Source organism: Megascapheus bottae, chromosome 17, assembly GCF_031878675.1.
Source record: "Megascapheus bottae isolate mThoBot1 chromosome 17, mThoBot2.hap1, whole genome shotgun sequence".
Lineage (NCBI taxonomy): Eukaryota > Metazoa > Chordata > Mammalia > Rodentia > Geomyidae > Megascapheus > Megascapheus bottae.
This window is the reverse complement of record NC_143525.1, coordinates 43,743,482-44,896,914: the sequence shown is the minus strand read 5'-3', so window position 1 is coordinate 44,896,914 and position 1,153,433 is coordinate 43,743,482. Positions and strand designations below refer to the sequence as shown.

At 43.1% G+C, this 1,153,433-nt stretch overlaps 14 protein-coding genes, 6 long non-coding RNA genes, 2 other non-coding genes and 3 pseudogenes across 62 annotated transcripts; 12 read left to right on the top strand and 13 right to left on the bottom strand.

Moving 5' to 3' along the window:
- Positions 1-60,834: 60,834 nt before the first annotated feature.
- On the bottom strand, positions 60,835-89,495 carry LOC150051987 (uncharacterized). The gene is made up of 3 exons (XR_016538467.1): positions 89,401-89,495; positions 65,969-66,109; positions 60,835-61,273 (listed from the first exon to the last, which is right to left on the bottom strand). It is a non-coding gene; the product is annotated as an uncharacterized LOC150051987 (long non-coding RNA).
- A 62,644-nt stretch (positions 89,496-152,139) lies between these two features.
- Mrm1 (mitochondrial rRNA methyltransferase 1) lies at positions 152,140-155,932 on the bottom strand. Its single transcript, XM_090351759.1, has 5 exons — positions 155,245-155,932; positions 154,968-155,061; positions 152,884-153,016; positions 152,677-152,796; positions 152,140-152,582 (listed from the first exon to the last, which is right to left on the bottom strand). Exons 1-5 carry the CDS (start codon positions 155,802-155,804, stop codon positions 152,410-152,412), a joined length of 1,080 nt encoding a protein of 359 aa, XP_090207885.1. The 5' UTR covers positions 155,805-155,932; the 3' UTR covers positions 152,140-152,409.
- A 1,085-nt stretch (positions 155,933-157,017) lies between these two features.
- Positions 157,018-165,046, bottom strand: Dhrs11 (dehydrogenase/reductase 11). Its single transcript, XM_090351200.1, has 7 exons — positions 164,650-165,046; positions 162,064-162,273; positions 159,842-159,936; positions 158,687-158,816; positions 157,972-158,064; positions 157,744-157,809; positions 157,018-157,625 (listed from the first exon to the last, which is right to left on the bottom strand). The coding sequence occupies exons 1-7, from the start codon at positions 165,004-165,006 to the stop codon at positions 157,584-157,586; spliced, it is 993 nt and encodes a 330-aa protein (XP_090207326.1). The 5' UTR covers positions 165,007-165,046; the 3' UTR covers positions 157,018-157,583.
- A 2,177-nt stretch (positions 165,047-167,223) lies between these two features.
- Positions 167,224-201,976, bottom strand: Ggnbp2 (gametogenetin binding protein 2). 5 transcript variants are annotated; one of them, XM_090351195.1, is made up of 15 exons: positions 201,809-201,976; positions 200,979-201,234; positions 192,401-192,481; positions 191,692-191,945; positions 189,214-189,312; positions 183,800-183,925; positions 183,595-183,708; positions 179,105-179,314; positions 177,615-177,789; positions 176,056-176,250; positions 172,970-173,117; positions 171,703-171,828; positions 171,477-171,625; positions 170,323-170,544; positions 167,224-167,856 (listed from the first exon to the last, which is right to left on the bottom strand). In XM_090351195.1, exons 2-15 carry the CDS (start codon positions 201,069-201,071, stop codon positions 167,653-167,655), a joined length of 2,196 nt encoding a protein of 731 aa, XP_090207321.1. In that variant the 5' UTR covers positions 201,072-201,234; positions 201,809-201,976; the 3' UTR covers positions 167,224-167,652. The 5 variants fall into 5 exon arrangements, with proteins under 5 accessions (XP_090207321.1, XP_090207323.1, XP_090207322.1 ...); XM_090351197.1 differs by having other exon boundaries at positions 176,071-176,250; XM_090351196.1 differs by having other exon boundaries at positions 179,111-179,314.
- Positions 201,977-202,027: 51 nt separating this feature from the next.
- LOC150051983 (uncharacterized) lies at positions 202,028-204,270 on the top strand. The gene is made up of 3 exons (XR_016538370.1): positions 202,028-202,289; positions 202,382-203,303; positions 203,644-204,270. It is a non-coding gene; the product is annotated as an uncharacterized LOC150051983 (long non-coding RNA).
- Positions 204,271-204,426: 156 nt separating this feature from the next.
- On the bottom strand, positions 204,427-208,209 carry Pigw (phosphatidylinositol glycan anchor biosynthesis class W). Of its 2 annotated transcripts, none has more exons than XM_090351192.1 (2): positions 208,124-208,209; positions 204,427-206,400 (listed from the first exon to the last, which is right to left on the bottom strand). In XM_090351192.1, exon 2 carries the CDS (start codon positions 206,387-206,389, stop codon positions 204,881-204,883), a length of 1,509 nt encoding a protein of 502 aa, XP_090207318.1. In that variant the 5' UTR covers positions 206,390-206,400; positions 208,124-208,209; the 3' UTR covers positions 204,427-204,880. The 2 variants fall into 2 exon arrangements, with proteins under 2 accessions (XP_090207318.1, XP_090207317.1); XM_090351191.1 differs by lacking the exon at positions 208,124-208,209 and adding an exon at positions 207,714-208,117.
- Myo19 (myosin XIX) lies at positions 208,154-238,893 on the top strand. Of its 4 annotated transcripts, XM_090351188.1 has the most exons (27): positions 208,154-208,226; positions 208,590-208,747; positions 209,343-209,464; positions 211,240-211,363; positions 212,492-212,630; positions 212,963-213,111; positions 216,253-216,366; positions 218,881-219,013; positions 220,121-220,190; positions 220,649-220,751; positions 221,634-221,730; positions 222,353-222,429; positions 223,883-223,973; positions 224,655-224,826; positions 225,529-225,602; positions 226,805-226,926; positions 227,184-227,297; positions 227,461-227,637; positions 227,970-228,122; positions 229,039-229,146; positions 230,320-230,390; positions 232,818-232,921; positions 234,515-234,672; positions 234,770-234,899; positions 235,014-235,099; positions 236,061-236,357; positions 238,161-238,893. In XM_090351188.1, exons 4-27 carry the CDS (start codon positions 211,352-211,354, stop codon positions 238,287-238,289), a joined length of 2,880 nt encoding a protein of 959 aa, XP_090207314.1. In that variant the 5' UTR covers positions 208,154-208,226; positions 208,590-208,747; positions 209,343-209,464; positions 211,240-211,351; the 3' UTR covers positions 238,290-238,893. The 4 variants fall into 4 exon arrangements, with proteins under 4 accessions (XP_090207314.1, XP_090207316.1, XP_090207313.1 ...); XM_090351187.1 differs by lacking the exon at positions 208,154-208,226 and having other exon boundaries at positions 208,301-208,747; XM_090351190.1 differs by lacking the exons at positions 208,590-208,747; positions 209,343-209,464 and having other exon boundaries at positions 208,170-208,226.
- Positions 238,749-249,124, bottom strand: Znhit3 (zinc finger HIT-type containing 3). 2 transcript variants are annotated; one of them, XM_090351194.1, is made up of 6 exons: positions 249,077-249,124; positions 245,055-245,089; positions 244,949-244,980; positions 242,518-242,598; positions 240,858-240,935; positions 238,751-239,258 (listed from the first exon to the last, which is right to left on the bottom strand). In XM_090351194.1, the coding sequence occupies exons 1-6, from the start codon at positions 249,119-249,121 to the stop codon at positions 239,077-239,079; spliced, it is 453 nt and encodes a 150-aa protein (XP_090207320.1). In that variant the 5' UTR covers positions 249,122-249,124; the 3' UTR covers positions 238,751-239,076. The 2 variants fall into 2 exon arrangements, with proteins under 2 accessions (XP_090207319.1, XP_090207320.1); XM_090351193.1 differs by lacking the exon at positions 249,077-249,124 and having other exon boundaries at positions 238,749-239,258; positions 245,055-245,140.
- A 4,107-nt stretch (positions 249,125-253,231) lies between these two features.
- LOC150051979 (uncharacterized) lies at positions 253,232-269,100 on the bottom strand. Of its 2 annotated transcripts, XR_016538369.1 has the most exons (7): positions 269,033-269,100; positions 267,386-267,524; positions 266,349-266,433; positions 265,066-265,176; positions 264,373-264,432; positions 258,497-259,266; positions 253,232-253,527 (listed from the first exon to the last, which is right to left on the bottom strand). It is a non-coding gene; the product is annotated as an uncharacterized LOC150051979 (long non-coding RNA). The 2 variants fall into 2 exon arrangements; XR_016538368.1 differs by lacking the exons at positions 265,066-265,176; positions 266,349-266,433.
- Ca4 (carbonic anhydrase 4) lies at positions 267,982-276,178 on the top strand. The gene is made up of 8 exons (XM_090351186.1): positions 267,982-268,140; positions 272,968-273,030; positions 273,942-274,097; positions 274,530-274,675; positions 274,756-274,845; positions 275,036-275,102; positions 275,176-275,339; positions 275,871-276,178. The coding sequence occupies exons 1-8, from the start codon at positions 268,083-268,085 to the stop codon at positions 276,051-276,053; spliced, it is 927 nt and encodes a 308-aa protein (XP_090207312.1). The 5' UTR covers positions 267,982-268,082; the 3' UTR covers positions 276,054-276,178.
- Positions 276,179-292,681: 16,503 nt separating this feature from the next.
- Usp32 (ubiquitin specific peptidase 32) lies at positions 292,682-425,672 on the bottom strand. Of its 10 annotated transcripts, XM_090351179.1 has the most exons (38): positions 425,183-425,263; positions 424,653-424,792; positions 405,830-405,938; positions 386,397-386,437; positions 385,216-385,348; positions 384,161-384,288; positions 377,510-377,615; positions 370,703-370,821; positions 367,977-368,136; positions 359,784-359,915; positions 355,519-355,626; positions 351,305-351,420; positions 350,231-350,293; positions 347,588-347,671; positions 345,523-345,584; positions 340,115-340,217; positions 338,202-338,394; positions 334,225-334,400; positions 330,908-331,048; positions 329,350-329,509; positions 323,702-323,856; positions 321,399-321,480; positions 319,213-319,287; positions 317,370-317,508; positions 317,008-317,113; positions 315,399-315,572; positions 313,947-314,121; positions 313,398-313,549; positions 310,502-310,613; positions 309,740-309,951; positions 308,993-309,177; positions 307,341-307,427; positions 305,610-305,730; positions 298,780-298,971; positions 296,734-297,019; positions 295,486-295,910; positions 293,933-294,025; positions 292,682-293,217 (listed from the first exon to the last, which is right to left on the bottom strand). In XM_090351179.1, exons 5-38 carry the CDS (start codon positions 385,337-385,339, stop codon positions 293,044-293,046), a joined length of 4,920 nt encoding a protein of 1,639 aa, XP_090207305.1. In that variant the 5' UTR covers positions 385,340-385,348; positions 386,397-386,437; positions 405,830-405,938; positions 424,653-424,792; positions 425,183-425,263; the 3' UTR covers positions 292,682-293,043. The 10 variants fall into 10 exon arrangements, with proteins under 10 accessions (XP_090207305.1, XP_090207304.1, XP_090207303.1 ...); XM_090351178.1 differs by lacking the exons at positions 405,830-405,938; positions 425,183-425,263 and adding an exon at positions 425,591-425,628; XM_090351177.1 differs by lacking the exon at positions 405,830-405,938.
- A 13,008-nt stretch (positions 425,673-438,680) lies between these two features.
- LOC150051976 (uncharacterized) lies at positions 438,681-442,091 on the bottom strand. Its single transcript, XR_016538466.1, has 3 exons — positions 441,917-442,091; positions 439,611-439,820; positions 438,681-438,806 (listed from the first exon to the last, which is right to left on the bottom strand). It is a non-coding gene; the product is annotated as an uncharacterized LOC150051976 (long non-coding RNA).
- Positions 442,092-442,211: 120 nt separating this feature from the next.
- On the top strand, positions 442,212-450,465 carry Chct1 (CHD1 helical C-terminal domain containing 1). Of its 2 annotated transcripts, XM_090351758.1 has the most exons (6): positions 442,212-442,369; positions 444,543-444,644; positions 444,838-445,013; positions 445,376-445,475; positions 446,051-446,246; positions 450,224-450,465. In XM_090351758.1, exons 1-6 carry the CDS (start codon positions 442,322-442,324, stop codon positions 450,307-450,309), a joined length of 708 nt encoding a protein of 235 aa, XP_090207884.1. In that variant the 5' UTR covers positions 442,212-442,321; the 3' UTR covers positions 450,310-450,465. The 2 variants fall into 2 exon arrangements, with proteins under 2 accessions (XP_090207884.1, XP_090207883.1); XM_090351757.1 differs by lacking the exon at positions 444,543-444,644 and having other exon boundaries at positions 442,231-442,369.
- An 11,513-nt stretch (positions 450,466-461,978) lies between these two features.
- On the bottom strand, positions 461,979-501,968 carry Appbp2 (amyloid beta precursor protein binding protein 2). The gene is made up of 13 exons (XM_090351175.1): positions 501,476-501,968; positions 492,048-492,136; positions 488,239-488,390; positions 483,105-483,228; positions 478,885-479,053; positions 476,867-476,956; positions 474,916-474,983; positions 474,725-474,830; positions 473,179-473,303; positions 469,302-469,387; positions 466,761-466,951; positions 464,814-464,979; positions 461,979-462,530 (listed from the first exon to the last, which is right to left on the bottom strand). Exons 1-13 carry the CDS (start codon positions 501,611-501,613, stop codon positions 462,277-462,279), a joined length of 1,758 nt encoding a protein of 585 aa, XP_090207301.1. The 5' UTR covers positions 501,614-501,968; the 3' UTR covers positions 461,979-462,276.
- A 16,195-nt stretch (positions 501,969-518,163) lies between these two features.
- Positions 518,164-541,683, bottom strand: LOC150051972 (uncharacterized). The gene is made up of 3 exons (XR_016538367.1): positions 541,425-541,683; positions 538,709-538,867; positions 518,164-518,479 (listed from the first exon to the last, which is right to left on the bottom strand). It is a non-coding gene; the product is annotated as an uncharacterized LOC150051972 (long non-coding RNA).
- LOC150051973 (small nucleolar RNA SNORA70) lies at positions 525,661-525,787 on the top strand (annotated as a pseudogene).
- A 7-nt stretch (positions 541,684-541,690) lies between the features above and the next one.
- On the top strand, positions 541,691-577,068 carry Ppm1d (protein phosphatase, Mg2+/Mn2+ dependent 1D). 2 transcript variants are annotated; one of them, XM_090351174.1, is made up of 6 exons: positions 541,691-542,430; positions 551,634-551,859; positions 560,387-560,511; positions 565,255-565,445; positions 568,102-568,344; positions 574,811-577,068. In XM_090351174.1, exons 1-6 carry the CDS (start codon positions 541,956-541,958, stop codon positions 575,363-575,365), a joined length of 1,815 nt encoding a protein of 604 aa, XP_090207300.1. In that variant the 5' UTR covers positions 541,691-541,955; the 3' UTR covers positions 575,366-577,068. The 2 variants fall into 2 exon arrangements, with proteins under 2 accessions (XP_090207300.1, XP_090207299.1); XM_090351173.1 differs by having other exon boundaries at positions 541,692-542,430; positions 551,631-551,859.
- On the bottom strand, positions 559,067-559,420 carry LOC150051971 (protein LLP homolog pseudogene; annotated as a pseudogene).
- A 4,715-nt stretch (positions 577,069-581,783) lies between the features above and the next one.
- Bcas3 (BCAS3 microtubule associated cell migration factor) lies at positions 581,784-1,063,013 on the top strand. 17 transcript variants are annotated; one of them, XM_090351157.1, is made up of 27 exons: positions 581,785-582,030; positions 584,079-584,166; positions 588,648-588,702; positions 595,231-595,306; positions 596,600-596,706; positions 619,625-619,706; positions 633,867-633,939; positions 662,288-662,395; positions 665,945-666,021; positions 672,653-672,729; positions 677,841-677,924; positions 686,806-686,976; positions 694,009-694,102; positions 713,102-713,235; positions 724,903-725,167; positions 745,884-746,037; positions 746,630-746,737; positions 766,753-766,877; positions 769,255-769,420; positions 771,134-771,234; positions 791,294-791,394; positions 799,711-799,907; positions 803,340-803,437; positions 1,037,449-1,037,616; positions 1,050,573-1,050,638; positions 1,062,212-1,062,360; positions 1,062,480-1,063,013. In XM_090351157.1, the coding sequence occupies exons 2-26, from the start codon at positions 584,084-584,086 to the stop codon at positions 1,062,358-1,062,360; spliced, it is 2,919 nt and encodes a 972-aa protein (XP_090207283.1). In that variant the 5' UTR covers positions 581,785-582,030; positions 584,079-584,083; the 3' UTR covers positions 1,062,480-1,063,013. The 17 variants fall into 17 exon arrangements, with proteins under 17 accessions (XP_090207295.1, XP_090207297.1, XP_090207296.1 ...); XM_090351158.1 differs by lacking the exon at positions 1,062,480-1,063,013 and adding an exon at positions 1,058,569-1,058,659 and having other exon boundaries at positions 1,062,212-1,062,345; XM_090351159.1 differs by lacking the exon at positions 746,630-746,737 and adding an exon at positions 757,286-757,330 and having other exon boundaries at positions 1,062,212-1,063,013.
- LOC150051969 (small nucleolar RNA SNORA40) lies at positions 696,312-696,438 on the bottom strand. The gene has a single exon (XR_016538501.1). It is a non-coding gene; the product is annotated as a small nucleolar RNA SNORA40 (small nucleolar RNA).
- LOC150051968 (uncharacterized) lies at positions 733,076-739,070 on the top strand. Its single transcript, XR_016538366.1, has 3 exons — positions 733,076-733,693; positions 733,812-733,881; positions 738,956-739,070. It is a non-coding gene; the product is annotated as an uncharacterized LOC150051968 (long non-coding RNA).
- On the top strand, positions 839,622-839,724 carry LOC150051967 (U6 spliceosomal RNA). Its single transcript, XR_016538516.1, has one exon. It is a non-coding gene; the product is annotated as a U6 spliceosomal RNA (small nuclear RNA).
- A 5,791-nt stretch (positions 1,063,014-1,068,804) lies between the features above and the next one.
- Positions 1,068,805-1,069,421, top strand: LOC150051965 (uncharacterized; annotated as a pseudogene).
- Positions 1,069,422-1,069,529: 108 nt separating this feature from the next.
- On the top strand, positions 1,069,530-1,077,898 carry Tbx2 (T-box transcription factor 2). 2 transcript variants are annotated; one of them, XM_090351154.1, is made up of 7 exons: positions 1,069,530-1,070,306; positions 1,071,379-1,071,646; positions 1,072,573-1,072,719; positions 1,073,875-1,073,951; positions 1,074,049-1,074,224; positions 1,074,577-1,075,193; positions 1,077,345-1,077,898. In XM_090351154.1, exons 1-7 carry the CDS (start codon positions 1,069,912-1,069,914, stop codon positions 1,077,798-1,077,800), a joined length of 2,136 nt encoding a protein of 711 aa, XP_090207280.1. In that variant the 5' UTR covers positions 1,069,530-1,069,911; the 3' UTR covers positions 1,077,801-1,077,898. The 2 variants fall into 2 exon arrangements, with proteins under 2 accessions (XP_090207280.1, XP_090207281.1); XM_090351155.1 differs by having other exon boundaries at positions 1,069,531-1,070,306; positions 1,074,049-1,074,212.
- A 25,823-nt stretch (positions 1,077,899-1,103,721) lies between these two features.
- Positions 1,103,722-1,130,184, top strand: Tbx4 (T-box transcription factor 4). Of its 3 annotated transcripts, none has more exons than XM_090351756.1 (9): positions 1,103,722-1,103,774; positions 1,107,056-1,107,265; positions 1,107,817-1,107,911; positions 1,114,870-1,114,989; positions 1,116,420-1,116,567; positions 1,125,847-1,125,999; positions 1,126,640-1,126,728; positions 1,126,890-1,127,128; positions 1,128,955-1,130,184. In XM_090351756.1, the coding sequence occupies exons 2-9, from the start codon at positions 1,107,059-1,107,061 to the stop codon at positions 1,129,572-1,129,574; spliced, it is 1,671 nt and encodes a 556-aa protein (XP_090207882.1). In that variant the 5' UTR covers positions 1,103,722-1,103,774; positions 1,107,056-1,107,058; the 3' UTR covers positions 1,129,575-1,130,184. The 3 variants fall into 3 exon arrangements, with proteins under 3 accessions (XP_090207882.1, XP_090207881.1, XP_090207880.1); XM_090351755.1 differs by lacking the exon at positions 1,103,722-1,103,774 and adding an exon at positions 1,106,314-1,106,376 and having other exon boundaries at positions 1,128,958-1,130,184; XM_090351754.1 differs by lacking the exon at positions 1,103,722-1,103,774 and adding an exon at positions 1,106,314-1,106,376.
- Positions 1,130,185-1,153,433: the final 23,249 nt, after the last annotated feature.

The window sequence follows — 1,153,433 nt, the reverse complement described above, 5'->3', positions numbered from 1 at the left end:
TAGCCTTGAGAAAGTCCAAGGACAGTGCTCAGGCCCTGAGCTCAAGCCCAGGACTGGCACACAAAAAAAGTCTGGTTTATAGATGGCTGAAATCTCTCTTAAGAACAAACAAGAAGCCTATATACTATCGGTTGCTTTTAGGGAATAAAACTGCCAGTGGGAAAGAATGAGCTTTAGATTTCTTTTCCATTGAATAGCTTCTTTGGAGATGCCCTCAACTCTTCATCCTGTTTTCCCCCAATGGGAATGTCTTGGACGACCATGGTTCACCCTTACTACCAGAAGTTGGCCTCACTCAGGTTTCAGCAGTTTAGCATGCACGTGTCTGTGCAGGTGTGTGTGCAGAGCTGTTAAAACCCTCACTGTTGCCCTTTCATAGCCATTGGCTTTAATCTCAGAAGAACGTGAGTCCTATGTAGATCTATGTAGATCATCGGAGTTTCTTTCAAAGATTCCAATCGATTCCTACAGGGCTGGAATAGAAATAGATGCGTGAGATAATTTCCTAATCACCTTCCTCCATTAAAGCATGAACTACACTCCCTGCTTAGTGGAGGGGGAAGAGAGATGGAGAGCGGGGCGGGGAGGGGGGGGATTCCTGGGCTGGAGAAGGGGCTTGTTCAGCAGAGGCCTGAGAACAGTCCTGTCCTCACACATGTACCAACCTGCCTGCTTCTACCACACAAGACCCATGGCACCAAAGAGAAATTTGCATGCATGTCCACACACACGTGTGTGTGTGTGTGTGTGTGTGTGTGTGTGTAGCTTTAATTCAGGTCTGGGTAACTGTCTCTAAGCCTTTTTGTTCAAGGCTAGCACTCTGCCATTTGAGCTACAGCTCCACTTCTGGGTTTTGGTAATTGGAAATAAGAATCTCACAGACTTTCCTGCCTGGCTGGCTTTGAACCTTGATCTTTAGATCTCAGCCTCCTGAGTAGCTAGGATGATAGCTCTTAAAATGTTGGCTCCTGAGAGCTGGACTTGGTATAGGATTAATGGTATGTATCTGTGTTGCCCTCCAAGGACTCAAAATGTTCCCTCCTTGGTGTGCTCCATGTTTCCTGCTCTGTCTTCCCCCTTCCTGCCAGGGTTTCCTCCTCAGAGCCACAGCATCTAGTCTGAGTCCTTCCATTCTCATGAGACAGTACAGATCTTGGGTGTTTGGGGCAAGATCAGAACCCTCACTCACCCCATCCCATCCCACCCCACCCCACCCCTGTCCCTCGGGAGGATGCACATTCTCTGAGCAGTGGAGGGGTCCGCTGCACTCACAGAACCCCCCATGAGTGTGTACATGATCATACCTGGGCACCAGGCCAGGCCTTGGCGGTGAGTACTCACTGAGGGGTTGCCAGATGGCATCCGATTTCACACGTCTTTCTAGTAAGCCCAAGACGCTTACTTCACATGGTACTGCACTGGGACTGAGTCCACCACTCCGGTTCTTCCAGTGCGTTCTCTAGATTCATTGATCCTTAGATTTGGGTCTTCCTTCTGGAGGTAGGAAGAGAAATCAAAACAGGTGGCATGTAATTGGGGACTTAATCCAATTGTGCCCTGTTTCCCAGGCCATCTCAGCCACTCTCAATTTTTAGAGCTGTTTGAATTCCCAGAGAAAGTCAAGGATTCCCTTTCTTTCTCTCTGTCCAGGACAGAAGAATTGAGTTTCCCTTGAGAGACTGAGGACAGATCTACCCAGCACCCCAGCCCACTGCATTTCTTCTTTAGCTTCTCCCCTACCCCCACCTTGCTGCCATCCCATGAAATCTAGCACCCCAGAGTGTCCCTGGAGGGGTAGCAAACCATCTCTCTTTACAAAGAGGCAGGATTGGGCTAATAAGAACCAGCTGTGTTGTTGGTGGTTTTTTTTTCTCTCTGCCCCTCCCCTGCCCTTGCTCTGATAGCTGTGAGAAACTGATGACAACCTGTTTGACCTCTGACCTTCGAACTTGACCCTCTGCTAATACCTCCAGCTGCTGATTGCGGCTCCAGCCCTTTGTCTCGGGCTGTTTGGGAGCCAGGACAGACAAATGATTTCTATTTGTCCTCCGGTGCCTCGGATGGAGCTGATCGATAGGAACCGCGAATGATGTCAAGGATTTGTCACCATGGCTTATGAATGACAAAAATGCTTCTCGAACCTCCCCCTTCCACTCTACCTTTACCCCTCCCCAAAGAAACACCTTTTGGGGGAAAAAGACTGAAAGCCAGAGAAGGCATATTGATTTTTTTTTTTTTGCTTTCTTAAATAGCAGCTCGAGCCACAAAAGAGAGAAAGACAACACTTTTCTCTGCTAACATACAGCAAAAAGCCTCTCAGAGAACGAGAGGTGATTAGATCAGCTATTGCATTTAAGTGCCACCACCCGCAACACACCACAGCCACGGTTTTGTTGGTTGAAGACTCGACCAATTTCTCTCCCAATTCCAAGCAGTTTTAGATGTGGGGGAGGCTTGAAGGAGGCAGCGTGCTTCCTCTGCTTCTTCACTTGCCTTCAGCCCAGGGACTTCAGCTGCCTTCAGCCCAAAACTTGTCCCTGTCTCTCTCTGGGCCTCCTTTCTCCTGGCTGGGTGTGGACTGGCACCCCGGTATATGGACCTGGGACAGTTACCAGTCTCTCCTGAACTGGAGATTACACACACCCTTTTGTCTTTAGATTCTCAAGCCCCCAGTCCTGGGGCTTGAACTCAGGGGCCCACCTCCCCTGGAGAGTGAGATCTACCTTACCTCTGGGAAGCTCATCCTCTAGCATCCAAGCAGGACAAACTGAGGTCACAGAGCAGAGAAAACCACCCAGAGCCAGCTCAGAGATAGTCTGCTATCCTGATATGGACAGACAGGCAACCATAGAAAGCAGACCACTGCATTCCAGGCTCTAAGACCAAGGGCCTCAGCCTATGGGAGTGAAACCTTCAAGTAATGCCTTACTGGAGGCCATATATGCATTACAAGCTCTGGGAAGACGAAGGGAGATGAAGGATGACACAGGGTGATGCAGAGTGATGATAAAGGGTGGTGGAGAGTGATGAATGTAGGGGGAGTGAGAGCCTGAAGCCCCGAGTTCAAGCCCCAGTACCAGCACTCCCCAAAAATCTAATTACGACATGTTTCTGTTTCAGCCTCTCTTGGGAATCATTGTTATCTTCCCGATAAGGTCCTAATTCCTCATCCTGGCATTCAAGGCCCTACCCATCTCACATGCCAGCCTATCAGCTTAGTCCTCCCCTCCACATCAGGCGGTGCTCTTTTCCTTGCAGCCCCCTGGTTTCCCATCATTCTGTCCATACCTCCATTGACCCCACTACCAGTTCTTGGTGCAGACCACTGACTCTGCCTGGAATACCCCTGGCTCTACCCTCCTATGGTAGCCCTGAGCACTTGATCAGAATGGTTCTGCTGTGTCTGTCTCCCACCTGGGCTGACAGCTTCTGGTAGCAGAAACTGAGCTGTGCCAGGATCATCACACCATACCACTGGGCATTGGGTAGAAAGTTTGCAAAGTGCTGGAGGTTTAGAAGAAAGACTTCTGAAGTACTGGGGAGTTCTCGGGAGTCGAGGCACTGCACTCGGGTTGACAAAAGATAGCAGTAAGCAAAGGCCTGAACTGGCAAAAACGTGAGGTGATAAAAGGTGTCCTGGGCCCCTGGTGGCTGCCAAGTTCTACACGTCTAGAACACTGACCACATAACATCCTCATTAGAGAAAAGTCAGCCCAGATGAGAAATAAAAAGGAGCAAAATTCCTGTAAAACTCCCTTGTGTTGATTAGGACTATTTCTTCCACAAGGGATTAAAAAAATTCAACAGCTCACATTGGCTTAAATATAAGGGGATTATTGGCCCAAGGGACAGAGGAATTGCAGGGGAGTGCTATAAGGGAAGCCCTCATCAGACTGATGCGCGCTCAATCTCTCTGTCTCTGTCTCTGTCTCTGTCTCTGTCTCTCTCTCTCTCCCTCCCCACCCCATTCTTCCCCCAGCTCTCTGACTTCATGGGCTCTTTGAAATCTCCTATCTCTCAATTTTGAGTTCAATGAGGGAGAAAGACTGCCCAGGTAGATTGTCTTTTCCATACATGGCCATAACAACATCCCCAACTCCATCTCCCAGCCTCTTCTTCAATGTCACCTCACTTTGTCAAGAGGTGGAGTCTTGTTCCCTCTGCTCAGATCTGAGTGGCACTATTAACCAAAACAGCGCCATGGTTTCTGAGGCTGAGGCCTAAGAAGCTTGGCGTTTTTTCACCTTGGCCTCCCTCCCTCTCTCTCTCTCTCTCTCTCTCTCTCTCTCTCTCTCTCTCTCTCTCTCTCTCTCTCTCTTTCCTCTGGATGACACTGTTACTTGGAACCTAACTCCCCACGTGATCAAAAGCTCTAATCACAAGTGGCCCCATGTAAGTGGCCTGTTCAGCAGTTCTAGCCTCCGGCCTCCCTGTGACTCCCAGTTTCCAGTGTATCTGAGTTCTTCACTCCCAGCTGATTCCAGCTCTTGCCGAGGCCCTGGCATAGTGAAGCCATTCTAACTGCCTCTCCCATTCCTGACAATGTAATGTGTTATAAAATAGCTGTTGCGTTAGCAAGGTAAGGTTTGGAGAGGGATGTCAAGACATGGCCTTCTTTTTCTTTTTTGTCAGTTGTGGGGCTTGAACTCTGGACCTGGGCACTGTCCCTGAGCTCTTCAGCTCAAAGCTACTGTCCTACCCCTTGAGCCACAGGACTACATCTGATTTTCCAGTGGTTAACTGGAGATAAGAGTCTCACAGTCTTTAGTGCCTGGGCTGGCTTTGAACTGCGATCCTCAGATCTCAGCCTCCTGAGTAATTAGGGTTACAGGCGTGAGCCACTGTGCCTGGCAAGACACAGCCTTTCTTAAGAGCTCCAGCACCATCCACATGTGTCAGTCCTTGTGGTCACTTCTCTACAGACTATTCCAGGGGCATGGCCAGGGATCAAGTGACAAGCCCAGAGGATCACTGGGCGCAACCTAAGATCCCCTGTTTCTGCTACCCACAGATTTTGGTTCCCACCTTTCCAGATTCCTTCTTGGGCCTAGGGATGCAGGTCTGGAAAAGCTCCATATAAGTCAAGTGTATCCTACATGATGTTTGCCACCTTTTATTTAATGGAGCATGTTGAATCATTGCTATTGGTGAATTATTAAGACATTTCCAGTTTCAATATGATAAACCATACTGAGAGGAAACATCCCTGCATCCTTTTTCCTTAGGATACATTTTTAAGAGGTTCAATTGTAGATTGAGAGGCTTGCAAAAGAGTTCTAAACTGCCTTCTAGAAACTTACCTCTTAACAGTCCTGATGCCCCATTGGCCGGACACAACAGGGGGCCCTTTCTCCACACCCTCATTACCACGGAAGAGATGTGAAGCAAATGGCTTCTCATTGCTGCTTTAATTGACTTTCTTTGATGGCTAGTGAGGTCAGGGACTCTCTCATATCCATATTGGTTATTGCTATTTTCTTCTTTTGCAATATTACCTGTTCATGTCCTTTGACCAATTTTTATATTGCAGTGTTCATATATTTTATTATTGATTTACAAAACCTTTTTTTTGTGATACCAGGGTTTGAATCAGGGTTTCATGTTTGCTGGGCAGGCATTCTACCACCTGAATTGCATTCCCAGCCCTACAAAAACCTTCGAGCTATCAAAGTGATAATCTTTTATTGGCCATATGTCTTTTAAAATTTTTTTTGCCAGTCTTGGACCTTGAACTCAGGCCCTGGGCACTGTCATTGGGCTTTCTCAAGGCTAGAGCTCTACCACTTGTGCCACAGCACCATTTTTCTGGCTTTTCTCTATGTATGTGGTACCAAGGAATCGAACCTGGGTCTTCGTGCATGCTAGGCAAGCACTCAACACTAGGACAAACTCCCGGCCCCCATATGTCCTTTTTTTTTTTTTTTTTTTGCCAGTCCTGGGCTTGAGCTCAGGGCCTGAACACTGTCCTTGGACTCTCTCAAGGCTAGAGCTCTACCACTTGAGCCTCAGCACCACTTCCAGCTTTTTTCTATGTATGTGGTACCGAGGAATTGAACCCGGGTCCTCATGCATGCTAGGCAAGCACCTTAACCACTAGGCCAAACTCCCGGCCCGTGGCCCCCATATGTCTTATGAACAGTTCTTAAGCTTGTACAAGGGGCAACTCACACCAGATAGGCAAAGCCCCCCAAAAGCAACTAGCTGCTGGGCCCTGGTGGCTAATGTCTGTGATCCTAGCTACTCAGGAGGCTGAGATCTGAGGATCATAGTTCAAAGCCAGCCTAGCAGGAAAGTTCATGAGACCCTTAACTCTAATTAAATACCCCCAAAAGCCAGAAGTTGAGCCAAGGCTTGAGTGGTAGAGCACCAATCTAGAGCAAAGAAGTAAAAGCAAGAGCATGAGTCCCTGAACCAATCTCCTCAGATCTCAGCCTCCTGAGTAACTAGTATTACAATAGCTAGGATTATGGAGGTGAGCCACTGGCACCCCGCTAAACATTAACTTTCTGTTTGTTTTTAACTGTATTTTTTTTGCCTTTTCTTTTCCTTTTTTTTTTTTTTTTGTACTGGGGATCAAAACCAGAACATTGTAGCATAGTAGCAAGTGCTTTGCTACTAAGCTACATTCCCAGATCTGTGGGATTCTTATCTCTAATTAACCACCAGAAAACCGGAAATAGTGCGATGGCTCAATGTGGTAGAGCACTAGCTTTGAGCCAAAGAGATCAGGAACAGTGCCTTCCCAGAGTTCAAGCCCCATGACTGACCAAACAAACAAAAGCACTCATAAGAGAGTTAGCTAGAACTACTTTGGTCAGAGATTAGCTGCTTAGAGAGAAGGATTCAGAGTTTAGCTCCTGTGAGGAGTTCTGTGGTCAGCATTGGAAAGGTAAATAATGAGGGGCCTGCAAGGGAGTTTAGGTGCAAAGGAGGGAATGGAAAGATTCTCTGGAGAGAAGTGACAGGAACAGGTTTGCACTGCATACATCCAGCTCTGCCAGCACTGAGCGGGCTAGGGTCAGGCGATCATGAGAGTCCAGGTGAATGTTGCTGATGATCTGAACCAAGGTGGGGGTGGGGGATGACGTACCCCATAGCTGTCTCCCTCAGGGATAGAGCGATCACATAAAGTTCTAATCAGCTGGATGAAGTGATGAACAGCTCAGTGCTTGGTAGACTGAGGCAGAGGGATCCAAAATTTAGGACTAACCTGGACTACTTAGTGAGATTCTGTCTCAAACAAAAACAAGACACCAGTTGTCTTCATGGAATCCGTAGCTGGTGCCTCCCACAGCATCCAGCCCCATTCTTCAGATGGTCAGCTTGATCTCTGCCACCTGTTCCCATCACCCAGGGACGTGGGCATCCAGGATCATTAACCCAAGCCATTCACTCCCTCCCTCCCTGCGCATCTGGTGGGATGGAAGCCCTACCCCTGCCCCAGCTCAGCTGAGCATTTCCTCCCTGTAGGAAGGCCAGAGCAAGCACATACCACTGCCCATGAGCACCAAGTACCAGCCCTGGAATCATGCACAGAAGGGAGCCCTAAGCTGGGCATCAGGTGGCCTGGGTGTGAGTCCTGTCTCTGTTGCTCATGCATTGTTTGTGTTTTCTGAGCTTCACTTGCCTCCTCTGTGAAGAGAGACAAGTTTTTCCCTGATGGATTGCTTTCTAGACTGAAAGGGGGGAGGGGTGCTTCTGCAAGCCTTTGAAATACTGCTTAAACTTGGTGCACATTTTCATTTATCTGCCAGCCTCTACTATACTCAGCCTCTCCATACACTATCAGAGCCTGAACACACTTTTTCAATTCCACTCTTGCAAACCTATGCCAGGCTTCACACATCCTGCAACGGTGAAGAGTTTTGCTCACACAAGCTACATTCACATCCTATGTGCAACAAATGTGAAAATGGCTCCGATTAATGGAGGAAAGATTTTATCAAGACTAACTTCTCAGTGAAGGAGGCTAGTTAGTTCCTGGAGATCTTCCCAGAAGAGAGAATCAATTAAGCACTTTGCCCAGAGTAGACACCAAATAAATTGTTGAGGGGAATTGACTCTGTCGTATCATTTGCCAGGAGACAGGGGATTGCAGAGTGAGTTCTTAGGTCCTCTCCTCCATTTGACTTTCTACATACTATGTACATGAGTTTTCCTGCGCAGCGAAGGGGACGCTAGACCTGGTACTTAATGGACCTGCAACAGGCTCTCTGTGTGACCTTGGAACAATCTCATGCCCTCTCTTGAGCCTTTTTCATCTCTTAAGCACCAACCTGAATGTGAAATACAGTGCACTTCCCAGGATAATGCACTTAGCATTCCATGAGTATTCATTGGGTAAATGAGTGGATGGAATGAGTGAATGAATCAAGGAATGGATTATAGATACATCATGATTCCTGTTAGCTCCTCTTTCCTCTTTGGGCACAGTGAGGCTCCCCTGACAAATGTATGCACTGGGCTGACTGTCACCTGGTACCAAGTCCCTTTGGGCTTTTATGACCTATCTCTGTGCCCAAGGCCTAGGACTGGAGGAGGCCAGCTGGGGGACCTGGGGTCTGCATCTTCATGCCCAGTGGCTTGGGCTGCCCTCCGTTGCAGAACCTGGGCAGCTGGTATGCACTTCTGTTCCCACGGGGCTGCCTGGCTTAGCCCGAGGCTTCCTTTGCTGGGAGAGTGGCCTGAGCTGCAGCCCTGAGCTGACCTGCTCTTAACCCCCAGCAAAGTTACACAAACTCCTCCACGCTCTGCTGACAGCCGGGTGGCCCCAGGTGGGGGAAAGAACAATGCTTCCCCTTGTGCCCTCAGCCTCTCCCACATCAGCACACAGGAGAGCCAGAGAGACCCGGGATGGGAGGGATGCCCGGCTCATATTTCAACCCTGCCTGGAAATTGGATCTTCTTCCCACCAGAACTCTCAGGGCCTGAGAGAGCTGGAGCTTGAGTCTCAGGAGGAGCTTGGTTCCCCTCCGAGACCAGCATGGGCTTCCCTCAGCACGGTTCTAGCACTCTTCTGCTATGCGCTGGTCTTCCACCACCCCAACCAGAAGGAGAGAGGCTACCCTGTGAAGCAGAAGCCTGCATCTCATCTTATTGTGGCCAGGGAAGCCACCGAGGGATTGACTGTTGGCTCAGATTCCAGCCTCTGTCCAGACCCCCCCCTCCCCAATGCTCCATTTCCTTATGGATACTCACCTACCTCCATCACTTGGGGACAAATGTGTCCTCTGGTTTTTGTTGTTGTTGTTTGGTTTTGGTTTGGTTGGTTGTGGGGCTTGAACTCTGGGCCAGTCACTGTCCCTGAGTTCTCTGGCCCAAGGCTAGTGCTTTACCACTTTGAGTTATGGTGTTACTTCCGGTTTTCTGATGGTTTGTTGAAGATAAGAATCTCACAAACTTTCCTCCCTGGGCTGGTTTTTGAATCCCGATTGTCAGATTTCAGCCTACTGACTAGCTAGGATTACAGGTGTGAGCCACCAGCACCTAGCTAACAGATGAGATCTTATTCCAAAATACACAGCAGTTCAACACAGGACAGCCGAATAGTTGCTCCCCACCCTAGTTTAGTGGGATGGGAAGGCATCGAAAGTCCTTCCTCAACTTCCTTGGGAAAAAACTGTTCAAACTGTCTAAAATGAACAGAACTACTTTAAGTACATGAGATGAGCTGTCGAAATGGTGAAATAATCACGGAGTGCTTGGGGACAGTGTAAACTGTGCACATTTTTCATTAGGAAGAGAAAGGAATAAGAACAGTCATCACGCCCCCCCACACCCCATGGTGTTTGCCATGCCTTTCTGAATTAGGTTTACTCATGTTGACACATGTACAACTTGGCATCACTTGAGACACACATGATTTTTTCCAGTCATAAAAGTGGTATGGTGATTGGTTTCTTTTCAGGTAACAGCCGTTGTTTGAAAACAAAGTGAAAAATTAAAGTCTCTCCTCTTCTCTCTGTCTGCCACAGCCAGGCATCTCTCCCTGGGCTTTTCTCTCCCACTTACCTCTCTTCTGGCTTGGGGCAGGCTTCAGGCTTCAGAATGTCTGGATGGGGACATACAGGAATCGTGAAGGTGGGGAAAATGTCCGTAACTTGGTGGATACGGAGTTTCAGGACTATGGACAGCGGCATGCCCAGCCCAGCTCGTTTCCCCAACTCTCAAATATTTCAATCAGGCTAGCAACCCATCTTTGTTGACTCCATTTCCTTTTCTGTAAGAGTAGAGGTGGGAAAGGAGGGCCGGAAGTGAACAAGACCATTTCTAAGACCACCTCTAGTTCTGTAACCTAGGATTGTTTTTTTCTTTCCTTTTTTGTTGGTGGGGGGGTGGGAGAGAGTCAGTTCTGGGGTTTGAACTCATAGCCTGGGCACGGTCTTGAGCTTTTTTGCTTGAGCCACCGCTCCAGTTCCTGTTTGGGGGTAATTAACTGGAGATAGTCTCATGGCCTTTCCTACTAGGGCTGGCTTTGAACCATGATCCTCAGATATCAGCCTTCTGAATAGCTAGGATTATAGATGTGAGACCTCAGCACCCAGCCTAGATTATTTCTTTTCTTTTCTTTTTTTTTTGCCAGTCCTGGGCTTGAGCTCAGGGCCTGAGCACTGTCCTTGGACTTTCTCAAGGCTAGAGCTCTACCACTTGAGCCTCAGCACCACTTCTGGCTTTTTTCTATGTATGTGGTACCGAGGAATCGAACCCGGGTCTTCATGCATGCTAGGCAAGCACTTTAACCACTAGGCCAAACTCCCGGCCCCAGCCTAGATTATTTCTTTGTCTTCTTTCCATTCCTCCTTCCCTCATCTCCCTCTCTCCCCCCTGTTTCCTTTCTGTGAGCTTGAGGTATGAACCCATGGCCTTGAACTTTCTAGGCAGGTGCTCTCACCACTGGAACTACACCTACAACCCTCTTTTTTTTTCATTTTTTTTTGCTAGGGAACTCCTATTTCTTTGAGTAGGCTGATCACCCAGGGAGAGAGGTCAAAGCAATGTTCCTCATAAGAACAGCAAACCAGCCCTTAGAAAAACTCAGAATGCAGCACTAGTCACTTTGTTTTTCCCTCTGTCCCTAGTCACCTATCGATGTTTTATTAAGATATAGCAAAAGGCTGCAGTGCTGTCACTAGAGTCCATTGACAGAAGGAACCACAGGCTTGCCTTTCTCCAATGACAGAGTCCTGGAAGGCTGCCCTGCTCCACACATCCATAGACAAACCTCCTCCCATGAGATTTGCTCTCCCACCCCTCAGGGAAGCCATTTTCTTCCAGGATTTGGAGCCACACATGGACCCTTACGGGTCCTTAGGAAGGATAGAAACTAGGAGAAACACATAAGGAATATTTTAGGACCAATCCTGAAAACAGGACCACATCACTCTTGCTCATTTTCCCTTTGTGATGATTTTTGTCCCTGAGTCATACTAAGCCCACAAAGAGGCTGGAAAATATAGTCTGTAGCTGAGCAGCCATGTACCAAGCTATGGTGTGACTGAGCTTTTTCTGGAAAGTTTTTTGTTGTTTGGTTTGTTGGCTTCCATGTGGTTATTTTGTTTTGCAATATTAAGTTTTGAACTCAAGGCCTCTGGCTTGGTAGGTAAGTGTTGTATTGTTTGAGCTACATCTCTTACTGTTTTTGCTCAGAGTAGGTAAGTGTTGTATTGTTTGAGCTACATCTCTTACTGTTTTTGCTCAGATTATTTTTCAGATAGGGTCTCATGACTTTGCCTGGGGATGCTGTCAGACCACAATCCTCTTAGCTTTGCCTTTGGAAGGGCTGGGATTACAGACTTGAACCACCAAGCCCTGCTTGTTCTTGGAGAAAGCATATTGCTACATAGCCTAGGCTGGCTTCAAACTCTGGATCTCCCTGTCACAGCTTCGAAGATACAAGGATTATATGTATGAATCACTACACCTGGCCAGGCCTTAATGTTTTGTTTTGTTTTTGTTTTTTTTTAAAAAAAGAAGAAAAAAGCCTTTGGTTCAACAGATTCACTTAATGCGTGAGGCAGAGATGTGGACATGGGAAATGGTACTCAGGGAAAGAGGAAGAAATCTATTGAGTTGAACACGATGCTAAGCACTTTCCTATACATTTAAAATAACCTGATATCCAGTCTAATATGATTCCTCCAGCAACTTTTGCTTGTGATAGTTTCCCTGCCTGGAATTCCCTTGTCTCTGGGATGAATTGGCCCCGTATTTCTTCCAGCTCAAGAAACCACCTTCTGGATTGCAGAGTTTTAGAACCAGAGAGCTGTAAAAGAAAACATTTAGATCAATAACGTTCTTTGTGTGTGTGGCAGTACTGTGGTGTGAACTTAGGGCCTTTGACTGGCCAGGTGGATGCTTTACTGCTGAGCCAGGCCCCCAGCCCAATTATTCTTTTGCCTGGACCCAAATCTGGACTGTGATCTGCCTGTTTTAGGCTGGGATCACACACACACACACACACACACACACACACACACACACACACACACACACACACTATGCCCAGCATCTTTCCATTAAGATGGATTCTCAGACCTTTCTGTCCAGGGTAGCCCAGTACCTCTACCTCCTCAGTGTCATCCTCCTACATAGCTTAACATGACAGCACACTGCTGGGCCAAGCTGTCACTTGTGAAGGGGCCTTGTGACTTTTCTTCCTGGTCTGGCCTTGAACAACAGTTCTCCCAATCCTAGCCTCCCAAGTCGCTAGAATTACAAGTATAAACTAGTAGCACCTGGCTTTCCAATAACCTATTTTTAAATGAGGAAAGTGAGGTTTAGTGAGAAAAAGGCACTTGTTCATGGACACAGAGTAGCCAGATAGTCCGTTGCTAGGATTCAGGACTGCAAGGCCAATGCTCCTAGCACCTGCTCTCTTTTTGTCATGGGACTGTGGACAAACTCCCTGGCCTATCTAACCTCCAGGTTCTTAAACTCTGAAATGAAGAGTTTAGGTCAAATGATCCAGCCCTGCACAATCGTGCTGAGTCGCTAGGATTACAGGCACAAGGCACCATTGCCCAGCTGTATCTTCCTTTGTTAGATGAAGAAATTGAGGCTCTGAAAGGTTAGAGGCTTTTCAGGCAAACAGATTCACTTTGATTCAAAAGAGGAAAGATCAGCAGAGGACATTACTGGTAGAGAGGCTAGATGTATCAAGAGTTTCCACTGGGGTTGCCTCTAAGAGTCTGGCTGTCTTGGAAAGAGGTGATTTCTTGGTCACTGTTGGTATGTGCTTGCACACACACACACACACACACACACACACACACACACACACACACACACGGTGAAGGATCAAAGGCTCTTAGTACTGAAGAGGGCACGACAGGGGTCAGTGATTCCTAAAGATTCTTCTAGGAGATCTACTGACCTAAGTTAATTCCTAAACTTACAGTTTCCTTGCTTTTCTCTGAACTTGCTGATTTTGACCTGGAGAAGGTCTTGGTTTGATGCAGTCCCCCTCAGTCCTTAATAAATTAAATTCCCTTTCTAATAGGAGTAATTAAGCCTCAGGACCCAGCAAGGATGGGTTAACCTAAAGTCCCCCCCCCCGTTTTTTTTTTTGTTTTTGTTTTTCTACTTTTGTATGTGGGGGAAGAAGATTCATGGAGCTTGAACTTAGGGCCTGGGCTCTGACCCTGAGCTATTTTGCTCAAGGCTAGTGCTCTATCACTTGAGCCACAGCTCATATCTGGCTTTTTTTTTTGGTGGTTAATTGGAGATAAATATCTCATGGACTTTCTTGTCCAGGCTCATTATGAACCATGATCCTCAGATCTCAGCCTCTTGAGTAGCTAAGAATTATAGGCATGGGTCAGACTCTCAGCTTACATTACTTCATTTCATGGTCACTTCCTTTCAGGGCAAATTATTCCAGTTTCTCTATTACTGTGTGATGTGATGTCTCATTTTAACACAAGCATATTTTAAGAGAATAGAATGGCAAGACACTAGCTGGAAGAAAATATTTGCGAACTACATGTCTGTTGAAGGACTTGCATCTGAAATTACAACGAACACTTAAAACTCAAAAATTAAACACACACACACACACACACACACACACACACTACGAAACAATTCAACTACAAAGTGTATACTTCGTATTGTCCTTTCAGTTATGATGTGAGCAGCTACCTCATCAAAAGACACATAGCAAATAAACAGACAAAGAGGTCCAATGCCATACATCACCGAAACAAGCCTTGAGCCTGTACACACACACTGCAGAATGACCCAAATCCCAAATACTAATGCGGCTAACTGCTACAAGGATAAAGACCAGCAGCAGCTCTCAAATACAGTTTGAATACAGTTTGGCGGTTTCTTGCAAAGGTAAACAGACTCTCACCGCTCACAACCTGGTATTTGCACTCCTCGGGTGTTTACCCATCAGAGCTGAAAGCTTAAGTCCACACAAAGCCGCATGTGAATGTTTATAGCAGCTTTATTTACAATTGCCCAAACTCAGAGGCAACCAAGATGTCCTTCAGTAGATGACTGGATAAAACAAACTAATGTAAATCCACACAGTGTAACTTTAGTCAATGCGAAGAAGAAGAGAAGGAGGAGGAGGAAGAGGAGAAAAAGAAGAAGAAATGAGGGATCAAACTATGAACAGACAGAGCAACCTTAAATGCTTACAGCTAAGTGAAAGAGACCGGTCTGAGACCATATTGGTATGGTTTTAATGAGATAGGCAAGAGTACGGTAAAAACTACAGAAAGCTACCATGAAAACCAGTGACTGGCAGGTGTTCAGTGGCCAGGGGGGCAGGGGCGGGAGTGAGTAAGTGTGTCACAGGGCCTTTTTAGGGCAATGAAACTATTTAGTATGATGCCATAATGGAGACTCATGAAATTATGCCTTCATCATGAAACTGCAACATGGTGAGGCCTAAATTGACCTAGAAACCACTGGTTCATTGATGGTGGCAGATTATCACACCAATATCATCTGTGAACAGAGTTCCAGAGAATAGTGCAAAATATGCACTTTTTTCCCCTCAATTGTTCTCTAGAAATAAGATATATTAATGAAAATTTAGTTATAGTTATTCAAATTAAAGAAATGTATTCACTAGCAATTTCACATTCTTTTTTGGGGGGTGGGGGTGGGGGAGGAGAGTAGTTCCTAGAGCTTGAACTCAGAACCTGGGCACTATCCCTGAGTTCCATTTTGTTCAGGGCAGCACTCTATCACTTAAGCCACAGTGCCACTTGTGGCTTTTTCTGAGTAGTTCATTGAATATAAAAGTCTCATGGTCTTTCCTGCCTGGGCTGGCTTTGAACTGCAATCCTCAGACTCAGCCTCCTGAGTAGCTAGAATTACAGATATGAGCCAGTAACACCCAGCCATGCAATTCCACTTTTTTTTTAAAGTACAAACCTGTGCCAGGCCCCAGTGGCATAAGATAATGTGTGCATGTGTATGAGCTGTCTTCTCCCCTGAGCGGGGGAGCCTCTCGCTACAGAAGTACCACCCCTTCCCTACCAACGGCCCAAGGGCCTAAGGTCGGTGAGTGACCTGCTCTTTATCTGTGTTGGTGATGTGGGAGACAGCAGGCTTGGAGGGTCAGACACCAGTTGCCCCTCCCCATCTCCAGAGCAGCTCTGAGGCAACTGGAGGCGTTGGGATCAGGAGGGCAGATTCTTTCCTGAGCCTTTACAAACAAACATAGGGCCGAAGTCTGCGGGGTGAATACACTGCTGCCCCAACTCTGGTGCTTTCCCCGCCCCCTCAGGCTGTCCCTGGCTTCCCTGGCCTGCCCCGAGTGTGGACACTCAGCCATCAACCCAAGGGGCCTGAGCCAGGCCACTTCTTCACTAGCCCGTCTCCAGAATCACCATGGGGCAGACTGAGCTCCTTCATGTCTCCATGCCTCCATACTACTCTGCCAACGAGCAGATGAGAAGATGGGGAATCCTTAGACTCCAAAGCACAGCCCTGCTGTGTGCTTGTGCTATAATAGTAGCTAGGGCTACTCAGAGGGCTGAGAGCTGAGGATCCTGGTTCAGAGCCAGCCTGGGCAACCAGAGTCCATGAGTCTCTCATCACCAATTAACCACCAAAAGGCTGAAAGTGGAGCTGTGGCTCAAGTAGTATCATGCTAAGGGGTAGTATTCTCCCCCCTGCCACGTGCACACACGCGCGTGTGCGTACACACACACACACACGCACACACAAAGGACAGTCCAGCTCTGCCTCGGTTGTGCATTTTTATGTAGCTCCGTGCAGGGACTCAGCTTCTGTCTGAACATTTCCTGTAACCGTGGGCAGGCATTGACTGTTAGCGCTGCCAGAGGCTAGGATGTGCTCAGAGCACAGAAACAAGCATGTGAGAGGTCTTCGATTTATTCTCTATGACCAAAAAAGAAAAACAAAGCAACAAACAAAACAAACCCCCCCCCCAAACACCCTAAACAATGCTGATTAGAAATAAGATGCATCTAGTAATTGCTCTTTATTATCTTTTGCAAAAAAACTACAATGATTTATCATCTATCATTCCACCTAAATGTATACAAATTTGTAGAAATATATAAATATGTATATGCCTAACATGTAGGCTCTGTCTGGAAGGCTCTATATTAAAACAAGCTGTAATTCTGGACCCCAGAAAGGTAGCCAGGTACAGGGGCAGGGGCAAGTAAAAATGCCTGTTGTCTCTTTTGAATATGTGTGCCTAGCTAGTTAAAGCAGGCAGAGGACTTCTGAAAAAAAAATTCTAGTTCACACACTTCTGGACTGGCAGGACTTGGGAAGGTCCAGGCCAGGCCCCACCCCATCTACTGCTTCTCGTCTTTGGAGATTTAAGGCTTTGAAGACTCATATCAGAGCCTCTATTCCCTCTCTGCCAGTAACATTTGTGAAAGGCAATTGCTTACCTTCTCTGAACCAAGGTTTCCTTGTCTATAAAATGTGAGACTAATAACCCAGCAATTGCTGCTTGGGTTGCTGTGAGCACTGAGTAAGACAATGTCAGGCTTTAAGGAGGTACTTGGTAATTATTATTTCATCTTGTCACTTCAGCTAGTATGCATTTGTATACCTTTCCAGTTATAAAGCATTTTTCTATTCAATACTCACAGGGCTACTATATGGGGGAGGGGCTAAAGTCCATTTTATTGATGAGAATCTGAGGTTCAGTGACCCACCCAAGATTCCACAGCAGACAGGTTACCATGCTCCGAATCAGAGCCCAAAATGCTCTTTCTTCCTCTCCAGCTGCTCCTTGATTAAGCATCTTAAATTCAGCTCTGTGGGCCACAGAAATGAGTCAGCATCTCCTTTCCTGTTTCCTCTCCATTGCTTCTGGATAATTCTCACGCTGGAAGCCTAGCAGGATTTTCCCCATAGTCAGACACCTGAGCCAGGCCTCACGCATAGAAAGCTAGGGTGTCTGAGCTCAACTAGAAGAAGAAACCAGGGCCATATGAAGATGTCAGGGAGGCCAGCACGAGGCAGGCAGCTGCAATGAAGATGTTGATTGAAGGTGATCACGGGCTGGGCAGGCAGCTCAGGACTGACAGACCTGGCCCAGAGGCTGGGACTGTGCCCTCCGATTCCCTCCAGCCCTAAGAGAATCAATTGGGAGGCTCTCCTATCTGCAGGGAGAATGTGACTGTGGGGTGTTCCCCGGGGCACTGGGGTAGGTTCTGCCAACATCTGTCCTGCTCAGAATTACCTGACACAGGTGGAATCTGGCATGTTTGAGCATCCATTGAGTAGCTGTCCAGGTGAGGCTACCTCAGTGGTGACGCCATTCACTCCCACATTCTGCACACTAGTGCCGCCATCGGCTACCCTCTTTCTGTGTATTTGGACCATTTCAGGGTCAGGGAAGCCCTGACAAGAGTCTAGCCTGCCCCTTGCCTGCCCCTGCTTCTATATAGTCAACGCGTTGGGGACGTGGGCAATGTTTATAGAGAACCACAGCAGAGTCCCGGCGGTTCCCTCAGGCTGCCAGCGTGGAGGAGAAAATCACTGCTGTAAATTTTCCACCGCAGCACCCTGCCAACTCCTCCTCCCAGCTTCCTGCCCCTTAGCTGGTGATTTACAGGAAGGAAGGAGCCAGCACCTCGGAGTGGACCCTGCCACTGGGCAAGGACAGCTGCACCCATAGTTCCACACGAGAGATAGCCCCAGCCCAGGCCAGCACAGAAACCCATCAACAGCTCCATCTCCACTCCCCTCTTTGAGTTTCCTGTTAATATATTTCACTGTGGTCCTGTCACCCTGCCCTCCTCACTCCAGGGTTCCCTGGATCTCAAGATTCCCAGGAGAAAAAGCTAAGGAGCCTCCAATCCCAGGGCCACTCACCTGGAGTTCAATTTTCCACTATGGAGGAATTATCCTGAGATGAGGAGGGTGCCAGTTAGGCGCTAAGGAGAGCAATCCAGCATGCATTCTTTCTCATTCATTCATTCATTCATTCATCCACTCACTCACTTGCAGCCAAAAGAACCAGGCTGCACAGAAAGGGAGCTATAGAGGGTCTAAAATTCCCAATCTCAATTTCTGACCTGGGCCTGGTGTTTCTCCTCTAAGCAGTAGGAACGAGAGCTGGGCTCAGAGTCTAAAGTTCTGGGTTCTGGGCCATACTCTGCCTGTAGCTCCCAATGTTGTGTTCTTGGTAAGCATGTGGGCCTGACAGTGTCTTCATCTGTAAAATAGAGGTTGGGGGAACTGAGTTGGGGCACTTTTCTACCCCTCTTCACCCTGAGAGAAACCAGGCCTCTCAGCCATAGCAGCTGCTCTGAGGCTATTGGGCAGTGACCTGTGAGCTTTTCCTGTAACACAAAACCCAGGGTTCAGAGTGTCAAAAAACCATGGGTAATTTGCTTTTGTTGTTGTTGTTATTGTTGTCTTTGCTTTTTTCATTTTACTATCAACTCATGATCTTAGACATCACTTTTTCCCTCCTGGAACTCAGCTGTTGGTGAACCCCTCGGCCTACCCTGAAAACTCACAGGGGAGGCAGGAGTCTGGGTCCCTCAGAGCCATTTGTCTCCCATTTCAGGAAATAGATTCCAAACCCAGTTAAGTCAAGCTGTGAGTGGCATCTCGCCTGCAGATATTTTGTCTTGTGGAAGTCTATCCTTCCCTGGGATCAAGGACTGGTTTTGTGCCATCAGATGGCAGGGGGGTGGGGGGGTACACAGGTTGAGCTCTGTCTCTTCTACTACCTGACTTGACTGTAAGTTTCCCCATCTGATTGGAGGCTCTCCCAGTCTGTGACTCCCTCGTGAGGCTAGTTATTCCCCAGAGACAAAACTGGCTTCTTACTGTGGGAGGATCACAGTTTCCTTTCCAGCCAGCCCTCATCCTGGGCACAGCCGAATCAATACCATTTGCCACAGGGAGCTTTAAATGACGGAAAAACTCCTTCTAGCCTTCCTACGCCATCCTTGGACAGCCAAACCAAAGAAGATGTTCTGAGGGGCCCTGATCTCAGACCAGCAAGATTTTGCCAAGCCCTCAGCCTGCTCTCCCCACCCACCACCCCCACTGGGTCGCCCAGCGCCCCTTGACCCATGGCCTTCCATCATGGGAGATCTATAACATTTACAATCCCAAAACAAAAGACCCCGAGAGCCCAGGACAGAATTCATCTCCCCAGCTGACAAGCCCCGTTAATTAACGACTTGGAAATCGATGACGAGAAGGGACAGGCGGCAAATGACACCTCATCGTGGGCCAGGAGGAGGGAGGGAATGTCTGGGGACTGGTGGACACGCACCGTGGGGCTGGCCTGGTGCCTGGGAGAGGCACCACCCCCATCTGTCACTGTCACTTCAAACACCATCCTCTACCTCCCAACCCAGAAATTCTCATTTCCCACCAGGTCAGACCCTCAAGCAAAGGGGGTCTGTGCCCAAAGAGGACGTACAAGGCATTGCACAAGACGCCTTTCTTTCATTATGACCTCTCACAGCTGCAGTGGAAGCTAGGTTTCTTAGTCCCATTTTATGGATGAGCAAATTAAGATCAGCAGAAAAGACAACCTAAGGTTGCCTGAATTGGGGGTTGTGATTTTATTTCATAGGGATGCTAATAGGCAATTTGGTTTAAAAGCAAGGCGCTCTGGACTTTTTCCCTCCACACAGTAATTGAGTTTATTGTAGGGAAAGGTAACGGAAAGTGGGTTTGGAAAAGGAAAAGAAGTATAGGCACAACTTGGGCTCTCTGGCACGTTTCATCGTTTTCCCGATAAGCTTCTCGATGAACTTATCATCCACTGTGAGGATTCTGTTTAGGGTCACAGGTACGCTTTCCATGCTCCCTTCCTCCACCATAAAAGGCCTCGCCAGAAACATCAATGTCTTATGGGGACCTTTGACTTCTGGCATCCTCAGGATTCAGACCTTTCTTTTCTTCTTTTTGTTTCTAGACTCCCCTTCCTTCCCTTGTCTCCTGTCGTTCTTCCCTCCCTTCCTTTCTTCTTTCCCTCTTTCCCTCCCTCCTTCCTCCCTTCCCTTCTTCCTCCCTTCCTTTCTCTCTTTCTTTCATCTTTCTTCCTTTCTTCTTGCAGTACAGGGCTTTGAACTCAAGGCATCATACTTCCTAGCAAGCATTCTACTACTTGAAGAGCTCTGAATTTGAAAGGAAAAGATCTGAGATTGATATTAGGCTCCATTTCCATTATCTGGTTTATCAGACAAGTGAGCTGAATTTTCAGAACCTCGGTTTTCTCATCTGTGGCATGGAGGAATAACCATCCCCTCTCAGCTTGCTTTAGAGAGGGCTCACAATCCCTGGGGGTCATATATGTAAAGGGCTGGATCTTGGTGGTGACCACCGAAGGTTCAAGGGCCAAGCTGAGTCCTGGAGCCATTTGTGAGGAGTTTCATCTATCTTCTTAAAAAAAAAAAAAAAGAAAAGTGGGCTTGGTATAGAGTTCAGGGGTAGAGTACCTGATCAGCATGCTTGAAGCCCCGGGTTTCAACCCCAGAACTGCAAATGAGGAGAGGAGGGAGATAATAAAAGTTCTCCTTCGTGGGGTTGTGATGTTGAGACAACTAATACAAAGACTCAGTACGGCCTGATACAGCAGAGGCTCAAAAAGTGTTGTGATCCCCTCTTCTCTCTCCCTCTTCTAAACAATAGATATGGACATTATTGAAACACAATGGCCCTTGCCAGGTCCAGGTCACCACCACGGTGGGCAAAGGAGGGAGAATGAGCTCCTGCTATTGAGAAGACTCTGGAAACTTAAACCAGTGCTTCCCATCCATGGTGCAATACAGACAGAGCTCTCTGGGAGCTCATAGAAGGCGTGTTGAGCTCTGTCTAGCTTGGAAACACGAGCAGGAAATTGTCCTGTAGTGGCATGGGGCAAGGAAGCTCAGCAGGGGAAGGAGTCCAAAGACCTGCAGTCAATGGATGTCACCAGCCTTGCACCCCCCTTTTTCTATCTGGCCAGAGCCCAGTAGTTTGAAGGGTGTGTGAGGAACTTGGGGGTGACTTACACCTGCTGGGGCAGATGGAGGGAGAGGAAAGATGAGAGCCTACGTGGGCTGGACCAGCTGGAGAAAGGTTAGCGTGCCATACCATGCTAGGAAGCTTACAGCCAAGGCTTTCTTCTCTATGAAGTGAGGCGAGATTCCAAAGATATACAAGTGGGGAATGAGCACAGGCCCAGACGCTCCACACAAATCTTTAGAGAGCCATAAATCGAGAATACAGGAAATGTCACTTCTTTCTACTGAGATGGCTATAAAATCACACAACCCAAAACTAACAAAAAAGGAAGTATTGATGGGACTTGGATAAACTAGAGCCCTTGTGTGCTGATGGAAGGATGCAACATGCTACCATTATTGGGGAAAACCAGTGAAGATTCTTCAGAATTAAAGTCTAGACCTACAGCATGAGGAGCAATTTCATAGGTAGGTGCCCAGAAGAACTGAAAACCCATGCCAGTGTGCCCACATTTGGTGTGTCATTACTCACAATAACTGTAACGTAAGAACAGCCAAGTGGCCGCCAGCAAAGGAATGAATCAACACAGCCTGGCATGCACACATGACGAAAGGATATTGAAAAAGGAGTGAAGTCACCGTACGTGCTACGACATGGGTGAATCTTGAAAACATTACAGTCAGTAAAATAAGCCAGATCTCAAAGGACTAATATTGTATAATTCCACTTACAATAGGCAGACTCAGAGACAGGAAGGAGATTAGAACTTGCTAAGGGGTGTGAAAAGAGGAGAACAGGAAGTTATTGCTTAATCACAACAGTTTCTATGTGCGTGACAAGTAAGTTCTAGAGATAGAGAATTGTCCAGGCTGTACAAAAGATGTAGTCAAGGCTACACTTTTTTCTTTTCCCCCTCCCCCTCCTCCTCCTCCTCCTCCTCCTCCTCTTCCTCCTCCTCCTCCTCCTCCTCTTCCTCCTCCTCCTCCTCCACCATGGAGGGGATGTGGTACACACTCTGAGGCACTCTGTCACCTTGACAGAAAGGACAGGGAGACACATTTTAGAAGAGCTAAAGGGCTGGGCACATGTGGCTCACACCTGTAATTCTAGCTACTTTGGGGGGGAGATCTGAGGATCAAGGACAGGAAAAATCCATGAGACTCTTATCTCCAGTCAAACACCAGAAAATTGGAAGTGGCACTGTGGCTCAAGTGGTAGAGTGGTAGCCTTGAGCTGAAGAGCTCAAGGACAGTGCCCAGGCCCAGAGTTCAAACCCCATGATGGACCAAAAAACAAACAAACAACCAAACAAAACTTACAATTTAAAATGTGAGGAAATGAGGGGCCAAGACTCTGGAGGAGTCTGCCCTGGCTGTCTTCTTAGGGTCCATTTCCTGGGGGTGGGGCTCCTACTCTGGGGAGACACTGAATTGTGGATGGAACAGCCGTCATGCCACCCTGCTCCTTCTGTCCAGCACCCCCAAACTTCCACCCGCCCCTCCCCATCCCATGTCAGAAAGTGGGCCAGGACTGGACCAGCCTGAGCCTTCCTCCAGCAGCAGATGGCTACACATTCCTCCCCTCCCTCCACCCTCTCCTCCTACCCCTTAAAGAAGGAGAGACCTTTCCAGAATACGTCATCTCACCGGAGTTGTAAATGTCAAATTTAAATTCATACTTTGTACCACCTTTGATTTCAAAGCGGATTACACCTCAGTGGAGAAAGGCAACCGAAGCCCTGGGCCTGAGCAGGCCTCCCGGGCCTCCGCTGGGCCCTGAAGCATTGTTAACTCCTTCCAATTCATTACGTCTAATCCTGGTGGCGCTGAGTAAGGGGCCCTGGGCCGCACCGGGTGCCTGGGACCATATGTGTCCATTGTGTCACTTGCTGGCTAATCCAGCACCCGTCGCTGACCCACTGGAAAGGCGCTATGGCCACTCGCTCCAGCTAGGAGGAGTGAGGCGGTTCAGGACATCTACTTTGCACCCCCACAGATCCTTTGAGGATCAAGGATCCAGAGACAGGAGGTGGGGGCAGGAGGGGAGAAAGGGCAATCTGCCTTGTTACATTGCCTCTCCCAGCGCAGACTCACGCTGCAACCCACCTGTGTACTCACCACACTCACTACCTCCAGATGCACTTCCACACATCCATAGCCCCCGTCCTCAGACATAGCCACCCGGGTACACACGCACACCCATGGAGGCAGCATTTCTTGTGCACTCACATCCACACATGTGTCCTCGGTCCATCTCACTCTCACAACACCACACATTGTATGTACACCATCCACATCCACACACACACAGCCATCACACATCCCCATGCACACAGTCAGCTCCACAGAAATGTCCAAGTTTGTTAAAAAAAATAAAGGGTAAGGGTTGGGAAGGTGGCTTCGTGATAGAGTGCTTGCCTAGCATGCATGAAGCTCTGGGTTCGATTCCTTAGTACCACATACACAGAAAAAGTTGGAAGTGGTGCTGTGGGCTCAAGTGCGAGAGTGCTAGCCTTGAGCAAAAGAAACTCAGAGACAGTGCCCAGGCCCTGAGTTCAAGCCCAAGGTCTGACAAAAAAATTAAAAAGTAAGGAAAAAGTAAAAGACAAGCAGAGTGGAGTTCCACACAGCTGCAATCCTAGCGCTCGGGAGGCAGAGGCAGGAGGGTGACAAGTTCCAGGCTAGTGTGGACAACTAGTGAGAGCCCACGTTCAAAATAGAGCAAAAAAATAAAATAGAAGGGCTCCTGCCATTCCATACCCTCCCCAAACTTTTCCAGGGCCCGGTGTCAGAGCTGAATCAGTCATCTCACTTCCCACGGGTAGACTGAGGCACAGTGTGGGAAGGGGCCAGATGGGCAGTGTGGAAACGAGAAGGAACAGAGCTGAGGCCTCATGGGGAGCACCACCTGTGCTCAGGCCCAGAGTTCAAGCACCCAGAACTGGCAAAAAAAAAAAAAAGTGGAGGGGAGGGAGAGCATAACGAAGTCTCTAGGAGATAGGTGTGTATGTATATCGCTGGAGGACCCTGGAGCACAGACAGTCTGGGATGGGCCTGAAATTTTCCACTTTAGAACAGGGACTTAATACTAGGTACAGACATTGAGACTGCCTGCACTCTTTAGCCTCCAGCGTGTCCCCTCTGTACCTGTAGGCCCACTCCTAATTACTTGTCATTGTTTTTTTTTTCTATAACCAATACGGTTGTAGATAATAGCTTGCAGGACTGCTGTGTTGGCATCTGTTTGGCCGTACCATCATCAAATAAGTAGAAATGATATAATTCCTACTTGTCATTGTTTTAAATGCTCCTCTGGTTTAAATGCCCAGTGGCTATAAAATAAAGTTTAGTTCCTTCTTTCTTTTCTTTCTTTCTTTCTTTCTTTCTTTCTTTCTTTCTTTCTTTCTTTCCTTCCTTCCTTCCTTCCTTCCTTCCTTCCTTCCTTCCTTCCTTCCTTCCTTCCTCTCTCTCTCTCTCTCTCTCTCTCTCTCTCTCTCTCTCTCTCTCTCTCTCTCTCTCTCTCTCTTTTTCTTTCTTTCTTTCTCTTGTCAGTTATGGGGCTTGAACTTGGAGCCAGAGTGCCATCCCTGTCTCTTTTGCTAAAGGCTAGCCCTCTACCTCTTTAAGCCATAGCTCCACTTCCAGTTTTCTGGTGGGGAACTGGAGACAAGAATCTCATGGACTTTCCTGCCCTGCTTGACTGCTTTGAACCAGGATCCTCAGATCTCAGTCTCCTGAGTAGTTAGGATTACGGGCGTGAGCCACCAGCACTTGGCAAAACAATGTTGTTGTTGATTAAAAGACAAAACTGAAAAGATTTATCACATCACCCCAAATACCTCCCCCTGGCCTGCCATTCTCTCCGTGGCCATCTTTCTCATGCTCAGGACTGATTGGTTTCAAAGACTTTCACCAGGAACATTCCCCCAAGATGGTGGGAGGATCCACTCCCTTCTCTGATTCAACCACCTGTCCAGCCCCCAGCCCTGAAGGCTGTGCTGCCCACGTTCACCCCTCAAACTTGAATGGATGCCCCATTCCCAACAAAGTTCCAAGCCTTGTCCTCTTCCTCACAATCCTCTGCTATAGGCCAGGCTGAGAATCTGTCCTCTACCTCCTCCTGAGCAGTAGGGAGGCTTTTTCTCAAGACTGAGGGCCTATGTGTCTTCTGTCTCAATGCCCCAGTAGGAAAGGGAATTCCACCAGTGGTGGCTACGCTTGTGTCAGTCTGCTTTCCATTCAACTTGTGAAGAGAAAAGGTTTGCTTTGGCTCACACTTTTAGACATTTCAGCCCATGATTGATTGCCTCTATTGCTTTGTGTCTCTGATGGGGGGGAGGAGGGGTGAGTATGGGGAGAGACTGAGGTTCCTTTTGAGGGCATTTCCCCCAATGACCTAAAGACCTCCTACTAGACTCCCCACATCTTAAAATAGTTCCTAATAACACCAAGCTGTGGACAAACATTCAACACATGAACCGCTGAGGGAACATTCTGAATCCATACTCTAGCGATCTGACCATTAGATTGGGGAAATTTTCTAGCTCAGAACAGAGAGACTTCCTGCCCAGGGAATCTTGGCAAAGCTCAGGTCTCCGCCATCAACCTGGGCTAGATAATGCCATGTTTCCTAACCCTTCTGATGTTTTGTCCATGGAGTGTGGACCTCTACTGGGTGCTTGGTTGAGCTGTTTCCTTCATCCCAACCTTTCTGATGCTATAGCTCTCCTGGGTCCTGGTAGATGAGAAGAGAGAGAGAGAGAGAGAAAAGGGAACTATAGTTTGGGGATCTTTCCAGAGCCTGTCTCCTTTAGTAACCCTACTTAGGCCCCCCAACACCTGTTCACAGAACTGCTCTTCTATGCCAACATAGTTCAGTATTCCTCTCAGAGCTGCGAAGCCACTTGTTAATTAATTGCACTAATTAGCAGGGACAAAGCCAGACATCTGGAGCCTCTCACTGTGTGTCCAGACCCTCAATACTCTCAGGTTGAGGACAGTTGCCTAGCAGGGTCATCGTCTCTCATCATCTCTCACCTGTCAGCTCCAGGGTCCCCTTTTCAGGTACAGAGAACCACACACACACACACACACACACACACACACACACACTGAGCACCCGTAGGTGATGGGAGTCCAGGTCAAGACAGAGTCCTGCACTTTAAGCTGCATTACTACAAGAGACTCTCCATCCAGTCTCCTCTATTTGAATGACTGCTCCTCTGGAATCTCAGTGCTTCTAGCAAACTTGTAGATGTTACCATTGATTCATTCATTCATTCAGCAAACACCCATAGAGCTCGGAGTAGGGGTCGGGAACTATGCTAGACACTGAGTATGCAGCTGTCACCCAAATGCTTTACTACAGACAATGAACTATGGGGTCAGATACAGGAAGGAATGAAATTTTGATAGGATCTGCAGATGTAGAATTTGAGAACTATGTAAATTAAGTCAGGGAGGGAAGGACAAACATTGTGCAATTGCACTTGCATAAAGCATCTAGAGCAGGCAAATTCAGAGACAGAAGAATGGAGGACACCAGGAGCGGGGGGAAGGAGGGACTGGGGAGTTAGTACTCCACCGGTGAGGAAGTGATTTGGGGACAATGACGAAACATAGAGTGGTGACGATTTCACATGATTGGGAATGTAGTTAATGCCATTGAATTGTACTCTTATGGAAATAATAAGTATGAATAGTTTTCCGTGGTTAAAACAGAAACACAAACAGAAAGCCCTACTCCCTTGGGTTCTAACTGAAGAGAAAGACAATAAGCAGAATAAATGAAATACGAGTGCCGCTGAGAGCAAGCTGAGAGACAGGAGGGTGTGTGTGTGTGTGCGTGTGTGTGTGTGTGTTGGGGAGAAGGGGTAAACTAGAGAGTAAACTAGAAAGTAAAAAAAAAAAGAAAGAGAAAAAGAAAAAAAGCCTGGGGGTGACCTTGAGCTGAAACACAAAAGTGGGGAACATAAGGGTATCTCAGGAGGAACAGTGCAAAAGCCCTGAGGTGGCACCGAGGTTCAGCCAAGGAGTGGTATGGAGTGAAGAGGGGAGGTGAAAGGGGGAGGGCTCACCGGAGAAGGCTCTGAGCATTTCAAATATCCATCACACGGTGTATACCCATTAGGCCAGCCAGGCCTAGCAGCCACCTCTCTCATCCCTCCCGCTTCCCACAACCATCCTTCCATCTCAGATATCCCAGGCCCGCACTTGCAGACCTGCAGCATCTGCGCTCCCCTCCCACTCTCCTATCTCCAGACCTAGGGATCCTTTGTGAGCTCTGACACCTCTCCTGCTCTTAGGGCCACAGCCACACATTCTACCACTTACCCCCACGCTCCCTGAAGAGACTCCCCTCGAGAGCCTATACCTGTGCACATCTGAGGCCCTGAGAGCCAGGCTGAGCTTGCTGAACTCTGCTCTACAATACAGAATACAAGGTCAAAGAAACTTTGTGGAGTAAGTGAATAAATGGAGTCAGCCTGAACAACTGAGGCTTTGCTGGGGTCTTACCAGGAGCCTGGGGTCAGTCATTGGCTTCTTTTGATTGGATGCTCTTCTTTGTCACACCTAGTTTTCCCATTTTCAGTTTCCACAGCCCCAGGCTTAGTCCCCTCAGTCTGTCTCCTTCTGGTTCTGGCTCAGCCTTCTCAACTTGGGTCAAATGGCCCTGTTGTGAGGATTCAATCCGGTTATTCGCATAAAGCTCTTGTCAGTGCCTGGCAGCAGTCACCACTCAACCAATGTTAGCTAATCTTAGTGTTCAGAGAGGATAATAAGGCAGCAGGAGTAGGAGGGGGATCCCCTTTGTCCAGGCTTTGCAGAAGGGACAGAAGTTGAGGTTCTGGGGTGGAGAGTAGAGTCTTTAAAAGTTAGGCTATTTGGGGAAAGGGAATGAAGAGAAGGGAATGAATGCTTATTTAGTACCTGTTGAAGTTCTAAGAGTCGTTTCCTTTTGCCCTTGTTGAATTGTGGATCCATGTCATTTCTGCCTCCTGCCAAACACTTCTTTTTTCTTTTTTAATTGTCGAGATAATATATAGAGGGGTTACAGTTACATTCGTCAGGTAATAAGCTGCCAAATACTCTATGTACCTCCATCATAGCTCATACCATATTTGCAAGTATTTATTCCTCCATCTGTTTTCTCTTGGAACTCCTTGGAAGAGGCAGGACATTATCTCTATTTGAACCCTGGAAAAATGAAAGAGATCAGGGAACCTGATCTCTTTTCCATGTCAGGAAGGGAAGACATTAAAGCAAGTACTTGCCCAAGGCCATGCCACAGCGGAGAATCACCACCGGGCTAAGAGATTCAAAGCTAGCAGAGGTGGAGGGGGTTTGTTGGAAATATGGTTTAGTGGTAGAGTACTTGCCTAGCATGCATGAAGCGCTGGGCTTGAGTCGTCAGTACCACACAAACAGAAAAAGTCAGGAGGGCCTTGTGGCACAAGTGGTAGAACACCAGCCTAGAGTAAAAGAAGCTTAGGAACAGTGCTCAGGCCCTAAGTTTAAGCCCCACGACTGGCAAAAAAAAAAAAAAAGCTAGCCTGGGAAAGCCCAGGAGACTCTGATCTCTAATTAATCAGCAAAAAACCAGAAGTGAAACTGTGGCTGAATTGGCAGAGCACAAGCCTTTAGTGAAAAAGCTGAGGTACAGCATCCAGGCTGAGTATCAGTAGATATAAACCCACAAAAAAGTCCTTCCTGACTCAAAAGCCCCCGTCCTTACCTCTACCCTATTTCACAAATTTTAAGAGAGGGGCCAATCACCCCTCTCTTCCTGAATGCCCCAGTTCTCACAGTCTGTTATTTGAGACTCATCGATTGATTATCGATGGATTCATCTGTGGACTGGCTTTGGGGCTGCTCAGCCAGGCCCCGGGCAAGGGCAACGGTGGGGTGAGGTGGGGAGGGGGTGTCTTCCAACCCTAGGAAAAGGCCTCAGGCTGCTCCTGTCCCCAGATCTGCTTCTGGTATCCACCACTGCCAACCTCCCTCCGCCCCTGGATTTAAAGTCATAGTGACGATTAATCACCCAGTGACATAGAGGGCAGACTGCAGAGGAGTTAATTAATTAGGGAAATTTCTCCCAGCCTTTTGAAGGTGAAATGTGTGGGGAGGGGACAGGACCAGGGACAGTTATTATTCAAGCTGAGCAAGCCAACTCAAGAGAAATGATTTCAAGAAGAACTCCAGGGGAGTTTTTAGAAGGATCGAGGCCTACCCAGGGAAGCTTGGAGCATGCCCAGATCTACCCTCCTCAGCACAGCTCCAAGTGCCACCCAGAGGGCAAGGTCCTCTTCCCATGACATAGCCAAAGCATCCCTGAGACAAAGCACCACTAAGAGCCAAGGCCAACAAGAAGGGCAAAGCTGGCACTGTAAGGCCCACGTCAAACACAAGGGGCCAATGTTCATGGGTATACCAAAGCGTGGTAGTGATTTGGGGGTCCACTGCCATCCCCGAGGGGTGCCAGAAATGCAGAGAAACAGGGGATGCACTCTACCAGGCCAGTGCAGTGGACTCGGGGAGGTAAATCTGGTCTCTTCTACTCTTATTCCTCCTCTGTCGCTGTGCCTTGTGGGGTTGATCCTCTTGAACTGGCTGTCTCTCCATGCTGTCTGGATAGCCCTCCACAGAGCCTGCCAGGGTGGCCCATTCTCATCCACAGGTAGAAGAGACAGACACCTTGATTATAACATTGGGGACAGTAGGAAGTCCTTCCTGTCACTACCACATGCCAAGACTTGGGAGCTGGAGAGACACTGATGTGACAAAGATGCAGAATTTTGAAGACATTCATCCCACAGACCCCCCTACAGCTAAAGCTAGAGCATCTGAGCTCAAACTCAGGGTAGGTGCAAAGCCTCATGGGAGCACAAAAGGAAGGCAAGATGTACAATGTCTGGAATATCCAGACGTTCTAGGAGGCCGTACCATGGGGAATGAGCGGCTGAGAACAAAGCTGGTATTTCAGCAGACATTTTAGGCATAGGGATGGCCTGAGAAAGGGAACAGAGGTGGCAGCTTGCACAGCTCTTCTGGGGAAGACAAGATGGACAAGCAGGTGGACAGAGGGCATAAGAGGGGATAATCCAGGTGCTATGGCTCATGCCCGTAATCCTAGTTACTCAGGATGCTAAAAGTGAAGGATTGTGGTTCAAAGCCAGTGGAGGCAGACAAATCCATGAGACTCTATCTTTAATTAACTGGAACTTGCAGATGGCTGGTGGCTCATGCTTGTAATCCTAGTGGCTCAGGAAGCTGAGATCCAAAGACAAAGGTTCAAAGCTCATCCATGCACAAAAGTCCACAAGACTCTTATCCCCCACTTAACCAGCAAAAAGCTGGAAGTGGAGTTGTGGCTCAAGTGGTAGAGCACCAGCCTTGAGTAGAAAAGCCAAGCAAGAGTGCAAGCCCCAAGATTGGTATAGAAAAGAGGGGCCAGATGAATGAGAATGGGGGCGGGCCTGGTGGGGCAGAGGACACTGGAGGCTGAGACTGGACCCTGATCTCACAGCGGGATGTCTTGGGGGACAGGAGTTGGAGTTGTGGAGGGGCTGCCATGGCTGAAAATCTCTGGACTCTAGAAAGAACTCTGCAGAGTCTCAGGAGCAAGGGGTTCACTGGGGAACAGGGAGGTGAGAAGGGAAACCGTGGGGAGGCAAGTCTCACAGCCCTTGAGACAGAGCATCTGAAAGGGGCTCGCTGTGGGCCTCTCCGGATCATTATTTAATCTCCAGGATCACTGAGTGCAGATAACGCCGGGCTGAGCAGGTTTTGCACATTTGAGCAGGTGTCTTGTCTCCCCCATACCCTTCAAATCTTCTCCCCACCCCTGAAGGAGGGCCACGCGGCCTGGGAACACTGCTGTGCTCCGCTCAGAGACCCCCATGGAGAAAATGTGAAAAGCAATGCCACACAGCCCACCGCTGTGAGCCCACCTCCTCCCCATGCCCGCCCCTTCCAATCATTTGTCCGACAGGAAGAGAACCTAATCCCAAATCTGAAAAACTATGTGATGGAGGATTTACAGTATTAGAAGGCAAACAGTGGCAGGTGTAATTAGGAGAAAAATTTGTCATGCTCTCGACTTGGGGAAGAGAAGGGAAGGTCTGGCATGGCAATCTCCCCGGTGTTTACGCAGCGTGTGCACGCACGCGGGGGAGCGGGCACTGGCCACAGGCAGATTAATATTTGATGCAAGGGAGAGAAACGCATGCTGTTCATGTTTATTTAGGATATTGTGAAATACAGTGAAATTTGCAATTTTATTGGATTTGGAGGGGGGAGGACGGTGTTTTGGAGAAGTCTTAAGCTGCATGGTAGGACGCACGCATCTCTCTGGAGCATAGAGGCATCAGCTTTGGTGGCCTCACCGTCCCCTCCCAAATCCAAACTTCAAGTTCTATTCCCCTCCAGAAATGAGAGAGAAATGCCCCCAGGGATATGGATGGAATAAGACAGAAATCTCAGCTGGGTCTCTTAATTTGGAGTTTAGTGGCATGTGGCTAGCACAGAGAGGAGCCATGTCTATGGGCTCTTGTCAATTACACAGGGCTGGAAGCCAATGTTGGGCAGCTCTAGGCACTGGTGAGCCTGGCCGGGCTTATTGGAGAAGCTGGGAGGAATGGGGAGAGATGGGAAGGCAGTGGAATGAAGAATGTCTCGCTTTGTATGAAGAAGGCAGTGGGAAGAATTTCCTCCCCACCAACGGCATGGGTTTTCCATTTCTTTTTCTCCAAAAGGCCAACTCACCTGCACTTCCACAGCTCCAGTGTTGGGGGCATCACGGGCCTATTCCACTGTTTGATTCTGCTCCACGGGCAACTTTTTCTTACAGTTTTCAGGCTACATAATCAGGTCAGTGGGTGAGACGGCCTAGGACCTCACCAAACAGTAAACTCATGTGAGTATCCTGTGTTCAGAGAAAGGATCCAGACAGGTGAAAAGATGAAAAGATGACAGACAGAAAGATGATGATAGAATAGATAGAAAGATAGATACAGAGATCCCGAGACAGATAAATAGTAATGATGGATAGATAGATGATGGATAGATAAACTAGTAGATAAATAGATACTGAAATGCACAGTATGTTTCTGAGTGAACACAGAAAAACTGAGAGCAGTCAGGGCTAGAGGCGTGGCTCACACAGTACAGCACCTGGCTAGCAAGTGACAGCCCCTGAGTTCAAATCCCAGTTCAAATACCATCAAAAAATGGCAAAAGTGGTATTTCTAGATATGGAAACTGGGTGAATATGAATCTGGGGAGTCCAGGCAGGAAAAGAAACTTAGAGTTTCACTGGTTATTACTTTTGACCAATTTCAATCTTTCACCAAGTGTATTTATGATTTTTTTCTCAACAAACATTTTATATGTGTATGTACAATAGATAAAGGTCTCTCTATGTAACCCAGACTGGTCTTGAAATCCTGTCTCCATCTTCTGAGTTCTGGGACTCTAGATATGTGCTACCAGGTCTGGTCTGTTTCCTGGTATGAGAACAATAGGATGAGATCCAGGGGAGCAAGTGAGACAAGACCCTGCAAGGAAATAATATATGTGATAGCAGAATTCATATTCCTGTATGCACATCCAAATGCTTGAGTGCAACAATCACACTGATTGTCACACTGATCCAAAGGCTGTCGCCTCCTCAGAACTTCCGTCCTCAGCTCACTGTCCTAGTTCTACCAAGTGGGCCACACAGAGAAGATCCTCTCCCTGTGCCTCATGGCAGGTTTGTGATTCTAAAATAAAACTTCCCTGGAAATGTGACTGGCTTATAAGGATCTCAGTTGGGTCAGATTGGATCCTGACCCCCTTTCTACCTGAACACCTCCCTCTACCACATCTAGTCATTTCTGATTTCCGGGACCAGATAAACTTTCTCCTGCTCTCTTGGCCAACCTCCCCACCCCCCGCACCCCAGAGCCGATATTCCACTCAAGCTGAGAGGCACAGGGCTGACTAGATCCTCCTCTAGTGTGGGGCTGGCTCTGCAACTGTCTCCACCCAACCTAGACAGAGGTTCAGCCTTGTTCAACACAACTGTGGACCCCTGAGAGACTGTCCTGTCCTCACATTTGCAAACTCAGGCCCCAAGACAGATGGAGCCTGGATTGAGGTCGTGGAGGATCTTCCTGGAGTCTCCTTGTCCTCTTCCTATAGGCCTCGAAGGGGCTCACAGCAGCTTGGGACACTGGAGGGACCCACCAACCACTGGCATGAGAAGCAGCTCTACGTACAGAATGGGTGGACAGCAAGAAAGCTCAGGAGCTTGGCAAGGTAACAGGCTTGCGGGAAAGACATCGTGTGACATGCTGGGTGCATGTGCGTGTATGTGTGTGTGGCACACACACACACCCCCACACACGCCTGTGGCTGTGTGAATAACCACACAGCTGTGCATCTGTACGTGTGTAAAGAGTCTGTGCGATGTCTGTGGGGCTGGAGCCACGCAGGTGAACCGCCCCCAGTGGAAGGGCCATCCAGGAGAGCACAGGGGCCCTCTGCCTGTGTTCCAGCCCTCCACCCAGCCACCTGTCTGCCTTTGTTCACACGCAATCTCCTAAATGATGAGCTCAAATTGTATCTTTAAAAGTTTTCAATCAATGAAAAAAGTTTTCAGTGTTCTCAAGCGCTCAGTCAAAGTCCATTGGCCTCAACGGAATTCAATTTTCCCTCTGTTTCTGTGCGTGCAAATCTACCCCAGGGAGGAGGATGGGTCTTCATCATGCTCTCCAGTGGCCAGAGTGTACGTGTGCGTGCTGTGGATGAGCCCTGGGTGTGGAGTGGCTCCTAAGTGCAGGGAGGGAACACGCACAAAGCATGTGTGCGCATGTGCATGGGCAGGTCCCAGCCCCAGCCACACACACACACACACACACACACACACACACACACACACACACACACACAAGAGCCTAGCGACTCCACGGCTTCAGCTGGGCCAGGTTTCTTCCCTGGAAACCTGGAGCTGCTAAAATTAGTATGAAAATGGTAGTGTTCGGTTAAAAGGAAGGGGGGGAGGGTGGGAAGAGATGAGGGCGCCCATGAGTGCTATTTTATTTCTCAGTGAGAGGATAAAGTGATTTTTCCTACATAATTTTTGATGTAGAGGCTAAATTAGGCCGGAGAAGAGGGACAAAGCAACTTTCGTTCTCATTAGTATTCTAGCCGCGTGGGCCTAGCCACGGCAGTTATGTATTTTTGCAAGTATGCATATAATTTATTGTGGAGAACACAATTTACATGGTAGTCGATGCCTGTTTTATAGCCTCACAAATAGATGTATGAACTCAAGCATATAATGGCCCAACCAGCAGGCGCAAATACGTTCTAAATCTTCTAAATGTGCTTCACAAAAATGTAACTGAGGAATATAAAACAGATCAATTCTTGCATGTTATATATTGGTTTTTGATTTACAAATCTAATCTGGGACATTTCTTCAGAAATGAGGGGATTTCCCCCCCCCACCACCTTCCCCTCCTCTTCCACCGACTTGGTGCCTAGACCTTGCCAGCCGGTCAGGTGCCCATAGGTAATGCCAACGCTGGGTCATGCCTGAGTGCCTATGTGGGAAGCTGCAGACCGTGGAAGGGAGGGAAAGAGGGAAGAAGGGAAAAAAGAGGAGAGAGAGAGAGAGAGAGAGAGAGAGAGAGAGAGAGAGAGAGAGAGAGAGTCATGTAACCTCTCCCATCTGAGGCTGAACCCTGGAGAAGGAGGACTGGTGAGAGGGCCCTGTGACTCTGCCCACCCTCCCCTCCTCCTCCCTTCTCCTCCCTTATTAAATGGCTGATTTTCCCCTATGGTTCCAACTGACTTCCTGTCTGACTGGAGCAGTGAAAGAAAGTAAGAGGGGAACATTTGTTGAGTTTTATTTTTATTCACTTTATATCTGTGAAGTTGATACTTCATATTCTGTTGTTTAGGTTTTAAAAAACAAAAACAAAATCATTCTGCTAGGTGCTGGTGGCTCATTCCTATAATCTTAGCTACTCAGGAAGCTGAGTGCTGAGGATCTTGGTTTAGAGACAGCCTGATCCATGAGACTCTTATCTCCAATTAACCACCAGAAAACCTGAAGTGGTGCTGTGGCTTAAAGTAGTAGAGCTCTAGCCTTGAGCTGAAGATCTTGGGACAGCTACCAAGCCCTGAGTTCAAGCCACTTGACCTACCAAAAAAAAAAAATCCATCCATAATTAAATGACTTGACTCACATGATTGTAACCTCTCTGAACATCACCTTTATAAAAAATTTTAAAATTAAATGGTCACATAAATTGTGTGGTGCAAAGTGGAATATAATACAGCAATACAGCAAATGAAAAGACTCGGGTTTTGTTGCATGAAACAACATGGTAAAATCTTGCACACACAAAATGAAAGGCAGGGGCTAGAGCTAAAAGAGGACCTGTTGGTTTACAGAAAGTTCAAAGCCCAGATGGAACTAAACTATCAACTAGAGAGGGCTACATTATTAAGGAAAACAAGAGTTTACGTCGTAATCATCAGAGGTGGCCATCTTTGGATGAGATTTCTTAGTGAATCTAAACATTTCTCAATTCTGTTGAGCTTTTAAAGGAACCAGCTTTTAGTTTTGCTGATTTAATTTATTGCTTTTCTTTTCTCTTTCTGTCCTAGTAGGGATCAGGGCCTGGCATAGGCCAGGCAGGTGTTCTACCCTTGAGCTGTGTCCTCAGCCCTGCTCTGTTGTTTTCCTATTCTGTTTCATCTATCTCCAGTCTTATCTCCCCTTCCCATCTGTTTTGGGTTTAGTTTGCTCTCCATTTCCTTGTAACTCGAAGATTATGTTATTGATTTGGGATCTAGTTTAATATAAGTTCTTAAAGCTATACATTTCCCTCTGAATGATGCTTTGGCTGTGCTTAAGGTTTATTTTTGTTTTTGCTTGTACCTGGTATTGAACCCAGAGCCTTGAGCTTGCTTGACTATCATTCTACCACTTGAGCGATGTCTTCAGCCTAACTTTATGCTTGTAAATTAGAGGCCAAGCCTACAGAACTTTTCTGAGTTGGCTTCCTCCAGATTTCAGCTCGCATGTAGTTAGGATTACAGGTGTGAGCCATTCATGCTCAACTCCCATAAGCCTTGACCTGCTATGCTACTAATTTTATTCATCTCAAAGTATTTTCTCATTTCTTTTGAGATTTAGGTTTTTGACCTATTGGTTTCATGTTGTTTAATTAGTAAACTTCCTCAATTTCCTTTTGCTCTTGGGTTCCAATTTCACTCTACACTGTCATCAGACAGCCAACTTCATATGATTTCAAGTTCTTTCAGTTTACTGAGGCCTGGTTGGCAGCCTAACATATAATCTATGCTGGAGAACGTTCCATGCATACATGTATTCTGCTGATGTGAGGTGGAAGCCATTCGATCACAGTTAGAAGCCAGTGTCTATTAGGTCGAGTTGCTCAATTCTTCCATTTCCCTGATCTACTACGGAGTTATGTTGATATGTACAAGTCACGACCCCACAATTTCAGGACCTATAAGCAAGGACATGAGTGAGTAAGGAGCTGGATCGCCCTTCCCTGTTCTCCAATACAGGATAGCCACCATCAACCCCACACGCCTTTGAGCCTGCGGTCCTGGGCTGTGTCACACCCCATCAGCCTAAGTACTCCCCCACCTAGTCTCAACCCCAGGGCAAGCAAAGCAGAGCTAGATTCCCAGTGACCAGGGGAATCAATGCCTCGTGGCCCCAATTTGGGAATCTGAGGCCAGAGAAGGAAGGACCTTGGTCTATGTCTCTTGGAGCCAGGTCCACTGGTGTGGCCTCACCAGTGTAGCCCACAGCACCCTAGTTAATGAGCACACTAGTTAATGAGAAAAAGAGGACCTCTGCTGTCTGTGTCTTTTCCCTCTGTAGTGTGCTGGGCAGGGAAAGGGAAAGAGGACACGGGAGAAACTGGCTGACTGAACGTGCAGGACATGTTCACCCCAGTGTCTCTGCTGTGAGCTATGTGACCTTGGGCCAGTCCTTCTCCCTTTCTGAGCCACAGCCTTCTCATAAACAAGGCAACAAACCTCCTGATCACTGTCACTGTTCACCGATTTATTACCACGTACCTGGGACCAGACTTACAGAATTCCAGTCAGGAGAGAGAGAAAAACCACACGCTGGAAAGAGGTGACAATGATCAAGACGCATTGTCCTTGTAAACGGATGTTTCATTGAAGCCCTTTTTACAACTAATTAAAGATAGCCATAATTTAAAAAGAAAACACAGAATCTCCTCCAGGTGCCAGGAGCTCACATCCTAGCTACTCTGGAAGCTGTGACCTGAGGATCACCGTTTGAAGTTGGCCCACGAATGAAAGTCAGACACTTTTATCTCCAATTAACCAGCAAAAAGCCACAAGTAAAACTGCAGCTCACGTGGTAGAGCCAAGTGTCCTGGCTCTGAGTTTAAGCCCCAAGACAATCCTCCCTCTCTCTCTCTCTCTCTCTCTCTCTCTCTCTCTCTCTCTCTCTCTCTCTCTCTCTCTCTCTCTCTCTCTCTCTCTCTCTCGCTCGGCAGGAACTCTACCACTAGACGCATGCCTCCCTGCCCTTTTTTGGCTAGGGTCTTGCATTTCTGCCCAGGGCTCATCTTGGGTTCCATCCTCCTATGCCTCCCTCACAAATGTGTTCCACCATCTCCAGTTGAGTTGTTCAGAGAGAGCCTCACAAACCTTTTAAATGGTTTCAAATTTGCAATCCTTCCATCTCTGCCGATGAGTGGCTGGGATTATAGGTGTGTGTTTATAGCTGGAATACCCCATTATCCCATCACTGTGTTCTTAGATGTGATTTGGGCTATGGACCTTACCAGTGAGAGGAACATGCTAAAGTCTTTCTACATGGAATGAGTCACAGCGGGGGGATCCCTTCCATCCGCTCGTGGATAAAATGGAACAAAATTTAAATAATAATAATAACAATAACTAAACAGTAACTAAAATAAAAGAACGAGAAGAGGGGGATGGAAGATAGTCAAAGCAGATGTTGATTACAATTGGGCCATAGGTACTTGGGACTCATTAAATTCTCTCTTCAGCTTTTAATGTTTGCAGTTTTTCATAGCAAAACATGAACACAGACCTGCAGGAAGTCCTGACTTCAGACAGACCCCTACCGCTGCCGGCAAGCTGGTTGTTCCCACACAAACCTGCCACTCCTCAGGGACAAGTCCCACAACTCTCAGCATCCCCAGTGCCAGCAGGAGGCTGGTCCCCTGGTGAGGGTGGGTGGCCTGCTGTGTGGCACCAAGTGAGGCTGTGTTGACTCCGGTGCTTCCCTCTTACCCTGGGCACCTGCAGGCAGGGAGATCTACTGCTCCCCCAGGGTTGGGAAGATGGAGACACCATTTTCTCCCTCGACCCTGGAGAGCCCTCCTAAAGGGGTGTGGAAGGAATGGAGGCCTCTGTTTTAAATAATGGACAGGCGGGAGTGGGGGGGAGGCTTTAGTTCCCTTCCCAGACAAATGTGCCCCAGCTGGGGGTCTCCACCTGCCAGGAAGGGCAGGCTCAAGCTGGACTTCCAGACCTATATTCATCCCCAGCATCCCCATGGCAACAAGCTAGTTAGAGGGTCCTCAGCACAGCCCCCTGGGGCCACTTATCCACACCCCCCAGGAGGGCGGCATTAATAGGCCGCTCCCTGCTCCCAGCTCTCAGGCTGTCCAGGGTGATTCCTGGCCCATCTCTCCCCCCACCCCCTCCCCCATAGTCCGTGTTGTATGGATCCCAGGAGACAAAGGCCCATCACTGGCCAAGCACGCAAGCACCACTCCTTTCTTGCCCTGTCTGTCTCTGTCTCTGTCTCTGTCTCTGTCTCTGTCTCTGTCTCTGTCTCTGTCTCTGTCTCTCTCTCTCTCTCTCTCTCTCTCTCTCTCTCACACACACACACACACACACACACACACACACACACACACACACTTCTCATATACAGCCCTCTCAACATGAGGGAAGTGGTAAAACATGCAGACATTTACAGCCCAGTCCAAACACACAGTTGCAGACAGATACATTGTACACCCATCACACCACACCCCCCCAAAGACTACCACACCCTGCAAACACATCACACATCACACATGCACCGTGTCCAGATACTGTACATCCGACACACACACATACACACACACACACACACACACCATGCCTGTGTGCCACAGAGACACCATGCACACACATCACACTTTCCCACAGCGTGTGCGCACACACACACAGCTTCAATCTGAAGAAGAAGTTTGGGCTCTGCTGCCAGATTTGGACACAGTGTGGGGAACCCTGCTCTACCTCATGCAATAGATGAGTAACTTAGCCTCTCTCCACCTCAGCTTTTCTATCTCCACATTGAGAATAATTAGAGCAGCCATGTGTGTGGCTTTCAAGATCAAATGTAATCATGAGAACATCATGATCAGATGTTCAGTAAATGCCTCTACCTTTCTCCCACTGACCTGCGGCACACTCTGCCTTTGGAATCCCTGCTGGGCTCTGGTTAAGTTGGTTTGAGAGTAGAATAGCGTGGACTCTGGGCTCTGCCACGGACCATCTGCTGGCTCTGAGCGGTTGCGCTCTCTCTCTCTCTCTCTCTCTCTCTCTCTCTCTCTCTCTCTCTGTCTCTCTCTGTCTCTCTCTGTCTCTCTCTCTCTCTCTCTCTCTCTCTCTCTCTCTCTCTCTCTCTCTCTCTCTCTCTCTCTCTCTCTCTCTCTCTCTGTGACTCTGGATGGCTATGGGGGTTCAATGAGTTAACAGCATTTAGTACCATGCTTGATACATCATCAATGTTGCTATTGCACTAATCAGAATAATAATGACATTACCATACAGTTGCTGGTGACAGATGCCCCATTTAGAGTATTTCCCATGTGCCCAGCTCTTCTGACTCACAGTCTAAGACAGAGACAGAGCCTCCTGCTTTCACAGGTGAGAAACCCACCCCGGCCACAGAGACAGACAGAAGCGATGTGACAAGTTCAAGCTGACTCTGGATCTCCAGTCATTCTGCAGTGCCCAGGCAGTGGTGCGACCATCCCCATTGAAGAGGAGACAGGGCCCCACCCCTCACTTGGTGGGAGAGAGGGGTGAGGTCCTGAAAAGAACAGCCAATAGCAGACTCTGGGCACTGCCCCCTCACATCCCCTCCAGTACCCCTTTCCCATGTGGAGGCACTAGAGGAAAAGGAGCATCTGCAGCCTGTGGAGACATGGGTCAGTCACTTACTGGAAGAGATTCCTGAATTCTGTCATAAATGTCCCCACGCCCTTTCTGTGATTCTTTCCTCTTCTCTCCCCACTCTCTCTCCTGCCACCTTCCTTTCTCCTTAAACAAGTTTGACCAAGTCCCAGTTCCTCAGCTCACAGACACCGGACCCCCAGCCCTGCCCTACTCTTGCATCCTCTTCATTTCCCTGTAATGAGGGAAATCTGATGTAAGAAGTCACAGAGAAAACTTGGGAAACCCACAGCACAGCGCATGCCTAGATGCCCCAAGTAAAGAGAAATGCACTGATTTTGAGGCTCACCATCACCAGCCCCTCCCCAGTTTCTCAGGCTCCCTGGCAGATGCTGTCTGGGAATCTCAGGCTCAGGCATTCCTTCCCTCCTCCCAAGATGGAGCCTGTAGGGATTAGGAATTGTGTCAAATGCTGTTCCAGGCCCTGCAAGAGGTGAATACCAAGTATGTGCTATAGAAGGCATGCACACAAACAGCTGGGTGACCCTCATTGTAAGATGGAGAGGGGGGTCCTACATGGGCCCAGTGGACACCACACTCATTGCATCAGGAACACAGTCCAGAGCTCTGGCAATGTTTGAAACCCATTGATTCTAGACTACATCTTGCTGTTCAAGCATGAGCAGAGAGGTCTTGGGCTCCCAGAGAAGACCATGGCAGGCCAGGCACTGGCTGGCTCCACAGCCTGAGCAGAGGGGAATGCATGGAATGAAAAGGGCCTGAGGGGAGGGGAGAGCTCTGCAGAATGAAAGTCCTCAGCAGAGCCTCTCTACCCAGCAGCCCCACCAACTGCAATCCTCCGGTGTCTCCTTCCACTGGGGACTAGAAGAAGCTGGGGAGATGACATCACGAGGGGGCTACATGTTTCACAGGGTCCCTGCTCATGATACAAGTCTGAGAGAGAAGGCTGAGCTTAGCACCACCATTAGGAAGGGTCTCGTGCTACCCTAGAACCAGCCTGTGGATGCCAGGCAGTGTGGAAGAGACAGATGGACTCTTGGACACATGGATTCCCAAAGCTGGAAACAATCTTAGAAACCACCTCACACAATTCCTCGCCATCCAGATGAAAACCCTGTGCTAGGAGTCACCGGCGTACAGGTGGCAGCATTGCCAATGAGATGTCCCTGCCCGTTTCCTGGGCAGCCAGAGGCCCAGGAATGTCATTCTAAGAGGACGATACAAAACTTACCCTGCACGGAAGTATGCCAAGATCTCAGGAAAGGGGACTTGTGTGGTAGTGGTATGCTTTGGACAGGAACTATCACCACAAAGGCTTATGTGTCTTTTTTTTTTTTCTGCTTACTCTCTCTCAGCCTTCTGTCTACCATGAAGTCATCCACTTGGCTCCCCGACACACTCCCAGTCACCAGACGCTGTCTCACTACCCCGCACAAGCCCAGAAGCAATGGCACCTGCTCACCGTGGACTGAAACCTCTGACACCCAATTAAATCCTTCTTCCCTTTAGTTGTTTCCTCAAGTATTTTTTGTCACAGCAACAACAACAACAACAACAACAACAACAACAACAAAAAAGTGGCTGACGTAAGTGTCCTAGGTCTGCTGCAACAAATCACTACAGGCTTGGTGGCTTTAAACAACAGAAATATAGTCTCGAGCTCTCGGAGTCCAGAATTCTGAAGTTAAGGTGGTGTCATCTGCAGGACTGGTTTCTTTGGGGGGATCTGAAGAATTGATTCCAGGGCTTCCTCTTGGCTTCCGATGACTACTGATATTGCCCATATTGCCCTTGGCTTGCGGCTATGCCCCTCCAATCCCTCTCCATCTTCACTGTATTTCCCTGTGTCTCCATTCTCTCTCTCTGTCTCTTCAGAAGGAACCTGCCACTGCATTCAGTGACCATCTAGAACATTCACAGACAGGTTCCAAGAGTTCAATTTCAGATTCTATCTCCTCCTTCTCCTTCTTTTCTTCTTCTCCTCCTCCTCCTCCTCCTCTTCCTTCCTTTCCTCTTCCTCCTCCTCTTCCTCCTCCTCCTCCTCCTCCTCCTCCTCCTCCTCCTCCTCCTCTTCTTCTTCTTCTTCTTCTTCTTCTTCTTCTTCTTCTTCTTCTTCTTCTTCTTCTTCTTCTTCTTCTCTTCTCCTTCTTCCTTATCTCCATCCTGCAACCCAGTAACCTGTAGATATATTCAGCAGAGTCCAAACTCCATGTAGAAGTCAAATGGAAGTCCACAGCCATACCAATCCCCTCCACTGACCTACCTCATCTGCTGGCACCTGTTCATCAATGCACCTCTTTAGGTGATGGGGCCCAGAGTGCGCACAGGGCTGTGTTAAAGCACCTTAGAGCCAAGCCACTGGCTTTAGCCAAAAGCTGTGCCCCTGTGGCTCTGTTCATGCAAACTGGGAGCAAAGCAGCCTTTGAGTACCCTTATTTTACTACCTTAAAGGGGGCGGGGAGATGAGATTCGGGCCACTGGAAAATGCAATCAGAAGAGATAGCACTACGTCCTTATGTCTGGAAAGCAGTGTAGTCGTATGCAGGGTTGTCATGGGCAGTGTTTACCCTTCTCATGCTTCAGTTTCCTCACTGTGACAGGGAGACTAGTAATGATATTCATCTCTACCAGTCCCTCAAGCTGGTCTCAAGTGAGATTGGCGCTCCAATTTCTGACCCTGTCCCACCCCTCCCATCTCCCCTATGAGACAGCACATCTTACATGGAATCATAACACCAGATTTCTTTGATCTCGTTTCTCTCCCCAAGTGTGGGATTTCTTTCGGGCAGCAACTATGTTTTATTTACCTTCAGACTCTATATTAACAGTAGAAAAGACTTAGAAAGCACTTCTGGGCCAGAATTGACCCTGCCAGACATAAGCTACAAACTGTTATCCTTATAGACAAGAAAGATGCAGCACAGAGACATGCCCAGCCCTCTCCTGGCACATTAAAAAAAAGGGTCCCAATGTAGCTGGGACTGGTACCTGTAATCCTACTCAGTCTCAACTGAGGACTGTGGTTCAAAGCCAACTCTAGCAAGAAAGTCCATGAGACTCATAGCTTCCATTAGCTACCCAAAAGCCAGAAGTGAAAAGTGGAGGTGTGGCTCAAATGGTAGAGCTCTAGCTCTACTACTCAGGCCTAAGATCAAGCTCCAGCAAAATGTACTCATGCACGCAGGACAGACACACACACACACACACACACACCACACACACACACACACACACCCCACGAGTGTTCCCATGTGTTTCATTAAGTAGACATATGAGTAGAGTGGTGGGATTGGTGGATGGATGGGTGGATGGGCACAGGTGGGCAGAGGAACTGACAAGTAAACAGATGAGTGTATGGGTTGAGAAGTGGGGTGGGTGGGCAGGTGAGGAAAATAAATGGCATGAGAAGACCAGTGGATGGATGAATGGATGAGTGGGATGGATTGATGGGTTGATGTTCGACTGGCAGGTAGGTGGTAGATATGTGGATGAGTGAGTGGATATGAGGACAGGTTTGTGAACAGTGCTTCTGAAACTTTGCATCGTCAAGTTCTAAGACTGGGGAAACAACCTATTTAGAAATAGCAAAGGAAACTTCCTCACCCAACAGGAAGAACATAGTGGAAGCAGATGGTGCCGCAGCCAGCCCAGATCTCCAGCAGGCCACCATTAGCCAGGCCTGGAATTTCCCCTCAGTGCCCCAACGCCGCCCCCAAGCAGTCCCCCATGCCAGCGGATGCAAGGTTGGCAGAGGCAGCAGGTGGGCGGCAGCTTGTTCCCTCTTTGTTGGCGGTAACCTTCCTCTCTGGCTGCTTGTTACACTTGTCTTCCCGCAACACTTGGATACCCGAGCCAATTTTGTCATGCAAATGAACTCAGCCATTGTAAATCCCGGAGAAGGCCTGGCGGGCGTCGCTGAGGCAGAGGAGGCGGGGCTGGGCTCAGAACAGCTTCACTGCTGCCCCCTTCGCTAGCACTGAAGAAGGAATTACAGACCTTCCCTTTGGACGCCCAGTTCTTTCTCCCCAGAATTCACTACATTAGCTGATGCTGGAATGGGCTCTCTCCCTTGTCTGATTGATTATCTGAGACCCTGGATGGGGCAGAGCCAATGAACTGGGCTTCAGCCATGCCTCTCTCCACTGGGATGAGCTGCACCTGCCATCAAGGTCTGAGGAGTTGGGATCCCCCCCCCACCTCCATTAGCTAGTTCTGTCAGGGATTGGGGTAGCAGTACTGACATATGGACAGGGACAAGATGAGCCTGGAAAGCCAAGATTCAGGGAAAAGACACTCAGAAGCTTAGCTAGAGATAGGTTTATATATTCATCAACTGGCCAAGACTGGACTAACCATTACTGACTGGTCAGGGACAGGGAGGGATGCCAGAACCAGTGTCACCAGCAGCAGAGCAGGGAGAGGCAAGAATGCTGGGACACAAGGCAGACCATGACTGTCCCTTCCCCTCCCTCCCCCACCCCCATGAGTTCTACCTGGGGGGGAGGGGCAGAGAGGGGAAGGGCAGAGGTACCAGCCAGCTGACAGCAGAGCGTCACTATGAGAGGAAGGGAAGGCTAGCATTTGGTGCAAGGCTGTCACAGGCCAGATTCTCTGTCCCAGCTGCAGCCAATTCTCATAGGAGTTCTGCAACTCAAGGAGCTGTCCCCCATTTAAAAGATTAGACAATTGAGTCCAAGGAGATCCCACACCTAGTCACCAAAGCCATACAGCTAGAGGGAGAAACGTTGGTGGGGGCAGTGATATATTGATTATACCTGTCTCAACCTGTCCCAAACTTATACAAACAATCATCTTGTTCCCTGCTCTTCCTTGCCTCCTCTTAAAACCTCCTTCCCTGTCTTGTCCACTTTCTGAGTGCCAAAGCTGGGCTCTGCTGTCCCTATGAGCCTTTCCCTACCCCGGCCAGCGCTGGCTCTCCCTCCTCTGCCCCACTCTGCTTCTCTCATTCATAGCCACCAGCTTGGTTGTTTGCCAAAATGTATACAGTGTCGATTTTCCTCACTAATCCTAAAGGGCCAGAGTGGGTCCCCAACCATCCACACCACAGACTCTGTGACCAGTGACCCTCAGACTGACCCTCTGGACTCCCTAGTGTCATGTGGGCCTCTCTGCCAACCTGATTTCATCCTCCATCCCTAAATCCCTGTACTGATGATGTGATCCACCCCTTCTCAGACCAGATGCAAAAGATCAATCACCGGCTGCTGTGACTATTCACAATTCTCAGGCTGATCCAGGCTGTTCTTCGGGAGCTGCTGACTGGAATGGCCCCACAGATGGGCTCAGGGCCCCTGAAGTCAGTGGCAAGGCCTTGCATTCCCCCCACCCCTCCCCTTCTGTTCCCCGTGGCTTTATGCTTCAGTGCTCTCTCCTGCCTAGCCAGCCTCCCGGGCAGAAGCAGCCCAGGATGCAGGATGCTACAAAGGAAAGCAACTCCTTGCAAGCTGGGAATCCAGTTTTGTCTGGGCACTGCAGTAGGCCTGGGTCCAGTCCCTTTCTTTTCTGAACCCTGGTATCTCATAGAGCAAGAGAGAGCTAAGACTTTGACAAGACCAAGCTGGCCTTTGTGAGATCCGGGTCAGAGCTAAAGCACTCACTTAAGCTGAGATGCCTCTCCGTGGAGTGTCAGGCCTACGCCAGACAACGGCAGCACTCAGAAGCGTACTAGGGCTCCCCAAGCAACAGCTACCGCAAAGGGAACAAGCAGGTTTACTGAGCACTTAGTATGTGGAGGCCTTGTGCTAATAAACCTCCTCACATGTGTGATTTCATCAGGCTTATGGCCTCTCTATGACATGACTATGTTATTATCCCCATTTCACAGCTGGGCAAAGGGCCAGATTTAAAAGGCCCTTGTTCCAAGCTGCCCCCAATCTGTCCTGCTGACTGAGTCCTGCTAAGGTCATGCTAAGGCTCAGTCTGGGTCTGGCTGGAGGACACTGAATATCTCTGTGTAGATGTGTCCACCCCTTTCTGAAGGGGGGGCGGCGGGGAGAAGGGGTTGAATCCTGACTAATCCACAGTGCACACCTGTCTGGAGAGAAAGGACACAAGTCACAGGTGTGAGACTAGAATCTCCTTCCCAACACCACAGGAAAAGTGGACTGCGGGTACTCACCACTCTTGGCGACTCAGGTAAACACCACAGGATCCCAGGATCCTACGCTGCCCTCCCTCACCGGACACACACACAGTCCCTTCTCAAGACCTCTATTTCCCCATCTGCGCCAGGTCAGCATGCAACCAAAGTGCTACCCCACCCCCGCCTTGCTCTGCCACAACCCCTTGGAGCTCAGCAAATCCCTGGGCACCGCTTTCTCATATCCCTGTATTGAACATGCTGTGGGCATCCTCTAAGTGCCCAGGCCAGAGAGCCCTGACGACACCAGCCATTCATCAAGGGCCACCCGTGCGGGGGTAATTCTGCTGGCATAATGTATGCCCTGCGCTGCGGCCCCAGTCACTCAATCCCGGCCGGTCTGCGGAGGCTGAGATAGTCCTTAATGAGAAGAGCCCGGCTTTATCTGCTTTCTACTTCAGCCATTATCTCTCCCAGTCTATAGACACGCAGTTACCTCTGACAATAACGCTCAGAGGCAACAAATGCTGATGAGTTTTCTATGCAGTCCGCACAATAAGTCTATCAAAACAACCCCGGAAAATTATGAACCCTGGTGACAGACAAATACAACCAGCTTCGGTGTGAATTTAGAGCCCCCAATGCTACGTTTCTTTTAATTCTTCAGGCTTCCCTTATCTCTGCTGTTCCTCTTCTGGTGAGGAGATAACAGTAATTCTTCTCTGTGCTGGGCTTTTTTTTTTTTTTTTCCTTTCCCTCCCCCCCCTTTGGCTTTTTTTTTTCTTCCACCCACTGAGTGAGATGTTTTCCATGTCTTTCTGCTTACTAAAGATAAAGGGTTAAAGACCAACTTATGTTGGGTGCTGGGGAAAGGGGGAGGGGGCAGGGAAGGGGGGGAAGTAATCAGCATTCAAGAGATTGCTATCGGAGAAACAGCGCAGAGAACAGTAATTTTGCTGGCTTCGGCGAGGGCTCTCTCCATCGCCCCCCCCCCCTTTTTTATGAATGCACATAATGCCTGGAGTGTTGGGGGCAGATAAAAGAATTAGCAGCAGCCAGGGGGACGGAGGCCTAGAGAACAGGGGAGAATTAGAATGTCTATCTTTGTCTCTTCCGGCTCATCCAGCCAGCCGAGGCTCCCAGCTCGTAAACAATTTAATCTTTTTGCTACAGTTAAAATACAAAGACAGCAAGCCTCCTTCTTCCAAATGGAAAAGGGAGGAGGAGCAAGACCTGAGGAAGAGGAGGAGGAGGAGGAGGAGGAGGAGGAGGAGGAGGAGGAGGAGGAGGAGGAGGGGAGGGGCTGGGCGCTTGGGGTGGGATATGCTAGAGGGAAAAGGGCTGACACCACCAACTTTTCTGCTGCAGGCTTAGTCTTGAGACCTAAAAGTATGCTGTACCTCTTGTACCCTGTACCCCCACAGGGGACACCTTGGTCCAGCCCACTGAGATCGGGAGGCACAGTGGTAAGGGTCTTGCCGCTGCCAAGGGTCCCTGGTTCCTGTCTGCCTTGGCGGTGGTAGCTATTGGCACTCATCCCAGACTTCTTTCCTTTGCCATCTACTGTCAAGGCATCCTTATTCTGCCCCTTCCCGGAGCACTGGGCTCTGGGGACACTGAAGTCACGCAGATGAGACACCTCTTCTCCACGGGGCTGCACCATCTCATGGCATGGACTCTCATGCTCCCTCCAAGATAAGGCTGGGCTCTCTGGGTAGAGTGGGGGCTCCGGCTCTCCAGTTCCTGCCTAAGACTGAGAAAGCTATCTTAGAAGCTGAAGATGGAGAAAGACTGAGAAGGCTGTTCCATCCCCAGTTCTCTTGTTCTGTCACGCTCACACGCACGCGCACACAGTGGAGGGACTGGACTCTAGGGAAGAACATGGCATAGGAGGAGGGGCCCTTCTGGGGAAAAAAAAAATCAGATTACTTTTTTTTTTTAGGAAACTGAAAATGAACAAGAATAAAGAAGATTTCTGAGAGGCCCCAGGGATAAAGGATTAGAGGAGGCAAGACCCTCCAAGCCTGGGGAAGCCAGCGACCCATGCAATCGATCCACTGGGTGTACTCAGAGCAGCCACTGCCCCCGCCCCCACCAAGTGCTCATCACATCCCGCACTATGGGCACATTCAGCTACTTCATCTGGATCTTTTGTGTGCAATATGAAAAGCCCTAGTGTTCATAGGACTGAGTTGGGAGCTGGCTCCTCCCTCTCCATCCTCACACTGCCTATAGAGGGCTGGTCCTTGTGATTGCATTGAAGTGACTGTTCTCATTTGTTTGGGGGTCCCCAAAGTCTTCCCCATCTCTGAACAGCTGAGCAAGCCTGCTGACTGCTTGCTAAAGTGAGTAGACCAGCGAATGAATGAAGTCAAATCAGATAGGCAGGGAAAGAGGGTAGGTGAGAGAATCTCTTTTGGGTACCTGATGTACCCTGGAGGAGGGGGTCCCTAAGGGAAAACAGCAGGAAGGCAGGATGAAGGAGCGGAAGGATGGAGCACATACAGGGATAAGGTCCCTTTTCCCAGGCTCCATCCATTAGAGTCATTCACCTTAATTGAGGGAACCAAAGCAAGGTCCTGGATCCAGCCAGCCGCATCTACGGCTGATTCCTAACTCCATTCTGAGTGGGAATGGCTGGGAGTGTGTCTGGGCAGGGTGGGGGGAAACCTGTGGGGTGGGGGAATGTCTTGCCCCTGCCATGGGTCCCTGGCTTCTTTCTTCCTGAGAGGTGACAGCTGTTGGCATTTGCCACATACTTCGTTCCCTGGCCATGCAGTCATTCAGTCACCCATTCATAACTCTGATAGATCACCTACTCTATGGAAGACACTTAACCATGGGGATAAATTGGACACCCTAACCCCTCGGGGACCTTCCTCAGGAGGCCCAGGGAGAATCATGAGTTGGCTTATCTGCTGGTTAGCTATTAAACTTGAGTAGGTCAACCTCTCTGAGCCTCAGGTCCCCATCTGTGAAATTGAAACCATAACGACATCTGCCCTACAGGGCTTTGTGAGCACATAGTAGGGACTTCATTTTGATCACACGAAAATGAAGTCACCCCTAGCAGTGACAGGCGTGGAGGGCATAATAAACCAAGAGCACTGGAAAACAGTTGTTCTTCCTGCTGCTTCCTTTAACTTCATGGGAAAGGGAGGCTGAGAAGGGGAGTTCAGGAGAAGCTCTTTAGAGACGCGATAGGGGTAAAGTTTGGGCCAAGGTAAAGGGACTGTGGAGCAGCTGGGTTCTTCCTACAGGCTCTACAGATCACCCCCACATTGTAGTGACTTCACACCAGAGGTCCAGCAGGGAGTTTCCTCCACTCTCAATTCCAAGTCACACTTAAATAACCCTCTTCTCTCATCCCTGACTCCAGCGCCATCCAGAAAACGATCCCATGTGTCTGAGAGATACAGAAGTAGATCGTAGCTATAAACCTGAGCTCTTAGACACAATCCTGAAAATAAAAGTTTTTTAATCCTACCACCAGATACCAAGTATTTTTCAAACATACATTAAATATAGATCATCTTAGTTATGCCTTAAGCCAGGGCATTCCAAATTGACCACATATCTAGTGTTACTTGGGTAGCTATATAACTTCATTCTAAGTGTAGTGCCTTGGAACTATACTTAGGTTATCAATCACATTTAAGCATTCAATCATCAATTTGTAAAACTGATAAATCACCTTCTGTATGCATGCAAGGCCCATAACTGTGAGGAACATACGAGCCCGACCTTAAGTAGAGCACAAGAGGGCAATTCAGGCAATTGCACAAATAACTCAGAGGCAAGATAGGAGTGAGTGTGCCCAGAAGAAAGCAAGTTACCAGAGTTCAGTAAAGGTTCCAATTCCAGAAATCTGGGAGTCCATGACACAAACACTGAGGTCTTATTTCATCAGAGAGGTGAAGCACTTCACCCAAGGTCACACAGCTGGGTGTGCCATAAATACATGATGAATCTAATGAGATTATTCACCAACACCAATTATATCTTAACCACTAATAACTTGGCTCTGGCTCCCCTAATGGGATTTCCTCCTTGGACATCAGCCTTCCCTTCCCCCTTGCACTGACATCGACCAATTAGACAAGGGCAGGTGCTGTGATTGGGGTCACAGTGAGAGAAAGAGATGAAGAGGACTACAGCTCGCCCTTATCCTCAGCTGAGCAAGAAGTGATCAGGCACTCATAGCTTTTTTGTGATGAAGTCTTGTACAAGCTTGTCCATGGAGAGAGAAGGGCAGGTACAGAGGGCAGCTCCTGCTACATAAATGCCTGAGGGACACTCATTTTGGACACCGTACCCCTTCCATTTCATGTCTGAGACATCAGGCCTGGGGTGGGGCCAGGCGGCACAGAGAGATAGTCACTAAGATCAGAAGATCTGAAGGTAAGACCTAGAAAAGAGATTTTTGTTTGTTTTTTCCATTACTGGAGCTTGAACTCTGTGCCTCAGCTTTTTTTTCCTCAAGGCTGATGCTATGAGCTACATATCTACTTGTTCTGCGTGTGTGCGCGTTTAATTGAAGAGTCTCTCTTGAAAATGTAATGCTTAGTGAAATACATCAGTCACAAAAAGGCAAATGGTGTGTGTGTGTGTGTGTGTGTGTGATTTTAGTTATATGAGGTACCTACAGTAGTCAAATTCACAGAAAAATAAATTAATTGAAGTTAAAAAAAATAAACAGGAAAGTTTGTGAGGCTTTTTTTTATTGTGATCCTCAAATCTCAGCCTTCTGAGTAGCTAGGATTACAAGCATAAGCCACCAGTGCCCAGCTGACAAGGAGATTTTTTTTAAGAGAGTACTGTTCAGTGGTTGGCCACTTGTCTCTCATCCAAGAAGCCCAGAGTTCCATGCATAGCACTAACGAGTGGGTGGAGGGACAGGAAAGACACATATGCCTGAGAATAAATCAGATCTGACTTTACACAGTCACAAAACTGAGAGCTGCAGAAAGGAAGACAGCTAGAGAGACAGACATTTTCACAGAAATATGTTAGGTACCTACTATGCACAGGCATGGGGTAATAAAGGTTTCTGCCCTCACAGAACTCATAGACTGGTGGGAGAAGACAAGCATAAAGACAGCAGTTACAATACACTTAGCAAAACATGGATAAAGAGAAGATGCCAAGGTGAACGCTGATGGCTCGTGCCCATAATCCTAGAGGAGTCTGGGATCTGAGGAACTAGATTCAAAACCAGCTCAGGCAGGAAAGTCCATGAGATCTCCAGTTAACCACCAAAGAAATAGGAAGTGGCTCTGTGACTCAAAGTGATAGAGATCTAGCCTTGAGTGAAAAAGCTCAGTGACAATGCCCAGGCCCAGAGTTCAAACCCCATGACCAAAAAAATAAATTCTGTATCTCAGAGATGCTCAGAGAGGAATACTGGAGACTCAGAAGTGCTCAGAGTAAAAGAATGTATGCTCTGTGTGTGTGTGTGTGTGTGTGTGTGTGTGTTCCCAACACCTGCTCTGGAGAGGCCCCAAGCTTTCCCTATGGGGATTCAGGAAAGGGGCTTAGAGTCAATTCCCACCCCCCACACACACCTTGTGAGAAACAGCTGGTAGAGAAAAGCCAGGCACCGCTGGAGGTAAGCAGGTGTTCAGGTATGTGAGCAGGTGACAGGGAGGTGAGCAACTCTACTCCTTAACCATCCTCAGAGCCAAGGCCAAAGGCTCAGGTCCTGAGCATGGTGGGGCAGAAATGTGGCTGTGCTATGTTCTGATTAGCAGTCCCTGTTGCAAACCAAGAGTCTTTCGATTGACACAGAGCACAATAAGATTCCTCTGTCACCTAATCTGGGGCCCTGCAGTTCTCAGAACTCAACTCTTCAGGTCTGACTTGAATCTCATCCAGTTCTGATGATAAAATGGGAGAGCACAGGGCCACAGGACACACATTTCCCCTGTGCTGCTGACCTTCTGATGGGGCTCAGCAGTCTGGCCAGTTGGCCTAGAGGAGATCAGTCTACCCCAGAGAGTCTCTGGGCCCAGTTCCATCACACAGGGGAGAAGAGTCGAGAACCTACCCTGGCTGCTCTCCACAACTGGTCCCTACACTCACCCACCCAATAGTATAGACTCAGACACCCAAGCAATCCCACCCCATGCTCTTGAGCCCTGGCAGGGGCTTCATGCATCCTCCTTCCTTGCAGCCAAATGGGGGGATGGCCAAGGACACAGACAAAATCTTGAGGAACTAGCCACCTTCAGGAAGGAGACTGACCCAGGGCAAACCACCCCCACCAAAGGCCCCATGCTGCCTACGATCTGTCCTAGGATCTGCGGCCATCAGCTGGCCAGCTGTGTTCCCCTGGCCTAGCCTGGCTTCCCTGGGGTTGGTTGGCCACACCGCACAGCTGCATGGCCTGTGCATGGGTGAGGGCGGGAGCACGTGAAGTGGAGACGCGCTTGGCCTTCCCAGGCTGGACCATGTGTTCCAGGCCTGAGCCCCCCCCCCCCCCACCATGTTAAGTGCAGGGCCCAAGCTTAAGTAGCAATTAAGGCTGCCAAAGAAGAAAGAGAAGGCCAAACAGCTTGTTTATTTCCCTCCCCTGAACTCCCCCCATCGCACACACCTTCTAGTTGGAAGAAAAGAGGAAAAGAAAGTGAAAGAAAGGAGGGGGGAAAAATCCACTAAACCAAACCTCACTGCAATTAGGAGAACCGGCTGGGGGAAAAAAAGGAGATGCATTAAATGGATGTTTGTGCACACACACACACACACACAAAACCCTAGGCTTGACAACATCTCTGGCCTTGTGAGGGGGAAATGACTGTGCCTGGGTGTTTACATAGCCGAAATCAGGGGGAATTATGCTGTCATACTGACAACTGTAGGAGGACAATTTTAAAATTACACCGTTCAACACCTTTAATGATTTGTAACAGAAGAGGTGTGGCTACTCCTATTAAATGTGTTGCCAAATCAATAAAAGGGATAATTGGAGTTGTTAGAGCAAATTATAGCAGCGTCTCTTCTGTTGCTGTACAATGTTCCCTTGTAAACTGCTATTACAGGCGGCGCCGTATTTCTCTCTTATTTGGCCGCTTTGTAATGAGTTGGCATTTTGTAGGATAATAGTTCCACTTTCTTTTATGGAGCTCTCACTCTAACTTTTTCCTCCTTTGTGCAGCCTATAATTTCCTTGCCCTCCCCTGCCTCCCCGCCTGTTTTCAGAGGTGGCCGCGCTGCCTGTCAGTAGCCTCTGGGTGATAAACTATATTATTTCGCATTATTTTCAGGCCTTTTCAATTGGCAGGCGGCTGGGGTTGAGGGGTAGATGGGTCTGAAGGGATGGGGATGTGGACACTGGGGAAGAGAGGAGTCAGGGCTAGGAGGAGAGCAAAAAAAAAACAAACACAAAAACAAAAAATCACAGAATCAAAACAAGGAAAGGGAAGGAGGGTGCCGAAGGCTGGACTTGTTCCCAGAGGTGGAGGGCTGGTCCTTTAAATACAGGGCTTTGGAGACAACTCTGAGCTGAGCAGACGGTAGATGAACTGGTGGTTTAGCTATTGAAGAGAAGAGGCAAATATTGCCTCGCCACACCCCAACCTCATCTTCAGCACCATCCAGTGCCTTCTGATGCCTCTGCCCATCAGAGTAGAGCCAATAAAGCGCTCAGGATGACAGATCTTCCCTTTCCACTCTGGCCTCAAAAAGATGGGGGCTGTACCCCTAGAAGCACCTGGGAAGCCCCCTAGATAGATGGCTTTAAGAGGACAGACAAGCCATGCCTGCTGCAGACAAGGCCTGAAGCCGCAGGGAGAGAGAAACTGTCCCTGGCAGATTTCTGGAAAGGGTGCTTGAACCAGGGGGCCAGAAGTTTGCCCTCAGACAGGAAGGGGTTCTTCTCCTTACTCCTGTTCAGGCCTTGGGCCCAGGATGAGAAGGACAGAGTCCTTGGGCAGCTAAGGAGCCATTCTGCTGCGGCCATCACTCAGTTCCTCTGACAGCAATAAAAGTCCTAGCCCAGACCAACCTCACTTCGTCAGTCCCTGCGCTGGGCTCCAGGACAATCAATCTGAATTACCAAGAGGTCTCAATGAGGAGACAATTGGAAAAGAAATACCACTTTATTACTTCCACAGAGCTGCCATCCCTGGAACCCATCTGCTGCCAGGCAGTGTGGCGGCGGGAGCCGCCTCGGCGCGCAGATAGGACTTGATGGTGGACAAATAAGATTCATTTACAATGAGCAGCATCAATTTGCTTGCCAGCAATGAGCCAGGTTCTAATCCTCTCTGGTAGGTGCCTGGTGGCCTTTTGAACACTTCCTTGTTTCTAGCCTTTGTGATTTATTCAACCTAACTTTTTTTTTTATCCCCAGGAGGGCAACCAAAAGAAGCGTGGATGACAGAGCAGCTGAGGGTGCCACTGATTTAGCCTGTGACTTGTTTCCAGAGACCAGATACCCACCCGCCTTATCTGAACGATCGGCAGTTTCCTGAAGCCCTGGCAGAATGAAAACAGGAAGAGCATCTCATGGCACGAGCTATGAGAGTGTGTGGTCAGTTCAACCGAGGTGAATGGTCTCCTATCCTCCAAGCACAGTGCTGAGTGCTGGGACTCCAGGGTGAGTGATACAGACCCTACTACTGCCCATCTAGAGCTGATGCTCCAGTAACAACAACAACAAGCAAGCTACAAATATGGTGGCCCTTCTACTAGAGCTGGGCCCAGTGATAGCCAGGTACTTTTCTTTATCATTAGCAAGAATAGTCAGGAAACAGGGTCCCGCACTCCAAATCCACTCTTGATGGCACTTTTCCCCTCAGAGCCTCAGTTTCTTCAGTTGTAAATGGGCAGGTGTGTTTGGTCACTCCACAAATATGTACGGAATTCCTAGGTTGGCCACTACAGGAGGCCCTTGGAGACCCAGTCAAGAGTTGGTGTAGGGCTAGCTGCAGAGATATCTACGGGATAGTCATATCTGTTCACCATCGCAGAGAAGGATAGGAGGTGAGCTTCTTTGTACTAACCACCTGGAAACGATGCGAATGCCCAAAGGAGGCAGAATGCTGTGGAGGGGGAATGGTGCAGGAACCCGGGTAAGGGGACCTGTCCAGCAAGATTTGCCCCTTGATCCAAGGAGAAGTCCACAAAGGAGGCCAGGCACTGTTTCACATGTGCAATCCCAGCTACTCAAGAAGCAGAGGTCAGAGGAACAGTCTCAGGGAAGCCTGGGCAAAAAAAAAAAAAAAAAAAAAAGAATGACATCTCACCTAAACTAGTAAAAGTCTGGGTGTAATGGACCGCAGTTCTTATTCCCTGATACATAGAAGTGCAAATAGCAGGACTGGGCAGCCGGGGCGTAAATGTAAGGCCCTACTCAAAAAAATAATGAACCCCTCTCCTTCACCAAAACCAACCAAACTAACAAACAAGTCAGAGTGTGGCTCAAATGTAGAGTTCCTGCCTGGTAAGCTCAAGGACTTGAGTTCAAACCCCAGTACTGTCAAAACAAAGAAAGAAAAAAAAGAAAGGGAAGAGAAGGGAGGGGAGAAGAGGAGAGGAGAGTTGGAGAAGGGAGAGGAGATAAGGGGAGAGCAAGGGAGGGGACAAAGGAGGGCAGAAGAGAGAAGGAAGGAAGGAAGGAAGGAAGGAAGGAAGGAAGGAAGGAGAGAAGGAAGGAGGGAGGGAGGGAGAGAGGGAGGGAAGGGAAAGCAAGGGAAGGGAGGGAGGGAGGGAGGGAGAGAAGGGAAGGGAAGGGAGGGGGAAGAGAGGGAGGCAGACAGGTAGTCAGGCACAGAGGAAAGTAATAAAAGCAATTTCTACATTAGGAATCCCACTTGGTACAGTTGCACTGGACGGAAGGGATCAGAGAGGCTGAAAGCAGAGGCAGAGAGGCTAGTTGGGAATCCTTCACTATGAGAATATTAGCAGTGGCTTGCAATAAACAAATTAAAGGACCCTCAATATTATCAGAGAAGCACACAGTTTAGCCTCCAGGAGAATCTACTTATCACATACCTCTCGGAATAGCTAAAATGGAAGATACTAACACTACTTCAGGCTGGTTTGGGTACTAAGCTGTGAGAACTTATTATAATCACCTTGGAAGAAAAGAAATGGTAGTATCTTTTGGTAAAGGGTGCTAAGGACCAAATCCAGAGCCTGGCATATGCTAAGCAAGTGCTCTGCCACTAAGCTATTACCCATCCCCCAAGCCTTTGGCATTCTCTAAAGTGAGTAAAAAGATCCAGCAACAAAGCTAAAACTAGGGAAGTCCTATGACCTGGCATAGGGTCATCGATAGACATGGTCTTTGTTTGTAGTAGCCAAAGGCTGGAAATAACCCAGATATTCAGCAGTCACAAAATGGACTCATAAATTATCCACAGCACAGAACATCATATAGCAATTCAAAATAACAATCTATGGGCTGGAAGTTTGACCTAGTGGTAGAGTGCTTGCTTGCCTAGCATGCACAAAAAACAGGGTTCAATTCCTCAGAACCACATGCACAAAAAAATCCAGAAGTGGTGCTATGGCTCAAGTGGTAGAACTCTAGCCTTGAGAAAGTGCAAGGACAGTGCTCAAGCTCTGGGACTGGCAAAAACAAAACAAAAACAAAGCAATAAAAAAAAAACAATCTACAAGCCCAAGACTCTGAGTTTTAAATTCTAGTACTGATAAAAATAAGGTACTGATGTATATTGTGGGATGAATCTCATGACACAGAAAGGACACACTTGGTAACACTTGACACATGAAACCGCAGAACAGACAAGAGCCACAGGAATAGTAACTGGGACACTCTCCTGAGTCACAGTAATGATGGAGGAGGAGGGCAGGAAGGCTAGGAAGGTTCTATATCTTGATCACACTGTGGTGGTGAGAATCTAACAACGCATCCAGGCAGTGTCTTGAGGACTGAATGAGATGACATATAGGACATGTGCCCTCCCCGCCCCCGTGGCTTTTCTGCTTTGTAAATTCCAATTAAAATAATTTTCTGGGTGCCAGTGATGCCCACCAATAATCCTAGCTTACTCAGGAGCTGAGGCTGAGATCTGAAGATCAAGACTCAGAACCAGTCCTGGCAACAAAATCCATGCGACTGTGATCTCCAATTAACCAGCAAAAAGCCAGAAATGCAACTGTGGCTCAAATGGTAGAGGGCCAGCCAGCCTTGAGCTAAAAAGCTAGGGGCAGCTCCTAGGTCCTTAAGTTCCAGCCCCAGTGGCAGCACAATTAATGAATAAATGAATTCTGAGTTCAGAATCAGAGTTTGGCCTAATGGTAGAGTGCTTGCCTAGCATGCATGAAGACCCGGGTTCCATTCCTCGGTACCACATACATAGAAAAAAGCCGGAAGTGGTGCTGAGGCTCAAGTGGTAGAGCTCTAGCCTTGAGAAATCCCAAGGACAGTGCTCAGGCCCTGAGCTCAAGCCCAGGACTCTCTCTGTCTCTCTCTCTGTCTCTGTCTCTGTCTCTGTCTCTGTCTCTGTCTCTCTCTCTCTCTCTCTCTCTCTCTCACACACACACACACACACACACACACACACACACACACACACACACAAAATAAAACAATGGGCCTCCTCATACCCCCAAGGGAAGAGCGTAAGTATTTGCTTGAAATGCCTGGTCTATGGCTTTATAGAAGTTACTGGGGGGGGGGGGGCAATGAGGCCCTGAGTGAGCTTTAGGTCCCATGAGGCTAGGGGATACCCAGGGCTTCAGCAGAGAAAAGGCTACTTACTCCCCAGCTGCCATATCACGAGTGGCTGTCCCTGAGTCCCTCCTTATGCTAATTGCATTGACTCACGCCATTTTCACGGGATAACGGGATTTCCATGGGTGACATGAGGTTGCAACTAAGACTGGGTGCAGCTGCTGCAGTGAAATAGGATGAGGACTCCTCAGGGACGACACAGACTGTTTCCTAGGCACCCTTTCCCCACACTCAGGTGAGGTAGGCACTGCCAAAAATTAGATACCAGAGCTCAGAAGGGAAATGCCGGCTGTCCAGTCAAATCTGAGAATGTCAGAGTTGTAACTTCAGCCAGACTTGGCATGTCAGAGCCCTATGAGGTGTCCACCGTGGGCCCTGCTGGCCTGCTGATGTTGCCCAGCTGGCAAAGCAGCCAGGCATGACACATCTGCAATCCCAGCTACTTGGGGTGCAGAGGTAGGAGGATCTAGGATATATGGCCAGTCCAAGCAAGGGCAGTAAGACTCCATCTCAAAAACAGAAGACAAATCAAAGGGCTGGGGGCCTGGCTTAAGATGTAGAGGACCTGATGAATGTAACTGCAACCCCTCTGTATATCACCCCAACAATAAATTAAAAAAAAAAAAGATGCAGAGGGCTCAAGCCCTGGGTTTAATCTCCAGTGCCACCGAAACAAAGAAGAAAAAGCATGGCAAAGCCAAATCCAACGACCTTGGAAGACACAGACTCAGACTGAGGCCGCTGGGACGCAGCTGCACTAAGTAGACTCTCTCTCCCTCATCCCCTGGGAGTGATTTCATGGCTCACTCCTCTCAATGGTCCTTCAGGGAGCACTACTGCTTAGGAGCTTGGCCACTGGGCCTCCGATGATGCCAGCTGAGCAGCCAGTCATGTCTGCTCCGAAAGTTTTTCAGGCCAAGATGATTCCTGTCATGGTCAATGGTTCTAAACCATGTTTCTCTCTGAAAGCATGTTTCCAAAAAGACCATGCGAGCAGCAGGGACCAGAGTTTGCCTGCCAGGGGGCAGGTCTACCTACACACTCCATGGAGAGACCATTTGTCAAGTTCCTTAACTCTTGTCTTAGGATGTTTGTCAGTTCTTTTGGATTTTCAATCTGAAGCCCATTTCCCCCAGGGGAAAGTGGCAAGGGGGTTGGGGGGGGGGGACTTGAACTCCAGGCTTCCTCTTATTTGCTCAGAGCACCATGTAGCTTTGAGGTGCATTTCTCTAGCCCAGGGAAAATGTGCAGCTAGGAACAATGCATTAAAGACTTGAAGCTGGGGTGGGAACTGGTGGCCTGGGTCTGTACTCCTAGTTACTTGGGAGGCTGAGATCTGAGGATTGCTATTTGAAGCCAGCCCAGCTGAGAATGTCTGGGAGACTCGTATCTCCAATTAACCACTCCAAAACTAGAAGTGGAGCTGTGGCTCAACATGGTAGAGCCCTACCCTTGAACACAAAAGCTCAGGGACAGTACTCAAGCATTGAGTTTAAGATCTATGACAAACAAACAAACAAACAAACAAACAACAACAACAAAAAAAAACTTGATGCTGGGTTCAGATGGCTCACACTTCCTGTAATTCTTGGTACTCAGGAGGCTGAGATCTGAGAATCATGATTCAAACCCAGCCCAGGTAGGAAGTCTGTAAGACCCTTAACTCTAATTAACTACGAAAAGAAAGAAGAAAGAAAGGAAGGGAGGAAGGAAGGAAGGAAGGAAGGAAGGAAGGAAGGAAGGAAGAAAGAAAGAAAGAAAGAAAGAAAGAAAGAAAGAAAGAAGACAAGGCATAAAACAAAAGTTTTCAATTTCCATTTCCAATTTTACATCTTCATTCCTCTGGCAAGGAAAAATACATTCTGTTTTAGTCATTGCTCAATTGCTGCCAAGTTCTTGTCATGTCCCTAGACTTACTTAACTCAGCAGCTTATACACAGTGGGGGTCAGGAGGAGAGACCGTCCTTGTTCTCTTGGCACCCAGGCTCCTGCTTTCCCAGTGGCCCTGCAGCTCTATGGACAACACCTTTCAGACATACACACCCTCCTGGCTCTCTGGGGTCTTTCTGGACTCTGGCTGTGTCCTCTGAGGTCCAGCCATGCCTGAACTCCCAACTTAGAAGTACCATCTTTTTTTTTCCCCCTGAGGGCCCAAGCTTCTGAGCTCCAAAATCCCAAAGCCTCATGGGTCCCACTTTGTGTCCTCCCTCACCCCTCATCAGGGTAGTGGAAGAATGGGGAAGGAAAAGGGATTTAGGAAGGGAGAAATAAATCAACACACATTTCCAAACTCACCCACCACAGAAGTGATATGTAGGAAGCGCTTCGATTCATTAATAAAGTTATTATTGAATATGCCAAATGTTAATCCCACTGCTGATGGATTTTAGGCCTGTGAGTCTAGAAAACTCATTGGTTTTCTAATATACAACATGATAGCAAGTTGAGGTTGGGGAAGACACCAGAGGAGACAGGAAAGACAGGAACCACTGAGGGTGGTGAGGGTAAAGGCAGAAGGGGAGAAGAAGGTGGCAGGATTTGAAAGCCACCAGGGCATATTCTAAACCCATTCCTTGCTTCACGTTAAAATCCCTAGAAAGCCCGCTAGCCGACTACATAGATTAAGAAGCTGCAGGATCACCTTCGTTGAGTCTTGAGGGCAAACACAAGAAGCGGCCAGGGGAGATCATGGCCACGCTTGCTGTACACCTTCAGTTGGAGTCTTTGTCCCTTTTCTGCTGTTCCTGAGCACCGCCTTGTACAATGACTGCTTGTGTGGACCAACCGCTGCAGACTGCACAACTGTCCAGTCTCCTGCAGAAAAAAAAAAAGGCATGCTTTTATTCTCCCGGATCATGGGATATTATGCAATCAATGCATTTTCCCTTTTCACTCTGCTTACCAAGAAATTCAGTTCCTGACTTCATACCATGTCAGCTCTGGGCCTGAACACCCTTCCTCCTCCTTACTCTCCCATCTGAATCTCAATAACTTGGCTGCAAGTATATCTTTTTGAGAAAATCCTTTGTGAAAAGAGTTCCTATCTCCAATAAGTAGTTGATGAATGAAATAGCAAATTAAAAATACAGATTTTAATTCTGCTTAGCATCCAGGCAGGGCAATTCAGAGCCAGGCATCTCTAGCTCCCGAGACACATCTCCCAGGAACTGACCTGGGACATTTGAAGAATTAACAGAACAGAATTAACAGAATTAACAGGTACATCAGCCATGTGCTGCTATCATGAAATGCCTGAGATCATTCGCTTACGAAGAGAAAGGGCTTATTTTGACTTACAGGTATGGAGGTTTCAATCCATGAGCAGTTGTCCCTGTGGCGAAGAAAGCAAAGAAAGGAAGAAGGAAGGACCAGAAGTCCCACAATCCCCTTTGGTGGCATACCCCAGTGATATAGGGACCTCCCCTTTGGCCTCACATCTTAAAAGGTTCCACTATCTCCCAGTAGCACCACCCAGGAGATCAGTCCTTTAATACATGGTCCTTGGTTAAGATGCAGGCTCCTGAATTTAGACCACGATTCTCCCTACTCCCACTTCTGATGACATGTTGAGATGGGATTGGCCTCAAAGCCCAATCCTCCCGATCTCTACTTGCCAAGTAACTAAAATCATAGGTGTAATGCACAGACCATTCCGTGTGTGTGTGTGTGTGTGTGTGTGTGTGTGTGTGTGTGTGTGTGTGTGTATTGGTACCATGGCTTGAACTCAGGGCTTTGCACTCTGACTTGGGTTTTTTACTCACAGATGATACCACCATTTGAACCACACCTCCAGTCCAACATTTTGCTGGTTCATTGGTGATAAAGTCTCCAGGATTTGTCTGGTTGGGGTGACTTCAAATGATGAGCTACAGAGCTCGGTTTCTTGAGTAGTTAGGATGGGAGACATGAGCCATCAGCTACACACACTTTTCTTTTCTTTTCTCCTCTGCCCTTGGTTTTCTTTTCTTTCTTCTTTTTCTCTTTTGTTTGGAGACATTGTCTCAGTATCTAGCCCAGATTAATATCAAATTCACAGTCCTCTTGTTTCAGCCTCTCAGGTGTTGGGACTACAAGTGTTTTCTGGAAAACACTTGTATAAAATCAGATTGTAAATATTTTAGGCCTTATGAGCTGTGTGGTCTCCATTGCACCTGCTCAACTCTGCCACTGTCGCAGCTAAGGCAGCCACAGATTGCAATAAACAAATGGGTTGGGGTCGTTTACCGACTCTTGCTATAAAGGAATACAGAAGTATGTGAGCATAGTGGCTCAAGCCTATAATTCTACCTACTTGGGAGACAAAGATGGAGGATCACAGGTTAAGGCTATGGCCCAGCAAGAATTCACCAGACTCCTTCTCGATGGCTGGGCTGCATGATGCTGTCTGATAGCCCAGCTACAGGGAAGCACAATGTCTGGGCTCTATAGTGTGCGCCTATCATCTTCAGCAATACAGGGAAGCTCATGTATGATACTTATAGCCCAGGCTGGCCTGGACATAAAGCAAGACCCTCCCTTGAAAATAACCAAAGGAAAGAGTAGCAGGAAACACAGACCAAGTGGTAGAGTCCCTGCCAGCCAGCAAAAGGCCCTGAGTTCAACCCTCAGTACTACCAGGAAAAAGAACTAGAGAAGCATAGTGCAAGACCTCAAGATCTGGAGTAAGAAAAATCTGGATTCTGACTCTAGCTATTGCCAACTATGGAACTATGGGTAGACTACTTCACGACTCCGTGCTTCCATTTCTTCATCTACAACACAGAGATAGTAAGTCCAATAGAGTCTGGTGCTGTGTCTCAAGCTTGTCATCCCAGCTACTTAGAAAGTGGAGGTTGAGGGATTCGCAGTTCTAGGAGAGCCCCGGCATAAAAGTTGGTGAGACTCTGTCTGAGCCAATGGCTGGCACTGTAGTGCATGCCTGTTATCCCAGCTATAGGAGAAGCACTATGGCTGGGTATAGTTGGATCTGCCTGCCATCCCCAACAAGATGATAAAGCATACATAGGATGGTAGCCCAGGTATGCCCAGACATAAAGTGAGCCCCTACCTCAAAAGTAGCCAATACAGAAAGGAGCTGGAGGCATGTCTCAAGTGATAGAGCACCTGCCTAGAAAGCTTATCTCTGTTACTGCCAAATCATCATCTTCATCATCATCATCTCATCATTATCATCCTCATGCAAAAGAAAGTGAGTGAAAAAATATGAGGGGACAAGAGAGATGCAAAAAATATATTCACAAGCCAGACACTGGTGACTTATACCTATAATCCTCACTACACAGGAGGCTGAGATCGGAAGGTCATGGTTCAAAGCCAGCCTGGGCTGGAAACTCTGTGAGATTCTTATCTCCAATCAATCATCCAAAGGCCAGAAGTGGAGCTGTGGCTCAAGTGGTAGAACAGTAGCCTTGAACACAAAAGCTCAAATACAGTATCTAGGCCCTACGTTCAAGACCCAGTAGCAGCACACACACACATAACAACATTCACAATTACACACACACATACACACAAAATATGTTCACATTCATTAAACAAGACAATTAAAACATGAATGGTAGTACAGGCCTATAATCCCTACACATGGGAGGTAGATGCTAAGGACGGAGAGTTCAAAGCCAGTCCGGGTCACTTAATAGGACTTGTCTCAAAAGAAAAAAATCTGAAAAAGTAAAGAAATGAAATTATGTTGTTTTCAGGTAAATGAATAGAACTGGAGATCATTTTGTTGAGTGAAGTAAGTCAGACCAAGAATGACAAATAATATATGCTGAATCTAGACCAGACCTTAAAAAGTGATGCGAATCTAGGAAGTGTGAGGCGTACCAGCCAGAGGGGGGAGGGGAAAAGAGAAGGCAGTGGGGGACTGGCTGTGATTGAACTACTTTATATGCATCTATGAAAATAAAACCATGAAACTCATTACAAGTATCTTTTAAAGGAGAAGGAATGAGAAAGAACAACAGAGTAAGTGACTCTGATCCAAGGACATTACATGCATATATGGAAATATCACAATGAAATATCTTTGTACAATTAACTTTTTTAAAGTTAAAAAAAAACAGAATGGGATACCTCCCAGTTAATAGCGTTATTTATTTGTTGTTTGTTCATTTGTTGACATCAGTCCCAGCCTCCTACATGTAATTCGGCATTCTGCCACTCAGCCACAGCCTCAGCTCCTTGCTCACTTTTCTAATTAGAAAGTACTTACGTGGATCGCTCACATATCCCGCATGGTGAGTGGAGATGTAAATGTGTATGTCCTAAAATGTAGCTTGTAATACAGATGAAAAAGAAATCTTTAAAAATGTATACCCTCTGCCTAGTAATCCCCCTGGCAGAAATCTCTGTGATGGAAATAATCAAGAGATGTGAATGGACATTTAGGTACAAAGATGTTTGCTGCAGCGTTGTTTTAATTGTGAGAAAGGGGACCAAATCATTCATCCATTAGAATGGTTAAAGCTGGGCACTGTAATCCTGCTACTCAGGTTGAGATCCAGAGCCAGCCAGGGCAGACAAAGCTATAAGACTCTGATCTCCAATTAACCAGCAAAAGTGATGAGGTGCAGATGTGGCTGAAGTGGTAGAACACCAGCTACAAGTGAGAAAGCCAGGCAGGAGTGTGAGGCCTTGAGTTCAAGCCTCAGTACAAGCTACAAAAATGCAAACAAGTTTGACATACCCATTTGATCAATACAAAGCACATAAAAAATTACATTCACAGGCCAGGAGTGTGGCCTAGTGATAGAGTGCTTGCCTAGGATGCACGAAACCCTGGGTTCAATTCCTTGGTAGTGTATACATAGAAAAAGCCAGAAGTAGAGCTGTGTGTGGCTAGCTAGCCTTGAGCAAAAGAAGCTCGGGGACAGTGCTAAGGCCCCGAGTTCAAAGCCCCAGGACTGGTAAAAAAAAAAAAGTGACATTTGCAGTATTTCATAATAAAGGAAAATGTGGCCTTTATAATTGTGTACTACATTATTGCTAAGAATGGGGATCAGAAGCACATACTGCTGCATATGAAGATGTGAATCATATGTGAATGGTGATATCATATATATATACACACACATACACTAAATAGTGAGATATATATAATATAAAATAGTATATGATAGATGATATATGACACATACCATCCATCATATGTATACATGCACAAACACCCATGTGCACACACACACATATCTATATAAAGGTTTTGGAAAAATCCTATCTCATAGCTTTCTGGAATGGAATGACTAATATACTCACACATATAAGCATGCACACCTAATACCCACATATACCCATGTATACACATACATATGGGCACACAAAAGAGACATATACATATATACATACACTCATCCACATATACATATTGTATGCTTAGCTGTACACATGCACATATACACACATGCAGATGCATCCATGTGCACGTATGCATACGTACACATGCACACACAGGCCTCGTTGTTGCCTGTGGACACAAATAGGCCTACAGCTCCCAGAAATATTCCCCACCTTATTCATCTCCTTGCTTAAGGAAAAAGGGCATCATTCCAAGCAGAGCTGAATCTTAATGTGTGGGCTTCTGGTGCAGCATGAGTCACCTTTGCCCTGCTCCACACACAAAAGTATCCACATCACTCCCTATTACAGCACCTGCAAAGCATGGAAGAGATGCTGAATTTTATCTAGGAAGAAAAGCAGAAAGAAGAGAGGGAGGTTGGGAGGAGGGGAGGAGTGTGTCTCACCAATCATAAAGCAATAAGAATGTCTCTACTTTTCTGAATGATGAATCATTTTTGTAGCAAATACAAACACACAGGTACACAACACAAAAACAAAAACTCCAAGGAGTTTAGGGACCCAGTCCTCAGGTGTTGGGGATCCCAGGCCAATCAAAGCCAAGAAGATCCACCTGTGATGCACTGCAGGGCGCCAGCAAGGGGGGGGGGGCTGGGGCAAGAGGCCGGGGCCAGTGATTTCAGTTGGACCCAAGCACAGATTTCAATTCCCTCAGAAGACAGGAAGCCCGCACACGCCCAGCAGTCACCCTGCCCCTCCCCCGCTCTTTCCGGGGGGGAGGGCTGTCTGACAGATTTTCTTTCCTGCAGGACAGGGTCTCAGCTCTAATAAGCAAGGGGCTGCTAATGTTACTGACAGAGAACAGGAATCAGAGCCGACGGAACCCACTCACCACCCCTTATTTATAGCCAGAAGCTGTGCTTTGCAAATAGGTGAGGAGGCTACAGGAGAACAGGATGTGTGAAAACAAGAGGGACAAAGCCAGCCCATGTGTGCACACGTGCACACGGCTGTGTGCAGGCATCTGTCTGGGAATGCACAAAAGGAAGTCACTCTAAGCCTCTCCTTAGATAATAGTGTGGGCTTTCCCCCCAGGCCTGAAAGCCTGGGTTTCCTTTTCCAATGGTGAGAGTGTCAGAGAGTGATGATGCAGTCACCGAGAGCCTCACGCCCAGGAGTGCCACCAGTGGCATATGGCATTGGGCACTGGAGCCAGAGAGAAAGGCCACCATTTCCTTTCTTACCTAATCAAACCTGCTGGCATTGACGGAGGTGAACTGGGGGTGGAGAGCTCTGCCTCGCCATTATCTCTGCTCTGTGGCACCTTCTCCTCCCCCTCCTCCCCCCCTCCCTCCCTCCCTCCCTCCCTCTATCCCAGCTTTGCTCCCGCCTATGAAAAATCAGCAAATAAAAAGTTACATTAACCCCACCCTGACCTCGCCGACATAATACACTGCTGGCTGATGCGCTGCCTTTGAGGCTGGCTGAGAACCTGTCACTCTCCAATGTCCCGAGCACAGCCTGGGGAGCGTTTACCGGATAATTAATATATTAAATGCATGAAAAATAGTTACACAGACTTCCCTCTCCCCACCCAGGGAGGGGGGTGGGTGGGTGGGATGCAAAAAAAAAAAAAGACAGATTCAGGCTGTACACCATCAATATAAAAGCATCCCCCGAATAGCCGTCATAAAAACTGTTCATAATTTTATAGCTTCATTCCTGTTGGAGCACCATAAAGGCAAGTCATATTTTTTACACTCAGGATGCCCCATAAAAAAAAAGCAGAAGGATCGAGCAAGAAAAGGAGAACTTGGCAGGAGGTGCCTTTGCTCCCACCTGAGGGTGAGAGACACGAGGTGGCCACGTTTGTCCTGTCTGACCCCTGCTTCCACCCTTTCCCTGGCCCAGCTGTGAATTCTGATGAGTCCGTCAAAATAATTATTAATTGGATGACTTTACTACTTTTTATTTGGCCTTTCTTTTTTTTTTTCTTTTTGCTGATTCCATCTTTGCCTTTTATGAGGCTGGAGGTGGGGTGGATATGGATATGGCTCTGTGCTCAGGCCCCTCCATCATTTCCCCCTTTGGTGGCGAGGAGGGATCTGGGGTGTGACGAGGTGTGATTGGATGCTGGGGGTCTGATTGGATCACCTGAATCTGTTAGGGTTCCAGTGCAAAAATGAGCATCCGATCAGGTAATGGAGAGAGGAAAGGATGGGAGGGCTTGGGGCAGAGATTTCAGGTCTCCTGGTCTCCTGACCTTATTAGCATAAGGTAGTTCCTGAGGGGTCGCTGTAGAAGCGGGGTGCTCAAAGACAGCTCAGGGTTGGGCAGTTCAGATCAGACACAGAGATCTGACCAGCCCAGAAAATGAGCAGGGTAGCCAGAGCTCAGAAGGACATCTATTTCCTGAGCAGCTGAGTGCCCCGAGGAGATACGAATAGTAAAATGGCTCCCTTCTCTGCAGAATGTACACATATGCTAACCTCATCCCAAGAGGAAGTTGTGACCCCCTTCCTGACTCTAGAATGGTCAGGAGGAGAGAGGAGGGTATCCAGACTGAGGGGTCTGCAGCCGCTAAATGTGAAGGAGGCGCTGCCAGCCAGCCGACAACGCCTCTGTGAGTTGCTGTGGACGCATGGGGGAGACAGACACTCGCAGAGAGCCGGGGAGCCGGGCACAGCACTGCCTGTCACAAACCCTGGCTGCCTGCCCTGCAAGTCAGGATCCCTATAGATTGAGGAGTGTCAAAAGCAGTATGTGGGGGAAGCACTAGCCCAACCCAGGGGTGTATGGAGGGGTGCACGCTTTTTGGCCACAGTGCTGAAAGAAGCCAGCCCACCTAGCTTCCAGGCAGCTCTGACCTACCCTGCCTGCAATCCAGCCTCTGCCATGTAGATTGGCTTGGGTTATTTTCTAACCAGCTGAGCTGAATGGATTATGCCTCCCGTTATTTGGACTTCTTCCTCTTCCTCCTCCTCCTCCTCCTCCTCCTCCTCTTTTATCTGTCAGACATGGGGCTTGAACTCAGGACCTGAGCTCATCTCTGAGCTCTTTCACTCAAGGCTAGCACTCTACCACTTTCAGCCACAGCTCCACTCCTAGTTTTCTGGTGTTTAATTGGAGATAAGAGTCTCATGGACTTTTTCTGTCCTTGATCCTCAGATCTCACCCTCCTAAGTAGCTAGGTTTACAGGCATGAGCCACCAGTGCCCAGCCCTTTGGCCCTTCTGAAATATGTCTATCTTTATTCTCCCTGTCCTTTCTGTCAAGGTGACAGTGCCTCAGAGTGGGGCACGACATTCCCTCCATGATAAGACCAGGGAATGTTCTGCAGAAAGCGCTCTCTCTCTCTCTCTCTCTCTCTCTCTCTCTCTCTCTCTCTCTCTCTCTCTCTCTCTCTCTCTCTCTCTCTCTCTCTCTCTCTCTCATCATTCTGAATCTTCCTGATACAAGCAGTCCCTCTCTCCCAGTGGACTAGAGATGCCCTCTCCCACCAGAAGAGACTTCTTTAGCCCACCCCACTCCTCTCATCGCACTGAAATCTCTCCCACAGACACTGTCTCACCATTAACTGGGATTTTTTATCCTTCACTAGTTTTAGAGTTCTCTAAGACAAGAATTTGTCAATACCATCAAACTAGGGGGCCCTTGTGACACTGCCCCCCGCCACATGAACAAAACCTGTCTTATCTATTGAACAGAGATTTCTTACAGAACAGGGTCTCCATTTTCCCAGCCACAACAGAAGTTTCTCTGTGTTATTAGATTTCTCCTATCACTCTACAACGTTTTCAGGCCAAGGTTAGAACTCTTCAAAAAAAAGACTCTAGGTGCTAGGATTGTGCCTGTAATCCCAACTTCTCAGGGGGCTAAGATCTGAGGGTTGTGGTTCTAAGTCTGCCCAGGCAGAAAAGTCCAGGAGACTTATCTCTAATTAATCACCCCAAAGTCAGAAGTCGAGCTATGGCTCAACTGGTAGAGTGCTAACTTTGAGCAAAAAAAGAAAAAAAGGAAAGAAAAAAGCTCAGGGACAGCACCCAAGCCTTGAGTTCAAGCCCCAGGACAGGCACCAAAAGAAAAAGAAAAAGAACAAAAAAAGAAGAACATAAGGCCTCCTATAGAAGGCACCAGGCCCTGCTCCTGGTTCCTCTGTGATACTGCAGGCCCTCCAGGGAGGAGCAGGCCTCCTCTGTGGGAAGGAACATGATTGCCCCACAGAAGACTACTTGAGACTGGATGCTCCCACACATCTCACTCCCCCAAGGCAAAAGGTGTGCACTCTTTGTTCAACCCTGCAACAGGAAGAGGAACTTGGTTCCCTCTGGTTGGGCTCAACACCGTCAACAGAAGGAACCAGCATTGTCATCCCCCTCTGAGTGTCAGCCATAGCCCCAGGCCTTTCACACCCATTATCTCTCACCCTCACCCGCCAACAAGGCAGAAATCCTTCTCCTTCTCTGCACTGGATGGATGGACCTGCGGCACCCAATTCCCACTGCAACTCCCTCAGTCCCAGTCCTGGGTTCTTGGGCCACCCCTCTCCTACACAACCCTGCCGATCCATTCCTATAAAAGCAGCCACGCGGGCCCACCTAGGGTTATAATCTCAGGACCTGAAAAGAAATCAAGCTTAAAGCAGAGGAGAAGCTGAGCAAACACTAAGGAAGGGTTTCCCCTCTCTTTGGGTATTCTACACCATGGTCGAGGGACAGAGGGCTTGGCCTGCAGGCCACCAAGGCAGTGCCCTGTCAACTAGAAGCTCTGGGTACCTGGGAAAGGAGGTGAGCAGAGAAAAGGAGTCACTGTGAAAGTCTGGATTGTTTATAACAATCTTCTTTTATTTCTGTTGAGTGAAAACCCCAGCCCTCCTTCTTCCCCTTCTCATTTCCAAAACAGTATCTCAACATGATAGGGTGAGAGTGGCTATTAATAGCTCTGTATTATACATTGTTTCCTCTGTGTGTACACAGAGAAAGAGAGAGAGACAGAGAGAGAGACAGAGAGAGAGAGAGAGAGAGAGAGAGAGAGAGAGAGAGAGAGGAGAGAGAGAGAGACAGAGAGAGAGACAAACCTACCACCTATTCCATACTAGAACTGAAAATGGGGGGGTAAACATCCTCCTCCCCCAAAAGGAAAAGCATCAACTAATTTGAAAAATATTTAAGAAACTCTGGGTCGTCATCCACTCGCCTCTCCCTGCTCCATAATTACACTGCAGTGCCTGATATTTTCATGGGACATTAAACCAGGCATCAGGTGATGGGTTCCTTCCGTCTACGCCTATCCGTTAGCCGCCAGGCCCCCGCGGACCTTGACATTATTAATAGTCCTATTCATTAAGTATTACTCTTGTAGAATGAGTAGCATAATATTGGCCTGGAGATAGGAACAGGCAGAAGGAATAAGTCAAATTAATTTTCCGGAGCAAACGCCCCGGTTCTGTAAATGACATTCTGTACTGTTAGCATTTTAAATGTGGCACAAATGGCAGGAGACACAATTTGAAAGCAAAATACTAGAAGACATGGCTCAGGGTGGAACGTGGCAGCAGGAAAATCTAAGAGCGTCAGGGACCTGGGGGTGGGAGAGCCTGGCTCGTGTAGTGACAGGGAAAGGAAAAGGATTTTTTTTTTTATAATGGGCATTTATTTTAAATGTGGTTGAGAGAGGAGGAAGGTAGGAGAGTGGGCAGAATGTGTGATCCGGAGAATGTGGAGGAGTGTGTGGTGGAACAGAAAGGAGGAATCAATCACAGCTCTGCCCCCACATCCTCCCCCAGGGGGGCAGAACCCAGAGGCTGGAGCTCAGGGATTTCTGCAGTGGACTGTCCTTTGAAGTCTCTCTGGCCAGGTCTAGGAAAGGAGAACTCTTCTTACTTCATGTGAGTTTTGCTCTTCAAGACAAGTGGGGGCACTCAGTCATGTCTTCCATCTGTTAAATACCATGTGCCAGTTCCAGGACAGGGGCGGTGTTTGATTTTAGAGCAAGGGACACACAGACGGGTGAGGTGAGGCCCCCATACCCTGCACAAGCTTAGTGTTCGGTGGTGGAACCATGAGAGGCCTGGGTAGCTCAAGGCAGTTTAAGGTTAGGACAGTGAGGTTAAGGTGAGTCCCACGACACCAGATGGAGATGATGGAATTCTGCTTGGACTTTGAAGGTTGGGCAGAATTTGGATGTGGAGAAGAGCAATTTGAATGAAAGGAGCAAGATAAACCAGAAGTAGAGGGCCTAGGAGGTAACATCTGTGAGAGCCAGGAAGGCCACCGTCCGGGACAGAAGGCTTGGGACAGGATGCCCACATTGGGAAGACTTCTCAGCCAGTTCTGGTGTGTCAGGATCTGAAGGTTCAGAAACTAGTCTTAGAAGATGGTGCCTTTTCCTCGAGTGCATGTTCTACCTTGTTCTCCTCAGGCCACACAGTCAGGTGTCTGGCAGCAGAATGGGAAAGCTGTGTGGACTGCAGGTAGCCCATGCTTTTGAGAGTTTCTGGACCTAAACCATTCTATTTCCACCAGGATCCCATCCCAGAAATTCAAAGCCTCATTGGAAATGACATAGTATCTCAAGAAAGTTAGGTTGTAAGTGTGTGAAAAAGTGAGTGTCCATTTATGAGCTCCCAACTCTTCCCAGGAAGCAAGACTCCTTTGCATTGATAAGCACTCGCCAGTGGGCTTTGGGGACTTAGCACTCTGCACTACTAAGTTAGGTACTCTCAAGTGTTATAAGGAACAAAGTCAGGCTCTCCATCTTGGCCTACTGCCTGGAGCTGAGTTTCTACACAGCTGTCCAGTCCTCCTTAGCCCGGCTCAGCTACACGAAGGTTTTCTTCTAACTTATCAGCTCCTGTCTAACCGGATCCTATCTAGGATCCGAAGCCATTCAGGAGTCCAGACAACCAAATCTCAAATAGACTCTACAGTCCAAACTTCTGGTGTTGATTAACAGATGTAAATATATATTTAATGCATTGCAGTCTATGAGAAGCAAGAACATTAAAAAAGTGTTAAATCAACAGCAGCTATCACTTATATAGCAATTACTGTCAGACACTGTTTTAAGTACTCTTACATGTATTAACTCATCAAACCCTGGTATCCACCCTTCCACATGTAAGTACAGTTATTACTGTATGAGAAAACTGAAACACACATGGTTAATTAACTGGCCCCAAGTTAGACTGGTAATAACAGCAGGTCCAGGATTTAAAACCAGACAGCTATGTTCCACAGTCCATCTTTAAAGCGTTCCTACGGGAGGCCATAGGTCATCCGAGGCCCAAGGGACTAAGGGCCAGAGAAATGGTCTGGAAATTTCTTGGGACTAGAAAACCACAGGTATTGACATCTCAGACAGAGCTGAGTGATAAAACAATCTTTTTTAACCCAATGTGGTAGTATATGCCTGTAACTCAATACTTGGGAGGATGAGGCAGGAGGAGCAAAAGTGTGAGGCCAGCCAGGGCTGCACAGCAAGAACTTGCCTCAAAACAAAACAAATACATGGTCCATGTTTGGCCTCCACTTAGCTGGGCAAAAAAGTAGCAGAGCCAGAATGGTGTGACTGGGAAAGGAAAGGGTATGCTGGGAGGGGGGAGCACTGAGCAGGAAGTCGGGAACCTTGGATCATATCTGTGGACCTGTGAACCCCAACTCCTCACTTATGAAATAGAGAAGGCAGCAGCCATGCTGGCTGACTCTGCTGAACTGACTTTCAACTTGGGATGCACAAGAAGACTTTTAAAAAATATATCAACTCTTGGACCAATCCCCATGATGCCTGAATCAGAATCTCTTGATATAAACCAGATACCAGCCTTGCAAATCTCCCCAGGTGATTCTACCATGCATTGTCAGGTCTACAGAACTAAAGCTATATTCTCATGGCAGCAACCCTGGTACCCAAGGTCAGCATCAAGCTGGTGAGGTTTATAGGTAAAGAAACTGTTCCAGTGCCCTGGAATCACAGGAAAGCTCCGGGATTGGCAAAAAAAAAAATATTCTCTCAAAAGTATCTGCTTAGGAGATCATTACAAGTAAAGATACTTGCACGTCCATGTTCATTGCTGCATATTCAAAATATCCAAGTTATGGAAACTCCCCAGATGCCCTACAACAGATGAATGGATACATAAAACATGGTAAATACGTGTGTAGAAATCCTACTTACAATCTCTATCTATATCTTAAGTCTACACTCTGGGAATCCCCTGGGCCTCATGGGACCAAGCATAAACCTGGCTCTTCACACCCCTCCTCCGCTCTTCATTGGTGGAGAGGGGGAATTTTTTTACTTACTGGCCTGAGACGGTGATTGTCCTGTGTAGCTTGGGTGATAGGCACACAGCACTTAGCCAAATGACCACTTGTGAGATGGGAGTTTCAAAAAACTCTTTTTCCTGTACTGGCCTAGAACCATGATCCGTTGGATTTCCAACTCTCCAGGTGTGAGCTGCCAGCACCATGCCTGGCGCTCACTCCAGATTCTCCATGCTGGGCATCCTCCCCTCAGTTTTGGAGGTATCTTCCCCACAATTCCCTCTAGAAGATCTGCTGTTCATAACTCCCCTATATCTCACTGGAGAGCATGCTCAGAAAGGGATTTCTTCCATCCAACCACGTCAGAGGAGACATATCTCCTCCTCACCACCCCCCACAACTGAATAAATACATTTAGCACCACCTCTGCCTTTTTTTTCTTTTACCAATTTAGTATTGTTTAATATGCATTTAATCAGGCCATTCAGTATTACAGCAGCTATGTAGCGTGACTCCCCCCCCAACAAGGGCCCAGGGGGGAAGGCGTTATAGGCCATTAGGCTAAAGTAATATGTATGAGGAGTCACTTTTCCCCAGGGCGCAGTAACTATTTTTGCTCCCCAGTCGTCCCCATTAAATCATTAAACCTCATGACTATACTTTCTGAACTCTACCATGATCTTTAAAAAGCCAAGCATTAAAGGGCAGCCGTCACCCTCCACCGCCCAGGCCTCCAACACTTTATGTATTCACAGCATTAAGTCCTTTGTCAGTCTATACATCATAGGGTGGGGGGGGTGGAGTCAGGACACACAAGGAACCACCATTCTCCTTGAGGAGGGTTCCAGGAGAAGAGTAATGTGGGCAACTCCTGGTCCCACCACCACCACCACCACCACCACGGAAGGTGGTAATGAGAAACTAGACTCGGGAGCTGTCCGAGGTACTGAAGAGCTGTCTCAGCTGGACATGGTGCTCTTTCCCTCTCTACCCAATTCAGGTTGACTTTCTCCACACACATTTCATAAGCAAATATTCCCTGCAAGTCTTTATGTTTTTAATCCTAATGTGTGTATCATCCTTCCCAAAGAAAGTTGTGTGATAGGGGCTGGGAGTTTGGCCTGGTGGTAGAGTGCTTGCCTAGCATGCACAAAGACCCGGTTTCGATTCCTCAGTACCACATACATAGAAAAAGCCAGAAGTGGTGCTGTGGCTCAAGTGGTAGAGCTCTAGCCTTGAGAAAGCCCAAGGACAGTGTTCAGGTCCTGAGTTCAAACCCCAGGACTGGGAAAAAAATAAAAAGAAAGTTGTGGGTGGGAGGGAAATGGGGACCATGTCATGAGAAAGGGTATCAATGTTTGTGAAGTTATGCACCTTCTATCTGGTGAATGTAATGTAACCCTTCTATTAATCACAATAAAAAATTATTTTTAAAAAAAGTTGTGTGATAGCCAAAAGATGTGTGGATCAAGATTCTGAAAGCTATTAATGGAGACAATCTAAAACAAGTCTAAGCATTAATTTCTTCATTAATGAAACCAGTATTTGATCATACCATTCACACTACATTGTTGTGTTCAGTGCTATGTTTATTTTTAAACCATACCACACACACACACTGCACATTTAGTTATACGTATTGATAATATGGATTGTGCCATTATTTAGTAAATATTTCCTTTACATTGTTATCTGTAACAGCATTTATTCATTACTGTTGCTGGCAGGTGCTATTCAAGAGCCATGTCCCAGAAGCCTCCTCCTTCCTTAGATTTCCTCCAAATAAGGATGCAAAAGAGGTGTTCCAGACAGACAAGAGGGGTGACAGGTTTGAATCTCCTGTGCATTTGAGTGAAGAGGACTCTGGAATCCCTTCTGCAAAGATCCGCAATCCAACCTTGTGGGTCCACTCTCTGGCCCTCACTCCAGTCCTAAATGCTCCCCTACCACACACACACACACACACACACACACACACACACACACACACACACATGCTCAGGTGTTTTCCTCACTCCTAGTCCCTCTACCTGCCATACCATCAAAAGGCTGGGCAGGGAAGGGTTAAGCATCTTAGCCACCCCCCCCCCCAACAGCGTCCTCCTCACTGGCTGGGAAACAATGGAGCCATCAGTCTATATTTGACCTTTGCCCCCACAGCGTTTATGACTTATTCCTCTCCTCTACTGCCTGCTGCGATTCAGCCTTCAATCTCCCACCCCTTGCCAGAGCCAGGCTGGCCCTCCCCCAACGCCCTCCCCAGCCTCCTTGGTCTCCCTCCTTCCCCTTTCTCTCCCTCCCTTCTCAACCTCTCCTGGATTCCTTCCTGTCTTATTCCCATACTAGTTTTATTTTCCTTTCCCGTCCCCTGCCCCACCTCTGCTTTTCATGCTTTCCACCCCAACTCCCATTTCTTCCTCTTTTCTTTCCATTTCCTGTCTTCCTCCCCTCCTCTTCCCCTGGTCAGTTTTCTTCTGGTCTCCATACCATACTAATTTAGCCACTGGCTTATCAGAGTTAGACAAGAACTCTTGGGAAATCTTGGCTTGCCCTCCTCTCTCCTCTTACCACTCTCAAACTTACAGCCCTTTTCTCTCTGCTTACCACCCTCCCCCCACCATACCTTGAAACCTCTGTGCCCAGAAGCAGCAAAAAGCATGGAAACACGAGGAAGGTCTTTCCTCCATTCATTGAATGGGAGCCCCAGATGTTCATGATAATGTCACTCTGACCCAGAGATAATGGAGCTCATGAAGGAGAAGGAATTTGGGGCAGCATGTTGGCATATTCTTGTTCCTTGGGAGGCAGAGAGGATTACAGTTTGAGGCCAGTATGGAAAAAAGTTAGCAAGACCTTATCTTAAAAACAAGCCCTTTAGGGCTGGGAGTGTGGCCTAGTGGTAGAGTGCTAGCCTTGAGGATGCTCACGGACAGTGCCCAGGTCCTGAATTCATGCCCTGTGAACGGCAAACAACAACAAGCCCATGACTCATGTCTGTAATCCTAGGAGGCTCAGGAGGCTGAGATGTGAGGATCACAGTTAGAAGCCAGCCTGAGCAGAAAAGTCCTCTTCAGGTGCTTATCTTCTACTAACTACTAGAAAACTGGAAGCGGAGCTGTGGCCCAAAGTGGTGGAGTGCTAGCCTTAAGCAATGGAATGAATGAACAACAAAAATTACAACTGAAATTAGAATTAAATAAGATAAACAAGCCCTTTGTGGTTGTGTACACCTGCAGTCCAGCTACTTAGGATGCAGAAGCAGAAGAATCATGGTCTAAGATTACCCAAGTTGCAAGTGCAAGAGTCTATCTGAAAAGCAAATTAAAATCCAAAGGATCTGGGTCACAGCTTAAGCAGCAGAGAACTTGCTTAGCCAACCTGAGGTCCTGAATTAATCCCTAGTCCTGCCTAGCTGAATAAATGAACAAATAAACAAATAAAGGAGGAATAACTCCAGTGTGTGGAAATAGGAAAACACAGCTCGAGGATGAGAAAATGGATTCTAGTCCTGCTCACTCACCTACTAAATCACCGTGGGCAAGTCACTTACCTTCCTATCCTGTAACACAGGATGAACAGTGCCTACCTTGACCTGGCTTGGAAAGTTGTTGAAAGGACCAAAAAAATGCAAAGTGGAAGTGTACTCATTGCAAACTGCAGAGCAAGCTGGGTGTGGTGGCTCACGCCTCTAATCCTAGCTACTCAGGAGGCTGAGATCTGAGGATCAAGGTTTGAAGCCAGCCCAGGCACAAAAGGACCTGAGACTCTGATCTCCAATTAACCTCTAGAAAATGGGAAGTGGGGCTTGGCTAGAGGTAGGGTAGGAGACTTGAGCTGAAGAGCTCAGGGACAACACTCAGGCTGAGTTCAAACACCATTACCCAAAAATCAAAAAAACAACAAAACAACAAAAAAGAAAACTGCCGAGCACTTGCTCCACAGGAGTGGAGGAAGATGTACTCTTTTCTCCAGTGTCTGCCCGAACTACCTTAATCCCATCCTTGATCCACTTCATCTTCATAGCAAATGAAGAAGACCCATGCACTCACAGAGCATCTTCCAGGGTACAGAGCATAGCAGTAGCCCCAAGATGTGGTTACAAAGTCTAGTATTCAAGGCTCAAACTTGAGCCTCCCAGTGCAATGCTCTTTGCAACATCTGTGACTTCCTACTTGTCCCTTGGGGTCCTAGGAAATTGGTCTCCATGTCTCACAGCTCCTGTTCCCTCTTTGCCTGCTCCATCCACACATCCATTTTCCTCTAGCTCCCTAGAAGAAGAGTCTGGGTCTAGCATATATTCAGTGAAGCCACAAAACGATTTGTTTGCCAAATGAATGAATGAATGAGTGAATGCTCCTCCCCAGTTTATGGCACAGCGTTGCCCTGGTGACAGGGATATGTTGAAGAAGTGAGCAACAACGTATTCCCCTTCTCTCACAATGCCAGAGTGCTGCTGCAGGGCTCCAAAAGGGGCTGTGGTCTCTGGCATGAGGGGGTCTGCCTGCCACCCCACCAAGCACACTGCTTCGCCCCTGCCCCCAGCCCATGACAGCAGCCTGTATAATGAATGACTCTTCAGTAGGGCCCAGCAAAAGGACAGGAGGGCATGAGACAAATCATAGCTGCCAGGCGCTAATCTTCCCCTGGGAAAGTCACCTCCACCCCCCTCATCCATCACTGGGCACTAGACTGCCACCGTACCACCCCCTCCAACACACTCAAGACAACCACCGGGCTCCGTGAATGCATGGGAGATGTACAGGAGGAGGTGTGGGCACGCACTCCAGAGCTTCTGCACACGAGCCGAGCAGTCAAGTCACAAAAGGACCCTAATGCTCCACACAAGACCCTGCCCCACACACCCCAACCAGGGAAAGTCAAAGCAAGCCATTCAAAAGAAATCCTCTGAGCCACACAGTTGTTGAACCATTTGCGAGAACCTATTTCAAGTACAATGCCACACAGAGAGCTCTGGGAAGAACAGAACGGGGAAAAGCAGTCATGAAAGACTCTATGGCTCAGCAGGGGGACAAAACAGGTCAAGACACAGTCAGAAAAGGCACAGAGCTTGGACAGAGGGAGAAGAAGGAGTCAAGGAAAGATTTCTCTCCCAGCTAAGAGGTTCAGAAAAAGCTTTATGAGAAGGCCCTTGAAGAATATGGAGAGTCTGCAGAGGCAGAAATAAAGCAGGCCACAAGTGGGGACTAGAGTTAACAAAAGCCAAGTATAGAAAGCAAAGCCTACAGGCAAGACAGTGCAGACAGCTGTGCAAGGAAATGATGTAGAGACCTATCCATTGCATACCAGGTCTAAAAATTCCAGACCTGCTGGATACTGGTGGCTCACATCTGTACTCCTAGCTACTCAGGAGGCTGAGATCTGAGGATCACAGTTCAAAGTCAGGAAAGTCTGTGAGACTCTTATCTCCAATTCACCACTAGAAAACCAGATGCAGAACTGTGGCTCAAAGTAGTAAAGCGCTAGCCTTGAGCAAAAAGAGCTCAGGGACAGTGCCCAGGCCCAGAGTTCAAGCTCCATGAATGAAAACACAAGCCAGACCTCCACTCATTCCCAAAACACACACACACACACACACACACACACACACACACACACACACACACACACACACACGAGGAACTCATGGAAAGAGGAGCTGATTACACTCCAGCTGCACCTCCCACTGTAATGGCTACAGAGACAAAGACCTGAGTCCATACTCCATGTCACCATGAGGCCACTCTGGTCGTCACCTTCTGGCTAGACTTCCTGACTTGAGAAGTCTTCAGGCATTATGTCCCAGCAAAACTTAACTTCATTTACTTTAGAGAAAAAACTTTTGTGCTTTTTTTTAAAAGAAGAAGGAGGAGGAGGAGGAGGAGGAGGAGGAAGAGGAGGAAGAACTTTCATTCAGAGCTATTAAAAGTAGCAGAGCTCTGGCCATTTCCTGCTTCACTTAGGCAAGTGGAAGGGGTGGAGTGAGACACCAACTTTTGCGGATCACCAGCTGTATAGCAGCCACCTTGCTGCTGTGTGTGTGTGTGTGTGCATGGAGGAGGCTTTCTGTCTGCTTTATGGATGAGGAAACTAAAGATTAGGTCCAACATATTATCTTATTTGGCTTTCAGCAAATAGCTCTGTACTGGGAACCAGTGAAGGCCCCAGAGAAAGGAATGCATACCAAGTCTTTATCCCGCTGGTGCTTGCATTTGAACTAGGAGGGAGAGGTCAAAATCAAGTGGATGAGAATGGTAAGTGCTATGAAGGTAACAAGGGAAGATTCGAGAGCACCCAGTGTCCATACAGGTGCATCAGGGACTTCTCAGTTCATTTGTAAATGAACTGCTTCCCAGCCCAGAACATGCAAGAAAAGAAAGGAAGAAAGCATTTCTGCACTGGCAGAAATCCAGATGGGAAAAGTCACTTAGAGAAGCAAAATGAATGTGAAGCCATTGTTCATAGTGACCCATCCAAGTTAGCTCTGAATCGCTGGCACCAGTGCTCTGAACCAGCAGGAATCGGATGAGTGAAACTTCAGCCTTCTTGCTGGGAGTATTGGAGTAGGGAGGGCTGGGCTGGGCAGAAATGTAGAATAGGCAAAACAAGGTGGGTGTCAGAGCCAGATGGTGGAGACTCAAGGTCTGGCTCAGGCACATAGTTTCCAATGGGTTAGTAGATCTCTGTGTAGGCCTGGTTTTCTCTGTAACATGGGTACTTTGAGGGCACCTCCCTCCCAGGGCTGAGTGAGGATGAAAAGAAGTTATTCTGAGGAACAATAAATATGGGTCGGTATCAGTACCAAACCCTGAAGCAGAGGGAGACATACTGAGGATGAAGACAGGGAGGGGTGCTTGACTGGCAGAACGAGGCAGCAGAGGGAAAAAGAAAGAGGAAGCTAGTGTGAGAGTTATAAGGTTTATGTCCAACTTCCCCCCAAAGCTTAATAGATTTCTAAATGGGCTTATTATCACCACCTATGAATTCTTTTAAAGGATCTAATTATAAAACACCAAACCAGCTAATTAGGTTTCCTGAGTTCGCCTTGACACAGGTGCAAACAGGTTCTCTGGATGGTGGCTCTGGCAAAGCCAGCAGAGCCCACAGAGCCAGCTTCTAATCAATGAAGAAAGAGGCCTGACTGGAGCCCCACAATTAGGGCTGTAATTGTAGTCTTCCTCCTGCCACTGCAGACGCCTCACAGGGCTCATTGAAGCTTCTCTCTCACAGGTAGGGTGGAAGCAGAGAGCCTGCAGAATAATGGCTTCCCGACGGTGAGGGCTGCAGGAAGCAGGTGCCCGTAGAATCCAGCTCAGGAAGGACCGCAGAGAATGCACATGTGTGTTCTGCCCGCCACATACATAGGGGCTGTGAAGTGTCAGAGATGGCCATGCCTCTCTCCCCAATAGCATAGGGGACCCCTGTAAGAGGAGGGGCGGTGCTATGAGGAGGGGCTACATGAAACCCTGCTCTGATGACTCTCCCAAAGCGATAGCATTCATATCAGCTGGGAACTTGTTTGAAATGCAAATTATGAGACCCACCCAGAGGTGGGGCCTGGCAAACCATGCTGAAAGGAGCTCTCCAAACAGTCAGAGACAGTTCCTGAGCCAGGGACTGGCCATTCATCAACAAGGCTGTTGGTGGTGGGGGGCTAGCTAAGGCGGGACTGTGAGAGGGCCTGTTTCTTACACTAAATGATGGCAATTAAGGGGCATCCCCTACACATAATTAATTCTCCTTTTGCTAAATGGCAAAAGTGGGCAAAAATTAGACAAAAAGTAGCCACATACCTCACCTTCATTCCTCTACCTTGTTGTCTCCAGGGTACAGGAACCTTCTTTCCTATAGCAGTCCCACCAGAGGCTGAGGTTTCTGAGCTACAGAGCACTCGTTTCCCCAAGTTTAACCCCATAAATCTCTTCTCCAAATCACTCACCCCTCTGTGGGCTCTGTCCCCATCCCCTTTGCTCTCAGCAGCCACCTTAGGCCTGGTGAGTAAGTGACCTCAACCCAGGCCTAACAATGCATTGCAACACTGAGGCCTGGAGGAGTGTGAACACAATTCCTTGGTGGAATTTTCTCCTGGATGTTCAAGTAAGATCAGAATGCAGATCCAATCCATCTCCCAGCTTCCCTCCCACTGCCCAGCCTACCCTCTTCACTGTAGCTCCCAAGGCAGGGGCTGGAATACACGAGGTCAATGACTATGCCTCCTACCGTCTCCCTCTCCTGGGCAGATCTTATGGAATTTTCTGAATGTATTTGTATAATAACTGCCACTGCCTTCAGAACTAAGCAACCAGAGGGCTGGGAGCGTAGCCTAGTGGTAGAGTGCTCACCTAGCATGCGTAAAGCCCTGGGTTCGATTCCTCAGTACCACATACTCAGAAAAGGCTGGGAGTGATGCTGTGGCTCAAGTAACAGAGCGTTAGCCTTGGGCAAAAGGTGTGCAAGGACAATGCCAAGGCCCTGAGTTCGAGCCCCAGGATTAGCAAAAAAAAGAACTAAGAACTAAGCAACCAGAGAGCAAAGGCCCCACTGCCCAAGTCCCAGTTATCTTCTATGTTTGACAGTAGGGCAGACCTCTTCTCTTAGCAACTTCCAAAAACCTGACATGATTACACAGACACTTCTGTGTGGGCTACCCCAGTGAAAACAAAGCCCCATCCATGAACTCACTCATAGGTCTCCTGCTTAAAGAGTCACCAAAAATGTTCAAAGACTGATCTTACAACAACAACAACAACAACATATATATATATATATGTATATACATCCTATTGTTCACCAAGATAAATTATGAAACCATAATGTTTTCTTTTTTCTTTAAATATCAGTCCTGGGGCTTAGACTCAGAGCCTGGGCTCTGGTCCTGAGATTCTTTTTCCTCAAGGCAAGTACTCTACCACTATAAGCCACCATACCATGTAGTCGTGTATTAAAATAGAGATAAGCATCTCACAGAATTTCCTGCCTGAGCTGGATTTGATCCATGATTCTCAGATCTCAGCCTCCTGAATAGCTCGGGTTACAGGTGTGAGCCACCAGGACTTAATAATTTCCTTTTTTACTTAGGCTGCTAAGAAGTTCAGTTCTCCATTTTGTATCTAACTACAGAGGCCTTCATCAGTCTGAATTTTTTGTGGGGGAAATAAATGGGTATCTGGGGTTTTCAATCTTTAAAAAAAAATCCTTCTTCTGATTATAGACAAGAGATAAAGATCCAGGAAAGCTATGGATCACCTTGGTCTCTACAGACATTAGGGTCAAGGAAAGGCATGTGAAGAAATCTTCCCCTCAAGAGGGAGGGAGAATTAGGAGGGACAGAGACAGTGGGAGAAAAGAAATTACACTGAAGTGAAGCTACTGTCCCCAGCTGACCACCCTACCCACCCTTCATATCCAACCCACAATCCTCAGGGCCTCTTCCCTAAAGAATCTCCAGACCCTTACTGCAGATTGAAGTCTCAGTGAACAGAAAATGAAATAATCTAAGCTTCCTCAGAAGGAATGTACATTAGGCCATAGCCCAGGGGTAAGACCTCACCACACACTCCTCACATAAAAGACCCCTGAGGCTGTGTGACTGCCCTTCTCTAGGCCTTGGTTTCCTTCTGGGTTAAACTGGAATGGTAGGCTGCATCCATGGCTTTCAGATCCTGCTCCACAGGGCCTAGGGGAGAGACCCAAAGAGGATTTAGACTGGAAACAAGAGATATAGTTCCACTGTTACTTTTCACCAAAACATCCCCCACTTTTTTGCCAGCTGGACATATTAACTTGGTAAGAAGCTAATTTAATATTAAACCATAGCTTTTAAAGGATCTAGAAACCCACACCTCAGGAAGTACATGCCCAGGTGGCCTGTTCCTATATCCCAAGCTTTCCTAACTCCCTGAACAAGACAAGCCGAAGTCCTCAGACAGACCAGACTGTATGTGTGACCCCACATAAATCCATTCATCTCTCTGATCCTTATTCCTATGTCTCTCAGTTAGGGGAGGGGGTGATGCCTACTCCATGGAATCATAGTAAGGGTTAACAGAAATAATGCATACTACTGTTTACAGTAGGGCTGGGGTACAATAGGGCAGATGATCCACAAATGTCTGGTTGAAACAGCCCAGGCCCTGATTCCATGAGTCAAGTGTTAGGCTAGCCCAGCTCAACAAAGCTCTCATGGCAGTATGCCAGGCATCCTGACAATAACTGAACATGCAGAGACAGGATGAGAAAGGATCTGGCACTCTAGAAGCTCAAGTGTGAGAAGGAAACACATTTATGACCGGCCTTAAGAAGAAAGAATTGGGGCTGGAGGCATGGCTTAAATGGTAGAGTCCCTGACTAGCATGTACAAGCCCTTAGTTCACATCCCAGTATATCAAAACCAAGAAGGGACTGGGGCCGGGGCTGTCACTCCGTGGTTAAAGGGCATGTTTGACATGCACAAAGACCTGAATTTGATCCCCCGCGCCAATGGATAAGGAAAGGAAAGGACAGAAGTGTGGGAGTCCAAGTGGCTACAGACTTTAGGGGGTCAAGTCTTGGCTTTGCCACTAGGTAGCCATATTACTTGGTGTAAATTACTGAACCTCCTGGAACTCCCTTCTTCCCTTTCTAAGATGGCCCCAGGTGGTGACAGAAAAGACTTCAGACATTGCAGATAAACACTTGGCCCATTGAGGAGGCTTGGAAGATGGTTTATCCAACTGGTGGGCTTCCTGGTCCTTCAGGAACTGACCCTGCCTCTGAGGGTCAGGGTCAGAACCATTCTGGAGGCTTCGGGGGTTAACCAGATGATCCTTTAATACACAAAGAAACCCCAAACAGCTTAACCTCAGCTGAGGCATGGAGGGCTCAGCAGCCTGGAGAACGCTGGCCCCAGATCCAGTGCTCCATTATTGCGTCTGCAAATCTGTTAAAATTTCACACAATTTCCTGCACAGCAGTGGGCTTCGTAATGCTGGAAGCCAAGCCAGCCCAGTAATTGGGACTGGAGTGGGGCAGAGTCCAAAGCAATTAATCCAGCCTTCTTCCTTGTTTGCGCCAGGATAAGCCTGATGGGGTGGAGAGTAATTGGAAAGGAGCGGCCTCCATCCCCAACTCCAAATTAATATTTTCCTGCCCTGATTTAATTCCACCCAGGAACAGTGACACAGAGACACTCCGTGTCAAACGCTAAGTAATCCGCCACAAGCCACCTGAAGAGGAAGAAAGGACTCTTTTCCTTTTCTTTTTCCTCCTTTGTGGTTGGTCAGGGAGGGCAGGAAGGAGGTGGCAGTTAACAAGAAAGCATCTCAGAAGCAAGAGGTCCTTCCAACCTTCCAAGGACATCCAAGATCCAGTCTCTCTCTCTCTCTCTCTCCCTCTCTCTCTCTCTCTCTCTCTCTCTCTCTCTCTCTCTCTCTATTCAGGGACATGCCACTGAGGAGGGAGCATCAGGAACTTAAGAAGGCAACCAACCTGCCGATGCACTGATCTCCTGTCCAGCCTCTGACTGCCTCCTGGAAACCCCAACAAGTAACCCCAGTTTAGCCACAGGGCTAGCTGGAGGATGGACTTGGGAAACTGTTAGGTTTCTGTTCATGCCCTTCTTCAGTTAGCTTGGCAGCCTTTTAGTGGAGAAGAAGGCTTCCAACTTGTCCCTCACTTAAACTGTGACACCTGGTATCCCAAAGCTGCCCAATAAAATCAGCACCATGGACAGAAACAGGGCCCTTCACCCATCACTGCGCATGCGCACACACCACCACCACCACCACCACCACCACCGCCGCCGCCACCACACCTCTGGCACTTTAAGGATTCTGAGGCTCTGGTAGAATTGCCTGCGGGAGCACAGAGGTTTCCCAGGCGCGCAGAGGTTTCCCAGGGGCACAGAGGTTTCCCAGGAGCGCAGAGGTCTCCCAGGGGCACAGAGGTTTCCCAGGAGTGCAGACTCATGCCTGAGCACACTGGAATCCCCACCAAACTTGAAGCACAGGTAGTAGGCATCTCACAGGCTCACAGAGGCCAAGAGCTGAGTCATGGGGTCCTTTAAGTGCCTCTTCCCCTGGGGAAAGAGCACATAAGCTGGGGCCAGGAGGAAGAAGGTGACTTGTTAGGTTCTCAACTCCCCTGAAGAAAACTATTCAAGCCAAACACAGGGAGTTACCAGAAAAAACTGTGTGTTCGACAAAACTGCAGGGAAATGCTATGCAAATGTCAGCCTGATGAGGAGAGGAGGGGGAGGAACAGGAATAAACCAAACATTAAATCAAATCAGTGGGAGAATAATAGCTAAACTCCTTCTTACTTGTAGCACTCAATTCTGCAGTCGATACGGTCAGGAATGAATGAACGGCCTGCTTAGAGCCACATCTACATTCAATATGTGTCGCACCCCCAAACTCCAGGAGAACAGCCAACCAGACGTGAGCGTGTTCCATCCCTGTATCTCTGAGCCACAGGGGAAAATAAAGCATGTGGTGGGGCAGAGGGGGAGCGGGACTTAGGAGGAAAACCACCTAGGGGCTGGGTGGCTTGAGGCATGCCACATTCCCTCTCTGGCTTCAGGGTGTTCACACAGAATGCAGTTGTGGGCACACAAGGGCTTGGGGGCTAGTATAGGGATTAAATGGGCCCCATGATACAAAGGTGGGGTGAAGTAGGGTCTTGTAGCCTCTGTTACCAAGCTTGGGGGTTGTAAGATGAGGACCAAGTTTGATTTGGGGTGTTCTAAGAACCTGGGGTTGGAGACAAATGCTGGCAGGAAGAGCTAGCAAAGGAAAGAGGAGCCAAAGTGTGGCGTGATTGGTTTGGGGTATGGCATGTGATGTCATCTGTTCCATCTTCCCATGAAGATTTCAATGGAGTTATTCGTCTGCACTCTGAGAACTAGGAGACATTCTACAGGCTACCAGCATGGGAATATGTGCTAGATGAGGCCACCGTTCCACCGCAATCAGGGCCCGTGTGTGCAGCTGCAACTGTGTACAGGACCCTGTGCAGTCACCCCTGGCACTCCATTCCCTCCGTGATTCATGTGCCCACACAACAGGCACAGGGATGGAGTTTGAAGGACCAACCTGACATGGCCCTGTCCTCAGTCCCAGACCAGCAGGGAATACACACCAGTCCTACCAGTTCAGAAGAGAGGATAAATTCCATCCACCATGGCAAGTTCTAGACAAAGAGGGCACAGGAGTCAAACTCCACTCCAAGAAAACAGGACATCCACTCAGGGTCCATCTGGAAAGGGTACAGCTGGCTTCAAACCCACATCTGTAGCCCTAGGGAGAAGCATAGCTCTCCATTCCCCTGTGACATTCATCAGCCATACTCTTGTAGAAATAGGGTGAACTTGCCCTAGAATTTGGGCAAGACCCTCAACACTTAGACTTGGGCTTTGGCCTGTTTCCAAATTTCCAGACATAACTTAGAAGAGCCCCACCTACTCTGCCTTTACCCCACCTGCTGCTCTTGCCTCCAGCCTTAGATCTCATTGGACACTTCTGGCTTTTATCTGCCCCAAATTTCTCTCTATTAAAACATCATAGTTTCTGTAGGAGCCGGCCTTCCTCTCCCACAATCATCCACATGAATGAAGTCTGCAGCACTAAAGCTCACTCCCTGACTTAAAATTCTTCCTCTGCCTCTCCCCACTGTAGTAATTGGTTGAAGGATGGATAGGTGACCTAAGCTGGACAAAGGAAATCTGCTCTTGGGAAATTTACCATTGCTAAGGAAAAGAGATATTCCCTTAAGGACATGGCCTAGTGCTACTGGCAGCCATATTTCCACTGTAAGGGGCTATCTACCAACCACAAGAACAATTGAGAGATGAAGACAGATCTCTGATAAGATTATCTAAACTTCCAAATCACACTGAAGGGGAAAGACTCATTTGGTTACTTCAACAGTCAATAACTTCTTTTTGCATTAGCTAGTTGAAGTCTGGTTTCTGCTTTCTTCTCTACAGTAGAGAGGAGGGGGGAAGGAGTGGGAGGAGGGAAGGGAAAGGAAAGGAGAAAAAGGAATGTGGTCAAAATTTACTTGTAACAAAAGACACCAAGAAAAAAAAGCTACCAAAGCAAGTGTCGCTTTTTAAGAAAATCCAACACACGCCCTCTAAACCTTCCCTCTTCATTTAGAGCATAATGGGCACTGTCATGGAAGAATTCTGATTGTCATACAGGTCCATGGAAAAGCCAGGACTGACATTTTACTTTCTTCCAGAAATGAAAGAATCCAAGACCAAAAACACCAAAGGGATGCCTGCTAAAGACCAGGAAGACCGGGATCTCCAAGAGTTAGAGGAAGATGTCTGTGGAGGGGACCACTGCTTGGGAAACACATGGCTGTAGAAAGTAGGCACATGTGTGTCCTAATTGAGCTGGGACTAACACACCCTGGGACCTTGAGTCCTGGAGTAGCTGGAACCCAAGCCCAGGAGGGAGTGGGGCAGTGCACAATATCCTTGGCTTCTCTCCCAACCCATCCTCGCAGGGCATCTCCCAGGAGCCCTGCCCTTTGGGACACAGGTTCTGTCCACCTCATTAACACTGGACCTGAGCCTGTGACACCTTTCAGTGAACAGAAGGAGAGGAGGGACACATGCCATGTCTAAGCAAAAACTTTAGGAGTGTCACATGTCTCCATATCATTCTTGCTTTCTCCTCTGCCTCAGATTGGAGGGAGTTTCTTCAGCTTGAACCCCAGAATGGAGAGCTGTGGGGCAGACCACAGCAATACGCACCATGAGCAAAATCATTTGCCTCTGAGGCTGCAAAACACTGAGATTTGGGAATTTGTTGTTACTGCACTTAGAAGCCTGCAAAAGCTGACTGATACAGAGTGCAATATATGTGGGTTTAAGGCCACTTCTGAGAAGCCAGTGGGTAAACCATTTCCCATTTCTGGGGGGCTGGCGTCCCCCGGAGTACTTATCAACATACAGGTCCCCATACATGTCTCCCGAGGTGGGGCCGGTTCATCTCTGGAAAGGGTTTTGGTGCTGCTGGGTTTTGTTGTAGCTGTTGTTGTTTCTCAATGCTGGGGATGGGACCTGGGGCCTCATACATGCTGGGCAAGTGTTCTACCGCTGAGCTAAACGCCAGCCCCGGATGAGTGTTTTTGACACTCTGTATGGATAAGTAGACGTACCACCTTTGGAGAAGCATGATGGAATCCAATCCTTTTGTTACCCAGAACCATATCCAGGGAGGGAAAACACGTGCCAAAGGTCACACCGCCAGATACAGAGTAAGAAGCCAATCATCACACACACACACACACACACACACACACACACACACACACACACACACACACCACCCTGGAAGCACACTAGCTTTTCCATGAGAAACAGGAAAGGAGGCAGGAGGGAAAAGGGAAACTCACTGGTTAGGAATCAGCTCCAGAGGAAGCCAAGAATTCCAGATGAGCAGGATCCAGTAGCAAGCTGAGCACTGCCCCGTGGGTAGACAAAGGGTGACTCCCTGGGGCCAGCTGTGGAATAGATGGGGTGGAGAGAAGGGAGTCAGATTACCAAACAAGAAAGATAAAAATACAAGGTAGTGGGGGGGGGAAACAACAGCCCCCCAGCTCTAGAAAGCCCAAACACCCCCAGCGTGGCTGCAGGAGCTGCCCCAGCCCTCTTCGATTTTGATGTACAGTTTGAAACAAATCAATAGCGGTATAATAATACTCAGCACGCTGTGTAATTTTTATATCATTAGTTTTCATTTTCCGCTCCCCATGCATCAAAAAACTTACAACGGGCTCGTAAAGTTTATTTAGTATTCCATGAATTCCTAATCAGTTTCATTTCATAATGATTCAGGAGCCGCCCGCTGCCTAGGCCCCGTGTCAAAAAATCGATAAAACCAACACAGTTTTCCTGATGGTGGCTGCAAAAGGATCTATTGTAGGGGAATTATGATTTATGCCCTGGCCTGAACCGTGGGCAGCAGCCTCTACCCGCGGCTCAGGGCTGAGGTCTTCGCCAATAATGATTTATGCACCTTCTGAGGGTCCCACCCCAGCTCCCTTCCTGCCCCAGCTGGCCCTGGACACCGAGAGGCGGGGGGAAGGAGCTGGGCCCAGAGAAGAGGGAGAGAGGACAGAGAAGGCTCTGGGGGAGGCCCACTGGTAGACTGTGTACCCCTGCTCAGCCCATGTCCACCTATCTTCCAGGGGGCCATGATAGGGAAAAGGGAGGTGTCTGGGGAGCTTCATCTGGCCCCAGAGAGCTGCAGAGGCACAGCTGTGTGGGGTAGAGCTCTGCCTGTGACTAGAGATCTGCCCTCTCCCCAGCCTGTCCCAGAGGTTCTAGGGAGGCTGGATGAGAGAGGCCTCTAAGGGGTCAAGGTAGTCAAAAGGCCTCAGGTGGACCCCAAAGGGCTTTAGACACAGCAGGCTTCCAGACTCTGGAGAAGGACCTAGAATGGCCTACAGTGTCTCAGCCCCTTGGCTCTAAAAGCAGCTCGCTTTGGTTCTGAGGATCTGCTACCTCCACCCAAAGCTCCCCTACCCCCTTCCTCCAAGGGTGTGATTAATAGGTCTAGAAGACATGTTAATGGGATGGGTATTAAGTCTAACAATTGCTTTAATTAACAGCGACTAACCTAGCTGGAATAAAGAGATCTCAGGGCAACTTCTAGGGAGGGGGAAATGTCCTGGTGTAACACAATCAGACCTCAGTATGGTTACCCCTGCCTCTCCCTTTCAGTGGGTTTCTTAGTCTCCATGTGTTATCTTGGGAAGGTGTGGGGCTTCATTCAAGGGGACTGAGAGGGATGTGAGAATTTGGTTAGGACCCAGCAGAGACTGTGTCCTGAACAGAGGCAGCATTCCAGATGGAGCTCCAGAGAGGCTTCAGTGGATGAAACACCTTCATCTGTTTCTAACACACACACACACACACACACACACACACACACACACACACACACACACACACTTGCACATGGCTCAGAAAGAAGAGACTTGTCCTTGGTGAAAAATGATAAAGTCAAAAATCCCACCTAGTTTCTCTTCCAGAAACAGGGTGCCCCAGCTGTCCCCCCACCTCCTGGCTTGTAGTGTCCCCTCCAGGTGTAGTCTGAGGGGCAGGGAACAAGTTTGGCAGCTGTTCTTCTCCACCCACCTTCACTCATCCTGTAGGCATAACAGCATGCAGAAGACCCAGGCTTCAGGGCCAGATCTGGATTCAGGTCCTGGCTTGTTCCTCGCCAGAGAAGTAACCTTAGGCAATCCAATTAACCTGACTTTCTTCCTATGTAAAATTGGCACAGTCATTTCTGCTCCAGAGATGGTGATGCGTCAAAAGAACAGCATGCATCAAATACCCACCCCAGGAGGCCATAACAGATGCTTTCTGCCTTCTTGCTCTTCCGACACTGGCCTCAGTAGGCTGAGGCTAAGCTACCAGTCATTGTACTGTGGCTGAAGGAGATAAAACTTCTGCAGTGCCTCAGTTTCCCCATCTGCAAAACAGAGGGTTGATTACCCCTGAGGCTGAAGCTTGGAAAACCCAAGCCCTGAAAATAATGTTCCAGGAACCAGCTGCAACCACCACCTCGCTGCCCCCAGACCATCAGGCAGAAGCGAAAGGGGCTAGAGTAAGAGTGGCTTGGTAAAATCTCACTTACTCCCCCAAAAGGTAGGCCTTCTCCCCACAGAGGAGTCCAAATTGTTCCTCCATGGAAACCAAGATGAAAGCTTTGACCTTCCCCACCTGGACTACATCTTCAGCTTCTGGATCTCCTGGTCTCTTTCCTACTCCTGCTAACTTCCTGTCTGTCTTGTCCAGTGACTTTCCTATCCTTCTGCCTCTTCCCTCCTCCTTCCCCCATTAAGAACAGTAAACATTTCATGCTGTTAGACACTGGGACGGGAGCTCCTGACACTCATCCACTGCCTGGCAAAGCTAAAAGGAACCACGGCGCTGTCCTGCTCTCCTTTCTGCTGCCAGGTCCCCTTTGTCCCTTCAGCATTCCATCACCCACAGGCCTAGTGACAGACATACTGGGAAGGTAGGAAAGTGGCAGGAGTTGATCAGCAGCCAACCCCAGGTGATCACCTTCCTGTGTAACCCTCAGCCAGTTGCCCAACCACTCAGACCTGTTTCATCATTGTCTGTGATAGTTGTGCAGGTCATAGATGGCCACGTGTCCTTCAGAACACAGAGCTGGCACTCATCAAATGCTGCTGTTTGCAATGACTGCAACTCTGGCATAGTGCCTGGTACAAGAGAGGGATTCAGAGCTGGGTGCTGGAGATTCATGCCACCAGTATTATCCTAGCTACTCGAAAGATGCCTTATCATCAATTAACTACCAAAAAGCAAAAGTGGAGCTGAGGCTCAGTCTACACATGCACGCACACACACACACACACACACACAGGATCCACTTTATTAGGAGAATGGGAACAAGAATTATTATGGGAACCCATAAGGAAACATTGAATAAGGAGAGGAATTGGCTGTGTTCATACTCAGAATGTCTACAACACATTTCTAGTCCAAAGAAGGGCAAGGACTTAGGTTCCCATCTGGCAGCTAAAGAAATCAAAGGGTACAATGGTTCAATGGATTTTGTTTCTACATCTCTTAGAAAGAAGAGGCAAGAGCTGGACACCAGTGGCTCACACCTGTAACCCTAGCAACTCAGGAGGCTGAGATCTGAGGATCAAGGTTCAAAGCCAGTGCAGGCACAAAAGAGACTCTTATCTCCAATTAATCTCTAGAAAATGGGAAGTGGGGCTTGGCTCAAGGGTGGGGTGGTAGCCTTGAGCTGAAGAGCTCAGGGACAGTGTCCAGACCCAGTTCAAAGCCCATAACCCACACAAAAAAATAAATAAATAAAAATCTGAAAGTGGTACTGTGGCTCAAACTGTAGAGCGCTAACCTTGAGTACAAAGAGGCTCAGAGACAGTGCCCAGGCCCTGAGTTCAAACCCCAGGACTAGCAAAAGCAGGGGTGGGAGGGGAAGCACAGTAAGACCAAAGCACCTGGCATTTCCCTGTAGACTTCTCAGACGTGGACAATTCCAATAGTAACCATAGCTTCCTTTTGAGTGCCTGTGCCAAGAACTTGGCTAAATGTTACAGTGTATCTTCGTGTTGGGACCACAGGCTCTTTCTCCTCATCCCTCTTTATACAGATTAAAAAAAACCCTGAGGTGCTGAGAGGTCAGTGACTTGGCCAAAAAGCCACTCTGCTCGTGCATGCGGGAAGCTGGAATGTGAATTCTGCAATGTGAAGCTTGAGAATTCAAGCAGTAGCTGCACCATCATCTATCCAAATACAGGCTGGCGGGTCCACACTCCCTACCCTCACCTCTTCCCATATTTAGGGGACTGTGTATGTTGAGGGGTGCTCGGGCCTCACTGGAACTCCTGACCAGCCTTGAGAGTCCTAGGTTCCCTATACCCTGGGATTTCAAAAGACCAACCTAATTCTTTTGGCCTCTGTAGCAATCTAGGCAACTCTCACCTCCACCATTACATCCACCCAGTCACCCTTCTACCTAATCACAGCCTCGGAAAGGGCCAGAGTAAGGTCAGTGGCCCCATTAGAAGCAGGTGGAGCCACAGCCTGAAGCCCCCCCAAAAAAGTCACAGGGCTACCAATATATTACCAAAATCAGCCTAGGGGTAAACAGCCAGCTTATTGGTCATGTGAATGTTCTCACTTCACAAGCAGGGAAGGGGTAGAGATTGAGGCCCAGAGAGGAAGTGGCCAGCAGCGCATGAAGGTTATATATATACATCTATCTAGGATGGGATATGTTTAAACTGACTAAAAATCCTCCAAGACTCTTTTTTTTTTTTTTGTCTGTTGTGGGGCTTGAACTCAAGACCTGGGTTCTGTCCTTGAGCCTTTCACTCAAGGCTAGCACTCAATCACTTTAAGCCATAGTGTGCCACTTCCAGTTTTCTGGTGGATAAGAGTCTCACAGACTGCCCAGTCTGGCTTAGAACCACAATCTCAGCCTCCCGAGTTGCTAGGATGATGGACATGAGCCACTGGTACCCGACATCCAAGGCTCTTTCTATGCCCAGAACTTCTTGAGCCAGACTGAACCTGACACTTATACACGATACCTCCGCACTGCGATTCTGAGGCTATGGATACACACATGTCTTGAAAAATGTGTGTGATACAATGCCTCCCTCTCCCAATATACATACACACGTCATGTGCACGCACCCAGGTAATACACGGTCATGTACTGTCTTCTTGCGGCGGTTCTCAACCCTGGTGTACACCGGCCATGTCACCTGGAGAGTTTTAAACGTGGTTGGAATAAATGTGCAGTAATAATCAATGGTGGTGTAATCCATTGAACACTTCCCAAAACTTAGCTCCTGAAAGCAGCAAGCATTCCTTATCTCACATGGTTTCTGGGGGTCAGCAATCCAGGAGCAACTTGGGGGGATGGCAGTTGTGACTCGGTCTGTCCTTTGGAAGGTGGTAGGCAGGGGTCAGCCAGGTTGCATGGCTCCAGATGGCCTAACCAAGGACAGGAGGACCTGCGGTGGAGATGACCCCCCTTCCAGCACTGCTTCAGTTCTTTCCCCCCTCGCCTCTGCAGAGGACTGCTTGAACATCTTCATGCCAGGGCAGCTGGCACCTCTCTTGGCATAGGGCCCAAAATACCACAAAGGGGAAGTCCCAGTGCCTTGTACGACCTGTCCTGCTAATCACACACTGCCGCTTCTGCCTCGGTGTTTGCCAGAAGGAGCCTAAGTCATCGTCAGAATGTGAATCGGGCTCTATCTACAGAGGAAGGAACGTGGATATATTTAAAGCCACTGCGGAATGTGAATTGGGTCTGGACTTTAAGATTCCTGCAATTCCCACCCCCTGGTGACTTCTCTGTTCATCCAGGGCTGTGACCCACTGAGTCAAAAGTCTACTGTTAGGATGGGTGAGAGACTCGGTATGCTAGGTCCTCCTTCTTCAGGGAAGTTCATCAAGACGGCTTCAATCCAGCCTGCCTGGGTAACTGCTTCCTTCCTTGGCCATTCCGGTAGCATTTTACTCACTTCCTTTAGTGGCCTCTTCAGCCACCTCTACCCAGTGTTCCAGGTCTAGCCAAACCCAGTGTCACCCTACACTAACTCCTTCTGGGGTCCAGCCTGAAGTCCCGCAGATTTCTGTAAGTTCCTGTGTGCGTGCATCTATTCATAGGCCAGGGTCCCCAACAGTCTGAATCACCTCATATCACCTCTCCTGTCTTTCTCCTCTTTCCTCTTCCTTGCCCGTCTCTCTCTATCTGTTGTCTGTCTCTACTAGAGTTTGAACTCAGGGTCCAGGCACTATTTACAAACATTTTGCTCAAGGCTCACCCCTTTACCATTTAAGCCACAGCTCCATTTCCAGCTTTTTGGTGGTTAATTGAAGGTAAAAGTCTCAGAGTCTTTTTCTGCTGGGGCTAGCTTGGAACCTCAGTCCTCAGATCTCAGCATCCTTAGTAGCTAGGATTATAGGCGTGAGCCACTGGGGCCAGCACTTCCTTCTTTCCTTGCTCTTGACTCCCCTGCTCTGTCTCTCCAGGTCCTCTCTTCTCCTTCAGATCCCACAAACTTCTGGCTTTTACCTCCTTGGCCATTTATCAAGCCTGGTGGCTCACCTGTGACTATCTGGGTGGAGTGGCACATCCAGAAGCAGTCCTGAATGTGGGCTAAGCATCCCCCGTTTCTTGACTTCCAAGAATGCCCTTAGCCTCACAATTTTCCTTCCTTCCCTCATCACCAGCCTTGGCCTCAGGTCATTTCTAAACTCTGAACCTCCTGCCCACTGTGCCTCTGACCTGTCCACCTCTGAGCCTTCCTTCCTCTTCATATTGTCTGTCTGGAACTCTGTCTTCTGTCTCCATCTGTACCTTTTTCTTTCTCAAGCCTTCATCTTGTAGAGAAACAGACCATGGCCCAACTCAGAAAGCTAGGGAAATGAGAAACTCACACCTGGCCGAGGAGAGTGAGTGGTTCTGCCCTGATAATGAGGAGGAAGGAGAACTCTTCTCAGGAATTAATGAGACCACCAAGAACAAAAGAGAGAGCAGAAGAGGCCAGAGAGGCGGGGCCTCGCTAAGCCATCCCCACAGAACCACACAGCCGGCAATAATAGAGTAAGGAAAAATGGAGTCAAGATCCCTGTGGTAAAAACTATTAGAGGAGGCGAATTATAAAACTATTAACCAGAATGTAACTCCCAATTAAAAGATGATTTAACACTGGAACCTGATGGATGAATTTTGATTAAATGGAGAACTATTAGGAGCCCAGGGATAGGGCTGCTCCTGCCAGTTCTAAAAGTTAAAAGGCAGTTTGATATAAAAATTTATAAATTAAGGTTAATTACTTTAAATAACATGGCTAGAAGCAATGAGAGGAAATTTGTCACAATCTCCAGAGTTTGGGAAAAGACAGATACAAAAGTCTTGTTTGCCCCCAGGGGATCTGGAGGTCATGGCCAGGCCTGGCCAGGCCAGTGAGAGGACAAGGGGTGTCCAGGTCCTTGCCCAAAGCCACCTAGAAGTGAGGGGCTGGCAAAGCAGGGTTGAGATGCCCCTGGCTCCCTCACTAACTCCACCAGCAAGAATTCTCAGTCCACTGTCCCAAGTCCACTTGGGCCAATCGTTTTTCACATCGATCTTACCTCACCCTGCTCACAGCTCTAGCAGACCTAGGAGGCCCCAGAGAAATGAATAGAAGGCACCTGATGGCTGGGAGAATGGGCAGATCCTCAGGTCCAACTTTTATTCTCTCACCAATCTCATCTTCAGAATCCAATAATCACCCCTCCTCCAGGGCTGCCTTTCAGCCCAGAAACTAAGCCCTCCTCAAAGCCACTGCCCAGTAAATGACAGTGATTCTCATCTCATGTCCACAGCTCATCTGAGGAGGCAGTGCAAGTCTGGTGCATTGTCACTGAGGGCAAAACCATGGGAAATGTTATAGGCAAAGAGCTAAAGAGCCTATTTAATCTTTCCAGCACCCTTTCATATCTGCCATGCTATTATTTGTGGTTCACAGATGAGGAAACTGAGGTACAGAGATGTTCAGTCACAAGCCTCACAATGGGTAGTGGGCAGATGGGATAACCCTATCTGCTGCCCCTTCCCAGAGCACTATGCCTCTTATATAAACCTCAAGTGTTTAGAATTAAAACCTGCTGGTAGGAAGAAGGGAAGGAGAGAAGGAGGGAAGGAAGGAGGGAGAAAAGGAGGGAAGGAAGGCTACCACTCTACCCCTTCAGCCACAGCACGGCTTCCGGTTTTCTAGTGGTTAATTGGAGATAAGACTTTAGTTCCCAGGCTGGCTTTGAACCGTGATCCACAAATCTCAGCCTCCTGTGTAGCTAGGATTACAGGCATGAGCCACTGCACCTGGCTTTATTTACATTATTTATATACAGAATAAGTTATAATAACTTTAAATGACTAAGATAATAGCAACTTTATAGTGTCTAAATTATAACTCAATAAGGCTGATTTTGCTGGGCACTGGTGGCTCACACCTGTAATCATAACTACATAAGAAATGGAGATCTGGAAGACCAGAGTTTGAAACCAGCTGGGGCTGAATTCACAAGACTTCATCTCCAACATAACCAACAAAAAGTAAGATTGGAAGCATGGCTCGAGCAATGGAGCACCAGCTGAGCGAGAGCATAGGGCTCTGAGTAGCAGCAAACTCCAGGACCAGCAAAAGAAGGACAGGGAAGAAACATGACCAGCCCATAACAAGCCAGTGAGCCAAAACAAATGCAAAGAGGGAGCTGGGGCCCCACAATGCCCTTCAAGGGCCCTCTACCCAATGACCTAAAGATCTCCCACTAGGCTCCACCTCTGAGAGATTTGTTTTGAAGGCATTGACACTCAGCCTCCAGGAGGACCAAGCCTTTAACACATTGGCTTTACGGTCACATCACAAACTACAGCAGTTCCAAAAAGCACAGGCAGGAAAATAATGTGGCAATTAAGACAGCATCTCGTGATAGTGGTGTTCCCATTCTTGATGGTTCTCTTACTGTAAATACTGGCCTCATCACTGCTATCAAGAAAGTGCAGGATGCAGTTCGCCACTTCCCAAAACGAGTCTTATGGGACATTTTTCCTTAGGAATATCCTTAACAAACTTGTTCACGAAAGATTCCTTTTTAGAACTACCTACCAACTACTACCAATAAAGGCTCTGGAAAGACCTGCAGTAAGCAATTGGTTTCACCTTTTCGAAAATAGCTTTTCCTGAATAAGCAGGTTAAAAAGCTTCCTTTTTCCAGATGACATTTCTTCACACGCCAGGAACTGAGGCTCTGTGTACCACATGTTGAGAAATGAAGAGAAGTAGAGATAACACAAACCCCGGAATCAGACAAGTTGGGATCAATTGAAGCCTTATTTCAGTGTGGCTTCAGTGATTTGCCTCACAGCTTACCCCGCTATAAAATGCAGGAACTAATGCCCACTTAAGACTCAATATGGCAAAGTAAGGTATTCAACAAGTGTTTGGCCAGACGTGATGACACACGCTTGTAACCACAAGGGATACCCAGGAAGTAGAGATGAGAGGTCACGATTTGAGAGCGGCCCAGGACAAAGTCAGCGAAACCTTATCTCAAAAATAAACTGGGAGCCGAGTGCCAGGGGCTCATACCTGTAATCCTAGCTACTCAAGAGGCCGAGTTCTGAGAGTTTGAAGCCAGCCTGAGCAGATGAATCTAGAAGGAAAGTGGGGCTCAACCATGAGCTAGGACCTGAGTTGAAGCTCCAGGACTGGCACAAAATAGATAGGTAGGTAGGTAGGTAGGTACGTAGATAGATACATAGATAGATAGACAGACAGACAGATAACTTAAAGAAAACCACGGGTACTTCCTTGAAGGAATAAAGTCTGGCTATTCTGGCTGGCCATTGTTGGTGGTGGCACTATAAGAGGAAGTCGATAATACCAGGTTCAGCAACACAGTTAGTTCCTCCAGAAGCCTGCATAGAGTTGAGGAAATAACAAAAAAAAAAAAAACAAGCCTTTCAGGCTAACTACATGTTTAGGTTATAGGTGTACCTGCTGGAAAGAGTGGTCAGGGAAGCTGAGAGCGAATCCTCTGATTTCATATCTATAAACTGGGGCGAGAGGGGTTCTCAACTCACAGAACTGCTGTAAGAACTGAAGGAGGTAATAGCATGTAAAAGTTGTACAGTGTTGACAGATATGCAGCAGATACTCAATAAGCATTGTTTTTTGTCTTGTTTTATTTTATTGGATATTATCGGTCACAGGGCTTGAACTCACGGCCTAGGCCGTGCCCCTGATCTCTTTTGCTCAAAGCTAGAGCTCTACCCCTTTGAGCCACAGCACCACTTCCAGTCTTCTGGTGGTTAATTGGAGATTGGAGTCTCAAGAGACTTTTCTGCCCAAACTGGCTTTGAATCATGATCCTCAGATCTCAGCCTCCTGAGTAGTGAGGATTAGAGGCATTAGCCACCAACATCCAGGTACTTTCTATTTTATTTCATACCAGGAATTGGATCTAGGGCCTCATGAAAGCTAGGCTATCACTGAGCTCTGTCTCCAGCCCGATGCCAGCTTATTTTTAGGTATAAGCAGAGCCCCTGCCTTACACCTCTGTACCAGACTCCAAGAAGGCACAGATGGTGTGAGGCAGAAATAAATAAACGTCTTTCCAACTGTAGCAAAGCACAAAAGAGACAGGAGCTACCAATCTACTTTCAGCAGGGAGGAGGCAGCACACACAGGCTCTGTCACTGCTTTTTCAAAAGCTTAGTCAAGGACTGATGGGGACAGCTCAGTAACACAGCACACAATAGCACACTCGAGGCCCCGGGTTCCATCCCCAGCACCAAAACAACAAAGCAAAAGCAAAAGCCTTAGAATTACCTATATTCATGCAGCAGCCTGTTAACTATGGTCTTGCCTCCCACCCTGCCTATCTAGAGAATTCCTACCCTTTATTCAAGCATCACCTCCTCCAAGAAGTCTTCGATCTTTTCCAAAAGCAGGAACTCCTCTATCCTTGATACTCTAGAGCATTTCATGCTCTGCCCTGAAGGAGATCATGCTTCCTGTGTACCTGTCTGTCTGTCTGTCTGTCTATATAAGTCTGTCTGTCTGTCTCTGAGCTACACCTACCCCTTACAAATCCTGCATCAGAAGGCAGAGACCAGACCTAACTTCACTGAGTCCCTGCACAGCACAGCAAGTGCTGGCCAACCATGGTGTGGAGTTTTAGGCCGATTTGTTTTAAGTTCTAGAGACCCTGGCTGTTAATAAAGACAGACACTGGGTCAAGCTATGTCTCTCCGGCACAGAGTAAGTTGGTGGCCACCTCTCCAGGTCCTCAGAGAGGAGCAGGGTGACGAAAGCCATGGAGATTGCAAGGAGTTCTCTGCTCACCCTGCATTCCCTGTGTCAGCAATGTCTTGTTTCCCATCTGGGAAACATGCCCTGGAAATCACCACAAAAATAACACCAAAAATGTGGCATATAGAGCCAGGACACTGCAAATTCTGCCTAAAGCCCTCTAGAAGCAGGCCAGGGCTTCTAGCCAACCGTTCCTTTAAATGGTTCGTTAACCGCCAAGGAAGGGATTAAAATGGTAGAGTGCTAGCATTGAGCAAAAGAACTCAGGGAAAGCTCCCGGACCCTGAGTTCAAGCTCACTGACTAAAAATTAAATTAAAATTAAAATTTAAAAATTTAAAAATACATTTTGTGTTGAGCACCAGTGGCTGACTCCTGTCTGCTTGGTACTCAGGAGGCTGAGATCTGAAGATCGCAGTTTGAAGCCGGCCCAGGCAGGAAAGTCTATGAGACCCTTATCTCCAATTAACCACCAGAATACTAGAAGTGGCACTGTGGCTCAAAGTGGTCGAGCTAGCCTTGAGCAAGAGAACTCAGGAGCAGAAACTAAGCCCTGAATTCAAGTCTCATGACTGACCAAAAATTTAAAAATGGAGGGGGATGAATAGAGACAGAGCAGGGCTTGATTCTCCCAGGAGCCCAGAGGGCGGCCCTGGAAGTGCTGGCACCTGCTCTAACATTAGACAAGTCATTTAGCCTCCTGTGGCCTTAGCTTCCTTATGTACAAAATAGGCATGCTTATGACGAGGCAAGGGTTACAGTGAGGAGACAACAAGAGCTTGCATTTGAAACACTTGAGGAGGATAAAGAAAAGAACTGTGCACGAGACCAGATATCAGTGCGTCTTCCCTGTAATCCTAGTTACACGGGAGGCTGAGATCTGAGGATCATGGTTCAAAGTCAGCCTGGGCAGAAAAGTCTGTGAGACTCTTATCTCCAAATAAGCACTAAAAAAAAAAAAGCCAGAAGTGGAAGACATACACACACACACACACACACACACACACACACACACACACACACACACAGCCATACAAGGAGCATAAGCCCTCTGAGTTATTGTAAATTTTTTGTGTGTTTGTCAGTTGTGGGGCTTGAACTTTGGGCCTAGGCGCTGTCTCTGAGCACTTCAGCTCAAGGCCTCTTAAGCCACAGCACCACTCCCTGTTTTCTGGTGGTTAATTTGAGATAAGAGTCTCACAGACTTCAGTGCCTGGGCTGGCTTTGAACCTCGATCCTCAGATCTCAGCCTCCTGAGTTGCTAGGATTACAGGCATGACCCGTTGGAACTGGCTATTGTAATATTTTTGTCATTAGAGCAGAGAAGCTGAGACCCAAGCCCCTGACCCCTGGCTGTGACCCCCTAAAAAGTCCCCTGCACCTGCTCTGAGATGAATACTCTGACTGAAGACCCAATAAATGCATACAGCAACTGGGAATAAGAGAAAGGCAGTTGTGTGCAAGTATGTGTTGCATATGTGTATGTGTGCACATGTGTAGGTGCATGTATCTGTGTCTACACATGTCCATGGGTTCATGGGCTTACAGCATGAGCTGTATGCATGAGCATATATTTGCATGCTTGTACTTGTGAGTATGTGGGTGTCGGGGTGTCTATCTGTATCTTCCTGGGGTGGAGGAGGGGATGGCAAGAAGAAAAGGAGACTCAAGAAGAAAAGCAGAAAAGCACAGGGAAGAGGAGGACTGAGGTATTCGGTTACATGATCTAAATTCTAATCAAACATCATTTAAAGCGTGTTTTATTTCAGTCTCGGGAGAGCCAGTCCCTCCTGGCTGCTCACCATGGCAACGGGCCGCTCATTTCAGAAGTGTCATGCCACATTATCGTCCTGCCGCCTCACACGCTCTCGCCGCCTGACAACTTCGCTCTGCCCCTTGCGACAACCATCCCCGCTCCACCGGTTTATTTTTGGTGTCAGGCAGCCCCCGCTTCCCTGCCCCCCTCCCCAACATCAGTGGATTGAAAGACAAGCTCGGCCCTCCAGCCGCTGAGCATCGCAGCCTGTTTGGTGATAAGAGATAATTCGACAAGATATTTGCTTACATGTGTATGAACAATTTGCTGCATTAAGACAATTCCCCCCACCCCCGTGTGTGAGGATGGGGAGGGGGCAGCTGACAACACCCCAGGAAAGATGAGGGGGCCACCCCTCACTTCTCAGAGCCTCTGCAATCTCTTGGGGGCCTTATGGGATGATCAGGTACCTTTCCCGGCAGCATCAAGCCACAGCTAGCCTGTCACTATTCCTTGTGTGACCTTGTACAAGTCACACCCCTTTCATAGGCTTCCTAAAAGATGGGGTTGGAGTAGGAGGCATTGGGGACCCCTCCAGATGTGACACAGAATGAATCCAGGATTCCGTGATGGGAAGGAGGCAGCAAAGGGCTGAGAATTGTCCCCTTGGTCTTGCAAAGGGGCAGAGGTTGGCCTGAGCAGCCCACCTCTATCCATATGGCTGATACAGTGGGGCTGTGGCGGCCAGGGGCTCAACCTCTCCACTCGGAAGCTGGGAAAAATCCCAGACCTAGGATCCGTTCTGTCCTAGAGGAGGCTGGCAGAAGAATCTTCCTCTGCCTGGCCCTGTTTCACAGGAGGTGAGGTATTTCTGAAGCCACCCTCTCAGTCACATTCTTGTCTTCCAGATCAGAGCCCAGTATGTAGACCCAAGGGCAGATTCCCAAGATGCCAGCAGAAACATGTGCCCTGAGAACTCAGGAACGAGGCAGCCCAGACTCCTGGAGCCTAGCACAGAGACAATGGATTGGTTGGAAGGTCAGGTGACCCCAGCCTGCAACCTGTCCCACCTGAAAGCCAAGAACCGTGAGCTCCTGCTGCTCAACTGAGGCTTCTACATGGAGGCCTGTAGATGCCGCACCTTCAGGCCCCTGTGCCTCTGTTTCCCCATCTGTCAATCCAGGTGAACAATAACATCAGACGGTGACTGTCAGAATTGAAACATGGCACAATTTGGGACACAGAGGAGGCATTCAATAAATACCAACTATTAAGAGAGATGTAGAAATAGGGCTGTCTCCCACCCCTACCCCAGGTCTCCATTGGATTGTGGGGGGCTTCTTCTCTGGAAGGGCTTGGGGATATAAGGGGTGATCTTTCTGTCTCCCACTCCCTACTATCTGCCCAGGGTGAGACACCATCTCTAGCCAGGTGGCCACAGAGTCCCGGAAACCATATGGCCAGTGGAGAACTTAGGCTCCATTCATCCATCCAAACTCTATAGGGGAAACTGCAGTAGGGAGGGAAAGGCCAGTGAGCTCTCGTGGGTTCAGCACACACTCATGGCCCCAGTACACACTCAGTGGAATAAAAAGGCGAAGTTACATCAGAGAGGAGATTCTCTTTAGAGTCAATGAAACCTGGATCCAATCTCAGCTCCCCCACCTCTCAGCCAAGAGCCTAAGGCCAACCAGTGTCTAGCCTCAATGTTCCTAACTGCAAAATGGGACTAAATGCCTACTTTATAGCTCTCTGGCGTGAAGGCATCCTAGCAAGTACTAGATGTTCAGTTAAAAGCAACTATTATGACTTCTAATGACCAATGGCGATATTACAATAATGAATAATAAAAACAATAGCACTGATCAAAGATACCCCAGGGTGGAGCCAGGATGTTACTTTCACTTGCTGAAGGCCTCCTTGTGGCTGGTAGGAGCTGGTGGTTTCCCCAGCCAGAATCCTGGACCTTGGGTCCCCCTCTCTTGTTCTACAGCCCTGAGGTAACTGGAAGGTTTGGCACACGGGCTACTCTCCCAGAACAATACATCCTACCCCAGCATGGCTGCCTCTGCCTGCTTCTCAGTCAATAGTCCCCACTCCCCTGGGGTCTGGGGATGCATGTGGACTCCCTGCTTGATGAGTAGGCCAGTGGGTCTTTGGGAAGGTGGCTTTGACCCCCAGGTGGAAGAGTTACCTGTGACATCCAGAGTCCTATATTTTGAAACCTCAAGAGCAGACATGGGGCTCTCACCAGGACATTGCCCGCAACAGCGTTCTCTACCCCATCACCCCTACCAGATTCAAGACCAAAACTGGAGCTCCCAGGCCCTGTGTTCAGTCTCCACCACTCCCTAGCCTCCAGCCTCCAGCTTCCATGCAGCAGGGCCCTGGAACCCTGGAGCCTCAGGAGACCCCAGGACTGCCCGCTGCTCCCCGTCTCTTCACAGAAGGGGCACAGCCCAAAGTGGCCCCTGGCTCTTGAATTTGCAGTTCTGGCCTGTCTCTCCTAAGGCTGCTTTTAGAAGTGAGGGACCGGGCCCTACCCCATCAGATGGGAGAGCCCTAGCCCCGCCTGCTGCCCCGGGCCTTGGGGGAAGGGCTGGCCGGGCTCCGCTCACCTCCCCTCGGTGAAATGTGGCCATTTACCTTCACGCTCCAGTGCTGGCACCTAAATCACTGTCTGCGTGCCCGTGCTCAAGGTTGCTTCCCTGCCGGCCGCTGCCAACAAAGCGGCCTCCACCATCGCCACCACACAGCCACCATCACAGCCAGACTCACCAAGAGCCGGCGTTCAGGTGCCAGAGCAGGAGCAGGCGGCCCAGGGAAGAAGGCGCCCGGTCCACCACAATAAAGTGGAGTCCCTCTGCCCAGCTGTGTGCCTGCAGCACATGTGGCATTCCTACGCCAGTAAAGCTCCCGGGACCAACCGTCCCCATACACCGTGTGTGTGTGTGTGTGTGTGTGTGTGTGTGTGTGTGTGTGTGTGTGTGTGTGTGTGTGTGTGTGTGTGTGTGTGTGTGTGTGGTGTGTAGAAAGTGCTAATTTTCAGGAGATAAACACATGAAACCACCCCTGCTACCTTGCTGCCTTAGTGTTTCTTGTTTATTTGCCTGCTCCCCTTTTTCTCTCTCTGACCTTCCTCTGTCTCTCTCTCTGTGTGTCTCTGTCTCTCTGTCTCTCTCTCTGTCTCTGTCTCTCTCTGTCTCTGTCTCTCTCTGTCTCTGTCTCTGTCTCTCTCTCTCTCTCTCTCTCTCTCTCTCTCTCTCTCTGTGAGAGAGAGAATGGGGGGGGTACCAGACCTGGGGGTTGAACTCAGAGCCTGGGTGCTGTTTCTGAGCCTTTGTCTCAAGGCCCTCTACCACTTGAACTGCAGATCCCTTTCTGGCGTTTTTGGTGGTTAATTGAAACTTTTCTGCCCTAGCTGGCTTCAAACCACAATCCTCAGATCTCAGCCTCCTGAGTAGCTATGATTACAGGTATAAGCCACCAGTACCCAGATTCTCTCTCTAGAGATAGATGGATAGATAGAGATAGATGATAGAAAGACAGACAGGCAGACAGATCTCTTTCTCTGGAGCATCCACTCATCATTTTCCATGAGGAGAGAGAAAGGGGGGTGGGGGTTGGCACTTTAGGAGAGGCCCTGGGCTCTGGGCCCATAGGCTACTAGAGTATCTGGAAATGGGGGAGCACATAGGGGGGCCAATGCCATACAAGAAGCGCAACTATGGCAAAGAGAGGTTCAGCCCTACCAGTGTGGGGTACGATTCCATGCCCTGGCTGGGGGGAGAGAGGGGAGAGTCAGTTCCCAGGCAGGTGGGGCGGGAGCTCTACTCTCAACCTCCTAGCACACAGTCTGCAGGTCCTCTGCTCTGCCTCCCCTCGTTTATCTGCCACTTATTTCTGAGTGTGCTGTGTGGATCAGTGTCTCCCCCATCTGACTGAGGAGAGAAGCTGTGCCTTTTTGATTTCATCAGGCAGGAGACATTCCCCCCACCCCCTTCCACCTTGCTGCAGTTTGCAGCCCATCCATCAGATCAAATCCCAGAAGAAGGGCTGGGACTCCCTCTTCAGACCGGGACCCTTTAGATTCAGGGCTGTATCTCTCCTTTCCAGACCAGGAGCTCCCCAGGGATTCTGCCCACCTCCCACCTGACCTAGTGCCACACCATTCCCAACCCTTGTGGCTCTAGGAGGCCCTCAGATCTGCTTTAGTCACAGATCCTCAGGTCATATGAAGTCATTCAAACTTGAACAACTCACTTGACCTCTAAGGAGACTATTTAGAATCCCCCGAGGCCCACTGAGATGGCAAGGTATGTCGTAAGAGCCATGTGTATAGTAGGTGTTCAATAAATGTGGATCTCATTTCCTTCCCCTCATAAGACTGAGGAATTATTTTTCTGAACTTGCTCTTCTAGTCTGGTCCAAGGAGACAGAGGGGAGACAGAGTTGGCAAGGAGGGGCCCACAAAATACGCCTCCCCGCCATTCTCATCACATAACTGGGTAGTGGCCTCCTTCGTTAGGGAATGGGGCAGTGGCAAGGAGTTAAATGTATTAAGCAATTTACAATTAATATAGAAGTCATTCCAGAGATAGCTACTAGAAAGAGTACAACAGGGCAATTAACCCACTAATACACTAGGCTATTACATCGCTATGTCTCTTATTTTAGCCCGAGGTGATTTGAAACGCATTGGATTAGAGGATATTACAGGAGATAGCATGAAAAATAGCTTAATGTAATGAGCCATCCCGTGATGTCTGCTATTAAAGATGATTTGCAGTTGAAAACTACAACATACAGTAGTTCAGCTATTTGAGGACCAAGAGGGTGGGGGCTGGGGTGGTCATGTTAACCCTTCCCTCCCTCCAGCTAACTGCCCCACCCCCACTGGGCCCTCCACCCACTTCATACCAACATTATCCAGTGCATCTTATTAGACGACAATGGCTTCATTGGGAGAGTGGAGATTGGGGCCTGAGGTTGATAAAAAACCAATAATCTGCTAATAACCTTTAAAAAATAGATTCCCCCAGGGAGCTGTACTAATGGGCTGAGGCTGGAGAAGGAGCTTGATTGGCAAGTAGGCAGCTTGATGGGGAAGAAGGTGCAGAATTAAGGTAAGAGGAGAAGGGGAGACCAATGTGCCTTTTCCCTCAGCTCCCCTGAGTAAGAAGGTGAGACGGTTTGTGGGTTGTAGACGTTTAGAAGTGTGCCAAGGCGTGGGTGAGAATTACAATATATAGAGGCCATATTGGATTTTTTCCCCCTATCTCGCCAGCCTTTGTGTGGCTTGTAACCACTTACAGGGTATTTTCTTTATGGTCTTCTCTTTCTTTTGTTTTGTCAGTTGTGGGCCTTGAACTCAGGGCCTGTGCATTGTCCCTGAGCTCTTTTGCTCAAGACTAGCACTCTACCACTTTGGGCCACAATCACACTTCCAGTTTTTTGGTAGTTAATTGGAGATAGGAGTCTCACTGATTTTCCTGCCCAGCATGGCTTTGAACCATGATCCTCAGATCTCATCCTCCTGAGAAGCTAGGATTATAAGGCATGAGCCACCAGCACCCTGCCGAAAGGATATTTCACACACAGCAGTCCCCTGGACTTTTCCAACATCTGGGGACGTAGTGTTATTTGTGCCAGAGCTTTTGGTTCAGATGCCTCAAATAGCATTACCCAAGGTTAAGACAGCCAGTTGGGTTCTCAAATGGGAATCAAAAGGTTTTATTGACTTCAAAGCTTGGGCCCAATGCTGTCTGATTCTAGCTGTGACTATGTCCTAACTATGACATCTTTGCCTACCCTAAGTCCCAGAAGTCTTTTTTTCTTCAGAACTTCAACTATTTCATGTTTCACAGTCTAGAAACCATTTTGCACTCATTTCTGTGTATGGTGTGAGAGAATGCTCATTTGTTGAGCTGGTCTGTGGATTTTCACCCTGTGTTCAGATCCATGTTGCGGAGTAGAGGGCACGCCTGTGCCACACAGAGTGGCCTCAGCTCTGCCTACACAGAGGCTGTAGAAGGCAGGTATGCAAAGAGTGGCCCTGGGGGTGTGGCACAAGTTGGCACAGTGGGCATTACGAGTGGTCCTGTACTGGCAGGAGGCAGTCCTGGGGCTGGCCATGTGAGCAGGTGTTTGCCTTGGCCAGCGCACATGTGTATGCCACACATATACGCACTATATATGGATGTTGGCATATGTGTCTGAGTGTGGGCGTGCCCCTGGCATGTGCCAGTGCCAGCTGTGTGTGTACTCATATAGGTGTCACAGAGCATAGATGTTTGTGGACAGCATTCGGATGTGTCATTGGCTGCTAAGGCTGTGTATGAACCTGTCACTCTGTGTGTGTAGTGTGGGGGGGGCAGTGCTGGGCGGCTGGCATGGATGTCTTTGTGTGCAGGTCACTGTGCCTTGTGCCATGTGTTGCTGTGTCTGTCCTGTCTCTGGTGCGGCCCGCACCGCCAGCTGCAGGGCCAGCCGGGAGAATCCCCCCTCCCAGCCCACCCCTCTCCATTGCTGTCTTTTATCATCATTTGCTGAGAAAGGGAGCCCAGGAGGACGGTGATAAATAAGGGCCACTTAAAATACAAGACGACCACTCTGACTTTGGGGAATATTTCTTCTGTGGAGCAGCTGGTGCCGCCTCTGTCCTTGTGGAAAGGGGTCCCAGGGGCCGCCTGCCCCCTGCCCAGCTCCCTCTCAGCTGCCCCTCCCCTGACTGCCTGCCAGATCTGGTCTTGAATCCTTAGGTCTGCCAAGGAAACAGAGGAGGACCCACAGCCAGCAGGCCAGCACAAGGGCAACCCTAAATTTAGCTCTTCCCGGAGCTCATTGGAAGACTGGTACCCAGAGGGGACTGGAAGGTCCAGGGCAATAGCCTTGTGGACTTTCCTTCTCATTTCCTCTCCTTTCCCTGCCCAGGTGAGACACAGAAAAGATATGTCACACCGTTTTAAGGCCCTGCTTATTTTGTGTCAAGCCCTAAGAGAACAAGAAAAACACACATCCCCTGCAGAGATAATCGTACACCCACATACATGAACACACACAACAGTTACTATGCAAACACATACACAGGCATGCAGAGGCTTGTGACAGTGAGAACTAGAAAAAGGAGGAGGAGAAAGAAGAGGAAGGGACGGGAGAGGGAGCTGAGAAAAGAGGGGAGATAGGAAAACATGGATATGAAGGACAGAGAAGATTTTAAGTGGGAGATAGAGGAAGGGATGGTGCAGGGTAACGCTCGGTGGTTGTGCTGCTTGTTCACTGGACAATGGGGTAAGATAAGGCTAAGGTTCAGCCTTTTTTCTACTGGACAAGCTCTGTCCTGGTATGAGCTGTGCCCACCAGGAGCAAAGACACACCTTTTTCTACTCACCTAAAGCATCGCCAACTAGACACAATCAGTCCTACAAGGCTGGCTTCTTTTTCCTGGTTGTCAGAAGGGCTAGCCAGGCACTAGGGGGAGGGGCTCGTCAATTGCATCTTTAAGACTATATTTCCTTATACTTTAAAAAAAGAAAAGGATGACAAAAGAAAAAAGAAAAGAAGTAGAAGCTGAGATGGAGAAGAGGAATAGAAAGAGGAAGGAAGGAAATGGAAAAGAAAAGGGAAAGCAGGGCCGGGAGTTTGGCCTAGTGGTTAAAGTGCTTGCCTAGCATGCATGAAGACCCGGGTTCGATTCCTCGGTACCACATACATAGAAAAAAGCCGGATGTGGTGCTGAGGCTCAAGTGGTAGAGCTCTAGCCTTGAGAAAAGTCCAAGGACAGTGCTCAGGCCCTGAGCTCAAGCCCAGGACTGGCAAAAAAAAAAAGATAAAGGGAAAGCAGAGAGAGAAGGAGGGTCCAAGGAAGAGGGGAGGAAAATCAAGCCAGAGACTTTCATTTATGTATTTATTTTTCCAGTTCTGAGGCTTAAACTCAGGGCCTATGTGCTGTCTCTGAGCTCCTTTTGCTCAGTGCTAGCACTCTACCACTTGAGCTATAGCACCACTACTGGCTTTTTCTGTGATTAATTGGAGATACGAGTTTCACTGACTTTCTTGCCTGGGATGGCTTTGAACCATCATCCTCAGATCTTAGCTGCCTGAGTAGCTAGGATTACAGCCATGAGCCACCAGCACCAACTCAGATAATTTTTAAAATCAAAGATCTTGTCAAGCTAGGAGCATGGCCTAGTGTGGTAGAGTGCCTGCCTAGCATACAAGATGCCCTGAAATGGTTCTGTGGCTCAAGTGGTAGAGCTCTAGCCTCAAGAAAGCCCAAAGACAGTGCTTAGGCCCTGAGTTCAAGCCCCAGGACTTGGATAAATAAATAAATAAATGATCTTGTCATTGTCACTTTTCTAACTAAGGGAACAGGATTGATCTTGGTTAACAGTATGGGGGTGGAGGCAGGATCAATATTAGCAGTTGTGTATATGTGTCTTTTATATACACACACACACATACATGCACACACATGCACACACACACACCTACATGCACACATGTGCACACGCGCACGCACACACACACACACACACACACACACACACACTCCACTTCCCTCCTGTCTCCCTTTCCAGCCCATTACAGGTGGATAGACACCTGTCATGTCTCATTTCCTCTGACCAGCATCAGTGATGGGAGCTGCGAGGGGCAAGCTGAGGGGACCCCCTGAGCTGCCCTTTTCTCCTTCAATGTCCCAGCCAGACTCCTCATCAGCCGTGGTATTCTGACACCCACATTGCACATGACTTCCACAAACAGGATACAACGCCATGTCACCTGGCAAGATGGGATACAGGACACAGGCATCTCTCCCTCCCACACACTGTCCCTCTGATGGAGCTTAAGAACCCACTCATGTCCCTCTGAAGGTGGACTTTACTCAACATCTAGCCTCCAAGCTAGGTTGTGTGTGTGTGTGTGTGTGTGTGTGTGTGTGTGTGTGTATTTATTGGCTTATTTAGTCTCACTGATTTCGACTTCAGTTTTTGAGACAATCTCAGTATGTAGTCCAGGCTGGTCATGAACTGATATCCCTCCTGTCTCAGCCACACATGCTGCGATTACAGAAATCTGCCACCACACTCTGCTAAGGTGAGTTTTAATCCTGAATCTCCAACTGACAGATGGGAAAACCTCCAGCTACAAAGGGGAGGGGTTCCACTTCTCACAAGAACTGCAAACAAAGCCATCTTGGCTATCAAGCACTGGGCAATCTCATAACGAGCTCCATTATCTCCTTCAAATTCACATAATCATGAAGGGGGTTTGATTTCCATTCCCATTCCACAGAGGACAAAGTCAAGACTCAGAGAGGTTGAACGACTTGCCCAGGATTACAAAGCCTGGGAATGGCAGAACCCGGGCTCAAACCATATCTCTTATCTCCTACTTAACACCTTTTGCCCAATAGAATGGTGACATGGATTCTACACTGTGCCCTGCAGCCCTGAGCCAGCAATAGGACTAGCAATCCAGGCCCAAGTGGAGAGACTGAAGGAAAAGGTTCAAGCAGACCGGTCCGAATAGCTAAGCATTGGTGGCTTATGCCTGTAATCCCAACCTCTCGGGAAGCTAAGATCTAAGGCTAGCTGCTCAGAACCAGTCTGGGAAGGAAAGTCCATGAGAATTTTATCTCCAATTAAAAACCCAGAAATGGAACTATTGCTCAAATGGTAGAACACCAGCCTTGAGTGAAAAGGCTAAAAGGCAGCATTTAGGCCCTGAGTTCAAGTCCCAGTACTGGCACCGAGAGAGAGAAAGGGGGGGGGGTTATTGGGGTCGAGGACTTCACTGTCTCTGTCCTCCCAGGAGCATTAGCCCAATTGTCCCCACAAGTGCCCTCAGATTGTCAGAGCCAGGGCCTCATCTGGCCCTCAGAATATATGGCCACAGAATAATATGACAGTTGGGGGAGGAGGGTGGGAGCTGGGGCGGAGGGGTAAGTGAAGAAGGCTGTGCACAGCCCCCAGAAGAAAACTTAATAGTCTGGGGGCTCCCTTGGGTCTTTCTCATTAAAAAAAAAATTCTCTATTTAAATGCAAATTTGAGCTGGAGCTGTGATGGGTTGGCGGGAGACAGAGGAGCATCCAGTCACTGAGGAGACAGACCTAGACATGGGGCTCTGCTCCCCCAATCTTGCCTTGTGATCTGGGGGGGCAATGCCTAGAAATTAGCATTATCGTCAGAGATCACCCCCAGTCCTAAGAAAGCCCTATCCAGTCATTGTACTGTGCTCTTTGCCAATCTACAGCCTCTCTCTCCCTCTCCCCCCCACATTCCATACTCTCTCTCTCTCTCTCTCTCTCTCTCTCTCTCTCTCTCTCTCTCTCTCTCTCTCTCTCTCACACACACACACACACACACACACACACACACACACACACTTACACTCCAACCTCTCTATAGAAACATGTTGGGGACATGACTTGGCAAGCTGTAAGCGTAGATAAGGATTCTGCCTGTGTCTGGGACCCTCTCCTCCTCCTCCTCCTCCCCCTTCTTCCAAGCAAAGAATGCAAGCTTGGATGGAACAGCTCCTACAAAGTGTGCTTCCAGTTTGGGCTTTCCTGACTCCCCCCTCAAAAACCACACACACACACACACACACACACACACACACACACACACACACACACACACACACACACACACACACGCAGCTTCCAACAAGACAAGAGACAAATCCAGCCCTGGAATCCAATTCAGCAAACAAGTCTAATAGACTTAGTGCAGGGACAGCCTGCCACAGCAGTGTCGCTTTCTTCCCCCCCACCACCATTAGTGTCAACTCTAGGGAGGAAAAAGACATGGAGTCTGGGTTTCAGCGGAGACTCACACCTGCCCTGCGCCCACATCCTGAACTCCCTCTCCTCCCCCAGCCCCAACGAACCCAGGCTCAGCCCAGAGCTCAGCTCTCCAAGCCCATTACCTCCAGGGATAATTGTGTGGGTGATGCACTGGTCCTGGAGAGCTCTTGAGCCGCATTAACTCAGGATGCTGCAAGGAGGGGGAGGTTGCCCTTGGTAACCACCCCCTCCCATGGAGGATGGTTAATTTGGGGAAAGTGAAAAAAATATATATAAGATGCTTTGGAAATCCATCTTGAACGCCAATACAAACACCTGTCTCAAACTTAATTTTAGACTTCTGTTCTTGCCTTTGTTAGGGAAACTGAGTCAAGAGCCTCCTCCTAGGGTAGGTTCAGATAATCTTAAGACTGAGAATTTCTGACTTCCCTGTAGGATGTGCTTTCCTTGTGTCACCACCACCCCTCACCTCTCCCTTCCTGCTTCTGTCCTTCCATTGGTCTCCGCTGACCACATAGCAGACTGTTCCTGCTGGCTCAGCTGAGCATGTCTGCTCTTACATAAGAAGCAAAGGCCTCTGGGATGGAGAATGATCAGAGGAAGCAGGGATGACTCAAGTGCTAGGAGACAAAATAAGAAGTCACCAATCAGAAAAGGAAAGAACAGGACCCCCCCACACACACACACATACACACACCTTTGTCTCCACTCTCAGAGGGAAATGGACAGAGGGAGGGACTCACAGCACTGGGCTGGAAGACCCTCCAGGGAGCTGGAGCCTGGGAAGTTACAGGGTGCCCGTGAGGAGAGGACTGCAGCCTGGGGACTTTGGCTTAAAGCCACAGACTAACTTCAATGACATAGCCATATGCAAAATCAGCTGGTGACCCCCAGAGGTGCATGGGAGGCAGGAGACAGCTGCCTGCATTTGTGAGGCACTGCACCCACATGTTTGTGATGCATGTGTGAGCATATGTGCACATGGCTGGGTCCTATGTGTAGGCAGGAGAGTGCAGAAGGGCCTGGCATGTGACAATCTTGGCAGGTTGAGGGGCAGAGGCCTTGCTAATCATGTCTGCCCCAGTCCCTGTATCCAGCTTATATCCAAGGGCTGTCCCCAGCAGACAGCTGAGCCATCCACTCTCAAACACACCCACCCTCAGGCAGGGCCTGTGTGCTTCCAGCAGCCCCTCCTAGAGACCCCCACACACACTTCTGCCAACTCCTGATACAAGATGGGAACAATTAACGGGAAGAGATGGTTAATTCCCAAAGGCAAGCATTTCTAGATATGATTTTAGAAGCTTGCCTCAAAAATGGAGCTTTACTATGAGAAAATACAGTTTGTTATAAGACACATTTTTCTCTTAATGTAATTATATAAACTTCGGGGTTTTTTAGTGTAAAGATAAAAATGAAAGCAGGGTCGCGAGGGAGAGTGTGAGCTGCTCCCCTCTGTTGGCTCATCCCCTGAGGCAGTGACTTTGGAAGTGCCGGGAGCAGGTCCAAGTGGAGTCTACCTGAAAATCTCTTCCTCCCCAAAACACGGGGGCTCAGGAACCCTCAGGAAGAAAACTGGAGTGGAACACCACAAACCAAGTCCACCACCATCTTGAGAGGAAGCAGGGGTCCCAGGCACCCCTCAGGTACCCCGTCTTACCCTCTGAACAGGACCATGATTCATCCCTACGCTGCCCTGCTCGACAGGTCCACAGATTCACACCCAACACACACACACACACACACACACACACACACACACACACACACACACTGCGAGTTGGATGGTCAGACAGACAACCAAGGCCAAGGATCCATCCCCATAAATAGTCTTAGGAAAAGAAGAAAACAGGCTCCTCTGTTTACTCACCAAGAATCTGCCAACCCCACCCAATCGGTTTCCTCATCTTTCTTGGCAGTGCTCCAGATATCTAAGATGCTTTCCAGCTTCTAGTTCTTCCCTGTTCAAACCCCAGCCCCAGCATGTCTCCTTTCTCCTGCCTTATCTAATGGACAAGAAGCAGCCTCTGCAGGCAGGAGCAGGCTTCACTCCCCATCCACCACTTATTCTGGATAAGTGACCACATTTCTCCATGCCACCATTTCCCCATCCATAAAATGGGAGCAAACAACCTGGCCCTCAAGTACCAGCTAAATCTCTGCCACGGCAAGTATGGAACCCTTTGTCTCCATCGCGGTCTTCAGTCCTCAGGAGAGATCTTTGGCTCATGAGGAGTCCTCAGAGTTAGGGCCACCCTGAGGGTACCAGCCTTGCCACAGATGTTGACAGGAAGCAGACAAATCTCAGGGCCTCTTTCTGAAGGGGCTCCAAATTCTCCTCAGCCACCTGCTCATCTGCTCAGCTGCTCTTCTTCCTGTAACCTCAGCCTAAGCCCTGTCATGTTCCCCATGGCCAGACCCATCAGGTCTTCGAGTTAGGCTGGCCAGACCGTATGGGCCATGCCGATGACAACAAGAACCCAGGTACTGTGTCTACAGCTCACCCATGGTGCCTAGGGCTGATCAGATGGAGGGATCCCGGATTGTGGTCCTGTCCAATAGCCCTAGTGACAGCCCCAGAGCATCTCAGCACTTAGCTACTAATGTCGGGAGTCCTATCAAGATACAGTGAAACCGGGTGTAATTTTTGCAGAAAACAACGTGGGTGATGTATGCCCGTGACTGGCACACAATAAAACTGTAGTAGAACGCCGAAAGAAAAAAAATGCACCCAGTCAATACAATAAAATTCAGCACAAATACACTCGTGTACAGCAAATAAATCTCCCAATCCAAATAGTTTACAGCACACACACAAGGGGGTAGGAACATGTCTGCACCATTCAAGTTCGCCCCTGAAATCTCAAGGGGAAAAAGGCAAAATGACCAGGGAGCCTGCCTGCCCACTCCCCCAGGTAAACAAACAAACAAACAAACAAATAATTAAATAAATAAATAAATTGGAAGACTTGGGGGCTTGTTTGCATTTCTGGCCTCAGATTTCTAGAGCTGACTGGGGGCTGGAGGCTCTCAAATTACCATTCATCTGGCCTTGTTGTGGAAATTTTCAAGGGATTTGTAGTAATTATATGACAAAATGCTTGCAAATCTCACTCATTGCAGAACAGAAACAGGCGGGTCAGGGATTGAACACTTTCAGCTGGGTAATTTGTAAATGTCAATCAGGCAATGGGAGAGAGAGGGAGGGAGAGAGGGAGGGAGGGAGGGAGAGGGAGAGGGAGAGAGAGAGGAGAGAGAGAGAGAGAGAGAGAGAGAGAGAGAGAGAGAGAGAGAGAGAGAGAGAGAGAGAGAGAGAGAGAAGCAAGAAAAATACTGTCATAACCTAAGTACAAAAAGAAGCCCCTTCATTCCCCCAGAATCCAAGAATGAGAAGGGCTAGGCAGGAAGAAGGAGAGAAGAAAGAGAGGAGAGAAAAGAAGGAAAAGAGAGCGAGGCGGAAACAAGGAAGGGAGGGGAGTGAAGGGGTGAGCAGATGGGGGGGTGCAGGAAGCCTCTTGAGGAGAGGGAGGAGGAGAACAGGGACAAAGAAGGGAGAGAGCAGAGTGGGAAGACATGGAGGAGGGAGAGTTGTGCATGGAGAAGTGAAGGGTGAATCAGGAAAAACAGTTTAAATAAAAGCAGGGGAGATTAAATTAACTGATACATACATTCCAAGAGGTAGGTCGCAGGAGCAACCATAAATACCAGCTCCCTATCTCCCCTGTTCAAGACAGCGGGGAGAGCAAAATAAAATTAAAAGATATAACAATAAAAATTACAAATGCATCTGGAGGTTCTGTACTCCAGGGCTATAATGAAGGTTCGGGGCAGAGAGAGCCTGGAGGGCAGCCCTCACTCGAGCAGGGAAACGGAGCAAGCTAGAGAGACCAGAGAATTGGTTGATTAGCTGTGCCTCGTGGTTCACCCAATAGACTGGTTGGTAGAATGCCCCCAAGGGGCAGTGGTTTCCGCCAACGCTATCAGCTTGGCACTTTTTAACTTACAAGGTTCTCCCAGGTCTTTGTTGTCTATGACAAGGCTGCTTTTATTTCAACCATTTTAGGGGTGAGGACACTCAGGTGAAAAGACCTGGCTCAGGGTTATAATCTAGCTAACAAGCAGAGCAAGGATTTGAACCCAAGACCCTATTCTACTCAATCCTGCCAATCATCTGAGAAACTGAGAATACCTCTTGAACAAATAAACACCACACCACTGCCACACCTCAAGATGTAGCTGCACAGCTTTAATCCAATCTGCACAACATTCTCTGAGCAGAAGCATCCAAGCTCCACACTCCGTGTGTGTGTGTGTGTGTGTGTGTGTGTGTGTGTGTGTGTGTGTGTGTGTGTGTGTACCCCATACGGGGGCACAAGCCCAGGGTTTTAAGTTCTCACTTGGCTTTTGCATGCAAGGTTGGTGCTCTACCACTTGAGCCGTGTCTTCACATCTGGCTTCTTACTGGTTAACTGAAGCTAAGTATCACATGGATTTGCTAATGCCTTCTGGCTACAAACATCAATTCTCAGATCTCAGCCTCCCAAGTAGCTAGGATTGCAGGTGTGAGCCACCAGTCCTAGCCTTTCAAAAACTTTTTTTGTTTTTTGTTTTGTTTTGCACCCTGAAAGTCATTTGACACTGCCAGTTATATGAACTCCCTTGGCTGAGCTTGTAATATTTACACTGAGAAGACGCCTAGCGACCTACATCGGTAAGGCCAGAAAAACCTTTATAAAAAGAATTTTAATTTGACTTATCACAGTCGTCTTGGGTAAAAATACATTCAAGGATTTAGACATCGCTGTGCGGTGGTGGCTCACACTTGTAAATCCTAGCAACTCAGGAGGCTAAGATCTGAGGTTTCAGGTTCGAAGCCAGCTCAGACAGAAAAAAATCCTTATGAGAGTCTTATCTCCAATTAACTGCTCAAAACTGGAAGTGGAACTGTAGCTCAAAGTGATAGAGCACTAGCCTAGAGCAAAAGAGCTCAGGGACAGTGCCCAGGCCCAAGCACAGGAAAACCCCTTGCAAGAACCCTAGACCCTTCCTCCCCTGACAAGGTCATGGCCGGAGGATCCTGGAATAGCTAATTGACATGGAGCCTGGGAGCTACAGGAAGGTCCCAGGAAGAGGCGGAACCCATCTGGGAAGGAAGCCAGTGGGCAGCAACAGAGCCATGGGAGACGAAGAATGGGAAGGAAGGGAGCAAGCTGGCCACAAATAGCCACCCAAATCTCCAAGTTCTACTTTGTCATGATCTCCAGATGGAGTTTGTGGACAGCTCCGGGGACTAAACAAAGGCGTTGAAAGGCGTTCCCTTTAAAGGTTTAAGCTGAACTCTCAGGGATTCCGATGCCTGAAGTGCCCATTCACCTTTCGGGGAGCAGAAAAGCCCAGAGTCCTTCCTGCACCCCTACTGCTCACCAAGTGCAGCTGTGGGTGACATAGGAAGCCAGCCCTGCTCTACCTAGACTTGTCATGCGCTTGTCATTCTTTTTCTAAGACAGGAAGTAATGTTACGAGCACACAATTACTGGCATTGTCTTTTGTAAGTTAGAAAACTGTTCGTTTGCTGGAGATGTGCTACAGCTCTCTGGAGCTCTCAAAAGCAAAAGAACAGAGGCAATCTTTACATGTGGAATGCAAATTAGATGGCCTGTTTTTCATTTTTCTTCCATTTTCCTCCTCCCCTTCTTTTTTCTTCTTTCGTTTTGGTTGTAGTTTAGTTTTGGTTTGGGGTTTTTGGGTTTTTTAGATGGGATCGTTCTATGTAATCCATGTGATGGACTCCAACTCTTACATCTACAAACGATCTTACAGATGTGCTTCAGTCTCCCATTATAGGAACTTGCCAGTGCTTCAGGCCATTTCTTTAACTAATAATAAAAACAATAATAATATCCTGGCAAGTGGCTCGTGCTTACAATCCTAGCTACTTGCATTTCAACGTCAATATTGGACAACATATTAACAAAACACACACAAACACAGCAGTTCAATGAAAAAAAAGCTGAATTGGGTGCCAATGACTCATACCTGTAATCCTAACTACCCAAGAAGTTAAGATCTGACAATGTCAGTCCAAAACCAGTCTGAGCAGGAAAGTATGTGAGACTCTTATCTCCAATTAACCAACAAAAAGCCAGAAAGACTCAGTTGGTAGCACACTAGCCTTGAGCAAAAATAGCTCAGGGACAGGGCCCAGGCCCTGAATTCAAGCCCCAGAACTAGCACCAAAACAAACACACAAACAAAAAAATCTGGGTGTTGTGAACCTATTATCCCTTCAAAGGAAGCAAACATGTAAGAGAATCACAGACCAAAAACATCTGGGCAAGAAGATAACTAAAGCAAAAGGCATGGGTGGCTTTAGTTGTAGATGACCTGCCTAGTTAGCAGAGCCCAGAGTTCAGACAGGGGCGGGAAAACAAGGGATGCCTCTAAGGATTGATGTGGGGAAGAACAAGCAAGTGCTGGATTTCTTTCTGGTGGGGGTGGGGGGTGGGGAGCGGAACTCATACTGAGTCCCTGCTCAACTCAGTGACTCAAGCCCCTCCTCCAGCTGGAGTGCAGGCAGGACTCTCTGAAGCAGGAGACCCCTGGAAACCCCAAAGCCCACATGAGAAAATGAAGCCAAGATCACCCTGAGAAAGACTCCAGACTGGAGGAGACTCAGCGCCACCATCACCACTACATGTCAATAAGACTTGTGTGGACAGAGTTGAGGAGAGTGCCACCACACACACACACACACACACACACGTGCACGCGCGCACGCACTTGCCCACCTCACCATCCTGAAAAATCTGGTATCTGCTCCTGTCATTAGCTCCACCCCTCAGCTGAATTTAATGAATCTGAGGAAAATTATGAAGTCCCATAAAGCCACAAGTATCATAAAAAGTATAATAAAATTGAGAAAAGCTATTAAGTTATAAATACAACCAATGCATGCAACATCACTCAGTCGGGAAGGAAGTCGCTATAAAATAAAGTCATTCCACAAGTGACTAAATCTCTTTAATCCACAAGGCACCCGCTCCCCCTCTACGGGCCACAGACCCAATCTCGGTAGTTGTCCCCGCCAGGAATTTGTGTAAAAAGAAACTTTCTGCAGCAGACAGTGATGGGTAGGAAGACAAAGACAGAAAGACAGACACACAGACACACAGACACACAGACAGAGACAGACAGACACACAGACAGAGACAGAGGTGGAGTGAGGGAGAGAGAGAAAGAGAGGGGGCAGGGAGAGGAGAAACAAAGATCCTCGGAGACACCAGACAGACCTGAGAGTGGGGGCCCCACCCCCCCCTCCCTGCACCCTGAACCCAAATCACACCCTAGATGCTTTGCAGAGGTACAAGGGAGAAAGGAAAAGGAAAAGAAAGCCAGAGCTGGCTGGAGAGGGGAGTGCAGGCTAGGCAAAGGCTTGCTAGTGTGAATCCTGGCCACCCTCTTCCGCTAGGGTCCCCGCTGAGAGGCCCCAGGCACCCCCACTGAGTGTGTCCCCTCCCACTGAACACCTGCTCTATGAATATTCATAGCCCTAATTAGTGCCCAATGCATCCAATAAAAACAAACATGCTAATGAGGAGTTTCACACACACACACACACACACACACACACACACACACACACACATTCACACCAGCAGAGGTGAGGGCAATGGGGAGGCTGAGAGGCTGGAGGGAGGGTGCCTAGGTAGTCCTAACTGAATCCCCCTCCATCCCGCACCTGGAGCCAGCTGAGACTGCTCCCAAGCCTGCAGAACTGGACGCTTTCCAGAAGGAGATGTAGGCTCCCAGCAGAAACCCCAAAACACCCAGGAGGACTTTCACAGTCCAAACCCCACCCCTAGGCCGCAACGCAACCTAGACCTGCACCCATCACGCTGCATGCTCGGTCATGTCATTTAGGACACATGTGTCATGGATGTCAGTAATGTCATTTCTGATATGGGTATCATTCCTGACATGACATGTATGCCAATTCTGACACATGTGCCACTTCTGACTTGTGTATCATTCCTGACATGTATGTAAGCTCTGATACATGTGTCATTGCTACATGTGTGTCATTTCCAAAGTGTATGTCATTTCTAAGATGTATATCAATTTTGACACTCACTTTCTGACATGATTTCTGTCATGTATGTCACTTCTGGCACATGTGCTGCTTCTGACATGTTTGTCATTTCTGACATGTGTGCCATCCTCAACATGGGTGTAATTTCTGGCATGCATGTAGTTGTGCCTACATGTTCCTTGTGGCATGCATGCTATTTCTGGCACGTGTGTCATGTCTGACATTTGCTCATTGTTGCCATGTGTGTAATTTCTGACATGTCATTTTGACATGTGTGCCCTTTCTGACATTCATGCCGTTATGGCATGTATGTAATTTCTGACATACATGTCATTTTGCCATGTGCAATTTCTGTCATGTGTCTTCTATCACCTTTGACCATGTGTCTTCTCTGGCATGTGTCATTTTGACATATGAAATTTCTGGCTTGCATGTAATTTCTGATGTGTGTAATCTCTGCAGCATGTGTCACTTCTGATGTGCATTATTTCAAGCATGGATATAATATCTGACATGTATGTCATTTCTGGCACAGGTGTCATTTCTGGCATCTCTGTCCCTTCCAGCATGTGTGTAAGTTATAGCATGCATGTCAGTTCTGACATGTATGTTGATTCTGGTGCATGTGGTGTTTCGGTTGTGCATGTCATTTCTGATGTGTATGACATTTCTGGCATGCATGTCCATTCTGATACATGTGTCGTTTCGGTCTGGCTCCACTCCTGTAAGGCAGAGCCCTGGGATGCTGACTATCGTGTGGAGGGGAGGGAAATTTGGCCTGACAGGCAAAGTGATCTGGTGATAGGCTGGCGTGTTGAGTTGCCAAGGGAGAGGGGTCTTAAAAGTTGACAGTGGGGCCGGGAGCATGACCTAGTGGTAGAGTGCTTGCCTAGCATGCATGAAGACCAGGATTCAATTTATCGATACCACATACATAGAAAAACCAGAAGTGGTGCTGTGGCTCAAGTGGCCGAGTGATAGCCTTGAGCAAAAGGTGTCCAAGGACAGTGCCCAGGCCCTGAGTTTAAGCTCCAGGACCAGCAAAAAAGAAAAAGAAAGGAAAAGGAAGGAAGGAAGGAAGGAAGGAAGGAAGGAAGGAAGGAAGGAAGGAAGGAAGGAAGGAAGGAAGGTGGTTGACAGTGACCTTCAGAGAGAGAGAGGGAGAGAGATTGAGAAAGCTGTCAGGAGGTGAAATCCTGCTGCAAGCACTGTGGTTTGCACTGCCTGCAGAGAAAGCAGACACCCAAGGATTAAGGAGGGCCTGTAGCAAGTGGCTTGGAACCAGGCATGTGTCTCTCTGTCTCTGTCTCTGTCTGTCTGTCTTTCTGTCTTTCTCTCTGTGTACCTCACACGCTATAAAAAAAAAACACACATATATTTTGCATGACAGGTTTTGAAGTTGTTTGGTTGTTTTTTCAGTACTGGAGTTTGAACTCAAGGCTGAGGCTTGCTAGGCATTCTGCAGCTTGAGCTACACTCCCAGCTAAAGATGATTAAAATTTATCTATATCTATCTATCTATCTACATAGATATATATAGAGAGAGAGACAGACAGACAGACAGACAGACAGACAGAGACAGAGAGAGAGAGAGATTGACAGATCCAATCCCAGAGTTTCTTATCCAGTATGTCTGGATGTCTAGAGAATTTGAATTTCTTTTTCTTTTCTTTTTTTAAAATACTTTTATAGTTATTATTAAGATATTGTACAAAGGGGTTACCGTTTCATAAATCAAGTAATCAGTTCATTTCTTTTTTTCTTTCAATTGTATTTTATTGTCCAGGTGATCTGTAGAGGGGTTACAGTTACATTCGTCTTGAACATTGATACCCCTTCCTATGGTTTTCCCCCAGTATCCCTCTTCCACCTCTACGAGTACATTTCTTGTATTGGGCAATGTCACCCTTCCTTTACATTCCCCCAGTTTCTTGAATTTCTTTTTCTTTTTTAACCACTGGGCTTTGAGCTCTTTCTGCATATCACTCAGCCACTTGAGTCATCCCTCCACTTGTAACTTTTTGCTGGTTATTTGGAAATAGGAGTTTTGCTTTTTCTCATTTGTCTTCCTGGACTGGCTTTGAATATGGACTTTCAGATCTCAGCCTCCTGACGAGCTAGGAGTGCAGACGTGAAGCTGCAGCAACTGACAGATTTGGATTTCTAACAAGTTCCCTGGTGATACTGAGGCCACTACTGGCCCTGGACAATACATGAAAAACCACTGGCTAGTAGAGATCCAAGGCCAAAGCCAAAAATAGCAAAAAGAAACCACTTTGGGCACCAATTCTCCAGGCTTTCCCCACCCCCTCCCCCACCACGATAGCCCAGCACTGCTCAGAGCTGGAGCTGCCTGCCTGGATACCACTAACATACCTCTACTTCACACAGCAGCAGAGTTCATCGAAAGGAAGCCTCTCCACCATCAATCGAAATTGGCAGTGTAAGTAGGAACTGTGGTTTATTTGCCACTTACCTCTGTCTAGTTCTGCTTAAATACTGAGGGGAAGCCAAAGCCATTAGGGACGGAAGAAAATTACAAATACACAGAATCTCAGTGGGTGGGTGAAAATGATATTAGAGATGGGGGGAGCAGCAAACAAGTAAATAGAGGAAGAAAGAAAGGGAGGGAAAACGGGGAAAATGCCTTGCACCAACAGAGCATGAAATAAAATAAAATTAAATAAAGATCTGTTTGGTGGGTGGGGCCTCACAGTGTGGGGGAAATAAGGGTGAGATGGAGGAAAGGACTTGTGGAATTGTATCAAAAGCTAGATTAAGGAGAAGACAAATTCTGCTTTTTATTTTGTTTTGTTTTCTGGCTCGATGAATAGTTAGGGTCCCTTCTCTTTTCTCTCCAGCACAAGGATACTGGTCCAGGAAGGGGCAATAGGCAAAAGCCACCCCCATCCCCACCTTGAAAGTATCTTTTCCACCTTGTGGGTCTTGGGGTGTCCCTCCTGCAGGGGCTCCATACTCTGGGAAGCTCCCTCTTCTCTCCCTGCCCTACCCCAGCAGAATTAATTGGAGACAAGAAGAACACATTTACTGCCTCCCCTCCTGCTCCACACTAAATCTTGTGGCAATGCTTCTAAAAGTCAATAAAACGAGAAGGAAGATGCGATAAAATTAAGGTGGAAAGTGTGATGGGGAGAGGAAATGGGAATCTTCTTTTTAATTTAGCTTTAATTTTAATTTTTTGTCACCTCTCCAAGCAGCTTGTGTGCGTGCTGCAGCAGTAGAGAGAGCCGAGGGGGAGGGCATTGCCCGGCTTTGGAATGCCTGCACACAGGGCCACTGCAGGCTGCAGTGGAGGAGGAGCCTGTCTTGAGGGAGCCAGTGTAGAGAGCTAATACAGGGTGGAGGGAGGGCTGACAAAATGCCACCCACCCACAGCAGGGCATTCCCTTCTTTATGCTCCAGCCCCACTGCCCAGTCTTACAGGTAGATGGCAGCTGATTTTGCACTGAGACCAGGAGCTGTGTCTTTGACATCTCTTTATCTGCTGTGCCTAGCCCATGACCTCAGACCCAGTAATAATGAAGCTCACAATAATGAAATCTAATGATTATTGAGCACCTACTATGTTGAAGGAATTGTCTGAAACATCCGTCATTTCCTCTATCACTTTATTCCCCATGTCAACCCTAGGGAATGGACACCCAGTTCTGTAATAACCCCAACTTACAGATTCGGACCTTGAGGACAGAAAGGTGGAGCACTTCCCTGTGGTCATAGAGCTAGAAGAAGCTGGGCCTACTTGTCAGGGAATAGATGATGGATAATTCTTTTTTTTTTTTTTTTTTTTTTTGCCAGCCCTGGGCTTGAGCTCAGGGCCTGAGTCCTGTCCTTGGATTTTCTTAAGGCTAGAACTCTACCACTTGAGCCTCAGCACCACTTTGGGCTTTTTTTCTATGTATGTGGTACCGAGGAATCAAACCCAGGTCTTTGTGCATGCTAGGCAAGCACTCTACCACTAGGCCAAACTCTCAGCCCAATGATGGATAATTCTTATTTAATGAGTAGATGAATAAATGAATGACTAAGCCTTGCATAAGAATGCCAATAAAGGGGCCAGGAGTATGGCCTAGGGTAGAGTGATTGCCTAGCATGCACAAAGACCAGGGTTCGATTCCTCAGTACCACATACGTAGAAAAAGCCGGAAGTGGTGCTGTGGCTCAAGTGGTAGAGCTCTAGCCCAAGGACAGTGCTCAAGCCCTGAGTTCAATCCCCAGGACTGGCACCCAAAGAATCAAAATACCAATAAAAGTTGGGTGCTGGTGGTTCATGCCTGTAATCCTAGCTACACAGGAGATCTTAGGATCATGGTTTAAAACAGCCCATGAAGGGAAGTATGTGAGACTCTTAACTCCAATTAAACACCAATAAAAACAAAAGTAGAGGTGTGGCTCAAGTGGTACTGTGCCAGCCTTGAGCATAGAAGCCAAGTGAGAGCAAGAGGTCCTGAGTTCAAGCCTTAGTACCAGCACACATGTGCATGTGTGCATAGCACACGTGGGCACACACATGCACACACACACACACACACACACACACACACACACACACACACACAAAGTAAGCTGGAGACATGGCTAAATAATAGTGTTCTGTCTAACAATCAAGAAGCCCTAAGTTCAAATCCCAGTATTACTAGGGGTGGGGGATATATATATATAATGCATATATATACACATATGTATGTACATATTTCAATAAAGTAAACCAGACATGATAGCATCGGCCAGTAGTCCCCTCAGTCAGGAGTCTGAGGCAGGAAAATTATAAACTCCACACCTGTAATCTCAACTACTCAGGAGGCTGAAATCTAAAGACCGTGGTTCGAAGCCAGGCTGGATAGAAAAGCCTCCAATTAACCACCAGAAAACCAGAAGTGATACTGTGGTTCAAAGTACTAGAGCACTAGCTATGCACAGAAAAAAATCTCAGAGATAGAGACCCACAGTTCAAGCCCCGTGATCTAAGAAAAAAAAGAAAGAAAGAAGGAAGGAAAGAAGGAAGGAAGGAAGGAAGGAAGGAAGGAAGGAAGGAAGGAAGGAAGGAAGGAAAGAAAGAAAGAAAGAAAGAAAGAAAGAGCAGATTACAAGCTCCAGGCCAGCCTGTGATAGGTAGTAAGACATTTAAGACATGCCCTCCAGCCCCCAGAAAGAATGCTAATACACTGAAATTGCTGGTGTGTGCAAGTGTCCTGGGTCCTAGGTGTCCCAGACCCCACCCAGACGTTGATTGGTATGCAATGCAGGGGAGAGGTAAAGTAGGCAGGCCTGATCCAAAGCCCTCTGAGGCTGCTGGGTAATGGTGAAAAAGCTGTTGGGGGGGGGAGGCCCTTATTCCCCACTGTGTGATCCCCCACCTTCCACCCTTAGGAAGAATGGAGTCCTCACAAGTTGGTTCTCTCTAGGGTGACTCCACCATAGGACAGAGACTCATGAGACTCCAATTATGACCTCCTCCCAGAATGCATATGGTTGCTTTGCTTCATCCTATATAGTTCTTTATTCTCTGATTGTGCTTAACACGTGCCCTTTCATAAGTAAAGGGCACTCATAAGAGAAAAGGGAAAGAAGGGATGTGCCTTAGGTTTGATTCTTTAAAATTCTGACCCTCCTCCAGTCTGCCAGCTTTACAGACTCACAGGAGCCAAGAACAATCCATCTGAGGGGATGTGTGAGTGTGTGTGTGCGAGTGTGTGCGCTGGGGCTCCCGAGCCCTCCCCCCCACCGGCCTCTCCCAGGGAATACTGTTCATCATAACCAGGACAATTAACCACCCCCTTATTATTCACACGTCATGATTACTAATCACCCTTATTAATATCCAGGCTTTGCAAAATCAGGAGGCAGCTTGGCTCAGATGTCTACAACTCCACAGAAATGCAATCGTGACCCCCACGATTTCCCAGTCTGTGCCTTTACCTCCCCTTAGGACAGAAGAAATCTGCCCCATCCCCCATCTTCTACAGAGAACCAGGCCCAATGCTGTTTCTCTCCTTTACCAACTGGTCAGAGCCTCTGGGCTGGAGGTGAGAGATCACCTAAATTCCCAACTTGAGCCACCACCTGAACTACTAGCCTCCCTTTACATGAGCCTGGAACAAAGGCCTCTTCCCACGATCGATTCCTGTTCTCTCATTACCTGCTTTGCTCATGGGGCATAAGCTTTACACTAGACAAATAGCAGAAGACTGAACTTCAAGGTTATACATATCTGACCAGGTTTTGTCTCTAAATATGTTACTACTGGGGAAAATGCATTAGCCATTCTGTGTTAAGCCAACTATGATAATGGACTAATGGTTAATATAGACTTATACATGGGTGATTTCACTCCCCAGTTTTTTGGGGATGGCTCTGAGAAAGGTGAACATGAGTCATATTGTGTGTTCGGGCAGTGAATTTTGCCACATGTATACACAGAGTTTATAGTAGATCAATGTATCCAGCCCCAAATGGGTTATGGATACCTCCTCTGACTGAAGGCATCCTTTGGGCCAATGTGACAGGTATGAGCCAGCTGGGTGCCAGTGGCTCACACCTCAAATCCTAGCTGCTCACGAGTCTAAGATCCGAGGACTGTGGTTCAAAGTCAGCCCAGGCAGAAAAGTTCATAAGATTCTATCCCCAATTAATCACCAAAAGCCTAAAGTGGAGCTATAGCTCCAAGGGTAGAACACAGGCCTTGAGCAGGAAGGGTTAGGGGAAGGGGACAAGAAAAAAAAAGTTAAAAGAGGGCATCAGGTCTCTAAGTTCAGTCCCATTACTGGTACACAAAATAATAACAGATACAAATCCCTATCAGGTGCAGCTGAGACACAAAGCCACCATCCGAGTCCTGAACCTGCTTGAGGAACAGACTGGAGAAGATGATGGAAGTAATTTGAACCAAATATTCAGGGTAGTTGCGTTTATTATCGCAAGCCATTAGAGACCTTTCGTGCCCAACCAGGAGGTAGTGACCACATCAAACATGACCAATGGTGTGCTGGAATGCCACATGGCCATTAAAATGACAACACAGTGGGCTCTGCCACCCTGGAAGTGTCTGTGTGAGTCCACATCGGCCCAAAGCAGGAAAGCCAAAGGAAGACATATCTGAGGCATACAGCCCCCGAGAAGGACTGAGCTCAAATCTGTGTTGAGTTCAATGAGTCTTGCTTGCCTTGTTATAAAAGAAACATGTTTCCCAATGGTGTGGCGCTAACCCAGGTGACAAAGGTAAAAGCCCTTTCAGGTGCTTGGTGACAAAAATGTCCCTGAAGGCAGTGATAATCCAGAATGAACTGTTGATGATGTGGGTGGTTAGAAAGCAAAGTTCATATAAAAATTTAAACAAATAAGATGCCATTCTATGCATTTCTGTTAGAGAAAGGAGGGAGAGAGGTAGGAAGGAGGGGTGTGGCAAAATGTCTACAATGTTTTCACATACCATTCCCCCCCTCCATGTGAGTGTGTGAAGGGAAGGACATGTGACAGAAGAATAATATTCTCCCATATATGTCCGTGTCCCAGTCCACAGATTAACCTGTAACTATGTTGTGTCACATGATAAAGGGAAATGAGGTTTGCAAATGGAATTAAGGCTGCTAAGCAGCTGACTGTGGAATCAGAGCACATGCTGGCCTTTAAGAGTTGAAGAAGAGCCAGATGCAGTGTGAGCAGGGCTCTTGTTGGCTCTTATTGTGCTGGTGGTAGTAGTTTTGATGAGGGTACTGAGGCTTAAACTCAGGTCTTCAGTTCTCACTTTTTGGTTCGTGGCTGGTACACTCCACCACTTGAGCCACATCTTTAGTCCAGCAGCTTGTTGGTTAATTGGAGATGAGTGTTACCAACTTTCCTGCCCAGAATGTCTTTTCATCTCAATCCTCAGATTTTAGCTTCCTGTGTAGTTTACAGGCATGAGCTACCGGGCCTGGCTTGTTGGCTTTAAAGATAAAGGAAGAGCAAACACCAGGACTTAGGAGAGCCTCTGAAGGCTGGCAAAGTCAAGAAACGGATGGTTCCCTCAGGAAATTTCAGAAGTCACTCAGCTCACCCACACTCAGCGAGAAGCACTCAAAACTCCTGGCCTCCAGAACGGTCAGACAATAATCCTGTGTCGCTTTCGCCACCAAATTGGGAATAACACCCTGCAGCATCAATGCAGAGTAACCCAGATCTGCAAGAACTAGTTGGCAGTGGTGAGGCCCAGGAAGTGGGCCCAGGAGGACCGGATGCAGGGGGCCAGAGCAGAAGCAGAACTCATTGGTTCCTATCTCTCCTTTGGCATTGATTGGGTTATTTAGTATTTAAATGTGATGTTTCCATATTAGAGAATTCTCTTCAAAACTAAAACAAGACAAGAAATGGTTGGGGAGGAGGGACTCTGGAGCTCTGAGCTGTCCACAGAGGATGAATTGAAGGATGAAACGGTGGCCCTTTGAGGGCTCTGGAAGACGACAGGTGAGAAACATGGCTCCCCACTCCACCCAGTCCCCCAAAGATGACCGAAGCCATTTCTCAGTAAACCGGCAAACATCCTTCTTCCTTTAGCCCCCAGGAAGCACAGTGGAGTCCAGGAATACATCAGGATGTGTTTTTATCCAGGCATAGATGACAGAGATGGGTGAGAAAAGAAAGATACAGGATGGAGGGACAGACGGAGGCTCCTCTTTTGGCCCTTGCTCTCACCTCCATGAAAAAGAAAAAGAAAATAAGAGGACCCACAGCTAGCTCTCTGCACTGCCTCTCCCTCCTCCATTGCCTCCTTCTCTCCTACTTTTTTTTTTGTATGTGTATGTAAGTCCTGGGGCTTGAACTCAAAAGTTAGGCCCTGTCCCTGAGCTTTTTTTCTCTCTCAAGGCTAGTGGCTTTACCACTTGAGCCACACTGCCACTTCTGGCTCTTTGGGGAGTTTATTGGAGATAAGAGTCTCAAGGACTTTCCTGCCCAGGCTAGCTTCAAACCAAGATTCTCAGATCTCAGCCTCCTGAGTAGCTAGGATTAATAGGTGTGAGCTGCCAGCACCCAGCTTTTCCTGCCTGTGTTTGCTCTTCCAGACCCAAGGATAAAACATGGTCCCAGACACCTGGCATAGTCTGACCCTCATTATCTGAGGACCGTTTGGGGACAATCCACTCACTCCAGAATGGAATGGGGTTAAAGAAGCTACAGAAAGCCAGGTACTGGTGGCTCATACCTGTAATCTTAGCTTCTTAGGAGGTTGCAATCTGAGGATCATGGTTTGAAGCCAGCTTGGGCAGAAAAGTCCACAAGGCTCTTATCTCCAATTAACCATCTAAAAACTGGAAGTGGAGCTGTGGTTCAAAATGGTAGAGCACTAGCCTTGAGCAAAAAAAAAAGTGAGGGGGGAGAGGGAGAGGGATTGGGAGAGGGAGAGGGATTGGGAGAGGGAGAGGGAGACAGAGACAGAGACAGAGAAAGAGACGGGGGGGAAGTCATTTTAGGATGGGAAATAACTGTCTCTCTCTGTCTCTCTCTATATCTCTCTGTGTCTCTCTCTCTCTGTCTCTGTCTGTCTGTCTGTCATCTGTCTGTCTGCCTCTCTCTCTCTCTCTCTCTCTCTCTCTCTCTCTCTCTCTCTCTCTCTCTCTCTCTCTCTCTCTCTCTCTCTCACCTATCAATTCAGGGAAGGAAAAAGGAGACAGGCCACATTGAGGGAGCAAAGCACATCCAGGGATTTAAAAGAACATAGAGTAATTATCCACATAATTTTGCCTCCTGCTCTCTTCTGAGCACATTCCACTTTAGCTGTAATGAGCCAGGAATTTGGGACAGCGTCCTTTCCGTTAACCTCACTTACCCTCTGCTCTAGGAAAGCAGCTTCTGTGCAGCTTCAGGGGTGGTGCGGGGGGGGGGGTCCCTGTATATTCCCACTTCCATGCCTTTGCCCAAACCTTGTCCCTTCCACCAGACTCTCCTGTTCCTTCTCCTCCTGAGTTCAAGCCACCTGGGAGCCTGTTCAATACCATTCCCTTTTTCCCTTAGCCTTCTCCAACTCACATGGCCTGTAAAAAGCTTTATTTCTCTCTCTCTCTTTTCCCCTGGACAGGAAATGCACTGTGGAAGCTTCTGTTCCAGCCTGATCCCCAAAGGGGGGACAGCTCCTACTCACCGCCCCCACCCAGGCCGCTGCCCTGACCCATCAATGGATTTGCTGAGAAAGCAGTTGAGGTTGGAAAACAGGAGTCCACACGGCTGCCAGATCCCACTGAACACACCCTAAGGATGGTAGCTTGAAGTTGCAGGTTCGGGGACCTGACACCATGGCTCCAAATAATAGATCCAGTCACGATCCCATCTTGCCCCACCCCAGCCAGTCCCAGTCAGGAAAGGATCTGAATGCCCTCTGTCCCCTCGGTCACTTCCCCTTCCTACCCTCCCCCCTTTATTGGCAGTACTGGGGTTTGAACTCAGGGCTTTGCCCTCCTTCAGCTTGACTGGCACTCTACCACTAAGCCACATCTCCAGCACTGCTTTCTGCTGGTTATTTTGGAGATGGATTGGCATGGATTATTCTACCCAGGCTGGCCTCGAACCCTGATCCTCTGAATCTCAACTCTCCTGCATAGCCATCAGAGTCCAGCTTTTCTCACTCTTTTCCTGAGACAGAGTTAGAGATATGGCTGGTCCTGCCAGACCTGAGATTTTTCTCCTACTCTTTGTTCTCCATCCCTGAGTCCAAACAGGACTCACTTTGCTGAAAGGCTGGGTAGAGAAGTGGGTGGGGCTGTGTCCCATGTTCCAAAGTGCAGCAGTAAAGTGAGCAGGCACCCTCTCTTCAGCACTGCAGCTGGGAGGTGTCACAAATACATCCATTAGCCATCCCTCTCCTGCCCATGACCTTGCTACCACATAGCCAGATATACTCGCATGAGAATCGCAGTTCAAAGCCAGACAGGGCAGGAAAGTCTGTGAGATTCTTATCTCCAATTAACCACCAGAAAACCAAAAGTGGTACTGTGGCTCAAAAAAGCAGAGTGCTAGCCTTGAGTAAAAGAACTCAGGGATAGCCCCCAAGTCCTGAGATCAAGCCCCGTGATCAACAGAAGAAATGTACTCTTTATCTGATTGATGTAACTGTACCCCTCTGTAGATCACCTTTATAATACCAATTTAATGTTTTCAAGATTTCTAGTTGTTCTTCCTCAAAAAGGGAGACGGAGGTAAACTACAAATGGCCTACATTTATATGAGATATGTTCGTTTGCTTTCCTATAGTAACCTATTACCTGCACATATATCCAACATCAAGTGTGTGCCTTGACTAGCCACGGTTCCTTTGTTCCTCAGCCTTCTCTGATAAAGCTCAGATACCTTATTATTGTTCCCTGAATTGTTCGCAGCTTGGCAGCAAGAAGTAGGACCGGCTGTGGAGGGGTTGTCTGTCTTTGGGGAAGAGTGTATCCAAAAGGGAAGCGAGATTCCCTCACCTCTGCAGCTAGCCCTGCCCAGCAGGGATGTAGGGAAGACAGATTCTATCTTAGCCTGTAAGAAAGATTTCTTTTCTGAAATAAGGTCTTGCTTGCTATCTCACACTATGCCTCAGACTTGAGATTTCTACCTGCTTCTACCTCCTGAGTGCCGGGATTACAGGCATGTACCACACACCTGTGTGAAAACGATTTAAGTTCTGACTTCCGCAAGGCCTTTTGGAGAGCGTCCCTCATTCCCAGCTCAGCAGAGCCCTCATCTCTATACGTCTACTAAGGAGCGCCCAGTTCCAGCCCTTGGGCCCCAGGAACAGACTCTTGATGTGACCTTCCAGGAAGCTGCAAGTCTACCTGACAGCTCACTGGAGCCCAGAAGCCTGTGGGAAAGATGGAACACACGCATGTGCTCCCCAAATAAAAGATTCCTTGCTTTCTGTGGATAGAGTTTACCATGCCTTTCCCTTTGCATTTATTTCAGTTAGTGTGAACCCTACACTAGGATCTAGTGGAGGGGGTCAGGGCAGATGTTCTGAATTCATTCGTCAGAAGAGGAGCCCCAAGTTCTCAGAAGGTGGGGAATCTCCTCAAGATCACACCATCCAGACATAGTGATCATGATGCTGACGAAATCCACATTGATTAAATGCTGATCCCAGAGCAAAGTGCCTTTTGTATGCATCTTCTATTCACAATAGTTCCGCCAGGAGGCGCTGTTCCCTGTTTTAAAGATGGTGAAACAAGGACTTGCAGACCAAATTCCCCAAGCAGCCTGAGTCCATGGATCCTTCTGCAGGGGAAGAAATGCCTGTATCTATCCGGCAGCAATCTGTTTGTTCCCCAAATCACCTGCCCCTACTGCCCGTGCCCTTCACTACTCCCCTCAGACCTAACTCCTCACTTCTTCAACCACCACCAATTAAGGCCACTGAGAGTTCAGGAGAGCTCAGCCCCTGAGGCTCTCCAATGGGTCTGGAAAGCCCACCTCTGACCGCACTCTTCATCGTTACCAGCATCTAGGCATTTGTGGTTTGTGCCTATGTGAACCAAGTTTTCCATCACTAGAACAAACACCTGAGAAAAATCAATTTAGAACGAGAAAAGGCTGCCAGGCACAGTACTCACACCTGCAATCCTAGCTATGCAAGAGTTTGAGATCTGAGGGTCACAGTTCAAAGCCAGCCTGGGCACAAAATAAAGACCGTGAGACTCTTATCTCCGATTAACCACTAGAAAACTGGAAATTGTGCTGTGTCTCAAGGGGTGTAGGGCAGAAACCTTGAGCTGAAGAGCTCAGGGACAGTGCCCAGGCCCAGAATTCAACCAGAGTTGGGCAACCAACAACAGAGAGAGAGAGAGAGAGAGAGAGAGAGAGAGAGAGAGAGAGAGAGAGAGAGAGAGAGAGAGAGAGAGAGAGAGAGAGAGAGAGAGAGAGAGAGAGAAAGGCTTATTGTGAATCATGGATTTAGCCATCCCAGCCCCAGATCAGGTAAACTCACTGCTTTTAGGCTTCTGGTGGAGAGTGCAGCAGATCAGAAATGCTCACCTCTTGGCCAGGAAGTAATGACCTAAAGACCTCCCACTAGGCTCTGCCCTGCAAAGGTTTCACTTCAATTTTTTTTTTTTTTTTTTTTTTTTTGCCAGTCCTGGGCTTGAGCTCAGGGCCTGAGTTCTGACCTTGGACTTTCCTCAAGGCTAGAGCTCTACCACTTGAGCCTCAGCACCACTTCTGGCTTTTTTTTTCAATGTATGTGGTACTAAGGAATAGAACCCAGGTCTTTGTGCATGCTAGGCAAACACTCAACCATTAGGCCAAATTCCTGGCCCTAGGTTTCACTTCATTTAAGGAAAGGATTTTTTTTTGCCAGTCCTGGGGCTTGAGCTCAGAGCCTGAGCACTGTCCTTGGACTTTCTCAAGGCTAGTCCTCTATCACTAGAGCCACAGCACCACTTCCAGCTTTTTTTCTATGTATGTGATACTGAGGAATCGAACCCAGGTCTTCATGCATGCTAGGCAAACACTCTACCACTAGGCCAAACAAGGACAAGGATTTTTAAACACATAAGGGGAGGACATTTAAGATCCCAACTATAGCAATCTTTGTGGCTTCCCCTTGCCTCAGTTTCCCCACTTGTACCAATTGCAAGGGAAGTAGATAAGCAGACTGTTATAGAGGTGGCCCTGGCTGTGAATCTGCCCTCTACTTCCTTCTCCCCCCTCCCAGGGGATGCTAGAGTTTCCTTTCTCTCGAGATCTCTGGGAGTTCCAGGCACACGGAGTAGAGCCTCCAGAGGATGAGAAACAGGGCAGGCATATAGAGGGGCCAGGCCCAGTTTCAAGAGGTGCAGTTCTAAATGGAAAATGCTGAAATCTAAGCCAGAGCTCTTTCCAGGACGGGCCTCCACGGGATGATATTTAGAGGTCCTTCTCAGAGGCCCTTTCGGAATGCTGCCAGGCCCCCTCTGCCTTCACCCGCAGGCATTAATCAGCCAACAGCAGCGAGTATTTTCTGGCCTGCAGACAGGAAGAGATTCAAGTCGCCGCTTCTGCAAAGGGCCAGAACCAGAACAAAGTCGCCTTATGTGACACTCCTGAGTGCCTTGGAGTACACCATCTTAGTCAAGCTTCCCATTGACTACAAAACCAGATACCATTTTTCTCTAGTTCACACACACACACACACACACACACACACACACACACACACACACACACACACAGCAGAGGGTCACGGAGTTTGCCCAAGAGCATTGTGGCTAGCAGCTGGCTGCATAGTATAAAAGCCCCAGGTCTTTGAGTGTTGGCATGAGTCTTACCCTTGGAGCAAAAATGATCCTTGCTAAGATCTCCACAGGCTTCCTTAATGACAGCTGGAAATATTACATTTATTTTCCTGGCCCTGGCCAAAGCCACTTACCTGCCCCCAAGATCCAAGGATAGAGATTTGTCCCTCCATATATGGTCCAGACCTGGGTTGTGACAATGAGAGGGCAGTCTTCCCCATGTCCCCACCCCACCCTGGGCCATCACCTCCACTTCCCCAATGACTTATCTGTCCTTCCTATGGCTATTGGCTCAGCTCCAGCCACGGGGGGAATCCCACAAATGACCAGGAGTATGGATAGAAGGTACACATCCCCAGATATCAGCCCCAAACCTGACATTCCAGTGTCCTTTACAGCTAGCTCTGGGTGTCGAGTCCAGTGAAAGCTGTCTCCCTTCAAAGCTGTGCCCACTCTGCCCTCTGGTCACTGTATAGCCCAGGAATCTGAGGATTGACTAATATCAGAGTGCCACCTAGTGTGCATAGAGGGTACTGCCTGGCCCTGCCTAATCCAGTTTTGTCCAGCGTGTAAGGACCATTGCTAATTGAAAGAGGTAGAGTCTCTAGTCCGAGATTTATCTTTACATAAGGCCTCAGACCTAGACTTCTGGCATAATATCCAGATGGCATGATTTTGTTTCGATGTCAAGAAACCCTGGACAGTCCCTTTATTGTCTGAAAGCTCTATTCCATCACACACACCAAAAAACCAAGGCTTCTCAGTAATTGCTTATTTTATAATTACTTTTAAGGTTTAAGATGACCTTTAAGATACCTGACCACATAGCATTATTTTGTGTTTGTGGGGGCAGAGTAAGCTTTCCTAACTAACCCCTTTCGGTAAGTCTTTATCTTAACAAAAGCATCAGATAACAAATAAGGCTCCAGAAGCTTCAGGCAGGCCCTAGTTCTGTATGTGAAACCTGCTCTTCCTACTCCTTGTCTCACCATCGCCCCCTGCTTTCCATCCTTAATGATTCTATGAAGGCAAATCAAGGCTGGAACCCTCAGCTCCACACCAGCTGAAGGACTTGGTGAAATTCATTTACTTTCCTCATCTGTAAAATGGGGCTGTGACAGGCATAGTAAGAGATAACTGAAAAGTGTCAGCCATAATTTCCATCTTATCCTTCTCAACCCCTGGGGGCCTCTGCCCACCGTTCAACTTCCATTTCATCCTGGTAGCTGTCATTTTCTTGTTCTCAAAGCATTGGTCACACTACATCTTGCGTGTGGCCATGTCCCTCTACTTTGCCCCTGACTTAGATCCTCCCCGAGATCCTGTTCCCTTCTTCTTTCTCTCTGGACGCCTGTATGGAACCTGTGGCAGGGCTGTGTCTTCTAGGACAGTCCAGCCTGCAATCCAGAGATTGGACACCCAGGTTTCTACCTCTGTCAAAACAGACTTTTCACCAGGCATGGTGGCAATCTCAGAACTCAGGATGTTGAGAGTAAGGGGATCAGAGAGAGAGACCATTGTCACAAAACAAGACAAAACAGAAGCTATGTACATTTTCTCTCTTGGATTCTCAGCATTTTCATCTATAAAATAGTAAAGCTAGCCAGGCGTGGTGGCTTACATCTATAATCCTAGCTACTCAGAAGGCTGAGATCTGAGGATCTCAGTTCAAAGCCAGCCCTGTACTAAAAAGACTAAAAAGTCTGTGAGCCTCTTATCTATAATTACCCACCAGAAAACTGGAAGTGGCACTGTGGATCAAGGGGTAGGGCAGTGGCCTTGAGCTAAAGAGCTCAGAGACAACACCCAGGCCAAGTTCAAGTCCCATGACTGACCAAAAAAAAAAAATAGTAAAGCTCCTGAGTTTCCCTGTTAGCATAGGGATTAGAAAAAGGCCATTTTAATGGATGTAGCACACAGTAGGCCCTCAGTGAGATGGATTATGATGATAGTGTGTAATGCCTGGCTCATGTTCAACAACAAGGCCAAGGGAAACAAGATGAGTAGTTGTGTCTTCACTGAGAAACTTCTACAAAGACATTGGAGCCAGGAGGCAAAAGCAAACCGGGTGATGGTTAAAATCCACAAATATTAAAAACAGATAGGACTGCAACCCAAAAGTCACAGAAGAATCCAGCCTTCCCTGAGCCAAGAGTGTGGAGGAAGCTGCCCAGGTGGGGGTGGGGGGCAGGCCAAGCTGGATGGGGGATGTGGGGCAAGCAGCCTCTTTATTAACACAATTATTTTATTTGCCAAAAGATAATCATCCTAAGTGAGGTCACCGAGGCTGGTATAGGACTGGCTCTGCAGGCGGCAGGTCCCCGTTGCCATGGTGACAGAGCCCGATCACTTCTCGCAGCTGAGAGGACTGGAGACTCCTGGGGAAGGAGACCCCAGACCTCCCCTCCAACACACCTGGGAAAGGAAACGAGGGTATTTGCACCCCTGCCCCAGCCCCCAGGACACAGGCCCAAGGGTCTGCGGAATGTTCTAACCCAGGGTTGCTGGGAGCTCACCCTTTCCAAGGGAGAGGGCTCGCTGCTGCCATTTTCTCCCTGTAGCCTACACTACTAGCCCTGTGAAGAATGGACAAAGCAATGCCTGTTTTACAGGAAACGGCGGCTCAGAGGCGGCTTGGGACCTGCCCACAGATGCACAGCACGTCAAGATTTGGGAGTTGGAGTAATGGCCCTGAGACACCATTTGTGGTTGCCTTACTGCCAGGGGTTCTAACAATGATGGGGAGGGATTATGACAAGATCTGAATAATCATAAAAGCTGGTACAGAGGAAAAGACACTTACCTAGAAGTCACAGAGACCTGGGTTCGAGTCCAGATCTCCCCACCTGGTCATCCTCAGCTATCTGCCCTAGGGCTCACAACACCCAGTGCATGCTATACCTGTGCTCTACCAATTGCTACCAAAGATCTCTAGCCAAGTCAACCCTGCCCTGGGTACCGGGGGCTCAGTACCTGAACTCACCATACGGTATCAGCATCAGAGGCTCCCTGTCATTTTCCTTTCTTCTTTCTTCATCTTTTTTTTTCTTTTCTTTTTGGTTATGGAACTTGAACTCAAGACCTGGGTGCTGTTCCTTAGCTCTTTCACTCAAGGCTTACACTCTACCACTTGAGGCCAACACTCTACCATTTCCAGCTTTCTGGTGGTTAGTTGAAGATAAGAGTCTTGTAGAGTTTTCTGTTAAGGCTGGTTTCAAAGCACTATCCTCAGACCTCAGCCTCCTGAGTAGCTAGGACGACAGGCCACTGATGCCTGGCTACTTGCTGTCATTTTGGGCCAATTCTCAGAACATGTCTGCTCTACCAAGAGCTCTACTAAGCAGAGAAAGCATCCTCCAAGCATCAAGTCTAGCAGTGATGACCCCACACTGGACGGTCAATGGACAGCTCAGCAAAGGTAAGCCATGGACAAGCACGGCCCATCTAGGTCCATCTTGCTTGTGCCTGCGGTATCTATTGCCCTCTGGTGGAAGAGTCTGACACATGGCTAACTATGTAACCAGAAAGAGGTCCCATGGAGTTGGGGGCCAGGTAGAAGCAATTGAGGAAAATCACGGAAACTTTGGAAGGTGCTAGAACTCCAGAGAGATGGTCGTGGAGATGGGAGTGAGGGGCAAGGCATCTCCGGTGGTGGAATTGATAAAAGCCTACAGACTTGGATATGAAGGGAGCAAAGGAGCCTCGAGAGATCCACAAGGAAGCAGATTAGGGAGCATCATAGGCAGTTCTGACCATACGGCTAAGGAGTCTACACTTGATCCCAGAGGCAATGGGGATCCACTGAGGATTTCTGAGCAGAGGCAGCACATAAGCTGATTTGCATTTGAGCATATTGTCTGGGAAGATAGTAGAGGTGAAAGGGCAGCCATCTTCCTCTGGCATGTTGTTATCTAAGCACCAAAACACTTGGACTTGAAGAAGACTTGGCCAAGACACTGGGCCTCAAGCCGGTGGGTTTCCTGCCCGAGTGTGGGAAGAAGACAGGCTCTGGACTCTGCTTCCCTCCTCGGCTTCTTTCCTGCTAGTGCCTAGCAGTGATTTCAGTGTGCACGGCTGCCTAAAAGATGCAGAGTTGATAAGGTGGAGATCAGGAGGATCAAAGTTCAAGGCCAACCCAGGGCAAAAAGTTGGTAAGACCCAATCTCAACCAATAAAGTTGGATGTGGTAGTGTGAACCTGTCTTCCATGTTATTTAGGAAGCATAATTAGGAAGATCAAAGGCCAGGCCAGTTATTAAATCAATAACTAAAGTATAGGAGTCATGGCTCACATGGTAAATCACCTACCTACAAGTGTGAAGTCCTGAGTTCAAATCCCAGTATCACTAAAAAATAAAATAAAATAAAAATAGAATAGTCAAAGACCCTGTACTTTTTCATACCCCAAAAAGGATGAGAAATCAAGATCCCAAAGTCATTCTGGCTCAGGCACCAGGGGCATTCTGCAGGCCTCTTGTCCTTGACTTTTCTTCTTTCTGCATTAGAAACAGGTGGCCTCCTCCCTCTCTCTCTCTCTCTCTCTCTCTCTCTCTCTCTCTCTCTCTCTCTCTCTCTCTCTCTCTCTCTCTCTCTCACACACACACACACACACACACACACACACACACCCAGAGGCTCACTCAGTTCTCACCTGGTTGTACAGAAGACATCCACAGAGAAGTGGATGTCATTTCACATTCACCAGCCTCTTCTACGGCTGCCAGCTGTGGCAATAGCTGTTGAGCAGTCAGGACAAGGCAAGGGGGTTTCACACAATGAGGCTCTTTCATGTACAGAGCTGGAAGATCTGGGGACTCAGGGGAGTGGAGGTGAAAGAGAAGCCTTGGGACTCCTACCTCCCTGACTCACAGAGATCCTTCCAGGGTAGACTCAAGAGCAGCAGGTCTGAAGAAAGCTTCAGGACAAGCAGGAGGCACAATGGGAGGCAGGGCAGGTTCTAGACTCACAGCAGTGCCCAGAGAGGGTGCTAGCCACCGTCCAGCCAGGCAGTAAGCTCAGCTCCTACTAACACATCAGCATGATGATGATCAGCAAGAACCTAGGAGGGGACAGGATGGGAGGTGCCGGCCAAGGAGGGTGTGTGTGAGATCTATGGCAGGCATGGTGGAGTTTTAGCACCCCCCCCCACTGGGAGAGGAGGTGGGAGGCAGAGCCCCCCGCCAATACAAATCACAAATCAGGCTCATTGAGGCTCAGTGAGACCCAAACAAAACAAAAAGCCCTCACCCCCAGCTCCTCTTCTCCAACACCAACATGCCCCAAGCAAGACACCATGAACTTACTAGTCAATGAGAATCGGAACCCAGGATACCCCAGTAATGACAGCTCAAGATGTCTAAATCATCCTTGGCTAGGGAGCGGGGGCAAGGTCTCAGCATCAGAACAGTAGCACCCCCATTCTCCCCTTTAGGCCAGGCTGTCCCCGAGGGATGCACTGAATGGTTCACATTCTCACCCAAGTGCACTGGGTGAGAAAGAGGGTAGAAGGAAGGAAGACTGAAAACTGGTCTCCCTCACATAACTTATTAGCACCCAGGCGAGATTAATCAAGCCCAGAAACCTCGAGCAGACCCCTAATTAGTTGCTGCTGATAACTATATTTGTCATGCTCTCCAATTATTCCACTGTAAATTTCAGAGTTTAATTGCACCTTGTTCTTCATTGAAGTGTCACTGTTTGCACACGCTCTCCTAATTCTTTAGCAAATTTGACAAAATTCAGCATTAAATATAGATTATCTTTAGATTTCCATAATTAACACAACCAAACTGTCTGAGGCCTAAATATTTCTCCCAGCACCATAAATCTGGCCTGTCCCCAGAACCAGGAGAGGAGCTGGCTGAGGCCTCAGGGAGAATGCGCATGTGCACTGGGGAGCTCCAGGGACTTAGATAGGAGGGCTGGGGCAGAAGTTGAGGAAACATCTGTCCCACCAAGCTGCCTGCTCAGGGCTTAGAAGGTCAATCCAGTCCAACCCCCATAGCTGACCTATCCATGACAGGGGTGTTAGAAATAAGCTGTTCTACCTACAGACAGGCCACAAAGCCTCCCATCCCAGAAATGCCACAAATGGTCCCCATTGGTGACTTTTTTTTTGGTCCATCATTGGGCTTGAACTCATGGCCTGGGCACTGTCCCTGAGAAATTTTGCTGAAGACTGGTGCTCTACCACTCTGAGCCCCAGCTTCACTTCTGGTTTTCTGGTGGTTTAATTGGAGTCTCACAGACATCCCTGCTCAGCCTGGCTTCTAACTATGATCCTCAGATCTCAGCATCCAGAGTAGCTAAAATTCGTAGCTAAGATGCCGTCAGCACCTGGTATGACTTTTTCCTCTATAAATACTGACCCTAAGGACATGACCCTGGCAGCCACCAACACCCCACCCCACCCCTCACCTCACCCCCTCCCCAGCCAATGCCCAGCCTCTCTAAGCCCATGCTACAGGCTTGCCAGGCCAGTGTGCATCCATCCAGTGGCAAGCACTCTCGACTGGAGGTTGTTTTGTTCGGGGTGGTGGTAGGGAAGGATTTCATGCCCCCTTCCCCATCAGTCTGGAATCTTTCCCACTAGTCTCTAAAACTCCCAATGTAATACCTTGAAAGAGTCTACAGCATACTAAAGATGGGGTGGAGTGGAGAGGAACCGACATGGGCTCCCTTCAGAAGGGCCCCTTGGGCAGAATCATGTGTTAGATCCATCCTCAGACAAGCTGCTTCCCTAGGCTGCTCCGAGTCTAAGACCATCAGATACAGATGTGCATAAACACACACACACACTGACACACAGGTAGACAGATCCCTACAGAAGAACATACCTCTGTGCCCAAGCCCTATGGCAGAAAGGGAACAGCCATGGTCTGGCTGTATGGCAGGGTCAAAGTAGTCTGAGCCTGCTACCCTTCATGCCACCTATCAGAAGCTTGTTTGGCAGTTGAGGGGCTGATGATGGGGCGGGCAGTAAAGCAAGCAACCTCGAAGAATATTCGTGGCAAATTGGGAAGGAAATCAATGGCCTTTAATGAGATTTGATTTTTTTTCCTCCAGCGTGGCCTGAGCCGGTGGATTTGTGGGAGATCTCTGAGTTCAATGTGCAGAGCTGGTTGGGTGGGTGGGGGGTACTAGGGAGCAAGGATATTCCAGGGTCAGCAGCTGTAAAAGACAGAGAGAAGGCAGGCAGGCAGGTAGACAGACAGGCAGACAGACAGACAGAGAGTCAGGATGCCCAGCTCTCCTCACTTAGGCCGAGAGAGGGACCCCAAGCTAGTATGTAGACAGTGTAGGAGACTTTTACCTCCAACTGAACAGCAAAAAGTCAGAAATGGAGCTATGGCTCAAGTGGTAGAGTGACCACCTTGAGTGAGAACACTAAGGGCTAACAACCAGACCTTGAGATCAAGCCCCAGGACTGAGCGTGCATACCCCCCCCACAGACACAGACACAGACACACACACACACACACCTGCAGAACTGTTGTATGACAATGTGACTACGTGACTACATAACACCCTTGAAGCAGACATATCAAATGGTCCAAATATTTCTGGCAGCAACAAAGAACACGGGTATGGATGTGCCCTGCGGCCGCTTGGTTTTCTGGGCACGATGCCCCATGTCTTAGAGCCTCAGCCTTCCCATGCCTATGAGGTTGGTGACATCACCTCACTCAGCTGGCTCTTGTGAGCACTGTCTCTGCTAAGAAGGCAGGTGATGTGCCTGGGACACAGTCAGCCTTGTGGCATGGCTAGAGCAGCACAGTGGAACATTCTAGAATCAGGAGATTCTGGTGGGTGGATGCTGCCACGTTTGAGTCTGGCAGTTGTTGGCACTGGGCTTGACTGCCCAGCCTCATCCTTGCCAGCCTGTGATGCCTCCTTCCTGTTCCACTTCCTGCCCTCTCCTTCTTTCCTCCAGACACACCCGCCTTGGCCCCTTGGCTCAGCCTGGAGGACGCCCACCAAGTCCCAGCAGAGGCCCTGGCATTTGGCGTTCTCACTGCCTCAGAGGCCTCAGATGGCCCACGCTCTTGTCCCTCAGCTCCACACTCTTCAACATCTTTAGAGCTGTACACCCCACCACAGGGCTCCAGCACTCCCTTTCCCTGTTCAACTCTTCTATATATAATGCGTATATGATTTTACTTTTTGGTTTACTTTCTTTTTCCTTTTTTTTTTTGGTTTGGAAATACAAGGGTTTATGGTTGCTAGGCAGGTGCTCTACCATTTGATTCATTCCTCTCACACTTTTTGTTTCTATTTTTATTATTTATTATTATTTATTTATTTATTGCCAGTCCTGGGGCTTGAGCTCAGGGCCTGCGTGCTGTCCTTGGACTTTCTCAAGGCTAGAGCTCTACCACTTGAGCCTCAGCACCACTTCCGGCCTTTTTTTTCTATGCATGTGGTAACAAGGAATCAAACCCTGGTCTTCATGCATGCTAGGCTAGCACTCTACTACTAGGCCAAACTCCCAATCCTTGTTTCTATTATTTTTTAAATAGAGTCTCACCATTTTCTTTTTTTTGCCAACACTTGCCTCAGATTGTGCTCCTCCTATCTATGCCTCCTTTGTAGCTGGAGTTTCAGACATGTACGTTTTGTTTTTTGCCATAGGGGTTTCACTAACATCTTTGCTTGAGCTGACCTGGAACCTCAATCCTTCTCATCTCTGCCTCTCAAGTAGCTGAGATTATAAGCATGAGCCACCACACCCAACCCATTATTATTATTGTTGTTATTTTTATTTACTCATTGCTGTAGCCCTAGCTATCACATAGTACAAATTCAATAAATATTTTTAACATGAGCTAAGCCTTGGCCTTCCATTTGCAAAACCTTTTCCCCCCACTCCCCATGCCCATCCTGGAGTCTATAGCTTTAAGGACTCCCTAGTCCCAGATCTGGCAGTGGGGAGAAGAAAAGCTACTACCTCTGCTGCCCCAGGCTCTCCAGCTTCACTCCACCTCAGCCTCAGCACCGATTCTGTCCATCAATACCAGCCTGGGGGAGCCACACTTGGATGCCCACTCAGATCAATAACCAGCGGCTGCCATCGATCAGCCCCCAGGGTAACAGAGCCAGGGGAAAGGCAAGGCCAGGACTGGCCAAGAGGGCGGACGCAGGCCAGAGAGGGAGCATCTACAGAGCCCCAGTGACAGGCTTGGGCCAGAAAGACAGGACAGAGATAATTAGAAGCCAGAGGGAGGAGCAAGGAGAGCCAGCCAAGAGGCAGTGGCAAAGGAAGGCCCCATCCCAAGAAAGAGGAAGAAGAGGCACAAGGTGGAAGATGTTGAAGGCTTCTTAGGGCCCAGGTGTCTTCTCTGAGTCATGGAACAAAGCAGTTATTGGCTTACAGGAGGAAAACTGGGCTCAGAGGCTAAGAAATTTCCACAAAATCTGGGGGAATCTCCCCCTTCAGATTTGGGAGCAAAGCCAGGATTTGAACCCAGTTCCACATCTCTGAGAGTCTGGCTCCTTGCAAGGTCTCCCAGCAGCCCCGAACAGTCACTGCAAGTCTCAAACCACCCACCCTCAGCCAGTGGGAAGCTGAGTGGGTGCCTCGCCCCTGCACTAGAACTCTCACACTTAGTGCTCATCAATTCCTCATCTGTAAACCAAAGGTTCTAAGAGTGTCTATGGCAATGTATCTTAAGATTAAATGAGACAGACTGAGTAGAGGAGTGCATGCTCCTAATTCTAGCTGTTTGGGAGACAGAGATAGGAGGATCAGAGCTCAAATCTGATCCTTTTAACAAAGTTAGTAAGAAGCTATCTGAGAAACAAACTAAAAGCAAAAGGACTAGGAGTGTGACTCAGGTGCAGAGCTCTTACCAAGCAGGTTCAAGACTCTGACTCAACCCACCCCACCACCAGAGCCTCAAAAACAGAAAAGAGAAAAAAAAACTTCAAGTGAAGCAGGTGCCAGTGGCTGACATCTATAATCCTAGCTACTCAGAGACTGAAATCTGAGGCTTGCAGTTTGAAGCCAGCCCAGGCAGAAAAGTCCGCAAGTCTCCATGAGACTCATCTCCAATAAACTACTCAGAAAAAGCTGGAAGTGGTACTGTGGCTCAAGTGGTCGAGTGCTAGTCTTGGGCACAAAGACACTCAAGGGCAGTGCCTAGGCCCTGAGTTCAGGCACTAGGATGGATCAAAAAAAAGAGAGAGAGAGATGAAGCAAGCGACGCTGTAGGCCAACTGATGTGTGACTGTATACTCCATCACCGCTATCATCACCATCACCATCACCACACTCTTCCTCCAATCACACAGCTGCACGTTGCATCTCCAGCAGGTGAGGTGGTTTAAGTACAGGCTCAGATTTGGGTAAGATCCAACCCCTAGCACCCCTCCCATCCCCCTCCCCCCTCCCTTGTTGCTATCCCACCATGGGAGGAGCCATCTGTGCCAGGCCTGGGTGCAGATGGTCTCAGCAAAGCCCAGAGGTGGGGGGGGAGGGGAGGAAGGTTGCTACAGAGAACTCCCGCCCTCCAGCCCTCAATTAGCTCCCTTGTTCCAGAGAACAGAGAGCAGCTGCGGCCGGGGATAATTTGTGATGCAGTCTAAAAGGGGACAGTCAAGGCTGATTGGCCGTGTGCCCAGGGATTGGCCCTCTAGTCCACTACAGAGAGGAAAGGGGTAATCAGCCTCCAACCTCAGGACTCCTTCACTTGTCCAGTCCTCATTCTGAAACACCGGGGTACTAGGACCTGGGCTACTGGGGTAATATAGCCATATAGGGCCAGAGGCTTCTATATGGCTACCTGGAAGAAGAGACAGAGCCCAGTCTTTCTAAGGAGTATGTTTCAGCCCAACGAAATTTCTCAGAGGTTGCAAGTCAAACACACACACACACACACGCACACGCACACATACACACACAAAAAAGATACTGGGCTGGGAGCTTGGTCTAGTGGTAGAGTGCTTGTTTAGCATGCGTGAAGCCCTGGGTTCGATTGCTTTGTACCACATACAAGAAAAATCTGGAAGTAGTGCTGTGACTCAAGTGGTAGATCACTAGCCTTGAGAAAGCCCAAGGACACTGCCCAGACCCTGAGCTCAAGTCTCAGGACTGGTAAGCTCCCAGGGTTCTTGAGGGACAGCGAGCATGCTAGTGGGCTGAGCAAGAGAGGCCAGATCCTAGCCCCAAGTCCATGCTGTTGGTGAAGCGTATCCTCCAAAATGCAATCTTGTGGCCAGGTGCGATGGCTCACGCCTGTAATCCTAGCTACTCGGGAGGCTGAGATCTGAGGGTCAAGGTTCAAAGCCAGCGCAGGCACAAAAGGACCTGAGATTCTATCTCCAATTAACCTCTAGAAAACGGGAATTGGGGCTTGGCTCAAGAGTAGGGTGGTAGCCTTGAGCTGAAGAGCTCAGGGACAGCGCCCAGGTAAGAGCTCAAGCCCTATGACCCACAGAAAAAGAAAAGAAAAATGCAATCTTGTGGCAGAGATGGCATGGTAGGGGCAGGACCAAATGTCCATGGAGTCTTCCCTCTTCCCACCTTGTCTAGAAGCAGCTCTTCAGGGACAACCTGAGCTCCAAAGTTCCTGGTCCCAAGTCAGCAAAGGGTTCCTGTCTTCCCAGGCCGATGAGGAACTGGACAATTAGGAAAAGCATGGAGCTCAGATCTTTCTCTGCTTGGGACCTGTTGGTGGCTCTAGAGCTCCCCTGCATCCACCCTGGAACAAGGTTCAATATTTCGAAGGATAACTGAGAGCAGTTTTTCCCCTAGTCAAGGAACAACCATTGTTACCTATTCAATTTCTGGGCTGTGCAGCGTGCTGTTGGCTCACACCTGTGATCCTAGCTGCTCAGGGGCTGAGATCTGAAGATTGTGATTCAAAACCAGTCCCGACTGGAGGTCCATGAGACTCTTACCTTGACTTGACCAGCAAATTGCTGAAAGCGGAGATGTGGCTCAAGTTATAGAGTGCCAGCTTGAGGGGAAAAGCTAAGCACGAGAACAAGCCCATTATGGGCATACATGCAAATGCATCTCTCACACACACACAAAGCAAATGACAAGCAGCTTTCCAGTGACCATCCAGCTAGGAAGGGGAAGGGAGGATTGGAGCCCCAAGACTTAGGGTGCAGCAGGGGGGACTTGAACCTAAGGATTGGAGGTAGGTGGAAGAGAGCAAAAGACAGAGCACCCGAGGAAGTTTCTTGGTCACTCAGGAGAGGGAGATAGCTTGTGGGTTGTAAATCCCACCCTGTGTGGACATGCGGGACACAGGCCTAGAAAATGATGGGTGGTGGGCTGGAGGCTGGGTAGGAGGCATTTAGAAGTTTCTGGAGCGCCTCCCCTAGTGAGATGGGGCCAGGACCACCAGGAAGGTGTTAATGAAACAGGGAAGCTGCAAACAGGCCCAGGAGTGATTCCAATCTGACACCTCCAGCCCAGCCCCCGCCAGTAATGAGCTGGGACCTGCCCTTCTCCCCAGAGATTGGGGGGGGAGTGTCTTTACATGCATACCCCTGGCTTCAGAAGCCTCCTTTCAACAGCTTAATTAATTAGTATTTTCACTGAAGCAACACACACACACACACACACACACAGTTCACATTTTTTGAGGACTTCAGTGTCCGCTGTCTTTTCCATATACCCTATTACAATCTTCACACAGAAGCCTTAAACCCGATGGTAAGTATGATCTCTCTTTTACAGAAGAAATTGAGGCTCATACAGTTCAAACAATTCAGCTAAAGTCAGTCAACACTGGGACTCAGGACTCCTCGCTCACAAGTCTGTTCTCTGGCTTGGCATAATGCTGTCACCTGTAATCCCAGCACTCTGCAGGCCCAGGCAGAAGAATGTCAAGCTTAAGGCTAGTGTGGGATACACAGAGAGGCCTTTTCCTCCCCCCAGAAGTGTTCTAGTGCTTTTGGAGAGATGGCCCTGACATGGGCTCACCAGGACCCCACCCCTGAAGACAGGCATGACCCTGGATGGGTGCTGAGATGGGGAATAAAGGCTGCATGTCCATTATGTCTGCTCATTCAAGTTGCAGAATTGGACAGGAGGAAGGCTGAGCAAGATCCCAACTGCCCGCGACGTGGGGCTCCTTTCTTCTTCCACATTTGCAGTGAGAATGGGGCTAGCTGACCTCCAGCTGTGCACAGCACCAGGAGTGTTGGCCATAGGCCTGAAGTGGAAGGGGTTTCTTGAAAGACTCCTACCTCCCAACAGTGAGTGGCAAGGAGAGGTAGTAGCTCGGGAGTGGAGTGCCTTGTTTGTAAACATCATTAATCAGGGATTAGCAGATGGTCATGCTAATTGCACCTGTGGACATGAACGACCTCAAGGTTGATTACATTTACAAACTGTGGGGATCCCTGGTGCCTGCCCTGCAGGAGCAAGTATGTGTGTGGTGGGGGGGAGGACCTTTTTTCTTTTTTTTTACTAGTTCTGGGGCTTGAACTCAGGGCCTCGGCACTGTCCTTGGACACTTTTGCTCAAGGTTAGTGCTGTACTACAGTGCCACTTCTGGCTTTTTTTCTGAGTATATGGTACCTTGGGAATCGAACCCAGAGTTTTGTGCATGCTAGGTGAACACTCTACCACTAGGCCATGCTCCTGGCCCGTAGGGAAAAGGTCTGACAATTTAGCCTCTTGTCACAAGTAAGTCCAGCCTGGGCAGGGGACCAGGGTGTGGCGCCCATTCAGCTGAGGGGAGGTGGGGGTGGGGAGGAGGTAATGCTAGTCACTCCCCCCAATCTTCTCTTCCAGAGGGAAGAGGGAAGGAAAAAAAGGAGAGTGCCCAAACATCCCTCGCCTGGTCCCTCCCTGATTCCTGTCAACAGCAGCAGGGCAAATCAGGATGTGTTGTAGCTGAAAGGGACCCTAGAGCCTATGGGGAAACTGAGGCCAAGCTGGAAGTGGAGCACAGCCCAGTGCCAAAGACAACCACCATCCTCCCCCAGGCCTGGGGCTGACAGCTTCCACCAGAACAACAGTCTTTCAGAGTGGAAACTACTGTCACCCCACCTTGAGGATGACAAGCTTGGGATTTAAGGGGTGTGCCCACATTCACACCATTAACAAGCCAACAGGATCTAACAGCCAGGGTGTTGCTCCTAAACACTGCTCTCCCGTCCGACTTCACCCCACTGTCTTGCAGGTTCCAGATGGAGACCTAGTCCTAGAGAACAGAGTGCAGCTCTGTACACCAACATGCAGGAGCACGGAGACGCCTGCTTCTGTGATCACCAGGGCTGGGGGGGGGTGTGCGCATGTATCACATACTGTAGAGGTAGGCCTCAGGAGAGCCCAACCTCCTGGCCCAAGGTCAGCAGGATGAAGAATAGGAAAAGTGGATGTTTCAGTTGAGTCCAAAATCAGAAAAAAAAAAAAAAAAATTCTTACCTGGAGGCCAGTCGGTGTTTTGTTTCATTCAGGCCATCAGCTGACTAGCTGTGCTGTACCTACATTAGGGAGCGCAATCTGCCTTCAGCCTGATTTAATCTCAATGTCTAATCAAATAGCTGGGTGCCCCATGACCTGGTGAAGGTGACACATGCAATTATGTCACACAAGGTTTGTATTATGGGCTACTCCTAGGGTGCAGAGCTACAGAATTTCCCAACAGGAAATTCTTTACTAATATTCTCTCATTTTCATAGTTTTCCTGCTGGGAGATGAGGAGACCATGAAGCTATCTAGGATGCTAAGGAGACAGGATTGGGGCCTGCATCTTCCAAAGACCCTAAGAGGAAAGCTCAAATATCCTCCTGGCCCAGGCTTTCCTGTAAGTGCTCAGAGCACAGGTGTGAAGATGCTTCTACGTGCTGATCCACGTGAAGTTATTTCCCATATGTGCAGGTGGCTCCAAGACCAGCAATTCTGCATTTGTTTTTTGGTGGTGGTTGTTGTTGTGTCTGGTATCAGCTCACTATTTAGCATAGGCTGGCCTCAATGTCAAGACCTTCCGGCCTCAGCCTCCAGAGTGCTGGCATCTCAGGCATGGCCACTACATCCATTTAGGCCAGTGATTCTTGAACCTAGCAGCACAATGATCAACTAGGAGATTTTGGTTTGTTTTCCAGTCATGGGGCTTGAATTCAGGGCTTGGGTGCTGTCCTTGAACTTTTCTGCTCAAGGCTAGTGCTCTACCATGAGAGCAATAGTGACACTTGCAGCTTTTTCCTGACTAGTTTTTTGGATATGGGAATCTCATGGATTTTCCTGCCCAGGCTTTGAACCATGACCCACAGATTTCGGCCTCCTCAGTGGTGAGGATTACAGGCGTGAGGCATCGGCACTTGGCTGCGACTAGGACCTGGCTCCTTCCTTGAGATTACTCATTGGTCTGCTCAGTCTTTTGGCCCCATGGCTCAAGATTCAGCAAAATCAATGCTCTGCACTCTTGATCAAAGGCTCAACAGAACCTGTGGCAGTCAGCGGCAGAGCTCAAGAGGGACATATGTGAGGACAGAACTATGGAATGTGGGAAGTGGCTTGGTCCTCTTTCTTGAGAGGAAAAACTAAAGTGATCTGGGATCCTTTGTAAACAAATTCAAATAGCCATGGGCCTGGCTATTACAACACCAAGATAATCCCATTCCAGGTTAGATTCCAGAGAAAATGGAAGGGTTATATATTGAACACCTATTGCATAGGAGGCACCCAGGTCCTGCTGCTTTCTATATCCTCCAAGGGATCCAGGAAGGTAGAATTATATCCCATTTAATGAAAGGAGGCACTGAGACTCAAGTGTGTCAGCAACTTAACCAAAGTCACACAGCCATCCGAACTCCACAGTTCTCAATCAGAAATGACGTGGCTATGTCTGGAGACAGTTTTGGTCTCAGAGGATGTAGGCAGTACCAGCAGGTAGAAGCCAGATGCTACTAAGCACTGTGGACAGATCTCATATCAAAGATTGAACTTGCCCCCCAAAGCAGGGTATCACTGGCTCATGCCTGTAAAACTAGCTGTTCAAGAGGCTATGAAGATCATGGTTTGAAACCAGCCTAGACAAGAAAGTCTTGTGAGCCTCTTATATCCAATTAACCACCAAAACACCGAAAGTGGAGCTATGGCTCAAGTGGTAGAGCATTAGCCTTGAGTGACAAAAGCTAAGGAACAGCATCCAGGTTCCAAGTTCAATCCCTCACAGTAGTAAATGGGGGAAATAAAAGAAAAGAGCCTGACCTCAAACTCTGGAAGGATGAGGGTAAAACTCTGATCTAGTGCTTTTCAGTCTTGGAAGTTTAAAAATGTTAATGCCTGGGGCATGATGTAATTATATACCTGTATGTATTACGTACCTGTAATCCCAGTGCTTGGAAGGCAAAGGCAGAAGGATCTTGAGTTTGATACTAGCCTAGACTAAGTTCCAGACTAGCCTGAACTATACAATGAAAATGACTTAGAAGAAAAAGAATAATAATTAAAATTCTACTGGCTGTGTTGTACTCAGTCGGGTGGCACTGTTGGACTCTTCTATTCATGCCCAGCCAAGATGGAACTGCCCCTTTTTGCAGAACGCCACTTATAGCTTCTGCTCTACTTGTAAGCTGACAGAGGCTGAACCTGCTTGGGTTGCACAACAAACATCAATGCCCTCCTTACCACTCAGTCCTGAAAGGTGAGGGCTTTGGGTCAGGAATCCCTTCCACTGAGCAGGACTGACAGGTCACCAGATAACACGGTGGAGTGGTGAGGTACGGTACTTGTGTGTGTGTTGGGGGTAGGGGTGCTTATTTTGCCTATCTTCAGGGAAGGCTGCAGCCAGGGGTCTTCCCCTAGGTGTCTGCAAAAGCTTCCAGAAGAAAACTATGAATCAAAGAGCAAGGCTGCCACCTAATGGAAGAACCAGAGACAATATGCATTTGTTGAGTACCCTCTGTACACCAGCTGGTTTTATTTGATCCTCACAAGCCTGGGGGCGGAGGGAGTGCACAATAAAGCCTTTACCTCTTTCATATCCACAAAGCCCTCATCTGCCCTGTTATGTTCTGATGCTTAGACTTCCCACTAGGGTCTGGGAAACAGAAACCCTCCATCCCATCCCAGCACACACTCAGGCAGAATCTACACTTGAGGCCTGTGGGGATATATGCAACCCATCCCAGCTCCAGCCCATGACCGCTCTGGACAGGCCACCTCAGCCTCCACATGGCCTCCGTCTTCCTGACTCTGAAGACAATGCTGAGTGCTGAGCCACTGTGACTCCTTCAGACATGGCTGAGGGTTCTGGAGGGTCCTGGAGAAGCTGCTCTCTCTCTTTCTCTACAGAGAGACCTTTCCTCTGGCTGCAGATGGAGTGAAGAAGAATTCCTGCACAGGCAGAGGGAAGAGAGGCAGGCCCTGTATGTAGATGAAGTCCTCTGACACATAAGTTAACATTAGCAAGAAGCGTATACCAACTCACCTGCAGCCACAGACACGTTCAAGGACTCAAGTCCAAGAGGCAGTGGGCGCCCGGGCAGGATGGTGAGCAAAAGCTGGCAGGAGGCCAGCACCTCCTGGGACAGACCAGAGCCTTCATTCCCTGCAGGCCAGGAGGGTTACAGAACCTCAGTTGGATTTGCTCGGGAAATGAAGTTCTGAGCACAGAAAAGCAGGAGCATGCACCTACCCAGTACCAGGAGAGTAGGCTGGTCCCAGACAAATTCCAAGCAATTCATGATAGGGATCTGGGAAGAGTGGAGAATCTCAGGCCCCAGGCAGCCTGCTGTGCCAGCCACAAGCCAGCCCTGCTGGGCTTTGGCCTGGAAGAAGGAAGACATCCTGTTCTAGGTCATCGAAATCTTGCCCACGTGTACATTCACACACATCACATCAAGAACCATTCCATTTAAAGCAATGGTTACTAAGTATCTCAACTAGAACGGATTCTAGTCTAGGACATGGGCATAGAGACAAAACAAAACTCAGAATAAAATCCCAACCTTGTGGAAGGATGGTTGAAATTATTTAAGCCAGTACTAGGACTTGAACTCAGGACCTGAGCATTATCCTTCTCAGGCTGGTTTTGAACCTCAATCTGCTGATCTCCTGCTCCTGAACAACTAGGATTATAGGTATGGGACACCACCCTTGAAGGCCTCCTTGAAGGCATTTCAGTGGAAGGCTTCCAAGATGATGAGAGGGCAGCTTATAGGAATTAGGGGGTGGGAGCAGGAGGTGGGAGGAGGGTTTCCAGGCAAGGAGGTCTACATATGCAGAGTCCCAAAGACCTTGCCTGCCTGGCATGTCTGAGAACCAGTATGGTCGCCAGCAGGCAAGTTATCCAAACAGCAACGGACACCTAAGTTAGGACCTCAAAGGCCACTGGAAGGATTCTGCCTTTTACTAAGACGTGCAAAAGTTTCAAAAACACCTCCCTCCCCTTTTTTTTCTGGCAGTACTGGAGAATGAATTCAAGGCCTCTAGCTTGCTAGGCAGCGGCTCTACCACTTGAGCCACACCTCTAAGCTTTTTGCTTTGTTTGACAGTCAGCTTCAGACCATAAACTTCCTCCAACACCTCTCAAATAGCCCCTTGTTTTTGTTTTTGACAGGCTTTGAATTAATTCATGACCTTCCTGGTTCAGACTCCCAAGTACCTGGGAGAGTACAAGTGAGTACTTCACCCTGCTCAGGAGGTGCTTGTTCAAGGGCATAGCCACTATTTGCCACTATTTGCTCCCCATGAGAAGGTACCGCCAGAAAACGCTTCTAGATGTATGCTGTTCAATACAATAGCCACTAGCTGCTAGTGATTACCAAATAACTGATACATGACTAGTACAAATTGACACGTGCTGCACGGGAAATTTTGTAACTGACCTGTAAAACATTAATATTTTAAATGCCCATATGTTGGAATCATACATTTGGATATATCAAGTAAAATACCAAGACTAATTTCACTTGTTTATTGTTTAGATTTTCAATATGGCTACTGGAAAACCCAAGATTAGGCTAATATTAGGCAAGCACACATGCTTGCCTAACATGCATGAAGCCCTAGGTTCGATTCCTCAGTATCACACAAACAGAAAAAGCTGGAAATGGCGCTGTGGCTCAAGTGCTAGAGTGCTAGCCTTGAGCAGAAGAAACTCCAGGACAGTGCCCAAGCCCTGAGTTCAAGCCCCAGGACTAGCACAAAAAAAAAAAAAAAAGAAAAGAAAAGAAAAGAAAAAAGAAAAACTAAGACTATCTATGGCTTGCATTATATTGTCACTGGACAGCATGGTCCCAGACCAAACACAGAAGAGACTTGTCAACACTCGGTGAAGAATGGTCAAGGGGGCCGCCAAATGTGAGGCAATCCTGCCCCCTTGTGCTCCAGTAAGAGAAGCACGGGACCCCACGAAAATCTTCCTGAAGTTGGCCCCTTCCTAGTCTCGCAACTAGGAACACAAATCTCTTGTTCCAAATTCCTCTCAAGCTGTCCCCTACCCGGGGAATCCAGGTCTCCTGCCCACCAGCTCCCTAGAGCAGCACACGCATAACCGAAGAGTTCATTAGCAGGAAAGCCACCCGGAGCCCTAACTCCTGGAAGGCAGGGCGCGTGTCAGGTATTCAGAAACTGGGACTTCTCCTTTCCAATGGGCTCAGAAGCCTGTCGGAGTTAATGTCAAGGTAACCCTTCCCTTTCCCTCCCGGCCGCTTACGGGGTGACCTCGAAGAGTCTAAGCTAGGCTGGTTTCCGCTCCTTCTCCTCTCTCTCCATTACCTGCAAAACGCCGGGCAGGTCATCAGTGGAGAACACGTCCATCACCTCCACAGCCCCCGCGCTGGCCTTGCTGACCACCGGAGTGAGCGGGCAGCTGCAAAAGTTCCCCATTCCCCACTTTCAATGGCGCCATCCAAGCCCGGTGCCCTGCCCACCCCCGGCCTCCCGGGGGTTCCGGGGGAGCGTTCCGGCGCTGGGGACGCGGGGCGGAGGGCCCAGGTGCTTCGGAAAGGCTGCACCTCCGAGTTGGACACGTGGGAACAAGGGACCTTCGTGCCTGTTTCTCCGACTGGTGATGACTCTGTCCACTCCGAGGAAGTGAGCGGAACGCAGCACGGCCCCAAGATTCCGGGGGTCCTGGATCCGCTCCAGGACGAGCCACAGTTGCTGGAGGCGCTGGTCGGGGGCGGCCTCCCGGGCTTCCGCGTAAGGCCGGGGCCGCAGGGGGCTCACCTCCATGCAGACGCCCTGGTGCACCTGGTAGCGGCACAGGGCGTCCAACCTGTGCCGTGGGGTCCGCAGGACCGGGATGTCCCGCGCCTCGGCCAGGCGGAGCAGCTCGGCTCGCTCTCCCCGCAGCCCGGCCTTGCCGGCCTGGAGCAGGAGCCGGGCCACGCGGCGGCGCGCGGCCCGCAGGGCCAGCAGACACGGGGACACACCACACAGGAGCTCCGGGCGCGGGCCGGGCGCCGCGTCCTCCAGCGCCAGGCGGCGGCCCAGCTCCTCCCCGCCAGGCCGCGGCCCGCGCCGCTGCTCGCGCCGCGCCGCGCGGGAGAAGGCGCGCCCCGCCCCGCCGCCCGCCAAGGCCACGCCCCGGACTGAAGACAGCAGTCCCATAGCCCCAGCTGTACTGGAGACTCGGGGGCCTCCGCGCGGTCCCCGCCGCCAGCGACGAGCAGACCCGAGGACCCGCTGGGGACTGTCCGGGACCCTCACGGTCCCGCTGGTGGCGGCAACCCGGCTTCCTGGTTCTGGCGGCCCCGCCCCCTACCGAAAACGTACTGCGCATGCTCTAGTTTCCCCACAGCGCCCCCTGCAGGGACGGCCGAGCTTCGGCCTCCGACGCCGAGGACAGGTGGAGGGCGCTGGAGCTGAGCTTGACAGCTGGGCTGGCCGCACCCTGCCCCAGAGGTCCCCCCAGAGGTCCCGGGAGCGCCGTCGACCACCCGCCGGCAAAGGAAGATGTTAGCTTTCCTAGTCTACCAAGTCAATCTTGGTGCCTTGCTCCCCGCACTCAGGCACATGTTCTCATCCTGAGATTGTGTCTGACCTCGTCCGCCGCAATCCTTCCAGGCAAGAACCCAAAGATAACTTCCCATCCCTTGGTCGATGACCATTTTCTGAAGCAGCAGCTCTGAGCCTGTCATTACTGGTTGATAAGCCAACTGATGTCATTCATTGACTCACAGGTATTGACCAAACTTTTCTCAGTACTCACAGAGCCAATGATCCGGGAATGCGCCTATCAATTTATTACTTAGGACTGCACTGTAGTCCTCATGCTTGAAAGACAGATGCTCTATCCCTTGAACCATACCTCCAGGCCTATTTTTTTGGTGGCTGTACTGGAGCTTGAACTCAGGGCCTGGGCATTGTCCCTTAGCTTTTTCACTCATGACTGCACTCTGCCTTTTCTGCCCCAACTGGCTTCCAACCATGATCTTCAGGCCTCAGTCTCCTGAGTAGCTAGGATTACAGGTGTGAGCCACTGGTGCATGGCCCCATTTTTCTTCTGACAGTCTTGCTGAGTTGCTCAATGCGGCCTCAAACTCATGATCCTCCTGCTTTTGCTTCCTGAAAATTCTGCGAGCTTGCTCCTGCCCTGACTTGAACTGCTCATAGGCTTGTAGATTCTCCAACTTTGAAAATCCTGTTTACAAAGATTCATTTTCAAGGCCCAACTCAACCCTTTCCTGCTCCCAAAGGTAGTCCTCACTCCAAGAGGGCGGCTCCAAAGCCACCCTCTTCCCACTCACCTGGAAAGAATTGAGACACAAGCACTCCAATCACAGGAAAGAATGGAAAGACACACTCTTGAAGCCAAGGTATATTGATTGTGACTTTTCTTTTTTAATTATCACAGTAAAAACTGCGGGGAGCAAGACCCTGGTATTCTGTAGCCATAGCCAAAGTGGAGTGATGACCCTGGACAGCAAGAAGCCAAGACTGGGCTGGAGAGTTGGGAGAAGGAAAGAGGAAGGTCTGTGGGTCAGGGAGAGAAGGAAGCCTGGAGCCCTGGATAATCATACAGATAGAAAGCCATAGGGGAGGTGGCTGGTTTCTGCCACCCCATTCCCGAGGAACAGAGTTGGGGTGCTAGATGAGGAAGCCCCTCTTTTGGCTACATCCTCCTAGGTCAAAGGAAAGAGAGTGAGAAGAGCAGACAAAGGCAAAAGAGTCCTAGGGGGACCTAGAACAACAGGTAACTTGTTAACCATCAGGGACTGCCTCCTCTCCTCAGCCTGTGTCTTCATATCTGCAATTGACGTAATTGGACAAAACAAATTTTCTAGCCCTTGGTGGGGGTAGTAAAAGAAAGTAGGATCCAGGGTCCAGAAATCAACACCTACAATCCAGAGGCAGGAGGGATGGGAAGCAGGAGCACCCCACAGGACACTAGGTCACCTGCTCCGTGGGCCTCATCTGGATGTCTCCAATCTGTGGAAGGCACAAGGCTTGAGGCAGCCAGGACATTTCCCACCCCCTTGAAGGCATTCCTGCTCCCCTTTTTGGGGGATGGTTGGATTCCTCCAATGGGTAAGACAGCCAGACTCACCTGGACATGTGGGGGGCTGCTGAGGACATAGATGACAGCGTCAGCCACATCCTCAGGTTTGAGACACTGGGAGCGGCAGAGGAAAGCGTTGAGACAAGGATAGAATGGAGCCTTCCCACCACTGGGATCCTCTCCAGAACCCACATTCCCATTCCAGCCCTCCGGAGAGTTAGGCCTGAAAGTTAGGGTTCCCTCTGCCTCCATTTATGAGCCCGGGGGAGGTCCCACCTTTATGCACTCATAGGTGGCAGCTGCTTTCTCAGGGTCCTTGTCGTGGAGTTTGAAGGCGAACTGTGTTTCCACCAAGCCTGGAGAAATGCACTGGGCCAACAGAGAGGGCCTACTCAGGGACTGAGTTTTGCCAGGCCTTGGGGAGGTGCGAGGGGAAGGATGGAGACCACAGGGCTCCAGCCCACCAGTGATGGCTGTTTAACATCAAGCAACTGCCTCCTCCAGTCACAGCTGCCACTGGCAATGCTCACAGTGTCCCAGGCTCTTGACAGAGACCTTCTTATATGATAAATGCTTGACCAAATGGTGTTCTTTCAAGCCTCCTAACAAAGTAGTATTCAATTCCCTTCTCCATGTGAGCCTTGGGAAAGCTCACTGCTTTGCCCAAGGGCAGCTCAGAATGTGTACATTGTATACCCACAATCCCTTGCTTTCCCTTAGTTTCACTCTATGCTCAAGTCAACTCCCTCCTACCTCAAAGTCTAAGTCTAGTCATTGACTCCTGGATGAATGAAATATGGAACCTGAAAGACTGAACAGGACCTAAATATAAGGAGCAACAGAGCCCAGAAATTCTGTACCCAGGCCACTCTCGTTTGGGGAGAGATGGAGGCTCTAGGTGGCCTTCCCTGGTCCTGGGTCTCCTGGACAGCAGGTATGGGTGGGAGGGCATGTGTGTTCCATCCCTACCAGGGGTAGGCCACTATCTCACCGTGGCCCGGATGTGGCTTTGGGCCTCCAGAAGCTCTTGCCTCAGTCCCTCAGTCAGCGCAGTGACAGCATACTTGGTCGCACAATAGAAATGGATCACGGACTGGAATGGGACTCGGTGACCACACATGCTGAGTGGAAGAAGGGAAGGAGGAAATATGAGGCGTGAAGCTGCAAAGCTGGGGGCAGTGCCCTCTGCCATTCAGCCAGCCTCACCACCCATAAACTGACAGGGAACCTCTGTCAAGAAGAACCCAGCTTCTGCTCTCCACACAGCTCCTAAAAACTTTCTTTTCTTCTTTTCTTGTGTGTGTGTGTGTGTGTATGTTTGTTTGCCAGTCCTGGGGCTTGAACTCAGGGCCTGGGCACTGTCTTTGAACACATTTTGCTCAAGACTAGTGCTCAACCACTTGAGCCACAGCACCACTTCTGGCTTTTTCTATGTATGTGGTACTAAGGAATCAAACCTGGGTCTTCATGCATGCTAGGCAAGCACTCTACCATTAGGCCAAACTCCTGGCCCCTTTTTTGTCTTCTTTGTAAGTGCTAGTACTGTGCTTGAACTCATGACCTGGACACTGTCCCTTAGCTTTTGCATTCATAGCAGAGAGCAGACACTCTACTACTTGAGCTACAACTCCACTTCTGGCTTTTTTGCACTAAGATTCTCAGCTCTAAGTCTCCTGAGTAGCTAGGTGGCATAAGCCACCGGTATCTGGCGTAAAACTTCCTTTGCCTTGAAGCTTCCCCTTTGCTTGACCACAGAACGCTCTCCTCAGGTCAAGCAAGATGTCAAAGCCTTGTCATTTTATCTGTGTGCTCACTGATAGGTGTTGAGTGGGAGATCTCTGAGGACAGGCAAAGGCCATGTCCTCTCTCAGAGATGGAGTTTGTTTTGTGGCCCAGTTTGTGCAGTCCTCTTGTGCCAAGAGGGGGTTCATCCTAGGGTTTAAGGAATGGATGCACTCCTGGTAGGCAGCAGAGGACAGGGGCTGGCACTTGACAACCGTGTGTTTTCCTCTCATCAGCCACTTGGGTGTTAAATTGCTATTTTTACCACCATGGAAAATGCAGGCTAGACAGACACGTGAGCTGCAGATCACACAGCCTAGAGTAGGGGTGACCTGAGCTGTACCCTCCAGCCACTGGGCCTCACCTGTTGATGTTAATAATGTGCCCGTCGTCCACGTTCCGCTCCTTCATGGACTGATAGGATTCCCGTGTGCAGATGCTGAGGGCTAGCACGTTTACCTGCAGGCCAGGGAGGGCAATGGGGTGTCTCCAGCTTGGGCCCAGCTGAGCAGACGGTGGAGCTACAGAGCAGCAGGGGAGGGGCATTCTCTACAGCTGCCCCTTTCTTCAAAGCTACCCACCCTCAGTTGACAGCAGAGACAGCTTTTTTTACATGGCTGTCTCTCTGATAAAAGTAGTCTTGTTCCCCTAAACCCATCTCTGCAAACAGCAGGACTCATTTCTCAGGAAATCATTTCCTTTTCTTCCCCAGTTAGCCTACCTTTCTCGGGGACAGTATTCCAGAATCTGTTCCCTACTAAACAGACTTAAAACTTTGCAAACACGGCCTCTCTCCTCACTCACAGACCTCGCCTCTCCCCACTTTCCTTAGCTACCCTACTCTGTTGCATTCTCATTCCTCAGATACAGAGTTACTAGAGCTCCTCCCATCTAACCTGTGTCCCACCAGTAAGTACAAGCAGAAGGACTTCTCAAAGGGTGAGTTAACTTGCCACTCCCACCCCCTCCAGCAAAGATGACCCCAAGTCTCCACCCTTCGCTGTACTTTCTAAGTAGTGCCTGCCAGGCCCTACCCTTTGCCCACCAGGACAGTAGAGATAAAGCTTTTATCAGGTCCTCTTAAAGCTCCTCAGGAGAGGGAGCTGACAGATTAACCAAATCTCTTTATCAGGTGTCAGCCAGGACACTCAGCAGTCTGAAGCTGCCCTGGTGCTCATGGTGAAAGCAACAGGAAATGGGTACTGGGACATGGGAAGATCTTACTCTGTTGCTTGCAGTGTGAGTTTGTGGAACAGATGGCCAATAACAAGTGGATGCTACCCCCAGGGATCATGTAAGACAGTCACCCAGGGCTTGGACAGGAGAGAAGATGCCTCCTAGGACAAGCACAATTGAGCTTAAGATTCAACCTGAAAGGGGCCTCAGGGACACAGTAGTGCCTCATTTTACAGACGGTCAAGTTGAGGTCCTGTTGTAGACAGTTACTTTGCTGCTAGTTGTGAGGGGTACCTCTGTGATCTCCCAGAAGGCTCTCTGAGGACGGGGTTTCATGTTTATTGTTCATAGCTTTCATTCCAGGCCCCAGCACCTACTAGACACTGAGTCCATGGACACCAATGTCGCGGGGATTGTGGGGAAAAGGAGCACTGCTTTCAACTTCTCTAAATACTTTTATACCCCAATTTTGCCTGGAATGCAGTCTAAGTGTCTTAATCCCATATCCTGAAGCCTGTTTGCCTTAAGACATGTGTTCAAAATGTGCCTTTAAAACATTTCAAACACCTTTCCAACATGTTTTCTTTCATTTAATAAATATCTGTTGAGGTTAGCCATGTACCAACCAGATATCAGGACATCATAACAACCAGTGTGAACAGAGAAGAGTAAAAGATACAGAGCTGGCATTCCAGTGAATGGGAGAGATGGGCTACCACACAAAAATATAGACTCTACATTTCTCCCAAAGAAATGGTAGGATCTGGTCATACTGCCCTAGAGCAAAGTATGCTGGATCTCAGTGATCACCCCTCAAAACGTAGCTTCCAACTCCCAACATGCCATAGATAAACCTGGGCTACCTCAGTCCTATAAGCATTACCTGGCTGTGGGGGACACTGGAGTTTTGTAGCTGCAGATGTTATGCTGTAGGTATGTTCATTTCAATTAACTATGACAAGGCTGATGCTCAGAGACAGTAAGTTGCCTGCCTGCGTTCATACAGCTACTGGTGGGCTGGCTTCAAAATAGAACCTTTTGTCTCTTTGTTCCTTTGCTTCTCCTAAGACCATATTCCCAAGCATTCAGCCCAGTGCTGACACATGGAGGGTGGGGGGTGGAGAGGTTATTAATTAATAAATTAATAGAAGTTCTCTGCCCTGTGAGGGAATCCATCTAGACCAGGTACTACACCCAGTATCTCAGTGAATAGGACAGCCGTAGAGACATAGCCATCTATTCCTTCGTGGTGCCTTTTGGTAAAGAAGGGAAAAGTCAAGATGGCTCAGTGGGAAGCTAAAGCTCCCTCTCCCTGGGTGTCCTGTGTCAGCAGCCCTCTGCCTCACAGATCCCTGGCTCCCATCTCCTCCACTCACCCCCCTCCCATCCCCCCAGGCCTGGAGCCCTTACGTTGAACATGTCCTTCCATCCGCTGGTGCTGCCTGAGAGCAGGGTGTCAGGCCGGGCCAGGCCGGCATTGTTGATGCAGATGTCCACGCCACCATGCTGGGAGCGGACAGCTGAGAACATGGAGAGGATGTCCTCCTCATTGGACAGGTCACATCTGTAGGGGATCAAAGTCCCGGGGTAGCCTGCACTCTTACATTCAGCAGCCAGCTCCTATGAAACCCAACAGGGGTCTAACTGGGGTGAGCTGCTCACTCCCGAATCCCCACACCCAGAACCACACCTCCTTCCCCAGTCACCACTCAGAATTGCCTCCTCGGACTTTGGGCCTCACAGATGTTAGGACTGCCCATCCCCAAGCAATGCTTGTCCTATCTGGTCAGAGTCCAGGGGTTAAGGACACTCTCTGAGGGAGGGAGGGAGGGAGGGGGAAAATGGAGTTCAATGGAGGAAGACCCTTGATAAACTTAATAAGTCTTTCAGTTCTCAGGAGGGAGAAAGGAGCAGGGGTCCCCAACAAGGGTACTTATTTCCTCTCATCCCACCTTGTACTTCTTTCCACCAGTGCCAAGAATCCTTGAGTTGTTGTTACTCTAGGTCTTCAGTTCTCCCCTCACCCTCCAGTGTCAGCCAGTAAGTACCTCCTAAACTCTGAACCATCACCCCCCTCTTGCAAATACTTTGTGGGAAATCAAAAGTGAGTTTTCACACCTTCCAGTGAAGTCCAAGAACCAATCTCCCATCTCCCTCATTCTAGGAGTGGGCAGGACACAGGAAGAGATTTTTGTTTCTTTAACATTTGGTGCACCACCCTCCCATCCAAGGTGTCCTTGGAGATTGAGGCAAGGCAAATGGCACTGAACACCCCCTTCTGGCATCTTCACCGCCCTTGACACTTTGCAGAGCCCTGCTAGAAAGACCCGAGAAAGCAAAGCCTCAGGGAGATGGCTGTGAGGGGAGCTGACACGGAGAAGCAGGGAGAAAATAGCCTGCATGGCATTGGAGGCCAGCAGCTGGGCACTGGAGCCTTGTGAAGGTGACTGTATGCCTCTGAGTGGGGGGGAGGGGGGGCGCAGGGTGCCCTAGAGGAAGGCCAGTTTGGCCAACTGCCCTGGCCTGGAGCCCCTTCCTTCTCCCAAACCAAGCTAAGAATAAAAGGCTGGGTCAGATGACCAAGGAAGTTCTTTTCTGCTTCAACTTTCTATGAGTTCAAAAAGTGTATTTCTCTGGGATTCAGAAGCAACCCCACCCACCCACCCATATTAATATTCGTGACCACCTCAAAGAACCCTTTTTTTTCTTTCTTTCTCTTTCTTTCTTTCTTTCTTTCTTTCTTTCGAAAGCTCCGCCTAAACTATGCAGTATCAGTGAATGAATCAATAAAAACAGATGATGGGCAAAGAAGCCTGTAATTTTCCCTTCACCTTCCAGGCTCAGTCCCCACTGGAATGTTGGGGGGAGGGGGCTGGGAATATATTTCTTCCTTAGTCTGCCTTCTCACTGCCCCAGCAATCCTCAAAAGTGACATGTGGCAGTCCTCTTAGAGGAGTAGAAAAGAAGGCCTGAGTGACTTCAGAACTAGGGAGACCAACGGACCAATCCTTGGCCCAATCCTCTAGGCTCTAAGGCTGGGGCTGGCTCCAAACCTCTCAGAAGAGGGAGGGGCAGAGTGGAGCAATGCTGGAGTTCGCTGACCTTGGGATTATCTAGGAGGTTATAAAGTATACCTTTGGTCAACAGTTAGGGAAGGGATAGTCCTTCTTCCTGTACACTTCTCTACCTCCACCCAGCACTCCTCTTTTCTCCCGGAGGACTTTGAACCACAATGGAGATCGAACCCTGAAGCTAAAGATTAGTCCACGCTGGAGAGTGATCTTGCCAGGACAAATCTAAAGACAACCTATAATTGGTCATTTCTCTTGTCCTCTCCCTACCTGTTAACAAATGGTCAACTTTATTTCATTCTTCCGGGGGTTTAAGCCCATGTTCCGACAATTTTCTTTGTCCCCTCAGACAAAAATGTAAATCTTCAATGTCCTATTTCCCCTACTCACCCCACCTAGCCGACAGGAATGAAGGCACCAGGAATGAAGTCCACCAGGAGATACCCCATTCATGGGCACCGAGTGGGTTAAACCTCGGATATGGATTGGACAGGGAGCTCTTTGGGAGGAGATCCTACTCTAACCCCACGGTCAGTCCTGGCTCGCGCGCGCACGCACACACACACACACGCGCGCACACGCACACACACACACACGCACACACAATCACCTCTAGCACCTGCTCATTTAGTTGGCCACTACTTTGCCTGGTGTGATGGCTGAAGTCTTTGGGGCAAAAGGAATCCAACTTCGCCACTAAGGACACAAAGCTTTCTATGATGAAGGCAGGAGCCTGCCCGAAGAGCTCCAAGCTGCTTCCCCCACAGGGGACCCATGAACCCTGCCCCTAGGCCCTTTGCAAATGGGCCTGGGGTGACAGGCGAGTGAGGAGCGGGCCACGGCCTGGCCCTGGGGACCCTTCCCAGGCTCTGCTTGGCCGAGACGGCGTTCCCCACAGAGCCCCCGCTCCCTGGTGGGGCCTTACCTCGATGTTGCCCACGGTGCGAGCACAACCCACCACCTTCAGTCCCTGCTGTACCAAGGCCCGGGCCACCGCCGCGCCGATGCCCCCCGAGGCTCCTGTCACCAATGCTAGCCGGTCGCGCCACCTCTCCATGCCGGCCTTGGTTGTGGTTCGGAGCCGGCCGATCACTTCGCTGGGCGACCCGGGCGCTAGGACCACCAAGGCTCGTCCGGAATCGTCGAGGTTCGGCCGCACCCTGGTCGCGACTCCCGCAGCCGACGTCAACTTGCCGGCGTCCAAGCCGCGCCGCGACCCGCCCCCGCGTTGGCTGACCTCGGGCCCAGGCTCCACCCTCCGGTCCTCGGAGGAGGACCACATCCCGAGGACGGCGGCCGCGGCCTGGCCGCCCCGCCCCTGAGCCGCCGAGGCCCCGCCCTTCCGGCCCCGCCCCCGCGCGCGGAGCCCACCCGGGCCCACGCGGCCCCGCCCCGTCCCGAGCGCGCACGCGCGGAGCCCGCCCGCCCCCGGCGTCGGGAAACCGTAGAGCCCGCCGTGCAGGTGCGGGTGCCGGCGGGCGCTCCTGTGCAGCTGGTCGTCTCGCTTCCGGGGTGGGCTCTTCCCTGTGGGGCTGGGAAGCTGGGGGCTTCCTCCAGCCCCGACCTCAGTGTCCTTCTCCAGGCCTCCTGCCTAGCCTCTGGCCCCTTGTTCTTGGTCCCTAAAGCCAGAAGAGGAAATAAGAGAATTTTAAGGCGACAGCTACCCGTGGCAGATGGGAAGAATCCGGCCTAGAAAGGCTTGATTCCGCCGTAACGCCGCGTAGCCTGGAGAAAGACTCTCCCCTACCCGATCTCTTCTAAAAGGGAACGCTTAGGACTTGGGGATGTGGCTCGGGTGGCGGCCTAGCAAGAGGAGGTGGACCTATTCCGGATTACTGTGTGACATGCCTGCTTAAGCATTTCCAAAATATGCACACCCACCCTGAGCTCTCGCTCCAGCCCAATATCCTCACATTAAAGATAAGTCTGTAATCCTAGCAGCTCAGGAGGCTGAGATCTGAGGATCGTGGCTCAAAGCCAGCCCGGGCACAAGTCTGTGAGACTTTTGTGTGTGTGTGCCAGTCCTGGGCTTGAGCTCAGGCCTGAGCGCTGTCCTTGGACTTTCTCAAGGCTAGAACTCGATCTACCACTTGAGCCTCAGCACCACTTCCAGCTTTTTTATTTTTCTATGCATGTGGTACCCAGGAATTGAACCCGGGTCTCCGTGCATGCTAGGCAAGCACTCTACCACTAGGCCCAACTCCCGGCCCATCTGCGAGACTTTTATCTTCACTAGAAAACCAGAAGTGGCGCTGTGGCTCCAGGGATAGAGTGCTAGCCTTGAGCTGAAGAGCTCAAGGACAAGCTCCCCGTCTGATAAAAAGGGAGGGGCACGCCAAAAACTTCATTTCCTCCTTGTTAGTCCTGCTATCCTTCCAAAGAAAAAAGGTTTTGAGCACATAACTTACTGCTAGAGTACTTGCCAATAGTTCACGAGGCTTAGAGCCCTAGCACACAAAAATAAACCCAGAACTGGGAATGGGGGTGTACTTCCTGTACTCTCCACATTCAGAAATAAGTTCTAATCCAATTCTTCATATAGCCCCAGGGCAAAGACTAAAACAAAACCGGCCATAGCTTTTAGGGGTATTTTGGTCATTTTACTTTATAGCTTCCATGATGAAAGCAAACGAGAAAAATCATTCATTTTACCTCTGTCCCAATTCTATATAACATTTAGGATTAAAAGTTATCCCCTGGTTGGCTGTCCACCAAGTACTATCCACATGTACACATAAGGCTCCAAATATATGTTTACTGTGTTGCCTTCTAAGTGGCAGCAAAATTGTGCTACTCTTAGGGAAACACCTTCAGTATTCAGATAGCTCATGACAGCAGTGACTGCTGGAAAACAGGTAAGGATGTATATATGCATTTACACATAACGATGCACTTCAGCTCTCAGTGCAACCTTCTGATTCCCATCATAGGTGAATAATTATCAGAAAATTCTGGCTGAAGTTCTGCTAATTTTGTTTTCATTTTTCTAAGTTCATATGAACCTCTGAAGGTTATCTCTTAAGAACTTTCATAATGCAACAGCAAAAATATATTTACAAGACAATTTGTTGGAAATGAACTTTACAACTTGGGGGGAGGGAAAGTGGAAGAAAATCAAGGGAAGGGGTAACAATGTTTGACAAGAATGTACTCATAACCTTATGTATGTAGCTGTAATCCCTCTGTACATCACCTTGACAATAAAATTAAATTAAAAAAAACTTTTATAGAGCAACTGAAGTCCATGAGAAAGTAAAATGCTAACCAGTATTTAAAGTATTGCATCAAATTTATTCTTTCAGAACAAGATTAAAAACTGCTTTTTTTCAGTTGTTAACTCTCTGATCAAAAGAACTTTTAGTCTTCAACAATCTGTATCTGTATCTCTACTCTCATTTTCTTTGCATCCTCTGTCCATCAACAAGTACCAAGTTCACAAGTGGCAAATACTAAAATACTGCCATACATTAAGTAGAAACATGTACACCAAATTCTACTATGCGTATTAATAAATATTCTTTATTTTAAATTTTGCACATTGCGCTTTAACATTACATCCAAACATTTTGCAAGTGGATGTCTACTTTGTAAAACCATATATTCAGCTCATTGTCATTTCTGTACAGAAGTATAAGTACAACATTACTTTGCCACTAAGTTGCTTTAGTAAGTCTCACAGGAAGAGAAACATTTAATGAAGAGAGATGGCTTAAATCATATGGCAGGCCTGCATAGCCACGCAACTAAAGACACAAGCCTGAAGAAAGAACAAACTAATGAGGTTACCTCCACCGTCTCCCCAAACAAGAAAGAATCACATTGATTTTAAGATAAAATTTTGCCATAAGTCACTAAATTAAGTTTTTGAAAGAGAAGGCGCAGTAGTCATCTTGAGTGTTTCATTGAAAGACAGAGCTATTTTATTTATTTAATTTGCTCCAGCCGTTGTCAACAAGCCACTACAAATGGGCCTCTTGTGGTCATTTAAGCGGCAATATTTATTAAATTTCTCCTTCAGATGCTGTCGGTATTGTTCTCTATTGCTGTAGAAAGATTGGTTATTAGCCATAAATGACTGTATTTCATCTTGTGAGATAAAGATTTCCTCATCTGAAGTACATTCAGATTCATCCTGCAAATTAAAGAAGCAGTTAAAAGCATAAAAGAATGCAAAATGCTAAACCCATACACCAAAAATTAAAGTGGCCTAGCTTTGTAGGTTCAACTGTCATATAAAGCCTTTCACTCTGCTGAATCATAGAATCATGTCATCTTGTCTTAGAAAGTAACATATGAGAATAAAATTAAACTCACCTTTGTTTAAAACACTGAATTTGGGCCAGGCTCGTGGCCTACTGCTACTGGTAGAGTACTTGCCAGGCATGCACAAAGCCCTGGGTTTGATTTCTCAGTACCACATACACAGAAAAAGCCCAAGTGGTGTTGTGGCTCAAGTGATAGAATGCTAGCCTTAAGAAAGCCCAAGGATAGTGCCCAGGCCCTGAGTTCAAGCCCCAAGGATAGGGAAAAAAAACAAAAACAAAAACAAACCCCAACTCTTTACCTGACTTATGAAACTGTAACCACCTCTCTCTGTACATCACCTTTATAATAACAATTTAAAAAAAATTACAAGCCAAGGGCCGGGAGTTTGGCCTAGTGGTTAAAGTGCTTGCCTAGCATGCAAGAAGACCCAGGTTCGATTCCTCGGTACCACATACATAGAAAAAAGCCGGAAGTGGTGCTGAGGCTCAAGTGGTAGAGCTCTAGCCTTGAGAAAGTCCAAGGACAGTGCTCAGGCCTTGAGCTCAAGCCCAGGACTGGCAAAAAAAAAAAAAAAAATTACAAGCCAAGTACTAGTGGCTTACACCTGTAATCCTAGTTATTTAGGAGGCTGCAATCTGAGAATCTCGGTTCGAAGCCAGCCCAGGCATAAAAGTCCCCATGAGACACTTATCTCCAATAAGCTATACTCAAAAGAGCCGGAAGTAGCTCTGTGGATCAAGTGATGAGAGTTCTAACCTTGAGCAGAGACTCAGGAACAGTACCCAGACCCCGAGTTTAAGCCCTACGATCAGCCAGAAAAAAAAAAAAAGGTACAGGGGCCAGGAGTTGGGCCTAGTGGTAGAGTGCTTGCCTAGCATGCAAGAAGACCCAGGTTCAATTCCTTGGTACCACATACATAAAAAAGACTGGAAGTGGTGCTGTAGCTCAAGTGGTAGAGCTCTAGCCTTGAGAAAACCCAAGTACCATGCTCAGGCCCTGAGTTCAAACCCCACGCCTGGCGCACACACACACACAAAAAGGTACAGCGCATTGCCACTCAACTCTACCATATATATGCACAAAACAGTAGTCCAAAGGTTACTGACAATAGAATCCTCTAACTATTAAAAAAGACATCAGGCCAGGCGTCAGTAGCTCACCGCTGTAATCCTAGCTACTCAGGAGGCTGAGATCTGAGGATCGAGATTCAAAGCCAACCCTGGCACGAAAGTCTATGAGACTCTATCTCCAATTAACCACCAGAAAATCAGTGGCATTGTGGCTCAAAGTGGTAGAGTACTAGCCTTGAGCTGAAGAGCTCAGGGACCACCCCCAGGCACAGAGTTCAAGCCCCATGACACCCCCTCCCAAAAAAAAAGACATCAATCTTCTCTCATCTTCCATCACAAACACACATATTATGTGCCGGGTAGTCAAATAGATCCAATAAAATTCATCTAAAGTCTCAGGACCTGTGTCAAAGTATTTTCTAAGCTTGCTTATGCTTTTATCCTACATAATATCTAATGGAAGTAACCTAGTTTGCGAGCTTTAGTTGAGTTTCTATGGCCTTTCCTGGTCCGGAATAGAGGCTATCAAAATTTGGTTACAAGAGCATCCTTTAAAGAAGTAAACTGATAGATGTGATCTACTCCTCTCTAGCCTGTTTACCCAACCAGTGTCTGTTGGCACTGAGATAAAGGAGAACAAAAAAATGTGCTCCAGAGAAGCTGCATTAAGATGAAGAACAGAAATTCAAGCACCAGAACATAATGGAAAACTATCTTCATTTCTTTTTTTTTTTTGCCAGTCCTGGGCTTGAGCTCAGGGCTTGAGCACTGTCCTTGGACTTTCTCAAGGCTAGAGCTCTACCACTTGAGCCTCAGCACCATGTCTGGCTTTTTTTCTATGTATGTGGTACCGAGGAAATGAACCCGGGTCTTCGTGCATGCTAGGCAAGCACTCTACCACTAGGCCAATTCTCGGCCCATCTTCTTCATTTCTTGCTTTTTTTTTTTTTTTTTCCTTTTGTCAGTTGTGGGACCTCAACTGGGGCCTAGGCATTGTCCCTGAGCTCTTTAGCTCAAAGAATGCCCTACTCCTTGAGCCACTGCGTCATTTTGTTTTCTGGTGGTTAATTGGAGATAAGAGTCTCACAGTCTTTAGTGCATGGGTTGGCTTTGGACCGCAATCCTGAGATCTCAGCCTCATGAGTAGCAAGGACTACAAGTGTGAGCCATGGTGCTGGCTCTTCATTTCTTAAAAGTCCCTCACCATACCACATCTGAAAACCTACCCCCACATCTACAGTAACACATCATAGACTACTTACGAGGAGTTCAACTAAGCTCTTGGCACCTTTTCCAGAATCAGGACCAAACGATGCTTCTGTGGGTTCTGCGAACCAAGGTAGTGGCTGCCCGCCCTTTTCAGTGCTACAACAGCTTTCAGGATGTGCATCTTTGGTCTTGTCCCGGTGAAACACTGTGTGCACGGTATTTCCTGAGGCCTCTCGATTACCTGGATCTGTAATACAGCCTCCAAGCTTTTGGATCTAAAACCACAGAGAAAGATTGCCCAGGTAATAAGGAAGCAAATAATAGTAATTATTAGGCAAAGGAAAATAAGTATACACAAATGTCTTAGAAGACAACCAAGTTCCAGGCTAGCCCTGGGCTCCAATGCAAGACAACAATAACAACAAAAACAAAATGCCCTACTACTTTAAATCTTAGAAGGACAATGAGTATAGCAGTCACTGGCACCTACTACCTTCCATATGCAGTGCTAGCTAACTTGCCATCCTCTCACTTGGCCTTCATAAGGCTTTATATATTAAGTACTATCGTTCCCATTTTGCACACAGGGAAACTAAATTGCTCAACATTACAGAGCTAAGTCAAATTTAAACTACTGCTGGGCATAGTGGCTCACGCCTGTAATCCTATACACTCAGGAGGCTGAGATCTGAGGATCGCTGTTCAAAGCCAGCCTGGGCACTAAAGTCCATGAGATTCATCTCTAATTAACCACTAGAAAACCGGAAGTGGCGCTGTGGCTCCAGGGTTAGGGTGGTAGCCTAGAGCTGAAGAGCTCAGGGACGGCGCCCAGGCCTAGAGTTTAAGCCCCCTGACCAACAAAAAGAAAAAAATATTTTAAGTATTATGAAAATATGATTTATGATTCACATCAACATGGAGTTTTAGACAAACAACTCATCTCTCTACTTCAACCAACACACACACATACACAGTGAAGAGCCAAGGGCACTACATAACATGCTCATTTAAAAAATGTAAATTCTGGAAGTGGAGCTGTGGCTCCAGGGGTAGGGCAGTAGCCTTGAGCTAAAGAGCTCAAGGACAGCGCCCAGGCCCAGAGTTCAAGCCCCACAACCAACCAAAAAATAAAAGTAAGCTCTAGCAGCTAAACACACATGCCAAGTCTAAGAATATATGGTCTAAAATGACAAGTTACAGCACTTACATGCTCATCACATTTCAGAATCTTGCTTTTCTTTTTCTTCTTTTTATTTTTGCCTTTTGTGTTATTCTCTTCGGAATTTGCCCAACATTCAACACAACTATCACCATCATCTTCTTTGTCTTCGCAGTGATGAACACAGGAATCGTCACCTGCAAAAATCAATAATCCTCATTTATGCTCTTAAGTCAGGCAAGCAGCAGAACTGGGAAATGTGATCCGAACCTACCATGTTCATCATGATTACAAATGCCTTCGGTGCAGGCAACATCCGAGCCTTCTCGAGAGCCTGTTTCACTCCCTTCCATGCTAGATGAATATCCACAATCACTACCATTACAGTGCGGAGATGTGCCTGAGGAAAATTATCATTAATGTAGGACAACCGAAGGGACCAGAGAAAAATTTCAAAACTGATCGCTTAATGATGGTAGAGATATACATTAGTGAAAATAGGATTAAACTTTTTGTTTCTCAACAATGTATCAAAGAACCCAGAGAAAAGAGATACTATTTTGACTAAAATTCCTAATTATTTGGGGGCTAAAACTGGAGATAAGAGTCTTGCATTCTTTAGTGCCGGCTGGCTTTGAACCATGATCCTCTCAGATCTCAGCCTCCTGAATAGCTAGAAATACAGGCATGAGCCATCGTGCACAGCTTGGCACTTCCAGTTTTCTGGTGGTTAATTGGGATAAGTGTCTGTTGGACTTTTGAGCCTAGGCTGGCACAAAACCTCGATCCTCAGATCTTCAGCCTCCTAAGTAGCCAGGATTACAGGCGAGAGCCACGAGCTCCTGGCTCTAAAGTGGAATTTTTAGGGCCGGGAGTTTGGCCTAGTGGTTAAAGTGCTTGCCTAGCATGCATGAAGACCCGGGTTCGATTCCTTGGTACCACATACATAGAAAAAAGCTGGAAGTGGTGCTGAGGATCAAGTGGTAGAGCTCTAGCCTTGATAAAGTCCAAGGACATTCATTGCTCAGGCCCTGAGCTCAAGCCCAGAACTGGCAAAAAAAATAAATAAAATAAAATAAAGTGGAATTTTTAAATTGGGGATTACAAAATCCCTAAAGGTTCTTAAATTAAAAAAAGAAGCAAGTTTGCCAGACAAGGTAGCTCATACCTGTAATCCTAGCTACTCAGGAGGCTGAGATCTGAGGATGTGGTTCAAAGCCAGCCCCACCCATCACTAAAGAACATGAGACTCTCATCTCCAATTAATCACTAGAAAACAGGAAATGGGGCTGTGGCTCAAGGAGTAGGGTGGTACCCTTGAGCTGAAAAGCTCAGGGTCAGTGCCCAGGCCCAGAGTTTAAGCCCCATCTCTCTCTCTCTTTCTCTCTCTCTCTCTCTCTCTCTCTCTCTCTCTCTCTCTCTCTCTCTCTCTCTCTCTCTCTCTCTCTCACACACACACACACACACACACACACACCACACACCACACCACACAAAGAAGAATCAAGTTTAAGAGTTAATTTTAAAATGAAGGTACTTACCTTTCTTTATTTTAGGGGACCCCAAAAGACTGCCACTGCTGGGACAGGTACATGATGTATTTTCACTGGTCACAATTACTTCTACACAACTATTACCATCTGCAGTGCTGCCGCAGGCTTTGCAGCTATTTTCTATAAAGTCTGCTTCCTTCAAGGATCAACATTAAGAGATATTTAAATATTAGGTAAAATAATATCTCCATAATGGCTAACTTTAATTTATAGCATAACTAGATAGAAGTTACAATACTGTCAGGAAAAATCACTAAGCCACTTCAAGTCTGTGAACCAATCAATGGAAAGTAGTTAAGAGTTATGGTACTGCCTGTAGCTGGGATACCTCATACCTATAATCATAGCTACTCAGGAGGCTGAGATCGAAAGAATAAGGTTCAAAGCCAGCTCAGGCAGGAGATTCTTCAATTAACCACATTAAAAAACAAAAAAAAGAAGAAGAAAGAAAAAATCCAGAAGTAGAGATGTTGCTTAACTAGTAGAGAGTATCAGCCAAAAAAAAAAAAAAAAACCACTGAGGGTCAGCACCCAAGTCTATCCAAGCTCCAGAACCAGCACCCTTCCCCTGCCCCATCCCCCCAAAAAGGTAATGGCTCAATGGTACCACAGCTCCGGCAGAAGGATATTACACACACACACACACACACACACACACACACACAGAGTTAATGGTACCAAGCCAATTTAGGGAAGGAGCTATCTCCAGATGTGATCTAGTTCATAACTACCAATCCTAACACTTAATGCATAGAGGTTATGGTCCCCTTTCATTGTATTTGTACACTTCAGCAATGGCACCTTAGTACAAATCAAGGCGGCAGCAACCAGAGTGTACTAAAAGTTACAGTATTACTCTCTTGTCAAACACTTCAGCAAACATAAATAACAGAGTAGGCCGGGATTTTGGCCTAGTGGTTAAAGTGCTTGCCTAGCATGCATGAAGACCCGGGTTCGATTCCTCGGTACCACATACATAGAAAAAAGCTGGAAGTGGTGCTGAGGCTCAAGTGGTAGAGCTCTAGCCTTGAGAAAGTCCAAGGACAGTGCTCAGGCCCTGAGCTCAAGCCCAGGACTGGCAAAAATAAATAAATAAATAAATAAATAAATAACAGTATTTCAGTAGGATTCTGAAGAAGCAGTAAAATCATTAATTTCATTAAATACCTATTGTCAGTAAGTAGTCTGTGGCAGGTGGGAATTATGCTAAAAGCACAAAGTAAAATAGTTCTCTTAAGGAAAAAAGTGTCAAGCTAAACTGATTATTATTCTAAGTTTCAAACTATCTATTATTATTATACATTACTTGTGCCAAGGCTGTTTCATTGTGGTATTTCTGTACATGTAAGCAATGTATCTGGATGAAGCCCCTTTGATGAGCCATTACTCTGACTCTTAAAACAACAAATTTCATTGCTAAATCTTTATATATGCAAATAAACCATGCTAACCATTTATCTCATTCACCCTTTTTATTAATTCTGCCCTCTCTCCTCCCACTGGTGCCCACTTCTCCATCCCAGGCTCCTTTATTATTATTATTATTTTTCTTTGCCAGCCCTGGGGCTTAAACTCAGGACCTGAGCACTGTCCTTAGGCTTTCTCAAGGCTAGTGCTCTTCCACTTGAGCCACAGTACCACTTCCAACTTTTGCTGTATATGTGGTACCGAGGAATCGAGCCCGGGTCTTTGTGCATGCTAGGCAAGCACTTAGCACTAAGCAAAACTCCCAGTCTTACTTTTTATTTAGTGTGTGTATTAACTGTACGTTCACTATGTTTTTCTTTTCTTTTCCTGTTTGTTCTGGTCCCGAGGCTTGAACTCAGGGCCTAGGCACTGTCCCTGAGCTTCTTTTGCTCTTTAGCACTCTACCACTTGAGCCACAGTAACATTTCTGGCTTTTTCTCTGTCTTAAAGTGATAGTGTGATATACTTGGGCAAAAGAGTTCAGGGACAGCAACCAGGCCCTGAGTTCAGCCCCATGACTGACAAAAAAAAACCTTCAGATAATAGCACCCCGGCTCAGAGTCCAAGTCCCAGGACCACCACACACATGGATGATGCTGGCATGCACACACTCACACAACTCAGGGCTGGGAATGTGGCTTAGTAGTAAAGTGCTTGCCCAGCATGTATGAAGCCCTGGGTTTGATTCCGCAGTATCACATAAACAGTAAAAGCTAGAAGTGGCACTGTAGTTCAAGTGATAGAGTGCTAACCTTGAGTAAAAGAAGCTCAAGGTCAGTGCTCAGGCACTGAGTTCAAAGCCCCACGAGTGGCAAAGAAAACTAAAAACCAAAACATATTGAGAACTATGCCAGAAACCAGGAGCTCGCAACTATAATCTCAGCTACTCAGAAGGCTAAAATATGAAGATTAAGGTTCAAAGTCGGCCTGGGCAGAAAAACCTGTGATGCTTATCTCCAAATAACCAGCAAAAAGCCCAAAGTAGAAGAGGTGCTTAAGTGGTAGAACACCAGCTATGAGTCAAAATATCAAACAGGAGGGAAGACCCTGGGTTTAAGCTTCAGAACAAGCGCACACACAAAAATTGAGAACTACTTTTAATCACAAAGAGAAAGAACATTCTGCATAGTGTGCTCTAACAGCATAGGTAAAGTCAGGTAATGAGATAACCAACACTGTCTTCATAGAACAAATGCGTGATGCTGAATATCCTGGGTTATACAGACTGAGGAAAAAAGACAGTACACCAACTATAGGAACTCATATATAAAAAGGCACAGTAAGGGCTGAGAAGTAAGTAGTTCAATGGCAAAGCACTTGGCTAGCAAGTGCAATGTCCTAGGTTTGATCCCCAGTACCAAAAAAGAATATATATATATATATATAGTTAAAAAAGAAAAAGACAAATATAGTTATATATAGTTATTTGTCTTTTTCTTTTTTAACTATATAGTTAACTGTATATATTTATAGTTATAACTATATATGTATATATAGTTTGTATATATAGTTAAAAAAAACCTAAAACACAAAAGGCACAGTATAAATGCCCAAATCAATCAAAAACAGTATCTATATACTTATGAGTTGATACTAAGGAATACTACCTTCTCTTGGCTTACTTCTTTTTCATCTGCTGCTTGTAAGGAAGTAGGAATATCACACACACACTTGTTTTTTCGTCTATTTTTCCGCTTTTGACGTTTCTTTTCTTGCTTGAGTTCTCTTACTCGTTCCTCTTCTGAAAATTCCTCACAAAGTTGTTCCAAGCGACTAATACCCTGTACTTTTTCAACAGTCATCTATTATAAAAACAAATTTGGAAGTAAATATTACTTACAATATTCTTCATTGTCCCATGGGAACTGTCATTTGTTCATTTTGGTGGTGGTACTGAGGTCTGAACACAGGACCCAGCACTCACGAGGCGGGTGCTTGCCCACTGAGTCACATTTCCAGCCACATTTGTTAAACTTAAATTATACCAAACACATCCAAGTAAGATTTCATGCTAAAATCAGAGCGTCTACACAAGGACTCTCTTTGTTGTTCTTCTGCCAGTCTTGGGGGCTTGAACTCAAGGCCTAGACACTGTCCCTGAGCCTCTCTTTGCTCAAGGCTAATGCTCTATTACCTGAGCCATGGCACTTTTCTGAGTATGTGGTATCAAGGAATCAAACCCAGGGCTTCGTGCATGCTAGGCAAGCACTCTATCACTAGGACACACTCCCAACACCCCTAAACTCCTTTTTGCTCAAGGCTAGTGCTCTACACTTAAGCCACTTTCAGCTTTTTTTATATAGTTTACTGAAGATGAGTCTCTGTCTGGGCTGGCTTCCAACCACATTCTCAGATCTCAACCTCCAGAATAGCTAAGATTACAGGTATGAACCACCAGGCCTCGTTCATGAAGAATCTTATATTTTAGGTGGGCAGGTGTGGTGGCTCATGCCTGTAAATCCTAGCTCCTCCGGGGCTGAGATTTGAGGATCAAGGCTCAAAGCCAGCCCATGCACAAAAGGACCTGAGACTCTTATCTCCAATTAACTCCTAGAAAACAGGGAAGTGGGGCTTGGCTCAAGGGTAAGGTGGTAGCCTTGAGTTAAAAGAGTTCAGGGACAGTGCCCAGGCTGAGCTCAAGTCCCATGACCCACAAAAAAAAAAAAAAAAAAAAAAATTTTAAAGAATCTTAAATTTTCACTATTTTTTTCTTTTGCAGTGCTGGTGATCAAAACCAGGAACTTCCACTTGTTTTGTTATCTTGAATAGTGACAGACTCTTTAGGCAAACATTCTACCACTGAGCTATTATCTCAAACCCTAAAAACAGCTGGGAGATGGTGGCTCACGCCTATAATCTTCGCAATTCAGGAGGCTGAGATCTGAGGATGGAGGTTCAAAAGCCAGCCCAGGCATGGAAGTCCATGAGACTATTATTTCCAATTAACCACCAGAAAACTGGAAATGGCGCTGTGGCAAGTGGTAGAGCGCTAGCCTTGAGCTGAAGAGCTCAGATTTTGTAACAATGACATGCATGCTGTAATTTCTTTATGCCCCTCTCCACCCAAAGCAATGTGTCTGAGTGAAGCACAGCTCTCTGTGGACTCGTGTCTTACATTAAGATACAGTGAAGTAACTTAACTATATTCTTAACTATACAATCTTACCTCAAAGCTCTTTCGTAAAGCATCAACACCAAGATAGAAAAGCATCTGCCATGTTTGTTCTTCTGCCCGTAGTTTTTGCCAGATTCGATGTAGTCTTTCATAAAGATGAATTCCCAAGCAGGTCAGAACTTCTTCTTGAGCTATATCTATTGTCTTAGCATGCCTTTCTCTTCGCCTATTCAGATTAATAAATTGTGTCTTAATTCCTGAACTATTTCCAAGTTCAGGATTTAAATATAATTAGCCCAATCACAAGACAGCTATACGTTTACGATTTATATACACATGTGTGTATATAAATTTATAAAAACACAAGCATGCATGTATACTATTGCTAAAATAAGGTAATTCAGGAACTGGCTCTAAAGAGAAGGCTTTCAGGCCTAGAGAAGCCCTATCAGGGTCCTTCTCTCACAATAGACATGACAATGCCTTTCATCTTTCAATTATAGCAAAATTACTACTTTTCATTTGTTTGGTTCTCCTAAGGGAGAATAGAGAAAGGCAAGCTGTCTAGCACAGTCTTAAGTAGAAGTGCTCATAGCTCTACAGTGACTTGGTATTGTTTTTGAATTCTAAAATACCTCAAGTAGATACTCCATGGGCAGTTGTTATATAAACATGTAACACGTAAATGGAAATGGGTTTGACTCATTCTATTAACTTTTTATTAACTTTTTAATTTTTTTGACAGTCCTGGGGCTTGAATTCAGGGCCTAAGCACTGTCCCTGAGCTTATTTTGCTCAAGGCTAGTGCTCTGCAACTTGAGCCACAGTGCCACTTCCAGTTTTTTCTGTTTATGTGGTGCTGAGGAAAATATATCCCCGCCAATCCTGGGGCTTGAATTCTTCACTTTTTGCTCAAGGCTCTGCCACCTGAGCCATAGCACCACTACCAGCCTTTTCTGTGTATGTGGTACCAAGGAATCAAACCCTGGGCTTTGTGCATGCTAGGCAAGCATTCTACCACTAGGCCAAACTCCCAGCCTGAACAATATTTTTTAGACTTTGTTTTCTTAACAAAGCCAGAGATGAATTTATGGTTATTATAGTAATTATAACAATATACACAGTTCATGAATTACAAAATAAAGCATTTTTACAAAGCCATCATCATGAACAAAATCTAAACATAATAGTGCATGAAGAAAAATGTCTTCTAATCATTTTCAAGTGAAAATGATAATACATAATAATGAAAGCCAAAAAAGCCTATCTCCCTTCAAGCAAGAAGGAGCAACGGACAAAACCAAACACCAGAGAACAATCTTCCCATATTTTCTCTTATTCTAGTTAGAAAATATGATCTTTATAAGCACAATTTATACTTACATCATATATATATGTGTGTATATATAAATATATACATGCACACATATACACGCATATATAGATGTACACACACATATAGATGCAAAGGTGATGAAAATAAACTTTCAGTAATAAAATGAAGCAAAGCGCTAGATAGCCCATTCTAGCAAACTACATACTCATACCCTCCTGCGAACTCTGGCTCAGCACGGCCCAAAAGATGTGCAATGAAGTCTGTTTCACAGCAAACATGTATGTGTCGCTCATGTGGACAGCACCGCAACCCTTCATAAAGGGCAGCACAGTAACCCTTTTCTTTGCTGCAATCCAGTTCACCAATAAGGATATTGTACGCTCGGAGGACTTTATTTTTGCAATCAGTGCAAAACCTGTTGAAAAGAAAAAGCTCAAAATTAAGCAGTGGGTCTGTGATCATTTCATGCAGTATATAACAGTAAACCAGACTGGCACCAACTCCTAAGATATGTTCAAAAAAAAAAAAAAGAAAGAAAGAAAGCAAGCAGCCAGGCACCATTGGCTCGCTCCTGTAATTGTAGCTACTCAGGAGGGTGAGAGTTGAGGACTACAGTTCAAAACCAGCCTGGGCAGGAAAGTCCACAAGACTCACCTCCAATTAACCACCAGAAAACCAGAAGTGGCACTATGGCTCAAGTGGTAGGGTGCTAGTCTTAAGCTAAAGAATTTGGGTCCACACCCAGACCCAGAGTTCAAGCCCCATGATGGACCCCTCCCCGCCCCCCAAAAAAGGCTCCCAGGCTGGAAGCATAGCCTACTGGTAGAGTGCATACCTCCCATGCACAAAGCCCTGGGTTCGATTCCTTGGTACCACACACACAGAAAAAGCTGGACGTGGTACTATGTCTCAAGTGGCACAGCAACAGCCTTGAGCAAAAAGTGTCCAAGGACAGTGAACAGGCCTTGAGTTCAAGCTCAACTGGTTAAAAAAAAAAAGCTCCATATGCATATAAACCAGACACATAATAGTCCAGTTCAAACATAGTCTCAAGTACTCAGGAGGCTTAGGCACAAAATTACTTTAGGAATTCAAGTCTGCCTGAGTAGCACAGTAATATCCTACTCATTCAAAAAAAAAAAAAAAAAAAGGAAAAAAGAAAGAAAACACATACATGTAAATAAACACATGAATGTAGCTAGCTTGAAACTATAGAAGTACACACCCTTAAAGAATAAGGCAAAGCCAGGCGTGGTGGCTCACACCTATAATCCTACTCAGGAGGCTGAGATCTGAGGATCATGGTTCAAAGGGTTCAAAGGGTTCAAAGCCAACCTGAGGAGGAAATCCATGATATTCTTATCTCCAATTAAGGACCAAAAAAGTCAAAAATAGAGCTGTGGCTCAAGTGGTAGAGTACAAGCCTTGAGCACAAAAGCTCAAAGAGAGCACTCCAATGCCCTGAGTTCAAGTTCCAGGACTGGCAAAAAATGAGGCAGGTACATACTTGGTATTCATAAAATATGTACAGAAAACATGCACAGAAAATATTGCTAAGGAGTAGGTATTTCTATAGCCCAGTACAGGGGGCTCATGCATAATCCTACCTACTCAGGAGACTGAAATCCTGCCAGCTTAGGTAGGAAAGTCCATGAGACGTTTATTTCTAATTAACCACAAAAAAGCCATAGCTCTACTTCTAGCCTTGAGGGGGAGGAAAAAAAACAGTCAGGAATAGTACTCAGGTCCTGAGTTCATGCTCCAGGATTGGCACACACACAAAGAGACAATGATTCCTGGCTAAGTTCCTGCTCCTTCCCTCTCCTTCTTATCCCTGAAAATAGTTAATATAACCAGTCAGTAAATTTTGATTCAAATTTTTACAACTACATTTTAACACATTATTAAACATTTGAAAGTAGGGGGCAAGGATGAGTATATGTGTTTTTTAATCTGATAATTTCCAAAAGACAAATTCAATCCCTAAAATATGTGTTGAGATTACTAATACAAATCATATACACAAATATATTTAATACAAGTATAGAAAACATGTACATTCAGAGAAGGTTGAATCTTTCATTTAAGAATCAGAAAGAGGGCTGGGGGTTGGGCCTAGTGGTAGAGTGCTTGCCTAGCATGCACAAAGACCCGGGTTCGATTCCTTGGTACCACATACATAGGAAAAAGCCAGAAGTGGTACTGAGGCTCAAGTGGTAGAGCTCTAGCCTTGAGAAAGTCCAAGGACAGTGCTCAGGCCCTGAGCCAAAGCCCAGGACTGGCAAAAAAAAAAAAAAAAAAAAAAAAAAGAATCAGAAAGAAAAAAAGAATCAGAAAGAAAAGAACAAACTAGCTACTCAGGAGTCTGAGATCTGAAGATCATGGTTTGAAGCCAACCCAGGCAGGAAAGTCCATGAGACTTTTATCTCCAATTAACCAAGAAAAAAACTAAATGGCACTGTGAATCAAAATGATAGAGCACTAGAGCTCTAGCTTTGATAGCAGAGAAGCTTAGGGACTACACCCAGACCCTGAGTTTAAGCCCCAAGACCAACAATAACAAGAAAGAAAAGAAAAGAAAAGAAAAGAAAAGAAAAGAAAAGAAAGAAAGAAAGAAAGAAAGAAAGAAAGAAAGAAAGAAAGAAAGAAAGAGAAAGAAAGAAAGGGGAGGGAGAGAGGGAGGGAGGGAGGGAGGGAGGGAGGGAGGGAGGGAGGGAGGGAGGGAGGGAGGGAGAGTCTGTTTCTGTGGTTTTTCATGTATTTGTTTTTCTTTTATGTATGCCAGTACTAGGGCCTGAACTCAGGGCCTGGGCACTGTCCCTAAAGCCTTTTTGCTCAAGACTAATTCTCTACCACTTGAGCCACAACTCCACTTCTGGCTTTCTAGTGGTTAACTGGACATAGGAATCTTATGATTTTTCTTGACCAGATGGCTTCCAATGGTAATCCTCAGATCTCTCAGTCTTCTGAGTAGCTAAGATTAGAGGCATGACCCACCAAGTACTGGACATTTGTTTTTGAGACAGAGTCTCATACTATGTTATAGAACAACCAATTTCAACCTCATAACCCTTATGCCTTGGCCTCTGGAATGCTAGGATTATAGGGGTATACCATCATACCTAGCAAGCCTAGGTTTGTCTTTGAATTCTTGAAACAGTTAAGAGCTTGTTTGGGTGTGTGTGGTTTTTTTTAAGTCATACTTACAATATTTCTAACTGGTTAGCATCAAAGATCAGTTGTGTAGAACAAGAAAAATTCAACTCTTTGAAGGATTAAAATTTATTCACCTACTGAATTCAATGGTTTATAGCTCATGTATCTATGTAACGATGACTCATAAAGAGACATGATGGTGCAGATCTGTAATCCCAGCTACTCAGGAGGCAGAGATCAGAAGGATCAGAATTTGATGTCATTCTAGGCGAAAAGTTATTGAAACTCCACCTCAATTAACAAGTCAGAACAGGAGCACACGTCTGTCATTCTAGCTACAGGGAAGTACAGGTAGAAAAATCACAATTCAAGGCTGGCTCCAGGTAAACCAAAATCTTGTTTAAAAAATAATTATGGCTATTGGACCAATTATATGCAATTTCCTTTCAATACAAATGTCCTTGTGATTTAATAAATCTAGCCACAGTTACAGTGGCGAAGTAAAAAAAAAAAATTATGGCAAAAAGGGGCTGGTGCCTAGCTCAAATGATAAGAGTACGTGCCTAGCAAGTACAAAGCCCTGAATTCAATTATACTACCACTTCTCTACACAAAACAACAAACAACGAAGATAACAAATCATAAAGATGACTCATGACACTAACTATTCAACATCTTGCTCTCACATGAGTCAAACTTACACTGAAAACCAAAGAGACATCAGGAATATCCAATATGCAACACATTAAACTCAATGTCCTGGGGCAGTTTTTGTTCCCTCCTAATCCCTTTTAAGTATATCATAAGTCTCCCTAGATCCTACTATTTAAGGTTGGAGCCAATTGTTATAATTGTCTTTCTTCTGTCTTGGTTGAAAGGCTTGAACTATGGGCCTGGGTGTTGTCCCTGAGCTCTTCCACTCTACTACATGAACCACAGCGCCACTTCCAGTTTTCTTATGGTTAACTGAAAATAAGAGTCTCACGAACTTTCCTACCCGAGTTGGCTTAAACCTGCCATCCTCAGATCTCAGCCTTCCTAAGTAGTTAGGATTACAGGTATGAGCCACTGGGGCCCAGCTGGTTTACTTTTTTCCTAAAGCTCAATAGAGAAAAGAGAAGAAACAAAATAATAAACAAATTGCAAAAAAATAAATAAATAAAAAGCTTAACTGGTTCACCCTAACTCATTTTCCTAAAAGAAAAGGGAAAACAAAACTAATCTATTTCTCACAGCATGCAGGAAGCCCTAGGTACAATTCCTCGGTACCACATACATAGCAAAAAGCCAGAAGTGGTGTTGTGGCTCAAGTAGTAGAGCCCTAGCCTTGAGAAAATCCAGGGACAGTGCTCAGGCTTTGAGCCCAAGCCCAGGACTGGCAAAAAAAAAAAAAAAAAAAAAAAAAAGACTACAATTTCCAAAGTGATCGATCGAGTCAGTCAATCTGTGTTTCTGGAGTACTATTACAAAGTGGTCAGCAATAGGCTACACTGGATGAGTAAGAGCAAAAGCACTTTCAACACTGTATTTGAGACTTACCTGTGTTTTCGAAGATATGTTTCTAGTGTTTCTAAAAGACAACTAGAGTCAATTAAAACTACTTCATCCCTGCATTCCTGGGACATTAGTTCCCATACATCCATCCAACAACCTCTGTAAAAAGAACAAATATTAGTGAAAAAGAAGAATATTTAAGGGTGAAAGATTTATTTAAAAGGCAGAATAAAGGATTGCTTGATTTTACCTGGCTGTTCCCTGGAAAGGTCCATAATGGAAAATGATCCTACACTTGCTGTCCTTCCTGTGGTCTTCACTACTTCTCTTATCTGTACTTAACTTCTCTGAACTGACACTGCTACTGCTCCCTTCACTGCAGTACAGTACAGTACAAAGCTTAGTGACACTGACATCATCTGAAGAAATCATTTCTACACTCTACATAAAGTCAAATGATCAACTCTTAGCATATTAGGATATTAGTATAAAACTGTAAATCTGTATAATGATTACATATTTAACCATATTAAAATGTTACTGTAATGTGTTCACATTTTTATATAAGTTTCTGCTTAACTATCAAGTTCATTTAATTCAGTTTAACAGTATTTACAGTTATCAAAATAATAAGTTTATGTACTAAGCATTTTACAAGCAAATATACTTAGAATATTCTAAAGCCAGAAGGGCTTAAAAAGTTTTAAAGTATTTTTACTTATAAACAAGAATCAATCTTCCACAAATTGAACAATCTTAGAATTTTTTTTTTTTTTTTTTGGCAGTTTGGGGCTTGAATTCAGGGCCTGGGCACTGTCCTTGGACACTTTTTGCTCAAGACTAGTGCTCTGCCACTTGAGCCACAGCACTACTTCTGGCTTTTTCTGTGTATGTGTTACCATGGAATCAAACTCAGGGTTTTATGTAGGCTAAGTGAGCACTCTACCACTAGGCCACGCTCCTGGCCCAAATTTTAAAAATTTTGATCTACTTAAATGTAATCAATAAGTGATTTCTTAAAAATCACTCCTTTTTATAGCTGTTTCTTTGGCAACAAAAATCTTATCTATCTTCATAAGTAGCTGAAAAAGTCACAGATTAGTCATAGTAAGTTGTACATTTACTAAAATATAGTACACTAAAATTAACACTTCACATAGCCTAATCAAGAGTACAATATAAATAATTTTTTAAAACTTACTAAAAACTTCCCAGACTCCCCCGACCCCCCAGTCTCAATGTGGTACTGGTCATGCGTTTTGCTTTGTTGCAGATGTGGATTCCAAGAGAAATGTGTTTATATTCCATTCAAGGATAGTCTTCTTGATTTTTCATGATTCTGAAAAATTGGCTCCTGCCTGTTCTTCTGCAGGTCTCACTACAGTCCTAGAAATTCATTGCCCTGGATGCTTGGGATGGAAAAAAAATCTCTGAATCTTTAACCTGCTCTACATAGCTAACAAGTATTTCTCAAACCCTAGCCCAACCTAAGGTCATACATTCAATTCAGCTTCCTAATCCCTCTCACAAGTGCTCAAGCCAAGGTTCAGCTCTCCTTATTTGTTACAACAAAAACCTTAACTCCTGCTCTTTCTTTCATGTTAAATTCTGGTCTCAATTTTTATAGTTCCTTTTACACTTATGATTGAGTGCCCCACAACTCAGGATTCTATCCATAATCTATCTATCCTTTATATGGTCATAAAGATTTATTCAAAATCAAGCTTTCTAAAACTCTACTTATTTTACTCTCCTCCTGTATCTTCTATTCATAACTTAATCCATTACAACTTAACATGTATTCACCTTTGTACCCACTCATCTGAGTCTGCTTCTCCACAACCACTGGCTCTGCTTGTCATGATTACCAATTATCTCAGTGGAGCTAAATTCAATGTCCGCTATGAGGCCCTCAATGTCTCAGGAACATTCACCACCACTGACCAGGCTTTCTTGAAACACTCTTTTACTTTGCTGCTTCTTACCTAGATCAGGACACACTTTCTCAATTTTCTTTACTAGCTGCTTTTTAAAATGTATATATAATTAGAGTAAATTTCTCACCATTCTTTTCTCTTCTACTTTCTCCCTCTAGGTCATATCATTCATCTCTCTCTAAGATAATCTTCAGCTACAAGAGACCCCAAACTAGACTTTTTCTTACAGATCTCAAACTTAGGTACCACACAGACAATAACCTAGATTTACTTGTGTATGTACGAACACTCTCAGAAATGATGATCTGAATTGTTTCTAGCAGGAATCTAATAGATTACACTTTCTATGAAGTTTAAATAAAAGGTGGGGGAAGGGTATAACAGTGGAAATATCAAATGTCACTCAGTTGTACAGCATTTACCTAGTATGTGTGATGCCCTTGGACGGATCTCTTCTAGCATCTTGGAGGAAAGAAGGGAGGCAGGGAAAAAGGAAGGAAGAAAGGGAGAGAAGAAACCCATAAAAAGGAGGGAGAGAGAAAAGACAGGAAAAGGGGAAGACAAGAAGAGAGGGAGCCAGAAAGGCAGGTTTTTTGCTATACTATACTAGTCTTTGTCTTCAGTAAAGTCATTCTCTACCAAGAAAACTAGAATGAATTCTGCATTCAATATGAGAAAAATATCTAAAGATACTGATAAAGTATGTAAGATAACAATTATCATTATGTACTACTTTAGGCTGCCTAGAGAGCTATGCTGGGTTCAGAGTGTTCTCTATTTAGATAGCATGTAATACGTGGTTCTTGTTTGGACCCCCATTCAAACAATGTAAAAAGATACTTCAAACAGTAATAAAAGCAGCTGAGCATCAACTGAGTATTAGAGTAACACAGTTGGAAACTGCATAACTATGTCACAAATTTGCAATTAGTGACATAGTTAACAAGATGCCTTCTAAGATGCCTTAGAAAATCTGTTAGTTCACTATTCAATCTGTGCAAAAGTACATGGGATGGGAAAACATTCTTGTATAATTTCTAATTGTACTAAAAGCTGAGGTAAGAGGATTGCTTCAATGCATGGATTAGAAATCAGCCTAGGCAACACAGTGAGACTTCTGAAAAACAAAATAAAACAAACAAAACGGGCTGAGGAGGCCGGTGCAGTAGCTCACACCTGTCATCCTAGCTACTCAGGAGACTGAGATTTGAGGACCAAGGTTCAAAGCCAGCCTGGGCACTAAAGAATGTGAGACCCTTACCTCCAATTAACCACTAGAAAATGCAAAATGGGGCTGTGGTGCCAGGGGTAGGGCAGTATCCTTGAGCTGAAGAGCTCAGAGACAGCGCCAAGGCCCAAAGTTCAGGACCCATGAGCCACAAAAAAAAAACCCAAACAAACAAAAAAAAGGGCTGAGAATATGGCATAGTGGTAGAGTGTTTATCTAGCATGTATGAGGCTCTGGGTTCACCTACTTAATACCACATAAAACAAAAGCATAGTAATAGCCAGGCACCAGTGTAGCTGCTCAAGAGGCTGAGATCTGAGGATCGTGGTTCAAAGCCAGCCCTGAGACTCTAATCTCGCATTAACTACCCAAAAACTAGAAGTGGCACTGAGGCTCAGTGGTGGAACACTAGCTTTGCGCTTAAGAGCTCAGGGACAGTGCCCAGGCCCAGAGTTCAAGCCCCACAGGCAAACAAAAAACAAAATTATTCCTAGGCATAGAAATAAAACCACTCTGAGCCAGGTGCAGTGGCTCACGCCTAAAATCCTAGCTACTCAGGAGGCCAGATCTGAGGATCAAGGTTGAAAGCCAACCCCAGCACAATAGAACCTGAGAATTCTTTATCTCCAAAACGGGTAGTAGGGCTTGGCTCAAGGGTAGAGTGATAACCAAGAGCTGAAGAGCTCAGAGACAGCACCCAGGATGAGGTCAAGCCCCATGACCCACCAAAAAAAAAAAAAAAAAAAAAAAAACCCTCACAAGTACAGTTGGGTTTTTTGGGTTTTTGGTTTTTTGCCAGTTCTGGGGTTTGAACTCAGGGCCTGAGCACTGTCTTTGGGTTTTCTCAAGGCTAGAACTCTACCACTTGGGCCACAGTACCACTTCTGGCTTTTTCTACATATATGGTATCATGTAATCAAATCCAGATCTTTGTGCATGCTAGGCAAGCACTCTTTACCACTAGGGAAAACTCCTGGCCCCAGAAGTACAGTTTTATATTCATCTTATTCTCTCCAAAATAAAAGTTACTTCTTAGAAACTTCCTTCAAATTATAAGACTTTTCATCATACTGCTATCCACACACCCAGCAATTTTATTTTTTTTAAACAGTCCTGGGCTTGAGCTCAGGGCCTGAGGACTGTCCTTGGATTTTTCTCAAGGCTAGAACTCTACCACTTGAGCCTCAGCACCACTTCTGGCTTTTTCTAAGTACATGGTACCAAGGAATCGAACCTGGGTCTTCGTGCATGCTAGGCAAGCACTGTACCACTAGGCCAAACTCCTGGCACATCACCCAGCAATTTTGTAAGGGACAAAGGTGACACCATGCCAGGAGATGAGGCAAAAGTAGAGTCGGATTTTGGAGCATCTATCCAAGAGAGTTGCAAATTAGTTCCATCAACACACATTGCCAGCCAGGCACCAGTGGCTCAAGCTTATAATCCTAGCTACTCAGGAGGCTGAGATCTTAAAGGATCACGTTTGAAATCAGCCCAGGTAGAAAAGTCCCCATGAGTCTTTTTTTTTTTTTTTTTTTTGCCAGTCCTGGGCTTGAGCTCAGGGCCTGAGCACTGTCCTTGGACTTTCTCAAGGCTAGAGCTCTACCACTTGAGCCTCAGCACCACTTCCGGCTTTTTTTTTTTTTTTGCCCATGTATGTGGCACCAAGGAATCGAACCTGGGTCTTCGTGCATGCTAGGCAAGCACTTTAACCACTAGGCCAAAATCCCGGCCCCCATGAGTCTCTTATCACCAATAAACTAATCAAAATCAGAAATGGCACTGTGGCTCCAGTGGCAGAGCGCTAGACTTGAACACAGGAGGCTGAGTTCAAGCCCCCAGAACAAGCGGAAAAAAAAAAAAAAAAAAACATTGCCAAAACTAACTCATGGCTTTTTTGCTTTTGTTGAATACTTTCATTATTTTTAAGTAGTTATGCAAGAGCTGCCATCTAATAAAGCAGTTTATGAATACAGTGTCTGAATCAATGTCACTCTTTGTATCATTCTTATCCACTCCTCCCAGCCCATCCCTTCCCTCACTTCTTTTATTTTTTTTTTAGGATACGTATTGAATTTTTTGTCATTCAACAAAGCAGTTTATATATATACAATGCATCTTAATCTGTGTCACTCCTTCAATATTTTCACCCCCCCATCACTTTCATTTTTAATCACTAATAAATTATAAGGACACTAGATATAAGGCAGGAAAAATAATTTATACATTTTGAGTATAGATCAAGGAACTGTCACTTTGAAAACTGATATTAGTTACATAAATTTTAAGAAAAAATATTTGAAACTCAAATCTATATAGACTTTCCATAGTCAAATGGAAAAGTCCTATAGAACGAAGGAACAAATTTATTCTGACTTATGCCAGAGTATAACCAACTAATAAACTGAAACTGGCAAAGTTTTTATTCTTTTCACTAAATATGAACAATATTTAACATCTTAACAGTGATGAAGGATTGTGTCACTCAATTCTACTTACCCCAAAGGTTTCGGCTTGTGTGTATCTAAGGAGTGCAATTGACATCTCTTGTTCTTCTTACTTTTTGGAATAGCATCTATCATGTCATTTAGTTTGGACCTAATAAAAAATAAACTATTAAAAGCTGATCAACTTTTTTCTTCCAAATTAGAAAAAAAAAACCTCAAAAACTACTGCCTTTTGGAAAGAAGTATAAAATTTTAAAGATGTGGGGCTGGGAGTATGGCCTAGTGGTAGAGTGCTTGCCTAGCATGCAGGAGGCTCTAGGTTCAGTTCCTGGGTACCACACACAAAGAAAAAGCTGGAAGTGGTACTGTGGCTCAAGTGGAAGTGCACTAGCCTTGAGAAAGCCCAACTACAGTACCCAGGCCCTGAGTTCAAGAGGCAGCACTGGCAAAAAATACATACATATATACATACACATACACATATGTATGTATATATGTATGTATGTATACACACACACACGTATACCACTCTACCACTTGAGCCACAGCATCACTTCCAGCTTTTTCTATGTATGTGGTACCGGGGAATTGAACTGGGGTCATCGTGCATGCTAGGCAAGCAATCTATCACTAGGCCAAACTTCCAGCCCCTCTTCTCTACCTTCTCCCAGATAACTACATGGTTCCCTTACTCACTTCATTAAGCTCATAAATACTCAGTGTCACTCCATGACCTTTGTTTACCTTTCATATTAGTTCTATCCATTCATTCTCTATCACTTTTAAAAGCTGTTTTTGTAACCTATAACAAATTATATATTTGCTTAACATATCCCTTTTTCTACTTTAGAGTAGAATCTAGAAGCTATCCAAAAAACAGGTGCCAATGTCTCACACTTACAATTCTACCTACTTACAAGGCTGAGAACACATAAGGATTGAGGTTTGAGGTCATCCCAGACAGAAATATCTATGAGAACCCTTCTTCACCCATAGTTGGGTACAACAGTGACTACCTGTCATACCAGCTACAAAGGAGGACTGGAAGAAGTGTGGTGCCAGGTAAGCCTGAGTAAGAATCTATCTCCACTGAAAGGGAAGCAAAATACTGTGGCACATGCCTATAAACCCAACTACTAAAAGCCTAAAGCAGGTGGATCATGGTATAAATGTGTGCCCAGGTAGGAATGGAAATGCTATCCTAAAAATAACCAGTGAGGGCCAGGAGCATGGCCTAGTGATAGAGTGTTTGCCTACCATGCATAAAGACCCAGGTTCGATTCCTTGGTACCACATACAGAGAAAAAGCCAGAAGTGGTGATGTGGCTCAAGTGATAAGAGCTCTAGCCTTGAGGAAAGCCCAAAGACAGTGCTCAGGCCCTGAGTTCAAGCACCAGGATTGCCAAAAAAAAAAACAAAAAAACAAAACAGTGAGGAATGGCTCAGAGGTACTGCACCATGTTTGTAAATGTAAGAACCTGAGTTCAAACCCTAGTTTTTTTTGTTTTGTTTTGCCAGTCCTGGGCTTGAGCTCAGGGCCTTAGCACTGTCCTTGGACTTTCTCAAGGCCAGAGCTCTACCACTTGAGCCTTAGCACCAATTCCAGCTTTTTCTTATGTATGTGGTACCAAAGAATTGAACCTGGGTCTTCGTGAATGATAGGCAAGCCCTCTACCACTAGGCCAAACTCCTGGCCCCAAACCCGTTTGTTTTTTTTCCTTAAAAATATGCATATTTTATTAAGTATTTTAGCATTTTAAGCAGATTGATATACAAATTAAGTTTCCAGGGTTCAGAAATGGTAAAACCATTAAAGTATAAAATAAAATGTAAGTTGTCTTCTCTTAACAAAGTTGAGCATAAAACATATGCATTGGGACTATGTTTTAGCTGATATAAAGATGGCTAATAATTCACAAGTTTTCAAGTAGGCTCACCAATTTATCTGCAGTCCTCATATACCCACTTACCACTGAAAAGGGAAATCCACTACCTCCCAGAACTCTGAGCTGGCTGAAGCAGACCAAATAGCCACACTGGTTTTACACAGCTCCTAGGTTTTTTTGTTTTTAAAAAGGCTGGGAGTTTGGCCTAGTGGTAGAGTGCTTACCTACTTACCTAGCATGCATGACCTGGGTTCAAGTCCTCGGTACCACATATATAGAAAAAAGCTGGAAATGATGCTGGGGCTCAAGTGGTAGAGCTCTGACCTTGAGAAAGCCCAAGACAAGTGCTCAGGCCTTGAGTTCAAGCCCCCAGAACTGGCCAAAAAAAAGCTGGAGGCTCACACCTTTAATTCTAGCTACTCAGAAGGCCAGGAGGCTGAGAGCTAAGGATCATGGATCAAAGCCAGCCTAGGCAAGAAATGTTCTCTTATCTCCAATTAACCACCAGAAAACCAGAAGTAGCTCAAAGTAAGAGAGAGGATTAGCCTTGAGTGAAAGAGCTTAGGGACAGTGTCCAGAAAAACTGTCCCATGGTCACCAAGCTGCTTAAAATTAACAAAAACATCTTTCCTGATCACACTTACCCATGTACATAAAATAATGTATAAAGCTTCTTTGCATCGGTCATACAGCCTCGAGTTACAGATAAGACTCCCTTGGGCCCTACTGTCAGGGGTTCAAGGGCAGGATTTCCAGACTCTACAAGCTGAGAAAAGAGGCGTTCCACACTACGACGACAACCAACACATGGGACAAGCTGAGAAAGTGCACTCAAGACTTCACGGGATGTAACCACCATGGCAATACTTAGATCTTGTTGCTTAAGCATACTATGTCGCTAAAAGAAAGAAAAAAAATACAATTAATATCAGTGCAGTCTCAATATTTAGGGAATCCGAAGTAAAAAAATTAAAACATACCTACATTTTAAAACACATTTGCAAGCGTGTGTGCATGCACACACCACTGAAAACAACTTTCAAAAACTACCTGAGCCAGGTAAGGTGGCTCACGTCTGTAATACTAGCTACTCAGGAGGCTGAGATCTGAGGCTTAAGGTTCAAAGCCAGTCTGGGCACAAAAGGACCTGAGGCACATCTCCAATTAACCTCTAGAAAATGGAAAGTGGGGCTTGGCTCAAGGGCAGGGCGGCAGCCTTGAGCTGAAGAACTCAGGATTACTGCCCAGGCCCAGGGGTAAGGAGTAGCCTTAAGATGGACAGCAAGCAACCAGGTAGAGTTCAAGCCCCATGATCCACAAAACAAACATACAACAAAAAAAACCCAACTTTACCTGAATGAACTGCTTTAGTTGTGCACCATTATTCTGATGCCCATCAAGATTCAACACATTGTCAGGAAATTCCATCACCATCTTTAAAATACAAACAGAACATAAATAATACATTTTATCCGCTTTAAACATGTTACTCTATTTTGTAAGCTCTAAACTCTAAAGCCAGATTTGTTCACACACAAAACTAAAACAAGACAAGGTAGGGCTGTAGGGCTGGGAATGTGGCTTAGTGATAGAGTGCTTGCCTAGCAAGCATGAAAGCTCTAGGGTTCGATTCCTTTGTACCACATAAACAGACAGGCTGGAAGTGGCACTGTGGCTCAAGTTGTAGAGGGCTAGCCTTGAGCAACAGACCTAGGGACAGTGGTCAGGCCCTAAGTCCAAGCCCCAGGACCAGCAATAATAAATAACATAAAGGCCTCATTAATGGCAAAGGAAAATGTAAACAATAGATAAAAGGACATTTTCTCAATTTAATAAGAATACTTGTTTGCCCAGCACAGATAGCTCACACCTGTAAATCCCAACTACTCTGGAGGCTGAGATCTGAAGATCCAAGTTCAAACAAAGCCAACCTGGACACAAAAGTCTGTAAGACTCTTATCTCCAATTAACCACGAGAAAACCAAAAGTGGTGCTGTGGCTCAAGTGGTAGCCTTGAGCTGGAGAGCCTGAGTTCAAGCCCTATGATGGCAGGCTGGCTGGCAGGCAGGCAGGCAGGCAGGCAGGCAGGCAGGCAGGCAGGAAGGAAGGAGAAAGGGAGGGAGGGAGGAAGGGAATTGAAAAGAATCCTGAATTGTGAAGCAGATTCTAAGATGACAATGATGCAAACACAAATTTAACAATCCAGAGCTGTTCTACTGTGTTTCATGATTCAAAAATTTATGTTTAGTTATCTAAATTCTTTTATATGCATGCAAATTTTATCTTACACAAATAAGAAAATACATATGCAACTATCTGTAAATGGAACAACAAATTATTTTTTTTTGGGGGGGTGGGTCATGGGGCTTGAACTCCACCTGGACACTATCTCTGAGCTCTTCAGCTCAAAGGCCAAGCCCTCTTCCCATTTTCTAGAGGTTAGTTGGAGATAAAGAGTCTCAGGTCCTTTTGTGCCCAGGCTGGCTTTGAACCTTGATCTTCAGATCTTAGCCTCCTGAGTAGCTAGATTTCAGGCGTAAGCCACCCCACTGGCTTGACTTTCTTTTTTAGAGGTCCTGGGGCTTGAACTCTGGGCCGGGGTGCTGTCCCTGAGCTGTATTTGCTAAAGGTGAGGGCTCTACCACTTGAGCCACAGTACCACTTCTAGCTTTTTCTGTGTATGTGGCACTGAGGAATCCAATCTGGGGTTTTGTGCATGCTAGGCAAGCACTCTACCACTAGGCCATGTACCTGGCCCCCAAGTCCAGCATTTTTTTTCTTTTTTGAGGAGTTTCCTCCCTGGCTGGCTTTGAACCGTGATTCTCCGATTTCAGCCTCCTGAGTAGTTAGGGGTGAGCCACCACTGCCTAACAGATGACTTTTTATGTATTATCACATATCTTGTATGTGTTACTACATTAAATGTACATTTACTATGTCTAAGCTGAAGGAACTCACCAGTCAATGTTCTCTACTTCTAATTCTACAATTACTATGCCATGTTCAAAGACATGCTTCCATTGCAACAGCTTTTCCTATTCTGGAAGTCTATTCTATATACAGACAAGTCTCAGTTTCAGTGATGCTCTAATTTTCAGGTTTACCAACCTCCAACATTTTGTTTCTACTTTTTCATCTCAGTCTTCCAATAAGACCCAAAGAGTTTGAGCAGTAACAATGACATTTAATGTGGCTTCATACATACTACATATTATTCTAAGCACTTTCATTTGTGACCTTTACCCATGTACTAAGTCTGATACTGTAGCTACAAGTAATCCAATGAAGATTACTAAAACAACAGACAAAACATACAACGTTCCACATTATTCAAGCTCAAATGGTAGAGCTCTAGCCTTGAGGAAGCCCAAGGACAGTGCTCAGGCCCTGAGTTCAAGGCTCAGGACCGGCAAAAAAAAAAAAAAAAAAAAAAAAAGGCTGGGTTCTGGGCTCCAGTGGTTCAAGCCTATTATCCTAGCTCCTCAGGAGGCCGAGATCTGAGGATTGTAGCTCAAAGCCAGCCTGAGAAGGAACATATATTAATCACCAAAAGCCCAGAAGTTAAGTTGTGGTGAGTAGTAGAGTGCTAGCCTTGAGCAAAAAAAGCTCAGGGACAGTGCCTAGATCCTGAGTTCAAACCCCAGAACTACACCAAAAATAGAAAGAAAGAAAAAGTTATTAGGCATGCTTTATAAGTACATTTCTGTTGTAACATTTAGTATGGGCCAGGAGCGTCACTTAGTGGTAGACTGTTTGTTGACCTAGCACGCACGAAGCCCTGGTTCCATTTCTCCATACCACATACACAAAAAGAAACCAGAAGTGGTGCTATAGCTCAAGTGGTAGAGCACTAGACTTGAGAAAAAAAAAAAGCCCAAGGACAATGGACAGGCCGAGTTCAAGCCCCAGGACCAGCAAAAATAAACAACATTTAGTTGGCTGAGGCAGGAAGATTCTGAGTTCAAGACTAGTCAAGGATACTTAAAAAACAAAACAAAAGACTCAATAAATGACAAAACAAAAGCCAAGCATGGTGGCTCATGCCACCTTCAGGGTATAACCGCAAGACTCTATTTGAAAAATAATTAAAGCAAAGAGGACTAAGGACATGGCTCAAGAAGTAGAGCCCCTACCTAATAAAACTCTGACAGTTCAAACCCAGTATCACCAAAAAATTTAGAATTTATTTGCACCAAATAATGTAAAGGTCAAAATTAACTCATTCTATGTCTTCTCTGGACTATACAGTGCTAAATTTTCTCTTTAATTTACATTCCATATTATCTGGCTTAGATATTACTCTAAATAAATCACTTTGCCCTTGTCTTTCAAACAGTGAGGACAATAGCTTTTTTACCTCACTGTTTTCTATCCAATAATAATATGTTGTTTAGTATCTTAAAAGACATGACAAATAAAAAAGTGGGAAGGCAGAGGCAAAGCGGTGGCTCCAAGTGGCAGAGCACTAGCCTTATGCACAAAAGGTCAGCAACAATGCTCAGTCCCTGAGTTCAAGCCCCATGATAGACCAAAACAAAAGCAGGATGGAGTGGGAGGGGAAGGCACATTTCCTCCATTCTTTAACAGCACTTCCTAGACTTAATCTGAGATTCTAGATTACCTAAGGGAAGATAGTCCTGCTAGACACTTCAGGTGTGATTTCACAGAGGAACATTAGTATTCATTTTCATGATGATATTGCCTACGCATACTAGGCAAAAAGTGAACCAGTCACTGTACAACAATTCTGCTTTACAGTTTATTGAATCTATTACCCACTTTCACTCTAAGTATCTAGTCCTGATGATCCCCTGCCACACACGCGCGCACACACACACACACACACACACACACACACACACGCACACAAATCTGTTTATAATCCAGTCTCACAAACTCTACTCAACTCTGGTTTACATTTATCAAAATTATTGGCACTTTGGCTTTACTCTTTTACTTCCTCATCCACTGTTATTTTTGTATTCTATCACCATGCTAAAAGCAGATGTTAAATCAAGAGTTGAAAGAAAACTATTAAAAGCCAAGCTTTTAGCAAATACTAACCACCTAATCCCCAAGTAGATATGCTACCATTCATTGCAAAAGTTTCAGACAGTTAAAAATTCCTATCAGAGAGGCCTGGAATTTAGCCTAGTGATAGAGTGCTTGCCTAGCATGCACGAACACCCGGGTTCAATTCCTCAGTACCAAATATATAGAACAAAGCCAGAAATGGTGCTGAAGCTCAAGTGGTAGAGCTCTAGCCTTGAGAAAGCCCAAGGACAGTGCTCAGGCCCTGAGCTCAAGCCCAGGACTGGCCAAAAAAAAAAAAAAAAACCACACACACAAAAAGAAAAATTAGTGATCACTTTGGTCATACAACATTTAGCAAATAAAAGCAGGTTATAAAATTATAGAAGACAATCTTTATTTTATTATCTCTATGAACTAGAATAAACTAATCTAAGAAGAAGAGAATTATGGGTAATTTGTTTTTTGTGGTTACTTTTCAACATTCTATAAGTGTATATTTTTATTCTATTTTTTCCTTTTCTCTGCCAGTCCTGGGGCTTAAACTCAGGGCTTGGGCACTGTCTATCACTAAGCTTCTATTGCTGAAGGCCAACACTCTACTACTTAAACCAAAGAGCCACTTTTGGCTTTTTCCTGTTTCTGTGGTACTGAGAAATTGAACCCAGGGCATCATGCATGTAGGTAAGCACTCTATGACTAAGCCACATTCCCTGTCCCTCCTGTTAAAAAAAAAAAAAAAGTCCGTTGTGGCCCTCTCTGTTCTTGAGCTTTCACTCAAGAAGAGCACTGTACCACTTTGAGCCTCAGCTCCTCTTCCAGTTTTCTGTTGGTTAATTGGAGGCTAAGTGTCTTACAGACTTTCCTGCCCAGGCTAATTTTCAACCATGATCCTCAGCTCTCAGCCTCTTGAGAAGCTAGGATTAGAGGCACGGGGGGAGGGGTACTGGCTCACCCCTGTAACTGGAAGATCACCACTCAAAGCCAGCTTGGGCACGAAAAGTCCGTGAAACTCTTCTCTCCAATAACCACCAGAAAACTGAAGTGGCATTGTGGCTCAAAGTGGTAGAGCTTTGGGCTGGAGAACTCAAGGACAGCACCAAAGCCCAGAGTTCAAGCCCCACAACTGACCAAAAACAAAAACAAAAACCTACTTGCTTAAAATTATTAATCTCCAAGCTGGGCAATGTGGCTCACGCATGTAATCCTAGCTACTCAGGAGCCTGAGGTCTAAGGATCAAGGTTCAAAGCAACCCTAGGCACTAAAGACCTTGAGACTCTTATCTCCAACTAATCACTAGGAAACACAAGTGGGGTTGTTGCTCCAGGGCAGTAGCCTTGAGCTGAAGAGCTCCGGGACAGCGCCACTGAGGCTCAAAGAATTCAAGCCCCATGACCCACTAAAAAATAAGTATTTCTAAAACTCCTATAATAGTGGCCAGGAGTTTGGTCTGGTGGTAAAGTGCATGCAGGAAAACCCAGGTTTGATTCCTCAGTACTACATACATAGAAAAGCCAGAAGTGGAGGTTGGGAGTTTGGCCTAGTACTAGCGTGCTTGCCTAGCATGCACGAAGACCCAAGGTTTGATTTCTCAGTACCACATACATAGGAAAAAAAAAGCTGGAAGTGGTTCTGTGACTCAAGTGATAGAGCTCTAGCCTTAGAAAGCCCAAGGACAGTGCTCAGGCCCTGAGTTCAAGCCATCACTGGCTTAAAAAAAAAAAAGAAAGAAAAGCCAGAAGTGGGGTTGTGCTCAAGTGTAGACACTAGCCTTGAGGAAAGCCCAAGGACAATGTTCGAGCCCTGAATTCAGTGCCCAGGCCTGACACACACCAAAAAAAAAGAAAACAAAACAAAAAGAATATCTCTACATTTTCATTCCTCTATTACCTATTTTATAATTTAAATACAACAAACAGCATTTGGCCATATATAACTTAACATTTCCTAAGTATCTACCAATTTACTTATTTTGGAATTTTCTTTCAAATATACCTGGATCAAGCTCTCAGAAGGACTAAACAACCACAGGAACTTCTTTTTGGTTTTGGTTCTGTTTTTTTTTTAGTACTATTGGGACTCAAGAGTTTGTTAGTCAAGGTACTCTAGGCACCAGATTTACACAGCCAGCCCCACATAAAGCTTAATTTCATTTTATAAATCCAAAAGTTTAAACAGAGGCAGAAGATTTCAGCACTCAAATGATAAAATTTGTAACTATAAACACTGTAACTAGACTAACAGCTAGCTGCTAACAAAAATCTAAAACCATGCACTTGAAATAAAGATCATACAGTGTTTCCTCAATGAATCATATCTACATTCTAGAAACAAAGAAGGAACCAAATGTTAACTTCAGGCACATACTGACATCAAACAGTATCAGCACACCAGAGTAGAGCATAAACTTTGTTTCTTCTTGCCCCTTTTCCCAACAGGTGTTTTGCTTTGCATTTTTCCTTTAAATGGTATTTAGTAAATGGTCCCATAAGAAACATTCTTCCTGAATATGATGCATGCTAAAAATGTTCACTGACAGTCAATAACTACCAGCATTCAATGACTATGCAGAAGTTTACAACACAAAGTAACAAAAGGTCTTACTCATTCCCAAATGATAAAACCTATTAGTGGGCCGGGAGTTTGGCCTAGTGGTTAAAGTGCTTGCCTAGCATGCATGAAGACCCGGGTTCAATTCCTCGGTACCACATACATAGAAAAAAGCCGGAAGTGGTGCTGAGGCTCAAGTGGTAGAGCTCTAGCCTTGAGAAAGTCCAAGGACAGTGCTCAGGCCCTGAGCTCAAGCCCAGGACTGGCAAAAAAAAAAAAAAAAAAAAAACCTATTAGTAACAAACAAAAAAATTGTACCTTTTCTTAAATAAAATGTTATCTTGAAATAAGTAAGCTTAAATTTTATTTGCCTTGGTCACAAGTCCACAAAACAACAAAAGCAATGTCAACCACCTACTACAGTACAAAGTAAGTGCCATACTAAACCATGGTGCTAAGTGACATCTTTTTCTATTAAAAATAAAAAAAAGGAAATTTATACTGTGAAGAACATATATACATTGGTTATTTTAAAGTGTTTTATGACAAATGTGTTGCATTCACATTAAAGGTGGTTATATGGGCATATGGAAAGACTAAGCCTTGAATTCTTTAAAGACTTTCAAATTCATGTTAGTTTTCCTATTATATACTTAAGTTATCTTATATACAAATTTACAGGACCGAACAAAGAATTCAAAGTCATTCTAAAACAAACAAAAAAAATCTAAAGAAAAAAATCTAAGATTGCTACTAAATGATGTGTTTAGAAGTGTATGAAAATACCAACAAAAGTCAATCCCATCAAAAATTTTCACAATGAGAAAGGAATCATTTAAATGTGTTCAGAGTGCTAGGGTTTGTCTGGTTTTTTAACTGTTTTAAATACATACCCACTATACTGCTAATGCAAAAAAAAAAAAAAGCATAGAAATCATAACCAGGACTTGTAAGTAATTTCTAAAGCATCAGGGAAAGTCATACTTTAAAAATCAAGCCAAATGGGGACCAAGACATGAGAAAGGGTATCAATGTTTGTGTAGTAACGCACCTTTTATCTGGTGAATATAATGTAACCCTTCTATTAATTACAATAAAAATATATGAAAAAAAGTCAAACCAAATCATTCTACCTTTCCTATTAAAAAATATTTTCACTTGGAAAGTTCTAACCAATTAAATCATAAATTCAATAGCTCTTTTAATCCTTTAAAAGTAATGCAGCTCAATCAAGTCTTAACTGAGACAGGCAAAAAGGAAGGCAAAGACTGGCATCTCTACAATGACTTGCATTTTATATAAAATGTGAAAATCTCCAACAGATACTTGAAAAAAATGACTAATAGTAAGGAAGAAAATAAACCACTCTTGAACTGGGGTGGTGGGGGGAGCCAAAGGTGCGGGGACTTATGTACACCTTATCATAAAAGGCAAATGTACACTCCAAAGCTTCAACACCAAAGTGCAGACTTCAAAAGATGTTCAGAAATGGTTCATTTCTTAAGAAATAGTGACAAGCAACTGTACCCATTTCCTGTTGAGATTCAATTCAAATTTCTGCCATTTCCTTTTAAAGGAAGCAGTACAACACTAGGTAGAGGGTCAGCAAATCTAACACACCTCCCAGCCACCCAGGATTGGGTCTTTACATTCACAATGAGTGATCAGCTTTCTATGTGCAATAATCTGGTTTCAAAAACTACACTTTCTGTAAACTAAAGACCCATTAATGCCAAGACAGATCATTTTGAAGAGTCATAGCCTAGCATTACATTAATTTCAAGTGTCTCAATGTACCTGGCGATATGAGAACTACCTACAACGAAATCGAAATCATTTCAGTGGAATCTTTCCTGTGCAGGCACATGTCACTCTGTCCTCAGTAATTACCGTGATGTAGTACTGTATTAAAACAGAAAATACACAGGCAGCAATGCAGCTACGACGTTTTCAGACAATTAAATCTCCCGGAGGGTAGGTGGCTTTAGTAAGGCACAGGCCCTCAACGCCAGAGATCCCTCAACCCTTTACCCTGGCGCGTGCTTTGGCTAAACAGCATCTCCCAAAGGGAACGGGGGAGGGGGCGGTAAAACCGGGGGGACCCAAAAGGGGAGGGGGGAAGCAGAGAGGTGCTCCAAGTATGTTCGGTGGCCTAGACTTGGAGCTCCCAGAAGAGACAGAGGGACCCACTGCAGAGGCGAGTCTGTAGGGCCTGCTGGAGAGAAGAAGGCCTCGCCTAGGAGTTGCAACACACTCTCTCTCCAGTGCGCAGCGCTCAGCCTGCGGGAGGGGGAGGAGGGGGAACAGCTGCCGGGGGAGCAGCGGGCCCAGCCCGGCCGGCCCGCTCACCGTGAGGGTGTCGTCTATGTAGAGGGGAATCTGCCTCCTCTCGAAGAGGAACTCCTCCTCCCCGTCCCTGCACACTGCCACCAGTCGCGCCATCGTCCCCGACGCTGTCGTTGCCACCGTCACCACCTCCTCCCAGCCGCTGCTGCTGCTGCTGCCGCCGCCGCCGCTGTTGCCGCTGCCGCTGCCGCTGCTGCTGTCGCTGCCGCCGCCACCGCCGCCGCCGCTCCTGCCGCTGCCGCCTCCTCCCAGCTACTGCCTGCAACAGCCAACCCCGCGAGCGTAAGCACCCGCCGCCGCCGCCGCCGCCGCGCCGCACATTCGCCACGGGGGAGGGGAGAGAGGGCGGACGAGCCGGGGAGACTGGAGAGCCGCGCGGCGTTTCCCATCACCCGATTCCACACGGGCCCAGCCAATCAGCGCCGAGCACGGCCGGGACCCGCCCCCTCGCGCCGCTCCCCCCCACATCCTCCCGTCCCCCCTCCTCCCGCCCCCCCTCCCCGCCCGCCCGCCGGCCTCCAGTCAGGGTCCAAAGGAGAGGCGGAAAGGACCCGCCGACCCCGGGGTTTCCTCGCCGTCACGCGAGCCCCAGCTCCGGAGCCCCACCCACGGCCTGGGCCCACCGCCCCGCCACTCCCCGCTCCGTGCCGCCGCCGCCGCCGCCGCCGGGATGACCCCAGCCCCAGCTGACCCCGGCCCCTGCCCCGGCGCGCCCCGCCCAGTTGGTCCCCTAGACTGCAGTTGCCCAGCGCGACCCCGCCCCTGGGAGGGGTCGACCCCGCCTCGGCGCTGCGGAGTCCCGGGGTGGGGGCGAGCGCGGCCCCGGTCCTCACCCTTGTTGGCGGAGGGCTCTCGGTTCTGACCTTCGCCGTGTTCACGGTCGCTTCCCTGACCCCCACCTCTGCTCCCCGTTACCGGCTGACGAGGCCCGCGTCGGGGCCAGCCTGGGCGGGAGCGCGGCTCCGAATGCCGTTTCCTCTCCCGGATCTGCCAGCCGCTCGCGCCACAGGGAGTGGGGGAGGGAGGGCGGGGGACATGGGGAGGGCGGGGCAGGGAGGGGCCTATGGCTCCGGGCGGGGCCCCGCCTCTTCTCGCGAGACTGCGGCTCTCCCTTGCCTGGGTCCAGGCTTGCGAAATGCGAGTGGGGTCCGTGGGGTGTTCTAGGCCTCTCCCGCCTGGCCCGCGCCCTCCCCGCAGTCTGGTCGAGGCCGATCGGCACACAGGGAGGCTGCAGGAGGACTCGGCAGACTTCACCTCAGTCCCCCGTCCACGCACCCAGCCGAGCCGACCCAGGCCGACCCAGGGAAAACTTGGGTAAGTGGGGTGGAGTGAACCAAGTCAGGGGGAGCGGCAAAGTGGTGACAGTGGGTGGGGGTGGGGGGAGGCACACTGGCCTTGGCTTCCAGGGGCTCGACACCACCTAGTCCGCCTTGTACATCTGGAAGATTGGAGGAGGAAGGGGCCCCGCCACCTTGATTCGCCGCCTGGCTGCCGCATCACTGCTTCCCAATCTGAGACTGCGTGGAGATCTCGCTGCGGGAAAAGAAAACGCTTGTGTACTGACGGTTTTTCCTGGTTACAACTGAGGCAAAAGGAAAACAGGGCTGTGACTTACCTACATATTCTTGCCAAAGGAACTTAGTGGGCTGAGTTAATATTAACCTAGAGACTGCCTTGGGCAAAGTACTAGTAGTGGCCAAAGGCCCTTTTCCCCCTGACCCTCTCCCGAGTGGCAGATCATCCGTAAAGCAAATTTCCTCTACACTGCCTGCTGCCACATCCTCCTGTCTGACCCTGAGGGGTTTAGAGGCCTGCTGGAAAGTCAGATTCTTATTGGAAAGTATTTTGCCTCTGAACGACTTCATAATCTTAATGGTGCATTCACTGCTTTATCAACTGATTAATCTTAAGGACAGTTCTATACTTGGATCTATACTAGATTCTACCACATTCTGCCCTGGGAGAATAGACTAGAGCTGTTACTGACCTTTAAAACATACTTGATCATCACATGAAGTCTCACAAATTCACAACAACAAAAAAGAACACAGTGTAGTCTTAGCCTTGTTGGCTTATGACATTGTGTGGTCACTGTTAGGGTAAGTGACGTAATAAACTAGAAGAACCATTGTTCAGTCCCAAAGGTGTGATTTATCAGTTAAGTATTTATGTATTTTGGCCATGTTGAACAGAACAATGTGATCATTAGCTTCAATATCTAGAATGTGCATGCAGCTTTTGGAAGGTTGGAGTACATAATAAAAGTGACATTTAAAAAGTTTTCTATTTTATGTAAAGACACTGAAAAAAAATACAGAGGCTTCTAAGGTTGTCGGGAGCAAGAGTGGAATCAAACTGTACTTTGATTTGCATCAGATAATTGCTTGATTGTCTTATTGCTTTTTGGCCTTCTCCTGTTCAATTGATCTGAGATTTACCATATGAATGTAACCCCCAACAGTTCCCTGATTAACCATCTGGATGTAACACCTGGCAGTGCCCTGGTCTCAAGAAGGGATATAAACTTTGAGTTAAGAATAAACGCGCGCAGTTTTTGCTTGGGCTGCAGACCTCCTGGACCCGATGTGTTTGTCTCTCTTCTAATTTTTCCAGTCCCTGCCCCTTATTTCAGGAATCCCAATTTGCTGCCGGGAGGCCCCGGCATAAGGTCAAGTTTTTGGTTTGGGATTTTAGGGACTTTTTTTTTAATTTGGCCTATACTGCATCTTGAGCTCAGGGCCTTGGCATTGTCCTTGAGCTTCTATTACTCGAGGCTAGCACTCTACCACTTAGAGACACAGCTCCATTTCCAGCTTTTTTGGTAATCAGAGATAAAGAGTCTCAGACTTTCCTGTCCTAGCTGGCTACCCAGGGCAGGAGAAAATCAGATCTCAGCCTTCTGAGTAGCTGGGATTACAGGTATCTCAGGTCCTTTGGTGCCTGGGCTGGCTTTGAACTTTGAACCTTGATCCTCAGATCTCAGCTTCTTAAGTAGCTAGGATTACAGGTGTGAGCCACTGTGCCTGGCTCGTAAATATGTTTTTAAACATTCACCTCTTATTCCAGTGCTCCTTATTCCTTATCAAAAGACTTAAGTTAAACAACAGAGACGTACAGAAAAACCACAATTCATACTGAAATGTCTTCATGTAAACGTGATTCAGTGTAAACACTATAAATACAACAAAAAAAAGCAGAAATACTCCTCCATAACCTATAATTTTGCAGTGTTAAAAACTGTAAACAAGGGGCAGAAAGTTTGGCTTAATGGTAGAGTGTTTGCATAGCATGCACAGAAGACCTGGGTTCAATTCCTCCGTACCATATACACAGAAAAAGCCAGAAATGATGCTGTAGCTCAAGTGGTAGAGCTCTAGCTTTGAGAAAGCCTAAAGACAGTGCTCAGGCCCTGAGTTCAAGCCCCAGCACAGGCAAATAGAAAACAAAACAAAACACTGTGAACAGTCTTTAAAATACTGGCATTTAATAAGTTACAACAAGTCACAAATTCCTTACTCTCTATTGGTTTTTGTTATACGATGTTGAGACACAGTAAGAAATATCATTGCTGTCATAGAGGACTGATACTTTTATAATAAAATATGATTAGAACTGGGTTGCTAAAAACATTTCTTTCATATTTATCTATTCTTTCCCATTAAAATAATATTTCAGGGGCTGGGAACATGGCCTAGTGGTAGAGTGCTTGCCTGGCATGCACAAAGCCCTGGGTTCAATTCCTTGGTACCGCACACACAGAAAAAGCCAGAAGTGGTGCTGTGTCTTAGTGGTGGAGTGTTAGCCTCAAGCATAGAGGCTCAGGGACGGTCCCAAGACCTGGAGTTCAAGCCCCAGGACTGGCAAAAAAAAAAAAAGTTCCAATGCATACACCTTATTCCTATTAATCACCAAAATTTTATAGTTTTACCTTTCAAGTTGAGTATATATATAACTAAACAGTTGGCAAACATATAGAAACTGAGCACAAATAAAGCCCACAGGGTACTACTGTGTAATGTATGCACCATCAGGTTGATGAGGCCAGTTGTCACATTTGACAGCAAGAAAAAAAATAGCTGGTTTCTGTTCACAGCTGTGATTAAACAAAGACTGGCTTCCTTTTTCTCAGCTTCTGAAACTGGATGTATGGATTGCTTTATCTTTGTAGGTGATTCAATAAGTTTCCAAGAACATGATACTAGAGCCCCTTTAATTAGAAATTTGGCAAAACTCAAAATGATATCACTCAATGCTAAACAACCTAGAAGGACAAAGCTAGAAGCAAGTATCCATATAAAAAAGGCTAAATTGGCCATTCTTCGAGATACCGCTTCAACATTTACTTGAACTATATAAAGAGATATGAAGAGGCTGATTCCTGACAATAGAAGACAACATGTTACTTTTATCCAGTCTTTGATACATGTTCTCTTCTTAAGCACATATAACCCTGTTTGCACACCAGCCATATGTATTGCTAGATATCCCAGAGTAGACATTATACCTTCTCTGTTGGCATTGAACCAACCAACCCTTGTGCCTCTGCCATCAGTGCCATACAAAATTAATCTCTTCAGTGGAGTAAACTCAAGGAAAACCTGATAAAACACAATAACACTAACAGCCACAATCCAGGATGTATTTGGCGGGAAAATAATGAGAAGCAGTGATGTTACCAATTTGACAACTATTAGGGTAAAGAAAAAGTTCCAGTGAACGCCATACTCAGTTAAATGTTCCTGATAGCCTATGGATTTGATAACAACTAATCGTCCTATCCCCAGGAAGACTAATGGCCAGACAGAACACAATGATTTTCTAAGATAATTAAGTCTGGACCCCTGGACATATAGTCTCCTAACCTCTGGACAAATCATTGCAGACCCAAACACAAAGCCACCTACTCCAAAATCCATTCCTCCTGTCCCATAGAGCTCAGTCTTGGCAAATCTTCTGGGGAAAATTGGGAAGTCCACAGCCAAAATAGCAATAGCCGTAAATACACTGATAATCACACGGTAGCAGGAGACAGCTGGATTATATTCTGCTTCAAGGCTAATTTTCAAGAACTTTGCAAGGATTTTATGGAAAGGGATTCTGGTATAGCATGTCCTCCTCTGGTATATTTGACACAACAGCACTGCTCCACAGGTAATCACGATGAGATAACTAAAGCTAACAAATGAAGCCAAAATTGTAAGAAGGAACATCATGGGAAATATAAAAACAGCCAAGTCAATGAAGAATCGACTTCTCCAGGTATTCGAGAAAGAACACAGGTGATGTAAGAAAAGAATCAGGAGACCTCTGCACAGGATACAGAATGCAGGAAAGCTCAAACCGGAGGTAAATTCCAGTACACTAGTACCATTGAGATTACTGACAAAATCTTCCTTCATCTGTTTTTGAGACATTTTTTTTCTTCCTGTGAAAACAAGAGCAGAGAAATGGATTTGTGGAATTGGCCTATGTATGCAGCTGGCTTGACTTCACTCTTATTCTTTTCCTTTTTTTTTTTGGTTCGGTTATGGGGCTTGAACTCTGGCCTTGAGCTCTCAAGGCTAGCACTCTACCACTTAAGCCACAGCACCACTTCCCAGTTTTCTGGTGGTTAATTGGAGTCTCATAGACTTTTGTGCCTGGGTTGGCTTTGAACCATGATCCTCAGGTCTCAGCCTCTTGAGTAGCTAGAATTATAGCCAGGAACCACCGGGGCCCAGTAGTCTATGTGACTTTTATCTCCAATTAAATCACACACACAAATTGAAACTGGTGCTGTGGCTCAAGTAGTAGGGTGCTACCTTTGAGCAAAAGGAGCTCAGGGGGCAGGGCCTAGGCCCTGAATTCAAGCCTCGGGACAGACAAAATGCCTCGCAGTTTCCTTTCCAGATGGCCTCAAACTTCAATCCTCAGATCTCAGCCTCTGGCAGGAAGCTTTTTGCCTGTTTTCAGTAAAAGACAATCTTATGAAGGTGAATTTGGGATTTAGACCTTAAGAATGATACTGCAGTGAGACAGGAATTTATATTAGAGCACAGTATTGTGTATGTCATACATCATGAAAAACTTTTAAGTGCTGGTACTGGGGCTTTAACTCAGGAACTGAACACTGCCCTTAAGAAAAGGTTAGTGCAGGCTGGGAGTGTGGCCTAGTGGTAGCTTGCTTGACTAGCATGCACAAAGACCTGGGTTTGATTCCTCGGTACCACATACATAGAAAAAAAGCCAGAAGTGGTGCTCAGGCTCCAGTGGTAGAGCTCTAGCCTTGAGAAAGTCCAAGGACAGCGCTCAGGCCCTGAGCTCAAGCCCAGGACTGGCCCAAAAGAAAAAAAAAAGAAAGGTTTTTGCATAAGACTAACCGCTCTACCACTTGAACCACAGCTTCCCACTTTTTAGTAGTTAACTGGAGGTAAAACTATCACAGAGTTTTCTGCCCAGGATGGCTTTGAGCCTGGGTCCTCAAATCTCTCCCTACTGAGTACAGAGGATTTATAGGCATGAGACATTGGCACACTCAGGTACATAAACACTTTGGAAGGGGAATCGGATACATGATTCGAAGGACTAAATCAAACCCCAAGGAGGGAGAGAGGGAAGCTTTCAGCACACTTTGAAGCTTGGGTCCTTGGTATCTGTTCAGAGGTTTAAAAGCTCCCGCCTCGGATACAAGTGGCCCACACCTCTACTTCATTGTCAGGTCAACAGAATGAATGGATGCATAGCGTAAAGGGCACGTACCCGCGCTTGTAGCATTGGAAAAAAAGAAAAAAGGTGTAAATGAGCCTCTGCCACGAGTCACGGCCTGAAAAGCGGCGGCACGCTGCCAGGACACATCCGTGGGTCAGCCGAGAAGGCCGCTGGGGCCCAGCCTCTCCCGCACACGGCCGGGGACGGCTGACCTTTAAACGTCCTTTTCCTGACTCGCAGCGCCTCCGCCACAGCGGTCTGCACAGGACGGTCCGGGGGCCCCCGGCGGAGGGACATCCGCGTGGAGCCACAGACTGGGTCCCACGGCCCCGGTCCCACGGCCCCCGCGGGGCCCGGCGCTTCCGCCTCTCCGCAGGCGCTTCCGGCCGGCCGCGGCGCGGCAAGCTCTTCCGGGTCAGCCGTTCCCGCGCGACCCCGCCCGCGATGGCGCCTCTCCCTACCTCTCTGCCTCAGGCTCCCGGGGCCTTTCTTTCGCTGGGTCGGCTAGCTCGGCCCAGAGCCTCTGAGGTAGCACTGTTGAGCCCACCTGTGGAAGAGGGACAGGTGCGTGACGCGCCGACGGCCCCACGGGGAGGCCCCCTCCGAGGAGGCCGCGGCCACCCGCCCGCGAGCCCTGGGCGCCTCGGGGGCCCTGGGAACCCGCTCCCCGCGCCATTCCCCCGGGAACACCGGAGGCCGTCACACTGCCACTCACCCAGACTCCAGTTCTCAAACCCCATCCCCCGCGGAGGCCCAGCGTCCGGCGGCCACGTGCGCCCCGCGCCGGCGGAGCGCGCCCCGCCCCCGGGGAGGAGCCGCCGGGCGCCCGGCCACTTAACTCAAACCTCGGCCGGCCGGGGGCGATCCGGCGGCCCAGCGGCTCTCCTCCCGGGTGGCTCCCGCCCCGTCTCTTCCCTTCGCGCTCAGGCTCTTCCCGCCGCCTCCGTCGGCCCACCCATCCTTCCGTCTTCCCCGGCCGGGACTGCACACTCGGCCGCTCTTGCCGTGGGACCCGTGAGTGACGCCCCCAGCACTGAACCGAAGCCCCGCACGGCCCCGAAGGGACAGAGGCCAGTAGCGTTAAGGTAGAAGGAGATATCTTTCTCCTCGAAGTCGGCCTTTCCCCCTTTCCCTTTTTCCCTTTTCCTTTGGACCCGTACATTCTCAGGAGGTCGCCCAGTTCACAGACCTCGCCCTGGACAAGGACCTTTTACGGTCACCCTTCACTTTGTGGTCAGGGGACCCGGGTTAGGAGATTTCGGCTGTCAGACTGGGTCGGTCGATCGTTCCTCTCAGTCCAACCCTGGGACCAAGGAGGGGGCGGCTGGCCCCGAAAGGCACCAAGCAACCGCGCCCTTGTCTGGGGTCATGTCCACCTTCCCGGGAAGGGCATACGCTGCCTGTGCCAGGTGCTTCCGGAGTGGCATCCCAGCTCTGGCACGCCACTCAAAACAAGAGCTCCAGTTCCCGCCCGCCAGGAGCCCGTTGTGGAGTCAGCGGGCTTTGGGGACCCTTACCCAGCCCTTCCACCAGTCTAACCGCCCACAGTGCTCCCAGCCAAGAAAGTGAGAAGCTTAGAGGGAGGAGGGAGGAGCTAGTGATCAGGTTGCCACTTGCCTTGACTGGATGTTCCACCTATTCATTACTCCCTTCTTCCCACTATCGTCACACCCTTTCCAGAAATTCTTAGTGGTAATCTCGAAAAGAGAGCAGGAGCTGGTGAAAACCACCTAACAGACTTGACTTCAGCTGGGAGCTGACGCTGCGTGGTATAATAACCAACATTTGCTAAGCGCTCTCAGGTACTAGCCCATTTAAGCCTTAATTTAGCACTGTGAGGTCTGATCATTGTTACTCCATTTCGCAAATGCGTAAAAAGTGTAAGACACCAGTGGCTCACTCCTGCAAGCCTAACTACTTAAGAGGCTGAGATCTGAGGAAGTAAGTATATACAGAAAGGTACACAAGACTCCTAGCTCCATTTAACCACCAAAAAGCCAGACATGGAGGTGTGGCTCAAGTGTGTCAGCCTTCAGCTAAGGCAGTGTCCAGGCCCTGAGTTCAAGCCCCAGTACACACACACATGCACATACACAAAGCCTAAGGCTTAAAGCTCTTGTGAACTGTGTATAGGGAGGTGAACTTAGAATCTAACCTCACATTCTATTAATGGCCCCCAATAGACTCCCTCCAGTTGAGAAAGCTCTATTCTCCTTAAATCTCCAGAGATCTGTGCATGGTTGTTCCTTGGATAAGAGAGTGTCCATGCCCGGAGCCAGTGGCTCACAACTTTATTCCTAGCTACTCAGGAGGCTGAGATCTGAGGATTACAGCCCAAAGCCAGCCTGGGCACAAAAGTCTGGGAGAGACTCATATCCAATTAAGCACCAGAAAACTGAAAGTGACACTGTGGCTCAAGTTACAAAGTGCTAGCCTTGAGCTGAAGAGCTCAGGGAAGGTTGCCCAGGTGCAGAGCTAAGCCTCATTACTGACCCCCCCCCCCAAAAAAAAGATAAGTGTCCAGGTAACTGTCGTAACACTATCTTCTGTCATTCTGTCAGAATTTCCCACTCTCCATGCAAGTCCCTATCCCTAAGTTTCTTGAAGACTAGAAGTATCCTGAGCCTCAAGAAGTAACTCATTGTGCTTGCCCAGCATGCACAAAGGCCCCAAGTCCAATTCCTCGGTACCACATACATAGAAAAAAGGTGCTGTGGCTCAAGTGGTAGAGCTCTAGCCTTGAGATAGTCCAAGGACAGTGCTCAGGCCCTGAGTTCAAGCCCCACAACTGGCCAAAAAAAAAGTAACTCATCTAAGTTAATCTATTACAGGTACCCCTTGTGCCTTGTCCTCATCTCTTCTTGCTAGGGGATGTGTTTAGGATAATTTAACATTTTTCAGATTTAGTCGTGCCTCATAGCATCCCCTCTTTGGAGGGATTCCCTGCTCTTGAATCTCAGCTTCCTGGAGTTGATCCTGGACTGTTGTAGTGCTAACGATACTCACCCTCAGTGAATATTTAGATTTATACTTGCATAATGCTTTCAAACCATAACCCTGTTGACCTTTACAGGTACTTTGTGAGGTATATTTAAGTATCCTAGCTTTCAAGGTGAGGACTGAAGTGAAAAAGCTTTCCCAAGGTTACAAAGCCAAGAAATGGCCTACACCATGATTTCCATCCCACACAAAAACTTCCCTTGGAGCATCGAGTTGACCCAGGCCCCCTCCACAAACTACCAACTACACTGAAAGAGAATATTTCCATCATTTGGAGAGGATGAGACAGTTCTCTGCTCAGTTTCTTCATTCTCCATGAAGATTTATAGCCAGAAGATTTATAGCCCTGCCCCACCCCTAATATTAAAACTGTAATAAAACTGGCTCTGGTGTTTTACTGGAAGCTCTTCATATAAATTTCTCCTGTTCTCTAATTGGCAAGGGAAATGACAGACTCATACTGTACCTAGAACTGTTCATTTCCATCCCTCCTGCTTAACAGAAGAAGTAATAGGAGTGAATTACCTGGAGAAGCTGCCAGCTGTGTGTAGCCCTTGTCTTCTCTGTCATTCTGCAGGCTCTAGGATGACTGATTTGAGATTCTTCCAGACCTGATCCATGGCTCTGACCATGTAGATAGCATTCTTATACCACTGATCCAGAACCCTGACTGACCACACTGAAGCAGGATGCTCCAGCAGGTAAAACCTCAACTTACATAACCCAAACCTTAAGCACCTGAAGCATTTTACTATCATTTGCTTTCCTAAATGAAGATTCCAGTGTTTTAAACTAGAAAGACAAGAAAGACCACTCAAAGGTCGTTCTTCTCTTCAGATAGCCACTCTAATGGTCTTCTTGTAGCTAATTGAACAACTCCTATTGTAATTTTAAGTCCTTTTCCTTGACTAGGTAAGGTGGAATAAGTGACAGATTCCTTCGGGCATTTCGGTGATCTTATAGAGAGGAAAGCCTGAGAAATGTCCCTGCCAGTTATATAGTGGAAGCCTGGGGTATCCTAAAGGAGTAGTTTTTGAAAATGAGTCTTAAAAGATTAGAAGAAATTGGACAAGTGGAAAAGAAAAATAAGCAGTTGAGGCAAAGAGATCAGCCTGTGCAAAAATGCAGGAAACTATCCATATGGGAATACAAGGGATTATGATGGATTGATTGTGGAAAGGATGAGAAAGCTGTCTTATTCCAGGCTCTGTCTGAAAGGAAACTGTCACTCCTGATATGTAGGAATCCAAATCATTTTCACTCCAGAGTTCTACCTCCGACCTATATAATCTATCATATATAGATTCTGCTCTAGAAGAAATACTGGGATGCATTACTGAAATTTACAAAGTGTTGCTCCATATTGAGGAGCCTTCAAGCTGGGTGCTGATGGCTCAAGCCTATAATCCTAGCTATGCAGGAGGCTGACATCTGAGGATCACAGGATCACAGTTCGTAGCCAGCCTGGGCACCCACTTCTACCAGGTCCACTAAGTCTGGTAACTTGGAAGTTGACTGGTCTGTATGTAAGTAACTGTTGGCAGAGGAGATATGAGAGCACTTATTGAATATATACTGTATGCAATGGCCTGACTAACTGCTTTTTACATCTTCCCATTAGGCCAGTTTCTTTTCCTTTATTTACAAATATGTAAGTTGTGGTTCAGAGTTCAGTCAGTTACCCAGGTTCATAGAGTAGTACAGATCAGTGCTGACTATCTGGATCTCTTACAGCCATTCTTTCTACTCTGCAGGACCTGCCTCTAATTACCTGCTAACCAATCTGAATCCCAGCTCTCATATCCATGTTGTTCTCTTCTATCCTCCAGGTAAATGGCCACAGTTCAGGCTCTGATGCCCCAAACCTGTCGTTCCTCAGAGAAGGCTTGCAGGAGTTCTTGGGCAGTGATGCCCCATTGCACCAGCTGGATGACCTCACTAAGGTGAATCCTGTGACACTGGAAACAGGTATGAGCTTCCCTCTTTTCTGTGCCATCTCCCAAAAGGTGTGTGAACAGAGTATACCAGACAGCTCCCAGCGTTCAGACCAAGCTGGCAAGACTCCTAACTTGCCTCTGCCCCAGAGAGTCTGACAACTGTACCTGGGATCCCCAGGGTAGGCTTTACTCCAGATTTGGGTCTCATCTTAATTAGATCTTGTATCCATTCATCCGGGAGCTACTGAGATTTAATGGTACTTGCTAATTACGGGGGGAGAGGTGTTCACCAGGTGTGTGTCTGTGTGTGTGGTTGTGTCTACATTTTGAGCAGACTTTGTTAAAGGCACTTTTGCACCTCAGTCCTGAGGTGCCTGCAGGCCCGGTACATGGCAGACAAGTTCTACACCAATGCTGGCTGCACCTTGGTCGCTCTGAACCCCTTCAAGCCTGTCCCTCCACTCTATGCACCAGAGCTAATGATAGAGTATCATACTGCGCCACAGCCTCAGGTAAGACCTAGCTGTTTCCTGTGTCCTCCCTATAGGTTAACCATCCTTCTACCTACTCATCAGCCATAATCATTCAAAGATTGGTTGAGTCCATGGCCCTTCCCCAAAGCTCTCAGAAATTTGAACACATACAGAACAGAAAGCACAAAGAGGAACTTAGTAAACATTTATTTGAGATTGGAATCTAAAATAGGGACATAGAAAACAAAGGACTTTACAGACACCAGTGGCTCATGCCTGTATAAGATCTGAGGATTACAGTTCAAAGCATGGAAGTCTATGAGACTCTTATCTCCAATTAACTACCAGAAAATCAGAAGTGGTACTGTGGCTCAAAGTGGTAGAGGGCTAGCCTTGAGTTGAAGAGCTCAGAGACAGTGCCCAGGCCTAGAGTTCAAGACCCAAGACAGAACAAAAAAAAAAAAGGACTGTTTCCCCCCATAATTGTAGTTTTATTAATAGGAAAGAATTTGTAAAGGTTTATTTTTACATCCCTGCCTTAACTACTTTTTTTTTTTTTTTTTTTTTTTTTTTGCCAGTCCTGGAGCTTGAACTCAGGTCTGGGCACTGTCCCTGAGCTGCTTTTGCTCAAGGCTAGCACTCTAACTTGAGCCACAGCACCACTTCCGTGTTTTTCTGTTTATGTGGTACTAAGGAACCAAGCCCAGGGCTTCATGCATGCTATCAAGCATTCTATCACTAAGCCACATTCCTAGCTCCCAATATCTTGCACATAATTTTCTCCATGTGTTCATTTCTACTGAGAAGAGAATACATTATTTTATGAATTAGGATGGTGCCACAAGCAGAAACAGGATTGGTTGTAGTTAAAGAACTTAAAGAACATAGCTGTGGGAGAGAGGGGCAGTGGGTAAGGGCAGGAAGAGAAGTCTGGGGCTGTTTGTATAGGCCTGAAGTACCATAGTAGTGAGATAGAATACTCTCCTGCTTCATCTGTGTGGGAGTGGAACTGTGAGAAGATCCCACTGGGAATGTAATTACTCTGGGAGTGGGTTCAGAGAAAATAGAGGCTTTGTTACAGCCCTGAGACAAGGAGAGCTGGCAGGGATAAGAGTAAGTACAGAGTAACAGCTCTTACACTCAAAAAGATTTCTGTCCCTCACAAGATTTCAGAGGCTGGTGAGGCCTCATGCAAATTGCATTCCCCTCTAGAAATTCATGCATGGAAAGTGTCCAAGTAGAATCAAAAGAAGCGTGTACTGCCCGGCGCTGTGGCTTACACCTGTAATCCTACCTACTCAGGAGGCTAAGATCTGAGGATTGAGGTTCACAGCCAGTCCAGGGAACTAAAGACAGAGAGAGGCTTGTATCTCCAATTAACTACTAGAAAAAGGAAGTGGTGTGTGGCCCAAGGGGTAGGGCAGTAGCCTTGAGCTGAGGAGCTCAGGGACAGCACCCAGGCCCAGAGTTCAAGCCCCATGACCAACCAAATGAAAAAAAAAAAAAAAGGGCCAGGAGTTTGGCCTAGTGCTTAAAGTGCTTGCCTAGCATGCATGAAGACCCGGGTTCAATTCCTCGGTACCACATACATAGAAAAAAAAACTGGAAGTGGTGCTGAGGTTCAAGTGGTAGAGCTCTAGCCTTGAGAAAGTCCAAGGACAGTGCTCAGGCCCTGAGCTCAAGCCCAGGACTGGCAAAAAAAAAAAAAAAAAAAGCCTATACTGAAAACTCCTATATGACCAATCATCTACTATCTCAAAGGCCCCTTCTGTTTCTCTAGTGCCCAGCTTGATACCTGGCACAATGAAGAAAATATTCGTTAAAATAAAGGAGAGGGGCCGGGAGTTTGGCCTAGTGGTAGAGTGCTTGCCTAGCATGCACGAAGACCAGGGTTCAATTCCTTGTTACCACATACATAGAAGAAAAGCCTGAAGTGGTGCTGAGGCTCAAGTGGTAGAGCTCTAGCCTTGAGAAAGTCCAAGGACAGTGCTCAGGCCCTGAGTTCATAGATATCCTTGGAAGGTTATTTAATTCTTGGATCTCTCAGGTAGCTCCATTTTTCTTTGTAGTACAGGGATTTGAACTCAGGGCTTCACACTTACTAGACAAGTGCTCCATCAGTAGAGCTATGCTCCTAGTCTTAGATAACTGAGTTTCTTTGCTCTTTCTTTCTTTCTCTCTTTCTTTCTTTCTCTCTTTCTTTCTTTCTTTCTTTCTTTCTTTCTTTCTTTCTTTCTTTCTTTCTTTCTTTCTTCCAAGAATTCCTGGGGGTTGAACTAAGAGCCTGCAGGCTGTCCCCGAGCCTCTTTGTGTTCAAGGCTAGCAGTTTCACTTGAGCCACAGTACCACCTCTGGCTTTTTCTGAGTGAAAAGAGACTTGCAGACTTTCTTGCCCAAGCTAGCGTAGAACTACGATCTTCAGAGCTGAGCATTCTAAGTGGGATTACAGGTGTGAGCAACTGGCACCTGGCAATTCATCTTTAAGGCCAATTATTATTTAATGCACAAACTTCTTAGGCAATAACTTAAAGTTATTCTTGTGCAAACTGCAAAGTATGAAAACATAAAACAAGCAGCAGAATAAGACCATAAAGGTGAATAAAAGGACTGAGGTAATGGCTGAAGGAGTAGAACAGCTGAATTCAAGCCCCAGTTCCACCAAAACAAAAGGAAAAGGAAAAAAGAAGAAAAGGAAAAAAACCCCAGGTGCTGGTGGTGACTGAGGCCTGTAATCCTAGCTACTCAGGAGTCTGAGATCTGATGATTGCAGTTTAAAATCAGCCTGGGCACGAAAGTCCATAAGACTCTTTTATCTCCAGTTAACCACTAGAAAACCAGAAGGAAGAACTGTGGCTCAAACTGGTGATGAGTGCTAGCGTTGAACAAAAAAGCTCAGCGACAGCACACAGGCCCTGAGTTAAGCCCCACAAGTCAACAAAAACATAAAAAAGAAGAGGAAGACGACATAAAGTTAAGTGCTCTGGGTCTGAAACAAGAAAAGTGGGTAAATCCACTGTAGGCATTCCATACTTTGCCCTAACACTGTTCAATTCAGTAAGTTTTTCTGAAGGATCATGCTGGCACTGTACTTGGCAGCCTGTCCATACCAGCCTTCACTGAATCAACCACTCTTTGAAAATGTGTGGTCCCTTATGTACATGTCACTCCTTGTGGTTTCAGAAACTGAAGCCCCACATCTTCACGGTGGGAGAACAGAGCTATCGGAATGTCAAGAGCCTGATGGAGCCAGTCAACCAGTCCATTGTGGTCAGTGGAGAGAGTGGTGCTGGAAAGGTAGGAAGAACACTTTACCACACTGTCAAGTCATACCCTGCTGGGCAGGCAGAGAGGCAGGGGTAATTCCTCATGAAATCATTTGCTGGGTTGTCACTGGCAGATAGGCAACTAACCCAGGGAGTTGCTGTGCCAAGGTCTATGTACTTGACCAGAAGTCAAAAGATAGGTTCCAGTAAGCAGGCTCTTCTACCTATTTGCTCCCACAGCTTAGTAAGATACTTTTCCCTCTAAGCTTCACTTTCTCATCAGACATCCTTGCCAGTCCTTGTACCACTTGAAAGAACAGTCAGCTGTTGGAGGTTCTAGCATAGTGGTTTAAAGATCATAGCTGAAAGGTACTTTGCTTCTGAAAACCTCAGTTTTCTCACTTGTTAAATGAGAGGGAGAAGAGAATCGACACCCAACTCTTGGATTTGTGTGAGAATTAAAGAGGTAATGTAGGCCGGGAGTTTGGCCTAGTGGTTAAAGTGCTTGGCTAGCATGCATGAAGACCCAGGTTCGATTCCTCGGTATCACATACATAGAAAAAAGTCGGAAGTGGTGCTGAGGCTCAAGTGGTAGAGCTCTAGCCTTGAGAAAGTCCAAGGACAGTGCTCAGGCCCTGAGCTCAAGCCCAGGACTGGCAAAAAATAAAGAGGTAATGTTGCTTTCTTATACTCCCAACCCTGGGAAGTCTGAGGCAAGAAGATTGGAAGGCCACCCTGAGATACATAGAAAGACTCTATCTCAACAAATAAAATAAAATGCACATATGGCACTTAGTGGGATGCTTACTGTAGAGATGATTTATTCTAGTAGTTTAACAGAGAACCCTTTAGGGATTCTATTGACTATAACAGTGTCATGTGTAATGCATTGGGCCAGCTGTGGCAGAGAACAGAAGTACCTGGTGTAGCCATGAAGCCTCATGGATGGCAGGACTACAAGGGAGGTAGAATGTTGCGTAAGGATGAGCAAGTTATGCTACAGCTAAGTCAGAGAAGGCTCCTGGTCCAGCTCACGTCAACTGCTTACCAAGTCTTATCTAGCTGCCTCACCCTTTCCATAGCAGCATTTCTCCGAATGCAATTCTTTAGACCGTAAATCCCTCTATCTACACTTACATATGAGAGAATTGCTAAGCACCTTCTAGATCCTAGACTGTGGGTTAGGCATTAAGGGGTGTCTTGGGGACTCAGATGAAGTGCTATCCCCAGATTTGGGGCAAAGGCTTGGATTTAAATGAGGAGAGGAATCCTTGGGAGCAGGTAGCCAGCCAGATCAGGCCTAGAGGTGTGGCTTAAGTGGTAGAAACACCTACCTAGCAAGTGTTCAAACCACCATATAAGGAAGAAATGAGGGAGGGTGGAGGAAGGGAAAGAAAAAAAGGTTACTGTATAGCAACCATGTGTATGTATTGTGGAGATAAAATGTCTACTCAAGAGGAAGATCACCATTTGAAGCCAGCCTCAGCAGAAAATCCCAATTAAATAGCAAAAAGCTGCACTGGAGGCATAGCTTAAGAGATAGAGCCCCAGCCATGAACAAGCAAGCCAAACAAGAGCTCAGGGTCCCCACAGCCACCAAAAAAACCCAAGTATTCAAGGGAGATTTATAGTATTCAAAGCCAAGAGCTCTTTTCTAGGCGTATAGTCTACTGCCATATAGTAGACTTTTCTAGGCTTATAGTCCATGAGATTCCTACCTCAAATTAACTACCAGAAAACTGGAAGTGGCATTGTAGTTCAATGTGGTAGAGCTCTAACCTTGAGGGAAAGTTCAGGGACAGCTTCCAGATACTGAGTTCAAGCTCTACCACCAAAAATAGGTGCGGGGGGTGGGGTGGTATGTAATATAAATTGGGTACCTGTAATATTGACTACTGGGAGGCTGAAATCAGGACTGAGATTTGAGACCACATAACATATCTTTGTTAATCAATAGCTGCTAATGTCATCCTAGCTATGAGGGAGGCCTGCCATTCCAGGCAGAAAAGTCTGTGAGATTCCATCTCAGTAGAAAAAGCTGGATCTAGCAAGAAGCAAAAAATAAGAGGATGGTGGTACAGATACATACATGTGCAAAAAACTAGATTCTATACAAAATAACTAGTGAGACAGAGGACTGGAGACCTGTCTCAGTGGTAGAACATCTGCAAAGCAAATGCAAGGTCCTGAGTTCAAACCCCAAAAGATGTATGTATTATACCTGCATCTCTAGTTTCTAAGAATGTAAATAAAGTCTTAGTTCAATGCCTGCCACAAAGTAATCAGTATTTGGTGTGACACCTCAGAGACCTGTATAGCCTGCCTAGGCTAGGAGAGTTGTCTTCTTACTTTGGCCTCCTCATTTCTAAGTCAATCCTCTAAAGCTGGATGCAGAGCAAATGCCTTGTCCAAGATCACAGTTGAATGCCTTCATCATTTGGTCAACAACATATGTGGTGAAAGCTCTGTGGGCCCTACTCCCTCTGGAATTTCCATACTAGAAGGGAACATGGACACACTTCCCATGGGGCTATTTCTGCCACAGACATGGACATCCCGCTGCCTGATGAAATTCTATGCTGTGGTCGCTGCCTCACCGACATCCTGGGAGAGCCACAAAATTGCAGAGAGGATTGAACAACGAATCCTGAACTCCAACCCTGTCATGGAAGCTTTTGGTGAGCTCAACATCCACAGTGTCCCCATCCAGTTTTCTTTAGGATTAGCTAGCTTCAGGGAAGAGATGAGACAATGACCCGACTTCTTCTCAGTGTTGATGGATGACTGTATCCTCACTGTCTGGAACCCAAACCTTTCAGATTCACCTCAGCCTCATCCCTGTAGCATAGGTCCATGTAATACTAGTGCCGCAGAGGACCTGTGACTCATCCAGTCCAAATCTAAGGACCACTAGTTATTACTGTCCATGTGCATCATGGTTCATTGTTTTTTTATTCTACTCTCAAAGAAGAGTCCCTGGCTGCCTCGGTTTGCTCATTCCACTTCCTCATCAAGAAGTTTCCTGACAGGGCTGGGAGTTTGGCCTAGTGGTTAAAGTGCTTGCCTAGCATGCATGAAGACCCAGGTTCGATTCCTCGGTACCACATACATAGAAAAAAAAAGCTGGAAGTGGTGCTGAGGTTCAAGTGGTAGAGCTCTAGCCTTGAGAAAGTCCAAGGACAGTGCTCAGGCCCTGAGCTCAAGCCCAGGACTGGCAAAAAAAAAAAAAAGTTTCCTGAGGCCAGGAGTTTGGCCGAGTGGTTGAGCGCTTGCCTAGCATGCACGAAAACCTGGGTTCAATTCCTCAGTACCACATACATAGAAAAAAAAGCCGGAAGTGGTGCTGAGGCTCAAGTGGTAGAGCTCTAGCCTTGAGAAAGTCCAAGGACAGTGCTCAGGCCCTGAGCTCAAGCCCAGGACTGGCAAAAAAAAAAAAAAGTTTCCTGAGGCCAGGAGTTTGGCCGAGTGGTTGAGCGCTTGCCTAGCATGCACGAAAACCTGGGTTCAATTCCTCAGTACCACATACATAGAAAAAAAAGCCGGAAGTGGTGCTGAGGCTCAAGTGGTAGAGCTCTAGCCTTGAGAAAGTCCAAGGACAGTGCTCAGGCCCTGAGCTCAAGCCCAGGACTGGCAAAAAAAAAAAAAAAAGTTTCCTTAACACTCCCTAGTTCTATCCCTCTTATTATGCAAATCAATGAATCAGCCTTTATTTTACTAGAAGGTAGGGACATGGGAACTCTGAAAATCAAGGAGGGGGTGGGGAATAAATACATATGTGATTGTAGGAAATGCATGTACCCTGAGGAATAACAACAGCAGTCGCTTTGGGAAGTTCATTCAGCTCCAGCTAAACAGGTAATAGCTGCTGCCAGCCCATGGGAGGGCAGGGACAGGGTGGTAAGCAGCTGGAGCAATTGCCAGACTGGGTGACCCCTATGGGACGTTCTGCTCTGTATATGTATGAGATTCTTTAGACCAGTGAACTCTGGGGTTCTGATAATTGCTCTGTCCTTTGGGCTGTCTTTGAGGCAATATTCTTGTCGTGACTTGTATGTTCTTCCTGGCTTCTGCTCTTAATCAAGGACTTCCTGTTAAATTGCTGCCTCTAGGCTGTAACCCCAACTTGAAGCTGGAGCTTCTGTTTTTGCCTTGGGATGGGACAGAAGTAAGATACAAAGGCCTGGCTTTGCTCACCGGGGCAGGAGAATGTCCTAGAACACCCAAGGACATTGTCAGTAGTTCCTATGCCACCAAGTAGAAGAGTGTGTCATGGAGTTCAAATGGTTATGGAATTAACCTGTAATATGTGCCAGGACCCAACAGATGACGGGAGCTGCAGTCCAGACGTACCTCCTAGAGAAAACTCGTGTAGCCTACCAAGCCTCCAATGAGAGGAACTTCCACATCTTCTACCAGGTCTGTGCCCAGTGGTACTCATAGTGCTCAGATGTAGGACTAGGATAGACTGTCTCCAATCCCCAGCATGCCCCTCGTCTGGCTACCAACAGTGCTATGGTTTATTCCTATCAGCTGTCCTACAGCACTTTGCTTCACGTTGTGCCTGGCTGCTAGGGCTGCACCAAACCCTGGCCTGGGTGTGTGTTTTGTCTAATTTATCAAACTGGACAGTATTTGAGACTGGGTCTCATCAGTCTAAGGGCTGTTCTAAAATGAGAACTGTTTCTTCTAACAGAATGAAGGGTGCCCTGGACTTGTGTCACTTCTCTAGCCTGGGCATCTCCAGTACGTAGATAAGAGATCTCCCTTATTGTCAGATTGGAAGCATTCTTAGGTAAAAGATGTGCCTCTACTTCTTGAACACTTGTTTGTTAAACTTGTTGATTTTTACATCATATTTTAAATGACGCTAATAAATTCTTTTTTTTTTTTTTTTGCCAGTCCTGGGCTTGAACTCAGGGCCTGAGTACTGTCCTAGGACTTTCTCAAGGCTAGAGCTCTACCACTTGAGCCTCAGCACCACTTCTGGCTTTTTTCTATGTATGTGGTACCGAGGAATCGAACCCGGGTCTTCGTGCATGCCAGGCAAGCACTCAACCACTAGGCCAAACTCCCAGCCCTAATAAATTCTTTAATAAAAAAAAATGATGTCCCCCTAGACAAGACAGGTGCTCCCCAAGCAGGAGTTGTGAATTCTTCACCAGACTACAGGCTTTCCCACAACAGGGTTTATTGCATTAGGTTGGAGATATCAAGAACTATGTTTGCTGCTTTGTCCCCTGCCTGTCCTAACCTCATACCTTTGGAGATCTGGACTCCCCACCCATACCCTCCCCACAGATCTGCAAAGGAGCTAGCGAGGATGAGCGGCTCCAGTGGCATCTTCCTAAGGGAGCTGCTTTCTCTTGGCTGCCCAACCCAGAGAAGACCTTGGAAGGTAGGAGGAACCTCGCCTGGCTCCTTGGACTGGCCCCCAAACATATCCAATATAAACAGAACCTGCCAACACACACACACACACACACACACACACAGTCAGTCAATGCTGACCACTGGGCTATGACATGGATTCTTTTTCAGAGGATTGTTTTGAAGTGACCACACACACACACACACACACACACACACACACACTGTCAGTGCTGACCACTGGGCTATGACATGGATTCTTTTTCAGAGGATTGTTTTGAAGTGACCACACACACACACACACACACACACACACACACACACACTGTCAGTGCTGACCACTGGGCTATGACATGGATTCTTTTTCAGAGGATTGTTTTGAGGTGACCATACACACACACACACTGTCAATGCTGACCACTGGGCTATGACATGGATTCTTTTTCAGAGGATTGTTTTGAGGTGACCATACACACACACACACACTGTCAATGCTGACCACTGGGCTATGACATGGATTCTTTTTCAGAGGATTGTTTTGAGGTGACCATACACACACACGCACACACACGCACACACACGCACACACACACACACACACACACACTGTCAATGCTGACCACTGGGCTATGACATGGATTCTTTTTCAGAGGATTGTTTTGAGGTGACCAGAGAGGCCATGCTCCATTTGGGTATCGACACTCCCACCCAGAACAACATCTTTAAGGTCAGAAGAAAAGCCAGCAGCGGTGATGAGCGACCTTGCGACTCCATCTTTCCCTGGGCATTAAGAATTGTGCCCCTCTATACAGTTCCCAAAGATGGACCTCAGTCTGTTTGGCTGAGCCTGGAGATGAGGTGTTGGGCTCAGTGACGCAGTACCTAGTGTTGACGTGCAGAACAGGGCACCAGACAACAAGGGGCTTGAGTAATTCCTGCAACAGTGAGAAAGAATATGTTTGTCTACTAATTTAAAACTTTTAAGTTTGTTCTTCTTAGATCACTTGGTTTTACCCAATATCTCTTCTGTGTGATTATTTCCATTTTATGTCTGAGAAAGATCAGTGGTAAAGTAATCTAATAGGTTTGACCCAGATAGAGTCCCTCTAGATTCCTACCTCCTTCTTCCTCTACCTCAACTCCCTGTCTCTCCCTCTCATACCCAAGGTGATCTGTCTACTCTCCTCCTCGCTCTGCCTCCCATCACCTTCTGTTTTTGTTGATAGGGCTGCCTCCTTCCCTGCTCACTAGAACAACAGGAGGACACAGATAGGATAGTGTGGCAACAGAGGCGAAGAAGCCTCTGCAGGGAGATGACAATGCAGTGGAAATCAACAACTTCAGATGGGAGCTGCTCAGGAAGGGAGGAGAGAAGGTGTCATGTCCATGTGGACGCTGGCTGGGTAAAAGCTGGCTAGAAAACAGCCTCAGTGAGCGGAAAACACTAGGGCATGAGTGCTGCTTTGGGGATAGCTTGACCCTCCCCCACAGCCACACTGTGCATTGGGCTTAGCAGCCCTCACTGTTAGGTTGTGGCTTAGTACCTGGTCCAAGTCACTGAATCTGGAGAGGATCTCCCTTCCATAGCCCCATGTAGTTCACTGAGTACAAAGGATGGCTGAAGAATGGCACATCTGTATAGAGATCAAGATCACAGCTGGGCTATTCTAAGCCTAACAGGCTGAGAAAGGGTCCTAGGAAGTCAGAGCAAAGCCCCCAGCACACCGCAGAAATAACCCTGGCCAATAGCCATTAGAAAGCGTGTTCCTGCACTGTTCCTGTTAAGGAGGAATGGAAAAGCAGATGGTAACTAGACATGAGGACTCTATTTGCTGCCTTAGGAGGCACCAGGAGTCAGGCTGCCTGAGATCCCATCTCTCTCCTCAGTGTGTTATACTCCAGCTCGGGATTAAACCTCTCCCAGGCCAGTTTACTAGAGGCATCATCATAACGTATGACTGGAGACATGACTCAAATGGTAGAGTAGCCAACAGTGAATAAGCAAGCAAGTAAATGAGACCCTGAGTTCAAGACTTGGTACAAGCATCAAAAAAAAAAAATTTTAGAGATGGTTGGCCAGTAGCAGAAAACGCTATTCCTCCATTGTCATGACTCCACTGAGTAGCCAGGCTCAGCCAGCCTGGGTCTTCTGCACCTGACCATGCTTTCTGCCTCCTCAGGTCCTTGCTGGGCTACTGCATCTTGGCAATATCTGGTTTGCTGACTCGGAAGATGAAGCCCAGCCCTGTCAACTGATGGAGGATGCCAAGTGTGAGGGGCAAGAGTGGGGAGCAGGGTGGACTCTGGCAGGAAAATGGCCAACATTAGTGGAATTCAGTGGGGGGCTGGAGGATTCATGTTTTCATTCTGCTGCCTTTGTTTTGTTTTTTGTTTTTTTGGTACTGAAGATTGAATCCAGACTCTCATAATTCGTAAACAAGCAATATACTGTTTGAACTATGCCCCCAGTTCTTTGGTTTTTGATATTTTTTCATAGGGGTTCACACTTTTGCCCTTGCTGGCTTTGGACCTTAATCTTCCTCCTTTTCCCTCCCAAGTTGCTAAGATTACAGCTGTGTACCTCTACACCCAGCCCTAGTCTGCTATCCTTGATTAAACCAATTGCTATCAAGCTCTGCCCTGGGTAAATTTCTCCTTATTCCCACTCTTCCTTGCATAGTTTATTTCTTTCACCCTCTCTGTTGAGAAGACATCATCTTATCTTACAGACGAGAGGATAAGAGTCAGAGGGTTTATAAAGTGATTTATTTGGTTCTGGGTTTGAGGACCACCACTGCTCTTATGGCAATCTTTGCTGAGTCTTTTCTCTCATCAGAACTGAGGTTCTGTCCACTTGCACGAGTTACGTTTCCACTATAATCGCTTCAGTGCCTCATCAGGAGGACTGTTTGGGTGGAGATTGTTTGCCTAAGGAGGACTTGCCTTTCCCAGGCTCTCTCAGGACATCAGCCTTGCTGCTGCAGCTCCAAGAGGACCTGCTCCTGGAAACACTAAGAATCAGAACCATCAAGGCAGGCAGGCAACAACAAGTGTTCCGGAAGCCCTGCTCACAAGCTGAATGTGACACTCGCAGAGACTGTCTGGCTAAACTGGTCTACGCACGGTGAGTGTTATTCTGGTTAAGAGGCATGTCCTACCCACAGCTTTTTGCCCTACTTGGAGTTGGACCAGACACCATTGATCAAGGTTAACAGATGTAGGATTAAAGCAGGGAAGTTTCAGATAAAACAGGTCTGTTCCTCAGACCCCTAGGGACAGCGGGGCATGGCTTCCAGGATTTTTTTTTTTTTTTGGCTTCCAGGTTTTTTCTAAACAATGTCTTTGGCCTCAGTGGGTGAATACTGAGTGGACAAGTCATAGGTGGTAGAGCCAGAGGCTTAGCCCAAACAACACTGCACATAGTACTGCATGGTAGGAAAAGTGGGTCCTGATCTTTCTCGGGGAGCTACATGGCCATAGTCAAGGATGATCTCAGCTTGGGTTCTAAAAGCTTTTAAGTATCTTGTAAGGATTCCCATGGGCTTTTTCAGGAAAGTTCAGCGGATCCTACCCTGGTCTATCAACAGCCCCCCTGCTAGTTATGACACTAGCTGGTATTGGGCAGTGTCCTGCTAGCTCAGTCTTGTTGGGAGAACAGCCCAGATATCTATGTATACCTCGGAATGTGCACAGAAAGCATTTAGTCTTTGGCCATAAGGGTCAGAATACAGGACTCACTAATGTGTGACAACCCTTTCTGAGGAGTAATCTTGTCACCAAGGATCAGACTGCTCCTAATCACACTCCACTCTCTTCCTCCCAATAGGCTGTTCGACTGGCTGGTATCAGTGATCAACAGTAGCATCTGTGCAGGCCCCGACACATGGACTGCTTTCATAGGTAGTGGGGATTCGCCATGCTTGGACCTTCCAGAAAACAAGCAGTAGAACCCTGGACCGCAAGGCAGGAGCCCCCCTGTGTGACAATGGGTAGCTCCTTTCCCTTCTGTCCGGTCTCCTATCTGCCCACTGATGTTTGGGTGAGATCTTTGCTCCCCAAGCCCACACTTGACCTGCCCAAGGCTCTCCAAATAGATTCAAATGGCACCTTCTCCATAAGGGCTCCTTTCTCTCTGCTCCAGTCTCAGATGATGGGTGAAAGAACTAGATTGGGAGATATGACTGAGTTTAACATCGTTATAACCCTGAGTGAGTCAGTCAAACAAAGAAATCATTGCTTACAGGCACTATAAGAATGAGGTCCTTGGGCCAGAAGTTTGGCCTAGTGGTAGAGTGCTTGCCTAACATGCACAAAGACCTGGGTTTGATTCCTCGGTACCAATACATAGAAAAAGCTACAAATGGTGCTGTGGCTCAAGTGGCAGAATGCTAGCCTTGAGGAAAAAGCCCAAGTATAGTGCTCAGGCCCTGAGTTCAAGCCTCAGAACTGGAAAAAAGAAAAAATGAGGTTCTCCAACCTAGATTTAACACAGAAATATCCCCCTGACACCTGGTACCCTCAAAGAGGGGCCTATCAGGACCTGAAAATTGTGATTTAAAAATCAGCCTGAGGGGCCGGGAGTTTGGCCTAGTGGTTAAAGTGCTTGCCTAGCATGCACGAAGACCCGGGTTCAATTCCTCGGTACCACATACATAGGAAAAAGCCAGAAGTGGTGCTGAGGCTCAAGTGGTAGAGCTCTAACCTTGAGAAAGTCCAAGGACAGTGCTCAGGCCCTGAGCTGAAGCCCAGGACTGGCAAAAAAAAAAAAAAAAATCAGCCTGAGCCGGGTACAGTGGTTCATGCCTGTAATCCCAGCTACCCTCAGGAGACAGATCTGAGGATCATGGTCCAAAGCCAGCCTGCGCACTAAAGACTGTGAGACTCATCTCACTTGGCTTTCCTGCCTGCCCTGTGTATAACTGGTGAAGACTGAAAGTGGGATTGGGATGGACAGAGAAGTATGCTCGGCCGACCACTAGGCACCATGTTCACTCAGCCTCATCCCTAGGCTGTCCAGCCTGAGAGCTCAGCAAGAGCACAGGCTCCTGTAGTCCCTTGCCTGCTCCCCACAATGGCCATGTGGTTCTCTCTCATCTTCTCAGGCTTGCTGGATGTATATGGCTTTGAATCCTTTCCTGACAACAGTCTAGAACAGTTATGCATCAACTATGCCAATGAGAAGCTGCAGCAGCACTTTGTGGCTCACTACCTAAGGGCACAGCAGGTACAGGGCAGGGCAGGACCATCCTTCTGCATTCTATGCTTCTTCCTGCTCTCCAGCCCCTGGCCAGTTCTGACTTGAAGCTTTATTTTTATTAACAAGTAATAACTGTATATATGAAATACAACATGTCTTGATTTCCCCCCTCTTCTGATGCTGTTCTGGAACATGCTCTGGCACTGAGGCCTGCCATGGGTTACCCATCTGAGCTCAATCTACAGCTACCTCCTCCCACCCCCATTCCTTTCTTGTCCCCCTAGGAGGAATATGCAGTTGAGGGTCTAGAGTGGTCGTTTGTCAACTACCAGGACAACCAGACCTGTCTGGATCTCATCGAAGGGAGTCCTATCAGCATCTGCTCCCTCATAAATGAGGTAGGGAGATTCAGCTAATGAGCTGGTCATAGGTCTTTTCTCAGGCTGGATGACTATTCTGTACTTTGGCGGTCCATGGGGCTAGCCAGTGAGAATGTCAAGATTTTTGTATGTGCCTCCCTCCTGCCATTTTTGTGGCCAACGTCCTACACACATCCTACAGGAGTGCCGTCTCAATCGACCAAGCAGTGCAGCCCAGCTCCAGACACGCATCGAGAGTGCCTTGGCAGGTAGCCCCTGCCTGGGCCACAATAAGCTCAGCAGGGAGCCCAGCTTCATCGTGGTGCATTTTGCAGGGCCTGTGCGGTATCACACAGCTGGCCTAGTAGAGAAGAACAAGGTAGGCTTGACCATAGCCCGTGGGGCTCTGTGTGACACAAAAATTGAGTCATTGTTCTGTGCTCAAGGTGTTCTCAGTAGGAGTCCACTCTCCTAAATCTAGGGATGTCATCCTTGGCTCACCAACCTGAGGTCTCTGCTAATCAAGGATGACCTATGTGAAAATGACCAAAAGACTAGGTCTGAGTGGTTGGCTAGTAGAGCCATTCTTGTGTAGGACTCGGGCCTTACCCTCCGGACGCCCTATTTGTGGGGGCGTGAGCCGGTAAGGGTGCCAGGCCTTGGACAACACTCAGAAGCAATCCACCTGCTGGCCTTGCTCTTTCCCAATAGGATCCTGTTCCCCCTGAGCTAACTGGACTCCTGCAGCAATCCCAGGACCCCCTGCTCACAGTGCTGTTTCCTAGTAATCCCAAAGAGAAGGCCCAGGAGGAGCCCTCTGGCCAGAGCAGGGCCCCTGCCTTGACTGTGGTGTCCAAGTTTAAGGTAGGTGTGGTGATGTGCACTGGGGAACTCAGTTCACTCACCAGTCTTGCAGATGTTCTCAGGCACTTGACTGTTTTCTGGGGAGCAGTGAGTGGTAAGTCAAGTAGACATGGCCCCAGTCCCTATGGAGTTTCTGCTTCAGTATAGAAGACAGAAAAAATAAACCATCTAGTATATTTCTTGTGCATGTATAACACATAATGTGCAATATACAGCCAGCTTGGTAGAGTAGAACAAGGTTCTTCTATAGGGGGTGGGGTGTCACAGTTGATCGGGTAGCTGTAAAAGAGTAGTAGTTACATGCACCTGGTTCTGCTCAAATCCTCTCCTTGGCTGGAGCAGACTTACCACTTCTCTTAGTTCTGCTTTCCGTTCTCAGCCCTCTTCTGTCCCTCAACTCTCCTCAGCCCTTTCATTCTTCCCACTCCATTTTTCTCAGCTTGTTTCTTCTCATTTGTCAATCTCTGCCTTGTCCTCATCTTGAGGAGGCACCTTGGAAAGCCTAAGTTGATTAGCACTGTCCTGCCCCGGCCTCAGATGCCACTGAGGGTACCCATCCAACATGCATATGCTCCTGAGCGTGCGAGCTCTGAGACAGCAGATTAACCCAGCCTGGCTCAGCAAGCACACAGGGTAGGCAGAATAATGGCAAGAAGTTGTAAGTCTGTTCTTGGAAGATACTCTGGGGAGGAAAGTTGAGGGCCATGGGTCCCAGAGGTCTGGGAAACAGGTAAGGAGCTGTGGAAGGTTAGGAAGTGGGGTGGGTTTTGCTCTGTGACCACATCCAGTTGTTCCAGGACTCCAAAGTATAGTGAGAGGGTAGGGGAACCACCTGAAGGAATTTCATGTAGTAATTCACCAGGATCCTAGCTCATGGCTGAGTCCCCGCCTAACCCTACATCTCTCCTATGTGCAGACATCACTGGAGCAGCTCCTGCAAGTCCTACACAGCACCACTCCCCACTACATTCGATGCATCAAGCCCAACAGCCAGGGCCAACCACAGACCTTCCTCCAGAAGGAGGTAATTAGCTCTGAGCCAAAGATTCAGTGCATTGAGCCCAGTCTGGCCAAGGCTTGAAGAAATGAAGGGCAGTACATCTGTTCCAAATGGAGTCTCTCAGGCTGGACCTGACATTAGGAAGGGCTCCTTCTTCCTGCTCTAGCAGGGTGGTCACTTCAGGGTGTCACTTTACGAGGGCCTAGCCACAGAGACAAGTAGAGACTTCCATTCCTCTGGGTCTTTTCCTATTAAGGATGTTCCCTGATGGACGACTGAAGCTGTTCATAGGAATGGGTGACTCCTGATTACTTTTGTCACTGTTTTTTTCTAATTTTTACAAAAGCATTCTTTGGCTAGCAGCTGCCCTTTCCTAAGGCACCAGGCTCAGGGATATGGATGAAGTGAGCACTGGACAGTGCTAAGTGTCCACAGTTACCTGGTAAATGTGCCCTTCAAGTTTTTAGCCAGGATTGCTTTGCTGAGTGATGAAACCCTTAGTTCTGCCTCCAGAAGAATCTTAAGTTTGAGCTACTCCATTGTTTGTAGTCAAAACTAGACTTCTTTGGACTGTACTAGGAAGTTGTAAGTGTGCCCCGGGAGGTGAGGCAGAACCATCATTGGCCTCTGTTGTATTAGAACAACATCAGATAGGACTTGGGACTACTAAGACCCTTTTTAGCATGGAGATTTTCCAGGGTCCTTTGTTTTTGTTGTAGGTCATGGGGCTTGAACTCAGGCTCCAAGCCAAGCTCTGTCTATTCCTGAGCTTTTCTACTCAAGACTAGAATTCTACTTTTTTTTTTTTTTTTTTTTTTGGTCAGTTGTGGGACTTGAACTCTGGCCCTGGGCTCTGTTCCTGAGGTCTTCAGCTCAAGACTAGTGCTCTAACACTTGAGCCACAGTGCTACTTCCAGTTTTCTGGTGGTTAATTAGAGATAAGAGTTTCTTGGACTTTCCTGCTTGGGCTGGCTCTGAACCATGATCCTCAGATCTCAGCCTCTTGAGTAGCTCGATTACAGATGTGAGCCACCAGCACCCAGCTATCCTCTGATCTCTTGTTGCCACCAAAGAAACAAAATTACTGCCAGCTAAGCTTCAGGAGAGCCTACAACTCTAGAAGGCCAGGACTAGAGTAGGGTAGAAGGCATGGCATTTCTGTCCTGCAGGTGCCTAACCTGTTTCTCCACCCTGCAGGTCCTGAGCCAGCTGGAGGCTTGTGGCCTTGTGGAGACCATCCATATCAGTGCTGCTGGCTTCCCCATCCGGTGAGTGCGCAGCTGTATCCACTGCAGGACCAGAGCCAGAGAATAAGACTCGGGCCCCAACCATGAGTAGGAAAGAAAAGGCAGAATCTTTAGAAATCAACCTGGGGGGCCTAGAGCTTAGCCTAGAGGCAGAGTGCTTGCCTAGCATGCACGAAGACCCAAGTTCAATTCCTCGGTACCACATACATAGAAAAAAGCTGGAAATGGTGCTGTGGCTCAAGTGGTAGGGTACTAGCCTTGAGAAAAGTCCAAGCACAGTGCTCAGACCCTAAGTTCAAGCCCCATGACTGGCAAAAAAAAAATCAACCTGGAACTCAAGGAGTAGCACCTATTGATTCATCCACTCACTTATGGTACACTGTTTTGTGCCTAGCATCACTGCTGCCGAGGTATTAGTGAATGAGGGAGTTAAAGCTCTGCCTTCTCGAGGCATACATTCTTATGGAAACAGGAAGAATAAATATAAAGTGTGACTAGTGCAAGAAAATAAACCATGCTAATAGATGTCCTGACAGGAGAGGAGATCCTTGGGCTGATCCAGGATGGGCCCCCTCTGAGCAGCTCAAGGGAAGGGAATCAATGTAGGAAGATATGGGGGAGTAGAAGGGAGTTTAAACTGAAGGACCAACCACAATAAGCTGCCATATAGGAAGTGAGTGATGCTGAAGAGGCTAGACCAGACAACCCACATTAGACAAGGCAGGGTGACATAAACCAGGCCTTGTAGGGCTTAAGCAGATTTGGTAGTTTGTCCTAAATGTAGTAGAAACCAGTAAGTGTTCTAAGCAGTAGTGGGATCTCATTCATATTCCCAGAAAGCCTTTGTGCTGCCGTAAGGAAGCTGGACATAGGATCAGGATAGAAGTGAAAGATGCACAGATGGACCCAGACAATGATGGAGCATGAAGTAAGTCTGAGAGCAGCAGGGGAGGGAGCATGGCTTGTAATAGGAAGAGGAAGAAAGACGTCTACAGATGGACACCTTGGGATGTGGGACAGGGAGTAGTCAACTTTCAAGCTGCAAAAGCAACTGTAGAAGCTGCCGGTTTCTTCACATCCTTAAGAGTGAGGGAAGGGAAAAGGTGAGGGACAGGGATTTTCTTATGGCCTTGGCAGGTTTAAGAAGTCTACAGGACAGATTGAGTTAACAAAGGGGGGCCGGGAGTTTGGCCTAGTGGTAGAGTGCTTGCCTAGCATGCATGAAGACCCAGGTTCGATTCCTTGGTACCACATACATAAAAGAAAAATCCGGAAGTGGTGTTGAAGCTCAAGTGGTAGAGCTCTAGCCTTGAGAACGTCCAAGGACAGTGCTCAGGCCCTGAGCTCAAGCCCAGGACTGGCAAAAAAAAGTTAACAAAGGTAATCATGCTATTCAGTATATATTATGTGGGTCGAAATGGGAGGGGGAAACTGGGAGAAAACAAAGGGTTCCATTGCCCAAATAAAGGAATGTACTCATTTCCTGACTTATGAAATGATAACCCCTTGTATATTTCAAAAAGAAAAGATAATGAAGCCACTTGTATATTTCAAAAAGAAAAGATACTGAAGCCGCGAGTTTGGCATAATGGTAGAATGCTTGCCTTACATGCACGAAGACCACATATATAGAAAAAAGTCAGAACTGGTGCTGAGGCTCAAGTGGTAGTGCTCTAGCCTTGAGAAAGTCCAAGGACAATGCACAGGCCCTGAGCTCAAGTCCACGACTGGCAAAAAAAGAAAAAAGATACTGTGAGATGATACTGTGAGATGAAACTTAACTAGAGTGATACATGAGGATCCTTCCTCTGGGTTTTTACACTGTGAGCAAGGAAGAAATCAAAGAAAAGGCCTGAGCCTTTCCCCAAGGAATGCTTAAATTTAGAGGAAGCAAATAATGAGCAAGGACAACTTAAACAGAATTATGAGTGAAGGACAGAGTCATAGGTATTTTGGAGACAAGAGAATAGTCCATATGAAGAGGGTCAGCTTCTGCCTAAGGGCTAAGCACTGGCCAATGCATTTGGTGGTATTTGCTGGTGACAATGAGAAGCTCCAGTAGCAGTGTAGCAGACAGAATCCAGTCTTGGGACTGAGCAGTGGCTGGGAGGGGGGAGGATAGATACAAGGTGTCATCAGCTATTTAGAAAAGGGAGCCGAGAAAGCAGGAAAAAGTGGAGGAGGCTATGGGGTCAGGTAGGAGGCTCACCAAGCATAATGGGAGCAGTCCAGAGGCCTTTTGGATGAGGCAAGCTGTGCCTCCCATTAGATGTACATCCTGATAAATGTACAAGATGTAATGTTTGGTCACCTTAGGCAGCAGAAAGAAAACGAACTTAAAATGGTCTCTGCAGGCTTGCAATTAAGTGACTCTGGTATCTAGCATGCCCTGAGTGTTGTATTATCTCACAGTGAGAATCATTCTCCTCTGCCTGCTTTGGCTTCCAGGATCTCTCACCAGAACTTTGTGGAGCGATATGCACTACTGAGAAGACTCTATCCTCATACATCCTCGGGCCTCTACAGCCACTATCTTACCAAAAGGACTTCGGGTGAGTGAAGCCCATTTCATTCAGCCAATCCATGCCAACTGAACTGGGGACTCAGTGAAAGGAAAGAGATTTAAAAAACAACTCGGGGAGGGGGGTCAGAGTTTGGCCTAGTGGTTGAGTGCTTGCCTAGCATGCACGAAGACCCAGGTTCCATTCCTCAGTACCACATACTTAGAAAAAAGCCAGAAGTGGTGCTGAGGCTCAAGTGGTAGAGCTCTAGCCTTGAGAAAGTCCAAGGACAGTGCTCAGGCCCTGAGCTCAAGCCCAGGACTGGCAAAAAATAAATAAATTTGGCAATGTGGAATATGGAGCAGAGAGGCTAAACTATGAACATACTATGGATAGTGCTGGGATGGTATGGACCAGGGAAAGCAACCTGGAGGAGATGGTATGTGAAAGTAAATTCCATTAGCTAGGAGACTGGTATTACATATTACCTTAATCTGAACAGAGGCTCAGGCAAGAGATCTCAATGTGGGTGTGAGAACTCTAGACCAGTCTTGCTGACCCTTCAGGACAGAATGGTGGCAGGGAAGGCTGTGACAGGGGATGTCTAACCAAGGAACCTGAACATTATTCTCTCTACAAATACAGTATCACAGCAGGAGGAGGAGCCTTGTGCTTTCTGGAGAGCTTGAAGGAAAGCCAGAAGTGTGGGTAGTAGGAAAATGTGTAGGAGAAAGTGGTCAACCTTTGGCAGTTAACTAGATGTGGAGGAGGAAAAAAAGAGATGAACTTGTCCCTGCCAGTGGGGAAGAGCAAGAGGAAGAAGGGTCCAAGAAGCTGAGCCCTGCTGTGGCCCAGTGGGCATGTCTGCAAAGCACTTGAGTAAATGGTTAACACAGAAAATTCTGGGGTCATGGTTTAGGTTTGCATGTAGCAGTATGTACCCAGTGCTGGGAGCGGGTGACAAGGCAGACCTTGGGACAGTAGAAGGGAAAGGACCAAGAAGAAGGTGCAGGGTTCCCAGCCACAGCTGTTCCACCATCTCTGATACTAGTTTGGGCCCACTGGGCTCTCCTGAGACAATTCAGCTTTTTCTCCCTTCTTGAGTAGCTACTTCACTTCCTTTCTTTTCTCCATGTTTGCTCTCCTGTCTGTCTCTTGTCCAAGCCCCTCTGGGCCCTGGTTGATCTTGCGGTTATCTCTCATCTCTGGCATCTGCCTTGGCAGTCAGACCCATCAGGTAATTGTTACTCCCAAAGGAGTCGCCCTGTGAGGCATGGGAGGACAGGAGTGGGACCCACTGCTGCGTGGGATTGGGGGTTCTCCCATCCCTTACGTGGTCAGGGTTAGGGAATGGTTAGGGCCTTGGAAACAAATGCTGGCCAAGCAGCCTGGGAGGCCCTTGTCTAGGCACTCTGTGAACCTGGCAGTAGATCCATGGCAGTAGAGGCTGCAGGACCTGCAAGGCACAGGAACATTAGATTCCCAACTGTTTAGGTGTGGCAGGCTCCTGACAGACAATAGACAGGCTGCCTCTAATGGCTAGAAACAGCAGCAGAGAAGAGGCTTGTAGAGTAGAATGTTTCAGTCTACAGAAGTATGTAGAGAGAGGACCATGCTCTGACGGATCTCGGTCCCCCACCCCAGAATGGCCTGCCGAGGAGGCCACCCTGCACCTTCTCCAGGACATTCTCCACACTCTACCAGCTTTAACGCAGACACTGGCCACACACACTGACCCAGCTGAGGCCACAACTGCAGCAGTACATTGCGGCAGGACCAAGGTGTTCATGACTGACTCTGTGGTGAGCAGGTTTGGGGGAGAGGTTACTGGGCGGGGTGAGGGCATCTCAGGGCAAAAGGAGGAGTAGCTGAAGAGCTCATGGAATGACCTCCTCCCAGCTAGAGCTTCTGGAATGTGGGCGTGCTCAGGTACTGGAGCAGTGTGCCCGCTGCATCCAGTGTGGCTGGAGGCGATACCAGCACCGAAAGCAAGAGAGGCAGAGGCAAGCTGCAACGCTCCTCCAGGCAGGTGAGTGGGGTAGGACCCCCGTCAGCTACTCCCTATGCCATCTACCACTGAAGCTGAGCTATAGAACCAGTGGCCATTTTGTTATCTCTCTACTGTTTCTGGCAACCTCTTCAGCTGTTCGTTCCTGGTTAACTCGGAAATACATCCAGAGGCTGCACACCGCTGCCACGGTCATCAAGCATGCATGGCAGAAGTGGAGAGTGAGTATGACTCCAGTGGGGAAGGCAGTATGATTGTGCCATTGCAATGAGAAGGGCACTCGTGTCCTCAAATGAGACAGCACTCCCTGGTGGGCAGCAGTGAAAGTAGAGTAGCATGAAAACCTTCAGGTACACACACTGTCCTTGGAAATGCATGCGAGAGAAGGGTGAGTTATGCAGTTTGTCACTGGTGTCTCAGGTTTTTAGGTTTTAAAGCAGCACAGGCATGAGGAGCCAGTCTAGTTCAATTCCATCAGCTGTTTACAGCCAAGTACCTCCAACTTACTATGACAAGCTGACTTAGGAAAAAGTAGGCTTCCATTTTCCATTAAGAAGGCCAGACAAGATGTGGGGCATGGTTGGCTCATGCCTGTAATCCTAGCTACTCAGGAGGCCAAGATCTGAGGATCAAGGTTCAAAGCCAGCCGGGGCACAAAAGGACCTGAGACTCTTATCTCCATTTCACCTCTAGAAAATGGGAAGTGGGGCTTGGCTCTAGGGTAGGGCAGTAGCCTTGAGCTGAAGAGCTCAGGGACAGTGCCCAGGCTGAATTCAAGCCCCATAACCCTTCCCCCCCCAAAAAAATAAGCCAGACAAGGGGCTGGGAGTTTGGCCTAATGGTAGAGTGCTTTCCTATCATGCACGAAGACCTAGGTTTAGTTCCTCGGTACCACATACATATAAAAAAGTCAGACTCAAATGGTAGAGTTCTAGGCTTAAGAAAGTCCAAGGACAGTGCTCAGACCCTGAGCTCAAGGCCCAGGACTGGCCAAAAAAAAAAAAAAAAGGCCAGACAAAAGCCAACCATGGTGGCACACATCTATAATCCCAGCACTTGGGACACCTGAGACATTTTAAGGCCAGCCCTAGACTACATAATGAGACCCTATCTCAAAAGTGGGGAGGTTGGGGAAAGACCTAGACAAATTCAAAGCTATAAAGAGATCTGTTTTCTTTCAAGACCAGAATGGCTTTCCTTGCTTCTAAAGAACTGGATGGAATAGAAGAAAAGCAAGCTCCTGGCCTCGGGAGCTGTTCCCCACTGTCCCCAGCACAGACCAGGCTCCCGGGGGCAGTCATCCGACTCTGGCCCCTGGGACTGGTACTGGCCAACTCAGGTGTGGGTGTGCGAGGCTTTCAGAGGAAGCTAGTGGTCTGTGCTTGCCTCCACCTTCCCTCAAGCAGCCCTAGTAACTACAACGTCCAGACAGCACAACAAGACCAGGCTGGTGTCACATCCATCCGAGCACTGCCTCAGGTATGGTGTGTGATGGGATGATAGTCACCTGATCCCGTGAAACAATATTGCCCCACCACAGCTTCAGGTTGCCTACACTGGCAGGCAGCAAAGCTCAGGTGTCCAGGGGGACACAAGGCTAAGCTGGATCAGAGCCCTTTCCTGACTCTGCTGGATAAGCCCAAAGCCTGCCTGCCCCACCATCAGCTGAAGGAGTAATCTGTTTCCACTGTTACAACTGGGAACTAGGGACCTTGTAGAACCTTTTTATCTTTGGTCAGTCCTGGGGCTTGAACCCAAGGCAAGGGCGCTATTCTTGAGCCTCTCTGTGCTCAAGGCTAGCACTCTACCATTTGAGCCACAGCATCACTTCCAGCTTTTTCTGTTTATGTAGTACTGAGAAATCAAACCCAGAGCTTCATGCATGCTAACTAGGCAAGCACTAAGCCACATTCCCAGCCTCAGAGCCTTCATTTAAACAAACAATAACAAACCTGCCTCTAAATGTTTTGGCTCTGCTGCTGTGATACAGAGCCCACTGGCAAACAGGCTGTTCAGCCTATCTTCACGGCCAGACAAGTGGGCATGAGGAAGCTCCCCTGAGGGTGGCAGCAGAAGTAGAATGGCACTAACAACTGTGAACGTCAGTCTTTTTAAAAACCTATTTTGATTTAAAAAAAAAAAAATAGGTATGGTGATCATTTGTGTCCTCAAATAATACTAAATCTGTCATCGGAATTTTCTCAAGTTTGATTACTTGGTTATTTTTCAACTAAGGAAACAAGCAAATAAGTCAATCATCATAAGTCCTCTGTATTATAAGCAGCTGGGGCCAGGCAGACAACCAGCACACTCTGGAAGTCACTGTAGCGAAGGAAGGTGACAGGTGTAGCATGTGGAGGCAGCCCCTCCAGATATGGGCCCTGGCTCTGTCCCATTCACTGGCTGACCTGGTGATGGCATGTCACTCACCTCTGAGCCTCCTTTTGGTAGTCATCCAGTACCTGGGTACAGTGAGTGACATTGACCAAGAAGCCGACCACTGGTGACTCGTGCCTGTAATCCTAGCTTCTCAAGAGGCTGAGATATGAGGGTCGCAGTTCAAAGAAAGCCTGGGCACAAAAGTCTGTGAGACTCTTATCTCCAGTTAATCACCAGAAAACCAGAGCTGTGGCTCAAGTGGTAGAGTGCTAACCTTGAGCTGAAGAGCTCAGAGACAGCGCCCAGGCCCAGAGTTCAAGCCCCATTACTGATTAAAAAGAAAAAAGTGACAAGAAAACAGTTGCCACCAGAGGAATTGCTGAGTAAAGCTGAGTAAGATCTCACATGAAAGTACATGGGCTAACAAAAAAATGTAAATGATAATCTGGCTATCAACAGCCATAGGAATGAGATGTCTCACACTGAATGGATGTGAAACTTGGTATCTTAATACTACATTGGACTGCAAGTGTTTAGAATCAGAAACCACAACATTAACTAGCTGGACACTCGTGCCTATAATCCAGCTATTGAGTGATATCTTCAGATCATGGTTCACAGCCAGCCCAGGCAAATCCATGAGACTTTTAATTCTAACTGATTAGCTACGTCTACACTTCCATCTTTTTGCTAAAGTAGTAGAGTCCCAGCCTTGAGCATAAAAGCTAAGAGACACAGCCCAGGCCCTGAGTTCAAGCCCCAGTACCAAGAAAGGAAGAGGGAAGGAATGAACATGAACTCAGTCCTACAGCCAGCACCTCTCCACACCTCGTATTTCTACCCTTCCCCGGGTGCCGAAGCTAAGTGACACCTCATTCCTCACTCCTGTCATTCTTTCTCTAGGGCTCGGTCAAGTTTCACTGCAGAAAGTCTCCACTTCAGTATGCTGACATCTGCCCTGAACCTTCACCCTGTACGGTTACAGGTTTTAATCAGATTCTGCTAGAAAGACACAAGTTGATCCATGGGTGACCTCGTTTCACCTACCTGGCTGAGTGATCTTTAATGCCTTTGTTTCTATAAGGCCTTTTCTTGCCAGCTGCCTTGCCAAAGACATTTGATTAGCACCCAAGTGCCAAACAGTCCTCAAGGCAACTCCAAATGCATGCCATACAACAGATCCAGTCTGCAAGCCAGGGCTCCAAAGCCAGTGTACCAGCCCACCAAGCACCGAAGGGTGCCAGGGTTGGTAGTCACCATGCCAGGATTAGGTCCACAGAGACCTTCCCATTTCACCACCTTAACAGATCACTCAGCTGGAGACTGTTACACTGTGGAGCGGTTACCCACAAGCACTTTAAAAGAAAACAGGCAGGGTCAACCTACAGATGGCTCTAAAGTCTTAGCTGAGGAAAACTACTTGACATTTAGTTGGGGGGAGGCGATATTTAATAAGTTCTTGATTTATTTAATATGATTTGAAACAAGATTAGGAATGAAGGACAATGCAGTGTACAAGAGAACTACATCTTTTAGTAACACCGATCCAGTTTTTAACTGAAATGGATGAAAACCTGATATTTATGTATATCCAAACTGTGCAAAAAATAAAAATAAAAAACCAACCTTACTTGAATATCAAGTATCTTCTTCATAAAGGATGGGCACTTTGAGCATCGGTGGATCTGAAGCATCCGCCTCGCAGACACATGGATGGAGGCCAAGGCTGCCTGGGGACCCACAACCCAGCCTCCAGGGAGAAGAACCACAAGTACTAGGAGTGAAGCACATGCTTGGGCAAGGAATACAGGGCTTCATTTTATGAGTCCTCGCTGTGGGACGGCTCCACGATGCTTAAACAGCAGTCTGCAAACTCCACAAACAAAGGCTCTTGCATATAGGTTCTCATCAGCTTTGCTTTGTTGTCCCCCTCATCAAGGCTGACCAGCAGCTGTCTAAGGTGGGGATTCATCAGTAAGCTTCTTAAAGTTGCAGATTCCCCTTGAAAAGTAAAAAGTTCAAGCAGAATCCTGAGAGATGGCTAAAAGCTAATGTTTCTAATATAATAAACTATCAAGAAATTGTATCCCCTTAACCTTTGTTTGGAACAGGTAGACTTTTTTCCTTATTATGGCTTAAACAATATAGTAAAATATTTACATAGTAAACTCAAAAGTTGATGTTAAAATATATTCATAGGTTATATGCAAATCAAAATACCAACACCATTTTATAAGCAACTTGAGCAGGCTGGGGGACAGGAGGGTGGATGCTGGAATCCTTTCCCAGGCCAAAGAGCTGACAACTGGCAAATAAACCCTACTGCTTCATTGAGAACTATGTGAAATCAGTATAGCAATATTTCAAGTTAGCAATAGAGTATTTCCAAGTAAGTTTTTTTTATGGCCGTGCCAGGATTTGAACTGAGCTTTGCACTTGCGAGGCAAAGCAAGGACTCTTACCTTAAGTTTGAGCCATGCCTCCAGCCCTGCAAGTTAAATCCAATTAACAGATTTGGGCTTATTAAATCTTTGTAACTTTTTATCATTTCAGCTATTTAAAAAGAAACTTCAGCCCAAATGTTAAGTGTACCTTTTGTGTCTAGATGAGCATTAAAGCTTCTCCATGAGAGAACCAGTTATATCAAGTCCTCTAATGTAAATGAACACCAATACCTTTCTGGGGACAGCCACAGCTCCCTTTTCAGTTTTTGGTGGTTAATTGGAGAGAAGAGTCTCATGGACTTGTCCTGTTCAGGCTAGCTTCAAACAAGATCCTCAGACCTCAGCCTCTTGAATAGTGAGAATTACCACCTACTAGGCTGCTTCTCCCTAAAAAACATCCAATCTTAGCCGGGTGTGGTGTGGCTCATGCCTGTAATCTAGGTACTCAGGAGACTGAGATCTGAGGATTACAGTTCAAAGCCAGCCCGGGCACTAAAGACTGAGACTCTTATCTCCAGTTAACACCTAGAAAACAGGAGGTGGGTCTGTGGCTCAGGGGTAGGGTGGTAGCCTTGAGCTGAAGAGCTCAGGGACAATGCCCAGGCCCAGAGTTCAAGCCCCATTACAAAAAAAAAAAAAGGATCCAATTTTGTGATGCCAGCCTACAGTTAGAGCTAGCCAGTAAATCAAATGCTAGATGTAAGGAATATATGTCTCTACCCTACAGATTTGCATGACAGAAGCAAATTACCATAAAATGGGGAATGGTCTATATATTACCAGTAAGTCCAAGGCACTATAAAAAGCCAGAAAAAGTGCTTAATTCTGAGAGAAGTAGTAGATCAAGAGTAGCTTAGCTAAGAACATTTGAATCACATCTGCAAGATCAGTAGGATTCTGGGAAGGAATGGTGTGGGTGTTATGGGCAGGTTGGGAAGGAGGAAAACTTAAATGTTTATAAAATTGTGTTGCTAGAGAAAGGCACTTGAAAATTATTTGAGGAAAAAAAAAAATGGAATTGAGGCTTGGTAGATAGCCTCATAGAGCATGCATGAGTCCCCGGACTGGATCCTCAGCACTGAGGTTAGGGAATGGCAGTGAAGACGTGGCTCAAGCCCCAGTACTGACACAAAGAGAAAGCACAGTACACACTTACCTAAATTCTTTAAGCTCTGCAAAGAAACTCTGTCTTGCTCCTCATCACTGTTGAGAAAATCAGCCACACAGTCATCATCTGAAGAATACAAGGCACAAGCAATGGCTCAGGATTCTGGGGGTTTTTTTTGTTTTTGTTATTCATCATGGGACTTGAACTCAGGGCCTGGGCACCATACTGCACTCACTCATGGCAAGTGCTCTACCACTTTGAGACACAGCACTTTGTCTCATTTTCTAGTAGTTAATTGGAGAGAGGTCTCACAGACTTCCCCTGCCCAGGCTGGCTTTAACTATGATTTTCAGATCAGCCTCCTGAGTAGCTAGGATTACAGACATGAACCACTGGCACCTGCCCTAGACTGTAATTTTATAGTTACAAAAAAACAAAAGTAACATCTGCTCTAAAATTCACAATCACACTAATATTTTCTTGTACAAAATGGAAGAGGCAAGAATTGGTGGTTCAACCAGGCTCCATGCCTGTAATCCTAGCTATTTAAGAGGCTAAGATCTGAGGGTCATGGTTCAAAACCAGCCTGGGCAAATAGTCCATGAGCCTCTTATGTCCAGCTAATGTGAGGGGGCCGGGAGTTTGGCCTAGTGGTTAAAGTGCTTGCCTAGCATGCAGGAAGACCAGGGTTCGATTCCTTAGTATCACATACATACAAAAAAAAAAGCCGGAAGTGGTGCTGAGGCTCAAGTGGTAGAGCTCTAGCCTTGAGAAAGTCCAAGGACAGTGCTCAGGCCCTGAGCTCAAGCCCAGGACTGGCAAAAAAAAAAAAAACTTACGTGAAGCTGTAGCGCAAGAAGTAGAGTGAAAAAGCTAAGGGAGCCTATGCCAACCATGAAGTTGAGCCTACTCTAACCTGAATTTAAGCCTTAGTATGAGCACTAAAAAAAAAAAAAAAGTGACATCACTAATACCAATTCTTTATTCTTGTGTTCACACTTCCCATTGCCCTGTGGTCTTTGAGATGGAGTCTGGAATTGCAGGTCTTACTGCTCTTCCTCCTATCACGTTGGTGATGGGCCAGGGAACTGGGTGCTCTGTAAAAACCTGCCAAACACTCCCCTGTGCTTTTAGCACAGACAGAAAATTATTGGCACTGACTGAACCTACCCAGGAAGTTTGTCCAATGGCAAATGAACCATCTTCAGTACCTCTTTAATGACACCAAGAGGGACTGCTTGCAAAGCCTGGTACAATGCAGACTACCAGGAGATACTAGGGGAACAGCATGGACGGATAGGATGGCATGGCATGGCATGGCATGGCATGGGATGGGATAGCAGCAGACTAGCTCAGCAAGGCCTCATCGGGGAAACCCACAGTGATGGCTAAAAGAGGCTCTTGCCACAGAGTCCACTGCAAACCCACAGGCCATGTCCATGACCTCTCTCTCTGCCTCCTGTCTGCTTCCTCTCAACACTAGAGGCTTCAAGCTGCTCTCGAGGCAGCCACTTCCAAATAAAGCCATCCTTCTGCACTCCTTGTCCAGCCCACTTTCTTTCCACCCTCTTATTTTCTGAAACCCTTTTGAGTCTTGTGTGTTTGAAAGCAACAGCAGGGCTGGGAATGTAAGAATGAATGCATGAGGCCCTGGGCTCAATTCCTCAGTCCCACATAAACAAAATTAAAAGTGAAAGCCACAACCTACTTTTGTTTTCCTCAGGCTTTGTGGTTTTTACAGGAGCTGCTGATCTTTTCTCAATGGGATGAGTTTCAGGATTGCACTGCTCTGAAATGGACACAAATCTCAGGCATGAATCCCTCCTTTCAAGCAACAAGGATGCCCCTTCCCACCAAGCCAAACGGAAGCTTATGTATCAGGGACAGATGGATGGGAAATAGGGAATGATCAAAGTAAGGGACAGAAAAAGGAAAATCAAGAGCAACACTTAGTCTGAAAGAGGATGAGGATACCGGGCTTTTGTCCCCATCTTCCCTTCTTTTGCCTAATCTCATAGGATTTTTCATTATGGATTAAGTGGCACAGGGACTTCAATGAGCACCTCATGATCTTTTCAGCACATTTGCAAGCTGGAGGCATGGCTCAAATGGCAAAGCACTAGCCAAGGAAACAAGTTCAGCAAGTTCCAGGTCCTGAGTTCAGGGCAAGGAGCATGGCCTGGTGGTAGAGTGCTTGCCTAGCATTCATGAAGCTCTGGGTTCAATTCCTTGGTACCACGTACACAGAAAAAGCCAGAAGTGGTACTGTGGCTCAAGTGGTAGAGCACTAGGCCTTGAGAAAGCCCAAGGAAAGTGCCCAGACCCTGAGTTCAAACCCCAGGACTGGTTAAAAAAAAAAATAGATGAGGGACAGGGGTGGAGGGAGGGAAATGGGGATCAAGACATGAGAAAGGGTATCAATGTTTGTGAAGTAATGCATCTTCTATCTGGTGAATATAATGTAACCCTTCTATTAATTACAATAAAAATATATGAGGAGGGCCAGGAGTTTGGCCTAGTGGTTAAAGTGCTTGCCTAGCATGCACAAAGACCCAGGTTCGATTCCATAGTACCACATACATAGAAAAAAGCCAGAAGTGGTGCTGAGGCTCAAGTGGTAGAGCTCTAGTCTTGAGAAAGTCCAAGGACAGTGCTCAAGCCCTGAGCTCAAGCCCAAGACTGGCAAAAAAAAAAAAAATAAATAAATAAATAAATATATATATATATATATATATATATATATATGGAAAAAAACCAAAGTCCTGAGTTCAAGGCCCAGTACTGGCAAATAATAATCACAAACAACTCAATGATCAGACACCACATCTGTATGTACTATGCCAACCAAGAGGGCTGGCCCAGCAAAAACTTGGTTCTCAAGAAGAAGCAAGAGCAAAAGAATGTCACTTCTAGGGCCTCAAGAAAAGCTCAATTACCATGCAGATCTTTACTGTTGCATCATGATCTCCCATACCACAGGATCTGCATTTGACCCCAAGCACCCATTATCAATAGTACCCCCATGGGACAATGTCTCCCTAGGGAACACTGCCCTCTATGCCGGTGAGCCATGGAGATTTTGAACTCAGGACCCCAGGTTCTTGCTAAGCTTTTCTGATTAAGACTGATACTCTTTGGACTGGGTGCATAACCTAGTGGTAGAGTGCTCATCACGCACACATGAAGCCCTGGGTTCAATTACTCAGTACCACATACACAGAAAAGGCTGGAAGTGGTGCTGTGGCTAAAGTGGCAAGAGCACCAGCCTTAAGCAAAAAATGTTTCCAAGGACAACGCCCAGGCCCTGAGTTCAAGCCCCAGGACTGGCCAAAAAAAAAGCATGATACTCTTCCATTTAAGCCTGATACTTTTCCATTTAAACCACACCTTCACCTCTCTTTTTGCTAGTCAACTGGAGATAAAGAGTGTCAAGGACTTTTCTGCTCAGGCTGGCTTCGAACTATGAAAGATTTCAGCTTCCTAAGTAGCTGGGGTTACAGGTGTGAGCCACTAACATTAGTCCACTGGAGTTTTCAACAAGGGATGGAATAGCTCGAATTCATATTTCTAGAAAAATCACCCCAGCAGCAATAGAGGCACAAGGGGAAGAGCAACTTGATGCACTAGAGTTACTAAAGGCACTCCATAGGGCTGCAGGTAAGAAGTTTGATTTTTTTAAATTGTTTTGTTTTGTTCTTGCCAGTCCTGGCGCTTGAACTCAGGTCTGGGCACTGTCCCTGAGCTGCTTTGGCTCAAGGCTGGTACTCTACCACTTCCTGTTCAAGATGGTTAGTTGAAGCCAAGTCTCCAGGACTCCCCTGCCGGGCTGGCGTCTAACGTGATCCTTCTGATCTCCGCCTCCTGAGTAGCTAGGATTAAAGATGTGAGCCAACAGAGCCAGGCATTTATCTTACTACTTGGTTTTCAGACAGTGGCCTGGGGCTGCGGGGATTGAGGGCTGAGGACGCGGCGGGACAGGCAGGAAGGGCAGGAGGGCTGCGGGGCTCGGAAGGGACCCCCGAGGCACGGGTAGAGTTCCTCCACCCCCCCCCCGTCCCCGAGGACGGTGGGGGCGTGGAGCTGCCACGCGCGACGCGGCCGGGGCGGGTCCGCCGCCCGGGGCCGAGGCGAGGCCTTACCTTTGTGCTTCTGGAAGCAGGTCACGGAGCAGCTGCAACGACAGAGACCGCGTAAGCGCGGGGCCCCCGCCCGCCCCCATCCCCGACCCGGCCTCCCGCCACTCACTAGGGCACGCGGCAGGCCGGGCAGCGGTACTTGGGCTTCTCCAAGCAGATCACGCAGACCGCAGTGTGACACCGGAGCGAGGTCATGGCGCGGCACCACGCGCCGGCTCCGCGCGACAGCAGACGCGCGTCAGCGCCGGGCACGCCCGCCCATTTGAGTGAGGAACAAGAGCCAATCAGCGCGGGGCACGCCCGCTCATTTGAGTACGACACCAGAGCCAATCAGCGCCCGGCACTTAAGGAAAGTCCAAAGCAATCAATCAATCCTGCTGAGGACTTTGAGGTTTGGTCAGACCTCAAAAGTAGAGCGCCGATACCCTCAATGGATCTCAGGTAGCTGTGGTCTGGGGGGCTTCTGTTGTTGTTGTTGTTTGTTTGGGACTTGAACTCTAGGTGTGGCGTTGTCCCTGAGCTCTTGAAGGCTACGCCCTACCCCTCGAGCTGTGGTTAATTGGAGGTAAGAGTCTCAGGGACTTTAGTGCCCGGGCCAGCTTTGAACCTTGATCCTCAGATTAGCCATCCTAGCTAATCCCAGTTAGGATTATGGGCGTGAGCCACGGCGCCTGGTGCTTTTTTGGTTTTCTTTGTTTTTCTGATCTTTGTCCCTGTCCTTATGTAGCTCTGTGTGACTTGCTTCTCCTCAGGTGTGTTGCTATAGGATTTCCTGAATCTCATAACATTGAATTAGAAAAGACATTGAATTTTCCCACTCGTCCAGTCTTCTTTTCTATTCTTTTCTTTCTTTTTTTTTGGCCAGTCCTGGGCTTAAGCTCAGGGTCTGAGCACTGTCCTTGGACTTTCTCAAGGCTAGAGCTCTACCACTGGAGCCTCAGCACCACTTCTGGCTTTTTTTCTATGTATGTGGTACCAAGGAATTGAACTCAGGTCTTCCTGCATGCTAGGCAAGCATTAGGCCAAACTCACGAATTCTTTTTTGTGTGTGTGTGCCACTCTTCCGCCTTGAACTCAAGGCCTGAGCACTGTCCTTGGACTTTCTCAAGGCTAGCACTCTGCCACTTGAGCCACAGCACCACTTCCTGCTTTTTTCTACATATGTGGTACCGAGGAGTTGAACCCAGGTCTTCCTGTGCACTAGGCAAGCACTCTACCACTAGGCCAAACTCACGGCCTCATCCAATCTTCTTATCTTTGGCAAATGAAAAATTCAGATACTAGCCAACACAAAATAGGGTGGCTCATATGGCACACAAGGGCCTTGACCTGCCCTTAACTGATTTAGCCACTTTTTCTAGAGGAAAGACCTTTTTTTTTCTTTTCTTTCTTTCTTTTTTGACAGTCCTGGGGCTTGAACTCAAGGCCTGAGCACTGTCCTTGGGCTTTCTCAAGGCTAATGCTCTACCACTTGAGCCACAGCACCACTTCCTGCTTTTTTCTATATAAGTGGTACAGGCTTCATGCATGCTAAGGGAGCACTCTACCACTGCACTGTGCTCCCAGCCCCTCTCTTTTTTTAAAGACAGTCTCCCAGGTAACTCAAGCTGGTCTTGAACCCACAATCATCCTGCCTCCACCTCCTGAATGTGGATTACAATATGTGTCACTATGCCCAGAGAAGGAAATGTCTTGAGGAATAGCCACTCACAAATGAGCTCCCTACTGTGATTCCTGTACTGCCCGTTTGCTGTTGACTTCCAGAGGTCAGAGCTGGGAATATGGCTTAGTGGTAGAGTGCTTGCCTAGCACACATGAAGTCCTGTGTTCGATTCCTCAGTATCACATACACAGAAAAGGCCAGAATTGGTGCTATGGCTCAAGTGGTAGAGCAGTAGCCTTGAGCACAGAAAGGCTCAGGGACAGAGCCCAGGACCTGAGTTCAAGCCCCAGGACCAGCAAAAAAAAAAAAAAAAGTTTAAATAAAAATAAAGAGAAGATAATGGACAGATACAGTGATTCACAGTTATAATCCTAGCTATTCAGAAGGTGGAGACCTAGCAGTTGGAGATTTGAGGTCGGCAGAGCAAAAAGTCAATGAAACCCTATCTCAATCTATAAGCCATCCCAGCTACTTTGGAGGGTATGGATAGAAAGATTCTGGTCACTGAGTGTGGTGACTCACGCCTGTAATCCTAGCTACTCAGCAGGCTGAAATCTGAGGATCAAGGTTCAAAGCCGGCCCAGGCACAAAAGGACCTGAGACTTATCTCCAGTTAACCTCTAGAAAAATGGAAAATAGGGCTTGGCTCAAGGGTAGGGTGGTAGCCTTGAGCTGAAGAGCTCAGGGACAGCGCCCAGGCCGAGTTCAAGACCCACAAAAATAAAAAATAAAAAAGGATTCTGGTCTGCAGCTTTGAGCCAACACAATGACTTTACTTTGAAAAATAGCTGAAGCCAAAGAAGTGGTTGGGAAGTTGAGCTGTAGCTCACGTGACAGCATTTGTCTCCTAGGAGCAGAGCAAAACACTCTTCCAAGTCCACAGCCCTTGGTAATCAGGAGTGTGGCCTGGTGGTAGAGTGCGTGCTAGAAAACCGGTTGAGTGTTGGTTCCAGAACCTCCGCTCCGCTCCCCCTGGGTGGGAGATCTGAGGCGCCCAGGCCCCTTCCCTGTCTGGCCGCGGCAAGGCCGCAGGCCGCGCAGGCCGCCTCTTCTCCACCCAGCACCCATCCAGAGCCCCAGACGAGCGCTCCCAGACCCCGTCGCCGGCGGTGCCTCAAGCGTCCCTGAAGGTCCAGGCTATCTGAGAAGGCCAAGCAAGGCCAGCGGCTCGTCCGGGGCCCCAGTGGGCCCTTGGTGGCACTGGTCGAAATCCACCCCCAGGGCCAGGAGTCTGGCCTCGTGGTGGAGAGCTTGCCTAGCGCGCACGAAGACCTGGGTTCAACTCCCCAGTGCCACATGCATAGAAAAACGCAGGAGGTGGTGCGGAGGCTCAAGTGGCGGAGCTCCAGCCTTGACAAAGCCCAGGACGGGGCTCAGGCCCTGAGCTCCAGGATGGCAGGAGGGGGGAGGAGGAGGAGGAGAAAAGGGGGGAAATAGCGGCTCCCTGTGCGGTGGCTGACCACGGACCTCTGCAGCTGTGTCCCGTGGGTGGGGGACAAAGGCCGCGGCCCCCGCGAGGGTGTCCGCCCGCGCTGACTCCCCGCCCGCAGTCCTGGGCCCCGCTGGGCCCCGCGCCCACCACGTGCAGGCAGGAAGGGATCTGCGGCCCGCAGACCAGCACGCCGAGCCGCCCGCGGCAGCCCCTGGGAGCCCCGGCTCGCTCCCCGGCGGGTCCAGCGAGGCCGCCGGGCCGCCCGGCCCAGCGGCGGAGCCCCCGCCAGAGGGCGCCGCGGGCCCAGCCCCGCAGACACCCGCGCGCCCACGGCCCGAGCTCCGCCGGGCGGGGACGGTGGGCTGGGTCTCTCCCGGGGAAAAGGGGCGCATGCACCGAAGTGGACACCCAGGCGCCATGGCTTTTCCGGGGCTCCCAGGGCTATCCCCGCCCCTAATTATCTCCAACTGAGAGGAAGGGGGGAGGGGAGGGGGACAGGGGGGAGAGGGGGAGAGGGGGAGGAGGGGAGAGGGGGAGAGGGGGGAGGGAAGAGAAACAGAGACAGAAACAGAGAGACGGAGACAGAGAGACAGAGAGACAGAGACAGAGACAGAGAGACAGAGACAGAGAGAGACAGAGACAGAGACAGAGAGACGGAGAGACAGAGAGACAGAGACAGAGACGGAGAGACAGAGACGGAGAGACAGAGACAGAGAGAGACAGAGACAGAGAGACAGAGAGACAGAGAGAGACAGAGACAGAGAGAGACAGAGAGGCTCAAGTGGTAAAATACTAACCCTGAGAGAGGGAAAAAACCCTCAAGGAAAGTACCCAGGCCCTGAATTCAAGCCCCTAGGCTGGCACGAAAAGAAAAAAAGAAAGAAGTTGTACCCATCCTCCAGCTCTGGACAATGATGGGTGATATGACACGCAGTCGTTTCCACGCTGTGAAGGAGCTCAAGAACTGAATCCCCCCTCACAGAGGTGTTGGGAAAACAGACAAGAGGAGCACTTGGATTACTGGATCATCTCACACCTTCTGAGCTTCCATATCTCCCAGCTTAAATTCCCTGGGACACATTCAGGCGGTGTGAAACAGACCTCTACATGTGTCCCCAAAGTTATTCTCAGAGATAATTACATTATGTGGGGCTATGACTTAATGAATGGGTTCATTATTTGATCTGTGAGGCCAGAAGGGTAGGAGGGGTCTAAAGGTCAAGCAGTGAGTGTTTTGCCCTGAACCTATCTTCTCTTTCTCTGGCTCCTAGATACCATGCCAAGAACTGCTCTGCTCTGCTATTCCTCCAGGCCGTTAATGGAAACTGAGCCAAAATAAATAAATCATCCTTTCCAGTAGTTACCTCTGTTATTTTGGTCAAAAACACATTGCTGAGCTGGTAGCTAGGAGACTGGCAGGTTTTACAGAGCAGAGTAGGAAACTGCCTGCCAGTCATGGAGCTGGAGACTTGTAGGGCAAGTGGGTCAGGACAAGGGTTGTAAAATTCAGAATTTGTCCTGTGCCAAGGACAGGTAGAAACAAAGTTCGGGACATGTGTTAAATTGAAATGAGCCAACCAACTTGTGTCTGTCTTCCTTCCTTTCTGTATGTTTGGAAACTGCGTCAAGCAAACTTAAGAAGAGAAAGGAGACAGACTTCAGCAGACTAGAATAGGTTTACATCTACTGCACAGGGACTCCATGGAACACAGTGCTGGAGAGGCATGGAGCAGGGAACTTGAGGGGTGTTAAGGTTCCCTACATTCTGAGATCCTTCTCTGGAATTTCTTTGTTCTGTCCTGCTGGAGATTTATTGTCTGAATTGTCCAGTTTGGTGTTTACCACGTAAACAGCCCTGTTGGGGTTTTATGGTAGTGGTATCCTCCTGACACCAACAGTCCTGCACTTTCAGATAAGACCAGACCTGGGCCTTCAGATAAGGTAAGGGATGAAGTTTCCTCAGGACCAGGGGGGCTCCACGGGGGAGGGGAGGGTGATCCATGGGCCAAGGGCGTAACATGGAGTTATGAGAGCAAAGCAGATTCCCATCACTCTAGAACAAAAAGAGTGGGTTTTTTCATTCTTGTTCGTTTGTCTATCGTGGGGCTTGAACTCTGGGCCTGGGGGCTGTCGCTAAACTCTTCAGCTCAAGGCTAGCCTTCTACTGAAAGAGTGGTTTCTTTTGTCCGCCCCTCCTCATGTAACTCTGTTACCACAATATTCAAGTTGAACACACAGATTTTTGACTTCTTGGAGTACTGTGTCCCCAGAAGTCCTAGCAGAGTCATCAAATGCGCTCTGTCCACCCCCCCCAGCTCTGCCCCACTGTCCAGATTTGTTGGCACAGGGGCAGGAGCACAGCGCTCTCCTGTCTAGATGTCAGAAGACATTCACAGACAAAGATGTCATAAAATGCTAGAGCATGCCAGGTGCCAGCAGCACCTGTAACCCTAGCTATCCTAGTGGAGAGCAGAGGATTGTGGTCTTTGAGACCAGCCCAGGCAGATGAAGACCCCAGAACTTTTATCTCCAACTAAACAGTAAAAAGCAGGAAGCAGAGGCATGGTTCAAGTTGTAAAACACCAGCTGTAAGGAAAAAGCTGAGTTAGAGCAAGCAGGAGGCCCTTAGTACAATACAGGGAAATGTCCTGGAGCGCGGTGGGGGCAGGGCAGAGCTGCCTCCTGACCAACTGGGCTCCTTGGGCTTGGCTCGTACATCATGTTTATACAATAGCCACCAAGAGACCCCGGTTCCCCAGGAGAGTCTGTCTCCTTGCCCACCCTCCGATCATCTTCAGCATTCTTCTTATTTCCATGGGAACAGATCCAAGTGGAATGCCAATAAACAGGAAGGTGGTGACCCCAAAATCCTTTTCCCAAGCCTTTTCTGGCTTGGAACCAAGCACTTTATATGCACCCCCCCCCCTTTTTTTTTTGGCCAGTCCTGCGGCTTGAACTCAGAGCCTGGGCACTGTCCTTGGACACTTTTTGCTCAAGGCTAGTGCCCTGCCACTTGAGCCGCAGTGCCACTTCTGGCTTTTTCTGTGTATGTAGTACTGAGGAATTGAACCCAGGGCTTCATATGAGCTAGACCAGCACTCTACCACTAAGCCACACTCTCAGCCTGTGCACTAGCTTTTTAATGCATCAGTCATCTTTTCAGAGGGGGTACTGAGGCATGGAGTGGTGGTCAGAGTGACACTTTGCTCCTTCTGCATTATGCTCTGTTGGTGGGTGTGGAGGTGGGGAGCGAGCCTGGGTGTTAAATAACAACCTCAAGTCAGAAATCTGCCCTTTGGCCAGCCTCCAGTCCTTTTCTGGGATGATTTTTGAGACAGAGCCTTTCATCTTGCCCAAGCATGTACCTGTCTGTGTACTTGAAGCTTCTCATTGTGCCTGGGATGCTGGAGTGGGTTGTGACACTATGCCCAAATTCTGCCTAATCTAGCCTGGAATCATGATCCTTCCTATCTTGGCCTCCCTCCCAAGTAGCTAGAATGATAGGCATGTGCCACCACACACAGCTCTGAGTTGAAACAGGGTCTTGGGAAACTTTCTGCCTGGGCTAGCCTCTGATCAAATCATAATCTTCCTGATCTCAGTCTCCCAATCCACTGGACTTCTAGGCACCCAGCGCCAACCATCTTCTCTAATGGCATGGTCTGTATGACTCTCAATTCGTGAGTCTAGCCCCACCAATGACTGCAGGGCCTGGGTTTGTGCCTGAGTATTTCCAGATCCCCAAGGGCTCAGAAGTGGGAGGGGAATGGGAGGGAGCACAGCTACCACCAGATGATGTGAGACTGGATTCTGTTCTGTTAGACACAGTCTAGGTGCAGGGGAGAAATATGGCCCACAGGCAGCTGATTACAGGCACTCCAATGTAAAAAGAGTAGCCCACATACCACTCCTGGGCATCTACCCTGAGCATCCTGACCCGGGAAATGATAAGGACACCTGCACAGCCATGTTCATCACTGCACTGTTGACAATTGCCAAATGATGGAAACAACCCAGATGCCCCATTACAGATGAATGGATACAAAAAATGTGGTACATATATAGAATGGAGTTCTACATAGCCACCAGACAAGATAAAATAAGACATTAGATCCAGGGCCGGGAGTTTGGCCTAGTGGTAGGTAGAGTGCTTGCCTAGCATGCACGAAGACCCGGGTTCGATTCCTTGGTACCCCACATACATAGCAAAAAGCCAGAAGTGGTGCTGAGGCTCAAAGGGTAGAGTGCTAGCCTTGAGAAAGTCCAAGGACAGTGCTCAAGCCCTGAGCCCAAGCCCAGGACTGGCAAAAAAAAAAAAAAAAAGACATTAGATCCAAATAGTACAAGAGCGATGACTCAATACTCAGCTACTCAAGGTCATTGACATGAACTTGGAGATATAACTATAACTACATGGACATTTAATCTATGATGGGATATATATTCTATAGACATATTGATATATAGATCGATATGTATCTATGACAAAAATCTCAGCTTAATTTTAATTTGGTTCTTAAATTTATGTACCAGTGATTTCATATAGAGATTCCATTCTTGAATACTTGTTTGTTAAACTTGACATTTGAAATACGATGTAAAAAAATCAGTGTTAATAAAATCTTTTAATAAAAAAAAGAAATCAACAATTACAAAAAAAAAAAAGTAGCCAGGCACAGTGGCTCACACCTGTCAACCTAGCTACTCAAGAGGCTGAGATCTGAGGATCGCAGTTCAAAGCCAGCCCAGGCACTAAAGACCTTGAGACTCTTATCTCCAATTAATCACTAGAAAACAGGAAGTGGGGCTGTGGCTCAAGGAGTAGGGCGGTAGTCTTGAGCTGAAGAGCTCTGGGACAGTGCCCAGGCCCAAGTTCAAGCCCCATGGCTAGGAGGAGCTGCAGGGAGAAGGCCTGCGTGAGCGTGTGCCAGCCCTGCTCTGAGCTCACTCAAGAACAGCACAGTGACCCGCGCCTTCACCTTCTTCAGCCTCAACATCTCATCTGGAAGATGGAGTGAGGACAGGACTTCCTTCCCGGTGTGCTGAGGAGTATCGCGGCCCACTGTGCCTAAAGAGTAAGGCCATGGGCCGGCCGGTAGCTTGACCAGCTCAGGACCACTGGCTCTGTGATGGAGGAGCTCACCCACAGCGCGCCCGGAAACCTGGCGCCAAGCAAAGGAAGTTACTAGAGCCTTGGGAGGAAGAGTAGAGTTTAGATCCAATTTGAATGTCTTTTATTTTTTCATAGACAAAAGCAAAAGAAGGGTGTGTGCAAAGAGCTGGGTGGTGAACTGCTCTTCGTGTTGTTTTTCTTGGAAACTAGATAAATGAGGAGTCACGTTCAGAAACGTCTTCTCTGAACTTCTCCACCAGTCGGGTATCAAGGCAGCCAGCTTCTCTGGATCACAATGGGATTCATCATTCTTACTCATGAGTTTTCAAGAATCAAAGCTTGGGGGTAGAGGGGATGCATTCTCATTGCATAGCCTACAGAAGGAAGAAAACTGAAAGAAGCAGTTGGGTTGGGAGTGATGAGGGACAATAGAAAAGGGATGACATCAGTCAAGAGGCTATATAGCTCACACCTGCAAACCTAGCTACTGAGAATCACAGTTCAAAGCCAACCCAGGCAGGAAAGTCTGTGGAACTCTTATCTCCACTCAACTGACCAAAAAAGTCAGAGGTGGAACTGTGGCTCACGTGGTAGAATGCTAGCTTTGAACAAAACAGCTCAGGCACTCTGTGTGCAGACTCCAAGACACACACACACACACACACACACACACACACACACACACACACACACACGAGGCATTGTACACGTTAAACAGATTGCATGAATGACAACTTCTTTGTACAACTACTTAATGAGAATAAAAATATAATTAAAAAAGAGAAAAGAACCAAAGCTTCTGATACTCTGTAGTTTCAGAGGGAGACAAAAATCCTGTCAGTTAGAAAACCCTAGTAACTCAGATGAGTGGGTCTCACACAGTAGCTGCAGCTTTTGCAGGGGAGGAAGGAGTATTACTTCCAGAGCTCAGCAGCATGGCCTTATTTATGTTATCTCAGCTGGATCAAAGACATTCAATGTTTACTTTGAACTCTGAGCAGCATTTTTTTACTTCCTTACGCTTCTAAGAGATGCCATATAAAGGAATTAGTACAGGGTTAGGCTGGTAAGGTTCAATAAATGTGCAGCACAGTAGTTAAGTATTAGCAGTTACCTCATAGTAAGGGCATTATGGCCAGATATTCTAGGAACCCATGGGGCAGCTCTGAGCTGGACGTTGGGACAGTTGGGACACCTGTAATCCTAAGCTCCTTAGGAGGCTGAGATCTGAGGACATCAGTTCAAAGCCATCCTGGACAGGAAAGTCTATGAGCCTTATCTCTGATAAACTACTCAGAAAACATTGGAAGTGGTGCTGTGGTTCAAGTGGTAGAATGACAGTCTTGTCCCCAAACTTTTTCTAGGACTCCAGCATTTCCACCATGAGTACCGGAGCCTGGATCTTATAGGGAACGCAGACCCAGGACGGATCATCTGCTTTTGGATGCTGGAGCTCAGTTATCTCTCCGAGTCAACAAGCTTGAAGTCTGAGACCCAGACAGGGCAGGAGCTCATCTGCTGGAAAGCCTGGCTTTCCATTCCATGCAGTGTCACACTCCGTGTCACACTCCGTGTCACGCTCCACTGCCTCCCACACCAGGAGCCCCGCTTCTTCCTGACCTTGTTCTAGTTTCCTAGGACTTCAGGTGTCCTTTGGTGCCTGCTTACTCACCCTTGAGTCTGGCTATGAAAAGCAAAGACAAGTAGGTAACTGTAACCCCTCTGTACATTACCTTTACAAGAATAATAGTATTCAATAATAAAAAGAAAGAAAGAAACAAGAAAAGAAAGACAAGAAAGGTTCCTTTCTGCCCTTGCCACCTGGCCCAGGCATGGAGACTCATGGCTGGAATTCTAGCTATTTAGGAAGCTCAGATCTGAGGATCAGGGTTCAAAAATAGCTTGAGGTTAGGCACTGGGGGCTCATGTTTGTCATACTAGATACTCAGGAGGCTGATACCTGAGGACTGCAGTTCAAAGCCAGCTTGGGTGGGAACATTCGTGAGACTCATCTCCAGTGAATCACCAAAACAAAAATGCTGGAAGTGGAGCTATGGCTACAAGTGGTAGAATGCCACTAAGAGACAGTGCTTAGGCCCTGAGTTCAAGCCTTAGTACACACACATACACACATGCACACGCACGCACACACACACATACACACACAGATAGAGAAGAGGGAGACATAGAGATAAAGAGATGGAGATAGATACAGAATTTTAGAGACATGGAGACAGAGAGAGAGAGAGAAACAAGGAAGTCACTGAGCTCTGAGCCTCTCTGGCAAATAATTTTTGCCTTTAAATGTTTTTTGTTGTTGTTTTTGCCAGTCCTGGGGCATGAACTTAGGGCCTGAGTACTGTCCATGGGATTTCCTTAAGGCTGGAGCTCTACCACTTGAGAACAGCATTATTTCTGGCTTTTTCTATGTATGTGGTACCAAGGAATCAAACCGTGGTCTTGGTGCGTGCTAGACAAGCACTCTACCACTAGGCCAAACTCCCAGTCCCCTTCAAATGTTTTGAAATAGGAACTGACAGCAGAAAGAACACACACACACACACACACACACACACACGTACAAAGCTGAAGGCACATCTTCTCTTCCAGGCCGTGGCCTTCCCTCATCACCATCCAGAGTCCCAGCCTCAGGAGCCAGGCTCACAGCCACATGAGGCTGGGACCAGAGTTTCTGTGGAATTTCCCAGTGTGTTGGGCCCCTAGGGCCAGGCTCAGCTTGCCAGTGTCAGCCGAGAAAAAGCAAAAGCAGCCCTGACATCCAGAAGTAATTTGACATTTCCAGCCAGACCTCCATGTTATCACTAACTGGCCTGGCATAGCCAGATCCTGTTGGTCTCAAACAGTCTCACAGAATAGCAGCCTCAGATCAGATCACTATGAAGCCAGCTAAAATGACACAAAACAAAGCCACTTAGCTGGCACAGGAGCTCCAGGCTGGAATTCCAGCTACTTGAGGGTGGATATGGTTTGAAACCAGCCCAGGAATAAAAGTTTGTCAGATTTCATCTCAACCAATGTCTGGGCATGGTGGCATGAGCCTGTCATCCTAGCTACAGAGGGGGAGTGCCGTAGTTGGGCCCAGTGGCATGCACTTGTTGTCCACAACATGCGGAAAGCACCAGACTGACCTAGGCTGAAATGGAGACGCCACCTCAACAACGATAATGCACCTGGGTGCTGGTGGCTCATGTCTATAATTCTAGCTATGCAGGAAGTTGAAATTTGAGGATCATGGTTCAGAGCCAGCTGTGCAGACAAATATGAGAACCTCTTATCTCCAATTAACCTGTAAAAGGGCAGAACTGGAGGTGTGGCTCAAGCTTCATGTTCATCTTAGGGAATCCTAAATTAGATCCCCAGTACTGACACACTCATAAAATACCAAATGTGTTCTCTCGCTCTCTCTGTCTCTCTGTCTCTGTCTCTGTCTCTCTCTTTCATTTTATTTTTATTCTTTTGATAGGTCGTGGGGCTTGAACTCTGGCCCTGGGCTCTTCAGCTAAAGGCTAGTGCTGTACCACTTTGTGCCACAATGCCACTTCCTGTTTTCTGGTGATTAATTGGAGCCCCTACTGGCTTTGAACTGCAATCCTCAAATCTCAGTCTCCTGAGTAACTAAGATTACAGGCTTAAGCCATCGGTCTGTGGCTCTCTCTCTCTCTCTCTCTTCCTTAGTTTGATTTTTTGCTATTATAAAGGTGATGTAAATAAGTCAGGCAGAGTACCTTTCTTTTTTGGACAATATCATCCTGTCCTCCTCTTCTCCCAGTTTTTCCTCTCCCGTTCCCAGGGACTGGAATTTTTCAACAACATAATTAAGACATAATTCACATACCACATAATATATTCTTCCAGAGATCTTGATGGTGTTTACTATTTTCATACTGCCTAGCCATCACTGTGTCTGTAAATCTATTTTTTCAGCATCAGATTGATGTATCTAAAGTGAGTACTTTCAGTCTTTGGAGGCTGAACAATCAAATAACATGGCACCATTCTAGCAGGGCCTCCCCTCTTTGCATTATGGCAGGAATACTTGTCTAAGACTCTATGTCCGTTCTCCCTCCTTCTTACAAATCACCATGTTTCAATTACAGGAGCTCCACTGTAATAACTTTACTTATGCCTATCAACTTTCCAAAAGGCGCTACCTCTGAATAACACAGTTGGATTAAATTTCAATCCTTTTAATTCCATTAACAAATACCTTTGGGGACCAAATTCTTTTTCTTTTTCTTTTCTTTTTTTTCCAGTTCTGGGGCTGACCCTGACCCCCAGCACCACTTCCAGCTTTTTGTGTGGATGTGGTACTGAGGAATCAAACCCAGAGCTTCACACATGCTAGGAAAAGCACTCTACCACTAAGACCCATTCCCAGCCCAATGGGACCACATGCTTACATGAACTCAGATGGGGAAAAAAAAAATTCAAATCATAGCACAGTTTAAAGTTAGAACATTCCTACTGGGTTATGGTGGCTCCCGGCTGTTATCCTACTTACTCAGGAGGCTGAGATCTAAGGATCACAGTTTGAAGCCAGCCCAGGCAAGGGCATCCCATGAATGATTGATTCATCTCCAGTTAACCACAAAAAGAGCCAGAAGTGGCGCTGTGGCTGAAGTGGTGGAGTGCTAGCTTTGAGGGGGGAAGGAAGGTAAGGGACAGTACCCCAAACACTGAGTTCAAGCACAGGACTTGTCCATGCACACTCACACGAACGCGTGTACGTGCCACACACACACACACACCACACACACACCACACACACCACACACACACACACACACACACACACACACACACACACAAAGACTAGAGCAAGATGAACTAGACAGCGGAAGCTCTGGGGGAGGGGGATGCACAGAGAAAGATTGATCTGGAGCCATTCAAATCCAAAAACAAACGCAAACCTCCTCCACCACCACCGCACACACGATTCCTGGCCCTCTTTCCCATCTCTGGGTCTGTCACCCTCTTTTGAGTGAAAAATGCCCCCGGCCCTGCAGACCCAGCATCTACAGCTGCGCCCCTCGCACGGCTGGCGGTCTCCCCAGACTCTGCCTGGACACCGAGCCCTCCCTCCGAATCTGCAGGGCCCAGATGGGTGGAGGGCGGAGCAGGGAGCCGGCAGGGCCAGCCAGCCAACCCACGGCTCCGGGCCCGCGGGTGCTGTCCACCCCGTGGTGCTGAACGGCCTGCAGACCGGCAGCCTCCACCCAGAGATGGTCCAGGCTGGCCAGGTAACGTGCAAACGTGGTGGGCCTCCACACTTCAGATCCCTGATCATTTGATCCCAACTCACACGGAAAAGACCCAACTTGCCTGAGGAGGATGGATGATGTGAACCGTTGAGCTGAGCTCCATCTCCGCGACGTGATTCTGGGAAGCTGGGAATCAGCTGTGCTCCTCAAAGAGGAACCAGTTCAGGGAGAAAAAAAAAGGTCCAGAAGGCACAAGGAACCCCAGAACTCCACTGCACACAGCAATATGGAGGAAGCCCGCTGGGCTTGTTCGTGCCTGCACTGTCTCCCTGGCCTCCTGGCACTTCCTAATCCGCCATGGCCTCTGTAGAAACCAGATAGGGCTGGTCAAAGTCAGGTGGGAAGGCCCATTCCAAAAGAACCAAGTCTGGGGCCCAGCACCGAGGGACAGCCCTGGGCTGAGGGTGGTGTCCATGCAGCGTGCTGGTGCGGTGTGGACAGACTGCAATCCATCAGGCTTGGTGGGTCTGGAGATAGCATGGACCATGCCTTGTGTGGGAGAAAGCAGAAGGTATGTCAGCAGAGGCGCTTGCCAGGGGCTACTGGTTTCCAGGTTGTTCCTTCAGATGCCCTGAGGAAATGGAGCTGCAGTCAGATGAGCAGTGAGCACAAGCTACTCAATGAAGATGGGGGCCTGTGGACCAACATGAAGAATTTTACACCAGGCGCTGGTGGCTTACACCTGTAACCCTAGCTATTCAGGAGGCGGAGATCTGAGGAGGGAGATGTGACTCGATCCTGCAGAAGAGGTCATCTTGAGGCTCTTATCTCCAATTAATCATCGAAAAGCTGGAACTGGAGCTGTGACTCTCAAGTGGTAGAGAGCCAGCCCTGAGCAAAAAAAAAAAAAAAAGATAAGGGGCAGTGCCAGGTCATAGGTTCAAGTCCCAGCACTGACACCCACTCCACATACAGACACACCCCACACATACACAGAAGAATTTCAAGATGGCAAGATCCGAGAATAAAATAATCAAGCCCAGGCCCTTCTAAAAGTAGGCTTCTTTGACTATCGAAGTTCTATACCTACGAAGCCAGCCAGCCCAACTCCTACCTGACCCTCTCATTAAAGTTTAACTAGCTTTCTGGGGATTGGGGAGTTATTTACTAGGGAAAAGCTTGCCCTACCCCAGTTACCACAATAAGGAAGGAGGTAAGATAGATCTCTCTAAGCAGCCCTTGGCAGACACCAGGCTGCTCCAGAGCTGCCCAACTATACCTCAGCAACTTCTCCAAGCAACGAATGCCTCCATCCCTCCCGTTCTCTCCCCACCCCCACCCACAGCTCCGAGGTGACACCTGGAGGAGGTAAGCCAGGCCATGGCGCAACTGCTTGCTTCAGTTTCTCCCAGTATGCTGGGGTGGGGAGAATTGTAGCTCAGAGCAAAGGTAGTAGTGGGTCTACTGAGGCAGACGAGCTTTAGGGAAAGAATGCTGAAAATGACCCCTTCCCCTAGTCACTAAGAGACTTGTAGGAGTTCTTTCTCTTCTCTCTTTAACTCCCCCCCCACCTTAAGAGTAAAAAGGACCTCCAGGCAAGGTGGCTCTCGCCTGTAATCCTAGCTACTCAGGAAGCTGAGCTATGAGGATCACAGGTTCACACACACACACACACACACACACACACACACACACAACCCAACAAAACCCTTCCAACTCTGTATGCTATTTTATTATTGCTAAATGATTTCCTGCTCTCACCTGACAAAGAAATACTGAAGAGATTAGATGTTATGAGCAGCTGTAGTTCTAGCTATGTAAGAGATTGAAGCAGGAGGATCAAAAGTTTAAGACTGGGCCGGGAGTTTGGCCTAGTGGTAGAGTGCTTGCCTAGCATGCACGAAGACCCAGGTTCGATTCTTCCTTACCACATACACAGAAAAAGCCAGAAGTGGTGCTGTGGCTTAAGTGGTAGAGCTCTATCCTTGAGAAAGCCTGAGGACAGTGCTCAGGTCCTGAGTTCAAGCCCCAGGACTGACAAAAATAAAAATAAACTAGCAGGTGCCTATCATCTGCCTACCATGTTCATCCCTAATACACACACACACACGCACACTGCATTAAGAAAAAATGTACAGTTAGACACTAAGAAAAACTTCCAAACTGAATAGAAAAGGTCCTGTACTGTTAGAAGGCAGGGGGACAGCAGAGGGCGCCCTTATGCAGATGCACACAGAGGCACCCACAGCATATTTTCCCTTCAACTCTCCCTTTTTTATGTAGCCAGAAACACCCATCTCTACCCGCCTGGTCCACACATAATCCCTACGTCATAGGTACAACATGGGTCAAGGCATTAGGCCATAAGGCCCAGATTCTATAACTGGCCTCCATGGGACCCTCAGAGGTCTTTCACTTTTACTTTGCCCCTGTTCAGTTACTTAGCTCTGTTCTGTGGCCCTGTAAGAGATACGTTAAAAGATGTTTGGCTGGGTACCAGTGGCTCACGCCTGTAAATCCAAGCTACTCAAGAGGCTGAGATCTGAGGATCAGGGTTCAAGGCCAGAAAACAGGAAGTGGCACTATAGCTCAAGAGGCAGAGGGCTAGCCTTGAGCAAAAGAAGCTCAGGGGGGCCAGGAGCATAGCCTAGTGGTAGAATGCTTGCATTGTATGCATGAAGCCCTGGGTTCAATTGCTCAGTACCACATACTCAGAAAAAGTCAGGAATGGTGCTATGGCTCAAGTGGCAGAGTGTCCAAGGGCAATGAGCACAAAGTGTCCAGGAACAGTGCCCAGGCCCTGAGTTCAAGCTGTATGACTGGCAAAAAAAAAAGAAGAGGCTCAGGGACAGTGCCTAGGCCCAGAGTTCGAAATTCCAGGACTGGCAAGACAAAAAACAAAACAAAACAAACATAAAAAAAGAAAAGGAAAGAAAAGATGTTTGCTGCCTCCTATCAATTACACTCCAACCCTGTATCTGTGCCCTTGGATATGATCTATTCTCTGCTCTGGTCCCTTTGTAATATCCTAGGCTCCAGGAGAAAAGAGAAGATTCACAGACTGGCATCTTGTGGAAGGCAAACTGCCACTCAAACAAGCAATATCTCTGTTTCTGTTTCTCTGTCTGTCTGTCTGCTTCTCTCTCTCTCTCTCTCTCTCTCTCTCTCTCTCCCCCCCCCCCTCTCTCTCTCCCCTTCTCCCTCTCCCTCTCCCTCTCCCTCCTGCGCCAGTCTTGGGTCTTGAACTCAGGGCCTGGGTAATGTCCCTGAGATTTGGGGGACGGAGGGAATGTCCTGGGGCTTGAACTCTGGGCCTGGGTGTTGTCCCTGAGCTCTTCAGCTCAAGGCTACTGCCTTACCCTTGAGCCAAGCTCCACTTCCTGTTTTCTCGAGGTTAATTGGAGATAAAGGTCTCAGACTCTTTTGTGCCCAGGCTGGCTTTGAACCTTGATCCTCAAATCTCAGCCTCCTGAGTAGCTAGGATTAGAGGCATGAGCCACCACACCCGGCTTGTCCCTGAGATTTTGTACACAAGTCTACCACTCTACCACTTGAACCACAGCTCCACTTCCAGTTCTGTGTGTGTGTATTTAATTGGACACAAGTGTCTCACTGACATTCCTGCCCAGATTTACTCAGAACCCTGATCCTCAGATCTCCACTGCCAGAGTAGCTAGGATTACAAACATGAGCCCGGACACACTGCTGTCTTCTTCTAATCTTAGAACAAACAGCAGAAAACTCAGGAGACCACCTTGTTCCAGTTTGTTTTCCATAATAAAGTACTAACAGCCTCTCTGGAATTCCTCCAAGAACCAAGATGGAGATAATGGTCAGCAGGCTTCACCTGAGGTTTGGGGGACTGTTTAACTCTGAATACCTTCCTCACCTCCTACCTACAATTCTTTCTACTGAACCTGAAGCATTAAACTTGAATGCCTTCCCATGGCTGCCATGTAATAAATTGCCTTTCTCTGCCCTTCACAATGTCTATCTGTTTTCTCCCTCTTCCTCCCTCCCTCCCTCCCTCCCTTTTTCTCCCCCCCCCCCACTGTGCTCCACAGGCTTTCCTCTCTGGGCTAGCTTTGAACCAGGAGCCTTTGACCTCACCCTCCTGAGCAGCTGTAAGTTATTCACACCTGTAGGTGCCAGTTCCTGGCCCTGGTGGCGGGACCTAACATGGGACTCTTGGACTTTGAACCTGGGGTCTAAAAATCCAGTTTCACTCATCCCTTCCTGTGCAGAAAGATGTTCCCCTGCTGTGCTCCTTATCTTGGAAGTGAGCTAAGGACACACCTGGGCATATTGCAGAGCCACAAGGTAACAGTTGTGCAGTTAACACAGACTCATGATTACACCATCATTATAAAGGTTAAAAAGCGTTGTTCACTAAGAAGTGAATGGTTCTCTATGTCAATAATGTGTTATATATATAGTTAAAGTCTGAAAGGGAACACAAATGAAGGTAATAATACAACAATATAATTGTAAAATAGTTGTCTCTGGGAGATAAAGCAATTGGGGAGTTGTTTTTTTTTTCCCCCCTTTCTTTCTGTCTTCCAAATGTTCTACAATGAGTAGATAGGCTGTCTTAGAAAAGTAAGTTCACACAGAGAGATGTTTTGGGAAGGGCCTTGGGTTTTCTTCTCTCTTCTTTCCTATCTTTCCATGCCAGTACTGACTGGGATTTGAATTTAGGGCCTTGTGGCATTCTTGGCTTCTTCCACTCAAGGTCACAGATCCACTGCTGTTTTTTTTTTTTTTTTTCTTCTTCTTTTTTTTTTTCTGGTTCATTTCTCACATTTTTCTGCTCAGGTTGATTTCAAACTGGGATCCTCAGATCTCAGCCTCCTGAATAACGAGGATTATAGGTAGGAGCTATCACAGCTTGACTTCTTTTCTTTAATTACTTTTTAAAAAAAAATTGTTAGGCTGAGAATGAGGCTTAGTGGTAGAGTGCTTGCCTAGTATGCACAAAGTCTTGGGTTGGATTCCTTGGTACCATATACACAGAAAAATCCAGAAGTGGCACTGTGGCTCTAGGGGGAGAGCGCTAGCCCTGAGAAAGCCCAAGGACAGTGCCTCAGTTCAAGCCCCAAGACTGGCAAAAACAAACAAACAAAAAAGCAGCTGGGTACTGGTGGCTCACATTTGTAATCCTAAACTACTCAGGTGGCTGAGATCTGAGGATGGAGGTTCAAAGCCAGCCTGCACAGGAAAGTCTATGAGATTCTTACTCTAAATAACCACCAGAAAACCAGAAGTGTTGCTGTGACTCAACAGAGTAGAGCAGTAGCTTTGGGCAAAGAAGCTCAGGGACAGCATCCAGGTCATGAGTTCAAGCTCCAGGACTGAAAGAAACAAACAACAACAACTCGAAGTGGCTCCAATCCCAGCCTTTGGTTGGTTAGCAGGAGCCAGGCTCCGTGGCTGAGAACTGAGAGGAGGGCATAGCAGGGAGTACATTACTACCCTTTCTGTTGAGCTGGCAGCGGAACGCATGTCATCCCCATTGCTGGAGTTTTTTCCACGTCATGCTGATATTATTTCCAAATGTTTGGGGGAGAAGTTTCTTTTGACTCCTCACTAAGGAAGCCCCTCCCTGCTCCAGTGATGATATCCCATCCAGCTCTCTATCCCCGCCCCCCAGTCTTCCCCAGGATTCCCTTCATAGTCCAGAAAAATAGGTGGAAAGAAGGCTGCAATGGGTGTAGGCGCTGGCAGGACAGAAGCATTCTTGTCTCTGGCTGGACTGTGGCAGAGGTCCAGGTTGGGGAGCGGTGAAACCAGGCTATTGATTAAACCATTGTGCATGTGGACTTAATCTCCACATCCAGGGCTACAAAAGCTGGAATCTCTGTAAACCTTTCTGCTAATCAGTAGAGATTCAGAGGGAACAGGAAACAAAGACAGGAGACCAGGAAGGAAGCATGTGTGCGCTGGGGAGGTGACAGGGTATGGGGAGATGGCTAGGAGTCCAGGAGATTGGTTCCATACCTTCTTGCTTTCTCCTCGCTGGACCATCAAGGCAAGTCATCACCATCTCAACTTCCTCGTCTGTAACACAAAGAAGGGACTCAGAATCTCTGTTCCTCTCTGGGGTTCAATGACCCTTTCTGAGGTTCAGAAAATCAGGATCTTGGTATCTACTGCTCACACTCACAGACACACACACACACACACACACACACACACACACACACACACACACACACTAGCAAAGAGCAATCCAAACTTCCAGTCCCAGGAAACAAATCCCATCCAGGCTCATTTCTTAGCCTGCCTACCCCCTACCTTGATTTTCTGTCTGGATTTCCCTTCTCTTTTCAAGTCAACACTTACGTATTGTTTTGGTTTTTTTAGACAGTGTCTTACTACAGAACCCAGGCTAGCCTTGAATTCTCAATCCTCCTGCCTCTGTCTCTAGAGTGCCAGGATGTAATAGGTATGCCTCACTACCCGCCCCTCCCTTCTCTTTCAGGAATGTTTTACCCCTGAAGTACTCCTCCAGCCTTACTTGTGTTTAAAGACTCAGTTCAGATCTTATCCCCTCCAAGAGTTCTTCCTTCCTCTGTCTCCTACCCATTGGCTATTTTAGATGTTTCTCTGGGTTCTTGGAATATTCCAGTCATAATGTCATTGTTGCTGTTAACGGTTATTAATCATAGCTGACATTTATTGAGCACTTACTTAGTACTGGGAAGTTTCTCAGGCCCTTTCCCAGTGCCATTCAGTTAACTCTGTCTACTCCTGTGAGGAAGCTTCTGCCTTTTACCCATTTTTATGGTGAGAACACTAAGCCTGTGAGGGGTGGACAGTGAAAAACATGAAGCAATTCATTCCCCACAACTGAACTTAACACATATCTGTGAGGATATAGTACTGTTGTTGTTGTTGTTGTTGTTATTATTACCAGTTCTGAGACAATCACTCTGGGTCTGGGCAATATCCCTGACTTGTGTGCTCAAGGCTGGTATACTACCACTTGAGCCACAGCTCCATTTTTGGCTTTTGTGGTAGTTTATTGGAGAGACGTTTCGAGGACTTTCTTGCCTGAGCTGGCTTGGAACTACAGTCCTCAGGTCTCAGCCTCCTGAGTAGCTAGGATTACAGGTGTGAGCGTCAGGTGCCCGACTCAAATGTTTTGATTTGATATGCCAGGGCTACTGCATTGGTCTAGACTAGTGTCCCCTCCACCATGCACAATCACCAGGCAAGCACCCTGCCTCATGCCAGCCTTTATGTCACAGATGACCACAGGGGACTCTCACCACCTAAGACAAACACATGAGTAGATTTTCACTTTGCAGATAAGGGAAAGGAGGCTCCACTGCTATCAGAGAACAAGTGGGTGGGGCTGACAGCTTGTGTAACTCCACAGCCTTCCTTCTGGTATGGATTGGACCAAACTGCGTGGAAATCCTCAGGACCAAGATTGTGATTCACTTTGCAGGGAGTGGGGATCACACCCAGGCCTGGGAGGGTTGTGAAAGTTGGGGTTGGGTGGCCCTGGTTCTCAGTAACTATTTATTGATGCAGGGCAGGGATTATCATATCTGTTTTATAGATGAGGAAGTTACAGAGAAGAGAAGGAAAATTGGCCAAGGCCAACCCTGAGTCAGAGGAAGAGTCAAGACTTGAACTCAGAGGAATGCAGGTGGGGGGGTGGGGGAGAGGGAGGCTCCAGGTTGATTGATGAAGAGGAAGGAGACTGCTGCAGGATTGGGGAAGCTGGCAAGGTTTTCCCACTCAGGTTGTCTGGGCTGGCAGTTTTATGAACTCTTTATGGGAAGTATCAGCACTCATCTCTGCCCTAATGACCTTAAATCAGGCCTTGCCCCTTTTAGGGAGTGGGGAGGGGGGATACCCCAGGTTGTCCAAGACAACATGATAGGTGACTGATTCAGGGCAGGCCAGGACAGGAATGGGGCTAAAAGATAAGGGCCAGAATACTGAGCTAGGAGTGAGCATACCATTGGCCTGGGAAACTGGAGTTCTGGATTGAAGACCCAGCCACTTCCCCACCACCTGGGATGTGGGCTCAGTGGGCCGTACTGGCTGTACATGGGTGAGAAGTGTGCATCGTTATCTTCCCTCAGGTCCTCCAACATAGCCCCCCACACACACCCCGCCCACACTCTGACTCTAGGGACCCTCACCCGGCAGTGGACTTTGAAGTGCACCAAAGGTTGCTGACCCACAGCCTCTAGATTCCCTCAAGCTTCTTCCCTGCTCATCAGGTGACTGCTGGGGTCACCAGGACCTCCTAGCAGCGTCTTCATTCCCAGGGACAAGCTGTCTCAGAGCCCAGTCCTGAAAGGAACTTTTTCTCGGTCCCACAAGTACCAAATCCACTCACCTCCACTAAAGGCTCCAGTAAGGAGAGTGGACTCCTTCCTCTCACTCTCCCAGTCCAGGGCTGGGGATTAAATTCTAAAGCAGTGTAGACAATAGGACATCCCCACCCCCACCTGCCTCTCCGTAGGATCAAAGCTGCTTTGTGAGGGGTGTGTGTGATCCCGGGCCAGAGTGGGGAGCTGGCCCTGAATCTAAGCAAGGAGGAAACCCCTTTGCCAGGATTGTTTTCGGGGAGCCAACACCACCCTTCAAGGTCCCTTAACCCAGTTCAAAGGCAGAGAAGGATTGATAAGAGATGGGCAGCTAGTGGAGAGGGCGCCTGGATCACAAAAAAATGGGGACATCCTGTTGATGGAGAGGTTCCGGTTCATCGTCTGTCCCCAACCCCTCGGTGTGCACGAGGAGAGGAGATAAGAAAGATCTCAGCCCGGGGTGGGGGCTCCATTTCCCCAAAGTTGAGCCTTTCTCGGGGGCACCTCGCTTTCCCAGGGTGCTTCTAGAGCTCCCGGCAGAAGCCGTCGCTCGCTCCCCATCTCATCTACCGGGTCTGGGCGCCCCCCGGGAACCGGCCCAGCCCCTCTCACCGGGAGCCTGGCGACCCGCTTCTCAGTTCTCCCTCCCCAACCCCCGCGTCTCACGTCCGCCTTCTCACCGCCCCCACCGCCCCGGGCGGTCGTCGCACGAACAGAAGAGGTTTGCGGACCGCTCTGCTCTGCGTTGGAAGGTTCTCTGGTTTGCTTAGAAATAAACTGTGAGCTTCACGGCGAGGCCCTGGGTTCGATCGCTAGAACCTGAAAGGGAAAAGGGAAAAGGAAGAGAGGAAGAAGGGAGCGGGAGAGGAGAGAGGACCCGAGGATCCGCGACCTCGGCCCGAGTGTCCCCCACCCGCCCCGTCTCCGGAGCCATCGACTTAACGCCCTGGGCAGCCCTCGTTCCCCCCGGGCTTCCCGAGGGGGTTTCCACCGCCCCCAACCCGAGGACCACGCTAGGAGCGCGGCGCAGAAGCCGGCGCCAAAAGGATGCCAGTCGGGGATGCGGGGACCGGCACCCCGGAGCACTGAGAGCCCGCGGCCCGGGGCGAGGACCGGGGACTGACAGGGTCCCCGCGCCCCGGGCCCCGGGCGGGGGCGCGGAGGGGAGCGCGCGGCTTCCGACCTGAGCCTGGGCTGGGGGCGGGGAGGGGACGCCCCGCCAGGGGGAGGAGCCGCGTCCCGCGTCCCGATCGGGGCTCCCTCCCGTCGGCGGCTCGGCTATAAAACCCGGGCAGGCATGATCGCGACACCCCCGGGTTCTCCAGGGCAGGCGCGCGACCCCCGCCCGGGGTGGCAGCGCCCTGGCCCTCGCGCACCATGCAGCTGCTTCTTGCCATCCTGGTCCTGGCCGCGGCGAGGCCCTTGGCTTTTGGAGGTGAGCTGGTGCCAGGTCCCCTCCGGGGTTCCTTGAAGGCTCGGCCGCCGGTGAGGCCGGGACGCACGGGTGGCGGGCGCATTGGCGCTGGGGTGGCGCGCGCGGGGATAGCGGGCGCCCTGGGCGCCGGGCGGGCGCGGGCAGCCCCGGCTGGCCGCGAGCTCGATCGCCGTGCTGCTCGCGTGTCCGCGGGTCGGTGTGTGCGTGGGGCGCCCCGACGAAGCGGCCACGTGAGCCTGAGACGAAGATGCTTCTGTGATCCGCCTCGACGCACGCCTCCTTTCCTGGCCCTGGTTCTCCTGGGTCTGCCCACGGGTGGCAGTCGGTCCTGCCGGGGCTCCGTGCTGCGTGGCTGTCCCCGACCCCGTGCCGAGGGCTGCGGGCGCAGGGAGCGGTCCTGGCCTCCCCCCCTCCTCACCATCGTGGCTTCGGTGCGCCCGAGCGGCCGGCTCCCCTCTCCCCTCCCAGCCCCCAGCGCTGGATCGGGAGCCTGGCGGGGGGCATCGGGGACCCGGGGCCCGGCTGATCCGGTCTTTCCGGACAGGGTGATTTTCGTTTAAAGATTAATGGTGAGACCGAGCTCTTAATTATTCTGTTAGGTGGAGGTGGCGGGAGAGGCGTGTTAATATTTGATAAGGAGCTAAAAGCGATCCGAGCGAGCGGCTGGCAACCTCTCCGCTGCCCGGCGCTTAGCTCCTCACCGGAGGACCCCATCCGCTAGTCCTCAGACGAGCTCTGCCTCTAGTGGTTCTTGGGGTCCCTTCCAGCCCCAAACCAGCCCAGACGGCGCCCTTGGGGACTTCTATAATCCCAGCGACACAGGAGGCTGAGATCTAAGAATCCCGATTGAAAGATAGCCACCAGCTGGAGCAGACGGAGGGCAAACTCTTACCTCGGGGGAGGAAGGCTGTGCACGGCTCAAGTGGTAGTCCTCAGTCCCCGGAAAGAGAAACTCAGCAGAGTTCAAGCCCTGGTCCCCGTTCGTGCACGAGCAAAACCCCCAATCGTTTGTAGGGCTGGATTTTGGAAAGCCAATGTTTTGCCGTTAATCTGGGTGCCAGATGGCCGTGGATAAGTCACTTAACCTGTTTCTCATTTACAGAACAGGGGTCAGTAATTCTTTAACAACACTAGGTGTTGTTTCAAAGATTCGAGTAAGATAATGGGTTAAGTGTTTAGTGCTAGGCTAGGCTGTAGTACATGATAGTTAGGCTCTCCCCTGGCTTAGAGCCAGATGGGCAGGAGTGATTTCAGCTGATTCCCTCAGCGCAAGCATGCACACACGCACACACACAAGCACACACACACTCACACACACGCCTCCTTTTTTAGAGTTGCAGTTATCTACTTGGGGCTCACTTGCCATGAAGGCGGAGGGGGCCCAGGTTACACGTGGAAAGAAATCTCCAGAGCATCTTCACCCATTGAGGGGAGGGAGAAGGTATTTGGCCCCTTCAGAGCTTCAGACCCCTGGCCAGGTGGTGCTGAGACTTTGCCCAGGTCACACTTGGGTTTTGCTGAGCTGGTTTTCAGGATAACTCTCCCCCCCTTCCCCTCTCCCCACAGTGTGAGAGGGAGGGGTGAGCAAGGTCCATTAGCCAGAGTGTCTTTCTTCCATCATCTCCACACATTGGGTAGGGGGTAGGGAAGTGAAGGGTGGGCACCAGTGGCTGAGTGATTGGGGTGATTGGCAATGTTTTAAATTTTCAACTCCACTTCTGGTCTGGGCAGATGAAGTAGCCAAGACATCTCTTTCCCAGGCCTTCTTAGAAGTGATCTAAGACAGTGTGCAAGTAATTGTCAGCAAGAGTGGCCCTCTGGGAGGCTGGCACCTCTAATGTCTTTCGGATTGAGAGCCACTTACCCTTACTCCAAATCATTGTCCTGGCCTTGTCCTCATCACCATGGTGTCATCCTGCTCCTGCCTCCTAGCTACAAGAGTGTTCAGCCAAGCAGGTCAAAAGTCTAAATGATTAAGACGGTGGATCAGAGGTCACCACTACAGACCAGGAGCTGTTGCCAGAGCCAGGGAGGGCCTGGACCAGATGGACCTTCCCGGGAGTGGGAGGAGCTCCACCCTTCACAGCTGGCTCTGGATGCCTCTGGGTTAAATGGGGATTTCTCCCGGAATAGAGGAATAGACGTGCGGGGCTTGTAAGTACTGGGAAGCAGCCTGACTCCTCTCCCCATGGAGGCACCTTCTTCCTCCGAGACCTCAGGGCTGGGTACACAGGAGGAGCCTCTCATTATGAATGGCTACTAATTCTTCATCTAATGGAATGAGGAAAAAGGGCCCCAGGGCTCAGAAACCTGAATTCCCACTCTGAAGAAATGAAGCAAGACGCCTGCAGGAAAGCAGGGAACAGACTGCAGCTTCTGAGCTCTGCTCTCCTAGGGGAGAGGCCTGGATGGATGGGCCCACTGCTCTATGGGAGAGGTCCCCATCCTGAAGCTTCCAGGGGCATAGATGGTCACTTCATGGGAAGAGCCTCCATCTCCGAAAAAGGAAATGCCCTCAGAGCAGCAGGCACACTGGTCCAGAGCTAGAGAACTTGAAAATCCAAAGTAGCTCTTGGGGGCCAAGAGAAGGGGTAAACCCCTTGCAGATACTTGATCTCCTGGTCTAGAACTTTCCCTAAAACCACTACCTAGATCCTGGCCTTATCTCTCTCTCTGTCCCTATTCCAGGGACTGTCTCCATGCCCAGACCCAAGAAAAGATGGGGCTGAGGCATAACCCTGTGAACAAAGGGAGAGCGCACTGGATGTGGTAGTACAGGCCTGTAATTCCCGTGCTCAGGCTCAGGGGTTGGATACAGAAGGATCTAGAGATAGAGGCCACTCTGGGCTCCATAGTAAGGCCTTGTCTCAAAAATAAAACCCAAGAGCTGAGAATGTACATCTCAGGCCCTGGATTTGGTCCCAGCATTACAAAATAAAAAGGGGGGGTGGTGAAACCAGGATGGGAGAGAGAGTGCTGAACTGGAGGCAGTCTTTTCTTAGGAATTCACTCATCCTGAATTCTTTCCAACTTACTCCATGTCTTTCCACTCCCTTGCCTCTCCCACTTAGCTTTGGCCATCTGCTCACTAGAAGGAGGAGGCAGGGAGAAGAGACTGGATTGAGTAGCAGGCTGCCTGGAACGCTCTCACTTTCTCTCATTTAATCTTCTCCATGCATGATGGGTGGTGCATCAGTCCCATTTTGCAGATGATAAAAGTAAGGCTCAGAGATTAAGGGACTTGTCCCCAAGCCTACAATTCCCTAAATGGCTCAGCCAGAATTCTAGGTTTGCATGAAGTGTTTTGTTCATGCTATCTGCACAAGATCCCCCCACAATCATTTAATAAATCCTTTTTAGAATAGTTTTGGGTTTGTAGAAAAATATCAGAGGATACCCACAGGCTCTGCATTTCCTTTATCATTCCATGCTTTACCACAGTGTAATATATTCAGAGATGCTCTGACCTCAGACAGAGCAGTAAGGGGAGACATTCCCACCACCTCCATCAGCCCTGCAAAAGGAGCCAGGCTAAACCTGCTCCTTGTTCTCTCTGCTCACCAGAGCCTCCTCCTTCCGGGTTTAGGAAGAGATGCAAAAGTGAAAAGGAGAGCCAGGCACCAGTGGCTTGCTGGTGGCTCATGCCTATAATCCTAGCTACCAAAGAGGCTGAGATCTGAGGACCTCAGTTTGAAGCAAGCCCAGATAGCACAGTCCATGAGACTTATCAGTTAATCACCAAAAACTTGGAAGTGATGCTGTGATTCAAGTGTCAAAGTGCCAGCCTTAATTGTGTAAAGCTAAGAGTCAGAACCCAGGCCCTGAGTACAAGCTTCAGTATTGGCACAAGAGGTGGGGGGAAGGTGTGTGTGGAAGGCTGACCAAGGTATAGAACATGTTCAGGCCAGCCCAGGGGACCACTGACACTGAAAAGGGAGCCCCAAGGCAAGATGGTGGATGAGCTGTTCATGGGTAGGTTGGTAGGTTGCAACTTTGTTTTTCTTTCTCAGTGCTGGAGATTGAATCTGGGCTGAGCAAGTTCTCTACCACTGAGCTACCCACCTTAGCCCTTCCAATAATTAAAAAAACAACAACAACTAGACAGGGTCTTATTATGTATATATAGACAAATCAGACTGGCCTTAAACTTGCGATCCTGCTTCCATTTCCCAGGGTTTTGGGATTTTAGATGTGAGCTCCCACCATCTGATCTTTAAGCAGCAGCTGCTTCTGCTTCCTTTTCCTCCTCCTCCTCCTGTTCCTCTTCTCCTTCTGCTTCTTCTTCTGACTTGGGGCTTGAACTGAGCACTGTCCCTGAGCACTTTTTGCTCAAGGCTACCACTCTACCATTTGAGCTACAGCTCCACTTCCAACTTTTTGTGGTTAATGGGAAATAAGAGTCTCAAACACTTGACCTCCAGGCTGACGTGAAACATCCTCAGATCTAAGCCTCCTGAGTAGCTAGGATTATAGACATGGGCCACGATCACCTGGCACTTTTTTTATTTTTTAGTTTAATGTTTTAAATTATCTTTGAGTAGTTGTACAAAGGGCTTTGGGTTAACATGTCAGTGTATAATCACCATGCTTGTTTCTTATACCTTACCCCTCAGCCATCTCACACCAAAGAACTCTCCATCCCAACCCGAGAAGAATCTAATACCAGCCTCTGATTTACCCATTCATGCTCACACATACACACACACACACACACACACACACACAGAGTGGTGTATACACGGTTCATACACACTGATAAAGATGCAGGTGCTCACAAATGCACAGATTTGCACATGTACACACAATGGACTCAAATTCTCTTTCTAGATACCTCAGGACCACACTGGTGCTACGAAATTCAAACCAAGGACACCAACTCCAACTGCCTAGGTGAGTAGGGTCAGTGTTGGGGCGGGGCTCTTTTGACTGTGGGGGCTTTCCAGGTGGAATGGAGGCCCAGGGAGGATGGAAAAGATAAGGGGAGGCCAGCCATCAGTTCCTTGGCAGGTACTTGGAGAACAGAGGACACACAGACTCACTTTTCCTGTCATGAGAGACTTCAGTTCCCTGGGAATGAATTCAGCGCAGCACTGAAGAGAGAAACACATTTTGCTTTTTCTCCTAACACAATAGAGGGCTGGTTTAGTGCAGTGGCAGTCTGCCAGGTGGGCCTGGGAGAAGGTCCTTGACCACCACCCCTTTTTTTTTTCCAAATTCTTTTTGGAGGTGCTGGACCCAGGGTCTCATACATGCTAACAACAACAGCAGTGCTGTACCACTGCGTGACATCCTCAGCGCTTCCGGACACTTTTTGCTTAGATTCTGACCTATTCCCTTGTGGTCAGCTTTCTTCCGTCCTGCTGTGTGGAGAGGCTGCCCAAGGCCTCCCAGTCCCCATTGGGTGTTGGAGCTGTGAGGGGAGGGGAATACCTCCAGACTGACAGGATGAGGCTCCTCCCACTCCTCAGAAAGTGCTGTCTCACGATGAGAACCCTCCCCTAAGCGGCCCTTCTAGAAGGGCTCCCTGTCCCCCAGCTTCTGAAGCCCTCTCCACTCATCTCCTTCAAACTTCCACAAGTTGCCTGCAGTCACTTCCCATTTTACAGTTGAAAAAGAGGGAGCCGGTGAGGTTGTCTCTGCCCCACAGCTCACAGCCACCCAGTCCCACCCTGAGCCCTACCATACAGACTCTGGCTTTGCCTGTGTGCCTCCTTGTTTGGATGGGGAGGATGGGGTGGGGGGACGTGGATGTAGCAGGAGAGGAGGTGCCCTGCACTTTCAGCCTCTTCCTTCCTGCTCAGGGCCCGACCAGTGGCCTGGAGACTGCCATAAGGGACGCCAATCCCCCATCAACATCGTGAGCTCCAAGGCCAAGGTGAACCACAGCCTGGGATACTTCTCCTTCTTTGGTTATGACAAGAAACAAAAGCGGATTGTCCAAAACAATGGGCACTCAGGTGGGTTCTCAGGTGGGGCAGGTATGGGCGCTTGGCAAGTGCAAGGATCTTTGTTGGCGGCTAAAAATGATGAGGATGGGGAGGGTAATCAAAAAGGGCTTCCAGGACCAGTCAGGTGGGGGGTGGGGGTGGGGAGGCAATCCAGGAAGAATGGACCACCATCGCCAGGCAGGGGGGCAGTCAGAGGGAAGCTGGAAGGGACTAAATGAGGTGCAAGGCTGAAAAGCTTGGCTTGGCGATGTCAGCCGGGAGTCACAAGCAGAGGAGAAATCAAGACAGATTCCAGAGGGCAGGTGTGAAAGGCATTGCAGGAGAAGGGGAGGCCAGAACTGGAGTCCCTGTAAGGGAGGGCAGTGGCTGCGGGGGCAGGGGCAGAGCTGGGTGGGAGCTGCAGGGACTAATGGGCTGGCTCTGGCCATCCTGTGTCCCCAGTGATGGTGCTGCTGGGCAAGGAGGCCGGGCTGGCTGGAGGAGGCCTGGCTGCACGGTACCAGGCCACACAGTTTCACCTTCATTGGTCCTGGGAGCTGGACAGAGGCTCGGAACACACCCTGGATGGGGAACGCTTTGCTATGGAGGTGCAGGGCCTTTTCCTTGTTGGGGCCTTGGGTGGGAAGGATGGTCCAGCCCTGTCACAGGTCTTTCCTTCCTCCACCAGCTGCATATAGTCCATGAGAAAGAGACGGGGACAGCAAGCCAGGCACAGAGCTCTGAAGACAAGTTCGCAGTGCTGGCGTTCTTGGTGGAGGTAGGACTGCCATTTCCCAGATCCCGGGGTGCCAGGAGTGAGAAGCACTTCTTGGTGTCCAGAAGCCTCAGGGGATGACAAATAGACCCTCAATCCTAGAAGCCTCCTGCTCTCCCGTAGATCAGAATGAGCAGGTGACCCCTACCTGCTCCCCCAGGATCCCTCTTAAGCGCCTTCCCATCCATTCCAGGAGGGAGCTGAGATCAATGAGGGCTTCCAGCCCCTGGTGGAGGCCCTACCAAACATCTCCCTACCTGGTGAGTGTGGGGGTGCAGGGGAGGGGGCTGCTGCCAGAGGAAGGTGTGTGAGCGACTGTGTCTCCCACCCCAGATATGAACACTACCATGAGGGAGAGCAGCCTGCTGGACCTGCTCCCCAAAGAGGAGAAGCTAAAGCACTACTTCCGGTACCTGGGCTCGCTCACCACTCCCAACTGTGACGAGGCGGTCATCTGGACAGTATTCAAGGAGCCCATTCAGCTCCACAAAGACCAGGTACTCAGCAGACAGGCCACGCCACCTGGCTCGCCAGAAGCCATGTCTGTTTGGTCCCACAGGGTCCCCTGAGTTGAGGGGACCACTGGTTCAAGGAACACCTGGTCTGTTTGTGGATTGAGAGCTGAGTGGCAGACTGTGGAAGAGAAGTGGGTCAGGACAGGGCAGGGAGCCGTCCCCGAGGTAGAGGTGCTTGGAACCAGGATCCTCAGATGTCAGACTTCTGAGTAGCTAGGATGACAGGGCTTGAGCCACCCCTGCACTGCTAGATATACTGAGGTTTGAGTAGCAAGGCCCCCTAGCAATGGGTGACAGTCGTCGACAGAGTGCATTTCAGGGGCCACCCCCTCCCCAGTCTGTGAGTTAAGAGAAGTTCTTGGGCTCCTTCTCGTATGGTGCCCTTTGTATCCCTTATTCTTGGCTTCTTCACAACACTTGGAGGGGTCCTGAATGACAGCCTCTTTTCCTGATGAGGCAGCAGGGGATAAGGCTGCAGCTGCTCCCTCCAGCTGAGCCCTGCCCCTTCTGCAGATCCTGGCCTTCTCCCAGAAGCTGTTCTACGACAAGGACCAGAAGCTGAACATGAGCGACAATGTCAGACCCCTACAACGCCTGGGAAGCCGCGTGGTGTTCAGGTCCAGGGCCCCAGGACAGCTACTGCCTGCACTGTGGGTCCCCGCACTTACCTGTCTGCTGGCCAGCCTCCTTCTGTGATGGCGCCCTGCTGGCTCTGTGACCTGATGGACCTCAACCTGTTTGGAGGACTTGACTTCCGTTCTTTCTGCTTCCTAGGTTGGACTTTGGGAATGATTAAAATATGGATATATTTTTTGGAGACATCGTTGGCAAGTCTGTATCTCCTCACAGCTCCCTCCCCTCCCCATTCCACCCCTGTTCCAGGGCAGGGGCCACAAAGCCTGGAGATTTCCTACAAATGAGGGCCTTCAGGTGCCGCCATCCTCTGCCCTTGGGAGCTTCTGCCCTGTCCTCCGAGAGAGGCTGATTCCACCCAGGCCCATCATCATAGCAAAGACCATTGCCCAGTAGGGGAAACTGAGGCCCAGGAAGGGCGGGCTGGTGCAGGCCACAATCGAAGCTGGTGCCCTTTCTGTCCCTTGTGTGGGTACAGCCTAGGAAGAGGAGACAAGAGGAATCGTCCCCTCACGCTCTGCACCCCCATACCCCCCTGCTTCCCTCCCTGCTCCCCACTCCCACCTTGGTGCTGGTCCTGGGGCTTAAACTCAGGGCCTAGAAGCTATTCCTGAGCTTTTGTGCTCAAAACTAACTTGGGTTGAGTTTCTGTAGTTAATTGGAGATAAGAGTCTCACGGGACTTTCCTGCCCGGGCTGGCTTTGAACAGCCATCCTTAGAGCTCAGCCTCCTGAGTAGCTAGGATGATAGGTGTGATCCACCAGCCCTGCTTCTCGGTATGTCTTGAGCATTTGTGTTGTGGGCTATGGTGTGTGTATGGAGGGGGAGATGTCAAAAGTGAGGAAGGAAAATGCCTGCCCTCCTGGGCTCCCAGTCCTGGGAAGGAGAGAAGGCCGTGCGTGCCCACTGTGGAGGACAAACCAGGGAAGGCTGGTGTTAAGCGTGGCCAGGAGAAGGGGAATCTGGAAGACTGGAGGGAAGCCATCTGGACTACCCTCCCTGCAGGGAGGGAAGAGGCGGTCAGGAAACAGCAGGGAGGAGAGGGCAGAGCAGCAGAGCTAAGTCTGTTGCTGGGAAGACACCATCCAGGCCTTGCAGGATCCAGAAAGATGCTGAAACCTCAGGAGGGTGACATCATGTGACCCCACTGTGGAACAGGGGCTGTGGAGGCCAGGACAGAGCGGTGGGGTAGAAGAAGGGGGGAAGAGAAGGGGGAGAAATCCCCAAAGAAGAATTTGCTGGAAGAGGAGGAGGCGTTGTTATGTCTCTATGAATTTTTCCTTCCTGGGGTCTGCGGAGAAGGAGGAGATGGAGATGGAGATGGTAGAGGAGGAGGAAGGAGGCTAGGAGGGAGCAGGTGGTATAGGAGAGTTCAGAGAAGCAGGAAGAAGGAAAGAAGGGACCTATAGGCATCCCAAAGCCAAGTCAGGACCCTGGCAATGGGTACAAGGGGCTCTGGGTTCTGATCTTACCATTCAGGACTAATCTGCCTTGAGAATCAGGAAATCAGGGAAGGAGGGAATGGGTGAGACCCAGGGGCTGGGGCTGAGGACTGTGGAGGCCTGGTGTATCCCTTCAGGTAGGTGGGCTTAGGGGAGACAGTGAATTGTAGAAGGCCTGCTTCCTGGTGGGGGATGGGGTGGGGAGAAACACTAGTTGGGGGGCCTGACCGCTAAGCCTCTCACCCCAAGCCCAGCCACCTACCCCAGGGGAGAAGAAAAGTGCCTCCCCCTTCCTTTCCACCCTCCCCTTTTTTGTTTGTGCCCCAAAATATGTCCTCCCCCCCACTTCTGTTTCACTAGTGACCACATGCCTGGGGGTTGGCATTGCAATTGCCATGGCAACGGCAGGCAGCCTGTGTCAGCAGGAGGTTTGGATGCTGAGCCTGCTCTCCTCCTGTTCCCAGGAAGTCAGCTTTCCTGCAGGGGTGGAGGGGGGAGGAGAATGTGGTGGGGGAGGGGATCTGAGGTAAGAGTTGGGCCTCCTGCTCTCCCTCACCTCCCCTTCCCTTATCCCTGCCCTCATGGATTCCAACACAACCAGGCAGTCACCTCTCTTCCCAAGAGACTCTGGGGGCCCTGGCTTTTCCTAGCCCACGTGGAAGCCACAGCCCCCCACCCCGGCCCGCTGCTTCATGCTAACAAACTTGGCCAGCCTAAGTCAGAACAAGCACAACTTGTCCAGGGCCCAGGTCCCCCTCCTGTTTTGTTTTGTTTTGTTTTCCCCTTTTGGCCTGGCAATGTCACTTCCAGCACAGTTGTCCTAGCAAAGTCACTGGGCCAGCCCTCACGAGGAGACAGCCTGCTCCCTTGGCCTGGTTTCCCAGCCTTGGATGTTGGGCTGGCACATCTGATGTTGAGTGCATTCACCCCATCCATCCTGTTTCCAGCCCCCCCACCGCCCCCCCCCTCCCGGGGAGATGCTGTAAGTTCATACTCAGCCTGCCTGGCCCCCAAGACAGCTACGAGCAGGGATGGAGGTGGTAAGCAATGGCTTCCTTCCTTACAAAGGGGGCCCAGTCTGTGTACTCCCTGCTCCAGCTCCTCCTCCTCCTCCTCCTCCTCCTCCTCCTCCTCTTCCTCCCCCTTTCTCTTCTTTTTTCTTCTTGTTAGGGGCCTGGGCATTGTGTCTGAGCTACTTTGGTCAAAGCTAATGCTCTACTGCTTGAGCCACAGCTCCCCCTTTTCCAGCCCTTTTTGGTGGTTCTGAGTCTCATGCACTTCCCTGCCTGGGCTGGCTTCAAACTACAGACCTTAGACCTCAGCCTCCTGCACTGCTAGGATTACAGGCCTGAGGCACGGTGGCCAGCCCTTGGTGAGTGCACCAGGTACTCGCACATACATGTACACATGCAAAAGCATACGCGTTTTCCTGCCGTTGTGAGGCCTGAGGAGGGCACAGGGCTATTTTGGCTATAACTTGACTTCAGTGACAGCCTTGGACCCTTTTCTAGCTGGTTCAAGTGCAGAATGTGAAGCACCTTTGTCGGCTCTGTGCTGGATGTGAGCCTAGGGTCCTGTTGAGATGCATTCACCCCAGTGTCAGGATAAGGAAGCTAGGTGAGGGGTCAGTGGCCTCTTATCAGAGCTAATCTCTGCTCCTGTGGTCAGCTTCCTCATTCCTTGGGGAAGACATATTTGCAGCAGGGGCAGAGTCTGCAGCCCTCTGCCCGTTGCTTTGTACCCCTGCTGGGTCACCTCTCTGGCTCTGTTTAGGTTTGCCATCTGGGTGGGATCAAGGGGCTAAAAATAGTCTCCATGTGTTTAGATAATTCTTGGAAAATAAACTTTCTTGTCTTGGCTCTTGGTTTGCGCATTTGCTGGCTCTAATCTGATGAGGGGGTAGTGGAGAGAAGAATGGAAAGGTGCTAGTCAACCCTGGGTAGGTAGATTGTGTGTACCTGTGCATGCGCGTGTGTGTGCAGGGATGTGGACCAGAACTCCAGGGGACAGCTGTACACAGACCCTACCTGTGCTGAGTTCGAGGCAATCCTCAGGCTCTGAGCTTCTGTGTGTGCTGGTGGGAAGAGGCAAGGAAGATTGAAGCCCTGCTGGCATGGCTTCTGCCTCAGAGCCTTGGGATAACCACCTGCAAAAGAGACTGAGCTTGGCCTGGCCAAACTGACCTGGGTGTCCGCTGATGACTCCAGGAGGAAGGCCTGGCAGGCCTCTGTGCCCTCACCTCAGTGGCTGTGTCTCAGCTGCTGTGTTTATTTATCTGAGTAGGGACAAAGGCCTGACCTCCTGTACGGATAAAGGACTTGTCCTGGGGCCTAGGGAGGGGCTTCCTCCCGGGAAGGACAGGACAAGTCCCAAGCTGCAGGACAGACAAATCACAAGCCACTTCCTTCCGCTGAGATTAGACACATAGGAGGCTCTTCAGGTTGTTCCAAGTGTCAGTGGCTGCAGGCCTGAATGGCCAGGGAGAGGACGCAGGGAAGGGAAGATTTATTTTCAACAAGATTTCATCTGTGTCGGGGTGTGGTGGCACATGCCAGTATCCCCAAGATGTAGGAGGTGGAGGCAAAAGGGTGGCCAGTTCTGAAGGCAGCCTGGACAAAGTTGGTGAGCCGCTCTCTCAAAACAGAGAGCAAAACAAGGGACTTGACTGTAAAGACAAAGCGTTCGAGCACGAAGCCCTGAGTTCAAAGCACACTGTCAGGCAGACTCCTGACCATAAGGCAGTTCGCCAGACACAATAGATACCAAGTCTCTGGAATAGAGGCGCGCAAATCCTGGGGCACTGGCTAAAGAGCACCACAAATGGAAGGTTGAACCACTGCCCATGCGGTCCTTTCAGTGATTTACTTTACCGAAGTCTTAGTCTCTTCATCAATAGAATAGGGATGATGACAGCATTTCCCTCATAGGATTGGTGTAAAGATAAAATAAACTGTAATCCTAGCTGCTCAGAAGGCCGAGATCTGAGGACTGTGGTTCGAAGCCACCCCGGGCAGGAAAGGCTGTGAGACTGTTATCTCTAATTAACCAGAAAGTAGTACTGTCGCTCTAGGAGTAGAGCAGTACCGTTGAGCAGAAGAGCTCAAGGCAGTATCCAGGGCCTGATCACACACACAAAGAAAAAAACAAAAACAGAAGGAAAAGAAAAAAGATAACAACAAGATGTTCGGGCAAGAGGACATGGCCAGTCCTTAGTAGCTGTTCTGATTCTTTTTTGGCGGGGGCTGGCACTCAGGCTTGAACTTGCTAGTCAGAGCAAGCTCAAGGATTGCAGCTCCTGCTGAGCCATTGCATTTGCTCTGGTCATTTCTGAGACAGGGTCTAACTTTTTGCCCAAATCAGCCTGGACTGCAATCCTCTTATTTACACTTCCTGTTATAGGTGAGTGACTAGCTTTTTTTATTTTTTTTCCTTTTTCTTTTGAGATAGGATGTTGTGAACTTTTCCCCCTGGGCTGGTCTGTAACTATGGTCCTTATCTCTAGCAGCAGTCTTCTCCCAGCTTAATGCCTGTGCTGGACTAGACAATATACAGGATACCCAGTTACTTTAGCATTTCAGATGAATCACCAACCATTTTTTAAAAAATAGAACCTCAGATTGTATGTAGTAGTTGTTTATCTGAAATGTAACTGGCTGCTCTAAAGAGTTTTACTTCCAAGTCTAGTGATTCTATCTCCAGTCTCTCTCAGAGAAACGGAGGTTAAGAAAAGCCTTGCACTATGTTCCGGTCACGCTGGAGACACCAATGCCAGAGAAATACTTCCTTCTCCCTCAGTCCCTGCCTGACTTTATCCTATCTGGGCTGGAGGTTTGAGCCCTCCCCAACCCTAGTATTCCAGCTACAACCTCTTGTGAAAGGAAAGCCCTCGGGCCGCACCTGACTGCCAGGCTGGGTCAGGTGAGGTGGGATCCTGTGCCCAAGTTTTATTTATAAACTGAGGAGACAGTTAGTTATGTGGGATGTCAGGGGCCAGAGTCCCCTGTTTGCAGCATAGCCTGGGATGCAGGAAGAGGGGGCTCCAGGCATCAGAAGGGAACTGAGCCTCTGCTGTTTCCCAATTCAGAGGTAATCTTGCGGGCTGGGAGTTTGGCCTAGTGGTTAAAGTGCTTGCCTAGCATGCATGAAGACCCGGGTTCGATTCCTCGGTACCACATGCATAGCAAAAAAGCCGAAAGTGGTGCTGAGGCTCAAGTGGTAGAGCTCTAGCCTTGAGAAAGTCCAAGGACAGTGCTCAGGCCCTGAGCCCAAGCCCAGGGCAGGCAAAAAAAAAAAAAAAAAAAAAAAGAGAGAGAGAGGTAATCTTGCAGTGCTTTCCTTTCACTTTGTAATCTCAATCTATGTCATTACCTTTCACTATCTTGGTTTTTATGCCAGTCTCTTAATCCAGGCCCTTTGCAAGGTACTTTATTGCCTGTTATTGCAAAATCCTAGCAGCAACCTTTAGAATAACCTCCACCTAGGACAGTTGGGATTGTCTCTCACTGTGTTTACTGCTTATTGTGGGTACTGTGATGTTCAACCCAGAACCTCACTCCTCCCCTTTGTGCTGGTTTTGGGGCTTGAACTCAGGGCCCAGGCGCTGTCCCTGAGCTTTGGTGCTCAAGGCTAGTGCTCTACCTCTTGGGCTACAGCTCCCCCTCTGGCCTTTTGGTGGTTGATTGAGGTAAGCACCATAAAATGTTCCTGCCTGGGATGGCTTCTAATCCTGATCCTCAGATCTCAGCCTGCTGAGTAGCTAGGATTATTTCCTCCCAGGGAAAGGCTTAGGTGCTGTGAACGGAATCAGGCTGTCAGCTTCTTTGTTCTGCTCTGAGATGCCCAGTGTTTGATGGATGTGGAGTCTTAAGGCACCGTCTCAACTCCAACCTTGGATGCCTCCGAAGGCCTGTTGTAGCCTCAGATGCTTCTGAGATGAGTATTTCTGATTTCTTCATTTTCAGATAAAGGAAATAAAATGCACAAGACAGACAACTATCAAATGGGAGAGATAAGATTTGAACTCTGAGTTTCATACTCAGCCCAACTGCCTTAGACTCATGAAGTTTTGCTACTTCGCAAAGGAAACTGGGGCTTACAGAAGTATGTCCGCTAATGACTAGCGGAAGCAGTAAAGCCTGGTGCTGGTGGCTCATGCCTGCCGTCCTAGCTACTCAGGAGGCTGAGATCTGAGGATCACGGGGGCGGGGGGTGGCAGGAAACCTTTAGACTCTTATCTCCAATTATCCTCCCAAAAGCCAAAAGTGGAACTGTGGCTAAAGTGGTAGAGCACTAGCATTGATTCAAAAAGTAAGGGACAGTACCTAGGCTCTTAGTTCAAGCCCTAGGACCAGCACACACACACACACACACACATACACACACACACACACACACACACACACACACACACACACACACACACACCGGCAGGTTTTATTTATTTCTTATTTTTGTTAGTACTATGGCTTGAACTCAAGACTTCATACTCTCACTTGTCTTTCTCACTCAACACCATTCTACCACTTAAGCTACAAACCATTTCCATTTTTTTTTCTTTTCCTGAGTAATTGGAAATAGGAGTCTCTTGGATTTGTCTGCCTGGGCTGGCTTTGAACTGGCATCCTCAGATTTCAGCCTCCTGAGTAGCTAGGATTACAAGCCTGAGCCACCAGTGCCAGGCTAGCAAGATGGCTCTTAGTCATCTGAGTATCAAAGTGACCACACCAAAGCTGGCCATACACAGGGTCCAACAGCAAATGTTTGTAAGGATTAATAGATACAAGGACAATGTTCACAAAGAACGGAATGGAATTATCAGGTATCTTTCCAGGGCTGGGACTAAATATTTACTTTGCTCATTGGACAATCTGAGAGAAAAAGAAAACCTGGTTTTTAAGCTCTATTTTTTATCAACTTTCCTTTAGTGGCTCATACAATCGACCTGGTCTTGATAGAGTTTGAACAGCTGTTGCCACGTGTGGGTTCTTCATTCTCAGCCTTTACTGCCCCCAGCTCCTGGGTCTTCCGAAGGGAATCTGCTTCAAATCCTTGAGTCTCAGGAAGTGTTGGCCCTCAGTTTTGCCAGCCTCATCTGCCACCATGAGCCTGAGGCTGCTGGTCAAACTCTACCTGTTCCAGCTGCAGCTGAAGATTTCTGTGTGGCCATCGGCTGCTGCTTGGATGGTGGCAGTACAGACTTGTTTGATGTCTCTCTTGAGGGAATACAGTTGGGGGTGACAAGCTGATTTGGGTCAAACTTTCGACTTGTAGGGGAGGAGGACTTGGAGCTTATGTGGCACCTCTAGGACAGCATCTGGATTCACTGGGGTCCTAAAAAGATGAGAAGTAGTACATGGCGCTGTGGTTCGAATGTGGTCTAAAGATGTCCTACAGGCTTCACACATTCAAACTGAAGTTCTTCCCAGGGTGGGATACAAAGGAAGTAGAAAGTTACCTCAGCTGTGATGCTTTAGATGTGGGGGGAGCTGGTGGGTGGATGCGCACAGTTCTCTCTGCTACTGAGGCTGCTTCCTCAGAAAAAGCTCATCTTTCTCATGCTGCCAAACTTAGAAACTATCACCCCTCTATAAATGTCTGGAACTCCAGAGTCCAGTAGGACTTTTGGCTGGGTGCTGGTGGCTCACACCTGTAATCCTCGCTACTTGGGAGGCTGATCTGAGGATCATGGTTCAAAGCCAGCCTGGGAATGAAAGTCCATGAGACTCTTATCTCCAATAAACCACCAGACAATCAAAAGTGGTGCTGTGGCTTGAAGTGGTAGAGCACTAGCCCAGAATTCAAGCCCCATGAGTTCACCAAAACAGTAACATGTGAAGAGAGAAATAAGCATTTAAGCATGGGAACTCCGTAGTGGAGTGTAGAGGTTCAGTCTGGGGTACCCAGTCTGTTAGAAAGGCAGTGGGGGTGGGGTGGGGGTGGTAACTAGTGATAGGTATCCAGACATTTTGCTGGGCAGAATGTCACATGGCAATTGAAAGAACAGAGATGCCCTCTGGAGACGGTCGATGTTTAGAGGGAGAGTGGAACTTCGCAAGGGGGCGAGTAAGGATAGGATATAGTGAAGGAGAGTATTGCAGTGATGGCTTTGCACTGTGGCCAGGCTAATAGAGCCAGCATGGAAGCTGATTCACGAAGATGCCACTGTTTGGAGTGGGACTGAATCTGGCCTACATTCTAGATGAACACACATGCCCAGTAGCAACCCAAGGGCAGATGAAATGTGTTATCTGAGTCTCTGGAGACATTCCCGCAGGCTGCTAGGCTCAGAGCAGGGGAGTCTCCAGATGAACACTTGGTGGCTTCTCCAGAGTCTCAGTCAGACGTGGCTGTTTGTACTATTGGAGACTGAGGTGTAGCACTTCTGCTACCTCTTATCAAGGAGGAAGGTTGAGCATGCCCGCGCTGGGCTTGGTCCCTCTGGAGACACACAATGGAACTTGGGGTGTTCAGGGGCAGCTGAGGAGTTGGCCTGCTGTCTGATGATCCACCATGCTTGCCGGATGGACATGTGGTATTTGGTTTACAGCCTGGCCTGCCAGGGTGTAAGGAGCTGGGGATAAATGATGAGGCTCAATTGTTCTCTCTCCCTTCCCAGGCAAGGCCAGGAAGGAAAGGGCCCTGGGGGAGGAGGAGACATTGTCCTCAGCGGGTTAATATCAGCAGGTGGCCTGGGGTGGTGGGAGCTGGTGGGTGGATGCACACAGTTCTCTCTGCTACTGAGGCTGCTTCCTCAGAAAAGCTTGTCTTTCCCATGCTGCCAAACTTAGAAACTATCATGCCTCTAAAAATGTCTGATAAGGGGGCCGGGAGTTTGGCCTAGCGGTAAAGTGCTTGCCTAGCATGCATGAAGACCCGGGTTCGATTCCTCGGTACCACATACATAGAAAAAAGCCAGAAGTGGTGCTGAGGCTCAAGTGGTAGAGCTCTAGCCTTGAGAAAGTCCAAGGACAGTGCTCAGGCGCTGAGCTCAAGCCCTGGACTGGCCAAAAAAAAAAAAAAAAAAGTCTGATAAGATTTTCTCAGGAACTTCAGAGTCCAGTTTGGGGCAAACTGTCTTTGCCCAACCCAGCGTTCTTTCTCCTTTCCCGGCTCTACCTGCCCATCTACTACCCACTTCCTCACCCTACCCAGTTCCTGACGTGACTCGATGTCTCTCTAGTTATGCCTTCCAGTTTCTCATCTTCCAGGAATAAGAGGCAGAGCTGTTGTAAGCCCGCCCACTTCCTCTCTTTATGCAACCATTCCACACATTTGTGGTGGTGTCACTAGGTGGTCAAAGATGAGTCCATCGAGGGTTTTTGGTGACTTTGTTGTTAGGAGTGGCTTCAGGGTGGACAGCAGCTTCCACTTTAGGGGGAGGTGGAGAGGTGGCGGGATTGAGTTTGAAAGCAATGTTTTTGCCTTTTTCCTCTCTTTAAATCTTAACTTCAATCTGGCTTAGATCTATTCTAGCCAGGCACCAGGTGGCTCTCACCTATAATCCTTGCTACTCAGGAGGCTGAGACCTGAGCATCACAGTCCGAAGATAGCCCAGGCAGGAAAGTCCTTGAGACACCCCTCCACCTTTTTTTTTTTTTTGCCAGTCTTGTGCTTGAGCTCAGGGCCTGAGCACTGTCCTTGGACTTTCTCAAGGTTAGCGCTCTACCACTTGAGCCTCAGCACCACTTCCAACTTTTTTCGATGCATGCGCTACTGAGGAATTGAACCCGGATCTTCATGCATGCTAGGCAAGCACTCTACCACTAGGCCAAACTCCCGCCCCCCTCACCTTTTTTTTTTTTTTGGTACAGGGGATTGAACCCAGGATATTGCACTTGCTAGGCAAGCGCTTTGCCACTGAGCTTTATCTCTGCCCCTTTGAGACTCTTATCTACAATTAATCACCAAAACACCGAAAGTGGAGCTGTGGCTCAACTAGTAGTACCAGCTGTGAAAAAGTCAAGCAAGAACACGAGGTGTTGAGTTTAAGCTCAGTACCAGTGTGTGTGTGTGTGTGTGTGTGCATGCGTGCAAACACACATACTTCACTAGATGACATCTTGGCTAAGCAACATACCCTGAGTCTTCTTTCATTTGTTAAAAGGAATAATGCACTGCCAATGAATCATGCAGAACCTGGGCCTGGCAAATTTTATTTTCATTAACTATCTAAGGGCCCCCTCCAGCTTGCCTCCCAGTCCTGTTCTCTATACTTCTTATGTGTCTTTCACGGAGCTCACAGGTCTTCCCTGCCTCTGGATCGCGCCATCGCAGTCCTGTCTCTGTTCCCTTGTCTGTCTGGGCAGCTAGACTGTTCTCTATGTTTCTGACAACGTAATTCAGATCGTGCTTTATAGAGATCTCACGTGCTGTCAACAGCCTGGCTTTGACAACTGTCCTGTCTTTCGTCAGCAGTTCATAAGGTCAGTGTTCCCTCAGATACAATTTAGGGAACATTTGGTTAATTACTGTCACTCCTTATATAGGTGTCCTTGCATATAATTTTTCTATAATTAGACTAGAAATGATTCATTCCTGGGAACAGTGGTTTCTATAAATGACAATCTCAGACTACTGCAAAGGAATTTCCCAAATTGCTTTGTACAGCACAGATCTTTGGACTGTGCAGGTTTGGATGGGCTTGTAAATCTGGGTGTAGAGACAGGGAATGGGACGAGTGTGGGTGGGGCTGTGGGATCAGTATTCCACATGTTCCTGGTTGATCTTAACAATGATGATGATGAATTGCCAGGTTAGGGACTGCTGCACCCAGTAAACCTAACAGAGGCTCTGTGGGGTAGTAAAGGCTCATGCTGAAAGCTATGCCTCAACGTGAGTGCATACTTCTGTTTCCCTAAGTGAAGAATAATTTCATTTCACTACCCAACAGGTGCTAAGCGCTGTGCCTATTTACATGCACGATCTACTTGTTTTTAATAATCTTTGGGAAAAACAAAGTAGTATATTCAGTGGGCAGGAGAAAGGTGAGGATCTTAGGAATTCTAGTTTGTGACTGCTACAACAGCGCTGGGATCTGACCTCTCACTCAACTGGCTACCCCTCTATGACTTTTCTCATTATCAGAAGGCGCATGAGCTGGTGGTCTGTATCTGGCTTGTACATTGAATTAACTGAGATGGAATCTTGCTATGTCAACTAGCTGGTCTTGAACTCTTAGATTCCAGTGATTTTTTTTTTTTTGTCTTTTCTTTTTTTGGCACTGGGGATGGAACCCAGGACGTTGTACTTGCTAGGCAAGTGCTTTGCCACTGAGCTACATCCCAGCCTTCCAGTGACCTTACCTCAGCCTTTCAAGTGCTGGAAGTTCAGGCATGGATTGCCATATCCAATTTTTCTTTTTTTGTGGGTCATGGGGCTTGAACTCAGAGACTGGGTGCTGTCCCTGAGCTCTTCAGCTCAAGGCTACCACCCTATCCCTAGAGCCACAGCCCCATTTCCCATTTTCTAGTGATTAATTGGAGATAAATCTCACATTCTTTAGTGTCCAGGTTGGCTTTGAACCGTGATACTCAGATCTCAGTCTCCTGAGTAGCTAGGATACAGACATGAGCCACCTTGCCCAGCAATGCAAGCAAGTTTTGATCTAGATAGAATGTTTAAAACTGCTAACAACTGGGTGCTTGTGGCTCACGCTTGTAACCCTTGCTACTCAGGAGGTTGAGATCTGAGCGTCACGGTTCAGGGCTGGCCTGGTCAGAAAAATCCTCATTTCCAATTAATTGCCAGAAAATTGCAAGTGAAGCTGTGAAGGCTAGTGGAAGAGCACTAGCCGTGAATGAAAGAGCTCAGGGACAGTGGTCAGGCCCTGAGTTCAGACCAAATGACAACAAACAAACAAAAAGATACCCCCCCCAAAAAAACCCCAGCTGCTAATAATTAGCTACTAGGGAAGGATGTATAGCTAAGTTGTAGAGATGTGCTAAATATGTAAGAGGTGCTGAGTTCAATACCCAGTACTCCCCACAAAGGATGACCAACATTTCCAAATTGGACATTTTTTGTGTTAGTATTTTCTTTTTCTTTGGGATAGAACAAAGGACTTCCCACTTGCTAGACAAGGGCTCTACCACTTGAGATATACACCTTTTGGGTTTGTCACTTCTCTTTAGAAGGGGTAAGAGTTGACTGACACCAAGACTCACATTTTCCTACAATCAGATGGTGCTTTAGATGGATGCATGCCTAGAATTGAATAGTCTCTACTGTTCCTCATCCTTATCCTCACTCATGGCCACAGCAAATCTAACTTTATTCCCTGCTCAGTTCTTTTTTTTTTTTTTTTGCCAGTCTGGGCTTGAGCTCAGGGCCTGAGCACTGTCCTTGGACTTTCTCAAGGCTAGAGCTCTACCACTTGAGCCTCAGCACCATTTCCGGCTTTTTTCTATGTATGTGATACCGAGGAATCGAACCTAGGTCTTCATGCATGCTAGGCAAGCACTTTAACCACTAGGCCAAACTCCCGGCCCCCCCTGATCAGTTCTTAGAGGCCACATTTTTACCCTGTAGTCTCTGCCATCTTGCCTCCCACTGGTCAAAAGTTTGCTAAATCTAAAGATAGCCTTCTTTTGTTGCTGTATGGGTCTCTGATCATAGATATGTGTGTATTTCTGACTTCAATATTAAGTAATGTACTAGTTTTCATCAAAGAAAACAAGGTTCCTTGCTCAAGTTACACATTCTAGCCAAATTCTAAATTCAGCCTTTAAGATAACTGGGGAAAACACAGCAAATTATCTACTTGCTCTAATGCAAGGTGTTGACAAGAACAAAACCGGAGCCAGCAGTGCCACCAAGTGGTGAAGGGATTTGATTCAGAACTGCCACCTGTAGCCTGAGACAGAGTGGGGGTGGAGGGAGGGAGGAAGAGAGGGGGGGAACCTCTCTCAAATTATAGGGCTATTCAGAAGCTAATAAGATGTTTAGATATGGGGGAAGGGAAATGGGGACAAAAACATGAGAAGCGGAATCAATGTGTGAGAAGTAATGCACCTACTACCTGGCAAATATAACTGTAACCCGACATTGTCCCGACAATTAAAAAAAAAAAAAAGTTTGCCTAGGAGTTGAGGTGTGGCTCATGTGTTGAGCACCTGTTTAGCAAGTGCAAGGTCCTGAGCTCAAACTTGAGTACTGGGGGAAGGGGAATAGGGAAGCTTGCTCTTTTCCATAAGCTAGTTCTCTCTGTCTCTCTCTCTCTGCCAGTCCTGGGCCTGAGCTCAGGGCCTGAGCCCTGTTCTTGGACTTTCAAGGCTAGAGCTCTACCACTTGAGCCTCAGCACCACGTCTGGCTTATTTTCTATGTATGTGGTACTGAGGAATTGAACCCGGGTCTTTGTGCCTGCTAGGCAAGCACTCTACCGTTAGGCTAAATTCCTGATCCCTGAAGTTCTTTTTTAAAAGCTAGGGACACAGACAGCTACATCAAGAGCTGTGCTTTGGGGGCCGGGAGTTTGGCCAAGTGGTTAAAGTGCTTGCCTAGCATGCATGAAGACCCGGGTTCGATTCCTTGGTACCATATACATAGAAAAAAGCCAGAAGTGGTGCTGAGGCTCAAGGGGTAGAGCTCTAGCCTTGAGAAAGTCCAAGGACAGTGCTCAGACCCTGAGCTCAAGCCCAGGACTAGCAAAAAAAAAAAAAAAAAAAGAGCTGTGCTTTGTTTTTACCACTTTTTGGATCCATTTTCTGTCTGTTTCTTTCCTTAAGCATGCAGCCATTTTCAAAAGTATGAACAGAGTTATTTTCTAGTATCAGCATAACAAGGGAGTTAAAACAAATGAAAAGTCCCCCAAAATTCTCTTTGAAAAACAGGACTGGGAGTGGGATTTCACATTCATTGAGTATCTACAAGTACACTTTAGAGTGATGAACTGACAACTCTTAATCTTTCTTTGTTCTCAGCCTTGACAATGACCCCTGGGAGACCTGTCAGAAGAAAACCAGGCACATCTCTAGGTTTTCAGTGTGTTATAGAAACCTAGGGCCATTTTGAAGACACAAATGAGAATTTTTCTTCCTTTTTACTTTATCTCTTTGTCAGCACAGAAACTATTGTGGATGCTTCCCAATCTGTTCTCAGCTTTCAGCTCTCTTCTTCTCCCTTCCCACTGGAATAGTTTTCTAAAAGGAACCCTGGGTGGTGGGGGGGGGGGGCGGCTGTGACAACATCATGAATTCAAGGCCATCCTGGGTTTGAAAAATTAATATTACCTAGTTACTTCAAGAACTCTGGTCTACTGTCAACACATTTCTTTTTTTTTTTTTTTTTTTTTGCCAGTCCTGAGCTTGAGCTCAGAGCCTGAGCACTGTCCTTGGACTTTCTCAAGGCTAGAGCTCTACCACTTGAGCCTCAGCACCACTTCCGGCTTTTTCTATATATGTGGTACCAAGGGATCGAACCCAGGTCTTCGTGCATGCTAGGCAAGCACTTTAACCACTAGGCCAAACTCCCAGCCCCTGTCAACACATTTCTATCCCCACAGAGGCAAAGTGCTATCCTCTCCAAAAGTCAAATAGTCATCATTCACAGAGAATTAAAACAGGATCACAGAGAGAGAAATCCTGAAGAAATTGACTTTTTCGTTTACTTGTATGAGGATAACAACACATGAGCATCCACAGTATTTAATTTGTTTGGGTAGTAGTTACAGATAAACAGATACACTCCATATAGAATTACCAATACGTTTTATACAATTCATATTTCAGTACAACACTATCTTATTTACACTCTATATACATTAATGTCTTTCTAAAGTCAGTGCATTGTCAACAAGTTTTATACAGAAATTTACAAGGTGAATGTAAGTTAATAGTTAATTTAATAAATTTTCTGCTAGTTCATGAATTTAAAAAATTAATTACAACCAATATGACAAACACCGATCAAACAACATTAGTAGATTGTGCTACCTGCTTAAATAAAACATCTGTAAGGGAATTATTTTAAATCTACTTTTTTCATGGGACTTATCTAGGTAGGAATCGACAGATTTGATACACTGAAAATCTTGAGACTACAATGTATGCATTTTGACTTCATTACATTAAACCATTTGGCCATTCCTTCCTACTTGGAATTATACTCTTCTGAAAAGGACTCCAACTTAGGCAGCCATTTAAGGCAACTTTTCTAAGTGTGCTGGGAAGAACTAGTTACTGGCCTCAGATATCACAACACAAATACTTAATTACATGGGCATTTACTACCCATGAGGAAGGAAGGTTAAAAGAATCTGTTAGAATTAACTTCTAGGGCCTAAATAAATTTTTAAAAAAGATCAAAAAGTAAGGAGAAACATTTCTTTTGAATAGGAATTATAACACAACAACTGAAAAAAAATGCTTCTTGAAAATAAATAACATTCATTTTTGTTCCAGTCTTGAATAATCAGAAAAAAAATGATGTAAGCAAATAAACAACTTTCATGACTAGTGCAAAAAACAAAACAAATAACAAAACAAAACCAAATCAAGAGCAGTGAAAAAACCTAAATAAAAAAATGTATGTGCAAACACAACAGTTTACTCCCTAAATTCACCAATTTTAGTACAAGTACATTAACTATCAGGGTTTGGGATGTGTTTTGTTTTTAAATTTCTATAAGATTGGGAGAATACCCCAATCAAGTTAGTTTATAGCCCTTAGAGCCATCAAAAGTTTGTGTGTATTTTCTTTTTTAAAGTGCAAAATAAGAAACAGGGAGAAAAACCACCATCAACGTGAAACACCATCTAACTTTGATACCATATGTTCTTCTAGAACCTCTGCACAACACACCCATAGGAAGATGGTGCCAACACTGGCAACCATCCTGCCACACTCACTGTGTGTTGGGGAGAAACTTTTGAGGACACTTGAAGTATCCTACAGGCAAGCAGCCATTTTAGTTTTCACAGATGCTTTTTCTTTCTCCTGGATCTTCCAACCAAGACCCTGGCCCGAAGAACATAGCTTTTTAAAAAAGAGATTATCCTTCTCAGACAGACTACCATATACCTTTGTCACCAATGACTGGTTGTGTCTCAAACAAAACACAAAAACAAAAAGCAAGAAAGACTTAGAAAGAGTAGGGAAATGGTTTTAAAAATGTTCATGGCATGAGAATCATTTGCACACCTTCCAAGACTTTGCTTTCTCCACCATGTCAATCTAATGGAGTAACACTTCAGGAAAGAGGAGGTAGCATATCATGTCGTCCTAGACAACACTACAAGTTTTTGTTGTTTATTACTTTTTTACTTTGACTTTAAGGAAATCCTTAGTATTTTGTTATGGTTATTGGTAAACTCTATCCTTGCTACATCTGGACAAGCACAATTTAATTCTTATTTGGTCCCAGGTGGTTGGTGCCAAACCCTTTTGTTGATAGGCTAATGGTCGGATCTGCCTGAAGGTTCTCAACCAGAGACTTCAAAACAAATTAGTTATTATTCATAAGCTTCACTGCTATTTTAATTAGGATTTTGCTTTTGTGCTTCAGGGTCACAGAATAAAATATATTTAGTCAGCCTTTCAGTGATACTTCTGCCAAATATCAGCTACAAGGAGTCATCTCCCTCACCACAGCCCGTCTCGCAGCACAGCGTGGCCTTTACTGTAACACACAGTACTTCTTGTAATCAGATTCAAAGTCTTCATCCATGCTGCTTGTGTCTGCCATTTTTTTGCCATCTATTTTTGGCAGAAATTGTGCATAGTCCATTCCCCGCTGCTCATAGAAAAGAATGTAGGCAGAGTCGGTGTCAATTTCATCAGGGTGTAGTTCCTAAAGGGCGAGAAAAGCCTTTACTGTCAACATTATCATGATGTGGGCTCTTCATGCATGACCAGCCCTCTCCAACTACTAAACCTTATTGCTTCCATTCAACTCAATGTATCCGATGCTTCACACCTGCCCTGAAAATGAGCCCTATTATTCTTTCTTTCTTTCTTTTTTTTTTTGGCTAGGTCTGGGGCTTGAACTCAGGGTCTGAGCACTGTCCTTGTGCTTTTTCAAGGCCAGGGCTCTACCACTTGAGTCACAGCATCACTTCTGGCTTTTATTATGTATGTGGTACCAAAGAATCAAACCCAGGTCTTCGTGCATGCTAGGTAAGCACTGTACCACTAGGCCAAACTCCCAGCCTGAGCCCTCTATTATTCTTTTTTAATTTTTTTTATTCTGGTATTGCAGCTTGAATTCAGGATTTTACTCTCTTGTTTAGGTTTGATGCTCAGCTCCAGAAAAAACAAAGCCAAAGCACTCTCCACTTTAAAAATCCCTGTCTCAAAACCCTGAACATTTGAAACATTTTCCCCATTGTTCCTATTCTTATTCCTCTCCCTGCTTTTCACTTTTATTCCCTTACTAACCATCTTTACACCAACTCTAACAGAAACAGCTACCTCCTGTGCAAAAACAAGCTTATTGTTTCAACCAGCTTCCCCAGCTTTGTTGACATTCGGTTTCTATCTTTTATACAAAGATTGTGAATATTTACCTTACAGCTGCTGTCATTATAACAGTACCACTTGCAGTTTGGGTTTTTGGCGTAAGTCACGTAATGGCCCCCACCCAGGATTCCTGAATGGCACTAAAAAGATAAGAGAGTAGTGGATGTTAGTAGTTATTACCATGCCAAGGAATAACATGAGGATCTGAACAAGAGAACAGCAATTACTTAGATATGTACAAAAGAAAAAATGATTTGGAACCATTTATTTTTTTCCCCATAAAAACAAAAGCAAAATCCAAATGTTGCATTGATAAACATCCATGTTGCAGTCAGTTGTTTTTTTTTTTTGCTAGACCTGAATTCAGGGTCTGAGCACTGTCCTTGAGCCTTCTCAAGGCTAGTGCTCCTATCACTTGGGCCATAACACCACTTCCAATTTTTCTTTTCTTTTCTTTCTTTCTTTTTTTTTTTGCCAGTCCTGGGTTTGGGCTCAGGGCCTGAGCACTGTCCTTGGACTTTCTCAAGGCTAGAGTTCTACCACTTGAGCCTCAGCACCACTTCTGGCTTTTTTCTGGTCTTCGTGCATGCTAGACAAGCACTCTACCACTAGGCCAAACTCCCAGCCCCACTTCCAATTTTTCTACCTATATGGTACCAACCAATCAAACTTGGGTCTTCATGCATGCTAGGCAAGCACTCTACCACTAGGTCACACTCCTGGGCCCCTGACCTTTTCAGCTCAAGGTTGGTCTTCTACTACTTTGAGTCACAGCACCACTTCCAGTTTTCTAGTGGTTAACTGAAGATAAGTCTCACAGTCTTTCATGCCTGGGCTAGATTTGAATTGGGATCCTCAGATCTCAGCCTCCTGAGTAGTTAGAATTACAGGTTCACTTGCCCTTAAGCTCAAGGCAACCGCCCTACCCCTGGGCCTGGGTCTTGTCCCTGAGCTCTTCAGCTCAAGGCTACCACCCTACCCATTGAGCCCCAGCGCCACTTCCGGTTTTCTGGTGGTTATTGGAGATAAAAAATCTCACTTTAGGCCCAGGCTGGGTTCAAACCATGATCCTCAGATCTCAGCCTCCTGAGTAGTTAGGATCACAGGCGTGAGCCACTACACTGGCTTCCACTTCTGTTTTTCTTTTTTGTTTGTTTATTTGTGGGTCAAGGGACTTGAATTCTGGGCCTGGGCACTATCCTTGAGCTCTTCCATGGAAAGCCAATGCACTACCCCTTGAGTCACAGCCCCACTTCCCGTTTTCTAGTCATTAACTGGAGATAAAAGCCTCAAGGTCTTTAGTGCCCGGGGTTGGCTTTGGGCTGGCTTTGAACCATGATCCTCAGATCTCAGCCTCCTGACAAGCTAGGATTACAGGTGTGAGCTACCAGCACCTGGCTTGATTTGGCTTATCAATTACATGACCATCTCAGCACAGTACTTCAAAGTCCCTGGGTTCTTTCCAGAAGACCAAGATTTCTTTATTAACTTTGTCTATCATTGAGCAAATAAGCAGGACTTGGAAAAATTCTTACTGATGAAGTGAGCAAAGTACTAACAAGTAAACTCTTCTCTGAAAACCATACAGCAAATCCCTTACCGAAATTGCATATAAATTATAAATAGGTTTAATATGACTATCTTCTCTTTGGTCATCAGTGCTGTCTTCTTCACTGTGGTTTCCAAGTTGACCATTGCTGTAGCCATTGCCACAAGCCTCATGCTCATAAAGAAATCCATTGGCCAAAGTGACTTCGTGGTCCAGAGGGGTGACCAGCTCCAGCTGGCTGCCTCCCAGCACATGCCCTCTGCTCAAGGTATCAGCCAGCTCACAGATCTGCCCAGCCCCATTCTCTCTGCTGGCATCCAAGTTCTCCTTACTACTAGACAACTTATTTTTGCTGCCTATCTGAGGCAGCCGGAGCCTCCCTTTGCTTCTCCCCAGAGTCCGTGGGCTACTGTTAGGGCTGCTGTTTTTGCTAGAGGGACAGCTAGTTCCACCTTTCCTCGATGAAGAAGGAGAACCTGTGAAGTGAGAGGGAGAGATTTCTAAGTTCAAATACCGCAAGTCAGACACCAAAGTTGAAATCTGAAGTAGTCACACATGCACACATAAAGGTAAAGCTAGGGGGTCCTGACAGGCTACTCTAGTTCCTACAATAGAACCAAAAGGTTAAACAGCAATGTCCTGAAAAATGTAAAGTTCATTCTAGGAACTTAGAAAATAACAGAAACACAAATAAGTTACCTTCTGTTCAAAATAACGTAGTGATTAGACCAGGGAGTTTTATATATACATGCTTCTCTGTGGTGAGCCATCCTTTAATCCTAGCTACTCACATAGGGCTTAAATTCAGAGCCTTGGTGCTGTCCCTGAGCTTTTCTGTTCAAGGCTAGCACTCCACTACTTGGGCCACAGCACCCCTTCTGGCTTTTCCTGTTTATGTGGTACTGAGGAATGGAACCCAGGGCTTCATGCATGCTAGGAAAGCATTCTACTACTAAGCCACAGTCCCAGTCCTGTCTACTTCTTGATGAGATACTAGATTTAGGGAAGTTGTATCTCTTGTAAAAAGTTACACAGCTCCAATACAGGTAGGACTAATTTTAAAAAGGTTCCTTCCACCTCACCAAGATGCTGCCACAGAAGACAAAGGGAAATATCAGCCCATGGGGGCCTGAGAAAGCCCTCTACCCCCTTGCAAAGCCAAGTATGGTGCCATATGCCTCAAGTTTAATGCCACCTGGGGCTATATAGTAAAACTTGTCTCAAAGAAAGAGGAGAAGGAGGAAGAGGAGGAGGAGGGAGAGGAGGATCAGCAGCAGAACTCTTCCATCAAGTCCCTACCTTTTGGGCTACTAGTGATGTTTGCACTGAGTGAAGATGGACTCGTGCTCAGGAGCACATCTTCTTCACCTGCTGAGCTCTGGGAATCCATTTTCTTTACTTCTGCTAGAATCCTTGACTCCGACAGGTCATCCCCCTGGGGTGTGAGTGGTTTATACTGGCAGATAGCTGGGTCTCTTGGTACCAAAAAAGCACTAGGATCAAAACTTTCACGAGGAAATTTAACAATTTTCTGTGATTTTATCCACCGGTCATTTACAAACTGAAATCTTTTCAGGTGAATAATCTGGAGAAAGGAGAAGGGCAGAAAACATACGGTTTAAAAGGTTCTGAGGACATAAAAATTCCATTATGAAAAACAATATATGACATTTAATTTTCATTATCCTGTGTGTGTGTGTGGGGGGGGGGGTTTCTGGGGCTTAAATTCCAGGCCTGGGAGCTTTCTCTGAATTTTTTTCTTTTATATGTATAAAGCTAGCATTCTAGCATTTGAACCACATGGTTCTTTGGAGATAAGAGTCTCAGACATTCTTGCCCAGGCCAGTTTTGTACCATGATCCTCAGATCTCAGCTTCCTGAGTAGCTAGAATTATAGGCATGAGCTATTGATGCCCAGATCATTATTCTTTTAAATACTTCAAAACTATGTTTCTCATAACTCCCTTTACTCCATGATGTTTACAGGATGGTTATAGGAATATATAAAATTGTTAAAATTCATCCAAATGGACATTTGCTCAAAGCTCACTAACTTTCCTGCTTGGGCTGGCTTTGAACTGGGATCCGCAGATCTCAGGCATCTGATTAGTGAGGATTACAGGCAAGACCACAGGTGCCTGGCAAACTGGACATTTAAAATCTATGCATTAGCTGCATGCTAACTATACCTTAATTTAAAATCTCCAGACTTACTGAGCTCCCAGCCTGAGTCTGAACCCGTCCTTTTCTTTGCTCCCTTCTCCTAGCTCTCAGTTCTGGAGATAGCTAAAACAATGCTATCAATTTTTGCCTTGGTAAGCTACTTTGATCTAAGGAAAAAAAAAAATGTACATGTAGTTTCACAGAATGGTAGGATGAAGACACAAATAAGAAAATACACACCGGGCCGGGAGTTTGGCCTAGTGGTTAAAGTGCTTGCCTAGCATGCACGAAGACCCGGGTTCTATTCCTCGGTACCACATGCATAGAAAAAAGCCAGAAGTGGTGCTGAGGCTCAAGTGGTAGAGCTCTAACCTTGAGAAAGTCCAAGGACAGTGCTCAGGCCCTGAGCTGAAGCCCAGGACTGGCAAAAAAAAAAAAAGAAAATACACACCATGTCTAGCTATAATATCCTAGGACTGCTGGAGTACAAGCACAAGATTCTAAGTTCCATCTCTAGCAAGGTCCCTCAACACACTACTCCCCCCACAAAAAGTAACTGCATCCATAGGAAAAATGCTTTCTTAAATGAATTTGATTCTTCAAACTGCTCTAATGGACAACAGGAAAGTCTCCTATTCCATGAGGGAAATAAGAAGAAGGAAATCAAATCAAAAGCAATACACAAACTCCTGTGTGCTGAGGCACACACACACTACTCGGCAGTGAGCCTAGCATGAGACCTCCCTCAGTGGGCTTCGGAAGCTCCTGGCTTGGCTGTCCTACTAAGGTCTAACTAGCGGTCTAAGGCTTCCTTTCTGTATACAGCCAGAAAAGCTTTCATCCGCCTTAGAAGTTCAAATTTACTTAGGTTATACTACTTCAGAACTTCCAGTGTCATGCTGAATTGCAGTTACTGGCCTGTTACTCCTTCCTCTGAGGTGTAAACTCTTCAGAACCAAAAAACATCGAATAGATTTAGAACAGTTAGTCTCTATGTTCAATATAAAAATCTTGCATAGAAAAGATATCTTAGAGGAGATTCTTTTATTTATTTATTTTTTTTACTTTTGGCAGCTCAGAAGTGTTGTAAAGATTACTACAGGTTCTCAGAAAACAACAAAAACTCATTTATGGTTTATTTATACTAGCCTCCTGCTGTTCAGAGGCAGAGCTATCACGTACCAGGATGGGGGGAAGTCTCCAGAGATCCAGCTTCTTAGTTGCCAAGCAATGGGTCTTACACTTGGAACAGTAGTACATCTCATTTTCCCCTAGCTCCTCTTCGCTGGTGAAAGCCCGGAGACAGCTGTCCAGGTTGATGGGCTCAGCTTGTGCTCTCCGACTCTGTTCTACACTCTCATGCTCATCTACAACCTGCAGGGAGAGGACAGGAGGAACAGAGATTGGGGGAGAGTGTTAAAATAGACACATTGTCATCAGCCTCTCTTTCACCCAGTTACTATTTGCATGAAGAAAGAGAAATTACAACCTAAATTAGAGCCTATGTATTTATTCCTAAGTATCGTGTCTACAACATCCTGAATAAATTACCTATTCATATGACCAGTCATTTTTTCCATTTCAACAATTATTATTATTATATATTTGTTGTGCCAGTTCTGGGGCTTGAAATCAGGGCTTGGGCACTGTCCTTGGATACTTTTTGCACTTAGGCGAGTGCTCTATCACTTGAGCCACAGAGCTACTTCTGGCTTTTTCTGTGTATGTGGAATGGAATCCAGACTTTTGTACATGCTAGGTGAGCATTCTACCACCAGGCTATACTCCCGGCCCCTGGACAATATTTTATATGATCAGAGGCACAGAAGCACTGTGCCTTTGGATTCCTCCTCTGAAAGTATCGTCCTTTGACCATAGTTTTTTCTGAAAAATGCTGACAAGATTTCTTTCCCTCTCCTATTCCAGGCTACCATCTGAAAAACAACCCAGAACTTCAGAGATGAGAGCCTTCTTTTTGTCTCTACTATAGATGAAAAGGTGGGCAAGGCCTAGAATCAGGAATATAAAGGCCATCTGAGACTTCACAGAGGTATTTTCTTTTAAGGCAGAGTCTAGACTCCAAGCCTCTCTTTCTGGCAAAGGTCATATATATATGTCTACCATCCCACTTATTGCCTCTTCCCACAGAGTTGGACTGCTTATCTTTACCTGAAGCAATTCTCTGCATGTTTTTTTTCACTGAAATTCATGGGAACAATGAGTTGCTTGGATTATTGTCAGAGCTTAGGTCATTCCATTTATAGCAGATTTTTATTTCGTTCTTTCCTTGATTAGTCTGGGCACTGTCTCTGAGCTCTTTTGCTCAAGGCCAGCACTCTACCACTTTGAGCCTCAGAACCACTTTAGGCTTTCTGGTGGCTTACTGAAAATAGAGTCTCATGGACTTTCGTATCTGGGCTAGCTTTGAACTGCAATCCTCAGATCTCAGCCTCCTGAGTAGCTAGAATTACAGGCATGAGCCATCAGAACTCAGCCTAGAACAGGTTTTTAGGAGAGACTTTTTCCCTACTGGAAAGGATGGCTGAATCACAAGACTGTCAGATGTCCCAATAAACTATCAAGGTTGGAGTCCAGCATATAATTAAGGTTTGAGCATTGCATCAATGCTCTGGACTACGTAACCCATTTAAAAATAGTAACTCAGGCCAGGTGCCAATGGCTCATACCTGTAATACTAACCACTCAGGATGCTGAGATCTGAAGACCAAGGTCCAAACAGCCTGGGCAGGAAAGTCTGTGAGACTCTTATCTCCAATTAACTATTCAAAAAAGCTAAAACTGGAGTTGTGGTTCAAGTGGTAAAGCACTAGTCTTGAGCACAAACAGGCTCATACTTTGGGCCTGGGTGCTGTCCCTGAATTACTTTTTGTTGAAGACTAGTGCCTATGTATGTGGTACTGAGGAACTGAACCTAGCTCTTCGTGCATGCTAGGCAAGCACTCTACTACTAGGCTTTTTTTCTCAGTATCTTTTGAGTTGGTCACTTAGAAGGAAAAATAGATGTGTTTCAAAGGGAATTGTATTCAGGATTTTTGCCATGAGCAGAAACAAGTGTATCAGTGTCTCTTAAAGCCAGTTAAATATTACCTCTATCCTGTCCAAAATGTTTTATGGCCAACCACAAATTATAGTATGCTAGTAAAAAATGTCGATGTTGATTTTTTATTGACTATATATTCTGTAGAACACAGGCTATAGAGGGAGGTGGAAACTGGGAGAAAGGAAGACTGATCAAAACATCTGTAGACTGAAAACAGTTTAGCAATGAAAGTTCCCTAAATGAAAGATGTTTCCTTGTTGGGATCCATGTTTAGATAATCTAGGATTGTTTAAGTAGCATACTATTTAGCAGACTCAAAATTGTAAGAAGGTAGGTAGAGAGAAAGCGTGCGTACACACACACACACACACACACACATTTTGTTTTGGATGGTACTGATTGGTATTTGAACTCGGTTTACTGCTTACTAGGCAGATAGATGTTCTACCACTTGATCTATGCCTCCAGTTCTTTTACCTTTGTATTACTATTATTATTATTATTTTATTTGAAATTACTGAGATTGACCCCAGCTTTGAACCCACTTGTTAGGGTTCCTTGCTCCATTGGTGTTCTCCCACTTGCACCATACCTCAAGCATGGGTTTTCATTGGTGATTTTTTTTTTGTAGATGTCATGGGTTTTTCAGCCCTGGTTGGCTCTGAACCATGATCCTCTGGATCTTAAGTCTCCTGAGTGTCTAGGATTATAGGTGAGTCAGTGGCACATGGCTCTTTTTATATTCTTAATACAAAGGCAATCAAGGCCAAAGTATTCATAGATATGTGCGCACGCATGTGTGTATGTGTGTGTGTGCACACACCTACGGCTTGAACTCAAGGTCTGGGTATTGCCCTCAAGCTTTTATTTTTCTTGCTCAAGGCAAGTGCTTTACCACCTGAATCATAGCTCTGCTTCTAGCTTTTGGATATAGATGAGAGTCTCATAGACTTCGAAGCCCAGTCCTTGGACTTGAACTCAGGGCCTGAGCACTATTCTTGGGCTTTCTCAACGTTGGCGTTCTACCATTTGAGCCACGGCATCACTCTTGACTTTTTCTGTGTATGTGATACTGAGGAATCGAACCCAGGGCTTTGCACATGCTAGGCAAGCACATCTCACACTTTCATGTCTGAGCTGATTTTGAAATGTGATCAATCAAATCTCAGTCTTAGTAGCTAGGATTACAGGCACAAGCCTTTAGTACCAGCAAAGAAATAAATACACTCCTTATGTGACTGGTGTAACTATAAATCCTCTGTATATCACCTTTATAATAACAATAAAATTTTTAGAAAAGTTCTCAAGTTATACTCATTCTTGTCTAAAAGGAGCTGCCAGGACCCTCAGTGAATGTGTGGCACACTTAGGGATTGAAATAGGGAATTAGGTCTAGAATTGATAGTTTTTCAACTATTCAACAGCAAAAAAAAAGGGTTTTGTTTTTTTTTTTATTTTTTGTGTTGTTTTTTTTGTTAGCCTTGTACTTAATAGGCAAGTATTCTTCTATTTGAAACCCTACTTCTCAAAAAGTCAGTGTTACTAACTTATCTAAAGAAAATGTATATTTAATTGAATTTATTTGTGTGTGTCAATACTGGGGTTTGAACTCAGGACCTCATGTTCTTGCTTAACATTTTCATTCAAGGTTGATGCTGCCCTACTACTTGAGCCTCATCTTCACTTTCAGCTTTTCAGATGTTAAATGGAGATAAGAGTCCCATGGATTTTCCTGCTCAGGATGGCTTTGAATCACCATCATTTGATCTCAGCTTCATGAGTAGCTATAAATAGGCATGTGCCTAGCATGCACAAAGCCCTGGGTTCAATTCTTGGTACCAGGTACACAGAAAAAGCCAGAAGTAGTGCTGTGATAGAACTCTAGCCTTAAGGGCTGGGAGTTTGGCCTAGTGGTAGAGTGCTTGCCTAACATGCCCAAAGACCCGGGTTTGATTCCTTGGTATCACATACATAGGAAAAAAAAAAAAAAAAGCTGGAAATGGTGCTGAGGCTCAGTGCTCAGGCCCTGAGCTCAAGCCCAGGACTGGCAAAAAAAAAAACAAAAAAAACAAAACAACAAAAAAAAAACATATATATATATATATATATATATATATATATATATATAAATAAATGAACGAACCACTGGTGCTTAGCAATGTTTTCTAATAATAAGGAAATTTCCAATAGTCAAGGGCCAGATAAACACAAACCCTGATGTATCTTTTTCTTTTGCTGGTACTGGGGTTTGAACTGTGGGCCGCACACTTGCTAAGTTGTCATTCTACCTTTTGAACTTTTTTTTGTTTATATTTTGTTTTGAAATTCATTATAAAATGCTAAAATCAGGATACTCAAATGCAACATACTACTTAATTTCAGTTTTGTACCAGTCCTAGGAGTTGAACTCAGCCTGCGGTTCCTCAGCTAGCACTCTACCACATGAGCTCTACTTTCAGCTTTTTGGTGGCTAGCTGGAGATGAAAGTTTCATAGACTTTTTTTGCCCAGCTTGGGCTTGCACCTCAATCTTTAGATCCTGGCCTCTTGAGTACCTAGGATTACAGGCATGAGCCACTGGTACCCAACAAACATTCTTTAATATTATTACAAAAATAATTAAGAAATCTGACCATAATTGGATTATAAGTTCAATAAATTGTATACCTTGCTAATTTCTTTGAAGAACTATGACTCTAAAGTATTTAACTCATTAACCAAAAAGGAATAAGTGCATTTAACTTATTGGTTTTCAAAATGACAATTTTTGTTAATTTTATCATTGTGATATTCCAATCAACCTCTTCTCCTCTATCATTCCTTTACACACACACACACACACACACACACACACACACACACACACACCCTCTCTTTCTTCCTTCCTTTCTTTCCTTTTCTTTCTTACCAGCCCTGTGGCTTGAACTAAGGGTTTGGGCACTGTTCCTGAGCTTCTTTTGCTCAAGGCTAGTACTCTACCAACTGAGCCACAGCAACACTTGCAGATTTTTCTGTTTATGTGGTACTGAGGAATCAAACCCAGGGTTTCTTGCATGCTAGGCAAGCAATCTAACACTAAGTAACATTCCCAGTCCCCTGAACTTCTTTTGTTCAGGCTAGCACTCTAATACTTGAGCCAGAGTTCTACTTCCAGCTTTTTGGGAGGTAATTTATTGGAGATAACAGTTTCACCGACTTACCTGCCTTAGCTGACAGGAATCACAATCCTCAGATCTCAGCCTTATATATCTCAGATCTCAGGATTCTAAGTGTGAGAAAATGGCTACCTTTTAAAGCCTTTTCTATTCACTATAACCCATTAGAGACAGTAGCTATTCCCCGGAATGCAGGTGAACTTATTGTGGCTATAAAATGCTGTAACTTCAAGGATGTTTAACAAATGGACAGGAAGATTTTTTTTGATATGTTATGGTCAGGGAACAACTTCTTAATGACATTTAGTTTTGTTACAAGATTAGTTTGTTATGGGTATTTTATTTTTTTATTGTTACTATAAATGTGATATACGGAGTAATATTATAGTTTCATAAGTCAGGTAAAGAGTACATTTTTTTTTCTTTTTCTTTTTGTTGGTTGTGGGGCTTGAACGCTGGGCCTGGGCACTGTCGCTGAACACTTCCGCTCAAGGCTAGTGTTCTACTACTTTGAGCCACAGTGCCACTTCCAGTTTTCTACTGGTTAACTGGAGATAAGAGTCTCATGGACTTTTGTGCCTGGGTTGACTCTGAACTGTGATCCTCATATCTGAGCCTCCTGAGTAGCTAGGATTACAGGTGTGAGCCAGGCTAAGAGTATATTTATTTTTGTTCATTCCTTTTTTTTTCCCTCTGTTTTTCCCTCCCATACCTACCTACAAATTGCACAGTTTCTTTTCAACATAGTGTCTAGTGAGAATCACTGCTGTATTTGTTCACCTTTAGTCCCTCCATGCCTGTGCCTCCCCTACCCTCCCAAAGATAGATAAATGAACAAATAAGATAAAAAGAAATAAAAAACATCGAAGAAAAACCCCCTCATTTCTATTTCCTGGAGTTCATTTTGATACATATATATATTTTTTTTTGGGGGGGGGGAAGTCCTGGGGCTTGAACTCAGGGCCTGGGCTCTGTTCTTGGTCTTTCTCAAGGCTAGAGCTCTATAACTTGAGCTACAGAACGAATTCTGGCTTTTTCTGTATATGTGGAACCAAGAAATTTAACCCAGGGCAAGCTCTCTACTGCTAGGGCACACTCCTGGTCGATAAATATTATTTTATATGATCCAATGCATCTAGGCATTGTACCTCTGCATTCCTCTCTTAAGAGACTCTCTTTTGATCTTACTCTGAGTGAATGACTAGATTTTACAGGCATTCTTGAAATAAAATATTTTTTTTGGTCCTTGGGCATGAACTTAGGGTCTGGGTGCTGTCCTTAAGTTTTGTAATCAAGGCTAGTGCTCTACTACTTAAGCTACAGCTCCTCTTCCAACTTTGTGGGAGATAATTGAAAATAAGTCTCATATTCTCTTGCCTTGATTGTCTTCAAACCTCAATCCTCAGATCTCAGCCTTCTAAGCAGCTAGAATTATGAGCATGAGTCATCGGTACCTGGTGGTAGTTTTGAATTTTAATGCCTCAATTGATTCAACTGAATCAATATGATTGATTCCAGGAATTGGAAAACAAACAAGGCCAAGCAACCACATCAATATATCAAGTGCTAGAGAATACCAATAATTGTTTTTCTGGTTGTATTAAAAAATTATGACTCAGTTGAACTGGGAAAAAATAACCACCTACATTAAAAAAATCATCATCTTATCGAATTGGCATAACAAGCATGAGGTTCCAAGTTCAACATTCAGTATCATAAAATATACAAGCAAAAAAAAAAAGCCAAAACTCTACTTCCCACTCTCCCTTCATTATGTCTGGCGGCCTGAGCACTTACTCTTTCCTGTGATGTTTGATAACGGAGATGAAGGGCTGTGGGGTCCCAGTCCACAGCAATAGAGGCATTCCCAATGTAAGCTCTGTCTTCATCACAAGCAATTTTACAGCCTCTGCAAAATCTAAAAGGGAAAAAAAAAAAAGACATAAAGAAATAAGTATGAAGAAATCTAAAACTTTCAATTACAAACATTTATCTTTTTTACTCAAGCTTGGTTTATTTATTTTATTTATTTATTCTAGCCAATCCTGGGATCTGAACTCAGGGCCTGGGTACTGTCTTTGGACACTTTTATTTGAGCCACAGTGCCACTTTTGCTTCCTTTCTGTGTATATAGTACCAAGGAATCAAACCTAGGGCTTCATGCATGCTAGGTAAGCACTCTACCACTAGGTCAAACTCCTGGCCCCTTATTTATTTTTTGCTAGTCCTGAGGCTTGAACTCAGGCCCTGGGCACTGTCCTTGGTACTCTACCACTTCAGTCAAAGCACCACTTCTGGCTTTTTCTGTGTATGTGGTACTGAGAAATCGAATCCAACATATAGAACCATTAAGCTTAGTTACAAAATAAATGATAGTCTTTTATAAATAATACAGCTCAAAAGAAATTCCTAGTTCAGTTATATAATGCTTTGAGGTAAAATAACAACCTACCTCGTTTGTAAAATGGCACGTTAAATGTATACAAAAGTTCATGGAGGGGCTGGGAGTTTGGCCTAATGGTTAAAGTGCTTGCCTAGCATGCACGAAGACATGGGTTCGATTCCTTGGTACCACATATATAGAAAAAAGCCAGAAGTGGTGCTGAGGCTCAAGTGATAGAGCTCTAGCCTTGAGAAAGTCCAAGGACAGTGCTCAGGCCCTGAGCTCAAGCCCAGAATTGGCAAAAAAAAAAAAAAAAAAGTTCATGGAATTGTAAGGGAAAGACATGATGACAGAGTTGTGGTTCCCATGTCTATCTGAGATTCAGTTTGCTGTCTATAGCACTTCTCTAAAAGTTAACTATTATCACATACTTTCCCTGCTGTCCCAGAAATGACCTGTCATTCTCCACAACTTTGCAAAGCCAAAAACAGATTTTTAGAAGGTCTACTTAGGAGACTATGTTCTACTGGCTCAGAATTGCCAATCTGATGTGTGTGTGTATAATCATATGAAATTTAGACTAGTAATAAGGTATGGTAGTATATGTCTCTAAGTCACTGTACTTGGGAGGCTGAGATTGAAAGGTTGGAAGATAACTTGGGCTTAGGGATCTGAAAAAAGTTAGGGCAACATATCGAGACTTTTTTCTTTTTGTCAGTTGAGGTACTTGAACTCTGCGCTGGGTGCTATCTCTGAGCTCTTCAGCTCAAGGCTACCACCCTTGAGCCACAGTGTCACTTCTGGTTTTCTGGTGGTTAATTGGAGATAAGAGTCTCATGAACTTTAGTGCCTGGGCTGACTTTGACCTGTGATCCTCAGATCTCAGCCTCCTGAGTAGCGAGGATTACAGGCAGGAGCCACCACGCCCAGCTGCGACTCTACTAAAATGTTGATTATATATGTGAATTTGGGGTACAGCTTGTAAAATTAGCTAATCTCATGAAGAAGAGATGAGCAAACAATTCTATGTTTACTACTACTTCAAGCTTTACATTATTCACTATTACATCTCAAACTTGGCAGTCTTATTTTTTTAAAAAGTTGCAATTTTAATAAAATTTTTCTTTTGCAGCAGGCCACTTTACCTATACCATGGGCACCAAGCACAGGAGTTTCCATCTTTCTGTACAACTCGCAGCGTGAATGGGTATTGATAGCCCATACTGTCATCACTGAAAAAGAAGAAAACAAACAAACCAAAGTCTTAAAAGCATTTCTGGTTTGCAAGCCCATCATTTTCATTTCCTCTTAAAGTGATCCTCCAGGAAAAGCCTTTGCATAGCAGTATGCTCGTGCTGACAGCGTGGTGCTGCCCATCCTAATCTATCAAGTGCAGCCCTGCAGCAGTCATAGTATGGTACAGAGGGGTACACATGCGAGACTCTCAATGTCCAGGAGTCCACTCGGTCCATGAACATTTTGCAAATAAGCAGATCATGAAATCAAATACCAATTCTTCTTTTCCACTCAAGGGTAGTATGCCTCCTCTTGTGGAGCCACACATCCACTTCTCAATTTTTCTTTTTAGGGGTGGGGAGGGATGAGTTGTGGGGCTTGAACTCAGGGCTTGAGCACTGTTCCTGAGCTTTTCTGCTCAAGGCTAGCATTCTACCACTTTGAGCCAAAGCTCCAATTCTGGTTTTCTGGTAGTTAACTGGAAATGGAGACTCTCAAGACCTTCCTGCTGGGGTTGATTTTGAAGAGTAATCCTCAGATCTCAGCCTTCCAAGTAGCTAGGAACACAGGCATGAGTCACCAAGGGCCCAGTATCCGGCGGTTAACTGGAGATTATAGTCTGGAAGATTTTTCTTCCTGGGTTGGCTTTGAACCTCTACTGTTAGATCGCAACTTCCTGAGGAGCCATGGACACCCAGTTCAGATTTTCTGTTTTCCCCTGAGATGTGGTCTTAGTAACTTTCTGTTTTCTGCGATTACATGTGAGTTAAGTCACCATATCCAGCACCCATTCTTTTTAATGGCTGAATGCTATTTGATAGATTACATTTTGTTTATCCATTCATCTGTTTATAAGACATTTGGATGGTTTTTTGCCTTTTGTTATAACTCATTAGACTCATGAGGTGGAAATCAGAGGGCTCTGGTATAATGGATTCAGCTTGTAATTCTAGCTACATGGGAGGTGGACGTGGAGGTGCGGAGTGGGGATTATGATTTGAGGTCAGTCTGGGCAAAATATAAGTTTGAAGACTCCATCTTAAACAATGGCTAGGTGAAGTGGTATATATACCAGTAGTATATACAAAGGAAGCACAATGGCTAGGCATAAAGGCAATGCCTGTCATCTCTAGTGGAAAGAGAAACACAAATAGGATGATTGGAACCTGGACCTGCTAAGCTATAAAGTGATATTTGATCTTGAAAATAACCAATATTAAAAGTCTCTACATGAGACCTTCTGGTCTCCTATTTTGAATTACACAAGGCTAAAATAACACAAGTTTCCATTCATGGTTTCGATTTCTGCAATAATAAGGCAGGGATATTAGCAGGAAGGATTTAGGCAAAGAGAATGAAAGAACATTGGGTCATGTAGGTGACAAAAGGAAATTGTATGGTCTTTCCTCAAAAACATCAAATCAAATGGTTCAATTATATACTCTGAGCAAGTACTGCTCAGAGTAATTAATTTGACATAGGATAGCTACTATAGATAAATCATATGTATTATTCTTCTAGAGTTTGGAAAGCACAAGCCGAAAATAAGCCTTGAACTTACCAATCCTGAGCATGATTACTGGCTTCCTGAGGTGGGAGTGGGCTGGCTAACCGAGATACTTGAATCCAAACCGCATCATATAAGTCTTTCTTCCGAGTATTCATAGTACAGGGAACAATCAGTGGCATTCCAAAGAGACTGGGGCGGTTTTTCTGAGATGACAGGAAATATAGTTCTGTCCTCATCTGTATGTACAAATAAGAGAAGAGAGAACTTAAAGGATAGGCCTTGGATTCTCCCAACGCTGCCAATGACATGCACTAACCATTCATTTTCAAATTAGTTATTATCATAGCCTCTTTACATATAGACTTCATCTTCATTAATCTGAAAAGACTTGGTTAAATGGAGCCATGAAAAGGTTTAGGTATTGCCAGTTTCAAATCTAAATTTCAGTAACTGAAATATTTGTCAAAGAAAATTCTCGTATCCCTCCAAAAAATACATATGACAGCAACAAAACCTTCTCCAAAGACATTTACATTTATACGACAGAGAAAGATATATATATATATATATATATATATATGCCTAGACGCACATGAACATACAAGAGACAACACATTTCAAAAGAAAGTAGTATTCAGATACATTAGCTATCCTGCTGCCTCTTAATACATAAGGAATGTCATTTCATATACTGACTGTCACATATGCTACAAAAATGTGTTAAAATGTATTAATATAGTTATATTTAATAATTGACAATGACAAGATAAACAATAAGTTGTCTAAAATATAACTAACCATTTTCCGGTGGACTGCAATAATGTATCCTGTAGCAGGGATGTCAGGAAGATAGGGCAAATGACCATTCACCATTCCGTTTGTGAAACTCTTCTCAGTTCCACATGGCACAACAGTATTTGGCATTCCATTGGGGATGAATATTGGTCGAGACAGGTCCCCGTTGGTAGTTAGGCTGAACATCCCATTTGTAGATGGGGAAGAGGAGAAATCTATAAATTCAAAGATATGCATAGCACTTAAGCTTTGGTACCTATATTTTCATTCTTGTCTGTGTGTGTGTGTGTATGTGTGTGTGTGTGTGTGTGTGTTTGTGTGTGTGTGTGTATCACTTAAGCCACAGCTCTACTTTGTGTGTGTGTGTTTGTGATTAATCAGAGCTAAGAGTCTCACTGACTTTCCTGCCCAGGCTGGCTTCACACCACAATCCTCACATAGGCATGAGCCATTGGAGTCTGGCTTTTCTCAAGCATAATAGAAAAAAAGATGCTAAGTGTTGGACCCATTTTTTTTTGTTGTTGTTGTTGCCACTCCTGGGGCTTGTACTCAGGGCCTGGCCTCTTCCCTTTAGCCTCTCTATGCTCATAGCTAGCATTCTGCCACTTGAGTGCCATTTCTGGCCTTTTCTCCTTATTGCTTAGTAGGAATCAAATGCAGGGATTTATGCATGTTAGGCAAGCAATCTATTACTGAGCCACATTCCTAACCCTAGACCGATATTTAAAGTTGAGATAATGAGAAAGAGCTCTCATTCTAGCTTACCTGTTTGAACTGGACTAGAATCTGAAACTGGAGATGGAGGAAGTGGAATTTCAAATGCACACAAAAATCCACTCACTGAGAGGCGAACTTTTTGGTTGTCCTGAGGTAAATTCTACAAACAAAAAGAAGATAAAAAAGGATGTATTTTAAGAAAATATATTACAAACTTTGATCAGCAAAACAACTGGGAATGGTTGAGTAATAGTTCTCATCTAAGTAAAAGATAAACAGTGGGTAAAATATACATTACTGTCAAGAAAACAATTATATGTCAGGTGCCTATGGCTCATCTCTGTAATCCTAATTTCTCAGGAGGCTGAGATTTGAGTATCACAGTTTGGAACTAATCCAAGCCAGAAAGTTCATGAGATTCTCATCTCTAATTAACCACCAGAAAGCCAGAAGTGGCTCCATGGTTCAAAGTGGTAGAAGCATTAACCTTGAGTGAAAAAGCTGAGAGATAGTGCCCAGGCCCTGAGTTCAAGCCCCACAACAAAAAAAAAATACCCAAACCAAAACTAAAACAACAACAACAAAAAAACCAATTATAGGACCGGTAGTTTGGCCTAGTGGTAGAGTGCTTGCTTAGCATGCACGAAGACCTGGGTTCAATTCCTCGCTACCACATATATAGAAAAAAGCCAGAAGTGATGCTGAGGCTCAAGTGGTAGAGCTCTAGCCTTGAGAAAGTCCAAGGACAGTGCTCAGGCCCTGAGCTCAAGCCCAGGACTGGCAAAAAAAAAATTATACTTTTCTGTTTGAAGAGAGTATAATACGCGTGACTGACGTGTATTTTGTTCAATTCATAGCACTGATGGCAAATTTGAGGTCAGTGTTGACAACAAAATGAGATCTCATATAAAAACAACAAAATACCCAAAGGTGGGCAGTTTCTCAAGTGGTATACAGAAAGATTTGATTTCAGTCAATCTTAGCACTGCAAGGTAAGACATACATTATCCCATGGTATCTTTATAGGATTAGTTCCAAGGCCCTCCATAGAAATCAATCTGTAGACACAGGTCTCTTAAATAAAACAGAGTAATATTTGTATATAACGTTGGTATACCATCCAATACATTTCACATAATCTTTTTTTTTTTTTTTTTGGCCAGTCCTGGGCTTGAGCTTAGGTCCTGAGCACTGTCCTTGGGTTCTCTCAAGGCTAGAGTTTTACCATTTGAATCCCAGTGCCACTTCCAGCTTTTTCTCCCAGCCCCATTTTTTACTAAATTTTTGTTATATTTTTATAAATAATCAAAAGATGATTTACGAGGCTGGGAGTTTGGCCTAGTGGTAGAGTGCTTGCCAAGCATGCACGAAGATCCGGGTTTGATTCCTTGGTATCACATACATAGAGAAGTGGTGCTGAGGCTCAAATGGTAGAGCTCTCTAGCTTTGAGAAATTCCAAGGACAGTGCTCAGGCCCTGAGCTCAAGTCCAGGACTGGAAAAAAAAAATCAGTAAAAAGTGATTATATCTGGGCACCAGTGGCTTATTCCTGTAATCCTAGTGAGGACTGAGATTTGAGGATCATGGTTCAAAGCCACCCTATGCAGGAAAGTCTATGAGACTCTTATCCCAACCACTCAGAAAAAGCCAGAAGTGGCGCACTGTGTCTCAAGTGGAAGAGAGCTAGCTTCAAATACGAAGAGGTGGCTCAGGAACAGAGTTCAAGCCCTAGGACTGGCAAAACAATAAAATAAAAAAAGTTGTATTGTTTAAGGAATAATGACAAGGGAAAAGGTCTATACATGTTCAGTTTACAAGAAATATTTTTTGAATATTTCCATTTGTGTTCAGTTAATTTTGATTAATGCAGAATCCTCCAAGATGCAGGTTTGTTTGTATAGTCAAATGTACATATTCAAAAATACATTTAGAATAAGCTAGACAAATTCCAATTATAGTTGCTGGGGAAAATAAGAAGTACATTAATCTATATAGACAGCCTTAAAAATACCATTTTAAGGGGCTGGGAGATCCGGGTTCGATTCCTTGGTATCACATACATAGAGAAGTGGTGCTGTGGCTCAAGTGGTAGAGTTCTAAACTTGAGAAAGCCCATGGACAGTGCTCAGGCCCTGAGCTCAAGGCCCAGGACTGGCCAAAAAAAAACCCTTTTAAAAAATAGAATTTTCAATAAAAATAAAGAAAAAGGGGCTGGGAGGATGGCTTTGTGTTAGTGTGTTTGCCTGGCATGCATGAAGTTTTGGGTTTGATTCCTCAGTACCACAGAAGCAGAAAAAGCCCTTAGTGGCACAGGGGTTCAAGTGGTAGAGCCCTAGCTAGCTTTGAACACAGAGAAGCTCAGGGGTAGAGCCTCAGCCCTGAGTTCAAGCCTCAGGACCAGCAAAAAATAAAAATAAAATAAAATGTCACTATCAGTTGGATACTGATGGCTCACACTTGCAATTCTAGGTATTCAAGAAGCTGAGATATGAGGATGGGTTTGACACCAGCCTGTGCAAGAAAGTCCATATGACAATCACCAAAAAACAAAAACAATAACACACAAAAAATAACCATATGTAAAGCTATGGCTCAAGTATAGAGTATTAGCCTTGAGAAAAAGTTTAGAGATAGCATCCAGGCCCATAATTCAGGCACAAACAAGCATGGCTTGAATGATAAAGAGTGCCTGCCTACCACCACAGGCAAAGCTAAAATACCACCAAAACCCATTATCAGCAAAAATGAATTAAAAGCCCACTGTCATTGTTATTCTTTTATTTGGGTGGATAATCCTTTTAAGTTTTTGGGTTGATAGATGATACATTTTTTGTTTTTTTGTTATGGTTTAACGTTTAACTCAACAATTAACTGATAATAAAGTAAGAAAACTCATCTTTGGAGGACAGACTTCAAGATTTCATAGAAAGAACAGTTACCATACCTTGATGTTAGAACCATGTACTTCTGCAAGAAGGATCTGTTCTGATTTAAGCCCACAGAGATCACTCAGCTGTTTTTTCAAACCTGTATACTTTTCATCCATATTCAGTCTTAGTCCATATCGTATGGGGGTAGTACCATCTAATTTAATTACTAACAAAAAGAAAAGATTTTTTATTAGTAAAATGCAGGTTTATAGTGAAAGTCCATTAACTAGAAACAGATATATCTAACTTGCAAACAGCAAATATATCAGGATAAAACTGTACTTTATGTGTAAATTAAAACACAACTTAGAGATAATAATGAATGTTCATTTAGCTGATTTAGAAGAGCTTCTGGCATGTCTGGAACTAAAGAGTCATCAATGAGTAAAAAATGGGTCCATGTTCCAAATTTTTTAAGTCTTAAATCATTCCTGAATATAAGCGCTAAATTTTAACAGGCTGACTGCTGATATTTATGTAAACAAAACTATAATTGCAAATTATGGCTGCTTGAAAAAGAGAGAAAATAAGAGTCAGTAAGTTTTCAGAATTTTGAGACCCACCTGTTATTTCTAAGTGCATATAACTGTCCATTGGTAGTGGTAAAGACAAAAAATTGAAAGGGTCAAATCGGACACTTATATGTCCACATGTCTTGCACCTGACTTGGGATCTTAGCTGCCCATGGAACAAATCCACAACAATTGATCTATTTCTCCTCAGATGGTTGTCCCAGGCCTGGTAAGAAAAATAGATCCGAAATTTTTATTTCAAAACTTCAAAGGATAAACCATTTCTATTCAAACCCCAAAACATTACCTAAATGAACTATTTTTAAAAATCAGTAATATAATCCTTAATCTTCACTTAAAATATAAAAATTTATAGTCTACAAAGTGTGTGTGTGTGTGTGTGTGTGTGTGCAGGTCCTAGGGCTTAAACTGAGGTTCTGGGAGCTGTCCCTGAGCTTTTATGTATAAGGCTAGTGCTCTACTGTTGAGCCACAACTCTAGTTCCAGCTTTTTGGTGGTTAATTGGAGACTTTTGGGTGGTTAATTGGAGATAAGCATCTCATGGACTTTTCTGCTCAGGCTGTCTTTGAAATGTGATCCTCAGATCTCAGCCTCCTGAGGTGCTAGGATTACAGGAATGAGCCACTGATCCAACTCTTGTGCCTACAAAGGTCTCTCTCTCTGGCTCTCTCAGGGCTTAGTGCTTGCTAGACAGGTATTCTACCACTGAAGCCACTCTGTCAGCCTAACACAATTCTAAGTATACTGTCTACTGAAAGAACAGAGAAAACCAGTTATTGAATAGAATGTGTTTCTGAGTAGTCTACATGTCTGAAGTGCTGCTCAGTGATGAGTGCTTTCCTAGACACATAAAGTCCTGGGTTTCATCCCTAAAAGCACTGAGAATAAATGATAAATTCAAATGGAAATTTTGAATTTTTAATTAGTTCTTAATATGATAATAATGATGAGCATTAGAGATCTTTGTCCATTTAAAAGCAGGTAGCATATGCCTACTGATTTCTGTTTAGCTTACTTTAACATTTGCAGTAGCCCATTAAATTCTCCTGAAAAATCATTCCTTCATCTTTTCCCATAGTTTTATTTTTTTTTATTTTTTTATTTTTTATTTTTGCCAGTCCTGGGCTTGAGCTCAGGGCCTGAGCACTGTCCTTGGACTTTCTCAAGGCTAGAACTCAAGGCTAGACTTGAGCCTCAGCACCACTTCCAGCTTTTTCTATATATGTGGTACCAAGGAATCGAACCCGGGTCTTTGTGAATGCTAGGCAAGCACTTTAACCACTAGGCCAAGTTCCTGGCCCTTTTTCCCATAGTTTTATAATGTGAAATAGAAACATTGTTCTGTTATGACTGTATAAAAATTAGACACAGAAATGTAAATTTTCTGGCTTTCATAGTAAACTTCTAATCATAGAATGGCTTAGTTTACACATACATTTTCTCACATATATTGCTTACACCAGAAATTCAAAACTGACAAACCTCCGCAGCTACTTCCCAGTCTGGTCGGCCATCACTGTCCTTCAGTTCCACGTATGGCTTCTCATGTACTCGGTTAAGATCCTCATGAAGACCATCCAAGAGAAAAGCCAGGAGTTCCTGGGAGTCTTGTTGCTGGAATCCATTAAACCTGGGAGCATATTTTGCTATGGTCCACTATAAATATGAGAAGTGACCGTTATTATTTCTTACCTCTGAAAATTTGGAATAAGCATACTCTGTAATTCTATCAGAGACAAATATATAATCATTTAATCTTTATATTCTTAATATCAAATACCCTAAAACAATGTAATTTTTGGCCAATACTATAAGCAATTTAGAAACAAACAGAGTCTCATAGACTTCTGCCTGGGCTGATTTTGAACCTCAATCCTCCAGGTTTTGTTGTTGTTGTTTGTCAGTGGTGGGATTTGAACTCTGGGTCTGGATGCTGTCTCTGAGCTCTTCAGCTCAAGGCTAACACCCTACCCCTTGAGCCATAGTGCCACTTCTGATTTTCTGGTGGTTAACTGGAGATAAGAGTTTCACAGACTTCTTAGTGCCCGGGCTGGCTTTGAACCTCGATCCTCAGATCTCAGGTTCCTGAATAGCTAGGATTACAGGTATGAGCCACACCGCCTGGCTCAATCCTCCAGATTTTAGCCTAGTGTGAGACACCAGCACCTGGCATAGTATGCCTAATTTCTAAATAATAATAAGTATAATAAGTATTAAAATCTGTTACTTATAATAATATAAAACTTGTATATTTAGTTACTGTTTTTATTCTGCCTTTTTTTTTTGGGGGGCCAGTCCTGGGGCCTGATCGCTGGGCCGGGCACTTTCCTTGAATACTTTTTGCTGAAAGCTAGTGTGCTGCCATTTGAGCCACAGCACAACTTTTGGCTTTTTCGGAGTATGTAATTCTGAGGAATCAAACCTAGGGCTTTGTGCATGCTAGGTGAGCATTCTACTACTAGGTTATGATCCTGACCCCTGCTACTTTTTTATTCTACAAATATAACTAATTGTCTTAGTAATGCGGAAAATGCATAGGTGTAAGGAGACTTCAAGGTTCATTTTGAAGTTAGAAAATTCGTAACAGTGAAGGATTACCAGAAAAAGCTTATTCTTCCAACAACCAATGCATTTGGACTGCTCCTTGTCTTTTCTTTCTACTACTCTTCTTTTTCTGTGAGAACTGGAATAAATAATATAAAAACCAAAATAGAAGGGCTGGGGATTGGGCCTAGTGGTAGAGTGTTTGTTAAGCATGCACAAAGACCCAGGTTCAATTCCTCGGTACCACATACATAGAAAAAAGCAAGAAGTGGTGCTGAGGCTCAAGTGGTAGAGCTCTAGCCTGGAGAAAGTCCAAGGACAGTGCTCAGGCCCTGAGCTCAAGCCCAGGACTGGCAAACAAAACCAAACCAAAATAGAAGTATTTAGCAAATATCTAAGTAAGTTAGAAAACTGGACATCTGCTTTATATGTAGTGAAAGAGCCTAACTCACTAATTAAAGTAAAAGCTAAACTTAGAAAACTATAGTAAAAAAAATGAATACTTAAACAACTGTTTTAGGAATACTTCTTATTTTAACCTGCTTACCCGAAGCTTTAATGGGGCAACATTCTTCTGAGTTCCACTCCAAAGTTCCTGTACTAAATCACCGTAGCATTTGGCCATATGACCCTTCATACCAATGGGATTTGTCCTAGAAGTTTAAAAGAAAAATTTATTGCCAAAGAATCTCATAAATCATAATCATGTGGGCACAGAAATGCTCAGACTATCACATTTAAAGTTAACTTTTTTTTTTTTTAAAACAAGGGAAGTATACCAAATCTTTATTTCATACTGAAAGGATAATAAGAGTTTTCTTTCCCAGGGTAAAGAAAGAATAGATTAAGATGATACTGGACTCAGGTAAAAGTCATAAGCTAATTTACCAGTGACTCAAAAAAGGTTACCTGTTGAGTTCATAAAGATGTCTCCCTGAGATAAAATATTGTGTCAGTGGCTGTGTGTTACTAACACATTGAATGCTTGAATTCATGAAGCATGTGTTTCCCAGGTTACTCAGACCTGTGGCTCCCTTTTCTGTGGGAACTGAAAAAAAAGTAATATGAGAACCAAAGCCTAGATGTAGCAATATGCTACAAGTTACTTGTACACACACACATATACACAGTCACACACAATTTTTTTTGAGAGCGGGTCTGACTAAATAGCCCAAGATGGCTTAGAATAACTATTTTGGATTATAAATGAGCATGGGATGGTTACCAGTAGCTCACACCTATAATCCTAGCTACTCAGGAGACTGAGATCTAAAGATCATAGTTCAAAGTCAACCTGGGCAGGAAAATCCATGAGACTTTTATCTCCAATTAACCACCAGAAAATCAGAAGTAGCACTGTGGCTCAATGTGATAGAGTGCTAACTTTGAGGGAAAAAGCTCAGGGATAGTGTCCAGGTCCTGAGTTCAAGCCCTATAACAAAAATGCTTATGACTACCAAAGACAGTCCTTGAAAATATTTCTCTTAACTTAGCACTGTTTAGCTGATAGGTATGGTGGTGCAATCTGTATTCCCAGCACCAAGGCTGAGTCAGAAGGACCTCAAGTCCAAGTCTAGTCTGGGCTATAAAATGGTATCCTATTTCAACAACAATAAAAACAAACTAGCTGGGCACTAGTGGCTCAAGCCTGTAATCCTAGCTATTCAGATACTGAGATCTCCACAGTTTAAAACCAGCTCAGAATGGAAAGACGGAAAAATTGTATTAAGTGATATAAGCTAGACTCAAGGGAACATAGGCTCAATGGTTTCCCTCATTTGTCATAATCAGTAGAAACCTTGGACTCTCTCCTAGCAGAGATTTACAATAGCTCAAAACCTAGATACATAAGGCTATATAAGATGAGGCTAAATGAAAGGACCTCCAGGATATGGAAACAAGAGCCATATAATGTGTGATTGTTGTTCTTAATGTACTATGTTATTTCTCATTTCTTTTATTGTCCCTTGGTTACTCTCATTCTGTTACAATATCTTACCTTATTAACTGGTATATTGTATATATGTTTATTTGTTTATTTGAAATAGGATAGGGAAGGGGGAAAAACAAGATGAGGGGAGTGGGCGGGGGAGGGAAATGGAAACAAAAACACGAGAAGGGGTATCAGTGTTTGTAAAGTAATGCACCTTCTATCTGGCGAATATAATGTAACCCTTCTATTAATTATAATTTTTAAAAAGTATTAAAAAATAAATAAAGCCTGCTCAGGTAGGCCGTGAGACTCATTTCCAATTAACCAGCAACAAGCGATCAGTATAGCTGTGGTGCAAGTGACAGAGAGATAACCTTGAACACAAAAGCACAGGGACAACATCTAGACCTTGAGTTCAAGCACAGGAAGGACTGACAGACAAAAAATAAGTAAACTCAATATATCTCTGTGCACTGATAGGACTCGTACTCCCACATGCAATCCTGGCTACTCAGGAAACCGAAACCCCAAAACCAGCACTATTCCCCCCTCCTCCCCAAAGCAAACAAAACACCATCACCAACAAATGGCTGGACTGGGAATGTGGCTTAATGGTAGAGTGCTTGCCTAGCATGCATGAGGCCCTGGGTTCTATTCCTTAGTACCCATATAAACAGAAAAAGCCGCAAGTGGCACTATGGCTCAAGTAGAAGAGTGCTAAACCTTGAGCAAAAACAAGCTCAGGGACAGTGCCTGGGCCCTGAGTTCAAGTCACAGGACTGGCAAAAACAAACTAACAGGAATAGAGTAGAAACTTACCTTTGTGTCTATCTATTTTACTACTGTTCGCTATAAAGGACATCTCCTCAGGCCAACTCATATCTTTGTTTCGAACTGGAAAAACAGATAAGAAGGTGTTAATTGCTCATCCCTACAATTTGTACCTACTTAATTGTTTCTTTTTCTTTTTGTCCATCTTGAGGCTTGAACTCTGGGATAGTCCTCTACCATGTCAAGCCACAGTGCCCCTCAGGTTTTCTGGTGTTTAATTGGAGATGAGTCTCATGGACTTTGGTGCCCGGGCTGAAGCGTGATCCTCAGAGCTCAGCCTTCTGAGTAGCTAGGATTACAGGTATGAGTCACTGGCACCTGCCTTTTTTTCTTCTTCTTTTTGGTACATATTTTAAAATACTGTCATTGTATAGAGTGTTACAGTTACATAACTCAGGTAATGAGTAGATTTCTTTTTGGACAATGTCATTTCTTCCCTTGCTTTCTCTCACTTTTTCCCTCCCGTCCCCACCCACAAGTTGTACAATTCCTTTTCAACAGGGCCTTTTCAGCAGAGCACCACTGCCGCATTTGTTCACTGTTTGTCCCTCCATTTCCGTGCTCCCCGTACCCTCCTAAAGACGGACAAATGAACAAGACAAAAGATAATAAAGGCAAAGGAAAACCCTTATTTTTATTTCTATTTTGATATTTTAAAATATTTTAGTGTAATGTATAAAGGGGTTACAGTTATTTGCACCAGATAGTAGGTACATTACCCCTTTTTCAGACATTGATACCCCTTTTTCATTTCAGTATTTTTTATATAGTCACATAGGCAATGTCTTTGTGTTTTTCCCCAAAGAATATCTTTCTTTGGTCTCACTGTGTGTGAATGTCTAGAGTCCTATATGATTTATCATAGTCTAGTATATTTTAGATCTAGCTTCCACCTGAGCTTTGTCTCTCTGAGCTTGGCTTTCTTTTAAAAGTTATTTTAAATCAGAAACTTAAAAAGAAAAATCAAGTAAATTTTAGTAACTGGCTTGGAAACCATTGCTACCCTCCCTTTCTTCCTCCCTTCCTCCTTCTTTCTCTCCTTCCCTCCCTCCCTCCCTCCCTCCCTCCCTCCCTCATTTTGTCACGAGGTTTGGACTCAGGGCTTGGGACCTATCCCTGAGCTCTTCAGCTAAAGGATAGTGCTCTACCATGTTGAGCCATAGTGCCCTACTGTTTTCTGGTGGTTATTGGAGATAAGAGCCTCTCAGACTGACCAGGCGCAGCGGCTCACGCCTGTAGTCCCTAGCTACTCAGGAGGCTGAGATATAAGGATCTTGGTCCAAAGCCAGCCCAAGCACTAAAGACCTTGAGACTCTTATCTCCAATTAACTGCTAGGAAACCTGAAGTGGCATTGTGGCTCCAGGGGCAGGGTGGTAGCCTTGAGCTGAAGAGCTCAGGTACAGCACCCAGGCCCAGAGTTCAAGCCCCATGATTGACAAAAGGGTCTCATAGACTTTAGTGCCTGTGCTGGCTTTGAACTGCAATCCTCAGATCTCAGCCTCCTGAGTAGCTAGGATTACAGGCTTAAGCCACTGGCACCCAGCTCATACTTATCTTTTAAACCAAGAAAAACACCATGGCAGAATTACAGAACAAGGGCCAGGAGCGTGGCCTAGTGGTAGTGCTTGCCAAGCATACATGAAGACCCAGGTATGATTCTTCAGTACCACATACATAGAAAAAGCCAGAAGTGATGCTGTGGTTCAGGTGGTAGAGCTCTAGCCTTGAGAAAGCCAAAGGACAGTGCTCAAGCTCCAGGACTGGCAAAAACAAAACAACAACAAAAACAAAACAAAACCCAAAACAAAAATAAAGAATTGCAGAACAACTGAATGGGTATGCTCCATTAGAAAGAACTTAAGTAGAGCTTGGCACTGGTAGCTCATGCCTATAATCCTAGCTACTCAGGAGGCTGAGATCAAAGGATCATGATTCAAAGCCAGCCCAGACAGCAAAGTTGTAAGAGTCTTATCTTCAATTAACCATTAGAAAGAAGAAGTGAAGCTATGGCTCAAAGTGGTTGAGTACTAGCCTAGAGCAAAAGAGCCCAGGCCCTGACTTCAAGCCCCATAACGGAAGGAAAAAAAAAAAAGTAATAGTTGCCTTAGAAAAAATGATAAATTGGAATATTAGTAATTGCTTCAAATCTAATAGGCATATTTTCATTTTGTACCTTCAATTACTAAGTGCTGTTCATCTTGGATTTTCAAATATTCCAATCTATGATCTTCATCATCCAGAAGTGTAAGATAATTCTGTGTAAGAAGGAATGCTCGGGTTAGTTTGGTTAGAACACTTTTAAACAGATTTAGAAAGCAAATTAAGACCAGAGGCTCATGCCTATAATCCTAGATATTCAGAAGTTGAGATTTGAAGATCAAGGTTCAAAGTCAGTCCAAAAAGCTAAAGCCCATGAGACTCTCATCTCCCAATTAACCACAAAAAGCTAGCAGTGAAGCTGTGGCTCAAGTGGTAGAGTGCTAACCTTGAGAAAGCTCAAGGACAGTGCCCAGTCCCTTAGTTCAAGGCCCAGAACTGGCAAAAAAAAATATTTGCACTTATATTTATATAATTGATGTCATAGATGCTTAGTATACCATAGTTTTTCGGAAATATACATAATTTAGATGGAACAATGAGAGAAAGGTTTTGTCTTTTTATAACTGTTCTCTATGTCTCAAACAAAAATATTTGAAACCTGAGGGGGCCTGGGAAGAAAACCAAGTTATGATCCATCACGTATCAGACCCAAGTTCACTGAGACTTAAGACTTACTAATGAGTTTTCAGGAAAGAAATTTTCTTTGGTATCTATTACGAAATTCAGTAACTGACTGGCACTTGGCCACTTATTAGAAACACATAATGTAAAACTTAATGTCACACAGTAGAATTACACACTTTACTTATACTCATATGGTTTAAGGTGCTTTTAAAATCAATTCTTTAATTCTCATAATTACTTTGTAAAGGCCATCACTATTTTCTCATTTCACTTTCACTTATTCAAGAACTGACAGAGAATTAAGTGAATTCCTCTTAATTAAAAAATGGCAGAGCTGCAATTTAATTCCTGGCAATATGGGCTCATGAAATGAGTACTTTGTACTTCATTGTTATTTTTTGGTGTGTGTGTGGGTGTGTGTGTGGGTGTGAGGGTGTGCCTGTACTGGGGCTTAAACTCTATGCATTGTCTCTCAGGTTTTTCTGCTCAAGGCCTTTGGAGCTTTACAGCCCTATTTCTGGCCTTTGGTGGTTAACTGGAGATAAGAGTCTCACAGACTTTCCTGCTCAGGATGGTTTCCAGCTTTGAGTCTTAGATCTCAGCATCCAGAGTAACTAAGATTACAGATTTGAGTTATTAGTGCTTTTATTACTGTTATGATACTGGATCTCAATGGTGACCAGAGGAGGACACTAGAGGACAGACAACTTGTTAAAACCATTCTTATGATCCAGATGGGGAGTATGATCTATGTTAAACGCATTGGGAAAAATGTGCAAACATTTAACAACATTACCTCTGAGAAGAGTAGAAGATGGGATGGGAAGGAAAATTTTTCATCATGTACTTTGTACCTAAAACTTTTGTTGTAATATGTGTATAAGCACATTTAAAGAAACTCAAGACAAATTGCAGAGGCTCCAGCTTTGAATCCTAACTAGTTGGGAGGCAGAGACTGATGTGCATGATTCAAGACCAGCTAAGGCAAAAAGTTCATGAGACAACATTTGGACCAATGGCTGAGTACAGTGGTACTTGCTTGTTATTTTTAGTGACATGGGGAATGAGAGGGAGAGGGGGAGTGAGAGAGAAAGGAACATTTTAAAAAAATCAATATAGGGCCAGGAGTTTGGCCTAGTGGTAGAGTGCTTGCCTAGCATGCACGAAGACCCAGGTTCGATTCCTCAGTACCACATACATAGAAAAAGTCAAAAGTGGTGCTGTGGAGCAAGTGGTAGAGCTCTAGCCTTGAGAAAGCCCAAGGGTCAGGCTGGGAGCGTACCCCAGTGGTAGAGTGTTAGCTTAGCATGCATGAAGCCCTGGGTTCCATTCCCTGGTACCACATACTCAGAAAAAGCCAGAAGTGGCACTGTGGCTCAAGTGGCAGAGCTCTAGCCTTGACCAAAAGGTGTCCAAGGACAGTCCCCAGGCCCTGAGTTCAAGCACTAGGACTGGCAAAAAAAAAAAGAAAAAGAGAAAGCCCAAGGACAGTGTTCAGGCCCTCAGTCTGAGCCCCAGGACGGGCAAAAAAAAGTTACATTTAGTTAAAAAAAGGCATGGTAATATTTACAAGATGGCATTATTCATAATGAACTGTTATGATCTCAGGTAACAAATGCCTATATCCATGCAATAATTTAAAGGCAAAGGTTTATGGATACAGATTTTAGTGTAAATGCTGCAGGCAAAATTTTCATTCTCATATGATTTAACATTTAATAAGACTCACCATGACTCTGAAATGCCTCTTACCTCACTATTGTACAGCCACAAGCGCATATCTTCCTCTTTGATGCGAAGCCTTTGAGAAAGATACTCATGAATTTCCTTGATGGTCTGCATTCTGCTAAAACAGCCTGTATAGGCTAACACTCGCTTTAGAGGAGCATTTGGAGAAGGTACATTTCCTATGGTTATAGGAATCACAATAAGGAAAAAGAAAAATATGTAAAAAATTATCTCTCAGTAACAGGGACCATATTACTTTAGGAAATAATAAGAAAAGAGAATTACAGGTTTAATAATTTCATAAAGAGTACTACCAAAAGCATTAACATGAAGACAAGAGATGAAGTGTCTTAAGAACCTTAATTTTGAAAGAACAACGAAAGCATAGAGACTTAAATAATCAGTACATTTAGGTCATAAGAAGAATGAAAACATGCTGACAGAAAATTGACATTTACACATGGCTGTCCTTAGATCACACTCAATAGCAAGATGAAATAAGATTTAGTAATTTAGAGTGGAGAATGACTGGAAATGTAGCTAAGTGGTAGAGTCCTTGCCTATCATGAGTGGGTGCAAGCCCAGAACTACAAAGAAACAAGCAAAAATGAAATTTGAACATTAAATAGGGCAGGATTTGAATTCTACAAATAGGTAAGTGCAGTCACTTAATCTACATTCTTAAACACTGAACTACTAATCCCATCACTCTGAATCATTAAGTGGCCTAATCACCTAGTGGCAGTTGTATAGAAAAGAAAATTTTACTTAAGATTCAGATTAGCATAGATTCTACATGGCCAATGATTTAGAGGCCAGCCCTCTACCACTTGAGGTAAGAGCCATTCTTGCCTTTTTTGAGTTGGAGATCAAAGCCTCACAGACTTTCCTGCATGGGCTCACTTTGAACCAAGATCTGCAGATCTTACCCCTCTAAGAAGCTAGGATTACAGGTGTAAGACAACAGTCTGCAGCATAAATAATCTTTAAATGAAGAATCCTTATTTTATACACTTTGATTTTAATATTCTACTTTACTTTGCTTCTGTGTGCTGGTCTAGGAACTTGAATTCAACACTGGGCCATGTCGCTGAGCTTTTGTCTTAAGGTTAGACATGTTACCAGTTGAGCCACCTTTACCACTTCACTTCTGGCTTTTTGATGGTTAATTGGAGATCAAAGTCTCACAGATTTTCCTGCCTGGGCTGGCTCTGGCCTATAATCCTCAGAGCTCAGGTTTCTAAGTAGCTAGGATTACTTTTTTTTTTGGGTCAGTACTGGGACTTGAACTCGGGGCCTGAACACTGTCCCTTGGGCATTCCTCAAGGCCAGCACTCTACCCATTGAGCCACAGCACCATTTCTGGCTTTTTTTCAGTGTATGTGGTACCAAAGAATAGAACCTAGACCATTGTGCGTGCTAGGCAAGCACTCTACTAGTAGGACAAATACCTGGCCTCCAGGATTACTTTTAAACTGAATTACATAATGAATTCTAAAAACCATAAATAAAATATCACAAATGTACAGTATGTAAAAAAATGAACTAGGTAACTTGAAGTCAGGATGGAAAGGTGAAAATGGGGGAGAATGAAGGAGGGGATGACAGTGACTAAGAAGCACTATACTCGTAACCTGACAGAGAAATGTAACCCCTAACTAACCAAGAACACTTACAAAAAAAGAGAGAGAGAGAGAGAGAGAAAGAGAGAGAGAGAGAGAGAGAGAGACAGAGAGACAGAGACAGAGAGACAGAGACAGAGACAGAGACAGACAGAGGGAGACAGAGAGAGAGAGAGAGAGAGAGAGAGAATTGGGGTGAAATGACCCATTCTGAAAATCAAAGATAATCAAAGATACATTTCTTTTTTGGGGGGGCAGTCCTGGGCTTGTACTTGGAACCTGAGCACTGTCCTTGGGCTTTCTCAAAGCTAGTGTTCTGCCACCTGAACCACAGCACCACTTCGAGCTTTTTCTATATATGTGGTACTGAGAAATTGAATCCAGGTCTTCATGCATGCTAAGCAAGCACTCTACCACCAGGCCAAACTCCCAGCCCCTAAAGATACATTTCTAAGTAAAAAAATTGCTAAATTTTAGTTAACTAATCAATTATCTTGATAAAACTGTAGGCTTTTACCTATGGGCAGTCATGTTTTATTGAGTAACCTCAAATAAATAAAAAACAGAACAATCAGTATCATCACTCCAGGTATACAACAATCCAGGCAGTTTTCTACCCACTCAGGAGTGATTTAACTTTTTTCCTTCCATTAAACATGTTTTTAGTGAGTTCTCACAAATTAACTAAATATGAGAAAAATACTGGCATTATTTACATTTTTAAAGCTTCCAAGAAAAATCTATTCTTAAAGCTAGGCTGAAAAGTTAATCTTCCCCACCCCCACCCCCTTTTTCTTTTTTGGTGATGGTCATGGGGCTTGAAATTAGGGCCTGATCACCCCCCCCCCCCCCGGGATCAGGAGCTTGAAATCAGGGCCTGGGCACTGTCCTTGGGCTTTCTCAAGGCTAGTGTTCTACCACTTGAGCCACAACACTACTTTGGGCTTTTTTTTTTCTGTATATGTGGTACTGAGGAATTGAACACAGGGGTTTGTGCATGGTAGGCCAGCACTCTACCAGTAGGCCATACTCCCAAGGCCCCCTGAGTTGTTTTTATTTTTTCCCCCTCCCCAAGTCCTGGGCTTGAGCTCAGTGCCTGAGCACTATCCTCGGAGTTTCTCAAGGCTGCAACTCTACCACTTGAGCCTCAGCACCACTTTAGGCTTTTTCTACATATATGGTACTGAGGAATGGTACCGAGGAATCAAACCTGGGTCTTTGTGCATGCTAGCAAGCACTCTACCACTAGGCCAAACACCCAGCGCCCCTGAGCTATTTTTTGCTCAGGGCTAGCACTTCAAGCCATAGCACTACTTACAGTGACAAAGTGTCTGGTAGTTATACAAAATTACATTTCAGTCATTACATTTTTTTGGGGGGGGGGGTCAGTGGTGGGGCTTGAACTCTGGCCTGGGTGCTGTCACTGAGCTCTTCAGCTCAAGGTTACCTATTCCTGTACCACTTTGAGCCACAGAACAACTTCTTGTGACAAAGTTTGTATACCTGCCATCTTATTTTATTTTTTTTGTGTCGGTCATGGGGCTTGAACTCTGTCCCTGAGCTCTTTAACTCAAGGCTACCACCCTATCCCTTGAGCCTCAGCTCCATTTCCTGTTTTCTAGGGGTTAATTGGAGATAAAAGTCTCACAGTCTTTAGTGCCCGGGCTGGCTTTGAATTGCGATCCTCAGATCTTAGCCTCCTGAGTAGCTAGGATTACAAGTGTGAACCACCTTACCCGGCTTACTTGTCACTTTAAAAGGAAAACAAAAAGCTTAGTAAACAACTGTAATAAAGTGAATATTTAAAAGAAGACCAGTATTATGCCATGACAGTACAAAATTTAACCATGATGAATTTTTAAAGCAAAGCAAATTTTTTACTATCAGCAACCAAAGAATAATCTCTAAAGGAAAACAAAAGAACAAATTACTCCAATTATACATCAGAGGATTAGTTATAAGATTACAGCAAGAAAGCTTATTTTTATAAAATTCAAAATGATTAATTATTGATTTCATAACTAATTAGTAAGGAATAAAATGTCAAATTAAGTACAAATTTGGAGTATCAGAACAACCAGTTCTAGGATTTAAAAGCATATTCGAGTGGAATGTCCAAGTCAATCTCTATTATTGTAAGCCACAATAAGAAAGTTTGTTTGAATTCCAGACAGATTTTTTACAGCATAGCTCATTAAGCAGGCAGCCACGTATACATAATTTTGTGCTTGGAATAGCACCAGCAAGTCTACAGGAATTTACAGAAGCACAAAAATCTAGGATCAGCACGAGAGTTACAAATACTTACTAAAAGCACAACAACGCATCTTGCCTCTCATGTTATCTTTCAAAGAGAATTTAAAAAACAAAAACAAAAACATGCTATAGGTGCCATGGAAGTAAGGCTATATTTCTATTCAATGGAAAATTAAATCAAGAATATTTCATTGAGATTTTATTTCACTGTTCTTTGATTTTGACAATCCCTAACAGACAAAATTTTGTTAGGCAGACACTACTATTTTGCTATAATTCTTACCAAAAAGTACTTGAGACAATCTTCAAATATTATCTTAATTTCTTTCTTTTTTTTTTGCTTGCTTGAACTCAGGAGCTGGACACTGTCCCTAAGCTTCTTTGGCTTGAGGCTAGTGCTGTGTCACTTGAGCCACAGCTCCTCTTTGGTGTTTTCAGTAGTTTCTTGGAGATAAAAGTCTCTTGGACTTTCTTACCTAGGCAAGTTTTGAACTGTTATCTTCACATCTCAGCCTCCTGAGTAGTTAAAATTATAGGCTTGACCCACTGGCTCTTGGTTGACTATAACTTTTTTTTTTTTTGCCAGTCCTTGGGCTTGAACTCAGGGCCTGAGGACTGTCCTTGGGCTTTCTCAAGACCAGAGCTCTATTTGAGCCACAACAACACTTCTGGCTTTTTCTATGTATGTAGTACTGAGGAATCAAACCTGGGTCTTCATGTATGCTAGGCAAGCACTTTACCACTCGTTCAAATTTGAGAAATAGAACTAATATTTTCTAAATTCAAAAATATTGCATGCTAAAAATACAAGCTACTATAACAATCTGACATTGCTAATATAAGGTCTGAGACTTTGTACATATTTTATCTATGAGATTCTTTTTTTTTTTTTGCCAGTCCTGGGCTTGAGCTCAGGGCCTGAGCACTGTCCTTGGACTTTCTCAAGGCTTGAGCTCTACCACTTGAGCCTCAGCACCACTTCCGGCTTTTTTCTACATTTGTGGTACCGAGGAATCGAACCTGGGTCTTCATGCATGCTAGGCAAGCACTTTAACCACTAGGTCAAACTCCCGGCCATACTTTGTACATACTTTAATTCATTATTTTTTTATTGCTGAAGAACAATTTCAAGTATTTGTAAGAACAGTACAGAGTAAGTCTCTCTACTGATAAAATTTAATCTCTAGAGAGAAATTAAATAGAAACCTCTGTATATCATTTATTAAAATGGGAATTAACATATACTATTTTAATAAGCTTTGTATTACTTTTCTTATGGGGACATGGCACATATATCACTTTCATTTTGAAAAATATACTGTTGCTTGTATATTATCAGTTTTTTCTAAAGTATTTAGTTTTAGAATAACAAATGTATCATGTTTTGTCAAAACAAAACAAAAAAAATGTTATCACTGAAGGGATCAATTCTATACATCTGAGTGAAGCTGAAAAGACCAGTCAATAACTAGGCAACTACAGCAACAACTTACAATGTTTTCATAATTAAAGAGAACTATATAAACCTGTTTCTACTTACTATTTTTCATTAAGTTTACAACTTGTCTTAGTTGACTGCAGGAATTTTAGCTTTTATCCCCATCTAGTTTTGAATATGACCATAGATCTGAACCCCACAAGTAATTTACTGATTCTGCATGAAAGCAGATGGGCATGTGAATTAGTACAGTGGCACCATACTTTGAGCAACTTAGTTTCACCTTGTTTTATTTATGTATTTTTTTTAAAACTTTTAAGGAAGCGCATGGTATTCTTGCTGCATTCTTAAGTTACCTCTCGGTAAATGCTGAGGAAACATTCTCAGGCTCATCATACCCATATTCACCCAGATGTTAGACTGTTGTGTCCGAGTTGCAGGCTGCTGTCTTAGGAAGAGAAGATACCGAGGAAACAATTCCAGCTCTGGGATGTCTGTCTTGCTATTCTTGATCACCTATGTCATAAAAGATAAAAAGCAGGCTAAAACTGGAATCAAGCCTTGCCATTTTAATCTTTTTTGGGGGAGGGGGCAGTCCTGGGACTTGAACTCAGGACCTGGGCACTGTCCTTCAGCTTTCTCAAGGCTAGCGCTCTATGACTTGAGTCACAGCACCACTTCTGGCTTTTTCTGTGTATATGGTACAGAGGAATCAAATCCAGGGTTTTGTGCATGCTAGGCAAGCACTCTACCACTAGACCACACTCCTAGCCCATCCATTTTAATTTTAATTCTGAATTTTACTTTTATTTTTTTTGTTTTTGTTTGCCAGTCCTGGGCTTGAGCTCAGGGCCTGAGCACTGTCCTTGGACTTTCTCAAGGCTAGAACTCTACTACTTGAGACTCAGCATCACTTCTGGCATCAAACCCAAGGAATCAAGCCCGAGTCTTCGTGCATGCTAGGCAAGCACTCTACCATTGGCCAAATTCTCGGCCCCATTAATTCTGAATTTTTTTAAGTTATTTTTTTATGGTTTAGGGATTTGAACTCAGAACTACAAGCTTACTAGATTGCCTCTGGACCTGCTTTTTGTGCATTATTCTGGAGGTAGAAGTGGTGAGAACTCTTTTACCAGGCCTGGGCTCAACTATATCCTCTAGATTTCAGCATTCTCAGTAGATAGGATTATAGGCATGAGTTACCAGTGCGGGCTTGAAATTTATTTTTATTTTTAAAATTGTGTGTGTGTGTGTGTGTGTGTGTTGCCAGTACTGGGGCTTAAACTCAGGGTCTGGGGGATGTGCCTAAGCCTCTTTAGGTTCAAGGCTAGCACTCTACCACCTGAGCCACACTGTCACTCTGGCTTTTTCTGAGTAGTTCATAGGAGGAGATAAGAGTCTCATTGATCTTTCTGCCTGGGCTGGCTTTGAACCATGATCCTCAGATCTCAGTCTATCAAATAGTTGCATGAACCACCAGCATCCAGCATCCAGCACCCAGCATTCAGCATATATATATATGTTTTGTTTTTTTGCCAGTCTTAGGGCTTGAACTCAGGGCTTTGGCACTGTTCCTGAGGTTTTTTATTTTTCCTCAAGGCTAGCATTCTACCACGAGCCATGCCTCTTCTTTCAGCTGTTTCAGTGGTTAATTGGATTTACAGATGTTCCTGTGCAGGGTTGGCTTTGAACAATGATCCTTAGTTCTTAGCTTCCTGCATAGCCAGGTTTATAGGTATGAACCACCTGCTCCTGGATCATTTCATGGGTTTTTAAGATTAGTACAGTATCAGTTTTATATTCTAGCAGGACATCATAGTTAACACAACTGCTTAAAACAGAAAATTCTACAGAATCTATATCAAAAGACCCTGTTCCATGCTACTTATATAAGGCATTATTAGCTATACTTACTGGTCTAGGTAGGGCCAGGTTAGCTCCATACCAATGATAAAGTGCTCTCCATACAGGTTCTGGAACCATTTCATAATCTCTTCCATGGATCAGCTGGGGAGTTCGTCTTAATCGTCCTCCTTCTAGTGTTAATGATGTAGCCTTAGAAAGAATGAAATCTAAATACTGGCTCTTAAAATTATGAAATCAATATACTAACAACTCTGACATAGGAAAACAAATTCATATGTCACTACCAAGCAGTTTAATGTTGCTTCTGAAAACGAACCCACCCTCTCTTCCTCTCTTTCTTTTTTAGTGGTTTTGAAGACATATGGCCTCCTGTTTGGTAGACAAGTGCTCTACTACTGAGATTATATAGCCCCAGTCTGGAAAAGTGGTGTGTGTTTATTTACTTTGCAGCACTAGGGACTGAACTACTGATTTTTTTTTTTTAAATACTCAGGGCTCAAACCTAAGACATTGTACTTGCAAGGCAAACACTTTGCCACTGAGCTACATCCTAACCCAGAAAAGTTAATTTTCAAGGGGAGAATTTAGGGAAGAAAGCCCCATATACATTTCAAACAACACTTTACAGTACCTGTCCAAGAATGAGATTATTTCTGAGGATCACTAAGGTTATCCTACTTCAAGTATGAAATCATAGCCTTTTCTCACAGGAATGTACTATGCAAAGAAATTTCCACCTACTATTGAATTATTTTGCTACACTAAGTGAAATTAGCATTTTGCTACATGCTAACTCTAAAATATAACTTATTGGCAACATAAAAGTGAGTAATTTAGGATAACATTGTCCAAAAAGAAATGTATTCTTTTTTTTTTTTTTGGTAGGTCATGGGGTTTGAACTCAGCCTAGGCACTGTCACTGAGCTCTTGAGTTCAAGGCTACCGCCTTACCCTTGAGCCAAGCCCCATTTCCTGTTTTTCTAGAGGTTAACTGAAGTTAAGAATACTTTTGTGCCCAGGCTGGCTTTGAACCTTGATCCTTAGATCTCAGCTTCCTGGGTAGCTAGGATTATTACAGGCATGAAAACCACTGTGCCTAGCTAAGAAATATACCAGACTTACATAACTGTAACCCCTCTACAATCACCTTTATAATAACAATGAAAAAAAATGTTTTGGGGGGCTGGGAGTTTGGCCTAGTGGTAGAGTGCTTGCCTAGCATGCACAAAGACCCGGGTTCAATTCCTTGGTACCCCACATACATAGCAAAAAGCCAGAAGTGGTGTTGAGGCTCAAATGGTAGAGCTCTAGCCTTGAGAAAGTCCAAGGACAGTGCTCAAGCCCTGAGCCCAAGGCCAGGACTGGCAAAAAAAAAAAAAAAAAATGTTTTGCCAGTCCTGTGGCCTGAACTCAGGATCTGAACACTGTCCTTGGGCTTTTCTCAAGAATAGTGCTCTACCACTTGAGCAACAACACCATTTCCAGCTCTTCCTGTGTATGTGGTACCGAGGAATCGAATTCAGGGCTTCAAGCACGCTAGCAGGCACTCTATTCACTAGGCCACACTCACAGCCAAAAAAAAGTTTTTTGTTTTTTTTTTGGTGGGTCTTGGGGCTTGAACTCTGGGCCTGGGTACTGTCCTTGAGCTCTTCAGCTCAAGGCTACCACCCTACCCCTGGAGCCATAGCCCTGTTTCCCCTTTTCTAGTGATTAATAGTAGACCAAGACATGTGAAAGGGTATCAATGTATGGGAATTAATGCACCATCTATCTGGCAAATATCATGTAACCCTTGTATTAATTACAATAAAAAATATATGAAAAAAAATTTAAAGCAAAAAAAACCCAAAAAACAAAAACAACCAAGCTAATCTATTTAAGAAGGATTTAGAATAGAAAAAAAAATAGGATTTTTTTATTATGATGATGAAATGCCCTCTAATTACAGTTCCAGTACACTGGGCACTAATTATCCAATATCAATCACTATTGTGTGTGTGTGTGTGTGTGTGTGTGTGTGTGTGTGTGTGTGTGTATGTTTGTGTGTATACTTGTGTTGGGGCTTGAACTCAAGACCTCATGTTGTTAGTACTTGGCTGTTTTGCTATTGGTTTCCACTCTACTGTTTAAACCACGTATCGACTACAACCTTTCTCAGGTTAATTTTATAGGAGAGTCCTGTATATTTTTCTGTCTAGGATGGTATTGAACTTTAGTCCTCAGATCCCTGGCATATGAGTAGCTAAGTTTAGAAAGATGTGAACCAGCAGAAATCAGTACAGCACTGTCATGTTACTTATATTAATTTTAAGAGATAACAACAAAATACAGAGTATATTCTTTTTGACTGTGTTTTAAAATCAAGGCAATCTTGCTAAGCCAAGGGGATCTACTGCCTAAGTTGCACCCATAGCCCACTTTTCTTTGTTACCTTTTGAGATGGAATCTTTCTTTATGTATGGAGAGACCTGAACCACATGTTATTTTGTATTTCCCACCATACTTAGGTCGATAGATGTTTAGTGCCATTCCAAGATTATTTTTTGTCCCCGCTGGACTAAAATAATTACCTTCCAAATTTCAGCTTCCGGCATGATCATAAATGATGGAGATTGAATATCAAACCCAGTTGTTTGCAATGAACTTGTGAACTTTTTGCTTTAACTGGCCTCGAAATAGTGAGCTACCAGGGCCAACAAATTGAAAAATATTAGCTTGGTATTGTGGTGGTTTATATGTGAAGTGTTTCCCAAAGATTGCAATTAAAGGCTTGGTTGATAGATTATATCATTAGTGAAAGGTGCTGAAATTAGACAGAGAGAGAGAGAGGGATAGAGAAAAAGAAATGATACATAATTATATGTACATTCTAGATTAACAAGAATTTTCTCTTTTTAATGAATCATCATTGATTTATATTTTCTTATCTATCTTTCTATCTATGATATATTCCATGAACAAATATTTAACACAAAATTTGAAATAAAATCAGATATAATTACAAAAAAAAAAGTCTCTTGGTCTTGGGCCAGGAGCTTAGCCTAGTGGTAGATTGCTTGCCTAGCATCCACGAAGCCCTGGGTTCAATTCCTTGGTACCACATACTCAGAAAAAGCCAGAAGTGGTGCTGTGGCTCAAGTGGTAGTGTGGTAGCCTTGAGCAAAAAGTGTCCAAGGACAGTGCCCAGGCTCTGTGTTCAAGCCCCAGGACTGGCAAAAAAAAAAAAAAAAAAGTCTCTTGGTCTTTAGTGCCCGGGATAGCTTTAAACTGGGATCCTCAGATCTCAGCCTGCAGAATAGCTAGGATTAGAGGTGCAAAGAAGTTTTTAAGTGAGCAATTTTAAGGTTCAATATCAAATTACCTACCTTTACTGGTTCTTGAGTTACAAGTGGCTGGTTATCAATAGCTCCTGGTTTCTGAGGATTAAGGTGCAATAGAACATTCCCATTAGCTCCTAGCAAACACTGGTTGTTATTGTCAGAAGTGTTATGTTGTCGAGCAAAGCACATATCTGCCCCTGGTGTCGCAGAATACAGAAAGCCTATATAGGAAAAGAAGATGCAATTTCTCATTTTTAGTTTTTATACATATACAGGTTGAAGACATAAACTCAAACATCCATTTTAAATTGATGACATTATTAGTTTTAAAAACAAATGCCAGTATAGTTTTAATAAGTCTGTAGATGATAAGCTAGACAGTAGGCAAGATAACATTAAGTAAAACAAAAGCTTTCAAAATTATTACCAAGTGAGTTATTTGGTCACTCTCCAAGACTATCTCATAATTTATGATGAAAATTACAAATTTGGGGCTGGGAGCGTGGTCTAGTGGTAGAGTGCCTAGCATGCACAAAGCCCTAGGTTTGATTCCTCTGCATCACATACACAGAAAAAGCCAGAAGTGGTGCTGTGGCTCAAGTGGCAGAGTGGTAGCTTTGAGCAAAAATGGTCCAATGACAGTGTCTAAGCCCTTAGCTAAAGCTCCAGGACTAGGAAAGAAAGAAAGAGAGAGAGAGAGAGAGAGAGAGAGAGAGAGAGAGAGAGAGAGAGAGAGAGAGAGAGAGAGAGAAAAGGGGGGAGGGAAGAAGAAAGAAAATTATAAATTCTCTGACAAGAAGGAAAGAGGCTTGGCTAAGTAGATGGGCTAGTTGCTCTTAGATTCTTTCTTCTATCTCCAAGTGCTTTAAATACTCTTAGTTTGTAATATATTGCAACAGGAAGTCACTAGTCGAAAGGGAATAAGACAACTCCAACAAAAGAAGGTTGTTCCCTAACATATCTGTTTAAACAGAAGACAAGGTCTTTAATAATAAGATGTTTTTATTAGCATACATTAATTGTACAGAAGGGGGGGTTCATTATGATATGAGTACAATGTATTCTGGTCAAAGAGCCCCTCTATCACTCTCCCTATGCCTTTCCCACTTCTAAAACAAGTTATACGTTTCACTGTTCTACTTCACATTTATAAATAAAGTACCGAAACCGTATTAGGAGGCATGATATTTACAAGAGAAAATATGCACAGAGAAAAGATTCATGATGGCTCAGAATTGTGAATTTTGTGTGAATATAAGATATTTCATGGGGGGGGAGGGAAATGGGGACCAAGACATGAGAAAGGGTATCAATGTATGTGAAGTAATGCACCTTCTATCTGGTGCATATAATGTAACCCTTCTATTAATTACAATAAAAATATATGAAAAAAGATATTTCAACATGTTATTCTTGCATGAATTTCTTTTCTTATTTGTTGCTACCAGGGCTTGAACTCAAGGCTTTGTACTCTTGTTCAGTTGGCTTATGACAAGTGCTCTACAACTTGAGCTGTATCTTTAAGCCAGTTTTTTTGCTAGTTAATTGGAAATAAAGTCTTATGGATATTTCTACCTACATGGGCTTAAACTATGATCTTCCAGGTCTTAGCCTCCTGAATAGCCAGATTTAGGAGTATCAGCCACTGGCACCAGCTTCATCTTTCTAGATATAAATTACTTTGTAACCTTCTACTTGTGGTAACACAGCAACTATTGTGAGCACATACTAAACCAACCTTCACATATAATCTACCTGGGGCTTGAGTATGGCTCTACAGCAAAATGTGCACATGCCAAACACCCTGGGGTGCAATTCCCAGATTAAAAGAAAAAAGTAACTTGTCAAAACTGATCAGAGTATTTTTTTTTTAACTTTGTCAGTCCTGGTGCTTGTGCAATGTCCTTGGGCTTTCTCAAGGACAGAGCTCTACCATTTGAGCCAAAGCTTCCTATCTGGCTTTTTCTGTGTATGTGGTACCAAGTAATCAAACCCAGGACTTCGTGCATGCTAGGAAAGCACTCTACCACTAGGCTATACTCCTGGCCCATGATAAGAGTACCTTTAAGACTGCTAAATGAGGGCCGGGAGTTTGGCCTAGTGGTTAAAGTGCTTGCCTAGCATGCATGAAGACCCGGGTTCGATTGCTCGGTACCACATATAGAAAAAAAGCCGGAAGCGGTGCTGAGGCTCAAGTGGTAGAGCTCTAGCCTTGAGAAAGTCCAAGGACAGTGCTCAGGCCCTGAGCTCAAGCCCAGGACTGGCAAAAAAAAAAGACTGCTAACTGATCTTTAAGACACAGAAAGAAAAATAGTAGGTTCTATAATAAACTTTGTAGGAAAAGACTAACCTTGACAATATTCTTATTTTCTAGAGGAAATAACATCAGTGTAACAATGAATGTCCTGATAATATAGCAGAAAAACAGGGATCATACCTCAATTCAGTTGGATAACAATACCCAAGTATCTTCCTCAGATTATATAGCCACTAATTTAGACTTTGCAAATACAAAGGACCAAATGGAAATTATTTATTATTATTTTAACAAAATAATCTCCAAATTTGTATCCAAAGTATCCATATAATCTGGTATGAGGGCTCATTTAATCTCAGAAAGTTCTCAAAAATGAATATTTTCTCATTTGTCTTTGCAAATCTAAATTTATTGACAAAATAGATTTAATAGGTAAGTAGAGCTATAATTAATGGAAAACTTCAAAAACTTCACAAGAGACTAATGAAGTATAATACAGAAAAGAATTATCTACACTACTACACTGTTGTTGGGAGTGCAAACTCGTTCAACCACTATGGAAAGCAGTGTGGCAGTGCCTCAAAAGGCTAAACATAGAACTCCCCTATGACCCAGCAATTCCACTACTTGGCATTTACCCAACCACCCAGAAACAAGGACATACTAAACCCACTAGCACAACAATGTTCATTGCAGCACTATTCACCATAGCAAAGATATGGAACCAACCTAGATGTCCCTCAGTTGATGAGTGGATCAACAAGTTGTGGTATTTGTACACAATGGAATTCTATGCTGCTGTCAGAAAGAATGACATCGCCCCATTTGTTAGGAAATGGAAAGACTTAGAAAAAATCATATTAAGTGAAGTAAGCCAGACTCAAAGGAACTTAGGCTCAATGGTTTCCCTCATTCATCATAATCAGTAGAAACCTTGGGCTCTACTAGCAGAGATTTGCAATAGAGCAAAATCTTGATACATAAGGACATATAATGAGAAGCTAATTGAAAGGACCTCCAGGATAGTGAAACAAAAGCCATATAATGAATGATTGTTGTCCTTAATGTACTATGTTGTCTCTCATCTCCTTTGCTGTCCCTTGGTTATCTCATATTGGTATAGTATCTCACTTTGTTATCTGATATATTGAATTTATTTGTATTTGGATATTTGAAATTTGATAGGGAAGGGGGGAAAACCAAGACGGGTGGGAGGTGTGGGGGGGGAGGGAAACGGGTACCAAGACATGTGAAAGGGTATCAATGTATGTGAATTAATGCACCTTCTATCTGGCAAATATCATGTAACCCTTTTACTAATTACAATAAAAAAAAACCGAAAAAAAAATTATCTGTAAAGCTGTTTATATATTTAATAATATGATAGTTGACTATTTCATTCAAAACTTATTTTGTGAATATACGCTTGATGCCCAAAACCACACCCATCACACTCTGAGTAAGACACTGAAGTTTTTCTCTTAGCACCAAGTTTCTCATAGAAAATATGGTTATTATATAACTGTGAGGCTGAGAATGTGGCCTAGTGGTAAAGTGCTTGGCTAGCATGCATGAAGCCCTGCGTTTCCTCAGTGCCATATAAATAGAAAAACCTGAAAGTGGCACTGTGGCTCAAGTGGTAGAGTGATAGCTTTGAGCAAAAGAAGCTCAGGGACAGTGCCCAGGACCTGCGTTTAAGCCCCAGGACTAACCAAAAAGAAAGAATTAACCATAACGAATGCAATGGAAATCAAGTCATATTTACCACTGCCTGCAGATTCTGAGGCTTCAGATGCAGTAGAAATGTTGTCAGAAAACTTCTCTTCTGAGGTATTCATGTAACTGAGGTTTCCTCCAATTCTATCATCACTTTGCTCTACAGGATGTACTGCTGCACCAAACGAAAATTTTCCTCCATTCATAACAGATGAAGGCTCAATTACAACAGGGTTGGCATCCTAAAATTACCAAGTCAGAGAATATGCAAAAATGAATAATCTGAAACTGTAGCTTTCAAAAGGTAAATCTACCTAGTGTAGAATGCTTGCCTAGCAAGCATTAAGCCCTGGGTTTGATTCCTCAGTATCACACACACACAGAAAAAGCAGAAGTGGTGCTGTGGCTCAAGTGGCAGAGTGCTGTCCTTGAGCAAAAGTATTCCAGATCAGTTTCCAGGCCCTGAGTTCAAGCCCCAGGACTAGCAAAACAAAAAAACAACACAAAACTGGTTACTGCAGGCTGGGAATGTGGCTTAGTGATCAAATGCTTGCCTAATACGCATGAAGCCCTGGGTTTTATTCTTCATAACACATAAACAGAAAAAGCCAAAGTGATGCTGTGGCTTACGTTGTAAAGTACTAGCTTTGAGCAAAGAAAGCTCAGGAACAGTGCCAGGCCCTGAGTTCAAGCTCAGGACTGACAAGCAAACACACACACACACACACACACACACACACACACACACACACACACATGTTTGCCAATATCAATAATAATGACACAATTGAGAAAGTGCAAATTAAATTGTAAGAAATTTGGTTAGGAACAAGTTTATATACCAACTATCACTTTATAAATGGAGACATTTGATTTGCTGGCTTTATTCTTTCCAGTTTTCCAATTGTGGAAAAATAAACTTTCAAATTACTCTATTATTATATAAAATCATGAAAATTTTTTATTTAACTAGAAAAATAGAGTATCTTATAAAAATTGAATTCAAGAAATAAATTTCCTTTTTTTTTTTTTTTGTGGGTCATGGGGCTTGAACTATGGGCCTGGGCGCTGTCCCTGAGCTTTTCAGCTCAAGGCTACGGCCCTACCCTTGAGCCAAGCCCCATTTCCCATTTTCTAGAAATTAATTGGAGATAAGAGTCTCAGGTCCTTTTGTGCCCAGGCTGGCTTTTAACCTTTATCCTCAGATCTCAGCCTCCAGAGTAGCAGGCATGAGCCACCACACCAGCTGATATTTCTTAAATACCCTTTCTTACACAACAACCTCCAATATTTCAATGAAAAAGATGAATGAAATGAAGGAAAATATAAATTATATAGCTGAAAGAATATATCCTTTACAGAGTTTAGTCCTGTACTAAACTCTACTCTGAGCAAGACATTAAGGTTTCTTTTTCTCTTAGCACCAAGTTCCTCACAGAAAATATGTTTTTTTTTGTTTGTTTGTTTGTTTTTGCCAGTCCTGGGCTTGAGCTCAGGGCCTGAGCACTGTCCTTTGACTTTCTCAAGGCTAGAGCTCTACTACTTGAGCCTCAGCACCACTTCTGGCTTTTTTTCTATATGTGGTACCGAGGAATCGAACCCGGGTCTTCATGCATGCTAGGCAAGCACTTTAACCACTAGGCCAAACTCCCGGCCCCAATATGGTTGTAATATTTTCCTCACAGGGATGCTGTAAGAACTGAGATATAAGTGACCTAATAAACATCAACACCCTATGCTCAATTTTATTTTTTTTCAAAGTAAATAAACTTATGTAGAAGTTTATACTTTATGTAGAAGTTAAGAGAAAGTATATAAATATATTACATTTCTAAAAAAAAATTTCTATTCTTTCAAATGTTGTATCTAAGTTGGAACATTTCATTACTGTATAGCAGTCACACAAAGTCTGATGGAGTTGGAAATCTTTTGAGAACCCAAGGTATTAAGAATCTAACTCACGTATTTGACATATTCCTTCCACTGTTGCCACCACTGTGTGGAGATGATAAACCAATTGTGTCCTGGCTGCAGACCATATCTGCTTTCTCGTTCTAACCATCCTCTGTACATACAAAAGAAATTCAGTACATCAAATGAAATGAAACAAAGCACAAGAGCCACAATTTACCATAAGAAGTTCTAAAGAGGAAAGATACCATTCAGACATGTTTGAGAGACAATGACATAAATTCAATTAGTGAAACATTGTTTCCCTTAAAAAGCCAACTTGGGGGGAACCACAGGGAAAAAAAGCTGGAAGGGTTCTGTGGTTTAAGTAATAGAATGCTAGCCTTGAGAAAGCTCAAGCCCCAGGACTAGCAAAAAAAAAAAAAAAAGTCAACTTGAGGATAATCACAGACCACTACTAAACACCATATAAAAGCAATCCGATTTAGGATAATTTACAAAATATCCCAAGTTTGCCATTTATAAAAGTTTATAAAAATCAAGGATTTAAGTAAACATGTTTATAGATGTGTACAACCACTTCCATAAACCAGTTTTGGAATATTGAGAAGATTTCAATCAACCCAAAAAGATCCCCTAAGCTTCCTGCAAGCACTGACTGCTTGGAACACATGACAACCACCTTGAGGATGCTACATTATAATTACAACTGAACAGAAACACAATCCCAGATGCTGAAGGTACTGTTTTACTCACAATAATTTCAATAGCTTATTCTGGATGTGTATATATGTGTGTGTGTGTGCTGGTCCTGGGGCTTGAACTCAAGGCCTGGATATTATCTCTGAGATTCTTCTTCTAAACGCTAGTGCTCTACTACTTGAGCCAAAGTGCCGCTTTGAGCTTTGAGTAGTTTATTGGAGGTAGAGTCTCAGGGATATTCTCTAAGTGAATAGGATTACAGGAGTGGGATACTAGTCCCTGGCTTGTACAGCGTTTTTTGACACTGCAGATCTCAGCAACTCTCAAAAGCCATGTAGCCATTTCCTCCCAGGCCCAAGTGGAAACATTAACCCTGGTGGACCAACAGAAGGCTTGTAAATAGTAAGCACAGTCATTTACCACCATGACAAGTGACATGAGAGGCTATGTACCATGACTGGTAGAGACCAGTCAAATCCTTTGTACCAAACCCTTACTGACTAAGCAGCAGACTTTGGCTCAGTTTGGGGGTTAGCCAGGAAACACGTTCCTGTGCTGCCCCCTGGGTTGCAACACTAGGCTCAATAAAAGACTTCTCATGAGGGATCTTTTCCTGCTCTTGGTCTTTGTCATCGATCGACTGGGCTGCAGTGTTAGCATGAAGAGAGGAAAGAAGAACAGCAGGAAAACTCTAGTGGTGGCAAGGGCAGTAGTAGGGGCAACAGTGGCAGTAGCAAGAAGAGGGCAGTCAAAAGGTTCCAGATAGCAGCAAGGGCAGAAATGAGAGAAAACAGAAGTTATAGAGATAATATAAGAGTGAAGGTGAGGCCGGGAGTTTGGCCTAGTGGTTAAAGTGCTTGCCTAGCATGCATGAAGACCCGGGTTCGATTCCTTGGTACCACATACATAGAAAAAAGCTGGAAGTGGTGCTGAGGCTCAAGTGGTAGAGCTCTAGCCTTGAGAAAGTCCAAGGACAGTGCTCAGGCCCTGAGCTCAAGCCCAGGACTGGCAAAAAAAAAAAAAAAAAAAGAGTGAAGGTGAGGCCGGGAGTTTGGCCTAGTGGTAGAGTGCTTGCCTAGCATACACGAAGACCAGGGTTCAATTCCTCGGTTCCACATACATAGAAAAAAGCCGGAAGTGGTGCTGAGGCTCAAGTGGTAGAGCTCTAGCCTTGAGAAAGTCCAAGGACATTGCTCAGGCCCTGAGCTCAAGCCCAGGATTGGCAAAAAAAAAAAAAAAAAGAGTGAAAGTGAGATGCTGTGGGCCTTGGTCTTTGGAAGAGTTCCAAAGAGGAAGCAAGGTTTCAGGGCCAAGGTCAGAGACATGCTAGACCCAAGAGCTATTAACTTGAGCTACATCAAAAGTGTAGCTTGGCCTTATAGCTGCACACTTCCTGCTGTCAAAGGCTAGGGATCCTTACATCCTATACCTAAAAGCTATGTCACTTGTTAATATAGGACTGATGGTACCAGCACCTAAAGCCTGTACAAGAGCTGCGACACTAGAAAGTGCCGCCTGTCATCATCCACTGCTGCTAGAAGTGGAGCATTACAACTGCTACCAAGTGGTAGGTGACTGGTAGTTGAAGCCTAGAGCAATTAGGCCCTTATTTCTGAGATCTGGAGCTTTAAGCCTCTAAGTCTGCCAGGCCAGCCCATCTTCACCTAACTATGTGTGTAGTGAACTGATTGGTATCCATGTTAGGACTTAGATGCCATACAATCCACTTCCACTTACCACTTTACCCAAGGTAGCCTCTACTGCCTTCATCACGTCCACAAACACTCCTGCCATCAGTCATCCCAAATTCTGCTCTATTATAATTTTTCTCTATTCCTATTCTGATGCAACTGAGCCATATCCTGATTTTCCATTCCATCCCATTCCAAAGCTGCCCTCATGGATATAATTCAACAAGAGTTCTACTTAGCACTGATACATGTTTTTATTGTTAGACATGGAGTCCACTGAATGTCCATGTACAACAAGCCCTATGTCTTGTTTGCTATCCACTCTTATCTCAATATTTAGTGATTTAGCGAGGAGAAGAAATTAGCAATGTCATTTCCAGTTGCACCTCTTATTAAGCACACCATCCTGAACCTGTATCCCCAGGTTCCCCACAAGGATATCCTCCCACATCTTTTTCCAGCTCTTTTTTTTTTTTTTTTGGCCAGTCCTGGGCTTGACCTCAGGGCCTGAGCACTGTCCTTGGACTTTCTCAAGGCTAGAGCTCTACCGCTTGAGCCTCAGCACCACTTCTGGCTTTTTTCTATATATGTGGTACCGAGGAATCGAACCCAGGTCTTCGTGCATGCTAGGCAAGCATGCTATCACTAGGCCAAACTCCCGGCCCTCCAGCTCTCATTTTGTTACCAAAGCCATCATTTCCATAGCCATAATTATTACAGCTACCACAGTTACCAAAATCTCCATGGCTTTCAATTCAGATCCTTAATAAACCCCTCTTCCTTCTGTCAGTCTATAATATAGTCTGGATCATTGTCCCAACAATCTTGTGGGTGAATTATAAAGTTCTTTGTTCTTCTTACTACTTATAAAAATCTTGCTGGGCGTGGTGGCTCACGCCTGTAATCCTAGCTACTCAGAAGGCTGAGATGTGAGGATCAAGGTTCAAAGCCAGCCTAGGCACAAAAGGACCTGAAACTCTTATCTCCAATCAATCCTTAGAGAAAAAAAAAAAACTGGAGGGAGTGGGGCTTGGGCTTGAGGGCAAGTTGGTAGCTTTGAGCTGAAGAGCTCAGAGACAACGCCCAAGCTCAAGCCCAGTGGTAGAGCAGTAGCCTTGAACTGAAGAGCTCAGGGACAGCACCCAGGCCAAGTTCAAGCCCCAAGACCCCCCTCCCCCCCCACAAACCCTCAAAATAACTTGAAAGGACTGAAGTATTTTTTTGCTACTATCAAATGGTGTTTCAGAAAGTTCTACTGGCCTACTACTAGTGTCATTTAGATCATTCTGTATTGTAATTATTTGATTTAAATCCTTCTTTTACTTCAGATACCCTGTTAGGTAATGGTAAGACAACTCTGGAGGCAGACAAGTCGACCATGAGCAGGGAGATGTTCACCTCATGTACTGTTCTCTACGACAGCTAAAGAAGCTGCCAGTTCTCCAATTTGTAACTGGATTGTCTTTTTGTTGTTGAGCTGTAGGAGTACTTTATATATTAGTAGGACTTCTACAGTCTTACAAGATAGATGATTTTTAAATACTGTCTCTCATTCTGCAGGTTACTTTTTCAATTATAAATTAATTATTAGTGTTATAAGTGTGTGTGTGTGTGTGTGTGTGTGTGTGTGTGTGCGCGCACGCGCACGCGTCAATTTCAGGCTTGGGCTCAGGGCCTGAGCACTGACTCTCAAGGCTGGTGTTCTCTGGTAATCATGGCTCCAATTCCATATTTTTGCTGGTTAATTAGAAAGAGTCTCATGAATTTCCCTGCCCGGGCTAACTTCAAACTGAAATCCTCAAATCTCAGCCTCCTGAGTAGCTATGATTACAGTTACGAGTCATGAGTGTCTGACTTAAGACATTATTATTATTGTTTGTCATGGAGCTTGAACTTGGGACCTGGGCGCTGTTGCTGAGCTATTTTTACACAATGTTTTTGCTCTACAACTTTAAGACACAGTACCTCCTCTGGATTTCTGGTGGTGAATTGGAGAAGAGTATCACAGACTTTCCTGCCCAGGCTGGCTTTAAACCATGATCCTCAGATCTCAGTCTAATGAGTAGCTAGGATTATAGATGTGAGCCGCCAACGCTCAGCTTGACAACTGTTTTTTGATGTATAAAACCTCTGCTTTAGGGACTGGGAGTCTGGCCTAGTGGTAGAGTGCTTGCCTAGCACACACGAAGACCCCTGCTCAATTGCTCGGTACCACATACATAGAAAAAAGCCAGAAATGTTGCCATGGCTTAAGTGGTAGAGCACTAACCTTGAGAAAGACCAAGGACAGTGCTCAGGCCCTGAGTTCAAGCCCCAGAACTAGCAAAAAACAAAACAAAACAAAAAAACCCCTTCAACTTTTAGTCAGGCACAGTGGCTCACACCTGTAATCCTAGCTATTAAGGAGGCTGAGATCTCTGGATTGAGGTTCAAAGCCAGCCTGGGTACTAAAAAGTCTGTGAGACTCTGAGCTGAAGAGCTCAGAGACAGTACCCAGGCCCAGAGTTCAAGTCACACAACCAACAAAACACACAACAACAAAAAACTTCAACCTTTGATCAAGTGGTCTACCACTTAGCTACATACCCAGCCCTAGTGTGATTTTCTTTGGATGCTGGTCCTGTGCTTGAACGCAGGGCCTGGGCACTGTCTCTGAGCTCTGTTTTTACTCAAAGGATAACACTCTACCACTTGAGCCACAGTGCTGTTTCTGGCTTTTTTTCTGAGTAGTTTACTGAAGGTTAGAGTTTCACGAACTTTTCTGCTTGGGCTAGCTCAAACCATGATTATCAGACCTCAGCCTCCTAAGAAGCTAGGATTATATGTGTAATCCACTGGCATCTGGCTTCCTAATATAATTTTAATGTTTAACAGAATTTGATTTCTAAATTAACCTAGTCCCTTGACTTGGGAAATCTCTTAAGAAATGGTTTTACTACAATACTTAAAGTGGAACATGCTACTTAGTAATTAAGATACTCTAAATATTAAAAATTCCAGCTATATAACAACTACATATATATATATACATATATATATATATATATAAATCATCTGTTAATTTACCTAATAATTTGTCCTTCTTCTTCTGGAGTAGCTGGTCTTAACCCAAGAACTATGTGGCATACCTAGAGAAAAAAAAAATTATTGACTGGTGCCAATGAGTACATTATGTAACATTTCACATTTCACACATCACCTTCAAAAGATACTTTTTTTCCTGGCCAGTCATGGGGCTTGAACTCAGAGCCTGGGCACTGTCCTTGGACACTTTTTGCTCAAGGCTAGTGCTCTGCCATTTGAGCTACAAGTACTACTACTTTCAGCTTTTTTCTGTGTATGTGTTACCAAGGATTTGAACCCATGGCTTTGTGTATGCTAAGCAAGCATTCCACCACTAGGCTTTTTTTTTTTATGGGGTTGAACTCAAGGCCTGGGAGCTTTCCTCAACACTAGCACTCTACCACTTGAGTCACAGATCCACTTTCAACTTTTTGGTGGTTAACTGGAGATCAAAGTCTCATGGCTTTTCCTGCCCAAGCTGGTTTTGAACAAATTGTGATCCTCAAATCTCAGCCTCCTAAAGAATTTCATTTTACCAAGCCAGTCAAATATGTTTATAGCAGCAATTTATTTATTTTCTTTTTTTAGGTCTGAGAGCAGGACTCAAGTTTTGAACCTGATGCTTTTACTCATTGGCTAGCACTAACAATTGAGCCTTGCCTCCAACCCTAGTGATTTATATTATTTTCAAATCTATATTTTACAAATTCATTAGCTCAAGGCTAGATCGATATAAATGGATATCATAAGTTTATCAGATTGTATATGCTTTAAATACATAACATCAATTAGCCATCAAGAAGAAACCAATTTCAATTTATTCTACGTTATCCTCTACTTAAAACAAAAGGTTAAAATAGACATATCAAACCATGCTAACCTTCACTAGGGTGAAGAAAAGAAAAACAAGACAACCCATAATAACTATTAAATAAACTTAATATTCATGAAGAACTATGAAAACTGGAAAAGGAAGGTTGGGAGTGTAGCCGAGTGATAGAGTGCTCGCTTAGCATGCACAAAGTCCTGGGTTAAATTCCTCAGTACCATATACTCAGAAAAATCCAGAAGTAATGCAGAGTAGTGGCAGAGAGCAAAAAGTGTCCAGGGACAGTGCCCAGGTCCTGAGTTCAAGCCCCAGGACTGGCAAAAAAAGAAAAGAAATAAAAGAAAAATGGAAAAGGAGCACAAATTATTTAACAAAATCAAAGGAAAGAGAACTAGTTTAACTGCATAAAATCATTAAGATCAGGCAAGGTCAAGTCAATAGTTTAATGTTCAATACTTCCTTCCTTTTCTCTCAATCTTTCTTGGACCTTCTAAAGAAAAAACTTATGAAATAGCCATGTAGGGCCAAGAGCGTAGCCTAGTGGTAGAGTGCTTGCCTAGCATGCATGAAACCCTGGGTTTGATTCCTCGGAACCGCATACACAGAAAAAGCCAGAAATGGTGCTGTGGCTCAAGTGGCAGAGCACTAGCTTTGAGCAAAAAGTGTACAAGGACATTGCCCAGGCCCTGAGTTCAAGCACTAGGACTGGCAAAAAAAAAAAAAAAGAAAAAAAGAAACAGCCATGTAGCAAAGATCTCTCAGCTAAAAAAACTGTCTACTTTGAAAATTTCACAGTTATTTATTTTGTATTCATGATGTCTTATTTATTAGGAAGGGCCTTTTGAAAAGACACCAAGGGCTGGGGGATGTAGCTCATTGGTAAAGTGCTTGTCTAGCATGCATGAGAGTCTGGAGTTGATCCTTAGTGTCAGGAAATAGAGGGGAGTAGGAGAGGGATAAAAAATGAAGAAAACAAACAAAATATGATGCCTTCTGCAATTAGAATTATTCTCTATATGTCTAAATGCCGCTTTGTTATGGATTTATAATAAAAAAGCAAGTATATCTCTATTCTACTTTCCCATTTCCCACATAAAGATTTTGAGAAAATTCAGTAGATACTCATGTCTACCTTACTATCCCCTTTTGGAAATGTATAATGTAATTCTGTCTATCCATAACATGATTTGGCAGCTTAGCTGTAATAACTCTAGCATCACATTTACACCTTAAATATACCTGGAAAAGGAGATTCAAAAATTCATTGGCAAGAACGTTTTTCACACTCCAGATCTGATAGTCTTCTAGAGTAAGATGGCCCATCTGAAAATGAGACATTCAAAAGACTTCATGTTAAAATTTAGAACACAGTCATGATTCAGAAAGCAAACCTGTAATTCAGATTAGATACTATGTGTTCATCCAAAAATAAACCAACATGTGATAAAACGTATGCAAATTTCATCTGATTTTATTCAAGCAGGCAATAAAAGCAAAACATTATTGAAAATCAATTTTCCTCACTAAACTTCAGATGTAGCCAGGTGCTAGGGGCTCATGCTTGTAAACCTAGCTACTTAGGAGACTGAGATCTGAGGATCACAGTTTGATGCCAGCCAGGCAGTTAAGTACATGAAATCCATGAGATTTTTATCCCCAATTAATCACCCAAAACCCAGAAGCGGAGTTGTAGCTCTAGTAGTAGAGTACTAGCCTTGAGCAAAAATCTCAGGGACAGCACTCAAGCCCTGAGTTTGAGCATCAGGAACAGTATGAGTGTGCATACATTCATGAGCACACACTCCCACTCCCACAGGGGGGAAAAAAAGCCTAGCTATAACAAAATATTTCTTTCTGTCTCTGTCTGTCTGTCTGTTGTCTGTCTGCCAGTCCTGGGGCTTGAACTCAGGGCCTGAATACTGTCCTTGGGCTTTCTCAAGGACAGCGCTCTACCACTTGAAACAGCACCATTTTCAGCTTTTCCTATGTATGTGATACCAAGGAATCGAAACTGAGTCTTTGTGCATGCTAGGCAAGCACTCTACCACTAGGCCAAACTCCCGGCCCAACAAAATACTTCTAGCTGGCACTCTACCACTTGATCTATGTGCCTCCAGCCTGGTATTTTTCTGGGTAACTGGAGGAGTCTTGAGAGACTTTTCTGTTTATGCTGGCTTTGAAACCCAATCCTCAGATCTCAATGTTCTGAGTACCTAGGACTATAAACTACCAGCACCTAGCTGAATCTTAATAATTTTATGACTTTCTTATGAGTATTTACCTTTCTTCAAACACAATACTTTTCTAAATAAAAAACATTTTTATTATGTCAATATGTACCACAAATGATATAAATGTTTCTCACACATTTGATGATTTTTTTTTTTTTTTTGGCCAGTCTTGGGGCATGAACTCAAGGACAAGAAACAAGACATCAAGCCAGTTAATTAATACTCAATCCTGTAAGAATACAGAAATTAACTCAATGGGCAGACCTCAAGTGACTAACACCCAAGTTTACTTCTGCTTCTAAAGTTAATATAAATGGAGTTATATATTATTCCTTATGTTTCTTTTCTTTTATTGGTTTTGGGGCTGGACCTCTGGGCCGAGGCATTGTCCCCGAGCTCTTCAGCTTAAGACTATTATTCTACCACTTGAGCCACTGCAGCACTTCTACTTCCAGTTTTCTGGTGGTTAATTAGAGATACGAGTGTCTCTGACTTTTGTGCCTGCTGGTTTTGAACTGCAATGCTCAGATTTTAGCTTCCTGAGTAGCTAGGATTACAGGCGTGAGCCATAGAAACCAGGCTTATATTTTATTCCTTTTTTCTTTTCTTTTTTTGTTGGTCATGGGGCTTGAACTCAGGGTCTGGGTACTGTCCTTGAGCTTTTTTGCTCAAAGCTAGTGCTTTACCACTTTGAGCCACAATGTGGCTGTTTTTCAGTAGTTGATTGGAGATAAGACTCTCCCAGGGACTTTTCTGTCTGGGCTGGCTTTGCACTATGTTCCTCAGATCTCAGCCTCCTGAGTACTAGGAATACAGTTGGGAGCCACTAATGCCCAGCTATGTTTGGTTTCTTTTACAACATAGTTAGCTTTCTCATGGCTCATTAGAATGGAAGAAATAAGGACTATAAACTACAGAGGTCAAAAGAAGTTTATTTAATTCTTACATTAAACTTCACAGGTTTTGTTTTTTTTCTTTTGCTTTGTTTTTGGCCAGTCCTGGGGCTTAAACTCAGGGCCTTGAGCACTTTTGCTTAAAGCTAGCACTTTGCCACATGAGCCACAGCACCACTTCCAGCTTTTTCTGTGTGGTGGTACCAAGGAATTGAACCCAGGACTTCATGCATGCTAAGCAAGCACTCTACCATATTCCCTCCCCAAACTCTATTGTTTTGTAAAAGATGGAATAAACACTCTTTAGTCAGAATGTGGAGCTACTACACCCACAGGTTCAGATAAAGTATTTGATGAGAAGGATGCAGAAAAGTCATTGGACCATGTATATAAGCTACACATTTTTTTGGGGTGTATATGTATATATATATATATATATATATATATATATATATATGTATATATGACAGTACTGGGGCTTGAATTAGGGCCTAGGTACTGTAGCTTAGCTTTTTCACTCAAAGCTGGTACTCTATCACTTAAGCCTGAGCTCCATTTCTGATTTTTTTGGTAATTAACAGGAGATAAAAGTCTTATGGACTTTCCAACCTAGGCTAGCTTTGAACACAGATCTTCAGATCCAGCCTACTGTGTAGGGCTACAGACATGAGCCACTGTTACCTGACTAAAGCTACACAATTTGATTTAAGGTATTTGGTATTTTTAGATAAAGCTTTATTAATCATAGCCTGACTCACCTTTGTAGTGTCATGTGCATCCAATATGCCTTCCACAATGTCAAAGAGATCCTTATGTAATTCCTTTAAAAATAGCAACCAAAAAAATAATCAGAAAAGACTAAGTGGATATAATTTTTATTTTATTGTTTTGTAGATACACTATTCTGGTCAACTATTTAAAAATTACTATTGATTCTCACATTGTTTCATTCTTATTCTACACAATAAGCTCAGTTTATTAAATTTTCCTAAGGTAAACTTTTTCTTTTTTTGGTGGGTCCTGGGGCTTGAACTCTGGCCCTGGCACTGTCCTGGAGCTCTTCAGCTCAAGGCTACTGCCCTAACCCGTGAGCCATAGCTCCACTTCCCATTTTCTAGTGATTAATTGGAGATAAAGAGTCTTGGTGCCAGGATGGCTTCTAATGGATCCTCAGATCTTAGCCTCTTGAGTAGCTAGGATTACAGGTGTGAGCCACCATGCCTGGCTAAGGGCAAACTAATTAATTTCACATATTTAACTATGAATGCTTTGAATAGCATACTATAGCCACTAAATGCAATATCATTTTTTTTTTGTCAGTTGTGAGGCTTGAACTCAGGCCCTAAGCACTTGAGCTTGTTTTTTTTTTGCCAGTCCTGGGCTTGAGCTCAGGGCCTGAGCACTGTCCTTGGACTTTCTCAAGGCTAGAGCTCTACCACTTGAGCCTCAGCACCACTTCCAGCTTTTTTCTATGCATGTGGTACCAAGGAATAGAACCCAGGTCTTCGTGCATGCCAGGCAAGCACTCTACCACTAGGCCAAACTCCCAGCCTTGAGCTTGTTTTTGCCCAAGGCTAGTTCTCTATGACTTTGAGCCATAGGTCCACTTCCAGTTTTCTGGTGGTTAAACGGAAGTAATAGTCTCTCCGACTTTCCTGTCTTGGCTGGCTTCAAACTGATATCATTAGATTTTAACCTCCTGAGTAGCTAGGATTAATGGTGTGAGCCACCAGCTCCTGGCAGAAATTCTTTTCTCTTCTCATTCAAATTGCCATTGCATTTTCCTATTATACAAGATATTCATATACAAGATGTAAACAATCAGAACTTACAGGGATATCATCAGTACGGTTGTCCTTCCAGACCTCTAAAAGTGCAACCACCATGTCTCTCAGTTCAACCCTGGAGAGAACTCCATCACGGTCAACATCAAACACCTTGAAGCAAACTAATAAAAAGAAACTCTTATGGAGACAAATGACTTTTAAATTCTGAAGATAATATAGTTTATTAGAAATTGCCCTGCATAATCACTTAGCTTTCTAAGAAAGCACATTCTGGATCAGTTCTCATCAGGAATAGATTATAAGGTATCATTATATTTTTGGAACTTACAGAATTTCCTGAACAAACTTCACAAATCTATCTCTAAATAATTACCCAGATTGAAGCAACAAATCACATAGATCTAACTTCTTTGTAACCTAGAAAAAAGGAGCAAAGTGCCAGTGGTTCATGCCTGTAATCCTAGCTACTCAGGAGGCTGAGATCTGAGGATCACAGTTTGAAATCAGTCCTGGCAGGAAAGTCCATGAGACTCTTGTGTCCAATAAATTATTTTAAAACAAAAACAAAGTGACCATGTGGCTTTAAAGAAATTCAGGGAGGGGCGGGGAGCTTGGCCTAGTGGTAGAGTGCTTGCCTAGCATGCACAAAGACCTGGGTTCAATTCCTCGGTACCACATACGCAGAAAAAAGCTAGAAGCTGTGGCTCTAGTGGTAAAGCTCTAGCCTTGAGAAAGCCCAAGGACAGTGCTCAGGCCCTGAGTTCAAGCCCCAGGATGGCAAAAAAAAAAAAAAAAAAGCAGCTCAGGGACAGCACCTAAGCACAGAGTTCAAGCCCTGTCCACACCCCCCTCAAAAAAAAAAAACTAAAAAAACAAGGACTATAACAAATTTAACTTTTACAGATTATATACAGGTAGTACAAATCCTTAAATTCCTTTTTCCTTTTCCCTCTATAACTACTCCCCTCTTTTTCTTTATTTTGTGATGCCACAGATCAGAAATAAGGCCTTGAACATACTGGGCAACTTGTCTACCACTAAGCTTAATCTCCAATCCATTTGAAATTTTCTTTCCTTTCTTTTTTTGCTGGTCCTGTGACTTCAACTCAGGGCCTGGGAGCTATGGCCCTGAGCCTCAAGACTAGTGCTCTACCACTTGAGCCATAACACTACTTCTGGCTTTTTCTAGTAGTTTATTGGAGGTAAGAGTTTCACACTTTCTTGCCTGGGCTTCTAACTTGTGATCTTCAGATTTCAGCCTCCTGAGTAGCTACAACTACAAGCATGAACTACTGCAAGCATGAACTCACCTTGCTTGCTTGCTTCCTTCCTTTTTTGTGTGTGTTTTTTAAATACATCTCACTATACAGCCAAGGTTGACCTTAAGGGCTTAATAGAGCTGGCATTACAATCGTGTACCACCACATCTAGCTCATTTAAGTTATTTTCTAGTGCTCAAAGCAGATGGATGGAGAGCTATTTCTATTTATTTGTTTGTCTGTTTAAGCAGTACTGGAATTAGAACTTAGGTACTGGTATTGCTAGGTAGATGTCTACTATTTGATTACATCTACTACATGTACAGTTGTTTCTTACATATATGTAATATCCCATATACATTGAGAATTGGTAACAAGATGATGGAAATATATCTTGGGTCCATTTTAGCTGTCTAATATTTAACAATGTACATTACATTTTTTGTCAAGAACAATTTCAACTCTTCAATCAAGTTTATATACAATATGCTAAGGATGAAAAAAAGAATACTTCATTAATTAACTCCGATAAGTCAAGTTAGATATATTCATCAGGAACAAAATCTTTTTATGGTTGGATGGGGGTGGCGGGTTAGTCATGGGGCTTGAACATAGGGACTGGTGATCTCACTAAGCCAGTCTGCCAGCCTGCCTTCCTTCCTTTGTGCTCAAAGCTAGTACTCTATCACTATGAGCTACAGCTCCACTTTCAGTTTTTATGTGTTTAAATGGAGATAAGAGTTTCACAGACATTCCTGCTTTGGCTCACTTTGAACTGCAATCCTAAGATCTCAGCCTTCCTGAACAGCTAGCATTACAGACATGAGTAACCAGCATCCAGTAAAAAAAAAAAAAATCTTAAAATTGTTAATAACGGGGCCGGGAGTTTGGCCTAGTGGTTAAAGTGCTTGCCTAGCATGCACGAAGACCCAGGTTCAATTCCTTGGTACCACATACATAGAAAAAAAAGCTGGAAGTGGTGCTGAGGCTCAAGTGGTAGAGTGCTAAGCCTTGAGAAAGTCCAAGGACAATGCTCAGGCCCTGAGCCCAAGCCCAGGACTGGCAAAAAAAAAAAAAAATTGTTAATAGCATTAAGTAACCTCAACAAGAAGCAGAGATTTCAGTTGCTTTTCTTAACATTAAATTTTAATAAGAATAAATAATTTTTATAGAGCCAGTTTAGAGTAATCATACATCAACAAGAAATAAAAAGAAATCTTTATTTTTTAGGACTGAAAATTTATATTTACCCAGCTCTATAATAATTGTGATATTAATCAACAGAGTGGATCATATAATATTACTGTATAATATTACTCGGTCAGACATAAATATTAATACCCTAAACAGGCAATATTTGGGAAGGTCTATTTTAGGAAGTCAGAAGTAATTACTCTAGTAAATATATTTGAAATAGATTCCATTTGAATGTAGTAAATGGTTGCATTTTCTCAAATATGATAAAGACTTAATAATGTAATATATATTTATGCCCATAAGTCATGCTGAGACATTTTAGTTACGTTAAAAAGACCATTTCAGCATTTAATAAAAATATGCTATCATAATTATAATTTACATATATTTATATATGTAATACAGATATATAAAATTTAAAAGTTATGTAAAATATATTTAATAAAAGTATGCTATCATAAATGTAATTTACATATGTTTATATATGAAATTCAGATATATAAAATGTAAGATTTATGTAAAATATAAGTAAATTTATATAAAATATAACTCATATCAAACAGATACACTTTCATAAAACATGTAGAGAAATGTAAACAATGAGTTCTAGCGGTGCACAGTAGCTCATGCTTATAATCCTAGCTACTCAGAAGGCTGAGATATGAGTATAAAGGTTCACAGTCAGGCTGGACACTAAGAGACTCTTATCTCCAATTAACCTCTAGGAAATGGGAAGTGGGGCTTGGCTCAAGGGTAGGGTGGTAGCCTTGGCCCAGGCCAAGTTCAAGCTTCATGACTCAAAAAAAAAAAAAAGAGTTCTATTTCAAATTATGCATGACACAAAATTCTCAATACAAACCAATAGAAAATATTTCTTTTATTTTCATTTATCAAGAATTAATTTTCCAGGGGCCGGGAGTGTAGCCTAGTGGTAGAGTGCTTGCCTAGCATGCACAAAGCACCATATACAGAGAAAAAGCTGGAAGTGGTGCTGTGGCTCAAGTGGCAAAGCGCTAGCCTTGAGCAAAAAGTGTCTAAGGACAGTGCACTGGCCCTGAGTTCAAGTTCTAGGACATGCCAAAAAAAAAAAGAATTAAAATTTCAGCCAGTTATTTCACCTAGTGGTAGAATGTGTGCCTAGCATACGTGAAGCCCTAGATTCGAGTCCTCAGTATCACATACATAGAAAAAGCCAGAAGTGGTGCTATGGCTAGACCTCTGGCCTTGAGAAAGCCCGAGGATGGTGCCCAGGTCCTGAGTACAAGCCCGGGCACTGTCAAAGTATAATAATAACAATAACAACAACAATAATAATAATTTTTCAGGAAAAAAGGAGTCTTCGTTGTATGCTATTACTGGGGCTTAATCTCTGGGTTTATGCCAGTTAAGAGTAAGAGTTTCACAGACTTTCCTGTCTGGCTGGCTTCGAACTGCAATCCTCAGATCTTAGCCTTCAGAATAGCTAGGATTATGGACCTGAGCTGCTAGCATCTGGCTATCAACTCCATTATTAACGGCAGAGATTTGAATTACTCCTCAGTAAAAACGAATAAATGATTCTTCTTTATAGACTGGTCTACGTAAAAGATGCACCAACTTGACAGGAGAACTTGAACTTTACTCTTCAGGTAATCTACCTGAATACAGTTGATTTTCTTTCAAGTTTGCAGATCTGGGACACGGTCTTATGACACTTACATTTCTGTCTTTGTCAGGGGTCCTCTGCAACAAGCTGATAATCCACAGGATAGCTCAGATTTCTTTCAAGTTTGTAAATTTGGGACACTGTCTTACCACACTTACATTTCTGTCTTTCAGCCAGAGGTCCTCTGCAACAAGCTGATAATCCACAGGATATCTCCTTAAAGTCTATGTGATTGTCACGATTTTCATCAAAGGCATTAAACAAACCTACAAAATAGAAAAGAAGATCATAAATCATAGCCAAGTAACTTCTAGTGCCAATCCTCACATGTTTATGAAAGAAGGAAAGATCGATTCTTTCTTGTAACTTTGTTGAATTAAAAAGAAAAAGTTTATCAGTAACTCCTAATGTCTTATGTCTCTGTACAACTGAAACATTCCTACAATTATAGTCTTTTGGTGTGATTAATATGTTTGTAACTTCCTTATATAAATTCTATTACTTTAGATATATCCATAATATATCTGAAGTGACAAAGGATCAAGAAAAGTCCTTACTATTAGAGTAAGAAGAAAAAGAAAAAAAAGAGAACAAAAAGTTATGCTGCTGGCTGGGAGTTTGGCCTAGTGGTAGAGTGCTTGCCTAGCACACGTAAAGACCTGGGTTTGATTCCTTGGTATCACATACATAGAAAAAGCTGGAAGTGGTGCTGTGGCTCAAGTGGTAGAGCTCTAGCCTTGAGAAAGCCCAAGGACAGTACTCAGGCCCTGAGTTTAAGCCACAGGATTGGCAAAATAAAAGGTTATGCTGGGGCCGGGAGTTTGGCCTAGTGGTTAAAGTGCTTGCCTAGCATGCATGAAGACCCGGGTTCGATTCCTCGGTACCACATACATAGAAAAAAAAAAAGCTGGAAGTGGTGTTGAGGCTCAAGTGGTAGAGCTCTAGCCTTGAGAAGTCCAAGGACAGTGCTCAGGCCCTGAGCATCAAGCCCAGGACTGGCAAAATAAATAAACAAACAAACAAACAAACAAACAAACAAACAAATAAATAAAAGGTTATGCTGCTTAAACAAATAAATAAATAAATAAATAAAAGGTTATGCTGCTTATTAAAATGAGTATTAAAAAATATACATGAGGGGCTAGGAATATGGCTCAGTGGTAGAGTGCCTAGCATGCATGATTCCCCAGTACCACATAAACAGAAAAGGCTGGGGGCTGGGAGTTTGGCCTAGCAGTAAAGTGCTTGCCCAGCATGCACGAAGACTGGAGTTCAAGTACTCAGTACCACATAATATAGTAAAAGCTGGAAGTGGGGTTGAGGCTCAAGTGGTAAAGCTCTAGCCTTGAGAAAGTCCAAGAACAGTACTCAGGCCCTAAGCTCAAGCCCAGGACCAGGGGGGGGGAGGGGGGGGAGAGATGCAGGGATCAAAACAGAAAAAGTTGGAAGTAGAATTGCGGTTCAAATGGTAGACTGCTGGTCTTGAGTAAAAGGAACTCAGGAATAGTGCTTCCGCCCCGTTCAAGTACCAAGACTAACAGGGAAGGAGGGGAGAATATTACCTTATTTACAGATTAATTTTTTGTGTGTGGTCATGGGTGCTGTTCCTGAGCTCTTCAACTCAAGGCTACCACCCTACCCATAGGCCTAGACATTATCCCTGAGCTCTTCAGCTCAAGGCTACCATCCTACCCTGAGGCAAGCCCCATTTCCCGTTTTCTAGGGGTTAACTGAAGATAAGAGTCTCAGGTCCTTTAGAGCCCTTAGAGCCTGGGCTGGCTTTGAACCTTGATCCTCAGATCTCAGCCTCCCGAGGAACTAGGATTACAGGCATTCGCCCGGCTTAATTTTTTAAATTTATTTTGTCCTTCCTGGGCCTTGAACTCAGGGCCTGGGCACTATCCCTGAGATTCTTTTGTTCAAGACTAGTTCTCTAGTGCTTGAGCCACAGCACCATTTCTGGCTTTTTCTTTGTATGTGATAGTGAGGAAATGAACCCAGGGCTTCCTTCATTCATGCTAGGCAAGCACTCCACCACTAGGCCAGGCTCCCAGCCTTAATTCTGTAGTCTTCAACCCTAATTTTTTTTAGGAGATATGAAATTTTTTTAATTGAAATGAAATATCTCAAAATGGTAAAACTACAACTTCACTGTTGAGTTGCTAGGAACGCATCAATACTAACTCTCCTAATTCTCCTAAGGAGTACTTTGGAAGTATCCTAGGCATCTGAAAAAAGCACACATCATATATTCCAAGAATCTAATTCAGTGTTGCAGCTTAGAAAACTAAAGCTCAGTAGAAGGTTTATTTAAAAGCATGCTTAACATATAACAGGCCCTGAGATTGATCCACAGCAACAAAATGGGCTGAGAAGGTGGTTTAGTGGTAGAGTACTTGCCTAGCATGCATAAAGCCTGGGTTCAATTCCTCAGTATGACCTAAACAGATAAAGCCAAAAGTTGCACTGTGGCTCAAGTGCTACAACACTAGCCTTGAACAAAAGAAGCTCAGGAACTGTGTCTAGGCTCTGAGTTCAAGTCCCAGAGGTCTGGCATAACAAAATACTCACCATCAGAAGCAGAAACTAGGTAGGTATTAAGATTCTAGATGTACAAGATGATGAGACAAAGAACAAAGGATGAACCAATGTAATAGCAATATATTCACAAGACAGTATGTGGGAAATGAACTTTACAACTTGTGTGGGTGGGGAAAGAAAGTGAGAGAAAAACATGCAAAGGGGTAACAATGTTCAAGAAGTAATATATTCACTACCTTACAAATGTAACTGTAACTCCTCTATATATCACCTTGGCAATAAAATAAATTTTTAAAAGAAGAAGAAAGTGACAGCTCATAAGGAAAAAAAAAAGATTCTAGATGTGAGCCGTGCATCAGTAGTAGCTCATGCAGGAGATTGAGATTAGAAGATCTTTGTTCAAAACCATTCCAGGCTGGGAGTTTGGCGTAGGGGTAGAGTGCTTGCCTAGCATGCATGAAGACCAGGGATGATTCCTTGGTGCCATATACATAGGAAAAGACAGAAATGGTGATATAGAGCTCTAGCCTTGAGAAAGCCCAAGGACAGTGCTCAGGCCCCGAGTTCAAACCCAGGACTGGCAAAAACAAAACAAAACAACAAAAACATTCCAGACAGAAAAGTCCACAAGAACTCTCACTTCTATTTTTATTTTATTTATTTATTTTTTGGATAGTTATAGAGCCTGAACTCATGGCCTGAGCACTGTCCTTGGACTAGTGCTAGAGCTCTACCCTTGAGCTACTGTACCACTTCTGGCTTTTTTCTATGTATGTGATGACGAGGAATCAAGCCTGGGTCTTCGTGCATGCTAGGCAAGCACTCTACCACTAGGCCAAATTCCCAGCCCAAGAACTCTTCTACTTAAACAGCAAACTGAAGTAGAGTTGTGGCTGAGACAGCCTTAAGCAAAACAAACAAAGCTCTGGGACAACACTCAGGCTTGGATTTCAAGTTTAGAACCAGCACTCGCACATGTGCGCGCATGCATGCGCGCGCGTGCACACACACACACACTCACTACATATATACATACATACTTACATGTATATATATTCCAGATATATCTATTATGTTATCAGTAATTCTTGTAAGATTACTTTTATTTGCTTTTAAAGTCATAGTAACAAGGAGCTACATTGGACTTCACAGGTATCTAGCCCCATAGTTTTTGTGGGTCATGGGGCCTGAACTCTGGGCCAGGGTGCTGTCCCTGAGCTCTTCAGCTCAAGACTATCACCCTACTCCTGGGCCCGGGCGTTGTCTCTGAGCTCTTCAGCTCAAGGCCATTGCCCGTACCCCTTGAACCACACCCCCACTACCCATTTTCTAGTGATTAATTGGAGCTAAGAGTCGCATTCTTTAGTGCCTGGGCTGGCTTTGAACTGTGATCCTCAGATCTTAGCCTCTTGAGTAGCTAGGATTATAGGCATGAGCCACTGCACTGGCTTCTATTCTCTTTTTCTTGAAGGGTAGCAGGAATTTATTTTGTATGAACAAAGAAGGTAGCTGAGGAAGAAGTAGGGCCCTAAGCAAATCTAGACTTCTGCCCATTTAGTGACCACTCTCCCAGATCTTTGCTGGAGCACAATTTTATGACTACTGGCTTAGTAAAACTCATTTATATATGATGTTATTTAGTTACAGAAAATAAAATTGATTTACACAAGGCTATACAAGTAGAATATGAAGCTTAAAACTACAATCTTAATTTCCATCTTGTTTTTTTCCTCAATACGCTAAACAATTATAGCAAGGAACTTAAAAACCTGTAAGGATATAGCTTTTCAGAATTAAAATGGATTAAAAATAAGGGCTGGGCTGATATGTATTTAATTACCAAGGATAGTCTGTAAAAAAAAAAAAATAGAATTCTTCCTACCTTCACTTAGAGAAGGACGAATAGGTGGTGAAACCAATGGGCCGAAGGTCTCTAAATCAAATCGACCCGTTCGGGATTGAGCCTTCAGCAACCAATAGCGCTTTTCCAGATCAATGATGTCCGATTCTTCCACTAAGAATCAAATCAAACAAGATTATAAAAATTCACAATCTCCTTCTGGTTGTTAATCTTGATAATATGTCTTTTAAGAATTTATTTACTCAATTCAATTATTAAAAACAATTATAACCAAACACTGAAAGATAAATTTATTACAATTAAAATGAAAGAAAAATTATGACAAAATAACTGAGACTGTAAAATCCAGGAAAAAAAAATCCTTCAGTTTCTCATTAAGTAGGCTTCTAAATCCAACATATAAAATAATACACAAGTGAGCCACGTCTTTTGGCCTTCTCACACAACTTTTCATTATTTCTATTTTTGTTCATTTCCAGTTTGTGTACATCTTCTCTCCTTGCTAAACTATAAACATCCTAATAGCAAGCTACAGGTCTGATTCCTACTGTCAACAGAGTGACTTACTAGTATGTTCAATGTCCAATACTTTTTGAACAAACAGAAAAATACAGTAAAGAGTTAGGTGTCAGTGGCTCATGCCTGTAATTCTAGCAAAACAGAAGACTGCCAGCCAGCCCAGGCAGGAAAGTCTGTGAGATTTTTATATTCAGTCAATCATGGAATACTAGCCTTGTGCAAAAAAAAAGCCCAGGGACAGCTTCCAGGCATTGAGTTCAAGCCCCAGGACCAACACCAAAAAAAAAAAAAAGTAAAGGATGATATAAGTAACAAAGTCAATAAATGATAAAATAGAAAAATCAAGACCTTAAACTCTGTCTCTCATCATTTATCAGAAGGTGTATTACAAATCCAAACTCCAATAAGGTACTGATGGTTCACACCAGTAATCCTACTATATAGGAGCCTGAGATTTGAGGATCTCAAAAGACATCCCAGGCAGGAAAGTCCATGAAATGCTTACCTCCAAATAAGCAGCAAAGGGGTCAAAAGTAGAGGTGTGGCTCAAGTGGTAGATTGCTAGCCTTGAGAAAAAAAGCTGAGACAGAGCCCAGGCCTTGAGATCAAGCACTAGAACCGGCACCAAAAACTCCAACTATGGCTATGTTTGTATATGCTTTTTTCCCTTCCAAGAAATTAAAACTTAAAAAGAGGGCTAGAAACATGGCCTAGTGGTAGAGTGCTTGCCTAGCATGCATAAAGCCCTGTGTTCAATTCCTCAGTACCACATACTCAGAAAATATTGGAAGTGGTGCTGTGGCTCAAGTAGTAGAACAGTAGCCTTGAAAAAGCTCAAGGACAGTGCCCAGACCCTGAGTTCAAACCCCATATTTATTCTGAACTAAACATGACAACTAATATGATTCTATTCAAATGCAAACCTGGGAATGTCCACTTCTGGTCATAATGAGTAACTAGCGCCAGATTTGTTCTCGTGTCAAAAATGATTAGAAAACTATAAAATACATAAAATGAATGTTCTCAAAACTCGGGAGAACAGAAAGTACAAGACTATGATCTCTGAGGTGAGGATTTTCATTCCCTGATTTTCTGCCTGAAGTTACTTTCCAGACTTTAGCACAGAAATAAGGACCCTCAGTACAGAGATTTCACTGAATTACGAACAGAGGTTAGTGCAGGAAAGTTGAGGCAGCTAAAATTTGGAGAACAAAGTAATGTAGAGGAAATGGTTATGCAAAGAAATCTCCAGATAGCCACACAGGCATCTTGTCTGGCTGAACTTTAGCAGAACACTGGTATATATGCGCAAAGCAAAACTCACTGAAGCCAAACTAGAAACAAATGCTGAGGAATTTTTTATAACTATAAACCATGTAACAGTCACAAACGTCTAACAATGGAAGAAATAAGAAAATGTGACACCAAAGATAAAACAAATTAGTCAACAGAGTTTGATATATATACATTTTATGCTTGTATAGAATGTTACAATGCAGGGCTGGGAGTCTGGCCTAGTGGTAGAGTGCTTGCCTAGCATGCACGAAGACCCTGGATTGATTCCTCAGTACCACATACGCAGAAAAAGCCAGAAGTGGTGCTGTGGCTCAAGTGATAGAGCTCTAGCCCTGAGAAAGCCCAAGGACAGTGCTTAGGCCCTGAATTCAAGCCCCAGGATGTGCAAAAAAAAAAAAATACACACACACACACACACACACACACACCGGATGCAGTGGCTTATGCCTGTAATCCTAGCTACTCAGGAGGCTGAAATCTGAGGATCACAGTTCAAAGCCAGCCCAGGCACTAAAGACTGTGAGGCTCTTATTTCCAATTAACCACTACAAAACTGGAAATGGCACTGTAACTCAAGGGGTAGGGTGGTAGCTCTGAGCTGTAGAGCTCAAAGACAGCACCCAGGCCCAGAGTCCAGGCCCCACAACTGACCAAAAAGAAAAAAAAAAATGTTACAATGAAATTCTCCCCTCTTATAAAACTAATATATGCTAATAAAAATATTTTTCTGGGAAAGCAGTACTAGTAATTATCCTCAGAGCCTTGTTCTCACTTGGCTTGTACTCCAGAATTTGAGCCAACCTGAAGTCCTGCTTTTTACTGGTTCCTTTTTAAATAGTGTCTGGAGAACTTATCTGTCCTGGTGGTTCCTTGATAGTCCTTGATAGTTCTACTCTCAGCTTCTGAAGTAGCTAGGATTACAGATGCGATTATACTGGCACCTTGACACTATTTACTTTTAGGTTCAGGTAAGTGCTTTTGGCAGGAAGCTCTCCAGTACATTCACTGTAAGTTGTTAAGCAGCATCTGGCCTTTATCTACTAGTTGTCAGCAGCATACCAAGTTGTGAGAGTCATAATCTGTGCAGACATTACCATATGTCCTATAAGAGAAAAAATTGCCACCAGACTAAAAGCACTGTCACAGACAGATTTACATATATACCAAGGCCAGACAAGTGATATGCAAAACAACTTATTTTCATAAATATTCATTTGTATTAGATAAGAGATAAATAAATTATTGCAAAATAAAAACTTTAAAACATCAAAATTTGAATACTATATAATTCTATATTTTTTTCATTAATTTTAAACTAAATCACTATTGGCAACAATATAGATAAAACCTTGAAGACAAGTACTACTTATGATTGGCTCTATAATCAGAAAAAAAAATTCTTCACTAAATCAATGTCAAAAGTATTTTTTGGTTTAAAAAATATTAAGAGCTGGGCGCCTGGCTCATGCCTGTGATCCTAGCTACGCAGGAGGCTGACATATGAGGATCAAGGTTCAAAGCCAGCCTGGGCACAAAAGGACCTAAGAAAATGCAAAGTGGGGCTTGGCTCAAGGGTAGGGTAGTAGCATTGAGCTGAAGAGCACAGGGACAATGCCCAGGCTGAATTTAAGCCCCATGACCCACAAAAAAAAGAAAGGAAGGAAGGAAGGAAAAGACAAGACAAGACCTGGGTAGCTGGGCACCGGTGGCTCACACCTGTAATCCTAGCTACTCAGGAGGCTGAGATCTGAAAATCAGGGTTCAAAGCCAGCCAGGCAAAATGGACCTGAGGGGCTGAGAGTTTGGCCTAGTGGTAGAGTGCTTGCCTAACATGCATGAAGACCTGGGTTCGATTCCTCGATACCACATACGTAGAAAAAAGCCGGAAGTGGTGCTGAGGCTCAAATGGTAGAGCTCTAGCCTTGAGAAAGTCCAAGGACAGTGCTCAGGCCCTGAGCTCAAGCCCAGGGCTGGCAAAAAAAAAAAAAAGGGACCTGAGACTCTTATCTCCAATTAACCTCTAAACCTCTAGAAAACGGGAAGTGGGGCTTGGCTCAAGGATAGGTTGGTAGCATTGAACTGAAGAGTTCAGAGACAGTGCCTAGTCTGAGTTTTTACATTCAAAACTAAATGTACTAAACTCCTTATACCTTCTTTGCTAAAATATAAATGTGAAAAGAGAAACAGCACATATTTAGGGAAAAAATGATCAGACTGTTCATGGTCAGTTAAAGCTAGTGCTGTTTTAGGTGGTCTGTTCATTTTCTGAATATAAGCAATCATTTGTAAAAATTAAGTTAAAGCAAATTTACATATACTATTCTATTATTACCAAACTTTTGTAAGAGTTGGTGGCTCAATTGCCAAAAAAAGAATTTACCTAATCTTATCTTTACTTAAAGAAGTTAGAGGTAGCTCTAGTTACTCTATTTGCAGTTGGCAAATGAATTTTAAAAAGAAAGGAAAAAAAAAACACCTCACAGTCTATTTGCTAAATAAGAACAAATTATCACCAACTCATAGATACGACTTTTTTTGGGTCACTAACCAGCATGGCACATTCCTAACATTCTAAATAATTTTTTGGCCTTTGTTATGGGATCTTCTAATCAAGTCTCACCTCACAGAAGACTCCAACTGCAGAAATAGCTCTTTAACGCCAGAAATAGGTCCTCACCAAAAACTCCAGGAACAATATTCAAGTATTTTCATATGGTAGCACAGTTCTTTTAACACTTTTGAGGAAACAATCTGTTCTCAGACATAATGACCCTCAGAGATTTACTTAAAATGGCTCTAAGTCTTGCATCACTACTAACAGATAAGAGGATAATGAAGGGGGAGACACAGATTTACTAGAAGGTTTAAGAATCTCTGAAATGCTTTTTCTCCCTAATGAGAGTTGTTTTTAACATTGGAAACTCTGGTAAGGAAGCATAATCTATTTATTTTCTGTTGAGACAAATGATAAAGTAAGGTAATATACATTTCTTAAGTTAGATATAAAAAAGAAAATATTCGTGAGTTATAGTGCTACAAAAGTCATCAGAAATAAAACACTAACTACTCCAGAATAATCTAGATTTTACCACTCAAAGAAATAAGAGTTAAAAGACCTTGAGTCTTAAAATATATTTTGTAAAAACTCCCAAATCTCCTTTTTAGTTTACTTGAAAAGATATTTGCTAGAAAAATGTTAGAGGCACACATATTTTCTTACAAATGTATCTGAATTCTATAGAACCATATGCCCACTACTAAGTAAAACAACTCATAAAAAGGCAATTTAATTTCACTGTCAGCAAATGGATTGTCATTCAACTATCCTCTTTAGGTCAAATAAAATTCAGTGATAAAGAGAAATAGACAGAAAAATAATTTCTAAGTCCCGCAAGAGGAAAAAAGGTAATCTTCAAGGAAGTCGAAGTGTAAGTTGACAGTTCACCATAGTCACGCATACTACATCCTCACTGTGTTTACCTGCAATTAGAAGCTACTCATAAAAGATTAAAGAATAAAGTCACTATTATTAAACTATCTTTGAGTCCTAAAGTTACATTAAGTATACATTTTGTGGTTTAAACATTCCAATTTCTCTATCTTTTAGCCATTTGCTCTTGACAAAGTTTCTTTAACTTGGTATAGTTTTGGTTTCCTCATTTATATAAAAATGTGGGTGGGGGGGGCCGGCGCATAGCCTAGAGGTACAGTGCTCGCCTAGCATGCATAAAGCCCTAGCTCAATTCTTTGGTACTATATACTCAGAAAAAGCCAGAAGTTGGTGCTGTGGCTCAAGTGGCCAAGCACTAGCCTTGGACAAAAAGTGTCCAAGGACAGTACCCATGCCCTGAGTTCAATCTCCAGGACTAGAAAAAAAAAAAAATGTGTGCAGAAAGGGTAGCACTCAGATGAGATGAGATATATAGCACAGTAAGTGCTTAATCTATATGTGGGAAATTGGAACCTTCCACCATGTGTGGTGGGTATTTTTCTTTTTTTCTTTTTGTCTTTTTTTGAGGAGGAGTAAAAGTACAGAAGCTATTGTCAAAAATAAATCACAATGGGCAAGGAGTTTGGCCTAGTGGTAGAGTGCTTGCCTAGCATGCATGGAGACCCGAGTTTGATTCCTCAGTACCATATACATAGAAAAAGCCAGAAATGGTGCTGTGGCTCAAGTTGTAGAGCCTTGGGAAAGACTGAGGACAGTGCTCAGGCCCTGAGTTCAAGCCCTGGGACTGCCCCCCCCCCCCAAAAAAAAAAGGCATCCATGGCTCACACCTGTAATCGTAGCTACTTAGAAGGCTGAGATCTGAGAGTCACAGTTCAAAGCCAGCCAGGATTTTTATCTCCAATTAATCATAGAAACAAATCAGAAGCGGTGCTGTGGCTCAGGGGGTAGAGTGCTAGCCTTAAGCAAAAGAAACTCAGGAACAGAGCCTACACCCAGAGTTCAAGCCCCGGACTGGCAAAATAAATAAAAATTAAAAAAAAAAATCAGTGACAACTGGTTTCTGGGTTCCACTGTGTACTCTTCTGAATGGCCTTTACATTCTCTTTTTAAACTAATGTAAGCTTAAACAGAAAAAAAGAAAGTTACTTTAACTTGCTATGAAATGTACTATGAAGGAACAGACACAGGGTTTTCTGGGACCACACACAGGAGAAGGCACTGGAAGTCTTGATATTCAAAGAGGTACCTGAAGAACACCTAAAGAAGACTAACTAGGACAAGAAAAGGAGGAATAATGGATTAGTATATCTTAGTGGATTGAACAGTGACTACCAAAAATTTATGATTACCTGGAACCTCAGCATGAGACCTTATTTGGAAATAGGGTACTTGTAGATATTATGAGTTTAGGAACTGGAAGTCAAATCCCAGATTTAGGCTGGGCCCTAAATTCAATGAAATATTCATTCATTCATTCATTCATTTTTGCAAGGCCTGGGGCTCAAACTCAGGGACTGGACACTGTCCTTGAGCTTTCTCAGGGCTAGCACTGCATTCTACCACTTGAGCCACAGTACCACTTTTGGCTTTTTCTGTATATGTGATATCAAATAATTGAACCCAGTGCATGCTAGGCAAGCACTCTACAGCTAAGCCAAACTCCCAGCCCCAACTGTTATGAGAAGAAGGGATACACAGATGTACACAGAGGACATATAAAGATAGAAGAAAATGGAATTGTACTGTCACAAGCTAAGGGATGCTTGAGGTCACCAAAAACTAGAAGAGGGGGGCCAGGAGTTTGGCCTAGTGGTTAAAGTGCTTGCCTAGCATGCATGAAGACCCGGGTTCAATTCTTTGGCACCATATACGTAGAAAAAAAAAAAGCCGGAAGTGGTGCTGAGGCTCAAGTGGTAGAGCTCTAGCTTTGAGAAAATCCAAGGACAGTGCTCAGGCCCTGAGCTCAAGCCCAGGACTGGCAAAAAACAAATAAACAAACAAAAACTAGAAGAGGTATGGATGGATTCTTCCTTTGAAAGGAACAAAGCCCAATTAGTCCCTTCATTTTGGTTGTTGAAACCATGAGAAAGAGTATATTTCCTCTTAATTTTAGCTTATGAATTGGGGTAGATTGTTGTAGCATCACTGGAAATGAATACAGCTCAAAGACCATTTGCAAAGCCAGGAACCAGTGGTCATACCTATAATCCTAGCTATTCAGCAGACTGAGATCTAAAAGTTCAAAGACAGCCCAGGCAAAAGAATTTCTGTGAGACTCTTACCTCCAATGAACTACTCAAAAAAAGCTACAAGTGGAGCTATGGTTCAAGTGGCAGAGCGCTAGCCTTGAACACAAAGAAGCTCAGGGACAGTGCCCAGGTAGAGTTTAAGCCCCACAAACCACAAAAAATAAATAATGAAAGTAAATTTGTCTTTTGTTTTTTAAAAAAATTGTCTTTGTAAAAAAAATTGTCTTTTCTGCCTCAGCAGAAAGATAGACACATCAGCCAGTGTGTCTTGCTTCCTGCTCAACATGGCCTCCTTTCTAGGGATCAGGGCCTCTGTCTCCCCTCTCAGATTAATGCCTACCATGATATTGCCTAAATCCTCGCCCCTCACTTATTTTAAGGTTTAGGGAGGATATGTCGGAGACATTCGCCCCTTCCCTGAATTCTTAGCGTAAGAATGTACCTGCACAGTTCCTTGCCCTAAGGTCACTAAGCAAGTCATGCCTGCTTGTATTGATATGTAAACATCCTACCACCTGACCTCCTACCCTGAGCAGTATCCCAACCCCCTCTTGCCTCTCCTGAAGAAGCATATAATCCCCTGTGTGAAAAATAAAATTCACAGCTTGATCAGAAAAAAAAAAATTGTCTTTGTACTATTCTGATTTTACCAGATTATATTAAAAGGTAAATAGAAAACAATGAAATTCCATTACTTACAATGTGTGACGCCAGCCAGAGTTTGGTAGAAAGTAGGAGTATCACTATCATCAGTGAGGGTAACATAAACACCGCCAGATAGTAGCCAACGAGAGAAGGTAAATGCATCTTTGTTTATAAGAAGCCAATTTCTAAACTTATCATAGTTTACCTTTTCACCCTAAAATAAAAATTTCAAAAATCAGTCAAATTTTAGGGTATTTAGAACCTGTACATATTGAAATTTGCAGTTAGTTGGCATTTATCTTTCTTCTATCCAAAAAGGATAATCTAAATGACATGTATTTAAAATCTAATTGTCATTCAGAACTCTGCATAAAATGTATGTGTAAATAAAAACCATTTTATCAACTGATTACAGCAGTCCAATACTAATAATTAGCTGTAGTTTAAGATATATTCTATAATCAATAAATTCTTTTTCAAATTTAATAAATCTCATTTTTCATTTACCCTATCCTTTCTCTTTAGTACTTCATAATCTGTGTAATGTATACCTGAACTCAGTCCCTGACATTATTTTGCTCAAGGTTAGCGCTCTACCACTTGAACCATAGCACCACTCCCAGTGTTTCTGGTAGTTAATTGGAAATAAGAGCCTCATGCTCAGGCTGGTGTAGAACTGAGATGCTCACATCTGTCTCCTGAATAGCTAGGATAACAGGCATAAGCCACAGGCACCAAGCTAGAAATTCATATTTTAAAAATCAAGAACAAGCCGGGTGTGGTGGCTCATGTGTAATCCTAGCTACTCAGGAGAGTGAGACCTCAGGATCGCAGTTCAAAGCCAGCCAGGTACTAAAGAAACGTGAGGCTTTTATCTCCGATATATATATATATAATTCATGCCATTTTTTAAAAAATCATCTGTTAAGGCTAATAATAAAATAACAAAATAGAAAAGGCTGACAAGTCTAGTCTCACAATTCTTTAGTCTTCCTCTTTCAAAGTTTTTGTTTTTAAAACTAAAACTAGACAAACAATAAATCCCAGTATTAAACCAAATTTTGACCTTCAGAGAAATTATGGGAGAGAAATAACCACATATCCTAAAATGTTCAGTATGAAATGATAATGAAACTTTTTCTTCTGCTTTAATCCTTACAAAAAGATAACCTGAAGTAACATGACCAGTTATTTTTCTAAGTCTTCTATCACTAAGCGTTGGTCTTACAAGGAAAGTAACAAGAATAACTAACTCTGTTTCTCCTTAAAAATTTCACTTTGCGGACCAGGAGTTTGGCCTAGTGGTAGAGTGCTTGCCTAGCATGCACAAAGACCTGGGTTCCATTCCTTGGTACCACATACATAGAAAAAAAAAAAAAAGCTGGAAATGGTGCTGAAGTTCAGGTGGTAGAGCTCTAGCCTTGAGAAAGTCCAAGGATGGTGCTCAGGCCCTGAGCTCAAGCCCAGGACTGGCACACACACACAAAAAATTCACTTTGCCTATCTTTGCCAGTATATCTACTATCTAGCAGAATTTGGATACTCTGATTACCTTTAAAAATTGGTTTGTTGGGGCTGGGAGTTTGGCCTAGTGGTAGAGTGCTTGCCTAGCATGCACAAAGACCTGGGTTCAATTCCTCGGTTCCAAATACATTAAAAACAAAAAAAGAAGGAAGCTGGAACTGGTGCTGAGGCTCAAGTGGTAGAGCTCTAGCCTTGAGAAAGTCCAAGGACAGTGCTCAGGCCCTGAGCTCAAGCCCTAGCACTGGCCAAAAAAAAAATGGTTTGTTGCTGAACGTTGTGACTTACCCATGTAATCTTAGCAACTCTGGAGGCTGAGGTCTGGGAATCAAGGTTCAAAGACAGCCTGGTCACAAAGGGACTTGAGACTCTTATCTCCAATTAACCTCTAGAAAATGGGAAGTTGGGCTTGACTCAAGGGTAGAGTGGTAGCCTTGAGCTAAAGAGCTCAGAGATAGCGCCCAGGCCGAGTTCAAACCCCATGATCCACAAAAAAAAAAAAAAAAAAAAAAAAAAAAATTTGTTCAGGGGCCATGAGTTTGGCCTAGTGGTAGAGTGCTTGCCTAACAGGTACCACTTATAGAATAAGCTAGAATAAGCTAGAAGTGGTGCTGAGGCTCAAGTAGTAGAGCGTTAGCCTTGAGAAAGCCCAAGGACAGTGCTCAGGCCCTGAGTTCAAGCCCCAAGACTAGAAAAAATAATAATAATTTTAGCTGGGTGTGGTGGCTTACGCCTATAATCCTAACTACTCAGGAGGCTGAGATCTGAGGATCTCAGTTCAAAGCCAGCCTGGGCACTAAAGAACGAGAAACTCCTATCTCCAATTAGTCACTAGAAAATGGGAAGTGGGGCTGTGGCTCAGGGTTAGGATGGTATCCTTGAGCTGAAGAGCTCTGGGACAGCTCCCAGGGCCAGAGTTCAAGCCCCATGATCCACCAAAAGAGGGCAGGGGGGGGGGGGGAGGGAAGCCCAGGAGTTTCGCTTAGTGGTAGAGTGCTTGCCTCTCATGCATGAAGACCAGGGTTCGATTCCTCGGTACCACATACATAGAAAAAAGCCAGAAGTGGTGCTGTGGCTCAAATGGTACAGTTCTAGCCTTCAGAAAGCCCAAGGATAGTGCTCAAGCTCTGAGCTCAAGGCCCAGAACTGGCAAAAAAAAAAAAAAAATTGGTTTGTTCATACCACATTTAGTGACTGTCAAAGAAAATGTTAATACTTTATCAGTATAAAGGAGATGAAATATGAATTTTTAACTATACCTCTGAGAAACACTTTTTGAGTGTATCTGGGACTTTACCATCCACCACATGAAGCATTCTTTCCATTTCTTCCCGTATAACATAGCTACCGGATTCACTTGAGAAAAGACTAAAAATGTCTACAAGAAAGAAAAATAGAATAAATTACTCTTAACATAGATCAAATATATCCTAGTAAAGCAGACAAACAGAAAAAGTACTGTTATTAACTGAGTAACTTTTAAAGCAAAATATTCTGTGAACATAACTTCATCTTTAAAATAACCCAATGGAGCCAGGAGTTTGGCCTAGTGGTTAAAGTGCTTGCCTAGTATGCACGAAGACCAGGGTTCAATTCCTCGGTACCACATACATAGAAAAAGCTAGAAGTGGTGCTGTGGCTCAAGTGGTAGAACTCTACCCTTGATAAAAGTCCAAGGACAGTGCTCAGGCCCTGAGTTCAAGCCCCACAACTAGCAAAAATAAATAAAATAACCCAATGACACAAACTGTTGCTGTTTTTATTACTTTATTGTGGTTTTAGAGGTGATATAGAGGGGTTACCTTTACATATGTCTGGTAATAAGTACATTTTCTTCCTTTTGCATAATATCATCTGTTTCCTCATTCTCTCCCATTCCTTCCCTCCCATTTCTGCCAGGAGTTGCATGGTTCACTTTCATCCATGTCCAGTGCAGCCAGTGGGCTCCACCACTGCACTTTTTCACCCATTTTCCATGGATTCTGTGCCCTTCCCCCACCTTCCATCAGATGTGCACAGGTATACACCATATACAATAAGCTAAAGAATACAGAGTGGTTGGAAGTGATGCTGTGGCTCAGGTGGTATAGAGCGCTAGCTAGCCTTGAGCTGAAGAGCTCAGGGACAGCCCAGAGTTCAAGCCCCACAACTGACCAAGAAAAAGAAAAAATACAGAATCATCTGAAAACATAAAGACAAGTTAAGAAAAGGTCCATTGTTTGTTCCAGAATGTATGTTACTTTATATACATATGAAGAGTATCACAACTTGGTAATTATCTCTAAGACTATTCTCTTTTGGTCTCACTGTACGTGAGTGTCTAGAATCCTGTATAATTTGTTATATTTCGTTGCACTTTAAATCTAACTTCCATATATCAGGGAGAACATGTGCCATTTAAATGTCTATCTGATCTTGGTTTATCTCACTTAACATGATATGTTCTAGTTCCATCCATTTCCCTTTGTAATGTCTATGTGAAATTCCATTCATCTACTGAGGGGCTTCTGGGTTGTTTCCGGATTTTTGTTGGCTATTGTGAATACTGCAGCAGTGAACATGAATTTGCAAGTGTCCTTGTCATGTCCTGGGTCGTGATGCTCAGGGTAGATGCCTAAGAGTGGTATAGCTACTTCACAGGGAAGGTCTATGTTTAGTTTTCTAAGGAAACTCCAGACTGCTTTCCAGATGGTTATATTAGTTTATACCAGCAATGCAGTAGGGCTCCTTTTCCTCCACATCCTGCTAGCATTTGTTGTCTGAATTCAGAATACTGGCCATTCTGACTGGGGTAAGATGGTAACTTAGGGTTGCTTGATTTGCATTTCCTTTCCGGCCAAGGATGATCAACATTTCTGCATCTGTTTCTTTGCCATTCTTAACATTTCTGAGAAATCTCTTCTTGGCTCCCTTGCCCATTTAGAGGTTATTAGGTTTGGAAGGGGTTAGGTTCTTCAGCTTCCTGTATATATAAGATATTAGACTTCTGCCAACAACACAAACTTTAAACGTGATCTTTTTTTCCAACAAACCAAATTTGTTTTAAAAAAAAGTTTACATGTGATATTACCAAGTGTTATCAAAGACTTGGATGAAAGCAGCAGAAGCTCACATACACTAGTAATTGAAGTATAAATAAGTAACAGCTTTCTGGAGAATCATTTGGCAAAATCTAGAAAAGATAAAGCTGGATGCCAGAATCTACTTCCAGACAATTAATTCCACTTCCATCCTGGGAAAATTTTTGACACCTGTACCCACAGTACCATATGTTCACTTAGGTACTGTTTATAGGACAAAAACTAGAAGCTGAGGCAGTAAGATCACCAGTCTAAGCTGGACACCTTATCTCAAAAACAAGTTTAAAACTGCTACAGCAATCAAAGATAAGTTGAAAGATATATAAACATAAATACATAAGAACAATCAAAAGGAATGAAGATCTCCAAATTCATGACAGTGTAAATAAGTGAGACAGGCAGAAATGGCAACAATAAAGGGATACCAAGAGAGCTTCACCTTAATCTCAGTATTTACTTCTTAAAACACCTGATCATATATTCATTCATTAGTTATTTGAAATAAATTTCTTAGTGTGTAATAAAAAAAATTAGAAAGTGGCCTTGTAGTTCATGTGGCAGATCATTAGTCTTGAATGAAAAAGCTAGGGAGGGCCGGGAGTTTGGCCTAGTGGTTAAAGTGCTTGCCTAGCATGCATGAAGACCTGGGTTCGATTCCTCGATACCACATATAGAAAAAAGCCGGAAGTGGTGCTGAGGCTCAAGTGGTAGAGCTCTAGCCTTGAGAAAGTCCAAGGACAGTGCTCAGGCCCTGAGCTCAAGGCCAGGACTGGCAAAATAAAAAAAAAAAGAAAGAAAAAGCTAGGGAACAGAAGAGCCCAGGCCCTAAGTTCAAGCCCCACAACCAATAACAGAAAACAAAAAGTTTTAAGACTGGCAAAATAAATAGATAGATAGATAGATAGATAGATAGATAGATAGATAGATAGATAGATAAATTCAGACCTGACAACGATGACACAATATTAAGAAATGACCAGGTGTCAGTGACTCATGCTAGTAGCTACATAGGAGGCTGAGATCTGAAGATTAATGTTTGAACAGCTTGACAAGAAACCTTATAAGACTCTTATCTCCAATTAACTAACAAAAAAAAGATGGACATGAAGCTGTGGCTCAAGTGAAAGAGTGTTAATCTTGAGCAAAAAGTTCAGGGACAGGACCCAGGCCCTGTATTCAAGCTCCAAGATTGGCACAATACGGAGAAAGAAGAAATAAAGGAAATGAAAGGGAAGGGCAGGGGAGGAAAAAGTGAGGAGAGAGAGGAGGAAAGGAAAGAAAGGAAAAGAAAACAAAAGCTGGGAGTGGTGGCTCACGCCTATAATCCTAGCTACTCAGGAGGCTGAGAGCTGAGGATTGAGGTTCAAAGCCAGTCCCAGCACAAAAGAACCTGAGACTCTTATCTCCAATTAACCTCTAGAATACAGGAAGTGGGGCTTGGCTCAAGGGTAAGGTGGTAGGTAGCCTTGAACTGAATAGCTGAGGAACAATGCTCAGGCCCAGGGTTAGGGTGGCAGCCTTGAGCTGAAGAGCTCAGAGACAGTGTACAGGGTCCAGGGTCCAGGCGAATACAAGCCCCATGACTCACAACACAACAAAAACAAAGAAGTTGAGTTGAATTACATAATATATGTGCAACTGAAATCTAGTTACTGTTAAACTGGGTACTAGTGGCTCATGACTGTGATACTAGTTATTTAGAAGGCTATCTGAAGATCGTGTTTTGAAGCCATCTGGAGCAGACCAGACTATGAAACTCTTATCTTCAATTGACCAGGCAAGGTGGTACATGCCCAAAATTTAAGCACTCCAGAGGTAGAGGATCAAGGCTACATAGCAAGACTCTTATCTCAGGAAAACAAACAAAAAAATAATATCAGTAACAAATGTACATTTTATATAAGTATATTTTTCACATGTCAATTATACCTCAATAAGACTACTTTTTAAAAATAAAATTAAGGAAAACTGTCTAAAATCAGGAATGAAAGAGAAAACTCTAAAGGATTTCAAAGAAGCAGTCCAAAGGCAGTATCTTAATGTGGGTTATCATAACAAAGTATCATAAAAAGGTGGATTATAAACAGCATATATTTCCCTCTGGAGGGTATCTGGGAAGGAACTGCTTCCTGGTTTATAGACAATTATCTATCCTTGCATAACAGAGGCTATAAAAAGTTTTAAGGCTTTTTTCTTTATAAGAACACTTAATCTCATTCAAAAGGTACTTATGTTTAGCCCTTGTGACCCCATCACTTCTCAGAAGCTTTGTATCTTAATCATTACCTTGAATTTAAGATTTCAACACTGAATTTGGGGAAGAAACAAACATTTACCATAGCAGGCAAGTTACAAAAGAAATAATCCATCACCCAGTAGCCAACAATAAAAATCTAAGCAATTTTGAAGCAAGACCTTATGTTTTGTGTAACGTAAACAGCTTCCTAGACTTCTTCAGGTGATTTTACAGTGAAATTTGTGATACTTTTTTTTTTTGCGCTAGTCCTGGGGCCTGAGCAGTGTCCTTGGGCTTTCTCAAGGCTAGAGCTCTACTACTTGAACCACAGCACCACTTCCAGCTTTTTCTATGTATGTGGTACTAAGGAATCAAACATGGGTCTTCATGCATATTTTTAATACTTTATGTGATATTTTTAATACTTTAAGTAGGACCAGATTTGTCTTTGGGGCTCTCAAAGAAAAGAACAAGAGCACAGAAGTTATAATTAAATGAATTAATTTTTAAAACAAATCCATACCCTAATAAATGCAGATAAACACTGACCAACTGAAAGTATCTTCCCTTAAATGTGTAGGGAATAATTTATAGTATTTCCTTGTTTAGTAGGATTTAGAGATAACAGATAAAGCTGGTACAGACACCTATGATCTCAGCACCCGGAAGGCTGAGAGTGAAGAATATCCAGATCCAGGCTGGACTGAACTATATACCAAAATCCTGTCTCAAAAATGATTATGGAGGCCAGGAGTCTGGCCTACTGGTAGAGTACTTGCTTAGCATGCTCAATTCCTTGGTACCACATGCATAGGGGAAAAAAAGCCAGAAGTGGTACTGTGGCTCAAGTGGTAGAGCTCTAGCCTTGAGAAAGCCCAAGGACATTGCTCAGGCCCTGAGCTCAAGCCCAGGACTGGCCAAAAAAAAAGCTTTGAGATATAATTCATATTCCACAAAATTAATATTTTAAAAGTGTGTAACTTAGCCACACACCAGTGGCTCACACCAGTAATCCTACTCAGATGGCTGAGATCTGAGAATCATGCACAATTCAAAGCCAGGCAGGAAAGTCCAATTAACCACCGCAAACCAGAAATGAAGCTATATATAACCCGTGTGTATGCAACACAAGTGTCTAGTCATGAGCAAAAAGCTCAGGGAAAGCACCCAGACCCTGAATTCAAACCTTAGGCCCAGCACACACATACATACATACATACACTAAATGTACAACTTAGTGATCTTGAGTATTCATAAAGGTATATAACAATCATTACTAGTTCTTGCATTTTTATCAATCCAGAAAGAAATCTTAATATATATACATTAGTAGTCACTAACATCACTAATGGAAATTTTTCTGTCCCCAAGTCTCTGGCAGTCAGTAATCTATTATATTATGGCATTAAGCATTTGTCTAACCTAAAATTTTCATATAATTCGGATGGATTATAATTTGTACCCTATTGTGAATAGTATCAATTGCCCAGCAAAATGTTTTGAAGGCAGCAGCATGTCGTATCACTATGTAGTGCTACCATGTGGCAGCATGAATCACTACTTTATTTCCTTTTATTGTAGAGCAATATTCCATTGTATAATATTTTATTTATCCATTAATCATCAGTTCATGGAATGAGGATTATTTCTAGACTGCCATATTTTAAAAATAATTCTGAATACATTGCCTTTGTTTTGGGTATATACTTAAAGAGTGAAATTATTTTAAATAAGGTAACACCATATTTAACAGTTTGAGCAAATGCCAAATTGGTTGCTAAAGTGTAAAATAGTAGTTGCATTATTTTACATTTCCATTGGCAATATATGAAGGGTGTCTTTTTTTTTTTTGGTCAGTTGCAGGGCTGTGTGCCCCTTAGCCTCTTTGTGCTCAAGGTTAGCATGACTTGAGCCACAGTGCCACTTCTGGTTTTTGAGTGGTTGATTGGAGGTAAGAGTCTCTTGGAACTTTCCTGCCAGGGTATCTTCAAACCACAATCTCCAGATCTCAGCCTCCTGATTAGCTAGGATTACAGGCACCCAGCTGAATTTCTTCTTTTTCTTTCTTTTTTTGCCTGGTGGTACTGTGGTTTGAACTCAGGGCCCATACATTCTTGGAAGGCACTCTATTACATGAGCCAGAGCCCATCCTTTTTTTTATTTTAGTTTTTAGAGGTAGTTTTCTAGGCCAGCCTAGGATTATGATACTCCTATCTATTCTACCCACATAAGCAGGAATTACAGCTTGGCCACACCATGCCCAGTTTGATTGTTGAGATGGGGGTCTTGCTACCATTTTTTTTTAGGTCATGGGGCTTGAACAAGGTCTGGGAGCTGTCCTTGAGCTCTTCAGCTCAAGGCTATTGGCCCTAACCTTGGGCCAAGTCCCACTTCCCATTTTCCAGAGGTTAATTGGAGATAAGAGTCTCAGGTCCTTTTGTGCCCAGGCTGGTTTTGAACCTTGGTCCTCAGATCTCAGCCTCCTGAATAGCTAGGATTACAGACGTGAACCACCACGCCTGGCTCTGGCTAACTTTTTAATCATCTAGGCTGCCCACAAACCTTAATTTTCCCAAACCCCACCTCTGAAGTGGCTTGGATTTCAGGCAGATGCCACCATACCCAACCCTTCTTTCTATCAAATATTTTCTTTGGATAAATACTAATTCAAATATTTTGCCTACGAACAGATTTTGAGACAAAGTTATTTTGCAAACGTGATACTATTGTTATCTTGAGATAATACTTACATTTTGCTTTTTCTTCATCTTTGCCTCTTGTAAGGAGAACTAGTCCAACTATCAAGTTATTAAAATGTAGCCCTTTAGGTGTTCCACCAAAAGAACAATAAATCACCTAGAAGAAAATGATAACGTCAACCTTAGAAAATGTTGAGAAATTTTAAGTGCATATTACCTTTAACAAATCTTATCTTCATCTCCAGACATAACTCTGGTAAATTTTATGAAATAATGTTTTGTTTTTCCCTCTTATTCCTCTTTTGTATCATGATGGTACACTCAGTCATAAACAAAATATTCATCAATTCTAAAATTCATCTCTTACAGGTTAACATATATGAGCATTTAGTCTCTTTATTTTATTATTCTTACTTTTTTTTTTTGCCAAACCTGGGGCTTGAACTCTGGGCCTAGGCACTGTCCCTGAGCTTCTTTTGCTCAAGGATAGCACTTTACCATTTGAGCCACAGAACCACTTCAGGCTTTTTCTATTTTTATGCTACCAAAAGGAATCAAACCCAGAGCTTCATATATGCTAGGCAAGCACTCTACACTAAGCCACATTCCCAGTCCTGTTTTGTCTTTCTCTTGAGAGTCCTTACCAAAGTACAAAGTATAAAGGTCTTCATTCAATAGCTGTAATATTGTGATAAGTATTCTACACAATTATAGAACTCAACCTCAGTAGCACTTTCATATATTATTTTGACTAAGTACACTCTCTAACTGAATGTTCAGAGATAATAATAATAATAATAATAATAATGCCACAAGAAGCTGGGGGCCTGTGGCTCACACTTACAATCTTAGCTACTCAGGAGGCTGAGATCTGAGGATTCGAGGTTCAAAGCCAGCCTTGGCTTTGTGAGACTTTTATCTCCAATTAACCACCAAAAAACCGTAAGTGGCATTATAGCTCAACGTGAGATGAAAAGCACAGGGATAGCTTCCAGGCCCAGAGTTCAAGCCTCATGACCAACAAAAAAAAAAAAAAAAGCCATGACATTTCTTTTATACTCCGAAGGTACTATAGTAACTAGAAAAGCAATAACTACATACAATATCACTATGTATAAAAACAATACCAGCAATCATTATTATTTACTCATTCAACAATTCTTTGTTGAGTTGCAAATACCTGCTATGCAGTTTTTATTTGTTTGTGAAGGATAGTTATATGGCTCAGACTGGTCTTAAATTGGTGGTCCTTCTGTCCCTTCCTCTCAAATATCAGAACTACAGGTGTGCTCTCTACGACACTCAACTTATAAATATAGGATGATCAAGAGTTCAAGAAAAGTCTATGTGAAAGAACACAGCTGGTGGAGAGGGAAGAGTGTGACCAAAGACCCTCTTTGAGATTAGTACCAGTCAGATGATCAAAAGTTAAGAGCAGGCAGACATTAGAAAAAATTATGTAGTAAAAAGCTTCCACTCTATCACTTTTTTTTTTTTTTTTGCCAGTCCTGGGCTTGAGCTCAGGGCCTGAGCACTGTCCTTGGACTTTCTCAAGGCTAGAGCTCTACCACTTGAGCCACAGCACCATTTCCAGCTTTTTTCTATGTAAGTGGTACCGAGGAATCGAACCCCGGGTCTTCGTGCATGCTAGGCAAGCACTCTACCACTAGACCAAACTCCCGGCCCTCTATCACTTTTTTAAAGGTAATTTTAAATTGAAATTTGGAGCCTGTTGTTACAAGGAGGGTAACCATAGCAGCAAGACCAAAATACAGCTCAAATGCTGACTGAACTCCTCATTCAAAAGATACTTTAGCTCAGTCTCTTCTGTTCTATGCAACACACTCACCCTTCAACAACAAATCTAAATTATACAAAGCAGCATGGGGAAAATATCTCAACATACTGTCAGAGACAAAAGAAAAACAAGTTTTAAAATGGCTCAATAGTAAACTTAATAGAGTCTAAGTAGGACATTATCCAAAATGAAACACAAAGTAAAAAATATGCAGGAAATAAAGGTTGTATGGGGTGGGGGGAGAAATGAGACCTATGGAATATAGCAATGATTCAACATACATGTGGGCTGGAGGAAGGGTTCAAGCAGTAGAGCTCTTGCCTAGCATGTGCGAAGAGCTGGATTAAATCCCTCATACTTAAAAAAAATTACTTACAATTGAAATCTTATAAGAATGACTGAGAAACAGGATAAAAGAAAATATTAGGAATTTTCCAAAACTTTTATAAAAAAGTTACGAAGAAGCTCAGAGAACAGGAGTTTCCTTTACACTTGAACAAATATCAACTAGATAAATCATACTTGAACTACTCAAAAGTCAAAGATAAAATCTTTAAGGTAGCAAGAAGGATATATAAAGAAACAAAGATGGACAGCAAGTTTCTCAAAAAAAACTACATTAAACCAGAAGTCAATCAGGGGACAGATTTAAAATACTACAGAATACAAACTTAACTGAGGTCTCCATTTGGTAAAAATAACTTTCAAAAATAAAAAAATAAGAGTAATATTGGAAATGGCATGAAGAAAGGAAAGTATATAATTATTAATTTTTTTGCACTACTATGCTTGCTAAGCATGAATTCTACTAGTTGGGCCACACCTCCAGACTTTTTTGCTTTCATTATTTTTCCTTAAGTTCTCACATTTTGCCTAGGCTAGTAGACTGCAGTCTTCCTATTTATACTTTCCAAGCAGCTGGAAATGACAAGCTCTTCCCACTATCCCCAGCTTTTTGTTAATTAAGATGGGGATCTTGCTGGGGACTGGTGGCTCAAGCCTGTAATCCTAGCTACTCAAGAGGCTGAGATCTGAGGAAAACAGTTTGAAGCTAGCCAGGCAGGAAAGTCCATGAGATTCTTGTCTCCAAAAGAGAAAAACAAACACTGTGGCTCAAAGTGGTAGAAATTTTTTGCTCAAACCACAATCCGCCTGATATCAGACTTCTAAGTAGACGGTATTAAAGGAATAAGCCATGGCAACCAACTTATTTTTCTTATATTTAATTGCCCTAAAGTATAACTGGCCATACTCTTATTTTAGAGTGACAATAGAAATGTAATGTGTGTTTATAGAGTATGTAAAACAACTGCCGGGAGTTTGGCCTAGTGGTTGAGTGCTAGCCTAGCATGCATGAAAACCCAGGTTAGATTCCTTGGTACCACGTACATAGAAAAAGACAAGAGTGGTATTGTGGCTCAAGTGGTAGGGTTCTAGCCTTGAGGAAAAAAACTCAAGGACAGAGCTCAGTCCCTGAGCTCAAGCCCAGGACTGGCAAAAACCAATCAACCAACCAAACAAACAACAACAACAAAAAACCAGCAATAAAATACAATATGGAGGAAAGGAAGTAGAGTATATCTTGGTATTCTATACATTAAATAATATACGAATTCTAGTATAGTATAGGTTGAACAGTCCCAATTAAAAAGTCAGGATTAGGAGGATGTGAGAGGAGGAAAAGGGAGAAGGAGTATCAGTGTTCAAGAAGTAATGCACCCACTAACTGACAAATGTTAACTATAGCCCTTCTATAACCCCTATAACATCTCTATACTCTGAAAATAAATTTTTTTGGTGGATCATGGGCCTTGAACTCTGGACCCAGGCACTGTCTCTGAGCTCTTCAGCTCACGGCTACCACCCTATCCCTTAAACAACAGCCCCATTTCCCATTTTCTAGAGATTAACTGGAGATAAGAGTCACATAGTCTTTAGTGCCCCAGCTGGCTTTGAACCACAATCCTCAGATCTCAGCCTCCTGAGTAGTTGGGATTACAGGCATGAGCCACCATGCCTGGCATGTCAGAAACATTTTGATGGTTGGCATGATACCTCAAGTGGAAAATTCCACACCTGACCTTGTGATAAGTAACAGTCAAAACGCACTGCAAAAAAATACTGTACAAAACTGCCTTCAGACTATGTATAAGGTATAATACAACAGTTTTGTATTTAGCTTCTGATCTCATCCACAAGACACTTTTAGTTTGTTTACTTTTTTTTTTTTCAGATAGGGTATCTAGCTTTCTGTCCAAGCCAACCTCTGATTGCTACTTTCAAAGTAGCTGGGATTATAATCATGTGTCACCATGTCTAGCTCCACTATTTCTTTTGGGGCTTGGCTCCATGGTAGAGCGGTAGCCTTCCACTAAAGAGCTCAGGGACAGTGCCCAGGTCTAGTTCAAGCCCCAAGACACACACACACACACACACACACACACACACACACACACACACACGCACGCACGCACAAAAGACAGACAGACTAGGTATTGAAACTAGTAGTAAGGCAAAAATATTTTAAAATATATTTTAGGGCCTGGAGCATAGCCTAATGGCAGAGTGCTCATCTAGCATGCACAAGCCATGAGTTTGATTCACATATACCGAAAAAGCCAGAAGTGGTACTGTGGCTCAAGTGACAGAGCACTCGCCTTTAGCAAAAAAAAGTATCCAAGGACAGTGCCCAGGCCTTGAGTTCAAATCACAGAACTGGCACAAACACACACACAGGAGATAGGAGATACATATGTATGTATATATACATATATATGTATACATATATATATCCTAAGATTCTTTTGTGGTATATTTACTCATATACTAATAATATATTTGCTTTACATTTCTTTTTTATCAAAATTTTTACTAAGAGAGAAGCAAACTCACATATAGCTATAAAAAAGAATATAGGAAGGCTACACACTGGTTATCTCACACCTGGAATCCTAACTACTCAAGAGGCTTAAATCTGAAGATTTGAAGATCTTGGTTCAAAGCCAGTTTAGACAGCAGACAAATCCAAAAAGCTCTTATCTCTGACTACAACAAAAAGCAGAAGTGGAATTATGGTTCAAGTGGTAAAACACCAGTCTTAAGAAGAAAAAGCTAAGCAAGAACAAGACCGAAACTAAATTGAAGTCCTAGTAAGGGCATTTTACTGGTGCCAGTAGGTCACACCTGTAATCCTACCTGCTCAGGAGGCTGAGATAAGAGGATCACAGTTCGAAACCAGCCAGAGCAGGAAAGTCTGTGAGGCTCTTGCCTCTAATAATTTCAGAGAAAGCAGGAAGTGGCACTTTTGCTCAAGTGAGAGAGTGCTAACCTCAAGCAACAGAAGTTTGGAGATGGTGTCCAGATTCTGAGTTCAAGCCCCAGGACCCAAGGGAGAGGAAAAAAAAAAACATCAAAAGGAGAAGAGATGGAGACCTTCTGGCACACTGGAAGGACAGTATATATACAAAATCCTGACCAAAACTCATTCTAATTCAAATACATACTGAAATTCCTAAGGCTAACATATTGGGCAAATAACCATGTTGCATTTTTATGAGCTGCTTAAAGATTTGAAAAGCAGGGGCTGGGAATGTGGCTCAGTGGTAGAGTGCTTGCCTAGCATGCATGAAGCCCTGGGTTGGATTCTTCAATCCCACATAAACAGGAAAAAGCTGAAAGTGGTGCTGTGGCTCAAGTGGTAGAGTGCTAGCCTTGAGCACAGAGAGACTCAGGGACAGAGCCCAGGCCCTGAGTTCAAGCCCTAGGATTGGCAAAAAAAAGATTTCAAAAACAATCAATAATAAAAAGATTTAAAAAATCAAAACGTTTAGTGTGAGTTATTTAAAAAATCAAAACGTTTAGTGTGAGTTAGGCTTCATATTCTTCTTTCTTCATAACTACAAAGACTTGTAGGTTATTTTAAAGGCTGCTTTTGGGGTAAGGTTTGATTTTGCTGTATAATCAGTCTGACTTATTTAGTTCCACGAGGTTACAGAGAGGACAGGATGAACGAGCTCTGGATAGGTCAGAGCTCAAGTAACTCAATTTGTTTTCACAGACCCACTGACCTTCAAGGGATCAGACAAATGTGCCAGTGCCTCCTAATTTTACATTTGAAAACTAAGAAAATGTAGCTGTTCTATGGTATTTAGAATCAAAATCATTGACTAAATTCTTCCTTCCACTCAAAAGTGATTTAGCAATTTAACATTATATCTACATAGCCATTTTATAATATTTGCACATTTCTCTCTCACTGTACTCCTGAAATGTAACCACCAAAAAAAAGCCAGAAATGCAGCTGTGGTGACTCAAGTGGTAGAATGCTAGCCTTGAGTAAAAGTAAAAGAGCTCAGGCCCTGAGTTCAAGCCCTAGGACCAGCACCACAAAAAAAAAAATAATAATAATAATTAATCAATCAATCAATCAATCAAAATTAGTAACTGTTGTTAACCTACTTAGCAGGAAAAAAATAAATGTAAGGAACTTTAAAATTGGGAAGAACAAGCAATCCCTCTAGAACTAATTTTTTTTTTTTTTGGTAGGTCATGGGGCTTGAACTTGACCTGGTGCTATCCCTGAGCTCTGCAGCTCAAGGTTACCACCCTACCCTTGAGTCAAGCCCCACTTCCCATTTTCTACAGGTTAAATGGAGATGAGTCTCAGATTCTTTTGTGCTCGGGCTGGCTTTGAACCTTGGTCCTCAGATCTCAGTCTCCTGAGTGGCTAGGATTGCAGGCGTGAGCCACTGCACCTGGCTCACAACTAAAACATTTTAAATAAAATGTAAAAAGTAGCACAAAAACAGATTAAAAGTACTTTGAAAAATCATCTTTAAACTTTGAAAAGAGAATTCAGGCCCCTAAATAGTATTCTGGGGAAAAACCTGGAACATCAAGATTACCTCGGCAACCTTTGGAGGCACGCCATCCCCAAGTACTTCCCTGATGAAGCAGTTCTGGCCCATGTAACACGAGAGTCCACAGGTCCTCTTGAAGGCATCTTTAAGTCGCTTCAGCTCTACATCTGTAACTACAATTCAAAAATAGAAGACGGATAAGAAACCAGAAAAGAAGCCTCACAAAATTCAGTTTCTAAAGGAGCAGGGTGTGGTAGGAGTGAGACATGGTGATACATGCCTATAATCCCAGCACATTGGAAGCTGACGCAGGAGGTTAGCAGGTAAGCCTAAGTAAGCTCCATAGCAAGGTGCAAGTCAGTTTGGATTACAAATAATAAAAAAAAAAACAACAACCCCTACAGAGAAGTAAAACATATCTCAACGATAGTCTTATTCTAACATGCTAAATCTACTCTAGAAAATAAGTCTTTTTCAAAAGACAAAACTTTTAAAAATGCATACAAATTTTAGGCAGGAGCAAAAAAGAAGTAACAAAACATTTCAAAATGACAGGTAGGCTAAACAGCATCTGATTCAAGCATCACTGCTTTCAGCAACAATATGCTAATTTTCTTTTTGATTAAAAAAAAGGTATCATTTTAGACACCCAATATCCAAATCAAACAAAAATTATCCTTTGTCATGTGAGACTTTTTTTCTCTTTATAGAATGTCTAAAAAGAGACAGAAATGAATACCCTTCAATATTTAGTAAAACTGTCACAATGGAGGCACAGAAATGGTTTTCTTGACCCAGGCTAGAGAAAACAGAGACTTCTGTTAGGATGAAGAGAAAGATTATAGCAAGTTTCAAAGACTAACCCAAGTAAAAGTGATACCTGGTGGAGATAACAGTTTGTTTCAAGTACAATAAAGCCATACACTGTACACTATGCTAGCAAAATAAGACAAAAGGTAGAAGACCAAGTCACAATGACTCTGTTCTATAAGGAAAGGATAAATTAATGATAATTGAGACATAAACTCTAAACAGATTGGAAACACACCAGATAAAATTAAATCAGTTCACTCTAAAATTATATAGAAGAGAGAACAAACCTGGAAGCAAAATGTAGACTGCTACTATAAGAAGAAAAGGAGCTAAATCTGGAAGCCAGCCAAAAGGAAAAGTCAGCAGAACTTGATGCTTGACTGAGATAGAGCAGTACAGAACAATGTCCATACTTCTATCCTAGAAAATTCAAAGGATGGTGTTATCATCTACACAGACACATGAGAGAGAGAGACAGAGGGGTTGGAGGGGAGGGGAGGGGAGGAAAAGAGAGGAAAGGGGAGAATACAAAGAGAGGAGGAAAGGAAAAAGGAAAGGCAGAAAGAAAAAGACAATTAACTCTATTAAGGACCTATTCAATATGGGAATTTTAGGGAGATATATTGTTTTTCTTAATTTTTAAGTACGAAACATAGAAGTTTGATGAGAGTTATCATTACAAAGGTGCTAATTAAAACCATGAGTAAGTATAGCGAAACCTACTAAAGACCATTTTAAAAGGGGGTGGAAGGAGGAAGGGATAGTTAAGAAAAAAGTAATAGATGGGCTGGGAGTTTGGCCTAGTGTAGAATGTTTGCCTAGTATGCATGAAGACCTGGGTTTGATTCCTCTGAACCACATGCATAGAAAAACCAGAAGTAATGCTGTGTGTGGCTCAAGTGGTAGAGCTATAGCCCTGAGAAAGCCCAAAGGTGGTGCTCAGACCCTGAGTTCAAACCCTGGGACTGGCCAAAAAAAAAAAGGAATAGAAGGGTTAAATTTAACCAGAGTACATGTATGGAAATGCCACAAAGAAAGCCCTTTGTACAAGTAATGTATGCTATAATTAATGAAAAACAAATTGTGGATAAAAAAAAGAGAAAAAAGAAATGAAATTGTTAAGAATAGTCAGAAGGCTATAAAAGAAACAGAAAAACAGAGTAAAGAAAAACACTGATTAACAGTCTCGAATAACACAGAATACAGAAAGAATCAGCAATGAAATGCCTGGCACATAAAATTAACATGAGGGACAAGGATTTTTTAAAACCTAGTAAGTAGTTAAAAGTATGATTACTAGTGGCTGTAACTCATTAAAATTGCATTTAGAATATTAACATCAATATACTAATTTCATAATATTTTTTAGAACGTGAAAATGAAAAACAGGATAAAGTTCATCTCATAAACTGCAATAATTAAAGATAACTTTAGCTACTGGAATATCTAGTTCTTCAAGATAGCTAACCTGTATTGATGGCTTTAGTAACAAATTAGGTTGCTTCTGATCTACAGGAGAATAGAAAATCAGTCATTAGAATATGGCAATCCTCTCCACTGTTTGTTACACATTATCTGAAACAACATTATTTTAAGTAGCATCCTAGGGCTGGGAATATAACTCTGTGATAGGCTGGCCTAGTATGCTCAGAGCCCCCCAGGTTCAATTCTCAGTATTAGGCTAAGGGGGACAATACACTGATGACGACTAGAATTATCATTTTACTCATTTGTAAATGCTTTTTTTTTCAGTCTTGGTGTTTAAACTCAGGGCCCCAAGGCTTACTTGGCAGGTACTCTCCTGCTAAACCATGCCTCCAGCCCATTTTTACACAAATTGAGATTGAATTTGGGGGTAAGTTGCTTTATGTTTGTATTTTTTAGTGTCTTTAGTTTTACAGAGGGGTTTCCATCCAACCTGTCAATTCGTGAGTGCAATGTATGCTGATCAGTGCCACCCCTTCCAGCCTTTTCTCCAGCACAATTCCACCCATCCCCCATTGCCTACTTCCATTTTTACATGTGTACATTGTAATATTATGACTGCACTTGCTCACAATTCCTTTCTCCAATTATCCAATCCCTCTCCCCTTAAACCTCACTTTCCTAAAAACATGTTTCAACTTCCTGATATTCATTTTGTGAGTTAAGCTATACTTTTTTTTAATAATTTGCACCCCTGCATATACCATATTTTAGCCAGACTGTGTGACTGTGTATATATGTGTGGCCCTGAATATGTTTTCAAATGATTATATTTTAGATTTTATTTCTACATGAGAGAAAATGTGCCCTTTAGTCTCTTTGTGCTTGATTTAACAATTTATCTAGGTCCATCCATTTTCCTGGAAATGATATACACACAAACACATACTCATACAGAGTCACATCACATTTTCTTGGTTCATTCATCTATTGTAAAGAAATCTGAGCTGTTTCCACAACTTACATTGAGTAGTGCAGCAATAAACACGAGTATCTAAGTATCTTTGTTGTATCCTCCCTTATAATCTTTTGGATAAATGCCCTGGAACAGCAGTATCATTGGATCATAGGGTAGTTCTATTTTTAGTATTAGTTTTGTGTGCAGGTCCTGAGGCTTGAACTCAGGGACTAGGTGCTGTTCCTGAGCTTCTGTTGCTTATGGATAGCATTCTACCACTTGAGCCACATCTCTCCTTCTGGCTTTGTTTTTTGTAGTTTACTGGAGTTAAGAGTCTGATGGACTATCCTGCCCAGGCTAGGATTACAGGCATCAGCCACTGTACCCAGCTATTTTTAGTTTTTTGAGGTATCTTCAAATTATCCTCCATAGTGGCATAGTACTCACACTATATTTCCACTAACAGTGGAAGAGGATACCTCCACACACACAATGCACACAAACACAAAAACACATGCTCACAAGTACTTGTTGCTCAAATTTCTCTTCCTAGTCCTGGGGCTTGAACTCATGGCCTGGGCACTATTCTTTGGCTTTCTCAAGGTTAGCGCCCTAACACTTGTGCCACAGTACCATTTCTGCCTTTTTCTGTGTATGTGGTACTAAGGAATCAAACCTAGAGCTTTGTGCATGCTATACAGGCACTCTAACACTAGGCCACATTCCTGGCCCCTGTTGCTCATATTCCTGATGATGGTCAATCTTACTGGACTAAGAGATTTCTTTAGAAAAGTGTCTATTTAGTTCCTTTGACCACTTATTAGATTATTGATTCTCTGGAGGCTTTTGTCTGGCTCCTTGTATATTTGAGTTATTAAGCCCATGCCAAGCATATAGCTGGCAAAGATCTCCCACTCTGTAGACTATCTTTTTAGCTTAGGAACTACATTCTTCAATGTGCAGAAGCTTTTTAACTTAATTAAATCCTGTCAATTTTATTTGCTGACCCCCTAGAAGATTCTACTTAGGAAGTTCTGCCAATGCCAGTAAGTTCTGCTTCCCGTACTCTTTTCCTGTAGCAGTTTCAACGTTTCAGGTCTTGAGGTCTCTGATCCATTTTGAGTTGGTATCTCCTGCATATGGATGTCCAGTTTCTACCAGACCAGTTTCTGAAGAAGCTATCTTTTTACAAACATATATTTTTTGTTTTCCTTGTCAAATATCAAATGGCAATAAATCTGCGTTTATTTTGGGGTCTTCTAGTCTGTTCCATTGATTTTCAGGTCTGTTTTTATGCCAGTACTAAGCTGTTTTTTGTTACTATGGCTCTGCAGTGAAGTTTGAAGTCTAGAGCAGTTAGCATTACTCTCCAGCCCCTCATTAGAGGACTGCTTGGGCTATTGGGAGTTTCTGTAATTCTATATGAAATTTTGGATTATTCTTTCTCTGAAGAATGACATTGGAATTGTGATCAGTGCACTGAATTTGCAGATCACCTTTGTCAATGCCAATTCATAAACCTCTTCCCAATCTCTTCAATTTCTTCCTCTCTCTCTCTCTCTCTCTGTGTGTGTGTGTGTGTGTGTCTCTCTCTTAATTCTAGGCACTGAACTGAGGGCCTCACACTTATTAAGCAGCCCCTTCATCACTGGAACCACACCTTTAGCCTTTCAATTTCTTTCTTCAAAGTTTTATAGTTCTAATTGTAGAGCTCTTTCATTTCCTTGGTTATGTTTATTTATATATTCACTGAGGCTACTGAAAACAAAGTTCTTTTCCTAATGCCCTTCTGTTCTTGTTGGTTAAAAAAAAAGGGGGGGGTTGATCTTATATTCTCCCACTTTGCCAAAAGTATTATCGGCTCTAGGAGCTTGTGGGTGGAGTTTCTAGGGTTCTTTAAATAGAGGATCATATTATGTGCAAACAGTGTTGGTTGGCTTCTTTCCTTCACTATCTAGACCTTCCCATATCTTTCTCTTGCCTTATGGAGAGATCCCTTTATTAATACAAAGTGGCCTTTATCTCTTTTGAGCGCATTATTATTGAGTGTTCAAATAGAGGAGTATAAAGTCGTTTCTGTCATCTTCCCACTAGCTTTGGTTTTGTATCTTCCTGGTCCTCCAGTTATCTACTCTTCTGACAAGGTGTCGTCTCCACTTTTTTAGAAGAGTATTTGCGGCTACTAGGTTTTTGTTTTTGTTTTTTTGGTTTTTTTCACTGCTTAAAATACATCATTCCAAATCTTCCTTACTTTTATGGTTTCTGCTGAGACATTTGCTACTCTGACAGGTTTTCAAACATATATGATCTGTCTTCTCTCTTACAGAAGAAGCAAGTGTTCCTTCTTTGTGCTGTGTACTTCAAGTTTTTGTTTTTTGTTTGTTTGATCAGTCATGGAGCTTGAACTCAGGGCCTAGATGCTGTCCCTGGGCTCTTTTGTTCAAGGATGGCATGCTACCACTTGGAGCCACAGCTCTACTTCCAGTTTTGGACTTTCCTGCCCAGGCTGGCTTTGAACCATGATCCTCAGATCTCAACCTCCTGAGTAGCTAATATTACAGATGTGAGCCATCAGTGCCCAGCCTAGCTTGAGAGGTTCTTTTCTGCTTTGGTCTTCTGGGTGTCCTAACTGCCTCTTGTACTTAGATGAACTTCACCTTTTCAATATTTAGGAAGTTTGCTGCTATTATTCTGTTAAACGCATTTTCTATGCCTTTAACTACTCAAGTATGAGGTCTGTTCTGTGGTGCAGAGCAGCACAATTTGTTTCCTGCTTCTTTGGCAACCTTAGGAAATGGCTGCTACATTCATCTCACTCTGAGCCTCTGGGTCTACACTGGCTTTTTCTTTTTTGGTCAGTCGTGGGGATTGAACTGGGCGCTGTCCCCGAGCTCTTCGGTTCAAAGCTACGGCCCTACCCGTTGAACCACACACCACTTCTGATTTTCTAGTCATTAACTGGAGATAAAGTCTCACAGACTTTACTTTAGTGCCCAGGATTGGCTCTGAACAGCTATCCTCAGATCTCAGCCTCCTGAATAGCTAGGATTACAGGCGTGAGCCATCACACCTGGCTCCTCTTTTTTTTTTTTTTTTTGTTGGTCATGGGGCTTAACTCTGGGCCTAGTCGCTGTCCCTGAACAAGTGGTAGCAAGTGGTAGGCTATAGCTCTACCACTTGAGCTACATACAGTGCCACTTCTAGTTTTCGGGTAGTTAGTTGGAGATAAGAGTCTCATGAACTTTTTTTACCCAGGCTGGCCTTGAACCATGATCCTCAGATCTCAGCCTCCCGAGTAGCTAGGATGACAGGCATGAGCCACCAGTAACCAACTTGTGCTGGCCTTTTCTAAACCTCCAGACCCAATCTTACAATCTTCTCCATTTTGTTCTCCGTTTTGTTCTCCATTTTCCACTGTATCAGATATATGGGTCCCATGAAGAGACTAAATAGAGAGACAGAGGAAAGAGGGAGGGAAGCAAGGAGGGAAGGAAGAAGAGAAGGTGGGAAGGAGAGGGAGAGAGATGAGGCACAGAGAAAGAAAGAGATACCCTCTGCAGTGGTCCCAGGATCATAAAGTTGACAGAATTTAGAATAAATCTTAAAACACTAAGCAGTTACCACAAAGAGGGTCTCACCTTCTGCCTTAGACACTTCTCAACTCTAATCCAATCTATCTTGTGTTTCTTTTCATAGCTAGGATGACAGGCTCATGACACCTTTCCCAATTTCTTCCATTGAAACACATGGAAATTTTTGTGTCTCACAAAACCATTTTTTTGGGGGGTGGCAGGGAGAGGAACCAGTAATGAGACTTTACCTCAAGGCCTCATGCTGTGCACAGCGTCTGCACTCGAGGCTGGTGCTCTATATTACTTCTGGCTTGTTAGTTAATTAGAAATAAAAGTCTCTCATATTTGTCATTCTAGGCTGGTTTTAAACCTCAACCCTCAGGTCTTAGCCTCCTGACTAGCCAGAAGCATAGTTATGGGCCATCAGTGCCCAGTATAGTTTTTTTAACCTAGCCCTAAAATCTTGCTCTTAAAGTATCAGCCTCCCACAGAGCTGAGATGACCAATATGGGCCATCATAGCCAGCTACTGGTTAAGGAAAACGTCTCAAATGTCCAACACAGCCTCAAACTCATGCCTGATCCTAGCTGCCAAGTAGCTAGGATTATAGGCATAAGCCACTGCTGCCTGGTCAGAAGTTTTTTTTAAGTATTCATAAAACAATATCCATCAACAGAAGAGACTGAAGGTGGTACTGTACTCAAAATATCTACATGGCAGATACATGCCTATAATTTCCTGGTACTTGGGAGGCAGGCAGGAGGATTATAAATTCAAGGCCAGCCTTGAATTAACATGAATAATAGTTCCAAGCACCAGTGATGCTACTCAGAAGGCTGAGATCTGAGGACTGAAGCTAGCCCAGGCAGCTAAGTCCATGAAATTCTTATTTCTGACTAACCTTCAAAAAGCCAGCAGTGGAGCTGTGGCTCAAGTGGTAGAGCGCCAGCCTTGAGCAAAAGAATTAAGGACAGCATCCAGGTCCTTAGTTCAAGCTCTGATACTAGCAGACACACACACAAAAAGGCACATAATAAAATATTACTGATGGAATAATATATCACATTTGGGAGTACTATAAAGAAACAAAGCTGACAATAACTCAGTAGCTGCTGAAGCTAGAGAATAAATACATAGTCATTAAACTCTTCTCTATATAAGTTTGAAATTTTCCATAATAAATTCTATTTTAATTTTTGGGCTTAAACTCAGAACTCTCGAGCCTTCCCTTGGCTTTTTTACTCAAGGTTAGCACTTAAGCTACACCTCCAGTTTCTCATAACAATCAATTTAAGAAAAGATATCCCAGCCAGGCATGATAGAACATATATGTAATTCCAGCATTCAAAGGCAAAGGTTCCTTAGGAGCCACACTGAGCTACATAGCCAGTACAAGGCTAGCCTGTACCCTGTACTGTGACCCTATCTCAAAAAGCAAACAAGGGCTAAGAGTTTGGCCTAGTGGTAGAGTGCTTGCCTAGCATGCATGAAGACCTGGGTTCTATTCCTCAGTACCACATACATAGAGAAACGCCAGAAGTGGTGCTGAGGCTCAAGTGGTGAAGCTCTAGCCTTGAGAAAGTCCAAGAACAGTGCTCAGGCTCTGAGCTCAAGCCCAGGACTGGCAAAAAAAAAAAAAAAAAAAAAAGCAAGCAAGCAAGCAAATTATATCCCTAAATAACTTCAGCATATAATTTCTTTCTTTCTTTTTCTTTGCCAGTCATGGGGCTTGAATTCAGGGACTGAGCACTGTCCCTGAGCTTTCTCATGGCTAGAGCTCTACCACTTGAGCCACAGCACCACTTCCAGCTTTTTCTATGTATGTGGTGCCAAGGAATGCTAAGCAAGCATTCTCCACTAGGCCAAACTCCCAGCCCCAGCATACAATTTCTATACATACATGTTAAAGAGCATTTAACAATTCTGTTGAGTTTAAGAAGTACTACTAGGAACAAGAACATGGGAAACTAAGCACATGAAAGAAAAGGAAGTGAGTTAACTATTACCTTCATGGGAAAAGAAATTAAAAGACAGAAATGTAAATATAGCTCCCTATTTGGTAAGAAATACAAAAAAATTATACTTGGTATTGATTTAATCAAGTATGTCAAGACAATTTTATAGGAAAAGGATAGTCTTTTTAATAAATGATACTAAAAATGTATAACCATATGCCAATAGGAAATAACTCTACTACAACCTCATATCATATATAAAAATTACCTAAAAATAATTCATAAATCAGTATGACCAAAACCATACAAATTCCACAACTTGGCATTTACCCAGTCATCCAGAAACAAGGACATTGCACCACTATTTACCATAGCAAAGATATGGAACCAACCCAGATGCTCCTCAGTTGATGATTGGATCAACAAGATGTGTTATTTATGTACAATGGAATTCTATGCTGCCATTAGAAAGAATGACATCGCCCCATTTGTAAGGAAATGGAAAGACTTAGGAAAAAAATCATACTAAGTGAATTACACAGACTCAAAGGAACATAGGCTCAGTGGTTTCCCTAATTTGTATTAGTATAAACCTTGGACTCTCCTAGCAGAGGTTTACAATAGGGCAAAATCTGGATACACAAGGCCATATAGGATGAGGCTAAATGAAAGGACCTCCATATAATGTATAACTGTTGTTCTTAATGTACTATGTTATTTCTCATCTCTTTTGCTGCCCTTTGGTTATCTCATATTGTTACAGTATCATACTTAGTTATCTGATATAATGTATATATGTTTATTTATTTGAAATAGGACAGGGAAGGGAGGGAAAACAAGATGAGGGGAGGGAGTGGGGGAGGAAAATAGGAACAAAAACATGAGAAAGAGTAGTAATGTTTGTGAAGTAATGCACCTTCTATCTGGTGACTATAATGTAACCCTTCTATTAATTACAATAAATATATATATATATATAATTTTTTTTTTTTGCCAGTCCTGGGCTTGAGCTCAGGGCCTGAGCACTGTCCTTGGACTTTCTCAAGGCTACAGCTCTACCACTTGAGCCTCAGCACCACTTCTGGCTTTTTTCTATGTATGTGGTACCGAGGAATCGAACCTGGGTCTTCATGCATGCTAGGCAGGCACTTTAACCACTAGGCCAAACTCCTGGCCCCTAAAAATATATTTTAAAAAAATCTTTGGGCTGGGTGCAGTGGTTCACACCTGTAATCCTAGCTACTCAGGAGGCTGAGATTTGAGGATCAAGATTCAAAGCCAGCCCAGGCACAAAAGGACCTGAGACTCTTATGTCCAATTAACCTCTAGAAAACAGAAGTGGGACTTGGCTTAAGGGTAGGGCGGTAGCCTTGAGCTGAAGAGCTCAGGGACAATGCCCAGGCCCAGGGGTAGGGTGGGCTGTAGCCTTGAGTTGAAGAGCTCAGGGACAGGGTCCAGGCTAAGTTCAAGCTCCATGACCCACCAAAAAAAAATCTTTGGGAATCTCACTAGGCTATACTTTGTTAAATCATGAAAAGCACAACTATGGAAGAAAAATGTAGAAAGTGGATTTCATAAAAATTAAATGTTTTTTCTTCCAAAGTAACTTTTGGAAGTGACTTATGCATGGTTTAGCTGCTACTAGGCATTTGCTGCAATCTGGGAATGAGAAAAACAGGAATATAATTTTTCTAAAAAAAATCTTATTTTGGGAAGTGTTGGGAACTAATTTTTTTTTTAAATACGTAGTCTCAATATGGCATACCAGCTGCAGATACCAAGCTGTGGGCAAATGTTTAAGGGTACAAGTAAAACATACATATACCCAAATCCAGACACACTGCCACTTACTAGATATAAGAACATGGTATCACTTATAGTCATGCTATGAGGACATGAGCAAGCTAGTATCTCTATGTTTTGCATTCATCACCCCTAAAAATGGAGAGATACAATGTATTTCCTGACACTGTTAGAAGGATGTGTGTGTGTGTGTGTGTGAGAGAGAGAGAGAGAGAGAGAGAGAGAGAGAGAGAGAGAGAGAGAGAGAGAGAGAGAGAGAGACACGAGGACACAAACTCAGGTCCTTGAGCATATTAGGTTGGTACTCCACCACTTGAGTCATACCTCCAGTTTCTTATTATAAGGATTTAATGAGATACTATATAATAAAAGATTTTTAAAAGACTAGAGAAGAGGGCCAGGAGTTTGGCCTAGTGGTAGAGTGCCTGCCTAGCATGCACGAAGACCCAGGTTCGATTCCTCGGTACCACATACATAGAAAAAAGCCAGAAGTGGTGCTGTGGCTCAAGTGGCAGAGTGCTAGCCTTGAGAAAAGCCCAAGAACAGTGCTCAGGCCCTGAGCTCAAGCCCAGGACTGGAAAAAAAAAAGAGTAGAGAAGAGTAGAAGGTTTGCCTTTTTACATATAATTTAGGAGGAAAGCTATGAAAATGAAGGTGAGGGAAAGGAAATACAATGAAAACGCCCAAATCAAACAAGCCTAACAGATTTTTCTGCTTTTGTCTTTTCCTCCTTTCTTGTAGACTAATATTTCCAACACAGTCAACCCAATTAAGCTATCACTTAACATTAGGGAGGTGGGAGCCGGGGGGCGGGGGTTGGGGGAGAGAAACCTAGGTACCGATGGCCCATGGCTCATGCCTATAATCCCAGCTCTCAGAGAGGCTAAGATCTGAGGAGCACAGACAAAGCCAGCCAGGGAGGAAAAGCAATCAGATTCTTTTTTTTTTTCCTTTCCTTTTTTTAAGAGTTACAGCTAGATCTTTTTACTATTTTTTTTGTCAGTCCTGGGGATTGAACTCAGGACCTGGGCATTGTCCTTGGATACTTTTTGCTCAAGGCTAGCCCTCTGCCACTTGAATGCCACTTCCAGCTTTTTCTGGGTGTATGTTGTACCAAGGAATCAAACCCAAAGGTTCATGCATGCTAGGCAAGAACTCTACCACTAGGCTACACTCCCAGCCCCACAGCTAGATCTTTATGTCAAAGACTGATCTAGTCTGTCAAATTAGCATTTTCCACCAATTCAGGGACCAGAAACTTTCACAGGCATCACAATCTTTTGCTTAGATGAGGCCTTTGGACCATGAGATTCTTATATCCAATTAACCACCAGAAAATTGGAAGTGGAGCTGTGGTTCAAATTGGTAGGAGCACTAGCCTAGAGCAAAAGAGTTCAGGGACAGTGCCCAGGCCCTGAGTTCAAGCCCCACAAGTAAGAGAGAGAGAAGGGGAGGGAGACAGACACAGAGAAAGAGAAGAGGGGAGACTAAAGGGATAAAATAAACAAAAAAGAAATATCAAGAAATGAACTATGATTTGCTGTAGAGAATATACCCAAAAGTCACTGTATTAGCGCATGAATGTCTTAAAAGACAGTTGTCATAACATTATAAATATTTACAAACATCTTAAAGGATCTAAAAAGAATTCCATAAAATTACAAACAAAATGAAATCTCCCTTGATAAAATGAATTTTACTGGCTAGAAGGCAAGGCTCTGTAGTATAGTACCTCACCTAACAAACAAAAGCTCTGGGTTCAATCATCAACACATCCCATAAAATTGTTATAAGCCATCAATACTACATGAATAGAAGTAAGCCAGAACCAAGTGTCAGTGGCTCATCCCTATAATACTAGCTAGTCAGGAGGCTGAGATCTGAGGATCACAGTTCAAACCCAACCAAGCAGAAAAGTCCATGAGACTCTTATCTCCAATAAACTACTTGGAAGAAAAACAAGATGGAAGTAGCACTGTGGCTCAAGTGGTAGAATGCTAGCCTTAGCCACAAAGAGGCTCAGGGACAGTGCCCAGGCCCTGAATTCAAGCCTCAGGACCAGCTAAAAAGAAGCAAGCCAGGGATCTTTTGGTCGGCAAAGATCAAAGTTCTGGCTGTGTGAATAGCTCAGTGATAGAGCATCTGCTTCATGTGCACCAAGCCCCAGTTCAATCTCTCGCAGCAGGGAGAATAAAAAGATCAAAGATTCATTCTGGTAATTCTGCAGCATTCACTGGCTACAATTTAATCTGGAGCTAGTATTTACTCAAAGTATAAGTATATTCACCTCTTACATTTACTGTGTTTATCTACAAAGGCTCCTAATTTATCATAATTAAAATAAAATTCAATATATACACATCTTACTAAGGTTACTTTAAGACTGAAGATACTGTAGCAGCTATAAGCAAGAAAGCCAAGAGAAAGCAAAAGCCCTTAAGTTCAAGTCCCAGTATCAGCACACACAATAAAATAAAATAAAAATTAGATACCGGTGGCTCACACCTTTAATTCCAGCTACTCCTGAAGCTGGAATCTGAGGTCTCAGCTCAAAGCCAGCCTAGGCAGGAAAATCCATGAGAATCCTATGTCCAACTAACCAGCGAAAAGCTGGAAGTGGAATTGTAGCTCAAACGGTAAGAGCATTAAGTCTTGTGTGGAACAGACCTCAGACTGTAAGTTGAAGTCTCAGTACCAGCACATACATGCACACACACATGGAAGGAAGGAAGGAAGGAAGGAAGGAAGGAAGGAAGGAAGGAAGGAAGGAAGGAAGGAAGGAAGAAGGAAGGAAGGGAAAGGAAGGGAAAGGAAGGGAAAGGAAAGGGAAGGAAAGGGAAGGAAAGGGAAGGAAAGGGAAGGAAGGGAAGGAAGGGAAGGAAGGGAAGGAAGGGAGGGAGGGAGGGAAGGAAAGGGAAGGAAGGGAAGGAAGGGAAGGAAGGGAAGGAAGGAAGGGAGGGAGGGAAGGAAGGAAGGAAGGAAGGAAGGAAGGAAGGAAGGAAGGAAGGAAGGAAGGGGAAGGGAAGGGAAGGGAAGGGAAGGGAAGGGAAGGGAAGGGAAGGGAAGGGAAGGGAAGGGAGGGAGGGAGGGAGGGAGGGAGGGAGGGAGGGAGGGAGGGAGGGAGGGAAGGAAAGGAAGGAAGGAAGGAAGGAAGGAAGGAAGGAAGGAAGGAAGGAAGGAAGGACACAGTTAGACAGACAGACTGAAGGACTGAATGGGACTCCAGAGATTAAATAGAAGGCTGTAAGTACACAAATAATCAGCATTGGTAAAAAGCACCTACATAAATACAAAAAGACAATGTGAATTTCTTTGTAAGCCTAGATTCCATCATCATCCTCATCTTCATTCTCATCCTCATTTTTGGTCCTGGGGTTTGAACTCAGGACTTACACTGCTAAGCAGGCACTTTCACTGCAGCCATTCTACCAGCTCTTTTTGTATTGGTTATTTCCGAGATAAGATTTCACTTTATGTTCAGGCTAGCCCAGACTACAGATTTCGTCTTTATACTTTTTTGTACTTTCTTGTTGCTGGAATGGATGACAAACACCTGCCTGTGATTCTCTATTGGCTTAGGAAGACAGGTGCACACCACACCCAGCCAGTGGTTGAGCCAGACTCTATACACTTTTATGCCTGGGCAGGCCTCAAATCAGGATACCTCCATCTCCTCTACCTTCCACATCATTATGATTACAGGCTGTAGCCATTATCTCTGGCTCTCCTAACTACTATTTTGTGTGTGCCTGTGTGTATGTATGTGTGTACTTGTGCTATGCCTCAGTACTAGAGCTTGAAGCTGGCCTCCACTAAGGATTGGATTCAGTGTCTCAGCTCTCACTTGACTTCTTTTCTTTTTTTGATGACCCTAGGACTTGAACTCAAGGCCTAGGCTCTGTCCTTAGTTTTTTGTTTTGTTTTGTTTTTGCCAGTCGTGGGCTTGATCTCAGGGCCTGACCACTGTCCTTGGACTTTCCTCAAGGCTAGAGCTCTACCACTTGAGCCTCAGCACCATTTCTGGCTTTTTTTCTATGTATGTGGTACTGAGGAATCGAACCTGGGTCTTCGTGCATTCTAGGCAAGCACTCTACCACTAGGCCAAACTCCCGGCCCCTCTGTCCTTAGTTTTATTCAAAGCTAGCACTTTACCACTTGAGTTACAGCTCAACTTCTGTGTGTATGTGTTTTCTGGTGGGGAGAGTTAACTGGAAGTAAGAGTCTCCTGAGTTTTCTTTCCTGTCGGAGCTGGCTTTAAACCACAATCCTCATATATTAGCCTCCTGAGTAGCTAAGAATACAGGTGTAAGCTATTGGTATTTGGCTCCCTGGGCTATTTTGCTCATGGCTGGCACTCTACCATTTGCCACATCTCCACTTTCAGTTTTTTGCTAGTTAATTAGAGATAATCTCTCAAATTTCCCTTCCTAAAGTAGCCAAGTAGCCACAGGCAACTAGCTCTTATTCCCAATTCTTACTTTAAGCTAGAAATTGAATATAAATTATTTAACAGAATTATTTTATTGCTAAAAAGTCAATTTAGGATCATATGAGGAGGTGACAGGATTGTTCAAGTGGTATAGTGTTTGCCTAGCAAGCCTAAATCCTTGAGTTCAAATCCTACTACCCCTGAGTGTGGTGTTATATGAAATGGTACTTCCTTAGCTAAAAAACTGTATCTTGCCAGGCATCAGTGGCTCATGCCTGTAATCCTAGCTACTCAGGCGGTTGAGATCTGAGAATGATTGGTTTGAAGCCAGCCTGAGCAGAAGGCCCCATGAGACCATGAGAATCTTACCTCCAATTAACCATTTGAAAACCAATAGTGGTCCTATGGCTCAAAAGCTAAAGCAAAAATGATCAAATATCAATTAAATGAGTCAAATAAGGTAAGATCTAAAGTTCCAACAAATTATAATCAAAACAAAAAGGCACCATTTATTCTATGCCAGACTATTTTTCACATTCTCATTTAATAATTTTAACAACCCTACACAGAAGTTTTATTATTATTACCATCTAACAGATGAGAAATTAAAAATATATATAATTTGCCCTATCAGTGGTAGTGGCCAGTCCTGGAGTATGAACTCAGGGCCCGGGCAATGGCCCTGAGCATCCTTTTGCTCAAGGTTAGCACTCTACCAATTGAACCACAGTGGTGATTCCAGTTTTTTCTGGTGATTAACTGGAGGTAAGAGTCTCACAGACTTTCCTGTCCTGGCTGACTCTGAACCACGCGCCTCAGATCTCAGCCTCCTGAGCTGCTAGGATTATAGCTGTGAGTCACCAGCACCCAGCTGGAATCAACTTTAATTTTTGTTATTCAAGTAATAAGTGCATTATTATTTAAATTTTTAAATACATAGAAATGAAGCTAAAGACAGCACCACTGAACCCTAGCCACTTCTACCCTTCAGTCTTTAATCTCTCCTCCCATTTGCTTTTCCCCCAAGTGACAATCAATTTTTGCCTCTTCCCATGCTTTGTATAAGATACCACAATAAAGACAAAGAAGAGTATAACATTGTAAGTACATACATTTTTTTTCTTCTTGGTGGTACCTGGAGTTTGAACTCGAGGGGTTTGTTCTTGCTGAGCCAATGTTCTACCACTTGAACCAGCTGGCTATTGTTTGAAAGAGGGCCTGGAAAACACTTTTCTGCCAGGCTGGCCTTCAACTATTGCTCTTCCACTCTCAGCTTTCAACTAGTTAGAATTACAGGTGCCACATGCACATGGTTCAATTCAATTTACTCATATCTAGTTCTCTTCTTGATGTGCTGCAAACGATTCCATTTTGTTACATAATGGAAATTATTTATTTATTTATGCTGGGATAGTCAGGCTATTTTTTATTTTTTTCTTCATATACTTGCCACAAAAACTAAAGCACATATCTTTTTAGACCTATTTGTAAAATATTTTTGTACTTTATGCTTCTAAGAAATACTGGTAAACCTCCTTTTAAATGGCTCTACTAATTAACATTCCTATAATGGTACATATCCTATCCTTTAATTCCCTATTGATTATTATTGTGCAAATCAAATTCTAAAAGAATTATCTCTTTTAGCCCATCTGATATAGTCATTTAAATAATAGAAAAAAATAATCTTGACTTTGGTTTTTGAGAAAGTGTAAGCTTGGTGCTTCGATATTCTGTCCTACTTTACACACTGCAGAAATATTCTGCAATTTAAAGCAGAAATAGAATATGTAGAACTGGGCACGGTGGCTCACCCCTGTAATGCTAGCTAATCAGGAGGCTGAGATCTGAGGATCAGGGTTCAAAGACAGCTCAGGCACTAAAGAATCATGAGACTCTTATCTCCAATTAACCACTAGAAAATGGGAAATGGGGCTGTGGCTCAAGGGGCAGGGCAGTAAGCCATGAGCGGAAGAACTCAGAGACAGCACCCAGGCCCAGAGTTCAAGCCCCAAGACCCACAAAAATAAATAAAGGAAGGAAGGCAGGAAGGCAGGAAGGCAGGAAGGCAGGAAGGCAGGAAGGCAGGAAGGAAGGAAGGAAGGAAGGAAGGGAGGGAAGAAAGAAGAAAAAATAATATTTATAATAATATCTATATTATTTGACCTTAATGTTCAAAAGACACAGTTTTGACAGCATTGCTATGTGGGTCTGTCAGGAAACTAAAGTCAGGTCCAGTCATCTTTACTACAATGTCCATAAAGTTATTACTGGCTTCACTACACCATATATGGTTAGTTAATGTAGAATGGATTGTGGCTCAGTATCTTCACTTTACAGACTGGCAGTGTCTGTAATCAAAATGAACCACACCATCTTTGTAGAACATCAGGATGCTCCATCTGCTACTATTTCTGTTCCCCAACATCCCTGAACTTGGCTATATTACATAAAACTAGCTTATATGCATTACATGAACTAGCTTCTAAAAGAAAAATTCTGTATCTTCCTTCCCATTAGAAAGATCTTATTAACATCATTAAAATGTAAAAAAATATATAATCAAATATTTGTGTTGGACAATGAACCTATTCTATCCATAAATTAACTAGTAATAATTTATAAACTTTAAAATACAAATAAAAAAGATGTATAAATTTTTTCCTTTAAAAAAATGACATCTTTTATTCTGCAAAAGAGCCAAATATGCCACTATAATGTTAACTTCAAATAACTTTTGGAAAAGAATGTGTCTTTGGAAATTGCTTTAAAAATAGAACATATATCAAAAAAAAAACAAGTTTATAGTCAGGAAATCTGTTGTATACTTACATTAGAGACTTAGTAACAGCATGGAGAGAATGCTGTTAAGTAGTCATTAGCCTTTTTATTTTCTGTAATATAGCTAAATGACTAATATGTTGATGACAAGCTTTTTAGATTATTCGTTTCCAGCAGTTTCTCAAATCAAACACACAATTTATCTTTTTCTTGGTTCATAACTTCTGACACTACCAACAATATGGCATTCATCAGTTCAACTACATTAAAATATATTGGCAAGTATCCTCCTCTCTTCCAAGAAAAGGGAGATGATATCTATAAGTCCAAATACATTATAAATCTAACTAAAATATTGGTTGAGTTATTAATACAATTAAAATTTATTGTCCATAACCTAGCACATCACTCTTTTAAGACTCTTATGAAAGTTTTAAAGGGGTGTTGGGGGGGGTTGTTCTTTTGTTTTAGGAAGGAAAGCAAAGAAGAAGAAAAGGAGGAAGAGAAGCCAGGGCTAGCTCACAAACAAGTTTGTAAATTTTCAGGTACCCCAAAGAAACCAGCCCTGCTGTCCATTTGAACTGCTTCAAAGAAAATACCTTATACAGAGGTTAATTTATAAACCATAGAAATTACTCATAGTTCTGGAGGCTGAGAAATCAAAGAGATGGGTGCCAGTCTATTTGAGACCGCCTAGAACGTTCCTTGTGTGTGTCCCCATGTAATAAAAAGGGCAAAATAATCTCCCTCAGACCTCCTTTAATGTGATTCATAAAGGCTCTGGTCCATAATCTATTCATACAGAGGTGTGGTCACACCTCTAAATGCCATCACACCTTTTAACACAAGAATTTCAGGGCAGATTCAAATACCGGGACTACTGCAAATACTAAGTCAATCATATAATACTCATAAATCTCTATTTAGTACCTGTACTGTCTTGTACTTTTTTTTTTTTTTTGGTCAGTCATGAGGCTTTAATTTGGGGCCTGGGCACTGTCCCTGAGCTCTTTTTGCTCAAGTGTACAGCTCTACCTCTTTAAACCTCAGCACCATTCCCAGTTTTCTGATGGTTAATTGAAGATAAGAGTTGCATGGATTTTCCTGCCCAAACTGGCTTTGAACCACAATCCAAAGATCTCAGCTTTCTGAGTAGCTAGGATTACAAGTGTAAGCCACCAGTACCTAGTTTCTATTTTACTTTTAAGATAAGTCTTTTACAACATTTAAAGGCAATATAAAATTATCCTAAAAGCCCCTTTTGAATAATTTCACTGTTCATTAATTTACCAAGAAGGCCCTAACCTCTAATGAGATTCACCTTCCATATACAACCTGAATTTCCTGTTTACAATATATTTGCATAGCAAGCCACAAATAGCAATATAGATTTACACTTTAATAAAATTATAGAAAGTTCAAATTTTCTCCATTCTACTAGCACTAGTCATAATTTTCAAGTTGAAAGTTAACTTTTTGTTAACTTCAGCTAAGAAATCATGTAAGAATTCATCCAAAAGACTTTAAAAAACTCAAATGATAACTAATTCATGAAATTTAGAAACAAGAAACTATCTATTAAAAGAAACTACCTATTAAAATAATTAGCCAGGCACCGTTGGTCCATGCCTGTAATCCTAGCTACTGAGGTTGATATCTGAGGGTTGAGGCTCAAAGCCAGCCCAGGCAAGAAAGTCCATGAGACTCCTATCTCCAGTGAACTACTCAGAAAAAAACTGGAAGTGGGGGCTGGGAGTTTGGCTTAGTGGTAGAGTGCTTGCCTAGCATGCACGAAGACCCGGGTTCGATTCCTGGGTACTACATACCTAGAAGTGGTGCTGAGGCTCAAGTGGTAGAGTTCTAGCCTTGAGAAAAATCCAAGGACAGTGCTCAGGCCCTGAGCTTAAGCCCACGACTGGCAAAAAAAAAAACAAAAAACTGGAAGTGGTGGTATGGCTCAAGTAGTAGAGCACTAGCAGTGAGCAAAAAAAGAAGCTCACTCAAGGACAGCACCCAAGCCCTGAGTTCAAACCCCAGGACTGGGGAAAAGCAAGAAAAACGGAGACAGACAGAGAGAGACAGACAGACCAGGGGGGAGGAAGGGAAAGATTTAACAAAATTTGGAATTGGTCTTCCTGTACAAATGAAAATGACTGGAATTTCTCAATCCTCCTCAGTCAACTGATAGTGTTACATTTCTCAACACTGCTGTCATGGAGAAAGAAAGAGTGAAAACTGATGGCAACCACTACATCTAAGAAGTAACAGGGAAAATATTTTCTTCACTATTATTAATAGAACCAACATAGAATATCTAGCAAACCATCCAATAATACACATTATTCCTTTTGACACCAGAAGCAAGCAATTCTGAATTACTTAAATGTTAGAAGTCAGGTGTAAACAATTTTGAGTACTTTAAGGAAATTAAAATGTGTACACTTGGGGCCGGGAGTTTGGCCTAGTGCTTGCCTAGCATACATGAAGACCCAGGTTCGATTCCTCGGTACCACATACATAGAAAAAAGCCGGAAGTGGTGCTGAGGCTCAAGTGGTAGAGCTCTAGCCTTGAGAAAGTCCAAGGACAGTGCTCAGGCCCTGAGCTCAAGCCCAGGACTGGCAAAAAAAAAAAAAAAAAAAAAAAAATGTGTACACTTGTAAAACTGGATTCTTGCTTTATATTTTTTTAGGAGTTGTACCAACAGTTTATGATTAAAAACTCCATGCCAGCTGGACACACCCTACTCAGGAGGCTGAGATCTGAGGATCCGGGTTCAAAGTCAGCTCAAGCAAGGAAGTCTATGAGACTCCAATCTCCAATTAGCCACTAAAAAAATGGAAAGTAGAGCTGTAGTAGAGTGTTATCCTGAACAAAAAGAGCTCAGGGACAGCACCCAGGCCCTAAGTTCAAGCCCCAAGACCTACAAAAAAAGAGGGGGAGGAGGATACCAATGGCTCATGTAATCCTAGCTACTGAAGTGGCTGAGATCTGAGGGCTGAGGCTGGAAGCCAGCCTGAGAGGAAAATCTGAGGGACTCTCGTCTCTAATTAACCACCTAAAAAGCCAGAAGTAAAGTTGTAGTTCAAGTGGTAGAGCACTAGCCTTGAGCAGGAACAATACCCAGGCCTTGACATCAAGCCCCACAACAACTATTTAAAAAAATCATACTTAAATGAAAAAGAACATATTGTTTTCCAGTCTTATCAAAAGCTAAGCTTTCGGCTGGGCACAGTATGGTACATGCTGTAATCTCAGCACTCAGAAAACTGAGGTAGGAAGGTCAAGCCTGGGCAACATAGCAAGATACTGTCACATATTTTTTTTTTAATTTAACCTTCTCATTACATACATGAGTTCTTTCTTTAAAGCTGATGATGGTGGACCGGGAGTTTAGCCTACTGGTAGAGTACCTAGCACGCACAAACACCTGGGTTCGATTCCTCAGTACCACATATATAGAAAAAAGCCAGAAATGGTGCTGTGGACCAAGTAATAAAGCTCTAGCCCTGAGAAAACCCAAGGACAGTGTTCAGGCCCTTAGTTCAGGGCCCAGGACTGACAAAAAAAAAAAAAAAAAATGATGATGTTTGGCTAGGAGTTTGGCATAGTGGTAAGAGTGCTTACCTAGCATACACAAAAGCCCGAGTACTCGATTCCTTGGTTCCACATACATAGAAAAAAACAGAAGTGGTGCTGAGGCTCAAGTGGTAGAATACTAGCCAAGCAGGCCCTGAGTTCAAGCCCCAGGACTGGCAAAACAAAAAACAAATGATGATGATGATGATGATGATGATGATGATGATAATATTTGGAAGTGGCTCTGTGGCTCACATGGTACAGCACTAGCCTTGAGCTGAAGAGCTCAGGGACAGCACCCAGGCCCAGACTTTAAGTCTCACCACACACACACAAAAAAAGATGGTGTTTTATGGCTGTTTTTAAATTTCAAAGCCATTAATCTATAACTAAAGAATTACCTTCTTTGTGATCATTCACTCATAATTTCCTCAAGGAATTTTTGTCCTAATTGAGAAAGAACATACTTTTTTCTCTGCACAGTAACTTCACAGTAATGGATAGGAAGTCCTGAGGAAACAAAGTATATGATGAAAGGACTCATTCAGAGAAAATCTTTATATGAATAAAAGTTTATACTCAACTTTATTAAATTACTGCCCAAAAAAATCACAACAAAACTGCCTGCGAAAGTTTGGCTTTAAACTTAACCTTCTGGGAAAGTGTCAGCTTCAAACATGAGAAATTAATCCATTTTTAAGACAGACTGGAGAAATCCTAAAACTAAAATGAATTTTTCTCTGTACTTTTAGAAAAAAGAAATATAATTTTGTAAGAATTTGGTAAGAATCTCCAATGATCCCTGGTTTCTACATTATAATTATATTTAATATATAATTTAAATTTTTTAATATATTTTTAACTCCTCAACATTTTTCCTTGAAGTCTGCTATTTGAAAATTTTAAATGTGCTGGATGCTGGAGCTTATGCCAGCACTCTCCCAGACAAACCGCATTCTTAGGAGGATGAGATCTGAGGACCCTCGTTGAAGCCAGCCAAGGCAGAAAAATCAGTAATACTCACTCCTGGCAAAAAGCCAGAAGTAAAAATGTAGCTGAAGTGTCAGAAAGCCAGCCTTGAAGCCCAGCAAGAGCACCAGGTCCTGAATTCAACCTCAATACCAGCACCAAAAATAAATAAGTAAACTCTGCTATTATTAAAGCAGATCCATAGCAGGTCCAATACCAACTAGGAGTTTGTTTTCTTTACTACACATATACTTCATAATTGTTAGCCATTTTCTTATATCCATACAATTTCAGAAACAGCAATATTTTGAACTTTTATAACAGAAAAGCAAAAGTATGCGAACACTTCAAACAACCAAAGCAAATCAGAGTAACTAAAATAAGGAAGTCTAGATTTCATATGATGCAATGTAAGTTTCTATGACATACACACAGGTTTACTCCACACAGAAAGATATTAATTCAAAATAATGAGCACAGCAAGAATATTGTGAAGGGACATGCCAGAATTATAGAGGCCAAAATCAGTTTGGAGCCACATGAATAGTACAAGTAATCAAGTTTAAGGCTGAATTAGTGAGAAGGTCTTAGAATACAGGGCAAAAACAAATTCACGGGTTGGGAGTTGGGCCTAGTGGTAGAGTACTTGCCTAGCATGCACGAAGAGCTGGGCTGGATTCCTCGACACCATATACATAGAAAAAGGCTGGAAAGTGGTGCTGAGTCTCAAATGGTAGAGCTCTTGCCTTAGAAAGTCCAAGGACAGTGCTCAGTCCCTGAGCTCAAGCACAGGACTGGCCAAAAAAACAAAACAAATAAAAAAAAAACCCACAATCACAATTATTGGCTCTAAGAAAAATGAAAGTTAAGGTAGAATTTACTACTTAACTTTTCTACTATGTAACTAGAAAAGTAATTATAGATTGCTACATAAACTGCCAATTTCTCTCTCTCTCTCTCTCTCTCTCTCTCTCTCTCTCTCTCTCTCTCTCTCTCTCATGACACACACGGTCATGATAATGTAAATACTGAGTATTTACCTAACTAAAATTATCGTACAACTATTGGTACAACAAAAATGAAGTAATAGAGGGAAAAGGGGAAGTGGCTGAGGAAGGGAGAAACAAAAACTATAGTCTCATGCTCAAAAGTAGGAAGTCAACAGACAACAACCTGAAAAATCAATACTAAACACCAAAGAGCAAATAAAATATAAAACATCCAGACATTAATGTCTTATGTCTAGAATCCCAGCTACTTAGCAGACTGACATCCGAAGACTGCCAATTACCAAAAAGCTGAAAGCAGAGCTGGAACTCAAGTGGTAGAGCAAAAAAAAAAAAAAAAAAAAAACCCTAAAGGAGCACACAGGCTTTGAGTTCAAACCCCAGTACTGGCACCAAAAAGGAAAGGGGGAGCGGGAAACAGCACCATTACAAAAAACACAATATTTACTTGGGATAATTAAGCATGGTTAATAAATTACAAAACTCCACAATTTTTCATACTAAACAAAGAACCTAATTTTATATATTTTACACACACATTTCTTTTTTTTTCTCTTCAATGTCTCACTATGTAGCTCGGAATGGCCTTGAACTTATGATCCTCCTGTTCTCTACCTTCAGAGTGCTAGATTTAGAGCTGGCTGCCCCATTTTCTTTTGAAAGACTTGTATTCTAAGCCTCATGCTCTTCTGCAGGTTTTGTACTCATAGCTGGACACATAGTTTAAGGTCAGCCCCAGCAAAAGTTCATGCAACCTTCACCTCGACCAATGAAAAGCTGAGCATAATTGCATGACTCCAGGAGGACTTTGGAAAAACAAGTGAGATCCTATTAGAAAAACAACAAAACCATAAGGATGGAAAACACAGCCCAAGTGGTAAAGTATCTGCTTATCAAGTGCAAGGCTATGAGTTCAAACCCCAGTAATACTTTTATCTTTTTCCTATTTAAACGTAGAAGGGGGCATGGAGCCCTGAGTTCAATTCCTTAGTACCACATAAACAGACAAAGCCAGAAGTAGGCGCTGTGGCTCAAGTGTTAGAGTGCTAGCCTTAAGCAAAAAGAAGCTCAGGGACAGTGCCCAGGCTCGGAGTTCAAGCCCCAGTTCTGGCAAATAAATAAATGTAAGAGAGCTAAAAATCTACAGATAAAGTCAGTTATGATTGTCCTTAGCCTTGGGAATTTGGCTTAGTAATAGAGTGCTTGCCTACCACACATGAAGCCCTGGATTTGATTCCTCAGTACCACATAAACAGAAAAAGCCAGAAGTGGTGCTGTGGCTCAAGTGGTAGAATACTAGCCTTGAGCAAAAAATGCTCAGGGACAGTGCTCAAGATGATTTCAAGCCCAAGACATGTGAAAGGGTATCAATGTATGGGACTTAATGCACCTTCTATCTGGCAAATATCATGTAACCCTTTTACTAATTACAATAAAAAAAAGTAAACACACACACACACAAAAAAAAGAAAATTCCCTACTCTTCTTCCAATCATGTTGTATGTAACATCACAATAAACCTTTAAGAGCAAAAAAACAAACAAACAAAAAAAACAACCAAAACTGTGTTAACTTCTATTGAATCTCTATGATACCAAGGATGCTAAAACATAACATGCTTCCACCATTAAGTATTTGTTTCTTATTGTATTTCTAACCCTACAAAAAACAAGCACATTTTTGTCCTTCCTGTAATCAACTATAAAAAGTCAGTATCTCTATGGCAAAGAGCAACTTCCAGTCTATAAACCTCCACTCAATGAAAAGTTGTTCATTATGGATGCCTGCATAAGCTAAAACAAAAAACAAAACTCAAAACCAAATTTATTAAACAACTGTTACAAAGCCATAGTCTTTCCACCACAGCTGCTTACCAACTGATTTCAAAACCTGTATAGAGCCCAAGCTGGGTGCAATGGCTCATGCCTGTAATCCTAGCTACACAGCAGGCTGAGATCTGAGGTTCAAAGCCAGCCAGGGCACAAAAGGACCTGAGACTCTTATCTCCAATTAATCTCTAGGAATGGGAAGTGGGGCTTGGCTCAAGGGTAGGGCGGTAGCCTTGAGCTGAGGAGCTTAGGGACAGCGCCCAGGCTAAATTCAAGCCCCATAATCCACCAAAAAAAAAAAAAAAAAGCAGAGCCCAAAACAATATGATGAATGGAGCTGCTTTTGAGACAGGGTCTTGCTATGTAGCCCAGATTGAAAAACCCAAAATATTCTGCTTTAGCCTCCCAAGTGCAGGGATTATAGACCTACACCACCACACTGGGATTACAAGTGTGGTTTGTTTTTGTCTGAAACCCAGGCCTCAAGAGCTCCACCACCCTCCCTGCCCTTCATGCTTTAGTTTTCAGTAGGGTCTTGGGGAGTTTGGGACCTGGCCAGCCTAGACAGTGATCCTCCAACTCAAATCTCCCCATAGCGGGGATATCAACACCCCACCAACCCACCACATCTAGATTTTTTTCATTAACCTAGAGGTCTTGCTAAATTTGCCTCCCTCAGAACCTCCCCTCTACCTGGCCTCAGAATCCTCTCCATCTCAAGTAGCTGGGCTAACAAGCACTTGACCCTTCAAGATAGGGTCTTGGTAACTATCCCAGGGATGACCTTACGTTTGAAGTCCAGCAAACTAAAGAAAAGTCCAGATAGAATAATTAACTTTTTTTGTCAGTCCTGGGGCTTGAACTCAGGGCCTGAGCACTGTCCTTGGGCTTTCTCAAGGCTAGAGCTCTACCACTTGAGCCACAGCACCACTTCTGGCTTTTTCTGTGTATGTGGTACTGAGGACTCAAACCCAGGTCTTCATGCATGCTAGGCAAGCCCTCTACCACTAGGACAAACTCCCAGCCCAGAAGAATTATCTTTAAGTAAGAAAAAACCGTATTAGCTGGGCTTGGTGACTCAGGCCTAGCTACTCAGGAGGCTGAAATCTGAGGGTAGTCATTCAAAGCCAGCCAGGGCACTAAAGTCTGTAAGACTCTTATCTCCAATTAATCACCAGAAAAACGGAAGTGGCACTGTGGCTCAAGGGGTAGGGTGGTAGCCTGGAGCTGAATAGCTCAGGGACAGTACAGAGTTCAAGTCCCATGACTGGAAAAAAAAAAAAAAAGAAAGAAAGAAAAAGCCATATCAAAACTTTCCTATGCCTTTTGCAGGAAGCCACAAGAGAATGTACTCCATCATATTATTAGAGTATACCAAGAATAAAGAAAACTAGGGAACAGAAAACAGGAGGTCCAACTAAAGACAGAAAAGAGACTCTCCAAGATAATGAAAAGAAAATCCCAGGATGGAAGCTATGTCTAAATACAAGATCAGTAGAGATTGGAGCAGGTCAGTAACTGAAAGAAGTTTTTTCCAAGATGAAGCACAGGTGGAAGGAGTGGCTCAAGTGATGAGTGCCTGCCGAGAAAGTTCAAGTCCTTGAGTTCAATCTCCAGTACCAGGGGAAAAAAAAAAACTGGATGGAATTTGGGGTGTTGGTAGCTCATGCCTGTAATTGTAGCTACTCAGGATACTGAAATCTGAGTATAGCAGTTTGAAGACAACCCTGGCAGAAAAGCCCACAAGATTTTAATTTCCATTTAAAAGCCAAAAGTGGAGCTGTGGCTTCAGTGGTAGGTAACTAGCCTTGAGCTAGAGACAGTGCCCAAGGGTTAAGTTCAAGGCCCAGGAATAGCACACCCATGCCCACACACAACTTTTTTTTCTTTTTCTCTTCCTTTTCTTGCTGCCCCCCAACCCCTCCTATTCCCAGCTCTGGTTGTAGGGCCTGGACACTGACCCTGAGCTCTTTTGCACAAGGTTAGTGCTCTACCACTTTGAATCACTGCACCCCTTTCAGTTTTCTGGTGGTTAATTGTAGATAAAAGTCTTAAGGACTTTCTTGCCCGGGATGACTTTGAACCCAAAGCCTCAAATCTCAATCTCCTGAGTAGCTAGGATTATAGACATAAGCCACCAGCACCCAGCTAAAGAGAATTATTAAAGGACATATTTTAAAGGAAATCAAGTATAGAAAAAAAGGCAAGTAATCAATTTGTCTTTAAATGACTTAGTCTTGAACATTTATAATAGCCTAATTACGGTTAGATCATAATCACTGACAATGTTCTAACCAAAATTATATATATATATATATATATACATATTAGGATGAGGAAATGGAATGATAGGGAAAATATGTATTTGGGGGACTAAAAGCAACATAACAACTAAATTTTCATGTTGAACAATTAGAAGTAAACAAACTTAAGAAGTAGCAGAATAAGCACATTATTTTGAAATATAAAGGAAAGATCAAATTAATCATTTTAAGTTGGGATACATTATTTACATGTTAGAAATCTCTCAATGAAAGTCCCCTTATACAACTAAAGTATGCTAATAATAGGGAAAAAATAAACCAAATAAATAAATTGAAGGTGTCAGTTAACGAATTAAAGGAAAATTTGGTAAGGGAGAGAGGAAGAACACTGTTGGGTTTAAAACAAGCCATGTATTACCATTTGATTCTAAATTTTGTGCATATATTATTGTGATAAAGATAAAAACTAAAAGACTAAGCAATGAAGTGAGGAGACAACACTGCCATGGAATGTAAGGGACATTCCAGGGTAGGGACATCTCAGTTATAGAACAATCACCTGGTACATCTAAAAGACTCTGTGTTAAATCCTCATCACAGAAAAAAAATTTCCAAGCAATTCCAAAAATCTGAGGTCAGCCTGGGTACAACACAGCAAAATGCTATGAAAAAAAAGTAAAGATAGGGAGGAAAAAAAGGAGAGGAGGGGCCAGGAGCTAGGCCTAGTAGTAGAGTGCTTGCCTAGCATGCATGAAGACCAGGGTTCGATTCCTTGGTACCACATACATATTAAAATGCCAGAAAAGGTGCTGTTGGGGTGGGAGTTTGGCCTAGTGGTTAAAGTGCTTGCCTAGCATGCATGAAGACCCGGGTTCGATTCCTTGGTACCACATATATAGAAAAAAGCCAGACGTGGTGCTGAGGCTCAAGTGGTAGAGCTCTAGCCTTAAGAAAGTCCAAGGAGGGCCCGGGAGTTTGGCCTAGCGGTTAAAGTGCTTGCCTAGCATGCACAAGGACCCGGGTTCGATTCCTCGGTATCCCACATACACAACCAAGCCGGAAGTGCCAAAGACGAGACTGCAACAAGCGACAGAGAGCGAAAGCAAGCAAGCGGAGCCCAACCGAGTGGTGGCCAGAGCGAGCGGGGCCGGAGCGAGCGGGGCCGGAGCGAGCGGGGCCGGAGCGAGCGGGGCCGGAGCGAGCGGGGCCGGAGCGAGCGGGGCCGGAGCGAGCGGGGCCGGAGCGAGCGGGCCAAAAAAAAAAAAAAAAGAAAGTCCAAGGACAGTGCTCAGGCCCTGAGCTCAAGCCCAGGACTGGCAATAAAAAAAAAAAAATAAAAAAGACACTGTTGCTCAAGTGGTAGAGCACTAGCCTTAAGAAAGTCCAAGGAGAGTAGGGGCCAGGAGTTTGGCCTAGTGGTAGAGTGCTTGCCTAGCATGCACAAAGACCCGGGTTCAAGTCCTCAGTATCCCACATACATAGCAAAAAGCTGGAAGTGGTGCTGAGGCTCAAGTGGTAGAGTGCTAGCCTTGAGAAAGTCCAAGGACAGTGCTCAAGCCCTGAACCCAAGCCCAGGACTGGCAAAAAAAAAAAAAAAAAAAACCAAACAAGAAAGTCCAAGGACAGTGCTCAGGCCCAAAGCTCACCCCCAGACTGGCCAAAAAAAAAAAAAAGGAAAGGGATTGAGATGAAGGGAACAGAGGGAAAAAAAGAATCTGAAACCAGGCGCAGTGGCTCACACCTGTTATCCTAGATACTTAGGAGGCTGTGATCTGAGGATCAAGGTTCAAAGCCAGCCAGGTCACAAAAGGACTTGAGACTCTCATCTCCAATTAACCCCTAGAAAACGGGAAATGGGGGTTGGCTCAAGGATAGGATGGTAGCCTTGTGCAGAAGAGCAGAGGGACAAGGCCCAGGCCCAGGGGTAGGATGGTAGCTTTGAGCTGAAGTGCTCAGAGACAGCACCCACCCAGGCCCAGAGTTCAAGTCCCATGACCCACAAAAAAAAAAAAATCTGAAAAAAAAATAGCAATCACAAATAATAATCTCAGCTGTATTATTTAGAACCAACGAGTTCTGTATGTTGATGTAAATTCCTTTTCCAAAATTAACTGCACAAAACTTTGAATAACTGTGTTTCTAATTCTAGCCTCACATAGGACAGTAGGATGATACTTGTCATATGGGTGGAAAGTACATGAAGATTATTGAATAAACATAATTACTTTCATGCTGAGATGTACCTCACCAGTAAAACAATTGCTTAGCATGTGTGAGGCCCTAGGTCCAATTTCTAATATCACACAAAAAAATTATTTCATGAGTAAAAATATTAAATTTGATATATAACCAAGTATTCAAAAACTAAATACTCATACTAAGTGTCAGGAATTTACATTAGATATCAACTTTAATTCAGTATCTGAACTAAACAGATACAACATATAAACATATAAAATTACATTTAAGACTATTACTTTTTTTTTTTTTTTTTTTTTTGGCCAGGCCGAGGGCTTGAGCTCAGGGCCTGGACACTGTCCTTGGGTATTTTCTCAAGGCTAGAACCCTACCTACCCCTTGAGCCACAGCACCATTTCCGGCCTTTTCTATATATGTAGTACCAAGGAATCAAACACAGGTCTTTGTGCATGCTAAGCAAGCACTTCTTACCACTGGGCCAAACTCCTATTATTTAAATTATTATTTAAAACTTTTAGCAGAAACTTTTTGAAAGAAAATTTTGGTATGAATATGCTGCTTTGTATACTCAACTCTTGCCTGTACCTTACATTTTCCCCAAAACCGTACAAACATCATGCAACTTCTCCACATTTCTATCATTAATACATTTATTTAATCACCTAGCCAACCAATGTGTGCTCAGCATTTAAAATATACCATGAGCTGCATTTAACCTGGCACTGGAGGTTCATCACCTCACTTACAATAAACATAATAATCACATATTATGATAAAGGTATAAACAAACTATTCAAAATACTGTGGAATAAGGACAGAATATGATGTTTTATAAGACAATAAAGGAAGGCCTCCCTGAGGTATTTGAGATGGGACATCAGCATGATAATAACGTTATGCATATAAAAACTTGTAAATAGCTGGGCACTGGTGGTTTACACCTGTAATCCTAGCTATTCATGAGATTCAGATCTGAAGAACACAGTTCAAAGCCAGATAGGGAAGGAAAGTCAGTGGAACTCTAACCTCCAATTAATCACAGAAAAAGCCAGAAGTGGTGCTATGACTCAAGTGGTAGAGTATTAGCCTTGAGCAAAAAGTAACTCAGGGACAGTGGCTAGACTCTGAGTTCAAGCCCAAGGACTGGCAAAAAAAAAAAAAAACCCTACTTGTAAATAATCTTTCCAAGCTACATGAAAGTGGCAAATGCAAAAGGTAGCAAGCCAGAGTAATGTCCCCAGAACAGAAAGAAAACTAGTGTAGATAATGCATTAAAGAGGGAAATTATTGAGGCCGGTAATTTGGCCTAGTAGTGATAGAGTGTTTGCCTAGCATGCATGAAGACCCAGGTTCAATTCCTCAGTACCACATACATAGAAAAAAGCCAGATGTGGTACTGTGGCAGAGTTAGCCTTGAGAAAACTCAAAGACAGTGCTCAGGCCCTGAGCCCAAGCCCAGGACTGGCAAAAAAAAAAAAGGGGGGGGGGAATTATTATGATTAAAGTTGGAGACTTACGCAGAAACCAAACTGTTTAGGGCCTTGTGGACCATCATAAACTATAAGGACCTCAGTTTTTTCTCTAAATAACAGACTTTAAGGAATTACAAGAGCAGACTTGTATTCTAAGGGTAAAATGACTACCAAGAGAAATTAAGAACCCACTGTCTTAAGCAAGAAATTGTTCAACAACAAGAAACACAGGGAAGATTAGCAGAATTTAACAGAATGGACATCAAACTAAAAGAGGATTCAAAGGTACCTTCAAACTGGAAATACTGGGATAGTAAATATGGTTGTGAAAAGGAAGAACTGAAAATATCTCTAAATTTTTGACTTAGGCAATTGTGTTGGAATGGTGGCCAGTCTGAGTTACAAAGGAAGACCCTGTTTCAAAAGATCAGCACTAAGGATGTAGTTCACGGATGGACAACTTCCAAGTCCGTGGGTTCGATTCCCAGAAATGCAAATAAATAACTAAATGGCTTTTTCTACAAAATAACTGGACAACCTGTTTTTGGTTTGGAGGGGAGGGTCGAGTATTTTGGCAGTACTGGGGTTCGAACTCTGGGCTTTGCAACTGCTTGTCCAGCTTGCTCTGTTGGGCACTTGAACCACAACAGCCTGAATTTTTGGGGGGAAGTGGGATCATGGGGCTTGAACTTAGCCTGGGCGCTGTCCCCAAGCTCTTCAGCTCAAGGCTACTACCCTATGATTGAGCCAACCCCCATTTCCCATTTTCTAGAGGTTAATTGGAGATAAGAGTCCTACCCTCGAGTCAAGCCCCATTTCTAGTTTTCTAGAGGTTAATTGTAGAAAAGAATCTCAGGTCCTGTGCACAAGCTGGCTTTGAACCTGTATCCTCAGATCTCAGCCTCCTGAGTAGCTAGGATTACCGGTGTGAGCCACTATGCCAGCCCAGCCTGAATTTTCATTGGTTATTTTGGAAATATCTCTCAGAGTTTTGTGCTCTGGCTGATCTTAAATTGCTACTTTCTAGACTTTAGTCTCTCGAAGAAGATTAGAGGAATGAAGCTACCAGTACCCATGCTAATTTCCTTACAGAAATGAAACAAAAGCTGAGGAACTTCCTTTGTAAACTTTCATTTTAGCCTAAGTTTGCTTCAAATGCAGAGACCCAAAGAAATGTGCCCGTAGTTCCTGCCTATAAGCCTAGCTTCCCAAGAGGATGAGATCTAAGGATCGCAGTTCAAAGCCAGGCTGTGCAGAAAATTCCATGAGACTCTTATTTCCAATTAACCAGCAAAAAGCCAGAAACTGAGCTGTGGCTCAAGGGACAGAGTGCTAGCCTTTAGCGAAAAACACCTCAGGATCAGCACAAATACACACATACACATTCCTGAATCTCATTCACAGGACAGTGATGAACTTAATGATTCCTAAATGAGCATTATATTAGTGATTATTAGATACCTAATAATAAAGAGATAGAAAGGGCAAATCTTGAATACTACTCACCTTTGAAAATACAGGTTGGTTTGTTTGGGTTTTTTTTTTTTTTTAGAAAATATAGGTTTGGGGCCGGGAGTGTTGCCTAGTAGTTGAGGGCTTGCCTAGCATGCATAAAGCCCTGGGTTGGATTCCTCAGTACCACATACACAGAAAAAGCCAGAAGTGGCACAGTGGCTCAAGTGGTAGAACGCTAGCCTTTCAAGGATAGAACTCAGGAACAGTGACTGGTTAAATTTATATGCCAGTGATTGCATGTAAAGATCCCATTATTAACTACTTGTTTTTTAAACTTGACAATTGAATTATGATGTAAAAAAATCAGTGCTAATAAAAACTTTTTGGGGGGAGAGGGGGAGATAGTCATGGGGCTTCAACTCAGCCTGGGCGCTGTCCCTGAGCTCTTCAGCTCAAGGCTACTACCCTATGACTGAGCCAACCCCCATTTCCCATTTTCTAGAGGTTAATTGGAGATAAGAGTCTCAGGTCCTTTTGTGCCTGGGCTGGCTTTGAACCTAGATCCTCAGATCTCAGCCTCCTGAGTAGGATTACAGGCATGAGCCACCTCGCCAGGCAATAAAATCTTTTAATTAAAAAAAAAATACAGGTTTCTAACTACAATAAGAAATATTCAGGGGCCGGGAGTTTGGCCTAGTGGTTAAAGTGCTTGCCTAGCATGCATGAAGACCCGGATTCAATTCCTCGGTACCACATATAGAAGGAAGTGGTGCTGAGGCTCAAGTGGTAGAGCTCTAGCCTTGAGAAAGTCCAAGGACAGTGCTCAGGCTCAGAGCTCAAGCCCAGGACTGGCAAAAAAAAAAAAAAAGAAATATTCAAAAAACTACTTTGATCAGGCTTGTGTGTCAATAATTAACATCTACCAAAACTTCCAAAATTGTTTTATTATTAATAAGAACAAGATAACTTATTGGCATATAAAACAGAGAACAAGGGGCCGGGAGTTTGGCCTAGTGGTTAAAGTGCTTGCCTAGCATGCATGAAGACCCGGGTTCGATTCCTCGGTACCACATACATAGAAAAAAACTGGAAGTGGTGCTGTGGCTCCAGTGGTAGAGCTCCAGCCTTGAGAAAGTCTAAGGACAGTGCTCAGGCCCTGAGCTCAAGCCCAGGACTAGCAAAAAAAAAAAACAGAGAACAATTCAAATATCCAAAAGTCAAATAAGCATAAATAAGCCCTAAAAACAGAAGCCATATTTTCTGGATATAGTATAAAAAAAACTAATCTTGTCTTTTTAGTACCATTATCTAACCATTATCTTTTAATTTATAATTCATAAATAAAATTTCTCCATCATTGTAGCTATTTAACATGAATTCTTTTAATCTAAACTATCAGCCTTAACATCTGGTATTCAAGATACAGATTTTCTACAGTCCCAGCAAGAATAATTCTCTAAATTCCCTGTGACCTGGCATATAACCAAGTGCCAAAAACTTTTACTTTCTCCTCCTGAAAAAGTATCTGGCTATTGTTTAGCAATCACAATCTCAACACTAAATTGCACATTTTTTTGGAGAACAGCATTGAGTGCTAATCACTGTAAATTTTCACTATGAAAGCACAAAGACAGACAATGAACAACAATAAACAAACAGCAGCTGTCCAGTTTGGTAAGGGGGAGGACACTGACCAGCAAGTGATATCATTTCATTCTACTCATCCCTCAAAATCCAGGATTCATTGGGGATTTTATCTCCTGTTTGTCACTAACATTTGAAATATATGAATTAGAGATTATGAATTAACAGCACCATTACATATACTTAGATAGCTACATATAACCAAACTGCCCTATTTTTTTATTTACAATATGATTAAATACTCCACTAATACTAGAGAGTTTACCAGTTTATTTAACAAATTTGAATTAAGAAAATAGGTGGTTTAGGCCGGGAGTTTGGCCTAGTGGTTAAAGTGATTGCCTAGCATGCATGAAGACCCGGGTTCGATTCCTCGGTACCACATACGTAGAAAAAAGCCGGAAGTGGTGCTGAGGCTCAAGTGGTAGAGCTCTAGCCTTGAGAAAGTCCAAGGACAGTGCTCAGGCCCTGAGCTCAAGCCCAGGACTGGCAAAAAAAAAAAAAAAAAAGAAAATAAGTGGTTTAATAAGAATAAATAGTATATGACAGAGGAACTATGAAATTTAGTTTTCATTTAAAGAATAAAAATCAAAACTATTAATGTTCATACCGAGAAACCTGATGAACAAAATCTTGCTAGGGATCACCTTAGGATAGGTGGACTACAAAATAAATATAGTACTAGAAGCTTCAAATGCCACATGCTTAATTATTCTGCCAGCAAACACAATTACTTATGAGAGACTAGGGAATTAAGTTCCTTAAGACACAATTATTGAGCATATATTATGGAAGTACAGGGCTGGGGCACTTCCAGGCCATCAGAGACACCCACATATACTTTGTACTTTCTATGGCACTTCCTTAAAAAACACTGATATTTAATAATCATGTTAATTTATGACACAATGCTACTTTTGTTATGTAAATTATTAAACATACAAGTCAGAACTATAAATCAAAGTTCTAATATTTTATTCCTGTTCTTTATAAATAGTCTTATATGCAACTCTTGAGGCATGTAATTTCAAGGAAAGTCAATAACCCAGGCCACATGATACTAGCGGGTCATCTTGATTATCTGTTTTCTCTGAATTAAATTCATAAATGAGTTTAATTTTTTTAATTTCTCAATGAATGAGCAAACAAACATTCCCAATTATGAACCCAACCATGGTGGAGAACATCTTTAATCCCAGCACTTGAAAGGCTAAGCAGGAAAATCAAACATCCAAGTCCAGACTGGGTTACATAGTGAGTTCAAGAGCAGTCTAAGCTACACATGGAGACCAAACACCAGGGGCTGAGGATGGAGCTCGATGGTAGCATGCTCACCTAATATATACAAAGCCCCAGGGTGGATCCCCAAAACTGAAAAATAAGAGAGGGGACTAGAAAAAATTCACCCAGGATATTCTAGATCAGTTAAATGTCAAGATTGAGCATGACATTATAATCCTAGATACTTGCGTGGTAGAGATGAGGAAATGAGTTCAAGGCCAGTCAGAATACAAAAGTTTTCAGGGAGCAGGGAGTTTGGCCTAGTGGTAAAGTGCTTCCTAGCATACACAAAGACCTGGGTTCGATTCCTTGGTACCACATATGTAGAAAAAAGCTAGAAATGGTGCTGTGGCTCAAGTGGTAGAGCTCTAGACTTGAGAAAGCCCAAAGACAGTGCTCAGGCCCTGAGTTCAAGGCCCGGACTGGCCAAAAAAAAAAAAAAAAAGTTTTCAGGACTAGCAGAAGCATAAATAAGCCCTAAAAAGAGAAACTATGCTTTCTGGATATATTATGAACAAAAACTCTTGTCTTTCCAGTTCCACTATAAAACACAAATAGGACTGCAGTCCAGGCTAACACACGCATATTTTCAAGACTGTATTTTTTGTGTGCGTGTGCCAGTCCTGGGGCTTGAACTCAGGGCACTACCACTTGAGCCACATGGTACCAAGGAATCAAACCTGGGTTTTCATGCATGCTAGGCAAGCACTCTACCACTAGGCCAAACTCCCAGTCTCTCAAGACTGTATATTGAAAAGAATCAATACCAAAAGAGGCTGACAGAATGGCTTAAGCAGTAGAGTACTTGCTTAGCAAGTATAAGGCCCTGAGTGCAAACCCCAATACTGCCAAAAAAAAGAAAAGAGAGAAAAAGTCAGATGTCTTTTTGTTGAACTCAAGGCCTCACACTTGTTTGGCTACCGCTCCATCATTTGAGCATGCCTCCAAATCCATCTTAGTTTTTTATCGATATGTTGGGAGATGGGAGTTTCAAGGACTTTTTTACCCAGGCTACCTATACATCTCAGTTCTCAAGTTCTTTTTTTGGTGGGTCATGGAGCTTGAACTTTGGGCCTGGGCACTGCCTCTGTCTGGGCTCTTCAGCTCAAGGCTAGTGCTCCACTGGTGGGCCTGGGTGCTGTCCCAGAGCTCTTCAGTTCAAAGCTACCGCCCTACTCTTGAGCCACAGATCCATTTCCCCTTTTCTAGTGATTAATTGGAGATAAGAGACTCACAACCTTTATTAGTGCCCGGGCTGGCTTTGAACCGAGATCCTCAGATCTCAGCCTCTTGAGTTGCTAGGATTACAGGTGTGAGCCACCGTGCTCAGCTTTAGCCCTCAAGTTCTAAGCCTCTTGAGTAGCTAGAATTACAAGTGTGAGCCACTGGCAGCTGGCTTTTTTGTTTTTTCTTTTTCTTTCTTTTTTTTTTTTTTGAAATATCATCTGGCCTTTAAATAATGATTTCCCTGCCTCAGCATCCAGACTGCTGGAATTGCACATGTGAAAAGTCAACATTTTAATTTAGCCAATTCTTCCATATTGAAAGAAAAAGAGAAAGCTCATTATCTTTAGTGTCCAGAAGAGTAAAAGAAGAAAGGACCAAGGTAGAAGAATCAATAACTAGAGACAATTTTTAAATTTAAATTTTAAGATTTGAGTTCTGAAATGAATGTTAACTTGCAATTACTCTTTCAATGCTTTCTGAACTCTGCAATAAGGATAAGAAATAAAGAACTCTGAGAACACAGCTGTTAAAATTCTCAGTACCTGGGCTGGGAGTTTGGCCTAGTGGTAGAGTGCTTGCCTAGCATGCACGAAGACCCAGGTTTGATTCCTCAGTACCACATAAAAGAAAAAAAGCCAGAAATGGTGCTGAGCTCTAGTCTAGGGAAAGTCCCAGAACAGTGTTCAGGCTCTGAGCTCAAGCCCAGGACTGGCAAAAAAAAAAAAAATCAGTACCTATCAAGTGCAATAAGCATAACTCCCTTCCTCAATATAAACAAGTTTTGTTTTGTTCTGTTTTTTTTTTTTTTTCCGGAGGGGGAAGTCCTAGGGCTTGAACTCTACATTTGGGCACTGTCCCTGAGCTCTTTTGCTCAAGGCTAGCACTCTACCACTTGAGCCACAGTGCCACTTCTGACTTTTCCTGTGACTAATTGGAGATAAGAGCCTCACTGACTTTCCTGCCTTGGCTGGCTTTGAACCAATACCCTCAGATCATAACCTCCTGAACAGGTAGGGATTACAGGCATGAGCCACTGGCGCCCAACTAACACTTATATTCTTTAATGAGTCCAATCTTCTCTTAACTTCGATACAACATATTCAAGAAAGATAACTACAAGGCAGGAATATGGCTTAGTGGCAGAGTGCCTGCCTCTCATGCATGAAGCCCTGGGTTCAACACCTCAGTACCACATAAAAGCAGAAAAAGGTGGAAGTGGCACTGTCCTCAAGTGGTAGAGTGTTGACGTTGAGTTCAAAAGAGGCTTAAAGGATCAGAGCCCAGACCCTGAGTTCAAGCCTCAAGCCCCAGGACAGGCCAAAAAAAAAAAAAAAAAAAAGAAAGAAAGAAAGAAAAGCCGACGGTGGCTCACGCCTGTAATCCTAGCTACTCAGGAGGCTGAGATCTAAGGATCATGGTTCAAAGCCTACCCAGGCTTTCCGTGAGACTCTTATCTCCAATTAATCACTAGAAAATGGGAAGTGGGGGCTATGACTCCAGGGTAGGGCAGTAGCCTTGAGCTGAAGAGCTCAGGGACAACAGCCAGGCCAGACTTCAAGCCCCATGACACCCCCCACCGCGCCCCCCCCCCCCCCGCAAAAAAAAAAAAAAAATGCAGGGCAAGGGCTGGGATATAGCTCAATGGCAAAGCGCTGGCCTAGCAAGTGCAACATCCTGGGTTTGATCCCCAATACCAAAAAAGGAAAAGGCAAAAAAAAAAGTTAATAAAATATAAGCCAAAAGTAAAAGCTACCACTAATATATTTCTATTTAAAAAAAAATGTCTAAGGGCCGGGAGTTTGGCCTAATGGTAAAATGCTTGCCTAGCATGCACAAAGACCCGGGTTCAATTCCTCGATACCACATACATAGAAAAAAGCAGGAAGTGGTACTGAGGCTCAAAAGGTAGAGCTCTAGCCTTGAGAAAGTCCAAGGACAGTGCTCAGGCCCTGAACTCAAGCCCAGGACTGACAAAAGATAAAATAAATGTCTAAAGATATATACACCTTCAGAAAACCATTAAGGTTTATACAACTGACATGGGGTCTAGCCAAAGTAAAATGAAAATTCAGTCATCCTAATTCCTAGAACTTCTGAAGAGTCACTAAAATGCCCATTCACTCAAACCAGTGTTATCTGTCATTAACATAACACTTCATTTCTAAGGTCTACCTCTGTATGACAAATAGCTTGAAATTTCATGTTTGTTTGCAGTAGCATGCCTATTTTTTTTCATGCTACGTAATTATGGGTATTGTAGTGGACATTGGTCAATAATTTTAAAGCCAAGGAGGCAAATAGTTCAGTAGTTTTATCAAGCTTGTTTTCACTTGTACCATGACTCATAATACACCTGAGAATAATGGACGTTTATCAAAGCCTACCCTCCCTCATTCACATCCTACAGTACAAATACATGGAACTAACTGATGCAGGTATTCATACCTATTTAGATTATTCAAGTGCCAAAAAAAGTAATTGGAGCATTTTTTTTAATGCCAGCAAAAGCTGTATAAGCTTTCTGTAGCCTTAAAGAAATTCTATATTGGAGTTTGACATTTACTCAAGTATACAGTATCATTTTTATTTAAAAAGGCTCTTGGCTTACATTTAAAAATACTTTTTTAAATCAGCTTGCTCCTCTTGTCTTATTTTTCCTCTGCAGCAAAACTGATAAATGCATTGAAACAAACTTTACAAATATTTTGCTACCTTTTCATGTCTTAAAATTCCACAGCAAGATACAAATAAATGAAAATGAAAATGATCTGATCAGTTTAAAACGCAGCATTGACTCCATTTATATTTTAAAAGCACAGTTACAGTTTGATATGAAATTAAGCAAGCTAGAATTGGAATAAAAGTCTAATTTTAGAAATTCTTAATGCAATGTACATCACTGATATTCACACTCACACTTAAGAAACACTTCTGAACGCTGAAGGTATAAATCAGTTTGACTGATGCCCTCTTTCATGTCATGTAAGCCATTGCTTAATTGAGGCCAGACCTGTCAGGCTCAACAGCATCCCGGAAATGACTAGCCTAAGAAGGGCTGGAAACACATCAAGAATTTGTAATATTTTTCATATTGAAGCAAAGTGGGAAAAAAGTTCAAGTGAGATTGTATTTAAGGACAATCATCATACTGTTCTGCAGGGGGTAGGAGGGAACCTGACAAAAGGCACATTTTTGTTATTCTTGTAAATCCTTAACCAAAAATATCTAAATTCTGTATCTTTGTCAGGTAATGGGCTGTTGTTTATATGAACATGAATTGACTTGTAAATTCTCATGTCCTTTGGTCCAATTTTCATTTTATTTCCTTAGCTACTAAAAACCACCGGGAGCATGGCTGATTTTTGGACTTAGAAACCTGTTAACAATAATGCCTAGCACCTAATCTGTTTAATGCTTTTCAATTCTAATCAAGAAAATCCATTAAATGTCTAAATGAAAGAAGATACACACATCTACTTAAATCCCAGTCATGCGAAAAGCTGTCACATTCCAGTCGTGAACTGTGTAAAAGACACTTCCAGTTAGCCTGTGCTCTGGTAAGCTTTGGACACTGGTATCAGGGAAGCGGTAGGGGGGTTGGGGCTGTTAACACTCTGTGCAGTAGAGCCAGCAGCAGCAGCAGCAGCAGCAGCAGCAGCAGCAGCAGCAGCAGCAGCAGCAGCAGCAGCAGCAGGCCGTAACTGGCGTCAGGCCAGTCTCTAAAGGGAGCTCTATCACAGTATCACAATGCCATTTTACGGAAGAGAAGGGGTGAGAACTGGGAGTCAAGTGCAGTAAAACGCCTCTGGTCAACGTCGAGGAGAAGAAACCCAAGACCAGGTCTTACGGCCAGACCCGCTGTCCAGTCTCGTCTCACCTCGGACACAACTTCATTTCAGGTCGTTGTTGTCAAAGTCAGCTCAAACAGGGTGAGGGGCGAGCGGCAGAGATGGACGGTCTCAGCCCTCAAGAGACTGGACAAGGCCCTCTGAAAGAGCTAAGGCTCTCCAGCAGGGACTAATGGTAGGGAGAAAAATAAATAAGAGCAAGCTTTGCGGCCGCCTCCCCGATCCCTTCCAGCCCCGGCTGTCAGGGACGGGCTTGCGATGTGCTGGGGTTTTTATGAAGGACTGACAGAAAATGGCAGTGGAGGATGAGGGGGCCCGAGAGGACGAGACGCCCCCCGGACACGGCCAGCGCCCCCACGCCACCCGAGAGCACGACGCTGCCCTGCCAGCGCCCGACGCCCCCGGGTCGTGCGGGAGCTTCGCCCGCTTCCCCCCGGCCCGAATGCGCCCCAGCTCCGCGGCCTGCGCGTCCTTGCGCCGCCCCGGCCGGCCCGCCGCCCACCGGCCCGCGGCCCGCCGCCGGCCTCCCCGGCAGCTCGCTCGGACCCCTCCCCCTCACCTCTCCTCAGCGCCTCCTCGTAGCTGAGGAATCCGATCCGTGACTCCTTGGCGCCCATGCTCCCCTCATCCCCTCGGCCGGGGGTCGGAGCCTGGTCTCGCCCCCACCCCCCCACCCCCGCTGCCTTCGCCGCGTCCCTGGCTGGCGGTGTCGGCGTCCCCGGCCCCCGGCTCCCCCCAACACTAACAAGTGCGGCTTCTGCCCCGGCGGCTCCTCCCGGCCACCGCCACCGCCTCCATGCCGGATCACGTGACGCGCTCCAGCCCCGCCCCCTTCCCCTCCCTCTCCCTTCTCCTACTCCGCCCTTCTCTCTTCCCACCACCCCCCTCCCTCCTTCTCTTTCTTCCTCCCGCCCTCTTCCCTCCCCTAAATTCCCCCCCTCCTCCCACGAGCCCCGCCGAGGGTCACCTGACCCGAGGCCCGGGATGGTTCCGGGTAATGGCCACCCGGGGGCCACACGCCGCCCCGCCCCACGCTAGCCGCGCTTGGGAGGTTCGTAGGGGCGGGGCCACGTCGGCCTACGTACTGCGTCACTCGCCTGCCCGCCAATCCTAAGCCGCGAGGCCCGCCCCCGAGCCTGTGCCGCGGGGGAAGGTAGAGACTTCCGGGAGCTCGAGGCTGGTCCCGCCCACCTTCGTCTTGGGGTGGCCGGCGGGTGGTGCTCGCACCCCGGCCGTTGGCCGGGCGGCGGCTGGGCCCCAGCTCCCCGGGCCGGTGGAATGTTAGAAAACGGGGGTCTGAGGTGTGCGGTTCGTGGGGGAAGCGGGCAGGAGCAGCATCGCGTGTGGAGAGGAAGTTGTGAAAGAATGTCGCGGCTTTCCCGGGGAGGAGCGGGTCGGGCTCGCCCGGCCTGCGGAGCCGCCCCGGGCGCCGCTCCTGTCACTCACCCAGGAAAGTAACCCAACACACCGGAACGTGCCGAGCTGCGCAGTGCCGAGTGTGAACTTGGCGGCAGACGTCCAGCGCTTAGGGCAGCTCGCAGAACGGAAGCCGCAGTGACCCGTGTCGCGGCTCCTGGCGACCTCTGAGTGGCACTGGATGTGTCCTTTTGTGACTGGCTCGGCCAGCCCTGGGGTTTGCACTCAGGGCCTGGCGCTGTCCCTGAGGCAAGCAGACTGCCACGTGAGCCACACTGCCACCCCCGGCTTTCTCTGTGTATTGTGGTACCTGGGACTTAGCTCATGCTAGGCCAGCATTCTACCACTAGGTCAAACTCCCGGCCCCCATTTTCTTTTTAAAAGGAAAATGATGCAAACAGGCACACCCATGTTTATAGCAGCATTGTGGTGAAATAAATGCCATGAACAAGCAAATGAGATTCTGTGTACAATGGAATTTGTTTTCATGTCTTTGTTTTTTGGTTTTGATTTTGGTTTGGGGGGTTTTTTGGTGGGTCATGGGGCTTGAACTTGGCCTGGGCACTTTTCCTGAGCTCTTCAGCTCAAGGCTACTGCCCTACCCTCGAGCCAAGCCCCACTTCCTGTTTTCTGGAGGTTATTGGAGATAAAAGAATCTCAGGTCCTTTTGTGCCTGGGCTGATTTTGTACCTCAATCCTCAGCTCTCTGCCTCCTGAGTTGCTAGGATTTACAGGCATGAGGCACTTCGCCCAGCTTTTGTATTTTCTTTCACTTATTTTTCACGTTGAAAGTGACAGCATAGTTTCTCATAAGAAAACAACATTGAAAAATAGCCATCAGGCTTAGATTAGAGGTGCCAAATAGGTCATATAGGGCCAGCAAAAAGATTTTAGTTCCTGAAGCCCACAGAGAAGATAATATTGTTTGTCTACTCACCTTTCCTGGCAGACCAGATCAGCAGCGTGGCATTAGTCACAGTGCTGCCCTTTCCAGTTCACTGTGAGGCAGTTAATTTTTAGACTTCAGATTACTTGCATTACCTAAAGGCAATGAATCAAGGGGTTGAAAATGTATTTCAAAGCCTTTAATTTCCAAGTCATTAATTTGTAGACAGCCAGCTGTCTTTAGACAAAACAACTCAGTCATCTTCATCCTGCACAGTATGACTTTTAAAATTATCATAATGGGAAAGTAGATGTGAAGAAGGCTCAGCTCTGAGGGAAGAAGACCCTCGAGTTCAACTGGAGCTGTGCCCCAGGGACTCCCACCTATCTTCCAAGCTACACAAGAAGCTGACATGTGAGGATCATGGGTTAAAGCCAGCCCTGAGCAGAAAAGTACCAGTGAGATTCCAGTTAACCAAAAACCAGAAGTGAAGCTGTAGCTCAAAGTGGCAAAGGGCTGGGAGTTTGGCCTAGTGGTAGAATGCTTTCCTAACATGCACAAAGACCTGGGTTCCATTCCTCAGCACCATATACATAGAAAAATCCAGAAGTGGTGCTATGGCTCAAGTGATAGAGCTCTAGTTTTCAAAAAGCCCGAGGATAGTGCTAAGACCCTGAGTTCAAGCCCCAGGACGGGCAAAAAAAAAAATAAAGTGGTAGCAACCTAGCCTGGCCTTGAGTTCAAACCACAGTGAAAAAAAAAAAAAGACTTAGAGCAGTACTAACAAATTTTTAAATTTTAACATAAAGATTCAACAATGGTTTGGCTTCCCCTAGAGCTATAAAAGAAAATTATTCCATCACAGAGTTTATCATGGATTCAACACTTCTAACAATTGAGAATCAAGATCCCAAACTAAGAATTACTATTTTTCCTTTGTCTAAGTTAAATTAAGCATATTATTGATGGCAATGAGGGAAAATGTTAAGTGTTAAGCTGGGACCAAAACTGGCCTTTTAGTTTGTATTAAATGTCATCGGGCAATCATATGTTAATCATCTCTCTATAACTTAAAAATGATACAGTACTTAAGTTTGATGATGTAGAAAATCTAAAGTCTACTTGTCATGCTGAAAGAAATTCCATTAATCATTTAGTTTGTTCAGTTTCACTTAATCTGTCGAAGAGTTGGCCAGCCATCTCACTTGAAGCAATAGTTTGTACTTAGGGAACTGTCACTTTAACTATAATTACATGCCTGTGAAATGATTGTTCATACAAAGATTTAGAGCATAGCAGATTGGTATGTAATTTCTACTTCCAGTTGGGTCACCTAAATAAGTGTTTTCAGTTTATGCTCCCAGAGAAATGACATAAGAATAGAACAGTCATTTTAGTATTTGCAAAAGAAGCTTAGCTAAGCCACAGACAGGGAGGCTGATAAAGAAGGAGAAAAACAGCACCTGATTGATTGTGCAAGCAAGGGCCAATGCTTTATGAAGTTGACTATCCAAAAGAAGAAATGATCTCCCAGTAGTATGAACGTGTTACCTTACAGTGACACAAGATAAAGATGCAGTCACTTGTATAATATTTTACTTGCTCTTTAAGCTATTTTAATGCAAATAATACCTGATCATTTAATTTTTTTCTATCAATACACAAATATCTACAATATAAAAATCACTTCCTATCTTCCTCAGTTTGACTCCCCAGAGGTAAGGATATATCCTTCTAGTTTTCTGTTATTAAACCACCATATCTTCACACATATAAAATGCATGCTGTTGGGATGGGAATTATTATAAACGTAGTTTTAGGGGGCTGGGAATGTGGCTTAGGGGTAGAGTGCTTGCCTAGCATTTATGAAGCCCTGGGTTCAATTCTTCAGTAACACATAAGCAGAAAAGGCTGGAAGTGGTGATGTGGCTTAAGTGGTAGAGTGCGAGCCTTGAACAAAAGAAGCCCAGGTACAGATCCCAGGCCCTGAGTTCAAGCCCCAGGACCAGCAAATAATAATAGTAATAGTAATAAGTATAAATATAGATGCATTCTAGTTAGCAAATAAAGCATCTAACACAATAAATAATCTAGCTTTGAATCCATAGGCTTTATTTTACTTTGGTTTTTAGGTCATAAATAACTTTATCAAGTCATTTAAATCATTTTAATATGCCAAGTTATTTGATAAACATTAGCTCTTGTTGCCTATCTTTGACATTAATATCTTCATCATCTAGAAAGATTTAAACTTAATCATACTTTACCCAGATTTTTTGCTTTTTTAAAAAAAAAAAATGTGTTCCAGGGGCCAGAAGCTTGGCCTAGTGATAGAGTGCTTGCCCAGCATGCACAAAGACCTGGTTTCGATTCCTCAGTACCACATACATTGAAAAAAGCCAGAATTGGTGCTGAGACTCAAGTGGTACAGCTCTAGCCTTGAGAAAGTCCAAGGACAGTGCTCAGGCCCTGAGCTCAAGCCCAGGACTGGCCAAAAAAAAAAAAAAAAAATGTGTTCCAGTATTGGGGCTTGAACTCAGGGCCTGAGAACTGTCCCTAGCTTTCTCACTCATGGATGGCTAGCACTTTACCGGTTGAGCTACCACTCCAGCTTTTTGGTGGTTAATTGGAGGTAGGAGTCCTCCAGACTTTTCTGCTTAAGCTTGCTTCCAACATAGATGCTCAGATTTCAGTCTCCTGCGTAACTAGGATTACATACAGCTATCAAACTATAAAAGCTGAAAAAACTAGAAATGAAGTCATGATTCGAGTGCTAGAGTATTTGGAGCCAAGGTTGAAGGCTGGTGAAAGAATTTACCAAGAAAAGACAATTGAAGCCAGGCACTTGCGGCTCCTACCTGTAATCCTAGCTACTCAGGAGTCTGAAGATCTAATTTGGAAGCCAGCCTGGGTAAGGAAAGTGTGTGAGCTCATGTCTATAGTTAACTAGCAAGAAGTCAGACATGGAGCTGTGGCTCAAGTGGTAGAGTACCAGCCTTGAGCAAAAGAGCTCAGAGATGGTGCTAAAGCCCTGAGTTCAGAACACACACACACACACACACACACACACACACACACCCCAGGTGCCAGTGTCTCACACTTCGAATTCTAGCTACACCGGAGGCTGAGATCTGAGATCAGAGGATTGCAGTTTTGAAACCAACCAGGAGAGGAAATTCCTTGAAACTCTTATCTCCAATCAACAAGGAGAAAATCAGAAGTGCCACTGACTCAAAGTGGTAGAGTGCTAGAGGGAAAAAGGTCAGGGACAGTGCCAAAGCCATGAGTTCAATCCCCACAACTGAGGTCCCCCCCCCCAAAAAAAAGGACAATAAGAAAACCATAGATTTGTGAAGACTCCAGGCAACTGAGGCACAGCCAGTAACCAGCCACCCAAACAAGCCTAGCAGTGTGCAGACAAGGTTGAAGGGTTTTAGGCTATGTTTGATAAGTTATTTCCTGTTGTGGAGCATGGGTGTGTAAAAATATTCTTATAATATTTAGAATACAGGAACTAAGGGGGAGAGGGGAAGACACCTCAAGCCCAAAGCAACAGCGAGTTAAGGCCCTTCCCACGACCAAGGAGGAAGACCACCCAGGGTGGCCTGGCATGGCTGCCCCTCCTACTTTATGTCCCACTAAGCAGAAAGCAGTGTGCAGCCCTTCCCACATGCTAGTGTGTACAATGAAGGGAACATCTATGCAGCATCTCTGTGACAGAAGAAACCATGATACATAGGCAGTGGAGGCTTTCTGGAGCCTTTGGGGAGGGGGTTTGTGGGGGGGAGGTTGTTTGTTTTTGCCAGTCCTGAGGCTTGAATCAGGTCTTAGGCTTCATTTTGCTCAAGGCTAGTGTTCTACCACTTGAGCCAAAGTTCCACTTCCAGCTTTTTCCATTTATATGTTACTGAGGAATTGAACCCAGGGCTTCATGCATGCTAGGCAAGTAATCTACCACTAAGCCACATTACCAGCCCTGTGGAACATTTTTATTGGCTGTCTCTTGTACCATGATTTACATTATGCTCTCAGCCAGGCATAGGTGGTTCACACCTGCAATTCTCTCTACTCAGGAGTTTGAGCTCTGAGGATCTTTGTTTGAAAGCAGGAAAGTACATAAGACTCTTATCTCCAATTAACCACCAAAAGCCAGAAATGAAGCTGGAACTCAAGTGTTAGAGAACTAGCATCAAGCATAAAGGCTCAGGGACAACACCCAGGTCCTGAGTTCAAGCCCCAGGGCTGGAACGAGATAAACACATAAGCAAAAAAAAAAAAAAAAATGCTGTCATGGGAACAGCTTGTTTTCATTTCTATGTTCTATCTGTCTCATTTCCTGTCCTTTTAGTTCCCTGTCTCATTCCACCTGGAACTTTGATGTTCTGTAACCTCCAGGTTACTTTAAATGGAACCTCCTTCATAGTGAACATGTGAAGGAAAGAAGCAAAAGTTATTTCTTTAAAAAGAAAGAAATAGAAATAACCAAATTAAGATTTTAAGCAATACTAAGGTTTGAATTCTGGGATTTACACTTGATAGGCGGTGTACTACCACTTGAGCTATACCTACAGGCCATTTGACTCAAGTTATTTTTGAAATAGGGTCTTATTTTATTTTATTTATTTTTTTTTTTTTTTTGCCAGTCCTGGGCTTGAGCTCAGGGCCTGAGCACTGTCCTTGGACTTTCTCAAGGCTAGAGCTCAACCACTTGAGCCTCAGCACCACTTCCGGCTTTTTTCTATGTATGTGGTACCGAGGAATTGAACCCGGGTCTTCATGCATGCTAGGCAAGCACTTTAACCACTAGGCCAAACTCCCGGTCCCTAGGGTCTTATTTTATGTACCCATGATCCTCCTCTTTATGTTTCTCACTGTAGCTGGGACAACAACAGATATGTGCTACCACATCCAGTCATTTCTGTTGAGATGAGAGTTACATGAACTTTATTGCCTGAGCTGACCTGGAACCACAATCCTGATATCAGCCTCCCAAGGAACTAGGATTACAGGTAGAAACCACAATGCCCGGCCAGGTTTAAATTCTAAAGGTGAAAAATACAATATCTGAAATGAGAAGTTCAATCTTCTTTTCTCTTTCCTTCCCTTTCCTTTCCCTTCCCTTCCGTTCCCTCCCCTTCTATTCCCTTCCTTTCCTTTTCTTTCCCTTATATTTTATTTATTTGATCTCTTATGGACCTTGAATTCAGTGTCTCTGAAGCTCTTTTGCTCCAGGCTAGCTAGCCCTCTGCCACTTTGAATCACAGCTGCACTTCTGGTCTTCAGGTAGTTAATTGGAGATAAGAATCTCACAAACTTTCCGCTTGGGCTGGCTTCCAACATAGATCCTCAGATCTCAGTTTCCTGAGTTGCTAGGATTTTAGTCATGAACAACCTACACCCTGTTCCATTTTATTTCTGTTGTTTTCTTTGGTTGTGCTATTTGGGATCAAACCCAGGGCCCTAAATGTTAGGCAAGTACTCAATCACTGAGCTATACCTTGAGCCTTTGTAGCTCTTTTGTAGGCTACCAGAATCTAGAAAAACAAAGTTGTTTTTTGTTTTGTTTTGTTTTGTTTTTTTGCCAGTTGTAGGGCTTGAACTCAGCAGGGCTTGGGCACTGTCCCTGAGCTTTAGGTAACAGTACTTGAGCCACAGTACCATTTCTGGTTTTTTTTGTTGTTTTTTCTGATTAGTTTGTTGGAGATAAGAGTGTCACTTTCTGAGTGGACTTTCCTGCACAGGCTGGCTTTGAACCTTGATCCTCAGATCTCAGCCTCTGATGCAGCTAGGATTACAGGTTTGAGCCACGAGCACCCATCTCAGAAAGATATTTTTGCCAATGGAGATTCTCTGAGACCTGCTCTTTGTGTGGCATAAACAACCATATAATTACATTCCTTTAGGCAGAGAAGCTTAGAACTTAGGGATTCATGGTTCCTCTGGGTCAGAAAACATCATGTGACAAACATATGTATGCATGTACATTTGTGGTACTGGGGACTGACTCAAGGGACTGGGCATGCCAGGTAAAAAGTTCTAACACTGAGCTGCAACTCCAGTCCTTAATTAATAGTAATTAATTTTTTGTGCCTGTCCTGGAGCTTGAACACAGAGTCTGGACCCTGTTCCTGAATTTTTTTTTCTCAAAGCTAGTATTCTACCACTTGAGTCATACCTCTACTTCCGGCTTTTGGGTATTTAATTAAAGAGTCTCTTGGACTTTCCTGCCTCAGCTGGCTTCAAACTGTCACCTTCAGATCTCAGCTTCCTGAATAGCTAGCATTACAGGCAGGAGCCACCAGGGCCCAGTTAATTGGTTTTTCTTTGTTGGTTTGGTTTGGGGGGGAAGGTTGCTCTGCTTGTTTTTAGTTTTAGTTGGTTGCGGGGCTTGAACTCTGGGCCTGGGTGCTGTCCCTGAGCTCTTCAGCTCAAGGCTACTGCCCTATCCCTTGAACCACTTCCAGTTTTCTAATGGTCAATTGGAGATAGGAGTCCCGTAGACTTACCTCCTGGGTTGGCTTTGAACCATGATCTCTGAAGAGCTCAGCCTCCTGGGGAGCTAGGATTGCAAGCATGAGCCATAGGCACCTGAATAATCGTAGGAATTTTCCACATCACAGTAGTTCTGGTTGCATTTCCTGTCTCTGCAATGGTTTTTACTTTGTCTATTAACTAGCAGCCTTGGTCCAACATAGGACCAGATTCCTTTTTAACTCATCCTATTCCAACTGACCACATAGTCAAGGCTTTCTAGTAAAGTAAAATTCTACACAAGGTTTATGTGTTCCAGTGAATGGCTGTAGCTTGTAACCTACGGTAAGCAAATACAATCTAGATGAGTGCTTCCAGCTATCCTGTCTCCAGAAATGTTTTATAGAATCTGTAGTCTCCATTCTACCCTATACCCAACTTACCTCCAGCCTCACATGTCCACCTTGTTGTCTTCTCTGTAGCAGCACTGCCCCCTCCCACACCATACACACACACACACACACACACACACACACACACACACACACACACTCTCTCTCTCTCTCTCTTTTAAATCTCCTCTTCTTTCTGGCATCCTTTTCTAATTAAAAAACAAAACAAAACAGAGGACAAATTCTCATTTGGCCTTCTAGTACAGTGAAGGTATCTCTCCTTGGCAACAAGGTTTCTGCCCTGTCCTCTGCACTCACCTTCTGCTCCAGAAGCTTTTAAGATGTTTCTTTTTTTTTTTTTTTCTATTTTCTTTCTTTTTTAATCAATCATGGGGCTTGGACTCTGGGCCTGGGTGCTGTTCCTGAGCTCTTTAGCTCAAGGCTTCTGCCCTATCCTTTGAACCACAGTCCCACTTCCAGTTTTCTAATGGTTAACTGAAGAGTCTCACAGTCTTTACTGCCAGGGCTGGCTTTGAACCACAATCTCTGAAGATTTCAGCCTCCTGGGTAGCTAGGATTACAGGCATGAGCCACCGTACCCAGCTCCCGTTTCTTTTGGTAAAAGCAATTCTCGTGGCAGCTGTTAAGATGATATTTTCTTTGTCGGTACCAAGAACATCTGTCCATTCAATCTCTTATTCAGTCCAACAAATCTTGAGAGCTGTAATGAATACTTGGGAGTCTAGGTTCCTAATTTCCTTTTTTTCTCTCTGCTAATGCAAGGGAACAAATGCTATGTGGGAGACTCATAAACAAGCCCCTTTACATAAATTATCTTTCTTTGATCCTCAGGTGGTTGTTCTTTTATTTGTGCCTGTTCTGGAGCTTAAACTCACAACCTAGATACTGTCCCCGAATTTTTCACTGAAGCCTGGTGCTCTACCACTTAATCCCCAGCTCTATTTCTGGCATTTAGTAGCTAATTGGATATAAGTGTCAAGGACCTTCCTGCCTGCGCTGATTTCAAACTGCAATCTCAGCCTCTTGAGTAGCTAGGATTACAGATGTGAACCACCAGTGTTTGGCTAAGAGGCACTGGTGTGCTGGTAAATGCTTACCCAGCCAATTTACTGGGGAGGAAAGCACCCTGGTGTGTAGTGTTCCGGGTTTATGTTGTGTAAAACTAGCATAACAGCCAGTGTCCTGCCACCAACATGACATGGCTGAGTGCTGATGTGGAAGAATGCGTGTGATGGCATGTACATCATTAGAAAATATTTCCACCACAAAGGCTCAGTGGACAGGGCCTCAAGAGCAAAGACAGAAAATATAGTAAAACATAGAAAAAAATATTTAAGTACTGCTGAGTTTGAGTACTTATTGTTTTGATTTAAGAATTTCATATTTTGTTTCTGTTTTTGGCCAGTCCTGGGCTTGAGCTCAGGGCCTGAGCACTGTCTTTGGACTTTCTCAAGGCTAGAGCTCTACCACTTGAGCCTCAGCACCACTTCTGGCTTTTTCCTATGTATGTGGTACCAAGGAATCAAACCCAGGTCTTCATGCATGCTAGTCAAGCATTCTACCACTAGGCCAAACTCCCAGCCCTCATTTTTAACTGCAATTTAGCCATTAATTGTGGTAAAACATGCGAAATAAGCATCATTTTAATTAGTTAATTAGTTAATTAATTTGCAGGTCTGGAGTTTGAACTCAGAGCTTCAGGTCTGAAGAAAAACTTGAGCCATGTTTCCCATGCTGTTTTGTGTGTGTGTGTGTGTGCTGGTTATTTACAAAATAGAATCTCACTTTGTATTCAGGCAAGGGCCTGGACCACACTAGCTTTCTGCTCTAGCTAGGATGATAGGCACATGTCATCATGCCAAGTTATTGGCTGAGAAGTGCTGTCTAGAACTTTTCTGTTTGAGCTGGCCACAGAGATCTTCTCGTTCCCAGCCTCCCAAGTAGTTAACATTATAGGAGTAAGCCACGAATGGCCTGCATTCCATTTTGACCATTTTTAAGCATACAATTCAAGAGCTTGGAACATATTCTCAAGGTGTCATAGTCATCACCTCTACCTGGCTCCAGAACTTTTCATCACCCCAAACAAATTGTCGGTAGCCATCTTTCTCCTTATAAACCTTGGTAACTTTCCTTCCACTTTCTCTTTGTAAATTCCTCTATTCTAGATATTTCTTGAGTGGAATCATAATATATTTGCTCCTTTTTTATTTTTTGAATTTGGGCCTGGGCCCTATCCCTGAGCTTTTCAGATCAAGGCTACCACCCTACCCCTAAATCACAGTGCCACTTCTGGTTTTCTGGTGGTTATAAGAGATAAGAGTCTGACAGTATTCAGTGCCTGGGCTGGCTTTAAACCCTGATCCTCAGATCTCAGCCTCCTGAGTAGCTAGGATTATAGGCATGAGCCACTAGGCCTGGCTATATTTGCTCTTTTGTGTGTGGTTTATTTCACTTATGTTCTTAAGATTCATTTATAAATTAGCATATATCAAAATATCAATCCTTTTTTCATTTTTGTTTTTCTCAAGCCTGGGGTTTGAACTCAGGGCCTGGGTACTGTCCCCAAACTACTTTTACTCACAGCTAGCACTCTACCACTTGAGCCACAGCGCCACTTCTTTTTCTGTTTATGTGGTACTGAGGAATCGAATCTAGGGCTTCATGCATGCTAGGCAAGCCATCAACCACTAAGCCACATTCCCTATCAATCTTTTTTTTTTTTTTTAATGATTTTTGGGAGCTTGGAGCATGGCCTAGTGGTAGAGTGCTTGCCTAGCATGATTGAAGCCTTGGGTTCAATTCTTTGGTACAACATACACCAAAAAAGCCAGAAGTGCCTCTGTGGCTCAAGTGGCAGAGGGCTTATCTAGAGCAAAAGTGCTTAAGGACAGTACCCAGGCCCTGAGTTCAAGCCCCAGGACTCACAAAAAAAAAATGTGGTGCTAGAGATCAAACTCATTCTTTTTTTTTTATTGCTGAATAACATTCCATGCCAGTGGTGTCAAATTTTTCTTTTTTCTTTTTGTGGGTCATAGAGCTTGAACTCTGGGCCTGGGCACTGTCCCTGAGCTGTTCAGCTCAAGGCTACTGCCCTACCCCTGGAGCCACAGCCCCATTTCCATTTTCTAGTGATTAATTGGCGATAAGAGTCTCATGGACTTTAGCACCCGGGCTGGCTCTGAACCTCGATCTTCAGCTCTTAGCCTCCTGAGTACTAGGATTAGAGGTGTGAGCCACCTCACCTGGATAAAATTTTCTTGTAAATTGCTAGCTGGTTGCCAGTGGCTCACACTTGTAATCCTAGATACTCAAAAGACTGAGATCTAGGGATGGCAGTTCAAAGCTAGCCCAAGCAGGAAGTCTATGAGACATTTATGGAGGTGTAAATCAAGTGATAGAAAGTGACGAACCAGGCACCAGTGGCTCAAGCTTGTCATCTAACCTACTTAGAAGGCTGAAATCTGAGGAATGTAGTTAGAAACCAGCCTGGGCAGGAAAGTCTGTGAGACTCTTACCTCCAATTAATCACCAGTAAAAGCTGCAGTAGAGGTATGGCTCTGTGGTAGAACATCCTTGAGTGGACAAAAGTCTAGTTCAAGCCTCCATAGCAACACACACACATACACACACACACACACACACACACACACGAATGAAATTAAAAATTGCCTGTGAGCTTGGGGCATGGCTCAAGTGTTAGAACACCTGCCTTGCAAGTGAGACAACTCTGGGTTCAAACCCCAGTATCATCAAAATAAGCAAATAAGAATTATCTGATTGGGAGGGGTGGGGGAAGGGAAGTGGGGACAAAAACATGAGAAGGGGTATCAATGTGTGAGAATGCACCTACTACCTGACAAATGTAACTGTAACCCCTCTATACATTATCCTGACAATAAAAAAATAATAATTTCCTGGTCTGTGGCTTAGTGGTAGAATGCTTGTCTAGCATTCATGAATCCCTGGGTTGGATTCCTCAGTACCACATAAACAGGAAAAAGCTGGAAGTGGTGCTGTGGCTCAAGGGATAGAGTACTGACCGTGAGCACAGAGACACTCAGGGACAGAGCCCAGGCCCTGAGTTCAAGCCCCAGGACTGGAAAAAAAATTTTTTTCCCCTGGGACAGCTATTAAAGCCTAAGCCCTCTTTGGATATTCTAAGACTGAGACAAGCTGTTTTTCACTGTCTAGAAAATTCTGATATTAATCCATCTGTCCCCAACTTCCACCAGACCCTGGCCTGAAGAGAGGTGGATAATACATAGTATCCTAGAATAGAGGAGCAAGGAGGAGAAAATGCTATAGAATTTGGAGTAATTTTTTTCTTCTCTTTCAAAAATCATTCCTTGCTGATCACAGCGCCTCATGCCTGCAATCCTAGCTACTCAGGGGGCTGAGATCTGAGGATCGAGGTTCAAAGCCAGCGCGGGCACTAAAGTCGGTGAGACTTTTATCTACAATTGACCACCACAAAACCGGAAGTGGCAGTGTGGCTCAAGGGATAGTGTGGTAACCTTGAGCTGAACAGCTTAGGAACAACACCCAGGTCCCACAACCGACTTAAAAAAAAATTCCCCATTTAAATATTTGTTGCCTGCAGTTTTCTTCTATTCATCTCCCTAAGCCCCATCTGAGGAAAGCAAACCTTCCAGAAAGAGCCACATGGAAATCATTAAGCCTAATCATTGACATGATCCCAGACTCTTACATATTATTTCACTATTTAGAAACAGGCCCGAAAGCTCTGAGGTTGCCATTCTGCAGTGTTATTTTGATGCCCTGACAAGATATTTTGGGAGCATATGAAGCCCAAATTAAAACACTGTGACAAAAAAAAAAAAGTAAAATTAAATCAGGGCTTCATTAAATGGAAAAGTACAGTATCAGATACAAGTAAACGAAGAAAAGCACCATTTTCTGAGACGTATTTTGAGAGTAGAAGAGATGAGAGATGAAGTAGATGTTCATGGCCTTTGTGCCTGGGTGTGTCTGTCCTGCAGAGTGAGGGAAGAAAAAGGTCTGGAGAGGCCCAGGGGCTGTGATTGGACAGGAGGTTCTTCCTGTCCACCTCAGGGCTGGGATAGGCTACAGCAGCTACAGTGGGTGTGGTCAAGGATAGACTTCTATATAAGCCCCTAATTGGTCACCTGAGTCTGAAGTAAGATTTGCTATGTGGCTTTCTGGCTTTCTTCCTCTGTCTCCCTCCTTTCCCTCAAGATTACTCCAGATTTGGGTTGGGAGTTTGGCCTAGTGGTAGAATGCTTGCCTAGAATGAATGAAGACCCGGGTTCGATTTCTTGGTACTACATACATAGAAAAAAGCCAGAAGTGGCGCTGTAGCTCACGTGGTAGAACTCCAGCCTTGAGAAAGCCCAAGGACAGTGCTTAGGTCCTGAGTTCACAGCCCAGGACTGGGGTGGGGGGGAGATTACTCCAGACTCTGGTGTTTCTCAGTGTCTCTATTTGAGTACAGAACTGACTCAGACTGACTCAGATTTGAAGATTCTTCTTTTTCTTTTTTTGTAGATCATGGGGCTTGAACTCAGCCTGGGCGCTGTCCGTGAGCTCTTCAGCTCAAGGCTATTGCCCCTGCCCTACAGCCAAGCCCCACTTCCCGTTTTCTAGAGGTTAATTGGAGATGAGTCTCAGGCCCTTTTGTGCCTGGGCTGGCTATAAACCTTGATCCTCAGATCAAGGTTAGTTAGGATTACAGGCGTGAGCCACCATGCCCAGCTGATTTAAAGATTCTTCTAAATACAAAAAACACTACTAAGAAGATGCTTATCATTAGATCAGACCTGTTCGTTTCTAGGTTCCTGCCACCTTTGAGGCTGTAGAGCTCTCTGATGAGTCCTCATATACATTGTGTTGGATAGAATCTGTTGACTTGGAACCTATCAACACTCTGTTTTAAGTAGTGACCGAGACCGGGGTGATTTTGGAGTATGGATGCCTTGGCCCTCAGCTGGGAAGTTGTCAGTATTCTCTGGAGACCAAAGCAACTGCAGCTAGAACAAAAATCAGAACAAGCTGTGCTCAAGTGGTAAAGTGTCATCCTTGCGCAAACATATTTAGGAATAGTGCCTTGGTCCTGAATTCTAACCCTAGTACTAAAACAAAATGACGCCCCTCCCCCCCCCAAAAAAGAAAAAAAAACCCTCAGATCCTTACACCTGATGTGACATACCTATAATTAATCTCAGCACTTGGGAGACAAAGGCAGGTGAATCTGAGGTTCAAGGTCAGAGTCTGTCCCAAAAGCCAAAACCAATAAACCAAAACCAGACTCTTTTTTGACTAAAAGTAAAACACATTATTTTTTTGCCAGTTCTGGGGCTTGAACTCAGGGCCTGGGCATTGTCCCTGAAGTTAGCACTCTACCATTTGAGCCACAGTGCCACTTCTGGACTTTTCTGTTTATGTGATAATGAAAAATCGAACCCAAGGCTTCATGTATGCTAGGCAAACACTACCACTAAGCGACATTCTCAGCCCATATTTGCCATATTCATTGTTTTCTTAAAGCAAAGACAGTGAGAAGTCATTCTTGATGTTTGAAGCATGTACTTGACTACTTACTTGATTTGATTTCCATGTCGATAAACACCAGGACAGCATTTCAACACTTGATTTCTAACCCTTGTATAGAAATGAAACATATCATGTTTCATTTGTATTATTGCTGACATTTCAATTGTCCCCAAAATGTCACTACTGTGTCTTCAACAAATTTGCAATTTAGGACTATTCTCTCAAAGTAGAATGACGAGGTAAAGAGATTTCATTGAACAATTAGGGACATGTCATTTACCAAAGGCCACTCTGAGTAGTACAGAGGATTCCCTTCCCCTTGCCCTAACATCATCATCCTTTGCTGTAAAATACTCCTGAACCTTCCAGTTTGTAGGCCAAGAAGTAGGACCCGTGAGGACTCTCAATCTCCCTACTCCCCTAAAAATACATCAAAGACATTTGCAAGACAGCTCAGGGACAATGCTCAGGCCTTGAGTTCAAACCCCAGGACTGGCACAAGAAAAAGAAAAAGAGGAGCAGAAGGAAAAGGAGAAAGAGATCATCAACAACAACAAGGAGGAAGGCTGGCACCAGAGGTTGGTGCCTGTAATCCTAGCTACTCAGGAAGCTCCCAGGTCCAAGTCAGCGATTCACTACCGGAAAGCTGCAAACTGGAGATGTAGAGTGCAAGCAAAACTTAGCACAAGGACAGCACCCAGGCCCCAAGTTCAAACCCCAACACTGGTACCCCCCAAAAAAAGGAATACCAGAAGAAGAAGGGGTGGGGGGGAGGAGGAAGAGGAGGAGGAGGAGGAGGAGGAGGAAGAAAGATGATGGAAGAAGGAAGAAAGGAGGAGAAAGATGAAGAAGAGGAAAAGGAAGAAGAAAAAAGAAAAAGGAGGAAGAAGAGAAAGGAGAGGAAGAAGAGGAGGAGGAAAAAGGAAAAAGGGGGAGGAGAAGGAAGGAAGGAAGGAAGAAAGGAAGGAAAGAAGGAAGGAAGGAAGGAAGGAAAGAAGGAAGGAAGGAAGGAAGGAAGGAAGGAAGGAAGGAAGGAAGGAAGGAAGGAAGGATGAAATAGAGAAAGAAGAGGAGAGCGAGCGCGGCGGGGAGCAGACGGCAGGAAGGGCTCTCACCCAGGCCCCGGCCAGCTCCGGGCCGCCCTGGCAGGTGTCTCTGCGGCGGGGGCGAAGCGGACGAGAGACCCCGAGACCCGACCCGGGGAGGCCGGGATCGAGCCGGGCGGGGCCGGCACAGGACGGGAGGGAGGCTCCCGCCGCCGTGGAGTCCAGCGCCCCGGGGAAGACGAGGCCCCGGCGAGCGAACGGCGGCTGCAACGGTCTCAGCCTCGGAGGACGCGGGGCGCCAGTGCCGCCCTGGGGGCGACGAGGCCCCAGCCGCGCCCCCCGGCCCGCCGGACCCCGCAGACCCCCGTCCTCCGTCCCCTGGCGGGCAGCGTGGCCGTGGAGCCCAGGCGAGTGCCCAGCCTGCGCCCTCCCCGCCCCGCCGGGCGCCCCGGGGCGCGGCCCGGCCCCGGACGCCCCGCGCCCCCGGCCTGCGCCCTCCCGGAGGCGGCCGCGGAGGCGGTGCCCACCTTCTCTCCAGCCCTTTGTCCCCAGTCCGGAAAGGAATGTTACAAGCCTTCGGGGACCCCCCGCCCCCGGTAGCTGAGCAGGGCGGGTTCAAAGTCAGCGGCGCCGGGTTCGCGGGCGCAGGGCGGGCGGCTCCCCCGACAGCGCGGCCGCCCGGCCCGCCCGGTGGCCGGGCTCCCCGGTCCGTGCCGGGCTCTGGTTTGGAGGCGACGACTGGTGGGCATCGGGAGGGCGGTGGGGGCGGGGGCGCCTGGGCTCTGTGTTGGCAGTTGCCATGGTTTTGCTCGGAGTTCTGGAGCCAGCCGGTCCACTCCCTGAGACGCTCAAGGTCACGGACGCTGTGGGTCAGAAGCCCGAGGGGTACCGAGGAAGCCGGCCTGCGCCGAGCCCTCCTGAGCCCTGCGGGGATGGAGGGTTCCGATGGGCAGGGGGGTGGAGACAAGCCACTAGAGAAGGTGAACGGAGAGAGGGGGCGCTGGGGACACCCCCCTTCCCCAGGGGGCGGGGGGAGGACGTAGAAGAAGGAAAACCAAACACAAAAACGAGAAGGGGAAAAATAATAGAGCTCCTGAGTGAGCGGGAGGCCCAGTGAGCAAGAGGCAGATGGAATTCATCCGGATGACCTGGCGTAGCTCAGAAGCAGGACACGGTGCCCGGCCTGCTTATCAGACATGTGATCCTGCTAACATGCTAGACAGAGAGTCCTGTCCAAGTGTGTGTGCATGCACATGTGTGGTGTGTGTGGTTGGGCAGAGCGCTACACATGTAACTTTATGGAGTTAATTATCCGAGACTCCTCTCCCGAGGGCCTGGCTAGACTCTCTCATCCCCACCACGTCTCTACCTTTTCCTCCGGTTCCCTTCAGAGTCTGGATGGGTGGGACATCATTCTTCCCCCCTAGACAAATAGGAAAGAAGGCTGGTGTTTCTAAGAAGCGTGTGGAAGGTTGGACGCAAATCCAGTTCATTCACTCTAGCCCAAAAGCTCTGACTTCTAGTAGTAGTTCACAATCATTTTGTTTCCATTAATGGTTTATCCACTCACTCTGTCCCACTTTTTTGCTTTCAAAAGATTCTAGTAGAGGCCGGGAGTTTGGCCTAGTGGTAGAATGCTTGCCTAGCATGCACCAAGACCCAGGTTCAATTCCTCAGTACCACATACATAGAAAAAGCTGGAAGGGGTGCTGAGGCTCAAGTGGTAGAGCTCTAGCCTTGAGAAAGTCCAAGGACAGTGCTCAGGCCCTGAGTTCAAGCCCCATGACTGGCAAAAAAGAGATTCTAGTAGCCACTGTCACATATGCCCTTCGGATCCTTGCCATAGTGCTAAAAACATCGAGGTATAAAGGCATATCCCTGAGATGTGGCTGGTCAATAGATGTTTGCTGAATGAAAAATACATGCCGCACTGGTGACTCACGCCTGTAATCCTGCTACTCTGTCTATACACTGAGATCTGAAGATTGAGGCTCAAAGCCTCAGAAGTGAAGCTATGGTAGAATACCAGCCTTAGGCAAGAAAGCTAAGACACAGTGCCCAGGCACTTAGTTCAAGCCCCAGCACTGGCATACATAGACCAAAGGAAAACCAAAGAATAAGGTCAGGCACAAGTAGCTCAAGCATGTAAGCCTAGCTACTCAAGAGGCTTCGATTTGAGGATTTTGGTTCCAAGGTAGCCTGGGTAGGAAAGGCCATGAGGCTTATATCTCTAACTCACTACACACACACACACACACACACACACACATCAAGAAAAAGATTTGTGGCTGAAGTAGAACACTAGCCTTGAGTACTAAAACTTGGGGAGAGTGCCCAGGCCCAGAGTTCAAACCCCAGGACTAGCACAAATAACTATTTACATACAGAAAATCAATGAGCCCCTGCTCTTTCCTTCAAGGGATTTTGGAAATCTTGTGATGTTCTAATGTTCTCATTTGTAACCAAGGGTAATCATATGAAACCTTCCAGACTTTGTAGCAGAATAAAAGGTGTTAATGTTTATCAAGAGCTCTATAAAGTTACGTAGCATAACATGCCACAATCATAAAAGAAGCAGAACAGGGCTGGGAGTTTGGCCTAGTGGTAAAAGTGTTTGCCTAGCATACACGAAGACCCAGGTTTTATTCCTTGGTACCACATACATAGAAAAAAGCCAGAAATGGTGCTGAGGCTCAAGTGGTAGAGCTCTAGCCTTGAGAAAGTCCAAGGACAGGGCTCAGGCTCTGAGCTCAAGCCCAGGACTGGCAAAAAAAAAAAAAAAAGAAGCAGAATATTCTATTGGGGGTGGTAGTGGAATGGAGTTTAAACTCAGGGCCTGTACTTGCTAGACTGAGCACATTGCCACTTGAGCCAAAATTACATCCCCATCCCTTTTTGCTTTAGTTCAGATAAAGTCTCACACTTTTGCCCAGGGCCCACTTTGGATCTAGATCCTTCCACCACTTGCTCTAGGTTCTCTAAGCAGAGGTTTCAGAGCTGAGTTTCTTTGTAAAGGGCTCATCTCTGTGCTGGGTCAAGAAAGAAGAGGGAGATGGAGAAGGGTTTTGGCTGCCATTTGAGCCAAGGTTTTCCCAGCATTGCCCCTCAAGAGCAGAGGCCCAAGGCTCTCTGACTGTACCTGCTTCCTCCCAGGTGACCAGTGTGCCTTGCTTAGAGAGGAGTTCTAGCACCATCCCAGCTGGAGACTCACTCGTCCGCCATGCCAAGGGCCTGGGCCAGGACACCTTCAAAATTGTGAGTTAAGGGGCCAGACTCTGAGTTCCATACAGCCCCTGGCTCTTATTCCCCTGTGAGGAACTGACAGACATCAGTCCCACAGCTCATCACCCTGCTTGTCACACTCTTGGCTGCAAGTGGGCTGAGAGGTCTCCTGGGGAGGCTCCTTTCTGAATCCACATGGCCCTTTCTGAGCCTGCTGTCTCCTCAGTGTAAAGAATACCTAAGGCCGCTGAAGAAGTACCTGCGCAAGTTGAACCTGCCCAAGGACCTTCCCCAGAAGAAGAGGTTAAAGTACATGAAGCAGAGCCTTGTGGTCCTGGGAGATCACATCAACACCTTTCTGCAGCTTTACTGCCGAGCCTGGGAAATTAAGCACTGGAAGAAGTAAGGAGGCTCCCAGCCCTTCCCCTCAGCCCCAACCCAGGTCACCCATCTTCATTCAAGAGGACATCCTCGTCAAGATCCCCAGGCCCTCTTTATGTGGCTGAGGTGGGACCTTGGAGCAGAAGGAACAGGGTTCTCACCTCCTCAGGTTAGCACTGACTGCACATTACCTGGACAAAACCCCCATTCTGCACCCTAAGAATAATGTGCCAGCGCAGACTGCTCCAGCTCTGCAGATCCCAACCTCCCCTCCCAGCACTGAAACCAAGGAAGTTACATGTGCCTGTTCTTCCCCAATGGATCCTGGGTCACAGGAAGGAAGGGGGGCCCTGGGCCTCACACATCGGGGCTTCTCCCTGCAGGATGCTCTGGCGATTCGTCTCTCTCTTCTCAGAACTGGAAGCGAAGCAGCTTCGCCGGCTCTTCAAGTATACCAAAACCAATCAGACAGCCAAGTTCCTGGTGAGTCTTAGGGAAAGTTCCTCCAGGGACCAGCTGAGGCCTGGTCCACGTGTTCTTAAGTCATTTGTGGGGAAGACTGGGATTGAGTCGCCCTCTGACACAGCCTGGTCCCTCTGGCCCTTCTGCCCATGGCTCTGTCTGAGTCCACCGTGCCCGGGATGCTCACGGCTCATACCTAGAATCCTAACCTATGCAGGAGGCTGAGATCTGAGGACTACAGTTTGAAGCCAACTCGGACTCCAATTAACCACCAAACGAACTGGAGTAGAGCTGTGGTTCAAGTGACAAAGCAATAGTTCAAGGACAAAACTAAGGCCTGGAAGACCACACATAGACACACAACAGCAGCCGCAGTACACTAAAAATAGTCAAAGACAGCTCTGGAACAGACGGTTGGCAGACTAACTTCAGGTCTCCAAGTTTCTCCCCCTCCTCTTCTGTGACTTTCATCCGCTCATCTTTTTGGCCAGTCAGCTGGGACAGACACTCATCTTTTGGCAGCAGTTTCTTAATTAGTACAGGACAGTTCATACCTCTCCCTGCAAGCTCCCTGAAAGACTGTGGCCCCATTGCAGGTGGCATTCTGCCCCGTGGACGCACGAGAGAGATCCTTGTTGGTGGACCAGGAGGACAGCCTGCCCAAGCTGTGCGACGCCTGGGGCCTGCGCTGCAACCTCAGTGGCATGAAGGAACGGCTGTCCAAGATGCAGGCCCCGCGCCACGGCGCCGCCATGATGGAGGAGCAAGTGGAGCGGGACTCCATGGGGAGAGGTAATTCTCCACTTGGTGGTCAAGGTTGTGCCTGAACCACAGCTTTGCAGGTGCAGTGGAAACAGCCAGAAGTCTCTCCTTCCACCTTCTCTTCATTCTTCACCCTGCATTTTTCTTTCTGTTCTGCCTTTCTCCTCTCTACAGTCTCTTTTTTTTCTCTTTAGTGCCTCCTCAGGTATGCTGGCCTCCATCCCCAAGGCTGGCACTCTACTACCTGAGACACAGCTCCACTCTAGCTAATTGGAGCTAACAGTCTTGGGGACTTCTTGCCTGGGCTGGCTTCAAACCCTGATCCTTGGATGTCATCTCTCTGAGTCGCTAGGATTATAGGTGTGAGTCACCAGTGCTTGGCTACTTTTTATTTTTAATATATACATACATATGGGTTTGCATGTTGAACTTTTCAGTTAACATTCAAATATAAACATTTCCCTCTAAGACTAAAAGCACTATGGGGCCAGTTTCTTAATGGCCAAGAGGGCAGACTCCAGGAAATATCTCTGGAGAGCAACAGAATGCTCACTGTTAGGTCAGTATGGGATACAAAGAAAAGACTCTGTTAGAATGAGCCACATAGCAAGAAAATTCTTTCTCTGCCACTTGGGCCATGCGTGCTGTACTTGCTTGTCTGCCAGACGCAGGGGGAGCCAGCTAGAACAGGGTCTCTTTAGTGCCGACTCAAGCCAAGCTGGCACCCATGAAGACTGAACACGAAGATGGTTGATCCATCCATCTCTCTCTCTCTCTTCTGAAACTGGTGGTTGGGCCCCAGTTAGCTCTGCTACTGCTGGGGAAGGTAAAGGCAAATATCGTGGCCCAAGGGCCTCAGAAGGTAAGCCCAAGCTAGATTCCGGTGTTCTGAAGGCCCAGCTGGTGGGAGCCATTGAGGGACAGTAAGCCTTAATTGACCTCAGGACCCACCCTTCGCAAGCACCACCTGGGCCCAGAGGCTCAGTAGGAGCAGTAACAGGTTAAAGGCAGCGGACGTGGACTGTAGAGCTAGGGAGACCTAGAGCCCTGTGCGGGGACAGAGCGCCCACAGTGTAAACCAAGAAGTATATGATGCTACTTCCAAGAGCGATGGGCAAGGTGGCTCCCATCGGTAATCCAGCTTTTGAAGAGGTGGAGGTAGGAGGATTGAAGTTGGAGACCAGCTGGAGCAAGAGTACAAGGCTCTACCAGGAAAAAAGAAAGAAAAGCAGGGCAAACCAAAAGAAAAAGGACTAGGATGCGGTAGGGCACTTGCCTAGCAAGTACGAAGACCTAAAGTCAAACTCCAGTATGGTAAGAAGAAAAAGAAAGCTGCTCCCAGACGGTGTTCAGCCAGGCATCCCCTGAATCAGATAGGAAGCGAGGGCTGGCATTCTGGGTCAGTCTGTCTCCATGGTAGGTGCTTTTGGTCTTTGCCTCAGGTGATCCCTCGGGCTTTCCAGTGAGGTGGCAGGTTTGACCTCATTCTACACTTGCGTTCTTCCGGGCCACAGGGCAAAGGGTGTGTGCTGGTCAGGACAGGCTGCCCAAGGCACACAGCTCTGGTCAGGCTTTCAAGAAAGGGAAAAAGAGGGGTCAGTGTGCAGAAGCGAGCAGTCTGGGTCTGGCAGTAAATGGAAGAAATGGAGGAAAGGAGGGGTATGTACATAGAAGGTGGGCTGAGAAGTTTGATTTTCTGAAAATACACACACACACACACACACACACACACACACACACACACACACACACACACACACACAAAATGCTAAGGACAGAACCCAAGGACCTAACTAGCTTTTATGGTGGTTAATTGATTATATGAGTCTTATAGACTTTTTTTTGATAAGTCTGGCTTTGATTTATAATCTTCAGATCTCAGCCTCCTGAGGATCTAGGAAGTAATTTTTGTTTTTTACTGTTATAAACGTAAGCATATATTATATGTAGACAAATGAAAGTAGAAAAATACAAACATCACATTGTCATTACCATTTTGTCCCAGATCTTCTTATGGAATCATACTATATATGAAGCTTTTTTTTCCCTTTCCTTGTGTGTGTGTGTGTGTGTGTGTGTGTGTGTGTGTGTGTGTGTGTGTGTGTGTGTGTGTGTGTCTTGGTGCTTGAATTTGGCCTGGGCACTGTCCCTGAGCTCTTCAGCTCAAGGCTACTACCCTACCCTTGAGCCAAGGCCCACTTCCCATTTTCTAGAGGTTAATTGGACATAAGAGCCTCAGGTCCTTTTGTGCCCAGGCTGGCTTTGAACCTTGATCCTCAGATCTCAGCCTTCTGAGTAGCTAGGATTACAGGGGTGAGCCACCAGCGTCTGGCCCTTTCCTTTTTTTGAGCAGGGTCTCCCTATGTAACCCTGCCAGACTTGTCTTATTATTATTTTTTTTTTTTGGTTAGTCTTAGAGCATGAACTCAGAGCTTACGGTTAGCATTCTACCACTTGAGCCACAGCTCTACTTCTGGATTGTTGGTAATTTATTAAAGATAAAAATCTGCTTTCTTGCTAAAGATGGCTTTTAACTGTGTTCCTCAGATCTCCGCCTCTTGAGTAGCTAAGATTATAGGCATGAGCCACTGGTGCCTGGCTGGTCTTGAATTTTTGATCTTCCTATCTCAGGCTCCCCAGAGTTGGGACTTGCACATATAATTTTTATTTGAACTTGCATTTTAAATTAATGGTATCAACTTTTCCAGCAACACTTTATTTCAACTAATTACTAGGTTAAATACACCTTATTCAAATTTCAGAGGTAATTCTCACACTGCTTTTCAAAACACATTTTCCTGGGCTATTTCCCTTAATCTTTGTATTTAACAACATCTCTCCTTTTTCCGTATTCTTGAACTTTCAGAGAGATTAAGCTATTGCACTAGGAATTGGTCCACTTTTGTCTTTCTTTTTTCTTGTTGCTTCTTTTCAGCTTGCTTCTCTACCTATAAACACAACTTAAAACACACACACATTGGGGCCGGGAGTTTGGCCTAGTGGTTAAAGTGCTTGCCTAGCATGCATGAAGACCCGGGCTCGATTCCTCGGTACCACATACATAGAAAAATGCCGGAAGTGGTGCTGAGGCTCAAGTGGTAGAGCTCTAGCCTTGAGAAAGTCCAAGGACAGTGCTCAGGCCCTGAGCTCAAGCCCAGGACTGGCAAAAAATAAAAATAAATAAATAAAACACACACACACGAACTTTAGATTCAAAGTCTTGGTGATCTTTTATTTCAAATGGGGATTGAAGCAAGAGCCTCATGTATGCTAAACAATCACTACACCACTGAACTGTTATATCAGCTCATTCCTGGGCTAGAATTCATGAGTGGGGAAGTTGTGTTCATACCGTGGTTGCATGAAAAAGTACATAGGATATTATGAATCCCATGTGCAGGCTGAATCTATCCTGCAATTAAAAGTAACATGACAAGCCAGGTGCTGGTGGCTCGTACCTATAATCCCAGCTGCTCAGGAGGCTGAGATCTGAGAGTCAGGGTTCAAAGCCAGCCTAGATAGGAAAGTCCACGAGATTCATATTTCCAATGAATCACAGAAGAAAGCTGGAAGTAGAGCTATGGCTCAAGTGGTAGCATGCTAGCCTTCAGCACAAAAAACTCGAGGACAGCATCCAGGACCAGAAAACAAACAAACAAAACCCCCACAAAACTTGCTGATATTTGTAAAAGTCACTGGTGTTTGCAAAGTACTGAAAATGGGGTCATGAGACACAAGAAAGGAGCAGAGAGGAATAAAGAGCATGAAGCCAGAAACCAGAATTCTTGGGTCTGTGCTGACTGTCTCCCTAACTTACTATAAGGCTTTGAATAGTGCCTGGGTGGGGATCCTTATGTCTCAACCAGGTCAAGGCTGTCTTCCTGCCTCACAGGTGAGAAGGTTTGGGTAGGAGGAAAGTATGGGACACAGCTGAAATGAAATAACATCTTATTTCATTTCCTCTCTGCCCCCATCCACCCCATCACTGATTTTAACCCCTCTTTCAGATCGTTTAAAGAAACTTTCTCAAAAGACAAAACTCAAGAAGAAAAGGATTAAGGGGGCTCCAGAAACTCCAGAGAGCTGCCCATAAGAAGACCCACTGGGACAAAAGGTCACCCCCTCACGAACGCCGTGCTGCTTCCATCTGTCAGCTCCCCTGGAGAGGCCAAGGTGGGACTACAGAGGGAAAAGAAGAAATCATCCTTACCAAAAGGATGCTCAGCTCTTAATTAATGGGGTGGGAAATAAACATTAAGACAGTTCTCCCGTATGTGGATAATGGTCATTATTTTGTTCATCTTTTGTTTAAAATGCACATGCCAGTCACTTTCTAAGTAGGCAAGTGCCTCACCTATGGACAGGAGAATGGGCTCCCTAAGACAAATTCTACTCATCCATCAGAAAGAATGATACGGCACCATTTGTGAGAAAAATGGAAAGACTTGGGAGAAAAAAATATTTAAGCAAAGTAAGCCAGACCTAGAGAGAAACAGGCTGTGTGGCTTCCCTCATTTGTTACAGCAGGAATGTGTCTGTAAATCTACAAGTAAAGAAGAAAACCTACGTTGGGACATGATAAGTTATATAGACTCTAGATATTCACACACAGTGAGACCCCAGGATATTCTTAGGAAAGGAACAGGAAAGGGCAGTACCTATGTAAGTGCATCTGATCATAAAATATCGAGGGGCTGGAAGTGTGGCCTAGTGGTAGAGTGCTTGCCTAGCATGCACAAAGACCTGGGTTTGATTCTCCAGTACCACATATACAGAAAAAGCCAGAAGTGGTGCTGTGGCTCAAGTGGTAGACCACTAGCCTTGAGAAAGCCTAAGGACAGTGCTCAGGCCCTGAGTTCAAGCCCCAGGTAACTGGCAAAAATAAAATAAGGAGCATCAAGCCAGATGCTGTTGGCTCACGCCTGTAATCCTAACTACTTAGGCAGCTGAGATCTGCAGTTCAGAGCCAGCCTGGGAAACTCCATGGCACTCATCTCCAATTAAGGCCAGAAAACCAGAAGTGTTTTGGAGTTGTGTCTTAAACTGGTAGAACACTAGCATTGAGCAAAGGGACAGTGCCGGGGCACCAAGTTCAAGTCCTATGACTGACAAAGAGTGGGGAAGAGGGAGGAAGAGAGGGAGGGAGATAGAGAGAGGGGGGTGGGAGGAGATTTAATTAACCCTAGGTAAATAACCAAGAGAGATGTTCCCTATATTGCAGGCAACACTGCCACCTCGAGGGATTGTGGGATATTACATCTGGCTTCTTCCAGCCAGGCTGGTTGTATGTGCAAAAGAAGTCAGTGGGAACTCCCTATCAGACCAGAGAAAACTCAGGAAGCCCAAAGTCAGAGGAAAGGGGTGAAAGTTGGTTTTGGAACCCTCTTACCTTTGTACTGAGAAAAATCTGGGATTTCACACCATCAGTGTTCTGCTTGAAACCCTCCAGCAGCTCATTTCATCTACATATCCATCTTGTCTACCAGGCTCCATGCATTTTGCTACCTTTCTGCTATCATCCTTGCTTTTTTTTTTTTTTTTTTTTGCCAGTCCTGGAGCTTGAACTCAGGGCTTGAGCACTGTCCTTGGGCTTTCTCAAGGCTCGAACTCTACCATATGAGCAACAGCATCCCTACCAGCTTTTTCTATGTATGTGGTACTGGGGAATTGAACCCAGGGCATTGTGCATGCTAGGCAAGCACTCTACCACTAGGCCAAACTCCCAGCCTCCTTATCCATGCTTTTTACATGCTTGTTAATCATGCTAAGTAATGGTTAGCTTTCGGACACTGTGACAAAATAGCCGAAGTGAATTTATATAGAGGAAAGATTTGATTCATGGTTTTGGGAGGTGGTCTGGTTGCTTGGGGGCCTGTGGTAAGGTGGAAGTGTGTTATTCTAGTCACGGTAGGAAGTATTTGGTGGCTTAAGATGCTCAACTCATTCTGTAGAAAAAAAAAAAAAAGAGGGCCCAAACTTCTTCAAGGGCATGCCCCCAGTAACCTACGATTTACCCCTAGGCTCCCCTTCTTAGACTTTCCTCAAAACAGTGTTAATTCTTGGCCTTTGAAGGACAATCTCAACTCAAACCATAGCTCTTTGCTCAGGACTTAGGCCTTTTTCACTGGCTGTTTCTGCACTCTGGAATCTTCTCCCACAAGATACTCATTTGGCTAACTTCTTTATTGCCCTCAAAGTTTAAAAAAAAAATAAGCTGGGCGCAGTGGCTCACACCTGTAATCCTAGCTACTCATGAGGCTGAGATCTGAGGATCAAGGTTCAAAGCCAGCCCAGGTACAAAAGGACCTGAGACTCTTATCTCCAGTTAACCTCTAGACAATGGGAAATGGGGCTTGGTTCAAGGGTAGGACGGTAGCCTTGAGCTGAAGAGCTCAGGGACAATGCCCAGGCCCAGGGTAGGGTGGTAGCCTTGAGCTGAAGTGCTCAGAGACAGTACCCAGGCCCAGAGTTCAAGACCCATGACCTGCCCCCCACCCACAAACTTTGTTATTATAGAGGTGATGTACAGAGGAGTTACAGTTACATTAGTCAGGTAAAGAGTACATTCCTTTTCAGACAATGTGACCCTTTCTTGACCTCAAAATTTTATGCAAATGTTATCTGCTCAATGTGGCCTGGTTTATACCTAACCTATTTTAAACTTCCCATATTCTGAATATCTAGTATTTTGTTTTCATAAAATACTTATATCCCTCATATGCTATATTACCTGAACTCTGAAAAAACAGCCATGATTTCTTTCTTTTCTTTTTTTTTTGCCAGTCCTGGCTTGAACTCAGGACCTGAGCACTGTCCTTGGGATTTCTCAAGACTAGAGCTCTTCCACTTGAGCCACAGCTTTTTTCTTTGTATGTGGTACTGAGGAATCGAACCCGGGTCTTTGTGTATGCTTGGCAAGCACTCTACCACTAGGCCAAACTCCAGACTCAAACAGCCATGATTTCTGGTACCAGCTAACTCATATGGGTGCCATCTTCTGTGGAGGGATTGATTATTCTATGTACACATACATATATTTTCTAGTTTGAAGAGCTTGAGTTTCCTCTTTTCTCTTGTAGGAAAGGAACTAACATTTTCAGAGTGTCTTAATGGGCCGATACTGATGTAGGCATTTAATATTCATTACAACTCAGAGATAGGTAGTGTCCACCTTACAGATGAGCAGCCAAACTCAGAAAAAGAGGATTTTGCCTCAGGCCCCACAGCTAGTAAAAGCCAGCATCCCTGAAGCCTGTCTTCTCCTGTAAACTCCGGCTTCCCTGTCTCCCTATAATTCTCATCTCCTCAGAACTTCTCATAAAAGCTGCTTTTACCTGCTGCTGTCTTCCCCTTCCTCCTCCCCTTCCTCTTCTCTTCCCCCTCCCCTCCTCCTCCTCCTCCTCCTCCTCCTCCTCCTCCTCCTCCTCCTCCTCCTCCTCCTCCTCCTCCTCCTTCTCCTCCACCTTCTTCTTCCCCTTCCCCTTCCCCTTCCCCTTCTTCTTCTTCTTCTTCTTCTTCTTCTTCTTCTTCTTCTTCTTCTTCTTCTTCTTCTTCTTCTTCTTCTTCTTCTTCTTCTTCTTCTGTCAGTTATGGGGCTTGACCTCTGGGCCTGAGTGCTGTCCCTGAGCTCTTCAACTCAAAGCTAGCAGTCTACCACTTGAGCCACCGCACCACTTCTGGTTTTCTGGTGGGTAATTATAGATAAGAGTCTCAGGGACTTTAATTCCCAGGCTGGCTCTGAACCACAATCCTCAGATCTCAGCCTCTTGAGTTGTAGTTAGGATTTTACACATGAGCCACAGCACCCAGCTCTTTTAGGCTATTTCTAAAAACTAAAAGACTTTGGTTTGAATGATCATATCTATACGGTAAACTTCATTCCAGTATTGTGTGTGGAAAAGACTTTAGGTGGATTGCTTTTTAATTGTTTTTTTTTTTTTTTTTTTGTCAGTCCTGGGCTTGAGCTCAGGGCCTGAGCACTGTCCTTGGACTTTCTCAAGGCTAGAGCTCTACCACTTGAGCCTCAGCACCACTTTCGGCTTTTTTGCTATGCATGTGGTACCGAGGAATCGAACCCGGGTCTTCATGCATGCTAGGCAAGCACTTTAACCACTAGGCCAAACTCCCGGCCCCTTTTTTAATTGTTTTTATTAGCAAACATTACTTGTACTAAGGAGATTTTATTATTTCCACACACGCATGCAATGCACCCTCCACCTGACTCACCCCAGCTCTCTTATATCTTTCTCTTAAAACAGTGGGTTTCACTGTTCTATTTTCCTATTTGCTATATTTTCCTGTTTGACAAGATTTACCCTTTCCATTCATCCTCCTCCCCAGAATAGAGCCTGGTTTTTTGGTTTTTTTTTGAGACCAGTCTCACTGCTGCTTTATTATATTTGAGTTTTCTTCCCTACCCCTCTCTTTCCTCTTTCTTTCTCTCCCAGGCTGGGGTTTGAACCCAGAGCCTTGCACACACTAAACAATTGCTTTATCACTGCATCTAAAGGTACTTTTCAAATGATCCTTCTTGTTTATTGTTTAAAGAAATTCAATTAATCTGACACCAACACAGCATAAGCAGAACATGGGCCCAGAGATGGGTAACTGACAATGTAACAGAAAGAAAACTAAATAACACCAGTGCAGGGAAAACCTGGTGCTGAGCTGAATAGGAATTTGAATGCAAACCAGCTTTTGATTATATCAAAGTTGAGAAATCACAGTTGAGAAGTGATCATTAAGGCTGTTTTTTTTTTTCAAATTCTATTTTACTTAGTCTAACTTAACAGTCTAAGCAAATTGACTTATCCTGAGTTAAAAAAAATTGTAAAATATACACAAAATACTTTTTTTTTTTTTGCCAGTCCTGGGGCTGGAACTTAGGGCCTGGACATTGTCCTTGAGCTTTCTCAAGGCTAGCACTTGACCTCTTGCACCACTTCCAGATTTTTCTGTACCAGGGAATCAAACCCAGGGCTTCATGCATGTTTGGCAAGCACTTTGCCATCATATCACACTCCCAGCCCCTAAACTTGTTTTGACAGTCATGTAGCCCAAGCTGGTCTAAATCCTGATCCTCTTGCCTCAGCTTCCCAAAAGCTGCATCTTCAACTTTTTTTTTTTTTTTGCCAGTCCCAGGGCTTAAACTCAGGGCCTGAGCATTGTTCTTGGGCTTTCTCAAGGCTAGAACTCTATCATTTGAGCCACAGCACCATTTCCAGCTTTTTCTTTGAATGCGGTACCAAGGAATTGAACCTGGGCCTTTGTGCATGCTAGGTAAGCACTCTACCACTAGGCCAAACTCCTGGCACTCAGTTATGGGTTTTTTGTAGTTAACTGGAGATAGTCTTGCAGTCTACCTGGGCTGGTTTAGAACCTTTATCCTCAGATCTTAGCCTGAGTAGTTAGGATGATAGGTGTAAGACATAGATGCCTTGTTCCTTTCAGGTCTTCTAGCTATAGATCTGAGCACAGAAATGATAGGTTATATTGCAGATCTGTCTCTAAAACTTTTGAGGAGTCTTACACCTTTTCCATAGCAGATTTACCAGTTTACATTCCCAGCAACAATGCATCCTAATCAATAATTGGCTTCATTTTAGAATAAGCTATCCTAATAGATGTTTGGCTCCATTTGTGTGTGTGTGTGTGTGTGTGTGTGTGTGTGTGTGTGTGTGTGCATGTGTGTGTTTTGCCAGTCCTGGGGCTTGAACTCAGGGCCCGGCACTGTTCCTGAACTTTTGCATAATGTTAGTGCTCTATCACTTGAGTCACAGTGCCTCTTCTGCCATTTTCTGTTGATGTGGTACTGAGGAATCAAACCTAGAGCTTCATGCATGCTAGGCAAGCACTCTCCCACTAAGCCACATTCTCATCTCCTTCTGTTTTGAGTGTGTGTGTGTGTGTGTGTGTGCGCGCACTTAGGGTTAAACCCAGAGCCTTGTGCCTTCTACGTATCTATTTTACCACTGAACCATATCCTTATTTTGAATTTTATTAAATATAGAAAATTGTCTAAAATATGAGAGTGGTTTGTTAACACATCTGTAATAGCAAACTGCTAAGTTAAATACATGCACAAAAACATGCACGAAACCGGAAGCAATGCTAATACTGCAAGTAGTAATGGCAATTATTTTAACAAAGCTGTATTGACAAGAAATGGCAACTTAGCCGGGCACTGGTGGCTCACACCTGTAATTCTAGCTATTCAGGAGGCTGAGATCTGAGGATTGTGGTTTCAAAGTCAGTTTGAGCAGGAAAGTCTGTGAGACTCTTATCTCCAATTAACCACCAGAAAACCAGAAGTGGCACTAAGGCTCAAAGTGGTAGAGCATTAGCCTTGAGCTGAAAAGCTCAGGGACAATACTAAGGCCTGGAGTTCAAGTCCCACGACCCACTGAAACAAATTAAAAAAACAAAAACAACAAAAAAACCCCACAGCAATTCACATTTGAACTTTTCTTAACAAACTCAGACTTTACCCAGGAAATAGCAAGCCATATAGCAGGGAAAGCATGTTCAAAGTTTCAATCGTGTAGATGACAAAAATTAAAACCTAGTATTGCTGCAAGTATTGCTTTAAGTGCCAGCAATGAAGCCAATGCTATTACAGTAAGGGTAGACTTTTCTTTACCTTTTGAAATGTGGTATTTCCTGTAACTGGCTTTTGAGTGCTGTCATTTGAGTGCTTATTAAGATCTGTGCTGTTTCGTGGTAGGGTTTGTTTTTTTGTGGGGCCGGGGTGGGGGGGCAGTCAGTCATGGGGCTTGAACTCAGAGCCTGGGCAGTCTCCAAACTTTTCTACTCAAGAAAAGTTTGAGCCACAGCACCACTTCTGGCTTTTTCTAAGTAGTTCACTGAAGACCAGAGTCTCGAGGACTTTCCTGCCCCAGCTGCCTTTGAATAGGGATCCTCAGATCTCAGACTCCTAACAATCCAGGATTAGGTGTGAGCCATTTGCGCCTAGCTTAGAGTACTTGAAAGACTTAGTGTGACCCTCTGTGAGAAAATGAAACACAGTCCTGTAAGGACATGAATTCCTGAAGTTTAGACAGAGGCAGAGCTGGTACTGAAACAAAAACCCAAACTTTGGATTTTCTCCACTACTTCCAGCAGAACTTTACCAGGCCTCTTACCGAACATTTAGCCTTTAAGTAGGAATGGCAGGGAGAAGCGTGGTACAGCACACACACACACGCGCGCGCGCGCGCGCACACACACACACACACACACACACACACACACACTCCAAGCATTTTAGTGCTCTGCCATTTCCTAAGTATTTTTAATAGCACCCTCTCCAGATGCCGTCCTTTGTTACGCATCTCCATTTTCCTGAACAACACATTTGTTCTGGTTTCAACAGTTCCTCTCACATAATAAAAACAGCACAAAATTCAAACATCCTGAGTCCCAACCAAAAGCAATCACAACTCAACTGGAAACAGATGCACTACGAATGCAGGAACACTATATTTATTGGGTCAATAATTCAATTTTTAGCAATACAAGTACAGAATATATCACAATGCTGGTTACAAACATACTTAGTATGGTTTAATAGTTACAAATAATGGTGGGCACTACAAGTCAGTGAGAATGATATGAAAAGTCACTCTGACACAATGAGCTGTCTTCAAAAATCTATTAATGACCTTAGATACTTCTATAGAAATTACTGTGGCACTAGAAGTGGGGATTCTTCCTGTAAAGAATGTTAGTGATTTGTTTTTCATTGTTCCATTAAGATTGTTGTGTCTTGAGCCATTAAAACTAAAATCCCCTGTTGCTTAAAAGTATAAAAATAGTACTGAGCTGGTAATATTTAATAAAATGTAGCATTCACATCATAAAAGTAGATAAATTGAAATGTTTTGGTTACCATGGCAACGTATCTTTCCATAAAAGAAATATACAGATGTTACACAAATGGTACCTGCAATGGTTATTTAGTAATCCAACACTTAACTGTGCACTACAAACCAAGTTTTCTAGATATCTATATATAGCGTATATATTTAATCTTAAATTTTACTGTTGAAAAACATGTGCACTTCAACAAACTCACTAAGGCCACTCATGCTATAGATACCTAGGGCTGCAATTAAGAATAGTATTATTTAGTACTCCTAAAGCACACTCCTTCAGATCAACAGGGTAAAACCAGTTTTCTGTCTAAAACATTCCTGAGATTCATGGACAAGAAAAACTACTCGTGTTGAAGCTGGAAAGTAATCCAAATATCCTCTGTGAAAGAATCCCTTTCCTGGTGACTTGAGGTCTTCCAAAGCCAAGAGGTGAAATAGGAATTAAATTTTAAAGCAAAAGTACAACTACAAGAAGCACTTATTTAATCTTTCTGGAGTAGTAACTTTGCTATCCAGCTGTGTAAGTTTAGAAGCAACAAGGTTACGAATCCTAGGGCAAAACATAAAAAGTAAGTTAATAATGCCGTCTACTTAGCAGGCATTATTAATTTGCAAAGTTTGGGAGAAAAGCTTCATGTTTTAAGAATGTTTATTGTTCAGCTTTCCATTTACAGTTAAAACTGCCAAATAATGCTCATTATTCCTAAGATTGCAGCTGCTTTTTTTTTTTTTCTAAGACAGGGTCTTACAACATTGCCTAGGCTGATCTTTAACTTGTAGGCTCAACTGACCCTGTTATCTTAGTGCTCATGCACTCTCATGAGAGCCTTTCTTGTACTTTCCTATCATGAATTTTTTTCCATGGACTACAAAGATCTTTGTCAAATTCTTTATTTCAAATGCAGTAATACCTGGGCAGAAGTTACTAAAGAGAAATATATACACATACATACTTTCTTCTTTTCCTTTTTGGTGCTGCTATTGGGGCTTGAATTTAGAGCCTTGGCACTATCCTTTAAGCTTTCTGCTCAAGGCTGGTGCCCTAACACTTGAGCCGCAGTTCTACTTCTGGCTTTTGGTGGTTCATTGGAGATAGGAATCTCACAGACATCCCTGCAACAGGTGGTTTCAAAAATTATCTTCAGATCTCAGCCTCTTGAATAGCTAGATTACAGGCATGAGCCACCAGCAATTGGCTGGGAGTTTCATTTTTAACTAAACAAAGACAGGAGATTTGATCTTAAGAGGGGTCCTAATCCTTAGAACAAAGGCTACTTTGTGCTTAAAGAACAAAAATCCATTGGCTCTATGGAACCCAATGCAAGAGTGACTGACCAACTGTGGTACATGCAAGAGCTCCATGATGCCAACATGAGAAGCACCAAACTTTGTAAGTCAAGGAAGGGTGCGACTTACAGCCAATGACATAACTTCATCAAACCTCCAGAAAACCTTGAAGTTTGTGGGCATCCTCATACAGACTCCACCACCCGTCAAAGTTATGTGCAAACTACTGGTTATTGTGAGGTAAATTTTGCTCACTTTTTTTTTTGAAGTGGGGGGCAGTCCTGGGGATTGAATTCAGGACCTGGGTAGTGTCCTTGGGCTTTCTCAAGGCTAGTGATCTATCACTTAAGTGACAGCACCACTTCTGGCTTTTTCTACGTATGTGGTACCGAGGAATCGAACCTGGGTCTTCGTACTTGCTAAGGCAAACTCTACCACTAGGCCAAACTTCCGGACCTGAGTTATTTTTTTTTAATGTCACAAATTATGGTCGCATTTATCTCATACTCTAAAAGAATATTTTTCCTTACAGGGATAAAGGAATAAACCCTACACTTAAAATTACTGGGGATTTTATTTTTTTTAACTCGAATCAAAATAACTTATTAAATTTATCACTAACAAAACTGCAATGTGTTTTCTTAAGTCAGAGAACAGGCATTATATCAACTTCTACAGACTTACAGAAGAGTCTACTAAAGCAAGTGCTATTTGGGCAGGCGGAGGAGGGGGGACTGGTTGCCATCTGACAGTACCACCCTGTGATCATAGGTTTCTAAGTTACTTTTATCACTGAGTATGAACTGGGTTTAAACTGGGTAAGGGAGGAAGAGGTTTAAGTAACTTGCTTGATTTTATGCTATAAAATGCTGCATGTCCACAAAACAAAAATCAGATTAAAAAAACTTCATATGGAAACATAAATTTCAAAATATTTATTAAAAAACAATTTACCATGACATTCCTCTACCACAAACATACCACAGGGCTCTAAATAACCAATAAAGTACACAAAGCCTAACCTGAAAGTATCTTTGGGAGGAATTAACTATAGAAGCCCATGAGGATAAATCCCAGTAACTAAAAATGTTAGTCCTTGGTCACAAAGACTATTTGGTAATTAATAAAGGGTGCCTCATGGCAGCTGACTGTGATTGACTGGGAGAGAGATCCATTTCATAAATTGCAAGTATGCCAATTATTTTCCTTTCCAGAATTTAATAGAAAAACAGAATGCACTGGATCCTAAGACTTCGAAGAGCAGCTTCAAACAAGGTTAAAGTTGGGAAGAGCGAATGAGTGTTTATCATGAATTTAAAAATCTCCAATTATTTTTTTCTGTACTCTGTGTGACAGCTTACATTCCCCCCATCACCCAACATCCATGTTAAAAGAAAACAAAATTCAGTACACACCCACTCACCCAGACTACTCCCAACCTTTAGCTAGGAGCAACATCGCTGACAGCCAAGTCACAAACCCCTGAAAATAGGGGAGAAACCCAGATTCTTAACTAGAGGCACCTGATGGGCCACTATAATAAGAATTGAGGTAACAGCAAAAGAACTTTTTATTTCTTGGTTTGCTACATGTCACAATTTCTTACATTTAAACATTACCTCAACATTAAACAACCCGGCTAGCTTAAAAAAAAAAATAACTCAAACAAAATTAGTGAAATACTTAAGGGAATCTTTCTATATGAATTCTGGATTTCAATTAAAATGACTCAGTTGTACTATTAGGTACCATTAAAATGAATTTTTCTAAGACAACTTTTATGCATTCATTTTCCTTAATCCCCACAAATCATATAGCAATCTAAAATTCCCATCTGGACATGAGCTGTTTCATAACTCTTAAGTCAATATACTTATTAATAGCGCTGATTATTAGAATAATTAAAATGAGGATGGTGGCTGCAGCAGATATTTATAGACTTGTTTATGGTATTACCATCTGTGTATCTGGACTAAAGATATGCCGGTCAAACTGCCAAATTTCCCTAGTTTGGCATCTAGCATATGAATATACATTTTTCATTATCACTGTTCATTATATAAGTGAAATCATTCTATTGATTAAAAAAAAGAATACACAGGGGCTCAAATAATAATCTAAAGCCTCTGGTCCAAATAACCACCTTCTCCATTCGGCTGGTCCTTTTTTAGATCCTTCTGGTCCGGTCAGCAAATGCTTTTAGAGTATCTTGCATTGTTGTACCAAAAACAAACAAAAAAAGAGTTAAAATTGCTGGTCTATTAGAAATTCTTTACTTACAGATCGACACTGGTCCAGTTCAAATGAATCTGACAGTCCTTCCCCTGTAATATAGCTCTCAAGTGGTGGTACCTACTTTTTTTGGTAAGGTGGCCAAACCTAAATCAGGATGTCCCTCTTTAATTAGTACTTGTGTTTACTTTTCTATACTGCATATAAAGATGTTTCTCCATAAAATTTCTTTACAATACAGTATTGAATACCTCCACATGGAAGAATTATACGTTAAAAAGTTGTTAAAATCATCCTTACATAATAAGAATGCAACTCTTTTAAACTCTTAAATAGTTTTATTTAGGGGTTCTTTTTTTTTTTTTTTCCCTTTCGGGCTTTCTGCAAAATGAATTCTTTTTTAAAAAGAAAAAAAAAAATTCCTGTTTGTTCTACTAGGTTGAAAATGTGGGCCAGACTACTTATACATGCGTTACATGCTCAACATAACTGAATATACACTTATTCTACGGACACTCTGCAAGGTAGGGATCACCCAAAACAGGGTCTTCAAGGGCCTGGACCAGTGTTTCAATGCAAGTTCCAGCCCCCAAATGACATAGTTTTCATTTCACAGTATGAATTCCCTGGAATCTGGGAAAAGATAAATGGTGAACTGAGGTCCTCCCTCAGCAGCTTGGTCCCTCGACATTCTGAGAAATCAGGAAGGACTGCACTACTTCTTCAGTGGACTGGGGGCTGGTGTTGACGTCCTCAAGAGCATCGGTCACGGAATACTGCCGATCTCGCAACCGGTTCCAGTTAGACAGAACATTGTGATATTCAAACACTTTCTCATAGTTTCCAATGGAGTTGTAAAGTTTAATGAGACCTCGGTAATCATATTCTAGTCCACTATAGCCTTCACCAAAAAGTTTCTTCCCTGAAAGTAACAAAAAAAGAAAGTCAGTTCAAATACTTACTGGAACAAATACTTTTTCCAATACAAAGTTAACTCTTTAGTTAAAATTCATTGAACTGAGCACTGTCTTTGGGCACTTTTTATTCAAGGCTAACACTCTGCCACTTGAGCCATAGCTTTTTTCCAGCCTTTTCTATGTATGTGGTTCCAGGGAATTAAACCCAGGGCTTCATGCATGTTAGGCAAGCACGATACTACTAGGCCATCCTCCTGGCCCGAGTTTATTTTACCTTGTTGAAAAGATTATTCTAAGCACCCTGAGTAGCTAGGATTACAGGCATAAGCCACTAGGCAAAAGTGTTAACCTTGAGTGAAGAAGCTAAGTGAGAGCAAAAGGCACTGAGTACAAGGCCCAATACTTTATCATTTACATTTGCATCTATAGTCCTAAAATTGCCATTTGTTTATGGTGTTAAGTAGGAGTCAGATTCCAGAGAAAGAAAGGGAGAGGGAAAGAGGGAATTTTAGTAATTAAGCAAATCAAATTATATATATATATATATAATATATATATATAAATGTTTGTTTGTTTTTGGCCAGTCCTGGGCTTTCTCAAGGCCAGCACTGTACCACTTAAGCCCTAGCACCACTTCTGGCTTTTTCTGTGTATGTGGGACTGAGGAACTGAACTTGGGTCTTTGTGAATGCTAGGCAAGCATTTTACCACTAGGCCAAACTCCCAGCCTCAAATGATATTCTTCATCTTAAAATATCCCACCTATAATCCTAGCTACTCAGAAGGCTAAGACCTGAAGATTGCAGTTCAAAAACCAGCTTGGACAGTAAAGTCTGTGAGACTCTAAACTACCAAAAAAGCGAAAAGTAGAGCTTTGGCTCAAGTAGTAGGGTGCTAGCCTTGAGCAAAAGAAGCTCAGGAACAGCACACAAGCTCCGAGTTTAAGCCACAGACCAGGAAAAAATAAATTAAATTAAAAAAAAAAAAGAAACCAGAAATTAGTAAGATTGTTTACCTAACATTAGCATGTCAGGTAGGCAGGAATCAGGCAAAAGAAAGCAGGGTAAACTACACATCTATACAGTTGAGATTGTAAGAATATTAAAATACTCAAAAAGCTGGGCTCTGGTGGCTCATGCCCATAATTCTACTCAGGAGGTTGAGAGCTAAGGAATGCAATTCAAAGCCAGCCCAGGCAGAAAATTCCCTGTGAGACTGTTATCTACAATAAACTAGCCAAAACAGCCAGAAGTGGCGATGTGGCTCAAGTGGTAGAGCACTAGAATGGAGCACAAAGAGGTTCAGGGACAATGCTCAGGCCCCAGTTCAAGCCCCAGGACCTGCCAAAAACAAAAACAAAATCCCAAACTAGGGCTGGGACTTTGGCCTAGTGATAGTGTGCTTGCCTAGCATGAATAAAGACCAGGGTTTGATTCCTTGGTACCGCATACACAGAAAAAAAGCCAGAAGTGGTGCTGTGGCTTAAGTGGTAGAGTTCTAGCCCTGAGAAAGCCCAAGGATAGTGCTCAGGCCGAGTTTCAAAGCCCAGGACTGGCCAAAAAAAAAAAAAAAAAAAAAAATCCAGCAGGGCATGGTGGCTCACACCTGTAATCCTAATCCTAGCTACTCAGGAGTCTGAGATCTAAGGATCAAGGTTCAAAGCCAGCCCAGGTACCTGAGACTATCTCCAATTAACCTCTAGAAAATGGGAAGTGGGGCTTGGCTCAAGGGTAAGCTGGTAGCCTTGAGCTGAAGAACTCAGGGACAGCGCCCAGGCTAAATTTAAGCCCTATGACCCACCCACCCACCCAAAAAAATCCTAAACCAACCAAGCCCCCCCCCCCACCCGCTGCAAATAAACTAACACAAAACCCCAAAAGTAAAACCCAAGTCAAAAAGCCCAGGTAAACTTAATCTATCTGAAAGACATAAGAAAGAAGAAGGAAATGCAGTAGTAATAGAATTAATGGTTGAAAAAAATAATTACATTTAGCTACAACTGACTTAATTTTAGATTCATATCTCCTCTGATTGACTTGGACATCAGTCAATTATTATACATTAGCTCGATAATAAAAAAATAAAATGAAAAACAAAAACAAAAAACACCTTTAGCAAAGTATTTCAGATGGGGTATTTTTAGTAGCTTCTAAAGACCTTTGTAGCTCTGAACCTCTGTATTCCAATTAACAGTGTTTCTGTTAACAAACATATAAGATGTCTACATGCTGATATCTAGTCGAAAAACTAAAAAAAAAAAAAAAAAAAAAAAATTACAAGTAACATACCAATTGCTATAGATCGCAAATAAAGCTTCTCAGCATTTTCATACTGATTCATGTCATAATTATATAAAGAAGCCAGGTGTCCCACTGAAAGGGCTACTTCATAATCTTCTTGACCAAGAAGTTGCTCTTTAATTTGAATTGCTTTGATGTGCATTTCTTCAGCTTCCTAAAACATAATTATGCCAAATCAGTCATTAAGAATTCATTTCCTGAGGTCAACAATTCTTACCCAATAAACAATATTGTCTTAAATGTTAAAGACAGTTTATAGACGCAACAGGTATTAGTATCGAAAGAGTATATTTCAAAAGATGCCAGTAGTTCATGCCTGTAATCCCAGCTATTTAGGAGGCTGAGATCTGAGGATCTCTGTTGAATCCAGAAAGGTAACAGAAAAGTCTGAGATTCTTACCTACAATTAACCACCAAAAAGCTAGAAATAGAAGTGTGGCTCAAGTGGTAGAGCACTAGCGTTCAATTAAAAAGCTAAGAGAATGTGCCCAGACCTAAGTTCAAGCCTCAGTGCCTACACAATCACAACAAAGAACCTATTTCATTATTCTAAAAAGTTGCTAATGGAAAACATTTTTGGTTTTGGAAACTGCACATAAATTGGTGGCTGTAGTAGTAGTACCCTATGTTAAAAGTGGCCAGTGAGGGGCCAGAAGTTTGGCTTAGTGGTAGAGTGCTTGCCTAGCATGCACGAAGACCCGGGTTCGATTCCTCAGTACCATATACATAGGAAAAAGCTGGAAGTGGTGCTGAGACTCAAGTGGTAGAGTTGTAGCCTTGAGAAAGCTCAAGCCCATGACTGGCAAAAAGAAAAAAAAAAAAGCGGCCAGTGAATCTTACTCAAGTGACAAAAAACGGTTTGAAGAATTTAAAAACAGGGCTGGGACTGTGGCTTAGTGGTAGAGTGCTTGCCTCGCAGGTACAAAGCCCTAAATTCAATTACTCAGTATCATATAAACAGAAAAGGCCAGAGGGGGCACTGTGGCTCAGGCAAAAGAAGCTCAGGGACAGTAGCTAGGCTCTGAGTTCAAGCCCCAGGACTGGCAAAAATAAATAAATAAATAAAAATAAATAGATTAAAAATATTTTTTGGGGAGTCAGTAGTGGGGCTTGGACTGTGGGCCTAGGTGCTCTTCCCTGGCTCTTCCGCTCAAGTCTAGTGCTCTACCACTTTGAAGAACAGTATCACTTCCAGTTTTGTGGTGGTTAACTGGAGATAAGAGTCTAACAGATGTCCATGCCCCAGCTGGCTTTGAACTTTGATCCTCAGATCTCAGCCTACTGAGCAGCTAGGATAATATATGTGAACCACACAGCATGGATTAAAAACCGTTTTTGGGGGGAGGTAGGGCAGTCCTGGGCTTGAGCTCAGGGCCTCAGCACTGTCCTTGGGCTTTCTCAAGGCTAGAGCTCTACCATTTGAGCCACAGCACCACTTGCAGCCTTTTCTACGTATGTGGTACCAAGGAATTGAATCCAGGTTTTCATGCATGCCAGGCAAGCACTCTGCCACTAGGCCAAACTCCAGCCCCGCCCCCTTTTGTTTTGTCAGTCGTGAGACTTGAACTCTGGGCCTAGGTGTTGTCCCCGAGTTCTTCAGCTCAAGGCTACCACTCTACTACGCTGAGTCACAGCTCCACTACTGGTTTTTTTGTGGTTAATTGGAGATAAAGAGTTTCACAGACTTTTGTGCCCAGGCTGGGCTTCGAACCTCCTTCCTCAGATCTATGCCTCCTGAGTAGGTACGATTACAGGCGTGAGCCACTGGTACCTTGCTTACAACTAATATCTATTATTACACACTGACTTCTAATATTATTTAATATTGCCTTTATGGAATAAAACAGAAGTACAATGAATATATACTTTGTATTTAAGGGTACTGAAAATTTATTAAGATTTATTGTTTAGTAAAAGTATAAAACATGGTTCTACCTTAAATTTTCTCATTGACTGATAAAGTCTTCCAAGATTACCATAGTGTTTTGCAGTCTGTACATTAAATTCTCCAAAAGCTTTTTTAGCTAGCTGGAGTGAAGACAGGTGCAAATCATGAGCTTCTTGAAGCAGCCTCTGTTCAGTTTCCTTATTATGACAGTCGATTGCAATCTCCTCTAATATAAGTGCTGAATAAAGAAAGCAATACAATGAATGAACTTCAAAACCACTCTTCAAACCATCCAAACCAGTAAAAAATAAATTATTTACTGAATATATATAATTATGGTTTAGAACTGGTCAAGAACAAAGAATAACTGTACTTTTAGAAGTCATTTCCTACAGCATAATATTTAAATTTAAGAAAAACTATATATTATGCATCAAATTATTGGGCAGAATTAACTTCTATTTTATTTCTTTTTTCTGCCAGTCCTGGGGCTTGAACTCAGGGCCTGAGCACTATCCTTGGGTTTTCTTAAGGCCAGACCTCTATCACTTACTCTAGTGGTTAATTGGAGATAGAGTCTCTCAGGCTTTCCTGCAAAGACTGGAATCAAATCATGATCCTGAGATTTAAGCCTCCTGAAGTAGTTGGTAAGCCACCAGTATCCAGTAGTTTTTGGAGATTTGATGACTTTTAGTTCAACAAAGTCACCTCAGGCTGAGAGATATACAATTGATTATCTGGCTAAATAAACATATTGGATAAACTCTCCTTTCTTTACCAGAACTCAAAATGGACAAATTATTTTTAACTTAGACTTCTAAAATGGAATAAGCTCTAGTGGTGCTCTACCACAGCAACACTTCCAGCTTTTTCTATATATGGGGCACTGAGAAATCAAACCTGGGTCTTCATGTGTGCTGGGCAAGACTTTTATCTCCAATTAACCACTAGAAAACCAGAAGTGGCACTGTGGCTCAAGTGTTAGAGTGCTAGCCTTGAGCTGAAGAGCTCAGGGACAGTGGCCAGACGCAGAGTTCAAGCTCTATAACCGACCAAAGAAAAAAAGGTCAGAAGTGGCACAGTAGCTCAAGTGGAAGAGTGCTAGACTTTGATCAAAAGAAGCTCAGAGGGCCGGGAGTTTGGCCTAATGGTAGAGTGCCTGCCTAGCATGCACCAAGACCCGGGTTCGATTCCTCGGTAGCACATACATAGAAAAAAGCCAGAAGTGGTCCTGAGGCTTAAGAAAATACAAGGACAGTGCTCAGGCCCTGAGCTCAAGCCCAGGACTGGCAAAAAAGAAAAAAAAAAAAGACAAGGGGGAGGGAAATGGGTACCAAGATATGTGAAAGGGTATCAATGTATGTGAATTAATGCACCTTCTATCTGGCAAATATCATGTAACCCTTTTACTAATTACAATAAAAAAAAATAAAAATATGAAAGAAAGAAAAAAAAAAAAAGACAAGTAGAAACAGCTCAGGGACAGTGCCTAAGCCCTGAGTTCAAGGCTCTATGATTGGTTAAAAAATTAATAAAATAAATCCTACTTCTAGAATTAATGGTATAATTTATTCAATATGCACACAAATATAATAAAAATGATCCAATCATGTTAGCAAAATAAATGCACTAAATGAAAGAGCAGTGGTTGGAAGTTCAGAGCTGGGGGTAGGCCCTGAGTTTGAATTCCCTAGAAAACAAGTGAAAATAAGAAAAGAAGAGTTTGGTGTTCCAGTGGCTCATGCTAATAATCCTAGCTACTTCGAAGCAGAAACTGGAAGAACTGCGCTTCAAGGTCAGTCTGAGTAAAAACTGTGTGATAACCCATCTCAACAGGAAAAAAAAAAAGCTAGGTGTGAAGGTGTTTGATATTCCAGCTATGCTTAAAAAAAAAGAAAGGTGAATTAAAAGATAGTAGTCAGGACAGCTTGGGTAAAAAGCCACTCTATCTCAAAAAATACCAGAGTAAATAGAGCTAGAGATGTAACTCAAATGGCAGAGCGCCTGCCTGAAATTGTGCACTGTAGCTAGGTACAGGCATATAATTCTAGTATTTAGGAGGTGAAAGTCTGCTTAGTTTACACAGCAAGCTCAAGATCAGCCCAAGCAACTTGGTAAGAAGCTATCTCCAAAAAAAAAAACAAAAAACAAAAAACAAAAAAAGCATAGGCAAGTCAGTGGTAAAATGCTTGCTTAGCATATGCAAGGCCCTGGGTGTGACTCCAAGTGCTTAACCCTGCTCCTGCTCAAAAAAGAGGCCATTTAGCTTGAGAAACTAACCCTGTGAAACCTATCTTCACGTCCCATCCACATTACTGTGGCATCATTGTGTTTTTCCTCTAAGTTTTCCTCAAAATAAACTCAGATATGCATGAATGAAGGGAATGGTAAAACAAAGACAAAGAAAAAACTAGGCTGAATTACCAAAAATGTTATATGAGAGAAGTAAACTACTAGAAAGCACTAAATGCAGCTGAAACTTTCAATTGGTTATTTTAGTAATTGTAGATGCAATCTGAGGAACAAATGCCCTGATTCTATGTCTATGTCATCATCAATTAAAAAGTTTCTGAGATAACAACGGGTACCTTTCACCCTCTTTGAAGAAGCCAGAAGGAGATGATCTTCAGGAAGGATATGGGTGATGATACCAATGGCTCTTTCTGCATGGAATCTGCAATACAGATAAACAGCGTCTGGCATTATAAACAACGTACACGTTTAAAAAGAAGTCACAATCTATAAAGAAATGCTAACATAAAGTACAACTGAAATAGGTAAACAAAGGTTTTGGTTTTTTTTTCATTTATTTTTCTGCAGACTAGGGCCTGTCACATGCTAGGAAAGCACTCTGTGCTATGTCCTCCATGTGTCAGTTTATTGCTGTTTTAAATTTCCATCTGAAGTGGACCAGACGGGGCTTGAACTCAGGATCTGGGAGCTATCCCTGAGCTCTTTTGCTAAAGGCTAGTGCTCTATCATTTGTGCCACAGTTCTACATTTTTTGGTTTTTGAGTGCTTAATTGGAGATAGTCTCACAGGTTGCCTTTAAAACATAATCCTCAGATCTCAGCATCCTGAGTAGCTAAGATTATAGGCGTGAGCCACCAGCACTGGGCTTAACTTTTAATATCCAAGAGATTCTCATCTGTCTCAGAAAAAGATGGTAACTAGGCAAAACAAGCCTCTTACTCGCCATCCTCTACCATTCTCGGACCTACCTTCTCTTACGCTGGTAGCCACACAGGCTAAGTTCCCCTCTTAAATACCCACATAGTTCACTCTCACTAAACAGGCCTTCGCAAAAGAGATTAGTTTAACTATATAGAAGTCTCTAACAACAATCTATCATTCTAAATTCTTAGTCTAACTTTATTCCCACAGCAGTACCTTTATTTTTCCTCAGTCCTGGGGCTTGAACTCAGGGCCTGAGTGCTGTCCTTGGGCCTTTTCAAGCTTACCACTTGACCCACACCACTTCCTGCTTCTTTTTCTTTCTTCTTTTTTTTTTTTTTTTTAAGGTGGAGAGGGTTCTTATTTGGATGTTTGTTTAGATCAATGATATTGAATTCTTTCTTTTTATTTTATTTTTATTGCAATTAATAGAAGGGTTACATTATATTCATCAGATAGAAGGTGCATTACTTCACAAACATTGCTACCCTTTCTCATTTTTGTCCCCATTTCACTTCTGGCTTTTTTCTATATATCTGGTACTGAGGAATCGAATCCAGGTTGAGGCAAGTGCTCTGCCGCTAGTATCCAGGCAGTATCCTTGCCTGACATGTATAATTATTTGCTTATGGTATATCTTACCAAACAGGTTAAGCTATTTGTACATTTCATTTACCAGTTCATTTCAAACAACTCTAAAACTGCTGCTTTCTAGATAATCCTACATTTTCTCAAATCTGTCCTCAATTTTACAAATTCTCTATAGGGGCCAGGAATTTGGCCTAGTGGTTAAAGTGCTTGCCTAGCATGCACGAACACCTGGTTCGATTCCTTGGTACCACATATATAGGAAAAGCCGGAAGTGGTGCTGAGGCTCAAGTGGTAGAGTTCTAGCCTTGAGAAATCCCAAGGACAATGCTCAGGCCCTGAGCTCAAGCCCAGGACTGGCAAAAAAAAAAAAAAAAAAAAACAAATTCTCTATAGGGTAACTGATTTGTTATTTGTCTACTCAGTCAAGTCAATGTAAATGACTATTTTTCCATTTTTAGGGTTTTGTTTGTTTTTGTATTGGCCCTGGGGCTTGAACTCAGAGTCTGAGTGTCTACCCTGAGCTATCACTTTACACACTCCATTACTTCTGGCTTTTTGATTAAGTGGAGATTAAGCCCATCATGGACTTTGCTGACCAGGCTGGCCTTGAACTGCAATGCTCAGCAGCTAGGTTTACAAGTGTGATCCACCAATGTCCAGTCCATTTTATATCTTTAGTCACTGAAGAACATATAGTTGTCTACTCAGAAGGCTGATATCTGAGGATCAAGGTTCAAAGCCAGCCCAGGCGCAAAATTTTGGACCTGAAACTCTTATCTCCAATTAGAGCTCCTCTAGAAAATGGAGCTTAGCTCAAAGGTAGGGCATTAGCCTTGAGCTGAAGAGCTCAGGGATAATACTCAGACCAGGGGTAGGGTGGTAGCCTTGAGCTGAAGAGTTCAGAGACAGCGCCCAGGCCAAGATCAAGCCCCCTGACTCCCCCCTACACAAAAATATATACTTGGGTTGGGAGCGTAGCCTAGTGGTACAGTGCTCGTATAGCATGTACAAAGCCTTGCGTTTGATTCCTCAGTATCACATACACAGAAAAAGCCAGAAGTGGCGCTGTGGCTCAAGTGGCAGAGTGCTAGCCTTGAGCAAAAAGTGTCGAAGGACAGTGCCAAGGCCCTGGGTTCAAGCCCCAGGACGGGCAAAAAAAGAAAAGAATATATACTTAATGGTACTACCAAAAACTCTATGAACTGAAGATTTTAGAGTTCTAATACTCTAATACTATTGCTAGGTCTGCTGACTTTTGCATATAGGATGCTTCCTATGTCAACTTCTAAATTTTTGATAATGAATTCTTTTTAGTGAGAACAAAATCTGTAAGATATCTGTGTTCTTTGGGTTGACAATTGTTTTCAACAGCTTTTCATTTTCTTCTAGTACACATCCCAGGAGAACTAGCAGCTCCACAGTGTTCTGTGGGTTTCTGCATGTTGTCTAGGTCTGTGGTGACAAATTCCCCCTATTTTTATTGTTAACTTTAGATTCAAGCTCAGATAGACAATTTTTCTTGGCATCTTCCTTCCATTGCACAAACCTTCTCATATCTTTTTTTCCCCTGAGGGTATATCCTCAGTCTTGGCTTCAGTTCTAACTTTTTTTTGCCAGTCCTGGGGCTTGAACTCAGGGCCTGACCCCTCCTTGGACTTTCTCAAGGCTAGAGCTATACCACTTGAGCCAAAGCACCACTTACAGCCACTTGCAGCTTTTTCTATGTATGTGTTACCACGGAATCGAATCCAGGTCTTCGTGCAGGTTAGGCAAGCACTCTACCACTAGGCCAAACTCCCGGCCCCCTAACTCGTAATTTTCTAATGACTAAATGTTTTGCAAATAATCCTAACTGTATCAGGATTATTGTCCGACCAAGATTATAGAAACTTGTAAAACTGCCTACCATCTCAGAACAGTTATAATCTGGTCTATGCTTGTAGATTATCCATTATTGGTTGTTGAGGATTTTACCTTCATTGTTGCAAGCTCACTCAAATATTTATAAGATCAGAGCTGACAGCTGTATTTTATTCAGTATATTTTTTCTCCCCCCCCCCTTTTGCTGGTACTGAAGCTTGAACTAGCGACTTTTGTGCTCTCGATCAGCATTTTTGCTCAAGGCTAGCACTCTACCACTTGAGCCACAACACCACTTCTGATTTTCTGGTGGTTAACTGAAGAAAAAGAATCTCATGGACTTTTGTGCCTGGGCTGGTTTTGAACTTCAATCTTCAGATCTCAGCCTCCTGAGTAGCTAGGGTTACAGGTATGCACTACCAGCACCTGGCTAGAGCTCTATCCTTGAGAAAGCTGAAGGACAGTGTTCAGGCTCTGAGTTCAAGCCGCAGGACTAGCCAAAAAGAGAAAAGAAATATAATCTCAATATTACACCACATAGGGTTGGGAGTTTGGCCTAGTGGTTAAAGTGCTTGCCTAGTATGCATGAAGACACGGGTTCGATTCCTTGGTACCACATACTTAGAAACAGCCAGAAGTGGTGCTGAGGCTCAAGTGGTAAGAGTTCTAGCCTTGAGAAAAATCCAAGGATAATGCTCAGGCCCTGAGCTTCAGCCCAAGACTGGTATGACTTAAATGATTTCAGAAACAGAGGTCTTAAAGCTCCAGGAAGATAAATTTAATCCGTAAAGTATATTTAGAACAATAATAATTAATCTCTGAGAGAAATGTGGAACTTACAGTGCATTGTCAAATTTCCCAGAACTATACTGGTGAACATAAGATGAATAAGCCAAGTCTTCATGAGCTGTTGCTACGTGGATATTTTTGCCACCAAACACTGACTGTCGAATGTCAAGGGCTGCCTAGAAGAGTCAAAAAAGTATTTAGTAAGCTGGGCACTGCTGGCTCATGCCTGAAGTACTAGCTACTCAGGAGGCTGAGATTTGAGGATCCAGGTTCAAAGCCAACCCTGGCAGTAAGTGCTCTACCAACAGAATTTTTTTTCTCAGTTCTGGGGCTTGAACTCAGGGCCTGGGCACTGTCCTTGAGCTTGTTCAAGACTAGCGTTCTATCACTTGAACCACAGCATCACTTCCAGCTTTTTCTGTGTATGTGGATCAAGGAATTGAACCCAGGGCTTCATGCACGCTAGGCAAGCACTCTTCCACTAGACCATGTTCCCAGCTAGTCCTGATTATTATTATTTTTTCTTTTGGCCAGTCCTGGGGCTGAACTCAGGGCCTGAGCACTGTCCATGGGCTTTCTCAAGGCTAGAGCTCTACCACTTGAGTCACAGCAACATATCCAGCTTTTTTCTATGAATGTGGTACCAAGGAATCAAACCTGGGTCTTCATGCATGCTAGGCAAACATTCTACCACTAGGCCAAACTCCTGGCCCCAGTCCTGATTATTTTGAAAGTAGGGTCTTGCTTTATATCCAGGAAGGCCTGGGCTGAAGTCTCCCTCCTTGTTCTTCCCCTTGTCACTTAGGATGGCACAGATGCACACACTGGGCCCAGCCATGGTGCTTCCCCTGTAGCTGGGATAGCAGACTACCACTGTGCCCACCTGATGTCTGAATGAGATGGAGTTCTATGAACTTTCATGCCCAAGGTCAGTCTCAAACTGTGATTTCCCCAATCTCTACCTAGCAATAAGGTAGGATTGCAGTTCTTGAGCTTTATTTTTGAATGGTTTAATATTCTAAAGATGTTTGTTAAATGTTTATTAAATTTATTTTGTCTTTTTTTTTTTTTGCCAGTCCTGGGCTTAAGCTCAGGGCCTGAGCACTATCCTTGGATTTTTCTCAAAGCTAGAGCTCTACCACTTGAGCCTTAGCACCACTTCCGGCTTTTTCTAAGTATGTGGTACCAAGGAATTGAACCTGGGCCTTCGTACATGCTAGTCAAGCACTCTACCACTAGGCCAAACTCCCGGCCCCTATTTTGTCTTTTTTTGTGTGTGTGTGTGTGCCTGTCCTGCAATTTGAAACTGGGGGCCTAGGTGCTGTATCTGAGCTTTAGAACCACAGCCTTACTTCCAACTTTTTGATGGTTAACTGTTATTCTCAGATCTCAATCTCCTAAGTAGCTAGGATTACCAACACCAGTGAAGTTTCATTTTAATATTCACACAAACAACATTTACATTTTTAAGGGAAAAAAATTTGGCTTTTACAACATTAACTTTTAAGATTTCTACTAAATATAAATAAGGTTTACAGCCACGAATAAATACAAGGTTAGCAAGATTGAAAGATAAAAAGGGTAAGAATTAACATACCTGATAAATTGCAACAGACTGACAGATATTATCTACATTGAGTAAGTAGAACCCATAATCTAGCAGTGTATCAGAGTATTTTGGATGTTTGGATCCAAAATGATCCCTATGAAAAGATACAACACCATTAGAATATGAAGTATAAAGTATAGAGGAAATTTAAAATGGTATTTTAAATATCAGTCACTTACCGTGCCAAATACACTGCATGTTTAATTAATTGTTCTGCCTTCTTAAATTCACGTTTTACTACACAAGCCTAAAAACAAAGTGAAAGTTTGCTAAATAACTCTGTGGCAAGATAAAGTAAATTTAGTTTTTATCACTGCTTTAACAATAAATGAAGGGTCCAATTGCAATTTCCTTCCAAGAACCTAAGATTTCTCTTATATACATACCTGTATATAACCTGGGATAATAATGAATTTAAAATGTTGATTACCGTTTCCATTCATACTTGTTATAACAAGTTACCTCATGCTACTATCCTTCCACAACAGAATGATGAGGAAGGGTGTCTTCTTTTTTTTGCTTTGCTAGTCCTGTGGCTTGAACTCAGGGCCTGAGTATTGTCCTTAGGCTTTTCCCTCAAAGCTAGCACTCTACCACTTGAGCCACAGCATCACTTCTGGCTTTTTCTATGTATGTGCTACCAAGGAATCGAACCCAGGTCTTTGTGCATGCTAGGGCAAACTCCCGGCCCCAGGAAGGGTATTTTCTAAAGTACTTCTCTCTAATCTGTAGTGGCTTACAATGACCTTTTGTAGTTTTCTTAAAATATATTTTTGAGGGGCGGGGAGTTTGGCCTAGTGGTAGAGTGCTTATCTAGCATGCACAAAGACCCAGGTTCAATTCCGCGGTACCACATACACAGAAAAAAGCCGGAAGTACTGTGGCTCAAGTGGTAGAAATCTAGCCTTGAGAAAACCCAAGGACAGTGCTCAGATCCTGAGTTTAAGCCCTAGGACTGGCAAAAAAAGAGGAGGGGGGGAGGGCTTAACCACTTCCCCCGAGTTGCTTCTGCTCAAGAATGACCCTCTACCACTTGAACCACAGCACTACTTCTGACCTTTTCTGAGTAGTTTATTTGAAGATGAGAGTCTCACAGACCTTCCTACCTAGGCTGGTTTCAAACTGTGGATCCTCAGATCCCAGCCCATCTGAGTAGGTAGAATTACAGGTGTGAACCACCAGTACCCAGCCAAAGCAGTGATATTTTTTTAAGTTACTAAATGGTTTCAAAGAGTTAATGCATTTATTTATAGAATAAGAGAACAGAAAAGTCCAATGAAAATTGCCCAGTAGGTCAAATATAAGCAAGCTGTGAAACTGCAATTCTATAATACTCAACACTAGGATATTCTTTGCCAAGTGTTGTGATCAGAGCTTAAAGGGTTCAGGTTACTATACAGGCTTAAGAAAAACAAAAACTCAAGTCAGAATAACCCCAAAATGCTGGGCGGGCGCGGTGGCTCATGCTTGTAATCCTAATTACTCAGGAGGCTGAGATCTGAGGATTGAGGTTCAAAGCTTGCCCAGGCACAAAAGGACCTGAGACTCTTATATCCAATTAACCTCTAGAAAATGGGAAGTGGTATGGTGGCTCCAGGGTTGGGAGGTGGCCTTGAGCTGAAGAGCTCAAGGACAGCACCAGACCAAGGTCAAGCTCCGACCAAGGTCAAGCTCCATGACCCACAAAAAAAAAAAAAAAAAAAAAAAAAAGAGGCCGGGAGTTTGGCCTAGTGGTTAAAGTGCTTGCCTAGCATGCATGAAGACCCGGGTTCGATTCCTCAGTACCACATACATAGAAAAAAGCCGGAAGTGGTGCTGAGGCTCAAGTGGTAGAGCTCTAGCCTTGAGAAAGTCCAAGGACAGTGCTCAGGCCCTGAGCTCAAGCCCAGGACTGGCAAAAAAAAAAAAAAAAACAAAAAAGAATTATCTAGACCTCAACTAGATGAAACAATTATCAAAATGAACTACTTGTATAGGTTTTCTTAGGAAAGAAAAAAAAAAAAGTTTAGAAACCAAGTTTGTAAAGCTGAGCTGGTATTCAAAACTAAGATGTTAACTACTAGCTTACACGTTGATAAATCCTCTGATAGATCTCGAGGATTCATTTAATAATTTTAACATTAAATTCACCTTGGAAGCTTGTCTTAGAACATCTACCACAACTTTAACTGGTAAGCCTGTTGTAATTTCTTTCATTGCTTCAATGCACCATTTGTATGCCTAAAATAAAAGAAAGAACTGTAAGAAACCAAATAGATGGCAATAATAATTACCAATTTTCCTACAAGCCTAAACTTAAATAAGCACACAAAAAAATGTTAAGTTTCTTGAAGGTAGGAGTCTGTTATTCTACTTTACTTAGTACCTTATACTTTTGTGAATTAGAATTTTGCAAATCTGACACATATTCAGAAAATAAAACATGTTCTCTTGCCCAGAAACCTCTTCATACACCATTCCATCTATCTTAGAACACATCAAACCTTAGTGCAATTTATTTTTCAGGTTTTGGATTTCTTCTATTTCCCTTCCTCTCTGCATTTATTTATTCCGTATCTCAACTGCTATTTGAGTGCTTACTTTGTGCCAGCCATTATTTCTGACATTATATTCCCTTATTCTTAAGAGGAACTGAGGTTAATATGGCAGGCAACTAGCCACCAGGATCTAGAGTATCCAAATATGTACTGGACACAAAGAAATATCTCTTAATGATTAGCTGAAATTATCAAAAGAAAAAAAAAGCCACTAAATAAGTTCTCTTGGATAATGATAATGACTACAAAGAAACAATACAATTCCATGAAGGCATTCTAAGAGATGGGTGAAAAATAATTATTTGTTCTCTTCTGTAAGTTTCCTTTAAGAGATATAGTTATTCAGGGCTGGGAGTTTGGCATAGTGGTCAAGTGCATGCACAAAGATCTAGGTTCAATTACTTGCTACCACATAACAGAAAAGCCAGAAGTGGAGCTGTGGCTCAAGTGGTAGAGCTCTAGCCTTATGAAAGCCCAAGGACAGTGCTCAGGCCCTGAGTTGAAGTCCCAGGACTGGCAAAACAAAAATAAGAGATACAGTTCAGAAGTATCCAAAGCAAAAATGAAATAAAAATTATTTACTTCCTTTAGATTTAGGAATTTAGCTCAAAAGACATGATTTATGTTTGTAAAATATTAAAAATTATACTTATGAACTGGTATATTGAATAGAAAACCCTTGTGCAACTACTTAAAGACAATTTAAAAATTTATTATTATTACTATTTTTGCCAGACTTAGGCCTTGAACTCAGGGCCTGAGCATTGTCCTTGGGCTTTCTCAAGGATAGAGCCATAGCACCTTTTCTGGCTTTTTCTATGTATATATGGTACCAAGGAATTGAACCCAGGTATTCATGCTTGCTAGGCAAGCACTCTTATCACTAAGCCAAACCCCCACCCAGACCTGAGACTTTATCTCCAATTAACCTCTAAAAAACGGGAAGTGGGACTTGGCTCAAGAGTAGGGTGGAAGACTTGAGCTGAAGAACTCAGGGATAGTGCCCAGGCTCAGGAATAGAAGAGGAGAGCAGTAGCCTTGTACAAGAGCTCAGAAATAGCTCAAGCCCCAAGTTCAAGTCCCATGACCCACCAAAAAAACCAAAACAAAACTGAAGAGCTCAGGGACAACGCCCAAGCCAAGTTCAAGCCCCATGACCCACCAAAAAAAAAAAAAAAAAAAAAGAATGGGAGACTCATCTCAAATTAACCTTTAGAAAACTGGAAGTGGGGCTGTGGCTCAAGGGGTAGGGGCAGTAGCCTTGAGCTGAAAAAGTTCAGGGACAATGCCCAGGCCCTGAGTTCAAGCCCCAGGACTGGCAAAGAAAAAAAAAAAAAAACCCAAAAAACACTTCCTGAAAAGCTGCATATTCACAGGTACTTACTGGTCACAACAACAACAAATTTCTTTTCATTCTCATTTTATTGTGGGCTCAAAAAGGAATTAAAACACTTGTTTCACTTGCTGTGAACTTTGGTGCTTCCGGGTTTTCAACAAGGTGGAATGGGCTTGTTTTTGTTTTCTTTTTTTCCGTGAAAGCCCTGTTTCCAGCAATCTGTTTGCAAGGAAAGAGAACTGGGCCAGGTTCAAAATACACTTTAAAGTACTTACCTCATCATAGTGACTTTTTGCAAACAGTAATGCACATAGTTCACCATAGAGTGCAGCTTTGTTTGCTTGCTGGCCATGTTTTGACAACTTATCCATGTATGTCTGAGCTAATTTAAATGTTTCTTCACCCAAGTGATATTTGCAGTTTCCATTTCGTACATGAAGCAATCTGCAAAACACAAATAATCCTTTATTTCCAGCATGTCTAGCATAGAGGACCTGATAATGCCTTCCCATCACTATGCGGCACCTAAGTGGCAAGATGCACCACCAAGACTCGTCCAAATGTAACTAAGTATGGAGTACAATACATGTGCTTTCCAAAAAGCATTACAGGTTTAACATTATCCCCCCCCACCCCCACTTTTTTGTGCTCATTGTTATGTATCGAATTCAGTGTAATTATATCCACCACGTCATCCAACAATCATCATTATCCACTCCCAAAATTTTTTCATCACCTCAAACAGAAACCCTGCAACCATTAAGCAATAATAATTTTCCATTCTCTCTTACCCACTAGACCTTGGACATCTTTTTTCTTTTTTGCCAGTCCTGGGGCTTGAACTCGGGTCTAGGCACTATCCTTGAGCTTTCTCAAGTCAAGTGCTCTACAACTTGAACCATAGCACTACTGTTTATGTGGTACTGAAGAATGGAATCCAGGGCTTCATGTGTGCTAGGCAAGCACTCTACAACCGAGCCACATTGCCAGCCCAACCTTGGAAATCTTTAATCAATGTCTCAGTGAGTTTTTCTGTGCTAGATATTTCTGTGCTAGATGCATTATTCTTTTGGAGGCCTTATTTCACAGGTTAAAAATGTCAAGGTTCACCATGGTCTAGCATTTATTATAGTTGGCAGAAAACTTCAGTCTATTCATGTGTTTAGATGAATATTTGAATTGTTTCTACTTTTGGCTCTTGTGAACACCAGCCAGTGAGTGTGCTTTTAATTACTTTTACATACATCTTGGAATGAAATTGTTGGAGCACACACAAACTATGTTTGGCTTTTTGAAAAACTGCCCAACAGTATTCACAGCAACTGCTACTCAGGAGGCTGAGACTTGGAGAGCTACAGTTCAAAGCTAGCAAAGCTAGCTGAAAAGAAAAACCCACAACACTGTATCACACACCCCCTCCCATACCCCATCCTTTTGCTGGGCACTGTGGTGCAATCCCTCAATTTTTGCCACTCGAGAAGTAAAGGCAGAATTGTAGTTCATACCTAACCCAGGCAAAATTTAGGGAAACTCAACCTGACAAAGGCAAAAACTAAAAGCCAAAGGCAAGGCTCAAGTGATATAGCGAGTGCTCAGGCTCTGAATAAAGTTGAGCAAAGGGATAGGTTTAAGTTTAGGAAAAAGCTACTTTTTTTTTTTTTTGCCAGTCTTGTGCTTGGGCTCAGGGCCTGAGCACTGTCCTTGGACTTTCTCAAGGCTAGAGCTCTACCACTTGAGCCTCAGCATCACTTCTGGCTTTTTTCTATGTATGTGGTACCGAGCAATCGAACCCGGGTATTCGTGCATGCTAGGTAAGCACTCTACCACTAGGCCAAACTCCCGGTCAGGAAAAAAGAAATGTGAGGAATGAGTCTGATCAAGGTACCATGTATGAAAATACCAAAATGAAACCCCTGCACAACTAATTAAAGTTAATTTTAAAAAGTGGAGGGAAAAAAAAAGGAAAAGAAAAAAGCAGACTCAGCTGGTTTGTGCCTTTTGCTTTTCCTCTTTCTTTCTGCATATAGTACTTATCCACATAAGAATCTGAACAGATGTGAACTACTTGCTAAACTTCACAAACTAGGAAGGAGGTAAGAGAGCCTGGCCCTGTGAGAAAACAAACCTTTGGGTTACTAAAAGCAAAAGTTATATGGGAACCTTAGAGTTATATAAAAGACACAATAATTATCTGGTTAAAACAAATCTTCTAAATAAATAAACCTTCTGATTCCATGATTTTAAAAAACAAACACAGAAGCAAAGAATATGTTAATGCCTTTCTATTCCAATTAACTTGGTTCATGTACTCATGAATTAAGTGATCTTTCCTATTTCATATGGGAGAGTCTCGTCTCCTATTCTTACAAAGATAAAACTAGCAAGTGAGAAGAGATAACAGATTACTCTGATCAATACTTCAAATTATAGACCCAAATGCAAATTGCTTTGTAGTTTCTGCATATTCTTATGGTTTTTCATATAGTACTTTTAAAAGATATGAGAAATTATAAGCCACTAAAATTTCTGTGTGCTGAGGGTCGCTCTATGCAGTTTAGACTGGCCTGGAATTGAAGATTCTCCTGCTTCTGCTTCCCGAGAGTTGGATTTACAGCTACATGCCCACCATGACTACTTTTCAGCTTCTAAAATATGTGTAATTAAACTCTCACACTACAAAATTAACTTCAGGATCTGAATGTTTCTCTAAACAGACAAACCCTATATTAAATAGGGTATAGACATCTTTAAAAGACTGAATCAATTATAAATACAGAGTGACTCTACATCATCTCTAAAATACTAATCAAATAACAATTAGTCTTGAGCAAATGAGCTCAGGGATCAGCGCCCAGTCCTAGAGTTCAAGCCCCAGGACTGACAAATAAAATTTTAAAAGGAGCAGAAATGCCCCATTCAAAGAGAGAGAGAGGGAGAGAGAGGGAGAGAGAGAGGGAGAGAGAGAGAGGGAGAGAGAGAGAGGGAGAGAGAGAGAGGGAGAGAGAGAGAGGGAGAGAGAGGGAGAGAGAGGGAGAGAGAGAGAGGGAGAGAGATGGAGAGAGAGAGGAGAGAGAGGAGAGAAGAGAGAGGAGAGAGGAGAGAGGAGAGAGGAGAGAGGAGAGAGGAGAGAGGAGAGAGGGGAGAGAGAGAGAGAGAGAGAGAGAGAGAGAGAGAGAGAGAGAGAGAGAGAGAGAGAGAGAGAGAGAGAGAGAATGAGAATATATACATATTTTTTTTGGGGGGGGGGGCAGTCCTGGGCTTGAGCTCAGGGCCTGAGCACTGTCCTTGGGATTTCTCAAGGCTAGAGCTCTACCACTTGAGCCTCGGCACTACTTCTGGCGTTTTTCTATGTATGTGGTATGGAGGAATCGAACCTGGGTCTTTTTTTTTTTTTTTTTTTTTGGCCAGTGCTGGGCTTGAGCTCAGGGCTTGAGCACTGTCCTTGGACTTTCTCAAGGCTAGAGCACTACCACTTGAGCTTCTGCCCCACTTTGGGCTTTTTGCTATGTATGTGAGGTACCGAGGAATTGAAACTGGGTCTTCGTGCATGCTAGGCAAGCACTTTACCACTAGGCCAAACTCCTGGTCCTCAAATTAACAGTATTTTTATAGAAGAATCTAGATTCTAGCAAAGGAGGGCTTTGGACTTAACTAACACATCTCTATACATGAAGTTTATCTTATAAAAACAGAGGACTAAGCTGGGCGCTGGTAGTTCACACGAGTAATCCTAGCTAGTCAGGAGGCTCAGATCTGAGGGTCGCAGTTCAAAGCCAACCCAGGCACAAAATGTAAGGAAATGTAAACAAACGGAGGCCTAAAAAACTAAATCTAAGAGTCCAGGAGTATGGCTTACTGGTACAGTGCTTGCTAGCATGTATGAAGCCCTGGGTTCAATTCCTTGGTACCATATACACAGAAAAGGCCGGAAGTGGTGCTGTGGCTCAAGTGGTAGAGAACTAGCCTTGAGAAAACTCAAGGACAGTGCTCAGACCCTGAGTTCAAGCCTCAGGAATGACAGGGGAGGGAGGAACCCTAAATACAAGGAAAAAAAAGTACATTTATTTATTTATTTATTTTCCCTGATGGGACTAGAGTTTGAAAACAGACTCAAACTTATTAGGAAGGTGGGTAACCACTTTTGAGCTACACCCAACCCTTTTGTTTTCGCTATTTTTCCAATATGATTTTTCCTAGGTTGGACTACACTACACTCCTGTCTACTTTTCCACACAGTTGGCTCATGTGGTAGAGCTCTAGCCTTGAGAAACCCCAAGAGCAGTGCTCAGGTCGTGAACTCAAGCCCCAGGACTGGCAAAGAAAAAGAAAAAAGATATATATTTTGATCTAAGCGAAGCTAACTATCACAAGTTAATAACATTTTGGAGCTGGGATATAGAAGGCTAGCAGACTCTGAAGCAGACACAGAAGAGCCAAACCAATAAACCACTAAGCATTACAGTAACCAACCACCTATAGATTCTATTCAACTTACCTCACACAACATTCCACTGCACGAAACCAGTGAAGCATCTCATCATGAAGCGTACATAACTGAAGGCAAGACAGAAATACTTTCTCAGCATCACTGTACCAACCAGCATCGGAAAGAAAGCCACCTGAAGAACAAGAAATGACAGTCACTTTAGATAATATAGGCAAACTGTCTGAAAATCAAAATGACATGCATATAGTGACAATTATCTCAACAAAAAATAAGACAAACCCCTCCATAATAGTAATGTCATATGCTTGGCCAAAAATATGCCATATATCGCCAGGCACAGTGGCTCATACCTGTAATCCTAGCTACTCAGGAGGCTGAGATCTGAATATCACGAAGCAAAGCCAGCCCAGGCATGAAATTCCGTGAGACTCTTATCTCCAATTCACCAGAAAACAGAAGTGGCACTGTGGCCTAAGAGTTGAAATTTTCTAGCGAATAAATTCTAATTACTCTAATATTTTCATTTTGTAGAGTACATATAACTTTAATCTCCCCAAGTCTTATTGCAAAGAAGAGAATGAAATGTGAATAAAACTTATTTTTAGTGTAACAGGATATAAAGGGAGACATGCTTACTCACTTGGGACTTGGGCTTGAATTTAGGATATGAGTACTACCCACTTGAGCCACACCTCTACTTCTGGATTTTGGTGGTTAATTGGAGATAAAGAGTCTCACAGACTTACCTGCCCTGACTTGGAATTGCGATCCTTAGACCTTAGCCTCATGAGTAGCTAGGATTACAGGCATGAGCCACTGGTGCTCAGTGTACCTCCAGTCCTGTGTCTGTACTCATTATTTCTGAGTCTCACTTCCTGCCCAGGGTCGTTCTAGGATGCTAACCAAGAGGCCAAATAATGAGCTGTTACATATACTAAGCAACTCAAATGATGGGCTAGTTATCAGACACATCTTAGCTACAACTCTACCCTTCTAGAGTCTTGTTTTATGATGGAGATGCAGTGACTGGGCAGACCATACTTCTCCTTTGTCAGTTACGTTGTCAGTCTCTGCCAATTGGAAGAGAGATTGGGGGAACAAAGGATACTCCTTTCTATAGCTGACAGGAACACCCAGAGAGTAGGTTTCTGTACTGGAGCGGTAGCAGTTCATTTCAGGAAATAAGTCAATGACAGTTGCAGTTTCTAACACTTGTAAAACCAGTTTGACAGAACCCTGTGGGCACCATCAGCAAAGCTAGCACTAATTCTCAGACCCCCTTTTCGTGGGCTCTTTTCAGAGCTCAGAGGCACTTGTACCTAGCTCTACAGGTTAACTCAAGCTTCTCTTCTATTACTTTTGTTTAAAAACGGGCAGGTACCAGGGCTTGAACTCAGGAACTCATGCTCTCATTCAGCTTTCTTACTCACAGCTAGTGCTCTACAACTTGAACTATGCTTTAAATCAGATTTGTACTGCCTAACTGGAATCTCTTTTTTGCCTACAGCTGGCTACAAAGGTTGCAGGTATGAGCACTTGACTCAAACTTCTAAATCTTAGTAATTCCAATCTCTTCCCTTAGTTCTCCAAGTATTCCTGACCTTCTTGGAGTTGATATTGTCCATAAAAAGTGTAGTGTCTTTTTAGTCTTTCCAGTATGCTAACACTTGGAGATAAATGCTTGTTATATTAAATAGTTCTATCTCTACAAAATGAATGGACCTTAAAGTCATTATGCATAATGAGCATAATGAAACAAGCTAGTCACAAAAATCTCTTCTGAACCTACTTGAATAGTCAAATCTATAGAAACACAAAGCAGATAAATGATTGCCTAGAGTTGAGAGGGAAATGAAGAATAACTTGTTGCAGGTAAATGTTTCTTTTGAAGACAATGATAATAATTCTAAATTTTAAGCCAGGAGCCAGTGGCTCATGCTTATAATTCTAGCTACTCAGGTGGCTGAGATCTGAAGATCGTGGTTCAAAGTCAGCCCAGGCACAAAAGTCTGTGAGACTCTTATCTCCAATTAACCACCAGAAAACCAAAAGTGGTGCTATGGCTCAACATGACAAAGCAGTAGTCTTAAGCTGAAGAGCTCAGGGACAGTGCCCAGGCTCAGAATTCAAGTCTCATGATCACATTAAAAAAAAAACATCTAAATTTTGTAGTATTTACAAAGATGTAGACGACTACATTTACACTTTATATGAGTACACTATATTGCATATGTAACACGTTTGTTTTTTTTTTTTGGCCAGTCCTGGGCCTGAGCACTGCTGTTGGGCTTTCTCCACACTCGAGCTCTACTTGAGCCACAGCACCACTTCCAGATTTTTTCTATGTATGTATGTAGTACTGAAGAATAGAACCCAAGTCTTTGTGCATGCTAAGCAAGCACTTTACCACTAGGCCAAACTCCTTGCCCCTTATATAACACTTAAAAAAAAAAGTTTGTGTTCTAGTACAAAGCCTATAATCAGGGCTTCAGTATTGGCTGTTAGTTTTTTTGCTTAAGGCTGATGTTCTACCACTTGAGCTACATTTCTGCTTCTGGTGTTTTAGCAGGTAACTGGAGAGGTTGACTGCTTGGACTGGTTTCGGACTGTGATCCTCAGATCTCAGCCTTCTGAGTAGTTAGGATTACAGACAAGAGCTACAGACTTTTAGCAGGATTTTTTATTTGTTTGGGGTGGGGGGGTCAGCTGTGGGGCTTAAACTCAGGGCCTAGATGCTGCTGTCTCTGAGCTCTTTTGCTCAAGGTTAGCACTCTACTACTTTGAGCCACAATACCATGACCAGTTTTCTAGTGGTTAATTAGAGGTAACAGTCCTACAGCGGGCCAAGAATGTGGATCAGTGGTAGAGTGCTTGCTTGGCACGTATAAAGTCCTGTTTTCCATTCCTCAATGCCACATAAACAGATAAACTTGGAAATGGTGCCGTGGATCAAGTGGTAGAGTGCTAGCCTTTTGAGCAAAAGAAGCTCAGGGATAGGACTCAAGCTCTGAGGTTCAAGCCCTAGGAACTGGGGGTGGGGTGGGAAGTCTTATGGACTTTCCTACCCAGTCTGGTTTGACCCACAATCCTCAGATTTCAGCCTCCTGAATAGCTAGAGTTATAGGCATGGGCCACTACCACCTGGACTTAGGGCTATTATTTCTTTTTTCCCTTTTTTTTTTTTTTTGCAAGTCCTGGGCCTTGAACTCAGTGCCCAGGCACTGTCCTTGGGCTTTCTCAAGGCTAGAGGTCTACCACTTGAGCCACAGCACCATTTCTGGCTTTTTTTTCTATGTATGTGGTACCAAGGAATTGAATCTGAGTCCTTGTGCATGCTAGACAAGCACTCTATCATTAAGCTAAACTCCCAGCCCTTAAGGCTATTATTTCTAAAGAATTATTTCTACTACTGTTTCTTTCTGGTATGAAGTTTCTTCATTCTCTGGATAATTTTAGAATTCATACTAATGAGAGTGTGCTAGGACTCCCCAAGATACCTACCTCATTATGAGCCACACTGATATATTGTATATAGAAATGACAGAATACCTAATGAACACTATCAACATCAATTTTTACATGGCAATTTAAAGAGACATAATCACTAATATTAATCAAGATCACAAAACACTACTGTCAGAGGCATTCTTTGGACAATTCTTTATTGCAATTTATATTTCATGAGAGTAATAAGGATAAATTCAGTCTGTTTTAGAAAAGTATTTGATGGGGCCGGGAATTTGGCTTAGTGGTAGAGTGCTTGCCTAGCATGCATGAAGACCTGAGTTCAATTCCTCGGTACCACATATACAGAAAAAAGCTGGAAGTGGTGCTGTGGCTCAAGTGATAAGAGCTCTAGCCTGATAAAAAGTCCAAGGACAGTGCTCACACCCTGAGCTCAAGCCCTACAACAAGCAAAAAAAGAAAAGAAATATTCTGAAGTTCCTCTAGCAAACTATCTTTTTAAATAAACCGCTACAGAGAATTGTTATGTGTGAAGGAAATAACTCATTGACAAAAACATATGCATATGCATATACATGCTCACATTAATTAAAAAAGCTAAAAACAAAGATGGTTTATAGTGATAAAATAGTTCAGTATCCTGGTAGTAACAGCACTTATGAGTCTACACTGAATCAATTGCATAGAAACACCCACACAAATGAGTATATGTAAAAACTGGTGACAACTCATAAGGTCTGTAGTCTAGTTAAAAATACCAATGACAATTTCCTTGTTTTGATACTGCCCTACAATTACATGAGATGTCATCATTGGTGGAAGCTACAAGAATAGTTCAAAGAATTCTAAGTATTCTTTAGCAATTTTCTCTTACTACAATCATTTCAATAAAAGAAAAATGTAAAAAGTCATGACTTTCTATAAAACAAGCTGCCTGAAGTATACTTATTTATATGTATTGTGAAAATGCAAAATGTCATGTCTTTGTTTTGGTTTTTGTCTGCCATGGGGCTTGAACTCAAGACTTGGACACTGTCCCTGGGCTCTTTTCGCTAAACATTAGTGTGTGCCACTTGGAGACATATCGCCACTACCAGTTTTCTGGTGGTTAATTGGAGATAAGAGTCTCATGGACTTTCCTTCCCCAGGCTGGCTTTGGATTGTGCTTCTCAGATCTCACCTTCTTGAGTAGCTAGGACTATCGGTATGAGCCACCAGTGCTTGACATTTATGTGTTCATTATCCTTACAAGCGCTCCATGAAAAAATATAAAACAATCTTCATTTTAGAGATGGATAAACCAAGGCCTCAAGAAGGTTAAGTCCCATGCCACAGCATATAGTAAGAATTTGGTAGCAGAATGACATGGTAGAAATGTATGTGCTTCAGAATTATAGACACAAGATTCTAAACTTAGCTCACTATTTGATATGTGACTTGATCCAGTTACTCAAGTTTTCAGAGTCTTATTTCCTCATATGTAAAATGCTATAAATACTATCAGTTCACTGGAATGCTGTGAGGATTTAAAAAGATACTATTTAAATACCTAGTATGGTGCTTGACACAGAGTGTTCAATAAATCACAACTAGTTATTCTGATTGTTTCTTCATAACTTTTCTATGTAGACTTTGAGAAACCTGGAGGAATCCTTTGCTGTTAGCAAGTTAATTTTGAGCCCACGACAGAATAAAATCCTATCTTACCAATTCTTACCTAAAACAAAGCCAACCTGAATGGCTTTTTCCTTGACTGTAGCATCTGATTCTGCTATGTAAGAGCACCGTCTGCTGAACGAGTAAGCCAAGACTGAAGCCACTTTAACACCATGATCCATCAAAGCCTGAAAACAATGATGAAGCAAATGTCTGAAAGAGAAGGAAAGGTTATTTTATACAGATAACTTATTTTTTGTCCTTTTAGAGAGTTTGTCCCATGATGGGGCTAGGGGATGGGGGGGTGCTAGGTTGTACTGGGGTGAAGCAGAAGTCCTTCAAGATCTAAGTGGAAAGGGGCTTGGGAACTCACTGCAAGGTGCACTTCTACAGAATGGTCATTTGGCAGGCACTGGCACAGGTACTTGCCTTTGTCCCATACAGTATTCATTGTTAAATTAATGTACAAGAAGAGGGGCAGTGCTGGGCCTGGTCTCCCCAATTACTAATTGTTATACATAGTATATGTCTTTTTTTCATATATTTTTTATTGTAATTAATAGAAGGGTTACATGATATTTGCCAGATAGATGGTGCATTAATTCCCATACATTGATACCCTTTCACATGTCTTGGTCCCCATTTCCCTCCCCCCCACCCCCACATAGTATATGTCTTCATAAGCTTTTGTTTACTTTATATCTGATCCAGAAATATCTTATAATAAGGAAAAAGAAAAAACAGGGCCAGGAATTTGGCCTAGTGGTAGAGTGCCTGCCTCGCATGCATGAAGACCTGGGTTCCATTCCTCAGTATCACATACATAGAAAAAGCTGGAAGTGTGGCTGTGGTTCATGTGGTAGAGCTCTAGCCTTGAGAAAGCCCAAGGACAGTGCTCAGGCCCTGAGTTCAGGCCCAGAACTGGTATTTAAAAAAAAACAAAAAAACAAAAAACCCTGGGCCAGGGCCAGGAGTTTGGCCTAGAGGTAGAGTGCTTGCCTAAAATCTGGGTTTGATTCCTCAGTACCACATACATAGAAACAAAAAAGCCAGAAGTGGTGCTGTGGCTCAAGTGGTAGAGCTCTAGCCTTGAGAAAGTCCAAGGACAGTGCTCAGGCCGAGCTCAAGCTTAGGACTGGCAATAAATAAGTAAATAAAATAAAAGCAGCTTTAAGAATTAATTGTCAGGCCAGGTGGCTCAAGCCTGTAATCCTAGCTACTCAGGAGGCTGAGATCTGAGAATCAAGGTTCAAAGCCAGCCTGGGCACAAAAGGACCTAAGACTCTTATCTTCAATTAATCTACAGAAAAGGGGAAGTGGGGCTTAGCTCAAGAGTAGGGCAGTAGCCTTCAGTTGAAGAGCTCAGGGACAATGCCCAGGCCCAGAGTTCAAGCCTCACCACAGACAAAAAAAAAATTAAGGAAGTGGCACTGCAACTCAAGGGGTAGGGAAGTAGCCTTGAGCTGAAGAGCTCAGGGACAGAGTCTAGGGTGAGTTCAAGCCCTATGATCCCCCCCCACACAAAAAGAATCAATTATAACCAGATACCAACAGTTCATATCTGTAATCATCTGTAATCCTGGGTACTCAGGAGGCTGAAATCTCAAGATTCCAGTTCAAAGCCAGTTCAATCAGATAAATTTGTGTGACATTTATCTCAAACTATCTAGCAAAAGGCCAGAAGTAGAAATATGGCTCAAATGGAAGAGACACAGCCTTGAACCAAAAAACCCAGCAAGAACCAGCACCAAAAAATATTTCAAGAATAAAAATGCAATCCAATTATAACTAAGAAGATATATTGCCGGGCACCAGTGGCCCATGCCTGTAACCTTAGCTACTCAAAGGCTGAGATTTAAAGATCATAGTTCCAAGCAAGCACAGACAGAAATGTCTATGAAAGTTTCAAACTCTGGGCCTATGCATTGTTCCTGAGCTCTTTTGCTCATGCTAGTGCTTCACCACTTTGAGCCAACGTGCCACTTCCGGTTTTCTAGTGGTTATTGAAAGAGTCTCACAGACTTTCCTGTGACTGAATTTAAACTGTGATTCTCAGATCTCAGCCTCCTGAGTAGCTAGGATTACAGGTATGAGCCAACTGTGCCTGGCTTCTCTTATCTCCAACTAACCATCAAAAAGGCTGGAAGTGGAGTTATGGCCCAGGTGGTAGACTGCTATCAAATAAAAACCTCAAAGATAGCACCCAAACACTGAGTTCAAGCCCCAATACTGGAACCAAAAACAAAAAAGAGCTACATACATACATACATACATACATACATAAAAAGCCAATAAACACAAGATGTTTACTCTAATTAGTGAGTTGAGGATTATAAACTTATAATTAATGAGTGAATTATCATTTCATGTCCAATAGAATATTTTTTAAGTAGAGGCAGCAAAATAAATAAATAAAAATTAAATGTATAGGCAAAGTGTAAAAAAGCTAAACCCTTACACACTGGTAAGAGCAATATAAAATAGTATACCTGTTTGAAAAAAATGTAACAGATGCTCAAGAAAGGCAAACATGAGGTCACCCTGTATATATACCTAGACATATAATTAAGGGAATTGAGAGTATTTTCATACAAAAAAGCAGAACAGTGATTACATGGATATTAAATAAGTTATTATTTAATGACCACAGTGGTTTTTGTTTGGATACTAAAAATACTTTGGAAATGGATAGTGCTGATGGAAGGCAAATAAATTTAATGGCCCTGACATAACTGCTTAAGAGTGGTAAATTTAGCTTGGGTTCTAACGTTGGTTATGGGGCTTGAACTCAGGGAATGGAAACTGTGCCTGAGCTTTTTTGCCCAAGGCTAGTGCTCTACCACTTTGATCCACAGTTCCACTTTTGGTTTTTGAAGGGCTAATTGGAGATTAAGAGTATCACAGGGACCTTTCTGCCAAGGCTGGCTTTGAACCACCAGCCTCAAATGTCAGCCTCTTGAGTAGCTAGGATTATAGGTGTGAGCCACTGCTATCTGACTTCTGTGAGATTCTTATCTCCCATTAATTACCAAAAAGCTGGAAGTGGAAGTGGAGCTGTGACTCAAATGGAGCCACAGTAGAGGTCTTGAGCACAAAAGCTTAGGAACAGCACACGGAGGCCCTGACCAGGACCAGTACAAAAAAAAGGAATGGGCGTTAAATTTAATATAACCTATATATCTGTATTTTGCCACTTTTTTTTTTTTTTTGCTGTTGTTGGTCATAGGGCTTGAACTCAGGGCTTAGATGCTATCCCTGAGCGCTTCAGCACAAGGGCAGCAGTCCATCACTTTGAGCCACAGGCCACTTCCATTTTTCCGGTGGTTAATTAGAGACTAGTCTCCTGGACTTTAGTGCCCAGGTTGGTCTTGATCCTCAGGTCTCAGCTTCCTGAGGATTACAGGTGTGAGCCACACTGGTACCTGGTGCCATCTTTTTTTTTTTTTTTTTTTTAAAGTATATGGGGCATAACACTTGCTAGGCAGGTGCTATGCCACTTGTGTCATTGCCAGCCCATTTTACCACAAGCTTTTTTTGAACTCAGGGCCTGAGCACTGGCCTTGGGCTTTCTCAAGGCTAGAGCTTTACCACTTGATCTACAGCACCACTTGTGGCTTTTTTCTATGTATATGGTACCAAGAAATCAAGCCTAGGTCTTCGTGCATGCTAGGTAAGCACTCTACCACTAGGCCAAACTCTTAGCGCCTACCACAAACTTTTAAAAATGTTTTCTTTTTTAAAAGAATCTATTACCAAGTACTATGATATACAACTAATCCCACCTACTTAAGAGGCTGAAGCAGCAGGACAGAGACAAATATTTCTGGGCAACACACACACACACACACACACACACACACACAGATTTACCTTTTATCCAAAGCTCTCAATACTTTAGCAAAAACTTCCAATTCACAAAATTCACTGCCCAGTTGACATAAGCGCCCCTGTTGGTAAAGCTGAAATAAAAAAAAAAAAAAAACCAACATTATGATTTTAAATTTAACTTCCACTCTATAAAATCACCTGCTTAAAAATCATATAATTAGAAGAAAAAAAAAAAAGAAAGAACTTAATTCTACTCCCACCCCCTTTTTTTTGGCCAGTCCTGGGGCTGAAACTCAGGGCTTAAGCACTGCCCTTGGGTTTTCTCAAAGCTAGAGCTCTACGGAGGAATTGAACCTAGGTCTTTGTGGGTGCTAGGCAAGCATTCTACCACTAGGCCAAACTCCCAGCCTTATCTTTTTTTTTTTTAAATTTGAGAAAAAGTCTCACTAAGTAGTCAGCTGGCTTCAAACTCAGCCTGAATTACATAGTGAGTTTCAGGACACTATATTTTGGGTTTTTTTTTTTTTTTTTTGGTCATGGGGCTTGAACTCTGGGCCTAGGCGCTGTCCCTGAGCTCTTCAGCTCAAGGCTACCGCCCTACCCTTGAGCCAAACCCAGCTTCCCATTTTCTAGAGGTTAACTGGAGACAAGAGGCTCAGGTCCTTTTGTGCCCGGCTGGCTTTGAACCTTGACTCTCAGAACTCAGCCTCCTGAGTAGCTAAGATTACAGGGTGAGCCACTGCGCCAACTATATTCCATTTTTCAAAAAAGAAAAAAACAACTGGGGGCCGGGAGTTTGGCCTAGTGGTAGAGTGCTTGTCTAGCATGCATGAAGACCCGGGTTCGATTCCTCGGTACCACATACATAGAAAAAAGCCGGAAGTGGTGCTGAGGCTCAAGTGGTAGAGCTCTAGCCTTGAGGAAAGCCCAAGGCCAGTGCTCAAGCCCTAAGCTCAAGCCCAGGACTGGTAAAAAAAAAAAAAAAAAGAAAAAAACAACTATAACAAAGTAATCATACAAATAAGCACATATACATACACACACAGGAAATTTATATATTTCATTTTGTTTGGAAACTGTGAGTCATTAAATAGTAAAAAAGCTCAGGACTGATAGTAACTCCATGAAAGAAAACACATTCTCAGAGAGTTGTGGTAATATAATTTCATTGTTTATATACTATATTCCCATGTCACAAATACATACATACAAAAATCTGAAATGACTGCCAATAATAAAATGTTTACATCTATGGACTAGGATTCAATGTCTCAAGTTTTCCACCTGTCATCATCTTTCACCTCGATTATTACAAAAGTTTGGTAGTACTGGTTTCTCCAATTCCTTGTCACACTTTAATCTTCTATCAAGTTTTGCTTGAGGGGAGAGGGGACCAGGTAATAGGGCTTAGAAAGTTAATGACAGGGCTGGGAGTTTGGCCTAGTGGTTAAAGTGCTTGCCTAGCATGCATGAATACCCAGGTTCGATTCCTTGGTACCACACACATAGAAAAAAGCAAGAAGTGGTGCTGAGGCTCAAGTGGTAGAGCTCTAGCCTTGAAAGTTCAAGGACAGCGCTCAGGCCCTGAGCTCAAGCCCGGCATTGCACCCCCCACCCCAAAAGTTAATAACAGAGCCCTGCGCCCTGCACAGTGGCTTATGTCTGTAATCCTAGTTACTCAGGAGGCTGAGATCTAAGGATCATGGTTCAAAGCCAGCCCTAAAGATCTTGAGACTCTTACTTCCAATTATCACTAGAAAAGCGGAAGTGGGGCTGTGACTCAAGGGGTAGGACAGTAGCCTTGAGCTGAACAGCTCAGGGACAGCCCCCAGGCCCATGACCCACAAAAAAAAAGTTAATAACAGGGGCCAGGAGTTTGACCTAGTGGTAAGTGGTAGAAAGCTTGCCTAGCATGAATGAATACCCAGGTTCCATTCCTTGGTATCACATTCATTGAAAAGACTGGAAATGGTGCTGTGACTCAAGTGGTAGAATTCCAGCCTTGAGCTTGAAGAGCTCAGAGACAGTGCTCAGGCCCTAAGTGCAAGCCCCATGACCAACCCCTCCCCTAAAATTCTCTCTCTCTCCCTCTGTGTTGGGATTGAATTCAGACTTTCATTTGCTAAGCAGGAACTCTACCAATTGAACCATTTTGTCAGCCCCTTTTTACACTGATTCTTTTTTCTTTTCTTTTTCAGTCCTGGGGCTTGAACTCTGGACCTTGGCACTGTCCCTGAGCTCTTCACCTCAAGGCTAGCACATTACCACTTGGGCTACTGTGCCATTTCCAGTTTTCTAGTGGTTAATTGTAGGTAAGAGTCTCACAGACTTTAGCCAGGCTGGCTTTGAACCTCGATCCTCAGATCTCAGCCTCCTGAGTAGCTAGGATTACAGGTGTGAGCCACTGGAGCCCAGCTTTTTTTTTTTTTGGAGGTCAGTTGTGGGGCTTGAATTCTGGCCTGGGGCACTGTTTCTCAGCTCTTCTGGGGGTTAATTAGAGGTAAGAGTCTCATGGACTTTTGTGCCTGGGTTGGCTTTGAAAGGCAATCCCCAGAACTCAGTCTCCTGAGTACCTAGGCTTACAGGTGTAAGCTACCCACTCCTCCTTGTTCTAACTTTTATCATAAGCCACTTGACAGTTTACCTGTTAGTCTTTTTCTGAGCTGGTTTGTTCCACTGATCTATTTGCCTTATCAGTGTGCTAATAATGTATTAATAGTGCTAAGTATTCAGCAAAATAAATTCTACTGATTCTGTTTCTTCTTCATGATTACTTTGGTCTGATACTACACTTCGCTTGTGCATTCTTGGGTGTTTATTAGCCAGTTTTTCCTATTTTCTCTATTGCCAGTTATATAAATTGGCTGGCTAGTCAGGTCTTCAGCACATGTGTTGTTGGTTGTCTTTTTCACAGTAATTTATATTAGCTCTTTCTATATTACAAAGGTTTTATCTGCGAAATTCCATTTGCACTGTCTTCATAAAATGTGGTTTTCCTATTTTAAGTACTACAAAGTATCAATTTCTTTTCCTGCTCTTGATTTTTTGGTTAGAAAAGTTTTCCCAAATCCAAGAAGGTATCGTAATTCTGACAAGATGAGTAACGTTAAGTCTTCATGTTTCATGCATTTTTGTGTTTTATATTTGTTATTTATAAATTACCTTAGCCAGGCTCAGTGGCTTACGCTATAATCCTAACTACTCAGAAGGCTGAGATCTGAGGATCAAGGTTCAAAGCCAGCCTGGGCACAAAAGGACCTGAGCTCAGGGACAGCATCCAAGCCGAGTTCAAACACCATGACCCACAAAAAAAAAAAAAAAAGACCTGAAAATTATTTTAAAAACAAATTTCAGTCATATCTCACTCTAAAATACTGACCTAATATTTTTTTAAAGTTTAGCAGGGATTTTTTGAATGTTTAGCAAGGATTTTATAACAGTGTTAAAGTGTGGTGAAATAGAAAAAAATGAAAAACATTTTCTGCTCCCCATGCAGGAAATGGGAATTACAGACTCATCTCTAATAATTTATTCTATGACTTTTAGGATCTTAATAGTCATATTTAAATATTTAAATTACATTTATTTTATTATATGGTATGAAAACTATTTCCCAAAGAAGCCAGTTATTCAAGGCATTTAAGTTTTTTCCCACTGATTTGAAATTAACATTGTCCCATTAACTTTTTATAGTAAAATGTTAAGTGGTCTGGGAGTTTGGCCTAGTAGTAGAGTACCACATATACATAGAAAAAAGCCGGAAATGGTGTTGAGGCTCAAGTGGTAGAGCTCTAGCCTTGAGAATGCCCAAGGACAGTGCTCAGGCCCTGAGCTCAAGGACCAGGACTGGCAAAAAAAAAAAAAAGTTAAATAAGCTTTGGTTTCTTTCTAGACTACTATGTTTTTAAGAGATAAACTTTTGCTCTGCCCTTGAACCTCTCTGTGCTCAAGGCAAGTACCCTATCTCTTGAGCCACGGCACTACTACTTTCAGCTTTTTCTTAGTAGTTTTTTGGAGATAAGAGTCTCATGTGGTACCAAGGAATGGAACCCGAGCCTTCGTGCATGTTAGGCAAGCACTCTTAGCACTAGGCCAAACTCCCGGTACTCAATCAGTTTCTTATATAAAGTAAATTCTAGAATCTAACTGAAATTGCAATAAACCTCACTGTTTAAACCAGGATGACCTCATAACATACTAATAGCCTATTCTTTACACAACACAGTCAACTAATGTTCTTTTTTTTTTTTTTCTTTTGGCCAGTCCTGGGGCTTGAACTCAGGGTCTGGGTACTATCCTTTAGTTTCCTCAAGGCCAAAACCATCGCTCTGCCACTTGAGCCACAGCATCACTTTCAGCTTCTTCTGTGTATGTGGTGCCAGAAAATCGAACCCAGAGCTTCGTACATGCTAGGCGATCACTCTACCACTAGGCTCCCATCCTTTATTTATGTTGTTTTAAATTCCTTTATCCCATAAACTGAGTTCTCATCTTACTGAGCCTATGAGCTCTTTATATGAAATGGGGACCGGGAATGTCACCTAGTGGTAGAGTGCTTGCCTAGCATGCATAAAGCCCTGGGTTTAATTCCTCCATACCACATACACAGAAAAAGCTGGAAATGGTGCTATGGTTCAAGTGGCAGAGTGCTAACCTTGTGCTAAAGAAGCTCAAGGACAGTGTCCAGGCCTTGAGTTCAAGTCCCAGGACTAGAAAAAAAAAAGATTATGAAAATAACTTTCTACCTAATCAAATTTAATTCTATGGAAACTTTTATCTTTGGAAAGGACACAAAATAGAGTATTCAGCACTCATTATAAAGGATTGTAAACTTCATTCTTTATAGAATACAGCACCCTCAATCTTTTTGCTTTCAATATGAATGCAGCTCTATAATTCTTTAGTTGGGTTTGTCTATTTCTATATCAAAATAAAGAAAAAAAGGTGAGCATGGTGGCTCACGCCTGTAATCCTAGCTACTCAGGAGGCCAAGATCTGAGGATTGCGGTTCAAAGCCAGCTCAGGCACTAAAATCTGGTACTAAAGTCCATAAGACTCTTATCTCCAATTAACCACTAGAAAACCGAAGTGGTGCTGTGGCTTAAGGGCTAGGTTGGTAGCCTTGAGCTGAAGAGCTCAGGGACAACGTCCAGGCCCAGAGTCCAAGCCCCACTAGCGACCAAAAAAAAAAAAAAAAAAAAAATCAAAATCAAAATCAAAACCACTAATTTTTTTGGTGGGACATGGGGCTTGAACTTGGCCTGGGTGTTGTCCCTGAGCTCTTCAGCTCAAGGATACCACCCTATTCTTGAGCCACAGCCCCACTTCCCATTTTCTAGAGGTTACTTAGAGATAAAAGAGTCTTAGGTCCTTTTGTGCCCTGGCTGGCTTTGAACCTTGATCCTCAGATCTCAGCCTCCTGAGTAGCTAGGATTACAGGCGTGAGCCACAGCACCTGGCTTGAAATATCACTATTTTATTTAATCATATATTTATTGCCTATAAATTCTTTTACATAATTTTCATCCAGTACCCTTCTCATGTACCTCAGTAGCCATTTGCAACTTTCCTACAAAAATGCACAATCCTTACTCCTTGCCCCCCCCCCCCCCCCCGCTTCCCTCACCTCTTCAATTATGGACAACTATTCCTCACAGGCCTCAGATAAAGAAATATTATTTTCCCAACTCTAATTTAGAACTAATACTTTATGTACAGTGAAGAAGACAAAAAGAGAAAAGACTTGTTAATATAGTCTAATGGTGTTTTTTTGTTTTTTGCCAGTCCTGGGCTTTCTCAAGGCTAGCGCTCTACCACTTGAGCCACAGCACCAGTTCCAGCTTTTTCTGTGTATGTGGTACTGAGGAATCGAACCCTGGTCTTTGTGCATGTGAGGCAAGCACTCTACCACTAGGCCAAACTCCCAGCCTAATGGCTTTTTTTTTTTTAAACTCACTTTTGTGTGTGTGTGTGTGGTTGTGGGGCTTGAACTCCAGGCCTGGGCGTGTGTGTGTGTGTGTGTGTGTGGTTGTGAGGCTTGAACTCCAGGCCTGGGCCATGTCCCTGAGCCTCTCTGTGCTCAAGGCTAGCATTCTACCACTTGAGCCACAGTGCCACTTGGAGATAAGTCTCATCGGGACTTTTCTGCCTGAGCTGACTTTGAACTGAGATCCCCAGATCTCAGCTTCCTGAGCAGCTAGGATTACAGGTGTGAGCCACTGGTACTCAACATTAAATCACTTATTTGTTGGTTGGTCAGTAGGTTGTAGGGCCTGAACTCAAGGCCTGGGCTAACTCAAAGCTAGCACTCTACCACTTTTGAGTCACAGCACCACTTCCAGTTTTCTGGTGGTTAAATGAAGAGTGTCCCCGAGTGTTCCTGTAGGGGCTGGTTTCAAACCATGATCCTCAGATCTCAGCTTCCTGGGTAGCTAGGATTATAGATGTGAGCCACCAGCACCTGGCCACTTCATATTTATTTTATACACTACTCAACAACTTATTTATCCTTTTCCTTAGGGAGCAGTCAACATTCCTATTTCATCTTATTAATCCCACAGCTCTAGACTAATGAATTCTATGACTATGTGCCTTCAGCTGAAGATATTGACCAAAATAAACACAGTAATCCTAGAATATACCACTCAAAAAGCTTGGGAAATCTTGATCCAAAAAATAACAATTTTGTCCATAATCATTCCAATTAATGATTATAGGCAAAATTGTTGTTAGTACTATCAGAGAGATCTGATAGCTTCTCTTTGATTCTAAAGTGGGGAAAACTGGAAACAAGAAACAGTTTATCTCCTTAAGTTTTTACAAGTTGGGAGGGTATGAGTACTACATTTGTATGTAAATTGAAAGTGCTTTAGAAGTACCTGTTTTATGAACTGGTATAAACTGGTATAGTGTTTAAATTTTTCCTTCTTGTATTTCCATAGACAGGAGTCCTTTCTAATATTGATGGCTTATGCCTGTAATCCTACTCAGGAAGCTGCAATCTAGAGGATCTGGGTTCCAGGATAGTGGGACAGAAAAACCCACTATACTAGCTCCAAAATAACCAGCCAAAAGCAGGGTTGGAGGTGTGAGTGCAGTGGCAAAGCAATGTCGAAGTACAGCAATGGCAGAGCAAAGAAGCTAAGCAAGAAGCAAGGCCCTGAGTTCTTTGAGTTCTTTTGTGTGTGTGCGGGGGTCTTAGGGTTTGAACTTGGCCTGTGCTGTCCCCAAACTCTTCAGCTCAAGGCTACTGCCCTACCCTCTGAGCCAAGCCCCACTTCCTGTTTTCTGCAGGTTAATTGGAGATAAGAGTTTCAGGTCCTTTTGTGCCCATGCTGGCACAAAAGCTACTGAGTAGCTAGGATTACAGGCATGAGCCACTGTACCTGACCAAGGCCCTGGATTTTATACCCTACTACCACCCCCACCTCCAAAAGAGAGAAGGGTCAAGATTCATTGACTTTCACCCTATTTCTATTGGAGCTAATAAAAAGTTCTGGGCTTGGCAATGGTGCCTCACATCTATAATCCTAGGTATTCAAGACCTTGAGATCTGAGATCACAAGTCAAAAGCCAGCCAGGAAGTAAAGTCCTTGAGACTCTTAAGGCCAATTAAACATCCTCCCCTCCCCACCCCCAAAGCTGAGATGTGAGAGATTTAGCTCTAACAAAAAAGCTCAGGGACAATGCCCAGCCCCCCTAGTTCAAGCCTGAGACCCAGCACACACACAAACCCATAACAGTGCAGGGCACAGATCAAATACCTCCTTAATCTTAGAACAGTGCCATATTTACAATAGGTATAAAACTATAAAGAAGCACAAACACTAAAAAGAAACAATATTAAAATTGAATTATGTGAGACAAAAAAAAGAGACAAAAGCGACATCTGTTCACATTCCCTAATAATAATCTTCAAGGAAGAACTTCAATTAGATGTGGACGTTCTGTGGACATTCCTAAAAGATACTCAAGTACTTTGAGGGAATTCAATTAGCAAGACTACTACTAAATTCCCAGTGAGTTCCTCTATAAAGCGAACAAGTTCACACATGACTTAATGAAATGTACAGAAATAGCACAAAGTTGCAGTTTTCCAGGTTGAAAAGGAAAATTTAATTTGCCCTTGGGGAGAAATGTTTCTTACTGCAAAAAAATTTCCTTAAGTACACATAAAAAGTAAATCAATGTATCAAAAAAAAATCTAGAAAGAATGGAAATTTTCCTCTAAATCCACAACAGTATGCATGCCTAAAACAAATCCCCAAATATTCAGGAGGAAAATAATTGCAATTGTTAGAACTGGTGCAAAGCAGCAGGATTTAGAATGCACCACGTCAGTTGCAAATTCTGAAAAAAAATATTCTGAGGTTTAAGAAAGCAGGCAATCTTCCCAGTAAAACAACTGCCACAACACTGGACATATAGAAGAGCATACACATCTGTTAAATATCGGTTTACACTGTTCCAGCCAACTTACAAATAAGAGGAAGTGCTTAAAACCTTAAAAAAAAAAATCCCCTTCTACTTCAGGTCATATTTTGCAAGGGTGGCTACTGCAGACTGGAGTTATCCACACTGATTCATGGCAAGGAGAACTGAATAATAAATCCAGTGTTCACATTCAAATGTGGAGGAGAGGAAAAGGGAGGCTCCGAGTCCATAAAATTCCCCTCCCTCTTAAAACACTGCAAAACTGTCCACCTCTAAGGACACTTACCCTTGAAACTCCTTGGAGAGAGGTATGGAGACTTTCTGTTCAGATTTTTTTTGGGGGGGTGGGGGTGGGAGAGCGATTCAGGGATGCGGCAAGATTGCAACTTTCAAATGCATATATGTAATTTAAAATTTTAGTGTTTTTTTTAAGGAAATACCACTTTTTTTCAGTCGACTAACACTCCCATTAATGGGGGAAAAATAACAAGTATAAACCACCACCAAATAAATCACACGGACTTACAAACAACCCCCTCCCCCCCAAAAAAAAACCCACCTATAATTCCCCTAGGATTTGGGAACAGACTAAGAAACGAGAAAGAACACGAAGCAGGGGAAAGGGGGGTGGGGGTGGAATCAGCGAGATGGGAAAGGGGAGGGAAGACTAGAGCAGAAAAAAGTCTAGCTGATCCTTGAGACGAGAGGGCGGAAAACAGCCCGAAGGGAAGGACTGGGTGGGACGGGGCGCCATGGAGGAGTTTCCCCGCGAGGGGCCGACCTAAGGGGGGGCACCGAGTAGCAGGGGGACGCCGAAAGGAGGCGCGACTCATCCGCGAGAAACGTCCAGGCCTCGGAGCTTGGGAGCCCGGGGGTCTGGAGAGTGGGTGACGCCGGCCCCGGCAGCAGCCGCGTCCGGGGCGGGCGGATCGAGCCCTGGGGGCGAGGGGTTAACTGCGGGGGGGTCGCCGACGTGGAAGGGGGTGCGGCCCGCGGGGCTGCGGCCGGGGCGCAGCGAGCAGGCCCACGGCCCGTACCTTGTAGTAAACATCGAACTGGATATTCTCCGGCAAGGAGCGGATGTCTCGGCGGGAGCGGATGTAGTTGTCCACGACCGCGGAGATGGCGGTGTTGTAGAGAGTCTCTGGGATCCACTCTAGTTCCACGGCCGCCATCTTCCTTCCCTCCTCCTCCTCCGCCTCCTCCGCCTCCGCCTCTCGAAGGCCCCCGCCTCCCTCCGTAGCGAACCCCTCTGCGGCCCCGGAGGATTCGGAGGGGCGGCGGCGGCCACGCGGACACCCGGCTGAAGGGCAGGGCCGCCCCGGCTGCTCCCGAAGCGAGGAAAAAAAAAAGGGGGACCGAGGAAGCGGACCAAGGGCCTGGTGTGGAAGCGCGGGGCAGGGCCGGGTGGACAGCCGAGCGGACAGCCGAGCGGACAGCCGAGCGGAGCGGAGCCCAGAGGAGCGAAGGCCGAGCCGAGCGGGGGCCGAGCCGAGCCTCACATTCCGGGTTTGAGAACCCGGGCTCCGTCCCAGCGCCGGGCACCGCAGGGGCGGGGCTGCGTGTGCGGCGTCGTGACGTCAGCGACGCCGACGCGCTGGAGAGAAGGAATGCGGGATGGGCGGGGCGGGGGGGAAAACTTGGCTAGAGGGAGCAGGATGTCTCCCACCTGCAGCCTGTTCTCTGCCGAGGGCGGGAGAGGGGCGAGAAGGGGACTTTGTGCGGGATGACCTTCACACGGGGTTCTTAACTCGCGCACGTAGGTTTGTTTTTTTCTCAGTGAGTCCCGCATCGGGACCTTTTTGGAGTTTTCAGGTAAAAACTGAGGGTCCTCTCCCCTGCAGAGTGCATAGTGTACTCATATGTTGAAAACTATTTAGTGAATTACTCGTTTAATCAAGTTTACAAGTCCTCCTTCGACTCCAGTCCTACACCCAGATGAAGACCCCGCTGTCCAGAAGCTAGAGGAAGGAAACTTGCAATTCATCCTGTAACCATTTGCATTGTTGGAACTTTTTCGTATTTATTACACCAAGCGATTGCACCAGGGTATTTTCACAGGTGCAGATATTTTATTCTAAACCTAATGCTCTCTTTCCCTTCTCCACCCCCACATTTCATTATCCAAATAAAATTTACAGAAAAACATAAAAGGATAAAGAATTCAGCTCCAAATCGGATGGAAGTTCAGCTTAATTATAGGCTGAAACACAAACAGTGTAGGGATGAAATTTAAAAGGCTAAATGGTGATTGTGATAGTTCTTGATAAACAGAAGTGAAGATTTCAGTTTTCTCTAAGGATTAACTGTCCTGTATTCAAGGAAGGATTCTTGAGTAACTAGGAGAACTTGTTTCAGCTCTTTTCCTTCATTTGCCTGAACATCTGCTGTTTATGTAACTTAATTTTCTAAATATGTGCTTTAAAGAACTTGATGCAATATCTGTTCTGTTCTCGACAAGGAAATTGCTGCTGTAATTGTCACTGACATTGTTAATCTCTTAGTCACCATATAACAACATAAATCCTAAAACAATAATAATAGTAATAATGTCCTGTTATTCAATTCTAAAGCAGGGGTGGGGACCTTTTCATTCCCACCCCTGTTAGGCAGCATAAGGCTCTTGAAATCATTTGGTACTTGACAGGACAGACATGTATGTTTACCAGTTGGCTCATGCTTATTTACCTGTATTGATCATTTGTATGGTTCATAAATGAAGTCATTCAAATGCATGTCATTCAGATGACCATTGTCAGAAAAGAATTTTCCCACCCTTACTCTAAAGGAATTGGAATGGGTTTCCTTCACTTGGTATTTCAGTGTTAATGGATCAACTCAAGGCAGTGCCCTGGCCCAGAGTTCATGCCTCAAGACTAGGAAAAAAAAAAAAAAAAAAAAAAAAAAAAAAAAAAAACTGGTGTGGTGGCTCAAGCCTGTAATCCTAGCTACTCAGGAGGCAGAGATCTGAGGATTGAGGATTGAGGATTGAGGTACAAAGCCAGCCCAGGCACAAAAGGACCTGAGACTCATCTCCAATTAATCTCTAGAAAATGGGAAGGGGGGTGTGGCTCAAGAGTGGGGGTGTAGCCTTGAGCTGAAGAACTCAGGGACAATGTTCAGGCCCTGGATGGTAGCCTTGAGCTGAAAAGATCAGGGACAGTGCCTAGGCCAAGTTCAAGCCCCATAACAACCCCCACACACACACACCGCCGCCCCGCCAAAAAAAGAAAAAAGCCCTGGGAATGTGGCTGGCTATTGAACCAACATCCTCAGATCTTAGCCTTGAGTCAGAAGGATTACAGGCGTGAGCCACCAGCACCTGGCAGTATGCTGATTTTTTTAAGAAAAAATAAATTGATATTATAAAGGTGATCTCTATAGAGGAGTTACAGTTACTTAAGTCAGGTAATGAGTCCATTACTTTTTGGAGAATATCACCTCGTCCCTTTCTCTCTTTCCAGTTTTTCTATCCTGCCCCCACCCACAAGCTGTATAGCTCATTTTCAACATGATATCTAGTGAGTACTGCTGGTGCATTTCTGTGTCTCTCCCAAAGACAGATAAATCAACACACAAGACAAAAAGAAAAGAAAAACACTATAAAAAAATCCTCTATTTCCATCTCCTGGACTTTATTTCAATAAATATTACTTTTTCTTTTTGTCATGGGGCTTGAACTTTCTGTTGGTCATAGGCCCTGGGCATTGGCCCTTCATTTTTTTAGCTCAAAACTAGTGCTCCAGGACTGGGAATGTGGCTCAGTAGTAGAGCGCTTGCCTAACATGCATGAAGCCCTGGGTTCAATTCCCCAGTACCACATATACAGAAAAAGCTGGAAGTGGCACTGTGACTCAAGTGGTAGAGTGCTAGCCTTGATCTAAAGAAGCTTAGGGATAGGGCCAGGAGTTTGGCCTAGTGGTTAAAGTGCTTGCCTAGCATTCACGAAGACCCGGGTTCGATTCCTTGGTGCCACATACATAGAAAAAAAAAAAAAAGCTGGAAGTAGTGCTGAGGCTCAAGTGGTAGAGCTCTAGCCTTGAGAAAGTCCAAGGACAGTGCTCAGGCCCTGAGCTCAAGCCCAGGACTGGCAAAAAAAAAAAAAAAAAAAGAAGCTTAGGGATAGTGCGTGGTCCCTGAGTTCAGGACTGGCAAAAAACAAACAAACAAACAAAAAAACACCTAGTGCTTTACCACTTTGAGCCACAGTACTACTTGGGTTTTCTGGTGGTTTAGTGGAGATAAGAGTCTCACAGACTTTCCTGTCTGGGCTGGCTTTGAACCATGATCCTCAGATCTCAGCCCCATGAATAGCTAGGATTACAGGTGTGAGCCGCCAGTACCCAGCTAAACACACTATTTGAACACAGCTGATTGTAGTCTCTAATACCTACATTATTCTCCAATAATGTCATTCTTCTAATTGAACTAAAACAAGGGCTAACATTTGCTTGAGCTATTTCTTCTCCCAAACATAATAGTTCAAGTATTTTTTGGAAGTTATATTTAGTATGGACTGAACTTTAACCTACATATTATATCAAAAAAGTATTCAATGAGCTGGGCAAGATGGCTCACCTCTGTAATTCTAGCTACTCAAGAAGTTGAAATCAGAGGATTTCGGAGGTTCAAAGCCAGCCTGGGTACTAAAGACTTAGAGACTCATCTACAGTTAACCACTGGAAAATGGGAAGTGGGGTTGTAATTCAAGGATAGGGTAGTAGCTTTGAGCTAAAGAGCTCAGGGACAACTCCCAGGCCAGGGTTAGGGTGGTAGCCTTGAGCTGAAGAGCTTAGGGACAGAGCCTAGGCCCAGAGTTCAAGCCTATGACCAACAACAACAAAAAAAGTATTCAACATATATACTATTAACTTCAACTTGTACAATATATGTAAATAGTACACAGGCTGAATTTTAGTACATCCCTAAAATCAGGAATGTGTAGGGCTATTTAGCTACAACATCTGTCACCTCATGAATTAGCATGACTGATTTAGGTGATGTGGCTGGCTAGCTAGGCATACCCTTCCTTCCTGGGGCTGGCTCTGTTACATATGTTTCTCCCAAGTCTCTAAGTTCAATCCCTAGTACCAGCAAAAGAAAATCCTGGGCATACTAAATATCAAATAAATTAATTAAATCTTAAATTAATGTGAAATATTTATTGCCCATTCTTCTGTTCCACATCAGGCCATGATAATCACCTCTCCACTTTCTCTGATTTTGCTTATATAGTGGAATTATATAATATTTGTCCTTTTGAATGTTTTTTTTCCCAGTCCTGGGGCTTGAACTCAGGGCCCAAGTACTGTCCTTGAGCTTTCTCAATGGTAACACTCTAGCACTTGAGCCACAGCACCACTTGCAGCTTTTTCTTTGTATGGGATATTGAGGAATCAAACCCAGGGCTTCACGCATGCTAGGCAAGCACTTTACCAGTAGGCCCCACTCCTAGCTCTCTGGCTTATTTTTGTTAACATATTTTTAGGGTTCCCACTGAAGCATGTATTAGACTTATATTCCTTTTTAAGGCTTAGTAATATTCTGTTGTATGTACATACCACATTTTGTTTATCTATTCATCTGTTGATGGACATTTTGGATTGCTTTTACCTTTTGGCAAATGTGAACAATACTGCTATGAATACAAGTGTACAACTATCTATTTGCATCCCTCTTTTCAGTTCTTTTGGGAATATACCCAGGAGTAGGATTGCAGGACCATATGGTAATTCTATGTTTAACTTTTGGAGGAACTGTTAAATTATTTTCCACAGCATCTGCATCACTTTACATTCCCACAAGCAATGCAAAAGAGTTCCCGTTTCTCTGTATCTTTGCCAGTGCCTGTTATTTTCCATTTAAAAATAATAGCCATCCTAAAGGGTGTGAAGGGGTAGGACAATTTTTTTTGCACCTCACAAAAATTCACAGTAGAGTGATGATCTAGCCCAATAACAAAAGCATTCCAAAAACAGAGGCAAAGACATTCAAGTTATGTTGGAAAACATTTAGGCAAATATTTTGATTTATACATATTTTTTACATGTTTAAATATATGTCTAAGGCTATTTATTCAGATTGTTTGTATGGTAAAATATCAATTTTAATAGCATGGATTAATGTCTCTCTGCCACCCTACCCCCACCCATGCAGGCAGCAGCTAGTGGGTTCTGTGTCCATTTGTTTCATGTGAGAGGGTACAGAAAAGAGAAACAAAGAGCCTTTTCTTTGTTTTTACATTTCAAAAGTCTGTGCTCTGAAAGAAAAAAGAAAGAGCTCATATGCATAGACAGCACAAAAGATGTGAGAGTAACTGCATGAATAGAGCTTCTCCATTTCTTAGACTGGCCAGTTTCCTTGGCAAGGAGAAAGGAAAAGGAGGAAAAGCCCGGAAGAAACTATAGATATCTGATTTTGGAGGAAGCATCCTGCTCACTGTCCTTTAACCATTACAACCACCTTCACTCCAGAGGAAGATCCTAGAGAAAGAATTATAAAAAGAAAAAACTGAGTTTGAGGGGCTGCGAGTTTGGCCTAATGGTAGAGTGCTTGCCTAGCATATGCATGAAGACCTAGGTCTAATTCTTCAGTGACACATACATAGAAAAAGCCAGAAGTGATGCTGTGGCTTAAGTGGTAGAGTTCTAATCTTGAGAATGCCCATGACAGTGCTCAGGCCTTTAGTTCAAACCCCAGTATTTGCAATAATAATAATAGTAATAGTAATAATAATAATAGCTAGGTACAGTGGCTCACACCTGTAATCCTAGCTACCCAGGAGGCTGAGATCTGAGGATGGAGGTTCAAAGCCAGCCTAGGCACTAAAGAACATGAGACTCATTTCTGATTAACCACTAGAAAATAGGAAATGGGGCTGTGGCTCAAGAGGTAGGGTGGTAGCCTTGAGCTGAACTCAGGGACAGCACTCAAGCCCAGAGTTCAAGCCCCACAACCCACAAAAAATAATAATAGTAATAATAATAATAGAGTTTGAGCCCAAGAAAGACAATAGGAATGTAAAACAGTTAACAACTGCCTGGAGCCTTAGATGTCTAAGAACCCCAGTATGCTATAGGAAGTGGTAGAGTGACTGTCTTCAATACTGAGAGTAACGGCATGTATGAAATGTTGTTCTGACAACAGAATGAAATTTCTGTGTGTCCAAGGACTTTAGCCTTCTAGAACTGGCCACTGGCCTCCCATCACAGGGGCTGACAGTTCTAGTATACTGAAGTGTGCTTTTGAGAGAAAAGAGGGAAATTTATCTCTCAAGAAACTATAGGTTGGGAGTTGGTGGTTCATGCCTGTACTTCTAAGCTATTCAGGAGACTGAGATATGAGGGTCATGGTTCAAAGCCAGCCAGGGAAGGCAGGAAAGTCCATGAGATTCTTCTCCAATTAAGCACACACAAAAAAGCCAAAAGTAGAGCACTAGCCCTGAGCAAAGAAAGGCTCAGATGGGGATAGCGCCCTCAGGGAGGGATAGGGCCCAGGCCCTGAGTTCAAGCCTTAGGCAAAAGTATGTGTACACACACACACACACACACACACACACACACACACACTTGCGTGTTTGCTTGCTCACTCATTCAACAAACTAAAAGGAAACCAAACGAAAAACGATATCAGTCTAAGCTGAGCTGTTTTCCCAAAGTCAGGCCTCCCACCCCAAGGTCCTGCACTCTGCTGGCAGGCTTACCTCAGTGTGATGAGTAGGTGTGGAGCAGGGAGGCTAACAAAGGCCCTGACAGAGCAAGCAAGCAAAGGAGGTTAAGGGATTTCACTGATGTTATTTGACTGCTGTGCCTAGCTTTTTTTTTGGTTGTGGTTGTGGTTGTTAATTCTTGCTTCCTCCTTATTGGTTGTGTTTGCCTAAAATTGGTTGGATCTCAGCCATCTGAGATCTCCCAGCCCCCGATCTTTATGTTTTAAAACATAAAATGGTGGTGGTAGTGGTTGTTGGTGGTTGTAATTGATCCTAGGGGCTCACATATGCTAGGCAAGTATTCTACAGTATTCTACATTACCACTTCAGTAAAGGTTTGCTGATTTTTATCATTGGAATATGAGATAAGTCACTAGGAGTCACTTGGAATCCTCTTCCTCTTTCCTATTCACTACATTCTATCTACCCAGAAGCCCTTGTGGTTCTGCTTTGAAAATGCCTGTCAAGGGAGTTTATCCTAGTGGTAGAGAGCTTGCCTAGCATGCACGAAGACTTGGGTTTGATTCCTCCGTACCACATACATAAAAAAAAAAAAAAAGCCAGAAGGGGTGCTGAGGCTCAAGCGGTAGAGCTCTAGCCTTGAGAAAGTCCAAGGACAGTGTGTAGGCCCTGAGTTCAAGCCCAGGACTGGCAAAAAAAAAAAATGCCTGTCAAGCTGGATGCTTGTGGCTCATGGCTATAATCCTAGTTATTCAGGAGGCTGAAATCTAAGGATTGCAGTTCAAAGCAATCCAGACCGGAAAAATCCCTGAGATTTTTATCTTCATGAAACAACAAAAAAGGCAGAAGTGTAGATGTGGCTCCAGTGGTAGAGCACTAGCCAGAAAGCTCAGGGACAGCATCCAGGTCCCGAGTTCAAGTCCCAGGACTGGCACGAGGGATAAAAATTCTGTAGAATTTGATTACTTTTCACAGTACCTATTACTATCTCATCTGTTATTTGGATGACTAAGGTAGCGGTCTTGCAGAATTTACCCTTTACCTTCTTCTTCTCAAACTCTGCAGTGGTATTCTCATTTTCTCAAAGGTCCGTCCAATGGCCAACAGGACAACACAATGAAGTTTCCTACCTCACCTCTCTGAGACATTAGTTCCTACTGTTTTTCTCCTTTCTGTTCCAGCCACACTGGTCATCTTCTCTTCTATTCCCTCTGCCTTTAGGCATTTTCTATCTTTTTTCTTTAATTTTTAAAGTTTTTATTTATTTATTGCCTGTTCTGGGACTTGAACTCTGGGATTTTCATTTCGATGTCTTAACTATTAACTTTCTCTGTCTTAAATCTTGCTCAAAGGATGCCTTTTCAATAAGCCCTTCCCAGATTACCCTAAATAACACTGTAACTCATCCTCCAAACCATTTATTCTGAACTCTTTTCCTTTCTCTGCCTTGTTTTTCCCCTGACATACTAAATGAACTAGTTATTATGCTATTGTTATTGTCTCTCCTCCTGCTGCCATGTAGATACTTCTGGTTTTGTCCACTCACTCATTTCCAGTGTCTAACACAGTACCTAACACATAGTAGGTGCTCAGCAAATAGTTGTGGAATTGAATGAATAGGGTTTATAAAGATATACCAATGTCTAAATATCAGGTGTATTGATACTGTTTTTTTAACATATTTTTTATTGTAATTAATAGGAGGGTTACATTATATTCGCCAGATGGTGCATTACTTCACAAACATTGATACCCTTTCTCATGTTTTGGTCCCCATGATACTGTTAAGATTACTTGTTCATTTAGGTTTACCTCAGTGTGAGCAATATCAGTTTTTCTTGTTTTTCTCAAATAGTAATTTATGGAAAATCCTCAACTTTTAAGCTCTCTTTTTGTCCCCAAGTGAGATCATCTCAAAGAAATTATTTACATGAGGGGGGTAGGGAGGGAAATGGGGACAAAAACATGAGAAAGGGTATAAATGTTTGTGAAGCAATCACCTTCTATCTGGTGAATATAATGTAACCCTTCTATTTATTACAATAAAATGTATTTAAAAAGAAATTATTGGCTTTCTCTTCCAGACTTTCCAGATTCAACTTTTTTCCTTTTTTTCCCCCCAGATTCAACTTTATGAAACTTACTTAAAAATGAAAGTGTGAAGAGGTTTCTCTTTAAAGAGTTTTTTTCTGTAGCAAGACAAAAACTGCTCTTTTTACAAACTTGAGTCATTTCATGGGGAAATTGAAGAGATAGGAAGTGGAATGGTGTGATTTGTTCACTCACTTGGCCAATTCAACATCTGTTTTCTGTTAGTTTTTAACAAAACAGTACTTAAACTATCCCTGAATGCTAGTTAGAAGTAGTAGCTTCAACAGCTATGTCTTTTCTGCCAAAAATTTTCCTCTTTGTCAAAAACTCCACAATAATAACAGTAAAGGTGTTGGCATAAGCTGGTGTGAATAAAGAATAAGCATGAAGACAGCAGCAGCAAAATTTTGGTGGTGATTACTGTCATGATAGATGAGCTCTGTCTTCATCATCCCGGGAAAGCACAAACAAGAAAACCAAGGAACGGATATCAGGGGCTCATACTTGTATTCCTAGCTATTCAGCAGGCTGAGATCTGAGGATCTCTACCACTTGAGCCACAATGCCACTTGTGGCTCTTTCTATTTATGTGGTACTGAGGAACAGAACCCAGGGCTTCATTTATGCCAGGCAAGTACTCTATTATGCCACATTCTCAGCCCATCTTATCTCCAATAAACTACCAAAAAGTCTAGAAGAGGAGCTGTGGCTCAGGTGGTAGAGTGGTAACCTTGAGCAGAAAGAAGTTCAGAGACAGTATCCAGGGCCCTGTGTTCAAGCCCAGGTCTAGCACACTTTAAGTGTGATTAGGAGGCTATCTGGTACTCACCTCTCCGCAACCTGCCAGGCAACTCTTCCCCCCTCATCCAGGCAAAAGAATGGAAATGTGGCCGGGAGTTTGGCCTAGTGGTTAAAGTGCTTGCCTAGCATGCATGAAGACCCGGGTTCGATTCCTCGGTACCACATACATAGAAAAAAGCCGGAAGTGGTGCTGAGGCTCAAGTGGTAGAGCTCTAGCCTTGAGAAAGTCCAAGGACAGTGCTCAGGCCCTAAGCTCAAGCCCAGGACTGGCAAAAAAAAAAAAAAAAAAGAATGGAAATGTATTCTTGGCACAGTGTATAATGTCCTTGGCTCTTAACAAGAGGTTTACGTGATAGAGGGGAAAAAAGAAGTCACATCAAAAAAAAAAAAAAAAAAAAAAGTGACACCAAGTCAAGATAGTTCTCCTACCCTCAAGCCTTGTTCCTGACTCAGTTCCTAAAATGCTGCCAGCAAAGTCTGTATCCTGCAGGCAGAAAAGGCCTCTCTAAGCCAGGCATGATGGTTCACACCTGTAATCCTCGCTACTCAGGAGGCTAAGATCTGAGGATCTTGGTTCAAAGCCAGCCCAGGCATGAAAAATCTGTGAGACTCATCTTCATAACATCCAGAAAACTGGAAGTGGGGCTGTGGCTCAAAGGGTAGGGTGGTAACTTTGAGCTGAAGAGCTCAAGGACAGCGCTCAGGTCCAGAGTTCAAGCCCCACAACTGGACAAAAGAAAAGAAAAGAAAAGAAAATTCTTCTTTAAGAAGTCAGAAAAGCCCATAAGAACTAAGGAAATTGACATCAAGTGTTGGGAGCCAGAGTGGAATCAAACTGTCCTTTGATCTGCATCAGATAACCACACCAAGAAATGTCCTGCGTAGTGCCATGCCCAGGAACTTCTGAAGCTAGGGAGATGTTGGGAGCCAGAGTATGGAGCCAGGCTGTCCCTAGAATCTGCACATCAGAGTAAGGTAACCTCACTAAGAAGTGAGCTGGTGCCATGCCTAGGAACTTCTGAAGCTACATTGTCTGTATTGTGATCTTTCTGGTCTCTTTGATTTATTGCTTTATTGTTTTTGGCCTTGTCCTGCTTAACTGATCTGAGATTTGCCATATGAATGTAACCCCTGGCAGTTCCCTGGTTTCAAGAAAGTATATAAGGGCCGGGAGTTTGGCCTAGTGATTAAAGTGCTTGCCTAGCATGCATGAAGACCCGGGTTCGATTCCTCGGTACCACATACATAGATAAAAGCCGGAAGTGGTGCTGAGGCTCAAGTGGTAGAGCTCTAGCCTTGAGAAAGTCCAAGGACAGTGCTCAGGCCCTGAGCTCAAGCCCAGGACTGGCAAAAAAAAAAAAAAAAAAAGAAAGTATATAAGCCTTGATTTGGAAATAAACTGGGCTGCCATCTTAAGCTCACAGCCTTCTTGGGTGCTGACTTGGGCTGCAGTCCTCCCGAACCCCATCTTGTTTGTCTCTCTTCTGTTTTTTTCCTAGTCCCTGCCTCCTATTTCAGGAATCCTGGTTCACTGCCGGCTGGCCCCGGCAATCAAGGCTTTCTCAACAAAACAGCTTGAGGCAGGTTATCATATAGTGAAAGCCAGAGTCAACAGCCTCTACCTACAAAGAAACCCTAGAGGCAACTCAGTTTTAAATATGAGCACTCAGCCTAGTACTACTTCACACTAAAGATTATAAGATGGGATGAATAAAACAGAATGAGTAAAACAGAGAAATTAAAAAGCAGCTCCAAGGAAATCTGTATGAGAGAAGAAAACATGCTGCTTAGGGATGGTTCACCAGTCAAATAAGATGCAATTTTAAAAGGAGACATTTACATTGTAAAGTAAAAGAGCAAAAGTGCTCTTGGGGATTGAAAAAAAAACTTTTTTTTTGCCAGTTATGGGGATGCAACTCAGGGCCTGAGCACTGTCCTTGGGTTTTCTCAAAGCTACAACTCTACCACTTGAGCCATAGCACCACTTTCGGCTTTTTGCTGCGTATGTGGTACTGAGTAATCGAACCTGGGTCTTCATGAATGCTAGGCAAGCACTCTAACCAGTAGGCCAAACTCCCGGCCCCAGGGATTGAAAAATATAGAAACTAAAATATTAATAGTGTTTGTTGGCTTATTTAAAGCAATCTGCCAGAAAGGTGGAGAAAAAGAAAAATGTAAAAGATGGGGGAAAAAAAGCTCTTTTACTCTGGTGATTTTTAGGCTAGGATCTGGCTTTTTTTCTTTGGGGCTAGCCTGAATCTTTATCTTCTAGTTTGTGTTTCTTCATAGCTGGGATGACACGAATGGGTCACTGTGACCAGGTCTTGACTGACTGGCGATCTCGTGAACTTTTTTTCCTGGGCTGGCCTTGAATCTCAATCTTTCCAATCTCTGTTTCCTAAGTAGCTGAGGTTACAAGGGTGAGTGACCAATGCCCAGCTTATATCCAGATTTTTTTTTTTTTTTTGGTGTTTGTGTGGGAGTCCTGGGGCTTGAACTCAGAGCCTGCGCACTGTCCTTGAGCATTTTTTTTTTCTTTCTCAAGGATAGCATTCTACCACTTGAGCCACAGTACCATTTCCAAATACCGAGGAATGGAACCCAGGGTTCATGCATGCTAGGCAAACACTCTACCACTAGGCCACACTCTTAGCCTCTTCCAGATTTTTTTATATAAGCAATCAAAACTTTTATATAAAATAGAAGAGTGACAAAAACCAGCTGGTGATGGCTGGTTTGGTATGAAAGCTCGAGAACCAACAGAGAAACTGAAAAATGACCTCAAAGCACTGAAAATGAGAGCAAATGTGGACCCACAATGGTTTTAAAAGAAAAATGAGGGGCCGGGAGTTTGGCCTAGTGGTTAAAGTGCTTGCCTAGCATGCATGAAGACCCGGGTTCGATTCCTCGGTACCACATACATAGAAAAAAAGCTGGAAGTGGTGCTGAGGCTCAAGTGGTAGAGCTCTGGCCTTGAGAAAGTCCAAGGACAGTGCTCAGGCCCTGAGCTCAAGCCCAGGACTGGCAAAAAAAAAAAAAAAAGAAAAAAAGAAAAATGATAGAGACAGCTTCTGTAAGTACTTCCACATCAGAACCACTGTTGACAATCCAGCTGATTTCTATCATTCAAGAGTTCGCAGGGCTGTGAGTTTGGCCTAGTGGTAGAGTGCTTGCCTAGCATGCACGAAGACTTAGGTTCGATTCCACAGTACGACATACAGAGAAAAAAAAAAAGCCAGAAGTGGTCCTGTGGCTCATGTGGTAGAGCTGTAGCCTTGAGAGAGCCCAAGGACAGTGCTCAGGCCCTGAGCCCAAGTCCAGGACTCGCAAAAAACAAACAAACAAACAACTTTTGTATATTGCTTTTAGAAAAACTGGCAACACTACTAAACACATAGAAACACAACAATATCACTCCTGCATGTATACGCAGCAGAAATACAGACTTAATATAGACTTCTATGAACTAAGCAATATATGTACATATACTTTTCCAGCCAGGTGCTGGTGGCTCACCTCTGTAATCCTACTTAGAAGGCTGAGATCTGAGGATCACAGTTCAAAGCCAGCCCAGGGCAGAAAACTCTGTGAAACTCGTACCTACAATTAACTACCAGGAACCCAGGAATGGAGCTTGAGGCTCAAAGTGATAGAGCTCTAACTTTGAGCAAAGAGCTTAGGGACAGCACTTTGGCCCTGCATTCAAACTCTACAACCACCAACAACACCAAATCATAGAAGCATTATTTATAATTGAATCAAAACAAAAGAATAGAGTTGTAGAACAAACAAATAAGTCATGGTGTAGTCAACACGACCATATCTCATGAACAGCAATGACCATAGAAGCCAGACACCAAAAAAAATATACTGCATGATTGCATTCCTATGAAGTTAAGACAGGCAAAACTAATTTGCAATGATAGAAATCAGGAAGTGGTTACCCTGAGGAGATAGTTTGACTAGATAAGTACAGAAAGAGCATCTGGACTGTTAATGGGTATTATTGCTTTGTAGTTATTCATTGAACTGAACACAGATGCAGTAAAAAGATATCGATCTCATTATTTTTAATGGTTCTAGCACCTTGGATTGGATGGTTATTTACTAACTTAATTTTCCAACCAATTTATATTTATATTGAGCCTATTTATATTTATATTGAACCTATAATATTTATATATTTACATTTATATTGAGCCTACAGGTTTTGTTTTGCTTTTTATTTTTTTTAAAGTTCTTTTTTTTTTTTTTTTGCCAGTCCTGGGCTTGAGCTCAGGGCCTGAGCACTGTCCTTGGACTTTCTCAAGGCTAGAGCTCTACCACTTGAGCCTCAGTACCATTTCTGGCTTTTTTCTAAGTATGTGGTACCGAGGAATCGAACCCGGGTCTTCATGCATGCTAGGCAAGCACTTTAACCACTAGGCCAAACTCCCAGTCCCTGCTTTTTGTTTTTTATGGCCAGTCCCAGGGTTTGAACTCAGAGGCTGAGCACTGTCCTTGTGTTTTTCTAAATTCAGAGCTCTACCATTTGAGCCACAGCATCATTTCCAGCTTTTTCTACATATGTGGTACTAGACCTGGTATCGGACCCGGGTCTTTGTGCATGCACAAGCACTCTTCCACTAGGCCAAACTCCCAGCCCCAGTTTTATTCCTACTATAGTACTGTAGTGAACATATACATATACATATATACCTATATACACACATATACATATGCATACACATATAAACATATGTATACATATATATATTCCATTTGCATGAATAGAGCCATGAGGGAAGATCTGGTGAGGATATATTCTGATAAATGCATTGTGGGATTTTTTTTGGAGGGGGGGCTTGCACTCAGGATCTAGGTGCTGTTCCTGAATTGTTTTGCTAAACACTAATGTTTGACCACTTTGAGCTGTAGCTCTACTTCTGATTTCCCTGTGGCTAACTGGAGATAAGAGTCTTATGGATTTTCCTGTCTTGACTGAGTTTGAACTGTGATCATCATATCTCAGCTTCCTGAGTCATCAGTGCCTGAAGCCACCAGGGCCTGGCTGGGAAATTTTTTAAGTTATGTGAACACTGTATACTATACTTACATAACTAACACACTATAGTGTCACTAGGCAATAATTTTTTTGTGTGTGTGTGGCCAGGACTTTGACCTAGTGGTAGAGTGTTTGTCTTATTAAGACCCTGCCTGATTTAATTCCTTGGTACCACATACATAGAAAAAGCTGGAGGTAAGGGGCTGGGAGTTTGGCCTAGTGTTAGAGTGCTTGCCTAACATGCACGAACACCCATGTTCGATTCCTCGGTACCACATATGTAGAAAAAAGACAGAAGTGGTACTATGGCTCAAGTGGTAGAGCTCTAGCCTTGAGAAAGCCCAGGATAGTGCTCAGGCCCTGAGATCAAGCCCCAGGACTAGCAAAAAAAAAAATTGTGTATCAGGCTTAAATTTGGGGACAGGGCACTCTGCTAGTTTTTCCTACTCAAACATGGTGTTCTAAAACTCTAGCCAAACTCTCACTTCCTTTTTCTTTTCCTTTTTTTGGTCTGTTATGGGGCTCAAAATGTGGGCCTGGACATTGTCCCTGAGCTCCTCAACTCAAGGCTACTGCTCTACTGCTTGACCCACAATGACACTTCTGGTTTTCTGGTGATTACTTGAAGAGTCTCACAAATTTTTAATGCTCAGGCTGGCTTTGAACCGCTGTCCTCAGATCTCAGCCTCCTGAGTAGCTAGGATTACAGGCATGAGCCACCAGTGCTCAGCCACATCTCACTTTCTTTTTTGCACCACATCCAACTTTTTCTGTGTATGTGGTACCGAGGAATCGAGCTGAGGGCTTCATGCATGCTAGGCAAGCACTCTACCACTAGGCCAAACTCCCAGCCCTTAAACCTTTATTTTCTATAAAGTAGAAATACATTGCAGAATACCAGTAGATTTATTTTCAGGGTTGGAGGTGTGACTCAGTTGATAGGTAGCTTGCCAATGAGAGAAATAAAGTATCAGAAACTAAATTCAAGTCCTGGTCTCAGAGCAAACAAAGTTTTACACTGCCAGATTCAATAACATTTTAAAATTATTGGGGAACTTGAAAAACTTGTCATATTACTAGTAACATTTTTGTAAGGTTCTTACTTATATTTTTTTTCCTTTCCCTGAATAACCTTCTTCCAAAGTATGTTAAGAAAACTAATCCTGCTCAGTGCTGGTGGCTCAACTCTGTAATCTTAGCTACTCAGGTGGCTGAGATCTGTGGATCATGGTTCAAAGCTAGCCTGGGCAGGAAGGTCCATGAGACTATTATCTCCAATAAACTACTCAGAAAAAGTCAGAAATGGCACTATGGCTCAAATAGTAGAATGCTAGCCTTGAGCACAGAGAGGTGCAAGGAAGAGCCCAGGGCATGAGTTCAAGTCCCAGGACTGACAAAAAAAAAAATACTAATCCTTGCCAAGTATCAGTGGCTCACACTTAGCTACTTAAGAAACTTGATATTTAGAGGGTCGAGGTTTGAAACTTACTCAGGCAGAAAAGTCTATGATATTCCATTTCTAAAATAACCAATAAAAAGCTGGACTGGAGGCATGACTCAAGTGATAAAGCCAGCTGAAGCAGTAAGTCAAGCAAGTTCAAGGCCAAGTTCAAACACTAGTACGACCAAAAAAAACCCCTAAAAAACAAAATACACTAATCTTTTATTTAATGGTCCAAAATATTTTTCCATGATTATTTAAAATTTGTCTCCATTTATGGTGATTTTTACAGTTAGTTTTAATATGTGTGCCATTTTATGGTTTTGATTTCTAGTATCTTTTTAGACTTGATGACTAGTTGGCAAAATTTTCCAATTTTGTGTTATGTTAACTATTTTGTATCACTTTTTTTCCTGGAACACAGTGTAGCTTTTGGGTGTTCCAGGGGAGGAGATCAAGGTAATATTGAACAAATCCTTCCCGTATTTCATGGCAGGCTTTAGAGACACTGGTCTGGGCAAATGAGACAAGTAGTCCAGCTCCTCAAGGTTTTTATGAATGCCTCTTTGATGCTAGTTTCTGAAGATTTTGCAGTAGGTCAAAGTAGAACATTCACTTTTTATTCATCAGACACATTAGGCACAAAATGGAAAGTCACGCCTTATTTACACTGCAAACAGGTTATTAGATCATACCACCTAATTAATCCTGTGCCAGTTGTTTCTAAAGTCATAAACTTTGGAATTTCACAGTATTACCCTTTTCCGTTACATTTTAAAGAGAAATTATTTCTCAAATAAATGTCTTATCCCCCCCAAAACATTAAAATCCCCAAATTTCCCCATGTCCAATTCTTTATTTACATGAATGTAGTTAGAAAGGGTTCATTTTTTTCCTTGGACAGCAGTAGCTCTGTCTATCATCTGCTACACTCGTCTGAGTTTCTCCAGCTCTTCCTAGGATGTTCCAATCCAATTCTGTACTTTTCCTGACTCCTAAAGGCACACCAGAAAACAAAATCTCATTATCCACAAAGCTTCATTTCCCAAGCCATAATGTACTATAGTGCAATTTAAATCCACAGCCTAAGCACCAATCATTTTTTGTTAGCAGAAGTTGCAGTGGAGACAGACGAGAACGTCTGTGATTTAGAGCTGCCACTAACTAGTCTTATAATTATCAATTCCAGATATTCAGAGCATGCCATGTGTAAAGTTAAAGTTCAGCACACACACACTCACACACATGCACACACACAAGTCTGGGCACAAATGGCTTATGCTGGTAAACCTAGCTACTCAGGAGTCTGAGTCTCAAGATTGTAATATGAAGCCAGTAAAATCCCTGAGACTCTCATTTCCAATTATCTACACGGAAAGAGAGATGTGGAGGAGGAGGGAGGGAAAGTGCAACCACAGCCCGAGTGGTAGAGTGTTAGCCTTGGCACAAAAAAACAAGAACAGCTTTTGAATCCAGGGTTCAAGCCTCACTATTTAGGGGGGAAAATAAATGAATGACTTGAAAATGGGGCAGATTTTGTTGAGAAGGGCGAGTGTCAGTGGGAGGGGAAGCCTGACAAATAGGTTAATGAGGGTAGATATAGTTGAAGTAGCTTGGCTTGCATTTGTGAAAATAGAACAATGAAACCAATTGAAAATGTTTTGGGAAGAAGGGAGTGAGATAGAGGAGAGGGATACAGGCAATATGATCCACTGGATACATTGTATGCACGTGTGGCAACTACAATGGAACCCCTTGTACAATTAGCTATGCTAATAAAAAAAAAAAAGTAGAAGGTAATGGTATGGCTCTGTGTTAGAAAACTAGCTACGCATAGACAAAGCCCTAGATCAGTTCCTATCACCATAAAAATAAAAGACTGGACAAATAAGCAGATAAATATAATTCCACTGGAAGATGATCCACATTAATCAATATAACACAAAAGTTCACATGGTCTGAGAAGAGAAATATACCTTGCATATAAACTTTTTAAAATTTTATTGTCAGGATAAGGTATAGAGGGGCTACAGTTACTTTGTCAGGTACTCGGTACATTACTTCTCGCACATTGATATCCCTTCTCATGTTTTTGTCCCCATTTCCCTCCTTTTTTTTTTTTTTTTTTTTGGTCAGTCCTGGGCTTGAGCTCTGTCCTTGGACTTTCTCAAGGCTAGAGCTCTACTACTTGAGCCTAAGCACCACTTCCGGCCTTTATCTATGTACATGGTACCAAGGAATTGAACCTGGGTCTTCGTGCGTGCTAGGCAAGCACTCTACCAGTAGGCCAAATTCCTGGCCCAACTCTGGATTGTTACTGAGCTATATCCCCAGCTTGCTTTTTCTTTTTCTTTTGTTTTGAAAAGGAAAAGGAGGAAATGGGCAGTAGTTACTTCTAAAACTTTAATTTGTGAACTACTTTTTTTTTTTTTGTCAGTTGTGGGGCTTGAACTTTGGACCTGGGCGTTGTTCCTGAGCTCAAGGCTACCACCCTACCCCTTGAGCCACAGTGCCACTTTTGGTTTTCTAGTGTTTTTCTCATGGTCTTCAGTGCCTGGGCTGACTTTGAACCTAGATCCTCAGATCTCCGCCTCCTGAGTAGATGGGATTGAGCTACTTAATTTTGTCAGTCCTAGGACTTTTAGCTTTCCAGGCAGTACTCTATCACTGAGTCACACCTTTACTCCTCTTTTGCACTTATGATGATGATGATGATGATGATTAATGTATTTGCTCATTTTATTAGCACTAGAGCTTAACACCTTTATGCACTGTCCTTTAGCTTTTGCACTCGAAACTAGCATACTAACACTTGAGCCATAGACTGAATTCTAGCATTTTAGTGGTTAGGTGGAGATGAGGGTCTCTTGGATTTGTCTGCCTGAGTTATGCTGCTTTTGGCCTAGCATGAGCCTAGACTGTGATCCATCTATTTTAGGTTTTCCAGTCATATCTTGGAGACCTTGAACTTCAGTTAACCAGAAGAAAGCCAGAAGTGGACCTGTTATTCAAGTGGTAGACCATTGAGTGGAAAAGGCTGAGACAGAGCCCAGGTCCTGAGTTCAAGCCCTAGGATCAGCACATACACATAAAAAATCTTATCCCTATTTCAGAATGTGACTTTACATGTAATAAAGTAAAAACTAAATAACATAGAAAAATAAAATACATAAATAAAAATAAAGTAATACTGCACTAAAGTAGGTCCTAACTCAGTGACTGTTGAAATAAGAATGGTGGCTCAGTGGGCCGGGAGTTTGGCCTAGTGGTAGAGTGCTTGCCTAGCATGCATGAAGACCTGGGTTTGATTCTTTGGTATCACATAAATAGAAAGAAGTGCTGTGGTTGAGTGGTAGAGTGCTAGCTTTTAGGAAAAAGCCCAAGGTCAGTGCTGAGGTCCTGAGTTAAGCTGCAGAACTGGAAAAAGAATTGAAGCTGTGTCTACAAAACAAGAAATATCAGAGGACTTTCAGCAAATACTAGAAACTATGAAGAGTCAGGGGATCTTTGTCTTCTCTCATCTTTATACCAAATGAGGACACAAAGAGAAGAGCACTGTCTGTAAACCAATATCCAGTGCCCTTGCCAGAGACTGTATCTGTGGACATTGGATTTGGGGCATCACAATCTTTCCTCTACCCCCTAAAAATGAGAACATTAATCCAGACAAAGGTGGCTCATGCCTGTAAACCACTCAGGAAGCTGAGACGTGAAGATCAAGGTTCAAAGCCAGCCTCAGCAAGAAAAAACAAAAAACCCTGAGACTTTTTTTCTTTGCCAGTCCCGGGGCTTGAACTCAGGGCCTGGGCTCCGTCCCTGATCCTCCCTGTTCTTAGAGCTAATGCTGCTCTACTACTTGAGCCATAGTGTCATTGCAGGCTTTTTCTGAGTAGCTTCTTGAAGACGTGTCTCCTAGTCTCTACTGCCACTGCCTGGGCAGTCTTTAAACCATAATCCTCTAATCTCAGTCTCTTGAGTAGCTAGGATTATAAACTCTCTGAGATTCTTTTTTGTTTGTTTTGCCAGTCATAGGGCTTGAACTCAGGGCCTGGGAACCGTCCTTGAACACTGTTGCTCAAGGCTAGCACTCTACCCCTTCAGCCACAGCACCACTTCTAGCTTCTTCTGTGTGTGTGGTACCAAGAAATTGAACCCAGGGTTTCATGCATGCTGGGCAATCACTCTACCAATAGGCTACACTCCCAACTCATCTCTAAGATTCTTATCTCCAGTTAACCAGCAAAAAAAAAAAATCTAGAAGTGGAAAGAGATATGGATCAAGTGGTAGAACTGTAGCTTTGAATATGAAACCTGAGGGCAAGTGCCCAGTACCTGAATTGAAGCCGCAGGATTGGCACACACACACACACACACACACACACACACACACACACACACACACACACACACGATGCAGAAGAACAAGGAGGAGGAGAATATTCCTTTAGAACCTCCATAAAGGATGACTCTGCTGACTTCTAACCTCTAGCACTGTGAGAAGATAAATTCCTCTTTAAAGATATCCAGTTTACAGTAATTTACTACCAAAGTTGGGATATTAAATCAAGTACTTGGAATTATGGTTTTTTTTGTGTGTGTGTGTGGGGGGGGGTCATGGGGCTTGAGCCTGGGCGCTGTTCCTGAGTGTTTCAGCTCAAGGCTACTCCCCTACCCCTGGGTCAGGGCATTGTCTCACTTTCTAACCAGGTGCAGGGCTCATGCCTGTAATCCTAGCTACTCAGGAGGCTGAGATTTGAGAATCAAGGTTCAAAGCTAGCCTGGGAACAAAAAGATCTGAGACTGTTATCTCCAATTAGCCTCTAGAAAACAGGAAGTGGGGCTTGGCTCAAGGGTAGGGTGATAGCCTTGAGCTGAAGAGCTCAGGAGCAGTGCCCAGGCCCAGGGGTAGGTTGGTAGTCTTGAGCAGAGGAGCTCAGGGACCAGGCTGAGTTCAAGCTCCATGACCACCCCCCACCCCCGCCGCCGCCAAAAAAAGAGTCTCATGTTCTGTATTGCCCCAAAGGGCTTTGAACGCAATTCTAAGATCTCAGCCTCCTGAGTAGCTAGGATTACAGGCAAGAACCACTGCACCGGCTTATTTTTTTCTTTTCCTTTTTGGCAGTCCTAGAGCATGAACTTAGGGCCTGGGCACTGTCCTTGAGCTTTCTCAAGCGTAGCACTCTACCACATGAGCCCAAGTACCACTTCGAGCTTTTTCTGTATATGTGGTACCAAGGAATCAAACCCAGTGCCCGCTAGGCACTCAGTTCTGGCCCCAATGTGTTATTTCTTGACCCTTCATTTGTTTTTCTCCCAGAAGTTACCTTACAACCTAAAATGAGTTTTAAATTTCCCATAACCAGTAGCATTTTGATTTTGGGTAAATAGGTGGAGTGTGGGGAGATGACAATGGAATGTCAGGAATGAGCATTTTGGTTCTTAAGTTCAAAAGCTGTTTATGTATTATAAAGAAAAAATTACTAAAGAAGTAACTTAAGTCAGAATTTGACTAGCTCTGATTACTGACAAACTTTGTTTCTTTTTCTTTCCCCTACCCTGCATAAATTCAAAGGAAGAAAAGTATCAAATATAAATGAGTGGAGATATTTGAATATTAGGTTTGTCAAAATGAAGCAAGATTGTTTTCTGCCTCAGGCAGGATGTGGACTAAAGATCAGAAATTATGATTACCTTGAAGAAAAGTTATATCTTTGTACATTCACTACGGGACCCTGAGAGTGTGTGCTGCCTCTTTATACTGCCTACTCTAGGTAACTCACTGCCTTCACCTCTGGTTCTAGCAGTGCTCCTGCTCCTTATTTGCTGGGTACTTCTCATGAACTTTGGCTTTCCCTGGGGGAGATCCAGCTACTTCAGAGAGAATTTCAAATACTTAACTCCTACTTTGCCAAATCTTACCTGGGTCTCAGACATCTTTTTTTCTATTTTTTTTAAAATTTAGACTATTATCCAGATGGTTAGAGCTGAGTAAAGATTTCATCATAGTCCATTTTTTGGCCATTCTTCCTGACAGGCTCATGTTCTAAGAATTCCTTTGCCAATCACAAACTCACATGACACCTCAATCTCTTTTTCACTAAGGGCTAGCAACAGAAATTTCTCTCTCTCTCTCTCTCTCTCTCTCTCTCTCTCTCTCTCTCTCTCTCTCTCTCTCTCTCTCTCCCACTCCCTCCCTCCCTCCCTCCCTCCCTCCCTCCCTCTCTCGACCTACGGCTTGAGCTCAGGGCCCCAGCGCTGTCCTTTGACTTTCTCAAGGCTAGAGCTCTATAAGTTGAGTCACAGTACGATTTCTGGCTTTTTCTATGTGTGTGGTACTGAGGAATTGAACCCAGGTCTTCATGCCTGCTAAGCAGGCACTCTACCACTAGGCTAAACTCCTGGACCTCCCCTTCCCCTTCCCTTTCCCCTTCCCTTCCCTTCCCTTCTTTCCTTCTCCAGTCTTGGGGCTTGAGCTCAGAGTCTGAGCACTGTCCTTGGGCCTTCTCAAAGCTAGAGCTCTTCCACTTGAGCCACAGCACCACTTCCAGCTTTTTTCTATCAAAGGAATCGGACCCGGGTCTTTGTGCATGCTAGGCAAGCACTCTACCACTAGACCAAACTCCTGGTCCCAGCAACAGAAATTTCTACCACCTCAACATTACACCATACCTTTCTTCTCTTCTAACAAGTGTTCTTTTTTTTTTTTTTTTGAGGATATGTTCCTTTATTTATTGACATAAATATAGGACATAACTTCTGTTATATTTGACATCAATACTGATACCACTATTTACTGACAGTGTACTATAGGAGATACACTATAAAATATTGTGTGTGTGTGTGTGTGTGTGTGTGCGCACAGACATGCACATGTATGCGTGTTCTGGTACTGGGGCTTTGAGCTCAGGGGCTTGGACTCTAGCTTAACTTTTATGTTCTACCACTCAAACCACATGCAGTTCGGCACTTTGCTGGTTAACTGGAGAGGAGTCTGTTGGACTTTTCTGCTTCAGCTGGCTTTGAACCTCAGTCCTCAGACGTCGGTCTGAGTAGGACAATTACAGGTGTGCGCCACTGGTGCGGGTTACTCTAATTTTTCCTTCTTTTTCTTTTGGTACTAGGGTTTGAACTCAGGGCCTTTACTTCTAACAAGTGCTCTTAAAGGGGATTTTTTTTTTCACCAAGGACACACCCTCAAACTAAATAACCTTGTAACATTGAATCATCCCCCCAAGAGCACACTTTGTAACATAATTTTATGTATTCTATTGTGGAAATGCCCCCTGGTGGACATAACTGGTATAGTTTTTGTTGTAATAAATCACTTATACAGTCACAGGATTACCACTATAGTGAACCCAGCCATTTATAGACTGGAGTGGTTGAAGGGCCACTCCATTTTGCAAACCATCCATAATGTCCTGTGATAACGCCCCATCCTTTTTCTTCTCTAAGCTTCCCTACTTCCAAGACATGGTACCACAATCATTAAGACAAAAATGTTCCTATTTGGGCTGGGAGTGATAAAGTGCTTGCCTAGCATGCATGAAGACCGGGGTTCAATTCCTTGGTACCACATACATAGAAAAGGCTGGAAATGGTGCTGTGGCTCACGTGGTAGAGCCTCGAGAAAACCCAAGAACAGTGCTCAGGCCCTGAGTTCAAGCCCCAAAACTAGCAAAAAAAAAAATCCTATTTATGTTTTGATACTATCTAATTACTACTAGCTAATACAATAAAAAATATATGGAGCCAAGAGTATATGCTAAGCCATGATGGAAATTGGTAATTAATCTATCCATTCTCTATCAGCATATTTCATCCCCAACAGGAAAATTATTAAACTAAAAGCCTACAGATTTTAACAGGTACCTTATTTTCCATATATTTGTAAAATACATATATATATATATATTGCCAGTCCTGGGGCTTGAACTCAGGGCCTAAGCACTGTCCTTGGGTTTTTCTCAAGGTTAGTGCTCTACCACTTGAGCCACAGCACTATTTCCAGCCTTTTTTTCTATGTATATGGTAGCAAGGAATCAAACCCAGGTCTTCCTGCATGCTAGGCAAGCACTCTACCACAAGGCCAAACTCCTGGCCCATATATATATTTTAGATAGATAGATAGATAGATAGATGACTGCTTTTCTCAGAAACCAAGGGTAACAGTTACCTGTGGCAATTAGGCTGACAGGCCCCTGTACGTGTGAGGCCCTGTGTGCAATGCCTGCAGACAGCAGCCTCCTAGCATATGTATCCTGTTGCTTCATGGATTGCCCTAAGGGACTATGGTGACAACCCTTTCCAGTGGACATTCATAACTTTAGACAGATATGGGTGGTACCTTTGAAAGACCCCAGGGTATAGTGACTAAAGATCACATTGTCTGTGTCATCTTTTCCATTTACTCATAGCTAAATAACAAGTACCATGTGGTTGAGGCTCTATTCAGGTCCAAGTTCAAGTTCCCTAGCTGCCTGAAGATCCACAGCACAAACAAGTAGGGCTTTACTAAATTTAATGTGGGTTAATTTGGAGCCATGATGGCTGAGAAGCAGCTGATCCTTAATGGCTTTGGGGTTAACTACTCCCCCACTTATGATCTCCTGGACAAGTGGTAGGCCCTGCCCTTGTAAGAGTTTTTTAAATGTTGCCCTTTTAAAAATATGTTTTTATATATTTCTCTTTTTCTAATCATGGCCATTAATAAATCCTACTTCCTCTTAAAAGAAAAAAAAAAAAGACAAGCCCGGTGCTTTGGCTTATGCCTGTAATCCTAGCTACTCAGGAGGCTAAGATCTGAGGACCAAGGTTCAATCCCAGCCCTTGGCACAAAAGGACCTGAGATTCTTTTTTTTTCCATATATTTTTATTGTAATTAATAGAAGGGTTACATTATATTTGCCAGATGGAAGGTGCATTAATTTATATACATTGATACCCTCTCATGTCTTGGTCCCCATTTCCTTCCCCCCAACCCCCACACCTCATCTTGTTTTCCCCCCTTACCGATCTGAGATTCTTATCTCCAATTAACCTCTAGAAAATGAGAAGTGGAGCTTGACTCAGGGTAGGGTGGTAGCCTTGAGATGAAGAGCTCAGGGACAGTGCCTAGGCTGAGTTTAAGCCCCATGACCCTCACGCCCCACCCCCAAAAGGCAGTAGCAATTAGTAACCTTTTCAACTAAGCTAAGGAGTGGCAGAAACTAAGATTTCAGGCCCAGGAGTGTGGCCTAGCACTGTAGAGTGCTCACCTAGCATGCATGAAGCCCTGGAGTCGATTTCTCAGTACCACATGCACAGAAAAAGCTGGAAGTGGTACTGTGGTAGAGCACTAGCCTTGAGCAAAAAGTATCCAAGGACAGTGCCCAAGTCCTGAGGACTGGGGGGAAGAGAAGAAACTGAGATTTCAGATTTACATTTATACACAGAGTCTTTGAAATCCTTAAATGATGTAAATGTGAAGTTGAAACCGGTTTCTTTCTTTTTTCTTTTCTTTTTTTTTTTTTTTTTTTTTTTTGTGGGTCATGGGGCTTGAACTCTGGGCCTGGTGCTGTCCCTGAGCTCTTCAGCTCAAGGCTATCACACTATCCCTGGGCTTAGTGTTGTCCCTGAGCTCTTCAGCTCAGAGCTACAGCTCTACCCTTGAGCCAAGCCCCACTTCCTGTTTTCTCCAGGTTAATTAGAGATATGAGTCTCAGGTCCTTTTGTGCCTGGGCTGGCTTTGAATCCTGATCCTCAGATCTCAGCCTCCTGAGTAGCTAGGATTACAGGTGTGAGCTACGGTGCCCAGCTCTCAGGGACTTTTTAGTGTCCTGGCTGGCTTTGAACCAGCTTGGGCACAAAATATAAATTTAAATGTAAAGCTGAAACCAGTTTCTGAGTTTAGTCAGGAAACAGTTACCTGGCCAGGCACTAGTGGCGCATGCTTGTAATCATAATTACCCAGAAGGCTAAGAACTGAGAAAAGTGGTTTGAAGCCAGCCAGCAGGAGAGTCTGTAAGAATCTTATCTCCAAAAAACTACAAAAAAAAAAAAAAGGCTAGAAGTAATTCTGTGGTTTGCTAATCTTGAGCAAAACAAGCTCAGGGACAGTACCTAGGCCCCAATTTCAAACCCCCAGAATGGACACCAGAGAGAAGAGCGAGAGCGAGAGAGAGAGAGAGAGAGAGAGAGAGAGAGAGAGAGAGAGAGAGAGAGAGAGAGAGAGAGAGACAGAGACAGAGACAGAGAGAGAGAGAGAGGGAGAGAGACAGAGAGAGAGAGAAAGAGAGAGAAAGAGAGAGAGAGAGAGAGAGAGAGAGAGAGAGAGAGAGAGAGAGAGAGAGACGGAGACAGAGACAGATATTTCCCTGAGGAGTGTAACTCACGTTGTAGTATGTTTGTCTAGCATGTGTGACAGTTCTATCCTTACTACTATAAAACATACACAAAATCACCATTACCAAGCTTCAGTGCTTGAAATGTCAAAATGTCTATGATTCTACCTTAACAGAGACTCCAAACCACTACCACCCTTTTCTGTTTCTTCACTTGTTGCTCTATCTTTAGTTTGGTATATATGTATATGCATATATGTGTATATATATATATATATGTTTTCTTAAATGATAAGGTAGGCTTAAGGCACCAAGAGACACAATCAAGGCTATTATATAAATTCTTGCATAGCTATTTAAAGTGTAGCTATTTAAAAATATATAAAATGTGATCCTAGCTACTCAGGAGGCTCAGATCTGAGGTTCATGGTGCTGGGCTGGCTTTGAATCTTGATCCAAAGATTCCTGAGTAGCTAGGATTACAGGTGTGAGACACCAGTGCCCTGTTCTTTGAGACTCATCTCCAGTTAACCACCAGAAAACTGGAAAAGGTGCTGTGGCTCAACTGGTACAGCAGTAGCCTTGAGCTGAAGAGCTCAGGGACAGCGCTCAGGCCCAGAGTTCAAGAACCACAACTGACTTCTCTCCCAAAATATTATATATATATTTTTTTCTTAACCTTGAGTGCCACTTCTGGCTTTTACTGTTTATGCTAGAAAACAAGACAAAACTAATTTAGAAAGAAAATCAGCTCGAAGCAGAAAGAGAAGGACACCCAATTGCCAAATAAAGACAGGAGAAATGAAGAAAGGAAGTTTATCAGATGTCACGGCACAGCAAGCAAGCACTAAGTTCATACACCTAAACTGCCTTAAATAATCCATGAACACAGGTATGGCTCTATAAATCATCACTGTAAAATCATGATAGCAACTACATTACTCCTTTTGCAACTTCATATAAATGGTCACCCTAACTTATAAATGAGGATGTGACAGTAGGGTTAATTTAATCCAATTCTTTTACAAGAATTGTGAAATTTTGACTCAGAGAAAAAAAATTGACATCTTGGTGAAATGCTGTGCAAGGCATTGTGCTAACCAAGTACACACACTCACATTGACTCCTCCTAATAACTGAGAGTCACACATCATTATCTCCATTTTGTAGATAAGATACGAAAGCTCAGATATTACCATACTGGCTTAGGGATTTGCACTGGTCAGTGGTGAGGTAAGATTAGACCCTAGAGTTTCCTGTTCCAAAGGTCATCTATGGGATTAGTTCTATGTTGTCCACTTTTTAAAATCAACTAGGTTACGTGGCTCAGAGTTAGAGTGCTTGCTTGGATTTGGTAAAACTGGATTCTACCCCCAGCATTGAAAAAAAAATTGATTTTCCCAAATGTCTACACCAAGGCATACAATCAACAAAGCACTGGCTTGGAAATTTCCAAGCAGTTGTAGCAGGTTGTCAGTCAAAGGAAAATGTTAATAATTTTCCCACCACAATATATCACTTCCTGATTAACCTGCCTGGATGAATTTTCTTTCTTTCTTTCTTCCCTTACTCTTTTCCAGTCCTAGGGCTTGAATTCAGGTCCTGGGCCCTGTCCCTGAGCTTCTTTTTGCTCAAGGCTGGCACTTTACCACCTGAGCCACAGCAGCCCATTTCCATTTTTTTCTGTTTATGTAGTAGTGAGGAATTGAACCCTGGGCTTCATGCATGCCAGGCAAGTACTCTACCCACATTCCCAGTCCATGAATTCCTTTAATAAATAACAAAATAAGTTGACTTTCTGTATATTAAGAAGAACTAATTAGAGCTGAACAAAGTAGCTGGTGCCTGTCATCTTCAGTGACCTGGGAAGCACACATAAAAAGAACGAAGTCCAAGCCAAAGACAGGATAAAGAGAGAGACTCAGAAATAAGGCAAAAGAGGTAGTGCATGGCTCTTGCAAGTGTGAGACCCTATTCCAATGCTCAGTAGTAGCAAAAGAAAAAGAAGCTGGGTCATGGTGGCTTACATTTGTAATCCTAGGTATTCAGGAGGCTGAAATCTGAGGATTGAGGGTCAAAGCCAGCCTAACTCCAATTAACTACCAAAAAAAAAAAACCTGTGGCTCAAATGATAGAGCATTAGCCTTGAGAAAAAAGAAGCTCAGAGATGGCACCCAGGCCCTGAGTTCAAGTCCTAGGACCAGCATAAAAATTTAAAAAAACAACAATAACAAGAATGAAGAGCCAATAGGAGGAAAATGAACCTTCACTGAATGTTAATGCTTACTTATCATCTCTTGTTCTTAGCTGATGTTTCCAGTCCTACTTCACAAAGAAGACCCTGCTTCACCATCCTACATTAAACATACAGCAATCTTAGAGGCTGCAGGATGATGATGATTGTCAATTTGAGGCCAGCCTGGACATAGTGAGTTCAAGGCCAGCCTTAGCCACATAGTGAGACCTTATGTCAAAACAAACAAAAATAGAAAAATGTATCTCTGAGCCAGGCATGTTTGCTCATGCCTGGAGTCCCAGCTCCTTGGAAAGGATATTGAGATAGAAGAAATTTGAGACTAGTTGAAGCAATATAGCAAGATGCTACCTCAAAAGGGAAAATGCAGCCTATGGATCCCACTCCAGACCTAATGAATCGGAATCTGCATTCAGTAGGATTTCCACAATGATTTCAAGATCCCTAGATGATTTCTGGCCATAAGAAAGTGTGAGAATGATTACTGTACTTAACAAATTTTTCTCAAAGATCATAAGTTTTTCCTTTTTCTTACAATTCTTTCTCTTTTGGCTCTTATCTATTAGAATTAAAAATTATTTTCTCTTTTAAACAGGCACTGGTAGCTCACACCTGTAATCCTAGCTACATAGGAGGCTGAGATTTGAGGATTGTGGTTCAAAGCCAGCTTGGGCAGGAAAGTCTGTGAGACTCTTAACTCCAACTAACCACACATAAAAATGGGCATGGGCCAGGAGCCTAGCCTAGTGGTAAAGTACTTGCCTAGCATACACAAAGCCCTGGACTCGATTCCTCAGTACCACATACTCAGAAAAAGCCAGAAGTGGTGCTGTGGCAGAGTACAAGCTCCAGGACTGGCAACAAAACAAAACAAAACTGGACATGGAGCTGCAACACAAAGTGGTAGAACATTAGGCTTGAGTAAAAAGAGCCTGGGACAGGGCCCAGGCTCTGATTTCAAGACGCCTCCAACCAATCCCCCCAGAGTATTCCGAGGTTTAGGGTATGGGTCAAGTATTCCCTTGTGGGTATGACTTACTGATTTCAAATCTCAGAATAATAAAGTAATAAAAATACATATAATAAAAGAAGCTGGGAGCTGGTGGCTCATGCCTATAATCCTAGCAGCTCAGGGGGCTGAGATATGAGGATCTTGGTTCAAAGACGACTCTTATCTTCAATTAATCACCAGAAAACTGGAAGTGGTGCTGTGGCTCAGTGTGGTAGAGTGGTAGCCTTGAACTGAAGAGATCAGGGACAGTACTCAGGCTCAGAGTTCAAGCCTCATGAGTGACCAAAAAAGTTTCCAAGACTTTTGAATGTAACATCCTTTATGTGTGTGTGTGTGGGGGGGGAAGGAGTTTTGTGTGTGTGTGTGTGTGTGTGTGTGTGTGTGTGTGTGTGTGTGTGTGTGTGTACTGGTCCTGGGGATTGAACTCAGGAACTGGGACCTGAGCACTGTTCCTGAGCTTTTAACAATGGAGTTCAGATTCTCACAGATATTTCCTGCTGAGGCTGGCTTTGAACCACAATCCTCAGATCTCAACCTCCAGAGCAGCTAAGATTTCAGGCATGAGCCTCTGGCACTCAGCTCTTTTTTTTTTTTTTGTAGACCCTTGTGATCACTCATATCTATCATAAGGGTGTGGATTTGCTTATTGAGAATAGTTCTTACCTCTACATTCCACTTTTTGTTGTGGGAGCTTTTTAGTACATTCTAGAATGTTAAGCAGTATCACTGGCATTTACCCACTAGGGGCCAGTAGCATTTTCTCTTTCCAGTTGTGACAACCAAAAGTGACTACAGATATTATAAAATGTCTCTTATATTGTCCATAGTCATTGTTCATAGTCAAGAACCAAAGGTCTAAAAGTAATCTGATGTGGATTAGAGGTTTAGCTTAGTGATAGAGCACCAGCGAAGCATGTACCAGGCCCTAGATTCTATTCCTAGCATGGAGGAAAAAAAAATGCAGTGTGACTCAGTTCTGACAAACACCAAGAGAGTATGGCTGAAGATTTCCTTCCTTCCTTCTTTTCTTTCCCTTTTTTCTTTATTGTGTGCAAGCCCTGGATTGAACTAAGGGCCTGGATGCTATCTCTGAGCTTTTATGCTCATGGCTAGTTTTCTACTAGAGTTAAAGCTCTGCTCCCAGTTTTTTTTTTTTTTTTGCCAGTCCTGGAGCTTGTACTCAGGGCCTTAGCACTGTCTTTGGGCGTTTTCAAGGCTAGAGCTCTACTACTTGAGCCTCCGTACCACTTCTGAATATTTTCTATGTATGTGGTACTAAAGAATTGAACCCAGGTTTTCATACATGCTGGGCAAACACTCTACCACTAGGCCAAACTCCCGGCCCCCTACCTCCAGTTTTTTGACGGTTAATTGGAGATTAAAGTCTCATGAACCTGGGCTGACTTTGACCTACCATTCTCAGATCTCAGCATCCTAGGTAGCTAGGATTATAGATGTGAGCTATCGGAGCCAATCTTATTAATTTTTGTTCCTTTAAAAAATTTATTTGTCATGGGACTTGAACTCTGGGCCTGGGCATTGTCCCTGGGCTCTTCAGCTCAGGCTACTGCCCTACCTCTTGAGCCACAATGCCACTTCTGGTTTTCTGGTGTTAATTGGAGATAAGAGACTCACAGACTTTTTAGTGTCCAGGCTGGCTTCGAACCGCTATCCTCAGATCCCAGACTCCTGAGTGGCTAGGATTACAGGTGTGAGCCACCATGCCCAGCATTATTTTTTGTTTTTGTGTTTTCTTTTTGGTACTAGGGATCAAACCCAGGACATTGCACTTGCTAGGCAAGCGCTTTGACACTGAGCTATATCCTACCTCCAATTTTTTCTTTTTTGTTATTGTAAAGGGTAGATACAAAGGGGTTTCAGTTATATAAATAAGGTAAAGAGTATATTTCTTTTTGGATAATATCACCCCTTTCCTTATTCTCTGCTTTGTTCTTGATTTTTATTTATTTATTTTATTTTTGCCATTCCTGGGGCTTGAACTGAGGGCCTGGGCACTGTCCCTAAGCTTCTTTTGCTCAAGGCTAGCACCCGACCACTGGAACCATAGCAGCACTTTTGGCTTTTTCTGTTTATGTGGCACCGAGGAATTGAACCCAGGGCTTCATGCATGGGAGGCAAGATTTCTACCAGTAAGCCACATTTCCAGCTCGCATTTGTAAATTTTGTTTTTACTTTGATAATAGATGGAATTTTGGTGTAGTTTTGATTTACATTTTTCTAATGGATAAATAAGAAACAAAGAACTTTTTGTTTTGTTTTTGTGCCTATACTGGGGCGTGAACTTAGAAAGTGGGCATTGTCTCTTAGCTTTTTTCTCAAGGCTGGCATTCTGCCTTTTGAGCCATAGTGCCACTGCCAGCTTTTTTCCTGCGGTGGCAGGAAAGGGCTGGCATTGAACCATGGTCCTCAGATCTCAGCCTCCTGAGTAATGAGGATTTACAGGCATGAGCCACTAACACCTAGCAGAACCAGGTTTTTGGAACAACAAAAATACCTGAGGGGGGCCAGGAGTTTGGTCTAGTGGTAGAGTGCTTACCTAGCATGCACAAAGACCTGGGTTCAATACCTTGGTACCACATACATAGAAAAAAGCTGGAAGTGGTGCTTAGGCTCAAGTTGTAGAGCACTAGCCTTGAGAAAGCCCATGGACAGTGCTCAGGCCCTGAGTTCAAGCCAGGACAGGCAAAAGAAAAAATACCTGAGGGCTGGGAGTTTGGTCTAATGGTAGAGTGCTTGCCTAGCATGCACCAAGACTGGGTTTGATTCCTCAGTACCATATACATAGAAAAGCTGGAAGTGGTGCTGTGGCTTTAGCCTTAAAGAAAGCCCAGGGACAACGCTCTGGTCCTAAATTCAGTCCCCAGGACTGGCAAAAAAAAAAAAAATTGACTATTTGGCATTTTCCCCCTCTAACATCATTTTCCTTTAATTACTACTTTTTTTTTTTTTTTTTGCCAGTGCTCAGGGCCTGAGCACTGTCCTTGGACTTTCTCAAGGTTAGAGCTCTACCACTTGAGCCACAGCACCATTTCTGGCTTTTTTTCTATGTATGTGGTACTGAGGAATCGAACCCGGGTCTTCGTGCATGCTAGGCAAGCACTCTACCACTAGGCCAAACTCCCGGCCCTAATTACTACTTTCTTAAAGCGAGGGAAAGGTCAAATTTTGAGTGTAGAAAGATAGTAAACACATGAAAATTATTCTCTGCTACAAAGGAATCAATAAAAAAGCCAATATAAAGTCAATATAAAAATAGTAAGCTGAGTCAGTATATAAGCCAAAACTAGGACACAAGCCGAAATCTCAAAACTAATCACAGGGATAAAAGCAATACTCCAATGTAGAAGAATGTAGGTTCTTTCAGGGACAGAACAAGACCAATCATACTACTTATAGGCAATCCTCGGGGCCCCAACATAGAGGAACAAGTTTCTTTTTTTGCGAATGAAGACTTGTTTTTGTGTCTATGCCAGTATCAGGGCTTGAAGTTAAGGACTGGGCACTAGCTCTTAGGACTGGTCAGGGGCTTGAACTCTAGGCTGGGGTTCTGTCCCTGAGCATTTTGCTCAAGGTTAGCATGTACCACTTGATCCACAGCTCTATGGGTTTTTTTGGAGCTTAACTGGAGATGAGTCTTATGGACTTTTCTTGCTCAGGCTGGCTTTGAACTGGATCCTCAAATCTGAGCCTCTATTTTTGTTTTTTTAAATCTGAGCCTCTTAAGTAAACCAGATTACAGAACTGAGCCACCAGCACCTGGCTTGTCTCTCAGCTTTTTTATTCAAGGCTGGTACTCTACTACTTAAACTACACTACCACATTTAACTTTTTTTTTTTTTTTGCCAGTCCTGGGCTTGGGCTCAGGGCTTGAGCACTGTCCTTGGACTTTCTCAAGGCTAGAGCTCTACCACTTGATCCTCTGCCCCACTTTTGGCTTTTTGCTATGTATGTGGGGTACCGAGGAATCGAACCCGGGTCTTCATGCATGCTAGGCAAGCACTCTACCACTAGGCCAAACTCCCGGCCCCCCATTTAATTTTTGTTTTTCTTTTTCTGCATAATTAGAAATAAGAGTCTCACAGATTTTTCTGCAGGCCTGGCTTTAAACTAATTCTCCTTTCTGCTGTGCACTGCCTTTTTGTAGTTAGGATTATAGGAGTGAACCATCTGTACTTGGTTCCCTTTTTTCTTCCTTCAAGTGTTATCTTTCGTTTGTTGTTTTGTCCATTGTGGGGCTTGAACCCTGAGCCTGGGTGCTCCTCCCTGAGCTCTTCAGATCAAGGCTATTTCTCTACGTCTTGCCCCTTGGGCTGCAGTGCCACTTCCTGTCTTCTGGTGGTTAATTGGAGATAAGAGTTTCGAGGACTTTTGCACTAGGGCTGGCTTTGAACTTTGATCCTCAGGTCTCAGCCTGAGTAGCTAAGATTACAGGTGTGAGACACTGGCTCCCAGCTTGTCTTTACCTTCAATCTGGTTCCACAAGCTCTGTTAGTTACTATTGAGGTAGTCTCATGCAAATGTTCATGTCTTAATGGTTCCTTTTTTTTCTGGGACCTGAGGCTTGAACTCTGGACCTGGGTGCTACTTCTTAGCTTCTTTTGCTCAAGTCTAACACTCTACCACTTGAGCCACAGTACCACTTCTGGCATTTTCTGAGTTCATTGGAGATCAGAGTCTCAGGAACTTTTTTGCCGTGCTGGCTACAAACTGTGATACTCAGATCTTAGATCACAGCCTCCTGATTAGATAGGATTACAGTGTGAGCCACTGATGGCTAGCCTTATTGTAATCTTTTTGATAAAGTCCCACCATACCCTGTTAACACTGTGCACTTGAAAGAGTTGTCACTGCCACATTTCTAGACAGTTTTCTAAGTCAGTAAGTGTTTATAGGCTGATTAGAAAGATGTTAATCCCTACATTCACCCATCTGTTAAGTAAATGGGTGTCATCCATTGGACCAACAAAACCCATGGTATGGAAAGGGTATAATCTCCATTTGATACAACCTGGTGATGAGAGCAGGAGTGATCATGTGGTTATCCTGGCATCCTAAGTTTCTAAGGGGCAGATCTTAATCTTCAGAAAACTTCAGGCAGGCATTTGTCCTCAAGTTAAGAGCCATTTTTTTTTTTTTTTTTGGTGCCAGTCCTGGGGCTTGAACTCAGGGCCTGAGCACTATCTTTGGGCTTTCCTCAAGGCTAGTGCTCTACCACTTAGCACCACATATGCTAAGCAAGCACTAGGTCAAATTCCCGGTCCTGGATTTTTTTTTTTTCTGCCAGTCCTGGGGCTTGAACTCAGGGGCCTAACCACTGTTCTTGGGCTTTCTCAAGGCTAGAGCTCTACCACTTGAGCCATAGTACCACTTCTGGTTGTTTTCTACGTATGTGGTACTGAGGAATTGAATCCAGTTCTTTGTGCATGCCAGGCAAGCATTCTACTGCTAGGCCAAACTCCTAAACCAGAGAGGAAAAACTTTACATAGGGGCATAACTCCTGTGTGGGCCTCCAGACATTTTTCAAGGCTAATGCACAAGTGGGCATCTTAAAACCCTTTTGTGGGACTGTGGACACATTAGAGGCAGTTATTTTATATATATATATATATATGTATATATATAAATGCATATATGTATATACATGTATACATATGTATATTGTATATATGTTGGTCATTGAGTTTGAACTCCAGGCCTGGGCATTGTCCTTGAGCTTCTTTTGAGCCACAGCAGTATTTGAGCTTTTTCATGGTAATGCGGAACCAGAGCTTCATGCATGCTAGGCAACATTTTACCACTAAGCCACATTTCCAATCTTGAACTCTTTTTCTCAAGGCTAACACACTCTGGTGCTTTGAGCCCCATCACCACTTCTGATATTCTGGTAGTTAATGGACTGGCTTTGAACCTTGCTCCTCAGATCTCAGCTTCCTGAGTAGCTAGGATTATGTAGCTAGAATTACAGGCATGATGCACCTGCATCTGGCTAATTATTATTATTTTTGCCAGTCCTGGGGCTTGAACTCAGGGCCTGAGCACTGTCCTTGGGCTTTCTCAAGGCTAGAACTCTACCATTTGAGCCAACAAATCACTTCTGGCTTTAGCTATATATGTGGTACTGAGGAATTGAACCCAGGACTTCATGCATGTTAGGCAAGCACTTTACCACTAGGCTCAACTCCTGGCCTATATTATTCTTATTACAAATATAGTCTCATGAACTATCTTTCTTTTTCTTTTTTCTTTTGCCAGTCCTGGGGCTTGGACTCAGGGCCTGAGCATTCCTCAAGGCCAGAGCTCTACTACTTGAGCCACAGAACTTCTGGCTTTTTTTTGGTGCCAGTCCTGGGGATTGAACTCAGGGCCTCAGCACTATCTTTGGGCTTTCCTCAAGGCCAGTGCTCTACCACTTGAGCCTTCATGCAGGCTAGGCAAGGACTCTCCCACTGGGCCAGCACTCTACCACTAGGCCATGCTCTTGGCTCCTCACGAACTATCTTTCTGTTTTATTTTTTAGCTCTTCATTTCCCCGTTCACTAGAGTCCATACAAAAATAATCCACTACAAATTCTTTTGACCTATCACCATATAAATGATATACCTAATTAATCAAGGCCCTCTATTTGTTTTCTTTACAAAAAGTACTGAAACCTAGTGTATCCTGGCTCTCTGAGAATAGACTTCCACTCTGATTGACACATACTACCGCTCCCACAGGGAGAGTCAATGCTTGTCCACAAACCTGTCTGTTCCAGTTGTTCTTGTTTTAATTATATACTTCAATGTTATGTAACATGATAAAGTGAATTGAAGGACAAATCAACATATTAATTCCTAAGCCATTCTTAAAGCAACCAAAGAAAAATTGGTTTAAAAATGCCCAACTATCTGTCCAGTTAGTGTTGACATTTTCATTTATGCACAAGGTAGAACAGGAAAAATATGTTCATGAAGTGAAAAAATGTGTTTATCTGGAACAATTCCTTACAGACCCAGCTAAGTTCTTCAATATTTTATCTTGGATTTTGTTACCAGTTTTCATTTGAATCTGCTAGGGAATGTGATAATTTTGCTTTTGTTTTGAAGCTAGGAACCACGATTCTGAAAATCTTGTGAGAAGACCTGGTGAGAAACCCAACTGAGCAAACCCAACTGTTCTGTGACCCTCAGTGGCAGACAAAAGCTGAACATCAGTGCTAGGTGCTGGTGGCTCATACCTTAGAACTAGCTACCCAGGAAGCTGAAATCTGAGGATTGTGGTTCAAAGATAGCCAGAAAAGGAAAGTCCATGACACTCCAATTAACCACAAAATATTGTAAGTGGAGCTGTGGCTCAAGAGATAAGAGTGCTACCTTTGAGTAAAAAAAAACAAAAAAAACCAAAAAACTCAGGGATAGTGCTTTGGCCCTGAGTTCAAGCCCCAGGATCAGCACATACACACACACACACACACACACACACACACACACACACACACGTACACACTGCAGTCAATTGGGTTAGTGAAGTCATAAAACCCAAAGGATTTTGGAGGCATTTTGTACATTTTTAAGATCTTGTTCCACTTTAATCAAAAACTAAAAGATATGCTGAATTCCAAAGAATAAACTCACCCACAGGAAAGGTCTGGGCCCTATATCAGAAGATTGGCATTTCTTTTGGTGTGAGACTGGAACTTGAACTTGATATCTGATGCTTTTGCATATTCCTTGACTCACTGGCTGATGTTCTACCACCTGAGCCACACCTCCAACTCCCGACATGTACTGATTCTGTTAGTTAAAATAATATTTAAGGTATCTATGTTTACTTGTGGTGAAAGCTGAAAAATGAAGCAGAGATGTCAATGAGCAATTGGAACTAAATTTGGTAAGTTAGGAGATTTAGTCCAAGAATATTAAGAGGATAGTAACCTCAGGAGAATAATCAAAACATGTGAAAGAACTGAGAATTTTTAATCAAAAAGTTTAATAGAAATAGATCATTATTAACACTAATAGCCGATATTTACTGAATTCTTATTGTATGCAGGCACTATTCTATTTTTCATATATTTTTATTGTAATTAATAGAGGGGTTACAGTTATATTCGCCCGCTAGAAGGTGTCTTGCTTTACACACCTTGATACCTTTCTCATGTTTTTGTCCCCATTTCCCTCCCCCTACCCCCTCCCAGGCTCTATCCTATTTTTCACTGAATTATTTTTTAACATTTTTCTTCACAATTTAGTAGATGAATACTTCTTCCAAGTTAAAGAGAAAGTGAAATAGATTTTTCTGGTTAGGGGGAGAAATCATAATTTTCCTGATGAGAGAATATCCTAGGAAAACAATATAAGAAATATCAAGGGGCTGGGAGTTTGGCCTAGTAGTAGAGTGCTTGCCTCGCACGCACAAAGACCCAGGTTCGATTCCTAGGTACCACATATACAGAAGAAGCCGAAAGTGGTGCTATGGCTCAAGTGATAGGACTCCAGCCTTGAGAAAACCCAAGGGCAGTGCTCAGGCCCTGAGTTCAGTCCCCAGGACTGGCCAAAAAAAAAAAATTGTTAAAAAACAAAAAAGAATATCAAAGGCAAACTATAGGTTACTATCATTAGGCGTTTTTGGTAAGTCATCACTATTCCTTTAAAAATACAAGGTTCTCCCAGAGTTCAAGCCCCTTGACCACCACCAACAAAATACAAGCTTCTCCTTTTTAAACAGGTGGTAAAACAATTTGCCTACAAGTGTCAGTCTTCAAGTCCTTTTTTAATTTTTTTAAATTTTTTTTTTCTTTTTTTTTGTCGGTTATGGGACTTGAACTCAGGGCCTGGGTTCTGTCTTAGAAATTCTCTGTGCTCAAGGCTAGTGCTCTACCACTTGAACCACAAGGACCACTTCTGACTTTTTCTGTTTATGTGGTATTGAGGAATGGAACCCAGAGCTTCATGTATGCCAGGCAAGCATTCTACCATTAAGCTACATTCCCAGCCCCTGAAGTCCTTTCTAAGTATACTAAAAATCAGATATGGAATGTCAGGCCGTACATCTCTTGAAACTAAAATTCTCTTGCTACCACTTAAAAACAAGGTAATGTTTACATTTTACCAAAGCTGGTGTGGTGGCACACATATGCACTGTCTGCTACTTGGGATGTTGAAATGGAACTTTCACTTGAGCCCAAACGGTAGAAACTAGCCTGGGCAACTTAATGAGATCCAGCTCTCAGAAAACAAAAAGAAAACCTTAGCAATTTCAAAGGTAAAGTTCTCTAATTTTGCTCCAAAAATGTGAAGGGCATACTTTTTGGGACTTAAATGGTCTCTAGAAATATTGCAATACATAATTTTGCTGAGTAAAATAGGCCATGCAGGAATCACTTCAAGAAGCAAAGAAGAAATTAAAAAAAATCTCAAATACTTACGGATTAAGGTAAGGCAGATTTATTTAAGAAGGGCCTGGAGAGAGGTGTAAGGATTACTGTAGAAGTACCTTGCAGGGGAGGAGAGACTGGACTCATTTCCCTTATAAAGAATTCTTCTGGGGCCGGGAGTTTGGCCTAGTGGACTACACAAAGACCAGGTTCGATTCCTCGGTACCACATATATGGAAAAAGCCGAAAGTGGTGCTGAGGCTCAAGGGATAGGGCTCTAGCCTTGAGAAAACCCAAGGACAGTGCTCAGGCCCTGAGTTCAAGCCCCAGAACTGCCCCCCCCCCCAAATCTGTTTGCCTTCCTTGTGCCAACTTTTGTGTACATTTCCACTCCCCAATTCTCCTTTTAGTGTAATTCCACCAGCACAGAGCTGCTGATGAACCGACTGGAAATGGAAACTTCGTGGAAACCAGTACCAAGGTCTAAGCATTGTGACCTACTGGGCTGGGAGGGCGCGTGGCGGCCACCTCCGCAGAGCAGCACTCGGAGCCCTGGCGGGCCTGCTGCTTTTTGCCATTGGTAAAAGGCTGTGTGCAGGGTACGTCCGGACGAAGTCGTTTGACACAAGCCGAGAAGCTCGGTGGAGGATCACATTCCGGTCCCCCCGGTCCCCGCTTCCCTCCAGCGTCGGCGGGACGGAACCGAGCCGTGCACGGAGCCAAGCTCCCAAGTGCGCTTACCCACATCGTACCGCCCCCCTCCATTCCCGGGCCTGGCACGTCCCACCCACGGGCGGCTTACTAACGGCCGCTCAGGGGGAGCTTCCCGCCATTTCACTACAGGGGCTGGAAGGTCAGATCCTGCCACCCGTCCTCTCCCCCATTTTCTACACTCGTGGGAGGCCAGAGCTCTCCCCGCAGGGCCCAGGAAACGATCCCTTTGATTCCGGGGATTAAGCAAGAAGGCCACCAACCAGCGTTCTAGCCAAGTGCACTGTAACGGTAGAATACCCCGGAGCTTTCCACAACCGGCGGCCAGACGGAGCCAAAAAAGCGTTTGTTCCGTGACCCAGCGCCCGCCCGAGGAGGCGGGAGCTCGGCCGTGGGCCCCGGAGAGCGAAGGCTGGGGGCGGAGGGCGGGAACGCTCAACCCGACTCCTGATTGGTCCTTTTCGTGAAGCCGAGTGACGTCAGCAGGGAGGGGGAGAACGCCTGATTTGTGTGGTGGGCGCTGGCAGGCGGGGAGGGAAAGAGCGGTGCGCAGGCGCAGCTGCTCCGCTCCGCTCCGCTCGCCTGGGCTCTCCGGCCCAGCTCTCGCGGACAAGTCCCGACATCGCGCGCCCCCTCCCCCCGTCCCAGCTCCGGGACCGCCCCCTCCTCCCTCTCGGCGTCGCAGATAAACAATAGTTGGCCGGCGGGCAGCGAGTGTGTCTCCCGCCGCCGAGTTCGGCGGGCTGAGTAGGGGGCGGGAGGGGGGGGACCGGCGGGATCCCGGCCAGCCGGCCATGGCGGGGCTGTACTCGCTGGGAGTGAGCGTCTTCTCCGACCAGGGCGGGAGGAAGTACATGGAGGACGTTACTCAGATCGTGGTGGAGCCCGAGCCGACTGCTGAGGAGAAGCCGTCGCCGAGGCGGGCGCTCGTTCCGCCGTCGCTCTCGCCGCCGGCTCCGCCCGCTCTTCCTGGAGCCGGCGTCTCGGGGAGAGGCCCGGCGGCCGCAGCCCGCGGCTCCCGCGACCCTTCCCCGGACGCCGCCGGGGCCTCTTCGGGCATCGGTCGCTGCTGTCGCCAGCGCTCCTCGGTCGCTTTCTTCGCCGTGTGTGACGGGCACGGCGGGCGGGAGGCGGCACAGTTCGCCCGGGAGCATTTGTGGGGTTTCATCAAGAAGCAGAAGGGCTTCACGTCCTCCGAGCCCGCCAAGGTTTGCGCCGCCATCCGCAAGGGCTTCCTCGCCTGTCACCTCGCCATGTGGAAGAAGCTGGGTAAGTTCCCTGGCTGGCTTGGGGCCGCTTTCTTTTCTAAATTTCAGGCTTTTGGGGGGGAAAATAGCCCTGCCCCCACCCCCGGGCACCGAGAGCACCGCCGGCACAGAGACGTCGGGGAAGACTTCCCGGGTCCTTAGCGCCGGTCAGGGTCCACGTCCTGGCACCCCGAGTGGCCTTGATGAAAGATGGGGTTTCTGTATCCCGGCAACCACTCCTCGCTCTCTGTCTGCTCTCTGGGGATGAGTGTGTGTGTGTGGGGGCGAAGCCGTCCTCTTCCCTTTTCTCGGATTCACTTGGGGGCAGCCAGCGAGGGGATGTTTGAAACCCGGCGCCAGATCAAGTTGAAGAGAGACTCCTTGGAGAGTCGGGCGAAGAGGAAGCGGGAGAAGACAAAAAATTTACATCTGTCAGAATTTTGGTCTTGATTTTGTGTGTGTGTCTCTCTTGGTTGCCTCCTACTGGTGGTGTCATTTCTCCAAACTGACCCCGATGGCTCATTGGAGTAAAGCGTAAACTCATTTAGAAGGGCTGCCATGGAATCATCCAGCAATTTAAAAGTCTTGGAAGGAACTCTGTGGTTTTCGTCGTGTTTTCCGATCATTGGCTTGTGCTTGCTAATAAGAAATGAAGACTCAGAACGCGTTGTTACCTCTTAAAATAATGGCCACAGGTTTTTAGAGGTGTCTGTAAGTGCTACAAGGTTTATTTTTCTTGTGGGAGTTGCGTTGCTAGTTGCTTTTAGGTAGTTCTCTAAAGTACAAAGGACTGGTAGGAAGGGCTTATAAATTGTAAATGCCCATTGAAGTAGCAAAATATGACGTAGTTGTAGTTCGATCTTAAATTTGAATGTTTTCTAAGACAGCCAGTATTTGTATATAAATCATATATTATACAGGATTATAGTTTATCTACTGCTGTGAGTAAATGGTTCACAAGTTTCTGTGAGTGAAAAGGAATGATGCTCTTCTGTGTGTGTGTGTGTGTGTGTGTGTGTGTGTGTGTGTGTTTCTCTTGAAGCCCCATTAGGACTGGGAATGTGGCATAGTGCTAGATTGCCTGCTTAGCCTGTATGGAGAAAGCCTTGGGTTCGATTCCTTAGTACCACTTAAACAGAAAAAGCCTGAAGCAGAGCTGTGGCTCAAGAGATGGAGCACTGGCATTGAGGACAGAGAGACTTGAGGACAGAGAGACTCGGGGACAGAGCCCAGGCCATGAGTTCAAGCTCCATGACCAGCTCTCCCCCCAAAAAAAATTTATTAAAAAATTCCTTAATAAAAAACTTTTTTTTCAGTAGAGGAGCAGAGATAGAGAAAACTGTCACAAAGTTGTAAAATACAGGATGTATTTAGAAAGGTATTGTCCTAGAGTTGTGAAAAATCTGGTTTCCAAGTCTGTTTTCCATTTGCTTGGCTTTTGGCCAAGAAATATTTGATTGATTTAAGGCTCAACCACTAGGCCTTTTGGAGGCAGTTCCTATGTAATCCCAGGGGCCTATATTATGAATTTATTTTGTTTTTGTGTGGGCAGAGTAGAGCTGAAAGCACTGTAGTATATTCTTGAAGTGTGTCATATCACTGTAGAGGAATTAAAAAAGTAGACAGCAAAGCAACAAGATAGAGGAACATGCGACACAAAGAACTCTTTAGAATCCTGCCCATTTGCAGTATACTTGGGCAATGTGAAATGCCATATGTTTGAACCTGAAAAATTAAAAAAAGCTTTTATGAATTGAACTTTCTTGCTTTTTTCTTTTATTTGGTACTAGGGATTTAACTGAGGGCCTCTTGCATGCTAAGCACAAGCTCTACCACTGCGTTATACTATCCATTTCTTGAGCATTTTTTTTTTTCTTTTTGTGGGTCATGGAGCTTGAACAAGCCTGGGCAATGTCCCTGAGCTCTTCAGCTCAAGGCTACCACCCTACCCTTGAGCCAAGCCCCACTTCCCATTTTTTAGGGGTTAATTGGACATAAGTCTCAGGTCCTTTTGTGTCCAGGCTAGCTTTGAACCTTGATCCTCAGATCTTAGCCTCCTGAGTAGTTAGGATTACAGGCGTGAGCTACCGAACCTGGCTGCATTTTTTTTTTGTTGGTCCTGGGACTTGAACTCCGGGCCTGGGCGTCTTGAGCATTTTTAATAAAAGGGGAGTCATGCTGTTAAATTTCTCTGTGTGTGTGTGTGTGTGTGTGTGTGTGTATGTGTATGTGTGTATGTATAATTTTTTTTCTGCCAGTCCTGGGGCTTGAATTCAGGGCCTAGGCACTGTCCTTGGACACTTCTTGCTCAAGGTTAGTGCTCTGCCACTTGAGCCACAGCACTGCTTCTGGCTAGTATGTGGTACCAAGGAATCAAATCCAGGACTTCGTGCATGTAGGTGATCACTCTACCACTAGGCTATGCTCCCAGCCCAGACCCAATGTGTATATTTTTTACATGCATATAAATGTACTTTTTTTTTTTTTTTTTTTGCGGGTCCTGGGACTTGAACTCAGGTCCTGAGCATTGTCTTTGGGTTTTTTCTTCAAGACTAGCTTTCTACCACTTGATCCACAGCACCATTTCTGACTTTTCTTTGTATGTGGTAATAAGGAATCGAACCTGTGTTGTTCTTTTGCATGCTAGCAAGCACTCTATCAGTAGGCCAAAACTCCTGGCCCCATAACTGTACTTTTTGAATCTAGCTTTTATTTGTATGATGCATAGTTTATTTAGAATAGATCCTTTGTACCACAGCCAAATCTCAGACTCTCTCCTCAAAACTTAGAAAAAGAGAATGTTCTATGTTTATCAAAGTCTTGAATTAAGACTTAATTAAGACTTGAATTAAAAAAAAATACAGTTCTCTCACTCCTCCTGCCCCCTCACTCTGCTAGTCCTGGAAGCTTGAACTATGGGCCTGGATGCTGTTCCTGAGCTTTTTTGCTCAAGACTAGCACTTACTACTTGAGCCACAATTTCACTTCTGACTTGTTGAGCTTTACCTTTTCCAGGACACATTAAAAAAACTGCTTCATTTTTAAGAAAATTTGTGTCCTCTATAAAACAAATATATTTATCATACAAAGTGTGATTTTCCTCTTCCTGTGGAAACTAAAGTTTCTTTTAGAACCTTTGCCTCTACTTGAATATTTTCTTATGAGTATTCCAAAATTGAGGGTTTTAAAAGCTTGTTTATTTGACGCTGGTACTGGGGCTGGAACTAAACTCAGGGCCTAGAGTTCTTGCTTAGTTTTTTTTTTTGCCAGTCCTGGGGCCTGGGCACTGTTCTTGGGCTTTCCCAAGGCTAGCACTCTACCACTTGAGCCACAGCACCACTTCTGGCTTTTTTCTGTGTATGTGGTACCAAGGAAAAGAACACAGGGCTTCGTTCATGCTAGACAAGCACTCTACCTCTATGCCACACTCCTGGCTCCGTGTTTAACTTTTTTTGCTGAAGCTTTGAGCCTTTTGCTGGTTAATTTGTCTGGTGGAATGGCTGTAAACCTTGATCCTTTAGGCCTCAGCAGCCTGAGTAGCTACCGAGACACTCATGCCGAACTCAAAATTGTTTTTTGAGTAACAATTAGAAATTTATCTTTGCCTTGAAGAAAGCATATAACAGATGACCAGTGAGGTCCAGGCTGTCCTGAAGCTCAGAATTCACCTACTTCTCTCCTTTTTGAATGTTAGGATTTATAGGGATTTACTACCACACTCTTCTTTTTGTTTTGAAATAATACCTCTAGATTTTCTTAAATCTTTCCTAATTCATCTGATTAATATTAGACTCTACCTTTCAAATGTACAAAGGAAGATTAATTTATTTAAAGTGTAAAAAATGACTTAGTGGTGGGCCTTGGTGGCTCACATCTGCAATCTCAGCTACTCAGAAAACTGAAAGCCAGAAGTGGAAATGTGGCTCAAATGGTATAGGACCAGCCTTAAGCAAAAAAGCTCATGGATACTTTCTTGGCCTTTGAGTTTAAGCCTCAGTTACCAGCACACATAACAGGCATATTGTATCTTGAGATAGTAAGATTTGATGAAAACAACATAGAATACGTGAATAAACAAATATATCTGTTTTGAAAAAGTCATTTAATTTTTTTCATTACTTTTTGTTGTTGTTGTTGTTGTCAGTTGTGGAGCTTTGAACTTTGGGCCTGTGCACTGTCCCTGAGCTCTCTTCAGCTCAAGGCTACCGCTCTACCTCTGGGCCTGGGTGTTGTCCCTAACCTCTTTAGCTCAAGACTAGTGCCCTGCCCCTTGAGCCACAATACCACTTCCCATCTTCTAGTGGTTAATTGGGGATAAGAGTCTCAGGGACTTTTTACATGCCCTGGCTGGCTTTGAACTGAGATCCTCAGATCTCAGCCTCCTGAGTTGCTAGGATTACAGGCGTGAGCCACCTTGCCTGGCTTTCATGAGCTTTCTTAAGGCTAGAGCTCTACCTCTTGAGTTACAGCACCACTTCAGCTTTTTCTATGTATGTGGTACCAAGGAGTCGAACCCCAGACTTGGTGCATACTAGGCAAGCACTCTACCACTAGCCAAACTCTGGGCCTGGTTTGTTGTTCTTTTATGGTCAGTCATAGGCCTTGAACTCAGAGCTTCATACTTGCATAGCTTGTTTGTGCTCTGCAGGCTCTGTGCTATTTGAGTCACACATGTAGCTCTGCTTTTTGCTGGTTCTTTTGGACTCTAGTGGACTTTTCTGCCATTTTAACATTGAATGTTTTGTTATATTTGAATTAAAAAAATAAACATTTCAAGGCTTGTATATGCTTTTTCAAGTTTACTCATTTGGGAAAACTTTTCTTAAGGACTGGGGTATTAATAATCCAGGGCCTCATACAAACTTGGCAAGAGCTGAAATATATCTCCACTCCCTGTAATATAATAAGAGCTATTAGCTCTTTCTTTTGATTAAAGAGGTTGGTGGGAAAAAAGTACAACTTTTAGTTGGGTGTATCGTGAGAACCAAGAGATATGAGCATTGAGGTTACAAGGAATAGGCCGTAGGCTTTTTTTGGATTGTTTGATTTTGTTTTGTGCTGCTTCTGGAGCTTGAAACTTGACCTGGCATTCTTGCTTAGCTTTTTCAGTTAATAGTCACAGTGTTTATAAAGGTAGATGTAATGTGAAAGTTTATTTACACATTTACCATTGACTGAAGATGGAGCAGTCATTTTTTTTTTTTTTTTTTTTTTTGCCAGTCCTGGGCATTGAACTCAGGGCCTGAGCACTGCCCTTTGGCTTTCTCAAGCTAGGGCTCTACCACTGGAGCCACAGCACTATTTCCAGCTTTTTTTCTATATATGTAGTACCAAGGAATTGAACTTAGGTTCTTCATGCATGCTAGATAAACACTGTTATCACTAGGCCAAACTCCCGGCCCTAGAGTAGTCATTTTTGAAAGAGTACAAGGACAGGAATTAGGAAGAAGGTAAAATTAAAATTCTTGTTTGCGGTATTTTGGTTTTTTTTTTTTTTTGCCAGTCCTGGGCTTGAGCTCAGGGCCTGCACACTGTCCTTGGATTTTTCTCAAGGCTAGAACTCTACCACTTGAGCCTCAGCACCACTTCTGGCTTTTTCTAAGTATGTGGTACCAAGGAATTGAACCCGGGTCTTTGTGCATGCTAGGCAAGCACTCTACCACTAGGCCAAATTCCCAGTCCCTCTTGTTTGTAGTTTTGGCTGATAATTTTTGTTGGGCACGGAGACACACACCTGTGATCCCCGCAGGATTCCAGGACACCAAGGCAAGGGGAATCTTGAGTTCTTTCTGTGTATAATGAGACTGTGTTCCCCCCCCCAAAAAAAAAAAAAAAACAGAAAATTTACAGTGAAGTCTTACAGACTTTCCTGTCCAGGACTGACCCTGGACTGTGGTACTGAGGAATTGAACCCAGGGCTTCATGCATGCTAGGTAAGCACACTACCACTAAGCCACATTTCCAGCCCTGATTTTGCTAAGCTGGGGATTAAATCCAGGTCCTTGGCCATGTGAGGCCACCGTGTAAGCTGTATCTTTTACTCTTTAGTTCTGAGTATAGTGTTTGGTGTACTACTTATTCCCAGGCTGACTTTGAACTGTGATTTTCCTGCCTCCGTGTCTATAGAAGCTGGGTTTACAGGCATGTAGCAAACACAGCTACCTATAGGGCTTTTATTCCTTTAAGTTATATTTTATTACTGTTAGTTGTACCATTTAACAAATCAATTTATAAGTACAGTGTGTCTTGATTGATATCACCCTTTTGTCGGTAAAGACAGTGGAATAACCACTGATGTAGAAAGCAAGATAAAATTACATTAGCCATTATAATATGTTCAATTAATTGAGAAACATATAACTAAAACTAGAGGATGAAAAATGGAGGAATAGACATATTAGTTTCCTGGGAGTGCTGGATTACCAAATTACCAAAACCTGAGTACCTTGAAACAATAGGAGTTTGTTCATTCATGATTTGGAGTCCAAAAGTCTGAAATGTAGTGAGGCAAATCTGAAATCAGTGAGCACATGTGCGTCTTCCAGTCTCCTGGTGGTTCTTGAGCATCCCAGAGGTCAGTCTGCATCTTTATTTCCCTCTCTGACTTCCCCATGTCTGTCTTCTAAGGATACCTGTCTTTGGTATTAGTGTCCACTCTAATCCAGGATGATCTCATTTTAAGATTCTTAGCCTGTTTACATCTGCAGAGACCCCTTTTCCAAATAAGGTCACATTCACAGGTTTTGGTTGTATAACGTCTTTTCAACTTGCTGGTATTTACAGCTGGTATGATGGCACATACCTTTAATCCCATTGACTCTGGACGCAGAGGATTTGGAGGATTGGGAGTTTGAGCCTAGCCTGGAGACTCCCAAAAACACAGTAGAAAAGGGCTGGGGACATTACTAAAGGGCCTAGATTCATCTCCAGTACCACATAGACAAAGAATGCTTAAGCCAGAGCTCATATAGTCATATATTCCTTTATGCTCCTAGGTTTTTTTTTTTTTTCTTTTGCCAGTACTGGGGCTTGAACTCTTGTCCTTGTGCTTTACTCAAGGCTAGTGCTCTACCACTTGAGCCACAGCACCACTGGCTTTTTGTGTGTATGTGGTACCGAGGAATCAAACCCAGCTCTTTGTTCATGCAAGGTAAGCACTCTACCACTAGACAAAACTCCCGACCCTTATACTCCTATTTATTTTTATTGAAGAATTTATTAACATTGATTTTTATATCATATTTCAAATGACGTGTTTAACAAACAAGTATTCAAGAAGGGAATCTCTATATACAATCACTGGCCCTTAGATTTTAGAACATGATTAAAATTAGGCTGAGGGTTTGTATGTCATATATACATATTAATCTGTGTAATAAAACATTATGTCTATAGAGTCATAAGTTTCTATGTCTGTGTAGTTGTGTTTATATTTCCAGTACCATGTCCATAGCATTGGGTACACAAATATTGAGTCCTTGCTCTTGTACTGTTTGGATCTAATAGCCACATATATTAAGGATATCATGCGCCTTTTGTTCCTTTGGTCTTGACTTGTCTCACTCAACATGATTCTCTCTAGAGCCATCCACTTCTGTGCAAATGCCATTATTTTACTAGGCAAGTACTCTGTCACTTAGGCTATGCTCCTGGCCCCAATTAGGGATTCTTAAGAAAGAGAAAATTGGACTGAGAATGTGGCTTAGTGGTAGAGTGCTTGCCTAGCGTGCATAAAGCCCTGGGTTCGATGCCTCAGTACCACATAAACAAAAAAGGCTAGAAGTGGTGCTGTGGCTCCAGTGATGGAGTGCTAGCTTTGAGCCAAAAACAAAAACAAAAGACAGACTTAGGGACAGTGCTCAGGTTCTGAGTTCAAGCCCTAGGACTGGCAAAAAGAATAAATGGGGGGGGAACACATAAACTGATTACTAAAAGATAATATAAATAAGTTAGTAAGCTGAATCCAGAGCAACTTAGAATGTATCTAATATGTATATGATATGATAAGGGTGATGTGTCAGATGAATTTCAGGTCACACCAAAATATTTGTACATATCATATATACACATCACAGTGTGATTTAACAAATATTAATACTGTGTCTAATATTTCACTTATTTTTCCCCTCATTTCTATTTTTTTAGATACTTTTTTGAATGGCTAAATTATTATTATAGTTGAAGTAACAATGTTTTCTGAATGTGCTTGAGAGCCTTTGTTACTTAAGCTGTCACCTCTGGGAAGTGGCACTGTGGCTCAAGGAGTAGGGTGGTAGCAGGGCGGTAGCCTTGAGCTGAAGATCTCAGGGATAGAGCCCAGGCCTAGAGTTAAAGTCCCATGACCGACAAAAATACAAACAAAAAGGTATCAGCTCTGTTCACATTTATAATAGTTTTCTTTTTTTTTTTTTTTTTTTTTTTTGCCAGTCCTGGGCTTGAGCTCAGGGCTTGAGCACTGTCCTTGGACTTTCTCAAGGCCAGCACTCTACCACTTGAGCCTCAGCACCACTTCCAGCTTTTTTGCTACGTATGTGGGGTACCGAGGAATCGAACCCGGGTCTTCATGCATGCTAGGCAAGCACTCTACCACTAGGCCAAACTCCTGGCCCAATAGTTTTCATTTTTAAAAAACATTCTTAGCTGTAGAAAATAGAATCTACTCTAGTTATTTACAGTTTCATCAAGAGATAGTTAAGGCACAAAATCATTGGAGAAATATTATATACAGAACTTTTAGGAATGACTTCTGAACCGCAGAAGAGTTAAAGCAGCTGTCTCTATGATTGAGCTATGCAGAGTTGATAACCTGCTCTATGTTATATTCCTTCCTTTCTTCATTAATTCATTCATGTTTTTTGAGACAGTTTCTCACTAAGTAACCCACCTGGGCTCAAACTCAAGCTACATCTGCCTAGCCTCTAGAGTACTGGGATTACAAGCCTACTAGTAGTTTATTTCTTTGAAGATTGGTTTGACAGTTTTATTATAGTTAAATGATTTATAAAATTCATTAACATATTAAATAATGAATTGGCTTAGGCCTTTGCATACTTTTCAAAATATTTTTCTTGAAAATTTTTTTAATGTAAATTTAAATGCAAACACATTAATGCAGAATTTGTTGCTGTTTGTATTATGACACTATGTAAACTGAAAGCATAAAATTTTGAATTCTGACACTATGTTAACTGAAAGAGTAAAATATTGTATTTCTTTTTACAGCAGAATGGCCAAAGACTATGACAGGTCTTCCCAGCACATCAGGGACAACTGCCAGTGTGGTCATCATACGAGGCATGAAAATGTATGTAGCCCATGTAGGTGACTCAGGGGTAGTCCTTGGAATTCAGGATGACCCTAAGGATGATTTCGTGAGAGCTGTGGAGGTAACACAAGACCATAAGCCAGAACTTCCCAAAGAAAGAGAACGAATCGAAGGACTTGGCGGGAGGTAATCATTCTATTTTGTTTTTCTTTTCTTGGTTCTGTTTAGTGTTCATTCTTGTTCTCCATCTCCTTTCTCTCATTCTCTCCATTTCCCTTTTTCCTCTTTTTCTCTTAGTTTCTTCTTCCTGTAGTCTATGCTTGTCTGGAATTTTTGCTCTCTCCTTTTTGGTGCCAGTACTGGAGCTTGACTTCAGGGTTTTTTTTTTTTCTTTAATATCACAGCTGGCATTCTGCCACTTGAACCACACTTCCATTTATGGCCTTTTGCTGGTTAATTGAAAACAAGAGTCTTGAGGATTTGTTTGCCCCTGATGACTTAGAATATCAAATCTCAGCCTCCTGAGTAGTCATAGACAAAGCCACCAGCTTCTGGTTTTATTTTTATTTTTTTATTTGTTGGTTGTGGGGCTTGAACTCTGAGCTTTTTTTTTTTTTTTTTTTTTTTAAAGTCAGTCCTGGGGCTGGAACTCAGGGCCTGAGCACTGTCCTTGGGCTTTTCCTCAAGGATATAGCTCTACCACTTCAGCCACAGCACCACTTCTGGCTTTTCTATGTATGTGGTACCATGGAATCAAAGCCAGCTCTTTGTGCATGCTAGGCAAACACTCTACCACTAGGCCAAACTCCAGGCCCTGGTCCTGAGCGTTTTTTTTTTTTTTTTTTTTTTTCCAGTCCTGGGCTTGAGCTCAGGGCCTGAGCACTGTCCGTGGACTCTCTCAAGGCTAGAGCTCTACCACTTGAGCCTCAGCACCACTTCTGGCTTTTTTCTATGTATGTGGTACTGTGGAATCGAACCCGGGTCTTCATGCATCCTAGGCAAGCACTTTAACCACTAAGCCAAACTCCAGGCTTTGGTACTGAGCTTTTTAAAAGCTCAAGGCTACCACTCTACCATGTTGAGGCACAATGCCACTTCCGGATTTCTAGTGGTTCATTGGATATAAGAGTCTCATGGACTTTCCTGCCTGGGCTGGCTTTGAACCTTGATCCTCAGATCTCAGCCTCCTGAGTAGCTAGGATTACACGTGTGAGCCATCAGTGCCCAGCTAGCGCCTGGATTTAGAATGTTTTAATCTCATTTATTATGTCTTTTGGAGTTTATATCATAACTGTAGTGAAACAAAATTAACATTTAACAAGAGAAATGGTATTTTGTGTTTTTGCAAATATCTTTACTATCTCAATAGGTGATAAGAGTCTCAAAACTTCTCTATTCAGTCTGTCATAATATCTTTATTTTGGTCCTGGGACTTGAACCCTGGGCTTGGGTGTTATCCCTGTGCTCTTCAGTTCAAGGCTACTGCCCTAACCCCCTGAGCCACAGTGCCACTTCTGGTTTTCTGGTGGTTAATTGGGCATAAGAGTCTCATGGACTTTTAGTGCATGGGCTGGCTTTGAACCGTGATCTTCAGATCTCAGCCTCCTGAGTAGCTAGGATTACAGGTGTGAGCCATCGTGCCCAGTTACCATGATATCTTAATTTGATCTTAACTGAAGTCTGTTCTTGGGTTGGGAATGTGGCTTAGTGATAGAGTCCTTGTCTAGTAGCATGCATGAAGCACTGGGTTTGATTCCTCAGTACCACGTAAACCAAAAAACGTGAAAGTGGCACTTGTCTCAAGTGGTAGAGTGCTATCCTTGAGCAAAAGAAGCTCAGGGACAGTGCCCAGGCCCTGAGTTCAAGCCCCAGGACTGGCTAAAATAAAATAAAAAATAAATCTGGTCTTACATAGATACAGTAGGAAAAGGCACAAGTATTTTACATTGATTGATTACTTACATCAGTGGCACATGTCTATAATCCTAGCTACTCAGGAGGCTGAGTTCTGAAGACTGTGGTTTGAAGCCAGTTCAGGCAACCTCAGGACAAGCACAAAAACAAACAAAAAAACCAGTTTTGAGAATCACTTCCAATACTTACATATCTTTTCTTTCTCTTTCTTTCTTTTTTCCTTCCTTCCTTCCTTCCTTCCTTCCTTCCTTCCTTCCTTCTTTCCTTCCTTCCTTCCTTCCTTCCTTCCTTCCTTCCTTCTTTTGTTCTTTCCTTCCTTCCTTGAACTTGGCCTCATGCTTGCAAGGTAGTTGTTGTTCTGTTAAATCAAGTCTCTAGCTTTTCATCTTTTACATTTTAATCATTAACCTTTCCCGAATTAAAACAAAAAGCCCCTTTAGCTAGATGCCTTAGCTCATACTTATAATCCTAGCTACTCAGGTGGCTGATGGAGGATCTCAGTGTGATGGAAGACTGGGCACAAATTTTGTTAGACCAGCTGGGAGCCTAGCCTAGTGGTAGAATGCTTGTCTAGCATGCACAAAGTTCGATTCCTTGGTTCCACATATACAGAAAAAGCCGGAAGTGGCCCTGTGGCTCAAGTGGCAGAGTGCTAGCCTTGAGCAAAAAGTGTCCAGACTGGCAAAAAAAAAATTTTTTTTTGAGACCAATAAAAGCTTGGTATTGCCATGCACTGGTGACTCGCACCTGTAATCCTAGTTATTCAGGAGGCTGAACTCCAAGGATCTCAGTTCGAAGCCGGCTTGGCAGGAAAGTCTGTAAGACTCATTATCTTCAAGAAACTACTCAAGAAAAGCTGGAAGTGTCACTGTAGTCCAAGTGGTAGAGAGCTAGCTTTGAGCAAAAGAAGCGCTCAAGTGTAGAGTGCTAGAGTTGAGCAAAAGAAGCTCGAGACAGTGCCTAGGTTCAGAGTTCAAACCTAAGACTGGAGGGGAAAAAAGGCATGTTGTAATATGCCTGTGATCTCAGCTAACTTTGCAGTAAGCATAAATAGGTGTGAGGCTGGCCTAGACCAAAATCAACACCCTGTCTTAAATAACCAAAGCAAAAAGGGCTGAAGGTGTGGCTTGAGGGGCATAGGTTCCTACCCCTCTGTACTCCCCAAAAACATACTCCCTCCAAAAAAAAATCCAACTTGGGCACAGTTGAGCCACAATGCCACTGCTGGCCTTTTCTGTTTATGTGGTATTGAGGAATTGCTAGGCAAGCACTCTACCAATAAGCCCCATTCTCATCCCTATTAATAGCTTTTTGAACATCTTTTTCCTATTGATTAGTATACTGTCCAGGCTGAGAATTCTTCTTCAGTGGGAAGATGATCTTGAGTTTATATTGTTTATCTGGTTAAGATAAACACAAAAAAGAAATGTGAGCTTTGTTATAGGGCAATATTGCTTATGGTAGAATGTCCCTTGAATGGAACAGCTATGTAGGGAAGGTTTTGAATGCACTATAAAATTCTGTTTGGAAGCCCTAAGATCTGACTTCCTTATTTATGTGTAAGTTTGACTTGTATTGTCATGTTACAGGACACTGATACCTATAACATCTGAAACGTATCTGTGCTAGACCATGTGGCCTTGTTTGCTTAAAGCTGAGCTGTCGTTTAGGGGACATTGAAAATGATTCCTGGAAATTTATCTGTTGCAGTTCTTAAACTGTGGGACTTCTGCTAGCACTACCAGTTGAGCTATGCCCCTTAGTCATTGGTTTCCAGTTTTCCGGTCAGCTAACTTTGTCCATACTGACCTCGTACCTGGGTCCTCGTGCCTCTTGTCTCTTGACTAGACAGAATTCAAGGCATATATCCAGCCCTGTAATCTTTTAAGCTGATAGGCTTGATTGCTTCTCATTAATCTTTAGTTGAAAAGATATTTTTCTTGACTGATCTTACTATTCAATATGAATTTTAATGTTATATTTTCTTTGACTTTAGTAACATTTGTGAAGAGTTTATGTGTTCTTGCCTTATCACTTAAAATACCATCTGGACAGTTGGACTGATATTCTTTGCCATTTGGGAGCAGGTGTCTTTTTGTAAAAATTGAGCCATTTTATGATGTTATTTCCTCCCTTCCCTCTGCCCCCAACCTAGGCAACTGGCCAGCATTCTGTTTTTCCAGCCTTCTGTTGCTGCTCAGTCAGCTCCCTGCATGTCAGGCTGTTGCTTTTTATATGCCTTTTAATCATACAGGACAGCAGCAGGGAGTACAATGAAAGCAGCATCTTTTGTAACTGCTTTGTTTTTTTGACACTGGATTTAAATCTTTCATGTTTAACCGGTACCACTGTCTTTTTGCTCCTTAGAAACATCCAGACCATAATGTCCTTGAATTTTAAATAGTGAGAGTTCCTAGTATAGTTATATTGAAGTCTTATCTAGGCAAACACTCTACCACTCAGCCACATTCCCAGCCCAGAAAAGTCTTTGAGAGTGAAGGGTTAGGAAAGAACAGTAGGACTTTCTTGTAGTTGGAAGGCAGAATGTTGGCAAACCTTGTCATCATAATTCTTGTGTGTCATGGATTTTCATGAAAAGCAGATTTATTTAACTCTTTTTTAGGATTAGTTTAAGAAAGCATAATATATGATAAAATGGCTTTGACACTGTAACTCTTGTTATGACTTAGATGTTGGTTTTTAGACTGAGAATTAAACTAGTTCTCAAAAAAGATAGTAAACGAGTAACTTTCTGTTCTGTGTCAACAGCTGCATTTTCTAGTTATTATGTACTTGCTTCAGTCCTTTATTATACTCTCCAATATCCTAACTACTAACCACTAGCCACATGTGTGTGCTTAAATTTAAATATATGAAAACTGAATTTACGAAATTTGTCCCTCATTATACTAGCCCTATTTAAATGCTCACTAGCTAAACTGCCCAGTGGCTATTGTGGACAGTGCAAAACAAGCATTTTTATCATTGTAAACCACCTGGCATTTATTTGATTGTTTATTTGGTAGTGATCAAAATTAGGCAATTGTTCTTGGCCTGCCCTCTTTAGATAAACTTGCCTTCTACTTTAGAAAGAATAATGAAGCTTTTCACCTGTTCAGTTCATGTTTTTCTTGGCTCAGAGGAATATTGGTCCTTTCTCATTTATAAGGCTGTATCCTTCTTTGCCTCTTGTGGGACTTTACTTCTATTTTTCTCCTAGCATCTTCATTCCTTTGAACTCTGAATTAGGATGAAAAAGCTATAGATAAAGGTGCTCCTTAGGTGTAGGACCTATCATAGTGGCATTGTGTTTCAGCCAGTCATTACCTGTACCCTCTTCAGTGTGCTTTATCTTGAAGCCTGGTGACTTTCAGTGTTCATCAGATCCAGGGGGATAGAGCCAAGCCACTCAAAAGTCAATAAGCTGGTAAAGTGACATAAATATGCCAAGGTGTCATATTACTTACTAATGATGAGAAAACTAACTGACAAGAGTTCACCTCTGCAGTATTAGCTGTTTGGGAGGCAGAGATGAGATCAGGAGGATTATGGTTTGAGGCCAGCAAAGGAAAAAACTCAGTGAGATCTCACTTCAATCAATAAGCCAGATATGGAATTTTATAGCTTATGGTTCTAACTATGAGAGAAACAAGAGTTAGAATTGAAGTCCTATGCCAACTGGGGCAAAATGTGAGATCCTATTCTGAAAAATAACAAAGTTGAATAATTAAAATGGCTAGGGGTGGTATAGTTCCTGCCTAGTATGCTAGAAGTCCTCAGTTTAAACCACAGTACCACAAAACTAAAGCAAAATAAAACAGTCCTCTATTCCTGAACTGACAAGAAATTTTATATATTGGGCTAAGGAATTCACTTCAGTGGTGGAGTACATAACTAACATGCTTGAGGTCCTGGATTCAATCCCTGATGCCCAATGAATGAATGATTTCACCCAGTTTGCATATCGTCTAGTGTGTGTGTGTGTCAGAATGAATGAATTAATGGTGTATTGAGGCTAGGAGAGAGGAGAGAGAAAAAAATGAATGTACTGGGACTGGGGCTTGCATTCAGTTTTTGCTTGGCTTTTTTGCTCAAAGATGGCACTGCACCTATACCTCTACTTCCATCTTTTTGGTGCATGGGCTGGCTTCAGACTTGAGTAGCTAATGTTACAGGCATGAATCACCAGCATCCAGCCTCTTTTTAGAAAATTTTTATTTTTATTTTTTTGCCAGTCCTGGGCCTTGAGCTCAGGGCCTGGGCACTGCCACAGCACTAGTTCCGGCTTTTTCTGTGTATGTGGCACTGAGGAATCAAACCCTGGTCTTTGTGCATGCTAGGCAAGCACTCTACCACTAGCCATGCTCCCCAGCTTTTACTTTTTTTTTTTTTTGCTAATCCTGCAGCTTGAACTCAGGGGTTGGGCACTCTCCTTGAACATTTTCTGCTCAAGGCTGATGCTCTGCCACCTGAGCCACAGTGCCACTTCTAGCTTTTTCTGTGTATGTAGTATCAGGGAATCAAACCCAGGGCTTCATACATGCTAGGCAACTACTCTACCACTAGGCTATGCTCTGGGTCCCCAGCCTTTACTTTTTTAACTGTGTAGCTGATTTGTTTCCAGAGTCTAGTTTCACCTTTCTTTCTTCTTATTATTTTATTATTTATTTATTATGTATCATTTTCTTACTATTCTTTTATTCCAAATTTTGCAAAATAATACCAAACAAGTATATTAATTTTGCTGATTTGTTTATTTATTTGACAATCCTAGGCTTGAGCTCAGGGCCTGATCACTGTCCTTGGGTTTTCTCAAGGCTTGAGCCATAGCACCACTTCCAGCTTTTTCTATGTATGTGGTACTGAGGAATTGAACTCAGGTCTTCGTTTATGCTAGGCAAGTACTCTACCACTACGCCAAACTCCTGGCCCTGCTGATTTATTTTTAAGGGATAATTGCATAGTAGTGCTTTTGAATTCGCTCATATTGACAGTATATTGTTTATCTTCATTGACTTTCACTATCAAGTTGTAAGAACAATTACTGTCATGTTAATACTTAACAGGATTTTGATGTCTGATGGTATGTGGACATTGCAAAGTCTCCGATTAATTCATCAAAATATATTTAAAAAAAATAGGAGTTGAGGGTTTGGATGGAAGGAAAAAGGCCAAATTGAAAAGTTTGCAGGGGATGAGAGTTGAAATCAGTGTATAGATTGTTCCCAAACATCTGTGTCCTTGAAAATTTTCAAGTTTTTTTTTTTTTTTGCCAGTCTTGGGCTTGGGCTCAGGGCCTGGGCACTGTCCTTGGACTTTCTTAAGGCTAGAGCTCAACCACTTGAGCCTTAGCACCACTTCTGGCTTTTTTCTATGTATGTGGTACCAAGGAATTGAACCTGGGTATTCGTGCATGCTAGGCAAGCACTCTACCACTAGGCCAAACTCCCGGCTGTATTTTCAAGTTTTTAAATACCTCCTAAGCCCAAAGCCTTTGCTGTTTTGCTTTGCATTTCCCCTTCTTGGCCTTCAGCCCTTTTCTCTGGTTCATTCACACTGAGTACTGTCCATGCTGGTCTAGAAGAATCTTTTTGTCCCTTTTAATCTCAGTCTTCGTTTTCATGGTCTTTTTTTTTTTTTTTTTTTTAATCCTTTGCTACACACAACTTTTTTTCTTGGCAGTGTTTGGGTACCATCACTTACTATTTCTTGAATATTTTTTAGTAAAACATTATTGTCTGCTTTGAGAATACTTCTAAGTCCATTGAGCTCATTTTTTTTTTTTTTTGGTACACATCTTCCCTTTCCACTTTCTTAATAAACCATTAGCCATGTTTTACCTACCAAACAAATGCACACACCATAGTTAGCATACTGACAAAAATTACAAAAGTAGCTCAAGGAACTAATTCTCTAAATAAAACAAAACGATTTTCCTGTTTCTCCTATCCCTAAAGAGACCCTCACAACTATAAAATTCTTCTTCCTTTTATTTGTTGGTCAGTTGTTGGGCTTAAACTCTGGGCCTGGGTGCTGACCCTGAGTTCTTCAGCTTAAGGCTAGCACTCTATCACTTTGAGCAACAGCATCACTTCCAGTTTTCTGGTGGTTAATTGGAGATAATAATCTCATGGAGTTTCCTATCTGGGCTGGTTTTGAACTGTGATCCTCAGATCTCAGCCTCCTGAGTAGCTGGCTAAATTCTTCCTTTAAAATATCTGTAGTCTTTCTCAATCTACAGAAGCTCCTTTTTTTGGAGGGAGAGGAGAGCGAGTCCTGGGGCTTGAACTCAGGGTCTGGGCACTGCCCCTGAGCTTCTTTTGCTCAAGGCTAGCACTCTAAAATTTGAGCCACGGTGCCACTTGTGGGTATTTCTGTTTTATGTGGTACTGAGGAATTGAACTCAGGGTTTCGTGCATGCTAGGCAAGCACTCTAGCACGGAGCCACATTCCCAGCTCCAGAAGCTCTGTTTTTGTTGTTGTTTCTAGTTATCTTGGTTGTTGCCATCTAGTTTTTTTCTATAACAGGGTATTTTCGTTTTTCTTCATACTGTTTCCATTTAGTAGCCTTCAGTCATTTCCACATTCTCCTCATGTAATATCTTCTTTTGTCTTTTCTCCTCTAAAGGAACTTATACTTACTTGTTTGTATATGAAAGATAAATCCTTATTTTATGATAATACTGCCTTAATATATCTTGTTATCTTATTACATTTTAATCCTATAGACCATTTATGTAAATTCTAATTATTGTATGTTAATCATTTAAAGCATTTATGAAAATTCTTTATTTTTCAGTGTAATGAACAAGTCTGGGGTGAATCGTGTAGTTTGGAAAAGACCTCGGCTCACTCACAATGGACCTGTTAGAAGGAGCACAGTTATTGACCAGATTCCTTTTCTGGCAGTAGCAAGAGCTCTTGGTAAGTAGGACTTAAACATTTGGTGAAATGCAGTATGTAGTGGTAAAATAAAAAGAGATACCAAGAATTAAACTTTAATACCATGAAGGTAATGATATATTAAATACTTTGAAACCTCATTAGGAGAAAATTATGTGTATATTTCAATACCAGTTCTTTTTGTTCATGAATCATGTTTGATATCTTGCCAACTTCCATCTTTTCTTTGGGACATATGTTTGTCCATGATTATTTTTACTTTTACAACTGTTTAAAAATATTTCTTCAGGGCCGGGAGTTTGGCCTAGTGGTTAAAGTGCTTGCCTAGCATGCACGAAGACCCGGGTTCGATTCCTTGGTACCACATATATAGAAAAAAGCTGGAAGTGGTGCTGAGGCTCAAGTGGTAGAGCTCTAGCCTTGAGAAAGTCCAAGGACAGTGCTCAGGCCCTGAGCTCAAGCCCAGGACTGGCAAAAAAAAAAAAAAAAAAAAAAAAATATATATATATATATATATATATTTCTTCATACTTTAGCCATTAGAATTCCTAAGAACTTTCAAAGTTAGTTTTTTTCCTTCTAGCTGTCAAAATAAAAAGCTCAAGAATAGTGTCCAGGCTTTGAGTTCAAGTTCTAGGACCAACATAGCACAAACAACAAAAAGTTATTCTTGAGCTGAAGGTTTAATTCAGTGATGAGAGTGCCTTGTCTTGTGTGCATGAGGCCTTGGCTTTATTCCTCAGCATTTAAAAAAAAAAATATATATATATATAAATATATATATATATATTTTTTTTAACTTTAATTTTTTTTTTTTTTTTTGGGCCAGTCCTGGGCTTGGGCTCAGGGCCTGAGCACTATCCTTGGACTTTCTCAAGGCTAGCACTGGTATTGAAATATACACATAATTTTCTCATCACTGAATTAAACCTTCAGCTCAAGAATAACTTTTTGTTGTTTGTGCTATGTTGGTCCTAGAACTTGAACTCAAAGCCTGGACACTATTCTTGAGCTTTTTATTTTGACAGCTAGAAGGAAAAAAACTAACTTTGAAAGTTCTTAGGAATTCTAATGGCTAAAGTATGAAGAAATATATATATATATATATATATATATTTTTTTTTTTTTTTTTTTTTTTTTTTGCCAGTCCTGGGCTTGAGCTCAGGGCCTGAGCACTGTCCTTGGACTTTCTCAAGGCTAGAGCTCTACCACTTGAGCCTCAGCACCACTTCCGGCTTTTTGCTATGTATGTGATACCAAGGAATCGAACCCGGGTCTTCATGCATGCTAGGCAAGCACTCAACCACTAGGCCAAACTCCCGGCCCAACTTTATTTAATTTTAAAACTCTCTCAAACCTGGGTCTTGGTGCATGCTAGACAAGTGCTCTACCACTAGGCCAAACTCCAGGCCCCTCCTCAGCATTTTTTGTCAGTTGTGGGGCTTGAACTCTGGGCCTGGGTGCTATCCCTGAGCTGTTCAGCTACTGCCCTACTCCTGGGCCTGGGTGTTGTCCCTGAGCTCTTCAGTTCAAGGCTACTGCCCTACCCCTGGGGCCACAGGGCTACTTCTGGTTTTTTAGTGGTTAATTGGAGATAAGAATCTCAGGGACTTTTTAAGTGCCCTGACTGGCTTTAAACTAGGATCCTCGGATCTCAGCCTCCTGAGTAGCTAGGATTACCGGTGTGAGCCACTGTGCCTGGCTCACATAGATTTCTTGAATATGTAATAAGGGAATTAGCTATGAATATAAACTGTTTGATGAATTCTTAAAAATTCATATCCTTGGGACTTGTACAAATAAATTTAAAACAGCTTGAACATCAGAACAAGTTAAAAATAGGAGCAAGTTAAAGAATCTATATGTCCATAATGGTAGTAAGAATACTGTAAGGAAGTAGATGACAAGATGATACAAGGATCATCAATGGATACGAAAATGTGTTATATTTTCATTCCTGAGCCCCATCCCTCCACAGATTACTAAATAATCAATTACAAAAAGAAAAAAAATGACTGGGCACTGGTGGCTTATGCCTGTAAAGCCCAGCTATTCAAGAGGCTGAGATCTGAGGGTCAAGGTTCAAAGCCAGCCCTGGCAGGAAAGTCCTTGAGATTCTTATCTCCAATTAACCACCAAAAAACTGGAAGTGGTGGTGTGGCTCAGTGGGGTAGCCTTGAGTGAAAGAGCTCAGGGACAGCACCCATGCCCTGAGTTCAAGCCCCTTAACAGACAAAAATAACCTCCCAAAACGAAGAAGAGCAAAAAACATGCAATGAATTAATGAATTTTTTAAAAGAATTTATTTATTTATTTTTTGCCAGTCCTGGGCTTGAGCTCAGGGCCTGAGCACTGTCCTTGGACTTTCTCAAGGCTAGAGCTCTACCACTTGAGCCTCAGCACCACTTCTGGCTTTTTTCTATGTATGTGGTACCGAGGAATTGAACCCGGGTCTTCATGCCTGCTAGGCAAGCACTTTAACCACTAGGCCAAACTCCCGGCCCCTTAAAAGAATTTATTAACGTTGATTTTTACATTATATTTTAAATGACAGGTTTAACAAACGAGTGTTCAAGAAGGGAATCTCTATTTACAGTCACTAGGACTTAGTATTTAGAACTTAATCACAATTAGGCTAAGGGTTTGTATGTCATAGAAACATTAATTTATGAAATAAAACATGTCTATAGAGTCATAGGTTTTTATATCTATATAGTTACATTTATATTTCCATTACCATGTCCATAGCATTGGGTATGCAGATATTGAGTCCTTGCTCTTGTACTCTTTGGATTTAATACCCACATATTAAGGATACCATGCACCTTTTGTTCCTTAGGTCTTGACTTGCCTCACTCAAAATGATTCTCTCTCGAGTCATCCACTTCCCTGCGAATGCCACTATTTTATCTTGTCCGTTGGCTATGTAGAATTCCATTGTGTATATATACCACATTTTCTGTATTCATTCATCTGCAGTAGGGCATCTGGATTGTTTCCATCGCCTGGCTGTTGTAAATAGTGCAGAGATGAACATAGCTAAGCAGGTGTCCTTATCATATCTTGGGTTATGATGTTCAGGGTAGATGCCCAGAAGTGGTATGGCGGGATCGTAAGGAAGGTCTATTTTCAGTTCTTTAAGAAACCTCCACACTGCTTTCCAGAGTGGCTGAACTAGTTTACATTCCCACCAGCAGTGTAGCAGGGTTCCTTTTAATGAATGAATTTTGAATATATGTTGGATTCTACAAATATGTTGAGGGCTAGGTACATGACCCAAGTGGTAGTTTTTGCCTAGCAAGGGCAAAGCCCTGAGATCAAACCCCATAACTGCAAAATAAACAGACAAGTCACTATTAGAGCTGAATAGAGCCAAAATGTTGGGCTTAGTGATAGAATATTTTCTTGGGTCCCAGACCTACAAAATAAAAGAACCAGAAAATGGACTTTCCTGCTCTGGCTTTCAACCCTAGTCTCTTTAGGTCTCAGCCTTCTAAGTAGGTAGACTTGCAAATGTGAGCCATCAGTGCCTTAATGTTTTATTCATTTCTATTTAAGTATTCTAGGAAGGTCCTATAAGGCATAAATAGAAGAGAATGATCAATACAAGTCAGTAGTTTTCTGTTGCTTTTTAAGAATTTATATATATGTAAACAGAAACATTAATTTTAATATATACCCTTTTAATATTTAACATAAAGTACTTTTATATACATATATTATTTTGGGGTGTGGTCCTGGGGCTTGAATTTATGGATTTTTCACTTGTAAGCAGGCGCTTTTTTACTTGAGCCACATTCCCAAGGCCTTTTTGCTTTAGTTTTGGAATAGGATCTTAAACTTAGCTGGACTGCTCTTGACCATGATTCTTCTATGTATACTTCTCATGTAGCTGCAGTGAAAGGCTTTCATCATGCCCAGGTGTTACTAAGATGGGGATCTTGTTTCTTCATCCTCCTAATACCTATTTTCCAAGCAGTTTGAGTTATGGGAATGAAGAACCAAATGATTACTTTTTTTTTGGTCGGTTGTGGGACTTGGACTCTGGGCCTGGGTGTTGCCCTTGAGCTCTTTAACTCAGGGCTACCACCCTACTTCTTGAGCCACAGTGTCACTTCTGGTTTTCTGATGGTTAATTGGTTATAAGTGTCTCATGAACTTTTTATTGCCTAGGCTGGCTTTGAACTGTGATCCTCAGATCTCAGCCTCCTGAATAGCTAGGATTACAGATATGAGCTACCACGCTTGGCTCCAAATGGAGCTTGAACTCAGTGCCTGGGCACTGTCCTTGAGCTTAAGGCTAGCATTCTACCACTTGAGCCACAGCACCACTTCTGGCCTTTTCTGTGTATGTAGTTCTGAGGAATTGAACCCAGGGCTTCATGCATGCTAGGTAAGCACTCTACTTCTAGGCCATGCTTCCAGTTCTGCTGCACAGTTCTGATGTATATTCTTTTTTTTTAATTGTAATGTATAGAGGGGTTACAGTTATATTTGCCAGATAGTAAGTGCATTACTTCTCACACATTGATACCCCTTCTCATGTTTTTGTCCCCATTTCCTCCCCCCACCCCTCTTTGATATATATTATTAGGACAAGAGTTCTCTTTTATTATTTATTTGCTAGACATTTTAAATTATGAATGGACTTCTGAATACTATCAAATGCTTTTCTACATCTGTGAGAATATTTTCTCCTTTAATATGTTGTCATACAGTTAGCTTGTATATTTATTTCTTGCATCTTTTCTTTGCTTCCCCCAGGTGATTTGTGGAGCTATGATTTCTTCAGTGGTGAGTTTGTGGTATCCCCTGAACCAGATACAAGTGTCCATACACTTGACCCCCAGAAGCACAAGTATATTATCTTGGGGAGTGATGGGCTATGGAATATGATTCCACCTCAGGATGCCATCTCAATGTGCCAGGACCAAGAAGAAAAGAAATACTTGATGGTAAGAAGTGACTCAATAATTTGATATTGTTAAAATAATGTTCTGGTCAGATGTTTTGAATATAAACTAAGGATATTCATCTTTTATATCATCATTGCCCCCAAAACTTCATAACCATACCTTTGATGCTTACCAGTCTTTTCTGTGTGGCCTGAGGAATCTCATTGAAAGCTGTTGAACAAACAATACAGGAGGTCAATCTGACTAAATTGTAAAATCAGCATTGTGAAACACTGTGGTTACCCTTTTGGTTCCTTTGTATAATTAACACACCAAACTTCTGCTTTTTATGGCATTAAATCTATAGTAGAATTAATGCAAAGTTGGATTTATACTGCCACCTAGAGTCAAAAGTACTGAATACAGGTTAAGGTGAGGCACAGACACAGATGAAACCATACTGGACAATAGGACCCAGTTATGTTTTTTTTTTTTTTTTTTTTGTCTTTTCTTTTTTGGCACTGGGGATTGAACCCAGGATGTTGCACTTGCTAGGCAACCTCTTTGCCACTGAGCTACATCCCAGCCCCCCAGTTATGTTTATATGAGTTCAGTCCTTGTTCAGGGATTCTGCTGGTCTTGGCAAACACTGGCTGTGTTTTACTGTAGTCTGGCATGCAGAACAGCCAAATGATGGCTACACTATGGAGTTACTCTGGCTAGGATTCAGAGGATTAGTCTCACTATAGTATTTACAAGGAGAGTTGTTTATATTTCTTTGTTTAAGTTGCATTCATCCTTCCCTCTTTTGGCAGTGCTGGAGATCAAATCAAGGTCTTACAAAAACATATATGAACATATTACATACTAATATAAGTAAGGCCTACTATATTCCTTGATGCATTTTTATTCTATCCCTAGATAATTGGTGCTTTATTTTATTGCAATTCTTCCCTATCCCTTCCTTCACTCCTTTCCTTTCTCTTTCTTTTAAACCACACCCTCTGAGAGATGAGATCTGTGTGTGTGTGTGTGTGTGTGTGTGTGTGAGACGTGGGGCTTGAATTCTGGGCCTATGCACTGTTGCTGAGCTCTTCATGTCAAGGCTACTGTCCTACCCCTTGAGCCACAGTACCACTTCTGATTTTCCAGTGGTTAATTGGAGATAAGAGTCTCACGGACTTTAGTGCTTTACTGACCGGGTTGGCTTTGGACTGAGATCTGAGGATCTCAGACTCCTGAGTAGCTAGGATTACAGGCATGAACCACCGTGCCTGGCTTCTCTCTCTGTTTTGAAGGTTATTCTTAAGCTTGTGGGCTCCTGTGATCCTCTTGTCTCAGTCCCCTGAGTATCTGGAATTACTGGTGAGTACCACCATGCCAGGCTCAGAAGCTCCTATTTTAGGAGGAAATTAGCCCTCTGAAGTAAGTTTTCCACCATGCCCAAGTGTCTAATTTATAAACCACATTTTGTTGTTGTTATTGTTGTTCGTATTTTGTTTTTGCTGGTCCTGGGGCTTGAACTCTGGGCCTGTACTCTGTCCCTAAGTCTGCTCATGGGTAGTGCTCTACCATTTGAGTCACAGCACCACTTGTTGCTTTTCTGTTTATGTGGTACTGAGCAGTTGAACCCAGTTTCATGCCTGCTGGGCAAGCACTCTACTACGGAGCCCTGTGAGCTATGTTTATAATAATTGGTTTCTTCCACACACTCCTTTTTTTTTTTTTTTTTTTTTTTTTTTTATTTACCAGTCCTGGCTTTGAATTCAGGGCCTGAGGACTGTCCTTGGACTTTCTCAAGGTTAGAGCTCTACCACTTGAGCCTCAGCACCACTTCCGGCTTTTTTCTATATATGTGGTACCTAGGAATCGAACCCGGGTCTTCATGCATGCTAGGCAAGCACTCTACTACTAGACCAAATTCCCGGCCCCATGTTTATTTCATTTTGAAGTAACGTCTATATTGTTTTACATAGTTAACATTAAAAAGAAAAAAATTTTAGATTTGAAATGTAAAATGTTTAAAAACATTTTAAATAAAATTATTTTTTGGTGGCACTTGGTTTGACTTCAGGGCCATGTGTTTGCTAAGCAGCTACTCTACCATTTGAGCCACATTCTAGGCCCATGAGTAATTTTTTTTCTTTGTTTTGGAACATGGTTTCACTATGTGGCCCTAGTTGACTTGAATTCTTTCTGTCAGTTTCCCAAGTGCTAGAATTACAACGTGTACTATTATGCCTAGCATACATGGGTGGAATTATAACCATAGGATAAGACTTAGTTTTATGAAAATGGAGAAATATCCTGTTCTAGCATATTCACTGGGATTTTGGATAATGCTTGATTGTTTAGGAGCTTAATTACTTAGGCCATATTTTATCATTTAGGTTTTTTTTTTTTTGGTGGGTCATGGGGCTTGAACACAGCCTGAGCGCTGTTCCTGAGCATTTCAGCTCAAGGCTACCGACCTGCCCCACCTCGAGCCAAGCCCCACTTCCCTCCCATTTTTCTAGAGGTTAATTGGAGATAAAAGTCTCAGGTCCTTTTGTGCCTGGGCTGGCTTTAACCTTGATCCTCAGATCTCAGACTCCTGAGTAGCTAGGATTACAAGTGTGAGCCACCACCGGGCTTATCATTTAGTTTTTAATTTGATAAAAATGTATTGGCAGCCAAGTATGCGATAAGGTTCTTTTTCTTGTTCTTTTAAATACAGGGTGAGCATGGACAGTCTTGTGCCAAAATGCTTGTGAATCGTGCGCTAGGCCGCTGGAGACAGCGCATGCTTCGAGCAGATAATACTAGTGCCATAGTAATTTGCATCTCTCCAGAAGTGGACAATCAGGAAAACTTCACCAATGAAGATGAGCTCTATCTGAACCTGACTAACAGCCCTTCTTATAATAGTCAAGAAACCTGTGTGATGACTCCTTCTCCATGTTCTACACCACCAGTCAAGGTATTCTGTAGTTTTTAAATTACATTTTAATAGAATGTCTGATGGTTGTCTTTTTTTCTTTTCTGAGACAGGGTCTCACTGTATATCCCAGGATAGTTTAGAACCTCTGATCTCTCTGCCTCATACTCCCTAGTTTTGTTCCTATTTATTATGCAAATTAAGTGTGTAAGTTGAGGTCATGCTGAGAGATAAACTTAAATGGTTACCATATTTACAGTTTTCTGAACTATTTAGAACTTACTTGTGTATTCATTCTATTGTTCAGCTATCTAAGATTGGTAACTGCTTTAAGATAAACCCATGGCTAATTCTGGTCTTCTGAAAATGCATATTGACTACTGAGATAAGAAATTAAGCAGAATTATATATATCATCAGGCAATTTAAAAAAGTTAACTTAGGATATTGTGACCTCATACACAAATGGTTGCTTTCCTTTTACATATAGATGGGGCAAAAATGAAGTGGAATCTTTTCGTTTGAAAATTAACATCACATTTTATACTTTTTGTTTTGTTTTGTTTTTGCCAATCCTGGGCCTTGAACTCAGGGCCTAAGCACTGTCCTTGGGCTTTCTCAAGGCTAGAGTTCTACCACTTGAGCCATAGCACCACTTCCAGCTTTTTTCTATGTATGTAATACCAAGGAATTGAACCTGGGCATTCGTCCATGCTAGGCAAGCACTCTGCCACTAGGCCAAACTCCCGGCCCTATTTTATACTTTCTCTTAAAGATGCTTCTTCCTTTTCAAACCAGGAATAATTGGAGTGTGTTACTATAACGTCAGCACTCGGATAGCTGAGTCAGAAAGATCATGGGTACAAGACTAGTCTTTTTTTTTTTTTTTGCCAGTTCTGGGGCTTGAACACAGGGCCTGGGCTCTGTCCTTGAGCTTTTTTTTTTTTTTTTGCTCATGGCTAACGTTCTACCACTTGAGCACCATTTCCAGGTAATGAGAAGTTGAACCGAGGGCTCATGGTAGGTAAGCACTCTACCATCAGGCCACACTCTCAGCCCACCAGCCCACAAGACCAGGTCTTTAGATACATACTGAGACTCTCAGAAAACAAAAAAATGAGACAGAAAAGTCCCCGTGAGACTCCTATCTCCAATTAACCAATCAAAAATTGAAAGTGGCTCTGTAGCTCAAAAAGGCTCAGGGACAGCTCCTAGGCCCTGAGTTCAAGCCTCATAACCAAGCTCCCCCCCCCAAAAAAAAAGTTTCTCTTAGCTGTGTGCTGGTGCCTCAAATCTGTAATCCTCAGGTGGCTGAAGTATTAGGATCACAGATCAAAGCCAGCCTGGACAGGAAAATTTGTGAGACTCATCCCCAATTAAGGATCAAAAAAGCCAGATGTGGAGCTGTAGCTCAAGTGATAGAGTTTTAGGTTTGAGCAAAAAAGCTCAGAGAGTGCCCAGGCCCTGAGTTCAAGCCCAAGACTGACATAAAAAAGAAAAAAAAATTGTCAGGCTGAGGCAGGAGGCTCATTTGATCCCCAGGAATGTGACGCCAAACAAAATCTCCTTATCTAAAAAAGATTTATTGGGCCAGGAGTTTGGCCTAGTGGTAGAGTGCCTGCCTAGCATGCATGAAGACCCAGGTTCGATTCCTTGGTACCACATACATAGAAAAAAGCTGGAGGTGGTGCTGAGGCTCAAGTGGTAGAGCTCTAGCCTTGAGAAAGTCCAAGGACAGAGCTCAAGCCCAGGACTGGCAAAAAAAAAAAAATAAATAAATAAATAAAAAATAAAAAAGATTTACCTATACCTATTTCTCAAGTATGAGATATGAGAAAATGTTTATATCAATAATTGAAATAATAGATCAACAGGAATATTATATATCAATAATTGGAATAATTAGAACTATTTGTTCTGATGAAAGTAATAACACAAATCTGTTTCCATTAAATTGTTTTTGTTTAATTGTTTTGAAAGTGGGTGTTTACAATTATCTTTTATTTGTTAAAGTTATCCTTTGCTTAAGAACATGTAGATAAGGGGTCGGGAGTTTGGCCTAGTGGAAGAGTGCTTGTCTAGCATGCACGAAGACCCAGGTTTGATTCCTCGGTACCACATACATAGAAAAAATCCCGAAATGGTGCTGAGGCTCAAGTGGTAGAGCTCTGGCCTTGAGAATGTCCAAGGACAGTGCTCAAGCTTAGGACTGGCAAAGAAAAGAAAAGAACAGAACATGTAGATAAGGAAATGGCACTGTGGCTCAAGTGGAAGAACAGTAACCTTGAGCTGAAGAGTTCAGGGACAGTGCCCAGGCCTAGAGTTCAAGCCCCATGACTGACAAAAGCAAACAAAAGTAGATAAAATGTAATGATAAAGAGGGAGAGGGAGGGAGGGAAGGAGAAGGAAAGAGAGACGGGGGGTGGGGGGGGAGAATCTATAAGTACGTATATGTGGTGTGATAATGGATTTTGGACTTAGAATTTGAGGCCTTGTACACACATGTTAGCTACATTTCCAACTTTTTTCCCCTCTGATTATTTTTGAGATAGGGTCTTTTTGACCAGACTTGCTTGGACTGTAGTCCTACTTATTGGTCCCTCCTGTAGCTGATATGACAGGCACATACCACCATGCCTATCTTTTTCTGCTGAGATGGAATCTTGTGAACTCTAGACTTAGCTGGAGCCCTGATCCTCTCAGTCTCAGCTTCCTGAGTAGCTAGGCTAACAAGCATACACCACTGTATCAGCTATTGGTTGAAGTAGAGGTCTTGGAAACTTTTTTACTTGGACTGGCCGTAAGCTGTGGTCCTCCCTGTTTTTGCCTCCTGCATAGATGAGATTATAGGTGTTAGTCCCCTGTACCCGACATCATCCTTTCTTTAGTGTAAACAAATTTTTCAGAAAAATTAAAACTATTTCAGTGGTGTTATAAGCATAATTTGTAATTATTTAATATTAGATTATAAAATAGATTAAAGATATCCCTAAAGCAGTGAAAACTTTGAAGTATGTGTTTTAAGGAAGAAATCTCTTAATGTTAATGACATTCAGGAAGGGTTAAAAATACAAGTTATTTTGAGATGAGTCTTAGAAGCCTAAGCAGTTACCTGTTCTAACAGATGCAATGTGTTCCCACAGAATGCCAATAAAATGAGAAGTAACAGGAAAAGTTCAAGGAGGAAGTGGGACAAGCTCAGCTAGTGCACTTACAGTGTCAGAATAATAATCCGTGAATTTAAAGACAGAATAAAAAATTATAATAAATTGTCTTAACTCTGAAATTGTTCCCTTGTTTTTCTTTTATAAAAAACTTCCATCCAATGTCTGTTGTTTTCCATACTAGAGTACTATGTTGTGTTTAAATGAAAGATTTGATTAGTTCCTTTTTTCTTGTGTCTCTGGACATAGTTTTGTCACAAGAGGCATACAATTATTTGGCAGGTAGGAGCTTTCTGCTTCAGAACTGTATATCCGGTTTCTCTATTAGAGCAATATGAACATTTGGTCTCTGACTTTGTTGTTGTTGCCAGTCCTGGCATTGTCCCTTTAGCTTCTTTTGCTCAAGGCTAGCATTCTATCACTTGAGCCACAGTGCCACTTTTGGCTTTTTCTGTTTATGTGGTACTGAGGAATTGAACCCAGGGCTTCATGCATGCTAGGCAAGCAGTCTACCACTAAGCCACATTCCCAGCCCAGTTTTTTTTCCACTTAGTTTTCTGTGTTCAAGTGGAGAATGCTAAGTGACCAGGTTAAACTTTTAAGTTTACTTATGCAGAAGGTTAAACTCACATAAGCTCTCATTATTGATGTTATTGAAAGTCATATGTAAGTATTTGAGAGCAGATACTGTTCTTTTATACTTATCACAGCACTAGTACCTTAAACTAAGATTATTTTCCCAACATTCAGTATAAAAACAGACAGGAATAAGCAAGCTTTCAATAAATCTGTAGCATATAATAAATGAGACAGTGGCTCCAGAAAGAGAATGATATTTTTAATAGAAAGGTGAAGTGGTGTGTTTGGAACATTTTCTCATTTCTAGTTTCCATTGGACCTACAGTTTTGGGGTTTTGTTTTTGTTTTTTGTTTTTTTTTGGTCGTGGGGCTTGAACTCTAGGCCTGGGTGCTGTCCCTCAACTCTTCAGCCCAAGGCTACCATCCTATCCCTTGAGCCACACAGTGCCACTTCTGGTTTTCCAGTGGTTAATTGTAGATAAGAGTCTCATGGACTTTAGTGCCTAGACTGTTTTTGAACCTCGATCCTCAGATCTCATCCTCCTGAGTAGGATTCCAGGCATGAGCCAGCCTCCTTGCCTGGCTTGGATCTACAGTTTTGTATTTTATTTATTTTTTTTACTTTTCATTTAGGAAGCACGTTCATGTCTGTTTATTTTGAAGTATTTTGTGTATCCTCTTAGCTTATCTTTTCTAGATACATTAAAGGAAACAGTTTGATTTGGGAGTATACTTTTAAATGGCTATGTTATTTAGTTGTAAGGGATTGTATATAGGAGAAAGACCAGGCAATATGTCATCATTTATTGCCTCACAAAAGGGTTTGAAAGCTGGGTATTGGTGGCTCATACCTCTTATCCTAGCTATCCCGGAGACTGAGATCTGATGATCATGGTTCAGAGCCAGCCTGGCAAGAAAGTCTGTGAAACTCTTATCACGAACTAACACCAAAAAATCCGTAAGGGGAGATGTGGTTCAAGTGATAGAGTGCTAGCTCTGAGCAAAAAGGCTCAAGAATAGTTCCCCAGGCCCTGAGAACTGGCACATACACACACAAAAAAGTGGGAATTGTATGGCCTTACTAAAATGTTATTTTATGAATTTGGTTGAGTTCATTTGGGGGAAATTTTGCACACTCTGGGAGATATTAGTATTTGTACTTCAGCTTTTTCTTTGAGAAACTATTCAATGGTTGTATAGGAAATTATTCAATGATTAGTTAGGAAATTTATGTTTGGTATGGACAATATTCCTATTTGTCTGGACATGGAAGGATATTCTAAGTATATGTGGATCTAGAATATTGTATTCAAAATGGATTGTACATGTCAATCAACTGTAAAGCTTTTTAGAAAATACCTGACATTCCCCAGGTGACTTTTACTTGTTTAGTTAACTGAGCCTCGTTCTTCCAGTCTCAGATAGTCCCATCACACATCCTACTTTCCTTAGTTGGTAGTGTCTAGTGTTTGTGTTACATTTGCAAAGTATTATCTACCTGAGTTTCCATCATATGCATAGTTGTTTTAATATTGTATATCACATTTCTACACTAACATTTGTAAATTAGAATTTAGAAAAGGTAAATAACTGTACAAATCATCCCTCATTCTGGTTAGTCCCTTCATTCTATAGAAGACTAAGCTAACTAGTCTTTGTTTATATAAGAAGGTCATTCTACCTGTAAAACTGAGTTTGATACTTGAAAAGTTTTAGATACTTAAAGTATACATAAGATCTGTCTTTGAATAGATATGTTTTTATCCCAATTATGCCATTCTATGTTAAATTGAAAATGTTTATCTGGTAGACATTTTTGAATGATAAGAAAATTAGGGTCCTAATTACAAGAAAATTGGGATGGTTCTCATAATCTTTTTTTTTTTTTCCCTTTTGTTGCCAGTCCTGGGGCTTAAACTCTAGGCTTGGGTCCTATCCCTGAGCCTTTCTGTGCTCAAGGCTAGTGCTCTATCACTTGAGCCACAGCACCCCTTCTGGCTTTTCTGTTTATGTGGTACTGAGGAATTGAACCAGGGCTTCCTGCATGCTAGGCAAGCACTCTGCCACTAAGCTACCTTCCCACCCTCAATCATTTTTTGGCAGTCCAAGTGGAAAAATACAGGATTTTTGTGTAAAATAATCATAGCTATCACATCAGCATTATATGTTATTGATATACATAGAACTCATATTTCAACAGAATAGGATTTTTTTTTTTTTTGAGCCAGTCCTGGGCTTGGGCTCAGGGCCTGAGCACTGTCCTTGGGTTTTTTTCTCAAGGCTAGAGCTCTACCACTTGAGCCACAGCACCACTTCTGGCTTTTTTCTATGTATGTGGTACCAAGAATCAAACCCCAGTCTTTGTGCATGCTAGGCAAGCACTCTACCACTAGGTTAAACTCATGGCCCCCAGAATAGAGTACTTTGGATCTTCATATTTGAATATAGGATGAATGGGCTAGTAAATGTGTGCTTATGAGTATTTTTAGGATCTTTTGTGAAGAATTTTAATTTGATTAGCCAGCAGTAGTCAGGATGATGTGATCTCATAAAACTTAACACTTTATTTAGATTGTTGAACCTTTATTGTCTCTTTTTACTCCAGTTAACCCCTTGCCCATAGTTGAGTAAATACAAGTTGAACTAATGAGTGCATACAGTGTTTCTGCCATCTTAATTACTTCATAAAGAACCTGATATTATACATCATGGGTTTATTGAGTTCTATGATAAATCATTTATTTGTTTAATCTTCCTGTTTTTCAGTCACTAGAAGAGGATCCATGGACAAAGCTCAACTCCGTGGACCATATACCTGCTCTTGTTCGTAGTAATGCCTTCTCAGAGAATTTTTTAGAGGTCTCAGCTGAGATAGCTCGAGGGAATATCCAGGCTGTAGTCTTACCCTCAAAAGATCCAGAGGCACTTGAGGAAAATTGCACTAAAGCCCTGACGTTAAGGATACATGATTCTTTGAATAATACCCTGTCAGTTGGCCTGGTGCCTACCAATTCAACAAATACCACTGTGGACCAAAAAAATTTAAAGATGGCACCTGCTCAAATGAAAGCCCAAGAAGTTGAAAGAACCCCTCCAGCAAATTTCAAAAGGACACTAGAAGAGTCCAACTCTGGCCCCCTTATGAAGAAACATAGACGAAATGGCTTAAGTAGAAGTAGCAGTGCTCAGCCAGCAAGCCTTCCTACCACCTCACAGCGAAAGAACTCTGTTAAACTTACCATGAGACGAAGACTTAGAGGCCAGAAGAAGATTGGAAATCCCTTACTACATCAGCATAGGAAAACTGTTTGTGTTTGCTGAAATGTAACTGGGAAATGGGGGTTTTCCATACTTAGGTTATGAGGGCTTTTTAAATCTGGTGCCGAAGTTAAACTTTTTATAAGGGGACAAAATAAAGAGTATACAGTTTGACTTTTTGCTTGTATTATAAATGTGAATTTTGTAGATGTAGGGTACAAGTTGCTGTAAAATGTGTGTAAATGTGTATCCTTTACACAAACTATCTCTTATTCTGACACAGTAATTATGTCGACAGGGCTAAATGTTAAAGAAAAATCAAAGGAATATATTAGATATTAGAAATACATTTAAGCTTTTTAAAATGCTTATTAAAATTTGTATAAGTCACTTGTGATGAAAACACAGCTTTTTAAAGTGAATTATTAAGTAAACTGGAAAAGTGATGTATTTTCCCAGTGAATTGTGCTCTACTAAATGTTTCCTAGGGACTACCAGTGAGTGTTTTTTAAAAACTATTTTTATTTCCAATTTCATAATTCAGAATTGAGTTTTTTTCTTTTTTGGGGGGGGCTTAGTTGTGGGGCTTGAACTCAGGGTCTGGGTGCTGTCTCTGAGTCTTTTTGTGCTTAAGACTAGTGCTCTCCCATTTGAGCCACAGAACCACTTCCAGCTTTTCTGAGTAGTTTGTTTCATGGACTTTTCTGCCTGGGCTGGCTTCAAACCACAATCCTCAGATGTCTTCTAAGTAGTTAGGATTACATAGGTGTAAGCCACTGGCGCCCAGTCAGAATTGAATTTTTTTTCATAGGGGAAGTGTTGAGTCATGCTAAAGTAGCTGAATTTTAGTCTTTCCTTGTTGCAAAGTATTATGTACTATTTTTTACTTTTACTTGAGTAGGCTTCCCCCTCCCCACCAGGTTCTGGAGCTTGAACTCAGGAGCCTGGGTGCTGTCCCTGAGCCTCTTTATGTTCAAGGCTAGTGCTTTACCACCTGAGCCACAGCATCACTGTGTCTGCTTTTTCTGAATAGTTTAATTGCAGATAAGTGTCTCACCGCTTTTTCTGCCCAGGCTGGCTTCAAACCATGATCCTCAGATATCAGCCTCCTGAATATCTAGGATTATAGATACGAGCCACCACCACCTGTCTCTTTAGTAGGATTTTCTAAAACATCAATCATCAGATCATTGACTCTGGCGTAGAGATTTGTTTTCCTAGAACCAGCGTTTTCCTCAGTCACCCCAGACCCCTGGCATCATGACTTTGTAAAGTACCCTTTTCTAGTGTGATGTTTTTCTTGCTATTTCAAGAACAGATGGTGCTGCTAATTTCCAACATTTCCTAAATTATTTGATATCATACAAGTTTCATTGATCATGAGTATGTGCTTGTTCATATAATAAAAGAATGAAGCGTTATATTGCTGATACTCAGTGATTGGTATATGTTAACAGTCTATTGTGTTGTGATCATATTTTTGAGTAATGGCTTAAAATACCTGTAATACCCATTTTTGCATGCCTACTTTTTATTTTGGTATAGGATACATAGAAACAAACTGAATAGCCAACAAGAATATGATTAAGTCAGATTATAAGAATTTGTTAAAACATTGTTTATACTTTGGTCATAAGGAAAAAGCCTAAAGGGAATACTAAAACACTAAAATTTTGAGGTGATGAAATATGTTCTATATAAGGAGAAAAAATGTTAAATTTATTAATTTGAACAAAATGTTATCATATTAAAGAGTTATTAATTCATGGGCTTGTGATGTAGCTCAGTGGTATTATATCTGCTTATCATGCTGGAGACCCTTGGGTTCAACACCCCCCAAAATTAATTTATACATTGCAGCATTGATTGCGGAGCGTAAGCTTAGATATTGTAGGGTGGAAGAATCCTTTACAGGAGGAGTGAGGATCGGTGATCAGAGTGAAATGTTACTTGTTGCTAGATCATTGCTTTTTCTTGATGCTGGGGATTGAATCCAGGGCCTCAGGCTTGCAAAGTACATGCTGCTGATCCACACACCCCCAGCTTGGGATGGCTATTTGTTTTTGTCTTTTTTTTTTTTCTTTAAGGCAGTACTAGGGTTTGAACTCAGGGCCTAGTTATGCTTGCTAGGCAGGCATTCTTATAGCTTGGGCCACATCTCCAGCCCTGATTTTCCTTTACCTTTTGCAGTGCTAGAGATTGAACCCAGGACCTCTTGCGTGCAGGGCAAATGCTGTGTTGCTAACCTACATCCTTAACCTCATGGTTTTCTTTTGAGAATTTTTGGATATAGAAGAGTTTGTGTTTCATATCTTTCCAAGATAAACACAAACCGCTAACAGACACTTGTGTAGTGAATTCCTTAAGAAGGGCTTTTTCATGTTGCAGATATATGATAGCATCCTGGCTATACTGTGTATCAAGCCAGCAAGTCTGAATGTATTAAAATCCACTTAGCTACTTTTTACTTTTTCTTCTAGTGGTTGTAAATAAAACAGTGGTAAACATGAAGTTTAAATTTCCATTTGAGAAGTATAATGGATTATGTAATCTTTATTTTTCAGATTTTTTTTTTTTTTTGGTGTGTATGTGTGAGGTGGGGAATCAAACCCCAAGCCTTATCCTGCGAGGTAAGCAAGTGCTCTACCACTGAACTATGTCCCCAGCCAGCCCCTAAACAAAGCTTTCAGATGTGTGTGAACTAGCTGTCTTTTTGTAGCAATGTTAGTGAACAATGTTATTTTCACCATGAAATATAGCTGGGGAGTAGCTGTAATGAAAACATTTTAGTGTATTTTACTCCTAAATATACTATGTCACTAACAAAAGTTAAAACCTTATTCTTTCTGTTTGTTTTTGTCTCTTGAAATAGGGTCTCATTCTATAGCTCAGGTTGACCTGGAACTCCATCTATGACACAGGCTAGCCTGGAACTCAATTTTCCTGCCTTAGCCTCTTAAGTGCTGGGGCTACAAGTGTGTACTCCTATAAGGCTTGGCCTAGTCTTTATTTTAAACTGAAGCAAAAACAAAGAAGTATCTGATCACATTAGAGATTATAATACACATTCTTATAGTCATGTAAAGTTGGTTAAAGAAACTTTGCCATTGTTTTTATGTTACAGTTGATTTTTTTTTTCTAGTCCTCAGACTTGAACTTAGGGCCTGGGCACTGTCCTTGGTCTTTCTCAAGGCTAGCACTCTACCACTTGAGCCATAGCACCACCTCCAGATTTTTCTGTGTATGAGGTACTGAGGAATCAAACCCAGGGCTTCATGCATGCTAGGCAAGCACTCTTGCCACTAGCTTATGCTTCCTTCCCTACAGTTGATCTGTTTTATACACCTATATACTGTATAATAATGTATATTCAAAACTGAGGTAGAGGAAAAACCATGCAATCAGTAATAAAACATTTTAAGGAACTTGAAGAGTATTTATCAAGGTGTATACCATTGCTGCTCTTTATTCCCAAATTCTTTTATTTATTCATTTATTTTTTGAAGACAGTTTAGAGCCTTTTGCATGGTAGGCAAGTGTTCTACTATTGAGCTCTTCCCCTAGCCTGAGTTTTGTTTTTTTGTTTTTGTTTCTATGCTAGTCCTGGGGCTTGAATTTTTCCTGGGCACTATCACTGAGGTTTATTTTGTTTTGTTTTCCCAAGCCTAGCAGTGTACCCCTGGAGCCTCTGTTCCACTTGTTTGCTTTTGTTTTTGGAGGTAAGCATCTCACAGTTTGGGCTGGCTTTGAACCGTGACCTTCAAGAGCTCAGCTTTCTGAATAGCTGTGAATTCAGGTGTGAGCCACCAGTATCCAATTTCCCAAGTGTTCCTTGGTTCTGGTTTCCTTCCTTCCTTCCTTCCTTCCTTCCTTCCTTCCTTCCTTCCTTCCTTCCTTCCTTCCTTCCTTCCTTCTTTTTTCCCAAGGGGCTTGAACTCAGGGCCTGGGCATTGTCATTGAGCACTTTTGCTCAAGACTAGCACTCTGCCACTTGAGCCACAACACCATTTCCAACTTTTTCTGTGTATGTGGTACTGAGGAATTGAACCCAAGGCTTCATGTATGCTAAGCAAGCACTCTAGTTCTAGGCCACACTCCCAGCCCTGATTTTATTTTTAAACAATGGAATTTTTTTTGTTTGTTTTTTGCCAGTCCTGGGGTTTGAACTCAGGACCTGACCATTTTCCTTGAGCATTCTCAGGGTTAGTGTGCTACTACTTCAGCCACAGCACCACTCTGGCTTTTTTTTTTTTCCTATGCATGTGGTACTCAGGAATTGAACCCAGGGTTTTGTGCATGCTAGACAAGTACTCTTATCACTAGGCCACACTCATGGCCCAAGAGTATTTTTTTTTTAAGGGAGCTGACAGTCAAGTTATGGAATACTTCTCTCATAAGAAATACTTTTTACTCCCCCTCCCCCCTTCCGGGTCCCTGCCCTGTACTGGGACTTTCCCAACTCAGGGCCTTGAGCACTGCTTTTTCTGCATATAGTTAAGTGTTCTACTACTTCGGCCATGCCTCCAGTTCTGGCTTTTTCCTAGAAACAGTTGTCTTTTGTAATCTAGGCTGGTCTTCAACATTTGGTCTCTTAATGATCCCCAGCCTTAGTTACCCAAGACACTAAGATGACAGATGTATGCCAGACCTTATTTTTTTCTTCACTGAGAAGAGAAATATTAACGTTCATCAGAATTGTATGACAGTAGATTATTTTGATACTGCTGAACTCTATAGTGTTTTGCTAATTGGGTGTGGTGAGGCAAGGTGTTGCCTGAAGATATAAAACCCCATAATCCCAGTCATTAAAAAATGTAAACACAATAAAGTATACACAAACCCTGAAATTTGGTTTGTGTGCCAATACTCAGATGTTCCTCTGGAGACTTATTTTTTTCTCTCTCTCTCTCTCTCTTTGACAGAGTCTAACTATGTTGCCCATCCCATGCTGGCTTCCATCTTGCTTCCTTAGCCTAAATCCTGGAATGACAAGGGTCATGACAGAGGTTGGCTGACTCACTGGTAGTTTATTAAATGGTTCATGGTAACAATCAGAAAAACAGAGAACTCATAACTTGAAGTTATCTTTTATTTTAGTGAAAATGAGTTTCCTACTGAGATAGCTCAAAGTCTAGGAAAATTAGTTGAAGATGGTCCCCATGCTTCAATACTTGGAAGTGATTTACATGCTAACCACCCACAAGTTACTTCTGGTTAAAAACAGAACCATCAATTTCTGTTTTGTCCCTCTTTTAAGGGTGCTGAGAGAATCTTATACCATTTTTGTGCAAAAGAAAATAGAATAGTTCAAACTGTTTGGGCACTTGGGGCTCATGCCTATGATCCTAGCTTTTCATGAGGCTGAGATCTAAGGATCACAGTTGGAAGTCCTGGAGACTTATCTTCAATTAATCACCAAAAACCTAGAAGTAGAGTTGTGGCTCTAGTAGTAGAGTACTACCTAGGCTTGAGCAAATCAGCTAAAAAGGCCATACCTGAGTCCCTCAGTTCCCCAGTATCCCCACCAAAACCAAAACTGGTGTGTAGATTCAGCATCTAAAGCAAATGCATGGTGTTTTAAGTTATAGCTATTTATACCTACAATCTTGATATCCAATTTACACATTTCTTACCTCAAGCCTATTGCATATTTTTCTTGAGGAAGTTGTCCTATTAAATGTTTCCCTCTATTGTGCTAAGGCTTTTTTTTTTGCTTGCCGCTTTGCTTGCCGAAAATTCCTTTATAAACACTGCTTATGTTCTTGGAGCTGTCATCATGAAATGTGATTATATAATATCAAATTATATATATATATCACCTACTGCATATTAAATAAAACATGCGGTGTTCAATAGATAGTCTTATCAAAGACTCCTACCTGAGGAAAGGACAAAGGGGATATCTCACTTAAGGGAGTTGGCTGGTTGGTGGTGCAGCCAGTAATCAGCCAAGCTGAAGAGGAACAATTTCTAGGCCAGCCTGGGATACCGAAAAAGAAAAAAATACATATATAAGAAAGATGGAAACGGAGGTAAGGAAAGAGTCAGGATTACCGGCATCTTCCCTTAATCAGATCAATGTCTTGTTGGCTGTAAAGGTTATCTCCGAGGCTAGCAAGCATAGACTCCCGGAAGGTAAACACATCGCAACGGGCGGGGCAGAAGGCGGGTTCGAGATCGGTGAATGGCCAGTTAAAAGTGATGGACAGCTGCCACGTCCACGTGCTCTGAGCTTCGAACCGGCTGTCGCGAGAATTCGATGTAAACACACCAGGCGCTCCAGCTTCGGGCTCCTAGCCTGAGGCAGCTGGGTGAGGTCGGCCCAATTTGAGGCATGTTGCTGCTGCTGCTTTTTCTTTAAAGCCCCCAAATGTTTCTGTCACAATAGTAGACACACTCATAATTCCTCCCTACCTGTTTGTGTACGCAACCGAACCTGACACGGCGGCTTCACCCGAACCTACAGACTGTTGTGTTTCCCCTCAGCACCCTCCCGATTGGACAACTTCAGGAGGCGGGTCCCTCTCTTTTCTACTTGCTGGTTGGCGCAGTTGACCTCCCAGGGCGGTGCCCGGCCGTGGCCAGTTTGCTCCTGGGATTGGTTGGTGGGGTAGTTCCGCTGAGGCGTGGTAGGAAGTAGTAGCCGTCAATCACGAGGGGGAGGGGAGTGAAGACTCCAAACAGTGAGCCCCAGAGCTGGAGAACAGCGTTTACCGGCGGAGCGGCCGGTGAGAGGGCTGGCGGGGCTTTGGTTTGGGGGAGGTCGGGAGGGGAAGAGGGGCCGGAGGCGTGAGGGCCCTGGGTCTGGCTGACTGGAATTCGACGCGGGAGCAGTGTCGAGACTGGAGGGGGAGGGGAGAAGGGCAAGAGGCCAGAGGGCGGCCGGGGGCAGCGCTGGCTGTGCTCTGGAGGTTAAATGGGTAGAGCTGTGAGAGACTTCCAGGTGAGCGGGGCCTGGGGGGCTGGCCACTCCTGTCCTCAGGTGACGGGGCTCTGGGGGACGGGGACTGGAGGCTGCTTCGTGTTAAAAAAAAAGGGGGGGTGTAATGGAATTGAGAGGGCTTGAGATGCAGCCCCCAGGAAAGGGGGAGCAGGGCTAATTGGGACAGAGGGTTGTAAAAGCTGGGGCTCCGCATCGGGAGCTTTCGTGTAAGGTGACAGAATGCACCTTACTTGGGAGTGATGCTTTTTTAGGTTCTGTAAAAATTAGTCCCAAGCTCTGGGCTTTCTTCAGCTCTGTAAGACGAGTTTCTCATGTTGCTGTCACTCTTAACCTGAACCAAGTAGACTCCATGCTCTTTAAAACAGCCTCTGTGATTCAGAGGCTCGTTACACACTCAGGATTCAGGGTTAGTTACTCTATAGGTCAGAATAAGACATCATGTAAGTGTATATTCCAGATTTGTTTACACACTTGTATTACCATAGCCAGTGGTTTAAAATGTGATTTAAATGCAGTTCTCGTAAATGAGAACCTATTCCTTAGATTCTCAACAGGTTTAATTGGAAGGTGGAACAATGCTATTTTGTTCCATTTTGTGTTGAAATATTATATCTTATGTATTTTCATTATTTCAATGTGAAATTTACCTTGGCAGAATTTTGCTTCACAAAACTAGCACTTTTATTCAACCCCCATCCCCACCCCTTTTGGAGTCAGGGTCTGGCTATGCAGCCTAGGTACGCCTGCAAATCAATCCTTCTGAGTGCTGAGATTAAGGGTGTTTCCCCCATGCCCCATGCCACATGTGTTTTTCTAAGTGATCTTTCTCTGTCTTTGTCTGTCTGTCTGTCTGCCTGTCTGCCTGTCTGCCTGTCTGCCTGCCTGCCTGTCTGCCTGTCTGCCTGCCTGCCTGCCTGCCTGCCTGCCTGCCTGCCCTAGGGCTTGAACTCAGGGCCTGAGCACTGGCCTTGGGCTTTCTCAAGGCTAGAGCTCTACCATTTTGAGCCAGAGCATCACTTCTGCCTTTTTCTTTTCTTGTGGATCATGGGGATTGAAATCGGCCTGGGCCAGCTCTTCAGCTCAAGGCTACTGCCCTACCCTTGAGCCAAGCCCCATTTCCCCCTTTTTAGAGGTTAATTGGACATAAAAGTCTCATGTCCTTTTGTGCCAAGGGCTGGCTTTGAACCTTAATCCTCAGATCTCAGCCTCCTGAGTAGCTAGGATTACAGGCATGGGCCACTTCGCCAGCACTTCTGGCTTTTTCTTTTTTTTTTTTTTTTTTTTGCCAGTCCTGGGCTTGAGCTCAGGGCCTGAGCATTGTCTTTGGGATTTCTCAAGGCTAGAGCTCTACCACTTGAGCCTCAGCACCACTTCCGGCTTTTCCTATATATGTGGTACCAAGGAATCGAGCCGGGTGTTCGTGCATGCTAGGCAAGCACTTTAACCACTAGGCCAAATTCCCGGCCTCTGGCTTTTTCTATGTATGTGGTACCAAGGAATCTCTTCAAGCATGCTAGGCAAACACTCTACCACTAGGTCTTTCATTTTTATCTTTTATCTTTCTAGTTTTATCTTTCTACTTTTGTGTTTACTACAAAATGAAAGGTCCCTGGAGTGTCTAAACTGGTTTTATGGTTCTGAGGTCTGGTTCTATGTAAATCTTAATTTGAAATAAAAAAATCTGTTTCTGCCTTTTGCTTTTCTGATTTCTGGAAATAGTTCCTACTTTTTAGGGAGTGTTGATAAGGAATCTTCAGTGAATAATTATGAAATTTGCTTTCTTTCTGTAACAGAAATGATTCATTTTTTTCCCTCTTTTTGTTTTGGGGATAGGTTTAATGAATGAAAGTATGGCTACAGATTCTCCTAGAAGACCCAGTCGGTGTACTGGTGGAGTTGTGGTTCGCCCTCAAGCTGTCACGTAAGCACATTTTACATTAGCAGACATTACCCGTAACCATAACTAACATTCCTTCTCTTTTCCTTTTGAAATTTGTTTTTCTTTATTTTGAATAGTTGCTTACTTTTATTTTTATTTATTTATTTTGCTAATCCTGGGGCTTGAACTCAGGGCCTGGGCCCTGTCCCTGAGCTTCTTTTGGTCAACACTAGCACTCTACCACTTGAGCCACAGCTTTACTTCTGGCCTTTTCTGTTTATGTGGTACTGAAGAATTGAATCCAGGACTTCATGCACGCTAGGGAAGCATTCTACCACTAAGCCACATTCCCAGCCCACAGTTGCTTACTTTTATAAAAAAAATTTGGGGCTGGGAGTTTGGCTTAGTGGTAGAGTGCTTGCCTAGCATGCACGAAGATCTGGGTTCTATTCCTCAGTACCACATATACATAGAAAAGGCCAGAAATGGTGCTGAGGCTCAAGTGGTAGAGCTCTAACCTTGAGAAAGCCCAAGGACAGTGCTCAGGCCCTGAGTTCAAGGCCCAGGACTAGGCCAAACTCCCGGTAGAGTGTTAAGAGTGTTTGCCTAGCATGCATGAAGACCCGAGTTCGATTCCTAGGTACCACATACATAGAAAAAAAAAGCCGGAAGTGGTGCTGAGGCTCAAGTGGTGGAGCTCTAGCCTTGAGGAAGTCCAAGGACACTGCTCAGGCCCTGAGCTCAAGCCCAGGACTGGGGGAAAAAAAAAATTGGCTTTACAAGTTAAGAACTGCTCATTGCTGGAGCCAAATGAAAGGAACTGTCAGAGTTATATTGATCTAGTTAGCATATCTGTAGAGTACAGGGTAATGCTAAGGCCAGTCCTGTATAGCAGTAAAAAAATACACACACACACACAAAAGCCAAAAACATCCAGATTTCACAAACTGTTGGATCATTAAATCCCTGTAGTTGGTCAGAGTCAGTTTTGGAAAAAAAATAGAGGATGGTTGGCATAGCTCAGCGGTAGAGCATTTGCCTAGCACATGTGAGGCCCTGAGTTTTATCTCCGGCAACACAAACACGTGTATAAAATCTGTCTACCTATATACACGCACATATACATATACATATACATATACATATATATACATGTATATCCATGTCCATACACAAAGTAAAACATAATGGATTTGTTAGTGTTGTTTTTATATGCACAGAGAAATACTCATACCTGTGTATAGGATTACTCTGATGTAAAAATTCCAGGCATGAGCCATTGGTGCCTGAGGTGTCTCAGTTTTGTGATGACAGTGGCTTAACTATGATTTTTTTTTTTTGCCAGTCCTGGAGCTTCTACTCGGGGCTTTGGCACTGTCCTTGAACCTTCTCAAGGTTAGCAACTCTACCACTTGAGCCATAGTACCACTTCCGGCTTTTTGTGTGTATGTGGTACTAAGGAATCAAACCTAGGGCTTCGGGCATGTTAGGTAGGCACTCTACTACTAGGCCACACTCCTGGCCCTTAACTCCTCCTCCTGCTGCTGTTCCTCCTCCTCCCCCTCCTCCTCTTCCTCCTCCTCCCCCTCCTCCTCCCCCTCCTTCTCCCCCTCCCCCTCCTCCTCCTCCTCCTCCTCCTCCTCCTCCTCTTCCTCCTCCTCCTCCTCTCCTTCTCCTTCTCCTTCTCCTTCTCCTTCTTCTTCCTCCTCCTCCTTCCTCCTTTCTCCTTCCTCCTCCTCCTCTTCCCCTCCTCCTCCTCCTCCTCCTCTCCTCCACCTCCTCCTTCTCCTCCTCCTCCTTCTTCTTCTTTTTGTGGGTCATGGGGCTACTTGGCCTGGGTGCTGTCCCTGAGCTCTTTAGCTTAAGGGTGTGCCTACTGCCCTACTCCTGGGCCTGGGCATTGTCCCTGAGCTCTTCAGCTCCAGGCTAATAGAGCCATAGCCCCACTTCCCATTTTCTAGTGATTAGTTGGAGTTAATAGTTGCATGTTCTTTAGTGCCTGGACTGGCTTTGAAGGACTGGCTTTGAACTGAGATCCTTAGATCCAGCCTCCTGAGTATTTAGGATTACAGGTGTGAGCCATGGCACCTGGCTGAAAAATACTTCTTATTGTAAATCTCAGTATGAATGTTTACAAATATCAGGAGAGTAATTTCTATATTTTAGACATTTATTATTTTTCCAGTCCTGGGGTTTGAACTCAGGTCCTGAACACTTGGGCTTTCCTCAAGGCTAGTGCTCTGCCATTTCTGGCTTTTTCTATGTATGTGTTACCAAGGGTCTTCGTGCATGCTGTGTAAGTATTCTTCAGTAGGCCAAACTCCTGGCCTACTTTAGACATTCTTTGACAAGGCAGTCTATACATCCTAGGAGTTTATAATCCAATGTGGCATAAACAAATGCATGTATAAAATTAATGTGATCAATAAGAAAGAGAAAAATGGCAGCAAAATAGCTAAAGGATTTAGAGGAAGTATTTTAGTAGTGGGATCAGACAAGTTTCATTAAGAAGATAACATTTAAAGTGTATCTTGCAGAATAGAATCTGAGCTCTTTTTACAGAAAAGTTTAAAGTGGTTTTTTTTTTTTTTTGGTGCTAGTATCAGATCTAGAATTCAGGGCCTCAAGCTCTTGCATAATTTTTTCCTTCAAGGCTAGTATTCTACCTATTGAGCCATACCTTTACTACTGGTGTGGCTTTTTGCTAGTTTATTAGCAATGCAATTCATCTCTTGGACTTTTCTTCCTCAGGACAACTTTGAGCTTAGATTTTCACATCTCAGCCTTCACTTTAGCTGGGATTATAGGCTTGATCTTTCATCTCCAAGCTAAAGAGATGAAATGTTCTTTTCTTTTTTTTTTTTAATGGGTTGTGGGTCTTGAGCTCTGTGCTTGGGCCCTGTTCCTGAGCTCTTGAGCTCAAGGCTTGAGCTCTACCACTTTGAGCCACAGTGCTGCCTGTGGTTTTCTGGTACCTCTGAGGTCTCAGCCTCTTGAGTAGCTAGGATTACAGGCATGAGCCACCTGTGGCCAGCTATGCCTTTTATTTATTTATTTATTTATTTATTTATTTATTATGGTGGTGGTGGTGGTGGTGGTGGCAGTGGTGGCAGGGAGACTATGCCTAGGCTGGTCTTTAGCCCTCAGTCATCCAGTCTCAGCCTTCCGGGGTATTTGGATTGCTGGATGCTAGATTACAAGCATGAAATACCACACCTGGCTTTTAAAAATGTTCTTAGAATTGTAGTTTTTTTATTTCCTTAATTTTTTTTGCAAAAAGACTGATTTGTTGCAAAAAGATTTTCTTTTTTTGTCAGTTGTGTGACTTGAACTCTGGGCCTGGGCATTGTCCCTGAGCTCTTCAGCTCAAGACTACTGCCCTACTCCTTGAACTACAGTGCCACTTCTGGTTTTCTGGTGACTAATTGGATATAAAAGTCTCATAGACTTTTTGGGCTGGCTTTGAACCTTGATCCTCAGATCTCATCCTCCTGAGTAACAAGGATTACAGGCCTGAGCCACCAAGCCCAGCTAAAGATTGATTTTTTTTTTTTCAGAAGAAAAGAACACATATATACCCTTCTGAAAATAATAACAAAAACTAGATGTAAATCAGGTATTGTGGCTCAGATCTGTAATCCTAGCTACTCTGGAGACTGAGATATGATATTCTAGGCTTAATGCTAAACTGAGGAAGAAAAGTCCCTGGAGATTCCCATAAACCAGCAAAAAGTGACACCAGTGAAGGCATGGTTCAAGTGGTAGAATGTATGCCTTGAGGGAAAAAGCTAAGCAAGAGTTTGATGCTCTGAGTTCAAGCCCAGAGTTCAAGTTCAAGAAGGTATCAGAAGGATTGAAGTATAAGTGTCTTGATTCATAGAAGAGCACAGTGTATTGGAATTTACTTATATTGGTCATCAAACCCAGGGCCTTATGCATGCTACTCAGGTATATTCTACCAGTGAGCCCAGATATATGCCCAGCCCAGGCATAATGATTTTTACAGGATTTAGGATCATTAAAAGTTAAACATTCCTTCCTCCACCCTCCTTCCCTCTGTCTCTCTGTTTTTGTCACTGTCTCCTCACTATATCTAGCTCTGTAAGGAGTTTTTAATAACTTATTCTTGCCTTATTCTATAGCAACATGTATACCATATTGTTATATACAGGTATGGGACTAGATTTATGATCAGTCTAAACAGAAGGTCACTAAGCTCTGAGTCATCATTAAGAGTTAGTTTTGTTGTAACCAGAGCATTCTTCTGTTCTGAGTCAAAAGGAAGGTCCTGTCTTATGCTTGTCTTATCTCCTATAGCATGCCTTTTTAAAGGGACATTTTGAAATGTTAAAATCTATGTACAATTAACAACATTTACAAAGAAACCTGAGGATAGAGAAGAATTATCAGTTGACCTTTTTCTTTTATTATTATAGATGACTTCATTAGGCTCATAAGTAGAGATTTTCCATGATTTGTCCTAAGCTTTCATGTTAAGTCTTTTCCATTTCATTCTTTTCCAGAGAGCAGTCCTACATGGAAAGTGTTGTGACTTTTCTACAAGATGTCGTACCACAGGTGAGAGTGTGTGTGATTGTAGAAACAGTAGTTTTGAACAAGGAAGCTCAGAAATGTTCTGTTTCACAAATTTGACACTAGATTGAGTAACTTCTGGGACTCTTGATGCATTAGCATCCTGAGCCTTGGCAGGATGAAGCTATAATTGGACAGATGTGCCTCAGGTTTTTTTTTTTTGTTGTTGTTGTTCCAGTACTAGAATTGAACTCATGGCCTAGACATTGTCTCTTAGCTTTTTTACATGGTAAGAGTTTCCTGTTTCTTCCTCCCATCTCAGCTTCCTGAGTAGCTAGAATTCCAGGCATGAGCCATTGGTGCCTGAGGTGCCTCAATTTTGTGATGACAGTGGCTTAACTATGACTTTTTTTTTGCCAGTCTTGGAGCTTGAACTCAGAGCTTGGACACTGTCCTTGGACTTTCTCAAGGCTAGCACTCTATCGCTTGAGATACAGTACCATTTCCGGCTTTTTGTGTGTATATGATACTGAGGAAATCAAACCCAGGGCTTCAGGCATGCTAGGTAGGCACTCTACCACTAGGCCACATTCCTGGCCCTTATTATTATTCTTTTCTTTCTGCTTGCTTGCTTGCTTGCTTTCTTTCGTTCGTTCTTTCTTTCGTTCGTTCTTTCTTTCTTTCTTTCTTTCTTTCTTTCTTTCTTTCTTTCTTTCTTTCCTTCTTTCCTTCTTTCCTTCTTCCTTTCTTTCTTTTTTTTTGTGGTCATGGGGCTTGAACTCAGCCTGGGTGCTGTCTCTGAGCTCTTTAGCTCAAGGCCACCTATTGCCTTACTCCTGGGCCTGGGCGTTGTCCCTGAGCTCTTCAGCTCAAGGCTGATACCATACCCCTAGAGCCACAGCCCCACTTTCTGTCTACTAGTAATTAGTTGGAGAGAAGAGTTTCATGTTCTTTAGTGCCTGGGTTGGCTTTGAACTACGATCCTCAGATTTCAGCCTTCTGAGGAGCTAGGATTATATTTGTGAGTCACCATGCCCAGCTTTTAACTATTATTCTTTAGGAATTGCTTTCCTAACAAAAATCAGGATGAGATGTTATGTGTGCATTAGGAATTGAGACTTTCTAGTTGGATTCTATTTCCAAAACGGTTTGATTTTCAAATTAAGAGGTGTCTGTCTTCATTGGATGTGTGCTTCAGCCATGGAACACTTTCTAAGCATGTGTGAAGTTTTTGGTTTAATTAGTAGCAACACACACCCACACACACACCCACCCCTACCTGTCTGAAGTGAGAAAGGCTGTATACCCTACTATGTAATTAGAACTATATAATAACTAAGTATTTTATTTGGGCATAAACCTTCCCCCCTTTTTTTACATTGAGCAGTATTTTTTTGTCTAATAAATATACCCAAGTGCATAAGGCATAACTGTGCATTGCATAAAAAAGAAACATAAAGATAATGAGTAGAGGCTCAATGGCATCATCTACTGCTGCCCAATTTTAACATACATATTACTTGTCAGACCAGTTAAAAGTAATAATTTTGGGGCCGGGAGTTTGGCCTAGTGGTAGAGTGCTGGTCTAGCATGCACGAAGACCAGGGTTCAATTCCTCGGTACCACATATGTAGAAAAAAGCCGGAAGTGGTGCTGAGGCTCAAGTGGTAGAGCTCTAGCCTTGAGAAAATCCAAGGACAGTGCTCAGGCCCTGAGCTCAAGCCCAGGACTGGCAAAAAAAAAAAAAAAAGTAATAATTTTGGGCTCCTCTCCCAGAGTCTGATCTCCAGTGTCTTTGTCTCTGGTAAAGGGCTCAGGTAACTGAAACAGTAGGTTTGGGCCCTTGCTAGTGAAACTACTGAGGGGAAAGTCTTCTGCGTGTTCTTGTTTGTAATGATGGCCATCTCTTCAACTGCTAAGGAATCCACAATGGCACTGTGACTACTCTGTTGTGAAAGGATGTGAGAAAAGGCTAAATTTTTGTTGTATCTAACAAAATGTACTTATCAAATAAGGGAAAATACGCAAGTTATTGGTATTGTTTATTCTGTTCAGTCAGTTTCAATGAAAGTAGGCATGGTAGCAAGGTCGGTGGTGTATGTAAGGAGAAGGAAATGTTTTGAGGCACTTGGCTAAGAGATCAGATTGCTTGGAACAACCAGAGGTTATTAGTAACTACAACTCAGTATGTTACACAGAGAATACAGACTGAATAGCTGGTAAAGGATACAGAGTAAAGGAGTGAAAGAGGTACAGAGGTTGTCAGAAGTTGCATTAGTTAAATGAAAGGAAAGGTTGGGTCTTGATATTGAAGGAAACTAGTTCTATATGATAGGTGTCAGGATTGGTACAGCAGGTATCCAGCTTTTTTGGTGATTCATTCTAGATAAGAGTCTCCCATACTTTCCTCCCTAGTCTGGCTTTGAGCCACAGTCTTCAGATTTCAGCCTCCTGAGTAGCCAGGACTACAGGTGTGTACCACCTGTGCCTGGCCTTAATCAGGTTTTGTAAAGGCATCTTGTGTGTGACTAGGAACTCTGTATAGGGAGCAGTTTTTATTGGTTCAAGGAGAAACATTATGATCAAAAGTTTTGTCACCACTACCACCACCAATAACCAAAATAAACCCAACCTTCTCCCCACAACACCCCAAGCTTAGTGATCTGATCATAATGTCATGAAGTGTAAAATAGAGCTAATCATTGTATGTTTACTGTGGTTTAAAGGATGCTATGTGTATGAAACATTCAATAAAGAAAGCAAATATTAAGTATAGTGCCATGCTGGGAGCTGGTAGAATACCAACCTTAGCAAAAAGCTCAGGGACAGTGTCCAGATCCTGATTTCAAGCTTCAGAACTGGCAGAAAAAGAAACAACCCAACAACAGTAAGCCTCTCTGCCCCAGTATTTTCCTCCCATATTTGATTCAAAATCCTGTGTTAAATTTGCTACTTGGTGGACAGCAATAAAAAATGGTATTTTCTGCTATTACAATCCAAATATTGCTCTATTCTGGGAATTACCAAATTTATAGTACCTAGAAATTGTTCTCTGGGTCTGCAGATGCACATAAAGAGAGATACATTGTTGAACTAGATAGCAGCTACTGTAGTTATCACCACTGAGTTAATTCTTCTTGTGTTCAGTTGATAGCTCTGGTGGGTAGAGCAATCTTTAGTCATGTCCTTTGGTCTGTTATATTTTTTAAATATTGAAAATATTAAAGCGTAGAATTTGTTGTCATGTGTATAAAATTTTCACATTTGCAGCGCAAAAAATAGGAGCCAGTTCAAATATTAGTAACAGCTAAATAAAAGACATCTCATGGTCCTTATAGAGTGATTTGCTACCGTTAGTACATTTTTCAAATGCTGGTCCTGGGATACAGTGATTGTACTTTTTTTTTCCCCCTAGTCTTGGGGCTTAAAATAAGGGCCTGGGCACTATCTCTGAGCTTGCTTTTGTTCAAGGTTAGCACTGTATCGCTTGAGCCACATTACTACTTGCTGCTTTTTTTGTGTATGTGGTACTGAGGAATGGAACCTAGGGCTTCCTGCATGCTAGGCAAGCACTCTGCCACTAAGCCACATTCCCAGCCCATGCCTATGTTTCATAAAATTAAAAAACAAAAACACAAGTTTGTGTTAATCACTGGTGGTTCATACCTATAATATTATCTACTCAGGAGGCTGAGATCAGAGGGTTACAGTTTGAAGCCAGCTTGTACTGAAAGTCCAGAGACTCATCTCCAGTTAGCTAGCAAAAAGCTGAAAGTGGTACAATGCCAGTCCTGAACAAAAAAGCTAAGGGACAGCATCCAGGCCCTGAGCTAAAACCCTGAGACTAGCACAAAAAATAAATTTGTGCTTGAATAAATATAAAAGGAGAATTAAATAAATCTTGTCAGGAATAACATGAAAAGTTTTTTTTAACTATTAAACTTTTTATTATTATTATTATTATTATTATTATTATTATTTTTTTTTTTTTTTTGCCAGTCCTGGGCTTCGGCTCAGAGACTGAGCACTGTCCTTGGATTTTTCTCAAGGCTAGAACTTTACCACTTGAGCCTCCGCACCACTTCTGGCTTTTTCCAAGTATGTGGTACCATGGGATTGAACCCGGGTCTTCGTGCATGCTAGGCAAGCACTATACCACTAGGCCAAACTCCCAGCCCTTTTTATTATTATTGTAAATGTGATGTACATGGGGATTACAGTTACAAAAGTCAGGTAGCGAGTACATTTCATTTTCTGCTTAGGCTTGCTTTAAACCTCTGTTCTTCAGGTCTCATCCTCTGGAGTGAAAAATAGAAAAGATAGGGCCGGGAGTTTGGCCTAGTGGTAGAGTGCTTGCCTAGCATGCACGAAGACCCCGGTTCGATTCCTTGGTACCACATACTTAGAAAAAGCCGGAAGTGGTGCTGAGGCTCAAGTGGTAGAGCTCTAGCCTTGAGAAAAATCCAAAGACAGTGCTCAGGCCCTGAGCTTAAGCCCAGGACTGGAAAAAAAAAATAGAAAAGACAAAAGCCCAAAGTGGTGTGTCCCTGGATTTTAGCATTGGTGAAGTTGAAGCAAGGGTATCTCAAGTTTGAGGCTAGCCTGGGGTACACTGTGAGACCCAGTCCAAAAAAATCAAGCCAAAGCTGGGGCGGTGGCTGACACCTGTAATCCTAGCTACTGAGGAGGCTGAGATCTGAGGATCAAGGTTCAAAGCCAGTTGGAGCATAAAAGGACCTCCAATTAACCTCTAGAAAAGGGAAAGTGAAGCATGGCTCAAGGGTAGGGTGGTACCCTTGAGCTGAAGAGCTCCGGAACAGTGTCCAGGTGCCTAGGTCCAGTTCAAGCCCCATGGCCCACAAAAAAAGAAAAAATCAAGCCCCAACAAAAATGTTGAAATTAGATGGTGTATAAGATAATTTTTATTTGTGTTTTAGGTGCCTTTAGTTATTTTTTGGGAGATCTTTGTTAGCCTTTTTTTTTTTTTTTTTTTTTTGTGAGTCATGGGACCTGGGCAATGTCCCTTAGCTCTTCAGCTCAAGGCTACCACCCTACCCTTGAGCCAAGCCCCAGTTCCCGTTTTCTAGAGGTTAATTGAAGATGAGAGTCTCAGGTCCTTTTGTTCTAGGCTGGCTTTGAACCTTGATCCTCACATCTCAGCCTCCTGAGTAGCTAGGATTACGGGCGTGAGCCACCACACCTGCACCCTGGCTGGGTGGTTAGCTATTCTTTCGGTTTTGGTGCTGAGGGTTGAACTTGGGGCCTGTACTTGGTAGGCAAGCTATCCTCCACAGATTTAAATCCTCACCACCTATTTAAGTTTTAGATGGTAGTTGACTGGGTTGCCTGGGAGGTCACGAAGTCCTGTAATCAAGAGATCCCCCGTCTCTTCCTCTAGCATAGTCCACTGCAGATCCCTGATACCTGTTGCAGTCATTTGAATTTAAGTGAAATCATGCTTTATGTGGAAAGATAACTCCTTTTAAACACTGATGGTTTCTTGTTAACTGTTGATACTTATCTTTGTGACCCTAGAAGGCCTTTTGGAATTAGGGGGTATTTTTTTAATTTTTCCTGGTCCTGGTGATTGAACTCAGGGCATGGTCTGCCCCTGACCTTTTGCTCAAGGCTCTATCATTTGAGCCACAGTGCCACTTCCAGCATTTTCTTTTTTCTTTTTTTTTAAATTGTATTTTATTATCAGGGTAACATATCAAGGGGTTATAGTTACATTTGTCAGTTAGTAGGCATATTACTTCTTGAGCATTAATACCCCTTCTCATGTTTTTGTCCCACTTTTCCTCCCTTTACCACCTTTTTTTTTTTTTTTTTTTTTCATTTTTTGCCAGTTCTGGGGCTTGAACTCAGGGACTGAGCACTGTCTTGGGCTTTTGTCAAGGCTAGAGCTCTACCACTTGAGCCATAGCACTACTTCTGGCTTTTTTCTATGTATGTGTATGTCTTACCAAGGAATCGAGCTCGGGTCTTTGTGCATGCTAGGCGAGCATTCTATTACTAGGTCACACTCATGGCCCTGTTTCCATCTTTCTCTGAGTAGTTTATTGGAGGTTAGAGTAGTACAGACTTCCTGCTGGGCTAGCTTTGATCACTGATCCTTTTTGTTGGTTGTGGGACTTGAACTCTGGCCCTGGGTGCAGTCCCTGAGCTCTTCAGCTCAATGCTGCCACCCTACCCCCTGAGCCCACAGTGCCACTTCCTGTTTTCTGGTCATTAATTGGAGATAAGAGTCTCCCAGACTTTTTTTTAGTACCTGGGCTGGCTTTGAACCTCGATCCTTAGCTCTTAGCCTCCTAAGTAGGTAGGATTGCAGGCTTGAGCCACCATGCCTGGCCTTGCAATTCTTTAATCTACATAAAAAGCCCCTATTTTTCGATGACTTACTAGACTCCTGGACATTGTTTGGTAATAGTAATGTTCCTGGTGTGTTGGTTACCAAAATGGAGACATGGCGGAGATGGGTAGAACTGGCTTTATTTGAATCACCATTTATTTTGAGCGTTGTAATATTAGAGCATTTTTATTTTTATTCAAACCTTTTTGTTTACCATGCAGGCTTATAGTGGAACACCTGTAACAGAAGAAAAGGAGAAAATAGTCTGGGTCAGATTTGAAAATGCAGATCTGAATGGTATGTTTAACTTTTTTTTGGAACATGTAAATTAAATATTTGTTGAAGTTGATCTGATTTTTGGAAGAAAATTTTCACATTGCATTTAGTCTCTTTTCTCTTATAGTAAGTTTTTAGTTTTCAAAATAGTTTTATTTAAAAGGTAGTATAACCATACTATAGAAATTTCTTCAAAGACAATATTATGTTGTATGACAATTCTCAAAGTAAATGTAACTGTGTAGCTTTAAACTTTAAATTCAAGTGAGTTAAAATTTTCGTAGGGCCAGGTACCTGTGACTCACACCTGTAATTCTAGCTGCTCAGGGGGCTGAGATCTGAGGGTTGATATTAGGAGGCAGGGTTACCAAGAAAGTCTATGAGACTCTTAGGTTTAATCAATGACTAAAAACTGAAAGTGAGACTGTGGCTCAAGTGGTAGAATAGTAGCCTTGAACAAAAAAAAGTGCTAAGAGACAGAGGATCTGCACACACACAATTTTATTTATTTATTTTTTTAGGAAAAATGTTATTAGAATTTGGTAAGTTGTATAGGCTTTATAACTAAGAGTTAGTTTTCTTTGTGTTGGTCCTGGGGCTTGAACTCAGAGCCTGGGTGCTTTCCCTGAGTGTTTTTGCTCAAGGCTAGTGCTCTACCCCTTGAGCCACAGCTCCACATTCATCCTTTTTTGCCAATTAATTGGAGGTAAAAGTCTCATAGTCTTTCCTGCCTACACTGGAAGCTCAAATCTTAGCCTGCCTGAGTAGCTAGGATTACAGGTGTGAGACACCTAGGTCTATCTCAGTATATAAATCTGTTATATTGAAGACATCAGGACTGGACAAGGTGATATGAGTTTTTATTCTCATCTGTTTAGGAGGTTGAGGCAGGATTGTCAAAAGACTGATTGACAGATCTTGTCTCAAAAAAAAATCCCAAACTGAAAAACAAAAGCAAAAAGCTCCTTGAAACCCCAAGCCACAATGTTGTATGAGTACTGCTATTATTATTTTTTATAATTTCTCATCTTCTAAACTATATATATATATATATTACATACTTTCTTTTTTTTGTTGGTGTGGGGCTTGATCTCAGGGCCTAGGCACTGCACTTAGCCTCTTTGTGCTCAAATGCTGTACCATTTATTTGCCCCATAGCACCATTTCCAAAGCCTCCTCATAAATGATTTCTAAAGCTTTTTAAATTGTAAGCTAATGTATTTAAATAATTATTACATGAATAACATTAAAGAAGTATATTTCTTTATTGGTACTATGTCTTAAAACATTTTTTGGTACTTAATTCTAATGTAGATACATCAAGAAATCCGGAATTTCAAGAACTACATAGCACTGGAAATGAACCCCCACTGCTGATTATGATTGGCTACAGTGATGGAATGCAGGTCTGGAGCATCCCTGTAAGTATAAAGGTGGTAATAGCAGCATAACCTACTAGGTTAGCTCATCTGAAAAGTGGAGCTGCTTTTATACTTTTGCTAAGATCTCATCCATTTTTCTCACAGTTTTGAAGACTGCTAATTTGTACAGCATAACATGTGGCACTAGGAATGAGGGACAATTGAAAACCTGAAAGTCTAAATGATGGGGAAGTAGATTACCATCTAGGCAAATTGTAATACATTGCTTTTTCTTCTGGAGGCATAAGTAAGGAAGAATTGTTATTGTTTTTTCCATGTTAAGAAGAGTAACAAGTTTACAGGTGTGCCTTTAAAAAATTAGTTGCCAGGGCTGGGATTGTGGCCTAGTGGTAGCATGCTAGCCTAGAATGCACTAAGCCCTGGGTTTGATTCCCCAGAACCATATACACAGAAAAAGCCAGAAGTGGCTCTGTGGCTCAAGTGGCAGAGTGCTAGCCTTGAGCAAAAAGTGTCCAAAGACAGTGCTCAGCCCTGAGTTCAAGCTCCAGAACTGGCAAATAAAAAAAACCCCCCCAAAACAAAAAAAAAAAACCCAAAACAAAAAAACCAAAAAAATCCCCCAAACAGTATATTGATATTTTGAATTATGGATACAGTTCAAAATTTTAGAGGCACAAAGGGGGTAAAATGCTCCTTTTTACAGTTACATGAATATCAAGGTGTTTAGATATATTTCTCTCATCTTTGCTCTGCTCCTTGCTTTTTCTACATCATAAGGTCACTATTTAGAAACTGCATGATTGAGTTTTATAGCTGCCTAATAATTCTATTGATTTTCTATGGTCAGCTCTCTAATAATGAAAGCACTTTAAGTGGATATATATGTATATCCATATATATCTTTTTTTTGATGGGTCATGGGGCTTGAACTATGGGTCTGGGTGCTGTCCCTGAGCTCTTCAGCTCAAGGCTACCACCCTACCCTTGAGCCAAGCCCCACTTCCTGTTTTCTAGAGGTTAATTGGAGATAAGAATCTCAGGTCCTTTTGTGCCTGGGCTGGCTCTCAGCCTCCTGAGTAGCCAGCAGGTGTGAGCCACCGCACCCAACTTAAGTGGTTATATTTTTATATTAAAAGCAGTCATACAGTGAAGAACTTGAACAAAGGTTATTTTCTATATCTGTATATTGGTGTAGGATAAATTTCTTTCAGCAGAATTACTGAGTAAAGGTTAAATGCATTTGGACAATTTTTTTTTTTTTTTTTTTTTTGCCAATCCTGGGGCTTGAACTTAGGGCCTGGGCACTGTCCCTGAGCTTCTTTTTGCCAAGGGTAGCACTCTACCACCTGAATCACAGCACGACTTTCAGCTTTTTCTCTTTATGTGGTGCTGAAGAATCAAACACAGGGCTTTCTGCATGCTGCGCAAGCACTCTATCACTAAGCCACATTCTGAATCCCGCATTGCCCATTACTGAGAATCTGGTAAGAGAAAAATTCAGGCACGTCATGAACATAAGGCGCTAGGATTGTTTATTAGAAAAGAAAGCAGAAAAAGAGAAGTAGACATCCAGTGGGAAGACAGCACCTCAGCCCCTCTCAGCCCTCAACCTGCCTTGAGAATTGGAGTCCTCAAGATGGCTTTCTGATTAGTGGTTCTATTTCCTGTGAGGTTGTGATGCCGGAGATCTATAGTTTACCAGAGATTTTCAGGATATTTATTTCTTCATTTCTTTTGTAGCCCCCATTTTGGTGTTTGGCAGGTTTTGGTTTGTTAGGTTATCCTGCCACCTGCAAGTTCTATTGGTTGCCGTTCTCTGCCTCCTTTCCTACAAAACTTGTTTGATGCACTGTGTGCATGGGTATTAAAAATCAATATTGGGGGGCATTGTTCTTTCAGATGATAAGGTTTTTTCTTAAACATTTATAAGCTAACATTTTTCTTAACATTTAATGGAAGTCAGTACTATAGGACACTGTTTGACTTCACTGGTTTAGAGATTATTTTTGTAACATACATTAAATTAACAATCCCTTAATATTTTAGGAGGCCAATGCCTTATCCATTCCATTTGGCAATTGTGGCTCCTTCATTGTAGAAATATAACTTTGAAAAAGCCAAAAAAAAAAAAAGAAATATAACTTTGAAAGTTTCATTCTCTCTCCTACCTCATATAAAATTTAGCTCCCTATTAATTTTTTTATATTTTTTATTGTAATTAATAAAAGGGTTACATGATATTTGCCAGATAGAAGGTGCATTAATTCACATACATTGATACCCTTTCACATGTCTTGGTACTCATTACCCTCCCCCCCACCCCCCACCCACCCCCTTAGCTCCCTATTAAAATCAAGTAATACTCATTATTTAGGACTGACTTCCTTCCCTCCCTCCCTCCCTCCCTCCCTCCCTCCCTCCCTCCCTCCCTCCCTCCTTCCCTCCCTCCCTCCCTCCCTCCCTCCTTCCTTCCTTCCTTCCCTCCCTCCCTCCCTCCCTCCCTCCCTCCTTCCTTCCTTCCTTCCCTCCTTCCCTCCCTCCCTCCCTCCCTCCCTCCCTCCCTCCCTTCCTTCCTTCCTTCCTTCCTTCCTTCCTTCCTTCCTTCCTTCCTTCCTTCCTTCTTTCCTTTGGCTTTATTTTTGTCAAGATAGGAGAGTTCTGGTTGTTGTTTTTTTTTCCCCATGGCCTTCTTCCTCTTTGCCCTGTTTTCTTTCTGTGTCCTGAGTCAAACCCAGGGCCTTAGGCAATATTCTGGCACTGAGGTACCTCTCTCCCGCCTTTAGTAGATGTTTCCCAAGGCCCAGTTTATGGTAAGGGAGTTTAAGAGCTGGAGCACTGCCCCTCCCCTCCTTTTCCTTTCGGGTTTTCCCTTTTCCTCTTCTCCTTCCCCCTTCTCTTTCCTCCCCTAGAAAGAGAATATCTTTATTGTGATCAGAAGAACTGATTTTGGGAATGTAACTTTTTCTTGTTAACAGAAACTGTCCTGTTCCTTTTGCTGGTTCGTTGACACAGTTGAAGACAGTGGCTGCTGTATCTTCAGCTGGGCAGTTGAGGGGGTGTGATTAGGGGTGTTGACTGGATTGTGCACATTCCTTTGATAGGACGCAGGTTGCTTTAACTGCCCACTTGCTTTTCTTCTAATTAGAGGCATTGCTTTTAATAGTTTCAAAGCTAACTTACATTTGTGTTAAATAACTTAAAGGTATTCTTTTTTTTGCCAGACTATATTTTGAGAGGCTTAAATAATTTTTTTCTTGATGGAGTTTTTTTCCCCTTCTCGTTTTGATTAGTTGTATACTTTTGTGGTCCTGTTTCTCTGAGTCCTGTCTCAAGATTTCTGAGACAATGTAGGAAAAATGGCTTATTCTGTTCTATTGGGTAAACTCTGAATATAGTCATATGTACATTCCTGTCTAATATGTGGTGGGAGATTGAAATTACTCTGTTGCACAGAGTAATCTGCCACAGGTGGCAGATGGCACTATACAGAGAGGCTGAATTCAATTTTAAATCTAGATGAGCCTCAATTCAAACAGCCCAATTCAGAATTGTATTTCTTTCCTTCTTTCTTTCCCTCCCTTTCTTCCCCCCACTTCCCTCTCTTTCATTTTCCTTCCATTAGTCTTGGGACTTGAACTTGAACTCCAGGCCTGGGTGTGGTACCTGAGCTCTTTCACTCAAAGCTAGCACTTTATAGCTTGGAGTTTCTGTTCCACTTCCTGTTTTCTGGTAATTAATTGGAGCTGTGAGTTGCAGGGACTTTCCTGCCCAGGCTGGCTTTGAAATGTGATCCTCAGATCTCACCTCCTCAATAGCTAAGTATATTGGCATAAGCCACCAACATTTGGATTCCACTTCCCTTCCCCCCACCCCCACCACAGCTTAAACTATGTGTGAGCAAAATATCTAAGCTTTTTTCCTTAAGAGCTGTGGTTCACACAGCTTCACCAGTGGCTTTTGGTTGTTGTTGTTGTTGATTGATTGGAGGTAGGACTCTTTCAGACTTGCCTGCACAGGTTGGCTCTGACCTGAGATCCTCAGATCTAAGCCTTTAGATTAGCTAAGGATTACAGGGGTGAGCCACCGGTGCCTGGCTATACTTCATTTCTTGCCAGATGTGTTGTGATACATTATATGAGTTGGATAGTTTAGTTTTTGTCTGTCTGTAAAATGTCAGGACATATCTTCGGCTACTCATAGATTACTGTGACTATCGCTATTGCTCTAAACTTTTCTTTTTTTTTTTTTTTGCCAGTCCTGGGCTTGGGCTCAGGGCCTGAGCACTGTCCTTGAACTTTCTCAAGGTTAGCACTCTACCACTTGAGCCTCAGCACCACTTCCGGCTTTTTTCTATGTATGTGGTACCGAGGAATCGAACCCGGGTCTTCATGCATGCTAAGCAAGCACTCTACCACTAGGCCAAACTCCCGGCCCCTGCTCTAAACTTTTCTGAATTAGGCCACCAGATATTCATCCAGCAGTTCCTATTCTAGACAGTGGGAAGCTTCTGTTGGTCAGCTTTGAAAAAATAAATGGCTCTCATGAATCTTTGAGGGTGGTAAATCAAAATGATTTTGAGTAATTTTGGTTGGCAGAAAGCAAACTTTGTCCAAACCATAGGTTAATTTTTGCTTCTGCTACATGTTGATTTTAATTACATTATTGTTTTGAAGTGCTAGACCCTGCTTAGCTCACCTGTCAAATTCTGCTTTGGTAAAATTGCTTAACTCTCATCACCTGTGTGTGGATTTGTCTTTGGTTATTTTCTTAGAGCAGCGTACGGTGACGACCACCTGTGTGTGGTTTTTACCTTTAAAGACTCAGCCCCACTGAAGTTTGGAACTGTTCTCTACCAACGTGAAGGTGGAGAGCAGTCACTGTGCAGTTATTAAAATGACTCCTGGCTTGATTCATTGAGTGCTGATGACTTTATTGCAGTTGTTTTGAGACACACCTCGGGGTCTGGCATACAATACTCAGAGCTTTGTCCATGCTGCACAAGTACTAAACCACCAGGCTATGGTCCTGATGCAGCTGGTTGATTTTATATAACATTTCTATCTCTGAGTCTCAGATTAAAGACAATAAATAGAGGCTAGAGATGTAGCTGTGTGTTAGAGCATGCTTAGCATGCTTGAATCTGTAAGCTTAAACATATTCCAGTTGAACATAATTTTAAATTGTTATTTATGAAGCACTCATAAATAAGGCTTAGATGTTGTTGAATATAGTCAATTAGAATTATCAATGAAATGGGACTATCTAGTAGTTCATTTGTTGTCCATACCTTACTATTTTGTATATGAGACAGTTGCTTTCTTAGCTTTCTCAAGCTGTCTTTCAACATGCCTGGTAGAACTTACGAAAGAGTGAAGCCAGATACTATAGTTCAAGCCTGTTATTCTAGCTATTTGGAGGAGCAGGGTTTTAGGCCAGCCCCAGCATAAAAGTTGATGAGATTCAGGTTCAGCCAGAATTGAGGCTCTCCCAGTGTTCCCTCTCGTGCGCCCTCCCCTGGACCCCCTGTCTTTCTCTCTTTCTTTCCGTGTGCTAGTGCTTGAACTCAGGGCCTGTGTGCCGTCACTGGGCTTGGTACACAAGGCTACTATTTTACTTTATTCTGCTTGAGCAATAGCTCCACTTCCAGCTTTTTGGTGATTAATTGGAAATGAGTCTCATTGACTTCCTGCTTGGCTGGTTTTGAACCATAATCCTCAGGTCTCAGCTTCCTGAGTAGCTAGGATTATAGGATTGAACCACCCATGTCTGGCAGTCCTGAGCTTGAGCTCAAGGCCTGAGCACTGTCCTTGGGCTTTTTCTCAAGGCTAGAGTTCTACCACTTGAGTCTCAGCACCACATCCGGCTTTTTTCTACGTATGTGGTACCAAGGAATTGAACCTGGGTCTTTGTGCATGCTAGGCAAGCACTTTAACCACTAGGCCAAACTCCTGGCCCATGAATATCTTTTTTTGAGACCAAGTTTTACTAAGTAGTATAAGATAGCTTGGAACTCTTAGCCCTCTTTTCTTAGTTTCTTTCTTTTTTTGTCAGTTGCAGGACTTGAACTCGGGGTCTGGGCATTGTTCCTGAGCTCTTTAGCTCAAGGCTACCATGCTCCCCCTTGAGCCAAAGTGACACTTCCAGTTTTCTGGTGATTAATTGGAGATAAGAGTCTTAATGGACTTTTTAGTTCCCTAGGTGGCTTTGAAACACATTCCTCAGATCTCAGCCTCCTGACTAGCTAGGATGAGCCACCTAGGGGGAGTAGCTAGTAGCACAGTGAGCCACCGTGCCTGGTTTTCTTGTCTTAGTTTCAGTATAGCTGGAATTACACGGTATACAATGGGATGCAGTGCTACATGTCTTTTTTGTGGTGCTGGGTTACAAGCCAGAATGTTGCTAGTTCGGGCAAGTGCTTCACAACTGATCTATATCATTGGCACTTATGCTTTTGACATAGCATCTTGCTGTGCACATTAGACTGGCCAGAAACTCCAGAAATGTTCCTATTTCACCTGTTGGATTACAGGCATCTAAAACTACACAGATGGCTATATCAAAAAAATATATAGCACTGCCAGGCATGGTGGCTCATGCCTATAATCCTAGCTACTCAGGAAGCTGAGATCTGAGGATCAAGGTTCAAAGCCAGTCACAAGAAGACTTGAGACTCTTATCTCCAATTAACCTCTAGAAAATGGAAAGTGGGGCTTGGCTCAAGGGTAGGGTGGTAGCCTTGAGCTGAAGAGCTCAAGCACAGTGCCCAGGCCCAGTTTAAGCCCCATGACCCTCCCCCCACCCCCCAAAAATAGGACTACTAGTGTTTGAACTTAGGGCTTTTGCCTGCTCAGCAGACATACTACTACTTAAGTCACAACCCCAGCTCTTTATGCTTTATTTTTGTGATAGTTTTTCTTTGTCCCCAGATTGGCCTGAACTACCCTCTTTCCATTTGTTTTCTGATGTAACTAGGATGACTGGTATGTGCCAGATGTGCCTAGTTTTTTTTTTTTTTTTAATTGAGATGAAGTTCTTTTATGATTTTTTTTTTTGGTCCCACTTGGCCTCCATGATCTTCCCAATTTCAGCCTCCTGAGTATGTCAGATTAGAGTGGCCCACTATGCCAGGCCATATATATATACATATATATGTATACACACACATATATATACGTATATATGTATATATACGTATATATATGTGTGTGTATATATATATATTTTTTTTTTTTTTTGTGGGTCATGGGGTTTGTACTCGGCCTGAGCACTGTCCCTGAGCTCTTCAGCTCAAGGTTACTGCCCTACCCTTGAGGCAAGCTCCATTTCCTGTTTTCTAGAGTTTAATTGTAGATAAAGGTACTTTTGTGCACGGGCTGGCTTTGAACCTTGATCCTTAGATCTCAGCCTCCTGAGTAGCTAGGATTACAGGCACGAGCCACTGCACTTGGCCACCAGGCCATAATTTTTAAGTATAAATTTTCTGAACAATTGAGAAAATAAATCCAGATGATATAGAACATGTAGCCACTCAAGAAATTTCAGTTCATTCTTTGTTAATTTTGCCCTTATGCCATCTATAAGCAACCACTGTTCTCATGTCTGCCCCATACTGCAGAACAAGCTTTACCTGTTCTAGAAAATCCTGTATTTATTTTACAAAATATAGTCTTTTGTGTGTGGGGCTTCATTCTCTCAGCATGCAAACAACTGTGTTTGTTCTTTTTATTGGTTTTCCAGTATGTAAATGTATCCATGCATTGCCCTCATTGATTTTCAGCTTTTGTTATGAGTGAAGCTTTTGTAAATATGCAAACATTTTTGTCCTATAAACACCTGCAATTACAATTGCTCAGAGGGTTGGAATGTGGTTAGTTGAACTTTGAGTCTAGGTGCAGTCTGCTTTTTAAGGCTACTGCTCTACCACTTGAGCCCTAACTCCACTTCAGATTTTTTGTTTTTGGGTAGTTAATTATTGATGAGAGACTTTCCTACCCAGGCTAGCTTTGAACCATGATACTCAGATCTCAGCCTCTTGTGTAGCTAGACTGCAGGTATGAGGCACTGCCATCTGGCGGTGCAACTTTTTGCACATTAAAATTTCTGGGGTACATCCTCTTCCAAAACTGAATTTTATAAGTAAATGAATTTTGAGCAGAGATGCACAGAAATATTACTTCTAAAAGTGAAAAAGGTATGTGAGAAGTAGGTTTGAGTTGTAATGTGTTGATCATGCATTAACTGGTGAGTGAACTGTTACTATTTGCAACAGGGTAAGCTGAATGTAGGCTTTCAGAAGTGGGTGGCTAGGTACCACCAGTGTTTGTAGTGTACACATAATCTAAGTTAGATTTCAAATGACACAATTTTAAATTAATTGGTCCATTAAAAATAATTTGATAAATGGTGCTGAAGTGAACATCCTTGTGCTAATGGCTTTAGTATGTTCATGTTTCTGGACGATTGGGTAAATGCCAAGGAGTGGGATTGCTGGGTCATAGGGGAGGTCTATGTTTAGTCTTTTGAGGAACCCCCATACTGCTTTCCATAGTGGAGTTTATACTCCACCAAGAGTGTAGTAGTGATCCCTCCTGGCCACATCTCTGCCAGCATCTGTTATTGGATTTCTTGATCATGGCCATTCTAACTGGAGTGTTTTGATTTGACCTTCCTTCCTTCCTCCCTCCCTCCCTCCCTCCCTCTCTCTCTCTCTTTCTTTCTTTCTTTCTTTGCCTGTGCTAGGCTTGAGCTCAGGGCCTGAGCACTATCCTTGGACTTTCTCAAGGCTAGAAGCTCTACCACTTGAGCCTCAGCACCACTTCTTGTTTTTTTCTATGTATGTGATACCGAGGAATTGAACCTGGGTCTTCGTGCATGCTAGGCAAGCACTTTAACCACTAGGCCAACCTCCTGGCCCAAACTCCCTTTTAGATATGAGGCCTTTGTGGGCTTTCTATTTAACTTGCTAGCTATGTCCTTTGCCTTAAGAAGTTCTGCAGTTTAATGCAGTCCCATTTGTCCAAACTTTTTTTTATTTTGTTGTGTTTTTGGGTCTTTATTAAGAAAATTTTGACCTGTGCCTAGGAGACCTAGTGTATCTCCTATTCCTTCTTGTAAAGTTTTCAGGGTATCTGCTTTTACCTCAAGGTCTTTGATCCATTTGTAATTTATCCTCGTGCAGAGTAACAAGTCTTTAGTTCTATTCTGTTGGTCCTCAGGCCTGTTCTTGTGCCAGTACCAAGCTGTTTTGCTTACTATGGCTCTGTTCATTGAGGCACTATTTACCATAGCGACGATATGGAACCAAACCAGATGCCCCTTGGTAGATGACTGGATCAAGAAGATGTGGTATTTATACACAATGGAATTCTATGCTGCCATCAGAAAGAATCTAACCTCTCCCCATTTGTAAGGAAATGGAAAGACTTGGAAAAAAATCATATTAAGTGAAGTAAGCCAGACCCAAAGGATCATAGGTTCAATGGTTTCTCTCATTTGTAATAATTAATATGCACCTAGTACTCTCCTAGCAGAGGAATACAATAGCGCAAAACCAAGATACATAAGGCCATATAGGATGAGGCAAAATGAAAGGATCTCCAGGATATGGAACCAAGAGCTTTATCTTGTGTGATTGTTGTTCTTAATATACTGTGTTATTTATCTTCTCTTTCTCATATTGTTACTATATCTGACTTTGTTACCTGGCATATTGTGTATACCTTTCTTTGTTTATTTGAAATAGGTGAGGGAAGGGTGAAAAACAAGATGATTGGGAGGGGGTAACAGGAGGGAAATGGGGACAAAAACATGAGAAAGGGGTATTAATGTGTGAGAAGTATTGCACCAGATAGTAGGTGAAAATAACTGTAACCCCTTTGTACATTAAAATAATAAAAAAAGTAGTTTGAAAACAAACTGAGGCTTGAACTCAGGGCATGGGCACTGTCCCTGAGCTTCTTTTTGGTCAAGGCTAGCACTCTATCACTTGTCACAACAACACTTCCACTTTTTCTGTTTATATAGTACTGAGGAATCGAACCCAGGGGCTCATACATGCTAGGCATGCACTCTAGCACTAAACCACATTCCCAGCCCCTTGAAAAAAATTTTTAACAGAATAAGTCTTTTTGCCAATGAGTATGTTCCAAATATTTGTGCAATTATGTGGTATAATTCTGAGTACTAAGGTTTGATCCAGGGCCTTGTGCATGTCAAACATATACATCATTCCTGAGCTACAATCTTTTGCCTCAGTTTGTTAGTTTTGATAATATAAAACCTATGTAGTTATCCAACTAGGAAAATGTATGGGGAAACATTCAAAGGTTTGGGTTTCTTAGTTTCTATTCCTTTTTTTTTGAGATAGGAATCATAGAGAGCCATCCTTATGTTTATTACATTTTTTTTGAATTTGTATGTTTATAAGAACAGGATTATATGATTATTAGAAAGCATGCGAAGAGAGTATGAGTTCAATGAAAATCTTCTGGTAACGTAAATTCTAAAAGCTGCAGCTGGGAGCATGGCCTAGTGGTTGAGTGTCTACCTAGCATGCCTGAAGCCCTGGGTTTGATTCTTTGGTAACAGATATATGGAAAAAGCTGGAAGTGGTGCTGTGGCTCAAGTGGTAGAGCACTAGCCTTGAGAAAGTCCAAGGACAGTGCTCAGGCCCTGAGATCTGAAATGGCCAAAAAAAAACAACAAAAAAACCCAACAACAAAAATCAAAAAAGAAAAAAAACCCTCTGAAATCTGCTCTTAATAAAGATTGATCTGGCAGTGTTATCTTTAGAAAATAAGGAGAAATGAAAAGCTTATAAGGCTACTTAACGTTCTCTCCTGTTGCCTGAAAGTTAGATGCTACATGCCTGAACTAAATTTGTCATAAAAGGACTATAAAAAGATAAAACAATTTAGATGAGAGGGAAAAATGAGATGACATAATTCTTGAATAAATAGTTTGATCATTTGATTTATATGTTAAAACTTATAAAAGAATAAACAAGCCGGTGTGGTGGCTCATGCCTATAATCCTAGCTACTGAGGAGGCTAAGATCTGAAGATCAAGGTTCAAAGACAGCCCTTGGCACAAAAGGACCTGAGACTCTTATCTCCAATTAACCTCTAGAAAATGGGGAGTGGGGCTTGGCTCAAGGGTAGGGTGGTGGCCTTGAGCTGAAGAGCTCAGGGACAGTGCCTAGGCCGAGTTCAAGCCCCATGACCCACAAAAATGAATAAACAGCAGTATATTAATTTCTGAGTGATGAAGAGATCTCATTTAAAACTTCAGTGAAGCATCAGGTGTGATGGCACAGTCATGCAGTCCCATCTACTTGGGAAGAGAAGATGAAGCAAAAAGATCTAGTTCGTTTTTTTTTTTGGCCAGGGAATAAAAGCCCAGAAGGCTAGAGACGTGGTAGTAATAGTACATGCCTATAATCTCAGTACTTGGGAGTCTCAGTCAGGAAGATTAGCTTATATAGCAATACCTTGTCTCAAAAAAAGAAAAGGAAATAAACTCAAGATTTTACTTTTGTAAGTCTTTGGATGTTTTCCTGTACATTTTTCTATTTAGATATATTCTTAGGTTTTATATCTACTTTGAAGTATTTAACTTTTAAATGAAAATACAAGCATCAGAGCATTTGGAAGTGGTAGTTGTGTTTTAGCCTCAAAATTTAACATTTGTCATGTTTTCAAGGATGTAACACTAGGTGTCGCTAACACACTGGTATAAGAGAAGAGAAACAATTCTTTGAAAGGAAATCTTTACCCTAAAGCTTTTAGTATAGGTTTTACACACGAAAAGTTTTAGAACAAATATGCTATGGCATATTTGAGGCAAATACCAATTATTCTATTATTTGTTAGAAGTTGGTTGACAGTAGACCTTGCCATGTTAAAATTGTTTGCCAGGAAAGAGTTTTATAGGTTTCTTTTGGAACTGTATAGTTTGTGATTGAGTATACTGGGAAGCGGAGAAGTGTTGGTGCTCAATCCAAAAATCGTGTTTGTTGAAATTTGAGCCTTATTTTGTTTTTTTGTTTTTTTTTTTCCATTCTCTTATTACGGAAAGAGAAGTAATAGAGTGAAAGAAGTGGAGCTCTGGCTTAAGTGGTATAGTGAACAGAAATGCTCAGGGACAGTGTCCTCGCCCTGATTTCAGGCCCCTAGGACCAATACATACACACACAAAAATAGAACTGAGAGGCTTATTGATAATGGTGAAAATATCTTTCCTATAGTGTTTTCCTGCCCTCCCCTCCCCCCCTCTTTCTGTGCCAATCCTGGGGCTTCACCTCACTGCCTGGGCACTGTCCTTGAGCTTCTTTTTGTTCAAGGCTATCATTCTACCATTTGAGCTACAGTGCTGCTTCTCGTCTTTTCTGTTTATATAGCCGAGGAATTGAACCCAGGGCTTCCTGCATGTTAGGTAAGTACTCTACCACGAAACCATATTCTCAGGCTTATAATATGTTTTTTAATGGTTTCATTTAAGACAAGTGAAGTCTTACATGTAAAATAATTTTTTCTTCTATTTTGATCTTTTTTTTTTGTTTTCTGGTCCTGGGCTTGTGTTTAGGGCATGAGCACTGTCCTTAGGTTTTTTCAAGGCTAGAACTCTACCACTTGAGCCACAGCACCACTTCTGGCTTTCTTCTATGTATATAGTACCAAGGAATCGAACCCAGGTCTTCATGGATACTAGGCAAACAATCTACCACTAGGTCAAACTCCCAGCCCTTTTTTTCTGTTTTAATCATGCTATTATGCAAATTTTGATTAGATATTTCATGAATTTGAAATCTTTTTTTTTTTTTCTTTTTGCCAGTCCTGGGCCTTGAACTCAGGGCCTGAGCACTGTCCTTGGGCTTTTTCCTCGAGGCTAGCGCTCTATCACTTGAGCCACAGCACCACTTCTGGCTATTCTATGTATGTGGTATCAAGGAATTGAACCCAGGTCTTAGTGTATGCTAGGCAAGCACTTTTACCACTAGGCCAAACCCCTGACAGACTTTTTTGTGTGAATTTTTTTTCTTTTCTTTTTTGGTGCTAGTGTTTGGACTTGAACTCTGGGCCTTCCATTCTCACATGACTTTTTTACTCATAGCCGCCTCTCTACCACTTGAGTCATATAGCTCCAGTTCTAGCTTCTTGTTGGTTAAGTGGAAGTAAGATTCTTGTACATTTGTCTACCTGGGCTGGCTTCAAACTACTTTTATCAGATTTTAGTCTCCTGAGTAGGTAGAATTCTAGGTCTGAGCACCTGGCTTATAAGGTGCTCCACCACAGTGGGCATATTACTTGAGAATATTACAGTGAGAATATTACTTGAAGGTAGCCTGAATTACAAACCTGTGGAGTGTATTTTTTACTTGTTGTTAAGTTCCATTTAACTTTACTATTGAAGTATAAGTATATAAAAGGAATTATATATATCCCATGTCTTTTCATGGAATAATACCTTGTAGATTTTAATGCTAAATAACTGTTATATGGAGTAACTCAGATTAGATTATAGTAGTTATCTTCAAAAAATAATTACAGCATAGATGCTATAAAATGCACATATCCTATGTTTTGCCATTGTATGTGTACATGTGAGTGTGTGAAAGACAAGTTCTTTAAGTGCGTATGCTTGTATATGAGTATATACACAGGAAATGTAACCTCCTTGGGAAGAAAGTATAAAGTACATTTTCTTTCTTTCTTTCTTTTTTTTTTTTTACCAGTTCTGGGGCTTGAACTCAGGGCCTGATCACTGTCCTTGGGCTTTCTCAAGGCTAGAGCTCTACCACTTGAGCCACAGCACCAATTCCAGCTTTTTTTTATGTATGTGGTACTGAGGAATCGAACCCAGGTCTTCATACATGCTAAGCAAGCACTCTACCGCTAGGCCAAACTCCTGGCCCCTTACCAGTAACATCCTGCAATTAGCATTCCTCTTCTTCAGGGCAAAAAGGCACTATTCTGAACACAGATTAGTTTTGCATATATTAAACTTCATATAAATTGGTGCACACAATTTATAGTCACTGTCTTTTGCACAGTGTATATTTTAGATTTTCCTGTTTAATATGTGATAAGGTATTATCCTATTAAAGATGCAATAGAGTAATGAATTAAAGACAATACAGCTTGCATGCCTGAGTGATTGTGATGTGTTTATGACAGCTGCTAGGTCAACACTCTCTCTAATGGTGTTACATTGACTTGTGAACACCTTCCAGTCTGCCTTCAGGCATGTATGTCAGCCTAGTCTGAGTGGTTTTACATTAACATCCACCCCAAGTCAGATCTTTTGACTACAGAAGTGTTAGTTGCAAATGGAAGATACCATTAGAGCAGCTTCAAAGGACTGGAATGATATTTGAATTGGTGGGTGCTGAAGTAATGGCTGGGGTTTTGAAGTGTAATGTCTAAATCAGTGTAGGATAACTGAAGGAACGTGTGAGTCCAAACTGCTGTTCTTTGATCTTCCTTCAGAAAATCAGGCTGAAGCGAAGAGGTTAAAGTTGCCTTAAAATACTTAATGTGTGTTTAAAACTTGGAAGTATGGAAATATGATTACAAGTTCCATTCATTATTTATGTTCTGTGGTTCTTCATATTGTTCTTGAAACTCACTTCCTTTTTGCTTCAAGTTTTGTATTTTATATTTAATGTCAATGTAAAAATATAGACTGAACTTCAGTCTCCTTTATGTGGTTAGCAAATATCTGTTCTATAAGTTGTTAGTCCTCTCAAATATGCATTTTAGGTGGTTTTTGTGGTTTGCATTTTTTTTCCTTGATGGTATACAGAGTAGGTTACAGAGACACTGACATACTGGCATTAACTGAATCATTTGTGGTTAGGAAGGCAAAAATAAAACAAAAAACTTGTTCCCTTGTTCCCCTTAATTTTAGGAGCTTTCAAAGGACTGTTCTTTACTATTACGAATACATTCCTTTGAGCTGTGGCAAAAACTTTTTTAACGTTGTAGAAATAGAATTGTTAACACATAAAATAAAACCCCATTAGTAACTTACTAGAGAAAAAAAATAATGCCTGGAGCCATTCCTGCCTAGAATCCTAGCTACCAGGAGGCTAAGATCTGAAGATCATAGTTCAAAGCCAGCCAGGGAACAACAATCCATGAGACTCATCTCCAACTACCAGAAAAACGGAAGTGGTGCTGTGGCTCTACATAGTAGAGCGCTAGCCTTGAGGTGAGGAGCTCACGCCTGTAAACCTAGCTACCCAGAGCTCAGGGACAACACCCACGCCCAGGGTTCAAGCCCCATGAACAGAAACTAAACCAAAACAACAACAACAACAAAAAACCAAAAAGAATGCTGGGTGTGATGATGATGTAGTAAATATTAGGTATAATCAAGAATCACAGTATCTTGATTTTTTTTTTTGTTTCCTTTCTGAATTCCTTTGTATAAAATGATGTCTGCCATGTTTTACTCTCTTCCTTTTATATTATCATCTTTTTTCCCTAATTAAAAATGGATGTGGGTGGCTCAGGTCTATAATCCTGGCTACTTAGGAGGCTCAAAGCTTGCTCTGGCTAAAAGGTCTGTGAGATTCTTACCTCTAATTTACCACCAAAAAAAGCTGGAAGTATACTTGTAGCTCAAGTGAAGAAGACTAGCCTTCAGCACAAAAGCTCAGAGACAGCAACCTAGGCTTTGAATTCAAACCCCAACATTAGTGGGTGCACGCATATCACACACACACACACACACACACGGGTCATGGGGCTTGAACTCAGCTCCCCCCCCCACGGGTCATGGGGCTTGAACTCACGCACGCACGCACGCACACACACACATGGGTCATGGGGCTTGAACTTAGCCTGGGCACTGTCCCAGAGCTCTTCAGCTCTAGGCTTCTGCCTTACCCCTGGGCCTGGGCATTATCCCTGAGCTCTTCAGCTCAAGGCTACTGTCCTACCCTTGAACCAAGCTCTATATTCTGTTTTCTAGAGGTTAATAGGAGGTAAGAGTCCTGGTCCTTTTGTGCCTGGGCTGCCTTTGAGCCTTGATCCTCAGATCTCAGCCTCCTGAATAGCTAGGATTACAGGCGTGAGCCATGGCTCCAGCTTTTTTCTTCCCTCCCTCCCTCCCTCCCTCCCTCCCTCCCTCCCTCCCTCCCTCCCTCCCTCCCTCCCTCCCTCCCTCCCTTCCTTCCTTCCTTCCTTCCTTCCTTCCTTCCTTCCTGCCAGTCCCAGTCCCAGTCCCAGTCCCAGTCCCAGTCCCAGTCCCAGTCCCAGTCCCAGTCCCAGGGTTTGAACTCAGGGCCTGAGCACTGTCATGGACTTTTTCAAGGCTAGAGCTCTCCCGGTTGAGTCACAGCACCACTTCTGGCTTTTTTTTTTTGCCAGTCCTGGGGCTTGAAATCAGGGCCTGAGCACTGTCCTTTGGCTTTCCTCAAGACTAGCACTCTAACACTTGAGTCACAGCACCACTTCCGGCTTTTCTGTGTATGGTACTAAGGAGTTGAACCCAGGTCTTTGTGCATGCTAGGCAATCACTCTACCACTAGGCCAAACTCCCAGAAGACCTGGCTATATTTTTTATGCCTTGTTTGACTTGCTAATACTTGCTGAAGATTTTTACATCTATGTTCATGGTACTCCATAGTTCTCTAGTAAGGCATTTTGGTGATTTTTATGGCAATGCAAGCATCATATGATCATATATCAAGTATTCTCTCTTCTTCTCCTGAAAGATATTATAGAAAATTGGAATTTCTTTCTTAAATATTTGGTAAAATTTACCTGTGGTCACATCTAGCCATGGTGCTTTCTGGTATAAATTACTAATTCAGTTTCATGGATATATGCCTATTTAGATTATTGTCAGACCTGGGCATGGTGGCATCTCCCTATAAACCTGGGGGCAGAGGAGGCTAACAGTGATTTGGAAACTAGTCTAAGCTACTTAGGAAAACTATCTTGGAAAAAAGTGGGAGAGGGAAATGTTTCCCCGATTCTGATGCGAGTTTTAGCAGATTATGTCTTTCACAGTGTTCATGTAGGTCATCAAAAGAGTATACATTTCTTCATGGTATCTTTCCTTTTTTAGTTCTGTTATTTGTAATTTCTGTTGTCTCTCTTTGTTAACCTGGATAGAGTCATAAGAATTTTGAACAGTCTTTTAGAAAAAGCAGCTTTTGGGTTCAGTGATATTTCTCTATAGATTGTTATTTTTAGCTTTATTCCATTTCTGGTATAATATGTGTGTTTCTGCTTAATTTTATAAGATGGAATCTCAGACTTTGAACTTCTTCTTGCCCTTCCCACCTCCCTCTACAGTTCTCCCTATCTCCATCTCCTGAGTAGTTGTGATGACAGGCACACATTTGTTTTGTTTTGTTTTTTGACATAGTTTACCATGTTGCCTAAACTTGTCTTGACTTCTTATGTCAGCCTCCTGAGTGCTGGGCCTTCAGATATGTAACACAGTGCCTGGTTTAGAATCACCTCTCTGCAATGTATAATTCAACTATGTGTGCACACGTGTGTGTCCAGGTGCACCAATATTAGTGCTTGAGCTCAGAGACTGGGTATGGTCTCAGAGCTTTTTCTTTTTAGTCAGTTGTGGGGCTTGAACTCTGGGCCTGGGCACTGTCCCTGAGCTCTTCAGCTCAAGGCTAGCACTCTACCACTTGAGCAACTGTGCCACCGCTGATTTTCTGGTGGTTAATTGGAGATAAGAGTCTGACCAGCTTTTATGCTTGGGTTGTGATCCTCAGATCTCAGCCTCCTGAGTAGCTAGGATTATAGGTATGAGCCACTGATAGCCAGCTTAATTTGTGCATTTTTAATTTTTCAATAAGATTTGCAAAAAAATACCTTGCAAATAACAATCTTTCAATTTTAATGTATATAGTTTCTGGTTTTATTGAGCTTTATCTTTATTATTTTTGGTATCAGGTTGAGTTTTTCCTTTTGTAGTCAATCAGGCATCAGTATTTTAGAAACAAGTTTGTTTCTGAGGGCTTGGTGACCTTCATATGCTTTTGGAATTCTCTGAAAGCATTTACATAGTTCTCCCAGAACTTTCTGTATGTGTATTATTGTCTCGGCTGTTGCAATTTCCTTTTGCCATAGATTGAGTTGTGAGCTTCTAAACTTGTATTCCCGCCTCCTTTTTGGTTTGGTATGTAATTTGCATATTTTCACCATGCGAAAGTTATTTTCTATGGTTGGAGAAGATTTTTTTTTCTGCAGTGTGAACAAATCATTCTTTGTTCTCCTTATTGTGCTTCCAAACTGGTACGTCCGGTTTATGCTCCAAACAACAAAAGTCTGTCATCAGAAATTAAAATGCCAGCAAGAACAAAGGCAGAGACCATGCAGAGCTCTTGGAGAGGCTTCTTCTCTGTTTGCTCTTCTCCCCAAGTTACCACAATTGCCAGGAAGTTGGAATACTGCTTGATGTATTCTTGCTTTTTAGTTCTATTCCAGTGTTTGTAGTTATTGACGGTTTAATAATGTACTTATAACTCCTTATATTTCTTTTCAGGACTTACAAAGTCCTCCTCTGAGATTCTTTGCTATTTTTGAAAAGCAAATTTTTTAAAATTTAAATTTATTTTAGTATCAGAGACTGAACTCAGAGTTTCTTCCTTTGAGCTACTCTGATAGCTTTAAATATCTTGCCATCTAGTTGAAAGCCGAATTATCAGTGAACATACTACATAAAAGTATTAGCGATTTAGAATGGTAGCTGAAGCAGATCCTGTAAGGCTATCTACTGTCCCTGTGTCTTTTCTAAAATGTACAAAAGCTCTCTGTATTTACACGGATAGTACTATTGTGTTTTAACATGATGCAGAATTTTCAATTTGGAGAATACTCTTTTGAGATGGTTATTTGTGCCTCACATACAACAGTTTTGAACCATGCTTCTGGTTTCAATATGTTGTATAATTGTGATTTTAATATATTTACAAATATCTTTAAGTGTACGCAATGCCTCTTCCTCATTTCTCCTTTCCAAGCCTATATGTTAGAATTCTAGGAAATTAACCTGGAAGCATGCACAATGGATGTAATTATCATTTTAAATTACTTCAAATTTTTTCTTTCCTTTTGCTGAACATAAAAATAAAGATTGGAATAGGAAGTTAAAATAGAGTTTTTAAATTTGTTTCAAAAGCTTTTTTCCCTGAAGTTTAGTATATTGGGATTTCTAAATATTTATCTATGTGAAATCAAGCTTTTGTGTATTTGTATAAAAATAGTGATAAACTTTTTGTTGTATGTGAAGGCATTCAATATTTAGTATACCTGAATACAGAGGCTCAGTTAAATAGCTTCACTTTTTTTTTGGCCAGTCCTGGGGCTTGAACTCAGGGCCTAGTGGCTGTCCTTGGATACTTTTTGCTCAAGGCTAGCACTGTGCCATTTGAGCTACAGCACCACGTCCATTTTTTCTATGTATGTGGTTTAGGGGAATCAAACCCAGGGCTTCGTGCATGCTAGGCGAGCATGCTACCACTAGGCCACACTCGCAGCCCTAGCTTCATATTTTTAACATTGGGGTTTTATTTGACATAAACGAAAGCAAAATGGCAGACTCCTGTCACATAAGAGAAACAGTACAGAGCCATAGATTTTATGTTCAAATACTCTAATGCATTTCAGGTGCAAATCTCAGAAATATTTTCCATTACTCTAAGGTAAAATTTCATGGTGAATTCTGTGATACTACTTTACAACTTCTTTTTCTTTTTTCTTTTTTTTTGGGTTGGTCATGGGGCTTGAGCTCTGCACCTGGGCACTGTCCCTGAACTCTTCAGCTCAAGGCTACCATCCTACCTTTGAGCCAAGCCCCACTTCCTGCTTTCTAGAGATTAACTGGAGACAAGAGTCTCAGGTCCTTTTGTGCCCGGGCTGGTTTTGAACCTTGATCTTCAGATCTCAGTCTCCTGAGTAGCTAGGATTACAGGCATGAGCCACCACGCCCTGCTTTATTTTTCATTTTCTTAATAGAAATGATGTATTACTTAAGACCAAGTTTATCTCTTGCCTAGTAAATAATTTATTTATATTGCAGGCCGGGAGTTTGGCCTAGTGGTTGAGTGCTTGCCTAGCATGCACGAAGACCTGGGTTCGATTCCTCGGTACCCCACATACATAGCAAAAAGCCAGAAGTGATGCTGAGGCTCAAGTGGTAGAGCTCTAGCCTTGAGAAAGTCCAAGGACAGTGCTCAGACCCTGAGCTCAAGCCCAGGACTGGCAAAAAAAAAAAAAAAAAAAAAAAGTGTATTGCATTTAAAATGTATGCTTCTATTCTTTGTATTTTTTAGTCTTAAAATTTCAGACATTAGTGCTGGGAGCATAGCCTAGTGGTAGTGCTCACCTAGCATGCATAAAGCTCTGGGTTTGATTTCTTCGTACCACATACACAGAAAAAGCTGAAAGTGGTGCTGTGGCTCAAGTGGCAGAGTGCTAGCCTTGAGTAAAAGTGTTCAAGGTCAGTGCCCAGGCCCTGAGTTCAAGCCCCATGAATGACCAAAAAAAAATTTTTTTTCAAACATTAGGTGATTGGAAATAGAAAATTAATGCATCTGTAAGATGATTAAATAGATTACAAAGCTGGGCACAGTGGGTCATGCCTGTAATCCTAGCTACTCAGGAGGCTGAGATCAGAGATTCAAGGTTCAAAGCCAGCCCGGGCACAAAAGGACCCGAGACTCTTGTTTCCAGTAGCCTTAAGCTGAAGAGCCCAGGGACAACGCTCAGGCCCCGTGACCCACAAAAAAAGATTTCAAGACCCACAAAAAAGTTGATTAAATAGATTACATTAATTCATTAATTTTGCCCTTTTATATATGTGTGTTCAAAAAAGAAAGTGTTATTTTTAAATTTGAAAAAGTAAGATGACTAAATAGATTACATTAACTTTGCCCTTTTGTATATGTATGTTCAAAAAAGAAAGGATTGTTATTTTAGATTTGAAAAAAAGTATGATTAATTTATTTGGTGGAAAACTGAACAACACAATGAGTTATGGCTTTTCTAAAACTTAAACTGTGTTTTCAATGAACGAGTGTATACTTAAGAGTGGTAGTTGGGCTGGGAGTTTGGCCTAGTGGTTAAAGTGCTTGCCTAGCATGCATGAAGACCCAGGTTCAATTCCTTGGTACCACATACATAGAAAAAAGCCGGAAATGGTGCTGAGGCACAAGTGGTAGAGCTCTAGCCTTGAGAAAGCCCAAGGACAGTGCTCAGGCCCTGAGCTCAAGCCCAGGACTGGCAAAAAAAAAAAAAAAAAAAAAAAAGAGTGGTAGTGTACAACAGCCATGATTTTCATTCCAAAAATGAAAGATTCCAGGAGCCTTTGTAGAGAGCAGGTACCTAGCTGGCTGCTGTGCTTAGTTTACAGCTTGTATGTTTCATTGGTGATAGGTGGTGCTCTTGTAACACAGTTGGCTCTGGCACTCCTCACATGTTCTTCATCCCAAGTGTACAGGAGGATTTGCTGTTGTAGCCAATAAAGCACTTGTAATAATTGTCAGAAGCAAAATGAATATTTATAGGGAAGAAAAATACAGTTTGCAGCTCTTACATTTGTATAGAAAAGAAGCTGGAAAATCTAAAATATTAGTCTTAAAGGCATCTCTGCAGATTTTTTTTCTTGTCAGTCCTGGGTCTTGAACTCAGGGCCTGGGCACTGTCCTTGGACACTTTTTTTTTTTTTTTTTTTTTTTTTTGCTCAAGTCTAGTGCTCTGCCACTTGAGCCACAGCACCGCTTCCGGCTTTTTCTGTATATGCGGTACGGAGTAATAGAACCCAGGGCTTCGTGCTTGCTAGGTGAGCACTCTACCACTAGGTTACCATCCCAGCCCCTATTGAAGGTTTTTGGTTTTGTTTTTAGCTACCTTTCCTTCTTTGTAGATTTGTAGAGTTATATGATTTACTCAAATATAGCAGATAGTTTTTCCTTTCTTCCTTTTTTTTTTTTTTGGCCAGTCCTGAGGCATGTGGTATTGAGGAATCAAACCTACTGCTTCATGTATGCTAGGCATGCACTCTGCCACTAAGCCACATTCCCACATTCCCAGGCCCTCTGTTTTGTTGTTGTTGCTGTTGTTTGCCAGGCTTGGGGTTTGAACTCAGAGCCCAGGCACTGTCCCTTCACTTTTTTTGCTCAAGGCTAACACTCTAGCACTAGAGACAGTAACACTTCTGGCTTTTTCTGTTCATGTGGTACTGAGGAATCAAACCTAGGGCTTCAGGCATGCTAGGTAGCACTTTACCACTAAGCCGCATTCCCAGTCTTAACATTATTATTATTATTAATCATGAGGCTTGAACTCTGGGTCTGGCCGCTGTCCCTGAGCTCTTCAGCTCCAGGCTAGAGATCTACCACTTGAGCCACAGCACCACTTCTGGTTTTCTGGTGGTTAATTGGAGATAAAGAGTCTCAGACTTTCCTGCCCCGGCTGGCTTTGAACCTCAATCCTCAGGTCTTTGCCTCCTGAATAGCTAGCATTACAAGTGTGAGCTACTGCACCCTGCTTCACAAATACTTTTAGAACAAACATTTCTAGTAACTTGTGAGTCTTACTACAGTGTTTAAGTCAAATTTGCATGTTAGAGAACATTGTCATCATAGCTGTTCTAAAATGGAAAGCATTTATGCAGGAACTATGCAAATGTTCATAGGTTTGTAAGATAAAATTTGCAGATTTCCAGAACAGACTCTTTTCCAAGTGTATACCAAGTGTGGGCTCTAAAATTTTTCTGGGCATGTGTAGAGTGATTTAAGATATCATTACGTTTAAAGGGTTTAACTAGCCTAAAATACTTGTGGATATATGTGTGGCTATTTGTGAATATGTGAATATGTATGAATATTATAGACAAATTATGATAAGATTCAAGAGTTTTTTTCCTAATAATATTGTAACCTGTATTTAATTGCCTATTTTTTTCATCTTCTTTTATACAGATTAGTGGGGAAGCACAGGAGCTATTCTCTGTTCGCAATGGCCCAATTCGAGCAGCTAGAATCTTGCCTGCTCCACACTTTGGTGAGTGTATCCTTTAAAAAACAAAATAAAACAACAGCAAAAACCAACCACATCATGTATTTCTCTTTTGTTCATCTAGGACTACAGACAGCAAAATGATAACTAATGTCTTTTCTCCAAGTGTCCATTCTTTTTACTCTCCTCCCCCAAGATAAAGTTTTAGTTTTGTCAGTTGAGATGGAAATAGGTAATCTTAACCAATTCAATATGGCTATTCACTTTCTGCTGTGGTTTTGATTTATCTTCATCCTCTTTGATCTCAATTTAGCCTCTGCCTTTGCTAGCTCTTTCTTGAAGTCCTCTCCTCTCTTGGTTTTCATGGCATCGTTCTTCCCAGATCACTTCTTTGCTGACTGCTGTCTTTGTTATGCTTCTGGCTTAGTTTTCTTCCCTGGGTATTCCCCAAGTCTCTGTTCACATGCTTTTGCCCTTCTTCTCAGTTATACTCACTGCCTTGGAGAGCTTGGTTTTCACCATTATCTAGGTTACAGAAGACTTTATCTTGCTATGTTTTCCTTAGCTAGGTCAGCAGTGGCCTTCTGGCTCTCGTAATCTTACAACTCGGATTTAATATGAAAACTTCCCAACGTTGTTTGTAAATTGTATATATGTTTTTATACTTACTTTAAAAAGTTCAAATCAATGTTTATGTCAGATCTGCTATTTGGAAGTCTAAATAACTCCTGGCTCTTCGTACAAGGAGCTTTGAAAGGTGTATTTTCTTATTAACATAACTTGTGTACACTCAGAAATGTTTCACATGTCTCCAAAACATAATTATGTCAATCATGTTTGCATAGTGCAAGGTGCTTTTACAAAGAGGATATTAAAATATTTTAATTCTATTATTTTTAACAGATCATCCTGAAGTGAAAAGCCTTCTAAGATTTAGTTATAACAATTAATTCTCTAAAATCAAAACTGGTAAAAATGATTTTTTACTAAAACTTAAGGGCAATGTGGTTGTGCAAATGTAATTTTAGGGATTAATTTAATAATTAAATCGGCTTAAAATGAAATGGAAATGGTAGCAGCAATATATCAACAATGTCCTACAGTCAGGATTTTCTCCCTTGCTTGCAATGCTCTGTATGACATGTACAGACTTAGATTCTGTACCTGTCTCTCTTACTCAGTTTTTCTCAGCCTATCTTTCCCACACCTACAGTTGGGATATTTTCTTTGCCTTCTAGGTGTTGCATTTGCATTTTAGTGAAATGCTTTGATAAAGAAGATTCGTGATATCTTTTCTTAAGATTTTTTTTTTAATAATCAGCCTTACTTTTGTGTTTGTTTCTTTGGTATCTAACTCACAGTTGCAAATTATTTCTCATTATTTTCTTCTAAAGTTATTTTGTTTACATAAATTATGTTCAGTTTTACTTTGACATGTGAGTTACACAGGGTGTCATTGTTACATGCTACACATGTTTATACTGTATTGCAGTCCATCTGTGCCACATTCCCTGTGCCCTTCCTTCTAAGAAATAGCTTTTTACTTGTGTTAGAAATGTTCAATGAAATGATCAACTTAAGAGATTCATATAAAGGTCATTTTAATTTACTTTCCTATGTATTAGATATTTCTTCCACTTTAATATTCATCTTTTAAGAATATTAAAAATTTGAGTATAATTATGCCTGTCTAAATGATCTGAGATTTCAAATATTGTAGGAAGCTTTTATTATATTTGGTTAACTCTTAAGATTTGTTTTTATTAAATGTAATACCTGTTGTAACCAATATAAAAATTTGTAGTAGAGGGCCAGGAGTTTGGCCTAGTGTTAGAGTGCTTGCTTAGCATGCATGAAGACCGAGGTTTGATTCCTTGGTACCACATACACAGAAAAAAAGGTGGAAGTGGTGCTGTGGCTCAAGTGGTAGAGCTCTAGTCTTGAGAACAGTCCAAGGACAGTGCTCAGGCCCTGAGTTCAAGCCCCAGAACTGGCAAAAAAATAATTGTAGTAGACAATAGTAATAATGCTCCATGGCTCTTTTATCCATTGTGCTTTTTTTCTTCATTTTAGTAGGAATCCTTTAGAAGCTTTCTAAAAAAATAATGTACCTAAGGTAGATCTTGTCTTTTCTGAGCATGTCATTATTTCTCCCCTAATCTTTGATAATTTGGCTGGGTAATAGCTATTTGTTTCTAATCAGGTTGCTTTATAATTTTTTTTTTTTTGTTGTTGGTTGTGGGACTTGAACTCTGTATATGAGCCCTGTCTCTGGGCTCTTCAACTCAAGGCTAGCCCTCTGCTACTTTGGACTGCAGCACCACTTCCTGTTTCATGGTGGTTAATTGGGAGATAAGAGACTCATGGATTTTCATGCCTGGGCTAGCTTTGAACTGTGATCTTCAGATATCAGCCTCCTGAGTAGCTAGGATTACAGGCATGAGCCACTGGTGCCCAGTTGCCTTATAATTTTGAAGACATTGGTTTAGTCCTATGTTGAAAAGTCTCTGCAGCATTTTGATCTCTTTTGACATGTCTCTTGTTATTCTTTGTAGTTGCCTGTAGAATATTTATTTAGTTACTCAGGTTTGGGAACTTAGCAATGTTGTCTTTTTTATTTCTATTTTTTATTGTAAAGGTGATGTACAGAAGGGTTACAATTACATATGTTAGATAATGAGTACATTTCTTTTATAACAATGTTGCTTCTTCCCTCCTTTTCTTCCAGTTTTTCCCTCCTGACCCATCACCCCCACAGGTTGTATAATTCCTTTTCAACATAGTTCTTCAATATTGGATTTGTTTGCCCTTTACCTCACCATTTCTCTGCTGCCCCTTACCCTCCCCAAACAGATATTTTTAAATACAAGACAAAAGGTACAGAAATAAAAAAACAATGACAAAGGAGAAAAACCAAACAAAAAAACCAAAACCAAAAGCAATATAATAAGAAAACCTCTTGTTTCCATTTCTTGGACTTCATTTCAATAAACATCATTTTATATGATCATGTATACATGACTATTGAGCCTTTGTGATACTCTCTAAGAATATCCTCCTGTGGTGGGTTAGTTCTTGGGGGTTTAATGTTTTGAGCTCTAACTATATTTTAGATATGAGATCCTTGGTCTGATGTTTAGCTTGTAAAAAAAAAATCTTCTCCCATTCTGTGGGCTTTCTATTTATCTTGTTAGAAACTCTTTAGTTTTCTGCTTGTGTATAGCCAGTTCCTTAAGCTCGATTTGTTGAAGAGGCTGTCTTCCTTGCATTCTGTGTTTTTTGCTCCCTTATCAAACATTAGGTGGCTATAGATCTGTGGGTTCATTTCTGGGTCTTCTATTCCATTATACTTGTACGCTTATTCTTGTGACAGTACCAAGCTGTTTTTTTTTTTTTTTTTTTTTTTTGCCTGTGCTAGGCTTGAGCTCAGGGCCTGAGCACTATCCTTGGACTTTCTCAAGGCTAGAAGCTCTACCACTTGAGCCTCAGCACCATTTCCCGCTTTTTTCCATGTATATGGTACCGAGGAATTGAACCCGGGTCTTCATGCATGCTAGGCAAGCACTCTACCACTAGACCAAACTCCTGGCCCCCAAACTGTTTTTTTTCCCCAGTCCTGGGGCTTGAACTTAGGGCGTGGGCTCTGTCTTTGGGCTTTCTCAAGGCTAGAGCTTTACCACTTGATCCACAGCACCACTTCTGGCTTTTTCTATGTATGTGGTACTGAACCTGCATGCTAGGTAAGCACTCTATCACTAGGCCAAATTTCTGGCTCCTTGTAATAGAGTTTTAAGTTTGGTGTTGATATTCCTCCAGTACTGTTCTTCCTGCTAAGGATTGTTTTTGCTATTCCGTGTACTTCATTATTCCATATTCATTTTTTGATTAATTTCTCATATCATTGAAGAATGTTGTTGCATTTTGATGGGTATTGTCTTGAATTTGTATATAGCTTTGGGCAATATTGCCATTTTTATGATGTTAAGCCTTCCAATCTAGAAGCATGGATTTTTCCACTTCGTAAAATCTGCTTTAATTTCTTTTTTCAGATTTTTTAAAAAAAGTTTTCATAGTAGAGGACTTTCACATCTTTCATTAAGCTACAGCTGTAGATTTGAGTCTCAATCTCATTGTTGACATACAGAAAAGCTACTGATTTTTTTGTGGGTTAATTGTATTATTAGCTCAGAAACTTGGGGAAGTCATCTCTGGGGTTCTTTAAATAAAGGATCATGTCATCTGCAAAGAGGGATAGTTCTACTTCTTTCCCTATTTGGATCACCTTTATATTTTTCTCTTGCCTTATTTGCAATATTGTCTAGATTTATACCTTGCCCTGTGCCCATTTTCAGTATGGAAATAAAAATGCTACAGTTTGGGAAAATGTGTTCAACTGATGTTCATGTTTTTTTTTTCTGTGTTGTCCTTGTTTTTTTTTTTATCATTTCTGTTGAGTTTTATGTATCTTGTACTGGTTTATTAACAACAACAGCAAGCTGGGTGCTGGTAGCTCACACCATAATCCTAGCTATTCAGGATCTTTTTTTTTTTTTCTTCTTCTAATATTGGGGCTAAAACTCAGGGCCTGGGTACTATGCCTAAACATTTTTGTTGAAGACTTATACTCTACCATTTGAGCTACAAATCTATTTCCAACTTTTGGTAGTTAATTGGAGATAAGAATCTTGGGAACTTTTCTTCTCAGTCTGATTTTCAACTGAGATTCTCGGTTCTCTGCTTCCAGAGTAAGCAGGGTGATAGGGATGAGCTACCATCACCCAAGTAGTGCAATGCATCTGCATAATTGCCACCCTTTTCATTATTCTTCCCCATTGTTCCTGTCCTATTCTAAATTTTTATTCTTACTATGAGTCCTGTTTTCTTGCTTTGTATTCTTTGAAAGTTTTCTGTGAATGCTGTTTTTCATTTTATATTGCTTTGTGCGGTTTGAATTCCTTTAAGTATTTTATTTATTTATTGCCAGTTCTGGTGACTGAACTCAGGGTCTGAACACTGTCCTTGGGTTTTCCTCAAGGATAGTGCTCTTCTGCTTGAGCCACAGCACCACTTCCAGCTTTTTTCTATGTATGTGGTACCGAAGAATTGAACCCGGGTCTTTGGGCATGCTAGGCAAGCACTCTACACTAGACCAAACTCCCAGGCCCTTAAATATTTTATTTTATTTTTTTATTTTATGTATTTTTTGTCGGTCATGGGACTTGAACTCTGGGCCTGGGCGTTGTCCCTGAGGTCTTCAGCTCAAGGCTACCACTCTACACCTTGAGGCACAGAGCCACTTCCGCTTTTCTGGTGATTAATTGGAGACAAGAGTTTCACGGACTTTAGTGTCCAGTGTGGGCTGCCTTTGGACTGTGATCCTCAGATCTCAGCCTCCTGAGTAGCTAGGACTACAGGCGTGAGCCATTTCACCCAGCTTTCATTTTATTGTTTTTACTGTTGTCCTTTTTTACACCTTTAAATTGCTTGGCAGTACTTTCTTTCAGCACTTCCTTGGTTCTTTTTTAGGTATAAGTTGAATAGTTGGTAGTCTATAGCAAGTATCTTCAGATATTTTCTTAAAAGTCCAGATAATTAAATTTGGTAGGGTTTTGAGTCACATAGTTGCTGTCACAATTGTTTGACTATGTCTGCCACTGTAAGTAAAAACAGTTATTGGCAGGTTGGATACCAGTGGCTCATGCTTGTAATCCTAGCTGCTCATAAGGCTGAGGTCATAGGATTGTGGTTTGAAGCCTGCCTGGGCAGGAGTGGAGCTCCAGAAGTGGAGCTGTGGCTCAAGTGGTAGAGCATTAGCCTTGAACACAAAAGCTCATAGACAGTTCCTAGGCCTTGAGTTTAAGACCCAGGACTGGCAAAAAGCAACAAAACAAAACAGAATAATAATAGCATAACCCCCCAAAACAGTTATTAACAATACTTCAGTGAATGGACAGCAAGGTATGGCATTCATAGAGCTTACAAAGTATTCTCCCTTGACTTAAGGATCTTTGTCTTGAATGCCTGTTGTTTCAGATGTCTGTCAGCTGCATGTTTATTAATTTTATCTGTTTGACAAGTTGTTTTGGAAGAAGGGAACCCATATGGCTGGGTTCAGAAGTTCAGTATTTGGTTTACTTTCATGTTTTAGAAAAATTTCCTTTTGTTTGCTTAGAAAAGCACTTGACATATAGTATAAAGCCAAAATTGCATAAATTAATAGTGTAAATACAATTGGAATTAGACTTTGTTTTGTAGTACAGTTTTATGTCTTTAGACTTTTGGGAAGGCGTTAAGTTTTGTGGCAATATTCTTGCATTAATTGTGGCTCTTTATCTTTGCTGCTAGGTGTTAGCAAAAGAAAATGATAGAAATACCAAGGGATCCCTTCATTTCTTTTGATCTAATGAATAGGTAATGGAATCTTAAATGTTCTCTCCTCTCTTAACAATCATCAGGGGACCTCTATTATTCTTGTGTTTCAAAGAATGGCATCTCCCCATCCCCCATGCTTTTAGTCTCAAAAACAAGAGCTGTAGGCCTTCATTTTTATAATTAATGCTAGCTTCTTGCCACTGACTGTTTAATCTAATTTCCATTGAATTTTTTCCTGTTTCGTTACTTTACTTCGCAGTTTGTGCAAATATGCTTATTTTGTGAGTTTATTGGAGTTTCCAATCTAATTTCAGTCCAAGTTACTTTACCTAACATTGCAGTTAATAGCAACAAGATATATTATCTTCTAAAACCTAACTTTAAAAGGGGAAACAAACTCTGTGTATGTGTGTGTGTGATATAAAAGTTAGGATGTATGATGAGTCTATATCAATAAATGGAAATTATTTCAAGTATGTATTGTTATGGATAGTAGGTTTATAAGTGTTTACTTTTTTGGGGGGAGTCATGGGGCTTGAACTTGGCATGGCGCTCTTTAGCTCAAGGCTACCACCCTGCCCTTGAACCAAGCCCCACTTCCCATTTTTCTAGAGGTTAATTGGAGATAAGAGTCTTCAGTCCTTTTGTATCTGGGCTGGCTTTGAACATTGATCCTCAGATCTCAGCCTTCTGAGTAGCTAGGATTATATATATGAGCCACCATGCCTGGCACAGTGAAACTTTTTGTATTCAGTGCTGAAGGTATAGAAGGGGAAGATACGAGCCTTTATAGGATTCAAGATTAATATGTGACTTATAGAGGCTGAGGAGTACAGCTCAAGCAAAGATGACTCGCTTAGCAAGCATAAGGACATGAGTTTAAACTTAAATACTGCCGGGGGGGGGGGGGGAGAGAGAGAGAGGAGAGAGAGAGAAGGGGGGAGGGAGAGGATCATAAGTTAGAAATGAAGTTTAAAGTTTAAGAGGATAACTCTCTGTCTTGGTTTCTTTGTACTTTGTGTATTTTTATTTATTATTCTTATTTTTTAATTGTATTTTATTGTTGGGATAACGTGTAGAGGAGTTAGTTACATTTGTCAGATAGTGGGTGCATTACTTCTTGAACCTTCATACCTCTTCTCATATTTTTGTCCCCATTTCCCTCCTAATTTTATTTAATGTTCAAAATATTTGTTAACTTTTTTTTTAGTGCTAGTGTTTGAATCCAAGGTTTCTAGCTTATAACCCCAACCATGCTATTATTTTAAGTTCAATACCATTTATTAACTTTTGTTTTATTTAGGTCAGTGATGGGTCTTGAACTCAGGACCTGGATTCTCTCCCTGAGTTCTTTTGTTCAAGGCTAGCAGTATACCACTTTGAGCCACAGCTTTACTTCTAGTTTTTGAGTGGTTAATTGCAGATAAGAGTCTCACAAGGACTTTTCAAACTGGCTGGCTTTGAACTATGATCCTTAGATTTCAGTCTCCTGAGGAGCTAGGATTACAGTCATGAGCCCCTCGAGCCTGACTTGTTCTATATATTGTTTACTTAATTTCACAATGTTAAGGATCTAGTCTCAAGCCACACTGAGACTCAAGAATTTATGGTGTTTTAATGGAATAGAACTGAGGACCCAGATATTAAACCACAGACCTATGGCCACCTAATCTTTGACAAGGGAGCCAAAAAAATAGAATGGAAGAAAGACAGCCTCTTCAACAAGTGGTGCTGGCAGAACTGGTTAAGCACCTGCAGAAAACTAAAGTTGGATCCTTCTTTGTCACCTTGCACTAGAATTAACTCCAAATGGATCAAAGATCTGGAGGTAAAAGCTGACACAATGAAAACTTTACAGGAAGGAATAGGAGATACACTAGGCCTCCTTGGCACAGGTCGAAACTTTCTTAATAAGGACCAAGAATCAAAACAAATCAGAGAAAGGCTGGATAAATGGGACTGCATTAAACTGCAGAGCTTTTGTATGGCAAAGGACATAGCTAGTAAATTAATTAGGAAGCCTACAGAGTGGGAGAAGATCTTCACCAACCAAACAACGGACAAAGGCCTCATATCTAAAATATATCAACAACTCAAAAAATTGAATCACTCCAAAACTAATCTCCAAAGTAACAACCATTCCATTAAAAAATGGGCCAAAGACTTAAAGAGAATCTTCTCTGAAGAAGAAACAAAAATGGCCTATAGACACATGAAGAAATGCTCAACATCTCTGGTGATAAAAGAAATGCAAATCAAAACAACTCTAAGATTCCACCTCACTCCAGTTAGAATGGCCAGGATCAGGAAAACGAATAATAACAGATGCTGGAGGGGATGTGGCCAGGAGAGATCACTACTACACTGTTGGGAGTGCAAACTCGTTCAACCACTATGGAAAGCAGTGTGGCAGTGCCTCAAAAGGCTAAACATAGAACTCCCCTATGACCCAGCAATTCCACTACTTGGCATTTACCGAACCATCCAGAAACAAGGGCATACTAAATCCACTAGCACAACAATGTTCATTGCAGCGCTATTCACCATAGCAAAGATATGGAACCAACCTAGATGTCCCTCAGTTGATGAGTGGATCAACAAGTTGTGGTATTTGTACACAATGGAATTCTATGCTGCTGTCAGAAAGAATGACATTGCCCCATTTGTTAGGAAATGGAAAGACTTAGAAAAAATCATATTAAGTGAAGTAAGCCAGACTCAAAGGAACATAGGCTCAATGGTTTCCCTCATTTGTCATAATCAGTAGAAACCTTGGGCTCTACTAGCAGAGATCTGCAATAGAGCAAAATCTTGATACATAAGGCCATATAGTATGAAGCTAATTGAAAGGACCTCCAGGATATCGAAACAAAAGCCATATAACGAATGATTGTTGTCCTTAATGTACTATGTTGTCTCTCATCTCCTTTGCTGTCCCTCATATTGTTATAGTATCTCACTTTGTTATCTGATATATTGAATTTATTTGTATTTGGTTATTTGAAATTTGATAGGGAAGGGGGGAAAACCAAGACGGGTGGGGGGTTGGGGGGGCAGGGAAATGGGTACCAAGACATGTGAAAGGGTATCAATGTATGTGAATTAATGCACCTTCTATCTGGAAAATATCATGTAACCCTTTTACTAATTACAATAAAAAAATGCAAAAAAACAACAAAACAACAAAAAAAAGAATTTATGGTGTTTTATCAACTCTAGTTCTGTCCCCCTCCCTCACATCAGTAGAAAAAAAACCAGCCAGACACGCAGTGGTGGCTCACACCTATACTTCTAGCTACTCAGGAGGCTGAATCAGTCAGCCCACTCAGGAAAGTCCATGCAACTCTTTTTTCCACCAATAGTGGAATTGTGGCTAAAAGTGGTAAAGAGCTACCCTGAGCAAAATTGCTCAGGGGCAGGGCACCTTCAAGCCTTAAGCAGAAGAGCTCAGGGACAATGTCCATGTTCTGAATTCTATCTCCATGAGTGACCACAAAACAAACAAAAAACCAAAACCAACCAACCAACCAACGAAAAAAAAAAAAAACCAACCCAACACTCCTCTCCCCCACACATACAAAACCATGGCCACCATGGCCTACTAATTTCCTTAGGTTCTATACACTTGTTTACCTGAATCACCATGAGGCGCCGGACTCATGTGTCATTTCTCATCCTCACACGCTTTGTCATATGTCATTCACTTTTCCAAAGTCTCTCTCAGTTCAATCCACTGTTTATGTTTTGTTTGACTATTCCTCCCTGGAAAGTCTCCATCATCTGCAAAATCCCTTGTATCTTCAATCTTCTGTCAAATGTTTTTTATTTCTCCTTTTTTTTGTGATTTTTTTTTTTCCAGTTGTGGGGCTTGAACTCAGGGCATGACCACTGTCTTTGGACTTTTTTGTCAAGGCAAGAGCTCTACCACTTGAGCCACAGCACCACTTCTGGCATTTTTCTATGTATGTGGTATCGAGGAATTGAGCCTGGGTCTTCGTGCATGCTAGGCAAACACTCTACCACTAGGCCAAACTCCTGGCCTGTTGTTTCTCCTTCTTGAAGTCTTTGAATTTTTTAAAAAAGAAATGTTTATCACATGCTTTTTTCCAGTATTTTGTGATGAGTTTAGGTCAGGTTGTTCAGAGTAGTAAGATTTATGACATTTTCTCTTTTTGTGGTTTGTTGGTATTCTCTGCAGCCTGTGTATCTATTTTCTCCCTCTCTCTCCCTCCCTCTCTCTCTCCCCCCCCTCCCTCTAGCTCTCTCTAGCCTTCCTCCCTCCCTCCCTCCTTCTCTTTCCTCCCTTCTCCTTCCTTTCCCTCTCCCTCTTCCCTCCCCCTCCCTCCCTTCTCCCTCTCTCCCTCCCTCCTTCCTTCCTTCCTTCCTTCCTTTTCTTCCTTTTTTTTGTCATGGGATTTGAACTCCAGGCCTGGGTGCTGTCCCTGAGTTCTTCAATTCAAGGCTACTGCCTTACCACTGGATCCACAGCGCCACTTCTGGTTTTCTGATGGTTAATTAGACATGAGTCTCACGGACTCAATGCCCAGGCTAGCTTTGAACCGTGATCCTTAGATCACAGCCTTCTGAGTAGCTAGAATTACAGGCATGAGCCACTGGTGTCCAGCCTGTGTGCATCTATTTTCTTTCTTTCTTTTTTTTTTTTTTTGCCAGTCCTGGGCCTTGAACTCAGGGCCTGAGCACTGTCCTTGGGCTTTCTCAAGGCTAGAGCTCTACCACTGGAGCCACAACACCACTTCCAGCTTTATTCTATGTATGTGGTCCTGAGGAAATGAACCCAGGTCTTTGTGCATGCTAGGTGAGCATTCTGACACTAAAACTCCTGGCCCCAGAAAATAGAATTTTTGTGTGGCTTTTTCTTTGGTCAGTTGTGAGGCTTGAACTTTGGGCTTCAGCACTGTCCCTGAGCTCTTCAGCTCAAGGCTAGTACCCTACCACTTTAAGCCAAGTGCCATCACCATGAAAATAGAATTTTATAGCGTGTAAAAACTTGAGAATTAAAAATATTGGATACAAAATGTATTGATATCAAAATCAAACTTTCTGGGTAAAATTTAGAAACACAATTTTGACCATACTTTGAAGGAATTCATAAGCAAGAGTAGAGAAACTGACCAAATCAAATCTATTTTAAAGAATATTAACAAAATGATGCAGTGGGAGAATCCAAAATGGTTTAACTGAGTAGTTTAAATTTAGTTGTTTGGAGGAACCTTGTGGAACGAATTTTCTCAGTAAAAATTTACTAATAAGAATTTGCTTTTGTGTAAAGTGTTCATATCCAAGATGCTATTCTCAACTTAAAGGAATAGAAGGAGAAAATTTCATAATCAGTTGGATTTGTATTTCTTCTGGATCTGTTCTTGAACCCAGGTGGAAGCTGTTTCTATTTGACATCTTAAAATCATTGAGGCAGATTTATGGAACTCTCTGGTTTAAGTGACTTTACAATGGTGTGTATGGTGAGGGATCTTATTTATCATTTTCTGACATGCAAACTGCTTTGAATTTTGTTGAGTGGTAGCAGAGTTGGTGCTTGGTGGGCAAGCCCATTTTCATTACTTTAATTGTGTGATTTATTAGGATTTTAAGCTTTTTATAAATGTTTTAGTGTTATAGGACAGAATTAAAAGGATTTAGAATAAAAGGAGTTTAACAAAAGGACTTTGCAACAGGATTGCAATAGTTTTTATATTTGATGGATTTGGCTAGCCGCTTTTCATTTCAATCATCATGGTACATTCTGTTAAATGCTGTGGAACAGGTGTGTATAACGTCATTCTCTCTATTGTACATGCAAATAAACACACAATTTTATATATAAAAAGTTAATCCACTGCAATTTGGGGGATTACATTATAGGAGGGTGATGACTCCATTAGGCATCAGGAAAAGTATGTGCTACTATTTATACTGCATGAAAAAGCAAGTTAATAGCTATATTGTTTATGAGATACACAGTTTTTATAATAATGCTTTAAGAATTATATTTAGGCAGACCATCCACAATAAAATTATTTAAAAGAGGTTAAGTTTGTTATGCTGTTTTCCTAACTTGAAATTGCAATATTTTGTATTGTAAGCTAGCATGCCAGAAATAAATTTGTAGGGTTTGGTAATATTTCTTTGTTATAAACTCAGTCTTCTGGTTTTCATTTTCAAAATTTGCTTTTTTTTTTTTTTAAACCAGTCCTGGGCCTTGAACTCAGGTCCTGAGCACTATCCTTGGTCTTTCTCAAGGCTAGAGCTCTACCTCTTGAGCTACAGCACCACTTCTGGCTTTTTTCTACGTATGTGGTACCAAGGAATCAAACGCAGGTCTTCGTGCATGGTAGGCAAGCACTCTACTACTAGGTCAAACTCTTGGCCCCCAAATTTGCTTTTCTGAATACCCAGTTTAAGACTTTAGGAAGTTTCTATTATTGACCTACAAGTAAAATCTGCAGGACTGGCCAGTGAAAAATAATGGAGTTCTTCATTCAGTTCAGGTATGAGAAGAGCCAAACAATCAGACCATTCTTCCCAATATTAATTGCATTTTAAAAACTTGATGTTTCATTCATCAAAATATCAGATTGATGTGTTCTATACAGGTACAAACCATAGAGTCCTTGTAAAGTCCATGAAGTAGAAGGAAATGGTATTGTTAAAGGTGAAGGTAAAATATGTAGGAATAAAGAATGGACTTGTATAGATGTTCAGTTATAATTAATTTGGAACATAAATGTCATCAACTCCAAGCGAGTTAATTTTTAACGTGTACTTGAATCAAAAGTCATATTGTTAATTGTGAAATCGGATTTATAGCTGGGGTAGCAACATGCAATCAATATTAAAGTATGTTTGAACAAGCATATACTTTTTACTTTATTGAGTTGGTTTTCTTTTGATCTTGAACATTGTGTGTGTGTGTGTGTGTGTGTGTGTGTGTGTGTTGGCAGTATTGAAGCTTGAACTCAAGACTTGGGCACTAACCCTTAGTTTTTTTTTTCTGATAAAGTATGGCACTTGATCACTTGAATTACAGCTCTATTTCTATTTATTTAATTTAATTTTTGATGATTAATTGAAGAATCTTTCTTATTAGATATGGCAGTCCTATGGACTTTTCTGCCTAGGACTTTGAATCATAATTCTTCAGATCTCAGCTCTTGAGTAGTTAGGAATATAGTTCTGAGCTATTCGTACCTGTATATCTTAAGCTGCATTTACTTTACCTAATTTTAGGTAGGTAATTGGTAGGGGAGCATGTTGATTTTGTTTTTGATCCCATGGAGATTGAAAAAAAATTAATGTTACTTTAGTGTGTTCAATGTCTTAGTATTTTAATATTTTATTTATTCATTTAAATATTAAAATTATATCACTTTACAGTGAATGAATTTCTCCTATACACATATATATTTATTGTATATATATTCATATGCATATACATATACATATATGCATATACAACATTGGTGCTTGAACCTAACTGCATTATGTATGCTAAACAAATGATTTCCCACTTAGCATTAACTACCCTGTTGTAAGTAATTTGAAAATAGAAAATAATGTGAGAGGGACGGGGAAGGTGGCTTACTGGTAGAGTGCTTGCCTAGCATGCATAAAGTTCTGAGTTTGATTCCTCAGTACCACATACTTAGAAAAAGCCAGAAATGGTGCTGTGGCTCAAATGGTAGAGTGCTAATCTTGAGCAAAAGAAGCTCAGGGACAGTACCCAGGCCCTGAGCTCAAGCCCCAGGACTGGAAAAAAAAGGAAATATTGGGAGATAACTTCTTACAGTTTATATTTTGTTTTATGTTCTCTAACAGGTGCTCAGAAGTGTGATAATTTTGCAGAAAAAAGACCCCTTCTTGGTGTTTGTAAGAGTGTTGGATCTTCAGGGTAAGGACATTCACTGAATCATCTATTACAGATTTGTAACATTATTCCAGAAGAAGAAAATTGGTATTTCAAAATCTCTGTAGACATAATATTGTACTTCCATACAGAGAAACAGATATATTACAATATATTAAGGATTTTCTGTACCAAGTTCCTAAATTTCAATTTCTACTGCTTTTTTTTTCTTATTCAGAATAACAAGGCAAAATAAACCTAGCAGGCTTGGTACTGGTGGCTCACAATAATGCACTTATTACTTGAGTAAGAAAAAATTAATTCAAAAATTGGTTACAGCTGTGTGCTTGTGGTTAACACCTAAAATCCTAGCTATTCAGGCTGAGATCTGAAGATCTTGGTTTAAAGTTAGCCTGGGCAGAAAAGTCCTGGTTGAGACTGCAAGTAATCACTCAAAACTGGAAGTGGCGCCATGGCTCAAGTGGTAGAGTGTTAGTCTTGAGCACCAATTGGCTCACGGGATAGTCCCCAGCCCTAAAACCAACAAGAGAAATAAAGTAGGGGCCAGGGGTTTGGCATAGAGGTACAGTGCTTGTCCAGCATGCACAAAGACCCGGGTTGAAGTCCTTGGTGCCACATACATAGAAAAAAAAGCTGGAAGTGGTGCTGTGGCTCAAGTAGTAGAGTGCTAGCTTTGAGAAAGCCCAAGGACAGTGCCCAGGCCCTGAGTTCAAGGCCCAGGACTGGCAAAAAAAAAAAGAATGTATGATAATAAAATAAATATAGGAGTAGATCACAATGTGTTCTTGAAATTACCATAGCTGCTCAGGAGACTGAGATCAGAAGATCAAGGGAGAAGCCAAATCCTTACGACCTTTAACCAGAAAAAATGCCAGAAGTAGAGTGGGCTCAACTTGGCACCAGTTATGAGCAAAAAAACTGAGTAAGGCCCTGAGTTCAGTTCCTAGCACTGCACTTGAATGTGGGTGCACACACACATACACATGTATATATACACACAAACATTTAAAAAAAGGCCAAATGATGATTTTCAATGAGAAATGGGTCTTTTAGTTTATGTGTTTCTACTACAGTAACTTTTATGATTTTTTGATATTTATGATCTTTTTTATGATCTTTTAGAAGTTACTGCTGATGGTAATAATGACATTAAATCATATAACAAAAATTATTATTAGTGGCCTGGGTGCTGTCCCTGAGCTCTTCAGCTCAAGGCTACCACTCTACCACACTGAGTCATATCACCACTTCTGGTTTTCTGGTAGTTAATTGGAAATGAGTCTCATGGACTTCTGTGCCCAGGCTGGCTTTGAATTGAGACCCTCAGATCTCAGCCTTCTGAGTAGCTAGGATTATAGCTGGGAGCCACCAGTGCCCAGCTTAACAGATAGTTCGGCTAAACTGTCTTTTTTTTTTTTTTTTTTTTTTTTTGAGTAGTGGTGGGGTTTGAACTCTGGGTCTGGGCACTGTCCCTGAGCTCTTTAGCTCAAGGTTGTTGCCCTACCCCTTGAGCCAGAGCCATGATGTTATGGATTCAAACCAAAGCATCCACGTTCTTAATTCAGTGCTGGCTGCTTTTGCACTAATAAGAGGTCCATGGTATAATTATTTGTCATGATGTCAGATGTTTTCTCTACTTTCTCTGTATATAAAACAGAATAAAATTATTAATTCAACATGATCCATCATTTTTTAGTTTCCCTTCTTTCCTTTTGTTTACCTTCTAATAACATCACAAATCTTGGTCTACACAAATCATATAATTTCCAATTGGTGGATCAGCATTCCAAACTTCCTGTTTATAGCATCCTCAGTGACCAAGAGTCACATTCTTTCAATGTAACTCCTCCAGTATGACAAGGATTTGAGATCTCAAATGGCTACTTAATCAATCTCCTTTACTTGAAATCTTAGCTGCAAGGAACATTTTGCAAATGATACGACTTTGTTAGTAAGGAAGATCAAAATGAATATTGGGCTGGTACCTAATACTCTGCCAAATGCTTTCATTCATTGTAAGTATTTCATTTAGATCATGGGGCTTTGGGAAAGGGAAAATGTGTTAATAATACGGTATGTTTAGATCTGAATTTGCTATGTATGAAACACCATGCCAGCTTTGGACTAAGGATTTAAAAATATGAAAATCAGATTCATTTCTCCCAGGAATATTACTGAAAACAAAAAATATGTCATCTAAAAAATAAACATGAGGCCAGGAACATGAGGCTTAGTGGCAGAGGGCTCCCTAGCATGTATGAAGCCCTGGGTTTGATTCTTCAGTACCATATAAACAGCAAAAGCTGGAAGTGTGCTGTGGCTCAAGTGGTAGAGTGCTAACCTTGAGAAAAAGAAGCTTAGGGACAGTGATCAGGCCCTGAATTCAAGTCCCAGGACTGAAAATAAATAAATAAAAACATGAAATAATGATGTATAATAAGAATTCAGAGAAAGGAGAGGGAAGTGTGAACTGGTTAATAATAGAGGTCTCATGGAGAAGAGCAATATAAGCTTGATCCTAAGGAATGAGAAATATTGCAGTAGATATAGATGAGTAAAAAGGACTTCCAGTTTGTGTTATAATGTTATATGGGAGAAAATATACTTAGGAATAGTGAGAAGTTATGACTTAGAGCTGAGACCTTTTATAAAATGTTTATATTGGTTCTAGGACTCAACAGAGTCAGAGTCTGCGAAGTTTTACTCTTAAACAACTGCTAAACTATGTACAGTAACTGCCAATCTGGGATTCATGCCTGACACTATTCACATCCTGCTGTTAACTTTTTTTTCTCTGACTCTTTGTTTATTTAGGTCTTGGAGACTAAGGAAGGTTGTAGAGAATAGAATCTTTCTTCCTGTGGTTGGGAGGTATTCATTTCCTTTGTGCTGTTATTGCCTTCAACTAAGTAGCATTGTTGATATTATTGTATGGATTAGTGCCTCTTTCAACATATGTGAAATACTTTATTGAGCCCAAGATCCTTTAAATTGTCATTTGTTTCTCCCTGCAGTTTTAATATATATTAAGGTGTTAAATTCTTGCCAGGTACCAGGGGCACATGCCTGTAATCTTAGCCGCTTAGGCTGAAATCTGAAATCTTGATTTGAAACCAGCCTTGGGCAGGAAAGTTGACGAAACTTTTACATGCAGTTAAGCACCAGAAGAAACAGAACTAGAATTAAGGCATAAGTGGTGGAATCCTTCAACCCAAATGCTCAGGGACAGCGCCCAGGTCGAGAGTTCAATCCCCAGGACTGGCCAAAAAGATTCTATTTTAAGATTCTATTTTTTTTTTTGTGGGTCATGGGGCTTGAAATTGACCTGGGCATTGTCCCTGAGCTTCTCAGCTCAAGGCTACCACCCTACTCCTGGGCCTGGGCGTTGTCCCTGACTTCTTCAGCTCAAAGCTACTGTCCTATCCTTGAGCTAAGTCCCACTTCCCCTTTTCTAGAGATTAATTGGAGATAAGAGTCTCAAGACCTTTTGTGCCTGGGCTGGCTTTGAACCTTGATCCCTCAGACCTGTTTCCTGAGTAGCTAGGGTTATAGGCATGAGCCACCATGCCCAGCTAATGTATAAATTTTTATTTTAGTAAACCCAATATTGCCTTTTGAACGAAGAGATAAATTAGCCTGAAAATAATTCCAGTTTTTTCTATTTTATGCTTAGAGGCTAACAGATTGCACTTAACCTGAAATATAAAACATAGGCATTGATAAGAATAATTTGCCTTTTTTTTTGGTATTATAGTGTTGGTACTGGTACTTAGCTCATTACTTTGAGCTCTCACTTGGCTTTCTTGCTCACGGCTGCTGTTCTACCACTTGAACCATACCTCTAGTCTATCTTTTATTCCCTCACTGATTAGTTCTGAGGTCTTTTCTTCCCAGGCTAGCTTCAAATTTTGATCCCCAAATCTTAGCCTCCTATATGGGAGTACATATGTGAGTTACTAGCACTCAGCTTATCTTTTGGATTTTAAGAATCAGAAAAAAAATATTTTTGTCAGATGGGTACATACTAAAATTATTAGTGACCATTAGACAATTAGCTTAAGTGTTCCTGAATGAAAGCAAACCAATTTTAATAGCTAAGTAGGAGCAAGTATTTAATATCAAAATTAAAGGCCACGCATTAAATTGAATACAGTTACTTTCTTTTATTGTTACAAATTACCTAGTATTATCTTGTATGGGACAAAAAGTGTATGTGGACTGATATTTGGGATTCTGTTATTTTGTTGTTGTTGTAGCAGGGATGAACCCAGCGCTTCTGTACATACTCTGCCACTGAGCTACATCCTAGACAAAAGTAGAAGATAAACATGGTGTTTTGGTCAAGCAGTTGGATTGAAAAAACCTTAAACTTTTGTGTAATGTTTAATAATATTTTGCTAATTAGATAATAGGTTATATGGCTTTTCTTTGTCATGAAATGTACTGCTAGTCTTTACATGGATTTCCTGGCATATTCAGTTTTAACTGATTAAAAAATTTTTTTTTTTGCCAGTCCTGGGCTTGAGCTCAGGGCCTGAGCACTGTCCTTGGACTTTCTCAAGGCTAGAGCTCTACCACTTGAGCCTTAGCACTACTTCCAGCTTGACCCGAGGAATGGGTTTTCAAGTGCGTGCTGGGCAAGCACTAAACCACTAGGCCAAACGCCCGGCCCAGTTTTATCTGATTTTTATCCTCCTGTGTTTGTGAAGTCTGATGTAATCACAGACTAGACCAGTATTATTAAGACCTTTTGTCCCCAGTAGTTCTTTAGCATGGAATTCAAGTATCAGGTCTTCTGCTTGACCTTCCCTCTGTTATGTTCTAGCCATTTTGTGGGTATTCTGGACCTTCTTAAAGCATGTGCCTTGGCTTTTTTGATTGTTTTTACTTTGTTAAGAGTGGGTTTCTGCATTTTGGGTATAGAATTTATACTGAGGTCTGCAAAATTGGCATAAAGATTTTTAATGAGTTTGGTCAACACATTAGGTGATTCAGTATAAACCGAAATATTTCTGGTTCCAAGCATTTTGGACAAAGGACACTCTAGGAAAACCTTAATGGAATAAGATGAACATGACATTACTATGACTTCTTTATTATCTTTTTCCTTATGTGGCTTAGAAATACTCTCTACATATCTTGTTATGTTAACCTGATTTTAGTTAGCAAGTGCCAGTAGGATAAATGTATAGATGTATCATTTTTTTACCCAAGCTTACTTAATCACTTATGGCAATTTTTACTTTTTAATGTGAGGTTATGGCATGAAGCCAGGGTATTATATACTTGTCTTACATTTAAGGTTATTTTAAAACATGCAGAAGACGAATCTTAATAGGAGATAAGATTGTTATACTAGCAGAAACTAATATCCACACGATTTCGTAAAATTGTGACATGGGAATGTTGTTTATATGTTCATTTAAAATATAATTTTTGAATTGTGGACACACCTATGTGATATGCTCCAGTGGCCCACACTGAAGGAATGTTGGTTTTATATTTTAATGAATGCATTATTTACTACTCATTTATGAAAATCTATGCTATTAATGTCTTGGATGGAATCAGATAATGTACTCAAATTGAGTAATTTGAGAAGAGTCTATACATAGTAAAATGTGGGAGAGCTGAAAATGTTATTTGTAAGTAAGGAGTGAGAGCTGTTAACACAGCTAACCGTTACGGGAAAGATGTTACTATGGCCTCTGGTAGATCCAGCATACTTGAAGTTAGTAGGGGTTTTCCAAATGTGTTCTTGTTTTTCTGCATGTCTTTCAAGGGTTAAACATAGCCAGAAGCCAGGGCTGCATTCTGAAGGTTCGAAAAAGCCTGTGATGTTGTCCACACGGTCAGCCCCCAAGGCAAGGAAAGGATGTTGAAAATGCCAAATACATTTTTTCTGCCAAATTTCACACTAAAATTGACACATAGATTTGTTGAAAATTTATGCAATGTTGTAATGTAATTAGAGCAAAAATTCAAATAAAAAAATTAGTACATTAAAATGAACTGTTAATGTGCATAAATATACTAGTCCATAAAAGATAGATCTTTAATGTAAGGTAAAGGTGCCCTGAAGGACTGGGAAATATGTCTGATAAAATACTTTTGTATTGAAGCTTTCTTTCTTATATCACTGTTGTCATGTAAAGGTAGCACAAAAATGGAGCCAAGAAACTTTTATTTTGTAGGTGGAAGCCAGTTCCTTTCCAGTAATCTAGCTTTATGAGTAAAGTCAGGTCAGTGTATCAGCACTACCACCCATCCAGCCCATAAAATGTGAAAAGTAAAGTGGTATTACTAATTTTGTTTTTTTGTGTGTGTGGGTCATGGGGCTTGAACTCAGCCTGAGTCCTGTCCCTGAGCTCTTCAGCTCAAGGCTACTGCTCTACCCTTGAGCCAAGCCACACTTTTGGGTTTCTAGAGGTAAATTGGAGATAAGAGTTTCAGGTCCTATGATCAAGAAATCTAATAACAACAGATGCTGGAGGGGATGTGGCCAGGAGGGATCACTACTACACTGTTGGTAGAAGTGCAAACTCGTTCAACCACTATGGAAAGCAGTATGGCAGTTCCTCAACAGACTAAACATAGAGCTCCCCTATGATCTAGCAATTCCACTACTTGGCTTTTACCCAATCATCTAGAAACAAGGACATAATAAATCCACTAGCGCAACGATATTCATTGCAGCACTATTTACCATAGAAAAAATATGGAACCAACTTAGATGTCCCTCAGTTGATGAGAGGATCAACAAGATGTGGTATTTATACACAATGTTCTTTCTGCTGCTGTCAGAAAGAACAACATTGCCCCATTTGTAAGGGAATGGAAAGACTTAGAAAAAATCATATTAAGTGAAGTAAGGAACATAGGCTGAATGGTTTCCCTCATCTGTCGTAATCAGTAGAAACCTTGGGCTCTCCTAGCAGAGATTTACAATAGAACAAAACCTAGATACATAAGGACATATAGTATGATGCTAAATGAAAGGACTTCCAGGATCTAGAAACAAAAGCCATATAATGAATAATTGGTGTCCTTAATGTACTATGTTATCTCTCATCTCTTTTTGCTGCCCCTTGGTTATCTCATATTGTTATAATATTTCACCTTGTTATCTGATATATTGTATACATGCATTTTTGGTTATTGAAATAGGATAGGGAAGGGGGGAAAACAAGATGAGGGATGGGGTGGGGCGAGGGAAATGGGGACATGAGCCACCAGATGCCTGGCATTGGTGTTCTATTTTAAACCAATGTAATTCCCACTACACACAATTAACCACTTTGGCAGTTTACGACGAGTACCTCCCATATTATAAATATCATTTTAAGTTAATGGCCTTTATCTCCTCTAGTCTTTATATGGTATATTAGGCGATTTGGATATTTGATGTTACACTATGTTTATATGCACAAATATTTGTAAATACCTGTAGGCTTGTAATTATGTGGACTGTACTTGTTTTCTTTTATTTTTAATTAATTAATTTTTCAGTGGTTGTGGGGCTTGAACTCAGGGCCTGGTTCCTATCTCTGAGCTCTTTTGCTCAATGCTAATGTTCTACCAATTTGAGTCACAACTTTCCTTATAGTTTTTGAGTAGTTACTTCGAGATAAGAGCCTCAGGGAAATTTTCTGCCCTAGATGGCTTCAAACCCCGACCTTCAGATCCAACCTCTGAGTAGCTAGGATTACAGAGGTGAGCCACCAGTGCCCTGCTCTGTTTTTCTTTCTTTCTTTCTTTCTTTTTTTTAAAGTTGTATGTATGTATGTCCTGGGCTTGAATTCAGGGCCTGAGCATTGTCCATGGACTTTCTCAAGGATAGAGCTCTACCATTTGAGCCTCATCATCACTTCTGGCTTTTTTTTCTATGTATATAGTACCAAGGAATCGAACCCTCGTCTTCGTGCATGCTAGGCAAGCACTCTACCACTAGGCCAAACTCCTGACCCTGTTTGTTTTCTTATTAATTCATTATGTATGGTTTTATTTAGCTGCATTTTGATAACTACCTTATGCACATTATTTCATTATACATGTGCATCTTACATAGAGATATAATGAACTGGATATCAACATGTTTCCAAGAATGGCTTGCTTTTTTTTTTTTTTTTTTTTTTTGCCAGTCCTGTGCTTGAGCTCAGGGCCTAAGCACTGTCCTTGGACTTTCTCAAGGCTAGAGCTCTACCACTTGAGCCTCAGCACCACTTCTGGCTTTTTTCTATGTATGTGGTACTGAGGAATCGAACCCGGGTCTTCATGCATGCTAGGCAAGCACTTTAACCACTAGGCCAAACTCCCGGCCCTGTCCTTGGGACCTTCTTAAGGATAGAGCTCTACAACTTGAGCCACAGCACCATTTCTGCCTTTTCCTGTGTATGTGGTAACCGAGTAATCAAACCTGGGTTTTCGTGCATGCTAGATAGGCACTCTACCTGTAGGCCAAACTCCCAGCTCAAAAACTGGCTTTTATTTAGGCTTCAACCTGAACTTTTCTTTGCTGCTAGGATACAGGCTCATGGCTGTATACTTGGTTTATGTCTTTATATTGATCATAAAGAGAAAAAGCTGAAAGCTTAGGTAGGCTATCATCTGCTGTAGTCACTAGATGTCACAATGTCATGTTCAGCACCAAGGGGTTTTTTTTTTTTTGTCATCAGTCATGGGGCTTAAACTCTGGGCCTGGGCACTCTGTCCCTTGAGCCACAGTACTACTTCCAGTTTTCTGGTGGTTAATTGGAGGTAAGAGTCTCATGGACTTCAGTGCCCTGGCTGGCTTTGAACTGTAGTCCTCAGATCTCAGCCTCCTGAGTAGCTAGGATTACAGGTGTGAGCCACCATGTCCAGCTTGTCTTTGCTTATTCTTGTTACTGTTACAGAATACCACAAACAAGGCAATTTCTTACAACCTTTAGGTTGCAAATTCCGAAGTCAAGGTGATGGCAAGTTCTGTGTCCATTGAGAGGCTTGTCATTATCTCTTATTGCCAGAAAGGCCTAGAGTCTTCCTCTCTTTGACTTTAATTTTGTTTGTTTGTCTCTTTATCTGTTTGGCTTTCTGCTACTCTAGGGGAATGTTCTACTACTGAGTCACAACCCCTTAATCCTATTTTGAAGACCTCATACCCTTCTACAGAAAATGGAATATCTTGTTGCTTACCTGTGATTCCAGTCTTTACAAACTGGAGGTGGGAAGTAAATGGAGGTCAGAAGTATCATTATCTGAGGCCTACACAGGCCAGAAACAAAAACAACACAGGAGACTCCTTGTGATAAATAACTAAAAACAAAAGAGGCTAGGGGCATGGTTCCTGAGTTTGTAACCTCAGTACTGTCAAAAAAAGAAGTGCCCCTCCTTTTAATACTAGCACTGCTGATTAGGTTTCAAAATAGAAATTTTAGTAACATTTTTAAACCATAGTGGCTGGTAAGGCAAGAAAGAAGAAATTATTATTTTTTTGCCAGTTTTATGTCTGTATTATTTAGTTTAAATTGGTTAAGAACAAATGCACTACAAATTTATTCAAATGGAAACATCTCTAGCCATTTTACTATAAAATATGTTTTAGGCAGCACTATTGTAAAGGTACATTTTCAAGAGCTTTATGTAGTTATTATCTTAACCCAGCACTGTACCTAATACTTATACTGGGAAATGGTAATTTATATTCCCTAAAGAAGTTGGTATGTGTATATGTATACAAATTTACATACACGTACTTCCGTCTCCACACGCAGACACAGATGTGCGCCTATCTTTAGTGAGGCATAATTGAAACATGATAAACTGTGCATACTGAAAGAATACAGTTTGATAAATTTTGACATCTGTATATAGCCATGACGCCATCACTCCAATCAAGATAACAAGCATATCCATCACCCACAATAGTTTTTTCATGTCCTGTTGTAAAGTATCCTTCTTGTCCTTCTCTCAGTAAGAGAAGCATAGGTCTCTGAGTAACACTGAAATCATCAAGTTGTAATAAACTTAGAGATTCTTTATTTTCTAGCTTTAAGTAACTTCATTACAGTGTTAAACAAAAGTAAGAATCAGAGGTTTTTCTTCTGCTGTACAACTTTACTTTTTAAAAAGCAAACTTCTTCATCTAGAACAGTTCATGAAAGTACGAAAGGACTTGCCGTTTCACTGTGTAATCATTTCAAAACAACAGTTTTTTTAGCCACCAAAAAGGATGCAGTCTTGACATATAAATAGAAAACAGATTGAGTTTTTGGCTGATACTGCTATACTGGTTTAAATGTTGGTTCAGTCAACTTCAGGCTTAGATTACAAGATTTGCAAATTAAAGGAAAACCAAAGGGGAAAGAACATCTGCCTAGGTTCTGACTTTGTGGAATTCCATACAGGCATGCTTATTCTACTTGTGGAGCAGAGCATATGCACAATGAGTAACCCTGAAAAGGATCACTGTTGTGTTGTGATTCTCTTAAAGACGCAATTGAGGTAGATAGGCAATTCATTATGGAGAACCATGACAGTTTCCAAATGACTTGTTTTTGAGGCATAATTTGGCAAGATACTTTTTTTGGTGTTGTTGTGACAGAGCCTCTTTATGTTACCCAAGCTAGTCTCAAACTCTCAGATAGAAGTGATCTTCCTGCTCAACCTCCTGAGTAGTTGAAACTACAAATATGTATACCTGGCAAGGTAATTTATTGATACATGGAGGGAATACATGCTTCCTAAGACTCCGTAGTTGTGTTACTTTAGGATTTGTTTGTATCCAAGTATTGGGATTTGATTTAAGAAAGGTAATTTGCTTTAACTAACATTTAAATCTGTTATAATCAAAGACTATATGGATATAATTTACTGAGTAAATTATAACAGCCTCCATAAAGTCTAAAGGATTCTTGTCTACTACTGAGTTGAGCATACACTGTGCGTATGATTTTAAAACGTTCCCTACAGATCACCTAGCCTACCATTTAGATAGAAATCTCAATTGCTTGATTTGAATGCTAATGTCCTTCCTTATTCAAAGAAAGGCCTTTGTATTCTTACAAGAAATACTGAGAAATACTGCTTGGTTTGTGTCAGCTACTACAGCAATAAGCCAAGGCATTGTTTATTACATGAGGGGAAGAATAGAGGGGTGCCTTCAGAATTACAATATAAAGTAGGGAAGAATTACAATATAAAGTCAGTGATATTGATAAATACATTATGTGCAGATCAGTCCTTGGCAGCAAGGAGCTACCTAGCCCATAAAGTTGATAGGATCAAAATTAAGAAACCTTGAAGCTGGCTTTCAGAGCTCCTCCAGAAAAAAAGAGAAACTAGGTCTGGTGGCTCATGCCTGTAATCCTGGCTTTGCAGGAGGCTGATATCTGAGGGCAGAAAAGTTCATGAGCCTCTTACCTCCAGTTAGCCACCAGAAAATAGGAAGTGACACTGTAGCCTAAGTGATAGAGTACTAACCTTGAGCTGAAGAGCCCAGACCCAGAGTTCAAACCCCATGACCGACCAAAAAAACAAAAACAAAAACCTTGAAGACAGGGCTGGGTAGGTGACTTAGTAGTAGAGTGCATATATGAAGCTTTGGGTTGGATTCCTGACTACCACATAAACAGAGAAAGCTGGAAGTGGTGCTGGCTCAAGTGATAGAGTGCTTGCTTTGAACAAAAGAAGCCTCAGGGACCATGCCCAGGCCCTGAGTTCAAGCCCCAGGACTGGTTAAAAAAATAAAAAATAAGAAACCTTGAAGACAAAAGTCTTTGTGTTTCAGCAGCTAATATTCTACCCTGAAGGGAGAGTATTAATGAACAAGTGAAATATTTACTGTCTGATACATTTTATGTCAAAAATGTGGTAGCTTTACAATTCTAGATGGGACAATGATATTTATTATCTATCTATCTTTATTTATTTTATTTTATTTTTGGCCAGTCCTGGGGCTTGAACTCAGGGCCTAGGCACTGTCCTTGGGCTTTCTCAAGGCTAGCACTCTACCACTTGAGCCACAGCACCACAACTGGCTTTTTCTATGTGTATGGTACCAAGGATTTGAACCCATGGCTTACTGTATGCTAAGAAAGCACTTTACCATTAGGCTATGCTCCCACACCCATGATATTTGTTCTTAATGGACATTTGTGTGGCTTGCTGGATGTTCTTTTGGGGGGGTGTGTTTCATTTTTGTTTGGTAAATGTAAGTAGGAGTGGACTTCCTGGGTCACAAGTATGCACTTTTTAATATATTTCCAAGTAGTTTTCATTGTTGCATGAACCTTTGATCAATATAGGGAATTATAGTATAACTAGAATAGTGTTATTTTCTGTGTTATGTATTTCTGGTTCTTTGAGACTGCTTACAAAATCAGAATTTGAAATTATGGGTGTATTTTCTCCATTTATGGTCTTTTATCACTCTTTGTTTCCTATTTTTTATTAAATTATGTATGTATATATGTGTGTGTGTGTGTGTGTGTGTGTGTGTGTGTGTGTGTGTGTATGTGAGTGTATGTGAATGTACTCCAGATTGGCATTGAACTTATAACCCTCCTCACTCAGCCTCCTCTGTGCATTGATTGTAGGCATGTACCACCATATGTAGCTTTGAGTATTTTAGTTATTAAGCATTATAAAAGAATGTTTCTTCTACTTGAAAATTGTAATAATGCAACACATGATACTGTCCCACAGCCTATTTGGGAATGCTACCTGGAAGGAGGAGAAATCCTTTATGTCATTCAAACCACGAGAGAATAAAAGGTCAAATAGCAAATAGTAAAGTCTCGAATAGTTATTTTGTAGGGAAGATCATCTGTGTAAAATGATAGAAGAAATTCTTTTTTTTTTTTGTAATTCTGTAGAAATGTCTTAAATTTTCATATTCTGGAGAACAGGGCAAAATGCTCCCTTCTCCTACACTTTCTTTTTTTTTTCTTTTCCCCGGTCCTAGGTTTTAGCTCAGGGCCTGAGCACTGTCCTTGGACTTGCTCAAGGCTAGAGCTCTACCACTTGAGACTCAGCATCACTTCTAGCTTTTTTCTATGTATGTGGTACCAAGGAATCGAACCCAGGTCTTCGTGCATGCTAGGCAAACATTCTATCACTAGGCCAAACTCCCGCCTCCCCCCCCAACTTTATTTCTTTGCATCAAGCTTAGGTTACCTATACAGTTTAGAGAAAAAAGTTGAAATAGTAAAGCAACAACTTGATTTCTGAATTCTAAAGGATGCTTATCATAGCTACTATTATATCTTTGAGGTGAGATTTCATTTTTGTAAAAAGTAAAAGTAGTTGGATTACTTACTTTTTTATTGCAACTGATTCTCATCTTTTGTCAAAAAAATTATTGTAACAAATGTTTTATGTTTGTAGTCACATAATTTTATTAACATCTTTTTCCTGAGCTCTTCCCCTCAAGGCTACCGCCCTACCACTTAAGCCACAGCGCCACTTCTGGTTTTCTGGTGATAATAGCATTTCATATTTTTCTATCCTGATAAAATAAAGCCCCCAAAATGTTATTTTTAATTCTTCATATTCTCCAGTTATTTTCTGGTTCATCATCTTTGCTTTCCTTTTTTTTTGAAAAAATTACAAGAACACATTGTGAATTTTATATGTTTTTCTATAGGAAGAAATAAACTGAGCATTTATAGTTGCTAGAGAGAAGCATGCAAACTGTTGTACATACTCTGAGTCACTTGTCAAATGGAGCAGCGATGTAGGAAAAATGATAACACACCTCTCCACTATTAAAGACAAAATTTTTGTGATTGGGCCATTTGAAATTATTAAATGCTGTAAACTCCATAAACTTAATTAGAAGAGGAACAAACTCTACAAAGATAAATGTGTTTTCAATATGATTCGTAGGGAGGGTACAGTAGAAACCAGTGAATAGAGAGGAAATTTATTTCTGGCAGGACTCTAGACATAGAACTGTGGCTGAACTTTTTACCCTAATTACCTCCTGCTAATGCCTGCAGCGGTCTGGAATCAAAGTGATGCTTCAGGCCCTGGAAATTCTCTGATGTGGCAAACGTTTGTTGTGTGAGGAGGGTTTCTTAAGAAAAAGCAGAATATTGTGACAGGATTAAAAAAAAATTTCTCAGTTACCACCCACCTCACTTGTTGCCTACAAAAATAGAGTAATTGTTTGCATCTGTGTGTTCTTTTTTCCCCCCTAAGAAATAACTGTTATAAATCAATGTGACATAGATCCAGTGAACTGAAGCTTTCCTGAGGTAGGGCTCCCGCCCCTTTTAAGGTTTGTCCTTTAAATTTTAAGTTCAAAATGTAAAGATGCTGTTTTTGATAATTGAGAAGAAACATTTTTTAACCCATTTTTATATCTCAAAGTACACTTTTGAAAATGAATTCTAATGACTTTTTCAGTATCATAATGGCAACTATCAGATTGCTTAATCATGTTAAGTAGAAATGGGAGGTTCCACATTCCATTTTTTAGGTCTCTCACTGGGACTACAACCTAAGAGACGTCTCCCTTTGAGCTCGTTGAAGCTCCAAATCATTGTTTTTAAGTATTTGGAAGTTTCTGGCTTTTTGTATATAATTTTGAAAGAAAAACTTCTTTGTAACTCATTGGCATTCCAGCCTCTATTTTTTTCATTATTTATTCTTAAAAAGAACATTCTATCCACATTTCCAATGCTCTGCCCTGGTGTCTATGTGGCTGTGCTAATAAGTTATGCATCCACTTCCAGCCCATTCTTAACCTTTGAAAAGGAATTAAAAAAAAAAAAAAACACTGAAAGTGTGAAGTGCTGATAAAAAAACCCACAATTTCACACATGTGGAAATTGACTTTGGAGACTGGTGTCTTATCAGGATAACATTAGTTTTTGAAGGTAGAGCTCTATTTGTTTTTTTGTAGCTGTGCAGTAAAGAGAATGTTTACTTCTCTTAATGAGATGAAATTTTTTTCAACATTGTTAGAAATTCACATCATGTTATTACTAAGTTGCAATTACAAATTACTTGAATACATTTTTACTGTTTTACCTTTTGTACTTACACATTTCCATTGTCTGTGACCATGCATGAATGAGCACAAGAATTTTGTCAACCAGAGTTATCTTTTCAAATTATCATTTGAAAATTGTTTGTAAATATTTTTATTTTTTCAATACATAGACTAATTTATTAGTAAAGTATTATTTCAAAATTACATTTTTCTGCACTAGATTTAATGTATGTTCAGTACTATGTTTTGCTTTTTTTTTTTTTGACTCTTGATTTTTCTCCTCTATTGTATTTGCTTTTTTTTTTTTTTTTTTTTTGCCAGTTCTGGGCTTGAACTCAGGGCCTGAGAGCTATCCTTGGGATTTCTCAGGGCTAGGCTTCTACCACTTGAGCCACAGCACCATTTCCAGCTTTTTCTATGTATGTGGTACTGAGGAATTGAGCCCAGGTATGCTAGGCAAGCACTGTACCATTAGGCCAAACTCCTGGTTTGTACCTGCTTTTATAAGAGAAGATAATGTCTACCTTGAAGATTGTTTTTTTTCTTTTTTTGAGGGGGGAGGTACTTATTTTTTTTTTTTTTGCCAGTCCTGGGCTTGAGCTCAGGGCCTGAGCACTGTCCTTAGACTTTCTCAAGGCTAGAGAGCTCTACCACTTGAGCCTCAGCACCACTTCTGGCTCTTTTCTATGTATGTGGTACCGAGGAATCGAACCTGGTCTTCTAACCTGGGTCTTCATGCATGCTAGGCAAGCACTCTACCACTAGGCCAAACTCCCGGCCTTGTATTTTTATTTTTCTATCCCTATCCTGGGGATTGAACTCAGGGCCCGGGCTTTATCTCTGAGTCCCTTTGTGCTCAAGACTAGCAGTCTACCACTTGAGCCAAAGCTCCGTTTTTGACTTTTTGGTGGTTAACTGGAAATAAATGTGGTATCCTCAAACACAAAGAAATCTCAGGGTCAGTGTTCAGGACCAGTGTTACTTTTTTTTTTCAATTGGCATATCATTGGATATATTTTTCAAGTAAAGTGTTAATGTTTCAATATATGTATCTATCATGGAATAATCAAATCAAGCTAATTAACAGATCTATTATCTCAAATATTTATTATTTCTTGTGGTAAAGACATTTAAAGTATAACCCTTTAATTATTTTTGAGTGTAGTAACTGAAGTCCATCTGCTATATCATAGATCTACAACTATTTTTTGAAAGGACAATTTAGAGCTAATAATTACATGTACCTTTTTAAAATTTTATTGCCAGTCCTGAGCTTTAAGCTCAGGGTCTGAGCACTGTCCTTGGACTTTCTCAAGACCAGAGCTCTACCACTTGAGCCTCAGTACCACTTCCTGCATTTTTCTCTATGTATGTTGTACCAAGGAATTGAACCCAGGTCTTCATGCATGCTAGGCAAGCACTCTACCACTAGGCCAAACTCCTGTTCCCTACATGTATCTTTTATAAAAAGCTAGAATCTAATTCTTGAGATATAAAAATTTACATGTAATCTATTAATTTTAGATTTATTTTCTTTTTCGATGTTCCAAATACATGATAGATATTTGCTTTCTTTCATATTTTGAACAAATGATTTCTTTTTTTTTTTTTTTTGGTGGGTCATGGGAACCGTAAGTCAATTCATGGGATTTGAACTCTGAGATCTTCAGCTCAAGGCTACCTCTGAGCCACAGCACCACTTCCAGTTTTCTAGTGGTTAGTTGGAGATAAGAGTCTCAAGGATTTTAGTGTTCAGGCTGGCTTTGAAATGTGACCCTCAAATCTCAGTCTCCTGAGTAGTTAGGATTACAGGTATGAGCCACCGTGCCCAGCCTTTCTTTTTCTTTTTTTTCATTCCCAGTTTTAGTTAGGTTTTGCTCACATTCACGTATATGCTACTTTATAATCACTCAATGACAGGCTTCTTTGAAAGTACCTATACATTGCCCGATTATCTGTTGGCTATAGTCCTTTTGCATTCCTTCATTAAGAACATTTTCAAGTTTCAGGACATGGCTCAATTGGGAGACCCCCTGACTAGCAAATACCATTAAAAGAACAAAAAGTAAAGGCCATTTTTTTTGCCCAAATTGGGCCATGAACTCTGGAAGCTGTCCTTAAGCTCCTTTTACTTAATACTAGCACTCTACCACTTGAGCACTATTTTTTAAAAATGATTAATTGGAGATAAGAGACTCATAAACTTTCTAACTCTGATCCTCAGTTTTCAGTCTCCTGAGCAGCTAGAATTACAGGCATGAGCCACCATCAGTTGGTTAGGATTTTATAGCCAGTTAAAGTCGAGTACTTTTACAAATTTGGTGACTTAACATGAAATACACAAATAGAAAACTTAAGTCAGTTAAAAATAACTGATAAATATACAAAAGTTGGTAGAATGACATTGGTATGGAACAGTTAAAAGTGTAAGCAGATTTTTTTCCCCTTTTTTTAATATTGTATAAGCGTTATACAGAGGGGTTGCAGTTATATGTCAGATATAGAGTACATTTCTTTTGGAACAACTTTACCCCTCCCTAATCCTAGATTTTCCTTCCTTTCTCTGCCTTTGAGCTGACTAGTGAATATCTTTCAATTTTATTTTCTTTGTTGAGTAAGATCATGAAAGAGTAATGTAAGAACTCAAACTAGACATGGTTAGGGAAGATACACATGACCTCTGATAAGAGAAAGAGGACTTTCATTCCCCCGAACCCCCCAAAATCCCTACACAGAATTATTGCAGAATTGATTAAGAAATTTGAAATCATACATTGACAATAGATCAGGAGTTTGGCCTAGTGGTAGAGTGCTTGCCTAGCATACACGAAGAACTGGGTTCGATTCCTCGGTACCACATACATAGAAAAAAAGCCAGAAGTGGTGCTGAGGCTCAAGTGGTAGAGCTCTGGCCTTGAGAAAGTCCAAGGACAGTGCTCAGGCCCAGGACTGGCCAAAAAAAAAAAAAGAAAAAAATGAAAAACTTGGGGAGAATATTGCATGAATGTAGCTCCTAAATATAAGAAAGCCAAAACAATGCCACAGTGATACTGTTTCCATTGTACATGGTATAGTGGTATGGTTGGTGTAGGGAAGAGCACAGTGAACTTCTGGCAATATGTACTCAATGTAGTCAATTCCAAGATGCCTCATAGAGTTCGTAGGCTCAAGAATTTTAATAATTTTAATAAGGTTGAATCACAATTAAGCCTATGATTTTCCCACAACTTGATTAAATATTGTAAAACTTGGTGAAGAGCGAAAAGAGGTCGGACACTGGTGACTCATGCATGTAATCCTAGCTACTCTGGAGGTTGAGATCTGAGGATAGTGGCTCTAAGCCAGCCTGACCAGGAAAGTCCTGGAGACTCTTATCTCCAATTACAGAAAAAGCCTGAAGTGGGATTGTGGCTCAAGTGGTGGAAATAAAGCCACTCAGGGACAGTGTTTTTAGGATGAGGAGATCCCCTGCACATCAGCAGATGTTTTTCTGTTAGAGGCAATAATCTTAGGTCATATACTCTGAAAATAAAGAGTTGAATGGTTGTGTTTGTGTGTGAGTATTTGCATTGTATCTGTAAATTCTGGTAACTGTAGAGGTGAAGCAGGAAGATCTTGAATTTGCGGCCAGCCTAGAATATGTAATGATTTTCTGTCTCAAAAAATGAAAATCATTCAACTCAAAACTTTGATTTCAAAAATAGCACTGAGGGCTGGATTCCAGGTATTTTTGACTTCTTTCATAAACTGACCTTTTTGAATTTTTTTCCTAGATAAAATTTAAAGCAGTTTTTGATAATTCTATAGTTACTTTAATTTTTTGTGGAGGAAAATTCTATACTATGAAATCATACATTTTGAACTGGCTGTTTCTGTTGTCTGTAGTATCTTTCCCATAATTTGAATTTCATTTGTATTTGTTTTTCATTATAAATATCAGAGAGTCATAAATTCTCTGATTTCTCTATGTGTATTTAAGAAAAGCAAAATAACATGTTTTGTGTTTCTTATCCAAAAGTGCATGGATTGGGTATGTTTTTGATTTGAAATTTTTACTGTTTTTGAATATTTACATCTATATAAGATCTCTAGAATGGGACTCAGATCTAAAAGAGATTCATTTATGTTTCATACACATGTCATAATATAACTTGAAGGTAAACTTTTATAATATTTAAAAATATTTGTCTTTTTTGGTAACAGTCTCATATGTGAAGTGTGAAAATTTCCATTTGTAGTATGAACTCAGTTTAGGACAAGTATCACAGTGCAAAGATTTGGATTTTACATGGTAGAGCTAGAGATGCTCAGCCTGTAATTACTTCAAAAGATCTTTAAAAGCAGGGAGTATTTCTATTTCATTATTACATTGATTACAAATAAATAAGCTTGTCTATGTAATGTATTGTGCCTCTATTTTTTATGTAGCACATGTTGTTACAACTTAAGAAGAATATCTGATTCTAGCCTCAGTTCTGGCATAATTTTTTATTTTTGTGAGAAGTCATTCAGTGCCTATATCCTTTTCCATCCAGCTTTTCAAATTGTATATTAAAACTATAGTTACTCAGTGTTTACTGAGAATTCTTCAGCAGACTAAAACCTTATTAACTAGGCTGATCACAAATTTAAACTTTAATGTAGTTAAGTTTCCATTTTCTTTGCTTTTTCTTTTTTAACTATATAACAAAAAGAGAGACCAGGGGGCAGGAGTGTGACCTAGTGGTAGAGTGCTTGCCTAGCATGCATGAAGACCCAGGTTCGATTCCTTGGTACCACATACATAGAAAAAAAAGCTGGAAGTGGTCCTTAGGCTCAAGTGGTAGAATTCTAGCCTTGAGAAAGTCCAAGGACAGTGCTCAGGCCCTGAGCTCAAGCCCAGGACTGGCAAAAAAAAAAAAAGAGAGAGAGAGAGAGAGACCAATTTGCTTTTGTTCTTTAGGCACTAAAAATACAAATAATGTAACACTATCAAAAATTTACTTTTAATATTTAAAAGATTGGATTTAGTGACACATGTTGAAGATTGTGCAGCCTTTTCTTATTTAAAAAAATAAGTGTTTCCATGCTTCTTCCAATTTGTGGTAGATTTTAAATGTCTTTGTTATTTCATGTTTCACTTATACATGCACATTTTTGGAAAATGTCACTTTCTCAAAACACTTTGTTCCGCTTTTCCTAATTTCGTTTCAATCTGTTAAATATCATGGGGGAAAACAATAAAAGTCTTTGTAAAGGAAAATATATTAATGTTTAGAATTGTGAAATCATAAGAGCCGTATTTCTAATTGCTTTAAAGTGGTGTTCAGGGGCTGGGAGTTTGGCCTAGTGGTAGAGTGCTTGCCTAGCATGCACAAAGACATGGGTTCCATTCCTTGGTACCACATACATAGAAAAAAAAAAAAAAGCTGGAAGTGGTGCTGAGGCTCGAGTGGTAGAGCTCTAGCCTTGAGAAAGTCCAAGGACAGTGCTCAGGCCCGGAGCCCAAGCCCAGGACTGGCAAAAAAAAAAAAAAAAAAAAAAAAATAAAATAATTAAAAAAAATAAAGTGATGTTCATTGTATTAAAAATTTTTTTTCTAAAAACCCTGTCCAGATTACAAAATGGCTATTAGTCTAATGAAATAACTGAAGGTAGGAAAAATTCACTGCTCTGATTAATTAAAACTACAATCAACAGACAGAATTAATTTTTTTTTGTCAATCTTGGGGCTTGAACTCAGGACCTGAGCACTGTTCTTGGACACCTTTGGTTTAAGGCTAGCACTCTGCCGCTTGACCTACAGTGCTACTGTCCCCTTTTTCTGTGTATGTGGTACTGAAGAATTGAACCTAGGGCTTTATGCATGCTAGTCAAACTCTCTACCACTAGGAATATTTATATTCCTATATGTATTTATATTCCTATTTATATATTTGTATATATATTATTTACAGGCATGGGCCTGGCTCCTTCTTTCAACTGTTTAAAGAGTGCAATTCAGTAGCATTAGGGAATTGGAAATGTGTAACTGCTACCTGTATCTAGTTCCAAAACATCTTTCTCTTCCCCAGAGAAAACCTCAGGCTCATTAAACAATCACCTCCTATTTCCTCTTCTCTCTAGTCACTGGCAATTAGCATTCTGCTTGCCTGTTCTGTGGGTATTTTATAGAAATAAAATCTTACCATGTGAGATGTTTGTGTCTGCTTCTTTTACTTTACATTTTTTGAGATTTTTTTTATTTAGTAGAATGTGTCAGCCATTCATTTTGAAAGCAGTATTATTGCATTTATCTCCTATAAGTGTATGTTCATTTTTTTTGTGGGACACATATGTATATGTGTATATATTCTTCCCATATTTGTACTTTTTGATTAGGCATAATCCTATGCTGAACATTTATGTATAGTTTTTTTGTGTGACTATTACTCAGACTAGGTATCTGATGCTTTTACTCATTCCTGGTGCTGTACCAGCCCCTAATGTATAACATTTTATGGACACATGGATCTACTTCTTCTGGACATGTGCCTATTTTAGTTTGAGAGGAACTACCAAGCTGTTTTCTACAAGAACTGCACCATTTGATAATTCCATCAGCTGTGGAAAATTTCAATTGCATTGTTTTCTCACCAATACTTCTTTTTTTCTTTAAATGTCACTTGTGGGGTTTGAACTCTAGGTCTGGGCACTGTCCCTGATCTCTTTTAGCTCAAGCCTACCTCCCTATGACTTGAGCCACAGCGTCACTTTCAGTTTTCTAGTGGTTAATTGGAGGTATGAGTCTCATGGGTATTTTAGTGCCAGGCTGGCTTTGAACTGCTTTGAACCTCAGTCTTCAGATCTTGGCCTCTTGAGTAGGATTACAGGCCTGAGCCACCACACCCGGCTTTTTCATTTGTTTTTGTTTTTGTATTATTGAGTGTCATTCTGTCTCCTAGGCTGACCTCTATCTCATGATCTTCCTTCCCCTTCCTCCTAAGTTCTGGGATTACTGGCATGACACACATACACCATCATGTCTGACTCTTGCATGTTGATAGTTATTTTTTGCAGCAATTTTAATGGTACATTAAATGGCTCATTTAATGGTACATTATTAAAAAGTCAATTCATCATATGTAAGTTTATTTCTGGCCTGTATATTCTATTTTGCTCATCTGTATGTCTGATGTTACTCCAGTTGTCACAATATTTATATCAATAGAACTTTGTTCTAAAGTTGGAAAGTTATAAAATATTTCCCCATCTTGCCTTCCTCCCTCCCTCTCTTCCTCCCATCCTCCCTCCCTCTTTTCCTCCCTTCCTTCCTCCTTCCCTTCCTCCTCCCTTTCTCCCTCCCTCCTTTCTTTTCTTCCTCCCTCCTCCTCCTCCTCTTCCTGCTTCTCCTCTTGCTCCATCATGGGGCTTAAACTTAGGGCCTGGGCACTGTCTCTGAGCTTTTTCATTCAAGGCTAATGCTTTACTACTTTGAACCTCAGGGCCATTCTGATTTTCTGGTGATTAATTGGAGATAAGAGTCCCATGGACTTTCTTGCCTAGGCTGGCTTTGGATTTTGTTCCTCAAATCTCAGCCTCCTAAGAAGCTAGGGTGGCAGGTATAAGCCACTAGCACCCAGCGTGTATGGATCTTCTAACGGTCCTTTTTCTCCCTATATTGCTTTGGCTTCTGTGGGCTTCTTGCAATTTTTTTTTTTTTTTTTTTTTTTTTTTGTGGGTCATAGGGCTTGAACTGGGCCTGGGCTCTATCCCCGAGCTCTTCAGCTCAAGACTACTGTCCTACCCTTGAGCCAAGCAAGCTCCACTTCCCATTATCTAGAGGTTAATTGGAGATAAGAGTCTCAGGTCCTTCAGTGTCTGGGCTGGCTTTGAACCTTGATCCTCAGATCTCAGCCTCCTGAGTAGCTAGGATTACAGGTATGAGCCACTGTGCCGGGCTTTGTAATTTCTTTTTTAAAGAGTACTTGGAATCAAACCCATGGCCTCTTAAGTGTTAGACACGTGTTCTATCATTGAGTTGTATTGCCAGACCTCAATTTGCTTTTAGGATTGTCCTTTTCATTTATACAGAGCATGGCACTGAAATTTTAGTAATCATTGTATGGCTCTTGTGAGTATACTGATCCTTTTTAATTGCATCATTCTTTTCCATGTAAATATTGCACCTTGTAGCCTTCCTGAATTTACTAGTTTTTTAATGGATTCTTTGGGATTTTCTGTTATAGGATCTTGTTACCTGTGCTGTCTTTTCCAGAATGGATGCCTTTCACTTTTAGTGCCTGACTGCTGTGGGTAGATATTTCACTGTAATGATGAGTGGGCAACCTTGGAAACAGACATTCTTGTCTTGGTCGTCATTTTTAAAAAATTTATCTTCGAATAGTTGCACACAGGAGTAGCCATTTAACAAATCTGTTTATGAATATGACCTATCTGGAGATTGAGACTTTCTCTATAGAGTATGATGGTATATGTGAGCTTTTTCAGGAGCTCCCCCTTATTTTGTTCAGAAATTCTTTTCCATTTTCAGTTTTCTTAGATTTTATCATGACAAAATGCTGAAATTTGTCAAATGCTTGCCCTATCGGTTTAGGTGATCATGTGAGTGGTATGTGTATAGATTGGTATGATTATTATTGCCAGTCCTGGGGCTTGAACTCAGGACTTGCGCACTGTCCTTGGACACTTATCGATCAAGGCTCGTGTTCTGCCCCTTTAGCCACAGCACCACTGTGGGGAGCCCGGCCCCTCCCGCGCGGTGGCGGCGGGACCTGGAGGCTCGCGTCCCCCTTTCACTGTGGGGCCGCCTGCGGTGCTGGTGGCTGCGTGACTCGGGGATGTCCGCCATGTGACCTGATGATTGCCGGCATCCATTTTGGGGAGTGCTGCCATTGTTAGCGGAAGCCTGGTCTCTGCGTGGCCGGATGCATGAAGGGTGCAGGACTGGAGCGTGGGAAGCCGTGATTGGAGGGCCTGAGCGAGCTGGCATGAGGTGATTGGCCCACTGCTTGTATATAGCGGCCTGGAGAGAGGAAGGGGGAGGAGGAGGAGAATGAAGGATCCTGCTGAAGCTAGCATTGTGTCTTCCTTGGGACAGGGATAGCGCGTGATACACCACTTCTGGCTTTTTCTGTGTCTGTGGTTCCAAGGAATTGAACCCAGGGCTTTGTGCATGCTAGTGAAGGACTCTGCCGTTAGGATGCACTCCAGCCCTGATTGGTATTATTTGAAGCATCCTTTCTTTGTATTGAAATATGGTGTATATTGATCATTAGCTTCTCTTTTCTTGAGAATTTTTAAAAGCTGTATTTCTAGGGGACATTGGTCTTCAGCTTTCTTCTTTGTTTTCTTGTGCTGTGTTCTAACTTTGATATGAGAGTATTGCTTTCCTCACTGAATTTATTAGGAAGTTTTCCCTATTGTGATTTTTTTTGAAAGAGTTGGGTAAAGGTTGGCATTCTTTTTTAGCTTGTTATCTTTATTTATTTATTTTATTGTTGGGGTCATGTGTAGAGGGCTTACAGTTACATTCGCCAGGTAGGAGGTACATTACTTCTCACACACTGATACCCCTTGATACTCATGTTTTTGTCCCCATTTCCTTGCTCCCCCCCTCCCAATCATCTTGTTTTCCCCCTTCCCTTTCCTATTTCAAATAAACAAATAAACATATATACAATATATCAGGTAACAAAGTCAGATACAGAAATAATATGAGATTAATAAAAGGGCAAAAAAAAAAGGAGAGAGATAACATAGTACATTAAGAACAACAATCACAAAAGACTTACCTCTTGTTTCCATATCCTAGACATCCTTTCCTTTAGTCTCATCCTATATGACCTTATGTACCTAGGTTTTGAGCTTTTGTAATCCTCTGCTAGGAGAGCCCTAGATGTGTACCAATTATTACAAATGAGGGAAACAATTGAAACTATGTTCCTTTGTGTCTGGCTTACTTGAAGTAACTGATCTTAGATTCATTTTTGTGAGGTTTTTTTTTTTTTAATACTAATTCAGTGCTACCTGTCTGTATTTTCCTGTTAGTAAGTTATTTTTCTAAAAGTTTCCCATTTCATTTAATGAAATAGGTTTAATTTTATTTAATGTTAGTTTAATTTTGAATAAGTTATTTTTTGACATAAATAATTTTTACTATACTAATGCTCTTATGTCCATATCTGATGCTAATTATTTGTATCTTCTTTATCTATAGCTAGTTATGAGATTTTTTTTTTAAACCTGCATGGAACTTAGTTGGGTCTTATGTTGCAAAGTTACATTAGTGACTTGGACTTTGTTAGCATAGGCGTTTGTAACTCAAAATTCCACTGTGAGTACTGCAGTACTCATCATGTCTCATAACTGTTGGTTTGATGTGTTATAGATTTCATTTGCTTTACTAGATTTCCTAATTTACTTTGTGATTTTTCTTTGGCCTTTTGTTTTAAGAGGGTGTTCTATTTTTTTGAGTAGCAGTGTTACTTGGAACTGATCCCAGGGTCTTGCACACCCTGTGTAAACATGTACCAATTGAATTAAGTAACCAACTCTTTTTTTCTTCCCTTACTCTCTCCTTTTCTTCTCCCCTCCCTCTCTTTTCTTCTCCCTCCCTCCCTCCCTTCCTTCCTCTCACTAACTCCCCCCCACAACTGGCCTCAACTTTTTGATCCATCTACCTCTGTCTCCTGAGTAACTGGGATTATAGGCATGGACCACCATACCCAGCCTAGCTATTTTCATTTTGTTTGTGTGGTAGTTTCACATGTAGTTAAATAAGAAACTCTTAAACTCTTGGCTTGATGACTGTTCTGTTTTGTTTCACTGATAAAAGGTCGATGATTTTCCTCTCAATCTTATCATTTATTTTCACTAGTTTCATTTATTTTCAATGAATTTGAAATATTTGTGGTGGTATCTCTTCATGCTTTTAACTTCTCTATGTCTAATTATATACATCTGAATAATCTATTTTAATGCAGTATCTGTGCTGTTCTATTACATTAAGCCATCTGAGGTCACATCTAAAGTATTTCTTGGAGTGAGCATGTGCTAAAGTGGTAGAGGACTTGCAAGCATTATCTCCTGAGTTACAGTCTTAGTACTGGTCCTTCACGAATTAAAAAGTATTTCTTATTCTTCTGGACTAATTACTTAATGGTGCTGACTGTAGTAAACTATGATGCTTCTCATTACTTTATGGAACAAATGCCCATGCTTCAATATTTAGTTAAATAGATTGTGTTGAAAACTCAACTTGTAGCTTTAGGGAGGAGTTAGAAGTTTTCTGTGGAATAGGATGATAGATTTTCATAGTTTAACATGAAATTCTAAGTCAACCCTGAATTTACGATGTATTGTATTATTTAGGATTTAGGTAAGTATAATTAGTTTCCACCAGTCTATTTTATTTCCAAATGTTTATTTTGTTGAAAATATTCAATGGTTTCTTACTACTGATTGTTGCTTTCTATATTTTTGATATTTTCAATATTTTTCTTTCAGTAAATCTAGATTAGTTTTTTTGTTTTATAGTTCATAGTTCCTTACATTTATCTTTTAATTTTCAAAAAATGAGAATTTTTTTTTTTGCCAGTCCTGAGCTTGAACTTGGAACCTAAGCACTGTCCTTGGGTTTTCTCAAGGCTAGAAAAGCTCTACCACTTGAGCGACAGCACTACTTCTGGCTTTTTTCTATGTATGTGGTACCAAGGAATCGAACCCAGGTCTTTGTGCATGCTAGGCAAGCACTCCTGGCCCCAAAAAATGAAATATTAAAAAAAAACTAGTTCTTTAAATTACTTGTGGTGAAATTTTTGAGTGAACAAAGTTAATAAAGTTTATCTTTTAGGTTTTTGTAAGATTAAAATGACAACTTCTCTAAAACTTTTTTTATTGGTTTGACAGATACTGTAAGTAACACAGTATTCAGATAAAAATTTCAACACACATGTTCTGTGTTCACAGTAGTTACTTAGATAAAAAGTAAATTATGGGAAGTTAGTCTTAATTTCTATATTTAGCATAGGATGTACAAAAATCTTTCATTATGCTTATTGAGTATTTTTTAAAAGATACAGCTGCCTGTGCACAATTCGGAGGAATAATAAAAACTGTATCATGTTTGTTTTTCTTAAAGTTTTGTTATCTTGCATTACATTCAGTCACATTCTAATCTTGGCTCTTAGAACTTTGTGTACTTCATCCTTTTTTTTTTTTTTTTTTCTTTCGTGGGGCTTGAACTCTGGGCCTGGGTGCTGTCCCTGAGCTCTTCAGCCGAAGGTTACCACCCTACCCCTGGGCCTGGGTGTTGTCTCTGAGTGCTTAAGCTCAAGGCTATTACCCTACCCCTTGAGCCACAGCCCCATTTCCATTTTCTATTGATTAATTGTAGATAAGAGCTTCAAGGGCTTTAGTGCCCAGGCTGTCTTTGAACCATAATTCTCAGATCTCAGCCTCCTGAGTAGCTAGGGTTAGAGGCGTGAGCCACCAGGCCTGCTACTTTATCTTTTTTTGTTTTTTCTTTTTGTTTGTTATAAGGCTTGACCTCAGGGCTTTAGCCCGGACCCTGAGCTGTGTTTTGGTAAAGGCTAGTGCTCTTAGAGTCCACTTTGAGTCATAGCTCCACTTTTGTTTTTTTTTTTTTTTGGTGGTTAATTGGAGATAAGTGTCTCATTGACTTTTCTGCCTAGGTTGGCTTTGAACTACCATCCTCAGATCTCAAACTCCTTAGTGGCTATGATTACAGGCATGAGCCACCATTGCTTGCCTTGTGCTTAATCTTAAATGCGAAGTCTTTGGATGACATACACAAACTTCTGAAATGTTAATCTATTTGACTTTTGTAGAAATCACATTGAGATTTGTGGCACAGTTTTGTATGCCATTTTTTTGTGGTGGATAATGTAGCAAGTAGAAGCTTCAAAACTATATTTCTCTTTCACACATTGCATTTCTTATCGCCCAGCCCCAAAGGAAAAGTCAGTATTGTCTTGTTCTGCCCCACAGAAATGGCCTTTTTTCAAGAGAAAACTGAACAAAAAAGACATATGGGACATATACACATTTTTTTTGGCAAGAAATATATTGTTTTATGAATGTAGAATTTGTGAATAATTATTTTAAAATGTCATTTTTTCTATTGTTTTATTTCTACTGAAGGAGAAAAAATTTCCTGGTACATAATTTTCAGTTTAGGCAGAATGTTTTATTTCACTCTTTACTGAACCAATTCTTTACTGACAAAAGAACTGGGTTACTTGGGGGTAATCAGATCTTTCTCCTGAATAACTAAATTTACAGGCATGAGCCACTGACACCTGGCTCTATTAATATCCTTAGCATAATGGTTTTAAGAAAACATGGGAAATTAGAATTTTCTTGAAAAAAAAAGTAATTTCTTTTCTTTCTTAGCCCAACCACACCTTACTGTTGTGTGGATCTGTATTCACTTCGTACTGGAGAAATGGTCAAATCTATTCAGTTCAAAACAGCTATTTATGATCTCCACTGCAACAAGAGGTAAGCATGTTTCTTCTCTTAGCAGTATACCTCCTGGCTATGTAGAGAGAGCTCTACCAATTTGATGACTTAGATTTATTTATCATATCAAGAAAAATTCTGTCCAGTGAGTTAGCTCTAAGATTTTATTTGTAAATGATTTCCAACTTACAGTCTTGACTTATTATTAGATATACATACACTTATGGTGGTTGTTGTTGTTGTTGTTGTTGTTGTTGTTGTGTGTGTGTCTGTCTGTCTGTCTGTGTCTGTGTGTATTATTGCTGGTTATTGTTGTTATTTTGTGCCTGTCCTGCCTGTAACTTGAACTCAGGACTAGGGTACTGTCTCTCATCTTAGTTTGCTCAAGGGCTAGACTCTACCAATTGATCTAGATCTTTAATTCTGGCTTTTTGTAGTTGATTGGAAATAAGAGTCTTATGGAATTTCTTGCCCATACTGGCTTGGAAGCACAATCCTCAGATTTCAATCTCCTAAATAGCTAGGTTTACAGGCATGAACTACCTGTGCCCAACAAATGCTAGTTATTTAAGTTTACTAATTAGCTAAGATTTTAGTAGTGACCCCTTAGTGCTCATTGTATTTTCTTGCCATGTGATTCTTTCATCTGAACTGCCTTTTGTTAATAATGGCATATACTATAAGTTCGGTGTTAATATTTATCTTTTTTTTTTTTTGTGCTACTTCTGGGGCCTGAACTCAGGGCCTGGCACTCACCCTAAGCTTTCTTTGCTCAAGGCATTCATTCTACCACTGGATCCCTTGGTTTTTTTCTGTGATTAATTGGAGATAAGAGTTTCATGGCCTTTCCAGCCTGTGCTGGCTTCAAACTTTGATTCTCAGATTTCAGCCTCCTGAGTAGGCAAGATTACAGGCTTGAGCCACTAGTGCCCAGCTGTCTTTTACCTTTTAATAATACACCCATGTGAACTCTTTTTTTTCTTTCCATATATTTTTATTGTAATTAATAGAAGAGTTACATTATATTTGCCAGATAGAAGGTGCATTAATTCACATACATTGATACCCTTTCTCATGTCTTGGTCCCCATTTCCCTCCCCCCCCAACCCTTCATTTTGTTTTCCCCCCTTCCCTATCCTATTTCAAATAACCAAATACAAATATATCTAATATATCAGATAATAAAGTGAGATACTGTAACAATATGAGATAACCAAGGGACAGCAAAAGAGATGAGAGATAACATAGTACTTTAAGGATAACAATCACTCATTATACACCCATGTGAACTCTTAAGATTGTTATATACATGGTATATATTTTTCTTTATAAAATTTTAAGCTACTTGTATTTTTTAATGTATCGGTACAGTCATAATTTAAGTTGATCTTATCTAGTATGATAGTTTCTTATTAACTTCTATCAAGGATTTATTTCAGCATAACAGGATTAAAGTAGGAAGAAATATAAAAAGAGGAAAACATTCTTCTCCTCATACAGGAAATGAGATTAAAGGCTTCCATTCTGTTTTAAAAAACATAGAATGTTTTTAAAACATGGGGGTTGTAGCTTGGTAGTAGAACATGTACTTGGCTTGCTATATGGTGGCTTTGATATCCAGCAAAGAAAGAATTCTTTTAAAAAAGAAATTATGGGGCTGGGAATTTGGCCTAGTGGTAGAGTGCTTGCCTTAGCATGCACGAATACGAGGTTCGATTCCTCAGTACCACATACATAGAAAAAACTGGAAATGGGGCTATGACTCAAGTGGTAGAGCTCTAGCCTTTAGAAAGCCCAAGGATAGCACTCAGGCCTTGAGTTCACATTCCAGGACTGGCAAAAAAAAAAATTATGACAAGGAATGAGAATAGTTTGCTAGTGCCTTTTTTTTTTTGCCAGTCCTGGGGCTTGAAGTAAGAGCCTGGGCACTATCCTTGAGTGTTGTCAAGGCTTGAGCTCTACCACTTGAGCCACAGCACCACTTCTGGCTTTTTTTCTTTCTGTTTATGTGATACCAGGGAATCAAACCTAGGGCTTTGGGCATGCTAGGCAAGCACTTTACTGCTAGCACTCTTAGCACTGGGCCAAACTCCCAGCTCTAGTGTTTTTATATAAACACACATCGTATTTTTCATATTTTTATTTGACTCTTCTGAATTTTTTTTTCTTGAGACTGGATCTCATTTCATAGCTAGAATACTCAAGATCTTCTTCCTCTTTCATTCTTTTGAGTGCTGGTGTTCTATGTGTGTCTCATGTGGTTTAACAAGTTTTTATTGATTATTAATAGTGACACATTTTCTTTCATGTGTTTCATTCTATTGTCTATGTTGAAGAACAATACAGATCTTCAATGGAAATGCCACTTTTTTTTTTTTTTGCCAATCCTGGACCTTGAACTCATGGCCTGAGCACTGTCCTTGGGTCTTCTCAAGGCTAGAGCTCTACCACTTGAGCCATAGTACCACTTCAAGCTTTTTTCTATGTATGTGGTACCAAGGAATTGAACCCCACTCTTCGTGCATGCTAGGCAAGCACTCTACCACTAGGCTAAACTCTCAGCCCAGAAATGCTATTTCTTATATCAAGGTGTTAAGAAAGCCTTGAATTGATGTGTATAAAGTAAGATGGTTCGGGCCACTTGTAGTAGAGAAGTGGAGTTTTACTTTTGGATGTTTCTAATGTGTCAAATTATATTTCTGCTTAATGTTTTCTCTATCATATATTCAAAAATGTACTTGCATACACATAGCAAATTAGTTTTTAGCAAATGTAAAATAATCCAGTAAAAAAAAATAGAGATGTTTTTACCCAGAAGAAAAAAATTTTCATGATGTAATAGTACTCATTAAAATTATTCTGCATCTGCAAATTAAACTGTTCCAGCAAATGAACAAAATCTTGCATTTTAAATAATCCAGTTATTTTGTTTATCAGTTCTTAATATATTTGGTTAGATTTATGTTTCCACAATTTTTAAAAAATTAGGATGTTATATACAATTTTAAGTACTATTTTCTATAAATATTATATGAGAATAGTTACTACAAGGTAATAGTCTGGATATTTTCTGGAATCTCATTTTAAAATATATTAACTAAATTATAATAATCACTGTTACAGTATCTGTAATTTTCCAATTAATTAGTAATAATGTTTAAACAGTCTAATTAAATTTACACTGGAGTAATTATGTTAGAATTTTTTTAGGTGTGTATGTATTAGAAAGTTCATTGGTAATTTAAATGATAGCCTATGTAAATCCCTCTAACTGTATTAATTTGAAATATTATTGGAAAAGTGCTTTTTTGTTAACAGTTTATTGATACTACCTAGTCTTAATGTTGATTCATTCAGTTTAAATTGAATTAAAATGTATTAATAGATACTTTTTGTGGTAATAGTGTCTTTTTTCAGCAACACTTATCTGTCTTGCTTATAGAAAGATTTTATTGCTTGTATTTTCATATTTGGATTCATTCTACTATGAGGAATGTTTTATTTTTAAGTGTAAGTAACTTATCTGTGATAGAATTAATAGACCTTTACATTCACTTTTCCCCCTCTTTTTTCCCCCTCTAATTTTAGGATCCTCGTCGTAGTCTTACAAGAGAAAATTGCTGCCTTTGATAGCTGTACTTTCACAAAAAAATTTTTTGTCACAAGTATGTACAAGATAATTTTATTTCCTGTCATAGGCATTTGTTTTTATACTACTTATTTGATAAAGTCAGCAATAAATTGTCAGTTATGATGAGCATCCTATAATTTGGTGGATGTCCTTACTCTTTGCTGTAATTGTATGAAACTTTCATCACATTTGCTGTACATCACCCTAACTTCTCCAATGGAGTTACTAGGATTACTCTATATGAGAGATTTGAAACTCAGAGAAAAACATTTCAGCCTTTCTCTTCCTGTCTCAATCTCCTGTTTCACTTTCTCTTCACTTTTGCAACTTGTATAACTGTTCAAAAGTTCAGAAATGAGCCTGGAATCTGGTTGTAAATTATGTTCATGAATACACAGAACTACTACTAAATTTTACTCCTTTCCAATTGTACATGCAAATTTTGTAAAAGAAGGGACTGAGGAAAGGAAAAGGAATCATGGTTAGTTTTAAGGAAATTGCCTCATGAAATAGTTGGTCTGGCAAGTCTGAGGTTTTTCGGGACAGAATGGCAAGCTAGAAATTGAAGCAGTAGTTGGGTGCATGGTGGCTCATGCCTGTAATCTTAGCTACGCAGGAAGCTGAATTCTGAGGATCAAGGTTCAAAGCCAGCCAGGGCACTGAAGTCTGTGAGACTTTTATCTCCAATTAACCACTAGAAAACTGGAAGTGGCGCTGTTGCTCAAGAGTTGGGTGGTAGCCTTGAGCTGAAGAGCTCAGGGAAGGCACCCAGGCCCAGAGTTCAAGCCCCACAACCAACGACCAAAAAATAAAAAATAAATAAATAAATAAACAAAACAAAAAAAGGGAAAAGGAAGTCAAGCAGGAGACGATATGGAAATTCTATGTCCTGTATGTGTACGAAGGAAGAACTTTTAAATCTGTCTTCTCTAAATTCTAGTAAATAGTTTTTCCCCTGTGTCTTCTGTATCTCGTCCTTCATAACTGACTGTGAAGCATTAGCTGAATTTTCCCAGAGGCTCTGATTTGTGTATTCTGCAGAAATAGTTCAATGGATCTCAGTTTTGAAAAGACTGGGAATCCAGTTGTAATTGCAGATGTTATTATACAAATGTTCACTGAAAATTTTCTGTATATCAATTATTGGGTAGTAGACATTCCTTCACTTAATAGCATTTTCTCTGGTATAATTATTGTTAGTTATTGTATATTATATAACATAAAAGTTCAGTATAATACTAACAAATGATATTTCTGATCGTGAAGGCATGTAATTTTTAAGTAGCATTCAGTAGTAGAGCTTAGACAGTAACTACACTATTTACAGTAGCATACCATTTCATAACTTGAAAGAAGCTAATTTTTCTCCAGTTTCTTAATTCTCCCTGTATTCCACTTATCTCCCATTTTCCTTATACATATTGAAGCTTGGTGAAGATTATTTACATTTCTCTGTCTAGTTTGTGCTATCCTATGAATGTAAGGCAGTTTCTGCCTTTTGACTGGGGACTGGGGAGCAGGTAGGACAGGTTATACAGAGAGAGCTTTTGTGGTAGCTCATCTGACAGTAGCACATAGCTTTTTTCTATTGATTGGTACCCACTTGTTAAAGAAGTAGGATCAAAACCCATGTAGAATGACAAGATCTCTGTTTAATGAGGATGTTTTGATCTTGGAAACATTTAACTTTTAAAGTAATCTGAAAAACTCTTATACAATGCATTCTTAGTTGAGTGACTTAGTTATATATGAATACAATGAAAGTATTGTAAAATAGTAGAGACAGCTGTATCCATCTGAGCAAGCATCAGGGGAATTTGTGCCAAAGGGTGGATGGCACAGGTAAAGAGAACTACTGAAGAATTCCTAACAGAACAAATACAGTATGATGAGAAAGGAGACACCTTTGTATTTGGAAGTATAGAAAAGTTGGCCTTGAGCAGCTGTCTCATGTGGAAATCCAAAACCCAAGTATGATTAGGAAAACAAAAGACAAAGACTGATAGATGTCATTAGTAGTCATTTTCAATGTCCTTTTAAATTGAAAGCAGATAGGAAGTCTCAAGGGAGAGTATAGAGTATCCAGTAGGCAACCTGTTTGCATTGTCCTGTTTTTACTTTGAAGAGGAAATTGTTTTTCTTACAGACTTAGTTATTAGCATTGGTATGTGTGTTCTTCGTTTATGTTAATGATGAGTAACACATGGGACAAATGGGAATGGATTTAAAGTAGCTTTAAAATGCAAAGATTAAAAAATTTGGGTTAAAAGCTTTTTTATTTTAAGTAATATGTTTATAACATGCAAAACGATTGGTAAGTTCATGTGAGATCCAAGCCAAGTTTAAATTATAAGTTAAACTTAACTCTTTGCTTTAAGTTTCTACATAAGCTAACGAGGCTGCCGTGATATTTTAGTGGCTGGGTCAAGCTCCCCATGTACAGTAATACTCAGTATATGTGCAGTGAACCTTATTATGAATTTTATGTTATTTACATGTAAGATTCAATAAGGGCATTGACCCTCTGCATGGCTTTACTCCGAATTCATGGTATGTTTTATTTTTATGAAAAATCTCAACAAAGCAAGATATCTCCAAGTTTAAAATCTTAAAATGGTCAGTAATCAGTTATACTCTAAATAAATAAATCAATGGGCTGGTATGTATTACTTTGTGTGTTTGTTTCTCTGGGGTGTTCATAGTACTTTTAGTGTGGTTCTTTGTGTCTAGTTTCTTACATGGATGTGGGTGTGGATACAGTAAACATCCATTTTTCAGTATCTATCAGGTTTTCATTATGGAATAATACTAAATGTGTGGATTTTCCACATTTTCTATCAGTTGACAGCCATTTTTTTTTTGCCGGTCCTGGGCCTTGAACTCAGGGCCTGAGCACTGTCGTTGGGCTTCCTCAGGGTTAGAGCTCTACCACTTGAGCCACAGCACCACTTCTGGCTTTTTTCTATGTATGGTGCCAAGGAATCAAACCCAGGTCTTCAGGCATGCTAGGCAAGCACTCTACCATTAGGCCAAATTCCCGGCCCGACAGCCATTTGATTTAGATACTCTTGGACTGTCATGGGTAATGCTTATATAAATAGTAACACAGCCTTTTTCCCCCCCTTTATTTTTGCCAGTTCTGGGGCTTGAACTCAGGGCCTGGACCCTATCCTTGAGCATTTTTTCTTAAGGCTAGGGCTCTGCCACTTGAGCTACAAGACCACTTCTGGATTTTACTGTGTATGTGGTACTGAGAAATTGAACCCAGGGCTTTGTGCATGCTAGGCAAGCACTCTATCACTAGGCTACACTCTAGCTCCAGCACGCAGTCTTTATAAGGACATATGTTTTCATTTCTCTTGGGCATGAACATTATAAGTTTTTGTAGTTGTGTGCATTTTCCTGCTGGCCTCCTTTTTCTTCTCTTCTGTCCTTTCCTGTCCTCTCCTCTCTTCTCCTGTTTTGACCTCTCCTATCCTGTCTTCTTCTGTTCTCTCTCCTTCTCTCCCCTTTCATCATCTCCCATCCTTTCTCTGTTTCATTTGACTCAGGTCCTTATTTTGCCAAGCAGGTGCCATGACCACCAGCCCTATTTGTAGCTCTATTTCTGTTTAAATGCAGCTTGGGCCTTCTTGGATCATGTTTTTCCTTAATTGAGTTTTCCATATAGCTGGTATAACTGGTGTATACAAGCATGCCCAGCTTCTTACTGGTTCACATGTGGTCTGTATACTTTTCTTCCTGGGTTTGCTTGAACTGCAGTCTTCTAATATAGCTTCTAGTGTAGCTAAGGATTACAGGCATGAACCATTGTATAAACATCTTAGCTGATTTTATAAATTGAGGCATTTACTATACAATATTGAATAGTAATAATTTAAAAATATCCTACAAATAGTCACTATTAAGAATTATGGTTTGTAAAAATATTTCTTTACTTATATGTTTTTTTTACTTTTGTCATATCCATTGCAGTCAACTTAAGTTTTTCTTTTTGTCATTTGTTCCTTTGCTGTCATATGTACAAATTTGTTGGCAATTCTGAGGTTAAAAGATATACTGTTATCCATATCTAATTACTTTAGCTTTTGTATTTAACTCTTAGCTCCATTGCCAATTATTTACTTATTTACTTTTGGCACTATTGAGGTTTGAAAACTCAAGGCCTCTCACTAGTTAAGTGGGCATTTTACCACTTGAGCAAAAAATTTTTTTTAGTCAGTTGTGGAGCTTGAACTCTGGGCCTAGGTGCTGTCCCCGACTCTTCAGCTCAAGGCTACTGCCCTGCCCCTGGGCCTGGGCTCTGTCCTGGAGCTCTTCAGCTGAAGGCCATCTCCCTACCCCACTGAGCCACAGCCCCACTTCCCCTTTTCTAGTGAGTAATTGGAGATAAGAGTCTCATGGTCTTCAGTACCCAGGCTGACTTTGACCCTTGATCCTCAGATTTCAGCCTCCTGGGTAGCTAGGATTATAGGTGTGAGCCACCAGGCACTTCTAAAAGCTCATTTTGTATGAATAATAAAAGTATTTAATGATACCTGATTTGTTACACAAGTACTATACTATGTATTACAGAATGTATTATAGTTGTAGTTGTGCAGTTTTTTTTTGTGTTTCTTTGTCCTGTGCATAGTACTATAATAATGCACATATATAAATACAGTAATGTTACAGGAGCTAGGTTGTCAGGTTTTTTTGGTTATTGTTTTATTTTTGGTTGAGGGATTTGAACTCAGGGCCTAGGCATTATTACTAAGCTTTTCTGTTCAAGGCTTGAGCTCTGCCACTTCAAGCTACAGCTCCACTTCCAGTTTTCTGGTGATTAATTGGAGTCTCATGTTCAAACTGGCTTTGAACCATGAGCCGCAGACCTCAGCCTCTTGAGTAGCTAGGATTGCAGGCACGAGCCTTTAAACCACAGGCAAACATTTTTTTGAAACAGAGTGAGAAAATGAAAAAGATTTGTTTACATAATATATAGACTTTCTCATAGGGTCATTTTTTCTTTTCTTTACAGAATAAAATCTCAAGGTAAGTGGCAGCAGTGTAGGTGATTGTATTTAAACTGCTTTATAGTGGCAGCACAGAAATACAGGCTTTTAAAATGTTGAATTCAGCAGTGACAGCATAGAATATTGCATGTTACAGCAGGTGTTAGTGACACGGAATGCTAATGAAAGGCTTTCTGAATTCAGGAGAACATGTAGTGTACATCCAGCAGTGGGATGCTGATGGGTCACACTTAGAATCTTAGCTATTCAGGAAGCTGATATCTGAAGAATTTCGATTTGTACCCGGGTTGGGCTAGCAAATCTGATAGACTCCTATTTCCAATGAACCAGCAAAATACAGAAAGTAGAGGGATGTTTCAATGTGTGTGCTTGTGTATGTGTTATAAAATGAAAGATAAGGTACTCTAACAGACTATACTTCTTGGATATTTGAATAAACGTTCTTAGTGTATTGATTAGTTTCAGTTTATTGTTTAGTTTCTTCAAAGTTATATATGTATTTATGAATGTATGTATATATGTATGCATGCATGCCAGTTGCAGGGCTTTAACTCTGGGCCTGGGTTCATTCCCTGAACTCTTCAGCACAAGGCTAGCACTCTACTACTTTGAGCCACAGTGCCTCTTCTGGTTTTCTAGTGGTTAATTGGAGATAAGAGTCTCAATGACTATTGTGCCCTAGCTGGCTTTGAACTGTGATCCTCAGCTCTCAGTCTCTTGAGTAGCTAGAATTACAGGCATGAGCCACTGGTGCCCAGCTAAGCATACCTGTTTTGTAAATAAGGAAGCTAAGGCTCAAGGAGACCAAATGACTTGTGTAAGATCAGGATAAGCACTAACCCTTCCAGGGCCTACCCTTTGGGCTCCTGGGAGAATCAAGCCCTGCTTATGCCCTCTAAGAGTAGTGTAAATACATTAGTGGTCTCAGAAGCTGTCTATTGAGGAGCCCCCCGACCTCTTTTTTTTTTTTTTTTGGTGAGTCATGGGGCCTGAGTGTTGTCCCTGAGCTCTTCAGCCCAAGGCTACTGCCCTACCCCTTGAGCCCCATTTCCTGATTTTTAGTGGTTAATTGGACATAAGATTTTCACGGTCTTTAGTGCCAGGCCTGGCTTTGAACTGTGATTCTCATATCTCAGCCTCCTGAGTAGCTAGGATTATAGGCGTGAGCCACCGTGACTGGCTTGTTGAGACTTTTGCCCATTCCTTATCCTCATTGGCTTACACCTTAGGGCGACTCTTCCTTTAGTCACCACTGCAGCCTCCATTCTTCTGTCTGTTAATGTATAGATATAATTCATCTTTTGCCCTTCACTTTCTGAATTTATAGGCTCTCTTTTTCTTCTCAAGATTCCTCTTTGATTTATGACCTTCAGACTTAGGAATTTGAAGTCATTCCTCTTCATTTTCTTCTTGAGATACATCTGATTACTGGAATAAGTGATTCCTAGTTCTTCGGAAACTTGTTTCTTTAGTGAAGCAGATTTAGAACCAAAAGGAAGAAAAATGTACCTCATTCAACTATTGAAATGGTAACTGCAGTTCAGGGAATTTTATGAGACTTGGAAAAATATAAGCATTTGATTTTCCTGTTTTTGTCAAGCTATGATGTAAGTTATTAAGAAATTTCTGAATATTTTTGTTTAAAAATTGTAGGTTGTTATCCTTGTCCTGGTCCAAACATGAATCCTGTTGCTCTTGGGAGTCGTTGGCTTGCTTATGCTGAAAACAAGGTAAGCCATGATGCATGATTGTGTTAGGTGGAATGAAGCCAGTGTTTAGGTTTCTCCACAGTATTTTATGTGTATGTTCTGTTGTTGTCAATAACCTTCTGTCATACAAACTCAGATGTGGTCTTTTTTTTTTTTGCCATCCAGTTGATTTACCAAGGTCTTCATAGTAGCAGAAGACTTATTTATACTTTTAGACATTTTATGTATATTACAGGGCCTAAGCATAAATTTGGATTGTACTTAAGGCTTTTAGCATTCAATATATGAATGTAGAATGAAATCCAAAAAATACTGCAGACTTTAAAGGTTAGTATTTTCATTGGTTGCATAGTTATTGTGTCTTAGGAGTATTATAGAATAATATGGAATCATTTTTGACCAAATCTAGATGTGGTAAGTAAAGGAAATATTTAGCAAAGCCACAGAACTAATAAGTTGCCTGTGGAATGTGCAGAAATCAAGCAACTTATAGTGAAAATAATTTTTTAGGTGAATTTCTTGATTCCTTATCCCAAAGTTTGTCTGTGAATATTAAGATACTTTGTGTTTAACTGAAAGCTCTATTATATTTCATTTAATTTCTGCTTTTAATTTTACCATGTGTATAGAGAGATATAATAAAATAGCCCTTTTTAAATGACTATTTTCAAACACGGCAGAGGAACTATATTAGTTAGCATTCAAAACAATTTCTGAATGAGCTACATTGTCAGTTCCTGTGCTTTTAGATTTTTGGGAGGAGTATAGAATTGTAATATTGAATTAAATTTTAGAATGAGCTTCTTTTGTAATAGTGCTTTTTTTTTGTGGTGCCAGGCAACTTGCACATGTTAGATAAGCACTACCACTGAGCTATATTTTCATCTGAAAATATTCTTTGTAAAATCATAAGCAGGAAGCCACATATCTTGATGAGATTTACTTTTTTGGTTTCTCGCTCACTTAATAGCTTACATTAGTTGTACAGTGGGGATTTCAAGTTGTTACTTTTCTACACCAGTTCTTCTTTTTAAGTATACTTTTAACTTGGAAGAGTAATTTTGATAGAAATAGCACAAAGCTTTTTCTTCTGTGTTATTTCAGGATGATCCTCAATAATTTTCAGTCACTTTACTGTTGATAAAACACTTTATTGTTCATCTTTAATCTGCCATTCCTCAGATCATGATTTTTATCCCTTCCTGTCTCTCTTCCTCCCTCTCTCTTTCTTCTTTCTCTCTCCCTCCATCTCCCTCTGTCCCTCTCTTCTTCTTCTTCCCTCCCTCCTTCCCTCTGCCTGCCTGCCTTCATGCCTTCTTCCCTAAAATTTTATTTTCATTTCTCTCTCCTTCACCCCTACCCCCCCCTCATTTGAACTCAGGACCCTGGTGCAATCCCTGAGTTGTTGTGCTCAAGGCTAGAGCTCTACCACTTGAGCCATAGCTCTACTCTGGCCTTTTTTATTTTTTTTTGCCAGTCCTGGGCTTGAGCTCAGGGCCTGAGCACTGTCCTTGGACTTTCTCAAGGCTAGAGCTCTACCACTTGAGCCTCAGCACCACTTCCGGCTTTTTTCTATGTATGTGGTACCGAGGAATCGAACCCGGGTATTCATGCATGATAAGCAAGCACTTTGACCACTAGGCCAAACTCCCGGTCCCTATTCTGGCTTTTTTTTTTCTTTTGGTAGCTAACTAGAGATAAAAATCCCATGGATTTTTCTGCCCCAGCTGACTTTGAACCACGATTCTCAGATCTCAGCCTCCTGAATAAGGGTTATAGGTATGAGCCACTGAAGCCCTTTTGATATGTCTTGATCATTCTCCTTATCCTTCTGACATAGCCTGGGCAAGTGAACCATGTCTCCAGTCCCATGTTGCTTAATTTTGAAATAAGTTCCTGCATAGACCATCACCGTCAGATGGACTTCTGCTCCTACATTGTTTTCTGTTGTGGCTAGGATGGCATAAGTACACTACTGTGCCTAGCTTTTTTTGTTGTTTTGTTTTTTTTTGGTTGATTGTGGGGCTTGAACCTCTGGGTCTGGGCGCTGTCTCTAGCTCTTCAATTTAAGATTACCACTCTACCACGTAGTACTGCTTCCTGTTTTCTGGTGGTTTTTATTGGAGATAAGATTCTCAGAATTTGTGCCTGGACTGGCTTTGAACCACATCCTCAGATCTTGGCCTCCTGAGTAGCTAGAACAGGCTTGAGCCACCAGTGCCCGACTTTGTGCCTAGCTGTTTTGATTGAGAAAGAGTCTTGTGCTTTTCTGCTAGGACTAGTTTGGAACTTTAATCCTCCCCATTTCATCCTCCAGGCTCACAAATTTTGTGCTTGCATTCTCAGAAGGAATCTTCTTGATCTCAGTGTCTGGAGTAGTTAGCAGACAGGAGCTGATGGTGTTGGCTTTTAATGAGTTTTCCTCCCTCCCTCCCTCCCTCCCTCCCTCCCTCCCTCCCTCCCTCCCTCCCTCCCTCCCTCCCTCCCTCCCTCCTTCTTCTTCTCTCTCTCTCTCTCTCTCTCTCTCTCTCTCTCTCTCTCTCTCTCTCTCTCTCTCTCTCTTTCTCTTTCTTTCTTTTCTTTTTTGATTGTGGGACTTGAACTCTGGGCCTGAGTGTCATCCCTGAGCTCTTCAGCTAATGGCTAGTGCTCTACCACTTGAGCCACAGTGCCACTAGCGGATTTCTGGTGGTTAATTGGAGATAAGTGTCTCACAGACTTTTTAGTGCCCAGACTTTGGACCCCAATCCTCAGTCTCCTGAGTAGCCACCATTGCCCGGCTTTTGAATGAGCTTTTTTTGAGTCTGATGTGATCTTCATTCCTTCCTTTCTTCAGAGTTTTATTTGATATATATTTGGCTATATTTCCTTATGTATTTGTTTTATTTTATTTTTAAATTTTTTAATTGTAATTAATAGAAGGGTTACATTATATTCGCCAGATAGAAGGTGCATTATTTCACTAACATTGGTACCCCTTCTCATATTTTTGTTTCCATTTCCCTCCCCCCTTTATGTTTTATTTTTATGTACATATATGTTACATGTTTTCTTGCATTTCATGTAAGATTACATTGAGGTATAGGGAATGTTGCCTAGTAATAGAGTGCTTGCCTAGCATGCATGAAGCCCTGGATTCAATTCCTCACTACCACATACACAGAAAAAGGTGGTTCAAGTGGTAGAGTGCTAGCCTTGAGGACAGTGCCCCGGCCCTAAGTTCAAGCCCCAGGACTGGCAAAAAAGAAAAAAAGAAAAAATATTACATTGCTTTCTTTGCTTAACAATATTCCCTGGAAATTAGTCAATTTGATTTAGAGTTTTGCACTTGAGAGAATTTCTTTTTACCTTAAATTTTGTGGATATAATTTCGGCATGAGTCTGTATGTCCAACCAAATTTTCATGTACAAATTCTAACTCATTTGTAGTCAAAGAGTGTTGCTTACTTTCTCCTATTTGTCTTTGACTGTTCTTCCTGCCTACAGAGGGGAATAGCGATAACCTTTCCAGTATTCCTTCCTTTGCTTGTGCAGCAGGAGGCAGCAGAGGGATAATCTTCATAATCTCTTGAGTGTGTATTTGTGGATGAATGGAGAAGTGACAGCTTCTTTTTATTAGCAAAGATAATCACTTTCCAAATCCATGTTTTACTCTATGTGAAACCACAGATGCCTAACAGTTACCTAGAAGTGAAGTCTGTTCAATGTGCAATGCAGAAATCACCTAGATACAACTTCATGACAGACTTTTAAATGTGTTTTATTCCATTATTTTAATATTGCTTTGAGGAACTTCTTCAGAAACAATGGGACTGAGGGAGAAATTTGAGTTAATAAAGAGATTACCACTGGGAATGTAGCTCTGTGGTAGCATACAGGGTCCTGGCTATGATTCTTGGCATCTCAGGAAAAGGTACAAGCAGATAACCTGTCATCACTATTATATGTCTTCACCAAAGGACTCAGTTATATGAAGACGCAGGTTATATGAAGCACTTTTCGATGCAGATTTTTTGGCAGTTGCAGAAGTTTAAGAAAACTTACGTTAGCCGGGCATGGTGGCTCACCCCTGTAATCCTAGCTACTCGGGAGGCTGAGATCTGAGGATCAAGGTTCAAAGCCAGCCTGAGCACAAAAGGACCTGAGACTCTTATCTCCAATTAACCTCTAGAAAATAGGAAGTGGGGCTTGGCTCAGGGTAGGGCGGTAGCCTTGAGGTGAAGAGCTCAGGGATAGTGCCCAGGCTGAGTTCAAGCCCCATGACCCACAAAACCAAACAAACAAATTTATGTTACAATGTGCTCTGTTCTAACATTATATTATTGACATTTGATTAAAAATTATTAGCATAAATTTATTATAGTATTTATAACTTGCATATGATATAGCTTCCTCAAACCTATCTAATTTGTGTTGTTTCACTGTTTAATATACAAATACTGATAATAATACTTTGTTGTGAAATATGGTGAGTGGAGTCCCAGTGAAGAACCTAATCCTGATTTATTGCTTGGAATGTGAGAATTGTGTACATCAAAATAATTATTCACAAATGACAGTTGACAAGCTTGATTGTTAATGTCAGGCACAAATAAGAGTATTTCTTTTACTTTCTGATGGTAAGCTCTCTAAAATAGATAGTGCATGTATCATAGTTGATTTATACGTAATTTGTGCCATTTTTCTAGTGATAAAATTGAAAAATACAATATTACAAAACCTTTTGTCTTTTTGGTTTTCTTTTATAATCTTTGTAGTATAATTAAGAGGAGAAAACATCCAATTTGCTAGCATGTCAAATATTTAACATTATGTGTTAATTATATTTTACAAATTTATTTTTATAATGGCTGCCAGACCCCAAATCCTCGTTTCAGGGTTTATAAATTCTTAAATACCATTCATCTGCTAATTAAAACTGTAGTTGAGCATGAAACTGCCTGAGTGGCACCAGTGGATTATAAAAAGGAGTAAAAATGTCTCAGTTGGGCTTTTAGTTGTTTTGTCTGAAATAGATGATGCAAACATTCCCCCCCAGCCTCATTATTATGTACCATAAATAAGTACTGTCAAATAGTACGTAGAGCTAAACAGTTGATAGAAAATGATTCTGGATTTCTTTTTACCCTTAGTTAATTCGGTGTCATCAGTCTCGTGGTGGAGCCTGCGGAGACAACATTCAGTCTTACACGGCCACAGTCATTAGTGCTGCCAAGGTGAGTACCTCAGTGCTGTCGGGGAGATGTGATTAGGCCATGTCACTATCAGGATTCCCCCTCGCCCCCAGAATTGTATTACATGTTTTCATTCACAAATGTGGAATAAACCTAAGATTTACAAAGGAATATTTTGCTTTCCTGTGAGTTAGTGATTCAGTGATTTGTAATTTAATAATTCAGGGTTAAACTTTTTTCTACTGAAATGATTTTAGGGTTCCTACTTACTCATTTAAAAATAAGTCAAGAGCTGGGAGTTTGGCCTAGTGGTTAAAGTGCTTGCTTAGCATGCCCGAAGATCCGGGTTCAATTCCTTGGTACCACATACATACAAAAAAGCCGGAAGTGGTGCTGAGGCTCAAGTGGTAGAGCTCTAGCCTTGAGAAAGTCCAAGCACAGTGCTCAGGCCCTGAGCTCAAACCCAGGACTGGCAAAAAAAAAAAAAAAAAAAAAAAGTCAATTGGGTTAAGACTTGGTAAGTAGTTTCTTTTTCTGTTAATTCATAATTTTACCTATGCTGGGATCGTTAAGCATCTTTGAATATTACTGAGTCTTCTTGACATCAAAAATTCCTCATGAAGACTTAAGTTAATCCCCTGGCACATTCATAGATTCTTTCATATCAAGGGACTAAACATTCATGTTTGTCAAGTGAGTTCTTTTTTGTGTGTGTGAGGGTTAATTTTGATGATGCCTGGTAAACTTGATGCTGATTATAAGGTATTCTTATAACCACTATCCTTTTGAATTGTGAAGTATACAACAAAACAATTCTAATAATAGGGATGACAGAGAGAATCTACATGACAGCATGTAATAGAAAGCACAACTATTCAAAAGAGAACAACAGTTTAAAGTAAACCACAGGGAGGGAATCAAAGGTCACACTGTTTTATGTTAAACAAATACAAAAATACTTCCAGACTGATCACAAATGCTTACATGATGTGCTCTTCATAAATTCTTACATGATGTGCTTTAGAATGTGTCCCTTGGTCTGATGAGAGAAACATTACTATTTTTTGCTCAAAAAGGAAATAATGACTAAGTTTTTGCCTGTTGCAGTGTATATTTATAATTCAGAAATCTTTATAAAGAATGCCAGATTTTCTCCATTGTGTATGGAGAAGTAATGATGGTTATTTCAACAGAAAATTGTCTAAGACAGTAATTAGGCAGAATCTTCAGTGTTATTCTGGTTGTCTGTATCATGTAACAATGAGACCTATGTCTCTTGTGTTAGACTCTTTAGACTTATCTCACATACTTGTACTAGCATAATTCCTTGTTACTATTTTGAGTAAAGTTCACTTATTGAATGGAATATAACCCATTCAGCTTTCATTTGCTGTTAGTATGTATCTCATGCTTCTATAAAAGAAGAGACTGGCTTCTGTGGGCATGCTGGAATGAGGCTAGATTTAATATAATTTGAAAACAACAAATCTGAACTGACTTTGCCACACCTCGAGATTAGTAATTGTAAAGCATGTACTTGAATCGTTTTCTTTATGTTTTGAGAAATTATGTTGTAATAACGTCTTAAGTCAGTCAGTTTTTCAGTAGGCCTGGTCACCATTGGAGTAATTACACTACATTTGGCAGTATGGATTTGTATATGTGTATTGATGTTTAATTTTTTTTTGTTGTTTGCCAGTACCAGGGCTTGAACTCAGGGCCTGAGTACTGTCCTTGGGCTTTGTCAATACTAGTGTTTTAACACTTGAGCCACAGCATCACTTCTGACTTTCTACTATATGGGTACTATGAACCCAGGTCTTCGTGCATGCTAGGCAAGCACTCTACCATTAGGCTGAACTCCTGGCCCCTGATGTTTAATTTTTTTTTTTTATGAACACTTTCAGTTGAGTTTTATGTTGTATCTTGATGTGATAATTTATAATATCATTTACTCAAATGTCATTAGATATATTTTGTTTACATAGTATCTGTTTATATTAAAATCAGATCTGAGAAGATGAGTATTTTGAAATTTCCTTTGAATTATTGATAAGTTATTTTATTTAGATTGTTACCAAACATAGAGTAACACTTCATAGTACTTCTTCCTTACTTTCTTCCACAGTGTGATTTTTTTTTTGTCTGTTGTGAGACTTGAACTCTTAAGCCTGGGGGCTATCCCTGAGCTCTTCAGCTCAAGGCTAGCACTCTACCACTTGAGCCACAGCACCACTTCCCATTTTCTGGTAGTTAATTGGAGATAAGAGTCTAATGGACTTTAATGCCCTGGCTGGCTTTGAACCTTGATGCTCAGATCTCAGCCTCCTGAGTAGCTAGGATTACAGGCATGAGCCACTGGTGCCCAACTTTTTTTTTTAATGTAGAAAGAATTGGAAAGTTAAAATGATTTTTGTCCTTCAAATAGTAATTTTTCTTGATAAGGTGTTGGATATTACTTTTTTGTCTTTCTTTTTTTTTTTTTTCCAGTCCTGGGGCTTGAACTCAGGGCTTGAGCACTGTCCTTGGGCTTTTTCCTTAAGATTAGCACTCTGCCACTTGAGCCATATTTCTGGCTTTTTCTATGTATATGTGGTACCGATGAATCAAACCCGGGTCTTCATGCATGCTAGACAAGCACTCTACCACTAGACCAAACTCATGGTCCCCTGGATATTACTTTTTAAAATGAAATTGGCTCTGGAGGAATAAAATTTTTCATTTTTAATGGCAATTACATGAAAATATTTTAATTTCTATTATAATGATTTCTCTATTACATGTTATACTCTTACTAGTGTGAAAATTCATTCTGTATAGTCACTATATTTGTTTCTGTTTCTAGGGATATAAAATTTACCTTAAAAACAAGTCTTGCAAAGATATCTTTAGCCCTGGCAACCTTTCTAGAGAATTCTATTCAGAATTTAAGAACAAAAAAAATAATGAGCCAGGCATGGTGGTGGTTCACAGCTGTAATCCCAGATGCATTGATGGTGTAGGTGGGAGGATTGCTTAAGCTTGCAAGTTTATAGTCCAGTCAAGGAAATATAGCCATACTGTATTATCAATCAAAAAATGAAACTTTAGAAATGTTGTAAGTAAATAATCATCCAGAGAATAAGAAGATAAGAGATACCTAATATTGTTTTATAATACCAAATTACTGTGTTATAAAACTTGATGAGAAATTATGAAAAACAAGCCAGGTGCTGGTTGTAATTGTAGCTACTTTAGGAGACTGAGATCTGAGGATCGAGGTTTGAAGCCAGCCAGGGTGGAAGGTCAATGAAACTCGTTATCTTTAGTTAAACACAGAAGTAGCACTGTGGCTCAAGTGGTAGAATGCTAGCCTTAAGCAAAAGTAACTCGGGGATGGTGACCAGGCCCAATGTTCAAGCCCCACAACTGGCAAAAAAATTATGAAAAATGAAGCTTGAGCTCATTATTCTTTGTGAGTATAGGTCGGCTGTATAAAATTTGAATTAGCAGGGACCCGGAGTTTGACCTAGTGGTAGAATGCTTGCCTAGCAGGCACGAAGACCCGGGTTTGATTCCTCAGTACCATATACAAAGAAAAAGCCGGAAGTGGTGCTGTGGTTCAAGTGGTAGAGCTCTAGCCTTGAGAAAGTCCAAGGACAGTGCTCAGGTCCTGAGTTCAAGCCTCAAGACTGGCAAAAAAAAAATGGAATTAGCATACAAATTAAGTAATACACAGGAAATACAAATTTTCAAATTCAATGAGGAATCATTCCACAATATAGGGCTGTTAGCTCTGATTTATGAAACAGTAAATTCGCCTTACAATACTTTAATAAAAACAATAAACTATATATATAATATTATATCCTGAATGAGTGTGATTTGCCAGCAGGAAAAATTCATAAGCAGGTAAGTAACATGTTGGATAAAGTCAAACTAAATTGACAAGGCCTTTCGGCAAATAGGCATTGTTTCTTGCTCTCTGGCTATGTTGTAGGCACAATAAACCTGGTTGTAATGTATTTGTACCAGAGTACCATTGTCTTCTGATAGCACCAGTGTCTTTGGATTCCTTTGGGATCTATTGTTTTGTCATTTGTTGTTTCTGGAGGTTCTCATTTATGTTGTATTGATTCCTTGTTTACCAGAATGTACTTCAAAATTTTATAACCAATTCTGAATTTGGGACTTTCCCCCCTCCATAGATTTGAAATATCTGCGCATCCTCTCTTGCGTACCTGGGTCAGGCTTACTCTTTCTGTTTTTTTATGTACTAACCCAAAGAATATAATTTTATTTTGTAATAAAACATGGAAAGTGTGTTTTTAAAAACTATGTGATATGTATTAAGAAAAATTTCTTATATTAAACTAAATTCATATTTCATTGTTAAAAGACTTGCTCTTTTTCTTGTATCTTCCTCTGAGGCCTTGTAAAGTTTACCTACTTTGTTTCATGAAAGAATTAAATATTTAATTCTTAATTTATTCAGAAGTACAGGGGTTTGAGCTTGGCCTTGATATATAGGTGCTTTATCACTTGAGTCACACCTCCAGTTCTTTATGCTTTAGTTATGTTTAGGGTATGGTCTCATAACTTTTTGTCTGGGCTGCTTGGGACTTTGGTTCCTGTACTTAGGCTCTTTTTACTGGAGTTATAGGATGTCATGCCTGGCTTTTTGTTCATAGGGGAAATGGGCTGGTCTTCAGGCTAGCCTTGAAAGATGATAATCTTGAGTATCTAGGATTATATGCCATATATCAGCCCTAGTTTTCTTTTTTTTTAAACCAGTCTTGGGGCTTGAGGGCCTGAGCACTGTCCTGGGCTTTCTCAAGGCTAAAGCTATACCACTGGAGCCACAGTACCACTTCCAGCTTTTTCTATGTAGGTAGTACTGAGGAATCGAACCCAAGTCTTCATGCATGGTAGGCAAACATTCTACCACTAGGCCAAACTCGTGATCCTCAGCACTAGTTTTGATTTTCCATCTTATGCAACTTCAAAGTTGACATATTTTTTACATTTTTATTTATATTTCCAAGTAATACTTAATGTCCATGCTTTTAGAGGTTTTTCTTTCTTTTGTTATGACTCTCCTTTGAAAGTATGAAGTGCATGGAAAAATGTAATATTGAAATTTTTCAAATGAGAATATTTGCTACATTTGTTAAATTTTGCTCTATATTTTGTAGTTCCCTCATAACATGGTCAGTTGATCTAATCAAAGGCCTCTGTTTTTTTCTTGCTATTGGATAATTTCTTAATGACAGTTAACAGTTTCAAGGGGAGCAACACCATTAGGGCTAATCAATAGAGAGAACAACTGATCCTGCCCCAGAAAGGTTAGAGATGACTACTGATAGAACATACAACAAGTTCATTTGAATTATAGCTCATCATAGATTTTCTTACACTTGTTAAAACCTAATGCTTGCTCTCCTGGAGCTTTTGTCTTGTTCTGTAAATACTTTAGTAAAGATTCATTAGGGAAGTAATGAACTTTTAAGCATAGAATTTGATTGTGAGGATGCTCACTGGTACTCTTCATCTCCATTTGATGGCTTGATCTTGCATCTGTGTTTACTCTTCTTCATTTTTTTTTTTTTGGTGTAGATTTGAGGAAGTTGCCAGGTATGGACATACAGTAGTAGCTACCCAGATCAAGTAGAAAGAAATTATGATGAGGCAAGTTAGATTTCCAAAAATGGTTATGTGAGAAATGTTAAATTATGACGTATTCTGGAAAGAGCTCAATTCCAAAGAAAACAAATTTATTCAGAAAGTAAAGATCTCTAGTAATGCAGAAAACTTTCTACATACTTGCTTATCCTTCTCTCATGGCTAGTAGTTAAATTAGTGAAGACAAATTGTGCTTTTTGTAATATATAAGTTGCAATCCATTTGGTGACTATTAAGTTTGAAGCTCAGATTCTTGTTTGCCATTAAGATGAATCTGTCAACAGTTATGTTTTTTCCTAAGAAATAATAAGAAATTACTATGCAATATGATGACTATTAAATAAATGTTTTCATTTCTTTTATTTCCTAATGTGAACCTTTACTGTTACCTTGTAGTTTGCTTTAGTACATTACTTCCCAGTTTTTATGCATTTTGGATTTTTTAAGATTTATTTCTATTTATTGGTATAATTGATGAACACAAATAGGCTTAGGGAAGTTGTAGATTATATACAACTGAAGACTTTAAAAGTAAATGGCATTCCTTTGATAAAGACGTATCTACTGCTACTTCTAAGTGGGAGTATTTCCATTAGCATTAATGGAGTGAAGTCAGTATGTCAGCTGAGCTATCTCAGAGGTTAATCAGGCTTCCTGGCCAGCTCTTGACATCAATACTCTGGCGCCTGATTCTCTTGGTCCTTCAGAGGTTTATGTGACAACACTCTTACAGACTTTGCGTAAGTCATTTCTTGTGAATTATTGAAACAAATGTTTGGCTGCTAATTGAGGAACACTAATGTGTTTTATAATCACTGCAATTTGAGTTCTTAGCACTAAACAAAACATTTACAATTGATTTGTGGTTTTTGTCTTGGTTTCAGCCTGCTGTGAGTTATATCTTTTTGCTTGAATGCAGCAGGTAGTTTGTACTCATGAACTGTGAGAGCACATATAGTACTAGTAATAGATTCTGAGACAAAATATGATTGGGTAGTGATTAAAAACCAAGTTGTGAAGACAGGCCTACTTTTGAATTCTGGTTTGTCATTGGTTAGCTATTTAGGCTGCCATTTTACTAAATTTTTCAAGCTTCACTTTTCTGTGTCAGTGATGAAATCTGTAGAGGTCATTGTCCCAGAAGGGTTACCATTTCGTAAGTCATATAATGAATACATTATTGTATTTTGGACACTGCCATCCCTTCTGTTGCTTTCTCCCAGTTTCTCCCTCTCATCCCTTTAAATGGCAGTTCATTTTCTACATATTTTTTACTGGATATCATGATTAATGTTATTTGTTTTTAATGAAAAATTTCATTGGGAACTTATTTTCCTTTTTACAACTTTACATAATTGTGTGTATTCTTTTTTTTCTCATCTTATTGTCGAGGTAATGTATAGAGGGGTTACAGTTACACTAGTCAGGTAGTAGGTACATTACTTCTCACACATTCATACCCCTTCTCATGTTTTTGTCCCCCTTTCCCTCTCCCCACCCCTTCCCAATCATCTTGTTTTCCCACTTCCCTTCCCTATTTCAAATAAACAAATAAACGTATATATAGTATACAGGTAACAAAGTCAGATACAGTACCCACATGAGATTCACGATAACAGGGAAGAGAAAAGAAATAACTTCACATAGTACATTAAGAGCACCAATCACAAAGATAAGCAATTGTATGTATCCTAAATACACTGTACGTATTCTAAATACACTGCTTTGTGTGTGATTTATATATTAAATCTAAAATAACTGCTTATGTAATTTATATTTAACAATTTAGCTATATCATATGCAAAATAGATGAGAATGTTTTCCTCATAATTATTTTAGAAGAGTGACCTTATTGAATACTAATTTGAAATACTTTATTTCAAATATTCCTCACAACATGAGAATTATAAAAGTGTGCATATATTATTTAATAGGAACAATTGAAGATGTCTGTAATCTAGGCTAAGACTCATCTTCAAAGATTTGTTATTATTCAGCACTCTCTCTGTTTCAGCTCATTTACTTTTGATGAAAAACAACAATGGGGCCAGGATTGTGGCCTAGTGGTAGACTGCTTGCCTTGCATGCACGAAGACTTAAGTTTGATTCCTCCGTACCGCATACACAGAAAAAGCCAGAAGTGGCACTGTGGCTCTAGTGGTAGAGTGCTAGCCTTGAGGAATACCCAAGGCTAGTGCTCAGGCCCTGAGTCCAAGCCCCAGGACTGGCAAAACAAAAAACAAAAAACAAACCAAACCAAAAAACAAAACCATATTGCATTAAAAACATTTTCATTCACACATATCACTGCTGTCAGGTAAGTTGAATAAATGAAAGAGTACATATAAATTACTTTATATGCTTTGAATGACTTGAATTAAATGTTATCACAAAAGATCCTTATCTCTTAATTGAAATAGTATATTAAAAGCATGCTATGTAGAGTCATTTTCTTTTACTAGATTGAAGAGAACCCTTTTAGATAATTTTATAATTCCGTTAGTAATTTGAAAGACTGAAGATTGTGTACAGTATTTTATAACAGGATCCTATGAATTTTAGAATTGTAGTCATTTGTCTCATAAGTATTCTTTCTATGTCTCTATCTTTATCATACTAGAAAATAGACATAAAATTAGATTTCTATTTCAAAAACAACCCTTGAATACTAAATTTCTACTCAAGTTATATATTTTAAAGGTATATATATTAAAGAGAGGGAATATATTAAATATTTTTATAACAATATAATTTTAGGGCCAGGGAGCATGCCCTAGTGGTAGAGTGCTTACCTAGTATGCAAGAAGCCCTGAGTTTGATTCATTAGTACTGGAAGTGGTGCTGTGACTCAAGTGGTGCTGTGACTCAAATGGTAGACTGCTAGCCTTGAGGAAGCCCAAGGACAGTGCCCAGCCCTGAGAGTTCAAGTCCTGGGATTGGCAAAACAAAAAAATACATATATGTATATGAATAGCTTTTTAAACTGTAATTGTAATAACTTAATTATGGGTATTTTTGTATAATCCTGACTTTAGTGTTTTTTAAATTATGTTCCCCTGAATAAGTACTGATTTATTAACTAAATTTCAAGATCTTTTTGAAAGGTACAGCTACTATTTGGGACAATTTATTCTTACATGATATTGAAAGAAAATAAGGAATTTAAAAATAAATTAACAGCATGCATATTTCTATGCATTATGAAATGCTTGAGACTGTATGTGTTTACTTGAAGTTGTTCATTTTACCTTTCATTGTATAGACATTGAAAAGTGGCCTGACAATGGTTGGGAAAGTTGTGACACAGCTGACAGGCACACAGCCTTCAGGTGTGACAGAAGATGATGTTACCATCCATAGTAATTCAAGACGGAGTCCTCTGGTGCCAGGCATCATTACCGTTATTGACACCGAAACTGTTAGAGAAGGCCAGGTAAGAACATGAAGAGGCTGTACTATTTGCAGATTGTGCTAAGATCAAGAGTAGATGGGATTTGAGTGGATTAATAATTTAGAATTTTCGAAACTGGAATTATTTTAGGTCTTATTTTTAAGGTAAAACTAACATGTTAAGCCTATTATTATTACGATACTTTTATTATTTTAACGTTTGGTGATATTGGTGATTCTGGGCTTTGTGAAGTCCATTTTTGCTTTTGTTTTTTCCTTCTGATACTGGTGTTTTGAACTTGTGGCCGTATACTGTGCTGCCCCCTTGTTGCTCAGAACTAGTTTCTGTCACTTGAGCTCTACCTTCAGCTATGATTTATCACTTATATTATCACTTTATAATTCTACTTTATCACTTTGTCCTATCACTTCAGCTGTACTTTTTGGTTAATTGGATATTAAAATATTTGTCTGGCTGGACTGCTTCAAATCTTGATCTCAGCCTCCTGACATGACGTGAGCCACTGGTGCTCAACACATTTCTTTTTAAATATAAGAAATAATGTATGAAAATTTAAGATAACATAACATCTGAAAATAGAAATAGCTTGTTTTAAAATCCTGTGTCTTAAGGTAGTTTGTGTGTGTGTGCCAGTCCTGGGGCTTGAATTTAGGACCTGAATGCTGTCCCTGAAGTTTTGTGCTCCAGATTAGCACTACCACTAGAGCTACAGTTTCACTTCTGGCTTCTTTGGTAGTTAATTAGAGATGAGAGTCACACAGACTTTCCTGCCTGAGCTGGCTTCAAACTACAATCCCCAGATCCTAGCCTCCTGAATAGCTAGAATTATAGGTGTGAGCCACTGGTGCTCAGCAGCCATTTATGATTTTTATTTTGTTTTGTCTCTTGTGGGACTTGAACTCAGGGTTTGGACACTGTCTCTGAGCTTCTTTGTGACCAAGGCTAGTGCTCCACCACTTGAGCCACAGTGGCTTCTGTTTTGAGTCTCACAGGGACTTGTCTGCTCTACCTGTCTTTGAACTGCAATCCTCATATCTCAGCAACTTGAGTAGCTAGGATTACAGGCGTGGGCTACCAGTGTCTGGCAGTCATTCCTTTTTAAATGTAGGGTTAGAAACACTTTGAAGGGTGATTATAAACATGGGGAAATATTTTGTCCTTGCTTCTACGTCTTGTTGGTAAGTAGTTCAGACAAGAAGTCTCTTTTTCTCCTTTCTCTGTGAACTCAAACTTTAGTTTCTTTTGTATAATAGTTTTTAGTTTTCAAACATTTTTGAATGGTGATTCTTATTCTAATAGTTTATAATCATTTTTTATAATTGATTTAGTCCAAAATCAATTTCTAGGCTAGGATAGTATATTGATGAAATATATTTTTAACATAAAATGTATATCTGTTTTCAGGCAAAATGCTTAGAAAGTGTGTGAGTCTTTAAAGTATTACCTTTAATATTGCATGTTCTTTTAAGAGAGACTGTTCCCATTATATATGGGCCAACATCTTGATGAAATATTACATTTGGCAGCTACTCATATGTTGTTTCCTGTAGTAAGATCAAATGGCACTTAAAGCAAAAGTGGACCTTGCCACAATTAAAACAAAAAAAAATCTTTGAAATTCTGGGTTATTAAATATGGCTGATGTATTTTATTTAAAATGTAAGTAACAATACAATTTTCTTCCTCTTCCATCATAACTTTGTGGTTAACCAAATACATTATAGGCTTGAATTGTTCTTGTTTAATGAAGTGCTAGCAAATTTTCAGTGGACTGTAATGCCTCTCTCTCTGTGTGGGTGTGTGGTATGTATGTGTGTATATGTTACCTGATGCAGATTCGCAATACAGATGTTTTCTTTTAGAAGTGCAATTAAATATATAAACCATTATTATTTTAAGTGTTAATATAAATTTTTTCCATTTTGCTTTACTAATATTAATTCATCTACAAGGCCACCCACATTTATTAGGTAATAACAGCTCTCTTCAACATTGTCTAGAACAATAAATGTGTTGAAGATCTAACATTTGTTGACAGATTTGTGGTCAAATGAAAGAAGAAAATGTCATCTTAATATTTTAATTAAATTGAGGTGCAACTTGTATGCTAATTATAATAAATATAGGGAACTGGAAACCCAACATTAGGGTTCATGTTTTCAAATGTGCCTTACTTAGTTTTTTTCCCACAATTTTCATTTCCTTTTTATGAATTAAAAAATAAAGGAATTTACTTTTGGGGTAAAATAGTTTAAGTGGTATAGAACCTATCTAGCAAACTCAGGATTCCAAGTGAAAACCCTAGCAATTAAAAAAAAAAAGCTGGCCACTGGTGGCTCACCTGTAATCCTAGCTACTCAGGAGACTGAGATCTGAGAATCATGGTTCAGAGCCAGCCCAGGCAGGAAAGTCTGTGAGACTCTTTTTTTTTTTTTTGGTTGGTTGTGGGACTTGAACTCTGGGCCTGGGCACTGTCCCTGAGCTCTTTAGCTAAAGGCTACAGGCTACGGTCCTACCCTTTGAGCCACAGCACCATTTCCTATGAGACTCTTATCTCCAATTAACCACCAGAATACTGGAAGTGGCCCTGTGGCTCAAGGAGTAGAGCTATAGCCTTGAGCTGAAGAGCTCAGGGACAACACCCAGGACCAGAGTTTAAGTCCCATGACTGAAAAAAAAAGAAGCCACAGCAAAAAATAAAATCTCTAAAAATAATGAAATCTTGATCTGGGATGTGGCACAGGATAGTTCATCAAGAATAATGAAAAGGGGGCCTGGAGTTTAGCTTAGTGGTAGAGTGCTTGCCTAGCATGCACAAGGACCCGGGTTCAATTCCTTGGTACCACATACATAGAAAAAAGCCAGAAGTGGTGCTGAGGCTCAGGTGGTAGAGCTCTAGCTTTGAGAAAGTCCAAGGACAGTACTCAGGCCCTGAGTTCATGGCCCAGGACTGGCAAAAAACAAAACAAAAAAAGCAAAACAAAAGAATAATGAAAAGGAAGACAGGTAGGAAGACAGGAAGGAGGAAAGGAAGAAGGAAATTTATTGAGCCTGTTTATTCAGGATTCCTTAAGCCCCCCTAACACAAAAAGCATAATGTAATCCGTGTAAACAAAGGGTTGTTTGGTTTCTGTTTACACAGATTATAGATTGTTAAGTTGCAAAAAGTTTGTATATTTGTGATGTATAGACAACATTGAAAGTAAAAGATAAAAGACAGTTTTCAAAATGTTCAGCATGAAAATTTTTTTCTTCACACCTTTTTTGTTAGCTTCATGGGACATATGGGCTAGAAGATCACAGCCTGAGGCTGGCTTAAACAGAAAGACGGTGTCTGAAAAGTAAAGCAAAAACAACTAGGTTAGGCTCTTGCTTAACAAGTGGTGGTCATGAGTTCAAAATTCCAGTATACCCCTTGAAAAAAAGGCATTAAAGTTTTATTTTTCTGGGAGCCATAGTATCTTACCTATGCCATGGTTGAAATATCTAAAAGAATTCTATTTTTCAAAGTCATAAAATTTGAGCAGTGTAAATACTGTCCATTTCTCCTTTTTTTCTGAATTTGTTTTCGTTGTTGTTTTGTTTTTTTGTTTGGGCAGAAAAAGATATTTTCTGCAGTTAAGTCGTTCAATTAGACTACAGGTATAGATTATATTAAAAAGACTGCAGTAGTCATCATAAAGTTATCAAGTTTACCCTATTGCATTTGTGTTTAAGCTGGAATATTTTCATTTTCCATATGTCTTAGAAGCTAAAGATAACATGACATTGTCTTTTGCTATTTAAATCCACTGAGACTAGAATCAAGACATTTTCATGTTAACTGTGGACTGTGGCTCTCTATTACATCTGGTTTGCCATCTTTGTGTTGCTGTATTGATTACTTTGATTTTAGGGTGATGGGATCATTGTGTGGTAACTGCATTAAAGAGGAATGGATTTGATTGACTTTGCGTCCATTTTCATCTGTTACTTTCATGTTTTATTTAAAAGCATTTCTTGACTAAGTTAAGTGCTATGATTTGCCTTTTACATGTTTATGTAATTGAAGTTAGCAATGTGGCTAAATCTATAATAGAAGTGTACCCCAGAATGATTCCAAAATCCAGAGCTTTTTCTTGATCTATGAACAAATGTTATTTTAAATTTTTTTTTTTTTTTTTTTTTTTTTTTGCCAGTCCTGGGCTCAGGGCCTAAGCACTGTCCTTGGACTTTCCTCAAGGCTAGAACTCTACCTCTTGAGCCTCAGCACCATTTCTAACTTTTTTCTATGTATGTAGTACCATGAAATTGAACCCTGGTCTTCGTGCATGCTAGGCAAGCACTCCACCACTAGGCCAAACTCCTGGCCCTATTTTTAATAATTAGATTCATGAGATATTCTTTTGATGAAGGCTAATCTGCCATGTATTAATTAAATACTTTCTGTTGTTTAATATTGTCAAGTTGTTAATACACAGAGGCTCACTCTGCTCTCAGTAAGTGTTGAACATAATTCTCCTTAATAGGTGAATATTTTCATGTTTTAACCAATGTGATGATACAGTAAGAGAGTCCTTCTAGAAATATCTGGATATTTGAATTTGTGGGTTTTATAAATAGGAGAAACAAAGAAGCCAGTCCCAGTGGCTCCCATCTGTAATCCTAGCTACTCAGGAGGCTGAGATTTGAGGATCAAGGTTCAAAGCCAGCCTGGCACTAAAGAGCCTGTGACTCGATCTCCATTTAACCACTAGAAAACTGGAAGCCGTGCCCTAGCCCAAGGGGGGTAGGACAGTAGCCTTGAGCTGAAGAGCTCAGGGACAGTGCCCAGGCCCAGAGTTCAAGCCCATCAACCAACCAAAAAAACCAAAATAGTTTGAAGTTTTGCTATAAACGAATGTGTCTTTTTTTTTTATCTGATGGCTTCTGACTATTCATGCCAACCAATTGAAGTACTCAGTGCTAATTGCTATAAATAGGGAGTGGGGTTATTATATGTGAAAGAAATAGGACTTTTTATATTATGTGTTTGTTGCTAGTACTGAGCTTAAACTCAGAGTAGGGCACTCTTCTTTAGCTTTTTTACTCAAGGTTGGTGCTCTACCACTTGAGCCATACCTTTAACTTAGGACTTTTTGGTGAGTAATTGGAGGATAAAGTCTCAGGGACTTTTCTGCCTGGACTGGCTATAAATCATAATCTTCTGATCTCAGATCTCTTGAGTAATTAGGATTATAGTCTGAGCCACCAACTAATGCCTGGGTAGAAATACGATTTTTTTTTTTTTTTTTGTGGTTTGGTACTTGAACTCAGGGTCTGGGTGCTGTCCCTAAGTTCTTTTCCTCAAGGCTAATGCTCTACCACTTTGAGTCACAACCTCACTTCAAGTCTTTTTGTTTTATTTATTTTTTTGCCAGTCCTGGGACTTGAACTCTGAGCCTGGGCACTGACCTTGGGCATTGTCTCTCTCTCTCCCTCTTTCTCTTTCTCTCTCTTGCCAGCACTGGGGCTTGAACTTGGGGCCTGAGCATTGTCCTTGGGCTTTCTCAAGGCTAGAGCTCTTTCACTTGAGCCACAGCACCACTTCTGGCTTTTTCTGTATATGTGGTACTTTGTGCTGTGCATGCTAGGCAAGCACCCTACCATTAGGCCAAATTCCTGGCCCCATCCCTTCTGTCTCAAGGCTCGTTAGTGCTCTACCACTTGAGCCACAGCACCACTTCTGGCATTTTCTGTGTATGTGGTACTGAGGAATCAAACCGAGGGCTTCGTGCATGCTACTAGGTAAGCACTAGGCCTCACTCCTGACCCTCACTTCAAGTTTTTGAGTGTTTCATTGGAGATGAGTCTCAATACTTTTCTGGAGGGCATGGCTTAGAACCGTGTTTTAAGCTCTGTGTGTGTGTGTGTGTGTGTGTGTGTGTGTGTGTGTGTGTGTGTATTACTGTTTCATAAATCAATGCTGACAAACCTGTGTTGCGGAATGATTCCTCATTGAATTTGAAAAAATTGTATTTCCTGTGCATTGCTTAATTTGTATGCTAATTCAAATTTTATACAACAAACATATTCTCACAAATAATAACACCTCATGCTTCATTTTTCTTAATTTTTTGCCAGTCTTTGGACTTGAACTTTGGGCCTAGATGCTGTCCCTGATCCTCTTTGGGCTCAAGGCTAGTGCTCTACCACTTGTGCTGCAGTGTCACTTCCTGAAATATTTTATGTTGAAATAGAAAAGATTTATTTGTAAAATACAAGTAGAAAGTACCGTTTTTTCAAAAATTCCTTTAATTTCTCTAATCTATGAGGTGTACTTTGTGTGTGGGGGGAGGGTAGTGCAGTTTGAACTGGGCATTTGCTCTATCACTTGAGCTAGCCCTTTTTGTTGACTTTCATTTTCAGAAAGCATCTTGCTTTTTGTCTGTATCCAAGATCTGACTTCAGTCCTCCTATCTCTTTCTTTCTTATAACTGGGTTTTTGGGGATGACTCTTATTCCAGTCTTGTTCATTGAGATGGAGTCTTACTTATCCTTTGCTCCTTGTCTGGCACTGAAATATAATCCTCCTGATTATATAATCCTCCAGGATTATAGTTCTGGGCCACTGCATCCAACTCCATAGTTTGTACTTTTAAAATAAAAACTTTGATGGCAATATATTTTCCCCTATTCTCATGTTCTATTTATAATAATGGGCAAAATTATGTTAGCAGACTGAAACACAGAACTATGTTTCCTAACCTCAAAAAAAGTATTATCTTACGGCATTTTGTATAGAATTGCTAATGGTTTATTTTTTTCCTCTGTTACTCCAAACTGAAGGAATAGTTGTTATCTTTGTCATTTACAGTCAATTAAACAAGTTGCCTTTAGAGTTTATATGAGTGTTTGTTACTAAGAGTGTCTGTCTTGTCCTGTTAGCTGCAGTGAGAAATTATCACATTATACTGATGTAATAATCTTACAGTATTGTCAAAACATGTAACTATTGAGAAGAATGGAGCTATAGCTGGTGTTGTTTTCATGCTAATGGTGAGAAAATACTAACTCCTTTTTACTTTACTGAAGGTGCTGGTGAGTGAAGACTCTGACAGCAATGGCATTGTGGCCCACTTCCCTGCTCATGAGAAACCAGTGTGCTGTATGGCTTTTAATACAAGTGGTAAGTTGTTCTTTTTCCATTTATCTTGGTTTTCTAACCAAGTATTTTGGAAATTGAGAATATAAAATGTGGAATGTAATTCTTCTTCATTATCAGTATGTATGTAAGAAATGTTAAGCCAGATGTAATAGGCCACATCTGTAATCTCAGCATTTGGGCAGGCTGAGGCAGAAGGATCTTGTAGCCAGGACTACATAGTGAGACTCTGCTTACAAAAGCAACCCCTGCTCTCAAAAAAGTAATGTTAATTTACAAGTCAATTTTAAACCATCTGAAAACAGTAGCTTTCCTGTCAATAAAATGATTATTGAACAGATAACAGGTAAATTGTGTTGTTTTGGTACATTAATTTTTGTGTTATAATAATGGAAAATTACTCATTTCTAACCTAGAATATTAATGCTTGTGGTTTTGTATATAACCTAGCATTTTATTAGCTTATTTATGTTTATCTCTAGTTTTTGGTGATGTTCTGTTCTGCTTGTATTTAAGGAGTTTGATGAAACATATTATTATGGCAATACAAAGTGATTCAAACAGAAAAAGTAACTAAAAATACAGGAATGGATATAGGTGTCATCCACATACCATTATTTTAATTTAACTGCTGTGTGTGCCTATGCGTGCACTCAAGTCTCTATGTGTGTGGACACATGAAACATTTGGATTATACATGTATAATTTTTTATTTTTATTTTTATTTTGTTAGTCGTGGGGCTTGGACTCTGAGCCTGGGTGCTATCTCTGAGCTCTTCCCCTCAACACTACCGCCCGACCCCTTGAGCCACAGAGCTATCTGTGATTTTCTGGTGGTTAATTGGAGATAAGAGTCAGTCCCACAGACTTTAGTGCCTGGGCTGGCTTTGAACCGCAATCCTCAGGACTTGGCTTCCTGAGTATCTAGGATTATAGATGTGAGCCACTGGCACCCAGCCATGTATAACATTTTTCTAGGTCAATTATTCACATATTTCCTTAAAATAAAGAACCTTTTCTACATAACTAAATTTATATTTTCAGTTAGAAAAGTCATACTTTATATATCTTCAATGACATTCATAATTTAATACTTTACACAATAATTTTTAAGAAGTATTCTATAACTGTTATCAAACCAAGGTATGGAGCTTTAGTAGAAGAGAACCCCTGAGCTGAAATCCCTAAACTTCCAAAGAAATCCAATCAAAACAATAGCAATAGCCGTAACATGTTATTTCAGGTTTGCCCTTTACCCTGTAAATTTCTTTAAAAATTATTTTCTGTACCTTTCTTCTTTCTGCTTCCCTTTCCCAAGTGTTTGAATATTTCTGTGTTCACCATTTTATCTTGGTAATAGACAAATCATATAAAAGTCATGTCCTTGATTGTGAAATTATCTTTGAGGGAGGTGTTAATATAGTGATCAACAATTATGTACAGGTTAAAGTTTTCTTGTGGCGATGGATAAGTGTTTTATGGAATATTATTTTTACCTCAGTTTTGAAATGTACAAATGTAAACATATCTTACAGAAAATTGTTGGATGATGTCTTTTAAAAATTTATCATAGTTCCTTTAATCTTTTTTCTTTTTTTCTGGTCCTGGTGCTTGAACTCAGGACCAGGGCATTATCTCTAAGCTTCTGTGATCAAGGCTAGCCTTTTACTCCTGGAACTACAGCTCTGCTTAAACTTGGGATGTGCTCATCCTAGCAAAGGATGCCCTTATCAGACCCCAAACGTGAGCTATTGGACTTCAAAATGCATGTAAACCTAAGAATTTAACAGACACTGGAACAGCATAGGCCATAGCAGGCTATACTCAAGGCTTTTTTTTTCTTTGTAGTTAATTGGAGAAAAGAGGGTTGAGAGTTTGGCCTCATGGTAGAGTGCTTGCCTAACATGCACAAAGACTCAGCTTCTATTCCTTGGTACCACATACATAGAAAAAACCAGAAGTGGTGCTGTGGCTCAGAGTTTAGAACTCTAGCCTTGAGAAAAAGCCCAAGAACAATGCTCAGGCCCTGAGTTCAAGTCCCAGGATTGGCCAAAAAAAAAAAAATCTCACAGACTTTCCAGCTAAGGCTGAAGACCTTAGCCTCCTGAGCGGCTTTGATTACAGGGTGGAGCCAATGGCACCAACTTTTCTTTTCTTTTCTTTTACATCAACTTTATTCTCAGAGCCAACCTGTGAGTTAACAAACCCCTACATTGCCAACTGTTGAAGGAATCTTATTCCTTCTTACATGTGCCAAAAATCTCATATTCAGCCATAAGTTCTGGGTTGCAAAAGAAGATTTACTGTTTGTACCTGTCTGTAAGGCTTTGTTACAAATTAAAGACAGACAGACAGACACATACACACACACACACACACACACACACACACACACACACACACACACACACACACAAGTGCTCTTGCATTTTTAAGTACTAATGTTCTGTTAAGAAAAGTTCTTAATCAGGAGATAATATCTCTTCTGTATATCTTTACAGCAAAGGATAAGCAATTCTTCCTATTTCATTAGTTATCAATTGTCTTAGTAACCAATTTCTATAAAACCTTTAGTACTAGAAAATGAGTTATTTTAAATTTTACATTGTTTTAAAATGAAGAACAAAATGCTTCTTTTGCTTTCAGGGCTGATCTAGTATTTTCAGATTTTATCCATTTAATTTATGTATCTAAGAAAGTATGCCATTTGTATCTTATTTTTCAAAAATAATCATCTTTTTACAATTGATTAAAATGAGTCTAATCTATTTTACTTTCCTCTCATCTTTGTAAGTCAGAAATGATGATAAGAGAATAATACAGAGCACTCTGAATAATTTCCATTTTGATCTGAGTAATTTTTTATGGGGATACTTTTGTAGTGATTGGTGATCATAGGGATTGATTTAATTAGTAAAGACAAGTATGTATTACAGTTTTCTGAATTTTGTTGGAATGAAGATAATTGAAGACACACTCTGAAAGTCTGGTCCTTGCAGTCCTCCATTTAGGGCAGGCAGTATGACCCAATTAAATTCCATCCATCATGTCAGACTTCCTCTGCATTAGTGTATATTTCATTTAACCCCCATTAGAATGCCTCTAGTACTCTAAGTTAACAATTTTTGCTGGTGGGACTTCACATTATGTAGAGACCATAATATATAATGTAAAGAGCATAGTTTCTCTGTCATTGTCAACTGTCAGCTCGTATAAAATGGCTTCTTTTTGGTGGTCATTTTAGCATTTGATTTGTTTGATCTTTTGTGTTTGTGTTTATTGGATGGGACAAAAATAGAAATATTTATACATATATTTCTGTGTCCAGAGAGTACTAGGTTTATGTATGATGTAATTTGTTTCCTGATAATTGTTTAAGTATCTCTTTCCTTTGTGATTCTTTAGTTTCCTTCCAGTTAGGGATTAGATGTCATTTATCTTTGTACGTTCAGTACTTTGCATGGTACCTCAGTATAGTAAGAAACTTACCCAAACTTTCTGAATGGATTCTTTTATATCTGTTCTCAACCATAGTTGGTACTCTGGTAAGGTATGGTTTTCCTCACAGTGAAAATAAAAATGTTATGTCAATTCTTTTCTTAGGTTTCCTTATTCAGTCCTCATTTTTCTATTTTTCTTCCATGTTTCCTACAGTTATTTTAGAATTTACTATTTTGGCACATGTATTCATACATTTTATTTAGCAACAAAACATTAATTGTGTTAAACGCTTGTTTTCCTCAAGTAATCTTACATGTATACTAAAAGCTATCTTATAAATCTTTATATTTATGGAGAGGCATATTTTTAGAGGACATTGTTAAAAAATGTCCCAGACAACAAAATTCAAGGATAAAATAGACCCTTGTTAAGCTCCTGGGAAATGTTCAAAAAATGCTGCAAAGCATACCTGATAGAATAATTCTACAACATTAATGAGAAATTACAGATTAATTTGCTTTGTGGTATGCAGTTCTGTCTTCTGTGAGATCTATTCAGAAAGAAAATCAAATGTCTCATTAAATAGAGCTGTGAAATTTCTAGGTCAGCAGCTGCATTCTATTTTTTAATTTCTCATTCCCACACTTGTTTATTAGCTGTGACTCAGTCCAGAATGAAAACAAATATTTTAATGGTAGTATTTATGATTTGTTTACAAGTGCCAGATTGGTCCCATTGCTAGATCATGGTGAATTCATTATGGTGGTATGTATCAGTTGTTTTCAATTATTTAGGTACAAAATGAACAATATTTTCTTGAAACTGCTGTATTAAAACTTTAGTTTTTGGAGCAGATTTAGCTTTACAACAAAACTGAGCAAGAAGTGCAGAGCTTCCATTGCACAATTCCCTCAGGAATGCACTATTTTCCTTACCAGTGCCATTTAACAGTGGATGAACATTCTCCACACATCGTTATCACTCACTGCCCACAGTTTCAGTTTGGTCCACTCATTGTATATTGTTTTGGCAAAATGCAATACATATGTACTATTGTAATATATTACTCTATAGTCATGGTCCTCAGTGATTTTCATCAAATTCAAAACTTTAATTTCATTTTTAAAGAAAATTTTAACAAGTTAATTATGTGTATAGTGCTACTTCATCATAACTACCATTCTATTTTCCTTCCTTCCTTTCCCCCCTGCATCTCAAACCAGTCTCATTAAGTTGTCTTGTTTAATTTTCACATACAGAAAGCCGTATTTTGTTTGTATTAACCTGCTATCCTCATTCCCCTTTCCATGAATGCTTACATTCTAGGCAGGAATATTTCTACTTCCTAATACGTTTTTAGTTTTTCAGAGTGCATGTTTTTTTGGGAGGGGGCTGTCTAGTCATGGGACTGGAACTCTGGGCCTGGGCACTATCTCTGAGCTCTTCAGCTCAAGGCTACCATCCTAACATTTGAGCCAAGCCACACTTTCCATTTTCTAGAGGTTAATTGGAGATAAGAGTCTCAGGTCCTTTTGTACCCAGTCTGGCTTTGAACTTTGATCTTCAGATCTCAGCCTCCTGCGTAGCTAGGATTACATGTGTGAGCCACTGTGCCCGGCTTGCATTTTTTCTTTAGTTTTATTGTAGTGGTTCACACAATGCCTATAACATATTTAGTCAGATGTATATACATATTCATATATCCATCCATCCATTCATCCATCCATCCATACATACATTCACTCACATACATACTTACATGCATTCACATTTATACATGCATGCAGTCTTCCATCATTCCTTCTTTTTCTCTTTCTCTTTCTTATCAGTCCTGGGTCTTGAATTTAGGGCCTACATCCCTGAGCTTTTTTGCTCAAGTTTAGTGCTCTCCAGTTTGAGCCATAGGTCCATTTCTGGCTTTTTGGTGGTTAACTGGAGAGAAGAGTCTCAGGGACTTTGCTGCCTGGACTGCCTTCAAACCATGATGTTCCCATCCAAGCCCCTTGAGTAACTCACATTGCAGGTGTGAACCACTGGGGTCTGGCTGACTTGCTGTCTTTAATTCAGTAAATAATTGATATGCTTCCCAGGGGTGTTGCTTGTGCTTGCTTAAGTGCTGAGAGCTGTGAAGTTCGACATACCTACATTTTAAATAATTATCTTCTCATTGGCAGGAAAATTTCTATCCACTTATAAGGGGAAAATGAATGTTGAATCTCTAGTAAAGCAAATTAAACATGTACCTTGTGATGCTTGATAGCATCTTTAACAGAGCTGACATTCTTTAGTTACTTAAATGCTTTATATTAAAAGCTGTTAGTAATTTGAGGTTAATAGGTAAGGAGATTTAAATTGGAATTAAAAAATAAGTGTAGTTCTCATTGATCATAGCATGACATCAGAAAAATACTTTGCCTTGGTTTCTTTTTGAAATGACTTCCAAATTTACAGAATAATGTGATTTGAGATTCTTTTGTTTGACAGCTTCTGGCTTGTCACTGCTAATCACCAACACTAAACAAAAAAGGTTGAAAAGTTTACTGCCTTTTATTTTCCTTAAAAGGAATTGATTCCACTATACATTTGTATTTACTCTATAGTTTATTTATTGTGTGTATCTTTTACTCATTTCATGGATCACACTCTGAAGAAATTAGTTTTCTTTGTTCTTGTTCACTGTGGCACTGTAATTGTGTACAACTGTGTGAGAACTTGAGAGTTATCTATAGTCACATTCTTTTACAGAGTCAAAATAATGTGCTAATTCTTCCCTTCCCTTCCCTTCCCTTCTCCCTTCCCTTCCCTTCCCTTCTCCCTTCCCTTCCCTTTTCCCTTCCTTTCTCCCTTCCCTTCCCTTTTCCTTCTCTTTTCCCTTCCCTTCCCTTTTCCCTTCCCTTCCCCCCCTCCCTGCCTCTTTTGGTTTGACCCCAGAGCCTGGAAACTGATCTGGAGCACTTTTGCTCAAGGCTAATACTCTACCACATGAGCCACAAACCCCACTTCGGGTTTTCTGGTGGTTAATTGGAAATATGAATCTCAGGGACTATTAATTTTTTTTATTTATTTGTTTTTCTGGTCTTTAGTGGCCCTTGAACTCTGGGCCTGGGCATTGTCCCTGAGTTCTTCAGCTCAAGGGTATTGCCCTCTTCCTGGAGCCACAGCACCACTTCTGGATTTCTAATAGTTTAATTGGAGATAAGAGTTTCTTGATCTTTAGTTCCTGGGCTGACTTTGAACCACGATCTTCAGATCTCAGCCTCTTGAGTAGCTAGGATTACAGGTGTGAGCCACTGTGCCCGGCTTCTCATGGACTTTTCCTTTTTTTAATTAAAAATTTTTATTGTAATGTATAGAGGGGTTACAGTTATTCGCCAGATAGCAGATGCATTACTTCCCACACATTGATAAACCTTCTCATGTTTTGGTCCCCATTTCCCTCTCCCCACCCCTCCCAATCATCTTGTTTTCCCACCTTCCCTTTCCTATTTCAAATAATCAAATAAACTTATATACAATATACCAGGTAACAAAGTCAGATACAGTAACAATATGAGATTAACCAATGGGCAACAAAAGAGAAGATAAGTAACATAGCACATTAAGAACAACAATCACACAAGATAAAGCTCTTGGTTCCATATCCTGGAGACTCTTTCATTTTGTCTCATCCTATATGACCTTAGGTATCTAGGTTTTGCACTATTGGGATCCTCTGCTAGGAGAGTCCTAGATGTGTACTAATTATTACAAGTGAGGGAAACCCTTGAGCCTATGTACCTTTGGGTCTGGCTTCCTTCACTTAATATGATTTTTTCCAAGTCTTTCCATTTCCTTACAAATGGTGCATTGTCATTCTTTCTGATGGCAGCATAGAATTCCATTGTGTATAAATACCACATCTTCTTGATCCAATCATCCACTGAGGGACATCTGGGTTGGTTCCATATCTTCACTATGGTAAATAGTGCTAAAATGAACATAGTTCTTCCATGGACTTTTCTACTGTGGCTGACTTCAGTTCATGATTCTCAAATCTCAGTTTCCTAAGTATCTAGGATTACAGATTAGCTACTGGCACTGGGCTTGTTTTAATTTCTTTAAAAGCAAAAGAAATATGTTTTATTTTTAATGGAATGAAGTAATAAAATATATTGCATTTTTGAAATAATTTTCCTTGTGAGAGAGCATCCAAAGGGCAAAGCTATCTAGGTGTTATATAACTCCTAATATGACTCTAGGTCCTATGTTTCCACCAATAAGTCAGGAATCCTCCTTCTTTCCCCTGCCTCCACTTCCTCTGCATTCCCACATAATGGAACAAATGTACCAAGTAGTATACAATGAATCAATGACAGATGTGAAGCCATACATAGGAATATTGCGTAGAAATGTGAACTCAATCTGTATCTGTAATAATTAGCAATCTAGAATGTAAATTCATATAAATGTAATTTGATTTTTTTTTTTTTGATTTTTTTTCTATGTGGGTCCAATCCTGGGGCTTGAACTCAGGGCCTGGGCACTGTCCTTGAGCTTTTACTTTTACTTAAGGCCAGTTCTCTATCACCTGAGCCACAGCTCCACTTTTTTTTTTTTTTTTGGTGCTTTATTGGAGATAACTCAAACTTACCAGTCTGAGCTGGCTTTGAACCACAATCCTCAGATTTTAGCTTCCTGAACAGCTGGGATTACAGGCATTACCCACTGGCACCTAGTGTGTATATATAAATATGTACATATATATTTTAATTTTGAAAAAGATGAAGGATTTATGTAAAAAACCAGTTTTGTTTCAACTTTTTTATATCAGTTGATTCTTATTAACTTGAATACTTGTCCCTTTGCCTTGGATATGTAATACCTCACCCCTACCTTGAGGTTTGTTTTTGCTAAGTTCATTTAGATTGTCTGTTTTCATTAGCATGCATTAAGTATGCTAATATGTGCAAATACACACATTTCAAGGGAAATATATCATATAGGTTGGAGCCTGTATGATACCTGTAGGTGGGAACCTAGGTTGGAATCAGTAGGGGAGCAGGTGCAGAAATGGAAGAGCAGAGGAAAAGATAAAAGGAGAAAAGCTATTTTTTTCACTACCTAGTGTGGATGACATGAACAGTATGATGAATTCTTCCATATACCCAAAGTCCAACAAGATTAATATGTATAGGGCTAAAAATGTGAAACCCAGGGGCTAGGTGTTTGGCTTAGTGGTAGAGTGCTTGCCTGGCATGTACAAAGACCCAGGTTCGATTCCTTGGTACCACATACATAGAAAAGCTGGAATTGGTGCTATGGCTCAAGTGGTAGAGCACTAGCCTTGAGAAAAGCCCAAGGACAGTGCTAAGGCCTCTAGTTCAGCCCCTAGGACTGTCAAAAAAAATAGACTATATTAGTCAATATAGTTTATAAAGTTCTACAAGTATGATTAGAAACTAATATAATGTACATGTGTATATATTAAATGTATATTACATGTATATATTTGTGTGTTGTCGGGGTCCTTCATCCCAAGTTCCTCTCTACTAGTAGGGGGGATGGGGAAAAACACACCCCGACCAGGCCAAGCCTCGAGAGGAAGGGCCCACTGTCTTCCCGCACTCAGCCTTCTTACCCTGGAGCACGAATAGAGACACCACGCAGCTTCATCAAGGCAGGAAGAACTCTCTGTCTCTGTTCCCTAAATCCCTCCTCCTTATGTTGGGTGAGGGAGCCTATCAGTATACAAGATGGACAGGACAAAAGAGATCCACGTGTTTTATCCCTACTACAAGCCTCAGCAGAAAGTTATTAGACATGGCATTACTCGGCCCCCTAAGAGTGTGTGTGCTTTTTTGCCTTGTAAAAAGAAAGCAAACAAATCAGTTGAACACAGAATGCTTTCCCATCTATATACCAGCCATTCTTTTTATACATTTGTGTGTGTTTTGGTACTCTAGTTTGAATTCAGGGCCGCCTGAGGCTGCTTATTACCCGTGACCTGCTGCTTGAGCCCCTCTCCCCCATTTAATTTCTAATACACTTCTACTGAAAGTGATAATTTTCATTCTCATGTAGGTTATCAAATGTGACTTTTAATTTCATGTTGTAATTTACTAATATCTGCTACATTTGTTCACATTTTAAAAATGTATGTATTCAGCTATGTACCGATTGGAATAGAGTAATTGGTAGATAGTGTAACTTTTTTGTAAGCATTATCAACTATATAATTTTTGATTGCAGATGCCAGAGCTGTGATATGTATTTGTTATGTTTTCCTATGTGTTCTGTAACATTTAGGATACATCATGCTTTGCCATCCTTTTGGCCAGGTGGCACATCTGAGATACATTTTTTTTTCCTGTTTGACCTGTACCTTCTTTTTTTTTTTTCCTCTTTTCTTTTTTTTCTTTCTTTTGACAGTCCTGGGGCTTGAACTCAGGGCCTGAGCACTGTTCTTGGGCTTTCTCAAGGCTAGAACTTTACCACTTAAACCACAGCACCACTTCTGGCTTTTTCTATGTATGTGGTGTGGAGGAATTGAACCTAGGTCTTGGTGCATGCTAGATAAACAACTCTACTACTAGGCCAAACGCCCAGCCCCTATCTGTATCTCTTTTTTTTTTTTTTGTCCTGGGATTGAGCTCAGGGCCTGAGCACTGTCCTTGGACTTTCTCAAGGCTAGAGCTCTACCACTTGAGCTTCAGCACCATGTCTGGCTTTTTTCTATGTATGTGGTACTGAGGAATCGAACCCAGGTCTTCGTGCATGCTAGGCAAGCACTCTACTACTAGGCCAAACTCCCAGCCCCCTATCTGTATCTTTTATATAGCTCTGTCTACCCTATTCTGAGTCTTCAAACTTTTTTCTTTTGTGATATGTGCTACCTGTTTTAGTGACTTTAACTTTATAATTGGTCTGTTTTTCTTCTCTTTAAAGGTATTATTATAAAGATGATATACAGGGGCCAGGAGTTTGGCCTAGTGGTAGAGTGCTTGCTTAGCATGCACAAAGGCTAGGGTTTGATTTCTCAGTACCACATGCATAGGAAAAGCTGGAAGTGGTGTGGTAGCTTAAGTGATAGAGTGTTAACCTTGAGAAATCCCTAAGGACAGTGCTTAGGCTCTGAGTTCAAGCCCCAGGACTGGCAAAAAAAAAAAATGATATACAGAGGAGTTACAGTTCCCTACGTCAGGAAATGAGTCATTCTTTTTAGCTAATATCACCTGTTCCTTTACTTTCTCCCAATTTTCCCTTCTCATTCCCACATGCAAGTTGTATAGTTCATTGTCAATACAATCTAGTGTCTTGAAAATCTTTTTCCTTTCTGCAGTTATTTTATATAAAACCATCTAGTTTATCTTGTCCTTTGCCATTAGTTTTTTGTCAATCTTAAGTTTTTTAGGTATATAATATGAAATATGTTATTATGTAATATGAAATTATATAATATGGATTTATGAAAAATTTAAAGTATTTAACTTGAATTTAGACAGACACCTAAACCACCACCACCACCACCACCACCAATGCTATTTTTTTTTTTTTTTTTTTTTGCCAGTCCTGGGCTTGAGCTCAGGGCATGAGCACTGTCCTTGGACTTTGTCAAGGCAAGAGCTCTATCACTTGAGCCTCAGCACCACTTCTGGCTTTTTGCTATGTATGTGGGGTACCGAGGAATCGAACCCCGGTCTTCGTGCATGCTAGGCAAGCACTCCACCACTAGGCCAAACTCCCGGCCCCAACAATCCTATTTTTATAAGCAATATCCAACAAGTTTAAAAGATCAGTTTCACATATGTGAAATATACCAGTTCTATTCTTTTAGAAATCCTCAAATTTGTAAATTTATTTCTTAAATTATATTTTTAGTTTTATTACATAAAATATCTGCTTGAAGTAAAGTGCTTGGCATTATTTCCTCTTGTTTATTTCTGTTTCCTTTGAGCAGCTGTTGGTGATGTTTTCCTTTATTGTTTTTTTTTCTGTTTACCAAATTTCCTGCTAACCTCCTCTGTTTTAATTTTACTTTACTATGAACGTTTAGCAATTGCTATTTGTGTCATAAATACTATGTTAATTGTGTGTATAACTGTAAGTATTCTTTGGCATCTGTTATATCACATCTTAACATGTAAATAGCTGTAGATAATGAGTAGTAAGTATTGTGTTGGTAGATATTAAAACATAATAGTTCTTTCATGCTTGTACTACTATTTAGAATTCACTCTGTGAATTTCAGTTCTTACACTTGTTGAGAATGAATGCAGTAATGTAGCACATTTTTTCAGCAATATAAATAAATGAATAAGCTACTGTTACTTCTTGTAAATAGGCTCAGAAAAATCCTGTGTGATGGCATTTACAGAAAATAAAAAACAAGAACTATTAATTCATTATGACAGGAAGCTGATCAGTGGTTGGAAGCAGATAAGTAGGCAGAATATTAATTTCAAGGAATGCATTGGAACTTTTCATGTTGTTGCTCTATCTTGTTTTGTATACATGTAGATATATCTACTTGTTAGATTCATTTAATGTGAACACTCTAAATAAGTGTCCTGACATGACAAGAATTATGTATGTATACTCTAACACTTAAAAAAACAGTAACACATTAATGGCACTTCATTAAATACTAAATATAGATCTATAAATATATTTACTATCATATTACAGTCATTAATACTTAAATCCTTGGAGTAACACAACCAGTTATTTTCTGAAGCCTAAAATTAAAAAATTGAAGGTGAAGTAGAATAAAATGATATGAGACAGAAAATAGTTACTAATTATTTCTCTGTGTTCCAAATGCAGCATACAAAGGGAGTATAATGTTTTTAATGTTGGTTGTGATGTGTCCCTTGTTTTACTTTGTTATATTTAATTCACTGTCATAGCTGGATTTTATATATCATGTTTGATAAAAATTTACTGTATTCTGGCCTCCTGGTATGGAATGCTACATTGATGAGTTTGACTATGTACGTGTTTAAGATCCTTGAGAAATGTGCAGAAGTAAAGTACTTAGAAACTGCTATGCTTATGTGAACTCTGAGACTATTGTTTTTAAATATCCACATTCAATTTGAAAATTAATGGCTTTAATAGACTTAAATAATACTGTCTTTGTGGGACCTCAGTACAAAAATGTGTAAGTATTGAGATTCTTCTTTTTGTTCTTGTGTTTACATATGTTGACTATATACCTTAAAAAATAATCTGTGTTTACATTCTGTATTGATTGGCAAGTATAACATTACAAGGATGGACACTAAAATATAAAACTTTTGTTGTTTGATACAGTCTGATTTCCTCTCACTAGAGACTGTTTGACCTAGGCATTATCAGTGCTTCCATCTCTTGTTTTGAAGAGTGTGAATAACTGGTAATTTGTCTTCCAGTTCACATGTGTGCACATGATAAAGAACCACGCAATTAGATAGGTGTTATAAATAGGATATGGGCAAAAAAGGCTGTCTCATGTTTCCAAAATTTTATAGTGTATGCCCACTGCAACTTTGCTACTCTTTAATTTTGCCTTTTGGTCTAACCAGCTGACGCCCAGTTGAAAAGACTTATGTTCTTATGAGGCCACAAAAGCCTTAATGTTCATTCTCCACCTTCCTTGGATTTTGGAGAACGCTGTGTACCATCAGCAGCTCTAGTCCCAAGCGTACAACACTAATGCTCATCTATCAAACTTGAGGCTGAGAGTGAGGGAGAGGAAGCTTCCAGATAAACATACAGCAGTGCCTAAACAGCTAATCACTCTAGGCTTCCGCTTCCAGGCCCTATAATTAGAAGTCCTTCTTTTCCTTGTATTCCCAGATGACGCAAATGCTTTTTGTGGCTTGGCACCTCATTTGGGGCGTGGGTTTAGTTTATGGCCAAGCTAGCGTCTGGTTTAGTCTTCTGATGCTGCATAAATAGTTCTCAAGCCACAGTCTACTCTGTATGAGTTTTTCCTTTTATGTGTATGTACTTTTAAACTTGCTTCCTAGAAAAAAAGGCCTTAGTATTTCCTCAGCAGAATGTATGCAGTAAGAGGAAATTGTAAATTAAAAGAAAGCACATGATTATGTAGACCTATACTAGTGATTTCTTCCTTTTCTCTCTGTTCCTGTTAGTTGTGTGTGTTTTTTTTTTTTTTTGCCAGTCCTGGGCATGGGCTCAGAGCCTGAGCACTGTCCCTGGATTTTTTCTCAAGGCTAGGGCTCTACCACTTGAGCCACAGCACCACTTCTGGCTTTTTGCTACATATGTGGTACCGAGGAATCGAACCCAGGTCTTTGTGCATGCTAGGCAAGCACTCTACCACTAGGCCAAACTCCCAGCCCCATGCTCCTGTTAGTTTTATATTACTTTAAATGTTTAGTGAAAAATCTCATTCATGAATTGAAGAAGCTTAAGTTTGCTAGAAGCAGTGGAAAAAAATGTGTGAGATAAGACACAGAGATGATAGTGAAAATTTAAATGCCAGTTTGAAAATCTAGAACATATGGAAATTTATCAATAATTATAAGCCCCTTTTTATAACTCCTTAATTACAATAATGAAAAAAATCATGATTTTTTTTTCTGGTATCAATGTTTTAAGCACAAGATTTCACTCTCAGTGTGATCTAATGGCTCTGCCACTCGTGCCACAACTTCCTGTCCATTTTTTTGTTTCTTGGGGTTTGTTTGTTTGGCCTGGTTTGATGAAAGAGCCTCATGTACTTCTGTATGGGGGTTGGTTTTGAACCTCTAGTCTCACAGCTCAGCCTCTTGAGTAGTAGGCTCTTGGAGGTGAACCACTGACTTCCCAGCTTGTTTGGCAAATCTTCGGTTGGAATGCTCATTGTGAAATGACTTTTGAAGAGATGGAGTGAATTTATTTGTAATACAAATGGAATATACGTTTATTATAAACATAGGTTTATCTTACTTTCTTGTGAAGCAGTGTTATCAGAAGATAGAAATGGAATTGTGAGAAATGAAAGGTATTAAAATTAAGGAAAAAGTAGGAAGAGTTGCAAAATATTTTCCCCAATTTGTTACTTATTATTATTATTTGAGTATTAATTAAAATTGATGATAAAGTGTCAATGGTCTCATGGTGCATAATTGGAAGCAAATAATATAATATGATGTAGTATTATTATTTTAAAAATTATCATCTAAAATGTATTTTTTAACATAGTCCAGGTTAGTGGCAACTAATACTTTAATATAGCAGCTTGAGCTATACCTTTGCCAAGGCAATAGCAAAGTTAAATTACTCTATCTTTCCATTTCAATCATTACTTTGCTTCTTCAGTGATACTTAATATGCTTTCATGTATTCTCTCAACAAAAGAAAGTTTAAAGTGAGTCAATATGTTTCGACTTATGGAAAAACAGGTAATAGTAGCAAATTACTCTCCTGTAGAAAACAATGATAAAATCAGTGACAGAAATCATAAAATCAGTAAGAGAACAAATAAGCAGGTGAATCAGTAGGAGTTGAAAGGTTAGATGAGACTAATGATTGACTTAAATTAGTGCTAATAGAACACTGCAGGTTTAAAAAATATACATGTAACATTTGCAAAGGTACATATTATTCTGAGCCATAAAAAATAAATAATCCCTTGTCATTATGGTAGTGTGTTAACAGTAATGTTTGAGAAGTACTCAAATATTTGAAATTAAAGCAAGACACTTACTTTAACCAATTTGTCACAGTGGAAGTCTCTAGAAAGCAACTGAGTGTAATTGAAAGAACAGCATATTAGTACTTGTGGAATTCAAGGAACACATCCAGAGAAATGTTTACTGATACACTCTTTCATGAAAGATGAGCAAATGAACTTAAAGCTACAAAATAAAGCAGAAAATAAGATAGGTCAGAAATTACTGCAATTAAAAGGAGAAAATTAAAATCATAAAACAACCTGGAAAAGAAAAATCTAGACATATTGATCAAGGAAAAAGGAAAACACAAGTTACCAATATTCTAATAGATAATGCTTATAGCACTAAGTACCTTATTTCTTTAATAAAATAAATAACAAGAATTGTTTTTCTCTGGTCCTGGGGCTTGAATTCAGGGCCAAGCAATGTCCCTGAGCTTCTGTTGTTCAAGGCTTGCACTCTACTACTTGAGCCACAGCTCTACTTCAGGTTTTTTGGTAGTTTAGTGGAGTTAACAGTCTCTCAGATGTTCCTGCCTGGATTAGCTTCAGACCATTATCCTCAGGTCTCACTTTCCCATGTAGCTAGAAATAAAGATTTGAGCCACCAATTCTTGGTGAGATTTAAATTCTTAAGCATTACCAACTTAAATTAAAAATTTATTTTTTTAAGTTGAGCCTTACTAAAAATGTGAAAATCAAAAAGTTTAAGTGCTTTAAAATCTAATTTTTTAAAAGTCATAGACACGACATTCTTATCTCTTGAGTCTAGTAGGTAAAATATACATACATGAACAACATTTTATGAATTTCCTGAAATTCTGCATAAAGTGTATATGACATATAAATCAATTTCCTGTTTAGGCATGGTTCCTTTCTCAGGATACTTTATTTCATATACACAGTCATTCCTTTAGAATCCAATATCTGAAACCCTTCTGGTCTCAATCAGTTTGGATAAGGGATATTTAAAACTGTTGTTAAAAATCCTTAAAAACAGGACCATGAATTGCTTTTGGAAAATAAAATTCTATGACATATTTAAAATAAAATAATAGAAATCTCATACTTTTTTGAGTAGGAAATGACTGAATTACAAACATATCTTTAAATGACAATAATGGCCTTGACATTTCAAAAATTAGGGGTTTCTCTCTGTGTCTGTCTCTGTCACCCCCTCCCCCCCATCTTTGTCTCTCTCCCTCTTTCTCTCCCCTCCCTCTCCCTCCTTCCCCCTCTCCTCCCCCTCCCCTTCCCCCTCCCTCCCTCTTGCTCTCCCTTTCCCTCTTCCTCTCCTTTCTCTTGGCCCCTCACTCTTCCTTTGTGTTTCACTTTTTTTTCTGTCTGTCTTTTGTTTTTGTTTTTGAGTAGTAAGGTTTGAAGTATTTGAAGTGTGCTAAATAGGTACTCTAGCACTGAGTCCCACATGGAGCCTACTCTAGATATTTTTGAAATAAGGTCTTGAGTTTTACCAGTGAAATAGGGCCTTGCTTTTCAGCATTGACCTGATTCATAATTGAGGACAATTATATTTCCTGTCATCTTGCCTCAGTTGAGATGACAGTCTGGACATCACATTTGGTTAGACCTTTCTGTTTAGCTGGGGTCTTGAGAGCACTCCTCCTTTCCCATGGTCTGCATGCTCAGTCCTCTGGATCTCAGCTTCTAGAGTAACTGATTACAAGTGTCATCTTCTGGCACATAGTTCTGAAAGTTTTTAACCATAAAGAAATGATAAACAGTTGAGTAAATCAACATGTTAAGCCTGATTTAAATATTTTACAATGTATACACATAGCTAAACATCAGGTTTATACACCTATATGTAAAATTTCTCTGTTTTAAAGCATGACTTAAACATTTTTTATTCCCTTTTTTTATTAAAGAATTTATCAACATTGATATTACATCATATTTCAAATGACCTGTTTAACAAACAAGTATTCAAGAAGGTAATCTCTATATATAATCACTGGCACTTAGATTTTAGAACATAATCAAAATTAGGCTAAGGGTTTGTAAAAAGCATGACTTAAAATTTTAAGTTTAATTTAAAAAGACATGTTGGAAACAGATGCGGATGTACATTACCTTACAAGCCTTGATAAATATAGTACATTCCCCATAGTTTTTAAAATGATGCAAAAAGCTTATTTCAATTTAGTAGGGATCTTAAAGTACAAGGTAATACAGCAATGTCCCTGTCAAAGCCCTCTCTTCCACAGCCCTGGTCCCTCTCCTTTTCCCTTCCCCTCCTCCTTTCCTCTTCCCCCCTCTCTTCCTTTCTCCCCCTCCCCTTCCCCCTTTCTTCCTCTCTCACCCCTCTCTTCTCTCTCTCCCTTCTCCCTCCCTTCCTCCTTCCCTTCCTCTCTCTACCTCTTTTCATCCTGTCCCTAGTCTCCTACAGATACCCCTTCCTCTATCTACATACACAGGCTCCTACCTCCCTCCTACAGATAACCTACCTGAATTTGCATACAGAGCTAGTGGCTCATAGCCTTCTCTATAGCTATGGAAATCTGACCAGGCATTTTCAAACTACATGCAGGAAGGGCCTATTTCATTTATTTCCAATAGGCTGCAGATGTATAGTCTAATGAAATTCTCAGAAAATGAAAAACATCAAAACTAAAACAAAAATCCCATATATAATATAAGATTACAGAATGCTGTGACAGATTTCTTTTGTGAGTTACAAACAGTTAATAAGCAATCCCCGGAATCTCAGAAACATTGTGGGTATATTATCATTTTAGATGACACTCATAGCCATGGCATCTTATCTAAATGAAGATCCTACTTTATGAAATACATTGGTGGTATTTTCAATTAATATATCCTAGAGTAGAAACAAATTAATACTTGAAATTTTTGGTGCCACTAGTCCCTATGTTGCCCAGTCATGTGCTCATGTATTATCCCTGCTTTAGCGTTCGTAGTTAGTTAGTTGGGAACGTAGACATGTGGGCCAGATGAGTAGAGACAAATCTTAAATTGGAGAATTAATAAGTGGGGGAGATAATAGTTTATTCGGTACATTAAATGAATTTAGTCTTCAGGTTTTACAAATTGTAAAAAGGGAGCAGGGTTCAATTCTTTGATCAGACTTTAAAAAACTGTATTTTATTCTTGGGATATCAAACTTTTTATTATTTTTTGTCTAGTCCTTGGGCTTGAACTTTGGGCTAGATGCTGTCCCTGAGTCTCTTTATTATGCTCAAGGCTAGCACTCTTACCACTTGAGCCACAGTGCCACTTATCAGCCTTTTCTTATTAGTTTATTGGAGATTAGTGTCTTATGAACTTTCCTGCTAGTGCTTACATTGAACTGTGATCCTCAGATCTTAGCCTGCTGAGTAGCTAGGATGGCAGGCTTTAGCCACTGGCATCCTTGATTTTGAACATGTTGGTGAACTTCACTTGAGGTGTAGAAGAGTTTTCCCATTGTCACACAGTGCCATAGTGCATCATAATACCCACACATGTAGTAATTGCAATCTATTGGTGTACTGGTAGTGTTGTGTTAAGTTTGTATTTATGTATATGCATATTATTTTCTTTGGATGACTGCCCTGAGGATTGAACTCAGGACACGATGCTGTCTCTGAGCTGTTTTGTTTTGTTTTAGGTAGTGCTCTACCACTTGGACCACAGCTGTACTTCTGGATTTTTGGTGGTTAGAGACAAGAGTTTCATGGGCTTTTCCTTCCTGGCCTGGCTTTGAATTTGATCTCAGCCTTCTGAGTAGCTGATCCTAGGAGTGAGCCAGTGGTCCCTGTCTGGATGATCTTTTATCTTAACTTTCTTATTTTGGAAACTTTTTTTTATAAGCTTCATAAATTTTTATTTAGTAGTGCTTTAAAATATTATGATCAGTTTCAAAATACTCTATCCAGGGGCATACTCATTTGTATTTTTATACCTTGCTTTTTATCTTCTAGGGATGCTCTTAGTCACAACAGACACCCTTGGGCATGATTTTCATGTTTTCCAAATTTTGACTCATCCTTGGTCCTCATCCCAAAGTGCTGTCCATCATGTGTATACTCTACACAGGGGTGAAACAGAAGCCAAAGTAAGTAGTACTTTTCTAGAGTATATTTCTTTATGTGATGTGATATCTAATTGAGTAGATCACTTATACCTCATTAAAACTAGATAGTTGTTTTTTTTTTTTTTTTTTGCCGGTCCTGAGGCTTGAACTCTGAGCCTGTATGCTATCCCAGTGCTCCTTTTGCTCAAGGCTAGCACTTTACCACTTGGAGCCACAGCTCCACTTCCAGTTTCCTCCTGGTTATTTGGAGATAATAGTCTCATCGACTTTCCTGCCAGGGCTGCCTTTGAAATGCAGTTCTCAAATCTCAGCTTTCTGAGTAACTAGGATTACAGGCGCGAGCTGCTGGGGCCCAGCCGAAGCTTTATTCTTTGTGATAGAGTATGATAGTATATCCCACTGATTTGACCCAATAAACCTAAAAGCAATAAGCTATGTAACCTTACTGTTAAAATTTCAGTAAATTTTGATGTTAGTTGGTAATTTCACCCTTTTCTCCTACCCTGTTTTTTGCTGGAGGAAAAAATCCTTGTTATTTAATTGATATGTGACTTCCTTATCTTTTACTAGGAACATTGATTCTACTTATGTCTGCATGCACATACTTGTGCCTGTAGTCACACATTTACATATATAAACACAACTCTCATAATGTGTTTGAGTATATGATAAAGTGGAGGTAATTCTCAGTGGCTTGTGAGCACCATGCACTTCTCTCACTGCATTTCGTGCTTTTACATTATTAGTGTGGAATTATCCTCACTGATGATAAAAAATAGTAAAGACGAATTTATAGCAGTGGATTTTTTGTTCATAGAGCTAGTTTTTAAAGACGTATATAAATAACTTTGTAAATGTTCTTGATATCAGGTAATACACATATATACATATACATGTTATTAAATATTGGTTTAGTTACCATGGTGGGACATGTATTTAGTCTGTTGAATATCACATGCTACATATTATGCATTATCTCAGGAGCCTTAACTTAATAATAGCTTTTATTTCACAAAGCATGTGACAACAAACCATTGTGCCAACATTTAGCTATTTCTTTGGAGATAGTCCATTAATTCTATGATATTTGAACAGTCCAACCTATTTTTAAGTGTGATTTCTCTTAAATTTCTACCAAAATCAATGACATTACAATTAAAGAGTTCATAATTATATATTAAAATGCATAGGGCATTAATTTAGTTGTGGAAATTGACAAAGTATCCAGTGTTATCTCACTTTTCTCTTATTCATTTAATAAGATAGTCAAATAATTGAGAAAGTCATAGTTTCCAACATCAAATAAATATACAAATTCCAACAAAATAGTTTTCTTAAACTCTATGGCTTAGGTAGCAATTATCCGTTGGTTTTATCTGATCAGTGTTAACATTACTAAAGTAGATCAACTAGATATTATGTGCTTATCAAAATGATGGGATAGTATGTTACAGAATCATTTGTGTAAAAATTGTTTAATGAGAGCATGTATCTAATCCATGCTCTAGATAAAATTAACAGTGGTCTACCACTGGAGTCACATCCTGGTCCTTTTGATTTTTAGGGGTTTTTTGTTTTGTTTTAGTATACACACACACACACACACACACACACATATACACACACACACACACACACACGGACTTTCATTAACTTTGTCTAGGCTGGCTTTGGAATAAGATCTTCCTGCCTCTTCCTCCTGAGTATCAGCAGGGTGTACAGGCATGTACCATCATGCTTAGTCCCCAGAAATAGTAATTTTGAACTAGGATATTTATTGCTAGAATATTGCCTTATATATTCTTGTTATAATGCTATTCTTATTTAACAGGTAGGCAAGAAAAATGGAGTGATTTTGCTCTAGGTGCACCTTGTAATTTCTAAACATTAAACTTTAAGATGTGAGGACTTCACTTGATGATCACAAAATTAATCTTTATAAGTTCCTACTGAAAATGTTTTGAACTGATAAAATTTAATACCAATCATGAATTCCATATGGCACATGGTCTATCTAGTCATCTTTGAGCACTTCAGAATCACATTATTTTGAATTCTTCCAAGAATTCTGAGTGTACTTTAATCAAGCAAGGAAAAAAAAGTATGTGGATCTAATTATGTTGAATTAAGTTGTTTTGTGGTATTTGACTTGGGATATCCTCTGCATCTGACAATAATTTTCCTCACAAAGCACACATGCATTACAAAACAGTCCTTGTTTCCACAGTAAGTATAAACTTCACAAGGATTTTGTTAGTATACTTTCATAATATCTTACCCAAGCAGAGTCAAGTCCCTTTTTTTACATAGCATAATAATTTTGGCAAATGGCACATTTGTTTTTGAAACATCTGTGTATCAGATAAGTGTAAATTTTATCATATTAAAATAGTCCTACAAAATAGTATGATTAGTATCTTTGTCAAAGAACAAGTGGTCTATTTCATAGTATTAATTGATACTATTTGAGATAATTTTCAATATGAAAAGGTCTCATACTGTGGTCACGATTATACTGATATATAAATTGAACTTTCTCTGTGTGTGTATGGGGGAGGGGTGCATGCCTGCATGGTTGTGTGCTTGTGTGTATGTGCCAGTACTGAAGCTAGAACTCAGAACCTCTTAGCTTTTTTGATAAAGGAGCCATAGATGTGGCTTTTTTTTTTTTTTGAGTTTAGTTGGTGATACGAATCTTATGGACTTTCCTACAGAGACACTGTGAACCTCTTAGCCTCTTGAGTACCTAGGACTACAGGGGTGAATCTCCGGTGTTCAGCTTGTTTTTGTTTTCGTTTTGAATTGACAGCCTGGTACATGACTCTGTGGCTATTTCAGTTTCTTCCACCTCTCCCCTCCCTGCAAATACTGAACTGCCACAGTGAATCCTAAACTTTCAATACCAGGACCTCCACTATTGTCCAGATGGAATACTAGGAACTGGGTTTGAACCACCAGATACTTCGTAATGTAACGGCTTTTCTAGGCACTCGTATGTGCTCAAGGATGGTGATCCTGAGAGATGGAAAACAAATGAGAAGTGGCCTATTATTTTCCCTACTTTATGTCTTCATTGTGTTTCCATGTCACACCTAGGGAGAGCCTGGTAGTATCACTGACTTAATGAGACCCTGCAAAAAGTGTGGGAGCCCAAGGCCATAGATTGTGAGAACATAGTATAAGACATATGATAGCTGCAGTGTGAGAGAATCCCAGAGATCTACAGGGAACATTTCAGAATGTGGAAAGAACCACTTTTAGTTGGAAAGGTTATACTCTATTCAAAGTAGATTGTCTGTATAGAAAATCTTAACTCTATAAAAAAGAAATGATAGCTGGAAGTGTGACTGCACTGGAAGAGCTCCTGAAGTGAATGGAGAAAGTCAAGCAAGAGGCCCTGAGTTCAAGCCTTGGAATTGGCAAAATAATAAAAGGCAAAAGTAAATAAAAATAAATGAAAGAATGAATGATTGGATGAATGAATTAAGTGATTATCATATAGTGGCAAGTGACAAAAGCAGGATAGAAAATGCCATATGATAGACAGGCAGTGGTGTCTCAGGCCTTTAATCCTAGCTACTCAGAGGTTGAGATCTAAAGATCATTGTTGGAAGCCAGCCTAAACAGCAAAGTCTGTGGGACTCTTATCTCCAGTTAATCACCAAAAAAGCTGGAAATTGTGTTGTAGCTCTCCTGGTAGAGGACTAGCCCTGAGCCAGAGGAGCAGGGACAGTGCCCAGGTCCAGAGTTCAAGTCCTTGGACAAACAAAAAAAAAGTCATAGCTGGCGCAGTGACTCACAACTGTAATCCTAGCTACTCAGGAGGCTGAGATCTGAGGATCGAGGTTCAAAGCCAGCCTGGACACAAAAGGACCTGAGATTTTTATCTCCAATTAACCTCTAGAAAATGGGAAGTGGGGCTTGGCTCACGGGTAGGACGGTAGCCTTGAGCTGAAGAGCTCAGAAACCCTGCCCAGGCCCATAGGTAGGGCAGTTGCCTTGAGCTGAAGAGCTCAGGGACAGCGCCCAGGCTGAGTTCAAGCTCCATGACCCCCGCACACACAAAAGAAGTCATATGATGACAAGCTTTCTTTCTTTCTTTTTTTTTTTTTTTAAAGGAAATGAGTGTAGCAGTATCATAGGATGTAGATCAACACAGAAGTATCAATTGAAGTTTTCTATATACTAACACATGCAATTTTCAGTTTAAAATTTTAAATATTAGAAAATAAGAACTGTAAGCAAGGCATACAACTGAAAAAACCAGAAAGCATTCTAGTTAGTAAAGACCCAACGGAATGATGAATTAAACTGTTACCTTGTAAGATATGTCATTTCTGTTTAAATTTTGCTATGGATTCAGTATAATCTCTATCAAATCCCCAGGAGGAACTAAACATAGAAATGAACAAACTGTGTTTAAAAATCATTTGAAAATACACAAGATTTTAAAAGAATATGAATAAAGTTGAGGATGCATCTACCTGATTTTCAGTTAAATCCATATTATTAACAGGGAAGTCTGCAGGTATGTAGTTGACTTGACGAGAAGGTTCAGATAAAATATAAGGACTGTTTAGTCATCTCAACAAGGCTACAGAAACTTGATGATAGAACTAAATTTATATAGGTTTTACTCATTTTCTTGTTGAAAGAAACTATTAAGAATGAAAGGCATAGTTTTTTTTGTGTGTCCAGTCTTGCCTTTTTTTAATGTAATGTTTTAATTGTTATTACAAAGTTGATGCACAGAAGGGTTACAGTTGTGTAAGTTAGGTAATGAGTACATTTCATTCCTTCCTCCCTTCCCCCCTTTCTTTCTTTCTTTTTTTCTTTCTTCCTTTCTTCTTTTCTTCTTTTTTCTTTCTTTCCTTCTACTCTCTTTCTCTACCACTTTGAGCCACAGTACCACTTCCAGTTTTCTGGTGGTTAATTGAAGATAAGAGACTCAAGGACTTTCCTGCCCTTATCTTAGATTATTCACCTAAAGCAATACTATTTGTGATAATGTTCAAAACGGTTTACTATTTCTTTCTGTGGCTTCTGTTACAAATTGCTATGAATTCTGAGGCATAAAATAGTAGAAATCGACAGCACTTTCATTGTAGGTTCCAAATAGAATCTTTTTTTCTTCTGTTTCCAAAAACTTTTAGTAGATATCAGCATTCCTTGTCTTGGCAGGTACTTCATTCCGTCATTCATGCAATCATTTTGTATCCTCCTCATCTTTGTTTGTTTCCTTTTGTATTTTTATGAGGATGTGTGTGTGTGTGTGTATGTATACATATATGATTGTTCTTGGCACCAACATAGATCATCGAGAATAAATATTCCTTCTAGAGCCTATTTCTTTTTTCTTTTTTTTTTTTTTTTTGCCAGTCCTGGGCTTGAGCTCAGGGCCTGAGCACTGTCCTTGGACTTTCTCAAGGCTAGAGCTCTACCACTTGAGCCTCAGCACCACATCCGGCTTTTTTCTATGTATGTGGTACCGAGAAATCGAACCCGGGTCCTTGTGCATGCTAGGCAAGCATTTTAACCACTAGGCCAAACTCCCGGCCCTAGAGCCTATTTCTTAAACTTTAGGGGGCTATCATTCCTATCACTTTGTTCCATTATCCCTAGAATTTATATTCATGTATGTGTCAAGTATTTTTGATATATACTAACATTTTTTCACACTATCATCCTATGATAACATCAACTCAAGTGTTCCTTGAACATAGCTGTCATGACCTCAAAAGCCCCAGTCTCACCTTCAGAATTATTCAAGCTAGTTATAATCTAGTCAACTTCTGACAGAATTTCTTTTCAGCTGTTGACCTATGAAATTACAACAAAATGTTCTGATACTAAAATGTAATACTAAAAAATTCATAGGATAGCACTGGGAGTGTAGCCTAGTGGCAGAGTGCTTACCTAGCATGCACAAAGCCTGGGCTTACATACACAGAAAGAGCCAGAAGTAGTGCTGTGGCTCAAGTGGAAAAGTGCTAGCCTTGAGCAAAAATGCTAGTGCTCAGGCCTGAGTTCAAGCCCCAGGACTGGCAAAAAACAAAAAAACAAAACAAAACAAAAACTTCATAGGGAAGACTTTAAGGGAGAAATTTGAAAGAAAATAGTCCAGAGAAAGTATAAAATCTAGCAGGACAAGTGTGAAAAAGGGTCAAGAATTGTTTCCTTTGTGGCTTGATCATAGTGATCTCGGACTGTAGATTCATTTTTTTTGAGGCGCTCTTCTCTTTGCCTAGATGCTTACATCCCTGCCCTTAGTCTCATCTGTTTTACTGAATGAAGTCACCTATAGATAATTCTTAAATATATAGATAAATAGATATTAGGCCACTGTCATAGTTTGCCTAATTCTGGGTTAATGTCTTTCTATTACTTTCCTGTGCTGAATGCTTCTTACTTGAGACTGCCTTCAGAGTTGTGGGGTTATACAGCTAGTTGGCTAAGTAGATACCATCTTACTTTCTTAGCTGAAACATCAGCGATCCAGGCCTACATGTTTAAAAAGAAATCTGATAGTTGAGAACATATTAAGCTAGTCAGTGGAGTGGGAGATAATGGAGGAGTCAAACTCAAGGTGGTAATGGAGCTGTATTTTGTTATATCCTGTTTCCATTTGACTCACAGTTCCTATTTGGACCCTCCCCAACTTGTTCATCTTCAGGTTGACCCATAGTCAATCTCTGATGTCAAAGGACTGGGGGTGTTAATTGTTGATTTAAAAAAATAATAGGTTACTCTCTGCAGAAGGAAGTGTACTTGGTTGCTGCATCAGGCAGGTGGCGATGTTGTACTGAGATAATACCTCTGAGGACTTCAGCATCCATTAATTCTTCACCTAAATTGTTTCCTCCTGGGATTTGGTGTTGTTTACCTTATGTAGTATGAAAAGGAACTAGAAGCCTGGAAGGTGGTCCATTGCAAATCGGTCTTGCTATCACTAGTACATGTAACTGAGGTACCCTGGGAACCTTACATTTAAATTTAAGTAGACTCAGAAGACCTTAGTTCTATTAGTGTATGTCAACATCAGCTGCAATGAGAGTATACTGAAGTGAATGGAAGAGTCCCACATTTTTACAAGAGTTTAAGCACATTTTTAAGCATTCAATAATGTATCTAGTGTGAGCATTGTTTTTTTGTTTCAAGGAGAACTGCTGTGCCTCAACATTAAACCCTAACTGGGTGAGAAGAGGTTAAATTTGTGGATATTGAAACTTTTGACCTTTTTTCCTCACTGTATCCTTAGATACATGCATGACCCATTTACCCCCATGTACAATAGTACTAATTGCCTCAGTACCACATAAACAGATAAAGCCAGAAGTTGCACTGTAGCTCAAGTTGTACAGTGCTAGCCTTGAATAAAAAGAAGCTCAGGCATGGTGTCCAGGCCCTGTGTTCAAATTCCAGGACTGGCAAAAAAAGAAAAGAAAAGAAATGTTCCCTTAAGTCCACAACCATTTAGTTTAATAGCATTTTGAAATGGGGTACCTAGAGGCATGGGACAATTTATCTCTTACAACTCAAATGCTTTCTTCCTGAGTTTAGAATAGCTGTTTGTGAATGCTCTTTTTTTCCTTCTTTTGAGGAGAAATTTGAGAGTGCCTGTAATTGTTTAAGTTGTGTTCATCTGGGCTTGAAGTACAACTGATCACTGCTACCAACACCCATATACTCTCCTTACTGAAGATGAGAAAGTGTTCATCATAAATAGCATTACAAATTGAGGTCCAAAGTCAAGTCATCATTTCTTTAATAGGTTGTCTATGTGTGTGTCTGTGTGTATAAAATACATATAATACATGCTATTATGTATTAAGAATAGCATCTAAATATAACTTAAATGTGATATATAAATATGTATGAAAGCTTATGGCACCAGTATATTGTATATAAAATGTATTATAATATGTTATAAAATGTATTAAATATATAAATATTAAAAGCAATATAATTTAATATAATATATAATAAGTGAATGTGTATGAGAAACTGGTACCAGGTTTTCAGCATATTTCAGTATGGTTTTGTTTTTTTTTTTTTTGCCAGTGCTGGGCATGAGCTCAGGGCCTGAGCACTGTCCTTGGATTTTCTCAAGGCTAGAGCTCTACCACTTGAGCCTCAGCTTTTCTATGTATGTGGTACCGAGGAATCAAACCTGGGTCTTCATGCATGCTAAGCAAGCATTCTACCACTAGGCCAAACTCCCAGCCCCCAGTATGTTGTTTTTTATGTGTGAAAAATATCTCAGCTCATTCTTTAATTCCAATAGATACATCGTTTTGCATTTTATAGGTTGGTGGCTTAGCTTTTTTTAAAAGATTGAATTTTCTCTTATTCATTTGACAGCCAATATCTTTTCCAACTCTTCTCTGCTCATTCATATGTGTTGGTGTGTCTTCAAATTCATAGAGCACAATCTTTTCCTAATAGCAGTTTTCTAAGTAAGCATTAGATAGAGTCCTGTCTTCCTGTCTTGATAGTGATTGTGAAAGCCACTTCGTGTCACAAGCATTCTTCACTTGAAAGAAGGAACACCCCTCTCCCGTTTTTTCGTTGACACAGTGGGAAGTGATCTTGATTGTATGTGTTTTGGAAAAAGAATTCTGATAACAAACTTTAGTTCCACTGAGGAGGGAATCGCTCAATAAGCTCAAAGATGTTTTTCTTTATGTTTTTGGTGTGACAGGAGGAAATACGTGTGATATTATTACATTAGATTATGCTGGCACAATGTTTCCCTTCCGTAGCCTCTACTGTTGGAAGTTTTCTGTGTCTTGTATATTTGTCTCTTTCCTCCCACATGTACTCTTCCACTAAGATCTTTACTACATTCCGAAAAGTCAGTGAAGCCAAAAGTAATTTAGGCAACTTATTGAAGTTAGGCATTTATGGAAAAACTATTTATGATTGTCAGCCTCCAGGGTGGTCTTTTAGCACCACTGTATCGTTTGAGTATGTCACAAGAATGAAGATGGGTAGACATATGTTTGAAATTTGAATCTGTCCAGGCGTTGATGTTTGTCAAGCAGTAAGGTAGCATTGGAGTGTTCCTGAAATCACTGTTCTCAGATTCACTATCCTCTGGACTCAGCCTCCTATGCTGGTATTGCAGCTGTGCATCACCATTCTCCTCTTAATTTCAGGCCATATTGAAAACTTGTAATTTAACACATCCACATTGTAATTTGGCATACAGCCCACTGGGGTTGATTTTGAACTTTGATTCTCTGTGCTTAGCCTCCAGGGTAACTACAGTTATAGTGAGTCCCCTGCATCCAGCTGAATTTAGATTTATTTGAAGCTCTCATATATTAGTTCTTTTCTACTTGAGGAGTTTAACTCGATTCATGTTGTTATGTATAATAAAAGTCTACATACTTTAAACTTATGCAGATATGTGCATTTTTTAAAGGTTAAACCTCATTCTTCATGAAGATCTAATCATTCTGCTTACTTTTACTTTTGTAATACCTGTATTTTTTTTAAGTAGCATTTTCTGTGTGGTGAAAGTTAATTTAGTCAGTGTAGAAAGCTTCTTAAAAGTGTGTGTTGCCACATACTTCAAACAGTAACAAACATGTGGAGATGTAACTGCATTCTCCCCTTCCCAATAAAACCTGATATATGCTAAAAAGTAAATAAAACATGTGTTGCCTGGTTTACTGTTAGAGGCCATGTTTAAAATGCTTAAAGCAGAAGATGGGGATATAGTTCAGCGGACAATGCATGCTTCATATGTGTAAGGCTCTGCTGTGAATTCATGGCACCCTAGAGAAAAAAAATGAAGCTTATAAATGAATAAAATAAAATTTTATCTAGCCTTCTATTTATGAAAAAAGTAAATGGAAGTTGTTGTTGCTCAAGTTGTCCTCATCAGATTGGTCTCCTGATGAAACTAGTGAATTCAAACTATTTCAGACAATTTTGAAACAGTAGTATTGTGACTAGCACTTACTTTGGTAAATGGTATTTATTTTACAAACATGGCTCATTCTTTTGCATATTTTCTGTGTCTGCATTGCCAGTATAAAAGCAAGAGACTATGTTACTCAATCTTGAATGGCTCCTTAATAAAAAAAACGTAGACATCTACAACTATATAAATACAGTGTGTGTGTGTGTGTGTGTGTGTGTGTGTGTGTGTGTGTGTGTTTTAAGACTTTTCTTTTTTGCATTGCATTTCTCTTTTGGATATATGTCCCTGATTGTTGGATTAAACTCCTATCTCACTTTTTTACTGCTATCCATATACCTACACTAGTCTACTTAAAGTTTACTTGCAGAATGATCTTTCCAAAATTGAAATCTCTCCACTATTTGTTCAATGATATCCAACACCTTGGCTTTTTTGTTGTTGTTGTTATTGGTTATGGGACTTGAACTCAGGGCCTGGGTGTCGTCCCTGAGCTCTTCAACTCAAGGCTTCCACCCTACCCCTGGGTCTGGGTGCTTTCCCTGTGCCTACCCCTTGAGCCACAACCCCACTTTCTGTTTTCTAGTGGATAATTGTAGATAAAAGTCTCAGATCCTTTTATGCCCGGGCTGGCTTTGAACTGTGATCTCACCCTCCTGAGTAGCTAGGATTACGGTCGTGAGCCACCGTGCATGGCTCCACCTTGGCCTTTTCTGTCTCTTAAGGATATTCTGACATCTGGAAGAACTTGCCTAGCACTACTACTAAGCCTCATTCCCAGCCCTGTCTGCCATTTCTTACTCATTTATATCTAAAGTAGAATATCTAATTTTATCTAAATTGCATTCTCTTTCCCCCCCCTCTCTCCCTCCTCCTCCCTCTCTTGTACAAAGCTCATATATCTGACAGTACTCTTTGTCCTATTTTCTCCTCATGCTCTCCCTCCATCATTTCTGAAAGGAGAAGAATGGATACCTGCACAGAGAGGCAGGCTTCATAATATCTTTCCTTCCTTTTTTTTTTCTTAATCACTTTGCTTGTATACAGACAGCCATTTTACTTCTCACATTCTTTTTTTTTTTTTTTTTTTTTTGCCAGTCCTGGGCTTGAGCTCAGGGCCTGAGCACTGTCCTTGGACTTTCTCAAGGCTAGAGCTCTACCACTTGAGCCTCAGCACCACTTCTGGCTTTTTTTTTCAATGTATGTGGTACCAAGGAATTGAACCCGGGTCTTCGTGCATGCTAGGCAAGCACTTTAATCACTAGGCCAAACTCCCGGCCTACTTCTCACATTCTATTTTAATAAATTTCATATGTACTTTTCCCTATTAGTTCAAAACCTCAAGGATTTATTATATTTCTTTTTATTCCTAGCATATAACAGTGATAAACCAGAGTATTTTAATGAATGCTTTAATTACTTTTTGACTTAATTATATAGGGCATTTTTACTTATTACACTTATTAGAAAATATTTTAGGAAAATTACCCTGATTCCTATATTTTTTTATTACACTTCAACAGAATGACACTGTGTAGGTTGTGTTTTATGACTCTGTGAAGCAATGAACAAAATTTTCTACTCTAAATTGTGACAGATTTCTGAAATTTATTAACCAGAATTCATTGAGACGCTCTCACCTATACATTCTAAAATAAATCTGATGCGGCAACTAATTCCATTTCTTCTTGGTGCTATGTGATACTCTTAGTAAGTGATTTCAGGCATTAAAACATAAACTCTACTTATTTCATTTCTAGGTGCAGGACATATGCTTCAGCCATGACTGTCGCTGGGTTGTGGTGAGTACCCTCCGGGGTACTTCTCACGTGTTTCCCATCAACCCTTATGGTGGCCAGCCATGTGTTCGCACACACATGTCACCACGAGTAGTGAATCGCATGAGCCGGTTCCAGAAAAGTGCTGGACTAGAAGAGATTGAACAAGAGCTGACAACAAAGCAAGGAGGTCGCTGTAGCCCTGTTCCAGGTCTATCTAGCAGCCCGTCTGGTTCACCTCTGCATGGTAAATCTCCTTTGTCTCTCCTCACTGACTCCTTCAATCTTCCTTCCCAGTGCCCTTAATTTTTAGTATTTTTGATGTATATATAATAAGATTTTAAGCTCACTTAATATATTCTCATTGATTAATCCATGCAGCAAATTTGAGGCAATATAGAAATGTAATACATTTGGAGAGGCCAGGAGTTTGGCTTAGTGGTAGAGTGCTTGGCTTACCATGCACAAAGTCCTGGGTTCGATTCCTTGGTACCATACACATAGAAAAAGCCAGAAGTGGTGCCATGGCTTAAGTGGTAGACTGCTAGCCTTGAGAAAGCCCAAGGACAGTGTTTATGCCCTGAATTTAAGCCCCATAACTGGCAAAAAATAAATATAAGACATTTGAGACAATTGGAATTATAAACATACTATGCTATTTTTTTTAATTTAAAAATTTTGTTTAGTTGTGGATAAAGTCCCTGACCTTTTTTTCCTCTACCACTTAGCTCAGGCTCCTGAGTAGTGAGCTAACCACATCTGGCGATACTGTGCTTTTTTTCTTTTTTTGCCTGTCCTGGGATTGAGCTCAGGGCCTGAGCATTGTCCTTGGACTTTCTCAAGGCTAGAGCTCTACCACTTGAGCCTCAGCACCACTTTTGACTTTTTTTCTATGTATGTGGTACTGAGGAATTGAACCCAGGTTTTCGCGTGTGCTAGGCAAGCATGCTATCACTAGGCCAAACTCTAGGCCCCTACTGTGCTATTTTTGATTTCCAACCTTTTTTTTTTTTTAAGTATATAAGGGTATTAGGTATATAAGGGTATAAGGTAGTGTGAGCCACTAGCACCCAGCCAATGCTTACTTTTTGAGTATATGTTGGTGTATGACATAGATACGGACACATCAGTTGTGTATGATCTTAGATCTTTTCTCAAGTTAACTAAAGTGTCCCCAAAGACTCTGTAGAGAGTTAGTGCCCATGTGCAGTGTACTAGATAGACATGTTAAATCACATCCATTTGTTGATAAATTAAATATTCATCTTTCTGTTTTTCTTACTCTACTAGTCAAATTGCATACATCCTTCTTTGCCAGACTTTGGACACAGTCTGGTAACATTCAGGTCATCCACTCATGTATTTTATTCAGCAAAGGGAAGGGAGAGATTAAATAACCAAAGGACTGCCTGCCAGTGTGTTTTTGGTGAAGATTACAAATTATCAGACAAGGATTTTATTATTTTTTAAAGGACAGTGGTTGCAGAGTAACACTATACCATTTCTTCTGAGCTCTATTGCTTTCACAGCTCTCCTTATGTTTTTTTTGGAAATCTCAAAGAGATTCCACACTTCTCGATAACACTTGATCTCTTCTCTAAAGCAAGGAATTTTAGAAGTATTTTCCTCTGAATATGCATGTGGTAAAATGTGATTATCTGAGAATTTCACCATCACTCCATGTTGCTTCCTGATTTTGGAAGCCTAGACATTTAGCATGATCATTTTTCATTTTCTTTTTGTATCTTCCAAGACAAAACAAAATAGGCATTGTGTTGGTTAGTTCTAAAAATGATGTATTTACAGTTCATGTGGGTAAACAGTCTCATGCTGGTTAAAACAATGTAAACCTTTGAACAGGGAGGGATTCATCTTGAAAATGAATCATGTTTTGGCGGTATTACTGTTGTTTGTCTGTGCTCTTTTTAGCTAAGTAAAGGAAACTGTTAAATAACAGTTGATATAGGGGTTATTTCCTTTTTACTTCTTGGAGCCAATCCAGTCCTGGATAGGAGATTTTTCTCTCCTCCTCTCTCTTGTCCTCCTCTCCCCCTCCTCTTCCCTTTCATCCTTCTCAACCCTTCTTTTTCCTATTCTCCTCCTCTCTGCTTCAATCCCTTTCCCTCTCTTGCCCCCTTCTCTTCCCTCCCTCCCTGTCTACATCTTTCCATCCTTTGCTCTCCCCTTTTCAGATAATGTTTATTTATTTGAAATATAGTCTTCCTAAATATTTCTTTCACTTCTGCCTTGTTGCCTGAACCTTAGTGTGGAGAGGAATTCTTAGATGAGATCCATGACCGTTAGCCCTAAGTCAGCATTAACTTCCATCATGCATAGAAAAATGATAGAAAACACACTTGAAATATCTTGAAGTATTATATACATCTTCAGATACTGTTCTTTTATCACTGCTTTTAAATTATGTGTGACTATATAGTAATATTACTGTTTTATTTTACCAAAATACCACATTATATTAAATGTATTTGTTATTCTACTTAAACCACTTCATCCAATGTATTTATAAATATTTTTCAGAGTATACAACTTCCCCACGTTCAGTAGAAATAATCTGTTCTGTAGAAATGATTTTATACCTACTATACTGGCTTCCAAAAAAGTCTTCCTGGTATTTCTTGTCACATTGCATGTTAGTTGGTGTTTTCTAAGATTTTTAACATCTTTAGAATTTGTCTAAGAAAAGGAATTTAAATTATTATTTGCTGGAATAAAGACATTCCCAGTCATATTGCTTTCCATATTAACATGTGTCAGGTACATTGCTTCATTCGGCAACTATGAATTAGTTTGTCTCCTGTCTACACACTGCTCTAGGCTCTAGGGATCTAGCACAGAACAAACTGGGACATCCCTGTTCCCTTGTACCTATATGGAAAAAACTAAAAAATGTCAATAGAATAGAAACTGCCTATTGATTATTACAACGTTGTTATTGTTTCTATGCTTTACTGAGATGGTGATATATAAGACTTGACCTGCTGGAAGTAATAGGAAGAATGGAATAGCCAGAGTAAAACCTTAAAACGAGAAGGGACTGATCAGCGTGGCTAAAGCCTAGTGGCCAGATGTGAAATAGGTGATGGGTTAAGTGAGGTCATGTGCAAGATTGCTCAGCCTTTGACTGGTTCATAGTTTCACAGAAAAGTGATGGAGTATTTTGAGTTAGAGTGATGCTGTAAGACTATGTTTGAGCCTGATTCAAGTGCAAATTTTTATAAACAATGTATTTCATGTCAGATATGCAAGAACAGACAAGTCTGGTGATTAGTAAGACTTTTGGCCTAAATAACTAGAGGAATAAGTTGCTGTCACTGAAGTGAAGATGCCGTGGATAAAACAGGTCTGATCATTGATCCCCTGTGACTGACTGTTGATTGTATGGTTCTGGAGCTGACTGGAAACGACGACTAATTTGTATGGAGATAAATGGTCTGGAAGGCATGAACAATAGTTGAAGCCAAAAACAAGACTTTAGGTTGTATAAGAACCATAAATAAGAGATGTCCTTCACCAAATAGCCAGTTACCTAAAAAGGAAAACCAAACATGAGAGGCTTTGTGAGAATGTTTTCATGGAGCAAGCAGTGATTATTGTTAAATTATTGTGATTGCTTTCTGAAGACTAAAACTAGAGAAACAGTAGAATATTCAAGGTTTTTGAGCTTTGTTAAGAATGGGTTTGGTGGAGTAGTAAGGACCTTGTCTGATGATTTTAGTAAGAATAGTGAGACATTGTCGTCTGTATGCATTAAGGCATACAAAAGTAAAAAGGAGTGGGAAAAAAGGAATAGAATCTGTTGTTCCAGAAATAGTAGCCTGGAGAGAAAGGCCGAGTCCTCTAGGAGACATGGCATTCCATACATTATTTGTAAGGTTTTGTTCCATGGGCAAACCATCTCTTCTTATGTTGTTTATGCCCCTGAGAATTCCTGAAGCAAGTTGAACTGCTAACACCAAGTTCCACACCTGAACTGGTTTCCTGTTATACTCTTCAGGTGTTCATTTGACCATATCTTTCTATCCCAATTAACATGCCTTTTTTCTCTCTTAACAGATACTCTTGAATTCTGTGTATGTTCTGTTTTCATTCATCCTTTATCTGTATGGGTTGCTTGCCGCTTCCTATTCATGATTTTTTTTTTTTTTTTTTGCCAGCCCTGGGGCTTTCTCAAGGCTAGAGCTCTACCACTTGAGCCACAGCACCACTTGTGGCCTTTTCTATGTATGTGGTACCGAGAAATTGAACTTGGGTTTTCATGCCTCCTAGGCAAGCACTCTACTATTAGGCCGCCTATTCATGATTTTTGAAGGTCTCTCATTGCTAAGATAATTGGAGAATCTGGAGTCCAACTGTCATATTAGATAAATTGATTCATCAACCTCAGCCTCATTTTCCTTTTTGTAAAATAAATATCACCAGCATTATAGAGTTTCTGTGACAAATAAGGCATTAGAAATAATGCTTTGCACATGTCAGATATAGCTGTTACTGTTAGCATGTTTATGAATTTTGCTGTTAATTTGTCAGTGTAAGGACTAATTCATGCGTTTTCATGTTTTTGGTTTAGTAAGGTTTTTTTTTTTTTTTTTTTTGTGGGTCATGGGCTTGAACTCAGCCTGGGCACTGTCCCTGAGCTCTTCAGCTCAAGGCTACCACCCTACCCATGAGCCAAGCCCCACTTCCTGTTTTCTAGAGGTTACTTGGAGATAAGAGTCTCAGGTCCTTTTATGCCTGGGTTGGCTTTGAACCTTGATCCTCAGATCTCAGCCTCCTGAGTAACTAGGATTACAGGTGTGAGCCACTGTGCCCGGCTGGTTTATTAACTCTTTTTTTTTTTTTTTTTGCTAGTCCTGGGCTTGAGCTCAGGGACTGAACTCTGTCCTTGGGATTTCTCAAGGCTAGAGCTCTACCACTTGAGCCTCAGCACCACTTCCAGCTTTTTCCTATGTATGTGGTACCGAGGAATCGAACCCAGGTCTTCATGTATGCTAGGCAGGCACTCTACCACTAGGACAAACTCCTGGCCCCTGGTTTAGTAACTCTTAAATGAATAGTTCACTGAATAATGAGTGGATGCATTAGAATTCTGCTTATTCTGTACTAACTTTTATAGTAAAATTGGGCTCAATGTTGTCCCCAATTCGCGGTACTGATTTGGAATTGAAAAGGGACACCTATATTAAAAAATGATAAAGTCTTTTTTGGGGGCTTATTTTAACTAAACATCAGATTATGCTTATTATGCACTTACTATTTTGCTTTTGTCAGTTCTTTATTTCAGAAAGTTACTCTATTAGGTTTAAGAATGTAGAGTTTACCATGAAATATAGGACATGAATTTGTAGAAGGGCTTTGTGCTTGCTTCTCTAGTTCTTTGAAGTTCATCTTTTCTTCTTAAACTCATTTGTCCTCAGAGGACTTGTGTTCAGGTCGAACATTTGGCATACGAATTCCAGATTCTGTTTTTTTCCAAATTAAAGTTGTTCATGAGACCAGGCTTTTGGAGGAAGCCTATTTTTTTCTTTTTCTTTCTCCTCTTGGGACTTTTACTTTCCTTGCTTTAAAAAAAAAAACAAAAAAAACAAACTAGCAGTATCAATTTTCTTTTTAGCATCTGTATAGAGTATTCATTTTTACCACTATGAGACTGTTTATAGACTTCATTTGATGGTTTATTGTCATTATTTACTTTTGTTGATCAGGAGTTTTCCTGATACAGACCACATCACAATTGTAAATCCAGAGCACTGACACATTCGGTCTTAAATAGTTTCACCTCCTTAAGAGAATCAATAATAATGTGATGCTTCCACATCACTGTTTACTTGTAGAATGAAGTTTCCACGAATTTGTTTTCATTTTTGCCAAGGAAAATCAATCATGTGTACTGTGGCTCTGTTTTAAATTTTATGCCTCATATGACAAGAGAATATAAATAGTGAATGCATGGGATATGGGGAAAAAGTCTTTTGGGAAACTTTACTACCTAGAGTTTTGCTGATTCCTTGTGCTTTCTTTCCTTAGCTGAGATGCAGTCTTGTTTTTAAATGTGCCACTTTCTAAGTGAATTTCTTTCTTTGTCAATTTTTGATCATTTCTCCAAAATGTTGGTATCATATTATGGTAGCATTTACTATACCTAACTCATTTAAATATTGTCATGTCATTTTCTGTACTTTATCAGAGATAGCAAGTGAGTTCTTTATGGAAGTGTGTGGAAGCAAGCAGTCTCACTGTTCTGGAAGTGAAGTGCATCATTTCAGAACCATTAGTTGAAGAAGTTATTAAAGAACAGGATTTTGTTAGAGCAGTTTTGTCAATACACATTGAGAAATTAGTGTGGTTGCCATCATTTTTGAGGAAAATGAAAACCTGGGGAGAATCTTGAGAACATTACAGACAGCTTAGTCCCCCTAAATTATACTTTTGAACTGTAGTTCTATAAAAACTAATAATTTTAAATGTCTATTCAAATGCTATTTATATATTTTGTCTTTAAAATGAGTGCCAGTTAAAGTCATTATTAGACTTATAGGTAAACGGAATTTTTGTTTTTTTTCTTATGACTAAAGAAATACACAGTTTTTTGTTTTAACTGGGAAAATCATAAGCTTAAGTTTTGAAAGTTGTATTTTATTTTATTTTATTTTTTCTCCCAGTCCTGGGCTTGAGCTCACTGCCTGAGCACTGTCCTTGGATCTTCTCAAGGCTAGAGCTTTAGCACTTGAGCCTCAGCACCACTTCCAGCTTTTTTTTCTGCGTATGTGGTACCAAGGAATCGAACCCGGGTCTTCATGCATGCTAGGCAAGCACTCTACCACTAAACCAAACTCCTGGCCCCGAAAGTTTTATTTTTAAATGAGAAATGAGAAATGCCTCTAGAGGGCAATATTTTCTCAAGTTTTCAATAATTAAGGCAACTCTGGTATGAAGTTGGGGTTCTGTGGGTGCTGATGCCTTATTCTTATATAATCCCTCTTTCCTTTTATTATGTGATCTGTGACTTATTCTGTATCGTCATTATAGAGAATTGGACTTTGAAAATACATTGCTCTCAATTGATATCCTTTTTTGAATACTGTAACTTGATGCTTAGTTCCTATTCATATAGTTTAATATGGGATAAAATGAGTTGTGTAATTTCAATATCTTAGTGTGTTCTAAAATTTCTTTCTTTGAATATATCCTGTGGTTTTTATCTGTTCAATTTAATGTACCAGAGAGATAAGATTCCATTAACATGGCCATTTATTATTGTTTCCTGTTATAATACTAATTTTACTTTTATTTAAGAGATAAATTGATTATACAACTAGTTATGTTATACTTTTATGATGCAAAAGTGTTTCTTTTACTGTTCCTTTTTCATCTCTTCCTAAATTTTCTGCTGCTTGCTTTTTTACCTGCTTCTTAGATTTCTTTAATAGTTATCCTATATTGTAGTCCTAACTTTCTTTTTCTTTTTCTCTTTTATTTCATGAGGATAGCCTTAGTTTTAACTTCTGAATGCATTTCGACTTCTGCAGTCAGTGTTTTAGTAAGCTCTTAATTTCTTAATTATCATATCTTTTTTTTAATAACATGTCACTTTATGTGATACTTCCGAATTTTTTAAATCTATTTTGAATCCTATATTATCTCCATTTTCTCAAGGTATTTTTTTTCAGTTTTTGTTTTATTTTGTTCTGATCTTTTACTTTCATATTAGAACAAGTTTCTTATCCTTGACTACAAGTTTCTTTTCCTTGGCTTAACTGGATACATTAAAAAATATTGATTCATCAGCCTGATTAGGCCAAAATAGTGATTTTTAATCTTTGTCTGATCATTACTATTTTCATGTGTAATTTTATTCTACTAGTCAACAAATTTAGTGCTAAGGAGATAATTCAAATGTTTTGAATTGATGTATTAATTTACAGGTCCTAATGAATCAGGACTAGATATCCCCAATAGTTGCTACTGTAGGTATTTTCTCTGAGATTAATCCGCTTGCTCATAAAAGAATTATATCATTTGTTCAGGGTGTGTATGCTAGGGATAATGAAGATTGTCTGGCAAGAAACTTTGAAGTTGATTTTCAAGGAGTTGAAGAAGTTACATTATTTTAGCCTAGTGATTTTAAACAACAAAAACCAAGATTTGGTAATTTATTTGCATATTATTCTAATGAATTCTGGTGTGGTTTCTTTGCCATAAAAATTTTGTGTGGAAACATGGAGACAAAATTTTTAGTGGTGAAGTGGGGAAAAAAAAACCCATAAAAATAAGTAACTTTGGAGAAGGATCTGAATACTTAAGTGCCTATCAAAAGAGAGATCTAAAACATTTTTCCCAACATTTGAATTAAGCGTGTGTGTCAGCTTTCTTAGAATATGTAATAGTGACCTAATGATAAACCCAAAGAAATTTAGGATTATTTGGCTTGAGTGTAGCAGGTAGGAATAATTTAGTGGTTTAATAATCTCAGTTGGAAATAGAAATCTCTTGTTGATAGTTGTAATCTACTCACTGATTAAAAAAAGACGGCTCACTGCTATGCCAATATATGTATATTGAAAAGTAGAAACTATGATGATTTTTGCCGTAAGAGGGTGAATGGCATTTTGAATTTGGACAAGGACTGGAAAAGGGATTTAAGGTTCACTGAAAGAGTTATTCACATTGGTTGATGTGTTTTTGCAGGTGAGAATATTGAAGCTACAATGAGACACCAGAGAGAAAGTACTTCAGAATGGACAGAGGGATTAATGTAGGCATTGTTCCAAGTGGGGGCTTCAGAAGTGATAGAATATTGCATTTTCAGAGTAGAGAACTAACCCTAGTAGGAGCACTAAATACTGTTTAATAAAAATTCACTCCTGTCTTAGATGTGATATGGGTTGAAATGAATCCATATTTTATAAAATCATGTATGAAGAAAAATCCAAGATGATAGTGGTAAGTTATAATGATCTATCTGATTAAGTTACAATTCTCAACTTAAGAGAATTACAGGGAGTAGAGTCACTATGTCTCAGGTGTTACATGTTCCAAATTGTGAGGTATCACAGTTGTCTAGTGCTAATGCTCAAGAACTTTCCCTAAAAAGAGTGCTAATGGATATAAGTAAATGCATGGATATGGTTTAGCAGAAGTAAAATTACAAGTTCACATTATTATTTTATAGGGTGTGCCAAGTTTAAATTACTTTTTGGGGAGCAGTTATTTTTTAAAATTGTTAATAATTTTGGGCAGCAAAATTAAGTGTTGTTTTCCTCCTGAGAAGTTGTAAATATATTTTGATGGAAAGTACTTGAATATTTGTAAACTGGAAATAAAATATTTTAGTAAAAAGTTTTATCTTAGACCCTTTATTAAAATAAAAAATGCTGATTTGGCCCTTTCACACTCCACTCCTATCTTTGTATGGTGGTTAAAATCTGTTGCACTTTCCCATCTGAAGGAAATGCATCTTTGACACTTCTCATGACCTGAATCATGATGCTGAAATGGAGCCAGAAAATATTCTTAACAGTCATGGGTAATAAGAAGGAAGGCTTCCGTTAGTGGGTGGGGGAGGGTGTACTTCATGAACTGGAGGTTGAGGGGCGAAGAGAGCCCTTGCTACTTTGGTTTTTATCTCCTTGATTAGGAGGAAAGGTGCTGACATTTCATTGGTTTATTTGTTATTCAGTATAATCAGGACTTTGGTTTTAACATTTAATTTTCCCACAAATATTCAGTGGTTAATATATAATTCATCAAGTTTTACCAGTGTTGTTACTTTAGTATCTGTACATAAGGAAATATGCTTAATATATTGCAATTAGTTCAACATTTTATCTTATGACAGTAAGCTTACTTTTATTTCTGAGTAAGTTATTTGTAGTTTGATATTTTATGCAAGTTCTCTAATCAATAGAAGATAGTTATCTAACCTCCCCATGCATGTTGCATGTATGTATATGTGTATGTGTGTATCTCTTTTCTCTCTCTCTCTATAGATATATATGTATATACGTACAGATTGTAGTGCTTCAGTGTGTGTTCTGTTGCTATGATGCAAAGATAATTTTGAGGTAAAGATGGAAGAAGAAAGTATTGTCGAGAAATAACTTTAGTGAGGTTTTATGCTAGGGGAGCTAATGTCCCAAATTTATGATCTCTTAGATTATGATGTTTTCATTTTGCTCAATCCCCTCCTCTGACCACCACCGCCCCCCCCCCAATGTGGACTAATTTCTCTCAATTCTGAGCCCCAAGTTTCAGTACTGTTTACGGGCTTAGTTTAGAGGAGTGAGGGTTCTGAAAGTGCTTCAGTGTGCAAGGTTTGGAATTAATTTGAATATTACAACAAATTTTTCTTCCAATTACATTTATTTGTATATAGATTTAGGTCCCTTACCCTGCCCCCATAGGGTTACATTAATTTATATAGTTTATTTTCTGTTTCTTTTTTAAACTTTTATTCTTTTTTTTTTTTTTTTTTGGCCAGTCCTGGGCTTGAGCTCACGGACTGAGCACTGTCCTTGGACTTTCTCAAGGCTAGAGCTCTACCACTTGAGCCTCAGCACCACTTCCTGCTTTTTTCTATATGTGGTACCGAGGATTTGAACCCGGGTCTTCATGCATTCTAGGCAAGCACTTTAACCACTAGGCCATACTCCCGGCCCTAAACTTTTATTCTTAAATGAATGTAGAACTATACTTAATACTAAACATATAAAATGAGTTAAGCATTTCTGATGTTTCCAACATATTAAGAACATCATTTCTTAAAAATCTTGTTTTGGGGGCCAGGAGAGAGTGCTCACCTAGCATGCACGAACCCCTGGGTTTGATTGCTTCATACAACATACACAGAAAAATCCAGAAGTGCCGTTGTGGATCAAGTAGCAGAGTGTTAGCCTTGAGCTGAAGAGCTCAGGGACAGCGGCCAGGCCCAGAGTTCAAGTCCCGTGAATGAACCCCCCTAAAAGATGTTTGTTTTTTGTTTTTTTAAATCCCAGATTCTTGATATGCTCTAAGCATAAAACAGGAATGTTGAGTTTCTTTCTTTAGATAGGATATTCATTCATATTTAGTTCAATTCAGGCTTACAAGTAAGGCTGATTAAGGTTTAATTATATAATACTTTTTATATTTCAGTACCATTCCTCACATTTTATTTTCTTGTACTCTTTTGTCCATTTTGTATTGTTACTACTTATTAATATTCTGGTTCTCAACTCCTCTTCAGTGCTAATCTTACCTCTTTCTGCTTTGGATTTTGAGACTTACTTTTGGTGTAGTAGAAACTATACTTGCTCTACATACGCTTTTAGAAGTAATGATTATTTCTTTATGACTTTTGCTTTTCTGTATCAAATTTTTCAATTGGTTGAATTTGTATTAACTTCAAGGAAAGAAAATATATGTTGTATTTGGTAAGAATAGTGAGCTGGTAAGAATAAATTCCTTTTCCATAGGAAAGGACATCCTCACAAATAATAAATTATTTATATTTTTTAGAATTTTCTCAATAATTTAAAAATAATTACTACAGAGTCATTTGTCTGAGTTTCAGTTTAAATTCTTGTAGCAGTTAAGTCCTTGTACTGTCTGTTACTCAAGCTACATTGTAGTTAGTGGAATGAAGTAATGACAGTGTTATTAATAGCCCAAATCCCCATCATGTAAAGAAAATTTGATTTTTTAAAAAGTCTGTTTTGTTGGCAATTTATCTTCCAACCTTTCTTTTCTTTCCTGAAGTACTCAGAAGGAATGTCTGTGATGAAATGAAAAGTTACTTGGGAAGTACAACAAGTGTTTTTGTGATACGTATAAATGGCCATGTTTTTACTTTGTTCCCTCCAAAATAATTGTAAGCAGGAACAAATCAAGTCAAAATTGCTCTTGAACATTTTGTCTATAGTTATGTCTCCTGTTTGTTGGGTTACCAGTGTACTAAAATATGGGTGTGTGTGTGTGTACATGTATATAAAATTTGTTCTCTTTTAACTGTGTGTTCTTCTATCCTTGGCTCCTGTGAACAAGCATTGCTTCCGCCCAGCTTGGTATGTGGGTCAGAAGGCACTGTTTCTCACCAGGGCGCTGCTGTTTCCTTTTCCTACTCCAGCAGATTACAGATTACACTGGAACATGCCTGAGAAAAGGTCAAAAAGGAGGGTGAAAGTCCTGGAACTGTAGCTGGGAAGCTTGTCGTTCTCATCTAGGAAAGGGGAAGTACGAGATAGAGGTTCCCATCCCAACCAAAAACAACCTACATGCAGGAAATTCCTACTTTTCAGGGTATTTTGTATGTGTTTTGAAAGGCGTTATTTGATTTTAAGTATTGAGAGTTACACTGAGGAAGCTTTTATATTAAATTAGATGGAGAGCAAAAACTCAGCAGTGTTTTTTAACTTTATAGAGCCTAACTATCCCGTGATTGTCTAGAACAGGCTCCCATTGTACTCCTTTTGTCAGAGTCAAAAGTCAGACCTTTCCGTCTATAGAGTTAGCTTATAGTCCTTGGTAAATTTTGCATGTTCATGCCTATGATTCCGTAGAGAATATTAAGAGCAGACTGAAAGTTTTGATCTTCAGTGGGATGCTGAATGTTCACACACAGCCCTTGTAGACTGTGTTGCTGTTACTCAGTTTTTATGTTGAAACAGTGAATTATAGGGAATGATGTATTTACACAATGTGTTAGATGAGGAAATTTTTGGAAGTAGCACAAAGAAAATGGAAATATATGTGAATGAGGTTGTTACTGTAGATTTTTCTCCTGGGTGCCAGAGCCAATTGTAGGCCGTGGCTAAGTATCTTATATCACAAAACAGCAGTGGATCTTTTTGGTATGTGGAGAGGTGCTGAGAATAGAATTTGATGTAGTTGAAGGTAGTCTAGTACACGGAATGATAGGACTGTCTGTCTCTAGCCTAAACTTTCTGAAAAGTGGAGATCCTGGAAGGAATCAAATCTGTGTTCCTGAGAGGAAAAAATTCCCCAACAGTGCTTGCTCAGAGGGCACCACTAATACTGCCTCCTTTCTTCCTTTTGCGTGTTTGCAAATGACTAACATTTCTGCAGCTATTTTTCCTGAAATCCTCAATGACAATGATAGGACAGTGTTCTTTCATCCTCCCCTGCGCCATTTGGCCCCGTATTACTCCATTACTATGTTTATTACTTCCTTACACATTCTATAAGAGTCTTCCTTGAAGCCATTGGCAGCAACCCTTAGCCTATGCCTGAAGAGACTTGTAACAATGTTTTTTTCTATCTCATTGATCTGCTCTTTTCTGATTTAAAACTATTATCCTTTGATTAATGTTATTTGTATTGATATTATTCTCCTTGGTTCATAATATAATATAATAGTAATTTTTTAAACCAATTTTAGAAGGGACATATAATTTTATTCTTTTTTTTCTTTTTCCTCTTGTCTGCATTGAAAGACATATCAATTCATACATATGTCCCCAAAACATACTGACAGTACCTTAAGTACTTAGCATAATGTGAAATGTTGAGCCATTTCAGGGTCTTGCTTGCTTTAGAAGTTTCTTGCAGTTGGCAGTTTGCCACATTCACATGTTCTCACATCACTGCATTCAGAAGCTAAGAATACCAACCTGGCAGCTTCTGCACAGAGGGTAAAGATAAAACAGAAAGGAGTCCAGCTTTCCAGCCATGTTACCTGGGAGCTGCTGCTGATGTCTTTTCCACAAATGTCCAAGTTTGTCAAAGCCCAGTAAATCTTGGAAAGTTTATTTTCCTTGTAGCATCTGTGTTTTATAATGGGTCTTTTAATTTGTTTTTACTTTGTCTGCAGGGATTTCTTTTGTCCGGAGTTTTTAGACTCTGTCTTTTTTTTTTTTTTTTTTCCTGTGGAAGTGAGTCTGTTGATGATGACTGGTTTGGGAATATGCTTTTCTGCAAAGCTGACCTGACAGGCTGGTCTCCCCATGCAGCAACGAAGCCCATTGTTATTTTCTCTGTTCACTTTATCCTCAATTCATTTTTCCTCTGTTTTTTTTTATAGCATAAATGGCCTGAGAAAATATAATCTGTGACAGTGCATAAATAAAAGTGGCATTTAGAAGTTAACAAAACTTTTAGGGAACAGATCACACCATGTCAATCTCACCTTTGTGAATGGCGGGATCCTAGAATACCTGAAGGTATTTCTTTTCCTAAAGGTAGTGGAGGTGGGGGAAGGGAGAACAGATGTTGTCTTAATTGCTTATTCCAGGATGCAAATTTGTTCACATTCAACACAGAAAGCCAGTGCTTGACCTCCAGGGTGAACTATTCTAGTTTAGTGGCCCACGTGTAATATGAAAAGTAACGATAAAAGCCATCACAAACTGAAGATAGGACAAAACCAAACTATTATCACTTCAGTGATCAAGGGGTGTTTTATGGAATTCTGATTTCTAATTCCTAAGTTCTTCATTACTTTGTTTTCAAATAGAATGTGTACTTTCATTTACTGAGAAATCATTTTATTTGAATTTGTGATTGTTTTTTTTCCTCTAAGAGCCCATGTATCATAAGAACTGGTTGCCCCCTGAAGGATCAAAGCTCTAGTAGACTTGGATAAAGACTCAAAGCTTGAGGGCTTATGCAAGTTTATCTATATAGAGTCAGCCCAAAAGAAACGGGGATGAGAGTCTTAGAAGAGCTTATTTTCTCATGAGAGTTTTGGGACTTCCTCTGTCTGGTTGTGCCAGAAATACTGTGAGAATATCCATTCTCATGGCATTTGTCACTTACAGGTCCTTTTCCCAGCTGGAGTTAGAAAGACTGTCAAATATTTTAAGGCTTCATGAAATCTAAATTGCAATTTAACAATCTCTGTGGTGACCATTCTATTGATAATAATAAAGATAAGAGAGCTAGAGAAAATGACATGTTTTTGTCCTAATTTTGTTCACTTCATCATTACTATCATATATTCCTGAGAGAAAGCACAATGAAGATGGAAAATACAAAAATACTTGAACCAGGTGTGATATGGACACAACAGGTTTCTTCCTGTGAAACCTTAGGGATTGAGGTTTAATGAAACATCTTGCAATAGAAAATTTTGTCTTGATTTTGATCACAGGGAAGTTAGCAGGTTGAGTCTCATTGGTCTAATCAATAAAAGATGTAAGTTGGGCAGTGAAAGAAATTTGGCTTTTTATTTATTTACATCACCCATTCCTGTGCTCGGAGAGTCTGAACTCAGGACCTTACATTAAAGCTTGAGTTATGCCCTCAACACTTCTTGTCATAGTTAGTTTACACATACAGTCTTTTACTTTTGCCTGAGCAGGAATTGGACCATGACTTCACTACCTAGATTACCTATGTTTGTTGATATCCTCTGGTCATTTTTTTTGAGATTGGTTGTTGCTAACTTTCTTTAATTGGCTTTGGACAGCAGTTCTCCCTGTTTCCATTTCCTGAGTATGTGTGATCATAAGTATGAATTTTTTTAAAGACATCGTATTGCTAGGTAGCCATTAAAGCTTCTACCACCAGAATACTAATATTACAAGAAAGTATCAACTAAACTGGCCTCTTCTGAAGTATATTGAATGCCCTGTATTTTTTTTTACTATAGATCATATGGCTATATTTTTCTCTGCTCATTGGTTTATATTAGTTCTACATGGAGATTTCATGGTTACATATTTAATTCATTTAGCAAACATGTATTGAACTATTAATTATTTTGTGTTTACTAATAAGATTTCTTGTGTTTGCTAGGTCCTTCATTTTACTAACTTCGGACATAATTGTACCTTCCTTTGCATTCTTTTTCTCTCATTCTCTCTTTTTCTTTCTTTCATTTCTTCCTTTATTCTCTCTCTTTCTTTCCATCTTTCTCTCCTTTCCTCCCTTCCTTCCTTCTGTGCCCATTCTAGAGCTTGAACTCTGTGCCTTGGTACTGTCTATTGCTTTTTCACTTAAGGCTGGTGCTCTACCACTTGAGCCATACCTCTACTTCCAATTTTTGATGGAGTGAAGAATCTCAGAGACTTTTTGTCTTGGGCTGGCTTAATAATGTGATCCTTAGATCTCAGCCTACTGTATAGCTAGGATTATACTCATGAGCCGCTGGTACCATGCTTCATAAATCTTTCTGTTCTTTATTTTCTTTTAGCAAAATCAGAGGATATGAGTTTATTACTGAGAGATGAAATTTATATATTTTATCTTTTCATATTTCCTTTAAAACAACAATAAAGGTAAATGCTTCATATTTTTTCTCTGAAACATTTTTCTGATATCCTATTAGCTCAGGCCATTTTTTTTTCCAGTCCTGGGGCTTGAACTCAGGGCCTGAGCACTGTCCCTGAACTTCTTTTTTTTTTTCTTCATATATTTTTATTGTAATTAATAGATGGGTTACATTATATTCACCAGATAGAGGTGCATTACTTCACATACATTGATTCCCTTTCTCATGTCTTGGTCCCCATTTCCCTCCCCATCCCCGCCCCTCATCTTATTTTCCTTTCTTCCTTATCTGACTTCAAATAACCAAATATGCATATATACAGTATATCAGATACCAGGTGAAATACTCCAACAATATGAGATAACCAAGGGACAGCAAAAGAGATGAGAGATAACATAGTACATTAAGGACAACAATCACTCATATGGCTTTTTGAACTTCTTTTGCGCAAGGGTAGGACTCTACCACTTGAGCCACAATACCACTTCCAGCCTTTTCTGTTTATATGATACTGAGGAATCTAACCCCAGGCTTCATGCATGCTAGGCAAGCACTCTACCACTAAGCCACATTCGTAGCCCTAATGATGAATTTTAATAAGTACTTTGTCTACACCAGTCTGGAAAGTGTTAAATATCACCAACTGACATGTATAAAAAGGTTTGCTTTTATTCATCTCTAAACTTAAACAATTGTAATGAGATTCCTCATTAATTTCTTCTGTCTCCTTTTGTATATATGTATTATTATTGTCTAACTAAGTAGCCTACAGCATCTTGTACACATTATAATGTCTATTTTCATCTGCACAAAGGTGTGAATCTCTTCTATTAGATTTTCTGAAATTTTTTGAAAATTGGTGGCAGAGGATGAAGTAATTTATTCTGTCCCCTTTTTTTCAAGAAGTATTTATCAAAGTTTTAACTTGCCAGTTCTGTAGACTAATGTGACAGATTGATCTTCATGGAAAAAGTGGCATTTGTAAGCTACTATCTTGGTTATGATATCATCATCGATGTATACATTTGTGTGTTTGTGTCAGTGTGCATGTTTGCTCAGACCAGTACTGGGGCTTGAACTCAGGGCCTTACTTTCTTGTTTAACTTTTTCATTCAAGATTGGTGCTCAACCACTTGAGCCATAGCTCCATTTCTGTTTCTCTGCTGGTTAATTTGCAGACAAGCATATCATAGAGCTTCTTGCTTTGGCTGACCTTGAAACATAATCCTTAGATCTCAGCCTCCTGAGTAGCAACTATTACAGGCATGAGCCTGTGGCTTATTCATTGCATACTTAAAGAAAATGATATTCTTTTTTTACTGCCTCTGAAGGTCAATTTAATAAGTTTTTGTAATTATCCTGAGACATACTATTTTATGTGCATGCACATGTCTGTACATGTGCATGCAGTTACTGCACCTTGAACTCAAGATCTCATATTCTACCTCAGCTTTCTGTTTTGTTTGTTTGTTTGTTTGGAGGGGTACTGGGGATTAAAACCAGGATGTTGCACTTGCTAGGCAAGTTCTTTGCCACTGACCTACATACCAGCCCTGCCTCAGCTTTCTTATTCACAGCTGCCATTCTTATCAGTTGAGTCCTTCATTTTACTGGTTAATTGAAGATAAAATCTCATGGACTTTTCTTCTGAACTGTGATTCCCAGCCTCCTTAATATCTAGGATTATACGTGTGTGCCACTGGTACCCGAATATATTTCAGAAATAAATTGTGAGTTAGACTTTATTTGCTGTCCATATAAGTTTTACTTAGTTCAAATTATTAAAACAAAATTATCTATCCATACTGCATTTAGTGCCAATGCACTGGTGTCTCATGTCTGCATCACTAACCACCTTTCAGGCTAAGATTATGAAGATCATGTTTCAGGCAAACCTGTGCATATATGATACTTCTTTTCAACTGATAGCTGGGAGCAGTGATGGCCACCTATAAATTGTAGGTCTGTGAGAAGCTGAGATTGGGTCCTGTCAGAAAAATCCTTAAGATTACATTTCAACAGAAGCAACTGGGTATGGTTGCATGTACTTGAGATAAGTGGATCATGGCCCAAATGCTTACCCTGAAAGAAAGTGCAATCTCATCTCAACAATTACCAGGGGAAATGGGATGGAGCCATAACTCGATGGTAGAGCATTTGTGTAACATGTGCCAACCAAAAAAAGTACATTTCATGGTTAACAATATAAATGAAGTAGCTGATTTTTTTTTAAAATCAAAAGTTAAGAACAGTTACTTGAAAGTAACATTAGTTTAATAAACTCCAAAACAGTTTCTATGTAAATGTGTTATAAAGCCTGGTCTCATTTTGTAACATGGAAAATGAAATAAATTGTATAAGTTTCTATAAATCTATGACTTATTAACATTTACTAGAAATCTACAGATAGGAAGAAAATGCTTAAGTTGTAGAGTATCTGCCTAGCAAGCATGAATTGGTGAGTTTGTCTTTGGCACCAAATAAACATGTGATGCTGGTGAAAAAGTAGTAAATCCACAGTTGGATGGACTCCACAAATAGGCTCACACAGAACAATTTCAATTGAATTTTGACAAAGGTAGGAAGGCTAGAAATGTCTTATTTTAAACAAATAGTGGCAGAATAAATTGGACATCTCTTTTCCAATTGATGAATACTCTACCATAAATCTCAGCTTTCACCTTATATACAAAAAAAATCACTAAAAGTAAAAGACCCTTTACAATTGTCCTCTCTATTCAAAATTCTACTGGAAGTTCTAACAAGTAGGTGATGAAGTAGAAGTCATCCACACTGGGAAAAAAGAAACAAACAAACGAAAAAAATCTCTTCTTTGGGGATTACAACATCGTTTTTTTTTGTTGTTGTTTTTTTTTTGGTAGAGTCCTATGGACTGTGCAAGAAATAAGTAAAGGGAAGAAAAAGTTCATAAAGCTGTAAGATTTAAGATCAGTATACAAAAATTATACGTACATTACCATATCAGTAAGCAACCTAAAAAGTAAGTACAGGTCTGTATTAAGTTACATTAAAAGGACCAAGGCATACTGATAACCAAAGAAGTGTAAAGTTGGTTGGTAGTAAGTTCCTGTAACCTAACTTGGGAGATGGAGAGGTTTTTGAACTGGCCTAGGCTTAAAAAGTAGTATATGAGTCAGGTAAGGTGGCTCACTACTATAATCCTAGCTACTCAGGAGGCTGAGATCTGAGGATTGAGGTTCAAAGCCAGCCTGGGCACTAAAGTCCATGAGACTCTTATCTCCAATTAGCCACTAGAAAACAGGAAGTGACACTGTGGCCTAAGTGGTAGAGCAGTATCCTTGAGCTGTAGAAGCTGTAGAGCTCAAGGACAGTGCCCAGGCCCAGAGATCAAGCCCCACGACCAAAAGAAAAAAAAAAGTATACAACTTGTAGCTTGAATAGTACAACACAACATGGAATAAATGGCAGAATATCTACATAAGTAGAAAGGCACTTCAAATTGCTAGATTGTAAGTCTTGAATTGAAAGACTATGTTAGAGATTTTGATTGTTACACTGCAGGTATAGACTCAATCATCAGGAGCCCAGTTACCAACCATCATGGTATTCAAGTCCCTTATATAAAATGGCAAAGTATTTGCATATGCTGTGTGCATATACTTCTATATACTGTAAATCCCCTCTAGATTTCTTTCATAGCCTCATACAAGTAAAAATTGGTAATCATTATTGTTTATGAAATGGTGATTAGAAACAACAGTCTATAAATGTTTGGTACAGACAACCATCAAAAACTTTAATGCATAGTACACAAACAAGATTCATACCTAGTGTTATACAAATGTTACTGGAAAGAACCTAAGGCTCTACAAAAATATGCACTATGCAGCAGGATATACATATATGCATTTATATTACTTCATTTATATGGATTCAGAGTAGTGTTCTGTGTACAGTAAATTCCAAGTTTTGACTTTTGGAACTTTCTGGAATCTCCTTAGAAATTAGGGACTGTGTGTGTGTGTGTGTGTGTGTGTGTGTTTCTAGAACCACTGGGATTGTTGCTTTTGCTAGGAAGATATGTATCTTTAGGCCACGCATCACAGACCTTTTCTTGTTTAGTTTTGGAGGAAAGTCTCTTTTATGTCTTGACTAGTCAAACTGTAATCCTTGTTATACTTTCTTAATCACTACAATGACCCATGTACATCTCGATTCCCAAGTTTCTATTTGTTGACTGAGAGTCTCACTAATGTTTTGCCTGGTCTGGCCTTGCACTGCTCTCTTTAGAATCTCTACTTCTGGAGTAGCTAATATTATAGGTACTAGCCACTGGGCATGCAATTTCCTTCCCTGATTTCTGAGTCTATGGGCATGGGTAGGAAGGGTTGCTTGTACTTCCCTACATTATCTATAGCTGCAACAAAATACCTATCAGAAGGCCGATTGCCTTCTTTTCCAGAAATTGGCAAAGGGTAAAGAAAGCAGTTGGTTTTGTTGATGTGTCCTGATCCATCTGAGATGAGTAATCAACCCTGACTGCTTTTAGAAACATTAGGAATTCATCCTCTGCTTGCTGAGATTGAAGTCTGTAAGCAGGTCATATTTGTTAGTGGAATATTTTGTTTCTTCCAAGCTATGTAACTTTCTAAAATTCTATCTTTGATACTTTTCTTAACTGATGACTGGAGTCAGTGAAATCCTTATCCAAGGTTAGGGAAATTTCTATTGATATTTGTCTTTGTTTTTCTCTTAGTAGGGAAACTGAACAGCCAAGACTCTTACAACAATTTTACCAACAACAACCCTGGCAACCCTCGGCTTTCTCCTCTTCCGAGCTTGATGGTAGTGATGCCTCTTGCACAAATCAAGCAACCAATGACATTGGGGACCATCACCAAGCGAACAGGGTAAGGTCTTTGGTGCTTTTTTTTTTTCCCACAGCTGTTGGAGGGTTGAATAAAAATGAAACATACTTTTTCTTTGTATGGTTTTGATTATGTTCTTCATTTTTAGCCCATATGAGCCTTAATGGCAGCAGATTAAGTACAAAGTATAGAACATGTACAAACATACTGAAACACAGCCATGTATACCCACCCACAGGAGAAAAAACAAAGCAGTGACAAGTTGTGAAAACTAGTATTGGTTAATAAAAACCAGATCCATTGACTCTTCATAGATTTGCTTCCTCATTTGATGCCTGATAGTAGTTTGCTTTTCTTGGCTTTTACTAATGTGATTGGGATTTAATTTGACTTCCAAATTTTGGCAGACATGAATAATAGGAGAGAACTTTAAATGATAGCCATGTTTCACATACTTTATCAAACTCGTATTAAACTTCAACATGTATATTACTTCTACATACATTTATTAGTAAATCTATTGTCATGTGAAGACATTCAAAACCAGTTTTCTAAGATTTGGGCTTTTTTCAAGATGGCTCCATACCATCCTTCAAGATTTAATAACTCACTTGATTTTTTGTGCTTATTTTAGCTTTTTAAAATATTTTGTCGGCCAGGCATGTTGGCTCATGCCTATTAACCCAACTACCTTGAGGCGGAGATCAGGAGGATCACAGTTCGAGGCCAGCCCAAGCAAAAAGTTAGTGTGACCCCCATCTCAACTCATAAGCCAGGGATGGTAATTCAGGTCTGCAATCCCAGCTATGTGGAGGCCATAGGTAGGAGAATCAAGATCCAAACTCTGCCTTGGCCACAAACAAACACAAGCATAACTCAGTAACTGTGACACTCTGTGTGGACATTAACTAAAGCTATATATGCATCATAGATTAAGAGGAGTGCCTGTCTTGCAAGTGTGAGGCCCTGAGTTCAAAATTCAGGACCACCAAAGAGATAATTTCTACCTGTTAGGATTATAAAGTTACTGTTTTCTGACACAATTAGATCACTGGGTAGCTAATTATGTATACCTCTGAAAAGTCTGTGTTTTCCTATGCTATACATATGTCTGTAGCCAAATTATTTATTTTCCTCAATGAACATTTCTCGTATTTTACCTCATGATTTGAAATGTAACAGATTAACATTAAAATTCTTTATTAAAATAGTCAGGAGAAAGCCCTATTTTGGGTTTTACATAACCTGTGGGATCTTTCCAATGATATAAATAGATGGAACTATTTGTTGATAGCTTTTAATCTTGTACTGATGGTAAAGTGTTTAGAGAAGTCTCTCCTATGAGGAAAATGTTCAGCCTTCTCAGCATGTCTTTTGAAGGCAGACATTTAGGTATCTCTAGAACATAGAAATTGAGTCTCAGCATAGGAATCTTGAGTTTCAATTGATAGGCATGCTATATCCCAAATCATTTTGTATACCAATCTAGTAGATTGTAGATCTTTTTATGTCTTTGTGTTTAGTAGAAATGTAATTTTAAATAGAACGTTCACTTTCTTTTCTTCTGCTGGTTTGTTTTAAATTGTGTTGATTATGATAGTTACGGATTATGAAAGGATTGGTTTTCATCGTCATCATCATTATTATTAGCTTATCTTCTCATTTTGTAAAGATGCATTCCCTAGTTGTAAAATCAAAGGTCCTAAATCCCCAAACAGAATTGTTGTGTACCTACTTGTATTTTTTATTCTTCCCAGTGTTGTATAGTTCTACCAGACTCCTAAGTTTTGTTTTGTCATTCCTGAATCTAAGTTTAAGCATCTTCAAAATGGTTATAATTTAATTGTCTATAACTTAATTTTACGTTCAGAGCTAGGGAAATGTAAGAATTTGGTTTCCGAAGTTTCCTGGAGACAAGCATTTTCTTGTGCTTTGTTTCCCATGTGTTTCTTTTTTTTGTTATTTTCAACATAAGCCCTATGCTGTCTTGTAACACACAGAATTAGCGCTCCAAGTAGGTTTCCACAAAAATTCTGAGATTATTATTGAATTAATACATAAAATGATATCATGTTAGAATTTAATTAAGATATGTATGTTCAGGGCTAGACTGTGATTGCTTTTGTTTTTATGTGGAATTTTCTGTAACTGACATAAATTCTCTTGTTCCCTTTCCCTCTGTCTGGTCACCCCTGTCTTCTTCGCTCAGATGAGTCGAACCTGTTAATCACTGATGAGCTTGCATATATGGTCTTTATTGCCTTTATTTTTTTTAAAAAAAACTTGCACAGAATCTCTCTGCTTTGGAGCTTTTGTACGCCCTATTATGTACACTTACATTTATTAATTATTAAAGTAGATTTTAGTTATATTGTCTCTTTTGAAATGAACAATGTATAATACTTGTTGAGCAGATGTTTTAAATCTCATCAGCTTTCAAGTTACTTTATTTCTGTTAAGTTTTAATGTTTGTTTGCAAAGGTCTTCTGTTCAAGTTTTTTGAGAGAATAATTGACACTGTTGTAAAAGTAGTATTTGGTTTTAGATTTTGGACAAAATTTCAGATTGACAAAGTGTTTCAAGACCAACAATAAGAATTCCTGTATATTCATGTTTGCATGGTGTTGAGCTTGAGCTAGCTATTTACTCAGTCAGGATTTGCCTTCCCTTGCTCTTCAGGCAGGGACACCAGTGCACCATTGTTTGCAGAGTAATTTGCAGATTTAATATCCTTATATTACTTCAACTTCAAAAGCACACATCTAAAGGCAGGGACATAGGGATGTTTTCTCATATGATAATCACACTAGAATTGTCCAAAGTAGGGAACTTAGACAAAATTCTGTTCATTGAATTTTCTTCTTTGTTTTTTTTTTTTTATTTGTTTGCTTGTTTTTTGGTTTTTGTTTTTTGTCATGGGGCTTGAACTCTGGGCCTGGGTACTATCCCAAGCTCCTCAGCTCAAGGCTAGCACTCTGCCATTTGAGACACAGCGCCACTTCCGGGTTTTCTTTTTTGTTTTATGTAGTTGTTCTCTGTAATGAATGCTTGTGACAGAGCATGAGTTCAACACAAAATTATCCTAACTGCTGTTCTTCTCTTCCCAACTACTGTCCTTTTTTAATCCCTTCCCATTAACACATTTTAAACTGACTTGTAAACACTGATTCTAATTTAAACTTGATTATTACAGTATTGGATTATAAAACTTAATATACTTAAGCACTTGAAGGAAGGTTCGTTCCTTAAGTTCCTTCCTTCCTTCGTTCGTTCGTTCGTTCCTTCCTTCCGTCCTTCCTTCTTTCTTTCCCATCTAGCATTTGTATTCAGGGCCTGGGTGCTATCCTTGTCCTTTATTTGCTTAGGTTTAGTGTTCTACTTGAGCCACAGCTCCACTTTAGCGTTTTGGTGTGTAATTGAAGAGTCTCATGTACTTTCCTGTGTGGACTGGCTTTGAAACTGTTATCTTCAGATCTCAGTCTGATGAGCAGCTACGATTTCAGGGATGAGCCACAAAAGCCAGCTTTTTCTCTTCTTTTTTGGAGAAAATGCTTCCCAGCCCATCTTGCTAGTAACTCAGACTGGCCTCAGTGTTGCAGTCCTCTTGCCTCAGCCTCCTGAGTGCTGGCACTTGAGGCTGTACCATCACACCTGGCTTTAAGTCTTTGTTGATTATACTCAGACATTCCTATTGTGATTTTTTTCTTTCTCACTTATACAGTGGCCCCAAGATTTAAAATCTTAACAGTTTTCATTAAAATGCATGTATTTGTCAGTCTTACAGTTGACTTGTAAGAAGAAAATGTTTTTTGAGTTTCCAGTTTTTCTATCTGCTGAGTTACAAAAGCAAGGTCCAGATTTCATCTCTTTAGATCTTATCATGTTAGATTTTAAGGACTATGTATATATGTAGATTTTACTGAAACAGTGCTCAACACTGTAGTTAATTGTTTCTATTACATTTTGTGTTTTCAGAACTGAAAAACTTGATTTTTCTCCTTATGGTACTAATGTGAAAAGCAAATGAAGTTTTTATTTCCCAGGTCTCTTAAGTTTGGAAATTTGTTTACTTGTACTGTGATTTTATAAAACAGTCCCAATGCTTTTAAAATGAAATTAAGGTACTCAATAATAATTTATGTAACTCAGTTGTCATCTATCTCTGTCTGAGATATTTTGCATATAGACATAAAAGAATTATGAAAATTTACACTTCTATAAGATTTCTAGAAATTGCCTAAGGTCTAATATTTAAACATCCAAATTGAAATGGAAGCCTCGGCTTAACTCTTCAGGGGATAGTTTGTGTGTTTACCATATTTAACATCTGTCCTGTAATTTTTATCAATGTATCTCTCTGACTTTGTGTAGTGTCAGAGACCATCTGTCTTTCTCCCAGATAACATGAATTTAGTAAAACTATAAATGGCAGAACACAGATGTATTTGCACCTTCTTATTCTGTACCTCAAAGCATCTCTTGAAAGAGAGAAGGCCTTGGTTGACAACAGCTGTTGCTTTCTCTGACAGCATGAACCAAGGAAGGCAGAGGAAGCACTAGGAATTATTTGACTTCAGCAGTCACCCATTTGAACAGAATCCATTTTGTATTACTCTAAGACCAGAGGAGTGGAAAGCCAAGCTTATTATCTCACTGTGTTTGTATCATCTGTAAGGAAGATTGGTCCTGGTTACTAAGGATTTGTCCCATTTCTTGGGTATTTTATTTTATTTTACTTTAGCATTTATGACTTCATGGGTATTCTAGTGCCTGCCTCTAGCTTCACAGTGTAAACTTCTCTAGGAGATATCTTCAACCAAAAAGCCCCTTTTGTGCCTATGGCACCATTCCTGCTCAAGTGAAAATATGGGTGACTAAGCTGGGAGTGGCAGCACATATCTGTAGTACCAGTTACTCAAGAAGTAGAGGCAAGAAGCCAAAGATAGGAGAATGAAGAGTTTGAGGCCAGTTGGGCATTTATTTTTGTGGAGATTAATTAGTATTGCAATTAATGAATCAAATGAGGTTTATTTATTTTTATTTTTATTTTTCCACTCCTGGGGCATCAACTATCTCTGAGCTTCTTTTGTTCAAAGTTTGCACTCTACCACTTGAGGCACACTTCCAGCTTTTTGGTTTATGTGGTACTGAGGAATCAAACCCAGGACTTCAGGCATGTTGGGCAAACACTCTACCACTAAGCCACATTCTTGGCCTGTGATAATTTTTTAGATCATATTTTCATTATCTTTAAGTGTGAAGTTTTGATAAATGAAACTCTTATATTCATGTCTCAATTAGGTTTCCATGCAGATCACAGAGAGAGACTCTTACCCTTTGAGAAGTAGTTTTTTTGCTTTCTATGTAATAAATTGTAAGAGAAAATTTTTCATTAGTTTTTAAAATTTTATCTGTTTGATAAAGAGCATTAGCTATCAGACACATTTCATAGGGATAAAAGATACAAAAGTGAACCATGAAGTTTCTTTCTTTCTCTCACCTAGTTGAAAGTTTTTAGAGGTAAACATGATTTACTTCCTTTAGGCATCCTTTTCTTTAAAGAGAAGTGGCTCTTCCAATCTTCTTTTCCTTCCTTTTAACAATCCATTATTTTTTCCTCCCCCTACACTCTTCTCTTCCTCTCCCCCTCCCCTTTTTCCTTCCTTTCTCTTCCTCCTTCCCTCCCTCCCCCCTCTCTCATCCTTCCTGCCTGCCTGTCTGCCTGACTGTGTGCCTGTCTGTGTGCCTGCCTGTCTGCCTGCTTTTGTGGTGTAAGCGCTTGAACTCAAGGCTTTGAGCTTGCTCTGTAACTGAGCCTTACCTCCAGCAGACCTGTTTATTCATGTCTTTATAAATAATTAGGAGTAGCTAGTAGGAACATTTGTAGTAGGAAAACACTGACTAGGAGTGTGAAGGCCTACCTTCTCCTGTTGGTCTGTTACTTTTTAAAAGTATGTCCTAGGTAATTTTCCTCATCTAAAAAGTAACTATTTTTTTGTACACCAATTTATTTACCCATTGGTGTTATAACCTTTTTCCTCACCAAGTATAAGTGCCACCAGTTCCTTGATACAGTTGTCTCATTTAATTTCTCAGCATTCCTCACTGTTTAGCTGCAATACAGTAGCATTAAACACAAAGCCCCCATTTAGAAATCATAGACCTTTGGTTTTCTAGAAGGCCATTAGCAGTAGTTAGTTGAAAGTCCCCTCTTGATATTTGTAAAACCAGTCTGTCATTAGGTCTTACTTCCTGAGTAAATGAACTTGGCATAAGCATTCTTAAAAAAATTCTGAGGATGCAGCCGGGAGTTTGGCCTAGTGGTAGAGGGCTTGCCTAGCATGCATGAAGACCTGGGTTGATTCCTCGGTACCACATACATAGAAAAAAGTCGGAAGTGGTGCTGAGGCTCAAGTGGTAGAGCTCTAGTCTTGAGAAAGTCCAAGGACAGTGCTCAGGCCCTGATCCCAAGCCCAGGACTGGGCAAAAAAAAAAAAAAAATTCTGAGGTTGTCTGATTTATGTAGTGTGACTTATCCTTAAACCTTATATGTAGAGTTCTGAGAATTATGTGGGAAATATTTGGAGACGACTCCATCAGATGGTAATTCTCCAACTTCCATCTCTTTCTTGTGCAACTATTAGTTCTTTTTTTAAATTTTTTTTAAAATTGGGATAATGTATAGGGAGGTTACAGTTACATTTGTCAGGTAGCAGGTGCATTACTTCTTGCACATTGATACCTTCTCATGTTTTTGTTCCCATTTCCCCATCCACTCCCAGTCATTCCCCCTTTCCCTTCCCTATTTCAAATAAACAAATAAACGTATATACAATATACCAGGGAACAAAGTCAGGTTCGGTAACATCATGAGATTAACCGTAGGGAAAAAAAGAGAAAAGAAATAGCATAGTACATTAAGAACAACAATCACAAAGATAAACCTCTTGTTTCCATATTCAAGAGTTCATTTCATTTGTCTTTTTCTCTTTGGGTACTGGGTTTCAATCCCAGGACATTGCACTTGCTAGGTAAGCGCTTTGCCACTGAGCTACATCCCAGCCCAGCTATTAGTTCTTATAGCTAAGTTCTGAAAGTTTGGTACCAGAAATGAGATAATAAAGTAATTTCATTTGAATGTAATCCTAGCTCTACTTGTGTAATATATTTACTATAGTTTTAGTTTCCTTTTTTTTGTGCTAAATAAGTAGAATACTTAAATCTTACCATAGTTTATCACATTTCGCTGTAAAGTTGAGTGGTTTTTTTGATGTAATCTACTATATAGCATATTAAGAGTCAACAGGCATAAAACTTTCTACAGAAGTTTAATATTACTTATGCTATGATATTCTCTTTTCTGTCACATATGGCAGAATCTGAACATTATCTGTGTTTTTCTAATGAAAATCTTTTACATCTTGAGTTTGTGACTAAAATTGGCATGTAGAATATGTCTCAAATTAGACAACTGTTTCATCTTCAGTTTGCCCTACAACTCAGATTGAGAACTAAGGATGCCATCGATCTTTCCAATAGGGAAGGAGAAATTAAGATTAGATTAATGAAAATTTTAAAAATAAAACTTAAATGACAGGAACAATTAGTTCCTGTGGGGTTGGGAAAATGAGAGTTGTTATGTACGAGAGGGACATGCAATGTGGAAGGTAGTAGAGGCCATGTATTTTACTTTTAAGAAAATACAGCTTCAAAAGAATATTTTACCTATAATACTGAGTACATTTTTCTCTCTTACATTTTTTAAATTATATGGGCACTTTGCTTTTTCTGTGTTTATTTCAGTGTCTTTAGTTATATCAATTATAAGATAGGGGATTTCAAATATATATATATATTTATATAGTATTCCATTTAATTTCACCCCCTGTAACATACTCACTACATGATTTGCTTTAAGAAATAGGATGCATGTTGGGGGATAATCCTGTTGGTGATGCTCCTTATGACACCTGCATTGTAAAGATTACCTGCTGATAGGACATGGTTGAAAAATAGAATTTATAGAGTATGTTTATAGAATTTGTCTGTTGAATTTCAACAGATGACTCAGAAAATGTTTGAACAGATAACTGCTAAGAATCTTTTAGCAGAATAACAATAATTATTGAGGTGTTGAGTTGTTCAACTCAATTTTGTTTTCATATTTAAGGAAATCTTTACTTCTTTCCCACTTGTAAAACCAATGGCTTTTTGATGTATTGTTTCCTTTAACAAGTTGATTGAGTTTAATGATTTACATATAATTAATTTATGTATTACTCATACATAAATAAAATATATTGCATCTATTATATAATTATATAACACAATCCTTTGCTATCTTCTGAGAGTCCCCAGTAGATTTTCTCTGAGAACTAATGGCAAAATCTTTTCACAGTGGTCTATAAATAATTCTCTCATAAATATTGCTGGCTTTTGGTCTTGACTAGTTTTTCTTAATGTTTTAAATTGAAATTCCATTCAAAGTGACCTAATTTTGATATAGCGACTGAGAATAAGTGTTATATGTCAGGGTTGTTACGCCTGAGGAAACTTAATTGTAATTAGAAAACATTCTTCAGATCTGTTTGTTAATATGGGCAATCTTTAATACATCTTCCACTCCCACCCACATACTCTTCTCTTCTTCCCACCTAACCCCGCCTATGCTAATGTACAGCTGTGGACTTTTGAAAGGGGGAAAGGGAGTCATAGTGAAGACAGCTGGATCATTGACTTGTTCTTTGTGACTTCATATTTTCATTCTTTTGCTACTGAGAGAAGATTAAGCAGACTCATTTCAAAAGAACAGCTGACACTACCCTTACAAAGTCAGTAATTACATCAGACACTGTAAGTCTTTGAAATTTCTAGATCTTTCACATCTACGTGGAAGGAGTCCAGTTTGTAGGACTGAGCAATAAATGGGTAAATGGAGGTTAGATGCATACATTCTAACCTCATTTCTCACTTATTGTTGACTTTCTGGCCAGCGAGTCCTTCCTTATGTGATCGAAGTAGTAGGATACTAATACCATGAGTTATGGGAATAGTGACCCTTTGTTTTCATTAAAGATGGCAGTGCTGTCATTTACTACAGAGTTGGATAGTCACAGTTTATATTGGTATTGTGAGATAAGGAAATAACTGCAAAGATCTTGCTGATAACTGCTGGGAAAGCAATCTGAGAAATGTTTTAATTTTTAAAATCATTTATTGACATGTTTTTCATTTTATAAATCAGGAAACAGAATATTTTCTGACTTTGTAGGTAGAGAACATCATTATCTTTTGAAATGTGTGGTTGATTTTGGTATTAGTGGAGAATCTTTTCAAGTTAGAAATCTTTCATTTCTTTATAATAAGTTATCCTCATTCTGATATTTAAAGTCTTGTAGGATACCATTCAGACGAGCTATTGTATGCATTAAAATAGCAGCATGGTTGCTTTAGATTATAGGCATTTCTATAAGAGTCGTGTGGGCTATTTGATTCTTTCAAGTATTTTGATTCTTCAAGTGAAGTAGAAAAAACCAGTTGAATAGTATTTGCTAACAAGTAAAAAAAAACACTTCTTCATTTTGGAGATATTTTTGGGCATATAGACATGGCTTGATCCTGTTGTTCTCTGAACATTTCTGTGGATCACTGTTCTCTGGACAAATTGAACATCAGGTATCTTCTTATGTAGATCTGTGTTTTTGAACAACTCGCTGATTACAAAATGTTTAAGCCTTCCAAAATGTTTAAGCATTTACTTTGTGAGTTTTGAAACCAGGTAAGGATGAATGACCATTTTTTTTCTAATGACCAAAATAAGAGCAAAACACAATTTTGCTGCTAGCTGGGTAGATCAGCAGTATTGACATTATTTCTGGGCTTTTAGAAATAAACACGCTCAGATCAAAGCCTGATCCACACTGTGAGAAACAGCCATATATATATATATATATACATATACATATATATGAATATATATACATATACGTGCCAACATTTTCAGAAAAACTTTTAAGAGTAAAGATTATTATAATTAAACACTCAGCAAATACGAGCTGGCCTGAATCTTAAAATCTTTTTTTCTCTTGGTAGTGGGCAAAACTTTAAAAAGCTACTCACAGCTTTAATGTGAGGAATGACATCATATTCCTAGTTGTGTTATTAACATTAATTGTGAGAGAACTTTCCTTGCTTTGCCTTGTTAATAAAAGTTTAAAAAGTTTTTTCCCCTTCTGCATCTCACTGTTTATCTTGCTTTCCTCTAATTATTCTTGTGTGGTTCTGTTCCTTCTTTGTATCTACTGTGCATCAAGCCTCAGATTTACACCAATTGTTCTAGAAACATTTTGCCCAGCTCAACCATTTTCCAACTCAAAGGTATTCAAGTTTCTGGGAAATGACTTCTAATTAGCAGGGATATTTCCCCTTAATGTTACAAATTCCAAATTTGAAGAAAGCAACACCCAATTTTTACCGATGCATATTCTCCTTCATTCATTGTCTTCCAGATGTTACCACAGTAAAATTTTATTTTATATACAATTAAATCATTGAGTCTTCTGTGTATGCAGCATGTCATAAATAACAGGAATGGAATTTGAAGTAGAAATATGTGTTCTATTGAAGTCTAACTTTGCATTCCCATTTGTCTTCGAACTACAGTTCGAACTACAGTTGTGATTTTAGCTTGTTGTATTCCAGCTAGCCTAGTACAGGTTAGATAGAGCAGGTTAATTATCCTCTGTCATCACTGTAAAGAGGCACAAAATTATTGTACTTGATGTTTGTTCCTTTTGAACTGCCAACAAAATGCAGTTCAAATAAGCAGCTTGAAAAGTATGTGCTTTCTTTGCATGGCTGTGAGACTGCAACCAGTGAACAGCAAACATTGTCATGTCAAATTTTGTATGCAGTCATCTTTGGCTGATTTTGAATATTTTGTTTCATACAACCATACATTGGTTGCCCTTTTCCATCAGATTATTCTATTTAATTTATACTCGGCTTCAGCAGCAGACTTTGTTTTCAGAAATGCTACAGGGGTGCTTCAGAAAAGGGGGAGAAACAGAACCATTTCAAATCCTTAACTATGAAAATTAAGGGCCTCATAACTTTACAATATCCTATTTATAGGTTATATCCAACAGTATGTAATGCAAAATTGCAAATGATTAATGATTTTTAGTTATTTTAAGCCAACATCTATAACAGTATGTTATACATGTATTTGTTAATGTTAAGTGAGTTCTCCTCTAATTTTTTTGTGCATTTTCCCCCCTTTTCCACAAAGGCCTTATCTCTTTGGAGCGGGATGTTTTTCCATAAAAGCTCCATGGTGAGTTGGTCCAGTTCAATCCCGCATGCCTAATTCATTTGCTGTCCTCTCTCAACAAGTGACTCTGTTCATACTTTTGTTTTCAGTTGCATGACCTGATCACATATAGATGCACCAAATTGTTGGCTAATTTGCAGACAAGACATGAATGTTGCTATAAACCTAAAGGTGTGGTTTTCTTGCTTTTACTTTATTTCTAGAAATAAAAAAAATAGATGCTTATATATATTTAAAGTAAAAGGTATCTTTACTATATGTCTAATACCCAAATTTAGAGCTTTGGATTTTCCAGTACATGTTTCTTATATATCAAGCTTAGACTATGATTTTATGTTTAAAATTTTTTTTGATTTACAAATTGCTATTCACTTTATTCAACAACTTCACATATTTTGTTCAAGGTATTTCTCCTGGGACAAAAATATTAGGCATGATTATAGAAACATTTGCAATAATGAAGGTAAATTGTAACTGGAAGAGATTCATTTTTAAATATATTTGAATGCTTATTTAAATACAATAAAATATTTACTTTTGTAATATTCAAATATAATACATATTTAAAATAAAATATTCTTTTCTTTTTATTATCTTTAAGTAGCTGTAAGAGGAGTTTGAGAATACAATATATCTTGATCAGTGTCATCCCTTTCAACATATATATGTTCAAAATTGATTATAATATTTAGTTAAACCATATACTTACTTCATAAATGGAGCCCTAAAGAGATTTTAGACAGGTTAACTTTCTGAAATTTACAAAATTCCAAACATATAGATTTCTTCACATATTTGAATGTACATGAATGTAGAAGAATCTAGAGTGAATATAGAACAAATATAAGTGAATGCAGAAATTCTGTGTTAACACAGAACTATAAATGATTTTATGGGAGTATCAATATCTTGAAGGTATACTAAAAATGCCCAATGCACTTTTATTATACTTTATTTGATTCCAAGGGAAAATATCAAGTTCTGTTTTAAATAGATTGCATATCAAAAAGGCATGTAATAACAGAATCTATTTCCCATTAAATTGCTATAAAACTTACTATTTTGAATTATTAGCACCTATTCATCATAATTTAATTATTTAGCAAATTCTTTTATAACACTGCACAGGTGATAGTTTTATTAGTCTTAGGCATGATAGTTAAAGAAATGAAATATAGTATATTGAAGCTATAGATTAGAATTAGACGTAAATACTGATCCATAAGAAATACATAAAGTGGTATACAGTTATAATTGCAGCACTTGGGAAGCTGAGGCAGTATGATTACTAGTTCAAAGCCAGCATGGGCTACATAGGCCAGCAAAGGCTGTATATTTTTAAAATTAGAAGAAAAGAAGTGAATTGAAGTACAAGGAAGAAGATGACGAGGAAGAGAAGAAAAGGGAAGAAATTAATATAGAATATCTAGAAGTAGAAACTACCCTACTTGCACATTAACTAACCTCTGATATTGGAAAGTATTTAAAAATCTGTTTCTTGTTCCCTTGTCTATTATGAAGTTGGTGGTAACACTTTCCTTATTGATTCATTGTTAAGTAATTAAGTTGCTTAGCATATACTGATTGTATACATATATCAGAGTATAGTAACAGTGCCTAACACATTAATCATTCATTAAATGTGAGCCACTACTGCTGTTTCTTTCCCTTACCTCTTCAGCTTGAAAGATCCTTCTTTGCTTTTAAGAGCATGTGAGCCAAAGGGATGTTTTCAGAGAATAAGATATATTCATTAGAGTACTTAAAGAAAGCTGTGTAACTTTCACAATTACTACAGGGAGCTTGCTATTCATTACTTCCTAGTGTATTAGGAACAAGACCCCCCCCACACACACTTCATGTACTAAATCAAACCTAGCTAGTTCTTTAAAATTGGGTACAGTTTGACAGACTACAATCCAATACAATGTTACAAGTTGGTAATCCATATATAAGAATCATTATCATATTGAACATCCTTGCTGCATTCAGCATCATAATTGGAAAAGAATTCTCCAGTCTATTCTGGGTACACATGAGTATAAATCTCCTTAAGGTTAATTATTATTCTTTGTTTGTAGTGCTGAGATTAAACACAGGGCTTTGAGCATACTTAATAAGCAATTTACCACTGGTCTACATCCCAGTCCTTCAATCTTTATTCCTTTAACCAAATGTTTTTTTTAATTTTTAAAGTTTTATTTATTGTTATAAAGATGATGTACAGAGGAGTTACAGTTACATATGTCAAGTGAAGAGTACATTTGTTTTGGACAATGTCCCCCTTCCTTGTTCTCTCCGTTTCAGATTTCTTCTGTAAATAAGCAAGATACATGGATTTCTACTCATGAGCTTGTAGTTAACAGTGAATTTTAAAGGTCACATTTCAACATGATGAAATTCCTTTGCATGCTAAACTTAGAAGTAAATTTCATCTCACGATAAATTCCTCGTTCTAAGTACAAAGAAAAAGTTTTAGAATGTTAATAAAGATTGAAGTTTTCACATAGAACTAAAGATGCAGAAACAAATGTTGTATGTTAAGTAAGAAAATCCATTCCCCCAACAGCTTTTGTGCTCCTCACATTTAAGCAAAAGCACTTGTCAACCAGAAATGATTTGAGGTTGAAACAAGATTAAAAGAGCCAGATTAAAGAAAGGGTTCTATGAAATATAGTAGACTTTTAAATCATTGCCTGTCTTTTAGAAGACGGCTTTGTGGTTTGTTTGATGCCCATCGTTAGTTCGCAAGAAACTCGATTTTAGTCACTTACACTAGACTAAAGGGTTTTCCTTTAAAATACATTATTTTCCCAGGGTTGCATGTTTTTTCTATTAAGATCTTAATGAAACTTCAAATTAAGGAAGCAAAATGAATATAAATTTGACAACTTCTTCAGTGTTGTTTATAAGAGCTCTTTTGTTTAAATAGTTTCATATTTTTCAATGATATTTAGCATTCAGTTTAAGAATTTTTAACTTTTCTAAAATTAAGCATGATGAATAATATGTTTCAATACTTCCAATTGTAATGTTTACATTTTGGATGAAAATGAAATTCTGCATGTTCTTTTACAATGTAAATTTGCAATGTTTTTATTATATTCAACTTGCAACATTTGTACTTAGTTAAGATTTTGCTCTTGATATGTCACAATTCTAAGTTATTTTTTATTCTTCACTCAAGGGGTTTAGGTCGTTACATTCTAAAGTTCCAGATGAGTCATTTAGTGCTTTTCCCTTTGATATAGGCTTGTTGGGCCATAAACTTCAACCATCCTGTCAATCATTTTCGTTTAGGTTTTACTACCATGTTTTTACCCTCCAGTTTTATTTAGGATATTTGGTTCAGAATAACTTTTGTATGTATATATAAATATATATATATAATTTCTATATATTAATATACAGAAATTTCAGAGAAATAATTGTTATGAATTTTTAAAACTAAAGTTTGAATTCAGTAGTAATTGATATTAAGTATTATATTAAACTTGTAATATTATTTAAGCTATGAATTAATATTAAAGAAATACTTTTAAATATTCAAAACATTTTTCAAAAAAATCTCTGATATTTATAACAAATGGACAGAAGGCAGTACATATGATAATAGAATTCCTTACTCTTAAATTATTTTTGTATTATTTAAGGATAACTTAAAACAATTTAAGTTTACATATGTCAAGTTATTTAATAGTTTAGCACTCCCTAAGAACACTTGAATGAAAAATATAGTTTGTATAAAATGACCTTGTTTTCTTAGAATTTTACAAAACATTACAATTTCATTTTTAAAAGCCAGTATGTAAATGTCAATGACATATTTAATGGTCAAAATTAAATAAAAACATAGATTTTGCTATTGATGCAGTTGACATAAAATTACTGGGCCTTGAAGAATACTTTTAATAAATAGCTTGTGGTAGATCATTAATATTTTTAGTTATTTAAAATAAAATCCTTTTAGTTGGAAGGATTTTTTTAATTTAAAAAATAAAATGGATGATGAGAGAAAATTCCTAGATTCCTTTTAAAATCAAAGAGAGGAATTAAAAATATTTCTTCAGCAGAAAGCCATTATTCCACTTAAAATTCTTAGTGTTTGTTTTGCCTTTAAACTCAAATACTTACTCTTCATAAAGGAAATAACTGGTGCTGTTGTCTCATGTGTGTCCTACTAATCGAGGCACTGAACTGCTTTGCTATATATCATGCCATTCCCATTTTGCCATTCCTCCCATCTTATCTACATAGTAAATTTACCTATATTTTTTACACGGAGAGGTTTTTTTTCTTTTCTTATTTTCTCTTGTTTGCAGTTGAGTGTGGATAAAAAACAGGCTGGGGAAATTCAATATGTGAATCTGACTGGATAACATAACATAGTAAAACCCAATGCGAAAAAGTTGGGGGATGTCAGTTGCCTCTGTAATATATTTGATAGCCTACAGATGTTAATTTCCCTAAGCTTTGTGTTGGCAGTGGAAATGATGTGCATTCTGTAGTTCAATAGTTAAGCTTTTTCTCAGAAGAAATGACTGAGTTACACTGCTTTTCAATTTAATTGCTGCTTTGTTTTGTTTGCATTTTTCTTTCTTGCCTTCATTTGCATTATGATTTGTAGAGTCATTATTACTGATAGAATGAATATTCCACTTTTGTTTTGCCCACTCATTTACATATATATGTATATATATTTTGCCTGTGGTTCTGGAGCTTGAATTCAGGGTGTAGGTGGTGTCCCTGAGCTTTCTGGTTCAAGGCTAGTGCTGCTCTACCACTTGAGCCACAGCTTCACTTCCTGCTTTTTGGTGATTAATTGGAAATAACATTCTTGCTTGGGCTGCCTTAGAACTGTGATCCTCAGCTCTCTGCCTTCTGAATAGCTAGGATTTCAGGTGTGAGTCACTGGCACCCAGCTAAGCAAAACTTTTTAAAATGTGATTTTATTCATGAAACACTAAAGGCAATAAAGGACTAGGAGCTATAAGTAAAAGAAAGTCCGTCAGGACTGTAGTACATGTTCGTCTCCTGCATAACCATTTTTATCAATGGATTAATTCACATACTCTAGTTAAAACTCCAGCTCACCAATGTGCATTGAAATGTTATATTATTATTATTTTTGTCAGTAGTGGGCTTGAACTCCTGGCCTGGTCATTGTCCCTGAGCTCTTCTGCTCAAGACTAGTGCTCTACCACACAAGCCACACTGCCTTTGAACCCTGATCCTCAGATTTCATCCTCCTGAGTAGCTAGGATTATAGGCATGAGCCACCAGCACCCAGCTTGAGGGAAATTTAACATCTGCCTCTCCTCAGTATAGAGCAACACTTTGTAAAAGTAAATTGTGCCCGGGCTGGCTTTGAACTGCAATCCTCAGCTCTCAGCTTCCTGAGTAGCTAAGATTATAGACATGAGCCACTGGCACTTGGCTTGAAATGTTTTTATATTATCAATTTGTCAATTTCATAAATGAATAAATAGAAGCCCTTTAAACACCCTCAGGAATTCTTTTTTTAATTTAATTTTTATTTTTTTATTTTAATGTATAGAAGGGTCCTCAGGAATTCTTTTCAACCTTGTAGATGTTCTATAATGGGATTCGTTAAGACCCTTGCTGAGAAGAGAGATGTTGAGAGCCTAACAAGGAAAAAAGTTGTTAATCTTAACGTGTAAAAAAGTTGTTAATCTTAATGTGTTTTCCATAGTAGTTGGATCAGCAGTCAGTAAATTTACATGATTTTGGAGCTTAGACTTTTCTATTCCATGTTTCAACATACTGTATTTCTGTCAACAAAAAAATTTTTTTTTTGTCTGTGGTGGGACTTGAACTCTGTCCCTGAGCTCTTCAGCTCAAGGCTAGTCTTGTACCACGTTAAGCCACAGCCTCACTTCCAAAATGTTTTTTATAGAAATATTCTGAATTATTGTGGACAAGTTTATGTAGTGTGTTGCTGATTCAGAAGGAAAATTATTATGCTTCTAGCATGCTTCAAGCATTCCTGGACAGTCTCTATAAAACTTAGGAAACTTGGGATTTATCACATAGAACATACTTATTAATGAATTTATTTTCATTATATTTCTCCTTTTATTTTCTACAAGAACTTTCCATATATTCACATATATTTTTATTTTCCTATTTTTCTTAAAACCAAAATCACTCTAGATGTAGGCTACTGAGAGAAATAACTTGATATGAGTGCTGATATTGCAGATGGAATATATTTATCCAGTATTCTCAATTTATGGTATTGTTTCATAGCAACTTATTTTTTAGAAATGAAAACTCAGGTCTGCATTAAACTTGAATTTTCAGTAATGATGTTGATTAAAGTCCTATCAGCATAAAGAAGAAATGATAAAAATATAAGAATAAAATTCTTTAAAAAAAGAATCAAATTATTTTCACACATAAATACTTTTTCTTCATAGTAGATGAGGTTTTTGTTTTTGTTTTTTTTTTTTTGCCGGTCATTGAGCTTGAACTCAAGGCCTGGATACTGTCCTTGGACACTTGTTTTTTGCTCAAGGCTAGCGCTCTGCCACTTGAGCCATAGAGCCACTTTCAGCTTTTTCTATGTATGTGGTACTGAGGGATGGAACCCAGGACTTTGTGCATGCGAGGCAAACACTCTACCACTAGACTACACTCCCAGCCCAGCAGATGAGGTTTTTGTTTTTATTTTTGTTTTTTTGTTTGTCCTGGGGCTTGAACTCTGGGCCTGATCACTGCCCCTAAGCTCTTTAGCTCAAGGCTACTGCCCTACCCCTGGAGCCACAGTGCCACTTCTGGTTTCTAGTGGACTGGCTTTGAACTGAGATCCTTAGATCTCAGCCTCCTGAGTAGCTAGGATTGCAGTTGCGAACCACTATACTTGGCAAGCAGATGAGCTTTTGAAAAATGGCAGCATATTAATAATTTTTACTTCTGTGTTCTTAAATAGAATTATGTATAGCTTGTACAAAAATTTAGCTTTTCACAAAGGCTTATTAGATTAAGCTAATAAACCTATATAGAATATGATTTTATCTATCCAAAGATTAATGTTCTATGATTTTTTTTACTTTTTATGATTATGTTAGAAAAATAGCTATCTGATCCAGTACCAAATTTTTAAGTCTGTTTGTATGTACACATTTGAGGAACATATTTGCTATATTTGCTTTTAAGAATTAACATTCTTGATTGTTAATACATAATTTAAAATACAATAACAAACTCATTTAATAATTGGAAAATTTGAATTTGTGATGTTCTATTGGTTCATTGCAGTGTAGTAAACAATGGCACTTTACAAATGCTAGTCACTGGAGCTTATCAGCTTAGTAATAGAAGGAAGCCATGTATTCTGAGGAGACACAGAAAGAGTACTATAAGCAGAAAGAACACTTCTGACCTCCGTAACCCAGGTTTTGGGGAGATGGTTTTATTCAGGTGCAAGGTTAATAGGGAAGCTTCTTTTTTGGAGTGTTGTAATTGTGGCAGATGAAACTGTAAAGAAAGCTGCTGTAGGGCTAGTTTTATAACGTGCACCTTGATTAGTGTTATATTAGACATGGATAAGACTGACTTGGAAAGAGCTGTGAAGTGTTTAGGAAACAGTGATCGAAATTTTTTCCCTTTAGCAATGAACTTTCTCATATATGTCCTGAGTTCAAAGCAGAATTGGTGGACAATCATAGTAATATGGAGTCCAGACATTTTACTCTTCTTAGAGGAAAGTTGTCATTGCAGAAGCCTGAGGAAGTAAGAAATCGGAACCTCTATTTCAAGTGCTGTAAGAACTGAGGAACAGCAATTACTAAACCCATGTTTGATTTTTTTTTTTTAAGGACAAAGAACATTGTGGAGAACTGTGATGTAGGAACACATGGTATTTTTACTTGCCTTTTCTCTCAAACTTGAGTGTACTGAAGAATCTAATGGAGTGCTTTGTTTAAAATTTTAGTTTGTTATTTCCCATCCTCTAGAATTTTAGATTTATAAAATCTCAGGATGTCCTATAGGTGGTCCTATCAGCCAAGGACTGGACTTTGGGAATAACTAAAGCCTTTTACTCTGCATGGTAGACATTAGAATTTGTATTTTACATATTAGTAGTTTGGCTCTGAGTGGTACGATGAGGTAGCTAGAAGTGACACTGATTTAGGATTTCAATTTTATTTCTGTATTAAAGGATCATGGGATTGGGGCAGTTTTGCTATACTCCCATAATCCAAGCTGTTTGGGAGATAGAAATCTGGAGGATCATAGTTTGAAACAAGCTGGGGCTAAAAAAGTTAGTAAGATCCCTGCTGAACAAGCCCAGTGTGGCGATGTACACTTGTCCTTCCAATGATGTAGGAGGCATAGAGAGAGGAATTAAGCTAGACTTGACCAGAAACCTTGAACCCTATCCAAAAAAGTCATGGCTGTGGGGTTAGCCCAAGTGCTAAAGCACCTGCCTACCAGGTATAAAACCCTCAGTTTAAAATTTCAGTACAGGATATAAGAAGATAATAAGATAAAGGAAAATGAGCAAAAGTAGATGGAAATGTGTTATATTGGGGACTGACATTGCTGGAACATCAGCTATTTTATTCACCACGCATAGTGAGAATATTTTCAAATATAGTTGATTGAGTTGCCAGTGAACTTTGGGAAATATTTAACTTGTCAAAAAGAATAATAATATAAGATTTGAAAGAAAATGAAATGTGGATATTAGAACATGAGGGTATGAAAATTGAGGATATTAAATATGTCTTAAGACACAGGAAAAATTCTGCAAATTTGCTTGAGAAGCTGGCAGAATTTAACTGAGAAAAAATAGGCAGGTTACTCTCCTAAGTCCGTAAAGAAATTAGCAACAGATTTCAAGTTTGCATTCTTCTTCATCTCATTTTCATACATATTGTCTCCATTACCTGTGTTATTGTTAATCTTCTATCTTCCATGTCAAAATGAAATGCTGATCCTTTTTGTTTATGCAGAGGTGTTTATGTTTTATGTTGTTTTAAAATCTCCATAGAAAATTACCTACTTGGAAAGGAATAATTGACTCTTCCCTGTTCATATTTCAACATTATTTGGTATTTTGTTTTTAATGTGTTGCCCAGGCAGATCTTGGCACAAATGGTCCTCCTGCCTCAGTCTCCCAAGTAGCTGGGACTGCAAGACATGTACCACTGCCCCTGGCTAAAAGCTTTTCTTTATATTGATTGCTGTCTTGACTACACTCTGGAACCTTGAAGTAGCTTAAATCTTGCTGCAGATCATAGTTATCATATCACGAGTTACTACTTCTGGAGAAATGCATGTCCTTTTTGTAGCTTTTGAACTGTTAGGGTGGGGTCTAAAGAAAAATCTTTTATGATCTAGAGACCTGCCACTTTGTCATCGTCATTTTTTTAACTTACTTTTTTTTTTTTTTTAAGCAAAGTTAAACCACCTCCACAAATTTCACCCAGCAAATCGATGGGCGGAGAATTTTGCGTGGCTGCTACCTTTGGGACATCCAGGTCATGGTTTGCAAATAATGCAGGTCTGAAAAGAGAAAAAGGTACGTATTTTTTTCTTCAGCTCAAACTTTCTATCAATAACTTTGCTTGTTAGAAAAATATTGCAGGAATTATTATAACAAGTAGTTATTATAACAAAGATAATCCAATCTTTTCCATTCAGTTAGCATGTCTCAACTACCAAAGAGTAGTCAAGAAAACACTTCATTGCCATAAGTATGAAATGACTTCCCCACTGAGTTATTTTTGTCTTGTTTTCTTGTTGACAGTTTACAGGTTATTTCAGTTCTGTAACCATTCCACAACTTGTACATTTTTATAAGCTAATTTACACCTTTTTCAGTGAATCATGGAAATGGACATGGCCATGGAAAATTTTCCTCTTTAAAGATCAACAAGTTTAAATAGCTTAGTTAAAAGCCCTATTTTAGTAGGAGATGAAGACAGAGTTTGAAATCCTTTCTCTAATGCTGTCTCTTGACTTAAAAAAATGTGCAACTGGGCGGGGAGTTTGGCCTAGTGGTTAAACTGCTTGCCTAGCATGCATGAAGACTCGGGTTCGATTCCTCGGTACCACGCACATAGAAAAAAGCCGGAAGTGGTGCTGAGGCTCAAGTGGTAGAGCTCTAGCCTTGAGAAAGTCCAAGGACAGTGCTCAGGCCCTGAGCTCAAGCCCAGGACTGGCAAAAACAAAACAAAACAAAACAAAAAAAAATGTGCAACTGTTCTGCCTTTGAAAATTTTTCCCTTTTGGAATTACTGAGGTTTTACTGTGGTCCTTGTACTTGCCAGATAGTTTATCTACCGCTTGAACCCTCCACCTATGCTCTTTTTTTTTTCTCATTAAGTTTGCAGAATATTTTTTAAAATGACCAAACCAAACCAAACCAACAACAACAGAAAACCCCAACAACTCAGCTTGGCGAGTTGCGAGTGATTCATGCCTTTGATTCTAGCTACTCAGTAGACGAAGATCTGAGGACTTGGGTCCATAGACTTCCCAGGAAGCCCGAAATTCGTGTCACTGCCTGTTCCCTCCCCCCTCCTGCACCCCCACCCCGCATCCCCCACCCTACCCCCACCCCAGGAAACAACAACAAAAACTAAACAATTCTTGGCTCTACCAGTTCCCTCTGCCCACAGAAACCAACAACAACTAAATAAAAGTAAATTAGGTCACAAATAATGTTGCTCCTTCTGGTGAGTCCCACAGTCTATATTGTTCTTGGCAATATGGCTCTCCTTTATGCTGATCCTGGCAGTCAGACATTGCACTGTGCCTTGTTATTGCCTTTCAGTGACCCTTTCCTTAGTAATAGGATCTCAGCCCAGCGGGTTCCTTACCTAAGCAGAGAGGATACTATAAAGTATGCAAGCCTTCCATTTCCTTATCCCATCTTTATTTTTTGTTACCTCCTTTGGTTTAGTGATGCTATCAACCAAACTTTTTGTTACTAGTTAAAACCTCCTGTGAAGCTCAATTTCAAATGCTTCTCTCTTCTGTCCTAATTACCCTTTTCACTTGCTACTCCTTTGTGACCCACTGGCTTGTCTTTAGCCATTTTCTCAAATCATCTGTAATTGATTCGTCTGACACAAAGATAAGATGACCCACTCAGCATTCACGAGTGATTTTTTTTTTTTAATGCTCCTTGGCTTACTTTAAAACTTGAAATTGAGCACTAAACCTGTTTTGGCATGAGTACATGTGTATTTTTTTTTATAAAGTCATTTGATTAGATCCATATTCAGAACCTGACTTCTCAAAGTATGGCTGACCTTCATTTGCTATTAGAGCCTATGATCCCATTGAGAGAAATGAAGTAGGGGAAAGACTTCATTTTTTGTTGTAGTTTCAGTTCCCAGGAAAATTGAGAGAACTGGACAGAGAATCGCCATATACATTGTGTAGAGGATATTTTCCTTCAATATCAGCATCCATCACTAGAAAAAGTTTATTTGTTTCATTTGATTGACATGTATTGACATAATGGGTTTTGTTGTTGTTTTGTTTGGGCAAAAGGACAGGTGCCAGTATGCTGATTTAAACATATAAGTAAACTTTTGTAAAAAGTAACTTGGTACATTCAATGTAACTACATCGTAGTGTATAGATTATAGCTTTTCACTGAATATGTCTTGCTAGATATTCGTAGTAGACAAAATAGTATTTAGCATATTAGAATATCGACTGTGGTCACATTCCTGAAATAAATGACTAAATTTTAAAATATTTGCTCTCATGTAGATTTTGCACATTCACTGGCAACCTTCAATGAGGAGCACTGTACTATAGAGCAAAGTCTATGATGTTTTACTTTTTTTTAGTAGCTTCAGGGGCAGACTGACAAGGTCAGTGATGTGTAACAGTCATGCTGTTCCATTCTCACAACTCAGTTTCTCTTTCTTTGTTTGCAGATCAGTCGAAACAAGTTGTAGTTGAATCTCTCTATATTATTAGTTGCTATGGCACCTTAGTGGAACACATGATGGAGCCCCGGCCTCTCAGTACTGCTCCCAAGATAAGTGATGACACCCCACTGGAGATGATGACATCACCTCGAGCCAGCTGGACGCTGGTTAGGTAGTTCTTCTCTTGTCATTCTTCCTTTTTGCAGCAGGAAAGATTACAAATGTGCTATACTGTGAGATTATCACAGTTCATAGGGTAAATGTATTCAACCAAAAATGTGTGTTTGCTCTCATCCAATTTTTTTTCCTCCTTTTTTCACTAGACTTTCCTGTAAATGGAATTTTATGATTCGTATTTAAAAATTTTGGTCTAGCTTCTCATCTAGTGAATTTATAGTTCTTTTATTTTTTTTGTTTGACATAATTGCATGCAGTACACTTTCACACATTGAAAGTGGCCTTTGTACCCAGCACTACCGCTTTTACTACCACATAAACAAATTCTCCCCTCACCCTTCAGTCCTAGTCACCCATTCGTTTATTTTCTGCCTGTATGGATTTGCCTGCTCAGTTCTTTTAGTAGTAATGGATTTATATAACATGTTATCTTTTTGTAACTGACTTCTTTCATTTAGTAAGTCAAGGTCCATTAATAATGTTGCAATGTATGAGAGCCTTATTCCTTTTTTCACCCATATTATATTCTACTACATGGACATGCCTCATTTTGTTTTGCATTTGCTAGCTAGTAGACATTTGCACATAGTAACTCTCACTGAAGTCTTGCTGTGAACATTCAAGTATAAATTTTGTGTGAACATGTATGTTCAGTTGTCTTAGGCATATACATTTGAGCTACCTTCATTTGAGCTCCTTCTCCTTGCTTCTTTATGTTAACTTTTCTTAGACTTGTACTTCTCTTGTTTTCAGTTTCAGGCTTTTTGGAAACTGTGACCAGTACTGAGATAGCCATTAAAGGAAATAGAAACTATTATAAATAGACTTTAAGATTTCCTTTAAAGGGATTGCCTGAGATACAGTGGTTTAGCACTATACAAATGTTTATTAAGAATCAGAATTTACCTCAAGAAGTGCATAATGATAAGAATTTTTATAAGATAGCACGAAGAACAAGAACTGAAATGCATAGTAATGCTTCTATAATGTAGTGTATTATCCATGAGAGGAAAAAAAATCTCTGCTGACATGTATGGAAGCATACGGACCAAAATGGATATGAAAGTAACCACTCTCCTTTGACATTTTAAAATATTCTTATATTGATTTTTGGAGGCTCCAGCATTCTTTACTTCTCCTTTACTATGCTGGATTGATCTGATCAATATCTGATTTATCAAACTTGTTTATAAAACTCGGCAAATCTAATTAAAGTTACTGCAGTATCATCATTAAAATAGTGGATTGAAAATCGAATTCTAAATAGATCTATAACAAGTAATCCATTTACACAGCTTTTGTTAAACCCATTATGCTGATTCATTTCATGTTAAATATATACACATTCTAAGAGCAGAGATGTCTAATACTATCCAAATTACATAAAATTAGACATATAGCTGTGGTATTTAAATTCTCTGCTTTCTCTCTATTTCTGTCTTCTGAGTGTCTTAATTATGTATTGCATAGTGTATTGCTGATAAGTGAATACTGGCTTCTATTATTTGTTTGATGCATTACTACCTCTTTATTCTTAAGTATATTGTCTTATGTTTCAGATTTTAGTACATTCATTGTAATGGTTATATATTCATTTTAATGATTAAACATGGTGTGAGTTTATCTCATTGTCCATAAGTGGTGACAGTCTTAGTGATTTACATCAAATCTGTTATGCTTAAACATTAATATTTGGTTGTTTCCTTAGAACGCCTCAGTGGAATGAATTACAACCACCATTCAATGCAAACCATCCCTTGCTCCTTGCTGCAGATTCAGTACAGCATTACCAGTTCCTTCTTGCTGGCGGTAAGTAGTTACAATTGGTGTAGTTTTTTTTTTTTCTATGTGGCCTTTTTGGATTCTGTCTTAAATGCTGATTTAAAATTTTTTATTATAAAGGTTATGTACAGAGGGGTTACCCTTACATGTCAGGTAAAGAGTACATTTCTTTTTGGATAATATCATCCCTTTCCTCTTTTTTTCCCCCAGTTTAAGTGCTGACTCTTAAAGTATACATGCATATTAACACAGACCCTTAAACTATCACACAGAGGTGAGGTAAGAGATTTCCTACAAAGATAACCCATTAGTCCCAGCACACATGAAGTATGTCTCTTGACTGTGGTACTTTCTGCACATGAATTATCCCTGTGCAGGTATCTAGTGGGCTCAAAAGTTAAACACCTCAGGAGTATACAATAAATAATTTAGAAATACTTGGAATCTGTTTCTCAAAACAAGTTGATATTTTCTACTAAGAAAACTGTAACAACTAAGTAATGATTTTTATTCCATTAGGTTTTCTTTGTTGGATGGTGTCTTCCCCCCTCCCCTGTTTTCAGTGCCTGGGATTGAACATAAAGCCTTATACATACTTGGCAAATGTTCTTCTTTTATGTCTAAACCCTAATTAGTTTGTACAGATTGAACAGAATGCATCCAATTAGATATATTTTTTAATATGAGAGGCATGAAAAATAATATTTATTATCCAGTTTGTGTTTATAGAATTAAAACTTCCTTATAATTATGATTCAGTTTTGTAGATTGAACGGATTCCTGATGGCTCTGAATACTGCATGTTTTAAAATAACTTGCTTAAATCAACATTGGCATATATTCAATGGAGATTTGTTATACTGAACTTATTATCTTGCTTAGTAATTATAGTATGAGGTAAAATCCTTCTAGAACTATTTTATTTCATTTTTGTAATGTGTTATGTATTATTCTGTAGTCAGAAACATTTTATAGGCTTTGCACTGAAGTTATGAAATACCACAACTCCAGTAAATAGTTGGCAGTCTTATTTTCTGATGGAGTTGAACTCATTGCTTCTTCTAGCACATAATCAAGGTTCTTGTGTGTTAGGCTCTTGTGGCTTAAAAGTATGCTGTGTATTGTTTCTGTCCTCAATTCATTTACTGCTTAATCCAGACAGTTGTTTAAAAAGATGCAAAATAAATAAATAGAATAAAAAGTAAAAATATGCAAAATAAAATAAGATGGGCTAGTCAGTAAAGAGGTGAGTTACACATTTAAATATGAGATTGGTGGCATAATTTGCCAAAGGTATTATGAGGTAAAACGTGTTTTTCAGATTTGTTCAAGAAGCAAAGTAGATGTTAAAACTTTAAACATGTATTTGTCATGTGAACAAGGTAAAACATGATGCATACATCATGTCAAAGAAAGATCAGTATCATATTTTCCCAATATCTTTACATGTGGGAACAACTATCTAATTATCAAGTTAAGCACAATTGGCTCTATCAGAGATAATTCTGATTTTTGTCATTTTGGTATCAATTTTATCTGTTTAGTAGACAAACAGTGTCAAGTCCAAAATATTTGGGTGATAGAAAACAATTTCACTATAGTTTCATTCTGTTGATTCAGTATGATTAAAACTTGATTTTAGTTACCCTGAATGCCTTTTTACAATTAAAACAGGTGCCCAGAACTAGTGTTGGTCATGGCAAGCTGTCAAATGTTTTCAAATAACAGTCTTAAAATAGCTGGTTATTTTTAATCCATGTTGGGGATTGAACTCAGGTTCTTGCATATACTGACTAGGAAAGCATTGAGCCACTGGCTTACTTCCATAAATAACCCCTGCCACCCAGAATTGCATTCTAAAAAGCTTCCTCCACTGACATATGTGCTGGGGAAGAGAATGGAGAATTGTGATGAAGAAATATAGTTAAGATGGGACAAACCTGTTGTTATCAAAGACTTGGGATGAAAAAAGTTACAATTCGAAAGAGTCACTGGATGAGTCTGTGTTGTTTAAGTTTGGAATATCATAAATTTAAGTCCTTTCAGATGGAGTAACACTGGTAAAAGTTCCATTGTAGACCATATCTCAGTAACTTCCTAGAAGTAAATGTCAATTATGAAGTTTTAGCATTGTAAAGGTATATCAATCCATGTAAATGATGTAATATTGCTTGTACATTTATGTACCCTTATAAGCTTTTGTGTTTATTTTAGAAGTGTATATATAATGGGTCCTGAGCACTTCAGTAATGTTTAATATATAGTTTTTGTTTTATTTTGTTTTTGTTTTTGGCCTGCTGCTTCAACTCAGGGCCTGGCTACTGCCCTTGAGCACTTTTGCTCAAGGCTAGCACTCTACCCCTTGAGCCACAGCACTATTTCTGGCTTCTGCTGTTTCTTCCTCTTCCTCTTCCTTTTCCTCCTCTTCTTCTTCTTCTTCTTCTTCTTCTTCTTCTTCTTCTTCTTCTTCTTCTTCTTCTTCTTCTTCTTCTTCTTCTTCCTCCTCCTCCTCCTCCTCCTCCTCCTCCTCCTCCTCTTCCTCCTCCTTCTTTTCTTCTTCTTTCTCCTTCTCCTCTTCTTCCTCCTCATCTTCCTCCTCCTCCTCCTTTCTTCTTCCTTTCTTTGTTCTTTCTTATTTGTTCTTTCTTCTTGTTGGTCATGGGGCTTGAGCTCTGTCCCTGAGCTCTTCAGTTGAAGGCTAGCGCTCTACCACTTGAGCCACAGTGCCAGTTCTGGTAAGAATCTCACTCCCCCCGCCCACAGTCTTAACAGATTTTCTTGCCTGGGCTGGCTTTCAACCTCCATCTTCAGATCTCAGCCTCCTGAGTAGCTAGGATTACAAGCATGAGCCAGCACCTGACTATTACCTCTGTCTTTTTCTATGTATGTGGTACTGAGGAATCTTACTCAGGGCTTCATGTATGCTAGGCAAGCACTCTACCACTTGGCCACACTCACAGCCATAATATATAGTTTTAATACCAAAATACCTATTTTGACTTTGGGAAAGATTATTTTGTACTATGTATGATCTGCATATGTAGTAGTTGCAATTAATACATTTTCACTAATCTTGTACTTTTATATATAATTTAATATGTGAAATTAACTCTTAAGCAGAAGGTAATTCTGCAGTATTAAGTTGTTTCTTTACATTGAAAGGAGCGACACAGAATTAGATTGGATTTTTAGTCAAGCTTTCTTAATGAAAATAGGGTATTTGATTGAGAGTCCTGAGCATGCCAATGTACTACATGAGTGAAGCTATTAAATATGCAAAATGTAGACAATTAAGGAATAAGAGCCTGAAATCCAGTTGATAAGAGGCAGCATTGGCGCCGGGTTAAACAGGATGCCTCTTCTGCTCATTGGCAAGTCAAAGCTTCATTATGAAGATTTTAAAACTCCAGCATTCTGGTAAAGTCCTCTCACTCGGGTTATTTGAGGCAAAATTGTACTGCTTAAAACAAGTATAGTATACTTGCTCTGAGGTTTTTGTTTTGTTTATTGTAGTTACCCATACTGAAAAATCATATTAGTACTATGGACATAAATCAGTGGTAGAGCACTTGGCTAGTATATGAGGCCCTAGATTCAATCCCTAGAAGTGGGGGTGGGAAGATAGAAGGAAAAAGCAGAGGATTTGACCCAAACCTCTATGCTCAGCATGCAGGAGGCCAGCCTATATGGTTAGACTCTATCTCAAGAAACCCACACAAACAAACCATCCTTCAGTTCTTACCTTGAAGATCTTGGAAGCATTTTCTGTCTTTTTTTTTTTTTTTTGCATTTAGGTCTGTAGGTCAAGTGAGGCTGACTTGTATAGACCTCTGAAATTCCAATAATAAAAGGGAATGTATGATGTCAATAGAAATAGAAATAAATTTTTCTCAGGGAGATGAGAGTTGGAGAAATCTCTTTTCATTCAGTCTTGTAATTATAATACATATACTTGTAGTTGATTTCCCGTGTTATGCAGATGTGGGCATAAGTGTTGCTATGGGGAGATAGGGAAACCTACCTCCAAGCACTAGAGATTTCCAAAGTTTTTGTTTTGTTTTGTTTTTGTCAGTCATGGGACTTGAACTGGACCTGGGTGCTGTCCCTGATCTCTTCAGCTCAAGGTCACTTTTTTACCACTTGAGCCACAGTGCCACTTCCAGTTTTCTGGTGGCTGATAGGAGATAAGAATCCCATGCACTTTACTGTCGGGGCTCGCTTTGAACTATAGTCTTCAGATCTCAGACTCCTGCGTAGCTAGGATTGTAGGCATGAGCCACTGATGCTCAGCTTTGGTGGTTCCCCCCACCCTGTTAATTCCATTCAATATACCTTTCGTTTCAGATACTTCATTTTATCTCTAGAAAATTATCTTTGTGTGTGTGTGTGTGTGTGTGTGTGTGCGCGCGCGTGCACATGTGTGTGTGCGCGCGTGCACATGTGTGTGTGCGCTTGTACTGGGGATTGAACTCAAGACATCTACCACCTTCAGTTGTATTTTTGCTAGTTAACTGGAGATAAGAGTCCCCTGACCTGGCTTTGAACCAAGGTCTTCAGATGTTAGCCTACTGGGTACTTAGATTGTATGTATGAGCCACCTTTGTCGAATTTCTCTTTGGGTCATTTAGAATAGCTTCTATTTCCTTTTTCATTATATACTTGTTTGACCATCTGGAAAATTATGGAACCCTATGCAACAAGGCATGTTAGAAGTCAGCAGATAAGAAATAAAGGAACTGATCACACAGGCATGATTAGCAAGAATGTTACCAAGGAAGTCACTTGACTTTAAAGTGTTAGTGTTAAGTTTGACAAAACCTTAGTTTTATTATACTACAGCAAACTAAGTCTTCGTTAGGTTTCTTTTGAATAGATAGGCTCCCTATTGGTTTGGCTGCTCTTTTAGATAACACCACTTTTCATGTTGGCCTTTATAAACAGGTAAGTAGTACTTACACCTACTATTGAACTTTGATTTATATATAGAAATGATAAAATAGGCTATTAAAAGAATCCGTGGATATTGATTTTCAACTAATTTTTGGACTGTTGGCTTGCCACTCTCAATTAAGAGATGAGGAATCTGTATTTTTCATTCTACTGTTAAGTCACATGTTTGGGCTTAGGCTGAACTCATTTAGAAGATTTTAGCATCCTATTACTGATTGTTTCACTGGTTTTGTAGTCCAGTGGTGATGTGCTTCATTCGCATTATAAGTACTACCTTCTACTCTGCTTGCACAAATTTTATTTCATTGATATTGTCCATACCATCAAAAAGCAATTAAATATGCAAGTTTTCTTTTGAGATGCTTATTCTCAACTGTCACAGAAAATTTAACCTAACATCCTGGATTGCATTGCTATTGTGGTACGTACCAAGGATGATGGAAGTATTCAACAATATTATTTCCTTGCATTGTCCATAATAAATATTTGCCCAAGTGTGGGTAGAGATGGGTGGGGAATAACGAAATGTTTTTCTCTAGTAGAGGAAGCTTGTAATGTAGGACTTATTTAAAGAGTATTTTTAGTCTATTGTTGGTCATTGGGTGTGGCATACTGCTATATGTAGTTTGACTATCTGGCCTAATTAAGAAATTGCTTAAGATTGAAGTACATTGATGATCTTCTTTGTTTTATTAAACGTATTAATTGGCATATGCCATATCATATATGTATGTTTTTTCGCAAAGAAATTAAACGTTTGCATTCCGTGTACCTAATATTAGTCTAATGTATGTAGCATATATGTTACAAACTTGGGGGAAAATTATAAAATTAAAGTTTTTTTCTATAAAAGAATGTGAAGTCCATGAAAGTATCATCAGTCATCTGCAAATGTTATTAAGTATGTACTTGAAAGTTTGGGTTAGCTCATGCTTAATCATTGTAAGACATATACTTCTGTATTTCTATGTCTTGATATTTTGTGCATGAAAACCTTCCTGTTACTACTTTTCTTAACTTTGAAATGAAATAAAAGGAAAATTTTACAAAGGGCTTCTTTTTAATTTTGAATGTCTTATTTTAAGAAACTTTTTGTACTATACTATCTCTTCAAATATAAAAGCCTGCTATTTACCATTGAGAGTAGGCACTTTTCACTGATGTATTTACTAACATCAATGTCTAAGGAAACTGGACATTGATATAAACTAGAGAAAAATAATCTATTGGGTCAAAAGTCTACATGTCTTCAGTACCTGTGCTTCTGATGGCATTTACTATATTCAGCTTGCATTCAAGTTTTTACATATAGATACTATTATCAACTCTGGGAATTGGATAGTGGGGATAGAGGATACAGCATACAGGTAATACGCCTGTCCTTTTTCTCTTGAAATAAAAGGCTATAATGGAAGGGTCTGACTCTGCTTACCTTCAGAGATACAATGGTTTGTTATTGGTAGGAGATCATAGTTTGATGTGCCATCACTTACATCAGTAAAGTTAATTAGTAATAAACAACTAAGTGGGATTTTGGAGGAATGCTACAGCTGTCTGCTATATTAATGGTAACAGGAATTCTGGAGCCATTTCAGGATCACTATTTGTATGTGTCTATCAGAGTTAGAATACAGTCATTTCTCTCAGTTTCAACCTTCTCTATAGAATTTCTGTCAATTGTTTGACTCCATTAAGTGTACAGAGGAAATAAAAGCCTGAATGACCAATCCACCAGGGGCTATGGATAGACACTTTCTTTGTCCATACTTACAGCACTGCATTAGGTCTCATTATCCATTTATAATAAGTGACCTCTGCCCTTGGGTCATTGAAAAATATTCAACGTGCTTTTCTGACACACAGGGCACCTTTCTTAGCAGACATAAAACAGTGGGACGTCTGGTAGTCTGGAGGGCTAGTATACATACACAGCCTGTGCCAGATCAATCTGGCAAATTGGTTTTTCTTTGCTCTTACATGGTTCACAAATGGGCCAATGGGAACTTAATATCTGAGAAATTAATTTAGTGTTCTATTTCTGCTTGTTTTAATTTAAATTTTTTGCTACATTGTACTTTTTTGTTTCCCAGAAACATTTTTTCTCCAACTCTGATTTTCACATTTCCAGATAGATAACTATGGGAAATCTTGGATACAATCAACAAAGCTATTATCTTTGGAAAATGTGTGCTAAATTTTTTTCAGGAGAGGTTTCAAGGTTATTTGTGGTATGTTAAAATCCTGTCTTACAGCCTTTTGGTCTGCCCCAAATTCTATAATCTAGTCTACCTTGAAGAGCTGGGGAAAGCATTTGGCTCTGCCTTTGTTACTAGTGCAAAAATATGGACACTTGACAGAAAACTGTACATGTCTACTGGTCTAAAGTATAGCTTCTGGTCAGCAATATAGACATGCACAAAGAGGGGGAAGAATAGTGACTAGTGTCTAAAATATCTAATATCCAGAATTTTGCATGATATGAGCTAAAGGACAACCTTCCAAGAGTTGAAGTGTTCTCTAAATGTGGGACTGTGGCATATACTACATACATTGTGTATACACAGTAGGAGTCAGACATTTACCTGAAGTATATTCAGATAGGAAAAATAAAAGAGAACCACTTTTTTTAAAAAAAATTTATTGTCAGGGTGATGTATAGGGGGGTTAGAATTAGAGAACCATTTTTTTTAAGCAGATCATTTGAAGAAACTATGAGAGTATGAGTTTTAACTTATATGCTATTTTAACTAAACTATTTAAAATTTTCTGGTAATATGTAAAATTTTTTATAGTTTTGGATGCACAATTTATGTTAATAAATCCCTGTTCTTCACTTAGAAATTTATTATGCTTTCATTATCACATATACTGGCATGTTTATTTCGTTAAAATACATATGAAACAGATTTGAACAATACCAGATTATTACAATAAATTAGCAGCCACCTTTTTTATGAGACATAGGAATTTTATTTCAACAAAGTAGTGCTTTCTACATATGTTGTACCACTTCATGTAGTCAGATTTTGGGACACAAAGGTGTTATCACCATAAGAATAAGATTGAGTCAAATCACAATTTTTCTCTCCAAATTAATTACAGAAAACCTAAGAGTTGTTAGTAGTCTCTATGACAAGAATTAATATATTAGCTGGATTATAGCACCATTTGATAAATTGCTTACTAAATACATCAAAATTGATTGGCTATTCTGTATTTGAATTGACAAATGGCTGCATTAAGAGAAGGAGAGAATTCCATTAATTATAGCTGCTTTCAACTATAGGAAATGTAATCATATGAATATGGATTTGGCAAAAACAAAACTTTCTTCATAGTAGTGTTTCTTATGTGTACACCGCTTTGCTATTAATATGATAACTGCTATAGCTACTATCTTTTACATAATTAGAAATTTTGCTTCTTTGTAAAAGCTGTAGTCTAAGCTCTTTTGACTGTATAGTTTTTTTTAAAAGTGATCCAAGAAGTACAAAGGAAACCTCATAGAAAGGTTGCCAATTCTTAATTATGTCTCAATTTATATATCTTATATTTAACTATTTGTGTTATTTCACAAATTCCCTTACAAATTTTTGACTGCCCTATATAATTATATATATGTATGAATATATATGTGATGATAACTTTACTTAGCAAACAGGAAATCTAGAAATAAATGGTTCTGCCTTTCTTAACATTGTTAGGTTGAATTAGTCATTGCTTTCTGTAACTCAGTTTTCTCTTCTCTATAATTAAGCCATTAAAAATCCTTTGCAGGGCTGGGAGTTTGGCCTACTGGTAAAGTGCTTGCCTAGCATACACAAAGACCCAGGTTCCATTCCTTGGTACCACATCATAGAAAAAGCCGGAAGTGGTGTTGTAGCTCAAGTGGCAGGGTGCTAACCTTGAGAAATCCCAAGGACAGTGCTCAGGCCCTGAGTTTAAGCCCCATGACTGGCAAAAAAAATCCTTTACAGCTTTTTTTTTTTTGTCCTATCATTTTATTTATTTATTTTATTTTTAAAATATTTTTTATTTTAATGTATAGAAGGATTACAGTTATATTTGTCAAATAGAAGGTGTATTACTTCTCACGCATTGATATCCTTCTTATGTTTTTGTCCCCATTTCCCACCCCGACCCCTCCCCTCATTTTTCTCCTCCTATTTCAAATAAACAAGTAAACATCCATATAATATTCTAGGTAACAAAGTGGGATACTGTAACAATATGAGATTAACCAAAGGGCAACACAAGAGAAAAACATAATACATTAAGAATAACAGTCACTCATAATTAAGGTCTTATTTCCATGTCCTGGAGGTCCATTAATTTGGCCTCATCCTATATGGCCTTCTGTATCCAGGGTTTGAGCTATTGTAATCCTCTGCTAGGAGAGTTCTAGATGTTTACTAATTATTACAGGTGAGGGAAACCCTTGAACCTATGTTCCTTTGGGTCTGGCTTACTTCACTTAATATGATTTTTTCCAAGTCTTTCCATTTCCTTACAAATGGTGTGATGTGGTTCTTTCTGATGGTGGCATAGCATTCCACTGTGTATTAATACCACACCTTGTTGATCCAAGCCTGGGTGGGTAACCCTTTGCAGCTTTAAGAGTTTGGATAATGTAAGCCTGTGGATGATATCATAGATTTCCTTATAATCTTATAACATGTCCTGAAATTCATAAAAAAAATCAGATCTCAGCCAGGTTAAAATAGAAAGAAATAACTTAGGTCATTGTTTCTTTATGTTGTGACTTCTGATTGAGAATGTTTTTCTATTGTTTGATCACATTATATTGTATCTCTGTTCTGAATATATAGATGCATATTATAATGAGAGAAATTATTATTCTTGGCAGGTTAGAAATGATGAATTGAGCCACTTTTACTTGAGCTTGAAAGTATGAGCTCATAATATGACTTGTTTAGTTGAATCCCCTTTGTACAACAACTTAAAGTATAAGAAAATGGTCTTGGAGATTGAATTTAAGAAATTGAGAATTCAATCACAATAAAAATTATTATAAAAAAAGAAATTGAGAATTCAGTACAGAGACAAATACAAATATCTGCTAAAAAGTGGGGTCACATATTCGGTGTGGATGAGAAATTTCTCTCTAAAAAAAGCTTTCTCAAAGAATCTGAAGGAGGAATAATTTTAAAATTAATTATTTTCGAAAGTGTTACTGTGGCTCTAGTGGTATAGTGCTAGCCTTGAGATGAAGCGCTCAGGGATAGCACCCAGGCCCAGAGTTCAAACCCCACAATGGACCGTGTGTGTGTGTGTGTGTGTGTGTGTGTGTGTGTGTGTGTGTGTGTGTGTGTTGGAGTCCATAGCATAGAATTTGAAATCTTTTCTAATTACTTTCCAACTGGGTGACTTTGAGCAACTACCATCCCTGGGCTCCTGTCTTTTTTAAAATGGAATTTTATACGATCATGGCTAGAGTAAATGACTTCCAAAAAGCTTTATCCTGAAGCCTGGCTTGGGAGGAAGAAGAAAAATCCAAGCTTCCTAAATACATTTTTGGCTTCTCAGTCATGGCTCTAGAATTGAAATCTTATTTCCTCTCACAGTTCTCAGTACTTTGTGACAGATGATTGGCATTGCAGCCAAATGTGTTTATTGTGAACCAATAGCAATGAAAATGCATGGGTAATAGATCACATCTTTTTAATAGGCTACCCACTCAAGTGTGGCACTCTATTCTATGCATTTTCAAAATTGTAGAAATGAATCGTTACTTATTAAGACAAACCTTAATAAATAAAGGCCAACTTTTCCTTTGCTGGTTCTAGTATATGTAAAGAGTGCGTTTTTTTCTAGATATATAGTGTATAATGAAAGACTAAAATATAAAAGGTTAGGAAATTGTGAAATTCCAGAAGAATCATTATTTCATTGTGTGAGGGGGGTGAAAGAAGGAGAAGAGTGGGTCATGAAGGAAGAACAAGAAAAGTGGAAGGAAGAATTGCCTGTTTGTGGAGAGGATAGCGATGAAATGTCATACAGCAGTAAAAGTCCAGCAGAGTTGGTCTTTATGTTGATGGCACATACAAAAACATTTTAGCAAAATTTTAGGGACTTACTGTAAGGTTTGCCGAAAGGAAACTCCACGCTGTTCAAGAGGCGAGGGTGTATTGAGAGAGGGAGAGAACGAGAAAGAGAGAAAACAGACCACCAACCATACAAGATGGAGTTAGGTGGAAGAAGAACTCATGGCAGGAAGTAAGAGATTAGATAGGGGGAGGGGTGTGGCCACAGTGGAAGCAGATGCGACCTCAAGGGATGAAGAAATACTTCAGACTGGGGGACCTTCCACTGCCTTCAGACATGCCAGTTGCCAAGGTTACAGTCTGGGCAGGGATTTTCAGGGTGCACAGGACAGCACCAAGGGAAGGAATCATTTCTCCCAGGCCGACCTAACACCTCAGTTATGCCTCACTGTATACTTCTGAATAATTCACATATCCCACAACCCAGATTTACTTTGTCTGCAGCTCAAGAAATGATGATTCAGCATTTTTCAAGCATCTGTAAGACAATTTTAGAAATATTTTAGGACAGAGATGTAGTTTAATGAGAGAGCACTTGTCTAGCATAAGGATGATAGATGGGAGGGAGGGAGGGAGGAAATAAGGAAGAGAGGAAAATACTGTAAGTTGTTCTGTTTTGTTTTTAAGCAATAAATTGTTTAAAGTATCTGTTTTTTCTTCCCCCCTCTCCTCCCTTCCCCTCCCTTCCCCTTCCTTCCCCTCCCTTCTCTCCTCCCCTCTCCTCCCTTTTCCTTCCTTCTCCTTGCCTCTCCCCTTCCTCTTCTTTTTCTTTTTGTATTTCCTGGGGGATTGAACTAAAGGCCTGGGTTCTATCCCTGAGCTTTTTAGCTCAAGGTTAGAACTTTACCACTTGAGCCATAACTCCATTTCCATCTTTTTGGTATTTAATTGGCGATAAGAATATTGAGGACTTCCCTCGCAGGATTGGCTTCTAACGCTGTCAGATCAAGAGCTAATATGACTGGCTTTCACTTTGTTCTTAATTGTGTATATTTAAAATATAGTGTTATACCATATTCATTTCTTAGAAGCATATTGGGATTGTTTGGAAATCTTTCTCAGTGGAGTTGCTGAATTGGTTGATGGTATCAATCCATTGTATTCTTACTTTTCCCCTACATTTTTATGAGATACTTACCATCATGCTGAATAGCTAAAGTAAATTGTGCCATCTGCCAGGCTACTTCTTGGTATAATTTGTCCAGTTAATAAATGCCATATGGCCTTGAAGAAAAAATAGAATAAAAATGTACAGGTTTGGGGCCGGGAGTTTGGCCTAGTGGCTGAGTGCTTGCCTAGCATGCACGAAGACCTGGGTTCAATTCCTCGGTACCACATACATAGAAAAAAGCCAGAAGTGGTGCTGAGGCTCAAGTGGTAGAGCTCTGGCCTTGAGAAAGTCCAAGGACAGTGCTCAGGCCCTGAGCTCAAGCCCAGGACTGGCAAAAAAAAAAAATGTAAAGGTTCTTTTGTTATGTCTTCTATGAGAACATTGTGATACTTGGGGAAGTTGGAAAAGGAGATTGGACAAGACAGACAAAAAATAGATGTACCCAAAGTTATCTACTATTCACAGAAATCTGTCATCTCAAGACAACAGGACATGCCACTTTTCTAATTATTTATTGCCTGGGTCTGTTCTTCTGGGAATGTAGAATGAGAGGAAAGTGAAACCCTAGATGTGCAATGACTGTTAGAAACTTTAATTATTAATTAGAGAACATCTATGGTACCAAAGGGTCAGGGTGCTAGAAAGATCATTGATCTGTTTAATATGTTACATAGGTAAAGCTTGTTCCATACTATATAACAGATTTTTATGCTGGTGAAAGAATGGCTTCTAATTCATAGAATAGCTAGCAACAATAACTTTTCTGTGTATGAAATTTAGTGAATTCCTTTGAACTTAAATTTTAACATCATGCAAATTAAATAATTTTTAATGCTATTCCTTTCTTGTTATTATAGCTATGTTGTTTTTACCCAGAGAAACTGTCTACAGTTTTTAACCATAGAAACTAATTTTAGGCACTTTGGTAATTGTGAATGATAGATCTGCATATATTTTGACAGTGAGTTTTGGTTTTATTTATTAAATCCGAAAATCTCTGGTACTTTACCCCTAATCTTAATTTTTTCTTTTGTTAGTAGATTAACATATGTTATGCTAAGAAACATTCCATATCTAGTTAGTGCCAGTGCTCATTTATTTGATTCCATCCACAGATGTCATGGAGTATGTATTATCGTTCAGTGATACTCTGGGTGCAGGTGTACCTGCATATGCAAGTCTGTATTTACATATGTTCCTTGTGATTGTATTTTCTTCTTCTGTGGATTGCCTAATCACTGGGAATTACTTTGCCCATTTTGTTTTCAGAGCCTTTCTTTTTGTATGACTACTTTTCATTTCTGTGCTAAGAAACTACTTTTCCCAAGTTTCTTCCTCAGTTCCTCAGTGTTTTTTGATCAGAAACAGAGTTTGGTAAAAACCCTCTCGCTGCATGGGTGCTATATAAATGCTGCCTTTAATAAGGTCCAAAATACAGGAAGTTTGTCCTTGGTGTGAGTTTATCACACTGGCCTTTGAGTGAACTTTGAGCTTCGGCTACTTCATTCAAGGCCGCATGATGTCATTTAGCTCACAATTTTTCTCTTTTGGTAGAAAAAGGGATGTTGTTCCCTAAAATAACTCAAAGGGCTGAGAAATGCCAAGTATTTACCACAGTTCCCACTAATACTAGCATGGTGGGATTTTATTGTTTCTGATAGGAGGATGGGAGTGATCGTAGGTGAGGAAAACTCCTTGGTCCTAAATTGGAAGAATACGTATAAAATTCACCTGACAGTATATTGCTCTGTCCATTCTTCTCCAAATCATTTATTCTGAATTTCTTCTTTATTGAAAAACAGATTTGTTGCACTCTAGCTGTTTTTGTGTGTTTTGTTTTGTTTTGCCAGTCCCAGGCTTGAGCTAAGGGCCTGAACACTGCCCTTAGGATTTCTCAAGGCTTGAGCTCTACCACTTAGGCCATAGCACCACTTCAGCAAGTATTCTACCATTAAGCCAAACTCCTGGCCCTTGGATTTTTATTTTGAAAGGTAATTAAGAAAGAATTTTATTCCATGAAATTCAAGTTGTATTCTCATTCTTTAATTTCTTGGAAGAAATAATAAAAAAAACCCTGATATACTAAGGCGCTTATATCTTCCCAGAAACCGTAATACTCATTCCTTGAACTCTAATTCAGACTCACATATCCTCACTTATCAGAGTCAGTGTTTAAGATTAGAATATTTAAAGAAACTTAAGTGACATTTAAATAACTCATTATTAGGAATTTAATAATTATTTCCATAGTCTAATGGTTTGTATCTATAGTTTAATAGCATATTGAGTAGTACTTTTAACTTTCTCAAATTCTTAAGTACCATGTTTCCTGTGAACAATTATATATTTTATATTTTGAAACATACACATATATAGATCACTACGTGATAGCAAAATACACATAATGATGTTTTTAGCTCTTATTTATTCACTGTAGGCATGCTTTGCTTTCCTGAGAACATAGTATAAACAGTCTGGCTTGTAGTTACCTCATAATGATCTAGTCATCCTGTCCTTGCTTATTTATCAAATGTCTATGTGTAGAGACAGGATTTTTCAGGTTGTGTATTAAACTGAATTGATATAATATCCTTTGTACATAATTGGATAAGGTGTACTATAAATGTACTATAAAAGTAGGGGAGGAAATGGCAAGGTTTACATCTCAAAATTCCTATCCTTTTCTGGTACCGATTGTATTATCTAACAATAGTTGAATACTTTCTTGCATAGCTGGTATGTATCTTGATCCATTGAACTTGGGTCTGCAAGATATATCTTTCCTGATGTAGACCCTTTAGAAAGTTACACTGTCCTGGTAGCATGGTAAAGCTCCAGCTGTGACCTAGAAAGCCTAGCAAGAGTAAAAGGCCCTAAACTTAAGATGAGTGCTAGTGCAAACACACAGACGCACACACATGCAAACAGAAAAATCTTAAGTCTGTTTTCTTTTAGTACCTACTGTATAAGAAATATAAAATGTTCATTTCACTTATTTATACCCTTCCTCCAACATTGCATATAAATTCTTTAGGGCCCCTACAAAAATATATATGAATATATATGTATATATACATACATATATATATGTTTGTGTTTGTGAATATTTTGTCTCTTATCAGAACTGCAATTGAATCATAGATTATTGGATCAAGATGGTCTCAACTTCTACTTCATGTTTTGACAGTTGTCTTTGTCACAGAGGAGACCTATATGTTCACAACCTCAAGCCATAGTAACCATTGTTAGGTTGTCACAAATGTGGCAATGCGTATACACTTGTGGTTCTCTTGACACTTTTCTGAGTGCTGCTGAAGAATTCCACAGTTGACAGTCCCTCAAATACTTCATTCCTGATACCTTTGCTCAAGTCTCAGAGCATCATTTCTAATAATTGATTAGCAGAGAGCAGGTAAAATCTGCTTTCACCATACTTGGTTTTGAAATTTTTTTCTTACTGTAGGTACCAAAGTGGATTTTATTTTATTGTATTGTATTATTATTTTTTTAGCAGTCCTGGTGCTTGAACTCTGGGCCTGGGCACAGTCCCTGAGCTCTTCAACTCAAGGCTAGCACTCTGCCACGTGAGCCACAGCACCATTTCCAGTTGTCTGGTGGATATTTAGAGTTAATAATCTCATGGACTTTTGTGCCAAGGCTGGCTTTCAACTGTGATCCTCAGATCTCAGCCTCCTGAGTAGTAGTTCTCCCCCACACTGCCATGACCTTGTGATTCTTTTCCTGAGACAATAAATACAGGAGTCCTTTCTATCTCTGTTGCCAGTCATGGGGTTTGAACCCAGAGCCTGAGCACTGTCCTTGGACTTTTCTCAAGGCTAGAGCTCTATCACTTGAGCCACAGCACCACTTCCAGCTTTTTTCTATGTATGTGGTACCAGGGAATTGAACCCGGGTCTTCGTGCATGCTAGGCAAGCACTCTATCACTAAGCCAAACTCCCAGCTCCAGAATTAATTTTTTTTTGTTTTTTTTTATTGTAATTAATAGAAGGGTTACATGATATTTGCCAGATAAATGGTGCATTAATTCCCATACATTGATACCCTTTCACTTGTCTTGGTCCCCATTTCCAGAATTAATTTTTTAAAAAGAGAAAAGGAAGGGTTTTTAATGTTGAAAATCATTTTCCCACAAATTTATGGTTTTTTTCTGTTATCCATATTCTAATGGTTTTAGAAACATTCTTAATTAGAAATCTAGTGAATAAAAGGCTTTCCTGCCTTTTATTCAATCTCTGTTTAGAAGTCTGAGATTCCGATTTATTGTATTTCCTAGATGTATTCTTGGAATATTTACTGATTCTTTTGGAAAGCAGACGAGGACAGACAAGGTCCTTCTTCAAACTCTTTTATTTCCTGCCCCTTTTTCATTGTAGTAAATTCCAAACATGCACAAACCTAAATAACAATAGTACAATAAACCTGCTGGCACCCATCAGTTCCTTTCAACAGTGATTGACCCTTGGCTAGTCTTGTCCACCTATAATGCTTGCCTAGCTAGACATCATATTATTTCATTTCTGATGGCAGGTAAATCATGTGTCCATTATTTTATTTTTACTACTTAGTCTAGAATGTGTAACTACAGTCTTTTCTGCATAATTATTGTGTATTTTTTCTATAACAGATGATTAGTCTAGATTCCACAGGCATAGGACATAACATAGATTTGAGAATGTTCAGATATGATTGTATGTACTTGTAGAAAGTAGTTTTTCACTTAAAGCTTTTTAGTAATCACTTGTATTATCTTAGCTTTATTCTACTCCTCCCTTTATACATGCACTCTGTTCTTTTTTTGCTCATCACCTTCCATTCACAAACTGGATTTTATTCTACCCAGTCATAGCTGCCTGCCAGCTCTTACTAGAATATTTAATTTGTATTTTCTCCTCTAAATGATTGTACTTACTGCTTTGTACCTTTTATCTTCTACTTTTGTAATATTTTGCCTTCAGATACCTGCATGGCTTACAGTTCTTGAAAATCTTCATCAATTTCTAGAGCATATTTATCTTCTAGATATTTGTCCATATTTAGCTTTTTGCCTAGTTATTTAGAAGATGATTTGGCAGGGGTGTGGGGTAGGTTATTACCTATATAAAGAATACAATACCTAGCTGGGTACAGTGCCTTATGCCTGTAATCCTAGCTACTCGGGAGGCTGAGATTTGAGGATCAAGGCTCAAAGCCAGCCTGGGCACAAAAAGACCTGAGACTCTTATCTCTTATTAACCTGTAGAAAATGAGAAGTGGGGCTTGGCTCATGGGTAGGGCGGTAGCCTTGAGCTGAAGAGCTCAGGGATAGTGTCCAGGCCGAGTTCAAGGTCCATGACCCACAAAAATATAAATAAATAAAAAATAAGAAGAATACAATATCCTCAAGTGCTGGTGGCTCTCTCCTGTAATCCTAGCTACTGAGAATGCTAAGATCTGAGGACCATAGTTTAAAGCCAACATGGGAAGAAAAGTCCCCTTGAGACTTGTGCCTTAAAATCTTGCCCTAGGTTATACTTGGTCTGCTTCATTTGTATCTGTTTCACAAAGATTTAATTCTAAATATCTTGATCTGTCAAAAGGGGATTAGATTGGCATTCTCTTTTACTGTTCATGGAAATGTATGGGTCTTTCTGAGAATATGTTTTAAGACATTCTCAATGTTCTTGTCCTCTGATTTCATTTTTAGGAACATAGCCTCCAGAAATGTTGACAGTAGATGTATATACAAATGTTGAAATGATAGTATCATTTTCTTAATCTACTCTTGTTTATTCACATTTCTCTAGTGTTCATTTCCTCTTCTTCCTCCTAGTTCTCTGTTCTGCCCCAAGCCTTTCTCTTTTTATTGTTTTCCCATTACTTCTGTCCTTGATTTATTTCAGTATAAAAAATGATACAAGTCCCACACCAGTTGCCTATACCTGTAATCATAGCTACTCAGGAGGCTTAGATATGAGGATCCAGGTTGGAAGCCAGCCTGGACAGAAAAGTGCCCTTGAGACTCTTATCTCCAGTTAACCACTCAGAAATCGGAAGTGGCTCTTCCTGTGGCTCAAGTGATAGAGATGGAGCCTTGAGCACAAAGAGGCTCAGGGTCAGTGCCAGGGCTCTGAGTTCTTACCCCACAACTGACAAAAACGAAACAAACAACAACAAAATAAACCCACTGGTACTTGTAAGGACTAAGGAATTGTATTTTTACCTCTATTTTACCAGGAACCTAAAACTATTCTAAATTTTAAGGGGAGAAAGTTCTATTTAGGAGGATGGAAAAGATAGATAGATAGACAGACAGACAGACAGACACACACACACACACACACACACACACACACACACACACCAATAATAGTGTGTTCTTCCCAAAAAGAAGCTAAAATTTGGGTGTCATAATATTTGACTTATTATAGGAACTTGTTAAATCATGTTATTGTTTCCATTAAGCAAAGATTCTTTGTGTGAGAAAGTATACTTTGACTATGTGATAGTGCTTCAGGTTCAAGGGAAACTGTTGAGCTATCCAAGTAAATGACATATTTCTTTGACTGGATTTTTTTTTCTCAAGTAAAACTTGTTCAGTCAGTATTTTTTTTTTTTGCTAGTCCTAGGGCTTAAACTCAGGGCCTGAGCACTGTGCTTGGGCTTTCTCATGGATAGAATTCTACCATTTGAGCCTAGCATCATTTCCGGATTTTTTCTATGTATGTGATACTGAGGAATCGAACCTGGGTCTTCATGTGTGCTAGGCAAGCTCTCTACCACTAGGTGAAACTCCTAGCCCTCTATCTGCATTTTTATGTGTAGGATTTACCTGAAATTTATTGTGTAACCTCTTTTATAGAATCTCCATTTGGGCCTGTGCTTGGTGGAACTCTCATATAATATCAACTCTCTCAGAGATGGAAATGTGAAGATTGTGGTTTGAGGCCTGCATGGGAAAAAATTAGTGATACTAACACATAAAGAAAGCTGGGCATGATTACTTTTACCTGTAATGCCAGATAAGTAGAAGGGAGAGCTTAAAGTTTGTGATCTGATGTCTATACTCAGCAAAAACATGAAACTACTTGAAAAAAGTAAATACACTTACAATATAAATAAATATAATAGATATAACATAAATACATAAAAATTAAAAAAATAATTATATAACTTAATATGCAAATGCTTTTTTATTGATGACTCAATACAGTTTAAGCAACTAGTTTGTTTTCAAATTCAATTCTGAATCAGGCTTTGCACTAAACTTTCATAGGGTGTAACAAATTTTAAATAGAATTCAGAGATCCTATCTATCAAACCCTGTCTGATTTCAACCCTAGTACTCATTGTAACCCTCAGTAAATTTGTTACTGTCCCTCAGTGTTCTTTGATGTTAATAAGCAGTTACTTGTTTCTTTTCATACTGATATTATGTTATTATTAAACTTGTACTTTTTATTGTTGGAAAGAAAGAAAATTTCATTTTATAACCCATGCTGGCCTTGAACATTTGATCCTCTGCCTCTGCCTACTACAGATTTGAATTACAGGCCTGTAATTTTATTTAATGAAAATATCTTTAAAATACACTGATTTTGGTAACTGTTTTGGGGTCTTGAACTTAGGGCCTGGGTACTGTTCCTGAGTTTCTGTACTTGTGGGTTTTTTGAGTAGTTTACTGGAGATAAGTGGTTCACAGTCTTTCCTGGCTTGGAGCTTTGTTCCTCAGATCTGAACCTACTGAGTATCTAGGATTGTGAGCCACCAGCCCTAGCTTAAAATGTACTCTTAATTGGAGATCTTTCATTTCTAGGAATTTTAGTCTTGCTTCTTCAGTAATTGTGTGTATTTTGTGTTTATGTTGTAAATGTCACATTTGTCTTGTAAAGTGCCACAGCATTTGTGCTGATTGTATTGAGATCCATTGAAAGTGTTTTACTCTGTTTTCTTGTCTTACAGTGGCTCCCCCTGGAAGTCCGGGCCCCATTACTCGACATGGGTCCTATGACAGTTTAGCTTCAGACCATAGTGGACAGGAAAATGAAGAGTGGCTGTCCCAGGTAGAACAATGATATAATACTATTAAAACAAAGGAAAACAAACCCTCTTATCATGTTTATTTTCTCTATTAAAAGAAAATATGGAGTATTGATTGTTCTTTGTTGAATTACCAAGCATTATTCAGTGCTTTTTCTATATTGAGAATTTCTGAGAAATATTGCTGGTATACACATATTTTATATAGGTATTACAATTAATATTCATAAACTTCATTGAAAATACATATGTGTATACATGTACAATGTTTGCCTTAGTATGGAGGATGTTGTCCTTATTTTTTGAACAAGACTCATAAAGCCTTTACTTTGGGGCAGACTGTGGGATACAGTTTCATCCGATTTAAAATGAGAGTGTGCTTTCTTAAGTAGCATATACACTCAATAGTGTTTGGGATTTGTTTTGTAAAGCTCACATTTTCTGATGGTGGGCTCATACTTTCATGATAGAAGTTTATCATTGTTCTGGACACAGTGCTGATGGTTCAAGACTACATTTACTGGCTAAGCTGGGGCAGTGCTGTTCTAATGTTTCTACACCAGACCTGTAACAGCTTTAAATGACTGCTCTTTGCCTTGCCAGGTGAAGCTGTCTTCATCTTCTGAGCTTTGAAATAAAAGATACTTGTGTAGATTTCACAATGGCGAGATTACAAATGACTTCATTACAAATGCTATTATGTCGCCCTCAAGTCTGACATCATTTGGTGAAGTTAATGACCTGTCTTAGATTACCGATCTGGCAGCTTTTCATCCAACAGGTGCCTCTGAAAAAAGTGAGATCTTTTGTAGTTCCATCACCCTCTCAGGGAGTATAGTCTGAGAAACTACAGTGAATTTGGAAATTAGAGAGTCAGTTTCTACATGACATTCATTGTTTTATCACATCAAAAATACTCATGGGAAACTCCTTGAATGAGCCTCTGACATGTGGTGGTTCATCTTGCCTTGATGACACCTAGATTAAAAAAAAAATCCCAACATACATATGCTTTTTCCAAAAAATAAGATGTTGCCTAAGAATTTTGGCAAAGAAACCACTGCCTTCCACTTCATCTTTTCAATTAGAAGAAGGGGTAATGTGTGCTCTCAGTGTGAAAATATTTACAATATGTTTGTCCTGCACACAACAGGAGAGTGAATATAGGAACATCTGGCCACTGCCTCAGTGAAATTGCACAGGCATCTGTTTACCTCTCGGCTCTGTGACACTGATGGTTTTGAGCTTAAAATATACAGAATGCTTTATCTGTGGCCTAATTTACATTGCTGAATATGACTTGAATCACAAATCACTGTCCTCAATCTGAGTGTTTTTTTCTTTCCCTTGTGATTAGTGGGAATGCAAATATTGTTCCAAACTATGATGTCCTTGCCCTCCTGGACGCATACAAACAATGCTATGTTCTGTGAAGCTTCGCAGTTTTTTCATTATTATTATTATTTACGAAAAATCACCCTAATCAGAGAAATGGGATTAAATGTCAAAGAATAAAGACAAAACTAGGCCTATAAAGTGAACACATCGAAATAGAAATGACAAGACTTTAAGAAAGAATTGTTTTTCACTGAAGATTTACATGCCATTTTTGTTGTTTTTTTTTTTTAACTGTATTTTTTTTTGTCTTTTCTTTTTTGGCACTGGGGATCAAACCCAGGACATTGCACTTGCTAGGCAAGCGCTTTGTCACTGAGCTACATCCCAGCCCTTTGCATGCCACTTTTAAAAACCTGAAATAATGGACATTAGGGGCTATACAAAAAAATGTCCTCTACATCTTTTCCTTCACAGTATTTATATAATGATGATATCTCTCCTTCTCTTGCCACTGGACATGAAATTTATAGAGTTTTTCTGCAAATAAAACCCTAGGTTAGTATGTTGCATTTTAGTTAGATTAGTGTTTATTTTGCAAGTCCTGGGGTTTTAACTCTGGGCCTTGGTGCTGTCCCTGAGATTTTGTGCTCAGGGCTCTACTACTTGAGCTACAGATCTACTTCCAGCTTTTTAATGTAGATTTAGGGATTCAGGAGTCTCACTGGCTTTACTGCCTGGGCTGGCTTCAAAGCTTGATCCTCAGATCTCTTTCCTGAGTAGTTAGAATTACAGGTGTGAACCACTGGCACCCAACTAGTAATGTTTTTGAAGGGGAAAAAAAATCTATCAGAGAAAATCATAGCTATTCATTAAACAGGCATTTTGAAGGGAATTTGAAAGCGAATTAAATGTTATGTTATTGAACTACAGAAGGAACCTGAGTGTTAAAATTTAAGACCTTTCTTTTCCCTTAGCAAATCAAATAACAACTTCAGGATTTTTATGAGCCTGATCCTCAGTGAAGGAATTTCTTTTGTTCTGTAGATTAATAGGTGTAGTTGTAAGGTTTAAATTAAGGTAATCCGATGAAATTCCACATGGTATTCAGACATGAAGAAAAGGTTTATTCTGAACTGTGCCCCTCCATGCATGGTGGAGACCCATGGCAGAAGGGATGCTGAAATGCTTGGCAGGGGCTTATCTATGGAAGGGGTGGAGGAGAAAGTGGGGCCATGTGTGGCCACGCTGGATTCAGATGTGATCTCAGAGCTTGGAACCCTCCAATGGGAGATGTGATGCGGGGGGGCAGGGGGGAGATTTCGGTCCAGGGTGTGACCTCAGAGAAGGGAAAGGTGACTGCTTCCAGGTGTGCCATTTGCCTTGGAAGTGCATGTACTGGGTGGAGACTTAACCAGAAGGGTGAAAACAGGCCATTGGATAGCCTTACATTTCAGCCTTTTAATAATTAAGAAAAAAAAGATTCTCTCTGGCTACTTCCTGATGGCAAGAGGCATCTACTTTAGGGGTAGTTCTTTTCTTATCTTCTATGTTCTAGGCTGTCCTGGGGTTGGTGGAAAATGTCCTAGCTACTTCTGACATCTGATGACTGGGTAGTGGAAAGCATGCTAGACCAGGGCTGGATGGAATGATGAAGGGGCCTAATGGAAGGCCTTGGTGGATGTCTGGATCACAGAATATGTATGGGAGACCCAGGAAACTGCCAATGCTAACAGTCTTGAGTATAAGACTTATTATATTTAAAGAACTATATTAGCTGCACTCCCAAGTTAGTCTAGCAAAGTAGCAGGGTATAAAATTAACCCTCACTGGCTTTTCTGTATGCCAACAATGAGAAGAACACAACTGAAATCAGAAAAGCAACTCCTTGTATAATAGTCTCAAAAAAATTACCTAGAAACTAAAGAAGTGAAGGACATCTATGATGAAAACTTTAAAAATCTGAAAAAGGAAATTAAAGCAGAACTAAGGAAGTGGAAAAATCTTCCATGTTCCTGAATCGGGAGGAAATGGCAATACTACCAAAGACTATCTACAAATTCAATGCAATACCTATTAATATCCCAAAGTCATTCTTTAACGAGAGGAAGCAATCCAAAAATTCATATGGAATAATAAAAGACTCTGAATAGCAAAAACAATCCTTAGCAGAAAGAAAAGTACTGCCTTGGTACTCTCACAAGAACAAGTCTGAGGATAAGTTGAATAGAACTAAAGACCCAGAAATTAACCCCCAGACCTATGGCCACCTAATTTTCAATAAGGGAGCCAGAAAAATGGGATGAAAGAAAGGCAGCCTCTTCAATCAGTGGTGCTGGGAGAATTGGTTAAATACCTATAGAAAACTAGTTAGATCCCTGCATCAGAATCAATTCCAAATGGATCAAAGACCTCGAGGGAAAAGCAGATACCCTGCATATATTACCAGAAGGAACAGGAGAAACAATAGGGCTTCTTGGCACAGGTGGAAACTTTCTTACTAAATGCCCAGATACACAACAAGTCAAAGAAAGGTTGGACAAATGAGACTGCCTTAAACTTCAGAGCTTCTGAATGGCAAAAGACAGTGCTAGCAAGATAAATAGAAATCTCAACTCCTCTATACATTACTCTGACAATAAAATATAATAAAAATTGATAATAAATGCCAAATTTAAAAATAAAAAATAGAAATCTCACAGTTTGAGAGAAGATCTTCACCAGCCATATAACAGACAAGGGCCTCAAATCTAAAATATACTTAGAGCTGAAAAAAATTAAATCTGCCTCCAAACCCTCAAAGAAACAACTCCATTAAAAGGTGGGCTAAAGACTTAGAGACTTATCTAAATAGGAAATAATGGCCGATAGACACTAGAAGAAATGCTCAACATCTCTGTCCATAAAAGAAATGAAAGGGCTGGGAATGTGGCCTAGCTGTAGAATGCTTGCCTAGCATGCACAAAGCCCTGGGTTCTACCCCTCTGTACCACATATACAGAAAAAGCTGGAAGTGGTGCAAGGCTCACCTTGAGCCAAAGTGTCCAAGAACCATGCCCAGGCCTGAGTTCAAGCCTCAGGATTGGCAAAAAAGAAAAGAATTGAAAATCAAAACAACATTGAGATTCCACTTCACCCTAGTTAGAATTACTATTATCAAGAAATCTTTTAACAACAGGTGCTGGCAGGGATGTGGCCAATGTTGAGAGTGTAAACTTGTTCAGCCACACTGGAAAGCAGTATGGACGTTTCTCAAAAGACTAAATGTGGGCCGGGAGCATAGCCTAGTGGTAGAGTGCGTGGCTAGCATGCACAAAACCCTGGGTTTGATTCCTGGGTACCACATACTCAGAAAAAGCTGCAAGTGGTGCTGTAGCTCAAGTAGTAGAACTCTAGCTTGAGAAAGCCCAAGGATGGTGCTCAGACCCTGAGTACAAGCCCCAGGACTGGCCAAAAAAAAAGGGGGGGGGGCGGAGGGGACTAAACATAGAGCTCCCTTATGACCTAGCATTCCCACTTTTGGGCATTTACTCAAATGACCACAGAAAAGGCCATACTACAGCTACCAACACAGCCATGTTCATTGTAGCATTATTTAACATGGCTAAGAAATAGAACCAACCCAGATGCCCCTCAGTAGATGAATGGATCAAGAAAATGTGGCATATATACACAATGGAATTCTGTTCTGCCTTCAGAAAGAATGGCATTGCCATATTCATAAGGAAATGGAAAGACTTGGAAGAAATCATATTAAGTGAGTTAAGCCAGAGCCAAAGAAACAGCTCTGTGGTTTCCTTTTTTTTTTTTTTTGCCAGTCCTGAGCTTGAGATCAGGGCCTGAGCACTGTCCTTGGACTTTCTCAAGGCTAGAGCTCTACCACTTGAGCCTCAGCATCACTTCTGGATTTTTTCTATGTATGTGATATTGAGGAATAGAATCCAGGTCTTCCTGCATGCTAGGTAAGCACTCTACTACTAGGCCAAACTCTCAGCCATTTTTAATAATTAGTATATGTCTAGGGTTTTCCTAATAGCTCAATAGCTATGTACAAGTGACTATATAATGTGATGCTAAGCAAAAGGAACTCCAAGGTAGGGAAATAAGATTTTTCTTTGTGGTTGTTTTTGTTGTTGGTGGTGGTGGTCTTGGGGCTTTGAACTCTGGGCCTGAGTGCTGTCCCTGAACTTTTCAGCTCAAGACTAGTGCTCTATGACTTAGCCAAAGTTCCACTTCCAGTTTTCTGGTAATTCATTGAAGAGTCTCACAGACTTTATAGTGCCCAGGTTTGCTTTAATCTTGATCCTCAGATCTCAGCTTCCTGAGTAGCTAGGATTACAGGTATGAGCCACTGATGTCCAGCTTTGTGATTATTTCTGATTTACTATGTGAAATTAATTCTCTTTTCTTTCATTTCTCCCCTTCCCCATGGAATGTTTCTGATTTTGTTGTCTGGTGTATTGTATGTACATTTTTTTTGAATTAGGGAAGGATAGGGGAACTGCAAAATGGTGAGACAAAGGAAAAAGGGTGAGCCAATGCGACAGCGATTTTCACAAGAGAATATGAACTTGGAAATGAACTTTATAAGTTGGGTGGGGAATTAGAGGGAAGGAAAAGTGGGAGAAAAATGTGCGAACAATGTGGGGTAACAATTTATGACAAGAAATTTACTCACTACCTTACTCTCTGTACATCACCCTGACAATAAAATTAAAAAGCAGAAAATAATATAAATTCAAATGGTAGATAACAAAGGCAAGAATGTAAATTCCTGTCCAGTTAGAAGGAAGACAGGTATGGATATTAGAGGGCTAAGCTTCTTATTTATGCTGATCTCCCGACTCCAGTTAATTTTGAAAGGGCAGGCACAAGTGGTTTTATTTAGAATGTGACATTGTCGCTTCTTCCTACTCTCCATGGTCCCTCTTTCCACATATTGGCTGGGTCCTGAGCCAGGTCCTCGTTTCTGAGATCGCTCATCCTAGTTAGTATTCGTGGAGTTTTAACTTAAGGCCTTGTCACTGTCCCTGAGCACTTCTGTGGGAGGCTAGTGCTCTACCACTTTGAGGGACGGTGCCATTTCCAGCCTGGCTCTATGCTAGTTAATTGGGAGATAAAGTCTTAGAGGAATTTTTCTGCCTAAGATGGCTTTGACCTGCAATCTTTGCCCCCTCAACCCCCCCCTTTTTATTTCCAATTAAAGCAACAGGAGACCGATAGAAACAGGCACAGTTTATCTATAACTTAAGAATTGACCAACAAACTTGCCAGAGTTCTACAATGAAAAAACTCAGTAGAAATGTGTTTTAGCACAAATATAGTGTAGCTTGGCTGCCTAGAAAACCTGATTTGTGGTGACTCTAACAATGCCATGGTGTTAACCAAGTTATTTTAACCGAAGTTCACAAGAGGCTCTCCTGGCCCATACCTGTTTCACTGGCATAACTGCATTAGCCAGCCTTTTCCAGGTCAGGCTGGGTAAAATTTACAAATCTTTTATTATAGAAAGAATGTCATACAAAAGTCTTAGTTTTTGCAAATCCAAAGCAGTCTTTCTCCAGGAATTAGCTGCGTGTGATAGGGTCCACCAGGAGTCTTTTTACCATTAGCGGTAGTCAGGATGATGATGCAGAATTGAGGCCATCTTCCAGGTTGGAAGGGATGGACAGGATATCAACTAGACTGCAGTAGCCTTTCCCAGTGTGCCTTATCTGGATTGTCACACCTACTGCTGAGTTATTTGTAAATTTCTACACAGACTGGTTAAAGACATTTGAAATCTCCCATTATTTATTTATTTTTTTGGCCAATCCTAGGGCTTGAACTCAGGGTCTGAGCACAGTCCTTGGGCTTTCTCAAGGCTAGAGATCTAAAACCTGAGCCACAGCAGCATTTCCAGCTTTTTCTATGTATTGTGATACAGGTCTCTCTGCATGCTAGGCAAACACTCTACCACTAAGCCAAACTCCTGGCCCCCTCCCATTATTTTTCTGGTTGCTTTCTCCAAGGTACACAGGCTTTTGCAGATATAGTTTAGTTGAATATAAAGAATGACATGCTGGTTTTACATGGTGTTTAAATCACAGCTAACTTACTTACATACAAATAGAATTTAAGACATGCGCAAACCAATTTTTGTCTTATATAATGCCCCAAATTCCAAAATAGTATTGAAATTTAGAGGTCTATTTGAGGCCATTTTATACATTGGGATGAAATTAAATCACACAAACAGATTAACTTTCTTTTTTTTTTTTTTTTTTTTTTTTTTTTTTGCCAGTCCTGGGGACTGAACTCAGGGTCTGTGCACTGTCCTTGGGTTTTCCTCAATGCTAGAGCTCTACCACTTGAGCCACAGTACCATTTCCAGGTTTTCTATGAATATGGTACCAAGAAATCAAACCTGGGTCTTCGTGCATGCCAGGCAAGCACTCTACCACTAGGCCAAACTCCTGGCTAGATTAACTTTTAGAAATTAACTTTTTGTGCCCAAACCTAATGCTTCTTTGTGGTTTGGGTTTAAAAACTTCCAGCTTTGGGCCAAGAGTTTGACCTAGTGATAGAGTGCTTGCCTATACACAATTTTTTTTTTAATGTTCATGATTTGGGGAGAGGATCACAGTGAGTGTCTGTGTAGGCTATGATTGTGAACACATTTTGAGGGTGGATACTCTAACCCTCTCCCATTTCTTTATAACAAGCTTGTTTCTCTGGCAGGAAGCAGTGGCCCATGCTTGTAATCCTAGATACTTAGGAGGAAGAGATTGGGAGATGGATGTTTGGGCAAATCTAGGCTTAAACACAAGACCTGGTCCCCAGAACAAGTAAATTAAAGAGCCAGTTGTATGACTCAAGCCATAGAGCATCTGACTAGCATATGCAAGGCCCTGAGATCTACTTCCAATACTACCAGTGATAGATATTAAAGGATTCAGAGCTGGGGAATGGCTCTCAAATGAGGTGGTCAGAATACATTTAACATGAGTCCATTTCTTTTCCAGGTTGAAATTGTAACACACACTGGACCCCACAGACGTCTGTGGATGGGCCCACAGTTCCAGTTCAAAACCATCCATCCCTCAGGACAAACTACCGTAATATCATCTAGTTCATCTGTGTTGCAATCTCATGGTCCCAGTGACACTCCACAGCCACTTTTGGATTTTGATACAGATGATCTTGATCTCAACAGTCTCAGGTATGAAATGAAAACTAGAGAGTTATTTGAATGACAGAATTGATATTTTCATTTGACCTGAACATTCTTTGTAATGTGCCTATATGATATTCCTATGAATATGATGTAACAAGATAGGAAAAACTATAAGATCCTTATGTCCAGTAATCTACCAAAAAGCTAGAGTAGAGCTGTGGTAAGGAGTATCTTCCAAGCCCTGAGTTCAAACCCCAGGACTGGTAAAAAAGGAAGAAAGCAAGAAAGCAAGAAAGCAAGAAAGCAAGAAAGAAAGAAAGAAAGAAAGAAAGAAAGAAAGAAAGAACGAAAGAGAAAGAAAGAAAGAAAGGAAGGAAGGAAAGAAGGAAGGAAGGAAGGAAAGAAGGAAGGAAGGAAGGAAAAAAAGAAAGAAAGAAAGGGAAAGAAAGAAAAGAGAAAAAAAAAGTCTCACCGGGTGGTACATACCTGTTATCCTAGCTACTCAGGAGGCTGAGATCTGAGGATCAAGGTTCAAAGCCAGCTGGGGCACAAAAGGACCTAAGAGTGTTATCTCCAGTTAACCTCAGAAAACAGAAGCTGGGGCTTGGCTCAAGAATAGGGCGCCTTGGGCCAAAGAGCTCAGGGACAACACCCAGACCCAGGTGTGGGACAGTAGCCTTGAACTGAAGAGCTCAGGGACAGTGCCCAGGCCAAGTTCAAGCCCCATCCCCCCAAACCCAAAAAAAGTCTTAATAAGGTATAACCGATAATGAAGGACTCAGTCACATAATATCCCCTCCTTGTTGGATGCAGGGCTATGGGTAGGTTGATAGAAAGAGTGATAGTGATCAAAATGCCTTGTACTGGAAGTGGAGGTGTGGCTCAACTGATAGAGTACTAGTCTTTTTTTCTTTTTTTTTCCAGTCTTGGGGCTCAAACTCAGGTCCTGAGCACTGTCCTGGGGCTTTCTCAAGGCTAGAGCTCTACCACTTGAGCCGTAGCACCACTTCCAGCTTTTTCTATGGTTGTGGTACCTGGGTCTTTGTGCATGCTAGGCAAGCGCTGTACCACTAGCCACACTCCTGGCCTATAGTGCTAGTCTTGAGCAAAAACGTAAAATGACAGCATGAGGCTCTGAATTCAAGTCTCATGACTGGCACTAACTACCAAAAAAAAGATGTATCATACTCATAAATTGACATGTTGACTTGAATCCCCTTTGTACAATTAAACGATAATAAAAATAAAAACAAAGAAAATAATTTTTAGTGTGCAGCTCAGGAGTAAGACTTGCCCAGCATGCCCAATGCCCTGTGTTCTAGCTCCACCACCACCAAGGAAAAAAAACAAAGAAGAAGAAGGAAGAGGAGGGGGAGGAGGAGGAGGAGGAGGAGGAGGAGGAGGAGGAGGAGGAGGGAGAGGGAGAGGGGAGAGGAGAGAGGAAGAGGAAGAAGGGGGAGAGGGGAGAGGAAGAGGAAGAAGAGGAGGAAGAAGAAAAGGAGGAGGAGGAGGAGGAGGAAGAAGAAGAAGAAGAAGAAGAAGAAGAAGAAGAAGAAGAAGAAGAAGAAGTAGTAGTAGTAGTAGTAGTAGTAGTAGTACTGGTGGTAGAAGAAGAGAAAGAAAAGAGAACATTCTAACTGGACCAGACCTAGTAGCTCAAGCATGTAATTTCAGCACTCAGGAGGCTAAGGCAGGGAAAATCTTGGGTTCATGCATAGCCTGGATTGTCACAACAAAACTGTTTGAAAAACAGAAACTTTAATCCCAAAGATAACCCGGTTTTATGTGAAATTCAGATTTGAATTACATAGCTATTAAGTGTCTGTTTTAATATCACTTCCTAACTAGTATCCAGTGAGAAATCCAATGATTTAAATAAATTCTCACCATTTTGTGGTGACCACCTAGGGTCACTCTTCCCCCTGTATATCTGCTTTCCTTCTGAACTATGCACATCCGCACTTAGACAGTGTTAAGCTTCATTTTTCCCTTGAAATTGTAAAGGTGTGCTCTCAATCTTTTTTTGGTATCTACTGATTGTTAGTTATTATTACACTGTCCTGTGCTCCATAAGCTACTTCTGAGTGTATGTACTATGTACTGTAGTGGTTGTCCCCTATATACACGTGTGAGTGTGTGTGTGTTTGTGTGTGTGTGTGTGTGTGTGTGTGTGTGTGTGTGTGTGTGTGTGTCTTCTCCTGTGTGGGTAACAGATCAGTACTGCATTGACTGTCATCCAGAACTGGAGTCAGGTACCGCTTTGTAAGTAGATACTAATTATGGAGCATTGTTTAGGAAATAGTGATAAGAAAAAAAATTACATGTTCAGTTAAAAAGTCAGGTTTCCCCTCAAAATATTTTAGTCCGTGTTGGTTCAATCCACTAATGATGGTTGTGGAAGTAGTAGGCCACCTTGACTGTATTCAGACCCATGTCCTTTTCTATCTCCACAAGAGCTCCTCTAATGTGGACCATATATTTACAGTAATTTGTAACTGGTAGGTAATTTTGTCATTGTCTGCACATCAGTTTATCTGTTTACTGAAAAATGGCTACAGTGGTACCAGGCAATGTAATCTTACTTGACCACCATGATTGCATTTCTGTTGTCTTCCATCTTTTCATCCTGAGCTTTTATTATGTCATCTTCTCATGCCGAATGTTAGTTTTCTGTACCATAAATGAATGCCTGTGTGCAATCACATAACTGCATATAAATCTTGTGTTTTGTTTTGTTTCTACTAATTCCTAAAATAATGCCGATTTGTAACTAATACACAGTAACTACTCACTATATCAGATGTCCAAAATGCATGCATCTATTGCTTTAACATGATCTTCCTTTAAGTTACCTGAAACTTCTGAACCTTTATTGTAGCATTGGTTGTTGGTTTTTATATGCTAACTGCTAATTTTGTAGAGATTAGTTAGTGTTGATCCTAGAACCGCCCCCCCCCCCCCCCCGGTACTCCTCCTTCCCCATCACTTCAGAGCTTTGTGACCCTATTCTTTCAATCCTGTATAAGGTTCATTGATGATTATATGGGAATTTCCTAAAAATCTGAACTCATGCTTTACTTTTACCAACTGATTACTAACTCTGATTTCATTCAGGAATTTGCAATGTCTTGGGTTCTCCATGTGTCCCTTGTGTGTACCAGAGGTTTCATTATAAAATATTTTGTTTCCTTTCTCACCCTATTCATGTTGTCCTTCAAGTTGATGTCATCTATTCAATCAATTTCTTTAAAATCTTGAACAAAATACAAAATAAGTTAGGAGGGACTTAGAGAATAGCCTGCTTTACCTTTGTGTAACTCTTATTTTTGTTTTGTTTATTTGTTTTTGGTCTGGTTTTAGAAGGAATGGTTCTTTAATGAATTGGAATATTCTAACATTATTGATTTAAGGCCTGTTGTAGTACACAACAGTTTTCATGCTAGTAACATATGTGAATTAAATTAAATTGCATTGCAGGATCCAGCCAGTTCGCTCTGACCCAGTCAGCATGCCAGGGTCATCCCGTCCAGTCTCTGATCGAAGGGGAGTTTCCACAGTGATTGATGCTGCCTCAGGTAGAAATCTTCTTTCCAAATGTTTACTGAGCCATTCGTGTATCTTGCATTTATTTTCTTGCACAGTATAGAGGATAGTAGGTATTTGTTTTCCTTTTTGTCTTTTTGTTTTGGGGTTGTCTGTTCTAGTATAGCACGGGGCCTACGCTTGTTTCTAAACAATGCTATGCATTTGAACATTCTTAAAGTTGGTGAATGATGTGGTAGAGTTGGCACTTGATTAAATGTAATGAACATAGTATTGAAGGCTACAGGGTTGATGATTGTTTTGCCTTTGATCATTGAAACGTAGAGTAACAACCTTGACAGAGCATGTAAATACAATATATGGATTCAATTTACTCAACCTGTGGAGTATCAAAGTGCCTGATCTGTGGAAGCAGAAAGAGTCTAAATGTAGCTTGAATAGTTTTATTATTGAAAGCATAAAGTTTAGAAATTCATTAACTTAACTCTGGTCTATCATAGTTAGGAACGTCCTATCTTTGGAGTTAATCTATGAGTGTGTATCATTAGTACTTTGACTTTTGACTTTGTGACAGCTGCCAGATTAGCATTTAAAATTTTTTCTGCTTGCTAAATAATTGTGCTGTTTGTAATAACATTGTCTCATCTCTAAGATGAAGGAAAAGGGAATCAGGAACAGTGATGTCTGGCATTAATGGTATATCTGGGGAATATCTGAAGATAACACTCAGGATTTTGTCCCAAAAAGTCTCTTACAAGTAGAATTATTCAATACTCGGCATTAGTCAAATAGTTGAGTCAGGGAGGATTTTAATCTGTGTGATTTCAAAATCCTGGAGACAGTTGATTTGATTGAGGCTTAAACTGTGAAAGAAAATGGAAATCATCACAACTGATACACACACACACACACACACACACACACACACACACACACACACAGATATGTAGGTCAGTTCTGGACTTTAGCTCAGGGCCTGGGCACTGTCCTTGGACTTTCTCAAGGCTGGAGCTCTACCACTTGAGCCTCAGCACCACTTCTGGCTTTTTCTATGTATATGGTACCGAGGGATCGAACTAGGTCTTCATGTATGCTAGGCAAGCACTCTACCACTAGGCCAAACTCCCAGCCTGTCTCTGTATATTTTTACATTTAAAGCTAATGGCTTTTCTTAGCTTTCTGACATTTTTGCTTAGTGGATTATACTTGGTCTTATTGAGCTCTCTGCATTCAAGACTACACTTTAGTTGTTAATGTACACTATTTGTTTAGATGATGTTTGCTTGTTTCTCTGCCTTAACTTGGCAGAAGTAAACACAGAAATGGGTAATCTCTGGCTTGCTTCCCTGTATTAAATAGGATATTAAGATAACTCACATCTTTTGGATAGTCTCAGTCTGGCTGTGCTATAAAAAGGTCACCCTGGTTTGGAATTTCATTAGTAATCTTGAGAACACTATATGTTTTAACCTGAAGTAGTCTTCAAGATTACAAAAGTGGACCTTACCTGAACTTTTAAAACCTTCTTAAACTATCAAATCATTAATGCTTTATTACCAAGTGACTTAGGTACCTGGAACTTACAGTGGATAAGCAGCTACCATGTGCCTCAGTCTATAGTCTGAGGCAGTATTCCTTAGATATTATATGATAATTTTTAGCTCTGTGTGAAGTTGTCTCATGAACAAGGAGAAATATCACAGTTTTATTTAACTCTGGGAAAATGTGTTGACTTTTTAAATAAAATTTTAATCTTTGCTCTTAGTTTACTTTCATTGTTCTCAGTTATACATCTGAGGAATTTGTATGATATTTCTCTATTGCCTCTTCTGGAAACTCCCAACTTATTTTGGATAGGGAAAAGATTTATTGGTGGCTAAGCTGTATTATTATTTTTTCTTGGCCTATTTTCTCTCCAGAAAGCCATGGTTCGTTTCTGAAGCAGTTGTCTAGCACATGTTGAGTAAATAATGTTTTGTTTTGAAACTTCCATCTACTTTATGTAATTGGATCATTGTAGTTATCATAATTACTTTTTTAAAACTGATATTTAACTAGGCTAAATGAAGTTCTTTATGGAAAGAAATTCTAATTTAGATTTTTCTATTAAAATTAAAAATGACAAAGTGTATGCAAACCAACTTTAATCTTTTGAACACCTATTAGGTCAAAAGTAAGTTTCAGAGATTATACTCATAGAGAGGGGGGAAAAAGCACCCTGATTTGCCTATAAGGAAAGTGTCAAAGCCATATTTCTCATTTTCTGAATTTAATATTCCTTTCAATCTTCTTTCTTACACTTAAAGACTACTAGCGAATAAGAGTCAAGTTAATAGTGCTAAAAGACTTGGCCCAGAACAATTAAGAATGAAGATATAGGACAATAAACAGAAATAAAAGAAACTGTTGGGAAAGTTTTTACTGATGATGTGTTGCTTTAGCTATTGCAAGACTTTCACATGACTCTAAGCTTTTTGCCAGTAAGTTTGGAAAGGAATTGATACCCTCTCCTACTGATATAGTATAATACCACACATTTACAAGGAATATTTTTGACTAAAAGTTGGAAGTTTTTGCTTTTATGTATTTATTGCTATATGCTCATTATAAGGCCAGGCTGTTTGTGCAGTAAATTGCCTGAGTCAGTGGTGGAATAATGTCAATGTTGGGGGCTGTATTAGGAACTGTTTAAGTCTAAACCGGGAATTCCATTTGTCTTTATGACATGAGTGTCAAACTGTTAGTGCCACACTGTTTTAAATTGTGTCCGAGAGCCTGAGACGCTTATACATAAAGGTGCCATCTGCAAACTTAGAAACAAACAGAAAGCCCTTCATTCTTGGACAGCACATCCAATGGGAAATTGTGAACAGACCGAAGACAACTATTTAGAACTAGAGATTCTGATATTTCCCTGGATATTGTTGAGAACTGTCACAGAAAAGCTAAAGTAAGTAAATAAAGTGAAAATATTTTTTTCCCAGAGAAATGTCTTGTTGTAGAAGCTTGGTGTAATGGATGGAATAGGACCATTAACATATATCTTTGGCTCTAGTCTCAGCTCTGCTTGTAGCTGAATTCCTAGTTGGTAAATTACTTCAAAACTTAATGCCTTTCCTAGGTGCAGTAGGTGCCTGCCTTTCCAGCTGCTTGATGAGGATAATTTGTGATACTAGCATTTGAATTCAAGCCCTACACTTGCTAGGCAGGCCTCTTCCATTTCAGTCATACTTCCTTTAAACAGGTATTGGCTAATATAGACTTAAAAGCTTTCTTTCTGGTTTAGAAAACCTTTTATTTAAACAATGTATTTAATACATAATTCTTTTGAATGTTGATAGGGCAGTTCATATAAACCAAGGCTCTTTGAGGATTCTTTAAGCTCTCTTTCTCTCCCCCACCTCTCTCCATATATATAACATATACACACACCTACATATTTACTAAATAATCAGCTTGGTCATTTTATCTCTCCGAGGTTATTTCTTAGAATCTGTTGAAGAAATCTGGGAAACTGGCCAGCTTTAGAATATTCACACTGGCTCATATCTGTAGCTTTAGCTACATTGGATGCTGAGGCAGGAAGATCACTTCAATTTAGGAGTTTAGATTCAGTTTATGCTTCCAAAGTGGGGAAAAAATCAAACCCTAAAAAATCTGTGTATAGTGATGAGTGCTTGACATCCCACCTACTCAAAAGTATAAATAAGAGGTAAAGGTTTCTCTGGCAAAACGCAGGACCCTACTTAAAAAACATCAGAAGCGGGGCTGGGAGTTTGGCCTAGTGGTTAAAGTGTTTGCCTAGCATGCACGAAGACCCGGGTTCGATTCCTTGGTACCACATATATAGAAAAAGTCGGAAGTGGTGCTGAGGCTCAAGTGGTAGAGCTCTAGCCTTGAGAAGTCCAAGGACAGTGCTCAGGCCCTGAGCTCAAGCCCAGGACTGGCAAAACAAAACAAAACAAAACAAACAAAAAAAAATCAGAAGCAAAACGGCCTGGAGAGATTGCTCAAGTAATAGAGTACCTTCCAGGCAAGCAGAAGTCCTGAATTCAAATTCTAGTGCCACTGGTTTAAAAAGAAGAAAAAAAGATTTACCAAAGTCAACATAAGAGAAAATTTAGAAAAGAAAGAAATCCACAGATTCCGAGAATATCATTTTACCTAGAGCTGGTATTACAGGTATGGAAGAAAAGAATAGGAATAGGTAAAGTGCATGAAAGGTTGAGAATTCTCCAACATTAATGAGAGACATCAACTCAAGGTTCCAAGAACCTAGCCAGGGTAAACAGACAACCACACAGAAGCATTTCATATAATGTGGAAAGTCCAAACATAAAGAAGCAGTTATATAAATGGCAAGATACTCAACTGAAAACTGTGCTAAGTGTTTTTACTTGTCTTATCTCATTGAATCTTACTTAATTAGGATCACAGGTCCACTTCAGAAATATTCAAAGAATAAGACCTAAGACACCTAGCTCCTCATGCTTAGAATTACTTAAAGTGCATTATAGTGACACCTCGGATAAGTCCAAGTCTCTGTCTACTCTGCCTGATCAAATATTCATTTCCAAACACTGTGTGCAAAAATGAGCCATGTGGGAGCTCACGAGAATCAGCTATTCAAGTGGTGAAAATGTGTGAGTGCAGCTGGCCGATGATGTTCCGGTGTGATGAATTTCTATCTTGTCCTTGTGGCTTCAGGCAACAACTGACAGGCCTGACTGGTCATTGGTTTCCCATTTCTGGCATTGATAGGACTGGAAATTCTTAGTGTCACAGATACTTAAAAGCTCTTCCTGTTATAGTGGGTACAACAGTGCTGGAGGGTCCTTCTTCCATACAGATGTAATCAATATGGTTTGCAGTTCTTGACCTGAACCTGTAATTATTTGGATATTAGAAAGGTAGTTTTTGGTACAGAAGGTGCTTATATTCAGAATAGGACTAAGTTGTGCATCAAAATGAGAAAAATAGAGGCTTTGTCCTGCTTTCCATTCTTTAGAGTATTTAAGCGGCTTTCAGGGTAATTACAAAACAGGATGATATTATAGGATTATAACATTGCATCTCTAGTGTTTGGGATTCTGAAATTTAAATGTCACTTCTAAAGGATTCTGGAACTTACAAAATTTGTGACTTGAATGTTCTGCAATTTGTGATTGTGATTGGTATTATTTTTAATATCAAGGTAGGATTTTTTTCCATTGACTGAAATGTCTAGAAATGAGGTTTTAAGTAATAACACAGGGAAGGTTTTTGTTTTTTTTTTGTAGCTAAGTGGTAGACTGAGGAAAATGAATTGGGTAAGTAGAATCTGTGGCATGATCCATGATCAGGAGCAAGAATAGGAAGATGACATTGCCAGTTGCTTGATCCATTCCCATGTACCAATGTGGTCAGGTTTATTGTGAGAAAATAGTATAATTAAAGGCATCAAAGAAATGGTTCTAATAGTAGGTGTGTATCTAGATTGTGCTGTCATAATTTTGCTTTTGGTTGTTGTCACAGAAATAGCCTTGGGCATGTGAATAAAGGACTACTTTGCTCTGAAGCGCTCTTTGAGAACAGGTATCTTCCCATGCTTTGCATGCTGCAGAGCAATTAATCAGTATGCTTTGCATTGTTGATTCCTGATGAGACACAAGGCTTTATGTCATCAAGTGATTAAAAGTTGGTGATACTGAGTCTGTATCTCCATTGTCATCGTTAAACCTAGAAAAGCTTTCCTTTAACTTAGAAGTACTGGGTTGGAGTTTGAAGGCAGAGCCTTGCTAGGCAAGCGATCTACCTCTTTAGCTCTACCTTTCTGATTTAGGTTATTTTCAGATACAGTCTTGATTTTTTTTGCCCATGGCTGGTCTTCTACATATTCCTTCAGCAGAGATAAGATGACAGGTGTATGTCACCATGCCCAGCCTGTATGGTTGGAAGGGGATCATTGTCACCAACCACAAACCTCTTGATCTCCATCTTCCAAATAGCTGGAACTACAGCCTAGTAATCTATGAAAATGATGGTGATGATGATGATGAGGAGGAGGAGGAGGAGTGTGTGCATGCATGCATGTGTGTACAGTTTGAACTCAGGGCCTCATATTTGCTGGGCAAGTGCTCTATCATTGAGCCAGGCCTGCCATCGATGAAGTTTTTTGTTTTTGATTTTTTTTTAACCAGTCTTGGGGCTTGAACTCACACCTTGGGCACTGTCCCTCAGCTTCTTTTGCTCAAAGCTATCACTCTATCACTTGAGCCTCAGTGCCACTTCTGGCTTTTTCTGTGTATGTTGTACAGACGAATCAAACTCAGGGCTTCACTGAATACTAGGCAAGCATTCTATTACTAAGCCACATTTACAGCCTGTGATGAAGTTTTTTTTTAAATTATGTTTTTATTATCTTTAAGTGTGATGAATTTTTGATGAATGAAGCTCTTGTATTCATGGCTCATTTAGGTTTCCATGTAAGTCACAGAGAGACTCTTACTACTTCAATTGTAAACAGTGATTTTTTGCTAGGAAAGCTACTGTTAATCAGGTAATGGTTTCTTCAGCTGCAAAAGGCTTGCCACTAAAGAACCATTTCTTTTCCATTCACTTGCAGGAAACTGCAAACTAGACAAATACTTGTATTTGAAATTCACAACTTACTTTACCTGGGGAAAAGTGGTTATATTTCCCTTAGAAATATTAATTACTTTTTTTCAGAATACTTGGTAAAGCTTAAAATAAGCCAAAAATGTACTGATTTTAAATGAAGCTGACACCCTGATTTCTAGCCATGGAATAACATATTAGTCAGGACTCCCAGTGGACTTCCACACACTACAATATTTATTACTTTAAAGATCTAAGAGCTCGTACCCACTTGGAAACTTGAACAAGCTCTTTAGGTTTGGTTGCTGGACTTGTGAGTTCATATTTTAAAAATAATTCTTATTTTTGTGTATTTATATAGTGTATTCAGGAATGGCTCTCTACCTTACTTTCAGAATCTATAGTAATATTTGACTTTCCAGTAAAATTCAAGAACTCAGATGTGAAAGTATACCTGAAATACAATGTATTTCCTTTTCATGACTATTAACGTGTAGGCTTGCATGCCTGCCCTGTGTCTGGCCAATTTTATCCTCCTGATTTCACTTGCAATATTTGGTAGTAGGATCAAAATTCTAGTAAGTCAGAAAAGCCTTCTGTAATATTGTTATCTGCTCTTCTGATTGTGTAATTTTTACTGTTGTTTGCTTTAAAATATAGGCTTCCAATAATTAAAGTAAATTACTTAAAAATCTGAATGTAGAACATTCACATTTACAAAAATAGCTATCCAGCTTAGTTGAAACAAAATTATTTTGAGGTTATCTTGAAAATTGCTATGATTGTACAATTTTACTACATGTACCCTTACAAAAAACCAGAGCTGGTTTATTAGCTTCTAAGTTTAGAAGCAAATAAATACAACTAGGATATTTAGCATCATATTTACTTTTTTTTTTTTTTGGCAGTCCTGCGGCTTGAACTCAGGGCCTGGGTACTGTCCTTAGTTTTTTTTTTTCTTCAAGGCTAGCAATTTACCACTTGAACCACAGCACCACTTCTGGCTTTTTTCTGTATATGTGGTACTGAGGAATCGAACCCAGGGCTTCTTTGTGCATGCTGAGTGAGCACTATACCACTAGGCCATTCTCCTGGCTCCTCATATTTACTTTTAAACCATATGTAGGCATATAGTTTTTGTGCTATTTTAATTTTTGCATATTGGACTAGTTAATGACTTAAGGTAACATTTGATAGCCTAAATACACTATGCTAAGCATTTTACATACATTGTATTGTATCCTTCATTCTTCACAAAACCTGAGAGAGAAAAGTATTGCCATAACTAATTTCTTTTTTTCAGATGAACTGAAATTAAGTACAGTATATTAACTACTACTTTGACAGTGGGATGTAAAGATGTTTGAATTTCCGTGTCATGAACATGTCTTATATTGCATGCGTGCATACGTGTGCGTTAATGTGTGTGTGTGTTTGTGTGTGTGTGTGTGTGTGTGTGTTGGGCGGTCTTAGGATTTGAACTCAGGCTCTGGTGCTATTCCTGAGCTTTTTACTCAAGCTAGCATTCTACCACTTGGGCTATTGGAGACATGAGAGTCTTAGGAATTTTCCTTCCTGGATTGACTTCTAACTACAATCCTCAGATCTCAGCCTCCTGTATAGCTAGGATTACCAACATGAAACATGAGCCAGTGGTGCCTGGCTATCTTATATTTTATTTATTTATTTATTTATTTATTTATTTCCAGTCCTGGGGCTCGGCCTGAGCACTGTCCTTGGATTTCCTCAAGGCTAGAGCTACAGCACCTCTTCTGCTTTTTTCTGTGTATCTGGTACTGAGGAATTGAACCCTGGTCTTTATGCATGCTAGGCAAGCACTGTACCATTAGGCCAAACTCCCAGCCCCTATTCTTATATTTTTTAACGAACCCTTTTCCAAAGTGGAGAGATGAGTAGTATAAGTATGGCCTTTGAGCCGGTTATCATTTTAATTATTTATAACCAACATTGACTTTGTTTTGTACACAACAAGAATATAAAATCACCCATTTTGTATGTTGTAAAAATTAATAAAAATAACATATATAACATTCCTCATCATAATCCAAGTACATAAAAGGGCACATTAAATGCTATCTTCTCCTTTCCTTCTTTCTACAATAATATTGCTCCTATGTCTCCAAAGTTTGATTACATATTACGTTGCAAATGTTGCTTCTTTTTCATGATCATTGTACGTAATAGGTTATGGCACTGTTCCATCTTACAGGAGAGAAAGCAGATCTTAGGATGTATCTCAATCCATCCTAAGCTTATTCCAAAGCTTGCTTTATTACCTGTTGTGTGAATTGATAAGATGGTAATATTTCAGTAACAACAAACTAGATTCTGATATTTCTTCTAGAATCAAAATCCTAGAAATTACCTTCCTTTTTCTGTCCTGGTGAGGCATACTTCCAGGTCTTCCATTAAGTAGATGATATCAAGAAGAGAGTGTCTCCTGATTCAGTTGACACCTGGAATAGGTTTATTATACTAGATGTTTCCACTAAAAATCTTTGCTCTATGCCATTTGGATACATTTTCAGTATTGATGGCACCTAAGAACATTACTAAATAGGAAATCATTTTAAGGGAATATGTTGGCTTTTAAACTGACCAGTAATTAACCAGTTAATAGGTATTGTATCTGGACTAAGGAACAGGAAATTAACTTTGAGGCTTCTTCTTTGCCTGAAAAGAATCTCAAAATACATTGGTCTATATCGATTTGACTTAAGTTGTATATGTTTTTACAAAGGAGTATTTTTTAAATTGGTCTAAAGCAAGTCATAAAATTAAGCCCTTATAGCTTGGCACTGGTGGCTTTGTACTAGCTACTCAGGAGGATGAGATCTGAGGATCACTGTTCAAAGCCATCCGGGGCAGGAAAGTCCATGAGATGCTTATCTCCAATTAATCATTAAAAAAAAAAAAACTGGAAGTGGTGCTGTGACTCAAAGGGGTAGAGCAATAACTTTAAGCTGAAGAACTCAGGGATAGCACCGAGGCCCTACATTCAAGCCCCATAGCAACCAAAAAAAAAAAAAAAAAATTAAGCCCTTGGGTTTGCCCAAGCAGTCAATCTCCTGACTATATTAGACTGGCTGTTTGCATTTCATTTTCATTGTCCCAATCTGTATCCTCCTTCTTTCTTTCAGTTTGGATTTTTGTCTCTTAAAGGAAAGATTATTTCCAAGGATGCTGAATATGTCAGTAGTTTTATAATGGTCCAAATGTATGCAGCTTTTTCCACTTGGTTGTAAAACTTGGCACATAGTTACTAGACTGTATGAAACTTTTTTGGGGGAGCCTGGAAGTGTTGAGGCATCAGTGGCCTCTGTACTTGCTACTTCATCTACAGCATTAGTGGTTTTAGCTCTGGTTGATCCTTCTCTAAACCAAAGCTTTATAGCTTTTTACAGCACAGTGTGGATTTTCTTATGATACATTGGCATGAAAGAAAAAAGCTTATATAAAATTACTAATGGTTTCCTTTACCCAAATGACTGTTTCACTTGGGAAGTTCTGTCTTTCCTGTAGAAATTCCAGGAATTTGGTGGGCTTGATATCCTTCTCAACTTCACCTCCCCACCACACACAGGTCAGCAAACATGCTGTGAGATTTATTCTAAGCTTTGTGGAAGCAAGACACTGACCAAGGAGAGATGAAATCACACATTCCTATTTTTATGTAAAGGAACATAATAAAGCTCTGTAGAAGTTCTTCTTGCATAACAGAATAAAAGAACTTCTTCAGTTGAAATGAAAAGAACTATAATCCCAAATGCTTGGGAGACAAAGGTAGAAGGATTGTGGTTCAAAACTAGTCCAGGCATGTAGTGATGCTGCACCTAAAATCCCAGCTATACAGTAGGTGTATAGAAGATTGCTATCTTAAGCTAACCAGGGCAAAAAATGTGAGACTCTGTCTGACAGTGAAAGGGGCAGAGTGCATAACTGAAGGGGTAGAGTGTTTGCCTAGCAATCACAAGGCCCCAAGTTTCAAAACCAGTACCAGGAAATAGGAAACTAGGGATATAGTATAGGCTTGTCTTACAGTATTTGTTTTATTGTAAAAGATAGAGCGAATGCCTTCGCTGCTGCATCCACGTGAGACTACATTGAGGATATTGAGATCTGTATTTACTTATATACTTCATCATTTATTGGATCAATCTGAGATCATTACATAGGATTCATTTTAGTACCTTGAGCTTAAGTAAGGTTTGGTTAATTGTAAGACATTCTCTCCACTCTCCTTTAAAAGACATTATTGTTTATTTCCAACATAGTGTCTACTGAGTGCTGTGGCTACATTTGTTCCTCTGCATCCCTATGAACTGGTCGGCAGGGATGGGAGAAGGGAAATGGAGAAAAGTGAAGGAAGGTGTGGCATTGTCAAAAAAGAAATGTACTCATTATCTGACTTATGAAACAGTAACTCTTCTGTTCAACACCTTAATAACAATAAAATTAGTTTAAAAAGTGAAAGTTAGCTGGGTGTGGTGGCTCCTAGCTACTCAGGACGCTGAGATCTGAGGATCAAGGTTCAAAGCCACCCAGGGCACTAAAGAATGTGAGACTCTTATCTCCAATTAATCACTAGAAAAGGGTAAATGGGGCTATGGCTCAAGGGGTAGTGTGGTAGCCTTGAGCTGAAGAGCTCAGGGAAAACACCTAAGCCCAGAGTTCAAGCCACATGACCCACAAAAAATAAGGGAAAGTTATACTTTATCTCCATTAAAAAAAATATACTAGCCAGGTATGACGGCTCAAAGCCTGTAATTCTAGCTACTTGGGAGATGGAGATAAAGGCATCACAATTCAAGGCCTTCCCAGATATGTATAAAAGTTCATGAGACTCCTTTTCAACTGATAGCTGAGTGCACTAGTGTGTTCCTATCATCCTAGCATTAAATGGAAGCACAAATAGGAAGATCACAGTCCAGGCCAGTGCGACATAAACCAAGACCATATCTTAAAAATAGCCAGTACAAAAAAAGGATTGGGGCCATGAGTTTGGCCTAGTGGTAGAGTGCTTGCCTAGCATGCACGAAGACCCGGGTTCAACTCCTTGGTACCACATACATAGAAAAAAGCTGGAAGTGGTGCTGAGGCTCAAGTGGTAGAACACTAGCCTTGAGAAAGTCCAACGACAGTGCTCAGGCCCTGAGCTCAAGCCCAGGACTGGCAAAATAAAAAAAAAAGGATTGGCAGAGTAGTTCAAGAAGTAGTACAAGCAAAAGACCCTGAGTTCAAATCTGAGTACATTACCATTGTACCCAAAACAAATAATCCGGTATCAGGACAGTCAGGCTTGAGGCCATCTCAGGCAAAAGGGTTGTGAGACCTCCATCTCAACAGAAAAGACTAAGTTCATTGGTGTGTTCCTGTTGTGCCAGAAATGTAAATAGGAAAATTGTGGTCCAGCCCAGCTCAAGATAAGTCAAACAATAAGTCATTGAGGTATTATTGTTCCAGCTGTTGAGTGCCTGCCTAGTAAGTGTGAAGCCTAGAATTTAAACCAGATACTGCTCCTCCCCTATGACAGAAAATCCACTTAAAACTTTATTCTGCTTTACTTACTAGGGTAATTTGGCCAGCCCTAGAGTAGAGCATCCTTAAAAGTAGTCCCTATCGTCTGAATCTCTAGATGGGTCCATAAATTCATAAAGATTTCTACTATGTTGTTTTAGAAAGCCCAAAATAGCTGAGAAATAGGAAACTTGTGAGAGTTTTCATCCCATGGTCTATAATACATTCTTCAGGTCACCTCTGTGGCTGGGCTCAACTGTGGCTTTTAATGCAGCCAAATCTCCACCTCCATCTCTTTTCAATCATTCTCTTTTTATGAGAATTAAAGATAAATCGGGTGTTATTTAAATATTCTGTACTTAACGTTTATTGAAGACAAATATGCCATGGCTGTAGCTCTTTGAGAAGTAACCTTGTACCGGCCCCCTTTTCATCCAGGTGGTTTACCCCAAAACCCAGACTTTGCTTTCCTTAGACACTGAATTCTTTAAACCAAATGATCACAGAAAACTTGGGAGAGTGTTGTTTTATTTGTGAGGTTTTCAGTAGAACGTAAGTGGAGTGTGGCTAAGAAACCAGCTCTACGGAAAGTTGTGAATAGCTGACAGTGAGAAAAGAATTCAGAGTCTGATCTTTACACCTTAAGTTCAATGGGTGGCAAGGTGGCCTAGGGTAAGGAAGGAAGGTGGAAAAACTGTAGAGCTGTAGTACCCAACTTCAGGAAAGGAAAGAGCCAAGCTGATTTTCATTATGTTCATTTGTTACATATCAGTGTTTCATTTCTAGAATGTCTCAAAATCAATCTGGAAGCCTTGGAAAATGCAAAAGGGCATAAAGAATAAAACTTATTAACCAAGCTGGACACCAGTGGCTCACACCTATAATCCTAGCTACTGAAGAGGCTGAGATCTGAGGATCTCAAGGGGGTAGAATGCTAGCCCTGAGCTGAAATGCTCAGGAATAGCACCCAGGCCCAGAATTCAAGCCCCACGAATAACAAAAGAACAACAACAGAAACCTTAATTTCCAGTTTAATTGGACATTGGTGGATCACTCCTGTCATCATGGCTTCCCAGAACGCCAAGATTTGAGAATCATGGTGGAAAGCCAGCCGGTAGGAAAGTTTGTGAGACTCTTATCTCCAATTAGTTCCAGAAATCTGGAAGTGGAACTATGGCTCACATAGGTAGGGTTCTAGCCTTGAGCAGAAAAGCTCAGGGACAGTGTCCAGGCCCTAAGTTCAAACCCTGGGATGGGCACACGAACAAAAAAAGAAAAAAAAAAACTTTAAGTCCACAAATAAAATTATTCATGTTTCATTCCATAATATAGCTAATCTTATGATATTAACTTCCATTTTCTTAACTTGACAATATAATATCAAGAAACATTCTCACATATCTGCAGACTCCCTTCGTGCCATTAGAGAATTTTAAAAACAGATATTTTAATTGTGACTAATTCATTTCTTTTTCTAATTTTCTAGCATTACACTTTAAGCCGTTTCTATTTGTGGGCGCTTTTTTTTTTCCTACACAAATCTTTGTGGTTATCTTTTTAATTTATTTGTTGAGGATAAATTTCTAAAAGGGGAAATTCTAGGACCAAATGTGTATATTTGTCATTTTTTCCCTTATATATGGTGCTTAGTCACACTGTTCCAGTTTCTGCACCATTTATCTTGCTATGTCATTGTCTATTTTTTGCCTTTCTTCTTGCTTTCCTGATACAAGGCTTATTTTGTTTTAATAGACTTAAATTTTGTAGAGAAAGAAACTACCTCCTTGCAAACTGTTTGGGAACATAAGATGTTATGGGTCCTGTGTACAGTTTAGCAATTCCTCCAAAAGTAAACAGAATTTCATATTACCCAACAACAAAGTAGGAACTATTGCATTCCTACAAATCCCTTCTTCGTGCCGGCTCCCTTATAGCTAAACACTCTTCCCCTCCCACTGCCATCTCTAACCTTGGTATAGCTACTAATCTCCCCTCCATCTTTATAATTTTGTCATTTTGCCAATGCTAAATAAATGAAACCATACCATATGTAGCCTTTTGATATCACCTTTTAAAATGGATCATAATGCCCTTGAGGTACATCCAAGTTGTTGGAAGTATTAATTGTTTCCCTTTGGATGTATAATAGTGTCCCTGGGGTATAGCTCAGCAGTTGAGCACCTGTTCAGCACGTGTGAAGCACCAGGTCCTCTTTGTATCACCCTTATCCAAGTTCCTTTTCTGTAGCTGGCTAATTTTCTGTTATATGGATGTACCACAGTTAATTTGAATAAGATGGTTAGACATTTATGTTTCTAGTTTATAGCAATTTCAAGTGAAATTGTCAAGCTTTTCATTTGGATCAGTTTTCATTTGCCTGAGGTCACATTGTAAAATATATATTTAAATTTTCAACAAACTGTCAAACATTTTTACGTAATTGCAATATCACTTTCTATTCCCACCAGCAGTGTGTGAGACATCTAATTCTTGAGAAGCTTATTGCAACCTCTGGCAAAATTGAGTGCATACTTGTTCCTTACTTGTCCAATTTCGCTTCATGATTTTCTGCATTTGTTGTTTAGTGCTATGCTTTTAGTGTACTCTTTTATCATTATGTAATGTTACCCAACTCTTTGGAAGTTTTTCTTTCCTGTAATGTTGAGTTCATCTGATATTTACAGACCTATTCTTTTCTTTTATGTGTGCTTGAAAGATGTACTTTCCAATGTTTTAACCTTTCTAGATCATATTTTAAATATGTTCCTTTAGAGTGACCTTGTTCAACATCCATTGCATTCAAAAATGGTCCAATGGTAGCCTTTTTGTGCAACTTAAATATAATAAAAACGTCTAAAGAAAAAGAAACAAAAAATGACAGATCAGAACAATGAATGACTGTCTTTTCAATAAATCATGCTGAGTGAACTGATATGTATATCATAGAAAATGAATGTGCCTCAGAAAGAATTGTTTTGTGTACTTTTCTACATACTTCAAGTAAAAATGGTTTATTTAAAAACATAATTCTGCTAAATTCATCCTGCTAAAATTCATTCTTCTTACTGAGTTTCTAGACCATTTACATTGAATGTAGTATTAGGGTTTAAGTCTGTCTTTATTTTTCCAGTCCTGGGGCTTGGACTTAAGGTCTGGGCACTGTCCTTGGGCTTTCCTCAAGGCTGGCACTCTAATACATGAGCCACTGTACCACTTCCAGCTTTTCTATGTATGTGGTACTGAGGAATCAAACCCAGGTCTTCGTGCATGCTAGGCAAGCACTCTACCCATAGGCCAAACTCCCAGCCAAGTCTGTCTTTATTATCTGGCTGTTTTCTGTGAGTGTTTTCTTTTTTCTTTTTTCCTTCCTTCCTTATGAATTGTGAACATAGAATTTCATTTTGACTCATTACTGGTGTTCTTATTTGATGTTTATTATGGCTTCAGTGTAGTTAAGCTATATGCAGCATACTTTATATACAATATGTCTTATATATAGTATATATACTATAATTTAAGCTGTGAGAATCTATATATATTATATACCATTCTCCCAATTGAATAAATCTCTTTTATCCCTTCATTATGTCTTTCTACAATGATCACATTGTGAAAAGAATAACATATATTACATGCATTTTGAATTATATCAGAGAGTGTTCTTATTTTACTCATACATAATTTAGAAAACTGAAGAGGTAAAGGAAATCCTGTGATATTTGTCCATAGTTTTGCTTACTGTAATGTCCTATAGTTACTTCTTCAACTTGTTTAAAACATACTGTTTATGAAAACATTAAAATATATATTGTATCTTCTGCATTTTTTTAGAAAGCTAGTATAATCCAGTGCTTGTACTTATTGGTAAAGATTCATTTGTCTCTCACTGTTTTCAAAATTGTTTTTTTTTTCATTTTCAGAAATTTAGTTCTGGACTGTGGATGTAGCTCAGTGATAAAATGTTTATTATCTCCAGTTGGATTGGGGAAAACATTTAATTCTATTGTGTCTTTTACTGGGTTTCTTGGCAGGGGGTAACTAGTTGGTGTCCACTCAGCTTCTTTTATGTATAGATTCATATCTGCAGCAAAATTTGGTGGTGGGCAATCACTATTACTTTTTCAACTTACAGTATTTATCTCCTTTCTAGACCTAAACTGACAAATATGTTAGGTATTTTTCATTACAAGTACATCTGTCTCTTAGATTCTGAATGTTTTTGTCTACCACTTTTGTCTTTGTGTTCAGATGGGATAGTTATTTATTTTTGGAGACAGGGTCTCATTGTGTAGCTCAGGCTGACCACAAAATATTCACCTTTCTGCCTTAGTCTCAGATTGGGAAATTTCCACTGTTCTATGTTTCAGTTTACTAGTTTTCCTACTATTATTCTATTCTGCTATTTAAATACCCACTTTCATTTTATTATTGTTTAATGCACTCTCCTATGTTACCCAGGCTGGCCTCAAGTGACTCTCCTACTTGAGCTTCCCAAATAGTTTTAAGTATATACTACCATATGTGAAGCTCACTTAGCTTTATGTTTTAGTTATTTTATTTTTTCAGTTCTAAACTCCACTATTTTTGAATCCTCGATTCTTGCTAGGATGGCATTCTATCCTTTGAGCCATACCCCTATCCCTTTGTGCTTCAATAGGGTCTCATACTTTTTGCCCAGGACCAACTTCAGTTCATAGTCCTTCTACCTGTGCCTCTCACATACTGGAGCTACAAGGGAACTTTACCAAACCTGGCTTTTTTGGGGGGTGGGGTGGGTCATGGGGCTTGAACTTTGCCTGGGCACTGTCCCTGAGCTCTTCAGCTCAAGGCTACCACCCTACCCTTGAGCCAAGCTCTACTTCCTGTTTTCTAGAGGTTAATTGGAAATAAAGAGTCTCAAGTCCTTTTGTACCTGGCTGGCTTTGAACCTTGAGCCTCAGATCTCAGCCTCCTGTGCAGCTAGGATTACAGGCATGAGCCACCGCACTCGGCCCAAACCTTGCTTTGTGAGATGCTGTCTTTCTAACTTCTTGTCCAGACTGGACTCAAACTTCAATCTTGTAAATTTTTACCACCTGTCACTGACATTACAGGAGAAGCCATGATTCATAGCCTCAATTTGATTTTTTTGGGGGGCGGGGTCAATTGTGGAACTTGAACTCTGGACCTAGATGCTGTCCCTCAGCTTTTCAACTCAAGGCGACCACTCTTGAGCTGCAGTGATTAATTGGAGATGACTCTCACGGACTTTTTAGTCCTGGTTTTCTGGTGATTAATTGGAGATGAATCTCACGGACCTTTTAGTGCCCAGGCTGACTTTGAACCTTGATCCTCAAATCTCAACCTCCTGAGATGCAAGGATTATAGGTGCCTGCCTTCAGTTTGACTTTTTAAAAATATGTCCTTTTGAAAACCCTTCCCATCTCTTATTTGATTTTGATATGTGATCTTACTGTGTGGCCATGCTGGCCTTAAACTCCAAGGTGCTTCTGCCTAAACCTTCTGAGTGTTGGGATTCCACAGGCTAGAGTTGGCTTTTGCTAAGACAACAAAATGACAGGCTTATCGAGACTAACTCCTCAAGATTCTGCTACTGCTGTTTGAACTGTATGCTGTTTTCTAACCTGCTTTTCTTCCATATGAATATTGCAAAAAATTCACTTTGGCTTTGCAATTATCTCCCCAAATGTTAGCAGTCCTTATTTTTTTTTTTTGTCAGTTTCTTTGGTCTTTCATCTATTCCTAAATGAGGTTTGCTTGGACTCTCTAGACACAGAGCTTCCTGCTAACAGAGGCCGACAGCTCAGTGAGGCAGAAGCCATTAAGGCACCTTTTTGTTCCCAGGCTGTGTCCTTTGTCTGTTTCATCATAAACAGCATTAGCATTAAAGAACTTTTTGACACCTATTTAGGACAGAGTTTTTCAAGTTCCATGTAAGCAAGGCTTTTAAAAATGAATGGCTTAATGCTAACACACATGGCATACAAAAAGAAGAGTCCTGCATCAATCTTTCATATGAATTCACATTCAGAAATCCCAAGCAAGCACAATGCTAAAATACCAAATCGAATATTTTAATAAAGGAATCATATACCATGATGAAATGTGATTTCTTCCACACTATGAAATTTGTCATTGTAACATTTAGTAGTAGTTGGATCAATGAGAAAACAATAATCTCCCTTAATAGTAAAGGGAAGTTATTTAAAGATAACTAAAAATGGAAAAGTGAAAAGTTTATTCTTTTTATTTTAAAGCTTTTATTAAGTAACTATACAAAAGAGTTTCGATTTCAGAAGTCAGGTTATGAAAGAAGGTTTTTTAAAAAATGTTCTTTCCTTTTTTTATTGCAGGACATAAAGCTTGAATTCAGGGCATGAGTACTGTCCCTAAGCTTGCTTTTTTTTTTTTTTCTTTTTTTTGGCCAGTCTTGGGGCTTTTTCTGTGATTAGAATGGTGGGCTGGGAATTTGGCCTAGTGGTAAAGTGCTTGCCTATCATGCAGTAATACCCAGGTTCGTTTCTCACTACCACATACAAAGAAAAAACTGGAAGTGGTACTGTAGCACAAGTGGTAGTGTTCTAATCTTGAGAAAGCCCAAGGACAATGCTCAGGCCCTAAATACAAGCCTTGGGACTGGAAAACAAATAAGCAAAAAATAAAATGATCTAATCCTTAGACTCATACTATCATGATTGTAGCAGAAAACATAGAAATATTTTTAAATATAATATTATTATGATTAAGGTGTTGAGAAACATTATTATATAGAGACTACAGATAAATTCCCCACAATTGTACTCACTCTGAGGCTGAGATCAGAACGCACCGAAGTTCAATGCAAAATCCTACTTGAAACATAGCTAAATTAAAAATAAAACAAGATACCTGCTTTGCAATCATGAGTCCCAGAGTTCATCTCTCAGTATTGCAAGGAAAAGAAAGGCAGGGTAGTACATGTAAATAATCCCAGTACTCAGAAATTTGAAGAGGGAGAACCACGAGTTCAGTGCCAGCATAGACTACAAACTGGGTTGGAGGCTAACTGGAGCATTATAGTAAGAACTTATAAATACCTTAACTCAATAGATTCTCAGTCTGCTCACATTTTGTGACACCCTTATGTGCAGTAGAAATTTAAATATAAAAAATCAATCTTGAGGGATGGCTTAGTGGTAGAGTGCTTGCTTTGCATGCATGAAAGCCTGGGTTCAATTCCTCAGTACCACATAAACAGAAAAAGCCAGAAATGGTGTTGTGGCTCAAGCCTTGATCATAGAAAGGTTCAGGGAGAGTACCCAGTCCCTAAGTTCAAGCCCAGGACTGACAAAAAAAAAAAAGAAATCAATCTTGAGATTTATTTTGAATATTGATAGTAGCTCCTAGCCTATTTCTCTTATTCCTCTTAAACAAGTCCTCAAAAAAAAAATTCAGTCATTACTGTACCAGTCTCTTTGTTGTATACCTACATGTGTACACATATATTAACAGACATACACACTGTCATGGACTCCATATGTGAAGTAAGCTGGATACAGTGGCACATGTAGACATCCCAGAATATGGCAGGCTGAATCAGTCAGGGACATCTCAAGCTCAACATGAGCCTAGGATATGTAGTGTGCTACTATATATCAAAAAAAGGGAAAAATATTATGCTGCCATGGTACTAATATTTTTTGTTATATATCTTTACTTTTGTTAAATGTACCAGTATTGCTTTATTTGATATATAGACACATCATGGCTTTATTATACATTAAAATATTCCTTTTAACATTTCTAGCCTGTACTCACTCTTGTTTAAAGCTCCTTATCTATTTTAAGTTGAGTCCTCTGCCTTGCATGACAGTAAACTTAGAATGGTACAAAACTACCAAGTTTTGTTTAAAAAAGTTGTAGTCATGTATACATACAACTTTATATAATGTTTATGTGAGCATATTTATGAAAGACTAAAAGGTAACAAAATTGGTAAGTTTAGCCATGCATTGGTGGCTCATACCTGTAATGCTAACTACTCAGGAGTCTAAGATCTGGGAATCACAATTTGAACCCAACCTGGGAAAGACCAACAGTTCCTTTCCCCCGTCCATATTTTATAAAGTAAGCATTTATGACACGGAACTGATAGTACTGGATAGGCAAGAACTCTACAACTTAAGCATATCCTAGCCCTTTGCTATTCATTTCTTTACGTCATTCATGTATGTAGTGGTACTTTGGTTTGAGCTTTGTAAACCATGCAAGACAATTCTAAGTCAGTTTTTTTTTTAAAGAATTTTACTTATTTGGCAATAATTTTTAAAATTTTAGTTTGATAATGTTGAAAAACAGATGGGTTATAGTTATACAAGTCAGACAAAGAATACATTTTCTTTTGGACAATGTCATCCTTTCCCTTGAGTTGTTTGTCCCTCCCATCCTACCCAAAAGTTATTTAGTTCATTTTCAAAATAGTGTCTAGTGAATACCACTGCTGCTTTTGTTTTCCCTTTTGTCCCTCCAGGAAAACAATGGCCATGTAAAATTTCATTTGTGTATAAATACCACATTTTTTTGACTCACTTGTCAACTGTAGGGCATCTGGGCTGTTTCCACAACTTGGCTATTTGTGAATAGTGCAGCAATGAACATGGATGTGCAAATGTCTGTAGTGTCTTTGATTCACAGTTCCATTTTTGGTTTCCTGGTTGTTAAAGCCTGGGCTGGCTTTGAACCATGTTCCTCAAATCTCAGCCTCCTGCGTAGCTTGTATTACAGGCATGAACCACCAGCAGCTTGCTCTTGGCTATTTTTCAGTAGGATTTCAATTTTATTCTGAGCCTACCTGGACTATGGTCCTTCTATTTACATCCCATGTATCTGGGCTGACAAGGGAGTACCATTACATTGTTTATAGCTTGAGATTGAATTTTTTTGGGGGGGAGGGGTCAGTCGTGGGGCTTGAACTCTAGGCCTAGACACTGTCCCTGAGCTCTTCAGCTCAAGGCTAGTGCTGTACCACTAGCCACAGGACCACTTCCGGTTTTCTGATATATAATTGGAGATAGGAATCTCATGGACTTTTGTGCCTGGGCTGGCTTTGAACCGTGATCCTCAGATCTCAGCCTTCTGAGTAGCTAGGTTTACAGGCATGAGCCACCGTCTTTCTGGCTGTTTTTTTTTTTTTATTGCAAGTAATTTTAAATTTTAATTTTATTGTCAAGGTAATGTACAGACAGGTCACAGTTACATATGTAAGGTAGTGAGTAAAATGTTCAACAAGAGAGATTTGATTTTGTGAGCTTTTTGTGTGTGTGTGTGTGTGTGTGTGTGTGTGTGTGTGTGTGTGTGTGTGTGTGTGTGCTGGTCCTAAGGCTTGTACTCAGGACCTGGGTGATCCCTGAATTTTTGTGTACAAGGCTAGTATTCCACCATTTGAGCCACAGCTCTATGTCTAGACTTTTTTTTTGCCAGTACTGGGTCTTGAATTCAGGGCCTGAGCATTGTTCTTGGTCATTCTCAAGGCTAGAGCTCTACCACTTGAGCCACGACACCTCTTCTGGCTTTTTCTGTGTATGTGATACCTAGGAATCAAACTCTGGTCTTTGTGCATGCTAGGCAAGCATTCTACCACTAGGCCAAACTCCCGACCTCACATCTAGATTTTTGGTGATTAGTTGGACTCTCCTGCCCTGCTTGACTTGCAACTTTAGTCCTCAGATCTCAGACTCCTGAGCAGATAGGATTATAAGTAGGAGCCACTAGTGCCAACCTAGGTTTTTTATTAATTTTTTTAACTGGGTTAGGCTTTAACCATGATCTTTTAGCTCTCCAAGCATAGTTGGGATTACAGGCATGAGCTCCCACACCTGGCTACCATATTCTTTGGCACAACTAGAATAAAGGATGGCATTTCATATATTCTTCCTTGACTTTAATCACCATTCACTTCATGCATGTGAACCTACTATTGATGCATTTAAAATGGAAAATTTGGGGGGTGGAGTGAAGAAAAGTTACCAGAGTCTCTAATGTGACCTGAGAATTAGACCTGAACTATAGGAGAATTGCTTAAGCCCAGCATTCACTCAGGCTCTGGTTGGTTGTGTGCCAGGTAACAAACCTTTTGGTTGAATTTTCCTGTCCAGACGCTAGCTTAGATGAAGGTATTCTTCACTTGGCAATGTCATTTCACTTTTGGCTGAAATAGCTGTTGCAGCGGAGTATCTTCAGATGTGAAACCACGAGGGACTTCTCTGAGTACATGCGTTTTCACACATCTGCTAATGCAAAAGCCCCAGCGGTGAGCATTAGTGCTCAGGAATGTGATGTGGATTGGAGATGATCTCCACAGGATTTTGGCAGGTCAGGGCAGACATTATCATGCTCCCATATGTTTTTGTAGGGTCTTAAAAGGGAAATCATATGCAATTCCTTAAACTGACATGCTGAATTTTCCCACAGACACACAAAAGTGCGCACACACACGCGCATGGATGCACATATACATACACAGAGACTCTTAACAAAAATAAATTTAAGAATCTGTGACACTCTTATACTTAGCATCTGTTGTCAATCCAACAGCATAAGCTGATGGCTGTTAGAATTCACATACAGCTTTTATTTACTTTGATTTATTTTTAAATGGATTATCTCAGAGAACCTGGCTATGAAAGATAGAGGCTATGAAAGATCCCACATTTTAGGTAAGTCCTTTTTATTACTTTACTCTGCATTTGCTGTATGCACTGTACACATGACTCAGTTTCCCTCCTCTTTATATTTCACAGTTAATAGTACTCCTCTAACTGCATTCACATCTTAACAGTTTTGTACTGTCTTTAACAGGTCTGGTACATTCGGTATAAAAACAACTGGGCTCTCGTCTCTCATGCCTGTAATCCTAGCTACTCAGGAGGCTGTGATCTGAGGATTAAGCCTAGGCTGGAAAGTCTATGAGACTCTTATCTCCAATTAATCACAGGAAGAGCCTAAGTGATGCTGTGGCTCAAGTGGTAGAGTGCTAGCCTTGAGCAAAAGGAGTCCAAAGACAGTGCCCAGGCCCAGAGTTCAAAACCAGGACCAGAAAAAACAAAAACAAAACAACAAAAAAAACTAGGGTGCCCCTGTCAAGCAAAAACTTCTGCCTTGCAAAATAGTAATGATGGTGGGGCCTGGAGTTTGGCCTAGTGGTAGAGTGCTTGCCTAGCATGCACCAAGACCCAGGTTTGAGTCCATAGAAAAAAAGCTGGAAGTGATGCTGTGGCTCAAATTGTAAAACTCTAGCCTTGAGAAAGGACAGTGCTCAGGCCCTGAATTCAAGGCCCAGTACTGGCAAAAAAAAAAAAAAAAGAAAGAAAAAGAAAAAGAATAGTGATGGTGTGTACTCTGTTTTCTGTCACTCTTGAGCAACCAGTCCATTCCATATGGATCTGACATGCAGTGAACACTCATTAAATGTTGCCAAGCCCTGTGGCTTGGTTCTTTTATTTATGTATGCTTATTTGACACCAGTAGTTTCTTATTGAGTTATTTAACTAGAAAAAAATGAGTTCTAGGATTCTGCTGCACAAGATAAAATAGGGTGTTCTCATCTATTTAGTATATTAACAAATAGTTGAGCTGGGCACTGGTGGCTTTATATCTGTAACCTTTGCTACTCATGATGCTGGAGAGCTGAGGATTGTGGTTCAAAGTCAGGAAGGACAAGAAAGTCTGTGAGATTCTTATCTCCAATTAACCAGCAAAAACCTAGAATTAGGTCTGTGGCTCAAGTGGTTAAGTGCCAGCTTTGAGTTAAAAAAAAAAAAAGGCCTGGCATCATCCAGGACTTCATTTTAAACCCCAGAACTAATATAAACACCCTAAATATTTGATCTTGAATACTTTTCACTGGCATTTTTCACCACTCGCATCCTGTAGTTTATTTCTTCTGTCTGAGTTTATGTCTATAAAAGTAATTATTAATGGAAAAAATTTTAAAAAAGTAATGATTATAATACAACAGCTCATCCTTCTGATTTAGCTTTAACTTCAGGCTGTTATAGACTTGTTATTTTCCAGATCATGGAGAGTTACAGAATATTGATATTTATGTATTGGTTTTCTATATCATATAAAATGGTGGCATTTTTGTATCTGTTCTTGTAATCACTATATTTTTTAAGGGGATAAAGAGTGAAAAAAGTTGGTATATATTTTTTTCTGTATCTTCACTCAGCTTCCTTGGTGAATTACTAGAGAGTTACACAAACATATTCATCAGTTCTAAAGTATGGGAGTCATTCCATCCTTTGAAAAGTGGTTTAAGTCTATTTTCCATCTATTACTCAACATTAGGGATCTGCCTGCCAAATGATCCCAGGTGTGGGGTTGCAGCAGGTAATTTCCTGAACAGTATGGTACAGATGATTTTCTGTGTTAGAAGATGCTATCGGCTCACCTGGCCTCTTAGTGACAGAGAAATCCTTTGTTTATTCATTTAGTAGGCAGATTAACCCTAATGAATATTGGCTTCCTGGAAATAGATACAGGTGACAATGGCAGAGTGAGGAGTGGGAAGAAGTAAGACAAATTCCCTCTTCTTTCTTCACTTATAAATAATGGTGGCTTTCATGGGAGAGTGTTTTAAATCAGAAAGGAATCTAAAATATTTGAACTAAAAAAAATAGTAGTTTTAAATAATCAGCCTTTAATTTTCATTTTGAATGTCAATGTATATAGATGTTCATTCTTGTCAAAAGAACTAAAGGTTTTCTGATTTTGGCAAACAATTTATAAGTTTTATGTTTCCATCACTATTTTTTCCCTTTGGGAGGGTATTTCACTATGTTGCCTGGACTGGCCTTGAATCCATTACATTTAAATGAAAATATTTAATTAAATACTTCATGCTGCTTTGGTCAAAGTTATTCACTTGAACAGGAAAATCCATTTCTAATATGTTCTGTACTCAAGTTAAAATTTTGTGAATTAGAGAAATAAAGCAAAGGAAATGTGTTAGTTTTCTGGGTGAATTTCCTTAGACAGTTTATATTACTTCAGTGATATTAATTTGTTTTCTCAGAAACAAAGATCAAACTAATCTAGGTATCAGAAAAATATTTATCAAGTTATATATTTTCTTTGAAACTTGATTATTAAGTTCTTTGCCTTTGATTGCTCTCACCAATTTTGGCAAAAGTAGTTTTTATCAGTACATTTTATGGATCTTCTATGTAATTCTTAATGCCATATGAAAATGAACTATCTGCAAACGCAGCTCTGAGTTTTGCTTACTGAAGGATAGAGAACTTATCAGCATTTTCTGTGAATCATTTCGGAGATAGATTATTCCCAAGGTGGGAATGTATAGGCACAGATGTGAAAATCTCTTAATGTGCAACCAAACTCACAGATCTTACAGCTGTGATTTATTCTGTGCTCTCCATAGACTCCCAAGATGTCTTCTTTCACATAACTTTATCCATGGGAGGAAAAGTTAAAATTCTTCCCTTCCACATGTTAAAGGCTGCAGATAGGCTTTTCATGATGCCTTTTGTCGTTGACTATAAAAGCTCTAGAATTTCAAGAAAGAAGTGAAAAAACAGTATACTTTGCCATGAAGATTTAGAATTTACGATTTGTTCTAGGTATGGAGTTAATGTTTTGTTTGAATTGTGTAAGGGGAAATTCTGTAGAATGTGAGATATATATGAATTGGAGGAGTAATAAATTCTGAAGGAATCTTTTGGTTCTTAGTTAAGATTACTTTATCCTTAAAACTAATGTTTCTATAACCTCTGACCGAATACAGATGATCCAAATACTCCAAGGTGAGAATTTTTCTTTGCCTGTTGTGAGAAGTTTAATTCACACCAATTGCATGTTTGTTGTGTGGCATGTGAAGTATATTTGCACATTTTTAACTTAAATCTCATCTTTCAAACTATGAAGGAATTTTTTTTACTGAATTATCAATAATATCTATTTTCTAACATGTTGATAGGAGAGAAACCAATGTGCCTATATTATGTTATCTTCACACCAACCACTGCCTATGTTAAATGGCTTTTTATTTCCTTTTAGTGAAAAGCTGAAGGACAACAGTCATTATATGATTTTGTGTTTTAAGTATTTTCATAATCCAACATAAATTGGCCCACCCAAGGATTATGTCTGTCTTGTAAAGATGTGTTTATATAGTCATTGGGTGAAAGATTGCAGAAGTTGAACCACTAGTTTTGAAAGTTGAGCCAGACCAGGAAAAATCAGGATACAATTTGGCACTTATGGAGACGAAATGATTTCCTTTTTAGCTGCTGATTTCTACTGGGAAATGTATCCTTGGACTGAAAATTGCATCCGGAAAAATGTTTATGTAGTGTTTTTCAAGTGACTGATTATTCTTCTAACCTTTAACATGAACTGTGTCTAATTTTGGGCTCTTTTAACTCTTTCATGACTAGGGGATTTTTCTTTTTGTGGGAACTGTTACAAGTAAACATATCATTTCTACTTTGGATAGGGGATTGGGTTACTTACGTGGTAACAAAAATATAAAATGTGTTAAGACTTTGGGGGTGGTTATTTTTTGAAGCAGACAAGTAAGCCAACAAAGTTATCCCCCACATCACAGACACTTAGATATTATGCTCTATGTAATATCTAATAAACTTTTGAATATACACTTTTGAAAATAGTTCAATCTATTTGCACTGCTTTGTCTTACACTCTTATTCTTCTGCAACTTGCGTAAGAGAGCTTTTGACATTTCAGTGGGTAATGTATAGTTGATCTACATGATCTTTACAGCATTTAGTTTTTGTTATATTTTCTTTCTTATGCATTTACTAACTTCGTTGACTAAGTTGTTGCTATAGTGCCCATATTGTGGATTATGGTTATAGGGATTTCTGCTCCAAGATATCTCTACTCATCTCTACCTAAGTTAATGATATCTTTTTTGTTGTTAGTTGTGGGGACTTGAACTCTGGGCCTGGGTGTTGTCCCTGAGCTCTTCAGCTCAAGGCTACCACCCTACCCCTTGAGCCACTGCGCCTGGCAATGATATCTTAATCACTGGATGTTCTCAGTGGTGTTTTCCACTCATACCTTCTGGGCTAGATCTGTGCTGTCCAATATGGTAGCCACTGACCACAATTTTTTGTTTCCAGTTGTAATTAATTTCCTCAGTTGCTTTAATTTCACATTATCATCTTGGACAGTGCACAATGTTGACCATTGTTAAAAGGTCTTTTGGAAATTACTAGAACAGACTTGTATGCAGATGGGGAAATATAGTTACATTCTCAGAGTTGGGAAAGAAAAAAATGTATCCAACTACAAAGTAGCTTGAGCATCCCTAATCTGAAAAACGGATGTACCAGCATGATGCTCAAAGCATTTGGGATTTGGGAGTATTTTGGATATTTAGATCAAGACTATTCAATCAAGTCTATGTAAATATTCCAAAATCAAAAATACCTCTGGTACCAGTTGCATCTAAGATGTCCCTTCCCTTCCTTGCTCTCTTCTTCTCTCCCTCCCTTCTTTGTTTCCTTTTTATATTTTCATTTATTTATGTATTCATTTATTTTACCAGTCCTGGGGCTTGAACTCAGGGCCTGAGCACTGTCCTTGGGCATTTTCAAGACTAGTGCTCTATCACTTCAGCCAGAGCACCACTTCAGGCCATTTCTGTGTATGTGGTACCAAAGAATCGAACCCAGGACTACGTGCATGCTAGGCAAGCACTCTTATACTAGGCCATGCTGCCAGCCCCCCTTTTTATACTTTCTTGTGAGAGGAAGGGTCCCACAAAGTTGGAAGGAATTATACACATGTCTACACATTGACAAAACTACTTCTACCTGCTTGAAAAGTGTAAATTGCTTTCTGCCAAAAGGGAGATCTTTTTGTTAGATGTCCCTTTGAAAGTAGAATCTGTGCTACATTTGTGTGTCTTTGGAGCATATATTCAACAAAGAAATACCACAATTCCCATTGAGCTCAGAAAATGTGATTAAGGAATTTGAATGTAATTACCCAAAGCTTGGCTCTTCTTTTAAAGAACTCATTCACTTTAGAGATTCCTTGATACACTGTAAATCTGACAACTAAATCTGGTTTTTTTTGGAAGTCTTCCACCAGCGATCGTGTGAGTCAAGGATGAGTACATAAAAATAAAGCCTGTGCAGCAGGAGCGGCCTGAGCAATGCTTCTCAGGCGTATATCAGATCTTATCTGTGGCTGATATGCAGAGGGTCTACTTAGTGCAATGTGCAGAGTCCCATCCAGGTTCCTACCTCTATTTAGTGGAGGTACAGACATAATTAAATAAATGATGACATGAAGGCACCAATGGATATTATTCAAGTCAGTCACAAAGTCAATAGTTGCTGAACATGGTGATGTATTTTTGTTTTTTTTCTTTTCAAAGACAATGTAAAGAGTGATGCACAAATCTTTACTTTTTTTCTTCTATATAAAGTCCACAGCACTTATGAAAGAGATGTAGAGACAGGGTGAATGCAAGTAACCCAGCAGAATTTGTGCCAGAAACTGTTAGCCCTCCTTTGTTGTGTTTCTACACTGTCTTTTCAAACATCTGGAAACCAGCATGTTTGCAGACCTCTCAGAACATGATTTTGCATTTACATCATTTTGCTAGTTGGTAAATTTTTTTTTTTCCTGAAGGAAAAAAAAAATCAGTAACTTTTGGTCTGTCACAGGTCAAGTGATGATTAGTGATTCAGTCTCTCCTAAACACATGGTTAGCCCCGAAAAGTTAAATCAGTTCTCAAAAGTTTGGTAACCATTAGAGTACTTCCTAAGTCACTTCCGGATGTCAGTCCTAAGGTGGAGAGGGGGACAGGACCCTATACTGACTTTGCTCCGGTTTTCTACCAAAGGGATTTAATTTGGCAGCTGATCCAGCCTAGGAAATACTCACGCAAGTGCAGAGCTAGACAGGAAACACTTTTGAAAGTGGTGTTTTGATAGAGGATCATGAGATTAGGCAAATAGCTGTGAACTTTCTATGTAGCCTAGGCCATGTAGCACCCGGCTAGGGTCCTCAGGGTATAGAATATGAGAAAGGAAATTAAAGGAGGGTCAGAGAACTTTTTGAAGAGCAGTGCTAAAACTTACGAATTTCTTTGAAGTAGAGGAACCTAATTGGTACATTCCTTTGTTGTTGTTTGTTCTTTTGTAAAACATACCACCATCATTATCCACCTATACATTTTTAATGTGATTGTTTAGTGTAGATTTAGGAGCTAACCTCATCAATTCTAACTACTTTTTTTTTTAAATAGCTCTCAAAAGAGTGCTCGTCCAAGGCAAACATTGCATTGAACGAAGGTTGTACTTTTGGAAGATAGACGTTTTATAATGATCAGTTTTGACAATTTCCTCTGGTTGCCATGTGTTTCCCAGTCCTGCTTGTGGGTGGGTTTTTGTCAGGAATGAGAATATGTCTGAGTTGGGCTGCTTTATAGCAGCCAGATTGGATTTTCAACTTCTAGGGCCTTCAGCATCCCTAAAGCAGTTGAGAAACATAGAAGAGAGTCTGTGTTACTCTTGTATGAAATGTTAGAGGAAAGGAGAAATTGAACGTCCTTTTAAAGGAAATATAGATCTGTGGTTTTAGAGCCTGTTTTACTCGTTTTTCCCCCCCCCCTCCAGTTTTGGAGCTTGAATTCAGGACCTGGTCACTGTATCTGAGCCTTTTTGCACAAAGTTAATGCTCTGCCGCTTGAGCCACACCTCCACTTTTGGCTTTTTGCTGGTAGATTGGAGTTGAGTCTCAGACTTTCCTGCCTGGGCTGGCTTTGAACCATGATCCCCAGATTTCAAACTTCTGCATAAATAGGACTACAGGCATGAGCCACTGATATTCTGCTGTTTTGCTCCTTTTATTCATTATTTTTCCAGGGACTTAATGTCCATATTTTAGAAACTGTAATTTGTATCTTTGGTTGGGCCTCTCTCATAGACTTATAGAAGCCATTTAGCCATGTAAAATACCTGTAGAAACTTTTTTAATTTTTTTCTCTTCTGAACCCAGAACCTTGTCACATTGAGGTAGTGAGTCCTTACTCATATTCCTAAACTACTTCTTCTGTTGGAATGCTCATCTTCTTCAGAACATTCAATTATATATCCCACTTGAGAGCATAAGTAGCCTTACTCTAGTAAAACTGACCTTCTTATATTTTATTTGGGCTCTATGTAGTTCTGATCTCCTCATCTTCTAAAGATAGCCCTGGGAACTGCTCGCCTACATTCTTCTGAGAGTGTTTCATCCCAGAGTCCTAAGAGATACAGGCTAAGTGTCAGGCATGGTGGCTCAAGCCTGTAGTCCTAGCTAATCAGGAGGCTAAGATTTGAGGATGCTGTTCAAAGCCAGCCCAGGAACTAAAGAACTTTAGACTCTTATCTCCAATTAATCACTAGAAAATGGGAAGTAGTACTGTGGCCCCAGGGATAGGGTGGTAGCCTTGAGCTGAAGAGCTCAGGGACAGCACCTAGGCCCAGAGTTCAAGTCCCATGACTGACAAAGAAAAAAAAACAGGCAAAGCAAATAAAAATTGTTTTATCTAGATTCAGAAAGGGGCCATTTCTTTGAAATGGGGCCAGTTCCTATTTCAAAGTTATACTAATGAAATTGAAGTGAAGAGAATGCTAGTATTTCTTGACTCTAATAACACTTAGATGCAGATCCTCAGTGTAGACAACAAGGTCCACATTGTCAGGCTGTGGTGAGATACATGATCAAGCCATCAGCTTTCATAGACCATGCAATCCAATGCCAGTGAAGTTGCAACAGCGGTAGCTCTTGGCTGCTGAGTGGGGTATGATGATGTTACTACCTTGGAGTGGTATGTGTTGGGCTAAGTGCTGTTTGTGCTTTCTTTCTTGATTCTGTGCCATGCACATTTTTTTCAAAGGCCCATAAAAAGAGGGTTTTTAATTTGTCATTAGGAAAGTTGACACCAAATTTTGAAATCATGGACTTGCTCCTTTGCATAATTGGCTGTAGTCTTTTCCTTTGTCTCTGGGAAGATTCCACATGGCAGCTTGTGTTCGTGAATTGTGGAAGGACTTGCCACCATCAAGATCTAGCTTCCTTTGAAAACTCAATCTCTTTACTACCACAGATTCTGTTAGCTCTCTAACATATTAATACTCCCAGAAAAATAGTTTGCAATAATGTCTAGGATTTGGGGGGGGGGAATTTTAGCAACTCAGTCCTATATATAAGCAATGTGAATCATCTCTTACAGGTAAAGAAATTGCATTGTGTAACTGTAATCCCTTTGTATATCACCTTTATAACAAAAGTTGTTTTTTTTTTTTAAATTGCAATTCTAACTTAAAGTGATTCAGCCAAGGTAAATCAGTTAATTGTGGACAGAGGTCTAACTAGCTTCTTTGCAATCTCTCTAAAATTGGTATTATTTAATATCTGACCCATATAGAACATGGGTAAAAAGATGTGTAGAAGAATCCTATTTTCTAGAGTGAACTTTGAGATACTAACCAGCTATGATGACCTTCATCTAATATGTTTAATTTCAAATGCCAGTACCACCACCAAAGGAAAAAAAAAACCCTACATTCCAAACTCACGTATCAAGTATGAACAATTTATGCTTAACATTGGAGTCTCATTCCACTGTCACCAACTTTTTTCTGCATAAAGGCCTTTCTTCCTTGAGGCCTGTGTGCCCCCAGGCCTTTTCAGCCTGTAGTGGTCTGCACTTCTCTGTTTTTCTTTTCCTGAGAGTGCTGATTAGTGACTTGCGGTGTGGATTCTGATTTATCGCAGACCAGAGCTGCCCCTAAGGGGCTGAGCAGAAACACTCATGAAGGAGTCCTGATTAAAAAGAGTGGTAATGAAGACAAATGTTTCAGAGGGAGTTGAGAGAAAACCAGTCCTTGGCATTCCCTGCAGCTCCTCTGAGCTTTTGAAAAGGAGGTAGTGGTAGCCAAAGGAAATATTTCTTCTTTGTTGTTTATTTCTCATGGCACTGGAAACATTTTTCTTTTCCTCTTGGGTGTTCTAATTCTCACTTGTTAACTGCTTTTCATGCAGCGTTGCAATTAACCCCGGGCAGATACCTCACCATGCTCCCCTTATAGCTACTCCATCTCCAAAGAAGTTTTAAATGCTTTGACCTATAACCATTTTTAAATTCTTCAGACTTGACACTTTTGCCTAATTTCTCAGGTCATTAAATTACACTTCTGGTGTTTTGTTTTGTTTTTTTTTTTTTCACTGATTTTTACTAAATTGGATGTTAGGTACCTATAATCACCTTTCCTTCGTATTTTTACAAGACAGAACACCATTAGGAAAAACCAATTCACATCTAGGTCAAAGTTTCATAGCTAATGTTTGTCCATAACTAAAGACTCTATTCCTGAACTGCTTAAATGGAAATGGGAATTTTCAAGAGAAGTAGCAGTGTTTGACCATGGTCTCTGGGCATGTCCCAAATCAGTGGTACAACATCAGTAGGCTGAGAAGAGGCACCTATCTATTCACTAACTTAACCAAAATTCTGTTTTCCTTCAGAAGGTTCTGGAAGACTGGAATAAATGCCCAAGCTGTAGATTAATTATGAAATTCATTGGTCTAAATACCAAATTCAGAACACTGGGAGAGAAAAGGTGCCTTGGAAGCCATGAAGTAGTTGAGTAAGATCACTGTGCATACCTCTGCATGTTCTGTGGTTTTGTATCCTTTATGCTTTCCTAAATGCTGAATGAAGACAAAGAAGGACAAGATAAACAGAACACCAAGGCTGTCTCCATTAGCAGCAATCTAGAAACTCCTTACCAGATATACATGTGGATTTATAGAAAGATAATAAATAAACTAAAGATCATAAAGTGCCACTGTGGACTTACTGGTAAGATTTGAATTCCAGAAGTAAATAGTTTCTGATCCAATATAGAAGGCTCCCTTTTGCAGGTAAAGTTTCAGGGTACTGGGAAAACTTTGTCTTATATCCAAGGCTAAAGGGAAATTTCAGTCTAATTGTTGGATCAACAAACAGTTTTTTTTTTTTAATCATTCATGTGAAAGAGACTTTTTAAATTCAGGCCTATGAACTTTCTGGAATTTTTACCTCTTCTCAAGCTAAACAAAACAAAAGCTTAAAAAAAACTGATGATGATGTTTAACATTTCTCAGATATAAGGAAATATTTGACAATATCTGGTTCTGAAAAACAAATGAGATAGTGGGGTGGAGGCAAGGTTCAGTTGGAAGAGTGCTACCCTAGCTAAGGAGATTAAGCTGGGTGTGGGTGTCTTACACCTGTAATCCTAGCTACTCGGGAAACTAGATTGAGAATTAAGGTTCAAATCTAGTGTAGGCAAGAAAGGCCTTGGTATTTTTTTTTTTTTTTGCCAATTCTGGGACTTGAACTCAAGGCCTGAGTATTGTCCCTGAGTTTCTTTTGTCAGCACTACCACTTGAACCACAGTGCCACTTGGAGCATTTTCTTTTTATGTGGCACCGAGGAATCAAACCCAGGTCTTCATGCGTGCTAGATAAGCCACATTCCCAGCACTTTGAGATTTTGTGTATGTGTATGGGTCATGAGGCTTGAACTTGGGCTGGGCACTGTCCCTAAGCTCTTCAGCTCAAGGCTACATCCCTACCCTTGAGCTAAGCCCCAGTTCCTGTTTTCTACAGGTTAATTGGAGATAAGAGTCTCAGGTCCTTTTGTGCTTTGAACCTTGATCCTCAGATCTCAGCCTCCTGAGTAGTTAGGATTACAGGAGAGAGCCACTTGGCTCCTTTGAGATTGTTATCTCCAGTTAACTAGTAAAAAATAAGAAATGGAGATGCCTAGAGTTTAAAAAAGCAAAGGACAGTGCCCAGGCCCAGAGTTCAAGCTCCCCTTACCAGCACAAAAAAAGTAAACAAGCCAAATCTAAGATTAAAGATTAAAGAATGTACTTTGAGAGAAAAGCTAGGCAAGGCCTTTCACATTTATGTTGTTTCTACTGAGGTTGGGTCTCTCTTAAAGGCTGAAACTGTTGCCCAAGTACAAAGCAAGGTCACTTAGGCTCTGAGTCTAGGCTAAATGATGTCAAGTACGAGTTCTGTAGGAAAAGCCAAAATCTGCTACAGCTCATCTGCCAAGAAGTGAAGGGTTAGTTTGCTGGATTAATGACCAAGTTTCTGGGATTCCTTCAGGAACATACTCCAGGACAGTAGATTCCATGAAAATTTGAGCCAGTTAGAGAAAGACAGTAATTTTTCACAAAGTCAGTTAAGTACTTCCCAATTTGAAATGCTAACAACTGTTCTTTGTTTTTCCTGGCATCCAAAAGGCATATTGAGATTTCATGGACATCCTAATCTTTCTTTGAGGATTTGGGAAAAAATAGATGGAAAAGAGGAAAAAGGAAATAGATTCTATCCTTGGCCCCTTTAAACAGATAAATTAGAAGAGTGCTTTCTGTGACTTCCATAGGCCTGCAATAGATAGAATATCCAAAAAATTATAATCTTTAATTCTTTAAAACTTATCTCTTATCATATGGAAAATAGTATTCTTTTCATTTTATGGTATTTAACCTTTTTCCATTTAGACTTGCACGTTAACAGTAAGATTAGTGGAAAAGCAGCTCTTCAAAATATACATAGAAAGTTTTTACTTTTCAAACTACAGAGTATACAATGACTGAGTAAAGTGTAATTTTAGTTATTATTTATTATGTTCCTATTAAACAAGAGAATATCTTAAAAAAAACCAAAAAACTTACCTCTTTATTCTTAGTGTATGATTTATACATACTTATTCCTAGATCCATTGGGGGGGTAGGTTTGAGAACTGTAACACACTATGAAATTTAAAAAACAAAATCACACAGTAAAGGGGAGGTAGTTTTCTGTATTTGGCAAATGTTGTAAATAGTCTCTTTCAATCCAGCCAGCATGGTTAAGTAAGCACCACGTTCAGTGTTTATTTAGGGGCAGCATATACATATATCTTTCAAAAAGAAACAGAAGAAATATAATTTTAGGATATAAAGGATAGATCAATAACATGTATTGATTTTTAAATACATTAGGTATTATAGTAAGTGCTTTATGAATATTATCTTATCGAATTCCCATTTTATAAATGAGGAAGTTGAAGTTTTGAGAACATGATAGGTTGATAGAATTAGCTTTCCAAACCATGCATGTCTGTATCCAAACCCTCATTCAAAAACAAACATGGCTTTAGTTGGTCCATAGGGATTATTCATTTATGGGACACAGTATGATGTACTTGTTAGCATATATTCTCTGTGTAATGATGAGATTGGTCATTTGAATGGTCCTGAGACCATTCAGAATCCTGGCAAGTAGCTAGTGTGTGTGTGTGTGTGTGTGTGTGTGTGTGTGTGTGTGTGTGTGTGTGTGCATGCTTGTGTGTTTGTCCTGGCATTGGGTCTTGAATTCAGAGCCTTGTGCTCTTGCTTGGTGTTTTCACTCAAGACGGGGGCTTTACCATTTGAGTTATAGACACACTTCTATCTTTTTGGTGGTTAACTGGAGATAAGGGTCTTACAAACTTAGCTGTCTGGGCTAGTTTCAAAATGTGACCTTCAGATCTCAGTCTCTTGAGTTAGGGTTACGGACATACTTCTTTGGAAGTAGTCCTTGTCAAATGTAGTTCAGTACTGTGCCCCAGAGCAGCAGATGTTATTCCTCCTGCCCATCTCTATCTTTGCCCACTTTCCTCTTGCTCCTCAAGCAGATCTCTTGAGCTGCACTACCTTCCTCTGTGACATTGTTCAGATAACCCATTTATAAAATGAAAGTATCAGACTGAACAATTTAGATCCTTCTGTCCCAGAATTATAGGGAAGTATTTAAAGATTGGGAGGACTCTCTCATGGTAGAACACTATAGAAACAGTTGACAATAGTGATTATAATGATGTTTCAAGCTAATGATAGCTAACATTAATTGAGCATATATTATACAATTATCAAATTAAATTTACAAGCATATTTAATCCTCATTTTGACATCATTGTATTTCTCCTAAGAAAGATTCATATATCTTAATCTGTTCATAAAAAGAATATCAAGCACTGGCTTTGGCAGCATATATACTAAAATTGTAACGATACAGAGAAGATTAGCATGTTCCCTGTAAAAGGATGGCAAGCAAATTTGTAAAGCATTCTGTATTTCTGAACCAATGTAACAGCAATAGTCACAAGACAATATGTTGGAAATGAGGGGTGCGGAATGGAAAGAGGGAGAAAAACATGGGACGAGGTATCAATGTTGAAAAAGTAATGTACTCACTACCTTAAGAATGTAACTAACCCCTCTATACATCACCATGACAATAAAATAAAAATTTATAAAAGAATATCAAGTATATCTAAATCTTTAGACTTCAAGTGGCATTAATAATACCAGGGTTCCATACATCACTCTTCCAAATTAATAAAAACAAAAAACAAAAAACAAACAACAAAAAAACCCCAAAATCATAATGAGCAAGTTTTTATTTTTGCCAGTCCTGGGCTTGAACTCAGATCCTGAGCAGTATCCTTGGACTTTTTCAAGGCTAGAGCTCTAGAGTGCTAAGGCAAGCACTCTACCACTAGGCCAAACTCCTGGCCCCGCAGCAATTTGTTTTTGAAAGAATTGTTTCCCTGATTAGTGGTCCACTCTTCTCTTAGTTTCCTTAGTAAAAGATAGTTTTTGTTTGTTTATTTGTTTGCTAGTCCTGGGGCTTGAACTCAGGGCCTGAGTGCTGTCCTTGGGCTTTCTCAAGGCTAGAGCTCACTATTGGAGCCAGCACCATTTCTGCCTTTTTTTCTGTGTATGTGGTACTGAGGAATTAAACATGGGTCTTAGTGCATGCTAGGCAAGCATTCTACCTCTAGGCCAAATTCCCGGCCCAGTAAAAGATAGTTTTAAATCTCCATAAAACGAACACAGTTTGAAGCTAGCTGAGATCACATAACACATTCTAGGCCAGCCTTTGCAATGTAGATGCAGTCTCAAAACAATTTTTTTAAGTAAAAGCAATATATTTTCTTCAAAACTCAGGCAGTACCACTTGTATGCAAGTGATCCATCAGTGGGGTCACACCTCCCGTCCCTTTCATTTTAGATGATCTTTTAGTTAATCTTGTAGATCCTGAATCTGACCTTGGCCCCCAGCCTATACTTCCCAGTATGAGGTCAACTATTTACTTGGGCTGGCCTTGGAATGCAGGCCTTCCAATCTCAGTCTCTCAAGTCAAGTAGCTAGATTAACCCCAGCACAAGTAGCTCAAAGTCTCCAGAATCTGAGTTGAGATCAAATCAGGACCATATGGTACTGTGAGCACTGAGCCTACTATGTGTCAGGTGCCCTGTTTCTTGTCTCTAAAGATTCTGTGAAGTATTTAGCGTTGTCCTTATTTTAATAGGTGACTATAAATGGTTTCTTAGTTTGTGGCACTTTCTGTCACTTACCCTAATTCTTTTAATTCAGGGACATATTCTGTTAGTTCTGCGGAGTTAGTTTAAGACTGAAGCTGCTACACCAATCAGATTGCATCAATGTCAAGTACCCACTAATTAATATGAAATTTGTGTCTGCATTAGGTAAATGTCATTTCACCACAGTGGCCTGAAATAAGCTTTTTTATTTCTTTGAGTTACCATACCATCTTACTGAAAATATTATATGAAGAAATGAGTAACAAACCTTCACACCCATGTGCATTTGTTCCTTAGCAGGAAATAAAAAGATGATCAGTACTTCCAAAGATCTGAAAGGAAATGTTCTGCTTCAGTTTTATCAGCTGTGTTGTCACCTTGAGGCCCTTGGTATGTATCACAGCACGGCTGGCAGACTGCTGCCACCACCTGTTCACAGATAGTCCTCGGGCTAATAACAGTTTTTACATCAAGTGATAGGGGAAAAAAAATCATGAGTGGTATTTTCCAAAGCCTGAAATTGCTATGACATTCCAATTTTAGTACTTACTAATAAAGCCTTAGAAGAATATAGTCATCATCATTCTTTCCTATGTTGACTGTCCCAACTCAAAATTGTATGAGTGTAGCAGAGAATCTATGGCCAAAAGATTACTATCTGAGATTTTACAGAAAATATTCATAACATGGCAAACAAAATCTATGAACCTCTCCTGTCTGCCTCACTCTTCTCTCTCCTCTCCTCTATCTCTTCACTCTTCTCAATTTTATTCTTCTTCTCTTCTACATAAGTGAAAAGACACCATTCCATCCCAAGTACCCCCTTGGAAATGTCTATTTGACTTTACTAGCTTGACTGAAGCTTCCCCCCTGTTCTTTGCTGCCCTCCTTAGCCTCCTGGACACAGCTGTGTTTCTACAATGCACTGCTTCACCAGACATTTCCATTGTTTTAAAGGAGCTCCTGTCTTTTGTTCATCTTTGTATCAGGAGAACAGGACTAATCAACTTCAGCATCATTTCTGTTTTTGACTGAATTATTCTTCATGGTGAGATTGACACATGCCTTGTAGATGTCTAGCAGCATCCTTTGGCTTGTACATTGCCAGACATCCCTGGATCCGTGAAAATGGTTCCCATTTGAGAACCACTGCCCTAGAAACCACTAGTTACCAGCCCACAACAGGTACCGGGAAAAGGTTGATGAGTATTAAGACACCTGAATCACGTTGAATTATATACTTCCAATGTATGTATTATGGTTCATTTCTCACTTCAACTATTTTGTAACTGGGCTTGCTATTAGTTTTTGTTAGTGGAATTAGGATGGCTTTTGTTTTCCTAGTTGTTGCTACTGCTACTTTCCCAGTTAATGTCAAATATACAATGTTATTTAATATTTCAAGCCTAGGAAGGTTATATAACTGATGATTAATTCTTACTTTGGAGGAAGTGTAGACAATTCATTAGATTGTTTGATAATCATATCACTGGAACTCAGCTCTTGTGTGATCTCAAGTCTATATCCATTCCACCCCACCACAGTGCTTCTATAAGCCAGTGATGTGCCACATAATAAACTTTCTTGCTAGATGAAAAAGTCTGAATGTGACAAAGATATGTGTATATAGAAGTTAAAGGCAATTTTGAAATAATGGAAGATGTTTCCTTTCCACCACCAAATGTGAGATACAGAGTTTATTCATAAAATTGCTCACATAATTTCTGGCAATGTATTAGTCAGTTTTCCATGACTGGACCAAAATGCTCAAATAATGTACAAAGAGAAAAGGTTTATTGTAATTTGCAGTTTTGAAGGTTCCATTTCTTGATTGGCTTGTGTTTTTTCTTTAGATCTGTGGCAAGGCAGGACACATGGCAGGAGCATGTAACAGAGCTAAACTTAACTTTTCATGTCATGTTAGGCAGGAAAAGAAGAGGCACATCCCCTTGCAAGGTACCTCCTTAAGGTTCTCCCACAAGACTTAACGTCCTAAAGGTTCCACCACTTCCCCCTAATACTGTCAGCCTGAGGACCAAGCCTCGAACCAATGGGTTCAAGGGGGACATGCACCATACATACTATGGCAATAAAGGTTTGTTGTTGTTTTATGGTAGTTTTCAGTAACCTGAGATGGTAGGAAATACACAGCCCATTTTGAATTATTATGAACCGTTCATCTTCAGCTTACAAAAACCAAAAGTATATCTATGGGTTGCATTAACAGTTTAGTCTTATATGCAGAATCAAAGAACAGTGGCCCTAGCTAAATACAAAATCTTAGATAAGATAGTTGTCTTTGGAAAAGCACTATAGAAAAGAGCTTCCTGTAATGATGGAAAGGAGATGTGTCTGTGGTGTCCAGTATGTGTCTACTGAGCAATGGAAATGTGGTTACTGTGAGGAAGGAAGTGAATTAATTTAAATTTAAATAGCCATGTGGACTAAAGGCTATCATTAGACCACACAACTTTACAAATTTTAGCTTTGACTACAAATCCAGCAAACACTGTTGGGGCCCAAGACCCCAATTACAGATTTAGTCACTTTCATATATAGAAAGTGGGAACTGGCCAGGCTCATGCTTGTAATCCTACTTACTCAGAAGGCTGAGATCTGAGGATCACGGTTCAAAGCCAGCCAAGGCACTAAAGACCTTGAGGCTCTTATCTCCAATTAACCATTATAAAACCAGAAGGGTGCTGTGGCTCAAGGGGTAGGACAGAAGCCTTGAGCCTTTGGAGAGCTCAGGGACAATGCCCAGGCCCTGAATTCAAGTCCCCTGAAGGACATAAAAAAAGAAAGAAAAAAAGAAAATGGGAACTGTTTGCACATTTAAAAATCACTATTGTACTTTGCTTAGGTGTCTGTTTATGTTCTTGGACGTTATTACTGTGATGGTGGTAAAAGTGTAGAGTTTTGTCAATGTTGATATGCTTTCATTAGGGATATATTCTTTAAAAAGAAATACTTTTTATGAAATGCCATCTTACAATTATTTGTGGTCCTTGACAAGTTATATTTAAACTTACTTTGTATTTTACTTCATTAAACCTATTAGATCTAGAAAAAAAGCAACTCAATTTGGTTTTCAACAATAAATTAACTTTTAAAATAATTTATTATTAAGTAGTTATACAAAGAGGCTATTTCCAATTGTACTTGCCTTGGATTTCTACTGGTTTAAGTTCTGAATTAAAGGTGTGTGTGTGTGTGTGTGTGTGTGTGTGTGTGTGTGTGTGTATGTTCAAGGATTATACATCTTTTTCTTAAAGTGATAAATGTTACAAATAATCTAACTTATAGTTTTAAAAATCTTGAGAGAAAAAGTATAAAAATACTTTCCCCTTCTCACTCTGATTTGCTCTTTTTTATAAGATATACAAATATTGTTTACAAATTTGTGGTTTGGTTGTTTGTCCTCATACATGTATTTTTCTTTCTATCAAGACTTGAGCAGGGAACTGGGAACAGCCATTCCCTTTGTATTCTGGGCACATATCATGTGACCTCAAGGCAAGCTTTGTCTATAGTAGAAATCATAATGGCCATGTATTAGTAGAGCTAATTTAGAAAATTCCTTTAAAGAAATCCTTTATATAATCACCTACCTAAGTGAAGAGGTACAAAAGCTGTTTTTTATTTTTTCCTAGCTCTGCTGTGTGCAGCCTGATGCAGGGTGATTTAAAAAACTGTGCTTCTTTCTATAGAAGGTAACAAAAAGCAAAGAAAGCCTGACTTCTCACCCTTAGAAACTTAGAATTCAGTTGATAACAATAAAACCCTGGTGACCATAGAACAAAGCAGATGGAGTGCTCTCATGGCACAATGGAGGGAAACGTTAGTTATAACAGACGATCAGAGTTTCCTGGAGGGGGTGGGCGAGGATGTCATTTGAGCTTGAATTTTAGGAATAGGTGAAATGTTGACAGGTGAAGATTGAGGAAAAGGTATCCTGTTGGCAAGACACAAAGACACCGAGGCACACACATGCTGGACTAATTTGGGGGAAGAACAGGAATCTGCTTTGAATATATAGCAAAGGATATGTGAGGGGAAGTTGTGGAGGATCCAACTGTCAAGGGAGGTTAGGACCAGACTAGGGGAAAAAATAGTGCTAGAGGAAGAGCTGGAAGTACACAGACTTTAGGTTGGGGAAGATTATTCTAGCAGCAGATTGCATAGATGTGGGAAAGACTAAGCAAAGGAACCCCATTAAGAGGTTAACATAGTCAAACATTTACCAAGGAATCAGAACCACTGAGGTACAGTTTGTGAAGCCACATTAAAAATAAAGTTGGTAATCATTTTTTTTTCTTTTGGCCAGTCCTGGGGCTTGAACTCAGGGCCTGGACAATGTCTCTGAGCTTCTTTTGCTCAGGGCTAGCACTCTACCACCTGAGACTTGAAAGCCACTTCTGGATTTCTCTGTTTATGTGGTTCTGAAAGTCGTACCCAAGGCTTCATGCTTGCTAGGCAAGCACTCTACCACTAAGCCACATTGCCATCTCTAAAATCTGCTGAATTTTTTTGTTTTCTAGATAAATACTTCATTTTCTCATCTTTGGACATTCTTGAATAGTCTTTCTGTAACCTGGGGATGCAAAAGAAAAAGGTGAAAAAGAATACTTTCACTGTAAAATTAGCAGAAAGCATCTAGCTTGAGACAAATTACCAAAATAGGTAGACAGTTCTTAGAGCAATCTTTCATGTCTGTTCTTTTCCTTATGGAATAGCTGTGTAACTTTGGGAACTTTCCAGACTGTAGGGTAGTGATTTGGTTGTGCATGATTTTTGTCTTAATCTGCAAGTGCCTTAACAAATGTCATGCAAACAAGAGGCATATTACTCTGTGCCCTTTGTTTCTTTGAGTGTATTTTTTTAAGGATCAAATGAAATGTTGCATGCATGAAGAGGTGAGAAGTGGATCCATTGCCAGAGCTCCTTTTCATTATCAGCACTGCATCTTGTTCACCTGTACAAATGGATATGAGTGTTTTATTGATCTTTAGCACCTAGACCAGTAAATAAACATTACATTTACAACCAAGCTCTTCTATATTTTGGCGTGGAAGAATTGAATTGCTTAAATATTTTGGACATTAATGAGTAGTCCATGTTTCAGATTGTCTATTATGGAAGTTTCATTAACAATCCTAGAGATTCAACATCCTGAAAGGAAAATGCCTTAATATTTTCTCTCACTATCTCCTTCATACTCCTCTGCTTGTTGTTATTAATATTTATTACACGCAAGATTGTAGCTTCTTTGGGAAAAAATCTAGGGACAACTATGACTTAGAATATTGACTAAGTAATTTTTGTACATTAATCTTGTTGAAATTCCATAAGCTAAGTTTTGGAGACAGGAACTCAGAAAGGCTAAATAATTGACCAGTGACACAAATTCATTGCCAGGGCCAAATTTAACCTCACAGCCCTTTGACCAAAGCTGAAATCTCTACCACTGTTAGGTGTGGCTCTCCTGGGTACTGAATGATGTGTTATCACTGCAGTTTTGGTAATAGGGGAACATTTCTTAGAAGATACTTGTGTAGAGGAGTCAGAGAATGTTAAAAAGGAAAGGATATGTGGAGTTTGTCAGTCCTCATTTAGAATAGCACTCCAGTGTAACTGATTAATGCCCTCTGTTTTACTAGATTTCTGGTGTTCCTGGGGAATACTAGTAAGTGCTACTGATAACAGTGCAGAAATTTTTCAACAGAAAGTTGATTTGGGGGCACAAGTAAAAGCAGAAAGACATAGTCAGTATTGAATAATTTGTTTGGAAGATCTTCACTTCTGCATGTACTATGTCTGACCAAATATATTTGTTTGTTTATATATTTATAGCACGATTTCCATGCTTAATTTATCCATATAGCTCTTTTTTGTTCCGTGGGTGTTTTTGTACTGGAGTTGGAACTCAGTGTCTTGTGCTTGCTAAGCAGGTACCTACCATGGGAATCACTCTGTTGTCCCCAATTTCTTGTGGATGTTTTTGTCAGAAGAAACATTATAGCATTTGTTCTCTTAGAATTCCGCATTTCTTTTTCAGATTACTTATTTAAAAGTGGTAAGAAGTGAAGTTGATTGTCAACTGCCAATATACCTTTATTCAATTTTACTTAGGAGTAGGTTCTCTTTGACTTTATTTTTCAACTCAGATACTTGCTTGTATTGTTCCTTTTAGTAAAATCATCACTGGGATGTACTTAGTAATTGGAGTCAGCTGCACGTAAGACTGCTCAGCCAGACTGTTATTTTAGCCTTCACTAGTAGGGTTTTTAACACCAGTTTGACCTCACTTTGAAACATTCTCAAAATACCATACTTTAATATCAAGTTATACACTTTCATATTAAGGCAGGGCCGAGTCTCTAGGGGGAAAAATAATGAAATTCTTATTTCCCACAAATAAAGGATAAAGGTAGATCTTCTGATTTTGTTTTGTATAGTTTGCCTTCGGTCGGGTCGCATGCTTGATGTGCATTCTGTAATGCAAGTTATAGGTGGGCTGTCTACCAATTTGATCTGATATTTGCAGAGGGGGATGCGCTTGCTACTGCTTGAGTATAGAGACTGAATGCTTCATAGCATTCAATAGTAGGTGCTCAGTGAGGAGTTGGTGGGTTTTTTTTTCTGCATACTAAACAATAATTTCCCCACAAATTTAGACCAATTACATTTTAGAAAAATAATGCTCAAGGGGCCGGGAGTTTGGCCTAGTGGCAGAGTGCTTGCCTAGCATGCACAAAGACCCGGGTTCGATTCCTCAGTACCACATACATAGAAAAAAGCTAGAAGTGGTGCTGAGGCTCAAGTGGTAGAGCTCTAGCCTTGAGAAAGTCCAAGGACAATGCTCAGGCCCTGAGCTCAAGCCCAGGACTGGCAAAAAAAATGCTCAAATAAGTTTTTGTTCATTCCACAATATAGTTACCCATCTTCTTTCTTCCCCTTGCTTTTGGCTGATTTCTTTCTCTTTTTCTTTCTTTCCTTCCTTCCTTCTTTCTTTTCCTTCCTTCCTTCCTTCCTTCCTTCCTTCCTTCCTTCCTTCCTTCCTTCCTTCTTTCCTTCCTTCCTTCCTTCCTTCTTTCTTTCTTTCTTTCTTTCGTCACTGGTTATATGCTCTCTAGTGAATTGTAAGAGGAAGTTAAATTTAGAAGCATTGATAGTCTTTTTTAGATGACTTGGGAATGATGATAGGATTCTCAGAACTTTGCCTCTCTCTCTCTGAAGACACAAAAATCACCAAATCCATATAAGGTGAGGGACTCTTTCCCATCTTTTCTGTGCACTCTACATGTATGTCCAGATCCAATGTAGAGATCTGGAACATTTCAGACAATCACCCAGTCTTGTTTTCATAGGCTATATATAGGAATTGTGCAGTGTTTTTCTAATGAAGTATCCCTTCAGGCATTCTACATCTTCGGATATTACAAAATTCTCAGACTCCCAGCAAGTGATTCTTTTTAGACTATATGTTGTCTTCTTTATCACAGTTACCTTTCTGGAAGGTTTGGATTAATACCTTACATAATACCTTATATAACAAATTACATATGTGAAGGTCTGAAATTTTATAACTGTTGACCCACAATAATTTTAAAACATAGTCATTTAACAACACAGTATTTTTCTGCAGGTTCCTACCCTATCATATATGACTTAAACTTTATTTTCTTCCTTTTTTGCCATTCCTGGGGCTTGAACTCAGGGCCTAAGCATTGGCTTTGGGTTTTCTCAAGGCTAGAACTCTACCACTTGAGATGCAGCACCACTTCTGGCTTTTTCTATGTAAGTGGTACTGAGGAATGGAACCTGGGCCTTTGTGCATGCGAGGCAGGCACTCTATCAGTAGGCCAAACTCCCAGCCCTTAAACTTTGTTTTCTTGACTTCACTTAGTTGTTAGGACTATTTTTACCTGTGTGGAAAGAGCCAAAGGTTAAAAGTATTTTCTTAGTAAGTTGATTTACATAAAAAATCATTCTATATAGATTAACTGAAATGCTGATACTGGTAAAATTCCCAGATAGGGATTATTTTAGCATTTGGGTAGGCCCTCAGTGACAAATTGCTCTAAACCTGCTTGGTTCACCACTCTTAAGTTTTAAAACATAAAACTGTAAAAGTGTTTAAATTTTTCTTTCTTTTTCCTTATCAGAAATATTCATTTAGACCATAACAACTGTTAGAACAAGATAACAACTCCAGGCCAGCTGTCAAATGTTTACCATTATCAAAACTCTCCCTGGAGGGAGATGCAACTTTGGCTCGCCTCACCGGCAGTAATTTAATTTTTCCTTCATTCTGACTCGGAAATGGCAGCATTTTTCAAAGCTTCCTCCCACTGATGGCTGAAATTTTCCTTGTGAAATGATTTCCACCAGTCTTGAATCTTTCTTGTTTCTGCCGTCTTCACCTTTGCTGATGGTTCTGCAACTCATCACCAGCTATGCAAACTGACAGTTCACATCCTGAGGCAGCAGCAGGGTCTGGCCTGCAGAAAGGAGCAGCCTGACCAAATTTACGCTCACAAGATCTCTTAATTCACAAAAGCATTTGCTCTAGTTCCTGTGCTCTGCTGCAGGGCTATGAAGAGAGAGAGAGAGAGAGGGAGAGGGAGAGGGAGAGGGAGAAGAGAGAGAGAGAACAAGCGCATGCACAGGGGTTGGGAGGACCATGGGGAGAATGTTGGGAGGAGAAGAGACACTCTTCACACTCTACTGAGTACACAGACTGTGGAGATGGAAAACAGACAGAGAGGCATTTCCAACCATCTTGCTGATCTGTGCAGGAGTTCACTGAACTGTGCAGCGTAGCACTGGGCCCTGTGTCATTAATGTTACTCTTGAAAATTGGGCTTAAATGTTCAGCACAAATAGCCCTCCCCTTTGGCTGAAATTGACCAGGAAAATAAAAACTGTAACGGATAACCTTAATCTTGGAACAAGAATGACCAGAAATCCTCTCGCTCTTTGTAGAGTTCTGTTAATTATGAAAGCTTAGCAAGAGTAGACAGAGGAAGTTTTAGGTTGGATGTGAACTTCAGTCTAAATGACATATTTCACTTTTTGTCCTCTTACATATTTCAACCCAGGCTACTTGTTTGCAGAAACTGAAAGATTTTCCTTGTCTGCTTCCTAGAATCTCCTGGAATCTGAAGTTACCTTTTATCTTCTGATATATGTATGTATATATATATATATATATATATATATATATATATATATCCTTTTTCCTGCAGCCCTTGTCTCCTGCAGGAGAACTTGACCTCCACTGCATGATCTACCCCTAATGTCTGGCACAATCATGGTACAGTGTCCCATGCATTGTCCCATACAGTGCCACTTGGGGCCCTTGAAAGCTGCCTTCAAATACATACCATTTAAAGTGACTAGCCCCAGCCAGGTGTGATGGCACAGGCCTGTGATCCCAGCTACCCCTGAAGAATAAATTGGAAAGATAGCTGTTAGAGGCTGGGGGCTATTAACAAGGCCACCATCTCAACCATTGAGCTGGACAGGGTGGGGTATGCCTAGGATCCCAGCTACTCAGGAGGTTTAGGTAGATGGATCACCATCTAAGGACAAAAAATAGACCTGATAAATCACTAAAGCAAGACCAGCTGGAAGCCTGGTTCAGTTGATAGAGCAACTTACCTAGCAAGCGCAAGGCTCTGAGTTCAAACGCAAGTTGCACCCAAAAGTAATAATAATAATAATAATAAAGTGATGTAGTAGTGCTTAACATTCTTAGTAGTGTTTCTATACAAAACAACATAATGAACTTGGTACATCATTTTATGGCTTTCAAAATTGAACCAAAATTAAGGTCAAAGTATCCTGAGGTAAGGTAAATTCTAGATAGTGCCCTAGTGATAATCTATAATCAAGCCCTAATTTGGATCCCCACATTTAGAATGTATGCTTAGGAAACCTTTTTTAGTCGTCGGGCCTGGAAAACTCATTAAGAAAATGAAAACATTTTATTTGCATACCCATTTATTGTCTTCCTGATGAAAGTTATTTCTTACATCAAAGTAGAGCTAATGTATTTCTACTTCCCAAGTTTTCGTCTTTAGTATAACTTACCTGTTTTTCTTGTTTTAGCTGGCAGTTTCCCTAACTACCTGATACAGTCATTTTTGTAGTCTCAACACATTGATTTGATAAATGGGTTAGGAATTACCAAATATCCTTACAAGGTATTTACTAAGGGCTGGAGATACAGCTTAAAGGTAGAGCACTTGCCTAGCATGCACAAAGCCCTGGGTCCATTCCTCAGTACCACATAGAAAAATCCAGAAGTGGTGCTGTGGCTCAAGTGATAGAGCACTAGCCTTGAGACCCTGTGATGAAGCCCCAGGATTGGCACAAGAAGGAGGAGGAGGAGGGGGGAAGAAGGGGGAGAAGCAGCAGCAGCAGCAGCAGCAACAGCAGTCCAGGTGTCATGTGGCTCACGCCTGTAATCCTAGCTAGTCAGGAGGCTGAGATCTGAGGATCGAGATTCAAAGCCAGCCCAGACACCCTGAGACTCTCCAGTTAACCTCTAGAAAATGGGAACTGGGGCTTGCCCCAAGGGTAAGGCAGTAGCCTTGAGCTGAAGAGCTCAGGGACAGTGCCCAGGCCTAGTTCAAGCCCCATAACTCCACCCCTCCCCCCATAAAAGAAGAAAGAAAAAAAGGAAGGAAAGAGAGGGGGGGGAATATTCAGGTAGCTTGAGTGAATGGTGGGAATTGGAGAGATGAGGGAGAATGACGGGAGGGGTGACACTGGGCAAGATGCTTATTTTCTGTGTCTATGAACCTCCCACATATTAGGAGTGAACTGATTTTATTTGATGTCATAGTAGTTCTTACAGAACTTGAGTACTTACTGTATACTAATCACTATGTGGAAGACACTTCTAAATACTTGATTAAACTGTTTTATGGTGGGGTTACACACATCAGTGCCATCTTAGTCAGGTGAAGCAGGGACCAACAGGTTCTTTGCACCTCTATTCCATGTCAGTGCTGCAGAAATGCACACTCAGCTTTGCCAGACTTTCTTCCATTTAGTTGAGGGGCAGGAAATTCTTACTTTATTATTTTTTTTTCCTGAGTTTCAAAACCGTGAAGGTTAGCCACAGTGGTTCAGAACTTCAGAATTAGATACCCTATGTCATTCCACTCCCCCACACACATTACATGTAATTTGTGCTCCCTCACTCTTCACACAGCTGAAGGGGAACAACAGTAGAAATATACTCCTAGGACTATACTCCCTCCAAATACGGTATATCTAAGCTTCCCTCGCCTCCTCTGCTGATAGAACTGCCATTTGGCCCTTCACAAATCATATGCACTGTAGTGCCGAGTATCATCTCTGAGGTAACAGTTATTCGTAGCTTTTAACAGGAAGGTATTGATGACTGTAAATATGTGTATATATATATATATACATACATACATATATATATTTTTAAAAAGCTCTGTTAACTTTGCTGCCAAGTTTTCACTTCATCGCTTTTGATGATTCTAAAAAAGCTACACAGATACTCTAAATTGTTTGCAGAGTTCTCCAAATTTCACAAAGTTTGGGCAACATATTAGCGGCAATTTTACAAGGCCTAGCCTAGTAAGCAAGAAAGGAGAAATCGGTAGTTTTCAGGATCTACTAAATATTTAATCGCTTTTATTAAACTTCTAAATGAACTTTGCATCCTGAAGGAGTTAACACACCTCCACAAACCTGCCTTGGCTGGTAAGATCAGGCCCATTATCATTATTATACACAGCTGTAAAAAGCTGGTTACATAGCATAAATTGTACTGCAATGCTTAGGCCACAAGATTACTCCAGAAGAATTGTATTGCTTGCTTGGTCATATATTTTGGTCTTTATTGCTAGTAGTTTATTCCCATGAGAGTTGGGGATTAGCCTTGCTTTTAATGTAAAAAAGTATATCTGTGAGGGTAAAAATATAAAATGAAAATAGATTTTTAATGGCAAGTTTGGTTCTTAGCATTAATTTTACATGCATTTTTCATTCCAAACTTTTAAACAGCTTTGAGAAACATATGAGAGATTTGTGAACAAGGGCAAGAGAGGGTCAAATGTATCAAATCCTTGGATTCCAGCAAATGTAGGATTTGTGGAAGAGCGGAGAGGCGCACACACGTGTTGGGAATGTAAATTAAAATGAAACCTCACTCTGTAGAGACTTTGAGAAATGAGGTATGCCTGGTTGGGGCAAATGTCTAAGGTGTTTGTCTTCTTAATAAATTAAGCAAATATTAAAATAAACATTAATTTTATCAGTCTTCATTTTTCCTCTGTGGATGAAAGTGTTTCAGGAAAAATCATAAAAGAATCTATGGTAGCTCAGAGAGGTTAAACTCAACAGTTGTTTTCTTTGAAGTGTCTGGCCATGAGGTTAATTGCCAAAACTGCTTGTGGAAAAGGTGGTAACAATTTAACAAGACTGTACAACTGCAGTGACTTAGATGAATATCAGGTGTTTGCAGATTTTTTTTTTCCTAACAGGAAAGGGGGTGGGGAGGAGAGGCAGAGCAGAATGAAAAACAGGGAGAGAAAGGACCTGAATAAAGTCCCAACTAAACAGCCAATAATTCTTTGTTTGCTTAGCCAATCATCCTGTAATTGGCCAAGAGGTTAATAGGAGTCTATTGATTGGTCAGGCGGATTGCTTACTGTGGCTGTTTTTACAGTATGCTCCCAGACAGAAGGCTGCAATTACTGGAGCTCTCATTCCCACTCTTTAGGGCCATTGGTACCCTGATTTATGAAACCTGAATCAGGTTTCTGTTGGCAGTTTATGTTTTAAGTGTTGCTTTCTGGGTCTATGCTTGCTTATGGGTCAGTGTGCTATTTCTCATCATTTATTGTGGTCATTTGAATAGGTAAGCTTATTTATGACTTACTGAAGTAGAAATACATTAAAAATAATAACTGCCACCCACGTGGAGTGAAAAGTGGGGTGCATCTCACAAGGAGTGAGACTGAACCCTATCTCTTCTCAAAATGGACATTCTGCCACCAGTGTGATCTTGTGAAAGATCAAAAATTAATGCAGCCTGTCCTGGGGCTGTATTTACCTAACATGTTTTTCAGCCCTTCAGTAATACCCACTAATTGATTACACTTCAATTTGCTTTTGTATATATTCTAATAATTACATTAGGTTGCTGATATGCTTACAGTTAAGGAAACAGATCTAAAATGCCTTCAACCAACCCGGCTGCCTCTGGGGCTGTGACACAACTCTTATTATCTTAACCCATCCTGACCTGAGCATTACTAATAAGGTTCTTACCTCATCGTTTCATTTCTCACTTGCTAAACATGACTATAAATCCTTCTATTACTCCAGATCCTGATTTTCCTCTCTGTTCAAACCTTCTTTTGTAGTTCAGAGTTCTCTAGGAGCGGAGTGGGAGGGAAGTAAATCTTAGAGCTTAGAAGGCTATTGAACAACAGATCTCCTTGTAGCCACCTTTACACAACTGGATCTCACTTACATTTCCAACTAGTTAAAATCACAGTGACAGCTACTACAACTATTACTGCTGCTAATACTACTCTCTCATTTTTTTTTAACTTCTACTACTGTTAAGTGCCTGAGTGAATCCTTTCATTACATTTGAAGGTCCCCTTCCTTCATCACCTGTGTCTTGAGTGGCTGCTGTGTGTGGACCCTCTGGCTAGAGCTGTGGGAGCAGTGCTGATGGGACAGGCCATGTGCCTTCCATGCTTACAAATGCTTCTGCAAGCTTCGGAGATGTTCATCAAACATACCACATTTTCTTTAAGTGGTCCTAGCACAACCCCACAAAGTGCCACAATTAACGAAGGGCAAGAGTCCCTGTGTGATGTTGAGGGGGTGGGGCGGGAAACACGGTGTTATCACAGGAAGTACAAGGGTCCACTGTGCAGAAGATAGTTGCTGTGGCTTGAGTACATTGTGCTCAGCCATAGATCTAAGAGGATGCTGGACATGGAGTGATGCAAGCATTATCATGGGGAATGTCTAAGATGAGGAGGGGAAACAATCTAGTTCCAAGTTTCCTTGACTTTAGGATTGAACCTAGGGCAAGTGTTCTACCATTGAGCCTCAGTCCTCCCCAATCCAAACTTAATTTTTTTTCTAATTGTGAATGCAGTTCAACATTTTCTATTATAGCATATGAACTCATAATTTTTCTCATCCTCTGACCTCACTAGAGTGCAAAATAACCATCATTTTCTCCCTTCAGACAGCTGTGTATGGGACTTCCTTTCTTTCCCTGTAGTTATTTCACTTAAAAGAAATGACCTTGGGGCTGGGAGTTTGGCCTAGTGGCAGAGTGCTTGCCTAGCATCCACAAAGACCTGGGTTCAATTCCTCAGTACCACATATGTAGCAAAAAGCAAGAAGTGGTGCTGTGGCTCAAGTGGTAGAGCCCTAGCCTTGAGAAAAATCCAGGGACAGTGCTCAGGCCCTGAGCCCAAGTCCAGGACTGGCAAAAAAACAAAAAAAAAGAGAAATGACCTTTTCCAGGCCAACTCATCACCTCTCATTTTGGAATCCTCCTCTGACTACAATGTCACCTTCTTGTGATTCTTTTCAACTATTCCTGCTAACCAGTTGTTACCAGAATGTGATGATGTGGGGTGTGTTAGTCTGACTTGTCTTTCAGTGTGGCAATTATAGATGGAGTTTATAAAGTAAAAATATTAGAAGCTCAATCTTCAATAAGGTCATCCACCACCAGATTACCTTTTCGTTCTGTTCTTTTTTCAAGGTAATTTTAATTTTAATTACAGGACACTTTCATCTGGACTGATTACACGAAAACACACTGGGCCCCACCACTGGAAAGCCTGAGGGATATTTAGCAAGGACCCATTGCCTGCTGGATGGATAGTGCATCTTGTTTATGTTCAAGGCCTTTTCCTTGCTATCTTAATCATGGTTTTGACTATATCAGAGGAAAAGACAGGTTTCAATGTGCTTTAAACATGCTTTTCTTATAATCTCTCCAACATCACAAATCCCAATGTAATGTAACATTTCCTGTTTACTAACTTATAGATGGTATGATTACTTTTGAACAAACCAGTCTCTGATTTGTCATAATCTAGTAATCTGAGTTCCAGAGAGAAGCCTTAAGAATGCACTCACCACCATTTGTATAATTTTTTTCCCTTTGAGACTAGGTCTTATTGTGTCACAGGCTATCCTCAAGCTCTTGATTCTCCTGCCTCAGTCTACTGAATGCCTTTCTTTGCATTGATATATATATATATATATATATATATTGATATATATATCAGTAATTCAATATTTCTTTTTTTAGTTTGTTTTCCTGAACTTCACTATTTACTTCATTATAAACTTCTATGTCAGAGGTCATCATAAGAATAGATTTTTGTGGGGTGGGGAGTTTAGCCTAGTGGTAAGAGTGCTTGCCTAGCATGCATGAATATCCAGCCTTCATTCCTTGGTACCACATACATAGAAAAAAGCTGGAAGAATGCTAGGCGCGATGGCTCACACCTGTAATCCTAGCTACTCAGGAGGCTGAGATCTGAGGATCAAGGTTCAAAGCCAGCCTGGGCTCCAAAGGACCCGAGACTCCAGTTAAACTCTAGAAAACAGGAACTGGGGCTTGGCTCAAGGGTAGGGAGGTAGCCTTGAACTGAAGAGCTCAAGGGCAGAGCCTAGGCCAAATTCAAGCCCCATAACCCACTAAATAAATAAATAAATAAATAAATAAATAGCTGGAAGAGGTGCTATGTCTCAAGTAGTAGAGTGCTAGCCTTGAGAAAGCCCAAGGACAATGCTCAGGCCTTGAGTTCAGTCCCTACGACTGGCAAAAAAAAAAATTTTTCTTGATGATGTGATAATATGTAAATTTTTATTTTTTTGGCTTGGTGGTAGAACATGTTACTACTGTTTTTCAAAGGACCTAGGCAATCAGTACAACTAACAGCAACACCAGCACCAACAGAAACTAGCCAGTTTTAATGTTTCCTGATTTTGGTCTTCTTTGTCACCTCATAAGACAGCAGTCTGTTCTTTTAGAGGTGTTTATTTCTTCAGCACCATCTTGTTCTCTTAAAGGACTTTTCCTTTAGACACTTGTCATGCTGCCTTCTCCTTTTCTTTCTTTCTTTTTTTTTTTGCACATTGGAAGATTATTTTTTATTGTAATTAATAGAAGGGTTACATTATATTCGCCAGATAGAAGGTGCATTACTTCACAAACATTGCTACCCTTTCTCATGTTTTTGTCCTCATTTCCCTCCCCCCATGCCTTCTCTTTTTCTTTTGTTCCCTTTGTTTTGTTTTCAGTCTGCTTTCCCTTACCTGGCCGGGTGGTGGTGGGGGGGGGGAAGTATGAGAGGAGGGGAAAAAGTAGAGAGAGGAAAGGAAATTATGAGTTGAGAATTCATACAAATATAGTACTTAAAGATGTGACTGTTGTAAAACTTTGGGTGCTTACCCAGATATAATACATTCCCCTTTTCTGGAGGTTTTTTGTTGTGTTTTGTTTGTGGTGGGTTACGGGCCTTGAACTCTTGGCCTGGGCAATGTCCCTGAGCTCTTAAGCTCAAGGCTGTCTCCATATCCCTGAGCCACAGCCCCACTTCCGATTTTTCTAGTGATTAATTGGAAATAAGAGTCTCACATTCTTTAGTGCTCAGGCTAGCTTTGAACTGAGATCCTCTTGATTTCAGTCTCCAGAGTAGCTAGCATTATAGGCGTGAGCCACCACATCTGGCTTGGAGTATTTTTTTAAAAGCATATTTCTGTGAGTTCTAATTGCTCTGGAATGAAACTATTACTACAAGCTTTATATTCTTAAGAACTAAAACATGACTTCATTTAGTCATCAGAATACTTCCCATTTAATGCATTTACTGTAAAAAGAAAGAAAACATTTTAAGTAATGATATTAGCACTAAATATATCTTTTATTTTATTTCTGCTTTGGTATTGGGACTTGAACCACTTAATCATACCTCCAATTCCAGTAGCTTTCATTTTTTAAATACAAATTTGAAACATCATTTTGATCCAGAAACTTAGTGTTTTTGTTGTTTTAAGTTTGAGTTTTAGCTTGCCAAAGACAAAAGAAAGCATTTCTGAAATGTGGTCATCTCTCTTTTTCTTGAAATTCTGGAAAATTATCTCTATACAGTACAGAGATTGTGTGTGTGTGTGTGTGTGTGTGTGTGTGTGTGTGTGTGTTCCATTTTGGGCTTGAAGTCTGGGCCCCTTGTTTGCAAGGTAGTCAGACATTCTACCACTGAGCCATGTCTTCATCCCAAAAAATATACATCCTGATAAAAATTTTGGTGAAAGTTATTGAAAGCACATAGTAATGGGCCAAGTCAAATGTTATGTTTGTCAGAAAATCTCAATTGAGGACAATAAACATGGCACAAGTCTTTGTGCCGTAAGTGTTATTTGTGCTTTAGTCTTTTTGATTTATTGCTTTATCAACAAAAGGGAACATTGGTGTTCACAAATGAATAATTCACACTTGTCTTGTTTTTCCTCATTTGATCCGGCTTAAATTACACTTTGGAGTGATAGGGGTAGGATGAAGGATGTAGTTTCAGAAAAAGAGTAATATTTAGTTTTGTGTTTTAACTTAAACTTGCCACCAAGGCTGAATTTTTAGGTCTGTCTAGAAGCAAACTTCTCTGGTATTTGTCAATAAGCAAGAAAAAGATATTGGCTCTCAGATAACAGGCATTTGGTGAACTGGCGACAGTCTTGCAAGCGAGAATGTTCAAATGACTTCAGCTCTTTCTAGCTTCATTATGTCAGACTGGCAGATCACATATGGCATTATGGAAATCAGCAAATGAAAACCATATTGATCTGCATTGAGAACAAATGTAAAAAAGGTGGTCTCAAGGAGGAGCAGAGAAGAGGAATGCTTTCCTGGTCAACCTGATAGGCCCTTGTTAAGGCCTTTTAATCATTTATTAACGCAACCCTCCTTCTTCCCTCTCCACTCAGATTACCTCAGCCACAGAGCATCCTGCTCCATTTATCTTTTAATGTTTCCTTTATTTAATTTATTTTTAAGCTCTAAGTTATACTCTTATTTCAGAATTGAGTTTTACTTTTCATGGGATTGTTTTAAGTGACTTAAATGACTTTTCCCAACAAGCTCACCAGGCATTCAAAGGAAGAAAAGCATTTGCTGAGATTCACCTATCAGCAAATAATTTACTTGGTATGCACCACAACCCACGGCAGAGAGACAGACAGTCAGCCAGACACATTAGGAAGGGGGAAAGTAAAATCCAGGTTGTTACTAGGCCTAATTCTCTGATTAAAGTTGGGGTCAGTGTATTAAATTTAAAGTCTCCTTTTCAGAGTTTGAAATTTAGCCTAGTAAAATTATTTCCAGTATGAACCTAGAATCTTGGTTCGATCACCTTTCCTTTCCCTTCTCATTCCGTGGCTTCAGGAGAAGTGTGGAATTTCTTTCATCTTGTTTCTTTGTGGGAAAACTTAAAAGCAATATTTGGTGTGTCAACATGAGGCCCAGAAATGCCAGTGTGGGATTTGTGGGTGATTATTTTCCTGGACTTCCTTGCCCACCCTGGATCTCCTTTCTGGTTTGTAGTTTGTTGCCTTTCCTAAAAGTCATTTTCACACCTGCTTTTGAACGGTTTGGGCCTCTCTGTCTCCTTTTCTTGGCTCCTCTTTCATATATAAGTCTGTGTTCAGTATTTGGTAGGAAATCTCAGAGGCTGGTTTTATGTTTGTTTTGCATTTTTTTAATGGAATTGTGTCTGTAGTTGACAAGTAACCTATGCATGTGAGTCTTTACAATACTAATTGGCATGTAACAATAAATGTTATGGGTTTGGCATAAAGACCCCCTAAAAATATCCATGCACAAAAGAAACCAGGAATATGGATATAAGTTTATGACCTGAAACTAATAAATACAACATTCAATGATAGACTCTCACAAAAAATTAGCTAGTTGACAAAACTGAGTATTTACAGTGTTTTCCCCCCTTTTTGAAACCACCCTGTTAAAATCAGTTCTCCAGCATTTTGTGATGACTTCATTTTTGTAAACTATGCACAAAATTGTGAAATAGGAATTCACAACAAAACAAGCCTGTTCACCTCTGAGTGTTACAGAGTCAGATCATTGCATTTTCTCTCTGTTCTAGACTCCCTATCTTAGGCTATTTGGGATTGATTATTTTTTTACTTGGCTTTCTTGTTCCTTTGCTTTCCCAGTGCATCTTGGGGGAATATCTCTAGTTGATTTGGATATCAAAGGATGCACAATGTGTAGATCTAATTTGTCTAAATAGAATTCAAGAATTTTATTTCATTTCAGTTCTCCCTGGAGACTCCAAAGATTTATTCAATAATATATTTGGAAAATCCATGTATGAAATCTATTCTCTGTCTTCTTCTTGCATACTCATTGATTTCTAAGTGCTTTTCCTCTTAGACCCGCATTACTACCCCACTTTCCTTTCTGGGCTCTACATCAAACAGTGTATGAATTACAGCAGGAGTGCTGTCTGAGGAGACTTCCTCCCCTTGTTTGTTACAGAAGAGCAGAACATTAAACAGTGAGTGGACTATGCAGAAATGCTCTCTCCCTCTCGTCTTTTTCTTTCCCTCCTGCCCTCTCTACCTCTTTTGTTCACTCTTCCCTCTCCTTCTCTTCCTCTCTTTCTCTCCCCCATTCCCAATGGGAGTGTTGTTTATAGAGCATTATAATTTATAACTGAAGAGAGTGGATTTAATTTCAGTGGAGAGGCTCGCCAGCAGGGCGCCAGCCTGCAATCATATGAATCAGCAAGCTGCAAACTCTATTGAATGGAAAGTATTATCGCTGGCCACAAACGGACACTGTTTCTCCTAAACAACTCCCTTGGTGCAGGAAGACCTTGTCTCCATTCATCTATTTTACATATCTACTTCTGTTTTAATTTTGCCATTTCCTAAAAGTGTTTTCTCTTTAGATTGCAACTTTTCTCTTAACTACCTTATTTCCTGACCCAGTATTGGAAACTGTGGTTATACGTTTCTTGACTGATTTGATCTCTCTCTATTCCTATTCCTTCCCATATATGACTTTAGTTGTCTATTTACTCTCCTTCCTGCCTATAGATCTTTTTTTTTCTTTTTAATGGGACCTGTTAAGCATGCAAATAACACTGTGATGAACCATTAGCATCAATATTGTGAAATGCTACTCAGTTTTGATCAAATGTTTATTTAATCATGGACATTTTGTTTGTACTCTGATTTTCTTTTCATAGAAAATTCATGAGACAATTTGGGCTGTTTTTCTATTTTTCCTTGAGATGAGATGATACCTTATTTTTTCCCTGACCTACCACCCAGTGTCCTGTGATATTAGTACTGTATCTTTATGCCACATTTTTTCAAGTGTTCAGTCACATTTCAGAAAGAGTGATAGCATTTATGCGTGACTGTGTGTGTGTGTGTGTGTGTGTGTGTGTGTGTGTGTGTTTGCTTTCACCCAATATCGACTGCTTTAATGTAGTGACATTAAATCTCTGATTTTTTAAAATCCAATTAGACCTAACATGGCTGGTACCTTTTTCAAAAGTGTTTTACTGAATTCATGTTGCTATTAAAATTGTGGCAATTTGGCTAGTGAATCTTTAAGATTAAACAGATTATATTAGATTAAATATCAGGTTATCCTCATTCAGACTTCTCAAAAATTTTAACAATTACATCTTAACAATAAAATACAAGTCACACAAAGAGCCAGTTAACTGATACTACTATTTGTTTAAAGAAGAGAGGACGCATCCATCAAGCAATCAGGTTTCTCCTATAAAGGAATCCTACTTAGATACCAGAAGAAAAACTAGCCTTGTCTGACTAAACTTGTTTAGAATGACAATCCATGGTTAAAAAGAAGAAGAAGAAGAAAATAAAACTAAAAGCACTAGCTGAAATACAAAACTTAACAAATAACACACATGCTCAGGTATTTAATAAGTTCACATTTTATTGTAAAAAAGACCTCATCTGTATATATAAAGAAGAATCAGCCTGCATATTTTCTTGACACAATTTAACATTAACAAATAAAATGAAAATAACCATAATTCTTATCATTTTTAGCATAAGCTTATGAGTTCATATATATTCATAAATTTTATCTCTTTAAAGGCTAAGAATAGAGTTGTAGGCTTCCCTCTCTATGAGGAATTCTTTTAGCCTTTGATTACTCAGTAAGAATTACAGAGAAACAGAAAATCAATATGTTTACCTCTGCTTATTTTCAGAATTAGATGTTTCTATGGTTTGATATCAGTATCAGCTTTGAAAGATTCTCTTGGGTTTATTTTAAATTCCTTAAGCAGGTAGATATCACCCCTAACAACAATTGATTACCAACAAAAAGTAACATTTTTCTTTTCTCTCCTTGATAAATAGTACATGTATTAAAGAGTCAGTTGTGACATGATTTCAAGAGAACATGTTTCTAAATCCTTTTATTCTGATTTAAAACCAGTTAGTAAGCCCAGGCCATTATGTATGTATTTTTATTAAATTGTTAGGATTACAGAAACTACGGGTAGCTCTGTAATATATACAGAAATCCTGTAGTGTTAACATCCTTGAGAAGTGGATGGGGAGGGTTGCACTGCAGCACAGTTAGTTCATTAGGTGCCAGACTTCCTCAGTACTGCAAAGGCCCTGACTTCACCCCTTCCTTTGCAGAGGCTTGGAGAGGGAGTCCCTTTGTCTTTTTCCTCGATCCATATGTGTTTTGCTTTATGTCTTGCTCGTTGTTCATCTTTATATAAGATGTAATGTACTGTTCCAGACAGATGTGATTTATTTGTGCCCTGTTGTGAATTCTTTCTATCAAAAACTACCCTAAGAACTCTTGAAACTCAATCCTAGGATGGATACTATTTACCTGTGTATTAGATTCCTTTTTATCACTTCATGCTCTAATCCCAAGGAGGATTTTCTGAACTTGAAATATAAGGAAATGTGTGGTAATTAATCCTATATAAATAAAAAGTGTAGCTTTAAAGTCGAGTCATCTATACATACATTTCTTCAAAAGCTTTATATACAAATAGATTCAAATTTTTAAATTGATTTCCAGGAAATCCATTAACATTGCTTTTACACACACACACACACACACACACACACACACACACACACACATGCACACTTTTTGCAGAAATCTTGCGAATTCCTGTTAGTGACCTAACTTGTAGTGACCTAACTAGCACAGTATCTGTTCTTTGATAAGAAAAGCTTTATAAGAATACTGTGACTATCATTTTTTTAATCTAGGCGATTTTGTCAAAGTCCCTTGTTATATAGTTACTGTTCCACTTAAGCTCTTAGCCTGGGCTTGCTTGGTGGTTAATGTACCGAGTTTCTGATCATTACTTTAATAAAACTTGCTCAGGCATCATGGCAGACAAGCCTCTGTCCCGCCCTGTCACTATGCTCCTGCATAGCATACTTGGCAGACTTAGCAAAGCTTAAAAGTCAGCTGCATGAGGGAGAATCATAGAGGGGATGAGAGTGGTTAGAACACATTGTAAACATGCGTGGAAATGTAACAGGGAAGCTCGTTGGCCCCCTGTGTCTCTAATGTAAGCTAATAATTTTTAAAAAATGAAGCTACATCTGTGTGATCCAGTTCTGCTCTGATTGGGAACAATTGAGTATACTATTTGTTTTCTAAATATTTTCCATTCATTAGGGCATTTTTAAAAATTGTCTTAAGTTGAGGCCTTATCAGTGGTTCTAACATCAGTGTGTCCAAAAAATGAAATGGCCTTATTACTGATTGTAGTGGGTAACGGTGGGATCTCTTTAGTACAAGTGTGAACTTGGAGGAGGTTCCTGGTACCAGAGGCTCTTTCCTCACTTTCGAGAGCTTAAATGTGCTCCTACAGCTGTTATAAATGGAGGGGAAGGTGTCTGGGAGAGGAAAGTTGCCTGGCAGCGACAGATTAAAGTATTTTTGACCCACAAAAGTAACCAAATGCCCATATTTCTTCATTTACCGTAATTAATTCCTTGTATTTCATTGACTTTGATAAAGTGGCTTTCCTTTTCCTTCTCCACCTCTTTTCCTTCTGTCAACTTAGGGAAGAGTGTCAGAAATCTGTAGCTAAAATATTCTACAGATGATGAAGGATAGCAAGTCTTTTTGAAAACTTACATCAGAAAGCCTCAGTTAGATTGCTGCATAGCAGGAAGCTTATAACCACATTAAAACAGATACTTTATTTCATTTTTAGTGTGCTATATTTCACCAGAAAGGATTGTAATCTAAGGGCAGTAGGAAACGTTTGAGTTCAGCTGTCAAGTCAGTCCACATCTTGTTAGAAATGTATAATTACAGGAAATATATAAAATGTGTTAAACATTTCTTAGCCCAAGAGGAGTTATAATTGCATATGGAGTTTAGAAATGACCTGGGGTAGATTTTGATCGTGTTACAAGATCTATTTGTTGGATTTAACTTAAAGCAGTTATCCTTATTTCATTAAGACAGAACATTGCTTTTTTTCAGCTATTTCTTTAAAAGATGAAGACAAGTGTCACAAAATGTGCCTATGTATCTGTGCAGTATTCCATTGATCACGTGTAGATTCTATCAGTGCCTTTTTTTTCTTCTTTCATGAAGCCTTAGTGTATACATTTCTGAATGAAAAGTTAGATGACGGCCTCAGTGTAGACAATCTGGTAATGGTTGAGGCCATCTGGAAAGTGACGTCACTGAGGGGCAAGGGTAGTGTCTGGCACAGGGTCATCAGCCACCCCCCACCCCTCCTCTCCAGCACCACACCAGCCTCCACAAATCCCGTTTCATGGTGCCTGAGTTGCTGTCTGGTTGGTTGAACTCATCCTCCTCAGCTGATATTTAACTAGTAGCATGTGCTTGAAAACTATATTGCCTTCTTTGGCCTTTATAACATGTTTGCTAGACAAAGATGAGCACCAGTGCTCTGCTGTAATGCAGAGAATTCAGTGATATGACTCTTAGAACGGGCTAAAAAAGCGCACAATGCCGTAAGTAAATTTATTCCTGCTACTAAGAAATCCTAAACTTTTGTTCAATTGCCAAGACAGTGTACAGTTGGTTTACATAAATAAGCTGTCTGTGTATTTGGGAGTTGGACTACAAAGTTTGATCTTTATGTGGAGCATCTTGCCACCCTAAATATAACATACATATCCTAGTCCTACACCACTGAGATAAAAATTTAATATTGTCGATTGGAAATGCCATGGGTAAGTTAAACACAGAGACTAAGATGGGAATTGAGCTACAACTCTTCCCCACCCCGGTCCTGGGACTTAAACTCAGAGCCTGGGTATTGTCCTTGGGTATTCTCAAGGCTGTCACTCTTCCATTTTGAGCCACAGCACCACTTCCAGCTTTTTCTGTGTATGTGGTACCAAGGAATCGAACCCAGGGCATCATGCATACTAGGCAAGCACTCTTGCACTAGGTCACCCTCCCGGCCCCTTGAGCTACAACTCTTAACTGAAGTGTGTTTCTTGTGGCAAGGAGAAAACCCAGCACCATTTGTGACCCACCAGAGGATGAGACAAGGGAAAGAATCCTTTCTCAAAGAAATGTTCTGCTAGCCATATTTCTTTTTATTACTAGTAAATGAATTTTTCAAATGAGTTTGCCTCCATCAACAGAATATACTTCTCCTATCATATATATATAGAGGAAAAAGACAGGTTCACATGCTGTATTTTATCTGGAGATGTCCTGACAGAATTTCTCATGACCTTTTCCCATGCTACAGCCTGTTATCCAGCAGTAAGAGCAAGGTGATCCCAGGAATAACCCTTGTTCTTATGGTTCACTGAGTTTTTTGGACTCTGCATTTATTTTAGCAGACTTCTCTATAGCATTTTGCAGTTTTCAGCTTTTTGTGTTGGAAACACCAATAATAAGTAAACCAGTTCAGGGATATATTTCTTTCGGAAACTGATTCCATGTCATAGTGTCCTCTTTGGAGAGGAGTAATATTTATAGGCAGTCCAAAAACCTGTGAAGAAGAATCTGTAATTTTCATTCTTAATGTTTCTGCCTTGTTTATTTGGAATGTTCAAGTGAACCAGTGATGTGTTAGAATTTTTTTTCATAAAAATAATACATATAAAGCCAAATGTAGTGGTTCACACATGTAATCCTAGCTACTCAGGAGGCTGAGATCTGAGGATCAAGGTTCAAAGCCAACCTGGGCACTAAAGTCCATGAGGCTCTTAACTCTAATTAACCACTAGAAAACCGCAAGTGGTGCTGTGGTTCAGGGGGTAGGGTGGTACCTTGAGCTGAAGAGCTCAGGGACAATGCCCAGGCCCAGAGTTCAAGTCCCATAACCAACTCACACACAAAAAATAATAATACCTATGTACAAGCATCTTGTTCAAGGTATTTCTGTAAGTTTAATAGTACTTTTGAACAGATCAAGAAATCATTCAGCAGATTTTTCTTGAGCACCTACTGTGCCACAGAAGAGTATCTAGGATCAATTTACCAGAGTAGATGTTTACATTATATGAGTGAGTTGCCACAACACACGTGAAAAACAATGTTTTTTTTCCTGTTCATTTTTTTTCTTTTTTTTTCTCTTTTTTTTATTTTATTGTAATTAGTAAAAGAGTTACATGATATTTGCCAGATAGAAGGTGCATTAATTCACATACATTGATACCCTTTCACATGTCTTGGTACCCATTTCCCTCCCCCCCCCATACCCCCCACCCTTTTTGGTTTTCCCCCCTTCCCTATCAAATTTCAAATATCCAAATACAAATAAATTCAATATATCAGATAACAAAGTGAGATACTATAACAATATGAGATAACCAAGGGACAGCAAAGGAGATGAGAGACAGCATAGTACATTAAGGACAACAATCATTCATTATATGGCTTTTGTTTCAATATCCTGGAGGTCCTTTCAATTAGCTTTGTACTATATGGCCTTATGTATCAGTGAAAAACAATATTAAATAAAACATTACTATCTGCACTAAAACTTGACAGATCAATTCTTCTCAACTATTAGGAGATTGGGTAGCTTCTCTTAACACTTGAATGACTGTGATATGTTAAGTTTCATAGTATAATTACTGTATACATTTCAAATGCAACACTTTCTAGAGTCTTTAGATAAGATTAAAAGTTTTATTTCAGAATCCTTTCTGAAATAAAGATTAAGTAATAGCATTCTGTTTATCCAGGAGTCAAGAAAAGATAAACAAGGAAGAGCTTGGCATAGTGTTTCACACCTGCAGTCCTCATTCTCAGGAAGCCGGGGCAGGAGGATCACTAGTTTGAGGCTCCTTGGCTATTTCGTGATTGTATGTCCAGCCTGGACTACATGGCCAGACCCTGTCTCAAAGAAAAGAAATTCACCAAACAGAAAAAATCAGTGATTTAACTGAAGTGACTATATTGTTAGGCTAAGCAGCAAGAAAATTTAGAACAAAACAAGTGATAACGATATGACCTAAGAGGACTCATTAATTTTGGAATATTTATAAAAGCTTTAATAGAGGGACTATTGACTCCTGTCAGAGGATTTTTAAGCAGTGGCATGGTGTTGAACTGTTCTAAATCACTTACAAACTATTAAATTATGTTGAAAATAATTTTTTATTGAATATGCTTCATCATTTCCTTTTTATTTTTATGAATTGGCATCCATACCATGAATAAGAAAGTTCTCCTAACTTCTCTACATGTTACACCTTAGTAAGGCCACTCTGATGGTCCTTTACCAAAAGTCCGGGCCAGAGCATTGAGGTAGAAAAGGTGATGATGTAATTGCATCCCCAAACAGTGTCTGTCAGGGATGGAGCTTGCCCGGCAGGCGTACCTGGAGAATGTGTACAGTCACGCTTTCTACCCTGAGATTCCTACGCATTCATGCCCTAAGTAGCTTCTGTATTTATGTGGTATGTTTCAAGGTAAGCTCTGTTAAGAACAATCATATAAGAGTTTTCTCTCGTCCCCCTCAAAAAGAGAGCCTTGGGGCCAGTGGACTTAGAATAAACTCCAAGAAGTTATATTCTTTCCAGAAAATGACTTCGTGCCATACTGATTCTTCTCACATTAAAGGCTTTTTGTAACATTACCTCAAATAATACTTAAACAAACTCGAGTAGGCAAGAAGTACTATTTTGTACCTTGTACCTGAGTAAATAGAAGCTTAGAGATACTAAGTAATTTCCCCAGAATGACTGCCATAGCTGAGAGTCAAGTATAGGTTGGCACTATCGTTCTTAAGATGGTCATCATCATAGCTCGGGTAGTTAATTGCATTTTCAGCTTCTAAATGAGCAAAGAAAACTAAACCTCATGATAAATTTCTCCCTGTTATGGCTAGTTTATTTGTTGCAAAAAAAAATACCTTTCCTCAAGCTCCTTATGACACAGTATCAACAACCAGCCCTTAGATTCCCTTCTATCATATTTTTGCCCAATAAAGGGGCTATGTAACTGATATCTTTGTCAGTCTCCCCTCCCAACTACTAGTAAAAAGGAAGTTCACATCAAGACCTGCTAGCCCTGTGAGCATTTTCTCAAAGAATACTTCATTTTACAGAATAGGTAAATATTTATTGAATATTTACTGTGCTCTTAACAGTATGGGAGATGAGAAAACTTGATTCTTTTCCCAATTTAAAGAGTTTTCATTGGAAAACTAAATTAATTGTCCAATAGTAAATACTTTGCATTCAAGGAAAAGTCTAGAATTATCCTCTTAGAATTGTAATGTAGGTAGGGTCCCTGGTTAATTACTGGTACCCCCACTTCTTTTTTTTTAATTTTTTATTGTAATTAATAAAAGGGTTACATGATATTTGCCAGATAGAAGGTGCATTAATTCACATACATTGATACCCTTTCACATGTCTTGGTACCCATTACCCTCCTCCCCACCCCCCCACCCTACCCTCACTTCTTAGAGAAGTCAAGAGACTCAGAACAACTAACAGAAGCTTAAAATTACAGAGCAAGACATTGTTGGATCCAGAATTCAAATTCTGTTTCTAAGAGCTAGACTTTCTTCCTGATCTGTAAACACTTAGATAGATTTGTAAGTGTTAAAATGAAATCTCACCAGTAATATTTTTAAGCTTTTAACATGATTTAACAGGTATTTGTGAAACCTCTTGCCAAGCCTTGGGTTAGTATTATAAAGGATGGCACCCCATTTTGACTTAGTTTATACTCCAATGATAAATGTGTGTGTGTGTGTGTGTGTGTGTGTGTGTGTATTCATGGATACGTGTGTGCATGCTGTAATACATGGCTCTTGATCTCGGCCTGGGTGCTGTCCCTGAGCTCTTCAGCTCAAGGCTACCACCCTACCCTTGAGTCAAGTCCCACTTTCTGTTTTCTACAGGTTAATTGGAGATAAGAGTCTCAGGTCATTTTGTGCCTAGGCTGGCTTTGAACCTTGATCCTCAGATCTCAGCCTCCTGAGTAGCTAGGATTACAGGCGTGAGCCACCTTGCCTGGCTTCCTTTATGCTTTGTAATCTATTCTTTGTCACATATTTGTTTATTTTTTTTACTAACTTAAATACTTTTGTATACTTGCTGGTAACACTTACCCTTTTTTTTCTTGGCCAATCCTGTGGCTTGAATTCAGGGCCTGGGCACTGTCCCTGAGCTTCTTGTGCTCAAGGCTAGTACTCTACCACTTATATGACAGTGCCAATCAAACTCAGGGCTTTATGCATACTAAGCAAGCACTCTACCATTAAGCCACATTCCCAGCCCCCTCTCCACTTTTTTTTTTTCAGTGCTGAAATTTGAGTTCAGGTCCTCCTGCTTGAACCATAGCATTAGTCCTCTTGCCCTTAGTGTGTTTTGAGATGGGTTTCGGGATTTTACCTAGATCAATCTTGGACCATGATCCTTTCATGTCGGCCTCCCCATTCTCTGGGATTATAGGCCCAGTTCGAAAGCTTATGTTTTATATTTGTATGGCTCTAGGCTTACTCTCCCTCCTCTTTGGTATAATATGGCATTGCTTGGCTCTTTATGTAGAATTCATTTTATTGGCTTCTGTTGCTATTTGGAAACAAATGGTTTTTATACCTCCTGACAAAAGTCACTTATTTCATTTGCTAAGTCAGGTTTGATTCCCCCCCTCCATGTCGCTCTCTGTCTTCTGTTTCATACTCTGCCCTTCTACGCTCGTACATTCTTGAAGGAGTTTTTGTTGACTCTGACACCGACTCTATATTGTGTGAACCTGTATTATTCCTAGTGCCTCTCCCATTTCTTCCTTCTCTTACATTTTATATTTAGCATTTAATTGCCTAGCCATAAGATGGTCTGATACTCTTTTCTGTTTTAAAGGAATGCAATCAAATGAAAGTTAATTCCTTTTTAGGAATGACTTTGAACATATGGAGATTAGGTCTTAATTTTCTCAGTTTTTCAAGTATTTATATCTAATTTATCCTCCCTCCACTCTAGAATTCCAGAGTGTTTTTTTCCCTCACTAATTTAATTAGGCCAAAAAAGTTGAGGCTTCATGGTAGATCAAAAAATGTATGATATGCTTGAGAGATCAAGACAGCAAATTGATTACTTCTCTAGCAAAGGTTGGCGAATGTGGGAGAGGGAGCAGGTACTGCCCTGTGCTGGAGGATCAGAGTCAGTGATCAAGGCGAGTCTCAGTTCATTAACTTCTGAAGTCTTAGAGTCAGTGTGATGTAACTGCTCAAACCTCATATTGCCATTTCAATATAGCAATTATGGAATGACTTACGTTGCCTCCAGTCATGTCCAAGAGTATAAGGTAGGATGCTGAACATTCTAGAGTAACAGAACCTGATGTCTATCCATTTTACCTCCTTTCCTGTGGCCCACAACTATAATAATCTCAATCCAAAGGTGTAAGTGTGGAAACATGCACTCCTCCTTGCTGAGTTAGCCAGGATCTGTTTCTCACCTTGTCATCCAGAATTACCATCTGTCAAGAAGTACAATGTAGAGCAGTTCCCACTGTGTTTACAGCTACCATGTTATTTAAAATTGAAGTACATTTAAAAAATAATTATTAACAGCATGCCATCAAGACATGTCTTCTTGACAATCGTAATACTTCATTTGATCCTGTGTTCAAATAGTACCATAAATTATTTTTATTGTATTTGTTAATAAGCCTGTTTTTTGAGTGACTTTTAACGTATTTCATTTGAAAGTTGACCAATGGTTTTAAACATAAGTGTTTAAATCTACAGTGAAGAAAACGTATGTGTTCAGTTCTTTATAGAGAATTATAATGACTTGGTTTGAAAGTTTGTACGTGGATTACCTAGTCGCACTGTGTTCTTCTCCATGCGCATTGGGAGTGCTCCTGACCAGCCTTCCTCAGTAAAGAGATCTGAAAGTAATATGCCTTTTTATTTCTAAATATCTATCAAGAATCGTGTGAGTAGTAGATTTTGCTGTTGGTGATGAGAAAATGTATTTAAGATTAATTTGTTTATTTTGTTTTTGCTGATGGTGGGGCTTGAATTCAGGGCCTCATATTCTTACTTGGCGTTTTCACGTAAGGCTGGTATTCTACCACTTGAACTAAGCCTACAGTTGCATTTGAATTTCTTTAAGCTAGTGATTTTTATGTATATTACATCAGTTTATTTCACTCAAATTGTATTTTGTTCAGTCTAATTTCTATAAATTGATTTTTCTAAAAAGTAAATAGTTAATTCCATGATTATAGAGTTTAAAAATATATTAAACAAAATTGATAGACCTGCACAGAGAATTAGGTAAATGCGCAGTTATAGTTAGTTATTTCAGCATCCCTTTCTCATTAAATGGATAGATAGAGTATCAACAAGGAGGCAGAATATTTAAATAATTTAAATATATTCTCTTTCTACAGTGGAACTAAAATAGGAATCAGTGATCATAAGGTATATGAGAAATCCCTAATATTTGCAGTATAAAATTTTAAAGCAAATCATAAATTGTAGACCTTCAATAAATTAGAAATTTTTAAAAACCTGAATGCAAGTTAGACAAAATATTCCAAAATTTGTGGAATACACTAAAGCAGGACTTAGAGGAAATTTTATAGCATTAAATACACACACATACATATATATATATATATATATATATACACACACACGCGTGTGTGTGTGTGTGTGTGTGTGTGTGTGTGTGTGTGTGTGTCTCAACTCAATGACCTGACTTAAAAAACTAGAATAGGCCGGGACTTTGGCCTAGTGATAGAGTGCTTGCCTAGCATGCATGAAGACCTGGGTTTATTTCCTTGGCACAACCTACATAGAAGAAAGCCAGAAGTGGTGCTGTGGTTCAGGTAATAGTGCTCTATCCTTGAGAAAACCCAAGGATAGTGCTCAGGCCCTGAGCCCAGGACTGACAAAACAAAACAAAGCCAGAATGAAGGTCAGGGAGTGTGGCTCAGTGGTAGAGTGTGTTCTTAGTACATAGGAGGCCCTGGGTTCAATCTCTAACACCACACTTTTTTTTTTCAAAAGCTAGAATAGGGATCGAAGTAGAATTCATTTAAATAAAAACAAAACCAGAAAAATAATAAAATAGTTTCTTAACATCAGTTGTGTGATCCACTTGAAAAATAATAAATTGAGGCTGGTAGAGGCAAGTGTTGGTAGAGCACTTGCCTAGCATGCATAAAGCTAGTCCTCCAAACTCCAGGCCTCCAAAAAAGAAAGAGAAATTGAACTTCATTGAAATAAAAAAATGTTAATTCTTCTCATGAACTTCAGTCCTTAAATCTCAGCTTTCTGAGTATCTCAGTTATTGGTATGAGCCACCAATATCTGGCAAAAAAAAAAAGATGAGGGGGAGGGAAAACAGGAGAAAAATATGGGAAGGGGTATCAATGTTCAAGAAGTAATGTACTCACTACCTGACAAATGTAACTAAAACCCTCTATATATTACCCCAACATAAAATACAATTTTTTAAAAGATAGATATTTCATTTGAGAAATAGATATTTCATGTAATTATAATACATAATATGATTTTTCTTTTGCATTTTGAAATATATATTAACGGTAATCTTCAAGCTGTTCAGTCTTTGAAAGTATATTCCTCGGGGCCTAGTGGTTGAGTGCTTGCCTCGCATGCACGAAGACCCGGGTTCGATTCCTCAGTACCACATACATAGAAAAAAGCCAGAAGTGGTGCTGAGGCTCAAGTGGTAGAGCTCTAGCCTTGAGAAAGTCCAAGGACAGTGCTCAGGCCCTGAGCTCAAGGCCAGGACTGGCAAACAAAACAAAACAAAACAAAAAAACCCCTGAAAGTGTTTTACAACTAATTTAATTAGCACAGTATGAAAGTATATTCCTCATAACTGAAGCTTTGAAGCTGGGCGCAGTGGCTCACACCTGTAATCCTAGCTGAGATCTGAGGATCACAGTTCAAAGCCAGCCAGGGCAGGAAAGTCCATGAGACTCTTATCGCAAATTAACTACCAGAAAACCAGAAGTGTCACTGTGGCTCAAGTAGGGCGATAGCCTTGAGCTGAAAAGCTCAGGGACAGTGCCCAGGCAAAGAATTCAAGCCCCATGACTGACAAAAAAAACCCCAAGAACCAACACACACACACGCACACACACACACACACACCTGAAGCTTTGTACTCTCTGAAGAATCACTTCAAAATCACTCCACTCCACTCAGTCACTGGTCACCACTAGCGTACTCTGTTTCTATGATAGCATGACATAGCTATAGATAGATTCTTTATGTACGACTGTGGGATTTGTCCCTCTCTGTCTGACTTATTTTACTTAATATGATGTGCTTCATATTCTTTCATGTTGATGCAAATGGGAGCTTTTTCTTTTTCTTTAAGACTCAATAGTATTCAGACAGGCAGGCAGGCAGGCAGACACACACGCACACGCGTGCACACACACACACACAACTTCACCTTTTCTTTATTGTTCCTCCATTAATGTACACTTAGGTTGATTTTTTTTTTTTTTACTTAAACTCAGGGTCTGGGTACTATCCTTGAGCTTTCTCGAGGCTAATGCTCTACCACTTGAGCCACAGTACCACTTCTGGCTTTTTTTTGTGTATGTGGTACCAAGGAATGGAACCCAGGGCTTCATGTATCCTAGGTAAGCACTTTACCACTAGGCCACACTCCCAGCCCTATTAGGTCAATTCTGCTGGGCATAGTGATTCAGTAAATTTGGTAGTACAGATTTGTGTTTGACATGCTAATTTTATTTTCTTTGAATATTTGCTCAGTGATGATATTGCTTGTGCATTTAAAATAAGGAGATGATCAAAGTATGACTGTATGCATTATACAGCTTATTGTCATAAAAAGAGGCTACTTTTTCTTCACAGTGTTCAGAGAGGTCTAGAATGACAGGAACAATCACAGGGAATACACTTGATAGATGAGCTCCATGATTAGGCACATAGAGTAAGTTCCAGTTTCATTTAGCCATTTAATTTAGAATCAAGATAGAAGCAAGTAGATGTAGACATAAGGACTAATGCAAGTTCGAGGTGTACCTTTCTACTGTAGGTTCCTAAGAAGATAAGTTGATGACTAGTACGGATCCCCTAAATGCAAGGTCTTTGGATGATACGGAGGCTAGCTAAGAGGCTTATAGAGTAGCCTCTCTGTAATCTGACCTTCTAATGTATCTTGTCAGAATCTTGGGTTATATGTTTTTGAGGTCAGTGATTACAGTCAATAACTCACAATTCACTCCACCTACATATCACAGCAAACTAGTCTCTCACTCAGGTAGCACATGATTTTGGAATTAAAGTATATAACACTTTTTTGAGATGTAGCAACACTCTTTTCCATGAGTGTACTAATTTTCACCCACTACTTTTTTTTTTTTGTCAGTCCTGAGGCTTGAACTCAGGGCCTAGACAGTATCCTTTGGTTTTCTCAAGACTGGCACTCTACCACTTTAGCCACAGTGCCACTTCCAGCTACCATAATTTCCTGGGGAAACATCCTTGAAAACCTTTTCAAATAATATATCTAGTAAAAGACATATATGAATATATATGAATTATGGAATCTCAAAATCAGAAAGAATAGATATCTATATTCATAACAATAAAAAATTGAACAATTTAAAAATGTTACCAACATAAAGTTAAAAAGTTGACCTTTTTCTTTCGGTGTAGTATATTCGCATGTATATCTTCCCGGAGGAAGGGAGGAGAGTACAGAAGTTGCGGAAAATGTGCAGTAGTGGAGCTCACTGGACATTGATGAAAATGAACTATATAACTCATGGGTGAGACAGGAAGGAGGGACTGGGAAAGAGTGAATGAAGGGAAGACACTGTATGGAAGAAAATGTGCTCATTACCTGACTGGTAATTGTAATCCTTCTATACATCACCATTAACATAACAATAAACTAAACACAAAAAGAATAATCCCACCAAAAATATTGACAGTTAAAGGAAAAAATATTAAATACAAGGAAAGCTCAGATCATTTTATCCCTAGTTTCTGTTTTCAATTAGGGACCCATTTTTACTTTTTACCTCCTGACATCAAAAGTTAAAAACAGCACACAATGATCATTGAAAATCTAACGCCCATCTCTCCTGTTGTTAATGGTTTATCTTTCTGAATGGTTAAATACGATGTCAAATACCTTCAGTCTTTTGTTTACTTGTTTATTTGTGAATGGACTGATAATTGGATGGATGGATGGTTGATGGGTGGATGGGAATGGAACCTAGGGCCTTGTGCAAACAAAGCTTAATCTGAGCATCTTCATAGTTCTAGAAGGAATGAACACTTTTCTGGATAAGAGGTTGGGGAGATGTGTGAGAGATTACAAAGGGCCTAGGGAAACATTTGTCTCATTATCTTGATTGTGGTGATGGTTTCATGAGTTTTATGTATATATGTCAAAACTAGTAAACTGTATGGCCTAATTTAATTGTAGAGTTTATGTGTCAAACTATTAAATTCTCAAATGATTTATACTTTCACTCTGAACTCTGTTCAGCATTTCTATTTCAAGATTTTTTAGGTATAGTGTACTAACTAATTCATTATGTCTTTGAACTGGTAGTATCCGGTCATTGTACCTGACTTTTTTCAAAACCATCACTAATGAGAGATCTGAGAATTCTAATAATCTTGGACAAAATCATTATTGTAGGCATGATATATAAAAAGTGTCACCTGCCTGTTAATCCAGCACTCACCACTTGTAGGCTCAGCACTTGGCATGCTGAGACAGGAAGTTTGAGGCCAGTGTGGGCCATGTAGTGATCTCCAGGCCAGATTGTAGTTCATGGGGAAACCCCATCTCAAAAAAACAAATGAAGGAGTCAGACACTGTGAATTCTCACCTATAATCTGAGCTACTCAGGAAGCTGAGATCCGAGGATTGCAGTTTAAAACCAGCCTGGGCAGCTAGTCACTCTTGTCTCTAATTTATCACAAAACACACACACACACACACACACACACACACACACAAAAGTAGAGCTTTGGCTCAAGTGGTAGAGTTTCTATTGTGAGCCACAAAAGGGGATGGTGGAGATAAGCAAGAGCAAGATGGAAGTTCAAGCCCTAGTACCAGGAAAAAAAAAAGATAGATAAGCACACAAACACATGCATACAGACAGACAGACATGTATCAAATTTACTGAATGGCCATCATTTATCATATATTTCTATGTTCTCTCATAAAATGAACATTAGACACATTTTTGAGTCTTTATGTTTGTATTTTTCTTTGCACTGTTCAACTCCTAATCTTCAGTTTTCAAAATAACTTTCGCAAATTCATAGATTCTGGCTTGGTGGACTGTACTTAACCTGCTATTATATTCTATGGAAGTTTTGCTTGGACATTGTATTTCAAAATCTGTATTGCCAAGTCTTTTATCCCTTTATTGGTTTAGTACTTTATGCCTTAGACATAAAAAAGAAAGACTATCAGTGAAAATCAATTGAAATGTAGTTAGATAAAGATCTGATGTACAAGGCAGAAGGCTGAGTTGCAGCACAATATAATCAATTAGGACCATCCAGCTGCATACAGACTTTTACCCAACCAATCACTTTTCACACATTTCCTCCATTAGCTTGACTAGAGTTCTTCTTCTTTTTTCCTAATGTGAATTATGATGAATGAGATTGTTATTATGAATGTAGAGATGGGTCATTACCCTACAGAAACCAGACCGGACTGGCATTTAGTGATTAGTGCTATCTGTTCCTGCTATCAATGGAGAACAGATTTATCTGTCTCAAGCTATGACTGGGGAGCTGTTGTCATTGTTATCTAATTCATTGTTATCTAATTCATTTAACAATGTTACAATATAAATTTGTTGCAAGTTTGCAATACAGAATTGTTCTTGTTCATTTGGGTAATTTGCATAATTTTTAAGTTTGTTGTAAAGGAATATAATTCTTCAAGTAGATATATCTCTATAGATAATACATGGCTACCCATATGCAGATAATCTATAGATAATATACACATAGACCTATATATATACATATATATATCCCTCAGAATAGCTTTCCAAAATTAGTTTTCCTAAATTTAACCACCAGAGTATTAGCTCTTTGAATTGTGAAAGTAATGAACAAAGCTTCCAGTCACCTACATAAGGATTGAAATAAGCTTCAGATTAGTATAGATTTTCCACAGTTTTATATTCTTTAGAATGAATTCATTTTTCTGGGTTTGGGAAACATTGGTTTTTGTTTTTTGGGGTTTTTTTTTTTGCTTGTCCTGGAGCCTGAACTCAGGGCCTGGGCAGTATCCTTGGGCTTTCTCAAGGGTAGTGCTTTACCACTTTGGCCACAGCACCACTTCTGGCTTTTTCTGTGTATGTGTACCTAGGAATTGAACCCATGCCTTCATGCATGCTAGGCAAGCACTGTACCACTAGGCCACACTCCGGCCCAACATTGGCACATTTTTAAAAGAAAATAAAATCAGTCCTTTAAAGCATCATCAGCATGGATCAGTAGAAAAGATCCTGGTAGAAAGATACTGACTCTGTAAGAAGAAAAACTTGTTTTTCTTTGCCCTCAAAACTCATTTTATTCTGATTCCACACCAGTATTGTTACAGAAAAAAAGACTAATTTTTTTAATCTAAAATATATTGCCTGAAGTACTCCACCCTCACACACATCAGTGCTTGGGTAGAAAAATTTCATTGTCTGCATATGTGGATAAATTTAATGTCATCTGGAAAACAAAAGCTGTCATCTAATTATGAGGTCTGGTAGAGCTGCTGTTCTTGGGAGCTTAAAGTTTAAGTAGGCCAGCCTTTGAACTTCATTGATAAAAGGACTTCTGTGCTATTTGCCCTAAGTTTGGGGGAGGAGCATTCAGTGCAAGAAGAGTTAATAAACACCAAGAGCTGTGCTCATCTTGTAGCTTTAGTGAGGCTTAATCTGTAAGCTTGATTACCTCCTAACCCTCTATCTCTTGTTTCTCCCTTCAAGCACTGCGGGGCTTTATAACCGTATTAGTGGCATTTTGCCCATCATTGGCTTTAGGGAAATCATTCTCCAAGAGAGAAAAGCAGAAAGATTGGAACTGTCTGCAATGTGTGGTCATTAACAGCAGAATAACCTTAGTTCCTCCATAATGCAGGAGGCATGTCTGTCCTTCCTAGAAAATGGCAGGTGACATGTCAGTGCAGTTCTGCCATGGCACCATTCTGGAGAACAGCTCTTTAAACACTTCCTGTCGAATATTTAGTTATGGATTATGGAGACTGCTTTGCTTTCTCTAATATTTCATAAATACACTTGTACAAACTGTAGCTATTGGGGATTTTCTCTTCACTTTTCTCTTTCCTTTTTGGAAGCACATGCACAGATTTGCCATGTAATTAATTCTCAGTCCTGAGATATTCTAGATTCAGACCAGATTGAGTGCTCTCTGTTTTGACAAACATCATTAAGTCATTAGTGTAGGGGACTTGTTGTGAAGAACCGATTAAAAGCTCAGAGAAGCCCTTGTACATTTTTATATTAATCCCAAGAGCTTTCCAATATTCTCTTTTCTCTTTCTAATGAGGAGTCTGGGAAGATGATGTAGTCTTTCATTTAAAAAAAATCTTGGAACATAAAGACAAAATGATTATTACTATGAATAAGAGGTTAAACTATTCAGCCAACAAGCTACAATAAATAAATAAATGCTGAGACAATAAATGTTAAACTGGAGCCAATAGATAGAAATAATGTGGTTTAACTTTGACTTATCATAGGATGGGAGAGAAACTAAGAGTTCTCACTTGCCCCCAGGGCATTTCAGAATAGTTAGATCTGCTGAAGAACAGGTGACCTCCAAATATGGGGAGATAACTCAGAATTTGATGGCAAACCTGATAGCAAGTGATGCCTTAAGTTTGCTACCTTAATCAGACAACACTAGATCCATACTGCTTGTCTGGCATGAAACTGAAAGCCACCGGCAGATCTCACAGATGGGAGATGGCATTGTCTACAATAGGCTTCATCCTTTAGGCACAGTGTAAATGTATCTTAGCAATGCAGCACTTGGAATGATGTGGAAATCAGATGACCAGATAGTCCAAAAATGGAAGGTTAATTCCATGAGAATAGAATCTTGCATTCTGTTCCTGCATCACTAGCAGTGCAATTGTTTCTGGCAGATTATGCAACTTGACTAAATTTTTTAGTTTATTAATTCACAGAACAATTCATATTACAAGAGATGGATGATTTGATCCTTGCCTGAATCCATGCTTAACTCCATAGGAAGTTACAGCCATATGTAGTGTTCTAAGCAGATCAGTAAAAAGTCTGGAGTGGTGATGAGATATCATTCAGATAGCCACTTTTAGAGAACCGAAAAGTTACTCATTGCTTTGGGCCACATTTTTTTGAACCTTAACTCACACATATGGATGAATTCAGCCAGAAACAATCTTTTTTGTACATACACATCCAAAGTGTATGAATATTCTAGTCATATTCTTTTGATGGTATAAAGCCATTTCTTTTTTTAAAATAAAATTTCATTGTTATTGTAAAGTTATTATACAAAGGGGTTACCATCTCTTTCTTTCTTTCTTTCTTTCTTTCTTTCTTTCTTTCTTTCTTTCTTTCTTTCCTTCTTTCTTTCTTCCCCTTCCTTTTTTTCTTTCCTCCCCTTCCTTTCTTTCTTTCTTCCCCTTCCTTTCTTTCTTTCTTCCTCTTTCTTTCTTTCTTTCTTTCTTTCTTTCTTTCTTTCTTTCTTTCCTTCCTTCCTTCCTTCCTTCCTTCTTTCCTTCCTTCCTTCTGTTTTGTGGGTCATAGGACTTGAACTTGGTGCTGTCCCTGCTAGGGGTTACCATTTCATAAGTCAGATAATGAGCACATTTCTTTTTTTGACAATACCCTATCTCCCTTTGCTTTCCCTCAGTTTTCCCCCTCCTACCCTGCCCACAGGTTACATAGATTGTTTTACACATAGTGTACACTGAATAGCATGATTATATTTGTTCACCCTTCCTCCCTCTCTTTTGATAGCCCTCCCCCCCACCAAAGGAAAAAAATTCAAAGCAAAAAACAAGCATCACCACCAACAATAACAATTTCTTCAAAAACCATATTTCCATTTTCTAGAGATTTTTTTAATGTCCGGAGAAGTTAAACCTTTGGGTTTTTCCACTAAAGATATCCTCCTTTAGGGTGTGGGGGGGGAGGGAAACGGGTACCAAGACATGTGAAAGGGTATCAATGTATGTGAATTAATGCACCTTCTATCTGGCAAATATCATGTAACCCTTTTACTAATTACAATAAAAAAAGAAAAGAAAAAAAAAGATATCCTCCTTTAGTCTGTGTGTAAATGCCTAGAGTCCTGTTTAAGTTATCATGTCCAATTATATTTTCTGTCTAGCTTCCACAGATGAGAGAAACATGTACCATTTGTCTCTCTGAGCTTGGCTTACCTCACATAGCATGGTTTGTTCTTGATCCATCCATTTCCCTGTAAATGACATCCTCTTATTCTTTCTAATGGATGAGTAAAATTTCATTGTGTATATATAACACATTTCATTGATTTACTCAGCTATTGCAGGATACCTGTCTGTTTCCATAACTTGACTATTGTGAATAGTGCATCAGTGAGCATGAGTGTATAAGTGTCATCATCATATCTTGACTTATAATGATCTGTGTAGATACCCAAGAGTGGTATAGCTGGGTCATAAGGAAGTTCTAGAGTTTTTTGAGAAACCTTCAAACCTTCCAGAATGGTTGTACTAGTTGAAGTCATTTCTTTTGATTTGAAAAAGTATCTGCAAACTGATTATTCTTTCTGAGTTGCCAATGATCCTAAGCAGGTGACAAACTACAGGATCAATTCAGTTGACAGTTTTCTCCCTGCCAGTCTGAGATACTGATTGCTTCAGTTATGTGCAAATTTCAAGTGGTAGTTGCAGAAAAAGGGTGGGGGCGGGGGGAATGGAGGCAGTGGAGGAGTACAAGGGAGAAAAAGAATTGGTGTTCAATGAATTAGTTTCTTTTTTTTTTAACTTTTCCCAATATGAATAACTTCAACTGTTTCTTATTTATAAGAATACAATATATTCATTGTTGAAAACAGTATGAGAAAAGAATAGTGAAGTGTTATAATTCCCAGCCCATGTTCCAGAAAACTCTACATGTAATATTTTGCCATAGAACTTCTAAATAGTTCTCTATATATGAAAACATTGGAAAAGCCTTACCTTTTTTGTGTGTGTTCGTAGTGGGGCTTGAACTCAGAACCTGGGAACTGTCCCTGAGTTCTTCTACTTGAAGCTGAGTTCTTTCTACCAATTTGAGCCACAGTACCACTTTCAGTTTTCTGGGGGTTTACTTGGAGATGAGAGACTCACAAACTCTCCTGTCAAGGTTGGCTTTGAACCCTGATCCTCAGATCTCCTGAATAGCTAGGATTACATGCATGAACCACTAGTGCCCAGATGGGAAATCTTTTCTCATTTATCTGCGTATAATATAGTTTTTTCTATAAGATAGCGTCCTAGAGGTACTCCTGCTGACTCTAGATGGTTTCATGTATCTGTAGCTTCCCAAACCAACACTCAGAAACAAACTTAACTACATTCACTGGAACTGAAATTCTGATATTTCTCCATGTATGCTCCCTAAAATCTAATGGTGTCTGCTTACTTGCGTATTTGCCAAACTTTGACAATAATTTCTATTGTTATTTGTCTAACTTCTTGCTATATTTTGTTTGCTTTTGTTTTTCGAGACAGGTCTCTTTGTGTTGCTTTATTGTTACCTAAAATGGTCTTTAACTCAAGTGCTATTTGTTCTTGTACTAGCCCGGGCTACTGAGCAGCTCACACTACATGTTCATGCCACTGCACATGGCTCTACATCTCTTTGTGAACTGCCTGTAGCTGTACCTTTGTCCATACTTTCTTTTAAATTTTATTATTTATTTATTTACTTTTGTGTTGGTACTTGGCCTTGAACTCAGGGTGGGATACTGTCCCTTAGTTTTTTACTCAAGACTGGTGCTCTACTATTTGAGCCATACCTCTCTTCTGCCTTTTGTATAGTTAACTGGAAATGAGTCGCATGAACTCTCTCACTCTGCTGCCTTTGAATTCCAGTCCTCAGCTGTCAACCTCCTGAGTAGCATGAGCCACAAGTACCTGGCTTCCCATTTTTTTTTTTTTTTTTTTTTTTTTTTTTGTGGTGGGGCTTGAATTCTGGACCTGGGTGCTGTCTCTGAGTTTTTCAGCTCAAGACTACCACCCTACCCCTGGGCCTGGGCATTGTCCCTGAGCTCTTCAGCTCAAGGCTACTGCCCTACCATTGAGCCACAGCCCCACTTCCCATTTTCTAGTGATAAATTGGAGATAAGAGTCTCACAGCTTTGTAGTGCCAGGTCAGGCTCTGAACCTTGATTCTCAGATCTCAGCCTCCTGAGTAGCTAGGATTACAGGTGTGAGCCACTGCACTCAGCTTCCCCATTCTTCTTATTGAAGAGTTTACTATTTCTTGTTTGTTTGATTTATTCATGCTAAGAATATATGTTGGAACTGTTTTCTTTGATTGGTCTTTCATAAAGGATCTCACTGACCTTTGTTATACTTTCTACATTTACTTTTTCAGCATTATATGTGGGGGGTTTTCCCCCTAAAGCTCCCTAGCCTTGACTGTATTGTCATTTTCTTTTAGCCCCTGTCACAGTTTTTGGTAAACCTTATTATTGAAAACTTCAGAAATAATAGATGATCTCATATCTAAGGACTGACCATGAGTTTTAATTCCTTGGCTTAAAATGATTAGAGGATAAATCCTAAATTATTCTGGCTGAATGAAAAATGCCTTTTCATTTCAGTAGTTCTTTTCTTCAATATCTATGGTTAATATCACAGCCAGATAAATAATTTACATCTGTTTTTCTGTGTGAAATAGGTACTCTTCTCTTTGCTTAGAGACACATTGTTGTCTGGAAATTCATACTTTGAATTTTAGAAAGAATTTTCTAGCAGTTGATCTTGTAAAGATATTATTCTGCTTCTGCTATACCCATCATCTACAGAGATATATACTGGATGATTAAACTTCTACTCTAAAATCAAAATAGAAGTTTACCATGTCTACTATTAAGTATATTATTTAATAGCTTGCTTACTATTCTATGTTTTAGTTCTCATTGTCTTATTTCTAACTTCAGAAGTCTGAAGTCTCACTTCAATCGTAAGAATTCAATGGGAGGGTCAGGAGTTTGGCCTAGTGGTGGAGTGCTTGCCTAGCATGAATGAAGACCCGGGTTCAATTCCTCAGTACCGCATACATAGAAAAAAAGCCGGAAGTGGTGCTGAGGCTCACGTGGTAGAGCTCTAGCCTTGAGAAAGCCCAAGGACAGTGCTCAGGCCCTGAGCTCAAGCCCAGGACTGGCAAAAAAAAAAAAAAAAGAATTCAATGGGACTGAGGCCTTGTAGTAGCATGTCTGCCTAGCATGCACAAAGCTCTGGGTTCGATTCGTTGGTACTACATACACAGCAAAAGCTAGAAAATGTTGTGATCAGAGTCTTACAGGAACCCGATGTAGGCTTTTTGATAGAAAATTTCAGTATTTATTAACTCACTGTTCATGGCAATTTTACAAAATGATACTTCAAGTAATAATAATTTACTGTGTCTATAATTGGAAATATGTGCAAAATAAGAAAGAACTCATAGCTTAATAATCAGAAAATATCTTAAGTAAAAAGTGGGCAATTGAAGAGATACCATAGAAGATTCTAAAGTATCAAACAAGTACCTTTAGATATACTGTTATTATTATTTAGAAAATGATAAGCCAATGGAATGGCTAAAATTAAAAAGTGGCGTTACCAACTCATTGTATTGAAAGAGAAATGACAGAATTCTTATAAATTAGGTTTTGGGAGTGCAAAATGATATATTCACTTTTTTTTTTTGTCAGACATGGAGCTTGAACTCTGGGCCTGGGTGCCGTCCCTGAGCTCCTCAGCTCAAGGCTACTGCCTACTCCTTGAGCCACACTCCTACTTCCAGTTTTCTAGTGATTAATTAGAGATAAGAGTCTCATGTCTTTAGTGCACAAGCTGGCTTTGAACCGCAATCCTCAGATCTCAGCCTCCTGAGTAGTCAGGATTACATACGTGAGCCACTGTGCCTGGTGATATTTTCACGTTTAAAATGTAGTTTGATGTTTTCATATACATTTTACCCAGTGATGAAAATTTATACATTTAAATGAGTGTCCATTGTAGCTTCATCCATAAGAGCCAAAACCTGAATATAAACCAAATGTTTATCAGTTGGTAAAGGGATAAACAAACTGTATTACATCCCTACTTATCAATAAAAGAGAAGAAATTGCTGATATACACAGAAGTATAAATGAATTTCAGAAGCATTACACTAACTGAAAAAAGACAGACATAAAAGAACATAAAATGAATGATTTAATTTATACGAAATTTTAGACAAAAGCCAAACTATACCAATGTAATGTAGATCAGTAACTGCCAGGGGCCTACATTGGGAGAAAAAGGATTATTTTAAAGGGGGTACAGAGGACTTTTGAGTGATGGAAATATTCTTTTTTTTTTTTTTTTTTTGTCAGTCTTGGGGCTTGAACTCTGGGCCTGCACTGTCCCTGAGCTCTTCAGCTCAAGGCTACCGCCCTATCCTCTAACTCTTGAGCCACAGTCCCACTTCCGGTTTTCTAGTGGTTAATTGGAGATAAGAGTCTCAGCGACTTTAGTGCCCAGCCTAGCTTTAAACTGCTATTTTCAGATCTCAGCCTCCTGAGTAGCTAGGATTAGATGCATGAGCCACTGGGCCCAGCTTTGGAAATATTCTTTATCTTGCTGAGACTTGAGCAATCACAAATGCTCATGAGGCTGATATGTGAGAGAACCCAGGTTCAAAGCCAGCCTAAATAGAAAAATCTGTAAGACTTTTCAATTAACCTACAAAAAAGCTAGACTAGAGATTTGGTACAGTGTCAGCCAGGAGCAATAAAAACCAAGAGAACAGCTGGGCATGGTGGCTCATGCCTGTAATCCTAGCTACTCAGGAGGCTGAGATCTGAGGATTGTGGTTCAAAGCACTAAAGAATGTGAGACTCTTATCTCCAATTAATTACTACAAAATGGGAAGTAGTGCTGTAGTTCCAGGGGTTAGGGCAGTAGCTTTGAGCTGAAGAGCTCAGGGACAGCACCCAGGCCCAGAAATGAAGGCTTACAACTGACAAAAACAAAACAAAATGAAAACAAAAACAAAGACTGCATACTGAGGCCTGGAGTTCAAGCCTTGATATAGTGTGGGGAGGGTGAAAGGAAATATCCTACATCTTGATCATGGTGATGATTTTATACCATATTCATTTGCAAAAACTTTATCAACAGCAGTGCTTAAAATGCATGAGTTTAACTAAAGGTAAATTAAGTTGGTTGTATAGGTAATAAATGCAACAAGGACAATAACTACAAGGCCTAGCATAAAAAACCATTGCCTACTCTTTCATCTTGAAAGCAAGGAAAGTTTTATTTTTATTTGAGTTTATGGGCCTTTAGCTCAGCAAAGGCTATTATCAGGGTTGGGCTATTAACATGTAAGACAGTAATAATTAAAATTTTTCTTTGAATTGCTAATAGGCTAATGGTTTAATTACTTATCCATATTCTGCTATGTTCCTCTGTCCATGACCATGCTGTGACCTCTCAAAACAAAAGTTAGAGATCGGAAGTAACTAACTGACAATTACAGTGGTTGATACACTCCAGTTTAAATAGAAGTGTCCTCCGTTAAAATATGGTTCATTCATCGGTCAAACTGTCCTTATTTCCTTTAATTGAATTAAGATGGACAAATGAGAGATGTGTGCAAGACAGAAAAAAAAGTTCTTTCACAAATCACTGCTACCCTCCCTTTGAGTGTAAAACGAATCAATTAAAAGCATGTCAAAGCATCTTTTACTCTTGGGCAAGTTTAACATAGAATATATTTCATAGAAGTAAAAATTTAAGTGAAAAATGATTATCTTTTACAGTTAAATGTAATTAAATAGTATCTCTGATAATTGTGAGAATTGTGATGTTTTTATTTTAAATGCTCCTGTTTGGGCTACAAATTTTAACTTTGTGCAAAAAATAAGTCTCTTAATTTTTATCTTATTTTTGAATTGGAAATACCAAATAATAAGAGAACACACAGTTCACAATCGCATATATACATTTGCTTTCTTTGTATCATTTGCTAAATACTGTTCCTTGTGAGGAGTGGGAAAGAGTAAGATGGAAGGGAAAATATAGTCCTTTTTCACCCAGTATCTACTTGTTTGGAAATATATATCATCCTTTTTCTTTCCAGTGCACGGAAGAGTTATTCACTGTATGGTAATTTTTAATTTGTATTGTAAGCTTTATTAAGATCATTTGATTTTTCCCCAGAAATATTTATGCAATATACATTTGTGAATGAGAAAATGAAGCAATCTTTACTTATTCAAACTTTCTCCATGTTGGTTCTTATACCATCAGCTTGCCAGCACAAACCAACTCTAAAGGTTTTTAAGTATTATCAGGGACATCATAAAGAACCTTCAGTAAAAAGTCTTAAGAACCCATTCACAATATTCTATCGGCCTCTCAGTTTCCTCTCTGAATGCTGAGTCTCTCTGACATGTTTTCTCTGCTATTTTTCTGGTTCATCTGTACAAGTCTTTTGTCATTTGTATGGCCCAAGCTGATAAAAGGGAGCGTGGATATGAATTATTGAGTAGCACTGATTACTAACACAACTACTCTTATTCCCTCTTCTCCTCCCCCCTTACTTTTATGGTCTATATTTTAAATTTTTCCTGTTTTAAAAGTTGTTTAAAAGTCAAAAGACTTTTTCACTCTTGCCCCTGTAATAAATAAATAAATAAATATAATTTTTAAATATACGATAGAAAGCTATAATATTGGCAAACATGTTTTATTTATTGATGATTTTTCTCCTTGGCTGTATAAAGTGTATGTCACTTGTCATTAGTAGTAACAGTTTCAGCACATTATGTTCTCTTTTTATTTACTCTGGTGGCAACATGTTTCTGAACAGGGCCACTGGCTGTGGGTCAAGAGGTCAGACTTTGAGGTTAAGAGTAGATGGGGTCATTTGCTATTAACCTAAGATTAGCAGCTAAGGATTGTGGGGTTCTGTTATTAGTATTGTTGTTCTTTTTTAACAGACTTTATCTTATTCATGTAATCTTGCCAATGTAATCTTGCTTAATTTTAAAAGACTTCTATGATCTATACTTATTTAATTCAATATTGAGGTAAATTTTTTCTCTCTAGTATTTTTTTCTAGCCCTGCCCTAGTCCTAGAAGCAGTGTTAACTTTTTTTTCTTTTACAATTATGAAATGTCCTTTCTATAACACATATCACCCAATTACAATATAGTTGATATTTTCCATACTTTTTGTATTTTGGAGGATTTTGCACATACATTTACTTCTGAATAGCCAATACAGTGCAGAATTTTGGGGGGTTGATGATACATCTTCCCTAAGACTGTGTCTCCTTGTTCTTGTGCATAAGCCATTTCCAATTCTTGAACTAGCAAGTTTTACCATTATTGTTTCACTTCCAGGATATAATTAGTTCGTTCCCTGATACCTGAAACCTCCTCTTAATGTTCTGCAGCAAAAAGTCTCACCCATGCAGATACAGTTTCATCCATCACCCTTAGAAACTACAAATAAAAAGAGATTTTGCAACTAGTGATTGCTGGATAATTTCCTCACAAGAGAATTTCTACACAAAGTCTATAAAGTATGAGAATAAGCACTATCCTAAGAAACAGATTTCAAACAAATTTTAGATCTTTTATGCCATTTCTTTAATTAATTTATGTATTCATTTGTTTATTTAGTAGTGGTACTGAGAGTGGAACTTAGGGCCTGGACATTCTCTTTTGGAGCTGGAGCTTTACCACTTGGGCTATACCCTCCACTTCCAGCTTTTTGGTGGTTAATTGCAAGTGAGAATCTTGAAGGTTTTTCTATCTGGACTGACTTTGAACTATTATCCTCAAATATCAGCATCCTGATTAGCTAAAATTACAGACATGAAACACCTACACCCAGCCCAACTTTCTTCCTCCCAGATCTTGTCTCATTTTATTACTAAAAGGAGATTTTTGTGCTTTAAATGTTGTTGTTGATAGTTTCTTATCTCTGACCTTAGCAGTAGCCTTAGTTTGTGAATAGTCATATAAAGAGTACATTAAGGGTAGGAAGTGCAACAAGCAAAAAAAAAGTCCCAATGCACCTTGCAGCATGGACTAAAGAATATGTTATTTATTTTTTATGGTGCTGAGAGCAAACCTAAGGTCTTATATGCATATAAGGCAAGCCCCTTTAGCACTGAACTATATCACAGCCCCCATAAAACATTGTGTGTTTAACCTATGTAAGCATAGCTTAAAAACTACTTGAATTTCAAATCATACTATTTTGTTCATAATAACAGATCTCAAAGGCTGTAGTCTCATTGCTAAGCTTCCTTGCTGTGGGGAGTTCTGGAAGGTTGAAAACATTTACAGAAAGCTTTTTTAGAGATGATTGGCAATAATCCAGGTAAGCAGATAAGCTTAAGTGAGGGCACAGGAGCAAGAAAAGGCAAGATCTATTCACAGGTCTCTTGGGTGGGGGGAGGTCATCTCTGGGATGATAGAAAGTCGTAGCAGGGAGTCATAAAAGGAATCTAGAATGGTGTGTGTCTGTTAAGGAACTCAGATATCTTCCTGTAAGCAAAGGAGAAAGGTTTTTAGCAGAGTCATGACATAGGCTTGCTTTTTAAGTGCAGTTTGGTAGCTGTAAAGACAGCAGATTTGAAGGAAGGTTGACTAGAGTCAGAGAGACCACTTAATGTATTGACCTAACTTAGGGCAAGGGTTAATGGAAGAAGAAAAATGGAAAGGAGTAAAAAGGTGACAAATGTCTCCAAGTAAAAATCATCACGAATAGCTAGTGATTGGGTGAGTATGAGACAGGAGGGATACTATGAATCCTAAGATTATGTCTTTCCTAATTAAAAGAAAGACTGTAGAACAGTTTGCTAAACGACGTTGTTTTTGTAACATTGATTTTGTTGTGTTCTATAGGTTCACTAAGGGAAGAATATGCTGGCCCTGAGTAAAAGTGTTGTGATTTAAAATTTAACTGTGGAAGGTAAAAGAAGAGTGTAGAGTAAGAAAGAGTAGTTAGGACAGCACCCAGTAAGTGGCAAAATTTATAGACCTAGAAAAGTTGATTTGTTCAGGAGCTATTGAAGAAGCAAGAACTGGAACCAAAATTTCCTGTATGACCAGAGTATGAGTGAGTTTCCACCAGACTTGTTATTGAATATTGAATAATATGTTGGGTGTGGTGGCATATACCCATAGGAGACTGGTACAGGAGGATTGATGGAACCTGGGGACTTGAAGTCAGCCTGGGCAACATAGCAAGACTTAGTCTAATTTAAAATTTTTAATGCATATGTATTAATATTTATTAAGTCTAAATCTTTTTAACTTTAAAAAAGATGGAGTCCTGTATATATGACCAGGACAGGAGTCGCCATGGCTATTCAGTGACTATGAGGTCATTAAAAGTATAACAAGAGCAATTGGGGTACAGGGGTATAAAGGAAAGCCACATTAATACAAATTACAGGTTGAACAGAAATGACTTAAGTTGGGGACTGAGAGTGTTGCCTAGTGGTAGAATGCTCACCTAGCATGCATGAAGCCCTAGGTTCATTTCCTGGGTACTGCACACACAGAAAAAGCTGGAAGTGGTGCTGTGGCTCAAAGTGGTAGAGTGCAAGCCTGGAGCAAAAGAGCTCAGGGACAGCACACAGGCCCTGAGTTCATGACTGCTAAAGGAAAAAGAGAAGAGGAAAGAAAGGAAGCTCTGATTTTCATAATAGGAAGGTGGTTGGGGTATATTTTATATTTACCAGCAGTCTCAAGGCATTAAGTTGACTGGCCTCAAGCTCATGGTATCTCCTTTCTCTTGCCTTCCATGCACTTATGAGAATTATTCCTCCTATTATCTGCTGGCTTCTGCAGCAATAAAAATTTTTAATACCATAGGTTCAAGCATTTGTATGTGACTTCTCTGTGTCTATGTCAGTCGTAGGGCTTGAACTCAGAGCCTGGGCACTGTTCCTGAATTTTTTTTTGCCCAAGGCTAGCACTCTACCAATTTGAGCCACAGCTCTTCTTCCAGTTTTTTTCTTGACTGGTGATTAACTGAAGATAAGCATCTCATGGACTTTTCTGCCTGGGTGACTTTGAACCACAGTCCTCAGATCTCAGGCACCTGAGTGGCTGGGATTATAGGCATGAACCACCAGCACCTGGCTACATGCGAATATTAACATACTTCTATGGATAACATTTTCATATAACCTTTCACTTCTCAGCTATATGTGTGTATATATCTTAAAGTAACTACATATTTTTCTGTAAATTATTTAAACTGATGCTTAGTAATATTTTGTTTGTTCCTTTGCTTTTATTTTTCCATTGCTGGCTTTGTGAATTGTGTTTTGCTTTCACAGGTCCTTCCGTGTACATTATTGGAATTTTTGTGTTATTATTTCCTTAGGATAAATTTATGGAAGTAAAATTAGACCAATAGATATGTGTTTTATGAGAGTTTTTGATGTCTATTGCAAAATTACTCTCCAAAAGTAATTATACTCCCCTATTCAGTATATGGGAATGATTTTCTTGTCCTCTCCCGTCATGAGTACCATCTTGGTTTTTAACCCAATTAAAAAAGTGGTCCATTTATTTGATTTTGTTTGATTTGTTTGGGGTTTTTTGTTGTTGTTCTTGTTAGTTCCGGGGTTTGAACTCAGGGCCTGGCACTTACAGCATTCTATCACTTGAGTCATACCTTCAGCTCTTTTAACTGTAGTTTGTCAGGGTCTTGTGCTTTTCCCTGGGTTGTCCTTGGAGTATTATCCTCCTTCTGCCTCCTAGGTAGCTGAGATTATACCATGTACCATTATTTCTGGCTTATTTTTAAGATAGGCCTTGAATGGCAATCCTCCCATTCATTGCTGAATATACATGCCACTAGGCTACATTCCCAGCCCAAGCTGGTTTAGTGAGGCTTGAACTCTGGGCCTAGGTGCTGTCTCTGAGCTCTTCAGCTCAAGGCTATACCACCCTGCCTCTGGAGCTACAGCACTACTTCCCATTTTCTAGAGGTTAATTGGAGATAAGAGTCTCATGGACTTTAGTGCCGGGGCTGGCTTTGAACCATGATCCTCAGATCTCAGCTTTCTGAGTAGCTAGGATTACAGGTGTGAGCTACTGCACCCAGCTCCAAGCTGTTTTTTTTTTAAATGTTAACTATTTTTCATGTCTTTTCAATTATTTGAGAGACCATATTATGAATGTTTTCATTCACTATTTAATTGATATTATAACAAATTTGTAATTAGTATTATAAGAACTCATTTGATGACTGGGAATGACTTAGTGCTTGTCTAGCATGCATGAAGCCCTGGGTTCAATTTCCCAGTACCATGTAAACAGAAAAATCTGGAAGTGGTGCTATGGCTCAAGTGGTAGAATGCTAGCTTTGAGCAAAAGAAGCTCAGGAACAGCACTCAGGTCCTGAGTTCAAGCCCAGGACTGGCAAAATAATAATAATAAGAAGAAAGAACTCATTTGAGCTAGGTGCTAGTACCTCATGACTATAACCCGAGCTCCTCAGAAGGACTATATCTGAGGATATAATAGTTTGATGCCAGCTCAGGCAGAAAAATCCTTGAAACAATATCTCCACTTAAGCAACAACAGTGCTTACCTGGAGGTGTGGCTCAAGTGGTAGAGCACCACCATGGGCAAAAAAGGCAAGCTCTGGATCTAGAGTACAAGCTCCAGTGTTGGCACCCACAGAGAAATGCTCATTTGAATGTAGGAAATGCTTAGCCTGGCATCTGTATGTATGTGTCTGTGAAATAGCATAAAATCAAAAGGTAAACTGACTTAGAGTATATCAGAATACATATAAAAGGGTAAAAGAAAGAAAAGAAATTTTAGAATACAAATATAAGCTAACTATAAAGCATCAATATCTCTACGGAGTCAAACTGGAACCAAAATACAGAGTTATGGGACAGAAAGCTAGCTCTAGTGGCTGGGAGTTAGGATTTGCAGGACTGAGCGTCTCCCATTTGGAGACAAGTACTGTCTTCAGAAGTTTCGCTGACTACTGACAAGATCTCTGGTCTCTATGAAACTGGGTGCTTAAAGAAGAAAAGAAGAGATAGGCAGCCTGAAAAGCTTTGGGTAAGGTGTCCCTTTTCTTGTATTACATCCCCCTATGGCCAGAAAAGACCAGATTCTGGCCTGAAGTTCTAGGGCTACTATTTAGGTCACCATTGTCCATAAGAGCAGGAGTTCTCTGCTTGTGAAGAAGTCAAAAAGTTCAGTATAATTCTGTTGAGAAGCCTGCGAAAGAAATGTCATGACATGTGATATAAAGTAATACTTGAATACCAAGAAAAGCAGATGACAAAGTAAGCAAGTGAAAGGTGGGATCATGCAGATGAAAGGAAAATGACATGATCTGGAGAAAGAGTTTTTATTTAAAATCCTCAAAGGGGCAGGGGAATACTATTATAAAACAAGAAATTACAGAATGAAAATCATCCAAAATGAAACAAGACAAAAACATTAAATATATTAGCAATAAAATAAAGACATTAAAATTTGAAACAATTTTAGACTATACTATATATTTTTTATTGTAATTAGTAAAAGGGTTACATGATATTTTCCAGATAGAAGGTGCATTAATTCACATACATTGATACCCTTTCACATGTCTTGGTACCCATTTCCCTCCCCCCCACCCCCCCACCCGTCTTGGTTTTCCCCCCTTCCCTATCAAATTTCAAATATCCAAATACAAATAAATTCAATATATCAGATAACAAAGTGAGATTCTGTACCAATATGAGATAACCAAGGGACAGCAAAGGAGATGAGAGACAACATAGTACATTAAGGACAACAATCATTCATTATATGGCTTTTGTTTCACTATCCTGGAGGTCCTTTCAATTAGCTTCACATTATATGGCCTTATGTATCAAGATTTTGCTCTATTGCAAATCTCTGCTAGTAGAGCCCAAGGTTTCTACTGATTATGACGAATGAGGGAAACCATTGAGCCTAAGTTCCTTTGAGTCTGGCTTACTTCACTTAATATGATTTTTTCTAAGTCTTTCCATTTCCTAACAAATGGGGCGATGTCATTCTTTCTGACAGCAGCATAGAATTCCATTGTGTACAAATACCACATCTTGTTGATCCACTCGTCAACTGAGGGACATCTAGGTTGGTTCCATATCTTTGCTATGGTGAATAGCGCTGCAATGAACATTGTTGTGCTAGTGGGTTTAGTATGCCCTTGTTTCTGGATTGTTGGGTAAATGCCAAGTAGTGGAATTGCTGGGTCATAGGGGAGTTCTATGTTTAGCCTTTTGAGGCACTGCCACACTGCTTCCCATACTGGTTGAACGAGTTTGCAGTCCCACCAACAGTGCAGTAGTGATCCCTCCTGGTCACATCTCCTCCAGAATCTGTTATTATTCGTTTTCCTCATCCTGGCCATTCTAACTGGAGTGAGGTGGAATCTTAGAGTTGTTTTGATTTGCATTTCTTTTATGACCAGAGATGTTGAGCATTTCTTCATGTGTCTATAGGCCATTTTTGTTTCTTCTTCAGAGAAGACTCTCTTTAAGTCTTTGGCCCATTTTTTAATGGGATGGTTGTTACTAGACTATACTATATTTTGCTAAGAAAAAATAAACTGATGCATTAAAATGAGCCCCAGTAGCTCACATCTGTAATCCTAACTACTCAGGAGGATGAGATCTGAGGAGTGTGGTTCAAAGGCAGCCCACACAGGAAAGACCTGAGACTCTTAATCTCTAATTAACCAGGACAAAACTACATGTGGAGCTGTGGGGGTTAAGAGGGGAATAGTTACCTTAAATAAACAAGCAAAGAGACAGCACGCAGGCCCTATGCTCAAGCCTTAGTACTGGCATCAAATCAAAAAAGTTGATGACCCACCTGTTTGTGCATTATTGAGCCTGGCTGTGTTTCCAAGACTGGTCTTGGACATGTAGTCTTAAATAATCCTCTCACTTCAACCTCCTCAGTGCTGGTATTGTAAGTGTGTGCTATCAGGCTTATGGGTGCCAGAAGGCAATGGAATAATACACTGAAGTATATGAGCTAAAATAATCCTTTGCTTATAATTCTATACCCAGCCAAAAATTGTTTAGTATTTTCACATGAAAGGGAGTAATTATTGCTTTTTCTACTCTTGTAGACCATTAAAAAATGTATATAATATGTCACTATGTTGTTATCCAGGCCATTTCCAACTCCTGGGCTCAAGTAAGCCTCCTACCTTGACCTCCTGAGTAGCTGAGACTGCAGGCATGTCCCCTGTGCTAAGCTGAGGATCTTTTTTTTTAAATTTTTTTTGTTCTGTTTAATCATATACATATGAATATATGATATTGATAGATATATATGCCACACGTATCATATATATGAATATATGCAAGTAGGTATCATTCATATATACATATTAAGCTGAGGATCTTTTAAGATGTATTTCTCCACAAAATATAAATGTACAGGAGAGGAATGGTATGAAAGATACGGAATTACCTTGGTAATTAACTTCAAATGTTGTAACGCTAGAACTACAGCTCTTTTCACATTATAGTTTACTAAACCACAGACAATAATGGCAAAGAAGATGTGGGGATACTCATTTGCAAATTAAGCATATTCAAGACAGATACATATATACTGAGTAACCTGGGGAAATTTATAAAATATGATGTAACCAAAAAGTTAAGGAAAATTTAAAACTGTGGCTTGCAAACACAGGATTATTAGAAGAAAACTACAGGTACAATGAAAGGCAAGAAAGATCATTTATAAAATTACTAAAATAATTCCAAATAGAATAATTATCAAACTATAAGGGGATGTCATTTAGAATATTTAAATATCCTGTATATGATAAAAAATAATCTGCAAAATATGTCCTTAGCTTGTGTCAGTGACAGAGAGTTAGGGTCTTCTGGAAGCAGATACATTGAGTTAGAGGATGGAAATAGGGCCTTGTAATTTCACCAGTTTTTTTCATTAGTTAATCGGAGTTTGTAGAGTCCTCAAAGATTCCATCAGTTAGTTCCTCTAGCAGAAGAGAATTTCATTCCAAGTGAAAAGTAACTGATATTCTGAGCTGTCTTTAAAGCAATTCCAAACTTCAAACTTCCAAGAGGTTTTTCAAGATATACTAAGCATTTAACTCTTAAACTCATAGGCTGAATATCCTTTTGGACTGTTTTTCAAAGACTGGAATTGCCTATGTCAGGAAATACCTTTTCTTTCCACCTTCCAGCCCCCCTGTTTGTCAGCTGTTTCTGTTCTGACCTCTAAAATGGGGCTCATCTTTTAATTATTCTTGTATATGGTAGTTGCTGTCTGCCAAAGCTGGTCAGCCTACAGTCTTGGAGACAGAAGGAAAAAGCCTTTTTTTTGGCATGGCATCCTACTGCTTCTGTTTTACAATTGACTTTCAGTAACTAAATGGTCCTGCAGTTTATCCAATATTGGAAATCTTTGGGTGAAGGCAGGTATTTCACTTCAAGTATTAATGATCCATTTATTTCCGATTAAATTTCTTCATTCTTCACATACATCACTTATACTTGTGACCAAAAACACTTGATGCAATAAAGGAAAGTTGTGAAAATTTGCTCTTTACTCTTTTAAGTCCATTTAACTGCAGATAAAACAAAGCTTGTCTAGGTTAAATCATTCTAATGGAATGTTTATTACATTTTTCCTTTCCATCTCTGTGATTCCTCCCTCACTGCAACTGTACTCTCTCTAAAAGCCATTTCTAAATTTTCTAATTCACTGTGACTTCAACTATCCTCAGGTTAAACATGGATTTAGTCTGGTCGGTAATAAGCATAAGGAATGACCTAACAGGCCATCCATACGAATGATTGTAGGCTAAAGGAATGATCAAAAGCTCAGACTGATTTTTATCTTTTTGTCCCATTTAAGATAAAAAAAGATCTAATTTTTTTCTTCAAGAACACCGACATCAGAAGCATATACACATAGTTTTAAAACTGAAAACACAACTGGATAAGCAACAGCTGCCTCTGCAAACCCATCCCAAGCACTTTTTTGGTTCCTTCCCGTACAAGTCTCATTTGTTCCTGCTGACAAATTCTTGCTCTGACCCTAGCTAAAATCAGTGTAGTCTGAACTACTGAAGAGAATCTATTCCATAACATAGAAAAATCTCAGAATTTATTTTTTCAACTGATACTTCCAGCTTTGGATTCGGTGACATTTGCCCAAAGGGAAACACCGGTCCCAAGGATTGTACTGTGTGTCCATTGTCTTCACTGTCACAGGAATCGCGAGGAAAGCTGTTTGCATAGCGTGCTAACTCTATCAGGGTCAGTTCCAGTCTGTGGCCGCTAAAAATGAAAACCATGCCCCAACTGGGACAAGAGAAGGGTCAACAGCTGGCAAAGGATATGGCAATCATTTATATAAATATGCTTTCTCAAGCCCACAAAAACAAAAAACCCCAACCCAACAGCTGGGAAGGGTTGGAAGTAGCCCCAAGGCTGGTTAGTCCCTTTCCAGATGGGGAGGTTAGACTGGGGCTAGCCAGACTGCTCCACATAGACTTCCGATTCGCATTAGAAATGAAAAGAGGAGAGGAAAGGGAAAAGGAAGAAAGGCTACAAGCATGACTGCTCTGTTTTTCACCTAACTTAATCAAATAAGTGAAGACTTTCCGAGACGGAAGGCTTGCATTTATCGGTATTCACGCTCTGTTTTTTTTTCTTCTGTTTATCGTAGTGTCTGATATACTTCTTAACTTCTTAAACAGAAAGCATATATGCTCCAAAGTATAGTTTATATATAATGTCATGGTTATTTGTAGACAGATTGAAGAACCAATCTCAGATTTATGTCCTGTTTACATCTTCCGAACACTTACGTAGAATGTTCAGTGCTCTAGAAGATAATAATTGTGGTGTTGGCTCCCTCCCAGAATTTTATCCAAGAGATAGGGTTCATTTTTGCAATTTGATTTACTTTATAATGCATCGTTATTGCACATCTAATATATCCAAGAGAATAACGAATACCATTTTCCTGGGTTCATCATAAGGTTGCATACCACAAGGCAAAGTATTATTTGTGTAACCTGTTGATGTTGCAAGAGGCAAAGGTGGGGAGCTGGTGACTTTCAGACTCTTCCAGAGTGACATAGTGAAATGTAAGTCACCACAGTGACATTGGAAAATTTGTTCTCATTATCTAGAAATGAGAAGCCTCTTCCCCAGAACAGAGCTCTTGCTGCAGCCAAAATGAATGGCAAGTAGCATTTTGATCTTCTCCAACCACGTATTTCCTTAAAGGAAATACTTATACGTGTAGAATGAGCTCATGATATTTGATTCCATAAAGAGGCACAAAATAGGGTCTCATGCCAAAACTGAGACATCGCTATAGAGACTGTGAGGCCTGACAGAGAAGTTAGATAATGCACGTGTTTTCTCTTGAAATGATCTGCCTGAAACAAACAATTTGGCTTTCCTCGCAGAACGTCAAGACAAGAAAGAATAGGAGTGATCATCTGAGTACTTACTCTCATCCTACTCCAGAGTAGCAAGGTCAGAAAGGTAGAATGTGCAGCTGAAAGATGAGGTGGATTCCTAAGTCAGGCATTCATCTTCCCACAGAGTACAGGAGAGACCTGCGCACTCAGGTTTTTGCGAATGTACTTGCTTTCAACCTTACTTCTTCTGTGACCCTTCTACTTAGTATCATCGCAAGAGTTGCTCTAGGTCAAGATTTTAGTAGAAATTTTGAAGGCATCTGAATTATGTTTTGGTCAGAGAGATATTCATTCCCACAAAAGAGTCATAAGATGAAAGTGTTGGCCCTGACAGTCTATCTCCTCTGCGTAGTTCTGGATTTTATTCTTTTCTGAGGGAGAAGGAAGCAAGAAAACTAGTTCTTAGTGTTTGTATCCACTAAGTTAGTGGATATATAGGATGTTTGCTAGTGTGCAGTTAACATGTAGGAAATGCTGATTTTCATTTACTCGTGCAAGTAACACCTTTAACTGCTATAAAGATTATCAAAAACTTCTTCACAGTATAGATACTATTTGTGTCAGTACCAGGGTTTGTATTCAGAGCCTCAATCTCTCACTCATGGATAGTGTTCTACCACTTGAGCCACACCTCTAGTTGAGTTTATTTTTTGCTAGTTAATTGAAGAGAGAGTCTCTCAGACTTTACTGCCCAGGCTGGCTTTGATCTGCAGTCCTCAGTCTCAGCTACTCAGTCTCCTGAGTAGCTAAAATTATAGGCATAAGCCAGGCTGTGGGCACATTTATTTTCATGCTGGTAGTGGACTTTATACTCCGAGCCTTGGCATTCCTCCATAGCTTTTTGGCTCAAGACTGGAACCCTACCGTTTGAGCCATAACTCTACCTTTGGCTTTTTTTTTTTTTGCCAGTCCTGGACTTGAACTCAGAGCCTGAGCACTGTGCTTGGACTTTTTCCTCAAAGCTAGCACTCTTCCACTTGAGTCACAGCACTTTTTCTGTTTTTTTTCCCTACGTATGTGGTACCAAGGAATTGAACCTGGGTCTTCATACATGCTAGGCAAGCACTCTCCCACTAGGCCAAACTCCCAGTCCTACCTTTGGCTTTTTACTGGTTAAATCTCACACACTTTCTTCCCCAAGCTTGCTTTGAATGACAAGCCTCAGATCTCAGTCTTCTGAGTAGCTAGGATTACAGGCATGAGACAACAGAGCCCACAGTAGGTACTTTCCACTATCCCAGTGTATACCATAGATTTTTTCAGGAGAGTAAGAGTAAGCAAAGATGTTACTGACTAATTACCATTGTTTATCTCAAAACACTTTCTTGGCATTTATCTATTGGCATTTATCTACAAACTTCAAGTGTAAGAATATGAGAGAGGCTTTGAAGTGTGTTCAGAATTTTAAGAACTCTGCTGCTTAATTTCCTGACAGAGTCCAAATGTTTCCTTAGATTGATGTAGATTATTTTAACATAATTGGAAGTTTGAAAGGTGCATGTTTCTAAAGCTTTTAAGATAATGATGCCTAGAAATCACTGATACTTCCCTGAAAACTAATGGCTTTAGTATTTACTCTCCAAAACTTCTCGTATGTTTTTCCATACTCTGATTACTATTAACTGACTTGAACATTTCCCATATCATGGGATCCATAGCGAAAATAAGTATGCAGTAGAATTCAGCCTTGTGAGCTTAGATAAAGCAGCTCTCACATCTTATATTTTTATGTTTCTTAATCTTTCTCAGTCCAAAATACATTTGTGGTCTTGCTCGTTTATGCTAGGAAGACATTTCCCCCTGAATTTTCTCTCCCCTTTTTCTTAGCTTCTTGTGTGCCATTTACAACCATAAAATACTTGTGTTTCTATCAGTTCTATAGACTGCAGAATGTATAGAATATATAAGATGCCAGCCTCATTAATCTTCTCTGTCCCCACTGCCACCCCTCTGGCTGCTACCATGTCAGACATTGAGAAAACAGAAGTAGGACTCTAGCATGTGGTTTTACGTGAGTAACAACTTGACATGATACACACTGCAACTTCCCTCCCTTATTTTAAAGGCCAAAAGTACCCATTGCAATCAAATTTAGGAAGTGATGACACCATTATTTTGGTGAATTCTATTCATTGTAATTATCTAATCACAGGAGTCTCTCTGTCCCTCCCTGACTTCACTTTGTCAAAAGTTTAGGAAGAAATATTTTCAGTGTAGACAAAAGTTAATTTTATTAAATAGTGAACTCATAATTACTAATCCTATAGTCCCCCTCAAACAACAGTGACAGATTAATTTTGATAGGATCTCTATGATCTTTGTAAGACTATTCCTGCCAGTAATGGCCTCCTCAGGATTAGATCCTATCTCTATCTCTTTTCAAAAAGCCCTGTAAAGTTAGCTTGCCTAACACTACCTGAAAACATCTTTCTAGCACTGCACCTTACTTGTGGGCCCTGGGGTCATAACCTCATGACCTTACAGGTTATAGGTCTCTTACCTTTTGATCTTTCTTGGTTCCTTCATTTTTTGTCTACTTCCTCCTCCACATTCAGGCCTTGTTATATAAGGAAATTGGAAACACCAATTTTGAATGTGATAAGTTTAACTTATCTTCCAGAATAATGCAGAAAGATGATTTTAAATAGAAACATGCTTGGCAAAAATTGAACAAAATTAACTTCAGCTTCCTGTCAGAGCCAGTTTGAAGTTGAGACCTTTCATTTTTTTTTACTCTCTCTTTACAAAATAAGCAAACAAATTAAAAGCTACCTCATATTTCTGACTTAGTAATCAAAATGGAAAAAATCATGCAGGTCCCAAGGTAGCTTGTTGCAGCCATTTGAGAGAGTCAGGCTGACCTAAGTGAATGAGAAGTAGATTAAGCAAATGAAATGCTTAGCCTGTGATTCTTCCACTTGCTTGTGATAAGTATCATTACATTTGTTGCTTTATAGCCATAGCATCTTAGTGAGAGGAACATCATTATCTTCTGTTCATAACAGAGAAGCCTCAGGTTGAGAAAAGATTCTCTTTTTGTACAAGGTCATTCAGAGAATCCATGGCCAAACTGAAGTGGAATACCAGCCCCCTGGACTCCCATCTCCGCAGTCTCCCAAATGCAGCCTGCTGGCATCTACAAGTTGCCTGCTAGTAGCCAGCTCAGAATGTGGAGAATCAATGAGTGATGATCATCCTTCACCCCACATTGATCGTCCACTTTCTCACTCACAAAGCACACAAGGGTGCTGCCTTTGTATTTTATCTGGCTCTCTAACTGAAGAAGGGCACAAAGAATGTGATATGGAAACTATCCATTGCCACTGCAGGAAGGTTCCAAGAGGGAATTCCTGGAGCTGGGAACATGAGCTGTGAGCAACATGTTTAAATAGCAGAATGTCCAAAGTCTGAATCATGTGCTTGTGTTTGAGGGAGTACACCCTCCTCTTTGAAGCTTAAAAAGAGTCCTTTTGACCTCCACTGTAACAAATGTGGTGCTGGAGGAGGTGAGAGACTTGAAGCCCTCGAGTTTGCGTAGGTTGTGGTTAATGGTGAGAGAGAGGAGTGTTGTTCCCTTTGTGAAGTATATTCCATGTTCAAGTGAAAAAATCTATGAATGTGTAAAGAATGCCCTTTCTGTGCTCACCCATGAGATGAAAGGGAGGGGATTGGAAGCTAACACTTTCTCTGATATGGGGGCTAGAATCAGGGCCTCATGTTCTTGCTTGTCTTTCTTGCTCAAGGCTGGCTCTCTACCACTTGATACACAGCTCCACTTCCATGCAGCTGACATTTTTGAGACTTTCTAGTTGCTAAATGCCACCCCTGTACTCTCTCTCAGGGGTACCATATTTCATTCAGTTAACAGCTTTGTTTTTGTTTTGTTTTGTTTTTGACAGTCTTGAGTAACTAGTATTATAGGCATGAGCCACTGTCACCTTTTTTATTTTTTTGTTAGTTGTGGGACTTGAACTCATGGCCTGGATGCTGTTCCTGAGCTGTTCTACTCATGGCTAGCATTCCATCACTTTGAGCCACAGCTCTACTTCAGGTTTTTAGGTGGTTAATTCAATATAATAGTCTCACAGCCCTTCCTGCCCCGGCTGACTTCAAACTACAGTCCTCAGCTCTCAGCCTCCTGTGTAGCTAGGATTGTAGGTGTGAGCCACCAGCACCTGACTTCTGTTTAATCTTTTAGTAGATAAATTGACTTTCCCTCTCAATTTCCTTGTTCCCCCCCCCCATCATTGCTATCTGAACTAATTTAATTTACTCCATTGGTTAAACCATGATGGCATTGGGCCCTGAATCTTGTCTATAACTCTGGGTAGATCAAGTAAAGTTTTGCAAAGATAAACTGAAAATTATAAGGCATCACCACTACCCTGCCACATCATCCTCAGCATATAACAAGCAGCTAAGAATGTCTGATCCAATGCTAACCATCAAACTGACCCAAAGCATACACCCTGTTGCTCTGTATGGGCTAAGGATTCAAAGGGGGGAAAAAAAATCAATCCACCAATAATGAAAAAGAACTAATCTATTAAGTTAATAGCTTTTCAACAGTGAGTATTATTGTTTGTGTCTATCCTGTTTCAAAGGTACTGACATAAGCATAAGTAAGTTTATGCTTATAGTATCAGTATTTTGATTAAAGTGACCTCCCTGACTCCCTGCATTTTAAATTAGGATGAACATTAACATTAAAGAAGGTTGATTATGATCTCATTTTCAATTTATATGAATCTGTACATATGTATATGTGGGTATGTATATGTGGTGGGAACAACTCTGCACCTTGTGATTTCCAGGCAAGTGCTCTACACCTTGACCCATGTCCTCAGTCCTTTTTAATTATCTGCTGTGGAATTAGGATCTCTGTAATTTTCCTGAGCTGGTCTTATACTCCTATGCGTCCACCTGCCTCTGGAATAACTGGGATTACAAGCATGAACTACTTACTATTCCAGCTTTCAAGGGGGAGAGGAGAAAGTCTCTTCAAAAACTTAAAGAATGATTTTCCTCACAACTGCAAGATGTTTCCTCGTTTACTCCCTTTTTCCTCCTTTCCTTTGTTCTTCCCCTTGTGGTAGTCAAGGATATGTGATCTGTTCATTTTATTTATTTATTTGCCATTCCTGGCTTGAACTCAGGGCCTAAGCACTGTCCTTGGCTTTCTCAAGGCTAGATCTCTACAACTTGAGTTACAGCACCACTTCTGGCTTTTTCTGTATATGTGTTAGTGAGGAATTGAACCTATGGCTTCATGCATGTTAGACAAGCACTCTACCACGAGGCCAAACTCCCAGCCCTTAACTAATAATTGAACCTACACATTTTCACCCATCACCATCCTTCCCTTAATCACCCTCCATTCATACCCTAGATTAACATTTGCCATGTGAGCAGAGACAGAAGGTAATTTTCAAAAAATCATTTTTAGGAACTGGAGGTATGGCTCAGGCAATTGAGGGCCAGCCTTGAGTGAAACAGGCAAGTGAGAGCACAAATCCTTGAGTCCAAACCCCAGTATTGATACCCCCACAATAGAAGCACTTCTAAAACATAGGAAAGATTAAGAGAACTAAACAATACTCCCATCAGGGACAACATTGTCTGGGATAATTTAAAGGAATCTTTCAAAATAGATGCTTCTTTCTTGGTCTTTCCTTCAGCAGTTTTTCATTACGATCTTTATTTTCTTTTATTTTTGTTTTCCTGGAGGGGGGCAGGCAAGTCTCTGAAGAGCTTCACAGATTACAGGTTGCCATCTCTGTCAGCTCAGAAGTGAATCATTAACCAAAGTAACATTGAAAGGAAAAGAGGGATCAAATAGCATTTTCAACACTAGCTAACAATTCATGGAAAGTTCCAACTACATATTTTTCTTCTCCTTATCTTTACAGCCTTTTTTTTTTTCTTCAATCAGGTTGAGTGTGATTCTTGGTTCCCAGCTGGAACTTTGTCTCTAGGATCAAAGTTTTAGTCAGCATCACAATGCAGAGAGCTGTGTCAATGTCCTGGGGTCCTCACCTTGGCACTAGGGAAGGGTGGCCAGTGTGGTGCCTTGTGGCTTAGAGCTAATTAATCCGGCAGCCATCAGGACTCAGAGATATTGGGAAAGGGCAGAGATTGGAAGAGTTATCATTCAAAATGGGGTTCAAGCTGTGAAGCCCAGGACTGGCCCCCTTCTTTCACAGCTGGGGTTTTGGCAGCCTATCCCTGGGGCTGTACAGCATGGCGACCCTGGCCGCCTGTGATTTACTAACTGTTTTACAAACATTTCCTCACTCTGGGAGGTTTGATATACTCTCCATCCTCTGCTCACCAGAGCCACTCAATCTCTGAGCCAAACCTGCCTTTGTTTACAGCTTTGCCGGAAATTTTCACAGAGGGAGAAAAACCCTCACTCCTCTTCCACTGTTTTATTTTTAAGTCAACACTTTCCTTCAGTTTATTTGTGCTAAACCAAATTCTCCTACAAGGTATTGCTCGATATTCAAATGGGAATTGCTGCATCTCTATAAATAGAATGGAGGTCATGTGAACGAGTTCAGAAACATCTAGATATCACATTTTTACAGGACCTTTACGTTTAGTCCACTGTTTTTTTCAAAATAATATTCCATGTTTGGATTTGTCTTTTTTCCCACATTCATGAGATGGAGTATTATGTGAAAAATTGAATTTGGGAAACAAGGAGTGGAATCTTTTTAAACGAAAATACCCATGTTAAAAATAACAAAATTTGTTGTTGCTTCATTGCTGTAACTTTCTTTAAAACAGAATTTATAGCCTTGTATTAAATATTTATAGGATGTAATTGCACTTGAAAATATAGTGGGATTTTTTTTAATCTTTAACTCAATATAATTCCAATTATATTACTTAGCCTTTCCATTGGCTGAGAAAATAACATATTAAACACTTTTAAAAGTCTGGAGAAAAAAATGAGAATGATAAATAGAACATTGGAGATGCTGGTTTCATCTATGATCAGATGCAAACATGTGGCCCACATAGAAGAAATTAAATAATAAGTACTGTTAATTCTTCTGTGGATTAACCCAATTCTGGTCATCTTTCCTAGCCACAGTTAAAAGCAAAGTAGTGTTATGGTTGTTTAAATAATAATAATAGCAACAATAATAACGTATCTTTTGTGGAATTTATATATCTGGGGACTTTAAAAGTTCAGTGCTTCCTTTTTTTTTTTACTTGTAAGAGAGTTGCACTGAAAGGAGAAAGAAAACAAAGAATCACTTCTTTCCTCTTTTCTGTCTTTAGAGCTATCCTAAATTGGGTACAGCCGAGGCCAGTTTACTGATGAAATGTGTTTTCAGAAGGAAAAAATTGTTTTATTTCAACAAATCCAGCTGGCCTTCCCGGTGGGCCTCCCACATTGTCAACAGCAATACACATTTGTTGACCAACAGAAGGTCTGAGTGAAGCCTGCGTCTCAATAATTCTGCAAGGAAAGGGAGCTGCTGAGAGGGGAAGTGTGGAGGAAATGGCAAACAAACGCCATAGGTGATCCTGTGTGACATTCAGGAACTGTTACAGACTTCCAGCACTCAAGACAGTCTCCTCAGCCATAATGTCATTGACCTTGACATCCTAGCAACAAATTGGTCTTTGTGATTACTAACACATGCGGTCGTGCCTTCTAACCCAGCCACTGGTCCTGAGTGAAGGGCAGGAGAAAGGGCTTCTCATCAGAGAATATCTTGCTTTTATGTTCATTAGGCCCTGCCCAGCATCCTAATCCCACTCTGTTTAGGATTAAAATTATTTAAAGTATCCTAGATCTTGTAGGAGCTGTGGAGCATATACCTGGTTTACACAAGTACTGAATATAAATAATCTTCCTGAAAGTTCGGGAGCAGAGGATGAGGCAAACACAACCAAAGAGACAGCCCTTCTGTTGGGTTGGGAAGATGTTTTATTTCCCCTGAGCTCTTGTAGATGTCTCTACGCATCAGATGGATAGGGATTTGAAGTTGTTTCCCCACCTAGAGTCATCTGAGATGAGCAGTTAGCATAACCCCAATTGCTAGTTCTCTTTTCTGTCTGCATGTGGGGTAGGGAGCAAAAGTTTTAGCCATTGCTTGTACAGGTTCCTTTTTTTCTCTTGTAGTTTAATGGAGATGAGTCTCATGCACTTTCCTGCCTAGGCTGGCTTTGAACTGTGATCCTCAGCTCTGCCTCCTGAGTAGCTAGGATTACAGGTGTGAGCCACCAGTGCCCAGACAGGTCCCTCTCCCCCCACCCCCAATTTTTTTTATGTGGTACTCAGGAATCAAAGTCAGGGCCTCATGTATGCTAGCCAAACACTCTCACATTCCCAGCCTTAAGTCCCTTTTTAACAGCACCTTAGTTTGGAGTATTTTTAAACATTTGTTGAATAACTGAATGACTGAATCCTGTACAGTTCAAGGTGGATAGGATAATTCATCATGTCAGCCAAACTCCAACTAAACACAAATTCTTGTCTCTGAAACAGGACCTTAAAATGATTTCAGACTAAAATGGATACCTTATTTCTGGCAGAGATGTCCACATGGCATATGATGTGACACATAAAGTGGAGTATGAATAGGCAAACCAACCATTGAAAAATAGGGCATCAGGGCCTCATTTATTCATCATGTCTGTGGCAATCCCCTCTTCCTAATCATAGCTGCCCGGATTCTTCATTGGTGAAGGAAATGACAATGTTTTACTATAAGTCAGACCATTCTTTTAGTTTTTATATTGTTTATGTGAACTAAGACTATATTTTCATATTTTAAAATTGTGAGGAATTTTTGTTCCATGAGAATGTTCTGGGTTTTAGTTTGGTTCTGCCAAGGTAACTTTGTATGTGTGAGTTTACCCAGGCACACACATGCACATATAAGTACACTGGCACTGAGATTTGAACTCAGGGTCTGGAGTCGATCCCTGAGCTTTGTGCTCATGGCTAGTGCACTACCATTTGAGCCATAGTGCTACTTCTGGCTTTTTGGAGGTTCACCGAAGATAAGAATTTCATGAACTATGCTGTGCAGACTGACCTGAAACCACCATCCTCAGATCTCAATCTCCTGAGTAGCTAGAATTACAAGTGTGAACTATCAGTGCCTGATTAAAGTGTTGTGGTGGGGGTTTTTTTCTTTGTTTTTTTTTATGCCAAGAAGCTATATAAATCCAAAATAATTTCCTGTTGAAAGAGGAAGAGGTATTAGAGAGAAGAAGTGACGATAGAAAGAAGTATATTTCAAGGACAATTTTATTTGAAGATCCAATTTAGTACCTTTTGATTGTGTCTATTTATAAATGTTCCTTTAACTGTTATAGGTTGTAAGGTTTTATCACCAATTTGCATAAAGTATAGAAGTCCATTTTTCCTTCTCTTTCCTCATTCTCCTGTATCAGCTGTTCTGTAGTCTCTTTCCTCTCCCTCACAGTACATATGATAGCCATGGTTTCTCCAGAAGTACTTAAGATCACGTCCACCTTGCCCATGCTATCTGCACATTAATATTTGATTTAGCTGGGTGCTGGTGGCTCATGCCTGTAATCCTAGCTGCTCAGGAGGCTGAGATCTGAGGACCGTGGTTCAAAACCAACCTGAGCAGGAAATCTATGAGATTCTTATCTCCAGCTAAACACCAAGAAAACTGGAAGTAGAGCTGTAACTCAAAGTAGTAGAGCACTAGCCTTGAGCAAAAGAGCTCAGGGACAGAGCTCAGGTGCTGAGTTCAAGCCCCATGACCAACCAAAAACAAATGTATCATTAGCTTTTGATAGTAAATACACACATTAATATTTATTCATTTAATTCTCACTCTAACTTTAGCATATAGTTGCTCTTATTTTTCTTCCAAACGAGAAGAGGAAACTAAGATAAAGAAGAAGTAAAAATTTACCAAACTGCTGATGCCACGCTGCTGTGGTTCCTGAACGTGTGTTCCTCATCACCCAGTTGGCTCCATTTAGTGACAAGGGACTTACCTGTGGGTGTTGACAGTTTATTGCCTGTACAGGTAAAGCTGCAGTGAGCATCCTTATGTGTATTTTCTCATGAACTACTTTCTTCTTGTGTGGTTGGTAACATCTTAAAAGCACTGCTTCTGACTGCTCTCTTGCCCCACCCTGAGTAGGCCCTTCTGTGGCTGCCAGCCCAGAGGAAAGGGACATTTGCCCTCACATATGGCCCCTTTTCAGTTTTCTTAAATCTGAATGATTTAAACTAAGGCTGAAATAATGGAGATATGTTTTGCTTGGTGAGAAGTGGTAGGAAGAAATAATTTTTAGTAATGTAGCTAGGAGTATCAGCTTTGTAAAATGCACAGTAAGATCCTTGTACAGAGTCACAGGGAAAAATAGTTCTGTTATTCGTGCTTTCATATAAGAACTTAAGAGAAAACAAAAAGGCTTAAGAAGAGGTATTGATCTTTATTTTATCTGTGATGTTTATGGTAATGATAATAAATAGAGCCTTTGTTGAGAGAAAGAAAGAGACAGATAGCTCATGCCAGTCTTAGAACTTGAACTCAGAACCTGGGCACAGTCTCTGAGCATTTTTTTGCTTAGGGCTAACACTCTACCACTTGAACCACAGCTCCACTTCTTGCTTTCAATAGAGATAAGAGTCTCACAGACTTTCCTGCCTGGTCTGGCTTTGAACCATGATCCTCAGATTCTTGGATCTCAGCCTCCTCAGTAGCTAGTACCACAGGTGTAAGCTGCCAGCATCCATCTTATTTTTAAATCCTCTGAACCTTATTCAGTCAGGGATCTTTAAGAATTCAAAAACTAGTCCAGGGGCCAGAAGTTTGGCCTAGTAGTAGAGTGCTTGCCTAGCATGCACAAAGCCCTGAATTTGATTCCTTGGTGCCACATACACAGAAAATGCGAGAAGTGGTGCTGTGGTACAAGTGGTAGAGTGCTACCCTTGAGCTGAAGAGCTCAGGAACAGCACCCAGACCCAGAGTTCAAGCCCTACTACCGAACAACAACAACAACAACGAAGTCCAAAGAAATAGCCCTAACTCAGTAGAAATAAACTGCATTCAGCTGATTTCTTATTGCATCTTAATAAATGGCTCTTATTTAATCTTCTAGAAAGTGATTTAAGGAAATACTGGCTTTAACTTACTATAATCTAACTTTAGGGAACGAGTTTCATGGACTCTAGAAACTGGCAACTTCCGGTTCCATTTCCCTGTGCTTGGTGTTTCAGTATTTGAATTGCCAGCTTAGATATGATTGCCTTGCCCCACGCCTCATTTGTTCCACAGCTGGGTCCTTCTTCCAGGGCAGAGGATCTTTCCCCCTTGATGATCTGCAGTGCTTTGAAACACTCTGACTCAGCCTGACTTTGAATCGGTGGTTTCATTTTCTTTTTCTTTTTTTTCTTCTTTGGCCAGTTCTGGGCGTTAGCTCGGGGCCTGAGCACTGTCCTTGGACTTTCTCAAGGCTAGAGTTCTGCCACTTGAGCCACAGCACAACTTCCGGCTTTTTCTCTGTATATGGTACTGAGGAATCGAACCTGGGTCTTCATGCTTGCTAGGCAAGCACTCTACCACCAGGCCCTCCAGCCTTCGGTTTTTTTCATTTTCTAACATCATTAATTATTAATACTAATGCATCAAATAAAAGAAATGTAGTAGTAAAGATTCAAGGATTTTTTTTCCTTTATTCTGGGTATTTATACTTTCTGAGACAAAGACTGGTAGTCCTAGGTAACCTGAAACTCATGTTGTTCTTCTACTTCTGAAGTGCTGGGATTACAGAGAGGCTCTACCATGCCCATCTATTCTAGTCATTTCTTAACCCCAGTTTTACTTCAACTTAAACCTCATTAGCACAGCTTCATTTGCAGTTGTTCTGAAATCTAAAGAGGGAAACAAATTCATTGTCACCCTAAATGCTAAAACCACGGACTCACTTTTAGCTTTGCACATAGAGGAATGGAAGTTCTTGATGGTCCACCAAGAAGACTTCTTTTGAGGGCTTCAGATACATTTTATAAGGGAAAAGTTCCCTTAGCTTCCTGTTTAAAATACTTCTGTCCCCAAAGAAGAGCTACTGCCAACTCACTACTTTCTCTATAACTTGTGGCATACATCTATTACAGGAGAGGTATAGGAATGGTTTTGCTGGTAAGGGAAAAATGCTTAAAAATGTAGCATAGAAACCTATGTCTCTCTTATAGACAGATATAGAAGTACTGAGTAAAGTACAGTTTCAACAAAGGACACTCTGAGTAATACCTCTGGTCTAAAATTCCTTAAATGTTGAAACATATGGTCTCATGTTGCATTTGTTAGGAAACAACCAGCTGTTCTCAGCCTGCCAAATCCAAGTAAACATCCACTGTGCGGAAGAGTGCATCTGAAGTGGTTCAGTAAAAACATAAAAGCTGTTGTTGCAGAAGAAGAAGAAGAAGAAGAAGAAGAAGAAGAAGAAGAGGAGGAGGAAGAGGAGGAAGAGGAAGAGGAAGGAGAAGGAGGAGAAGAAGGAGAAGGAGAAGAAGGAGAAGGAGAAGAAGGAGAAGAAGAGGGGGGAAAAGGCCACCCCGACACCACAGTTAGTGATTAAAAAAAAAATTCAAAACATGGCAATACCATGTTTCCCTGTCAGGCTTAGTGTTTCTTGTGCTGGGAGAGTAAAGGGAGTGAATGACCCTAACATTGTTCCACTTTTAACAGATTTGTGGGCGGCCTTGTCTTCTTGTTGGTGAAAAACATTCGATTGTCTCAGTCATAGTGATCATTTTAATTATTTGAATAATTAATTTATTTGGCTACTCTACTGTGTCCTCCATTCACAGAGGCCAAAATGTCAAAGATCACGTAGATTGGGAAAATAGGAAAATTCTCATTATAAAGGCAAGGGGTGGAGGGGAAGGATGGAATATTTGGAATTTCAGTGCAGTGGTTTCTATTTATCTGAAATGTCAAGGGCAGTGTAAAATGTATTTTTAAAATGTGTTTCTGTATGGCTTGTGCCCATTCTTGGTGTGGCTATGGCTCTACAGAGGCCATTGTTCTTTGAGGAGTATGAGGGGGTGTCTTTGTCCAAAGTGACAAAAAGAAGACTTGGAAGACTGGGCTTCCTTTGTTCCTGTGCGGTGCTGTAAAATTTGGTTTGAAATTAGGACCTCAGGGAAGGACCTTCAATAGAGAGCTTTCATTTCCTGCCAGCATTTTAATCACTCTGGGGTTTAAAGTGGATGGCCAGCCAGCATAATGGCCCTATGTTTAATAGAACAGCTTGTATCTTGAAGGCCAGTGAAGGGATCTGTCATCCGCCCAATATTCATCTTTTCTGTTTCCTGTCCATTTATGAAGATCACCCACCCTTTTAGGTGGCATCCCTGAACCATTCTGTAGAGGAGTTCCTGCTGCTTCTTCTTAAAGAGGCTGAACAGAAATCCAGTTGACTTGTGGTTCAGCCTTAGACTGATATAGGACAGATCTGAAGAGTGCTTCCATTAGAGGTGACATTCACCAGGACTGGTATTGATTCCATCAGTTTCAGAGGGAATGTGTCTAATTTTCCAAAAAGTGTTGGCTCTAAAGAAGGTAACAGTTCAACCATATTTCATCACAATTATTGGTACCTATTGGTATACGGTATGCTTACATCAGCACTGTGGTGGGTGTAGTGTCACCTTATGGAATAGATGACTAGTTTGCCTTCTGGAAGGTAAAGGAACCCAGGAGATTTGGTCATGTTCTGATATTTGTAGAGTCTCTGATGCAGTGGTTTGTGAACTCTGAGGGCTTCATTTGATACCATTTAAGAAATTTACCCATATAGTTCTAAATATAGTTCCATATACTCCTAAAGAAGTAAACATTGGAGTCAAGTTTTGAATGATAGAGCAAGTGTTAAGTAAAGCTACTTCTGGGCACCAGTGGCTCACATCCGTGTAATGCCAGCTACTTAGGAGGCTGACATCTGATGATCTCAATTCAAAGCCAGCCTGGGCAGGAAAGTCTGTGAGAAACTCCTTTATATTTATTTTTTATGTTTTGTACCAGTCAAGGTTAGTGCTCTGCCACTTGAGCTATAGCTTTACACGCTCGCATGTGTGTGCATGCATACACAAACACACACACACACACACATACACACACACATACAGAATAAAGGTTCTAGCTGAATGTGGTGATACATGCCTGTAGTCCCAGCTACTTAGGAGTTGAGATAGGAAGGTCACAGGTTCAAGGCCAGCCTCAGCTACATAGCCAGCCCTTATCTTGGAGGAGGCTTGCTAAATCTATCTGAAATCACTCTGTGACCAGAGCAGTCTGTAGTGACAGGACTAATGCACCTCTTGGCAGACATAATTGATTCACTCCTAACCCTCAAGTAATAACACATTGAATGAGAGAACAAGAGAAGGACCTTTTCTACTGCTATTACCCTTGTTCGATGCTATGGGGAGAGAGGATCCACAATTTTGGAAATCCCAGCTCTTCTGTTTGCTGGAAGGTAGAGATCATCACAGGGAAATACAGGAAGGTATTCCTCAGTCCGCACAAAAGGGGAAGCTGAACCCAGAGCAGCAACTGTCACTTTGGCCCCTTGCAGACAGTAACTAGTGTCTCTCTTATTCAGGGAATGATCCCATTGGCCACCAAAGGGCTATGCTTCCCTTCTCACTACTCCCTGGACATCTCTGTCATCATGTCTTTAGCTGCAAGTCTCCTGGAGCCCAGTTTGAAACCTTCTGAGTCGGCCTGTCTTGCATGAGTAGCTATCTAAAGCTGATTGGAAGTGAGTGTTTCTCCATGTTAGAGCTGTTGGCTGGAAAGACCACTTGGAACAGCAGAAGCAGCCGAGGATGACAGGAAGGCTGTCTTGAGGAGGGCACTGCAGATGTGCCTTACTCAGGTGGGAATGGAACAGTATTAGACTGCAGGTCTCTGTATCTGGGCCATTGTCCAATGCCAAAAGAAAAAAAAATGCCTGTGACATTTTAGTTGTCATTGTACTTGTACCAGTGTGTTCCCACACATGAAATGCTATGACTCAGGTCACTACTCAACAGCTCATCTGAAGGTTCAGAGTATGTTTACTGGGAAAAAAACATTCAGGCATAAATTTGGAGAAAAAGCTACCCACCCAGAGCAGGACCTTAGTATAAAGTTAACATGGCCAAAGATCTGACTATAATCCATTTCATTCACTGCTGCAGTTTGCTGTGTGGGTGTTTCCACAATGTGGGAAACTCATTTCATTGAAGAGTCTGAATACTTTTTGTAAGGATGTAAAGACTTGCAAATAATCTTTTCTCTAAGGCTGTGCAGAGGAACAAAGCAGCTAATGTTAGAAAGAACTGCTACACTGTTGTTTTCTATCACTTAGAAAACTCAATAGGAATATTCTATATAGATGTGACAGATTTCTATCCTCAGCTTGCTCCTTGAGATTATACAACTGCTTATCTGTGAAAAGATCTGTTCTTTTTTTAAATTGTATTTTATTGTCAGGATAACGTGTAGAGGGGTTACAGTTGCATTTGTCAGGTGGTAGATACATTATTTCTCGAACCTTGATACCCATTCTCATGTTTTTGTCCCCTTTCCCTCCCCCTTCTCCCTCCCAGTCATCTTGTTTTCCCCCTTCCCTTCCCTATTTCAAATAAACCTATATATATATATATATGTATTATACAAATTCAGATATGGTAACCTCATGAGATTAACCATAAGTGGAAAAAAAGAAAAAAGAAATAACTTCACATAGTACATTAAGAACAGTAATCACAAAGATAAACCTCTTCTTTCATTAACCTAGAACTCATTTCGTTTAGTTTCATCCTGTATGACTTATGTAGACAGTTTTTGAGCTATTGTGATCCTCTGTTAGGAGAGTCATAAATGTGTAGTAATTATTACAAATGAGGGAAACCATATAGCCTGTGATGATTCGGGACTGGCTTATTTCACTTAATATGATTTTTTCCCAAGTCTTTCCATTTCCTTACTCATAGGGCGATGTCATTCTTCCTGATGGCAACATAGAATTCCATTGTGTATAAGTACCATATCTTCTTGATCTATTCATCTTCTGAGGTGCATCTGGGTTGGTTCCATATCTTAGCTATGGTAAATAATGCTGCAGTGAACATCGTTGTGCTAGTAAGTTTAGTATGGCCTTGCTTCTGGATATTTGGGTAAATGCCCAGGAGTGGGATTGCTGGGTCATAAGGGAGCTCTATGTTTAGACTTTTGAGGAATCACCGTACTGCATTCCAGAGCCACTGAACGAGTTTATACTCCTACCAACAGTGTAGTAGGGATCCCTCCTGGCCACAGCCCTGAAAAGATCTGTTCTACTGGTAGGATCTTCTCTTTGAAGCTGAAGTAGTTTTAAAATAAGGTATTAGTAAGCCCTAAATCATTTGTACAAAAGAAAGACTAGGAGCTGGTGGTACCTAGAATCCTTGCTGCTTAGGAGGCTGAGATCTGAGAAGCTAAGCAGGAAAGGCTGTGAGATTTTTATCTCCAGTTAACCCGCATAAAACAAAGTAAAGGTTTGTTTCAAGTAGTGGAGTGAAAAAGGCCTAGTGAGAGTATAAGGACCTGATTTCAATCCCTAGAACAGAAAAGAAATGAAGGAAGGGAGGGAGGGAAGGAAAGGAAAGGAAAGGAAACGAAAGGAAAGGAAGACTGTGAGAGAGAGGGAGGGAGGGAAAGGAAGTATGAAGATTTGGGTAGATATATATATATATGTATATATTTGTCTAGAAATCTAATATATAGGATAATGAGCTTGTTTGTTTCATCTCAGAAAACTTTTCCCTCGCATGTACTTAAGACATAGACCAGCCTAAATAGTGCCTCTAATACCCACTAGACAGCTAGAATTTAAGGAATTAATCAGGATCTTTTGATAACTAGAGCAGATACACAGAAAATATAACTAACCAGGATTAATTTCACATACTGGCTATTAAAGTTTTTCCCAATCTGCTCGTTGGATTAATCTAATTCTTTATAGATTAGCGAGCCGGCTTCCTGAGATTGTAGGAAGATACATTTCACGTATGTCTAATAGATTCTCTTTTGAGATAGGACCAGGTAGCTCTCTTTTAAAGTCCAAAGGTTTGAGAAGATAATTGTGGAGTCACTAGCATTACAGAACCAAATACAATAACTTAATTTGCTGTATCTTACTCTGTGTTGGATGGATAGGAAATCTGGAAATCTGAGTTTTTACTTCTGTCATTAAATCGCTTTGCTCTTTTGACTCCTTACTTCTATGTTGTTGTTATTTTGTTTTTACAAGGTATTTATTTATGGGTATACATGATTATTGTGTGTGTGTGTCTGTGCATGTATGTGTTTGTTTACAGCCAGGATTTCGCCATGTTGCCCACCTCTCTTTGAATTCCAGGGCTGAAGCCACACTCCCGCCTCAGTATCCTAAGTAACTGAAATTATAGATCACTATGCCTTACACTTCCACTCTGTCCTTAAGTTTCATGTTTTGTGAAATATTCAAACCAGATGATTTCTAACTTCTCTCTAGATCTGTAGTAATTCTTTCAATATATCACTTGGGAAATGCAGGAACCACCTAAATGGACATCTCCAACACCTGCCTCCAAACATCTCCATAGACTGGCTCCCCAGGTCATAGGTCTCTCACTTTTCAGAAGGCTTTAATGAACATTTTATTGACTGGTTACTTTTTTCAAATGATTTCCCTGATAGCCATAGGCATCTCTTTTTACAGTTGCAGTTGCCAGTAGTCAATTCATTTTGTGAAATATTAATTTCACTTAATATATGACATTAGACAGAACTGTTTTTTAAAAATGTTTTTGTTAGCTTATATTAGTTATACATGGGGATATTTCACACATGGGGGGAAAATCCCAGAATATTTTCTTACAGGTATATAAATTTTAAGTCATCAGTCTGCATATTGATTTACCTACCATATAACATTAACACCAATTGTTTTCTGTTTGTTTCATGATGGTACTAGGGTTTGAACTCAGACTTTGTTCTTTCTTGACAAATGCTGTCTCACTTGAACCATAGCTTCAGCCCTTTTTTAGTTTAATTTCTTTTTGTGTAAGATGGAGATTTGAACTCTTGATCTGACACTTTTGTTCCTTGGCTTTACCACCTGAGCCACACTTCAAATCCCACTTCAGTTAATTTTTCAGATAGGGTTTCATGACTTTTGCCTGGGCTGGCTAGACCACAGTCCTCCTACTTATTCCTTCCTTCCTTCCGTGCTACACAGCTGCAATTATAGGCATGTACCACCAGATCTAGCTTTTTAATTAAGATTTCTCTTTGTGACCAAGATGGCCTAAAACTGAGTAGTTGAGATTCCTGGCACATCACTATGTGTAGCCTAGTTAGCACGACTTTTTCTGTAATAATGGCTTGTACTTTTATGATAAAGGAAATGTAGATTGCTGAAAAGAATATTTTTTTCCACCTGGAATGATTCGGAACCATGAAGTAGGAATATTGCGGCCCCCAAATCATTGTGGCTTTGTTTGGCTTCCCCAGTAATTTAAATTATAGGAAATATTTTTTGAAAAAGACAAACAGGCTCTAAGAGCAGAAATCTCTCCCACCCCGCCTTCTCATGATTACTTTGAGCTATTAAAGGAATGGGCAAATAAGTGGAGGGCATATTCCCAGGACCCAGGCACACTCCACAGTTCTGTCTTTTTTATCTTGCTAGGTTTTACAGATCTGGTATCATTAGCAGATTGTGCTGTCTCATTTACATGAGTATTTTTCTGATACTGCTTTATCCGTACTCACTTAAGCCTGTATTTCCTTCTCCTTCAAAGTGATTTTTTTTTTTTAAATCCTGGTGCCAGGAACAAAGTAAAACCATTAGCTTCTCTAAAAGTATCTGGGTGGCAGACTTTATAGCTCCTCTGAGAGCCTTTCACACCTTTGGATGAGTGTTGCAGTAAGTGGTATCTGAGAATTTAGGTGGATGGGTTACCATCAATATTCTTTGGACTATCTGCCTTCAAGTAGCGCTTCATTTAATATTGTTGTGTTTATAGTTTGACATGGTATTGTGATGTTGATTCAAAATGACCTGGGATAGCTAAAGGAAGAAATTCCAAGTGTTGAATACTGAGAAATGACAATTTAGCACTTTGTTGGTCTCTCCTTATGGAACGAGTTGTACTGACTTTCTCAGTCAAATTCTTTTCTTCTTGCTGCATTGCTGTGCACACATTATTAGTGATTAGGAGTTTCTAGAAGATTAGGTCATGCCCTAGTTAAAACACAAGGTCTGGGGGATTCTCCATAGATTGTTGAGATTGTCTTAAATTCTTCTATCCAAGTGGAAAATACCCACCCTCTAATCTATGCTCCCAAGTCAATTCTTGAGCCAGAAAACAAAAACAAAAACAAAACAACAGCAACAACAAAACCCAGAGGTTTTACAGTGCTAGGGATCAAGTCTAGGGCCTCATGCTAGCCACTGCTCATTGTGCCACAGCCTTGAGAGAAAAGCATTTTGACCTGTTTTATTCCTAGTGTCAGTTGCAATTCCATGGAAGCAGGATCCTGTCTGTGATCCCATATAAAGCTGCAATAAGTAATTACAATTGCATTATAATTATTTCCTCTCATTAGAGTCAGAGATGAACAGTATGGTTCAAATAGCTTGCGATTTGTTAATCAAACAAGACATCTCTCTGATGAACATCTTCATCTTCCTGTTTAGTTTGCTGATAAAATAGCCACTTATTTTAGATCTCCAGTATCTATTAGAATTAACTTACATGTCTTTTTGTTTTCAGTATAAATGGAGTATCACTTGAACAACAACAACAAAAACCAAAACACTATTAACACATTTTCATTCTTTTTTCCTTTTTTGGTGCCAGTACTATTCTGGAACTCGAGGCTTCATGTTCTTGGTTGGCTTTTTTACTTAAAGCTGGTACAATACCACTTGAGCCACACTTCCACTTCCAGATTTTTTGCTAGCCAGTTGGATATGAGTCTCACAGATCTGTCTGCCCCAGCTGGCTTGGAGTTTTGTCTCAAATCTCAGCCTCCTGAGGAGCTGGGATGACACGGGTGAGTCGCGGTGCCTGGTCCTTCTTCATTCTTTGTTTACTGGCAAAGGAAGGCTCTTGAGAAAGAACATTCTGGACCCTGTAACTAAAATGTTATAGCAAATCTAAAACAAAGCAATAAAGTGTAAAATCATGTAGGTTCTATAGACTTTTCAGTAACATTTGACTGTCTGTAGGAACATTGAGTAGAAGATACTCAAGCACATTATCTTCTGAACATGCTGATTCTGGGAAAGAAACGCGTCCAGAAATACTGTACCTTAATTGGTACCTAGCCATGCCCTGGAGAAGAACATTCCAGTAATTCTTTTGTGGGCATATTTCCTAGGGAGTTTGGGGGATTGCTCCATGTGTAGGTTCAGATCTTAAGGGGCAGATCTCCACATAAAGGCCTTTGTCTCCCCAAGGTGGCTCATTGATTTGGTCTCTGTGCGCCCACATTACTAAAGCTGCCAGCTCAGGGGGATTATGAAATTTTGATGTAGGAATTAGGTTGTTGCTTATCTTGTACCTTCTTGCTCATAGTATTGACAGTAGCACTGGATTGCTGGAGGCAGATAGCATCTCAGTGATCACTGTGCTATTTCAGCTTTCTGCTGCTGACAACATCAGAAGTGTTTTAACAGGATTTTAATGGGCAGCCTCTGTAGCTCCTTGGAGGGTTGCAAATAGCTGCCGTGAGAAACCCTCTCTGCTTCTCTGGGCTGACGTGCCCTCCTTTCTCATCCAGCTGCTGCTTGTTTAGATGGCCACTTTCCTGGTGACAAGCACTTCTTATTTGGGCTGAGCAGGACTAGGACTTGAATTCCAGAGATGAGATTGTGTAATATAAAAAAGGAAAGGTCTTGTAAGGACATTTTCTTCCCATCCTGTTGGGGGCAGGAAAAACAAGGCGGGTTATGGAGAGGGAGGGGTACAGGGCAAGAAAGAGGGTCTAACTAGAAATAAGTTTGCCATTCCCAGAACCCTTCAGAGACAAATCCGGTATGTCATTAAAACTAATGTTTCCTTCTTTGATGGACTCATAGGCATCTGTTTGCAGAAGGTTTGGGCCAAAGGCCCTACTTCCTAGATTATATAGGTTTAAAGTTCTAGACATGGCTGGTAGAGACCAAACAATTTTTTTAAAAGAAAGATAAAGAGGAAAACTATCTTTCCAAATATGAATGCATTCTTCATAAGGACTACATTTCAAAAGCACAGTGAATTAATGCTACTTTGTGCACATTGTTTCTATTATCTGATCTTTATAATTTCAGGAAAGTAAACTGACTTCCAAGCAATTGAAAACTTCCAATCTTGGGATGAAGAAGATGAATATCCACTCTTTCTGGAGTTTTCTTTAATAAAACAGTGAATAGTAAAGTGGGATGTAATTCTGATACTATATTCATTCCCTATCCCAAAGACAAGTCCTACCCAGGGACCACAGGGCAACCAGAAGCAAACTGGTGATAAGAATGAAAGGCAGAGATGGCAGCAAAAATACCAAAACCTAGTACAGGGTTGAGGGCTGTGGTAGCATGGGTGAGGCCCTGATAATGCCCTTACAAGGTTAAGAGAAAAGGAGGATGAGAAGACAGATCTTAATTGAATCAAGAGGAGCCACTTAAAGAAAAGCTGTGTGTTTTGTATCTAGAAAGTATAATTCATGGGACCAGGAGTTTGTCCTAGTGGTAGAGTGCTTGCCTAGCTTGCATGAAGACCAGGGTTTGATTCCTTGGTACCACATATATAGAAAAAAGCCAGAAATGGTACTGAGGCTCAGGTGGTAGAGCTCTAGCCTTGAGAAAGCCCAAGGACAGTGCTCAGGCCCTGAGTTCAAGCCCTAGGAGTGGCCAAAAGAATATATATATATATATATATATTTCATAGAATTCCCATATTTTGGAAGCGCCTTTATGGACCTGGGCAGCAGTCACTATTTCCCTCCATTACTGTGCCTTCTCAGGAACCACAAACAGTATTTTGTCTGGCTTTTTTTAAAGGAGACCTAAGAATACTCAGCAAATGTCAGAGAAGAAATTTCCTTCAGTTCAACCTACTACCTACTTCGACTTTTTTTTTTTTATCATTATCACTCTCCACACTGTTTTCAAGTTGCCTGAGGGGGAAAAAAATCTATCACACACTTAAGGCCATTTCACAGCCTTTTCTTTCCAAGCCCAACTGATAGCACTGGGTTATCATCTGTCCTTCAGAGAGTTAAGATTCTTAACTTCTTGTCACCAACAGAGGCATGACTTTGGCTATTAAGAGATAAATCTGATTATCAAGGTTGGAAGAAAAATGGAGCCAGTACACCTCTGGGATGCCTTTAGAAAGTGATTGGTGGGAAGGCTAGAGTTCATCTGCCTTTCCCTTCTTGTCAGCTAGGTACCATTCCTTAAGATACTGTTGCTAGGGACTGTTATCTCCAACTATCCTCATAGTTTGGGTCTTCTGTAAGGCTTTACATAAAGAAAACTGCAGAAAGCTACACAGAAAACTCTAGGCCTGTTTTCTCTATAACATGAAAGTTGGAATAGCTGGTGTTCCAGGTCTGTCTTCTGGTATAAAATTTCACAGAGTCTATTAAGGAGGAAAAGAGGTCTAGCATTCCTTTTTTCAGTTGCTCAGCTGTATTTTGCCTTAGGTACAGATGTTCTGTTCATGTCCCCTGATGCTTCTTTCTGTGAAATTTTGACTTCTGCTCCATGTCTTCATAGCTTAGTGCAGTAAGTTAACATGGTTTATTTATTCTGTTTGGGATTGGGTAACTCATATCATGTAGGAGTTTTTATAATTTTTTTGCTTAGTGATCTTGGGTAAGGCCACTCTTGCTGCAGACTAATTGCTTTGTCTTCTGGACCTTTAGGGTTTTATTGTTGTTTGGTTTGGTTTGGTTTTTCTGCTTCAGAGTTAGGGTTAGAATCTTTCACCTTTGCCACAATGCACTTTGGGTATTTTATTTTTTGCTTTCATATTTGTTCTCTTTCCAAAAGTGATGAATTATACATTGTTGCCCAAATAGATTCTGATCCTCTCATTTTCTCTCAGTGATAATACTCTAATGCAACATGACTTTCTCTTCTTCATAAGTTTCCTTGTTCTCGAACTAATTCTCCAAATTTGAGAATTTACAGTCTCCCTTTCCTTTTTACGACTATAATCGGCCTCATTTCCTGCTAGTATTAATTTCACTTTCAATATATAGCAGGATACAGAGATGAGCTTTTTTAAAGCAAATACTCAGAATATTTAAAAAGTAAGTAAAAAACGCATCTTGGCAGGTCCTAGAGGGCCTTCCATCTGTCATCCTCATCACTCTCCTGCCTGCCCTGAGTACTCTCTCACCATTCTCATGCATTTCCCTATGAGATTCCCTATTCGTCTAGTGTGTACAGCAAAGGTGAGTGTGGCCATGGTTACTATAGAAGACTGTGGTAGGAACGTGCAGACTTTTCCTCTGGAGATTTGAAGTTGGAGTCAGCTGAAATAACTGAAATGGGCAGCTTAACCTAAAAACTGGGGTAGGCAAGAAAAACAGGTGACAAGGACAAGTGAAGGAGATAGGGTTTGAAAAGCAAGTTAAACTAGGGCATACAGCGCTTTGAAAACTTTACAGCATTTCCCATACTCTGCAATCAGTTGGTGAGTGGGGATTTGAACCTCACTTCGCCTTTTCCCTCAGTGACCTTGGGCTCATCTCTAATTATCTTTATACTTGCTTCAGGGTTTAGAATGTATTTTAGCTGGGTTCGGATGGCTCACACCTGTAATCCTAGCTACTCAGGAGGCTGAGATCTGAAGAAGATCCAGATTCAGAGCCAGGAAAGTCCATGAGACTCTTTGTGTTTGTTTTTGACAGTCCTGGGACTTGAACTCAGGCCTGATCACTGTCCTTGGGCTTTCTCAAGGCTAGTCTTGAGACACAGTATCGCTTCCACCTTTTTCTATGCATGTGGTACCAAGGAATTGAACCTAAGACTTTGTGCATGCTAGGCAAGCACTGTACTATTAGGCCATTTTCCCAGCCCCTCCATGAGACTCTTATCTCCAATTAATCACCAAAAATTTGGAAGTAGGCGCTGTAGCTCAAGTGGTAGAGTGCTTGTCTTAATGAAAAGGCTCTGGGACACCATGCAAGCTCCAAGTTCAGCCCCATGACTCATGCGTGTGCACATGCATATTGGTATATTCGTGTAGTCATTTAACAAGGTATGTCTCAAATGAAGCCATGTTGAGATTTAGTCAGTGTCAAAGTTATTAATAGAATAGCTTACGTTTTGTCACCCTCTGCTGTATATTTTGTACTTACAGCACAATGCTCTTCAGATGCTCAGTGGCCGTTCAGCGCAGTATTAGCTGCTATCCTGGGTAGGACAGAACCAGATACTTGAAACTTACTCTTGTTATCCTGCTATTGCTTTTATGAACTCATAGAAACATGAAACTCCAAAGTCAGTCCACACTCACATCAGTAGCAGATATTTCTGAAACACCAGAAGGTAAGCCCAACAGATTTTGGTCTCAATTAACCACAATTACAATTAACTGACAAGGGATTTGTCAGCAATTATACAAAGAAAGCAATTGCCATTAACAAGCCCATTCTTGTGAATATACACATTTTACTCTGGCATTCCTTCTAAATAATAAGACTCATTTCTCCTTTTTCCTTTCCTGACCATGTCTGCCTTTGTACTTGTTTCTTTCAACTATGGAAGAACAGATAGGTGCTAAATATAATACTTTCTTTTTTCAGTTTACTAAGTATTCCCAGCACTGATCCAGTTCCGATTGCTTCTAAAGTTTACCTTTTACACTTGTGTTGGTTTTAGCCAGTGGCAACTAAGTCAGAGGTCATGAACTTGTACATTGCCACCCAAAGATGCATATCCTTGCTGTGTTAGCTTGCTTAATTTTGTTGTCATTGGTATATAATCAGAAGATCATGAGGCCTTATCTTCTTTCAAACAAACAGCAAGTTAGAGGGGAAAAAAAGGAAAAGGAACAATTCATCAGTTTCTGCAGTTCCTTAATTATCTTAGTTTTAAGTTCTTCTGTAAGTGTGTCTTTCAGGCTGTAGTTTTACCAGCTTAAAGCGCCTAATTGAAAACAGATCCTTAAATCTCTTTGGATCAAGAAGCAGTAGTAAGCCTAGAGCATCTTATCCTTTAATTCAGAAACACTTAGGTGTTTTTTTCTATCCAAAAGCTTAGCTTGACCTAGTGTTTTGATGAAGAACTTTTTTCTATTGGGTATAACCAAGGTTGGGAGAGCAGAGCTTGTTAGTGATTGCTCAAAGGGTCCATTATTTTGGGGGTTTGTTTTCTGTTTTCTTGCTTTTTGGTGCTGGTTCTGATGCATGAAATCAGGGCCTAGATACTGTACCTTAGCTTTTGTGCTCTACCACTTGAGCCACAGCTCTGCTTTCAGCTTTTTGGTGGTTAACTGAAGATAAAAGATTCTTGGACTTTCCTGGCTAGCCTGGCTTCCCACCATTATCCTGGGGTCTCAGCCTTTTCAATAGCTAGGATTACAGGAGGGAGCCACTGATGACTGGCTCCATCAGTTATCTTTACACATGCTGTTATGGACATATCCATACTCTCAGCTGTAGAATATGTGATTGTACTTTGAAATTAAACTTTGTTTTCTCTGTGACACACTGCTTCTAATTTGATAATATTTAGTGTTCAAGAATATGGCATAAAAAGAAAAAGAAAAAATGGGGCCGGGAGTTTGGCCTAGTGGTTAAAGTGCTTGCCTGGCATGCACGAAGACCCAGGTTCGATTCCTTGGTACCACATATAGAAAAAAGCCGGAAGTGGTGCTGAGGCTCAAGTGGTAGAGCTCGAGCCTTGAGAAAGTCCAAGGACAGTGCTCAAGCCCTGAGCTCAAGCCCAGGACTGGCAAAAAAGAAAAAAAAAAGAAAAAAAAAAAAGAAAAAGAAGAATATGTCATGATTCCTACCATGTTGATCACAGGGTACCTGTAGGACGACATATTTTCACTTTTTTATCATGTTCAAAACTTTATGAAAATATTTGTCCTATGATATCCATTTTTCAGGAAATTCCAGTTTGGGAGCAGGGGGTTGTGGGGTTGGAGGTGTAATATTTTAAAAACTTAGACTATGTTAATAGTTTGTCTTTTCTTGCGTAGTTGGAGAATAAAATGTAATTTTTTGAATGGCTTAAGCCCATGTTCATAGCACAAAAGTGAATTTCATGTTTTGGTAACTTTTTATTTATGTGGCAAAGCAATGAATTTAATGGAAGCAGGGTGTGCATTTAAGGAAAATGGCAAGTTTTTGTTTTGCTTCGGGTTTTTGAGGCAGGCATGCAACCATACCCAGCCTGAATTACTTCCTAAAACAGAATATATTACATATACTTTGATCTTGGATAGGCCCTATCCCATAACAGACATTCAGTTCTTATTTGTTAGAATGTTTTGACTAGCTCATTATGAATATTCACTATTACAGATATTAAAGGATATTTTTAAACTGTATCACATTCTTTACTCATAGGCAGAATATCTCTAGTTAGTGTTCATGACTTTTTCCTGTCATTCTTTATCTTTTTTTGCCTTCAGGGCTAATAACTTCCTCTCTCACAGAGAAGGAGAGAAACCTTTTATTACTTAATTCTAATTCTCACAATAACCCTATGAGATTGTTATTGTATCAGATTTGCATGTGACAGAAACTGAGGCTTAGAGACATAGTTTGTTCTTACTGCTACTGATATTTCGCCTGTAGCAGATAACACACACACACACACACACACACACACACACACACACACACACACTTCTTTCCTTTTTTTGATCTAGTCCTGAGGACCAGAATTCTAGGTGGTTTGATTATGGAGCAAATAAAACAATGAAGTATTACTTCCTGATGAGACCCTGGGGGAAAGGATTATTAAGGCTGGAAGAGGAGATCCTGTTTGGATATATGAGGTATTTTATTTTGGTGTTTGGTACTCCTTTCAAGGAGATTATGGTTACTTCTGAGTTAAGCACTGGTAGTGAGGATGGATTGATTTTGACTGAGAATCCTCTCAAACTGTTCTAGAACATGATCACACACTGCTTTGAGAAATTTAGAGTCCTCTCCAGAATAAAAATGTACAGACTGTGTTGCATATACTTTAGGGGGGCGGAGGTGGGTTTTGGACCACTCTGAAATCCATCTTTGGACCCAGAATAAAATAATTCATTTGACCTCTGTGGGTAAAAATGTTTACCAATAATACTATTAAAACCTAAATGTGTCTCTAAGCCCAGACACTTTAATAATTAAGGACCAGAAACCCTGAGGGATGGAGAGATTAGAAACTGAAAAGGGTTTTGGCTCTAGGAAGAGCTCATGTATGCCCTTGAATGAAGTGAGACAAGTACATAGATGGTAGAGCAGTGCCGGATGCTGGGGAGACCTGTGCCCTACAGCCCATGGCTGAGAGAAGGATCAGAAACCAAGAAGCAAGGCACAAGTTTTGTGTACTTGTGGCAGCCTTTAGGTTTGGAGCATACTGCCCTGAACTTAGGAAAGTTCTTTCAGACTCTAAAGATGACAAATCAGAAACATGTACTTGGGCATCAACATTTTGTACCATTTGTTTTTCTAAATGACTTTCTACTGCTCTTTCCTTGGTTATTTCAAGTTGGCAATAATGTCTTCTATGGAGTGGGAGTTTGCCAAGTATGTGAGCCTGAAGACATAGGGTGGCATTATAGTACTTTCCCTTGTTTGAAGGAATGAAGCTCCAGAACAACAAAGTCAAAAGCTTAGCCACTGACTTAGCCGTAGAGTCCATCCCCACTGGGAAACAGTCCTTTCAGATTTCCAACCCTGTAGAATGGTTTGTACCCTGAAGGTAGGGTAGTCTAAACAGTAGGACCGCCATGCTTCCTTAGCTAGGATGACTCCTTTTTGGAAGTCCAATCACCCTCCTCTTAAATTCTTTTAACAATTGGGCAATCCTTCATTATTTTACTTTGAGAGAGAGAGAGAGAGAGAGAGAGAGAGAGAGAGAGAGAGAGAGAGAGAGAGAGAGAGAGGGAGAGAGAGACAGAATGTGTGTGTGTACATGTACATGCTCATACCACTATTGGAACTTGAACTCAGGGCCTTACCCTCTTGCCTAGCTTTTTCCTCTCAAGGCTACTGTTCTACCATGTGAGCCACAGCTCTACATAGTCCTAAATCTTTTGAACCAAACAGCTTTTCCTGGCCCATCATCATCACCTCAGAAAACACAGCAATAGGAACCATTGGTAGAGATCATTATTTTGTTTTTCTTTCTCTCTATTTCACAGGAAAAAAAAAAAAACAGGTTTGGTAAGTTTCTGGTCAGGGTGATTTACATGGGAAAGCTGTTTCTAACCTTTTCCTTTCTTGAGTTCCAAATGAATAATGTAAAACCAAACTGAGCATGAACGAATTCTACCTTCAAGAGAAATGAGAAGGCAGGCTAAAAACATTACACATTAGTCTGTGATATTCATTCAATGTGTTGTTCCTAGAGAGTCTAGAAGCAATGGACTTTGATAGAAGCATGTTATATGTAACTGTGGGTACCCAGAGTAATGTTTTATCATTAGATAAACTTTGACAGAAAGGACCGCAGGGGGTTGTTTTCCTCAAAACCATTATCTGGGTTGTTTTTCTTCTGGGTATGTACAAGCAGAGTCTAAGATAGGAATCTTTCACTCAGGGCAGTTCAGAGTTTTTGGAATATAACCTTTTTTCCTGTCCCTTGTACATTCAAAAACAAAAACAACCTCCAATTTTCAAAGTTTCGTTCTAAAGGTCAGAAACAGTGTTTTTTCTTCCTTTTTTTTCCATATATTTTTATTGTAATTAATAGAAGGGTTACATTATATTCACCAGAAAGAAGGTGCATACTTCACATACACAGTGTTTTCTTTCTTTTTTTTTTTTTTTTTTTTTTTTTTTTGCCAGTCCTGGGCTTGAGCTCAGGGCCTGAGCACTGTCCTTGGACTTTCTCAAGGCTAGAGCTCTACCACTTGAGCCTCAGCACCACTTCCGGCTTTTTTTCTATGTATGTGGTACTGAGGAATCGAACCTGGGTCTTCATGCATGCTAGGCAAACACTTTAACCACTAGGCCAAACTCCCAGCCCCAGGGTTTTCTTTCTTAAGAAAAAAAATTATCAAAATGGAAAATTCTTTGCAAGTCCTATCTTTTTTTTTGTTGTTGTTTAAGGCCAGTCCTGGGGCTTGAACTCAGAGCCTGGGTACTATCCTTGGGCTTTCTCAAGGCTACCACTGGAGCCACAGCACCACTTTCCACCTTTATGTGTATGTGGTACAGAGGAATTGAACCTGAGGCTTTGTGAATGATAGGCAAGTTCTCTACCACCAGGCCACACTTCCAGCCCCAGGAAGTCCTGTCTTTATCTCTACAGAGCTCTCTTCTTCATTGCTGCTTTTTATTCCCATCTTGTACCCTTCTGACTATTGTTAAAATAATTGTTCTCTTCACAATTGAGAGTCCTCTATCTATTTTGCAGATCACTGCAGCTAGATTCTGCTTGTATTATAAGATACGAAATTATGTTGCCTGACTCAATGGGGAATTTCATGGAATTTGCTTCTATTTGACGGTATTTCCAGATGGAACCATGTGCTTCAGTGTTTGTTTTAGGCCTCCAAGAAATCATTCCTTTGCAATGATCTGTAGCCAGACCGCTATTCCTTAATACTAACCTGTGTGACTAATTTGAGTAGGAGTGTGATAAACTTTGTTTCCACTTAAGAAGGCTCTAAAAATACTCCTCCCCCCAGCTATTATCTAGCAACACTCTTGCAGGAATGATTAAAAGAAGGTGGTAAAGATTAGAGTTGCATGGGAAGGTTCTAAATACCTAAGTTTCATTTCGGAAGCTTCACACCTTTGAGCCCCTGGAAGAGTTTTGACCCTAGGCTTTTACAGGCTTCTTAGTTTAAAAAGAAAGCAACAACAAAAACCTGAGCTTCCTAGAATACCGTGTGGCTAATGTCTTTTGCAGAAATGATTTTGCAGCTAAAGATGGCCGTCCACCCGGCTTGTCCCAGTTTATTGTCTAGATCTAAAAATGATTATTGCTGTGACTTACTGTCCCAGTTAAATGTTACTAATGAATGTATTTATGTTGATGAAAACAAACACAGTAGCTGGAGGACTTTCCTAATATGTGCAGTAAGCCCACTTGGTGTGGAGATGAAGCATGTACCCAACTAGAAAGCTGGATAATGACTCTTAACCCTTCCCCGACGCAGTGACTACTTTGGGCAACCTTTCTCTCCCACATTCATTTTAAAAGGGAAGTATGGGACTAGCTCTTTGATTTTCAAACTTACATTTTGTAACAGATCCGTACATGTTGAAGTAGATCCTCCCAATTGTTGTAGACCCATTTTCTAATAAAAATTTTATGCAGGACTCCTATACCTAAAAAAAAAAAGATGTAAGTGGCAATGTTTTGGATAATGGAGGGTATGGGGAGAACCCTTCTTGGCTTTGCTTCTGGTCTAGTTTATTTGCACATTTTTTAGAGCTCTTCCAACTATGGTATTCCACAATTGTAATTACTGTGGATTAATGTTATAAATATCAGATTGGGGCAGGTTCTTCTGTCTGTTACTCCCACCAGAAAGAACAAAATGGTCTTAAATTATGGGATAATTGAATAAACTGGGAGCTAGTAGTAGCTTATGTAGCCCTAGTTACTAACTCACAAGGCTGAGATATGAGGAGTTTGAAGACAGCCCTGACAGGAAAATTTGTGTTAATATCCAGTTAACCACCAAAAAGCCAGAATTGGACAAGTAATTACAATAGGTGGTAAAAGACAAAAACTTACACTTGCACATGATCATTTAAACAAGACTAACATTCACAGCATGAGACCAAATGAAGATGTTAGGAAAGGATCGCAAAGGTTCAACAGCTATGTGCCTATGCCTATATAAAATGATATTTGTCAAAGTGCCCTCCAAGAAATAGAAGCATTAGGACTTTTGTGGTGGTGGTGGTGGTGGTTTTCCTTCTTGTTTTTGTCTTTGTTTTATTTCTCACTGGTTTTGATTTATGTGCTTTTTGTCTTATATGTAAGTTTATTTGTTTGGGGGATGCTAAGGTGGGACAAGGGTGAACAAATGCAGCAATGACAGCAGACACTAGTTGAAAATGAAGTGTACAACTTGTGGGGAAAGGGATTCCGGAGGGGGAAATACTGGGAGAAACAGGGAAGAGGTAACATTGTTCAAAAATAAACATATTATTACTTGACTTATGCAACTGTAATCCCTTTGTGTATTAACTTTATAATAAAAATAAATAAGGAAATAAATAAATTGAAGTTGGAAAAAATAAAAAATTAAAACCCAGTAGTAGACCTGTGGCTCTAGTGGTAGAGCACCAGCCTGAATGATAAAGCTAAAGGACAGCATCCCAGGTTCTGAGTTCAAGCCACAGTACTGGCATGTACGTGCACCCTTCTATGTGCGCCTCAGGTGGGTGTGCACGCGCACGCACATACACACATACACACACTTCTATATATATAGGCATATAACTCGTAAAAGTTATGGCAATTCACAAGAGAAACACCCCCATCCCCTTTGCTTGTTCCAAAATGGATGGAATCAGAATGTTGGTAAATGATAAACCTAAATTTTTTGAGCATTTGCCAGGGAGTTACTAGTGTTCTTTCTTCCTTGTTCTCTGAAATCCTAGATTACTGCATAACTAGGGAGACATTTGAGATTTTCACTTAGAAGGTCTTTCCTTGGTTCACCATGCCCACGTTTCTAATGGCACTAGGTTCACAGAGCTCTGGCTTCCACATGTCCCCTCAGCCAAGACCTGGCAGATTCAATGTGGAACTATTGCACTTGGGTTTTGTTTGTGTGTTTTGTTTGTGTTTGCCAGTCCTGGGGCTTGAACTCAGGGCCTGGGCACTGTCCTTGGGCTTCCTCAAGGCTAGTGTTCTACCACTTAAGCCACAGCTCCACTTCCGGCTTTTCCTGTGATACTGAGGAATCGAACCCAGAGCTTCGTGCATGCTAGGCAAGCACTCTACCTCTAAGCCACACTCCCAGCACCAGTATGAGATTAATTTCGGAGTCTTTCAGGAAAATAAAGTTTCAGAATGTCTTCTTTTGCTGTTGGCACTTGAAAAATCCACAGCTCTCCCTCCCAAGGAGAGGAGTTTCCATCTCCTCTGCTAGGCACCCAGTAGCCACACCGAGGCTGCCAGGAGCAGATTAACACCTATAATTCCAGACCAGGTTAGCACTCTCCTTGTAGCTTTCTCAGCAGTGTACCTGGGCCTCATCATTTTGGTTCTTTCACTAATTGTAAGAACCACACCTATAGCTCAGGATTTCTCTCCTTCTGTTCCCCCCTAAAAGTCATAATAGCAAATATTCTTTAGCCTTTATTCTTGGCCATACTGCGTCTGAAGCATGTTAAATATGTGAACTTTTTTGAGCTCTTTGGATGGCCAAGCCAAGGCGGAAGGACAGGATAGGTGCAAAGTTTCCGGAATCCTTCCTGTCTAGTTACAACCAGTGACTTGCAGACAGATTTGCACACCATTTAGGCAGATCCCAAGGGAGTCTCTTTTATTTTTACATGTACAGTTTTGAGAATTTGGAGGGTTTTTTTTTTTTTTTTTACAAATGAATGAAACGCTTGAGTAGCTTGTATATGCCTATGACTATTTGGCAGGTGGAGTTATTATTCTATTATGTTAAAATTTATTAACAAGGGCTTAATTTCATTCCAAACAGATTGTGTCAAGGCAACTGCACTGCAGAAGTATGGTGAAATATGAGAGTCTTGAGCCTTTCAGGGAGGCTGAGTGAGAGACCCCAACTAGTCCTACCTCTTTTCAAACAGTCGCAGCCATGAAACTTTCTTGACCTTTTCACCTTTAAACTTTGTTTGAACTTGAAAGAGTTTCGAATTGTTTAAAAAAAAAAAAAGTGGAAGGGGAGAGGGGAAGGACCAAAATAAGGTTGGGGGGAGCTGTGGAAGAGATACGTTATGCTGAGGTGGGGTGGGGGAAGGACTGATTATATGTTAGCATAACAGTAATACCAGGAAAATAATCCTGCTCTGTGTATGAGTTTCTGCTACTGGGAGCCACAGGGTAATCAGCTCACATGACATACCCAGAGGCTAATGCTAGCCTGCACTGTTTGTGAACATATTCAAACAAAGACTGATTATCCAAACAAGAATTTGGACTGCAGCAGTTGGACCAGTTAAATTATAGTTAGTAAAACTTGGCGCCTTATGAACTTGGAATGTTCCAATTGCAGCTGGATCTTCCTTTGTCAAGCAGCCTTGCTAAACAATAAAACCAAAGATTTTTATCTCCCCGCAACTTCATTTAACTCCTTGGGTGCAAAGAGAAAAGTGCCAACTCTCTTAGCTCAGATGGCTGGCAACTTGTGCATCCTGTCCTGCCAGTGTGAATGACACAGGAAAGCGGGAGGGCAAAGGCAAGTTACTCTTTTTCTTAGATCTTACATTGGAGATCTTTCTTAGATCATACATTGTTATATATTTATTCCTTTCATTTTGTTATTGTTATTATAAAAGTGATGTCCAGAGGAGTTACAGTTACAGAAGTCAGGGGAAAAAATGCATACCTCTTTAGACAATATCATCCCTTCCCTCACTCTCTCCCAGTTTTCCTCTCTTATTCCCACCCAGAAGTTGTGTACTTCATTTTCTACATTGTCTAGTGGGTACCACTATTGCATTTGTTTACCTTTTGTCCCTCTATTTCTGTGTCACCCTTACTGCCAGATACAGATAAAAAGCAAACAAGACAAAAAGAAAAGAACACAAAAACAACAACAAGGAAAAACTTCTTATTTCCATTTCCTGGAGTTTATTTTGATACATAAGATCAGATGCATATACATACTTTGGGGTTCATTTATTCTTTTTAAAAAAAAAAATTTAGTGGGGCCGGGAGTTTGGCCTAGTGGTAGAGTGTTTGCCTAGCATGCATGAAGACCCGGGTTCAATTCCTCAGTACCACATACATAGAAAAAAGCCAGAAGTGGTGCTGAGGCTCAAGTGGTAGAGCTCTTGTCTAGAGAGAATCCAAGGACAGTGTTCAGGCCCTGAGTTCAAGCCCAGGACTGGCAAAAAAAAAAAAAGAAATACTGTATTTTATTCTCAGGGTAACATATAGAGTGGTTACAGTTACATTTGTCAGGTAGTGAGTATATTCTTGAACATTGATACCCCCTCTCATGTTTTTGTCCTACTTTCTCTCCTCCAACGCCCTCCCAATCATTTTGATTTTCCCCTTCTCTTCCCTATTTCAAATAAGCAAATAAGCGTATATACAATATACCGGGTACCAAAGTCAGATACAGTAACAACATGAGATAAACCATAACGGGAAAAAAAGAAAAGAAATAACTTCACATGGTACATTCTGAATAACAATCACAAAGATAAACTTCTTGTTTCCATATCCTTGAGTTCATTTCGCTTAGTCTCATCCTATATGGCCATATGTACATAGCTTTTGAGCTATTGTGATCTTCTGCTAGGAGAATCCTAAATGTTGTACTAATTATTGCAAATGAGGGAAACCATTGAGTCTATGTTCCTTTGGGTCAGGCTTACTTCACTTAATATGATTTTTTCCAAGTCTTTCCGTTTCCTTACGAATGGGGCTATGTCATTCTTTCTGATGGCAGCATAGAATTCCGTTGTGTCTAAATACCACATCTTCTTGTCATTTATTCTTTAACTACATTTAGTAAGTGCAGCTATGGAGAAAGTCCTATATGAGACATTCTATGTTCCAGAAGTGTTTACAGTAGGTCATATAAAATAATCAGTTGTAAAATGCTTATAGTGGGATGGTAGAGAACATGAAGATATTTGGAAAAGGTATCATTCAAGTTCACTGGAATGGAAGGTAGAGTTAAATATTTACAGATGGCTCTAAAGGTGATTTTATGCAAGGTCCCAGCACCAGCAAAGGAACTGAGAGAGGAAAGTGTATAACGGTGGAAGAGATACAAAGATAGAGTGAGACTATGTGTTGGGGCCTGAGAATGCCAGGCATAAAAGAGGGGTATTTTTCAGAGCAAGAAGCCATTAAAAGTTACCTCTCTTTTTTACACACTGTCTTTATAAATTATCATATATTAACAATTTACCAGGTATCAGAACATTAAATTTTCACAAATACTTTATAACAAAATAGAGACTCAGAGAAACAAAGTAACTTGACCAAGTCTACATTATCCCATAAGTGGTATTTCAACCTCAGATTCAGTTAAGTCTCCTGCTTTTCAATACGATGCTCTGTTCCTTTGAAATTTGCTGATTGATGCTTGAAATGCAGTGTGGATCAGGAAGCATCTATGAGGCTGAAGCTCCCCTCTGAGGGCTCATCACTAGTGGTTCCTGAGTTGGATGGTTATGCTGGAGAAAGCCCTGTTCTGATCACCACCCTGAGTTGGTCTACACATCTGGATCACAAGTTCCATGGGAGAAAGGCACGTCTATTTTTTTTTTTTTACCAATACCATCATAAAAAGACCATCTCCTCTCCAAGTTACTTCACTCTGTGGTTTTTACAGTAGAGCAGTATGGGCAGAGCTAGCATGGCAGATCCTACACCTTTGTAGCACCTTTGCCTCTTGTGAGAAACCCACTTGATGGCACTCATGTAGGATTCTCCATTTCCTAATTTCCACAGGATATCTTACCGTATTCTTATCCTCTACTGACCTTGCCACTGTCTTGTTTTCTTTCCTGTCCTTTTTGATATACTCTGTTATTGTAAGCCCAGCTTGTGGCTTCTGGGAGGGGTGATTGGCAGGGTCAGGCAGACATAAGCACTGAAACGTGTGTCCCAGAGCTGGAAGCCAGATTTCCTCCCAGGGCCCAGAGGCCAAGCTCCTGTGATGGCTCTCATTGCTACAAATAGCAACCGAAATGAATATTGCAGATAGTCCAGACAAGCAAATAAGAAGTCCAAATGCTTGAAAACTTAAGGTTTTCAAATTTATTTGTGGGTATTTTTAGCAATAGAAGCAATCTAATCTATTTCTTCCAGCTTGACTGTACAGCAGACAGGCTGGTATATACAGTCCTTTGAAGCTGATCGAGTTCTCTTAATTTTTGAATCTTAAAAGTACAATCAAATAAAATAGAAAGTGATGGTAGGAGAGACAGTGGGAGTTAGTTGGCACCAGCACCTTTATTTAACTTAGGTAGGCTGAGACATTTGAATTTGAAGAACAGATAGTTTCAGTGACACTCTCATAAAAGAAAGTGTTCTACCTAGAAGAAAGCCTGCATTTGAAATACTGACTGTAGCTCTGAAGACTTCCAGGTCCTAGTTTTAGGGTTTTGTTTTCGTTGGAAAGCTTTGAGCAGGTTTTGTTATATTCCATTTGCAAAGCTTTGAGCTGATTGCTAAATCTTTAAAATTGTAGACATAGGGGCTGGGAGCATGGCCTGGCATGCATGAAGACCCAGGATTCAATTCCTTGATACCACATACATAGAAAAAAAAAGCCAGAAATGGTGCTGTGGCTCAAGTGGTGGAGCTTTAGCCTTGAGAAAGCCCAAGGACAGCACTCAGGTCTGAGTTCAAGCCCCAGGACTAGCAAAAAAAAAAGAAGACTTGGTTTACTCTGGGCGATCCTCTTCCTGTGTGTCAGTTTCAGGAGTTACAGAGGATAATGTAACTGTTAAGATCTTGATCATGCTAAAAGTATTAAACTTGACTTTCAGAGATTAGCTTTTCCCTACTTAAAATTAAGAACTCAAAGATTTTAATCAAGATAATCCTAAAATGTCTTAAGGTGCAACTTATTCTAGGAATGATACTTCGTAGACTAGTAAAGACGAAAGGAAAAATTGTGAGTTAATGTTTACTCTTTTATTACTATTTTAATCAAATTCCTTTACAACGTGACCTTTTAAATGTGAATATATTTTTTAAAAGAACACCCAGGTATGTGAAGTTATAACTGTTGTGTTGGAAGCTTGAAGCCCTGAAAACCTTGTACTTAAATTTTAAACGTGTGTATGCTTTGTGGGTAGTGACAATTTCCTGGTGTAGACTCAGTTTCCTGGTAGCAGGCATTCTGAAGTAGATGGCAGGACCTTCTGGGGCTTTGAGATCTGTATACACAAACCAGAAATACAGCGAGGGTTGCTTGCTATACAATGGGCATTCCTGTAGAAGCATACAAATTGTAAGGGTTTTACCCTTCCACTGAGTACAACAGTCTTTTTATTTCTTGCATGAAAAAGTTGGGCCTATGTTGGTAGGGATACGCCTTGAGTTCCTCCAGCTCAAATCCGTATTCTTTTCACTGTACCAAGTTAAAGCTTAGTCTCACTTAAAACTTACTGGCTTTGCATGGGTCCTGACCTTTTCCTATGGCCGAGCCCTGCAGGCCTCTGCCCTGAGGGCCTGGGGTGGGAAGAAGGAGAGCCTGACGGCTGCCCAGGAGTGTGTATGTCAAGTGCGCTCTAGCCGATAGCCTGGCAAGGGAAGTACACGCCAAGCAGAAGTGTGGTGTGCCTACTAAGCCGAGATGTGGCAGCTGCCCCCCCCCCGCCCCCGCCCACTCCAGGCCCCTGCTCCACCCACTCCCTCATCGGCTCTTCCTCCTCATTCTTACCTCCTTTGTGACTTGGTGTGTGGTGTTGTCTGTGAGCGCTGACCCCTTCACCCCTGCCAGCCCACTGCCAATAAACAGCTATTGAAGGGGGGGGGAACATTTTTTTTTTTAAATAAAAAACTTACTGGCTTTGGGTGAGTATGGTGGTCATGCCTGCAGCTCCAGCCTGAGCACTGTCCTTGAGCTTTCTCAAGGCTAGTGCTCTACCGTTTGAGCCCCAGCACTGCCTCTACCCACCCCCCAGAAATCGAACTCAGGGCTTCGTGCATGCTAGGCAAGCACTTTCCACTAGGCCAAACTCCTGATCCCTGAAGCCCAATCTTTATGGCCAGCCAGCTTGTATAACATGGGGAAACCCTGTTTTAAACAAACAAAAGAACAAATAAACCAAAAATGACTAGTGTAAATACTTTGAGAACATCAAAACAGATTTTATCTTATTCACTACAACGAATTTATTTACCTATGTTATTGAGATCCATAACTAAAGGCCCATTTCTTTCAAATTGATTTCAAACAGAATGTAGTATATCTTAACTAAAACCTTTTCCCCCCAAAAAAGAAGCTTTCTTAAATGGTACCAATGGTTGTTTCTCTTAAAATGATTTTTTTTGCATATGAAGTTAAAGGCAAAAGTAGTTAAGGAATTTGATTAGATTTCAATATGTCACTCTTCACTGGGATCTTTGCTTTGGGCACGAAAGGATTCTTGCATGAGAAATCTTCCGTTTCCCTCCCCCTCAGTTCTCATCCCCTATCCTTTGCCCTTTAAAAGAATTCAGCTAAGTTACAGCTCAAATTAAGCTTTGCTTTTCCCGGGACCCAAGCACACAGTGAACTGGTAGATTTAATATTGACTATTGAATGTGATTCTAGAGTCAGTGAGGGATTTGCTATTACTATGGGTTGGTAGGTTGGCATGTAGCTGAGCCAGTGGCAGAGCCAGTGGAATGAGCCTAATTGGCCACTCGGCAGCTTCTCTCTTTGGCCCTGCAGTTCTTCACTTGTTTTGTGCCACGATTCAAAACACACTTACAGTGACAGCTTAGTCAACTGTTTGTGCTAGACAAGTAAAAAGTAAGCCTCATAAAACAATAGCTCAGACATAAAGCCAACTTGAAAATTATATTTTCTCTTCACTAATAGCACATAATGCACAGAAAAAAGTTTATTAAGTAAATGCTTCATTTTTCTGAGAAATCTAAAACTTCTCATAATACTAAAGTAAGGTTCTATGTTTTGTTTGTTTATGAAGGGGGAATCAGTTTCCAGTGATAAGTAAATCTAGGAACAAAAAGGCTCTTGTTATCTAAGATAAAGAAACAAAGATCATGAGGCGGACAGTAAGAATGAGGACGGACGCACGGGAGACCTTTACGTGAGCCCTGGGTGCTTTTGCCAAATATTGTAGTTTAAAATATCCTTTGTGGGGCCGGGAGTTTGGCCTAGTGGTTAAAGTGTTTGCCTAGCATGCATGAAGACCCGGGTTCGATTCCTCGGTACCACATACATAGAAAAAAGCCGGAAGTGGTGCTGAGGCTCAAGTGGTAGAGCTCTAGCCTTGAGAAAGTCCAAGGACAGTGCTCAGGCCCTGACCTCAAGCCCAGGACTGGCAAAAAATAAATAAATAAAATAAAATATCCTTTGTGGTGTTTTGGAAACTTCAAAGTCTATTTCACACCAGATTCATGTGTATGTGTACATACATATATACATACATACATACATACATACATACATACATACATACTTTTCTTTTTTTGGTCGGTCATGGGGCTTGTACTCTAGGCCTGGGCACAGTCCCTGAATTCTTCAGCTCAAGACTACCGCCCTACCTCTTGAGCCACAGCTCCACTTCTGGTTTACTAGTGGTTAACTGGTGAGAAGTCTCTCTGTCTTTAGTGCCCGGGCTGGCTTTGAACCTCAATCCTCAGATCTCAGCCTCTTGAGTAGCTATGCTTACAGGCGTGAGCCACGACACCCAGCCAGATTCATATTTGGTCAACATTGCTAGGATGCTAGACCTTGTCTCATCGTAACAGATGCTTAAACAAAACCTGACAAGAGCTTCCAAACTGTGAGTCCTAGACCTTTCTCTAGTTAGAAGGACATTATTAAAGGCCATGCATGGTGGCACGTGCCTGGAATCTAGACTTTCTGGAGGAAGAAGTAGGAGGATAAAGAATGTGAGCTCAGCTTGTGCTACATAGTAAAGTTGGTTTAAAAAAAATGGGGCAGGGAGTGTGGTCTAGCGGTCCAGTACTTGCCTAAAATGCACAAAGACCTAGGTTCGATTCCTTGGTACGATCCTGTGGTACCACATACACAGAAAAAACCCAAAGTAGTGATGTGGCTTAAGAAATCTAGACTTGAGAAAGCTCAAGGATAATGCTCAGGCCTAAGTTCAAGCCCCAGGACTGGAAAAAAACAAAACAAAACAAAACATTAAAGCATATCAGTTATTCCAAATATTTTCAACTTGTCTATTTGTGGTTCTGCTACCTGTGCTTTTGGTGTCATAGCCAAGAAATACTTGCCAAGGTGACTTTTTCCTTGTGTGTTTTCTTCTAGGAATTTTATGTTTCAGGTTTGTGTCTTATACTTGAAGTGGATTTTTGTGTATGGCACAAAATCAAGATCCAATTTTGTTTGAGAAGTAATGTACCCATTACCTGGTGAATGTAACTATAACCCCTCTATACATAATCCTGACAATAAAATATAATTAAAAAACAAAGCAACAAGCTGGGCGCAGTGGCTCACGCCTATCCTAGCTACTCAGAAGGCTGAGATCTGAGGATCAAGTTTCAAAGCCAGCCCAGCACAAAATGACCTGAAACTCTTACCTCCAATTAACCCCTAGAAAATGGGAAGTGGGGCTTGGCTCAAGGGTAGGGCAGTAGCCTTGAACTGAAGAGCTCTGGGACAGTGCCCAGGCCTGGATCAAGCCCCAGAACCCACACACACACAAAAAAAAATCCAACTTTATTCTTATTGCAAGCTTCACTTTGATCTCTCATCTCCTGTCATTATTTGTTTGCATCATTACAAATAAATATTCATTGATAAATTCTTTCTTTTGTGGTGTTAGGGTTTGAATTCAGAATCCCACATTTGCTAGGTAGGAGCTCTACTACTTGAGCCATGCCTGTATCCTTTTTTATTGGCATTAGTTTATTTTTCAGATAGCCTCTCTTTTGTCTGAGGAAGCCTCTGATTGAAATCTTTCTACTTCTGTCTCCCTCTTAGCTGGGATTATGGAGGTGTACCACCATGCCCAGCATAAACTGCTTATTAGATAAGGAATTCTACACAATAAACACCAATGAGGATTGGAGACCAAGGTCTAGATTTAGAGACATATGAATTCTGGTTTCAATGCAGTTTGTCATATTCACTGGGACTTTTCCACAGTTTTCTCTCAAGAAGATCTACAGACAATCTAGAAAGACTTAAAGTGCTCGTTCATAAGTCTAGAGTAAAGGACTCCGGCTTTTCATTTGCCTGCATTGCCGTGCCTAGGACATCCATCTGTCAAAAACTTCAGGGAAAATAATAACCTAAAATCATTTTACATAGCCAAGGGGCAAGCTTTAACATGCTCATTAAGTCTTTTTCAAAAAATAATATGTCAATTTAAAGCATTTTTAAATCTCTTTTTTAAAACTCAACATTTGTTTATTACAGGAAAACTAAGAAAAATGTAGGGCAAAAAGGAAAGGAAATTAAAATTACTCATAATTTCATTACCCCTAGTTAACCACTGTTTTACAAGCTCATTAACATACTCTCCCAGCTAATTCATCCTGCCAGTCTTTTACAAGGTAATGTCTTGAAAAGACAAAGAAATTGGATCTGTGTTCAAACACCAGTACTGATTTGAAAAAAAAAAAGACAAAGTTTTCAATAGATTAAAAGTAATAATTAGGAAAATCTTATCCAACTAAGTACATAAGATGAGGAAAGGAATGAGTTTGAAAACAGATGACTAAAGTTAATAAAAATGTATATAACAACAGTATAACAATTGGTAAAATTCAAAGGATTGTTTGACTTTACTATTAAAACAGCCTGATTCTCCTATTCTTCCTTTATTTCACATTTATTCTCCATTTCTTCTACATTCTTTTTAATGGCAGGTAGTTGGTTTTTAGGCTTAACTATAATTGTATAGTTTGTGACTTCACTACTTACCTTTCCACATGTGATACAATAGACCGTAATTTGAGGAAGTATTTAATAAAATATTATTGATCTCTATAAAATTTCTTACTTTAAAAAGTGAGAAGATTGTCCCCAAACAATCTGTTGCCAATCAATTTTTCTGTCTGGTAGAAAAATTTCTGTGTATAAGTCAAAATTATAGAGTACCTTTCTGCCCAGTGTTCAGTGGTTTCAGATAGTTAGACTCAGCCTAACAATGATGGGATGCCAGACTCTTCTATAAAACCAGTTCCTAAGGGAGCACCTAAATGTCAGATTTCTGTTTCAGGGAAGGGGAGACCCTATTGAAAGTGAAACAATAGGACACAGTTGCATGCTTACATGCCTGGGGTGAAGTCATAAGGGCTGGGGAGCTGATATGGCTGAAGTCTGGGGTCTAGAGAACAGACCTCCAGGCCTCTTCCTCCATGACCCAAGGATCTACAGTGATAAGATGGCTGGGGCCAGGAGTTCTGGCTTTCTAACATCTACATGTGACCCACCTCACTCACTGACAAGGTTCTTTTCTGTTCTGTGAGAGCCCCTATAGCTACGTGACTCCAGAACTGATCTGCCTAAGGTGGCATTCTACAGATAGTTAAGTCGGGAATAGTTGAAAACAGGTTTTGATTATTCCCCTGGGTCTTTTGACTTTCAGAGCCTCCTTCTAGAATGTACTAGGACCCCCTAGGTTCCAAGATAGGCAAGGAAGAACAGAGTCAAATACATTTTAGATGCTGTCTGCTCTGGCCTCTCAACACCTGTATATCCAAATTAGACTATATGCTACCAGTTAGCAATCTCGAGTGCTAAGAGGATTCTGAGCCAAATGCAGTGGTACAGGTCTGTAGTCCCAGCTACCCTGGAGGGTCACACTTAAGCCTAGGCAACATAGTGTAGTAAGACACACTGTCATAGCCCAGTAGTTTACACCTATAATCCTAGCTTCTCAGGAGGCTGAGATCTGAGGGTCATGATTCTAAGCCGGCGTGCTCAGGAAAATCAGTGAGACTCTTATTTCCAGTTAGACATCAGAAAAGCTAGAAGTAGAGATGTGGCTCAAGTGGTAGAGCGCTATCCTTAAAAGCAAGAAAGCTGTACAACTGTTATTTCCAGTTCACCACCAAAATAGTAGAAGTAAAGCTATGGCCCACTGGCACAACTCCACAAGATGCCTCCATATAGGCCAGGCAGGCTGGCTTCAAACTTATGATCCTCCTACCCTTTACTTTTTTTTTCAAATTGAAAGTCATGCTTTTATTTTAATGCAGCTACAACCATTCTACCTTGACATGATTTAAAATGTCTACCCTAAGACCGTGTGTGAAAGACCCTAATTGACAAACAGGAGATTTTTTTCTGAGCCTGATGTTATACCATCATTCTGAGAACCATTTTGTTTAATTTGTTTTCTTTCATATAGTTTCTGATGGGAAGAATTGCATTGCTTTGAAACCAAAATTAACTTGATTGAAATGTCTTAGACTTCATCATGTTCCAGTGGTTGAAAAGGTTACTTCCCAAGTGTTCAATTTTTTTAAGCACAATATACATTAATCGAATTGCTGCTACTTCTTGACATTCATCATTCCATGAAATATCACAACTCAATACATTAAGCAGGATTTTTACACTCCAGTTCCCACTCAGTACAGAATTATTTAACTTTGAATATGTCTTATAAATTTGAAGGTGAATTAAAAAAATTTTTGAACCATTTATAGGTTTACTGAATATGATTCTCATATTTTCTTTCTAGTAGTCTGCAACAGCTCTCAGAAGGAAAACACTTTAAAAAAATAATGCATTCTACAGTAACTGTCCAATCAGAAATGATGTGTGGAGCAGTAACCTGCCAAGTATATATTAAATGAAAAACTGATATTTAAGAATTTCTTGTCTTTGACATGAAAAGTTCTGCCATGAAAAATACAGACTACATTGAGCTTCTGATTTTTTGTACAACATTTTGTGATTTTTTAAAAAAAAAAATTCTGGCCTAAAGATAGAAAGTAAAATAAAATGTTCTTTGTCTATTTAGTTATCCTTGACTCCATGAAATTCTCCAAAGTAATTACTGGTGACCACAATACCACCTACCAGCAAGAGCAGCATTGACCAAGTGCCAACTGCCTTGCTGCTGACCACAGCTGCTCTTGAGCGGAGCAGATGTTTCTCCTTTTGCTTTGGCAGTAAAAATTTATGGAGCAGTTTTGCAAATGTAGAGCTGGCCTATCCTACCTGAGGACTGGCTAGAGACCTTAGCCACTTGGTGAAGTAGACTTGCATTTCTCTTGTCCTGCCCACCTGTGGGTTTCCTACACTTACTTCGTAGGCCCTGGGGCTTGTAATCTGTAGTCCTTGTTGGTTTGCTTCCTACCCACCCTTGTGATTTGCCCCAAGAAAATAATGTTGGAAGAACAACCACTCTGTGGTTACAAACTTGCTGCTTTAAAAGGATGTCACGTTGGAACTTTGCACCTCCCAGTTGTGGGTTTACTAAAAGGAGTGAGGGTGCTTTGTTGGGATGTTTTGTTAGGATACTTTTCGGAATTTTTCCACATCTCTTTGGTTTGGATGTTGATTTGGAAATCTCTTTTGAATTCACTTCTTCTGGAGTTCTTTCTTCCTCTCTGGGCACCTCTTGAATCTTTCCCCCATCAAGGCCTCTGAGGAAGCCTTTCAGATCCCTTCTCTTTATAGATAGAACTGTTTCTGAGTCCTTTTAAAGACTAATGTTCTTAAAGGCCTGATTTTACTTCTGAGTTGAATTAAATGATTTCGCATATTTGTTCTGTGTTCCTTATTCTTGGATGAAGGAACAGATGTATGAGTTGTAGCCGATGCTTTAAAATAATATATATGGAAGTCTAAAGGCCCATTCCTGTAATGGTCACAATCTGTTTCCCAGGACCTTTAAAAGAAAACAACTTACAAAGATATTAACAATCAAGGGTCTAAGCCCCAGCCTGGCATGAATTCCCATGGAGCCTCAGGCCTTGGGAGGAAGAGTAAGATGTAAGATCAGAGGGCAGAGGCTGTGTGGTGAGAATTTGCCTGCTGCCTCAGCAAGACTGACCTCAGTCCTGAATGGTAGTTTCAGGAGTTTGTCACTGTGGGAAATGATCTTGCCAGCTCTGTGGCAGGCAGATGACCAACCCTGATAGTATGACTCCTAGCATACATGATACCAAGACCTCATTGAATATTCTATGTGGTCCATAGTAGGAACATAGGATAAGGTAGGTGACGGCTCTAGATCAAGAAAGTTAAAGCCGTACATTCACTTTGTGGAAGAAATATACTAAAACTAGGAGTGTGAAACTTCGTTCTTCTTTGATTCTAGATAGGACCTCGTTTAGATGAATATATATATGCATGTATATGTATAGATATATATACACACATGTGAATATATTTCCTACTTCTACTATTCCTGAAAAAAATTGTTTTGAAAAAAATAAAAGCCTTGAAAGCAATATCAACTCTGCTAGACTGGTATTTGGCTCAGCCTTTTTTTTTAATGTTCCCAGAGCAGAGCACTCCTTAAAACTAGGATGAGAAAAGTTAATTTTAATCCTCCAAAGGCTTATTTGCTAGCACAAAAGGTCATGATACACACCCAACAACAAAAAAAAAAAGTGAGCTCTTAGCATCAGAAATACTTTAGTGTCTTAACATGGAATTATGTGACTAAGTTTGTTTTAAAAGCACCAGTTAATCCAAAAGTTATGGGACAGAAGCGTTTTTCCTTTTACTAGTGTAAGGTAAAACTTTTTGTTCTTATAATGTAATTTCAGAAATCTTCATAGATAATTTCAGTACCAGGATTGGAATTCAGAACTCAGCAGGAACTCTACCACTTGAGCCACACATCTAGCCCTCTTTTTTGCTGTTTAATTGGAGATGGAATCTAATAGTTTTTCTACCTGGGTCAACTTTAAACTGTAGTCCTCCAGATCTCATCCTCTTGCGTAGGTAGGATTATAAGCATCAGCCACTGGAGCCCAGTTTAAAGAATTCTTGAAAATTCTTTACAAGTTTGTAAAGTGTTGATAGCATGAGTCATTTTCAATGATGTTTAGGTAACTGCTCCCTCCCTAATATTGTCTTAACTTATAATCTGTTATTGGTCAAAAGAGTAAAAAATTGTTATCTAACTGATACATCAATAGAAAACAAAAATGTAGTGTTCTAAACTGGGTGCTGGTAGCTCATATCTATAATCCTAGCTACTCAAGGAGGCTGAGATCTGAGGATTTTGGTTTGAAGCCAGCCTGGACAGGAAAACCTGTGAGACTCTTCTGTCCAGTTAATCACAGAAAAAAGCCAGATGTGGTGGGATGGTTCAAATGATTGAGTACTAGCCTTAAGCAAAAGGAGCTTAGAGACAGCACCCAGGTCCAGAGTCCAAGGCCCAGGACCAGCCCCCCCAAAAATGTAAAAGGAGGATAGAAAATCAAACTGAAGATAGAAATTGTAGCTTGGATTTCTAAGCACCTGCACAGAGTAGATTCTGTTGTCAGGTGCTAATAGGGCCTGCCTGAGCCATTGGAAGAATACTCAGTGCATGTGTGAGAAGGGAAGGGGCAGAGAAAAGGGCTCATTTTTTCCTAAAATACTACTTTAGAGACTGAGATTGTAAAGGAGAACCTCTCTGTTTTGGATCAAGCCATAATAGCTGTGAGTCATGAAGGCATTAGGGAAGCACTGGAGACATCACTGCAAACACTTGAGGTCCTGTTTGAGATAAGCAAGATGATTATCTCTATAAAGAAAGTGAAATTAAAGGGATAGTTTCCCATTTTTCAGACAGCTGAAAAGGTAGTCCTGTCTGACACAAACTGATGCATGTGTTGTAGCTGTGGGGAAGAACGGTAGAAAGACCTAGAAACCAGGCTCAGAAGCTAACCTCTGATGCTTCCTTCCCCAGAAGTGACTAATGGATCTAGAATCTCTCAGAGTCCCCTCTGGTCCAAGAAGACTGTGAATCTGGTTTTGAACATGTTCCTGTATTGGATGAGCTCAGAAATGCTTTTATTACTTCTGGCTGCCTTTGGGGTGCTTCAAAACAGTGTGAGCTCCTACTATCCGTGAGCCAGTCTGGAAACCAAAGTACAATCCCACTCCTACCTCCTAGCCAGGCATTCAGATGACCCAACACCCTCATTCCTCTGGCCCAGCACCAGGAAACACTTAGCCCAGAAAGGCCATTTCATTTCCTGTGAGCCAGTCTTAGATCATTACAATGGGAGCTGGGCACTGTTGGCCCAACTGAAGATTGATACAGTGGAGCCTCAGCAACTGCTAAGCCTGTCAAGTGACCTGGCTTTCCAACAACACATGGGCCTGGTGAGAAGCAAATGGAGACTTTCTTAACTCTAGGCCTGACTCTAATGAATTTGGGATTCACTGCTGGAAGAAGACTGGATCCGGGTACATCCAAGTCTCTGCCCTGGAAACCTCTGGGTTGATGACTGATATGTTAGTCTCTTGAGACCAGGCTGTACAGTTGAGAAAAGTAGCGAGAGCATCAGATCTCTGCAGGTCATCTGGCCCCCATAAAAAAAGCAATAGCAACTGGGAAAAGGCTAGACTTCTAGGTTCCCAGCTATACTGGATTATTAGACAAAGCCACCCACTCCATCTTTGTTTATAGAACTCATTTTCAGGCACACGTGTTTTATAGTGAGGTGGAGGTTGTAAAGAAGCTATTTATAATGAAGACCCCCAAATATGTGAACTTCATATCAATAGCTTGATCTAACAGATCTTTACATGGGTGGCAGTTTAGGAGAGAAAGGGAGAAAAGGATAAGGAGAAAAAAAAAGTAATAAAAATAGCTGAGATCACTCAACAGTTATCAAGAAACAGATACTACAGTTTTATAACATGAAGTACTAAAAGTATATGCACTCTTAAAAGGCAATTAAAACGTATGCTCTGAAACTATAAAACATTTTCTTTTCATCTGCAACATAGAGGGCAGATTACAACACATTAATAACGTTTTGTTTAGAGTTCAGTTTCTGATGGTTTCCAAATGTAGTCTGTGTAGATTAACCAGAAGGAGTCCAGTTCCCTTTTTTAAGAGCGCTTGTAAAGGAAAGCAATGTGGTAAGATTGTTATGAAAAGAGAGTGTATTTAGGAAATAGCACTTAGCAGGGTCTCTCTGAATGGCTGCCAGGTCAGGAAGCTGAAGTGCAAGGCTTGGCCCTTATTCAGCCCCCCCAGTTCCAGCTCCTTGACCACACAGTACGTCAGGAATATGTCACAAGCCAGCCAGGAAGACTCAGCCCCGCCCATGGCCCAGCTGGCACGGCTGCTTTCACATAACCCAGGGCTCCAGAGGGGCCGGAGGCAGGCATTCCAGGGCCACGGGAACATACAATTTTTTTTTTTTAATAGAAATGGAGAACTTAAAAAAAAGAAAAAAAAGCCTGGGAATTAAACAGTGCTGAATCGTTATGGAACATGGGCCCTTCAAGTAGCATGTTGGAGATGAAAGTTGCCTTAAAAGTTCTCTCTCATCTTCTGCCCTTGTCTTACACAAGGAATGCTCCTGGTCTCCATCCCAGTAGTGGTGTGACAGAGTAGCCACTTGGCTTCTCTCAGCCCTGCCTGCCGTGCCTACTGCCTTCCACCTCACTGGGCTCAGCCTTCTGTCTAAGGACTTCCACCTGTCCTCCTTAGGGGCTGCTCCAAAGCCTGGGGGTCTCCAAAGCTTCAGGTTTGACTCTAGGAGGCTCCAGTGATTCCTTGCTGAACCATCTGTTTGTACTACTCATCTAGCTGCTAGGTTTCAGCCTTAGTTTCTTTATCTGCAAAACAGAGATACCATTAGTGTCTACTATTAGTGTTAGAAGTTCCGATTAAATGTCTCTCATAATTAACGATGCCTGGTTTGTAACAAAAACTCAATACTGTTCTCTGCTTATACTGTTAATTTAGGGTTAGTGTGTATGCTTGTTCTTTGTATTGTCTGTTGGGACTTCAACTCAGGGTCTGGACTTCCTGACGCATGGCGGGTTCTCTACCATTTCACCACTCGAGCCATACCCCCAATCCAGCTTTTTTGTTTGTTTGTTTGCTTGCTTACTAGTTAGTTGGAGTGTCTCTGACTTTTCTGCCCAGGCTCTCTTCAAACTTCAATCCTCCAGGTCTCATTCTCTTGAGTAGCTAGGATTACAAGTGTGAGCCACTGGCGCCCAGCCTATCATTTGTGTTTTTATTGTTACTCCTGTTCTGTCTGCAGTGGCTGCATGAAAGGAGTCACCCTCAGGAATCTGGGGTGAGTCTATCACTGGTAGACTCTCAGACCCGGCATAGAAACAGGTCCTGGGGATGGTGAGTCACCAAAGTCCTGTCATCACATTCCAGCTGAAGTGGTTTTCTGCTTGCCCTTTGTTTTGGTTTTAACTTTATTTTATACCCAGCTTTTAGTTAAGTTCAGTCTCCTCAATTTCCTTGTGAGAAAACTAAGGCTCAGCAAGATAGTTTGCCTGCCTAACTCCATAACTGAATAGAGGGTGTCTAATTTACATATCAAAGGAACACTGGAGAAGAAAGCCTTAAGAAGACCTAAATCCTTCAGGCTTTCTCCTTCTGGCCCACTGGGACCCTGTTCAAAACCCCAGTAGTGAACTTTTCCCTCCATCATTCGAGAGACAACCTTAAGGAGAAAATTCAAAAGTCAGTCTCTTTTCCTTGGGTATATTATTCGAGAACAATCCCCTATGAAAGTTCAGTGGATGTTTTCTGTCTGAAACCTTGAAGAGATTGAACCCTGCTGGGCAGCTGCTGCCTTGCCCTCAGTAGGCTGGTGAGGCCTCCCCCAATTCTTCCCTCTGCCCTGGACTTCCATGTCCCAGCTGTACAGGTAGCTCGGCCAAGCTCTGTTACTGAGGGCCTCAGTGGTTTAGAAGTCCATGTACTGCGTCAGTTGGTGCCTCATTCATCCTTTGAGCGCTGGCCTCTCCCTTGCTCCACTGTTAAATCCAGTTTTCCTGTTTTTCTAAAATGTTTCATCACATTTAAGACTAGAAAAAATGTATACTGCTTTGAATCACTGGTAAATAGTATTCAGTTGCTGGGAAGTTCTTTTATACTTACTAACAGCAATGGTACAACAAAACCATTATTGACCTAGAAAAATCTACTATAAATTCATCTGCACTTCAGCTGGTTTCACTTTTTCCTTTTCAACTGTTCAGTTCTGAAATTGTCTGGTTACAATGAAATGGTCCTCTTGTGTCATCTCATTTTCTTTTTTCCAGGTACCTTCCTCTGTGGGCCTTTAGTTTCATTAATCTCTATTTGTTCCAGAGGCACCCAGGCAGATTTTTCAAAGGACTGTAATTGTCGTAGAAAGAGCACAATGACTTATTGAAGTTTCATATGTTGCTTTTTTTTCAGAGCTACCAGAGATTGGAGCAGATTCTTCCACTTCGGTCAGATCAAAATATTACAGTTTTTCCTTCTCTGTTGCCTATTAAAAAATTACTATTCTCGCTGATGATTTGCTAGAGAACAGAACAGTAGGTTACTTCAAGAGATAACTATTTGCCTCAGAGTTACTAGCCAGGTAAGAAGAGAAACTGAGACTAAATGTGGTGGCTCAAGGTTTAATCCCTATACTTAAGGACCTGAAACAGGAGGCTGACATGGGGTATGAAGCAAGACTCTGTCTCAACAATAACCGAGAATATGAGACAGATTAGGTTTGGAAGAAATTTATGATAGAAGAATGTGTCAAGGCTTCTTTCCACGTATACCTTCTACATAATCCACAGAATGTACCATCTTGGGTTTCTACATTCCATTTTTCTTCTTGTGATAATGCTCAAAAGCCTCACAGAGAACCGGTGTTGACTACCAATTGGGCAGAATTGCAGACATCCTTAGGACTATAAGTCTTTGTTCCAGGGGATTTATTCTTTGGAAGTCTTCTTACTCGCTTTTCATTTGGCCATACTGTGTGGCAGGCTTGGAAATTGAAGCAATTTCTGGTGTAGTTGTCCTTGTGGACAACCTTACCACAGTGTTCTTTTCCCTGAGCTGTTTGTGGTGACATCCTAGCAATTTGTTTAGATGCACAGTGAGTGATACCTTATTATTGGATTAAGTGGATGGGGTTTGAGTCTAAGGCGCCTTAGATTCTTGATGGTTTCCTTGGCATGCTACTGTGTATGCAAGTTTGCTCTTAGACTTGAGGGATAAAGGAGGCCATGCTTCCCTTTTTCCTTGAAAATTGAATCTGATCAAACTTAGTTTTTTTGAAACTCCAGATTTCCTTCTATACTCTGACTTTGTTGTTATAAGCCCCATAACTGACAAACACACACACACACACACACACACACACACACACACACACACACACACACACACACACATATATATGACTCAAGGCCTGGGCTCTGTCCTGAACTACTTCTGCTCAAGGCTAGCACTCTTACTACTTGAGCCACAGAGCCACTTCTCCCTTTTCTGTTTATGTGGTACTGAGGAATTGAACCCAAGGCTTCATGCATGCTAGGCAAATACTCTTACTAGTGAGCCACATTCCCAGCCTGGGGATTTTGAAAAACATTTTACATTGTGTTTTATACTTATAGAGCATGCCCATCCGGACTATTTCCTTTTAAATCCAAACCTGAGAAGGGCTAGAGACATGGTTCAAGTGGTAAACCACCTGTCTAGAGAGCACAAGGCTTTCAGTGCAAACCCAACTACTACCTGCCCTCAAGCAAAAAATAAATAAAAAGTTAAAGAAGCAATATAAATCTAAAACCTATGGAAGGGGGCAGGTATGGTGCCTAATAATGTTTATCATCCCAACCAAGTAAAAAGTTTTTTCCAAGAACAAGCTTGGATGTGGTTTTATGTGCTTAGAAGCCCAGGAAAGCAGGTGTAGGAAAGTCACAGTGAGCAAATATAAGAAAAACAATTGATGTAAAAAGTGACAGAGGCATAGTATCTACCTGAAAAGGACAAGGCCCTGAATTCAAGTTTCAGGACCATGAAAAGAAAAAAAAAAGTCAGGCCAGAAGCATAATGTAGTGATAGAGTGCTCATTTAGCATGAACGAAGCCTTGGATTCAACTCCTTAGTACCATATACTCAGAAAAAGCCAGAAGTGGTGCTGTGGCTCAAGTGGCAGAGTGCTAGCATTGACCAAAAAGTGTCCAAGAACAGTGCCCATAACCTGAATTCAAGTTCTAGGACTGGCAAAAAAAAAAAAAAGTCATCCATTTTACTGATAATGCATAGAGGAGAAGAAAATTCTTAAATTTACATTGTGAATAAATAATAGAGAAGTCTGGCATTTTAGTCCTATCTTCAAACCTTTCTTCAAGAATGTGTTGCACAAACTTATTTTCTTTTGGCTGGAATACCTCAGTTGCTTCAATAGTCTTTTTATCAAAAGTAGCACACATTTTAACCATGTCATAGTACTTTTTTGCTAGTCCTTGGGCTTGAACTCAGAGCTTGAGCACTATTCTTGGGCTTTCTTAAGGCTAGTGTTCTACCACTTGAACCACCGTACCATTTCTGGCCTTCTCTATATAGGTAGTACCAAGAAATGGAACCCAGGTCTTTGTGCATGTTAGGCAAGCACTCTACCACCAGACCAAACTCCCAGCCTATCATGGTATTTTTGTCTTTTCTTTACACTTCGGTGAGAATGAGAGGGGCAGCTTTTTCCTTCTGACCTCCCTCCTTCCAGCACTTGTCTCCCATCACTTCCCTTGATCTTAATACAATATAGAAGGATGGTCACTGCTTATGCCATGAATTTCTTAAGAGAGGAATTGTTACCAATACATTTCAGTGACCTCATGTGATGGACCAGGGATTAGTACATACTGCTGTAATTTATTTAGGAAACCAGGTGTCATTTTATACAAGAACCACAAAATACTAACTAAATATTGACAACAGACAATTCCATCCTACGTATGGTAGCATATGGATTTGTATTTGTAATTCCCTCAAGATAAGATTTTACTGTCCCTCTTAATTTTATTAATCCATTCTAAACTGACAGATGCTGCAGTGAGCCTTGAGCTCTTAGGGATTCTTGTTTCATTTCTGATTAAAAGATGAGTTTCCTTCTTAAACCTGATGGTCTAAGTAAAGTATAAGTCATCTTTCTCTCCTAAACATCTTGTCCGAATGCCAGAGGTAAACTTGTTATTCTCTATTGGATACTAAAGTAGCTTTTCAGAATCTGGACCCCTTCAAAAATATTCTTGTACACAGAGGAGAAGTCTAGTGGTAGATTAGCAGTATATCAGAAGCATTGTAGATGCTTAGGTTATTGTAGTTAGTATGTACCTTACTTTGATTTACTTTTCTTTTTTTTTTTAATTTTGAAAGAGTCTGGGGAGAAGAAGCAAAGCTCAGAGAACTAATCTGTGTTGATCTGTCTTCTCAAGGCACACAAAATTTGAGAAGACTGAAATTTAGCCAGATAACAACCCGGAGTTATGGTCAATGTTCCACTGTGGTTTGTGCTTTGTTCTTTCTTATTAAAATCTACCTCTGACTTTAGAACACGGTAGTTGCCAGTTCCTGTCCACCGGCCTTCAGGACATCATCAGTTGATCCACTAAAGAGGTGGTCTAAGTCACGGTCCTTTCCTTAGGTTACTGGCAGCAAAGCAGGCTGGTCAGCCGAAGAATGTTAATGAAGCCATTTAAGTTTTCCAGCCATGGGAGCTGCTTCTCTTGGTTTTGATTCTCTTCCATTAGCTTACTTCCAAGAAGAGGCTAATGTTCTGCGTCAAGGGCACCTTAGAATGGGCACTTGTCCATTCCTGGCTCAGGACTATCCTGTTGGAGATCTCCCTGAACACCACACACTGGCTATCATTTCTGCCCTCCTGTTGGCCGATCCTCTGAGAGGTTTACGGGGTACCTGAGGTCATCTTTTACTGTAGGAATGTCACTTTATGGCACCTTCCTAAATAGAACTAAAGCATTATGTTTGACTTGTTAGTAACAATGGCCACTCTTAATTGAACTGCTGTGAGAATTAAACACTGGATAGGTTGCAGTCATAGATTGCTATTAATCTGCTTTGCAGCCCTTCCCCATCCTTACTAAGCACATTTCACATATAAGTGTGGGAGAAATTAAGTAACTTACCCCAAATCAAGACTTCACTTCTAAACCCTATTTTGTCTTCTCAGAACGCCCTAGGAGCTTGAAATCACTGTGGTATTTCACACTGACATGACAAGAGATTCCCAGGGCATTAATTCAGTGATCTGAGCCAAATGTGGAGAAGTATTCGCCAATCTGAAAAATAGTAGGTTGCCACAGTTTTACCAGGAAACCCAAGGGAAAAAGATGCATCCAAGTACATTAGACACATTGCAATCAAAAAACTTAAGTAAAAATATTCAGTTTAAGATCATCTGTTTACACTGACATGAGGTCTATGGAAAAAGAGGAAGCCAGCATCATGTTTCTGAAATATGCAATTTTACAATGGGAACGTGTTATAAAACGCCCTGCCACTGTTGTTTTCCTTGGGATTTAGGGTGAGAGACATGAAGGCTGACAACCCTCTTCCTGTTGTAGGTCAGAGCTTCAAGGAACTCTGTAATCTTCCCACCAGCTTTTCTCTCTCCTAGAACTCACGGGTAAAATTAGATGCTGGCTGGCCTTCAGTAGTTGAGTTTGAAAGCGTTCAGAGGCCGAATCAAACTGCAGCAGGCTTTTTTCTCACAGCCCCACTTTGGGGGACACTTTGTACAGACTAACATAGTTTGGTAAACTGATAGATGTCTGATGATTCTACCACTCATGCCGTTGCCCAGCAGAGCAGAAGAAAACTATCTTAGTGTGGATAATCTTAGAAACAGGATCAGGTTTTATCTTCTGTTTGCCAACACTGTGCATTTACATCTTGGTGTTGCTTGTGCATGTGCTGTTACAGTTCAAAAACAACTCTGGATTTAGGATTTAGGTTGGAATTTTTTTCCTCACTTTGGAATTGACTGTAGGAGGCAGACATGGTGAAAGGGCTGTGGGAAGAAGTCAGTTAAAGAGCGAGTGTGCTCCCAAACCAGTCCCGAACACATTTATCTAATTTGACACATTTTGCCTGGAAGTCATAGCAATAGACTGAGGTGCCCCCATAAGAATGTAAAGAGCCAGAGACTTAAAACCAGACTAAAAAGGACCAACCCATTAGGGAAGTACCTCCCTGGGGAGCGAGTGGGCAAGGAAAGGCAGTTAGATGGCAGTTATTAAATGCTGAATCAAAAATACGTTCAGAGAGGCTGCTATCCAAGAAAATGTTTCTTCCCAGACCTAGCTGGGCAAGGGACACTTAAGGCAAAAGAGTTCTGTTTAGTCTCTGCTGCAGGATGCTACCCCCTGACCCTTTATAAGTCAGCCTTGCCTGATTACTCCTTTTAATTCAAGACTCAAAACAGCTTGTAAAGTTGTGCGTTGTGTGTGCTTGCTTTTTTTTTTTATTTTATCATTCCTCTCCAGATTGTGTGGGCCACACTGTAGCATAAGCTTCCTTTTGTCCACATCTGTTTTCCAACCTCATTACTCTTCTGTTATTACATTCATTAAAAAGAAAAAAAAAGCTGTTTCTCTTCTGCATATTTTCCTTCCAATTTCAAAGCTAAAATGGTAAATCATAGGCTGTTTGATGTGACCATCTTCATGATTTCAAGTATATGAATTGATTTTTTTCACTTGACCATTGTATGTAGGAATTTCCTGAGCCTCATTATTTAAATCTGCCAGAGCTCACAACACATAGGGTTGTTTCTCAATAGGATGAGATTGTCAAGACTTCTTATTTCTATTATGTCATTATTTGGGTGCACATAGTAATAACATGACAAATGTATGGCTAGTATGATTCCTGAACACATTGATTTGAAAATAATCAAAACAAAAAGCTAAGAGCTGAGCTTTGGATTTAGGGTGTTTTGTTTTGTTTTGTTTTTTAATAACGATGAAGCTAAGAGAAATGAGAGGAGGACATAATGAAATCTGTTATTTTGTTCAGCTTATGTTGTACAAGAGGAGCTAAAGGAAAAAAGAAATGAGTCAAGGTGACCCATCAGTGCCACATCCATCCAGCACTGTGCTGGAAGTACCAGCCATTGCATCGATAAGAATTAGGAACAAAGACTCATACATGACCTTTTTTCTCAGGGAGATGCTGGTGTGAGATAGGCAGGGTTTTGCTCAGGCTACCTTTGAACTTGACCTTCCTGCCTCAGATCCTGAGAGGTAGGGTTGTGGGCCCTCCTATGGCTGATCTGATTTGCTACTTAGAAATCCAAGAGAATTAGAGCTGGGAGTACCCTCAGTGGCAGCGCTCTGGCCTTACACAGGAAGGACCTGGGTTCAGTTCCCCATACTGAAAAAAAAACCCAGAGGGATCAAAACATTGCTTTTAAAATTAGTAAAATAATTCAACAAGGTAAGATGTTGGTTCTACATGGCAATAATAACCCATTAGGAAAAAGGAAATACTGTAATTAAAAAAAGAAAATATTTCATTTGTAATAATAACCAATAAAACTAAGAATAATCTTTACAAACTATACAAATCCTTTATAGGAAATATAATACCTCATGAGGAAATAAAAGAATACCTAAAAAACTGGGAATAACAGGTTCAAGAATAGAAGACAATATTTTAAAATTGTTAATTACATTATAAATTAAATGAAATTCGAATGAAAATCATAGTAAGTTCTTTAGTGGTGATGGTTTTTGTTTTGTTTGTTTTCTTGTGGTACTGGGTACAGGGCCTACAGCATGCTTGACATTTACCGTAATAAGGTTTTGACTAAAGTAGAGTCCTGGCAAGAAACTAGTGACACATACTGAAGTGTTTTCCTTAAGGACCAGGAAAAGGTATGGAGAAACCTTAGGAAAACTTAAGACACAACAGAAGTTAACAAAGCTAGCTTATCCTAAGTGAGCAAATACAAGAAGTCATTAGTACCACTGGGCCTGGACTGAGGTGAGTAGAGTGGGTATGATCCTGTTGTGACTTCAGCTGCTGGAAAGGCGCCCAGCAACCTCTCAAGAGGAACAGCTCTCCTGACCTGGCCACAGTGGGAAGGGAGCCCAGGGGAAAATACCTTGGCTTACTTCTCCCTTTGCCCCTAATTCCCCTGCCACAGACTCCTGCTAGCTGAATCTAGGAAGTAAGGCCCAAAAGATGAGTGTCCCAGCCTCCCAGAGCAGAGTGGAAGAGGGTAGATGGTAGCTTTGAGGGATCTCCAGCATAGGAGGCCTGATACTTAACATTCCTTTTCCTTCCTTTTTCCTTCTTATACAAAGGAGGAAAGGTAATCAGACTTTTCCTTTCACAGAGCGAGTATCTGCTTCTGTGAACCTGGTTTCCACAATTTTATCTCGTCTTTTATTCCTGCTGATTAAGTAAAGATTACCATCTTTCTTTTCCCGCCAGGTAACATACTCTCCAGTGTTTGGATGTACAGTGTTGCCTGGGCTTCTGTATAAGAAAGATCCAGTAACCATGCTTTAGTCTTCACTTGAAAATGTTGGACTCTACCATTTTGGTAATAAACACTTAAGAATTCATACTTACTTTGCTAATAGTTCCTCTACTCCCTCGCCTTTAAAACACAAAATCCTCAGGAAAATTGATGTTACCTTTCATAGGTACAAAATATTTCCTTTCCTCAGCTGGAACAAGAGCTGCTATTTGAGTATAGGTTTTAAAATGCTGAGAAGTGAAGGCCTTGATAGCCTAGGTCCCTTTCTGGATGAGGGAAGCATGTCCTCATTGTTATTAAAACAGTATCTATTGTAGGCACACTTCTATGATCATTAACAAGCAATTTGATGCTTTTCACATGAGTACTTCTGCAACCACCAAGTTAGCATATAAAGAATTGTGTTTCAGCATTGATCTCATTTATTTCAGTACTTGGTGAGTTAGATAGGACATTCAGTGCTGAGACAAGAAGCCATGTAATATGTGACAGGGATAGTAGACCAAGAAAATGGTGTATGGATAGTAAAAACAAGATTGTTTTTGCTCGTGCTGCTCACAAGGAAACTGAGCTGAACAATTTCATTTGAGAAAGGATTGGGAAAGGAGAAGTAGTTTCCAAAGGGAAGTGTGAGAAGCACCTTGGGCTTGAATGATTTAACATTCAGCTCAGAGGTGGTATCTGAGAAGCTGTATCGTAAGAGTGGAGAGATGAAACAGGAGGCCTTGGAAAATTCTTCCTGCCCAGTGTCCTCAGGGCTTACCAAGATGACCTTACATGTAGATGCTCCCTGCTGAAGCTGACATAGTTAGGAAATGTTCTCGAAGGCCTAATAGCTACAGTAAGGCTGACTCATCACCTTTTGCACCTCTGTTGCTGGAGAGGCCATCCCATGCCGTGTTAGAAATTTTCTGTCATCTAAGCCTATTTAGTCTATTTTCTCCCCTTCTGTAAACACCCTTTTTCCATAGTTGCAAATGTCTCCACTGCTATTTGTTTCAATTTGTAAATTGCAGAAGGGCCAGAATAAACTGTGTCCTCGTGCACGCACATTTCTCCTTTGCCAAAGACAAACTGTCTCCAGCCAGAGACGCCTTCAGAAGGGGACCCTCCATGTTTTCTTTGTAGAGCCAGAATTCCAAAAGCAAGGTCCTTTGCTTGTCATCCCCTTTCTACTAGGATAGGAAAGCAGTTGGCAGTTGATGCCAGGGCCTTTACTTCTTTGGAAATAAACAAGTGATTGTCTTGGATTGAATTCCCAACTTTTAATACACATTGGTGGGTGAAGGAGTGAATAAATCAATTAATGAATTCTGTGGACCTGAAAGTGTGATCTTGGAACATAAGAGGATTCCTAGCTGACCCAAGGGAAAGTGGCAAGGTGGTGAAATGCGGAATTTTCCAGAGCAAAGCCAGGAAGAACTAGGTAGGAAAGGACCATTTGACCTGAAACATGACCACAGCGTAAAAGACTGTTCACTTGTTATATTCTCCCATATATATCTGTATGTGCTAACTGAAAATCCACATCCCACCCTCAAAAAACAAAACAAAAAACTGTCATTTATATCTTGAATATTTGATATTCTGCCCTACATTGTGTGCCTGGAGAGAAACAGTTACTTCCTTGTAGATGTCACTTAGGACACAGGAGCACTGTCAAAGATGGACTGGCAGTAGCCTTCATCCTATTGGATCTTTTGTTTTGATCTTTGTTTGACAAAGGTTCTAGCCCCAGCTGGGGCCAGGAACTTCTGGTAGCTGGCCTTAACTCTCCTGCCTCTGCTTCCCAAGTGCTGATTTTAAGGGTAGCTCAACTTTGAAGATTGCCTCTGTATCTCCCACCCTATTTTCTCTAAGAGAAGGATTCACCTGGCTACTCACTCAGGTTGAACATAAGCAAGACTGTACACTCACTTCTCAGCGCAGCTAGAGAAATAGAATTATAGTAACACTTTCTCTTCTGTCCATTTTTAAAGGCTCACTTTTTTTACCTTGGTCAGACTACACCACAGTCCTCCTATTTATTTTTCTTGTACCACCATTACACTCAGATTTTTGTTAGTTGAGATGGGGTTTTCTCATGAACTATTTGTCCTGAGCTCAAACTTTGATCCTCCAGATCTCAGCCTCTTGGTTTCAGCTTCTTAAGTAGCTCTGAGCTACTATGGCAGGCTTGCCACATTTTCTTTATATTTATTCATGAAGAGGTATTTTAGTTGCTTCCATATCTTGGCTATTATGAATAATTCTGCAAAGAACTTGGCAAATTGCATGAACATAGAAATTCTATTTCAGTTCTCAATAGCTAAGAAAAATTCAGTCATGGGATTGCTGCAGCATGTCATGTTTCTAATTTCTTGAGGAACCTCGTACATTGTTTTTCATAGCAGCTGGACATTTTACATTCCCAACATTAAGGCACAATGATTCCAGCTTCTCCACTTCCCTACTTCCCTACCAGCACTTTTTGTTTACTGTTTTGTTTGTTGATACCCTAATGAGTCTGAATTGATTGGTCTATGCAGTCTTGATTTGTATTGCTTAGTAATTAGTGGTGTTGAATACCTTTGCATAAGTTTGTTAACCATTTATTACTACTCCTTGAATAAATATCCAAATATTTTGCTCTTTTTTTGCCAGTCCTGAGGCTTGAACTTGGGGCCTGGGCACTGTCCTTGGAGAATTTTTGCTCAAGACTAGTGCTCTGCCACTTGAGCCACAGCACCTTCCAGCTTTTTCCCTGGGTTCGATTCCTTGAACCCAGACCTTCATAATAGAATTGTTAATAGAATTGTTTGGGCATTATTGCTGAATATAAGAGTTATTTACATACTCTGGATAGTATCAGGTATATGACTTGCAAATATTTTCTCCCATTTCTTAAGATGGCTTTTCATCATTATTTTTTTTGCTGCCCTGTTTTCATAAAGTCTTAACTATCTGTTCTTGTGTGTTAGGGGCCGGGGGGGGGGGGGATCGTGGCGGGGCAGTCCCAGGCCCAAAACTCAGAGCCTAGAAGCTGTCTGTAAGCTTTTTTGCTCAAGGCTAGTGCTCTATCACTTGAACTTTTTTGGTGGTTGATTGGAAATAAGAGTCTCGTGGACTTTCCTATCTGGGCTAGTTTTGAACTGTGATCTTCAGATCTCAGCCTTCTGAGTAGTTAGGATTACAAGCGTGAACCACAAGCACCCAGTTTGTTTTTGCTTTTGATCTCATATCTGAATCCAATCACATGAAGCTTCTCTCCTGTGTTTTCTTCTGAAAGTCCTAAAGTAATATAAAAATCTGTAATGTTTATTCATAGTAAACAGCAACTTTTCTTTTGCATATATCCTTTATTTTTCCAGCTCCATTGGTTGAAGAGATTTTTCCTCTGATGCTTTTCTCTTTTGTAGAAAATTGCTCTAAGATTGTTATATACAAAAAGTAAATGAGCATGCAGCCAAAAGTATAGGAAAAAGGAATTACGGAGTTTTGTTGAATAATTCACAAAGTATTAGGCTATTTTTCAACATTTAAGATATTTATTGTTTTGTTGGCTTTTAAAAATATGGAATTTAATTATCTTTCCTCATTCTAAGTAAAAATTACATTCATACTAAATTTGTATCTTAATTTTATATTTCATTTTTTTCTATTCTCAACAGAAATACGCTATGTGGGGTAAGTTTCAGGATACCCAAAACTAGATCCCCACTTCAGGCAGATTAAATTTATCAGTTTTGTTTTGTCTTGATATCTGCACTAAGTCTCTATTTGTGGCTCTTTATGCATGAGACAGAGTATCATTTAAGATCCCCCTTTATTATGGTAGTTAAATCTACTATGCTTCCTTCCTCACTGTGGTAGGCTGCACCCTCCTAGAGCATCCATTCCTCATCTTTATTCCTTCCTATAGACCTCATTTTCTGTTTTTATGATTTTCCTTCAACCTAAAGATTTTCTTTTATATTTTCTTAAAACTCCAGTCAGAGGCTGGCTAGAATCGCTCAGCTTTTGTTAATTTGAAAAATGTCCATTTATGCAGAAGCTATTCTGGCTTGCATTGATTCTGACATCAAGTCAAAAGTTAGACTTTATCTAAATTTGATATCAAAACTGAAAAACTAGCCATGCACTAGTGGCCTGTGCCTGTAATCCTAGCTGCTCAGCAGGCTGAGATCTGAGGATCATGGTTCAAAGCCAGCCCAGACAGGGGCAGGAGAGTCAGAGTCTCTTATCTCCAATTAATGATCATAAAACAGGAAATGGAGCTGTTGCTCAAACTGGTAAAGTACTAGCCTTGACTGAAAGAACTCAGAAATAGTGTCCAGTCCCTGAGTACAAGCCCGTGACTGAAAAAAAAAATTTTTTGTAAGTCATACATTTGAAAAGAGACTTTAATATATAAAGAATTACAGCTAAATAATACAATGGCAAATAACATTTTTGTGTTGGAACTAATACTTGAACTCAGGGCCTGGACACTGTCCTTGAGCCACAGCACCACTTCTGACTTTTTCTGTGTATGTAGTACCAAGGAATCTAACCTAGGGCTTCATGCATGCTAGGTAAGCACTCTACCACTAGGCCACAGTCCTGGCCCACCTGGGCCGAATTTAATCTGCCATCCTCAGATTTCAGCCTCCTGAGTAGCCAGGATTATAGATGTGAACCTCTTGTGCCTAGCTAAATAGTTTGTTTTTGTTTTTGTTTTTTAATGAGTAGACAGTTCTCCAAAGAACATATGCAGTTATCATTGGGAAGATATTGAATGTCATTTACTATTAGGGATATTTAACTCAAAACTCACCTTGAGAAACCGCTCAACACCCAGTAGGTGACTGTGATGAACAGAGAATAAGGAGTGTTGACAAGGATGTGAAGAGGTTTTAACCCTCTTACTATGCTGGAAGGAATGTTATGGGTACAGCCCCTTTGGCAAACTGACAGCCCCTGAAAAGTTATTAATAATTATGTGTGGTATAACAGTGCCTAGGTATCTACCCCCAGAAAAATAAAAGCATATCCCGTTAATCTGTACTCTTAATAGACAATGAATGGATAGACCCAAAGGAATTGAAATTAGAGAATTAAAGCAGACAATTGTATACCAGGCTTCATTTACAGCTTTATTTGTAGTAGGCAAAAGGTGGAAATAACCCAAATATCCATGAGCAGTATTAGATAAACAAAATGTGGTATGTCCATACAATGGAATATTATCTTGTAAAGAAAAGGAAGTTTATATATAAGCTATAACAGATAAATCTTGCAAACACTTGTGACTGGAAGAAACCAGTCTCTAAGGTGTAATTCCAATATATGTTAAAAAGCCACTAAGTTGTTGCCTTTAAATAGGCAAAGTGTATTGTAGGTGAATTATATTTCAATAAATCTGTGTCTATGTGTCTGTAAGGCTATTTAGGATTGACTCACATAACAGAATAGAATATTTTGCTTATTTCTTTGCTTTTCAAGTAATTCCCTTTTGTGGGCAGGCAAGGCGTTCCATCCCATTCCCTCCCATTTGAGTTTTTCTTGAGTGGTTGTTTCTGCCTGGCCTTTAATGGCTAAGAGATTCACAGCCACTTCATATTTTGCAAACTTTCCCCTGGTGCCTTAGCATAGGATATTTTTGGGAAAACGATGGGTCTAATTTTTCTGTGGCCAGTATTCATTAGCTCCCATCGCTACCATTGGCTAAACATAAGTTACATTCTGTCTTAATCTCTTAGAGGACACAGAGTTGTTCACTCCATCCTGGTATAAACCACAAACCATGTTTAAAATAGTGGGCCTCCATGGTGAGGTGGCATTGGTCCCTCTGCTTAAGTAAAAAAAAAAAAAAAAAAAAAAAGATTTTAAAAAATAAAATGAGCCAGGCAGGTAACCACAAGCCAAGTTGGGCTTGGCTGCTCCTGGCTTCCTGAATGACGATGGCAGTGCAGGCGAGCTTTGCTAAGCCTCCTTTGGCTGACTTTCTCCCTCTGTTCTCTCTCCATTAACTCTGTATTTAGTTTGGCTCTAGGGCTGAGAACTTCCTTTAGCTATATGTTCATCTCTCCGTTAATGCTCTGCCCACTGTCAGCAGAACTCAACAAAGAGCAAGTTCTAAGGAACTCAAAACTCTTACAAGCCAGACCAAGGCCACTGTTCTGCACCTGATGGCCTAGACAGAACTATTATGGCAAATTAGGGTAGGGGCTGGCACTAGATCAGTTTTCTCTCTACTTCTTGGTCAGTGTTCTGTCTTCTTTTCCCTTTGTAGTATCAGGGAGTATTTTCCACGCATTTTACTTTTGTTTCTCCATTATTTTTTCCAGCTCCCGTTTCTCAATATTTTTTGTGCCTGCACTGAACCTTGAATTCAAGGTTTGGGTGCTGTTCCTTTTTTAAAAAAAATGTGTGTGTGTGTGTGTGTGTGTGTGTGTGTGTGTGTGTGCTCACGCGCACTCGTCCACAAAGCTAACACTCTACCACCTTCAGCCACAGCTCCACTTCTGGCTGGTTTTTTTTTTTCTGGTTAATTGGAGATAAGAGTCTCATAAATTTTCCTGCCTGGGCTGGCTTCAAACTGGGATCCTCAGATCTTACCTCTTGAGTAGCTAGGATTACAGGTGTGAGCCAGCAGTGTCCAACTCTTAATATTCTTTAATGGTAGGCTTGGAATCCAATCCAGGACCTCATGCATGTGATCTGCCACTAAGCTCTACCCCCTCCCAACTGACATTTTGAGTGAAGAAATGGCACATTGCAATAAGAAGCAGGAACATGAGCATGTTCCAACCATTTGCAGTTTACCATGTAATAGAAACACGGGATAAGCTATAGTGCATTTTAAAGCTTCTTTAAGTCCAAGTCTGTTGAGTTACCTGGTTCTATCTTGCAGAAGACTTTACAGACTTGTTTTTGGAAAAGACCATTGGGGTTTGGTTATATAGATTTGAGTTGATGGGTATAAACCCTTCTTGGTAGTTGAAATGAGGCATGAGAAGATGGGTACCAATGGGCGCTTGGCAAGAAGTGACCACTCCAAGGGCAGTCTTCTAACAGGTTAGTTAATAAGCAAGTGCACCAGCACTGAGGTTTGGGCCACTGCTCCTATGCTTGTTCATTTGGAGAGCAAAGATGGAGCCATCTGGGCATGTTAAACTCCACCGGTTGAGGGCTTTCTCTAGCACTGCCACCTGTTGTAAACTTATTTAGTTCCATGGTCTCACAGCTTTTTGAATAGATATTCCATTCCATGTGGTTAAAATAAAAATGAAAATTAAGCAAGGTACCAGTGGAATAGTGCTTGTAACCCTAGTTACTCAAGAGGCTGAGAACTGAGGATCGAAGATCAAAGACAACCCCGGGCAGAAAAGTTCAAGAGAGGGCCAGGAGTTTGGCCTAGTGGTAGAGTGCTTGCCTCGCATGCACGAAGACTCAGGTTCAATTCCTTGGTCCCACATACATAGAAAAAAGCCAGAAGTGGTGCTGAGGCTCAAGTGGTAGAGCTCTAGCCTTGAGAAAGTCCTAGGATAGGGCTCAGGCCCTGAGCTCAAGCCCAGGACTGGCAAAAAAAAAAAAAAGAAAAGTTCAAGAGACTCAATTTTATCTCCAATTCATCACCTTAAAACCAGAAGGGGAGTTGTGGCTCAAAGTAGTAGAGCACTAGAATTGTGAAAAAGCTCAGGGATAGAGTCCAGGCCCTGAGTTCAACCCTACAACCAACAGAAAGAAAGAAAGAAAGAGAGAAAGAGAAAAGAGAGAGAGAGAGAGAGAGAGAGAGAGAGAGAGAGAGAGAGAGAGAGAGAGAGAGAGAGAGGGAGGAAGAGGGAGGGAAGAAGAGGGAGGGAGGAAGAAGGAGGGGGAGAGAGAGAGAGAGAGAGAGGAAGGAAGGAAGGAAGGAAGGAAGGAAGGAAGGAAGGAAGGAAGGAAGGAAGAAAGAAGAGGAGGAGAGGGAGGGAGGAGAGAGAGAGAGAATGAATTAGGTTCAAAGTGGTATACAGTGAACAAACACCTCTCCCTGTCTCCCAGGACTTCCTTGGAGGTAAACATGGTTTCTAGTCTCCTATGAATCTTTTTTCCACAAAAGGAGACCCTGCTATGTGCCCTCTGTGTCTTTGCTTTCTTTTAGATTTCTCCTTTTATTTCTTAGTGTTCATAAGAACACTTAGCAGCCCCTCTTGTTATATAATTTTTAAATTTTTAAAAATTATTATAGAGGCTGTATACAGGGAGGTTAAAGTTACATAAGTCAGATAATGAGTACATTTCCTTTTGGACAATGCCCCTCCTTCCCTTGCTCTCTTCCAGTTTTTTCCCTCCCGTCTCCACCCACAAGTTATATAGTTCATTCTCAACATGCTATCTAGTGAGTTACACTGCCGCATTTGATCACCCTTTGTCCTTCCATTTCTGGGCCCATCTTACCCTCCCAAGGACAGATAAATGAAAAAAGACCTCGCCAATACAGTGTTATCAGATATTTTGGTCATTGCCAATCAATGGATTCAGTCTGTTATTTTATTGTGGTTTTAGACTCACTCCCATCCTTTCACATCTTGAATACTTTCTTCATTACTTTCCCTGATTACGTTTCTTTTTTAAGTGGATTATTAGTCTTACTCATATTGATTTGGAGGAGTTTTCTATAACTAGGCAAATTATGTCTATTTGATCAGTATATCTATATACTTATGTGTATATATTCATATATAAATATTCTCTCAAGTTAGCCATTACCTTCTAACATATTTGTGATATTTATATAATGCATTATTTTCCCATTCAGTATTTAAAACATTTTGAAAGCATGTGTTTAAATCTATCAATGTTTAAAATGATTTCTTGGACTCATATCATACAGATAGTTTTGTTCATTTCTCTATAGTTTAACAAAGTGTTTCTGTACCCAGCCTTTACTTCTTTCTCTGTCACTTCACTTTTACAGGAATGTTGTACACATAAGAAATGTTCAAGAATGTTTTTCCTTAACAATTTCAATTTAGGCTATTTTCTGTGGTGAAACAAATACAAGCATCTACTGGAAAGCTGCCCCTTGCATTTCTGGGTCTGTGTAATATGATCAAATGGATTACTACCGGAGAGAGTGTTGTTTTGTGATTTAGATTTTGTTCATACTCTTAAACTTAATTCTGCAATCCAGCTAGACTTGGAAGGGAGTAGGGAAAAGCTGGACGCAGAACTGCAGCAAGCACATAAGACATCACAGGCATCGGACAGATGGAGTAGAGGAGTGCTCTGCTGAGCTGCGAAGCAATGGTCTGCTGGTGGGGATAATCGAGTGAAATGTATTAGAACTCTCCACAGGAGGCAATGGTGATCTTCTTGTTGGTTTTCCGTTCCTGGACCCAAAGCCCTTCATGGCCTCCGTGACGTTCATGGTCTCTTCTACCTTCCCAAAGACCACATTCTTGCCATCCAACTACTCAGTGTTGGCAGTGCAGATGAGATACTCAGACTTGTTTGTGTGTGGTACAGTTTGCCATAGATAAGATTCCCTGTACACTTCAGGGTAAAGTTCTCCTCAACAAATTTCTCCTATAGATGAACTTGCCACCAGTGCCGTGATGATGTGAAGTCACTATCCTGGCACATGCACTCTGAAAATTTCTGTGAAAGCAGGAACCCTTATAGCCAAATCATTTTAGAAGAGAGAGCGAGAGATTGGTTTATGCCAGTTTTGGGGGCTTGACCTCAAGTCCTTGTGTTCTCCCTTAGCTTTTTCACTGTAGACTGGTGCTTTGTTCTTCACTTCCAGGTGTTTTTGTTTGTTTGTTTTTATTTTTCTGATTAAGTGCAGATAATAGCCTCATGGACTTTTGGGCTTGCACTGGCTTTGAACTGTGATCCTCAGATCTGAGCCTCTCCAGTAGGGAGAGTTTATCAAATAGTTATTATGTTTTTCCAGTGTACACATTCATATATGCTTTCATTGTTTTTCTCTATAATTGGTATCAGATTGGAAACAAAGTTTCTCTAGAGAAAAGGAAACCTCTTAAATGTGAAATTTCCTTCATTGCCTCTTTGGGAATCGTTAACTGATGCGAAGACTTTCTTGAGTCTTGGTTAGGAGCTACATAACAAGAGGAGAATTGGACATTTGTAAGACCTTCTCCACATGTCCAAATGAGTACATTCTAAGAATTAGATGACTGGAAAAAGCGGGTGGCATATTAGGAGACCGTTCTGGAACTAAGAGCTCCATTCATTGTTGTGCTGAGAGAGTTCAAAGGCAAAATCATTTGAGAAGTTGGTTTACTCTTAGGCAGATGTGACTTCCTGTGTCAGCCAGGGAAAATTCCCTGACTTGACCTACAGAGGCTCCAAGGAAATGTTGAACTCCCAAGAAAGTTATGCTTGGATTGGTCTTTGTCAATAAAATAGAAAAACTGGGTTGAATGAAGAAGCTAAATGTACAGAAAAGTCTTTTTACCTGACTTTGAAAGAATCAGACATGATTGCTTTCATTTCTATCCTAGTTTAATGATTTGGTCAAATTATATCATCCCTTTGTCTCCCTAAAATATCTACCTAATACTTTTTTTTTTTTTATCATGGGACCTGGGCTCTGTCCCTGAGCTCTTCAGCTCAAGGCTACTGCCCTACCCCTGGAGCCACAGTGCCATTTCTGGTTTTCTAGTGGTTAATTGGAGATAAGAGTCTCACAGACTTTAGTGCCTGGGCTGGCTTTGAACTGAGATCCTCAGATTTCAGTCTCCTGAGTAACTAGGATTTAAGGCGTGAGCCACCATACCGGCTATGATGGGATTTTATCACTCCACTTTTTCCTCTTATATATTGGAGGCAATTAAACAGCCAGGACTTTCGGGGTGCTGGAAAAGTACCACTGATTCCAATCAGTCTTGGTTTCCTACAGTTGATCCACCAGACACTGACTAAGCACCCGTCCTGTGCCAGGCCCTTTATATTATTTTCATTCTTTCTTGTGTCTCTATTTGGGAGGAGAGGTTACAAAGAGATGACTACATGAATTTAGAAGATATTTGTATCAAACTGTGGTGGGACACAAATTGATTTTTAAAGCAGTGAGAATAGATACTACCTTCATGGACAGCTTAAATTGTATCTCTGGGGTTAGAATCAGAAGACTTATTCACCCCTGCTGCTGCTGCAGAGCTCTTTGCTGTTTGTTTTGCTTCTTTCCTCTGCCGTTTATGCTCAGGCAAATGACTTATCAACCAGCTTGGTTGAAGCCAGGTTCATTGCTTCCAAGATAGAGAGGAAGACGACGCGGGAGAGCTGCTAGGGTCTCTGCTGGGCATGAGCCCACTGACCAGTCAGGACGAGATTGACCCAAATGTGTCTGGGCATCCCACAGTGACTTCCATAGAAAGCTCTTTAGAAGGAGCTGTTGTAGCCTGCTCAATACTAGCTAACACCCAGCAAGTATATGTTTAGTAGTTGGGTTGGCCAAGTTCTCAAGCAAGTTGTCAGCCAGGCCTCTTCCTGGGTTGTCTGGTCTGTTGGCTTCCTAAGCTTTTTCTATCCTTCATTTCTGTCCTCAGTCTCTACATACACTAACCTGCTGTCCTGTAGCCTACACACTGGTAATAACCTTGGAGCCTTTTCTGCCCCCTAGTGATTCAGACCAGCTACCCTCTATGTCTCCTTGCTTGGAGACCTGGGACTGCTTAAACCAGGGAAGTGAAAAGTACAAATGTTAATATTTTCTTCATTGCAGAGTAGGTGCTGATATGATGATATGTGTATGTGGAGGAGATATATATAATATATATTATATATACATATATATATACATATACATATATATATATATCAAATGCTACTCTGCCAGCCAAGGCAGCCAAGGTAGCTCCAAGTCTAAATAGTTATCTTTGTTTTGTGCACATTTTCAACAGGTGTCAATTACACTTTCCTTGGCTCTGAAGTGAAAAGCTCTGCTTGCTTAGTTTGGTTTCCCCATAGGCTGTAGACTAGACTTAGGGGATTGACTCAGTGAAAATGTTTACTTCTCTCATTAAGCAGAATTAAGGGCTGAACTCAAAACTGTCTTGGGTTATGCTAGGCATAATTGAGATGCATGGGCTTTGTGTAAATAATGTACCTCTAATTGGCTTTGATTAAGTGCAAATTAGGATCACACTTCACTCCAGTGAGATTTACATTCCTAAGCCCTTTTACTAACTGAAGTGCTGTGGGTGGCCGATAAGGCTTGTTTATCCAGGACGCCTAGCTAGGCGCTGGGAGCTGGAATTTGTAGTTTCCCAAAGGTAAAGTTGCTGGCAGAAGATTCCCCACTTCTGACGTCCTCCTTCCCAGATTGGCTCCCTCTTTCGGGTGAGTCCCCTTTCATCTGAGATGTTCTACTCTACCAACTGTTCTTTGATCTTTCTGGACTTGAAAATCTTGCCTTTAAAAATAAATTCATGTAACGTTAGGGTCTGCCTTATGAAACTTCAGACCCAAACCAGCTTTGGCTGTTGGAATATCATGACACCTTTGTTAGTAAGGGTCCAGAAACATTTCATAAAAACAACTGGTGGGAAGTTTGCTCTAGAAGAGTTCCCAGTGTGTGGTGTGAATCAGCCAAAGCAGCTTACTTCTGCACACACATCCTTCATCCTTCTGCACAGCTTTGGGCTTATCTATGGATAGAAGGGGTAGCTTTGCAATCGGTCCTTGGTATGACTGTCGGAGGGAATAGAACATGGTTTCTCTTCTCCACCATCTCTAAACTTGCATTTGAAAGTCACTGCAGCCAGCAGCAGCATCTGGTTGTATATTGGTGCTGTGGAAGACTGGCACCCGGAGAGGCCACTGAGAGGTAGAACCTGGAAAATGGGCAGTGGCCTTGGAAAGCAACATGGTGTTTATAACTGTAAAAGCCAGCTGATAATTAGACATAGATAGGGTTTCTCCAGATTTTCTCACATTAGCCTGCTGATGCTTTATACAGGACCAGGGGGGGAAAAAGAAAAGAAAAGAAAAAGAAAAAAACTTGAGGTAACAGAGATTTTCATACCGAAGACAGTGCTAACACTGTGCTGGGATGTGTGGGAATGCTGCGGGGAGGGGTGCATCAACTATTCCATTTCACTCCCAGAGCAGCCAGAGGGGCTCCTGCAGCTTATCACCCTCCACTGTTGAACTGTAAATAGGCTCGGGCTCTAAACTCTGCCCTTGACTTCACAGACTGAACAGGCAGTATATTTAGACAAGTTACATTATAGACCTCTAGCAAGGATGAGGGGAAAGACAAAGGATGCTTTCTAGGCCAAACTGCATCCTCTCATTTCTTCATTCAGTAGCCATTTAGAGGCCACCCAATAAGTCCAGCATGAGCTATGAAGCTCAGTGTTTGTTCCCCATGAGATGGAGCCATACAGAGAAAGAGAGCCCTGAGGAGCTCCAGCACTTAGAGCCGTAGAGATCAGTGACACCGGGGTGTAGTCTCTGCTGAGATAGGAATGGAAGCAGATGGTAGTGAGTCGCCATGGGAAGAATGTCTGCCATGCTGTGCTTCTTCAGAGCAGCTTGCAGTCAGCTCAGCCCCAAGGCCATGCACTCCTCAACAGTGCACTTGCTAGTCCTTGAGTGAGACCAGCACATCAGTCTGAAGAAAAAGTCATGAAACTAGGAAAAGATTAGTATTTCCTCAGTATGTACTAGGTATCAGGTACCGATCTTAGTGCTTTTGTTTGTTCTTCCATGGCGTCCTGGAAGCAATAACGATGGTATCATTATTTTCTTTGAAGTGGAGTAAGATGATACTTAGAAACATTGAGTAACTTACCAAAGATCCTACAGATGTGAAAGAACTTGAACTCAGGTCTGATATTGATACAGCTCTGTTTCATAACTCCTGGCAGAGTAATGGACTGTGAGCTGAACTCCTTGGGCTCTGGTACTTTTTCATGAGCTAGCTGTGGGCTCTTGAGCAAGCCAGTTCCTGCCTCTACCTCAGTTCCCTCTTCTAGCTCCATCATCAAATGTGTACTGCAAAAATAAAGGTATTTGCCTGCTGTTGCTGCTGTCAGCTGCAAATATTTTGACCTTGACTTGCCACCTGCCAGCCCTAAAGTATGCAGTATTGATCTTTGTTAGCCTTCTTGACCTGTGTACTTGATTCCAGAAAGCCTCTTAAAATAGGGCTCTGTATCTTTCCTTGTCTGGAGTAGACTGGGCAGTAAGGGCCCAAGGTTATCAAGTACAAGGGTTTTGTCCTGGGGCCATTTCTGCAACAGATCGGCCTAGTCTCAGATCATCACACACCTCCTTCTTCAGATCCTGAGTTTTGCTGGCAAATGTGGTGCTCTGATCTTTTCAGAGATGCAGTTCCACCTATGACCTTCGCTCGGGAAAGTTGTTTATTCTTCATGGCTGAAGAGGAGTGTTCCATAATCTGACTAGTAGACAAGGAGCCTGTAATAATTAGTCACGAATTACTCCTTTCTGGGCATGGTGCTGCATATCTGTAATCACAGTACGTGGGAGGCTGGCGTAGGAGGACTATGGGTTCCAGGTCAGACTGGGCTACATAGCAATACCCTTCCTCAAAAGGACAAGGAGCTAGGTATGCAGCAACCACGTAGTGTGGTCAACCAGAAGTCCCAGAAGTTTCTCTGATAGTTTTACATTATAATTGGAAAGTTCCATCCTCACAGAAAACATTGTACTCAACCTTGGGAAAAAGTGCTGTATTGGGGGACATTAAATCTTGGTTAGGCCCAAATGGTGGCTGGCCTTTTGCAGGGACCTTAAAGAGAACCTGCACCTAGAAGATTTGGGTTTGGGAGGACAGTGGTGGAGAGTGAGGAAAATGTGTGTGGTGTTAATCCATCAATAAATGAAACATTGAAAACTTATCCATCAGTGTTAACAGCATCAGTCCTTCAGCCCCTCCATTCTTTAAAGAGCATGCAGGCTCCAGCCATGGCATGTTTATTTTCTTTTGGGCAGAGCCGAGTGCAAGTGTACCTTCTTTTCCACCCCTCTACTTGTCAGAATGATTGCTTTAGACCTCTTAAGTCTCTGGTCCTTACAAATCTTATCCTGGGACTCTGACTTTGAATTTTATTTCCAAGTACTAAATGTATTAAAGGACACAATGTGCCACCATGGCTGAGTTGTGGGAGTGGGGCTGGGGTGTGGACCTGCTGATTCGCACTTGTGCAAAGGGGCTTTGCTTCTCACCATCTCCAAACATCTTCAAATGAACCCAATTGGATTTTCCGCAACCTTTTGTACCTCAACATCAAACATAGAGGTTTACTTCCATGTGCATTACTGCAATATGAAACCACTCTGTCCTCTGAAAGCAAATAAACTGGCTTTAATGGGCATGCTGTCAAGTGGCAGCTACAGGGTTAAAGTTTTAGCAGGCAGACTGGCCAGCAGGAGTTAGTGGTGTGGAGTAAGAGGGACGCCAGGCTGTCTCTAAACTTTTTGGCCCTCCCCAAGTACAGAGATGAAGGAAGAGCCTCTATAAATCACTGGAGATTAGAGACCCTGTTCTTGCCGACTCCGCAGGGTTGCACTGCTTAATGTCAAAGCCTCACGTATTACTTTAACAGCACTCCTTTTCTTTATTAAATCCACTTTGAAATAAAAAAAAAAATGATGATCTTTCCAGTAAGGGGGAGAAGGCTAAAAGGATTTAGAAAGTATCTGCTATGTTACATTACAGAGACTAATAACTGTTTTGGGAGTAAGTAACATTTTTGCACCATCTTAAGCCATAAAAAAAAAAAAGAGAGGTATAAAGAGCTGTTCTTTAGAATCTATTTGTTTGAGAGTTTATTTTTCTCTGTATCCTCACCTTCAGGCTCCTTTACAGTGAGGACAGAGAAGCTGGAAACATTGTGTAGGAGCAAAGGACCAAAAAAACAAGTCAGGAAAATGTGCTCTGTTCTATGATTTTTAGAAATTTGAATATTTACTCTGCCTGCCTCTGTGTGTGTGTGTGTGTGTGTGTGTGTGTGTGTGTGTGTGTGTGTGTGTGTGTGTGTGTGTGTACGCGCGTGTGTATTAAAGAAAAGGAAGGAGAGGAAGAAAGAGAAAGGCAGTCAGGAGAGAATGTGGTGATTGAAAGAGTCCTATTTTTATACTTAAAAGAAAAAAAGCAAACTTTGTGTTCCATTCAAGGGCAAGACAAAGCTTATCTTCATCTGACTTTAATGAAGACATATTTTAGGCAGCTGTACCCATGTCAAATGTCATATTTTGGCTCAAAATTTCTACCTTCTGAGTGGGAGGTTTCTCAAAAGGAAGAAGTGGTGGTAATTATAAACTAATTGGGAAACACTGGGCAAAAGTCTGATCGTCACAAAACTTAAGTTAAAATTAGTATATTATAGATGAAGAGTGGCCATAACCTGATGATTATTAAAGCTAATGGTGAATAGAGTTCATTATAAAATTCTCTCTGCTTAGATATATTTAATGAAAAATAAATCAGTTTAATTAATGGTGCTTAGCATTTAGTTTCAAAAATAATGTAAGCTAAAAATAGTAAATTACTAGCTATAGCATTTTAAGATATACTTTCAAAGAGATCTGAAGATAAAGAAAAACTTTATTCAGTCTCTTCTAATTTTCTACTACTCATTAGTGCCTAAAGCTTCTTTGTGTTTTTTCTTAATAGTCAGATGGCAATTACTTAAGCAGAATTATTTCAAGAGGGTAGAATTCCTCATTAAAAGCTCAGCAAAAAAGCTTTCAGAATCAGAAGAACAAATATGTTCAAGGGACTTTTTCAGTTTGCCTCTTTGGGCCAAGTACCTACAAGCCAAGTCCACTTTTTTGTTGTTGTTTGTTTGTTTATTCAGCCAATATTTGACCCGCGCCTATTGGCCCACAAGGCAAGTTGCTTACTGCAGCAGTAAGAAAGCAAATCATCCAGCCTCACATTCTTATAAAGTAGGCATGAAAACTTCAAAGTAAGGGTTGCACTTTTAAATCTTGTTATACTTGATGTACTAGGAAGGGTATGGAACTTTTTTTCTGTACCTCTGACTCAGAAAGACTGAGATTTGAGATGAGGAAAGAACCCTTTGTGAACTGATTCTTGCATTGGTATGGTGCTGTTTCCATCTGCAGTTTGAAGTTTTGGAAAGAGTTCACACCTTACAAATGTGGTTCATATTTGCCAGGAAAAAAAAAATAGCTTGTTTTGCAGAGCTTCCCCTCCAAAAGCTGACAATTCACAGCCTTTTCTTCTGACAAACAGCTTGAAGGTATCACCTCTGCAGATTCCTGACACCGCGAATTGCGGTTCTTCGTTTATGGCAGCTTGTGCTTCGTGCATGCTTTCATGTGTTTAGGATGGCTGCCCAGTTTTAAAGTAGCAGCTCTTAAAATAGCTGGAAATGGACACAGAGTTCAGATTTGGTGAAAAGGGACTTGGTGGTGTGTGTGTGTGTGTGTGTGTGTGTGTGTGTGTGTGTGTGTGTATGTGTGTGTGTGTGTGTGTGTATGTGTATGTGTGTGTGTGTGTGTGCGCGCATGTGCACGCGCACTTTCAAGCCTGTGTGCATGCCTGGGCAACTGTGTTGGTGACAAGCATTTACACAGGGCCCATTGTGATAGCAAATATCAGGCGTGTAGGGTGAGGAGGAAGAGGGAGGGAGGGAGGGTTTGTTACATCTAGTGATCCTGGAACAGTTGCTCAGACCAGCATTTAGTGTTTTATTAGGAGAGAACAACTCTATAAAAGGAACAAGAGGTTCAATCGTTACAGAGTGGGCGACAGGAGGCAGCTGCCAGCATGACTTTGAACCCCTTTGAGATCCTAGAAGAGCTGCCACATGTAACGCACTGCAGCTGCTGAGATCATTTAGGAGAAATGCAGGACTTGCCATCCACCCACCCACCCTTGCCTGGATAGGATTCTGGGATCGCCCCAATGTTTTCTTTAGATAAGTTCCTGCTCCTCCCCCAGCCCTCCTTGCTTGCCCCTGAACCTTCTTGGGGGCAATCCTTCCTTACGTTTTCCTTCCTTCCTTCCTTCCTTTCTTTTTTTCTTCCTTCCTTTCTTTCTTTCTTTCTTTCTTTCTTTCTTTCTTTCTTTCTTTCTTTCTTCACATAGGTTTGCAGAGAACTAAGAGAAGATAGTCTGCTAGTTTTGAGTTGAAGAGAAATAAGGGCTGTTGTATGTTTGGGGGTTGGGCAGGAGAGACAGGGTGGGAGAATATGGAAGGCCCCTAGTCTTAACCCCCAGTGCTTGTCCTTAACAAACCATAAGCACAGTTCACAGACTATTGCCTAAATGATGTCTTCAAGTATAAGTATGCAAATTTCATTTTAAAAGATCTACCTGGGATGTCTGGTTTTCATCAATACATAGAGCATATTTGCAAAGTTGAACCCTTCAACTTTAAATATCTCCAATTAAATCATAGGAACTTGAGCAACAACCAGTATTCATAGAAGCCAGAGGAGAAGTCATTTAGGTGGAGTTTGTCTTGACAAATCCATTATTTGATATGTGTGTAAAAGTTTGATAAGAATTTTTTCCATGTTCAAATGCCAATTGCCGCTGAAAATTGGCAACTGGGAGAGTTTCTGTGAACTCAGATTCTGTGAGCATGCTCAGAGACCAGCAGCATGTCTGTAAAAATGATTCCTGATGCAATCTTAAAAAAGAGGCTCCAACCTCACTGGGGAACAAATCAGGGGAAAGGTGGGGATGGGCATAGTGATAATCATGATTTCACATTTAGAAGGAATATTAGAAATCCTTTAGTTTGGGCTTGGGACGTGGCTCAAGTGATAGAGCATCTGCCTAGCATGCATAAATTCCTTAGTTTAATCCTCACTACCACAAAATCAGCAGTGTAAAAACAACAGAAAAAGAAATCCTTTAGTGTGGAAATCTCATGTATACCTTGAGAAAACTCTCTTGCCCCTCCAAACCAAGAGATTCTTATCATTTCCTTCCTTCCCTCCCTCCCTCTCTCCCTTCTCTCTCTCCTCACCAATTTCTCCCCCTCTCTCCCTCTTCCTCTCCCTCCCTTTCTCCCTCTCCCTCTTTCTCTGTCTCCTTTCCCCTCCTTCCCTCCCTCCCTCTCTCCTTACTCCAATTTAAAAATCATTCTCAGTCTTAGTCATGGGAGTGTTTTGTATAGCTCATATAATGTTAAAATGGAGGGGGGAAGTCTTATATTTATTCTGTCACTTGAAGTGACCACTATATGGAATCAGGCATGGGCAAGATATTAAATCACAGTATTTGCATAGCTGTCACATGATGAGGGAATGATAATCAAGTTCAAAAAAGAAGACTGTGGTGCCATCCAATGAGGAAATACATGTGGCAAGTGTTTCAATTCCATCATGTGCAGCAGGATTCACAGATTGCCTGGAAACAGCACCCCATTTTACTGCAATGTAGGTGCTTGCCAATTTGGTCAGAGTAGTTAAGGAATACAGTACACTACTTCATTCTTGTATCTCCCATTACCAAAATTATATTTTGAACCAGGTGCTGGTGGCTCATGCCTGTAGTACTAGCTACTCAGGAGACTGAGATCTGAGCATCACAGTTCAAAGCCAGTCTGAGCGGGATAGTCTGTGAAACTCGTTATCTCCAATAAACTATTCAGAGATATCAAAAGTGGCACTGTGGCTCAAGTGGTAGAGCACTTGCTTTGAGCAAAAGAAGCTCACAGACAGCACCCATGTCTAGGTCAAAAAAAAAAAAGACAACAAATGAGTCAGGCATAATGGTTTGTGTCATAAGTTGGAGGCTAGACAACTATAAACTTATGGAGTTGTTCCTTATATTTGAAAAGAGAACTAAAATGTTAATGGCTTGTTTGTTCTAGGCCCACGGGTATGTAGCGATACTCTGATGCCCCATAGGTGCTTTGCCTCTTGAAGGACAGGGAACTTCACATCTCCCTTAGAAGACTCACCCATCCCAACTGTCTTTAAACACTTGATTAAGCCATACAAGGAACAAGCAGAGTTATGCTAGCTACAGCATGGTATTTGAAATTCCTTTTGTTATTAAAAAATTCCACACTGGTCGTTTGGGTTCAGGAAGCCTGAGCAGGGATAAGAAGTAGAGCTTTTGTCTAGTGCTATTTTAATGAACTGCTTCAGGTGTTGGTGGGCAAAGTGGCCTTGAAAGGCCTTGAGTAAAACAGATGGTACTCAGGCCTAGTCTGGATGACAACAATGGCGGCCCCATTGGGCACTCTTCTCTCTCTCCTATCTCTGTATCTGCCAAAGATTCTTAAAGCACTGTTGAGACGAAACAAAGCAGGAGCCATCCACACTCAGTCTATAGGATTTAACCTGCTTGTGTTGTAGCCAGTCTTTAGGGTGAAATATGTTGCTTCCAAATATAAGGCAGTTCCTCTGGAAATGTCTGCGTCCTTGCTTACTTTTGAGGTCTTTGCTCCTAAGTCAATCCTCTCTGCTGCTCCTGTGCTTTCAATATGGCAGGTCATTTATGAATTTTGTCACCTTAGTAATCCAAAAAACTATGAGCTGCCTCCATGCACATGAGCAAAATCTTTCATGCTGTCATTGTTCAAGACTATTTATCCCAGCCGGGAACCATGCCTCACCTCAGACTTACCTCTTTTAGCTCATGAGAACCCATCTTCACAGTAAAGGCTGAGTCTGTGGTGTGTATCTATCATCCCAGCCACAGAGGGAAGTATAGACAAGATAACCATGGAAAATACAAAAAACAAGACTCAATCTCTAACATAACCAGAGCAAAAGGGGCAGATGACATGGCTCAAGATGTAGAGTGCCTGCCTTTAATTATGAAACCCTAGGTTCGAACCTTCCAAGGAAGGAAGGAAGGAAGGGAGGGAGGGAGGGAAAAGGCTTTCATGAGGAGGATAAGTATCAGGGTAGAAAGGCTGACTGTGGAAGCCCACATGGAAGCTGAAGCAGGGTAATATGATCAGATACCTGTTTCGGAATAATGGCTTTAGCTAGTGTGGAAAATGGATTGAATAAAGTGAGACCGGATCCAGCAAAACCATCAGTTACAAACTGTATTGATCTATGTGGACAGTACTGAATGCCTCAAGTAAGGAGGTGCTTTTAGGAATGGAGAGGAGTTGCTAATGTGAAAAAAACGTTCAGGGATTGCATGAGGGCAGCTCTGTGGCACATGGGATCCACTGTGTAGTAGAGGTAGGAATAAAGCATGAGATTCTGGGTTGAGTGCTGAATATAGCGATCTGTAGCCAGCTTCTAGTGGCTCACACCTGTAATCCTAGCTACTCAGGAGACTGAGATTTCAGGCTCACAAGTTCACAGCTAGCCTGGGCAGAAAACTCCATGACATTTTTAACTCAAATAAACAACTTAGAAAAAGCCAGAAGTGGTGCCATGGCTCAAATGCTCTAGCGTTGAGCACAGAGAGGCTCAGGAACAGTGCTAAAACCCCAAGTTCAACCCCTAGGGGGAAGAGTGACCTGTCAGCTGATACCTGTGCTCTATCAGTTTCTCACATACTGCTGCTATGGCAACAGAGTTCAGTTCAAATTTAAGCCATCTTCAGATGAAAGTAGTCACATATCCACATATTATAATATACACTTACATTGTAAAACATACAATTCTGAATAGTCTTAAGATAGGGTATTTGAATTCATTAATGATGGCACACAGTAATTATTTTTCCCAGTACTGGGGCTTTCTCAAGGCTAGAGCTCTACCCCTTGAGCCACAACACCACTTCTGGCTTTTTCTGTGTATGTGGTACCAAGGAATCGAACCCAGGGCTTTGTGCATGCTAGGCAAGCACTTTAACCACTAGGCCAAACTCCCAGCCCAAAATAGTTATTTAGAAGGCTTGGGATTCCTCATCAAAAGCAATTTTTTTTTTTGCCATGCACCAGTAGCTAACACTTATAATCCTAGATACAAGGAGGCTGACATCTGAGGATTGAAGTTCAAAGCCAGCCCAGACAACTAAAGTCCTTGAGACTCTTATCTCCAATTAAACACCAGAAAACAAAGTGGCACTGTGGACCGGCCCAGAGTTCAAGCCTTATGACCGAACCAAAAAAAAATCATGAATTGCCACTCATCTGGTATAATTAACATGTATCCATTAACACAGACATCAGAAATCCTGAAAAGTTGAGTTACTGGGCTGTGGCTACACAGCTAGTCCTCAGCGAAGCATTAGGAACAATCCATAACAAAACTGAAATGTTTTGGCTCTGACAACATAGTTCAGGAAAAGGATGCGGGTCCAGAGATGAAGAGTGCAGCTCAGCCTTCAGCCCCATTTCTGTCCCTAGAGAACTGTATTTTCTACTTTGCTGAATTCTATTATGGCAGGTTTAAAAAAAAAAAGATTGAAAATTTATGTGTATATATGTGCATGGAAATATGTGGCTGCTCATAGATACATGTATAGAAGATGAAAGAGAAAAATGGACAACTTATAATTAGATATTTTTGTTCATCTGGTATCCAGATGACCTCTCTTGATTCTGACAGTTTTGACAAATCAGTTTATTAAAATTGTAAATGTAACCCAGAGACGTTTAGTATAGTTAGAGGCAGAAGGTGCTTTTTCTTCACAATATATTTTGCTATTACATTTTTAGAAGTAAATACAGCTACTCTTGAAGAACAAAACAGCTGGTCTTCTAAGTGGAATTTGGTAATTACGGCCCTCATTGGGTTTAGTGTCCTCAGACACTAAGGATATTTTCATAGGGCTTTAGGATTGATCAGGTGGCAGAGTCTTGTCCCCAGGTCTGCTTTGCCCCTCTGCAACTCCTACCCCTTGCCTCCCTACACTCACAGAAAACTTGCCTCCCTACATTCACAGAAGGGACAGTGCTGGTGACACTCAAGGGAAGAAATGTCAACAGGGCAAACTTGAGTTTAGACTCTGGAAGCACACTCTACTAAGTAATTGTCACTGTGAGCTCCATGAAGCTGGCAGTGAGAAGTAATGGCATGGGAAAGGAAGATGGCATAGATGTGCACTGTCTAAGCAATGAGATGGAGAGAACTTGAGACTCTAAAGAGGGGGAAAAGGAAAAAATGTCTTTCATTTGTCCATCTATTGCCATAAAAAATCCAGTTCTGATTTCATGTCTGATTAACTTTTGTTGACCGTCTTCTACCATTCCATTCTGGTTTTGTTCCTCTAGCTCTCCTCTTCCTCATCACTTTCACCAGGAGTCATTTGTAAGTAAAATAGGACTGAGCATCTTACTCTCTGTGCCTGCACTACTGGCAATCTCAAGAAAACCTGTGAACCCCTTCTCAGGTGGAAATAGAATTATTAAATATTTCAATAACCACACATTTGTGATATACTAATCAAATTGCTTATTTCAGACACATTAAGTAACCAGAATGAATTGCTACTATACTTGAAAAGTCAATGTGTATACACAAGGAATCAGCAAACTAAAGCCCATTGATTGCTTTTATAAATAAAATTTTACTGAAACATAGCCGTGTTTATTCATACACATATTGTCTTTGCCAGCTTCCATCTTATAAGAGCAGAGTTAGAGAATTGGCTTGAGATCACATCACTCTCCAACTCTGAAATATTTGCCATCTTGCCCCTTACAGGAAAAATTTCCCAATCCCTAGTTTAAATTGTAACAATAATAATATTAATTAATATTAAACATACTAATTTCTGTTCCTGACAATTACAACTACTACTATTGTAGCCTGCCATCGTCATTGATAGGAATGCTAAATTTCAATTGGAGGTTATTGAAAATAGGGGTGAAATTTGTTTTTTATCCAAATCCACAGACCACCTGAATTCTCTTCATGAAATAGCAGGATTCCTGAATTAGTGACCTCTGATTGGGATTACAATTTAAAGGAAAATCCTCCAGTGTGAGAAATCTGTGTCCTTTCCACCTGCCTCTTTAAGTAATAATGACAAGTCAATTGTCCTTAGAATTAGGTGAATCTGAGCTGCTTTGGACTCTTGTTTCTGTGCTGTAAAGACCCAGGGTCTCGCCAGAGATCATCTAGTTCTGTCTGCTAGTGCCCAGAAGAATTTAAGATTCTTTGCACAGTGTGCCTGTTACTGCTGCTCCTCTTTCTCGTCCCGTCAGGAGAAGAGTCAAGATTTCTCCTCCCCCATTCTTGGGCTTCTCCTGTTCTCTCTGGCATAACTTGACTTTTCTCATCTTTTTTCTTAATGTCACATCCAGACATACCACAGGACCTGCCTTTGCCATTTATGTGGCTAAGATGTCTTACTCCCCTGAGACAGCTTCTTGTCTTCAGTAATAACTCATGTCCACTTAATGTGAAAATTGGTACCATTTAATAGAATCTTCAACATGCTAACCACACCATTCCATAATGAAATGCAAATTTTTCTGTTCTTTTTTAGACTCTTGAGTAATGGAATATTCTCCTCATCATGAATTGAAAACTAAAAGTTGTGGCAGAGTGTCCTTGCATTAGTTTTAGACCACGTGTTAGTGAGCTTTTTCCATCACTATAGGGAAATACCTAAGTAAATAATTTATAGAGAAAAAACAATCTATTTTGGGTCACAGTTTTTGAGGTTCCAGTCCATGTTGAGTTGGTGCTATTGCTTTGAACCTGTGGTTAGGCCACAAAACGTGGTGGGAATGGGTAGTGGAGGAACAAAACTGCTTTCCTCAGGAGGCAGGAAGCAAAGATTTTACAAAAGTGTTTAGTCTTAAAATTCCCTTTAGGGCTTTTCCCATAATGACCTGGGAATGTTCTCCCACAAGATTCCTCTTCCTGAACTTTCTACCGCTTCTCAGTACTGCCGCCCGCTAGAGTGAAGCCCCTCTTTGGGGGAGCATTCATCATCCAAACTATGGCACACAGTCAGAACTACTGGAACCTATCTTATGTGATAAGCAAGGGCTATATCATTATTAACTTCTATTTTAGATTGCCAAAGAAAATGAAGATGTAAAGAGTTTAGATAACATGGATGAGTGACAGGATACTAGAATTCACATATCCCCCCCCAAAAAAAAACTTTTAGGGAAAAGATCATCTGATCACTTATTTACAGTATCAGCTGTGGACCTCTAGGTATGTTTTCAGTTTGATTTTTGTTTTCAGTTTGTAGAGAAAGACAGTGAGATGGAAGTGTTCTGGTCATCACATGCAAGGAGTTCTGGTGTCTAGATCCCATTCTAAGCTTCTCTACTGTGAATTAAAGACTCTGTAAGGCCTCCTCTGTGGTTCTAAGATATTTAAAAGAGAGGATATTTGAAACAACCTACCCTGCAACCAGCTGCCCTTTCTGGCTGGTAGAGGAGGCAAAGGCTTGCTGGACAGTGGGACCTTTGAGAGATGGACTGGTGTCCTCTCCAGCACGGAGCATCTCTGCTGATGTGACAGAGTTGGAGGGGGGGATTGATTTGTCAAATAATATTGGAATGTCCTTTGAGATAAAAATAAGGAGGATTAGCCGGGCACAGTGGCTCACGCCTGTAATCCTAGCTACTAGGAAGCTGAGATCTGAGGATCAAGGTTCAAAGTCAGCCCAGGCACAAAAGGGCCTGAGACTCTTATCTCCCATTAACCTCTAGAAAATGGGAAGTGGGGCTTGGCTCAAGGGTAGGGTGGTAGCCTTGAGCAGAGCTCAGGGATGGCACTCAGGCCGAGTTCAAGCCCCATGATCCACAAAAATAATAATAATAATAATATAATAATATGGATGGATGGATGGAGAGCCAGAGTTGCATTTCACTGCTGTCAGCCTAGACTGTGGTCATCTTCTGAGCCTAAAATAAGAGAAAATAGCCCCTCATCTACAAGAGAGGGGAAAGAATGTAAACAAGAATCTATGAGTGGGGACACAGCAGCAGCCTGGAACTTCTGAACTGCCAGAGAAACATCCAGTGGATGAGAAGGAACACATGGGCTTCTCTGGCAATTAGTGCTGTGGGTCTAATGGAGTTTGAGAGCTGGTCTACATTTGGCCCCGTCTCTGCTTGGTCTTAGGATGGTGATTTGAACTGACAGCCTTACCACCTGTTGTTAATTGGACTTTGGTGCTTTCTCCTCCTGCTGTCGATTCTCATTACTACCCCTGACCTCTTTTTAGGGGAATGGGCACTGCGAGGCGTGGTTACCCTGTAGGAAAAAGCTACAGGTGCAAAACAACCTACACTCTCTCCTCCATGGCCTTTTTCTGGCTCTGCACAGCTGGAGGTATCCATCTTTCCCCTTCCACTCATTCCTTCTTTATCATGATTGATCACCTTGCAGTGTCATTTTCTGCTGACATCTCTGACCTCCTCCTGGAATTCAAGCTCCCAGAAATAAAGACCAAAAGGTCTTCTGTGATGCCACATCAAGTTCTGAACTTGTCAACAAAACTAGAAATGTGAGAGTCATCCTTAGTACAGCCTCCCTTTTCCCTAATGATCTACCTCAACTAGTCACCAGACCCGAATGCTTTTCCCTAATGATCTACCTCAACTAGTCACCAGACCCGAATGCTTTTCCCTTTCTTCCTTACATCCCAATGACCGTTACCTAGTGCACTGGCTCATTACCAGAACGATCTGGCCTTTCTACCTGCACTTTGGCTTTCATTTATCTACCCTGCAATGCTGACTATCAGGGACTCACAAGCCTGGCATCAAAGCCATTTGTTTTGCCACTTCATTGTGAAAGGTCTTGAATTCTACTCATCTATTAAATGGGCACAGCCCCTAACACACTGAATCATGGGAAGAGCTGGGTGAAGTTATGTATGGAGTATGCTCAGGGAAATTCTAGTGTATAAACAGTGATCAATAGTGATGGTTGTATTTGTTGTTTTCCTTGTCTGGGTCCTCCTGTGGGAAGACATGGCGCAATGAAACCAGATGTGTTCCTTGGGGCCTAAGGGCTTCTATCTCATGCCACTGAATTTGGCCTGCGTCTACTGTATGGACTTAGCTTACCGTTGAAGTACTCTAGCAATAGAGTTGTGATTTGGTTGTAACTATTAGACTACAGGGTAAAATAGTAAGAGAAATGTTAAGAGAATAGCAGGTTTTGTTTTTACATGAAAGCAGAAGACATAGAACTTACTAGTACCAAATATGAATGTTAATATATAATTTGAGAACTTTTCTTGGAAAACATTTGCTTGAAAATGTACTCATAGGTATTTTTAGTCTTCACTATTATTAATAATTTTTAATAAAACTTTGGGATTTTCCCCAGGCATAAGTAAAATGATTATATCTAACTCAGATTTTTCTGGCATCAGATCTTTCTAAGGGCAACTCTAGTTCTCCTGGGCCACTGTGGCCTGCGATCCCATCCCAGCTTTGGCAATTCTCTCAGAGGTGCTAGGTTGACCTGAGTCGTTCTTAAAATTTTCTTCCACATCTTTCCTCATACACCACTGAATTAGAGAAATAGGGACAAGGCCAGGGGTCTAGCACAGTGCTAGACCTCTTGAACTACCACTAGCTGACTGTTTCCATCTGTCCAGCCACAAAATGCACTTAGCTGTGAGCTTTTCTCTGGGATGGCTCCCCAAAGGGAAAAGTTTCCAACAGTTTTCATACTCATTTGGGGGAACTAAGGATTATACCTAATGTGTTTCCTCTTTCCCCTGACATTTCCCTGGGTGCACTAAGGTTTCTCTTGAGTTTCTTGAGAACAGTCTCCCAGAAAATATTAACCCTGCCCTTCTTTCTCCCACTGCCTTTACCACACACAGCTGTGAGCCTAATAAAAGCTGAATTGCCTTTCTTTAGCCTCTAGCTAAGATGTAAGCAGACCCTTTTGAACTTCGCCTTCTTGTGTTTGGTATCTGTCTACTTGTGTAAAATAGAAATAATCCTGGTCTTCCTCAATGGGATGGTGCCAAAATAAATTAGTACTGTATTCAGAAATACAAGAAACTGTGTAATTCTGAGAAGCCGGGGAGGGGCCTCTAACGAATCCCACAGCCAAGTGCTCTACAGTGAATTACTCTTTCCCAAGTGATTCTGAATAAAGACTTAATGACCAACTCAGGAAATAACCAAATTACAAGTATTTAATCCAAACTTTGAACCAACTTTTTAAAAATACATTCTGTTGGATACTTTCATATGACCTGTGTAAAATGCAAAGCAAATTAACTAATAGATACCGAAATGTTAAGAGAAACTCCAAATGCATATTTATACTGTTGAAACTTGGATTTTTCCAAGTACTAATTAAATGAAGCAGATAAATAAGCTGTTTTATCCAATTACCTTTTGTTTCGTCTATTTAGCAAAGCCAGGAGGAAAGCTGTGTGGGCCTCTAAAAAGGGATTTGGGTTAGAGACTGGAATGGCCAGGCAGTGGAGTTCATGCATCTCTTGTAAACAACAGTGTGGGCACAAATGGCCAAACCCTGTAAGTGTGGCTGAGGATGTGGGGACTCCTGGTGTTGTTGTTTATGCCATTTGGCAAATATTTCTACTGAAGCCTTCGGCTAGTTTATAGCATTTCATTTTACAGCCCATTATGATGATAGTAACCAACCCCAGCAAAACATCAACAAGCCGTTAGAACCATAGTGTTGGAAGATGAATGTGACCCCAGGGACCTCCATTCCATCTCCCTCATCCTATCCCCCCCCCACCTCTTCCAGCCCTCAGTGCATTTCTCTAGCCCAAGTGGTGGTTATGGGCCTTGGGTCAAAGGAGGATATTTGGAGGGACTTTTCTAAACACATACACAAGAAATGTTGAGAAATAGCACTCTTAAAAAAGCAGGAGGCATACACAGCCCCCATGGCCCTCCCTCTTGGTGAGTAAGACAAAAGGCAGCATGATCTACAAATACAGTAAAGCGCCTTGGAAGGATGTGACTGCAGAGGGCGGGGTCTATGGCGGGGGCAGATGGGGGGAAGGAGGTGGGGGCACGCAGGAGCCAGTTCTGTGACACCAGGCGTGCTCTCTCCCTTCACACAGCCTCCTAAGACATTTTCCATCTCTGAACAAGGAAACAACAATTACATTTTAAGTTGCATTGGTTAAGAACAGAAAAGTAAAACTTGGCATGAGTTCCCATTGCTGGCCTTTTAGAACGGATTGGTCTGTAACACCATACTAAGTCTGTTTTCTATCAGTGATTCCTAGCCAGCTTATTAAACAGATTTATACAATGAAAGAATCTAATAACAGAAACATTCACCTCCTTTATTACTTGGCATTATTTATGGCTTGAGTTTTTTCAGCTACTTTTTTTTAATGCACTAAAATCTGCCAACATTATACTTATAAAGTTTATGTACCAAAGTAAGTTGGGGAAGTATTATGTGTGTCTCCTCTGTCCCGCCATGTGGCCTCCTGCCGACTCTGAGGACCTGTCTGTCTGTCCCATCCTCAGAGTGTTTTCAGCCTGGGATCGCATTTCCTTTGGATTCCAGGATTCTTCCCCCTGCCCTCCCGGCCTCCCCCCCAGCACCAGGAGTAAAGCTTTCTTTCAGCATTTAAAGGGAACTAGCTGATTCTCAGACATTTCAATATGGAAAAGATCTCCAGTCCTCATTTTCCTCTCCACTCATTCTAGGGTGAAGAGGGGTTGTGGCAGTGTGGGCTGATGAGAACACTTGATTATCCAGCTGCCCTTTTGTCCAAGAGATAGTGGGGACCCACTCTAAGGAGGGGCATGGCTTGGAAGGGTGGCCCTTCCCCACCTCGCCTACCTTCTTTCTTTCTGTATCATAGCTCGAAAGGACATTTCCATTCCTTTATTGGCCCCAAGAAACAAGTAGGTGCTGCCTCCCTCCCAAGCAAGTGAGGGAGATCAGAGCTAAGGAGGAGATCCCAGATGCTTCGGGACGGTGAAGCAGCCACTGTGGAGAAGCAGCTGGTGTGCTTACAGGTTTATGAGTTGAGGAGGAAGATCAGGGCAAGATGGACACCTTTGTGAGAAGATGCCTATGAAGTCAAATGGAAATGTTTTTAAAGACGCCTTGAGGTCTGCAGCCAACAAAGCATCAGTGACTGAAGATACCCTGGTCCAATTAAAGACTTGAATTTAATGCAGTTTTCTCCTTTAAAATGACAGCACTTAGGCTGCTGCCTAAAGGCTTAATGAAGAAGTCATACCCCAGCCATGTGGCAGAAGTTAGTCATTGCTTTTCATATGGCTATTAATACATGGAAGAATCTTGAGCTTAATGAATCGGTGGGAGTTGCCAGGTGGATGGATCAAGAAGGGGAGGCGGGAACCTCTCTCCCAGCTCCCATCTTTCCATCTCTCCCTCGCTGCTATGCTGTCATGTGGGGAGCTTCCAGCCCTTTGGCCCACTAACCCCATTTTTGAAAGTTCCTTTGAATAATCTGGAACAAAATCATGAAAAACTCTCAAGCCTCTCTCTAGACTGCATGTGTGAATCATCTCTCAGGAATTAATATTTCCCCTTGCTCAGGTATCTAGCCAAGCTATGAAACAAAAATGAGAGATGTGAGCTACTTGCAGAATAGGCCTTGGAGCCCTGCCTACCAGGCGCTCACAGTCTAGCTCTGGAGGAAGGCTGGCAGTGGTCAGCTCCCACATAGAAAGAACTCCAGGGGCTGCTGGCCTGCAGCCTAGCTCAGGAGATAAGAACTGGACCCAAGAACAATTCACTTTCACTTCAAATCCCAGCTCTGCCTTTTCTTAATTGACACATAATATTTGCACAATTTCTAGAGTAAAATATGGTAATTAAATTCTTGCATATAGTACATTGTGATCAAATTAGGACAATTAGCATTTTCTTTTTTAAATTAATTAATTTATCTTATTTTTTTCCAGTCCTGGGGCTGAAACTCAAGGCATTGGCACTGTCCCTGAGCCTCTTTGTGTTCAAGGCACCAGTTGATTCACAGTACCACTTCTGGCATTTTCTAAATAGTTTATTGGAGATAAGAGTTTCATGGACTTTCCTGCCCAGGCTGGATTTGAACTGTGATCCTTAGGTCTCAGCCTCCTGAGTAGCTAGGATTACAGGCCTGAGTCACTGGCACCCACCCAGCTTGCAATTAGCATTTTTAATGCTCCCAAACATTTGTCATTTCTAAGTGTTAGGGGCCTTTGGGCTCTTTTAAAAATATTTTTGGAGAGTATATCTAAGTTGTAAAGTGTAGTTAGGCTATTCCATTATAGAATTCTAGAACTAGTTCCTCCTATCTAAAGATACTTTGGTCCCCATTAGCACCACACTTCCTATCTTCTCTCACTCTTTTTAGGTCATAATGTCCTTTACTCTTTTATAAGATCAACTTTTTTGCCTCCTACAAGTGGGAGAGTACACATGGATTTGTCTTTCTATAACTGTTTATTTCACTAATATGATGACCTTCAGTTCTGTCTGTGTTACTACAATTGGCAGAATTTTATTATTTTTATAGCTAAATAATATTCCATTGTGTGTGCATATATCATATTTTCTTTATCTGTTTATCCATCATGGACACCTTGGTAGATTCCGTATCTTGGCTATTATGCGTAGTGATTCATTAAACATGGGAATGCAGGTGTCCTCTGAATATAGTAGCTTTATATCCTTTGAGTGTATATCCAGTAGTGTGATCTCAGGACCATATGGAAATTCTATTTTTAGTCTTTTAAGGATTCCTCCTACTACTTTCCACAATAGTTGCATTAATTTATATCCCCACAGTATATGTGAGTTCCTTTTTTTTCCTATAGTCTCAATCAGTATTTTTTTTTTACAATAGCTGCTCAGAGTGAGGTGAGATGCTATAGTTATTGTGGTTTCGACTTACATTTCCGTTTCCCCCTGCTGATTAGAGATGTCAAGCTTTTTTTTTTTTTTTTTTTTTTTTTTTTTTGTGCCAGTCCTGGGCTTGAGCTTAGGGTCTAAGCACTTGTCCTCGGGCTTTTTCTACGACAGCACTCTACCACTGGAGCCACAGCACACTTCTTGCTTTTTCTACGATGTGGTATCAAGGAATCAAACCCAGGTCTTCATTCATGCTAGGCAAGTACTCTACCACTAGGCCAAACTCCTGGCCATACTTTTTTCTTTTCTTTTTCATATATTTATTGGCCATTTGTATGTTTTCTTTTGATAAACATCTACTCCAATCATTTGCCCTTTTATTAAAATGGGTTTACTTGGTTTTGGTTTTGGTTGTTTGAGTTCTTTATATTTTCTGGAGATGACCAAGTCTGCCTCTTCATAGCTCTGTTACCTTACTTAACCTCTCTGTGTCTCAGTTTCTTCCTCCGTAAAATAGTATGCATGTATACCTAAGGTGGTTGTTGAGAATCCAGTGGGTTGACATGTGCCAAGTACTTGAAAAGTGCTACCTACTTACCACATGAAACAGTGACTGGCAGTAAATGCTATCTTACTATCAGGTTTATTTGAACGTGTATTTTGTGAGTGTATAATACTATGAAATGTGTCTCCTTTCTCCTTTATTTAAGATCATACTATACAACGGAGCCTAACTTCCTTTTCATATCAACAAGTAGAGATTTACCTTAAGACATTGATTTTTAAATCCACTTTAGTTTAAAGCAATTAACAGCACACACAAGAAGGGTATATAGATTCTGTATGATGACAGCTCTCCAAATCTGGCTCTTGCTGTGGTTGATGGAGTGCATCCTTCATAGTTAGATTTAGGATCTCTATTCAAGCTAGTTTGTTTAGCCAGTACTAGGGCTTGAACTCAGCGCCTGGGCCAGGTCCTCAAGTTTCTTCTCTCAAGATTGGCAATTTGCAACTTCAGCAATAGTTCCACTTCTGGCTTTCTGTGGGTTAATAACCACGAGTATCTCACTGACTTCCCACCTGGGCTGGCTTTGAACTGCAATCCTCTTGATTTCAGCCTCTTAAGTGTGAGCCTTTTCACAAAAGCCTAGCAAGCTGATAGGTTCTTTGAAAAAGTTGAACATTTATTTTTTGAATCTCATTTAGGACATATTGTTCCCTATTCAGAGATATTACTGTGTACTGCTTTTTAAGCTTTTTGAACTCATGAGGCAAATTGTTGTGCTTCAGTCTTTCTAAAATATATACCAAGAAGAGAAATTGGCATCCTGTGACTAACTGGCGACTTCTTTTTCAAGTCAATTGTTAGGTAAATAGATCACTTCACGTCCCTGCCTTACAAGGCAAGGCTTTTCTGCCAGTGCTTGTGGTTTCTGGGTGTACTGTTAGAGAGAAAACGGGGCGGGGCGGGGGGGATGAGAATCTTTTGATCTCTTGCTCCTTTAAAGTATGGTCCCTGGGTCAGCTAAAAGGTGCTGGCCCTTGCCAGGTCACACTGTACTCTTGGCTCACCACCTTGGTAACAGCGGCTCCCAACTCTCAATCAAGAAGACCTAGAGCTGCAGGTTGTAGTTAACTTCTTTCTGCAGAGGTGAGCGTTACGCAGGTCTGTCCAAGGAAGTGGACGGGAACAAGGAGAAGGGTGATGTCAGCAAGACGTATGAGCACCAGTTCTCCTAAAGGGTAGATGCCCATCTGCTGCTGGCATGGCTGGCACTCCACACATTGACACTGACCTTGCCCATGCTATTGGGGTCACTGGGCTTTTTAGGATGAACTTCCTGAACAATCTCACCACTGTGGCTGGTACAAGCAGGCTTTTCTTTAGCAGCAGACACTCATGCCTTCTTGCTCCAACATTTTGTTCTTGAACAAACATATGTATTGTGGCCAGTGCAAGGAAAATCCCACTCACCGTTTTGATCTGAGTCGCTTCTGTCCTGGAACAATAGCTTAGTGTACCAGGGGCCCTCAAGAAGTGCAAGAAGCCTCCCAAGTCTAGTTTTAGATGTTCTTTAGAAGACCCTAAGGCCAGGAAGACACTGGTCTTACTGAAGGACCTTCTACCATCAATAGTGACATCAGTGACTTTGTTATCTTGATTGGCTTCTTTTTCCACTACCCACAGTGAGCTTCCATAATGACTTCAAGGTCAACACTGATAAAGTTGGAAAATACCCCCAAATCAAAGAGCTCTCAAAATATGTCTGTTCTCCAACTGGGTGGCCTCTTCATAACTTCAGTGGGCAAAACCAAGGGCTTGTATTCTTCTTAGAGCTCTGCCTCACTCAGATAGAAGAGTGTCTCCCAGTGCTACAAGCCAGTGAAGAAGCACTTTGCAAAGTGCCAAATTCAAGGTTAGACCCTCCCATCCTGAGTCCTGTTGACCTCACCTACATCCTGTGAGGTTTGTCATCACTGACTCAGTGGCACTAATGGAGAAAACAACTGTGTTTGGCTTAGATTGCACAGTGATGAGCAAAACAGCCTTTGGATTCATGGAGGTCACTGTCAGGTAGAAAATGTGAATGCTGCTATTTTGACAGAAGAAGACACTGTACTTTCTTGAGAAATCGGTGCTTCCTTGAGGCTCTACGGCTAATCAAGGGTGGAGCCACAATTTAAACGCCTGTCTGACTCCAAAGACTTGTCCTCCCTTCATCCTTCCATACTGTCTTCCTATAGGAAGCCGAATCTGTGGTTCCACTTAAAATCTGAGGAAACATCTGGAATATTAGTTTTCAACCACATTTCAGACATGGAAAGTGGAGCCTAAGGAATAGCCCCGTTGGCTCCTCTGTGAGAGTGGGTAAGCGTAGAAAAGAATTGCTGATCTCAAGCATTTTGTTACCAGAATAATCCCATAGGAGAGGCCTGGCTGAACTGGGATTTGTGTGGGCCAGACAATGTGGGGGATTTATTTCCAAAGTTGGAGGACAGACCTTGGATTCTGAGGCAGCTCAGCCTCCTCCCTTGAGTCCTGCTTGCTGAGCAGGTCCAGTATCTGGGTGAGGACTTCCTGTTGGGATAGAGCACCCCACTGCCCAGGCAGTTAACGACAAAACAAGAAGCGATGCAGCCTCTGGCTACAAACCTCAAGGTTTGGGTTCCAGGGCGCAGGATAAAAATACACAACTGGAAAGGCAAGCTCCCAATTAAGTGGAAGAGCTCAGGCAAGAGAAGCATCAAGACAGGAGAGCCTGTGACCACACGAAGCCCGCTGTCTCCTCACTCGCCCAGCTCGCCTGGCCCCATACTTAGTGCTGGCTCCTGAATTGCATAGGGGAAATCAGCTAGCTGCATGCGGGCCTTTTCTCTTTTCCATTCAAAGAAAACCCTGCTTGTCTTCAGCCCACTGAGTCATCTTGTTTGATATGTCAGGACAGGAGAGCATCAGAACTGAAAGAGTCCTTAGAGCTCACATAGGCAAACCCAGCACCTCAGTTTAGTGCTAAGGAAGTGGAGGCCTGCTCAGGGGAAGTGACTTGAGCAAAGTGTTGGCTTATCCATTAGTGGCAGGAGGAGGATTAAAGTTCCCATCATCTGAGGTTTACCTCCTCTGGATTCTCAGCCCTCTTTCTATACTAAACTAAAGCCAGTGCCATTGGCATCCTGCCAGTCACCCCCACCCCCCACCCTTTCCTCTGCTCCTTCAAGCTCTTGATTCTTCCTCTTTTACAGGAAAAGATACTAAGGCAGGGAGGGAATGGAGAGTGCCCACAGAACTGTCAAGGGAAGATGCCAGGAAGGGAACCACAGAATCCCAGCAAGTAGGCTGGTCTCCACCATCTGACCACACTCCTCTCTAAGAACGTGGGGGAGGATGGAATTTGGCCTCTTTTGAGCTCCAAGCCTGCAGCAGCCCTCCTAATGGCTCTACGGTCCCTGGCTTCCTCTGACCACTGACTCCCCTCTACCGCTGCCTAGGACGGCCTTACAACTTACAGGGACTTTGAGTCTTGCCAAGACAGGCCCAAAAGTTACTTTTGGACTCTAGTTCTTGCCAAGCCCGAAATAGTAATTGCCTGAAGGGTTCCAAAAAGCTGGGCTTTATCTGCAACAGAGACTTAGTAAATCAAAACATAGGTCTTATCTCCTTCTCTCCTCTCTGTTGTGTGGTCTCCTAAATGAAAAATGTTACCTAATTGCTTGAAACAGCTGGCCTGATGTTTAATTATTTCAGCTTGCTAACCTGATATTCTGGGCCAATAAATTGTACAAAGGGAGGAGAGGGTACTCATCCCAGATCATACTTGTCCACATTTCCTTGCAAGAAATGCTGATCTGCACCTTGGAGGGAATTCCAAATTTGAATGCTATTAGTAATAACTGCATCTGTCCGGTGTTGGAACTCTTCTTCCCCTCATCTGAGGAACTGTTTGCTAGGGAAATGCCTTTAATCCTCTCCCAAACATTCCAGTGGCCAGCCCTTCTGCACTCCTGCCCAACTCAGCACAGCACACCCTCCCTGAGGTGCCTCTGACCCTGGGCTGTGGGGCCTTGGCTCTCACCTCCAAGCTGTGAGCTTCCCAGAGAACAAGCAGCCTGTGGAAGAGGCAGCATAGTTTTGCTGGCTAATGACAACAGGATGATAGGCCAGAGGCTCCTGTGACCCTGTGTGGACTTTGTGATTGACAGCTCTCCAGGCTCAGCCCTTAGCTCCCCATACCTTACCTAGCCTTGTTTCAGGTCCCATGACTTGGCTCACTAGTCCCTGAGCTGATGTCTCCTGCCATGCCTCTCACCTCCTATGTCCCCTTCCATCTTTCCCATGCTGCCAATCTCTCCTGCAAGCATCATCTCAAGCAGCAGCAGCTCTTCCTTTGCCCTGTGGTAGGTGCTCGGGACCCCACAGCTAAGATTCCACCCCTCTGCATTTTTTCCACTTCTTCAGAATGTTACCTATTTATTTGTCATCTTCAGTGCCTACAGTAGTGTCCTACAGCCCAGACCAGTGGCCCATGCCTGTAATCCTAGCTACTTAGGAGGCTGAGATCTGAAGACACAGTTCAAAACCATCCTGGGCAGACAAATCCAAGAAACTTACATCTCCATGAACCAGCCAAAAAAGGAATAGAGCTATGGCTCGAGCAGTAGAACATTAACCCTTGATCAAAAAGAGCAAGGGAGAGCATGAGGCTCAGAGTTCAAGCCCCATTACTGGCACCGAAAAGAAAAGAAAAAGAAGGCCTTACAAAGAGTCAGTGCTCTGTAGATAGATGGTGATTGAAAAGAAAGGTCTAAGCAGCAAAAGTTCTAATCATACGGCATCTATTGGGCTATATGTCATTACTATTCAATAGAAGAAGGGAAAATACCTGGGAAAAGAGGCATATTTCCCCACAGGAGAGCGGTGCCCCCTGAATGGCATGGCATACATCTGCTCAGACTGACATGTGAGGCTGTGTTAGGTTCCTCCGGGTAAATGTACAACAGTTGTGCCATTTAGGTTTATTAAATTAACAGTTTCAACTTAAATTATGTTTAGCCTATTTTCCCCCTAAGGAATTCCTCATACAGTCAATCGATTTGTACAAGAAGCTAACTCTAGTCCTTGCCAGTCCTTTTGTGAAACTGCTTTTATCGGATCCAAAATTATTTTTCCACACTAGACCCAAGCTGTCACCTTACAGTTTGGAGAACCCCCTGCACAATTGTGACATGGGTGTGGCACGTGCAAAATTTGTTTTCACTGCTTTGTCAGCTAAAACATTCTAGGTTTCTAAAAAACAACATCCCCCACCTCCCTTGATTTGATTCAATGTATACTTTAGTCCCCTATTCCAGCCAGTTCCCACCTGTGGCTTCAACCAACTGCGGATATTCAGAGGAGGGGAGAATGCATCTGTATAGAACATCTAGAGACATTGTTTTTCTCTCTTTTTTAGTCATTATTCCTTAGGCAGCTGTTCACATGACCATTGACCATTGTATTAGTGTTAAAAATCATCTAGAGATGGTTTAAAGTATATGAGAGGATCTTAAGCATCTGTATAGGACCTGGAATTGAGGCCCTGCTTATGCCAAAGAGCAACTGCATATCTTGTTCCCTCCTCCAGGTATTGATTAATACGTTCATTTCCTTGCCTGGCTTTTGAAAAGAAAGGACTCTACTCCTCATCCTCCTGAAGCCCACCCAGGCAGCACTTTCTCCTCTACATTGGCACTGCAGCCACACTGCCCCCCAAATGGCATACGTGACCAATGGTAAATGTCTTATAGCAGTAACAGGGGTGCTCAGCTTAATAGCATGTTGAGCCACAAGCAGACTGCAGCTCCTTCCCATACTTCTCCCACCCTGTGGTAAGAGGCAGCCTGCATTTGAAGAGTGCCCCTCCTCTGAGGACGTGTCCCATTTCCAGCCAGAGCCGTCCACCTGCAGCTTTCTGCTGGTGCTAGCAGTTTCATCTCCCATTATTAGAGTCCAGATGGAGTGTCTTTGAAGTTAGTCCCATAATGTTAAATGTTAACTATAATTTCTCTTGGCCCTTGCTGAAGAGTGCATTCCTTCCTCTTGGTATGATAATAGCCACAGTTACTTTGGCTGTGTTCTGGCTGACCACCTCAGCAATTGCCTTTGCTCCCAAAGTGATATAGAAAGAGCTTCATAGCACGTATCATGAAACTTGGGTCTTGACACAGTTCTGCTGGGAAGCCATGTGACCTTGCATATGTCGCTTCTCTTCTCTGATCCTCGGTTTCCTGCTCTGTAAAATGCTGGGTAAGGAGGAAAAGACCTCTAAAGCCTTTCCAGATCTAAGTCTCTCATCTCTAGATTCAGAACACACAGTTCCTCTCAGGTCCCGCTTCCTCCTCTGTCTGGGCTCCATGCCTCTTCCTGCAGGGCTTCTCCAGGTGCTTGTCCCAGTAGCTAGCTGGATTCGGGGGAGCTGCACTAGAAATGTGAGAGAACCTAGAGACATTCTCAACACTTGCACTTGAGATCCTCAGAGCCCTTTTCATTCTAATAAAAGGAGATAGATGTACTGATATGACACCCTTGACCTCTTCTATCATATTAAAGAAACCATAGAATTCACAATCTACAGTCTGGCTTTATAATGTTCAATTCTGCTAGAAATTAGTATGATGAGTAATTATATCTATTTATTCTACTGTCAGAATGTTGATGCTAGGTTTTCATATTGTTTCTGTCACTAAAGATTATAATTAAATAATATGTCAAAAATATATTGATCATATCCTTATAAATTTGCTTGATATGCTTTAGAGGGCTTTGTTGTTACAGTATATCACAAGATTAAATTCAAAAGTTTGCCAGGCCATCTAAGTCTAAGAGATTTTTTTTTCCTGAATAAACCACAATTTCTTGATGGCTTGTCATTAAGACATTGAATTCAGTCTCTCCTGTGCAGTACTGTAGCTCTCTTAGCCTTTGGTCAGACTAAATAGCTAGAATGACATTGAAAGGAAAAGTGGTATATATCTTTGACGGCAGAGTTTCAAGTTCTTTTTTTGGCATAAACTCCCAATTTTGCTAGGCACTGGTTGCTCACACCTATAATCCTCAATGCTCAGAGGGCTGAGATCTGAGGATTATAGTTCTAAGCCAGCCTGGACAGGGAAGTCTATGAGACGCTTATCTCCAATTAACCACCAAAAAGCTGGAAGTAGAACTGTAGTTCAAGTGTCAGCCTTGAGCACAAAAGCTTAGGAGAAGTTCACAGGCACTAAGCTCAGGCCTGAAGACCAGGACACACACACGTGCACACACACACATGCACACACCACGTTCAGAAAGCTGTCCATTTTTCTGTGCATTTATTAGCAAATGTTCCAATGGAATTGGAACTTGGTCTCCTTTCCTCAGAGGCCTGATTTTCTTCCTGTACCCAACAGTATATTCCAAGACAGCTTCACATGAACCAAAGGCCTCAGGTTCCTCTTTTATGTCCAGGATTCAGCATAGAGTACTGGTGAGAATATATTTAGCTGCATTTTTCTTCCAGCCTGTCTCCTTTCTGTCTTTCTTAAGCCACAAATTAGTTAATGACAAGGCCCAAAGGGTATGATGAGACTTTTTTTTAATACTTTCTTTGAATGTTTCTTTTTTCCATATATTTTTTATTGTAATTAATAGAAGGGTTACATGATATTTGCCAGATAGATGGTACATTAATTCCCATACATTGATACCCTTTCACATGTCTTGGTCCCCATTTCTCTCCCCCCCACCCCCACCCCTCATCTTATTTTCCCCTGTTCCCTATCCAATTTCAAATAACCAAATACAAATATATCCGTTATATCAGGTAACAGTGAGATACTGTAACAATATGAGATAACCAAGGGACAGCAAAAGAGATGAGAGATAACATAGTACCTTAAGAAGAACAATCATTCATTATATGGCTTATGTTTCTATATCCTAGAGATCCTTTCATTTAGCATCCTACTATATGGCCTTTTGTATCAAGGTTTTGCTGTATTGCAAATCTCTGCTAGGAGAGCCCAAGGTTTCTACTGATTATGACAAATGAGGGAAACCATTGAACCTAAGTTCCTTTGAGTCTGGCTTACTTCACTTAATATGATCTTTTCTAAGTCTTTCCATTTCCTAACAAATGGGGCAATGTCATTCTTTCTGACAGCAGCATAGAATTCCATTGTGTACAAATACCACATCTTGTTGATCCACTCATAAACTGAGGGACATCTAGGTTGGTTCCATATCTTTGCTATGGTAAATAGTGCTGCAATGAACATTGTTGTGCTAGTGGATTTAGTATGTCCTTGTTTCTGGATGATTGGGTAAATGCCAAGTAGTGGAATTGCTGGGTCATAGGGGAGCTCTATGTTTAGTCTTTTGAGGAACGGCCATACTGCTTTCCATAGTGGTTGAACGAGTTTTCACTCCCACCAACAGTGTAGTAGTGATCCCTCCTGGCCACATCTCCTCCAGCATCTGTTGTTATTAGTTTTCTTGATCCTGGCCATTCTAACTGGAGTGAGGTGGAATCTTAGAGTTGTTTTGATTTGCATTTCTTTTCATTTTCTTAATTGACAAAGAGTTTCTTCAGTCTGCCTGAAACATGTATAGTCATCTCTGCATCATCATAATAATGTATCATGTGTGTGTAATGCTTTAGTATTTACAAAGGGCTTTCAGACACATTATCTCAGGATGATCCTCAAAGCATGCTGTGATTAAGGCAGGAATTATGACTATTAGTTCATTTTACAGATTTTTTTTAAAAGAGGTCCAGAGAATTTAAGGTTCTTTTAAATGTCATACAACTAATAAATCAGAGTAGAACAGTGTCATCTGCATCCTTCATCTGGTCTGTTTTGGTCTCCTGTTTTTAGTATGTTTTGTAAGTATAATTAAAGACATGTTCATCTTCACATGTTTAGGGACGGCGCTCAGTTTCTCTCTAACACCCAGTCTTCCATCTAGATGTAATGTGAAACAAAATGGTAGCATCTTATTAACCCAAGGAAGGATAGAATGGAAGTAGAAGGGGAAATCTCTCTATTAGGTTTGACTGAAATGCACACACCCACCTACCCACCCGCTCTGTCCTTTAAGCATCCATTTCCTGGCTTCTGGGGGAAGCTCCTGACTTGTTTCCACAGAGGTTGGCTGGCAACAAAACCAGGGCTAGTTAGTAGACCATAGTCTCAGAAGAGGCCAGTGGCCTTGGGTGGTCAAAAGCTGTCTGTATTGCCCTGTAGGCCACTAGATTCCTTATGTCCTTATTCCTTTGCCTTTAGGGATCTTTGTGCTATTGACTGTCACTGAGATTGACCTTTGCCCCTGAGCATCAGGAACTCTTCACACTAGAGCAAATGTTAGGAGATAGACTGCTGCTGTGGTGGCTCTGGACTCAGATTCAGACTGACCCCGTTAGGAGATAGACTGCTGCCGTGGTGGCTCTGGACTCAGATTCAGACTGACCCCGTGCTGGTATGATGGTCATGCTTCAGCTGGGAGACAAAAGAAAAGCAGGAGTCTAGTCCTTCTGCATTCATGACCTTGAGCAAGTTATTTGATCTCTCTTTCAACTTTTTCTCTTTCTTTCTCCCCCCCACCATTGGTTGTGGGACTTGAACTCTGGGCCTGGACATTGCCCCTGAGCTCTTCAGCTCAAGGTTACTGCCCTATCCTTTGGCCTGGGCGTTGGCCCTGAGCTCTTCAGCTCAAGGCTACTACCTTACCCCTTGAGCCACAGTGCCACATCCAGTTTTTCTGGTGATTAATTGGAGATAAGAGTCTTATGGACTTTTTAATGCCCAGGCTGGCTTTGAACCTCGATCCCACAGCCACCATGCCCAGCTTCTTTTCTTTCTTAGAGTGGGCACCAGCCCCTTTCACTACTTACTTCCTCAGCTTAGTATTTTGAGTCTAGTATGAGTTTGTAGGTGTGGGTTCCAGTGTAAGGGTCCCATTTTGAGGAAGATGTTCTAGGAGACTGTTTCAGTGTATGTACAGTGGTAGGAATTGAGCCCAGGGCTTCAAGCATTCTAGGCAAGCTTGCTTTACGACTGAGCTACATCTCCAGCTTGAGACTGTTTTAGGATGAAATGCCAAATCACGTCATTTTTAAGAGCTGAAAAGAATTCTTTTCTATCCTCTCTCTCGATGAGGAGTAGAGTTGCCCATCGTTCATATCCATCCTCACATGCTAGACCTTCCACCATCTCCCTAGGAGTGAGATTGTCCCCTGGCCACTATTCAGCTGTGACATTTCTTCAGGCCTGGGGCTGGCCAAGAACATTGCCTCCCCCTTCCTCCTACTTTTTCTCCCCCTTTCCACCCTCCACTTCATTTCAAACAACTGAGTTGTGTTAGTTGGGTTTTTTTTAATGAGCTTTTTTCCAGCCTCTTGGTTTTTTTGTCCTTGACCATAAAGAACACCCAGTTACTCAAAGCTGAAAATAAAATTTGGCCAGAAGTAAGCACTGGTGTTGATATTTTTAAGCCTCAAAAAAAAAAAAAAAGAGTCTGGGAGAAAAGAAGGATTTGTTATGGAATGAAAATCTGTTTGGGGGCCATTGGGTGAGGACTTTACATGTCTTCCTAAAAAACAAGGCGCCTGCCTTTTTAAAGGGAGTGTTGTGGCTATTTTGATGCCTTTTGGAAGCACTACAATTAATTTGATTGAACTGCTAAGCAGTAACCTTTTAAAAAAAAATGAAAGAAAGAGAAAGGATAATGGTCACATGGACTTAGCATCACATGGGGAAATTCTCTATAACCCAGCAGTCTTTTTAGACAGCTGATGACCATGGGCCAGATTGTTCACTTTACAAAGGAGAGTCTTTAAAGATGAGAAGACTTTTGTCCAGAGTCCAAGCTTCCCCCCGGGGGAAGGACTCATTTATAACCCATTCTGATTGTTCTCTTCCTCTTAAAACTCACTGGTTGAATATGAATCTACATGTAGCTACACCATGGAAATAAGTGGTACAGTGAAAAATGGATGTGAAAGGTCTTAGTCCTAGGTTCCAGTCTTGGCTGTGATACACCCTAGCAAGCCATCGTGGTCCTAAGCCACCATAGGGTTTAGCTTTCTGTGCTATGAAATGAGGCAGCAGTGGCTCATGCCTATAATCCTAGCTACTTAGGAGGCTAAGATATGAGGATCATGGTTCAAAGCCAGCCCAGGAGGAAAGTCCATGAGATTCTTATCTCCAATGAACTACTCAGAAAACACTGGAAGTAGCACTGTGGCTCAAGTGATAATTAGCCTTGAGCACAGAGAGGCTCAGAGACAGCACCCAGGCCCTGAGTTCCAGCCCTAATCTTTCCTTCCTGGAAGGATTGGTTTGGAGGAGAAAGTTACTTGACAATGTAAAATGGCCTTGAGAAGTGTCTTAGGTGTTCTCAATTATAATGTTGAAGATACACTGAGGGAGATGAATTGGAGTCTGGAATTGGTGACTAACTCTTTTCTCCATATGGCATCTTAGACAAAAGGTGGGTGTCTATTTCCCCACTTCCTCCAAGGACCCAGACTCTATTAATCACTGAACCCCAGGAAGCAAGTGTCCTGACCGTAGTACTCATAAGCTGTCCAGCAGATGCAAGAAACCACAGAGTCCCATGGTCCTGCGTGGGTTTCTTGGTTTTTTTCCTTTCTTCTTTTTCCCAAGCACATCATCTCTCCTCATTTGCTCATTCTTCCTGGGGCAAAGAAAGGGCTCATTTTTAATGGTTACTGGCGAGAGGAGGCAAGAGAGAATTTTTGTGTTTGTGAGGTGTTGGGGCATCACCAAGCTTCTAGGTAGAATCCTCCACTCAGCTGGCGTTGTCTCCCTATTTGGTTCCTGGCACTCTCTCCATTAAGCCTCACCAAGAAAGCTTAGCAAATAGCATTATGAGTGCCCTCCCAACAGGCTGAGAACTCCTACAGGAGCTGAGACTCTGCTGGTCTTTTTCTTTGTATCCCCAATGGGATGCAGGCTAAGTAGTCAATAATCAATGAGTGAATAGAGATGAAAGGAGTCCAGCTTTCTGCATTTGTACACATTGGCAAAACTGAAGTCCACAGCGGGAATGTGCATTGATCACATAGAGAAAACTAGAAAAGCAATGTATCTCCCAGTTCTGGAATATTCTGACTTCAGTCTATCTTATCTATCATCTATCTGCTCTGAGTTGGCTGTGTATTTAACCAAAAAAAAACCAACAACAACAACAAAAAAAAACCCTGACCGTGGAAACTCTCCTTAGCAAGTAGGAGGCCCTGAGTTCAAACTCCAGTAGTAGGGTGGGGGGAGTGGTAGAAAAAGGTCCTCAAAAGGAAGGAAGGCAAACCTGAACAATAAGGCAAGAGCCAGACTTATAGTCCAACTCTGCCAGTAACAGGCTATTTGGTCTGGGTTAGATCAAGGTTCCCCCCATCTTCCTCTCCTCTCCCTCTCTCTCTCTCCCTCTCTCTCTCTCCCTCTCTCTCTCTCTCCCTCTCTCCCTCTCTCCCTCTCTCCCTCTCTCCCTCTCTCCCTCTCTCCCTCTCTCCCTCTCTCCCTCTCTCCCTCTCTCCCTCTCTCCCTCTCTCCCTCTCTCCCTCTCTCTCTCTCTCTCTCTCTCTCTCTCTCTCTCTCTCTCTCTCTCTCTCTCTCTCTCTCTCTCTCTCCTCTCTCTCTCTCCCATGATTTCTTGGTTCCAGTTTCGATCCAAAAACAAACAAAAACCATACTATCAAAAACTGAAATCACCCCTACTCCAAAAAAAAAAATGTTCTGTATTTTCCTGTGCTCTAAAAGCATCTTTCTTTATCTACTGCGCCAGCTGAGTTACCGCTTGACTACTTCTGAATGATTGGCTGTTTCTCAACCACCGCCTGTATCCCATTTATGCTTCCAGAGTATTTGTGTGGCTGCTAGAGAGCACTGCAAGTCACTTCTCAGCACTTGACTTTTCCATATCCATGGGCGCTGACTCTCTCACCTCTCGTTGTCCCACACACAGTTGAGACAGCCTTCTGGGGCCTGTCCTGAGCAGTTATCAGGCCTCATCAGGGTGACATAGTGACCCTGTGCCTCAGGGACCTGGGCACTGGCCAGAAGGTGATGAGCCTTTCCCAGTAGACGTCCCTAAGGGCTTTCCATGCCAATTCATTCTTGGTCAGTGGCAGGCATATTTCACACTGAATTCCACCCCATGGGGCTGTGTCTAATTGGACAAATTTGAACAGCAGGCAACAGAGCCATGGCTGCAGGGAGCATTGATATATGGGCTCAAGCAAGGGACTCCAATCTTAAAGTGACAGAGGTTGCTTTACAAAGAATGATTGGCTGGATTCCAGAAGTTAACAGGCCTCATGATGACTCGCAAGAGTGAGATGGCCAGCTCCACAAGGCAGGGGCTCTCTTAAGGAGGTGTTTGTGAAAAGAGTGTCGCCATTTCTTCTGTAGTGGATAAACAGGATAGGGGGAACCCTAGGAGCTGTCATCAGCACCCCAGCCGTGCTGAATACCTCTCCCACCAAAAGCTCATGGTATCTGGATCCCCATTAAATCTGTCTAAAATCTCCAGCAAGCCTTGGCAGAAAAAGAAGGGAAAAATCATGTCATGCATTGGTGAACACTCACCATTCATAAGCTCACCATCTATCAAGTGCCACTCTGTGTTACCCCCATTGCTCTGGGTTCAGACACAGTGGAACTTGTAGAGAGTCTAGGGTCAAGGGAGGGGAGAAGATATTATTCAAATAAGCTTGCAAATAAACTTCATTAAGAATTGTGTGAAGTATGGCGAAGGAAAAACTCTGGTCTGATAGCTTCTGGAAAAGGTTATTCAGGAATTTATCTTAAGGAGGTCATGTGTGGGCTAAGCTCAAGTAGGTAAATTAAGTCAGCCAAGGAGACAGGAATGTAAAGATAAACCCATAGAGGCTGAGGCCATGCGGCCTTGCTGCTCATTTGAATCTCTTAGCCTTAAACTCACAGCAATGGAAAACATGTTTTAGGCAGAGGATGATGTAATCATGAGTCTTGAAAAAATTGCCTTGGCAGCAGTATGGCAGACAGAAGACTATAGTAGAAGATGGTTAAAGGGATTGGACTGGCATCAGTGGCAAACAGAAGTAGGTATAGATATGAGTGATATCAAGAGGTAAATTCAGTAGGACTCTCTGGTAGAAGGGTGATGGTTACTGGAAGAGGAAGATATGATCACTGGAACATGGTCTGTAGTGTTCTGGCCTATTTAACAGATTTCTCTTTCTTCACTGAGAATTTCCAGTCATATGCAGAAGGAGGCTTGGACACATTGAGTTTCCAGTGGAGATGTCAAGATGGTGAAGCCACCAGTGGATCTAGGAAAGGATAGAAATGGGAGATGATGAAAAGAATGAGGTTCCCCAGGAGTCAGGAGGCTGAGGCTGGAGAGTTTAATGTCCACGGTACATACATACATGGACAATCATTCCCTTTAGACAGCTCAAAGCTTATTTGTAAAGGCAACAGAACTACAGAATCAGGGAGGCATTTACATTAGTTATAATTAATGTAGTAATTGTAAGTGTCCAGGATTTTATAGAAGTGTGTTGAGTTTCTTTTGCAAGTTAGGTGACAGTCAAGTGTGTGAGATGAGCAACGGGAATAGAGAAAATAAAGAAGGCCAGGTGCCTGTGGCTCACACGTGTAATCCTAGCTATTCAGGAGGCTAGATCTGAGGATCATGGTTCAAAGCCAGCCCAGACAGGAAAGTCTGAGACTCTTATCTCCACTAAACCTACCCAGAAAAAACCTGGAAGTGGTGCTATGGTTCAAGTGATAGAGCAGTAGCTTGGAGCACTGAGAGGCTCAGACACAGAGCCCAAACCCTGAATTCAACCCCAGGATTAGAAAAAAAAGAAAAGAAAAGAAAGCAGACCTGACCAGTGAGCCCTTACAAAGGTGGCATTCAAGCTACAGCAAGTTATCTGAAGGTGTAACTTCACTTAAAGTTTGGGGGAGACAGGATTCTTGTTGGTAGGTTGTAAATTGGTGCTGTTTGGGGGATTCAATTTAGTAGTAACCATTATATAGCAATAGTTTAATTCTTTTGTTGGTGTCTCTCTATTTAGCCCAGGCTGGTGTCAAACTCCTGTAGCTCAGACTGGTCTCTAACTCAGCCTCCAGAGTGCTGGAATTACAAGTGTATAACACCAAACCAAGATTTTAAGACTTTTGGCTTTTTTACCTATATTCTAGGAATGTGTCCTATGTAAATGTATGTAAAAGTATTAAAGTTGGTGAAATCACTGTTACACAGATTGAGCATCCTTAATCCAAAAATCTGAACCCTAGAAAAGATCTGGATTTCAGATTTTTTTACATTGAGAATACTTAAGTGATTTAAGTGAATACAAATATCAAAATTTAAACAACAACCAAAAAAAAAAAAACCGCTGCAATTCCAGCTACTTCAAGAATGGAATTTAGGAAGATTATAGTTTAGGGCAGGCTAGAAAAACAGACTCATCTTAACTAATAAGAAAATTGATAAATAAAACCTGTCATCCAGGCTCTACAGGAAGTATAAATAGGAGAGCCATAGTCCAAGCTACTGTTGACTGTGTATTTTAGCATGTGTGTCCTCCTAGAGCAGAGAGCAAAACAAGGAAGCCAGCTTCTCCACGGGCCTGCCCTTCGCGACGACTCCAAGCCTCGTGACTAATCACCTCCAAAGTCTCACCTCCAGTCACAGAACATAACTTTTCTAATCAGAAGAAACAATTACTATTTGATGGCACTGAGGTTTGACTCAAGGTTTTGTGCTTGCTAGGCAGTCAAAGAAGCAGAAATGTCTCTGACTGTAGAGACACTGTGGTGACATTGACGAGGAGAGGAGAAAGATTCCTACCTCCTAACTGAATCTCCTACTCCACCATGCTTACCAGCTTGACCAAAATACTCAGCTCACATGCCAGCTCTTCCAGCAAGCTAGCTCTGATTTTCCAGGCCCTGCATATTTGTTTCCTGAGCACTGGCAAAGAATTGCTTTCATCAAACACAGGCAAATAGGATATGGGAATATGAGTAGGAAACACTTAGGGGACTAAAGAGGATGAGGAGTTCAAGACCAGCCTGGGCTACATAGTAACACTGGGTGACAAAGAGAAAATGCCATGTAAACAAATGATTATAGTACAGAATTCTTCCTGGCAGGGTGGAAGGCGAGCTCTGTGAGTAGTTGATTTTCCATAGCCAGCAAATGCAGGCCTTCATCCTCTGGGCAGCAGGCTGTTCTTTCCTGGAGTAGTTTTCATGGAGGAAGCCAGCAGTGGTCTGTGGCTAGTTGACTAAACTGTTGATCAAATCCAGAGCCCTGTCCTCTCCTCACACACTCATCAGGACACCAGCCACCAAGGCTGTGGACACACCGGAGACACAGGAAGTACACAGAGGACTCAGGTAGCATTGCCTGGGAGAGGGGAGACCCAAGGTCTACTCCTAGCATTATTTACTACTCTTCTCAGCCCTGACCTAGAACAAATTACTCTCTCACTGCACTTTGGTGTCCTCATTTTCCAAATCAGTACATGGTGATATATGGTCTCTGCCAGCTTTGACATCTTATGATGCTGGAGAGAAACATTTCTGCCAGCTCCCTTGAAGATCAGATGTAAGCAGACCCCTTCCTCCTGGTCCTCTCTGGGTTCTATACTTGTTGGTTCTTAAGCAGAATACAACCCTTATTGAACAAAGGGTTGAGAGGGTGGAGGTTATTGCAGGGCTGGGGGTGGAGGGGTGGCTAGGATTCAAGTCATTTTCAAAATCTCTGCTTATCTTCAGATCTCTTACCCTTTCCTAAGGTGTGGTGAGCCCTGTGGCCTTGCTTCCTCCAGAATATTCTGTTCTCTAAACCAGCTTCAGACGTGGTTTGAGCACTGGAGCTTCTGGAATTTTCCTAGGAAGGAGGGAAAGGGTTGGAAAGCAGCCTGAGGCTCCATCCTTTTATTCTAGAGAATGCTGGCTGCTGCCCTGGGGAGAGGAAAGGATTTTGTGGAGGAAGCCATGATTGAATAATAATACCCCTCTTCTCACTCCTAGAGGTGATGGCTAGAGACAGAGTTCTTGCAGACACAGTCCATGAGCAACATATTTTGATGTCGTTTCAGTCCAGTGTGGGTTTGTCATCGTGGATACACAGCCATGTGGCAGGCCTGCTGGCCTAGCCTTCCAAACCCTCACTATCGCCATGGCTGACGGGAGCCTGTGTGCCTTAATTGGACCCTTGGTGCTCTACTTTGGGTGGTGTACTTTTTTTTTTTTGGTTTGTACCAAAGCAGCCTTTTCCATGTATCATCCTGTGCTGGTCTCTTTTGCATGGGCTAATCTCTTCCATATGTGTGTCTGGTTTGGCATGTGGGTCCTGACCTCCCATGAGCAGGGCGAGGCCCCTCAGACAAGTGCGGAGTTGCCGCCCAGCCCACTAGATTCTGGAGCTGAGCCACTGGCTCCTCTCTGAATAGGAAAGCTGCCTCTCCAGGCCTCTGTTTCTGCAAAGGCTCTGTGGAGAAGTACCCAGATGGGTTCTCTTTGGAGCTTTATGGGCAGAGGAAAGCATTCTTTGAATGACCCCATCCTGTCTTTCTAGGGGAGGAGGTCTCTGGTGTGTCCAGCTCTAGCTGACGAGTCCACAAGGCCATGAACTTCTAATATCCCCTCCCCCTTCCCCTTCCTCACCATCTAGAGATCAGCTTCCCTTCTCATCCCAGCTCACCGTGTTTCTTAGGGGTAAATAGATCATTGGCAGGCTTTAAGGCTCCACACTGAAAGCATGAAATAGACATCTGATCTGAAGAGACTTCTCATTTGGCAAAGTTCTTTCAAATGCCTTCCCGTTGTGAAGCTCCACACTGCCGAGTGAAGTAAAGAGGATCCTCTTCTTACAAGGGAGGTGGCAAGGGATGAGGAAAATTATATTGCCAAGTAGGGACAGAGCAGGAATAGGTCCTGGTTTTCTGACTTCTAAATTCTGTCTTTCCTCAGACTGATCCTGCTGCCGCCTCGTGGGTCCATAGCCCTCTTCTGCAGTCTCCATTCAGACCCTTTCTGTCTCCAGTAGCTGGTCTCTGGGTCCTTGTGGTATATAGGTCAGAGGGACACCCGTGAAAGGAACAGGGGCAGTCACTGCTGAAGGAAAGCTAGTCCTCAGACTTCATCAGTCACCACTGCCACTGACGTACCACAGACCCACCGTCTATGGGTCTTAAAACACCTCTAGCTTCAGAAACATTGTGCCTACTGCCTGATCACCACCTATAATCTTTTTTGTGTGTGGGTGTGGGTGTCAGTTCTGAACTCCAGGTCTCATTCTGTCTCTTTTCTAGTTTACTCCTCGTTAGTGCTTTATCTGTTGAACCACACCTCTACTTGTTGCTTTTTTTGCTAATTATTTGGAGAAGGGTCTCATTGGCTTGGAACCTCAGTCCTCATATCTCAGCCTCCTGAGTTGCTAGGATTACAGGTGTGAACCACTGGTACCCAGCTACCACCCATAATCTTAAGAGGGCACTAGTACCCATCCAGCTGTAGTATCTTTGATCTCAAGCCAGGCCCAGGACAGAATAGGGACATAGAGAGGTAGTCAGGCTCTCACTCATCAACACAGTAGATAACTTCCTCTCAGACCCATGCCGGCATCCCCAGTCCTTGCCCATGCCATACATGCCAGACCTGGCTGCTCTCTGAAACTCAGAACCACTTTTTTTTTTTTTTTTGCCACTATACTACTTTTGTAGCTTTATCAAGTTCTTGGCTCATTCTGGTTCTTTGTTTTGCCAGTTGAAAGAGGAGTCAGCCAGCAGTATGCATTCATCAAGGTATATGCATCCAACATTGCATTTGATGAGTTCCCCATAGAAGCTCTGGAGATGCAGAAAGGTCATCAGACATAGCCTTGGCCCTCCAAATGTTTGCAGTCTAGCAAGGGAGACAGATGTGTATGCAGAGGATCATGCTACAGTAGGAACATCAACAAAAGAGTTTCCTAGCTCATGTCAACGCTAGCTCCCCAGAGAGCTGTTGAGAAAAAGAGGATGTAGAGATCAATATTTCATTCCTTCACACTCACAGAGAAGCTTGTGGAAGACAGGGGTGAGCTAAACAACCATGGGCAAGTGCCACAACTCCTTTGAGCTTCAGTTTCTTTATCTATAAAATGGGATGGTAAAAACCTCTATTACAGAGTTAAATTGTAAAGATAATAACAAATGTACTCATTGAGTCATCAAAAAAAGAAGTTGAATTTTGTTTCATTTTGAAAAATTAAGTCAGAGCTTTGTATCATAGCAACTAGTATAGATGAGTACCCAGTAAATCCTTTGGTATTCATGGGTCTTGGCCCAATGCCCTGAGCTGGGCCTTCTCTCTGATGGGCTTCTTGACCAGAAGCAGGAGAACCTGAATCCTGGAGCCAGCGCCAGACTTCCGCCGCCAGCAGAACTGCTCTGATGGCTCTGTGCTGATGTTATCCTGGGACACCTACAGCAGGTCAAAGAGTTCCTTCCTTAGGTACATCACATCTTGGCCCCACATGGAGCCATGATCATTTTCAGCACATTCTTTTTCTTGCCAAGTTGACGCCTTTTGGGAAGCCCTAGCTTATTCACATCTGCCCCATTCACAGGCTGCGCGTGTTCAGTGCTTCAGTGTCTTCCAGGGGTGCAGAGGGGACGTTCCCCTTTATCCTCATATGCAGAATCTACTCTGCAGGAAGGTGTGTATGTGCGATTAGCCAAGGCACCTCATTTCTCAAAGCTGCCTCCTCTTCTTCTCTTTAGGCTGCTGGGGCTGGCCAGAAGATCTGGCTCCTTCCTTCCCATGACAAGGCTTGCAGCAATGACCTCACACTGACTGCTGGGCTGCCCCAGACTCAGAGTGACAGGGCATTGTGTGTCTAGTTTGGTTGGAGTGTGTCTTCAGCCTGCACCTTTTCTGGATGCTGACCAACTTCTGGGGAAAAAAAAAAAAGTGCCTTTCCGGCCTGGAGAATTAATTACCTTTCACTAAGACTAGAAACAATGAAGAAAAGATAACTTTGGGTTATATTTTCTTCTGGGAAATCCACAAACTCCAGTCTGGCCAGAGTCTAGCTTAGAAACTGGGTACCTATGAGGGCCCTGGCACCCTGGCAGTCCTTCCTGCCTGCTGGATAGATGGCTGTCTTCAGACCTTCACCCATGGCCGCCAGGCGTCCTCCTTGAAGACCAGACCAGCCTCTCTCTGTGCTTCCACTCTGATTTAGGACTGGCCTTGCTTTCACGCCTGAAGCTCCAGAGGCCCTGCCCCAGTGGTGCTACTCTGGATCAAGGCCTTAGTGAACTCCCAGTTCCCTGGTTTGCAAAGCAAACTTCAGCTTTTACTATTTACCTTGGCAAGTCCAGGACCGGATTGATGATCTGTAAAGTGGATTTGTTATTTGGCTGTTTGCTTTGGCAGCTCTTGAAAGCGCTCTGCTGATTACAGCCCCAGATGCCATTGCATACATTACCCTGCTCTATAACAGGGCTTTGAACACTTTAATTTGAACTACAAGTACTATTAAGCTTTTTGCACTTCTTCTGCTGTTAGTTCCTAGATATTACTTATCAGAATAGACAGCCTGCATTCACTTAGGCTTCTTTCTCATTGTCTTCATCATCCTCCTACCACAGAGAACTTTAGGATTTTCTACTCTTCTCTGTGGGTCTTTCTAGAAACCTTACTCTCCTGTTTCTACCCCCAGTCCAGCTATCCTGGCATCAGCCTTGGTGGCTTTTATCCAACGGGTATCTGGCTTTCTAGTTGGGAAGGGACAGTATGCTGTAGTTGGAATTGGTGCTAAATTTTATTCATCCATAAAGGTTTTCTTTGTTGTTTTATTTTCATATCACTGATAACATTTTCTGAGGGAAGCTGGATTTGAGGGCATCAGTATGTCATTTTGTCCAGAGAGGACAAGAGACTTGCCCGGCGTTACCCAAGAACGGCATTGGAAGCTGAGTGTTGTCAGTTCATACCTATAATCCTACCTACCCAGGAGGCTGAGATCGAGGATTGTGGTTTACAGCCAGCCAAAGCTGACAAATCCAAGAACAAACAAAAAAGGCAGAAGTGGAGGTTTGATTCAAGTTGTAGAGAACCAGCTATGAGGAGAAAAGACAAGTGAGAGTACAAGGCCCTGAGTTTAAGTTCCCGTACTGGGGGTGTGTGTGTGTGTGTGTGTGTGTGTGTGTGTGTGTGTGTGTGTGTGTGTGTGTGTATGCATGCACATGCACGCATGGATGTGTGAGCACGTGTGCACGCAGGAATATACACAGCCTCACAACAAAACCAAGCCCATTCGACTCAAGGCTGATGTCTGCTTTCTTATGCTTTATTTTAAATCCCTCACCTGAGCAGAATAGGAAAGCAAAGCTGGCAGTGTCTTACAGAGCCTGTGTGGGTTCATAGATCTTGGGGTCATTGGTGGAGAGTACTGGTGTCCGGGCTGATGGCTGGGCATATGACTCAGTGTTCTATGAGGTAATTGCTTCTTCCTGTTGTAAATAAACCATTAGCTAGGGTCTTCGCCTCAGGAAGCAATTTAAGGCCCCAGGGAGGCAGCCAGAAGAGGCAGCTCACAGCCTCCAGGATGGGAAGCTCAGCCTTGCCCACAGCCCATGGCCCCAGGTCTTCCCCCTGGAGCAACAAAGTGCTCCCAGTCATCCATCTGCCAGCTCCTGACAGGCTTCCCCTGGCCTTTGATTTGCCAGACTCTGCATGCACTGGCTCTGTTTATGTTGCTCTCCAAAGAGAATGGATATTTCTAGTTCACCTCAAGATTGGTGGGTTTTGTTGGTGGTGGTGGTGGTCTTTTTTTTGTTTTGTTTTGTTCTCACTCCTTAAAGGCCATCCTTTTGCCCACTCTCTCACTTTCAAATGTCCAAAAGGTTCTTAGGTGAAATTTTACAGCATTCCACAAGGTTGAAAAGGTCTTTAGAAAAAAAGAAGGTGGAGTTCTGGGTACCAACAGCTGACATGCTTATGAATACTTATGTGACTTCTTACTGCAGCCTGGCAAGAAAAACAATTCTGTCCTTATTTTATAAGTTTAGCAAACTGAGGCCTCTGTGAAGTACAGTAGCAGAACTAAGACTTGAAGCAGCAGCCAGTCTGTCTGTGACTGGCAAGTCTGTGCTTTGGGTGTGTTTTCTTCCCTGCCCTTACCCCTGAACCAGCACTCCATCCCTCCTTGCCTTGTTAGCACTGATCTATATTGTAAGAACTTCAAAGACAGGTTAGTACGCGATAACGATGCATTCCAGTCACTGGTGGTGAATCCCTACTTACCACAGGTGTCTAGGAATAGTTGTGGCGTAAATAACCACAAATCTCCAATAGTTGTGATTTTAGAGCCTGTCTTTCCTGCTGGGCGTATTTTCAGCTTTGAAATATTTCAGTTGAAGAAATTAACTCACTTTGTAAGTTTACTTTAGAAATAGAGATTATCTAGTGTTTTGGGCTACCACTCTCAATTTCTTCTAAGCCTTTACTATAATAAGCAAATTGGGCAGATTAAGGACATACTTCACTGCCCAAGGTGCTGTAAACCGCGTGAAGTTAGCCAGGGTGGCTTTTTGTGATTTTTTTTCCTTATGTAAAAGATCGTGTGGGTTCTGTGAACTTCTCTGCTTTTTTTAGCTCTTCCTGTTTTATTGTGTTTGAAGTATCTTTGTGGTGACCTGTTGGGATTGGATTCTTCCATATGGAAGTGTTTCTTTAACTTTTTAATCATTTCTTCGGGGGAAGTTGGAGGGCTGGGGTAGCAGATGTTTTTCTGACATTGTTTGCTGAGTAGGGGTTTGGGGAGCTGTTGTGAGTAAGGCTCAACCAATTCTTCCCAGGGGCAAGGTAGAAGGCCGCCCCTCACCTCAGACCTAGTAAACCTGGGCTCGGTGGGAGCACAGCCCTGCCGTCCTCACCCTAACAACTTTTCCATTTCTCAGGAAGAATACATGTCTCCTGGGAAGCTGAGAAGCTCCTTGGTTTATGTTGGTGGTGGTGGTGGGGTTTTTTTTTTTTGGGGGGGGGGTGTTGGTTTTGTTTTTGTGTTAGTGTTGCAAGGCAAATTCTCAAAATAAGAAGCCAGTCTGATGCCCTTACAAAAAATAATCGTAAATAAATTAAAAGGTACTTCAAAACCAAAAGCCCCAAATAAAATGACGTCTTTAGTTCTTGTCTTCATGGTAGGCATGTCCCTCTTCATACCTCATTTCTCGGGAAGGCATAACTTCACGTCTCCATTTCCAAAAAGTTAGTTGTGAGAAACACTATCTGATCTTCTCATTTTCCTGTGCTCTTTGGACTTCTTGGGTTTGAGGCCTCCTAGGGAGCTTTCTGCATGGAGGTCACAGCTCTGCACAGATGCTCACACTGACAGTTGTCCCTTGGCCTTTGTTTTACTACCTGGATCCAGGTATCCACCTTTCCTCCATCCCCAGAGCATATCTGACCAGGACTTCCCTTGACATTCCAGTCCTTTCTCAACCTGATGTAGGTGTGTCATATGAACTTGGAAACCATAGCATTTAAGTATTGAATTCTTAGCCAGGAACTGGCAGCTCAAGCCTGTAATCCTAATTGCTCAGGAGGCCAAGATCTAAAGATCATGGTTTGAAGCCCTACCAGGCAGGAAAGTCTGTGAAACTCTTGTCTCCAATAAACTACAAAAAGAGCTGCAAGTGGAGCTGTTGCTCAAGTGGTAGAGTATTAACCTTGAGCACAAAGCTCGGGGACAGAACCTAGGACCAGAATTCAAACCCCGGGAAAAGAAACGAAGGAAGGAAGCCGGGGAGGGAGGGAGAGAATTCTCTAGCTTTAACTCTCTGAATGTGCTCAGTCTTGTCTAATCTTGAAAAGAGCAAAGTTGGGCCTGTTAGTGGCTAGATGGAGATGACCTCAGAATATGGGATCTAGTAAGTACAAATAGATAGGTAGGTAGATACATATATACATACATACACACACAGAGGCAGGCAAGCAGGCAGGCAGAATAAGGAACTGAATGTTAGAATGAGTAAAAGGTTAGGTGCAGGTGGCTCATGACTATAATCCTAGCTACTCAGGAATCTGAGATCTGAAGATCATGGTTCAAATCAAGTAAGGGCAGGAAAGTATATGAGACTCTTATCTCCAATTAACTAATTACCAAAAAGCTAGAAATGAAGTTGTAGCACAAGCCATCCTTGAGGGAAAATGCTCAGGGACAGCTATCTGGCCCAGAGTTCAAGCTTCAAAAAGGGTAAAAGACTGAGAAGTAGTAACCAGAAAGATAGGAGAGAAAGCAAAGTTCTGAAAGCCAAATAAAAAGATGAGTCAGCTCTCAAATATACACTGACCTATTACCAGTCAGGCCAGATGGTGACTAAGGAAATGTGGAGGTGGAACTTAATAATGCATTGTCCTCAACTTCAGGAGAACAGTTTTCAGGAGAGAGATGGAGGCACTTCCATCTCTGATTGGAGTGGACTCAGAGAGGGAAAAGGGGAAAGTAATTCCAGACCTGTCTCTTGAGGAGTGCTTTGTTTTTTGTTTTTTTTCTTAGCCCTTGCCACTGCAGGGCTTGACAAAGATGTTCCACCACAGGAGGGGATCTGCTGGGCATGTGATTTTTTTCAGAGTGGATCATTGTACAATCCACACATGTACACTGCTTTAGTTGATACTATCTGCCTGGCTCACAGGGCAGTCAGGTGCCAGCGCTGGTCCTGATTGTAGCAGGATCCTGAGGCTTGCAGATGAACTGGAGAGGCAGTGATACCCAGATATTTGGTGATGGATTCAGGTCTAAGTCCACTATTTTCTCACAGCATCTTCCTGCCTTCTTAACCAAGCCAACATTCCTTCCATAGTACTCAGAAGAGCACACCAATTCAAAGTTGCAGTTTAAAACCTTGTGTGTGCGTGTGTGTGTGCGTGTGTGCGTGTGTGTGTGCGTGTGTGTGTGTGTGTGTGTGTGTGTGTGTCTGTGTCTGTGTGTCTTTGTGCTTGTCCCTGGGCACCTGAGGATTGGTCCTAAACTTTTGTGTTCAAGGCTAGTCCTCTGTCACTTGAACCGTAGCTCTACTTGTAGCTTTTGGTGGTTAATGGGAGATAAGAGTTTAATAGATTCTCCTGCCTTAAACTGGCTTCAAACTGTGACCCTCAGACCTCCTAGCCTCCTAAGTAGGTAGAGTTACAGGCATGAGCCACCAGTGGCTGACGTAAAAATCATTCTTAAGCCAAAGTCACAGCTCATCACACAAACTGATAACATGAGTTTGAGTAGAAGTTCAGAGACATGTAGTCTTGTGTGTGTGTGTGTGTGTGTGTGTGTGTGTGTGTGTGTGTGTGTGTGTGATGGGGCTTAAACTCTGGGCCTGGGTGCTGTCCCTGAGCTCTTCAGCTCAAGGCTACCGGCCTACCCCTTGAGCCACAGGCCCACTTCCCATTTTCTAGTGATTAATTGGAGATAAGAGTCTCACTGTCTTTAGTGTCTAGACTAGCTTTAAACCATGATCCTCAGATCTCAGCCCTCTGAGTAGCTAGGATTACAGGCATGAGCCACCACGCCCAACGAGACATGTAGTCATTTAACCTACTATCAGAACTACCTAAATATTAATGATCATTCTTGTGATCCCCAAGATATCTTAAACTGAACAGCCAAATAGTAATATGTGAATAGCCTTTCCCTTTCAGGGATAATTGGATAACAGTTCTTAAGTAGAAATAATATAGCACATTGGGGCCGGGAGTTTGGCCTAGTGGTTAAAGTGTTTGCCTAGCATGCACGAAGACCTGGGTTCAATTCCTTGGTACCACATACATACAGAAAAGCCGGAAGTGATGCTGAGGCTCAAGTGGTAGAGTGCTAGCCTTGAGAAAGTCCAAGGACAGTGCTCAAGCCCTGAGCCCAAGCCCAGGACTGGCAAAAAAAAAAAAAATAATAATATAGCATTTCACTTTTGAGGAACTTAGGTACATGAATGCTTGCTTAGGCCACAGACATTTAACTGCACTCAGCAGAAATGGAATTACTGGATATCAATAGACAATTGACTGGCCATGCCTGAAGTCATGAATTTAGGTTGGTGGCCCAGGGCTTGGATTGTAAGAATCTTAGAATCTTCCTTCTTGGTCTCAGCTATATCAGGTAGAACAGTATAGCAGTCTAGGACTCCCAACTGCTGTACTCACCCACCTCCCTCCGTGAGCTAGCTGTTTATGTCTGTAGAGAGAGCCCAAGCACAAAGAAGCCTCTGCTGTTCGTTCTGCAGTACCTAGTACACAGATGCACATCATACTACAGAAAGACGCTGCAGGTGAAGGGCGATGGGTGTCTGTGTCTATCCATACATTGTGTTTCCCTCTCTCCCTCCCTCTTCTTCACTTGCTACCTCCTCCTCCCCTCCTCCCTCTTTATTTTGTATTTGGAATTGGATCTAAAGCTTCTTCCATGCTATCCATTGCTTCCCCAGTGTGAGAGTTTTACATTGGTTTTTGTTGGTGATAGTGGTAGTGGTTGTGAGGCTTGAACTCAGAGCCTGAGCGTGATCTCTGAGCTTTTTCACTCAAAGTTAGCCCTGGACCACTTTGAGTCACAGCACCCCTTCCAGTTATCTGGTAGTTCAATGGAGATAAGAATCTCCTGACTCTTGTACTTTCCTGATCAGGCTGTCTTTGAACCTTGATCCTCAGATCTCTGCCTCTTGAGTAGATAGGATTATAATCTTGAGCCACCAGCACCTGGTCAAAAGATTTTTTTTTAAGTACTTCTGTATGTTTCAAGAAATAGTTTATTTGCCACTTTATCCTAGGTAAGGTGGCAAAGATGGCCAAATAAAGGAAGGTCCATCATTATAGGCACAGGGGCTCAGGAACCAATCTTTTGCTCCATATTTTGGACAAGTGTACCAGTTATGCATAGCGCCGTTCGAGAAGCGCTAAGTATTTCAAAATGAAATAAAATAACATGACATACAAGAAGTCCTGATTGTGGAAATAGATGTAGGGGTTGATATCTAGCAACTGGCTGGCAACATAGCTTCCCACTGGCATTCCACTCCCAGATCTAAGCATGATCAGCTGTCTCTCCTGACAGGTTCCTCCAGGAACTTGTGATTATCCTCTGTCTAAGGCAAAAGCAGCTTAATGTCTCTAAAAACGGAGCCAGTTGGGCATTTTGCCTAGGAAGAGAAAAGGAAATCTGTGTCAGTGTTCCATGCTCAATTCAGCCTCCATGAGGGACTGGATCTGCTCCAACCTCCACACCCCATCCTTCTCCTCCTCCGAAGGAGACCTCCAGGGCTCTGCAGTTGGTGCTCTACCACTTGAGCCATAGCTCTACTTCCAGCTTTTTGATGATTAATTGGAGCTGAGATTCCCATGTACTTTCCTGTTGAGGCCTGCTTTGAAGCTTGATCCTAAGATCTCAGATTCCGGGTGTGAACCACTCACCCCCAATGAGATAGCTATTACTAGTTGCTTCTCCTTTGTCAGAGACCTGGGCCACTTCATGCAAGTCCCCAAGCTGAAGACTACAGCTGTCACCCAGGGAAAGCAGCAGTGGCTGATTCTGGGTCCCCTGGGTCCAGCTGCATTTGTAATTTGTTCCTTCTGTGCACTGATAATTAGCATTTTGTTGGCATTTGACATCTTTAATTCTCTGAGATGCATGGACAGATGGAAAGAAGGTAGGTTCTCAGTGTTAAGGATGCCACACAGAACGTGTATCTCTTCCCACAAGGGGCTTACAGGACACCTGACTTAATCTAAACAGCATCAGAGGAAGTGGCGGGGGGGAATTTTACATAAGGCATGATTGAAGGAAGTCAGGCAAATCTGTAAAGGCTCAGAGGTGAAAGGAAGCCTCGTATCTTAGAAAAACTAAAGGAGGTTCATCAACACTTCCTAAAAGGAAGGAAAGGAGAGAAATGAGCCTGGAGGCTTGGGCAGGTTCCAGTGATTGAGGGGATTTGGCTGCCATGGCAGAGTTGAGATGCCACTCCAGTCCCTCATCTGCCATCATAAATGAGTATTTTCTAATCATTGAATACTTTTGAAATATGTGAGTATACTTGCACATGCATATGCCTGTGTTCATGTGTGTATGTGTTCATGTGTGTATGTGCACACACACACCTCTCACAGAAACCATAGCTGCTCTGTCCCTCCTCACTTAAAGGTAATACAGAATAATCTACCTTCTGAACCTTCACCTGGGACAAGGGCTCACAGGTTGATGCCATTAAGCCTCACACAGCACCAGCGCTCTGATGAGGAATAGAAGTGACAAGGGCAAAGCCAGAAACCCTGTAGAATGTATGCAGTGTGGAAAATGAAAGACAGGAGGAGCCATCCTTTTGATCCCAGTCACACACACACACACACACACACACACACACACACACACACACACACACACACACTTCTCTCAGCAGAGGTAGCTCTACTTCCCTCTGCCTGACTGGCTGCCAGGTGATTCTTCCCAGGCTGTGTTCTTTGCTTGTCACTCCAACACTGGGTAGCTTTTAAGATGCATGAACTTCTGAATCTTTTAAAGAAAGAAAATCCCAAAGGCAGTTAGTTGGCAGGTCAGTTGCCAAGAATGAGAGGAGAGTAGTGACAGATTTGGGGAGCTTGAGAAGAAGGGGGAATATGAGAGGGAACAGACCAGGAGCAAATGGAAAGATAAAGGTTGAGAAGCAAGGAGGGACTGACTGATAAATTTGTCATGGTACCAGCTGACACCAGTGCACAGTTTTCTCTAGCATAGCCCAGCACCCCAGGAACAAGGACAGAAGGAATTCAATATTTGGCTGGAGCATTTTGATGGGCCTGGCTAGGGAAGAGAGGAAGACAGACCAGGGGAGCTGGCCTGGCCCGGTGGGGAAGGGGGGAGAGGAGTCCTGAGTATCTGGGTGGACAGTGATACCCATCACTAGGAGGGAACCAGTTGATTGGGTTAATGGGGGGAAAGCTCCAGGGATTCTCAGGTTCAAGGAGGTCAAAGAGCATTATTAGTAAGATTAAGGATGGGCAGGGCCAGGCAGAGTAGCTCCTGCCTGTAATCCCAGCTGCTTGAGAGGCAGAGATCAGGAGGATCATGGTTCAAACCAAGCCTGGGCAAAATCTTAGCAAAACTGTATCTCTATCCGAAGCCTGACATGATTGTAGATGCCTGTCATACCCCAGGTTCAAATTAAATGCATATACATATATGGATATATGGATATATGTATGTATGTACTAATGGGGAGAGATAGACAAATGAAAGTTTTGTGGTAAAATGTAGATTTCTAAGATTAAGTATTGAATGTGCAGTTGTAGTATGTTATAGTATGTCAAGACCTGGTAAACAGCTAGCTGGAGTGAAGGCAGAAGAAGTCTTTGCTGTATGGATGGTGGTGCGTCTCGATGCCAAGGGTATTGTTGGGCCATGTGCCTGAGCGCCACACTGTTCCAGCATTTAAGGTGCCAGCGGTATAGGTGCTATAATCCTTGCTAAAGTCAAGGCTGGACTTAGGAGGAGGAGAGTCCCGTGGTGAGGGTGAGGCACTGTCCACTACAGGCGGTGATGTCATTAGCAGAGAGCATTTGTATTCCCGTGGAGAAAGGAAATACTTTCTTTTATTGTCAGGTCATTTTAGCATGATTGAAAAATCAGGGAGCCTGAAAGGAATACTTGATGAGATGTTGGAAGTCCTGGGCCCAGCTCTGTGGATAAACACAGATCTCTTCCTATTTCAACTTCTTTCTGAAACAGAGGAGCATTGCACAGGTCCCTGTGGAAATCGCCAGGCACTGGTGCTGAGCACATGCAGTTCAGCTTCAGTATTTTGGGTTTCCCATTTGACAGAAGTGTAAAGTAAAGGTAATGGATTTTCCCAAAGCGAGAGCCTTTCACCATTTCTTATAATGCCTTGGTTAGAGTCTTTAATCACAAAAATAGAACAAAGCACTCAAACAGTAGTAGGGTGAAGACACATGAGTGCAAGCAACCTCCCTACAATTCTGCATGGACAGTTCTTCCATGTGAAGGGCATCAAGTGTAGATGCCACAGAGGTGCCATTCCCCAGCCAGGAGGCTTCTGGGAGTTCCTACATGGGATAAGCCTTGAGCTTGCAGGAAGCTTTTGTAGGGTCACTTGGCACCACATTTCATGCTGGCCTGAAATATACGGGGCATTGTCTTCTCCCTCCACATCCTGTCTCATCCTTGGGGAAGCAAAAAAAAAAAGAATCTATTACCTTTTCCATAAAACTGCTCTTCAAATATTTGAATATAAGTATCCAAACCTCTCCTTCTTCTCCATATCAAATAATAATGTCTTCCTTCTCTTCTTCCTGCAAGGATCAGGGCACTGTGCTATGCATATTTGGGGGGGTCAATCATGGGATTTGAACTCAGGACCTGGGTACTGTCCCTGAGCCTTTTCACTCAAGGCTGGAGTTCTACCATTTTAAGCCACAGCACCACTTCCCATTTCCTGGTGGTTAATAGGCGATAAGAGTCTCACTGAAACATTCCTGCCCAGGCTGGCTTTGAACTGCAAGCATCAGATCTCAGCCTCCTGAGTAGCTAGGATTACAGGAATGAGCCACTAGCACCTGGCTTTAAAAAACAACAACAACAAAAACAAAAACAAAAAACAAAACAAAACAAAAAAAAAAACACTTTTTTAAGTAGATGCTGCCTTCCAGGAACTCAGTCTCATGAGAAGGATAGGACAGAAAGTCTTTTATGGCTCTTGTCTCTCCCTATCTCCTTTACCCAAGTCCCCACAGCCATCCTATTAGCCCATGTGGCTTTGTGATTAAACTGCAGTAAGATATGCAAGGAGCCTAGTTTGTGGGAAGGCTCCTGACAGTGGTAAACATCAGCAGATCCACCCCATTCAGGATGAATAGATGGGCAGGAAATCTGTTCTCTACGTATAGGCAAGGGGACAAGTGTCAGCGTGGGGCAGAGTCTGGAGGGCTGGTGGAGCTCGGGTTTGTGATGGACAAGATGAGTGGAGCGTTGAGATTTGCATTGTAGATCTGATTACTCTAGTCACACGTAGAATGAACAGAAGGGACACCTTGTTAGGCAGCAGGAAAGCCACAATACTGACTGGTGGAATGATTCCAGGGAGAACCAGTGAAAATCTCTGAAGCGCAGGAGACAGACTCAAGAGGGCCCAGGAAGTGACAGTGCTTAGTGACCAGCCAGGTGGCAAGGGAAAGAAAGAGGTGGGCCTGGAAGAAACATCTACAGAGTGCAGCCCTCTACCTAGGTAGGGAGCAGGGAATGAAGGTAATGGATTTTTTGTCTTTCTTGTTTGCTTGGTTTTTTTTTTCTAATTTACTTTATTGTTGTTTAAGAGGTGATATAGCGAGGGGTTACCTTTACATAGTCAGGTAATAAGTACATTTCCTTTTCCCTGATTCTCTTCCATTCCCTCCCTCCCATCTTCCCCCACTAGTTGCATAGTCTACTTTTATCAATGTCCAGTGCATTCCACTGTATACTTTTTCACTGAGTCTGTGCCCTCCCCCACCTTCCCACAGATGTGCATGTGAGTATTCCATATAGAAGGTAAAGAATACAGAGTCATCAGAAAAAGAAAAAACAATTTAAACCGGGTGCCTGTGGCTCACACCTGTAATCCTAGTTACCTACTCTGGAGGCTGAGATCTGAGGATCACAATTCAAAGCCAGTCCACAGGCTTATCTCCAATAGAGCTTCTCAAAAAAGCTGGAAGTAGCACTGCATCTCAAGTGGTAGAATGCTCACTTTGAACAAAAGAAGCTCACAGGCAGCACTTAGATCCAGAGTTCAAGCCCAAGGAGTGGCAAAAAAAAAAAAAAAAGAAAAAGAAAAGAAAAACAATTTAAGAAAAAAAAATCCTTTGTTTCCATATCTTTGTAGTTCGTTTCAGTATTATATTAGCGCGTGCGCACGCGTGTGTGTGTGTGTGTGTGTGTGTGTGTGTGTGTAAAGAAGCAGTTGGGTATTGCACCTTTGTGATTTTCTCCTGTATATCTCCCATATGCTATAATTTTGTGGGGGTTTTTTTATGTCCCATTGCATTTTAGATATAACCTCAGCATATGAGGGAGAACATACACCATTTGTCTCTCTGATCTTGGCTTATGTCACTTAACATGATTTGTTCTAGCTCCATCCATTTTCCTGCAAATGATATTATTTTATTCTTTCTAATTGTATGTAAGTACCATATTTTTGAGATTCATTCATCTATTGTGAGGCATCTGGGTTGATTCTCTATCTTGGCTATTGTGAATAATGCAGCGCTGAACGTGGCATGCAGGTGTCCTTAGCACATCCTGATGCTCCTTATCATATCCTGATGCTCAGGGTAGATGTCTAGGAGCAGTATGGCTGGGTGGTAGGGAAGGTCTGTGTTTACTTTTTTGAGGACGTAATGAATTTCTTTTGGGTTGTGCTGGTGGTTGACTATTGAGTGGATGAACTCACCCAAGGAATGTATGCAAAGGAATGAGGTTGGATCCCTGAGAAGCACTAAGATTTGAATTGCAGACAAAGTAAAGTGAGACTTGGGGGCAATCAGAGCAGTGGAAGAAAAACCAAAGGAAAGGAAGGAAGGATGGAGTAGGCAGCAATTTCCCAGTGAAGTCAGCATTTTCTTGCCATATTGCATTGCCGCAGGACCATGTTTTCTGCTCACACTGCCTTGACCACAGGAGGACATTTTCATGCTTTTCCAAATTTTTTTTCTTCTAGAACTGGATCTTGAACTCAGAGCCTCACACTCTTGCTTAACTTTTTTACTTAGACTGGTGCTCTACCATTGCTGACTTTTTTTTTTTTTTTGCTAGCTAGTTGGAGATGAGTCTCTTGGATTTGTCTTCTTGGGCTGGATGTGAACCACAGTCCTCAGAGCTCAGCCTCCTGAGTAGCCTAGCATTACATTCATGAGCCTCACCAAACATGTTGTTGTTGATGATGTTGTCCTTTGATATTTTAAAAGATCATTTTGTTATTGTTAAAGTATTGGACAAAGGGTTACCATTTCCTAAGTGAAGTGATGAGCACATGTCTCTTTGGACAGTGTCACTCCTTCCTTCTCTGTGCCCCAGGTTTCTTCCTTCTCCCCTCCCTGCCCACAAGTTGCATAGTTCATTTTTCACATAGTGTCTACATACTGTGATTACATATGTTCACCCTGCCTTCCTCCCTTTAGGGCGAGATTTCTAAGACTGGATTTCAGGACTTGACTCAAAACCGTGGTGACCTTAGACTATTTAGGAGAGCCTAGGAATCTGTATGGTCAAGTAAGCATCCCTCTGACTCCTCATGAGAGAGGTGTGAGAATGATCCTCCAGGCCAGAACATTTCCTAATAACCTAGGGGCTCTTGCCAACTACACCCCTGCTCTCCACCCTGCATGCAGACCCCTCCTGAGCAAAGGTTTTTGAGAACCCCTGTGGTTTGAGTCAGTGCTAAATGGCTGGACTGTCTCAAGTCTTTTGGTCACTGGGGGAGGAGGGAAGATAGAAATGCCAACCCACTGGCCTAAAGGAGTTTCTGAGTGACTGAATGGTCAGGAATCTGATGTTGGCAGATAACTGGTTGAGTTCTTTTCGCTGAAAGCATTTAGACTAGAGCCCCTCACCACCCTCTGCTGTAGACAGCCTGGTTGCCCACCCAACTCTGTACAATAATGGCCCTGAGTTTAATCCAGCATTTAAAAGAATAAAAAGACCATGTGTTTAAAAGCTGACTAAGAAGTGTGGAAGAGGTACCATATGTAGACAAAGGACATTTTTGGGTTATTGCCATGGAAAAAACCGGCTCAGCTTGTTTATATGTTTAAGGCCTAACACCACTTAATGTCTCCAGCAGTGAAATTCATGAAGTATGCCTAATACAGTAACTGGAAGGAGTAATTTTGCAAATAGGACCTTTGTCTCTATGAAAGGTATTTATTAGGCATAAAAGTAGTTCAGAGGGCCTGTGCCCCTGGTGTGAAATTGCAAATTTGTGAAATTCAAGAATTGTCATTTAATAATGAATATTGATGATAAATAATCCCTCCTAAACAATTGGCTTTGGGACAAGGTCTTTCCAAGATAAATGGAAACATAAATTATACTTGATATTGTAGAGAGAAGGGACCTACTGAGTAGAAAACTCAGTACTGTGCCTCTAAGAAGCCTAGGGACTTCTCCTTTGTGGAGGTTATTTTATTTTTAAAATATATATTGTATATATTATACCCAAAGAAAATGAAATTAGCACCTCCCGTGATATTTGCCCTCCCATCTATATCGCAGCATAGCTCATAATAGCCAGGTGTAGAGACAAAACATGTTTGATGGGTATATGGATATAGAAACTGGTATGTGTATGTATATGTGTGTGTGTGTGTGTAGGCACACACACACAAACAATGGAATATTATTCCACCTTAAAAAAAAGAGTGCCTGCCATTTGCCACAGCTTGAAGTTATTTTAGAATGAATACTTGAGGACCATGCTGCCTGGCAATAGGAAGATGGCTGAGATATGCAGTTCTGAGGCCCTTTCTAGGCCTATGATATCTGCAGTCAATAGAACTATGGAAAATAATTGTATTTTCATCCATTTGTGTAATAAATATTTATTAGTCACCTAATTTGGGGCACTTTCTGTGTTGGGAGCTTTCATGGTCCTTAGCTCTCTTTGGGACATCAAAATAACTTCAATTGAGTATCTTTCACAGGAACCACCTGATGAGGTGGTTCCATCTGACTTCGGTGGGTAAAAACCAACACCATATTCAGAGATTGTCTTCAAGGTTTTACAGCATATGTTATCATTTTAATCTTAACATAATTTTGAGTTTACAAATAACAAATATCCCCCCCCTTTTTTTTCCTTCAAGGCCTTCACTTGCTTGACTTTCTGGTTCAGATGGTACTCTACCACTTGAGCCAAGCCTCCAGCTAAGCTCTTTGCTGATTTATTGGAGAAAAAATCTTGTAGACTTTTCTGCCCAGGCTGGCTCTGAATCACAATGCTCTAGATCTCAGTCTCCTGAGTATCTAGAATTACAGGCATGAACCAGTAGTGCCTGGCTGTTCCTTTTATACAACAAAGAATACAGAGGTTTAGGAGATTAAGTGATTCATACAAATCACATGGCTAAAACACATCAGAATTAGAGCTTGATCATTTGGTTTCCCATTCTCAATCTGATCAAGGGTTCTTTCCACTGGCCGTGATCCAATTCAGTGGTCTTGGAACCACCTCATCTCTCAAGGATGTGTTCATCTCCCAGTGTTTTAATAAAATGTAAGACCAAAGAAGGTGCCAGATGAAGAGATGAGACTGCAGTTGGATTCAAGCGATCCAGCTGCTGCTCATGGACATTGACTCCAAAGTGGGGTAGGAGGAGCTTCACCCATCTAGAAAGCCACCTCCTGTGTCAGAGGCTTACAGAGCATGTGTCCAGGTCTCTTCATTAATCCCTCCATGGGATTAATGACTTACCCAGGAAAGTAAGTTCATGGAGCTGTTTGTATATAGTTCTACAACAGACACTGCTGTTACTTATTTCTGTGGCTTTGTTTTACCAGTCCTAGGGCTTGAACTCAGGGCCTGGGCACTGTCTCTGAGCTTCTTTTGCTCAAGGCTAGCACTCTACCACTTGAGCCAAAATGCCACTTCTGACTTTTTCTGTGTATGTGGTACTGAGGGCTCAAACCCAGGGCTTTATGCATGCGAGGCAAGCACTCTACCACTAAGCCACAGCCTGTGTGTTTGTTTGTTTGTTTTTCAAAAAAAGGGGGTTATGAGGGAAAAAAGTGATTTCAGTACCTTTTCAACCCTAAAAGCATGTCTAAAACTCAAACAATAAGAAGTTTCTTCATTCAGCCTTAATTCAAAGTTTACATGGCAAGTCACATCTGTGTGACATAAACACATGGGGTCTCCAGGCCCTCCCTGGTGCCTTGAGTTTGAGGGACTGGAGGATGTTTTGTTTTTACTTTTCCCCGCTCTCCTTCTGGATGAATTTTGTCTTTCCTTTAATCCATTATAGATCTTAGGTCTAAAGATAAAAAGACATGATTCTGTGTACACTCCAGCTCAATCAGTCGTCCTGTGCTGGCTATAAATCTGCTCTTTGCCTGAGTGTAGCAGAAACAAAATCTGCAGCTTCCCCCTCATGGGAAGGATTGGCATTTCTGTCAAAGGCAGGGGTAAGAGGAGGCTCCTCTGGCCTTTTTGAACTTGCTTCTTAGCTGGGGAAATGAATAACATCCTGATTGGCCTCAGTGGAGGAGAAGTGGGAGGAAAAGGGCAGGGGGTGGGGAAGGGAAGCCTGGCCCTCAGTTCCAACTGTGGCCTAGAAATCCCGATGTGCGGGTGCCAAACTTGGCACACAATGAGGCGCGTAGATTGAGGGGAAATCATAACCAGATTAACACAGTTATTTGGGCATTTTTCACACATATTAATGAAGTGGGCTTTTTACAAGGCCTAAGCAGAGCCTTGACCTGGTATGACCTGGAAAGGAAAGGGCAGAGATAACCTGGGCCTGCACCTGCTCGTCCTGGCCGTGCCCACACTCGACTCCTGGCCTGTGTGCAGGAGGTCTGAATGTCTCTAGTTTGCCTAAATACAATGTCAACATCATCCCCAGAACATGGGTTTACATGGGGCCCAGGGACTAGCAGTGAGGAACTTGATGCTTAAGCTGGGCTAAGAGAGGAGGAAGGGAAGAAAGTTGCTGATTTGTCAGACCAAGCTTCTGTCTGCTCCAGTATCAGTCATGAGCATGTCTTGTCTCCTCCCTGGGCCTCAATTTCCTTGTTTTTAAAAGAAGAGCTAGGGCCCAGACTTTGGCTTGTGGTAGAGTGCTTGTCTAGCATGCACAAAGACTGGGGTTCAATTCCTCAGTACCACATACATAGAAAAGCAGTGCTATGGCTCAATTGCTAGAGCTCTAGCCTTGAGGAAAGCCTATAGACAGTGCTCAGGCCCTGAGGTCAGGCCCCAGGAATGGCAAAGAGAGAAAGAGAGAGAGAGAGAGAGAGAGAGAGAGAGAGAGAGAGAGAGAGAGAGAGAGAGAGAGAGAGAGAGAGAGAGAGCTAGACAACCAACTAACAAATGCTCCAGAGCTAGAGTGGGACTCTAGGAGGTAGGCTATGTGCGTTCCAGGTACCCTGGGATGGTCCCAGATGCTGTCCAGCTGCCTGTGGTATGGGTAGGGCCTGCAGGTGTTCCTACCAAGCATCCTGGGTGTTGCCTACTTCTGCCTGGGGTAGACCATGTTTTGACTAGCAAAGGCGAGAACACAGATCAGATGCTCTGTCCCTTGGCTTTGCCATGAGAAATGGCTTCACTCCCCTGCACCTCCCTCAGCTGTGAGGTTGGGTCTAGAGGGAGTCACCTTCTGTCTCTTCCTGGAGTATTGTGAGAACTAAGGAGCAAAAGGCTACACACCACACTACTTGGGGAGGCAGAGCAGCGAGCAGGCTCTATGAGGGATTATTGTCATTGTTCACATTTCCACGCCTGGTTGCTCACCTTGTGTGTTCCTCAGCTTCTCAACTTTTCTCTACATCCTCCCTGGCGTCGGTTACCATGCCTGGGTAGCTGAGTCAGTGTGACCAGCCAAAATATATGGGACATGTTGGGGCAAGGAATGACAGTTCCCAGGCCCCTGCTGCTTGAGATGTGGAGTGAGCCCCACACATGCCTTGTGTGATAAATTCAGGTGAACCCCACACTGCTCCCCGGGTTACAAGCCCAGGACAGGAGGCTGAAAGTCAAGGCGTCTTTGGCAGAGCAGAGGTTTACGCAAGAACCTGTCACGTTTCAGCCGGTCACCATCCGCACAGGGAGCACCACTTCCTGGGGCCCTGATGTCGTGTGGGCACAGGAGGTTCGTGTGTTCCCTGACATCGTCACAGGTAGCTACACAGCTGCCATGTGAGCTGAGAAACCAGTGTGACAGAGGCACGGCCTCGGTCTCCTTGCCCAGGCAATGGAATGGGCAGCATGCCCTCGTTGTAGCAATCCTGTAGTCATGCAAACCTCCTGGGTGTGTGTTCTGAGCAGCCTCGGCTCGCTCATGGGGCCTCTGCTCACCGCCCGGAGAGCCTCCTGCTGTCATGCTCACACTGTCCCCACACTAGGCAGAGTCCTCTACCTACCCAGCAGCTTATTGCCAGAAGGTGTTCCCTCCACTGTCCAGGCAGCGCCCCACTGCCAGGCATGAAGGCCTTGAAATGAGGCCACTGCTGTATGGTGGTGGCTCATGTCAGTGGGATAGGACGGGCCCACATCTTTATCCAAAGTCCTGCTGCTGAACATCTGGCTCAGGTTTGCCACTTGAAGGGACAGCTGATACAATCAGATGGCAGAGGGAGATAGAAGGCCAAGCATACTACAAATAAAAATAATGCCGTTCTGCTAACCCAGCTCCTCATGGGAGGCTGAGGCAGGAAGATTGCTTAAGCCCAGAAGTTCAAAGTCGAGGCAACGGAGCAAAATGTTATTTAAAAAAATAAAAAAGGGGGGCACAGGAGTTTGGTCTAGTGGTAGAGTGCTTGCTTAGCATGCATGAAGACCCAGGTTCGATTCCTTGGTACCATATATATAGAGAGAGAGAGAGAAAAGGCCAGAAGTGGTGCTGTGGCTCAAATGGTAGAGCTCTGACTTTGAGAAAGCCCAAGGATAGTGCTCAGGCCCTGAGTTCAAGCCAAAAATGGGGGGAGAGGGAGGAAAAAGATGAATGAATGAAATAATTAAGCAACTACCCAATATAACCGAAAATAACTGGTCCTTAAACCAGTCAAGTCTAGAACGTTGAGGAGCTTCCCCTCCCTTCCTTGGGGCCTTTCACATCACCAAGTCAGGCAGCAACCTGAGCAGCCTGGCCCAGCTGGGGAAATAGAAAGGTCTCACGCTGGAAATACAGGTCCTTACAGAGGCAAGGGTTAAAAAATAATCCAAAAGGACAAGCCACTCATGTCTCTGTGTGTATTGAGGTTCACATCAGAGAGCTAATATAAGCCTGTGAACTATTCTTCTTTGATTAATTAAAAACAAAAACAAAAACTTAGCCCCTGGTCTGACTTCAACATTCTCCTTAGTGAAAAACTGCCATTTGGCTTTCCTATAGAACCCAGAAATCATGGGGTTAGGGTTGGACCATACCTCCACCTCCTGTCTACTGCATGAACCACCTTAAAAGTCTGGGCCAAAGACTGGGGATATGTAGGTGGGTCGTAGGCACCTTGCCTACACTTCCAGCCGTACCCTTCATATCACCAATGTTATCATGGGAAAGCTGAGCAGAAAACCTTTCACCAGTGCTTCAGCTACACTTAAAAATCATACTGCAGCACACGTTTCATGTGGAGCAGATGAACTTGGGATCTGAATCCTGACTGTACCCTTGATATTGTCATCCTAAGCAAAAGATTTCTTGCTATTCTTGTATAAATTGGGGATCATAACATCACCCTCATAGCATTATTGAGATCATTTAAATGAGATGGAGCTGGAGCATAGTGGTTCGCTTGTGAATCCTAGCACTTGGGAGGCAGAAGCAGAAGGATCTTTAGCTAAAAAAAAAAGTGAGATATAGTGTCTAGCAAGTGGCTAATGTCCCTGGAGCACCAAAGACTCTCTCTCAGCAAATATTATCTTCCTTTCCTGATGCCTGATTGGCCCCCAGACCTGAGTACTTGAAATCTACTAGAACCACCAGCGTCTGTGGGAAGAATAGAAATAGTGATTGTGCTGGTCTCCAGCAGAGAAATGAACACCTTTCTGGGCACCTGTGGCTCACGCCTGTAATCCTGACAACTCCAGAGGCTGAGATGTGAGGATCACTGTTTGAAGCCACCACCCTAGGCAGGAAGGTCCATAAGACTGCTAGCCTTGAGGGGAAAAAAATGAGTTCACACAGAGTCCAGGACCTGAATTCAAGCCCAAGGACTTGCAAGGAAGGAAGGAAAGAAGGAAGGAAGAAAGAAGAAAGGAAAAGGGGGAGGGAGAAGAAGAAGAGCCTCAGGGCCCCAGTCAGGAATGCCAACGTCTGCTCAATGTGCAAAGCTCTCTTGTTCTGTGCAGCAGTTCTGAAGCTATGAAATCCACCGTACTGGGACCTACAGTGATGATGGATGTCTTAGGCTTACCACAGACAGCAGGGACCTGCTCAGTGCCCTGGTGATGTGTGAAGGGCTTAGACATTCCTTGACAATCTTGAAGTATCTCCTGACGCTGTATCCTGTTTGTCCAAAGGGGAGGTGAGGAGGGGAGTTGACACAAAGGGAGCAAAGAAGCCATGTAAAATGACTTTTTAGATGATTATTTTAGTGGTACTGGGTTTGAACTCAGGGCCGCTCACTTGCTAAGCTGGTCCTCTACCACTTGCGCCACACCCTCAGACCATGCGTTGTTGTTCTAATCCTTTCTGATCTGATACATGGAATTTGTACAGAGGTGGAATTGTTTCTGCCATTTTTCACACGCAAGTTGGTGCACATTCCTGATACACTTTTAAAAAGAAATATGTCATATATACACAGGGATGAGTCAACATTGCGTGCAGCCAGCCATGGCTACTGGGAGAAGAGTCAAACCTGGGCCATTTACTGCAGACTCATGTGTCCCCAGCTCAGTCAAAGCCAGGTGTAGCAACTGACAGGGAGGTAGCTCGGCGAGCCCCAGCCCTCCCTCGCACACTTCCTGTGGCTCCGTGTTCCACTGACTTGGATGGACAAGAATCTTCTTTTAGGAAAAACTGTTCTGTTTACAGATCTATCTGCTTCTTTAAAATTTCAGTTCAAAGCTGGGCACTGGTGGCTCACACCTGTAATCTTAACCACTCATGAAGCTAAAATCTAAGGATCACTGTTCAAAGCCCACCCAGGCAGGAAAGTCTGAGAAATTCTTAGCTCCAATTAATTAAAGAAAAGCCAGAAGTGGAGCTGTGGCTCAAAGTGGTGGAGGGCTAGCCTTGAGCAACAGAGCTCAGGGACAGCACCCAGGCCCTGAGTTCAAGCCCTAGTATTGGGATGCACACACACGCACACGCATGCACACGCACACACACACACACACACACGCACACATTTTAGCTTGATTATATGGTCTTTGGCATGGATGGCTCCATTTTTTAAATTTAGTGTGGTCTTTGAGGGCCTAGTGCAGAAGCAGTCCAAAATAATAGCTTCCCATAGATTTTGTCTAATATACGTTTATATCCTCAACCTAAAGAGCAAATATTCATTTTCCTGTTTTATAGGTGCATGGTAACAGATTACCATAAAGTTGGTGACTTGAAACAGAAACATATTCTCTTATACTTCTCCAGGCCAGAAGGTCAAAATCAAAACGTCAGTAGGATCCACATCCCCTCCAAAGCCTCCAGGGGAGAACATTCACTTTCTGTTTCTGACTTCCCTCGCTAAGTGGCATCCCTAAGCTTGTGGAAGCATAGCTCAAATACTGACCTCCATCTTCACATAGTCACCTTCCATGGGTCTATCATCTCCCCCAACCCCTTTCTCTTAGAAGAACAGTACTCATACCCTAAATCCATCTTACAATCCTTAGTTACCTCTGCCAAGACTCTATTCCCAAATGAAGAGACATCTGGAGTCTGAAGCAGGACACATCTGTTAAAGGGACACCACTGAACCACTGTAGTGAGCAAGGAAAGGAACGGCCAAAGAAGGGAAGTGACGTCCCCTAGATCACATAGTGAGAAAGTAACAGGAATTGGCATTTGAACCCAGGTCTCCTGCTTATCATATGCCTTTAATTAGGTAAGAACAAGACTTTTATACTATTACTGCTTGATTATATTATCTGGTTTGTAGAAAATGAAATTTGGTAGCTTTTACCCTAGGATACCTCAAGCATCAGCTCACCGTTACTCTGTTAGTATATTATCGTCAATTACGTTGAGACCATTAGTGGCAATATAAACCCGGTAAAGGGGATCATTCATTTATATTCCACATGGCAAGACTCAGAGGGGAATAGGGACCAGAAAAATGACGAGGAGAATCCCAGTTATTGCCTAGATGTTGTTGATCCATGCTGTACCTAATTTATGTGTGCTATGCTTTTGTCTGACTGGCAGCACAGTTGGTGAGCTTATACCCACATCACCAGACATTCACAGGGCATAAGGCACTGTAGTATCATGGCTGTGGCATCACTAGGAGATAGGAAACTCCATTTGTTGTAATCCAGGGCCCACATTTCATATGTTGCCTCATTATGCAGTTATTTAGAGGACCAACACACAAGATAATGAACCATAAGATTATAGGATTGTAATTCTTCCATGAAGAATTGAGAGGGAGAAATATCCTCTCCCCTGTACCTGCCCTCCTACAGTCTGTTTTGTTTTATTTTTATGCTGGTTCTGGAGCTTGAATTCAGAGCCTCTTTGTGCTCAAGGCTACTGTTCTACCATTTGAGCCACAGCTCCACTTCCAGTTCTGTGGTTAATTGGAGATAAGACTCTCATAGGTTTTCCCTGCCCAGGCTGCCTTCAAGTTACAATCCTCTGATCTCAGCCTCCTGAGTAGCTGGGTTTACAGATATGAGTCACTGGTGTTCAGCTAGTGAACCAATCTGTTGGTTCTGACACCATGTGCATTACATAATGATATATGCTTGTGCACACATCTGAAGACCAAATATGCTAGTCAAGATTTTCCAGAGAAACAGTAAATAGGAGACTAGATAGGGAAGCAGACAGGCAGGCAGATGGACAGACAGACAGACTGACAGAGACTTATTATGGGAATTGATTCATGTGATAATTGAAGCTGAGAATTCTCCCTCTCATCCAGTGTCTGCAAGCTGGAATGCAGGCAATAGCAGTGATGTGGTTCAGGTAGAGTCTAAAGACCTGTTGACCAGAATCTCTGATTGAGTCCTGGTTCAAGTCCCAAGTCTATGATGTGTCACTTCACACTTGGGTAAGACAGGCTGAGAACCAGGCTGAGCCTGGAGATGTGGGGACCAAGAGCACCTGCTGCCAAGCAGGAGAAGATAATGGCCCAGCTCAGACAGAATAAATTTGCTCTTCCTCCCCAATTTTGCTGTATACAGCCCACATAATGGACTATTGTCCATTGCTAATGTTCTCAGCCTGTAGTATGGAGAAAGCTGTACTCTTCCAGCTCCAGTCCTCAGCGCTGTTGGGCCAATGGTTTGGTGATTGGGGTAGAGAGGCTCCGGATGCTTGCCTCGGTGATGCCTAGGGTCATGTCTTAGTTGTCTTAGACATCATTATTATAAGCATCCCTCTCCTAGAAGGGCTTCTCAAAAAGCCTTGCTTAATACAGAGTTTGCTTTTAGTATCTGGCCTCCCTGGTGGCTAGAAATCGGATCAACAGTCTTGCACCAAGTCCCAACCCTGGCTGAATCTAATTGACACCACGCAGAGGCTGTACTATGGATTCCTGAATAGCCAGGGTGTGCGATTAGACACTATCAGTGGAGAGGAGCATCCTACTTACTTCTACTGTCACCCCAGCCCTTCCCACCCCTCTGACAATAGTACACAAAGGCAGAGCACGCGTGCATAACCACACACCTCCTCTGGAGCTGCCACCCCTCCAGCTGTCACAGCATGCCGGCGATGAGTCTGTGAAATCTGACCCATTTCTTTTCTCTGGGGAGAGTATCAGCTAGCTAGGTGACAGGACTCAGGAAGTCACTGTATACCAACTCTCTGTGCCATCCCAAGCAGGCTGTGCCCAGTTCCCAGAAATTCCAAATCTAAGACAAGTACACAAAAGGTTGTAAAGTGAGATTGTGGCATTGTCTTCTTGTTTACCATCTTCTTCATTTCTTTTATTTGATTGTAATTCCATTTTCTGCCACTCCTAGCCCTAGATGTTCTGGCACTGGCTCCTTCGGCAGTCATTGTTGACTCCACAGTGGCTGTCTCATTTCTCAGGTGATCAGGATCAATGAGCAAATCTTCATTGGCTGATGGACCTGCATGATGGACAGTCTTGTGCTGATGGAGGAATTTATGTGCTTGAGACTTTTTAAGCTCGTTGGAAAAGCAGATGGTGTATGCACTACAAGGCAACCAGAGGAGAGCAGAGCTATGGGTCCACTGGTAGAGCCTTGAGCAGAAAACCAGGCAAGAATACAAGGCACTTCGTTCAAACCCCAGTACAAAGGCAACTAGAGAATCTGACCACAGAAATCATCTATGGATTCAAAATTACCTTAGGTTTACAGAGGAGCTTCAGAAGAATCCCTAACTTCCTGAAGTTCCTTGCATAATTTTGTACATGCAAGCACACTTTTTTTAAATTGGGGTTTTTTTGTTGTTAGTCATGGGGCTTGTGCCCAGACCCTGGGTTCTTTCTGCTTAAGGCTAGAGCTCTACCACTTTGACTCACAGTGCCACTTCTGACTTTGTTGTTGTTTTTATGTCGGTCGTGGGGCTTGAACTTTGGGCCTGGGCGCTGTCCCTGAGCTCTTCTGCTCAAGGCTAATGCTCTACCACTTGAGCTACAGCACCACTTCTGGTTTTCTGGTGGTTAACTGAAGGTAAGAGTCTCATGCACTTTAGTGCCCTGGCTGGCTTTGAACCTTGATCCTCAGATCTGAGCCTTCTGAGTAGCTGGGATTACAGGCGGCATGAGCCACTGGCACCCAACCGCTTCTGGTTTTTGAGTGGTTAAATCTTTTTGTAACACTAGGGATTGAAGCCAGCACTTCACATATATTAGACAAGAGCTTTACCACTGAGCCACACTCCTGTCCCTTACAAGCACATATTATCATGAATAAATTCATAGTTTTTATCAGTATTACTCCCAACAGGTAACGAAATGTTTATACTTTCAGAGTTTGTGACAGAACATGTGTTACAAACCTTGGGTAGTTGCTCAGAATTCCATTGGGCAGGTCCGACTTGAACTCAGTCTTGGAAAATGGAATTCAGAGAATAGCAGGGTGGAAGGCAGGCTTTAAGGGAAGTATTCCCAGGGGGGCTTGTGGGGCCATCATTATATTTAGAACTGGTTGCCTTTCTGCTCTCAAATTTAGGGAGGAAGAATTCTGAGAAATAGTAGCAATCTCTACTTCCCAGTGTTCTGAGAAGACTATGAGCTAGTTCCTGTCCCTTCCCTCACCCCTACCCCCTCCCAGAGCACTTCCTCCCTCTCCCATTCCCTCTTCCTCTCCCTTTCTCTTCCCTCTCCCTCTCCGTCCCCCTCCCTACCTCCCTCTCCTTTTCCCTCCCAACCCCCCTCACTGTTTCTCCATACCTTAGTACAATGCTTGCTGCTTGACTCACATCATAGGGGACATTACTTGGTATTTGATGAGTGTGTAAGTTAACTGAAATATTAAGCATGAGGGGAGTTTGTAAGTAGCTAGGTATTGCTTCCAGAAAATCTACATGTCCTGTGCTTTGCCAATAGCCTGTATTCGATGAACACTTTCTGCCTCCTAAACCAAATCTTCCCTGTCGTGGGCGCATGGGGCCCCTGTCTGAGAGAGTGTCTCTGGGCTGACCAGATAAGTGATTGCGGTGGCGTCAATGCTGACAAAATGTGCTATTTCCTAAGTGCCAGAAGTGACCTTGCCTTCCCTTGGCTTGGGCTCTTCACCCGGCACCTGCCAGTGCACATGCACCTGCAGCCCTGCTCTGACTCCACAACACAGGCTCCCAGAGTTCACGGCTGGCTTTAGGGACTGCCATGGGCAGGGAACGGGCAGGAAACTAGGACTCCTTTTAACCCAGCTACGGTGGTAGCTTCTCAGGACAGTAGAGATGATCATGTGGTCAGTCCTTTGCTGAGATACATTGTTTTTCATTTTTCAGGAATCAGAGACTGAGGCCTAGAGTTATACAGCTAATACGACTTAATTTGTATATACTAGACCAGGTATATTTCCATTTTCCAGTATTATTCGAATTCACAATTTCTTTTCACTATATATCACAGCTTTGTCTCTTAAAATATTCCATACTAGCTGGGTGTGGTGGCACAACTACAATCGCACACCCTGGGAGGTGGAGGTAGGAGGATGGAGAGTTCCAGGCCAGCCTGGGCTATGCAGTGAGACCATGTGTCAAACACAGAAACAGACTCCTGGCCTTTTACCGTCTCTCATGGACTGGGCTTTTCTCACCCAAACTCTTCTTACCATAATATTCTCCCAGTGTTCTTGCTCTCTTCCTGATTTGGTTGTTGATACTCTAGCCAGCTTTCCAGGCCTGATCTCTAAGCACAGCATGCAGAAACACTGACCCAGCTCCTTTCTAGAGCCAGGCACTGTGCCTATGGGATGCGAGAAAGTGTTCACTTGCTCCCCAAGCTTCCAGCTTTTGCACCTCCTAGGACTGTATGGAAACGGGGTGTAGAGAGAGGAGGGGTCCCCTGCTTTCTTATGGTCCTCTCCCCTGCCAGGCTCACCCTCCAGGCTAGTATAGGAACATTGCTCAGCCTCCCAGCTCCTTTGAAACAGGACAGAAAGCCACTAGTTCCACTTCAGACATGGGAAAAGGAAATAGAGAGACTTGCCTGACATCACTTAGTGAATAAGCCCAGAACCAGAAGCTTAAGTTCCTGCCCTCAATCTGGAAATCTTGGGGGAGCTGAGCTTCTGGGAGCCATTGCTAATGCAGGCTGTGTTGTGTCTAACTTGGTGCTAACTCCGGAGGGCCCCTGACACGCAGCACCCCACCCCTGCTTCCTAGCACCTGGTGCCCTAGACCTACATCGTGACCCTACCCCACGGGAGAGAAAGGGAAGCAGGACAGATCCCTATTCTAGCTAGCAGTCTGCCTGACTGCCAGACAAGCTGGTCTGGAATGACATTCCCAAGGTGGCCTTTTCTTGGGGCAGGGGGGAGGGAGGCACATCGGTACCCGCTGGCCTTCCTCCCATGCCTGCAATCTACTCCACAATTAGGTAAAAAATAAATCAAAGCCAAAGTTGCCTGATGAAATTCAGGAGCCAACAGTGACCCTTGCCACACATATAAATCCCAGCAGGCTAGCCAAGGGCCTTTGTCTGGTCAGGAGAGTTCAGGATTATCGGGCCCACTTTGCTGATGTATGGAGGCACCGGCTCTCAGAGTGTTTACCAGCGGTTATCACCTCTGCGCTCGGGCCATTATCAGAGGCAGGGCCGCCTGCCGGGGGGCTGGGGCTCGCACCCCCTCTATTACCACCTGTCATTGGCAGAGAGTGTGCGCTGACACAGTACAGCCATGCCCGCTGGGAGAAGATAGTTTCTGACGGCTGATCAAAGAGGAGAAGCAAGGCCTGATAAAGCATGTGTGTTGCATGTACTTTTAACTTTGGGAAACATTGGCATTTGCATTTTTTCCTCATCTTCCTGGTGCTGGCAGGAACCAAGCCCAATAAATGTAGTGGATTCGGTTACCTAATCGCTGGGGAAATGGTATGTGCTTAAAGCAACAGAGCATGACTATAATCTCCTTCCAAGAGAGAGGGGATAAAATAAGTTTTCACAGTAGACTTGCCATAGAATAAAGTTGAATACCTTAAATGTGGACTTTGAAGTGATCTTGCATGTAAAATCTAATCTTGGCACTTAGCAGGACATCAGGTACTTTCTGGAATTGGGGAGCAGCTTTGGATTAAGGAAGAATTCCTGCTGGAGATGCTATCACCCAGATGTATCGCTAGAGTTCCTGAAATTGTACCCCAGCCATGGCCATGTCTCTAGGAGGTTTGAGGAACCCAGTATCATGAGACAGAACAAGTTCTCTTATACCAAATCTGCTGTTTATTCCTAGGCCATAATCTGTCCCAACCTGGACTATAAAAGAGATTATGTAAACATTATAAGATACAATGGCTTAGAAAAGCAATGTAGGTTTTTTTTTTTTAATTTAAACTATATAACCCCAACTTTTTCTTTTCTTTTTTTTGCCAGTCCTGGGGCTTAAACACAAGGCCTGAGCACAGTCCTTGGGCTTTTTTTTTTTCCTCAAGGCTATTGGTCTACCACTTGAGCCACAGCCCCACTTCCACCTTTTTCCTATGTATGTGGTACCAAGGAATCAAACCCAGGTCTTCGTGCATGCTAGGCAAGCACTCTACCACTAGGCCAAACTCCCGGCCCATAACCCCATCTTTATATTAAACTTCAGGTAGACCCCCATTGTATGGAAGAGAGAAAAACAGAGATATCAGGGTTGAACTCCTTTCCTTCCCTTATCCCATTCTTTTCTTTCTTTGTCAGTTGTAGGGCCTGGGCGCTGTCCCTGAGCTTTTCACTCAAGGCTAGCATTCTACCACTTTGAGTCACAGCTTTACTTCCTGTTTTCTGAAGGTTAATTGGAGATGAGAGTCTCACAGACTTTCCTACCCTGGCTGCCTTCTAACCACAATCCTCAGACCTCTGTCTCCTGAGTAGCCAGGATCACAGATGGGAGCCACCAGTGCCCAGCTCTGTTCCATTCTTGAAATGGTCCCTGAAGACTATGAAGCTCTGTTACTCCTGAGACCCTGGGTTGTGTTGTTGTTGTTGTTTGCTTTGTTTTGTTTGTTTTAGGCTAGTACCAGGGCTTGAACTCAGAGCCTCCCACTCTTGCTCGCCTTTTTCATTCACAGCTGGTATTCAACAACTTGATCCATGTCTTCAGTCCGGCTCTTTTGCTGGTTAATTAGAAATTCAGTGCTGGGCATCAGCTCCTCAGGAGGCGGAGATCTAAGATCTGAAGCCAGCCTGAACAAGAAAGTCTGTGATACTCTCAGGCAGGGAGTTTGGCCTAGTGGTAGAGTGCTAGCCTAGCATACACGAAGACCCGGGTTCGAGTCCTCAGTTCTACATACATAGAAAAAAGCCCAAAGTGGTGCTGAGGCTCAAGTGGCAGAGCTCTAGCCTTGAGAAAGTCCAAGAATGGTGTGTAGGCCCTGAGCTCAACCCCAGGACAGACAAAAAAAGAAAAAGAAAAGAAAAGAAAAAAAGAAAGTCTGTGAGACTCCAATAAATTTATCTCCAATAAATTACTCAAAAAGCCTTGAGTAGACTTGAGAATCAAGTGATTGAGCGCTAGCCTTCAGAAAAAAAAAAATCTCAGGGACAATGCTCAGTCCTTAAGTTCAAGCCCTAGTGGCCAGGAAAGAAGGAAGGAAGGGAGGCAGGCAGGCAGGGAGGAAGGGAAGGGAAGGAAGGAAGACTCATGAACTTTTCTGCCTGGACTAGCTTTGAACCATCATCTTCACATCTTCACATGTAGATAAGATGTACACTATCAGCATCAGGCACTCCTAAGACTCGGGTTTGAAACTGTGTGACATGGAGGTCATTCTCAGAAGCCTTCACTGAGGCATTGGCACATGCTGTTTTCCTCCGTGCTCCACAGTGTCTACCCTTCTTCCATCCTGTATAAGGTCTACAGAGGCCCCAACACTGCAGGGTTGGTGGTGGGTAGATGGGAGGAAGGCCTGCCTTTGAATTCACCCATCCCTGTGTCACTACAGGTACCTTTGACCGGAGCATGACGCTGCTGGAGGTGTGCGGGAGTTGGCCCGAGGGCTTCGGCCTGCGGCACATGTCCTCCCTGGAGCACACGGAGGAGGGCCTCCGGGAGCGGCTGGCAGATGCCATGGCAGAGTCCCCCAGCCGAGATGTCGTGGGATCTGGAACAGGTAAAGGTGGCATCAGACTTCTTGCCTGACTTGGTTGTGATCAGCACCCATTGGTGGAGAGCTGCTTTGGCAGGGAGGACGGCGTGTGTTCATTTTGCCCCCTGATTCCTGCAGTCAGTGCTGTGAGGGCTGTCCTTTTTAGAAGCCTCTGGTGTTAGGAAATCCTAACCCTCTTTCATGGAAACACAATGGTGCTGTAGAAGTTGCTCCCAGATGGAGCCCTCCAAGGGAAGGGGAGGCCGAAGGCAGCGTGCCTTCATGGTCAAGTCAAGGCTTTTTAGGCTGGCGGGTGGCAGTGACCTGCCAGTCTAGGAAGGAGCAAGCATAAAGCAGGCAGGGCTGGCTCAGCCCCTAGGCAGTTCTTCCTTATGCTTCCTTTTACCCAGTCTTGCTACTAAGAGAATCCAGCAGCAGGATCTGGGTGGCTTCTTGTACCCTTAGGGCAATCAGAAGGCATCCATCATAGGTGAGGAGTGATCTCAACATTAGGCTAGTATATATACACACAGGCACAGGCATGCACACACAGAGCCCTTCCTTCTCCACACAATGTAATACAGGCTACCTCTGCCTCTCTTTTGTCCTAAATACTTCTTTACTCTCTGTCATTCTACTGTTGATGCTCTAGCCCTGCCTCTCTGCACCTGCCTGACAGCCTCTTCCCGGCTTGCTGAGATGAGTGGAGATGTTTGATCCCTCTCTTGCTTGCATAAATCTGCATTAGGCTGTGACTCTTTTGCTGAATCATTCCACCCAGATCCACCTGCTGATCCCGAGACAGAAATGAGAGTCCTTGGCACAGGGTCCAATCAGCAAGATGAAGTCAGAGCAGTTTCAGCTCTAGGTCTTTAGATGTTGGGGTCCACCGTTAGACTTTCCCTCTCTTCTTCTCCCTCCCCAGGAAGAACTATCACACATCCATAGTAGCAGCCCCCACCCCCACCCCGTGCCCATCATCAGCACATAAACAGAACGGGGAAGGTGAATGCAAGGGAGGGAGCAGAGCATGACTAAACATAGAGACGCTCCTGTTGAGCCCAAGGAGAGGGCCATCTCTAAGAACCCCTTTCCACCTTCATCTTATCTGGAAAGAACAGAGTTGTGGGCCTCAGCAAGGTACAGCAAGCCATGTCACATGTCACTGCCCACACACATGTCAGGGGTCATAAAAACAACAGGCGTATCATTATTGCCACACCATTGTCATCCCTGTCTTCACACCTCAGATTTGGGGATAATCCATCTTCAGGCCACTGCTTTCTCACTGACATGTGGAGAGGAGCAGCTTGCCCCGGTTCCAGGGTTCTCAACTCTGCCCATGGGCCAGCCCTCTCCTTTGTCCTGCCCTTGTACACACGAGCCAAGACCTGGAGTCTCTGAGCTCACCCCCACAGGAGCCTCCTCCTGCGGCTCCGCCTCAGCTGCTATCCCCTCGTCAGAGGCCCGGCATCATCCAGCAGGCAGACACGCAGGTGCATTCCGTCACATGTACCAAGCATCTGTGTGGCATAGGCAGTAACCTGAGCAAAGCTGGCAGCAAATTGTCTGCCAGACATCCGAGGGACTTGGGAGAGGCTTTGGGGCCTTTAAGCAGGTTTGTGAAATTAAAAAGAGAACAGAAAAAGAATGAAAGAGGAAATTAAAACTGCGTGACCCACAGGTCAGAAAATAGGAGACTCCCTTTTTCAACAGAGGGTTTTCATTTTCTTCTTTAGACTGTCACCAAAAGCGATTCGGTTGTCTTTATTTGACCACATTAGTTGTATACTTTATTTAGGTGTCTACTTCCATTTGAAAAGCCAGTAAATAAAGCAAGTGGAAGTTAATCAGTTTTCTTCTCCATTGTGTGATTCTTTTTTTTTTTTTTTTTTTGTGCTAGTATTGGAGTTTGAATTCATGCTGTCCCTTAAACTTTTTCACTCCAGGCTGACATCTGAGCCACAGCTTCACTTCCAGCTTTTTGGTGGTTAGTCTCATGGACTTTTCTGCCTCAGCTGGCTTTGAACCAAGATCCTCAGACCTCAGCCCCTTGTATAGCTAGGATAGTAGATGTGAACCACCAGCACCTGGCTTGTGATTCATTTTTCATATTTTCAACTAGAGATAAAGTATTAGGCCAATAGCACAGCATAGCACAGCACAGCAGTACCAAGGACATCCCTGTTCAGAGGTAGCCATGGCAATACAGTATTGTAGGGGAAAACTTCCAATAAGCCACTCTGCCTATAGCACCTCTCTTTCTTCCCACAGCTCGACTTCTCATAAGACAAACAAATGGAGTGGCACCAAATATTTGTCTCTGGTGGATACTCTGATGTTCCAGAGATAAGTCAGTTCCTTAATGTCTTCCTGGCAGATGTGACGGAGCAACCAGGCTGGGGTTTCCCTACCAAAGTAAGGCTGAAGCCCAGAAACTCAGCCAGGCCTCGTTCCCACAACACTTTGGATAGCCTGGCTCACTAGTAAATAGTTGTAGATAGTGCTGTAACCAGTTCTCCAGAGGGAAGCAAGAAAGCCCTGGTTTGTGGATTGCAGTATTGTAAAAACTGTCATTGCCAATTTCAAGCTATCAACACAATAGACAGCTCCCCACATTCCTGAAAACTGACTGTTGGCAGCCTCCGGCCTCTCACTGGACAAATAAGCTCTCCCCAGCAAAACACATTATACAAAGCAAGGGAGATGAGGAGATAGAAAACTTTGATTAGGAGAGTAAGTTTTGTACAACTTGGTGACTTGACAATAGCTAAGCAAACACATTTAAGTGTTGTCCCCAGAAAAATAAAGTGTGTAAAGTATTGTGTATACTAATTAACTTAGTTTAGCTACTCTACAATAAATGTTTCAAAACATATTATACACAATGAATATATAGTTTTTATCTGCTAACTAAAAGTAAATTAGGTTTTGGATTTTGGTTGTTTGTTTGTTTGTTTTGCTTTTTATGGTATGCAAGCCAGAAACACCATCCAGGAACTGATCAGAAATACAAAGTTGCAGCAAGGTGCTAGTGGCTCAAGTCTGTAATTCTAGCTAGTCAGAAAGCTGAGATCTGAGATCATGATCCTCAGATCATGATTCAAAGCCAGCCAGGCAGGAAAGTCCCCCATGAGACTGTTATCAGCAGTTAACCACCAGAAAACTGGAAGTGGCACTGTGGCTCAAAGTGATATGGTGCTAGCCTTGAGCAAAAGAGCTCAGGGACAGCTCCCAGGCCCCAAGTTCAAGCCCCACAACTGATAAAATTGAAAGGAAGGAAAGGAAAGGGGGAGGGAAGGGAAGGAAAGGAAAGGAAAGGGAAGGGAAAGGAAAGAATTGGCTGGAGTTGGTGTTCAATGAGACCTATGTTCCATCTCCAGCACAAAACAGAGAGAAAACAAGTACAGTTTTGGATCCCACCAGCACCTCTCTGCATCTGCATTTGCTTATTTTTTCTTCCAGTGCAGGGGATGGCATCTTAACTCTGACTTCTACCCCCTACATCTTAATAAGACACCCCATGCATATTAAAGTTTAAGTAGATCTATTTGAAAACATGATTCACCTATCAACAAGGTATTTATTAGTTCAGTCCTCTGTGGCACACATTAAGTTGTTGATCTTATTAGTTTATATGTGTGACTCGCAAGTCCAGCCCTAACATAACTGGATGGGTTGCTTCGTTGTTAATGGTCTTGCCACCCCCCATCCTCTCTCTACTTAGAGCTGGGTTGCTGAAGAAAAATCACCACTTGTTCTGATTGTCACCTGTACAAAAATGTGCCAGCCTTCAGCCATGCTGGTTATTTCCTGGCAGCCTCTCTTGTTCTTAGTTTGCAGCCATCTTTGCAGCAGTGCCTAGAACAGAGTCCAGCAGGCAGCCGATGCACAGCCACTGTTTACTGATGGGGGTCTTCTGCTCTGCACTGGGTACCAACTGTTTAGTGATATCCTCTGCTCTCCACTTGTTTGCCCACTATTTACTTACTAAGGTCTATCTTCCACCTGGGTACCAGAAGTTTGCACAGCCCCACCTGCTACTGGGTCTTCTGACCTATTTTCATACTCCCAGAGGACCCCCAGATCCCTAGGTCTCTGCCTCACCAATATTAAGCATTTTATATTATTTCTTTTTTGTCAGTTGTGGAACTTGAGCTCTGGGTCTGGGCATTATCCCTGAACTCTTCAGCTCAAGGCTACTGCCCTACCCCTTGAGTCATAGCACCCCTTCTGGTTTTCTGGTGGTTAATTAGAGATGAGTCTCACAGACATTTTAGTGCCTGGGCTGGCTTTGAACCACAATCCTCAGATCTCAGCTTCCTGAGTAACTAGGATTACAGGTGTGAGCCACTGCGCCTGGCTTGTTGGTTTATTGCCAATCATGGGTCTTGAACTGTGGACCAGGGTTTTGTCCATGAGCTTCTTTTTTGCTCAAGGATAGCACTCTACCACTTGAACCACTGTACCACTTCTGGCTCTTTCTGAGTAGTTTATAGAGATAAGAATCTGACCAGGGGCCAGGAGTGTAGCTAGAGGTAGAGTGCTTGCCTAGCATGCACGAATCCCTGGTTTCATTCCTCAGTACTACATACACAGAAAAGGTCAAAAGTGGTACTGTGGCTCAAGTGGTAGAGTTCAAGCCTTGAGAAAGCCCAAGGATAGTTCCCAGGCTCTGAGTTCAAGCCCCAGGTCTGGCAAAACAAACAAACAAACAAAACAAGAGTCTCATGAACTTTTCTGCCTGGCTGGTGTTGAACTGTGACCCTCAGATCTTAGCCTCCTGAATAGCTAGGATTAGAGGCATGAGCCACTAGAGCCTGGCAATGTATTTTATTCTTGATGTTTTTCTCCCCTTGTTGCTATTTAATATGGTATAGGTGTTCTGTCCCTCACCTTGAAGTTAGTCCCTTTCCTTCTGCATAGACGCGGCTTCAACCTTCCCATTCTCCGCAAATCGCTTACCAAACAGTCTCATCTCTCATTTCTCAAAGAGAAAAGATGGTTTGAGAAGCATCTGCACTTCCTGCCACCCAAGACCCTCAGTGCCCCTGACTGTCATCGAGGAGGAACAGCCCTGCCCCGGGCTGTCCACCACAGCTGACCTCCCAGAGTTACCCCTGGATATTTGGGTCCCCTTCCCACAGGCCCTGTCAGTTCCTCCCCTCATTCTGAAGCCCTCTTCCTAGGGCCTACTTCCCAGTCCCCTGAGTTTTCCTCTGCCTCCTGGCTTTTTCTGTCTCTTCTTGGGGTTTTCTTACTATTTTCCTTAAATGTATTTCTCAAGACCCTTCTCTTCTCCCTCAGACAGGGTCACCTCTGCTTTCATAGTTTAACTGTTATCATCACCTTACAGGTTAGCATCTCTTCTTATCTCCAGAAACTCTTCATCCAAGAAAAACAAAAATGAGGGAGGCAGTAACACTGTTCAACAAGAAATGGACTCATTGCCTTACTTATGCAACTGTCACCCCTCTGTACACCACCTTTACAACAAAATAAAATTAAATTTAGAACATACTCATCCAGTTACACATACAAGTTTCAAGAAAAAGAAAAAAACAATTAAACGTACTCCCCTGGTCTTTTTCTTTCTTGTGGGTTCTCCCATCCTGTGTGACCAGAGTCCTTCCTTGCTGTCCTAGGCCAGCCAGCACCAACCGGGCTGAAAACCCAGGCCCTGCGCACAGGGCCACACAGTCACATACATAGGCCTCTCTCTGCACATATTTTTCCTTTTGCCTAGAAGTCTGTTTCCCAAAGCCCCCTCAAAATACCTCAACTAATTCCTGCTTAGCAGACATTCCTTTCACTATTGCCTTTTCAAGAAAAAATAGCATGTCTTAAACAAATAAAACCTTGCCTCATTCCAATTGTTTTAGATATAACTTCATACCAAAATAAAAGGTTTCTAAAGAAACACCTGGATAAGTACATTTGCTCTGTAAAATACATTTTCCCTATAAGCTTTCATTCTTTTAGTCACTAGTTGAGCCTTGTCTTTCATTTTGCCTGTATCTGAGAGTTCATCTCTGCCACAGGAAGCCTCTTTTTGATGCCCATGATTCCAAAGAACTCACAAAGTCATCTCTTGAAGTCATGGGTGATTGACAACCAGTGCTGATAGCTCATGCCTATAATCCTAGCTACCGTGGAGGCTGAGATCTGAGGACCATGGTTCAAAGCCAGCATGGGCGCTAAAGAACATGAGACTCTTATCTTCAACTAACTACTAGAGAAAGGGAAGTGGGGCTGTGGCTCAAGGGGTAGGGTGGTAGCCTTGAGCTGAAGAGCTCAGGGATAACGCCCAAGCCCCAGAGTTCAAGCCCTATACCCCCCCCAAAGGAATGTCCATGACACTCTTATCTCCAATTATCCACTCAAAAACTGGAAACCAGAAGTAGAGTTGTGTCTCTAAGTGGCGGAGCACTAACCTTGAGCGAAAGAGCTCAAGGACAATTCTTGGGCCCTGAGTTCAAGCCCTTCAAAAAAGTGATTGCTACCAAAAAAAAAAAAAGGTGATTGTTGCTTGCTGGTAACTGCTGCAACCTATAGTTCTGAGTTCCCTATTACTTTTTTTTAATCTCTTAAGGTATTTTAAAGATATGAACATGCTTTTTTTTTTTGCACTGAAATGTGAACTCAGGGCCTCACACCAACTCACTGGGTGCTCCACCAGTGAACCTTGCCTGTAGCCCAAGAAGCTCTATCTCCATCACACTCTCTGACCTAATCCAGAGGTGCTGTTCTTAGGGATTATACTGTGGCTGGTTCAATCTTTGCCTCTTACTCTCATCATCAGCACATTTGCTTCCTAGCTCCATGTAATGGATGCTCATACCTTCAAAACAATGCATGTCAGTACTTTCTAGTTTGTTTCAATTTTTAATACGCTCATATCATAACACAGTAATTTTATTTCATAATATTTGATAAATTACGATCTGCAGCTTGAAAACCAGTGTTCAAGCTTGTTCTGCTAAATTCTCTGAATTTCCCAGTTAGTGTATATTATTAAACAACAACAACAACAACAAAAAGATTAGTTTCAAGTAACTTTTATTTATTGACAAGGCTATGGGTTTTTTTTTCCTTCTTAACATGAAAATCACATTTTGAATATCACAGTTTTTAAATGGTTGCAGGACATTTTAGTAAGTTAATTAAAAATAACCAACTGTTGATTAGCTATACTTTATAAAAGATGACATAAAAATGTGTGTGTGTGTGTGTGTGTGTGTGCATGTATGTGTGCATGTGTGTGATGTATGCTACCCACCCTTTATTTCATGGCCTTAGAGAGTAAAATCTCAACAACTAATTGGAACTCTTGAGATGACTTGATCAAATGTGTAGCCTGATCCAGATAACTTGCTGTTCTACCTCTGTTCTGTATCCAAGATTAACAATGCAATCGATCTTAGAACTACTTCCTTTCCCATTGCTGAGCACCGGGAACATTTTCTTGCATTTCTGTTAAGCCCTTCCCATTGCAAGGTACCACCTTGTTAGGTGACAATGATGACAACCACGAAAGCAATGAACTCATTCTCAGACCTTTTAGCATCCCTGCTTGCTGGCTAGCCCCCTATTCAAATGGGTAATTGAATCACCAGTGTTCTCTGCAGAAGCTAGTTGACCTCATTGAACTCAGAAGATGTGGTATGTTAGAATTTTCCCCATACCAAGCTGGAGAGGAGAAGAGAGGGAGAGGGTGAGGGAGAGGGAGAGGGAAAGGGAGAGGAGACGAAGGCCAGAGCAACATATGCCCTTCAGAAAGACAGGTGGCTCACGCCTGTAATCCTAGCTACTCAGGAGGTTGACATCTGAAGACTGCAGTTCAAAGCCAGCTGAGGCAGGAAAGTCTATGAGACTCTTATCTCCAGTTAACTACCAGATTTCCTGGAAATGGTTACCATCTTTTGGCCTCTTGAGAGTAAGAATACTCTCCTTGTCACGATACTTAAGTATCTTGATTTTTCCCAGTCTTACTTCCCCATCTTCTTAATCCATCCTTCTTGAGATGGGAGAGGCTGATCCATCTGAGTCGCTGTTCTCACCTGTCCAAGCCATCGCTTGGTCTGGCTCTCTTATCAAGGACTCTAGGACTTTGCAGTTAATGTCCCTAATGGACTCCTGCTCTTAAATGGCCCCACTCTCCTTTGTGCTGAGTTCTTTGGAGAATGCTGGCATCATTCAGGGCAATGTAGCCAGGCAGCTGGGGCTTTTCCTGTGGTCTACCTAAATGGGCCCTAGATGCCCCTTTCTGCAGCACTCACTGTCAGTCTTCTCTAGGATGGCGAATTGGTTCATTTTCTCATGGCTCTAACCAAGATACTGAGAATAACTTTCAGGAGGAAGGATTTACTTTCAGAGGGCAGACTAGCTCCATGGATGCTTGGACAGAACATTTGGTGTTAGGAGCTTCTTCACCTCATGGGAGACAGGAAGCAGAGAGGAAGCAAAGGAGGGGAGAAAAGGTAAGGACAGGGGAAACAAAAGAGAAAGGAGAAGAAAGAAAGAGAGGGGTTGCAAGGAGAGAAGAGGGAGCCCAGAACAACATAATACCCTTCAAAGAGACACCGCCCCCAGTGGTCCATTTCCTCGAGCTAAGCCCCACTCCCCAAAATTTCTAATAACCTTCCAAAATAGCACTGATGGCTGGAACCAAGCTTTCAATACATGCATCCTGTACGTAAGTTCTCAGCACATGAGTTCGGGTTGGCGGGTGGGAAGGGAACCTTTCATAGTCAAGCCGTAAGATATACAAAAACTGTGAACTTTTAGCAATCAATGCCTAATTGATTGCTGATGTTGGGAGGATTGCATAAGCCCCTAAAAGCAGGGAGCTCAGACCCAGCAGCAGGTGGAAGGTCCTTCCCAGTAAGGGAGGGACAGCTGCCACGAGACTGTGGGATGGGAAGGGCTGCAGCTGGGCCTGGCATTGTGGATGTTGCTATTTGTGTCTCACGTCAGTTGTCAGATTGCCTATTTCTAGCTATTTTCCATTGGGAGGAAAGGCCAAATCTGAGAGTCCTCTCAGTTCCCAACACCAGCCCCTGCCACTGGGAAGAATGTTTGTGTTTCCTTTCTGGTGTGATGTGGAAGTTGTCATCAAGATATGAAGGAAGCTTGTGACCCTGGGCCTCTCCCTCCCGGGGTTCCATTTCCCTCTCTCTTAGACAGTGGGAAAGAACAGTAAATGGGGCCAATGTTTACCTTCTCACTGCGAAGTGCTGGCCTCTGGCCTGCTGCTCCTGGATTATTTCTCGAAATGGTAGCAGTGGCCACCCGAGGGGCTTCTATGCTTGAGACCACACACCACATGATGTTCTCAAATCACCACACTGCTGGCCAGGTAGTTAGATATTCCTCTCTCCAGCTTCAAAGGGAAAATCAAAGACTCAAAATCAAAATTTCTTTAAAAAATGAGATTAGATAAAACTTCAGAAGAATGTCCAGTTCTAAACATCTTGCCAATGTTTCCTGGTCAGAAGGTGACCTGCCCTTTAGTCAAAAGGAAAGGAAGCCGGGTGTGGTGGCTCACCCCTATTATCCTAGCTCCTCAGAAGGCTGAGATCTGAAGATCAAGTTCAAAGCCAGCCCGGACACTAACGACTGTGAGAGTCATTATGTCCAATTAAACACTAAAAAATGGGATGTGGCGCTGTGGCTCAAGGGTAAGGCAGTAGGGAGTCCACCCCCATGACCACCAAAAAAAAAGGAAAGGAGAGGAGTAGGGTTGAAGGCATAAATCAAGTGGAAGAATACCTGCCTAGTACTCACAAAGCCAAGTTCAAGCCCAATACTTCTTAAAAGAAGAGGTGAGGGGCCGGGAGTTTGGCCTAGTGGTTAAAGTGCTTGCCTAGCATGCATGAAGACCCGGGTTCGATTCCTCGGTACCACATACATAGAAAAACGCCGAAAGTGGTGCTGAGGCTCAAGTGGTAGAGCTCTAGCCTTGAGAAAGTCCAAGGACAGTGCTCAGGCCCTGAGCTCAAGCCCAGGACTGGCAAAAAAAAAAAAAAAAAAAAAAAAAAGAAGAGGTGAAGTCCCCATCAGGAGAAGTCTCACTGTTAAACTCTTTGTATATGTGTATATGCGGATGTGTGTGTTGGTCTTGGGGCTTGAACTCAGGGACTTGGTGCTGTCCCTGAGATTTTTGCAAGGATAGGGTTCTACACTTGAGCCATAACTCCACTTCCTGCTTTTTTTTTCTTTTGGTAATTAATTGGAGACAAGAGTCTCACAGACTTTCCTGCCTAGCTGGTTTCACAAACCACAGTCCTCAGATGTTAGCCTCGTAGGTAGCTAAGTGTACAGATGTGAGCCTCTGGCACCTGGCCTCACTGTTTAAACTGTTGACTCCAAAACTGTCTAGCACCTCCACATGCCCACCCAACCTTCTTGCTGGGATATACCAAGTCTTCTCTGGGCCTTCCTCACCTTCCTCTCCAGCCTAATCCCCTTCCCCAGCCTGACTACTAACCCCTCCCAGGTTTGCTCCAACTTTACACGAACACATGACACCCCTCTTTCGGGACCTGCACTGCTCCCTGTCCTGGCTGACTCAGTGATCTGCCTTGAAGTGACCACTTCACTGCCTCCTGTCCAGTCACAGTCATCTCCTCTTCTGTTGAACTCATTTTTCTTTTTCTTTTATGCCAGTCCTGGGGCTTGAACTCAGAGCCTGAGCATTTAAGGCTAGCATTCTACCACTTGAGCCACAGCACCACTTCTGGCTTTTTCTGTGTATGTGGTACTGAGGAATCGAACCCAGGGCTTCATGCATGCTAGGCAAGCTCTCTACCACTAAGCCACACTCCTAGCCCTTGAGCTCACTTTTCATCTTCTAAGATAGCCCCAATTACAGCTGCATGAGTGTCTCTCTAAATATAGGTACCACCTACTCACAGTATTCTTGGCCCTCAGCAAATAATGCTTGCTGCCTTCCCAATAACTATCTATGGCTGACACCATTCTATGTGCCACTGGGAGAAGGACCAGCTCTGTAGCTCCTTGATTAATCCCCCTCCCTAACCCACATACATACATAATGCCATAACCCCATTCTGATTCTTTGGACTGGCCCCATTCATCCTCATTACCTTTTGCCATCAGCATTCTTCCTGCTCAAAATCCAGCACTGGGATCAGAGCCAAGCTAAGCTTCAGTTAATGTTTGTTGAATGACTGGTTGGGTTTTTTGTGGCTTCAAGGAAGAAAATACAAGCCAGCTAAGGCAGTAGGAATGGTGATTATGCTTAGAAGGGATACTTGGTAGTTATGTTATAGATCTTAGATCTGATTCCAGGTAGGTCATTTTCTCCCTCTCACACCCTCTCTTCTCCTGCTGGAAGCTTCAGCCAGTGCAGAGCTACCATGGGAGTTCAGGGCTATAATATTCCTCTGCACGCTTCCAAGTTGCCTAAAGTCTATTTTCAACTAAGCAAGGCACACTGATTCTTGCCAATAAAGAGGAGGTGTCAGTGTGACCCTGGGTGACCTGTTTCCAAGTGTTTCCCCAGCATAGAAGAGTAATAGTAGAGCTGGGTGCCAGTGCCTCATCTCTGCTCAGGGGGCTGAGATCTAGGGAGCTCAGGCAAAAAGTATGTGAGACTCTTACCTCTAATCACCAGGAAAATGCCAGAAATGGAGCTGTGGCTCAGGTGGTAGAATGCTAGCCTTGAGCAAGAAAACGAGGGGATAGCACTAAGAGACAATGCCCTAGTGCTGGCACTAAAAAAAAGGGGGGGGTTGGAGGGAATGGAGGAAGACATGGTGACTGGACAGAGGGTGGAAGAGGGCTGTGGAGCCAGAGCAGGAGTTCTCCTCTGGAAGCCTTAGCATAGTAAATGGATAACTAAAGGGAGGATTTTTCTCAGTGCCTCCTCTGCTAGGGAAGTTAGTTACCTTTAGTTGTTGGCCCTTGTGTGAGAGGTGAGATCTGAGCCAAGTAGAGCTAAGTCACGGCTGGCTTGCTGCCCACCTTGTTCTTCTGCTTCTGCCTTCTCCCAAGGTGGAGGGAGGCCTGCAGACCGCCTGCTGGGAATGCTGATCGGAGGAAGGAGACACGCGCATGCACACGCGCACACGCACACATGTGCACACAGAAGGGGAATGTTGGAAATGACCCTCTGACCATTTAGAATCCAGAACTTTGGCTCGTAGATAAAACAGAGAACAAGACCAAACGGTGTCAGTCTGATTGCACTGAGTAGGGGACACATGTTGGAATGCCCATACCAGAAATGGGCTCAGCCTCTAGGGAGATTTCTTCCCCACCCAATCCTCTTCCTGCCCAACCCCTGCTCCCAGGGACCTGCAGCCTCACTTCCCTCCCCAGTTGCCCCCATGTGTGTCGCATTCAGTGTAGCTCAGTAGCTACAGTATGCTTCAGTGACTTTGGGGCGCTCAGCACCCACTTGCTTCATTTGTTCAGGATGACTTTTTTCATTCTGTGCCACGTGAGCTGGCACATGGTCCAGTCCCATGGACTCCAGGCCTCCCTGGGCCAGTGCCATCGTGCTATGATGTGTGGGACTGTGTGGTGTGGTCCTCAGAGTGGGTTGGGAGAGTGTGAGCCGAGCCTCTCGGGACCCTGCCTCCACTGGAGCTTCTTTGGTGTCATAGTTCATTGGTCTGAGCACACGGCAGACACATCCGAGCCTGTCCCTGCAGTCCTTCGCTGGGCAGCCCAGCCTCCCAGACAAGTGGCTCTGAACGTCAGGCCATGGAACCTAAAGAGGAAGAAGAAAACTTGAGGGGTGACCAAGGAGTCCCTTCCCTGCCCTGTCCACATAGCAGCAAGAGGAAGAGCAAGGGCAGGGGATGGGGGTCCAGTGTACACCGCCCCTCCCCCCCAAAGCTCTCAGGGGTCTCCGGATCTGGATAGCTACCCAGTCTGATCTCAGTTCTTGCTGTGCTCTTAAAGGTCCATTGTGTGATCCTCTTTAAAGAAATATTTTATTTCCAATGCAGACACAGCCCTTGACGTAGCAGTAACAAACATCACCCCTGAGAGACACATGGCTGTGAAGTGTTTTGGTATGTAACCTCCTGCCTTCACCTTCCCCAGAAGGCTTCATCTCACTCTCCTCTTTGTCCCTCCAGTGGGTGCCTCCTACCCCTGGCTCAGGCATCAAGAGGCCCTGAGTGGGGGCAAGAGGTCAGCTTGGACAGGAGGCCTCTTCTGCAAGGGACTGGTTTGGGGTGGGCACACTTTTCCCTTTTGCACCCAACAAGAGTTTCTTTGAGAACGCCACCCCCAGCCCCCACTCTGAAGATGGAAGTCAAATTTTCGGATTCTGCAGTGCAGAGGAGAGAGGTCACTGGGCTCTAATGCATTTACCATTGACTGCCCCTCTTGTAGTGCGTCTATTAGTGAGTAATTGGATTTGTACCTATTCATTTACAGTCCCCGCAGGAGCCTGGAGCTGGCCCCTACTCTAATTGGTGCTGTCTCTATTTTTACATCATTAGATTAGCCCCGACTCCTGGCCACTTGTTGTCTGCGCTTGTCTGTCCATTTATACAACCTAATGTAACACAAAATTCATTACTGATCACATTACTTTCAACTCTGAAGCCAGCCTTGTGATAAACATTTGGTTAACCCCTTCCTCCCCACGGGAGGGCTACAGCACAAATGCACTTCTGCTCGACAGGCAAATCAATATCTTAATACACCAAAGTGGAATTGCATTTCTAGATTTGTTATTCCTCCTGGAGGAACAAATGGAAAGGCTCGTCTGAGCGGGCTGAATTGAATAATGAATAGGGCCCCGGCTCCAGCAGCCAGTCTGTGAACACAAAGGCTGAACTGCATCAGACAGACAGACAGGTTAGGCTCACTCTACTTCAGGAGCCTGTGGTTCTGTCCTGTTATAGCACCAGAACGTAGGTCGAGATCCTAAAGAGGGCCACAGAGACCTTCCCTCACACCATGCCCTTTGCTAATCTTGACATAAGTCAGTGGACTGAGAATTGGGTTCATTTCCTGTAGATCTGATTCACTGTAAAGACCACCAGAAGTCGAGTGCCAGTGGCCACACCTGTAACCCTAGCTACTCAGGAGGCTGAGGTCTGAGGATCTTGGCTCAAAGCCAGCCCAGGCACTAAAGTCCATGAGACTCATCTCCAATTAACCACCAGAAAACCAAAAGTGGCACTGTGGCTCAAGGGGTAGGGCGGTAGCCTTGAGCTGAAAAGCTCAGAAGCACAGCCTTGACCCAGAGTTCAAGTCCCACAACTGAGGAAAAAGAAAGAAAGAAAGAAAGAAAGAAAAGAAAGAAAGAAAGAAAAAGAAAGAAAGAAAGAAAGAAAGAAAGAAAGAAAGAAAAAGAAAGAAAGAAAGAAAGAAAGAAAGAAAGAAAGAAAGAAAAGAAAGAAAGAAAGAAAAGAAAGAAAGAAAGAAGGGAAAAAGAAAGAGAGAGAGAGAGAAAGGAAGGAAGGAAGGAAGGAAGGAAGGAAGGAAGGAAGGAAGGAAGGAAGGAAGGAAGAGAACCACCAGATATATGGGCCTCAGGCTAAATACCACCAAGAAATGAGCTCCTTTACTAAGTTCAAGTTTACAGAGTGCTGTTCTCAGTTTGAACCAGGTCAGTGATGTTGGAATGGTTGGTTCACACCATCTTATGTGGTTGTGGGCCTGTCTCCCAGGCCAGCATTCTTTGCCACCCAGATGCCATGTGTGCCTGTGCATAATGCTAGCTCTTGCTTACAAGCAGCAAGTGTGAGCTTTACACAGGACCTGACCAAAAGTCTTAAAGGGATTGTAGCATGCCCTACCTACCCCTATCCTGGTTAAGCCTCTCCCCAACTCTCTCCTGCCTCTGGGTAGTAGCATCCATATCCACAATAAGTCACTAACTCAGAAGGAAGTATGTTCCCCAAAGAAATATCCTACCACTTATTTAAAAAGTTGCATAAAAGGTTGTGAGAAATTTACGCATGGAGGAAACAGAATGCAGCCCCATTAACATGAAAGTCATGAACCATATGTGAAAAGAAATAGATGTCCCAGTGGGCAAGGAAACTGCCTTAGGAATATTCTGCCTCAAATGGAGAAGTCCTGAACAGGAGGCCATTGAGGAGAGTCCCTAAAGCCTGAGATCATGAATGTCCTTCTCACAGATCCTGAGATGCAATCCCAGGATTCTTTGGGCTCATGTGCTGTTCTTGCCTTTGCTGTTCAATGATATCCCCCTCCTGCATGGGGTGGGGAGAGCAAGGACGCCTCCATGCAACAGGCTTGCAACCACGGGGTGGAGTAAGAAGTGGGAACCGCACACTGTGGCCCCTGGTAGTTGACTATAGGGCCAGGCCAGGCCAGGAACTCTGAAGGGCTGCTTCTTGTGAGGAGGTTCTTGGTAGACATTACAGGATACCCCTGCATGTCAACAATGAATGCAGACAAGTGGCACTGAAGTGAGCCTGGGCACATGATTGTCTTATCAGCGCTGTGGGAGAATCAGAGCAATAGTGGCACTGCAGGAATTCAAGACATGATAAGGCCCTATTGCAGAAGGAGGGAGGGAGGGAGGGAGGGGGAGGGAAAGGAAACAAAAAAGAAAAGAAAAAGGTAAGAGCACAGGCATTTGCCTCTGCAGACTTGGAGACCCGTGACAGGGAAGAGTGAGTCTGCCAGTGGAATGAGGGACTGTGATTTCTTAACCTTGATGGAAAAGGGGAAAAGCTACATCTTACCAAACCATTCGGCTGCGTCGTGGAGAATTTAATTACACTTGGACATTTGAATGAGAACCAGATGTGGCTCTGGCCCCGCTGGCCAGGAGTGTTCAAAGTGCAGCGTCTCTCCTGTGGTCTGCAAGCCCTGTGCTATCTCATCAGGCTGCAGGCTAGCTCGGGAAGTCCTCTGGCCTTCAAGCTGGGGTAGGGGTTTCCAAGCTTGTGGCTGAACTCCAGGAGACAAGTAGGTCAAGGCCAGCTGCCGGGCACCTGGTTGCTAGTGAGAGTTTCAAGTCCTGTCCCCTTCTGCCATGTGATGTAGGCCTGCATGCACTGCCAGTCCCTCATTAGCACCCACGCACGCACAGAAGTCATGCCATGGCTCCCAGCTGGGTCTGGTCAGCCTTACCCATCTGCTGAGGCTCTATGTCAATGGCAGAACTAGACAAGGGCACTTCAGCTTGCCTAGGGGTCAGGTATGTGGCTTCAGGGCCTCAGCCTGGTAACGAGGCCAGTGTCTCTTAACCAATGTCTCTCGCTGTGTCCACGCTCTTTCTCATGAAAGCCTTATACATGCAATGAAGTCCCTAAAGCATACCCACCCCTCCTGGTTGGCAGATGCTAAGGCATCTGAGAAGCAAGTCCATCTCCCAAGTCGCCGAACATGTCTGTGACAGCACCTATCAGTGTAGCAGCCCTAATCAGGTCTCCCTGTGCCTGAGCTTGGTACAGGAGTCTAGTCAGGGCTCTGCCTCTGGCCATCATGAAAGCCCGCTTATTCCGGTCTCAAATGCCTGTGCTGTCTGCCCTGTCCCTGTGTTTAGTGTGCTTTGAAGGCCGAAGGCCCAGGAATCTCCCTGGCTCAGGGTTTCAAGTTACGTGAATATGGTACATGTGGGGCTTGGGGCCCCAGTTAGTGTGGCATGAGTGGGTGATCCTTCTGCCTTCTCCTTGGAAGCTGAGACTTGGAAAGGCTTGGATGGTGTGTGTTTCTTGGAATTGTAACCACCCTGCTGGTCAAGTCTTGCCCTGCCTGGAGGCGGTGCAGCAGCCTGGCTGTAGACTATGGGCGCCTGGGACAGACAAGGTTCTAGCTTCCAACCTCCAACCAGCACCCTAAAGCTCAGACCCTCCTCACCCTTCACTGCTCCCCAGCATTTCAAAAGGATCAGACCCGGTGTGATGGATAGCCCCCTTCCTCACTCCTGTGTCCCCCTTTCTTTCCTGCTCTTTTCTCCCTCTCCAGTATTCCATCGTGCTCATTGTGACTCTGTCCCTCCTGGGACCACTGGAGGTTTGGAAATCTGGCCTCCTCAGGCACTATCTCAGCACCACCTGTCCTCACATTCTGCCGGGGGCTGGGAGGCAGAGGAGTGCAGTGTGCCCTTTGCCCAGTTTTCTGGGCATAGAGAGGCTCTAGCATGCTTTCACATCAGAACGCCCCCACCCCTCCCCAGGCCCACTGAAGCTCTGACGGGCCCATTCATGGCCCCTGTGACACAGGAAGCGGTCAGGCATCCACAGTCCAGAGTTCCTAAGATTTCCCTTCATTCTTGGCAGCAGAGAGTGCACGTGGGGGCAGAGAGCCTGGGCCCGGACCTGTTGCCATGATGTTCGGGGTGTCAGTGCCTGAAGTAGTCTGGAAGAAAAGTTGAGCAGGTGGCCGATGGGTTGAACGAGACTCCTGCCCTGGAGGCCACCAGCGACACAAGTCTGTGGCACAGGCCTGCCAGGGGTGTGGGCTCACTCATACATGCTAACCTCCTAAAGAAGAGCGGGCTGGAGCTGACCTGGTCTCCTCCCAGTTCCCTGGTGGGAATAGGAGGGGGACGCTTGTCCTCTGCCTGGCAAGGGAACCAGAGGCCCTACTGAAAACGAAAGGAAGAGAGCACTGACTCCTCCCTCAGGGAGCCCCTAGAGTGGGAAAAAGGTTCCCTGTCTGTGGGTACCTCTGCAAGCTCTGGAGCCTTAGGGCCAGGCCGAAGGGGGAGCCTAGAGGGCACAAAGAGAAGGTAAAGGGGAGCAGGCAGCCATGGGCGTGGGTAGGCAGAGTGATGGGAAAGCACGTCCTTCCTGTAGGCTGCCCCGCTTAACAGCTGTGCTGTTAACCTCCTAGCAGGTGCCCTGGGTAGGCGAGCACTGGTGGCTCCTGCTTCTAAACCTAGCTACCCACGAGCCTGAGATCTGAGGATCGTGGTTTCGTAGGCCACCAGGCAGGAAGGTCCAGGAGAGCCTTGTCTCCACTTACCACGGAAAAAAGCCGGAAGTGGTGCTGTAGCTCACATGGTAGAGTGGTAGCCTTGAGCAAAAGGGGCTTAGGGATCATGTCCAGGCCCAAAGTTCAAGGCACAGGACCAGCCAAAAAAAAAGAAAAACATGCCCTGGACCTGAGCCTGGCTCTGGCCCTGAGGGTGATCTCTGACAGTGCCAGCTCCAGCTCCGCTCCCCCTCACCTTGCAGGCCCTGGGCCGGTGTAAGACAGTCATGTCTGCCAAGGCCTCCACTAGTTGGCATTTGGGTCAGCTCTCTAGGTTCTGGCTTGAGAAAGCTGCCAGCCCTGCTTAGCACCCTGAGCTAGTCAAGCCTGCCTGCCCCCCTCACCTCTCACTGCCAAGTGCTGTTTCGCAAAGTTGGTCTCCCAGGCTGTTTGCAGGCGTCTTGCTGATCAAATATCTGACTTGGGTCAGACACCACGTCCACATCATTGTAGCAGACCTATAGTCTCCTGGCCTCCTCCCACTGAAGAACAGTGCTAGCATGTCTAATCTTTTAATGAGAGGGACACACACACACACACACACACACACACACACACCTGCCTTTCCTCCCTCAAGCAGAAGGGAGCTGAAGTGTGTGACTATTTGTCACAAACTTCCCCTGAGCCAAGCATGAGACAAGACAGGGCAGTTTGTCTGGTTGCTTTGTGCTGTTTCCATCCCCAAGCCTGGGCTGCCACCAAGCCCACCCCAAGCAGGACACCCTCCCCAGGTAGGACACCCTCCATGCCCTCGCTCATGTGGGAGCCTGGGAGGCGGGTCTGGTGGTGGAGGAGGTACTGGTGCTTGTCAACAGGGCTGAACATGTTTCTGTATTGGAAGGTGTTTGCAAAGAGGCAAGCACCTCTTTGAAATGAGAGGAAAATGAAAAGCTGTAAACATACCTGCCATCTTCTTCCCTGGGCCATTTCTTGATTAAAAAGAATCTTCCCCAGGCGCCAGTGGGGGCCTGGCTGGCAGAAGCCCCTGCTGGAGAAAGAGGCTGGAAGGGGACGCTGAAGTCCTGGGGATCGTCACAATGACTAATTCAATTGCCACAATAATAGTAACTCACATTTGCTGACTGGAAGCTTTAAGCACTTTGTGATGTGCTCTCCATGCATTATTTAATTTCACTCTTACAACCGGGCTAGGAAAGAACATTGTTACCCTCGTGCTCAGGAACCTGAGGCATACAGGTTTGAGTAATGGGTTGTGCTTGTGACCCCTTCCCTAGACTACTTCCACTCACTGACTTCTCAGGCAGAGGCTGGGCAGGGTTGAGGAGAGCTCCCCCCACCCCTGCTCCCTGCCAAAAGTAGGCGGGGCCTGAGACAGAGGCAGACTTCTCTCACCAGGTCTAATCCCACTCCTACTAGGCAGCCTGGGTGGTTCACTTAGAACTGGAGTTGTGGCCACAGCCAGGGCCCAATAAAAGTGCTCTGCTAATCCCTTTAATGAGCAGCCCCTTGGTGCCCATGCAGAGCAAGGCTGGCTGGAGCCTGAGAGGAAGCCAGGGGGGCTGCACTCCTTTTTGTAGTGGGCGGAAGGGCCAGGGATACCCATGGGGGCTGGGGCGTGGGCTCCAGGCACCCTGTCCTCAAACATGCCCTCCCTGGCCCATCTTGGGTCCCCTCCAGGTCATTAGGATTTGTGTGCTGTATAAATCGCTTACCACAATCAAAGATGCCCCCCACACAGTCCAGACTCAGACAACACTCAGCCCCAAAGTAACGTTCATCCGGGCCTTCTGCTGGGGTCCTCACCTAGTCTAGCTTTCCTGACCAGCCTCCAGTGCTCACCCAGGCCTGGTACCTGGACAGCTCCTCTTCTCCCAAGGAGAGGGAGAACCAGACATCATGGTGTTGGAGTGTGAAAAACAACGTATCTGTCGTCTGCCCCACAGCTCTCAGGAGCCAGGCTTTCTGCTCACACCTTGGCCAAAGGGCTGGGGTACCCACTGAGAAGCAGGGGCACATTTTGTTGTGGCCGCCGTACCCTCTCTCCTCACGTAGACTCTTCCCTGTGTCTCCCTGAGTGGACACACATAGGCAATCCAAATCCCTTCTCTCCAGCCACCTCTCAGCCCTCCGATACCACTGGACATGGATAGGCGCCATGTGGGGTAGGGATGGAGTTTGCATAAGATGAGTTTCTGCCCCTTCCATCACCCCTACCCAACAGCCTTCTCCCCGGTCTGTGCCACAGAAAGTGGGCTGTGGGCGTCCAGCCTGCTTTCAGCAGGGACTGGAGCCAGTAGTGGGCATGATGGCCTTCACAGCTCCAGTTCTCCCTCTGGAGGTGAGAAACTCGGGGCACACCTCCCATGGGGCTGGGTGTCCCCAAAGAATGTGGGACCACTGGCCATGTTCATCTGCCCTACTCGAGGGTCTGGAGAACAAGCTCAGTCACAGCTCATTTTCCCACTGGCCCAAATTCCCAAGCCTCTCGGGGTGGAGGAAGCGGTTGAGGACCCGTCCCTGGTCACAGTGTCCCTGGCATTGTCCTGGGCCCTGGCGTCTTTCTGGTGGGCTTTGCATACAGGTGTGTCCCTACAGCCGGAGGGCTGCAGAGCTGGGGGGCAGAAGGGCTGGGAGTGGGGAGGAGGGCCACACCCAGCCAGAGTGGGGGTTCTAAACCATAACCTCCGAGTGTCCCGAACACTGTGCAGCCTGTCTCCTTTCCTTCCTCCCCTGACAAACCACCTGCATGGGACTCGTCTGGCACTGCATGGCCGTAGGTCCCTGTCGCTCCCTGTCCTGAAGCCCCGCGCTTCCTGTGTGACTCCTCTTCCCCTGCCCCATACAGCTGGGGTCTGTCCACAGCCACCTCCACGTGCATGTCCGTGTCCATGACTTCCAGAGTCCACAGCAAGCTCCCCGCACCCCCCCCCACTGCTTGCCGAGATCATGACTTCCGGAGTCCACAGCCAGCTCCCCGCACCCCCCCACTGCTTGCCGAGATCAGTGTACTTCTCCATCATTGTCCATATCTTGTCCAAAAAGATTCCTCAATGCTTTTCTTTCCAAAAGGGAAAAAAAAAGGAAAAAAAAAACAATGCCAACAGCCCAGCGTCCGTGAACAGCCCAACAGTAACAAAGCAGGCATTCGGGATGGAGGAAGGTAAGGCCACACATTTCCATCTGCTGCTTGCTCCTCGGGCTGGGCAGCTGGGGTGACTGCAGTGGGGATTCTTGTGTGCACCCCTCCTCTGCACCCACACACTCTTCTTTCCATGTTGGGAGAGGGGGTGCAGCATAGAGAGCAGGCACATAGAAAATTCCCCAAGAAGCAAGGCTCTGATGACCCATGCTTGTAATCTTAGCGACTCAGGTTCAAAACCAATCAGGGCAAGAAAGTCCATGAGACTCTTATCTCCAATAAAAACTCAGGGGCAGCACACAGGCCCTGAGTTCAACCGTAAGATGGGCACAAAATAATAATGAACAAAAATAAAGTACCCAGAAGGGCTGGGGGCCTGGCTCAAATGTAGAGTCCCACTTAGTAAGCGTAAGATCCCAGTGTACTAAAATCAAAATGAAAAGAGAACTGCCCAGGAGGCTGTCCCAGAGCCTGCAAGACTCCTGGTTCTTTTACTTTTGGTCCATTCTGGAGAAAGTCTTCCTCTTACCACATCATTCATTCATTCATTCATTCATTCTGGGCATGATTTCTGAACACTTTTTCAGGCCACGGATTACCACTGGGAATAGAGGAGGCACTCCCTCTCCCGCAGGGGCCTCTCTTCCTCAGGAGGCATACCTGGCTAGAAGTCAGCATGGAGCTTTGCAAAGCTTTGGAGAATGGCTGTGTCCGGAGCCCGGGAAGTCTGCTGGGTTTTCAGGCATAGGAAGTTGCATGAGCCCAGATCCAGGAACCTAGAGCCTAAAGCTGTCTGCACAGTTTCTTTCCTGGGGAGCCACAGGGAACACGTGAGTGAGCTAGGCCGGAAAAAGAAGGCTTTTCTGGTAGGGCTGGGAGTTAAGATTTTTATCCTGAGTGAGCTAAGGAGGGGCAGAGAGAATGTAGAGGAAAAGCAAGATGAGGTTTGTACTTTGAGTGGAACAGTCTGGAAGTGAGGAGGCTCGGGTGGTAGGGCCAGGTAGCCGAGGCAAGAGACATCAGGAGACACAGCTGGCAGAGCCTGAGTACCATGGGACATGAGGGCAAAAAGAATCGGGCCCACTCCATCTTACTCAGGCCTACGCAGGAGGAGAAAAATGTGAACAGTCCAGGCACAGTGGCCCAGCCTGCCATCTGAGCTACTTGGGGAGCTGCGATTAGGAGGCTGATGGTTCAAGTCCAGGCGTGACTGAAGTCTGTGAGACACCCCTCCCTTCTCAACCCATAGCAGGGAAAATCGGATCACGCCTGTCATTCCAAGCCATACGTAAAGGTGAAATTGGGAAGATGATTCCAGTCTAGCCAGGCAGAGTTCATGTGACTCCATCTTCACAGAAAGAAGCGGTCATTCTAGCTGCAATGGGAAGGAAGCAAGACCCTAGCTCAGAAATAACCAGGGCGAAAAAAAAAGGCTAGAGGGCACAGCTCTGCATGAGATTCTGGGGTGAAACCCTCGTACTGCCACACAACAAGAAAAAAGAAAGGAAGAAGAGGAGAAAACAGAAAATACGAGCAAGCAGCCGGGTGATGCCTGGCCCCAAAAGCAATAAATCCATTTTGTAACTGTCCCACACTGTCACGTGATAAATGGGGTGTGTCCAGTCAGACTCCTGTGATGGGGTCGCTCAGGCTGCTGGGGTGTTGCTGGGGCCTGCAGCATGGGATGGTGGGATGCCCTGCTTGGACCCAGGCTCTGGTTTCTTTGGCTTCCTTGGCAGTGTGGACGCGTTGCATTTTGCATCAAGATGGTTGGGGTTGTCTCCATGCTGGTGCCTTTCCTGCTCCTTCCTCTGGGGCTTGCTTCCTGGGAGCTGGTGCTCATCCTATCCTGAGGAGCCCCTACTTTCCTGGCTACTGCCTGCTCCTCTCCTGCCCTCCTGGCCCTGCTGTCAGCGCCCCCTAGTGCCAGGTTGGCTGAGCTGGAGAGCAGAAGCTTCTGAAACCAAGTTTGCGGGGAGGGTTGGGGGGGGGCAAACCCTTGGCTTATGGCGGAAGGGGTGGGTGTGTGCTCTTGGAATCTTCCACTTCCACACATAGAGTGCCCAGAGCCTGGTCTTTGCTTCCCTATACATTCCCTCTCCTGTATACCCCTCCCCCAGTATTAGGGTGAGGAAGAGATCCTGTCCTGCACCTTCCTGCCTTGTTTTCTATCCACACCCAGTTATCTTTAGACTTTTCCAGAATCGAGCCCCCCCCCCCCAGCAGCCAGTGTCTCTTGGAGATCAGGCACCACAACCAGGCCTCTGCCTAGTCCGCAGTCCCCTCCTTCTGCTGTGTGCAGTCTGCTGGGAGGCTCTGGGGTCCTGGGGTATGCATCCAGCCTGGGCCAGACCAGCATGCCCACTGCAGCCTAAGCCCGATCCCCAGTCTAGGTGCCTTCCTTTTCCTTGCTGTGTTCTGTGACTGCTGTTGAGCCGACTAAGTACCTCAGGGGTGGCCTGCAGAGTGTGGGTCAGTCGTCAGTTCCTGGCAGCCCAGGGGTCACCTGTTTTCTGGGTGTGTGGCGGCAGGGGCTGGCATGTAGTGGCGTGCACACTTCGCTGTTCAGGTAACTGCCTTAAGGTTCTGTACTCCTGAGTCAGAAAAGCAAAGGCCACAGTTCCAAGCAGGCTTACCGTGGACACCAGTGGGCCTCAGGTCCCTACATCTTGGCTTAGGGAAAACTCCAGAGACTACTTAAGCAGCATATATATCCCCTGAGTCCACAGGGATGGGTGACAGGGACGGGAACTAGACACCTTCAGAAAGCTGAGAAGTGCTCCCTCCATCCTTGCATTCCACAAGCCGGGATCCTGTTCCAAACCCCTTGCCCTAGTTTCTGTTGTGGGATGGAGAGATAGTGGGGCAGTTAAGGTACCCATTACTAAAAGAGACAGGATATGGCAGGGGCTCGCATGCCCAGTAGGGCTTACAGCCTACTTTGTAGGTCAGGTCTCAGTGTGTTCCTTCCGTGGACTCCAGGAGATTGGGGGCTAAGAGAAGGGAGAAAGGAAGCATTCAGGCAAATAGAAATCCTCTCTCCAAATACTCTTCCCCCCCAAAAAAAAAATCCCTATTGCAAGGAAACAAGACGTTTCCAGAATGTACCAGGGCTGAGCCTGGCCAGCAGGCGGGCTGTGTGAGTGAGAACAAGTGACCAAGTGGCTGAGCTGAAGCAGCCATCTAGGGACTGGTGAAGCAGGAGTGGAAAGGGAGCTGCTTTCCTCCCACCTGGCTCTCCCTGCCTGCCTCATGGGCAGATCCAAGACAGCACACTGTGGAGCTGTGTGTGTGTGTGTGTGTGTGTGTGTGTGTGTGTGTGTGTGTGTGTGTGTATGATCTGTCCCATGCACAGACAGATCAGCAGTGGCCATAGCTCTGGTCTGGAGGGATTCGTCCCCTGGCTGAGTCTTCTGTGAGTTGCCAGCCGGCTCCTCTGGGAGCAGGTGAGAGGCCCCTGCAAACGGATTGTGAGCAGACCTAGACGTGCCCTTCCTGAAGAGCTGTGCAGCCCAGATTGGGCCTCCGTTCCCATGCCCCTCTGATCACGCCTGGCCCTCCTCTGTCTTGCAGAACTTCAGCGAGAGGGAAGCATCGAGACTCTGAGTAACAGTTCAGGCTCCACCAGTGGCAGCATCCCAAGAAACTTCGATGGCTACCGGTCTCCACTCCCCACCAATGAGAGCCAGCCCCTCAGCCTCTTTCCCACGGGCTTCCCGTAGGTACCAGCAACCTGCTTCTGACTGGCTGGCCTACTCACCCACTAGAGGGAGGGGGAGAAGCTCCCCTCTGGCCTCCCTCTTCAGCCTCTGCTCCTCTTTCATCCACCACCTTCCCTAAGCTTACTGACAACAGCTGCCCGTCCTGGATGAGAAGAGACCCTTCAAAGCACCTCGGCGCACCCTGACCTCTGCCGCTCCTGTCCACGTGGGCTGTGGCCGAGACAGACTGCAGAGTTCAGCCCCCTTCTCATTTGCACATGATGTCCTATACTGGATCCGCTTTTGTATTTCCTGACCATACCCCCGGGAGCCTGGAACAATGACCAGATCTTGGAGCCTGGGTGGGGTCAGGTGGCCCTTAGTGAACAATCTCAACCCCACTGTGGCTGTGAGCCACACTGCCCCCACCCAGCTCCCTTGCACAGCCTCCCCAGCGTGGGATAAACTGAGGCCCAGTGTACTAGAGAAGGAAAATGGAAGGAGAGCCCTCCCCTTCCCTCTTGCTTCCCTGCTGGCTCATGGAAAGACTTTTTTCTTATCTTCAAGCCCTTGTACCCTGGTCTTGTGCTGTTTAGTGAAGGAAACCTTGGTTACTGAGGTCCTGTCAAAAAGTGCACGTCTTGTTCAATAAATCACGCTGCAATTGGTGTCTATCCCTGAGTTGTGGGGGTCAGGATCCTCTCCAACCAATGCTGGGCACAGTCTTAGGGGCCTGGCTTATGCCCCAGCTTTCCACACCCAGCCACCCATGTATGACTAAGTGGAGAGCTCGTAATAGGTAGAAAAAAGGAAGGAAATTTTATTCTAGAATTTAGATAAGGCCTGGTTTAAATCAATTCTCCAAGTTGCTTTTTCTTTCATTTATTTATTTAGTTTTGATGATCATGGGGCTTGAACTTGGTGCCTGGGCACTGTCTTTTTGCTCAAGGCTAACACTCTACTACTTTGAGCCATAGCCCCACTTCCAATTTTCTGGTGGTTAATCGCAGATAAGAGTCTCACAGACTTTAGTGCTTGGGCTAGTTTTGAACTGCAGTCCTCAGATCTCAGTCTCTGAGTAGCTAGGATTACAGGGGGAGCCACCAGCACAGCTCTTCAACTTTATTGGCTGTCGCCAGAGATCGTGACTTCAGGCTTGGACCTTTTTTTTCTTTTTTTTGGTGGTACCAGGGTTTGAACTCAGGGCCTTGCTTACTCGGCTGGTACTCTCTTATTGGAGCCCTGTCTCCAGCCCTGCACCTTTCCCACTCATGGTGGTCAAGGCCTGACATGCCCTGGCATGGCTGCTGAGAAAAAGTTTGGCCACACCCCTGGCCTTGTCTTCAGAGCACCTCGGAACTGGCCCCCTTTTCAGGCAGTACGTGATGCTGGCTAGAACATCAGGTGACAAGCTCCTGGTTTTGCTCTTTCCCTCCTCTCGGGAAGGAGGAGATAGCTGCTGGGCGGCAGGAAGGAATGTTGCACAGGAGATGTTCATGGTAGCCCCACCCCCACCCTCCTTTCTGGCCACCCTTCTCTTCAAATCCAGGGAGGCCTGGAAGGAAACCCACTGAGCCAGGTATGTTCTGAGGTAAAGTTTAATGAAACAGCCACAGAAAAATTGAGTTCACAACCTTCCTACCCAAGAACCCAGCTGGCACTGACGTGATGCCAGCTCCCATCCCCTCCTTGGCATTCAGGAAGAGATGTAATCTTCAGTCCCCTTCACCAGATCAGGTGGGCGTGTGGGGAAAAGAGGTCTGAAGGGCTCTGCAGGGCTCGGGAGATGGTCCCTTCTGCCTGAGCTCCTATGGAATGAGAAGACCTCTGGCAGAGTGAGGCATGCTGGGAATACATAAGGTCCTAGAGGGGGAGGGGGGCGGAGGGAAGGTTCCTGAAGCAACCGCTGTTCCCCCCATTTTAACATAGCAGCATTAGATATTGGTGTGCCTGCTGCATCCTCTACTCTCAACTAGAGCAGAATTGCAGGCAGAAGGGGTCAGGGAGGAGGATTCCCCCCGCCACTCGCCTGCGCACACTGCCCACAACCTGGCCATGGGGGAGGGCTCCAGAAATTCCAGGAAGCATGAACCCCTCTGTCCCCACCCTAGGACACAACATGATATAGGGCAAAAAAATTTTGTTCTCAGGTGCACTCTTTACCATACAGAGAACTGGTCGGTGGCCTGGAGTAAGACTTTCTCCCTGGCCTTCCCTTCTAGTGGGGGCAAAACAGCTGTGGCCTCCTCCAGTCAGGGAAAGTGGTGGGTGGAGGGCTGGACTGGCTGGCTGAGCTTGCAGGACAATCTGGTTATTCATCTGCTCACTGGGCAACTCTGAGCTTGTGGGGGAAGGGTGAGGATCAGAGAGCACAGATAAGCTGGCCCCAGGGCGGCTGCCAGGGCAGCTCAGGTTATCAGAAAGGCCCTGCGCCTGGCCTCTGGCTAATTGGAGAGGTTAGGGACCCGCCATGGCCTGTAATCTGCTGGAGGTGAGAGCTGGGATCTAGGGCTGAGGACCTTCTTGTCCACCGGAGAACAGCCAGCCTCCTGCCCCCTGCAGACAGCACCCTAGGCAAAGCTCTCCCAGCACAGCTCGATAGCATCACTTAGAAGAAGGGCATCAGAACATAAATCTGTTTGTGACCAAGCCAAGTGACCTTGAGTAAGACACGTGATGTCCCCAATTCTCACAGTACTACCTGTTCAATGGGTAAAACACTGGACTGCCTCTCAATCTGATGAGAGAAAAATAACCCTTATGGCTTGGAGAGAGGATAATGGGAGCTGCGATGGTGACTCAAATGGGACAGGACTGTTTGGGGTCCCCAAGCAGACACCAGAGCCAGCTAGCTCCTCCGCAGGCATGCAGAAGCCAGGCTGAATCAACACATGGCTGAGACGGAGAATACTGCCCTTTTTATTATTATTAAAGAATTTATTAACATTGATTTTTACATCACATTTCAAATGTCATGTTTAACAAACAAATATTCAAGAAGGGAAGCTCTATATACAATCACTGGCACTTAGATTTTAGAACATAATTAAAATTAAGCTGAGGGTTTGTATGTCATAGGTACCTATTAATGTGAATTCTGTCTTAATGCCTATTTGTTTCATTTTTGCAGACTAGATGGTGTCTAACACTTTTCCATCCTCCTTTGGCAGATGACAAGCCCTGAGCCCACAGAAGGGCTGGGCTTTGCCCAAGGTCATAGAGTCACATAGTCAGGCGACCCCTGTCTGCACTGTGCCACTTCCTGTGCTTTATACAGCCAGTTCACATACAAGGGCCTGAATCTGAGATGACCTCTCTGTCCCACACAATCCAGGACACATCCCATTGACCCTGAGAGACAGAGACAGACACAGAGACAGACAGACAGACAGACAGACAGACAGAGACAGACAGGGAGAGGTGGGAGAGGAAAAAAGGAAGGGAGGGAGAGAGGGAAAAGAGAATCTCAGATATCTTGTATCCAAGTCAAGACCCCACTGAAAAGTGAAGGCATAGAGTATCTGCCATTCCTCTGGGAAGACAGCCATGGCCTGCCTCACCATTAGCACCTAGACCCTCTTTTAAGGTTCCTAAGGTTCCGTTCCAGCTCTGCTGTGCCGAGGAGGGTGTGGGAAGAGGGAAGCCCCAGCAGCAGCGGGCGATAGAGGACAAAGGGGAAGTTGCGGCTCTTAAAGCAAAAGTCTGGAGGCCGACAGGGTGGGCCAGGTAGCTCCCTGGCACTGGGGGATGCCAAGGAGGCGCAGCTGGAGCCCAAATTGTGGCGCCAAGCCTGGCAGCTCCTCCAGAGTCCCGCCCTCCGCCCGGGGGCCTCTCCTAGAGATCCTCCATGCTTTCGGCCTCTCACGAGCCTCTCGACCCGCTCCTTTGTATGTCAGGGCCGTGCGCGTCCACGCACACGCAGGTTGGAGCACACTTCACCTTTGTCGACCCCCGTGGACCTGACCCGCGGAGCTGCCGCCCCAGAGCCCTCGGGGTTGTGAGACCCCCCGCCCCGGACGCCGGGGACACTCGCCCTCGAGTGCAGCGGGGCCACGGTCGTGTCCCCTCCCCAGCCTCTGAGGGCCACGTCCCTCGCGGGCCCACGCGGCCGCGCTCCCCGCCCCCCCCCCACGGGACTGGGCCGCCCCGGCCGCCCCCGCGCTCCTCCAGGCCTGGCGGGCCGGCGTGGGGAGGGGTCGCCGCAGCCCCCGCCCCGGCCCCGCCGGCTGGCTCGGCCCCGCGCGGGTAATTGGGGCGGCGGTGGCTCCAGAGAGACTGCGCGCCTGTCAGCCGCAATTTGTTTAAGTGGACGGGACGGGCCGGGCCGCCGTGGGCTGGGGTCACCGGGGCCGCGGCCCCCAGCCCGGGCAGCCCGGGGCCCGACCGCGGGGGAGCCCAGCCGGGCCGCGGAACCGGGCTGCCTGGCGCCAAGGCGAGGCGAGGCGAGGTCGGGCGGAGGAGCCGGGAGGGGAGCCTCGAGGCCCGCAGTGTCCACGGGGCGCGCGCACGCGGAATGGACGCGCCCCGGCACCCAGCCACCAGTCATATTTGTAGGGCCACACCAGACGCCCCAGCTGGGCCGGGCACCGTGGCCTCCACCAGCGCTCGAGATGCCCAGTGATGCGCCCGCCTCCGCCCCGCGTTCCCGCCCCCCCGCCCGTCACGCCGACCACCGCACTCCGGGGACCCCCGCCCCCGATTCGGAAGATGCGCCCGGAGGAGGTTCCCGCAGTGTCTGTGAACTCGACGCGCGGGCGGCCAGGCCGGGGACCGCGGTCCCGCGCCTCCTGGGCGGCCACGCGAGCTCCTCGCTGCGGGGAACGCGCCGGTCCTGTCCGAGCGCCGGGCCCCGACGCCCGCGCGCGCCCGGCGTCCCCGCCCGGCACCGCCTCGGAGCGGGAGGGGCGGCCGAGCGCGCGTCCCCCGCCCGTCTGCGGGGCCGGCGCGATGCGAAGTGACAGGGGCCGGAGCTTTGTTGTGGAGCCTCGGCCGCCTGGCGCCAGCCGCCCCCGCCCGCGCCCTCCCCCCGGCCCCGGGCGGCCTCCGAGGCGCTCCCCGGGGCCTCTTAAAGAGACACGCACACTCGGCCCCGGGAGTCCCCCGGGGGCGCGGGTTCCGAGGAAGGGCGGGGGCGGGGAATCTACGCGGGGGGGTGGGAGGAGCCAGGCCCGGAGCTGCCGGCGCTGCTCCCTAGGCGCCCCCGCCGCCCCAGCGCCAGTTTTCGATGATCCGAGAATATTCCCAGCTGGAGTTTGGCGGGGCTGAGGGAGGGACGAGGGCGGCGGGGAAGGAGAGGAAATGGACGCCGAGCCCAGGGTCCGCCGCCGACCCGGGGGGTAATGACCGGACGCGGGCGGGGCGCAGGGTCCCGGGCTCCGCGGGTGTCCTCGAGGTCTCCAAAGCACAGCCTGGGCACCGGCGCCAGGATTCCCTGGGCAAATAACCCAGGCCCCGGCCGCCACTCCGCTTCGTGCCCGACCCAGGAGGACGTCCAAAATGCCCCCCAGACGTCTGTTCTCCGGCCCGGACAGTACCGGTCCACGCGCGCAGACGCACGGCTGTGCGATGCGCTCTCGGGGTTTCCGGGCTCCGCACGGGATTCGCTGGCTGGGGAAGCCGCGGTCCCCGCCGGCCGAGCAGGTGTGCCGAGCGCGTCCCTCCCCGACACCGCCGGCGCCGGCGCGGAGCTGAAGACGCGCCGGGCGCAGAAGGCGCCGGGAGCGGACGCCCCGACCTCCGGAGCCCGCGGGGCCGGCGCCCACCAGGGCACCGCTAGGAGTGATTATTCCATAGGAATCGCCACCTGAGCCGAGGTGCCGGCTCCAAACAAGAATAGGAAAAGATCGCCGCCGAGGCCGACCCCTCCCGCGGGCCTGGACCCCCGCACGGTCGGGGCGCCCGGCCTTCACACCCAGTCTAACCGAGGCTCCGAGAGGGCGCCCGGGGTCTCCGGCGGTGCAGGTGGACGCACCCCTCGTACCATCCTGCGGAACGCCACCTCCAGGAATGGCGAGGGGTCCGCGCCCCAGCCAGCTGCAGGCAGGTGTGTGGTCGCCTTGCCTTCCCCAGCACACCTGGAGACACGGCTTCCGATGTCCAGAGCACCACGCAGGGGGAAACACACTCACACTCACTCACACTCACACACACGCCCGGCCGGGGCTGCGGGAAGACCGAGAACGAGGAGCGATGGTGGCGGCGGGGCGTCGACCGCGGTGCTCCCCCACCCACCCCAGCCCCCACGCACGGCCCGGCGTCCCCGCCCGGGGACACCTGCGAGTCCCCAAGACACCAGACGCCGGGGTTAGGAAGTACCGGGTGCAGCGAAAATTCGTTCGGTCGCGGGTGGCAAATCCTTAGTCCGGGCCGGGCCGGGTGCCCCCAGTGCCCAGCGGAAGATGCGCTCGCCCCCCGCCCCGGGGCCCCCGCCCTCCCGGCCGCCCGGGGATCCGGGCTGGGTCGCGGATGCAGACCCACGGACTCCGGGCTGCGTCCAGGGCCTGCTGGGCACTGCAGGCTCCGCCCGAGTCTCCCCGGGAGAGGAGGCGCCGGCCGGAGGACCCGGCGTTCCCCCGACGCAGGGCCGCGCCCCGCTCCCTGCCCGGTCCGCTCCCCGCCCGCAGGGCTCGGCCGCGGCCCCACTCACCGGCTCCCGCCACCTGGCTTCCGCTCCGGGGCCTCGGCCTCCCGAGCCTCCCGACCAGCCCGCCCACCGGCCTGGCTTTCCAGCGCCCGCAGCCTCCCTCCGGAGCGCAGAGACCCGGGGCGGCGACCTCGAGTCGGGTCGGAGGCCAGGCTGGGCGCGCCGGCCGGAGCGGCCGGGCCTCCGGGCCGGGCAAAGGAGGGCGCCCCCTCTCCTCTCGGGAACGTGTCTATGCTTTGCACTTGGGGCCAGCACGCGGCCAGGGGTCGTTCCCACAGGCCTGGGGGCCCGGGCGCCCCCCGCCTCAGGCCCTTTCGGCGGGTCAGGTCGCCCCTCCACGCTTCCCAGTCCCCGCGCAAGCTGCCGCGGGCGCGGGCGGCGGGGTGGGGGCCAGGCCAGGGGGAGGGGTCTCGGGGCCCGCCGGCCCGTCATTGGTTAATATTTTATTCTGTTGACATGTTTTCTTACTGCCGAGGCTTCCGACACCTTCTCCCCGGCCCCCCCTCCCGGCCGGAGCTTGGCCTGAGCTGTCAAAACCCCGCCCCCGGAGACCCACAATTGGTCCAAAAAGCGTAAAATCAGCAATCAAGGGGGGCCTGGCTCGTTAGCGCAGGGGATCCGAGCAGGGCAGGACATGTGAGATAGTCACAGTTTTCCAGAGATCACGACAAGATCTAACCAGTCGCGCGTGGTCCCCGGCGCCGGAGCCGGTCGGCCCAGCCCAGCCTCGTCCACAGCCCCCTCCGCCCCCGCGCCCAAAGCCCCCCGCGCCCCCGGCGGAGCGCGCGGGACCGGGAGCCGGGAGGAGCCTCTGCCGCGCCGGCCGCCCGGGCCGTCCGTCCGTCCTCCGCGCGCGCCGCCGCCCGGGCCGGGGGTCCGAGCCGCGCGCCCCCGGCCCTGGCCCCCGAGCGCCGGGGCCGGATGTCCCGATGAGAGAGCCGGCGCTGGCAGCCAGCGCCATGGCTTACCACCCGTTCCACGCGCCACGGCCCGCCGACTTCCCCATGTCCGCCTTCCTGGCGGCGGCGCAGCCCTCCTTCTTCCCGGCGCTCGCGCTGCCGCCCGGCGCGCTGGCCAAGCCTCTGCCTGACCCGGGCCTGGCGGGGGCGGCGGCCGCGGCCGCAGCGGCAGCAGCCGCGGCCGAGGCGGGGCTGCACGTCTCGGCCCTCGGCCCGCACCCGCCCGCCGCGCATCTGCGCTCGCTCAAGAGCCTGGAGCCCGAGGACGAGGTGGAGGACGACCCCAAGGTGACGCTGGAGGCCAAGGAGCTGTGGGACCAGTTCCACAAGCTGGGCACGGAGATGGTCATCACCAAGTCGGGGAGGTAGGGCGGCCGGCGGGCCGGCGGGCCGGCGGGCTGGCGGGCGGGCGGGCGGGCTGCGGGACGGGACGGCGCCCACCCACGGGGAGCCCGGGCTCTCGGCTCCCCACGGCGGCCCCGGAGCCACTGCTTCGCCCTAAGTTGACTTTTCTTGTTCGGCGTTGGAGCAAAAAAAAAACTGCAAAATGAACTAAAACGAAAATGCGGTCCCGAAGAATAGTCCCAGCCGTGCTGAGCCTCGAAGCTGAGGAGGCCCCGCGGCTCGGCCCGGCCGAGCTCCTCAGCCCTGCGATCTCGCCTCTCTGCCCGGGCCCCGTCTCCGAGGCCCGGGGAGATGCAGCATTTCCCGGATTTTCTGCTACGGCCTTGAAATCCACAGTGGGACTCGCATCTCGCTACCCCCGGGCCGCCCTCCGGGTTCCCGAACCGGAGCCCACGGGCTTGGGAGTCTTGTCCCGACTGTGGGGCTCAGAGCTCGGGACACATCAGCTGCCCCCGGCCTTAAAGAAAACGGAAAAAAGAGAAAAAAAAATGCCCCAGTCCTCTATACTTCCACTCTTGATTTAGCCACTGGAATCCAGGCCTCAGGCTCCCCCTGATCCCGCGAAAGACAGGGTCCCGAGAGGGACTGCAACCCAGCTCCCCAAACACCTTCCAGATTTACGCTGGGAGCTTTTGTGACAAGCTTCTGTCTTTCCGGGAAACACAGATGTACCCACATGCGTGAATGCATGCATTTCTCCCTGAAATACAGGGAGATTCAGAAGAAGAATGTGTATTTCTAGAGGGCCTAGATTTCTTTTCTGTGAATCAGCTTTCATCTTAGATCAGGGGGAGAAAGGAGAGTGTGCAGATTTAGGTTTTAGGCCTCAGAAGAGAGATTCACGTAGGCAGAAGTGGAAGTAACCGCTCGGACTGGGCAGAGCAAGGGCCCCAGGCAGCCAGGGTTAAGGAAGAGTGCCATCAGGGAACCTCTAGGCAGTGGGGTGCCCTGGGGGAGAAGGAAGGGGACGGGCCCCTCTGCTGTGGAAGAGCTGGGTCGCAATGGCATCTCCCCCCTTCCCTCCCTTCCAAGGCGGATGTTCCCCCCTTTCAAGGTGAGAGTCAGCGGCCTGGACAAGAAGGCCAAGTACATTTTGCTGATGGACATTGTGGCTGCGGATGATTGCCGGTATAAGTTCCACAACTCACGCTGGATGGTGGCGGGCAAGGCCGACCCTGAGATGCCCAAACGCATGTACATCCACCCGGACAGCCCCGCCACGGGGGAGCAGTGGATGGCCAAGCCTGTGGCTTTCCACAAGCTGAAGCTGACCAACAACATCTCCGACAAGCACGGCTTTGTGAGTGCGGGCAGAGCAGGGTGGGCCTGAGAAACCCAGCACTGCCCCAGCAGCTGGGCCCTGGGATTTGGTCGGGAAAGCACTAGCCAAACCCCCAGAGAGTCCCGGCCCGCGGCAGAGGCCCGCCGTCCAGTCCTGCTCTCCAAGCTTGCAGACAGACAGATCCTCTCTAAAACCTGGGGAAGGATAGGTAGGGTGGACGAGCTCCAGGCTGCCCACAATCTGCTTGGATAGGCCTCTGAGGGAACCCCCAGTCAAGCCACGCTGGTGCCACCCAGACTGAGGAAAGCACCCTGGCTCTTTGGAAGGTCATCCTAGTGTGGGCCTGTAAGTGCTGAGCTTGGAAAACCAACTCATGACCTGCTCCCCCTCCCCCAAGACCAGAAAATTGGAGTGTTCAACAGCCCCCACCCGAGCCTCCTGAGGACCTGTCCCTCATCTAACAAACAGATGTGCCCAATCTGGAGAGGGTATAGTCACTCTCCATTTCTTCCTGAGTCCAGGTTCAGCATATATGGGGGAGAGGGGATTCTATAAGGCAAAAAGGGGGGCTTCCCATTCTGCTAGATTCCCATCATTGAGCCCTCACCCCCAGGTCAAAATTCTCTGGATGTGGCATTTCTGGGCCTTTGTAATGCGAAAGGAAGGAAAGTTGAAAGTTAATTTTCTGCTGTAGTTTTGTTTCCAGTATGTATGCGTATGCCAGGGGAGGAGTTAATGGAGAGAGAGGGAGAAGCTCAAAGAAAGAAATTAGTGAGAAAAAAAAAAAAGAAGAGAAAATATAGGTGGAGATGGGGGGCGAGGACAAACAGACCTAGAGAGAGAGATGGAGGTCAGGTCCCCGGGGAATGGGGGAAACAAACCAAAAACACAACCGAGGGAGGCCAAGGGCTGACGGCCGCCGCTGACCGGCGCCCTTCTCACAGACCATCCTGAACTCCATGCACAAGTACCAGCCCCGCTTCCACGTCGTGCGAGCCAACGACATCTTGAAGCTGCCCTACAGCACCTTCCGCACCTACGTGTTCCCCGAGACCGACTTCATCGCTGTCACCGCCTACCAGAACGACAAGGTGTGCGGTAGGAGGCGGTTCAGCCCAGCACCCCCGCTTTCCAACCTCCCGTGGCACAACCACCCACCCTAATGCAGCCTCTCTCCCCCCTGATCACTGTCTACCCAGGATCACCAAGTTTCCCAGCACCCACAGAATCACCACCTCCCCCCTCCCCCCCAGGCTCTCTTTCCAATGCCCTACACGTACACACTTGCTCCCCGGGGTGTGCTAACAGCTGGCACTCTTTGGGGCGGAGATGTTTACTTAGCAATTAGTAGAGACTCCAGCCCGTGCTGACATTTTTACATTTTATTCGTTTATTTCTTGGCTTGGAGATGGAAATTTAAATGGAAAGAGGGCGCCTGAGGCCATCTTCCCAAGCTAAGAACTCTGGGCCCAGTTTATCTTTCCTGGGGAAGCCAGAGTCAAGGACAGGTGACAAGGTGGCTGAAAGCACCACTGCCACCAGCACCACCCGCCCACCCAGACACCCCAGCTACTTATCTAGGTTGCTCTGGGCCCCAGACCTTTTGGGAGATACTGATTGAGTTCATCAAGTAAAAGGGTTTGTTTGTTTGTTTGTTTGTTTCTATGTGCCCTCTACTCTTTTTCTCTAGGGAAGCAAACACACACACACACACACACACACACACACACACACACACACACCCCACCCCACCCCACAGCAGGCCTGTAGTGTGTTCATTAGTGTCCAGTGAAGAAGTCCCCAGTATCCACAGCAGTCGCTGTGTCTTTGTGTACCAGAACTAGGTGGGAGCCAGTGAATTCGTTTGATTCAGGGAGCACTAGTGTATTCCGCGTGTGTTTGTCTGTGTGCAGCCCTTGAGTTGTGAGGATTTGTCCTTGCCTGGACCTGCGGGCTCGCGTGTGTGCGCCGGGCCTGCCCAGGTGCCTGCAGGCCTGCCTGGGCGGGTTCGGACGCAGCGCCCCCAGCTTCGGGCCTGTCTGCCTGCGGTCAAGAAGTGTTTCTTCTGACACTGTCCCCCAGTGCCCACCTGCCGGCCTCACCTTGGACTCCCAAGGCAGGCTGGCGCGCACAGATTCTCAGGTCTCCATTGGGCGCCCCCTTCCCGCGGTGACTGACCCGGGGTGCCCTCGGGTCAGGCTGCCAGGGCCAGGTCCTGACCTGGCGCTGCCTCTCTGTCCCCACAGATCACACAGCTGAAGATCGACAACAACCCGTTCGCCAAGGGGTTCCGGGACACGGGAAATGGCCGTCGGGAAAAAAGGTGAGGGCTGAGGCCAGAGGGAGGGCGGGCGGGCGAGCGGCGCGTGGCGGGGAGCGGGCTGAGGACGGGCGCTGACGCCCGCGCCCGCCCGTCGCAGGAAGCAGCTCACCCTGCCCACCCTGCGCCTGTACGAGGAGCACTGCAAGCCCGAGCGCGACGGCGCCGAGTCGGACGCCTCGTCCTGCGACCCCCCACCGGCCCGGGACCCGCCGCCCTCCCCGGGCGCCGCGCCCAGCCCGCTGCGCCTGCACCGGGCCCGACGTGAGTTGCCTGGTTGGTCCTGGACGGGGCGGGCGAGGAAGCCGGGGAGGGGGGAGCCCTTGGAGCGTCCAGCTGGCCTTCTGAAGGCGAGCCACTCACTTGGGAGGCCCAGGGCGAGGCGCGGGGGCTGGCAGGGTTCGGTCCCCCCGGACTCGCGTGGAGGGCGGCTGCAGGGCGAGCTCGGCCCCTCGTGGGCTGCGAGGACGCCTCTGCGGGCTCTTCCCGGGCGGTGGGAGTGAGGCTTGGCCTCGAGGCCCTCGCTGCCTCTGGAAGGTCCTCCCCAGCCGGCCTTCCCGCCTTCTCGGAGGCGAGGGCTTCCCCGGCACGCGGCCCCCCTGACGGCGCCCCGTCCCTGTCCCCGCAGCCGAGGACAAGCCGTGCGCCGCGGACAGCGACCCCGAGCCCGAGCGCCTCTGCGACGAGCGCGCCAGCGCGGCTCTAGGCCGCAGCCCGGCGGGGGACCGCGCCAGCCCCGCTCGGCCGGCCGACCCCGAGCGGCCCCGGGAGCGGCGCAGCCCCGAGCGGGGCGGCGGGGACGGCGCGTGCGGGCTGCGGAGCCTGGAGAAGGAGCGCGCCGACGGCCGGCGGAAGGACGAGGGGCGCAAGGAGGCGGGCGAGGCCAAGGAGCCGGGCCTGGCGCCGCTGGTGGTTCAAACGGACAGTGCGTCCCCGCTGGGCGCCGGCCACCTGCCCGGCCTGGCCTTCTCCAGCCACCTGCACGGCCAGCAGTTCTTCGGGCCTCTGGGCGCCGGCCAGCCGCTCTTCCTGCACCCGGGACAGTTCGCCATGGGCCCCGGCGCCTTCTCCGCCATGGGCATGGGTCATCTGCTGGCCTCGGTGGCGGGCGGCGGCGGCGGCGGAGGCGCAGGGCCTGGGACAGCCGCGGGGCTGGACGCCGGCGGGCTGGGGCCCGGGGCCAGTGCCGCCAGCTCCGCCGCGCCCTTCCCGTTCCACCTCTCCCAGCACATGCTGGCATCTCAGGTAAGACCCGCGCGTCGCCTCCTCCAGGGGGAGGCGCGCCGAGCTGGGCGGAGAGGCGCCTAGCGCTGCATCTGGAGGGAGAGAGGAAAGCCGCTTTCCAGGATAGCTGGGTCGGGGAGATTCATGTCATGGCCAGAGCGCTGCTTCTCGATCCAGTGTGGCCTTGGTCAAGTCCCTGGCCTGCTCTCCTTAGGCCTGGTTCCTTCCCTGGAACCCCAGGCACGAGGGAGCAGCAGTCAAAATAACTCTACACTTCCCTCCCTTCCCACTGGTGGGGTTTGTTTGTGTCCTTCACCCTTGTGGCTCAGGAAAGTTTTCCTGAGATGGCAGACACTTGCCTCACCATCAGACCTGGAAGGCTAGGGTGACTGGACAAATGGAGGACGAATGGTCACATTATTTTCAGGACCATTGACCTCCAAACTGATCCATCTCCCAGACCATCTCCCAGACCCTTTCAGGACCTCCAGGAAATCCTTTGCCTTGGCAAATAACTAGCTTCTCTCTCCCTCTCTCTCTCTCTCTCTCTCTCTCTCTCTCTCTCTCTCTCTCTCTCTCTCTCTCTTTCTCACACCACACACACACACACACACACACACACTTTGAATCCCCTCAATTCTCCGAGTCAATCTCAGGAAAGGCAGCTGAATTCTCCAGATCCCCATTGAAACTTTGAGCTCCCAGAAGAGAGTTTATGAAAATGTGGCCAGCAGCACAATAAGGAGATCCGACGGGGCGGGCGGCCTCTTTGGTTACTTGGGTGGAATATTCCCTGTGGAAAGACTTGGAATCCCTTCATTCATTTACTTTCCTCTGAGGTTTCTGGCAAATTGAACTCTTGAGATCTTATCTCAAAAGAAGGAAAATAGGAATTCAGGTCTGAGAAAATTCTATTGGTTCAGGAGCTAAGATGTTTTTTAAGTCTTGGGTGTGTGTGCTGGTGGTGGAGGGGGTGATCCAAAATTAGGTTTTTTTTATTACTTAAATAGCTATACAAATGGGGTTACGATTCCACAGTCAGGTTATGAGAACCATGCTTCTTGGTTGGCCAGCATCACCCTCCTTCTGTTCTCATCCATCTCCACCTCCTCTCAGGGTTTAGCAGAGCTCACCCCCAGAGTATGTGCACGGTTTGAGGCACTAACATCACATGGTTCCCTGGGCTGGAGACATGTTTCTAGAGAACAGAGTCCAGGGCTTGGAGAGTTAATCTGCACAGAGGACTCTCCCCTAAGCTCTGGTGATGACCTTGGGAATTGTGGAGGTCACAGGGAAGTCAAGGCTTCTAGTCACATCCTGGCCAACAGGTGCAAAGCCCGAATGGGGGCCCTCAGCTCAGCAGCCAGGGTCCCTGGAGCTGCTGGCTGCTTCTCTCCTGAGAGGCCAGACCTGAAACATCCTGTGTGTCTTGACCCCCTGGAAAGGGTATCCCCCCAACACACACTGAGCTGCCTCTGCCTCTCATTGTTCTCTCTCTCTCTCTCTCTCTCTCTCTCTCTCTCTCTCTCTCTCTCTCTCTCTCTCTCTCTCTCTCTCTCTCTCCCTCTCTCCCTCTCCGTCTCTCCCTTTCTCTCTCCCTCTCCCTCTCTCCCCCCCTCTCTCCCTCTCCCTCTCTCCTTCTCTCCCTCTCTCTCCTCTGCCTCTCAAGGCTCTGCAGGTACCTAGCCCCTAACCTCTCTGCCCTCGTCCTCACGCCCACAGCCCGGGGAGTGAACCCTCCTCTCCAGGGTCAGATGGTCTGCAGTCGGGCCTGGTGGGCCCAGCTTTGCCCAGGGGTTGCCTGCCCAGCTGCGGGCGCGGCCGAGGGGCTGCCAGGCCTCTGTGGAGCCCTCAGGCCGGTTTAGGAACTGGTTGGCATTTGTGCCCGGCTCTTGGCAGGTGAGCGGGCAGGAGACCCCGCCAGCTGCTCCCCCAGCCTGTGCGCGGGGGAGGGCGGCCCGTGGGCAGACAGACCCCCGCCGGCCGCGCCCCCTCCCCTCCGGGCCTTTGCTGTGCCAGCTCAGCCACCTGCTGTCCCTTCCCTTACCCCGGCCACAGCTGGCACCTTCGCGGAGCGCGGGGCGCTCGTGACCCGGCTTTGGCCCTGGCGCCTGTGTGGCTGAGGCGTGGGGGCGCGGACGCCTCACCCCGTCTCCCCCCCGTTTCTTCCAGGGAATCCCGATGCCCACTTTCGGAGGCCTCTTCCCCTACCCCTACACCTACATGGCGGCCGCCGCCGCCGCCGCCGCCTCGGCCCTGCCCGCCACCAGCGCGGCCGCCGCCGCCGCCGCCGCCGCCGGCTCCCTGTCCCGGAGCCCCTTCCTGGGCAGTGCCCGGCCCCGCCTGCGCTTCAGCCCCTACCAGATCCCCGTCACCATCCCGCCCAGCGCCAGCCTCCTCGCCGCGGGGCTGCCGGCCGACGGCGCCAAGGCCGCAGGTGGCAGCAGCCGGGAGCCCAGCCCCCTGCCCGAGCTGCCCCTGCGCAAGGTGGGGGGCTCCTCCCGCGGGGCCCTGTCGCCCAGCGGCTCGGCCAAGGAGGCGGCCAGCGAACTGCAGAGCATCCAGAGACTGGTGAGTGGGCTGGAGAGCCAGCGAGCCCTCTCCCCGGGCCAGGAGTCGCCCAAGTGAGCGGGGGCTCCCGGGCCGCCTCCGCCGCGCAGGCCTCCGGGCTGCCTGCCCTGCTGCCCGGGACACAAACAGCACAGAATGGGTATTTATTTAAACAAAGGCGCGAACGCCGGTGGCCGCGGCCAGCCCCAGCCTCGTCCGCGAAGCCCGGGGCCGGGACTCTTCCCCGGGCCGCCCGGAACGCGCCCGGGAGCCCCGGCTGCCTCCACGCCCGCTCCACGTCTAGTCACACCGGCCGAGGGCCCCTGGGCTCCCAGCACGGGGGGGCTGGGGTGGGCCGGGGCTCCTCGCAAGCGGGCGGTGCATGCGCCACGAGTGGGGGTTTTGCACAGCCCCTGCGGCCGGGGTGGGGGTGCCCGAGCCCGTGGACGAGAGGGGCGTGCGATGGGGGCACCCTGTCCTTCAGCCCTCCCACCCCGTCGAGAGACAGGCACCCCCCCTTCTCCCGGGTGGCGGGAAGAGTTGGCACTTCTTCCTGCCGCGAGTCCGGGGGCGCTATTTATGAAATAAATGGTAATTTGTGTACAGAAGCGTGAAGGTCCCCATCCGCACATGTGTAGAGTTTACACACCGCGGGTGCCTAGACGGGGCGGGGAGGGGGCGTCCGCCACGACCGAACGACGCCAACAACAACAACCAAACACCGCCGCCGAGCGCGACCGAACCACACGGCGCCGCGGGGCCCGGTGAAGGCGGCGGGGCTGCGCGCGTCCCCGGAAGGAAGGACGAGTCCGGCCGCGCGCGCCCCCGCCGCGGCCTCCCCGCGCCCCGCCGCGGCCTCCCCGCGCGCCCCCTCCGCGCCCCCGCCGCGCGCCCCCGCCGCGCGCCCCGCGCCCCGCCGCGGCCTCCCCGCGCGCCCTCTGCTGGCCGCTCGCCGTCGGCGCCCCCGCCCCGCCCCGGGCGCCGCGTGCCTGGCCGCGGGAGCCCACGACGCGGAGGGAGCGGCGGCCTGCGCCCCGGACTCGTTTCCCGCTGCTCCGCGGTGGAGGCCAGCTCCCCTCCCCGCCGCAGACCGGACCACGGGCCTCTTCCTCCCGGGAGTTCCTGGGACCCCAGCGGGAGGCATCCCCGCCTGCCTTGGCGTGTTTGGCGGGTGCCCGGGCTTGAACTCGGGGCCTCTCACGGGCTTGGCTCGCTCGCTCTCTGGGTTGGGACTTGGATGGCTTGCGTCAGGCCTCCAGGCCAGTTTTTTGCTGGTCCCGTGGAGATGGCGTCGGGGCTGGCTTCGCGAGCGGACCCCTGGAGCTCAGACTCACGCGGGACCCCGCTCGGCCTTCTGAACCCCGAATTGGCGCGTTGTGCGCCAGGCCGCCCCGGAGAGGCCAAGTCGGGCCTGGAAAGTTCTCCTCGGGAGGAACTCAAGGAAACCCCTTGTGGGGCTCGGGACCGTGCGTGGGGGAGACCCCCTCCCTCCCCGCGGCCGGCCGGGTCTAGCGGGGCCCAGGTGGGGGCCCGCCTTGGCTGGTGGCTCCCCAACGCCCGCTCCGCCCAGGACAGTGGCCTCCGTCCCCGCGTCGCCCCCCCCCGGCCCCTTCACCAGTCGCGGGGCCTTGCGTGGGGTGGACAGGGGGGGCAGTGCCACCGCCTGGCCCCGGGCTTTGAGCCCCTGGACACCACACCACACCGCTTTAACCTTTGGGATTCCTCGAGTGGCAGGTGACGGCAGAGGTGGGATGGACGGAGGTGGGGGCCCCAGGCTGTGCTGAAGCGGGGTGCGGGGTGAGGGGGCTCGGCTACCGCAGGGCGGGCAGGGACCCCGGGCCCCGTTTCTCCGGGGCTACGGGCGCCCCTGCAGTTCCCAGGCGCGGGAGGGGGGCGGACGCGCTGGCCTCGCGCGCTTCTCTCGCGGGGCTTGGGGGGCTGGCCGGGTGCTGGCCGCGGGTTCGCGGCCCGGGCTGCGGTCACCAGGGGGCAGCACTCGCCAGGGGCCGCGGCGGGGGGGGGCGGGGGTTGCCCCGGCGACAGAGTGTGAGGGTATTCGGGGCTGGGGAGCAGTTCGGGGCGACCCCCCATCCCCGCCGTCGGCCACACCCGCGCCTCGGGAAGCTGCCACCCAGCGCTTTCCCGGGCCCCCACCGGGAGCTCGAGTGCGGCCGCACGGACCTGCGGCCGGCGGCTGGGCCTGGGCCCAGACAAAGGCCCGGCGGCTCCCAGGCCCAATTAAGCCGCTCGCCGTGCCCGCCTCGCAGCCTCATTGTCCCCGGGGTCGCCAATTAGTCCCGGCGCCCCGCGTGCCCGCCGCGCCCGCGCCCCGAGGCCTGCGTAACCCTTCAGGGCCCGCCCGACCCCGCCCGCGCGGGCTCGGGCCGGAGAGGCGCGGGCTGAGGGCTCGCGGGGCCCGGTGGTGGCCCGGCCTCGGGGACCCCGCGGGGACGCGGGGACGCGGGGGGATGGCGCGCGCGGCGAGAGCGGCGCGGGACCCCTAGCGGCCAGCGGCGGGATCGCAAGATCGAGGGGACCTTCGTGTCGGGGTGACCGTCTTCCCAGCCCTGGCTCATCCTTCGCTTCCCTTCTGATGTGTCACAGAAGATCCTGGGGCTCGGCCCTGCTCCCGGAAGCACGTAGAAGCGGGGTGCACTCCCCCACCCCAGGGCAGGGACTTCCCTGGGGCCGCGTCCTCCTTTTCCCCAGGGACGTCCACGCTCGAGCACCCTGGCTGAGGCCCTGGTCCTCGGCTCGCCGGATCCTCTCCCGTCGGGTGCTTCTGGCAGCGCCCTGGACGCCCGGGGCGCCGGGAGCCGCGTGGGGGCGGAGGCCTCAGGCGCACGGGCACACTCGGGGAGCCCCTGGGGCCGCGGACGGGTCGCTCCCCAGGGAAGTCATTGGTGCACCCTGGGACTGCTCTGCCCTCTGAGTTCTCTGGGGACTCCTAGGAGACGCACGTCTGCTCGCCCGGGCCCACTCCCGGGGCGCTTGGTTCCTAGAGCCCCTGGCCCGCCCCAGGGCAACCCCGGCGCCGGCAGTCCACGGGCCGTGGTAACGCCCCGTCTGCCCACGAGATGGCGCTCCAGGCCAGGGGCCGGGCAGGAGGACTGGAGGGAGCCGTCGGGACCCCGCGCGGAGAAGCGGCCACACGCCGACGCACACCCGCGCCCCAGCAGGCACGCTCGTCCTGGCGCCCGACCACGGCTGTCCCTCTTTGGCCTGTTGCAGAGCTGCCAGTTCTCCAGAACCAGCTTGGAGGTTGGGTGGGAGGTGGAGGCTAAGGGAAGGGATCCCAGCCGTCCAGTGTGTCCCTGCCTCCAGCTCTTCACAGCCCCTCCCAGGTTTCCAAGGTGGAACCAGGCTAGAAAGGGAGGCCCTGCGGAGCGGCCCACGGGTGTGTCCTTCCCACTGGGGTCCCGTGCTCCAGGCCTAGCAGAAGCTGAAGGAGGGGAGGAGCCCAGAGAGCACAGGACCATCCTGAGAACCTTTCCTTTGTATGGAAAGCCACCAAGCTGCTGGGTTAGGTTTGAAAGGGGCAAGAATGCAGGGTTGGACCGGAGACTAGGTTTGGAAGGAGTGCCAGGACTTGGAAGCTTGGTTCCAGTGGGCCCCCAATGCCTGCCTGGAGATTAGTGCCAGCACCCTGAAGAGATTGGCCCTGCACACAGTTCACAAGGGCACCCAGCTAGAAAGCAGCCAACTACCATTACTTGATTTTCCTTTCCAAGGAGTCAGGGCTGGGTGTCTGATGGCACCAGGGGGTCCTTTTTTGGTGGGAGGACTTGAACTCAGGGCCTGGGCACTGTTTCTGAGTTGCTTTTGCCCAAGGCTAGCAATCTAATACTTAAGCCACAACTGCCACTTCTGGCTTTTTCTGTGTATGTGGTACTGAGGAATTAAACCTAGGGCTTTGTGTATGCTAGGCAAGCACTCTACCACTAAGCTACGCTCCCAGCCCCACAGGTGGTCTTTCCTCGCCTGGTTCCTACATCTAAGGTTGAGTGATCGAATCTATGCATGAGCCTGAGCTGCCAGCGGCTTGGTGGGAAATGAGTACAAATGCTTGGCCGGTAAGTACAAGGTCAAACTTAGCCTCCAGCTAGGAAATACTGGTTAACTTGAATTTCTTTTCTGGGGCTTCAGAATCTTCACCTGCAAAATAAGTAACATGGCATTGATCTGTAGATGACCTGTGGCCCTACCCCACTGAGGACCCTGAGCCGGATGGGTGGGTAGTCAGGGCCATTCTCAGAGCTGCGGGGAGAGGGTAGCGGTTGCTAAGATTCTTGGGGGTGTCAGCAGGGCTGGTGGCCCAGATGAATTCCCAATTAGGAAGTCACATTCCAGGTCCTGAAAACCCCAGGGGAACCAGCTGGCTCCAGCTGCCTCTCCTCCCCAGGGAATGTGGCGGTCATGCAGGCTCAGCCTTCCACCTCACTGCAAGCTGTGTGCCCAAGGGCACACACTGGTGGGAGCTGACTCTTGGTGTGGCACTGTCCACAGACAGGAAGGGTTAAAAATGGAAGACTCCAGATGACCCTATGTGTGTGAGTGCCCCTAAGATGTAGAATACTCTATGGACTAGTCCCTTCCCTCCCTCCTTCTCTCCCTCCCTTCCTCTCTCCCTCTCTCTCTCTCTTTCTTTTCTTCTTTCTCTCTTTCTTTCTTTTTCTTTTTGCCAGTCCTGGGCTTGAGCTCAGGGCCTGAACACCGTCCCTGAGGTGACTACCACTCGAGCCACAGCTTCCCTCCTGACTTTCTTTTTTCTTTTTTTGGATAGTCTCTTCATGGACTTTTCTGCCCAGGCTGGCTTTGAACTGTGGCAGTCGTCACATTCTGCCTCCTGAGTAGCTAGGATTACAGTCATGTGGCACTCAAAGCGCTTTTTAGATGACATCTCCTCGAGCCATGGCTGGCAGGACAGAGTCTCCATCCCAGACATTGATGTGGGGTCCGGAGCAGGGAAGTGATGAGGTGCAGAATGTGTCTTAAGGACAGGGTCTTGGCGGCCGAGACTGAGGAGACCGTGGGTGAGAGGCCACCCACTGCTGGCTGCCAGTGCCCTCTATGGCTGGATGCTGGGTCCTGGAAGAAGAGGCCCTGCTCAGAGCCGGGTCAGGGGGCCAAGGGCAGAGCAGCATGGGGCTGTGGCTCAGCCAGCACCATGGGACAGGAACGCCTGGGGAAAGTCAGAGCAGGTGCTGGGCCTGCAGGCAGTGCTCGCCCAGCCCTGTCCTGTTCACGATGATTTCCTTCCCCCGAAGAACAGCCTGTCTGTCTGTCTGTCTGTCTGTCTGTCTGTCTGTCTTGTGGCCCCATGGCGCCCCTCCTCACCCACGGGAGGAGCCCAGGCACAGCATGTGGCTCTTCATTCCCAGCAGTTTGCACTCCTTTCACACAAAGAGAACCCAGGCTTGGACCGTAGCAAAACCAGAGGGGCCGAGAAGCAGTTCCCGGAGTCACATCCAGCTCGGAATGACCCCCAGGCCCCCAAATTTCTGTTCTACAGTTTTGGGGCCTGCAAATCCCCCCCCCCCCCCAGCACTGGGCCCAACCTCAGCCCTGAGTGTCCTTTAGCCTGGACTGGAAGTCATCTCCTCCAGCTCTGACACTCTTCTCAGTGGGGCCTTGTCCCCCACCCCATTCTCCTAGTTTGCCAACATTTCTGGTCTCAATCCTGCTGTTCTGTGCTCTAGAAAACTCTTTAAGTTCTGAGCAAGCCGCCCAGTAGCTCACCATCCCACTTCCACTGAGAGAGCCCCACAGACACGCGTGCACAGGGACAGGAGTGCACAGATGTGTGCGACATCGACAGAGAAATACACACACAGACCAAGTCCGGTGTAATCCTTGCACCCGAGGAAACTGAGGCCTGAGGATGGAATGTTCCAGTTCAGTCTGGGTAACAGTTGAGGCTCTGTCTCAAAGTAAGTAAATAACTAAACAAAACACACCCAGCCATTGCACACAGATATATGTGAGGGCTTTGAACATACAGACACAGCTCATCAACACATGGAAACGTGGGCTTCATGCAAACAGGTGAGATGCCCGGAGGACGCAGTTGCCAGAGAGAAACAAAGCTAGTGGGGCTGTGGCGGCTCCCGCCTGTAATCCTACCTAAGAAGAAGGCTGAGATCTGAGGATCATGGTTCAAAGGCAGCCCAAACCAAAGTCTATGAGATTCTGATCTCCAATAAATATACAGAAAGCGCCAGAAGTGGTGCTATGGCTCAAGGGGTACAGCGCTAATCTTGAGCAAAAGAAGCTCAGGCACAGTGTCCAGACCATGAGTTCAAGCCCGAGGAGGAGGAGGAGGAGGAGGAGGAGGAGGAGGAGGAGGGACACAGAGAGGGAGAGAGAGAGAGAGAGAGAGAGAGAGAGAGAGAGAGAGAGAGAGAGAGAGAGAGAGAGAGAGGGGGGGGGGGAGGGAGGGAGGGAGGGAGGGAGGGAGGGAGGGAGGGAGAGAGAGAGAGAGGGACCAGACCTTCCAGTGACCAGCAACTCAGGTTCCCAGGCTCTGAATTCCTGGCCCCCTCTTTTCTGGGGCTCCATCTTTTCTCCTCTCCACGCACAACCATGTATTTTTTCCAGGAGATGACACAAGATGGTTGTTCTTCACTAATAGATGTGTTTCGCTCATTGCTGGGCCCTGAGACCCCAAATCACTTAGCGCATGGGAGGGGCACAAGAAGCCTTTACTGAGTGGATGGATGGATGAATGAACCAAACCCTCCAGAAACAGAGCAGGGAACTGGGTTCCTCCAGGAACCTGAACCCGAAATTTCAGCTCCAAGTTCATTTGAAATGGGCTACAGAGAGGTCCAAAGGGCCTCAGATCTCAGGCCTAGCCAGTGGGATCTTCTCCCTCTCCAGAGAAACTGAGGCAAGAGGGCAGGCAAGGTGATTCACACTTGTAATTCCAGTTACCTGAGGGATGGAAATTGGAAAGGATGAGATTTGAATTCAGCCTAAGGGGGGAAAAAAACATTATTGAGATCCATGTCCACCAATAAACTGGACATGGTGATACATGCTTGTAATGCCAGCCGAGTAGGAGGTGTAGGCAAGAGGATCCCCACTGATGCTGGCCTGGGCGAAAAACCCTCAGGAACCCATCTGAAAAATAAACAGCTACACGGGACGCAGGTGGGGGGTTGGGAGGGAATGGGTGCAGTGAGACCGGGCCCAGCATTCAAATCCAAGTATGAAAAAAAAAAAGAGATCAAAACAAAAAACCTAAAGCCCAAGATCGTGTGGGTGTCTGCCAGGACCCCTGGTGACCCACCCGCTGGCACTCGTGCCTGCCCCCTCCGCGTCGGGCCGGGGCATTCTTGCCCTGTGGGAGGTCTGGCGCGTGGGGACGTGGAGGGACAGCCTTGCTTCCCGCCCCCCCAGGCCAGGCCAGGCCCAGCCCCTCTGTCTGGGGCTTTTGGGGAGCTTCCCACCATGGCTGCCCTCCAGTCTTCTCTGCAAGTCAGAGGACTTCGTTGAAAGCAGCTGGGATGCCATAACTGGTCGCCCTGCTTGCAGTCCTTCACGGGCCCCCAGTCCTGGGGTGGACCGCAGGCTCCGCCCGCGGCCCGGCTCTGGGTTCACCTTGCTCGTCTGGCCTCCGGGCCTCCTTCCAGGGCGTCTCTTCCGAGGGAGGCCACAGTGCCCTGGCTCGCAGGGTCAGCGGACGACGATCCGGGAGGCGCGGCGCCCAGCGCGTCCCTCCCTTCCCTGAGACCCAGGCCCGGGAACGCGCCCCGGGGAGGAGAAATCCCCCAGGCCCGGCGCGGGCCACGAGGGGGCGACGGCAGGGCCCGGGAGTCCGCCGGGCCCGGGGTGTCGGGACGCGCGCTGAGGCCCGGGAGGCCGAGGCCGTCGGTGCGCGTGCGCGGGCGCAGCGGGCAGGGGCGCCCCTCCACCACTAGGTGGGGGGCTGGGGTCGTCCAGGCCGCAGTCCCGGCCCCGGGCCCGGCCGCCGGGCGCTGGCCGGTGTCTGCCACCTGGGGGCGGGGGTGGGGATCCGGGGATCCCGCCTGCGGCCGGGGAGAAGGACAGGGTCCCGGCGCGGCCGCAGGGGAGACCGGGGTTCAAACCCCAGCTGCCCTGATTTAGGGTCCCGGCTTTATCGCGGGAGCCTCGTTTCCAGGAGCGCAAACCACGGAGGGCACCGGGGGTGTACAGGGCGCCGCCCCGGGGGTGCTGCTCGTCCCAGGGCGTTTCCATCCCCCTCCCTCCCTCCCTCGCCCACCGCCCCCACTCCTGTCGCTGGGGAGAGCGAGCCGGGTGGAGACCTCGCCTGCCAGCGCAGGGTCCCCAGGGCCAGGGAGCCCCTCCTCCGCCCTCTCCCCCCCCCCCAGGACCCCGGCCTCAGGTGAGGAAGACTGAGAAGGGGGGCATCCCCAGGGGAGGATATGGGGGTGGTGGAGGGGGAGCAGGGCGCAGGGCATCTTAGCTGCTCTGGTCCCCTGGCCGTGAGGTTCACACTGCGTTCAGGAGATGAGAGGCACAGAGGCTGTTCGAGGCTGGCCTCCAACTCCTGGCTCAAGGGATCCTTCTGCCTCCACCTCTCCAATAGCTTGGTCTACGCGTGTGCGCCCGAGGGGCTCCTTCCAGCGGGCCTATCGAGGCCTCTTGGCTTTATAACCCTCCACCACTGTCCAGTTCCAGAGCATTTTCTTCACCCCCACAAAGCAGTCTTCACTGGGTGCTCCTGGACAACCAGAAATCTACCTCTATGGCCTTGCCTGTGTGTGTGTGTGTGTGTGTGTGTGTGCGCCATCCATACTGGGGTTTGAACCCAAGGCCTATGTGCTGTCCCTGAGCTTTAAAAAAAATTTGTTGTTGTTCAAGGATGGTATTCTAGCACTTGAGCCACAGCTCTACTTCCAGGTGCTGCTCCTCCTCCTCCTCCTCCTCCTCCTCCTCCTCCTCCTCCTCCTCCTCCTCCTCCTCCTCCTTCTCCTTCTGCCAGCCCTGGAAGCCTCTCTGTGCTAGGGGTTCTCCCACCTGAACCACAGCGCTACTACTGTGCATGTGGTACTGAGGAATCAAACCCAGGGCTTCGTGCATGCTAGGCAAGCACTCTACCACTAGGCCACATTCCCACCCCCTTGCAGCTTTTTGGTAGTTTATTAGTGAGAAGCCCCTCCTGTAGCCAGGTGCAGGTGGCTCACACTTGTAATCCTAGCTACTCAGGAGATTGCAATCTGAGGATCAGGGTTCAAAGCCAACCTGGGCAGACTCTTGGAGACTCTTATCTCCAATTAACTACTGAAAAATAAAAATTGGTGCTAAGGTTCAAAGTGGTAAAGGGTGAGTCTTGAGCAAAAGAGCCCACAGACAGTACCCAGGCCCTAATTTCAAACCCCAACACACTCCCTCAACAACAACAAAAAAGAGTCTCGCATACTCTTCTGCCCTGGCTGGCTTGGAACTTCCATCCTTAGCTCTCTAAGTAGCTCAGAAGACAGGCCTGAGTCACCAGTGCTCTGCGTCTCTGTTTCTTTTCCCTCTGGGTTGGCATCATTCTCTCCTACCACAGACAGCTTCTTCACGGGACAGGAGCTTGGCCGGGGCAGCTGTGGGCTACAGCAATCCAGCTGAGTGGCCCAAGAGAAAAGGAAAACAAGTCTGTAGCTGCCCTTGGCACAATCCCAGGGAAGTGCCCTGATGCGTCCACATCCCTCCTCCTACCCCACTCAGCCCACCCGCCTCCCCTCCACTGCTGGGCGATGGGTCCATCAGAAAAGCAGGCTGAGTGCCAGGCACATCCCAAGATGACGTCTTGGAATGCCCAAGGATGCCCTGCAGAGAGACACACCAGCCAGCCGGGCGGCGTGGGCTCCGACCACACAAGCCCAATGCACATTCACTTAAGCCCCACAAGGAATTTATTCTTCTACATAATCAGTTTTTTAAAAAGCAGGTGGTCCATGCCTGTAATCTTAGCTGCTCCGAAGGCTGCGAGCTGAGGACTACAGTCCAAAGCTAGCCCGGGCAGGAAAGTCTGAAAGACTCTGCAGTGAACCACCAGCAAACTGGACGTGGTGCTGTGGCTCACATGGTAGAGAGCTAGCCTGGAGCAAAAACCGTTCAGGGACAGTGCCCAAGCCCTGAGTTCAAGCCTCAGGACCAACACCCCCCCACACACACACACAGCAGCAGCAGCAATGGACTTTAGGTATAGCTATATCTGGGGGGCCGAGGAAGTCGTGGCTGTCTCTCCTAAGTCAACCCCTCACCCCCTCACCCGGGCTCTCCCATGTGTCTCTTAACACAGGGGATGGGGGGGGGTGCTGGTTTGTAGCCCCGCTGACCTCTGTTGTTTAACCCTTCCCTGTCAGCCTCCTGAGTGCTGGGGCCACAGGTGTCATATCACCACACCTGCATTCCCCGGCAATCTTCCAAGGCCCCAGGAGAAGAGAGAGGCCTGTTCTCCAAACTCTCTGGGGGCACTGAGGTTCACATGGCAACTTAGTGGGTAAAACTGGCCAAGCCAGGGTTGTGTGCTGTAATTTGCAGCGAGAGGATCGGGCAGAGCGGCGGTGGGTATGGCTGCCTGGATAGGAACAGGCAGACAGGGGGATGACTTCCCCTCATTCAGGTGAGTGTAGCGTGGCTTGGAGAGAGAAGGCACCTCACTGGGACCACAGAGACAGAGGCAAAGTTAAACCCAAGTCTGTTAGGTGTTTTTAGAACATTCCCTGCCTCCTTTTAGAATGTTGAGTTAAAACATCACTGAAAGAAGTAGACTCCTGCCAGGCATGGTGGCTCACGCCTGTAATCCCAGCTACTCAGGAGGCTGAGATCTGAGGATCAAGGTTCAAAGCCAGCCAGGGCACAAAAGGACCTGAGATTCTAGAAAATGGAAGTGGCGCTTGGCTCAAGGAGTAGGGTGGTAGCCTTGAGCTGAAGAGCTCAGGGACAGTGCCTAGGCTGGGTTCAAGCCCCATGACCCACCCCCCCCCAAAAAAAAAGGAAAGAAAGAAAAAACAAAAAGAAAAGGAAAAGAAGTAGACTCCTGAGGGCAGCCATAGTATTCCCAGCAGCCTTTGCAGCAGCTGTGAGGTCTGTTCATGGTCTGTGGGAGCACCTTGGGTTCCCAATCCATTGCTCTCTGTGCCACCTAACACATGACTGAGGTCAAAACAGGCAGGACCCTGCGGGGCGGGGCTCTCCACGGAGGCTCGGCTGTGCCAGGTTTGCATTGACTGTTAGCAGACACTTTGAAGGTGGCACTGTCCCACTTTCATAGAATAAGAAACAAATCAAGACTCCCCATGCCTGTAGCCCTAGTACTCAGGAGACTGAGATCTGGAGGATCGCAGTTCAAAGCCAGGCTGGACAGAAAAGTCTGTGAGTCTGCATCTCCAAAATAATTCAGCAAAAAGCTCAAAGGGTAGAGGTGTTGCTCAAGTGATAGGTCCCACCCGAACAATGAAAAGGCTCCGAGTTCAAGCCCCAGCACTGCCAAACATAAAATAGGAAAATTAATATTAGTGCTTTCATTTTTTAAAACTGGGAACTCAATCCTTACACCTGCTAGCTGCTCAACCACTGGTTGACACTTCAAGTCCCAGTACTAGCTTTTTTGTTTTATGGAAACACAAAACAAAACCAAAAAAACAACTCTGGGTGGGTGCCAGTAACTCTAGCTAAAGAGGAAGCTGAGATGTGAGGATCATGGTTCGAAGCCAGCCTGGATAGGAAAGTCCATGAGAGAGACTCTTCAACAAACTACTAAGAAGCTGGAAGTGAGTTGTGTGCTAACTTTGAGTAAAAGAAACTTAAGGACAATGCCCAGGACCTGAGTTCAAGCCCCAGGACTGGTACAAAAACCAAACAAGCCAAAACACAATGGACTCCTGGTAGTAATTCGTGTTTTGTAGTGGATTGAATCTTGTCCCCTCAAAAAAACCTGTGCGAGTCCTCACTGCTGGTACACGTGAATGTGAGTGTATAATTAAAGACCTCAAAAGAACAACGTGACCTCAAGCCAAGTAGCTGGTGTCCTTGAAAGAAAAGGGCACAGACAGGCCCACAGAGCTGTAGGAAGACCGAGGCAGAGATGGGTTACATTGCCATAAGCCAAAGAAGAGGAGCCACTGGGAACAGATTGGGAAAGCAGGGAGGATTTTCACCTAAAATCTTCAGAGGAGTAGGTTCTACTGGCACCTTGATTCCAAATCTACACAGCTGTGAGAATAAATCACTGTTGCTCTAAGTTACCAAGTTTCCTCTGTGTGTGTGTGTGTGTGTGTGTGTGTGTGTGTGTGTGTGTGTGTGTGTGTGTGTTTCAGTGCCAGTACTGGGACCTGAACTCTGGACTTGTAATTCTTCAGCTGTTTTTCACTCAAGGCTAGCACTCTACCACTTGAGGCACAGCTCCACTTTCAGCTTTTTGGTGGTTAACTGGAGATAGAGTCTCTGGAGTTTCTCTGCTAGGCCAGTTTCAAGCTCTGATCCTCCAAATCTCAGCCTCTTAAGTAGGTAGAATTTCAAGCACAAACTACAAGTGCTCAGCTGAAGTCACCAACGTTTGACAATTTGTTATGGCAAATGAACCCATCTCAGGCTTGTTCTCCCTGTCAGTGGAGACCCCCACTCCCAGAAATTGATCTTGGTGTTAAGGCTGGCACAGGGAGATGCTAATTTAGTTTAAAAAGTCTTTCCCTCTGAACCAGTAAACACTTGCGCTCACACATTCAAGATGGAGATGTCTGATGTCCTCCAAGCCAGGCCCTGCAGCTGTCAGCTCCTGTGTCATGGCTCTCACCACACTGTGGGGTGTCGGAGCCCTTTCGGTTTCAGCTTTCTCTCTGCACACAAAGCCTCACATGTTGTAGTCCTAATAAATATGTATTGGGAGAGGAGTGTTGCCTAGTGGTAGAGTGGCATGAAGTCCTGTGTTCGAGTCTTTGGAACCACATACAGAGAAATAAGCCAGAAGTAGTTCTGTGGCTCAAGTGGTAGAGCTCTAGCCTTGAGAAAGTCCAAGGACAGTGCTCAGATCCTGAGTTCAAGCCCCAGGACAGACAAAAAAAAACCTGAGAAATAAAAACATTTGCCTACACAAAGACGTTAAAAGGCTTATAGATTTTATTCACAACTGCCAAAAATTGATTGCCTAGCAACAGGTGAATGAGTAAGCAAGTTATGGCAGGGTTTAGCCATGTAGGGGGAGAATGCAGGGTGGTTGACTACCAGGACTGCAGTAGATCTTGGCAAATTCTCAGAAAGAGAGGGAGCTGCGGGGACTAAAGTGTGCCAAAGGCAGAGGATGAATTTGCCATCTCAGTCTTTCTAAACTTACCCAAGGTGCTTGTTGACAACGTATGAAACAGGCCAGATACAGTGGCCCAGCCCTGTAGCCCTAGATACTCGGGAGGCAGAAATGGGAATCATGGCTCAAAGCCAACCCCAGGCAAAGAATGTCTGCATCTCAACCAGTGACTGGGGCAGTGGCACACACCTGTTCCCCCCTAGCAAGTAGGAGGATGGCTCTGAAGCTGGCCTGAGCATAAAGTGACGCTCTATTTAGAAAAGAAGGCAAAAGGGGGGCTGAAGGAGTGGCTCAAGTAGTAGCACCTGCCTTGTAAACGTGAGACCTGAGTTCAAACCCTCATCAGAGCAAGAAAAAAATAAAAGTGCAAAACATCTAGTATGACTCCATGAATTACAAAGTCAGCCTCCTGACTAGCTAGGATTACAGGTGTGAACCCCTGGTGCCAGCTGCCCACTCCCGGATACCATGGAACAATAGCATAGTCGATACTGGATTAAATTGTATTCATGGAAAGAACGGATTTTAGGCAGAGGCTACTCTGAAAAATCTAGGCATGAGGGGGATGGGGCTCCTGAGGGACAAAGGGTGATGTTTAGAGTGCTTTTGGATTTTCACAAGCTGGGGCAGAGGCCAGCGATGACACTGAACCTTCTACAGTGCCCAGGATGTGGTTGGCAGATGGCCCACAGCGCCCCGACTCCGTAGTTACAGAGAACTGCAAACCAAGTGTGACCTGAGCCCGAAGGAGGCCGGCAGCCGCTGCAGTCTGGCACAAGATGCTGCTTCCTCTTGTGGCTTCCAGACAGAGTGGGCAGAGGTGCTGGTGAGCCATGGGCAGGTAAGAGGATGAGGACAGTGGCGGGTGCAGATGCTTGGCCATGTGCCAAATAGGCTGCTGAGCAGTGATAAAGAACAATGCTTTCAGTTGCTGTTTTAAAGGGATTAGCTCTGCTGGGTGCTGGTGGCCCAGGCCTGTGAACCTAGCTACCAAGGAGTCTGAGATCTGAGCATTGTGATTTGAAGCCAGCCAGGGCGGGAAAGTCTGTGACATTCTTATTTCCAGTTAACCACTGGAAACCAGAAGTGGGGCTATGGCTCAAAGTGGTAGAGCACTAGACTTGAGTGGAAAAGCTCAGGGACAGTGTTTAGGCTGTGAGTTCAGGTCCTACAACTGACAAAAACAATACAAAACAAAAAACCTATTAGCTTGCACATGTGTGTCGTATGTATATGCACACGTGCAAGAGAGTACTGAAGCTTGAACTCAGGTGTGCGTGTTTTTCCCGAGGGTTTTGTTTGTTTGTTTGTTTTGTGCAAGGCTGGTGCTCAAGCACTTGAGCCACAGCTCCCTGTCTGGCTTTTTGGTGGTTTAATTGGAGATAAGAGTCTCATGGACTTTTCTGTATATGCTAGCTTTGAATTGTGCTCCTCAGATCTCAGCCTCTTGAATAGTTAGGGTAGCAGGCACGAGCTACCTATATCCATTGAAAGTATTAGCATTTTCTTTCCTTGTGAAAGGGATTCTGGAAACTCCAGATGTATCTAACTCTAGATGTGTCTGCTCCTCGTACCTCACTGTGAATTCCCTACAGAGGTCAAATTAATTTTTTAAAATAAAATTTGGACCATACCATACAAGCAGTTTGGTCAGTGGCCACAGCTTTTTGAGCAATCCATAAAGCCATTCAGGTTGTTTCTATTAATGCACTACTGGCATGTGTATGTGCATGCGTGTGCACACACACACATACACACATGCACACACATGCACGCACATACACACATGTACATGCATGCACGCACATACACACATGCACATACATGCACATGCACACACGCACATACACACATGTACATACATACATATGCACACACATACTTACACACATACACACAGATGCACACACATACACACATATACACATACACATACACACATACGTGCACACACATGCACACCCACCCACACACACACACACAGAGTTATCTTTTTCTACTAGTACTTGACTCTCTCAGCCAACCTTTCACCTGATTCTTTCTGAGTCACTTGGTTGCTTCTTTCCCCCATCCTCCAAGGTCCATTCTTGGTGTCCTTTTTCTCTTTCTACGAATTCTCCCCTGGTGGCCTCATCAACTACCAGTAGGAAGCCTCACCATGTACTTATGTGTCTCAAATTGGGATCTCTAGCCTCTGTGCTTCTAATTTTAGTCTCATCATGACTAAAACTAAATTTACCTCTGCCCACAACCACTGCCACTCCCCATTGTCACCATGCCTAGATAGGGTCCTATTGTTGGCGCTGCAGAAATGTCCCTGACTGGCCTTAGCAGAGAGATCGGAAGGGTGGGCCTGATGCTCTCACTGGGCTTTTCTCTACTCAAGGCTGGCACCTTGCCACTTGAACCATATACCCCTGCCGCCTGCCTCATAACTTCTTGCTATCTGCCTCTGTGTGCACACAATCTCGCCACCTACTTCAAGTACAAATCTGATCAGTACAAACTTCTTTCTCTGGCTAAGAACGCTTCGTGAATCCAGATTGCTTTCAAGTGGTTATCATGGGTTACAAGGCCCTTCCCAAACCTCACCCTTCTCCCTGCCTTCATCTGAACCCTCTAGCTCTATAAACTGTCCTCTCTCTATGCTTCCACACACATCCTTTCTTTTAGGATGCCTTTCCCAGGTCTCTATCTCACAGGATCTCATGATGCCATCTTGGCAAGATGGACTTAGAGGTCATCTCTCATGGAATCTTCCTCAACAGGCAGGATGAATGAATGAATCCAACTTTCATACTCTTACCAACGTTTTTGTACTCTTATCCAATTTTTGTACCACTGCCATTTGTTTACAGAACTGTCTCCTCCACTAGATTAGGAACACCTCCCCCCCCCCACACAAGGCTTCACTCAACTATGCTTACACTTTATAGAGCAGGTAGTGTTGGTGATCCTTAAATGAATGGGTACAGACAAGGAAACTGAAACCCAGAGAGGCTAAGTTACACTCTTAGGAACAAGTTAAGTTTCCAGATGGATTTAGAGTGAACTGTGACAAATTGCACTCATCTAGGCCACTGTTTATTTGGAGGTAAAGGTTAGTCACTAGCAATCTTCCTTTGCTTTTACAGGAAAATGAGACTCAAACTGGCTAGAACTGAAGTGGCTAGGAAGGATGTAAGTTAACAGAGAGGAAGATCTGGTCCCTGGGTCTGGTCTGGAAGACTGATAGTAAGCTGACTCTAAATGCTTGTGAACCTGGCTTCTGGAGGCTTCAAAAGAGAAACCACCACCACCAAGATGGACTTTATCAGGACTAGTCAGAAGTCCTGGTAGAGGGGGGCAAATGGTGGAGCAGACTTCTCAATAGGCCTCTCTTGAAGTCCATGCAAAGCAGAGGAACCAGCTAGAAGGCTCCAGTGTCTCTAACCAGGTTTCCATGAAGGATTCTTGGGGGGGGGGGGGAGCCCAATAAGGGAGCCCTTGCTAATTAAGCCTCTACCCGTGAGTGAATGTGGGGCTAATAAGGCAGCCCCATTCCAGGGTCCCTCTCCACCAAGCCAGCCGGTCTGCCTGTTTATTGCCCGTATGGAGATCATTAATGCCTCCTGACACTGGGGTCAGCCCCGGGGTCAATCCCAGAGCCGGGTCTGCAAAACGAGGGGAAATGAACTTCCCAGCACATGTGGCTCAGGCTTGGCAGGGAGGGGGAGCTCCGATCACCCCCACACTTTAGCCTTGGGAGCGATCAGCACCCCTAAGTACTCAGAACCCCTGAAACAAATCCCCCTGCCCATTGCTAGTCTAGAGCGGTGGGGGCGGGGGGGGGCAGGAAGGGCCAGGAAATCCCGGAGAAGGGCGAAGCGGAGGCCCTCGTCTGGACCGGGACAACCCCCACTGAGGCTGTCCCAACCAACAGACGGCCACTAATCCCCTGGCGACGGGCTGGGGTGGCGTCTGGGGGGCTGCAGCTGCGGCCCGACAGGGGCCAGGCTACCAGCCGCAGGTGGCGGGAAGGCGCGGGCCCGGCGACCACGTGGTCACCAGGCTGGCCTTGGCCACGCCCTCTGCCCGTGTCCTCTCTGTGATTGGGCCCCTCGGGTGCCAAGATGGCGGTGACAGGCGGGGCTCGGGACCAGTCAGAGCTCTGATTGGTGGCGTGCAGCCTCTTTGACCTGAAGGACAGCCTCAGCAGCCACTCAGGGAGCTCCTGGAGGTGGAGGCGGTGCTCGCTCACCTTGACCACCTTCAGCTATGGAGGCAGCCTCAAAAATTACCCTCCTCACCGGCTAGGAAGGGCAAGGGCGTGAGCGAAAGCGAGGAGCCCCCCGACCGACCTCTGGGCAGGCCCGTGTCCTCCCCGGTGTGACAGAGAAGACGGAGGAACCCCCCAGCTAGCTCGGAGGAAGCCGGAGGATTACGAGGTTGAGGCCGGAGCCGCCTGAGTGACAGTCACCAAATAAATGGTCCCAGGAGGAGGTGGCTGAGGTTCAGTGAGGCCCAATGAATACAGGCACGGGTTCAAAAAAGAAATTTCAGACCCTGCCCCCAGGTGGGGTTGGGGCATTTCTGGGGCCCGCTGACGCCTGGAGGAGCCGCTGCCCTGGGCCTGGGCCCCAGGCAGGCGCGGACTCCTGGGCACCCCGGACCCGCGTGCCAGGCTCGGCCGAGCTCCCGGGCCCAATGCTCCTTGGATGGCTCCATCCACCCGGCTTTGGGGTGGAATGAGAGAATGGAAAGTCTTACTGTGGACGTCCAGCAGTTAACAGAGCCCCCGCATGCCGCTGATTCCTTAGCAGAAGGAGGAACTGCAGCAAGAGGGATTGCAGCTAGATGTCAGCAAGCACTTCTCAGATGTTAGATGGATGGTGGCAGTTTATGGATCTTGGAAGTAGGAATATTTCCCCTAGGCCTCCCGCGCATCATGTTCTCATCATGAAATGTGCCATGGAAAGGCGTTGGTCACTAAGCAGTGAACAAGAGGCCTTTTCAGTTTCTCTCAAATCAAGCCTTGGAACCATCCCCTCAGAAGTGAGGATCACACAGTATTTGAATGAAGCAGAGAAAGCAGCAGTGCTGGGGAGATGCACTGATGTTGGGAGGAGAGGGCTGCGTGGTAATCTCCAGGCCATAGGTTTCTTGGGACTGAATAGAAAAGAGACTTGAGCTTGGCATGAAATAGCTCTGGGATGTGACAGGAATGGAAAAACATCCAAGGATGTGTCTTGAGGAGTTGCATTTGCCAAACACTCAGCCTTGTTAGCCTGGGTCTCATGTTTGTAGGGCACATTCATAATAATAAGACTCAAGAATGGAGAGACAGGCTGGTATTCTGAACCCACTGTACAAACCTAACGGTGTCCTACACTGCCAGGCCTGGGTTACCTCTGGGCATAGATTTGTACCCAAGTATATGAGATGTACAGTGTGATCAAGTAGAAGTTCACTCCCTGGTACCCTGTTACAAAGGATTTCATTCCACATGAAAGCACATTTTTTTCTCCATCTTTGTTTGTGTTTAGTATAGTAAGGAATTTGCCTTTTTTGGCCACGGCTGTGTTTCCAGCTAGAAAGGGGCCATACTTGCCCATGGAAAACTTGGAGTAGACTGTGTGTGGCCAAGTGCACTCCTTCTGTCAGAAACATGTCCTAGCCAAGGAGCAGTGCATGCTCATGGGGTGCTAGTTCAGTGGGGGTCAGCCAGAATCAGAGAATGGTATTCCTGGAACCATGAAGTTGCAAAGCTGAAAATGGCTCTCTTTAGGGAGTCTAATAAGCAAGGTGATTAGATTTCTGGTGATTTTTTTTTTTTTGCAGTCCTGGGGCTTGAACTCAGGGCCTGAGCACTGGCCTTGGGCTTTCTCAAGGCTAGAACTCTACCATTTGAGCTATAGCACCATTTCTGGCTTTTTCTATGTATGTGATACTGAGAAATCAAACCCGGGTCTTCATGTATGATAGGCAAGCACTCTGCCACTAGGCCAACTCCTGGCCCTTCTAGTGATATTTTTGATCCTTAGTACTGCAAATAAAATGACAACAAAAACAACAGCTAATAGATTACCTTGAGTTGTAGAATATGGTAAATCCAAGGACCTCTCTTCTTATTGTGAGACCTTGGGTAAGTCCTGTTTAGAACATTGATATTAATATTTGAGTGTTCCTATGTGCTAGGCACTATTTTTTTCCTTCCTTCCTTCCCTCCCTTCCTCCCTTCCTCCCTTCCTCCCTCCCTCCTTTCCTTCCTCCCTCCCTCCCTTCCTCCCTCCCTCCTTTTCTCCTTTCTGTGCTCTCTTTCTCTCTGTGTGCATGCATTGTACCCATATTGGGACTTGAACTCAGGACCCGAGTGCTGTCTCTTAATTTTTGCTCCATTTCTGACTTTTTGGTGATTAATTGGAGATTAGAGTCTCATGGAAGTTGGATGCCAGTGGCTTATCAGGAGGCTGAGATCTGAGGATTGAGGTTCAAGGCTAGCCCAGGCGGAAAAGTCCATGAGACTCTTATCTGCAATAAAGTACTCAAAAAAGCCCAAACGGGTGCTATGGCTCAAAGTGGTGGAGCACTAGCCTTGAGCAAAAGGATCTCAGGGACAGCATCTAGGCTGAGAATCCGAGCCCCAGGTCTTGGGGGGCAGGGGAGGGAAAAGGTATGGTGAGCTGGGTGCTGGTGGATTCCATCTGTAATCAATAGCACCAGAGACCTCCAGAACCAGGAGCCAAAGAAAATCCTGCTTTTCCTTTTGAGTTGTTTATCTCAGGTATTCTATCAACAATGACAGGATCATCATCACTTAACCTAAGTGGGTTTTAGTTATTAAACATAGACAGCAGTAGTTCCTTAGGAACTAACTTGTAGGAGAAGGATCACTTCAGTCTAGGAGTTCAAGGACCACCTCTCCTCTCTCCCTCTCCCTCCTTTTTTTTTTTTTTTTTTTTGTCAGTGATGGGGCTTGAACTCTGGGTCTGGGTGCTGTCCCTGAGCTCTTCAGCTCAAGGCTAATGCTCTACTACATTGACTCATGGACTTTGGTGCCCTGGCTGGCTTTGAACTGTGATCCTCAGATCCCAGCCTCCTCAGTAGCTAGGACTACAGTTGTGAGCCCCTGGCACTGGCTTGATCTCATTTTCCTTACCTGTAAAATTGAGTTGATGACACCCAGTTCAATAAGGTAATGAGGATGGACTAAGATAATGTACACAGGGTTCTTAGAATTCTGCCATATACATTGTAGGTGCACAGTTGTACTATTCTGTGTGTGTGTGTGTGTGTGTGTGTGTCTCTGTCTCTCCCCCCCCCCACGACACTTTTTTTTAACTGGTCCTGGGGCTTGAACTCTGGGCCTGGTGGCTGTCCCTGAGCTCCTTTGCTCAAGGCTAGCACTCTATCACTTGATATCACTTCTGGCTTTTTTGGTGATTAATTGGAGATAAGAGTCTCACTGATTTTCCTGCCCAGGCTGGCTTTGAACAATCCTTAGATCTCAGCTCACGACTAGCTAGGATTACAAGCTGTGAGCCAATGGCTAAGAACTCTTTTATCTGTATCACATGGTTCCTTCTGCTGTTCTATGAGGCAGTTGTTTTAGTTAAATTTATTTCATGAGCAAGAAACTGACCCTCCTGCTGAGGTCTGGGGTGTGTGTGGGGGGTTTCGCCTTTGAGTTTCATCCATTGCTCTTGCTCACCTCAAATTCCTAGGCACAATCAAGCTACTGTTTTGGCATATGAATTCAGATGTTTTTTGAATCATCTTAACTTGTTTTTCTTGTGGTTGTTGTTGGTCCTGGAGTTTGAACTCTGGGCCCGGGTGCTGTCCCTGAGCTCTTCAGCTCAAGGCTAGTGCTCTACCACTTGAGCCGCAGTACCACTTCCGGTTTTCTGGTGGTAAATTGGGCGTAAGAGTCTCAGGTCCTTTTGTGCCCAGGCTGGCTTTGAACTTCAATCCTCAGATCTCAGGTAGCTAGGATTACAGGCGTGAGCCACTGACACCTGGCTCTGATTTCTGATGTAAAATTTTGAATTCCAAGGGCTTTCTGATATCCCTATGCTCTCTCATTCCTTAATTTCAATTTTCATCAATAACTTCATTCAGAAAGGAGAAAAAATAAAAGCTGGTTTTAGATTGGCTTTGGAAAAATAGGAGAAAGCAAAATGAGAAGAGAACAATTTAATAATTTCTCTGACTTTGAAATTTGTTTTCACTTAACACAACCCTTCGCAGGAACACCTTTCTCAGAGAGTGAAATCAGCGAGTACTTCAGAAGGGGCTTTTCTGGCGGAATCAGAAAGAAGTGACAGCTCAGGAGTGATAGTTTTATTGGGTTGGGGCAGTTTACCTGTCTATAGGCAAAGTCTTTCTGGAACCTTTTACACTGCTACTCACGTTACTCCATTCCAAACCTGGGAGTGTCTCAGTTGGGGTGGCAGGAGGGACCTTATCTGTGCTGGCGGAGAATCAGTATGTCCTTGGATCTGAAGGGCTCTAGCCATGCCTCCCTGTCCAGTTCAGAGAGCAGGACAGCCTGGTCCTCAGTGCCTTTTAACTGGAAGTTTCCTACTTGTCCCTGGTGGAACCAGGCTGTGGAGGGGGGGAGCTCAGGTGAGCAGCCCTCTTCTGGGTGGAAGGGAAGCACCTGCAGCAGCAGCTGCCACCACCTACCTCCCGCCCCACCCCTCCCACACCAGCCCCCGCAAACAGGCTGCCCCCACCCCAGGTGCCTGAGCTCACTAATCCCACAGGGATGTGGACTGGGGAATCTGAAGCTAAGATTTGGGGCTACTGGGAGACAATAAAGCCACAGGGGACAGGTATGTTCTCGCGTGCTGGCCCATCATCTCCCTTTCAGACACTGGATGAAAGATCCTAGACCTCACACTACAATGCTCGGATGAAACCAGCGGGGAAGGAAGCAGAGGGTTTTGTTTCCATGGATGTGAGTGAGGAGCAGAGACCCACACGTAGACCCTCCGCGATGCAACTTTGCCTAGCCCTGCGCTGGACCTGTGTGGATACCTCAGAAGTTTATTTGGATGTAAGACACAGAGCCAGACTAAGAACCAGGGTGGCTGTTGTTCCCACACTACAAACAATATTGGCATTCCCGCTCAGCGATGCCACTAAGGAGCCTGGGCTCTTTCTCTCTTCTAGCCACGATATGCTTAGCATCTTTGCCTTTCAGCCTTCCTGTCTCTAAAGGGTGGAGAATTCCCGGCATCACTTCCATGGGGGAAAGAAAGACGGTGTCTTTCCCTCTAGCAACAAGCAAGCAAAACACTTCTCACAACCTGCCTCCCCTCCAGTCTTCTGCTTAGGTATTATTGGCCAACATTGGATCACGTGATTGTTTCTGGCTGCACGGAGACCAGGAGTACAGAAACTAGACTGGCTTGGAGCTGTGGCTCTCAACCTTGGCTCTGCTCTCAGAGATTCTGACTCAGTTGGTCTGGGCTGGAGCTTGGCGTTGGTATTTATAAATGCTCCCAAAACCTAGGGTTTTTTTTTTTAAATGGAATTGCTTCTCACTATACTACGGTGCCAACTTAAGAAAAAAATCCGCCCGTGGCTCAAGGCAAGCCACGGCACTGAGCTGCTCCTGCTTCCCTAGTTTGAGCCGGCATCTGCTTGTTAGCGACTATTCAGGTAGTCCTCACTAGCCAGTCGGTTGGCTAATAATAGAATGGATGGTGAGTTGTCCTTTTATTTATGTGCCTGGCACATACTGTTTCTTTGGATGAATAATCCACGCACTACACACTCACTGGCATTACTACAGCATCAAAGAAGAAAAGCTGCAAAAACTGCTCTGGAAAACATTTTTTAACCAACCCCGAGACAAGTAGAAGCATAAAAATTTACACGAGAAGTTGATTTCAAATTTTAGAGCCAGGGGAAGTTTGTTCTCCCATCCTTCACCAAAGAATTACTGCTTTCACGTTGTTGAAATGGAGAAACAGTGTTTTGTCCTGCTGCCGGCAAGCCAGATTTGCTTTCAATTATAGCACTGTTGTCAGCACTCAGCCATAGCATATCTGCTTTCTCCTTTGCCTTGGACCTAATTTGTCTTCCTATTTGTATTTTATTAGCTTATTTTGGTTACAAAGCACCTTCAGCCCGTTTTGGGAGGAGCAGAATAAATACCTTCACTGACCACCTTAGCATGTGCCAGGCATTTGTAGGCATTGACACAGCCAACTCTTACAATAAACGAGTGGGTTGGCGTGCTTAACCCCGTTTGATGTGCTGGTTCATGGAGCTGCCTGCTATCACGACGATGCTAAATGGTGTGATCCAAGCCCAGTTTCAGATACGATCAGACTAAAATCAAACCTGAAGACAACTAAAATGTACATGGTGTGAACTTGGTTAGAGTATTATTTGGTTAGCTAGTTGAGGGGATTTTTTATACTTTCACCTCATCAAAGTACTTTTAGAGGAGAAAAGAAAAGCCTTTTGCTCTTGTCTACATGCCATCCATCAGCAAGTATCAGATTTCTCAGTTATAAGCTACTTATGACTTTACGTATCACTAAAGCTATAAGCTACTTTATAACTTTATCATGAAGAAAAAAACACCCTGCTAATCCAATTTTAACACTCCGTGGATTATAAGGTACACCCCAGTTTCCAAGGTGTCAGGATGTGGGATGGTGTTTTAGCACTAGTGGAATGATGTACTCCATTCTCGTAAAGGAGAATGTATGTATGGCCCTTCTCCCCTCTCTCCTATGTGCTTCCAATTTGTCGCTTCATGTTCAATGCCAAGACTGTGCCTGTGTCTTCCACATCTCAATTCTCCATGTCATCGTGGCCACTTGACAATGATTTAGACTGTCTCCCTGGGAAGACTGGTACTTATTGGAAGGCTCCAGCCCAGTTTCTTTTCCTTCTTTTTTATTTTTAAGTGCTCCACTCCTAGGTCTCAAGATGAACTTCTTCCAATGACGGTCAACAGATTCTTTGCACACTACCTGCCTATCTGCTGGCCTCCCGGTCACCATCCCGCACAGTAGTTGGTTGGTTAGCCTGGCCACTATTTATTTGCAAGGATTTCCCTACAGGCTTCAGGAGAGTGCATGGGAGGGGGCTTGCTAGCAAAGTTGAGGCATGTCATCCAGTTCTCCCCAGCACAGGAAACATGACTCCCCCGGCACCTTCTGAAACACCCCGGCCTTCCCTTTGTCCATTCCAGAAGAAGGCAGGATCAGGGGAAGATTATGCTTCTGCACCCTTCTTAGATCTTACTTGTTCTCTCTGATTTGGGACCCCATGAGAGGATTCCTGAAGGTAATTTGGGGTTGAGCCTGTGGTGCCTGTGGGGGTGACAGGGATTTTTAAGCAGCACACCCATGGTGGAGTGGGGTCTTTGGCTTCTGGCTGCAGCCGATGGCTTTTTGAGTTGGTATTTTGCGACTTCGTGAGAGCAGGAGGTGAGGGGTACAGCTACCGGGTTTCTATTTTCCCAGCATTAGGAGAGCTTCCAACTCACCTAGCAATTTTCCTTCAGCCTGATTCTGAGATCCGAGTCTGGAAAGAAAAGTGGCTGATTGGGGGCGGTTGGAGACCCCAGCGGACGGGGGATATGTCTCATGCTCAGAACTGAAGGTCTCACATGGGACCTGGGCTGGCAGAGGATTCTGGAGCCTTTGAGAGTGGATGGGCGCCCTTATCCTGGCGTCGGTAGCCTGGGTGTGTGACAGGTTGTGTGGCTGCGCATGGACGGACTGAAGTTCCCCGGGCTGGCCGGCCTGTCTGTCTGTCTGTCTGTCTGTCTGTCTGTCTGTCTGCCTGCCTGCCTGCCTGCCTCAGGGGACTAAGGGGAGAGAACGGTGGCTATAGAGAAATGCAGGACGTAGACGGTGGCAGGCGGGCCAGGGAGGTCTGGGCGGCTCGGGCCCCGCGGGCCTCAGTCCCCGCTTGGTAGAAGGCTGCGCCCCCACCTCTGCTTCCCAGACCTAGCAAGCTTGGTGCTCTTCAGAATCTTGGGGAGCGGCTGGCCTTCCATTGCAGTTTCCCCAAAAGAGCTCCGCCACGCCGGGCCCCTTTGGGCTGCCCTGGCTGGCCCCTGGGACTGGGCTCCAGCGGAGGCCGGCCCGGCGTCTCCCGCGGCAGGCCAGCCTTCCCGTGGCCTCCGGCGTGGGGAGAGGAAGGGCTGGGACGCCGCCGGGCAGTGCCCGAAGCCGGGGGCCTGCAGGTGTGAGGACGGGGGGCGCGTGCCCCGCAGCCCGGGGAGACGGGCGCCCTGCCCGCACCGCCGACGCGGGGAGGTCGGGCCCGGCGTGGCGCCCTCGTCCTCTCGCCTCGGGCCTGCCGGGCCTCTCTAACCTCCACCACGCGGGGTTCCCGACTCCTACTCGGGCCGGAGGGGACCCCCGCCCCCGGGGCCGCGGCGAGAGCACCGGGCCGCTCCGGGGACGAGCGGGCAGCCCGGTCGGAAGTTGGGGACCCGAGGGCCGCAGAGTCCCAGGACCCCAGAACCTCCCTCCCCGGGGGGCGGCGGGGCGGACTGATTGACGGTGGCGACGTCAGAGGGGGGGGGAGGGTGGCGGCCCCGGAGGGAGGGAGCGGGAGGAGGAGGGAGCCGAGGTCCCAAAGTGCAGCCTCGGAGACCGAGGGCCGGTCCGCAGCCGGGACGCGCCCAGCCCCGAGGGCGCGGCGGGCAGCGGGGCTCTGACCCGGCGCGGGAGTGGGGGCCCCGGGCTGCTCCCGGCATCTGAACCCGCCTTGGAGCTCGGGCTGCAGGCGCCTCCGCATGCGGCCGCGCAGCGAGGGTGAGTGCGGGTCCGCGGGGACGGGGTGGGGTGTCCGGGCCAGGCGCAGCCGGAGCGGCTCGGCCGGGGCTGGAGGGGCGCGCGGGCGGGTGAAGGGCGCCTCCCGGCCGGAGGGCCCGCTTCAGCCAGGGGACGCGGGCCCCAAAGCCCCGTCCACCGGGCCGCCAGCCCCGCTTTTCAGGGACCCCCCGAGCGGGTGCACCTCCGAGCCAGCGCCCGAGCAGCTCCCCAAATAAGAAAGGCGGAGGAGGACTCGGGTACCGGCAGCCGTCATCCGAAATCGACGCAGAAACGTGAAGGATCACACTGGACCGGCTCGTCAGAGTTAAATAAAAACGTTATATTCGAGGAACGATAAGTGGTCAAAATGATCGATGTGAGCTTTATCAAAGGAGCGAGGCGGAGCGGCAGGACTGATGAAAAACACTTGGATTTTATAGTAAAAGTAGTCTTCCGTAATCAAACGAAAACTAACCACAGCCTTGAAAGGATTAAAGATAAAGTTACTCCAAATATAGAAATGATAGCTATATTAAAATCAGGAGGTGATCATTTATAACAAATAGTGATGATGCAACAAATTCCTAAACTCGGGGACAACTGTAGGAAACGAAGCAAAAGCTGAATGATGAAAAACACCTTTAAAGAAAATACTATTGGTAGCACCGACAGAATATGATCATCTAGTATCCCGTCGTGAACTATTAAATATTATCCAAAATCTTAAGGGCAATAGTAATATAAAGACATGGTCAGGAGGATTACAGAAACAATATGACAATTTATAGCCAAGGTATTCATAGTCACAATAACATTATAAATAATGGTTGAGTAATAAGAAGAATTGGCCGGATGTGATGAAAGACGATCAAGAGTACGAAGGACTGAAGCAATATTGCATGTTACAGCAAAATAAGGAAAAATAATGATGTGAGGAAAAATAACTAGCACGTTATCTTTACCATTACCAAAAAAAAAATGACAAAGTAAAATATTGCAATGACGTGAGAAGCAGTAACACCTGGATTACCGGGAACATTCTCGGCGGAACCAATTGTGGCAAGATGATAAGAAATGTAACGATGTGGAGTAAACTAACATGAATGTTGAGAACAATATTTCAAGTTATGTTAAATAAAAATCTGTTGAAACAGTGTCACAAAGTCTAGACCTAGAAATGGATACATTTTAGGGACACAGGAAAGAGTAAAACAAAGGCACATTGTATCTAATTACCTAGATATTGACAACACTATCACCAATGCGCTGGAGAGCCCTGGAATTCTGATGCCATGACAGAAAAGCGACAACATATTTTATAATGCTCAAAGGATGGAGTGTTAGAGATAAAGGTACTAATGATTCACGGGGAAATGTTACTGAACTGATCAAAATACTCTACTGTCTGTATTAATTATAAAATATTAAAATAGTACAAAACGTTAAAGATGGCTCCAGTGCAGAAAAACATTCCATAATAATCTGGATGTGAAAAGAAAAGTGCTGCCTTTCTTGGAAACTGAGGCTGCCAAAGCCCACGCACCCAAGCCCAGCGGTGGTGGTCTGCGCCCGTGGAGGTGGACGTGGGCCGCGGGCGCAGTGGGAGCTCGGGATTCGCCGGGGAGACCGCGGTGCCAGCAGCCGAGCAGCGTTCGGGGTCGCCGCTGGGGGCCAGCCCCACAAGAACAACAACAAAGAAAATTGAGGGGGGTCTCGGAGGAGGCAGCCGACCTGGGTGAGGCCAGAATTCAGCTCCGCGAAGGAGGAAAGGAGGCCCGAGGAGAAACCCGGAGCGCAGCGCAGCCCTCGCCGGCCGAAAGGCTCGCCTGCGTCCTGGACCCGGGCTGCACCTGGCGGGACTGAGAGTGAGGGACTGAGGGGGGGGCAGGTGATCAGCCCAGTCACCCCAACGGGGTGCCGACGCCCCAAGAAGACCTCAGCCACGCTCTAGGCAGCCCCTCCTCTCCAGGAGCCGCCGGTCGGGTCCGTGGGCGCCTGTCCTGGCTGGGCCCCAGATACAGGGAGAACCAGTATCTCGACTCGGGTGTACAGCCGTCCTCTTTGGAGACTTTTGGGGTTTCGAAGCTCAGCTGGGAACACGCACGTGGACCCAGGCGGGTGCTGGGTGCCCGGTCGGCTGTGGCCTGGGCTCCACTGGGCTGTCAGCCTTATCTTTATGGGCTTTTCCCAGCCCGGCGGCTCCCGGCCCCTTTTTATCTCCTGGGTTGCACTTGGCTTGTTTACTTTTCGAGGCCTTAGGAGCCCAAAGTCTCAGCCTGGGGTGGGAGGCTGGCGAAGGGGTGAGCCAGGGGCCTGTGCCTGGGAGAAACCCTAGGAGAGGAAGCAGAGATGGATTCCTGCACGAAAACGTCGACTTACAAACCCCACCAGAGCAGGGATAGGGGCACACAGAGGGTATAAGTGGTGGCACCTCTGATGATGGTGTAAGATCACCTCTGATGGGTGTAAGGTCACCTCTGATGGGTGTAAGGTCACCTCTGATGGGTGTAAGGTCCGCTGCTCCTGGTCGGATCCACTGGGCAAGCTGGCCTCTTCTCTGCAGCCCCAGGACCCGCTGAGGGGAGGCAGTGGGCACGGGATGGTAGGTAAACAGGGCTGCTGGTGAGCTGGAGGCTCCCTGGTGGCCTGCTTTTCGGCCCTGAAGGGTCTGGGTCCTTGGCCCAAAGCAGAACCGTTTGTTAAGAAAGGGCAGCTGCGGCCTGGACGGGAGGGACCCGCGAGAGGGTGCGGAGAGGGCTGTGAGGACGTTGGGCCCAGGGTAGGAGTAGCAGCGAGCTCCTCCGGTTCCAGAGCTCTGCTAACCGTGGCCTGAAGGGGTGGGTGGGGGCCAAAGAGACGGCCAGGTCCCCGGCCCAGCTGGCCAAGTCCCTCTGCAGGTGTGGAGGTGTGGAGGCCTCGGGCTAGGCCTCCTCTCCACCATTCCCGGGAGGGACAAAACCCCCAAAAGTGAGGCCGGGACTCGGCGGACCCGGGCCGGGGAGCCCAGCGGGGGGAGGGCCGGGGGTGCCGCGGGGGCCACGCCGAGGAGGCGGTTCTCTCCCCAGACCTACTCCCCACGCGGCCTCTCCCCGGCCCGCAGACCCTCCCAGGCCCCGAGCCCGGCGGGAGGAGGGGGGCCCCCGCGGCCCGGCTCCGGAGGGCGGGGTCCACGTGCGCGGGGAGGCCCCCTGCCCACCGCGAGGCCCCGGCTCCTCCGGCCCGGCCCTGGGCCTCGGGGCGGGCGTGGGTCTGAGGAGGGACGGCGCTTGCTGTGTCCGCAGGAGATGCTTCAGGATAAGGGCCTGCCGGACAGCGAGGAGGCCTTTCGGGGCCCGGGCCCAGCGCTCGGCGAGGCCAGTGCCGCCGCCGCCGCCACGGCCCCCGAGCCCGCGCTGGCCGCGCCCGGCCTCAGCGGAGCGGCGCTGGGCAGCCCCTCGGGGCCGGGCGCCGATGCCGCCACCGCCGCCACTGCCGCCGCCGCCGCCGAGCAGGTAGGGCTGGGCCAGCCGTCGGGGGCCGGGGGTGCTGGGGAGGCCTGGGCGTCTGGGATCGTCAGCCGGCTCGGGATCACCGGGCTCGGTTTGCGTTCTCGGGGTGACTGGGAGCCCCCCTGCCTCCCCTAGGACGAGTTCTAGGGCTGGAGGGGAAGGGGGACCCCGGGGGCAGGGCGAAGGCCAGGGGGCCACGCTGGCGTCGCTGTGGGGCGGGGGGCCCCGTCCCGCCGCTGTGCGTCCGCGCCCCGTCCCGTGCGCTCCCCGCGTGGGTCTCCCTGCGAGCTGGCGCTTACCGCCAGCCGCGTGAAGTGCTCGCGCAGGGCCCCCTCCCCTGCTCTCCACGCACCCTCCGCCGCTCTCCCGTGGTGCAGGCCCAAAGCCGCGAGTCGAGCCACCCATGCCATCTGTGTCTTAAACATTCGCCAATGTTTCAAGATGATCTCGTTTTTACGAGATGGGCAAGCGTGGGCTCCTGGGATGGCAGCCTTTCCTCCTTCCCTCGGAGCCTCGGGCCGCGCAGACGAGTGTTCCCCTCCCTCCCACCCCAGACCATCGAGAACATCAAGGTGGGGCTGCACGAGAAGGAGCTCTGGAAGAAGTTCCACGAGGCGGGCACCGAGATGATCATCACCAAGGCGGGCAGGTCAGCGCGGCCGGGCGGCGGGGGCGGGGGTGTGTGGTTGGGCCTAGGGGAGATGGCGGGGCACTCAGGAGGGTCATCTCCAGGGACTGCCAAGGAGTCCTGGGGGTTCCCGGCCTGGGCGCCTCCGGAGAGGCAGGGTCATGCAAACCAGGGTGCCACTCCACCCGGCACTGCAACAACCCTTTTGGCCTTTTGATTTGCCCTTCTCTCTTTGAGGACTAGGGGTGCGTTTTCCAAACTGTGGGATTGGGGACCCAGAGTTGCCCCTCAGATAACTACCTTTTTTCAATTCGAGTAGCAGCAAGAAACCCAGGTCTCCCCTCATAAGAGCAGAGCAGACTCCTCTGCCAATGGGAAGGAAGGCGTTCCGTGTGTGTGTGTGTGTGTGTGTGTGTGTGTGTGTGTGTGTTTTGAAGGCGCTGAGTTTGTGTGTGTGCTGTCTGGGGTGGGGAAGTGGGGGAAGCAGCTCTCTCCAGCTGCTGCCAGAGAGGGATGATTTATAAAGTGGAAACATCTTTAAAATGCACTGGTGTCTGTGGGAGAGAGCAGAGGAGAGAGTGAGAGAAGGAAGATGCAGACTGCAGGACAGGGTGGATGACAGAGGTGCCCCAAGGAGGGTATCTGTGGGTGGGGCCTGAGCAGTCCCAGAACAGCTCTCACCTGGGAGGTTGCTGGGGACACAGGAAAGTTCATGTTCAGGAATGGCCTTGACACGTGTGCACATGCACACCCCCCTCCCTGCACATGCACACACACACACACACACACACACACACACACACACACACACACACTTGATTTTGGTCCTTAGGGACAGGTTAAATGAGAATATGTCCCTTTGTCTGGTTATAGGCCCATAACTGAGGTTTTTGGAGAAATCAGATGGCAAACCAACGAAAGCCAGGGAGAGAGGACTGTTCCAGTTTCAATGAGGCTATTTCCATCCGTGCTACCCTCAGACTAGGGACGTAAGGGTCTCTGCCCCCTTCCCACTCCATCTGTAAAAGAAAGGGCTCTGCTTTGTGCAGTTGTCCATAAAGCACTTAGCACCATGTGCTTCAAAAGAAACCAAGGCTGGTGGTCTGCTGTGTGTCCGGGACGGAGTGCTGTGGTTCTTCCAGTCTGCTCGCTGGCCTGCCTTGCAAAGCTTCCTTTATTTTGTTGAGGGTGGAGGTCTGGGTACTTGGCAGCGCTCATGACTTAGGGAGAAGACGTGGCCAAGTAAGGAAGGAGGAAAACTGGTTTCAGGGCAAGTGTTTCAGCATTGGGGTGCTTTGGGAGGCTCCTGGGAGAGTGTGCAACCATCCTGGGGGACACATGACATAAGCGCTGCCTCTTCCTAGCTGGGCGCACTTGACCATGTCACTTAATCCCCATAGTTGTCCTGTCAGTTGAATGGTAACTACAGACTTACCTGAGGCCCTTTCCCTTGTCAGTTACCTTGAGACTCAAACAAGGGGAACGAGTGAATGGTGCTGGGTAAAAATGGCAGGTGGCCTACAGGTGTGAAGAGCCTCCTGGGACAGAGTGAAAGAAAGAAAAGAGCAATCCAGAAATTCTACTTGTAGGCAGCAGAAAGAACCTTGTCTCTCAAAAATAAATGTTCCCTGGGCATATTCTCTGCCTTTACTATTTTAAACAAAAGGCACTTGTGGTTCTCCTCGGTGAGTTTCCTGCACCTGCATAGATCCTCTTCCTTCTTTGCGCTCAGCACCCACACAGGAGGCCATCAGTTTAGGTTGATGTTTGTGCCTGATCTTATTGGAATCATTGGGATGGGTCGGGGGGCGGGCAGGGAATGATGATAATCATTTTTAAATGGCTGTGGTGAACAGTCCCCCATTTCTTTGGAAGAAGGACATCTAGGTCCTTCAGAAAGTCCTTACCACTGTCAGGCTCTACAGTTTTGTTTGTGACAGCATCATTGGATCTTGAACTCTGGACCTGGGCACTGTCCCTTAGTTGTTTTGTTGTTGTTGTTTGTTTGTTTGTTTTATCTGCTCAAGGCTGGCATTCTACCACCAGAGCCACAGCTCTACTTCCAGCTGTTTGTTTGGTTGTTAATTGGAGATAAGAGTCTCACCGACTTCCTTGAGCAGGCTGACTGAATCAGATCTCAGCTTCTTGAGTAGCTAGGATTACAGGCATGAGGTGCTTGGCTTGCTTCATAGTTCTTGTAGTTACTATTCCTTCCACGGCTTCCACTGAAAAGCTGTCCACTGCCTTATTTCTCTCTCTCCTGTCTTCCTTCTCCCCCACCCCAGCCCTCTTCCCTTTTTTCTTATTGCTGGGGATCCTACCCAGGTCTTTCCAAGTTATCCCCTCCCACTTTACATGCCATTTTCCCTGCCCTGCTCACTATACCAGGGCAACTACTAGATGCAGCCCCCTTTGCCCTTTCCTTTGCACAAGCTTGTGGCTCTTCAACACTGTCCAGTGTCTTTCCAAGGTCCTTAAACAGTGTCTGTACTAGAACCCTTCCTGGTATGCTCTCCTGGACCTTTTGAATTCTGAATAATTGATTCCTAGACTGTAAGAGCTAGGAGACTGAAAGAACATAAACCAAACCCCAGAGAAGGGATGTTAGGTGATCACCAGGTCTATATCTACAAGTACTCAGTGCATCTTACTCCTCAAGCAAACAAGATCCTGACTTGGACAAATATCTTTGATTTCTCCTCCTCCTCCTCCTCCTCCTCCTCCTCCTCCTCCTCCTCCTCCTCCTCCTTCTTCTTTTCAGGGCTCTCTTTAGAATAAGTTTGTTATCTGGCCCTAGAGATGCAGGCTAGTTAGGAACATGAACAGTGCTGTCTGGTTGAGGGGACTCTGGAGAAGAGGAACCATAATGTTCTCAGACCAATTTGAGTTCTTTGGTTCCAAGCCTCTTGCCTTAGCCCATTGGGTCACTGAAAATCTGGAGGCCAAGAGAAAGAAGAGTCTCATTAGAAAGTCTTTGAGTGACTAAGTCCATCTGGTTAATCAGTTTCTGAATGCACTAGAGCCACTGATGTTAGGTCTAAAATGAGGGTCAAATCCTCCCCAGACAGCCTCTGCCCTCTCAATCCCCTGCACCAGAGCCCTCGTGCTGGCTGGCGGATGCACAGAGCAGAACTCTCTCTTCCCATCCCTGCCAAGCTTGATCTGTGTGAGAAACTGCATTTTCTCCCAAACACAGATAAAAGTGAGCTCCACAAAAATTTAAATATAAACCTCTCCCAAATGAAAATTTCCTAACTGTCTGACTGCCCTACTCCTAGGTCATGGTTTTGCCACCAGATAAATCTCCGCTATCAGCCTTCAGAGCCTGTTGAGTTCAATGTTGCTTGTGTTAGTGACAGTGAATTTGCGTTTGAAAAATGAACTACCGATGAGAACTCCTGTTGAACCTGTATTGTTTGTTATTCTGAGGCAAGGATTTGGCCCGGCTTAATCCGGGGCTTCAAAGCCAATTGCCCTCTCTCTGTATACAGAGCGTCAGAGCCCAGTGGCGTGGATGATAAGAGAAGCAAGGGTTGAAGACACTGGGAAAAGTGGGTTGGGGAGAGAGTGCTTTGATCTCTTCTCAAAGTATTTTCTGAAAGCAAAAGTCTATCAGAAGGAAGTGCCTTAAAAAAAAAAAAAAAAAAAAAAACGAGGGAAGCAATTGACCTTCCTAAAAAACATCCTTCCACACCCCCTCCTAACCCTCCCCTGAGGGAAAATATTTCTTAAATAGATTAGAAGCCGCCCCCCCCCGTGTGTGTGTGTGTGTGTGTGTGTGTGTGTGTGCAAAGTGGGAATCAATCGAGGGCTACTGCTCTCAGAAACTATTTGGCTACAAATGGTTTGGCCTTAGCACAGGCAGCACCCTCAGACCTAGGCTAACCTAACCTTATTGGGCTCCAAGACATTCGCGTTGGAAAGATGGGTGGGGTTTCCTGTGGACCCCAGCTTTCTCCTGCAGCTCGTTTTGTTCCTCTTCAGACTCTGGCCTCCGAAGCAGGCCCGCGCACGTGTGCGCCTTAGCTTGGACACTTTTCCCTGCAGGTTTTGTTGAAGTCGAACCTCTCTGCAGAAGCGCACACACATCTTAATTTCACAACTCCATAGACTTTTGCAAAATGAGCACGGGCCCCAAGGGCTCCGGACTTCCCGCCGGCAGGGCAGGCTCGGTGACACGCCGGAGGGTGCCCTCCGCCCTCGTGGTGGGGTCTGGAGCCCCTCTCCCCACGGGGCCACGGCGGGGCTCCCAGTGCCCCTCCTCGCCCTCCAGGGGTGGGCTGGGCGCGTCCGTCCCGCGCCCGCCTCCCTGCTCAGCCCGGAGTCGCAGATTGGTGGCCCGTCCGAGCGCCCGGTTCCCGGCTGGGGCCGTGCGGGCCATCCGAGGACCCGGCCTTCGCAGTTCCCTCCAGCCCCACGGCTCCCGGATCCAGGGCGACGGCGCGGCCAGCAGGCGCGTGGGGCGGCGCCGCGGCTGTGGGGGCGCTGGGGAAGGGCGGAGGCCGGGGGCCGGAGGGGAGCCGGGGCGTGGGGCGCCCGCCAGCTCGCCGGGAGCCTGCGGAGACCGCGCCGTGGGGGGGGAGGGGGGCTCCCTTCTTGCTCCTCCTCCTCCCTCCCCAGCCACAGGGAGGGGGGCGTTCCTTCCCCCCCAGAGGGTGGTGGGGTTTCAGGTGCCTCTTCTGGTTTTCCGCTCGCTCCCGGCTCCCCGCTCCGCCCTCCTGCACGGGTGAAGACCTCGGCTGGGCCGGTAGAGCCCGGGGTTCCCAGGGGCTGGGGGGGGGGGCTGGCTCCCTCCAGCCTCCCGCAGCCACCCAGGACCCCACAGCGCGGCCTTTACCTCCCCAACGGGACTTGGGCAGGCCCATTTGTCTCCAAAACGACAGGGATGCCCCAGCCCCAGCCAGCTCCACCTTTAACCGGGTTACCCTGGCACCTTCCCTGCTGAGGGGGCTGCAGCCCTGGGAAGCGGGACTTGGTGGGCAGAGCAGGGGCAGAGCTTCCACGCACTTGCTTTTGCGTACACACCACCTGTTCTCGTCAGGAATCCTGGGGTGCCAGGGGGGTCAAATGACAAGACACCCAGTGTGCGTCGTGAGAGGTGCAGGCTTCTAGGAAGCACTCCATTTCTGCCTGGCCTGCTGGGCTTCTCAAGTGAAAGAGTAGAAGGGCCAGGCTTCCTCACCACCCCACTTGTGCAGATGGGTAAAAGCATTTCCTCCCGTGCCCCCCACGCCCATGGCGGCCTGCCCTCTGCTACTGTACCTGACTTGACTGCCTAAGGATGAACAGAGAAAGTGCAGACCCCTGGTGCCAGGCCAGCTCAAGCTCAGCTAGGGCCTCCCCATTTTGTGACTGTCTGTAGAGTAGTTACAAAATGGTGGCGTGGAGGGGATAGGATTCTTGGCCTTCCCCCAGGGAGGGGAGGCAAGGCAGCTGTTCTCCCCCGCTCCAGTATTAGGCCCCCCAGAGAACAGCAGGGCCAAGAAAGAGGGTGGTTCAGGCTCCAGCTGTGCCCTCAGCCGGGCAGGGGCTGGTGAGCTGGAGGGGGCAGGACTGGGTTCCTGAGCCTTCTCACTTCCCCCATCTGTAGAGGGGGTGGGGAGATATTTGAAAATGCTTTCAATTGACATCTGAGACAAATTCTTCCACCCAGTTTATAAGTCCCTGGACTTGCAGTTAGAACTCCCCCGCCCTCCAGGCACGCACACATGCACACATGCGCACTGGTACCCTGAGAGCGCACATGCGCCTGGGAGCCCAGGCCTACACAGCCCTACTTCCCCTGTGCAGTGAGCTCACCTTCCCCCTCAGGGTCCTGCCAACTTCTGGAGGCCTTGACTCCTTCTAGAAGCCCCCCCCCATCCCAGGTAAGCTGGTATTCCCTATCCACAAAATAAGGTGTTTGAGGTGTTCAGTTAACTGTCTTGGCTTAGCAAGAGGCAGACAGTTTTCCTGGCGTGTAATGGCTGGTCAGTATATCAGCTCAGAGGGTTGGTTATGGTTTTCCTGGTGGCTTCAGTCAGGTTTGAATTGGAGGTGGATGGAGGCTGAGGGGGACTGTGAAGTGTTGGCACTTGGTGAGCGGGGAGGGAGCTATGCACACTTACACACATTGCTGTCTGGGTTTCCTCTGATGAGGGGGATGCCTTTCTCTAGAAGGTTTTCAAGACGTTGGGTCTTGGACAGCTTCACAGTGGGCTTCCAGAAAATCTGTGTGTGTGTGTGTGTGTGTGTGTGTGTGTGTGTGTGTGTGTGACCAAAATAGGTCATAGCACTGACTTGTGGAATTCACAGGGGCTGTTGGCAACAGTCATAAATCTTTTTTAACCCTCATGGCAATCTCTAAGAGAGCTAATGGACATTTTCCTCACTTTAGAGCTAGGGAAACCAAGGCAGAGATCTATGTGTGTTGCCCAAGGCCTCAAGCTGGTCAGAGGTGGGGGCTAGGCTGTGGACTATGGCAGGATGCTTTCAGAATCCTCCATGCTGTTAATCTGGGGGCTGGCTCCTGGACTGACCGGTGGATGTCCAGTTAGGGTGCTCAGCCCAAGAGAGGCATTCACCCCTACAAAGCTCACCTGAAGAATCCTAGCAGGGTTTTCAGCAGCATTCTTCTGGTTTCCTGTGAGTCGGTGAAAGGTCTAAAGGTTTCCACCTGACATGACACCCCCTCCCCCCTCCCCCCCGTGAGGCATTCTGTGGCTCCTGGGCACATCACAGGTCATGTGATCTGGCAGCTGTGTGGAGAGGACTTGAAGACTCACACTCTGAGCAGGGTCTCTATGTTTTAGTGTCTCCCAGCCAATCTGAGGAGACAGGAATTCGGGAAAAGGTGTAAACTGCCTTCCTGGACCAGGCTGGTGGGCTGTAGGACAGAGGGAGGAGTAGGCTGTGCAAACCACAGCTACCTCTTGCCAACATGGCAGCGGTCTGCCTCCTCACTAACTCTGCCCGGTTTCTCCTGGTGCGGCGCCCTCAGGAGGATGTTCCCCAGCTACAAGGTGAAAGTCACGGGGATGAACCCCAAGACCAAGTACATCCTGCTTATTGACATCGTCCCCGCAGACGACCATCGCTACAAGTTCTGTGACAACAAGTGGTAAGAACCTTTCTTCCCTCGCTCCCCTCCCCAAACACCGGGTGTCACATGAGGCAGTGATCCTCAGCTCTGAGACGGCAGGGGCTGCGAACTGACCAGAATCTAGACATGGGAAGCAGGTGGGTGGGGGCTGAACAGAAGCTCTGGCACTTACGGTTTGTTGGGTTTCATCAGTCCTCATCCTCGCCACGCTGTGGACAATCAGGCCTTGATGACTGTGTTGGATGGTGGTAAACAGGAGTACCTGGCAGACTTAGAACCCACTGGTATCTCGAAGGAGGGCATGACCTGTTTACTGAGGGGACTTTCCTGGTTCATGTTGTTGTCTGACCTGTGGTGGCGGCCTTCTGCTTTTCTGCTTTTCCACTCACACCCTCTGTCTGCGGGTAGCGTGTCCCTCTCAGGTTGTGTGTTCACATTCAGATGGAGGAAGGCTGCTGCCTGGGCTTGGGGGATAAGATTTTTTGGCAAGGGCCTGGGGGAATTGGCAAGTTGAGTGGGCAAACCAATCTGGGGCCAGGTAAGCAAGGGATGGGCTGCTTCTCAGGAGGCCAGCTCCATAGGGTCCCTTCTACTCCCGGAGCTCAAAGCCATGTCTGCGTGGGGACAAGATTGGACAGCAAGGTACTGGCTATGTTTCTATTTCTTCTTTCTTCTCATTAGGTTAGGACTCAGAGTTGACTCTAGCTAAGGGGCCAGCTACCAATTAATTTCATACCATTTGGGGGTATGGGGGGGCAAACAAAAGTTGTATGGGTTTTTTTTTTGATAAGTTCCCTCCAAATAATAAAGTTTATAGCATTGTAAAATTAGAAGTATAGAGCCTGTCACCAGTGGCTCATGCTTATAATCCTAGCTACACAGGAAGTGGAGATCTAAGGATTGCAGTTCAAAGACAGCCTGGGAAGGAAAGTCTATGAGACTCTTCAGTTAACCAAAAAAGCAGAAGTAGAGCTGTGTCTCAAGTGCTAGAGCGCTAGCCTTGAGCCCTGAAACTCAGGGACAGTCCTCAGGTCTGGAGTTCAGTCCTCAGGACCAATACAAACTAAATAAGCTTATATGTGTGTGTGTGTGTGTGTGTGTGTATGTGTATAAATGTATAGGGTCTGGCTTAACAGTGATTACTTAGCATCTTGATCCCATTACTGCTAAGAAAAAGTAAGAATTCTGGATATACTGCATACACAGACGTGCCATGCAGTCTATCTGTGATGAACTTCAGATACAAGTTCACACTTAGCATCATCTGCCACTTCCTCCTGCAGTGACTGAGTTCGGGACTGCTGCCTGCTCCCCCCAACCGCCCTCACTCCTGTCCTGACCCACCCTGAAGTGTATGGGAATAGCAGAGCTTTTCCTCTTGGCATGGGTTGGCTCTCAGAGGGAACCCCAGTGCACTCAGCTTCTGTCTCCATTTGCTCTGCTGGTAGGATGGTGGCAGGAAAGGCAGAGCCAGCCATGCCAGGAAGGCTCTACGTCCACCCAGATTCTCCTGCCACAGGGGCCCACTGGATGCGGCAGCTGGTCTCTTTCCAGAAGCTGAAGCTGACAAACAACCACCTGGATCCCTTTGGCCATGTAAGAATGGGGACTGCCTGGCCTTGGGAGGCAAGTCTTGGGCACTGGAAGGAGTGGGGCAGGGGTGGGGAGAATCCATCCTCACAGTGCCAGCCAGCCTTGGCACTTGTGGAGGGGTCTTCAGGGAGGGAGCTTGGGCCTCTGGTCTCAGAGACAGCTGTATACTTCACTCTCTGGCTGGTGACTACGGGCAAGTGTCTCAGCCCTTTTGAGCCCTGGCTTCCTGTGGAGACAATGGAAAGGACACAGATAGGTCATTCATCGCAGTGAGGTTTGGTTGGAAGGTGTACAGAAAGCATCTTGCAGCTAGTGACGCTGCTGCTTCGGATGCCAGATCTCTCAGCTTCCGTCCACTCAAATCTCATCTTGCTGGAGCACCACACAAAACCCGAGGATGGATTCTGAAGCCCCTTTCGGGTGTGTTCTGTCTTTCTGGGGAGAAAACCTTGATCTGGCTCTTGGGTCTGCCTCTGTCAGACCTGCCTGGGCACAGGCTCTCGTGGAAGGCCTTCTGAGGCCCCAGGGATGCCATACTGCCACCACACATCCAGCATGATGGATGGATGCTCATTCTTCCCCTGTCTGGTCTTGGCAGGCCCACAACAAGGAGTGGTTTATGTGGAAATATTTAGCTCAAGTGTGGCGTGAACAGAAGCCTGGCAGCTGGTATCATCCGCCAGGATTCAGGCCCTGCCTCTCTGGACTGTGCACAGGGCCAGGCACTGGGGGGTGTAGGGCAGGAGAGGCTGCTGGATGCATTAGTGGTTAACATTCAGGGTGTGCATGGTGGGGTGTGGAGGGGCAGGTACTTTCTAGAGCCCTCCTCAGCTTCTAGGGAGCTGTGTGCAAATGAGGATCCTGTCAACAATCGCTCCTCATGGAAAAATACCCGCGATGCTTCACGTCTGGTTAGCTGGTCTGCAGTTCCTGATTCGTTTCCTAGGATCCATTCAGTTCTTCATCGTCGATGATGTATAACGAACAGCTAGGAAAATGCTTCCTTCACCTAATTAACCCAGAGCCACGCCCCAGCTGCACCCCCACCCTCACCCCCAAGCCTCTCAGTGGAGAGGAAAGAGGTGCCCTGCACCTCGGCCAGGTCTTTGTCCCACTCTGAATCTTGTGCTTGGCTGGGGTGTGGTGTCACTCAGTCTCGGGAGATTAGAAAGGACCCCCGTGATGGGAATAAGAAACCTGGACACGGCATCTCTGCCCAGACTCTAGGAGGTGGACCAGACAGCCAGTCTAGAGCTTGTCAGGAGCTGCTTCTGGATGAAGCACCTACGCATGGAGGCGCTGGCTTGGATTTGGGGCACATCAGCTGCAGGGGTGCTTCTGAGGGGAGGGACTCCAGGGTTGAAATGATAGGATTCATTAGGAGTGAGTGAGTGAATGAGAGAAGTGGGGAGGGAGGGAGGGAGGGAGGGAGGGGGAGAGAGAGAGAAAGAGAGAGAGAGAGAGAGAGAGAGAGAGAGAGAGAGAGAAGGATTGAGGGAGGGAGGGAGGGAGGGAGGGAGAGAATTGGTCTTTACAACCCAGGAGGAGGTTTTCCCAAACTGCTGTTTATCTTTGATGGCTGAATCTAGTTCTCAAGGGGTTTGCAGACAGCTCTGCTTGTAGCCTTAAGTCAGGGCCCAGGGGGCTGCTCGTATACCTGGAGGCTGGGAGGCACCTGACTCTGTTGGTTCTGTGTGCCTGGGTAACCGTGCCTTGGCATTAGGGCTTTTCCCTCGAGGGGTGGGATGCACCTCTGTCTCTTCTGTCCCCATGCACAGGTCGCACATGCCTGTGTGGCAGATCTCAGGGACAGGTGCTTGGATCCTCTCCTGCCTCCTGGTCCTGCGCTCTCAGCCCTGCCACTTGCCCTTCTGGGCTGTAGTTGTCTTGTTTTCAGCTGTTTGATTTGGGAGCATCTCTGGCCATGCAGACAGAGGTGATGGAGGGTGTGCCAGCCTCCCGGCCAAGTCCAGGCTCACCAGGGGAATGGTGAGTGCCCATGGCATGGCAAAGAGGCCACCTTTCTTGGCCTCTAGATCTAGTTGCCTGGGAAAATCATCTTGTACCATAACATACCCAAACATGTCCTTCCTTCTGTACCACTCTTCCCACATTTCCCTTGAGAGCTTGTAGGCCTCACGAGGCTTCCTGCAGCCCTTCCCCACAGGAGTGCTCACACTGCCACCCCTAGAGCCTTCTGTGGGGCTGGGACCTCTGCCAGGAAGGGGATGGGGCTCTGGGACTGTCACCAGAGTGGTGAAATTGAAAGTCCCAAGCTCAGAGCGGGAAGGGGGCGTGCAGGGTGGAATCTGGGGAAGCTAGTAAGACATGGAGCATCCTCAAATGGTTACTGTGCACCCCCATAACCACAGCTCCCTTCTTTAAGCCCTTATGTATTGGACCTATCAGCCATCTTTGCAGTGAGGAAACAGGGTGAGCCGAACTTGAAGCTTTCTAACCTAGAATACTGAGCCGGCTTGGTGGACTGCATGGTGACACCAGGAGAGGGTCTAGGGTGTGTGTGTGTGTGGGTAGTAATTGGAGCTCTGGGATGGGGACCTCTCAGATTTTGCAGCCATGTTCCTAAGAACAAGGCAGAGCTCGGACTGGGAAAATGTGGGCTTTGGAAGCCAAAACCCCCACAGGGAGATTTCTCGTCAGAACCATGAAGGTATGGCCATGGGAGTTGGAAATAAGCTTACAGCCAGAGGTAGGAGAAGCAGAAAGGATCTTGGGAGCAGGGGCAAGATGGCAGGGCCTCCCGTAGCATGCCTTCAGCTCCACCTCTGCTGCATACTTACCACCTGTACATACTTACCACCGCCTTCCACCTCCCTGCACCTTGCAATCACATGGTGGAAAGCGAAGCTGCTCTCCTCCTCCTTCCCCTCCTCCGCTTCTAACATACCAACCACACCTGGGCTTCCAGCAGCTCAGGGAGCTGCACTGTGGCGAGATAGGGCCCTGTTCTGGGCAGGGCATAGAGGCAGCTGGCAGGTGGGTGTTGCTTCTCTGCTCATCTGGAGGCAGGGAGGAGATGCACGCGCACAGGAGATGGTCTCGATCAGTACCTCCACGAGCCAGGCCTCCCTCACAGGCTGGGGAGGCAGGGTGCCTGTGAAGTGAGGTTTATTCGACCTGAGCTGGAACAAGTCCTCTGTCCCCCAAGTGCGCACTACTTCCACGGGGCTTCACAGACAGCCAGCCCCATAAATCGACATGTCTTCAGTGTCATGCCTCCAGCTTCTCATTCCCATCCACCAGTTTCTTGTAGCACCCACCACGCACACACACACACACACATTTCTTTCAGCATTTTAATGTACATATAAGCAGAATACACAATCTCACATCCCCTCTTTTATATACACACAGCACCCCATTGTACAAATGCTTTTTTGTAACCTTGTTTTATCTTTGAAATCATCCCATTCTCAGCGTTTCTTCCTTTCTTTGCCATAGCTGCCTACAGTTTTGTTGTGTGGTTTATGTACACATCTACATGAGAACTTTCTTCTAATATATTACACACATATGTTAGGAGAAGATTTATGTCTCAAAATATATTTCCAACCTGCATTTGATAGATGTAATATAATATATTTGAGCAAGCGTCTCACTCCTTTATCATGCAGCCCTGGCTGATCCTCCTCCTGAGTCTTCTGAGTGCTGGGATTATTCGTGTACACTACCATGCTTGGCTTCTAGTAGTTAGTGAGTTAATTGACCCTCAAGGAAACTATCCTAGCATTCAATTTGAAGTGCCTATATAATTTCTGTCTGTCTCTCCTTAGGGAACTAGCAGTTGTCCCAACACAAGTCACCAAAGTGTCTTCTTTTCTCTCTGGATCAGGACCTCCCTGTGACTTTTTTCTGCATGCTTACTGCCTGGGTGAATTTGTATACTGTAACTGCTGAGACTTTGTGATGGCTTAGTGTTTGGCAGAGCTTGTCCCCTTGACTCTACTTTTTTCAGAATTTTCTTGGTTAATTATATGTATTGTTTTCGTATAAACTGTATGATACAGCATATAATGCTGAAAAAGAAACATTTGCTTTTTTATTGTATTTTATCATCGGGATAATGTATAGAGGAGTTACAGTTACATTCATCAGGTAGTGGGTACATTACTTCTCGAACCTTGATACCCCTTCTCATGTTTTTGTCCCCCTTTCCCTCCCCCTCCCACAGATTTGCTTGTTTATTGGAACCCCTTAAATGATCAACTTACTTAAAGAGTCTCTTTGCAGAACATCATCTTTGTATCCACCAGGGTGCCATCCTGGGTTTCCACAGAAGGGCTCTGCCTTTCTTCTGCTCATGCCTTTATTTTGGATGACTGTGATTCTTGATTAGATTGTGAAGTCGGAAGTTTTGATTCCCCTGCATGGGTGCTCAGTGGGCACTCTGCTGACAATCCAGTGGGGCTGGTGGCAGCATGTGAATAATGAACCCAGGGAAGGGGTGCTTTGGACAGAGAAGTCACTTCCTCTGCCAGTGGTTGATATCCCCAAAGCTTGTGCTATGAACTTGCCAGTGGAGACACACAGCTTTGCAACTTCCCCTTTCCTTGTCACCCACATTTGCTGAACCGTGATAATGTGCCACCCTCTTGCTGGTGCTTCATCCCTTCCAACTTGCTCCCCTCACCAGCCAGGTAAAGAGAGCACGGCTTCCGATTTTCTGCACATTAATTGGAGGTGAGTCTCACGGACTTCCATGCCTGGGCTGGCTTTGAACCCTGTTCCTCAGATTTCAGCTTCCTGAGTAGCTAGGATTAAAGGAGTTACTGGTGCCCGGTTCAGGATTTGAATTTAGTACCCATTCTGCATTTTTTATTTTTTGTGCTGATTCTATGACTTGAATTCAGGGCTTGGGCTCTGTCCCTGAGCTTTTGTAGTCAAAGCTAGCACTCTACAACTTGAGCCAAAGCCCCATTTCTGGCCCTTTGCTAATTGGGAATAAGTCTCTTGGACTTTCCTACTGGCTTTAAATCATGATCCTCAGATCTGAGCCTCCTGAATAGCTAGAATCACAGGTGTGAGCCACCAGCCCCCTGCTTACAACTCATTCTAGCTCTGCCTCAAGTTCACTGTTTGGCAAATGCCTTCTCCTCTGTGGTGCTCATGAGGATAGAATAGAGGCTGCTTGGTAAAGATTAATTATCATAATGTATAATACATTTAGCCTAGGGCCCGTCCCTAGGTAGTGAGTGCTCTGGGAACCTTGACTTACTGCTTCTGTGAGAGGAGACAAAGTTTTGAGCCTCATGGAGGACCCACAGGTTTCTGCTTTGGGAGTGACGTCTAAGGCCCTCTGAGTGACAGAAGGGCTGCCTGGCTCAGTTCTAATGTGGATATTTCATGGAATGGTCAGTCCCTTCTCTTGGTCCCAGTTACTGCCTTTCTATCCTTTCCCCCTCCTTCCCTCTCTTCCCTCCCATCTCCTTTCTCTCTCTTTTTCTTTGTAAGCCCTAGCCTTATTGTCCTATCCTCTTCACAAGCTAGGGAGGGTGGTTAAAGAAGGACGACAGAGAAGTAGTCTTAGGAAATAAAGTTATGACTGGGTGCTGATGGCACCTGCCTGTCCTTGGGGAGGCAGAATCGCGATTTGAGGCCAGCCCAGGTACAATATTACATGAGATGCCTTCTAAATGCCAAGCAGGGAGTCATGGCATATGTAGGCTCAATTTGCAGCAGGGACTCAGCAGGAAGAGAGCCTTCCTGGTATGCTCAAGGACCCCAGTTCAAACCCTAATACAACCCAGAATAAATTCTGTTTGTTTGTTTTTTTTCCTGGCCAGTCCCAGGGACTGACTCAGGGCCTGAGCACTGTCCTTGGGCTTTCTCAAGGCTAGAGCCCTTCCACTTACACCTTTTTCTATGTATGTGGTACCTAGGAATCGAACCTGGGTCTTTGTGCATGCTAGGCAAGCACTCTACCACTAGGCAAACTCCCAGACCCCCAAACCTGGTTTTAATACATGGCAAATGGACAATTTAACCACACTGTTATTAAGGCTAGCATCTGGTTATATCATGTTCTACAGTAGGCAGAGGGCCTAGCGGCCCCACGGTCCTCATGGTGCTTGCTTGACACCTTCCCCCCAGTCCTGAAGCCTGTGCAGAGCAGCCTGTGCTGCTCTCAGAGGCCACCTGGACTCAGTCAGGATGGCCTCCAACCAGCTGTGTGTCCTTGGGCAAGTCACGTTTGGGCTCCAGGCTTCCTAGTTCTTCTCATCTGTAAAACGAAGGGGTTGGACAAGACTACAGGGATGTCTGCATTCTGCCTCTCCACACCCCGATGCTCTGAGAGGACCGTGGTCCTCCGTGGCTGAGCACGCTGTGGCCGCTCTGGAGGAGAGGGATGTTTGGCGCTGTTGCAGTTGCTAACATAGAACAGGCTTCTGAACTGTGGCCAGAACATAATGAATCCCATTTCTGTAGAACAATGAAGACGGGACTGTCATGTAGCGGTTGGTGACGTGGCTGGCCCATTTGGCGCAATCTCTTCTGCAACCAATGTACATTAGATACTCTGGCAAAGTACATGGATGTGGCACTTGAGGAACTTCCGAGCAAAGCTAGGTGTGTGAGTCACCCAGCTGGTTCCACATTCTCTCTGACTCCTGAGACTGAGGTTCAAGTTTATGTCTGTGTGGGTTCAGTGGGTGGGGGCTTTCTTCTAGACCCCAGGCAGGTTCCAGATAGTCAACGTGGAAGGGGTGTTTGGACTCACGTGGTCAAAGGCTCTCATTTTCCAGATGAGAACCTCATTGGCTCCAGCGGTGATGAGTAGAGATACAGGGGCTTCTGGAGTGCTTTGTGGTTGACATTGCGCCCCCTAGGGGTTCCTACCTGAGGCTGCAGGTCCAGCAGTTTCTCTCTGGTGTTTCTGGCTACTTCCCCAGAGGATCTAGTCGCCAGGGTCAGTGTCTCAATGGGCTCAGGTGTTAGGCCTTTATTTCAAGGAAGAAAGGGAACCGTCTGAGGCCCTTCTAAATAAGAGGTCCTGAGTAAGCCCTGTGTGTCCTGAAGAGGGCTGTGAAGCCAGGCAGCGTTCCTGGCTTCCCCTTTAGGTTCTAAACAAGGGACTTTCCTCACAAGAAGCACAGCGGCTGCTCATGAAGAGGAAGTAGGTGGAGATGTGCCTTCTGCTTTGCAGGCAGAATCACCAGGACTTGGCCACTGAATGGATCTGGAGGTGGTGACATTGAGGAGAAAGGGGGTTCATGGCAGTGCCTCTGCTGTGGCTGTCCATCCGTCCCAGGAGCAGGGACGGTCTCATCTGTCCTAAGATCTGGCGGGCTCTTGGTGCCTCTGACCTCTATGGGAATCTGTCAGTGCAATGTCCTTTCTTCCTCTGCTGCCAAATCCTAGGGGTGCCGTTAGTGACCAGAGGCCGGTCCTGCTGGGAGCAGTCCTTTCTCTGGGGAGTTCCTTTGATTTCTTGTAGTGCTGGGGCATCCCCTCCCTCCTGCCAGTGCTAGAGAGGTTTGCTATTTTACTGAAGGGCCAGCTAAGCATTGGTAAAATGTTTCAGAGCTGAGAGTTTAGAGTGGCATAGGGCCTGGAAAGGCTTTCCTGAAGGGTCAGGTCTTCGGGGGACAAGAAGGAGAATGTAGAAATGGAGGGAACTCAAGAGGTGAAAAATTCAGACAGAAGAAGGCTGGAATCGGGGCATTCAGGGAACATGAAGGCTGACTCTCAGGAGCTCAGCTGCCAGGACTTCTGGGAGCTCAGGTCCTTTCTGGGCTCTAGTGGCTTGATGAGTGGAGCAGGTGACAGAGTAACTTATGGGGACAGGAGGAATCTCAGAAGACCCAGCCCTCTTTCTAAGGGGACATTCCAGGGAAAGGAGAGTCAAGTCTCTCTCGTTATTACCGGGCTCCTGTTTTACTCTGGGTCCCTAGCTGTAGGACTAAGGTTGGGAAACTTACCTGCCCCAAGGCATCCAGAGGTTTGTAATTTGGGCTGGTGGGGGATGGCTAATTCAGGAAATAAAAGGCTGGCTTCCACTGGCCAAACTGGGGGGCTCAGAGCCATGGCCCACCCCTTCTGCTGGCTAGTTCTCCAATCGTCTCTGTTCTCAGGGCCAGACCCACACTCGGCCAGGCTCCCCACAGAAGAGCCTGGCTCTTATTTTTCTTTTACCATTGTGGTCATCCAAGAGTTAACATTTTCACTCTGCTCCTGCAGGCCCCTGGGAACCCGGAAGGGAAGGGTGGGAATCTGCAGGAACAGGGCCTGAAGGCTTGCCTAGCTGGGCCAGAAACCAAAGGGTTAACAGATGCAGCCGTGCTGATAAAAACCGCCCCAAATTCCTGGTTCTGCCTGCAGTGGGGAGGGCATCTGGCAAATGTCAACCATAAAAAATACATCTTAATGGCACATGATGTACAGCTACTGTGGGGCATGGCTACGTGAGGCAGGTTTGGGGCGGGACCACTGTGTTACCACCAGGGCCCCGTGCTGCTGCGCCTTCTGGGCTCTTGCTAAGCTTTGTTCTGCTGGGGTAACTTGTGCACTGCCAGCTCGTGGTCCTTGAGGGTTGAGGACCTCAGACCTTCCCTGCTGTTGTTTGAGACCCGGGGCTGTGCGTGGACTGTGGGTGGGAAGAGCTCCTGGCACTGGGTGGCTCAGCAGGAGCGCACAGCCTGTCTGCAGCCTCTGCTGTGAGCGCTGAGGGGTGCTGGTCATTTCCCCAGCTTCTCCCAAACCCTGCCTGCCTCCCAAACCGCGCCTGCGCGCTGGAGTTGCCTTGGTGGGCATCATTGGGGGAGGAGGGGCCTGAGCACTGGCAGCGTTTCTAGGAAGGGCAGGTCTCAGGCCAGGGGCATGGCGTGTGTGGGGGAGTCTAGAGTGGTACACTGTTGGGGTACTGCCATCCTACTGTATACAAATGTAGACGAGACTCAGAGAAGTTGAGTGACTTCCCCGAGGCCATCAAAACCCTCCACTACCTCCACTGCTGGAGTGCTGAGCTCACGGGAGCTTTTTAAACTGTAAATGACTTTCCCTGAGTAAAAGCAGCCTGACACACCGGGGTGGTATGGGCCAGGTCTTCATGCTGGGGTAGAGAGGCCAGGTAGGTGTGGGGCAGCAGATTTGGGGACGCAGGGGTCTGGGTCCTGGAAGCATCAGCTCTCTCTCTCTGGGCTTCAGGCTTGCTGGGCAGGCCCTGGGCTTTTAGGAGGATACAGCCAGCTCTGGGTCAGCTGGCCAAGGTCAGGGCCAGCAGTGTGGGCCCCCGAGGCTCAAGGTGGAACTGTTCTCTTCCAGATCATTCTCAACTCCATGCACAAGTACCAGCCAAGGCTGCACATCGTTAAGGCTGATGAGAACAATGCTTTTGGCTCCAAAAACACAGCTTTCTGTACGCATGTGTTCCCAGAGACGTCCTTCATCTCTGTGACCTCCTACCAGAATCACAAGGTATGACCACCTCCCACCAGCGGCGCTTCTGCCCGTGACACGCAGGCCGGAGGCAGGCGGGGCAGAGAGAGACATAAGACCCAAGCACAGAGTATAAGTATATTAAGGAGAAAGGCTGGTTCCCGCGGGCCAGAGCCCATGGCCAGCAACTGCAAAGATGAGGAGCATGGAGTCTGCCTTGGGGGTGGACTGTTAGGCCCTTCTTTTCTTTAATCTTCCTCCTCCTGGTGCTTCCAAAGGTAGGATTGTGGGCCTGCATACAGGGCAGGAAATGGGGAGAGAAGGGCCTTTCCAGGGTCCTTCCTGCTCTAGACTGGCCACTGGCCCTTAGACAAGGACCAGGGGCAGAAGTGGGGCAAGTTAGCACGGTCGTCACCATCTGGGGTTGTATTGGCACGGGACAGGGTGACAGAAGAGGTAGACGGCAGCCAGGAGGTGTGGGAGGAGGAAGTGGAGGAATTGGATGGAACAGAGGTGAATGGCGAAGCTGAGCGGGACCCACCATGCTTCTCAGCTTAGAGCTGGGGCCCAGCTTTCCCAGACCTGAGTCCTGCACATGCCTGGGCTGGAGGAGGAAGGTCCGGGAGTCCATCTGCTCCCTCTTCTCCCAGCTTCTCTATGGGGTGTCCCTTCCCCACAGATCACGCAGCTGAAAATTGAGAACAACCCATTCGCCAAGGGATTCCGCGGCAGCGATGACAGCGACCTCAGGGTGGCCCGGCTGCAGAGGTAGGGAGGCCCTGGCCTTGCTCGGGTGAGGCAGGAAGCCCAGGGACCTCAGGGTGGCCCGGCTGCAGAGGTAGGGAGGCCCTGGCCTTGCTCGGGTGAGGCAGGAAGCCCAGGGACCTCACAGCATCTTCACTGTCTCCCTTCCCTTCCCACCTCTTCAGCAAAGAGTATCCTGTGATTTCCAAAAGCATCATGAGGCAAAGGCTGGTGTCCAGCCAGCTGGCAGCCAAGCCGGATGTCAGCCCCCTGCACAGCGCCCACCAGGCACTGCAGCAGTACCAGTACGAAAACGGGGCGCACATGCAGTTCGCCACCACCGCAGAGCCACAGGACCTGCCCCTCAATGCCTTCTCCTCGCAGAGGGACTCCAGCCTCTTCTACCACTGCCTGAAGAGACGAGGTACCACTGGAGGGGGTGTCCCTGGGCACAGCCGGACGGCTCAGGCACACAGGCAGGCTCAGGGCCACTCTTCTCCATGCAGGAATTCTGGTTCTTGCTTGTATGGGGTCCCTTAGCAGAGCAAGGAGGACTTCGAGTCCTGGGTCTGGCTCTCCAGCTGGGCAGGATCTGCACAGGGACGCAGCCACTGGAGCTCCAGGCCAGGAAGACTGTGCAGGACTGCCATACTGCACTTCTTGTAAAGGGAGAGCCAGCCTCCCATTTCTCTGTGGACTGTCATGGCGATTAGTGTTTGACCCCCTCTTCCCCTCCCACCAGACTAGCCATGCCACTGGTGTTCTCTTGGGAATGTTCCCGGGGACTAGATGGCAGAGATCTAAGTAACCCCAAGTACAGGTCCCATTTATAACTCAGGACCAAGCCAGCTGTGGCCCTCAGGCCAAATCCTGCTTGCTGCCCGTACAATCTGACTTTTTTCATTTTTACATAGTTGAGCAGAGTTAAAAGATTATTTCCTGGTATTTAAATACTAGGTAAACTTCAGTGTTTAATATCAGTTCAAGTTCAGAAAGCACATCCATGCCCACATACTTGCGTATCACCCAGGACCCTTCCCAGAACTGTAGTGGGGTAGAGTAACTATGACACACCCTGGACAGCCCACAAAGCCTGAACTATTTACTATCTGGCTCTTGTTCCTTCTGACTGGAGTGGATTGGGCCACCTGCCAGGGGAAAAGGAGGACTCTGGAGAGGGAAGCAGGAGAAGGGGCATGTTCCTCCTGGGCAGGGAAGCGGCCTGCTGAGGGGGGCTCAATGGGTGAGGAGTGTGAGGGCTTCAGAGTAGGCCCCGCCCTCTGTGGGCTCACAGCCCTGCAAGCCAATCCCTGGAGGAAACACAAGGAAAGAAGCCAAGGTCAGCCACAGAGAAGTGTTCATAAATTCCTCGAGTGGACTGCTCCCCTGGGCTCTCATGCTTGGCTCATCCTTGGGCCCCAGGGAAGGGCATGTCACTGCACCTGGGGAAGGCCCCCACCTGAGGGTGTTGGAAGCTTCAGAGACATAGTTTGTGGCATCTAATGTCACCTTTCCACAGAATATCGCTACCACGGTAGACACGTGAATGCCAGCATGACTGGCGCTTCTCCGAGCATAGCAGGACTGATGTCTCCTTCTAAGAACAAGCCAGGCAGCTCACACCTGTAATCCTAGTGCCTCAGGAAGTCGTAGTTCAAAGCCAGCCTGAGCAGGAAACTTCATTAGACCCTTATCTCCAATTAACTTCCCCTGCTCCCTGCCCCACCCCCAAAAAAACTAAGTGAAGCTGTGGCCCACGTACTAGAGAACGAGTCTTGAGGTCAGGTATTGCTGCGTGTGCGTGGACACACACACCCCTTACCTTTGGGTAGCCTTGGCTTGCTGAGCTCCTCAGGAGCTGAGGATGGAGGCAGAATCCCTTCAGACAGTGTGGTCTCTGGACAACTGCCAGCCCCTCCTGAGCCAGGGCCCACGGAGCCTGGGATCACGGCCACGTCAGGGCCTCTTAGCATCCTGACCCACAGGAAGGCCCCGGGGAAAGCGCGTGCTTCCTGGCTCCGCGCATGTCTCTGGGCCCAGCGCTGTGGTGTCCCACATGGGGACACCTGTGAGTGTGCTCCATGACAAACTTCTTTTTGGTCTTTGCCACCTCAGGAGAAGCTGGAGCTAGTTAGAAATGGATCTGGAAGTGCCATAGCAACCCCAGGCAAAAGCAGGGCCGAGCCACCCTGGCATCCGGTGGGGGTGGCAGGAGAAGCGAGGCCATCTGAATAGTTCTTTGTCTCCCAGCAGACAGTGCCCGCCACCTGGACTTACCTTGCAAGCGGCCCTATCTGGAAGCTTCCTCTTCAGTGGGGGACGACCACTACTTCCGTTCCCCCCCTCCGTACGATCAGCAGATGCTGAGCCCCTCCTATTGCAGCGAGGTGACCCCTAGGGAAGCCTGTATGTACTCGGGGTCAGGGCCTGAGATCGCAGGGGTGTCTGGGGTGGACGACTTGCCCCCACCCCCACTGAGCTGTAACATGTGGACTTCCATGTCGCCGTACACCAGCTACAGCGTGCAGGCCGTGGACACGGTGCCTTACCAGCCCTTCCCCGCACACTTCCCCGCCACTACCATGATGCCTCGGCTGCCCACCATCCCCGCCCAGAGCTCCCAGCCACCAGGAAATGCTCACTTCAGTGTCTACAACCAGCTCTCCCAACCTCAGGTCCGTGAGCGGGGGCCGGCGGCCTCCTTCCCCAGGGAGCGGGGCCTCCCCGCAGTGTGCGAGAGGAAGCCCCCCTCCCCGCACCTGAACGCCCCCAGTGAGTTCCTCTACTCTCAGAGCTTCTCCTTGACCCGGGAATCTACCTTACAGTACCACTCGGGAATGGGGGCCGTGGAGAACTGGACTGACGGATGACCGCCCGGCTCCTGGACAGCCCCAGGACCTTGTTAATCCAGAATTTACCCCTGTAGCGGCCAGCACACCCGAGAAACCCAGGAAGGTATTTCAGAGGGTGTGTGTACGCCTGTGTGCTTCTGCACACGTGTGTGTATTTGGAGAGTGTCTTCTGCCAGACCACCAAGGCCATGCCAAGGAACAAAAAAGCAAACCAAAACACCCCAATTATCTAAGAAGTGATTTGGGCTGTACAAGCAGGGCCCATTGTTACCTGATACTTCTTGACATACTGGTGGATGGGAGAGGAGTCGGGGTTCAAGAGAGCTCCTCGGGGGCCAGGGAAAGATAATCTTAAATTAGGGTTCAGGGTCTCTGTGCACATCTTAAACCTTCCTTAGCCTTCCCCTTGTAAGAGGAGCTGCAGAAGACCTTGAGGGAAGCAGGGCCCCTGTCCTCTGGCATCTGGAGATTCTGTAGGACTAGAGCTGGCCTCAGTTAGAGGTCTGGAGGTGGGAGGGATGGCTTTCAGAAAGGGTCAGTGCCACGGCATCATTCAGGTTTTGTCATAAAGTAAAAGCCCTTTCCCCTGGGTCCGCAGCATCATAGTCTCTCTTCCTCTCTCTCTCTCTCTTCCCCCCCCCCTCTCTCTCTCATACAAAACTCAACCTGTCAGATTATATCAGCCTGTCAAAACCCAGCTGAGACTAAATGCACCTCACTGGGCAGTGACCCCCGAGACGAGACGGGAGCTCATGGCAGGCCTCTCCCAGGGCCTGTTCTGCTCCTACAAAATGCAAACCTCTGGGGAGAAAGAAAGGTGTTAGAAAATAAAGATAATTGAGAAAGATTTCCTTTCTTCCAGAAAGTTTAGCCAGTGAGCACAGACAATTCTTCTTAAATAGGGTGAATTCCATCTTCAGCCCTGCTCATTAGCATTGAATGTCATCAGACCATCGGAGTGGTTGGTGTGAAACTAAATCAGATCTGGGAAATCACTAGATTCCTTTGCATGCCGACTAGCTATTTATATATTATATAAATAAATATATAAATATATATATATATCTCACAAATGCGAGCCACATGTCAAATTCAGCTTTGCTTTTTGTTTTTTTTTTTAACAAATGAATAAACTTAATAAAAATGAATGCTGGAGGGAATATTTGGAAGACAGCTATTTAAATTTTTATTACCTTTTTGATGTTAAAAACTAAGAATGGTTTAGATAAAACATTTATATATTATATAAACACACACTACAAATAAAGCTCTATTAGAAAACACATTAGCTAACAGGTGACGTGGACGTGAAGTGTCTTGTTACATAGCATGGACATTTTACTTTACGTATTGGAACATAAAGCCATCTTACAACTGTGAAGCGCGTGGATGTTCTTTTTTTACTGGCTGCTTGTTTCTTGGCCGAGCGGTGGTGTCTGTCTCCTCTTCTGCCTCCTTTTTCCACTGCAGGTTCCTCATTGCCTCTGAGCTGCAAATGAAGTATATTCACAGCTACCTTTGGCCCCATGCTGTTCTAGAGGCTCTGGGCCACATTCCAGGATCCACAAAGACCCCAGAAGGGCAGGGGCGGGGGTGGCACGAAGACCTGTTACCTTTTAGCAGTCAACCTCGGCAATTTGAGGGAAGTGGTCTCAGAAGTTAAGAACTCTTGGTGGGATTCATACAGCTCCTTCAGAAAAGGGACCCAAGAGCAGCCTTGCTTCTTAGAGTCACCAGATCGGAGTCCATCAGCCACCTTCACATGAGCGACATTGGCAAAGCCCCTCTGCCCACTTCTTTGCCAGATCCTGAAAGGTGGATTGATGACAAGATATAAAGGGAGGGGGCAGAGAAAGAATCCCAGTGTAGATTCACACCCACTAGATTAGGGGAGACCCGGGAGCCTCCCCTGTTGACATTCTTTTCCTCTTGCCCCTCACCTCCTCCTCTACCCACTACCTCCATTAAACACTGGTCTGGAAACGCAGGTGAGCTTGAAGGAAGACCTGTGTTCCTCAGGACTGAAGTTTCCTGCTGGGTAAGAAGTCAGCCTTGTCTCCTGCTTCCTGGGTCCTCAGGCCCTCAGGGGCACTGGCTGGGCTTCCTTCTACAAAATGGGAAGCTGAGCTTACCTGTTAAGGCTGGCAAGCTTCCCCAACTCCCCCCCCCCCACCCCGCCTTACACCCCCAAGTCCTGGGGCTTGAACTTAGACCTGGGCACTGTCCCTGATGGCTTTTGCTCAAGGCTAGAGCTCTACTAATTTGAGCCTCGGGGCCACTTTTGGCTTTTTCTGTTTACATGGTACTGAGGACTGAAACCTGGGGCTTCATGCATACTAGCAAACGCTCTACCACCAAGCCACATTCCCAGCCCCAAGCTTCCTCCTCAGGCTTTTCAGACAAAACTTGAGCTTGGCTCAGGACAAGAGGCTCTTCCCTCTGCAGATAGTTACTCCACACCTTCTAGAACCCGGGCACTGAGCTACAGGTAAGCTCCCAGGATCTCCCCCCCCCCCCCCCCAGAATTGGCCGTGTTCAAGTAAAGAAAGCTGCTTCTTAAGGGGTCTTTTGCTTTGAAGCAGCCCACAGCTTCCTACCAAACGTTCTGGAAGTATGAGGTCCTTGGCCTGCCCCACCTGGGTATGGTGAGAACGGGGCCCACAGTGGGATTTGTGGAACTTTCCTGCCCCTCTGAATCAACAGCTCAATAAAAAAGGGGCACATGGGACTTCCTGGAACAAAGGGCACCATTCAGTAGCGCCAGGAGGTCATACATCACCCGCCCAGAAGCCTGCCACATGACAAGTGTCTGCTTCTGCTGCGCCCTGCCTGGGAAAACCTGGATTGCCATCCCACCTTGAGGCCCCCGGGCAGGTGGCCCCCAGGGCTTCCCTCCAGCGCATGGCCGGGCCGGGGCCTCTTAGCAGAGCTCAGCCACCCAACAGTGCAGAAGAGCCTGCAAAGAGAGAAGAGAAGCTGGGTCGCACTGACAAATTGTTAAAAAACCAAACCAACTTCCCGCCCAGGGGTCAAAGGGTCAAGAGGCCTCGGGTGCCCCCCGACTAATGGAGCCTGCTGGAGGAGTAGCAGCCCAGCCTTGCAGTGTCTTATCTTACAACATAAAATTAAAACCCACTTAAAAGGCCGGAGGGCATGTTAACATTCTCCCTGCTGTCTAATTGAAGTAGTTCCCAGCGCCAAGGATTTCACTTGAAAGATGTCTCCCTCCGAGCTGGGGGCTCTCCAGGGTTGCTGGGGGGGGGGGGAGCTGGTGAGGAGGGAGAGAGGTTGTCATTTCAAAGACCTGCACAAGCTCAGGCCAAGGGAAGCGGGGCGGGGGGGGGGGGGGGAGCCCAGTTTCTACTGCTCATTCTCTCTCAGGCAGCAGGTGGCGACAGCCAAGGTTAGAACTGGCTAGGTTGTTTTGGGGTTTTTTTTTCTTTTAATTTACAAATTCATTAGCACTCATGTCAGCAGAGGCCAGACTCCTGACAAGAAGTGCCAGTAATGATTCAAATATGGCAAGCTCTACAGTCCAGAGATTTCTATTCCCCGCCCCCCCCCAGCCCCTATGCAAATATATTACAGGTCTCCAAGGCATAAGGAATCAATCAGTGATATCCTGTAAAGGTGATGAACTTGCACTAGCCATCCTGAGTAATGGGAACCAGTCAGCCCCAAGCTGGCTGCGACTGAAAGCCAAGGTGACAGCTATTAAGCAATTGTACGCAGAACAAAATGGCCGAGGGGCCGGGTAATGAATTCAAGGTCTGTGGGCAGCCTGAGCGCGGCAGCATCTGTCGCAGCTGATTAGAGAAGCCTGGGCTGGGACTTTCAATGCGAGCCTATCGCAGATCAGAAACAGGCCCCGGGATGAAAAGGGAAAGAACTGTCTCCTGAGAAGCGGCGATGAACGACTCTGTTTTATGTGACTGTGTTGGTCCTTTTCTCCTTGAAGAGAGGCTGAGGGGGTGGAGGTGGGGTGGGGGAGCCCACAGTTTAGAGATTAGATAGTTTGCTTTTAAGCCATTTATCATTATGAAGGAAAGGAGACAGGGCAGGGGCAGAAAACAAATCTCCAGTGGGATTTCTGCAAAGTCTCAGGAAGGAGGACAGGCTCACAGCACGCAGCTCTAACAGCCCCTGCCTGTGATCACAGGATCTGCACAGCCTCCCGGGTCCCTCGATTCCAACGAGGGCAAAGAGGCCTCCGAGCTCAGAGGATCACAGAAAATTCCCTGCAGAAACCCCACACCATTAGATTGTATCATCTGTGAAAATGAAAGCCTAAGTCAGAATAATGGGGAGAGGAGAGAAAATGGAAAAGGCAAGGAGGAGAAGATTGTGCAGAGTCCCAGCAGGTAACGCCCCAGAGGGGCTCTCCTGCTCTGCGCTGGGCCCAGTCAGAGCAGCCAGGACCAGCACTGTGTCTGTGACCTGTCAGCACGGATCCCAGACCAATGACAGCCGCTGGCAGCTGGCCCAAAAATTGTGGGCCCGGACTTGCTGTGTTCTTGGGTATGGAGGCCTCGGGGTTGCAAAGCACTCAATGTCCACAAATGTGGCTTGGTGGTAGAGTGCTTGCCGAGCATGCATGAAGCCCTGGATTCAATTCCTCAGTACTATACACCCAGAAAAAGCCACAAGTGGCACTGTGGCTCAAGTGGTAGAGTGCTAGTCTTAAGCAAAAGAGCCTCTGGGACAGTACCCAGGCCCTGAGTCCAAGCTCCAGGATTGGCAAGAAAAAGGGAAGAAAGGAAGAAAGAAAGAAGGAAAGAAAGGAAGAAGAAAGCAAGGAAAGAACCAGTGGGATGGTGGAGGGACAGGAGAGGCCTGTGAGCCAAGGCAAGGAATGCGGGAGGAGGAGTTATTTTGTAGCTTTGTTTCTGCGCTGGTACATTGGGATTTGAACTCAGGACCTGGGTTCAAGCTTTTCCACTCAAGGCTAGCACTCTACCACTCAAGCCATACCTGGGGTGCTGGTTCACTGGAGATCAGCCAGCATATTACAGACTTTCCTGATTTGAACCACTATCCTCAGATCTCAGACTCCTAACTAATAAATATTTCAGGTGTGGCCACTGGCGCCCCCTGGGCTGAAGAGGCCATCGTGGAACCAAGAGAAGGATATAAACACCTAGGATGGGGCTGAAGATGAGGAGCCAGGGCTGAGTGGAAAACCAGAGCAAGGGATATATGTGACTTGATAGTTCTTAGAAGAGGAATTACAACTGAATGAGGAACCCAGAGTGAACCTCCACTAATCACCTACAAACTAAGTGTTACCAGGCCACGCTGGTCTAGCAGATCAGTAAACACTGAAGAAAAGATGTGGGAGCTGCTCGCGTGGTTGGTGGAAACATAGTTTTTTCTGGAGGAAAAAAAAAAGCAACTTAGTAGCTTGGAGAGAGTCTCTAAAAAGTATTCATATCCTAAAGAAAATAAACAGAAATGTGGATTTAGTGTAATGCTCTATAGGGTTTATTGTAGTATTATTTTTTAAGCCTTGAAATGGTAGAAAGTAAATGGGAAAATGATAATATTCTGGATTTTGATGTGACTAATATAACAAAGAACTTCTTTTGTCAGTTCTGGCTTGAACTCACAACTTGGGCACTGTCCTTGGGCTTTCTGAAGGCTAGCGCTCTACCACTGGAGCTACAGCACCATTTATGGCTTTTTTTTTTCTATGTAAGTGGTACCAAGGAATCGAACCCAGGTCTTCATGCACACTAGGCAAGCACTCTACTAGTAGGCCAAACTCCCAGCTGACACAGAACCTTTAATGACAAAGTAATTGGTTTAAAGTTGAGTAAAAAGAGAGGATAAGAACAGAATATGATCTAAGAAAAATTTAAACTGAAAAAATATGACTGGTGTAGACAAAATATGAAATGGTAATTAACAGGAGAATAAATACACGTATCCATGATATATTAAGTGAAACAAATCTTGTCACGAATGTGTAAACCAAAATCAAGGCTCAGTGTGTATACATGTGTGTATAGGATGTACATGCCTAGTACATGTGTATGGGCACACATGTGCATGGGGAGAAACGTGAGTGGGACGAGCATATGGCATGTAGAGAGCCACGATTCAAAAGGAACTGTTTATGATTTCTTCTACATCATTACGTAATGCCGAACGTTCCCTCTGACGGTGAGCATGCATCTCTTCTGTAATTACAATATAATTAAAGGACAAAGAGAAGCTATTAGAATATAAATCATTACGAATATACAATCCCCATGGATGCTACATAGCAGTAATCTTAGGAGGCTGAAATCTGAGGATCTTGATTCAAAGCCAGCTTGGGCAAGAAAGCCTGTGAGCGTCTAATTTCCAATTAACCAACAAAGAGCTTGACGTGGAGCTCTGGTTCACGTGGAAGAGCATGAGCCTTGAGCAAAAAAGAAGCTAAGGGAGAGTGTAGGGCCCTAAGTACCAGCTCCAGTACCATCACACACACACACACACACACACACACACACACACACACACACACACCAACATCCTTGATGAAAAAGAAGGAAATTGGAAGGCCAGGAGTGTAGCCTAGTGGTAGAGTGCTCGCCTAGCATGCACAAAGCCTTGGGTTCAATTCCTTGGTACCACATACACACAAAAAGCCAGAAATGGTGCTGTGGCTCAAGTGGCAGAGCAGTAGCCTTGAACAAGTGTCCAAGGACAGTGCCAAGGTCCTGAGTTCAAGCCTTAGGACTGGCAAAAAAAAAAAAAAAAGAAGAAGAAGAAGGAAATCTGAAAGTGTGCTGATGCTAACCGCAGCAACAGCCAGATGTCATGACTGCTGGCAGGGGAGAGGTAGGTTCAAGTGCACAGTCTGGCTGCAGCCTTGTTTCCTCCTGAAGGGCTGTCTCTCTTGCCCAGACTTCAACACCCTTTGTGATCTGCTTTGTTTCTCCCCAGGCGTTCAATGCCATCTATTCCCACGGCCTTCCACCTGTATGTGCTCTTGAAACTCCAAGTCGAATGTCACTGAGTAGGAGAGGTCAGGGCCTCCCCAAACACCAGATTCCACTCCCTAGCTCTTTAGTCTGTGCCGATCTCTTTCCATGGAGCCTGGCAGCTCCGCAAGTCTCTTTCTGTGCAAAGATGAGAACCTCTGGCACACGGCTCCCTAGCTGAAGGAACCACCGCAGGGTCTGGCAGAGAGGGCATCCTCAGGAAATGACCAGTCTCATGGCTCCCCACATGGCCCCACCTCCTCTCCCACCCTGGCAGGCACCTGAATGGGCTCGGGAGGCAGCAGACGATCCAGTATGTGGTTCATCCACAGGCTCTCCTCCAAACCCATGGCTTCGGGTCTAAAGAACTGAGACATTGCCAGGCAAATCCAGGGAGCACATTGTGGTGTGGACTTTTTATACTGATTTAAAACAAATTATTTTCTTTTGAACTATGGATTGAATCCAGAACATATCCCTTGCTAGGTAAGCGCTTTGTCCCTGAGCCACCTCCCAGCCCACGTTCCTCTCCTTGGGCAGGTGGGACGTTCTGCTCCTGTGTCTGACTGGACAAATGCTTTTTTGTAGACATACACCTAGCTGGAGAAAGGCTGTGCCCAGGGGAGCAGGGACCTTCCAGTTTGAGGGGCACACAAGGAGTGGATGTCTCCATTGTCTAGGCCAGATTGAATCCCAGGTGGGGCTCTACGGAATCTGAGTCTGATCAAGAATAAGGAGGCAGTCGCCTCTGGTCTTGGGAGGCTCATTTGGTGAGGCTCTCAGAGACCTTCTAGCATTTTTATTTGGAGATGAGGCCAGACAGTCTCTTTTTGGGGGAGGGTGGTATTATTGGGGTTTGAACTCAGTTCCTGCTCTACCACTTGGGCCAAGCCTCTAGCTGTGGGCTAGATACTCTTTTTTCTCCTTCCTTCCTTCCTTCCTTCCTTCCTTCCTTCCTTCCTTCCTTCCTTCCGTCTTTCCTTCCTTCTTCTTTCCTTTGTGTGCCAGACCTGGGGCTTGAACTCAGGGTCTAGGTACTGTCCCCGAGTTTCTTCAACTCAAGGCTAGCACTCTACCACTTGAGTCACAGTGCCACTCAGCCTTTTCTGAGTAGTTTATTGGGGATAAGATTCTCATGGACTTTCCTGCACAGGCTGGCTTTGAACCATGATCCTCAGATCTCAGCCTCCTGAGTAGTTTAGGATTACAGGCATGAGCCACTGGTGCCTGGCTAGGTATTCTCTAAACCTGCTTTCTGACTTAGGAGTTTAAGCCCTATTTTACTGTTACTTCTTATCTTCCCTAGAGAAAAGCATTTCTGAGTAGTAAGGCAAATTTTACTTTGAGCCAGAAATGCTGAGTTTAACACCTGGCCTTTGGTTTGTGTCTTTAAAACAATGTATTTCTGTGTTGGTCAATACATTAGAGACCATAATGCCTAATAAGTGTCTCTTTTTCTTAAAAAAATGGATAGACTAGAAATCTATCCTAAAATAATTTAGAAGAGTTCTTCCTTTTTCCTTTTTCAAGACACAGACATGCGATAGCTTAGGCTGGCCTTGAATTTCTGCCTGAGCCTCCTGAGTGCTGGAATTGGGGCTCATGTCACCACACCAGTCTGATTGTAAAGATCGCACATATGTGAAAAGGCCTGCAGCCGTCTCTGCCTTTGATACTCTGACATTAATTAAGAGGTGCCAATCCCCTGCTCACTTAACTCAAGGGGCACTGCTTCCAATTCCAGAACTCTCTGGATTTTAGTTTTAGAGAGAAAAGTGAAGATATTTCCACTTGGTTGGTGAACAGTCATCAGGCACTGATTCTGGTTCTCTAGTTCTAAACCTAGAAAACACATACTGCAGTGCTAACACCTCAGTGGATCATAATCTCCTTCACTCCCAGAGGAGGAAACTGAGGAAGTTGGGGGAACTTGTTCTAGGGGAGTTGCCTACTGGATAGGGATGGCTTCAACCCCAGGTCTCGGAAGCCAAAGCCACTTTTCCGCTCCCTTTACTATATGCTGCACCACATCCAATAGATGGGTATTAAAACAACAACAACAAAAGATTTCTGAGTTCATTAACACATAGCAAGCATGCTGCTGAAAGCCATGACTTAAAGGCTCCACAAGGAGAGTGTCACCCCCCCCCCAGTGTCAATGGCCCCGCCCCTGGGCCTTGAACTGGGCTACTTGTCACTTTCTAGTTCTCCCTGCCTCCATGGGGCATGGGCTTGGTCCAAGCTAGTAGGCTCAGAAAATCATTCAGGTTCTTCCCAAACAACTGGGAAAGGAACAGTATTTGGAGGAAGCCACAGGGAGTTCTTTCTTCCCTGGTCACAAAATGCTTCCTTGGAAGGGTCTGGAAGGGACTTGACTGGGAATGGTTTTTTCTTTGACTCCCACAATTCCTAGCTGCATGCCTGAAGCCAGGCCCGGATTGTAAATGGCACAGCTCTGTTAGAGATGATGGAAACTATGCAAGCTGCTTTTAATAGCATGCAGTGCAGCGCAGCAGTCTTCCTCCTTCCCCACCCCACATGCTGTGGCCTGGTCCCCAGGCTGGCGTCTCCTCGGGGCTCTGGCTGGCCCTCAGTACACTCCACACCCCGCATGGTGGGCTAACCATGGGCCCTCCACATGGGCCTGTCACACTGGGCTGAAGGTCATTTTGTGACCCAAGGAAAATGAACTTTTGAAACTGCAGGCGTGGCCCTAGTGGTAGAGCACCAGTGGTTTTCAATGCTTTTAAAATGTGAGACTTCTTTTTTTTTTTTTTCTGGAAAATTCTATGATTGCTTTTTAGGACTTTATGGCTTCTCCTGTCTCATAGTTAAGCCTCTTCACCAGATGCCAAAGCCTGGATCTCTGTGCCGTGAAGTGCACAGTGCCAGCGGCAGGCAGCAGAAGGGCAAGCTGGCCACGAGCCTGCTAGGCCTCCGCCGCTTCTGAGCACCTCACCCTTCCATGGTTTGGGGCGCATCCAGAATACATTCCCGCAGTGATACCGTGTTAAGGACTTGGAGGGGCTGCTGCTGATGGCTCATGCCTGAAAGCCTAGCAACTCAGGAGGCTGAGATCCGAGACTGCCATATGAAGTCAGTACTTGCAGCAAAGTTCATGAAACTCCTATCTTCAATTGACCACCAAAAGGCGGAAGTGGAGCTATGGCTCAAGTGGTAGCATGCCAACCTTGAGCAAAAGAAGCTTAGGGACAGCACCTGAGTTGAAGCTCTAGGACAGGGGGGGGGGGGGAGAGAGAGAGAGAGAGAGAGAGAGAGAGAGAGAGAGAGAGAGAGAGAGAGAGAGAGAGAGAGAGAGAGAGATGGAGAAGGAAGGAAGACAGCAGACAGACAAGGAGAGAAGAAGAGAGAAAGGGAAGGGAAAGGAGGAAAGAAGGAAGGGAAAAGTTTTCCTGCCACCGGCACCCTCTTGTTACACTGTCAAAGTCAGGGAACTGGGAAAGAAATCTATTGTTGAAGGAAAATCCCAGTTTTGCTGCTATGGAGGCCACAGGCAAGTCTCTTCGTCTTCCTTGGTTCAATTTCCTTAGTTATAAAAAGGGATGAGTAATCTCTGTGTTGCCAGACTCCTAGGCTTGGTTTGGGGACCAAAGGAGATGATTCTGAATAAAAACACTTAAGGAAGAAATGAAAAGGTTTCTAACTACTAAGCTTCTGGGGCTAATTAATTAGGACCAGCCCTTTGATGGTTTCTGCATTTTCCTGGAAAACAACACAAAACAACACAACCCTACTTTTTTAGAGACTAGGCAGGGTAAGTGGTGGTTGAGGCAGGGAGCGATCTCATCAGTTCTGGGAAGCAGATGATTTAGCATCATTACCTGCCTTATCATTATCCTCAGGCCGCCTGCATCCTCAGCTCTCAGGAGGTCAATTTCCGGTGCACACTGCGAAGCCTGTGGCTGTGTTAGGAACAATCAGCCTCAGTGCTCTCCTGCTGTTGATCCTTTCATTTCCTCCAGCAGACTCCGGCCCAAGACTAGGTTCTAAGTTTTGTGCTACTCTTTTTTTTTTTTTGGTCTAATCATTTATAACAACCCCTAAGCACCCGGCCCCTCGCTTACTTTTGCCAGTCCAGCTACTGCTCTGTACGGTGAGATTGCTAATTGGGCCTTGAGCCCAGCCAAATGGTGAGAAAGATTCAAGGAGTCTGTTCACTGGACCTTAAATATACTGCCCACAACTTTGCAGCGCAGGCGGCCGTGGAGGAAGTGTGAGTCATAGCAGGAGGTTGGCCGCTGCGAGTCAAGGCCTCGCAATGACATTTTTCACGCTTTTAATAAACCGCTGTATTATTAGAACTCACCAAAGCTGAATTTAATGAAAGTCTTTAGACCCTAAGGCCTGAAATTTTCTTTTGTATTGCAAAATGAAACCAACTGGCCCAATTCAAATTAGCCTCAAAATGCAAAGACTTTAATGATGTTTCCGTCACTTTTTTTCTTCTTCTTTCTGATCCCTTTTCTTCATGCTCTCATGTGTAAATCTGGCTGGATTATAATTGAGAGAGAAAGAAAGTATGTCCACGAAGATGTGAAATATGAGACAAAAATATTCAGTCCCAGGTTTCTCTACAGGATGCCTTCAGGAATCATTGGTAGAAGGATATTAAGAGAGAAAACTGAGAAGGCAAAAACAAAGGACGCTTCAAGATGCACCTTAGCCATAGTCCAATTTAAAATTCAATGTTACAGCTAAGCATTGGTGACTCATATCTGTAATCCTAGTTACTTTTGGAGGCCAAGATCTGAGGATTATGGTTCAAAGCCAGCCAGAGCAAGAAAGTCCGTGAAACTATTATCTCCAATTCATCACTAGAAAACTAAAAATGGAGGTGTGGCTCTAGTGGTAGAGCCCTAGCCTTAAGCTAAAAAAAAAAAAAAGCTAGGTAAGAGACAATGCCCAGTATTGGCACAAAACTAAATAAAATAACAAATAATAAAATAAAATGCAATTTTCTTTTAGGCCTGTTGAACATAGATATGACTACACATTACTGATATCTGCAAACAAGTAATCATTCCTGAAATAATAAGAGGATAAATGATTTTTTTTTTTTTGCCAGTCCTGGGCTTGAGCTCAGGGCCTGAGTCCTGTCCTTGGATTTTCTCAAGGCTAGAGCTCTACCACTAGAGCCTCAGCACCACTTCCGGCTTTTTTCTATGTATGTGGTACCGAGGAATCGAACCCGGGCCTTCATGCATGCCAGGCAAGCACTTTAAACACTAGGCCAAACTCCCGGCCCCATAAATGATTTTTTAAACTTCCAGGACTCTGTGTGTGGAGGGGAGGGACTTGGGAGATGGAGCTCCCTGCACACCTGGCCTCCAACCATTCAGAAGCTAAGGCAGCAGCAGGAAATAGCAGCTTCCACAGCTAGTGAAAAGACATCTTTTTTCTCCCCTTATAGCTCTGTGCATAAACAAATGTTCGCTTTCCAACCAGCATTCCAGCTTGGCACTTATTTACTTGCTGTTGGTGGCTTTCAAATACCTCCTTGTCCTTGATGGAGCAGAAAGGGACAGGCGCCCACCCTTGAGGCTGGTGTTCTCTTGGCCTGGACCCCCTTACTTGAGCTCCTGGACTCCAAAGATGTTGAAGAAGAAAAGGATTCCCAATGCATGGCCTCACCATGGAGAGGCAGGCGGAGGGAGACCAAGTGAGCTGCCTTTGTCTTGGCCCATTCTCCTTTCCTTCCCTTCCCCTTCTTTTCTCCTCCCTTCTTCTCCTTTCCTCTCTCTTCCTCTCTCCTCTCCAGATCAAACTCAGCTCTCTCCTGCCTGGCATCAAGGCTGGCCTCAGGCATAAGATCCTAATTATTTGAATGGTATTTGTTTTCATTGTGCGCTCTCTCTCTCTCTCTCTCTCTCTCTCTCTCTCTCTCTCTTTCTCTCTCTCCCCCTCCCTCCCTCCCTCTCTCTCTCTCTCTCTCTCCCTCCCTCCCTCCCTCCCTCTCTCTCTCTCTCTCTCTCTCTCTCTCTCTCTCTCTCTCTCTCTCTCTCTCTCTCTTTTAATGTGTCCAGGTCAATGGCATTTTAATGCCTTATTAAACAGGGGTTTTACAGCAGTCTGTCTGTTTCGTCTCTGGGCCCATGCCTGTACTTTGTGTGCAGGGATTTTATCTTTCCTGCTGGCCGAAAATATTTTCCGAATTCCCTATAAAAGTTTTCGAGATTTCCTAAGACAAATAGAACTCCACGAGCTCCCAAATGACCTTGATGCCGTTGGAATTGCATTCAGACCTCGGCTCTTCTTGTTTACTCAAAGAACTGAGCGTCTCTTGTATTCAAGAACTGCCCGTCGGAGCAAACTCTGCGTGCTCCACAAATGTGCCCGTGCAGAAAAATCCAGCTCTAGCTGGGATGGCTCCCCAGAAGCCCATCTTTTACGGGTTTCTTCCATCCTCTCAGAGGGCTGCCTTGGGCTTTGAAGGCGGCATCAATAAAAGTTGTCCTGGCCTTGGGATTTACAGAAGAGCAGGCAGGGACTCATCTTGGCACCAAAGCAGCTGGGTGGGGGCAGAAGAAAGGGGGTCACGTGGGCCACAGGACCTTGGAGAAGAAAATCAGCTGAGCTCCTTTGTCTATCTGCCAGGATTTACATTTTTATGAAAAATGATCTGTCCTTTTGGAAGGAAGCTGAACATTTAGACTGTATACTAAATCATGGGTCAGAGGACAACACTGGTTCAGATGACATTTGGGACACAATTGAGGGTGTAATCTTGGGTAAAACCAAACCAACCAACCTCCTAGAAACAAATAGTCTCAGCCTGTTCATTTAAACATGGAGAACCATAGCCTGGTACTGAGGGCTCACGCTGCCATCCTCACTACTCAGGAGGCTGAGATCTGAGTATCAGGGTTCAAGGCCAACCTGGGCAGGAAAATTCCCGAGATCCTCATTTGCTGCAGCAAAAGCCAGAAGTGCAGCTGTGGCTGCGTGGCAGACCACCAACCTTGAGTCAAAAAAACAAATTAAAAGAGCCAGGTACACGGGAGGCTGAGAGCTGAGGACTGTAGTTCAAAGCCAATCCAGGCAGGAATGTTCATAAGGTTCTTATCTCCAATTCATCACCAAAACTAGAAATGAAGCTGCAGCTCAAGAGGTAGAGTGCTAGCTTTGGGCCCCCCATCCCCTCAAGAAAGGCTCAGGGACGGAGCCCAGACTCTGAGTTTAATCTCAGGAATTGGCACAGGCACAAAACGGGGCACTCTGCATGTGTGACATGTATATATGCATCTGTCTCAGGGTTGCTATAGAGATCAGGGGTGTGTTCAACATACAGTGCCCGGCTGGCTCCGGTAGCTCCTTTGCTATTTTATGAGTGCCTCAGGACACCGATGGACACTGGCACAGGGCCGGAAGTGCTGTGAAGGGTGTGGAGATGGGAGGAGGGGAGAGGACTCGGTATCCCATGCCAACTCCCAGTCAAATGCTGCAGTAAGTGATAGAGTCGAGTGTGCATCCAGATCCCACCCCAAACCCGGTGCTGGCTTCACTCTCCAGATTGGGAGGAAAGTGTTGGAAATTAAATATGGAGAATTATGGCAGCTTCCTGCAATGCAACCCAGTCCTGAGCCAGACCAGATGGGGCTCACTCTGCTTAGCCGACAATAAAAAGAAAAAGAAAAAAAGCCCTCCAATGCCCACTGCTTAGGGACCCGGGAGCACACTACACTTCTGTGTTGCTAGGTTGTCTTTGAGTATGACCCACCAGGCAGTGTCTCAATAAAAATGTCACATTTAGCAGGACGCCAATGGCTCACACCTATAATCCTAGCTACTCAGGAGGCCGAGATCTGAGGATTGTGGTTCAAAAGCCAGCCTAAGCAGGAAAAATCCATGAGACCCTTATCTCCAATTAACCACCAAAAACCAGAAGTGGAGCTGTAGCTCAAGTTGCTAGCCTTGAGAAAAAGAAGCCCAAGGACCGCACCCTGGCCCAGAGTTCAAGCCCTAGGATCAGCAGGCCCTTTAGCATTTAAGGCAGACAGATATTTGGGGGGAGATGGGGGCAAGGAGAGGGGGGTTGTGGTTATTGTACATCTCCTGGCATTGGAAAGTTCACCATCAAAGATGGAAGACTGCTAGGTGTCGGCAGGAGAAAAGATCCATGGACTAGGTGTTGTATTTGAGCATCTGTGGTTAAGACTTCGCATTTCCATGAATCCACGGCCACTTTCATGTCAAGGAATATTGTTTCACTCTGAAATTCTATTGATACCCTTGCCAAGTCAGCTATATCTTTTTAAAAGAGGCTTGCTTTCCCCCTGATAGTTTATGTATTAAATTATTTTGTACTTTAAAATAATCTCAAGCCAGGCACTGCTGGCTCACATCTGTAAAATCACACAAGAGCTACACAAGAGTCTATTCAAGAGGCTGACATCTGAGGATTGTGATTTAAAGCCAGTCTGGAACCTTTGTTCAATTAATAACCAGCAAAAAGCCAGAAGTTGAACTCAAGTGGTAGAGTACCATTTTCAAGCAAAAAATAAAAGCCAAGTGAGAGTATGAGGCTCTGAATTCAAGCCCCTCTACAGTCAAACATACACACACATAAAATAAATAAAAATAATCTGTAGGGCTGAAAGGGGGACTTAAGTGGAGAATGATTGATTAATGGGTGTGAGGCCTTGGGTTCAATCTCTAGTACTGCTAAAGAAATTAATTAATTAAATTTAGATAATTCTATTATCTGAGGTTTTAATAGGTAGATGGTTAAGTCTGCCATATATTGGTTCACCTAATATTTCACAGTAGAGTTATTTCATAACTCTTTAGAACTCACCCTAAGCTGGACTTTACTTCCTGTTAGAGCCTTTCAAAGCAGTTTTGTTTGCTTTGGAGGACAAATTTTACATTGACTTTTTTTCAGCTTGGCAATTATTAGACTATTTACAAAGTATAAAATCTACCTCAAACAGCTCAGGACAAAAGTGCTGGGTGGGAATATTTTTCCCCATCTTTATATTTCATTTAAAAATGTATCAAACTCTCCACAATCTTGAAGAAAAGTAGAACTGGAAGACTTACACTGTCAGAAAAGTAGATCTATTACAAAACCCTAGCAATTAGGGCAGTGTGCTAGGAGGGCCCAGTAAGTACATTGGCCACTGAAGAAAACGAAGTCTAGAAACAGACTCACATGCACATGAACTCTGTGTTCTGAGAAGGGTGGCACTGACGTGGAACGAAGGTGATGCTAGCCTGTGCTGTCCACACGGGCCAAAAGGAAGCAGCACAGAAAGAATAAAATCCTGCTTAACTGCAATCTGAAGATGAAGAATAAAATAGTAAAAGATTTAAAAGAACACAGGGACTCACACCTATGACCCGAGCCGCTCAGGAAGCGGATACCTGAGAACTGGAGCCCAGGCAAAGAAGTCCAGAACTCCTGTTTCCAATGACTCACCCGAAATCCTGGAGGTGGGGCTGTGACTGAAATGGCAGAGCACCAGCTCTGAGGGGAAAAAGCTAAGAAACAGCACAGGCCTATAGTTCAAATCGTAGTACTGGAGAGGGAGGGAGGGAAGGTGGGAGAAAAGGAGAGAGGGAGGGAGGGTGGGAGAAAAGGAGAGAGGGGGAGAGGGGAGAAAAAAGGAGAGAGAAAGAGAAAGGGGCAGAGAGAGAGAGGTAGAGAGGGAGGGAGGGAGGGGGAGGGAGAGAGAGAGAGAGAGAGAGAGAGAGAGAGAGAGAGAGAGAGAGAGAGAGAGAGAGAGAGAGAGAGAGAGAAAACACATAGAAGAATAGTTGTATGACCTTGGACTCAGTAAAGACATGAATCCACATTAATCCAAAAAAGCACTAAAGAAAATCACAGATTGGGATCTATTAAACTAGATAGATATAATAATTTATATAGATATATATCCAAATATACCACTAAGACAACAAACCCAATTATACAATAGGAGATATCGTACAGAAGATATTCAAGTATACATGTATACATAGGTATATGTGGACTTGAATCTGGAATAACAAAATCAATTAGGATGAGAAAAACACAAAAATGAGAAAAACATTTGTACAGACTGTTTGCACCAGAGGACACCCAAATTGTTAAGAAACATGAAAAGATGATCAACTTCAATACTCATTAGGAATGTGCAGATTACAGCGTTAGCACTGTCCATACAACCCCACCAGAAATACTAAAATGAGAAAAGCAGAGTGAGCAGCGGTGGCCTTCCCTCCATAGCTGCTGGCAATTTAAATGGCAATGTCTCATAAGCTGGCAGTGTCTACAACTGTTTTGTTTTTTTTCTTCGTGCCTGTCCAGAGGCTTGAACTCAGGGCCTGTCTCTGAGTTTTACTGCTCAAGACAAGCACTTGAGACACAGCCCTACTTCTGGCTTTTGAGTAGTTAATTGGAATTTCCCTCTTTCTTGCTCAGGGTGGTTTTAGACTGCAGTCCTCAGAGATCAGCCACTTTAAGTAGATAGGATTACAGGTGTGGGCCATGGTGCCTGGGTTTAAAGCTGTCTTTTTTAGAAACCTAGGAACATGCCCCATGGGCAGGCAATATCCCCTGTAAGGCACTTGCACTCAAGAAAGGTGTAGATATTCTAACAAAATAGTGTATACACAAAGCTAACAGAACAGTAATTAGTATATTATTAATTAGCATTAATTTCTCAAGTAGGAATGATCCAAATGCCATTTTTTTTGGTAAAAAGGATAAGAAATAGTGATATACATTCCCACAGTGGGTTACCAGGAAGCAATGAGTTGAATGAGTCGCAAGGAACTGCAAAACGATAGCAAAATCTTCAAACATAATGTTAAGTGAAAGAACCCAAACTTGAGCATTTGATTACAGATCATGTTTCCATTATATAAAGTCCAAACTGAACAGAAATTAATTTGATGCTCTCTGAAATCGAGATGGAGATTCCCTCCCCCCACAGAAGGATGAGTAGACCAAGCAGGTCACAGAAGAGGCTTTTTATTGGTAGAGTTTAATATTCCAAGGAAACCCCATCATACCATAATTGTATGCTAATAGAAACAACTCTATTTTCTGGCATTTATACTAGCTTATGGATGTGTTAACCTCATAACAAATTCACCAATCTTAAGCTAGGCACTGGTGGCTCATACCTGTAATCCTAGCTACTCGGGAAGCTGAGATTTGAGGATTATGGTTCAAAGTCACCTCAGGAAGGATAGTCTATGAGACTCTTATTTCTAAGAAACCTCTAGAAAGCCAGAAGCTGTGGCGCTGTGGCTTTAAGTAGTAGAGCACTAGCCTTGAGCACAAAGGTCTCAGGGACAGTGCTCAGGCTCTGAGTTCAAGCTCACAACTGACAAAAAATAAAATTCATCTATCTGTTTTCTTAGGATTTGAGTCTGGGTATTTGAGTGATATTCTTATATATTCATATATATATTATATATGTGTAGACGGCATGTGTGTATACACATATGTACACATGTATGTGTATACAAATACTTATGTATCTACATGTGTGAACACATACACGTGCACATGCATGCATATGACTGAAAAAGCTAAGGAACAGCACCTGGGCCCTAAGTTCAAGGCCCACTACCAGCAGAAAAAATAAAAAGGAATATTTGAGATCTCTAAAACATTAAATTGGCCAAAGGAAGAATGAGCAGCCTACACGAGAGGGAAGCTAAGTTCTTCTTAGCCATTAGTCCTGGTGCAGTCCAGGCATTAACTGTGAAGACTGACCGCAGGGGAAGGCTGCAGGCCCCTCTCACATTCTGCGGTGACAGCAGTGAGCTTGGAATTACATGCTGAACCGAGCAAACACCCCCCTGACGTACTCCAATCACAAGCAGGTTACTCTAGGTAGATCAGGGTAGTGTGTGTGTGAGGGGGGGGGTGGGAAGAGAAGGTAGGAGACAGGAACAAGGAGAGAGAGTCTAGGTGGCATTTGTGAGTGAAACTTAGTGATTGAAAATGAAAATCAGAAGAGTCAATTGTACTATGTTCTAAGTGATGTAATATTTTATAATTGGAAAAAGTATGTGGATGAGCTGGGTGCCATCCTGTAATCCTAACCACGCAGGAGGCTGGGATCTGAGGATCTCGGTTCAAAGCCAGCTGGGACACTAAAGTCCCAGAGACTCCTATCTCCAATTAACCACTAGAAAACTGGAAGTGCTATTGTGGCTCCAGGAGTAGGTTAGTGGCCTTGAGCTGAAGAGGTCAGGGGAAGAAGAAGACGAAGGCGAAGACGAAGACGAAGAGGAAGAAGAGGAGGCGGAGGAGGCAGAGGAGGTGGAGGAGGAGAAAGAAGAAGAAGAAGAGGAGGAGGAGGAGGAAGAGGAAGAAGAAATGAAAGAGAAATTCAAACCCGTATTAGCCAAGGTCATACAACCTATAAGGACAGAATCCATTGTGGACTGCAGCCCACTTGCAAGTCTGCAAGTCACATAGCCGGTGCAGGAAACATCACGTGGCTGCACTGCTCGAGTGCTGTGTGGAGAAATACGTATTTCTGGTGGGACAATGTCACTTTTTTAAACATACTTTTGCCAGGTGCTGCTAGCTCATGCCTCTAATCCTAGCTACTCAGGATGCTGAGGACCATGGTTCAAAGCTAGTCCGGTCAAAAAGTCCAAGACACTCATTCCTAATCAACCAGGAGAAATGGGGACGTGGAACTGTGGCTTGGGTGGTCGGACACCAGCCTCGAGTGAAAAATCCAAGGGCATTGTCCAGGCCTAGAGTTCAAACCAAAGAGCTACTTAAAAAATCAAGAGTATGGGGCTGGGAGTTTGGCCTAGTGGTTGAGCGCTTGCCTAGCATGCACAAAGACCTGAGTTCGATTCCTTGGTACCACATACATAGAAAAAAGCCGGAAGTGGTGCTGAGGCTCAAGTGGTAGAGCTCTAGCCTTGAGAAAGTCCAAGGACAGTGCTCAGGCCCTGAGCTCAAGGCCCAGCACTGGGAAAAAAAAAATCAAGAATATATCAGACGGTATCATAAGAATTTGTTTTAATGATTTTACTGCCCTGGAATTACCTGATTAAACCTATCAGGAAACATCAAAAAAAAAAATCAAGATCCATTGTTGTTGTTGTTGTTGTTGGCAGTTCTGGAGCTTGAGCTCAGGGCCTAAGCACTGTCCTTGGGCTTTTTCCTCAAGTCTACCACTAGAGCCACAGCACCACTTCCGGCTTTTTCTATGTATGTGGTACCAAGGAATTTTACCTAGGTCTTCATACATACTAGGCAAGCATGCTCCCACTAAGCCAAACTCCCAGCCCCAAAAGACATTTTTTGAGGGAGGACTTTCTGGATTATAGACCAACAGTTTAGAAACTTTTTTTTTTTTTTTTGCCAGTCATGAGACTTGAATTCAGGGCCTGGGCACCGTCCCTGAGCTTCTTTTGCTCAAGGCTAGCCCTCGATCACTTGAGCTACAGCAGCATTTTTGGCTTTTCATAGGAGTCAAACCCAGGGCTTTGTGCATGCTAGCTGAGCACTATACCATCAGGCCAAACTCCTGGCCCTAGAAACTGTTTTCTTTTCTTCTTCTTTTTTTTTTAACCAAAGGTTCACATGTGTTTCTAGAATCTCCCAAATATCTGAAGCTAGAAACGATTGTACTTTTAAACCCATAGCTTAAAATCAGCTAAGAGACTAAAGGCTGAGCTTCAGCTCAGAGTGAGTTTTTATGATGAGCTGTATATAACCTATGAAATTAGGGGTTTAAAGTGGAAATGCTGACACAATCTGTGCACTTGGTAGAATGTCAGGGCTGGTAGGGGAAGCTGTGTGCCTGCTGAGAAGGTCCTGCTGCGCAGGGTTCTTTACTGGGGTGGGGAGAGACAGGGGTCACTCGTTTCTCCTCTTAGATCTCTTCAGACCTGGCTCTGGCCTTGCTAGAAAAAACAGCTCAAGCTGGTCGAAGGTGGCTCATGCCTATAATCCTAGCTACTCAGGAGGCTCAGATCTAAGGATTGTGATTCGAAGCCAGCCTGGGTAGGAAAATCCGAGACTCATGTCCCCAGTTAACCACTGAGAAAAACTAGAGTGGCACTGCAGCTCAAGTGGTAGGATGCTAACCTGGAATGAAAAAGTTCAGAGACAGTGCCCAGGCCCTGGGTTCAAGCCCTAGAACCAGAGGGGAATAAAAGAAAGAAAGACAGAGGAGAGAGGAAGAAAAGGAGGAGGAGGAGGAGGAGGAGGAGGAGGAGGAGGAGGAGGAGGAGGAGGAGGAAACACGCTATGATCCAGGCCCATCTAGAGACTTTTGGTGTGGGGCCTGGGTTGGCTATAAAGCTCTCTGGTGCTGTGGCCAGGTCCTCCAGCCTCTGACCTTTCCAGTGTGGCTGCAGGACAGGCCCCACCCTGGCCATCCTCCTTCTGGACCAGCCATCTCCCCCTAGGCCATCACCTCCCTCAGCCAATCAGGAAGCGCCCAGGGCACCTCCAGACTTGCTGTTTGCTGATGGCTCTTGGCTGATGCTGAGTTTGCATCCTTCTGGAGGGAAAGTCTCCATTCAAACCTTTTCCCTTCACCACAGTGAAGTGGCCTGGGATTCCCTTTGCATAGAGAGAGCTTCAAGCATGGAGACTGACTTAGACTGCTGGGATTCAAATCTTCACCGTGCCTCCTCCCCTGATTCTTCTAAAGATTAAGTGAGTCTGGGGTCTGGGGGTCCTCTGCTTTGAAACAAGAGGCAGAACTGAGGGGACTGCCTCTGGGAGACTTATCCAGGAAGAAAATGGGTGAGAATAATGGGAACTGGCTAGGTTTTATTGGCTGTCTTCTATATTCCTAGCTATTCAGGGGGCTGAAATTTGAGATTCAAGTTTGAAGCCAACCTAAACAGACAGACAAACAGACAGACAGACAGACAGACTGACACACACACACACACACACACACACACACACACACACACACACACAGACTGTAAGACTCTTATCTCTACTTAACTACCAAAAAGCCAGAAGTAGAAGTTTGACTCTAGTGGTAGAACACAAGCTTGAGCAAAAGAGCCAAGCGAGAGTGTGAGTTCAAGCCTCAGTACTGGCACCAAAAATATAACAAAACAAAAATTTAAACTCAGGGCATTGGCTCACACCCATAATCCTGGCTCCTCAGGAGGCTGAGATCTGAGGATTGCAGTTCAAAATCAGGAAGGTCAATTGAGACTCTCATCTCCAGTTAACCACCAGAAAACTAGAAGTGGAGCTGTGGCTCTAAGTAGTAGAATACTAGCCTTGAGCAAAAAAGCTCAAGGACAGCACCCAGGTCCTGAGTTCAAGCCCCACAACTGACCAAAAAATAAAAATGGCTCTGTATGTAAAGAAAGTATTTCAGAGCTTGATCACTGACAATACCAGAAAGCACCTTGGTGTTGACCCAAGCAAGGCTCGCGCGCACGTGTGTGTGTGTGTGTGTGTGTGTGTGTGTGTGTGTGTGTGTTTGCTTGTGGTGCTGGGGACAAAACACCTTGTCTGTATTAAGCAAATGTCTTCCCACTCAGCTATATCTTAAGCTCAATACATCAGTTTTAAAATCCAAAATTTCCAACTTGTCTTCCTTTTATGTCTCCAATGTTAGCTCCAGTAATTATCTTTTTTACAGATTATCTTATAAAACCTTTCAGTCCATGGTCAGAATTTAATTGGAAAACAATCTAGCGAAACAAAAGAAGGAAAGCTTTGTTTCATAATCCAGTAGAAGTTGCTAAGATATAAAAACAGTTAGGCCAGGTGCATTGGCTCACGCCTGTAATCCTAGCTACTCAGGAGGCTGAGATCTGAGGATCCCAGTTCAAAGTCAGCCCGGGCACTAAAGAACATGAGACTCTTATCTCCAATTAACCGCTAGAAAATTGGAAGTGGTGCCTTGGCTCAATGGTAGGGCGGTAGCCTTGAGCTGAAGAGCTTAGGGACAATGCCCAGGTCCAGAGTTCAAGCCCCATGACTAAGAATAAATAAATAAATAAATAATAAAATAAAAACAGCTAAATCACAAAACTCTAGTTTTCTATAGTCCAAGGGAAGTACAGCATAACCTTTTCTCCTGTGCCACAGAGAACACATCTTTCATTCTTCCTACTTGGAAATCTTCCTTTCCCTTTCTTCACTTTTTTATTTTGGTGGGCGCGGGGTTGTTTTGTTTTGGGTCCTGGGAGAGGAATTCAGGGCTTAAGCTCTGTCCCTGAGCTCTTTTTGCTCAAAGCTAGCACGCCTTTGCCACAGCGTTCCAGATTTTGAGTGGTTACTAAGAGATAAGAACGGGACTTTCCTGCCTGAGCTGGCTTTGAACTGCTGGCCCCAGATCTCAGCCTCCTGAATAGCTAAGACTGCAGGCTAGGATTACAGCCACCAGCTTTGGCCCTACTTCACTTCCATGTCTTTTTTTGTTGTTGCTGTTTTTGGTTTGAGGGACAGGGTCATGTACTGTCATCCCAGGCTAGTCTTGAACTCTCAATCCCCCTACCTCATAAAGAGCTAGATTCCAGGCATGCTCTACCCATGCCCAGCCCAAATCATTCATTTCTCAAGAAGGGGAAGGAGGGTGGGGGGGCTTCCCACATCACAACCGTGAGCACTATAGCGTATGTGGTGGTGGGGGGAGGAGCTGGCTATGCTCTGGAAACTAGTCCAGAAGCACTGGAATTAAACCCAGGACTGTGGATGGAGAAGAGGAAGGCCTTCTGCCATTGGTGAAAACAATAGGAGAAAACAGAACAGAGAGGACAAGAAGCTGGAGGAACGCAAGGGGCAGCAGCCCGGGTCCTGCCACACACACAGAGGAAGAAGGTCAGGAAGGAGACACCCCAGCCAGACCGGGGAAAAATGACTGGCAGGAGAGATCAGAACTGCAGTCTTTATGATTATACTTCTGTTTACAGATCTGGTTAAATGAACTCTTTGATAAAG

What these genes read in the sequence shown, in the direction of transcription:
- Usp32 (XM_090351176.1), bottom strand. Translation starts at nt 425,240, where the DNA reads ATGGGCGCCAAGGAGTCACGGATCGGATTCCTCAGCTACGAGGAGGCG. An exon ending in AGTAATCATGCTCAGGATTG is followed by an intron (nt 307,428 to 308,992) that starts GTAAGTTCAAGG and finishes CTTCTTTTTCAG; the next exon opens with TGATGACAGTATGGGCTATC. An exon ending in GCTTGGTGCCCATGGTATAG is followed by an intron (nt 305,731 to 307,340) that starts GTAAAGTGGCCT and finishes TTTCCCTTTTAG; the next exon opens with ATTTTGCAGAGGCTGTAAAA.
- Pigw (XM_090351192.1), bottom strand. Translation starts at nt 206,389, where the DNA reads ATGTCTCAAAAACAGATGAAGGAAGATTTTGTCAGTAATCTCAATGGT.
- Ppm1d (XM_090351173.1), top strand. Translation starts at nt 541,956, where the DNA reads ATGGCGGGGCTGTACTCGCTGGGAGTGAGCGTCTTCTCCGACCAGGGC. An exon ending in ATCGAAGGACTTGGCGGGAG is followed by an intron (nt 551,860 to 560,386) that starts GTAATCATTCTA and finishes TTTATTTTTCAG; the next exon opens with TGTAATGAACAAGTCTGGGG. An exon ending in GGCAGTAGCAAGAGCTCTTG is followed by an intron (nt 560,512 to 565,254) that starts GTAAGTAGGACT and finishes TGCTTCCCCCAG; the next exon opens with GTGATTTGTGGAGCTATGAT.
- Chct1 (XM_090351758.1), top strand. Translation starts at nt 442,322, where the DNA reads ATGGAGGGTTCCGATGGGCAGGGGGGTGGAGACAAGCCACTAGAGAAG. An exon ending in GAAATTAAGCACTGGAAGAA is followed by an intron (nt 445,014 to 445,375) that starts GTAAGGAGGCTC and finishes TTCTCCCTGCAG; the next exon opens with GATGCTCTGGCGATTCGTCT. An exon ending in GCGGGACTCCATGGGGAGAG is followed by an intron (nt 446,247 to 450,223) that starts GTAATTCTCCAC and finishes CCCCTCTTTCAG; the next exon opens with ATCGTTTAAAGAAACTTTCT.
- Tbx2 (XM_090351154.1), top strand. Translation starts at nt 1,069,912, where the DNA reads ATGAGAGAGCCGGCGCTGGCAGCCAGCGCCATGGCTTACCACCCGTTC. An exon ending in GTCATCACCAAGTCGGGGAG is followed by an intron (nt 1,070,307 to 1,071,378) that starts GTAGGGCGGCCG and finishes CTCCCTTCCAAG; the next exon opens with GCGGATGTTCCCCCCTTTCA. An exon ending in CCGCCTACCAGAACGACAAG is followed by an intron (nt 1,072,720 to 1,073,874) that starts GTGTGCGGTAGG and finishes CTGTCCCCACAG; the next exon opens with ATCACACAGCTGAAGATCGA.
- Bcas3 (XM_090351157.1), top strand. Translation starts at nt 584,084, where the DNA reads ATGAATGAAAGTATGGCTACAGATTCTCCTAGAAGACCCAGTCGGTGT. An exon ending in AAGAGTGTTGGATCTTCAGG is followed by an intron (nt 633,940 to 662,287) that starts GTAAGGACATTC and finishes TTTCTTTCTTAG; the next exon opens with CCCAACCACACCTTACTGTT. An exon ending in TGTCGTGGGATCTGGAACAG is followed by an intron (nt 1,037,617 to 1,050,572) that starts GTAAAGGTGGCA and finishes TTTCCAATGCAG; the next exon opens with ACACAGCCCTTGACGTAGCA.
- Appbp2 (XM_090351175.1), bottom strand. Translation starts at nt 501,613, where the DNA reads ATGGCGGCCGTGGAACTAGAGTGGATCCCAGAGACTCTCTACAACACC. An exon ending in TTGAGAGCTTTGGATAAAAG is followed by an intron (nt 488,391 to 492,047) that starts GTAAATCTGTGT and finishes CTTCTCTTTCAG; the next exon opens with ACATTTGCTTCATCATTGTT. An exon ending in TTCTTCAAAGAGGGTGAAAG is followed by an intron (nt 466,952 to 469,301) that starts GTACCCGTTGTT and finishes TTCTTTATTCAG; the next exon opens with CACTTATATTAGAGGAGATT.
- Ca4 (XM_090351186.1), top strand. Translation starts at nt 268,083, where the DNA reads ATGCAGCTGCTTCTTGCCATCCTGGTCCTGGCCGCGGCGAGGCCCTTG. An exon ending in ACCAAACATCTCCCTACCTG is followed by an intron (nt 275,103 to 275,175) that starts GTGAGTGTGGGG and finishes CTCCCACCCCAG; the next exon opens with ATATGAACACTACCATGAGG. An exon ending in TTCAGCTCCACAAAGACCAG is followed by an intron (nt 275,340 to 275,870) that starts GTACTCAGCAGA and finishes CCCCTTCTGCAG; the next exon opens with ATCCTGGCCTTCTCCCAGAA.
- Mrm1 (XM_090351759.1), bottom strand. Translation starts at nt 155,804, where the DNA reads ATGGGACTGCTGTCTTCAGTCCGGGGCGTGGCCTTGGCGGGCGGCGGG. An exon ending in ATCACCAGTCGGAGAAACAG is followed by an intron (nt 155,062 to 155,244) that starts GCACGAAGGTCC and finishes GAACTTTTGCAG; the next exon opens with CTGCCCGCTCACTCCGGTGG. An exon ending in GAACGTGTCTGTGGCTGCAG is followed by an intron (nt 152,583 to 152,676) that starts GTGAGTTGGTAT and finishes CTGCCTGTGCAG; the next exon opens with GAATTCTTCTTCACTCCATC.
- Tbx4 (XM_090351754.1), top strand. An exon ending in ACCTGGATCCCTTTGGCCAT is followed by an intron (nt 1,116,568 to 1,125,846) that starts GTAAGAATGGGG and finishes GTTCTCTTCCAG; the next exon opens with ATCATTCTCAACTCCATGCA. An exon ending in AGGGTGGCCCGGCTGCAGAG is followed by an intron (nt 1,126,729 to 1,126,889) that starts GTAGGGAGGCCC and finishes CCACCTCTTCAG; the next exon opens with CAAAGAGTATCCTGTGATTT.
- Znhit3 (XM_090351193.1), bottom strand. Translation starts at nt 245,140, where the DNA reads ATGACCTCGCTCCGGTGTCACACTGCGGTCTGCGTGATCTGCTTGGAG. An exon ending in CCGGCCTGCCGCGTGCCCTA is followed by an intron (nt 244,981 to 245,054) that starts GTGAGTGGCGGG and finishes CTGTCGTTGCAG; the next exon opens with CTGCTCCGTGACCTGCTTCC. An exon ending in CTGCTTCCAGAAGCACAAAG is followed by an intron (nt 242,599 to 244,948) that starts GTAAGGCCTCGC and finishes TGTCCATTTCAG; the next exon opens with AGCAGTGCAATCCTGAAACT.
- Dhrs11 (XM_090351200.1), bottom strand. Translation starts at nt 165,006, where the DNA reads ATGTGGTCCTCCTCCGAGGACCGGAGGGTGGAGCCTGGGCCCGAGGTC. An exon ending in GCACCGTGGGCAACATCGAG is followed by an intron (nt 162,274 to 164,649) that starts GTAAGGCCCCAC and finishes TGGGTTTCATAG; the next exon opens with GAGCTGGCTGCTGAATGTAA. An exon ending in AAAGCCACATCCGGGCCACG is followed by an intron (nt 158,065 to 158,686) that starts GTGAGATAGTGG and finishes CTGTTGGCCCAG; the next exon opens with TGCATTTCTCCAGGCTTGGT.
- Ggnbp2 (XM_090351195.1), bottom strand. Translation starts at nt 201,071, where the DNA reads ATGGCGCGACTGGTGGCAGTGTGCAGGGACGGGGAGGAGGAGTTCCTC. An exon ending in CCTTTCCAGGGAACAGCCAG is followed by an intron (nt 183,709 to 183,799) that starts GTAAAATCAAGC and finishes TTCTTTTTACAG; the next exon opens with AGGTTGTTGGATGGATGTAT. An exon ending in AGAGCTTAGTTGAACTCCTC is followed by an intron (nt 167,857 to 170,322) that starts GTAAGTAGTCTA and finishes TTTAATTTGCAG; the next exon opens with GATGAATCTGAATGTACTTC.
- Myo19 (XM_090351188.1), top strand. An exon ending in ACTGATGGAGGATGCCAAGT is followed by an intron (nt 223,974 to 224,654) that starts GTGAGGGGCAAG and finishes TGCCTTTCCCAG; the next exon opens with GCTCTCTCAGGACATCAGCC. An exon ending in GCTGCTGGCTTCCCCATCCG is followed by an intron (nt 230,391 to 232,817) that starts GTGAGTGCGCAG and finishes TTTGGCTTCCAG; the next exon opens with GATCTCTCACCAGAACTTTG.